The following is a 1113197-nucleotide window of genomic DNA, read 5'->3' as shown; positions in this document are numbered from 1 at the left end:
TTATTCGTTTTTTTCCTCCTTTTTCGTCCTTTTTCGTCCTTGTTTGTCCTTTTTCGTCCTTTCTCGTCCTTTTTCGTCCTCTTTCGTCCCTTTTCGTCCCTTTTCGTCCTTTTCGTGGTTATTATCCTTTTTCGTCATTTTTCGTCCTTATTACATTGTCTTGTCCTTTTTCGTTCTTTTTCGTACTTATTATCCCTTTTCGTACTTTTTCTTCCTTTCTCGTCCTTTTTCGTCCTTATTATCCTTTTTCGTACTTTCTTGTCCTTATTATCCTTTTTCGTCCCTTTTCGTCCTTGTTCGTCCTTGTTTGTCCTTTTCGTCCTCTTTCGTCCTTATTATCCGTTCTTGTCCTTTTTCGTTCTTTTTCGTACTTATTATCCTTCTCCGTACTTTTTCGCCCTTATTATCCTTTTTCGTACTTCGTCCTTTTTCGTCCTTTTCGTCCTCTTTCGTCCTTCTTCGTCCTTATTATCCTTTTTCGTCTTTTTTCGTCCGTTTTCGGCCTTGTTCGTACTGTTTCGTCCTTATTATCCTTTTTCGTCCTTTTTCGTCCTCTTTCGTCCTTTTTCGTCCTTAGTATCCTTTTTCGTCCTTATTATTCTTTTCCGTCCTTTTTCGTTCTTTTCATCCTGATTATCCTTTTTCGTCCTTTTCGTCCTTTTCATCCTTTTTCGTCAATTTTGTTGTTTATGTCCTTTTCGTCTTTTTCGTCTTTATTATTGTTCAGAACTCCAAAATTATCAAATGTTCAAAACTCCATAATCCTCAAATTATCAAAACACCATTATCCTCAAATCCTAAAAACACCATAATCCCCAAATCCTCAAAACACCATCATCATCAAATCCTCAGAACTCCATAATCCTCAAATTCTCAGAACACTAATCTTCAAATCCTCAGAACACCAGAATACTCAAATCCTCAGAACAGCATAATCCTCAACCTCGTCCTTTTTTTGTCCTTTTTCGTCTTTTTCGTCCTTCGTCCTTTTTCGTTCTCTTTCGTCCTTGTCGTCCCTTTCGTCCTTTTCGTCCTTTTCATCCTTTTTCGTCAATTTCGTTGTTTTCGTTTTTTTCGTCCTTTTTCGTTCTTTTCGCCCTGTTTCGTCCTTTTCGTCCTTTTTCGTTCCTATTAACCTTTTTTGTCCTTTTCGTCCTTTCCGTCCTTCTCGTCCTTTTTCGTACTTATCGTCTTTTTTCGTCTTTTTCATCGTTTTTCGTCCTTTTCGACCTTTTTTGTCCTTTTCGTCCTTTTTCGTCCTTTTCGTACTTTTTCGTCCTTCTCGTCCTTTTCGTCCTTTTTCGTCCGTTTTCGTACTTTCCGTCCTTTACCTCCTTTTTCGTCCTTTTTGTCCTGTTTCGTCCTTTTTCGTCCTTATTATCCTTTTTCGTCGTTATTATCCTTTTTCGTCCTTAGAGAAGAGAGAACGGAAGAAAAGGACGAAAAGGAGTCCTTTTCTTCCGTTCTCGTCCTTTTCATCCTTTCCGTCCTTTTTCGCCCTTTTTCGTCCTTTTCGTTCTTTTTTGTCCTTTCCGCCCTGTTTCGTCCTTTTTCGTCCTTATTATCCTTTTTCGTCTTAATTATCCTTTTTCGTCCTTTTCATTCTCTTCGTCCTTTCGTCATTTTTCGTCCTTTTTCGTCCTTGTTTGTCTTCCTTTTCGTCTTTCTCTTCTTTTTTCATCCTTTTCGTTTTGTTTCGTCCTTTTTCGTCCTTTTTCGTCCTTGTCGTCCTTGTCGTCCTTTTTCGTTCTTTTTGTCCATTTCGTCCTTTTTCCTCCTTTTCGTCCTTTTTCGTTCGTTTTCGGCCTTTTTCATCCTTATTATCCTTTTTTGTCCATTTCGTCCTTTTTCCTCCTTTTCGTCCTTATTATCCTTTTTGGTCCTTATTAACCTTTTCGTCCTTTTCTTCCGTTCTCGTCATTTCCGTCCTTTCCGTCCTTTTTCGTCCTCTTCGTTCTTTTTTGTCCTTTTCGCCCTGTTTCGTCCTTTTTCGTCCTTATTATCCTTTTTCGTCTTAATTATCCTTTTTCGTCCTTTTCTACGTTTCTCGTCCTTTCCGTCCTTCTTCTTTCTTTTCGTCCTTTTCATCCTCTTCGTCCTTTCGTTATTTTTCGTCCTTTTTTGTCCTTTTTTTGTCCTTTTTGTCCTTTTCGTCCTTCTCTTCTTTTTTCGTCCATTTCGTTTTGTTTCATCCTTTTTCGTCCTTTTCGTCTTGTTTCGTCCTTTTTCGTCCTTTTCGTCCTATTTCGTTCTTTTTGTCCTGTTTCGTCGTTTTCGTCCTTTTTCGTTCGTATTAACCTTTATTGTCCTTTTCGTCCTTCTCGTCCTTTTTCGTCCTTTTCGTCCTTTTTCGTCCTTTTCATCCTGTTTCGTCCTTTTCGTCCTTTTTTGTCCATTTCGTCCTTTTTCCTCCTTTTCGTCCTTTTTCGTCCGTTTTCGTCCTTTTTCATCCTTATTATCCTTTTTCGTCTTTTTTGTCCGGTTTCGTTCTTTTTCGTCCTTATTATCCTTTTTCGTCCTTTTTTTCCTTTCTCGTCCTTTTCGTCCTTTTTCGTCCTTTCCGTCCTTTTTCGTCCTTTTCGTTCTTTTCGTCCTTGTTCGTCGTTTTCGTCCTCTTTCGTCCTTTTCGTCCTTTTCATCCCGTTTCGTCCTTTTCGTTCTTTTTCGTCCTTTTCATCTGAACAGCCAAACTCAGCTAGCTAGTTTTCTGATAAAAATCGCATGAGTTTGTCGATCAAACGCTTTTGGAACGGCCTCGAACAAAACCATGTTGATTCTCTACAATAAGATTTTTACATTGATAGGATAAATTATCAGCCAAAATCATCTCAAAAACTTTTGCAAAGTTATTCAGGATAGAAAGCAGTCTATAATTTTCTATAGCCGAGCGATTGCCACTTTTGAATAAGGGACCAATTTTAGATACCTTCCATCTGTCAGGAAACTTACGATTATCAAGAATTAACTTGAAAACAAATGTTTAGAGGTTTGTTAAAAATACCTTTACCTTAAAGCTTTAGCATTATTTTAAAAAACCTACTCGTTCACAAAAATAGACGACGTTTATATAAATTACCTCTGTAATTGCGAAACATCATTAACAACCTAAGAATATTTTATAACGTCATTAAATTAAACACTAATCGATATAAACATTAGAGACTTGAATTCTCTATTATTAAGCAAAAATGAATCGATTTACGGCTTCGAAATGCTTTAATATAAATTATGCTTATTTCTGAAGCCTCGACATTACAGATATGATAGAAAAGAAAGTCTTCACCATCTAAAAAACAAACCCATTTATAAACCTTCTTACAAAAACACGAAACTCACCTCAACCCCCATCTTATAATTCAACGAAATATCTTCGGAATATTTCATTTTAAACTGCCGTTGAGTGTTCACCAAAAACATGAGATACATCTTTTTATTGCTTTCGCTCCAGTCGCACCAATCTAGATTTATCAACACATCCAATACATTATCCGACTAGAAAAATATTTTAATTATTTAAAATCGGAAACCGAGAATACGTACGACATCTTCGATCGCCTGACCACTTTGCGCGAGACCGAAAAGAATAGTAAATGCAGTTATTCCCAACGAAAATATGCGAAGATACTGATCCGTTAAGACATCTTGAAACTGAAAAAAAATTACAACAGGAAGAATCCAGCGAAAAACGTACCCAAAAATAATATATAGCGACATTCGCTATCAAAACCGTGCCCACAATCTGAAAAGGCAAAACGTAAATTTGGACACCTCGTAGGATTTTTCGCACAATTCTGAAACGTGCGGATAAAACTCGATAGTTTAAGGGGTTTTTTTGCTTACAGGGTAATTTCGACGTGGTATCGCAGACAAAATTTCAAACTGCGTGCGATTTCTCGATCGTCGCCGGTCATGTTTTTCAGAAAAAACAAACAATTGTAAATGTGGAACTTCGCATGCATCCAGCCATAAACGATTCGTAGTGATGGTTGTACTATGGAGATGTACGTCAAAGGTACGAAGCCAATTTTCGACAACCAGATGACGAAATTTTGCCACTGCGGAAAATATGCTTCTGCTACGTCGTTTTCGAAGAAAACTTGTTTGTCTTGTTCTGTGGGCATAACGTAAAAGAAGGCTGTGATCATCCCGAGAGAAAGAGTCACCACTAAGTATACAGTGACTAGCAACAAATTTTGGTCGTATTGTCTTTTCCACTGTTGGTTGACTGGGACTTTCCACGAACGCATATATTTTGTAGAGGCAACGATTAATGGTGATGAAAAGTATAAAGTGACGATGCAGAGAATCAACTACAAGAAATTATTATTATTGTTAAAAAAAAATAAATTATTACTTTACTTACATAAACTATGATGAAAAATGTCGGTCCAAATTGGACGAAATAATTAACGCTAGCTTTGCGAACGAACGACAAAACTTGAAGAATCAAGAAAAAAATAAAATAAACCGTAAAAAAAATTAAACACTTTTTTACTAACTTGACCTCAAAAATGTCGATGACGAAGATCTGCCATATTTTTAAACACTTGTTGTCTGCAGAAAAAATAATAATTAAATGGATTTTACGGACAATCAAAAACACCTTCGTCCATGCTGGCGTGGAGTCGTCCAAAACTAGGACAAACTCGCAAAGTTTTGGCAGAGTCGTATGACACAGGACTAATTTTCGTACTAAATTGAATCCGAGAAATTAGAACTGGTTCTAAATTCTTGTATACAAGCAGGCGCGCGCATTCTGCGGCATACAATTTAATACAAAAATTAGTCCCGTGTCAAACTGATTGATTTTTATATACTTCTCGAGCGTAAGCATTTTTTCGACCTATCATGACCCCTAGAGAACGAAGAAATAGGTCTCCCGTTTCCGTCTGTCTGCCATCCCGGATTTTTATTAGACAGATAATCTCCGAAAGTACTGGGCGGATTGTTGTCAAATTTTCTATTCACATATTAGGTATATCATGTAAATAGTAAAACCAGAGAACATAGAGAAGCGTCATAGTTTAAATTAAATGACTCCTCGACTTATGTTGGCAACAGTGGTTGTTTTTTTATTATTTTTCAATTTTTGGATTTTACAATTTCTCAATTTTTCAATTTCTCGGTTTTCAGTTTTTCTCTTCAGTTTTACGATGTTTAAATATTTCGATTTTTCAATTTTTGACTTTTATAAACTCTTTATTTGACGATTTTTCAACTTACTTTTTTGATTTTTCGATTTCTCGATTTTTCAAATTTTTTATTTCTCAGTTTTTGGATATTTCAGTTTTGAGGTTTTTCAATATTTCTGTGCTTCGACTTTTCCATTTTTGACTTCTGGATTTTTCGATGTGTCGGCTTTTTACTTTTTCGATTTTTAAATTTTAGATTTCTCAAATTTTTGGTATTATAAATTTTCAATATTTAAAATTTTCGATTTCTCGATTTTTCATTTCAGCTCTTCCATATTTCAATTTTTCAAATGTTTTGATTTCTTAATCAATCGATTTTTCGACTTCCGGGTTTTAGACTTTCTGTTTTTCAATTGTCGTTTTTTCAAATTTTCGATTTTTCAATTAATCGATGTTTTGATTTTCCCATTTCTTGACTTTCGAAGGTTTCGATATTCCTGTTCTTCAATTTTTTAATTTTTCGATTTTTCAGGTTTCTGATTTTTTATTTTTCTATTTTTTCAGGTTTCGATATTTCAACTTCACTTTTTTGATTTTTCGATTTCTCAATTTTTTGACTTTTAGGTTCTCAGTTTTTGGATATTTCAGTTTTCGGATTTTTCAGATTTTTCATTTTCCAGTTTTGGGATTTTTCAATATTTTGATTCTTCGACTTTTCGTTTTTTGGCTTCTGGAGTTTTCGATGTGTCGATTTTTTTACTTTTTCGATTTCTCAATTTTTCGATTGCTTAATCTTTCGATTTTTCGACCTCCCGGTTTTAGATTTTCTGTTTTCAATTGTTTTAAATTTTTCGATTTTTCAAAGTTTTGATTTCCCGATTTAGTTCCCCATTTTTAGTTTTTCTTTCATTTTTCAGTTTTTCGATATTTCAGTTTTGGGATTTTTCAATATTTCGATTCGACTTTTCGATTTTTGACTCCTGGATTTTTCGATATGTCGATTTTTTACTTTTCCGATTTTTCAATTTTTCCATTTTTAAATTTTAGATTTTTTAATTTTTAAAATTTTAGATTTTTAGATTTTTCATTTCAGTTCTTCGATATTTCAATTTTTCAAGTTTTCGAATTTTTCAAATGTTTCGATTTCTTAATCTTTTGTTTTTCGATTTCCCGGTTTTATATTTTCTATTTTGCAATTGTCATTTTGCCAATTTTTCTATTTTTCAATTAATCGATGTTTTGATTTTCCCATTTCTTGACCTTCGAGTGGTTCCATTTTCCTGTTCTTCAGTTCTTTAATTTTTTGATTTTTCAGTTTTTCGATTTTATAAGGTTTCTATTTTTCGACTTCACTTTTTTGATTTTTCGATTTTTCAGTTTTTAGATATTTCAGTTTTACGATTTTTCAATATTTCAATTCCTCGGCTTTTCTATTTTTGACTTTTTCGTTCTTTTCGTCCTTTTTCGTCCTTTATCATCCTTTTCGTTCTTTTCGTCCTTTGCGTCCTTACTGTCCTTTTCGTCTTTTTCGTCCTTATTTTCCTTTTTCGTCCTTTTCGTCCTTTTTCGTCCCTTTTCGTCCTTTTTTGTCCTTTTCGTCCGTTTCGTCCTTTACCTCCTTTTCGTCCTTTTTGTCCTTTTCCTCCCTGTTCGTCCTTTTTCGACTTTTTCGTCCTTTTTCGTCCTTTCCACCCTTTTTCGCTCTTTTCGTCTTTTCCGTCCTTTTTCGTCCTTTTCCTCCTGTTTCGTCCTTTTCGTTCTTTTCGTCGTTTTTCGTCCTTATTATTCTTTTTCGTCTTTTTCGTCCTTTTCGTTCTTTTTCGTCCTTTTCGTCCTTTCGCGTCCCTTTCCTCCTTTTTTGTCCTTTTCGTTTTTCTTTCATTTTTCAGTTTTTCGAAATTTCAGTTTTGGGGTTTTTCAATATTTCGATTCTTCGACTTTTCGATTTTTGACTCCTGGATTTTTCAATGTGTCGATTTTTTTACTTTTTCGATTTTTCAGTTTTTCCATTTTTAAATTTTAGATGTTTTAATTTTAAAAATTATAGATTTTTCGATTTCTCGATTTTTCATTTCAGTTCTTAGATATTTCACTTTTTCAAGTTTTCGAATTTTTCGAATGTTTCCATTTTTAATCTTTTGATTTTTCGACTTCCCGATTTTAGATTTTCTGTTTATCAATTGTCATTTTGTCAAATTTTCGATTTTTTTATTTTTAAATTTGACTTTTATAAACTCTCAATTTTCCGATTTTTCAATTAATCGATGTTTTGATTTTCCCATTTCTTGACCTTCGAATGTTTCGATTTTCATGTTCTTCAATTCATTAATTTTTTTATTTTTCAGGTTTCGATTCTTCAACTTCACTTTTTTGATTTTTCGATTTCTCAATTTTTCGACTTTTTAGGTTCTCAGTTTTTGGATATTTTAGTTTTCGGATTTTTTAGGTTTTCCATTTTTCAGTTTTTCGATGTTTCAGTTTTGGGATTTTTCAATATTTCGATTCTTTGACTTTTCGATTTTTAGCTTCTGGATTTTTCGATGTGTCGATTTTTTTTACTTTTTCGGGTTTTCAATTTTTCCATTTTTAAATTTTAGATTTTTTAATTTATAAAATTTTAGATTTTTCGATTTCTCGATTTTGCATTTCAGTTGTTCGATATTTCAATTTTTCAAGTTTTCGAATTTTTCAAATGTTTCGATTTCTTAACCTTTTGATTTTTCGACTTCCCGGTTTTAGATTTTCTGTTTTTCAATTGTCATTGTGTCAAATTTTCGATTTTTTTATTTTTCAAATTTGACTTTCATAAATTCTCAATTTTTCGATTTTTCCATTTCTTGACCTTCGAATGTTTCGATATTCCTGTTCTTGAATTGTTTAATTTTTCGATTTTTCAGGTTTCGGTTTTTTATTATTCTATTTTTTCTGGTTTCAATTTTTCAACTTCACTTTTTTGATTTTTCGATTCTTCAGTTTTTAGATATTTCAGTTTTAGGATTTTTCAATATTTCAATTCTTCAGCTTTTCTATTTTTGACTTCTGGGTTTTTCGATGTGTCTACCTTTTTACTTTTTCGATTTTTCAATTTTTGGAATTTTTAAATTTTAGATTTTTCAATCTTTTGATATTTTGGTTTTTCAACATTTCTTAATCTTTCTATTTTTCGACTTCCTGGTTTTAGATTTTCTGTTTTTCAACTGTCGTTTCTTCAATATTTCGGTTTTTAAATTTTAGATTTTTCAATGAATCGATGTTTTGAATTTCCCATTTCTTGACTTTCGAGGGTTTCGATATTCCTGTTCTTCAATTCTTTAATTTTTCGATTTTTCAGGTTTTTGATTTTTTATTTTTCTATTTTTTCAGGTTTCGATTTTTCAACTTCACTTTTTTGATTTTTCGATTTCTCAGTTTTTCGATTTTTTGGTTCTCAGTTTTTGGATATTTCAGTTTTCGAATTTTTCAGGTTTTTCATTTTTCTGTTTTTCCATATTTCAGTTTTGGGTTTTTTCGATGTGTCGATTTTTTTACTTTTTCGATTTTTGAATTTTTCGATTGCTAATCTTTCGATTTTTCGATTGCTAATCTTTCGATTTTTCGACTTCCCGGTTTTAGATTTTCTGTTTTCAATTGTCGTTTTAAATTTTTCGATTTTTTAATGTTTTGATTTCCATTTTTAGTTTTTCTTTCATTTTTCAGTTTTCCGATATTTCAGTTTTGGGATTTTTCAATATTTCGATTCTTCGACTTTTCGATTTTTGGCTTCTGGAATTTTCGATGTGTCGATTTTTTTACTTTTTCGCTTTTTCAATTTTTCCATTTTTAAAATTTTAGATTTTTCGATTTCTCTATTTTTCATTTCAGTTCTTCGATATTTCAATCACTTTCAATTTTTCAAGTTTTCGAATTTTTAAAATTCGATTTCTTAATCTTTTGATTTTTCGATTTTCCGGTTTTAGATTTTCTATTTTTCAATTGTCACTTTGTCAAATTTTCGATTTTTTCATTTTTCAAATTTGCCTTTTATAAACTCTCAATTTTCCGATTTTTCAATTAATCGATGTTTAGATTTTCCTATTTCTTGACCTTCCAGTTTTCCATTTTCCTGTTTTTCAATTATTTAATTTTTTGATTTGTCAGGTTTTTAATTTTTCAATTTTTCGATTTTTTAAGGTTTCTATTTTTCGACTTCACTTTTTTGATTTTTCGATTTTTCAGTTTTAGGATTTTTCAATATTTCAATTCTTCGGCTTTTCTATTTTTGACTTCTGGGTTTTTCGATGTCTACCTTTTTTTTCGATTTTTCAATTTTTGGATTTTTAAATTTTAGATTTTTCAATCTTTTGATATTGTAATTTTTCAATATTTCTTAATCTTTCGATTTTTCGACTTCCTGGTTTTAGATGTTCTGTTTTTCAATTTTTCGATTTGTTAATTTTTCATTCCCGATTTTTCGAGATTTGATTGTTCAGGTTTTCGATTTATCATTTTTTCAATTTTCTATTTTGGCCCATTTCGGTTTCTCAGTTTTTCCAGTTTTCCATTTTTTCGTTTTTTGATTTTTCCGCTTTTCCAATTTTTCAACTTTTAACTTTTTGTTTGCCGATTTCTCTATTTTTCAATTTTTCGACTTCATCAATTTCTCAATTTATAAATTGTTCAATTTTTATTTTAACTTTTCGATTTTTCGATTTTGACCTATTTCGGTGTCCCAATTGTCCGAATTTGTGACTTTTTTCGATTTTCAGTTCTTCGATATTTCGACTTTTCAATGTTTCGGTTTTACGATTTTTTAAGGTTTCGATTTTTCGATTAGTAAATTTCTCGATTTTTCGAATTTTCGGTTATTTTAATTGTTTATTTTTTTTCTCACTGTTAATGTCATACAGTGTATCGAAAACAACCACAAAAATTGTCACTAAAACCATTAAAAAAAAACATACAAAATAGAACACAGTGTTTCCAAAACGTTTTCCCGAAAAAAATCCATTGGGTTATTACGATTTCAACAATATTCTTAGTTTAAGACGTTTTCCAAGTATAAAACACAAATAAACAATTAATTCTTAGTTAAACAAAATATATAAAATCATCTAAATATGTACCAAAAATATTCACTTAGTCGTTATAAAAACCGACCAAACAACTATTTCCCGCAGAAATTATAGTCCAAACCAACCAAATCGCTTCTGAACGCTTAGAGTCGACATTGGCCTGAGCGCGCTTTGGTCTGGAAATCCAACAAGTTCTCGTAAGCATGCTAAGTTTTTATTCAAAATATATTTACTCAAAAGTTTGCTGAATAAATCTTATCTGTATGTGTAATGTAGAAAAATGATGAGTCTGTACTTGTACAGGTGACTCAAAAAAATTAATGAATGCGTAAATTTATAAAGTAGATATGCAACCCTTTATACACCTGCAAGCAACTTTGACTTGTCTTTCTAACCTCAAACTTTTTTATCTTTATTTTTTAAAATAATGCCCTAAAAAACAACTATATCCAATTAATAAATCTACAAATAAATCTACACCACACAAATGACAAATAATGTGACAATTTATTCATAAACTTCATACAAAAAAAGTCCCCATTCGGACAGATTCGCTGAAATAAAAACCTGAAACTAGTATAATAAATGGGGTTCTTTTGATGGGAAAGAAATAATGTAACACTTATGGAGAGACAATTTTATTTATATACAGAAGAAATTATTCACAAAATCTACTCAAAAAGACAATGTAAGGCTATATATGAACATTGTGCCATTATACATGATAAAGCAAGCGATTTGGTAAACTCCTTAAAGAAAACGAAGAAAAAAAAAACTAGTGTTCCGGAATTAAAAAAATAAAATATTGTTATGAAGTACACTTGAACTGAGTATTTTTACAAAACAGAAACGCTACCGAAATATGTACATGTAAAAGAAAAAACGGAAGCGGAACTTGTGCAATATACATTTTCAAGATCTACATTGAAGATTATAGTTACTTACTAGTTGCGACTGTCACAAAACTTTGAAATTCTGAAATCTAGATTTCTATATAAATATTGTTAATATTTCTAAGATGCTTGACGAACTGAAACGAAGCTCTACTCGTGAAACCATCACTGATACTCAACAGTAAACAAAAAATAATTCAACAATAAACTCCATGCTAAATATCAGCAACAATTCCAGCGCACTATTATCCACTGCCTTTTAAATATTTGAAGCGTTTATAAGAATAACTAGTTAACAAACTTGCAGTTTCCTCAAAATATCACATAAATAAGGAAAAATCCCGTTGATGTAACGAAAATAACAACGACAAAATGTTTTTGTTCTAAGAAACCACAAGAGTGCCTCGGGGAAAAATTACAGACCTTAAATACGTTGTTAAATAATGTAATCTGTATAACGTTACATAGAACAAAATCACAAGACTCAAATTAGTTAAATAACTGAAATATTTGCACTAAATAAAACCTTTATGTAACAGAATAAAAGTTTTCGCTTAAATAATAATCATACACACCAACTGACGCGAACGCCACTTTTGAGTTCTTTATTTTCCGTAGTGCGACTCCTGCCTGGATGCCGCCGGCCTAGCGGCACTCCCACACTTTCACCGTTAGATCTACACTTCCCGAAATCACGTAAGGATGTGATCTGTGGAAATCTAAAAACAGCTTTCGTTATCCAAAACCACGAAAACGCAGCACACCCAATCGATCGATACTGACCTACAGACGTACAAAAATGTTTGTGAGCATCTAACGTCTTAAAACAGCGTTTATTCCTCAAATCCCAGACTCTCAGTGTTTTGTCGTCGCTGACGGACACTAGGAATTTGCCACCTGGGTGGAAAACGGCCCCTCGAACCCAGTTGTCGTGGCCCGTTAGAACGAAGAGAGCTACGCTTGCCCCTACATCCCATATTCTGCAAATTTCGTCATTACTAGACAGCCTCGATAAGGGCAGGCGCGACGTACCGGATGGTTTTGTCCCTTGAGCACGACGCTAGGAAAGGTCCCATGTGAGAACCCTTTTTGTTGTCGACCCCGGCGGCCTCGTTAATGGCATTCGCTGCCGATTCGGGCGCCCATGCTACGAATTCTACGACGTGTTCGTGTGCCCTGAGTTCGGCCCTGCATTCTTTCGAGTAAACGTGCCACACTCGCACGGTTTGGTCGTTGGAACAGCTCGCCAGGAACGTGCCGTCGGGCGATGGCCGCACGACTCTAACCTAAATTATGTGATTTTTAATTAAATTTGAAGCAAAAAATCTGTTTATAGGGGCTGATTCAGCTTTAATGATTCATTTGTCTTTTTCTACTAGGCAACCCAACATAAAATATAAAAAAAAACACAGTCGGCGCCCTCGAGAAGGTTTTAAATCTTTAAAAAAGACAGTTGAAACCCCCAAAAGGTTTCACATTAAAAAAAAAGACAGTTGGCGCCCCCGAGAAGGTTTTACAATTAAAAAAAAAAAACGACAGTTGGCGCCCCCGACAAGATATCACATTTAAAAAAAAAACGACAATTGGCGCCCCTGAGAATGTTTTACATTTAAAAAAACGACAGTTGGCGCCCCCGAGAAGGTTTCACAATTAAAAAAAAACGACAGTTGGTGCCCTCGAGAAGGTTTTACATTCTTAAAACTATAAATTTGGGGCCCCCGAGAAGGTTGAAAACAGTTGGCGTCCCCGAGAAGGTTTTGCATTTTTAAAAAAGACAGTTGGAACCCCCGAGATTTCACATTTAAAAAAAAAACGATAGTTGGCGCCCTCGAGAAGGTTTCACATTAAAAAAAGACAGTTGGCGCCCCTGAGAAGTTTACAAACAGTTGGCGAACCCGAGAAGGTTTCACATTTAAAAAAACGACAGTTGGCGCCCCCGAGAAGGTTTTACATTAAAAAAAAGACAGTTGGCGCCCCCAAGAAGGTTTTACAATAAAAAAAAACGACAGTTGGCGCCCCCGAGGTTTTACAATAAAAAAAGAAAGACAGTTGGTGTCCCCGAGAAGGTTGAGAACAGTTGGCGTCCCCGAGAAGGTTTTACATTTAAAAAAAACGACAGTTGGCGCCCCCGAGATGGTTTTACATTTAAAAAAACGATAGTTGGCGCCCCCGAGGTTTTACAATAAAAAAAAAACGACAGTTGGCGCCCCCGAGAAGGTTTTACAATAAAAAAAAAGACAGTTGGAACCCCCGAGAAGATTTCACATTTAAAAAAAAAACGATTGGCGCCCTCGAGAAGGTTTCACATTAAAAAAGGATAGTTGGCGCCCCTGAGAAGTTTAAAAACAGTTGGCGAACCCGAGAAGGTTTCACATTAAAAAAAAACGACAGTTGACGCCACCGAGAAGGTTTTACATTTAAAAAAACGACAGTTGGCGCCCCCGAGGTTTTACATTTAAAAAAACGACAGTTGGCGCCCCCGAGAAGGTTTTACAATAAAAAAAAGTCAGTTGGTGCCCCCGAGAAGGTTGAAAACAGTTGGCGTCCCCGAGAAGGTTTTACATTAAAAAAAAACGACAGTTGGCGCCCCCGAGAAGGTTTCACATTTAAAAAAACGACAGTTGGCGCCCCCGAGGTTTTACAATAAAAAAAAAGACAGTTGGTGCCCCCGAGAAGGTTGAAAACAGTTGGCGTCCCCGAGAAGGTTTCAAGTTAAAAAAAACCGACAGTTGGCGCCCCCGAGAAGGTTTTACATTAAAAAAAACGACAGTTGGTGCCCCCGAGGTTTTACAATAAAAATAAACGACAGTTGGCGCCCCCGAGAAGGTTTTACAATAAAAAAAAAACGACAGTTGGTGCCCCCGAGAAGGTTTTACATTCTTAAAACTATAAATTTGGGGCCCCCGAGAAGGTTGAAAACAGTTGGCGTCCCCGAGAAGGTTTTACATTTTTAAAAAAGACAGTTGGAACCCCCGAGAATTCACATTAAAAAAAAACGACAGTTGGCACCCCTGAAAAGGTTAAAAACAGTTGGCGTACCCGAGAAGGTTTCACATTAAAAAAACGACAGTTGACGCCCCCGAGAAGGTTTTACAATAAAAAAAAAACGACAGTTGGCGCCCCCGAGAAGGTTGAAAACAATTGGTGCCCCCGAGAAGGTTGAAAACAGTTGGCGTCCCCGAGAAGGTTTCAAGTTAAAAAAACCGACAGTTGGCGCCCCCGAGAAGGTTTTACATTTAAAAAAACGACAGTTGGTGCCCCCGAGGTTTTACAATAAAAATAAACGACAGTTGGCGCCCCCGAGAAGGTTTTACAATTAAAAAAAAACGACAGTTGGCGCCCCCGAGAAGGTTTTACAATAAAAAAAAAAAAACGACAGTTGGTGCCCCCGAGAAAGTTTTACATTCCTAAAACTATAAATTTGGGGCCCCCGAGAAGGTTGAAAACAGTTGGCGTCCCCGAGAAGGTTTTACATTAAAAAAAACGACAGTTGGCGCCCCCGAGAAGGTTTTACAATAAAAAAAAAAAACGACAGTTGGTGCCCCCGAGAAAGTTTTACATTCCTAAAACTATAAATTTGGGGCCCCCGAGAAGGTTGAAAACAGTTGGCGTCCCCGAGAAGGTTTTACATTTTTAAAAAAGACAGTTGGAACCCCCGAGATTTCACATTAAAAAAAAAAAACGACAATTGGCACCCCTGAAAAGGTTAAAAACAGTTGGCGTACCCGAGAAGGTTTCACATTAAAAAAACGACAGTTGACGCCCCCGAGAAGGTTTTACATTAAAAAAAAAACGACAGTTGGCGCCCCCGAGAAGGTTTTACAATTAAAAAAAAAAAACGACAGTTGGTGCCCCCGAGAAGGTTTTACATTCTTAAAACTATAAATTTGGGGCCCCCGAGAAGGTTGAAAACAGTTGGCGTCCCCGAGAAGGTTTTACACTTTTAAAAAAGACAGTTGGAACCCCCGAGAAGATTTCACATTTAAAAAAAAACGACAGTTGGCGCCCTCGAGAAGGTTTCACATTAAAAAAAAGACAGTTGGCGCCCCTGAGAAGCTTAAAAACAGTTGGCGAACCCGAGAAGGTTTCACATTAAAAAAACGACAGTTGGCGCCCCCGAGAAGGTTTTACATAAAAAAAAACGACACTTGGCGCCCCCGAAAAGGTTTTACATTAAAAAAAAAAAACGACAGTGCCCCCGAGAAGGTTTTACATCTTAAGAGACTTTGCGCCCCCGAGGTTTAAATTTTTAAAAAAGACAGTTAGGACCACCCCCGGGGTTTCATATTCTTAAAAATACCATGTGTTTCTTTTATTTGATACAACCCCTAAATTTCTTTTATTTCTAAAGATAAACACATAGCTCTTTAAGCAATTTTGTATCATTTTAAAACATCACTTACGTGAATAAATGACGTGAGTGTCAATTTTTCAAGCTACTAGATTGTCATTAACAAATATGAATATTTCGTCTATTTAATTGAATAACTTTTTAAGTATGATTTTTAGAATATTAGTTGCTTATGACTTTTTACAAAAAATCAATCTTTCCATTTATAGAGAAATATACCTAGTGTTCCATAAAAAAAAAAATTGACGTCATTTCCGGTTCTACCGGAAGTTATAATAAAAATGTGAGGTTGCCATCACATAGTTCCTTTAAAATAATACAAATTTGCTCAAAGAACTGTAGGTTTTTCGTAAAAATAAAAAAGTTACAAGGGTTGTATCAAATAAAAGAGACAGCCTGTATATATTTGGGGCCCCCGACAAGGTTTTACATAAAAAAAAAAAAAAAACGACGGTTGGCGCCCCGGAGAAGCTTTTACATATTTAAAAAGACAATTGGGACCACTTCTGAGAAGGTTTCACATTCTTAAAAATATACATTTGGGGCCCCCGAGAAGGTATCACATTAAAAAAAAAAAACACTTTGCGCCCCCGAGGTTTAAATTTAAAAAAAAAAACGTTGGGACCACCCCCGAGAAGGTTTCATATTCAGAAAAATATATATTTGGGGCCCCCGAGAAGGTTTTACATAAAAAAAAAACGACGGTTGACGCCCCCGAGAAGCTTTTACATATTTAAAAAAGACAATTGGGACCACCCCTGAGAAGGTTTCACATTCTTAAAAATATACATTTGGGGCCCCCGAGAAGGTATCACATTAAAAAAAAGACACTTTGCGCCCCCAAGGTTCAAATTTTTAAAAAAGACAGTTAGGACCACCCCCGAGAAGGTTTCACATTCTTAAAAATATATATTTGGGGCCCCCGAGAAGGTTTTACATTAAAAAAAGAGGCAGTTGGCGTCCCCGAGAAGGTTTTACATTTAAAAAACACAGTTGGGACCCTTGAGAAGGCTTCACATTAAAAAAAAACGACAATTTGCACCCCCAAGGTTTAAATTTTTAAAAAACACAGTTGGGGCCACCCCCGAAAAGCTTTCACGTTTTTAAAAATATACATTTGGAGCCTCCGAGAAGGTTTTACATAAAAAAAAACAATTGGCGTCCCCGAGAAGGTTTTACATTCTAAAAAAACACAGTTGAGACCACCCCCGAGGTTTTACATTAAAAAAAAAAACAATTAAGACCCCTGAGAAGATTTCACATTAAAAAACATTTGGCGTCCCGAGGTTTTACATTTTTAAAAAAGACAGTTGGGACCCCTGAGAAGGTTTCATATTCTTAAAAATATACATTTGGGACGCCCGAGAAGGTTTTACATCTTTACGACAACTGGGACCACCCCTGAGAAGGTTACACATTCTTAACATGTTAAGCACCAAGCCAAAATCATGAAGTTACAGTCATAGGGCCATTGGCAGGTACGTATTCTACATAAAATTATATACATTTACATAGGTTATTTGTTGAAATTCGAAAATTTTGTCACATATTTTTCAAAAAAACTAAAACAGACACCTGTGTCTGCTGTGGCCCTGCATTATAATAATATTTTATGCAGTTTTTGCACGACTGGGCCACAGCAGTCTAATGCAGCAGACACAATTCTATGTTATGAGGCCACAGCGGTCACAACAGCGGTCACTTTCTTTTACGGCGGAAACGTCGTTTCCTTGTTATGTAATTAAATGTGTCCGCTGTGGCCATGTAACATATCAAAAAAATCAGACAAAAAAAAGGAGGCCACAACAGATACACATAGCGGACACACTCTGTAAAATTAATATGAGATATGCAACCAACAGACCAAGTGCGGGATCAAATGTGCCCATGCCATGGCAGACACATATTCGCTCTATAATCCGTAATTATTTGTCTGTGTGTTCCTAGAGTAGGAAATATGAAACAGACACTGGTGACCGCTCTGGCCCCCTATGGAACTCAGTGGTCAGACACCGGTGTCTGCTATGGCGCTTAACGTGTTAAAAATATACATTTGGGGCCCCCGAGACGGTTTTACATTAAAAAAAGAGACACTTGGCGCCCCCGAGAAGGTTTCACATTTAAAAAAACGACAGTTTGTGCACCCGAGAAGGTTTCACATTCTTAAAAATATACATTTGGAGCCCCCGAGAAGGTTTTACATTAAAAAAAGACAATTGGGACTCCCGAGGTTTCACATCCCCAGAGAAGGTTTTACATTTTTAAAAGACAGCTGGGACCAGTCGAAAAAGTAATTCAATTACAAGTAATTCATTACTGTAATTCAATTCCTTATTACTTTTTTTTGAGTAATTCAGTCACTTTTACAAACAGTTTTTGCAATTACTTTTAACCCAAATACTCAAAAATATACTTTGTTTTTTTTTCTCTACGAATCGTTTACCTGACCTGCTGGGATTATTATACCTAGTTCGTCCCCACAAAGAGAAGATTAACCCAGTAGGGAGTTAAAATGTAAAACGAGTTTAGCACAGAATTTGTTAAGAAACCTGGTAACCATAATACTGTAACTAGTATTTGCTAAAATAAGACAATTTTTGGCAAATGACATACCTTCCAAGAAAATAGAGGGTGGGTGGGCGGGGCTAGTATTTCGTAAGATAAATCTGCGATTAGTACTCTATAAAACTAGAAACGGAATGTTTTCCTCTCAAATGAAGTCATTTGGAACAGTTTAAAATTTTTTGGAAATTTTGGAGATTTTAGGAGTCCTTTCCTCGCATTTCTCAGTTATTTGAAGACAAAGCGTCAAAAATATTTTAGATTCGTAATCTGCGAAAAATTATCTATAAGCAAATTATTTTCCGTTGAGTCCGATGGTCTTTTAACTGTTTCAAACAAAAATTTTTTGGAAATTAGGAAACATTTTTTTCACCTTTGTCGCTAATTTTCGGAAATGGTTGAAAAATAGACGAAAATGTCAAAAGTGCGACAATCAGTTTTATCTTATCAAATACCAGTCGCGTCCACCCACCCTCTATTTTTTTTAGAGGATGTCATTTGCCAAAATCCGTCTTATCTAAGCATGTACTAGCCCCGCCCACCCGACCCCTGTTTTCTTGGAAGGTATGTGATATGCCAAAATCCGTTTTATCTTAGCAAGTACAATTTAATTATTGTTTAATAATTTATTTTGCCATTTCAATATGTAATATAGTACTTGTTAAGATAAGACTGATTTTGGCAAATCACATACCTTCCAAGAAAATAGAGGGCGGGTGGGCGGGGCTAATACTTGCTAAGGTAAGACGGATTTTGGCAAATTACATATCTTCTAAGAAAATAAGAGGGTGGGTGGGCGGGGCTAGTATTTCATAACATTAATCTGCGATTAGTACTCTATAAAACTAGAAACGGAATGTTTTCCTCTCAAATGAAGTCATTTGGAACAGTTTAAAATTTTTTGGAAATTCGGAAAAATTTTTCTCACTTTCTCGCTAATTTTCGGAAATCGTTGAAAAATAGACGAAAATGTCAAAAGTGCGAACCTCATTTGAGATACACATGTTAAGACTTTTATGACTTAAGCGGCTTAAGCCAAACCACCCTTATAAGTCAAACCGGCTATTGTATTACTTAACTCAGTTCACAGCTACATTATGCCAACAATGGACAGTAATAATCTTGCGGTCCGGGTCCACAAAGCTTACAATAGCCAGTTTGACTTATAAGGGTGGTTTGGCTTAAACCGCTTAAGTCATGAAAGTTTTAGCAGGTGTATCTCAAATGAGGTTACAGTATATACAAACTCTTCATCATTTTAAGGGTGAGCTAAAGTATACTCCAGCATAGGGAAATACATATAAACTTCTGCCCTAGTTTTTGCCAAAAATAACGTCTGATTGTAATAAACTTTATACCGTTGAAATGAACGACTGCTTTTCCGTTTTTAAAATTTTGTTAAAAAAAAAACTACAAGGCGTTAAAATTCTGATGAGTATGAGTTTTCGCTATTTATGGATCAATTTTAAATTTTCAAAAAGGTACATTAGTAGAAATTGTATTAGAAAAACCATCGCGCTTTACAGAAATGAAATATCTTAAGAAATAATTGAGTAAACAGAGGCAGAATATTTAAAATTTGTGGTCAAACAAAGTTTAGCCATTTTTCTGGTCTACTCAAATCTATAAAAGGTAACCGATTGAGCTGTCCTTTTAAACCCCTCATAATTCCACAATAAAATTTTATGAAAGTGTCCACCCTCTAAGGTTTTCTTCTAAGTATTTAGGAACAAATATCTAAAATTTTGCATTCATCAAATTTTTCAAAGTGCAAAAAATATTTGTTAAAGTAATTTTCAATCATTGGTTGGAACCCACGAGAAGGTTTCCATACATTCTAGCGACCCTGTATATATTATTTTGAAAATTAAAATTTTAATCATGAAGCAAGCGGATAACGTATGTTGGGGTGCCTATAAGAAAGAGATAAGCGAGTCATTAAGCTGAATCACCCTCTATATATTCAAAAGAACACGACCAGCGGAACAAAATCCTACAACCGTTTCTCATAATTTTAAGTCTCGTTTTCAAACTCTAAAATTTTAAAGTCCAAAAATACACACTTTAACTTTAACTCCAGCCAAAAACGCACTTCCGGACTTTAAATTGCCCCGATTTCGGCATTACTGCGTTAATTTCGCCGCCTTTGATCGTGTTTCTGCGTCATCAACCCCTATTTACCCAATCCTTGTGTCCTACGAAACTCTTGACGCAGTACCCCGTCGACACCTCCCACATTTTAATCGACTTATCCCTGCTGCTCGACACGACGAAATCGCCGGCCGGCATGAACGCCACACTCGAGATGTTGTGATCGTGGCCGAGCATCGTCCGAATGCATTCGTAGCTCTGGTGGAAATCCCACAGCTTGATGGACATATCCGCGCTGCACGACACCAGCAGCTTTCCGGAGGCGTCGAAGGCGACGTCCTGGACGGCATCCGAGTGGCCTTTGAGGGTGCGCTCGTACTCCCCCGTCTCGAAGTCCCACACCTTGATGGTGGCGTCCTCGCTCGTCGACACGAACAAGCTGAACATCGGGTGGAAAACGACGCGCGTCACGGGCGCTCTGTGACCTAGACACAAACAAACAAAATCGGTGATCAAACTTTTCGAAGGGGGTTTTACGCACCGGTCAGGCAAAATTTCTCCGGCGGCCTGGGGATCCAGTCGGCGGGGCTGCGTTTGCCCCTCGTCGGCGCCCCCTCGATGTACTCTTTCTCCGCTTCGTGGAGTTTCGATTCGAGCTCCATGACTTTCTTCTGGAGCCTTATCACAGAGGTCCATTTCTTTTCGAGGAGGCCGCCGAACTTGCGCTCGAGCTCGCCCGGCATGTCCGTTTCTTTCTTGAACGCTTCTAGTGCGTTCATGTAACCATTGCTACCGAGGTAATCAGCGATGGCTTTATTACTGGAATAATGTAAGAAGAGGATAACATATGGTCGTGCTGACGTAACTGAACAAACAACGTTCGCGGATTTTTTCGAAATAGCGGTTACGTAATTGTTCATGCAAATTAATCGATGCAGGTGACGCGACGTCAAGATGATTCACGATCTGGTACAAAAGGTTGAACGTTAAAATTTGTTTTATTGAATTTCAAGCGCAATTAGTTGATTTAAATCTCTGATGATGGTTCTCCGAGTCGTGATTAGCATATTACATAGTGATTTTACGACTAGAACGGTGCTTGAACTACTCTATCTGATAAGAGATAAACTAGCGAAAACGGATGGATTCGATTTACCCCTTATCTGGTTAATAATAGAGACCACTTGTTGACCCTGCAATCACATTGATCGGCGTGAAATGGTCGTAGTTTTGACGAATCGATTACTTGACGGTCACGTAAAAATAGTGAATTAAATACGAGTTTGAGGGCCAAGGTTTTGCCCAAATCGATGACGTTTCATTGGGGGTCTCGAGTGTAACGAAATTGTGCTTTTGTAAGAATAGTTCTTTGATTAGTCACCTGTTTAAAAAGTGAAATTCTCTGCGGTCATGTGAATCGACCTCGGTTGTTATTTATTGATGCTAGCACAACGTGTCTAACAACTCCAGTTTGGAGGTAGTTTGTTATCTTGGTGTTACTTTGTTCTTCTTTTATCAGAATGGTGTGATCACGAACAATCTCGTAATCGAGAGGTGCGATCGACTGACCTACAAGCAATCCGCGTCGAATGGCAAATTTTGACAAAATGTCTTATCTACTAACCCCGCCCACCCACCCTCTCTTTTCTTAGAGGATATGTCATTGCCAAAATCAGTTCTATTATTTAGAAGTGAATGATTTTCACTACACCAGCGAGAAACTACGTTTAGGTCTTCATGTAAAACATCACAGTCAATGACTCGACTTAATAACACTGCTCAGATCGTTGATAAATATCACAAATACCAAGGACCTAAAGTGGAGGATGTAAATTATTGTAGTCCACATACAACATATACGACCTCGCTAATTTGCGCACGTCATTGGAAATGCCATAACGATCCAATTGTTAATTAAAACATTATCATCTACTTCATCGAACGCTTTTGATATATCTGTATACTTATTTTCCTTTGTTTAACGCTTCAGATATAAACTGAGTAACCATAAATAAATTGCTATCTGTGAATCTACCCTCAACAAATCCATGTTGATTCGAACTGATGATATTTTTTAAGTACATAGATAAATATGTAAAAATACAAAATCTTTTCGAACAACTTGCTGAAATCATAGTTTTCGAAATACTGACGATTTTCAAATTAAGTTAAACAATAAACGGCGCAATTAGACATGAAGAGCAATATTTAATTAAAAAACTAGGAATTCTGTCAGAACCTGACGAACTTTTTGCTTTGAGTTTTTTAATAGCACTTATCATATATTTATCATAAATGTGACGCAAGTTCAAGCACATGTTGTTCGGAATCGCATTTCATATATGTCAGTACCCACACAATTTTATTTATTATGCTTTATATAAATCGATTCAAAGAATTTACAGAAAGCGTTAACAATTTGGTGAGTTATTAGGGGCAAAATCAATTTTATCTTAACAAGCAGTAGGCCCGCCCAACCACCCCCTATTTTCTCAGAGAATATGTCATTTGCCAAAATCCGTCTTATCTTAGCATGTACTAGCCCCGCCCACCCGCCCCTGTTTTCTTGGAAGGTATGTGATATGCCAAATTCAGTTTTATCTCAGCAAGTAGGTACTATTTAAATATTGTTTAATAATTTATTTTGCCATTTCAATATATAATATAGTACTTGCTAAGAGAAGACTGATTTTGGCAAATCACATACCTTCCAAGAAAACAGAGGGCGGGTGGGCGGGGCTAGTACTTGCTAAGGTAAGACGGATTTTGGCAAATGCCATATCTTCTAAGAAAATAGAGGGTAGGTGGGCGGGGCTAGTATTTGCTAAAATAAAACAATTTTTGGCAAATAACATACTGAAAATAGAGGGTGGGTGGGTGGGCGGGGCTAGTATTTCATAAGATAAATCTGCGATTAATACTCTATAAAACTAGAAACCGAATGTTTTCCTGTCAAATAAAGCCATTTCGAACGGTTTCAAATTTTTTGGAAATTTCGGGGATTTTTGGAGTCCTTCCCTCGCATTTCTTAGTTATTTGAAGACAAATCGTCAAAAATATTTAGATTCGTAATCTACGAAAAATCATCTACAAGCCAACTATTTTCCGCTGAGTCCGATCGTCTTTTAACTGTTTCAAACAAAAATTTTTTGAAAATTAGGAAAAATTTTTCTTATTTTCTCGCTAATTTTCGGAAATTGTTGAAAAATTGATGAAAATGTCAAAAGTGCGAAAATCAGTTTTGTCTTATCAAATACTAGCCCCGCCCACCCACTCTCTATTTTCTTGGAGGATGTCATTTGCCAAAATCCGTCTTTCTTAACATGTACTAGACCCGCCCACCCGCCCCCCGTTTTCTTGGAAAGTATGTGATATGCCAAGATCCGTTTTATCTTAGCAAGTACTACTTAATTATTGTTTAATAATTTATTTTGCCAAGTCAATATATAATATAGTACTTGCTAAGAGAAGACTGATTTTGGCAAATCACATACCTTCCAAGAAAATAGAGGGCGGGAGGGAGGGACTAGTACTTGCTAAGGTAAGACGGATTTTGGCAAATGCCATATGTTCTAAGAAAATAGAGGGTGGGTGGGCGGGGCTAGTATTTGCTAAAATAAAACAATTTTTGGCAAATGACATACTGAAAATAGAGGGTGGGTGGGCGGGCGAGGCTAGTATTTCATAAGATAAACCTGCGATTAATACTCTATAAAACTAGAAACTGAATGTTTTCCTATCAAATAAAGCCATTTCGAGCGGTTTCAAATTTTTTGGAAATTTCCTCGTATTTCTCAGTTATTTGAAGACAAATCGTCAAAAATATTTTAGATTTATGATCTACGAAAAAATATCTATAAGCCACTATTTTCCGTTGTGTCCGATCGTCTTTTAACTGTTTGAAACAAAAAATTTCTGGAAATTACGAAAAAAACTTCTTACTTTTCTCGCTAATTTTCGGAAATGGTTGAAAAATAGACGAAAATGTCAAAAGTGCGAAAATCAGCTTTATCTTATCAAATACTAGCCCCGCCCAACCACCCTCTATTTTCTTAGAGGATATATCACTTGCCAAAATCAGTCTTATCTTAAATTGTACTAGCCCCGCCCACCCGACACCTGTTTTCTTCGAATGTATGTGATATGCCAAAGTCAGCTTTATCTTAGCAAGTACTATTTAATTATTGTTTAATAATTTATTTTGCCATTTCAATACATAATACATATGGTACTTGTAAGATAAGACTGATTTTGGCAAATCACATACCTTCCAAAAAAAATAGAGGGCGGATGGGCGGGGCTAGTACTTGCCAAGATAAGACTGATTTTGGCATATGACATACCTTCCAAGAAAACAGACGGTGGGTGGGTGGGCGGGGCTAATATTTCATAAGATAAATCTGCGATTAATACTCTATAAAACTAGAAACTGAATGTTTTCCTCTCAAATAAAGCCATTTGGAACAGTTTCAAATTTTTTGGAAATTGTGGGGATTTTTGGAGTCCTTTCCTCGCATTTCTCAGTTATTTGAAGGCAAAAATATTTTAGAATCGTAATCTGTGAAAAACTATCTATAAGCCAACTATTTTCCATTGAGTCCGATCGTCTTTTAACTCTTTCAAACAAAAATTGTTTGGAAATTAGGAAAACATTTTCTCATTTTCTCGCTAATTTTCGGAAATAGTTCAAAAATAGACGAAAATGTCAAAAGTTCGAACATCAGTTTTATCTTATCAAATACTAGCCCCGCCCACTCACCCTCTATTTTTTGAGAGGGTGTCATTTGCCAAAATTCGTCTTATCTTAGCATGTACTAGCCCCGCCCACCCGCCCTCTGTTTTCTTGGAAGGTATGTGATATGTCAAAATTAGTTTTATCTTAGCAAGTACTATTTAATTATTGTTTAATAATTTATTTTGCATTTCAATATATAATATTATAGTACTTGCTAAGATAAGACTGATTTTGGCAAATCACATACTTTCCAAGAAAATGGAGGGTGGGTGGGCGGGCCTAGTACTTGCTAAGATAAGACTGATTTTGGCAAATCACATACCTTCCAAGAAAATACAGGGTGGGTGGGCGGGGCTACTACTTGCTAAAATAAGACAACTTTTGGCAAATGGAAGGTATGTGATTTGCCAAAATCCGTCGTATCTTAGCATGTACTAGCCCCGCCCACCCGCCCCCTGTTTTCTTGGAAGGTATGTGATATGCCAAAATCAGTTTTATCTTAGCAAGTACTATTTAATTATTGTTTAATAATTTATTTTGCCATAATATAGTACTTGCTAAGATAAGACTGATTTTGGCAAATAACAAACCTTCCAAGAAAATTGAGGATGGGTGGGCGGGCGGGGCTAGTATTTCATAAAATAAATCTGCGATTAATACTCTATAAAACTAGAAACTTAATGTTTTTCTCTCAAATAAAGCCATTTCGAACGGTTTAAAATTCTTTGGAAATTTTGGGGATTTTTGGAGTCCTTTCACGCATTTCTCAGTTATTTGAAGACAAATCGTCAAAAATATTTTAGACTCGTAATCTGCGAAAAATTATCAATAAGCCAACAATTTTCCGTTGAGTCCAATCGTCTTTTAACTGTTTCAAACAAAAAATTTTTGGAAATTAGGAACGTTTTTCTATGTTCTCACTAATTTTCGGAAATACATAGTTGAAAAATAGACGAAAATGCCAAAAGTGAGAAAATCAGTTTTATCTTATCAAATACTAGCCCCGCCCACCCACCCTCTATTTTCTTAGAGGATGTCATTTGCCAAATCCGTCTTATGTTAGCAAGAATTATTTAATTATAATGTTTAATCATTTATTTTGCCATTTCAATATATAATATAGTACTTGCTAAGATAAGACTGGCGTCATGTTTATTTTTTATTTATTGTTATTTAAAATAATTTATTTTGCCACTTCAATCAGAAAGAAAGTATGATTGTGGTATATCAATAAATTCAGAGAAAAAGCTCTATTTAAAAAAAAATCAAGTTGCTCTTGCATCTCAAAAACAAATGATGCAAAAAAATATATACATATAATATGTACAATTTTGGTTCTCAAGATATTTAAGCGTTTCCATATGCATCTTGTATAAATGTGTATTTGAGAAAATCCTTTGGTGTGAGTCCTACTTGTTTTTGCCTATTTGCCTATTTTTGATTGAGTGCCGTTTTGGCCTTTTTTCGACCAAAATATTTTACTTTTTTTTGTCTATTTTGTTCTGAATTTTCTAGACCCCTAAGCCCATGTTTCTTGCAAATGTGACATTTAATATTTCCGATACTATAAAGTACTGATTTTGGCAGACGACATACCTTCTAGGAAACTAAGGGTGGGTGGGCGGGGCTAGTATTTGCTAAGTTACGGCTGAACAATATCAAGAATAATCATTAGAATGAAGAAGGGGTGTAGAAAAAACTACCCCCCTCCCATTTAACTCCGCCCATCTTTATATCATTTGCCAAAATCCGTCTTATCTTTACAACTACTATACAGGGTGTTCATTTTATCTGTTCATCCCTGTCCATTTTTGCATAGGCAACATATTATACACCCCACAGACGACTTCGTCCAATTTTTTTTTTTTTTAATAAGCAATCATAGCAATAACAGAAAAAACCTATAGACGACATACTAGAAACCACACAATAATGAATGATTCTGAACTCGTATGCAACGTTGTACTCGATGACTCATTACTATTATCGTCAAATCACATCGAGAAGTAATTTTTCGCCGCATAATCAATAACGTTATTAAATTTGACAAATTAACTTTTATTAGTTGATAAATGCATTTACAAACAGACTTCGTGAGCAATCATTTTCTTGCTTCAAGACAACACCTACCTATAAACTGTCTCCGGACATTAAAAATAGAAATAATTTGTCCTTTCTTGTTAAACCCATAATCGTACTACGTACTACTACGCACAAAAACCACGACAAGAATAATACATGTCGCAACTAAGCAAAAAACAACTAGACAACTGATAAAAATTCCAATTAGCGCCGTCGATCAAGACATCACTTTTACCACCGCACCACATTAAAAAACCCAATTCATCTGTCAACATCGAAAGCCTTTCACTTTTCGACTTTCGATATTATCCAGTTTTGGTTAATTATAACAACAATAAACAGCCCACAAATCGCACTAATTACATCAACAGAACTCGCTTTTCGCTCCCGCAAGCCATACATCTTATCTTTTATTACGACTACAATGAATGGAAACAGAACCACGAAATGAAAGTGTTTCACAATTATTGTAGCGAGTCCTTTATCTCGCGTTCTTTTGGATACGAGGACCATTATGTGAAATTAATACGTTTCTCATGTTATTTTGAGACATCCGGCTTACTTATAAATAATTTCCTCTAATTACGAGGAGCGGTTGCTAAAAGCAGAAGAGACGAAAATACGGGATGTATTTTTAAATCTATCAATTCGTGTTGGTCGAGGAGTTAATTGACGCAATTATCCGTTCAAACAATCGTTATTAGATAAGAGCGACGACGAATTAATAACGAACAGTATTTTCATAGAAAGATCCGGCGCTTGGTTATAAATTTTATGATATTGTTTTCCTCTCTCCATTTCTCCCATTTCTCGTCACCTTGGCAATGAAAACACGACGGCGACACTACGCAATGACGTCGCCGTTTCGGAGACCGTATTGATTCGGTGGGCGGCACATTATCACGCCGCCCCCCATTTCCACAGGCATGACTGCACACACTAAAATTCCCTGACTGTACGCAAACTTTAAGGGGACTCGCTAGACGAGGTATAACATTTTTTTGGTTTTTTGTATGAAAAAATGATATTAATATAGATGTATCATACATCAAACTGCAGCTTTTTTCATATTCTAGAGCGCAGAGACCAGTTCAATCAAGTAAAAAAATAAGGCTGAGAAATATCGTAAAAAAATTGGTCTAAAGAGTTTAGACAATACTTCCCTCGCTGTCGGAAACTTGACGACTGCATGCCTATTGTGTTTTTTTCTCATTACATTTTTGTAGTGGGAATTTAAAAAAAAAATGCGATGACGTCATCAACATTTTTGCAAGGACACGTATATCAGTTGGGATTGATGTAGTGTAATACTAAGAATAAAATTATTATATTCTCAAATTTTCGGGAAAATGAATTGAGTCGTTTTGAATATTGATTTGTAATAATCAATAAAATAACGAAACAATTTACTCACGTATAGTTATCAGAGGCAACTGAAAATCGTGTATGTATAAACATTCTTAATTTAAGATGACAGGCGTAACAGCATACGTGAGAGTCAAACAGAGAAACTGTAAACAAAACGACCATCGGTTTTATTGCTTCGACTTCCGCTTATTATATAAAACATTGGGTTTTATTTTAATTCTTGACGGTGAAATTCACAATTGGTTGATTATAAACATGTCTATTTCACATTCGCGGAACCAAGTGAGGCATAAAACAAATGCAGGTCTGTAATGTTAAAGTCGATGTAAATAAGCGTGCTACCCTTATGTTTCAACCGAGTTTTTCCTTTAACAAATTTTGTGTCTACCAAATTGGGTTGGTTGGGGTGTAATACTAATAATAAGTGTTGCCTTTAATTTAATCAATAAAATAAATTGACTTCATTAATTTTTTTGAACCACCTCTTAAGAAAATCTAAAAAACATGAATGGAATGATAAATCACAAGTACAAACTCATCATATTTTTTGCGTTTTAGATAGGATTTATTCAGCAAAATTTAAGGGTGACGTCATCAATTTTTTTAGGAGGGATGAACAAATACATTTTGAACAAAAGTTTACCATGCTTACAATAACTTTAAAATATTTCCAAGATTTCAAAGCATTCGGTTTTCTAATTCCTGATTAAATCGATAAAATAAATTCACGCCTTCATTAATTTTTTTGAGTCACCCTGCATATGCAAATCCAAAAATATGATTGGAATGATAAATCACAAGTACAGACTCATCATATTTTGTACATTTTAGATACGATTTATTCGGCAAACTTTTGAGCTGACGTCATCAGTTTTTTGTAGAAGATAACCAAATATATTTTGACTAAAAATTTATTATGCTCTTTATAACCTTAAAACATCTGCAAGATTTCAAAGCATTCGGTTTTGTAGTTCCTGATTAAATCAATAAAATAAATTTACGCATTCATTAATTTTTTTGAGTCACCCTGTATATGCAAATCGAAAAAATTTGAATGGAATGATAAATCACAAGAAGAGACTCACCATATTTTGTACATTTTAGATAGGATTTATTCAGCAAAATTTTGTGGTGACGTCATAAATTTTTTAGGGGGGACGACCAAATACATTTTGATCAAAAATTTACCATGCTTATGATAATTTTAAAATATCTTCAAGATTTCGAAGCATTCGGTTTTGTAGTTCCTGAGTAAATCAGTAAAATAAATTTACCCTTTCATTTATTTTCTTGAATCACCCTGTATATGCAAATCCAAAAAATATGAATGGAGTGATAGATCACAAGTACAAACTGATCATATTTTGTACATTTTAGATATGATTTATTCGACAAATTTTCGAGCTGACGTCATCAAGTTTTTGGAGGGGATAAGCAAATATATTTTGACTAAACATTTATTATGCTCTTTATAACCTTAAAACATCTGCAAGATTTCAAAGCATTCGGTTTTGTAGTTCCTGATTAAATCAATAAAATAAATTTACGCATTCATTAATTTTTTTGAGTCACTCTGTATATGCAAATCCAAAAAATATGAATGGAGTGATAGATCACAGGTACAGACTCATCATATTTTGTACATTTTAGATATGATTTATTCCACAAACTTTTGAGCTGACGTCATCAAGTTTTTGGAGGGGATAAGCAAATATTTTGGACTAAAGATTTATGATCCTCTTTATAGCCTTAAAACATCTGCAACATTTCAAAGCATTCTGGTTAGCAGATTAAAAATTAAATTTCAAAATGTTGTTTTATAATTTTGATTTTTTTTCCAAAAATCTGGACGTTTCGGGTGAAAAGTCGATTCAGAGTTGTAAACTACATGTGTAGGACTATGTTATTTTATACAATTGAAAACCCATTTACTATGTACAATTTTGAAGTGACGTCATCGCATTAGTGGTGGGGATGATTAGACAAATTTTGGTTAGCGTTTTACCATCTACATGATATTCTTAATATAAGTACAAAATTTCACAACAATCGGTCGAGTACTTTCGGAGATTATCTGTCTAATAAAAATCCGGGACGGCAGACGGACAGACGGACAGACGGACGGACAGACGGACGGACAGACGGACAGACAGACGCAAATGGGAGACCTATTTCTTCGTCTTCTAGGGGTCATGAAAGATCGAGAAAACGTAAAAGTAGAGAGTCGGCCGACGGACTCGATTACAATACTTCCTTTGCTTACGCTCGGGAAGTAAAAAAAACATAATAGGCATGCAGTCGTCACGTTTCCGATAGCGAGGGAAGTACTGTCTAAACTCTTTAGACCAATTTTTTTTATTTTCCCATTTCTCCATTTCTCAATTTTTCAATGTTTCAGTTTGGGATTTTTTCACTGTTTCGATTCTTTAATTTTCCTTCCATTTTTAGGTTTTTCAATATTTCAGCTTTGGAATTTTGCAATATTTCGTTTCTTCATTTTTCAAATTTTTGATATTGTGTTTTCTCGGTTTTTAAATTTTTCGATATTTTAATTTTTCAGTTTTTAAAGTTTTAGGTTTTTAGATTTCTCACTATCTCAACTCATCGATTTTTCAGTTCCATGATTTTTCAATTTGTCGAATTTTTAAATTTTAGATTTTTTGTTCTGGATCATTCAATTTTCTGAGTTTTCAGGCTTGAATTTTTTTGTTGTTCAATTATTGGATTTTTAAAATTTTTGTTTTTTAAATTTTCCTATTTATCAACTTACTGGGATTTCAATGTTTTGATTTTTTGATTGTTCAATTTCTCGATTTTTTGAATTGTTAGTTTTTGATACGATTTTTTTTTCAAAAATTTTCAGTTTTTCAATTTATTAACTTCACGATATTTCAGTTTTACGATTTTTATTTTTATTTTTATTTTTCTGTTTTCAATTTTTGACGTTTCTGAAGTTTTCGATTTTTCAATTTTTCGATTAACTGATTTTTTGATTTTCCCATTTCTCTATTTCTTGATTTTTCAATTCTTTCTTCAATTGTGATTTTTCAATTTGTCGATTTCTGGATTTTTCAATGTTTGTTTTGGATTTTTTCACTTTTCCGATTCTTCAATTTGCTTTCCATTTTTCAGTTTTTCAAGATTTCAGTTTTGAATTTTTTCACTGTTTCGTATTTTCAATTTTCCTTCCATTTTTCAGTTTTTCAGTATTTCAGTTTTGAGATTTTACAATGTTTCGGTTCTTCAATTTTTCCATTTTTTGATGTTTCGATTTCTCGGTTTTTCATTTTTCGATAGGTAAGGCTTGTCCCAGAAAAAATTGTCGCATATTAATTTTGCGACAAATTTTTAAGAAAAGAGATTGTAAAAATTTTATTGGCTAGTTGTGTTCAAAAATAACTAAAGAACATGTAACAATCAACATATTAACATTAACTATGATTCATCCAGAAATTACGCACTTTTCTTTTCACTCCCTCCATTAAGCGTTGTACATCATCATCACTTAAGAGTTTTGATGTTTCTTTCCACTTTCGTTTAAAATCAGAAACTGGTTTAGCATTTTTTTTTTATGTTTTAATAATTTCTGCTTCATTCTGGACCAGTATCTTTCAATGGGGCGCAAATGGGGACAGTTGGGAGGATTCTCATTTTTCTCGATAAATTCAATTTGTCTTCTTTTTAGCCAATCTGTAACATTTCTGGCATAATGACAAGTTGCCAAGTCGGGCCAAAATAGCACGGGCTTATCATCAAGTCTTAAAAAAGGCAACAATCGTCTTTGAAGGCACTCCTTTAGGTAAATTTCCCCATTTATTGATCCTGTTGAAAAATAAGGCACACTGCGTTTGCCACACGAAGAAATGGCTTGCCACACGAGTACTTTTTTAGCGAATTTTTGAGTTTTTATTACTTTAAACCCATCGCTAATAGATTTCCTGTCTTTTCCTGAATAGTAGTGATGACCGGGTAGCGATTTAAAATCCATCTTACAATATGTTTCATCGTCTAAAATGAAACAATAATTTTTTGACGTCATCCGTGAATAAAGTTTTCTCGCTCTTGACTTGGCGACAGTTTCTTGCTTGCAATTTCTGTTAGGGGCTTTTGTTTTTTTAAAGGACTTTATAGAATGTTTGCTCTTAATTCTATGCACTGTTGATTTAGTAGTTTCAAATTTTTTAGCCAAATCTCTTACAGAAAGGTTCGGATTCCTTTTTAAGGCTGCTAACACATTTTTTTCAATTTTCTTGTTCACAAATCCGTTTCCGTCCACTTCCGCTCTTCCTTCGTGTGTTCCCCGTTTCATTATATCTTTTTAGTGTTCTTTGGACAGTTCTTCTGGATGTTCTTAACTCAAAAGCTATTTTTTTGTTGATATGCCTCTGAATTGAACCCATTTGTACAATATTTCTTCACGTAACTGTTCTTGAGAAAACGACATCTTTGTTAAATGTGACATGACAGTTACAACTAATTGTTTTTAATTAATACACAGCCTCCTAAGTAAAATGGCATATTTCAAAACTTTTTTAACTGAACGGGGAAACTGCGGTAGAAGGAAATTTGTGCGTCAATTTTTTCGGGGACAAGCCTTATTTTAATTTTTCAATTTTTAAGTTCTAGATTTTCCGTTAATTTTTTGTTTTCCTTGATGTTTTGATTTCTCGATTATTCGATTTTTCAAGTTCTCGGTTTAGATTTTTTGGCTTTCCAATTCTTCGATTTTTAAATTGTTTAATTTTTAGATTGTCCAATTTCTCGATTTATAGATTTTTCAATTTTTCGGTTTACCGATTTTTTTCATTTAAAATGTTTCAATTTTTCAATTATTAAGTTTTCGATTTTTCAATTTTGATGTAATTTGAAAACGGTATTAATAATACATTTAGGCCAATAAACTAATAGACGGGTTTGATAAGCCTTGTTTGCTCTACAGTGTCTAAATTGTGTTTGAATAATATAATAATTATCTCGTCTAGCGTTTCCCCTTAACTGCAATTATGACCGGAAAACGCCGCCCCAACTAGCCTAACGTCGCTTGTAAATTACGCGAAAGAACGAGGGCCTAGAACGGAGCTCCGACGCTGCGCCTCTTCCGCGTCCATTTCTTCCTCGTGCTGGCTTTACAGGTACTTACGTAAACGTGAGCGGCCAAGCCCAACACGACAACCAACATTCCGTCTTATTATCATTAAGATAAATATGTCCATGTTCTGACGACTTCAATAATATTCCGTGTATTTAACGGTTGATATCGAAAGGTATTTGCGGGTTTCGAGTTACAGGAAGTGTCGCTAATTCAACAAATCAATCAAGTTAGGGCCGGACAGTTATGTTTTCTTTCAGGTTTATTATGATTGGATGCAGATGTTGTGTTGAACATATTGAAGATATAACGGGATATGAAAACGTGAATTATTATCGGATGTGGCGCAGGTATTTAATTTTTTATAACCAATTAGAAAATTCTTTGGAAGAGAACACGGTCATGAATTATGATGATTGGCGATTTTCTGAGATCTACGATCGAGAGAAACGCCGGTTTTCCTCAAAAGAAAAGACCGATGAAAGTTGCACACAAAAACAAACACCGGTCGACTAATTAAATTACGATTTACCATTTCTATTACCGTTTTAATGAGAACACATTTTCATTAACACCTTAATCCCATGCCGTAAATCTCACTCGATGTAAATCCGAAATCACCATACAACAGAATGCACTTGAGGAAAATTAGCACCTCGGGCTCGGAATACAATACAGAATATTCTTTTCAATTTATCAGCCGATGTGAATTTTCTACGACGTGCGTGTTTTCTCCCCAAGATAAACAACAACGTCTGCGTAAACACGACATGACATCTTGTTTATTTTCTCGACGGAGTGTTCTTCATTTTTGTAAATTAAAGCGAAGATTGGGATTTTATGTGCCACTTATCGATCGAGGTTTAAAAATACGACGATTTGCAATGTCGCAAAAACAATGCCAGACGCAACAAAAAATCGTTTCACTTTTTCGAAAGCTGATGTGGAAGAAAAAAATCGAAAGTGATTAATCATTTCGGAAAGAAAATCGCGCAAGCAAAAAAGTGGGTTCATCACCACCCATTTTTCGTATTAAACGGGCATAATTTAGTCCCTCGGGCGAACATGAAAGCTATCGGATTATCGAAACATTGGCCGAGATCTTGATTTTATCATTAAGCGACTTTCTTCAAGGTTCAGTACACTTTTCCTGAGGCTAGCGTCATAATCATGGCGTTTGGTTAAACCGTTACAAAAAGTTACGTTGATTACGAACAGTTCTTGCAAACTTTGTACTATTATTATTATTATTATTTTGGTTTGGTTTGCGATTCGTTTAATTACCAGCAACTTATTTCGAATTTTTCACTTTCTTTGGGTTTGTCGCTGGTTTTTTTGTTTGCACAGATAACAAAGTTCAGAGCCAACGACGAGACGTTTACTTTCTAGTGGAGACGACAAAAATCACATTCATAAATGTTCTCAGTCGCACGTTTACAATAACTGCTGGAATTTTTCTATGCAAATGCTTGGCATTTTAATTTGTTGAAATAGAAACGGTAAAAGTCGAGCATAAATTGTACAATGGAAACTGTAACTGTTACTCTGTTTCGCACAACGGATTACACAAGCTGAAATAAACTGGTAGTTTTCTCTGGAACTAATCGTAACTCGGCAATTTTTTATTGACTGTCAAATGTGTTTCCCCACGAGTAACGAGTTCATTATAAAACCGCTAAATTTTCTGACGAAAAAGACGGCTTTAAAAAAGATTCGTAATTCCGACTCCTCGTTCCAACGTCCTCAAATTAAAAGCAATTTTATTTTTCTTACGACCGTCATTACGTCGGCGTGTTGTAATCACGTACCATAACGGCATTATAAAATTAAACCTTTTTTGTACGTTTATGTGCAATACGAGACGTGCTGATTGCCACCTGTCAGATGTAATTTTCGATTCTTCGCATGAGGACGACGAAAAAATCCGGCTTACTCCAACTATGCTACGAAATTTTATTCTTCGATCGGAACTATTACGGATTTCACACCTGTGATGACCACGTAACTGCTTACGAATTTGAGCTTTTTTCCTGAAATTGTCGATTCTGGAATACGTGTTAATTTTTTAATTAGTTAAGTTCAGCCTGAATTAGTCCTCCAAATGACTATCAACGACTCGGTAGACGAATAAAAATATTAATAGTTGAGAAATAAAATAAGCCAATGAAGTTCAACATTTTCGTCCAATAAAATGAATGATCAAAAGGTAAACTACTGCTTTGAAGTTTGTTTTTAATTAGATTTGACTTGACCACTTGCCAAAATAGAATTCAATTTTCATCTCATGATAAATAAAATAAACCAAATAAACTCAAATGTGGAGGTGGGTACCTTTTTATTTGGTATAAATTCCACTGTTTACCAACATAAAATCCCCTTTTCATCCAATTCAAGTGATTAAAAAGAAACCGACAAGGGAGGGTGGGCGCAGCCACTTTGATGTTTTTTTTTTATTTCATTTGACCACTTGCCAAAATGGAATTCAATTTTCTTTCCAGGGAAAATAAAATATGCCAATAAAATTCAAAAACAGATGTGGATGGAGTCAGTTTTAGCTTTTTCATATAGATTGCGCGATTTTTCTTAGTTAAATGCCCTTTTGGTATTTCCCAATTTCCAAAGTGAATCCGAAGTTTGCATTTTTTTTTTAATTCAACTTTCAAGGTTTTTTTGTTGGCATTGAATCTTTGAAATTTGCCAGAAAAAGAGTATTTTGAATTAATTTTGAAAAACTCGGAGAAATTTTGATAGCCCAAAATTTCGAACTTTTAGAAAACCCAATTTTCAAGACTACAAAACTAGTAAAAGTGCGTTTTGACGTCATTTCTTTCGTGGTAACTTCTGAAATTTTGAACGTTCGCATTTTTTAAATTAATTTTGAAAACTCGTAATTTAGGAGGATTATGGTGTTTGGGGGATTTGAGGATTATGGTGTTTTGAGGATGAGGATTATGGTGATTTGAGCATTTGAGGATTACGTTCTGAAGTTTTGAGGCTTATGGTATTTTGAGGATTATGATATTCTGAGGATTTTAGCATTCTAGTGTATTGAGAATTTGAGGAGTATGCTATTATGAGAATTTGAGGATTATGATGTTCGAGGATCTGAGGGTAATGCTGCTTTGAGAATTTGAGAACTATAGTGTTTCTATAGTGTTTTGAGGATTTGAGGATTATGGTATTCTGAGGATTTGAGAAATATGGTGTTTTAAGGATTTGAGTATTATAATGTTCTGAGCATTTGAGTATTGTGATGTTCTCAGGATTTGAGGATTCTGGTATTGTGAGGATTGGAGAAATATGGTGTTTTGGAATTTGAGGATTATGGTGTCTTGAGGATGAAGATTATGGTGATTTGAGCATTTCAGGATTATGTTCTGAAGTTTTGAGGCTTATGGTGTTTTGAGGATTAGAGGATTATGATGTTCTGAGGATTTGAGCATTCTAGTGTATTGAGAATTTGAGAATTATGCTGTTATGAGGATTTGAGGATTATGATGTTCTGAGGATTTGAGCATTCTAGTATATTGAAAATTTGAGGATTATGATGTTCTGAGGATCTGAGGATAATGCTGCTTTGAGAATTTGAGAACTAGTGTTTCTATAGTGTTTTGAGGATTTGGGGATTATGGTACTCTGAGGATTTGACAAATATGGTGTTTTGAGAATTTGAGGATTATAATGTTCTGAGGATTTAAAAGTTACGATGTTCTGAAGATTTGGGGATTATGATGTTCTGAGGATTTCAGTATTCTAGTTAATTAAGAATTTGAGGGTCATGCTGTTATGAGGATTTGAGAATGATTATGATGTTCTGATGATAATGCTGTTTTGAGAATTTGAGAACTACGGTATTTTGAGGATTTGAGGATTATGGTGTTTTAAGGATTATGATCTTCTGAGGATTTGAAGATTATGATGTTTTGAAAATGTGAGGACTATAGTGTTTTGAGAATGATAGTGTTTTGAGAATTATAGTGTTTTGAGGATCTGAAGATAATGGTGTTTCGAGGATTTGAGAATTACAATGTTTTGAGGATTTGGGGATTATGATGTTCTGAGGATTTGAGCATTCTAGTATATTGAAAATTTGAGAATTGTGCTGTTATGAGGATTTGAGGATTATGGTGTTCTGAGGATTTCGGGATTATGGTATTCTGAAGATTTGAGAAATATGGTGTTTTGAGAATTTGAGGATTATAATGTTCTGAGGATTTAAAAGTTACGATGTTCTGAAGATTTGAGGATTATGATGTTCTGAGGATTTGAGTATTCTAGTGTATTGAGAATTTGAGGGTTATGCTGTTATGAGGATTTGAGAATGATTATGATGTTCTGAGGATAATGCTGTTTTGAGAATTTGAGAACTACGGTGTTTTGAGAATTTGAGGATTATAGTGTTTTGAGGATTTGAGGAATATGATGTTCTGACGATTTGAGGTTATGGTGTTCTGAGGATTTGAGGATTATGGTGTTTTGAAGATTGGAGGATTGTGGTGTTTACAGGATTGGAGGATTGTGGTGTTTACAGGATTTGAGGATTATGATGTTCTGTAGATTTAAGTATTATGCTGTTTTGAGGACTTTAGGAGTAAGATGTTTTGAGGATTTGAGGATTCTGGTTTAAGGACTTCAGGATTATGGTGTTCCGAAGATTTGAGGATTATGATGTTCTGGGGATTTGAAGATTTGATGATTATTATGTTTTCAGAAATAAGAAATAAATCTTATGACAAATAATACCTCAAAAAAATCACGTTTAGATTAGCCTAATTTCTAGTAGTTCCCACTCGCAACCTACAGATGAACATATAACAAATCTCGCCCACCCACCCGCCTCGATTTCAGTGATTAATTTTATCTACTCTGAATGAAATACAGAAATAAAATCAGTCCCTAAATGAGAACAGGGAAAGTGGGCGTGGTTAGTACTTATTAAGACAAGATTAACTTTGGCAAATCACATACATCTAAAAACAGTAAAGGGAGGGTGGGTGGGGCTAGTACTTGCAACGGTAAGACTAAACAATATTAAGAGGGACTATTGCTTGCCTATAAAAGACTCTTTAGGAAAACCCATTCTTTTATTTTTTACTTCCCGAGCGTAAGCAAAGGAAGTATTGTAATCGAGTCCCTCGGCCGACCCTCCTCTTTTGCATTTTCTCGACGTATCATGACCCTTAGAGGACGAACTAATAGGTCTCCCGTTTCGGTCTGTCTGTCTCTCTGTCCATCTGTCTGCGTCCCGGACAGATTGTTGTCAAATTTTGTATTTATATTAGGTATATGAAGTAGATAGTAAAGGCTAACCAAATTTGTCTAATCATCCCCACCACTAATGTGATGACGTCACTTCAAAATTGTACATAGTAAATGGGTTTTAAATTGTATCAAATAACATAGTCGTACACACGTAGTTTATGACTCCAAATTGAGATTTTACCTGAAACGTCCAGATTTTTGGAAAAATAAAATCAAAATTAGGAAAGAACATTTTGACATTTAATTTGGAATCTGCAAAACCGAATGCTTTGAAATCTTGCAGATGGTTTACAGTTACGATAAGGATGATAAGTTTTTATTCAAAATATTTATATTTACTCGTCCCCTCCAAAAAATTTATGATTTCAATTTTTCTTCAATTTCTCGATTTATCGATTTTTTTTAATTTATAATTTTTCAATTTTTATTTTTCGTTTGGGCTATTTCGATTTTTTAATTTCAAGATGTTTTCGTGTTTCGATTTCTCGACGTTACAATTTTTCAGTTATTCGCTTTTGCGATTTCTCGGTTTTTCGTTTTCTCGGCCTTAGATTTTTGAATTTTCCATTTTTTCGATGTTTCGATTTTTCAATTTTTCGAATTTTCAATTTCAATTTTATAAATTTTAGAATTTTTGATTTCCCGTTTTTTTGATTTTTCAGTTTTCGATTATTATTTAAATTTTACATTTTTCGATTTTATGATTTTTTGATGTTTCGATTTCTCGACTTTTTTCAGTTTCTAGATTTTTTTATTTTTTGAATTTTTTAGTTTTAAATTTTACAATTTTTTGATGTTTGGATTTATCGAGATTTCGATTATTCAATTTTCCGATTTTTAAAATTTAAAATTCTTGAGTTTTTAATTTTTCGTTTGGGTTATTTCGGAAAATTGAAAAATCGAGCATCGAAATCTCGATAAATCCAGAAATCGGAAAATCGAAAAATCCAAAATCGAGAGACTGAAACAACAAAAAGTCCGAAATTTGAAAATTTAAAACCGAAATATCACATTTCAAAAAACAAAAAATTGAAAATTTGAGAAATCCACAAATCGAAAAATTAAAAATTTAAATACCTGAACAATAAAAATATCAAAAAATCGAAAAATTGGGAAAACGAGAAATAGAAAATTGAAAAATCAACGAAGTAAAAAATCAAAATTTTTCGAATTTTCAATTTCAATTTTAGAAATTTTACAATTTTCGATTTCCCGTTTTTTTGATTTTTCAGATTTCGATTATTTAAATTTTACATTTTTCGATTTTATGATTTTTTGATGTTTCGATTTCTCGATTTTTTTCAGTTTCTAGATTTTTTTATTTTTCGGATTTTTTAATTTTAAATTTTACAATTTTTTGATGTTTGGATTCATCGAGATTTCGATTGTTCAATTTCCCGATTTTTTATTTTTCAATTTTCCGATTTTTAAAGTTTAAAATTCTTCAGTTATTAATTTTTCGTTTCGGTTATTTCGACTTCGACGGAAAATTGAAAAATCGAAACATCGGAATCTCGATAAGTCCAGAAATCGCAAAATCGAGAAACTGAAACATCAAAAAGTCCGAAATTTGAAAATTTAAAACCGAAATATCGCATTTCAAAAAACAAAAAATTGAAAAAGTGAGAAATCCACAAATCGAAAAATTAAAAATTTAAATACCTGAACAATAAAAATATTAAAAAATCGAAAAATTGAAAAATTGAGGAAACGAGAAATAGAAAATTGAAAAATCAACGAAGTAAAAAATCAAAAAGTTGAAAAGTTGAAGAATTGAATAACTGAAAAATCGAAAAATCGTAAAATGGATTAATCGAGAAATCAGAAACTCATAAACCCCATAAATTGAAAATTTGGAAAATGAAAAAAATTTAAATCGAAAAATCGAAGAATAAATAAAATTGAGAATCTGAAAATTAGAAAAATCGAAAATTTTGAAAATGGAAAAATTGACAAACTTAAAAATTTAAAACGGAAATGTCGAAGAACCTAAACATCAAAAAAACATGATAAATTTATGATCAAAATATATTTGGTCATCTCCCCCTAAAAAATTGATCTCGCTACCCCAAAATTTTTCCGAAAAAATGCTATCTTAAACGTGCATTGCGCAAAGTATGATGAGTCTATAATTGTGATTTATCCCTGCATAAATATTTTTTAGATTTGCTTATACGGGGTGTGTGAAAAAAATTAATGACTTAATTGATAATTTATTTTATTGATTAAATCAAGCATTGCAAAACTGAATACTTTGATTACGGCATCTCAAAATTTTGCCGAAAAAATTATTTCGCAAATGTGCAAAATATGAACAGACTTTTAATCATTGCATTCAGATTTTTTAGATTTGCTTAAACAGGTGACTCAAAAAAATTAATGAATCAATTAATTTATTATTGATCAAATTAAGAACGAGCCACCCCATTTTCTGGAAATTGTGAGAATACGCTCGTCTTTATAACAATATCAATAAAACAATGATAAGGTAAGAATTATAATAATAACATTCAGAACACGTTGTACAATGGAGGCTTATGAATAATTTTAGTCATCTGCTTTGGGGCGATAAACTCATTCAAATCAAACAAATATCTACGTGACATTCTTCCGATGTAATATATTCCCGTTGATAATGTGCTGTTTGCGGCACTTGAAAATTATTAAAAATAAATATTATTATTTAAAAAAACTTAAAATGACGTGCTTGCATCGACGTTAATGGAGCTTTTTATTGGTGTGCACAGCACACAAGTGTGAATCAATAGAAGATGTTGAACTTTGCACCTACGGTGGCATAACTGGTCATAAGTAACGGCAAAGTAACCCACAAGTGTTCAAAAAATTTTCAACTTGTAGCTTTCCCGATGGTTTAAACACACAAATTTTTACATTTTATTATCTCTAAACAATTTGATCAAAAAACTTAAACTAATAACAATAACCCACGACTATTTGCCACTACTTCGTCGACACCATTCAACAAATAAACAACTTGGCCGAATATCGAGCAGACATTTCGCTGAATAAAAGTTCACAATTACGATAACAGATGATAAGACAACGAACACCCAGCATGCCAACTAGATATGAATCATCATCCACTTGAGATTTGCCTCTACTATTGTGTCGAGAGAGAAAATGCACCGGCGAAAAAAAGGTCAAGAACTTTTGTCTTCCATGAGAACGAGGCGAAAAATTATCAACATCTCGTCACGAAATTGCCGTCCTTTCAAATAATATTATTTTAATATTTCAAAGCTACAGAGACAACCGTGATATCATCCGCTTTGTGCCAATCATTCGTATGTTCGTCACGTGTACCCACCGTTTCGATTTCACCAATCCAACCGTACGTGATTAAACTTCAAACGAAAAGTCGAATTCACTCTTCTCGAAGAAACTCCGATATTGCGTCAAAATTAACGCAATGACACTGAACCCGGTGACACTACGAAAGTCGACTTATCTCTTAAATTAATCGAGAAAATAATAAATCGTAATAAAAATACTCACAGCTCCTCTCGCTGGCGTTGAGATAAAACCATTTTCATGTTAATGTTCCGGGGCTCGACTTCCACTAAATCCTTATTGCATTACCTGCGAAGTAAAAATCGCGTTAATCTTGGTTTGGTTGCGAAACGCCACGATTTTGGCATTTTCAACGCTATTAAATTAGAGCGGTCTGCCTACACAGGTGGCCGATAATCGTGAACACAACAAAGCATTGTTGAGATTCTTGCGTGTATGAAGTTCACGAGAGGGGAATCGCTGACATTTTCGAACCGAGTCGATGAAATAGCCCGGCCCTGTGTATCGGGTTCGGGGCAGAGATTGATTACTCAATAAATTGTGGAAGAGGAATGTTGGCTTCGTTACGTTTAATCGATAAGGAACAAAGAAAAAGGTAAGGAATAGGGTTAAAGGGATTAGAAGCGGAAATGTGCGGTTTCGGGACGACCTAAATGATCTGAAACTTATATTTGTATACTAAGTGAGCGAAACATACGAAGTAATTATTCCATGTCTGGACGCATCGACTAGACACCACGTTTGTGTGCTGAATGAAAAATCTGATAAAAGACACTGAGAAAAATTTTGAAAGCTGGTAAAATAGTACACATTTTAATGTTTACACAGTACACAGAGAAAACCCCATCGATATCTAAAATAATATCTATGTTTCGGCCGATCCCCAATAAATCATCGTCACTTTTGTGACAAATTTACAACTCTGATGCAATTTTTCCCATTTCGCGGCCTATTACGTTAGCCCAACCTTCACCAAAACAAACCTTACGCAAAAATGTCTCATTTTCGCACCCGCATCGCAAATATTGAATAATAAATATTTATGACTAGACCATGTAAACTTATAAGCAACAACAGTTACCTATAAACATTCTGACCCTGGAATTTGTTCTTGATACGACGTGCAAAATCTCAAAAATGCAATCCTCGACCCACGCCTCAGCCTCGCGTTTCCCCCGTTTCGCGAAAATGTGCCACAATATCGCAAAATTCGTGACGTAACCGCTTCATTTGTTTACATCCCACTTGATCCGTCACAGTGGTCATTATTTGCGTCGTGGACCGTACCCACTTGCCAAAAAAATTGCAAAACGTGAATGTGGAGCAAAAATAAAGAAATGCTGGTCGAGGAGATAGAAATGCGGGATTTATTAGTCACGATATGGAATAAATTATGAACAGGTGACAAAGAGAGAATTAAACGTGGGGGAAAAATGCACTCTGGTGCAAGTTCCGGTTTGAATCGGCGAAAAACCCCACTGGATTCAGGGGCTCGAAAACCGTCCCCGACGACCAAAATTCGGCGAAATGGGTAAATTTTGACAGATGTCCATCGATCAAAACGCAGCTCGATTGGGTTACGCCACCGATCAAAAACGAGTTTAACGGCCACCAGTCTAATTTAAGAATGAATCAACACTTCAGGGTCGTTCTTACGTTTAAATTTGACAAGCTTTAACGACTTTTAAAGCCTTTGCGACAAAATCAATATCGGCCATTTTGCTTTAGACAATGTCAATCGGGTGGAATTTCGTGGGGTTTTTTTCGGTGAGAGGGACAAGAGGTCGGATTTTACTTACAAAATGTGATGCAGGGGATATCCGAAACACTATTTGCACTAAAATTGGGTGTTGGAGAGCTGGCAGGAGACGTCAAACACGATAACGGTCACACAACTACACGTACTGCTCACACTGCGCAAGAGAAAATGACAAAAACTGAAAGATCGCTGCTTGAATCGGACAATGCTGCCAACTGCGCAACGGTGACTAAACTAAAAACGAAAGGATGGTGAGCGGACCTGTCAAAATAAATAGTGGGACATCAAATGTCACTTCTGGACCTGGATATTTGGCGGCCTAAAAAACAGGGTAGAATCGTACAAATTTAGCTGTTATTTTTGGCATAAAAATCTGGCTTACATTTTTAAAAAGGTCATAAAAATAGGGTGGTTTCCATAAAAAATTGATGTTTCAATCTTAGACTAGGAAATCTTCCTTATCTAAGGTTTCAATAGATAAAATGAGCCTAAAAACAAGTAATTTTCTAAATTTTTGTGTTTTTGAACAAACTTCAACGGCAAAACTTGAAAATTGGCTCATTTTCCTAAAAAATTGATGATTTGGGAAAACTGAGTTACAATTAGGGGTTAAAAATAAGGGTAAAATGTCAAATTCAACGTTGTTTTTGGTGTTTTGGTAGAAATACCGGTTTTTGTTGAAAAAAAATGCAGAGAAAATAGGAAAATGACTAAGAAAACTAGGAAAAAAAATCTGAGTTAAAACGTTACACATATACAATTTTTCGATTTTACAGTTTTTCCCTTTTTTCGATTTTTTCAAATTTTCAACTTTTGATTTTTAAATTTTTCATCAGTGTTTCAGTTTCTCGACTTTTAATTTTTTGATTTTAGATTTTTTGTTTCTTCAATTCTAATTTTTGAACTTTACAGTTTTTCTTTTCTTTCATTTTTAGATTTTCACAAGTTTTCGATTTCCAATTTTTCAGGTTTTCAATTATAAATTTTTCAATTTTTGATTTTTGTCAATCTTCGAATTTTTCGATTTTACGAATTTTCTTTTTAATTTTATGAATTATTAATTTTTTTTTTGTTTATTTATTAATAATAATGCTTTGAAGCCTGTAGTGTCTTTTCTTATAATAATTTAATTCCATTTCCTGGAGGATACGTCATTTGCTAAAATTAGTCTTATCTTAACAGGTACTAGCCCCAGCTGCCCGCCCTCTATTTTCTTAGAGAATGTCATTTGCCAAAATCAGTCTTATCCTAACAAGTACTAGCCCCGCCCACCCACCCTCTGTTTTTTAGAGGTTATGTCATCTGCCAATATCAGTCTTATCCTATCTAGTAGCTGCCAAGATAAGACTGACTTTGACAGATGACATAACCTCTAAAAAAACGAGAGGGTGGGTGGGCGGGGTTAGTGCCTGCTAAGATAAAGAATGACTTTGGCAAATGATATACCGTGTAAGAAAAGAGAGGGTGGGTGGGCGGGGTTTATATTTCGTACATTTTTTTAATACACCAAATCTTATTTTCCCAACAAGAAATTAAAAACATAATGTAACTATCGTAACTATAAGTAACTAAAAGAAAGTCTCGATCTCAATGATGATGAATGTTTTATTCGTTGACCAAGGGGCGGAGCGTAATTGCAAAATACATATTTCCCTACAAAAATTTTGAACATGTTTTAAGTTTCTTGTTGTGAAAAGAGGACTACGTATATTAAGAAGAAATGGCAAAATTAGTAGACTACTAGGACATAAAATGTTACTTCTGGACCAGGATATTTGGCGTCTTAAAAAACAGAATTACGCTCTAGCTCAGATTTTCTTAGCCATTTTCCTATTTTCTATGCATTTTTTTTTCAACAAAAACCAGAGATTCAGAAATTGTTACGTCTGGCTCACATTTTTAAGAAATCATAAAAAACAGGGTAGTTTTCGTTATTTTTTGCATAAAAATCTGGCTCACATTTTTAAAAAGGTCATTAAAAATAGGCTAGTTTCCATTAAAAATTGATGTTTCAATAGATAAAATGAGCCTAAAACAAGTCATTTTCTCAATTTTTGTGTTTTTGAACAAACTTCAATGACAAAACTTGAAAATTGACTCATTTTTCTAAAAAAATGACGATTTGGGAAAAACTGAGTTAGAAGTTTTGATGTTTTTGGTAGAAATACCGGTTTTTGTTGAAAAAAAATGCATAGAAATTAGGAAAATGACTAAGAAAACTAGGAAAAAAAATCTGAGTTAAAACGTTACACATATTAGGCTACTAGGACATAAAATGTCACTTCTAAACCAGGATATTTGGCGTCTTAAAAAACAGGGTAGAATCTTACAAATTTAGCTGTTTTCCCAAAAGTCAACAACCGAAAAAAGCCAAAAACATCCTCAAACCCCACAAAGAGACACATTTCTGCATTCTGTGTTACTCCTTCCCTCTCTTCATCACTTTTAGTATCTAGTCTTATTCTATAATTCTAATATTTCTAACGTTCTAACTCAGATTTTTTTTCTTTGTTTTCTTAGTCATTTTCCTATGCATTTTTTTTTTTTTCAACAAAAACCAGAGATTTAGAAGTTGTTACGTCTGGCTCACATTTTTAAAAAGGTCATTAAAAATAGGGTAGTTTCCATAAAAAATTTATGTTTCAAAATAGATAAAATGAGCCTAAAAACAAGTCGTATTCTCAATTTTTGTGTTTTTGAACAGACTTCAACGACAAAACTTGAAAATTGGCTCATTTTCCTAAAAAAATTGATGATTTTAGAAAACTGAGTTACAAGTTAGGGGTTAAAAATAGGGGTAAAAGGTCAAATTCAACGTTGTTTTTGGTGTTTTGGTAGAAATACCGGCTGTTGTTGAAAAAAAAATGCATAGAAAATAGGAAAATGACTAAGAAAACTAGGAAAATAAATCTGAGTTAAAACGTTACACATATACAATTTTGTGATTTTACAGTTTTTCCCTTTTTCGATTTTTTTAAATTTTTCAACTTTTGATTTTTAAATTTTTCATCAGTGTTTCAGTTTCTCGACTTTTAATTTTTTGATTTTAGATTTTTTGTTTCTTCAATTCTAATTTTTGAACTTTACAGTTTTTCTTTTCTTTCATTTTAGATTTTCACAAGTTTTCGCTTTCCAAGTTTTCGGGTTTTCAATTATAAGTTTTTCAAATTTTGATTTTTGTCAATCTTCGAATTTTTCGATTTTACGAATTTTCTTTTTAATTTTATGAATTATTAATTTTTTTTTGTTTATTTATTAATAATAATGCTTTGAAGCCTGTAGTGTCTTTTCTTATAATAATTTAATTCCATTTCCTGGAGGATATGTCATTTGCTAAAATTAGTCTTATCTTAACAGGTACTAGCCCCAGCTGCCCGCCCTCTATTTTCTTAGAGAATGTCATTTGCCAAAATTAGTCTTATCCTGACAGGTACTAGCCCCGCCCACCCACCCTCTGTTTTTTAGAGATTATGTCATCTGCCAAAATCAGTCTTATCCTATCTAGTAGCTGCCAAGATAAGACTGATTTTGGCAGATGACATAACCTCTAAAAAACGAGAGGGTGGGTGGGCGGGGTTAGTGCCTGCTAAGATAAAGAATGACTTTGGCAAATGAGATACCGTGTAAGAAAAGAGAGGGTGGGTGGGCGGGGTTTATATTTCGTACATTTTTTTAATACACCAAATCTTATTTTCCCAACAAGAAACTAAAAACATAATGTAACTATCGTAACTATAAGTAACTAAAAGAAAGTCTCGATCTCAATGATGATGAATGTTTTATTCGTTGACCAAGGGGCGGAGCGTAATTGCAAAATACATATTTCCCTACAAAAATTTTGAACATGTTTTAAGTTTCTTGTTGTGAAAAGAGGACTATGTATATTAAGAAGAAATGACAAAATTAGTAGACTACCAGGACATAAAATGTTACTTCTGGACTAGGATATTTGGCGTTTTAAAAAACAGAATTACGCTCTAACTCAGATTTTCTTAGTCATTTTTCTATTTTTATGCATTTTTCTTCAACAAAAACCACAGATTCAGTTGTTACGTCTGGCTGACATTTTTAAGAAATCATAAAAAACGGGGTAGTTTTCGTTATTTTTTGCATAAAAATCTAGCTCACATTTTTAAAAAGGGCATTAAAAATAGGGTAGTTTCCATAAAAAATTGATGTTTCAGTAGATAAAATGAGCCTCAAAACAAGTCATTTTCTCAATTTTTGTGTTTTTGAACAAACTTCAACGACAAAACTTGAAAATTGACTCATTTTCCTAAAAAATTGATGATTTGGGAAAACTGAATTAGAATTTAGGGGTTAATAAGTCAAATTCAACGTTGTTTTTGATGTTTTGGTAGAAATACCGGTTTTTGTTGAAAAAAAAATGCATAGAAATTAGGAAAATGACTAAGAAAACTAGGAAAAAAAATCTGAGTTAAAACGTTACACATATTAGAATATTAGGACATAAAATGTTATTTCTGGACCAGGATATTTGGCGTCTTAAAAAACAGGGTAGAATCTTACAAATTTAGCTGTTTTCCCAAAAGTCAACAACCGAAAAAAGCCAAAAACATCCTCAAACCCCACAAAGAGACACATTTCTGCATTCTGTGTTTCTCCTTCCCTCTCTTCATTACTTTTAGTATCTAGTCTTATTCTATAATTCTAATATGTGTAACGTTCTAACTCAGATTTTTTTTCATGGTTTTCGTTGTCATTTTCCTATTTTCTATGCATTTTTTTTTTTTTCAACAAAAACCAGAGATTCAGAAGTTGTTACGTCTGGCTCAGATTTTTAAGAAATCATGAAAAACAGGGTAGTTTTCCTTATTTTTTGCATAAAAATCTGGCTCACATTTTTAAAAAAGTCATTTAAAATAGGCTAGTTTCCATACAAAATTGATGTTTCAATAGATAAAATGAGCTTAAAAACCAGTCATTTTCTCGATTTTTGTGTTTTTGAACAAACTTCAATGACAAAACTTGAAAATTGACTCATTTTCCTAAAAAATTAATGATTTGGAAAAAACTGAGTTAGAAGTTTTGATGTTTTGGAAGAAATACCGGTTTTGTTGAAAAAAAATGCATGGAAATTAGGAAAATGACTAAGAAAACTAGGAAAAAAAATCTGAGTTAAAACTTTACACATATTAGGCTACTAGGACATAAAATGTTACTTCTGGACCAGGATATTTGGCGTCTTAAAAAACAAGGTAGAATCTTACAAATTTAGCTGTTTTCCAAAAGTCTACAACCGAAAAAGCCCTAAAACTCTTCAAAAGCATTAATTTTTTTGCACTCCAAAAGTACCCAAATATCTGTAGCCGACCAAAAATTGGGCGCATGAAAAAACAAGGCAGAATCCTACAAATTTAGTGTTTTCCCAAAAGTAAACAACCGAAAAAGATCTAAAAACTTACAAAATGCCTTGTTTTTAAGCACCCCCAAAATGGCTTTTTATTTCTGAACCAGGACATTTGGCGTCTTCAAAAAACAAGACAGAACCCTAAAAATTTAGCTGTTTTCCCAAAAGTCAACAACCGAAGAAGGCCTAAAACCCTTTAAAAAGCATCAACTTTTATGCACCCCAAAAGTACCAAATATCTGCAGACCACCAAAAATTAGCTAGGTACACGAAAAAACTGTTGAAATCTCCCAAAATAGTGCAAAATTACTTCAAGAGCACTTTGAAAAACTTTCAAAATCCGTTGTTTTTAGACATTCCAAATGGCTTTGTATTTCTGGACCAGACCAATTGGCGCATGCAAAAAAAAAGGAAAAACAACACCAAATCAAACAGGTATATTTGGCGCTTTACAAAACAAGGCAGGATCCTAAAAATTTCTACGTTTTCCCAAAAGTTAACAACCGAAAAAGACATAAAATCCTTCAAAAATCATAATTTTTAATGCGACCAAAAAATCAGAAATTGGGCACATGAGAAAACTGTTGAAAATCGTCCAAAATCAAACATAATTACGTTAAAAGCACCCAAAAAACCTTGCAGCATTCCTTGGTGACACCCAAAATGGATTTTTACTTCTAGACCAACCCATTGGCACATGGGAAAAATTCACCGGTCGGAATGGCGACTGGTAAAAATATTAGACAAATAAAAGTTCTTGTTTTTAAATACCTCAAAATAGATTTTCATTTCTGGACCAAACAAATTGAGGCATTAAAAATTACCGAAATTTTGCAACACTTATCCAGATCCCTCGGTTTTCAACAAATCGATTTTTTTATTTCTGAGCCAGGGCATTTGGGCACTTTAAAAATCCAATGAAAATGAAGGTAATTAGTCCCAAAACGTATTAAAATTATTGAAAAAGAGGTCAAAATTTCTCATTTTTAGATACCCCAAAATGACTTTTCATTGATGGACCAGGATAATAACTGGTAAAATAAAAAAAACTGTGTCAGGTAGAACCGCTGCAAACTCAGAAGATCGAAGATCTACTATTATTATTATTATTAATATTACCAGTACAATAAGACAGTTTAAAAACAGCAAAACAAACCAAAAAAAAAAGCAATGAAACAAAAACCATATTAAAACCCCTAATTTCTTTGAAATCCAAAAACTGCACTAAATCAATTTAGTGCAATGAATAATAAGAATCGACTAAAGATCCAAAACTTCCAATCAATGTGTCTATCGAGGAGAATCATCGGCACGACCATCAATCCTGAATCAACAGTTTTGTTCAATACGCTGGTTGATTTTCACAATTATATTCAACATCAACATTGCTACATCAATAACAGTGCAACAAGCAAAGGCAAAGACAAAGAAAATGCTATTTTTTCACAAAATAAATTTATTAAATGAATAGAAATCAAAATCTTATCAGTAACTAACTCAGTTTAAGTCTCAATATCATAACACCATTCTCACCAGTTCTATCATCACATCATCAGACAACAAGTATTTTTGATTTTAGATGAGTTGATATTAGTTCTGCAACATGATTTTCAATATTAACTTGAATTACATTTTTCCAATCGGATGTATCTCGAAAGACAAATATATGAGGAGTATAATAACCATCCACAGCCAGACGTATAAGAACGTAGTTCTCAATTTGAGATTTCAGCACCTCTAAATCAAACTTCAACTTCATCTACCAAAAACATTGGTTTTCTCCCCCAATGTATTCTCAAATTCTGCAAACCATCCATCACTTCCAGCATAGAGAAACTCTTTAGTCGATTCTTATTCATTACATTAAATTGATTTAGTGCAGTTTTGGGATTTCAAAGAAATTGGGGATTTTAATATGGTTTTTAGATTTTTTTCCGGTTGTTTCATTGCTTTTTCTTTGGTTTGTTTTGCTATGTTTTTAAAGTGCCTAATTGTACTGGTAATGTTAATACTAATATTTTATATGCCTTGAAAAGCAATAGTAGATCTTAGATCTTCTGGGTTTGCAGCGGTTCCATCTGGAATCGGTGAAATATTCAGCAATAAAACTGTCGACACAGCTTTTTTTTATTTTAACAGTTTATTATTCTGGTCCAGCAATGAACTCATTTTGGGGTATCTAAAAATGAGAAATTTTGACCTCTTTTTCAATAATTTTAAAACGTTTTGGGACTAATTACCGTCATTTTCATTGGATTTTTAAAGTGCCCAAATGCCCTGGCCTAGAAATAAAAAATCCATTTCGGGGTGTTGAAAACCGAGGGATTTGGATAAGTGTTCGGTAATTTTTAATGCCCCAATTTGTTTGGTCCAGAAGTAAAAATCCATTTTGGAGTGTCTCCAAGGAATGCTGTAATTTCTGATGGGTTATTGATTTACAACAAGAAAAGAGACTTTTGAGTATTTTTTGGTCGCATTAAAAATTATGATTTTTGACGGATTTTATATCTTTTTCTGTTGTTAACTTTTGGAAAAACATATAAATTTTTAGGATCCTGTCTTGTTTTGTAAGGCGTTTTAATTTTGGTGTTGTTTTTCCTTTTTTTTTTGCATGCGCCAATTGGTCTGGTCCAGAAATACAAAGCAACGGATTTTGACAGTTTTTTTGACTGTTCTTGAAGTAATTTTGCATTAGTTTGTGGGAGATTTCAACAGTTTTTTTCGTGCGCCCAATTTTTGGTCTACAGATATTTGGTACTTTTGGGGTGCATAAAAGTTAATGCTTTTTGAATAGTTTTAGGCTTTTTTCGGTTGTTGACTTTTGGTAAAACAGCTAAATTTGTAAGATTCTACCCTATTTTTGAAAACGCCAAATATCCTCGTCCAGAAGCAACATTTTAACTCAGATTTTCCTATTTTCTAGGCATTTTTTTTTTTCACCAAAAACCGGTATTTCTACCAAAACATCAAAAACAACGTTGAATGTGACTTTTTTCCCTTATTTTTAACCCCTAACCTGTAACTCAGTTTTTCCCAAATCATCAATTTTTCAGTAAAATGAGTCAATTTTCAAGTTTTGTCGTTGAAGTCTGTTCAAGAACACAAAAACTGAGAAAATGACTTATCTTTAGACTCATTTTATCTACTGAAACATCAATTTTTTATGGAAACTACCCTATTTTTATGACCTTTTTAAAAATGAGCCAGATTTTTATGCTAAAAATAACGAAAACTACCGTTTTTTTTATGATTTCTTAAAAATGTGAGCCAGACGTAACTGAATGTGGTCTTTGTTGAAAAAAAAAATGCATAGAAAATAGGAAAATGACTAAAAAAAAATTACGAAAACTGTCTTTGTCGGGTTTGAGGATGTCTCCACCTGTCACAGCACACTACTCTCATTTCTCAAAGAAACCAGTCTTAAAAAACGTTCTAGAAAACTAGTGCTTTTTATTTAATATAACATTTACATTAATCGCTATTTTCATCTTGTTTTTCACCACCCTCATCTTTTTCCTCTCTTTGTTGTCCCTCACTACTGTCTGCCTTTTTGCTTTTGATCTCGACCTCCTCTTCACCGCCTTGCTTTTCTTCTCCACATTCAGGCGCTTTATTTTCGTCTTCAATTTTATCATTGTCTTCTTCACTATCACTGCTGCTGCTTGTACTCTCACTTTGTGCTGTATTTTTGGCCTTCTTGCCCTTCTGATTCTGCTTCCTTTTTAGTCTTTTTTGTCTTTTTTTCGCCGTTCGTGCCTCTGCTTTATTTTTGTTCTCCTCCAGTTTTGAGTGATATTCATTATCCAGTCGCTCCTGCGTAAATTGGTGTATAATGGGTTGCCTACTACTTATAAACAAAAAGTTCAAACTTACCCGTTCGCCTTTCTCCTTCATGTATTTTTGCCTTGCGTATTCCTTCCGCCGCAAGTGACGATACACATGGAACTCGCCAGACCCTGCTCCTGCACTGCTCCCCATGACATTCCGGACAAAGTCTGGAACTACGGGAACTCCGCGTTCTTTGGGCTTCTCGGGAATCACCACTGGTTTCTCCTGCAAAATACGAGCTTGGCAATTTGCGAAATGCAAACGATTCCCCCTAGGAGAGGCATACCGGGTTTTTCATGAGCTTTTCCAATTTGAGTCTTTGAAGGTCTGTCGTGTTGCGAATGATAATGGGGCGCGCTGGGCGCTCGATTTCCATATCGGGGCTGCTGTCGCGGTCCCCCATGTCGAAAAACTAAGACTTTCTGATGGCTAAAATAATAACAACACAACGTTTGATGAAATGACAAATGACAAGTATTTGTGACACTTGCAACACGCATGCGCAGTAATTGTCAGTTGCGTGAAGTTGGCCCCCGTCCACAGGTCTGCCACCGTGACGTCTACGCAAGTATCTGCGTCGCGAGTTCTTTGTGCTTAAAAATGTCAAGAGCTTAGATAAATTTAGCAAGTTTCATGTAAATATGTAAATTATGTGGAAATCCGTCGTCCCGCGACCGCCGAGCACCATTTCTCGCCAGGCCGTGAAAATGTTGGGCTTGTAATTTTGGCAATTTGAGGTACCTAGTTTCACGCCCACAGATTTTGACATATCCCTCAATAGATGAAAATTTACATTGCTTTTAATTCTTTGCTCTTTGGGTGAGTAGCAACGCAGCCTTAGCACGGTCCCGACTCGTCCCAGCGCGCTCCCGCGCCTCGCCACAATTAACACGTTAACGAGATGTCATTGCATGATTCTTGATTGGCCCTAATCAAATTGATTAATTCCAGGCGATGGTAGTAGTAAGTGGGATCTGGGTGAAGAATGTGGCCACATACCCAACCCCCGCCATCAATGACATGGTAATGAGCAGCGAGAGCAAAATGACCGCCAAAGCAGTGCTCATCTGCCGACCGAATTCTCACCCATTTCAAGAACGCACCCTCACGCTCGACCAGCCCGTCAAGGTGGGCCGCTCGGTGGCGCGGGCCCGGGCCACAGCCACCAACGCCATCTTCGACTGCAAGGTGCTGTCGCGGCATCACGCCCTGCTGTGGTACGAGAACGGAAAGTTCTACCTACAAGTAAGCGTGAGTACGAGTTTTGGCGTGTGATTGATTTGTGGGGCTTAGGACACCAAGAGCAGCAACGGCACGTTCGTCAACAACAACCGTCTGGCTGCCGAAACAGAACACCATGAAGTCAGTTCCGGTGATATAGTTCAGTTTGGTGTGGACGTTATCGAGAATAATAGGAAGGTTACTCATGGGTGCATTATCGCGACGCTCAAGCTGTATCTGCCCGATGGGAAGGAGGCGAAGGCGAGTCCCAGCATTGTTGAGAGCAACACACATGGTATGTGGGGGGTTGTCATGGCGACTGGTACACAAACGTTGCGTTTATTGCCTGATGAATATGCTAAATGGGACGGGAGCGAAGTGCCACACGAAAACGATACAAAATTTCATAGTAGCTGAATCTGGGGGCCAAATTTTTCGGTAAATAAGTTAATTTGTTTAGTTTGCGATAACCGGGAGCCATGTGGAGCGACGTAATCGTCGAATATCAACAAGTCATAATGATTTTAATGCCCTGTAACCGCACGAAAATATACATCTTAACCAATGGTATTAATCAAGTAGGAAGTAATGGAAGAACGATTATACCTCCCACCCACGACGCGTGTTCATTGGGATAAATACTTCTTTAAATATAAACTTTTAAAATTCTATAAATAAAATAAACGTTCGTTGTGCTAAGAAAACGAGCGCGCTCGATATTATGCCTGATTAATGATGTATGCCAGAAATACCATTAGCGTTTTTGTGAGATTTTCAGCGCAATAAATCGGTTTGTTTGGACGAAATTTAAATAACAAAGGGTGTTGTCGTTTCGAGGGGTGATGGAAATGGGGAAGGTTTTTTTTTTGAGGAAAATTAGATTTTCTGTTGTGTATTCTTTTGTCGAGAAAAATAATTATGAGATTCGTTTGAAAATAAGAGCTTTGACAGTCTTCTACACTTCACATTCTGAAAAAAAAATTGGTCAAAGGTTATTTCGACAGAACTTCCCTCGCCTCTGAACAAATCTCGCTTCTTTGACAAATTATAATTTTTTCTGCAATTTTTGTTCTCTGATAACCACTGTAAAGTAAAAGCCAGATCGGGAGATCGAGAATTCAAAAAATTATAAAATTTAAAAATTGAAATATCAAAAAATGGAAAAATTGAAACGTCAAAAAATCGGAAGATTGAGAATTCTAAACATCAAATAATCGGTAGATTTCGGATTAAAAAATGCTAAAAGTTCAAAAATAGAAAAATCGAAGAACTGTAAAATCGAGAAATCGAAAAATCTAAAATTTAAATATAAATAACACAATTTAAAAAAATATTGAAGAATTAAAATAATGAAAAATCCGGAAATCGAAAAGTTGAAGAATAAAAATATTGAAAAATCCCAAAACTGAAATACAAAAAATTGATCGAAAATGTCGAAAAATAAAACTGAAACATTGAAAACTTGCGAAATCTGATATTGAAAATTCGAGAAATCGAAAATTCGAATAACCGAAAAGTCGAAAAATGGAAAATTTAAGAACATCGAGAATTCGAACTGAGAAACACCAAGAATTGTAAATTTGAAAAACAGCAAAATCGACAAATTGAAATTTTAAAAATCGAAAAATCGAGGAATTAAATTGAAATATCGGAAAATCGAAGAATAAAAAGGTTGAGAAATGGAAAATTAGAAAAATCGAAACATCTCAAAACTAAACAATTGAAAAATTGAGAAATCGAAAAGTGTTAAAATCGAAAATTTAGATAAAATTTAAATCAAAAAATTGAAAAATCAAAAACCTTTTTAAAATCAATAAATCGAGAAATCGAAACAACAAATAGTTGGGATTTCGAGAAATGGGAAAATCAAGAAATGGAAAAATCACAAAATCGAATAATCGAGAAATCAGGGATTCGAAACCTTGATTAATCGAAAATTGAAAAATAGACAAATCGGAAGCTTAGAAACACCAAAAATTGAAAATTTGAAAAGTGGAAAAATTTTGTAATCGGAAAATTGAGGAATCGATAAATTGAAGAATAAAAGTATCGAAAATCCCTAAACTGAAATATCAAAAAATTGAAGAATTGAAAAATTGGGAAATCGAAAAGTGTAAAAATCGAAAATTTAAAAAATCAAAAAATTGAAAAATCAAAAACCTTGAAAATCGAAAAATCGAGAAATCCAAACAACAGTTAGGATATCGAACAAATGGGAAAATCAAAAAAATGGAAAAGTTGAATAATCGAGAAATCAAGAAAACTTCAAAAAATCGACAAATCGATAAAAACGGCAAGAATTGAAAATTAAAAAAAATGAAAAGGTTTTAAATCGAATAATTATTAAAGAGTAATAAACTGAAAAATACAAAATAAAAAAATCGAAAAATTGAGGAATAAAAATATTGAAAATTCTCAAAACTGAAATAATATAATAAAATTGATAAACCGATATAAATCGAAAAATAAAACTGAAACATTGAAAACTTGAGAAATCTGAAATTGAAAATTCGGGAAATCGAAAATTCGAATAACCGAAAAGTCGAAAAATGGAAAATTAAAAAAATCAAAACATCGTGAATTCGAACTGAGAAACACCAAAAATTGTAAACTTGAAAAACAGATAAATTGAAAAAAATCGAAAAATAAAAAAAATTGAAGAATTGAAAAAACTGAAAATCGACAAATTGAAAATTTAAAAAAGCCGAAAATTGAAAATTTAAAAATTGAAAAATCCGGGAATTAAATTGAAATATCCGAAAATCATCGGGATATCTAAAAATATAAAGATTGAGAAATGGAAAATTAGAATAATCGAAAAATCCCAAAACCGAAATATCGAAAAATTGAAGAATCAAAAAACTGCAAAATCTCAACTAAAATATCGAAAAATTGGGAAATCGAAAAGTGTTAAAATCGAAAATTTAAAAAATCAAAAAATTGAAAAATCAAAAATCTTGAAAATCGAGAAATCGAAACAACAAACAGTTAGGATATCGAACAAATGAGAAAATTAAAAAATGGAAAAGTCGAAAAATCGAATAATCGAGAAATCAAGAAAACTTCAAAAAATCGACAAATCGATAAAAACGCTAAAAATTGAAAATTTTAAAAATTGAAAAGGTTTTAAATCGAATAATTATTAAAGAATAATAAACTGAAAAACACAAAACAAAAAAATCGAAAAATTGAGGAATAAAAATATTGAAAATTCTCAAAACTAAAATATAAAAAAATTCATAAACCGATATAAATCGAAAAATAAAACTGAAACATTGAAAACTTGAGAAATCTGAAATTGAAAATTCGGGAACTCGAAAATTCGAATATCCGAAAAGTCGGAAAATGGAAAATTTAAAAAATCAAAACATCGAAAACTCGAAAAATCGGCTAACCAAAATATCGAGAATTCGAACTGAGAAACACCAAAAATTGTAAATTTGAAAAACAGGAAAATTGATTAAAATTGAAAAATCAAAAAATTGCAGAATTGAAAAAACTGAAAAATCGACAAATTGAAAATTTAGAAAAGCCGAAAATTGAAAATTTAAAAATTGAAAAATCGGCGAATTAAATTGAAATATCGGAAAATCATCGGGAAATCTAAACATAAAAAGGTTGAGAAATGGAAAATTAGAAAAATCGAAAAATCCCAAACCGAAATATCGAAAAATTGAAGAATCAAAAAACTGCAAAATCTCAAAACTAAAATATCGAAAAATTGAGAAATCGAAAAGTGTTAAAATCGAAAATTTAAAAAATCAAAAAATTGAAAAATCAAAAATCTTGAAAATCAAGAAATCGAAACAACAAATAGGACATCGAACAAATGGGAAATTCAAAAAAAGGAAATGTCGAAAAATCGAATAATCGAGAAATCAAGAAAACTTCAAAAAATCGACAAATCGATAAAAACGGCAAAAATTGAAAATTTAAAAAAATGAAAAGGTTTTAAATCGAAAAATTGAGGAATAAAAATACATATTGAAAATTCTCAAAACTGAAATATCAAAAAATTGATGAACCGATATAAATCGAAAAATAAAACTGAAACATTGAAAACTTTAGAAATCTGAAATTGAAAATTCGAGAACTCGAAGATTCGAATAACCGAAAAGTCGAAAAATAGAAAATTAAAAAAATCAAAACATCGAAAACTCAAGAAAACGAAAAATTGGCTAACCAAAACATCGAGAATTCGAACTTAGAAACATCAAAAATTGTAAATTTGAAAAACAGAAAAATTGAAAAAAATTGAAAAATCAAAAAATTGAAGAATTGAAAAAACTGAAAATCGACAAATTGAAAATTTAGATAAGCCAAACATTGAAAATTTAAAAATTGAAAAATCGGGGAATTAAATTGAAATATCCGAAAATCATCGGGAAATCTAAAAATAAAAAGGTTGAGAAATTGACAATTTAGAAAAATCGAAAAATCCCAAAACTGAAACATCGAATAATTGAAGAATCGAAAAACTGAAAAATCTCAAAACTAAAATATCGAAAAATTGATTAATCGAAAATTGAAAAATGGAAAAATTTAATAATCGAAAAATTCAGGAATCGAAAAATTGAAGAATGAAAGTATGGAAAAATAAAATATTGAAAACTTGAGAAATTTGAAATTGAAAATTCGAGGAATCGAAAATTCGAATAACCGAAAAGTCGAAAAATGGAAAATTTAAAAAATCAAAAAATTGAAAAATCGAGAACCTGAAAAATAAAAAAACCGAAAAACTGAAGAAATAAAAAATAGGCTAATCAATATACCGAGAATTCGAACTGAGAAACACCAAAAATTGTAAATCTGAAAAACAGAAAAATCGGGGAACTAAACTGAAATATCGGAAAATCATCGGGAAATCTAAAAATAGACAGGTTGAGAAATGGAAAATTAGAAAATGGAGAAAATGAAAAATCGAAAAATCCCAAAACTGAAATATCGAAAAATTGAAAAATTGGAAAATCAAAAACCTTGAAAATCGAAAAATCGCCAAATCGAAACCACAAAACAGGATATCGAACAAATGGGAAATTCAAACAAAGGAAAAGTCGAAAAATCTAATACATAATGGAGAAATCAAGGAAACTTCAAAAAATCGCCAAATCGATAAAAACGCCAAAAATTGAAAATTAAAAAAAATGAAAAGGTTTTAAATCGAACAATTATTAAAGAATAATAAACTGAAAAATACAAAACAAAAAAGTCGAAAAATTGAGGAATCGAAAATTGAAAAATTGAGAAATTGAAAAATCGGCAAATCAGAAACTAGAAACGCCAAAAATTGAAAATTTGAAAAATGAAAAAATTTAAAAATCGGAAAATTGAGGAATCGAAAAATTGAAGAATAAAAATATTGAAAAATCCGAAAACTGAAATATCAAGAAATTGATCGAAAAATCTAAAAATAAAACTGAAACATTGAAAACTTGAGAAATCTGAAATTGAAAATTCGAGAAATCGAAAATTCGAATAACCGAAAAGTCGAAAAATGGAAAATTTAAAAAATCAAAAAATTGAAAAACTGAAGAAACAAAAAATCGTAAATCAAAACTTCGAAAACTCAAGAAATCGAAAAATCAGCTAACCAAAACATTGAGAATTCGAACTGAGAAACACCAAAAATTGTAAATTTGAAAAACAGAAAAATTGAAAAAACTGAAAGAAATCGAAACACTAAAGTCGAGAAATCAAGAAAAGGGAAAATGAAAAATCAATTAATCCAAAAATCATGAATTCGAAAAATCGACAAATTGAAAATTTAGAAAAACCGAAAAACGAAAAAAAATTAAAATCGAAAAATCGGGGAATTGAACTGAAATATTTGAAAATCATCGGAAAATCTACAATAAAAAGGTTTAGGAATCGAAAATTGAAAAAAATTGGGAAATCGAAAAGCGTAAAAATCAAAAAATCGTAAATTTAAAAAGTCAAAAAAATGAAAAATCAAAAATCGAGAAATCGAAACATCAAACAGTTGGGATATCGAGAAATGGGAAAATCAAAAATCGACAAATCGATAGAAACGCCAAAAATTGAAGAATAAAAATATTGAAAAATTCCAAAACTGAAATATCAAAAAATTGATAAACCGATATGAATCTAAAAATAAAAATAAAATATTGAAAACTTGAGAAATCTGAAATTGAAAATTCGAGAAATCGAAAAGTCGAAAAATGGAAAATTTAAAAAATCAGAAAATTGAAAAATCGAAAGCTTGAAAAATCAAAAAATTTAAAATAATTGAAAAATCGAGAAATGGAAACACCTAAGTTGAGAAATCATGAATTCGAAAAATCGATAAATTGAAAATTTGGAAAAGCCGAAAATTGAAAATTTGAAAAATGAAAAAATTAAAAAATCGAAATATCGGGAAATCGGAAAATATCAAAACTGAAATATCGAAAAATTGAGAATCCAAAACTTGAAAAATCAAAAAACTGAAAAATCCCAAAACTCAAATAGGTATCGAAAATTTAAAAAATCAAAAAATTGAAAAATCCAAAACCTTAAAAATCGAAAATCGAGAAACCAAGTATTCGAGAAGTCGACAAATCTATCGAAACGCCAAAAATTGAAAATTAAAAAATAAAAAACTGACAAATACAAAAGAAAAATTCACGAATCAAAAAATTGGAGAATGAAAAAATTGAAAATCATAAAACTGAAATATCCGGAAAACGAGAAATCGAAGTTAAAAAGTCGAAAAATCGAAAAATTGAAACATCAAAAACATAAAAAATTAAAAATGGAAATTGAAGCAGTGAAAAACTAAAAAATTGGATCGAAAAATCTAGAATTTAAATATAAAAAAATCAACGGACGGAAACGAGAGACTGCTTTTTTCGTACTGTAGGGGTCATGAAACGTCGAGAAAATAAAAAAGTGGTCATTCGCCCGATGAACTCGCTTACGCTCGGGAAAAATAAAACTAGATATTTGTAGAGGTCAAGGTTATTGGGTAATCATTTTGTTGATAACGATTTTTTTGCCTGCCAGTAAAAATCGTTAATATTATTCCACTGTGTTTTGTAAAATGCTCTACACACATTTTTTTACGTACTGGGATATTTTTCTCTTAAAACAGACTTTTTTATCAGTTTTTATTTGATTCAAATGTAAATTTTTCTAAGTATATTAGTTAATTATACATCAAACAGAAATTATGTTAATGGCACACACTCACACTAATAAAAATTTCATTTAATTTACATACAACCATGAGATTATCTGTAAACAAATCAGAATTGCCGGTGTAGAAAATTAAATACTCGCGCTATTTAGCAGCTTGTAATGTATTATTCCGAAAATTGCTAAATAGTAGATTGTGTAAACACATTGTAGTAACACTTGATGGAATTAGGAATTCTGGGAAAAAATAAACAAACCAATTGAAATTCGTTTGTCAGAAAAAATGTGCAACAACTAAGCCAAAATTTAAACCATGAAAAACTGTGAGTGAAGCCAAAAAATCCAACATTTTTTTAATCAACTACGTCGCTCTAGCAGTGATTAAACGGTAATTGAGAATGTAGATGTTAACGATTTTTCTCGTTCAAATACTTGGCTTCCGCTAGAAAATGTTGTGTAACAGGTGTGCCTTTGAACTTATAATTGCTCCACATGTGAGTTGATATTTTCCCAGTCTATATTTAGAAATACCTATAACAGTGAACAACAGTGAAGTATCCATCAGAAATATTTCGCTACTTCGCCCAAGAATCCGACAATTTTAACTGTTTTTTCTTTCTCCAGTCGTGCCTTTAGACGAGCTGTACAAACTGCACCAAATCATCCAAGAAGCTACCCAACGGGAGCAATGCTTAGAGACCAAACTCACAGCTCTTCAAAGCGTGGTGGACGAAGCACGAAAATCGGCCGAAGAGAGTTGGCAAGCTTACGTCGGCGAAGAAAGATTACTATCTCGGGTTTCCGCCCTCGAGACGCAACTCCAACAAGCCGGGAAGAACTGGGGCGAAGACAAATACAGGGAAGAAATCGGAAAACTCCAAGTAAAACAGACCTTGCAAAGCCGCTAGACCACGTCACAACCAAAAATATTTTTAGGACGATAACGCCGCATACCAAGTCGCAGCTAAAGAGGCCTTGGAAAAACTCCACGCCGAACGTCTGCAAGCTTTAGCCATAGCAACCGAACAAGAGAGGTGCAGGATATCCGCCGAACAGGAAGCGTTACTAGTGAAGGAGCAGCTGGCGCAGGCGCAACAAGAACTGGAGGTTCGAGTTTTTATTTTTCTTGCATGTGTATCAATTTTTTATTCGATTGTTTGCGCTCAGGAGGTTGCTCAAAAACTGACAGAAGAACAGAAGAAGGCGAACGAGGAGAGGCTGCGATTGGAGCAGCAGCAGTGGGACCTCCAGACGCGTTTAGACGCCGAAATCGAAAAAGTGGAAAAGTTGCAATTGAAATTGGTGAATTCGATGTCGATGAAGGACAACCCGAGTTTGTTTAGCGAATTAGATTTGGATATAATAGATGTAAGTGGTTTTTTTTTTCGTTTTGGTTTAATTATGAGGATTCGTTTTAGAAACGGATCATTTACAACGATGATGATCTGAAGACGAAAGAAGAGCTTTTGGAAAACGAAATCTGCGAAGCGGAGATGAATAAGGCGAATGGGGTGGAGATGGAGCCGCAGAATAATCATATTAATCTTACAGTAGGTGCATTTTGATTAAAATTGTTGCGCTTGATATTCATACATTGAAGTTCAGGTCGATTTATATACAAACTTGAAATATCGAAATTTTTAGAAATTTTCAAAAATTCGCATTTCGTAGCGATTCTTTCGAAAATGTTGCTCCGTGACCATCAACATGCTATATTTGTGGAATCAACAAGTCGAGATCTACGTCCCTGAATTTTTTCGCAATTTTTAGACAACTTTTTTAAAACTGAAATTTTTCCAATTTCGGCCAATTTTTGACATTTTCTAAACTTAACCAAGTCCATTTTCTTGTAGATTTCGAGCTCTTGAACTCACCTCCGGCATCGTTTCTTTGATAACTGCAACCGTTTTTCCAGAATCGACCATTGAAATATCGAAATTTTTAGAAATTCTCAAAAATTCGCATTTTGTACCGATTCTTTCGAAAATATTGTTCCGTGACCATCAACACGCTATATTTTTGGAATCAGCATGTCGAGATCTACGTCTCTGAATTTTTTCGCAATTTTTGGACAACTTTTTTTAAAAGAGAAATTTTTCCCTTCTTCAGATTTCGGCCAAAATTTGACATTTTCGAAACTCAACTAAATACATTTTCTTATAGATTTCGAGCTCTAGAACTCACTTCCGGCATCGATTTTTTGATAACTGCAACCGTTTTTCCGGAATCGACCGCTGAAATATCGAAATTTTTAGAAATTCTCAAAAATTCGCATTTCGTACCAATTCTTTCGAAAATGTTGCTCCGTGGCCATCAACACGATATATTTTTGGATTCAGCATGTCGAGATGTACGTCCCTGAATTTTTTCGCAATTTTTGGACAACTTTTTTAAAAGTGAAATTTTTCCAATGGTCCCCCCTTCTTCAAATTTCGGCCAAATTTTGACAGTTTCGAAACTTAACTAAATACATTTTCTTGTAGATTTCGAGCTCTAGAACTCAGTTCCGGTATCGTTTCTTTGGTAACTGCAACCGTTTTTCCAGAATCGACCGTTGAATTGTCGAAAAATTTAGAAATTCTCAAAAATTCGCATTTCGTAGCGATTCTTTCGAAAATGTTGCTCCGTGACCATCAACACACCACATTTTTGGAATCAGCATGTCGAGATCCACGTCCCTGAATTTTTTCGCAATTTTTGGACAACTTTTTTAAAAGTGAAATGTTTCCAATGATCCCCCCTTCTTCAAATTTCGGCCAAATTTTGACATTTTCGAAACTTAACTAAATACATTTTCTTGTAGATTTCAAGCTCTAGAACTCACTTCCGGCATTGTTTCTTTGATTACTACAACCGTTTTTCCGGAATCGACCGCTGAAATATCGAAATTTTTAGAAATGTTGAAAAATTCGCACTTCGTAGTGATTCTTTCAAAAATCTTGCTCCGTGACCAATACCACACTATACTTTTGGAATCAGCATGTCAAGCTCTACGTCCCTGAATTTTTTCGCAATTTTTAGACAACTCTTAAGAGTGAAATTTTTCCAATGGTCCCCCCTTCTTCAAATTTCGGCCAATTTTTGACGTTTTCGAAGCTTAACTAAATACATTTTCTTGTAGATCTCGACCTCTAGAGCTCACTTCCGGTCTCGTTTCTTTGATAACTGCAACCGTTTTTCCGGAATCGACCGCTGAAATATCCAAATTTTTAGAAATTCTCAAAAATTCCCATTTCTTACCGATTCTTTCGAAAATTTTGCTCCGTGACCATCAACACGCTATATTTTTGGAATCATCATGTCGAGATCTAGGTCTCTGAATTTTTTCGCAATTTTTGGACAACTTTTTTTAAAAGAGAAATTTTTCCAATGGTCCCCCCTTCTTCAAATTTCGGCCAAACTTTGACATTTTCGAAACTTAACTAAACACATTTTCTTGTAGATTTCGAGCTCTAGAACTCACTTCCGGCATCGATTCTTTGATAACTGCAACCGTTTTTCAAGAATCGACCGTTGAAATATCGAAATTTTTTGAAATTCTCAAAAATTCGCATTTCGTACCGATTCTTTCGAAAATGTTGCTCCGTGACCATCAACACGCTATATTTTTGGAATCGGCATGTCGAGATCTACGTCTCCGAATTTTTTCGCAATTTTCGGACAACTTTTTTTAAAAGTGAAATTTTTCCAATGGCCCCTTCAAATTTCGGCCAGATTTTGACATTTTCGAAACTTAACTAAATACATTTTCTTGTAGATTTCGAGCTCTAGAACTCACTTCCGGCATCGATTCTTTGATAACTGCAACCGTTTTTCTAGAATCGACCGTTGAAATATCGAAATTTTTAGAAATTTTCAAAAATTCGAATTTCATAGTGATTCTTTCGAAAATGTTGCTCCGTGACCATCAACACACTATATTTTTGGAATCAGCATGTCGAGATCTACGTCTCTGAATTTTTTCGCAATCTTTGGACAACTTTTTTAAAAGTGAAATTTTTCCAATGGTCCCCCCTTCTTCAAATTTCGGCCAAATTTTGACATTTTCGAAACTTAACTAAATACATTTTCTTGTAGATTTCGAGCTCTAGAACTCACTTCCGGCATCGATTCTTTGGTAACTGCAACCGTTTTTCCGGAATCGACCGCTGAAATATCGAAATTTTTAGAAATTCTCAAAAATTCCCATTTCTTACCGATTCTTTCGAAAATGTTGCTCCGTGACCATCAACACACTATATTTTTGGAATCAGCATGTCGAGATCTACGTCTCTGAATTTTTTCGCAATCTTTGGACAACTTTTTTAAAAGTGAAATTTTTCCTTCTTCAAATTTCGGCCAAATTTTGACATTTTCGAAACTTAACTAAATACATTTTCTTGTAGATTTCGAGCTCTAGAACTCACTTCCGGCATCGATTCTTTGATAACTGCAACGGTTTTTCCAGAATCGACCGCTGAAATATCGAAATTTTTAGAAATTCTCAAAAATTCGCATTTGGTATCGATTATTTCGAAAATGTTGCTCCGTGACCATCAACACGCTATATTTTTGGAATCAGCATGTCGAGATCTACGTCCCTGAAGTTTTTCATTATTTTTGGACAACTTTTTTAAAAATGAAATTTTTCCTTCTTCAAATTTCGACCAATTTTTGACATTTTCGAAACTTTACTAAACACATTTTCGTGTAGACTTCAGCTTTAGAACTCACTTCGTGCCTCATTTCTTTGATAACTGCAACCATTTTTCCGGAATCGACCGTTGAAATTTCGAAATTTTTAGAAATTTTGAAAAATTTGCATTTCGTAGCGATTCATTCGAAAATGTTGCTCCGTGACCATAAACACACTATATTTTTGCAATTGTTCGTTCCTTTGGCTCACGACGAATAAAAAAAAATAATCACAATTGAGACAGGGTGGGTGGGCGGGGCTTAAATTTTGTCTTGTTTTTCTTAATATACATAGCCATTTTTTCACAACAAGAAACTTGAAAGATGGTTAAAATGGCACATTTTTGTAAGGAAATATGGATTTTGTTATTACGGGGCGGAATCAGATTGCAAAATCGATATTTCCTTATACAAATTTTCCATTTTAAACATGTTTTAAGTTTCATGTTCTGAGAAGAAGTCTACACATATTCAAACAAAAAGACAAAATGTAAGCCCGCCCACCCGCCCTCTCTCACTTGTGATAATTTTTTTATTCAACTGAGCCATGAGGGCGCAGCTTAACTGTAAAATACTTATTTCTTTACAAGAAATAAAAAACATGTTTTCGAGTATCGTGTTGTTCAAAGAAAACTATGTGTATTAAGAAAATATAGCAAAATATAAACCCCGCCCACCCACCCCATCTCAATTGTGATGATTCTTTTATTCTTAGAAACTTAAAACATGTTTAAAATGAAAACTTCATTACTACATATGTAAATCAGATCAGGTATGGTTAGGGTTTAATCTTTGGCTTAGATTTTTTCTTAATATACATACATAGTACTCTTGAACAACACGATACTAAAAAACATGTTTTTAATTACTCGTAGAGAAATTAAGATTTTGCAGTTAAGGTCCACCTTCTTAGCTCACGACGAATAAAAAATCAACACATTTGAGACAGGGTGGGTGGGCGGAGCTTATATTTTACCTTTTATTTCTTGATATACATAGCCATTTTTTCACAACAAGAAACTTGAAACATGGTTAAAATGGTACATTTTTACAAAGAAATATGGATTTTGCAATTACGGACCGGAATCCAATTGCAAAATCGAGATTTCCTTATACAAATTTTCCATTTTAAACATGTTTTAAGTTTTATGTTCTGAAAAGAGGTGTACACATATTCAAACAAAAAGAACAAAATGTCAGCCCGCCCACCCGCCCTATCTCGATTGTGATGATTTTTTTTATTCAAGTGAGCCATGAGGTCGCAGCTTATCTGCAAAATACTTATTTCTTTACAAGAAATAAAAAACATGTTTTTGAGTATCGTGTTGTTCCAAGAAAACTATGTATATTAAGAAAATATAGCAAAATATTAACCCCGCCCACCCACCACATCTCAATTGTGATGATTTTTTTATTCCTAGAAACTTAAAACACGTTTAAAATGTTATCTTCGGCTTTAATTTTTTCTTAATATACATAATATTCTTTGAATAACACGATACTCAAAAACATGTTTTTAATTACTCGTAGAGAAATAAAGATTTTGCAGTTAAGCTCCGCCCTCTTGGCTCACGACGAATAAAAAAAATATCACAATTGAGACAGGGTGGGTGGGCGGGGCTTATATTTTGTCTTGTTTTTCTTAATATACATAGACATTTTTCACAACAAAAAACTTGAAACATGGTTAAAATGGTACATTTTTTCAAGGAAATATGGATTTAATTACGGGGCGGAATCAAATTGCCAAATCGTAATCCCTTATACAAATTTTCCATTTTAAACATGCTTTAACTTTCATGTTCTGAAAAGAAGTCTACACGTATTCAAACAAAAAGACAAAATATAAGCCCGCCCACCCGCCCTATCTCGATTGTGATGATTTTTTTATTCAAGTGAGCCATGAGGGCGCGGCTGAACTGCAAAATCCTAATTTCTTTACAAAAAATAAAAAACATGTTTTTGAGTATAGTGTTGTTCAAAGAATACTGTGTATATTAAGAAAATATAGCAAAACATAAACCCCGCCCACCCACCCCATCTCAATTGTGATGATTTTTTTATTCCTAGAAACTTAAAACACGTTTAAAATGTCATCTTCAGCTTTATTTTTTTCTTAATATACATAATATTCTTTGAGCAACACGATACTCAAAAACATGTTTTTAATTAATCGTTGAGGAATAAAGATTTTGCAGTTAAGCTCCGCCCTCTTGGTTCACGATGAATAAAAAAAATCATCACAATCGAGACAGGGTGGGTGGGCGGGGTTTATATTTTACCTTGTTTTCTTAATGTGTAGACTTATTTCAGCAACAAGAAACTGAAAACATGTCTAAAATGGTAAATTTTTTGGAACGGAGTTTATAAATCACTTCTTTGTACTAGACTTCTAAGACATTCCATGAACCTCTCTTTGGAATGTTTTTTTTTTCCAGGTTGCACCAGTCACTGCTGACGTGATTGATAAGACAGAGTGTGAAGAGAAGCCTCATATGGAAGCAATTGTCGAAAACGAACACCTCAACCATTCATTAACCCAACAAAACACAATCGTCGAAGACGAAAAAGAAGTCGAAAAACGTGTGACTTTTAGCTTACCAGAAGAAGTAAGTGCAGGTTTCGTTGTATCGTGTTTCGTGTTAAAGTGTGATTTCTTTGCCAGACTAAACTCCAATCCCAGAACGGCCCCGACTCGCCCGATAAGGACTCCTCCTCGGAGAACGAGAAAGACGATTTCGACAGCGACGCGGTCGACTCGAAAACCTTAAAGTACAAATATCAGTCGGCGCAGAACGAGCTGAAAAAGAAAATCGAAATACTCGAATCTATATTGGAGTCGAACAAGGCGAAGTTGACCGAATTGGAGAAGGCGCTCAGTCAAGAGAGGCAAACGAATAGCGTTCAGGCCGAGGAGAACCAGCTGATGAAGGAGGAGCTGTCGATTTTGCAGCAGAAGTGGAAGGAGGGGTGCAACGAGAGCCAGCAGCTGCGGGACCGAGTGAACGCGTTAGTCAAGGAGCTGGAAGAAGCGAATAAAAAGGACCAAAATGTAAATACGTCGATCATATCAAGTAGTCCGGTTAGTTACGAACAATTAGTTAGTCTCGAAGAAGAGTTGGTTTTGCTGAAGGAGAGGTACTCGCAGATTAGCGACGACAAGCTGAAGCTGCAGAACGACCTGTCGAGTCTGAAAGAACAATACAATAGGGTGTGCAACAGTTCGTACGATAAAATGTATTTCTACATAGCGCCGCTGATCTTGATGATCCTGTATCTGGTGATAAGCGCGATGATTTCCTGATTCACGGCCATACTTTTGATTTTCTTCTATTTCTTTCTCGAGTTTTTAATCAAAATCATTAATCAGACATAACTACGAGATCTGCGCACTTCTTGGTGAAAGTACGGGTAGTTGATTGTACACATTGTTGATTTGTTGTTGTAGATAAGCTTTAAGTGATTCTCTACTTTCAGCAAGGAGGTGCTTAAGAACGTTGATATTTGGTTAGATCTGTGGTGTTGTCGTATTTTTTAAGATTCAATCAAGTTTTGGTGGTTTCGCTTTCCGTTATTTATTTTTCTAACAAATTATAGACAAGTCTAATCTAAGGGAACTTTGCCATAATTGTTTCGTAGAGTGATTATTTTGTACGAGGTTACGTTTAGTGGAAAATGTGTGTTATTCGCAAATACTTGAAAGATTGTGATTTAAGCTGTACAAACATAACTTGTTATTTGCCAAAATAGATTTGTTTCCGGTGAAATAGGAAATTGGTTTTGTACAATTTTTGTGTTAGAGGTCTGGCGCTGCGGGAACTTACGAAGCTCGCGGAGCGCCAAACTTATAGGAAAAAATGTATTTTATTTAATATATTATTTGTCCATAGTAGATGTATATAATAACCGATGCAATGTATTTAAAAAATAAAATATGAACAATTAAACATTTATTGGATTTTAAACAACAACAACGGTGTTGGTACTTGAAGAAATTTTAATCAGAGAATTCCTGGCGCTCTTGAACGTCCCATCGGAAGTGTTGGACCCAGAACGAGCAACATGAGGATAAGTCTAAAAATTTTAACACTAGAAACGTCGTCGAAATTTCCGCAACACTTACAGAATAGAAGGTAAATCCGGAGTCGCAGCTCACACAAGACTTAGCATCTTCGTCTAGCTCGTCACCGATCCTCAGGCACGAAGACTCGAAGCTGAAACAACCAATTTAGCGCTCTTTCCAATCGATACCTCGTTTCGTTACTTGCGAAACGTATCATCAGAGTCCGACAAATCAGTTTCGAGTTTCTCAAGTTTGGGTAACGTGGTGTTGATGGTACTATTTTTATCTTGATCGTAATGCCGGAAAGTCATTAACCTATTTAACGAATTGTTTGAGAAGGTGAAGAACTTTCTTCGAGGTGCGGCTTCAAGCTTCAGTGATTCGTTCCGTCTTTTTTGGATGCTGGAAGATTTCGTGTACAAGGGGTCAGTGTCGGATTGAGGACGTGGGGTCCATCGGGAAATTTACTAAGTGGGGTCCTGTGGCATTGTATTCTATTTCTTAGTAACTCAAATTTACCATTTAAATAAGTCTACACATATTAAGAAAAACAAGGTAAATTGTAGCCCCGCCCACCCACCCTATCTCAATTGTGATGATTTTTTTATTCGTCGTAAGCCAAGGGGGCGGAGCTTAACTGCAAAATTCCTATTTCTCTACGAGAAATTAAAAACATGCCTTTTTTCTTAATATACAGAGTATTCTGTGAACAAGACGATTCTCAAAGACATGTTTTTAATTTCTTGTACAGAAATAATTCTTTTGCAGTTAAATTCAGCCCTCTTGGTTGACAGCGAATAAAAAAAATCATTACAATTGAGACAGGGCGGGTGGGCGGGATTAAATTTTGCCTTTTTGTTTCAATATGTGTAGACTTCCTTTCAAACACGAAACTTAAAACATGTTTAAATTGGAAAATTTGTATAAGGAAATATCGATTTTGCAATTAAGCTCCACCCCATAATTGCAAGATCCATATTTCCTTGCAAAAATGTACCATTTTAACCATGATTTAAGTTTTTGTTGTGAAAAGATGGCTATGTATATTTAAAAAAAAGGCAAACTATAAGCCCCGCCCACCCGCCCTGTCTCAATCGTAATGAATTTTTCATTCGTTGTCAGATCGAGGGGCGGGGCTTAAGTGCAAGATTTATATTTGTCTACTTTAGAAGAATTTACAATTGATTAAGTTTCTTGTTCTGAAAGGGCGACTACGTATATTATGAAAAAGAGCAAAATATAACCCCGAGAGTCAAAGGAGCGGAATTTAATTGTAAAATCGTTATTAAAATCGTAGTCGAAAAACCGAAAATTTAAAAAATCATAAAACTGAAAAATCAAAAACCTGAAAAATTGAAAAATCGAGAAAACAAAAATTGAAAGATTGAATGGAAAAATTAAAAAATTGTAAAACTTAAACACCGGAAAATTGGAAAATTGAAAAATGAAAAAATCGCGAAATTGAACACTTGCAGAATTAAAAAATCGAAAAATGGCAACACTGAAATATCGAAAAATTGAAAATCGACGGAAAAACTGAAAAAACCCAAGACTTAAATATCCAAAAATTGAGAAATCGAGAAATCGGAAGGCGGAAAATTTGAAAATTTGAAAAATCCAAAAACTGAAAAATCTAAAAACTGCAAAATCGAAAAATTAAAAAATTGAGAAACCGAAAAGTGGAAGAATTAAATATTGGAGAATCCCAAAACTGAAATACAGAAAAACTAAATAATTGAAGAGAAATTAAATTGAAAAATTTAAAAATCTCAAAACCGAAACATCGAAAAATTCAGAAATCGAAACTGAAAAATCAAAAACCTGAAAAATTGAAAAACTGAAAAATGAAAAACTCGAGAAGTCAACTCGAACAGTCGAAAAATTTAAAAATTGAAAAATTGAAAATCGAAAAATTGAAAAAAAGAAATATCAAAGAATTGAAAAATCGAGAAATCCAAAAATCTAAAATTTTAAAAATTGAAAAATTAAAACATGAAGGAATTGAAAAATTAAAAAAATGAGAAATCGAAACAATAAAAACGAAAAATTGAAAAATCGAAAAAGCAAGAAAATACAGATATCAAAAATCAAGATTGAATGGAAAAATTGTAAAACTGAAACATCGGAAAATTGGAAAATCAAAAAATGAAAAAATCGCGAAATTGAACACTTGCAGAATCAAAAAATTGAAAAATCGCAACACTGAAGTATCGAAAAATTGAAAATTGACGAAAAAACTGAAAAAACCCAAAACTTAAATATCCAAAAATTGAGAAATCGAGAAATCGGAAAATTTGAAAACTTGAAAAATCCAAAAACTGAAAAATCTAAAAACTGCAAAATCGAAAAATTAAAAAATTGAGAAATCGAAAAGTGGAAGAATTAAATATTGGAGAATCCCAAAATTGAAATACAGAAAAACTGAATAATTGAAGAAAAATTGAATTGAAAAATTTAAAAATCTCAAAACCGAAACATCGAAAAATTCAGAAATCGAAAAATTGAACATTTTTAAAAATCATAAAACTGAAAAATCAAACCTGAAAAATTGAAAACTCGAGAAATCAACTCGAAGAGTCGAAAAATCGAAAAATTGAAAAAATAAAAAATAGAAAAATAGAAATATCGAAGAACTGAAAAATCGAGAAATCCAAAAATCTAAAATTTTAAAAATTGAAAAATTAAAACATAAACGAATTAAAGAATTGAAGAATTGAAAAATGGGAAATCGAAACAATAAAAACAAAAACTGAAAAATCTAAAAAGCAAGAAAATACATACATCTATCAAAAATCAAAATAACGAAAAATTGAGGAATTAAATATTGAAAAATCCCAACAGTGAAATATCGAAAATTTTAAAAATCGAGGAAAAAATTAAGAATCGAAAAACTGAAAAATCTTAAAAGCCATACAATCGAAAATTGAGAAAGCGACAAATGAAAAATCGAGATACCAAAAAGGCGAAAAATCGTGGTTGAAAAAGCGAAAATTGAAAAAAATCAAAACTGAAAAATCAAAACCTGAAAAATTGAAAAATCGAAAAATCGAGAAGTCGTGAAATCAAAAATTGAAACATTGAATGGAAAAATTGTAAAACTGAAACATCGAAAAATTGGAAAATCGAAAAATGAAAAAATCGCGAAATTGAACACTTGCAGAATCAAAAAATTGAAAAATGGCAACACTGAAATATCGAAAAATTAAAAAATTGAGAAATCGAAAAATGGAAGAATTAAATATTGTAGAATCCCAAAACTGAAATACAGAAAAACTGAATAATTGAAGAAAAATTGAATTGAAAAATTAAAAAATCTCAAAAGCGAAAAATTGAGAAATCGAAAAATCGGAAATTTTTAAAAGTCATAAAACTGAAAAATCAAAAACCTGAAAAATGGAAAACTCGAGAAATCAACTCCAAGAGTAGAAAAATCTAAAAATTGAAAAATTAATAAAAATCGAAAATTGAAAAATCGAAGAACTGAAAAATCGAGAAATCCAAAAATCTAAAATTTTAAAGGGCGATGATTTCCTGATTCACGGCCATACTTTTGATTTTCTTCTATTTTTTTTCTCGAGTTTTTAATCAAAATCATTAATCAGATATAACTACGAGATCTGCGCACTTCTTGGTGAAAGTACGGGTAGTTGATTGTACACATTGTTGATTTGTTGTTGTAGATAAGCTTTAAGTGATTCTCTACTTTCAGCAAGGAGGTGCTTAAGAACGTTGATATTTGGTTAGATCTGTGGTGTTGTCGTATTTTTTAAGATTCAATCAAGTTTTGGTGGTTTCGCTTTCCGTTATTTATTTTTCTAACAAATTATAGACAAGTCTAATCTAAGGGAACTTTGCCATAATTGTTTCGTAGAGTGATTATTTTGTACGAGGTTACGTTTAGTGGAAAATGTGTGTTATTCGCAAATACTTGAAAGATTGTGATTTAAGCTGTACAAACATAACTTGTTATTTGCCAAAATAGATTTGTTTCCGGTGAAATAGGAAATTGGTTTTGTACAATTTTTGTGTTAGAGGTCTGGCGCTGCGGGAACTTACGAAGCTCGCGGAGCGCCAAACTTATTGGAAAAAATGTATTTTATTTAATATATTATTTGTCCATAGTAGATGTATATAATAACCGATGCAATGTATTTAAAAAATAAAATATGAACAATTAAACATTTATTGGATTTTAAACAACAACAATGGTGTTGGTACTTGAAGAAATTTTAATCAGAGAATTCCTGGCGCTCTTGAACGTACCATCGGAAGTGTTGGACCCAGAACGAGCAACATGCGGATAAGTCTGAAAATTTTAACACTAGAAACGTCGTCGAAATTTCCGCAACACTTACAGAATAGAAGGTAAATCCGGAGTCGCAGCTCACACAAGACTTAGCATCTTCGTCTAGCTCGTCACCGATCCTCAGGCACGAAGACTCGAAGCTGAAACAACCAATTTAGCGCTCTTTCCAATCGATACCTCGTTTCGTTACTTGCGAAACGTATCATCAGAGTCCGACAAATCAGTTTCGAGTTTCTCAAGTTTGGGTAACGTGGTGTTGATGGTACTATTTTTATCTTGATCGTAATGCCGGAAAGCCATTAACCTATTTAACGAGTTGTTTGAGAAGGTGAAGAACTTTCTTCGAGGTGCGGCTTCAAGCTTCAGTGATTCGTTCCGTCTTTTTTGGATGCTGGAAGATTTCGTATACAAGAGGTCAGTGGCGGATTGAAGACATGGGGTCCACCGGGAAATTTATTAAGTGGGGCCCTGTGCCATTGTATACAGATCTTACAATTTATTGCTTAGTAACTCAAATGTACTAATTAAATAAGTCTACACATATTAAGAAAAACAAGGTAAATTGTAGCCCCGCCCACCCACCCCATCTCAACTGTGTTCATATTTTGCCTTTTTTTCTTAATATACAGAGTATTCTTTGAATAAGACCATTCTCAAAGACATGTTTCTAATTTTTTGTAAAGAAATAAGTCTTTTGCAGTTAAGTTTTGCCCTCTTGGTTGACACCGAAAAAAAAATCATCACAATTGAGACAGGGTGGGTGGGCGGGCTTATATTTTGCCTTTTTGTTTTAATATGTGTAGACTTCTTTCTACAACAAGAAACTTAAAACATGTTTAAAATGGAAAATTTGTATAAAGAAATATCAATTTTTCAATTAAGCTCCGCCCCATAATTGCAAGATTCATATTTCCTTGCAGAAATGTACCATTTTAACCATGTTTTAAGTTTTTGTTGTGAAAAGATGGCTATGTATATTTAAAAAAAAGGCAAACTATAAGCCCCGCCCATCCGCCCTGTCTCAATCGTAATGAATTTTTCATTCGTTGTCAGTCGACGGGCGGGGCTTAAGTGCAAGATTTATATTTGTCTACTTTAGAAGAATTTACTATTGATTAAGTTTCTTGTTCTGAAAGGGCGACTACGTATATTATGAAAAAGAGCAAAATATAACCCCGAGAGTCAAAGGAGCGGAATTTAATTGTAAAATCGTTATTAAAATCGTAGTGGAAAAACCGAAAATTTAAAAACTCATAAAACTGAAAAATCAAAAACCTGAAAAATTGAAAAATCGAAAAATCGAGAAAACAAAAATTGAAAGATTGAATGGAAAAATTAAAAAATTGTAAAACTTAAACACCGGAAAATTGGAAAATTGAAAAATGAAAAAATCGCGAAATTGAACACTTGCAGAATTAAAGAATCGAAAAATGGCAACACTGAAATATCGAAAAATTGAAAATCGACGGAAAAACTGAAAAAACCCAAGACTTAAATATCCAAAAATTGAGAAATCGAGAAATCGGAAGGCGGAAAATTTGAAAATTTGAAAAATCCTAAAACTGAAAAATCTAAAAACTGCAAAATCGAAAAATTAAAAAATTGAGAAACCGAAAAGTGGAAGAATTAAATATTGGAGAATCCCAAAACTGAAATACAGAAAAACTAAATAATTGAAGAAAAATTAAATTGAAAAATTTAAAAATCTCAAAACCGAAACATCGAAAAATTCAGAAATCGAAACTGAAAAATCAAAAACCTGAAAAATTGAAAAACTGAAAAATGAAAAACTCGAGAAGTCAACTCGAACAGTCGAAAAATTTAAAAATTGAAAAATTGAAAATCGAAAAATTGAAAAAAAGAAATATCAAAGAATTGAAAAATCGAGAAATCCAAAAATCTAAAATTTTAAAAATTGAAAAATTAAAACATGAAGGAATTGAAAAATTAAAAAAATGAGAAATCGAAACAATAAAAACGAAAAACTGAAAAATGTAAAAATTGAAAAATCGAAAAAGCAAGAAAATACAGATATCAAAAATCAAGATTGAATGGAAAAATTGTAAAACTGAAACATCGGAAAATTGGAAAATCAAAAAATGAAAAAATCGCGAAACTGAACACTTGCAGAATCAAAAAATTGAAAAATCGCAACACTGAAGTATTGAAAAATTGAAAATTGACGAAAAAACTGAAAAAACCCAACACTTAAATATCCAAAAATTGAGAAATCGAGAAATCGGAAAATTTGAAAACTTGAAAAATCCAAAAACTGAAAAATCTAAAAACTGCAAAATTGAAAAATTAAAACATTGAGAAATCGAAAAGTGGAAGAATTAAATATTGGAGAATCCCAAAACTGAAATACAGAAAAACTGAATAATTGAAGAAAAATTGAATTGAAAAATTTAAAAATCTCAAAATCGAAACATCGAAAAATTCAGAAATCGAAAAATCGTAGTCGAAAAATCGAAAATTTTTAAAAATCAACTGAAAAATCAAAAACCTGAAAAATTGAAAAACTAAAAAATGGAAAACTCGAGAAATCAACTCGAAAAGTCGAAAAATCTAAAAATTGAAACATTAATAAAAATCGAAAATTGAAAAATCGAAGAACTTAAAAATCGAGAAATCCAAAAATCTAAAATTTTAAAAATTGAAAAATTAAAACATAAACGAATTAAAGAATTGAAGAATTGAAAAATGGGAAATCGAAACAATAAAAACAAAAACTGAAAAATTTAAAAAGCAAGAAAATACATACATCTATCAAAAATCAAAATAACGAAAAATTGAGGAATTAAATATTGAAAAATCCCAACAGTGAAATATCGAAAATTTTAAAAATCGAGGAAAAATTTAAGAATCGAAAAACTGAAAAATCTTAAAACCCATACAATCGAAAATTGAGAAAGCGACAAATGAAAAATCGAGATACCAAAAAGGCGAAAAATCGTGGTTGAAAAAGCGAAAATTGAAAAAAATCAAAACTGAAAAATTGAAAAATCGAAAAATCGAGAAGTCGAGAAATTAAAAGGTCGTGAAATCAAAAATTGAAACATTGAATGGAAAAATTGTAAAACTGAAACATCGGAAAATTGGAAAATTGAAAAATGAAAAAATAGCGAAATTGAACACTTGCAGAATCAAAAATTGAAAAATGGCAACACTGAAATATCGAAAAATTAAAAAATTGAGAAATCGAAAAATGGAAGAATTAAATATTGTAGAATCCCAAAACTGAAATACAGAAAAACTGAATAATTGAAGAAAAATTGAACTGAAAAATTAAAAAATCTCAAAAGCGAAAAATTGAGAAATCGAAAAATCGGAAATTTTTAAAAGTCATAAAACTGAAAAATCAAAAACCTGAAAAATGGAAAACTCGAGAAATCAACTCCAAGAGTCGAAAAATCAAAAAATTGAAAAATCGAAGAACTGAAAAATCGAGAAATCCAAAAATCTAAAATTTTAAAAATTGAAAAATTAAAACATAAACGAATTAAAGAATTGAAGAATTGAAAAATGGGAAATCGAAACAATAAAAACGAAAAACTGAAAAATCTAAAAAGCAAGAAAATACATACATATATCAAAAAATATAATAACGAAAAATTGAGGAATTAAATATTGAAAAATCCCAACAGTGAAATATCGAAAATTTTAAAAATCGAGGAAAAAATTAAGAATCGAAAAACTGAAAAATCTTAAAACCCATACAATCGAAAATTGAGAAAGCGACAAATGAAAAATCGAGATACCAAAAAAGCGAAAAATCGTGGTTGAAAAAGCGAAAATTGAAAAAAATCATAAAACTGAAAAATCAAAACCTGAAAAATTGAAAAATCGAAAAATCGAGAAGTCGAGAAATTAAAAGGTCGTGAAATCAAAAATTGAAAGATGGAACGGAAACATTGTAAAACTGAAACATCGGAAAATTGGAAAATCGAAAAATGAAAAAATCGCGAAATTAACACTTGCAGAATCAAAAAATTGAAAAATGGCAACACTGAAATATCGAAAAATTAAAAAATTGAGAAATCGAAAAATGGAAGAATTAAATATTGTAGAATCCCAAAACTGAAATACAGAAAAACTGAATAATTGAAGAAAAATTGAATTGAAAAATTAAAAAATCTCAAAAGCGAAAAATTGAGAAATCGAAAAATGGGAAATTTTTAAAAGTCATAAAACTGAAAAATCAAAAACCTGAAAAATGGAAAACTCGAGAAATCAACTCCAAGAGTAGAAAAATCTAAAAAGTGAAAAATTAATAAAAATCGAAAATTGAAAAATCGAAGAACTGAAAAATCGAGAAATCCAAAAATCTAAAATTTTAAAGGGCGATGATTTCCTGATTCACGGCCATACTTTTGATTTTCTTCTATTTCTTTCTCGAGTTTTTAATCAAAATCATTAATCAGATATAACTACGAGATCTGCGCACTTCTTGGTGAAAGTACGGGTAGTTGATTGTACACATTGTTGATTTGTTGTTGTAGATAAGCTTTAAGTGGTTCTCTACTTTCAGCAAGGAGGTGCTTAAGAACGTTGATATTTGGTTAGATCTGTGGTGTTGTCGTATTTTTTAAGATTCAATCAAGTTTTGGTGGTTTCGCTTTCCGTTATTTATTTTTCTAACAAATTATAGACAAGTCTAATCTAAGGGAACTTTGCCATAATTGTTTCGTAGAGTGATTATTTTGTACGAGGTTACGTTTAGTGGAAAATGTGTGTTATTCGCAAATACTTGAAAGATTGTGATTTAAGCTGTACAAACATAACTTGTTATTTGCCAAAATAGATTTGTTTCCGGTGAAATAGGAAATTGGTTTTGTACAATTTTTGTGTTAGAGGTCTGGCGCTGCGGGAACTTACGAAGCTCGCGGAGCGCCAAAAATGTATTTTATTTAATATATTATTTGTCCATAGTAGATGTATATAATAACCAATGCAATGTATTTAAAAAATAAAATATGAACAATTAAACATTTATTGGATTTTAAACAACAACAACGGTGTTGGTACTTGAAGAAATTTTAATCAGAGAATTCCTGGCGCTCTTGAACGTCCCATCGGAAGTGTTGGACCCAGAACGAGCAACATGCGGATAAGTCTAAAAATTTTAACACTAGAAACGTCGTCGAAATTTCCGCAACACTTACAGAATAGAAGGTAAATCCGGAGTCGCAGCTCACACAAGACTTAGCATCTTCGTCTAGCTCGTCACCGATCCTCAGGCACGAAGATTCGAAGCTGAAACAACCAATTTAGCGCTCTTTTCCAATCGATACCTCGTTTCGTTACTTGCGAAACGTATCATCAGAGTCCGACAAATCAGTTTCGAGTTTCTCAAGTTTGGGTAACGTGGTGTTGATGGTACTATTTTTATCTTGATCGTAATGCCGGAAAGTCATTAACCTATTTAACGAGTTGTTTGAGAAGGTGAGGAATTTTCTTGGAGGTGCGGCTCCAAGCTTCAGAGATTCGTTCCGTTTTTTTTGGATGCTGGAAGATTTGTGTACAAGAGGTCAGTGTCGGATTGAGGACATGGGGGTCTACCGGGAAATTTACTAAGTGGGGCCCTGTGCCATTGTATACACATCTTACAATTTATTTCTTAGTAATTCAAATTTACGAGTTAAATACGTATTAAGAAAAAAAAAAAGGTAAATTGTAACCCCGCCCACCCACCCTATCTCAATTCTGATGATTTTTTTTTATTCGTCGTGAGCCAAGGGGGCGGAGCTTAACTGCAAATTTCCTATTTCTCTACAAATTTACCATTCTAAACGTGTTTTGAGTTTATAAGAATGAAAAAGATCATCACAATTGAGACGGGGTGGGTGGGCGGGGTTTATATTTTGCCTTTTTTTCTTAATATACAGAGTATTCTTGGAACAAGACGATTCTGAAAGACATGTTTTTAATTTTTTGTTAAGTTAAGTTCTGCCCCCTTGCTTAACAGCGAATAAAAAGAAATCAAAAAGTCGTGAAATCAAAAATTGAAACATTAAAAGATTGAATGGAAAAATTGAAAAATTGTAAAACTGAAACACCGTAAAATTGGAAAATCGAAAAATGAAAAAATCGCGAAATTGAACACTTACAGAATCAAAAAATTGAAAAATCGCAAGACTGAAATATCGAAAAATTGAAAATCGAAGAAAAAACTGAAAAAACCCAAAACTTAAATATCTAAAAATTGAGAAATGGAGAAATCGAAAAATTTGAAAACTTGAAAAATCCCAAAACTGCAAAATCGAAAATTTAAGAAATTGAGAAATCGAAAAATGGAAGAATTAAATATTGGAGAATCCCAAAACTGAAATACAGAAAAACTGAATAATTGAACTGAATAATTAAAAAATTTCAAAACCGAAATATCGAAAAATCGAAAATTTTTAAAAATCATAAAACTGAAAAATCAAAGACTCGAAAAATTGAAAAACTGAAAAATGGAAAACTCGAGAAATCAACTCGAAGAGTGGAAAAATCTAAAAATTGAAAAATTGAAAAAGAGAAATATAGAAGAACTAAAAAATCGAGAAATCCAAAAATCTAAAATTATAAAAATTGAAAAATTAAAACATGAAAGAATTGAAAAATTGAAAAATGGGAAATCGAAACAATAAAAACGAAAAATTGAAAAATCGAAAAAGCAAGAAAATACAGATATCAAAAATCAAAATAACGAAAAATTGAGGAATTAAATATTGAAAAATCCCAACAGTGAAAAATCGAAAATTTGAAAAATCCCAATCAAAAATAAAAAAAATCAAAACTGAAAAATCAAAAACCTGTAAAATTGAAAAATCAAAAACTTGAAAAATTGAAAAATCGAAAAATCAAAATATTGATTAATCGAGAAATCCAAAATTTGGAAGCGTCAGAAATTAAAAAATCGAAAAGTCGAAAAATCGTTGAGAGTCAAAGGGGCGGAATTTAATTGTAAAATCGTTATTAAAAATCGTAGTGGAAAAACGGAAAATTTAAAAAATCATAAAACTGAAAAATCGAAAAATCGAAAAATCCAGAAGTCGAGAAATCAAAAAGTCGTGAAATCAAAAATTGAAAAATTGAAAGATTAAATGGAAAAATTGATAAATTGTAAAACTGAAACATCGAAAATTGGAAAATCGAACAATGAAAAAATCACGAAATTAAACACTTGCAGAATCAAAAAATTGAAAAATCGCAAGACTGAAATATCGAAAAATCGAACGAAAAAACTGGAAAAACTTAAAAACTTAAGTATCCAAAAATTGAGAAATCGAGAAATCGGAGAGCGAAAAATTTGAAAACTTGAAAAATCCAAAAACTGAAAAATCTAAAAACTGCGAAATCGAAAAATTAAAAAATTGAGAAATCGAAAAATGGAAGAATTAAATATTGGAGAATCCCAAAACTTAAACACAGAAAAACTGAATAATTGAAGAACAATTGAATTGGTAAATTAAAAAATCTGAACACGGAAACATCGAAAAATCGTAGTCGAAAAATCGGAAATTTTTAAAAATCATAAGACTGAAAGATCAAAAACCTGAAAAATTGAAAAACTGAAAAATGGAAAACTCGAGAAATCAATTCAAAGAGTCGAAAAATCTAAAAATTGAAAAATTGAAAAATAGAAATATCGAAGAATTGAAAAAACGCGAAATCCAAAAATCTAAAATTTTAAAAATTGCAAAAATTAAAACATGGAAGAATTGAAAAATTGAAAAAATGGGAAATCGAAACAATAAAAACGAAAAACTGAAAAATCTATAATTGAAAAATCGAAAAAAACAAGAAAATACAGATATCAAAAATCAAAATAACGAAAAACTGAGGTATTAAATATTGAAAAATCCCAACAGTGAAATATTGAAAATTTGAAAAATCGAGGAGAAATTTAAGAATCGAAAAATTGAAAAATCTTAAAACCAATACAAGCGACAAATGAAAAATCGAGATATCTAAAAGGCGAAAAATCGTGGTTGAAAATGCGAAAATTTAAAAAAATCATAAAACTGAAAAATCAAAAACCTGAAAAATTGAAAAATCGAAAAATCGAGAAGTCCATAAATCAAATAGTCGAAAAATCAAAAATTGAAAGATTGAATGGAAAAATATAACCCCGCCCACCCACCCTATCTCAATTGTGATGATTTATTTTAATCGTCGACAGTCAAAGGAGCGGAATTTAATTGTAAAATCGTTATTAAAAATCATAGTGGAAAAACCGAAAATTTAAAAAAATTGAAAAACCGAAAAATCGAGAAATCAAAAACTCGTGAAATCAAAAATTGAAAAATTGAATGGAAAAATTGAAAAATTGTAAAACTGAAACATCGGAAAATTGGAAAATCGAAAAATGAAAAAATCTTGTAATTGAACACTTGCAGACTCAAAAAATTGAAAAATCGCAACACTGAAATATCGAAAAATTGAAAATCGACGAAAAAATTGAAAAAACCCAAAACTTAAATATCCAAAAATTGAGAAATCGAGAAATCAGAAAGCGGAACATTTGAAAAATCCAAAAACTGAAAAATCTAAAAACTGCAAAATCGAAAAATTAAAAAATTGAGAAATCGAAAAATCTAAAATTTTTAAAAATCGTAAAACTGAAAAATCAAAAACCGGAAAAATTGAACAATTGAAAAATGGAAAACTCGAGAAATCAATTCGTCGAAAAATCTAAAAATTGAAAAATTATACATCGAAAAATTGAAAAATAGAAATATCGAAGAACTGAAAAATCCAGAAATCCAAAAATCTATAATTTTAAAAATTGAATAATTAAAACATGAAAGAATTGTAGAATTGAAAAATCGAAAAAGCAGGAAAATACATAAATCAAAAATCAAAATAACGAAAACTCGAGGAATTAAATATTGAAAAATCTCAACAGTGAAATATCGAAAATTTGAAAAATCGAGGAAAAATTTAAGAATCGAAAAATTGAAAAATCTTAAAACCGATACAATCGAAAATTGAGAAAGCGACAAATGAAATATCGAACTACCAAAAAGGCGAAAAATCGTGGTTGAAAAAGCGATAATTTAAAAAAAATCATAAAACTCAAAAATCAAAACCTGAAAAATTGAAAAATCGAAAAATCAAAAAATCGTTTATCCGCGAAATTGAGAAATGGAAAATTTAAAAGTGTCAAATTAAAAAATCGAAAAATTTTTTTAATTTTTTAAAAATTGAGAAATCGAAAAATTGTAGGCAAAAAATCAGCCAAAGATTAAGCCCCACCCATACCTGCATTGATCTAAATAGTAATGAAATTTTCATTCGTTGGCAGACCTAGGGGCGGAGCCTAATTGCAAAATCCATATTTCCTTACAAAAATTAACCATTCTAAACGTGTTTTAAATTTATAAGAATAAAAAAATTCATCACAATTGAGATGGGGTGGGTGGGCGGGCCTTCATTTTGCCTTTTTGTTTTAATATATGTAGACTTCTTTTTACGACATGTTTAAAATGGAAAATTTGTATAAGGAAACATCGATTTTACAATTAGGCTCCGCCCCATCATTGCAAGATCCATTTGTCCTTGCAAAAATGTACCATTTTAACCGTATTTTAAGTTTCTTGTCGTGAAAAGATTGCTCTGTATATTAAGAAAAAAAAGGCAAAATATAAGCCCCGCCCACCCACCCTATCTCAATTCTGATGATTTTTTTTATTCGTCGTAACGCGAGGGGCAAAGCTTAATTGTAAAATCCTTATTTTTCTATTAGAAAGAAAAAACATGTTCTTGGGTATCGTGTTGTTAAAAAATACTATGTATACATATTTTCTGGGAAAATGGAGTGATCCTTATTATTTAATTGTGACCCTGTATAAGCAAATTTAAAAAATGAGGTTCTTAATTTCCGACAAATACATTCTTTAAAAACATAATAAAATTTGATTTTACGGTTTTCGTTTTGTCATTACCGCTGTAAAGTAAAAACCAGAGGCATAAGTAAGACACCTTGTCCTTCAGCACTAGGTAATAGCAATCTGAAGCTCAAGTGTTTATTTATGTTTATACATCGAAAGAATGTCACGTAGAAGTTAGTTTGATTTGAATAAATTTATCTTCCCAAAACAGGACTAAAATTATGAATTAAACCACAATCGAACAAAATGACTCAAAAAGAGGTTGAGAAGCTCAAACACTTACCAGAAACAACAAAACAGAAACATCCCAGCGACACACAAAATGCTCACGGAAATAACCGGTACGGTCCCTGAAAATCGAAACTGTGAAATCAGCTAGCCATGTGTCGAGAATTACAAGAAGGCATCCAAAACACTGTAACAACCATGGTAGATTTGTCGGAAATGGCGAAGATGGTAAAAAATTATCACTTCAATAAAAACCCAACAAAAAGTCCACATAAGATCTTTATTTTGAACTGAGAATACAGATCTATCTATACATTATAAGAATATATTACAATAATTCTTAACTATTTATACATAATTCGTTAAGCGGGTGCAAAACCTTTTAAAATATTTATTACACAACAACGCTGCTGGAATAAGCATGCAATTATTATTTGTGAGTTCAACGATGTTTAAACTTTAGTAACTAAATCTAAAGCCCTGCGCACCTGCGTGACCGTGCTCAGGTTTAACCTATTCAACGGAATGATAAAATTATTCAAACAACAATATACATAACTTTAACAGAAAATAATTAAAATAATACACAATTACGGTCAGAGTAATAAAGACAAATTTATTCACGACGCGCATCATTTTCCAGAAAATCACTGGTCTTTTTTGGTGGCTTGGCTGTAACTTGGGGGATTTTCCTGCAAAACAAACAAAATTTTACAACTACCGAGTGATTGTTCAGCATGTTTACACAAACACGACATGGCATACTTACATAGTAGGCCGGTGGTGGTACGAACGCCATCTGTGGCCTATTCGGATCATAGTAAGCCGACTGAGCCGCCTCGGCCGCCTTAGCATCTTAAAACACAACAAAAAGAACATTTGAGATGCCACTTTTATTCATCTACTGGATAGTACATTGCTGGTTTCCTCTCCCCCTTCCCCCGTAACCCGAATAGTCCGCAAACCGATTCCCGCGCCTCCTGTCACAAGACGGATAATTACCTGCTGCTGACGTAAACCCGGAGGCGCCCCCTTGCGCCGGATACCCCGGTTGCGGCGGATAGCCTGGCTGCGTCGGATAGCCCCCTTGCGGCGGGTAGCCCCCCTGCGGAGGATAGCCTCTCTGGGGCGGGAAACCCCCGTGCTGCGGATGCCCGCCCTGCTGCGGGTAACCGCCCGGTTGGTAGGCGGGGTTTATACCTGGGTACGGGGGCGGAGCCTGGGTCATGTACACGCCGTCGGTCGGGGGGTTGTCGGGGAAAGCGTGCCTCGGCGGCGCCCAGCCGTAGTAGCCTTCCGGGGGCGGGGCGTACGCTGGGGGCGGGGCGGCGTACCACTGCGTGTCGGGAGGGACGTACGGGGGCGGGGCATCGTTGTTCATGCCTCTCGTTGCTGAAAAAAATAATTTCTTTACAATTCTGATGTCGAATTCGATAGTTTTACTAAACAATGACGCAAGAATCTAAAACATCCATAAAAAAATTGGTCTAAAGAGTTTAGACAGTACTTCCCTCGCTGTCGGAAACTTGACGACTGCATGCCTATTGTGTTTTTTTCTCATTACATTTTTGTAGTGGGAATTTAAAAAAAAATTGCGATGACGTCATCAACATTTTTGCAAGGACACGTATATCAGTTGGGATAGATGTAGTGTAATACTAAGAATAAAATTATTGTATTCCCAAATTTTCGGGAAAATGATTTGGGTCGTTTTGAATATTGATTTCTTATAATCAATAAAATAACGAAACAATTTACTCATGTATACGGCGCCGGTGTGTAATATGAGAGGCAACTGAAAATCGTTTATGTATAAACATTCTTAATTTAAGATGACAAGCGTAACAGCATACGTGAGAGTCAAACAGAGAAACTGTAAACAAAACGACCATCGGTTTTATTGCTTCGACTTCCGCTTATTATATAAAACATTGGGTTTTATTTTAATTCTTGACGGTGAAATTCACAATTGGTTGATTATAAACATGTCTATTTCACATTCGCGGAACCAAGTGAGCGCATAAAACAAATGCAGGTCTGTAATGTTAAAGTCGATGTAAATAAGCGTGCTATCCTTATGTTTCAACCGAGTTTTTCCTTTAACAAATTTTGTGTCTACCAAATTGGGTTGGTTGGGGTGTAATACTAATAATAAGTGTTGCCTTTAATTTAATCAATAAAATAAATAGACTTCATTTGAACCACCTCTTAAGAAAATCTAAAAAATATGAATGGAATGATAAATCACAAGTACAAACTCATCATATTTTTTGCATTTTAGATAGGATTTATTCAGCAAAATTTAAGGGTGACGTCATCAATTTTTTTAGGAGGGATGAACTAATACATTTTGAACAAAAGTTTACCATGCTTATAATAACTTTAAAATATTCCCAAGATTTCAAAGCATTCGGTTTTGTAATTCCTGATTAAATCGATAAAATAAATCCACGCCTTCATTAATTTTTTTGAGTCACCCTGCATATGCAAATCCAAAAATATGAATGGAATGATAAATCACAAGTACAGACTCATCATATTTTGTACATTTTAGATACGATTTATTCGGCAAACTTTTGAGCTGACGTCATCAGTTTTTTGTAGAAGATAACCAAATATATTTTGCCTAAAACTTTATTATGCTCTTTATAACCTTAAAACATCTGCAAGATTTCAAAGCATTCGGTTTTGTAGTTCCTGATTAAATCAATAAAATAAATTTACGCATTCATTAATTTTTTTGAGTCACCCTGTATATGCAAATCGAAAAAATTTGAATGGAATGATAAATCACAAGAAGAGACTCACCATATTTTGTACATTTTAGATAGGATTTATTCAGCAAAATTTTGTGGTGACGTCATAAATTTTTTAGGGGGGACGACCAAATACATTTTGATCAAAAATTTACCATGCTTATGATAATTTTAAAATATCTTCAAGATTTCGAAGCATTCGGTTTTGTAGTTCCTGAGTAAATCAGTAAAATAAATTTACGCTTTCATTTATTTTCTTGAATCACCCTGTATATGCAAATCCAAAAAATATGAATAGAGTGATAGATCACAAGTACAGACTGATCATATTTTGTACATTTTAGATATGATTTATTCGGCAAATTTTCGAGCTGACGTCATCAAGTTTTTGGAGGGGATAAGCAAATATATTTTGACTAAACATTTATTATGCTCTTTATAACCTTAAAACATCTGCAAGATGTCAGAGCATTCCGTTTTGTAGTTCCTGATTACATCAATAAAATATATTTACGCATTCATTAATTTTTTTGAGTCACTCTGTATATGCAAATCCAAAAAATATGAATGGAGTGATAAATGACAAGTACAGACTCATCATATTTTGTACATTTTAGATATGATTTATTCGGCAAACTTTCGAGCTGACGTCATCAAGTTTTTGGAGGGGATAAGCAAATATATTTTGACTAAACATTTATTATGCTCTTTATGGCCTTAAAACATCTGCAAGATTTCAGAACATTCGGTTTTGTAGTTCCTGATTAAATCAATAAAATATATTTACGCATTCATTAATTTTTTTGAGTCACTCTGTATATGCAAATCCAAAAAATATGAATGGAGTGATAAATTACAAGTACAGACTCATCATATTTTTACAGTTTGGATAGGATTTATTCGGCAAACTTTCGAGCTGACGTCATCAATTTTTTGGAGGGGATAAGCAAATATATTTTGACTAAACATTTATTATGCTCTTTATAACCTTAAAACATCTGCAAGATTTCAAAGCATTCGGTTTTGTAGTTTCTGAGTAAATCATTAAAATAAATTTACGCATTCATTAATTTTTTTGAGTCACCCTGTACAAGCAAATCCAAAAAATATGAATGGAGTGATAGATCACAAGTACAGACTCATCATATTTTGTACATTTTAGATATGACTTATTCCACAAACTTTTGAGCTGACGTCATCAAGTTTTTGGAGGGGATAAGCAAATATTTTTTGACTAAAGATTTATGATGCTCTTTATAGCCGTAAAACATCTGCAACATTTCAAAACATTCTGGTTAGCAGATTAAAAATTAAATTTCAAAATGTTGTTTTATAATTTTGATTTTTTTTTCCAAAAATCTGGACGTTTCGGGTGAGAAGTCGATTCAGAGTTGTAAACTACATGTGTAGGACTATGTTATTTTATACAATTGAAAACCCATTTACTATGTACAATTTTGAAGTGACGTCATCGCATTAGTGGTGGGGATGATTAGACAAATTTTGGTTAGCGTTTTACCATCTACATGATATTCTTAATATAAGTACAAAATTTCACAACAATCGGTCGAGTACTTTCGGAGATTATCTGTCTAATAAAAATCCGGGACGGCAGACGGACAGACAGACGGACGGACAGACGGACAGACAGACGGAAATGGGAGACCTATTTCTTCGTCTTCTAGGGGTCATGAAAGATCGAGAAAACGTAAAAGTAGAGAGTCGGCCGACGGACTCGATTACAATCCTTCCTTTGCTTACGCTCGGGAAGTAAAAATATGAATGGAATGATAAATCACAAGTACAAACTCATCATATTTTTTGCATTTTAGATAGGATTTATTCAGCAAAATTTAAGAGTGACGTCAACAATTTTTTTAGGAGGGATGAACAAATACATTTTGAACAAAAGTTTACCATGCTTATAATAACTTTAAAATATCTCCAAGATTTCAAAGCATTCGGTTTTGTAATTCCTGATTAAATCGATAAAATAAATTGACGCATTCATTAATTTTTTTGAGTCACCCTGCATATGCAAATCCAAAAATATGAATGGAATGATAAATCACAAGTACAGACTCATCATATTTTGTACATTTTAGATACGATTTATTCGGCAAACTTTTGAGCTGACGTCATAAATTTTTTGGAGGGGATAAGCAAATATATTTTGACTAAACATTTATTATGCTCTTTATAACCTTAAAACATCTGCAAGATTTCAAAGCATTCGGTTTTGTAGTTTCTTTGTAAATCAGTAAAATAAATTTACGCTTTCATTAATTTTTTTGAATCACCCTGTATATGCAAATCCAAAAAATATGAATGGAGTGATAGATCACAAGTACAGACTCATCATATTTTGTACATTTTAGATATGATTTATTCCACAAACTTTTGAGCTGACGTCATCAAGTTTTTGGAGGGGATAAGCAAATGTTTTTTGACTAAAGATTTATGATGCTCTTTATAGCCTTAAAACATCTGCAACATTTCAAAGCATTCTGGTTAACAGATTAAAAATTAAATATCAAAATGTTGTTTTATAATTTTGATTTTTTTTCCAAAAATCTGGACGTTTCGGGTGAAAAGTCGATTCAGAGTTGTAAACTACATGTGTAGGACTATGTTATTTTATACAATTGAAAACCCATTTACTATGTACAATTTTGAAGTGACGTCATCGCATTAGTGGTGGGGATGATTAGACAAATTTTGGTTAGCGTTTTACCATCTACATGATATTCTTAATAAAAGTACAAAATTTCACAACAATCGGTCGAGTACTTTCGGAGATTATCTGTTTAATAAAAATCCGGGACGGCAGACGGACAGACGGACAGATGGACAGACGGACAGACAGACGGAAATGGGAGACCTTTTTCTTCGTATTCTAGGAGTCATGAAAGATCGAGAAAACGTAAAAGTAGAGAGTCGGCCGACGGACTCGATTACAATACTTCCTTTGCTTACGCTCGGGAAGTAATAAACATCCAGTTAATTCCAGATAATTACAACCATAATTATCCTGTTAGTCAGCGTTGACCTTGACAGCGTATATTGATCCTCTCCTTCTAGATTAGAAGTGCGCGTCGGCGACGTGGGCGTGCACGCATCGACCGTCTCGAAAAATACAAATAATTACCCATCATTACTATAAATTACGCAAATTACAAATCCGAACAATTACCTTTAATTACGCATAATTGTAACGAAACTACACCCAATCTACCTACATTGTTATCGAGTAACGAACAGTCACGACATCGACATCTGAATAACAGCACGTCGGTCGCCTCCTAGCCGCCATTCTTCGCATAAGTGTGTGACTAATCGAAGCAAAACGTTTGTCTGCTCTATTTCAGGTTAGTTTTTCCGTGTCAAAATGTCAAACTTGTCATTTTTAGGCCATGTCCGAAGACAACATCCTCGACTTCTTCGAACGCGAAAAATCCATCAAGCTCCCTCTGCACGTCAAAAACCTCCTCTTACTCGCCGGCTTCGACAACAAAATCTCTTTGTCGAAGCTGGAAGTCGAGGACATCACAGAACTGGAAAGAATCGGCCGCGAGATAGTCCCCTACATTATCGACAAACCCGACCACGAAAAATACTTAGGGTACTTCAAAAACTACCCTCAAGGTTTTTGCATATTTTCCGGCCACAAGAAACTCCTTCAAGAAATGTCGCAGTTCTACAAGAACTTCTCGAACAAGAAGCGTGTTCTGACCGACGCGTCGGACACTCCCGCCAAAAAAACTCCCGAGCAGGTGCAGATCGAAGGGCATCCCCGAACCAGTACGAAACCCAGAGACGTCGACAGCGAAAAGCAAAACATTTATTCGTTGCTTATGAACTGGATTAGTAACTTCTGTTCGAGGAATCTGACGTTCGAAGAAGCCGCACATGTGAGTAAAGAAATAAACAAGATGAAGGTGGACATATCGCACGAGGACCCCAACCAGTGCTTCGTTACGTGCTGCATATGTCTGCGAGAACTCAAGATTTTCAGGAACCAGAACGGGTTTTGGATTATGTCAAACATTCACAAACATTTCAAAACGCATTTGAATACGTACTCGAACAAGAAGTTCAGTAAGAATATAAGCATCTCGAGCTCCATTTCGAACACCGCGAGTCAAGAAAACGACGCGATTTATGTCGTCGAGAACGAGATCAAGCAGGAGGATTGCGAGGAAAACTAGACTAGTAAGACTGGAAATTTGTATAATAAATAAATCTTTTCTATTACTTAATTATGTTGTTTGGTTTAAATTGCGCCTTCGTTGCTTCTGGGAACTAATTTTGTGTAATTATGAGTGCTTAGTTATGTTCGTTAGAGACAATTACTAGAATTATGCGTAATCAGAAACAAATCTTTACCTTTTTAACTTTTATCGTTACATTACAACGTTGATCACTACAATAATTTTAAGTTTCTTGTTAACGAAGTAAGTCTGCACATATGTATTAACAAAAAAAGGAAAATGGAGCCCCACCCACCCACCCTATCGCAATTGTGATGATTTTTTTTATTCATCGTGAGTCAAGAGGGCAGAGCTTAACTGCAAAATCCTTATTTCTCGACGAAAAATTAAAAACATGTTTTTGATTGTCGTGTTCTTCAAAGAGTACGATGTATATTAAGAAAATAATAAAGCTAAAGATTAGGCCCCACCCATACCCGCCCCGATCTCAATTCTCAATTGGGATGGATTTTTCATTCGTTGTCAGATTGAGGGGCGGGGCTTAATTGCAAGATCCATATTTGCCTACAAGAATTTACCATCTTTGGCTGATTTTTTGCCTACAATTTTTCGACTTTTCGATTTAATATTTCCATTTTTAAATTTTTTGTTTTTTTAAATTCTGACGCTTCTAAATTTTCGATTTCTCGATTAATCGATTTTTTGATTTTTCGATTTCTCAATTTTTCAAGTTTTTGATTTTTCAATTTTACAGGTTTTTGATTTTTCAGTTTTGATTTTTTTTAATTTTCGCTTTTTCAACCACGATTTTTGCCTTTTAGATATCTCGATTTGTCATTTGTCGCTTGTATCGGTTTTAAGATTTTTCAATTTTTCGATTCTTAAATTTTTCCTCGATTTTTCAAATTTTCGATATTTCACTATCGGGCTTTTTCAATATTTAATTCCTCAATTTTTCGTTATTTTGATTTTTACTTCCCGAGCGTAAGCAAAGGAAGTATTGTAATCGAGTCCGTCGGCCGACTCTCTACTTTTACGTTTTCTCGATCTTTCATGACCCCTAGAAGACGAAGAAATAGGTCTCACATTTCCGTCTGTCTGTCCGTCCGTCTGTCCGTCCGTCTGTCCGTCTGTCCGTCTGTCCGTCTGTTGTCCCGGATTTTTATTAGACAGATAATCTCCGAAAGTACTCGACCGATTGTTGTGAAATTTTGTACTTATATTAAGAATATCATGTAGATGGTAAAACGCTAACCAAAATTTGTCTAATCATCCCCACCACTAATGCGATGACGTCACTTCAAAATTGTACATAGTAAATGGGTTTTCAATTGTATAAAATAACATAGTCCTACACATGTAGTTTACAACTCTGAATCGACTTTTCACCCGAAACGTCCAGATTTTTGGAAAAAAAATCAAAATTATAAAACAATATTTTGAAATTTAATTTTTAATCTGCTAACCAGAATGCTTTGAAATGTTGCAGATGTTTTAAGGCTATAAAGAGCATCATAAATCTTTAGTCAAAAAATATTTGCTTATCCCCTCCAAAAACTTGATGACGTCAGCTCAAAAGTTTGTGGAATAAATCATATCTAAAATGTACAAAATATGATGAGTCTGTACTTGTGATCTATCACTCCATTCATATTTTTTGGATTTGTATATACAGGGTGACTCAAAAAAATTAATGAATGCGTAAATATATTTTATTGATTTAATCAGGAACTACAAAACTGAATGCTCTGAAATCTTGCAGATGTTTTAAGGTCATAAAGAGCATAATAAATGTTTAGTCAAAATATATTTGCTTATCCCCTCCAAAAACTTGATGACGTCAGCTCGAAAGTTTGCCGAATAAATCATATCTAAAATGTACAAAATATGATCAGTCTGTACTTGTGATCTATCACTCCATTCATATTTTTTGGATTTGCATATACAGGGTGATTCAAGAAAATAAATGAAAGCGTAAATTTATTTTACTGATTTACTCAGGAACTACAAAACGGAATGCTCTGACATCTTGCACATGTTTTAAGGTTATAAAGAGCATAATAAATGTTTAGTCAAAATATATTTGCTTATCCCCTCCAAAAACTTGATGACGTCAGCTCGAAAATTTGCCGAATAAATCATATCTAAAATGTACAAAATATGATCAGTCTGTACTTGTGATCTATCACTCCATTCATATTTTTTGGATTTGCATATACAGGGTGATTCAAGAAAATAAATGAAAGCGTAAATTTATTTTACTGATTTACTCAGGAACTACAAAACCGAATGCTTCGAAATCTTGAAGATATTTTAAAATTATCATAAGCATGGTAAATTTTTGATCAAAACGTATTTGGTCGTCCCCCCTAAAAAATTTATGACGTCACCACAAAATTTTGCTGAATAAATCCTATCTAAAATGTACAAAATATGGTGAGTCTCTTCTTGTGATTTATCATTCCATTCAAATTTTTTCGATTTGCATACACAGGGTGACTCAAAAAAATTAATGAATGCGTAAATTTATTTTATTGACTTAATCAGGAACTACAAAACCGAATGCTTTGAAATCTTGCAGATGTTTTAAGGTTATAAAGAGCATAATAAATTTTTAGTCAAAATATGTTTGGTTATCTTCTACAAAAAACTGATGACGTCAGCTCAAAAGTTTGCCGAGTAAATCGTATCTAAAATGTACAAAATATGATGAGTCTGTACTTGTGATTTATCATTCCATTCATATTTTTGGATTTGCATATGCAGGGTGACTCAAAAAAATTAATGAAGGCGTGAATTTATTTTATCGATTTAATCAGGAATTACAAAACCGAATGCTTTGAAATCTTGGGAATATTTTAAAGTTATTATAAGCATGGTAAACTTTTGTTCAAAATGTATTTGTTCATCCCTCCTAAAAAAATTGATGACGTCACCCTTAAATTTTGCTGAATAAATCGTATCTAAAATGCAAAAAATATGATGAGTTTGTACTTGTGATTTATCATTCCATTCATATTTTTTAGATTTTCTTAAGAGGTGGTTTAAAAAAATTAATGAAGTCAATTTATTTTATTGATTAAATTAAAGGCAACACTTATTATTAGTATTACACCCCAACCAACCCAATTTGGTAGACACAAAATTTGTTAAAGGAAAAACTCGGTTGAAACATAAGGGTAGCACGCTTATTTACATCGACTTTAACATTACAGACCTGCATTTGTTTTATGCGCTCACTTGGTTCCGCGAATATGAAATAGACATGTTTATAATCAACCAATTGTGAATTTCACCGTCAAGAATTAAAATAAAACCCAATGTTTTATATATTAAGCGGAAGTCGAAGCAATAAAACCGATGGTCGTTTTGTTTACAGTTTCTCTGTTTGACTCTCACGTATGCTGTTACGCCTGTCATCTTAAATTAAGAATGTTTATACATACACGATTTTCAGTTGCCTCTGATACGTATACGTGAGTAAATTGTTTCGTTATTTTATTGATTATTACAAATCAATATTCAAAACGACCCAATTCATTTTCCCGAAAATTTGAGAATATAATAATTTTATTCTTAGTATTACACCACATCTATCCCAACTGATATACGTGTCCTTGCAAAAATGTTGATGACGTCATCGCAATTTTTTTTTAAATTCCCACTACAAAAATGTAATGAGAAAAAAAACACAATAGGCATGCAGTCGTCAAGTTTCCGACAGCGAGGGAAGTACTGTCTAAACTCTTTAGACCAATTTTTGATATCTGTATTTTCTTGCTTTTTCGATTTTCAATTTTTAGATTTGTCAGTTTTTCGTTTTTATTGTATAGATTTCCCATTTTTTCAATTTTTCAATTCTTTCATGTTTTAATCTTTAAATTTTTAAAATTTTTGACATTTAGATTTCTAGATTTTTCAGTTCTTCGATATTATTTTCCATTTTTCAGTTTTTCAATTTTTCAGGTTTTCGATTTTTCAGTTTTATGATTTTTAAAAATTTTCGATTTTTCGATTTTTCAATTTTTCGATGTTTCGGCTTTGAGATTTTTTAATTTTTCAATCAAATTTTTCTTCAGTTATTCAGTTTTTCTGTATTTCAGTTTTGGGATTCTCCAATATTTAATTCTTCCATTTTTCGATTTCTCAATTTTTTAATTTTTCGATTTTGCAGTTTTTAGATTTTTCAGTTTTTGGACTTTTCAAGTTTTCAAATTTTCCGATTTCTCGATTTCTCAATTTTTGGATATTTAAGTTTTGGATTTTTTCAGTTTTTTCGTCGATTTTCAATTTTTCGATACTTCAGTGTTGCGATTTTTCAATTTTTTGATTCTGCAAGTGTTCAATTTCGCGATTTTTTCATTTTTCGATTTTCCAATTTTCCAAAGTTTCAGTTTTACAATTTTTCAATCTTTCAATTTTTCAATTTTTGATTTCACGACTTTTTTATTCTTCGACTTCTCGATTTTTCAATTTTGCAGGTTTTTGAATATTCAGTTTTGATTTTTTTAAATTTTTGCTTTTTCAACCACGATTTTTCGCTTTTTTGGTATCTCGATTTTTCATTTGTCGCCTTCTCAATTTTTGATTGTATCGGTTTTAAGATTTTTCAATTTTTCGATTCTTAAATTATTCCTCGATTTTTCAAATTTTCGATTTTTCACTGTTGGGATTTTTCAATATTTAATTCCTCAATTTTTCGTTATTTTGATTTTTGATATCTCTATTTTCTTGCTTTTTCGATTTTTCAATTTTTCGTTTTTATTGTTTCGATTTCCCATTTTTCAATTCTTTCATGTTTTAATTTTTCAATTTTTATAATTTTAGATTTTTGGATTTCTCGATTTTTTAGTTCTTCTATGTATATTTCTCTTTCCAATTTTTCAATTTTTAATTTTTCAATTTTTAGATTTTTCCACTCTTCGAGTTGATTTCTCGAGTTTTCCATTTTTCAGTTTTTCAATTTTTCGGGTCTTTGATTTTTCAGTTTTATGATTTTTAAAAATTTTCGATTTTTCGATATTTCGGTTTTGAAATTTTTTAATTTTTCAGTTCAATTATTCAGTTTTTCTGTATTTCAGTTTTGGGATTCTCCAATATTTAATTCTTCCATTTTTCGATTTCTCAATTTTTTAAATTTTCGATTTTGCAGTTTTTGAATTTTTCAAGTTTTCAAAATTTCCGATTTCTCCATTTCTCAATTTTTAGATATTTAAGTTTTGGGTTTTTTCAGTTTTTTCGTCGATTTTCAATTTTTCGATATTTCAGTTTTGGGATTTTTCAATTTTTTGATTCTGCAAGTATTCAATTTCGGGATTTTTTCATTTTTCGATTTTCCAATTTTCCGATGTTTCAGTTTTACAATTTTTCGATTTTTCCATTGAATCTTTCAATTTTTTAATTTTTGATTTCACGTTTTTTTGATTTCTCGACTTCTCGATTTTTCGATTTTTCAATTTTTTATTTTTATGATTTTTTAAATTTTCAGTTTTTCCACTACGATTTTTAATAACGATTTTACAATTAAATTTCGCTCCTTTGACTCTCGACGATTAAAAAAAAATCATCACAATTGAGACAGGGCGGGTGGGCGGGGCTTATATTTTGCCTTTTTTCATAATATACGTAGTCTCCCTTTCAGAACAAGAAACTTGATAAATAGTAAATTCTTCTAGACAAATATGAATCTTGTAATTAAACCCCGCCCCTCGATCTGACAACGAATGAAAAATTCATCACAATTGAGAATTGAGATCGGGGCGGAGTTAATCTTTGGCTTTATTTTTTCATTGATATACATAATATTCTTTGTAGAACACCATACTCAAAAACATGTTTTTAATTTCTCGTAGAGAAATACGGATTTTGCAGTAAAGTTCTGCCCCCTTGACTGACAGTGAAAAAAAAATCATTACAATTGAGACAGGGCGGGTGGGCGGGATTAAATTTTGCCTTTTGTTTTAAACATATGTGTAGACTTCTTTTTACAACAAAACTTAAAACATCTTTAAAATGGAGAATTTGTATAAGGAAATATCGATTTTGCAATTACGCTCCGCCCCATAATTGCAAAATCGATATTTCCCTATTTACCATTTTAAACATGTTTTAAGTTTCTTGTTGTGAAAAGATGACTACACATATTAAGGAAAAAAGGCGAAATATAACCTCACCCACCCACCCTATCTCGATAGTGATGATTTTTTTATTAGTTGTCGGATCGAAGGGCGGGGCTCAATTGCAAGATCTATATTTGTCTACAAGAATTTATCATTTTAAACATGTTTTAAGTTTCTTGTTCTGAAAAGACGACTGTGTAAATTAAGAAAAAAAGCAAAATATATTTTTTAAATCATCAAGACCCAAAGGAGCGGAATTTAATAGCAAAATCCATATTTTATTACAAAAATTCACCATTTTAAACGTGTTTCAAGTTTCTAAGAATATAAAAATCATCACAATTGCGATGGGGTGGGTGGGCGGGGTTTATATTTTCCCTTTTGCTCTTAATATACATAGTATGTTTTGAATAACACGATACTAAAAAACATGTTCTTAATTTCCTGTAAAGAAATAAGTATTTTGCAGTTAAGCTCTGTCCCCTTGGTTCACGGCAAATAAAAAAAATCATCACAATTGAGATAGGGCGGGTGGGCGGGCTTATATTTTGCATTTTTGTTTTAATATGTGTAGACTCCTTTTCCCAACATGAAAATTAAAACATGTTTAAAATGGAAAATTTGTATAAGGAAATATCGATTTTGCAAAATCCATATTTCCTAGTAAAAATGGACCATTTTAACAATATTTTACGTTTCTTGTGGAGAAAACATGGCTAGGTATATTAAAAAAAAAAGACAAAATATAAGCCCCGCCCACCCACCCTATCTCGATTGTGATGATTTTTTTTAATCTTCAAGAGTCAAAGGGGCGGAATTCAATTCCAAAATCCACATTTCCTTACAAAAATTCACCATTTTAAACGTGTTTCGAGTTTCTAAGAATATAAAAATCATCACAATTGAGATGGGGTGGGTGGGCGGGGCTTATATTTGACCCTTTTTCTTAATATACGTAGTCGTCTTTTCAGAACAAGAAACTTAAAATATGATCTTAATTTCCTGTAAAGAAATAACTATTTTGCAATTAAACTTCGTCCCTTTGGTTCACGGCAAATAAAAAAAGATCATCACAATTGAGATAGGGCGGGTGGGCGGGCTTACATTTTCCTTTCTTTTTTTCCAATCTGTAGACTTTTTTTCACAACAAGAAACTTAAAATATGTTTAAAATGGAAAATTTGTATAAGGAATTTTGCAATTAGGCTCCGCTCCATAATTGCAAAATCCATATTTCCTTGTAAAAATGTGCCATGTTTTTAGTTTCTTGTTGTGAAAAGATGGCTATGTTGTATTAAAAAACAAGCAAAATATAAGCCCCGCCCATATCCATTCTAAGCTCAATTGTGATGAATTTTTCATTCGTTCAACCGAGGGGCGGAGCCTAATTGCAAAATGGACACTTTCCTACAAAAATTTACCGTTTTAAACATGTTTTACCTTTCTTGTTGTGAAAAGAAGACTACATATATTAAGAAGAAAATGGCAAAATTTACTTAATATGATTTTCGTGGAATTAGTGTTGTCAACCAGAAGAATGTCCTAGAGGATTTTCCTTCAAGTTGGCAGCACTACCGCAATTTGATTGGTTGAAAACCCAACGTCAACGACAACGTCAAAGGATGATATAAACGACGCATACTTTCGCTGCGTACTTAAAATGGTGACCGCATCGACGATAAATTTTACACCTCCGCTATTGGCAATTGGAATAAATTATCGTCAGTTTCATAAGGTAGACCGAACGAATCTCTCATAAATTTCAAAATATGTCTTCACATCCTCTATTATAATAGTTACTTCTAATTTGAAATAGTATGAAATTAATTTCATCAAACAGAATTTTACTAATTTAACTTACCCTCAAACACTTTAACTTGATATTTTTTCTTGCTGCAAAAATTAAAATCGGAATTCGTTGAAGAAGCAACTAAAATTTCCAGCCATTAGGACGAAATCGTGTTAAAATAACGACTTTAAGAAAAAAAAAACCTAATTAAAACTAAAATTGCGCCGCTAGATGGTGCTGTTGACAGTGTTACTGCTCAAGGTCACCAGTTCCCAGTTGCATCAACACTTGATGTAATTGTTTTTCTCTCTCGTTACTCAATGCACTGTCCAATCTTCGAAATTCTTCCAATAATAATCAACACCGACAGTTAGCTCACTAATATCGGCCGCTAACCACCCAAAACCGCCATCCAAATAGCTGAACTTGAACTACTTACACCAGAGCAAGGAGTCATAGCACTCTCACTACAGAACTAGGCTTATCTTCCCCCATAGTTCACAAGTGGAACACCTTTCATCATTGAGCAACACACTGCATTACGCAACAACACTCTACTCCTCCATTAAAAATTCCAAAGAGAATTTTTGCATGCAGCCACAATCCTCCGCACAAACTCCACAAAAATCATGCACGAAGACACTCACCCAAGTACGCAGCTTTGAGCATCGCCTCGCCGAACTCGATGGCGCCGCCGCGCTTAAAGGTTAACTTAAACTTGGCCTCTCCTACCCAGTTGCCATTAGGCTGAGCTCTAACTTTCCCTTTTATGTAATTGGCTCCAAATACTGGTTGTTCAATCTCCACCTGAAGCAAACGGTCAACAACAGCGAATTCGACGCGCCGCGCATTTTTACCTCGCTCAGCGTGATAAAGGGGAAACTGAAAGACTGCATTGCGTCGTTCATGTTTTTGTTGTTGAAGATGAGCCGATGGGTGGTCAGGTAGAGGCGACCCTGCTTGGAGCCCTTGAAGGCCCCCTCGCCCTGGCCCGACCATTCCACGATGCAGTTGTCCGAGTACAGAAGAATCCTGGAAAAGGAGTCATTGACTGACGAAAAATGGGGCGTTTTTGCTTACTGTTCTCCGGCGTGGATCAACACGCCTCCGTTTATGTGGGCGGTGTTTAAAGACATTTTTCGTGGGGTTGGTGAGGCGTGTCACTGCTGTGCCAAGGAAATCCCGTTTTTCTAGAAAAATTAGGAATGTTGGGTCTTGACGATTTTGACAGAAAATGACATCTGGGTGACGTACGTAACGCAAACACAACGCGACGTGTGAAAAAGGAGAACTGATGGCGGACACAGTTGGGGGAGAGAGATGAACGACGTGACGCATTCGCGTAGTGACGTAGCAACGCACTGTGGTGCGCGCGCGCAATTCAAAAACGTAAAAACACCCAAACTTTTATTAGAAAATCACACTGTAACATCAAATCGGGAATTTTCAACGTTGTTAATTATATTGCGGTAGTACAAATCAGTAACGTCCCTCTCAGACACCCTAAAATAAAAGTAAAAACAAACTATTAACTCTGATAAATCCTGCACACTTTTTTTGTGTTTTTTTTGGTCCCGTTATCGGCGTCCACTTCATCACTCTATGTTCATTATGAATCATCAAACCCATCACCGCAACCCACAACGAGAATGGCAAAACATCCTGTCTATCCACCCATTTTTCAAGAAAAGTTTGTGATAAACTCAAAATTTCAGCTGCTGCACAAACATCGTCCAAATTTCCGTAATATTTTACATAATTTTCAAAAAGAAAAGCGATGAAAGACGTCGGTTGCGTGCTAAATTCGTCAATTAGTTTTTGGAGGTCGCAATTTAGGCGCCAGGAGCCCCCAGTTTCGACGCGTTTGGGGTTTAGGACCTTGCCGACGCCGTGAAATAGGCCTAAAGTTTGATCCCTGGACATTGACTGGACTGAGGAAGAGGTTTCCGTACGTTTTCTTTTGGTACCAGTTTTCTGGGGTTTTTTGGTTGATACGGTGGGCAAATCTGCAGTTCCTACAAGTTGGGTATGGGTGATAAAAATTTAATTGTTTCAAAATTGGAATACCTAATAAACTGGCAAAGTAATACTGGTTTATGGCACATTTAATGTCACCCATTGAAGTCGCTATTATCGCATTAACTGTCTCTGGTGACGGTGTTTTAAATAAGTCTAAGTTGTCTTGGACAAGATTGTGGGCTCTTTTGAGCGCATTTCGTAACAATGTCATGGCACATGCGTTAAAACTACAAAAAATAATTATATTACACACCATTACTAATGCTAGAATCTCACCTTATTTCCACTATTTTATATTTATTTCTTAAATCTTGAGTAAACAATTTCTCTGATAAATTCATCTTACTGTCATTAGAATCAGTGCAAATAAAAACAATAGGGTAATTCCCTTTGTAATAACACTCCCTAAAATTAAACTCAGTACTTTAAATACAAAAATACGCAATTTGTTACTCTAAAACGGCGCCAAAATCCTCAGATTTCCTCACCAAAGCATTTGGAAAATCTTCAACCAAAATAATTTTTTTATCACTGACAGAAAACAAAGAGTTCCACTTGGACTCAGTCAAAAACTCAGTAAACCCTGTAACTTGGTTCACTCCCCTGTAGAAGTCAAACTCCTGGTCCACAGGGTTTGTCCACTCTGAAATATCAATACCCAGTTTTTTGCACAGAACTTGAATGGTGGCGGTTTTTCCGGACCCCGTGGGGCCACAAATCAGCAAGAAACTCGCAGTCTGATTGCATACAGAGTTCTTTGGTCTGTTAATGACATTCAGTTGTAACCAAGATTCCACTTCGCCAATTTTTTTGGAATGAACCGCCAGATCTGTCACAATTTTAGGCTTCAAGTGAAGTTGGAAATTAAAAGTGCGTTTCTTTAGTGCAGACAAGTCACTTTTGGATTTCTTTACTTCAACTGTGGTACAATTTGTAGATGGAATTGTCTTTGAGTTTTCTTCAAAGTCAAATTGAAGACCTAACCACTTCTAATAAAAACAAATATAAATCATGTATCTAAAATTACACAAAACATACTTTTGCGCCTTTCTTCATTTTCCTGTTTTCAAACAAACAACAAACAAATAATTATAACCTTATAAGTTTTGAAATTGACAAGTCTCCGAGTGACAGTCATTGCTACCAACTACGAACAACGACCACATTAATAATTATTTTAAATTTCCGAAACAACAGTCGGTGGTATTAATTAAATAATTATCGCATTTTCAGTTCTAAATACACTTCCAAAAATAAGTAACGCGGCTTTTTCCACACCGACTTCGTTAAACTCCACACCGGTTTAACCTCCCAGTCCTACCAACCCCATTTCCACCTAATTTCCCTTTGAGGTTAGTTCTCCATTCCGATCACGAATTTTTTTGGGTTAATTAAAAAAAATAGGGCGATTATGTCACTGGAAGAGAAGTTACAGATGGGCCCCAAACCGGGTTTAGCGTATCCGCTTCAAGTAATCTACTGCGGCAACTGTACGATGCCAATTGAGGTTAGTGTCTCTTTAATTTTCGCGAATTAAAGCCAATCCTTCCAGTACTGCGAGTACTATCCCGAATACGACAAGTGCAAACAGTGGCTGGAACGAAACTTACCCGACGAATTCGAGAAAGTGAAGATCGGGGATGAAGCCAACGAGAGCGGGGGCGGCGAAGAAGAGAAGAAACGCCAGAAACGCGGGGGCAAAGGCATGATCAAAACTAAAAAGAAGGAGGACGGGCCTAAGCAGGTGTGCGTGTCGAGAGCACCAAGAGGGAAAAAGAAGTCAGTTACTGTCGTCACAGGACTCAGCAGTTTTGGTAGTTTGTCTTCAACAAGTCCTATTATTTATTTAAGTGTGACTGTTTAGATATTGATCTGAAAGTGGCTGCTAAATTCTTCGGAACGCGATTTGCGTGCGGATCGTCGGTCACAGGCGACGATGAAATTGTAATTCAGGGAGACGTTAAAGATGACCTATTTGATGTGATTCCTGAAAAGTGGCCAGAGGTATAATTTTTCGTACGAAAGTAACCACATTTATGCGTTTTATTCACAGATTGATGAAGATCTAATTGAAGATTTGGGCGACCAAAAACGATAATCACACTTTATTTAATTATGTATTTATATCAATACAGTTGTGTGTTTTTCATGTTATTTTTTTTCTAAGATTAGTCTTGCTCTTGGGGTTCGGCTTCCTGGGGTTTCTGGATATGAGGGAAATATTGGATCATGATGGTCAAGATTTTTTGCACTTGTTCTTCACTCAGCCGTTCCTCACTCTCTTCAATCATCTAAAAATATTTAATTACTCACAAACCCAAATGGAAAAAATGTACAAAGTAGTTACTAATTGAATTTCAAGTGCCGTCGTCGGGGGCGAGTTTATCAACATCAGTTTTTCGTTTTTGTTTAAATTGAAACCGTCTAATTCTCTCAAGCACTGAGTCATTGCTTCTGGACTATGTTGTGCACAAGGAGTATTTTCCAAGTATCGTAAAGTCTAAAAAATAAACAAATAAACACACAAAAAACGGGATTATTATTTAAAATACCTCATACGTTATCGTTGCCAACTGACCCTTATGTTTTTTTCTGCTGTCTTTGACTTTCTGCAGGTGCTTCATAACCTCAAAATTACTCAAAGTGGCACTATTTGCATTTACTCTGAAATAAACACAAATTCATTTTTATTTTGTTCTATACACATAAACACATATTTACATTTCCATTTTAACAATAATCAACAAATATTCAAATCCATTTTCTTATTAGTGACAGACGTGCTTGCTTTCGTTGACAGCAAAAATCCCCAAATCTAGTGATAGTTATGGCACCCGTACCTAACCTATTTCTTTCACGAACCTTCTTCCGAATATCCACCTCTGTAATAAAAAGAAGCTTTATGACAACCCAAAGCCGTGCCGAAAAGGCCCTAGAAGACCTCTCGAAAAATGCCTACTACGAAAAGTACGCCGACAAAATCGCCCAGCTCCAGAAAACCTCTCCCCAAGAATTCCTATCCAGAGTCGAACAACTGGAAAAGCACAAAACTCCGACCAAGAAACCGGAACAAGTAACTGAAGGTAAATTTTCGCAACTTCTCAACCCCAAGAAGCCCCTCGACCATGCAGAAGCGTCTGAAGCCCCTCTGGATAAAGTTATGAAAATCGACTTAATCAAAGACAAAAGTGCCGACGAAATCAGGGAAATCTGGCACGAGTATCACGTCCAGAAGAACTTCATAGCGGCTGTGGTTCCCGCACACGATTACGAAGAACTGGAGACGCGAGGTAGGGAATTTCCGACTTTTTTGTTTGCTTTACCTAGGAGCCAAGGATACGAATTTATTATGTCACAGTTTGACAGAAACTGTGTACATTTCACGCCGTTGTTGTACTACCAGGTGCATAAAGAAAACGCGCCGGAGTGTTTAACAATTACGCATTATGTGGAGTTTAAAGATAGCAAGAAGATTGTTTTGATGAGAGGGGAGTACGACAAGAACGTGATTGATTTGAAGGAGGCGCAGTGTCTAGCCAATCAGCTGCAGTTGTATTACGTGAGACCGACGACGGAGAAATTGGAGCTGCTGCAGAGGTTCACGGAAAAGCCTGATGAATTCAAACACATGGATGTAATTAAACAGATTGAGAATTTGTCTTTGTAAATAGAGCGATTGAGTGTAAATAATTATAGCTTAGGAATTTATTAAAAATTATTGTTTTATTGACCGAGGCACTTAGATTTTCCAACAAGTAATAAATAACGATTTAACTATAAAATTGAGCTTACAGTATTGCACAAAATACGTCTACGTCAAAAGCTATTTTTTGGTGTCCTGTACCGTTTTCCACTCTTGGTGTCTTCAAGGCACGGGATTTGGACCAGATTGAAATAAATAGTCCCCATTATGTGCGCCGTGGGTGACGAATTTTGTTTAAGACAAGTATATAACTGGTCGTCGCACAAACAATGCGACTTGGTATACAAGGAATCGTTCGTTATGTTGTATCTCTCCGAAAACGCCCGTACTTTCACGGGACACAAGTCGTGAGCTCTGCAACATTTATCAACGGTGGGTTCGGCCCCCAGGTCGTAGTAGTCTTTGGCTATGTCCCCAGTTCCGCACCATTTAGTTCCTAAAACAAACTAATTCAGGCGAATTTTACAAAAAGCGACTGTGACACCTGGAATGATCCCGCTGAGGAGGACGAAGGGGTTGTTGGCGAGGATTCCCCGGCCGATTGGATGCGTCGTGATGTTTTTAGACAGTTCATTGGTCATGGTTTTGCCGTCTTCGACTTGCTGGCATTGGCGCATTAGGGTTGTCATTTCTTTGAAGGTGATAGCGACGGGGCGCGAGACCTGCTGGAAGTCGCCTAGGGCTTTGATCGCGTCTTCGGGTTCGCTGGAAAAAAACACACTTAGTGGGTTTTTCGTAATGACGTGAATGTAATCTGTTTCCACGTAAAGTAAAAGTAGAACATTGTACCGGCATCGACGATCTGTTTTCACCATAAGCAAATACAATGCGGCTTAAAACGCTTCGACAATTAATTATGCGTAATTATGCCGTTTCACACTTGGCGATTTCGTTACCGTTATCTTTGTTTTGTTGCTTTATCTCGTTATGGTAATTGCATAAAAGTACACATTTTTCAATGCCACATTCGAACCATTTTATTTGTAAGTTTGGAAAGTACGATAAAGTATTATTGTCACACAAACTACCGTCATTATCATAAACTTTGAAGTCGTCTTAACGACCACAATTCGATCTATTATGCACAAAAGCCATCAACAACAAATCAGCTCCTGCCTATTTTTACTTCTCCGTTTATATACCGACTCTTGTGAATATTTAATTGAATTTCGTATCGATTTCCTTTGTCGTTTCAACGGGATTGTGAGTAACGATATCTAAATGTCTACATTTTTCACGTTACGAACGTGAAAAAGTGCAATGTGGGTTATTAGCAAACGTTATTGCAAAATTAGAATGTATGTTAATGCAACAGTTGAATGCAGTTTGTGTGGTAACATGAATGCACTAGTAATTTCTGATGTTACTATTCTACCCACTTATTTTTGGGATTACGTTTAATTAACTAAGAGGTGGAGAATCCGTGGATAGGCATAGCTTCTAATCATGAATGTAAATGTAGGTTTTTCTGACCGTGGTTAATTGCTTTGTACTCTCCATTCGAACAATTAATGTACTTATTAATCGTTATTGTACGAGACACCTAAAGCGCAGACCTTGGCAAAATTAGGAATTTTATACCGACTTACTGACGTAATCAAACGTCAGCTTTTTGTTGAAATTGTTGCACTTTTATCCAAAAACAAAATTTTCCAAGAAATTTCGTCAAAAATAAGTGATCTAAAAGAAAACGGTGTACCACTTGATTTTTTTTTAATTGAAATTCAAAATTGGAGGTGGGTGGGGTTAGTTTGACCGTTTTTGGTACCTTTGAAATTTTGAACATTCGCCTTTTTGAAATTAATTTTGAAAACTCGTAATTTAGGAGGATTATAGTGTTTTGAGCATTTGAAGATTATGATGTTTTGAGGAACTGAGGAATATTATGTTGTGAAGTTTTGAGGCTTATGGTGTTTTCAGGATTTAAGGATTATGTTGTTCTGAGGATTTGAGGACTATGATATTCTGAGGATTTGAAGATTATGATGTTCTGAGGATTTGAGGATTATGATGTTCTGAGGATCTGAGGATAATGCTGTTTTGAGGATTTGAGAGCTGTGGTGTTTTGAGGATAATGGTGTTTTGAGGATTTGAGAATTATGATGTTCTGACGATTTGAGGATTATGGTGTTTTCAGGATTTGAGGTTTATGATGTTCTGTGGATTTGAAGATTATGATTTTCTGAAGATTTGAGGAGTTGAAGATTTTATTATTTTTATGTTTTCAGAAATAAGAAATAAATCTTATGACAAATAATACCACAAAAAAGTCACGATTAGTGCTTTTTTACAGACTAATTTCTATTATAGTCTTTGCCATTTCTATTGAAACACCACTTGTTAATCGTAAATTTGGCAACGTTCATATTCAGACAATTTTCTAACTAAAAGCCGTTGTCAATCAATCGAAAGCTGTCACCAATTGCTAAATTTTAAGCAAAATCAACAAGTGGTGTTTCAATAGAAATGGCAAAGACAATAGTTGCTACTCTCAGTCTATAGAAGAACATATAATTAACCCCGCCCACCCACCCACCCGTTAATTTTATCTACTCTGGATGAAAGGTGGATCTTATACAGAAATAAATTAGTCTCTAAAATAAGAAGACGGAGAGTGGGCGTGGCTAGTACTTGTTAAGATAGGAGTGATTTTGGCAGATGACATACATTTAAAAAAATTAAGGGGTGGGTGGGTGGGGCTAGTGCTTGCAACGGTAAGACTGAACAATACATATTAAGAAAAATCACTGGAATAAAGAGGGGGTGGGTGGGCGGGGCTATTACTTGCCTATAAAAAAATCTTTAGGAAAAAGTTACACTTATCCCCGCCCACCCACCCGTTCTCTCATTTTATTTTCTTCTCAAATAAGAAATAAATCTTGTGACAAATAATACAACAAAAAAGTTATTTTAGCGCTTTTTACAGCCTAATTTCTATTAGTTCCTACTCCCAGTCCAAAGAAGAACATATAAGTAACCCCGCCCACCCTCCCGCCTCCATTTCGGTGATTAATTTTATCTAGTTACTCTAAATGAAAAGGTGGATCTTACACAGAAATCAAATGAGTTTCTAAAATGAGAAGGGGGAGAGTGGGCGTGGCTAAAATTTGTTAAGACAAGAGTGATCTTGGCAAATGACATACCTCTAAAAAAATAAAGGGTGGGTGGGTGGGGCTAGTACTTGCAACGATAAAACTGAACAAAATTAAGAAAAATCACTGGAATGAAGAGGGCGTGGGTGGGCGGGGCTATTCCTGGCCTATAAAATACTCTTTATGAAAAAGTCAAACATATTCCCGCCCACCCACCCGTTCTCCCATTTTATTTTCTTCTGAAGTAAGAAATAAATCTTGTGACAAATAATACAACAAAAAAGTCACCATTAGCGCTTTTTTACAGCCTAATGTCTATTAGTTTCCAATCCCAGTATACAGAAGAACATATAACTAACCCCGCTCACGCGCCCGCCTTCATTTCTGTGATTAATTTTATCTAGTTACTCTGAATGAAAAGGTGGATCTTATACAGAAATAAATTAGTCTCAAAAATGAGAAGAGGGAGAGTGGGCGTGGCTAGTACTTGTTAAGACAAGACTGATTTTGGCAGATGACATACCTCTAAAAAAATAAAGGGTGGGTGGGTGGGGCTAATACTTGCAACGGTAAGACTGAACAATATTAAGAAAAACCACTGGAATGAAGAGGGGGTGGGTGGGCGGGGCTATTGCTTGCATATAAGAGACTCTTTAGGAAAAGGTTAAACTTAGCCCCGCCCACCCACCCGTTCTGTCATTTTATTTTCTTCTTAAATAAGAAATAAATCTTGTGACAAATAATACAACAAAAAAGTCAATATTAGCGCTTTTTTACAGCCTAATTTCTATTAGTTCCCACTCCCAGTCTACAAAAGAACATATAACTAACGCCGCCCACCCACCCGCCTCCATTTCTGTGATTAATTTTATCTAGTTACTCTGACTGAAAAGGTGGATCTCATACAGAAATAAAATTAGTCTCGAAAATGAGAAGAGGGAGAGTGGGCGTGGCTAGTACTTGTTAAGACAAGAGTGATTTTGGCAGATGACATACATTTAAAAAAATAAAGGGTGGGTGGGTGGGGCTAGTACTTGCAACGATAAAACTGAACAATATTGAGAGTAGTAAATGGAATGAAACGAGTGAGTGTGGGCGGGGCTATTACTTGCCTATAAAAAACTCTTTAGGAAAAAGTTACACTTATCAACGCCCACCCACCCGTTCTCTGATTTTATTTTCTTCTCAAATAAGAAATAAATCTTGTGACAAATAATACAACAAAAATGTCATAATTAGCGTTTTTTTTTTCAGCCTAATTTCTATTAGTTTCCACTTCGAGTCTACAAAAGAACACATAACTAACCCCGCCCACCCACCCGCCTCCATTTCGGTGATCAATTTTATCTATTCTGAACGAAAGGTGGATCTTATACAGAAATAAAATTAGTCTCCAAGATAAGAAGAGGGAGAGTGGGCGTGGCTAGTACTTGTTAAGACAAGACTGATTTTGGCAGATGACATACTTCTAAGAAAATAAAGGGTGGGTGGGGCTAGTACTTGCAACGATAAAACTGAACAATATTAAGAAAAATCACTGGAATGAAGAGAGGGTGGGTGGGCGGGACTATTGCTTTCCTATAAAAGACTCTTTAGGGAAAAGTTAAACTTTGGACATGCAAACGATACGGCAGACGTGTAAATGAAAACCATATGAAAACGACAACCAACCATTATAAACCGACCTTGGCAATTAAATAAAAGCAGTGGAGGTAATGTGTTACTTGATTTCCACATTTATGAGATATTTTTCACAGTTTATGGCCTTATTACGCATGCAAGTGTTATCGGTATTTAAAAAAAATAAGTAAATAAAACGATTACTAGTAAATGTTGTTATTTATTTAAATATGTATTAATATCGTGTGGGTAAGTACATAAATGGTTGTTGACTCATTTTGCAAAAAAATTGACGTGAAAAGTTTAATAAAGCGGCAAGTTTTGTAACAATGGCAAGCCGCGTGACAACAGTTGTAAATGACATAAAATCAACGTTTGACGTAAAGGACTAAAACTTTTGTTCATGGTCATACGCAAAATACGACAAATACGTTCACCTAGTAATATTATGTTAGTCAACGCTTCTAGTGTGAATTTTATACTTTCAGAACAACAACTAACGACTAGCTGTAAAACGCCACCGCACCGTAGTATCAGAACATCAAATCCAACATTTGCTAACTTCAACATTTTTTGAAATTGTCGTCAAATAATACATTGATTTCGGATTTGATGGTCAATTTTATCAATTTTCCATCGTCCGCCTGCGCTATTTACGACTTCGTTGTAATTTTAACGCAAAATGCGATACACACCCATGACCTTCATTGCAGATCGATTTCCACAAACAAATAATGTCACCAACTTTCTAAAGAAACCCCCCATACTCACTAAACTTCAATCAGTTCGCAATTCAGCAGCAACTTATCCGGCTCCAACTCCACGATAGCGACCGTCTGGTCGTGAAAGTACACCATCCTAATGGAGTCGTTCTTCACCCTTTTCCCGCTGTAGCTCTTGATATGGAAAGTGTGGTCCCTTTGCCCGAAGTTCCGAAGCGGGCCGATCGCCGGCAGATTCAGCGACCACGAGGGCTTCCCCTGGATGCCCAGCAACCCTACTACGAAAACCACCAAGAAAATCGCATCGTTTCTCTGCACCATTTTCGAAACCGATCAGAGGCGGCACACCGAGCTGTCACATTTCGAAAAGCGATTTTCGCGCGATGAGCATTCTACAACGGTTTCGTTAGACTGGATGCAAGTATTGTTGGGTAAAAGCACATTTTACGCACGCATGCGTGCAGGGACGTTTTTCGAGTTTACACTTCTTGGAGTATCGATTTGGAGAAAACTATTATTTATTTAGAGCGGATGACATGTCTGATGACACTTTTAGCGGGGATTGATTCGGAGGTTTGTTTTTTGGTGGGTTGGTTTCTATTTTTGGTTGGGGCGGCGCTCGATGGGAGGGACGGTATCGATGCTCGGACGCGAGGAATTCGGAGTGAATCAGGTGAGGCGGTCACTTTCTTTTCCGTATAGGTGACCTCGAAACGAAGACTTGAATGAGTGTCTTCGAAGAGAGTTATGTAACTGGTTTACTTTTGGAAGTGATTGATTTCGAGATTGTGTGTCACGAAAACAAAAATAAATGGTTAAAGCGACTTCGAGCACGCACAAACTGGGGGCGAGACTAAAAGTAACTGATATTTTGTTGAGTAACTTTGATTAGGTGGTTGCGTAATGAAGCGTTTTATAATATTACCGCGTTTTCACAAGAGAGTTCGTCATGCGATAACCGACATGAAATTTCGCTTATACATATTAAATTCGGAAACTTTCGAAAATTTACACTTGACTTAGAAACAAGCAGGTGTTTCGGAGCGTCGAGAAACTGAGAACGACTAATGAAACATCACCCGGAAACTATTCAATTCTTCGTATACATATTGTTGGTTGCATAACCATTAAGATTTCGAAAGGATCATTTGTTCCTTAAAAAGTTTTGTGTCATCTACTTACATTTTGTAACTCTGAAATAAAAATTATTAGTTAAAAGTTTCACCTTAAAAAAGACATTTAGCGCCCCTGAGAAGGTTTTACATTAAAACAAAAGATACATGGGGCCCCGAGAAGGTTATACATTTTTAAAAAAGACAGTTGGACATTTGGAGCCTACGAGAAGGTTTTACATTTTCACAAAGGACACTTGCCCCCCCCCCCCCCCCCCCCGAGAAGGTTTTACATTTTTAAAAAAGACAGTTTTGAGCCCCGAGAAGGTTTCACATTAAAAAAAACATATATTTGGCGTCCCAGAGAAGGTTTTACACATTTTTAAAACAGACAGTTGGGACCTCCGAGAAGGTTTCACATTCTTAGAAATATATATTTGGGGCCCGCGAGAAAGTTTTACATTAAAAAAAAGACATTTGGCGCTCCTGAGAAGGTTTTACATCTTCACAAAAGACAGTAGGGACTCCTGAGAAGGTTTCACATTAAAAAAAAAATATTTGGCGTCCCCAAGAAGGTTTTACATTTTTAAAATAAGACAGTTTTGACCCCCGAGAAGGTTTCACATTAAAAAATATATATATTTGGCGTCCCCGAGAAGGTTTTACATTTTTAAAAAAGACAGTTGGGATCTCCGAGAAGGTTTCACATTCTTAGAAATACATATTTGGGGCCCGCGAGAAAGTTTTGCATTAAAAAAAAAGACATTTGGCGCTTCCGAGAAGGTTTTAGATCTTCACAAAAGACAGTAGGGACCCCTGAGAAGGTTTCACATTAAAAGAAAAACATTTGGCGTCCCCAAGAAGGTTTTACATTATTAAAAAAGACAGCTTTGACCCCCGAGAAGGTTTCACATTCTAAAAATAAAATTTAGTTCCCCCGAGAAGGTTTCACATTTAAAAAAAAACGACGGTTGGTCCTTTTTAGTCCTTTTTCGTCCTTTTCGTCCTTTTTCGTCCTTATTATCCGCATTCGTCCTTTTCCTCCTTCTTCGTTCTTTTCGTCCTTTTTAATCCTTTTTCGTCCTCTTTCCTAATTTTCGTCGTTTTTCGTCCTTTTTCGTTCTTTTCAACCTTCTTCGTCCTTTTCCTCCTCTCCGTCGTTTTTCGTCATTTTTCGTCCTTTTTCATCCTTGTCGTCCTTTTTCGTCCTTTTTCGTCCTTGTCGTCCTTTTTCGTCCTCATTATCCATTTTCGTCCTTTCCGTTGTTTTCGTCCTTTTTCGTCCTTTTCGTCCCTTTCGGCCTTTTTCGTCCTTTTCCGTTCTTTTTCCTACTTTTCGTCCTTTTTTGCCCTTTTCGTCCTTGTCGTCCTTTTTCCTCCTTATTCCTACTTTTCGTTCTTTTTTCGTTTTTTTCGTCCATTTCGTCCTTTCTGGACATTTTTCCTTCTTTTCGTTCTTTTTCGTCTTTTTTCGTCCTTTTCGTCCTTTTCCTCTTTTTTCGTCCTTCTTCGTCCTCTTTCCTACTTTTCGTCCTTTTTCGTTCTTTTCGTCCTTTTCGTTCTTTTTGGTCTTTTTTCTTCCTTTTCGTCCTTTTCGTCCTTCTCGTCCTTTTCGTCTTTTTTCGCCCTTTTTCGTCCTTTTCGTCCAGTTTCGCCCTTATTATCATCATTCGTCCTTTTCGTCCTCATTCGTCTTTTTCGTCCTTCTTCGTTTTTTTTTGTCGTTTTTAGTCCTTTTTCGTCCTTTTCGTCCTCTTACGTCCTTTTTCATTTTACTTCCTACTTTTCGTCCTTTTTGGTTCTTTTCGTTCATTTTCGTCCTTTTTCGTCCAGTTTCGTCCAGTTTCGTCCTTATTATCCTCATCCGTCCTTTTCGTCCTTCTTCATCCTTTTTCGTCCTTTTTAGTCCTTTTCGTCGTTTTTCGTCATTTTTTGTCTTTTTTCGTCCTTATTCGTCCGTTTCCCTGTTTTTCGTCCTGCCGCCTATTGTGACACTTATAGTTGTATTAAGTTCATTACAAATTGTATTAAAAACCATTTCTGTTAAATAGGTTTATTTTTAGTTTTTTTTTGGGTTTTTTTGGTTTGTAATCAATATTATAATTATTTTGTTATCTTTATGTAGTTACTCTCACTCTATTAATCAATTATTTGTCAATATATCCTGTAACTGGGTGTAAATACCGTAGGAAATAAAGATTTATTATTTATTATTATTATTATTTTTCGTCCTGTTCGTCCTTTTTGGTCATTTTTCGTCCTTTTCATCCTGTTTGGTCCTTTTTCGTCCTTTTCGTCCTTTTTCTTCCTTTCCGTCCCTTGTGGTCCTTTTTCGTCGTTTTCGTCGTTTTCGTCCTGTTTTGTCCTTTTCGTCCTCTTCGTCCTTTTTCGTCCTTTTTCGTCCTTTTTCCGACTTTTCGTCCTTCTTCGTCCTTCTTCGTCCTTTTCATCCTTTTCGTCCTTTTCGTCCTTTTTCGTCCTTTTTGTCCGTATCATCCTTCTTCGTTCTTTTTCGTCGTTTTCGTTCTTCTACGTCCTTTTCGTCCTTTTTAGTCCTTTTTCGTCCTTTTTCGTCCTTTAGCGTCCTTTCTCCTCCTTTTCATCCTTTTTCGTCCTTATCGTCCTTTTCATCCTGTTTGGTCCTTTTTCGTCCTTTTGGTACTTTTTCGTCTTTTTCGTCCTTCTTCGTCCTTATTATCCTTTTCCGTTCTTTTCGTTCTTTTCGTCCTTTTTTGTCTTTTTTCCTACTTTTCGTCCTTTTTGTCGTTTTCGTCTTTTTTGGTCATTTTCGTCCTTTACGTCCTTTTTCCTACTTTTCGTCCTTTTTTGTTCTTTTCATCCTTTTTCTTCCTCTTTCCTACTTTTCGTTCTTTTTTGTTCTTTTACCTACTTTTCGTCCTTTTTAGTCTTTTTCGTCCTTTCTCGTCCTTTTCGTCCTTTTCGTCATTTTCGTCTTTTTCCGTCCTTTTTCGTCCTTTTCGTCCAGTTTCGTCCTTATTATCCTCGTTCGTCCTTTTCGTCCTTTTCAGTCCTTTTCGTCCTTTTTCGTCCTTTTCGTCCTTTTTCGTCCTTTTTGTCCTTTTCGTCCTTTTTGGTCATTTTTCGTCTATTACGTCCTTTTTCGTCCTTATTATTCTCAAGGTCCTTTTCGTCCTTCTTCGTCCTTTTTAGTCCTTTTTCCTACTTTTCGTCCTTTTTTGTCCTTTTCGTCCTTGTTCGTCCTTATTATCGTTTTTCGTCTTTTTTCGTCTTTTTGGTCCTTTTTCGTTCTTTTCGTTCTTTTCGTCCTTTTTTGTCTTTTTTCCTACTTCTCGTCCTTTTTCGTCCTTGTTGTCCTTTTCGTCCTATTTGGTCATTTTTCGTCCTTTACGTCCTTTTTCGTCCTTATTGTTCTCAATATCCTTTTTTTCCTTCTTCGTCTTTTTAGTCCTTTTTCCTGCTTTTCGTCCTTTTTTGTCCTTTTCGTCCTTTTTCGTCCTCTTTCCTACTTTTCGTCCTTTTTTGTCCCTATCGTCTTTTTAGTTCTTTTTCGTTCTCTTCGTCCTTTTTCGTCCTCTTCGTTCTTTTTCGTTCTTATTCGTCCTTTTTTCTAATGTTTGTCCTTTTTCGTTCTTTTCGTCCTTTTCGTCCTTTTTGGACATTTTTCGTCCTTTTCGACCTTTTCGTCTTTTTTCGTCCTTTTTTCTCCTGTTCGTCCTTTTCGGTCATTTTTCGTCCTTTTTCGTCTTTTTCGTCTTTTTCGTCGTTTTTCGTCTTTTTCGTCCTTTTCGTCCTTTTTTGTCCTTTTTCCTACTTTTCGTCCTTTTTCGTCCTTGATGTCCTTTTCGTCCTATTTGGTCATGTTTCGTCCTTTAGGTCCTTTTTCGTCCTTATTATTCTCAATGTCCTTTTTGTTCTTCTTCGTCCTTTTTAGTTCTTTTTCCTGCTTCTCGTCCTTTTTTGTCCTTTTCGTCCTTTTTCGTCCTCTTTCCTACTTTTCGTCCTTTTTTGTCCTTTTTGGACATTTTTCGTCCTTTTCGACCTTTTCGTCTTTTTTCGTCCTTTTTCCTCCTGTTCGTCCATTTCGTCCTTTTTCGTCTTTTTTTGTCCTTCTCGTCCTTTTCGTCCTTTTTCGCCCTTTCGGTCATTTTTCGTCCTTTTTCGTCTTTTTCATCGTTTTTCGTCCTTGTCGTCCTTTTCGTCCTTTTCGTCCTTTTTGGTCATTTTTCGTTTTTTTTCGTCCTTATTATTCTTTTTCGTCCTATGTGGTCCTTTTTCGTCCTTTCCGTTCTTTTCGTCCTTATTATCCATTTTCGTCCTTTTCGTCTTTTTTCGTCCTTTTCGTCCGTTTACATTTTTAAAAACGACATCGACAGTTGGTTATTTGACGCCCCCGACGAGATTTTACATTTTCACAAAGGAAATTTTGCGCCCTCGAGAAGGCTTTTCGTCCTTTTTAATAATAATAATAATAATACGTTTATTCATTCCAACAGACGTTAGTCTATGGTGGACATGTATACACAAAAAGACATTAAATTCAGCTTAAACTAAACTTACAATTTAAAAAAAATCTAAAAAAAAAAAAATTAAATCTAACATCAGAACAAATATTATGTACATATATTATTGTGCATATCGTGCTAATAACTTTTTTTTGAAAGATGCTTTATTAAAATTAGCGTGAAAAATATCAATGCTATCGTCTAAAGTACAGTTATTATAAAGTCTAATCAAACATGTAATTAAGGGGCTATTAAAGTGATGATAAGAATTTGGAATTTGATAGTAAAAAGTGGATGGATTTCTGCACAATAAACGAGGAACACAAAAGTTAATATTATTTAGTAACGCTGGACAGAATATATCACCACGCACCAATTTCTGCAAAAATACAAAACAAGCAATATTTCGTCTATACTCTAGAAAATTTTCATTCACTATATTAAGAAGAGCTCTTTGGTTACAATGACTAACAGGATAACAGTTGAACATTTTAAAATACAGATACTTAGCAAATTTCCTGTTAACGTTTTCTATAATATTAATATAAATTTGGTGATGAGGTCTCCAAATTATAGAACAGTATTCTAATTTTGACCTAACTAGACTATAATAAAGCTGTTTAATACATAAAATATTATTAAATTCTTTAGTATTTCTACAGATGAAGCCAAGTGTTTTGATAGCTGAATTTGTTATATCAATGATATGAGGAACAAATGACAATGCAGAGTCTACAATTATGCCTAAATCGCGTATTTGATTACAGTTTTCTAGCAAAGTTCCATTAATATTGTAATAAAAATTAAAATTAGTGTCTTTCCTGGAGAATGTAATTTTTCTACATTTTTTTTTATTAAGGCTTAACTTATTCTGTTCACACCACAGCGCTAATTTATCTACATTATCTTGTAAAACTAAACAATCTCTGTTCGTTTTTATTACTTTAGCTATTTTTAAATCATCGGCATATATAAACGCTCTACAACTAATAACATTTAGGACATCATTGAAGAAAACAGTAAATAACAGCGGGCCTAGGTTTGAGCCTTGAGTAACTCCGCTGTTAACAGGAAATAATGTTGACTGGACTCCATGAATTTCACCAAATTGTTCCCTACCAAACAGGAGATTTCTAAAAATCATTACTAGCTGATGACATATTCCTAATGTATCAAGTTTTTTTAACAATATGCAATGATCTACTCTATCAAAAGCTTTGGATAAATCAGTGTATATGGCATCAACTTGAAAGCGATTATCTAAAGCCAAGGATACGTATTCGGTGAATTCACATAAATTGGTGAGAGTGGATCTTCCTTTTATAAATCCATGCTGTTCTAAGGCAATTGTTGAAATACAGTGGGTATACAGGAAGTCTGACATAATACATTCAAATAATTTAGCATAGTTCGATATAAGTGCTATCGGTCTGTAATTTACAATGTTAGCTTTGTCACCAGCTTTAAACACAGGAAATACACGAGAGACTTTCCACATTTGTGGATAAATAGACGACTTTAAAATTAAGTTGTATATATGACATAAAGGTTTTAACAAATACTGAAGACAATCAATCACTAAAAATGCCGGTATATCATCTGGACCACAAACGAAATTTGGTTTAATTTTTTTCGCAGCTTTTAAAATATCACAGTCATTAATCACAGGCAGGTTGAATATGAGATTGTTATCACAGACAGAATTATCACAGATGGAATTATCACAAATAGGATTATCACTTACTAAAGAGCATCGGCAGCTTCCGCAGTATTCACAGTTAATTTTATTACAACTTGATGCAACACAGGGTTTATGGTTGTCATTGGTGTAAACACTTGCGAATTGTGATGCAAATGCGTTCACTATGTCTTGCGGATTAGATATTATAACACCATCACCAGCTGTCATGCAACTGGGAACACAAGTAGTTTTCCTCCTTTTATTTACGAATGACCAAAACTTCTTTGGGTCATTATGAAGTGAATTTTCAGCCTCACTGATGAAGACTTTATAAGCTTGCCGAATATTACGTCGTATGTCGCATTTTAGAATTCTTATTCTATCCAAGTAAGTTAACAATTTACTTTTCCTATAGAGATTCCATAGCCTGTGTTTTTCTTTAATGCTGGATATAATCGTTTTTGTGAACCAGGGAGGGTAATATGTCTTCGCTGATGACGAACACTTCGGAACATAAACATTTAATAATTTATGATTGATATCATAAAAAGTAGAACATGCTGTCTCAACATCCACTGTGTCTAAAACTTCTGACCAGTCAGTTTCAATAAAGGCATTATACAATCTTACTAAATCTGCTTTACGAAAATTAAATTTTACTGTGTTCGATGTTCTTGGAAATGGATTACTTGATTGGTCTTTGATAAATAAATTGATGTCCAAGCAAGGGTGGTGAGCATCTTCACGAACTAATGGAAAATTGCTATTTGTTACTTCAGCTGAGACTTCATCAGTTGTCAAAACTATGTCCAAGATTCTGTTGTTGGAGTTTAAAACTGAATTATGTTGTTTCAAATTATTCATGGAAATGAAGTGAGAATAAATATTGAAGATGTGTGACGAGTTCCGGCCAGATGCACAATCTACTAACTCAGGTATATTAAAATCGCCTACAATAACAACCGGATTTGAAAAATCAATGGCACTTTCAATATACTCAAAGATTTGAGTGTATGCATCAACATGTAATGCTGGCGGAATGTATATCACAACGAAAGTGAAAGTACTATTACCTTGAACTTTGATACCAATAAGATCTATCTCAGGTACCGGAGAAATAAGGTTTAGTCGTTCAGCTTTTCTTCCTTTTCCGTCCTTGTCGTTCTCTTTCGCCCTTCTTCGTCCTTTTCGTCCTGTAAGTTTTTTTTGTCATTTTCGTCCTTTTCGTCCATTTTCGTCTTTTTTCGCCTTCATTATCCTTTTTCGTCCTTTTTCGTCCTTTTTCGTCCTTTTTCGTCCTTTTTCGTCCTTTTTCGTCTTTTCCGTCCTTTTCGTCCTTTTTAGTCCTTTTTCGTCCTTTTCGTCCTTTTTCGTTCTTTTTCTTACTTTTCGTCCTTCTTCGTCCTTTTCATCCTTTTTCGTCTTTTTTCGTCCGTTTCGTCCTTTTCCGTCCTTTTCGTCCTTTTTGGTCCTTTTTCGTCCTTTTGATCCCTTTTCGTTCTTTTTCATCCTTTTCGTCCTTTTTAGACCTTTTACGTCCTTTTCGTCCGTGTACGTCCTTCTCGTCCTTTTTAGTCCTTTTACGTCCTTTTCGTCCTTTTTCGTCCTTCTCGTCCTTTTTCGTCCTCTTTCCTACTTTTCGTCCTTTTTCGTCCTTTTCATTATTTTCATCCTGTTTGGTCCTTTTTCGTCCTTTTCGTCCTTATTATCCATTTTCGTCCTTTTCGTCCTTTTACATTTTTAAAAAAGATAGTTGGACATTTGACACCCCCGAGAAGGTTTTACATTTTCACAAAAGACACTTGGGACCCCCGAGAAGGTTTTTAATTTTTAAAAAAGACAATTTTGACCCCCGAGAAGGTTTCACATTTAAAAAAATATATATTTGGCGTCCCCGAGAAGGTTTTACATTTTTAAAAAAGACAGTTGGGACCTCCGAGAAGGTTTCACATTCTTAAAAATATACATTTGGGGCCCGCGAAAAGGTTTTACAATTTAAAAAAATACAATTGGGACCCCCGAGAAGGTTTCACCTTAAAAAAAAGATATTTGGCGCCCCCAAGAAGGTTTCACATTTTCACAAAACACAGTTGGGACCCCCGAGAATGTTTCACATTTAAAAAAGACACTTGAGAAGGTTTTACATTATAAGAGTATTGTCATCTTTTCGAGAAAGTGGGGTAATTTGAACAATAAAAAATTTGGTATGACGTCATAAACATGATAATACACAATGTAAGAGAAAAGGAGAGAAAAAAACGAAAGGCCAAGTTTGGAATCGAATGCGCGACGTTCGGTATTGTTTTCACAAGAGGAAAAAACTTAATTTTCTATTTTACAAAAAAATATAATCTGAGACGGAGTTTGGAATGCCAGTGCTTGCTTATAAAAGATTCCGTAAAAAAAATTAATATTAGCCTCCACCCGTTTTCTAATACCTGCTACGATAAGAGTGATTTTGGCAGATGACATATTTTATTTACTGTAAAATTGGAATTACCTAAATTCTGTTATATGCAACAAATTTCCGTTCACTTATCTCTCTGTTATCTCTGCTGATAAAGGTAAACAAAATAATGATATATCTTTTATCGCGCGGTCAGAATATCTACAATTGGGATTCCCCGCTAATTTTTTTACCCGTTTTTAGATAGATGTATCTTCATTCGTGATGAGATTAGTAATTAAACTCTAGACTGTCATTAAGCACATTCACGGGAAGTCCATTTGCTGAAGTCAGTCACTCACTCCACACCAATCAGCTCAAACACTATGTTGCCATTTTTTGTAACTCTATCAATAAAGTTTAGCATCTCGAAAAATTTCTTTGATTACTTTTTATCTCTTTTATCGGTCTATAAAAAATAATTTGACTCATTTCTTGCTTTATCTTTCCTTAAATGGACAATGGGGTATGCGAGAACATCAAAACCCTATCAGTTGGTCGCGTGTTTTATGACTGTGAAGTACAAAATGACGCACTTTGCGAAACAAAAAAAGAAAATACAAGAAGAAACAGAAAAACACGACGAATCAAACAACAAGAAATCTGGGCTGGCACAATGTTACCCAAACTACATCTCCCGAGAAGAAGCAAACAACGGTTTGAGGACAGGACACTTCATTAAAGGGATTCTACGCATAAATCCCAATTTTACAAAACAGTCATACGTCACCACGGAAAACTCGTCTGGACCCTGCTACGTTATATCTTCGTTTATTGACAGAAATCGAGCCCTGGATGGAGACGAAGTAATTTTGCAAATGGAGGAGAATAATTCGGAAAATCAAAAAGGACCCCAAGTCGTGTTTATTTCCAAAAAGGTAGTCGTACAAAGCAAATTTTTGTCTTTGTTAATGTGTTAGTTTAGGTGCAATCAAGACTAGCGGTGGGTTTTTTGACACCAGTCGAAAACAACACCAACTTCGCTTTATTTTCACCAAGAGACAAAAGAGTTCCGAAAATGAGCATCCACAAGTCGCAGTGGCCCAAAAATTTCGACTTACACCCAGAGCACTTTAAGGACGTTTTATGCGTTGCGCAGATATGGAAATGGATCAAAATTAAACGAGCCCAAGGAAACATTATAGAGGTTTTAGGAGTTTCTGGCAACTTGAAGTGTGAAAATTTAGCAATTTTGAAAGAGTTTTGCCTTACCGCCTACTGTGGTATCGGTTTATCGTCACACTTTTTACCCGATCTACCTAGAGAAGATTTGCGAATGAAATGCGTTTTTACTATAGATAATTCAGGCACTAGGGACATGGACGATGCGTTGTCATGGCACGAATTACCGAACGGGAACTACGAAATCGGTGTTCACATTTCTGACGTTTCGCACTATTTGAAAGAAGGCACCGCATTGGACGAGACTGTCAAAACAAAAGCCACAAGCGTCTACTTAGTAAACGCTTCGTACAATATGCTACCCGACGATTTGTGTTCTTTGTGTTCCTTAGAACCAAACAAAGAAAGACTCACTTTTTCTATATTTTATGAAACAACTCGTGATGGTATTGTTCTGCGTAAGCGAGGTGCTAAAAGCGTTATTAACTCCTGTGCTGAGTTAACTTACACGCATGCGCAGATGCTCCTAGACGCTCCTAACACAATTTTTGATAGAAACTCCCTTCCACCGATTTATCACGGCTTCACACCTCAAGATTTAAGCAAAGCGGTGAATGCTCTTCAAAAAGTTGCACTACAATGCAAAGAAGAAAGACGTAGAAAGTATGGCTTGAGAAAACAATCACCTTCTGTCACGTTTCGACTTGACCAAGTGACTGGAGAACCTATTGAATTGGTGAAACAAGCATACATTGCGTCGCAGCAACTAGTAGAAGAGCTTATGCTTCTAACCAATGTTACTGTAGCAGAAAGGGTCTATCACTATTTTCCGCAGTTAACTCTCCTGAGGTACAATCGCACGCAAATGTTTTGAGCCTATGGGCGGATCATTTTTGCCTGTCGTCACCGAAGGAGGCGGTCCAAATCGTCCAAGGGCAGAATTTGTAGGTAGGCTCAAACTACAACGAAATTTACGTGTTGACCAAATTCTTACCCTAAATTAGTTTTAATTTTATAAATACTTACTCTGAATTAGTTTTAATTTTATAAATACCCTATCTAAAATGTTCAGAATATGATGGGTCTATACTTTTTGATTTACCATTCCATTAAATTTGTTTATACATACTATTGAAGAAATCAAGAATTGCAAAACTGAATACATAGAAATCTTGTCAATTAGTTAGAAAAAAAAAACCTGTCCTGCTCTAATAACATCGAGAATATGCTCAAAATCACACTAATATTAGGTCTAATTGTGCCGACCATAGTTATAAAATTCACATTAAAGTAAGTCACGGACATTTTTTGAAGTGTATTACATTTCAAAAAGCAAAAAAAATGTTCAGTTTATAAACTTCATAATTTTGGTTTAAAGTTTATCAATCATATTTGACGCTTTATTTTATCCGTTCCATTTGTTATCCTTTACTGCGGTCTCTCTTGGGTCGAGGTGTAACACCGGACCGAACGTTCTTCGACCGATAGGATAATTTATTACTTCCGACATCTTTTCGGTGACAAATTTAATCTTTGCATACTTCAGCGTAGTTAGTGAACTCGTTGTGACCACTGAAATATACAAAGAGTAAATTTTGAAATGGAACGAAAGTCGAAGAATACTTTCAAAGCCACGATCAAAATGTATTTGCTTATCTTCGCCAAAAAATTCATGACGTCATCGTAAAATTTGATATGATGAGTCTATACCTGTGATTTATCATTGCAGTAATATTTTTTAGATTTACTTATACAGCCTGTCTCAAAAAAAGGTCACTTCGATTTTCGATTTTTCGATTTTTCGACCAACAGTTTCATCGAATTAGATTTTTCAGTTTCCATTTTTCTATCAACTTTTCGATTTTATTACTTTCCAATTTTCTGATTTTTCAAGTTTGCGGTATTTTGAATTTTCGAGTTTTCAGTTTTTTCGTTTATCGATTTTTTAATTTTTCATTTTTTTGATTTTTCGATGTTTCGATTTTTTGATTTGCCATTCTTTCAATTTTCGATTTTTCGTCTTTCCACTTTTAAATTTTTGGATTTTTCTGTTCGTCAGCTTTTAGACTTGGCAATTTTTTTGCATTTTTCGATTATATTTTACTTTCCGATTTTTTTGATTTTTGAATTCTCGATTTTTCAATTTTCCGGTTTTTTAATTCTTCTATTCTCGATTTTTCGATTTTCCATTAACCATTAAATTTTCCATTTTTCGGTTGTTTTATTTTTCGACCTTCGATTTTTCAACTTTCGATTATTCTATTTTCCATTTTCTGATTTTACGATTTTTCGATTTGCGATTTTTCGATTTTCGTTTTTCCGCTTTTGTGGTTTTTAGATTTTTCTGTTTGTTTCAGTTTTTATGGTTCTGCAATTTGTTTTATTTTTCCATTTTTCGATTATTTTACTTTCCGATAGTTTGATTTTTGAATTTTCGGTTTTTCCATTTTTCGATTTGGGATTTTTCAATTTTTCGGTTTTTTAATTTTTCATATTTCGATTTTCGATTTTTCAGATTTGTGGATTTGTGTCCGTTTTTTCGATTTTTAGAATATTGATTAATCGAATTTTCGATTTTTGAGCATTTCGATTTTTCGATTATCATTTTTACGATTTTTCAAAATCTCGATATTCCATTTTTCAAATTTTCAATTTTTAATTTTGCTTTTTTCGATTGTTGCTTTTTAGAATTTTCCCTTCTTCAGTTTTTAGATTTCAATTTTGTTACTTTCCGATTTTCCATTTTCGATTTTCATTTTTCCGATTTTTTGATTTTTTAATTTTTAGGCCTTGCAATTTTTTTTACTTTTCGCTTTTTCGAGTATTTGTTTCATCGAATTTTCGATTTTTCGAGTTTTCGATTTTTCGGTTTTTCCATTTTCCGATTTTCCATTTTTAGATATTTTTCGATTTTTTTTTAATTTTTCGATTTTTCTGTTCGTCAGTTTTGAGACTTTGCAATTTTTACTTTTCCACTTTTCTATTATTTTAGTTTTGGATTATTCGATTTTTGAATTTTGTTTTTTTTTTATTTTTCGATTTCCGATTTTTTAATTTTTCGATTTTTCGGTTTTTTAATTTATCGATTCTCGATATTCCGATTTTCGATGTTTCGATTTTTCAATCTTCGATTTTTCAATTTCCAGTTTTCGATTTTCCACTTTTTGATTTTACGATTTTTCGATTTTTCTGTTCGTCAGTTCTTAGGCTTTGCAATTTGTTTACTTTTCGATTTTTCGATTATTTTACTTTCCAATTTTTTGATTTTTGAATTGTCGACTATTAGAGTTTTCAATATTATGAATTTTCGAATTTTCGGTTTCCCTATTTTTCGATTTTTGATTTTTCCATTTTTCGGTTTTTTGATTTTTCAATTCTCGGTTTTTCAATCTTGCAAAGTTTCGATTTTTCAGATTTGTGAATTTACAGTTTTTCGATCGACCTACGTATTAGATTCATTGAATTTTCGATTTTCGGCTTTTCCATTTTTAGATTTTTGATTTTCCAGTTTTGTATTTTCAGATTTTCTGTTTTTCGCGTATCTGATTTATCAAATTTTCGATTTTTCGGTTTTTCGATTTTTCGATATTTGATTTTCGAATTTTCGATTGTTCAGTTTTCCATTTTTCAGCTTTTAGACTTCAATTTTTTTACTTTTCGATTTTCCAAATTTTCGAGTTTCAATTATCAGATTTTTGATTTTTCGATTTTCTTTTTAAATCTTTGAATTTTTCGGTTTTGATTTTTCGAATTTTTGATTTTTCCATTCTTCGGTTTTTAGACTTCAATTTTCTTTCTTTTAAATTTTTCGATATTCTATTTTCCGCTTTTCAGAATTTTCGATTTTCAGTTTTCAGACTTTCGATCATTAGAATTTTGGATTTTTCAGTTTTATGATTTTTCGATTTTTAGAAAATTTGAGTAGTCGAATTTTCGATTTTTTAATTCATCGATTTTTCCATGTTCAATTTTTCAATTTAAATTTTGCGATTTTCAATTTGTCCATTGTCGATTTTTATAATTTTCGGTTTTTCAATTTTTCTATTCTCAACTGTTAGACTTCAATTTTGTTACTTCCCGATTTTTTGGTTTTCGATTTTCCAATTTTCAGAATTTCCAAGTTTCTTTATTCAGATTTTCGATTTTCCACTTTTTCGATTTTAGATTTTTCGAATTTTTGTTTTTCCAATTTTTTGCTTTTTCGATTTTTCTGTTCGTTTCAGTTTTTAGGCTTTGCAATTTTTTCTACTTCATATATATTGATTATTTTAATTTCCGATTTTTTTTATTTTTGTTTTTGATTTTTTTAATTTTCAATATTACTTTTCGATTTTTTGGTTTTCCCGTTTTTTGGGGTTTGTGAATTTCCACTTTTCGATTGACCTAGGTATTTGATTCATTGAATTTTCGATTTTTTAATTAGCCATTTTAATTTTTTGATTTTTACGATTCGTATTTTTCGATTTTCTGTTTTTTGCATTTGTGAATTTCCTTTTTTCAGATTTTTGATTTTGCGCATATTAATCAAATTTTCGAAAAAGTTACCATGCTTAGAAAAACTTCAAAACATCTACAATATTTCAAAGCATTCAATTTTGCTATTCGTGATTTCTTCAATAAAATAAATTGACTCAGTCATTAACTTTTTTGTGACACCCTGTATAACCAAATCTAAAAAATATTAATGCAGTGATAAATCACAAGTATAAAAACTCATCATATTTTATACATTTAAGATAGGATTTTAAATTCACTAATGCAAAAAACAGAAAATCGAAAAATACAAATCGTAAAAATCGAAAATCTAAAAATGGCTAATCAAAAAATTGAAGATTCAATTAATCAAATACCTAGGTCGATCGAAAAGTGGAAATTCACAAACCTCAAAAATCGAAAAATCGAAAATTGAAAAACGGGAAAACCAAAAAATCGAAAATTCAAAAATTTGTAATATTGAAAATTAAAAAAATCAAAAACAAAAATTAAAAAAATCGGAAATTAAAATAATCAAAATATATAAAGTAAAAAAAAATTGGAGTCTAAAAACTGAAACGAACAGAAAAATCGAAAAAGCAAAAAATTGGAAAAACAAAAATTCGAAAAATCTAAAATCGAAAAAGTGGAAAATCGAAAATCTGAATAAAGAACTTGGAAATTCTGAAAATTGGAAAATCGAAAACCAAAAAATCGGAAAGTAACAAAATTCTAACAGTTGAGAATGGAAAGATTGAAAAACCGAAAATTCTAAAAATCGACAATGGACAAATTGAAAATCGCAAAATTTAAATTGAAAAATTGAACATAGAAAAATCGATGAATTGAAAAATCGAAAATTCGACTACTCAAATTTTCTAAAAATCAAAATATCATAAAACTGAAAAATCCAAAATTCTATTCATCGAAAGTCTGAAAACTGAAAATCGAAAATTCTGAAAAGCGGAAAATAGAATATCGAAAAATTTAAAAGAAAGAAAATTGAAGTCTAAAAGCCGAAGAATGGAAAAATTAAAAATCAAAAATTCGAAAATCAAAACCGAAAAATTCAAAGATTTAAAAAGAAAATCGAAAAATCAAAAATCTGAAAATTGAAACTCGAAAATTTGGAAAATCGAAAAGTAAAAAAATTGAAGTCTAAAAGCTGAAAAATGGAAAACTGAACTATCGAAAATTCGAAAATCAAATATCGAAAAATCGAAAAGCCGAAAAATCGAAAATTCGATAAATCAGATATGCGAAAAACAGAAAATCTGAAAATATAAAACTGGAAAATCAAAAATCTAAAAATGGAAAAACCGAAAATCGAAAATTCAATTAATCTAATACGTAGATCGATCGAAAAACTGGAAATTCACAAATCTGAAAAATCGAAAATTTGCAACATTGAAAAACCGAGAATTGAAAAATCAAAAAACCGAAAAATGGAAACATCAAAAATCAAAAAATAGGAAAACCGAAAATTCGAAAATTGATAATATTGAAAACTCTAAAAGTCGACAATTAAAAAGTAAACAAATTGCAAAGTCTAAAAACTGACGAACAGAAAAATCGAAAAATCGTAAAATCAAAAAGTGGAAAATCGAAAACTGGAATTTGAAAAATCGAAGATTGGAAAATCGAAAAATCGAAAATCGGAATATCGAGAATCGACAAATTAAAAAGCCGAAAAATCGAAAAATTAAAAAATCGGAAATCGAAAAATGAAGAAAAAAACGAAAATTAAAAAATCGAATAATCCGAAACTAAAATAATAGAAAAGTGGAAAAGTAAAAATTGCAAAGTCTCAAAACTGACGAACAGAACAATCGAAAAATAAAAAAAAATAGAAAAATATCTAAACATGAAAAATCGAAAAATCGAAAATCGGAAAATGGAAAAACCGAAAAATCGAAAATCGAAAAGTCGAAAAATCGAAAATTCGATGAAACAAATACTCGAAAAAGCGAAAAGTAAAAAAATTGCAAGGCCTAAAAATTGAAAAATCAAAAAATCGAAAAAATGAAAATCGAAAAATCGCAAATCAAAAAATCGTAAAATCAGAAAATGGAAAATCGAATAATCGAAAGTTGAAAAATCGAAGGTCGAAAAATAAAACAACCGAAAAATCGAAAAATTTTATGATTAATGGAAAATCGAAAAATCGAGAATAGAAGAATTAAAAAACCGGAAAATTGAAAAATCGGAAATCGAAGAATTAAAAACGTAAAATCGAGAATTCAAAAATCAAAAAAATTGGAAAGTAAAATATGATCGAAAAATGCAAAAAAACTGCAAAGTCTAAAAACTGACAAACAGAAAAATCAAAAAATCTAAAAATGGGAAGACGAAAAGTCGAAAATTGAAAGAATGGCAAATTAAAAAATCGAAACATCGAAAAATCAAAAAAACGAAAAATTAAAAAATCGAAAAACGAAAAAACTGAAAACTCGAAAAATCAAAATACCGCAAATTTGAAAAATCAGCAAACTAGAAAGTAATAAAATCGAAAAGTTGATAGAAAAATGAAAACTGAAAAATCTAATTCGATGAAACTGTTGGTCGAAAAAACGAAAAATCGAAAATCGAAGTGACCTTTTTTGAGACAGGCTGTATAAGTAAATCTAAAAGATATTACTGCAATGATAAATCACAGGGATAGACTCATCATATCAAATTTTACGATGGCGTCATGCATTTTTTGGCGAAGATAAGCAAATACATTTTGATCGTGGCTTTGAAAGTATTCTTCGATTTGATAAACTTTAAATCAAAATTATGAAGTTTATAAACTGAACATTTTTTTTGCTTTTCAAAAAATGTCCGTGACTTACTTTAATGTGAATTTTATAACAATGGTTGTCACAATTAGACCTAATATTAATGTGATTTTGAGCATATTCTCGATGTTATTAAAGCAGGACAGGTTTTTTTTTCTAACTAATTGACAAGATTTCAAAGTATTCAGTTTTGCAATTCTTGATTTCTTCAATAAAATAAATTGACTCAGTCATTATTTTTTTTGAGTCACCCTGTATGTATAAACAAATCCAAAAAATATTAATGGAATGGTAAATCACAAGTATAGACTCATCATATTCTGAACATTTTAGATAGGGTATTTATAAAATTAAAACTAATTCAGAGTAAGTATTTATAAAATTAAAACTAATTCAGGGTAAGAATTTGGTCAACACGTAAATTTCGTTGTGGTTTGAGCCTACCTACAAATTCTGCCCTTGGACGATTTGGACCGCCTCCTTCGGTGACGACCGCCAAAAATGATCCGCCCATAGGCTCAAAACATTTGCGTGCGATTTTTACGATCTATTTTTTTATTATTATTATTATTATTATTATTTGTTTATTTAGAGTGCATGAACCACCAAACATTGCCAAAATAACTCGTCTAAAAAAAAATTTACAGTCCTTGGGAATCCATATTGAAGTTTCGTCGTCTAAGAAAATCCAGGAATCCATCGACAAATACAACATCGGTTTACTTTTCAAACGCCATATAGATTATTTTCTTAAAATTTTTATTTGTAGATGACGCTTTCGCAGTGGTCCTCAACCGTCTCGTCGGCAAGTGCATGCACAAAAAAAAGTACATATGTAGTGGAACTTCCAAGAATGCCTCCTTTGAACATTTCAGTCTCGGTTTTCCAATATACACCCACTTCACGTCGCCTATAAGAAGATACGCCGACATCGTAACACACCGTCTTTTAGCAACCAGTTTACAATACAGGAAACATTTCAGACTAAAAGTGCCCGAAATTTCAGACATTGCGAACATTTGTAACGGGCAGGAGCTTCGAGCTGAAAAAGCAGCTGACGCTAGTTTTGATTTATACTTGGCTCATTTCGTTGAAAGCCACCAACCGTTTATAGAAGAAGCAGTTGTGTATAACGTGAAAAAGGACTGTTTCGATGTCGTCGTTTTCCGCACGGGACGTTCGCTTCGGGTTTACGCAAACGTGCGATTTTGTATTTGTGAAATTTTACTTATTTATGTACGATTTTGTTGCAGACTTTTGACGAAACGTGGGAGTGGAAATCTGATAAAGTTGTTGTGGAAGGAAACGCTAAAGCGATGTGGAAAATGAGTATTGGGTTTCCGGAAACGTCGTTAGTTGTGGATGTGTTTAGTGTGGTTAAAGTCAAGTTAACGAAAGCGACTAGGTCCAATCGCTTGAAAGCCAACTTGTGTAGGCCATGAAAACCAAATTGTAAAGTTTTACAAGAATAAAAGCATAGATTAATATAGATGCGACATACAGGCTGATTTTGCAAAAACACCCTTATAAATAAATAAAAAAACTTGTTTCGCTACGACTCGTCGCCTGAGAACTTGTTTGATCTACAGACCAGAGCGCGTTCAGGCCAATGTCGACTCTAAGCGTTCAGAAGCGATTTGGTTTGTTTTTTTTGGTACATATTTAGATCATTTTACATATTTTGTTTAACTAAGAATTAATTCTTTATGTATGAATTTTTAAATGTTTTTAGTGACAATTTTTGTAGTTGTTTTCGATACACTGTATGATATTAACAGTGAGAAAAAAATGAAAAATTAAAATAATCGAAAATTCGAAAAATCGAGAAATCTAAAAAAACTTAAAAATTCGGAAAAATAGAGAAATCGACAAACTAAAAGTTAAAAGTTGAAAAATTGGAAAAGCGGAAAAATCAAAAAACGAAAAAATGGAAAACTGGAAAAACTGAGAAACCGAAATAGGCCTAAATAAAAAATTGAAAAACTGATAAATCGAAAACCTGAACAATCTAATCTCGATAAATCGGGAATGAAAAATTAACAAAACGAAAAATTGAAAAAGAGTACATTTAAAACCAGGAAGTCGAAAAATCGAAAGATTAAGAAATATTGAAAAATTGAAATATCAAAAGATTGAAAAATCTAAAATTGAAAAATCCAAAAATTGAAAAATCGAAAAAATAAAAAAGTAGACACATCGAAAAATCCAGAAGTCAAAAATAGAAAAGCCCAAGAATTTAAATATTGAAAAATCCTAATACTGAAATATCTAAAAACTGAAAAATCGAAAAATAAAAAAAGTGAAGTCGAAAAATAGAAACCTTACAAAATCGAAAAATTGAAAAATCAAAAACCTGAAAAAATCGAAAAATTGCGAGTTTATGAAAGTCAAATTTGAAAAATTAAAAAATCGAAAATTTGACAAAATGACAATTGAAAAACAGAAAATCTAAAACCGGGAAGTCGAAAAATCGAAAGATTAAGAAATCGAAACATTTGAAAAATAGAAATATTGAAGAAATGAAAAATCGAGAAATTGAAAAATCTAAATCGAAAAATCTAAAATTTTAAAAGTTAAAAAATCTAAGATTTAAAAATCAAAAAAGTAGAAAAATCGACACATCGAAAAATCCGGAAGTCAAAAATCGAAGTCGAAGACTCGAAATATTGAAAACCTGAAAAATCCGAAAACTAAGAACCTAAAAAGTCGAAAAATTGAGCAATTGAAAAATCCAAAAAGTGAAGTCGAAAAATCGAAACCTTAAAAAAACTAAAAAATGAAAAATCGAAAAATTAAAGAATTGAAGAACAGGAATATCGAAACCCTCGAAAGTCAAAAAATGGGAAAATCAAAACATCGATTAATTGAAAAATCGAAAAACTGAAAAATAGAAAATTTGAAAAAACGACAATTGAAAAATAGAAAATCTAAAACCGGAAAGTCGAAAAATCGTTAGATTAAGAAATCAAAACCTTTGAAAAATTCGAAAACTTGAAAAATCGAAATATATATTAAGAAATGAAAAAATCAAAAGATCAAGAAATCGTGGAGTCGAAAAATCGAACAATTGAGAAACCGAAATAGGCCAAAATCGAAAACTCGAAAAGTTAAAAATTGAACAATTATAATTTGAGAAATTGACAATCAAAATATCGAAAAATCCAAATCTCGATAAATCGAGAAAACAAAAAAATTAAAAATTCGAAAAATTGAAAAATTGAGAGATTGAAAGATTAAAAGAACGAGAAATCGAGAAGTGAGGAAGTCGAAAAATAGAGAAATCCACAAATAAAAAGTTAAAAGTTGAGAAATTGGAAAAGTGGAAAAATCAAAAACGAAAAAATGGAAAATTGGAAAAATTTAGGCCAAAATAAAAAATTGAAAAATTGATAAATCGAAAACCTGAACAATCAAATCTCGATAAATCGGAAACGAAAAATTAACAAATCGAAAAATCGAAAAACAGAACATCTAAAACCAGGAAGTCGAAAAATCGAAAGATTAATAAATATTGAAAAATTAAAATATCAAAATCAAAAATTTTAAAAATCCAAAAATTGAAAAATCGAAAAAATAAAAAGGTAGACACATCGAAAAATCCAGAAGTCAAAAATAGAAAAGCCGAAGAATTGAAATATTGAAAAATCCTAAAACTGAAAAATCGAAATATCAAAAAAGTGAATTCGAAAAATAGAAAAATCAAAAGATTAAAGAATTGAAGAACAGAAAAATCGAAACACTCAAAGGTCAAGAAATGGGAAAATCAAAACATCGGTTAATTGAAAAATCAAAAAATTAAGAGTTTACAAAAGTCAAATTTGAAAAATAAAAAAATCGAAAATTTGACAAAATGACAACTGAAAAACAGAAAATCTAAAACCGGGAAGTCGAAAAATCAAAAGATTAAGAAATCGAAACATTTGAAAAATAGAAATATTGAAGAAATGAAAAACTGAAATATCGAAGAACTGAAATGAAAAATCTAGAAATCGAAAAATCTAAAATTTTAAAAGTTAAAAAATCTAAAATTTAAAAATCGAAAAAGTAAAAAAATCGACATATCGAAAAATCCAGAAGTCAAAAATCTGAAAACTGAAATATCCAAGAACTGAGAACCTAAAAAGTCGAAAAATTGAGCAATCGAAAAATCCAAAAAGTGAAGTCGAAAAATCGAAACCTTAAAAAAACTAAAAAATGAAAAATCAAAAACCTGAAAAATCGAAAAACTAAAGAATTGAAGAACAGGAATATCGAAACCCCCGAAAGCTAAGAAATGGGAAAATCAAAACATCGATTAATTGAAAAATCGAAAAATTGAGTTTATAAATGTCAAATTTAAAAAATTGAAAAATCGAAAATTTTAAAAAAGGACAATTGAAAAACAGAAAATCTAAAACCGGGAAATCGAAAAATCAAAAGATTAAGAAATCGAAACATTTGAAAAATTGAAATATGGAAGAGCTGAAATGAAAAATCGAGAAATCGAAAAATCTAAAATTTTAAATATTAAAAAATTAAAATACCAAAAAGACGAGAAATCTAAAATTTAAAAATCGAAAAAGTAAAAAGTCGACACACCAAAAAATCCAGAAGTCAAAAATGGAAAAGTCGAAGAAAAGAAATATTGAAAAATGCCAAAACTGAGACATTGAAAAACTGAAAAATGAAAGAAAAACTGACGAATCGAAAATTGAAAAATTAAAAAATCGAAAATTTGAAAAAATGACAATTGAAAAAACAGAAAATCTCAAACCGGGAAGTCGAAAAATTGATAGATTAAGAAATCGAAACATTTGGAAAATTCTAAAACTTGAAAAATTCAAATATCGAAGAACTGAAATGAAAAATCGAGAAATCGAAAAATCTTAAATTTTAAAAATTAAAAAATCTAAAATTTAAAAATTCAAACATTGAAAAATCGATAAAATAAAAAGGGAATACATCAAAAAATACAGAAATCAAAAATGGAAAAGCCGAAAAACTGAAATATTGAAAAATCCTAAAACTGAAAAATTGAAAAATCAAGAACCTGAAAAATCAAAAAATTAAAGAATTGAAGAACAGGAAAATCGAAACACTTGAAGGTCAAGAAATGGGAAAATCAAAACATCGATTAACTGAAAAATCGAGAGTTTATAAAAGTCAAATTTGAAAAATTAAAAAATCGAAAATTTGACAAAATGACAAATGAAAAACAGAAAATCTAAAACTAGGAAGTCGAAAAATCAAATGATTAAGAAATCGAAACATTTGAAAAATTCGAAAACTTGAAAAATTCAAATATCGAAGAACAAATGAAAAATTGAGAAATCGAAAAATCTAAAATCTTAAGTTAAAAAATCTAAAATTTAAAAATCGAAAAAGTAAAAAAATCGACACATCAAAAAATCCAGGAAAAACTGAAAAATGAAAGAAAAACTGAAAAATGCGAAAACTGAAATATCCAAAAGCTGAGAACCTAAAAAGTCGAAAAATTGAGCAATCGAAAAATCCAAAAAGTGAAGTCGAAAAATCTAAACCTTAAGAAAACTAAAAAATGAAAAATCAAAAACCTGAAAAATGGAGAAATTAAAGAATTGAAGAACAGGAATATCGAAACCTTCGAAAGTCAAGAAATGGGAAAATCAAAACATCGATTAATTGAAAAATCGAAAATTTGAAAAAAAGACAATTGAAAAAACAGAAAATCTAAAACCGGATAGTCGAAAAATTGATAGATTAAGAAATCGAAACATTTGAAAAATAGAAATATTGAAGAAATGAAAAATCGAGAAATCGAAAAATAAAAAAAAATCTAAAATTTGAAGTACTGAAAAATTAAAATACCCAAAAATTGAGAAATCTAAACTTTAAAAATCGAAAAAGTAAAAAAAATCGACACATCGAAAAATCCAGGAAAAACTGAAAAATGAAAGAAAAACTGAAAAATGCGAAAACTGAAATATCAAAAAGCTGAGAACCTAAAAAGTCGAAAAATTGAGCAATCGAAAAATCCAAAAAGTGAAGTCGAAAAATCGAAACCTTAAAAAAACTAAAAAATGAAAAATCGAAAACCCGAAAATAGAAAAATTAAAGAATTGAAGAGCAGAAAAATCAAAACACTCGAAGGTCAAGAAAAGGGAAAATCAAAACATCGATTAATTGAAAAATCGAAAAATTGAGAGTTTATAAAAGTCAAATTTGAAAAATTAAAAAATCGAAATTTTGACAAAATGACAATTGAAAAACAGAAAATCTAAAACCGGGAAGTCGAAAAATCAAAGGGTTAAAAAATCGAAACATTTGAAAAATTCGAAAACTTGGAAAATTGAAATATCGAAGAACTGAAATGAAAAATCGAGAAATCGAAAAATATAAAATTTTAAAAGTTAAAAAATCTACAATTTAAAAATCGAAAAAGTAAAAAAATCGACACATCGAAAAGTTGAAGAATCGAAATATTGAAAAACTGAAAAATGAAAGGAAAACTGAAAAATTAAAAACCTGAAAAATCCAAAAACTGAAAACCTAAAAAGTCGAAAAATTGAGCAATCGCAAAATCCAAAAAGTGAAGTCGAAAAATCGAAATATTGAAAAATCCCAAAACTGAAATATCGAAGAAGTGAAAAATGAAAGAAAAACTGACGAATCGAAAAATTGAAAAATCCCAAAACTGAAATATCCAAAAACTGAGAATCCAAACTGGGAAATCGAAAAATCAAAAAAGTGAAGTCGAAATATCGAAACCTTAAAAAAATCGAAAAATTGAAAAATCAAAAACCTGCAAAATCGTAAGATCGAAAAATTGAGTAACAAGTAAACTGAAAAATCCCAAAACTAAAATGTCCAAAAACTGAGAAATTAAAAAATTAAAAAATTGAGAAATCGAAAAATCAAAAAAGTGAAGTTGAAAAATCGAAACCTGAAAAAATAGAAAAATTGAAAAACCAAAAAACCTGAAAAATGGCAATATTTAAAAATCGTAAAATTGAAGAGAAAAACTGAAAACCGAGAAACTGAAAAATTGAGAAATTGTAAAATCCAAAAATTGAATAATAAATAGGAGTAAACTCAACAGTCCCCAAACTAAAATTTCGAAAAACTGAGAATTCGAAAGTTGAAACAGCAAGAAATTATGGCTGACATTGGCCTGAGTGCGTTCTGGTCTGTAGATCAAACAAGTTCTCAGACGACGAACTGTAATTTCGTGTGAAGTGAATTAAAGTGAAGGAAACAGTATAACAAATGTGTAATAATTACTGGCTGCATTATTTTGGAATGGAACCGTACACAAGTCATTACGTATGCGCTCGTCTGTACACCATCGAAAACATCGAACATGTGACAGCAGCTGTCATTTTTCTAGGTTATACAACGGAACTTTAACCTCAATTTTACCATAAAATGTACTTAAATCACTAATTCGCAGCAGTGATTTGCTAATCACAAGCGAAATCGGTGCCAAATTTTAGCGCGATGTCCCCCAATCGACCTTTTGTACCCTTTTTTGTGTTCTTCCTGTGTGTTTGTACCAGCTTCCAGTGCCCCAAAAACGAATACGAAAGCCACTTAGGAACCAAAACGGCGTACAGAACGGTGGCGAATTACAATTCCAGCGAAATAAAATACGACGGTATGAATATCAAGCGCGTAGGGCTCATTTTTAGTTAAAATTTCTTAGGTTGTCAAGCTGTCAAATTATGGGCTTTAATCAGACACGGGACCAGAAACCCTAGCCTCGCTCTCATTCAAAAGATGAGAACTAGACTTGCCGAGATCAAAGAATTAATCTTGGAGAATTTACCAGAAGGAACAGGTATATAAAAATTACAAAATAGCGTTTGTTTGCACTGGATTTGTAGATGAAATCAGCAACATAGATTTGGATTTATTCCGCTCCTGGACCCCTAAATTACGCGACAAAGATGAAAAAAAACTCACTCATGAGGGTGAAGAGGAAATGCTTTTTTTAGCGGAAAGGCTGCAAAATCGCTTTCCTAAACTAATGACCAACATTTACAGCAGCACTTTATATAAAGTAAGGACTTGATTTAGTTGTGTATTGAAGCTAATTTAATCCAGTTTAAATATACTCATTCACAAAGGACAAAGAAGAGTGCTGAAGCGTTTGCCGCTGGTCTGTTTGGCAGAGGTGCAGTGAGAGACATAGAGTTTCCAGAGCCAGTGAAGAAGGATCCAGTTTTAAGGGTAAATCAGATCATGAGAGAGTTTAAATCCATTTAAAACAGAAATTTAGTTTTATAAATTGTGTGAGAAGTGGACTAAAGAAGTGAAGAAGAATCCTGAGGCTCAAGCAGAAATGAAGAAGTTCCATAGTGGCGAGGAGGCGGCAAAAACGGTTAAGGCGGTCAATGAACGTTTGGGGCTTACAGATGAAATTGATTTGAGTAAGTGTCAATTTTTTTTTTTTTTTGAAAGTTGTTTTGTGTTTGTGGATTTAGGTGATGTTCACGCTATGTACATGACCTGTGCCTATGAAACTGCGTGGAATAAAAGAAAAAGGTCGCCTTGGTGCTCAGCCCTCAGTATGGATGATTTTAAGGTGGTGGAGTATGGTGAAGATTTGAAGTATTATTGGATAGATGGGTATGGGCATGAATTGACGTATGGACAAGCTTGTAAGGCGCTAAATGACTTGGTAGAGTTTTTCCAAAGGTGTTTACTAAAATTAAACATTGTCTGAAATATGTACATAATTGTTTTTAGTAATGAAACATTCCCCAAATCAACAATATACTTCACCCATTCCGGAACTCTATTGAAAATGTTGGCCCACATGGGTCTGTATAAACAAAAAAAGCATTTGATTGCTGATGACTTTCACCTAAATGGCAATAGGACTTGGAGGGTCAGCCAAATTGACTCTTTTGGAACAAATTTGGTGTTTGTTTTATTTGAGTAAGTGGATTTAGCTGTCATTAACTCGACTGATTAATTTTGTGCAGCTGTCAAGATGAACCAAAAATTCTAACTCTTCATCAAGAACACATAGTCCGGCTACCTAGTTGTGCAGACAGCGATTTATGCACTATGACGCAATTCATGGACTATTACGACACCGACAGCGAGTGTTTATTCGACCAAATGTGCGAAAATTCAACGTAACATTTTTATTTAGTTTTATTTCTTGAAATAAATTTCTTTGACCAAACCGAGTTTGAATTTCGCGCCACCCATCCACAAACGACAAGTGACACTTCCCCAAACATAACCCCACTTTTTCCGACAGTTGAAAAAAATGTGACGTTTAGCAATATTTCCAGGGAGGGTATTCTATGAATATTTCACAACATTTTTTTAAACATTCGTTCATCAATAAAAAAAATTAAAGAAATGGCAAATTCTCCGGGACCAAGTTCATCCAACACGGTAGAACCGCACGACTCAGTCGACGCCACCGAAGCGAAGAAAAAGAAGCGAACGAGACGTAAACCCAGAAGCAAAGCGAAAAAGGTGAACGAAGTCGCCGAGGACGACACGACCGCGGAGTGTTCGCCGTTCACCCCCAATTTCGTCATTCAAGCCGTGAAGGAGCGCCTGGGGGTTTCCTACAAAGCGCGCGACAAGTCCTTCGGACCCATCAACTTGAAGTCTTTCATCCACAATGGGGCTATTCCTTGCGTCTTTCAAACAGGAACTTCTGGTTGTGATTCTAGTCTAAGTATATTGAAGCGGATTGAGAATTTGACGGTGAATGGGTTCTGCGTGCCCGGGAGTAGTAAGTCTAGTCCGGCGAAGAAGGCGAGCGATAGGAGTCTGTCGAACCGGGCTGTGAAGAAAAAGAAGAAGAAGCAGGCGGTTTTTCCTAAGTATTTGACGGAGGAGGAGGTTGGGGTGGGGCTTGAAAAGGGAGAGCTGATGAAGGGGAGCATAAGGATTAATCCGAAGAATTTTAAGGAGTCGTATGTGGGGAACGAGGACACGACGAAGACGGATTATGTGATCGGGTCGGTTTTGGATAGAAATCGGGCGCTGGATGGCGATGAGGTGGTTTTGAGGTTGAAAACTGAGTCGGAAGGGAAGAAGCTCATGGAGGTTGTTTATATAACAAGAAGGGTGAGAGCAATTTTTTTCAGGTTTTTTTGTCCTCCAGGATTTCTGTCTCTCTGTCTGTCTGTCTGTCTGTCTGCCTGTCTGTCTGTCTGCCGTTCCTATTTTTTCGCGTTGACGTTGCCGTTGTGAGATAAATACGCCGCGAAGGTATCGGTAAAGTCTCGATTTTGCAATTAGGCTCCGCCTCTCGGTCTGACAACGAATGAAAAATTCATAAAAATTGAGCTTGGGATGGATATGGGTGGGGCTTAATTTTTGACTTGTTTTTTCCTTGATATACATAGTATTTTTTGAAGAGCACGATACTCGAAAACATTTTTTTAATTTCTCGTAGAGAAATAAAGATTTTGCAGTCAAGTTCCACCTTCTTGACTCACGACGAATACAAAAAATCATCACAATTGAGATAAGGTGGGTGGGCGGGGCTTATATTTTGCCTTGTATTTCTTAATATACGTAGCCATTTTAATATGGATTTTGCAATTACGGGGCGAAGGCTAATTGCAAAATCGATATTTCCTTATACAAATTTTCCATTTTAAACATGTTTTAAGTTTCATGTTCTGAAAAGAAGTTTACACACATTAAAACAAAAAGATAAAAAGTATGCCCGCCCACCCACCCTATCTCCATTGTGATGATTTTTTTTATTCGCCGTGAAACAAGGGGCGGAGCTTAACTGCAAAATAAAATATATATCCCGTCCTCCCACCCCATCTGAATTGTCATTATTTCTTTTATTCTTAGGAACTTAAAACACCTTTAAAATAGTATATTTTGGATTTATGAAAATGAACGAATGAAAACTTCATTACTACATATGCGGATCGGGGACTTAATCGTTGGCTTTAATTTTATCTTAATATACATAGTATATTTTGAACAATACGATACTTAAAAACATGTTTTTAATTTCCCGTAGAGAAATAAGGATTTTGTAGTTAAGCTCCGCCCCCTCGGCTCACGATGAATAAAAAAAATCATCACAATCGAGACAGGGCGGGTGGGCGGGGCTAATATTTTGTTCCGTCCCATAATTGCAAGATCCATATTTTCTTGCAAGTACCATTTTAACCATGTTTTAAGTTTTTTTTTTGTGAAAAGATGGCTATTTATATTAAAAACAAAAGGCAAAATATAAGCCCCGCCCACCCGCCCTGTCTCGATTGTGATGATTTTTTTTATTCATCGTGAGCCAAGGGGGCGGAGCTTAACTGCAAAATCCTTATTTCTCTACGAGAAATTAAAAACATGTTTTAGAGTATCGTGTTGTACAAAGAATATTATTATGTATATCCAGAAAAAAATAAAGTCCAAGATTAGTTCCCAGCCATACGCGTCCCGACCTCAGTTCTCATTCGTTGTCAGATCGAGGGGCGGGGTTTAATTAAAAGATTCATATTTGTCTGGAAGAATTTACTATTTATTAAGTTTCTTGTTCTGAAAGGGCGACTACGTATATTATGAAAAAAGGCAAAATATAATCCCGCCCACCCGCCCTATTTCAATTGTGATGATTTATTTGTAATCGTCGAGAGTCAAAGGAGCGGAATTTAATTGTAAAATCGTTATTAAAAATCGTAGTGGAAAAACCGAAAATTTAAAAAATCATAAAACTGAAAAATCAAAAACCTGAAAAATTGAAAAATCGAGAAATAAAAAAGTTGTGAAGTCAAAAATTGAAAAATTTAATGGAAAAATTGAAAAATTGTAAAACTGAAACATCGGAAAATTGGAAAATCGAAAAATGAAAAAATCGCGAAATTGAACACTTGCTGAATCAAAAAATTGAAAAATCGCAACGCTGAAATATCGAAAAACTTAAATAGCCAAAAATTGAGAAATCGAGAAATCGGAAATACAGAAAAACTGAATAAATGAAGAAAAATTGAATTGAAAATTTAAAAAATCTCAAAAGCGAAACATCGAAAAATTGAGAAATCGAAAAATCGTAGTCGAAAAATCGAAAATTTTTAAAAATCATAAAACTGAAAAATCAAAAACCTGAAAAATGGAAAACTCGATAAATCAACTCGAAGAATCGAAAAATCTAAAAATTTAAAAATTAAAAATCGAAAAATTGAAAAAGAGACATATCGAAGAACTGAAAAATCGAGAAATCCAAAAATCTAAAATTTTAAAAATTGAAAAATCAAAACATGAAAGAATTGAAAAATCGAAAAAGCAAGAAAATACAGATATTAAAAATCAAAATAACGAAAAATTGAGGAATTAAATATTGAAAAATCTCAACAGTGAAATCTCGAAAATTTGAAAAATCGAGGAAACATTTAAGAATCGAAAAATTGAAAAATCTTAAAACCGATACAATCGAAAATTGAGAAAGGGATAAATGAAAAATGGAGATACCAAAAAAGCGAAAAATCGTGGTTGAAAAGCGAAAATTTAAAAAAATCAAAACTGAAAAATCAAAAACCTGAAAAATTGAAAAATCGAGAAGTCGAGAAATCAAAACCTGAAAAATTGAAAGATTGAATGGAAAAATTGAAAACTTGTAAAACTGAAACATCGGAAAATTGGAAAATCGAAAATTGAAAAAATCGCGAAATTGAACATTTGCAAAATCAAAAAATTGAAAAATGGCAACACTGAAATATCGAAAAATTGAAAATCGACGAAAAAACTGAAAAAACCCAAAATTTAAATATCCAATAATTGAGAAAACGAGAAATCGGAAAGCGGAAAATTTGAAAACTTGAAAAATCCAAAACTGTAAAATCTAAAAATTGCGAAATCGAATAATTAAAAAATTGAGAAATCGAAAAATGGAAGAATTAAGTATTGGAGAATCCCAAAACTGAAATACAGAAAAACTGAATAATTGAAGAAAAATTGAATTGAAAAATTAAAATATCTCAAAACCGAAAAATTGAGAAATCGAAAAATCGAACATTTTTAAAAATCATAAAACTGAAAAATCAAAAACCTGAAAAATTGATAAACTGAAAAATGGAAAACTCGAGAAATCAACTCAGAGTCGAAAAATCTAAAAATTGAATTCGAAATAGCCCAAAATTGAAAAATTATAAATCGAAAAATTGAAAAATAGAAAATAATATCGAAGAAGTGAAAAATCGAGAAATCCAAAAATCTAAAATTTTAAAAATTGAAAAATTAAAACATGAAAGAATTGAAGAAATGAAAAATTGAAAAAATGGGAAATCGAAACAATAAAAACGAAAAACTGAAAAATCAAAATAACGAAAAATTGAGGAATTAAATATTGAAAAATCCCAACAGTGAAATATGTAAAATTCGAAAAATCGAGGAAAAATTTAAGAATCGAAAAATTGAAAAATCTTAAAACCGATACAATCGAAAATTGAGAAAGCGACAAATGAAAAATCGAGGATATCAAAAAGGTGAAAAATCGTGGCTGAAAAAGCGAAAATTAAAAAAAATCAAAACTGAAAAATCAAAAACCTGTAAAATTGAAAAATCAAAAACTTGAAAAATTGAAAAAACGAAAAATTTAAAAGTGGAAATATTAAATCGACAAATTGTAAAAAAAATTCAATTTTACTATTTAATCTTTCCATTTTTAAATTTTTCGATTTTTTAGTTTTTGAGAAATCGAAAAACCGAAAATTGAAAAAATCATAAAACTGAAAAATCAAAAACCTGAAAAATTGAAAAATCGAGAAGTCGAGAAATAAAAAAGTCGTGAAATTAAAAATTGAAAGATTGAATGGAAAAATTGAAAAATTGTAAAACTCAAAAATCGGAAAATTGAAAAATCGACGAAGAAACTGAAAAAACCCAAAACTTAAATATCCAAAAATTGAGAAATCGAGAAATCGGAAAGCGGAAAATTTGAAGACTTGAAAAATCCAAAAACTGAAAAATCTAAAAACTGCAAAATCGAAATATTAAAAAATTGAGAAGTCGGAAAATGGAAGAATTAAATATTGGAGAATCCCAAAACTGAAATACAGAAAAACTGAATAATTGAAGAACAATTGAATTGAAAAATTAAAATATCTCAAAACATCGAAAAATTCAGAAATTGAAAAATCGTAGTCGAAAAATGAAAAATTTTTAAAAATCATAAAACTGAAAAATTAAAAATCTGAAAAATGGAAAACTCGAGAAATCAACTCGAAGAGTCGAAAAATCTAAAAATTGAAAAATTAAGAATCGAAAAATTGAAAAATAGAAATATCGAAGAACTGAAAAATCGAGAAATCCAAAAATCTAAAATTTTAAAAATTGAAAGATTAAAACATGAAAGAATTGAAGAATTGAAAAATTGAAAAAATGGGAAAACGAAACAATAAAAACGAAAAACAGAAAAATCTAAAAATTGAAAAACCGAAAAAGCAAGAAAATACAGATACGAAAAATCAAAATAACGAAAAATTGAGGAATTAAATATGGAAAAATCTCAACAGTGAAATATCGAAAATTTGAAAAATCCAGGAAACATTTAAGAATCGAAAAATTGAAAAATCTTAAAACCGATACAATCGAAAATTGAGAAAGGGATAAATGAAAAATCGAGATACCAAAAAAGCAAAAAATCGTGGTTGAAAAAGCGAAAATTTAAAAAAAATCAGAACTGAAAAATCAAAAACCTGAAAAATTGAAAAATCGAGTAGTCGAAAAATAAAAAAGTCGTGAAATCAAAAATTGAAAAATTGAAAGATTGAATGGACAAATTGAAAAATTGTAAAACTGAAACATCGGAAAATTGGAAAATCGAAAAATGAAAAAATCGCGAAATGGAACACTTGCAGAATCAAAAAATTGAAAAATCGCAACACTGAAATATGTATCGAAAAATTGAAAATCGACGAAAAAACTGAAAAAACCCAAAACTTAAATATCCAAAATTTGAGAAATCGAGAAATCGGAAAGCGGAAAATTTGAAAACTTGAAAAATCCAAAAACTGAAAAATCTAAAAACTGCACAATCGAAATATTGAAAAATTGAGAAATCTAAAATTGGAGAATCCCAAAACTGAAATACAAAAAAACTGAATAATTGAAGAAAAATTGATTTGAAAAATTAAAATATCGAAAAATTGAGAAATCGAAAAATCGAAAATTTTTAAAAATCATAAAACTGAAAAATCAAAAACCTGAAAAATTGAAAAACTGAAAAATGGAAAAGACGAGAAATCAACTCGAAGAGTCGAAAAATCTAAAAATTGAAATCGAAATAGCCCAAACTTGAAAAATTAAAAATCGAAAAATTGAAAAATAGAAAATAATATCGAAGAACTGAAAAATTAAGAAATCCAAAAATCCAAAATTTTAAAAATTGAAAAATTAAAACATGAAAACTGAAAAATTGAAAAATTGAAAAAATAGGAAATCAAAACAATAAAAACGAAAAACTGAAACATATAAAAATTGAAAAATCGAAAAAGCAAGAAGATACAGATATCAAAAGTCAAAATAACGAAAAATTGAGGAATTAAATATTGAAAAATCTCAACAGTGAAATATCGAAAATTTGAAAAATCGAGGAAAAATTTAAGAATCGAAAAATTGAAAAATCTTAAAATCGATACAATCGAAAATTGAGAAAACGACAAATGAAAAATCGGGATACCAAAAAAGCGAAATATCGTGGTTGAAAAAGCGAAAATTTAAAAAAATCAAAACTGAAAAATCAAAAACCTGAAAAATTGAAAAATCGAGAAGTCGTGAAATCAAACATTGAAAAATTGAAAGATTGAATGGAAAAATTGAAAAATTGTAAAACTGAAATATCGGAAAATTGGAAAATCGAAAAATGAAAAAATCGCGAAATTGAACACTTGAAAAATCAAAAAATTTAAATTCGCCACACTGAAATATCCAAAAATTGAGAAATCGAGAAATCGGAAAATTTGAAAACTTGAAAAATCCAAAAACTGAAAAATCTAAAAACTGCAAAATCTAAAAATTAAAAAATTGAGAAATCGAAAAATGGAAGAATTAAAAGTATTGGAGAATCCAAAAACAAATACAGAAAAACTGAATAATTGAAGAAAAATTGAACTGAAAAATTAAAATATCTCAAAACATTGAAAAATTCAGAAATCGAAAAATCGTAGTCGAAAAATGGAAAATTTTTAAAAATCATAAAACTGAAAAATCAAAAACCTGAAAAATGGAAAACTCGACAAATCAACTCGAAGAGTCGAAAAATCTAAAAATTGAAAAATTAAGAATCGAAAAATTGAAAAATAGAAATATCGAAGAACTGAAAAATCGAGAAATCCAAAAATCTAAAATTTTAAAAATTGAAAAATTAAAACATGAAAGAATTGAAGATTTGAAAAATTGGAAATCGATATTTCCTTACACAAATTTGCCATTTTAAACATGTTTTAATTTTCATATTGGGAAAAGGAGTCTACACATATTAAAACAAAAAGGCAAAATGTAAACCCGCCCACCCGCCCTATCTCAACTATGATGATTTTTTTTATTCTTCGTGAACCAACCTTAACTGCAAAATACTTATTTCTTTACAAAAAATTAAAAACAATTTTTGAGTATCGTGTTGTTCAAAGAATACTAAGTATATTAAGAAAAAAAGGACAAAATATAAACCCCGCCCACCCACCCCATCTCAATTGTGATGATTTTTTTATTCTTAGCCCCTAGGTCTACCAACAATTACATTATTAAATCTTAATTAAACATTACATATTTAAATCAGGTCAGGAATGCGTAGGGCTTAATCTTTGGCTTTATTTTTTTCTTAATGTACATAGTATTCTCTGAACACGACACTCAAAAACATGTTTTTAAATTTTCGTAGAGAAATCACGATTTTGCAGTTAAGCTCCGCCCCATTGGCTCACGATGAATAAAAAAAATCACCACAATTGAGATAGGGCGGGTGGGCGGGGCTACCTTTTGCCTTGTTTTCTTATTATGTGTAGACTTCTTTCGGTAACAAAAAACTTAAAACATCAAAGTTACTATCAATGGTAACTTGGCAACGGAGTTTTGTTTGCAATATCGTTTCTCATTCTTATTTTACTTTTTTTATCGTTCAATATAATACTATATAAATTCCACTGTAGGGGTTAAATACGTTTCGGAGAAAGTCGTCACGATCCCTTTAATACGGTTTTTAAAGTTTCATTGTTTCTCCTGTTTATCAATTTTCGTTATCTTTTTCTAAACATTTCGTCTATTGTGAACTTTATTAAACGCAGTTCAGTGTAGTACAATGACGAATGTGCGGGCATTTTATCCAAAATATATCTCAAGACGAAGCGCAGAGTTTGGGTTAAAAACCGGAGAGTTCGTGAAGGGAATTCTTCGAGTAGACGTGAATTTTAATAATTTTGCTTTCGTCGAACACAAAGATCCCTCAAAACCTGACTACGTCATTGCTTCAGTGGTCGACAGAAACCGAGCTTTAGAAGGAGATGAAGTAGTATTATTTTTGAAATATAAAAGAGAAGATGAAAGATTAGTTACCCAGGTGATACATATAACAAAAAAGGTATTTGATTTTTTGTTTGGTAATAATCTTCCATATACTCAAAAGTTACACAAATTTTCGCTTTGTTTGTTGTATGTACAGGTTTTTTTTAAGTGATTGTTATCTGAGTGACATTGATAAAAACATGCAACGTGTTGCACTTCCAGTGCACACGATAATGACAATAATAATCATTTTTTTTTTTAAATTGTAATACTTGCTAAGAAAGACTAGTTTCCATTGCCACTCGACGGAATGACATAATTAGCCCCGCCCACCCACCCTGTCTCCTTTTCAGAGATTGATTTTATTCGAACTGTAGAAATGAATGATCTTATTCTGAATAGAAACAAAATTACATCTAACCTTCTGGATAGTTCATATGTAGTTACCTTGGACCTCTGCTGTCTTTAGGTCCATCCACGCACAGCCATTGGCTACCTCCAACCCCTCGACAAAAACAAAGAGTTCGCAGTGTTCACCCCACGCGACAAACGAATCCCCAAAATGAAAATCCCTAAAATAAGCTGGCCGAGCGGATTCCAGTCCGACCCGAAACTCTACAGCGACATCCTCTTCCTGGCGAAGATCTCCGACTGGAAAGAAGTCAAGTACGCCCTAGGCACCCTCGTCGAAAATCTAGGCATGAACGGCGACCTCAAAGTCGAATCCTTAGCCATCCTGCGGGAATTCTGCCTAGACCCGACACCTTTCCCCGACACCATGAAGCAATTCCTCCCGAAAACCTGTGATATCCCTGCGAAGGAATTCGAATACAGGGAAGATTTTCGCAAGGAGTGCGTTTTCACGATAGACCCTTTGACAGCGCGAGACCTCGACGACGCAGTGTCCTGCAAAGAACTCCCAAACGGGAATTTCGAAGTCGGTGTACATATCTCCGACGCGTCTTTTTTTCTCAAGGAGGATACGATGTTAGACGAGATGGTGAAGAGTAAAGCTACCACGATATACATGGTGGATAGTGTTTATCACATGCTTCCCGTGGAGTTGTGTCTGCACTGTTCGCTCCTCCCTGGTCAGGATAAATTGTCGTTTTCGGTGATCTGGGAGTTGAGTCCAGACGGCGAAATCGTCAATCAAAGAATCACGAGGAGTGTGATCAATTCGTGCGTGCAGCTGGCGTACGAGCATGCGCAGATGATGATCGACGAACCGGAGAAGAAGTTCGAGGAGGACGAACTCCCGAAGATTCATAACGGGTTCAAGGGGGAGGATCTGAGCAAGGTGGTGAATAGCTTGCAGAAGATCGCGGTTTGCTTGAGGGAGAAGAGAAGGCAGAACGGGTCGTTGAAGATCGACCAGGTGAAGATCGGGTTTTCGTTGGATCCGGCGACGGGGGAGCCGAAGGAGTTCTGGATTCACGAACAGAAGGCGGCAAATCGTTTGATCGAGGAGTTTATGTTGTTGGCGAATCAGAGCGTCGCTAGGTTTATCAATGACGAGCTGCCGGATTTGGCGTTCTTGAGGTGAGGTTTGAACGTCGAAAGGTTCGTTTTAAAGTATGGCGTCTGTCTTAGGTTGCACGAAGCGCCTAAACCGACCATGATGGTCGACCTTCAAAAGAATTTAGAGACCATTGGGATGCATATTGACATATCAAGTTCGGGGGGAATCCAGTCGTCGCTTAACAAATACGTCGGAGACGATTACTTAGGTACTTCGTACAATCGCACGCAAATGTTTTGAGCCTATGGGCGGATCATTTTTGCCTGTCGTCACCGAAGGAGGCGGTCTAAATCGTCCAAGGGCAGAATTTGTAGGTAGGCTCAAACTACAACGAAATTTACGTGTTGACCAAATTCTTACCCTAAATTAGTTTTAATTTTATAAATACCCTATCTAAAATGTTCAGAATATGATGAGTCTATACTTTTTGATTTACCATTCCATTAATATTTTTGGATTCGTTTATACATACAGGGTGACTATTGAAGAAATCAAGAATTGCAAAACTGAATACATAGAAATCTTGTCAATTAGTTAGAAAAAAAAAACCTGTCCTGCTCTAATAACATCGAGAATATGCTCAAAATCACACTAATATTAGGTCTAATTGTGCCGACCATACTTATAAAATTCACATTAAAGTAAGTCACGGACATTTTTTGAAGTGTATTACATTTCAAAAAGCAAAAAAAATGTTCAGTTTATAAACTTCATAATTTTGGTTTAAAGTTTATCAATCATATTTGACGCTTTATTTTATCCGTTCCATTTGTTATCCTTTACTGCGGTCTCTCTTGGGTCGAGGTGTAAGACCGGACCGAACGTTCTTCGACCGATAGGATAATTTATTACTTCCGACATCTTTTCGGTGACAAATTTAATCTTTGCATACTTCAGCGTAGTTAGTGAACTCGTTGTGACCACTGAAATATACAAAGAGTAAATTTTGAAATGGAACGAAAGTCGAAGAATACTTTCAAAGCCACGATCAAAATGTATTTGCTTATCTTCACCAAAAAATGCATGACGTCATCGTAAAATTTGATATGATGAGTCTATACCTGTGATTTATCATTGCAGTAATATTTTTTAGATTTACTTATACAGCCTGTCTCAAAAAAAGGTCACTTCGATTTTCGATTTTTCGTTTTTTCGACCAACAGTTTCATCGAATTAGATTTTTCAGTTTCCATTTTTCTATCAACTTTTCGATTTTATTACTTTCCAATTTTCTGATTTTTCAAGTTTGCGGTATTTTGAATTTTCGAGTTTTCAGTTTTTTCGTTTTTCGATTTTTTAATTTTTTGTTTTTTTGATTTTTCGATGTTTCGATTTTTTGATTTGCCATTCTTTCAATTTTCGATTTTTTGTCTTTCCATTTTTAGATTTTTGGATTTTTCTGTTCGTCAACTTTTAGACTTGGCAATTTTTTTGCATTTTTCGATTATATTTTACTTTCCGATTTTTTTGATTTTTGAATTCTCGATTTTTCAATTTTCCGGTTTTTTAATTCTTCTATTCTCGATTTTTCGATTTTCCATTAATCATTAAATTTTTCATTTTTCGGTTGTTTTATTTTTCGACCTTCGATTTTTCAACTTTCGATTATTCGATTTTCCATTTTCTGATTTTACGATTTTTCGATTTGCGATTTTTCGATTTTCGTTTTTCCGCTTTTGTGGTTTTTAGATTTTTCTGTTTGTTTCAGTTTTTATGGTTCTGCAATTTGTTTTATTTTTCCATTTTTCGATTATTTTACTTTCCGATAGTTTGATTTTTGAATTTTCGGTTTTTCCATTTTTCGATTTGGGATTTTTCAATTTTTCAGTTTTTTAATTTTTCATTTTTCGATTTTCGATTTTTCAGATTTGTGGATTTGTGTCCGTTTTTTCGATTTTTAGAATATTGATTAATCGAATTTTCGATTTTTGAGCATTTCGATTTTTCGATTATCATTTTTACGATTTTTCAAAATCTCGATATTCGAGTTTTCGATTTTCCATTTTTCAAATTTTCAATTTTTAATTTTGCTTTTTTCGATTGTTGCTTTTTAGAATTTTCTCTTCTTCAGCTTTTAGATTTCAATTTTGTTACTTTCCGATTTTCCATTTTCGATTTTATTTTTTTACGATCGTCGTTTTTTCGATTTTCATTTTTCCGATTTTTTGATTTTTCAATTTTTAGGCCTTGCAATTTTTTTTACTTTTCGCTTTTTCGAGTATTTGTTTCATCGAATTTTCGATTTTTCGAGTTTTCGATTTTCGATTTTTCGGTTTTTCCATTTTCCGATTTTCCATTTTTAGATATTTTTCGATTTTTTTTGATTTTTCGATTTTTCTGTTCATCAGTTTTGAGACTTTGCAATTTTTACTTTTCCACTTTTCTATTATTTTAGTTTTGGATTATTCGATTTTTGAATTTTGTTTTTTTTTCATTTTTCGATTTCCGATTTTTTAATTTTTCGATTTTTCGGTTTTTTAATTTGTCGATTCTCGATATTCCGATTTTCGATTTTTCGATTTTCCAATCTTCGAATTTTCAATTTCCAGTTTTCGATTTTCCACTTTTTGATTTTACGATTTTTCGATTTTTCTGTTCGTCAGTTTTTAGGCTTTGCAATTTGTTTACTTTTCGATTTTTCGATTATTTTACTTTCCAATTTTTTGATTTTTGAATTGTCGACTTTTAGAGTTTTCAATATTATGAATTTTCGAATTTTTGGTTTCCCTATTTTTCGATTTTTGATTTTTCTATTTTTCGGTTTTTTGATTTTTCAATTCTCGGTTTTTCAATCTTGCAAAGTTTCGATTTTTCAGATTTGTGAATTTACAGTTTTTCGATCGACCTACGTATTAGATTCATTGAATTTTCGATTTTCGGCTTTTCCATTTTTAGATTTTTGATTTTCCAGTTTTGTATTTTCAGATTTTCTGTTTTTCGCGTATCTGATTTATCAAATTTTCGATTTTTCGATATTTGATTTTCGAATTTTCGATTGTTCAGTTTTCCATTTTTCAGCTTTTAGACTTCAATTTTTTTACTTTTCGATTTTCCAAATTTTCGAGTTTCAATTATCAGATTTTTGATTTTTCGATTTTGTTTTTAAATCTTTGAATTTTTCGGTTTTGATTTTTCGAATTTTTGGTTTTTAATTTTTCCATTCTTCGGTTTTTAGACTTCAATTTTCTTTCTTTTAAATTTTTCGATATTCTATTTTCCGCTTTTCAGAATTTTCGATTTTCAGTTTTCAGACTTTCGATCATTAGAATTTTGGATTTTTCAGTTTTATGATTTTTCGATTTTTAGAAAATTTGAGTAGTCGAATTTTCGATTTTTCAATTCATTGATTTTTCCATGTTCAATTTTTTAATTTAATTTTGCGATTTTCAATTTGTCCATTATCGATTTTTATAATTTTCGGTTTTTCAATTTTTCTATTCTCAACTGTTAGACTTCAATTTTGTTACTTCCCGATTTTTTGGTTTTCGATTTTCCAATTTTCAGAATTTCCAAGTTTCTTTATTCAGATTTTCGATTTTCCACTTTTTCGATTTTAGATTTTTGGAATTTTTGTTTTTCCAATTTTTCGCTTTTTCGATTTTTCTGTTCGTTTCAGTTTTTAGGCTTTGCAATTTTTTCTACTTCATATATATTGATTATTTTAATTTCCGATTTTTTTTATTTTTGTTTTTGATTTTTTTAATTTTCAATATTACTTTTCGATTTTTTGGTTTTCCCGTTTTCAATTTTCGATTTTTCGATTTTTGGGGTTTGTGAATTTCCACTTTTCGATCGACCTAGGTATTTGATTCATTGAATTTTCGATTTTTAAATTAGCCATTTTATTTTTTTGATTTTTACGATTCGTATTTTTCGATTTTCTGTTTTTTGCATTTGTGAATTTCATTTTGTCAGATTTTTGATTTTGCGCATATTAATCAAATTTTCGAAAAAGTTACCATGCTTACAAAAACTTCAAAACATCCACAATATTTCAAAGCATTCAATTTTGCTATTCTTGATTTCTTCAATAAAATAAATTGACTCAGTCATTAACTTTTTTGAGACACCCTGTATAACCAAATCTAAAAAATATTAATGCAGTGATAAATCACAAGTATAAAAACTCATCATATTTTATACATTTAAGATAGGATTTATTCTGCAAAATTTTGAGGTGACGTCATAAATTTTTTAGAGGGGACACTCGACAATATCGTTTTTTATTTATTTATTTATTTATTATGAACATTTAAGAGTATTTTATTGGAAAAAGTGATGAAATTTTTTATACGGAACAATTGGTCGAAAGATGTTAGAAAGCAAAATAATTCCTGTCCGTACCATCGTTACTCACGAACGAAAGTGACCATTATTTTATGGGAACAACTACCTGCTAAATCTTCTCCGACAAATTTGAGAGAACTGGTGTGAGCCATAAATACTTCTTACCAAATGTAAATTTCGTTGTAGTTTGAGCCTACCTACAAATTCTGCCCTTGAAGGATTTGGACCGCCTTCTTCGGTGAGGGCAGGCAAAAATGATCCGCCCATAGGCTCAAAACATTTGCGTGCGATTGTACCAACACACAATTATCAATTATCAATTTTTGATTACTATTTTAGGCCAAGCTCGCATGATCGTGCTGAATCACCTCCTCGCTAAACCCATGAAACGCGCGCGCTACTTTTGCGCAGGTGCAGTGGAGGACGACGTCAGCTACACCCATTTCGCCCTCAGCATACCCATATACACCCATTTTACGTCACCCATTAGGCGTTACGCCGACATCATGGTCCACCGGCTCTTAGCAGCCGCGCTCCACTACCGCGACAAACCCACCTGGGAGCCTGAGGAAGTAGCACTGGTCGCCGAAACCTGTAACCGGCAAAAGTACCACGCGAAACGGGCTGGAGAAGCGAGTTCCGACCTCTACCTCGCTCACTACGTCGAAAGCAACCAACCCTACGTCCAGGATGCGGTCGTTGTAGACACGAAAGAGCGGTCCATCGATGTTATAGTCCTCAACACCGGCACCGTGCTCAGGATTTACACCAACGTGAGTTTCTAGAAAGTCCGCGATTCGTCATTTTCTCTCTTCGTTTTAGAATTTCGGCGAGAACGTGACGTGGAAGTCGGAGGAGATCCAAGTGCGGAAGGACCCCAAGGACGAGAACGCGAAGAAGATGTGGAGGATTTTGGTGCGGTTTCCCGAGACGGATTCCGAGCCGCAGGTTTCGATGGTTTTGGAGATTTTCACGTTGGTGAGGGTGGAGTTGGGGAGAAAACCGAAGAGTAACAAGTTGGAGGGGAAACTGCAGAGGCCCGTCGAGCAGCTGAGTCTTTTATGAGTATGGTGACTGCGACGCGATTGTTTTACTGGATGGAAACTTTTGTACTTAACGAAAGTGGATATGATTTTTTTATAGAAGCTGTAGATGGTTCAAATGTAAATATATAAATCTGTATATATTGTGTGGCCGAGGCATTACACCATTTGGAACGAAAGAGGGGTTGTTTTATTTCGGATTTCGGGTTCTTGCTTATGATGTCAAAAATAGTCGGTTTTTAATTTCGTGTAGAGAAATAATGATTTTGCAATTACGCTCCCCCCCCCCCCACTTGGCTCGCGATGAATAAAAAAGTCAGCACAATTGAGATAGAACGGGTGGGCGAGGCTCCATTTTGCGTTTTTGTTTTAATATGTGTAGACTTCTTTCGACAACAACATGATAAAACAACCGAAAGCCAAGTGTGTAGACGTGCGTTTTGTCGTTCCCTACGTTCGATTGCTTTTTGGTGAGTTCGTACCATATTATTTTTTGGAGTTTGATCCGGTTGTGAATTAAGTAGTCAACTAATCACATCCATTGGTAATTCGATTCCGATTTCCATGTTTTGGCGGTACCTATTCGTTATCGTTAATAGTTTTTGGTGAGCTGATTAGTTTTTAATAGCTGTCGACCCGGTTTTTGCCTGTTTGCAGCCTCGCTCACCGTTTAGCGTGGCGAGAGCTGTAACTGGTTTCCTTGAAGGGTTACCTACACTATATTTCGGAAAGATCGTCTTGGCAGCAAAGGGGGTGGTGTTTGCATATGCCTTTCAGACCTAATCGTTTCTAACTTTCGTATTACTCCTGTACCATTTGACGATTGTAAATACGATTTCGTTTTCGACTGACCAGTTGTTGACATATGATCTCGAGATTATGCAAAATGCAAAGTTGGCCACTTCCGGTCGTTCATTTATTTATGACTTGCAGCCAGGCAGCCACTTGGCCTCAGTTTTGTTTGCAGTTTCGTTTCTCATTCTTATTTTGCTTTCCTCTCACTAGTATTGCTGCACCAACCTAAGTTGAAATACGTGTTCTTGCAAATTGATGGTGGAAATTTAAATTAATTTTCGAAAAATAATAAAATCTGATCAATCATTTTTTTATTAACAACTGTACAAATAAAATTAACTTAACAATACTAGCCTATAAACAAAAATCACCAGTGATATTGCGCCCTCGTGTAAGGCAGGTACGTAGGCGCTTCGATGTGGTAAAATAGCGGATTTTCCATCATAATAATGGAAATTAGCCGTGGAGGAAGTCCGAGCTTTTTCAACAGAGCGTACAACTCGGCTGCCTTTTTTAGCTTATACCTTCTACATAACACCGGGCGCACTGCATTTCTACTTAATTCCAACAAACTCGAAATCCCGATGTTCTCCTTGATGTCTTCCAAACATACTTCCATGTCCTCCGTACATAACTCGGGTTTTTCGTACTTGATGATGTTTTTGTACGTATTGTGGAAGTTTTTGAAGAGGAGTGGCGGCAAGGTACAGTACCTCGTCAATGTATGAATACTATAAAAGTCCATGACACTAATATTCGTTAAACATTTTGCTTCCATCAAGTACGCGAGGTCGTTCGGAACGTTCCAAATCGCCTTAATAAAAAACGGAACTAGTTTCAACTCGCGTTTCCTCAAAGTGACGTTAGTTTTGATAATGTCGTGGACTAAGTCGCAGTCGCCGAACTGCAGGTAGATGAATTCGAAGTCGGAAAACTCCACGGTTTCGCCTTTTTGGCCAAGCACGTCCACCACACTTGTTATTTTTTCGAGACTGGAAGGTCTGAAATAATCGTGCGTGTTTATGACGAAGCTGAGAGGAGAGCGTTTCAAATAGTAGGATTTAATTAAGTACTCGACGAACTTCTTCGTGATCTCTCAGATCGTCGCAGCTTTTTAAAAGAATTATCAATTCGTCGTTCTCTAAATTCGCGTCCGCCCCGTACTCCAGGAGCAGAAGCACGGTTTCTTCCACCTTGTGGTAGACGGCTTCATGCAGAGGAGTAAAACCATTGATCTTCCGCGCGCTGATCTCAACGCGTTGGCGCAGGAGGAACTCGCACACATTGGGATTCTTGACCTATTATTGACAAAAATAGTCAAGGAATCTTGAAATTTTCGCAGTCTTACCTGTTTGTGCAGGGGAGTATTGTGGCTCCCATCCCTCCGATTTATGTCGGCCCCCTTTTTCACGAGTTGTCGTGCCGCTGCCACGGTTTTGGTCACGTGTAAAGAGGTTTCTCCCAAATAGTTCTTAACGTTGATTTTGACCGTGGGGTTTCTGAGGAGCCTGGTTAAGATTACTTCGCTAATTAAGGGCGTCTCGTTTTTGACCGCTTCGTGAAGAGGCGTGTCCCCGTGGTAATCCGGTAGATTGACGTCCACATTTGGGTGCAGAACTAACTTAGACATTAAATTGAGAGATATCTCTTTGTTTCGATGACGGGGGGCGGAGAGGAGTGGAGATTCGATGTTTTGATTCCGCACGTTGACGTCCACCGACGGGTGCTCGAGCTGCGCTTGCAGAAGATACACCCTGTAACATTGAGATAGTTTGGTTTTTGGTGGCGTAGCGAAGGAACTGTTTTTGAAGTTATTGGGTTATCTATAAAATATAAAAAGAAACGGATTGTAGTATTAAGCCCTGCCCCTCGATCTGACAACTAATGAAAAAAGGTGGGTCATAATCTTTGGCTTAATTTTTTTCTGAATATACACAGTGTCTAAGTATTCTTTGAACAAGACGATACTCAAAAACATGTTTTTAAGTTCTTGTAAAGAAATAAGTATTTTGCAGTTAAGCTCTGCCCTCTTGCTTCACGGTGAATAAAAAAAAAATCACAATTGAGATAGGGCGGGTGGGCGGGGCTTATGTTTTGGCTTTTGTCGTAATATACATAGTCGTCTTTTCAGAACAACAAACTTAAAACATGTTTAAAATGGTAAATTTGTATAAGGAAATATTGCTTTTGCAATTAGGCTCCACTCTATAATTACAAAATCCATAGTTCCTTGCAAAAATGTAAGAAAAGGTAGTTATGTTATATTAAAAAAAAAAGGCAAAATATAAGCCCTTGGCAAATGGAAACATATACGAGCACCTTTTGTTTTAAAACCATTTTTCGAGTAAAAAAAATGTAGGGAGAAGTTACTGGACGTAGGGCTTTTTTAAAATACCTCCTCTCTGGGATAAGTAGTAGATACACTTAGCTACTTATACGTGTTAAACAAAAGCTGTATTTTATATATTTTTTATTATTATTATAAATGTGTTTATGAGTTCTATTAATTAACAAAGCAAAATGTATATTAACAATATTAACCACAATAAATTTCTAGTAATCATGTGTATTGAATTCTGGATCTTGAATAGAGTAAAAATATCATAGTTCCCCAGTTCTAATTCGGTTGTATGATAGTACCGCATTGCGTAAAACTTCTTTAACAATAGATTACTTAATCGTTAGTTTTTGTTAAAAACTCTGCTAAGCAATATGTCATTAATTTTCCTCTGATATTTCTGTTAAAATTATTCGACGTATTTTGCATTAATTTGTGGTATATTTTGATTTTAATAAATACATTATGACTAAAAGAACTTGAAAAGAAAACATACAAGGGAGCCTTTTTTACGATATTTCTCAGCCATATTTTTTTAATTGATTGAACTGGTCTTGATATTTCCGTAAACAAATTATCGTTTTAAACATGTTTTAAGTTTCTTCTTGTGAAAAGATGACTACACGTATTAAGAAAAAAAGGCAAAATGTAAGCCTTTGTAGTAATGATACCTAATCTGTTTTTGAGACGAATTGCAACGTCGGCGGATAATGTAAACGACGCATACCTTCGCTGCATATTTATCTTACAATGACATATGGAATTTTGAAAATCAAATAAAGTTAGCAACGGTTTTAAGAATTTTGGAAAGCGTTGATTATTTTTCTGATTTAGTCCACAATCTATTATTATTATTATTATTATTATTATTAGCGATTGTTTCTTACCTTTCGTCTAAAATAGATCGATGCAAAGGGCTATCCTCGCCATTCAGAGTCTCTGTGAAATTTTTCAAATACGTAACTTCCTCGTCAAAGTATTTGGGATAAACCATATGCGATGTCATGCTGTCTTCTTGTCTTCTTCGTAAGGCAGAAAAAGTTTTCTGAAAACAATAACTCTTTAATAGATAAATCGTACACAAAGCTCACGTTCCGTAAAAGAAAATTAAAAAAAATGTTTACAGGTTTCATGTGTAGTATTCAAAAATAAAATTTTAAAATTTTAAGAAAACTACTCACCAGAATATCGATTTGAAGTTTTTGAAGAGGAGTGGCGGCAAGGTACAGTACCTCGCCAAGGTATGAATACTATAAAAGTCCATGACACTAATATTAGTTAAACATTTTGCTTCCATCAAGTACGTGAGGTCGTTCGCAACGTTCCAAATCGCCTTAATAAAAAACGGAACTAGTTTCAACTCGCGTTTCCTCAAAGTGATGTTAGTTTTGATAATGTCGTGGACCAAGTCGCAGTCGCCGAACTGCAGGTAGATGAATTCGAGGTCGGAAAAGTCCACGGTTTCGCCTTTTTGAACAAGCACGTCCACCACACTCGTTATTTCTTCAAGACTGGAAGGTCTGGAATAATCGTGCGTTTTTATGACGAAGCTCAGAAGAGAGCGTTCCAAATAGTAGGATTTCATTAAGTACTCGACGAACTTCTTCGTGATCTCTCAGATCGTCGCAGCTTTTTAAAAGAATGATCAATTCGTCGTTCTCTAAATTCGCGTCCGCCCCGTACTCCAGGAGCAGAAGCACGGTTTCTTCCACCTTGTGGTAGACGGCTTCAGGCAGAGGAGTAAAACCATTGAAGTTCCGCGCGTTGATCTCAGCGCCTCGGCGCAGGAGGAACTCGCACACATCGGTATTCTTGACCTATTATTGACAAATAGTCAAGGAATCTTCAAACTTCCGCAGTTTTACCTTTTTGTGTAGCGGAGTATTGTAGATGCCATCCCTCCGATTTATGTCGGCCCCCTTTTCCACGAGTTGTCGTGCGGCCGCCACGGTTTTGGCCACGTCTAAAGAGGTTTCTCCCAAATAGTTCTTAACGTTGATTTTGAGCGTGGGGTTTCTGAGGAGCGTGAAACCGTTTTCTGAAAACAACAACTCTTTAATAAATTAGTCGTACACAAAGCTCAAGTTTCGTAAAAGAAAATAAAAAAAAAAAAAAATGTTCACAGGTTTTATGTGGCGTGACAGTAAATAAAAAAAATAACAGATGGCCTGATGTAGTAATGAATATTTATTCAAAAATGAAATTTTAAAATCTTAAGAAAACTACTCACCAGAATATCGGCCATCACACAACGTGATGGCCGAGAACTGAAGGCACACACTGAATTTGTCTCCTAGTTTCACAACCCTTTTATACGAATTCGGAAATTGCCTATTTTATGAGGGGGGATTGTTTTGTAAATGTTTGTAGGTAGTCAAAGTACGGATTGCCGATTAAAGTGTCGTTAGAGGCTATTCGAAAACATTTATTTTCAAGATGCAGTGCTAAATTTTCTTCGGAACTATCCGTTAGTCATTAAAATGACATCGAGGAGATTAGGAAGATGTTTTCAAACTAATTGTTCTCTCCTCTTCGTTTTTTTTTTCAGTAATGTTCAGTTCGATTATTGAACAAAAAAGTATTACATATAATATCAGCTCTTCTTTACTTTTGTTTGAGACGCTTCTTCCGGAAAGCACCGGAAAATATTCGATCTCAGATACAATGAAATTTAATGAAAAAAATAAGATAAATAATTATTATATTAACATATCTTACAAAAAATATTGATCATAAAAATTGTATTTTGAGAACTTTGCTTTCTGCAAAACTGGCTATTAAATCACGTAAGTCCAAACTGTCTAAAATATTATATATTTTCTGTGGATATTATCGCTAAGTCAGAAAGTCTTGTTTGTGACATAGTTGATCGAAGATAATTTTTATTAAGTTTCAATTTTGAAAATGATCTTTCACCAGAGGCAACTGAAACCGGAAGAGTAAGTAAAATTCTGATTGCAATAAAAATATTAGGAAAAGTCGAAACAAGTTTATTTTCTAAAATATATTCTAAAATAAAATGCGTTTTTTTTTTATTTCCCGAGCGTAAGCAAAGGGAGTATTGTAATCGAGTCCGTCGGCCGACTCACTATTTTTTCAATTTCTTGACCTATCATGACCCCTAGAGGACAAAAAAATAGGTCTCCCGTTTACGTCTGTCTGTCTGTCGGTCTGTCTGCAGTCCCGGATTTTTATTAGACAATAATCTCCTAAAGTACTGGATCGATTGTTGTCAAATTTTGTATTTATATTAGGTATATCATGTAGATGGTCAAACGCTAACCAAAATTTGTCTAATCATGTACTACTAATGTGATGACGTCACTTTAAAATTGTACATCTTAGTAAACGGGTTTTAAATTGTATCAAATAACATAGTCTTACACGTGTACTTTATGACTCCGAATTGAGATTTTACCCCAAACCTCCAGATTTTTGGAAAAAAATCAAAGTTAGAAAACAATATTTTGACATTTAATTTGGCATCTGCAAAACCGAATGCTTTGAAATCTTGCAGGTGGTTTACAGTTATGATAAACATGATCAGTTTTTATTCAAAATATATTTATTTGTCCCCTCCAAAAAATTAATGAATGCGTAAATATATTTCATTGATTTAATCAGGAACTACAAAACCGAATGCTTTAAAATCTTGGAGATGTTTTAAAGTTATCATAAGCATGGTAAATATTTGATCAAAATATATTTGCTCATCCCCCCCCTAAAAAATTGATCACGCCATTCCAAAATTAAAAAAAAAATGCTATCTTAAATGTGCATTATGCAAAGTATGATGAGTCTATAATTGTGACTTACCACTGCATAAATATTTTTTAGATTTGCTTATACGGGGTGTGTGAAAAAAATTAATGACTGAGTCAATTTATTTTATTGATTAAATCAAGAATTGCAAAACTGAATACTTTAAAATCTTGACGTTTTGACGTAACTTTTTAATGAAAATGTATCTGTTTATCAACCCCAAAAAATTGATTAGGGCATCTCAAAATTTTGCCGAATAAATTCTTTCGCAAATGTGCAAAATATGAACAGACTTTTAATCATTGCATTAATATTTTTTAGATTTGCTTAAACATGTGGATCAAAAAAATAAATGAATGACCGACACTTGAAAGTTATTAAATATATTATTATTATTATGTCGTGGATATGGATTTTAAAATCAACTGACGTTCAGTAATGAGAAATTAAAAACATAATATAACATGCCGTCGTCACGTTTCCGACACCGAGGGAAGTTCTGTCGAAACTCTCTAGACCAATGTTTTCGATTTGCTTATACAGGGTGATGCAAAAATAATAATATAATACGTTATTACTAGTATTGCTGCACCAACCTAAGTTGAAATACGTGTTCATGCAAATTCATGGTTGAAATTTAAATTAATTTTTGAAAAATAATAAAATCTGATCAATCATTTTTTTATTAACAACTGTACAAATAAAATTAACTTAACAATACTAGCCTATAAACAAAAATCACCAGTAATATTGCGCCCGCGTGTAAGGCAGGTACGTGGGCGCTTCGATGTGGTAAAACAGCGGATTTTCCATCATAATAATGGAAATTAGCTGTGGAGGAAGTCCAAACATTTTCAGCAGAGCGTACAACTCGGCCGCCCTATTTAGCTTATATCTTCTACATAACGCCGGACGCACCGCATTTCTACTCAACTCCAACAAACTCGGAATCCCGATGTTCTCCTTGATGTCTTGCAAACAGACTTCCATCTCCTCCGTACATAACTCGGGTTTTTCGTACTTGATGATGTTTTTGTACGTATTGTGGAAGTTTTTGAAGAGGAGTGGCGGCAAGGTACAGTACCTCGCCAAGGTATGAATACTATAAAAGTCCATGACACTAATGTTCGTTAAAGATTTTGCCTCCATCAAGTTCATGGGGTCGTTCGCGACATTCCAAATCGCCTTAATGAAGAACGGAACTTGTTTCAGTTTACGCCTCCTCGAAGTGACGTTAGTTTTGATGAGGTCGTGGAGTAAATCGCAGTCGCCGAACTGCAGGTAGATGAATTCGAGGTCGGAAAAGTCCACGGTTTCGCCTTTTTGAACAAGCACGTCTACCACACTCGTTATTTCTTCGAGACTGGAAGGTCTGGAATAATCGTGCGTTTTTATGACGAAGCTGAGAAGAGAGCGTTCCAAGTAGTGGGATTTAATCAAGTACTCGACGAACTTCTTGGTGATTCTTTGACTGCTGCACGGACTCAGCAGGTGAACGACGCTGAAGAAGTAGTCGGTGACCAAGCGACCGCACGTCACCGCTCTCAGATCGTCGCAGCTTTTTAATAGAATTATTAGTTCGAGTAGGAATTCAACAAGTTCGTCTTCTTCTTTCGACAGCGTGGACCAATCCTTTAAGATCTGGGGCACCTGGGTACTGTCGTAACTGGCGGCGAACAGCAGATACTTGGGCTTGGTCTTGTCCCACAATAAAGATTTGATGCTTTCAGCAGCATGAACTCTGTATGCTATCTGCAGAGGCGTGATCTTGTGGGCGTAGTCGTTCTCCAAATTCGCGTCGGCCCCGTATTCCAGGAGCATAATCACGGTCTCTTCCACCTTGTAGTAGACGGCTTCATGCAGAGGAGTAAACCCATTGATGTTCCGAGCGTTGATCTCAACGCCTTGGCGCAGGAGGAAGTCGCACACATCGGGATTCTTTACCTATTATTGACAAAAATAGTCATGGAATTTTCAAACTTTCGCAGTCTTACCTGTTTGTGCAGAGGAGTATTGTAGCTCCCATCCCTCCGATTTATGTCGGCCCCCTTTTTCACGAGTTGTCGTGCGGCTGCCACGGTTTTGGCCACGTGTAAAGGGGTTTCTCCCAAATAGTTCTTGACGTTGATTTTGACCGTGGGGTTTCTGAGGAGCGTGGTTAAAATTACTTCGCTGATTAAAGACGTCTCGTTTTTGACCGCTTCATGAAGAGGCGTGTCCCCGTGGTAATCCGGTAGATTGGCGTCCACATTTGGGTGCAGAACTAACTTAGACATTAAATTGAGAGATATCTCTTTGTTTCGGAGACGGAGGGCGGAGAGGAGTGGAGATTCGATGTTTTGATTCCGCACGTTGACGTCCACCGATGGGTCCTCGAGCTGCGCTTGCAGAAGATAGACCCTGCAAAATTGAGATAGTTTGGTTTTTGGTGCTGCAGCGAAGGGACTGTTTTTGATGTTATTGGGTTATATATAAAAAGAAACGGATCGTGGTATTAAGCCCTGCCCCTCGATCTGACAACGAATGAAAAAAGATGGGTCCTAATCTTTGGCTTAATTTTTTTCTGAGTATACATAGTAAGTATTCTTTGAACAACACGATATTCAAAAACATGTTTTTAATTTCTTGTAAAGAAATAAGTATTTTGCAGTTAAGCTCCACGCTCTTGGTTCACGGTGAATAAAAAAAATCATCACAATTGAGATAGGGCGGGTGGGCGGGGCTTATGTTTTGACTTTTTTCTTAATATACATAGTCGTCTTTTCAGAACAACAAACTTAAAACATGTTTAAAATGGTAAATTTGTATAAGAAAATATTGATTTTGCAATTAGGCTCCGCTCTATAATTGCGAAATCCATATTTCCTTGCAAAAATGTAACCATTTTAACCATGTTTTAAGTTTCTTGTTGTCAAAAGGTAGCTATGTTATATTAAAATAAAAAGGCAAAATATTAGCCCTCGGCAAAGGAAAACATATACGAGCACTTTTTGTATTAAAACTGTCTTTCGAGTGAACAATGTAGGGAGAAGCTACTGGACGTAGGGCTTTTTTAAAACACCTCCTTTCTGGGATAAGTAGTAGATACACTTAGCTACTTATACGTGTTAAACAAAAGCTGTATTTTATGTATTTTTTATTATTGTTATAAGTATGTTTATGAGTTTTATTAATTAACAAAGCAAAATATACCGGGCATTTTTTTTAAAACTGAACATATCCCTATGTCAGTGACTATATATTTTAACTTAACTCTATACTCACTGCCTATGTTCAGTTTTAAAACGACGCAGTCAATTGCAACTGTAATGCAACCAACATTACAACAACTCCATCGTTTAAAAAAGTAGAATCAAATAGAATGCTTTGAAATGTTTTCTAAAATGTCAAAACTGCTTGCACACAATGTATTCGACAGAAGAAAAAATTCAAATACTGCAATGGTACCAAGCTGGTAGTAGCATGCGAATTGTAAGGGATTTATTTTCCATACAGTAACTCCCTACTAGGCCAATTCCGTCTCTCGCAACAATTTGGAACATAATTAAAAATTTTAATGCAAGAGGATGTGTCGTCAATAGCCATCATCAAAGAAATAGTAGATGTCACATTTTAACCGAAGAGATGAAATTAAACGTATTATGCTACGCTGAAGAGGAACCAATATCCACCATAACGCAAATGAGTAACTACTTCGGTATTTCCAGATTCTCAATTCGAAAAGTTTTGAAGGAATGCCGATTTAAACCATATAAATTTAGGAATCATCAATACCTCACTGAAGAGGATAAAATAAGGAGGACGGATTTTTGTGAATTGATGTTTAACTCACTGAACACTAATGAACAACTTTTAGAAAACATTATGTTTACAGATGAGGCATCATTTAGTAGGAATGGCGAAGTTAATTCACAAAATTATCGGTTAGATTTTCTACAATTTTATTATTCAATGCTATTTATGCCAAAATGTTCTTATTACAGATACTGGGCCCGCACAAATCCTCATGTGCAAAATTTAATTCGCCATCAAGTACAAGAAAGACTAAATGTGTGGGCTGGCTTAATAAACAATAGGCTCATTGGACCATTTTTTATTGATGGCAATTTAAATGCAAATAAATTTCTTAGATTTTTAAGGAACCATATTATTCCTGAAATTGAACCACTAAATATTGAGAATATTTGGTTCCAGATGGATGGTGCACCAGCACATTCGTGTAGAATAGTTACGAATTATTTAAATGATGTATTTGGTGAACGTTGGATAGGGAGATTTGGTCCTGTAGCTTGGCCTGCACGATCACCAGATCTTTCGCCAAATGATTTTTTTCTCTGGGGACACCTACATAATACAATTTATGATCACGTAGAAATTCAAACAATTCAGGAGTTACAGGAACGAATAGTCAGAGCTTGCCAAGAGTTGAATCCAAATTTCGTACGAAATGCAGTGCAAGGATTCCATCACAGACTTGGTTATTGCTTGGAACAGGGAGGCGGTCATTTCGAATATTTGTTATAAAATTTAGTTTTTGTTTTATAAAATTTTTGTCGTATTTATGGTTTTGTTTATTGTTGACCATGTGCATAACACGCTGTAGTTTCGGTGAAAAAGCTCTGCTTTACTCAAACGATTTCTCGTGGTTATGCAACCAACAATGTTCCTGAATTCACAGCGTCGTTTTAAAACTGAACATAGCCCTATGTTCAGTTTTAAAAAAAATGCCCGGTATATTAACAATATTTAAGTACAATGAATTTTTAGTAATCATGTGTATTGAATTCTGGATCCTGAGTAGAGTAAAAATATTATAGTTCCCCAGTTCTAATTCGGTTTTATGATAGTACCGCATTGCGTAAAATTAACTTCTTTAACATTAGATTACTCAATCGTTAGTTTTTGTTAAAAACTCTACTAAGCAATATGTCATTAATTTTCCTCTGATAATCCTGTTAAAATTGTTCGACGTATTTTCCATTAATTTGTGGTCTATTTTGATTTTAATAAACACATTATGACTTAAAAAACTTGAAAAGAAAACATACAAGGGTGCTTTTTTTACGATATTTCTCAGCCATATTTTTTTAATTGATTGAATTGGTCTTGATATTTCCGTATACAAATTATCGTTTTAAACATGTTTTAAGTTTCCTGTTGTGAAAAGATGACTACACATATTAAGAAAAGGCAAAATGTAAACCTTTGTAGTAATAATACCTAATCTGTTTTTGAGACGAATAGCAACGTCAGCGGATAATGTAAACGACGCATACCTTCGCTGCGTATTTATCTTACAATGACATAATGGAATTTGGAAAATCAAATAAAGTTAGCAACGGTTTTAAGAATTTTGAAAAGCGTTGATAATTTTTTTGATTTAGTCCACAATCTATTATTATTATTATTATTATCGATTGTTTATTACCTTTCGTCTAAAATCGATCGGTGCAAGGGGCTATCCTCGCCATTCAGAGCCTTCGTGAAATTTTTCAAATACGTAACTTCCTCGTCAAAGTAGTTGGGATAAACCATGTACGATGTCATGCTGTCTTCTTGTCTTCTTCGTAAAACAGAAACAGTTTTCTGGAAACAATAACTCTTTAATAGATAAGTCGTACACAAAGCTCAAGTTTCGTAAAAGAAAATAAAAAAATTGTTTGCAAGTTTCATGTGGCGTGACAGTAAATAAAAAAAAAATAACAGATGACCTGATGTAGTATTGAATATTTATTCAAAAATGGAATTTTAAAATCTTAAGAAAACTACTCACCAGAATATCGGCCATCACGTTGTGTGACATGACACAACGTGATGGCCGAGAACTGAAGGCACACACTGAATTTGTCTGCTAATTTCACAACCCTTTTATACGAATTCGGAAATTGCCTATTTTATGAGGGGGCATTGTTTTGTAAATGTTTTTAGGTACTCAAAGTACGGATTGCCGATTAAAGTGTCGTTGTAGACCATTTGAAAATATTTATTTGTAAGATTCAGTGCTAAATTGTCTTCGAAAATATATCCGTTAGTCATTAAAATGCCATTGTACGAGATTAGGAAGATGTTTTCAAACTAATTGTTCTCTCCTCTTCGTTTTTTTTTTCAGTAAGTTTTAGTTCGATTATTGAACAAAAAAGTAATACATTAAATAGCAGCTCTGCTTTAGCATTGGTTGACACGCTTCTTCTGGAGAGTACCGGAAAGAATTCAATCTCCGATATAATAAAATTTAATTAAAAAAAAAAAAAAAGATAAATAGGAATAATCAACCGAAACCGAAACAACCAACACCCATATACACCCATACACGTTAAAAATGACGCATGGCGTTAGACCTTAGTTGGAAGAGAAAAACAATAACATGAGGATAGAATATTTAACCCAACCTGTGTTTTGTGGGTTGCCTATAAGACCTATCATTGATTTATTTATAATAACCCTCAGTAATTTAAAAACCTGTTTGTCACAGTCATAACTTTATTTATATCATATAGTGTCTTTCATTCATGTTACAAAAGTCGAGTCAGTTTCATACAGTTTTGCACAAAATTTTAAATACATTCATGGCCGCGCCTAGAGTTTTGACCGCCCGTGTGCAAACATTATTTTTACGCCCCTCTTTTTAAGAAAATAGGCAAAACTATAATTTTTGTATGTATAATATTTATTTGTAAACAACACAGGTACAAGTACAGACGTGTTTATTAAGATGTCTTATATACAGACATACGAAAAATATTGATTTAAAATAAACCATAAAAATTGCATTTTGCGAACTTTGCTTTCTGCAAAAACTGGCTATTAAATCACGTAAATCCAAACTATCTAAAATATTGTTTCTATGGATTTTATCGCTAAGTCAGAAAGTCTTGTTTGTGACATAGCAGATCGAAGATAATTTTTAGCAAGTTTAAATTTTGAAAACGATCTTTCACCAGAGGCAACTGAAACCGGAAGAGTAAGTAAAATTCTGATTGCAATAAAAATATTGGGAAAAGTCGAAACAAGTTTATTTTCTAAAATATATTCTAAGATAAAATGCGGCTGTTTTTACTTCCCGAGCGTAAACAAAGGAAGTTTTGTAATCGAGTCCGTCGGCCGACTCTCTACTTTTGCATTTTCTCGACCTATCATGACCCCTAGAGGACGAAGAAATAGGTCTCCCGTTTCTGTCTGTCCGTCTGTCTGTCCGTATGTATGCTGTCCCGGATTTTTATTAGACTATAATTTCCTAATGTACTGGACCGATTGTTGTCAAACTTTGTATTTATATTAGGTATATCATAGATGGTAAAACGCTAACCAAAATTTGTCTAATCATGTACTACTAATGTGATGACGTCACTTCAAAATTGTACATCTTAGTAAACGGGTTTTAAATTGTATCAAATAACATAGTCTTACACATGTAGTTTATGACTCCGAATTGAGATTTTATCCGAAACGTCCAGATTTTTGGAAAAAAAATCAAAATTAGGAAACAACATTTTGACATTTAATTTGGAATCTGCAAAACCGAATGCTTTGAAATCTTGCAGATGGTTTACAGTTATGATAAGCATGGTAATTTTTTATTCAAAATGTACTCGTATTAGTCCCCTCCAAAAAATAGATGACTTCACCTCAAAAGTTTGCCGAATAAATACTATCTAAAACGTAGAAAATATGTGAGTCTGTACTTCTAATTTATCATTCCATTAATATTTTGTGGATTTGCGTATGCAGGGTGACTCAAAAAAATTAATGAATGCGTAAATTTATTTAATTGATTTACTCGGGAACTACAAAACCAAATTTGAAATCTTGGAGATGTTTTAAAGTTATCATGAGCACGGTAAATTTTTGATCAAGATATATTTGCTCATGCCCCCCCCCCCCCCCTAAAAAATTGATCACGCCACACCAAAATTTTTCCGAAAAATGCTGTCTTAAATGTGCATTGTGCAAAGTTTGATGAGTCTATAATTGTGATTCATCACTGCATAAATATTTTTTAGACTTGCTTATACGGGGTGTGTGAAAAAAATTAATGACTGACTCAATTTATTTTATTGATTAAATCAAGAATATTGTAAAACTGAATACTTTAAAATCTTGACGTTTTGAGGTTATTGTAAGCATGGTAACTTTTTAATGAAAATGTATCTGTTTGTCAACCCCAAAAAATTGATTACGGCATCTCAAAATTTTGCCGAATAAATTCTTTCGCAAATGTGCAAAATGTGAACACTTTTAATCATTGCATTCATATTTTTTAGATTTGCTTAAACAGGTGAATCAAAAAAGTAAATGAATGACCGACACTTGAAAGTTATAATAAAGTAATATATTATTATTATTATGTCGTGGTATGGATTTTAAAATCATCAACTGACGTTCAGTAATGAGAAATTAAAAACATAATAGGCATGCCGTCGTCACGTTTTCGACAGCGAAGGAAGTACTGTCTAAACTCTCTAGACCAATTTTTTCGATTTCCTTATACAGGGTGATGCAAAAATAATAATATAAAACGTTATTACTAGTATTGCTGCACCAACCTAAGTTGAAATACGTGTTCTTGCAAATTGATAGTGGAAATTTAAATTAATTTTCGAAAAATAACAAAATCTGGTCAACCGTTTTTTTATTAACAACTGTACAAATAAAATTAACTTAACAATATTAGCCTATAAACAAAAATCACCAGTAATATCGAGCCCTCGTGTAAGGCAGGTACGTAGGCGCTTCGATGTGGTAAAACAGCGGATTTTCCATCATAATAATGGAAATTAGCCTTGGAGGAAGTCCGAACATTTTCAGCAGAGCGTATAACTCGGCCGCCCTATTTAGCTTATATCTTCTACATAACGCCGGACGCACCGCATTTCTACTCAACTCCAACAAACTCGGAATCCCGATGTTCTCCTTGATGTCTTGCAAACAGACTTCCATCTCCTCCGTACATAACTCGGGTTTTTCGTACTTGATGATGTTTTTGTACGTATTGTGGAAGTTTTTGAAGAGGAGTGGCGGCAAGGTACAGTACCTCGCCAAGGTGTGAATACTATGAAAGTCCATGACACTAATGTCCGTCAAAGATTTTGCCTCCATTAAGTTCTTGGGGTCGTTCGCGACATTCCAAATCGCCTTAATGAAGAACGGAACTTGTTTCAGTTTGCGCCTCCTCGAAGTGACGTTAGTTTTGATGAGGTCGTGGAGTAAGTCGCAGTCCCCGAACTGCAGGTATATGAATTCGAGGTCGGAAAAGTCCACGGTTTCGCCTTTTTGAACAAGCACGTCCACCACACTTGTTATTTCTTCGAGACTGGAAGGTCTGGAATAATCGTGCGTTTTTATGACGAAGCTGAGAAGAGAGCGTTCCAAGTAGTAGGATTTAATCAAGTACTCGACGAACTTCTTGGTGATTCTTTGACAGCTGCACGGACTCAGCAGGTGAACGACGCTGAAGAAGTGGTCGGTAACTAAGCGACCGCACGTCACCGCTCTCAGATCGTCGCAGCTTTTTAAAAGGATTATCAATTCGAGTAGGAATTCAACAAGTTCGTCTTCTTCTTTCGACAGCGTGGACCAATCCTTTAGGATCTGGGGCACCTGGGTACTGTCGTAACTGGCGGCGAACAGCAGATACTTGGGCTTGGTCTTCTCCCACAATAAAGATTTGATGCTTTCAGCAGCATGAACTCTGCATGCTATCTGCAGAGGCGTGATCTTGTGTGTGTAGTCGTTCTCCAAATTCGCGTCGGCTCCGTACTCCAGGAGCATAATCACGGTTTCTTCCACCTTGTAGTAGACGGCTTCATGCAGAGGAGTAAACCCTTTGATGTTCCGCGCGTTGACTTCAACGCCTTGGCGCAGGAGGAAGTCGCATACCTCCGGATTCTTGACCTATTATTGACAAAATTACTCAAGGAATCTTCAAACTTTCGCAGTCTTACCTGTTTGTGTAGCGGAGTATTGTAGCTCCCATCCCTCCGATTTATGTCGGCTCCCTTTTCAACGAGTTGTCGTGCGGCTGCCACGGTTTTGGCCACGTGTAAAGGGGTTTCTCCCAAATAGTTCTTCACGTTGATTTTGACCGTGGGGTTTCTGAGGAGCGTGGTTAAAATTACTTCGCTGATTAAGGACGTCTCGTTTTTGACCGCTTCATGAAGAGGCGTGTCCCCGTGGTAATCCGGTAGATTGACGTCCACATTTGGGTGCACAACTAACTTAGACATTAAATTGAGAGATATCTCTTTGTTTTGGAGACGGAGGGCGGAGAGGAGTGGAGATTCGATGTTTTGATTCCGCACGTTGACGTCCACCGACGGGTCCTCGAGCTGCGCTTGCAGGAGATAGACCCTGTAAAATTGAGATAGTTTGGTTTTTGGTGGCATAGCGAAGGGACTGTTTTTGAGGGTATTGGGTTATATATAAAAAGAAACGGATCGTGGTATTAAGCCCGAATGAAAAATTCATCACAATTGAGAATTGAGATTTGGGCGGGTATGGGTGTTAAGTTTGATGGATGATGAATAAGAGCAGCGGACAGTCGTTTTATAGTTTTATTAAATAAATAACAAGTGTGTTCTAGAGCGAGTATGATATTATGACCGTTAGGTCCAGAGATTGAATATAAGGACTATGTTAACCGCTTGAAGAGTGCTTGAAGAGTCAATGATGAATAGTGAATGAAATTCCCTGTGTTTCAAGGTGGTGGTGGCCCTGGCTCCCACCCTTACGGGTGGAGAGGGGTGAAACAGGTCCCCGCCAGAGGCACTAACATACCCCCCGCCTTGAAACAATTACATTGTTTTAATACCAAATAATAGAATGTTAGAGTGATAACATGATATCATAATGATCAATTCAAATGAGAATACATGAGTAAGATTTACTACAATTAACATTGTATAGAATGGATTAACAGTGATTATGCAATATGGGCAGTAAACTAAGAATAGCGATTTACAACAAGTTGCCCACATACAATAAGAATGAATATAATTTATAGGTACTTGGAATACACCTGAAAGAGAGATTTACAACTCTTTATCAGGTACAATACGAGTGGACAGACATTATTTACAGTAGTGTGTATGTAATGAGTTAACAGATAACCAGAGCCCGAATTAGTAAATGGAAATACCGTTTCCGAATTGGCGCACTTTATGATGCAATTTCGACACTGCACAAACACTACGCGAACCAGATCGTCTTTGCCGCGATGCACTTGCACTATTCGTTGTAATCGCCACCGCAACGGGAGCCGGTTGTCTTCTTTGATCGGTAGTACCAGCGCTCCAGTGCCGGGAACGTTTCTTGAGAGGGTTTGCCACCTGGATCTCCCCTGCAGCGTCGTATGATATTCCGCGGACCAGCGCTTCCAGAAATGTTGGCGACAGGATTCACTCAATTGCCAACGGGAAAGGATGTTGACAGGAATAGTAGTGTATTCCTTTTCTACTGGAGTTGTCAATGGATGGCCAACAAGACAATGGCCCGGAGTCAGTGCGGCTGAATTAGTAACGTCGCTGGAAAGCGGCGTCACAGGGTGCGAATTCAGGACAGCTTCAATCCTGACCAAAAGCGCATACATCATCTCGTACGTTAGATGGTTGTCTCCGATAATGCGCTGGATGTGAGTTTTTATGAATTTAATCCACGCTACCCACAAACCACCAAAATTGGGCGCACGCGGGGGAATTAAAGTCCATTTGATATTTTCTGGTTTTAGCTTATTCTGAAATTCTTTCCCTACTAGCAATTCGTTTAGCTTGCGCCTAGTACCTACGAAATTTGTGACGTCGTGAGAGTGAAGCCAAACGCACCGGTACATTTTCGATATGTCGCATGTGAGGACATGAATTAACGTAGTTAAAAGTTCGGGTTGAAAACCGGGGCCGGTTAATAAGTTGTCATTTAGGCTTAAATTGTTTGAGCTAAGATTTGAACGGTCAACAACCTCGCAGAGTTTATTGGAAGAAACATGGAGATTTGAAACACAATTGTGTGGCAGGTAAATAGTATTATTTAACGAATTTTCGTTAAGTACCTTCAGGTGTACAAGGTCTAGGTACTTCCTTAGAAAGACAATAAAACCCTCGGTAAGTTTATGATTACGACCCTCTGCGAACAATAACGGTTGGAGAACCCCTTCTTGGGAATTTCTTAATTGAGGTGGATTTTTGAAATAAGGGACGGTGGAACGACCCAACTTTTCCGAAAAGAGGAGTTTAATTACGAAACGACCATCGGGTGAATGGCCGGTGGTATTTTGAAAAGGGGTTGCAAATACAGAGGTTTTAAGACCTTTGCTTAATAACCTGCTTCCGGTTTTGACAGTCTCAACTTCAAACAAATGAGAAATAATTTTATTCAAACTAATATTGCGATGACGGGAATTTCTTAAATGCCCAAAACTGCCGTTAAAAATCAACCCCAGCGCGGTATTCTGATGCGCCGGTGGATTTTTACTAAAATGATTTTGTATTTTAAGTTCGGCATTTTCTGAATGTTTTTTTTTATCAAGAATTGCTACGATTGACGTGTTGATGCTATGAATATGTAATTCCAAAGCCTTGCCCAAATTTTCGGTGATGAATTGAGATTGACTCCCGATGTCCAAGAAAACGCGACATTCTTTTACTTTACCTGATTGGCCCATTACGCGAATCAAACCGGTGGATAAAAGTACACTAGACGGAATAGCTAAATTACATTTCGAGGTGTCTTCAGGATTATCGGAATCCTCATCTGGTTTATTTTTGATTTCATTTTTGAGAAGGTTATTGTTTGTTTCTGCGTGCAAAAGCGTGTGGTGCTTCTTATGACATTGTTTACAACGCCTTGATATGTAACAATTTTTCGCGACATGATTACTTCTTAAACAATTGAAGCAACGATTCATTTTCTTTATTTGTTCCACTCTATCGTTGGGCGTTAAACTTAAAAAAGTTGTACAATTGAAGATGTTGTGCATTTGGGAACATATAAAACACGGGATTGATTGATTATTGCTTACTTGTACCTTCTTTGTGTTTGATTTTAATGATTTACCCAAATATTTGGTTTTGGATTCACATTGTTTACCGATATCCAATAATGAGCTACAATCTTTCAAATTATCTGTAGGACTTTTTATTGGAACTAACGCGGTGTCTGATTTTGGATTGGATGTGCTATCTATCTTAGTTTGGGACATGCCCACAGAGTTGCAAGAATTATTATCCGGATGATTTTTCGGTTTGCTTGATATTGAATTTGATAATAATTTGTGAGAATTCGGTATTAACTTATGCGTTTCTGAAATAATGACTTTTTTGTTATCGATAGTTTTATACTTAATGAATAGTGCAGGGGTAAACCGCACTTTAACCGGAGCATTGGTAGTCTTATGAAGTTTAATGGGTTCTCCATTTAGCATGTTGTCCACTTTTATGGGTTTTAGATTTTCACAACGTTTTTCGAGATGAGCATGGTTGGTATTTACGTTAAAAGCATTCGGGAAAGGAAGATGATACAACAAATCGGCTTTTTTGATTAGAGCAGTATATAATTCCGATATTTCATGGATATAGGTTTGCACGGGTCCGAGATTATAAACTGCGGGTTTGTTAGATTCTTCGCTACTCGTGTCATCTAAAAATACCACGATTTCCGATTTATGTTCAACTATAAGATTTTGTACGTTAGATTGTACCCGTTTCAAATCTTCCAACCTGCATCTTAACTCGCCTATTTTTTGGTGGTTTGTAACTTCCGAGATGAACTCCGCATGTGAATGTACATCGTTAACAAGAACGATAAATTTCCAGAGAGATTCGTTATTCGACATCGTCAGTACGAGAATAATGAACTACGCAAAATGGACAAAACTAAAGCCTACCTGAGTTTCTTGATGAATGACCCTCGATGATTTGCACTGCACTCGCGGCCGTTACCGATTTTTGAATACTTGATGATTTAGGTGGAATATTGAATTCCAAGCGATGATGATTTATCGAACTACACTTATCACTTATCACTGTTACTGATTTTCTGTCGCTGATCCGGCTCGAAGGACCATGTTAAGTTTGATGGATGATGAATAAGAGCAGCGGACAGTCGTTTTATAGTTTTATTAAATAAATAACAAGTGTGTTCTAGAGCGAGTATGATATTATGACCGTTAGGTCCAGAGATTGAATATAAGGACTATGTTAACCGCTTGAAGAGTGCTTGAAGAGTCAATGATGAATAGTGAATGAAATTCCCTGTGTTTCAAGGTGGTGGTGGCCCTGGCTCCCACCCTTACGGGTGGAGAGGGGTGAAACAGGTCCCCGCCAGAGGCACTAACAATGGGTATGGCGTAATTTTTTTCTTAATATGTATACTTAGTATTCTTTGAACAACACGATAGGTACTCAAAAACATATTTTTAATTTCTTGTAAAGAAATAAATATTTTGCAGTTAAGTTCCGCCCTCTTGGTTCAAGGTGAATAAAAAAAATCATCACAATTGAGATAGGGCGGGTGGGCGGGGCTTATGTTTTGCCTTTTTTCTTAATATACATAGTCGTCTCTTCAGAACAACAAACTTAAAATGGTAAATTTGTATAAGGAAATATTGATTTTGCAATTAGACTCCGCTCTATAATAGCAAAATCCATATTTCCTTGCAAAAATGTAACCATTTTTTAACCATGTTTTAAGTTTCTTGTTGTGGAAAGGTAGCTATGTTATATAAAAAAAAAGACAAAATATTAGCCCTCGGCAAATGAACACATATACGAGCACTTTTTGTATTAAAACCATTTTTCGAGTAAAGAATTTAGGGAGAAGTTACTTTTTTAAAACACGTCCTTTCTGGGATAAGTAGTATTACTTAGCTAGTTATACGTGTTATAAAAACTGTATTTTATATAATTTTTATTATTATTATAAATATGCTTATTAGTTTTATTAATTAACAAAGCATTAACAATATTAAGTACAATGAATTTTTAATCATGTGTATTGAATTCTGGATCCTGACTAGAGTAAAAATATTATAGTTCCCCAGTTCTAATTCGGTTTTTTGATAGTACCGCATTGCGTAAAAGTTAACTTCTTTAACAATAGATTACTTAATCGTTAGTTTTTTGCTAAAAACTCTGCTAAGCAATATGTCATTAATTTTCCTCTGATATTCCTGTTAAAATTATTCGACGTATTTTTCAATAATTTGTGGCATATTTTGATTTTAATAAAGACATTATGAATCAAAAAACTTGAAAAGAAAACACACAATGGAGCTTTTTTACGATATTTCTCATCCTTATTTTTTTATAATTGAACTGGTCTTGATATTTCCATACACAACTTTATCGTTTTAAACATGTTTTAAGTTTCTTGTTGTGAAAAAATGACTACACATATTAAGAAAAAAAGGCAAAATGTAAGCCTTTATTTAGTCCACAATCAATTATTATTATTATTATTATTATTATCGTTTCGTACCTTTCGTCTAAAATCGATCGGTGCAAAGGGCTATCCTCGCCATTCAGAGCCTTCGTGAAATTTTTCAAATACGTAAATTCCTCGTCAAAATAATTGGGATAAACCAGGTACGATGTCATTCTGTCTTCTTGTCTTTTTCGTAAAACAGGAACAGTTTTCTGGAAACAATAACTCTTTAGTAGATAAGTCGTACACAAAGCTCAAGTTCCGTAAACGAAAATAAAAAAAATTGTTTGCAAGTTTCATGTGGCCTGACAGTAAATTAAAAAAAAATAACAGATGACCTGATGTAGCATTGAATATTTATTCATAAATGAAATTTTAAAATCCTAAGAAATCTACTCACCAGAATATCGATTTCAATACACAACGTGAAGGCCGAGAACTGAAGGCACACACTGAATTTGGCTACTAATTTCACAACCCTTTTATACAAATTCTGAAATTGCCTGTTTTATGAGGGGGCATTGTTTTGAAAACGTTTGTAGGTACTCAAAGTACGGATCGCCGATTAAAGTGTCGTTAGAGACCATTTGAAAATATTTATTTTCAAGATGCAGTGCTAAATTTTCTTCGGAACTATATCCGTTAGTCATTAAAATGCTATTGACGAGATTAGGAAGATGTTTTCAAACGAATTGTTCTCTCCTCTTCGTTTTTTTCCAGTAATGTTGAGTTCGATTCTTGAACAAAAAAGTATTACATTAAATAGCAGCTCTTCTTTACCTTTGGTTGACACGCGTCTTTTGGAAAGTACCAGAAAGAATTCGATCTCAGAAACAATAAAATTTAATTAAAAAAAAAAATAAATAAATAGGAATTATCAACCGAAACCGAAACAACCAACACCTATGTACACCCATACACGTTAAAAAGGAAGCATGGCATTAGACCTTAATTGGAAGAGAAAAACAATAACATGAGGGTAGTATATTTAATCCAACCGGTGTTTTGTGGGTTGCCTAGAAGACCTATCATTGATTTATTTATAAGAACCCTCACGATCTTTATATAGTAGGGTTCGTCATGAAAATCTTGTGGTATGTCTATTGGTATTCGATGCAGAAGAATAAAAATTCCCTGAACTTTTTTCGTTAGGTCATGTTTTATTAAATTAAAGTTTAAAAAATATGGCAGAAATATAAACATTGTCGCCGATACTTTCATTTTTCAGTAGCAATGATCAAGTTAACGGTATCCATTTCTTAGTAAGCGTAAATCTTTACGCTATTTAAAACAGTTATTCGCCTTTTTGCAAGTGTTTATTTCATATGTAAGGAATAAACACTAAAATTTTACTTAAACATTCGCCCACTCTTCTTAGAAATGGAAATTTCGACCTTTGTGAACAGCCTATCTTCCAACTTCTTTTTTCACTTTTCTAAGATTACTAAAAGGGTTGGTAAAAGACAACAACCTTGCTCTAGTGCTTTGATGGGTTTAGCTCTTCTGAAACATTTTTCCGGCCTTAAATTGAATGATTTTACTTTTACTAAGTACTTCCAAACGCTTATTAATAAGAACGTTACTATACACCTTCTCCAGGTCCATGAAGAGTTACAAAAAAAAATAAAAATTCTTAAAATTTGGTGCAAAGTAACAACGTGGATGATCTAAGTAAAATTATACTTATTTTGTTGTACGTCAGGTAGTTTTCACATACTACCTTGGTAAATTTAGAACGAAAGATGCGTAAAAATATCATCCCCCGACAAGCTACAATTCACTCCATTTCCATTATTTCGCTATGAAAATCTGTATCATCACCATCATTTTCAAATTCAGATTCTGAATCAGATTCACGTAGCGAAATAATGAAAGGAGTTATAGATTCTTACGAAAGATTTCCCATATTTTTCCCAATCTGCCAAAATAAGTTTTTCACAATGTTTACAAAAATTTTGCCACATGCTTGGAGTACATTTAGAAAGCGCCTCAAGCCATAAATTCTCCACCCTATTTTTTAATGAAGGTTGAGAATTTATATGCTTGTTGTAATACAAAAGTCGAGTCAGTTTTACACAGTATTGCACAAAATTTCAAATACATCATCAGAAATCCACAATCCTAAAAAACAACTCTTTATTTTGAAACTACAGACACACAATATTTAATAACAATGTTGCATATATTTTACTCCACTACTTCTTCTCCTCCCCCTTGGCGCCGTCCCCCCAATACGGCTTCCCCGTCTTCGCAATCGGTATCTCCTTTCCCACCTCCTCCTCGACGACCCTCGGCGCCGAAACCGTCAAAACCCCATCCGAAGACAACCTCGACTCCACTTTGGTCATGTCGTGTCCCTTCGGCAACACAAACCTCCTCACGAAGTGTCTAGACACGTACCCATCGCCGTCTTGCTTCTCTTCGTGTTTGCCCTCCACAGTTATCACGTTATCTTCAGTCACTCTAATTTTCAAATTCTCAGGTTTGAAGTTCTGCACGTCCAAGTCCGCCTGGAACTTCTCTTTGCCAAAGCGGACCGAAGACTCGACGTCGTGGTGAGCCAGGACGGTCCTCCACGGTTTCAATAAACGCAAGAAGTAGCGAAAATCGTGGGAAAGCGCGGGGTAGAACATGTTCGTTGCTTTTTCGCTCAGCGGTGATGTTTTGGACTGAGGAGTAGCGGAATCGGAGCCGTATTTATAGCGGCGCGGAAAATTCGGGAAATTTCTAGAAGGTTCTATAAGGTTCTAGAGGGTGATGAAGGAATTTTCTGGTTTAATGATAATAGTGGAAGTTGTTTTAGGGTTGGTTGGGGGTTTGGTGTGTTGTTTCAGTCGCGTTACTTGTCAAAATATAGAATGATTCGATTTTTTTTAGTGTTGTGCAATATTACAAACTTACCGTATGTTTGTGTTTTGTTGGTTGCATATCTTATACTTAGATACCTTGAAATCAAAACAAGTTCTGCTAGTGTACTGAAAATTTTATTAAATTAAATACAAATACACATACATTACAAAACTCAGTCTTTAATTACTACAAATATCAAAAAAAATAATTATTACAAAATAGCTGCGAAAAAATTACTTCTTTTCTTCTTCTTCCTTCTTCTCCACCGCCTTGGTCGGCTGCCCCGTCTGGATAACCGGAACGCTCCTTTCCTCCTCCACAGCAGCCTTCACCCTGGGCGCCGTTATCGTAAGCACCCCGTCCGACGACAACTTCGACTCGATTTTATCCGCGTCGTGGTCCTCGGGCAAAACGTACTTCCTCACGAAATGCCGCGAAATAAACCCGTGCTCGTCTTCCTTCTCCTCGTGTTTTCCCTCCACCGTGATGACGTTTTTGGCCACCTTCACGCTGATTTCCTCCGGCTTGAACTGCTGCACGTCCAGATTCACCTGGAATTTGTCCTTGTCGCGGCAGACGGTCGATCCGGAATCCTTTTGGGAAGCGGCAGAACGCCAAGGTCTCAGATATCCCGCAGGACAACGCATAAGGTGGCGGAGTTCGCGAGGAATCAGCGGCGCGAAGAAATCCTCCTGGTCCAGACCCAAGCCGAAATGTTGATCCAGCATTCTGGTCGGGCGGGAGTGTTCGAAGGGGTCGTTCAACAGAATTATGGACATTTTCGCTGGTTTAGCGCTGATTTGTACGTCGTGGTTTTTTTAAAGTTGGCACCTTGTGCTGTATCGACGAATTGAATCGCAGGACTGATGTCGGGCTTGATCGGCGGCTGGTTTTATAAGGAGACGCGTTTCGAGAATATTCGGAAATTAGCGCGACGGATAAATCTAGAATATTGGAGAGGGTCAGGAATGTTTGGGTTGCGTGGTGATGAATCAGTTCATAGAATGTTCTCTCTAGAACATTCGGGAAGTCGCTCTTACGTGATGTTTTCTTTTTTAATTTTACAAATAGTTTTTCGTTTAAAATAAAGCTCTTAACCAGTGATTAAAGAAAAAATAAACAAACACGAAATTACTTTTATAATTTCAATACTAACCCGGGGATATGTGAATAAAATTGCTGGAAGTTTGTAAAATTATAACAAAATTTTTTCAGTTTTTCTGTTTCTCCTATTTATTTTTTTGTGTTTAAGGATTTGCTTAACTTATGTAAATAATTCAACAGGAAATACATTACAATTTGTTGTTAAAACCTCTGCATATTTTAATTTGTCCTGAATTTTTATAAAATTACATTACAAAATGAATTAAAAAAGGTTTAGGAATCTAAAATTTGTTCCATGTAGATTTTACAACTGTAAAATGTGTTTTAAATTAAAGAAATTGGGATTTGGTATTACATTTTTACCAGAATAGAATGACTAATCGAGCTACTTTTTTAAATTTAGATTTATTTTTGAATACACAAGAGCAATTACACGTTCTACTACAAAGAAATATCTAATACGTATAATACTGTAATTATTTTATACAGTATGTTCCCGGATTGAGTTCACAAGAGGAAAAAAACTGTATTTTCAATTTTACAAAATAATGACACAGGAATAAAATTTTTTGCTTAATTCAAAATAAATAAATTTATAATTAGAACTTTAATATTATCAGGCTGTGTTCTTAAAATCGAAAAAACCCAAAAGTAGCGTAGGACTTTTTAATTTTTAATTTTACAAAAAAATGTCAGTGGAATATAAATTGTTCCTTAATTCAAACCAATGTCAACTATTCGATTAACCCACCACTCCTTTCAGCACGTAGTTCAATTCTAACCCGTAATTGTTTCCTCTTGCGAAAATTTTAATAATATTCACAGTTTGATAATGTATCATAATAATAGGTGCATAAGATAAGACCAACTTTGGCGAATGATGTACACTGTAATGAAATACAGGGTGGGTGGGCGGGGCTAGTATTTGCTAAGATAAGACTGAACAATATTAAAAGTAGTTATTAGAATGAAAAAGGGGTGGCAGTCGGGCAACTGCTTGCTTATAAGACACTGTGGAAAAAAATAAACTGAGCTTCACCCACCCACCCCCCCTATTCCGCTTTGATTGCTCATTTTATTGGCTCTGAGACGGAGTTTGGAATGATAGTGCTTGCTTATAAAAGATTCTCTATTTTTTTCTTCTGAAATAAGAAATAAATCTTATAACAAATAGTAAATATAACAAAAAAATCACGGTTAGCGCTTTTTTTTTCTTTTTTTAACATTCTAGGTCCTATTAATTCCCATTCCCAATCTACAGAATTATTAATATAATATATTTAACCTCGCCCGCCCAACTCTCCTTCTTTTCAGTAATTGATTATCTGGTTGAATGAGAGGTGGATCTTATACTAAATAGAAATAAAATCGTTAGAATGAGAATAGCGCGGGTGGGTGGAGCTAGTACCTGCTACAACAAGAGTGATTTTGGCAGATGACATATCGTCTGAGAAAATAATGGGCGGGTGGGCGGGGCTAATACTTGCTAAGATAAGAGTGATTTTGGCAGATGACATACCATCTGGAAAAACAATGGGCGGATGGGCGGGGCTAGTATTTGCTAAGATAAGACTGAACAATATTATGAGTAGTCACTAGAATGAATAAAGGGCGGGAGTTGGGCAACTGCTTCCTTATAAGACGCTTTGAAAAAAAAGTAAACTGAGCTCCACCCACCCACTCCTATTCCGCTTTGATCCTTCATTTTATTGGCTATGAAACCGAGTTTGGAATATTAGTGCTTGCTTATAAAAGATTCTGTAGGAAAAATTAATATAAGCCCTGCCCACCCACCCAGTTTTTATTTTTATCTTCTGAAATAAGAAATAAATCTGATAGCAAATAATAAATGTAATAAAAATTAAGATTAACGCTTTTTTTTTCTTTTTTCAGCAACCTAAGTTCTATTAATTCCCATTCCAACTCTACAGAATTAATAATATAACATATTTAACCCCGCCCACCCACCCCTCCTTCTTTCCAGTAATTCATTATCTGGTTGAATGAAAGTTGGATATTATTTTGAATCGAAATAAAATCGTTACCTGCCACGATAAGAGTGATTTTGGCAGATGGAATACCTTCTGAGAAAATAATGGGTTGGTGGACGGGGCTAGTTCTTGCTAAGATAAGACTTTTTGGCAAATGGTATATAAACCTCGTAAGAAACTAGTGAGCGGATGGGCAGGGCTAGTATTTGCTTAGATAAAATTGAACATTATTAGGAGTAGTCACTAGAATTAAAAGGTCTGGGTTACTTGGCCACCTTCTTTCTCCATTTCACTGTCTTATTTTATTTACTGTAAAATGGGAATTGAATAGTTTGGACAAGCGGTAGAATACAAGATTTAAAAAAAATCAGGTTAGGTCAAACCAGCCTCGGTCATGCTACATCAAGTTTTTAAAAAAATTTAAATTCAAGGTTGTCAAACAAGATTTAAGTTTTATCTATATAACCCACTACCGACTGTAAGATAAATATTATATTTATTCTTAATATTTTTGTGTTAAAATTTAAGAAATAAGTTGAAAATGTACATGGAACAAAAAAAAATCTTAAAATCCATGAAAATGTTATATGGAACAAATTAGCATTGAGCTGATTTATTTTCGTTTTGATTAATACATAATTTAAAAGAAAACCAATTTGTTTAATAATAAGGAAATAATTTACTTATACTGAAATAGTGCATTTTACAACGATTTTAATTTATAACTTTTTAAAATGAAAATAATTATGTCATTACATTTTACACCGACTAAAGGCAAAACCTTCCAGCCGAATCTCGAGCGTTCTGCCCTTCTAGAACCTTCCACCACGTCCACATAAAACCTCGAGCGCCGTGACGCTCCCGTCAGACTTGAACAGACTCGAGCGCAGGCAACAAGCCAAAGGATCTAAAGCGAGCTCTCAGTTCGAAAAATCTCAACAAAAATGGCTTTGTGGCTGTGGAACAACCCTTTCCAATTCTCCCGGCCGTCTCGCCTCCTCGACCAACACTTCGGCGCCGTTCTCGAACCGGAAGATTTACTGTCGCCTCTGACCCCTCGAGAGTTCGGCGGTTTGCTACGTTTTCCTTCTGAATATCTGCGTCCGTGGAGGTCTGCACTTTCCCAACAGGACGTCGGCTCCACCGTGCGCTTCGACAAGGACAAATTCGAGGCGAATTTGGACGTGCAGCAGTTCAAGCCGGAGGAGATCACGGTGAAGGTGAGCGACGACACGGTCACTATCGGGGGAAAACATGAGGAGAAGCAGGACGAGCATGGGTACATTTCGAGGCATTTCGTGAGGAGGTATGTGGTGCCGAAGGGGCATGATATCAGTAAAGTGGAGTCCACGTTGTCTTCGGATGGAGTGCTTACCATCAGGGCACCCAAGATTGATAGTGGGAAAGAGGAGGAACGGAGTATTCGTGTGGTGCAGTCGGGGCAGCCGTCCAAGGCCGTGGAGCAGAAGACCGAAAAGAAAGGAGAGAAATAATTTAACTTAAAATGTATTAATTACTGATGACTGATTGTGATATTGTTAATGTGTTTTGTGTTTTCTGTTCAAAGTAAATAAAACCACCCCAAAATAAAAGACGTTTTTATTATTTGCATTAAGACATTGTTATTAACTTTCTGTTCAGCGAATTAAATTTACTAAAATCCTACAAAACTCAAAATTCAGTTCTCTTCCTTTTCCTCTTTCTTGACATTCTTCGACGGTTTTCCTCTCTTTGGTCGTTCTTTTCCACATCGATCCTTGGGGCAATGTTCGACAAAACCCAAAATTCGGGAAATTTCTAGAAGCTTCTATAAGGTTCTAGAGGGTGATGAAAGAATTTTCTGGTTTAAATATGGCCTAAGTTGTTTTGGGGGTGGTTGGAGGTTTAGTGTGTTGTTTCAGTGGCGTTCCTTTTTAAAATACGAAATGATTCAATCTTTTCCAGTGTTGGGAAAAACAATCCCCTTCCGTACTGTTGTGTTTTATTGGTTGCATATCTTATGAAGGAATTTTTTTTTCATAAAATAAAAAGAACCGAAAAAACTGGAAAGATACTCACTGTTTGAGTTTCGAAACTCCGTAATTCAAAAAATAATCCGCTTTTGGAATTTTTCTTTGATACTTTTTAAGTACCTTGTCTTAAATAAAATCAAAAGAAATTCTGGTGTAGTGAAAAAATTTATTAAATTAAATACAAATAGAAAAGGCTAACGTAACTAAACTACACACACATTTACATTACAAAACTCAGTCTTTAATTACCACAAATACTAAAAAAAAAAAAAAATAATACAAAATAACTGCGAAAAAATTACTTCTTTTCTTCTTCTTCCTTCTTCTCCACCGCCTTGGTCGGCTGCCCCGTCTGGATAACCGGAACGCTCCTTTCCTCCTCCACAGCAGCCTTAACCCTGGGCGCCGTTATCGTGAGCACCCCGTCCGACGACAACTTCGACTCGATTTTATCCGCGTCGTGGTCCTCGGGCAAAACGTACTTCCTCACGAAATGCCGCGAAATAAACCCGTGCTCGTCTTCCTTCTCCTCGTGTTTTCCCTCCACCGTGACGACGTTTTTGGCCACCTTCACGCTGATTTCCTCCGGCTTGAACTGCTGCACGTCCAGATTCACCTGGAATTTGTCCTTGTCGCGGCAGACGGTCGATCCGGAATCCTTTTGGGAAGCGGCAGAACGCCAAGGTCTCAGATATCCCGCAGGACAACGCATGAGGTGGCGGAGTTCGCGAGGAATCAGCGGCGCGAAGAAATCCTCCGGGTCCAGACCCAAGCCGAAATGTTGATTCAGCATTCTGGTCGGGCGGGAGTGTTCGAAGGGGTCGTTCAACAGAATTATGGACATTTTCGCTGGTTTAGCGCTGATTTGTACGTCGTGGTTTTTTTAAAGTTGGCACCTTGTGCTGTATCGACGAATTGAATCGCAGGACTGATGTCGGGCTTGATCGGCGGCTGGTTTTATAAGGAGACGCGTTTCGAGAATATTCGGAAATTAGCGCGACGGATAAATCTAGAATATTGGAGAGGGTCAGGAATGTTTGGGTTGCGTGGTGATGAATCAGTTCATAGAATGTTCTCTCTAGAACATTCGGGAAGTCGCTCTTACGTGATGTTTTCTTTTTTAATTTTACAAATAGTTTTTCGTTTAAAATAAAGCTCTTAACCAGTGATTAAAGAAAAAATAAACAAACACGAAATTACTTTTATAATTTCAATACTAACCCGGGGATATGTGAATAAAATTGCTGGAAGTTTGTAAAATTATAACAAAATTTTTTCAGTTTTTCTGTTTCTCCTATTTATTTTTTTGTGTTTAAGGATTTGCTTAACTTATGTAAATAATTCAACAGGAAATACATTACAATTTGTTGTTAAAACCTCTGCATATTTTAATTTGTCCTGAATTTTTATAAAATTACATTACAAAATGAATTAAAAAAGGTTTAGGAATCTAAAATTTGTTCCATGTAGATTTTACAACTGTAAAATGTGTTTTAAATTAAAGAAATTGGGATTTGGTATTACATTTTTACCAGAATAGAATGACTAATCGAGCTACTTTTTTAAATTTAGATTTATTTTTGAATACACAAGAGCAATTACACGTTCTACTACAAAGAAATATCTAATATGTATAATACTGTAATTATTTTATACAGTATGTTCCCGGATTGAGTTCACAAGAGGAAAAAAACTGTATTTTCAATTTTACAAAATAATGACACAGGAATAAAATTTTTTGCTTAATTCAAAATAAATAAATTTATAATTAGAACTTTAATATTATCAGGCTGTGTTCTTAAAATCGAAAAAACCCAAAAGTAGCGTAGGACTTTTTAATTTTTAATTTTACAAAAAAATGTCAGTGGAATATAAATTGTTCCTTAATTCAAACCAATGTCTACTATTCGATTAACCCACCACTCCTTTCAGCACGTAGTTCAATTCTAACCCGTAATTGTTTCCTCTTGCGAAAATTTTAATAATATTCACAGTTTGATAATGTATCATAATAATAGGTGCATAAGATAAGACCAACTTTGGCGAATGATGTACACTGTAATGAAATAGAGGGTGGGTGGGCGGGGCTAGTATTTGCTAAGATAAGACTGAACAATATTAAAAGTAGTTATTAGAATGAAAAAGGGGTGGCAGTCGGGCAACTGCTTGCTTATAAGACACTGTGGAAAAAAATAAACTGAGCTTCACCCACCCACCCCCCCTATTCCGCTTTGATTGCTCATTTTATTGGCTCTGAGACGGAGTTTGGAATGATAGTGCTTGCTTATAAAAGATTCTGTAGGAAAAATCAATATTAGCCCCGCCTACCCACCCATTCTCTATTTTTTTCTTCTGAAATAAGAAATAAATCTTATAACAAATAGTAAATATAACAAAAAAATCACGGTTAGCGCTTTTTTTTTCTTTTTTTAACATTCTAGGTCCTATTAATTCCCATTCCCAATCTACAGAATTATTAATATAATATATTTAACCTCGCCCGCCCAACTCTCCTTCTTTTCAGTAATTGATTATCTGGTTGAATGAGAGGTGGATCTTATACTAAATAGAAATAAAATCGTTAGAATGAGAATAGCGCGGGTGGGTGGAGCTAGTACCTGCTACAACAAGAGTGATTTTGGCAGATGACATATCGTCTGAGAAAATAATGGGCGGGTGGGCGGGGCTAATACTTGCTAAGATAAGAGTGATTTTGGCAGATGACATACCATCTGGAAAAATAATGGGCGGATGGGTGGGGCTAGTATTTGCTAAGATAAGACTGAACAATATTATGAGTAGTGACTAGAATGAAGAAAGGGAAAGAGCTGGGCAACTGCTTCCTTATAAGACGCTTTGAAAAAAAAGTAAACTGAGCTCCACCCACCCACCCCTATTCCGCTTTCATCCTTCATTTTATTGGCTCTGAAACCGAGTTTAGAACATTAGTGTTTGCTTATAAAAGATTCTGTAGGAAAAATTAATATTAGCCCCGCCCACCCACCCAGTGTTTATTTTTATCTTCTGAAATAAGAAATAAATCTAATAGCAAATAATAAATGTAATAAAAATAACGATTAACGCTTTTTTTTCTTTTTTCAACATCCTAAGTTCTATTAATTCCCATTCCAACTCTACAGAATTAATAATATAATATATTTAACCCCGCCCACCCACCCCTCCTTCTTTCCAGTAATTCATTATCTGGTTGAATGAAAGTTGGATCTTACATTGAATAGAAATAAAATGGTTACCTGCCACGATAAGAGTCATTTTGGCAGATGGAATACCTTCTAAGAAAATAATGGGTGGGCGGGCGGGGCTAGTTCTTGCTAAGATAAGACTTTTTGGCAAATGACATATATACCCCGGAAGAAACATTGAACATTATTAGGAGTAGTCACTAGAATTAAAAGGTGTGGGCTACATCGCCCACCTTCTTTCTCCATTTCATTGTCTTATTTTATTTACTGCAGTATGGGAATTGAATTCTGTTTTGACAAGCGGTTGAGTATAAGATTTAAAAAAAATCAGGTTAGGTCAAACCAGCCTAGATCACGCTACATAAAGTTTTTTAAAAATTTTAGATTCAAGGTTGTCAAACAAGATTTAATTTTTATCTATATAACCCGTTACCCACTGTAAGATAAAAATTATAAAACCGACAAATTTTTATTAAAATTATATTTATTCTTAATATTTTTGTATTAAAATTTAAGAAATAAGTTGAAAATGTACATGGAACAAAAAATCTTAAAATCCATGAAAATGTTATATGGAACAAATTAGCACTGAGCTGATTTATTTTCGTTTTGATTAATACATAATTAAAAACCAATTTGTTTACTAATAAGGAAATAATTTGCTGACACTTAAATAGTGCGCCATATGCATTTCACAACGATTTTAATTTACTGCTTTTTAAAATGAAAATTATGTCATTACATTTTACACCGACTGAACGCAAAACCTTCCAGTCGAATCTCGAGCGTTCGCTCCCTCTAGAACGTTCCACCACGTCCACATAAAACCTCGAGCGCCGTGACGCTCCCGTCAGACTTGAACAGACTCAAGCGCAGGCAACAAGCCAAAGGACCTCAAGCGAGCCCTCAGTTCGAAAAATCTCAACAAAAATGGCTTTGTGGATGTGGAACAATCCTTTCCAATTCTCCCGGCCGTCTCGCCTTCTCGACCAACACTTCGGCAGCGTTCTCGAACCGGAAGATTTACTGTCGCCTCTGACCCCTCGAGAGTTCGGCGGTTTGCTACGTTTTCCTTCTGAATATCTGCGTCCGTGGAGGTCTGCACTTTCCCAACAGGACGTCGGCTCCACCGTGCGCTACGACAAGGACAAATTCGAGGCGAATTTGGACGTGCAGCAGTTCAAGCCGGAGGAGATCACGGTGAAGGTGAGCGACGACACGGTCACTATCGAAGGAAAACATGAGGAGAAGCAGGACGAGCATGGGTATATTTCGAGGCATTTCGTGAGGAGGTATGTGGTGCCGAAAGGGCATGATATCAGGAAAGTGGAGTCCACGTTGTCTTCGGATGGAGTGCTTACCATCAGGGCACCCAAGATTGATAGTGGGAAAGAGGAGGAACGGAGTATTCCGGTTGTCCAGACGGGGCAGCCTTCCAAGGCCGTGGAGCAGAAGACCGAGAAGAAAAAAGAGAAATAATTTAACTTAAAATGTATTAATTTCTGATGACTGATTGTGATATTGTAATTGTGTTTTGTGTTTTCTGTTCAAAATAAATAAAACTAGACCAAAATAAAGTCGTTTTTATTATTTGCATTAAGGCATTGTTGTTAGAGTTGTATTCAGGGAATTAAATTTATTAAAATCTTACAAAACTCAAACTACAGTTCTCTTCCTTTTCCTCTTTTTTGACATTCTTCGACGGTTTTCCTCCCTTTCTTAGTCCTTTTCCACATCGATCCTTGGAGCAATGATCGACAAAACTCAAAATTCGGGAAATTTCCAGAAGGTTCTATACGGTTCTAGAGGGTGATAAAGGAATTTTGTGGTTTAAATATGGTCTAAGTTGTTTTGGTGGTGGTTGGGGGTTTAGTGTGTTGTTTCACTCGCGTTCCTTTTTAAAATACGAAATGATTCGATCTTTTCCAGTGTTGTGAAATACAATATCTTACCGTACAGTTGTGTTTTATTGGTTGCATATCTTAGGAAGGATTTTTTTCATAAAAGAAAAATGACCAGAAAAACTGGAAAGATACACATTGTATTCACAAAATAATCCGCTTTTGGCTTCTTTTAATTATACTTTGACACTTTTCACGTACTTTTTCTTAAATAAAATCAAAAGAAGTTCTGGTGTAGCGAAAAAATTTATTAAATTAAATACAAATAGAAAAAGCTAACGTAACAAACTACACATACATTTACATTACAAAACTCAGTCTTTAATTACCACAAATACTAAAAAAAAAAGAATTAATACAAAATAACTGCGAAAAAATTACTTCTTTTCTTCTTCTTCCTTCTTCTCCACCGCCTTGGTCGGTTGCCCCGTTTGGATAACCGGAACGCTCCTTCCCTCCTCCACAGCAGCCTTAACCCTGGGCGCCGTTATCGTGAGCACCCCATCCGTCGACAACTTCGACTCGATTTTATCCGCGTCGTGGTCCTCGGGCAAAATGTACTTCCTCACGAAATGCCGCGAAATAAACCCGTGCTCGTCTTCCTTCTCCTCGTGTTTGCCCTCCACCGTGACGACGTTTTTGGTCACCTTCACGCTGATTTCCTCCGGCTTGAACTGCTGCACGTCCAGATTCACCTGGAATTTGTCCTTGTCGCGGCAGACGGTCGATCCGGAATCCCTTTGGGAAGCGGCAGAACGCCAAGGTCTCAGATATCCCGCAGGACAACGCATGAGGTGGCGAAGTTCGCGAGGAATCAGCGGCGCGAAGAAATCCTCCGGGTCCAGACCCAACCCGAAATGTTGATCCAGCATTCTGGTCGGGCGGGAGTGTTCGAAGGGGTCGTTCAACAGAATTATGGACATTTTCGCTGGTTTAGCACTGATTTGTACGTTGTGGTTTTTTTGAAGTTGGCACCTTGTACTGTATCCACCAATTGAATCGCAGGACTGAAGTCGGGTTTGATCGGCGGCTGGTTTTATAGGGAGACGCGTTTCGAGAATGTTCGGAAATTGACGCGAAGGATGAATCTAGAATATTGGAGAAGGTCAGGAATGTTTGGGTTGCGTGGTGATGAATCAGTTCATAGAATGTTCTCTCTAGAACATTCGGGAAGTCGCTGTCTACTTGATGTTTTCTGATTTAATTTTACTAATAGTTTTTCGTTTAAAATAAAGCTCTGAACTAGTGATTGAAGAAGAAATAAACAAACACGACATTACTTTTATAATTTCAATATTAACCCGGGGATATGTGAACAAAATTTCTGGAAGTTTGTAAACTTATAACAAAATTTTTTCAGTTTTTCTGTTTCTGCTATTTATTTTTTTGTTTAAGGATTTGGTTAACTTATGTAAATAATTCAACAGGAAATACATTTCAATTTGTTCTTAAATCCTCTGCGTATTTTAATTTGTCCTGAATTTTTACAAAATTATACCTATTACAAAATGAATTGAAAAAGGTTTAGGAATCTAAAATTTGTTCCATATACATTTTACAACTGCAAAATGCGTTTTAAGTTAAAGAAATTGGGATTTGGAATTACATTTTTACCAGAAAAAAAAAGACTAATTGAGCTACTTCTTTAAATTTAAATTTATTTATGAATACACAAGAGCAATAACACGTTCTATTACAAAGAAATATCTAATGCCTATAATACTGTAATTACTTTATACAGTATGTTCCCGGATTGAGTTCACAGGAGCAAAAAAACTGTATTTTCTATTTTACAAAAAAATGACAAAGGAATAATATTTTTTGCTTAATTCAAAATAAATAAATCTATAATTAGAACTTTAATATTATCAGGATGTGTTCTTAAAATCGAAAAACCCGAAAGTAGCGTAGGACTTTTATATATTTAATTTTACAAAAAAATGTCAATGGGATAAAAAATGTTCCTTAAGTCAAACCAATTTCTACTTTTCGATTAAACCCCCACCCCTTTCAGCACGTAGTTCAATTCTAACCCGTAATTCTTTCCTCTTGTGAAAATTTTAATAATATTCACAGTTTGATAATGTATCACAATAGGTGCATAAGATAAGACCAACTTTCGCGAATGATGTACACTGTAAGAAAATTGAGGGTGGGTGGGCGGGGCTAGTATTTGCTAAGATAAGACTGAACAATATTAAAAGTAGTTACTAGAATGAAAAAGGGGTGGCAGCCGTTCAACTGCTTGCTTATAAAACACTGTGGAAAAAAAATTAATTGAGCTTCACCCACCCACCCACCCCTATTCCGCTTTGATTGGTCATTCTATTGGCTCTGAGATGTAGTTTGGAATGATAATGCTTGCTTATAAAAGATTCTGTAGGAAAAATCAATATTAGCCCCGCCCACCCACCCATTTTCTATTTTTTTTCTTCTGAAATAAGAAATGAATCTTATAACAAATAGTAGGTAAATATAACAAAAAAATCACGGTTAGCGCTTTTTTTTTCTTTTGTTAACATCCTAGGTTCTATTAATTCCCATTCCCAATCTACAGAACTATTAATATAATATATTTAACCTCGCCCGCCCACCCCTCCTTCTTTTCAGTAATTGATTATCTGGTTGAATGAAAGGTGGATCTTATACTAAATAGAAATAAAATCGTTAGAATGAGAATAGCGTGGGTGGGTGGAGCTAGTACCTGCTACGACAAGAGTGATTTTGGCAGATGACATATCGTCTGAGAAAATAATGGGCAGGTGGGCGGGGCTAATACTTGCTAAGATAAGAGTGATTTTGGCAGATGACATACCATCTGTAAAAATAATGGGCGGGTGGGCGGGGCTAGTATTTGCCAAGATAAGACTGAACAATACTAAGAGTAGTCACTAGAATGAAGAAAGGGAGGGAGCTGGGCAACTGCTTCCTTATAAGACGCTTTGAAAAAAAAGTAAACTGAGCTCCACCCACCCACCTTTATTCCGCTTTGATCCTTCATTTTATTGGCTCTGAAACCGAGTTTGGAATATTAGTGCTTGCTTATAAAAGATTCTGTAGGAAACATTAATATTAACCCCGCCCACCCACCCAGTTTTTATTTTTATCTTCTGAAATAAGAAATAAATCTGATAGCAAATAATAAATGTAATAAAAATTACGATTAACGCTTTTTTTTCTTTTTTCAGCATCCTACATAAGTTCTATTAATTCCCATTCCAACTCTACAGAATTAATAATATAATATATTTAACCCCGCCCACCCACCCCTCCTTCTTTCCAGTAATTCATTATCTGGTTGAATGAAAGTTGGATCTTATATTGAATAGTAATAAAATCGTTACCTGCCACAATAAGAGTGATTTTGGCAGATGGAATACCTTCTGAGAAAATAATGGGTGGGTGGGCGGGGCTAGTTCTTGCTAAGATAAGACTTTTTGGCAAATGATATATATACCCCGGAAGAAACATTGAACATTATTAGGAGTAGTCACTAGAATTAAAAGGTCTGGGCTACTTCGCCCAACTTCTTTCTCCATTTCACTGTCTTATTTTATTTACTGCAGTATGGGAATTGAATTCTGTTTTGACAAGCGGTAGAATATAAGATTTAAAAAAAATCAGGTTAGGTCAAACCAGCCTAGGTCACGCTACATCAACTTTTTTAAAAATTTTAGATTCAAGGTTGTCAAACAAGATTTAATTTTTATCTATATAACTCACGACTCACTGTAAGATAAAAATTATAAAACTCACAAATTTTTATTAAAATTATATTTATACTTAATATTTTTGTATTAAAATTTACGAAATAAGTTGAAAATGTACATGGAACAAAAAATCTTAAAATCCATGAAAATGTTATATGGAACAAATTAGCACTGAGCTGATTTATTTTCGTTTTGATTAATACATAATTTAAAACCATTTTGTTTAATAATAAGGAAATAATTTGCCGACACTGAAATAGTGCGCCATGTGCATTTTACAACGATTTTAATTTACTGCTTTTTAAAATGAAAATTGTGTCATCATATTTTACACCGCCTAAACGCAAAACCTTCCAGTCGAATCTCGAGCGTTCGGTCCCTCTAGAACGTTCCACCACCTCCACATAAAAACTCGAGCGCCGTGACGCTCCCATCAGACTTGAATAGACCTCAAGCGAGCCCTCAGTTCGAAAAATCTCAACAAATATGGCTTTGTGGATGTGGAACAACCCATTCCAATTCTCCCGGCCGTCTCGCCTCCTCGACCAACACTTCGGCGCCGTTCTCGAACCGGAAGATTTACTGTCGCCTCTGACCCCTCGAGTTCGGCGGTTTGCTGCGTTTTCCTTCTGAGTATCTGCGTCCGTGGAGGTCTGCACTTTCCCAACAGGACGTCGGCTCCACCGTGCGCTTCGACAAGGACAAATTCGAGGCGAATTTGGACGTGCAGCAGTTCAAGCCGGAGGAGATCACGGTGAAGGTGAGCGACGACACGGTCACTATCGAGGGAAAACATGAGGAGAAGCAGGACGAGCATGGGTACATTTCGAGGCATTTCGTGAGGAGGTATGTGGTGCCGAAGGGGCATGATATCAGGAAAGTGAAGTCTACGTTGTCTTCGGATGGGGTCCTCACCATCAGGGCACCCAAGATTGATAGCGTGAAAGAGGAGGAACGGAGTATTCGTGTTGTGCAGACGGGGCAGCCGTCCAAGGCCGTGGAGCAGAAGACCGACAAGAAAGAAGAGTAATAATTTAACTTAAAATGTATTAATTACTGATGACTGATTGTGATATTGTTAATGTGTTTTGTGTTTTCTGTTCAAAATAAATAAAACCAGACCAAAATAAAAGTCGTTTTTATTATTTGCATTAAGACATTGTTATTAACTTTCTATTCAGCGAATTAAATTTACTAAATATTTACAAAACTCAAAATTCGGTTCTCTTGTGGTTTAAATGTGGTGTAAGTTGTTTTGGGGGTGGTTGGGGGTTTAGTGTGTTGTTTCAGTCGCGTTCCTTTTTAAAATACGATTTGATTCGATCTTTTCCAGTGTTGTGAAATACAATATCTTACCATACAGTTGTGTTTTATTGGTTGCATATCTTAGGAATGATTTTTTTCATAAAAGAAAAATAACTAGAAAAACTGGAAAGATACACATTGTGTTCACAAAATAATCCGGTTTTGCCTTATTTTAATTACACTTTGATACTTTTTACGTATTTTTTCTCAAATAAACTCAAAGGAAGTTCTGGTGTAGTGAAAAAATTTATTAAATTAATAAATACAAATGGAAAATGCTAACGTAACTAAACTACACATACATTACAAAACTCAGTCTTTAATTACCACAAATACTAGAAAATAAACTAATACAAAATAGCTGCGAAAAAATTACTTCTTTTCTTCTTCTTCCTTCTTCTCCACCGCCATGGTCGGCTGCCCCGTCTGGATAACCGGGACACTCCTTCCCTCCTCCACAGCAGCCTTAACCCTGGGCGCCGTTATCGTGAGCACCCCGTCCGTCGACAACTTCGACTCGATTTTCTCCACGTCGTGGTCCTCGGGCAAAACGTACTTCCTCACGAAATGCCGCGAAATAAACCCGTGCTCGTCTTCCTTCTCCTCGTGTTTGCCTTCCACCGTGACGACGTTTTTGGCCACCTTCACGCTGATTTCCTGCGGCTTGAACTGCTGCAGGTCCAGATTCACCTGGAATTTGTCCTTGTGGCGGCAGACGGTCGATCCGGAATCCTTTTGGGAAGCGGCAGAACGCCAAGGTCTCAGATATCCCGCAGGACAACGCATGAGGTGATGGAGTTCGCGAGGAATCAGCGGCGCGAAGAAATCCTCAGGGTCCAGACCCAAGCCGAAATGTTGATCCAGCATTCTGGTCGGGCGGGAGTGTTCGAAGGGGTCGTTCAACAGAATTATGGACATTTTCGCTGGTTTAGCACTGATTTGTACGTCGTGGTTTTTTTGAAGTTGGCACCTTGTACTGTATCGACCAATTGAATCGCAGGACTGATGTCGGGTTTGATCGGCTGCTGGTTTTATAGGGAGACGCGTTTCGAGAATGTTCGCAAATTGACGCGAAGGACGAATCTAGAAAATTGGAGAAGGTCAGGAATGTCTGGGTTGCGTGACGATGAATCAGTTCATTGAATGTTCTCTCTAGAACATTCGGGAAGTCGCTCTTACGTGATGTTTTCTTTTTTAATTTTACAAATAGTTTTTCGTTTAAAATAAACCTCTTAACTAGTGATTAAAGAAAAAATAAACGAAAACGAAATTACTTTTATAATTTCAATATTAACCCGGGGATATGTGATTAAAATAACAGAATAAAATAACAATTTTATTAAAATTGCTGGAAGTTTGTAACATTATAACAAAATTTTTTCAGTTTTTCTGTTTTTCCGATTTATTTTTTTGTTTAAGGATTTGCTTAACTTATGTAAATAATTCAACAGGAAATACGTTTCAATTTGTTCTTAAAACTTCTGCATATTTTAACATGTCCTGAATTTTTATAAAATTACATTACAAAATGAATTAAAAAAGGTTTAGGAATCTAAAATTTGTTCCATGTACATTTTACAACTGCAAAATGTGTTTTAAATTAAAGAAATTGGGATTTGGTATTACATTTTTACCAGAAAAGAATGATTAATAGCGCTACTTTTTAAATTTAAATTTATTTATGAATACACAAGAGCAATAACACGTTCTACTACAAAGAAATATCTAATACGTATAATACTGTAATTATTTTACACAGTATGTTCCCGGATTGAGTTCACAAGAGGAAAAAAACTGTATTTTCCATTTTACAAAAAAATGACAAAGGAATAATATTTTTTGCTTAATTCAAAATAAATAAATTTATAATTAGAACTTTAATATTATCAGGATGTGTTCTTTAAATCGAAAAAACCCAAAAGTAGCATAGGACTTTTTTATTTTTAATTTTACAAAAAAATGTCAATGGAATAAAAATTGTTCCTTAAGTCAAACCAATTTCTACTATTCGATTAACCCACCACCCCTTTCACCACGTAGTTCGATTCTAACCCGTAATTTTTCCTCTTGTGAAAATTTTTATAATATTCACAGTTTGATAATGCACCATAATAGGTGCATAAGATACGATCAACTTTGGCGCATGATGTACACTGTAAGAAAATAGAGGTTGGGTGGGCGGGGCTAGTATTTGCTAAGATAAGACTGAAAAATATTAAAAGTAGTTACTAGAATGAAAAAGGGGTGGCAGCCAGGCAACTGCTTGCTTATAAGACACTGTGGAACAAAGGTAAACTAAGCTCCACCCACCCAATCACCCCTATTCCGCTTTGATTGCTCATTTTATTGGCTCTGAGATGGAGTTTGCAATGATAATGCTTGCTTATAAAAGATTCTGTTGGAAAAATCAATATTAGCCCCGCCCACCCACCCATTTTCTATTTTTTTTCTTCTGAAATAAGAAATAAATCTTATAACAAATAGTAAATATAACAAAAAAATCACAGTTAGCGCTTTTTTTTTCTTTAACATCCTAGGTCCTATTAATTCCCATTCCCAATCTACAGAATTATTAATGTAATATATTTAACCTCGCCCGCCCTCCCCTCCTTCTTTTCAGTAATTGATTATCTGGTTGAATGAGAGGTGGATCTTATACTAAATAGAAATAAAATCGTTAGAATAAGAATAGCGCGGGTGGGTGGAGCTAGTACCTGCTACGACAAGAGTGATTTTGGCAGATGACATTTCGTCTGATTAAATAATGGGCGGGTGGGCGGGGCTAATACTTGCTAAGATAAGAGTGATTTTGGCAGATGACATACCATCTGGAAAAACAATGGGCGGGTGGGCGGAGCTAGTATTTGCTAAGATAAGACTGAACAATACTAAGAGTAGTTACTAGAATGTAGAAAAGGAGGGAGCTGGGCAATTGCTTCCTTATAAGACGCTTTGGAAAAAAGTAAACTGAGCTCCACCCACCCACCCCTATTCCGCTTTGATCCTTCATTTTATTGGCTATGAAACCGAGTTTGGAATATTAGTGCTTGCTTATAAAAGATTCTGTAGGAAAAATTAATATAAGCCCTGCCCACCCACCCAGTTTTTATTTTTATCTTCTGAAATAAGAAATAAATCTGATAGCAAATAATAAATGTAATAAAAATTACGATTAACGCTTTTTTTTCTTTTTTCAGCAACCTAAGTTCTATTAATTCCCATTCCAACTCTACAGAATTAATAATATAACATATTTAACCCCGCCCACCCACCCCTCCTTCTTTCTAGTAATTCATTATCTAGTTGAATGAAAGTTGGATCTTATATTGAATAGAAATAATAGTTACCTGCCACGATAAGAGTGATTTTGGCAGATGGAATACTTTCTGAGAAAATAATGGGTGGGTGGGCGGGGCTAGTTCTTGCTAAGATAAGACTTTTTGGCAAAAGATATATATACCCCGGAAGAAACATTGAACATTATTAGGAGTAGTCACTAGAATTAAAAGGTCTGGGCTACATCGCCCAACTTCTTTCTTCATTTCACTGTCTTATTTTATTTACAGCAGTATGGGAATTGAATTCTGTTTTGACAAGCGGTTGAGTATAAGATTTAAAAAAAATCAGGTTAGGTCAAACCAGCCTAGGTCACGCTACATAAAGTTTTTTAAAAATTTTAGATTCAAGGTTGTCAAACAAGATTTAATTTTTTCTATATAACCCACGACCCACTGTAAGATAAAAATTATAAATCTCACAATAGTTTTATTAAAATTATATTTATTCTTAATATTTTTGTATTAAAATTTAAGAAATAAGTTGAAAATGTACATGAAACAAAAAAAATCTTAAAATCCGTGGAAATGTTATGTGGAACAAATTAGCACTGAGCTGATTTATTTTCGTTTTGTTTATTACATAATTTAAAACCATTTTGTTTAATAATATGGAAATAATTTGCTGACACTGAAATAGTGCGCCATGTGCATTTTACAACGATTTTAATTTACTGCTTTTTAAAATGAAAATTATGTCATCACATTTTACACCGACTAAACGCAAAACCTTCCAGTCGAATCTCGAGCGTTCTGTCCCTCTAGAACGTTCCACCACCTCCACATAAAAACTCGAGCGCCGTGACGCTCCCGTCAAACTTGAACAGACTCAAGCGCAAGCAACAAGCCAAAGGACCTCAAGCGAGCTCTCAATTCGAAAAATTTGAACAAAAATGGCTTTGTGGCTGTGGAACAACCCATTCCAATTCTCCCGGCCGTCTCGCCTCCTCGACCAACACTTCGGCGCCGTTCTCGAACCGGAAGATTTACTGTCGCCTCTGACCCCTCGAGATTTCGGCGGTTTGCTACGTTTTCCTTCTGAATATCTGCGTCCGTGGAGGTCTGCACTTTCCCAACAGGACGTCGGCTCCACCGTGCGCTTCGACAAGGACAAATTCGAGGCGAATTTGGACGTGCAGCAGTTCAAGCCGGAGGAGATCACGGTGAAGGTGAGTGACGACATGGTCACTATCGAGGGAAAACATGAGGAGAAGCAGGATGAGCATGGATACATTTCGAGGCATTTCGTGAGGAGATATGTGGTGCCGAAGGGGCATGATATCAGTAAGGTGGAGTCCACGTTGTCTTCGGATGGGGTGCTTACCATCAGGGCACCCAAGATTGATAGTGGGAAAGAGGAGGAAAGGAGTATTCGTGTGGTGCAGACGGAGCAGCCGTCCAAGGCCGTGGAGCAGAAGACCGAAAAGAAAGAAGAGAAATAATTTAACTTAAAATGTATTAATTACTGATGACTGATTGTGATATTGTAATTGTGTTTTGTGTTTTCTGTTCAAAATAAATAAAACTAGACCAAAATAAAGTCGTTTTTATTATTTGCATTAAGACATTGTTGTTAGAGTTGTATTCAGGGAATTAAATTTATTAAAATCTTACAAAACTCAAAATACAGTTCTCTTCCTTTTCCTCTTTCTTGACATTCTTCGACGGTTTTCCTCCCTTTCTTAGTCCTTTTCCACATCGATCCTTGGAGCAATGATCGACAAAACTCAAAATTCGGGAAATTTCCAGAAGGTTCTATACGGTTCTAGAGGGTGATAAAGGAATTTTGTGGTTTAAATATGGTCTAAGTTGTTTTGGTGGTGGTTGGGGGTTTAGTGTGTTGTTTCAGTCGCGTTCCTTTTTAAAATACGAAATGATTCGATCTTTTCCAGTGTTGTGAAATACAATAACTTACCGTACAGTTGTGTTTTATTGGTTGCATATCTTAGGAAGGATTTTTTTCATAAAAGAAAAATGACCAAAAAAACTGGAAAGATACACATTGTATTCACACAATAATCCGCTTTTGGCTTTTTTTAACAATACTTTGATACTTTTCACGTACTTTTTCTTAAATAAAATCAAAAGAAGTTCTGGTGTAGGGAAAAAATTTATTAAATTAATAAATACAAATGGAAAATGCTGACGTAACTAAACTACACATACATTACAAAACTCAGTCTTTAATTACCACAAATACCAAAGAAAAATAATTGATACAAAATAGCTGCGAAAAAATTACTTCTTTTCCTCTTCTTCCTTCTTCTCCACCGCCTTGGTCGGCTGCCCCGTCTGGATAACCGGAACGCTCCTTCCCTCCTCCACAGCAGCCTTAACCCTGGGCGCCGTTATCGTGAGCACCCCGTCCGTCGACAACTTCGACTCGATTTTATCCACGTCGTGGTCCTCGGGCAAAACGTACTTCCTCACGAAATGCCGCGAAATAAATCCGTGCTCGTCTTCCTTCTCCTCGTGCTTTCCCTCCACCGTGACGACGTTTTTGGCCACCTTCACGCTGATTTCCTCCGGCTTGAACTGCTGCACGTCCAGATTCACCTGGAATTTGTCCTTGTCGCGGCAGACGGTCGATCCGGAATCCTTTTGGGAAGCGGCAGAACGCCAAGGTCTCAGATATCCCGCAGGACAACGCATGAGGTGGCGGAGTTCGCGAGGAATCAGCGGCGCGAAGAAATCCTCCGGGTCCAGACCCAGGCCGAAATGTTGATCCAGCATTCTGGTCGGGCGGGAGTGTTCGAAGGGGTCGTTCAACAGAATTATGGACATTTTCGCTGGTTTAGCACTGATTTGTGCGTCGTGGTTTTTTTGAAGTTGGCACCTTGTGCTATATCGACCAATTGAATGGCAGGACTGATGTCGGGTTTGATCGGCTGCTGGTTTTATAGGGAGACGCGTTTCGAAAATGTTCGGAAACTGACGCGCCGAATGAATCTAGAATATTGGAGAAGGTCAGGAATGTTTGGGTTGCGTGGAAATGAACCAGTTCATAGAATGTTCTCTCTAGAACATTCGGGAAGTCGCTCTCTACTTGATGATTTCTGATTTAATTTTACTAATAGTTTTTCGTTTAAAATAAAGCTCTTAACTAGTGATTAAAGAAGAAATAAACAAACACGTAATTACTTTTATAATTTCAATATTAACCCAGGGATATGTGATTAAAATTTCTGGAAGTTTGTAAACTTATAACAACATTTTTTCAGTTTTTCTGTTTCTGTTATTTATTTTTTTGTTTAAGGATTTGCTTAACTTATGTAAATAATTCAACAGGAAATACATTTCAATTTGTTCTTAAAACCTCTGCATATTTTAATTTGTCCTGAATTTTAATAATTACATTACAAAATGAATTAAAAAAGTTTTAGGTATCTAAAATTTGTTCTATATACATTTTACAACTGCAAAATGTGTTTTAAATGAAAGAAATTGTGATTTGGAATTACATTTTTTACCAGAAAAGAATGACTAATCGAGTAACTTTTTTAAATTTAAATTTATTTATGAATACACAAGAGCAATTACACGTTCTATTACAAAGAAATATCTAATTCCTATAATTCTGTAATTACTTTATACAGTATTTTCCCGAATTGAGTTCACAACAGGAAAAAAAAACTTTATTTTCTATTTTACAAAAATTGACAAAGGAATAATATTTTTTGCTTAATTCAAAATAAATAAATCTATAATTAGAACTTTAATATTATCAGGCTGTGTTCTTAAAATCGAAAAAACCCAAAAGTAGCGTAGGACTTTTTTATTTTTAATTTTCCAAAAAAATGTCAATGGAATAAAAATTGTTCCTTAATTCAAACCAATTTCTACTATTCGATTAACCCACCACCCCTTTCAGTACGTCGTTCAATTCTAACCCGTAATTCTTTCCTCTTGTGAAAATTTTTATAATATTCACAGTTTGATAATGTATCATAATAGGTGCATAAGATAAGACCAACTTTGGCGAATGATGTATACTGTAAGAAAATAGAGGGTGGGTGGGCGGGGTTAGTATTTGCTAAGATAAGACTGAACAATATTAAAAGTAGTTACTAGAATGAAAAAGGGGTGGCAGCCGGGCAACTGCTTGTTTATAAGACACTGTGGAAAAAGGTAAAGTGAGCTCCACCCACCCACCCTTATTCCGTTTTAATTGCTCATTTTATTGTCTCTGAGATGGAGTTTGCAATGATAATGCTTGCTTATAAAAGATTCTGTAGGAAAAATTAATATTAGCCCCGCCCACCCACCCATTTTCTATTTTTTTTCTTCTGAAATAAGAAATAAATCTTATAACAAATAGTAAATTTAACAAAAAAATCACGGTTAGCGCTTTTTTTTTTCTTTTTTAACATCCTAGGTCCTATTAATTCCCATTCCCAATCTACAGAATAATTAATATAATATATTTAACCTCGCCCGCCCACCCCTCCTTTTCAGTAATTGATTTTCTGATTGAATGAGAGGTGGATCTTATACTAAATAGAAATAAAATCGTTAGAATGAGAATAGCGCGTGTGGGTGGAGCTAGTACCTGCTACGACAAGAGTGATTTTGGCAGATGACATACCATCTGGAAAAATAATGGGCGGGTGGGCGTAATGTGACTCGATCTTGAAATGTGTGGCAATTAGTAACTTTTATGAAATAGAAATATATCTGTGTCCTTGTTATGCTCCGTCTTTTCGACAGCAGGTATTTTTTGCTTCCAGTATGGCGATCCTGTTACTGTCATTTGGTCGTCAATTGCCTTGGTGGTAACACGTCTTCCACGACTGTTTGCTGGTTACCGGTGACACTTTCTCGTTGAATAGGGCTGGAGTTACTTTGGGACTGGAATAGTGTTCTTTCCGGTCCGTTAACTCAATAATTCTAGTACAGTCTGTCGTAACCTCAAATTGTAAACACATCAAACTTTCGTTGACAGATAGCGAAAATTACTAGCCTCGCGCTATCTTTGTTTAACACATAGGTTAGGTTCCTCTCTGTCGAATTCCGACCACAGGCAGTTTGCCGTACTTTCTAAAAGTAATAGTAGATCTAGTGACTTTAGGTGGGCGGGGCTAGTATTTGCTAAGATAAGACTGAACAATATTATGAGTAGTCACTAGAATGAAGAAAGGGAGGGAGCTGGGCAACTGCTTCCTTATAAGACGCTTTGAAAAAAAAGTAAACTGAGCTCCACCCACCCACCCTTATTTCGCTTTGATCGTTCATTTTATTGGCTCTGAAACCGAGTTTAGAATATTAGTGCTTGCTTATAAAAGATTCTGTAGGAAAAATTAATATTAGCCCCGCCCACCCACCCTGTTTTTATTTTTATCTTCTGAAATAAGAAATAAATCTGATAGCAAATAATAAATGTAATAAAAATTACGATTAACGCTTTTTTTTCTTTTTTCAACATCCTAAGTTCTATTAATTCCCATTCCAACTCTACAAAATTAATAATATAATATATTTAACCCCGCCCACCCACCCCTCCTTCTTTGAAGTAATTCATTATCTGGTTGAATGAAAGTTGGATCTTATATTGAATAGAAATAAAATCGTTACTTGCCACGATAAGAGTGATTTTGGCAGATGGAATACCTTCTCAGAAAATAATGGGTGGGTGGGCGGGGCTAGTTCTTGCTAAGATAAGAGTTTTTGGCAAATGGTATATATACCCCGGAAGAAACATTGAACATTATTAGGAGTAGTCACTAGAATTAAAAGGTCTGGGCTACTTCGCCCAACTTCTTGCAACATTTCACTGTCTTATTTTATTTACTGCAGTATGGGAATTGAATTCTGTTTTGACAAGCGGTTGAATATAAGATTTAAAAAAAATCAGGTTAGGTCAAACCAGCCTAGGTCACGCTACATCAAGTTTTTTAAAAATTTTAGTTTCAAGGTTGTCAAACAAGATTTAATTTTTATCTACATATATAACCCACGGCCCACTGTAAGATAAAAATTATAAAACTCACAAATTTTTATTAAAATTATATTTATTCTTAATATTTTTGTGTTAAAATTTAAGAAATAAGTTGAAATTGTACATGGAACAAAAAAAATCTTAAAATCCATGAAAATGTCATATGGAACAAATTAGCACTGAGCTGATTTATTTTCGTTTTGATTAATACATAATTTAAAGAAAACCAATTTGTTTAATAATAAGGAAATAATTTGCTGACACTGAAGTAGTGCTCCATGTGCATTTTACAACGTTTTTAATTTACTACTTTTTAAAATGAAAATTATGTCATCACATTTTACACCGACTAAACGCAAAACCTTCCAGTCGAATCTCGAGCGTTCTGTCCCTCTAGAACGTTCCACCACCTCCACATAAAAACTCGAGCGCCGTGACGCTCCCGTCAGACTTGAACAGACTCAAGCGCAGGCAACAAGCCAAAGGATCTCAAGCGAGCTCTCAGTTCGAAAAATCTCAACAAAAATGGCTTTGTGGCTGTGGAACAACCCATTCCAATTCTCCCGGCCGTCTCGCCTCCTCGACCAACACTTCGGCGCCGTTCTCGAACCGGAAGATTTACTGTCGCCTCTGACCCCTCGAGATTTCGGCGGTTTGCTACGTTTTCCTTCTGAATATCTGCGTCCGTGGAGGTCTGCACTTTCCCAACAGGACGTCGGCTCCACCGTGCGCCTCGACAAGGACAAATTCGAGGCGAATTTGGACGTGCAGCAGTTCAAGCCGGAGGAGATCACGATGAAGGTGAGCGACGACACGGTCACTATCGAGGGAAAACATGGGGAGAAGCAGGACGAGCATGGGTACATTTCGAGGCATTTCGTGAGGAGGTATGTGGTGCCGAAAGGGCATGATATCAGTAAGGTGGAGTCCACGTTGTCTTCGGATGGGGTGCTTACCGTCCGGGCACCCAGGATTGATAGTGGGAAAGAAGAGGAACGGAGTATTCCTGTCGTGCAGACGGGGCAGCCGTCCAAGGCCGTGGAGCAGAAGACCGAGAAGAAAGAAGAGAAATAATTTAACTTAAAATGTATTAATTTCTGATGACTGATTGTGATATTGTTATTGTGTTTTGTGTTTTCTGTTCAAAATAAATAAAACCACCCCAAAATAAAAGACGTTTTTATTATTTGCTTTAAGACATTGTTATTAACTTTCTATTCATCGAACTAAATTTACTAAAATCCAACAAAACTCAAAATTCAGTTTTCTTCGTTTTACTTTTTCGTGAGATTCTTCGACGGCTTTCCTCCCTTTGTTCGGCCTTTTCCACATCGATCCTTGGAGCAATGATCGACAAAACCCAAAATTCGGGAAATTTCTAGAAGGTTCTATAAGGCTCTAGAGGGTGATGAAGGAATTTTGTGGTTTAAATATGGTGTAAGTTGTTTTGGAGGTGATTGGGAGTTTAAAGTGTTGTTTCAGTCGCGTTCCTTTTTATCACGCTTTTATTAGCTTGGGTTGTATGTATGTATGTAACGGAATCTTTGAGCTTAATTTTCATCGGTTTCTAAAAGTCTGATCATCTTGAAACTTTGCACACGTCTCAAGGATCGATGACAATGCAATAATTTGATAACAGTTTCCCATTATCCTTATTAGGAGCGCCAGGATTTATAAATTCTTTTATGGATCCTGTGTAGTGGAGTAAAAGAGATAAAGCTAGCGCGCGATCTGCGCATGCCTGTAGTATCTGGTTTACTCTTCGTTGTAATTATAGTCTTGACAGTGAGTATAGAGTTAAAAGAGAGGCAACCTTATGGACAAGTGCGGGGCTAATGCTCCGTCTTACCCCTCACTTCACTTCATCCATAAACGTAATAGTGGATAGTGGCTCTCCCTCCTTTTTTCTTGTGAACTACGTTAACAGTAGTCTGGACGAACACCAACTCATCAGACTTGTGGCCAGTGCGATTACGTTAAAGCAAAATAGCCCATCCCCAAATGAACGGTGGACTGGTGAAAGGTTTTTGTCCAAATTTAACCAAATTTCAGCTTTTCTTTAATTATTATTGTTATGATAAGCACATGTTGACAACATGCCAGTAAATCCCAATTTTTGGAGGATGCCTGGTGTATGCGTTTAAATTCATCCTTTATTTAAATAAAAAAAAAAGAAATGTGGTGTCGTGGGACACCAGGTAGGAACGAAGTTCCTTCGGTTAATGTAGAATCGACACAATTTGCAAAAAAAAAACGTGCTCAATTTTATGTAGGTTTTCTTGATTTTTCTCTTAAATTTTGCTGATTAGTTTTTATTTAAGTACAGGAAAATATTTAGGAAATTCAGTATTTTAGGAAATAATAAATTACGTAAAATAGGTAGAATTATCAAAATATATATATATTGAAATGTTTGGAATTCAAGGGAGAATTTGTTTTAATTATTTAAAAAAATAATCAATAAACTTTTTAAATATTGTCACTAGTTTAGAGGATATCTTTGCTTTATATCGTAACTTTCTTGCTTATTTTCATTTTTTTTAGCTTTTTCGCGTTCCCTATACGCTTTTTGATACTCTGCTTTGCCATTGTTACTATATTTATTATTGTTTTGACGATTTGAAATTGTATGAAAATAAACGTGGCTACTCACGAGTAAAATGTATCTATAATGTGCGTATTCGCCACGTGCTTGTCCATGAATTCATGAGTATATACTATGCATTGGCGGGGTGGAGTGGTAATAGAGAGAGAAGGGATGAGAGAACGAAAAGTGTTTAGGACATTTTTTATATTTTGTCGGTGCGGTCTTCACGTGTTGGCGGTGTCTTTGTAAGGCAGCTGCACGTGTGCGGACCTTCAACCTTGTGTGGCGGCACAATAACACGTCGGTAAGCAGAAAATAAATAAGTCGTCTCGTGGTGTGGTGGTAAGCATTCGAATCCCACCGAGGCACAAATTTTTTTCTCTGCTTACCTACACTTGTAAGGCGGCCATTTTTCCACGGAGTTTCCGTTACGGTTTTAGGATCACATTTGTTTCAGTTCGGTCGTGCAGCAAAATTCCTATCTCCTCCAAGCCTGCCGTAAGGAACTTCGTTCCAAAAATGAACGGCCATTATAGTAGATATAGTTATTATGATATTTTTATTATTTTTCAGTTTTTCGACCGTTTTATATTTCGATTTCTCAATTTTTCAACTTCTCGATATTGTAATTTTTCATTTTTAAAATTCTAGATTTTTCGATTTCTCGAGTTCTCAGTTGTTCTATATTTTAATGTTTTTATTTTCCCAATTTTTAAATTTTCGATTTTTCAATTTTTGAGATCCCGAATTATCAATTTTTCCATTTTTAACTTTTCGATTTGTCGATTTTGGCCTATTTCGGTTTCTCAATTTTTCGACTTTTCGACTCCTCGATTTCTCCATATTTTGATTTTTCGATTTCTCGATGTCTCAGTTTTTGAATTTTTCGATGTTTCGATTTTTCGGTTTTTGATTTTTACTTTTCGATTTTTCGGTTTTTCTGTGATTTTTATATTATTCGATTTTTCAGTTTTCCAATTTTTTTTAGTTTTCGAGTTTTGATTTCTCGATGTGTTGATTTTTTAGTTTTTCGATTTTTATATTTTAGATTTTTCAATTTTTATTTTTTTTTATTTTTTGATTTTTAGATTTCTCCATTTTTCAATTTTACGATATTTTCATTTTTCAATGTTTTAAATTTTAGGCTTTTCGATTTTTCAGTTCTTCAATATTTTTTAATTTTTCAAATTCTGACGTTTCAGAATTTTCAGATTTCCGATTCCTCAATTAATCTACTTTTTTCGACTTTGCTTTTTGAATTCTTGATTTCTCAATTTTTCAATTCTTTAACTTCCTAATTTTTGAATATTTTGTTCAATTTTGTGATTTTTCAGTTTTTCGACTTTTTACTGTTTGAATTTTCAATTTTTCGTTTTATAAACTTTTAGTTTTCAGTTTTTTAAATACATAGTCACTGGTCTTGATTAAAATACAAATAACGGATATTAAATGAAAAAAACAAGAACGGACATTTAATTAACTAAACGTGTGCAAAAATGGCTGATCGCATCTTAATTGTGTCAGTATATACCACGGTTATCTCTCTCCGTGTCGATTATACCGATCTATACCGATTATTTCTGTTTCAAGGACAATTTCTGCATAGCTTTGGTTTTACAGTCGGTAAAGAAGGAATTAATTATAATTAAAACATATCTAATCATGAATTCTCACCAACTTAAATAAAGATAACAAATTTTGATTCAGAAATACAAACATGGAGGAAAATTAACTATTTGGGGGGTAAAACTAACCACAATGATGAATTGTGTCCCGTTGGTCCGTGAGGGCGATTGATTTCGAACTAATTCCCGTTGATCGATCATACGGAGACCACTGAGTGGTTCTTTCTAGAAAAATCTAAATAAGTAATTAATTCCCCAATTTATGAATTTGTCGCAGACTAAAAAATGAAAAATAAATAATAGTTTAAAAAACTAAAAAACACGCTTTTATTGCTAATCGAACTAAAAACTAGAAAATAATTTTTAATGACAGAGTTTAATATTACAGTAGTAGAAGATCAAACAATCAATCATAATAAATCACCTCAAATTAAAATTATAATAAAATTTAAGTTATTAACAGAATAATTCAATTCAGAGTAAAAAGCGTGGGTTGCTTGATATTTTAAATATTACAATCATTCTATTGGCAACTATCTATGAGAGGATAGTTATGAACCGCAGTAAAATGCACCCCGGCCGTCTCGCCTCCTCGACCAACACTTCGGCGCCGTTCTTGGACCGGAAGATTTACTGTCGCCTCTGACCCCTCGAGAGTTCGGCGGTTTGCTGCGTTTTCCTTCTAAGTATCTGCGTCCGTGGAGGTCTGCACTTTCCCAACAGGACGTCGGCTCCACCGTGCGCTTCGACAAGGACAAATTCGAGGCGAATTTGGACGTGCAGCAGTTCAAGCCGGAGGAGATCACGGTGAAGGTGAGCGACGACACGGTCACTATCGAGGGAAAACATGAGGAGAAGCAGAACGAGCATGGGTACATTTCGAGGCATTTCGTGAGGAGGTACGTGGTGTCGAAGGGGCATGATATCAGTAAAGTGGAGTCGACGTTGTCTTTCTGATGAGGTGCTCACCATCGGGCACCCAAAATTGATACTGGGAAAGAGGAGGAACGGAGTATTCGTGTTGTGCAGACGGGGCAGCCTTCCAAAGCCGTGGAACAGAAGACCGACAAGAAAGAAGAGAAATAATTTAACTTAAAATGTATTAATTACTGATGACTGTTTGTGATATTGTTAATGTGTTTTGTATTTTCTGTTCAAAATAAATAAAACCACCCCAAAATAAAAAACGTTTTTATTATTTGCATTAAGACATTGCTATTGCTATTAACTTTCTGTTCAGCGAACTAAATTTACTAAAATCCTACAAAACTCAAAATTCAGTTCTGTTCATTTTCCACTTTCTTGACATTCTTCGACGGCTTTCTTCCCTTTGTTCGGCCTTTTCCACATCGATCCTTGGAGCAATGACCGACAAAACCCAAAATTCGGGAAATTTCTAGAAGGTTCTATAAGGTTCTAGAGGGTGATAAAGGAATTTTGTGGTTTAAATATGGTCTAAGTTGTTTTGGGGGTGGTTGGGGGTTTAGTGTGTTATTTCAGTCGCGTTCCTTTTTAAAATACGAAATAATTCGATCTTTTCCAGTGTTGGAAATACATACAATATCTTACCGTTCAGTTGTGTTTTATTGGTTGCATATCTTAGGAAGGATTTTTTTTCATAAAAGAGAAATAACCAGAAAAACTAGAAAGATACACATTGTGTTCACAAAATAATTAGCTTTTGGCTTCTTTTAATTATACTTTGACACTTTTCACGTACTTTTTCTTAAATATTATCAAAAGAAGTTCTGGTGTAGTGAAAAAATTTATTAAATTAATAAATACAAATGGAAAATGCTAACGTAACTAAACTACACATACATTACAAAACTCAGTCTTTAATTACCACAAATACCAGAAAACAATAATTAATACAAAATAGTTGCGAACAAATTACTTCTTTTCTTCTTCTTCCTTCTTCTCCACCGCCTTGGTCGGCTGCCCCGTCTGGATAACCGGGACGCTCCTTCCCTCCTCCACAGCAGCCTTAACCCTGGGCGCCGTTATCGTGAGCACCCCGTCCGTCGACAACTTCGACTCGATTTTATCCGCGTCATGGTCTTCGGGCAAAACGTACTTCCTCACGAAATGCCGCGAAATCAACCCGTGCTCGTCTTCCTTCTCCTCGTGTTTTCCCTCCACCGTGACGACGTTTTTGGCCACCTTCACGCTGATTTCCTCCGGCTTGAACTGCTGCACGTCCAGATTCACCTGGAATTTGTCCTTGTCGCGGCAGACGGTCGATCCGGAATCCTTTTGGGAAGCGGCAGAACGCCAAGGTCTCAGATATCCCGCAGGACAACGCATGAGGTGGCGGAGTTCGCGAGGAATTAGCGGCGCGAAGAAATCCTCCGGGTCCAGACCCAAGCCGAAATGTTGATCCAGCATTCTGGTCGGGCGGGAGTGTTCGAAGGGGTCGTTCAACAGAATTATGGACATTTTCGCTAGTTTAGCACTGATTTGTACGTCGTGGTTTTTTTGAAGTTGGCACCTTGTGTTGTATCGACCAATTGAATCGCAGGACTGAAGTCGGGTTTGATCGGCGGCTGGTTTTATAGGGACACGCGTTTCGAGAATGTTCGCAAATTGACGCGAAGGATGAATCTAGAATATTGGAGAAGGTCAGGAATGTTTGGGTTGCGTGGCGATGAACCAGTTCATAGAATGTTCTCTCTAGAACATTCGGGAAGTCGCTCTTTACTTGATGTTTTCTTTTTTGATTTTACAAATAGTTTTTCGTTTAAAATAAAGCTCTTATCTAGTGATTAAATAAAAATAAACAAAGACGAAATTACTTTTATAATTTCAATATTAACCCGGGGATATGTGAATAAAATTGCTGGAAGTTTGTAAAATTATAACAAAATTTTTTCGGTTTTTCTCTTTCTCCTATTTATTTTTTTGTGTTTAAGGATTTGCTTAACTTATGTAAATAATTCAACAGGAAATACATTACTATTTTTTTCTTAAAACTTTTACATATAATAATTTGTGCTGATTTTTTATAAAATTACATTACAAAATGAATTTAAAAAGTTTTAGGAATCTAAAATTTGTACCAACTAGATTTTACAACTGCAAAATGTGTTTTAAATTAAAGAAATCGGGATTTGGTATGACATTTTTACCAGAAAAGAATGACTAGTCGAGCTACTTTTTTAAATTAAAATTTATTTATGAATACACAAGAGCAATTACACGTTCTACTACAAAGAAATATCTAATACGTATAATACTGTAAATATTTTATACAGTATGTTCCCGGATTGAGTTCACAAGAGGAAAAAAACTGTATTTTCTATTTTACAAAAAAATGACAAAGGAATAATATTTTTTGCTTAATTTAAAATAAATAAATCTATAATAATTAGAACTTTAATATTATCAGGCTGTGTTCTTAAAATCGAAAAAACCCAAAAGTAGCGTAGGACTTTTTTATTTTTAATTTTCCAAAAAAAATTTCAATGGAATAAAAATTGTTCCTTAATTCAAACCAATTTCTACTATTCGATTAACCCACCACCCCTTTCAACACGTAGTTCAATTCTAACCCGTAATTCTTTCCTCTTGTGAAAATTTTTATAATATTCACAGTTTGATAATGTATCATAATAGGTGCATAAATAAGACCAACTTTGGCGAATGATGTATACTGTAAGAAAATAGAGGGTGGGTGGGCGGGGTTAGTATTTGCTAAGATAAGACTGAACAATATTAAAAGTAGTTACTAGAATGAATAAATAATAGTTTAAAAAACTAAAAAAAACACGCTTTTATTGCTAATCGAACTAAAAACTAGAAAATAATTTTTAATGACAGAGTTTAATATTACAGTAGTAGAAGATCAAACAATCAATCATAATAAATCACCTCAAATTAAAATTATAATAAAATTTAAGTTATTAACAGAATAATTCAATTCAGAGTAAAAAGCGTGGGGTGCTTGATATTTTAAATATTACAATCATTCTATTGGCAACTATCTATGAGAGGATAGTTATGAACCGCAGTAAAATGCACCCCACGCTTTTTACTCTGAATTGAATTATTCTGTTAATAACTTAAATTTTATTATAATTTTAATTTGAGGTGATTTATTATGATTGATTGTTTGATCTTCTACTACTGTAATATTAAACTCTGTCATTAAAAATTATTTTCTAGTTTTTAGTTCGATTAGCAATAAAAGCGTGTTTTTTTTAGTTTTTTAAACTATTATTTATTTTTCATTTTTTAGTCTGCGACAAATTCATAAATTGGGGAATTAATTACTTATTTAGATTTTTCTAGAAAGAACCACTCAGTGGTCTCCGTATGATCGATCAACGGGAATTAGTTCGAAATCAATCGCCCTCACGGACCAACGGGACACAATTCATCATTGTGGTTAGTTTTACCCCCCAAATAGTTAATTTTCCTCCATGTTTGTATTTCTGAATCAAAATTTGTTATCTTTATTTAAGTTGGTGAGAATTCATGATTAGATATGTTTTAATTATAATTCATTCCTTCTTTACCGACTGTAAAACCAAAGCTATGCAGAAATTGTCCTTGAAACAGAAATAATCGGTATAGATCGGTATAATCGACACGGAGAGAGATAACCGTGGTATATACTGACACAATTAAGATGCGATCAGCCATTTTTGCACACGTTTAGTTAATTAAAAGTCCGTTCTTGTTTTTTTCATTTAATATCCGTTATTTGTATTTTAATCAAGACTATAATTACAACGAAGAGTAAACCAGATACTACAGGCATGCGCAGATCGCGCGCTAGCTTTATCTCTTTTACTCCACTACACAGGATCCATAAAAGAATTTATAAATCCTGGCGGTCCTAATAAGGATAATGGGAAACTGTTATCAAATTATTGCATTGTCATCGATCCTTGAGACGTGTGCAAAGTTTCAAGATGATCAGACTTTTAGAAACCGATGAAAATTAAGCTCAAAGATTCCGTTACATCCATAAAAGAATTTATAAATCCTGGCGGTCCTAATAAGGATAATGGGAAACTGTTATCAAATTATTGCATTGTCATCGATCCTTGAGACGTGTGCAAAGTTTCAACATGATCAGACTGTTAGAAACCGATGAAAATTAAGCTCAAAGATTCCGTTACATACATACATACAACCCAAGCAAATAAAAGCGTGATAAAAAGGGGTGGCAGCCGGGCAACTGCTTGCTAATAAGACACTGTGGAAAAAAAATAAACTGAGCTTCACCCACCCACCCACCCCTATTCCGCTTTGATTGCTCATTTTATTGGCTCTGAGATGGAGTTTGGAATGATAATGCTTGCTTATAAAAGATTCTGTAGGAAGAATCAATATTAGCCCCTCCCACCCACCCATTTTCTATTTTTTTTCTTCTGAAATAAGAAATAAATCTTATAACAAATAGTAAATATAACAAAAAAATCACAGGTAGCGCTTTTTTTTTTTTTTTCTTTAACATCCTAGGTCCTATTAATTCCCATTCCCAATCTACAGAATTATTAATATATTATATTTAACCTCGCCCGCCCACCCTTCCTTCTTTTCAGTAATTGATTATCTGGTTGAATGAGAGGTGGATCTTATACTCAATAGAAATTAAATCGTTAGAATGAGAATAGCGCGGGTGGATGGAGCTAGTACCTGCTACGACAAAAGTGATTTTGGCAGATGACATATCGTCTGAGATTATAATGGGCGGGGCTAATACTTGCTAAGATAAGAGTGATTTTGGCAGATGACATACCATCTGGAAAAATAATGGGCGTGTGGGCGGGGCTAGTATTTGCTAAGATAAGACTGAACAATATTAAGAGTAGTCACTAGAATGAAGAAAGGGAGGGAGCTGGGCAACTGCTTCCTTATAAGACGCTTTGAAAAAAAAGTAAACTGAGCTCCACCCACCCACCCCTATTCCGCTTTGATCCATCATTTTATTGGCTCTGAAACCGAGTTTGGAATATTAGTGCTTGCTTATAAAAGATTCTGTAGGAAAAATTAATATTAGCCCCGCCCACCCACCCACTTTTTATTTTTATCTTCTGAAATAAGAAATAAATCTGATAGCAAATAATAAATGTAATAAAAATTACGATTAACGCTTTTTTTTTCTTTTTTCAGCAACCTAAGTTCTATTAATTCCCATTCCAACACTACAGAATTAATAATATAACATATTTAACCCCGCCCACCCACCCCTCCTTCTTTCCAGTAATTCATTATCTAGTTGAATGAGGCTTGGATCTTATATTGAATAGAAATAATAGTTACCTGCCACGATAAGAGTGATTTTGGCAGATGGAATACTTTCTGAGAAAATAATGGGTGGGTGGGCGGGGCTAGTTCTTGCTAAGATAAGACTTTTTGGCAAATGATATATATACCCCGGAAGAAACATTGAACATTATTAGGAGTAGTCACTAGAATTAAGAGGTCTGGGCTATTTCGCCCAACTTCTTTCTTCATTTCACTGTCTTATTTTATTTACTGTAGTATGGGAATTGAATTCTGTTTTGACAAGCGGTTGAATATAAGATTTAAAAAAAATCAGGTTAGGTCAAACCAGCCTAGGTCACGCTACATAAAGTTTTTTAAAAATTTTAGATTCAAGGTTGTCAAACAAGATTTAATTTTTATCTATATAACCCGCTACCCACTGTAAGATAAAAATTTTAAAACCGACAAATTTTTATTAAAATTATATTTATTCTTAATATTTTTGTATTAAAATTTAAGAAATAAGTTGAAAATGTACATGGAACAAAAAATCTTAAAATCCATGAAAATGTTATATGGAACAAATTAGCACTGAGCTGATTTATTTTCGTTTTGATTAATACATAATTAAAAACCAATTTGTTTACTAATAAGGAAATAATTTGCTGACACTTAAATAGTGCGCCATACGCATTTCACAACGATTTTAATTTACTGCTTTTTAAAATGAAAATTATGTCATTACATTTTACACCGACTGAACGCAAAACCTTCCAGTCGAATCTCGAGCGTTCGCTCCCTCTAGAACGTTCCACCACGTCCACATAAAACCTCGAGCGCCGTGACGCTCCCGTCAGACTTGAACAGACTCAAGCGCAGGCAACAAGCCAAAGGACCTCAAGCGAGCCCTCAGTTCGAAAAATCTCAACAAAAATGGCTTTGTGGATGTGGAACAATCCTTTCCAATTCTCCCGGCCGTCTCGCCTTCTCGACCAACACTTCGGCAGCGTTCTCGAACCGGAAGATTTACTGTCGCCTCTGACCCCTCGAGAGTTCGGCGGTTTGCTACGTTTTCCTTCTGAATATCTGCGTCCGTGGAGGTCTGCACTTTCCCAACAGGACGTCGGCTCCACCGTGCGCTACGACAAGGACAAATTCGAGGCGAATTTGGACGTGCAGCAGTTCAAGCCGGAGGAGATCACGGTGAAGGTGAGCGACGACACGGTCACTATCGAAGGAAAACATGAGGAGAAGCAGGACGAGCATGGGTACATTTCGAGGCATTTCGTGAGGAGGTATGTGGTGCCGAAAGGGCATGATATCAGGAAAGTGGAGTCCACGTTGTCTTCGGATGGAGTGCTCACCATCAGGGCACCCAAGATTGATAGTGGGAAAGAGGAGGAACGGAGTATTCGTGTTGTGCAGACGGGGCAGCCTTCCAAGGCCGTGGAGCAGAAGACCGACAAGAAAGAAGAGTAATAATTTAACTTAAAATGTATTAATTACTGATGACTGATTGTGATATTGTTAATGTGTTTTGTGTTTTCTGTTCAAAGTAAATAAAACCACCTCAAAATAAAAGACGTTTTTATTATTTGCATTAAGACATTGTTATTAACTTTCTGTTCAGCGAATTAAATTTACTAAAATCCTACAAAACTCAAAATTCAGTTCTCTTCCTTTTCCTCTTTCTTGACATTCTTCGACGGTTTTCCTCTCTTTGGTCGTTCTTTTCCACATCGATCCTTGGGGCAATGTTCGACAAAACCCAAAATTCGAGAAATTTCTAGAAGCTTCTACAAGGTTCTATAGGGTGATGAAGGAATTTTCTGGTTTAAATATGGCCTAAGTTGTTTTGGGGTTGGTTGGAGGTTTAGTGTGTTGTTTCAGTGGCGTTCCTTTTTAAAATACGAAATGATTCAATCTTTTCCAATGTTGGGAAATACAATCCCCTTCCGTTCTGTTGTGTTTTATTGGTTGCATATCTTAGGAAGGATTTTTTTTTCATAAAATAAAAAGAATCGAAAAAACTGGAAAGATACTCACTGTTTAGTGAGTTTCGAAACTCCGTAGTTCACAAAATAATCCGCTTTTGGAATTTTTCTTTGATACTTTTTAAGTACTTTGTCTTAAATAAAATGAAAAGAAATTCTGGTGTAGTGAAAAAATTTATTAAATTAAATACAAATAGAAAAGGCTAACGTAACTAAACTACACATACATTTACATTACAAAACTCAGTCTAATACAAAATAACTGCGAAAAAATTACTTCTTTTCTTCTTCTTCCTTCTTCTCCACCGCCTTGGTCGGTTGGCCCGTCTGGATAACCGGAACGCTCCTTCCCTCCTCCAAAGCAGCCTTAACCCTGGGCGCCGTTATCGTGAGCACCCCGTCCGACGACAACTTCGACTCGATTTTATCCGCGTCGTGGTCCTCGGGCAAAACGTACTTCCTCACGAAATGCCGCGAAATAAACCCGTGCTCGTCTTCCTTCTCCTCGTGTTTTCCCTCCACCGTGACGACGTTTTTGGCCACCTTCACGCTGATTTCCTCCGGCTTGAACTGCTGCACGTCCAGATTCACCTGGAATTTGTCCTTGTCGCGGCAGACGGTCGATCCGGAATCCTTTTGGGAAGCGGCAGAACGCCAAGGTCTCAGATATCCCGCAGGACAACGCATGAGGTGGCGGAGTTCGCGAGGAATCAGCGGCGTGAAGAAATCCTCCTGGTCCAGACCCAAACCGAAATGTTGATCCAGCATTCTGGTCGGGCGAGAGTCGAAGGGGTCGTTCAACAGAATTATGGACATTTTCGGGGGTTTAGCACTGATTTGTACGTCGTGGTTTTTTTGAAGTTGGCACCTTGGTGCTGTCTCGACCAATTGAATCGCAGGACTGAAGTCGGGTTTGATCGGCGGCTGGTTTTATAGGGAGAAGCGCTTCGAGAATGTTCGGAAATTGACGCGAATGATGAATCTAGAAAATTGGAGAAGGTCAGGATTGTTTGGGTTGCGTGGCGATGAGCCAGTTCATAGAATGTTCTCTCTAGAACATTCGGGAAGTCGCTCTCTACTTGATGTTTTCTTTTTTAATTTTACAAATAGTTTTTCGTTTAAAATAAAGGTCTTAACTAGTGATTAAAGAAAAATAAACGAAAACGAAATTACTTTTATAATTTCAATATTAACCCGGGAATATGTGAATAAAATTGCTGGAAGTTTGTAAAATAATAACAAAATTTTTTCAGTTTTTCTGTTTCTCCTATTTATTTTTTTGTGTTTAAGGATTTGCTTAACTTATGTAAATAATTCAACAGGAAATACATTTCAATTTGTTCTTAAAACCTCTGCATATTTTAATTGGTCCTGAATTTTTATAAAATTACGTTACAAAATGAATTAAAAAAGGTTTAGGAATCTAAAATTTGTTCTATGTAGATTTTACAACTGCAAAATGTGTTTTAAATTAAAGAAATTGGGATTTGGTATTACATTTTTACCAGAAAAGAATGACTAATCGAGCTACTTTTTTAAATTTAAATTAATTTAGGAATACACAAGAGCAATAACACGTTCTACTACAAAGAAATATCTAATACCTATAATACTGTAATTATTTTATACAGTATGTTCTCGGACTGAGTTCACAAGAGGAAAAAAAACTTTATTTTCTATTTTACAAAAAAATGACAAAGGAATAATATTTTTTGCTTAATTCAAAATAAATAAATCTATAATTAGAACTTTAATATTATCAGGCTGTGTTCTTAAAATCGAAAAAACCCAAAAGTAGCGTAGGACTTTTTTATTTTTAATTTTACAAAAAAATGTCAATGGAATAAAAATTGTTCCTTAAATCAAACCAATTTCTACTATTCGATTAACCCACCACCCCTTTCAACACGTAGTTCAATTCTAACCCGTAATTCTTTTCTCTTGTGAAAATTTTAATAATATTCACAGTTTGATAATGTATCATAATAGGTGCATAAGATAAGACCAACTTTGGCGAATGATGTACACTGTAAGAAAATAGAGGGTGGGTGGGCGGGGCTAGTATTTGCTAAGATAAGACTGAACAATATTAAAAGCAGTTACTAGAATGAAAAAGGGGTGGCAGCCGGGTAACTGCTTGCTTATAAGACATTGTGGAAAAAAAATAAACTGAGCTTCACCCACCCACCCACCCCTATTCCGCTTTGATTGCTCATTTTATTGGCTCTGACATGGAGTTAGGAATGATAATGCTTGCTTATAAAAGATTATGTAGGAAAAATCAATGTTAGCCCCTCCCACCCACCCATTTTCTATTTTTTTTCTTCTGAAATAAGAAATAAATCTTATAACAAATAGTAAATATAATAAAAAAATCACGGTTAGCGCTTTTTTTTCTTTTTTTAACATCCTAGGTCGTATTAATTCCCATTCCCAATCTACAGAATTATTAATATAATATATTTTACCTTGCCCGCCCACCCCTCCTTCTTTTCAGTAATTGATTATCTGGTTGAATGAAAGGTGGATCTTATACTAAATAGAAATAAAATCGTTAGAATGAGAATAGCGCGGGTGGGTGGAGCTAGTACCTGCTACGACAAGAGTGATTTTGGCAGATGACATATCGTCTGATAAAATAATGGGCGGGTGGGCGGGGCTAATACTTGCTAAGATAAGAGTGATTTTGGCAGATGACATACCATCTGAAAAAATAATGGGCGGGTGGGCGGGGCTAGTATTTGCTAAGATAAGACTGAACAATATTATGAGTAGTCACCTAGAATGATGAAAGGGAGGGAGCTGGGCAACTGCTTCCTTATAAGACGCTTTGAAACAAAAGTAAACAGAGCTCTACCCAACCACCCCTATTCCGCTTTGATCCTTCATTTTATTGGCTCTGAAACCGAGTTTGGAATATTAGTGCTTGATCTTAAAAGATTCTGTAGGAAAAATTAATATTACCCCGCCCACCCACCCAGTGTTTATTTTTATCTTCTGAAATAAGAAATAAATCTGATAGCAAATAATAAATGTAATAAAAATTACGATTAACGCTTTTTTTTTCTTTTTTCAACATCCTAAGTTCTATTAATTCCCATTCCAACTCTACAGAATTAATAATATAATATATTTAACCCCGCCCACCCAACCCTCCTTCTTTCCAGTAATTCATTATCTGGTTGAATGAAAGTTGGATCTTACATTGAATAGAAATAAAATCGTTACCTGCCACGATAAGAGTGATTTTGGCAGATGGAATACCTTCTGAGAAAATAATGGGTGGGTGGGCGGGGCTAGTTCTTGCTAAGATAAGACTTTTTGGAAAATGATATATATACCCCGGAAGAAACATTGAACATTATTAGGAGTAGTCACTAGAATTAAAAGGTCCGGGCTACTTCGCCCAACTTCTCTCTCCATTTCACTGTCTTATTTTATTTACTACAGTATGGGAATTGAATTCTGTTTTGACAAGCGGTTGAATATAACATTTAAAAAAAATCAGGTTAGGTCAAACCAGCCTAGGTCACGCTACATCAAGTTTTTTAAAAATTTTAGATTCAAGCTTGTCAAATAAGATTTAATTTTTATCTATATAACCCACGACCCACTGAAAGGTAAAAATTATAAAACTCACAAATTTTTATTAAAATTATATTTATTCTTAATATTTTTGTGTTAAAATTTAAGAAATAAGTTGAAAATGTTCATGGAACAAAAAAAATCTTAAAATCCATGAAAATGTCATATGGAACAAATTAGCACTGAGCTGATTTATTTTCGTTTTGATTAATACATAATTTAAAGAAAACCAATTTTTTTGCTAATAAGGAAATAATTTGCTGACACTTAAATAGTGCGCCATGTGCATTTTAAAACGATTTTAATTTACTGCTTTTTAAAATGAAAATTATGTAATCACATTTTACACCGACTAAACGCAAAACCTTCCAGTCGAATCTCGAGCGTTCGCTCCCTCTAGAACGTTCCACCACGTCCACATAAAAACTCGAGCGCCGTGACGCTCCCGTCAGACTTGAACAGACTCAAGCGCAGGCAACAAACCAAAGGACCTCAAGCGAGCTCTCATTCGAAAAATCTCAAAAAAATGGCTTTGTGGATGTGGAACAACCCTTTCCAATTCTCCCGGCCGTCTCGCCTCCTCGACCAACACTTCGGCGCCGTTCTCGAACCGGAAGATTTACTGTCGCCTCTGACCCCTCGAGAGTTCGGCGGTTTGCTACGTTTTCCTTCTGAATATCTGCGTCCGTGGAGGTCTGCACTTTCCCAACAGGACGTCGGCTCCACCGTGCGCTTCGACAAGGACAAATTCGAGGCGAATTTGGACGTGCAGCAGTTCAAGCCGGAGGAGATCACGGTGAAGGTGAGCGACGACACGGTCACTATCGAAGGAAAACATGAGGAGAAGCAGGACGAGCATGGGTACATTTCGAGGCATTTCGTGAGGAGGTATGTGGTGCCGAAGGGGCATGATATCAGTAAAGTGGAGTCGACGCTGTCTTCGGATGGGGTGCTCACCATCAGGGCACCCAAGATTGATAGTGGGAAAGAGGAGGAACGGAGTATTCGTGTTGTGCAGACGGGGCAGCCGTCTAAAGCCGTGGAGCAGAAGACCGAGAAAAAAGAAGAGAAATAATTTTACTTAAAATGTATCAATTACTGATGACTGATTGTGATGTTGTTAATGTGTTTTGTATTTTCTGTTCAAAATAAATAAAACCACCCCAAAATAAAAGTTGTTTTGATTATTTGCAGTAAGACATTGTTATTAACTTTCTCTTCAACGAATTAAATTTACTAAAATCTTACAAAACTCAAAATTCAGTTCTCTTCCTTTTCCTCTTTCTTGATATTCTTCGACGGTTTTCCTCTCTTTGGTCGTTCTTTTCCACATCGATCCTTGGGGCAATGTTCGACAAAACCCAAAATTCCAGAAATTTCTAGAAGCTTCTATAAGGTTCTAGAGGGTGATGAAGGAATTTTCTGGTTTAAATATGGCCTAAGTTGTTTTGGGGGTGGTTGGAGGTTTAGTGTGTTGTTTCAGTGGCGTTCCTTTTTAAAATACGAAATGATTCAATCTTTTCCAGTGTTGGGAAATACAATCCCCTTCCGTACTGTTGTGTTTTATTGGTTGCATATCTTAGGAAGGATTTTTTTTCATAAAATAAAAAGAACCGAAAAAACTGGAAAGATACTCACTGTTTGAGTTTCGAAACTCCGTAATTCAAAAAATAATCCGCTTTTGGAATTTTTCTTTGATACTTTTTAAGTACTTTGTCTTAAATAAAATCAAAAGAAATTCTGGTGTAGTGAAAATATTTATTAAATTAAATACAAATAGAAAAGGATAACGTAACTAAACTACACATACATTTACATTACAAAACTCAGTCTTTAATTACCACAAATACTAAAAAATAAAAAATAATTAATACAAAATAACTGCGAAAAAATTACTTCTTTTCCTCTTCTTCCTTCTTCTCCACCGCCTTGGTCGGCTGCCCCGTGTGGATAACCGGAACGCTCCTTCCCTCCTCCACGGCAGCCTTAACCCTGGGCGCCGTTATCGTGAGCACCCCGTCCGTCGACAACTTCGACTCGATTTTATCCGCGTCGTGGTCCTCGGGCAAAACGTACTTCCTCACGAAATGCCGCGAAATCAACCCGTGCTCGTCTTCCTTCTCCTCGTGTTTTCCCTCCACCGTGACGACGTTTTTGGCCACCTTCACGCTGATTTCCTCCGGCTTGAACTGCTGCACGTCCAGATTCACCTGGAATTTGTCTTTGTCGCGGCAGACGGTCGATCCGGAATCCTTTTGGGAAGCGGCAGAACGCCAAGGCCTCAGATATCCCGCAGGACAACGCATGAGGTGGCGAAGTTCGCGAGGAATCAGCGGCGCGAAGAAATCCTCCGGGTCCAGACCCAAACCGAAATGTTGATCCAGCATTCTGGACGGGCGAGAGTCGAAAGGGTCGTTCAACAGAATTATGGACATTTTCGGGGGTTTAGCACTGATTTGTATGTCGTGGTTTTTTTGAAGTTGGCACCTTGTGCTGTCTCGACCAATTGAATCGCAGGACTGATGTCGGGTTTGATCGGCGGCTGGTTTTATAGGGAGAAGCGTTTCGAGAATGTTCGGAAATTAGCGCGAAGGATAAATCTAGAATATTGGAGAAGGTCAGGAATGTTTGGGTTGCGTGGTGATGATTCAGTTCATTGAATGTTCTCTCTAGAACATTCGGGAAGTCGCTTGATGTTTTCTTTTTTAATTTTACAAATACTTTTTCGTTTAAAATAAACCTCTTACCTAGTGATTAAAGAAAAAATAAACAAACACGAAATTACTTTTATAATTTCAATATTAACTCGGGGATATGTGAATAAAATTGCTGGAAGTTTGTAAAATTATAACATTTTTTCAATTTTTCTGTTTCTCCTATTTATTTTTTTGTGTTTAAGGATCTGCTTAACTTATGTAAATAATTCAACAGAAAATACATTACAATTTGTTCTTAAAACTTCTGCATATATTAATTTGTCCTCAATTTTTATAAAATTACATCACAAAATGAATTAAAAAAGTTTTAGGAATATAAAATTTGTTCCATATACATTTTACAACTGCAAAATGCGTTTTAAGTTAAAGAAATTGGGATTTGGAATTACATTTTTACCAGAAAAAAATTACTAATTGAGCTACTTCTTTAAATTTAAATTTATTTATGAATACACAAGAGCAATAACACGTTCTATTACAAAGAAATATCTAATTCCTATAATACTGTAATTAGTTTATACAGTATGTTCCGGGATTGAGTTCACAGGAGCAAAAAAACTGTATTTTCTATTTTACAAAAAAATGACAAAGGAATAATATTTTTTGCTTCATTCAAAATAAATAAATCTACAATTAGAACTTTAATATTATCAGGCTGTGTTCTTAAAATCGAAAAAACCCAAAAGTAGCGTAGGACATTTTTATTTTTAATTTTCCAAAGAAATGTCAGTGAAATAAAAATTGTTCCTTAATTCAAACCAATTTCTACTATTCGATTAACCCACCACCCCTTTCAGCACATAGTTCAATTCTAACCCGTAATTCTTTCCTCTTGCGAAAATTTTAATAATATTCACAGTTTGGTAATGTATCATAATAGGTGCATAAGATAAGACCAACTTTGGCGAATGATGTACACTGTAAGAAAATAGAGGGTGGGTGGGCGGGGCTAGTATTTGCTAAGATAAGACTGAACAATATTAAAAGTAGTTACTAGAATGAAAAAGGGGTGGCAGCCGGGCAACTGCTTGCTTATAAGACACTGTGGAAAAAAAGGTAAGCTGAGCTCCACCCACCCAACAAACCCTATTCCGCTTTGATCTCTCATTTTATTGCTTTTGACATGGAGTTTGGAATGATAATGCTTGCTTATAAAAGACTATGTAGGAAAAATCAATGTTAGCCCCTCCCACCCACCCATTTTCTATTTTTTTTTCTTCTTTTTTTAACATCCTAGGTCGTATTAATTCCCATTCCCAATCTACAGAATTATTAATATATATATTTAACCTCGCCCGTCCTCCCCTCCTTCTTTTCAGTAATTGATTATCTGGTTGAATGAAAGGTGGATCTTATACTAAATAGAAATAAAATCGTTAGAATGAGAATAGCGCGGGTGGGTGGAGCTAGTACCTGCTACGACAAGAGTGATTTTGGCAGATGACATATCGTCTGATAAAATAATGGGCGGGTGGGCGGGGCTAATACTTGCTAAGATAAGAGTGATTTTGGCAGATGACATACCATCTGGAAAAACAATGGGCGGGTGGGCGGAGCTAGTATTTGCTAAGATAAGACTGAACAATATTATGAGTAGTCACTAGAATGAAGAAAGTGAGGGAGCTGAGCAACTGCTTCCTTATAAGACGCTTTGAAAAAAAAGTAAACTGAGCTCCACCCACCCACCCCTATTCCGCTTTGATCCTTCATTTTATTGGTTCTGAAACCGAGTTTGGAATATTAGTGCTTGCTTATTAAAGATTCTGTAGGAAAAATTAATATAAGCCCTGCCCACCCACCCAGTTTTTATTTTTATCTTCTGAAATAAGAAATAAATCTGATAGCAAATAATAAATGTAATAAAAATTACGATTAACGCTTTTTTTTCTTTTTTCAACATCCTAAGTTCTATTAATTCCCATTCCAACTCTACAGAATTGATAGTATAATATATTTAACCCCGTCCACCCACCCCTTCTTCTTTCCAGTAGTTCATTATCTGGTTGAATGAAAGTTGGATCTTATATTGAATAGAAATAAAATCGTTACCTGCCACGATAAGAGTGATTTTGGCAAATGACATACTTTATGAGAAAATAATGGGCGGGTGGGCGGGGCTAGTTCTTGCTAAGATAGGACTTTTTGGCAAATGATATATACAGGGTTAGTCACGAGAGAATTACTTCTGAAAATTATTTTTACGCAACCCAAAATACGAATACCATGTACCATTTGATACTAACTGAATTTAAAATGAAATGCTTAATCCATGATTGCTTTGAATTTCTCATTTTGACAATTGTGGAAAAGGAGGTTACGCGAGTGTCCATGGTGGTACCGCAGCCAGTCGGAAATCTCCTCCGGCGCCGCTAATAAATTTGTCAGTGTCAGCCTCTTGGTCTTTTGCAACCGATTAATCACGAGAAAATTATTTCTAAAAATTCCTTTTACGGCTTTTATTCAAAGGTTACAAGACAAACTCAAACAAGTAAGTAAATAATTTAACTACTAATCTGTTGAAAATGTTGGGCATTTTGGGGGGATGCTACGGCTTTTTTGTAAATGGATGGCCGAAGAAGTCCGGAGGTTGTAGATTTGCACTTCGAAGAGGCTCTAGGTGACGCAGAGATGGCGAATTAACACAGGCACATTAGCGGCGAACAACATTGGTAGAGCACTTACGGCTTCAGTATAGCCCAGATTGATCTGACTGTATGTCGTCGATCCAAGGGGGCTCTAGAAGCGAGTCAACGATGAAACAAAATGTTAAAAATTAATTAACGTCAAAGTGACACTGCCAAAGTCAAAGCAATCATGGATTAGGCATTTCATTTTAAATTTAGATAATATCAAGTGGTACAGGGTATTAGTATTTTGGGTTGCGTAACAATAATTTTCAGAAGTAATTCTCTCGTGACTAACCCTGTATACCCCGTAAGAAACTAGAGAGCGGATGGGCAGGGCTATATATCAGTAAGGTGGAGTCCACGTTGTCTTTGGATGGGGTGCTTACCATCAGGGCACCCAGGATTGATAGTGGGAAAGAAGAGGGACGGAGTCGTGCAGACGGGGCAGCCTTCCATGGCCGTGGAGCAGAAGACCGAAAAGAAAGAAGAGAAATAGTTTAACTTAAAATATATGAATTACTGATGACTGATTGTGATATTGTTAATGTGTTTTGTGTTTTCTGTTCAAAATAAATAAAACCACGCCAAAATAAAAGTCGCGTTTATTATTTGCATTAAGACATTGTTATTAAATTTCTATTCAGCGAATTAAATTTACTAAAATCTTACAAAACTCAAAATTCAGTTCTCTTCCTCGACATTTTTCGACTGCTTTCCTCCCTTTGTTCGTTTCTTTTCCACATCGATCCTTGGAGCAATGATCGACAAAACCCAAAATTCGGGAAATTTCTAGAAGTTTCTATAAGGTTCTAGAGGGTGATGAAGGAATTTTGTGGTTTAAATACGGTGTAAGTTTGTTTTGGGGGTGGTTGGGAGTTTAGTGCATTGTTTCAGTCGCGTTCCTTTTTAAAATACGATTTGATTGGATCTTTTCCATTGTTGTGAAATACATACAATATCTTACCGTACAGTTGTGTTTTATTGGTTGCATACCTTAGGAAGGATTTTTTCATAAAAGAAAAATAACTAGAAAAACTGGAAAGATACACATTGTGTTCACAAAATAGTCCGCTTTTGGCTTCTTTTAATTATACTTTGATACTTTTCACGTACTTTTTCTTTAATAAAATCAAAAGAAGTTCTGGTATAGTGAAAAAATTTATTAAATTAATAAATACAAACGGAAAATTCTAACGTAACTAAAACTACACATACATTACAAAACTCAGTCTTTAATTACCACAAATACTAAAAAAAAAATAATTAATACAAAATAACTGCGCAAAAATTACTTCTTTTCTTCATCTTCCTTCTTCTCCACCGCCTTGGTCGGCTGCCCCGTCTGGATAACCGGGACGCTCCTTCCCTCCTCCACAGCAGCCTTAACCCTGGGCGCCATTATCGTGAGCACCCCGTCCGACGACAACTTCGACTCGATTTTATCCACGTCGTGGTCTTCGGGCAAAACGTACTTCCTCACGAAATGCCGCGAAATAAACCCGTGCTCGTCTTCCTTCTCCTCGTGTTTTCCCTCCACCGTGACGACGTTTTTGGTCACCTTCACGCTGATTTCCTCCGGCTTGAACTGCTGCACGTCCAGATTCACCTGGAATTTGTCCTTGTCGCGGCAGACGGTCGATCCGGAATCCTTTTGGGAAGCGGCAGAACGCCAAGGTCTCAGATATCCTGCAGGACAACGCATCAGGTGGCGAAGTTCGCGAGGAGTCAGCGCCAGCGGCGCGAAGAAATCCTCCTGGTCCAGACCCAAGCCGGAATGTTGATCCAGCATTCTGGTCGGGCGGGAGTGTTCGAAGGGGTCGTTCAACAGAATTATGGACATTTTCGCTGGTTTAGCACTGATTTGTACGTTGTGGTTTTTTTGAAGTTGGCACCTTGTACTGTATCGACCAATTGAATCGCAGGACTGAAGTCGGGTTTGATCGGCGGCTGGTTTTATAGGAAGACGCGTTTCGAGAATGTTCGGAAATTGACGCGAAGGATGAATCTAGAATTTGGAGAAGGTCAGGAATCAGTGTTGCCAACTGCAGGGAATTTTCCCTTTTAAGGGAATTTTAGGATAAGAAAGGGAAAAAGGGAATTTTTTAACAAAAGTTGGCAATTTTAGGGAATTTTTAGAAGCATTCTTAAGTAGGCTGACAACGCAGCAAAGAAAATGTGAAAATTGATAAATCATAATTTTTTCAGCTTAGAAAAGAGCAACATAGTTTGGTAGGTCTTGGTTGTGTGTTGAGTCATGAGTAGACAAAATGTACTAAATGTAAAACGTAGGTCAACTTGTCATTGGTCAAGAGTAGGTAGATGGTGGGTAGCTTAAATTGTGGGCACTTTGAGGATGTTGAGATGAGATCAGAGAACTGGAGCAGGGATGAGATGTTAAAAATTAAAATGGCGACAAATCGACATAAAGCAAGTGTTCTGTGGTGTGGTAATTTACAAAAAATCTGTAACTTCAATCGAGATGGACAATGAGAAGATAAAAAAAAGAAAAATCCAAGCAGACAAAACATTTAAAAGTTATTGGCTAGATGATCCACTTTTTAAACCATGGCTATTACCAGATACTCAGTCAAAGTATATGGCAAGGTATAAAGTTAGATTATGTATGTAGATACATACTCTTTTAATACTTTTTCAGATGTAAAATTTGCAATGTAACCATCAAATCAGGGAAAAGTGAGTTACAAAAACATGCAGGTACGAAAAAACACTTGGAAAAACTGAAGCTAATTAATCACAATAAAAATGTTGATATATTGTTTAAAATCAACGAAGATACGGTGCATAAGGATAACGTCAAAAAAGCTGAAATTAAACTAGCAGCAGTATTTGCAGCTAACAATATTGCATTTCGAGTTATTGATCAATTAGAACCTGTTTTAAAGGAAATATTTCCGGACAGTAAGATATGCCAAGACATCAACATAAAGAGAACCAAATGCACTGAAATTGTGAAAAATGTTTTGTGCAAAAAGGAGACAAATGACTTAGTGACACATCTGAGAAACAATACATTTTCTGTGCTCTTGGATGAATCAACTGATATTGGTGATTATAAAAGCGTAGCTGTGTTGGCAAGATTCTTAAACCATGATAATAAGATCGAAACTCGTTTACTGGAATTAATACAACTAGATGCAAGAGATTTAGGTGCTACAGCTTTATATAACACATTTAAAGCATGTTTAGAAAGACACAAAATACCCTTGCAAAACATAATAGGTTTGTTAAGATAACATCAGTTTATAAAATAGCTATTATTTATAATTCCAGGTGTTGCTTCGGATGGCGCTAGTGTCATGATTGGAAAAAATCATTCATTTTTTCAACTGCTGCAAAATGATGTACCACATGTAATATTGCTACGTTGTATATGCCATTCTGCCTCACTAGTTGCATCTAATGCATGCACTGTCTTACCTCGAAGTTCTGAAGAACTTTTGAGGGGTATTTACACCTACGTTTCTGGAAGTTCTAAAAGATCTGCACAACTACAAGAAATGCAAGAATATTTTCAGGAAAGGAAGCATAAAATACTTAAACTGTCAGCAACCAGATGGTTAAGTCATTTTGAGTGCGTAGTTAGGATTTTGGAGAACTGGAATGTATTGGAACATTACTTTGCAATTGCGGTGCTAGAAGACAAATTAAAAAGCGCCGAGTTGATTCTAAGTGAATTGAAGAATATATACACAAAAGGATACCTATTTTTTTTAATATATGTCCTAAATTTGTTTAATAGCTTTAATGCTCTTTTCCAAGGCAGAAAGCCTCTAATCCATGTCTTGTACTCAGAGTGTACAAACTTGATGAAACAGTTATGTAAAAATTATCTGGATGGAGCGATAGTGCTCGAACAAAATCTACTTACACTAAACTTGAACAACCCGCGTCATTTTTCGCCTTTAGAAAAACTATATGTCGGCCCAGAGTGTTCTGCACTTGTAAAGACAATGCCCCCTGATGGAAGAGATTTATTTTTAAAAAATTGCCTTAAATTTTACGTAACTGCAGCTGTTGATTTACAGAGACGTTTACCTGAAGAAATATTTAGGGATATGAGGTTTCTGAATCCCAATGTTGCATTTGCTAAAAGTGATGATGAGAGAAATATAGATTTCAATATATTATGTGATAAACTAAAACATATTAACGCAGATAAGACTGAAATCGCGATTGAATGGCGGAACTTGCCAATTTCTTTTAGTGAGACTGAAATTAAAAAATTTACATCCTTGCAATTGCATGAAATGTGGTTAAATATTTGCTCAACAAAAAAATTTAGTGAAGATTTAGCTTTTCCAAATTTAGGAAAGTTAGTCAAGTCAATATTAATTCTCCCTCACTCTAACGCAGAAACAGAGAGAATTTTCAGCATTGTCACTGATACAAAGACCAAAAAAAGAAACAGGATTGGGGAGAGTTCTTTAAACGCTGTTGCTGTTTTTAGGAGCTTTTTACAAGCAACAGAACTAGATGTTGTCAAGTATCCAATAACACAAGACCATCTGCAGTTACATAATGTTGCAATGTATTCATTTAAACACTCATAAAGAGGCTAGATTTTTGTCTTTTATTTGTATTGTAATTATACAACTATATTTTTGTTACTTTGTGTTGTCAATTTTGAAATTATAGTGTTTGTTTATTATATTATTATTATTAAAAGAAGTTAAAAAGAAAGGAGCGTTGTTTTTGGGGAGGAAATTAGTAGATTAAGTGTTTTCTTGATCCGTGAGAAATTTTATCAATTTGTAATGGTAGTAGATTAGATACCTAGTTATATGCAAAAGAGAATTTTGAGGCTGAAAAGGGAATTTTTATCGTCCATGTAGGGAATTCGACATTACAAAGGTTGGCAACACTGTCAGGAATGTTTGGGTTGCGTGACGATGAACCAGTTCATAGAATGTTCTCTCTAGAACATTCGGGAAGTCGCTCTCTACTTGATGTTTTCTTTTTTAATTCTACAAATAGTTTCGTTTAAAATAAAGCTCTTAACTAGTGATTAAAGAAAAAATAAACAAACACGAACTTTTTTTTATAATTTCAATATTAACCCGGGGATAGGTGAATAAAATTGCTGGAAGTTTGTAAAATTATAACAAAATTTTTCAGTTTTTCTGTTTCTCCTATTTATTTTTTTGTGTTTAAGGATTTGCTTAACTTATGTAAATAATTCAATAGGAAATACATTACAATTTGTTCTTAAAACTTCTGCATAAATTAATGTGTCCTGAATTTTTATAAAATTACATTACAAAATGAATAAAAAAAGTTTCAGGAATCTAAAAGTTGTTCCATATACATTTTACAACTGCAAAATGTGATTTAAATTAAAGAAATTGGGATTTGGAATTAAATTTTTACCAGAAAAGAATGACTATCGAACTACTTTTTTAAATTTAAATTTATTTATGAATATACAAGAGCAATCACACGTTGTACTACAAAGAAATATCTAATACCTATAATACTGTAATTATTTCATACAGTATGTTCCCGGATTGCGTTCACAAGAGGAAAAAAAACTTTATTTTCTATTTTACAAAAATTGACAAAGGAAAAATAGCTTTTGCTTAAATCAACATAAATAAACCAACAATTGTGTTCTTAAAATCGAAAAAACAAAAGTATAAGAAAGGACTTTTCTATTTTTAATTTAAAAAAAAATGTGCAAGGAATAAAAATTGTTCCTTAATTCAAACCAATTTCGATTATTCGATTAATTCACCACCTCTTTCAGCACATAGTTCAATTCTAACTGCTAATTCTTTAATTTAGTTCTTTCCCCTTGTGATCTCAATCCGGGGACATTACTGTAGATCTAAAAGCATGTATGGAAAAATGAAATATAGATGTTTAACTTATACCTCGTCTGAACAGATTTTCTCTTTGATAGTTTTTATATTTTTGTTAATCTATCTGTGGATTATCGTTAATTTGTTTTAGAACTTCCGGTGCTAAATTCCGACAGAATCTAACACACACGAAAGGTTCGTCATCGTTGAAATTGTGTTTGTATTCCAAATGAAGTGGTTTTTCTCTTTGGTACTTTAAACATTTTACTTTGGTAGAAGGGATGGTTTTTAACTTTATTTTTTCTGTTATAGCTGAAAATTTTGAGAATATTCACAGGTTGATAATGGTGAATTTTTGTACCATAATAGGTGAATAAGATAAGACTAACTTTGGCGAATGATGTACACTGTTAGAAAATAGAGGGTGGGTGGGCGGGGCTAGTATTTGTAAGACAAGATTGAACAACATTAAAAGTAGTTACTAGAATGAAGAAGGGGTGGCAGCCGAGTAAGTTCTTGCTTATAGGAAACTGTGGAAAAAAGGTAAACTGAGCTCCACACCTATTCTGCTTTGATCACCCATTTTAGTGACTCTGAGACGAAGTTTGGAATGATAGTGCTTGCTTATAAAAGATTCTGTAGGAAAAATTAGGTACCGCGTCAATTCGTCGTGCACAATTCGTCGCGCGACAATTGATCGCAAACAACTGATCGCAGCGTCAATTGGTCGCAGCGACAACTGGTCGCAACGACAACTGGTCGCAGTCGCAATTGATCGCAACACAATTCGTCGCAAGTACAACTGGTCGCATGCGACAATTGATCGCAGGCGAAAAATAATAGCGTTTATAGAGAAATAAGTAATTGTTATGAATGAGGAAAATAAATTAATGTGCTATATTTTCAAAAATTTCATTATTTCTAAAAAAAGTGCCAAAATAAATACATACGAGTTCCATAAAAACGGTAACTATTAGGCTCATTTCCGACTAAACCAAAGTGCAAAAAAGTGAAAATATTGTAAAATATTTTTTTTAATGCTGACACATCTCGTCGGTATGCTACTGTAATGTTCATTTGGATTATTCGTCTTATTGATTAGACGCTCAAGTAAGTGATTCAAGCTTTTCTTCTCACAAGTTTAAAGTTTGTCAATTAAACGAGTGAAAAAAATAGCTTTCAAAACGTGTTGGACGTCATTTTTCTTTAATAAAAAATGGTTTTAAAATTATTACAACTGTCAAATTAAAAAGTTATAGATAAATCGTGAAAAAACTCTCGTTACAGTTTTAAGTGAAAAAGTATTATTTTCATTACGTTTGTTAGTTTAAAAAATTAAATATATACCTATATTTTTTAATAAATTTGCTGCGTAAAAGGAATTTTTAGAAATAATTTTCTCGTCATTAATCGGTTGCAAAAGATCAAGAAGCACTCGAAGCAAGCCCTGACAAACTTATTAGCGGCGCCAGCGGAGATCTCCAATTGGCTGCGGTACCACCATGGACACTCGCGTAACCTCCTTTTCCAGAATTGTCAAAATGACATTGCCAAACTCAAAGCAATCATGAATTAAGCATTTCATTTTAAATTCTGTTAGTATCAAGTGGTACATGGTATTCGTATTTTGGGTTGCGTAAAAATAATTTTCAGAAATAATTTTCTCGTGATTAACCCTGTATATGTATTTTTTACACCCACATATGGTACAACTGAATTTTTCTTCAGTACAATACTAGTCACATAATAATTGAAAAATAAGTTTTTAGTTGCATAAGTACCTACATTTCTTAGATTTCCCGGTAACACAAAATTATTCTTGACGCTCTAACAAAAGTTTTTGCAATATATATTTACAATACACGTAAACCTTTCTCAAACCCTGTAAAAGATCCGTTGCAATTTACAAGGTATTAAAATAAGTATTATATATCCGTCCAGTGGAATTTATATTCGCTGCATATGGATACTCTAGATGTACTATTATTATTCTGTATCAAAATGTGTTAAAATTTAAAGGTTGTTGAAAATATGATTTTTTAAATAACTGTAATCTAGTTAAGAACAATAAACACTTGTTTTTATGTTGAGTACTTATTATAATGAAGCTAGTTCCTATAATATAATAGGTAAAATAAGAAACGAGATAAATAGAAACAATCTCTTAAAAAAAAATAACCAAAATGACAATGTATTAATAAAAAATCTTATGTAACAAGGTGTTTACGCTCGTATTTTTTAATTTTTAAAGTGCAACTACAAACTTCGTCACTTATCTATATTCAAATTGTTTTTAATTCGATATTTACACCTTACCTGGTTGCTAAATTTATTGCAACTTAAAATTCAGAATACAAAATATTTAGTTTTAATAAAAGAAAATACTTCCCGAGGAATTTTACCTTGCGATCAATTGACGCTGCGATAAATTTACGTACGATCTATTGTCGCTGCGATCAATTTACGTGCAATCAATTGTCGCTGCGATCAATTGTCGCCGCGATCAATTGTCGCGTGCGACCAATTGTGCTGCGACGAGTTGCTTGCGATCAATTGTCGCGCGATCAATTGTTTGCGACCAGTTGTCGTAGAATCGAAAAATTAATATTAACCCCGCCCACCCACCCATTTTCAATTTTTTTCTTCTGAAATAAGAAATAAATCTGATAGAAAATAATAAATGTAATAAAAAATTACGATTAATGCTTTTTCTTTTCTATTTTTAACATCCTAAGTTCTATTAATTCCCATTCCAAATCTACAGAATTATTAATATAATATATTTAACCCCGCCCACCCACCCCTCCTTCTTTCCAGTAATTCATTATCTGGTTGAATGAAAGTTGGATCTTATATTGAATAGAAATAAAATCGTTACCTGCCACTATAAGAGTGATTTTGGCAGATGGAATACCTTCTGAGAAAATAATGGGTGGGTGGGCGGGGCTAGTTCTTGCTAAGATAAGACTTTTTAGCAAATGATATATATACCCCGGAAGAAACATTGAACATTATTAGGAGTAGTCACAAGAATTAAAAGGTCTGGGCTACATCGCCCAACTTCTTTCTCCATTTCACTGTCTTATTTTATTTACTGCAGTATGGGAATTGAATTCTGTTTTGACAAGCGGTTGAGTATAAGATTTAAAAAAAATCAGGTTAGGTCAAACCAGCCTAGGCCACGCTACATAAAGTTTTTTCAAAATTTTAGATTCAAGGTTGTCAAACAAGATTTAATTTTTATCTATATAACCCGCTACCCACTGTAAGATAAAAATTATAAAACTCACAAATTTTTATTAAAATTATATTTATTCTTAATATTTTTGTGTTAAAATTTAAGAAATAAGTTGAAAATGTACATGGAACAAAAAAAATCTTAAAATCCATGAAAATGTTATATGGAACAAATTAGCATTGAGCTGATTTATTTTCGTTTTGATTAATACATAATTTAAAGAAAACCAATTTGTTTACTAATAAGGAAATAATTTACTAACACTGAAATAGTGCGCTATATGCATTTTACAATGATTTTAATTTATAATTTTTTAAAATGAAAATAATTATGTCATCACATTTTACATCGACTAAACGCAAAACCTTCCAGTCGAATCTCGAGCGTTCGATCCCTCTAGAACGTTCCACCACCTCCACATAAAAACTCGAGCGCCGTGACGCTCCCGTCAGACTTGAACAGACTCAAGCGCAGGCAACAAACCAAAGGACCTCAAGCGAGCTCTCATTCGAAAAATCTCAACAAAAATGGCTTTGTGGATGTGGAACAACCCTTTCCAGTTCTCCCGGCCGTCTCGCCTCCTCGACCAACACTTCGGCGCCGTTCTCGAACCGGAAGATTTACTGTCGCCTCTGACCCCTCGAGAGTTCGGCGGTTTGCTACGTTTTCCTTCTGAATATCTGCGTCCGTGGAGGTCTGCACTTTCCCAACAGGACGTCGGCTCCACCGTGCGCTTCGACAAGGACAAATTCGAGGCGAATTTGGACGTGCAGCAGTTCAAGCCGGAGGAGATCACGGTGAAGGTGAGTGACGACACGGTCACTATCGAGGGAAAACATGAGGAGAAGCAGGACGAGCATGGGTATATTTCGAGGCATTTCGTGAGGAGGTATGTGGTGCCGAAGGGGCATCATATCAGGAAAGTGGAGTCCACGTTGTCTTCGGATGGGGTGCTCACCATCAGGGCACCCAAGATTGATAGTGGGAAAGAGGAGGAACGGAGTATTCCGGTTGTCCAGACGGGGCAGCCTTCCAAGGCCGTGGAGCAGAAGACCGAGAAGAAAAAAGAGAAATAATTGAACTTAAAATGTATTAATTTCTGATGACTGATTGTGATATTGTAATTGTGTTTTGTGTTTTCTGTTCAAAATAAATAAAACTAGACCAAAATAAAGTCGTTTTTATTATTTGCATTAAGGCATTGTTGTTAGAGTTGTATTCAGGGAATTAAATTTATTAAAATCTTACAAAACTCAAAATACAGTTCTCTTCCTTTTCTTCTTTTTTGACATTCTTCGACGGTTTTCCTCCCTTTCTTAGTCCTTTTCCACATCGATCCTTGGAGCAATGATCGACAAAACTCAAAATTCGGGAAATTTCCAGAAGGTTCTATACGGTTCTAGAGGGTGATAAAGGAATTTTGTGGTTTAAATATGGTCTAAGTTGTTTTGGCGGTGGTTGGGGGTTTAGTGTGTTGTTTCAGTCGCGTTCCTTTTTAAAATACGAAATGATTCGATCTTTTCCAGTGTTGTGAAATACAATATTTTACCGTACAGTTGTGTTTTATTGGTTGCATATCTTAGGAAGGATTTTTTCATAAAAGAAAAATGACCAGAAAAACTGGAAAGATACACATTGTATTCACAAAATAATCCGCTTTTGGCTTCTTTTAATTATACTTTGACACTTTTCACGTACTTTTTCTTAAATAAAATCAAAAGAAGTTCTGGTGTAGGGAAAAAAATTATTAAATTAAATACAAATAGAAAAAGCTAACGTAACAAACTACACATACATTTACATTACAAAACTCAGTCTTTAATTACCACAAATACTAAAAAAAAAAAGAATTAATACAAAATAACTGCGAAAAAATTACTTCTTTTCTTCTTCTTCCTTCTTCTCCATCGCCTTGTTAGGTTGCCCCGTCTGGATAACCGGAACGCTCCTTCCCTCCTCCACAGCAGCCTTAACCCTTGGCGCCGTTATCGTGAGCACCCCGTCCGTCGACAACTTCGACTCGATTTTATCCGCGTCGTGGTCCTCGGGCAAAACGTACTTCCTCACGAAATGCCGCGAAATAAACCCGTGCTCGTCTTCCTTCTCCTCGTGTTTGCCTTCCACCGTGACGACGTTTTTGGCCACCTTCACGCTGATTTCCTCCGGCTTGAACTGCTGCACGTCCAGATTCACCTGGAATTTGTCCTTGTCGCGGCAGACGGTCGATCCGGAATCCCTTTGGGAAGCGGCAGAACGCCAAGGTCTCAGATATCCAGCAGGACAACGCATGAGGTGGCGGAGTTCGCGAGGAATCAGCGGCGCGATGAAATCCTCCGGGTCCAGACCCAAGCCGAAATGTTGATCCAGCATTCTGGTCGGGCGGGAGTGTTCGAAGGGGTCGTTCAACAGAATTATGGACATTTTCGATGGTTTAGCACTGATTTGTACGTTGTGGTTTTTTTGAAGTTGGCACTTTGTGCTGTATCGACCAATTGAATGGCAGGACTGAAGTCGGGTTTGATCGGCGGCTGGTTTTATAGGGAGAAGCGTTTCGAGAATGTTCGGAAATTAGCGCGAAGGATGAATCTAGAATATTGGAGAAGGTCAGGAATGTTTGGGTTGCGTGGCGATGAATCGGTTCATAGAATGTTCTCTCTAGAACATTCGGGAAGTCGCTCTTACGTGATGTTTTCTTTTTTAATTTAACAAATAGTTTTTCGTTTAAAATAAAGCTCTTATCTAGTGATTAAAGAAAAAATAAACACGAAATTACTTTTATAATGTCAATATTAACCCGGGGATATGTGAATAAAATTGTTGGAAGTTTGTAAAATTATAACAAAATGTTTTCAGTTTTTCTCTTTCTCCTATTTATTTTTTTGTGTTTAAGGATTTGCTTAACTTATGTAAATAATTCAACAGGAAATACATTTCAATTTGTTCTTAAAACCTCTGCATAAATTAATTTGTCCTGAATTTTTATAAAATTACATTACAAAATGAATTAAAAAAGTTTCAGGAATCTAAAATTTGTTCCATGTACATTTTACAACTGCAAAATGTGTTTTAAATTAAAGAAATCAGGATTTGGTATTACATTTTTACCAGAAAAAAATGACTAATCGAGCTACTTTTTTAAATTTAAATTTATTTATAAATACACAAGAGCAACAACACGTTTTACTATAAAGGAATATCTAATACCTATAATACTGTAATTATTTTATACAGTATGTCCCCGAATTGAGTTCACAAGAGGAAAAAACTTTATTTTCTATTTTACAAAAAAATGACAAAGGAATAATATTTTTTGCTTAATTCAAAATAAATAAATCTATAATTAGAACTTTAATATTATTATCAGGCTGTGTTCTTAAAATCGAAAAAACCCAAAAGTAGCGTAGGACTTTTTTATTTTTAATTTTACAAAAAAATGTCAGTGGAATAAAAATTGTTCCTTAATTCAAACCAATTTCTACTATTCGATTAACCCACCACCCCTTTCAGCACGTAGTTCCATTCTAACCCGTAATTCTTTCCTCTTGTGAAAATTTTTATAATATTCACAGTTTGATAATGTATCATTATAGGTGCATAAGATACGACCAACTTTGGCGCATGATGTACCCTGTAAGAAAATAGAAGGTGGGTGGGCGGGGCTAGTATTTGCTAAGATAAGACTGAACAATATTAAAAGTAGTTACTAGAATGAAAAAGGGGTGGCAGCCGGGCAACTGCTTGCTTATAAGACACTGTGAAAAAAAAATAAACTGAGCTTCACCCACCCACCCACCCCTATTCCACTTTGATTGCTCATTTTATTGGCTCTGAGATGGAGTTTGGAATGATAATGCTTGCTTATAAAAGATTCTGTTGGAAAAATCAATATTAGCCCCGCCCACCCACCCATTGTCTATTTTTTTTCTTCTGAAATAAGAAATAAATATTATAACAAATAGTAAATATATCAAAAAAATCACGTTTAGCGCTTTTTTTTTCTTTTTTTAACATCCTAAGTCCTATTAATTCCCATGCCCAATCTACAGAATTATTAATATAATATATTTAACCTCGCCCGCCCACCCTTCCTTCTTTTCAGTAATTGATTATCTGGTTGAATCTGGTGGATCTTATACTAAATAGAAATAAAATCGTTAGAATGAGAAGAGCGCGGGTGGGTGGAGCTAGTACCTGCTACGACAAGAGTGATTTTGGCAGATGACATATCGTCTGAGAAAATAATGGGCGGGTGGGTGGGGCTAATACTTGCTAAGATAAGAGTGATTTTGGCAGATGACATACCATCTGGAAAAATAATGGGCGGGTGGGCGGGGCTAGTATTTGCTAAGATAAGACTGAACAATATTATGAGTAGTCACTAGAATGAAGAAAGGGAGGGAGCTGGGCAACTGCTTCCTTATAAGACGCTTTGAAAAAAAATTGGTCTAAAGAGTTTAGACAGTACTTCCCTCGCTGTCGGAAACGTGACGACTGCATGCCTATTATGTTTTTTTTTTCGCAGTGGATTTCAAAGAATTCGGTTTTGTAGTTCCTGATTAAATCAATAAAATATATTTACGCATTCATTAATTTTTTTGAGTCACTCTGTATATGCAAATCCAAAAAATATAAATGGAGTGATAAATGACAAGTACAGACTCATCATATTTTGTACATTTTAGATATGATTTATTCGGCAAACTTTCGAGCTGACGTCATCAAGTTTTTGGAGGGGATAAGCAAATATATTTTGACTAGACATTTATTATGCTCTTTATGACCTTAAAACATCTGCAAGATTTCAGAGCATTCGGTTTTGTAGTTCCTGATTAAATCAATAAAATATATTTACGCATTCATTAATTTTTTTGAGTCACCCTGTATATGCAAATCCAAAAAATATGAATGGAGTGATAAATTACAAGTACAGACTCATCATATTTTTACAGTTTAGATAGGATTTATTCGGCAAACTTTCGAGCTGACGTCATCAATTTTTTGGAGGGGATAAGCAAATATATTTTGACTAAACATTTATTATGCTCTTTAGAACCTTAAAACATCTGCAAGATTTCAAAGCATTCGGTTTTGTAGTTTCTGAGTAAATCAGTAAAATAAATTTACGCATTCATTAATTTTTTTGAGTCACCCTGTATATGCAAATCCAAAAAATATGAATGGAGTGATAGATCACAAGTACAGACTCATCATATTTTGTACATTTTAGATATGATTTATTCCACAAACTTTTGAGCTGACGTCATCAAGTTTTTGGAGGGGATAAGCAAATATTTTTTGACTAAAGATTTATGATGCTCTTTATAGCCTTAAAACATCTGCAACATTTCAAAGCATTCTGGTTAGCAGATTAAAAATTAAATTTCAAAATGTTGTTTTATAATTTTGATTTTTTTTCCAAAAATCTGGACGTTTCGGGTGAAAAGTCGATTCGGAGTTGTAAACTACATGTGTAGGACTATGTTATTTTATACAATTGAAAACCCATTTACTATGTACAATTTTGAAGTGACGTCATCGCATTAGTGGTGGGGATGATTAGACAAATTTTGGTTAGCGTTTTACCATCTACATGATATTCTTAATATAAGTACAAAATTTCACAACAATCGGTCGAGTACTTTCGGAGATTATCTGTCTAATAAAAATCCGGGACAACAGACGGACAGACGGACGGACAGACGGACAGACGGACAGACGGACGGACAGACGGACAGACGGACAGACGGACGGACAGACGGACAGACGGACAGACGGACAGACAGACGGAAATGGGAGACCTATTTCTTCGTCTTCTAGGGGTCATGAAAGATCGAGAAAACGTAAAAGTAGAGAGTCGGCCGACGGACTCGATTACAATACTTCCTTTGCTTACGCTCGGGAACTAAAAAGTAAACTGAGCTCCACCCACCCACCCCTATTCCGCTTTGATCCTTCATTTTATTGGCTCTGAAACCGAGTTTGGAATATTAGTGCTTGCTTATAAAAGATTCTGTAGGAAAAATTAATATTAGCCCCGCCCACCCACCCACTTTTTATTTTTATCTTCTGAAATAAGAAATAAATCTGATAGCAAATAATAAATGTAATAAAAATTACGATTAACGTTTTTTACTTCCCGAGCGTAAGCAAAGGAAGTATTGTAATCGAGTCCGTCGGCCGACTCTCTACTTTTACGTTTTCTCGATCTTTCATGACCCCTAGAAGACGAAGAAATAGGTCTCCCATTTCCGTCTGTCTGTCCGTCTGTCCGTCTGTCCGTCTGTCCGTCTGTCCGTCTGTCCGTCCGTCTGTCCGTCTGTCCGTCTGTCCGTCCGTCTGTCCGTCTGTTGTCCCGGATTTTTATTAGACAGATAATCTCCGAAAGTACTCGACCGATTGTTGTGAAATTTTGTACTTATATTAAGAATATCATGTAGATGGTAAAACGCTAACCAAAATTTGTCGAATCATCCCCATCACTAAAGCGATGACGTCACTTCAAAATTGTACATAGTAAATGGGTTTTCAATTGTATAAAATAACATAGTCCTACACATGTAGTTTACAACTCTGAATCGACTTTTCACCCGAAAGGTCCAGATTTTTGGAAAAAAAATCAAAATTATAAAACAACATTTTGAAATTTAATTTTTAATCTGCTAACCAGAATGCTTTGAAATGTTGCAGATGTTTTAAGGCTATAAAGAGCATCATAAATCTTTAGTCAAAAAATATTTGCTTATCCCCTCCAAAAACTTGATGACGTCAGCTCAAAAGTTTGTGGAATAAATCATATCTAAAATGTACAAAATATGATGAGCCTGTACTTGTCATTTATCACTCCATTCATATTTTTTGGGTTTGCATATACAGAGTGACTCAAAAAAATTAATGAATGCGCAAATATATTTTATTGATTTAATCAGGAACTACAAAACGGAATGCTCTGACATCTTGCAGATGTTTTAAGGTTATAAAGAGCATAATAAATGTTTAGTCAAAATATATTTGCTTATCCCCTCCAAAAACTTGATGACGTCAGCTCGAAAGTTTGCCGAATAAATCATATCTAAAATGTACAAAATATGATGAGCCTGTACTTGTCATTTATCACTCCATTCATATTTTTTGGATTTGCATATACAGAGTGACTCAAAAAAATTAATGAATGCGTAAATTTATTTTATTGATTTAATCAGGAACTACAAAACCGAATGCTTTGAAATCTTGCAGATGTTTTAAGGTTATAAAGAGCATAATAAATTTTTAGTCAAAATATATTTGGTTATCTTCTACAAAAAACTGATGACGTCAGCTCAAAAGTTTGCCGAATAAATCGTATCTAAAATGTACAAAATATGATGAGTCTGTACTTGTGATTTATCATTCCATTCATATTTTTGGATTTGCATATGCAGGGTGACTCAAAAAAATTAATGAAGGCGTGAATTTATTTTATCGATTTAATCAGGAATTACAAAACCGAATGCTTTGAAATCTTGGGAATATTCTAAAGTTATTATAAGCATGGTAAACTTTTGTTCAAAATGTATTTGTTCATCCCTCCTAAAAAAATTGATGACGTCACCCTTAAATTTTGCTGAATAAATCCTATCTAAAATGCAAAAAATATGATGAGTTTGTACTTGTGATTTATCATTCCATTCATATTTTTTAGATTTTCTTAAGAGGTGGTTCAAAAAAATTAATGAAGTCAATTTATTTTATTGATTAAATTAAAGGCAACACTTATTATTAGTACTACACCCCAACCAACCCAATTTGGTAGACAAAAAATTTGTTAAAGGAAAAACTCGGTTGAAACATAAGGGTAGCATGCTTATTTACATCGACTTTAACATTACAGACCTGCATTTGTTTTATGCGTTCACTTGGTTCCGCGAATGTGAAATAGACATGTTTATAATCAACCAATTGTGAATTTCACCGTCAAGAATTAAAATAAAACCCAATGTTTTATATAATAAGCGGAAGTCGAAGCAATAAAACCGATGGTCGTTTTGTTTACAGTTTCTCTGTTTGACTCTCAAGTATGCTGTTACGCCTGTCATCTTAAATTAAGAATGTTTATACATACACGATTTTCAGCTGCCTGGGATACGTATACGTGAGTAAATTGTTTCGTTATTTTATTGATTATTACAAATCAATATTCAAAACGACCCAATTCATTTTCCCGAAAATTTGAGAATATAATAATTTTATTCTTAGTATTACACTACATCTATCCCAAACTGATATACGTGTCCTTGCAAAAATGTTGATGACGTCATCGCAATTTTTTTTTTAAATTCCCACTACAAAAATGTAATGAGAAAAAACACAATAGGCATGCAGTCGTCAAGTTTCCGACAGCGAGGGAAGTACTGTCTAAACTCTTTAGACCAATTTTTTTCTTTCCTGTTGGAGACTAAGTTCTATTAGTTCCCATTCCCCTTCTACAGAAGAACACATAATTAACCCCGCCCACCCTCCCCGCCGCCATTTCAGGGATTCATTTTATTTGGCCAGAATGAAACGTGGAACTTAAACTGAACAGAAATTACATCGTTATAATGAAAACAGCGCGGGTGGGCGGGGCTAGTACTTGTTAAGATGCGAAGATAAGACAAATTTTGGCAAATGGCATATCTTCCAAGAAAACAGAGGGCGGGTGGGCGGGGCTTAATTTCCGTTAAAATAAGACTGATTTTGGGAAATGATATAGCTCTATGAAAATAGAGAGCGAGTTAGTATTGGCTAACCTAAAACTGAAAATAGGAGGTGGGAGGGATTAAATTTGGCTTGTTCCTACAGTCTTATAAATAAGAAGTAGTCCCGCCCATCCATCCCCTCTTAATTCTTGAAACTACTCCTAATATTGTTCAGTCCGCCCTCTAGTTTCTTAGGGGGGTATATATATCATTTGCCAAAAAATTTTGTCTTAGCAAGAACTAGCCCCGCCCACCCGCCCATTATTTTTTCAGAAGGTATATCATTTGCCAAAATCACTCTTATCTTAGCAGGTACTAGCTCCGCCCACCCGCGATGTTCTCATTCGAAAGATTGTTATTGATATTCAGTATAAGATCCACCTTTCGTTCAACCAGATGAACGGAATTACTGAAATGGAAGAGGGGTGGGTGGGCGGGTTTTAATATATTATAGGGGAGTATTAATAATTCTGTAGAGTGGAAATGGGAATTAATAGCACCTAGGGATAAAAAAAGCGGTAACCGTAATTTTTTTGTTATATTTACTATTTGCAATAAGATTTATTTCAGAAGACAAATATATAAAATGGGTGGGTGGGCGGGGCTAAAATTAATTTTTCCTACAGAATCTTTTATAAGCAACCACTAGCATTCCAAACTCCGTCTCATAGCCATAGCTTCAAAAACTCTAAGGACTCAAACGTTAAAAAGGTTTTCAAAATTCTTTCCAACTACTTCAAAGATTCTATAATTTGTAAAAAACGCATGAACTCTTAACATGACAAAAATTTTAGAGATTCCAAAGACTCTAAACAAAATAAAAATTCTAAAAATATAAAAATCGTACACCCCAGTTATTCTTATCTTACACAATTCTAAAGATTCCAGAGATTCGAAGAATTTGAAAGATTTAAAGACTCTTGGGGTCTATTAATTTTAGAAAATTTGGAAATACTTAAGTATCTAGAAAGTGTGAAAAATCTGGAAGACCTAGAAATCTTGAAAACTGAGGAAAATGTCGAACTCTGGCATATCACAAGACTGATATTTTCTGGATATTTCAAAAATTTAATCAATTCTAAACATTTTACTAAATTTGTGAAAATGTTCCAAATAATGTGAAAGTTTAGTCTTCTTTAAATTTAAAAATTTCGGGAATTCCAAGGGTGCCAAAACTCCAAGGAGTCTATTAATACTAAATTGATATATGTGCCCTTGCTAAAATGTTAATGACGTTATCAAAAAAAAATATATATATGGAAAAATTGACTATAAAGATGAAAAAAAATCTCAAATTTAAAGTTGATAACAATTTTCCGAAGTTGTATTTGTTCGACTGTACTTTAGGAGCCAGGGAAGTTCTGTCGAAATAACTTACAACCAATTTTTTGTGTCTATTTTGTTCTAAAATCTAAATCTTCTATACCCCCAAGCACATTATATTATTTGCCAAAATCAGTCTTGTCTTAAGAAATACGAGCCCCGCCCACCCGCCCTTTATTTTCTTAGTAGGTATGTCATTTGCCAAAATCACTCATATCTTAAGAAGTACACCCGCCCTCGATTTTCGTGGAAGGTATTTCATTGGCCAAAATCAGTCTTATCTTATTACATTGGAAAAAAATAGACAGAACAAAAATAGGTCACTTAGGTAAATAGGCAAAAACAAGTAAAGCTCAAATAAAAGAATTTTCTCAGATATACATTTATACAGGGTCGCTAAAAAACAATAAAATTCGCAAAATCAAATATTTTAGTTTTTCGAACGAACTGGATTTGATAAGCTGTACTTTATGGGAAAGGGAAGTTCTGTCAAAGTAATCTTCGATCATTTTTTTGTATTATTTTATGGTGACAATCCTTTCTTAGATATTTTCTCTGCAATATTTGCTGAAGGTAAAATTATTTTTATTATTATTATTATTATTATCAAGAAGGGGTGGGTGAACAGGGCTACTGCTTGCTTATAAGACTCTGCAGAAAAACTTACCCCCCCCCCCCCATCTACTTTCTCCATATCACTGACTTGTTTTATTTACTGTGAAATAGGAATTGAATTCTATTTATTTATTTATTCAATAGTTTCTACCGTCTTATAAATAAGTTGTCATTCTTAAAACTATTCCTTATATTGATCAGTTTTAGCTTAGCAAATACTAACACTGCCCGTTCGCTCTCTATTTTCATAGAACTATCATTTCCCAAAATCAGTCTTATTTTAACGAAAATTAAGCCCCGCCCACCCACCCTTGAATTTGTTAGAAAGTATGTGATTTGCCAAAATCAATCGTATTTTAACAAGCCCCGCCCACCCGCGCTGTTCACATTATAACGATGTAATTTCTGTTCAGTATAAGTTCCAAGTTTCATTCTGCAAATAAAATGAATCACTGAAATGGCGGCGGGGTGGGTGGGCGGGGCTAACTATGTGTTCTCCTGTCGAGGGGGAATGGAAACTAATAGAACCTAGTCTCTAACAGGAAAGAAAAAAATTGGTCCAAGGTTATTTCGACAGAACTACACTCACCTCTGAAATATAATAAAACAAACCCAGCTTTTTCGAAAAAATTATTTTTGTTGTGAGAACCCTTATAGATTTAAAATAAAGATTATATATGCAACCAACAATATAATCAAATTAAAAAAAAAAAATAACAAATATTCACACTTGGTTGACTTTTGTTTAAAAATATCCTGAACGGTTTATATATAGGTATATCATTAACATACTTACATAAAAAAAAAGTAAAAAGATGATTTATTTTGTACATAGATATACATATTTGTATAAATAAAATGACGAGGCAAAATTTTATTTATTAAATATAGTTATGCAGCCAACAATACACATCAATTTTTTCCTGTAAAAGGAAAACTTCACAACTAATTTTTGTTGTCAACAATTTTCTAATTTTTTTTCTTACTCTCAACAAGTTTTTCTTTTAAATCATAAATTCATGTAAACCAACTACGGGTAGAAAAAACCGGAAAAATGTTTTTAGAATATTTAGAAAATCGAAATTTTTCGTTTTATTTTGTCGATATTAGGTAAATATGACCAAATAAATTGAATTTCTTGGCAGTTTCAAAGTACGAAGTTGTTTTTAGGATAAAAATTAACAATAAAATTTGAAAAATCATTCATCCCGACTTCGCGAATGTTCTAGATGGAGAGAGAACATTCAATGAACTGACTCATCGCCACGTACTTAATCCAACGTAAGGATCCCTGACCTTCCCCAATATTCTAGATTCATTCTCCGCGATAATTTCCGAACAATCTCGAACTTTTGTTTCGTATAAAACCAGCAACCGAACATTTCAAATTCAGTTCATCCAACAAGCTTAAAGTGTGTAGTTCGAGCCGACCAAAGAGCGCAAACTCGTGCTTATCGTAACGACAAATCAAATCCAGAAATCAAAATGTCAACAATTCTACTGAGTGACCCCTTCGAGCATGTCCGCCCGGATCAACATTCCGGTTTGGGTCTGGACCCGGAGGATTTCTTCGTGCCGCTGATTGCTCACGGACTCCGCCAGCTGATGGGTTGTCCTGCGGGATATCAGAGACCTTGCCAAAAGGATTCCGGATCGACCGTCTGCCGCGACAAGGACAAATTCCAGGTGAATCTGGACGTGCAGCAGTTCAAGCCGGAAGAAATCAGCGTGAAGGTGGCCAAAAACGTCGTCACGGTGGAGGGAAAACACGAGGAGAAGGAAGACGAGCACGGGTTGATTTCGCGGCATTTCGTGAGGAAGTACGTTTTGCCCGAGGGCCACGACGTGGATAAAATCGAGTCGAAGTTGTCGACGGACGGGGTGCTCACGATAACAGCGCCCAGGGTTAAGGCTGCTGTGGAGGAAGGAAGGAGTGTTCCGGTTATCCAGACGGGGCAGTCAACCAAGGAGGTGGAGAAGAAGGAAGAAGAAGAAGGAGAAGAACAGAAATAGGAGTAATTGTTTTTGATAGCGACTATAATTTATTTAATTTACATTAGTTTTCTATGGTAGTTATGGTAACTGTTAGTACTTACAAGACTGAGTATTGTCATGTATGTGTAGTTAATCCACAGTAGCCCTTTGTTGTATTTAATTTCATAAAGTTTTTTCACTGTAAGTGGTTCTATTTTTTTATATAAAATATATATATATATTAGGGTGATTCAAAAAAAAAAATAATTTTTTTTTTCGTGTCAAAGAGGTTCAAAAGTTTCTTTTCAACGTAAAAAAATACCAGTTAAAAGTTGAGCTCTTAATATTAATATTAAGACCGTCCGCATCGCGTTTTTCTATTTCCCATAAGAATAACATGGGAAAATTTTTGTTTGCACCTTCTGATTTTTATTGCTAGCCCGTCGTGTGTCGTGAAAAAAATTCAATCACATATTTTTATAGAGAATTGAACGCTCTACAAAAAGTGTCTCCTATGATTGTGCGAGAAACCTGATAGTTGAAGAGTTATTTTAGGCTAAAGTTAAATTTATCCAAATTTTGACGTTTTTGATGCATTACAATAAATTTGATGGTCTTATTGGAATAAATCACCACAAAAATTTATACACATTTTAAATTTAGTTTTTTAAACAGTAATTGTTTATAATTTTATGCTATAATAAGGCCAGTAAAACTCTTTCCGAACATTTTCAGCATCAGTGGGTTAAAAAATCATAGTCAGGTTTCTCGCAAAATCTTAGGAGACACTTTTTGTAGAGCGTTCAATTCTCTATAAAAATATGTGATTGAATTTTTTTCACGACACACGACGGGCTAGCAATAAAAATCAGAAGGTGCAAACAAAAATTTTCCCATGTTATTCTTATGGGAAATAGAAAAACGCGATGCGGACGGTCTTAATATTAATATTAAGAGCTCAACTTTTAACTGGTATTTTTTTACGTTGAAAAGAAACTTTTGAACCTCTTTGCACGAAAAAAAAAAATTATTTTTTTTTTTTGAATCACCCTAATATATATATATGTGGTTTTATTAAAAGCTGTGTTTCTGATTTCTTTATTTTCCCAAAAATTTGAAAGGGAATTGAATAACAATTTCATAAACTGCTGAACACGAACTTCAAGAACTATACCTTAATTTAATTAAACAAAAATAAAGTATTACTCCCTAACCCTAAACACGCTATATTTTTGGAATTAGCACGTCAAGATTTATAACCCTGAATTTTTTGATAATTTTTAGACGACTTTTTCAAAAATGAAATTTTCCACCATGTTCCCTTACGCAGATTTGGATCCATTTTCGACGATTTTCGTAATTTAACTAAATCCAGAAAACATTGAAAAATGGAAACTTCTAAAATCGTAAAATTGAAAAAATTAAAAATTTTTTAAATTATAATTATTAGATGTATATTTAAAATGAAAACTAGAAACATTGCAGATCAAAAATTGAAAAAACGAACAATTCAAAAATCGAGAAGTTGAAAAATCTAAAACTGAAAAAATACAAACAATACAAATTTTCACATTGAAAAAAAAAGAAAAATTTTAAAATCAATACACTGAAAAACCGAAATATCGAAAAAATAAAGAGAACAAAAACCGAAACGAAAAATTGCAAATCGAAAATTTGAAGAAATGAAAAATTGATAAAATCTAAAAATTGAAAGATCCAAAAATTGAAAAACCGAAAAATTGAAAAATTCGAAAATGCAAACTTGTGGAGTTGCATACCGTAAAATTGCAGAAACAAAAAAAAAAAAAATTGCAAATGGAAAAATTTAAGCAAGGAAAACTGAAAATGCAAAAACAAAAAATTATAAAATTGGAAGATTGAAAAACGAATAATTGAAAATATAAAGAAAATAAAAACTGGAACGAAAACGAAAAATTGCAAATCTAATAATTGAAAATTGAGCAATCGCAAAATGAAGAATTCGAGAAATCGAAAATACTTATGAACAATCGAGAAAATGAAGAAGTCACTTCCGGTCTCATTTCTTCGATAACTCCAACCATTTTTCCAGAATCGCCCATTGAAGCATCCAATTTTTAAAAACTCCAAAAAGTTCGAATTTCACTCTGAATATTTCGAAAATATTACTCCGTGACACTAAACTCCTTATATTTTTGGAATCAGCACGTCAAGATCTATAACCGTGAATTTTTTGAGATTTTTTTAACGACTTCAAACTTTTCATTATGTATTAAAAATCGAAAACTAAAGATCGGAAAAAAAGAAAAACCTGAAAAAATGAAAAATTGCAAATCGAAGATCTGAAGAAACGAAAACTTTAAACATTGAAAAACTAAAAATCGAGAAATTTAAAATTCGAAAATAATAATTAATAATTCGAAAAATTCGAAAAAAACGAATCGAATCGAAAAACTGGAAAATCCAAAATATTAAAAATTGAAAAATTATAAAATCAAGTAAATGAAAAAGTTTAAAAGTCCAGTAATTGAAAAATGGTAATTTCTAAAATGGTAAAATTGAAAAAATGAAATTTTTTTAACTTACAGTTATTATTAGATACATATTTAAAATGAAAATTAGAAACATTGCAGATCAAACATTGAAGAAACGAAAAATTCAAAAATCGAAGAGCCGAAAAATCTAAAATTGAAAAATTAAAAAACCTAAAAGTTGAAAAATCGAAAACCCAAAAATTGCTGATCGAAAAATTGTAAATCCAAATAATAAAAATTTTCACTTAAAAAAAAAGAAAAATTTTAAAATCAACACTGAAAAACCGAAAAAGTGCAAATTGAAAATTTGAGGAAATGAAAAATTAATAAATCTAAAAATCGAAAAATTAACAACTGAAAACTAGCGATATTACAAATCAAAAAATTTACGAAATCTAAAAACTGAAAGATCCAAAAACTGGAAAACTGAAAAATTGAAAATTCAAAAATGAAAACTCGCAGAGTTGCATACTGTAAAATTGTAGAAATAAAAAAAATGATAAATTGCGAATGAAACAATTTAAGCCAGAAAAACTGAAAAATCGAAAAACTGTAAAAATAAAGAAAAGAAAAAACCAAAACGCTAAATTGCAATTAAAAATTTGAAGAAATTAAAAAGTAAAGAATCGAAAAATTGAAAAATGAATATTCGAGAAGTTTTAATGAGAAATCCATAAATTAAAGAAACAATAAAATGAAAAACTGAAAAATTGCAAAGCAAAAAATTGAAGAAGAGAAAATTTAAAGAAATTAAAATTGAAGAAACAAAAAATTATAAAATCGGAACATTGAAAAACGAATAATTGAAAATATAAAGAACATAAAAAAATGCTAATCGAAGAACTCAAGAAACGAAAAATTGGAAAAAAAACCGAATTGAATCGAAAAACTGGAAAATCCAAAATATTAAAAATCGAATGAATGAAAAAGTTTAAACGTCCAGTAACTGAAAAATGGGAATTTCTAAAATAGTAAAATTGAAAAAATTAAAAAAATTTTAAATTATAATAATTATTAGATATATATTTAACATGAAAACTGGCAACATTGCAGATCAAAAACTGAAGAAACGAAAAATCCAAAAAACCAGAAGCTGAAAAATCCAAAATTGAAAAAAAAAGAAAAATTAAAAACCTAAAAGTTGAAAAATCGTAAAACTGAAAACCCAAAAATTGCTAATCGAAACATTGAAAAAAAGAAAAATTTTGAAATCAGTACACTGATAAACCGAAAAATCGAAAAAATAAGGAAAACAAAAAGCGAAACGAAAAATTGCAAATCGAAAATTTGAAGAAATGAAAAATTGATAAATCTAAAAATCGAAAAATTAACAACTGAAAACTCGCGATATTACAAATCGGAAAATTGCGAAATATAGAAATTGAAAGATACGAAAACTGGAAAACTGAAAAACGGAAAAAATTCAAAAATAAAAATTTGCAAAATCGTCGAAACAAAAGAATGATAAATTGCAAATGAAAAAATTTAAACAAGAAAAACTGAAAAATCGCAAAAATTATAAAAATAAAGAAAACAAAATGCAAATCGCAAAATTGGAAATTAAAAAGTAAAGAATCGAAAAATTGAAAATTCGAGAAGTTTTAATGCGAAATCCATAAATTGAAGAAACAATAAAATGAAAAACTGAAAAATTGCAAAGCGAAAAATTAAAGAAGCGAAAATTTAAAGAAATTAAACTTGAAGAAACAAAAAATTATAAAATCTGAACATCAGTTTTTCCAGAACCGCCCATTGAAACATCGCAATTCTTAAAAATTTAAAAAAAATCGAAAATATTACTCCTTGACCCTAAACTCCCTATATTTTTGGAATCAGCACGCCAAGATCTATAACCGTGAATTTTTTGAGAATTTTTAAACGACTTTGTCAAAATGAAAATTTTCGCCATGAAAACTAAAAAATCGGAAGAAAGACAAATTTAAAAATTGAAAAAATGAAAAATTGCAAATCGAAGAACTGAAGAAATGAAAAATTGAAACACTGAAATACTAAAAATCGAGTAATTTAAAACTCGAAAATAATTAATATTTCGAAAAATTGGAAAGAAGAAAAAAACGAAAACTGGAAAATCCAAAAAATTAAAAATCGAATAAACAAAAAAGTTTAAAAGTCCAGTAACTGAAAAATGGAAACTTCTCAAATCGTAAAATTGAAAAAATGAAAAATTAAAAAATCGTGTAACTGAAAACCCAAAAATTGCTGACTGAAAAATTGTAAAATCCAAACAATAAAAATTTTCCCATTAAAAAAAGAAAGATTTTAAAATCAGTACACTGAAAAACCGAAAAAACAAAGAAAACAAAAACCGAAACGAAAAATTGCAAATCGAAAATTTGAAAAAAATGAAAAATTAAAAACTGAAAAGTCGCGATATTACAATGAAAAAATGAAAATTTGGGAAGTTTTAATTCGAAAAATTTGCGAAATCTATAAATTGAAGAAACAATAAAATGAAAAACTGAAAAATCGCAAAGCGAAAAATTGAAGAAACGAAAATTAAGAAATTAAAATTGAGGAAACAAAAAATTATAAAATCGGAACATTAAAATAAGTAATTAGTAATTTAAAATTCGAAAATAATTAATAATTCGAAAAAATGGAAAGAAAAAACCAAAACTGGAAAAACCAAAAAATTAAAAATCGAATAAACAAAAAAGTTTAAAAGTCCAGTAATTGAAAAATGGAAACTTCCAAAATCGTAAAATTGAAAAAATGAAAATTTAAAAAATCTAAAAGTTGAAAAATCGTGAAACTGAAAACCCAAAAAGTGCTATTTGAAAAATTGTAAAACCCAAACAATAAAAATTTCCACATTGAAAAAAAGAAAGATTTTAAAATCAGTACACAGAAAAACCGAAAAAACAAAGAAAACGAAAAATTGCAAATCGAAAATTTGAAAAAAATTAAAAATGAAAAACTGAAAACTCGCGATATTGCAATGAAAACATGAAAATTCGAGAAGTTTTAATTCGAAAAATTTGCGAAATCTATAAATTGAAGAAACAATAAAATGAAAAACTGAAAAATGGCAAAGCGAAAAATTGAAGAAGCGAAAATTTAAAGAAATTAAAATTGAAGAAACAAAAAATTATAAAATCGGAACATTAAAATAAGTAATTAGTAATTTAAAATTCGAAAATAATTAATAATTCGAAAAATTGGAAAGAAGAAAAAAACGAAAACTGGAAAATCCAAAAAATTAAAAATCGAATAAACAAAAAAGTTTAAAAGTCCAGTAATTGAAAAATGGAAACTTCCAAAATCGTAAAATTGAAAAAATGAAAAATTAAAAAACCTAAAAGTTGAAAAATCATGAAACTGAAAACACGAAAATTGCTGATTGAAAAATTATAAAATCCAAACAATAAAAATTTTCGCATGAAAAAAAAGGAAGATTTTAAAATCAGTACACTGAAAAACAGAAAAATCGAAAAAATAGAGGAAACAAAAACCGAAACGAAAAATTGCAAATCGAAAATTTGAAGAAATGAAAAATTGATAAATCTAAAACTCTAAAAATTAAAATCTGGAAAACCAAAAAATTGAAAAATTCGAAAATGAAAACTCGCAGAGTTGCATACCGTAAAATTGTACAAATAAAAAAAATGAAAAATTGCAAATGGAAAAATTTAAGCAAGGAAAACTGAAAATGCGAAAACAAAAAAGTATAAAATCGGAACCAAAATGCAAAATTGTAAATTAAAAATTTGAAGAAATGAAAAAGTAAAGAATCGAAAAATTGAAAAATGAAAATACGAGAAATTTTAAATCGAAAAATTTGCGAAATCTATAAATTGAAGAAACAAAAAATTATAAAATCGGAACATTGAAAACGAATAATTAAAAATATAAACAAAATGAAAACTGGAACGAAAAATTGCAAACCTAAAAACTGAAAATTGAGAAATCGCAAAATGAAGAATTTCAGAAATCGAAAACATGAAAAATCGAAAAATTGTAAAAATAAAGAAAACAAAAAACCAAAACGCAGAACTACAAATTAAAAATTTGAGGAAATGGAAAAAAAAGAATCGAAAAATTGAAAAATGAAAATCCGAGAAGTTTTAATGCGAAATCCACAAATTCAAGAAACAAAAATAAAAACTGGAACGAAAAATTGCAAATTTAAAAATTGAAAAATCGCAAAATGAAGAATTCGAGAAATCGAAAATATGAAGAATCGAGAAATTCAAACATCGCATTTTTTTAAATTTCAAAAAATTCGAATTTCGCTCCCAATATTTCGAAAATATTACTATATTATTAATTATTATATTTTTGGAATCAGCACGTCAAGATCTATAACTGTGAATTTTTTGAGAATTTTTAAACGACTTTGTCAAAATGAAATTTTTCACCATGTATAAAAAAAAAAAACTGAAAAAATGAAAAATAGCAAAATCGAAAAAGTGGAAAATCGAAGAACTCAAGAAACGAAAAATTGAAACATTGGAAAACTAAAAATCGAGAATTTAAAAATCGAAAATAATTGATAATTCCAAAAATTAGAAAGAAAAAAACGAATCGAATCGAAAAAGTGGAAAAACCAAAATATTAAAAATCGAAAAATTGAAAAATCGAATAAGTGAAAAAGTTTAAAACTCCAGTAATTGAAAAAATTAGAAAATTTTTAAATTATGATTATTATTATATACATATTTAAAACGAAAACTCGAGACATTGCAGATCAAAACTTGAAGAAACGAAAAATCCAAAAATTGAGAAGCAGAAAAATCTGAAATTGGAAAAATGAAAAATGAAAAAATCAAAATTAAAAAATCGAAAAACTGAAAACCCAGAAAATGCTAATTAAAAAATTTTAAAATCCAAATAAAAATTTTCACATTGAAAAAAAGAAAAATTTTAAAATCAGTACACTGAAAAACCGAAAAATCGAAAAAATGAAGAAAACAAAAATCGAAATGAAAAATTAAAAACTGAAAAAAAACGAAAAATTAAAAACTGAAAACTTGCGATATTACAAATCAAAAAATTGCGAAATCTAAAAACTGAAAAATTCAACAACTGGAAAACCGGAAAATTCAAAAATGAAAATTCGTAGAGTTGCATACCGTAAAATTGTAGCAAAAAAAGATATATTATAAATGAAAAAATTTAAGCAAGGAAAACTAAAAAAAACTGAAAAAACAAAAAACTATAAAATCGGAACCACGAAAAATCGAAAAATTGTAAAATTAAAGAAAACAAAAATCAAAACTAAATTAAAAATTTAAAGAAATGAAAAAGTAAAGAATCGAAAAATTGAAAAATGAAAACATGAAAATTCGAGAAGTTTTAATGCGAAATCCATAAATTGAAGAAACAATAAAATGAAAAACTGAAAAATCGCAAAGCGAAAAATTGAAGAAGCGAAAATTTAAAGAAATTAAAATTGAAGAAACAAAAAATTATAAAATCGGAACTTCGAAAAACGAATATGTAATTGAAAATAATAAAAGAAAACAAAAACCGAAACGAAAAATTGCAAATCTAAAAACGAAAAATTGCAAAATCGAAGAATTGAAGAAACAAAAAATTTAAACACTGAAAAACTAAAAATCGAGTAATTAAATATTCGAAAATAATTAAAATTCGAAGTCCAGTAATTGAAAAATCGAAACTTCTAAAATCGTAAAATTGAAAAAAATTAAATTATAATTATTATTAGATAGTAGATACATATTTAAAATTAAAACTAGGCACATTGCAGATCAAAAATTGAAGAAACGAAAAATTTAAAAATCGAGAAGCTGAAAAATCTAAAATTGGAAACCTAAAAGTTGAAAGATCGTAAAATTGAAAACCCAAAAATTGCTAATCGAAAAATTGTAAAATCCAAACAAACAAAATGTTCACATTGAAAAAAGAAACATTTTAAAATGAAATAAACTGAAAAACTGAAAAATCGAAAAAATAAAAAAAACAAAAACCAAAACGAAAAATTGCAAATCGAAAATTTAAGAAATGAAATATTGATAAATCTAAGAATCGAAAAATCAAAAATTGAAAACTCGCGATTTTACAAATCGAAAAATTGCGAAATCTAGAAATTGAAGAAACAAAAAGAAAAACTGAAAAATTGCAAAGCGAAAAATTGAAGAAGCGAAAATTTAAAGAAATTAAGATTGAAGAAACAAAAAATTATAAAATCGGAACATTGAAAAACGAATAATTGAAAAATAAAGAAAATAAAAACTGGAACGAAAAATCGCAAATCTAAATAAAAATTGAAAATTGAGAAATCGCAAAATGAAGAATTCGAGAAATCGAAAATATGAAGAATCTAGAAACTGAAGAAGTCACTTCCGGCCTCATTTCTTCCGTAACTCCAACTGTTTTTCCAGAATCGCCTATTGAAACATCGCCATTTTTAAAAATTTGAAAAAATTCGAATTTCACTCCGAATATTTCGAAAATATTAGTCCCTGACCTTAAATTCCTTATACTTTGGGAATCAACACGTCAAGATCTATAACCGTGAATTTTTTGGGAATTTTTAAATGACTTTTTGTCAAAATGAAAATTTTCGCTGTGAATTAAAATTCGAAAGCTAAAAGATCGGAAAAAAGACAAATTTCAAAATTCAAAAAATGAACAACTGCAAATCGAAGAACTGAAGAAACGAAAAATTGAAACACTGAAATACTAAAAATCGAGTAATTTAAAATTCGAAAATAATTAATATTTCGAAAAATTGGAAAGAAAAAAAAAATAAAACTGGAAAATCCAAAAAATTAAAAATCGAATAAACAAAAAAGTTCAAAAGTCCAGTAATTGAAAAATGGAAACTTCTAAAATCGTAAAATTGAAATAATGAAAAATTAAAGAATCTAAAAAATGAAAAATTAAAAACTGAAAACTCGCGATATTGCAATGAAAACATGAAAATTCGAGAAGTTTTAATTCGAAAAATTTGCGAAATCCAAAATTGAAGAAACAATAAAATGAAAAGCTGAAAAATCGCAAAGCAAAAATTTAAAGAAATTAAACTTGAAGAAACACAAAATTATAAAATCTGAACATCCGTTTTTCCAGAATCGCCCATTTTTCCAATTTCACTCCGTGACCCTAATCTCCCTATATTTTTGAAATCAGAACGTCAAGATCTATAACCGTGAATTTTTTGAGAGTTTTTAAACGACTTTGTCAAAATGAAATTTTTCACTGTATTAAAAATCGAAAACTAAAGACCGGAAAAAAGAAAAAACTGAAAAAGTGAAAAATTGCAAAATCGAAAAATTGCAAATCGAAGAACTGAAGAAACGAAAAATTTAAACACTGAAAAACTAAAAATCGAGAAATTTAAAATTTGAAAATTGAATGAATGAACGAATCGAAAAATTGGAAAGCAAAAAATGAATCGAATCGAAAAACTGGAAAATCCAAAATATTAAAAATGGAAAAACTGACAAATCGAATATATGAAAAAGTAATTGAAAAATGGAAACTTGAAGAAAATTTGAAGAAATAAAAAATTGATAAATCCAAAAATCTAAAAATTAAAAACTGAAAACTCGCGATACTACAAATCGAAAAATTGCGAAATCTAAAAATTAAAAAATGAAAACTCGTAAAGTTGCAATCGTAACATTGTAGGAACAAAAAAGAAAAGAAAAAATTTAACCAAGGGAAAAAAAAATGAAAATGGAAAAACAAAAAAATATTTTAATGTGACTCAATTATTTATTTTACTCCACTTGTCTTCAATACCACTACTTATCGTAAGGCACAATAAAAGAAAACCCACAAAATAAACATTTATTCGTACACCGGTGGCAAAAAATCCTGCCACAAACACGATCCCAATACGCAGTGACAGTTAAAATAAATAAAACTCTATTTAGAAAAACACAACATCGTCACTAAATCACAACGTAAAAAAGCTTCCACTGTCGCCACACAAAACCCCTTCACCTCAAACCTCAATGTGGATACCGAGGCGGCGGCCTAAAATTCGGCTGCGAAAACAACTGCTGCCAATTCAGCGCATTGAAATTGTACGCATTCGGGTACACCTGAGGCACACAACCAAAATAGTTATTTTGCGGTGGCAGAACGTACGGCAAAATCGGCGGATTCTGCGGCATGCCGGAATTCTGAAACGGAAACCGTTGATAATAGGGATTGCCCCTAGGACTTCCATAAAAATTGTTGGGTGCCACCATCGGAACCGTCACACTATTATTGGAAACATTGCTTGAACTGAATCCGGGTGGAGTCCTCACACGCTGGCTGGTATTCTGGACTTGTCTGATCGGGCTAACCGTGTCCGTAATGGTGCTATTACACGTTACGTCGTGCAGAGTATTAGTCGCTCCCACGTCCTTCTCAACATTGACTTGTTTCTCTCGTATACAAGTACACGACGAGTTTTTCAAGTCGTTCACGATTTTATCGGGCAGCGATTCGGTTGACGGTTTCGCGAATAAATCCAGCAACTGAGTTGTGTCAACGGTTTCTTCGAGTTCCAGTTGCTCGCTCCAGAAGGGATTCGTTGTCCGGAATGGGTTAGTGTTTACGTTACAGTCATTCAAAAACGGGTTGTTCGAGATTCGCGTCGGGGTGATACTCATCACACCCGAATCGTTATTATTCACACTTAGTTGTCGAAAAGTGTTCGTTAGAGCCGCGGCTTCCGCAGACCGGTCAAAGTCACCAAACGATTTACTCCCGAACGAATTCTCGCGCGAGTTTTTAGTGTCGCCCGTTTCCATTTTAGCAGCACCGGTAGTACTTTGTCTTATCTCTGAAATACGTTTTTTGTTACAAAAATAAAAAAATGGAAAAATTAAAAAATTAAAATTCGTAAAATTGTAGAAACAAAAAAAGATAAATTGCAAATGAAAAAATTTAAACAAGGAAAACTGAAAGATCGAAAAATTGCAAATTGAAAATATGAAAAATTGTTAAATCTAAAAATGGAAAAAATAAAAAATGAAAACTCGCGATATTACAAATTGAAAAACTGCGAAATCTAAAAATCGAAAGGTTCAACAACTAGAAAACCAGAAAATTGAAAAATTCAAAAATGAAAACTCGTAGAGTTGGGTACCTTAAAATGGTAGAAGCAAAAAAAAATGATAAATCGCAAATGAAAAAATTTAAACAAGAAAAACTGAAAAATCGAAAAATTGTAAAAATAAAGAAAAGTAAAAACCAAAAACGCAAATTGCAATTAAAAATTTTGAGGAAATGAAAAAATAAAGAATCGGAAAAAAGTTTTAATGCGAAATCCATAAATTGAAGAAATAATAAAATGAAAAACTGAAAAATTGCAAAGCGAAAAATTGAAGAAGCGAAAATTTAAAGAAATTAAAATTGAAGAAACAAAAATTATAAAATCGGAACATTGAAAAACGAATAACTGAAAATATAAAGAAAATAAAAAATTGCAAATCGAAGAACCCAAGAAACGAAAAATTGGAAAAAAACCGAATTGAATCGAAAAACTGGAAAATCCAAAATATTAAAAATCGAATGAATGAAAAAGTTTAAAAGTCCAGTAATTGAAAAATGGGAACTTCTAAAATAGTAAAATTGAAAAAATGAAAAAAAAATTAAATTATAATAATTATTATATATATATATATATATATATATATATATATTTAAAATGAAAACTGGCAACATTCCAGATCAAAAATTGAAGAAACGAAAAATCCAAAAATCCAGAAGCTGAAAAACCCAAAAATTGCTAATCGAAAAATTGTAAAATCCAAACAATAAAAGTTTTCACATTGAAAAAAAAAAATTTGAAATCTGTACACTGAAAAATCGAAAAAATAAAGCCAACAAAAACCGAAACGATAAATTGCAAATCGAAAATTTGAAGAAATGAAAAATTGATAAATCCAAAAATCGAAAAATTAAAAACTGAAAACTCACGATATTACAAATCGAAAAATTGCGAAATCTAAAAATTGAAAGATCCAAAAACTGGGAAACTGAAAAACTGAAAAATTTAAAAATGAAAATTTGTAGAGTTGCATACCGTAAAATTTTAGAAACAAAAAAAATGATAAATTGCAAATGGAAAAATTTAAGCAAGGAAAACTGAAAATGGAAAAACAAAAAATTATAAAATCGTAACACTCATAAATCGAAACAATGTAAACATAAAGAAAACAAAAAACCAAAACGCAGAATTGCAAATTAAAAATTTGAAGAAATGAAAATGTAAAGAATCGAAAAATTGAAAAATGAAAATTCGAGAAGTTTTAATGCGAAATCCATAAATTGAAGAAACAATAAAATGAAAAACTGGAAAATCGCGAAGCGAAAATTAAAAAAAATTAAAATTGAAGAAACAAAAAATTATAAAATGGGAACATTGAAAAACGAATAAATGAAAATATATATAGAAAATAAAAAATTGCAAATCGAAGAACTGAAGACACGAAAAATTAAAATTCGAAAATAATTAATCATTCGAAAAATTGGAAAACCGAAAAATGGAAAAATTCAAAAATGAAAATTCGAAAAGTTTCAATGCGAAATCCATAAATTGAAGAAACAATAAAATGAAAAACTGAAAAATTGAATAGTTGAAAAAATGAAGAAAATATAAACCGGAACGAAAAATTGCAAATCTAAAAATTGAAAATTGAGAAATCGCAAAAAAAACGTAATCAAATAAAAAAAAATGAAGAATCCGAGAAATAGAAAATACTCCTATGATGAATCGGGAAATTGAAGAAGTCACTTCCGGCCTCATTTCTTCGATAATTCCAACCGTTTTTCCAGAATCGCCCATTGAAAGATCGAAATTTTTAAAAATCTCAAAAACATTCGAATTTCCCGCCGAATATTTCGAAAATATTGCTTCGTGACCCTAAACTCCCTATATTTTTGGAATCAGCACGTCAAGATCTATAACCGTGGCTTTTTTGAGAATTTTTAAAGTACTTTGTCAAAATGAAATTTTTCATTATGTATTAAAAATCGAAAACTAAAAGATCGGAAAAAAGACAAATTTCAAATTAAAAAATGAAAAATTGTAAATCGAAGAACTGAAGAAACGAATAATTGAAACACTGAAATACTAAAAATCGAGTAATTTAAAATTCAAAAATAATTAATATTTCGAAAAATTGGAAAGAAGAAAAAAACGAAAACTGGAAAATCCAAAAAATTAAAAATTGAATAAAGAAAAAAGTTTAAAAGTCCGGTAATTGAAAAATGGAAACTTCCAAAATCGTAAAATTGAAAAACTGAAAAATTAAAAAATCTAAAAGTTGAAAAATCGTGAAACTAAAAACCCAAAAACTGCTAACTGAAAAAATTGTAAAATCCAAACAATAAAAATTTCCACATTGAAAAAAAGAAAGATTTTAAAATCAGTACACTGAAAAATCGATAAAACAAAGAAAACGAAAAATTGCAAATCGAAAATTTGAAAAAAATGAAAAATTAAAAACTGAAAACTCGCGATATTCCAATGAAAAAATGAAAATTCGAGAAGTTTTAATTCGCAAAATTTGCCAAATCTATAAATTGAAGAAACAATAAAATGAAAAACTGAAAAATGGCAAAGCGAAAAATTGAAGAAGCGAAAATTAAGAAATTAAAATTGAAGAAACAAAAAATTATAAAATCGGAACATTAAAATAAGTAATTAGTAATTTAAAATTCGAAAATAATTAATAATTCGAAAAATTGGAACGAAGAAAAAAACGAAAACTGGAAAATCCAAAAAATTAAAAATCGAATAAACAAAAAAGTTTGAAAGTCCAGTAATTGAAAAATGGAAAATTCCAAAATCGTAAAATTGAAAATATGAAAAATTAAAAAATCTAAAAGTTGAAATATCGTGAAACTAAAAACCCAAAAACTGCTAATTGAAAAAATTGTAAAATCCAAAAAATAAAAATTTCCACATTGAAAAAAAGAACGATTTTAAAATCAGTACACTGAAAAACCGAAAAAACAAAGAAAACGAAAAATTGCAAATCGAAAATTTGAAAAAAATTAAAAATTAAAAACGGAAAACTCGCGGTATTGCAATGAAAAATCGAGAAGTTTTAATTCGAAAAATTTGCGAAATCTATAAATTGAAGAAACAATAAAATGAAAAACTGAAAAATCGCAAAGCGAAAAATTGAAGAAGCGAAACTTAAGGAATCAAAATTGAAGAAACAAAAAATTATAAAATCGGAACATTGAAATAACGAATAATTGAAAATATAAAGCAAATAAAAACTGGAACGAAAAATTGCAAATTGAAAAATCCCAAAATGAAGAATTGGGGAAATCGAAAATATGAAGAATCGAGAAATTCAAACATCGCATTTTTTTTAAATTTAAAAAAATTCGAATTTTGCTCCCAATATTTCGAAAATATTACTATATTATTATACTTTTGGAATCAGCACGTCGAGATCTATAACCGTGAATTTTTTGAGAATTTTTAAACGACTTTGTCAAAATGAAATTTTGTATTAAAAATCGAAAACTAAAGATCGGAAAAAGAAAAAAACTGAAAAAATGGAAAATTGCAAAATCGAAAAAGTGGAAAATCGAAGACCTCAAGAAACGAAAAATTGGAAAACTAAAAATCGAGAAATTTAAAAATCGAAAATAATTGATAATTCTAAAAATTGGAAAGAAAAAAACGAATCGAATCGAAAAAGTGGAAAATCCAAAATATTAAAAATCGAAAAATTGAAAAATCGAATAAGTGAAAAAGTTTAAAACTCCAGTAATTGAAAAATGGAAACTTCTAGAATCGTAAAATTGAAAAAATTAGAAAATTTTTAAATTATGATTGTTATTAGATACGTATTTAAAAAGAAAACTCGAAACATTGCAGATCAAAAGTTGAAGAAACGAAAAATTCAAAAATCAAGAAGCTGAAAAATCTAAATCTGAAAAAATGAAGAATTAAAAAATCTAAAAGTTAAAAAATCGTAAAACGAAAACCCAAAAATTGTTAATCGCAAATTTGTAAAATCCAAACAATAAAAATGTTCACATTGAAAAAAAGAAAAATTTTAAAATCAGTATATTGAAAAACCGAAAAATTGAAAAAATAAAGAAAACAAAAACCAAAACTGTTAATTAAAAATTTAAAGAAATGAAAAATTGAAAAATGAACATTCGAGAAGTTTTAATGCGAAATCCATAAATTGAAGAAACAATAAAATGAAAAACTGAAAAATTGCAAAGCGAAAAATTGAAGAAGCGAAAATTTAAAGAAATTAAACTTGAAGAAACAAAAAATTATAAAATCGGAACATCGAAAAACGAATAATTGAAAAATAAAGAAAATAAAAACCGGATCGAAAAATTGCAAATCTAAAAATAGAAGGAATGAAAAATGGATAAATCCAAAAATCGAAAAATTAAAAACTGAAAGCTCGCGATATTACAAATCCCAAAACTGCGTAATCTAAAAATTAAAAAATTCAAAAGTGAAAACCCGTAAAGTTGCAATCGTAAAATTGTAGAAACAAAAAAGAAAAGAAAAAATTTAAGCAAGGAAAACTAAAAAAAAAAAATGAAAATGGAAAAACAAAAAATTATAAAATCAAAACGCAAAATTGCAAATTAAAAATTTGATAAAATGAAAAAGTAAAGAATCAAAAAATTGAAGAAAATAAAAACTGGAACGAAAAATTGCAAATTGAGAAATCGCAAAATGAAGAATTCGAGAAATCGTAAAACTGAAGAAATCACGTCCTCAAACACGCTATATTTTTAGAATTGACACGTCGGAATCCATAGGCTTGAATTTTTTGAAACTAATTTGTATACTACAAAAAAGACATAGAAAAAAAAAGAATATTTTAATGTGACTCAATTATTTATTTCACTCCACTTATCTTAATACTGCTATTTATCGTTAGGGCACAATAAAAGAAAACCCACAAAATAAACATTTATTCGTACACCGGTGGCAAAAAATCCTACCAAGAACGATGCAATTCAAAACCACGATCCCAACACGCAGTGACAGTTAAAATAAATAAATCTCTATTTAAAAAAACACAACATCGTCACTAAATCACAACGTAAAAAAACTTCCACTGTCGCCACCAGGCCCCCACACAAAACCCTTTCACCTCAAACCTCAATGCGGATACCGAGGCGGCGGCCTAAAATTCGGCTGCGAAAACAACTGCTGCCAATTCAGCGCATTGAAATTGTACGCATTCGGGTACACCTGAGGCACACAACCAAAATAGTTATTTTGCGGTGGCAGAACGTACGGCAAAATCGGCGGATTCTGCGGCATGCCGGAATTCTGAAACGGAAACCGTTGATAATAGGGATTGCCCCTAGGACTTCCATAAAAGTTGTTGGGTGCCACCATCGGAACCGTCATACTATTATTGGAAACATTGCTTGAACTGAATCCAGGTGGAGTCCTCACACGCTGGCTGGTATTCTGGACTTGTCTGATCGGGCTAACCGTGTCCGTAATGGTGCTATTACACGTTACGTCGTGCAGAGTATTCGTCGCTCCCACGTCCTTCTCAACATTGACTTGTTTCTCTCGTATACAAGTACACGACGAGTTTTTCAAGTCGTTCACGATTTTATCGGGCAGCGATTCGGTTGACGGTTTCGCGAATAAATCCAGCAACTGAGTTGTGTCAACGGTTTCTTCGAGTTCCAGTTGCTCGCTCCAGAAGGGATTCGTTGTCCGGAATGGGTTAGTGTTTACGTTACAGTCATTCAAAAACGGGTTGTTCGAGATTCGCGTCGGGGTGATACTCATCACACCCGAATCGTTATTATTCACACTTAGTTGTCGAAAAGTGTTCGTTAGAGCCGCGGCTTCCGTAGACCGGTCAAAGTCACCAAACGATTTACTCCCGAACGAATTCTCGCGCGAGTTTTTAGTGTCGCCCGTTTCCATTTTAGCAGCACCGGTCGTACCTTGTCTTATCTCTGAAATACGTTTTTTGTTACAAAAATACTCTTTAACTGAGCCGTTCGTTTTTTTCTCACCGTCAGCGTTCGATTTGCTTTTAACTACGGTTTTTGTAGAGTCTGGTTTACACCCACTTTCACTTTTTACGGATTTTCGACTCTGCGATAGTTCCACTTCGGCGTGTGGGTGGTCTTGCAAATACAGTTCTTTGATTTCGTCGACCAAGTGATCAGGGAAGAAGGAAAAGTCGAACTCGAGGTCGATTGTAGGAATGACGATGTTCTTCTTTCTTTTGCGGCCGAAGTTTTCAAAGTCGCGGACGATTTGGTGGATGTCTTCGTTGTAGTATATGTCGAAGTACTGCGGCATGTAGTGGTGCATCGGGATTTTGTTGGCGAAGATGTACTTTCTTTCTTCCGTCGTCGGCGCCATTCCGGCTTCGATTTCGTAAAATTCGGGATATAAGTGAATGTATCGCACATTGGGGGTGCAGTCGTGATCCACCAAAGTCTTTTTTCTTTCCTGAGGGGAAAACAGGACTCGATTATGGCAACACAAATTCAAATATATACATACGTCGCCGATGTAAAGTGCACGTCCTTCGTCCACGAAAATATCGTTAATGTAGAATATCTTATCCTTGTTTGTAATATCCGCCAAGTATAAATCCACAAAGTGGTCCTTCTCGTCGACTCTGGTCACTTTTCCTACGACAACTCGGTTCGTTATGAGTTGTTCGAGTCTTCGCACGGTCGAAACCTTCCACGGTTGATTTTCGCCCACTGGGTATATGTTGGCCAAGCGTCCCCTAATCGCTTGACAGGGCACTTCGCCGAAGCGCTTCGGTAGGAACCAAATTTCTTTGGAAGGGACGTTCTCGACGGTTCCATAATCGACGAAAAATACCTACCGGGAACGCACCGTATTAACAAAATTTACCTATTACACACAAAAAATTACTGACTCGTACGCACTCGGGTATCTTCGGCACCATATTGACAATAACGCAGCGGTGGTACAGGCCGGAGTACATAGCCACACAGTACAGTCCCTCTTCTAGTAGTAACTCCGGTACAAGGTAAGCGGTGCTGTTCTTCGAAAAAAAAATCCTGAAAATTGCGATGCATAAGTCACTCTTTGAAAAAAATCCTGCGATTTAACTTTAAAACTGCATAAAGTTTTAAATTGTAAAAAATTGGTATACAATGTTGATTACTATTACTAGTCCGCCCACCCACCCTCTCTTTTCTCTTTTATTTTTCAGTTTTGTAATTCGTGATTTATTCAATAAAATAAATTGACGATTCTTTAATTTTTTTGAGTGACCCGGTATAAGCAAATCTAAAAAATGAAGGCTCCTATAAAAAATTATAAAATTTGATTTTACAATTTTCGTTTTGTGATAACAGTTGTGAAGTAAAAACCAGAGGCATAAATAACACCCCTTGTCCTTCAGCCGTACGTAATAGCAATCTCAAGCTCAAGTGTTTATTTATGTTTGTACATCGAAAGAATGTCACGTAGAAGTCTGATTTTAATGAGTTTGTCTTCTCAAAACAGGACTAAAATTATTAATTAAAACACAATCGAACAAAATGCTCTGAATATTATAATTCTTACAAAAACTTTGTGATGACGTCATCAACATCTTTTATAACAGTCCTACTCCCATTCTACAGAAGAACATATAATAATTAATATTTCTTACTTATAAAGGACTCTGCAAAAAAAGTTAAGTTTAGCCCCGCCCACCCACAAGTTTTCTAATTTTTTTCTTACAAAATAAGAAATAAATCTTAAGGTAAATAGTGTAACAAAAAATTACTATAAGGCTTTTTTTTCTTTCTTAACATCTTCACTCCCATTCTACAGAAGAATATATAATTAACCCCGCCCACCCACCCCTCCCCCATATTTTCGATAGTGGATCCCATAAAATAAGAGACTCTCCAGGAAAAAGTTAAACTTAGCCCCACCCACCCACCCGTTCTCATTTCTTCTTCTAAAATAGGAAATAAATCTTAATGTAAATAATACAAAAATAGGGTTTACCCATTTTTTTTCTTTTTTAACAGCCCCACTCCTACTATAGAGAAGAATATGTAACTAATCCCGCCCACCCACCGTACCTCCATTTCAGTGATTTTTTTATCTGGTCAGAATGAAACCGGACCCCATACTGAACAGTAATAAAATTAGTCCTTAGTATGAGAATAGCGCGGGTGGGTGGGTGGGGTTAGTACTTGCTAAGATAAGGCTAACTTTGGCAGATGACATTCTTTAAGAAAATAGAGGCTGGATGGGTGGGGCTAGTACTTGCTAAGATAAGACTAAACAATATTAAGAGTAGTTACTAGAGGGCGTCATTTTTACCTACTATTGAAATATTTCAAATTTCAGGATTATTTAAAAAATTAGTTATATGTTCTGTAGACTGTGGGTGGAGCTGTTATAAAAGAAAAAAAGGCCTCACAGTAAGCTTTTTGTTATACTGTTTACATTAAGATTTATTTCTTACTTTGTAACAAAAAAAAAACGAAAAAACGAGTGGGTGGGCGGGGCTAAGTTTAATCTTTTTTTTTTGCACAGTCCATTATAAGCAAGGAATAGCCCCGCCCATTCGCCTCCTCTTCATTCTATTAACTACTCTTAATATTGTTTAGTCTTATCTTAGCAAATACTAGCCCCACCCACCCACCCTCTAATTTCTTAAAGATTGTCATCTGCCAAAGTGAGTTTTATCTTAGCAAGCACTAACCCCGCCCACCCACCCACGCTATTTTCATACTAAGGACCAATTTTATTTCTGTCCAGTATAGGATCCACTCGCATTTTCAATCTTTCTAGTTTTCGATTCTTTCACTTTTGATTTTATGAATTTTCGATTTTTCAATTTATCGAATTTACGGTTTTCCAAATTTCTCTTTACTGGACTTCTCGTTTTTTCAATACTTATTAAAATTTTTAGAATACTCGTTTTTACAAGTTTTCTATTTCTCAGATTTTGAACAATTCAATTTTGGGAATTTTTCCAATCCTAGATTTTTCCATTTTTCCTTTTTTAAAATCTTCGCTTTCAGAATGTTTGATTTTTTCCCGGATTTTTCGAAATCGGTTTTTCGAATTTTAGGTTTTCCGATTTCCCAGATTTTCGTTTTTGTTAAATATTTGATTCATCGAATTTTCAATTTTTCGAAATTAGATTTTCAATTTCTCGTTTTTTCAGGTTTTGAATTCTACGATTTTTCTCAAATTTACGATTTTTCGAATTTTCAGTTTTTCAAAATTTCGATTTTTGATATTTTGAGTTTTCGATTTTCGATCTCGAATTTTCAATCTTCATACTTTTCGATTCTTTCACTTTTGATTTTACGAATTTTCCATTTTTCAATTTATCGAATTTACGATTTTGTAATATTTTAATTTTTCGATTTTACAAGTTTTCTATTTCTCAGATTTTCAATAATTCAATTTTGGGAATTTTTCTAATCCTGGATGTTTCAATTTTTCAATTTTTCGATATTTAGATTTCTCGGTTTTTCGATATTTCGACTTTGCGAATTTTCAATTTTTTGAAATTTCGAATTTTCGATTTTTCGAGATTCGAATCTTTTAAATTTCGATTACTCGATTTTTTAATTTTCCGATTTTTCGATTTTATAATTTTCGGTTTCAGAATTTTCGATTTTTTCTTAGATTTTTCCATGTATCGAAATCTTGATTTTCGAATCTTTGATTTTTCGGTTTTTCCAATTTTAGGTTTTCCGTTTTCCAGGATTTTCGCTTTTGTTGAATATTTGATTCGTCGAATTTTCATTTTCTTTCCTTTTGGACTTCTCGTTGTTCCAGTTTTTAGATTCTTTGATTTTTCTCGAATTTTCGAATTTTTAATTTTTCAGAATTTCGATTTTTTGTATTTTTGAATTTTCGATGTTCGATCTCGAATTTTCAATCTGTCTAGTTTTCGATTCTTCACTTTTGATTTTTCGAATTTTCATTTCAATTTTTACATTCTTCAGTTTTTAGACTTCAATTTTTTTACAATTCGATTTTTCAATTTTCCAATTCCATTCTTCAGTTTTTTTCAGTGTTGTTCAATGGGAGCCGATAATAACTTCTGGGAGTCGAATTACAAAAAAATTCTTTAGCTAATTTTCGGGGGTGGTTGAAAAATGACCAGAAATATTGAAAAATTGTTGAGGTTTTTGAGAAGTTGACAAAAAATCTACAAAACATTCGGGGAAATAAATCTCAAGGTACTAATCCGAAAATTTAAAGATTTTCTTGTTCCAAAACAATATTTTCGAAATATTCGGTTTGAAAACCATTTTTTTTAAATAATCCCGAAATTTGAAATATTTCAGTAGTAGATAAAAATGACGCCATCTAGTAACTACTCTTAATATTGTTTAGTCTTATCTTAGCAAGTACTAGCCCCACCCACCCACCCACTATTTTCTTAAAGAGTGTCATCTGCAAAGTTAGTCTTATCTTAGCAAGTAGAATTCAAAACCTGAAAAAACGAGAAATTGGAAAAACGAATTTCGAAAAATTGAAAATTCGATGAATCAAATATTTAACAAAAACGAAAATCTGGGAAAGCGGAAAACCTAAAATTCGAAAATATAAAATTCGAAAAACCGATTGCGATGAATCGAAAAATCCAGGAAAAAATCAAACATTCTGAAAGCGAAGATTCTAAAAAAGGAAAAATCGAAAAGCCGAGAAATCGAGAAATAAATCGAAAAATTGCAACATCCAGAAATCGAGACATCAAAAGATCGAGAGATCGAGAAATCGAAAGGTCGAGACACCGAGAAATCGGCGAACCCGAAAAATCTAAAATTGAATAATCGAAAAATTAAAAAATCCAGGATTGGAAAAATTCCCAAAATTGAATCGTTCAAAATCTGAGAAATAGAAAACTTGTAAAAGCGAGTATTCTAAAAATTTTAATAAGCACTCAAAAAACGAGAAGTCCAGTAATGAGAAATTTGGAAAATCGAAAAATTCAAATATTACAAAACCGTAAATTCGGTAAATTGAAAAATCTAAAATTCGTAAAATCAAAAGTGAAAGAATCGAAAACTAGAAAGATTGAAAATGCGAGTGGATCCCATACTGGACAGAAATAAAATTAGTCCTTAGTATGAGAATAGCGTGGGTGGGTGGGCGGGGTTAGTACTTGCTAACATAAGAATAAACTAAACAATATTAAGAGTAGTTACTAGACGGCGTCATTTTTATCAACTATTGAAATATTTCAAATTTCCGGATTATTTAAAAAAATGGTTTTCAAACCGAATATTTCGAAAATATTGTTTTGGAATAACAAAATCTTTAAATTTTCGGATTAGCACCTTGAGATTTACTTCCCCGAATGTTTTGTAGATTTTTTGTCAATTTCTCAAAAACCTCAACAATTTTTCAATATTTTTGATCATTTTTCAACCACCCTCGAAAATTACCTAGAGAAATTTTTTGTAATTCGACTCCCAGAAGTTATTGTCGGCTCCCATTGAACAACACTGAAAAAAACTGAAGAATTGAATTGGAATTTTGAAAAATCGAATTTAAAAAAAAATTGAAGTCTAAAAACTGAAAAATGTAAAAATTGAAATATCGAAAATTGGAAAAATCAAAAGTGAAGAATCGAAAAATAGAAAGATTGAAAATTCGAGATCGAAAATCGAAAATTTAAAAATACCAAAAATCGAAATTGTGAAAAATTGAAAATTCGAAAATGTGAGAAAAATCAAAGAATCCAAAAACTGGAACAACGAGAAGTCCAAAAGGAAAGAAAATGAAAATTCCACGAATCAAATATTCAACAAAAACGAAAATCCGGGAAAACGGAAAACCTAAAATTGGCAAAACCGAAAAATCAAAGATTCGAAAATCAAGATTTCGATAAATGGAAAAATCTAAGAAAAAATCGAAAATTCTGAAACCGAAAATTATAAAATCGAAAAATCGAAAAACCGAGAAATCTAAACATCGAAAAATTGGAAAATTGAAACATCCAGGATTAGAAAAATTCCCAAAATTGAATTATTGAAAATCTGAGAAATAGAAAACTTGTAAAATCGAAAAATTAAAATATTACAAAATCGTAAATTCGATAAATTGAAAAATGGAAAATTCGTAAAATCAAAAGTGAAAGACTCGAAAAGTAGAAAGATTGAAAATTCGAGATCGAAAATCGAAAACTCAAAATATCAAAAATCGAAATTTTGAAAAACTGAAAATTCGAAAAATCGTAAATTTGAGAAAAATCGTAGAATTCAAAACCTGAAAAAACGAGAAATTGGAAAAACGAATTTCGAAAAATTGAAAATTCGATGAATCAAATATTTAACAAAAACGAAAATCTGGGAAAGCGGAAAACCTAAAATTCGAAAATACAAAATTCGAAAAACCGATTTCGATGAATCGAGACAACATCCAGAAATCGAGACATCAAAATATCGAGAGATCGAGAAATCGAAAGGTCGAGACACCGAGAAATCGGCGAACCCGAAAAATCTAAAATTGAATAATCGAAAAATTAAAAAAATGCAGGATTGGAAAAATTCCCAAAATCGAATCGTTCAAAATCTGAGAAATAGAAAACTTGTAAAAGCGGGTATTCTAAAAATTTTAATAAGCATTGAAAAAACGAAAATTCGTAAAATCAAAAGTGAAAGAATCGAAAACTAGAAAGATTGAAAATGAGAGTGGATCCCATACTGGACAGAAATAAAATTAGTCCTTAGTATGAGAATAGCGTGGGTGGGTGGGCGGGACTAGTACTTGCTAAGATAAGACTAACTTTGGCAGATGACACTCTTTAAGAAAATAGAGGGTGGGTGGGTGGGGCTAGTACTTGCTAAGATAAGACTAAACAATATTAAGAATAGTTAATAGAATGAAGAGGAGGCGAATGGGCGGGGCTATTCCTTGTGTATAATGGACTGTGCAAGAAAAAGTTAAACTTAGCCCCGCCCACCCACCCTACCTCTATTTCAGTGATTCATTTTATCTGATATGAATATAAGTGGATCCCATACTAGACAGAAATAAAATTAGTCCTTAGTATGAGAATAACGTGGGTGGGTGGGCGGGGTAAATACTTGCTAAGACAAGACTAACTTTGGCAGATAGGCGAAAAGTTTTTCAGAAATTTAAGTCCGTTTTAGAAAAAAATGTAGGTACGAGAATTTGTAAATGTGGATATAGAACCAGTCCAAAATTAAGTATGTTTGTAAAGTCTTAAAAAAAAAGAACATATAATCATATAATATACAGGGTGTTCATTTAATCTGTTCACGCATGAATATTTCTGCATAGGCAACCCATTATACGTTTCATAAACAGCTTTGATTAATTTTTCTTTTTAAATAATAATGAATGCATAGATAGCAATGATCAAAACGAAAATTATATTCTGAAAAAATATACCTGTATAATCTATTTGTTCCTATACTTTTACCAAAGTTAGAAACAAAAATTGTTAATACGAAATTAATATTTGCTTATTTTAAAACTAGTTAAAACTTACTGCAATTCATCCATAAGAGGATCCAAATCCCCAAACGTCATGTAAAACCAGAACTTTGAAAGATCATAGATCTCTCCAATTGTAATGTCAAGAATGTCTTCTTCTTGAATATCAGCTGGAAAGAAGCGACTCATCTGGTCGTTTATGGTAAAAACGTCTGACGGCAGCAACGCTGATGACGTTTTCCACTACAGCAGAGCAAATATATGCTTAAACATTTTTTTTTAATTTACAAAAAAAAAAAATCTTACATTTAATTTTGGCAGATCTTCCAGTACATGAGTCGTAATCACATTTTCAGTCTGAACGTGCTTAGCCGAATTTTTTTTCAGATCTTGGCTTGGTAGTGGCTGTTTTTTGTCATACAACATATAATCGTGCGACGAGTGTTGAACATAGTTGAAAATCTTGGGTAAATCTAGGCACATCTCAATCAATGATCGATAACCATACTCTTCATAATGAATGTTCTTTTTATACATAGCCCTAAAATAATTTAGTTACGTTTGAACCAAAAGTACAGTGTGACAAAAATACCGGTACTCTGCTGGAAACTTAGTACATTCGATACCATCAGGAAATTTTTTTAATAGGTTGAGTAAATTAGTTTGAACTTTTACAGGAACTTCAGATGAATGACTGATTTCGGTTGGTAAACATGTCGCTTGTTCGGTATAATCAGTTGCACAGTCTCTAGAGTCATCACAGATTTGATTTGAAAGATCTGAATTTATTCGATTTGAATAATCATTTTTATTTATCACAGGAGAATCACTATTTTCTTCTTGGTGCTGAGGCTTGTGGTTGAAATGAAGGTGAGGTTTATATACATTTTTTGCCGGTTGTTGAATACTATTATTTGGTGTTTCTGACTGATGATCCAGTTTTTCAACACGTAGTGGAGGAGATTCCAAAGTTGATTCAGACTTTTTATTTGTTGATGGAGGAAGCTTCACAGAGTACTTGTTTTGGAAAAAGCGAGGTAACCTATGATGTACTGTTGAAATGGGCCTGGAGTAAACCCTTTAATCGTGACAATTAATAACAATAGATAAAATTTCCAAAATTGCTTACTTTCTGGATTTTGGTACAGCTTTTTTTTGCTTTAACACCATCTCATTTATGTGTTGACTTTTAGACGTGACCGCTTCCACTTCACCTGAAGGACCTGACCCATAAACCTGTACAAATTTTAACATAATTTACCCTTTTACAATTAATACAATCCTACTTGAACAACATCCGGAATTGAGCGCAAGTACTCATCAAATGTCTGAAAGCCTAGTTTTCGTAAAGGAATCGCCCGACCGATCATCTCTTGAAAGTCTTTCCATAGTTGCTGTTGCGTGGATCTGAAGGGGTTTGATATCAACAAACCTTTAAGGATGTTTTTGATTTCATTTTCTTCCTGTGAGTCCTAAAATGTTTCAATAGTTTACAGTCCAAGCTTTCACAAGGCATCACAAGTTTACCATTTTAATTCGACTATGAACATGAAAAGGGGGAAAAATACAATAAGCACTTTGAAGACACCTGCATAAGGTTCAAATCAATATGGTCGCCTTAATTTATACAACAATCGCTGAATTTGATAAATAAAAACAACGTTCAAACACTTCACATTGTGTTGACCCAGTTTATTCAATTAATTATTATAAATGCACGCATCCACCGTTTTAAGTTTGGTTATGTCTTTGCCTCCTTTGCGTAACAAAACATCAACTTTCAAATCTGTTTCAAATGCTGTCAGCTGTCAAAAATTTCATTCAAAAACTTAAATGAAATCTAAAATCTAAATAAATAAATAAATATAATAAATAATAGTTGTATATTGTTTTGCCTATAAGTAGTTTTATTGATACAAAAAATTAAATAACAAAAACAGTTGTTCTTTCTTGATAGAAACTGGTATAAAAGCACTATCGATTGGGGGAAGTATAGGCAACCAATATTACGATCTTGTCACTGATTTTGACTAAAGTTTATAAAATTACTAATAAATTAGTTAAAAAAATTGGTCTAAAGTTGTTTCGACAAAACTTTTTTCGCAACTGAAGTACAATGAAACATATCCAAAATTTTCGAAAATTTATAAAATTTGATTTTGAATTACTCTAACTGTATATAAGCAAATCTAAAAAAACATGGGATTTATAAACTTTCTGTTCACGTTGAAGATCTCGTTGTAGTAGTAGCTTTTAGAGCTGAAAATTGTCATTTATAAACTCTGTTTATATGTAACTAGTTAGTTAGTAACATTGATGTTCCACTTTTGCCGTATTTAGAGGGGTTGTAGAAAAAAAGTGGAGGATTTGAGTAGATTACTACCAAAATTTACCTTTTTAGACATATTTTAAGTTTCTTGCTGACGAAATAAGTCTACACTTGTTAAGAAAAAAAGACAAAATGTAGCCCCGCCCACCCGCCCTGTCTCAATTGTGATGATTTTTTTATTCATTGTGCGCCAAGGGGGCGGAGCTTAACTGCAAAATATTTATTTCTTTACAAGAAATTAAAAACATGTTTTTGTGAATCGTGTTGTTCAAAGAATACTACGTATAGTAAAGAAACAAAGCAAAATATAAATCCCCGCCCACCCACTCCCTCTCAATTGTGATGATTTTTTTATTCGTCGTAAGTCGAGAGGCGGAGCTTAATTCTAAAATCTTTATTTTTATACAAAAAATTACCATTTTAAACGTGTTTTAAGTTTCTAAGAATAAAAAAATCACCACAATTGAGATGGGGTGGGTGGGCGGGGTTTATATTTAGCATTTTTTTCTTAATTTGCGTAGTATTTTTTGACAACACGATACTCAAAAACATGTTTTTAATTTCTTGTAAAGAAAAAAGTACTTTGCAGTTAAGCTCCGCCCCCTTGGTTCAAGGCGAATAAAAAAAAATCATCACAATTGAGATAGGACGGGTGGTTGGGCTTACATTTTGCTTTTGGTTTTAATATGTGTAGGCTCCGCCCTATAATTGCAAAATCCATATTTCCTTGCAAAAATGTACCATTTTAACCATGTTTTAAGTTTTTTGTTGTGAAAAATGGTTATGTATTATAAGAAAAAAAAAAAAAAGGTAAAACATAAGCCCCATCCACCTGCCCTGTCTCAATTGTGATGATTCTTTTATTCGTCGTAAGCCGAGGGCGGAGCCTAATCGTAAAAACGTTATTTTTCTACGAGAAATAACCATGTGAAATATGTTCTTAAGTAACTGTGTTATACAAAGAAAACTAAAAGTGTTAATTAAAAAAAAACACAAAAGAAGCCCCATTCGTCCGGATCGATTTCAATCATGATGAATTTTTCATTCGTTACTAGACCTAGGGGCGGAGCCTAATCCATATATCTCTACAAAAATTTACCATTTTAAATGTGTTTTCAATTTCTAAGAATAGAAAAATCATCACAATTGAAATGGGGTGGGGGGGCGGGGTTTATATTTTGCTTTTTTTTCTTAATATACATAATAGTATTTTTTGACAACACGATATTCAAATATTGTTTTTAATTTCTTGTAAAGGAAAAGGTACTTTGCAGTTAAGCTCCGCCCTCTTGGTTCAAGGTGCATAAAAAAAATCATCACAATTGAGATAGGGCGGGTGGGCGGGCTTAAATTTTCCTTTTGGTTTTAATATGTGTAGACTTCTTTTCACAACATGAAACTTAAAACATGTTTAAAATGGAAAATTTGTGTAAAGAAATATCGATTATGCAATTAGGCTCCGCCCCATAATTGCAAAATCCATATTTCCATGCAAAAATGTACCATTTTAACCATGTTTTTTGTAGTGAAAAATGGCTATGAACATTAGAAAACAAAAAAGCTACGATATAAACCTCACCCGCTCTGTTTCAATTCTGATGATTTTTTTATTTCGTCGTAAGTCGAGGGCGGAGCCTAATTGTAAAATCGTTATTTTTCTACGAGAAATAACTATGTGAAATATGTTCTTAGATAACTGTGTTGTACAAAGAAAACTAAAAGTGTTAATTAAAAAAGAAAACAAAAGAGAAGCCCAACCCATCCGTCTAGATCTCAATCATTCTTTGCTAAACCTAGGGGCGGAGCCTAATTGCAAAATCCACATATATCTACAAAAATGTACCATTTTAAACGTATTTTAAGTTTCTAAGAATAAAAAAATCACCACAATTAAGATGGGGTGGGTGGGCGGGGTTTATATTTTGCATTTTTTTCTTAATGTACATTGTATTTTATGACAACACGATAATCAAACACATGTTTTTAATTTCTTGGAAAGAAAAAAGTACTTTGCAGTTAAGCTCCACCCCCTTGGTTCAAGACGAATAAAAAAAATCATCACAATTGAGATAGGGCGGGTGGGCGGGTTTAAATTTTGCTTTTGCTTTTAATATGTGTAACTTCTTTTCACAACATGAAACATAAAACACGTTTAAAATGGAAAATTTGTATAAGAAAATATCAATTATGCCATGAAGCTCCGCCCCATAATTGCAAAATCCATATTTTCTTGCAAAAATGTACCATTTTAACCATGTTTTAAGTTTTTGGATGTGAAAAATGGCAATGTATATTAAGAAAAAAAAAAAGTAAAATATAAACCCCACCCACTCGCCCTGTCTCAATTCTGATGATTTTTTTTATTGGTCGTAAGCCGAGGGAGGAGCCTAATTGTAAAATCGTTATTTTCCTAAGAGAAATAACCATATAAAACATGTTCTTAAGTAACTGTGTTGTACAAAGAAAACTAAAAGTGTGAATTAAAAAAAAAAAAGAGAAGCCCCACCCATTCGGCTCAATCTCAATCACAATGAATTGTTCATTCGTTGCTACATCTAGGGGCGGAGCCTAATTGTAAAATCCATGTCTCTACAAAAATTTACCATTTTAAATGTGTTTTCAATTTCTAAGAATAAAAAAAATCACCACAATTGAGATGGGGTGGGTGGGCGTGTTTTATATTTTGCGTTTTTTTTTAATTCACATAGTATTTTTTGACAACACGATACTCAAACACATGTTTTTAATTTCTTGTAAAGAAAAAAGTACTTTGCAGTTAAGCTTCCCCTTCTCGGCTCACAACGAATAAAAAAAATCATCACAATTGCGATAGGGTGGGTGGGCGGGGCTTATATTTTACCTTGTATTTCTTAATATGCGTAGCCATTTTAATATGGATTTTGCAATTACGGGGCAAAGGTTAATTGCAAAATCGATATTTCTTTATACAAATTTTCCATTTTAAACATGTTTTAAGTTTCATCTTCTGAAAAGAAGTTTACACATCTTAAAACAAAAAGATAAAAAGTATGCCCGCCCACCCACCCTACCTCAATTGTGATGATTTTTTTTATTCTCTGTGAACCAAGAGGGCGGAGTTTAACTGCAAAATACTTGTTTTTTTGCAAGAAATTAAAAACATGTTTTTGGGAATCGTGTTGTTCAAAGAATACTATGTATATTAAGGAAAAAAGCAAAATATAAACCCCGCCCACCCACCTCATTCCAATTGTGATGATTTTTTTTATTCCTCGTAAGCCGAGGGGCGGAGCTTAATTCTAAAATCTTTATTTTTCTACAAAAATTTACCATTTTAAACGCGCTTTAAGTTTCTATGATTTAAAAAAATCACCACATTTGAGAAGGGGTGGGTGGGCGGGGTTCATATTTTGAATTTTTTTCTTAATATACCTAGTATTGTTTGAACAACACGATACTCAAACACATATATTTAATTTCTTGTGAAGAAATAAGTATTTTGTAGTTAAGCTTCGTCCTCTTGGTTCACGGAGAATAAAAAAAAATCATCACAATTGAAATAGGGTGGGTGGCCGGTCTTACATTTTGCTTTTGGTTTGAATACATATGTGTAGGCTACGCCCCATATTGCTAAATCCATATTTCCTTGCAAAAATGTACCATTTTAACCATGTTTTAAGTTTTTTGTTGTGAAAAAAGGCTACGTATATTAAAAAAAAAGGTAAAATATAAACCCCGCCCACCCACCCTGTCTCAATTCTGATGATATTTTTATTCGTCGTAAGCCGAAGGCGGAGCCTAATTGTAAAATCGTTATTTTTCTACGAGAAATAACCATGTGAAATGTGTTCTGAAGTAACTGTGTTAAACAAAGAAAACTAAAAGTGTTAATTAAAAAAAAAAAAACAAACAAAAAATAAGCTATACCCATCTGTCTCGATTTCAATCATGATGAATTTTTCATTCGTTGCTAGACCTAGGGGTGGAGCCTAATTGCAAAATCCATATATCTCTAAAAAAAATTACCATTTTAAATGTGTTTTCAATTTCCAAGAATAAAAATGTCACCACAATTGAGATGGGGAGGGTGGGCGGTGTTTATATTTTGCATTTTTGCTTAATATACTTAATCAAACACATGTTTTTAATTTCTTGTAAAGAAAAAAGTACTTTGCAGTTAAGCTCCCCCTTCTTGGCTCACAACGAATAAAAAAAATCATCACAATTGAGATAGGGCGGGTGGGCGGGCTTAAATTTTGCTTTTGATTTTAATATGTGTAGACTTCTTTTCACAAATGGAAAATTAGTAAAGGGAAATATCGATTTTGCAATTAGGCTCCGCCCCATAATTGCAAAATCCATATTTCCATGCAAAAATGTACCATTTTAACCATGTTTTAAGTTTCTTGTGAAAAAATGGCTATGTATATTAAGAAAACAAAAAGTCAAAATATAAGCCCCGCCCACCCGCCCTGTCTCAATTCTGATGATTTTTTTTATTCGTCGTAAGCCGAGGGGCGGAGCCTAATTGTAAAATCGTTATTTTTCTACGAGAAAATACCATGTGAAATATGTATAATTAACACAATCGCACAATTTAAATATTTTTTTTCGGCAAAATTATGACATGACGTTATCAATTGATCTAAAAATTACCATCTTTAAATCGTCTGTAACATTTCTAGGTATTCGGTTTTGCAGTTCTTGATTTAATTAATAAAATAAATGGAGTCATTAATTTTTTTGCATTACCCTGTGTAAGCAAACTGAAAAAACGTGAATACAAATGCAATAACTTCAAAAGTGTGCGGTATACTTTACTGAACGAAAAAAAAACAAAGTAAGAATGAGAAACAACTGCAAAAAAACTGAGGCGGCAGCTCTTTGTGCAGGTGGCCGCCTGGCTGCAAGTCATAAATTAGCGGAACGCCCAGTCGAAGACGAAATCGTATTTTTGTAGTAACCAAACTAAAAAGAAATACATTTTACTTTTCGTTACATTTAGGCCAGAAAATTGTATGGATTGAAAAAATTTTACATACCTGTAATAATATCACAGGCAATACTATCATATCAACTGACAGTATATGAAATAGACGCTGGGTTATTGGGATGCAAAACATTTTTTTGGTCGGTCTCTTCTAGCAAAAAAAGATCATAAATAAATCAAATAAAACCTAATGCGTTATATTATGACTCAACGATAAATATTGTGGATTTTATGAAACCGCCTTTAAAAAAAAACGAGATGGTACACATACGAACATAAATCTTATCAGTCAAAACCAAAATTAATTGTAATTTTGACATCGACTTAAAAAGAAAATTGTATAAAAGGATGCCATTTCAAATTCTGGCTTTAGAAGTTTTTCAAAAATCGGCAAAGATGCACAAACGAGTAGTACAGTTGTTGCTTCTATTTTGTGTCGTTCAGTATGGAAGTAAGTTTCACTTTGATTTTGGCCATATTTTCTATTTTCCTAATTAATCGTTGCAGGATCCGACAGCTTTTTCCTCAGTGATGACATTAAACACGACTTGTTCAATATTTACACTGGGGCTGCTTTAGTGGAACGTGGGTTAATGCGCGAACCTGTGAAACTAGAAAACGTTAAATTGTATCTATACACCAAACACAACAAAGAGAAAGATAGTTATATTCCACTTGATATTACTAACCCATCTCCGTTAAACAATCCTCGTGCTAAAATCGCTTTCATCATCCATGGCTGGCTGGAGCATAAAGACGTTTCATGGTACGACGACTTGAAGGATGCTCTTTTGAAACGGGACAGTTCGTACTACGTGATTCAAGTAGACTGGTCTGAGTACTCCCACTTGGGGTACTTGTTGTCGTCGTACACAACCATGGACATCGGTGGGTACTAATGTGGTACTCGATCAAAATAACCCGTGACTTATTCCAGGTGCAATCATTGGTGAATTCATTTCGGACCTTAACAGAAACTACAACATCCCACTTTCTAACTTCCTAGTCATCGGTCACTCTCTGGGTGGTCAAATCTCCGGCTACACCGGCAAGAAAGTGCAAGAACTAACAAACCAGAAAATCCCAAGAATCGTAGCTCTTGATCCTGCAGGTCCTTTATTTTCGTCTAGACCAGAAGAGGAACGTCTGAACCAACACGACGCCGAAGTTGTCCACGTTATCCACACCAACGGTGGTACTTTCGGCTACCTGGATAAGTGTGGTACCCTCGATTTTTATCCAAACGGTGGAAGTTTCCAGCCTGGGTGTCTCAAAGCTTTTATTCCAGATCTCGATGGTTTCAAAGACATTATAAGTCAGTACTTTTATCCCTAATGCTATTTTTTTTATTAACGAAAATTTTTATAGTTGCGTGTGATCACCAGAGGAGCTGGAAGTATTTCACAGAAGCCGTGGCAAGACCTAACTCGTTCAAGGCAAGGAAGTGTAGCAACTGGCTCAAATTCACAACGAGCTATTTGTGCGACGACGAGTATGCTTATATGGGCGATTTGGACACTAAGCAAACTGGAGACTTTTATCTAGAAACCAACAGCGAATCGCCTTATAGTGCTGAAAAGGCGAGCTTCGTGAGAAGTTTTCTTGGAGACTTGTGAAATTAAGAAACGGTTTCAATATCCTGGGGGTTTATTTTGTTGTAATGTGGGTGGCTAAGTTCGTTGGAAAATAAAGGGTTTCATTATCGCTGTTTATTTACTTAAAGATACATAATATTACAGAAATGGAAAATTATAATTTTCAGCTTCTTTCCTCTTCCTTCTTCTCCACGACCTTGGACGGTTGTCCCGTCTGGACTATCGCAATACTCCGCGCCCCCGCTTCTTCCACCCCAATCTTGGGCGCCGTAATCGTAAGCACTCCGTCCGACGACAACCTGGACTCCACCTTATCCAGATCGTGCCCTCGCGGCACCACATACCTCCGCATAAAATGTCGCGAAATGTACCCATGCTCGTCCTCCTTCTCCTCGTGCTTCCCTTCCACACATATCGTGTTGTCCACCACCCTCACCGTGATCTCGTCCGGCTTGAACTGCTGCACGTCTAAATTGGCCTGGAACTGACCCTCGGCGAAGCTGAGAGTCGACCCGGCGTCCCGCTCAGACGCGGCCGACCGCCAAGGGCGCAGATACCCCGCGGGACGGCTGAGGTAGTTGCGGAATTCCCGCGGGATCATGGGCGAGAAGAGGTCCTCGGGCTCTAAGCTTAAACCGAAGCGCTGGTCCAGGAGACGGGATGGCCGGGAATAATCGAAGGGATCGAACCACATAGTCACTGCACACACACAAGAAGTGTTGACCTTTCAACTGGGATACAATGCGGCTCGCGATGCATTTATAGGTCCGCGCGTAGAAACTTCTGGATACGCTCTCTGGCGGGAATCGCGAGTTTGAGGGAAAAATTCGTTCAGCGGATGCTTGCACGTTTTCACAGACACACTTTTAGATATTTGTTGTTTTTGGAATTTTGATGACACTACCAAGAAAAACAAGGCTAGTAAAAAAATTGTGGAGGGTTATGTGGATGACATCACAATTTTTTGGGAAGGCCTTGAACAAATTTTGATTAACGATTTATCATCTTTCCTATAACCTTAAATCATTTGCAATATTTCAGTATATTCGTTTTTGCAATTTTAAAGTTAAATTGTAAAATACAATTTTGAATTTTTTCCCAAAAATCTCGATGTGAAGGGTAAAAACTCGACACGGATTCTAAATTACACATCATTTGTTCATGAGTAACGATGGTCCCTGCCCGGACCTGGATTATTCTGGTTTCTAACATCTGGGGATTATCGGCACGCGACAACTAAAGCTGTAAATATCTCTTGCTATTGTACTACTGTCCATCTTGTTATTGCCAATAAAATTTTATAGGGTACAATGAAATTTCCAAAACTATACTTCCTAAGATAAGACTGATTTGGGCAAACGGCATACCTTTAAGAAAAGAGAGGGAAAAAAACAGGATCCCAAAATTAACTCAAAAACATAGGACAAGAAAATAGAACATCAAAGTCTCCCAAAATTATTTTAAATAATTTACAAAAAAAAATTCCATGGGTTCCCAAAATAATACACCATAGGTACCCAACAGTCTCCCGAATTTAAAAAAAAAAACACTGCTACACTCAAGACTTTTCTAAATTTATAAAAAATAAAACACCAAATGATTTTTTCAAGTTAATCCAGCAACAGAACACCACATTCCTTTAAATTTATCCGAAAATAAAACACCAGGGGAACTAAAATTAAGTGCGAACATTTTAAATGTGGGCAAAATGTAGCCCCGCCCACCCACCCAGTCTCAATTGTGATGATTTATTTTTATTCGTCGTGAGTCAGGAAGGCGGAGCTTAACTGCAAAATTTTTATTTCTCTGCGAGAAATTAAAAACATGTTGAGTATCGTGTTGTTGAATGAATAATTAAGAAAAAAATAAAGCCAAAGATTATGCCTCACCCATACGCGCCCCGATCTCATTTCTCAATTGTGATGAATTTTTCATTCGTTGTCAGATCGAAGGGCGGGGCTTAATTCCAAGATTCATATTTGCTTACAAGAATTTACCATTTTAAACATATTTTAAGTTTCTTGTTCTGAAAAGACGACTATGTATATTAAAAAAAAAGACAACATATAAGCCCCGCCCACCCACCCCATCTCAATTGTGATGATTTTTTTAATCATCGAGAGTTAAAAAAACGAAATTTAGTTGCAAAATCCGTATTATTTCTTTACAAGAAATTACCATGTAAGACACGTTTTTCAAAGAATTCTATGTATATTAATAAAAAATTAAAGCCAAAGACTCATATCTGCCCTGATCTAAATATGTTATAATGAAGTTTTCATTCGTTGCCAGACCTAGGGGCGGAGCCTAATTGCAAAATCCCTATTTCTTTACCAAAATTTACCATTTTAACCATGTTTTAAGTTTCAAGAATAAAGAAAATCGTCACAATTGAGATGGGGTGGGGCGGGCGGGGTTAATATTTTTGCTTTTTTTCTTAATATACATAGTATTCTTTGAACAACACGATACTCAAAAGCATGTTTTTAATTTCTTGCGAAGAAATGAGTATTTTGCAGTTAAGCTCCGCCTCCTTAGTTCACGGTCAATAAAAAAATCATCACAATTGAGACCGGGCGGGTGGGCGGGCTTACAATTTGCTTGTTTGTTTTAATATGGTGCAGACTTCTTTTCACAATATGAAGCTTAAAACATGTTTAAACTGGAAAGTTTGCATAAGGAAATATTTGCTACGTATTCATAAATCACACATGTATGCAATCTTATAAAATTAAATATATAAATATGTAATACAAAAAAAAAAAGGGACAAACTAGTAGTAAGTAAAATGGTACGTTACACCCCACATTTTGTTTTTAATTTATTATAAGTTGCTTTAACATATATTTTTTAAAATAGGTCAATTTTGACGTTCAAGTGTTTTTATTATTTTTTTTGTAAAAATTTCAAAGTCAGCGGTTTCTATATGGATCCGCATGTTTTAAGTTTCTTGTCGAAATAAATCTACACATATTAAGAAAGAAATGCAAAAATGTAGCCCCGCCCACCCACCCTATCTCGATTGTGATGAGTTTTTTTATTCGTCGTGAGCCAAGAAGGCGGAGCTTAACTGCAATCCTTATTTCTTTGCGAGAAATTAAAAACATGTTTTTGAGTATTGTGTTGTTCAATGAATTCTAAAAAAAATACGTATATTAAAAAAATAAAGCCTAAGACTAAGCCCCACCCATACCTGCCCTGATCTAAATATGTTGTAATGAAGATTTCATTCGTTGGCAGACCTAGAGGGCGGAGCCTAATTGCAAAATCCCTATTTTCTTAAAAAAATTACTATTTTAATAAACGTGTTTTAAGTTTTTAAGAATAAAAAAGATCATCACAATTGAGATGGGGTGGGTGGGCGGGGTTTATATTTTGGCTTTTTTTCTTAATATACATAGGATTCTTTGAACAACACGATACTCAAAAGCATGTTTTTAATTTCTTGTAAAGAAATAAGTATTTTGCAGTTAAGCTCCGCCTCCTTAGTTCACGGCCAATAAAAAAATCGTCACAATTGAGATCGGGCGGGTGCGCGGGCTTACAATTTGCTTGTTTGTTTTGATATGGTGCAGACTTCTTTTCACATGAAGCTTAAAACGTGTTTAAACTGGAAAATTTGTATAAGGAAATATTCGCTACGGATTTATAAATCACACATGCAGGAGTATGCAAATCCTATAAAATTAAATATACATAATAGCAAAAAAAAAGGGACAACCAAGTAGTAAGTAAAATGGTACGTTACACCCCAACATTTTGTTTTTAATTTATTATAAGGTGCTTTAACATATATTTTTTAAAAAGTCAATTTTGACGTTCAAGTGTTTTTTTTTATTTTTTTATAAAAATCTCAAAGTCAGCGGTTTCTATATGGATCCGCTTGTTTTAAGTTTCTTGTTGTCGAAATAAATCTACACATTTTAAGAAATAAAGGCAAAATGTAGCCCCACCCACCCACCCAGTCTCAATTGTAGTGATTTTATTTTATTCGTCGTGAGCCAAGAAGGCGGAGCTTAACTGCAAAGTCCTTATTTCTCTACGAGAAACTAGAAACATGTTCTTGAGTATCGTGTTGTTCAAAGGATACTATGTATTTGCATATTTAGAAAAAAATAAAGCTAAATATTAAGCTCCACCCATACTCGACCCAATCTCAATTCTCAATTGTGATGAATTTTTCATTCGTTGCCAGATCGAGGGGCGGGGCTTAATTGCAAGATCAATATTTGTTTACAGGAATTTACCATTTTACACATGTTTTAAATTTCATGTTCTGAAAAGACGACTATGTATATTAAGAAAAAAGGAAAAATATAAGCCCCACCCACCCACCTTATCTCAATTGTGATGATTTTCTTAATCGTCCATAGTTAAAAGAGCGAAATTTAATTGAAAAATCTTTATTATTTTTTTACAAGAAATTCATATTTTGGATTCTTTATATTATTCTTTGAACAACACGATACTGGAAAACAAGCTTTTAATTTCATGTAAAGCAATAAGTCATGCAGTTAAACTCCGCCTCCTTAGTTCACGGCCAATAAAAAAATCATCACAATTGAGATCGGGCGGGTGGGCGGGCTTACAATTTGCTTGTTTGTTTTAATATGGTGCAGATTTCTTTTCACAGCATGAAGCTTAAAACATGCTTAAATTGGAAAATTTGTATAAGGAAATATTCGCTACGGATTCATAAATCACACATGCAGGAGAATGCACTCCTATAAAATTAAATATATATATATATAATACAAAAAAAAGGGACAAACTAGTAGTAAGTAAAATGGTACGTTACACCGCAACATTTTGTTTTTAATTTATTATAAGGTGCTTTAACACATTTTTTTTAAGTCAATTTTGACGTTTACGTGTTTTTTTTATTTTTTTTGTAAAAATCTCAAAGTCAGCGGTTTCTATATGTTTCCGCATGTTTTAAGTTTCTTGTTGTCGAAATAAATTTACACATTTTAAGAAAGAAAGGCAAAATTTATTTCTTTACGAGAAACTAGAAACATGTTCTTGAGTATCGTGTTGTTCAAAGGATACTAGTTATGTATATTAAGAAAAAAATAAAGCCAAATATTAGGCTCCACCCATACTCGCCACGATCTCAATTGTGATGAATTTTTCATTCGTTGTCAGATCGAGGAGCGGGGCTTAATTGCAAGATCTATATTTGTTCACAAGAATTTACCATTTTAAACATGTTTTAAGTCTCTTGTTCTGAAAAGACGACTACGTATATTGAGAAAAAAAGCAAGTATAAGCCCCGCCCACCCGCCCGGTCTCAATTGTGATGACTTTTTTAATCGTCGACAGTTAAAAGAGCGAAATTTAATTGCAAATCCTTATTATTTCTTTACAACACATTACTATGTAAAACATGTTTTGGAATATCGTGTTTTTCAAAAAATTAACGCCAAAAATTAAGACCCACCCATACCTGCCCTGATCTAAATAGTAATCAAGATTTCATTCGTTGGCAGACCTAGAGGCGGAGCCTAATTGCAAAATCCCTATTTCGTTACCAAAATTCACCATTATAAACGTGTTTTAAGTTTCTAAGAATAGAAAAGACCATCACAATTGAGATGGGGTGGGTGGGCGGGGTTAATATTTTGGCTTTTTTTTCTTAATATACATAGTATTCTTTGAACAACACGATACTCAAAAGCATGTTTTTAATTTCTTGTGAAGAAATAAGTATTTTGCAGTTAAACTCCGCCCTCTTGCTTCACGTCGAATAAAAAAATCATCACAATTGCGACAGGGCGGGTGGGCGGGCTTAAAATTTGCGTGTTGGTTTTAATATGTGTAGACTTATTTTCACAACATGAAGCTTAAAACATGTTTAAATTGGAAAATTTGTATAAGGAAATATTCGCTACGGATTCATGAATCACACACGCAGAAGTATGCATTTCTATAAAATTAAATGTATGTTTCACCCCTCATTTTGTTTTTTAATTTATTATAGGGTGCTTTATCATTTTTTTAAGAAAATAGGGCAATTTTGACGTTAAAGTTAAAAATCCGGACAGACGGAAAAAAAAGTAGACTATTTCGGGGAAATTTCCCGGTCTCGTGGGAGTATAATCCGACACTGAAATGTCCATAAGAAAATTTAAACTTAGCGAACGAGTGTAAATATTCCATGAACTGTTGTGCGATGACGTCTCGTACATATTTGTGTACCGGTAATTTTCCATGTTGTTTTTTAAAATATAAACAAATTAGGTGTTTCAATAATAACGTGTAAGATTTTCCACATTGTTCTGATTCATCCCTTCTGCTTTTTAAACTTATTGTATTTAATTGTTTTATTTAAATCGTTGTTTGAACAATATTTTTGTGTTAATTTAGTATTGAAAATTCGTCTAAAACATACATTTGGTTTGCTACTTGAAATAATAAACTGATATCTTTTGACCACAGAAAACGTCACTTTGACACCCAAAAATGAATCAAAACGGTTTCTTCTGGTCTTGAGATATCTAAAGTTTAAAACGTCTTATAAAAGAAAAATGAAATGATTCCGCGCTTTACCAACCTTTTCCGTATACCACGAACGTCATTTCGTGCATGGTACCTTTCCGACGTACGACAAAATTCGGGATTTGGGAGTGTTAGTTTCGACGACGATAAATTTGAAGCGGTCGTGGATGTCGAGCAGTACCAATCAGGAGATATCAACGTGGAAGTCATGGACAGCACAATAATAATTCAAGCGAGACAAATCGACAAACAGGGTGATCACCAGTTAGTTTCGAGCCAGTTCATCAAGAAGTTTATCCTGTCTAAAGGGTACTACGACATGAACAACGTGGAATCGACGTTGTATTCAGACGGAGTACTCATTGTGACCGTTCCAAGGAACCGAACGGTGGACGAGTGCTGTAGGAAAATCCCCATCGTGCAAGCCGGGAAGCCGTATAGGTCTTGAATTTCGGAATGCAATTTTTGTGTATTGCTCATTTTCACGCACATCAAATACAACAAAATGGTTGGAAAAACAGTCTTTATTATAGTAAAATAAGTAGATATAATAGTACAGACGTATCGAATCTAACTGACGTGACTGTGTAGTAATCTAGGGTGAGATTAGTGCCAACCTTTAGCTTTTTCAAAGCGCCGGTCTCAAGAGTCCTTTTTTAAAATCAGAAATTCAAAAATGTCTAACATTCTCGCATATATCACAGACTTCCATTACGATGAAGGGTCAAGCACTAACACCACGTTGTCATAACGTAAATACACTCCTATAAATACGAAAGAAAATATATTTCTGCCATATATACAATAAAAAATAAATAATATTTACAGGAATGAACCTAACCTCGAACTGGAAAACCGTTATTTAAAAAAAAACTCAAAGAAGAAACACCCTAATCGAGAATTTAAGTGTCCGTCTGCGCTTTAGCTTTCCTGTGATCGTAATTGACCAATCTTTGCCCAACCAAGTACTTATCGTTCTTAATGTGCTCATACAACTTCTTAAATTGTCTAATTTGTAAAACTACCACCACACCCACAACACACAGCAGCAACAAGAACGGGTACAGCCTTCGCGCGATCAGATTCCTCATCTGCAGACTACTCACGAACAGCGGTACCGCCGAATACGCGAGCACGTACGGTATGGCCAACGCCAACCCAAAACTCACGATCACCGGTGCCGCCAACTGTTTAAAAATAAAACTCAGATGCATATCCCTGATGCCGTCTCTGTACGCTCTTTCGATCGCCGCCCTCAGGAACCAATCGGGACCCATCATCGTCACCGCGCACGCTATTTTCGTGTAGAGCACACCCAGCGCCCAGTCCTGCCAGATGAACAGGATGGGGGTTTGGTGGATGGGTACACGAAGCGGGACTATAACCACTAGTTCCAGGAGCAGGCCGAAGAGCAGCGGAATGACCCCGAGGAGGATGGTACTGGCGACCATGGTTTTTAAGCCGAGGATGCACCACTGCTTGAGCCGCGACATCATAGCGGCGCGGCCTTGGGGCAACCAGCTCATGATGAGGGTGACGGCCCGGGCCGACAACCAGCACAGGTAGAGACCGCAAGCGGCTGTGTAGAGTTCGTGGACTTTGACTTCGGTTTGGGCGGCAGTGGCGGATATTTGAGGACCCGGAGGCGGCGCGCCTACGAGCCACAGGGCCATGACGCGGCGGCCCAGCCACACCGGGAGAGTGAGGGCGGTTAGACTGAAGGCCACCAGCGAGACGCAGACGAGGACGAGGAGGCCGACGAGGCGCGCGACGAAGAACGACGGGCGTTCATAGGGTTGGAAACCTAGAAAGAATTGTTCTACGATCTTGGACACAAAGTAAAGTTCTTACCTGACGGCGGCTCCATCATGAGCAGCGCTTGATGTGCCGCCCCTAAGCCCGCTCCCGGCTCGGGCGGGTTAATTACCGCTTGTCCGTTTGCGTTGGCCGCCTCTTCCCGATTTTCTTGACCGTCTGAGTTCCCCAGGAGGTACGAGTGTATATTGAGCACCCACGCCACCGCTCGACACCAGTTCCTCACCAAGCCCTTGAGCCAAATCCTCGTGTGCGACTGCTCCAACAACGCCGGGAGGATGACTTGCAACAAAAGCAACTCCAGGGATAGTTCGTTGACTTGGGTTTCGCTATTCAGGGACACCGTGTACGGGAGAAAACTCGGCAACAGGATCTTCAAAATCCGGATTGGGAGCCACAACATCAACAGAACGACGCTTCCGAAAATAACTGCCGAAATGAGCAACTTCCGGATGTGTTCGAGTATCGGCAAGTGGATCATTTCTTGGATGGGACTGAAATCTGGGTCGTTGAAGTTGCGGAGGAACCACAGGACGCCGGGACGGAGAATCTCGCGCAGAAGCAGTACGAAAGAAGCGAAGTAGTAGACGTAGACCATGCCGATTAGCCAGTGGATGAAAATGGAGGTGCCTGGAGCCGCGCTGAAGCTATTTTCGCGGTCTTTGAGAGTCGCGTCGAACATGGCCAACGAACAAATATCGAGCCACCAGCCGCAAACTAGAGGAAGAATTCCGATTTCGACTACCGAGAGCATGGAGACTTTGACGACGACGTAGCACAAGCCCAGGACGCGTTTAGCTTTGTAGAAGCCTAAAACGCCTGCGACTCTGTGGAAGAAGACGAAGAACAAACCGACTGTGCAGTAGCCGACGAGGGTGGTCAGCAACCCTTCGAAGTGACTAGCGGAAGCGGTTTCGCGCATGTTGACTAACGACAACGTCATCAGACCCATGTGGTAGGGAGAGTAGGCGAAGATGAGAATGAAGAGAGTATTGAGGGAGATCACCCAGAACACGTGTTCCAAGAACATGAGGGATCCGTCCAAACCCAATAGTCTCTCCCAGGTGATTTCTTCAGCTGCTCTATCCCACTCCATCGGTATCCAATTATTGTCTTCGCCTCCGTTGACTTCGTTTTCTTCCTGCGCTTCCACTTGATTCTCTTGTGGTTGTATTGCGGCTTCCGGCTCTTGGACGTTCTCTTCGGGGTTTTCCACCTCTTCGGGGATATTGTTGTTTAAGATGGGAGCTGGAGCGTCTTCTGCGGGCAATCCGGCGTTGTCTCTCTGCAACCAATCGGGCCCTCCGCCGTGCAAAATCTGCTCCCTCAGCCAAACCAACCCCGCGAAAGCGAACAAAGTACAAGTGACTACGAAACAGCCTTGAAAAATATCAGACGCTAGATTTTCCATTGATAGAAGTTCGAAGGGGAGGGTTAAAATGGCGTCTACGGTTCCCGCGAACAACGCCCTGTATATCCGACACGCGGTTAAAGGGACTATTCCCAACCACGCTATAGCGACTAAAGTGTAATGTAACCAGTACTTGATGGCGGTACCGATGGAGGATAGGAGACCGGCGGCTAGGTCTTTAACGGGCAGTCGTCTAGGCATATCCGGGGAGTAAATGGGGGTGAAGGAGAAGCGGTAGGAACAGAGTTCGCAGTATTCTTTGCGGGAGTAACGCATCCACTGCATTAGGCATTCTTGGTGAATCCACTTGATGCTGCCGGTGCATATGCAAGGATGGAAAAGGGGGCGCTCTGGGACCCCCTCGGAGCGACACACGCGGCAGATGTCAGCGCTGGACAGTTCGGAATCCATTGTAACCCTGCAAAAAAAAACAACAAATGTTCAACTACACCTGTAGTTAACTTTTGTCATTGTACAAGCATTCAGTTTTTGCTCTACTTTGTATCTACTCGCTCGAGTGCAAAGTGTTCAACTTATCTGTGTATTTACTTTTTAATAAAGAAAAACCCACTTCAAAGCAAAGTTAATTGACCTCTGTCTAGTTAAGCTTTCACCGATCGAAGAAACCACGTCGCCGAGCTTTTCCAAGGCTACGAATATGCAAACTGGCTTAATTGATAAGCTGTTTTTGTCGGTCGGATAAGCGGGACTCATTATGATAATTTATGACCAAAACGGTGATTTAATTAATGCAACAGTTGATATTTCTGGGTGTCTGAAATGAAAGTTGTCGCGCTCATCGAACTGAAAGTTATTTTTTTAATGTAAAAAAACAACGTTATGCAATGTTTTGCGGCTTGATAAACAACCAGGCGCTATTTACACAAAAATAATAGAGTCCATAGCAAAAATGGGAATTGTTCCAATCAGTAACCTAATTAACGAAAGTTTGAATACTAAAGAACAAACTTCACGATTATTATTACACTTCTAAAGGCCATATGACGAACATCCTTGGTGTTACTCTCATTTCGACCTTTGAAGTTTAACAACAACGAAGACATAGCTCTATACAAATCCGAGTCGAAATTAAACGGCCGTAACACACTGAACCACGTACAATAATAGAAGACGTAATAAAGAACAATTAAGAAGAAAAAAATACCTGATGTTATTTGGCACAGGAATCTACTTGAATGTCAAGGGCATGTTGTTTCAATCTTCTATAACGCCAAATCTCACCGACATAGCGTTCCTACGACTTGTGAATTTGCAAAATACGGCGATTTTTCTTAGAATTTAAGCTTTTTTGGACAGGACGAATATTTTGACGTAACAAACTCCACTACTGACGTTTCTTTTTTGCTGGTGACATTCCAGTACCAACTGACGCGTGCAGCAATACCAACGTACAAAAATACGCACGAAAGTTGTTTTAAACGAAAAACGACTACAAAAATTGCAAACCCGTCCACGGTTGATTCAATAACGTCCCTCTGCAATTAATAAAACAGGGTGCACGTAAAATCAATAACTTTTACTAATCGAATTGGCACTTTAGCCACAATGACATAACCTCACATAACCTCGAAAAGCGCACAATGTCAACAACAATCTCGCGATTTGGCGCCAAGCCGTTTTGTGTTGCAGAAAATCATGAGTTTTTAGCATAATTTAGAAAAACAGTTGTTTGAATAATGAAGGAAGCGTCAACAGCAGACAAATCCGTAGATGATTGTGATAACCCACCCAAAACTTGTCCAGAAAATGCCAAAAACAAGCCTAAAAAAGGGGAATCGAAGGAAGTGGAAGGTACGAACGGCCACGACGAGAAAGAAAATCGTTCTGGGCCCCCAAAAATGAACGCGTTTCAGTTCATGATGAACAGCAGACACAAGAGCATCGGAAGTAATTCTCCAGGTCGAGAGGCTGATTTAAGCGCGTCCCCTGATAGCGTGGTGTCTAAAGAAGAGTTAAAATTGAGGAAAAGTCGACTGGAGAGTTGGTCTGAACAGAAAGGGGCTTCCAAGCGGAAGCGAGAGTACGAAGAAACTGGTAATTATATTGATTATAAGTTAGAAAAGAGAAAGAAGAAGCTTAAGAGGATTTTGAACATTGATTGTCAGAGCGACGATGAGGTGATCAGGACGAGGAAAAAGAGGTGTGCGGTGATTGAGTCTGACGGCGAAAACAGTAACGACGTGAAGGAAAATGTTAAAAAAGAACGAAGAAACAAGCTGTCTTTAGACAAAACCATCAAGAGTGATGGAATTGAAAAAGAACTGAAATTGACACCAAAATCTGTAAAATCGTGGAAGTTTAAAATCAAACTGTCCATGGATCAGAACAAAGAAGCTGAAACAACTAGTGAGGATTTAGTTTCAAATGAGAATGAAAAAGTTGAGTCACCTAAAGAAGCAAATAAAGACTTATCTTTGGATGAGTGCGCTGTTGTAAATGAAGAAAAGCCCCCTGAAAATGGAACAAGTGTTGAAAAGCGGTCACTAAGAACCCGAAAAGCTAAACCAAAAATGGACTTTGTTTATTCAGACTCAGATGAAGAAAAAGAAATGTTTAGAAAGAAGAAAAAGGGCACTGTAAAAGTAGCGCCGGTTTTTTTGAAAGCTGCACCCAAAGCCAAGTTGGATCCGAAGGTGGCAGAGGCCAGAAGACAATTTTTACTAAGCGGAGTGCCTTCCTCATTAAAAAAAGAAATGGAAAAACAGCTATGGTATAAATTGTTTGATTGTATTTTTCGTTTCTAATTTTATGTTTCAGTGTTGAGGACGTTGAATTTGATGTTTTCCCCATGGTCAGTCACGTGCAGCAAAAATCTGATAACGTGTTCTGGGATTTACCAAAACCTGAGTTAAATTTAACCCACCAAGAGGAAACAAAAATTGCAGTTGCGCCGTTTTCCAAAAACATATTGTCTTTAGAACCTCTTGCTACAGAGCACTCAGATGCAGAGGAAACTGGGTTAAACAAAATCAAAAACTGCAAAAAAATAATCAAAGAGATTAAAACCCAAAACCCTGATTACCCCGTTTACAAGGTTTTTAATTCAATTTATTCCAAAAGCGGTTACAAGGTGGAGACGGCGCCAGAGAGTGTCGCTCAAACCACTACCAAACGCCGCGGTCGCCCAAAAAAAAATCCCCCTGAAAAAAAACCTGAAACACAGACCCAACAACAAGAAAATACCACCATGTGGACTGAAAAATACAAACCAAAATCGTCAGCTGACATCATCGGGAATCGTTCCAGCGTCACCTCCCTCAAAGAATTTTTATCAAAGTGGTCCAAAGATTCAAGCAAAATTCGAAAAAAATGTGACAGCGAGTCGGAGTTTGACGTCACTGATGACAGTTGTGACAGCACGAAAATGCACAGCAACACTATACTTCTTCAAGGTCCAAGCGGTAGCGGTAAGACCGCGTCCGTATACGCAGTGTGTAATGAGTTAGGTTTTAATGTCTTGGAAGTGAACGCGTCAAGCAGAAGAACCGGGAAACGACTACTACAAGAAGTACAAGAAGCCACTCAGTCGCATCAAGTGTGCAAAAACGACACACTTTTATCGTCTTTTGTTAAAGAAAAAAACAAAAAACCGTCTGCGAAAATGTGCGTCTTGTTGATAGAAGACGTAGACGTAGTTTTCGAGCAAGATGAGGGTTTTATTGCTGCGATTGCGCAGATTGTGACCACTAGTAAAAGACCGATTATTTTGACAGCAACTGACGAACCGCCATCCAGTTTACAAAAAATTGTAAACAACCATGCAGCGATTTATTTTGCGCCGTTTTCGTCGATTCTGACGATTTGGTTGCAAATCGTGTGTCTCGTTGAGGGTTTGTACATTGTGCCTAAGTCACTTGATGACTTACTGAGCTACAACAGAGGCGACATCAGGCGGACTTTGCTGCAACTGCAATTGTTCGTTAGTTCGGGTGGACGTCGTGCTCACACTGAAATTAAAACCGATATTGACGTGTTTGTAGACGGCGATGATAAAATAGACGACGATAATTCGAATTTGTCGCTTTTAAAGATGGACGAATCGTCAGATTGTAAAGAGGGTGGCCAAATTTACCACGACTGTCAGTCGTTTAGTTTGTCTTACTGTAATAATCTAGACGTAATTTGGTGGAATTTACCCACAATGTTGACTTTACCGAATTTTTCAAAAACGACCCTGGCAGAGAGTCATGACAGTAAAGATAAAGAAAAGCTGAAAATGCTTTCAGATTGCTATGACTCACTCGCGTTTGCGGATGTTTTGTGCGGAAAAGGTCAATTCCATGAGAGTTTAGAGCGAAAATGGCGGACTAAAGAAAAAGATGGCGTTGGGTTAGAAGAGAACATGGCGGAATTCACACCACATGACGTTTCTAATGACGTAGTGCAAACACTAATTAGTGGAAGGGTTAAATTGTATAAGGAAAAGTACAGCAGACAGGAAGTCGCGTTAAATATGGCTGTGCCACATCAAACGGAACGCAGGTGTGTATAATGTGCCGCTTGCTACGAATACCTGATATACTATAAAACTATTTTTTTTGTTATAGGTGGCGTTCCAAGCAATTTGCGTCAGAAAAAAAACTGCAGGCCGCTTTGCCGCTATCCGAGTCTTTGGCAAGACGCGCAATAGCTTTGGATTATATGCCGTGCCTACGAACTATAGCTAGGTTAGAATTTGAACGTGCGGCAAATAATACAAAGCGAGGCAATAGATTTTACAATTATTTGAGAAATTTAGGGGTGCGTTGTGGCGATACCACGTACAGAGTGGCCTGCGACGTTTTTAAAACCCAGGACCAATGATTATCGTGATCACTCGTTAATTTTATAAATTATGTAAATATTCATTCAAAATTGTAAAAACCGAAATGATTTATGTAGTTTTCTACAGGGAAATAAAAACAAATCGTATTTTCATTTAGTTCAATTAACGTGTAACCAAGCATCCAATAAAGACCATTTTCTCCCTAATTACTTGAAGTTCCGGTTAATTAAGTGTTCCAGAACTACAATATGGTCATAGTTATGGAAATTTACTCGAAATTGACATGTTATTAGAGCAAATTTAATGGACATCGTCTGAAGTGGTAGTTTGATATTACAGATACACTTCCTGTGACAGCGGAATGTAATAATGCGACCTCGTAAACAATCGTGCTTATCAATAGTTGTATCGAACACACTAAAAAATTGATAATTCATAGCACGCAACTTTTGTCTTGTAAATTAATAAACCTAAACAAGTCTTGGCAAGATGGCGGGTTATTCCGGTCCCTTAACAAGGAAGTTTTATGAGAAATCTGATTGAAATTTAAATTAGATCCGCATATGCGTATGCCGTTTTTACTTTTACTGATAACTTATCGATTTTTGCGAAGGGCGGTGCGATTGAATTACACGGGTAAAAGATTTATTCAATTTTATTCAATCCGCGTTCGTTTATTTGTCGAATTTGCATCTAGGGGAAGTTTTTTGACCAGTAATTGGCGTTCGATTTTTTCAATTAAAGTGTTTGGAGTAGGAATGTCCTCAGGAAATGACAGCAATCAGACGTCTGGAAGGGTACTTACGAGGGTGCGACTTGCCGTAATCCTGCCCAAGGGACAAACCATTAACGCCAACAAATTAATTACGAGACGTCTGAAATTACTTCGGTTTCTGGAAATGTTAATGTTTAGTCAACAGGGCTCGCTCTTATCGCGGCCTCGGAAGCGAAAAGGGTTGGCTTTTATTGAGTTTTTACTTTTTACGGGTCGTAGGGGTTAATAAAGTTTTATAAAGGGACGATTAGTGGATTTTGTTTGGAGGGATTTAAATGGAAAGCGGGATTATGACGAGAAAGACATTTCGCGGAAAAATTAGGCACTTGCAAATTCTACAAATGTGGATTAAATTGGGAGGATTTATTTGCGAAAAAAGGATTTAGGTCATAAATTAGAGGAGTTCCAGTCGGGTGAGTCGGGTTTTCTCATTGGGCAAGGACGATGTTGTGGTACACGATTTTTGAACACGAAAGCTATTTTTTTTTCTTCCACAACGTGTGATATATAACTGCAGAGGGGACAGTGTTAATTATAGTGTTCAGTAAAATGATTACTACAACTAATCTCGTTTTGTTTATTGGAGTGAACTTCATTGTAGTGGAGGCGTCAGATGTAAGTTGATTACATTTGTGTTCCTAATTTCTTGTTCTTGTGTTTAGACAGGTCCTATCGGCCCGGTAACCGTTTACGAAGTCCAAGACTGTGATCCAGCCTTAGACGAGTTGAATTTCGAACTTACGCTACTCCAGGACGTGGATCAAAAGGATAAAATAACGTTGTCTTTCAGTCTGCCGTTTGATATTGGCGTAGACGCAACGGTAGATGTTATCTTTCGGTGTCTCGTGGTCTGAAAGCATTTTTCAGGTTAGTGTTGACGCCGACAAATTTGATGGTTCGGACTGGCAAAAGAGCGCGTTTGTGGTTGAGAACAAACCAGCGTTTAAATTTTTGAATGATTTTGTTTCGCCCATCTGGAACAATTTTAGGGAACAAGCGGTGCCGAAGATTGAGAAACCCAGTGAAATGCTGGCTGTAATACAGCATCAGATTTATTCTTTGCAACAATGACTGGTTTGTTGTAGGGGGACTATAACGTGGAGTTGTTTTACGCTCATTATATGGATATTAATACACCGCAGGTTCCATACGGGAGGTTTATGGCAAGTGTGTATTTAACGGTGGATGATGTGGACGTTGTTTGCAAAAAGCTGGAAGTCGAATTTACGCCACCCGATTCGATGTAAGTGGGGCGGGTAATGACTTGATTCGGTTGTAATATGGAGGTGAAATACACAACTTACGCAAACTTTCTTGTTTTATTTTGGTAATTTATTTTGGTCACAAAATAATCCTACAGTCCTTTTTTTAATAATAAATAGGCCCAAAAAGTACATGTTTTGAGCAATAGCTAAGGAAAGTTTAATTTATCAGGCAGAAATTTTGAAAAGCGTCTGATATGTGGTCTTGAGGTTACTTAATTCGCAGAATATGACGAAAATGGCTTCCATCGCGCATTAGAACTTAGTAAAAAATTGGTCGAAAGTTCCCTCACTTTTGAAGTAGGTACAGTCCAACAAATACTGCTTCTTTGAAAAATTATAAAATTAGATTTTGTGAAATTTTACTTTCTCGTAATAACCTGTATGAAATAAAAACAGTATAGAGGTACTTGTTACAGCGAAATAGAAACAAAGACAGTTGGGAGCCCCGAGAAGATTTGATATACTTAAAAAAGACACTTGGGGCCCCCGAGAAGGTTTCGCCTTCTTTAAAAAAGTTGGGACCCTCGAGAAGGTTTAACATTAAAAAAAAGAACATTTGAGCCCCTCGAGAAGGTTTTACATTTTAAAAAAGGAGAGTTGGGGACCCCGAGAAGGGTTCACATTCTCAAAAAAAAGATATTTAGAGCCCCTGAGAAGGTTTTAAATTTTTAAAGTAGACTGTTGGGACCCCCGAGAAGGTTTCACATCAAGAAAAACGAACTTGGGGCCCCCGAGAAGGTTTTACATTTTTAAAAAAGACAGTTGGGACCCCTGAGAAGGTTTCACATTAAAATAAACAGACATTTGGCGCCCCCGAGAAGGTTTTACATTTTTAAAAAAGACCGTTGGGACCCCCGAGAAGGTTTCAAATTAAGAAAAAGACATTTGGGGCTCCCGAGAAGGTTTCACATTTTTAAAAAAGACCGTTGAGACCCTCGAGAAGGTTTCACATTAAAATAAAAAGACATTAGCGCCCCCGAGAAGGTTTTACACTTTTAAAGTAGACCGTTGGGACCCCCGAGAAGGTTTCACATCAAGAAAAAAGACATTTGGGGCCCCCGAGAAGGTTTTACATTTTTAAAAAAGACCGTTGGGACCCCCGAGAAGGTTTCACATTAAGAAAAAAGACACTTGGGGCCCTCGAGAAGGTTTTACATTTTTAAAATTGATAGTTGGGAGGGCCAAGAAGGTTTTACATTTTTAAAAAGATGGGTGGACCCCTCGAGAAGGTTTCACATAAAAAAAAGTCAGTTGGGACCCCCGAGAAGCTTTCATTTGCTTAAAAATATACATTTGGAAACCCCGAGAAGGTTTTACATTTTTAAAAAGACAGCTGGGACCCCCCGAGAAGGTTTTACATTAAAAAAAAAAAAAAAACACTTGGGACTCCTGGGAAGGTTTCACATTCGTAAAAAATGACATTTAGCGCCTCTGAGATGGTTCTACATTTTTAAATACAGAGGAGCGTAATACGTTATAAACAATGCGAGAGAAAAAGGGGGAAAAAAAACCGAAAGGCCAAGTTTGGAATCGAACGCGAGACGTCCGGGGTGGGATTTTGTACCGATAAAATATGGTCATCTTTTTCTTTAGCATCTGAAATTTATATTTTCGTCCTTCTCATTTATCACTTCGTTATCGCTTCGTATCGTATCGGTAGAAACAAAATTCCACCCCAAGACCGAGAAGTCGTACTTTAATGGTAAACTGTTATTGCACCCTACATTCTGTTAACTACTCTTAATATTGTTTAGTCTTATCTTAGCAAGTACTAGCCCGCCCACCCACCCTCTACTTTCTTAACGAATTTCATCTGCCAAAGTTAGTCATATCATAGCAGGTACTAAACCCACCCACCCACCCTCTCTTTTCTTAGAAGGTATGTGATTTGCCAAAGTCAGTCTTATCTCAGCTAGACGGTTGAGACCCCTGAGAAGGTTTTACATAAAAAAAAAATCACATTAAAAAAAAACATTTGCGCCCCCGAGAAGGTTTTAAATTTTTAAAAAGTTAGTTGGGATCTCCAAGAAGGTTTAACATTAAGAAAAAAGACATTTAGGGCTATCGAGAATGTTTTACAATTTTAAAAAAGACAGTTGGGATCCCCGAGAGGGTTTCATATTAAGAAAAAACACATTGGGGACCCTGGAGAAGGTTTCGCCTTCTTTAAAAAAGAACAGTCAGCACCCTTCTTAAAGAAAAGACTTTGGAGCCCCCGAGAAGATGTTACATTTTTAAAAAAGACAATTGGAACCCCCGAAAAGGTTTCAAATTAAGAAAAAGACATTTGGGGCCCTCGAGAAGGTTTTACATTTTTAGAAAAGACAGTTGGGACCCCCGAGAAGGTTTCACATTAAAATAAAAAGACATTTGGCGCCCCCGAGAAGGTTTTACATTTTTAAAAAAGACCGTTGAGACACTCGAGAAGGTTTCACATTAAAATAATAAGACATTTGGCGCCCCCGAGAAGGTTTTACATTTAAAAAAAAAAAACGTAGGGACCCCCGAGAAGGTTTCAAATTAAGAAAAAGACATTTGGGCCCCCCGAGAAGGTTTTACATTTTTCAAAAAGACCGTTTGGGCCCCCGAGAAGGATTCACATTAAGAAAAAAGACACTTGGGGCCCTCGAGAAGGTTTTACATTTTTAAAATAGATAGTTTGGAGGCCCAAGAAGGGTTTACATTTTTAAAAAGATAGGTGGGCCCCTCGAGAAGGTTTCATATTAAAAAAAGTCAGTTGGGACCCCCGAGAAGGTTTCACATTAAAAAAAGACACTTGGGACCCCCGAGAAGGTTTCACATTTTTAAGAAAGACACTGGGCCCCCCGAGAAGGTTTCACATTAAAAAATAGACAGTTGGGACCCCCGGAAAGGTTTCACATTCGTAAAAAACGAAATTTAGCGCCTCCGAGATGGTTGTACATTTTTAAATAAAGAAGAACGTATTCGTACCTTTTCGAGAAAATGGGGTAAGTTAACCAATTAAAAAAGTGTTATGACGTCATAAACAATGCGAGAGAAAAGGGGAAAAAAAAACGAAAGCCAAGTTTAGAATCGAACGCGCGACGTCCAGTCCACATTCCTGACTCGTAACCACTAGAGCAAGAATGGGATTTTATTTCTATAACGATAAAATATCGGTACCGATAAAATGTGGTCGACTTTTTCTTTCGCATCTGAAATTTATATTTTCGTCCTTGTCATTTATCGCTTCGTTATCGTTTCGTATCGTATCGCTAGAAACAAAATCCCACTCCAAGACCGAGATGGCGTACGCTAATCTTAAACTGTTATTACATCCTACATTCGGTTGACTACTCATAATATTGTTTAGTCTTATCTTAGCAAGTACCAACCCCACCCACTCACCCTTTATTTTCTTAAAGAGTTTCATCTGCCAAAGTTAGTCTTATCATAGCAGGTACTAACCCCGCCCACCCACCCTCTCTTTTCTTAGAAGGTATGTGATTTGCCAAAGTCAGTCTTATCTCAGCTAGACGGTTGGGACCCCTGAGAAGGTTTTACATAAAAAAAAGTTTCACATTAAAAAAAACATTTGCGCCCCCGAGAAGGTTTTAAATTTTTAAAAAGACCGTTGGGACCCCCGAGAAGGTTTCAAATTAAGAAAAAGACATTTGAGGCTCCCGAGAAGGTTTTACATTTCTAAAATAGAACGTTGGGACCCCTGAGAAGGTTTCAAATAAAGAAAAAGACATTTGGGGCTCCCGAGAAGGTTTTACATTTTTAAAACAGACCGTTTGGGCCCTCGAGAAGGTTTCACATTTTTAAAAAAGACAATTGGGGCCCCCGAGAAGGTTTCACATTAAAAAAAAAGACATTTGGCGCCCCTGAGAAGGTTTTACATTTTTAAAAAAGACCGTTGGGGCCCCCGAGATGGTTTCACATTAAGAAAAAAGACACTTGGGGCCCCCGAGAAGGTTTTACATTTTTAAAATAGTTAGTTGGGAGGCCCAAGAAGGTTTTACATTTTTAAAAAGATACGGGGAACCCCCGAGAAGATTTCACATTAAAACAAAAGACAATTGAGACTCTTGAGAAAGTTTCGCATTTTTAATAAGATAGTGGGGACCCCCGAGAAGGTTTCACATAAAAAAAATACAGTTGAGACCTCCCAGAAAGTTTTACATTCGTAAAAATATACATTTGGAGCTCCTGAGAAGGTTGTACATTTTTAACAAAGACAGTTGGGACCCTTGAGGAGGTTTCACCTTTTTGAAAAGACAGTTAGGACGATTGAGAAGGTTTCACATTAAAAAAATACAGTTGAGACCTTCCAGAGAGTTTTACATTCTAAGAAATATACATTTGGAGCCCCCGAGAAGGTTGTATATTTTTAAAAAAGATAGTTGGGACCCCTGAGAAGGTTTCACTTTCTTAAAAATATACATTTGGGATCTTCGAGAAAGTTTTACGATTTTAAAAACTACAGTTGGAACTCCCGACACCGAGAATGTTTCACATTAAAAAAAAGACAGTTGAAACACTTGAGATGGTTTCACATTAAGATAACAGACATTTGGGACCCATTAACATACAGGGGCCCCCGAGAAGGTTTTACATTATTAAAAAAGACCGTTGGGACCCCCGAGAAGATTTCACATTTAAAAAAAAGATAGTTGGGCCGCCCGAGAAGGTTTCACATTTTTAAAAAAGACAGTTGGGACCTCCCGAGAAGGTTTCACATTAAAAAAAAAAAGACAGTTGGGGTCCCGAGAAGGTTTCACATTCTCAAAAAAAGATATTTGGGACCCTCGGAGAAAATGTTACATTAAAAAAAAATTGGGATCCTCGAGAAGGTTTCACATTTTTAAAAAAGACAGTTGGGACCTCCCGAGAAGGTATCACATTTAAAAAAAGACAGTTGGGGCCCCTGAGAAGGTTTCACATTCTTAAAAGAAGATATTTGGGACTCTCGGAGAAAATATCACATTAAAAAAAAAATGGGATCCTCGAGAAGGTTTCACATTAAAAAAAAAGACACTTGGGGCCCTCGAGAAGGTTTTACATTTTTAAAATAGATAGTTGTGACCCAAGAGGGTTTTACATTTTTAAAAAGATAGGGGGGACCCCCGAGAAGGTTTCACATTTGTAAAAAATGGCATTTAGCGCCTCCGAGATGGTTTTACATTTTTAAATAAAGAGGGGTGAATTCGCACCTTTTCGAGAAAGTGGGGTAAGTTAATCAATAAAAAAATGTTATGACGTCATAAACAATGCGAGAGAAAAAGGGGAAAAAAGAAAAAAAAAACGAAAGCCAGTAAACTGTGATTGCACCCTATATTCTGTTAACTACTCTTAATATTGTTTAGTCTTATCTTAGCAAGTGGTAGCCCTGCCCACCCACCCTCTATTTTATTAAAGGGCGTCATTTGCCAAAATCAGTCTTATCTTAGCAGGTACTAAACCCGCCCACCCGCCCTTTGTTTTCTTAGAAGGTGTGTCATTTGCCAAAGTCAATCTTATCTTAGCAAGTACGTAGACGGTTGGGACTTCTGAGAAAGTTTTACATAAAAAGAACACATAAAAAAACATTTGGCGCCCCCGAGAAGGTTTTATATTTTTAAAAAGACAGTTGGGATCCCCGAGAGAGTCTCACATTAAGAAAAAATACATTTGGGACCCCCGAGAAGGTTTTACATTCAAGCTAGTACTTGCTTATAAAAGACTCTGCAAGAAAAAGTTAAACTTAGCCCCGCCCACCCACCCGTTTTCTCATTTTTTCTTACAAAATAAGAAATAAATTTTAAAGTAAACAGTATAACAAAAAAAATACTGTCTATTCTTTTTTTCTTTTTTAGCAGCCCCATTCCCATTCTACAAAAGAACAAATGATTAACCCCGCCCACCCACCCCGTCTCCATTTTAGTGACTCATTTTATCTGCACATAAGTTGATTCGATACTGAACAGAAATAAAATTAGTCCTTAGAATGAGAATAGCGTGGGTGGGTGGATGGGCGGGGTTAGTACTTGCTAAGATAAGACTGATTTTGGCAGATGACCCTTTAAGAAAATAGAGGGCGGGTGGGCGGGGCTATTCCTTGCACATAAAGGACTCTGCAAGAAAAAATTAAACTTACAACAATCGGTCCAACAGTTTCGGAGATTACTTCTCTAATATAAATGGATTCAGACACCAGACAGACAGACAGACCGACAGACAGACAGACAGACGGAAATGGGAGTTTAATTTATTTATGGTTACTCAGCCTATGTCCGAACCGTTAGACAAAGGAAAAGAAGTATGTGTGATATATGCAGATATATCAAAAGCGTCTCATAAAGTAATTCATAATGTTTTAGTTAACAATTGGATCGTTATGGTATTTCCAATGACATGTTTAAATTAATGAAATCGTGTTTATCAGACCGTACGTTATATATGGAATACAACAACTTTACATCAGGAACTATGACACCTAATTTGGTGTACCTGAGGGCTCCACTTTAAGTCCTTACTATTTGCGATAGTTATAAACGATCTGACCAGTGTGATTAAGTCGAGTCACAGAACTTCCTTCGCAAAGTATCGTTAGAGATCCTTGCTAGACTTACTAGATGCTATTTCTGCACTAACTTTTTTTTTGTTGCGTGAACAATAACAATAAAATTGAAACATAGTGCTTGTAGCCACGTAGTACATACAGGCCCTATCCTTGTTCTCCATGTCGAAACTAATTTATTGATACAGTAGGCATATTTTTTACATTGTCGCTGTATTTTTTCAAGGTGTAATCGCGTAACCGACAAGCGGAAATGTACTTTTGTTTGTTACAACTTCAGATATAAATACGCCAGTTTTTGACCCATCGAACGTATTTTTAGCAAGATGAACGCACCACTAATACTTTCTTTGTTGTTAGCGGCAACACCCATCCTCGTAGTGGGACAGTCCGAGGTAGGTCGACTACTTCAACTCTAGAATGTTACATTTACGAATATATGTGTTTTATTTTCAAAGAAGGGTCCTCCGGGTGAAGTAAAAATTTACGACATCAAAGACTGCGATTCCGTTCTTAACAAGGTGGAATTCGAGGCGAAAATGCAGACGGAAAGCGACGACACCGACACCTTTTCGATGTCTTTCAAGATACCAAGCGATTATGGAGATAACGTTTTGGTAAATATTTAATAGTTAGGGGTAAGTTATTGAAAATGTGTTTTAGGTCACTATACTTGCGGACACATTGGACGGGGACGAGTGGAAAGAAAACGCGTACCATTTCGACGATGAGAAATTCTTTGCGAGTGTTAATAATTTTTGTCCGAAAATTTGGGAACATATGAGGAGTAAAATGGAACCCAAAATTGCGGAGCCTGGTGAAATTCTTGCTGTAGTGATAGGTATATTTAATTGAATACCATTTAAGTTTCGTTTTTAGGGGTCTTATACACTGGAGGGATTTACGGCGACGTATACGGAGATCACTGTCCCGCAGGTACCATACGGAAAAGCCCGTCTTACGGCCACCGTAACGGTAGACGACGAAGACGTGCTCTGCCAGAAGGTGGAACTCGAATTCTTCAAACCTTCACTAAGATAGATTATTGTCGATTGAGGAAATGAATGCATTAATTAATAAAACTAACTATATTGCATATTATGAAAAGATTTTTATTTATTTGCGAAGTCCCTAAATGACATTAACGACCTTCAAATAAGTTGAAATTAATTTTCATGTCGCAAGGTTTTCTGTCGGTGTTTGACAACATGTTAATTGCACGCGAATGGACGGCGACACTTTTTTATATGTTTCAGGTCATTTAAATAGATGCTTTTCCGACATTACGCTAGTACTAAACAATTTTCCTAGGTAGATACACGCAGACACAATGAATTGCTTTCTGTTGGTGTGTTGCGCTCTAATAATAAATAGTGATGTCGTTTGTTCCGGTGCACAAGTGAGTATTAGAGCTGTCGATTCACATACATTTTTTCTTTGATGTTCGTAGTCCGGTCCTATCGGACCCATTACAATTTATGAAATAAAAAACTGCGACCCCGATGTCAATAAGATCGAGTACGAAATGAAGCTGAACGAAGACGACGATGGCACAAAGAGCGTCGATTTCAGCTTCAAGCTTGCGGAAGATTACGGCGAAGAACTAAACGTAAGTGGAAAAATCTCGTTGAAATTTTAATACTTACTTAGTACTTAAAATTCTAGCTGACGATCGTTGTGGATCAATACTCCAACAACGACTGGCAGAAAGACATCTACGACCAAGAATTCTCCTTCTTGAAATTTATGAACGACAAGCTCCCCAAACTTTTGGAAAATTTCTCCAACGCAGTTAGCCCCAAAATCGACGACCCCACGGTTTTTCCCGCCGTACGTTCGCACGGAAAACTTGTCCATATTTCAAACACTCTGTTGTAGGGTGAATATAAACTGACGGGATACAAGGAAGATTATCATAATATTGAACAAGACCACATTATTTATGGCAGGTTGAGAGTAACTTTTTCTTTCACGAAGAACGACGAGGAGCTGGCTTGCATCACGGCTGAAGTTCAAGCTGATGAGCCTTAAAGTGGCGTGTGTTCGGCTAGTAGTTAACTGTTATTAAACGTAATGCTGCATCAAGACGTAATTTATAGTCCCTTTTTTGATTTTATTGCGTAGGTAAAGCGGCGCGTTCGTTAAGAGGCGAAGGCCTTGTAGCTGTTAGCGTTGACTATGTGGACATAGGACTGACTTGGAAAGTTGTAGACTAACAAAGGAACATAAATATTTAAGAGAACCGCAGTTTAGAGAAGCACGTCGGGGCCGACCCATATAATTTGTTGATCTCCAGAGGATCGAACGCTGCAGTTCCGACCTAGCCGACGATAGACGCAGTCGATGCGGATGCAGGCTAAGGGTTTAACTATGCAAGTAGTTGGATTCTGTGACGGGACTAAAAAAATTGGTCTAAAGAGTTTAGGCAGTACTTTTCTCTGCCTATTATGTTTTTTTTTCTCGTTACATTTTTGTAGCGGAGCATTTTAAAAACAAATTGCGATAGCATAGCAAAACGCATCTGTGCGTGATGTTCGACGTCCCACATGCTGTTGAATGCGCCAAGGTCATCAGAAAAGGTTATGAGTGCAAAAAATTTATTTACAGCACATTATCAACGGGAATACATTACATCGGAAGAATGTCACGTAGACATTTGTTTGATTTGAATGAGTTTATCGCCCCAAAACAGATGACTAAAGTTATTCATAAGCCTCCATTGAACAAAATAGTGCTTAATCTTTTTTTTCTTAATATATATAGTTTTCTTTTTACAATGCGATAGTTAAATTCTCTTCAGTTTCTTGTTGGGAAAAAAAGACTTCGTATATTAAGAACAAACGGACAAAATATAAGCCCCGCCCACCCGTCCCCTCGCAGTTGTAATGATTTTGTTTATTCATATTGAGCGGAGGGGTGAAACTTAGCTGCAAAATCCTCATTTCTCCACAAGAAATTACCATGTGCAATATGTTTTAGAACGGTAAAATTTGGTAGAGGAATATGGATTTTGCAATTAAACTCCGCCCCTCAGTCTAATTACGAATGAAAAACTCATCACAATTGAGGTCGGTGCGGGCTTTATTTTACTCAAAACGTATAGTTTTCTTTAAAGAACACGATTACTGGAGGACATTTTTCAGATATCATTTCCTTATAAAAGACTTTGTATATTAAGACCAAATGGACAAAATATAAGCCCCGCCCACCCGCCCGCTCCCAATTGTGATAATTTTTTTATACATCGTGAGTCGACGAGCGAAACTTAGCTGCAAAATTCTCATTTCTCCACAAGAAATTACCATGTGAAATATGTGTTAAAAGGATAAAATTTTGTAGAGGAATATGGATTTTGCAATTAAACTCCGCCCCTCAGTCTACGTACGAATGAAAAACTCATCTGAATTGAGTTCGCGGCGGGTGGGGCTTAATTTTTGGCTTTTTATTTATTCCAAACGTATAATTTTCTTTAAAGAACACGATAACTGAAGAACATGTTTCACATAGCATTTTCTTATAAAAAATAAGCACTCTGCCATTAAGCTTCACTTCTCGGCTTACGACGAATAAAAAAAATCATCACGATTGAGATGGGGTGGGTGGGCGGGGTTGATATTTTAAACTTAAAACATATTCAAAATGTAAAATTTTGGTAGGAAAATATGTATCTTGCAATTACGCCCCGCCCCTCGGTCTAACAACGAATGGAAAACTCATCACAGTTGAGATCGGGGTGGGCTTTATTATACTCAAAACGTATAGTTTTCTTTAAAGAACACGATTACTGAAGGACATTTTTCAGATATCATTTCCTTATAAAAAAATAAGCATTTTGCAATTAAGCTTCACCTCCCGACTCACGACGAATAAAGAAAAAATCATCACAATTGAGACAGGGTGGGTGGGCGGGGTTTATATTTTGTTGTCTTTTACAATACATTGCCTCCTTTAACAATCAGAAACTCAGATGCTCAAAATGGTAAATTTTTGTAGGAAAATATGTAATTTGCAATTACGCTCCGCCCCTCGGTTTGACAACGAATGAAAAATTCATTACAATTGAGATCGCGACGGATGGATCGTGCTTAATATATTTTTTTCTGAATAAATATACTTTTCCTTGAACAACACGATAGTTAAACTTGTTTTCAGTTTCTTTTTGGGAAAAGGAGACTTCGTATATTAAGATCAAATGGACAAAATATAAGCCCCGCCCACCCGCCCCCTCTCAATTGTGATAATTTTTTTATTCATCATGACCCGAGGGGCGAAATTTAGCTGCAGAATCCTCATTTCTCCACAAGAAATTACCTTGTGAAATATGTTTTGAAAGGATAAAATTTTGTAGAGGAATATGGATTTTGTATTTAAACTCCGCCCCTCAGTCTAATTGGGAATGAAAATCATCACAATACAATTGAGATCGGGGTGGGTGGGGATTAATCTTTGGCTTTTTTATTACACATCCCCTTCTTTTCACAACAAGAAACTTAAAACATATTCAAAATGGTAAGTTTTGGTAGTGAATTACATAATTTGTAATTACGCTCCGACCCTCGATCTAACAACGAATGGAAAATTCATCACAGTAGAGATCGGGCGGGTGGGTCGTATTTAATTTTTTTTTTCTAAATATATACAGTATTTTTTGAACAATACAATAGTTAAATTTGTCTTCAGTTTCTTGTTGGGGAAAGAAGACTTGGTATATTAAGAACAAATGGATAAAATATAAGCCCCGCCCACCCACCCCCTCTCAATTGTGATGATTTTTTTTTTATTCATAGTGAGCGGAGGGATGAAACTTAGCTGCAAAATCCACATTTCTCCACAAGAAATTATCATGTGCAATATGTTTTAAAACGGTAAAATTTGGTAGAGGAATATGGATTTTGCAATTAAACTCCGCCCTTAAGTATAATTACGAATGAAAAATTCGTCACAATTGAGATTGGGGCGGGCTTTATTTTACTCAAAACGTATAGCTTTCTTTAAAGAACACAATTACTGAAGGACATTTTTCAGATATCATTTCCTTATAAAAAAATAAGCATTTTGCAGTTAAGCTTCACCTCCCGGTTCACGACGAATAAAGAAAAAATCATCACAATTGAGACAGGGTGAGTGGGCGGGGTTTATATTTTGTTGTTTTTTTATTATACATTGCCTTCTTTTAACAACCAGAAAGTCAGATGCTCAAAATGGTAAATTTTTGTAGGAAAATATGTAATTTGCAATTACGCTCCGCCCCTCGGTTTGACAACGAATGAAAAATTCATTACAATTGAGATCGCGACGGATCGGTCGTGCTTAATCTTTTTTTTTCTGAATAAATATACTTTTCTTTGAACAACACGATAGTTAAACTTGTATTCAGTGTCTTGTTGGGAAAGAAGACTTCGTATATTAAGAACAAATGGACAAAATATAAGCCCCGCCCACCCGCCCCCTCTCAATTGTAATGATTTTGTTTATTCATATTGAGCGGAGGGGTGAAACTTAGCTGCAAAATCCTCATTTCTTCACAAGAAATTACCATGTGCAGTATGTTTTAAAACGGTAAAATTTGGTAGAGGAATATGGATTTTCCAATTAAGCTTCACCTCCCGGTTCACGACGAATAAAAAAAAATCATCACAATTGAGACAGGGTGGGTGGGCGGGGTTTATATTTTGCTGTTTTTTACTATACATTGCCTTGTTTTAACAACCAGAAACTCAGATGCTCAAAATGGTAAATTTTTATAAGAGAATATGTAATTTGCAATTACGCTCCGCCCCTCGCTTTGACAACGAATGAAAAATTCATTACAATTGAGATCGCGACGGATGGGTCGTGCTTAATCTTTTTTTTTCTGAATAAATATACTTTTCCTTGAACAACACGATAGTTAAACTTGTTTTCAGTTTCTTGTTGGGAAAGAAGACTTCGTATGTTAAGAACAAATGGACAAAATATAAGCCCCGCCCACCCGCCCCCTCGCAATTGTAATGATTTTGTTTATTCATATTGAGCGAAGGGTTGAAACTTAGCTGCAAAATCCTCATTTCTCCACAAGAAATTACCATGTGCAATATGTTTTAAAACGGTAAAATTTGGTAGAGGAATATGGATTTTGCAACTAAACTCCGCCCCTCAGTCTAATTACGAATGAGAAACTCTTCACAATTGAGATGGGGGCGGGCTTTATTTAACTCAAAACGTGTAGTTTTCTTTAAAGAACACGATTACTGGAGGACATTTTTCAGATATCATTTACTTATAAAAAAATAAGCATTTTGCAATTAAGCTTCACCTCCCGGTTCACAACGAATAAAGAAAAAATAATCACAATTGAGACAGGGTGGGTGGGCGGGGTTTATATTTTGTTGTTTTTTACTATACATTGCCTTCTTTTAACAACCAGAAACTCAGATGCTCAAAATGGCAAATTTTGTAGGAAAATATGTAATTTGCAATTACACTCCGCCCCTCGGTTTGATAACGAATGAAAAATTCATTACAATTGAGATCGCGACGGATGGGTCGTGCTTAATCTTTTTTTTTCTGAATAAATGTACTTTTCCTTGAACAACATGATAGTTAAACTTGTTTTCAGTTTCTTGTTGGGAAAGAAGACTTCGTATATTAAGAACAAATGGACAAAATATAAGCCCCGCCCACCCGCCCCCTGGCAATTGTAATGATTTTGTTTATTCATATTGAGCGGAGGGGTGAAACTTAGCTGCAAAATCCTCATTTCTCCACAAGAAAGTACCATGTGCAATATGTTTTAAAACGGTAAAATTTGGATTTTGCAATTAAACTCCGCCCCTCAGTCTAATTACGAAAGAAAACTCATCACAATTGAGATTGGGGCGGGCTTTATTTAACTCAAAACGAGCAGTTTTCTTTAAAGAACACGATTACTGGAGGACATTTTTCAGATATCATTTCCTTATAAAAAAATAAGCATTTTGCAATTAAGCTTCACCTCCCGGTTCACCACGAATAAAGAAAAAAACATCACAATTGAGACCGGGTGGGTGGGCGGGGTTTATATTTTGTTGTTTTTTACTATACATTGCCTTCTTTTAACAACCAGAAACTCAGATGCTCAAATGGTAAATTTCTGTAGGACAATATGTAATTTGCAATTACGCTCCGCCCCTCAGTTTGACAACGAATGAAAAATTCATTACAATTGAGATCGCGACGGATCGGTCGTGCTTAATCTTTTTTTTCTGAATAAATATACTTTTCCTTGAACAACACGATAGTTAAACTTGTTTTCAGTTTCTTGTTGGGAAAGAAGACTTCGTATATTAAGAAAAAACGGACAAAATATAAGCCCCGCCCACCCACCCCATCTCAATTGTGATGATTTTTTTATTCATCGTGACCCGACGAGCGAAACTTAGCTGCAAAATCCTCATTTCTCCACAAGAAATTACCATGTGAAATATGTTTTAAAAGGGTAAAATTTGGTAGAGGAATATGGATTTAGCTATTAAACTCCGCCCCTCAGTCTACTTACGAATGAAAACCTCATCTAAATTGAGATCACCGCGGGTGGGGCTTAATTTTTGGCGTTTTTTTACTCAAAATGTATAGTTTTCTTTAAAGAACACGATGATTTGAGAACATGTTCCATATAGCATTTTCTTATAAAAAATAAGGATTTTGCAATTAAGCTTCACCTCCCGACTCACAACGAATAAAAAAAATCATCACAATTGACACAGGGTGGGTGGGTGGGGTTTATATTTTGTTGTTTTTTGTCATACGTTGCCTTCTTTTCACAACAAGAAACTTAAAACATTCAAAATGTAAAATTTTGGCAGGAAAATATGTATTTTGCAATTACGCTCCGCCTCTCGGTCTAACAACCAATGGAAAATTCATCACAATTGAGATCGGGATGGGTGGGTCGTGCTTAATCTTTTTTTTCTTAATATATGTATAGTTTTCTTTTTACAATGCGATAGGTAACTTCTCTTCAGTTTCTTGTTGGGAAAAAAACACTTCGTATATTAAGAACAAATGGACAAAATATAAGCCCCGCTCACCCGCCCGTTCTCAATTGTAATGATTTTTTTATTCACCGTGAGCCGAGGGGCGAAGCTTAGTTGCAAAATCCTCATTCTCTACAAAAAATTACAATGTGAATCTTGTTTTAAAATGGTGCAATTTTGTAGAGAAATATGGATTTTGCATTTAAACCCCCCTCTCAGTCTAATTAGGAATGAAAATCTCATCACAGTACAAATGAAATCGCGGCGGGTGGGGCTTAATCATTTTTTTTTTACTCAAAACGTATAGTTTTCTTTAAATAACACGATTCCTTAAGAACATGTTTCACATAGCATTTTCTTATAAAAAAAATAAACATTTTGCAATTAAGCTTCACCTCCCGGTTCACGACGAACAAAAAAAAATCACAATTGAGACAGGGTGGGTGGGCGGGGTTTATATTTTGTTGTTTTTTATTATATATTACCTTCTTTTAACAACCAGAAACTTAAAAAATGCTCAAGAATGAAAAATTCATAATGTGGTGGCTGTCAAGTCCCACAAAATTGTATATTTGTATATAATCTGTATTTAATTACTTACAACCAGTATCACCCCGAAACTTTCTCTTCGTCGACCTGTATCTCGTAAAACCTATCTTTTGTTCATCCTTCTCAGTAATACTTATCCTTTCCCAGATTTCGAATACCTTCCAAGAACACTTTAGACACAACTGATTCCATCGCTTTCTACCGACCTTTCTTTTCATTTCAATTTCACAAACTCCAAGACTCTTCCCTCATCTGCCGAACCGACGACATCAAAATAAATACGCCAAAGCGCAAGTACTGTTTCAATCACCTGATCACCCCACAATAACAATTTAGATCGGGACGGGTGGGTCATGCTTAATTTTTCTTTATATATATAGTTTTCTTTGAACAACACGACAGTTAAACAAGTTTTCAGTTTCTTAAGTTTGAGTGTGTAATGTGGGTTGCATAACCGACTGTGTCCATTATTTAAAAATCAATTCGACTTTCCTCACCGTCGAAAAGCTCCTCCAAAAATGAACCCAAAAGTCTTCTCTGGGTTATACAGCAACCGCCGCTTACGCTTGGGAAGTGAAATGTGTTTCACCTTTCGACAAACATTTTGGAAACTAATACAATAATATTGTGATGTCTCTAGCTCGCATCGGCAATCAGTCGAAATCCGCGTGCTCTTCGCCTAAGATAGATGACATCGCACGGATAAGCTTTCCTCATCTCTGCTCCTCCATTCTGTCATTAATTATGCAAAACCTATCCCGAAATCCCATCCTCTGCCGTGATGCTTTGAGACTAGACGACGCTATCGATTTTTGTCGCAGGTAATTCTTCCGCCGAAATCCGAACGATTAAATTCGTGCTTTTTGATGGGAGATCCGTCGATGGCGAAAAACAATTTATCACGATATTAGCGAAGAGCCTCGGTTCCTCCCAGAGTAAATAATTTTAATTAAAAGGCTCCCTGAAATATGATTTTGAAATTTTCACAGCTGGGGCTCGACTCGCTTTGTGTATGGGGCTGACAAAAAGTCCCACGCTTTGGCGCAATTTCCTTCCAAATTAGCTGCGAAGTGGAGACTGGGGTAAAGCAAACGCGACTTATTAATAATTTATTTATATTTTGGTGATTGCTTACAATATAAAGTGCAGGACTATCTACTTACAACTCTTCCTACATGATTATCATAGTTATTTATGTACAAATTTGTTAGAGACGCGTCCTAAAATACAATATGTCATCTCTAATGTGGCAGTTGGTATCTTCTGTCGCCATAACCTCGGTTTTATTTTCTTCTACATCCATATCAAAATAACGACGAAAATAAAGAGACACAAAAATATTCTCAGAGGAGATCCGAACCGATAATACAGTGTTCTATGTACACAGTTTATCGTAATTGTTAGTGCGGCGCAACCATCCACAAATAATTGCTTCACCATTACCCTAAATCGCTAGCGATCCGTTCAGTCCCAATTGTAATCCGTTTCATTATTACAATAAGTATATTACAATATTTGCCGCGGGATTACCCGAATCTACGCAAAACAAATAACGCAAACAATATACAGTTTCAACGATCGCCTTAAATCATCTATCTCACATAAACTACAATGTTAAATTACGAAACAGTTTCTTCTCCCGAGCCTTTCATCAGCGTTGCGTGGAAGTTTTTATGGAATCGTCCCTCCAGCACAAAAACTTTCCCTCCTTACATTTTATTGTTAAAAGTAAGGAAATGTGTCGAGTCTTTGTGTTTTACTTTAAAATCTTTTCGCATAATGAGTAAAGTGTTCGCTTTCGTTCTTTTATTTTCGGAGAGAGGTTCATGAAGTGGCCGGATTTTATGCGAAATGCGAAAAAATTTTTATATTCCGTTTGTGTTTGCGGAGTGGCTTTCTGAGTGACGCGTTCATGTTATCTCGCTGAATTTTGCATGCAATTACATTAAACGTGTGCCAAGTTAGATAGCGGAACTCCTAATTACTACACATACGGATTATTCATATGTTTATGCAAAATTACGCAGTTTAGGTTAGGCGTGTTTGGTCATGCTGGGCGTTAATATTTGCCCCATTGTTAATATGTTATCTTGGCCGGAGCGACTTAATTACAGTTGCCAATATTTGCCGTCCTAAGCCGGCTCGGGACATCCCCGACAAAAATCAGAAGATTTTCGAGTGTTAAAAAATCGATGTCGCAGTCTGCTGTCGCAACCGCCGGATTAACGCAATTTCGCGCCTTTAATCATACGAAAATCCGTTTTAACCAATATAGTGGATTAATCCCGTCCATCGAGCTCTTTCGCGGCCAACGAATTCATCGCAGGGTTTGATTAATTGAAAGTACACACAATATTCGCCTCTATTAATCCACTTGCGGCCCCAAATCATCAGATTATCCGTATCGACCCGTCATCAACCCGACTAGGGTCCACAACTATTTGAAGTTTCATTTTTGCGGACGTTTAATCTTTCAGAGCACATCCCAATTCTGTCATATGCAGTGGTGTATGGTTGCATTTTGGCAATTTATAGTCCAGTCACTACACTGTATTGTGTTCAAGGCTACATATCCTAATAAGAGAGAGTGAGATGTAGCTTGCTTGAATATGTAATAGGCGAGGGACGAGATAATTTACATTTATAGCGAGACGGATGTGATCTACACCACAACAGCGAAATTTTTTCGAATGAAAAATGTAAACTTACGAGCTTTTTTGAAAATGGTGAGGATCCACATGATAAACGTAAATAAAAAAAAAAAGAAATAAACGTGATGTATGATTCGGTTTATGTGGTGGGAGGCGTGGGGGTCAGTCGACACTTTTAAGCGATTAGAATTCTGAGGGTGCACCTTGTTCGAACGGGTGAGTAGTGCATTCGTTTTTCTCTACCAAAGTCAATAATGATAATTAAATTTGACCAAGGTTTATAACGGAAGTGAAGTTATTATTGACCAAGGTCCATAATAAAGAGTGAGGTTATGTAACGCTTAACAAACGAAAATTGGCCAGACTTTTGAAATTATTTTCACGAAGAATGTAAAAATGCTAACTGCTTTTTCAAACGTCGAAAAATAATGACGGAAAATATCAAAACCTAATTAGATGATGTCAGTGATATTATGTTAATTTAATCTTCGCGCTTCGGGCTGTAACTGCTGTAATCTGCAATCGGTCTATAATGATTGTCTTCACTACCTTGGCGTATTATATGTACTATTATTCACAATCGGTCAGTAATGTAAACCTTTCGAACTTTTTAAAAGTTTGAAAGTGAGCTATTACATTTCATACTTCACTTCAATCTCAAGGGTGGAAAGTGGCATATGTCACTATAGTTTTCTCGACATGAATGGAATACTTTCCGCCTCAGTATGTAATATACTATTATCGCTTCCGAAGTACAATACAATAAATAAATAGTGCTTCTCTAAAAAATTAAAAAAATAGATTTTGCGGAACTTTATTTTTTCGCGATAACCTCTATGGGTTAAAAGCAATATAGAAAGTACTAGTAACAATGTAATAGAAAAAAAAATCATCTTCTTCAAAAAAGACACTTGGGGCCCCGAGAAGGTTTCATATTCTTAAAAAAAAAACATTTAGGGCCTCCGAGAAGGTTTTACATTTTTAAAAAAGATAGTTGGGACCCCCGAGGAGGTTCTTTTATAACAGCCCCACTCCTATTCTACAGAAGCACATATAATTAACCCCGCCCACCCACCTGCCTTCATTTCAGAGATTCATTATTATATCTGATCTGAAAGAAACCGGGTCCCATACTGAACAGAAATACAATTAGTCCTTAGAATGAGAATAGCGTGGGTGGGTGGGCGGGGTTACTACTTGTTAAGATAAGACTGACTTTGGCAAATGAGACCCTTTAAGAAAATAGAGGGCGGGTGGGCGGGGCTATTCCTTGGTTATAAAAGAAGAAAAATCAAACATAGCCCCGCCCTCCCACCCGTTTTCTGATTTTTGTTCTTACAATTTAAGAAATTGGTATAACAAAAAAATTACTGTTAAGCCTTTTCTCCATGCCAGTGATTCATTTTATGTGGTCTGAATGAAAATAGATCCTATACTGAACAGAAATAATATTAATCCTTAGAATGAGAATAGCGTGGGTGGGTGGGCGGGGTTAGTACTTGATAAGATAAGATTGACTTTGGCAAATGACACCTTCTAAGAAAATAGAGGGCGGGTGGGCGGGGCTAGTACTTGCGAAGATAAGACTAAACAATATTAAGAGTAACTACTAGAATGAAGACAAGGCGAATGGGAGGGGCTATTCCTTTTTTTTCTTACAAAATTAGAAATAAATCTTAAGGTAAATTGTCTAAAAAAAATTACTATTAGACTTTTTTCTTTTATAACAGCCCCCTCCCATTCTGCAGGGAAATATATAATTAACCCCGCGCACCCACCCCGTCTCCATTTCTGTGATTTATTTTATGTGACCTTATTGCAACTGGATCCCATACTGAACGGAAATAAAATTAGTCCTTAGAATGAGAATAGCGTGGGTGGGTGGGCGGGGTTAGTACTTGATAAGATAAGACTGACTTTGGCAAAAGACATATCCTCTAAGAAAATAACGGGTCTTTCACCTCCTAAGATAAGACTGATTTTGGCAAATGACATCCTTTAAGAAAATAAAGGGCGGGTGGGCGGGGCTAGTTATTGCTAAGATTAAACTAAACAATATTGAGATTACTTACTAGAATCAAGAGGAGGGGAATAGGCGGGGCTATTCCTTGCTTATAAAGAACTCTGGAAGAAAAAGTTAAACTTAGCCCCGCCCACCCACCCGTTTTCTCATTTTTTTTTCTTCCATAATAAGAAATACATCTTAAGGTAAATAATATAACAAAAAAATTACTGTTAAGACTTTTTTTATAGCAGCCCCACTCTCATTCTGCAGAGGAATATATAATTAACCCCGCCCACCCACCCGTTTTCCATTTTTGTGATACATTTTATCTGGGCTTAATGAAAGTGGATTCCATAGTGAACGGAAATCAAATTAGTCCTTAGAATGAGAATAGCGTGGGTGGGCGGGCGGGGTTAGTACTTGCTAAGAAAAGACTGACTTTGGCAGATTACACCCTTTAAGAAAACAAACTTAGCCCCGCCCACCCTCCCGTTTTCTCATTTTTTACTTACGAAATAAGAAATAAATCTTAAGGTAAATTGTCCAGCAAAAAATTGATGTTAGACCTTTTCTTCTTTTATAACAGCCCCCTCCCATTCTGAAGGGGAATATATAATTAACCCCGCCCACCAACCCCGTCTCCGTTTCTGTGATTGATTTCATGTGACCTTATTGCAAGTGGATCGCATACTGAACGGAAATAAAATTAGTCCTTAGAATGACAATAGCGTGGGTGGGTGGACGGGGTTAGTACTTGCCAAGATAAGACTGACTTTGGCAGATGCACTCTTTAAGAAAATAAACTTAGCCCCACCCACCCACCCGTTTTCTCATTTTTTTTCTTACAAAATAAGACATAAATTTTAAGAACAATAATATAACAAAAAAATTACTGTTAGACTTTTTTTCTTGTATAACAGCCCCACTCCCATTCTACAAAAGAACATATAATTAACCCCGCCCACCCACCCCGCCTCCATTTCAGTGATTCACTTTATGTGGCTTTGTTGGAAGTGGATCCTATACTGAACGGAAATAAAATTAGTCCCTAGAATGAGAATAACATGGGTGGGTGGGCGGGGTTAGTACTTGCTTAGAGATAAGACTGACTTTGGCAGATCACACCCTCTAAGAAAATAAATTTTAGCCCGCCCATCCACCCGTTTTTTCATTTTTTTCTTACAAAATAAGAAATAAATCTTAAGGAAAATTGTCTAACAAAAAAAATACTGTTGGACCTTTTTTTCTTTTATAACAGTCCCACTCCCACTATGCAGAGGAATATATAATTAACCCCGCCCACCCACCCCTCCCCTATTTAAGTAAATTATTTTATGTCATCCGAATGAAAATGGATCCCATACTGAACAGAAATAAAATTAGTCCTTAGAATGAGAATAACGTGGGTGGGTGGGCGGGGTTAGTACTTGTCAAGATAAGACTGACTTTGGCAGATGACACTCTCTAAGAAAATAAACTTAGCCCCGCCCACCCACCCGTTTTTTCATTTTTTTCTTACGAAATAAGAAATAAATGTTAAGGTAAATTGTATAACAAAAAAATTACGTTTAGACCTTTTTTTCTTTTATAACAGCCCCACTGCCATTCTGCAGAGGAATATATAATTAACCCCGCCCACCCACCCGTTTTCCATTTTTGTGACTCATTTTATGTGGGCTTAATGAAAGTGGATCCCATACTGAACGGAAATAAAATTAGTCCTTAGAATGAGAATAGCGTGGGTGGGTGGGCGGGGTTAGTACTTGCTAAGATAAGACTGACTTTGGCAGATGACACCCTTTAAGAAAATAAACCTTGCCCCGCCCACCCACCCGTTTTCTAATTTTTTTCTTACAAAGTAAGAAATAAATCTTAAGGTAAATTGTCTAACAAAAAATTACTTTTAGACCTTTTTTTCTTTTATAGCAGTCCTACTCCCATCCTGCAGAGGAATATATATTTAACCCCGCCCACCCACCCTGTCTCCATTTCTGTGATTCATTTTATGTGGCCTTATTGCAAGTGGATCCCATACTGAACGGAAATAAAATTAGTCCTTAGAATGAGAATAGCGTGGGTGGGTGGGCGGGGTTAGTACTTGATAAGATAAGGCTGACTTTGGCAAATGACATACCCTCTAAGAAAATAACGGGTCTTTTACCTCCTAAGATAAGACTGATTTTGGCAAATGACATCCTTTAAGCAAATACAGGGCGGGTCGGCGGGGCTAGTAATTGCTAAGATTAAAGTAAACAATATTGAGATTAGTTACTAGAATGAAGAGGAGGCGACTAGGCGGGGCTATTCCTTGCTTATAAAGGACTATGTAAGAAAAAGTTAAACTTAGCCCCGCCCACAAACCCGTTTTCTCATTTTTTTCTTCCATAATAAGAAATAAATCTTAAGAAAAATAATATAACAAAAAATTACTGTTAAGACTTTTTTTATAGCAGCCTCAGTCTCATTCTGCAGAGGAATATATAATTAACCACGCCCACCCACCCGTTTTCCATTTTTGTGATACATTTTATCTAGGCTTAATGAAAGTGAATCTTATACTAAACGGAAATCAAATTAGTATTTTGAATGAGAATAACGTGGTTGGGTGGGTGGGGTTCGTACTTGCTAAGAGATAAGACTGACTTTGGCAGATGACACCCTCTAAGAAAATAAACTTAGACCTGCCCACCCACCGGTTCTCTCATTTTTTTCTTACAAAATAAGAAACAAATCTTAAGGTAAATAATATAACAAAAACATTACTGTTAAGACTTTTTTTATAGCAGCCCCACTCTCATTCTGCAGAGGAATATATAATTAACCCCACCCACCCACCCGTTTTCCATTTTTGTGACTCATTTTATGTGGGCTTAATGAAAATGGATCCCATATTGAACGGAAATAAAATTAGTCCCTAGAATGAGAATAACTAGGGTGGGTGGGCGGGGTTAGTATTTGCTTAGAGATAAGACTGACTTTCGCAGATCACACCCTCTAAGAAAATAAACTTTGGCCCGCCCACCCACCCGCTTTCTCATTTTTTTCTTACAAAATAAGAAATAAATCTTAGGGTAAATTGTCTAACAAAAAAATTACTGTTAGTACTTTTCTTCTTTTATAACAGTCCCACTCCCATTCTGCAGAGGAATATATAATTAACCCCGCCCACCCACCCGTTTTCCATTTTTGTGACTCATTTTATGTGGGCTTAATGAAAGTGGATCCCATACTGAATGGACATAAAATTAGTTCTTAGAATGAGAATAGCATGGGTGGGTGGGCGGGGTTAGTACTTGCTAAGATAAGACTGACTTTGGCAGATGACACCCTTTAAGAAAATAAAGTTAGCCCCGCCCAACCACCCGTTTTCTAATTTTTTTCTTACAAAATAAGAAATAAGTCTTAAGGAAAATTGTCTAACAAAAAATTACTGTTTTTTTTCTTTTATAATAGTCCTACTCCCACTATGCAGAGGAATATATAATTAACCCCGCCCACCCACCCCGTCTCCATTTCTGTGATTTGTTTTATATATGCCTTATTGCAAGTGGATCCCATACTGAACGGACATAAAATTAGTCCTTAGAATGAGAATAGCATGGGTGGGTGGGCGGGTTTAGTACTTGCTAAGAAAAGACTGACTTTGGCAGATGGCACCCTTTAAGAAAATAAACCTTGTCCCGCCCACCCACCCGTTTTCTAATTTTTTTCGTACAAAATAAGAAATAAATCTTAAGGTGAATATTATAACAAAAAAATCACTGTTAGAACTTTTTTTCTTTTATAACAGCCCCATTCCCATTCTGCAGAGGAATATATAATTAACCCCGCCCACCCAGCCCATCTCCAATCATGTGATTCATTTTATGGCCTTATTGCAAATGTATCCCATACTGAACAGAAATAAAATTAGTCTTTATAATGAGAATAGCATGGGTGGGTGGGCGGGGTTAGTACTTGCCAAGATAAGACTGACTTTGGCAGATGACACCCTCTAAGAAAATAAACTTAGGCCCGCCCACCCACCCGTTTTCTTATTTTTTTCTTACAAAATAAGAAATATATTTAATGGTTTAACAAAAAAAATACTGTTGGGCCTTTTTCGCTTGTATAACAACGGCAGTCCCATTTTGCACAAGAACTTATAGTTAACCCCACTCCATTTCAGTGATTCATTTTATTAGGTCTGTATGAAAGTGGATGCTATACTGAACAGAAATAAAATTAGTCCTTAGCAGGGTAGGTGGCATCCTTCTATCAATTACTCATTTTCTTATTTACCCGTTTCATTCTTAATTTTGGTACTGAAAAGTGAACTTCAAGTCCAAAATACCAAAAGTCTCTTCAAGTGTCCTCGGCTAGATAAAAGTATCCCGAACTAGCGTTGGATGAAACTTTTCAACCTGTTTTTTGCAGAGTCTGCTCTAAAAATATTAAGGTATCCAAATTTTTATCATTGTTATATTTTTGAATTTGTCACATTTATTTTTATTAGTTCCAATTTCAAACAATTGTTTCAATTTATCGATATCTTATTGCTTTCAGTTAAACGTGAGAAGTAAGTCATGCATAACATGAATTAATTTATTGTTCAGGTCGCCTGTGAAACGAAGTTTTCGATAACTCAGAAAACCTTCACAAAAAAAAGCTGAAAAATTCTACTAATGTGAAGTCATTAAGTCTGCTCACAGAATCTTTCTGCAACACCCAGAAGATGACAGATCAACAAGAACATTGTTTCGAATTGTGTGAAGTATTCCTCAGTACCGATATTCCTTTATCAAAACTGAATAACCCCAAGCTACGATCATTTCTTAAAAAACGTAGCATGAAGTCAGTTCCCGATGAGAGCACCTTAGGAAAAAACTACGTGGACAAAGTGGACGATAATCTAATTTATTTTCATGTCGATGAAACGACCGATTCATACAATCCGTGAATATATGTATAATCACTTTGTTCTAGCGCCGTCCCTGCGTTCGGTATCCGTTCGCCGCCCGCCGATTCGGCTCTTTCCTCTTTATTAATTTCGCGTTCATTAAGAGGAAAAATACGATCCAAATTCTGTTCTTTCGGATAGAGTCCGGACCTTAGTTCGCCGCTTGCCACTTTATAATGTTCCAATGAGAAAATTCCTGGCAATTCGTTCGCAGTGCTCTAACCAGCCTACGGCTCTTTAAAAGTAAAATTTATCTTACTACTAACGAACAAAAGGGTCCTTAATTAAAACCGTACAAGTCACCGTTCATTTCTCACTGTTTCGATTTTTCCTCGTCAAATTTACGATCCTCCGGGACAAATTTCAATATGGCGAATATTATTCATTGTTATCTGGAATCACGGCGTAGGCAGGACTTGGCCAGCCATAAATATTTGATAACACTTTTGCAGTGAAAAGTTAGATAGAGAGTTGGTGTATCCGGTTGGGGATCGTTTCCGGTCTGACGTAATGTTATTACTTTGTCACTGACCGGTCGGGCCACGGATATACTTGAAACACATCCAGTAGGGGTTGTTTTAATCCGTTAAGTTATTGCGGCGACTTTGCGGTCTGAGAAATTGCCAGATTTTTCAAAATTGAGAAATCGGGAGACTTAGCGCGGAAATTATTCGAAATGTGGGGGATTAACCGAGACAAATACGGACGGTGGTGCCGCCAAGCGACGGACGACTCAAGTTTCGGACATTTTTCTTCTGCGTTTTTTTTACTTTTTAGCTACAGTTGGCGCCAGGTCACTAGACGTAATCCGAACATATAGTCACACCACAGCGTACTCTATAACCATATTTATTTCGCTTTCGTTTTTTGTTAAATTTAGTAATTTTTCACCAACTGCTGTCGCCCCCACACGTCCATGACACGTCCCTTGCTGGCCGCAGTTACCCACAAGCAGACCAATCCATCTTGCAAAAGTTGACGAGAATAACCTCAAAGCCGCGTAGGTTTTATTGATATTTCAATCGCTTTTGTTTCAAGTTTTTTTTATTACTTTCGACATAAGCTTCTGCCCTTGCAGGCTGTTTTTATTTATCCCCGGACCCCGAATTTTTAAAATAACTCTCATAAAAACGCCAATCTCGTGATAAAGTGTCTATTAAGTTCCGAATCGGTTTTTTCAACCGTCCCGAGATCTTATTTTTTATGACAACATAACAAAAAACTCGATAATTTTACGATCCCCAAAATTGAATAAACTCGTTCTCGGGCCATTCTAGTTTTTCGGCAAAACTAAACCGTCGCGTTTTCGGCCGAACGGAGCCCGTTCGAGCAAAAATTTTCGCCATAATCATTCCACAAACAAGTGTAAACAAAATTAATTTTTAGTTGTTTTGTTTGCTTGACGTTTCGCAGACGATTAAGTCAACACTTCGAGCACTCGCTTCTATCAATCAGTGTTTTAGCCCGGGTCGAACTTAATCAAATCGACTGCTAAAACATGATCTTCCATCCACGGTATTTATCAATTTTGCTGACGAAGATTACAAATATTTATTAAAGATATTGAAAATTTTGGCGGAAACAATACGACGCCAAGTCAAACATTCGGTGCCGAACGTAATATAACATTACAAACAAGCGAACGGCAAATACATAAACGGCGTCGCGAGAAAATTTATTTCGAATATTTATGCGTAAACACTTTTGTCGCGGAAATTTATTTCTGTAAAATATTTTTCTGACGCATGGGTGACTTTTATCGGAAAACACGACAACGGCGTTGACGCGCTGTAAAATAAACAAATCGCTAAAACGCAAATGGGGCGGTAAAAACGAGACAGGATGTTACCTGTGATTGAGTTCGCGCCATTACAAAACACAAAAGGGAAGCGATTGGTTGAAGGGCCGCAAGGTCGCCGCCATTTTCGGCCAAAAAGGCGCGTAATTATAAATACATGTCAAGTTAAGAGAGCCTTCGAAAAGACCAAACTTCCGGGAATCACATTCTCAATTTCTCAGTATATGCTTAACTTCGACTGTTTGTGTTTATATAAAATATGAATTTTTAAAAATTTGTCCTTTTAACAAGAAGTTTTCAGCAAATGGCCCAGGATTATCAAAACGCATATTGTCCAAATCAACTCATCGACATGCATTTCTCAGAATTTTGTGTCAATGTTTAGATAACTTTTCCAAAAACTCAATTTTTCGAGACTTTGGAACATTTTCGAAAATTTCATAAAAAGATTTTTTGGCGGATTTTGACTTCCAGAAGTTATTTTTGGCTTAATTTCTTTGAAAATTCTTACCTTTTTTTTCGTCTCAGAATTTTTTGACAAATTTTTTCCAAAAACTAAATTTTTCGAAAATTACGACAATTTTTCCACTATTCTTTTGAAAGTTACCTAAAGAGATTTTTGTAGATTTCTATAATTTCTTAGAGAATTCTTATAATTTTTTCCAAAATTATTACCAATATGGCAATTTTTAAGATTCTTAAAAAATGTGTCTATCATAGGAATATTTCGAAAATGTGGGTCCAGGACCATCAAAACCCTATATTTTTTCAAATCAGTTCGTCGAGATTTATCCCGGAATTTTTTGAGAATTTGTAGACAACTTTTTCAAAAGCACATTTACTCAAATTTAACCTTCCGAAAATTTTGACCTCTTTCGAGGGTCTTCAAACACCACCTAAAGATGTTTTAGTTGAAAATTTCGAACTCCAGAGGTTATTTTGGGGTTCATTGCCTCGAAAATTGTTATAATTTTTTCAAAATCATCAAAATAAAATATGGGTTTTAAAAAATGTTTCCTCTCAACAAGAATTTTTTGTCAAGTTTTATACAACTTTTCGAAAAGCTCAATTTTCGACGCTTGACAAAAATTTGACATAAAAATATTTTTTTTCTACAGTTTGACTTCTAAAAGTTATTTTTGGCTTCATTTCTTTGAAAATCTTGCAATTTTTTAAAAGTCGCCAATATAAAATTATTATGGCAATTTTTAGGATTGAAAAAAAAATGACTTTCAAGCGAATATTTCAAAAATGTTGGTCCAGGTCATCCAAACTCTATATTTTTCGAATCAGCTCCTCTCGGAATTTTTTGTGAATTTACCAACGACCTCCAAAAGCTCAGTTACGAAAATTTCCAATGTTTTTCGAACATTTTCGAAAGATTTTTTGCAGATTGCGACCTCTAGTAGTATTTTCGGCTTCATTTCTTCGAACATTCTTATCATTTTTTGAAAATTGTAAATAGGAAAGATGGAGTTAAAAAAAAACTGTCAAACCAAATTTTTGGAGAATCTTTGACCGGGGCTATCAAAACGCAGAATTTTTTGACAAAATTTTTCCAAAAACTAAATTTTTTGACGGCTCTTTCGAAAATTACCCAAAGAGATTTTTTGTAGATTTCGAGCTCCAGAGTTATTTTAGGATTAATTTTTAACGTTTTTTTAAAATGTTGTTATACAATTTTGATTCTTTTCCCAAAAATCTGGATGTCTAAGGTGAAAATTCGACACGGATCCATAAATCACACGTGCAGGAGTATGCAATCCTAGAAAATTAAATATATACAATACAAAAAAAAGGGCAAACTAGTAGGAAATAAAATGGTTCGTTTCACCCCACATTTGTTTTTTAATTTATTTTTGAAGAAAATAGGCCAATTTTGACGTTGAAGTTTTTTTTTTACTTTTTTTTGTGAAAATCTCAAAATCAGTGATTTCTATATGGCAGAAATCACGATCAAAATCTTTAAAAAATAGTCTTCAAAATGGGAGAAATGTTAAAAAACGGACACCTGTTAGAATTAGTACAAATTTTTGTATTTATTTTTTCTATCCATCTAGATAAACAGGAGTAACTGGACATTATTTAAAAAAATTGGTCGGAAGCTGTTTCGTCATTTGCCAAAACAAGACTTATGTTAGCAAGTACTAACCCCGCCCACCCACCGTTTACTTTCTTCTAGGGTATGTCATTTACCAAAATCAGTCTTATCTTACCAAGTACTAACCCCACCCCCGCGCCCCCTACTTTCTCAGAGGATATGTCGTCTGCCAAAATAAGTCTTATCTTAGAAAGTAGTAGCCCCGCCCACCCACCCTTTACTTTCTCAGAGGATATGTTATTTGCCAAAATCAGTCTTATCTTACCAAGTACTCGCCCCACCCACCCGCCCTCTACTCTCTCAGAGGATCTGTCATCTGCCGAAATTAGTCTTATCTTAGAAAGTACTAGCCCCGCCCTCTATTCTCTCAGAAGATCTGTCATCTGCCGAAATAAGTCTTATCTTAGAAAGTACTAGCCCCGCCCACCCACCCTTTACTTTCTCAGAGGATCTGTCATCTGCCGAAATTAGTCTTATCTTAGAAAGTACTAGCCCCGCCCTCTACTCTCTCAGAGGATCTGTCATCTGCCGAAATAAATCTTATCTTAGAAAGTACTAGCCCCGCCCTCTACTCTCTCAAAGGATCTGGCATCTGCCGAAATAAGTCTTATCTTAGAAAGTACTAGCCCCGCCCACCCACCCTTTACTTTCTCAGAGGATCTGTCATCTGCCGAAATTAGTCTTATCTTAGAAAGTACTAGCCCCGCCCTCTACTCTCTCAGAGGATCTGTCATCTGCCGAAATAAGTCTTATCTTAGAAAGTACTAGCTTCGCCCACCCACCCTTTACTTTCTTATAGGGTATGGCATCTGCCAAAATAAGACTTATCTTAGCAAGTACTACCCTCTAAGGAAACAAAGGGCCGGTGGGCGGGGCTAGTACTTGCTAACATAAGTCTTGTTTTGGCAAATGACATATTCTCTGAGAAAATAGGGGGCGGGTGGGTGGGACTAGTATTTAGTAAGATAAGACTGATTTTGGCAAACCCCATACCTTCTGAGAAAAGAGCGGGTGGATGGGCGGGGCTAGTACTTGCTAAGATAAGACTGATTTTGCCAAACCCCATACCTTCTGAGAAAAGAGCGGGTGGGTGGGCGGGGCTAGTACTTGCTAAGATAAGATTGATTTTGCCAAACCCCATACCTTCTGAGAAAAGAGCGGGTGGGTGGGCGGGGCAAAGTACTTGCTAAGAAAAGACTGATTTTTGCAAACCCCATACCTTCTGAGAAAAGACTGGGCGGGCGGGCGGGGTAAGGTACTTGCTAAGATAAGACTGACTTTGGCAAACCCCATACCTTCTGAGAAAAGACCGGGCGGGTGGGCGGGGCAAAGTACTTGCTAAGATAAGACTGATTTTGGCAAATGCCATGCCCTCTGAGAAAATAGAGAGCGGGTGCTAGGGGCTAGTAGTTACCAAGGTAAAACTTATTTTGGCACATTTTGAATCGGATCTGTTCAGCAGAATTTTGAGATGACGTCATCAGTTTTTTGGGAGGGGGTAAAGAATAAATTTTGGTTAACAATTTACCATGATTACGATAACCTTAAAATATTTACAAGATTTCCGAGCAATCGGCTTTGCAGTTTCAAAGTTATATTGCAAAATATTCCTATTCAGTTTTAAATTTTTTCTAAAAAAGTTACAAATTACTAAAATAGTATCTAGTCATGTGTCAAGTCTTTCGAATTTTTTAATTTTAAAAATTGGTCACAATGGAAAAAAATTGTTCTTGTGTATAATGACACAACCCAAAATTATTAAATTATGTATTCCCAAAATTGATTTAAGTAAGGTGATTTAGATTTAATTATAAATTATATTGTGGATTCTATGGATTTTTCCGTTTTTTGTATTTTTTATAACAAAGTATTATTATTGTTTTATTTTTTGAACGTGGGTCTAGACATAAAAACAATGTCCTGCTCAGGATTTGTAAGCGATAGATCATTATTAAACAACAGAAATAACAAAGGAGTCAGCGCTAACCCCTGACTTGAAAGTATTTTTTAAGTTCTACACTTTTTAGAAACTATTTTTGAGGTTATGTGAATAATGTTTATTTATAATGAATTAGTTTTGCAGTTGTCAGAATTACTTGAAATTTACTAGATATGCAGAAGTAACTGAACATTATTAAAAAAAAATATTTGATAAGAAGTGACAAATAATAATACTTTATCTAGTCATGTGTCAAATTTTTCTGGATCTTTAGGATAAAAACTCAACAAAACTCATAAACCACGTCCGCAGGACTATCTTATTTTGTAAAATTTAAATAATACTCCTATTTACTACTGTACGTTTTGGTGATGACGTCAGTAAATTATTGGTAGGGATGACTAGCCAAATTTTGATTAGCGTTTTACCATTTACACGATATTCGTAATACAGATACAAAATTTGACAGTAGTGTCGGAGATTATCTGTCTAATAAAAATCCGGACAGACAGACAAGCAGACAGACAGACGGAATGGCTAATATTTCAGTTTACGAGCATAAGTCCTACAGTCTATAAAGATATTTCGCCCTAAATCAAATTATGTGAAGTTCGCATGAAATAGCTCTTAAAATATTCCACTTAATGATTTTAAAATAATTTCCCGGAGGAATTTAATTTGCCTTTAAAATCAGAAGTTTGATTTAAGTTTGTTTGATGGCTACGAACAGGGTAAAAATCCTAATTTCATTATAAACTTTGAGTAAATAAACTGAAGCCAAAACACAGCAAAAATAAAAGGGAAGTTTCGAAGGTTCTATTCATTCTTGATAAGTTCGGCTTTCAGAAAGTTTCAGGACAACAGCCCGACTGTGATTAAAATAATGCGTATGTGAGCGAGCGGTCGGAGTCACGCTAGCGTGAACGTAACAACAAAGTCCGATGTATACATATGAAAGTGCGATTTTCGTAGTCCACAAAAACTTCCACCAACACCCCTAACAACATTTCTAAAACTCTCGAAAACATGTTCTAACAACGGAATAATTGTCTAGAGTTGGCATCAACTTATCACAAGTAATTGTCAAAAGCGACAGTCTCAAATCAAACGAGTGTGTAAAACCCTCCGCTTCCCAAAAATAACGTACAACTTGCTCGTTTTAAGCGACAATTCTGAAACAAAATCGGAACTTATCTCGCCTTCCCCGTTTCGTCGGACCGAACAAAGCTTCGCAACGAGCACTTGTCGACAGAATAAACTCGACTCGTTAAATTTGAACGGTCCGACAAGGATTAAACGCTCCGTACGACTTATTAAGTCAAGATAGCTGCAGAAAACGTAAACAACAGCATTGTTCTCTCGGCAGAGAGCGGTCTTATAAATAGAGTGCACACGGTGCAGTCGATCATCTCGAGAACTACGTAATGAACGGCGCAAGTCTTCTTCTAATGACTCGAATTAAACTAGCACGTTCTTACAATTTGATTAATACAACACTAGTCACTGCTGATTACTTTTGGCACAATTTATTAGAGGTTCCTGGTGACTCGATGCGAGAACTTGAGAACTTTCGTCTGATGAGGGGTGGTTTAGGCGATTGTCTTGCGGTTTATTCGTTCACTCGTCGTCACTGGGGGGCCGCGTCGCGGCGACTTCTTCACTCGATTCGGGGGAGGGACACGAAGCGAAAACTGAAGCCGCCTTAGGTTGGTAGGACGTCGAAAAATGATCCGCGACAGGATTATTCCGCGTCGCCTGATTTTAGGGCGTACGATGTAAACCGAAACGTCAGTCGCATTCGCGTCGGTTCCTTTGTGCGACGATTATGGCAAAAGGTGTTGGAACAAGGCGAGGGAGCTTTAAGGAACCACACCGAAGCTTGCTGGATTCGGCGACAGGGGCGGACTGGACTGGAATGCCGGCGCTTTTAGTGCTTACAAAATCAAAATCTGCAAATTGCGGAACCAGATCCCAAATAAATAACGTTATTTTTATATGAAGAGAAATCTCCCGGAAGACCTTCATATAGGAGTTTCTGTTGCAACATGAAAGTGAACAATGGTTCCAAATTATTGATGAAAAAATGTTACAGAACATGTTTGAAATTAAAAAGAGAAAAATGGTGAACATTTTCACTATTTACTGCGATGTTTAACCGCAATAATTTGTTTAATGAATTAGTTTTATTTTTAAATAAGAAGCATTTAACTGGGATTTATAAACTTGCTGTTGACATTGAAGTTCCCGTTGCAGTTTGCATTTATAATCTCCGTTGCCAAGTTGCCGTAGTGACTTTGATGTTCAACTTTTGCCATATTTAAAGGGGTTGTAGGAAAAACTTGAAGGATTTAGGTTGATTAATTTACCATTTTAGACATTTGTTTTAATTTTCTTGTTGTCGAAATAAGTCTACACATACTAACAAAAAACGGCAAAATGGAGCCCCGCCCACCCACCCTATCTCAATTGTGATGATTTTTTTATTCGTCGTGAGTCAAGAGGGTGGAGCTTAACTGCAAAATCTTTATTTCCTTACAATCATTTGCCACTTTAAATGCGTTTTAAGTTTCTGAGAATAAAAAAAATCATAACAATTGAGACGGGTGGGTGGGCGGGGTTTATATTTTGACTTTTTTTCTTAATATACATAGTATTCTTTGAACAACACGATACTCAAAAACATGTTTTTAAATTTTTGTAACGAAATAAGTACTTTGCAGTTAAGCTCCGCCCCTTTGATTCACGGCGAATAAAAAACTTGTCACAATTGAAACAAGGGCGGGTGGGCGGGGTATATATTTTGCCTGTTTTTCTTATTACAAGTAGTTTTCTTTCACAAGAAATTGAAAGCACGTAAAAAAATTCATAGAGAAGTGTCGGAGATAAAATTTATCATTTTAAACATGTGTTCAGTCTCTTGTCATGAAAAAAAAAAACAAAGTATGTTAAGAAAAATAAAGGAAAATATGAAGTTTAAATACTTATCTCTGTTTATACCTCTATAAAATATTGCAACAGAGATCTGAAAAACAAAGTAATTGCGACTTTCTTTTTGAACCCTTGTTTTGCAAAAAAAAATCAAAAAAATTGGAATCACAATTGAGACAGGGCGGGTGGGCGGACTTAAATTTTGCTTTTCTGTTTTAATATATGTAGGCTTTTTTTCACAACATGAAACTTAAAACATGTTTAAAAGAAAATTTGTATAAGGAAATATCAATTTGGTAATTAGCCTTCGCCCCATAATTGCAAACTCTATATTTCGTTGCAAAAATGTACCATTTTAATTATGTTTTAAGTTTTTTGTGTGACAAGATGGCTATGTATATTAAGAAAAAGATGGGAAAATATAAGCCCCGCCCACCCGCCCTGTCTCCATTCTGATGATCTTTTTATTTGTCGTGAGCCAACGAGGCGGAGTCTAATTGCAAAATCCATATTTCATTACAAAAATTTGGCATTTTAAATGCGTTTTAAGTTTCTAACAATAAAAATAATCATTACAATTGAGATGGGGTGAGTGGGCGGGGTTTATATTTTACTTTTTCTTAATATGCATAGTATTCTTTGAACAACACGATATTCAAAAACATGTTTTTAAATTTTTGTAACGAAATAAGTACTTTGCAGTTAAGCTCCGCCCCTTTGATTCACGGCGAATAAAAAACTTGTCACAATTGAAACAAGGGCGGGTGGGCCATGTATATATTTTGCCTGTTTTTCTTATTATAAGTAGTTTTCTTTTCACAAGAAACTGAAAACATGTAAAAAAAATCATAGAGAAGTGTCGGAAACAAAATGTATCATTTTAAACATGTGTTCAGTCTATTGTCATGAAAAATATATATATTTAAGGTTTTTAAGAGACACACCAACATATGGGAAGCAAGAGAACAAAAAATATAGTACGATACAATAATAATATACAGAGTGTTCTACTTGAAAAAGCTGAAATATAATGTATTTAAAAATCGTAAAGTTTAAATACTTATCTCTGTTTATAAATACTTCTATAAAATATTGCAACAGAGATCAGAAAAACAAAGTAATTGCGACTTTCTTTTTGAAGCCTTGTTTTGCAAAAAAAATCAAAAAAATTGGAATCAAAAATGGAAAATTTGTATAAGGAAATATCGATTTTGTAAATAGGCTTCGCCCCATAATTGCAAACTTTATATTTCGTTGCAAAAATGCACCATTTTAACTGTGTTTTAAGTTTTTTGTTGTGAAAAAATGGCTATGTATATTAAGAAAAAGAAAGGCAAAATATAAGCCCCGCCCACCCACCCTGTCTCAATTGTGATGATTTTTTTTATTCGTCGTGAGTCAAGAGGGTGGAGCTTAACTGCAAAATCCTTATTTCCTTACAAAAATTTGCCATTTTAAACGCGTTTTAAGTTTCTAACAATAAAAAAAATCATCACAATTGAGATGGGGTGGGTGGGCGGGGTTTCTATTTTGGCTTTTTTTCTTAATATACATAGTATTCTTTGAACAACACGATGCTCAAAAACATGTTTTCAAATTCTTGTAAAGAAATAAGTATTTTGCAGTTAAGCTCCGCCCCATTTGGTTCACGGCGAATAAAAAAATCGTCACAATTGAAACGAGGGTGGGTGGGCGGGGTATATATTTTGCCTGTTTTTCATACTACAGGTCGTTTTCTTTTCACAAAAAAAAACTGAGCATATGTAAAAAAAAATCATAGAGAAGTGTCGGAGATAAAATTTACCATTTTAAACATGTGTTCAATTTCTTGTTATGAAAAGAAAACTACCTAGATTAAGAAAAATACAGGAAAAATATTAAAACCCGCCCACCCGCCCTCATCTCATTTGTGATGATTTTGTCTTATTCATCGTGAGTCGGGGGGCGGAGCTAAATAGCAAAATCTACATTTAAAGTTTTTAAGAGTCACACCCACATATGGGACGCAAGAGAAAAAAAAAGTACGACACAATAATAATATTCAGGGAGTTCTACTTGAAACAGTTGAAATATCGTTATTTAAAAATCGTAAAGTTTAAGTATTTATCTCTGTTTATACCTCTATAAAATATTGCAACAAAGATCTTAAAAACAAAGTAATTGCGACTTTTTTTTCTGAACCCTTGTTTAAAAAAAAAAATCAAAAAAATTGGAATCACAATTGAGATAGGGCGGTTGGGCGGGCTTAAATTTTGCCTTTTTGTTTTAATATGTGTAGGCTTTTTTCACAACATGGAACTTAAAACAAGTTTAAAAGAAAATTTCTATAAGGAAATATCGATTTTGTAATGAGGCTTCATCCCATAATTGCAAAATACCTATTTCCTTGCAAAAATGTACCATTTTAACTATGTTTTAAGTTTTTTGTTTTGAAAAGATAGCTATGTATATTAAGAAAAAGAAAGGCAAAATATAAGCCCCGCCCACCCGCCCTGTCTCCATTCTGATGATCTTTTTATTTGTCGTGAGCCAAGGGGGCGGAGTCTAATTGCAAAATCCATATTTCCTTACAAAAATTTGCCATTTTAAACGCGTTATAGGTTTCTAAGAATAAAAAAAAAAACTTACAATTGAGATGGGGTGGGTGGGTGGGGTTTATATTTTGCCCCTTTTTCTTAATATACGTAGTATTCATTGAACAACACGATGCTCAAAACCATGTTTTTAATTTATTTTAAAGAAATAAGGATTTTGCAGTTAAGCTCCACCCTCTTGGTTCACAGCGTATAAAAAACTCGTCAGAATTGAAACGAGGGTGGATGGGCGGGTAATATATTTTGCCTCTTTTTTTTATTATAAGTACTTTTCTTTTCACAAAAAAAACTGAAAGCATGCAAAAAAAAGTCACAGAGAAATGTCGGAGGCAAAATTTATCTTCTTAAACATGTGTTCAGTCTCTTGTCATGAAAACAAAACTACGTATATTAAGAAAAATAAAGGAAAAATTTGAAAACCCGCCCACCCACCCTCATCTCATTTGTGATGACTTTTTCTTATTCATCGTGAGTCGGGGGCGGAGCTAAATAGCAAAATTATTTTCTACATTTAAAGTTTTTAAGAGACACAGCAACATATGAGACGCAAGAGAAAAAAAAAATAGAGTACGACACAATAATAATATACAGGGAGTTCTACTTGAAACAACTGAAATATTGTTATTTAAAAATCGTCAAGTTTAAATACTTATCTCTGTTTTTACCTGTATAAAATATTGCAACTGAAATCTGAAAAACAAAGTGATTGCGACTTTTTTTCTGAACCCTTGTTTTGCAAAAAAAGAATAGAAAATAAAAAAAATTGGAATTACAATTGAGATAGGGTGGGTGGGAGGGCTTAAATTTTGCCTTTTTGTTTTAATATGTGTAGAATTTTTTTCACAACATGAAATTTAAACATGTTTAAAATGGAAAATTTGTAAAGGAAATATCGATTTTGCAATAAAGCTCCAGCCCATAATTGCAAACTCCATATTTCTTTGCAAAAATGTACCATTTTAACCATGTTTTAAGTTTCTTGTTGTGAAAAGATGGCTATGTATATTAAGAAAAAGACAGATAAAATATAAGCCCCGCCCACCCACTCTATCTCAATTCTGATGATTTTTTTTATTGGCCGTTAGCTAAGGGGGTGGAGCTTAACTGCAAAATCCTTATTTCTCTACGAGAAATTAAAAACATGTTTTTGAGTATCGTGTTGTTCAAAAAATAGTATGTATTTTAAGAAAAAATTAAAATCAAAGAATAAGCTCCACCCATACCTGACCTTACTTAAATAACAATGAAGTTTTCATTCGTTGCCAGACCTAGGGGCGGAGCTTAATTGCAAAATCCATATTTCCTTACAAAAACTTGCCATTTCAAACGCGGTTTAAATTTGTAAGAATACAAAAAATCATCACAATCGAGATGGGGTGGGTGGGCGGGGTTTATATTTTGCCTCTTTTTCTTAATATACATAGTATTCTTTGAACAACACGATACTCAAAACCATGTTTAAATTCTTTCAAAGAAATAAGCATTTTTCAGTTAAGTTCCGCCCTCTTGGTTAACAGCGAATAAAAAACTCGTCACAATTGAAACGAGGGCGGGTGGGCGGGGTATATATTTTGCCTGTTTTTCTTATTATAAGTAGTTTTTTTTTTTACAAAAGAAACTGAAAACATGTAAAAAAATATCATAAAGAAGTGTCGGAGACAAAATTTACCACTTTAAACACGCATTCAGTCTCTTGTCTTGAAAAGAAAACTACGTATATTAAGAAAAATTAAGGAAAATATAAATACCCGCCCACCCACCCGCATCTCATTTGTGACGATTTTTTCTTATTCATCGTGCGCCGGGAGGCGGAGCTAAATGGCAAAAGTATTTTCTGTATTTAAAGTTTTTAAAAGACACACCAACATATGGGAAGCAAGAGAACAAAAAATAGAGTACGACACAATAACAACATACAGGGTGTTCTACTTGAAATTTTAGCTTATCGTTATTTAAAAAGCGTTAAGTAATTGCGGCTTTTTTCCTGAATCTTTGTTTTCCAAAAAAAAATAAACCAAAAAAATTGGAATCACAATTGAGATAGGGCGGGTGGGCGGGCTTAAATTTTTCCTTTTTGTTTTAAAATGTGCAAGTTTCTTGTTGTGAAAAGATGGCTATGTATAGTAAGAAAAAGAAAGGCAAAGTATAAGTATATTTTTGCTGCGTATTTATGTTACAACGGCAACGTCAACGGCGAACAGCAACATTAGCGACAAGTTTATAATCGACCTTTAAGCAACCAGATAGTTATGCAGATGCGTGTGATATTTGTCGTGAGTCCTTGGGCATTTACTAAGTCCAAAAGTGAGAGGCGGCACGTTTCCATGACCTACTGAAACCCGTATAAATCACGCCAATTTTTTAGCAATTGTAAAATTAGTAGTTAAATAAGATACCATTTTGGAAAGTCATGTGTCCGTAATAAAACTGTAAAAGAGCGATTTTTCACAATGTTCCCAGTCAAAAAAATTTCAAATGAACAACTTGAACGATAACTTCAACTTTAGCAAATTTTATTTCACAAATCATTATAAAGACATTATTGCTAAGGCTTACAAGATGTATGCTTTTATTTACCGCAGTTGTAGAGAATTTGTGAATCAGTGAATTTTTAACATATTATTTTTTTTCTTTGGTGAGATCAAGGTTGGAGTGCGGTGCAGTTATTTGGTACCCCATCTACGCAATCCATCGCAAGGAGAGTAAGTATTTCTAATAACTGTGGAACTTACTGATTCTGCCAAATTTGATATTGATTTAGTGCAGCATAAAAAAATTATCAGTAAACAGAAGTGTAAAGTGTGCATTTGAGATATTGTATAACGACAACTTTCACTGGGCCGCGTATACAAACCGATGCGTAGTGTATAAATACGTACGTTATAAAACATGGTAAGTAAAATTACTAAAATTATTTGTAACCTCGCTTCTAATAACATGCCGCAAATGAGCACCCCGAAAAAAAAAAGTCCAGCCCGCCCCTGTCGTCGCGAAAAGTAAATTTCGAGATTGCGGTCGTCGAACGCCGGAGCTTCTAGAAAGGTTTTGTTGCTGTAGCAACCGCAAATTTTGTACGTTCAAACACTAATTGAGAGGCCGTGTGATAATTTTGATGGCTTCATCGAGTGCTGTCGACGATGAAAAATCAATAGGAAATTACCGTTTTAAACAAATGAAGTGAAGAGGGAGGACGTCGCTTTAAATACTGTTTGTTCGAGTATTTTCCGATAAAAATATTTGTTTAAACGTTGATATTTGTCGCTTAATGAAAACAATTACGAGATAATTGTTGACGGCTCGCCTCGCTCCAAGTCTTTGTTTGCGTACACAGCCCGAGGCCACAATAAATATTTATCGCGAATTTGCATCTTCGATCAAATTCTCGCACGACGGGCAATTAGTTTTTGAGCGGTCGCGGGCGATTTGTACCTGCGAATTGCCCCCCGACCTGTCGTCGTCGTCGGCTATATTGCAACTCGAGGAGTTCAAACACAATCACCCGAAACGATCGCGGGCGCTACGCGAGATGAATAGCAAACGTTTGATTTGTCAGTTCTGATGGAAATGCATTCGCTTCGTGCCCCCGACAACCTATGAACCATTTGACGGACTAATTAAATAGTGTTGTCGGTGTCGCACCACAAACTGGGTCGGAAGGACCTCGCCTAATGTAGGCGACGGTCAGCGATACGTTCGGGGTCGAACGACAATCGAGGGCACGCTATTTATACACACTCTTCACAATTTTTTCCACCCTCGAATCGTTCCGTCCCCCAACGCACCTCCTCCTCGACCCGCCGCCCGCTCCGTCGCAACCTTATTGCTTAAGCATAGTTCAAAGTATACACTGTCCCGAAACTGGTTTGCGAAGTCACCACAGAAACCCGTCTGGAATCACTGAAAGGCACCGGTAGATAATAAGTGAGCATAGGGACGGACGAACCGACAGACAGCTGACCTCATACGGTCGTTTCCCGATCGACGTGTATGTACTCTACAGGCGGAGCTTTATGTCAAGAATTCAAACTATTGTCCAACAGCCTCGGTCCGGTGAGGAGCTTCTTCTTCGCGAGCCGCCTCCGACGCCGAGCCCGCAGCCGGTGCAGCGTGAGACACACCAGCAGCACGAGCGACGACAGCACCGCGGCGGCGGCCGCCAGAGCCGCCCCCGGCAGCGACGTCAGCAGCTTGGAGGCGGCGCCGCACTGCGCCTCCGACTCGTCCCACCCCGACGGACAGTGGTTCTTGCCGTCGCACCAGAGACTCGCACCGATGCACGCGTCCAGCTCGGGGCACTTGTGGGGGCACTCGAGGTCCGTCTCGTTGGCGGTGGCGTTGACGGGCACCTGCAGCTGCTGCAGGAGGGACGACCGAGAGCGCGAGATCTCCAGCCAGCTGAAGGCCGAGATCCCCGGCTCGCTGCTCACCCACTCGACGAGGAAGTTGGGGGGACGCTGCTGGACGGTAGCCAGGCCCTCGCCCCACCACTCCTCGCTGAAGACGTGGACGGCGAGCGGTTTGGCCCCAGGCTCGGCGGGACAGACGGCGCGGACGAGCTTCGGGGGGCGGCCGGAGTAGATGAGGACGCGGTTGTTGGTCGGGCAGCGGGTGTTCTCCTCGATGCGAGGCTTGAGAGGGAGGAAGGCGCCCCAGCTGAGCAGGAACAGGCTGCGGTTGTAGCGGGCCTCCACCAGCCATGGCATGCCTACGCAGAGCATCTCGCCGCGGTCCACAGGAGGCGTGTTGAATTGGACGTCACCTGGGGAGGGGTAAACTTTGTCAAAGAACATAGATCGAAGGCGCGGTGAGCGTCGGGAGGTGATTAACGAATTCGAATAGAGAAATCTCGTAACGGACTCCGGAACAACCTCGACTTCGTTTAGTACCTCCCTCGCTTCGTGAGAACATTTATGAAATACATATAGATAGACCCATGCTATTGTTTGGAGCGAGCAGGCCAAAGGCCGGCGAATAAGAGATGGCGTACCAACATTCGGCCGTCAAACGCCGGCGAAAAGCTTGGACACCAATCACGCGCATATGCAACACAAATCACAGCAACAATACATTTAATAAATCTACCACTCGATAGAGGGCAACGAAAAAAATTTGTAAAAATCTCATAGTAAGCATTTAGATAATTGACAACGTTGCCAGATGAGTCTAACACAACTTTGCCGTTATTTCTATTCGATTAGATTTTATTTCGTTTAAAAGTTTCTGGTAAATAAATGGAATTATTATAATGAATAAACAATGCAAACAAATTATTACTTGTTATTTTAAATACTTGTTAGTGTTGATGAAAATATAAATAGTTATTAAAGTTATTCTAAATAGCTCAAATTTTACAGTACGGGTGGGATGTTTCAGGACGAGTAGGTAGCCGATTCTTTAATTTCGAAACGAGTACTGCGAAAAGAGTTACTGGACGTATGTTATTATGTATTTTATTTCATACTGTCAACATATTTTTTTATTCGATAAAATAATTATTATTATTTTGAGAAAAAATCCAAATCGAGTCACTTTTTCTGACATCGTCAGCAACCGGTGTTTGGTAAATGTTTTAATTTGTTTATTCGTGCATCATTAATTGCCTATAACTTGGTCTCTTATCAGACCGGACCATAAAAATCATTTTCGCCATAACTCCTTGTTATCCGTAGTGGCTCCATGGATAACAGCCAAGGACGTTATAATAACAGCCGTGAACGTTATTTATTTAACAATATAATTATTATTTTTAATCAGATTTATTCCATCACGTTTTTTAATAAATTACAAATTAGTACAACACTAAAATAACCTTCTCCAGCAAAAAATCATCATCTGGTGCTTCCAGAATAAATCTGATGATTTGCTCATTTATAAGCATTTTTGCCTTATTTGGTTTATAAAATTCAGATTTGCGTTTCAGGAACATAAAAAGTTTTCCATATCTGTAACAAACGTAACTTTTGAGTAATAAAACGTAACTAAAAATGACAAATACTAGCCCAGAAATGTCGATACTTTCATGTAATTTCAAATATCGAGAGCAAAATATCGTCACTAATCCCCTCAACGCCTCTATTTTTACACCATATTGTAAAATGACTGAAACTCCTCCGACACGAACAACTTCAGTTCCTGCAGTTGACCGTATTTTTTCCTAGCCAAAGGTATCGAGGCAGAATATAACGCTTCAAGGTTAAATTTCCAGATATAAGATACAGAAAAAACGAAAACGTTCCTTTGCATAAAAAAAATAATTTAAAAAATGACATCCTGAATGGACCCAACCACATATTAGGGGACCATTGTAAATGTGCAAATTATTTTTGTAAACAAAGTGGACAAGGAAGTTCAACAGTTTTGCCTATAGCATAATCCTGAACTTGTGGTTTATAAATACATTATTGAGATTATTCGGCTTTTAGATTTCTCGATTTTTCTACTCTAGACGTTTCAATTTTTCAGTACTTCAATTTTGGGCATTTTCAATTTTTCCATTCTTCAAATTTTCGGTTTCTCCATTTTTTTTATTTTTCGATTTTTGAATTTCCCGATGTTTCAATGATACGATTTCTCAATTTTTATCCTCTTCAATTTTACGGTTTCTAAATATTTCGATTTTTGAATTTTTCAAATTTTGAAGTTTCTAAATTTTCAGTTTTCCGATTTCTGAAGTAATCTTTTTTTTAGTTTCCGATTTTCCCAAAGTTTCGATTTTTCACTTCTTTAATTCTTCAATTTTTCGATTTTTCAGGTTTTTGATGTTTCAATTTTTCAATTTCTCAGGATTTTGATTTTTCAATTTTTCGATTTTATAAGATTACGATTTTTCGACTTCTGGATTTACCGATTTTCAGTTTTTCGTTTTTTAAACTTTAGATTTTTCAATTTTCGGCTGTTTTATATTTCGATTTCTCAATTTTTCAACTTTTCGATATTTTAATTTTTTATTTTTGAAAATTCTAAATTTTTGATTTCTCGAGTTTTCGGTTCTTCCATATTTCAATTTTTCAATTTTCGGGATTTTTAAGATTTTCTATTTTCCATTTATTTTTTTAACTTTCCGATTTTCCAATTTTTCAATGTTTCGATTTTTCAATGATGTTATTTTCACGTTTGCCTGTGTGGTGATTCCCTCTACTTCGTCAATCGAAGATACAAAATAGAACAAATCCAAACAACGATTAACAAAAACACTTTTTTAGTCAACAGATATCAGAAACAAATTTGAACCTTTCCAGATACTACTAAAATTATGGCGTCGTATTTTAAGTATTCTGTCAAATTTTTATTTGATCTTGATTTTGATTTTGATCTTGTGAATTTTCTTGTTAAGAGTAAAACTTTAATATCTTGTTTTGACCCAGATTTCATGTTTTCTGGGCGTGTCGAATTTTATCAGGCAGATAATGTCCGAAAAATCTAAATAAACAAGCTACTGAAGACTATATCGGACCGATTGTTGTCAAATTGGTTATGTTGCTAGGAATGTCGTACCGAAAATTTGGCTATTCACCAACAATTTAATGTCCCTAATTTTTTTTTTACTCTTATAAGAAAAGGCACTAGCCCCGCCCACCCACCCTTTATTTTCTTTGAAGAGTGGATCATCTTATTTTAACAAGTACTAGCCCAGCCCACCCACCCTTGTTTTCTTAGAGGATATGTCATTTGCAAAAATCAGTCTCATATTTGATTTTGGTAGATGACCTATTATTTATTTTCTTAGAAGCGTAGGTCATTGGCCAAAATGAGTCTTATTTTGGCAAATACTAGCCCGGCCCACCCACCTTTTATTTTCTTAGAGGGTAGGTTATTTGGCAAGAACTAGCATACCCTAGAACTAGAATACCCGTCTCGAAGGACCAATGTTTGTGCAACTCGGCTCGTCCTACCAGTGTTTTGGTTGATACGTCAATGTGATACCGAATTGTACTTTGATATTGCTGGAAGGACCTTTGTTTTGTTGTGTGCGAAATAATAGACAGCGTTCGGTTTCGATGTTTAATACAGAACGGTTACAGAAGTACTAAATTTACACTTGTATTTACAATAACAGGTAAAGCAAAAGATACCCAAAAGGGTCAGTGGCCGCTTCCAGAAATGGAACACTTGTCCTTTTTGGCTCAATTTTATGGGACTTGTCCGTCTTTTGATTTTTCCGGACTCGTTCGAATCCCGTAAAACGTCAAACTTGACATAGTATGAAGTAAAATAAATAAATTTTATAATGCAAATACAATTAAGTACATCGATAACTCGCTACTGAAAATTTAGTGAAATATAATTTGTGTTAAAAAAAGATTTTTGTGGTTTTGTGGTTTTACGGTTTTATGTAATTAAAATAAATAATATCAAGAACTTGTATTATACATTAAAAACATTCATTGTAAATAAGAAAATTATGTAAATAAACCATAAAACCATACAAAATTTTCCTGCAACCTCTATTCAAAATCCCAATTTATCAATAGGAATTAAGGCACAAAGATGCTTCACTGAATTTAAAACCGATTTTTCAAGAAAAGTATGCTTATAAGCCTATAAGCGTCTAATGGATTAAAACAACAAATAATAATCATAATTTGTTTGTTTTATTTGTTCATTATAATAATCCCATTTATTTACCAGAAACTTCTAAATGAAATAATATCTGGTTGACGAGAGATGTCCGTAAATTTGTGTTAGGCTCATCTGGCAACGTTTTCGGTATTTAGGTATCAATGGAATAATGCGATTAGGGATACTGACCGTTTTAAGGAGTGCTCGTCCAATAGTGCGTAAACTAAAAGATTTGGTAAATTTTCTTGGAAGAGTTTGTTTCTTCAATGAAAATTTATGGTTTTTAACTCTTCTGCCGAGAATAATTTCTAAAGCTGTTCCATTTTTCCACTGTTTGTTTTCTTTGAGATACGAGTAGTTCTTGTGACGAAGTGAAACACCAAAAAGTGTAAAGTCCGGAAATCAGAGTGTATTTTAAAACGCATAAAAACGACTTCTTTATTTATTTAAATATTGTCCTGTAACGTCCTACGACTTGGAATGGAGTTTCTTAATGTACAAAAGTATGTTAGATAATAACCGAAAAATTTTCTTGGTTAAAACTAAAGGAAACACAATTATTACTTGGAATAAAAATAAAGAATATCAAGAACTTGTGCTATGTATTAAAAATATTTAATTTAAATAAGTAAATTATGTTAATAAACTATAAAACCACAAAAATCTTCTTTAACACAAATTATATTTCAATAAATTTTCAGTAGCGAGTTATCGATATACTTAATTGTATTTACATCATAAAATGTGAAAGCAAATGTCTTATTTTTGACTTTATGCGGCATATGTTTCCCGTTTTTAAGATATATTATATGAATGCATATGTTTTGTCTTCAGTATTTATCTGCCCGTCTCTAGTCTAATAAATTTTCTAAAAAAATATAGTAAGTTTTGAAAAAACACATTTAAAAGCATTTTCCTTTGTATTATTAGTAACAAAAGCGAGCATACGAAAGCGTAGCAAAAATTTCAAATGTGTTATTTACATTTATTTTACTTCATACTGTGTCAAATTTGACGTTTTACTGGATTCGAAGGAGTCCGGTAAAATAAAAAAAACGGACAAGTCCGGTAAAATTGAGCTAAAAAGGACAAGTCCTGTAAAGTGTTACTATGTGTTTAAACATTTTTGATGCTGATTTGCACGAATAAACAAATTAAAACATTTACCAAACAGCGGTTGCTAACGATGTCAGAAAAAGTGACTCGATTTGGATTTTTTCTTAAAATAATAATAATTTTATCGATTAAAAAAATATGTTGACAGTATTAACAACATACGTCCGGTAACTCTTTTCGCAGTACTCGTTTCGAAATTAAAAACTCGGCTACCTACTCGTCCTGAAACATCCCACTCGTACTGTAAAATTTGAGCTACTGGACCGTATTTAGAATAACTTTAATAACTATTTATGTTTTCATCAACACTAACAAGTTAAAATAGCAAGTAATAATTTGTTTGTATTGTTTATTCATTATAATAATTCAATTTATTTACCAGAAACTTTTAAACGAAATAAAATCTAATCGACTAGAAATAACGGCAAAGTTGTGTTAGACTCATCTGGCGACGATGTCAATTATCTAAATGCTTACTATGAGATTTTTACGCATTTTTTTCGTCGCCCTCTATCGAGTGGTAGATTTATTAAATGTATTGTTGCTGTGATTTGTGTTGCATATGCGCGTGATTGGTGTCCAAGCTTTTCGCCGGCGTTTGACGGCTGAATGTTGGTACGCCATCTCTTGTTCGCCGGCCTTTGGCCTGTTCGCTCCAAACAATAGCATGGATCTATCTATATGTATTTAATCAATGGTGAGAAAGTCGCGTCCCGCCAAAGAGTGTCCGCGCTAGTTGCCATACCTCCATAACCTCTTACTCTCTGCTTCCTTGGACAATCGGGCATCTTGACCACTTCGAAAGTAGCATGAAAATGTAGCACCGTGAAATCTTCAGTAATATTCATGTCTTTGGCAGTGAAGTGCAATTCTAGAGTCCTAGAGGCGGATAAGAACACTAACGGTTTACTACTTAACGAGGAATTATCACAAATACAACCGCGAGGCATACGAACGTCTTTCCACGGCAACTCCCACACACTCAACTCCGTCACTTTGGTACTAGAATAGTGTTCGCAGACTGGCCGTCCGCTATGAGGGTCCGTCAAGGTTTCGCACAACTGACTTATCCCGAAAGAAGCGTTATTCACGACGAGCCTTACGCGTTCACCCGCGTCGGCTTCAAACCTGTAGACGCAATGCAAGTCTTTGGTACCACCTCGACCGTACAAGAAAACGTTCCTGGGAGTGGTGAGCTCGCCGAGGTGGTTCTTCTTAAAAACCCTATGGCAAGTGTTAGTTTCTTTGCCTGGCCAAGGTTCTCCTCCTAGTCTAGTATCGACGAACTCGTACTTCATCCGGAAGGACGCGGGATGCAGCGCAGTCCCGTCCTCCGTGTGGTGTTGCAAGATCAAATTTCGTCCCGAAGACAAGTAACTCTCGTCGAGGGCGCACGGTCTGGTCACTCGCGTTGCGTTGGTTAAGGCGCTGTGGTCGCAGAGTCGTGGTGGTTCGTCGCATTTGTCTTCCAGAAGGAGAGTGCCGTCCCAGATGCGCAACCTGGTTGAGCAACCACCTCCTAGTGAACTGTTACTAAGTAAAGCGTGAGCGCTCTCTCCGACCAGGAGCGCCCTTTGACTGTACGAAATGAAACTAATCCACACCAGGTCGTGCGAATGCCCTCTGAATCTGTACGTGCACGTCGTGTTCGGCGGCAACGAGTGTCGAGGACTCACCAATCTCCCTTTCCGTCCTCGCCCCGTCCAAATTTCATCACTATCCGGGTTCGTAGCGTTCACGTCGAACTCGCACTGGCTGTGTCTCGAGTAATCCAACGAATCCGAATCTGCAAAAATCACGTCCACGTCGAGTTCAAAACCTCGCAGAGGCGAATGCGACGGTGGCGAATGCAACGGTATGCTAAACGGCGACGAATGAAAAGCCACCAACATCTCCGGTCCTCGCGATACCACCTTAGGCAACCAGTCCCCTCCGCAGTACTTAGCCAATACCGGATCGTTCGTCGAGCCTCCATCATAAAAAATCAAATGGTCCCGTTCTCCGGTGCAGTCCCTCCAGGCCCTCAAAGCCCTCGCCGTCTTGTTCAAGCCCGCCACGTTGATCGACCTCTTCATGTGCATCTTGTGGGCCGCCTCTTGACGGACGGCAATCATGGCGTGCTTGCACGTCGGGACGAACTTCTGGCGCAGGCTCCAGTAGCACGAGACGTTCCTGGGGTACATTCCCGGGTAGTTGGGCGACTGGAGACGGCACGGTTTCCGGTAGCACTCTTCGAACTGGCGCGTGCAGTAAGTACCGGGAGCTACTTGCCCGCGTTCTAGAGGAGCCGCCGGGGACCCGAATCGTACCACAGCTTCGCGACGCGACACGAAGCGGTAGCGCAGCTGGAACTTAAACGGGATCTGGGGCGAGCCGAAGAGTTTGACGCTGACGGTAACGGTTGACGTCTCGCTGTAGTAAGCGGCAGGACCGGAAGAAGAGCCACACCATGAACCTCCAGTGAAGGGACGACCCAGCTCGCTGAGTTGCATGTACCCGTCGGGACAGCCGTCGAGAGCAGACGCTTCGTAGCGACCCACCTTGAACTCGTCGAATATTATCTGCAACGAAAAGACTGTGTCAATTATGTTGAGAGAGAACGTCCGCGCGGCAGCCCCGTAGCTAGAAAACTTATTCAGGGGGGGCAAGTTTGTCGACAGAGGGGGCTTCATGTAAATATTTATATTTTAATAATACACTCAGATAACTACTTTATTTTTTCTGAGTTTTTATATTTGAAAGAACATTAAAATAATTGGAAACGTCGATTTTTCACGCTAAATTTTCGTAAAAACCTGTCGAAGTCCAAAAAATTAGTACGGTACTTGGTTAAAATGCTGGTTAAAACAGAGAATGTAGATTCACAAACAGCTGTACTGCATCCAAAAATTTGTGTAGTGACCATATAGGTAACATCCAATTTGTTTGAGTTTATTTTTTTGCATGTTTAGTACATATTTTAAAAATCCGACTTCGAAACCAAATATTTCGAAAATTTTGGTACGGAACCATGAACTCGTCATGTTTTTTTAAACTCGTCGAGATGTGTATTTCAGAATTTTTTGTCAACTTTAACAAAAGCTCAATTTTTGGAAACCTATATAAAACTTTGACTTTTCCCAAGCATTTTCGAAAATTACCAAAAGAATTCCTTTGTTCATCTCGATTTCTTCCAAAAATCGTTTTGGATTCAATTTTTTTGAAAATTCTTACATTTTTTGCAGAATCGACGGAAGAAAAATGGCAATTTTTGAGAACCTGTATCAAATTTTTGACCTTTTTCAAGCACATTCGAAATTACCAAAAGGGATTCCTTTATTGATTTCGATCTCCAGATGTTGTTTTTGGTTGTTTTTTCGAAAATTCGTACAATTTTTCCATAATCGCCAAAAGAAATATGGTAATTTTTGAGAAATTTTGAAAATTCCAGCTCGAAACCGAGTATTTCGAATATTTTGATCCGGAACCTTGAACCTGTCATGGTTTTTTAAGCTTGTCGAAATCAATATTTCAGAATTTTTTGTCAACTTTTACGAAAGTTCAATTTTTGAAAACCCATAAAATTTTTGGCTTTTCCCAAGCATTTTCGAAAACTACCAAAAGAGATTCCTTTGTTCATCTCGATTTCCAGAAATCGTTTTGGATTCAATTTTTTTGAAAATTCTAACTTTTTTTCCAGAATCGACGGGAGAAATATGGCAATTTTTGAGAACCTGTGTCAAATTTTTGACTTTTTTTCAAGCACGTTCGAGATTACCAAAAGGGATTCCTTTATTGATTTCGATCTCCAGATGTTGTTTTTGGTTGTTTTTTCGAAAATGCGTACAATTTTTCCACAATCGCCAAAAGAAATATGGTAATTTTTGAGAAATTTTGAAAATTCGAGCTCGAAACCGAGAATTTCGAAAATTTTGATCCGGAACCATGAACCTGTCATGTTTTTTTAAGCTCGTCCAAATCTATATTTCAGAATTTTTTGTCAACTTTTACGAAAGTTCAATTTTTGAAAACCCATATAAAATTTTTGACTTTTCCCAAGCATTTTCAAAAATTATCAAAAGAGACTCCTTTGTTCATCTCGATTTCCAAAAATCGTTTTGGACTCAATTTTTTTGAAAATTCTTACAATTTTTCCAGAATCGACGGAAGAAATGTGGCAATTTTTGAGAACCTGTATCAAATTTTTGACTTTTTTTTAAGCACGTTCGAGATTACCAAAAGGGATTCCTTTATTGATTTCGATCTCCAGATGTTGTTTTTGGTTATTTTTTCGAAAATTCGTACAATTTTTCCACAATCGCCAAAAGAAATATGGTAATTTTTGAGAAATTTTGAAAATTCGAGCTCGAAACCGAGAATTTCGAAAATTTTGATCCGGAACCATGAACCTGTCATGTTTTTTTAAGCTCGTCCAAATCTATATTTCAGAATTTTTTGTCAACTTTTACGAAAGTTCAATTTTTGAAAACCCATATAAAATTTTTGACTTTTCCCAAGCATTTTCAAAAATTATCAAAAGAGACTCCTTTGTTCATCTCGATTTCCAAAAATCGTTTTGGACTCAATTTTTTTGAAAATTCTTACAATTTTTCCAGAATCGACGGAAGAAATATGGCAATTTTTGAGAACCTGTATCAAATTTTTGACTTTTTTTCAAGCACGTTCGAGATTACCAAAAGGGATTCCTTTATTGATTTCGATCTCCAGATGTTGTTTTTGGTTGTTTTTTCGAAAATTCGTACAATTTTTCCATAATCGCCAAAAGAAATATGGTAATTTTTGAGAAATTTTGAAAATTCGAGCTCGAAACCGAGAATTTCGAAAATTTCGATCCGGAACCATGAACCTGTCATGTTTTTTTAAGCTCGTTCAAATCTATATTTCAGAATTTTTTGTCAACTTTTACGAAAGTTCAATTTTTGAAAACCCATATAAAATTTTTGACTTTTCCCAAGCATTTTAAAAAATTATCAAAAGAGACTCCTTTGTTCATCTCGATTTCCAAAAATCGTTTTGGACTCAATTTTTTTGAAAATTCTTACAATTTTTCCAGAATCGACGGAAGAAATATGGCAATTTTTGAGAACCTGTATCAAATTTTTGACTTTTTTTTAAGCACGTTCGAGATTACCAAAAGGGATTCCTTTATTGATTTCGATCTCCAGATGTTGTTTTTGGTTGTTTTTTCGAAAATGCGTACAATTTTTCCACAATCGCCAAAAGAAATATGGTAATTTTTGAGAAATTTTGAAAATTCGAGCTCGAAACCGAGTATTTCGAAAATTTTGATCCGGAACCATGAACCTGTTATGTTTTTTTAAGCTCGTCCAAATCTATATTTCAGAATTTTTTGTCAACTTTTACGAAAGTTCAATTTTTGAAAACCCATATAAAATTTTTGACTTTTCCCAAGCATTTTCAAAAATTATCAAAAGAGACTCCTTTGTTCATCTCGATTTCCAAAAATCGTTTTGGACTCAATTTTTTTGAAAATTCTTACAATTTTTCCAGAATCGACGGAAGAAAAATGGCAATTTTTGAGAACCTGTATCAAATTTTTGACCTTTTTCAAGCACATTCGAAATTACCAAAAGGGATTCCTTTATTGATTTCGATCTCCAGATGTTGTTTTTGGTTGTTTTTTCGAAAATTCGTACAATTTTTCCATAATCGCCAAAAGAAATATGGTAATTTTTGAGAAATTTTGAAAATTCCAGCTCGAAACCGAGTATTTCGAAAATTTTGATCCGGAACCTTGAACCTGTCATGTTTTTTTAAGCTCGTCGAAATCTATATTTCAGAATTTTTTGTCAACTTTTACGAAAGTTCAATTTTTGAAAACCCATATAAAATTTTTGACTTTTCCCAAGCATTTTCAAAAATTATCAAAAGAGACTCCTTTGTTCATCTCGATTTCCAAAAATCGTTTTGGACTCAATTTTTTTGAAAATTCTTACAATTTTTCCAGAATCGACGGAAGAAATATGGCAATTTTTGAGAACCTGTATCAAATTTTTTACTTTTTTTTAAGCACGTTCGAGATTACCAAAAGGGATTCCTTTATTGATTTAGATCTCCAGATGTTGTTTTTGGTTATTTTTTCGAAAATTCGTACAATTTTTCCACAAGCGCCAAAAGAAATATGGTAATTTTTGAGAAATTTTGAAAATTCGAGCTCGAAACCGAGAATTTCGAAAATTTTGATCCGGAACCATGAACCTGTCATGTTTTTTTAAGCTCGTCCAAATCTATATTTCAGAATTTTTTGTCAACTTTTACGAAAGTTCAATTTTTGAAAACCCATATAAAATTTTTGACTTTTCCCAAGCATTTTAAAAAATTATCAAAAGAGACTCCTTTGTTCATCTCGATTTCCAAAAATCCTTTTGGATTCAATTTTTTTGAAAATTCTTACAATTTTTCCAGAATCGACTTAAGAAATATGGCAATTTTTGAAAACCTGTATCCAATTTTTGACTTTTTTCAAGCACGTTCGAGATTACCAAAAGGGATTCCTTTATTGATTTCGATCTCCAGATGTTGTTTTTGGTTTTATTTGGTTGAAAAGTCGTAAAATTTTTCAGCAATCGCCAAACGAAATGTAATTTTTGAACTTTGAAACCGAATGTTTCGAAAATCTTGATCTGGGACCATCTAGACCTTGTGTTTTTTGATTGAGCTCGTCGAGATCAACATTTCAGATTTTTTTGTGGATTTTTAGTCAACTTCAACAAAAGCTAAATTTTTGAAAATCTATAAAATGTTTATGACTTTTCCCAACCGTTTTCGAAAATTAGCAAAAGGGATCTCTTTATCGATTTCGATCTCCAAATGTTGTTTTTGGTTTTATTTTCTCGAAAATTTGTACAATTTTTCCAAAGCCGCCAAAAGAAATGTAATTTTTGAGAAATTTTGAAATGTCGACTTTGAAACCGAATTCTTCGAAAATCTTGGTCTGGGACCATCAAGACCTTATGTTTTTGGGTTAAGCTCATCGATGTCTACATCTCGGAATTTTTTGTTGATTTTTTGTTAATTTCAACAAAACCTCAATTTTTGAAAATCCATATACATTTTTTGACTTTTCCCAAGCATCTTCGAAAATTAGCAAAAGGGATCTTTTTATTGATTTCGATCTACAGATGTTATTTTTGGTTTTATTTTTTTGATATTTCGTCGAATTTTTCCACAATCGCATAAAGAAATAACTTTTTTTTAAGTTACTTTTGAGATTTTTTAGAAATTTTAGGTAGAACCCAATATTTCGTAAATTTTGCTCCGGGAGCATGAACATGTTTTTCGATTAAGCTCATCGAGATCTATATTTCAGAATTTTTTGTCAACTCTAACAAAAGCTCAATTTTTGAAAACTAAATAAATTTTGACTTTTCTTAGCATTTCCAAAAATTACCGAAAGTCATTCTTTTATTTATTTCAATCTTCAGATGTTGTTTTTGGTTTTATTTGATCGAAAATTTGTAAAATTTTTCTAGAATCGTCAAAAGAAATAGGAGTATAATTTTTGAGAAATTTTAAAAAGTCGACTTGGAAACCGAATAGCAGCAAGACCTTATGTTTTTTGACTAAACTCGTCGAGATCTACATCTCAGAATTTTTTGTAGATTTTCAGCCAATTTCAACAAAAGCTCAATTTTTGAAAATCTATAAAAAAAATTTGACTTTTCCCACGCATTTTCGAAAACTAGCAGAAGGGATCTTTTTATTGATTTCGATCTCCAAATGTTTTTTTTTTTGGTTTTATTTTTTCGAAAATTCGTACAATTTTTCCAGAGCCGCCAAAAGAAATGTAATTTTTCAGAAATTTTGAAATGTCGACTTTGGAACCGAATTTTTGAAAAATCTTGGTCTGGGACCATCAAGACCTTATGTTTTTTGATTAAGCTCATCGAGATCTACATCTCAGAATTTTTTGTCTATTTTTTGTCCATTTCAATAAAAGCTCAATTTTTAGAAAATCCATATAATATTTTTGACTTTTCTCAAGTTCCTACATAGTAGGCTATGGAATAAAATGTGACATGTTCATTTTTTTATACGGTCAACATCAACGGTAAGGTGATATTGTCAAATAATATACCCTATACGAAAATAAAGGTGGGGCGGGTGGGGCCAGTTAATATGCTTCCGCAATCGGCATTATATTGAAATTTTATTACTAATTTGAAATTTATAATGTATAAGTCTTCCAGGGGGGGCAACCACATCGTTCACCATAAGCTCTGTCCGCGCGAGATAAACCGTAAGGTTGGTCCGGTTGGCCGTTAAGCCGTGATTTGTAGCTGGCGTATTTATGACAAAGGACGAGGAAGCGCAGCTGAGACATTTCAACTTACAAGAAAGAAGAGTGTTGCGGTATCTTATAAAGTTGGCGTCGTTTTTGCCGGCAATGCAACGCTACTATAAACTTCGCGCACTGCGAGCCAATTTCGCTAAAGACAAGTTTAAAGTTGGGTGAGTTAATATTTGCTGCGAACTTCCATTGTTTACTGCTAGTGTATTCCCTGTCGTTGGTTTTTACGCCCAGTTTAACATTGCGTCGTTTCAACAACGATATTATTGATGGATGGACTTTTTCAGTTATGCGGAATGCTTTGAGGACGCAAAAGATCTTCTCACGTGTAAAATTCTTGCGAAAGTTTTCAAGGAAAAGTAAGGAAAACGAAACGAGATCGAAATGGGACGAAGTATAGGTGATGCGACAAATTCAAGCGTTTATTTAGTTTGTGTTAGATGTCGTTGTGTTTGGTCGAATAAAAATAATGATTTCGTTCGGCGATTTTAACAAAGACTAATAAATAATAAGGAACGAGGCATTCGAAAGTTGCGGAGGCGGACTGGATAATTTTTTCCGGGTGCTATCTTGAGCCATAATTAAATTGTATGAGAAAAGTTATAAATACTTTTAATAATTTTACTTGCCCTGTTGTAATTTTAGAATAATTTGTTTGACAGTAACTGCGAGCTTCGTCCATATTCATCAATAATTTCGTAAATTCACCGGAAATTAAGATAAAAGATTCGAAATGATCATTATTCAATATAGAACGAAGTCGAGTTTTCACAATTACAAAGTTGATATTATTATTACTATTATTATTTTCAGTTTTGGCGGTGATGTTGGTATTTTGAAAAAATGATGTTGATTTTGGAATTTTGATGACACTACCAAGAAAAACAAAGCTAGTAAAAAATTGTGGAAGGTTATTTTTACAGAACTTCCCTCGCCCTTGAAGTATAGTCGGACAAATTTCGTTTCTTCAGAAAATTATAAAACTAGATTTTGCGATTTTTGTTTTGTGATATAAAACACTCATAGATTTGAAAAAATTCGGCAAAAATGTAAGATGACGGATAAATTTTGATTAACGATTTACCAAGCTTACGATAGTCTTAAAAAGCTTACAAGTTTTCAGAGTATAAATTATAAAATGTTGTTATGTTGTTGAATCTGGAGGTCTAAGGTGAAAATTCGACACGGATTCATAAATCACACATACAGGAGTAAGGAATCCTATAAAATTAAATATATACCGGGTGTCTGGAAAATGGCGGATTAACTCTTCAATACGTTATGTACAGGGGTTAAGAGGAGTCCCAAAAAAAATGATGTACTTACATTACGAAAAAACATAATTTTATATAAGTTAAGTTGGCAACACTGTACGTACTAATGCGTGAATACCTCCAATTTTCTGATTTCTTAGTAACGATGCTGACTGAAATCCACTTTTTACAGAAGTTATCAGAAAATCAAAATCGCAAAAATTTTTTATAATTTTTATATTTATTAAGATAAGATCGACCTTGGCAAATGACATATCCTCTAAGAAAAAAGGGTGGGTGGGCGGGGCTACAACTTGCTAAGATATAACTGAACAATATTAAGAGTAATCACTGGAATGACGAGTTAAATTTAGCCCCGCCCACCCACCCGTTGTCTAAGTTTTTCTAAGATAGGATTGAACAATACTAAGAGTAGTCAATAGAATGAAGAGGGGGTGGGTGGGAGGGCCCAATGCTTGCCTATGAAAGACTCTCTAGGAAAAAGTTACACTTAGCCCCGCCCACCCACCCGATATAAATATTATAACAAGTAGTACAACAAAAAGTTACGATTGGCGCTTTTTTACAGCCTATTTTCGATCAGTTAATTACAGCTCTACAGAAGAACATATAACAAATCCGCCCACCCACCCGACTCCATTTCGGTTATTAATTTTATATAAAAAAAGTACTACCCCATTTTCCTAAGATAAGACTGATTTGGGCAAGCGGCATACCTTCTAAGAAAATAAAGGTGTGGGCGGGCTAGTACTTGCAAAGAAAGACTGATTTTGGCGAAGGACATATCCTATAAGAAAATAAAGGGCGGGTGGGCGGGGCTAATATTTATAAAGATAAGATCGATTTTGGCAAATGACATAGCCTTTAAGAAAAGAGAGGGAGGGTGGGTGGAGCTAGTACAAATTCTTTATAAACAGGAATACGTAGAACCTCAAAATTGTTTTAAATTTTTCAAAAAAAAAACGGAGTCCCAAAATTAACCCAAAAATATAGAACAAGAAATAGAACACCGAAGTCTCCCAAAATTGTTTTAAATAATTTACAAAAAAAATCTCCATGGGCTCCCAAAATAATACACCATATACCCAAGAGTCTCCCGCATTAAAAAAAACACTGCGATACTCAAGACTTTCAAATTTATAAAAAATAAAACACCAAAAACTAAAAAGATTTTTTCAAGTTAATCTAGCAACAAAACACCAGATTCCTTTAAATTTGTCCGAAAATAAAACACCAAAAGACCTAAAATTAAGTGTAAACATTTTAAACCTGGGGTTTTGAAAAGTTTAAGTTTCTTGTTGTCGAAATAAGTCTACATATATTAAGAAACAAAATAAAAGTGTAGCCCCGCCCACCCACCCTATCTCTATTGTGATGATTTTTTTATTCGTCGTGAGCCAAGAAGGCGGAGCATAACTGCAAAATCCTATTTCTATGCGAGAAATTAAATACAAGTTTTTGAGTATTGTGTTGTTCAATAAATACCACGTACCTATATTAAGAAAAAAAAATTTTTAGTTTTTTGAGAAGAAATAAGTATTTTGCAGTTAAGCTCCGCCCCCTTGGTTCACGGCGAATAAAAAAAATTATCACATTTGCGATAGGGCGGGTGGGCGGGGCTTATATTTTCATGTTGTGAAAAGAAATCTACACGTACTAAAACAAAGAGGCAAAATGTCAGCCCGCCCACCCACCCTGTCTCAATTGTGATGATTTTTTTATTCATCGTCAACCAAGGAGGCGGAGCTTAACTGCAAAATACTCATTTTTTCACAAGAAATTAAAACCATGTTTTTGAGATCGTGCTGTTCAATGAATAGTACGTATATTAAGAAAAAAATAAAGCCAACGATCAGATCTCACCCATATGTGCCCCGATCTTAATTCTCAATTGTGGCGAATTTTTCATTGGTTGTGAGATCGAGAGGCGGGGCTTAATTACAAGATTCATATTTGTCTACAAGAATTTACCATTTTAAACATGTTTTAAGTTTCTTGTTCTGAAAAGACGACTATGTATGTCAAGAAAAAAGGCAAAATATAAGCCCCGCCCACCCACCCTATCTCAATTGTGATGATTTTTTTAATCGTCGAGAGTTAAAAGAGCGAAATTTAAGTGCAAAATCCTTATTTTTTCTTCACAAGAAATTACCATGTGAGACATGTTTTTGAGTATCGTGTTATTCAAAGAATACTATGTATATTAAGAAAAAGTTTTCATTCGTTGCCAGACCTAGGGGCGGAGCCTAATTACAAAATCCCTATTTCCTTGCCAAAATTCTTCATTTTAAACGTGTTTTAAGTTTCAAGAATAAAAAAATTGTCACAATTGAGATGGGGTGGGTGGGTGGGGTTAATATTTTGGTTTTTTTTCTTAACATACATAATATTCTTTGAACAACACAATACTCAAAAGCATGTTTTTAATTTCTTCTGAAGAAATGAGTATTTTGCAGTTAAGCTCCGCCCCCTTGGTTCACGGCGAATAAAAAAATCATCACAATTGAGACAGAGTGGGTGGGCGGGCTGATATTTTGCCTCTTTGTTTTAGTATGTGTATATTTCTTTCGACAACATGAAAATATAAGCCCCGCCCACCCGCCCTATCTCAATTCTGATGATTATTTTTATTCGTCGTAAACCGAGGGGCGGAGTTTAATTGTAAATCCGTATTTTTCTACGAGAAATTACCATGTGAAATATGTTCTTAAAACAGGTTTAAAATAGAAAATTTGTGTAAGGAAATATCGATTTTGCAATAAAGCTCCGCCTCATGATTGCAAAATCCATATTTTCTTCTAAAAATGTACCATTTTAACCAAGTTCTAAGTTTCTTGTTGTGAAAATATAGCTATGTATATTAAGAAAAAAAAAGGCAAAATATAAGCCCCACCCACCCACCCTATCTCAATCGTAATGATTTTTTTTTTATCGTCGAGAGCTAAAAGGGCGAAATTGAATTGCGAAATCTTTATTATTTCTATACAAAAAATTACCACGTACGCCATGTTTTTGAATATCGTGCTATTCAAGGAATACTATGCATATTAAGAAAAAGTTTTCATTCGTTGCCAGACCTAGGGGCGGAGCCTAATTACAAAATCCCTATTTCCTTACCAAAATTCATCATTTTAAACGTGTTTTAAGTTTCAAGAATAAAAAAATCGTCACAATTGAGACGGGGTGGGTGGGCGGGGTTAATATTTTACCTTTTTTTTTCTTAATATACATGATATTCTGTGAACAACACGATAATCAAAAACATATTTTTAATTTCTTGTGAAGAAATGAGTATTTTGCAGTTAAGCTCCGCCCCTTTGGTTCACGGCCAATAAAAAAATCATCACAATTGAGACAGGGTGGGTGGGCGGGCTGATATTTTGCCTCTTTGTTTCAGTATGTGTATATTTCTTTTCACAACATGAAAATATAAGCCCCGCCCACCCGCCCTATCTCAATTCTGATGATTTTTTTTATTCGTCGTAAACCGAGGGGCGGAGCTTAATTGTAAATCTGTATTTTTCTACGAGAAATTACCATATGAAATATGTTCTTAAGTAATCGTGCTATTCAAAGAAAACTAAATGTGTAAACGAAAAAAAAAAGATTAACGATTTACCGTGCTTACGATAGCCTTGAAACGTTTGCAAAATTTCAGAGGATTCGGCTTTAAAATTTCAAAGTTGAAAAAATCATCATTTCTTCAACTTCTGCTTCGCTGTGAGCGGAACTTTTGTCAAAGACAGTTTCTCAATAATTTCTTCGGGTTTCGTCACGTATGAAAATAACGTCATTTGTTTGGGCACAGAGTCGACCGGGACGTCGTGCGCCGCCCCACTTCCCACCGCAATAATAATTGATGAATATTAAACCCGTTTAATTCCGGTTGTAAATATGTCTGATCGTCGTATTAAGGATTCACTTCGAGTCGAATTAAACCAACAAGACCGCCGAATTGCCAAGTTGCCTATTTGACTTTATAATCACAGATATGTGAAAACTAGAAGCACTTAACTTTCGTGCATGGGCCTGGCGGTTAATAAACAGAAGCTTTATAGTCGAATTAGATTTAAATTCAAATTTCCAGCACATCTTTGATAAAAAAGATCAAACAGGAGGGGCGAGATAAAGTGGTCGTTATAACGCTCCGGAGTACTAATTTAAGTTTTATTGTCGTAGAGCGAAACCTATTGACTCACAAACCGCATCCCGGAGAAAATATAAGTTTAATCGAATTAATAGTCACATCGAGGAAAATCGAATCTCGATGATAAAAACGATTGGAAGATGTTACGTCATAATTACGACAGGAACTTTGTGTCGAAATATTGAATGGAAGAAGCCTATTAAGACTAAACCGCAATCTGAAAGTTGTTTCCGGTGAAGGTCCTCGGGGGAGTGCATTAAGGAAAAGTTAGAAAACAAATTTAACGAATGTAAAGTGGAAGAAGCGGCGGGCCAATATCATTTCCAAGGGTTATTAAGCAAATAATTCAAATGATGGCAGTCGGAGACTGTGTACCTGAAACATCTTAGAGTGATTGATGATGGCGTTCGCTCTTTTCCCCCCTCTCGGCGACCGTCATGTAATTGTCCCGTCATTTATCAAGGATAATGGCTCGGCCATCTTTCTTTGGAGCTGTTACAGGCCGCTAATTCCCCGAAATCTGTTTATGGGAAACGGGATTCCTAGGGTGCTGTTTGCTAAGCGACGATATTGCTTGGGACGAGCGACAGCAATACGTCACTCTGGACGCTCATAATTATCGACGAAGCTTAAAACAGTCGATATTTTTACTCAAAACAGTCCGGCGATCTACATATTATCTCGTACAAACACGTCTGACCAACGCTACAGCTTACATAGCGAGTTCTTAACTTATATTCTATTGTTTCAATAAAGTTCGTTGTTGTTGCAGCTGAAGTGCATTATCCATTCACCGGAGGTATATCAACCGGAAACCAGAAACATGTCCAGCGTTGCGGCTTTCATAATATTACCGTAGGGAGTCGACTCCGAAGGTGGGTACACAGTGTGGTGCATTGTGAATTTCGCAACAGTCGCTCCCAGAAGGTGACTGACGATAAGCAACAAAAGCACAGGTTGCATGTTGCATTGCACGGCGTCGCGGCGCCAGATGCATGCGAATGGAACCGACGCGACGCATGCCGCGAAAAAATCTGATGGAGCTTTTACGCGCTACGAGATGTTAAAACATTTTATTGTGTGTGCAGTTCCGGCCTAATTCGCCCTAATTAGGGGTACTCAGGCGGAGCATACACATCCGAGCGAGTAATAAACTTTCCGACGTATAATTTTTATTAATCGTGCGACTTGCGGAATGTACGCTTTTTCGGCGGCGCATTATTCGGGACGTAAAAGCCTTCGGGTTGTCTGAAGTTATATTATGTAAATTATATTCCAGATGGTATATTCAGTTTATAAAATAACGTTTAGAGATAAGAATTGAAAAATTTATCTCGTTTTTTTACAGCCCGAGAACAAACAGAATTTTAAATGGGGATGTTATCTGAGTGTCATGTTACTAACAGATGGAGTTGTATGAAAGATAACAAGGTTTTTTTCTGGGGGTGTGCAGCCGCAGAGCTCGCCGATGAACGAGAATTTGCAATTATATTAGGGAGACGAGAGAGACGGCGAAAGAAATAAAATGAGTAATTGTAGCGCAAAGAAAACTGCACACTTCTCGCCGGAATAAACACCGAAAGTCACGTAGGGAGTAGATAGCTATTATTACGCTGCAGGATAAATCCGAGAGGTCTGATTTTTCCGTCTACGTCGATAAATTACCAGGGACAGCAGAAGCTTGAATTAAAGAATTTATCTTCGCCGGCCCCAAAATCAAACGCCTGTTAAATCTTTACTTGATGCCTCTGCCAAGAGATAAGGACACTACAGAATACGACAAAATTTTATGTCGTCTAAAATATAATTAGTACAATTATAAAAAAATAAAGTCCGAATCGTAGTTTAGTAGATGATGGTGTTAAAAATTGGCAATGAAAGAGGTTTGAAACTTTATAATCGAAATAACGACCATTTATATTCCATGAACAAATGGACTTCTTACAAAGAAACTCTGAATTCTGATAAAATTGTTGCCGGACAATTAAGTGAAGCTCACATGAAATTAGTTTCTGAAAATAGAATCTACGTAGGAATTATTATCGATATTTTACTTTTTATAGCAACAGTCTATTGGACAAAGAGGGGACAGAGAAGACGTGTCACTAATACAGGATATTTTTTAGAGTTACCAACACTATTTGGAAAAAAATTAAATGAAATTGATACAATTCATTGTCTTTTCACATAAAAATCCACGTTTCCTCTAATAAAATGACTGATTAAAAAGAAAAAGGGGTGGGAGGGCGGAGCCACTTTTGGAAAATAATTTATCCTGTCAATTTTCATGTTATGATAAATTAAATAAGCCAATGTAACTCAAAAGCGGAAGCGAATGGGATTAGTTTTACCTTTTTTATTTACTTTCAACTCTTTATAAATGTAAAATCCACTTTTCGTCCAATGAAACGACTGATCCAAAAGAAAACGGGGTGACGCCAGTTTGATTTTTTTTAATTTGATTTGACCACTTGCCAAAATGGAATTCAATTTTAATGCTAGGGGAAATAAAAAATGCAAATGAAATTCAAAAACGGAGGAGGATGGAGTCGGTTTTTCCTTTTTTTTTGTATAGATTGTACTATTTCTGTTAATTAAACGCGTTTTTGGTATTTTCCAATTTTCAAGGCTTTGAAAATACTCAAAGGAATTCTGTAACGTCTTTCAAATCTTGAATCTTTGAAATTTGTCAAAAAACGAATAATTCAAATTAATTTTTAAAAACTCGTAGAAATTTTGAAGATACTAGAAATGTCATGGTCTAGTCAAGGCTCTGAAGAAAAAAATGGCCCGATATTTCACAAGAACGTTATCAATATTAAGTTATACTTAAAGCGTTGATAACACTGGAATTATCTACTTATTTCGGATAAATACGATTGTTGGGTTTCAAATAGCCCAAAATTTTGAACTTTTAGAAAACCCAATTTTCAAGGCTACAGAAGTAGTAAAAGTGCGTTTTGACGTCATTTGTTTCATGGTAACTGTTGAGATTTTGAAAGCTCGCATTTTTGAAATTACTTTTCTAATAATTTAGTTTTCTCAAGGCCTTGAAGACAAAGAAGGGGTCGATTTTTGACAACTATTTCTGCGAATTAATTCTGAAAAACTTCATAGTCTTGGAAATGCTACAAAATTGTCTGTGTTAAACACCCTTTTCCAGTCATCAAACGGAACGAAAAGTTTGGATTTTTACTCAAAGGAGTTTTGTAACATCTTCTAGTCGTTTAAGCTATGAAATTTCGATAAAAAACATTTCTAGATAATTTTGAAAAACTCGTAGGAATTTTGACGATATAGTCAAAACTAGGACAAAAAATAGACCCATACTTGACAACATCGTCAACATATTTTTTATTATGAAGGTCTTCAAACCCAAACATAATTATTTAATTCATTCCTTAACATAACAACTACTAAAAAAATGGAAAAACAATGAACTGTATCAATACAGTTCATTGTTTTTCCACATAAAATCCATGTTTCTTCTAATAAAATGACTGATTAAAAAGAAAAAGGGGTGGGTGGGCGGAGCCACTTTTGGAAAATAATTTATCCTGTCAATTTTCATGTTATGATAAATTAAATAAGCCAACGTAACTCAAAAGCAGAAGTGAATGGGATTAGTTTTACCTTTTTTATTTACTTTCAACTCTTTATAAATGTAAAATCCACTTTTCGTCCAATGAAACGATTAATCCAAAAGAAAACGGGGTGACGCCAATTAGATTTTTTTTAAATTTGATTTGACCACTTGCCAAAATGGAATTCAATTTTCATTCTAGGGGAAATAAAATATGCAAATGAAATTCAAAAACGGAGGAGGATGGAGTCGGTTTTTCCTTTTTTTTTGTATAGATTGTACTATTTCTGTTAATTAAACGCGTTTTTGGTATTTTCCAATTTTCAAGGCTTTGAAAATACTCAAAGGAATTCTGTAACGTCTTTCAAATCCTGAATCTTTGAAATTTTTCAAAAAACAAATATTTCGAATTAATTTTTAAAAACTCGTAGAAATTTTGAAGATACTAGAAATGTCATGGTCTAGTCAAGGCTCTGAAGAAAAAAATGACCTGATATTTCACAAGATGTTGTCGACATTTCGTTATACTTAAAGCTTTGACAACACTGGAATTATCTACTTATTTCGGATAAATACGATTGTTGGGTTTCAAATAGCCCAAAATTTTGAACTTTTAGAAAACCCAATTTTCAAGGCTACAAAAGTGGTAAAAGTACGTTTTGACGTCATTTGTTTCATGGTACCTGTTGAGATTTTGAAAGTTCGCATTTTTGAAATTAATTTTCTAAATTCGTAATTTAGTTTCTTCATGGTTTTGGAAATACTAGAAAAATTGTTAAACACCCTTTTCCAGTCATCAAAGGGAACCAAAAGTTTGGATTTTTTTAAAAATAATGTTACTCAAAGGAGTTTTGTAACATCTTCTAGTTGTTTAACCTACGAAATTTGGATAAAAAAACATTTCTAGCTAATTTTGAAAAACTCGTAGGAATTTTGACGATATAGTCAAAACTAGGACAAAAAACAGACCGATACTTGACAACATCGTCGACATTTTTTATAATGAAGGTCTTCAAAACCTTGAGAACATTGAAATTACTTGCAATAACAAAAATAATTATTTAATTCATTCCTCAACATAACAACTACTAAAAAAATATTCCAGTAACGTAATATATTACAATTAAAAAAATAATGAAAACAACCTAATAAGAGTGAAAACCAGCAATTACAATAAAACTATCACATTTAAAACATTTTTTTAACAATGTCTTAACTACGATAATTGCTACCCCGCCAACCCGGAATCTATTTTCTTAGAGCGTATATCATTTGCCAAAAACAGACTTATCTTACCAAGTACTAGCCCCGCCCACCCGCCCTCTATTTCCTTGGAAGGTATGTCATTTGCCAAAATCAGTCTTATCTTATCAAGTACTAGCCCCACCCACCCGCCCTCTATTTCCTTGGAAGGTATGTCATTTGCAAAAATCAGTATTATCTTATCAAATACTAGCCCCGCCCACCCACCCTGTATTTCCTTGGAAGGTATGTCATTTGCCAAAATCAGTCTTATCTTATCAAGATCTAGCCCCGCCCACCCGCCCTCTATTTCTTTGGAAGTTATGTCATTTGCCAAAATCAGTCTTATCTAATTAAGTAGTAGCCCCGCCCACCATCCCGCTCTTTCTTTGGAAGGTATGTCATTTGCCAAAATCAGTCTTATCTTATCAAGTTCTAGGCCCGCCCACCCGCCCTCTATTTCCTTGGAAGGTATGTCATTTGCCAAAGTCAGTCTTATTTTAACGAACTAACCCCACCCCTCTCCCCTTTATTTTCTTATACGGTATATCATTAGCCAAAATAAGTGTTTACAAACTAACACCACCCACCCGCCCTTAGGTTAAATGATATACTGTCTAAGAAAATACAGGGCGGGTTGGCGGGGCCAGTACTTGATAAGATAAGACTGACTTTGGCAAATCACATACTTTCTAAGAAAATAAAGGGTGGGTGGGTGGGGCTAGTTTGTAAAGATAAGACTGAGTTCGGCAAATGACATATCTTCTAAGAAAATAAAGGGCGGGTGGGCGGGGCTAGAACTTGATAAGATAAGACTGATGTTGGTAAATGACATACCTTCCAAGGAAATAGAGGGCGGGTGGGCGGTCCTAGTATTTGATAAGATAAGACTGGTTTTGGCAAATGACATACCTTCCAAGGAAATAGAGGGCGGGTGGGCGGGCCTAGTACTTGATAAGATAAGACTGACTTTGGCAAACGACATATCTTCCAAGGAAAGAGAGGGCGGGTGGGCGGGGCTAGTACTTGATAAGATAATACTGAGTTTGGCAAATGACAAACCCTCTTAGAACATAGAGGGGGGGAAGGGGGGGGGGCTAGTACTACCTACGATACTACTGATTTTGGCTATCAGATGTTGGATATTAGAAAAAAATTGTGACGAAATAGAAAGAACACAATGTTTTGCCATAATGTGCGACGAAAAGACATAAAATTGTGATATTCTGAAAAGCAAAGCTATAAGTCTGTTAACGTGAATTATTGACCACCCTGTATAAGAAATGATAAACATATTTTAATTCAAGTTTTTTCAGTTGCTGAATGCATTATTACATTCTTTATTTTTGTATTTTCTTCAATTTTGGAGACGATGATTATATTTTAAAGAAAAATCTACTCTAAGGTGGTCGATAGTTGAACATTTATTGCGGTATAGCTGAAACTCACATAATATGTACATATTTCTTATTTTCCACTCCATTTAAATATCATGTACACTTTTTTTGTCTTTTAAGTGAGTCGCTGTCCGTTGCACACCTTAATAAAAAAATAATAATAGTAATAGTAATAATAAGAAGTCTTTGTTAAATGGTACAACTTTGAGAAATGGTAAAAATGGTTCCCCGTTTCCGTCTGTCTGTCGTCTGTGTTCTGTCTGTCTGATGAAACGCTAACCAAAATTTGTTTAATTTGATGATATTCGCTCATTATATTGCCTAGTTATGTAAGGTTGTCTAAATTTTATGAAATAATATATTCTTGCACTTGTGGTTTATTAAACTACTTTGATTTTGTTTATTATTGTATTTTTTTTGTGTAAGCCATCTTGAAGCTTTTTTTATTGATTAAATCAAGAACAGTTCATCCTATTTTCTAGAAAATTTGAGAATACGGTACTGTTATTGCATCAATTATACACTGCACCTACTCTAATTGACATAAGTGTCCTTGTTAAAATTGTGATATAACAAAATTTTGTTACGGAAAACTCACTTGAAACATACGCATAACAGTTTCTTTATCTGTCTTTAACAGTCCACACATAGCTTTATTTTAACTAATAAAAACTCACAAAAAAATTAAATAAAATTCGCAAAAAAATAAAATAAAATTCGCAAAAAAATAAAATAAAATTCGCAAAAATTAATTTTATAATTTTATAATTTTAGCACAATAATAACTAATGTAAATGTTCTACGATGTTCCCTAGTACCATTGATTTTTACTCCGAATTAAAGAATTTATCTTCGTCGGCCCCAAAATCAAACGCCTGTTAAATCTTTACTTGATGCCTCTGCCAAGAGATAAGGACACTACAGAATACGACAAAACATTATGTCGTCTACAATATAATTAGTAAAATTATAAAAAAATAAAGTCCGAATCGTAGTTTAGTAGATGAGGGTTTTAAAAATTGGCAATGAAAGAGGTTTGAAACCTCATAATCGAAGTAACGACCATTTATATTCCATGAACAAATGGACTTCTTACAAAGAAACTCTGAAATCTGATAAAACTGTTGCCGGACAATTAAGTGAAGCTCACATGAAATTAGTTTCTGAAAATAGAATCTACGTAGGAATTATTATCGATATTTTACTTTTTATAGCAACACAGTCTATTGGACAAAGAAGGGACAGAGAAGACGTATCACTAATAGAGGAAATTTTTTAGAGTTACTAACACGTTTCCTCTAATAAAATGACTGATCAAAAAGAAAACGGGGTGGGTGGGCGGAGCCACTTCGCAGTTTTTTTTTAATTAGATTGACGACTTGCCAAAATAGAATTCAATTGTTATTCCAGAAAATACATAAAATAAGCCAGTTTAACTCAAAAGCGGGAGTGAATGGGATTAGTTTTACCTTTTTTATTTACTTGTAAATGTAAAATCCACTTTTCGTTCAATGAAACGACTAATTCAAAAGAAAACGGGGTGACGCCAATTCGATTTTTTTTTTTAATTTAATTTGGCCACTTGCCAAAATGTAAATCAATTTTCATCATAGGGAAAATAAAATATGCAAATGAAATTAAAAAACGGAGGTGGGTGGAGTCAGTTATACCTTTTTTTGTACAAATTGCACGATTTCTCTTAGTTAAGCACAGTTTTGGTATTTTCCAATTTTCAAAGCGAATCCGAAGTTTGCATTTTTTGAAATACAAGTCTCAAGGCTTTGAAAATACTCAAAGTATTTCTGTAACATCTTGCAATTTTTTTTGGCATTGAATTTCTGAAATTTGGAAAGGAATATTTTGAATTCATTTTGAAAAAAAGTGTCATGGTGTTGTCAAGGCTCTGAAGAAAAAAAAAATAGAACGATATTTGACAAGAACGTTGTCAACATTTCGTTATAAAGCCTTGACAACACTGGAATTATCTACTTATTCCGGATAAATACGTTTGTGCTGTTGATATGGCTTCAAATAGCCCAAAATTTCGAACTTTTAAAAAACCCAATTTTCAAGGCTACAGAAGTAGTAAAAGTGCGTTTTGACGTCATTTGTTTTGAAATTTTGACGTTGGCATTTTTGAAATTAATTTTGAAAACTCGTAATTTAGTGTTGTCAAGGCTTTGAAGACTAAGAAGGGGTCGATTTTTGACAATTAGTTCCGCGAATTAATTCTGAAAAACTTCAAGGCCTTGGAAATGCTAACAATTTGTGTGTGTTAAACGCTCTTTTTATTATTTTCCAGTAATTAATGTGAACCAAAAGTTTGGATTTTTTTAGAAATAAGGTACTCAAAGGACTTCTGTAACGTCTTCTAGATGTTGAATCTTTCAAATTTGGGTAAAATAATCATTTCTAATTAATTTTGTAAAAGTCGTAGGAGTTTTGACGATACTAGAAATGTCGTAGTATAGTCAAAACTAGGACAAAAATTACCACGATAGTTGAAAACATCGTCAACATTTGTTTTATTATGAAGGTCTTCAAAGCCTTGAGAACATTGAAATTACTTGCAATAACAAAAATAATTATTTAATTCATTCCTCAACATAACAACTACTAAAAAAATATTCCAGTAACGTAATACATTACAATTAAAAAATGAAAACAACCTAAACATTTTTTTAACAATGTCTTAACTACGATAATTGCTACCCCGCCCACCCGCCCTCTATTTCCTTGGAAGGTATGTCATTTGCCAAAATCAGTCTTATCTTATCAAGTTCTAGCCCCGCCCACCCGCCCTCTATTTCTTTGGAAGTTATGTCATTTGCCAAAATCAGTCTTATCTAATTAAGTAGTAGCCCCGCCCACCCTCCCGCTATTTCTTTGGAAGGTATGTCATTTGCCAAAATCAGTCTTACCTTATCAAGTACTAGCCCCACCCACCCGCCCTATATTTCCTTGGAAGGTATGTCATTTGCCAAAATCAGTCTTATCTTATCAAGTTCTAGCCCCGCCCACCCGCCCTCTATTTCTTTGGAAGTTATGTCATTTGCCAAAATCAGTCTTATCTAATTAAGTAGTAGCCCCGCCCACCCTCCCGCTATTTCTTTGGAAGGTATGTCATTTGCCAAAGTCAGTCTTATCTTTACGAACTAGCCCCACCCCTCTCCCCTTTATTTTCTTATACGGTATATCATTTGCCAAAATAAGTCTTATTTTTACAAACTAACACCACCCACCCGCCTTTAGGGTAAATGATATACTGTCTAAGAAAATAAAGGGTGGGTGGGTGGGGCTAATTTATGAAGATAAGACTGATTTCGGCAAATGACATATCTTCTAAGAAAATAAAGGGTAGGTGGGTGTGGATAGAACTTGATAAAATAAGACTGATTTTGGCAAATGACATACTTTCCAAGGAAATAGAGGGCGGGTGGGCGGGGCTAGTACTTGATAAGATAAGACTGATTTTGGCAAATGACATATCTTCCAAAGAAAGAGTGGGCGGGTGGGCGGGGCTAGTACTTGATAAGATAAGACTGATTTTGGAAAATCACATACTCTCTAAGAAAATAAAGGGTGGGTGGGTGGGGCTAATTTGTGAAGATAAGACTGATTTCGGCAAATGACATATCTTCTAAGAAAATAAAGGGCAGGTGGGCGTGGATAGAACTTGATAAAATAAGACTGATTTTGGCAAATGACATACCTTCCAAGGAAATAGAGGGCGGGTGGGCGGGGCTAGTACTAGATAAGATAAAACTGACTTTGGAAAACGACATATCTTCCAAGGAAAGAGAGGGCGGGTGGGCGGGGCTAGTACTTGATAAGATAAGACTGATTTTGGCAAATCACATACTCTCTAAGAAAATAAAGGGTGGGTGGGTGGGGCTAGTTTGTAAAGATAAGACTGATTTCGGCAAATGACATATCTTCTAAGAAAATAAAGGGCGGGTGGGCGGGGCTAGAACTTGATAAGATAAGACTGATTTTAGCAAATGACATACCTTCCAAGGAAATAGAGGGCGGGTGGGCGGGCCTAGTACTTGATAAGATAAGACTGATTTTGGCAAATGACAAACCCTTTTAGAACATAGAGGGTGGGTAGGGGGAGCTAGTACTACCTACGATACTACTGATTTTGGCTATCAGATGTTGGATATTAGAAAAAAATTGTGACGAAATAGAAAGAACACAATGTTTTGCCATAATGTGCGACGAAAAGACATAAAATTGTGATATTCTGAAAAGCAAAGCTTTAAGTTTGTTAACGGGAATTATTGACCACCCTGTAGAAGAAATGATAAACATATTTTAACTCAAGTTTTTTCAGTTGCTGAATGCATTATTACATTCTTTATTTTTGTATTTTCTTCAATTTTGGAGACGATGATTATATTTTAAAGAAAAATCTACTCTAAGGTGGTCGATCATTGAACATTTATTGCGGTATAGCTGAAACTCACATAATATGTACATATTTCTTATTTTCGACTCCATTTAAATGTCATGTATACTTTTTTTTGTCTTTTAAGTGAATCGCTGTCCGTTGCACACCGTAATAAAAAAATAATGTACTTGTGGTTTATTAAACTACCTTGATTTTGTTTATTATTATATTTTTATTGTGTAAGCCATCTTGAAGCTTTTTTTATTGATCAAATCAAGAACAGTTCATCCTATTTTCTAGAAAATTTGGGAATACGGTACTGTTATTGCATCAAATATACACTGCACCTACTCTAATTGACATAAGTGCCCTTGTTAAAATTGTAATATAACAAAATTTTGTTACGGAAAACTCACTTGAAACATACGCATAACAGTTTCTTTATCTGTCTTTAACAGTCCACACATAGCTTTATTTTAACTAATGAAAACTCACAAAAAAATAAAATAAAATTCGCAAAACTTAATTTTATAATTTTATAATTTTAGCACAATAATAACTAATAAAAATGTTCTACGATGTTCCCTAGTACCATTGATTTTTACTTCCTGAACGAAAATTAGGGAAGTATTGTAATATAAAAAAGTAAGTGCCCTGATTCCGTCTGTCTGTCTTCAACAGTTGTCGGTAGAGTTCGATATTACTTAGATGGTACTGTTTATCAGTGGCGGCTCGTGACCTTTTGAAATCGGGGGACACATTTGATTAATGAGTTAAATGTAAAGGTATAAAACTGGCTGTTATTAACTTATTACCAATTAATAGACGGAAATAAATACAAAAATACATTCAATAAAAGGAAAACAGTACTTGTCCACATATCTTTCATGGTTGTTATGTCTATTAAAATATCTATGAAGGTCACTCGTTTCCCGATTCCAGCTAAATACAGCGACTAGACGCACGGTTTCCATGGCAACGGTGTAACAGAACGTCTAAATGAGGCATGATTTGGTCTCCGCTTTTATCAGCATCTTTAAATGTAAGTTTTGATAGATTTTATACAAATTGAGCGAGATAAAAAAATTAGTTTTGATAATTATGATACAAATTTCTTGTGCCCCCTGGCAGCCGCCCTTGCTGTTTATGAAAGATTAATCGGCTTTGAAGAAGCACAAAAACTACATTCTTCTTCCTGCTAGCTTATATTAAAAATTTGTTCCTGCTTAAAGCGTCTTAAAACCGATATTCGCAGTAAGATGACGGATGCACGTCTGGCTAATCTGGCTATTATTAACATTGAACGTCCTACTGCAAAGTCTTTGGACACATCACGAATAATCGATCAATTTGATGCCGCGCATCAAAATATTCGAATCTTGTTTCACTAACAGTTAGCAGGAATTTCATTTCACTCCTGCTGTTTATGTTTAAGTAGATATGTTACAAGTTTTTACAAATCACCCCAACCTGCTTACGTGCCTGCTTCACGTCCTGCCGATTTAAAAATCCGTTGTTTCTTCCGCTGAAAAATATCGCCTTTTACGGAAACAACAAACGATCTGCAGTCCATTTTCCGGGCTTGATAAAAACATAACTTAAGGATTCCCAGCTACTTAAGCGTCGGAATGCCTCCGCATCCCTCTCACAATAGTTTCTCATTTTTCAAATCTCTCAACAGCTCCTCGTCGCGCCCCAAAACACCAACTGATTGATGAGAGTCATGCGCTCTGTTATCCGAATCGCATTCTAACCACAATTTGATAAAAACCAAACGAATATGTTCCCAAGAAAGCTCCAACTTTTTCCAACAGTCGTTAGAGAGATACCATCTTATTTTTTTCTCTTCCACCCTCTCGAAACTTTCCACCTTTAATTGCGCCCTGCGAAACTCCCGGAATATATTAACTCGCGATTTGCATTTATCACGAGCTTCGAACAAAAAGACACCTTTTTCCAGATTCGGAATAAATCCGCAGTCCGGTCCTGTCGGCTCCGCCCCTTTTTTTCTCGTTTTTGTCGTGCGGGCAAATTTAGGACTGATTAATGGTAACTTTGGGTAATTGATTTTTGATTTCGGCTCCGGATTTCTGCCGATCCGGTAAAGTCGGGAGCGAAGACGCGGTTTTTAAAATCTAGAGTGGAACAGGCAGATTTTCGTAATAAATTATTGGGGAGAAAACGAATCTGCACGTGGTTGTTTTTACGGTTGGGAGTGACAAAGGGATGTTTTGTAAAGTCGAAGTTTGTGTTATTTGTTACCTTCTCATTTTATCGCCGACGATAAATCACGCTGACTTGTTGGTTAAATTCGTTGCGTCTGTGTCTTCATTATTTATACAAAAAACAAAGACTTTTAGGCGATATTTCTTGGCGAGTTTCGGCGGAATGAGAATTTTGCGGATGGACGACGCTGTAATTGGACGATGACGGGATTAAATTTCGATAAATTTTCCAAGAGATGTCACACATCTAGATTTATCGTCTAGTCTAATTGAAGGTAGACGCAAGAACTTTAACATCTACTACTTATTCGTTACCATTCTTTTTTTATAGGACATAGTAACTTTAGTGTTAAATGAGATTTTCTTGAAAAAAAAAGTGGCGGTTGTGTCTCGGAGGCGAGGGAAGTCTGCCGTAAACGATATTCCAGATCCAGACGTCCTTTCGAGCCAACGACACTCGAGTCACAGCAGGAAAAATATCCGCATCGAATGCTGGCGTTCCGCGTCTTCGGTCGTAATTTCTGGCGGCGTTGTTCGTGGAAAAGAGCAAATTGCGCCCGAGTATAAAAATGATCTTTGTCGTTTCGGATGATGAAGCGCTTTTTAAAATTGATGGTAATTTTCCCGTTAATAAAACCTCCCGGAAACAATGTAATTATGTTCGTGCGAAATCGGCCCGGATTCGTCCTTTTATGACATGCCCTCGAGATTGGAGCGATTAAAGGTACGTCTGGAACTTTTGTGCTCCCTGCACAAAGACAAATTGCCGGAACGAAGATACCATTCAGGACCAAAAGAAAATTGATTGCTCCACTTTAAAAACAAACCGTACTTCCGGCGGCCCTAAACTAAAACAAAAGACGACGCAGCGCAGCGCGCCGACGTTTCGTCAAAATCTTTTAATCCGCATCAGCGACGAGCAGCGCCGAAACGCCTAATCTCCGGTCGAGCGATTTTTTCCCGATCCGGGAGACTAATGGTCGCCAACTTTAAAATTCATTAAACGAAAGTTTTTATAATTGTTTCTGGGGCGGTTAGCGTCGGGGAATTGCATTTGCTCCGGTGTAAATCCCGTTTGGAGACGGCGAGTCGAAATGGTCGCAAAGCTTGCTTTGGAGAAAGTCTTCAATATTTGAGGGAAAAGGTTACCGAAAGTTTGTGTTTCGACAATTACGGCGATGTCTGCGCCGCCACTTTCGGGGACACTTGCAGGGACGGGCTGCGATAAATCGGAAGTTTATGACGTGGCGGTTTGCGAAGTGGACGATCCTTCCGAGACTAGAAATTGCGCGAATATATGCGAATTTTCGTCAGACTTTTGAAGTGCCCCGGGCGCCTCGGAAGCACTTCTTGAAATTCGTCCCCGTCTTCGTACGTACGATTTCCAAGTGAGGAAATGCGCTTATGCTAATGCAGCCACCTTATTTTAAGGGGGCACATTGAGAGCAATACCCATAGCAAAGGGGACCCCAATACATGTTTGTACTTATGCTTATATAGTAACTCAGAATGCTCCAATTTTGTTCCTTATAAGGAGCTCCGCTAAAAGACTGCATTTTTTAATAACATATCTAGTTATATTACTATCTATCAGGGGCGGCTGGTGCCAGGGGCACGTGCCCTCCCAAAATTACAATGTCTGCAAACCCAGTGGACATAGCAAATAAATATTTAAAAAATTATCCGGAAATTTGTGTCATAATTATTACAACTCCGAAGACGGAGACCAGATCATGGCTCATTTAGACGTTTACACCGTTGCCATGGAAACCGTGCGTCTAGTCGCGGTATCCCCAGCAGTAACTCAATTGAGAGTTTTAATTTTCATTCTGCGCGAGTGAAATTGATTGATTTTAGATCAAAATAAAAAAATCAGTTGAATATTAAAAAAAAAAAAATCGTCCTATATCTTACGATGGTAAAATTTTAGTGAAAAATTCATGACAAAACGAGAGACTTTCATAGATATTTTAACGCAGATAACAAGCATGGTAAATTTTTGTAGATGTGCGGTTGTGAAAAAAATAATAACGTGTTTTGTTTTGTGTGTCTCCTAAATAATGATTTAAAACCTAAGGTAAGTGAACAAGTACTTTTTTACTTTCATTGAATGTATTTTTGTATTTATTTCCGTCACACAATTTCGTCTATTGATTGGTAATTGGCATATTTAAGTCAGCAATCAAATTGTGTCCCGCCATTTCAATGTCACGAGCCGCCACTGATAAACAGTACTATCCAAGTAATATCGAACATCTACCGTTTCGTCGCACATTATGGCAAAACATTGTGCTATTCTTATTTCGTCAGAATTTTTTTCTAATATCATTCACGATATAATAAATAATATCTCATTCTCTAGTTTCGGACTTGTGTATTTCGACCTTGATTAGAGTTCAAACAAAGTTGTGCGCACCTATGAATTAAAATTGCCTCGTCGCTCTCTAGTCATCAAAGTCACGACGAGGTAAGACTTACCTCGTCTTGTAAAGATAAGACTGATTTTGGCAAATGATATACCCTAAGAAAATAGAGGGCGGGTGGGCGGGGCTTGGATTTAGTAAGATAAGACTGATTTTGGCAAATGATATACTGTCTAATAAAATAGAGGGGGGGGGGTGGGGCTAGTATTCTAGTATTTTTAAAGATACGACTGATTTTGGCAAATGATATACCTTCTAAAAAAAATGGTGGGTAGGTGGGTGGGGCTAGTATTTGTAAAGATAGGACTGATTTTGGTAGATGATATAAGACACGACTGATTTTGGCAAATGATATACCTTCTAAGAAAATAAAGGGGGGTGGGTGGGGCTAGTATTTGTAAAGATAAGACCGATTTTGTCCAATGATGTACCTTCCTCGAAAATGGAGGGCGTGTGGGCGGGGCTAGCAACCTAAGATACGACTGATTTTGGCAAATGATATACCTTCTAAAAAAATAAAGGGTGGGTGGGTGGGGCTAGTATTTGTAAAGATGAGACTGATTTTGGCAGATGATATAAGATACGACTGATGTTAGCAAATGACATACCTTCTAAGAAAACAAAGGGCGGGTGGGTGGGGCTAGCAACCTAAGATACGACTGATTTTGGCAAATGACTTAGCTTCTAAAAAAATAAAGGGCGGGTGGGTGGGGCTAGTGTTTGTAAAGATAAGACTGATTTTGGCAGATGATATAAGATACGACTGATTTTGATAAATGACATACCTTCTAAGAAAATAAAGGGTGGGTGGGTGGGGCTAATATTTGTAAAGATAAGACTGATTTTGGCAAATGGTATACTCTCTAAGAAAATAGAGGGGGTGGGCAGGGCTAGTAATCTAAGATACGACTGATTTTGGTAAATGACATACCCTCTAAGAATGTAAAGGGCGATTCGGCGGGGTTAGTAATTGTAAAGATAAGACTGATTTTGTCCAATGATATACCTGCCTCGAAAATGGAGGGCGGGTTGACAAGCTAAGGTATGACTGATTTTGGCAAATGATGTACCTTCTAAAAAAATAAAGGGAGGGTAGGTGGGTGGGGCTAATATTTGTAAAGATAAGACTGTTTTTTGCAGTTGATATAAGATACGACTGATGTTGGCAAATGACATACCTTCTAAGAAAACAAAGGGCGGGTGGGTGGGGCTAGCAACCTAAGATACGACTGATTTTGGCAAATGACTTACCTTTTAAAAAAATAAAGGGCGGGTGGGTGGGGCAAGTGTTTGTAAAGATAAGAGTGATTTTGGCAGATGACATAAGATACGACTGATTTTGATAAATGTCATACCTTCTATGAAAATAAAGGGCGGGTGGGTGGGGCTAGTGTTGGTAAATATAAGACTGATTTTGTCCAATGATATACTTTCCTCGAAAATGGAGGGCGAATGGGTGGAGCCAGCAACATAAGATACGACTGATTTTGGCAAAACCTTCTAAAAAAATAAAGGGCGGGTGGGTGGGGCTAGTATTTATTAAAATAAGACTGACTTTGGCAGATGATATAAGATACGACTGATTTTGGCAAATACTGTACCTTTTAAGAAAACAAAGGGCAGGTGGGTGGGGCTAGCATGCGTTGAGATAAGACTGATTTTGGCGGATTATATACTCTCTAAGAAAATAGAGGGGGTGGGCAGGGCTATTAATCTAAGATACGACTGACCTTGGCAAATGACATACCGTCTAAGAAAATAAAGGGCGGGTGGGGGGTCTAGCTCGTCGAGATGCATCTCTCCGGATTTTTTGTCAAGTTTTTTATAACTTTTCGAAAAGCTCAATTTTCGACACTTAACAAAAATTTGGACCGTCTTTGAAACTTTTTGGAAAATTACATAAAAGATTTTTTTCTTCTTTTTGGCTTCTAAAGGTTATTTTTGGCTTCATTTCTTTGAAAATCTTTCAATTTTTTTAAAGTCGCCAATATAAAATTATTATGGCAATTTTTAGGATTGAAAAAAAATTGACTTCCAACCAAATATTTCAAAAATGTTAGTCCAGGTCATCCAAACTCTATATTTTTCAAATTAGCTCCTCTCAGAATTTTTTTTGAATTTTTAGACAACTTTTCCAAAAGCTCAGCTTTTCGATGCTCCTCCTTTACGAAAATTTCCAATGTTTTTCGAACATTTTCGAAAATTAGCTAAAGAGATTTTTTGTAGATTGCGACCTCTAGTACTATTTTCGGCTTGGTTTCCTCGAACATTCTTATGATTTTTTGAAAATTGTAAATAGGAAAGATGGATTTAAAAACAAAAAAACTGTCAAACCAAATTTTTGGAAAATCTTTGACCGGGACTACCAAAACGCAATCTTTTTCGAATCAGTTCGTCGATATTTACATTTCAGAACTTTTGACAATATTTTTCCAAAAACTAAATTTTTCAATGCTCCGCTTTCGAAAGTTTCGACCATTTCTCGACTGCCCTTTTCAAAATTATCTAAAGAGATTGTTTGTAGAGTTCGAGCTCCAGAGTTATTTTAGGATTAATTTATAAGGTTTTTTTAAAATGTTATACAATTTTGATTCTTTCCCCAAAAATCTCGAATTTAACTCGTTATATGGAAACGTGGCGACACAATAATAAACAGTGGTAAGTGAAGAAAGATAATCACCTCGGTAGTCTAGTGGTAAAGGCACCCGCCCGGCAAGCGGTAAACGTGCGATTCGATTCCCACTGTAAAAGCAACAGTTTTCTTCGCTTACCCTACAGAAATATTCAATTTAACACCTTTAAATTTCACAAGTTGATTACAAGATTAATAGGAGCAAAATCAGTTTTATCTTAACAAGTACTAGGACCGCCCACCCGCCCCCTATTTTCTCAGAGGATATCATTTGCCGAAATAAGTCTTATCTTAGAAAGTACTAGCACCATCCACCCGCCCTCTACTTTCTCAGAGGATATGTGATCTGCCGAAATAAGTTTTATCTTAGAAAGTACTACTCCTGCCACCCACACTTTACTTTCTTAGAGGGTATATTATTTGCCAAAATCAGTATAATATTACCAAGTACTAGCCCCACCCACCCGCCCCCTATTTTCTCAGAAGATATGTCATTTGCCAAAACAAGATTTATCTTAGCAAGTACTAGCCCCGCCCACCCACCCTTTACTTTCTCAGAGGGTATATCATTTGCCAAATTCAGTCTTATCTTACCAAGTACTAGCCCCACCCACCCGCCCTCTACTTTCTCATAGGATATGTTATCTGCCGAAATAAGTCTTATCATAAAAAGTACTAGCCCCGCCCACCCGCCCACTCTTTTCTCAGAAGGTATGGGGTTTGCCAAAATCAGTCTTATCTTAGCAAATACTAGTGAGTGGGGCTAGTGTTTGTAAAGATAAGACTAATTTTGGCAGATGATATAAGATACGACTGATTTTAATAAATGTCATACCTTCTATGAAAAAAAGGGCGGGTGGGTGGGGCTAGTGTTGGTAAATATAAGACTGATTTTGTCCAATGATATACCTTCCTCGAAAATGGAGGGCGAATGGGTGGAGCCAGCAACATAAGATACGACTGATTTTGGCAAAACCTTCTAAAAAAATAAAGGGCGGGTGGGTGGGGCTAGTATTTATTAAAATAAGACTGACTTTGGCAGATGATATAAGATACGACTGATTTTGGCAAATACTGTACCTTTTAAGAAAACAAAGGGCAGGTGGGTGGGGCTAGCATTCGTTGAGATAAGACTGATTTTGGCGGATTATATACTCTCTAAGAAAATAGAGGGGGTGGGCAGGGCTATTAATCTAAGATACGACTGACCTTGGCAAATGACATACAGTCTAAGAAAATAAAGGGCGGGTGGGGGGTCTAGCTCGTCGAGATGCATCTCTCCGAATTTTTTGTCAAGTTTTTTATAACTTTTCGAAAAGCTCAATTTTCGACACTTAACAAAAATTTGGACCGTCTTTGGAACTTTTTGGAAAATTACATAAAATATTTTTTTCTAGAGTTTGACTTCTAAAGGTTATTTTTGGCTTCATTTCTTTGAAAATCTTGCAATTTGTTTAAAGTTGCCAATATAAAATTATTATGGCAATTTTTAGGATTCAAAAAAAAAATTGACTTCCAACCAAATATTTCAAAAATGTTAGTCCAGGTCATCCAAACTCTATAATTTTCGAATTAGCACCTCTCAGAATTTTTTTTGAATTTTTAGACAACTTTTCCAAAAGCTCAGCTTTTCGATGCTCCTCCTTTACGAAAATTTTCAATGTTATTCGAATATTTTCGAAAAATTGGCTAAAGAGATTTTTTGTAGATTGCGACCTCTAGTAGTATTTTCGTCTTCGTTTCTTCGAACATTCTTATGATTTTTTGAAAATTGTAAATAGGAAAGATGGATTTAAAAACAAAAAAAACTGTCAAACCAAATTTTTGGAAAATCTTTGACCGGGACTACCAAAACGCAATCTTTTTCGAATCAGTTCATGATATTTACATCTCAAAACTTTTGACAATATTTTTCCAAAAACTAAATTTTTCAATGCTGCGCTTTCGAAAGTTTCGACCATTTCTCGACGGCCCTTTTCAAAATTACCTAAAGAGATTGTTTGTAGAGTTCGAGCTCCAGAATTATTTTAGGATTAATTTCTAAGGTTTTTTTAAAATGTTATACAATTTTGATTCTTTCCCCAAAAATCTCGAATTTAACTCGTTACTATGGAAATGTGGCGACACAATAATAAGCAGTGGTAAACGAAGAAAGATAAGCTCCTCCGTAGTCTAGTGGTAAGGGCACCCGCCCGGCAAGCGGTAAACGTGCGGTTCGATTCCCACTGTAAAAGCAACACTTTTCTTCGTTTACCCTACAGAAATATGCAATTTAACACCTTTAAATTTCACAAGTTTATTACAAGATTAATAGGAGCAAAATCAGTTTTATCTTAACAAGTACTAGGACCGCCCACCCGCCCTCTATTTTCTCAGAGGATGTCATTTGCCGAAATAAGTCTTATCTTAGAAAGTACTAGCACCATCCACCCGGCCTCTACTTTCTCAGAGGATATGTGATCTGTCGAAATAAGTTTTATCTTAGAAAGTACTAGTCCTGCCACCCACCCTTTACTTTCTTAGAGGGTATATTATTTGCCAAAATCAGTATAATATTACCAAGTACTAGCCCCACCCACCCGCCCCCTATTTTCTCAGAAGATATGTCATTTGCCAAAACAAGACTTATCTTAGCAAGTACTAGCCCCGCCCACCCACCCTTTACTTTCTCAGAGGGTATATCATTTGCCAAATTCAGTCTTATCTTACCAAGTACTAGCCCCACCCACCCGCCCTCTACTTTCTCAGAGGAAATGTCTTCTGCCTAGATAAGTCTTCTCTAAGAAATTACTAGCCCCGCCCACCCACCCTTTACTTTCTTAGAGGGTATGTCATTTGCCAAAGTCAGTCTTATCTTACCAAGTACTAGCCCCACCCACCCGCCCTCTACTTTCTCATAGGATATGTTATCTGCCGAAATAAGTCTTATCATAAAAAGTACTAGCCCCGCCCACCCGCCCGCTCTTAGCAAATACTAGTGGGTGGGGCTAGTGTTTGTAAAGATAAGACTAATTTTGGCAGATGATATAAGATACGACTGATTTTGATAAATGTCATACATTCTATGAAAATAAAGGGCGGGTGGGTGGGGCTAGTGTTGGTAAAGATAAGACTGATTTTGTCCAATGATATACCTTCCTCGAAAATGGAGGGCGAGTGGGTGGAGCCAGCAACATAAGATACGACTGATTTTGGCAAATGATATACCTTCTAAAAAAATAAAGGGTGGGTGGGTGGGGCTAGTATTTGTAAAGATAAGACTGATTTTTGCAGATGATATAAGATACGACTGATGTTGGCAAATCACATACCTTCTAAAAAAATAAAGGGCGGGTGGGTGGGGCTAGCATTCGTTGAGATAAGACTGATTTCGGCAGATTATATACTCTCTAAGAAAATAGAGGGGGTGGGCAGGGCTAGTAATCTAACATACGACTGACTTTGGCAAATGACATACTGTCTAAGAAAATAAAGGGGGGGTGGGGGGTTTAGCATTTGTAAAGATAAGATTGATTTTGGCAAATGACATACCTTCTAAGAAAATAAAGGGCGGGTGGGCGGGGCTTGTATTTGCTAAGAGAATTTGATTTTGGCAAATGATATACTCTCTAAGATAATAGAGACGGTGTGTATGTTTATATAAACTTGATTCAAAGAAAGTGAAGTGTTTCGACAATTCCAGAAACATCAGTCGGTTTTCGTTTACGAGATATCTACTGCTTAAATTTAGTTAAATTTGAATGATCGTATTCAAGACATTGTTAAAAATATGTTTATTTAATTTTATTTGTTTTATTATAATTGCTGATTTTCACTCTTATTAGGTCTTTTTCATTTTTTCATTGTAATATATTATGTTAATGGATTATTTTTTTAGCAGTTGTTATGGTGTGGAATGAATGAATTATTTTTCTTATTTCAAGTAACTTCAGTGTGCTTAAGGCCTTGAGGACCTTCATAATCAAAAAAATGTTGACTCTGTTATCGAGTATCGGTATACTTTTTGTCCTAGTTTTGACTGTACCACATTTCTAGTATCGTTAAAATTCCAACGAGTTTTTCAAAATAAGTTAGATATGTTCTTCTTTTATCCAAATTTTATAGGTTAAACAACCCCAAGACGTTACAGGCGTCCTTTGAGTAAACTTATTTCTAAAAAACTCCAAACTTTTGGGTTACTTTGATGACTGGAAAATAATAAAAAGGGCGCTTAACACAAACAAATAGCATTTCTAAGGCCATGAAATTTTTCAGAATTAATTTGCCGAACTAGTTGTCAAAAATCGACCCTTTCCTAGTCAAGGCCTTGACAACATTAAATTACGAGTTTTCAAAATTAATTTCAAAAATGTGAACGATCAAAATTTCAAAGGTTACCACGAAACAAATGACGTCAAAACGCGCTTTTACTATTTTTGTAGCCTTGAAAATTTGTCAGTGTTGTCAAGGCTTTATAACGAAATGTTGCCAACGTTCTTGTCAAATATTGGCTTATTTTTTTCTGCAGAGCCTTGACTACACCACGACATTTCTAGTAACCTCAAAATTTCGACGAATTTTTCTGAACGACGTTACAGAAATCCTTTGAGTACTGTCTATTGAGTAAGCCTTGAAACTTGTATTTAAAAAAACGAAAACTTCTGATTCACTTTGAACATTGGAAAATCCCAAAAGGGTGTTTAACTACTAAGAGAAATCGTACAATTTATACAAAAAAAGGTAAAACTAACTCCACCTACCTCCGTTTTTGAATTTCATTGCCATATTTTATTTCCACTGGGATGAAAAGGGAATTCAAATTGAGCAAGTCGTCAAATCAAATTAACAAAAAAATGGTGGTCCCGCCCACCCTCCCGTTTTCTTTTTAATCACCCATTTAATTGGATGAAAAGTGGATTTTACGTCGATAAACAGTGGAATTTAGACCAAATAAAAAGGTGAAACTAACCCCACCCAACTCCACATTTGAATTTCATTGGTTTATTTTATTTATCGTGAGATGAAAATTGAATTCTATTTTTTCTATTTTGGCAAGTCGTCAAATCTATTAAAAAAAAAATGTTTTTCTTTTTGATTTAAATTTTGTCGTAAAAAAAAAACTACAACGCGTTAAAATTGTGATGAGTATGAGATTATCTGATTTTCGCTATTAATGGATCAATTTTAAAATTTTCAAAAAAAATGCATTGCGCTTTACAGAAATTAAATATCTTAATAAATAATTGAGTAAACAGGGGAGGATATTTAAAATTTGTGGTCAAACAAACTTTAGCAATTTTTCGGGTCCAATCAAATCTATAAGAGGTAACCGATAGAACCCGTCCGTTTAAACCCCTCATAATCCGACAATAAAATTTTATGAGAGTGTCCACAAATATCTAAAATTGTGTCTTCATCACCTCAAAAAGTGCAAAAAATAATTGTTAAAGTAACGCATTACTTTTTAAAACTAATTGTCCACTGAGTGATAAATTCTATTTTCAGCAGCTAAGACCTCCTTCATTACCCACGGCTATTCTAGAAACGATTGCTTCTTAAACGTGAAATTTTTTGAATGTGTCGAAATCGTGTGTGTTAGCCTCGTTTTCGCAAATTTCCGGTACGTGGCCTCCGTTGCACTTAAATTTAATGGCGTGCACCTGGAATTCGTCCTGACCGCCGCCATATTTCCTTCTCGAGCTGAGGTTAGTCCGCAATTAGTGAGGTTATGTCATAAACCCGCACCGATAATGGCGGCGATAAAATTATAACGCGTCCCGTGGGTTCGGGCTTTATTCTTTCGAGTGCAGAAGGAAAAGGCAAATACGATTAGAAGACGGGAATAGGGGAAATTTGAAGAGAATTGCCAAGGGATGATCTGTTCACCGAGATCTCAATTCTACATGTGCACGGCAAATACATAAATTGGACTCGCTCCTAGTATGGGAAATTGCTGACTCGAATCTGGCCAGGTTTCCAGGACAGAAGGTGTAGGATTTTATGGCGCAAAAAATACGAATAATCACGGGACAAGGATTCGAGGGAAAAGAGGGATTTGGGCGGCTGTTTGCTCGCGAATTCAATCCGGAAATTAGGGAAGAGGGAGAAATTTTCGGACGATCTGTGACTCGTTTCTGCGATATTTCGTAACTAGTAGCCTCTTGCGCTAATCCGGTCCTTCGGTCTAATTTCTCGCGTTTATAAAAGGCCGAAATTGCGGTATAAGAGGTGCTTAGATAAAAAACGATGAAGATTATTCCTCGGCCATGTTCAGAATGGGATTATTTCGGGAGAGCATCCCGGAAAGGAAATAAACCGTTTAATCGCTTTAATCAACTTTAAGCATAAACAAGTATTTAATTTACGAATTCTTTGCAGACTACCTCAAAGTTATGTTTCATTTCACACCGTGTAATTGAGTTTTCCGGATTACCAAGCTGAAAACGGGAGCTAAATAAAATGTAGGTGAAGCTTATTTATCGAGTTTTCTTAAATATTCTTCACGAAATCCAAAGTGATTTACCGGGAGTGCTTTTTATTTCGGTTTTCGAGTCGATACGAGCTGAGCTTGATTAAATTTCAGCTTAAATTTAAAGCAAGAAGATGTGCGTATATTTTTCTAAATTCGCTTTAGACGAGCTCTTTTAAAGTGAAATCATTAAACAAAAAGGAAAAAAGGTGATCAAAGCTACTTCCAGAGGAGGGAAATGTTATTATTTTTATGCATATTTACTTTGACTTGCAATGTCACTTTTAATTATATCATACTTGCTATGCTTACGCATCGTAAACCTCGGAAGCACGTATCACCCGTTCGCCGTACGCCGCCAGCTCGCTTATAAAGTTACGTGCGCACGACTAGTAGTAGTGAGATGTAACACCAACCTACATTACCACACAACATACACCTATTACCTAATTATGCGCGGTTGATCTGAACTTTGTGCGTGCGCACGTTGGGTTGCATACTCGACGCCACTCCGAACTGACAATTTTGAACCGAATTTTTTTGTTTATTGCGTGCTCCCTCGTAACTTATTTGCTTAACCCGTTTTATTTCAAAAAGGTGACCAAAGTCGCTTCCAAAGCACGAATTATTTACTGTTTGTTGTTGCTGTTGCTGCTGTTGTCTTTTGCTCGGAAGCTTCGAGTCACCCACGCGGCGACTTTTAACTGCGTGTATATATTGCGAGCGCTCCCCGACGAGCGTTAGTGAGATGTAGCAACACTACATACGAGGGGGTGACAAATATTTTCAACCATCGAGCTCTTAATTCCAGTCTTTTCGCCTCAGCATTTGGTTATTTTTCTATCAATTAGAGCGTTTACGTCTTCCAGACAAAACATTCGTTATCTGCAGGCAAATTTGCCCACTTTGCCATTAATTCCCAACGATTGTAATTAAAAACAGCAAGAATGTACTTTTAAAACTTTGAAATGGAGACAGTTCTTGAACGGAATTCTAATTACGAATCTACCTTCAGCTAGTCGGAATCCCGATTAAAAATTCAAATTCTTCTAGACGCAATTATTTAAATTTTTGAGTGCAAGTTCGAAAACGCCTGAAATGTCTACATTGTTAGCGTAATGAATAGTGGGCCGTCGTGCTAAAACGTTAACCTGCTTTAAATTAGTTTGTATTGGAAATAAATCAATATAAGTTCCATAATCCATTAACAGATAAATCATTGGAAATGGTGCTGTAAGCAATAACTTGCTCGGTTCATTCAGTTGATTGCAAAATATTGGCCGTTATTGTTGTTGCAAAATTACCGGAGGTGATTTATCGACATACGCTTTTTCTGGATATTTTATCTAAATTTTCCGCCGTGTTTGTTTTTCGGCGATTTCGCATTTCCCGACTCCAAGTAGCGGTGTTTTTGCGTTTTGTTAGATTTTTTACGGAATTGGCCACTGCTGCAATTAAGTTCGCATAAATTCGTTATTCCGTCCTGATTAAAATTTTATGGACGATATTTAATAATCTGTAAATGTTTGCTGCGGCTGCTAATGGCTTTGCAACTCTGAATAACTGGGAAAGCTTATTACGGTGTGGTTTAAGAGGCGTTTTAGGTATTTGGGTAAGAGAAATTGCGTACACTCTATCGAATTCTGTTTTTCGTTAAAATGTCTTGTTCGCGACATTTGGCTTTTGAAAATTGATGCTTTAGAGTTTGGGGAAATTTACGGCGCTGCCTGTGCTTGCGATTTATCGAAGGGACCAGGGACGGACTGGACTGGCGTTCCCAGGTTTTTCGTTTTTGGTCTGCGTTTGACAAAAATGCCCCTCACAGGTTGAAGAAATAATGAGTGAAAATCAAAATAATAGTGACACCAGTAACATGCATGTTTGCGACGCCAATTGCAAACACTTTTAAACAGAAAAATGGCTAAAGTTTGTTTGACCACGAATTTTAAATATTCTGCCCCTGTTTACTCAATTATTTATTAAGATATTTTATTTCTGTAAAACGCAATGGATTTATTAAAAAAGCATGGAGGAGAAAGATTAAGACGTTTACAAAATATCGGAGAAACTAGATGGAACAGTTAAAATGCAGCTTTGGTTTCTATTTTCCATCATCTATATGAAGATCACATCAAAAGAGATAGAGATCGATATTTCCTAATACAAATTTTCCATTTTAAATATGTTTTAGGTTTCATGTTGTGAAAAGAAATCGACACATTGTAAAACAAAGAGGCAAAAGAAAATTTCGTTGAAAATTGGTCGACAATTGGTCGTATTTTGCATAGATTTGTACTTTTCAAAGGACGATTTTGGAAAAACCATTGGAGTTATCGAAGAAATGAAAGCGGGAGTGACTTCTACTGTCCGAAATCTAGTAGAAAATGTATTTAGTGAAATTTCGAAAATTTCGTTGAAAATTGGTCGAAAATTGGTCGTATTTTGCATAGATTTGTACTTTTCAAAGGACGATTTTGGAAAAACCATTGGAGTTATCGAAGAAATGAAAACGGGAGTGACTTCTACGGTCCGAAATCTAGTAGAAAATGTATTTAGTTAAATTTCGAAAATTTCGTTGAAAATTGGTCGAAAATTGGTCGTATTTTGCATAGATTTGTACTTTTCAAAGGACGATTTTGGAAAAACCATTGGAGTTATCGAAGAAATGAAAACGGGAGTGACTTCTACGTCGCCAAATCTACAAAAAAATGTATTTTGTGAAATTTCGAAAATTTCGTTGAAAATTAGTCGAACATTGGTCATAGTTTGAATAGATTTGTACTGCTCAAAGGACGATTTTGGAAAAATCATTGGAGTTATAGAAGAAATCAATGCGGGAGTGATTTCTACGGCCCGAAATCTACAAGAAAATATATTTAGTGAAATTTCGAACATTTCGTTGAAAATTAGTCGAAAATTGGTCATAGTTTTCATAGATTTGTACTGATCAAAGAACGATTCTGGAAAAACCATTGGAGTTATCGAAGAAATGAAAGCGGGAGTGACTTCTACGGTACGAAATGTACAGGAAAATGTATTTAGTGAAATTTCTAAAATTTCGTTAAAAATTGGTCGAAAATTGGTCGTATTTTGCACAGATTTGTAATTTTCAAAAGGCGATTCTGATGAAACCATTGGAGTTATCGAAGAAATGAAAGCGGGGGTGATTTCTACGGCCCCAAATATACAAGAAAATGTATTTAGAGAAATTTCGAAAATTTCGTTGAAAGTTGGTCGAAAATTGGTCGTATATTGCATAGATTTGTACTTTTCAAAGGACGATTCTAGAAAAACCATTGGAGTTATCGAAGAAATGAAAGCGGGGGTGATTTCTACGGCCCCAAATCTACAAGAAAATGTATTTAGTAAAATTTCGAAAATTTTGTTGAAAATTGGTCGAAAATTGGTCGTATTTTGCATAAATTTGTAATTTTAAAACGACGATTCTGGAAAAACCGTTGGAGTTATCGAAGAAATGAAAGCGAGAGTGACTTCTACGCCCCGAAATCTACAAGAAAATGTATTTAGTGAAATTTCGAAAATTTAGTTGAAAATTGGTCGAAAATTGGTCGTATTTTGCATAGATTTGTAAAATTTTCAAAGGACTTTTCTGGAAAAACGTTTGGAATTATCGAAGAAATGACAGCGAGAGTGACTTCTACGTCCCGAAATCAATAAGAAAATGTATTTAGTAAAATTTCGAAAATTTCCTTGAAAATTGGTCGAAAATTGGTCGTAGTTTGCAGAGATTTGTACTGTCCAGAAGACGATTCTGGAAAAACCATTGGAGTTATCGAAAAAATGAAAGCGGGAGTGATTTCTACGGCAACAAGTGTACAAGAAAATGTATTTAGAGAAATTTCGAAAATTTCGTTGAAAATTGGTCTTATTTTGCATAGATTTGTAATTTTCAAAGGACGATTCTGGAAAAATCATTGGAATTATCGAAGAAATGAAAGCGGGAGTGTCTTCTACGGTCCGAAATCTATAAGAAAATGTATATAGTGAAATTTCGAAAATTTAGTTGAAAATTGGTCGAAAATTGGTCGTATTTTGCATAGATTTGTAAAATTTTCAAAGGACTTTTCTGGAAAAACGTTTGGAATTATCGAAGAAATGACAGCGAGAGTGACTTCTACGTCCCGAAATCAATAAGAAAATGTATTTAGTAAAATTTCGAAAATTTCCTTGAAAATTGGTCGAAAATTGGTCGTAGTTTGCAGAGATTTGTACTGTCCAGAAGACGATTCTGGAAAAACCATTGGAGTTATCGAAAAAATGAAAGCGGGAGTGATTTCTACGGCAACAAGTGTACAAGAAAATGTATTTAGAGAAATTTCGAAAATTTCGTTGAAAATTGGTCTTATTTTGCATAGATTTGTAATTTTCAAAGGACGATTCTGGAAAAATCATTGGAATTATCGAAGAAATGAAAGCGGGAGTGTCTTCTACGGTCCGAAATCTATAAGAAAATGTATATAGTGAAATTTCGAAAATTTCGTTGAAAATCGGTCGAAAATTGGACGTATTTTGCATAGTTTTGTAATTTTCAAAGGACGATTCTGGAAAAACCATTGGAGTTATCGAATAAATGAAAGCGGGAGTGACTTCCACGGTCCGAAATCTACATGAAAATGTATATAGTGAAATTTCGAAAATTTCGTTGAAAATTAGTCGAAAATTGATAGTAGTTTGCATAGATTTGTACTGTTATAAGGATGATTCTGGAAAAACCATTGGAATTATCGATGAAATGAAAGCGGCAGTGACTTCTGCGTCTCGAAAGTTACAAGAAAATCTATTTAGTGAAATTTCGAAAATTTCGTTGAAAATTGGTCGAAAAGTGGTCGTATTTTGCACAGATTTGTAATTTTCAAAGGACGATTATGGAAAAACTGTTGGAGTCATCGAAGAAATAAAAGCGGGAGTGATTTTTGCCGTCCGAAATCTACAAGAAAATGTATTTAGTAAAATTTCGAAAATTTCGTTGAAAATTAATCGAAAATAGGTTGTATTTTGCATAGATTTGTACTTTTCAAAACCATTGGGGTTATCGAAATAATGAAAGCGGGAGTGATTTTTACGGTCCGAAATCTAAAAGAAAATGTATTTAGTAGAATTTTGAAAATTTCGTTGAAAATTAGTCGAAAATTGGTCGTAGTTTGTATAGATTTGTACTGTTCAAAGGACGATTCTGGAAAAACCGTTGGAGTAATCGAAGAAATGAAAGCGTGAGTGACTTCTACGGTCCGAAATCTACAAGAAAATGTATTTAGTGAAATTTCGAAAATTTAGTTGAAAATTGGTCAAAAATTGGTCGTATTTTGCATAGATTTGTGCTTTTCAAAGGACGATTTTGGAAAAACCATTGGAGTTAATAATAATAATAATAATAATAATTTAATAATTTATTACGGAAAATCTCCATTTTACAAAATTAAAAATATAATCCAGTACGTACATTAATGGGAGGAAAAAACCAAAGCTATTTAACTAACAATAATAACTAATAAAAATAATTTAAATAAATCATATAAGAAAGTTTAATGTGCTTTTAAAAGCGACTGAATGTGAATTAAAAATATCAAATTTTTCATTTTTTGCAAACAAATTTGCAGACTCCATCATTCTTCTAAAAGGGTGGTTAACTGACATATTAGTAGCGACGGTAACAGTTCGAAAAATATTACAATTTCTGGTGGTTCTGCTGTTTATGCTGGGAATTCGAAAAGTTAGTTTTGTGAGAAGGTCCATACTGTCAACTCTACCATTCATAATGGCATGTAAGGTGCAAAGATCCGCTATGTTCCTACGAGCTTCCAAAGATTTCATTCCAAGTAGGTTTAACACCCACCCGTATTCACCCTGTTGATGATAATGTTGTTCTTTAAATTCAATTGTTCGAAGGAACTTCTTCTGAACGCGTTCCAGAAGGGCAATGTCAGTCTTATATATTGGGTACCAAATAGGAGAGCAGTACTCTAAGTTGGAACGCACCAACGAAGAATACATCATCTTCAATGCATAGGAACTCATATCTTTACAGTGCCGCCAAATAAATCCCCACATTCGTATAGATTTGTTGGATATGTACTGATAATGATTCTTAACTGAAAGTTTAGAATCAAAAATTACACCAAGGTCTTTTATTTCGTTAACCGACGCGAGAATAGAATTACCAATATTGTAATCAAATTTTATAGAAGAATTTTTATTGCAAAAAGTAATGTGACAGCACTTATTTAAATTGAGACTTAAAAAATTTAATTCACACCAGTGAAAAACATTATCTAAATCTGCTTGTAATTCTTGGCAATCTTTTACAGACGTAATTGATTTAAAAATTTTGAGATCATCGGCATAAAAAAGAAACTTGGAAAATTTAAAGCAACGACTTAAGTCATTAATAAACAAAAGAAATAAAATTGGGCCACAATGGGAACCCTGTGGAACACCAGATGTAACTTTGAACGGATCGGAAAGATAGTTGCCAATTTTAACTTGTTGCCATCGGTCTGTTAGAAATGAAATTAACCAATCAATTGTAGACTGCCTGAAGCCAAGTTTATGCAGTTTCAAAATCATAACATTGTGATCTACTCGATCAAAGGCTTTCGCAAAATCAGTATAAATAGAGTCAACTTGGGCTCTCTTTGTAAAGGACTCGTTGAGAAATGAATAATAATCCAAAACCATGCTGTTGATTTCTAAGTACCCTTGAGGCTATCCACTGGAGTTGTTTTGCAATAATGGACTCAAAGATTTTAGGAATACTTGACTGATTACAAACACCTCGATAATTTTTTACTTCCTTTCGATGACCATTTTTAAAAATAGGTTTGATATAACTCAATTTCCATATTTCGGGAAACTTACCCATGTTCAAAGATTTGGTAAATACTACAAGCAATGGCACAGATAGGGTGCATACACACTTCTTTAAAAATAAGTTGCTCAAGCCATCAGGGCCTGTAACAGGAGAATTGTTAAGAGAGGAGATTGCATGGAATATGTCCTTGATCCCAACTGATAAAGCCACATCTAAAACTTCTTCAATAATATAATCATTCCACTTTAAATTGGAAGAACTGTTAGTGGTGTAAACAGATGAAAAAAATTTGGCGAATAAATTGGAAATTCCTTTGCCTCCAGTCACTGATTCATTTAAATACGACATCTCGCTTGGAACATTATTGTTACTGGTCTTCCTCTCACGAACAAATTTCCAAAAAAATTTAGGATTGCTGATAATAGAAGCATTAACCTCGCTTACATAAAGTTTGTAAAGTTCTTTAGAGAGTTTTTTACATTGAGATCTTAGACTCTTAAAATGCAAATAATCTTGTAGGTTTCCAGATTGTTTAAATTTAGTATGTGCTTTAATTTTCTTATGACATAGAGTTTTCAATTCTGAGTTGAACCATTTAGGATATCTGGAAGGAACCTTATAATTTTTCGTGGAATGTAAGTTTCCATACCAACACTTAAAATTTCGTAGAAGATTGCTACCATTTCGTCTAATCCAAGGCCTTCGAAGCATTTGTCCCAGCATATGGAAGCAAAATAATCATTTAGAAGAGGATAATTGCCATTCATAAAATCGTGCACACAAAATTCCGTTTCTAAATTTTCAGTTTGTGCAATAGATATCGACCAAGAGTAAGAAATGTGGTGTAAACTATCACCAAGTATAGGATCAATGGCAGGAATGATTTATAAATCAGTAATATTGGTAAAAATTAAGTCAAGAAAAACATTTCGATCGTTAGGAATTGTATTTAGTTGAGCAAAGTTTAGGAAAGAATACGTATTTAGAACAATATCATAGCAGTCATGATTAGAACAGGCAAACCTGTATCCGATTGTACCCTTTTCTGCCCATTTAACACGAGGTAAATTAAAATCACCTGCAATAATGAAATTGTAGTCAGAATATTTTTGAAACACACTCTACGTCTTTGCAATGAGACTTATATATATTGAAATCAGACTCAGGAGGAATATAAACACCAGCAATAATGAAACTAGACCCATTTGTTCTAAAACTAATAAAAAGACTTTCCACTAATTCGCCTATGAAAATAACTGAGGAATTTAAACATTTTTTAACCGCAATTAGTATACCCCCGCCTCTAGATTTGGTGCTTGTTTTTATATTACGATCTGCACGGTAAATGTCAAAATTATGGAGAGGAATTTCTTCATTTTTAATTTTGTTACTTAACCAAGATTCAGTTATTATAATTATGTCATAAACACACGCATTAACATTAACAACAAATTCATCCAATTTAGATCCTAGTCCGCCAACATTGTGATAATAGCAACTAATTAGTTTTTTGAGCTACGAGTTTTTCTGGACGTGTTATTCTTAACAATATATGGAGTATTATGCCTATATCGCAAAATTAAGTTCGATTCACCTTTTGCAGCTCTATCTTTCAATTCTTTTTTGACGATGTTTATATGTTCTCTTTGTTTAGTTGTTAAATCGGGGCGAAAGTGTCGGTATCGGTTATTATTACTTTTATTAGATCTTAATATTTCTCTCGCATCATTTTCGTTTTCATATACAATTTTGAGAGGACGATTATGATTAGTCTTAGAAATTCCCAACCTAAAGATTTTTTTTGGTTTAGGGAAGGTCCTTAAAGGAATTAGAATATCTTCTATCACTTTAAGATCATCATTTATTTTGTCATTAGAAGTCGATGCAAGAGATTCAGGTATGTTAAATAGTAATACGTTGCACGCTCGTTCTTTGCGTTCTTCAATTTCTTCTAACATATCATCAACACAGTTAGAATTAGTTGAAGCTTCTCCCATATTTCGAACATGAGCAATTTCATCTTTCAACAACTTAATATCATTCTCAACTGCCGTAACTCTATTATCAATTTGAATAAAGTGTTCATCCATCTTCTTAAATAATTCTAACTTGAAAACTTCAAACTGATTTTTTATAAGAAGCTCTATTTGAGGAAGAGTTGCTGTTTCATTACTTACTAAACACTTAGAACAAGTCCAAGGTTCTTTAATAACGACAAATTTAGTAAGATCAGGATCAGACAGGTTCAAACATTTTACGTGGAAATATTTTTTACACACTCCGACGCTACATTTAAGTGAAGGTGTCATAGGCGTTACTGCACCTTCACATATTGAACAAGGAACAGGCATTTTTACAAATTTGTAATTTTTTTTATTTTTATTTTTTTTTTTTATTAATTGGTAGAGAAAACCTAACTAAAGGTATCTGCACAGGGGCACAATTTCTTGCACCTTGCGGTCTTTCAAGGTGACTAAATAACAAGACAGTCGGACCACGGAGTGGGAATTATATGGACCAAACAGAGGTGGAAGACAAAAACTAGTCCTGATAACATAAATTTTAGAAAATCATAACTTACGACTACTTTCACTTAACAAAAACTGAATCCTTTTAATATTGAAATGAAGTTAATAAAGGCCCTTTGAATGAGAATAGTCTCATAAAATTTAAGAAAAAACTACCACCAAAAAATTAACATTTACGTATCACAACTAAGAAACACACCATACTTATATTTTGTCTTTTTGTTTTATTATGTTGTGTAGACTTAGGTCGATAACAAGAAACATATATGAAATGGTAAATTTTTGTAATAATCAATTTAAATCCGCCACTATCCTTCTACAACCCCTTTAAATACGGCAATAGTTGAACCTCAAAGTTACTATCAACGACAACTTGGCAACGGAGTTTGTAAATGACAATTTTCTGCTGTAAAAGCAATGTCAGTGGGAACAGCAACTGCGACGGAAATTTCAACGTCAACACCAAATTGATAAATCCCATTTTAAGGTTATCAAGTGAACATAAGCATGGTAAATAAAGTTTTTCATTCCTAACCAGACCGAGGGCCGGAGTTTAATTGAAATGAAAACACAAACGTCTTTATTTAATAAGAATTATAATAATGATATTCAGTAGCTTACTACTTAATAGTTTTGATCCTCTGTTTTGATGGGACGAACTCATTCAAATCAAACTAATTTCTGCGTCACATTCTTCCGATGCATGAACACAAACACAAGTTGTTTTTCAAATTGAGATATACGTGCTTGCAAAAATTTTGTAATAGAAAAAACAATTTTTATTGTGAAACCTTCGATTGAAATCTTTTAATAAATGTTTGCTTGCAGTGCTATGGCAACAGCAGTGGGCGAAGATCTTTCCGAAAATAAAATTACGCTCCAGCTAAAACAATAAACCAATTCATTGCGACCACCGCTCAATATCCGATAAAACGTTTGACGCTTTGTTGAGTAAATTGAATAATTTGGTCAATGTATGATGTACGATTTCCATCGCAGCGTTGTACAGTGAAATATCACCTTTTGTAGGTTCCACGCACAGATAACTAAGTATTCAGCTCTTTGTAACCCGAACTGAATTATGTATGCGCTTGTTGCTGACAAATAACTTTCGTTAAATAGACGCTAATCTAATTTATGGAAGCGATTGTTAAGGAGAAATATGCTCGAACTCGATAACACCCAATTAAAGTTCAATAATCCATCACGAGGCTCTTTGGTCTAGAGAGGTGATGTGTGAGAGAGTAGGTTATCTATTGATTATCGGGAACAATACATCGTGTGGCATTGTTCCTTTAATTCGATACTGATCGTGGAGATCGTGTTGGAAATTATTGGCTTAGTGGGAGATGAACACCATCATCTCGAATCGGGTGGGCTAATTCAGCGCCGATCTTATTATAGACGCATTAGATAGCCCCCGGAAAAATCTCTTGTACCCCGTCATGTAAAGCGGGTTGCCGGTAATTTCACGTTTAAAACATTTGTCCCGAGCCTCGATCCCCGTCATAACTCAGCAAATTATCCCCTGTATATCATTTTTATTACGTCGCATCGTATATCCTCGTGGGCGGCGGCCGTGGCTGGGGGTGGCGTAATTACCTGGACTATATCTCCGTGACTCTGGCCGTTGGCGGTGAACGTGAGATGGCAGAGGAAGGGCAGCCTCGTCTCTGCGGACTTAATGACGCGGAGGTCGTACGTTTTGCTCACGTCCCCGTAGTACGTCCGGTTGCACACTGGAAAAAAATTGATACATTACTGATACACTGGAGGGAATTATTCGCAATTTATGGAGGGTGTTGTGCTCTTTTTGTGCGTCAGGAATTATTATTATTTCAGCGTCAATTTCGAAAACGCGCTCATAATTCAACGGCTGCAGCTGGACGCCCGGTTTCAATAAAACGGACAAATATTCAATGGGGCTGCAAAAAATTTTAATTGGACGGGAGAGAGCGGACGGTTGTTACTATGGCATATTTTCGAGTGGGCTGTTTTTGTCACCGACGAAGAGCGGCGGTGAAAGTTGTGGAGGGCGGCGGATTGTCGCCCGAATGCGTATAAACGGTTGCACGTATTTGCGACACTTTACACGCGTATATGACCCCACAAAAAGTCAGTTAAACCTATTTATGCCGCACTTTTCTCGCCTCGCAAGCACAACACATGCTCATTGAAATCACTAATCATAATTTAAATTACTAAGTATAAATCCTACTTTTTTCCGTAAACCATCAAAAAACAAAACACAAGTGTTTTAAAAATTGTTTTTCAAATAGAAAACGACGAATTGTTCTGTAAAACCTGTGGGAAATTGTAAGTAAGAAATTGTGAATGTTGCACAATTAAAATGGGAAAACGAATTGTGAAATTAATTCCATAAATTCGCAGAATAATATATGAATTTTTGAACAATAAATAAATAACTAAAATGTGTTGTTTTTTGCCACTTTCACATTCGGTTATTATTAGCAACTTTTATTTAATGGAGAATGCTTTGGTTTTTTAAAAACGATATGAATTTCACATGTAACTACACGAACAATCATATAAAACGCCCTGAATAAAAAAGTCCAAAGACAGCATTCTACGAATATTGTAATAAAATTACAAGAGTTGAGACGCTTTGTTGTCGTTAAAACAGATGCCTTTTTTATATACATTTTCAAGAATTGTGTTTGTTATAACCGATCTTGATTGTAAAATTTCTCGCAATAACCGATCTGGAGCGAACAATTTTTTCGTTATATCCGATCCGTTACTAAAAGTTACCCGTTATAAAGGGACATTTGTACATAGAGTAGTACATAAAGGTCAAGGGACCAAGAAATTTACTCGTTATAGCCAATTTGTCGACATAAGCGGGACTTGTAATAGAGGAGTTCTACTGTATTTGCCCCTGGAATTGTAAAAATTCCTATATTTCAACTGGCGATTTAGGAAAAACAATAAAAATTTTCGAAGAAACGAAGCCTAAAGTGTCAAAATCACTCATATCTTATAAAATGCAAGCCCCGCCCTCTATTTTCTTGGAAGATATGCCATTTGCCAAAAACAGTCTTATCTTATCAAGTACTAGCCCCGCCCACCCGCCCACTGTTTCCTTGGAAGGTATGTTGATTGCCAAAATCAGTTTTATCTTAACAAGTTGTAGCCCCAGCCACCTCAGTCTTCTCATTCTAAAGACTAATTTTATTTCTGCTCAGTATAAGATCATTCGTTTCATTCAGACCGGATAAAATTAATCATTTAAATGAAGTTCGGGTGGGTGGGCGGGGCTAATTAAGTTCTGCTGTGGAGTGGGAGTGGAAACTAATAGAATCTAGGATGTGAAAAACTAAAAAAAAGCGCTAACTGTACGTTTTTTGTTACATTATTTACTGCTGGAACTGTAAAAATTGCGATATTTCAGTTGGAGATTTTGGAAAAACGATAGAAATTTTCGAAGAAACGAAGCTTAAAATGACTTCTAGATGTCGAAACCTACAAGAAAATGTCGGTAATATTCGAAAATGCTTAAAAAATAAGCAAAAATGTTATAAATGTCCAAAGTGTCAAACTCAGTCATATTTTATAAAATGGTAGCCCCGCCCACCCTCCCTCTATTTTCTTGGAATATATGTGATTTGCCAAAAACAGTCTTATCTTATCAAGTACTAGCCCCGCCCACCCGCCCTCTATTTCCTTGGAAGGTATGTCGTCTGCCAAAATCAGTTTAACTTGGCAAGTACTAACCCCCCCACCCCCAGTCTTCTCATTCTAAAGACTAATTTTATTTCTGCTCAGTATAAGATCATTCGTTTCATTCAGGCCCGATAAAATTAATCACTGAAATGAAGGTCGGGTGGGTGGGCGGGGCCAATTATTTTCTTCTATGGAATGGGGGTGGAAACTAATAGAATCTAGGATGTGAAAAAAGTAAAAAAAGCGCTAACCGTCAATTTTGTTTTATACTATTTGCCACTGGAACAGTAAAAATTGTTATATATATTTCAGTTGGCGATTCTGGAAAAACAATATAAATTTTCGAAAAAACGAAGCCTAAAATGACTTCTGGACGTCGAAATCCACAAGAATATGTCTAACTAATTTTCGAAAATGGTTGAAAAATGGTCAAAAATGTCAAAATCAGTCATATCTTATAAAATACTAGCCCCACCCACCCACCCACCCTCTGTTTTTTGGAAGATATGTCATTTGCCAAAAATAGTCTTATCTAATCAAGATAACGATAGAAATTTTCGAAGAAACGAAGACTAAAATGACTTCTGGATGTCGTAATCTAGAAGAAAATGTCTAGCTAATTTTCGAAAATGGTTGGAAAATAGTCAAAAATGTCAAAAACAGTCATATGATATTTCATTTTAACTATTCTTAGGTGTGTTGAATGAAGTTCTTGTACAATAATGTGTTGTAATTTTTTTGGAATTACCACACGTTGTCCTCTAAATATAATTCGATCGTGCAGTGAAAATTTTGGATCTCTCCTGGCTTCATTTAGCATTTCTTTCTTCATTTTACATAATTCTGGATCTGTTCTTGTTTCTTTTTCAATTTCATGAGCTGTGACTGTTTCCTTATTAATTTAATTAATTAAAATCGTATTTAACACGTATTCATCATCAGTTTTTTCTTCTTATTTTGGTGATAATTTCAATGGACTTCTGGAGAAATAATCAACATTTACATGTTCTACTGTGGAGTAGGAGTGGAAACTAATAGAATCTAGGACGTGAAAAAAGTAAAAAAAAAACGTTAACCGTAAATTTTTTGTTATACTATTTGCTACTGAAACTGTAAAAATTGCTATATATTCTTATCTTATCAAGTACTAGCCCCGCCCATCAGCCCTCTATTTCCTTGAAGGGTATCTCATTTACTAAAATCAGTTTTATTTTAGCAAGTACTAGCCCCACCCACCCCTAGTCTTCTCATTCTAATTTTATTTCTGCTCAGTATAAGAGTATTCATTTCATTCAGGCCGGATGAAATTAATCATTGAAATGAAGGTCGGGTGGGTGGGCGGGGCTAATTATGTTCTCCTTTGAAGTGGGACTGGAAACTAATAGAATCTGGGATGTGAAAAAAGTAAAAAAAGCGCTAACCGTCAATTTTGTTTTATACTATTTGCTGGAACAGTAAAAATTGTTATACATATTTCAGTTGGCGATTTTGGAGAAACGATAGAAACTTTCGAAGAAACGAATCCTCAAATGACTTCTAGATGTTGAAATCTGCAAGAAAATGTCTAGCTAATTTTCGAAAATGGTTGAAAAATGGTTAAAAATGTCAAAATCAGTTATATATTATAAAATCTAGCCCTGTCCACCTACCCTCTGTTTTCTTGGAAGATATCATTTGACAAAATCAGTCTTATCTAATCAAGATAACGATAGAAATTTTCGAAGAAACAAAGCCTAAAATGACTTCTGGATGTCGAAATCTACAAGAAAATGTCTAGCTAATTTTCGAAAATGGTTGAGAAATGTCAAAAGTGTCAAACTCAGCCATATTTATTTATAAAATGCTAGCCCCGCCCACCCGCCCTCTATTTTCTTTGAAGGTATATGTCATTTGCCAAAAACAGAATTATCTTATCAAGTACTGGTCCCGCCCACCCGCCCTCTATTTCCTTGAAAGGTATCTCATTTGCTAAAATCTGTTTTATTTTAGTAAGTACAAGTCCCACCCACACCCAGTCTTCTCATTTTAAACAATAATTTTATTTCTGCTCAGTGTAAGATTATTCATTTCATTCAGACCGGATAAAATAAATCACTGAAATGAAGGCCAGATGGGTGGGCGGGGCTAGTTATGTTCTCTTATGAAGTCGGAGTGGAAACTAAGAGAATCTAGGATGTGAAAAAAGTAAAAAAAATTATGCTAACTCTAAATTTTGTATTATACTATTTGCTACTGAAACTGTAAAAATTGCTATATTTTAACATGCGAATTTGGAAAAACAATAGAAATTTTCGATGAAACGAACACTAAAATGACTTCTGCAGTCGAAATCTACAAGAAAATGTCTAGTTAATTTTCGAAAATGGTTGAAAAATGGTCAAAAATGTCAAAATAAGTCGTATCTTATAAAATACTGGCCTCGCCCACCCGCCCTCTGTTTTCTTGGAAGATATGTCATTTGCCAAAAACAGTCTTATCTAATCAAAATAATAATAGAAATTTCGAAGAAACAAAGCCTAAAATGACTTCTGGATGTCGAAATCTACAAAAAAATGTCTAGCTAATTTTCGAAAATGGTTGAAAAATGGTCAAAAATGTCAAAATCAGTCATATCTTATAAAACCTAGCCCCGCCCACCCACCCTCTGTTTTTTTGGAAGATATATCATTTGCCCAGAAGAGTCTTGTCTAATCAAGATAACGATAGAAATTTTCGAAGAAATAAAGCCTAAAACGACTTCTGGATAACGAAATCTATAAGAAAATATCTAGCTAATTTTCGAAAATTGTTGAAAAATGGTCAAAAATTTCAAAATCAGTCATCTTATAAAACCTAGCCCCACCCACCCACCATTTGTTTCCTTGGAAGATATGTCATTTGCCAAAAACAATCTTATCTAATCAAGATAACGATAGAAATTTTCGAAGAAACAAAGCCTAAAATGAGTTCTGGGTGTCGAAATCTACAAGAAAATATCTAGCTAATTTTCAAAAATGGTTGAAAAATTGTCAAAAATGTCAAAATCAGTCATATCTTATAAAATCTAGCCCCGCCCACCCACCCTCTGCTTTCTTGGAAGACATGTCATTTGCCAAAAACAGTCTTATCTAATCACGATAACGATAGAAGTTTTCGAAGAAACAAAGCCTAAAATGACTTCCAGATGTCGAAATCGACAAGAAAATGTCTAGTTAATTTTCGAAAATGATTGAAAAATGGTCAAAAATGTCAAAATCAGTCATACCTTACAAAATCTACCCCCAGTTTTCTCATTCTAAACACTAATTTTATTTATGCTCAGTATAAGATTATTCATTTCATTCAGACCGGATAAAATAAATCATTGAAACGAAGGCCGGGTGGGTGGGCGGGGCTAGTTATGTTCTCCTCTGGAATCTGAGTGGAAACGACGAGAATCTAGGATGTGAAAAAAAGTAAAAAAAAAAAACGCTAACGTAAATTTTGTATTATACTATTTGCTACAGAAACGGTAAAAATTGCTATATTTTAACATGCGATTTTGGAATAACAATAGAAATTTTCGAAGAAACGAAGCTTAAAATGACTTCTAGATGTCAAAATCTACAAGAAAATGTCTAGCTAATTTTCCAATATGATTGAAAAATGGTCAAAAATGTCAAAATCAATCATGTCTTATAAAATACTGACCCCGCCCACCCTCCCTCTGTTTTCTTGGAAGATATGTCATTTGCCAAAAACAGTCTTATCTTATCAAGATAGCGATAGAAATTTTCGAAGAAACGAAGCCTAAAATTAATTCTAGATGTCGAAAGCTACAAGAAAATGTGTATCTAATTTTCGAAAATGGTTGAAAAATGGTCAAAAAATAAAATGCTAGGAAAAAAACGAAAAATTTTTCAGCCGAAAAATTTTTTCGGATCGCTAATGAAAATAATAAAAAAAATTGTAGATCTTAAATTCTATTTGCCACTTTTCGGGCCTAAATCCCCGTTTTTCTCACCAATTTTCGGTCTATTTTAGCTTGTTAGCCCAAAACTCGCCCTTCAAAATTAGACATTCGTCAAAACGTCCCAATTGTCAGCTACGCTAAAACGTTAGAATACTAAGAAACGCTAACTTTCTCTGTCGTTTGGAATTTAATAAAAGCTGGCTAACTGATTTTTAAACACCGTTCACTTTTAATTAAATGTATTCAGCCTTGTTCGCGAAGATAATTTGGGAGCTCATTCAAAATTCCCTAGGCTATAACCGAGTCGAGGATTCCCCCAGGATGTTTCCCAGCCTGCCACGCATAGGTGATAATTTGAAATAATGTCCTTTCATCACTTCCATGTTTAGAAAATTTCGTCGAAATAAATTGTCTCGACGAACACGTAAAAAGACAAAAATGAAGAATTATTTTGTCGTTATGAAATGGAAACGCGTCTCTCCACTACACGAACCTCACGTCTGTGTCATTACGTGTCCAAACCAAAGGAGTTATTTACAGCGAGCTTCACTCGTGTTTGACGCAATTTAATAATTTTTGATTTGTAAAATTACGTCACCAGAATAACGACAACGGGTAGTCCATTAGGACTGTCCCGGGACTTCCCGTAATATTAATCCGACACTCAAAACACCGTCTCCCAGGATTTCCAACTTAAAATTAAATTTCTCGTTATCGTTATTTTGAAGTTAAATCGAACCGACTTCATATCGAACTTGCAATCTTTTGATCCTTTTGATATCGAACCGGACGTGGTCAATGTTAAAAAAAACCGTCACTCGGATTATTTGTTAAACTACTTCTTTTATTAGTTCGGACGGAAATGTTCCCTAAAATGGGGAAGACTCACGACGGGAAGTAGATATTGAGAAGCCACGTAGCTCGGAGGAAGAGGAGATGAACTTTAATCACTTCCACGAAATTACCGCTAGATGCTGATCAAAGACAAACAGACCGATTGTTCGTTAAATATATTTCGAACAAAGAAACATTTTGTTGCCTTTTTCTACGACACAAAATTTACGACCATATGAAAATGCACTTATTTCTTTCCGTGGCGCATTCCATAATAATTTGCGCATAAATCTCGAACGGAAGCCTCGAATTTTTATGAAAGCGTACTGCACTTTCCTACAAAGTAAGGAACAAAGTGGAAATAATTATTTGTGTTGCAGTCGCTAAGAGAAACCCTCTGTTATGTAAATACGTTACAACAGCATAAATCTTTGCAGCGCCCGTTTTGATATTCGTTTCGTATCGCTTATTTAAGAGTCAATAAGTCTTCGAGAGGAGGAAACGTGTTATTATAATGTAACGAGTTGTTCTGGAATTACAAAAAACAAAAGGAAAGTTTGACAACTTTCAACCATATTTTCCATGTCAGAATCGATGCCTTTCCAGTAGCAATAGTTTCTTGCTAGATATTTCATTTTAACCATTCCTAGGTATGTTGAATGAAGCTCTTGTAGAATAATGTGTTGTAATTTTTTTGGAATTACCACACGATGTCCTCTAAATATTACTCAATCGTGCAGTGAAAATTCTAGAACTGTTCTGGTTCCATTTAGTAATTCTTTCTTTATTTTAGATCATTCTGGATCTGTTCTTGTTTCTTTTTCAATTTCATGAGCTGCGACTGTTTCCGTACTAATTTAATTAATTAAAATCGTATTTAACACGTATTCATTATCAGTTTCTTCTTCTTATTTTGGTGATAATTTCAATGGACTTCTGGAGAAATAATCAACATTTACATGTTCTAGTGTGGAGTGGGAATGGAAACTAATAGAATCTAGAATGCGAAAAAAGTAAAAAAAAACGTTAACCGTAAATTTTTTGTTATACTATTTGCTACTGAAACTGTAAAAATTACTATATATTTCAATTGACGATTTTGGAAAAACGATAGAAATTTTCGAAGAAACGAATCCTAAAATGACTTCTAGATGTCGAAATCTACAAGACAATGTCTATCTAATTTTCGAAAAATGGCCAAAAATGACAAAAGTGTCAAAATTAGTCACATATAAAATGCTAGCCCCGCCCACCCGCCCTCTATTTTCTTGGAAGATATGCCATTTGCCAAAGACAGTCTTATCTTATCAAGTACTAGCCCCGCCCACCCGCCCTCTATTTCCTTGAAAGGTATCTCATTTACTAAAATCAGTTTTATTTTAGCAAGTACTAGCCCCACCCGCCCCCAGTCTTCTCATTCTAAACACTAATTTTATTTCTGCTCAGTATAAGATCACTCATTTCATTCAGATCAGAAGAAATCAATCATTGAAAAGTAGACAGGGTGGGTAGGCGGGGCTAATTATTTTCTCCTATGCAGTCGGAGTGGAAACTAAGAGAACTTAGGATGTGAAAAAAGTAAAAAAAAAAAACGCTAACTGTAAATTTTTTATTATACTATTTGCTACTGAAACTGTAAAATTGCTATGTTTGAACATGCGATTTTGGAAAAACAATAGAAATTTTCGAAGAAACGAAGCCTAAAATGACTTTTGGATGTCGAAATCTACAAGAAAATGTCTAACTAATTTTCGAAAATGTTTGAAAAATGGTCAAAAATGTCAAAATCAGTCATATCTTATAAAATACTAGCCCCGCCCACCCACCCTCTGTTTTCTTGGAAGATATGTCATTTGCCAAAAATAGTCTTATCTTATCAAGATAACGATTGCAATTTTCGAACAAACGAAGACTAAAATGACCTCTGGATGTCGAAATCTACAAGAAAATGTATAACTAATTTTCGAAAATGGTTGAAAAATGGTCAAAATGTCAAAATGTGTAATATCTTATAAAATACTAGCCCCGCCCGCCCAGCCTCTGCTTTTTTGAAAAATATGTCATTTACCAAAAATAGTCTTATTTTATCAAGATAACGATAGAAATTTTCGAAGAAACGAAGCCTAAAATAACTTCTGGATGTCGAAATCTACAAGAAAATGTCTAACTAATTTTCCTAAATGGTTGAAAAATGGTCAAAAATGTCAAAATCAGTCATATCTAATAATATACTAGCCCCTCCCACCCACCCTCTGTTTTCTTGGAAGATATGTCATTTGGCAAAAATAGTCTTATTTTATCAAGATAACGATAGAAATTTTCGAAGAAACGAAGCCTAAAATGACTTCTGGATGTCATAATCTACAAGAAAATGTCTAACTAATTTTCGAAAATGGTTGAAAAATGGTCAAAAATGCCAAAATCAGTCATATCTTATAAAACACTAGCCCCGCTCACCCACTCTCTGTTTTCTTGGAAGATATGACATTTGCCAAAAATGGTCTTATTTTATCAAGATAACGATAGCAATTTTCAAAGAAACGAAGCCTAAAATGACTTCTGGATGTCGAAATCTACAAGAAAATGTCTAACTAATTTTCGAAAATGGTTGAAAAATGGTCAAAAATGTCAAAATCAGTCATGTCTAATAAAATACTAGCCCCCCCACCCACCCTCTGCAAGATAACGATAGAAATTTTCGAAGAAACGAAGCCTAAAATGACTTCTGGATGTCGAAATCTACAAGAAAATGTCTAACTAATTTTCGAAAATGGTTGAAAAATGGTCAAAAATGTCAAAATCAGTCATATCTAATAAAATACTAGCCCCGCCCACCCACTCTCTGTTTTCTTCGAAGATATGACATTTGCCAAAAATGGTCTTATTTTATCAAGATAACGATAGCAATTTTCAAAGAAACGAAGCCTAAAATGACTTCTGGATGTCGAAATCTACAAGAAAATGTCTAACTAATTTTCGAAAATGGTTGAAAAATGGTCAAAAATGTCAAAATCAGTCATATCTAATAAAATACTAGCCCCTCCCACCCACCCTCTGCAAGATAACGATAGAAATTTTCGAAGAAAGGAAGCCTAAAATGACTTCTGGATGTCGTAATCTAGAAGAAAATGCCTAACTAATTTTCGAAAATGGTTGAAAAATGGTCAAAAATGTCAAAATCAGTCATATCTTATAAAACACTAGCCCCGCTCACCCACTCTCTGTTTTCTTGGAAGATATGTCATTTGCCAAAAATGGTCTTATTTTATCAAGATAACGATAGCAATTTTCAAAGAAACGAAGCCTAAAATGACTTCTGGATGTCGAAATCTACAAGAAAATGTCTAACTAATTTTCGAAAATGGTTGAAAAATGGTCAAAAATGTCAAAATCAGTCATATCTTATAAAACACTAGCCCCGCCCACCCACCCCCTGTTTTCTTGGAAGATATGTCATTTGCCAAAAATAGTCTTATTTTATCAAGATAACGATAGAAATTTTCGAAGAAACGAAGCCTAAAATAACTTCTGGATGTCGTAATCTAGAAGAAAATGTCTAACTAATTTTCGAAAATGCTTGAAAAATGGTCAAAAATGTCAAAATCAGTCATATCTTATAAAATACTAGCCCCGCCCACCCACCCTTTGTTTTCTTGGAAGATATGTCATTTGCCAAAAATAGTTTTATCTTATCAAGATAACGATAGAAATTTCCGAAGAAACGAAGCCTAAAATGACTTCTGGATGTCGTAATCTACAAGAAAATGTATAACTAAATTTCGAAAATGGTTGAAAAATAGTGAAAAATGTCAAAAACAGTCATATCTTATAAAATACAAAAAACAAAAGGAAGATTTAGTTTCTGTTGCGTATTTAACAGTTTAGATATTTTTTATATTAACATTGTAACTTTAACTATTTGTTTTGTATAGGAACGAAATTGAATTTTAAATTTAATTTCTTGTCGAGAAATGAGAATTTTGCAACTAAACTCCGCCCTCTTCAGCTCACGATGAATAAAACATTCATCACAATTGAGAAGGGGTGGGCGGGCGGGGCTTATAATTGCTCCATTTTTTCTTAATATACGAAGTCTTCTTTTCCCAACAAGAAACTGACAATATGTTTAACTAACCTGTTAAAAGAAAACTATATAATATATTAAAAAAAAAACAAACAAAAATTAAGCCCCACCCGCCCCGATCTCAATTGTGATGAGTTTTTCATTCCTAAATATACGGGGGAAGGGGGGGGGGGGGCAGTTTCATTGTGACATATTATTTGCCTAGAAAATTCTATCCTTTTAAAAATATATTTCATATGGTAATTTCTTGTCGAGAAATGAGGATTTTACAATTAAACTCTGCCCTTTAGCTCACAATGAATAAAACATTCATCACAATCAAGAAGGGGTGGGTGGGCGGGGCTTATATTTTGTCCAATTTTTCTTAATTAATGAAGTCTTCTTTTTCCAACAAGAAACCGAAAACATGTTCAGCTTTCCTGTTGTTGAAAGAAAACTCTATATATTAAAAGAAAAAAGAAGATTAAGCCCCACCCACCCGTCCCAGTCTTAATTGTGATGAATTTCATATGGTAATTTTTTGTAGAGAAATGAAGATTTTACAACTAAACTCCGCCCTTTAGCTTACGATGAATAAAACATTCATCACAATCGAGAAGGGGTGGGTGGGCGGGGCTTATATTTTGTCCATTTTTCTTAGTATACGAAGTTTTATTTTTCCAACAAGAAACCGAAAACATGTTTAGCTTTTCTGTTGTTGAAAGAAAACTCTATATATTAAAAGAAAAAAGAAGATTAAGCCCCACCCACCCGTCCCAGTCTTAATTGTGATGAATTTCATATGGTAATTTTTGTAGAGAAATGAAGATTTTACAACTAAACTCCGCCCTCTTCAGCTCACGATGAATAAAACATTCATCACAATTGAGAAGGGGTGGGTGGGCGGGGCTTATACTTGGTCCATTTTTTCTTAATATACGAAGTCTTCTTTTTCCAACAAGGAACTGACAATATGTTTAACTATCCTGTTAAAAGAAAACTATATAATATATTAAAAAAAAAATAACAAAATAAAAATTCAGCCCTACCCACCCGCCTGAATCTCAATTGTGCTGAGTTTTGCATTCCTAATCAGACGAAGGGCGAACTCTACCTTTTTAAAAGGATATTTCATATGGTAATTTCTTGTGGAAAAATTAGGATTTTGCAGCTAAACTCCGCCCTTCAGCTCACGATGAATGAAATATTCATTACAATTGAGAGGGGGTGGGTGGGCGGGGCTTATATTTTGTCCTCATTTTCTTAACATACGAAGTCTTCTTTTCCTAACAAGAAACTGAAAACGTGTTTAACCAACCCGTTGTTGAAAGGGAATTCTATATACATATTAACAAAAAACAAAGATTAAGTCCCACCCACCCAATCTCAATTGTGATGAATTAAGCTTCTATTGCCAATGCTGTTTCCAATGGTTTATCAAAGGAGACGTTTATTAATTGAAGAATTCTTTCTTTATTGCTGGAATCTTCATAGATTTCGAACAAGTTAAACAAGGATGTTCTTTTTCTTTACATTCCGTTTTGAATTTACAATTTTTAATTAATTCTTTCAATCCTGCAACGAATGTAGAAATTGATTCACCTGGTTGTTGAACTCTTAAAGAATTTATGTTCTTCAGCTAAAACATTTTTCTTCGGTGCAAGATGATTTCTTAGAAGATCCATTAATTCTTGGTATAATTTAGATATTTTTTATATTATTCTTTATTTCATTGAAATGTCATATTTGGAAATTATTCTAAAACATAATAACAATTATGTCTTTGTTTTTAACATTGTAACTTGAATAATATCTATAACAGTTTCTCAATCAATCATTTTCGTTTAGTTTTTTTAGGGAGTTGAACGTCCAAGAAATACTGTCTACATCTTGAGAAGGGAGACTGGCTTTAATGCCATTTTTAGGAGTCTATTCTAGCCGTAAATCTAAAACTGCACTTTAATAAAGCATACTAAAGTTTGGAATAAGTGGATTTGGAATGCTCAGAAGTGAATATAAATCTGCAATGAGATTTTGCGATGTAGGTTTTTGAGCAAATAACGCCTGGACAGTTGTAGAGAACTGATTCGTCTGCAACACTCGAATTTATTCTTAATTGACTTTGAATGAGCCACCGCATTAACATTTCTGCAGTCACTCCATCCAGTCCTGAATTTTAGGTAAATTTCAGATCACTAGAACGCTGCATTTCAGCATCACACAGTTATTCCACTAGAGATGTTTACTTTGTATTATAGTAAGCATCTGTTGTAATAATTAACGAAACCCAGAGAACGGTGCAATTTTCTCTGAACTGATACGGACCGAGCTTCGTTTGTTTAGCAGTAATAGAGAATATCGGGTATCCGAATAAATGTTCCTTTATTCTACCTTCCCCGAATAATTGAAGCGCTCTTATCAAAGCACTATTGTTTAAGTGGATGATGAAAGTTCGTGTCTTATTCAGTGCGTTTTGAGCCGGGCGAGACACGACTTTAGCTCGATGAGTAACAACAATAATTAGGAAACATTATGCATGCTTGCATCGGTACTTAATTGGTTAATTATGTCGTAGTCGACTGTAAAAAATAATAGACTCGCATTAATGAAACGGAGCGGAATTTCAGTCACCGAATTTTCAGCGAGGCAGGAATTTCCTGAAACATAACCGAGGACACGTCCAAACCCTGAGGTGGCAGGTCAAAAGTCGATTGGTTATTCTCAGTAAACATCCGATTTCAGTAAACAATCCAGCAATTTTACGATTGTCTCTTAAACAAATAAAACTCTGCTTTTGAATAAAGAATACGATACGACGCTGGCTGAAACTAATTGTCTTTGGCGTTATTTCCTCATTCGACATTCCAAAATCGTTGTTCATTATCGATTTCGGCATACCTAGCTGAAACTTATCCTGGAACGTCATCGAATTATAGCGAGACGAGTGGATAATTCAGAATTAGAATTCACCCCTCTTGTTTACCCAAGCCGAAATATCGAAACCCTGGATTGTCTATCGTATTTTTGCGGGATAAGAACGCCGATTTTGTCAATTATACAAGCGGCTTCCAGAAAGGTCACAAGTTCGCGAATTGGACGAGAAACCGCAAGATGGAACACGTTGATGCAGAACAGGAAATTCTCGGCTTGCCGACCCATCCATTGTTCGTTCTATCTGGGTCACGTGTAAGGGGAAAGTGTCTCATAAGCGAATGGTTTGAATGAAATAGTACTTCCGAAGGGGTTGTTTATTGGCTGGAGATGGTGTATAGATGGTGGAGGTGGAATTGTGATTTATTTACATGGAAATAGCTTCAATATCTGAGACGCAAGATGTTTCGTGAGGTAGAAATGTTATTACGCATTCACTAGAACGAGTGAGGACTTGTGGGGTTGATTAATTCTGTCATTTATACATTTGGCAGGTAATCGATACAATTTTCTCACACGTCATATCCGTCTCGTGTCTTTTATCTGGACGACAAGGTGAAGACCCATTTGTCGGCGATAGCGGCAACCTAACATTGAGAATATCCCGTGTCATTTATGGAATAAACATTTTGAAAATGGGTTGTTCTGATCCAGTGGGGGTTATTTTGGGAGTAATAACGAAAATTGTGCCGATTAACAACCATTATTAACAACCGTTATTGCCAAATCTTGCTTCATCGCTGAACAAAACATTGAATAAAAAATTGTTGTCCAACTCTAGTTGATGTTGCATAAAATTGCAAAATTGTTTTCTTCTGAAAAAGTCTTCTTCTTTTAGATCTTGTACTAATGTTACATGGTACGGGTGAAACTTATTCGCTCTCAAAATTTTTGAAACGGAAACAAATTTTGTCTTAACGGTTTTTCTAAACATCTAAAGATTTGGTCGGATGGATGTCGCCTATTTGTTATTCGAAGTTACAAAGGTAGAAAGGCAAATATCACAATTTTATAAAAAAATTTTGGAACAACAAAGACAAAATTCAAACTGGTGTCATTGATGTTCCAGTTTAAAAAATATGTAAGGTCAAGTCAGGTCAGGTCAGGTCAGGTCAGACTGAGTCAGAATCAGATGATTTTGAAATAAAGCTTAATAATACCTCATCTACAGTGTATGGACCAATCTACTTGTCTCAAACAGCTTTAGACGAATCAAAACAACTTATTTTGCAATTTTATCCAAAAACAAATGTTTCTAAAAAATTTCTTTAATTTAATCCTATGTGGTTTAAAACCAGTGTTGCCAGACGTAGCGGAATTTTACCATTTAACTCCGGCAACACTGTTTAAAACGTATCCGTGTATAGAATACAATGTAATGAAATGAATTAAGCTCCACCCCTCAGCTAACGACGCATAAAAAAAATCATCAGAATGTAGATAGGGTGGGTGGGCGGGGCTTATATTTTGCTTTTTTTTTTCTTAATATACGTAGCCATCTTTTCACAACAAGAAACTTAAAACATGGTCAAAACGGTACATTTTTGCAAGGAAATATGGATTCTGCAATTATGGGGCGGAGCTTAATTGCAAAATCGATATTTCCTTATAAAAATGTTCCATGTTTTAAGTTTCATGTTGTGAAAAGAAGTCTACACATATTAAAATAAACACGCAAAATATAAGCCCACCCACCCGCCCTGTCTCAATTGTGATGATTTTTTTTATTCGCTGTGAATCAAGGGGGTGGAGCCTAACTGCTAAATACTTATTTCTGTACAAGAAATTAAAAATGTGTTTTTGAGTTTCGTGTCGTCCAAATATTACAATATATATTAAGAAAAACAGGCAAAATATTAACCCCGCCCACCCACCCCATCTCAATTGTGATGATTCTTTTTATTTTGAAAAACTTAAAACATGTTTAAAATGGTGTAAATTTTTGTAGGGAAATATGGATTTTGCAATTATGCTCCACCCCTAAGTCTGGCAACGAATGGAGACTTCATTACTACATATTTAGATCAGGGCAGGTATGGGTGGGGCTTAATCTTTGGTTTAATATGATAATTTCTTGTACAGAAATAATAAGGATTTTGCAATTAATTTCCGCTCCTTTGGCTCTCGACCATAAAAAAATGTGATGATTTTTTTTATGGTCGAGAGAAGATTAAGCCCCACCCACCCGCCCCAGTCTCAATTGTGATGAATTTCAAATGGTAATTTTTTGTCGAGAAATGAAAATTTTGTAACCAAACTCCGCCTGTCAGCTCACAATGAATAAACATTCATCACAATCGAGAACGGGTGGGTGGGCGGGCCTTATATTTTGTCCAATTTATCTTAATATACGAAGTTTTCTTTTTCCAACAAGAAACTGAAAACATGTTTAGCTTTCCCGTTGTTGTAAGAAAACTCTATATATAAAAAAAAACGAAGATTAAGCCCCACCCATTTGCCCCAGTCTCAATTGTGATGAATTTCAGATGGTAATTTTTTGTACAGAAACGAGGATTTTGTAACTAAACTCCGCCCTTCAGCTCACAATAAATAAAACATTCATCACAATTGAGAAGCGGTGGGTGGGCGGGGTTTGTATTTTGTCAATTTTTTCTTAATACACGAAGTCTTAAAAATATGTTTAGCTTTCCTGTTGTTGAAAGAAAACTCTATATATTAAAAGAAAAAAGAAGATTATGTTTTGCTTTTTTTTTCTTAATATACGTAGCCATCTTTTCACAACAAGAAACTTAAAGCATGGTCAAAAAGGTACATTTTTGCAAGGAAATATGGATTTTGCAATTATGGGGCGAAGCTTAATTGCAAAATCGATATTTCCTTATACAAATTTTCAATTTTAAACATGTTTTAAGTTTCGTGTTGTGAAAAGAAGTCTACACATATTAACACAAACACGCAAAATGTAACCCCACCCACCCGCCCTGTCTCAATTGTGATGATTTTTTTTATTCGCTGTGAATCAAGGGGGTGGAGCCTAACTGCTAAATACTTATTTCTTTACAAGAAATTAAAAATGTGTTTTTGAGTTTCGTGTCGTTCAAAGAATACAATATATATTACGAAAAACAGGCAAAATATGAACCCCGCGCACCCACCCCGTCTCCATTGTGATGCTTTTTTTTATTAATAGAAACTTAAAACACGTTTAAAATGGTAATTTTTTTTAGGACAATCTGGATTTTGCAATTAGGCTCCGCCCCTAGGTCTGGCAACGAATGAAAACTTCAGTACTACATATTTAGATCAGGGCAGGTATGGGTGGGGCTTAATCTTTGGTTTAACATGATAATTTCTTGTACAGAAATAATAAGGATTTTGCAATTAATTTCCGCTCCTTTGGCTCGCCACCATAAAAAAAAATGTGATGATTTTTTTTATGGTCGAGAGAAGATTAAGCCCCACCCACCCGCCCCAGTCTCAATTGTGATGAATTTCATATGGTAATTTCTTGTAGAGAAATGAAGATTTTACAACTAAACTCCGCCCTTTAGCTCACGATGAATAAAACATTCATCACAATCGAGAACGGGTGGGTGGGCGTGTCTTATATTTTGTCCAATTTTTCTTAATATACGAAGTGGCGTGATCGATTTTTTAGGGGGGGGATGAGCAAATATATTTTGATCAAAAATTTACCATGCCCATGATAACTGTAAAACATCACCAAGATTTCAAAGCATTCGGTTTTGCAGATTCCAAATTAATTGTCAAAATGTTGTTTCCTAATTTTGATTTTTTTTTTCCAAAAATCTGGACGTTTCGGGTAAAATCTCAATTCGGAGTATAAACTACATGTGTAAGACTATGTTATTTGATACAATTTAAAACCCATTTACTATGTACAAATTTGAAGTGACGTCATCACATTAGTGGTGGGGATGATTAGACAAATTTTGGTTAGCGTTTTACCATCTACATGATATACCTAATATAAATACAAAATTTGACAATAATCGGCCCAGTACTTTCGAAGATTATCTGTCTAATAAAAATCCGGGACGGCAGACAGACGGACAGACAGACGGACGGACAGACAAACGGACGGACAGACAGACGGAAAAGAAGTAACTCGTCAAAAATTTGTCAGATTGAACTCCTGACCTTCTGTTGAAATCATTGTGTTTTTTAATGACAATGTAGCGCATCAAATCTCTAAAAACATAAAAATTTCCTAATATTGATGTAAGTATATGGTAAATAATAAATAAAAAACCTGAATTATGATTAGGTATTTGGCTTCCTAGTATAACAAAACCCTAAGATAACGTAAACCGTAATGTTACATATTGTTTTATTATTACTTTAATCATTTGTCAATGTTATGCGAAATTTCGATGCTGTGTCAACTCAATTTACGTCAGTCTTTTTTATTTTTGGAAAATGTTTACCCACCGCTGGCGAAAACAATAGCAAAATTCCATTCATTTTTGCACGATAAATGATACTGCACCTTTGTGTTTTATTTACACCTTAAAACCGAGTTTTATCTCCAGATTAGCAAATCTCAGATTTTCAAACGTTTACACTTTTTGCGATAATTGTGTTTATTGTGAATTTATAACCGCATTGTTTTCGTCGAAAACAAATACGAGAGACTTTTACCGGGTTCAGGAGGACGTTTCGTGGTGAATACACTTATCATTTTTCTCCCAACTGAACAAAACCATAAATTTGTCATTAATTTTGCACCTCATTAATTTCATCCCTTATTCGGTAAACGATGCTTTAGAAAACGTAATCTCCAACAAATGCCTCCCGTAATGATGGTTAATTTGCGCAATTTTTTTCGTGACGTTATTTTCTGTTTTTATCGTTAAAACGACACTAAAACATTAAGGGTGAGATTAGCTTTGGGGGCTTAAATGCGGATTCTAATGACCGGAAAGAATGGCAGCCGTTTTAAGAATTCTACGGAGAATTTTTACTCCCTGAGCGTAACGTGGTTCATCCAATGAATAGCGATTTCGTGTTTTTCAGACGTTTCATAATTTCTAGAATATGAAAAAGTAGGGCTTCCTTAGACGTAGTTTGCTTCACGCTATATATTGACCTTATTACACTTAAATAACATCAAAATAACAATGTTATGATGACGTTATGTTGCGGTTATTACATATGCTTTTTCAATTTTTTTTCTTCAATTATTCGATTTATCAAATTTTTAGATGTCCGATATTTCATTTGATTTTTTAATCTCTCGATTTTGTGACTTTTCGAAAAATTGAACAGATCTAAAAACTGAGAAATAAAAAATTTGAAAAAGCGAAAAACTGAAACATCGAAAATCCGTATGATCAAATAGTCGAAAAATTAACAAATCTCAAGAATCGAAAAAGCTAAGAACCAAAATATCAAAAAATTGAAAATTCCTGAAATTAAAAGATCTAAAAATTGAAAAAATTTATATAACTAATCGAAAAGCTGGGAACTGGAAAAATTTTGAAAACCCAGACAATGAATAATTGAAGAATCGAAAAACTGAAAAGCCTAAAATTTGAGAAACTGAAAAGTTAAAAGGTGGAATAGTCGAAAATTTGTATAATCGAAAACTTGGGAAATGGAAAAATGAAGAAACCGAGACAACGAATAATCGAGAAATGGATGAATGACAAATTGAGGACGAGAAAGACAGAAATCGAATAGTCGAAAAATAGGAAAATCCAGAAATTGAAAAACCGCAAAAGTTAAAAATTGAAAAATCTAGAAATTGAAAAATCCAAATTTCAGTTTCTCGATTTTCCAAATTTTAAATCTTGAGGTTTTTCACTTTCTGTTTTTTTTTTGTTGCGACATTTTGATTTTTCAATCACTCGATTTTCTGACATTAAAAAAATGAAAAATTTAAAAATTGAAAGTTAAAATATCGAAAAATTATAAAATGGAAAAACCGAAAAATCGAAAATTCAAAAAATAAAAAAAACAAAACCTGAAACCTGAACACGAATAATTGAAGAATTGAAAAAGTGAAAAATCGAAAAATTGAAAATTCTAAAATTTGAATACTTAATTGAAATTAGAGAAATCGAAAAATTGGGGACGAAAAAAACAAAATCAAAAATTTGAAAAGTCGAGAAATCGAATAAAAGAAAGATCCAAAAATCTAATAATCGAAAAATCGAAAAACTGAAAAGTTAAAAAATCGAATAATCAAAAAATCGAGGAAATGAAATGTGAAAAAACTGAAAATTCGAGAAACTGCGAGAACTAAAAATGGAAAAATTAAAAATTTGTACAATCGAAAAGTTGGGGAATGGTAAAAAACTGAGACAGAATCAAAAAATTGATATCACAAATTTGAATTTCTCGATTTTTCAATTTCTGCATTTTTGGATTTTTCGACTGAAAATCTAATGAAACATCGAAAAACTTGTAGAATCTAAAATTTAAATAACTGAAAAATAAAAAATAAAACATTCAAAAATCTCATCGATGAATCGAAAAATCGAGCAAATGCAATGTGAAAAACTGAAAAAAATTTAGACTAATTTTTACTTCCCGAACGTAAGCTAAAGATTTTTGGATTATTCAAATTTTCGTATTTTCGAATAATTGAAGAATCGAAAAAGGAAAAAATCGAAAAACTGAAAAATCTAAGATTTGAATAATTGTAAAATTGAGAAATCGAAAAATCGAAGACGAGAAAGACAAAATCGAAAATTTGAAAAATCCAAAAATGTAATAATCAAAAAATCGAAAAACTGAAAAGTTTCAAGATCGAATAATCGAAAAATTAAGAAATCAATGAACTGCAATACCAAAAAACTGAAAAATCGAAAATTCGTATAATCGAAAAGCTGGGAAATGGAAAAATTAAAAAACCCAGATAAAGAATAATTGAAGAATCGAAAGACTGAAAAATCAAAAATCTGAATTGTTGAAAGATAGAGAAATCGAAAAATGAAAAATCGAAAAGTCCAGAAACTGAAAAACCGCAATTTTCAATTTCTGGATTTTTCAATTTTTAGGTCTTGCGGTTTGTCAAATCCTGGATTTTTCGATTTTCCGACATTTCGATTTTTCAATCTTTCGATTTTTCGAATTAAAAATTGAAAAACCGAAAAATCAAAAAATTGAAAAATAAAAAAACCCAGAAAACGAAGAATGGAAAAAGTGAAAATCCGAAAAATTGAAAAATCTAAAATTTGAATACTTAACTTAAAAATACAGAAATCGAAAAATCGAGGAGGAGAAAGCCAAAAGTGAAAATGTGAAAAATCGAGAAATCGACTAAAAGAAAAATTGAAAAGTTGAAAGATCGAATAATCAAAAATTTAAGAAATCGATAAATCGAATAATCGAGCAAATGAAATGCGAAAAAACTGAAAATTCGAAAAATTGAAAGGACTAAAAATTGAAAAATCTAAAACTTGTACAATCGAAAAGTTTAAATCCGGGATTTTTCAATTTTTAGGTTTTTTTTCCAGATTTTTGTAGTTTTCGATTGAAAATCTAATAAAAAATCGAAAAACTGAAAAGTAGGAAAATCGAATAGAAGAAAAATTTATGAATCGATAAATCAAAAAACCGAGGAACTGAGATATCAAAAACTTTAAAATTCGAGAAATTGAAATATGAAAATTCAAAAATTGAAAATTTATATAATCGAAAAAGTGGAATATGGGAAAATTAAAAAACCCAGACAATGAATAATTGAAGAATCCCAAGACTGAAAAATGGAAAATCTGAATTGTTGAAAGATGGAGAAATCGAAAAACCCAGGGACTGAAAAACCGGAAAAGTGTAAAATTCGATTTTTCAATTTGTAGGCCTTGTGGGATTTCAGTTTCTGGATTTTTCTATTTTTCGACTTTCGATTCTTCAATCTCTCTTTTTCGACATAAAAGAAAAGGAAAAACCTAAAAATTGAAAAATTGAAACATCGAAAAATTATAAAACAAAACCCGAAAAATCGAAAAATCTAAAAAGTTGAAATTTCGAATAATCGAAAAATTAAGAAGTCGGAAAATCGAGGAAATGAAATGTGAAAAAACTGAGAAAAATTTAGAATAATTTTTACTCCCCGAGGGTAAGCTAAGGATTTTTGGAATAATCAAATTTTCGAATTTTTGACTTTTCGATTTTTCTATTTTTTTGTTCTTCAATCGATTTATCGAGTTTTCAATTGTCCAATATTTCAGTTTTTGTGATATTTCAACTTCTATGTTTGTTGTTTCCCAATTTCTGGATTTTTCGATTTTTGACTTTTCGAAAAATTGAACAGACCTAAAAAATTGATAAGCCGAAAATCCGAAAGAACGATAAATCAAAAAACTGAAAAATTGAAAGATCGAGTACTCAAAAAATTAAGAAATCCAAAAATCTAAAAATCAAAGAACTGAAATATCAAAAAATTCAAAATTCGAGAAATTGAAATATATGAAAATTCAAAAATTTGTATAATCAAAAAACTGGGAAACGGAAAAATTAAAAATCCCAAACAATGAATAATTGAAGAATCCAAAGACTGAAAAATCGAAAATCTGAATTGTAGAAAGATGGAGAAATCAAAAAATGAAAAATCTAAAAATCCAGAAACTGAAAAACCGCGAAAGTTAAAAGTTGAAAAATCTAGAAATTGAAAAATCGCAAATTTCAATTTCTTGATTTTTCAATTTGTCGGTCTTGTGGTATTTCATTTTCTGGATTTTTATATTTTTGGACATTTCGATTTTTCAATCTACTTTTCGACATAAAAGAAACGAAAAATCTAAAAATTGAAAAATTCAAATATAAAACAAAACCCGAAAAATCGAAAAATCTAAAAAGCTGAAATTTCCAATAATCGAAAAATTAAGAAATCGGAAAATCGAGGAAATGAAATGTGAAAAAACTGAGAAAAATTTAGAATAATTTTTACTCCCCGAGGGTAAGCTAGGGATTTTTGGAATATTCAAATTTTCGAATTTTCCACTTATCGATTTTTCTATTTTTTTTGTTCTTCAATTCGATTTATCGAGTTTTCAATTGTCCAATATTTCAGTTTTTGTGATATTTCAACTTCTATGTTTGTTGTTTCTCAATTTCTGGATTTTTCGATTTTTGACTTTTCGAAAAATTGAACAGACCTAAAAAATTGATAAGCCGAAAATCCGAAAGACCGATGAATAAAAAAACTGAAAAATTGAAAGATCGAATACTCAAAAAATTAAGAAATCCAAAAATCTAAAAATCAAAGAACTGAAATATCAAAAAATTTAAAATTCGAGAAATTGAAATATATGAAAATTCAAAAATTTGTATAATCAAAAAACTGGGAAACGGAAAAATTAAAAATCCCAAACAATGAATAATTGAAGAATCCAAAGACTGAAAAATCGAAAATCTGAATTGTAGAAAGATGGAAAAATCAAAAAATGAAAAATCTAAAAATCCAGAAACTGAAAAACCGCAAAATTTAAAAGTTGAAAAATCGCAAATTTTCTGGATTTTTATATTTTTGGACATTTCGATTTTTCAATCTACTTTTCGACATAAAAGAAACGAAAAATCTAAAAATTGAAAAATTCAAATATAAAACAAAATCTGAAAAATCGAAAAATCTAAAATGTTGAAATTTCGAATAATAATCGAAAAATTAAGAAATCGGAAAATCGAGGAAATGAAATGTGGAAAAACTGAGAAAAATTCAGAACAATTTTTACTGCCCGATGATAAGCTAAGAATTTTTGGATTATTCAAATTTTCGAGTTTTCGATTTATCGATTTTTCTATTTTTTTGTTCTTCAATTCGATTTATCGAGTTTTCAATTGTCCAATATTTCAGTTTTGTGATATTTCAACTTCTATGTTTGTTGTTTCTCAATTTCCGGATTTTTCGATTTTTGACTTTTCGAAAAATTGAACACACCTAAAAAGTAAAATTAATAAGCCGAAAATCCGAAAAAGCGATAAATCAAAAACTGAAAAATTGAAAGATCGAATACTCAAAAAATTTTAAATTCGATAAATTGAAAGAACTATAAATTGAAAAATTGAAAATTTGTACAATCGAAAAGTTGGGAAATAATAGGTAATCGAAAAATCCAGACATTGAAAAATCGCAAAAGTTAAAAAAATTGCCACCAATTTTTTTACAGCTAAACACCAGCGGTAGAAAAATCGATTTTTGATTATCCCAAACCACCCACCTCGCCATAATCCTCGTCAAGCTACACTTACAAAGTTAAAACCAAGCACTTTCCCTAAACGATGCGCACTTGTCCGTCCTTCAGGTAAAAATTTAATCTCATAATTAGCTCTAAAAATGACGATTTATCGCCTGCGGCTCCACGAAAACGCTAACGGCGTCATTTGCGGCATTTTTATGTTTGTGTAGTGGTAATACCGTCCGTATTTCATTAGAATCAGTTGGAAAACAAAAGGGTCTCATTCGTCTTGTAAAATATGTGCGGTGAGAATATTTGGTCAGGTTATAATAATGTTGGCCACTCTGAATTATTTCCTTACAAATTTTAATTAAGCCCGTGCTTTATTATGTTTCCATTTTTTACGAGGCTCTATTTTATGCTTTATGCGGTGATAAAAATTCGCTAAGCAATTAAAGGAATATTACATTAATGCCACGCTAGCGTGTGACTTTTTCAGGCCGCGGGGGCCGCTAATACCGATAGATTTGTAAGTCTGGAATTAATTAGAGAATTAAATTTCACGGGGAGCGATTTCGTGGCAATTTAAATTCATGCGTATTCTATATTTCCCTTACATTAAATAAATCTCCGAAAAGGATGTAATTCAATTTCAACGTTTATAATAACACAATGTGTTCATTGTGATGGTTCCCACGTACGTTTTCCGAAGAAGAAAAGAAACGCTTTCGAAATTTCGCTTGAATAATTATATGGGGTGCAGTTCCGTGGATTTCGCATATTGTTTCGGGGGGAAATTGCGACTCGACGAGGACATTGTAATAGAAACGTGCTAAACTTTACGCCGAACTGTTTTGATTTTATGACGTGACCCTCATAATGTAGCGTTAGCACTTTGATCGTGGTTAGGTGAACCTGTCGACACCCCCGGACGTAAAAAGCCCGAAAAATCCATCAGTGACGGTTTGTTTGTCCGCCCTTAAATTGAATCCAACTTGAACTAATTGTTTGTCGGTGCCAAATTTACAATCTGTTAATTAAGGAGCCGGTTTGCTCATAAAAGTCTCGCAAAAATCCACTCCGAAATTCCTGCACCGAATTATCGAATCCGGCCGAAATTCCTTTTACGGTTTTTTTATATTTCGACTTTTCGGGCACGGCCAAATTGAAGTCGACGCTCCGAATTCAAGACATCGTAAATACACTTTTTCCTCGTCCGAAATGAAATATGTGTTTATTACATCGTTTTCAGTTTTATTTTACCTTCGCGAAAAGCTAAATCCGCATATTTATATCCTTTTTTCCCGTAACAAAACCTCGTCCATAACTCTCCCTCGAACGACGTAAAGCAGCATGTTAGTACCAATCGGCCATTATAAATTTGATAAACGAATAATGGAGGAATTCTTGTGATTTTCGTGCAATGTTTTATTCACGTACGCGCGGAAAAAACAACATTCCGGAATAAATTCGGCTCTTGATTTAGTAATGCTGATCCAGATGTCGGATTCATCGTTCTGCTCCCTGGAAAATGCATTACTGCAGATTTTATTCGGGGCCGTAAATGAATATTGCAATGACGTTTGAAAGGATGGTCGTAAAAACAAGACGGAAATCTACATATGTTTGGAGCACAGAGCGCAGGGGCACGAGGGAGAGAAATATTACGACATTACGCTTCTGCTCAAGAATAAATGATTTGTTGAAGCGAGATGATTTTTTTTTTAAGAATCGACTCTCGAATGATTTTTTGGCAAGTCCGAACAAAGGGCGATCCGTTATGCACCTATCTCGATACAATTTGTTTGAAAATAAACATAAATCTCGCACAGAATGCTCAAGTCTAAGTATCTATTAAATTTAATCTCGAAGATATATTGTCCCACATGTTGGGAAAATAAAAAACGGGCCAAGTCTGCGTTAAATAAAATTGTCGGTTTGTGAAGGTAATCGAGAGGGCGGTCGTAACCCTTGCCTCGCATCCAAAAGATATTCAATTGCAAATTGGATTTTTGATTAATGCCCGGTTCTGCAACGGTGATCCCGTATTGTTCCGCTTTTTGTGCGCAAAAACGTACGATTTTATCCCACTTCTTCTTAATTAAAGCTGACAAAAGGGAAGAGTTATCGTTGCTGGCGGCTTATTGTCGAGGTTTTCACCGACGCTTCAAAATATTCATTGCGATCAACAAGCCGGAAACGCAGAATTAAAAATTGGAGAGGACACGGAATTTTTAGGAAGTCTAGGCGACGGCTGATGTTAACAATTTTAACAGGGACGAAACCAGGGTGTCATTATATGTATCATTTATACTTACATACAATTAGTAATTAATTGGGAATTTTTCTTGTTTTTTTCCCCGCCTATGCAATTTTATTTTCTTTAGTTGCCATGGAAACCGTGCGTCTAGTCGCTGTATTTATCTGGAATCGGGTCATTTTCGTTCTGCGCGGGTGAAATTGTTTGATTTTAAATAAAATTAATGAATTCAGTTGACTATTTAATAAAGAATCGTCCACTGTTCATGACAAAACGACATAACAAGCATGGTAAATTTTTGTGGATGTGCGGTTGTAAAAAAAATAAATAAATTGTTTTGTTTTTTATGTTTCCTGAGTAATGATTTAAAAGTATAAAAGAAGTATTGAAGTAGGGTTCATTGAGCGACTGGCTACTTTCACGTTTTCTCGACCTTTCATAACGCCAAGAGTATGCAAAATAGGTCTTCCGTTTGTCAAATTTTACCATTCTTGTAAGAATATCATGTAGACTTGGATAGTAAAACACTAAAATTTATCTGATCATCCTCACCAACAATTTGATGACGTCATCTCAACATTTTGCATAGTAAATTGTGTTTAAATGTTATAACATAACATCCTCCTGTACTTGTAGTTTATGAATTCGCCTTGATTTTTTACCCTAGCCATTTAGCATTTGGCGAAAAATAATCAAAATTGGGTAACACACATTTTATAATAATCCTTTAAAATCAACATGGGCTTGAATACCCGATTTTTTTTCAAAAACTGCTTGGATTTTACAACTAGGTACATCTCATTTTTCAAATTTCAATCCAACGGTGCCAAGCAACTCCATTTTTTTTTTTATTTTAACTTCCCGAGGCTAAGCCAAGAAATTACATATTGTAATAGGGTAAAACACTAAAATACTCCTGTAGTTGTAGTTTATGAATTCGCCTTAATTTGTAACCCTAGAATACCAGAGATTCAGAAAAAATAATCAAATTTGAATAACATACATTTTATACTAATCTAAATGGAGAACTAACAGCGTTCACTAACCAATGATGCGAAGGTCGCGAGTTCGATCCCCTCATGGACTAATTTTTTTCTTAGGGGCAAGGAATGTTCTGTAGAACATGAGAATAACTCTTTAATGTTTAAAATTCCAGGAGATTAAAAATGAAAAAATGAAGTAAATAAAAAAATTGGTCGAAAGTTGTTTCGACAGAACTTCCCTCGCACCCAAAGTACACTGAATATATACAGCATTTTTGAGTCGAGTTTTAACTTTACAGAATTTTGTGATGACGTCATCAACATTTTTGCAAGGACAAGTATATCAACTTGGATTAGTGCAGTGTAATACTAAAAATAAAGTATTGTATTCCCAAAATTTTCTGGGAATACATGGATTATCTACAAAAAATAAAATTCGCAAACTCAAATTATATAATTTTTCGTAAAAACGGGATATATTGTACTTTAGGGGCAAGGGAAGTTCTAGCTAATTTACCTTGGATCAATTTTTTTATTACTTTTCCGTTTTTCATCCGAGTTTTGTTTATTTTCTTTTAGGCTATCAATGCTTACAGTTCTAAATCTTCTATTGTTTTATATTTCTCTGTTTTATTTATTCAAATTTTCATGGGCTAAATTTTCTTGTGTTATAGATTTTTCCGAAATCAAGCACTATTTGGTAGGTATACCTACAATTTTCGTGTTTGTTTCAGTCGAATTTATATATTTTTTTATATATACATGTGTTCCAAAGATTGATAATGAAAGATTATTCACTCTTTGTGAATTATTAAAAAATAAAGGGCGCGTGGGCGGGGCTAATACTTGCCAAGATAAGACTAATTTTGCCAAATGACATATCCTCTAAGAAAATAAACCACCTTATATTTTCTTTGAGAGTACGTCATTTGCCATAATCAGTCTTATCTTGACAAGTAGAAACTACCCCGCCCAACCGCCCTTTGTTTTCTTAGAAGGTATGCTCTCTGGCAAAATCAGTCTTATCTTGGCGGATAAAATCAATCACTGAAAAGGAGGCAGGGTGGGTGGGCGGGGCTAATTATCTTCTTCTGTCGAGCTAATCACAATTTTTTTTTGTTACACTATTTGCTATAAAATTGATTTCTTATTTCATGCACCTGACCTGCCAAAATCCATCTTATCTTATCAAATACTAGCCCCGCCCACCCACCCTCTATTTTCTTAGAATAGTACGTCATTTGCTAAAATCAGTCTTATTTTGACAAGTAGAAACTACCCCGGCCACCCGCCCTTTGTTTTCTTAGAAGATATGCAATTTGGCAAAATCAATCTTATCTTAGCGGATAAAATTAATCACTGAAAAGGAGGCAGGGTGGGTGGGCGGGGCTAATTACGTTCTTCTGTCGAGCTAATCGCATTTTTTTTTTGTTACACTATTTGCTATAAAATTTATTTCTTATTTCATCCACTTGACAGCCAAAATCCATCTTATCTTATCAAATATTAGCCCCTCCCACCCACCCTCTATTTTCTTAGAGAGTACGTCATCTGCCAAAATCAGCCTTATCTTGGCAAGTAGATACTAGCCCCACCCACCCGCCCTTGGTTTTCTTAGAAGGTATGCAATTTGGCAAAATCAATCTTATTTTGTCGGATAAAATCAATCACTGAGAAGGAGACAGGGTGGGTGGGCGGGGCTAATTATCTTCTTCTGTCGAGCTAATCACAATTTTTTTTTGTTACACTATTTGCTACAAAATTTATTTCTTATTTCATGCACCTGACCTGCCAAAATCCATCTTGTCTTATCAAATATTAGCCCCGCCCACCCACCCTCTATTTTCTTAGAGAGTACGTCATCTGCCAAAATCACTCTTATCTTGGCAAGTAGACACTAACCCCGCCCACCCGCCCTTTGTTTTCTTAGAAAGTATGCAATTTGGCAAAATTAATCTTATCTTGGCGGATAAAATCAGTCACTGAAAAGGAGGCAGCGTGGGTGGGTGGGGCTAATTATGTTCTTCTGTCGAGCTAATCGCATTTTTTTTGTTACACTATTTGCTATAAAATTTATTTCTTATTTCATCTACTTGAGAGCCAAAATCCATCTTATCTTATCAAATATTAGCCCCGCCCACCCACCCTCTATTTTCTTAGAGAGTACTTCATCTGCCAAAATCAGCCTTATCTTGACAAGTAGATACTAACCCCACCCACCCCCCCTTTGTTTTCTTAGAAGGTATGCAATTTGGCAAAATCAATCTTATCTTGGCGGATAAAATCAATCGCCGAAAAAGAGGCAGGGTGGGTGGGCGGGGCTAATTATGCTCTTCTGTCGAGTGGAAGTGGAAACTAATAATACAATCTAGGATGCAAAAAAAGTAAAAAAAGGCTAATCGCAATTTTTTTTGTTACACTATTTGCTATAAAATTTATTTGATATTTCATGCAGCTGACCTGCCAAAATCCGTCTTATCTTATCAAATACTGACTTAATCAATAAAATAAATTGACACATTCATTAATTTTTTTTGAGGCACCTATATAAACAAATCTAAAAAATTTGAATGCAATGATAAATCGCAAGTAAGAACTCGTCATATTTTAAATTTCACAAGATTTTAAAAGATTAATAGGGACAAAGTCAGTTTTATGTTAACAAATACAAGGGCCGCCCACCCGCCTCCTATTTTCCCAGAGGATATGTCATTTGCCAAAGTTAGTCTTATCTTACCAAGAACTTACTACCTTCATAATAAAAAAACTGTTGACGATGTCATCAATTATCCGTCTATTTTTTCCCCTAGTTTTGACTATACCACATTTCTGGTATCGTCAAAATTCCCACGAGTTTTCCAATATTAGTTAGAATTTTTTTCCCCAAATTTTAAAGGTTCAACAACTAGAAGATGTTAGTTACAGAAATCCTTCGAGTACCTTATTTCTAAAAAATTGGTTCACTTTGATGACTGGAAAATAATAAAATGGGCGTTTAACACAGACAATTTCCCAGAAACTTGTATTTTAAAAATACAAACTTTTGATTCATTTTGAAAATTGGAAATTACCAAAAGGGTGTTAAACTAACAGAAATCGTGAAACCTATACAAAAAAAGGTAAAACTGACGCCACCCACCTCATATTTTTAATTTCATTGGCACATTTGATCTACCCTAGGATGAAAATTAAATTCCATTTTTGGCAAATGATCAAAACAAAATAAAAAAAAACTTCAAAGAGGCCCCGCCCACCCACCCGGTTTTCTTTTTAATCACTCATTTAATTGGATGAGTGTATTTTATGTTGATAAACAGTGGAATCTATACCAAGTAAAAAGGTAAAACTAACCCCACCCTCCTCCACATTTGAATTTCATTGGTTTGGTAAGTTTTGGTAAGTCGTCAAATCTAATTAAAAAAAAATTGGTCGAAAGTTGTTCCTTCACTTCTAAAGTACAATGAAACATATGCAGCACTCTCGAGTGTTTATTTATGTTTATACATCGAAAGAATGTCACGTAGAAATTAGTTTGATTTGAATTAAACCACAATCGAGCAAAATGATCTGAATATTATAATTCTTATTTTATCATTTATTATTATAAAGACTTTTTTTTTCACATTTTCGAGGAAATGGGGTGACTCGTTCTTAATTTGACCAATAAAAAATCAACACGGATAATACTATTTACACCACAATCAAAATACATTTTTGCCGAATTTTTTCAAAACTATGAGTATTTTTGGAAAAAAACTGACTATCAATTAATTATAGGACCCTTGCTTTGTCGAATCGGTTAAAGTATAAACACAGACAGTCGAAGTTAACCATGTACTGAGAAATTGAGAATGCCTACATTTTTTCCGTTAGTTATCTGGACTATACTTCAAGGCGAGGGAAGTTCTATCAAAATAACCTTCTACAATTTTTTTACTACCTTTGTTTTGTTGGTATTGTCATCAAAGCGCTTGGTCATTTAAAGCGTTTGAATTTATTTGTTTTATTTTGCATTTTTTTAACACGTGATATCTCACAATGTTGTGGAATAAATGAGGTATTTCCCCTTCGTGTCACCTCGAATCTCACTAAATAAACAAAAATAAATATGATAAACACAGTACACATATTCTCAGAATTGGAAATCTCTTGTCAAATATTGCCAAAATTGTAGATAAAATATAAAACCAAATGCTGCCATGAACTTGACATTTTCAGTACGACACGTCAGTTTTGCACAGAATCGTTTCAAAATGGTTAACCACACATTTGATGATACTAACACACATGAAATATTTCCCTTCGAAATTAAGAACGACAATGGAACCATGTCGAATAAATTCCCAGGTACCCACTGATTTTTTGTCAAACACGTAACTAATAAAAAAATATTTTTTTGTTTAGAAATTAAGGATCGCCATGTTTTCGTGGGTCCCAAAAATTACTGTTTCGCTGCATCGTACAAAGACGTGGCTTCAAAACTCTACAATTTTGAAGCCCGACCAGACGACGTGTGGATTCTAGGTTTTCCACGATCAGGTCCTTTGTGATTTTTTTTTTAATAATTAAATTATAATTTTATTTCAAACAGGGACAACCTTAACATCCGAGCTAGTGTGGCTTTTGGGCAATAATCTCGATTATCAAAAAGCGTCAGAAACGGTGATGGACCTTCGATTCCCGGTCCTAGAGTAAGTACAACCCTCAATGTGTTCCTACTTTTCCTTATTTTTGAATCAGAGGTGCCGCCTATTTCTGCCAGGACTACGAACGAATCACCGCCCAGCGCCAATTGTACAAAGGCGAAACCGCCGAAATCGCCGAAAAATTATCGAAACCGGCTTGGGAAAGCCTGTCGGAAACTCGCGAAAAGCGCTTTATCAAGACACATCTACCCCTCAGCCTGGCACCCTCCAACATATTGACGAGTGGCTGCAAAGTGAGTTTAATCAATCTTTTGAGTCACAGATATGAAAAAAATTTCATTTAGGTCATCTATCTCGCCAGAAACCCGAAAGATGTTTGTGTTTCCAGTTATTTGTTGTTGAACTCTTACAAAACAGTTGGTATTGATGAAAGTTTCGATAAGTTTTGGAATTACTTCCATCATGGATTAGGTAAGTTGAGGAATATAACTTTCGGGAGATAAAAGTGCTAGTTTTAGTGCCTTGTACGCCATATTTCGAACATGTGAAGGAAGCGTGGGAGGCGAAGGACAATCCGAACGTGCTGTTTGTGTTTTACGAGAACTATTCGAAAGTAAGAAAGTGGAACGAAATTTTTTTTTTTATAAATTTAATTCACTTAAAGGATATGGAGCTGACGATACGGACGTTAGCGAGGTTTCTGGGGAAAAAAATTGCAGACAGCGACGTCCACACTTTAATAGAACACGTGAAAATCGACAATTTCAGAAAAAATAAATCCGTCAATAGTGATCATCTCAGGGAATTGGGTATATTAAAAGACACGAATGACTCCTTTATTAGGAAAGGGGTGGTTGGAGGGTGGAACGAATTTTTCCAAGAACACGTCGACGTCGAAGCCGATAACTGGATCAACGAAAATTTGAAGATGACAAGACTGAAATTTTCGTAGTAGTTAATTAGTGGAAGTCATTTATTAAAGCAACAACTCAAATAACAGAATAAACCAAATTTACGTAATCGTGCAGAGGTCTTCGCTGTACGATATCTCACAACTTCGCTTCTCCTCTTGCAACTTCGCCCTAAACTCCTTGATACAATCACAGGTGCCATTATTTTTCTCCAAATTAGTCACATTAGCAACTGTCACTAATCCATAAGGTAAACACTCTAACAAATTACTCGACAGGTCCAAAATTCCAATATTCCGCACTTTGGGAAACGCGTTACCATTTATTTCACTAATTTTGTTCCTCGCTAAATAAATTACATCAACATCCGTCAGATCCCGAAAAGCCCCATCCGGAACCACCTGAATATTATTCCTGTCCAGATACAACTGACTGATTCTCTCCAAATCATAAAAACTCTCAGGAACAAGTTCCCCTAATTTATTTTTACTCAAAAATATCTTCGTATCGACCACACTTATCCCGTCTACCAGATGGCTACCTTTTACATTCACAAAAGCACTCCGTGGCAAATAACTCAATTTATTCCTTCTGAAATACAACTCCGTCAATCTCGGGGTGTTTTTAAACCACCCAGAGTCCCACGATTTTAACCTGTTGCTGTTGAGCTTAATCTTAAACAAAAGTGGCATATCGTCGAACGCCTCACCGTCAATCTGCTTAATCTCGTTCCTCTGCAGCGACAAAATTTTCACTGTCAACCCATTAAAAACCCCTTTCTTCAACTCCTCGATATGGTTATCTTCAAGATGCAGCACAGTCAAATTCGGTAAATTAAAAAAAGCCTTTGTTTCGATTTTCTGGACGCCGCAGTTCGACAAATACAAATCCTGGAGGTTCTTCAAGTTTCGTACAGCTTCGGTGTAGATGATTTCCATGGTCTTTGTCTTCACGATGATCAAGTGCTTGTCGGTGGGTACTGTTTTGTTGTCGATGTGGTGAAAATCGTAGACCATTTGTCGTTTGCCATGTCTTCCGTACTTGATGAAAGCTCTGTCGAAGAGGACGGGGCCACTTTGCACCAAGGTGAATAGTGTTACGACGAAAAAGTAAAAGAGTGTTTGCACTAGCATCATTCGGTTTGAAATAAAGAGTAATCTCTTGGGTTCATATCGTCGTTTGAGGTTATTAGGAAAAGGTCATGCAATTCATCTCTGATATTATTATCGCGGTCAGAGGCGTGCCGACGAATAACACTAATAATGGTGGTGAAGAGTGCAGAAAAACGCAATTTTACGATGTTTAATGATATAGAGGGTTTTCTACCCACTGAAAACGAGTGCTGAGATATAAATTTGTGTAAAATAATATTAAAATTCAGTTCTGGACCTGAATGGTGTTGTAAAATATACGGAAATGAAGTCCTTGACAATAATAAGATAGTGATAATAAAAAATAAACGCATTATACGTGACCTGTATAAGTGGTATCAAACTTTTTTTGCATTTGTTTTGCAACGACTGTTTTTTTTTAATTTTTAGTTAAAAAAAAGTAGTCTCCCGTTTCCGTCTGTCTGTCTATCTATCTGTCTGGTGTCTGTATCCATTTTTATTAGACAAGGATTCTCTGAAACTACTGGACCGATTGTTGTCTTTGCAAAATTGTTGATGACGTCATTACAAAATTTTGTAAAAGGAAAACTCATTTGGAACGTATGCCCAGCACGCTTATTTATATTTACTTTAACGTTAGATATATATTTTTATTTTAACTTATAAGGGTTCTTATTAAAAAAAAAAAATTAAATTCGTTAGTCAAATCAAAATTCAATTTCTATTTCACAGTAAATAAAATAAGTTAGTGAAATGGACAGAGTTGAATTTAGGTATTTCTGGAGTCTTATGATTTCATGAACAAATAATAGCCCCGCCCACCCACCCTCTCTTCATTCTAGTGATGGCTCTTAACATTGTTGATTAATGACCACATTATTATCTTATTAGAACAAAACTCAAATCTGTCAAATCTAAAAAGAATTGAGTTGGTGTTGAGTAAGCACCTGAGAACTATATTAAAACACATTAGTTATTACTAATGCCCCTCCCACTCGCTCAAGCTCCACCTTAATGAATCATTTCATTGGCCCGGAGAAGTGGAGTGGCGTTTACAGTTCTACCCAGTGGTGTCTACTTTATATGATTTTTAAATAATGCTGTCTAAACGGTGACGGCAAAGTCGTTTTTCGAATGTTATTAAAAAATATTTAACCTTAGCGTGTATTAATTGTCAAAATAAAATCCAACTTCCGAGTGAGAGCCAATGAAATGGGTCATCAAAATAAAGTAGGGGTGGGTGGGTGGGGCCACTTTTGGCTTTGAGTTAAAGCTTACATTCTGTCGCTTGTCAAATAAAAATTCAATTCCAACTTGTTTTATAGAAATAAAATAGGCTAGCAAAATGGAGGAAGGAGGGGGTGGAGTTAAGTTTAGGTCTTTTCTGCAGCCAATAGCCCCACCCTCTTTATTCTGATGAATAATCTTAATATTGTTAATTAATGACAAGATTATTATCTTATTAGAATCCTACTCAAATCTGTTAAATTATTGGTGAGAAGATTGATAAATTGTAAATTATAAAATATCTAAAAAAATTGAGCTGGTGCTAAATAAGTACACCAGACGTGCGAATTGTATTAAAACACAATATTACTAATGCTCCTCCCATTCGCACAAGCTCCACCTTAATAAATCATTCCATTGGTCCGGAGAAAGGGAGTTGCTTTTACGGTTGTACCCAGTGGTGTCTACTTGACATGATTTTTAAAAATTTATGTCCAATGTCTAAACGCTGACGTTAAAGCCATTTTTCGAATAAAAATAAAAATTTTATTAAAAAATATATATAATCTTAATACGTATTAATTGTCAAAGTAAAATTCAACTTCTAACTGAGAGCCAATGAAAGGGTCATCAGAATGGAGTAAGGGTGGGTGGGTGGGGCCACTTTTTAGTGTGAGTTAAATCTTACATTCTGTCGCTAGTCAAATCAAAATTTAATGCCAACTTATTTTATAGAAATGAAATAGGCTAGCAAAACGGAGGAAGGAGGGGGTGGAGCTAAGTTTAAGTGTTTTCTGCAGTCTTATGAGCAATCAATAGCCCCACCCACCCACCCTCTCTTTATTCTGATGAATAATCTTAATATTGTTAATTAATGACAAGATTATTATCTTATAGAATCCTACTCAAATCCGTTAAATCGTTGGTGAGAAGATTGATAAATTGTAAACAAAATATCTAAAAAGAATTGAGCTAGTGTTAAATAAGCATACCAGACGTGAGAAGTATATTGAAACACAACATTACTAATGCTCCTCCCACTCGCATAAGCTCCACCATAATAAATCACTTCATTGGTCCGGAAAACAGGAGTGGTGTTTACAGTTGTATCTAATGGTGTTTACTTCATGTGATTTTTCAATATTTCTGTCTAAACGCTGACGGCAAAGTTGTTTTTCGAATTAAAATAAAAATTTTATTAAAACATATTTAATGTTAGCGTGTATTAATTGTCAAAATAAAACCCAACTTCCGAGTGAGAGCCAATTAAATGGGTCATCAAAATAGAGTAGGGGTGGGTGGGTGGGGCCGCTTTTAATATTGAGTTAAATCTTACATTCTGTCGCTTGTCAAATCAAAATTCAATTCCTACATTGCAGAAATAAAATAGGTTAGCAAAAGGGGGTAGGAGGTGGGCGGAGCTAAGATTAGGTTTTTCTGTAGTCTAATGAACAAGCAGTAGCCCCGCCCACCCACCCTCTCTTTATTCTAGTGATGACTCTCTACATTGCTAATTAGTGACAAGATTATTATCTTATTAGAATCCTACTCAAATCTGTTAAATTATTGGTGAGAAGATTGATAAATTGTAAATAAAATATCTAAAAAAATTGAGCTGGTGCTAAATAAGTACACCAGACGTGCGAATTGTATTAAAACACTATTACTAATGCTCCTCCCATTCGCACAAGCTCCACCTTAATAAATCATTTCATTGGTCCGGAGAAAGGGAGTTGCCTTTACGGTTGTACCCAGTGGTGTCTACTTGACATGATTTTTAAAAATTTATGTCTAAACGCTGACGTTAAAGCCATTTTTCGAATAAAAATAAAAATTTTATTAAAAAATATATAATCTTAATACGTATTAATTGTCAAAATAAAATTCAACTTCTAACTGAGAGCCAATGAAAGGGTCATCAGAATGGAGTAAGGGTGGGTGGGTGGGGCCACTTTTTAGTGTGAGTTAAATCTTACATTCTGTCGCTTGTCAAATCAAAATTTAATGCCAACTTATTTTATAGAAATAAAATAGGCTAGCAAAATGGAGGAAGGAGGGGGTGGAGCTAAGTTTAAGTCTTTTCTGCCGTCTTATGAGCAACCAATAGCCCCACCCACCCACCCTCTCTTTATTCTGATGAATAATCTTAATATTGTTAATTAATGACAAGATTATTATCTTATAGAATCCTACTCAAATCCGTTAAATCGTTGGTGAGAAGATTGATAAACTATAAACAAAATATCTAAAAAGAATTGAGCTAGTGTTAAATAAGCATACCAGACGTGAGAAGTATATTGAAACACAATATTACTAACGCTCCTCCCATTCGCACAAGCTCCAATTTAATAATCATTTCATTGGCTCGGAGAAGAGGAGTAGCGTTTACAGATGTACCCAGTGGTGTCTACTTCATATGATTTTGAAATAATTCTGTCTAAACGCTGACGGGAAAGTCGTTATTCGAATAAAAATAAAAATTTTATTAAAAAATATTAAGTTCTAGTGTGTATTAAGGTCAAAATAAAATCCATCTTTCGAGTGAGAGCCAATAAAATGGCCATCAGAATGGAGTAAGGGTGGGTGGGTGGGGCCACTTTTGACTTTGAGTTAAATCTTACATTGTGTCGCTTGTCAAATCAAACACTCTAAAAACAGTCCGTAGTAAAATCAACTATACCTCTATAGTTGGCCGGTTTATAATTGCTCGGACGATATTGTGTCGTTGTTTTAACAATATAGACAAATTTCGCATAATCGTGACAACAGTATTAAAATAATTGCGCTTATATAGTTATGAAAACTGTACAATTTAGTTCATTTGATCGAACAGCAGAGTAAAAAAATGTTGTTACAGTTTGCATAGTTGTTCGAAACCACTACGAATGGTACATTTTAATCGTAACCGAGAAGTTTTGTTATAATAACAATGCCTTTATTTCTGGGAACCACCGTGTTTTCGTCGTCTCAGTTTCCGTCACGAAGTCACGGGTGTATGTGTGACGCAGTTAGTGCAGAGAAGTGCAGTGTTTTCGTTCTTTTTGTGGTTTTTCTTAATATTTGTAGTTACAAAAAGGTAATTATGGAAGTTGAAGTTAAAGATTACCTAGACAAATGGGGTCTGGCCCATTTATGGGAGAGTTTTCAAGGTACATACCTGTTTAATTCCAGTTAATGTCCAGCAAAAGATAAAAGCAATTACTCCAATTATTATGAGTATTGCCGCTGTAAAATCTCGAGTCGTTTTCGAAGCTGTACTCTGTGTAAAGCTGTCAATCAAAATTAGTCGCTACCCTTATATACCTTTCCAGAACCGTATTTGTTCTTTAGTGAATGCATCCTAATGCATAATGGTTTTATTGCAGGTTGCGGTCTAAAATACTAAAAAAAATACTCCTCACAAAATAATTGACGGCGTTTGCATTTATCTTTTGCTGGACTTAGTATGGAAGTACTCATGCATGTTACTCAACAATTTATTATTTATTTTATTACTCAACAATCGTCATCCTTATTTCTACGGCTGTTGAGTAAAAATGAAAAGATCATTTTTTTCTTTTTGAAAAAACTTAAAACTTTTTAACTTGTTTCATATAAGTAGTATTATATCACAATTTAGTAATTACGATTCTCATCTTTCAGAACAGGGTGTAGATTTTGCAGCCTTTATTAACCTAACGGAGGATTTAATAAAGGAACTTATTCCAAAAATAGGAGATAGAGCAAAGTTTTTGTCCCACTTTAAACGTTTAAAAACTGACATCTGTATTGTGGATATCGAGAGTTCTGATGGTCCATCTACCAGCAAACGGAACCATAGCGTGTCTGATTTGAATTTTATTTCACGACCTCTCTATAATTTGGAAAATTCGTTGTCACCTGCTTCAACGACATCATTAAACAGTTTGGCTGTCGATGAAAATCCAATATTATCTGATGCTAGCTTTACTTCTATCTGCTCGACTCCTTCACAGTCATCTACACCGTTAAATGAAATTATATCCAAAGAGTACGAGGATTTTTTTCAAGATAAAGCACTAGGTAGGTATGAGCTTGAATTTTAAAATTCGTTTAATTATGTATAATTCTAGATTTTGTACCTGTTCCCTATAAAAGGCAAAATGCCTTCATTGGCAATCCCACAGTAGGGGATGAACCAATTACCTATGATTTTGTAAGTTAATTTATATTCTTACATTGTTCTGTTTTGTATTTTTTGTTATGGCAAATCGTTAAGCAAGTAACATATATTTACTATGCAATTATTTTTCAATGAAATGATACTTTCTTAAGAAACAAATATGTATAATAAACAGTTATGTCCATTCAATTCAATTTTAAAGTAAATATATTTCAGGACCTAAAAAAATGTTTAAAAAAAAGTGTTAAGGGACGTCAGTTGTTGCAAACAAAGTCCTCTGAAACGTCATTAACACCTACCCTACAGAACAATCTAGTATCAATCATTATTGAAGAAGAATTGCGAACCCATTTGGACAAAAGGTGAAATAGATTATTTTTTAAAAGTATTAGCTTCTGAGAAATAAAAACTTTTTTTATAGAACTCCTTCAAGACGGTTTATTCAGCTTGCACGCTATATTAAACAGTTATTTCCAAAGGAAAGAATTGAAACATATTATACACCGTACGTCAACGTGGATGGAAAATACAAAAAGTGTGCGCGTGGAAAATTATTTGATAAATACCACAATACTAGAAGAACATTAAGACAGTCTGGTATTTTAGAGACTAAAGGAAATAGTAGTAGTAGGTTATTTTTTTTAATAAAAATAGAAATTTTATAATGTACCAACTGTGTTTATAGAAACCTCGGAAGAGGAATTGAGTGCAGAAGACGATAACTATGAAAATATCGTACAGTGGTTAAAAAATAACTACGAACCGTGGCCACAAGTGATTGAACATTGGAAGGAAACGTCCAAAACCAGGCTAAAAAAGTACAACGAGAGTCAGTCTACAATATTTGAATATTTAACAACATTCCCTGGACTTAAGAGACCTCTTGGATACACTTTAGTACGTGAGCTATATGAAATTATTATTTTGTAGGAATTTGAATTGAATTTCATTTACATTTATGGTAGAACATGAAATTTATAATTATTTTTAGTTTGAAGTGGATTTCCAAAAACTTTTCCCGAATCAGGAATACAATTTATACGCAAAAATTAATGATTTTGTCGTGAAAATTTTGAGCTTAGCCAAAAATTCAAAAGATGTAAATGTAAAACATTACTTAGAGAAGTTGTCAGAAAGTCAGTCTGAAGGTATACAATCTGATTTATCCATTTATAAATTGCAATAGTAACAAATATGTTTTAGATGCCACTAATGCACTTGCATTATTAATTTTACCCCATCTTGTCCAAACAAGTGTCATATCAAGTACGTCACAATCAAATCCAAAAAAAAAAAAATAAGATGGAGACCGTCAAAAACTGAGTGCCAGGAGACGTTTTTACTGCATGTTCCAACAGCAGACGAAGTGAAGGTGGTGCTAGAACAGCAGCGGAACAAATTTCTTAATAAGTGTGATACATTTCAACCCCTACCCATTGTGGTAGGTAACTTTGAAAATTGAAGTTGCATGTTACAAGTAGACTCTTATCTATATAGCGTAGAGAGCGTAGTCAAATGTTTTGATGTATGTTTCAAAATGTTCCACGTTTTAAATGCAGAATATCCGTCTCCAAGTAAGCATCTTTGGCAGTTAATTCAACAGCACATATACAATATTCACGATGCAAAACATGATGTAAATTACATTTCCGTCAATACATTTTTGAGTCAGTTGAATAACTGTTAAATTTTTGTCTTGTCTTTTTTACTTTTGTTTTTAATTTGTTTATGATATACCTAATTTTCAAATATATGTTTTCAGTGTAATAAATCATTTCTTTCCATAAAAATATTGCTATTGCACTTAAAACACGTGCATTCCTTTAAAGATGGACCAATAATATGTTGCGAAAATTCTTGTTTCAGAACAATGAGTAATATAAATTCTTTCAGGAAGCATGTCAAAGACAAACACTTGACTTCTAACAATAGAATTACACCTAGTTTAGGGCAAAATTTTTCTGCAAGCGAAAAAGTAAATAAAAACTTGCAAATGCTACCATCAGCGTCGACCACATTGAATAACGTTCATCAGAATTCAAATACAGACACCCCTTTACAAACTCATTTAATTAAAAATGAAATTGATACTGAAAGCTTTAAAAACGATATCTTAGAATTTGTTTCATCTTTGTATAGCAATAATTGCATACCTAGGGTTGAAGTTCAAAATGTTGTTAATATGACATCAAAATTATTTAATGGAACATTTTTAAAAACTTTCCAAATTTTTATTTTTAACTTGTTAACCACACTTAAATGTGAGGATAAATTAATTGATTTGGTAAATCTTTATTTTAACTTGCGTCAAAATCCTTTCAAAGAGTTGTCAACAGAATATAAAAGATTTAAATATTTTCAGAAATGTGGTTTTTATGTAAAGCCTGAAGAATTTATTATACGTGAAGACATCGAATCAAAAACTAAAAAATGTTGTCCAACGGTAAATACTTACGTTTCAAAAGATACGTTTATTCCACTTAGAGACAATTTAAAAAAAATTTTTGAATTACCCAATGTGTTTCAAAAAACTTTCGAATATACCAAACTTCTTATGGATAATACCATCATTAAAGAAAATTTTATTCAGTGTGAGCTTTGGCAATCGAAATTACAACTATTTGAGAATAAAATTGTTTTTCCATTGTTCATATATTTCGATGACTATGAAACGGGAAATGTACTAGGATCGCATTCAGGCGTAAATAAGTTAGGGGCGGTATATGTTTCGATTCCATGTTTTCCCCCAGAATTTCAGTCGTTAACAGAAAACATTTTATTGGTACAATTGTTTAAGTCTCTTGACAGAAAAACGGTTGGTAATCAAGTTTTTAAAATTGTAATTGACGAATTAAATTATCTGCACAATGTTGGAATAAATATTAACTGCGGACAAGAATGTAGGACCATTTATTTTACCATCGGTTTATGTATTGGAGACAATCTTGGACTAAACTCAATGCTAGATTTTGTTGAGAGTTTTAGCGCAACTCATTTTTGCCGTCTTTGCACAATGACAAAATCTGAGTGTCAAATAAAATGTGAAGAAGATCAAACTCAGCTTCGTAATGTTATTAGTTACGAAAACCATCTGCATTTAAATAATCCTATTTTAACAGGTATTAAAAAAAAATCTATTTGGAACGAAGTAATTGGTTTTCATGTTACCGAAAATTACAGTATGGACATAATGCATGATATGTTAGAGGGAGTGTGTAATTATGACCTGAGTTTAATATTAAAGCATTTTATTTATGAAATAAAATTATTTAGTTTGACAATGTTAAATTCTAAAATTGCGGCTTTTGATTATGGATCAGAAACAAATATTCCACCTAAAATTAACGAAGATCAACTAAAGAAGAATAACTTAAAGATGTCTGCTTCTGAAATGATGTGCTTTGCTTCACTGTTTGGTTTAATGGTTGGTCATTTAGTGCCAGAGAATCATACCTATTGGCAGTTATATTTGACACTATGTAAAATATTGGACATAATTTTAGATAAATCAGTTCAACCTCAATATGAGCAACTCTTAAAATCATTGGTTTATGAACACCACTATATTTATACAGTTTTATTAAAACAGACACTTAAACCGAAACACCACAATATGATACATTATCCTTTACTTGTACGTATGGTCGGACCTCTGGTGCATATTTGGTCTATGAGATTCGAATCCAAGCACAGACCCTTTAAAATTACTGCTAATATTAGTTGTTCAAAGAAAAATATTTGCTTAACGTTAGGAATAAAAAATCAACTTCAGTTATGTCACAAACTTATTTGTAATAATGGATTTACAGAAACAGTAAAGTATGGTCCAGCAGATTTTATATGTCTTTTAGAGTATGAATTTAACATGTTTATTACTAATGATATAGATTATGTAGAACGCTTTAAGTGGGTAAAAATTTTAGGACTAATATACAAGAAGCATGACATTATTGTGGTTGATGTATTGGATCTTCCATTATTTGCTAAAATATTAGATATTATAACTATACAAAATGAAATTTTCTTTATATATGCGGAATTCCTTACAACTGGTGTCTATGAACATTATCATGCATTTGCTGTAGAAAAAAACGATAAAAGAAGCCTGATAAAAATTAACAATCTTAAAAACTACGACAGATATTATCTTAGCATGCTTCCTGATGGAAAGTATTACATAAATAAAAAACATGGGATATAAAATGTAATATTTAAACCTACCAAATGAAAATTAGGTTCGTCCTATATAAATTCTAATGGAATTTAGAAACTTGTTTGTTATTATTGTACAAATGAAGTAATGATAAGCGTATTAATAATTGCATTTACATTGTAAACTGTTTACATTTATTTTTTATTTTTTAATAAAACATTTTAATAAAAACAGATTTTTTATTTATTAACTAAAAACTCTATTAGCCACAACAATATTAAATGAGTTACAATTCTAGTTGAAATAACTAAAGCAGTAAGTCGCACCGACCCTAATCTATATTGTTGAGTTGACTATATGATATTGTTATTGTGCCAACTATACTGTATTGTTGGTACAACTATTTTGATCCAAATATGTCAGTATTGTCCTCGGCACAATAAAGTTAGTTGTCCCTATATTAATTATAAAACATAGTTGGTGTAATCAGAATTATTGTCGACAGAACTAATTTTTTTTTCCGTGAAAATTCCATTCCTACTTATTTTATAGAAATGAAATAGGTTAGAAAAATGGAGGAAGGAGATGGGCGGAGCTAAGTTTAGGTTTTCTGTGCAGTCTTATGGACAAGCAATAGCCCCGCCCACCCACCCTCTCTTTATTCTAGTGATGACTCTCTGCATTGTTAATTAATGACAAGGTTTACTATCTTATTAGAATCCGACTCAAATCTGTTAAATCCTTGGTGAGAAGATTGATAAATTGTAAACAAATTATCTAAAAAGAATTGAGCTGGTGTTAAATAGGCATACTAAACATGAGAACACAATATTACTAATGCTCCTCCCACTCGCACAAGCTCCACCTTAATAAATCATTTCATTGGCCCGGAGAAGAGGAGTGGCGTTTACAGTTGTATCTAGTAGTGTCTACTTCATGTGATTTTTCAATATTTCTGACTAAACGCTGACTACAAAGTCGTTTTTCGAATAAAAATAAAAATTGGTTTAAAAATTATTTAGTTCTAGCGTGTATTAATTGTCAAAATAAAATCCAACATCCGAGCAAGAGCCAATAAAATGGGTCATCAAAATGGAGTAGGGGTGGGTGGGTGGGTCAACTTTTTACTTTGAAATGAATCTTACATTCTGCTGCTCGTCAAATCAAAATTCAATTCCTACTTTATAGAAATAATATCGGTTAGCAAAATGGAGGAAGGAGATGGGCGGAGCTAAGTTTAGGTTTTCTGTGCAGTCTTACGAACAAGCAATAGCCCCGCCTACCCACCCTTTCTTTATTCTAGTGATGACTCTCTGCATTGTTAGCTAATTACAAGGTTATTATCTTATTAGAATCCGACTCAAATCTGATAAATCGTTGATGAGAAGATTGATAAATTGTAAATAAATTATCTAAAAAGAATTGAGTTGGTACTAAATAAGCATACAAGACGTGAGAACTATATTAAAACACAATATTATCAATGCTCCTCCCACTCGCAAAAGCTCCACCTTAACAAATTATTTCATTGGCGCGGAGGAGACGACTGGCGTTTACAATTGTGCTTCATATGATTTTTAAATATTTCTGTCTATATGCTGATGGTAAAGTTGTTTTTTGAATAAAAATAAAAATTGCATTAAAAACTATTTGGTTCTAGCGTGTCTTAATTGTCAAAATAAAATCCAACTTCCGAGCAAGAGCCAATAAAATGGGTCATCAAAATGGTGTAGGGGTGGGTGGGTGGGGCCACTTTTGACTTTGAGTTAAAACTTAGATACATTCTGCCGCTTGTCAAATCAAAATTCAAATCCTACATTACAGAAATAAAATAGGTTAGCAAAATGGGGTAGGAGGTGGGCGGAGCTAAGTTTAGGTTTTTCTGTAGTCTAATGAACAAGCAGTAGCCCCGCCCACCCACCCTCTCTTTATTCTAATGATGACTCTCTACATTGTTAATTAATGACAAGATTATGATCTTATTAGAATTCTACTTAAACCTGTTAAATCGTTGGTGAGAAGATTGATAAATTGTAAATAAATTATCTAAAAAGAATTGAGTTGGTACTAAATAAGCATACCAGACGTGAGAACTATATTAAAACACAATATTATCAATGCTCCTCCCACTCGCACAAGCTCCACCTTAACAAATTATTTCATTGGCGCGGAGCAGAGGACTGGGGTTTACAGTTGTACTTCATGTCATTTTTAAATATTTCTGTCTAAATGTTGATGGTAAAGTCGTTTTTCGAATAAAAATAAAAATTGTATTTAAATATTATTTAGTTCTAGCGTGTATTAATTGTCAAAATAAAATCCAACTTCCGAGCAAGAGCCAATAAAATGGGTCATAAAAATGGAGTAGGGGTGGGTGGGTGGGGCCACTTTTGGCTTTGAGTTAAAACTTACATTCTGTCGCTTGTCAAATCAAAATTCAATTCCTACTTTAGAGAAATAAAATAGGATAGCAAAATGGAGGAAGAAGGTGGGCGTTGCTAAGTGTAGGTTTTTTCTGCAGTCTTTTGAGCAAACAGTAGCCCCACCCACCCACCCTCACTTTATTCTGGTGAATAATCTTAATATTGTTAATTAATGACAAGATTATTATCTTATTGGAATCCTACTCAAATCTGTTAAATCGTTGGTGAGAAGATTGATAAATTGCAAATAAAATATCTGAAAAGGATTGAGTTTGTGTTAAATAAGCGTAGCAAACTTGAGAAGTAATTAAAACATAATATTACTAATGCTCCTCCCATGTGCATAAGCTCCACCTTAATAAATCATTTCATTGGGCCGGAGAAGAGGAATGGCGTTCACAGTTGTACCCAGTGGTGTCTACTCCACATGATTTTTAAATATTTCTGTATAAACACTGACGGTAAAGTCGTCTTTCGAATAAAAATAAAAATTTTATTAAAAAATATTCAGTCCTAGATTCTATTAGTTGTCAAAATAAAATCCAACTTCCGAGTGAGAGCCAATAAAAATGGGTCATCAAAATGGAGTAGGGGTGGGTGGGTGGGGCATCTTTTGTGTTTGAGTTAAATCTTATATTGTGCCGCTTGTCAAATCAAAATTCAATTCCAAGTTTGCAGAAGTAAATTAGGTAATTAGGTTAGCAAAATGGAGGATGGAAGTGGGTGGAGCTAAGTTTCGGTTTTTTCTGCAGTCTTATGAGCAAGCAATAGCCCCACCCACTCACCCCCTCTTTATTTTGGTGAATAATCTTAATATTGTTAATTCATGACAATATTATGATCTTATTAGAATTCTACTCAAATCTGTTAAATCGTGGGTGAGAAGATTGATACATTGCAAATAAAATATCTGAAAAGAATTGAGTTTGTGTTAAATAAGCGTAGCAGACGTGAGAACTAATTAAAACGTAATATTACTAATGCTCCTCCCACTTGCACAAGCTCCACCTTAATAAATCATTTCATTGGCCTGGAGAAGAGGAGTGGCGTTTACAGTTGTACCCAGTGGTGTCTAATTCATATGATTTTTAAATATTTCTGTCTAAAGTCGTTCTTCGAATAAAAATAAAAATTTTATTAAAAAATATTTAGTTCTAGATTCTATTAATTGTCAAAATAAAATTCGACTTTCGCCTCAGAGCCAATAAAATGAGTCATGAAAACGGAGTAGGGGTGGGTAGGTGGGGCCACTTTTAACTTTGAATTAAATGGTACATTCTGTCGCTTGTCAAATCAAAATTCAATTCCTACTTGACAGAAATAATATAGGTTAGGAAAATGGAGGAAGTAGGTGGGCGGGGCTAAGTTTAGGGTTTTTCTGCAGTCGTATGAGCAAGCAATAGCCCCGCCCACCCACCCTCTCTCTATTCTAGTGATGACTCTTAACATTGTTAATCAGTGACCACATAATTATCTTATTAGAATCCCACTCAAATCTGTTAAATCGTTGGTGAGAAGATTGATAAATTGCAAATAAAATATCTGAAAAGAATTGAGTTGGTGTTAAATAAGCGTAGCAGACGTGAGAACTAATTAAAACACAGTATTATTAATGCTCCTCCCACTCGCACAAGCTCCACCTTAATAAATCATTTAATTGGCTCGGAGAAGAGGAATGGCGTTCACAGTTGTACCCAGTGGTGTATACTTTACATGATTTTTAAATATTTCTGTATAAACACTGACGGCAAAGTCGTCTTTCGAATAAAAATAAAAATTTTATTAAAAAATATTCAGTCCTATATTGTATTAATTGACAAAATAAAATTCAACTTCCAAGTGAGAGCCAATGAAATGGGTCATCAAAATGGAGTAGGGGTGGGTGGGTGGGGCCTCTTTTATATTTGAAATGAATCTTACATTCTGCTGCTCGTCAAATCAAAATTCAATTCCTACTTTATAGAAATAATATAGGTTAGCCAAATGGAGGAAGGAGATGGGCGGAGCTAAGTTTAGTTTTCTGTGCAGTCTTATGAACCAGCAATAGCCCCACCCACCCACCCCCTCTTTATTCTGGTGAATAAATAATCTTAATATTGTTAATTAATGACAAGATTATTATCTTATTAGAATTCTACTCAAATCTGTTAAATCGTTGATGAGAAGATTGATAAATTGCAAATAAAATATCTGAAAAGGATCGAGTTTGTTTTAAATAAACGTGGCAGACGCGAGAACTAATTAAAACATAATATTACTAATGCTCCTCCCACTCGCACAAGCTCCACCTTAATAAATCATTTCATTGGTCCGGAGAAGAGTAGTGGCGTTTACAGTTGTACCCAGTTGTGTCTACTTGACATCATTTTTAAATATTTCTGTCTAAACGTTGAAGGCAAAGTTGTTTTTCCAATAGAAATAAAAATTTTATTAAAAAATATTTAGTTCTAGCGTGTATTAATTGTCAAACTAAAATCCAACTTTTGATTAAGAGCCAATAAAAGGGTCACCAAAATAGAGTAGGGGTGGGTGGGTGGGGCCACTTTTGGCTTTGAGTTAAATCTTACATTCTGTCGGTTGTCAAATCAAAATTCAATTCCAACTTATTTTATAGAAATAAAGTAGGCTAGCAAAATGGAGGAAGGAGGGGGTGGAGCTAAGTTTAGGTCTTTTGTGCAGTCTTATGAGCAACCAATACCACCCACCCACGCTCTTTTTATTGTGATGAATAATCTTAATATTGTTAATTAATGACAAGATTATTATCTTATTAGAATCCTACTGAAATCTGTTATATCGTTGTCAGAAGATTGATAAATTGTAACAAAATATCTAAAAAGAATTGAGTTGGTCTTGAATAAGCATACCAGACGTGAGAACTATATTAAAACACAATATTCCTAATGATCCTCCCATTCGCACAAGCTCCACCTTAATCAATCATTTCATTGGCCCGGAGAATAGGAGTGGCGTTTCCTGTTGCACCAAGTGGTGTCTACTTCATATGATTTTTAAATATTTCTGTCTAAACGCTGACGGCAAAGTCGTCTTTCGAATAAAAATCAAAAAATTGTATTTAAAAATTATTTAGTTCTAGCGTGTATTAATTGTCAAAATAAAATCCAACTTCCGAGTGAGAGCCAATAAAATCGGCCATCAAAATGGAGTAGGGGTGGGTGGGTGGGGCCACTTTCGACTTTGAGTTAAATCTTAAATTCTGTCGCTTGTTAAATCAAAATTGAATTCCTACTTTACAGGCATGAAATAGATTAGCAAAATTAAGGAAAAATGTGGGCGGAGCTATGTTTAGGTTTTTTTGCAGTCTGATGAGCAAGCAATAGCCCCACCCACCCACCCTCTCTCTATTCTGGTGAATAATCTTAATATTGTTAATTGACGACAAGATTATTATCTTATTCGAATCCTACGCAAATCTGTTAAATCGTTGGTGAGAAGATTGATAAATTGTAAATAAATTGTCTAAAAAAATTGAGTTGGTTTTAAATACGCATGCCAGACGTGAAAAGTATATTGAAACAAAATACTACTAATGCTCCCCCCATTTGCACAAGCTCTACCTTAATAAATCATTTCATTGGCCCGGAGAACGAGAGTGGTTTTTACATATTTTTTTCTAAATGTTGACGGCAAAGTCGTTTTTCGAATAAAAATAAAAAATTTATTAAGAAATATTTAGTCCTAGATTCTATTAATTGTCAAAATAAAATCCAACTTCCGAGTGAGAGCCAATAAAAGGGTCATCAAAATGGAGTAAGGGTGGGTGGGTGGGGCCACTTTTGATTTTGAGTTAAAACTTACATTCTGCGGCTTGTCAAATCAAATTGAGCTAGTGTTAAATAAGCATACCAGACATGAGAACTACATTAAAACACAATATTACTAATGCTCCTCCCACTTGCACAACCTCCACCGTAATAAATTATGTCACTAGCTGGAAAAGTGGGCGGTGTTTACTGTTGTACCTTATTGTGTCTAATTCACATGATTTTTAAAAATGTAAAACCTTCTCGGGGGTCCCAAATGTCTTTTTTCTTAATATAAAATGTGAAACCTTCTCGGGGGCCCCAAATGTCTTTTTTTAAAAAGGTAAAACCTTTTTTTTTTCATTACAGAGTGACCGGTACCTTCTACATTGTTTTTATTCTATAGACCTTACCACAAAAAGTAAAATCCAGCAAAATCAAATTTTATAATTTTTCAGAGAAGCTGTATTTGTTGGACTATATTTCAGAAAGGAAATAACTTTCGACCAATTTTTTTTTGTTTACCATGAAACCGAATGAAACGTAATAAGTGTGTCAATGTCGAACCAATTAAAAATAACCAAATTAACCATCCCGCCTATCCTTACTCGTGTGAAACTGCACAAATTATTTTAATTAGTTGGGTCATCGTACAAAACATTAAACAGTTCTAGTTTAAAGTTCGCCAAAAACGCACCGCAATGAAATTTTTCGCCAAAACTTGCATTCTCTTGACGCTTTGGCAGCTGGTTTTGACCCAAAGATACCTATTTCAGTCGGCTGTGGTCTCCTTCAAGCGCCTCAAAGACACGCGGGTAGCAAACCTCTCGCTTTCGAGACTCACCACCATCGACCAGCACCAATTCGCGAAAGCCGTCGACATCAAAATCCGCACAAAGAAGATGAAAATGTACACCGGCGCGGTTAAAAATTTACCGAATTTGAAGATTCTGCGAGTGAAAGACTGCGGGATCCAGGTTTTGGAACAAAACGCTTTCCAGAATTTACCCAAAATCGAAGAAGTGCACATGCAGGAGAACGATCTAACGGTGATCGTCAACGGGGTGTTCAATTACTTGCCGATTCGCGAATTGTGGCTGCAGCAGAACGAAATAACGACTATACAGTCCGGAGCTTTCGACAACATGCCAGCTTTGGAGATTATACGTTTGAACAGGAACATGCTATCGAGGTGGGATAGTCGATGGTTTGTGAACACCCCGAAGTTGCGGATAGTGCAATTCAGAAGAAACAAAGTCACCGAGTTGCCGGCCAAAGCTTTTATTAACATAAAGACGAGTCACGAAGTGAACGGTGAAGAATACGTCGACACGCAGATTTTTTTGAGCAGCAACAACATTTCGTTTATACACCCGGAAGCTCTGGATGGAATAGACTCGTTACATGAACTGTGTTTAAGGAAAAACAATCTCAGGGAAGTCGACTGGAAAGTGTTTTCGCATATGACGGAATTACATAAACTCAACTTGGACAAAAACTCCCTTTCGAAAATTGAGAGTGAAGCTTTTGAAAATATGAGCGAAATGCTGGAATTGAATCTGTCACGGAATTTGTTCGAGTGCGTTCCGTACGACGTCGTTTCCAAGGTGAAGAAGGTGATCCTTCGGAAAAATTACGATTTTAAGTGTTCGTGTTTGCACAATTTGAGGGAGAGGTTGAGGGAGGAAAAGCGCGAGAATCAAATTGATGCCGTGGAGTGCAACCAGGAACCGATTGATAAATAAATTGTTGGCTTGTTTTTTCAGTTTATTACTAGTGCTTTGTTATTTATTGCAAAATCAACCCGTACTTACCCGTGCAATATAGGGGTTCGTCTGACATGTCACCACAATCGTCGTTTCCATCGCAGTAGGCATTGAGTCGAACGCAAAGTTTGTTCCGGCACGGAAACTCGCTGATCCTGCAAGCCGGTCCTGGACTCGCCTCCTGCAGAACGCCCAGCAGGAACACCGCAGGACACAGCCACAGCCACATTCTGGAACGCAGGAAATTGCTTTCGTGTAAAATTGCCTATTTACATTTTCTATGAGGATTACTTTTAATAGGGGATAATTCGGATTAGCAGGAAACGTTCGATTTATTGGGGACCCGTGTGGTATTGGACAATTTGTCCAATCCACCCTTGCAATTACCTAGAAATAGTTTGCATAGTTCGTACGGCCAACTGAGATTGTAATTTTTATTTATAAACAACTTAATAAAAATTGGTTTTTTGTTACTTGATTTCCTCATCCCAGAACAACCCATGATCCAACTAAATTAACAGCGGCTCCTAGTGTGTCTTTTAAAAGAGTAACTTATAATTAACTTTAAATTTCGAAAATAGAAAAATTTAAATATAAAAGAACTGAAAACTTGAGAAATCGAAAAACTTAAAATTTTAAAAATTGAAAACTTAAAATATCGAAAAGTTGAAAGATTGTGAAAACCGAAAGTTCAAAAACCGAAAAATTGAAAATCCAAAAAGTAAAAAGTCGAGAAATCGAAAAGTCCAGAACGTGATAAATCCAAAAGTCGAAATACTAAAAAATTCCAAAATTGAAAAATTGAAGAATCGAAAATCTGAGAAAACTCGCAAAATTTAACGAAATATCCAAAAATTGGGAAATTAAAAAATTGAAAAATTGGGAAATCGAAAAGCCGAAAAATTGCAAACCTGAAGAATCGAAAAATTGAAAAATCGTGAGCCTGAAAAATCGAAAAATTGAGGAACTGAAAAATCAAAAAATCCAGTAATCGAAGAATCTAAAATTTAAAACATTTTAAAAAAGAAAAATTAAACTGAAAAATTTTAAATTTGGAAAATCGACTAATTGGAATCGATTGGCCTGAAAATTTGAAAAATTGAATAAACGAAAAATTGGAAAATCGAAAGAAACAACAAAAATTAAGGAAATGAAAAACCGAAAAATTGTGATAAAAAATCCAGAAAATGAAAAATAAAAAATCAGGAAAATGCAAAATAAAAATCGGGGAGTTGAAAAATTGAGGGGACGGAAAATTGAAAAACGGCACAATTAAAAATCGAGAATGTGAAAAATGGAAGAATGAGAAATTGTAATATTGAAAAATTGGAAAATTTGGAAGTTGCCAAATTGTAAAATTGAAAAATCAAAAATAAAAAAACGAAAAAGTGTATAATAAAAACTTGAAAAATCTTAAGAATCGAAAATGTGAAAAATTAAAAAAAAGAAATATGTATTATGACGTAGAAATATTTATAATTAAAGAAATTGGAAAATCGGAAGACTGGAAATCCAAAAACTGCAAAGTGAAAAATTTAAAAATTGAATATGGACGAACTGAAAATTCAAAGCCTGAAAATTTGAAAAATTGAACAAATGAAAAATTGTAAAATCGAAAAAAAAACACAGTAAATAAAGGAAATGAAGAAACGGACAATTGTGATATAAATCGATAAAATAAAAATTAAAAATTCGCCACACAGAAAAATAAAAATTGTGGAAACGAAAAATTGAGAAACTAAATATTCGAAAAATTGAAGAAACGAAAAATTGAAAAATCGAAAGAAACAACAAACAATAAAGGAATTGAAAATGAAAATTAAAAAAATCGGGAAAATGAAAAATAAAAATCGACAACTTGAAAAATTGAGGAAACGAAAAATTGAAAATGACAAAATGTGAGAATGTGAAAAATCCAAAAATGAGAAACTGAAATATCGAAAAATTACAAAATTAAAAAATTTCAAATCTAAAGAATCGAAAAATTGAAAAATCTGGAGCCTGAAAAATCGAAAAATTGAGGAAATGAAAAACTGAAAAATCGAAACCTTCGCAAGTCGAAAATGGGAAAACCAAAAAATAGATTAATTGAGAAATCGGAAAACTGAAAATTTAGAAACGTCAACACTTGAAAATTTAAAAAATTGGAAAATTCAAAAATCGAAAAGCGAAATGTAAAAAAACGAAAAACCGATTAATCGAAAAATCGAAACATTGAAAAATTCAAAAGCTGAGACAATCAAAACATCGAAACATCCGAATCTCGATAAATCGAGTTCTCAAAAAATTGAAAACTCGAAAAATTCACAAATCGAAATATATATAAAACAGTCGAAAATTGAAAAATCTAAAGTGTAAAAAACGGAAAACTGAAGAATTGAAAAACTGAAAAATCGAAACTGCGAATTCGAGAAAAATCAGAAAACTGAAAATTTAACAACGTCAAAATTTGAAAATTGTCAAAAATAGTAATACTGAAGAACCGGAAAATCAAAAAATCCAGTAATCGAAAAATCTAAAATTTAAAACATTGAACAATTGAAATATCGCAAAATTGAAAAATGGAGAAATCCAAACATCAAAGAATCAAAAAAGAAAAATTCAAAAATCTAAAACTTAAAAATCGAAAAACTGAAAAATCGAAACATCGAAAAATTGGAAAATCGAAAAAGCGAGAAATCCAAAAATCGAAAAATTGGGAAATCGAAAAGTCGAAAAATCAAAGAATCGCTTAACAGAAAAATTAAGAAAAGGAATCGAAAACGAAAAATTTGAAATTGAAACATTTAACTTAAAAAACCCGATAAATCGAAAAATTAAAAAATACATAGAAATCTCGATAAATTGGAAAATAGAAAAACTGAAAATTGAAAAATTTAAAAACCGAAAAATCTAAAAGCAAGAAGTTGAAAAATCGAAAGATCAAAAAATAGAAATATCAAAAATTGAAAAATCGATAAATCAAAAAAATCAAAAAATGGAAAAATTAAAAAATCGAAAAATCGAAAAATCCCAAAATAGAAGCATCAAAAACTTGAGAAATCGAAAAATTGAAAATTCCAGGAATCAAAAAATCAAAGAATCGCTCAAGAAAGAAATTGAGAAAAGGAAAAATCAAAAATTTCGAAAGACCGAAAATTGAAATATTGAAAAATCGAAAAATTTGAAATTGAAACATTTAACTTAAAAAACCCGATAAATTGAAAAATTAAAAAATACATCGAAATCTCGATAAATTGGAAAATAGAAAAACTGAAAATTGAAAAATTTAAAAACCGAAAAATCTAAAAGCAAGGAGTCGAAAAATCGAAGATCAAAAAATAGAAATATCAAAAATTGAAAAATCGACAAATCAAAAAAATCAAAAATTAAAAAATTAAAAGATCGAAAAATCGAAAAATCCCAAAATTGAACCATCAAAAAATTGAGAAATCGAAAAGTTGAAAAATCCAGGAATCAAAAAATCAAAGAATCGCTCAAGAAAGAAATTGAGAAAAGGAAAAATCAAAAATTTCGAAAAGCCGAAAATTGAAATATTGAAAAATCGAATAATTGAAGAATCGAAAAACTAAAGTCGTAAAACTGAAATATCGAAAAATCCAGGAATCGCAAAATAAAAAATCGAGAAATCAAAAATTGGAAAAATCGAAAATTTGAAGAATGGACAAATTGAAAAATCCTCAATCTAAAATATCGAAAAATTGAGAAATCGAAAAATCTAAAAGCAAATAGTCGAAGAATTGAAAACTGAAATACCAAAATACTGAACAGTCGAGAAATCGAAAAAAAAAAAATTTAAATCTCGATAAATTGAAGAATCGAAAAATTGAATCAAAATATCAAAAAATCTAAAGATGGAAAAATCGTTAATATAAAATTTAAAAAATCGATAAACTAAAAATCGAAAAACTAGAAATCGAGAAATCGAAAAACCTGCAATTAAAAAAATCGAAAAATCCCAAAACTTAAACGTCGAAAAATTGAAAAACCATAGAATCGAAAAGTCGAAAAACCGAGAAACCGAGAATTAGAAATTGAAAAATTGAAACATTTAGAAATCAAAACATCAAAATATTGAGAAATTGAAAACGAAAAATTTGAAATGGAAATATTTCACTTAAAAAACCAGATAAATCGAAAAATTAAAAAATCCATAACTCGAAATCTGGATAAATTGGAAAATCGGAAAACTGAAAATTGAAAAATTTAAAAACCGAAAATTTGAAACCTTCTAAATCTAAAAGCGACTGAAGTCGAAAAATTGAAAGATCAAGAAATAGATACCTAAAGTTAAAAAAAAAGGAAAAATCAAAATGTCGAAAAGTTGAATAATCGAAAAATTGAAAAATCGAGAAATCAAAACATTAAAAAATCGAAATATCGAAAAATTCCAAAATTGAAAAATCCTAAAACTGAAACATCGAAAACTTGAAAAATCGAAAAATTGAAAAATTGGAAAATCGAAAAATTTGAACATCGAGAAATAGAAAAAAATTGAGAAATTGATAAATTGAGAAACTGAGCAATCAAAACATCCAAACATCTGAATTCGATAAATCGAGAAATAAAAAAAACTGAAAAATTTTTAAAAAGAAAATTAAAACATCGAAAAATTGAAAAAAAATTATGAAATCGAAACATAAAACTGTCGAAAATTTGAGAAATCTAAAGTTTAAACAAAAATTGAAAATCCAATAAGTAAAAAAGGGGTGGAAACCCAAAAACTGCAAACTGAAAAATTTCAAAATTTAAAAATTGGAAAATCGAATAATTGGAATCGATTGGCCTGAAAATTTGAAAAATTGAATAATCGAAAAACTGGAAAATCGAAAGAAACAACAAAAATTAAGGAAATGAAAAAACAATAAATTGTGATATAAAATCGAGAAAATGAAAAATAAAAAATCAGGAAAATGCAAAATAAAAATCGGGGAGTTGAAAAATTGAGGGGACGGAAAATGGAAAAAGGGCACAATTAAAAATCGAGAATGTGAAAAATGGAAAAATGAGAAATTGTAATATTGAAAAATTGGAAGCTTTGGAAGTCGCAGAATTGTAAAATTGAAAAATCAAAAATAAAATAACGAAAAAGTGTATAATAAAGACTTGAAAAAATCTTAAGAATCGAATCGAAAAATGGATGAACTAAAAATTCAAAGCCTGAAAATTTGAAAAATTGAACATATGAAAAATTGTAAAATCGAAAAAAAAACACAGAAAATAAAGGAAATGAAGAAACGGACAATTGTGATATAAATCGAGAGCATAAAAATTAAAAATTCGCCACACTGAAAAATAAAAATTGTGGAAACGAAAAATTGAGAAACTGAAAATTCGAAAAATTGAAGAAATGAAAAATTGAAAAATCGAAAGAAACAACAAACAATAAAGGAATTGAAAAAATGAAAATTTGTGACAAAATCGAGAAAATGAAAATTAAAAAATCGGTCAAGAAACTGTAAAATTGAAAAATCAAAAATAAAAAAACGAAATAGTTCATGATGAAAACTTGAAAAATGTCAAAAGTGAAAACCAAACACGAAAATTTGAAGAAACGAAAATTTGAAAAATCGAAAGATTAAAAATTGAAAAACTTAAAATTCGAAAAAGTGAAAAAGAAAAAAAAAGAAATATGTGTTGTAAAATCAAAATATAGAAAATTAAAGAAACTGAAAAATTGGAAGACTGGAAATCCAAAAACTGCAAGAAACTCGTTGTCCTACAAGCCCGAAATTATTAAAAACAAATCAATTTGTTTAAACAAGGTTAAATTATCCCCGAAAATGGGCATTTTCCCGGCTAAAATATGAAAAATAATTTTTGCAATCTCATCGTGACGTACGATGACGTCACTGTCACCTGAGCTACCTGTCCGAAGGTCACGTTTCGCGGTCCTTTGTGTTCAGTATTAAATTCTGTTTGATGGCGGCAAGATCGTCGCTTCATTTTGGCGTAAAAGTGGAACGTTTTAGTGAATTTCCAGTTTAATATTAATACATATTACGGAAAATATGTTGTGTTAGTGGTGTGAACACGAACGAAAATGGATATTTTTCCGAAAAGGACCGGAAACAAGGTAAGTAGAACTTCAGTTTTAATTTATCGGATTCTATGATTCGTTTATTCGACGATGTTTAAATTTTGGAAAAATTTTCGAAACGATTGAAGTTGGTGGGTCAAAGCTATACATTTTCGCGATATAATTAAATAAAATTTAAACATAATTAATACAATTCATAATGTTCAAATATGATAACTATCAATATATGATAATTAAACTGAAATCCATTTTCCTAAGAACACGAGGTTAGCAAAAAAATTAGTTTTTTACTTCCCGAGCGTAAGCAAAGGAAGTATTGTAATCGAGTCCGTCGGCCGACTCTCTACTTTTACGTTTTCTCGATCTTTCATGACCCCTAGAAGACGAAGAAATAGGTCTCCCATTTCCGTCTGTCTGTCCGTCTGTCCGTCCGTCTGTCCGTCCGTCTGTCCGTCCCTCTGTCCGTCCGTCTGTCCGTCCGTCTGTCCCTCTGTCCGTCTGCCCCCGGATTTTTATTAGACAGATAATCTCCGAAAATACTCTACCGATTGTTGTGAAATTTTGTACTTATATTAAGAATATCATGTAGATGGTAAAACGCTAACCAAAATTTGTCTAATCATCCCCACCACTAATGCGATGACGTCACTTCAAAATTGTACATAGTAAATGGGTTTTCAATTGTATAAAATAACATAGTCCTACACATGTAGTTTACAACTCTGAATCGACTTTTCACCCGAAACGTCCAGATTTTTGGAAAAAAAATCAAAATTATAAAACAACATTTTGAAATTTAATTTTTAATCTCCTAACCAGAATGCTTTGAAATGTTGCAGATGTTTTAAGGCTATAAAGAGCGTCATAAATCTTTAGTCAAAAAATATTTGCTTATCCCCTCCAAAAACTTGATGACGTCAGCTCAAAAGTTTGTGGAATAAATCATATCTAAAATGTACAAAATATGATGAGTCTGTACTTGTGATCTATCACTCCATTCATATTTTTTGGATTTGCATATACAGGGTGACTCAAAAAAATTAATGAATGCGTAAATATATTTTATTGATTTAATCAGGAACTACAAAACCGAATGCTCTGAAATTTTGCAGATGTTTTAAGGTCATAAAGAGCATAATAAATGTTTAGTCAAAATATATTTGCTTATCCCCTCCAAAAACTTGATGACGTCAGCTCCAAAGTTTGCTGAATAAATCATATCTAAAATGTACAAAATATGATGAGCCTGTACTTGTCATTTATCACTCCATTCATATTTTTTGGATTTGCATATACAGAGTGACTCAAAAAAATTAATGAATGCGTAAATATATTTTATTGATTTAATCAGGAACTACAAAACGGAATGCTCTGACATCTTGCACATGTTTTAAGGTTATAAAGAGCATAATAAATGTTTAGTCAAAATATATTTGCTTATCCCCTCCAAAAACTTGATGACGTCAGCTCGAAAATTTGTCGAATAAATCATATCTAAAATGTACAAAATATGATCAGTCTGTACTTGTGATCTATCACTCCATTCATATTTTTTGGATTTGCAGATACAGGGTGATTCAAGAAAATAGATGAAAGCGTAAATTTATTTTACTGATTTACTCAGGAACTACAAAACCGAATGCTTCGAAATCTTGAAGATATTTTAAAATTATCATAAGCATGGTAAATTTTTGATCAAAACGTATTTGGTCGTCCCCCCTAAAAAATTTATGACGTCACCACAAAATTTTGCTGAATAAATCCTATCTAAAATGTACAAAATATGGTGAGTCTCTTCTTGTGATTTATCATTCCATTCAAATTTTTTCGATTTTCATATACAGGGTGACTAAAAAAAATTAATGAATGCGTAAATTTATTTTATTGATTTAATCAGGAACTACAAAACCGAATGCTTTGAAATCTTGCAGATGTTTTAAGGTTATAAAGAGCATAATAAATTTTTAGTCAAAATATATTTGGTTATCTTCTACAAAAAACTGATGACGTCAGCTCAAAAGTTTGCCGAATAAATCGTATCTAAAATGTACAAAATATGATGAGTCTGTACTTGTGATTTTTCATTCCATTCATATTTTTGGATTTGCATATGCAGGGTGACTCAAAAAAATTAATGAAGGCGTGAATTTATTTTATCGATTTAATCAGGAATTACAAAACCGAATGCTTTGAAATCTTGGGAATATTTTAAAGTTGTTATAAGCATGGTAAACTTTTGTTCAAAATGTATTTGTTCATCCCTCCTAAAAAAATTGATGACGTCACCCTTAAATTTTGCTGAATAAATCCTATCTAAAATGCAAAAAATATGATGAGTTTGTACTTGTGATTTATCATTCCATTCATATTTTTTAGATTTTCTTAAGAGGTGGTTCAAAAAAATTAATGAAGTCAATTTATTTTATTGATTAAATTAAAGGCAACACTTATTATTAGTATTACACCCCAACCAACCCAATTTGGTAGACACAAAATTTGTTAAAGGAAAAACTCGGTTGAAACATAAGGGTAGCATCGCTTATTTACATCGACTTTAACATTACAGACCTGCATTTGTTTTATGCGATCACTTGGTTCCGCGAATGTGAAATAGACATGTTTATAATCAACCAATTGTGAATTTCACCGTCAAGAATTAAAATAAAACCCAATGTTTTATATAATAAGCGGAAGTCGAAGCAATAAAACCGATGGTCGTTTTGTTTACAGTTTCTCTGTTTGACTCTCACGTATGCTGTTACGCCTGTCATCTTAAATTAAGAATGTTTATACATACACGATTTTCAGTTGCCTCTGATACGTATACGTGAGTAAATTGTTTCGTTATTTTATTGATTATTACAAATCAATATTCAAAACGACCCAATTCATTTTCCCGAAAATTTGAGAATATAATAATTTTATTCTTAGTATGTGATGATCCAACAAAATTAACAGCGCCGGTACAGGAGTAGACACAGGGAATTAAGCACCGCCAAATCCAACATTTGTCTTTCAGTTCCGCCTTTCGTCCATCTGACCACCGCCAGTGCATTTCCTCTAATTGCTCTCCTCCCTCGAAGACTCCGGTAAGCCGTCTAAAGCTCTGCTCGGCTTTAATAAAGAGATACCGCGAGTCGAATTTCCCTCGAGAAGGATGAGTTATTCGCATCGTGAATATTTCCGCGTCGTTTGTAAAGCACTTAAAAACCGCAGTGACATCCATCAAAATCGACGTCAAATCGAAAAGCTTCATAATCGATATTTCAGCATTCCCCGTGGTAGACAAGTTGATCTTGATGGCGACGTCCGGCGAATGCTTCGGTACGTCCTAGACATGAGTAATTTGGAGTGGCGCGGCACGTTCCTTGTTTAATTTCGCTCCCGACGTTTTGAAAAATTGTAATTGCTTTATCTTCTTAAAATGAATTGGCCACTTGAGATTTTTTACGTGACAAGATTTATAAATGGGAATTATATCTGTATTTCAGGCATTTCCCTCTGGTTTTGTCATTGCTCAAATTACCCGAATAGCACCTTGGCTTGCCCCGCGACGGAATTAAGCCGGAAGGACGCGTTCGCTTTACTAACACCGAAAAAATTAATTAAAACGTCAGATTGAGGCTTTGTTGCTTTCTTCGCGGGGATAATTCATGCGCGGGGTGAACCCATGAAAGCTCCGACTGAGAATTAAGCGTGGTCGGACATGGAGCTCTCGGTCTTTTCCGGTAAAAGCGACTTTGAGCTACGTGGTATCGTCGTGTCTATGAGGAAAAAATTGCCATGTAATTAGCGCTGGCTTCAAAGAGAAATCTGCGGTCGGAAAATGTTTCAGCTCGTCATTTGCAGTCGGCGAGCTGAAATTGCTAAAGTAATGCATAGAAAAACGGCTGCATATTTTAATAGAATCCGGCAGTCTTGTGCGCTTAATTAGAACAAGGATGGATTTGACGGCGGACGCCGCAGAACCCGAAGCGGCGTTTTTTTGTCGTTTTTATTTCCTGGGCGGAAGTTAAGGAGGTATTGTAAGAGCGTCTGTGGGGCGACTGATCATTTTCATGGTTCCTCGACGCACCCCGGCCCCCTAGCTCCAAGACTTTCCAACCAAGGAAAGAACAGACAAGAACAAGCTAAATCTGCAAATTGTACAAGATCCCAAACAAAATTAATAACGTCTGCGTTTGACAAAAGTTCCTCTCACAGCGAAGTTGAAGATTTTTTTGTAAAAATGTAGTTATTTTTATGTTTTGTAACAATTTTTATGTTTTGAGTGACAATTTTTGTGGTTATTTTCGATACATTGTATGATATTAACACTGAGAAAAAAAAATGAAACATTAAAATAAACGAAAACCTGAAAAATCGAAAAATTGGAAAACAGAAATATCGAAGAAGTAAAAACTGAAAAATCGAAAAAATTAAAAAATTCAAATCTAAAATTTAACAACCGAAAGTTGAAAATCGGATAATTGAAACATCGACACACCGAAAAAGTGGAAAATCCGAAAAGTAAAAAATCGAAAAACCGAGAAATCGAAAAAGCAGAAGATTGAGAAATCGAAATAGGTCATAATCGAAAAATCGAAAAGTTAAAAATTGAAAAATTGATAAATCGAGAAATTGAACAATCAAAACATTGAAACGTCCAAATCTCGATGAAATTCAAAACTTGAAATATTGACAAGTTGAAGGATCAAAAGACCGAGAAATTGAAATCATTCAGTCAAAAAATCGAAAAATTGGGAAACCGAAAGTTGAAAAAACGAAAAAACGGAAAAGTGGAAAAACTGAGAAACCAAATAGACCAAAATAAAAAATCGAAAAGTTATAAATTGAAAAACTGTTAAATCGAGAAAAAGAAAGGATCAAAATATCGAAACATCCAAATCTCCATAAATTGGGGAATCAAAACATTGAAAAATAGAAAGATTTTAAAAATGTAAAATTAAAAAATCTAAAACTAGGAAGCCGAAAAATCGAAAGATTAAGAAATCGAAATATCGAAGAACTGAAATCAAAAATCGAGAAATCGAAAAATTTGGAATTTTAAAAACTGCAAAATTAAAATATCAAAAAATTTAAAAATCTGAAATTTAAAAATCGAAGAAGTAAAAAAATTGACATATCGAAAAAACCAAAAGTCGAAAAGTCGAAGAATATTGAAAAATCCCAAAGCTGAAATATCGAAAAATTGAAAAATGAAAGAAAAAACTGAGATTGTGAAAAATTGAAAAATTGAGAAATCGAAAAATCAAAAAAGTGAAGTCGAAAAATCGAAACCTTAAAAAAATCCGAAAATTAAAAAATCAGAAACCTGAAAAATCGAAAAATTGAAGAATTGAAGGATTGGAAAATTGAAACAGTCGAAAGTCGAGAAAATGGAAAATCAAAACATCGATTAATTGAAAAATGGAAAAAAACTACTATCAAAAACCTAAAAAATTGAAAAATTATTGAAGAATTGAAGAAATGAAAAATTGGGAAACTGAGAGTTTATAAAAGTCATATTTGAGAAATTTAAAAATCGAGATATTTAAAAATTGTAAAATTGAAGGGAAAAATTTTAAAAATGTAGAACTGAAACATTGTAAAATCGGGAAATCGAAAAACTGAATAATAAATAAACTGAAAAAACCCAAAACGGAAATTTCGAAAAATTGAAAAATGAAAGAAAAACTGAGAAATCCTAAAACTGCAATATCCAAAAACTGAAAATCTAAAAAATTGAAAAATTGAGAAATTGAAAAATCAAAAAAGTGAAGTCGAAAAATCGAAACCTTAAAAAAAATCGAAAAATTGAAAAATCGGAAACCTGAAAAATCGAAAAATTGAAGAATTGAAGAACTGGAAAATCGAAACAGTCGAAAGTCAGGAAAAAGGGAAATCAAAACATCGATTAATTGAAAGATCTTAAAATTGAGAATTTAGAAGAATCAAATATTGAAAAATTGAAAAATCAAAATATTTAAAAATCGTGTAACCAAAGAGGAGAAGATTTGAAAAAACGTAAAACTGAAACATCGGAAAATTGAGATATCCAAAAATTGAAAAATTGAGAAATTGTAAAGTCGAAAAATTGATTAATAAATAGTCTGAAAAACCTCAATTTCGAAAAAGTGAAAAAATAAGGAAAAACTGAAGAATGGAAAAACTGAAAAATTAAAAAATTGAAAAGTTCAAAAATCAAAAAGTCAAAAAAGTGAAGTCAAAAAATCAAATCCTTAAAAAATTGAAAAATTGAAAATTCGAAAACCTAAAAATTTGAAAAATTGAAAAATTGAAGAAATGAAAAATTGGAAAACTGAGAGTTTATAAAAGTCAAATTTGAGAAATTGAAAAATCGAGATATTTAAAAATTGTAAAATAGAAGAGAAAAATTTAGAAACGTAAAATTGAAACATCGGAAAATTGAGAAATCCGAAAATTGAATAATAAATAAACTGATAAATTCCAAAAACTGAAATTTCGAAAAATTGAAAAATGAAAGGAAAACTGAGAAATCCCAATACTGCAATATCTAAAACTGAGAATCTAAAAAATCGAAAAATTGAAGAATTGAAGAACTAGAAAATCGAAACTGTCGAAAAGTCAGGAAAATTGAGAAATTGAAAAATTGAGAAATTGTAAAATGGAAAAATTTAATAATAAATAATCTAAAAAATTTCAAAACTTGAATTTCGAAAAATTTAAAATATAAAGAAAAACTGAAGAATGGAAAAACTGAAAAATTAAAAAATTGAAAAGCTGAGAAATCAAAAAGTCAAAAAATTAAAGTCAAAAAATCAAAACTTTAAAAAATTGAAAAATTGAAGAATTGAAGAAATGAAAAATCGGAAAACTGAGTTTATCAAAGTCAAATTTGAAAAATTGAAAAGTTGCTATATTTAAAAATCCTAGAATTGAAGAGAGAAAAATTTTAAAAACGTAAAACTGAAACATCGGAAAATTGTGAAATTGAAGAGTTGAGAATTGTAAAATCCAAAAATTGAAAGATATTTAAATAAACTGAAAAATTGAAAAATGAAAGAAAAACTGAGAAATCCCAAAACTGAAATATCCAAAAATTGAGCATTTAAAAAATCCAAAAATTGAGAATTTAGAAATGTCAAAAATTGAAAAATTGAATGATAAATAAACTGAAAAATCCAAAAACTGAGAAATTAAATAATCAAAAAATTGAGAATTGAGAAAAGTCAAAATTGAAAAATTGAAAAATCGAAAAACTGGAGTTTATAAAAATCGAATTTGAAAAATTGAAGAAACAAAACTGAAACATTGAAAAATTGAAAATCGCGAAATTGAAAAACTGAGAAATCGTAAAATCGAAGAATTGAATAATAAATAATCTGAAAAATTCGAAAACTGAAATTTCGAAAAATTGAAAAATTAAAGAAAAACTGAAGAATGGAAAAACTGAAAACTTAAAAAATTGATAAGCTGAGAAATCAAAAAGTCAAACAAGTGATGCCAAAGAATCAAAACCTTAAAATTGAAAAATTGAAAATTCAAAAACTTGAAAAATTGAAGAATTGAAGAAATGACAAATCGGAAAACTGAGAGTTTTTAAAAGTCAAATTTGAAAAATTGAAAAATCGATATATTTAAAAATCTTAAAATTGAAGCAGAGAAAAAATTTAAAAACTGAAATATCGGAACATCAAGAAATCGAAAAATTGAATAACAAATAAACTGAAAAATCTCAAACTGAAATTTCGAAAAATTGAAAAATGAAAAAAAAAAAATTTAGAAATCCCAAAATTGAAGTATCCAAAAACTAAGAAATTAAAAAATGGAAAAATTGACAATTTAGAAAAGTCAAAAATTGAAAAATTGAAATATGTATTTAAAAATCGTAAAGTTGAAGAAAACAATCGAAAAAACGTAAAACTGAGCATCGAAAAATTGAAAATCGGAAACTTCAAAAATTGAGAAATTGTGAAATCGAAAATTTGAATAATAAACAATCTGAAAAATTCCAAAACTTAAATTTCGAAAAATTGAAAATACAAAGAAAGTGAACAATGGAAAAACTGAAAAATTAAAAAATTGAAAACCTGAGAAATCAAAAAGTCAAAAAAATGAAGTCAAAAAATCAAAACCTTAAAAAATTGAACAATTGAAAAGTCAAAAACCTAATACATTGAAAAACTGAAGAATAGAAGAAATGAAAAACCGGAAAACTGAGTGTTTAAAAGTTAAATTTGAAAAATTGAAAAATCGGGATATTTAAAAATCGTAGATTTGAAGAGGAGAAAAATTTTAAAAACGTAAAACTGAAACATCGGAAAATTGAGAAATCGGACAACTGAAAATTCGAAAAATTGAAAAATGAACGAAAACCTGAAAAATCCCAGAACTGAATTATCCAAAAACTGAGAAATTAAAAAAAATAAAAATAAATAGGTCAAAAAAATGAAGTCAAAAAAACAAAACCTTAGAAACCTGAAAAATTAAAAACCTAAAAAAATTGAAAAATTGAAGAAATGAAAAATCGAAAAACAGAGTTTATAAAAGTCAAATTTGAAAAATTGAAGAATCGAAATATTAAAAAATCGTAAAATTGAAGTGGAGAAAAATTTTAAAAACTGAAACATAGGCAAATTGAAAAATCAAACAATGGAAAATCATAAAATTGAAGAACTGAGAAAATTTTAAAATCGAAAAATTGAATAACAAATAAACTGAAAAATCCCAAAACTGGAATTTCAAAAAATTGAAAAAAAAGGAAAACTCAGAAATCTCAAATCTGAAATATCCAAAAACTGAGAAATTAAAAAATCGAAAAATTGAGACTTTAGAAAAGTCAAAAATTTAAAAATTGTAAAATCGAAATATAGGTATATTTAAAAATCATAAACTTGAAGAGGAGAAAAATTGAAAACACGTAAAACTGAAGCATCGGAAAATTGAGAAATCAAGAAAATGAAAAATTGAGAAACTGTAAAATCGAAAAATTGAATAAATATCTGAAAAATTCGAAAACTAAAATTTCAAAAAACTGAGAAAATATGTTTGCTATTTCAATTCCACTCTCTGAATATTTACAAATGAAAAGTTTAAATTATTTGTCTGCTTGGAATAAAATTAACAACTGCTATGAAAACTGTAAACAACTGAAAAATTGAAAAACAAGGAAACGGTTAAAAAAGAGAATGCCAAGTGCAATGGCTTTTAATGAAGAACGCAATGTAAAACCAGAAATAAAATTCAAGGTTTAGGTATTTTTATTGCGTTATTTGTGAATCCGCCCTGATTTTTTCTCCCAAGTGTCCAGATTTTTGTAAAAAAAACTAAATTGCATTTTATACCGGTACAACACCACAGGGAAGTACTGTCTAAATAATTTTAAGCCAAATTTTTTTTATTCTACCGACTGCGCCAATCCGCGCGACACGTTTGAACATATTCTTCCGGGACGAAAGTTAGCTGAAAAGTTCGCGTCTGCTGCAATTACAGAGGCGTTAAACTACCGTTGCACTACTACATACCCACTCATAATAAATAACGCAGAAAGCATGTACGCCGTCTTTGTTATCCGGAATTTGTGGCCCACTATCTGTGTAGCATAACCGCAATAAGTCTAGAGTACTGCTCTAGGCACGTGCCTCCGGCGCATAAATCAGCGACGTCCAACTCCTAGAGCATGAAACGGAAAAACAGACTTTGCTGCCATAATAATTACACACTTTTTGTTTGTTGATGAGATAGATAATCGCCGGAAGCTCCGCGGCCCATTTTCCGGATTTCTACCCCTTCGTCGGCCTAATTGGCGAAATTTAAAACGCACAACAAAAACCTCGTCTTCATCATTGCTATTCTAAGGAATGCTGTGCGAAGTTCGCCACGAAAGAACTATCGATTTCAGATTAAACGGAAGTCTGAGGGTAGACCACATTCGGACATAAATCAGATCAAACATTAACCCCTATTTTATTGCGGTGCGATTCTCGTAAGACAGAAGCGAAAGGCCTTGAGCATGTTTGAACAGGCTTTAAGACAATGGACTCAACTTTAATAATAACTGAACATTGTTACAGTTTCACTCCGATTGTTCTCGACGTTATTTGATTTAAATATTAAATGCGTATTCGCGTAACCTTCAACTTGATATTAATTTGATAAGAGAAAGTGCTCAAAATTTCCGCGATGAAAATCACACAGAAAGTTAATTTATTACGAAAATGGTATTCGCAAGTCACGCTTACAACGCAGTCGAGATAACGCGGAAAGCGAGTATCGACTTCAGGAATGTCAACGCAACTATATGTGGATTAACAACGAGAATTTATCCAGATTCCTTCCCGGAACTGTTAAACAATTTTAAATTCGCTTTAGCGTTATCCCGGAGTGGATGCCCTATCTGTCGCAACTTTTCCAGACCTGCACCAGCTTCTTAACTCAAAAGCGCCTTTTCTGTATCTGACGCCGTCAAACTTGTTCGACTAAGTAATATTTATGTTGTTTTCGGTTCGGTTTGTTTATAATCCAGTGTCAGATATTCGATATGCTTGTCTGATCTTGCGTTGTTCGTTTTGCAATATTTTTTGTTCGACAGTTTTCACTTTTAAAAGCTTCAATGCAGAACGTACGACAAGATGAATGTGGACCTTTTCTGAGCTTATCGGAAAATCGACACGACACGTTTAAATCATAGGTTGAATGGAGGTTTGATGTGTGTGTTTGCATTCTAAACAGAGATTAAATGTTTGCCAACAGATCCGATTCATACAGACAGTGGATAATGCACCGAACATATTGAATAAATATTCGCCAAGAGTAATTAAAAAACAGGGCGCACTAAAAAGAGGCAGTTTGAATGAAATTCTTAAGGGAGAAGAACGATTACATCGGGCCTTTAAACAGCCCGTAGCCGGAAGAATAAATATAATTATAAAAGACAATTAATGTAATAAATCGGTATTATAACAGACTCCTGTAGAGCGTAGACCTTGGCAAAATGATGAATTTTATACCGACTTACCGACATAAACAAACGTGAGCTTTTTGCTGAAATTGTTCATTCTGCAATACTTGGAATTTGCTTAATTAGTTAAGTTCAGCCAAGTAAGTTGAATGCGCCAACGGGAATACATTACATCGGAAGAATGTCACGTAGACATAGACAAATGGGGTGACGTCATCGATTTTTTGGAGGGGACAAGTAAATATATTTTGATTAAAAACTGATCATGCTTATCATAACTGTAAACCATCTGCAAGATTTCAAAGCATTCGGTTTTGCAGATTCCAAATTAAATGTCAAAATGTTGTTTCCTAATTTTGATTTTTTTCCAAAAATGTGGACGTTTCGGGTAAAAACTCAATTTGATTTTTTTTTTAAATTAGATTTGTCAAAATACAATTCAATTTTCCTTTCGCGATAAATCAAATAAACCAATGAAATTCAAATGTGCAGGTGGGTGGGGTTAGTTTTGCTTTTTTATTTGGTCTAAATTCCCCTGTTTATCAACATAACACTTTTCGTCCAATTAATGAGTACGTAGAAAGAAAACCGGGTGGGTGGGCGGGGCACTTTGAAGTTTTTTTTTTTCAATTAGATTTGACCACTTGCCAAAATGGAATTCAATGTTCATCCCAGGGGAAATCAAATCCCTGAAAAATTTTACTCTCTTCCCAACATATTCTAAAATTACGGAGACATTTTTTTGCCGACTTGGACTTGTAGACGGTTCCACCCAGTTTTCCAGAATCGTCTAAATGAAATACATAGGGGATATTTTAAAATTTTATTTTTAAATTGAAAATTTCGAAAATCCTGGTTTGATACTCCGCAGTCCACGATTTTTGAATTAGCTTGTCGATCCATACCTACGTCCCAGAATAATTTGTGTATTTTTGGGTAACTCTGCCGAAATACCCCAACTAAGACATTTTTGAGTGTTTTCTGAGCACATTCAAATATTACCCAAAGATATTTTTTGTAGATTTCGTCTTACAGAAGTAATTTTTTTGGTTTCATTTCTTCAAAATTTAACCATTTTTGTAGAATCGCCAAAATGATAATATGGAAGTTTTTGGCATATTTTGAAAATTTGATTTTGATACTGGAAATATCGACAATCTTCGTCTTCATCAAAAGGATATGTTATTTGAGGAACAATTTTGGAGATTAGATTCTTTGTTAACAGGAGCAATAAAAATAATTTTGGTGATTTTTAAAAATCTCATTTTGAATGTGAAAATTGCGAAAATTTTGGTTTTGGTTCATCCAAAGGCCAAGTTTTTCGAATTACCTGGACGAGAGTTATTAAGTAAGTCCTTGAATTTTTTGGCTTAATATCTTTGGAAGTTCCAATTTCCTTCGAGAACTTACCTAGATGAAAAATGACAACACTTGGTACTTTTCAAAAATATGATTTTGAAACAGAAAATTTCGAAAATTTTGCTTGCCAATTTTTTGTATAGATTGCACGATTTGTCTTTGTTAAATGCCTTTTTGGAATTTTCCAATTTTCAAAGTGAATCAGGAGTTTATATTTTTTGAAATACAAGTTTTAAAGCTTTGAAAATACTCAAAGGATTTCTGTAACGTCTTTCAATTTTTGTTGGCTTTGAATCTTGTAGAAAAGGAATATTTCGAATTAATTTTGAAAAACTCGTAAAAATTTTGATACTAGAAACCTCAGGGTGTAGTCAAGGCTCTGAAAAAAAAATAGACCGATATTTGACAAGAACGTTGTCAACATTTCGTTACAAAGCCTTGACAACACTGGAATTATCTATTTATTCTGGATAAATACCTTTGCGCTGTTGTTAAGGCTTCAAATAACCCAAAATTTCGAACTTTTAAAAAACCCAATTTTCAAGGCTACAAAAATAGCAAAAGTGCGTTTTTTCGTCATTTGCTTCGTGGTAACCTTCGAAATTTTGAACTTTCGCATTTTTGAAATTAATTTTGAAAACTCGTAATTTAGTGTTGTCAAGGCCTTGAAGACTAAGAAGGGGTCGATTTTTGACAACTAGTTCGGCGAACTAATTAATTCTGAAAACTTTCATGGCCTTGGAAATGCTAGAACAATTTGTTTGTGTTCAGCGCCCTTTTTATTATTTTCCAGTCATCAAAGTGAACCAAAAGTTTGAATTTTTTAGAAATAAGGTACTCAAAGGACTTCTGTAACGTCTTCTAGTTGTTTAACCTATGAAATTTGGATTAAAAAAAAACACTTCTAACTAATTTTGAAAAACTCGTGGGAATTTTGCCGATACTAGAAATGTGAGATTTAGCTAGTATCTGCTAAGAGACGACTGATTTTGGCAGATGACATATCTTCTAAGAAACCAAAGGGCGGGTGGGTGGTACTAGTATTTGTAAAGATTAGGCTGATTTTGGCAAATGATATACCTTCCAAGAAAGTAGAGGGCGGGTGGGCGGGGCTAGTATTTCCTAAGATAAGACTGATTTTGGCAGATGACATATTTTCTAAGAAAATAAAGGGTGGGTGGGTGGGGCTAGTATTTATATGGATAAGACTGATTTTGGCAAATGATATACTCTCTAAGAAAACAGAGGGCGGGTGGGCGGGGCTAGTAATCTAAGATACGACGAGTACTTCCTAAGATACGACTGATTTTGGCAGATGACATATCTTCTAAGAAACCAAAAGGCGGGTGGGTGGGGCTAGTATTTGCTAAGATGAGACCGATTTTGGCAGATGACATATCATCTAAGAAACTAAAGGGTAGGTGAGTGGGGCTTCCTAAGATACGACTGATTTTGGCAGATGACATATCTTCTAAGAAAATAAAGGGCGGGTGGGTGGGGCTAGTACTTGCTAAGAAACAACTGATTTTGGCAGATGACATATCTTCTAAGAAACCAAAGGACGGGTAGGTAGGGCTAGTATTTGTAAAGATCAGAATGATTTTGGCAAATTATATACCTTCCAAGAAAATAGAGGGCGGGTGGGCGGGGCTAGTATTTGCCAAGATAAGACTGATTTTGGCAGATGACATATTTTCTAAAAAAATAAAGGACGGGTGGGTGGGGTTAGTATTTATAAAGATAAGGCTGACTTTGGCATGTGATACACCCTCTAAGAAAATAGAAGGTAGGTGGGCGGAGCTTGCATTTGCTAAAATATGACTAATTTTGGCAAATGATATACTCTCTAAGAAAACAGAGGGCGGGTGGGTGGGGCTAGTACATCGTAAGATATCACTGGTGTTGGCAGATGACATATCTTCTAAGAAAATAGAGGGCGGGTAAGTGGGACTACTATCTGCTAAGAGATGATTGATTTTGGCAGATGACATATCTTCTAAGAAACTAAAGGGTGGGTGGGTGGGGCTAGTACTTCTTAAGATACGACTGATTTTGGCAGATGACATATCTTCTAGGAAAATAAAGGGCGGGTGGGTGGGGCTAGTACTTCCTAAGGTACGACTGTTTTTGGCAGATGACATATCTTCTAAAAAAATAAAGGGCGGATAGGTGGGACTAGTATCTGCTAAGAGACGACTGATTTTGGCAGATGACATATCTTCTAAGAAACTAAAGGGCGGGTGGGTGGGGCCAGTATTTATAAAGATAATACTGATTTTGGCCAATGATATATCCTCCTTGAAAATGGGTGGGCGGGGCTAGTAACCTGAGATATGACTGCTTTTGGCAAAGGATATACCTTCTAAGAAAATAAAGAGGGGTGGTCAGGGCTAGTACATTTAATGTTTATATAAACTTGATTCAAAGAAAGTGAACGCGATATCTATTGATTAAATTTTGTTAAATTGTAATTATCGTTTTCAAGATATTGTTAAAAAAATGTTTAGTTAATTTTATTTGTTTTGTTATAATTGCTTGTTTTCACTCTTATTAGGTTGTTGTCATTTTTTCGTTGTAGTGTATTATTTTTTTAGCAGTTGTTATGTGGAGGAATCAATGAATGAATTGTTTTTGTTATTGCAAGTAGCTTCTGTGTTTTCAAGGCCGTGAAGACCTTCATAAAAAAAAAACTAGGACAAAAAATAGACCGATACTTGATAACATCGTCAACGTTTTTTTTTATTATTCAAGCCCTTGAAAATACAGAAGTTACTTGCAATAAGAAAAAAAATTCATTCATTCATTCCTCAACATAACAACTGCTGAAAAAATAATCCGTTAACATAATACATTACAATAAAAAATTAAAACAACCTAAGAAGAGTGAAAACCAGCAATTATAATAAACAAATAAAACTATCAGAACAATTTTTTAACAATGTCTTGAATACTGTAATTAAAATTTAATATAGATGTCGCAAACGAAAATCGACTGACGTTTCTGGAATTGACGAAACAGTTCACTTTCTTTGAATCAAGTTTATATAAACATTAAGTGTACTAGGCCTGACCACCCCCTCTTTATTTTCTTAGAAGGTATATCTTTTGCCAAACTCAGTCGTATCTTAGCAAATGCTAGCTAATAAATCTCTTAAAAATTCCATGGATTTCTGAAATTACTAGTTCCAAAATGCCGAATATTCCAGAAGTTTCAAATATTACAAAGATTTCATAGAATCTAGAGAAACAGAGTTTCCAGAGATTCCAAAGTTTCTTGAAATTGTAGAATTCCAGAGATTGAACAAGTTTAGAATCTAGCGATTTCAGCTCGCCAAAAGATTCTAGAAATTCTAAAAAATCTAGACATTATGCAGACTCTATAGAGTTTACATATTATAGAGATTCTGAAGTTTCTGAAGATTCCAAAGATCTAGAAATTCCCAAGATTCTAAATATTCTAAAAAATTCCAGAATTTTAGACATTTTCGGAAACTCAAGGTTTAATAAAACTCTTAAAAATTCCAGGGATTTCTGAAATTACTAGTACCAAAATGTCGAAGATTCCAGAAGTTTCAAATATTATAAAGATTCCATAGAATCCAGAGATTCTAAAGTTTCTAGAGAATGCAAAGAATTTAGAAATTCTAGAGATTGAACAAGTTTGAAATCTAGCGATTTCAGCCATTCAAAAGATCTAGAAATTCTAAAAATCTAGACATGACACACACTCTAGAGAGTTTACATGTTCTAGAGATTCTCAAAAATTTAGACATTATACAGATTCTGGAAAATAAAGAGACTGTAACAAATCTAAACATTCCAGAGGTTTTACACATTCTAAAGATTCTAAAGATTCTAAAGATTCTAAAGATTCTAAAGATTCTAAAGATTCTAAAGATTCTAAAGATTCTAAAGATTCTAAAGATTCTAAAGATTCTAAAGATTCTAAAGATTCTAAAGATTCTAAAGATTCTAAAGATTCTAAAGATTCTAAAGATTCTAAAGATTCTAAAGATTCTAAAGATTCTAAAGATTCTAAAGATTCTAAAGATTCTAAAGATTCTAAAGATTCTAAAGATTCTAAAGATTCTAAAGATTCTGAAGATTCTGAAGATTCTGAAGATTCTGAAGATTCTGAAGATTCTGAAGATTCTGAAGATTCTGAAGATTCTGAAGATTCGAAAGATTCGAAAGATTCGAAAGATTCGAAAGATTCGAAAGATTCGAAAGATTCGAAAGATTCGAAAGATTCGAAAGATTCGAAAGATTCGAAAGATTCGAAAGATTCGAAAGATTCTAAAGATTCTAAAGATTCTAAAGATTCTAAAGATTCTAAAGATTCTAAAGATTCTAAAGATTCTAAAGATTCTAAAGATTCTAAAGATTCTAAAGATTCTAAAGATTCTAAAGATTCTAAAGATTCTAAAGATTCTAAAGATTCTAAAGATTCTAAAGATTCTAAAGATTCTAAAGATTCTAAAGATTCTAAAGATTCTAAAGATTCTAAAGATTCTAAAGATTCTAAAGATTCTAAAGATTCTAAAGATTCTAAAGATTCTAAAGATTCTAAAGATTCTAAAGATTCTAAAGATTCTAAAGATTCTAAAGATTCTAAAGATTCTAAAGAGTCTAAAGTAAAGATTCCAAAGATCCAGGGATTCCCAAGTTTCTAAATATTCCACAAATTTCCAGAACTCTACAAATTTTCATAAATTCAAGGTTTGATAAAACTCTTAAAAATTCCAGGGATTTCTGAAGTTAGTAGTACCAAAATGCGGAAGACTCCAGAAGTTTCAATTATTATAAAGATTCCGTAGAATCTAGAGATAAAGAGTTTCCATAGACTCCAAAGATTCTAGAGATTGCAGAGAATTTGGAAATTCTAGAGATTGAACAGGTTTAGAATCTAGCGATTTCAGCTATTCAAACGATTCTAGAAATTTTAAAAAATCTAGACAATATTAGAGAGTTTACATATTCTAGAGATTCTAGATATCTAGACGTTATACAGATTCTAGAAAATAAAGAGACTAACAAATCTAAACATTCTAGAGTTTCTACAGATTTTCGGAAACTCGAGGTTTAATAAAACTATAAAAATTTCATGGACTGCTGAAATTAGTAGTGGCAAAATGCCAAAGATTCCAGAAATTTCAAAGATTATTAAGATTCCATAAAGTCTAAAGATATAGAGTTTCCAGAGATTCTAAATTTTCCAGAAATTGTAGAGAATTTAGAAATTCTTGAGATTGAACAAGTTTAGAAATCTGACGATTTCAGCTATTTAAAAGATAATAGAAATTCGAAAAAATCTAGTCATTACGCAGACTCTATAGAATTTACATGTTCTAGAGATTCTAAAGATTTTAAAATTTCCAAAGATCCAGGGATTTCAGAAATTCTAAATATTTCAGAGATTTTCGGAAACTCGAGATTTAATAAAACTATGAAAATTCCATGGACTTCTGAAATTAGTAGTGCCAAAATGCTGAATGTTCCAGAAGTTTTAAGGATTATAAAAATTCATCAAATCTAGAGATCCAGAGTTTCCAGAGATTCCAAAATTTCTAGAGATTGCCGAGAATTTAGAAATTCTAGAGATTTAACAAGTTTAGAATTTAACGATTTCAGCTATTCAAAAAATTTTAGAAATTCTAAAAAATCTATTATAAAGATTCATCAAATCTAGAGATACAAAGTTTCCAGAGATTCTAAAGTTTCTAGACATTGTAGAGAATTTAGAAATTCTTGCGATTGAACATGTTTAGAATCTAGCGATTTCAGCTATTCAAATGATTCTAGAAATTTTAAAAAATCTAGACATTATACAGATTGTAGAAAATAATGAGACTGTAACAAATCTAAACATTGTTGAGGTTTTAGAGATCCTACAGACTCTAGAGAGTTTACGTATTTTAGAGATTCTAAAAATTCCAAAGATCCAGGGATTTCAGAGATTCCAAATATTTCATAGATTTTCAGAATTCCACAGATTTTCGGAAATTCAAGTTTTAATAAAACTCTTAAAAATTCCAAGGATTTCTGAAATTACAAGTACCAAAGTGCCCAAGATTCCAGAAATTCAACTATTATAAAGATTCTCTATAATCTAGAGATACAGAGTTTCCAGAGATTCTAAAGTTTCTAGAGATTGCAGAGAATTTAGCAATTGTAGACATAACAACTGCTAAAAAAATAATCCATTAACATAATACATTACAATGAAAAAATTAAAACAACCTAATAAGAGTGAAAACCAGCAACTATAATAAAACAAATAAAATTATCAAAAGATCTTTTTAATAATGTCTTGAATACCTACTGTAATTAAAATTTGTCAAAATTTAAGCAATAGATGTCGCAAACGAAAATCGACTGATGTTTCTGGAATTGACGAAACAGTTCACTTTCTTTGAATCAAGTTTATATAAACATTAAGTGTACTAGCCCTGACCACCCCCTCTTTATTTTCTTAGAAGGTATATCCTTTGCCAAAATCAGTCGTATCTTAGCAAATACTAACCCCGCCCACCCGCCCTTTAGTTTCTTCGGAGATATGTCATCTGCCAAAATCAGTCGTCTCTTAGCAGATACTAGCCCCACCCACCCGCCCTTTATTTTCTTAGAAGATATGTCAACTGCCAAAATCAGTCGTATCTTAGGAAGTACTAGTCCCACCCACCCATTCTCTATTTTCTTAAAGAGTATATTATTTGCCAAAATCAGTCTTATCTTAGCAAATACTAGCCCCGCCCACCCGCCCTCTATTTTCTTGGAAGGTATATCATTTGCCAAAATCAGTCTAATCTTTACAAAAACTAGCCCCACCCACCCACCCTTTATTTTCTTAGAGAGTATATTATTTGCCAAAATCAGTCTTATCTTTAGAAATCGAAGTAAATCTTACCTCGTCTTGACTTTGATGACTAAAGAGCGACGAGGGAATTTTAATTTATAGGCGCGCACAACTTGGTTTGAACTCTAATCAAGGTCGAAATCTACAAACCCGAAAGTACAGAATGAGATATTATTTATTATATCGTGAATGATATTAGAAAAAATTTCTGACGCAATGAAAAGAGCACAATGTTTTGCCATAATGTGCGACAGTTGTCGGTACTGTTTATCAGTGGTGACCCGTGACCTTTTGAAATGGGGGACACACAATTTAACTGATGAGTTAAATATGAAGATATGAAACAGGCTGTTCTTACCAATTAATCGACGAATTTGGGTGGCAGAAATAAATACAAAAATCCATTCAATAAAAGTAAAAAAGTACTTGTCCACATACCTTTGGATTTAAATCATTACTCGGGAGACACACAAAACAAAACCTGCAACTGAGTTACTGATAGTCACTGTTCGAGCAGGACCCGATTCCTGCTAAATACAACGACTAGACGCACGGTTTCCATGGCAACGGTGTAAACAAAACGTCTTCAGCAACGTTTCATATATCCAAGACACCACATCTTTAGTTGTAAGTTTTGATTTATAATTTAAAAAAAAGGTTAATTTCCTCAAAGTTTCCCTCACAGTTTGACCCTCAAATTTTCTTCTAGTTCATCATAATAAAGACATAACCCATCCGAAAAACCCCCAATATGAACCACTCTTCACCGCACGCCAATCACTCGCCCCTCAAATAAATCACGCGTCAATTAATCCACCCCTTAACGAATTCGGCCAGCATTAAAACCGAATTTAATCAAAGCAGCCACACATCGGTTTCTGTCAGCGAACACCCCGATAAAAGACGAGCACCGAAAGTAGATGTCGCCGATTGTGGTGGTGTCTGGAACAGAGTTGGCTGGTTAGCCGGAGGCTTTCAACTGTGTACCGCAATTCCATCACTCAGGATCCAGTTAGTGCAATGGGGGTTACCGTCTTTGTTGTGTCTTAGACGAATCTGTATGGAAAGGGTCACAGTTAGATTCGGCCTGGCTCATGTTTATTTACGGGTGTTGGGCGAGCGGATTAAAACTCAAAAATTGAACTCAAAACTGAATATGGTGTTGTTGGAATCGACGAAGTTGCGATTCCCTGAGGCCAAATCCATAAACGGGTAATTAGAAATAGTCACGAAAGCTTGTCAAAACATCTAATTGCTAAACTAAACTGAGCACACTTTCTCTTTCTCGTTAGGTTATCTGGAGTCAAATTAGTAACCATCAAGTTGATTAAACGTTAAACTGCTTGAAAAAGCTTCATTTGTAATGATAAATAACTAAATAAATAAAATGAGACAATAATGAGAAAGCGGTACGCCGAGATACTATCGTGCAAAAATTATTGCAGTTGTTCTAGAGACGGGTCTTCTAAATCCTCATTTAATGATACACGCGAGCCCATTCCACGACTGTAGCAGCAATCGAAAAATATTAATCTCGAATTTGAAAAAACCCGGCTGTAAATTATCCATAAAGAAGATTTGTAGTTACACTTATACTAGAATAGTTTTCCGGTGATCCAGATTTACGATTCTCTGTTCTAATATCGCGCTTCAAACTTTCCAGAATGCGGTAAGCTCTTAGTCTGGCAACGACAACTTAAAGTTCGATTTGATCTGTGCGAAATATATTACCATGGAGTTAAGTAATATCCAACGACCACTAATTTATTGCAATGACAACAATGATTTACTAATTTGACAACATCTTCCAAACAAGGTAAAGTGGGTCAAAGGGGCCGCGGCTGTTAAATCGACAGTTCGTTGTTAAAACCGCATGACATCAGCACCTAATTACCGAACAAATTTATTAACAATTCCGTTTAGGTGGCGGTTCAGGCCGATAAAGCAACTACCGACCGCAAAAATGCAATTTTATCGGGATTAAATTTCTCTAAAATAAATAACTGGGAGCGTCGCTACAATAAAACCGATGTTTAATTCTGCGGGCTTGGAGTGCGGACTTGTTTGCGTGTCAGTGTGGTAGCACTGACATAAAATATTTTCGAGTTGGCCACATTCGTTTGCCGGTGGCTGGTCAATTAGCGGATTCGCTGATCTATGCCTTCGGCTGTCACGAAAATGGAATTTTTCCAGAGAATTCTGTTTGAAGTTGGATCCAGGGCTTTTTAGGGCGGCAGATAGCATAATTAAGTGTGTTAAGTTTTGTGTTCTTTTTGGCGAATGAATCGGCTTGCGAAAGATGTTTTTAATTGGCTCGTTCGGTTATGAGTGCGCGGACTCAAAGGTATCGTTAAGAAGATTACGAGAGAGCTAACTCTTGTGCCTTTCAAAAGTATGTTGCAATTCGGGTCTATTGTGCAGATGGTTCTATTTCAATTATTTGGTATGTATATGATGTTCGCAGGCTGTTGTTGACAATCAGTTGAGAACCTCGCAACTCTGCCATTGTTAAATAATAATGGGGTAAATTGCATGCTCTAATAATTTATTGATATTAACTGAAGTCATTATGAATGCGTCAGGGTTTCGCAGACGCTCGGAAAACCAACAGTGATTATTATCGATAACAAGTTGGTGGCATTTTTGGACATATTTATTATTCTTTCTCAGGAACGTTCTAAATTGAATCGAGAATATTTTCAAAAAACGTTTTTATCTTTTGACAGATGTCGTTTGGGTATTATTATTACTATTATTATTTTCAGTTTTGTCGGTGATATTCACATTTTTTTTCCAAAAATCTCGATGTCAAGGGTAAAAACTGACACATAATTCAAGAAACATTTGTTCTGCAAAATTACAAAATGACGTCATCATTTTTAGGAAGCCATAAACGAAATAATTTTGAGTAGCGATTTACCATGCTTACGATAGTCCAAAAAGCTTACAAGTTTCCAGAGATTGCAGAGGTTATAGACTTACTGTAGAGAATTTAGAAATTCTAGAGATTCAGCAAGTTTAGAATCTAGCGATTTCAGCCATTCAAAAGATTCTAAAGACTAAAAAATTTAGACATAGAAAATACAGAGACTGTAACAAATCTAAATATCCTAGAGGTTTTAGAGATTCTACAGACTCTAGAGGCTTTACATATTCTAGGGATTCTAAAGATTCTAAAGTTTCCAAAGATACAGGTATTTCAGCTATTCTAAATTTTCCAAAGATTTTCAGAAATCCACAGATTCTCGGAAACTCAAGGTTAAATAAAATTCTTAAAAATTCCAGGGATTTCTGAAGTTACTAGTACCAAAGTGCCGAAGATTCCAGATGTTTCAAATATTATAAAGATTCTGTAGAATCTAGAGATACAGACTTTCCAGAGATTTCAAAGTTTCTAGAGATTGTAGAGAATTTAGAAATTTTAGAGATTGAACAAGTGTAGAATCTAGCGATTTCAGCTCTTCAAAAGATTCTAGAAATTCTAAAAAATCTAGACATTATACAGACTCTAGAGAGTTTACATCTTCTAGAGATTCTAAAAAACTTGACATTATACAGACTCTATAAGATAAAGAGGCTAACAAATCTAAACATTCTAGAGGTTTTAGAGATTCTACAGACTCTCGAAAGTTTACATATTCTATAGGTTCTGAAGATTCTAAAGATTACAAAGATTCTAAACTTTCCAAAGATTTTCAGAATTCGACAGATTTTCGGAAACTTGAGGTTTGATAAAGCTATAAAAATTCCCATGGATTTCTGAAATTAGAAGCGCCAAAATGCCGAATATTCCAGAAGTTTCAAATATTATAAAGACTCCGTAGAATCTAGAGATACAGATTTTCCAGAAATTCCAAATTTTCTAGAAATTGCAGAGAATTTAGGAATTCTAGAGATTGAACAAGTTTAGAATCTAGCGATTTCAGCTCTTCAAAAAATTCTAGAAATTCTAAAAAATCTAGACATTATACAGACTCTATAGAGTTTACATCTTCTAGAGATTCTAAAGTTTCTGAAGATTCCAAAGATCCAAGGTTTCCCCAGATTCTAAATATTCCAAAAAGTTCCAGAATTTTAAACATTTTCGAAAATTCAAGGTTTAATAAAACTGTTGAAAATTCCAGGAATTTCTAAAATTACTACTACCAAAATGTCGAAAATTCAAATTCAAAGTCAAATATTATAAAGGTTCCGTAAAATCTAGAGATTCGAAAGTTTCTAGAGATTGCAGAGAATTAAAAATTTTAGAGATTGAAAAAGTTTAGAATCTAGCGATTTCAACCATTGAAAAGATTCTAGAAATTCTAAAAATCTAGACATTACACACACTCTAGAGAGTTTACATATTCTAGAGATTCTAAAAAATCTTGACATTATACAGATTCTAGAAAATAAAGAGACTGTAACAAATGTAAAAATTCCAGAAGTTTTAGAGATACTACAGACTCTAAAGATTCTGAAAATTCTAAAGATTCTAAAGATTCTAAAGATTCTAAAGATTCTAAAGATTCTAAAGATTCTAAAGATTCTAAAGATTCTAAAGATTCTAAAGATTCTAAAGATTCTAAAGATTCTAAAGATTCTAAAGATTCTAAAGATTCTAAAGATTCTAAAGATTCTAAAGATTCTAAAGATTCTAAAGATTCTAAAGATTCTAAAGATTCTAAAGATTCTAAAGATTCTAAAGATTCTAAAGATTCTAAAGATTCTAAAGATTCTAAAGATTCTAAAGATTCTAAAGATTCTAAAGATTCTAAAGATTCTAAAGATTCTAAAGATTCTAAAGATTCTAAAGATTCTAAAGATTCTAAAGATTCTAAAGATTCTAAAGATTCTAAAGATTCTAAAGATTCTAAAGATTCTAAAAATTCTAAAGATTCCAAAGATTCCAAAAATCCAGGGATTCAGAGATTCTAAACTTTGCGAAGATTTTCAGAAACTCGAGGTTTGATAGAACTATAAACATTTCGTGGATTTCTGAAAATAGTAGTGCCAAAAAGCCGAAGATTCCAGAAGTTTCAAAGATTATAAAGATTCCATAAAATCTAGAAATACAGAGTTTCGAGAGATTCCAAATTTTCTAAAGATTCCAAAAATCCAGGGGTTTCAGGATTCCAAATAGTCCATAGATTTTCAGAATTCTAAAAGATTTTCGGAAATTCAAGGTTTAATAAAACTCTTAAAAATTCCAGGGATGTCTGAAATTACAAGCACCAAAGTGCCGACGATTCCAGAAGTTTCAACTATTATAAAGTTTCTGTAGAATCTAGAGATACAGAGTTTCCATACATTCCAAAGTTTCTAGAGATTGCAGAAAATTTAGAAATTCTAGAAATTGAACAAATTTAGAATCTAGCGATTTCAGATATCAAAAGATTGTAGAAATTTTAATAAATCTAGACATTATACAGACTCTAGAGAGTTTACATATTCTAAAGATTCTGAACTTTCTAAAGATTCCAAAGATCCAGGGATTTCAGAGGTTCTAAATATTCCAAAAAGTTCCAGAATTCTACAAATTTTCGGAAACTCAAGGTTTAATAAAGCTCTTAAAAATTCAAGGGATTTCTGAAATTACTGGTACCAAAATGCCGAAAATTCCAGAAGTTTCAAATATAAAGATTCCGTAGAACCTACAGATATAGTATTTCCAGAGACTCCAAGGTTTGTAGAGATTGCAAAAAATTTAGAAATTCTAGAGATTGAACAAGTTTAGAATTTAGCGATTCCAGCTATTCAAAATATTCTAGAAATTCTAAAAAGTCTAGACACTGTTCAGATTCTAGAAAATAAAGAGACTGTAATAAATCTAAACATTCTACAGACTCTAGAGAATTTACAAATTCTAGAGATTCTAAAGATTTTAAAAATTTCTAAGATCCAGGGATCTCAGAAATTCTAAACTTTCCAAAGATTTTCAGAATTCCACAGATTTTCGGAAACTCGAGGTTTAATGAAACTATGAAGATTTCATGGATTTCAGAAATTAGTAATGCCAAAATATAGAAGATTCCAGAAATTTCAAATTTTATAAAAATTCAATAAAATTATACAGATGCTGGAAAATAAAGAGGCTGTAACAAATATAAATTTTCCAGAGTTAACATATTCTAGAGATTCTAAAGATTCTAAATATTCCAAAGATCCAGAGATTTCAGAGATTTTAACCTTTCCAAAGATTTTCAGAATTCCACAGATATTCGGAAACTCGAGGTTTAATAAAACTAAAAAAATTCTATCGATTTCTGAAATTAGTGGTGCCAAAATGCCGAAGATTCCAGAAGTTTCAAAGATTATAAAGATTCAAAAAATCTAGAGATACAGAGTTTCCAGAGATTCCAAAGTTTCTAGAGATTGCAGAGAATTTAGAAATTCTAGAGATTGAACAAGTTTAGAATCTAGCGATCTCAGCTATGCAAAGGATTCTAGAAATTCTAAAACATCTACACATTATACACACTCTAGAGATTCTAGAAAATTTAGACATTATATAGATTCTAGTAACAAATCTAAAAAAAAAATCTTCAATGTAAAAATTGATCTATTTCTTAAAAGAATTATACCATACTACCTTAAATACATGAAAAAACAGGTGAAAAAATAGCTTAAATAGATGAAAAAAAATGTGGGAAGAAATGAACCTATCATTTTAGTTTCTACTAATTTCAATGTAAAAATTTCATGTAAAACGTCCGATAATCCCGTCCGAGTCTTTCCGATGAGAAATTCAAAGCATTCGGTTTTGTAGTCAAAGTTAAATTGCAAGATGTTGCAATTTTGATTTTTTTTTCTCATATATATATAGTGTAAATATATTTCTTCATAGTTCGGAATCAAATGGCGCTTAGAAACTAAACAGTACTGAGGTAAAAAAACATTAATTTTAACAAATAATTTTTTTATAATTTTTGTTTCAAATTTCAAAAATGTTTGTCTCCAATTTTGTAAAATGAGTCGACGATATGCAGACTTTTGTTGACTAAAGCAAAAACTTTACCTAAGCATATTTGAAGTATTCGTACTTGTAACCAAATTTACGTTCGTGCCAGAGCACACAATTACCCCAAATTTCCCAACTATAAGAAACTAACATTAAGAAATCGTCAACTTTCATGCTTCAGTTCCACGATTTACCAACATTACCGCCGTCTAGCTCCTACACGACTACTTCCGAACGCGAACCAACCATAGATTTACTGTCGATTCGTCGAACACTTGCGAATAATTACTTAACGTTGTACCATTACCAACTTTAAGGCAATAAATTCCACTCGCTTCCAATGACGTCACTTATCCCTACATCTAAATGTTTGTCTTGCCATTTCGCCTTATTATCAATCGATCCGTCCAATTCTTGAATGTTGCGTCGAAATTAATTTTGGTAATCGCTTCTCGGCAACTCTGGAAAACTTATTCTTGTTTGAAATCTGTTTTGAAGACTTTTATTTGAGTTGGTAATTGAAATTGTTTGCCTTACTTGGACGATTTTAATAATTTACAACGTAATTTCGGTAGGGCTTACAATCATTCGGTCTAACACGATTACAGCCAACGTAATTGCTTTACTCAACGTCAACACGGCCGATGGAAAATTGGTTCAGGTAAACCGCGAAAGGAGAAATTACGTTCTCGGAAGGTTGAAATTTGATTTTACGGTAGTTTCTTTATGCGTATTGGCTACGAACAAGTTAATGACTACATTACATTACAACAGTTGCGTTTTTTTTTTTTTTCTAATTTAATCAAAAATCCACCAGAAATAATTAACTCATCCCGTTTGTACAACGCTTCCGATTTGCTTATTCTCCGTGTAATCATCAAATTGGTTAAGTTGATATCCATTAAAGCGCACTTGTCGTCGACGCGATCGTCGAATCCGCTTAATATTAAATTACCGACATTCACGTCTACGTCGTCAGTCACCACAAAAACGACGTCATCTAAATGTAATCATGTTGTGCAAATCGCTTCCCTATTTACATCGTGCATACGGGGTAATGGTGGTTTCGTCAAGGCGCACCGAAAATATCGTCAAGGCGATGCGTGAATTTTCAAAAGGCCATAAATCTCAAATCAGCCGAGCTTCGCACGCTTAAAGCCTTAATTAAATTGGCTCTAATCTGTAGCGCGCTACACGGAAACATTTTCATTAAGAGAACTGGGAGTGTGTCATATATGAAGGATGAAGAGATTTTGAAGGATGCGCCCAAGCATGGAGAACGATTTTTTACAGACAAGGAGATCCGAACACACGGATTCGTTGTTGTTGACCCGGCGCATCCACCAATTTTATCGCAGAATTAAAAGGTGCGACAATGGAATTAGTAAAAAATACGAAAGGGACAAGAAAAATAAAATATACGGGCCAGCGTGAGTAATGCAGGCTTTAAAGTTTTTAGTCTCATAATACTTATAAACCATGTTAGCATTTTTAAGTACCCGCTTTGAGTCCTTTAAGTCTCCCGAGACTCATATCCTAAAACATTATTAATGATCCTGTTGTAACTCATTCAAGCTTAGAGTACGGCGGCACGTAGTAAAATTGCCTCAGTAAATTCCAAAACGACGCCGTTATTAAACGTTAATAATAAAAAGTCGAAATAAATTTACATCTGCCAAGAGCTAAACGTTCAATCCTCTTAAAGACCTTGGTTGTATTTAATTTAGCTGACATGAAAATAAATTTCTCAGTATCCTCATTCACTTTAAACTGTAAACGCTTCGTAAAGCATTAACATCGGTTATTTTGATTTACTGCTCCTTATTAATCCCTTGTTTATATATTTCCGGGTAATCTCTAAAGTGTATTCACCAAGTCGTAAATTCCCCGAAGATACGTCCTTCAATTACGCCACTTTTAATTAAACCTATTTTTTTTTGGTGCGCGACTCTGAAAATTTATTAAGATCTAAGGTTTATCTCCTATTTCGCCCATCCATGATGTCATAAATTTAAATAGAATTTTGCCAACTCTTAGCGCCCTTTGTGCTTCTGCACGCTAAAGTTTATAATTAATGTATTTTCTCTCCGCTTTGGATTTGCAGGATTCTGCATGAAAATTCGGTGAATAAATTGGACTCAGCTGTCTCATCCTACTTTCCGAAATGCGTCCGTTCGAAACATTTTTTGTCGCCTGCTTTTCACCCGAAGACGCTTTTGTTATGTTTTATTAAAAATTCTATAACACACAATTAATTACGTTTCGCCACAGAATGTCATCCCTGCGAAATTTATATGAAAGGGGTTGTTCGGATTTTCTTAATTAACCGTTTAGTTTTGATTTATTTCAACAGGAAAAAATTGAGTGTGATTAATTCCTGTCGCCGTACATTAAAAATTTGATATATTTCCAGGTTGGGGTGATTAATAACGACGGAAAACAGCGCCTGGAATGAAAACTTTGTTAAATGACACATAACAACAAAACTAGCGCGAACAGGCTGAAAAAGTGGTTTAGAATTGTGAAAAATTCAGCATGGAGCAATATTTTAGGAATATTCGGTGTGGGTGGGCGGGGCTTATATTTTGCCTTTTTTTTTTCTTAATATACATAGCCATCTTTTCACAACAAGAAACTTCAAAGATCGTTAAAATAAATCTACACAAAAGAAAAACAAAAAGGCAAAATGTCAGCCCGCCCACCCACCCTGTCTCAATTGTAATGATTTTTTTATTCGCCGTGAACCAAGGGGGCGGAGCTTAACTGCAAAATACTTGATTCTTTACAAGAATTTAAAAAATGTTTTTGAATATCGTGTTGTCCAAAGAATACTTTGTATATTAAGAAACAAAGTCAAAATATAAACTCTTTCACTATATTTTTTTCTTAATATACGCAGTATTCATTGAACAACACGATACTCAAAAGCATTTTTCAATTTCTCGCAGAGAAATAAGTGTTTTGCAGTTAAGCTCCGCCTTCTTCGCTCACGACGAATAGAAAAAAATCATCACAATTGAGATAGGGTGGGTGGGCGGGGTTACATTTTGCCTTGTTTTCTTAGTTTGCGTAGACTTATTTCGACAACAAGAAACCTAAAACATGTCTAAAACGGTAAATTTTTGTAGTAATCAACTTAAACCCTCGACTTTTTTTCTAGAGTCCCTTTAAATACGGTTGAATATCAAAGTTACTATCAAGGGCAATATTCAGCTCTAAAAGCAACGTCAACAGCAAGTTTATAAATCCCACTTAAAGACTGCATCATTTTTTTAAGCAAACGAATCAGCGCTGACGTTGAAGATTTTTTATTGCTTTTTTATAAAACAGAAAGGTCAATTTTTGTCGTGTAGTTGTTTTTTAATTATTTTTTTTATATTTCACCCCATTTTGAAGATTATTAGAGAACGAAGAAATAGGTCTCCCGTTTCCGTCTGTCTATCCGTCTGTCCGTCTGTCTGTCCGTCTGTCTGCCGTCCCGGATTTTTATTAGACAGATAATCTCGGAAAGTACTGGGCTGATTGTTGTCAAATTTTGTATTCATATTAGGTATATCATGTTGATGGTAAAACGCTAACTAAAATTTGTCTAATCACCCCCACCACACATGAAACAACATAGTTTTAAACATGTAGTTTATGACCCCGAATTGAGATTTTACCCGAAAGGTCCAGATTTTTGGAAAAAATTTTATTGTTTTCCATTCCCATTCCGTAGAAGAAAATAATTAGCTCCGCCCACCCACCCGACCTTCATTTCAGTGATTAATTTTATCCGGTCTGAACGAAATGAATTATCTTATAGTGAGCAGAAAATTAAATTAGTCTTTAGAATGAGAAGTGAGGGGGTGGGCGGGGCTAGTACTTCATAAGATAAGACTGTTTTTGGCAAATGACATATCTTCCAAGAAAACAGAGGGTGGGTGGGCGGGGCCAGTATTTTATAAGATATGACTGATAAGGACATTTTTGGCCATTTTTCAAGCATGTTCGAAAATTAGCTAGACATTTTCTTGTAGATTTCGACATCCAGAAGTCATTTTAGGTTTCGTTTCTTTGAAAATTTCTATCGTTATTTTGATTAGATAAGACTGTTTTTGGCAAATGACATATGTTCCAAGAAAACAGAGGGTGGGTGGGCGGGGCCAGTATTTTATAAGATATGACTGATTTTGACATTTTTGACCATTTTTCAACCATTTTCGAAAATTAGCTAGACATTTTCTTGTAGATTTCGACATCCAGAAGTCAATTTAGGTTTCGTTTCTTCGAAAATTTCTAGCGTTATCTTGATTAGATAAGACTCTTTTTGGCAAATGATATATCTTCTAAGAAAACAGAGGGTGGGTGGGCGGAGCTAGTATTGTATAAGAAATTACTGAGTTTGACATTTTTGACCATTTTTCAACCATTTTCGAAAATTAGCTAGATATTTTCTTGTAGATTTCGACATCTATAAGTCATTTTAGGCTCGTTTCTTCGAAAATTCCTATCGTTATTTTGATTAGATAAGACTGTTTTTGGCAAATGGCATATCTTCCAATAAAACAGAGGGTGGGTGGGCGGGGCCAGTATTTTATAAGATATGACTGATTTTGACATTTTTGACCATTTATCAACCATTTTCGAAAATTAACTAGACATTTTCTTGTAGATTTCGACATCTAGAAGTCATTTTAAGCTTCGTTTCTTCGAAAATTTCTATCGTTACCTTGATTAGATAAGACTGTTCTTGGCAAATGACATATCTTCCAAGAAAACAGAGGGTGGGTGGGCGGGGCCAGTATTTTATAAGATATGACTTATTTTGACATTTTTGACCATTTTCAAGCATGTTCGAAAATTAGCTAGACATTTTCTTGTAGATTTCGACATCCAGAAGTCATTTTAGGCTTCGTTTCTTCGAAAATTTCTGTTGTTTTTCCAAAATCGCATGTTAAAATATAGCAATTTTTACAGTTTCAGTAGCAAATAGTATAATACAAAATTTATGGTTAGCGTTTCTTTTTTACTTTTTTCACATCCTAGATTCTCTTAATTTCCACTCAGATTCTATAGGAGAACATAACTAGCCCCGCCCAGCCATCCGGCCTTCATTTCATCCAAAATCGCCAGTTGAAATATAGCAATTTTTACAGTTTTTAGCCTCACATTTTGACATATAATTTGAAATCTGCAAAACCGAAAGCTTTGAAATCTTGTAGATGGTTTACAGTTATAATAAGCATGATAAGTTTGTATTCAAAATATATTTACTTGTCCCCTCCAAAAAATTGATTACATCACCTGAAAATTTTGCCGAATAAATTCTCTCGCAAATGTGCAAAATATGAACAGACTTTTAATCATTGCATTCATATTTTTTAGATTTGCGTAAACAGGTGACTCAAAAAAATTAATGAATCAGTCAATTTATTATTGATCAAATTAAGACGAGCCACCCCATTTTCTGGAAAATGTGAGAACACGCTCGTCTTTATAACAATAAAATAATGATAAGATAAGGATTGTAACAATAACATTCAGAATATTTTGATCAATGGAGGCTTATGAATAATTTTAGTCATCTGTTTTGGGGCGATAGACTCATTCAAATCAAACAAATGTCTACGTGACATTCTTCCGATGTAATGTATTCCCGTTGATGACCTTGGCGCACAGATGCGTTTTGCTATGACGTCGTTGTTTATAATAAGACCAATTTTTTTACTAGCTTTGTTTTTCTTGGTAGGGTCATTACAATTCCAAAATAAACATCATTTTTTCAAAATGCAATAAAAAATATCACCGTCAAACCTGAAAATAATAATAGTAATAATAATACCCAAACGACATCTGTGTCTAATACTACAGGCTCCTCAACTTAATATATAGTTAATTTTAAAGTCGAAAAAGCCAGCTTCCGTTGTACAAAAATTGTCCTGAAAATTGTAAGCTTTAATTCCCCGCTGAAAATGCACGTAATTTCATAACGCTTAGCTTCCGTCAGTTTTCTTTCCACTCTTGTTGCGTCCTCCATCTGCCGCGAAATCTAGCCGGAAGTGGCGCTTTATTTACCGCGTTTTTCCTCCCTGATTAAATAAAATAAATTCCTTCTGAGAAGTTCTCTCGTTTCGCAGAAGCTGCCTCTAGCGAAATAAATGCATCAAGCAAGGACATCTCGTCGATTTAACCGGCGAAATTAACAAACGAACCTTGAGGGAGGTAGGATTGAAGTCTTGGCTACATCAAAGTTGCGTTTATTTATTCACGGTACTTTATAGAAATAACGCTAGTTTAATTTCGCTCCTTTATTTTTATGAAAGAAACGTCGATCCGAATCTAGGGCGCGAATGCTGTGCGCTTTTAACGTGAAATATTGTTCCCGGTGCACGTTTAAAATTTATGATAATTCTGGAGCATTTTATTTCTTTTGTCCGAACACACTGATATAACATGGGAATTCTTGTACAAAATGAGAAAATAAGGAATAAGAGATGGCACGGAAAACTCAAGCTTTACACCGATCCGGAATGGCGAACGAGAAAAAGAAAACTTGGATACATCTATTGACGTTCTTTGGAAAGAGGAAAATGGTTCGTGGACTAGTGACTGCTAGGAAATTTTAAACTATTTGAGGAAAATTTTAACCGGTGACTTTTTAAACGATGGAAAATTGAATCGAATGAAATTATTGCCGTGCAATTAAATAACATAATTGTGCACTTCTAAAATAACTAGATTTGATTAATGTTTATTTCGATAACAAATTATTGACGTATATTGGTTTTTTGTGTATATTTTAAAAAGCCGACCTGTAATTGAAAATCGCCCAAGCAACCTGAATTACTTTAAACAAAACTACTTTCAACCGAACTCATTCCACGACGGTGCAAAAACAGGAATCCTAGGATTAATCCAATTAGCAAAAGTTTATGTAGAATGAACGGCGTGAACTTAATTACTGGTCATTTCCACATGTAACACCCTTTTTGTATACAACCGCTAATGTCGTAGAGTGAAGCCGGATTTAACTGGGACATGGCGAGGAAAATGTACCTATCTTATGGTGTGTTGCTAGGCGTAGGCGGTAAAACACGTAAAGCTCATTTGGTTTAGTCGACTGACGGACCGTATATTAAAATCCGTAGTACAAAAATTGTTTACAATTTCCAAACACCCAGTAAATTTTTATTACGAAAGCAAATCATTGTCTTCACCAGCTACACAAACCCAGCATTTGCCACGATTGTGTGTACGTTCGTCAGGTGAGCGAAGGTAACGGAAATAACATGACCAGCACCAGCGGAAATTGACGTTCCGCTGTTGATCGAATGAAAGGTGACATTATTGGAGGCAATTCTGCTCCAGGTTGGGTTATTTAGGGTCACTTATGTTTCGTCCGTAATTCCATCATCTTTTTTGCTTGCTAGGGGTAAAAAAGCAATTATATTGAAAGCTGGGTGCATCGGGTTCATCCATCATTTATTATCTGAGGAAAGGTAGGCCGCGTTTGATGTTGTTTTGGGTTTTATGTACGATTATTGGCGGAGGGGCACGTTGCGGGGATGTGACTGATGTAATATTAATGAGCTGTGGATATTACCTTGCAGTTATGTAAGATAAACGGCGGAGAGTTGTTTGATGGTAATGATCAGTAAATTTTACCCCACCGGAAGTTAGGAAGCAATAAAAGTCACGAGGTGTGAATTCTGAACATGGTTATTCTAATTATCGTTGGGTTAATCATATTTTAGACGATTAAAAAAATGGCGATTTAATTATCCGGAAAATTGTGCCGTAATTATCAAAACTAATTATTTTATCTCGTTCCATTTGTATAAAATGTATCAAAACTTACATCTAAAGATGTGGTGTCTTGGATATATGATACGTTGCTGATAAAAGTGGAGACCAAATAATGCGTCATTTAGACGTTTATTAGACCGTTGCCATGGAAACCGTGCGTCTAGTCGGTGTATTTAGCAGAAATCGGCTCCTGCTCGAACAGTGACCACTACTCAGTTGCGGGATTACACTTTCGTTCTGCGCGGGTGAAATTTTACGATTTTTAATAAAAATAATGAATTCAGTTGAATATTTAAAAAAATCGTCCTCTATAATACGACGGTAAAATTTTGGTGAACAATTTAGGATGAACCACCCCCGATTTATTAATAAAAAAAGTGGTTATGACAAAACGAGAGACTTTCATGGATATTTTAATAGACATAGCAAGCTTGGTAAATGTTTGTGGATGTGCGGTTGTAAAAAAAATATTTTGTTTTGTGTGTCTCCTAATGATTTAAAACCAAAGGTACAAGTACTTTTTTGCTTTGATTGAATGTATTTTTGTATTTATTTCCGTCACACAATTTCGTCTATTAATTGGTATTTGTAAAGACAAGACTGATTTTGGCCTCCTTGAAAATAAAGGGCGGGTGGGCGGGACTAGTAACCCGAGATACGACTGATTTTGGCAGATGACGTATCTTCTAAAAAGATAAAGGGCGGGTGGGTGGGGCTAGTATTGATAAAGATATGACTGATTTTCGCCAATGATATATCCTCCTTGAAAATGGGTGGGCGGGGCTAGTAACTTGAGATACGACTGATTTTGGCAGATGACATACTCTCTAAGAAAATAAAGAGCGGGTCGGCGGGGCTAGTACTTGTTAAGATAAGACTGATCTTGGTATATGACTGAACAATATTAAGAGTAATCACTGGAATGAAGAGGGGGTGGGTGGGCGGGCCTATTGGTTGCTTCTAAAAGATTCTGTATGAAAAAGTTAAACTTAGCCCCGCCCACCCACCCGTTCTGTAATTTTTTTCTTCGGAAATAAAAAATAAATGTTATAGCAAATAATTAAGACAACGAAATTTTTTTTTAACAGACTACGTTCTATTAATTCCCATTTTACTTTAGAGGAGATCATATAATTCACCCCGCCCACCCACCCCGTCTCCATTTCAGTGCTTCATTTTGTCTAGTCCGAATGAAAAGTGTATCTCAATTGAAGAGAGACAAAATCGTTAGAATGAGAACAGCGTGTGTGGGCGGGGCTAATATGTGCTAAGATAAGACTGATTTTGTGGGGCTAGTATTTATAAAAGTAAGACTGATTTTGGCCAATGATATATCCTCCTTGAAAATGGGTGGGCGGGGCTAGTAACCTGAGATAGACCGATTTTGGCAAATGACATAGTCTCTAAGAAAATAAAGAGCGGGTCGGCGGGGCTAGTACTTGTTAAGATAAGACTGATTTTGGTATATGACTAAACAACATTAAGAGTAATAACTGGAATGAAGAGGGGGTGGGTGGGCGGGCCTATTCGTTGCTTCTAAAAGATTATATTTTGCCTTTTTTTTCTTAAATACATAGCCATCTTTTCACAACAAGAAAATAAAACATGGTACATTTTTGCAAAGAAATATGGATTTTGCAATTATGGGGAGAAAATAAAATTTATGCCCGCCCACCCGCCCTATCTCAATTGTGATGATTTTTTATTCGCCGTAAACCAAGAGGGCGGAGCTTAACTGCCAAATACTTATTTCTTTACAAGAAATTACAAACATGTTTTTGAGTATCGTGTTCAAAGAAGGCTACGTATATTAAGAAAAAAAAATTGGTCTAAAGAGTTTAGACAGTACTTCCCTCGCTGTCGGAAACTTGACGACTGCATGCCTATTGTGTTTTTTTTCTCATTACATTTTTGTAGTGGGAATTTAAAAAAAAATTGCGATGACGTCATCAACATTTTTGCAAGGACACGTATATCAGTTGGGATAGATGTAGTGTAATACTAAGAATAAAATTATTATATTCTCAAATTTTCGGGAAAATGAATTGGGTCGTTTGAATATTGATTTGTAATAATCAATAAAATAACGAAACAATTTACTCACGTATACCTACGTATCAGAGGCAACTGAAAATCGTGTATGTATAAACATTGTTAATTTAAGATGACAGGCGTAACAGCATACGTGAGAGCCAAACACAGAAACTGTAAACAAAACGACCGTCGGTTTTATTGCTTCGACTTCCGCTTATTATATAAAACATTGGGTTTTATTTTAATTCTTGACGGTGAAATTCACAATTGGTTGATTATAAACATGTCTATTTCACATTCGCGGAATCAAGTGAACGCATAAAACAAATGCAGGTCTGTAATGTTAAAGTCGATGTAAATAAGCGTGCTACCCTTATGTTTCAACCGAGTTTTTCCTTTAACAAATTTTGTGTCTACCAAATTGGGTTGGTTGGGGTGTAATACTAATAATAAGTGTTGCCTTTAATTTAATCAATAAAATAAATTGACTTCATTAATTTTTTTGAACCACCTCTTAAGAAAATCTAAAAAATATGAATGGAATGATAAATCACAAGTACAAACTCATCATATTTTTTGCATTTTAGATAGGATTTATTCAGCAAAATTTAAGAGTGACGTCATCAATTTTTTTAGGAGGGATGAACAAATACATTTTGAACAAAAGTTTACCATGCTTATAATAACTTTAAAATATTCCCAAGATTTCAAAGCATTCGGTTTTGTAATTCCTGATTAAATCGATAAAATAAATTCACGCCTTCATTAATTTTTTTGAATCACCCTGCATATGCAAATCCAAAAATATGAATGGAATGATAAATCACAAGTACAGACTCATCATATTTTGTACATTTTAGATACGATTTATTCGGAAAACTTTTGAGCTGACGTCATCAGTTTTTTGTAGAAGATAACCAAATATATTTTGACTAAAAATTTATTATGCTCTTTATAACCTTAAAACATCTGCAAGATTTCAAAGCATTCGGTTTTGTAGTTCCTGATTAAATCAATAAAATAAATTTACGCATTCATTAATTTTTTTGAGTCACTCTGTATATGCAAATCCAAAAAATATGAATGGAGTGATAAATGACAAGTACAGGCTCATCATATTTTGTACATTTTAGATATGATTTATTCGGCAAGCTTTCGAGCTGACGTCATCAAGTTTTTGGAGGGGATAAGCAAATATATTTTGACTAAACATTTATTGTGCTCTTTATGATCTTAAAACATCTGCAAGATTTCAGAGCATTCGGTTTTGTAGTTCCTGATTAAATCAATAAAATATATTTACGCATTCATTAATTTTTTTGAGTCACCCTGTATATGCAAATCCAAAAAATATGAATGGAGTGATAGTTCACAAGTACAGACTCATCATATTTTGTACATTTTAGATATGATTTATTCCACAAACTTTTGAGCTGACGTCATCAAGTTTTTGGAGGGGATAAGCAAATATTTTTTGACTAAAGATTTATGATGCTCTTTATAGCCTTAAAACATCTGCAACATTTCAAAGCATTCTGGTTAGCAGATTAAAAATTAAATTTCAAAATGTTGTTTTATAATTTTGATTTTTTTTCCAAAAATCTGGACGTTTCGGGTGAAAAGTCGATTCAGAGTTGTAAACTACATGTGTAGGACTATGTTATTTTATACAATTGAAAACCCATTTACTATGTACAATTTTGAAGTGACGTCATCGCTTTAGTGGTGGGGATGATTCGACAAATTTTGGTTAGCGTTTTACCATCTACATGATATTCTTAATATAAGTACAAAATTTCACAACAATCGGTCGAGTACTTTCGGAGATTATCTGTCTAATAAAAATCCGTGACAACAGACGGACAGACGGACAGACGGACAGACGGACGGACAGACGGACGGACAGACGGACGGACAGACGGACAGACAGACGGAAATGGGAGACCTATTTCTTCGTCTTCTAGGGGTCATGAAAGATCGAGAAAACGTAAAAGTAGAGAGTCGGCCGACGGACTCGATTACAATACTTCCTTTGCTTACGCTCGGGAAGTAAAAAACAAAATATAAACCCCACCCACCCGCCCCATCTCAATTATGGTGTTCAGGGTGGGTGGGCGGGGCCACTTTGAATTTTTTTTAAGGGTAGAATTGGACAATTTAATTAACTAAAATTAAACTTTCATCTCACAGTAAATAAAATAAGCCAATGAAATTCAAAAACCAATGACCAATAAAATAAGTGATGAAAAAAGGTGATAGATGAGCTTTGACATTTTTTAAGATCTAATCACCGACAATACAAAGTTCAATTTTCATCTCAATTAAATTCAGAGTAGGTGAGGTTAGTTTTCCTTTTGTCTTGTTGTATAATGTCAAATGCCAAATATCAAATCACACACACAAAATAAAGCAAAAAATTTTTTTTATATACATATAAAAGAATTTCGCCTTCAGGGTTAAAATTGAACAGGGAGCGTAATTAATTTGGTTCGACATTATTCTAGAAGGATTCTGTCTAGAAATCTGAAATTATAGACTTCTGATTTATTTGTACAGCTATTGGTTGCTTCTAAAAGATTCTGTATGAAAAAGTTAAACTTAGCCCCGCCCACCCACCCGCAATTTTTTTCTTCAAGAATAAGAAATAAATGTTAAAGCAAATAATTAGGACAACAAAAAAAATACGATTAACGTTTTTTTACCAGACTACGTTCTATTAATTCCCATTCTCACTTTAGAGGAGAACATATAATTCACCCCGCCCACCCACCCGTCTCCATTTCGGTGGTTCATTTTGCCTAGTCCGAATGAAAAGTGGATCTCAATTGAAGAGAGACGAAATCGTTAGAATGAGAACAGCGTGTCTGGGTGCGGCTAGTATCTGCTATGATAAGATTGATTTTTACCCTCTAAGAAAATAAAGGCTGGGTGCTAGTATTTGCTAAGATAAGACTGATTTTGGCATATGATACACTCTTTATGAAAATTGAGGGCGGGTCGGTGAGCTAGTATTTCCTAAGATACGACTGATTTTGGCAGATGACATATCTTCTAAGAAAATAAAGGGCGGGTGGGTGGGGCTAGTATTTGCTAAGATAAGACTGATTTTGGCATATGATATACTCTTTAAGAAAATTGAGGGCGGGGCTAGTACTTCCTAAGATACGACTGATTTTGGCAGATGACATATCTTCTAAGAAAATAAAGGGAGGGTGGGTGGGGCTAGTATTTATAAAGACAAGACTGATTTTGGCAAAGAATATACCCTCTAAGAAAATAAACAGCGGGTGGTCAGGGCTAGTACACTTAATGTTTATATAAACTTGATTCAAAGAAAGTGAACTGTTTCGTCAATTCCAGAAACATCAGTCGATTTTCGTTTGCGACATCTATTACTTAAATTTTGTTAAATTTTAATTACACTATTCAAGACAAAAAAATGTTTTGATAATTTTATTTGTTTTATTATAATTGCTGGTTTTCACTCTTATTAGGTTGTTTTAATTTTTTCATTGTAATGTATTATGTTAATGGATTATTTTTTTACCAGTTGTTATGTTGAGGAATGAATGAATGAATTATTTTTCTTATTGCAAGTAACTTCTGTGTTTTCAAGGCCTTGAAGACCTTCATAATAAAAACATGTTGACGATGTTATCAAGTATCGGTCTATTTTTTGTCCTAGTTTTGACTATCTCATATTTCTAGTATCGGCAAAATTTGAACGAGTTTTTCAAAATTGGTTAGAAGTGTTTATTTAATCCAAATTTCATAGGTTAAACAACTAGAAGACGTTACAAAAGTCCTCTGAGTACCTTATTTCTAAAAAAATCCAAAGTTTGGTTCACTTTGATGACTAGAAAATAATAAAAAGGCGCTGAACACAAACAAATTGTTCTAGAATTTCCAAGGCCATGAAGGTTTTCAGAATTACTTATTTCGTCAAATCAGTTGTCAAAAACCGACCCCTTCTTAGTCTTCAACGCCTTAAAACACTAAATTACGAGTTTTCAAAATTAATTTCAAAAATGCGGAAGTTCAAAATTTCGAAGGTTACCACGAAGCAAATGACGAAAAAACGCGCTTTTACTATTTTTGTAGCCTTGAAAATTGGGTTTTCCAAATGTTCGAAATTTTGGGCTATTTGAAGCCTTAACAACAGCGCAAGCGTATTTATCCGGAATAAGTAGATAATTCCAGTGTTGTCAAGTCGTTATAACGAAATATTGACAACATTCTTGTCAAATATCGGTCTATTTTTTTCTTCAGAGCCTTGACTTCACCCTGAGGTGAAAATTAATTCGAAATATTCCTTTTCTGGCAAATTTCAAAAACTCAAAACCAACAAAAATTCAAAGACGTTACAGAAAACCTTTGAGTATTTTCAAAGCTTTCAAACTTGTATTTCAAAAAATGTAAACTCCTGATTCACTTTGAAAATTGGAAAATTCCAAAAGGGCATTTAACAAAGACAAATCGCGCAATCTATACAAAAAAACGTAAAACTGACCACCAACGTTTCTGAATTTCATTGGCATATTTGATTTCCCCGGGGATGAAAATTGAATTCCATTTTGGCAAGTGGTCAAATCTAATTGAAAAAAAATTTAAAGTGCCCCGCCCACCCGCCCGGTTTTCTTTTTAAGTACTCATTAATTGGATGAAAAGTGTTTTATGTTGATAAACAGGGGAATTTAGACCAAATAAAAAAGCAAACTAACCCCACCCACCTGCACATTTGAATTTCATTGGTTTATTTGATTTATCGCGAAAGGAAAATTGAATTTTATTTTGACAAATCTAATTTAAAAAAAATCAAAATGGCTCCGCCCACCCACCCCGTTTTCTTTTTGATCACTCGTTTTATTGGACGGACAAAAAGTGGATTTTACATTTATAATGAGTTAAAACTAAACAATAAAGGTAGAACTAATCCCACCCACTTCCACTTTTGAATTACATTGGCTTAGTTTATTTATCATGAGATGAAAATTGAATTCTATGTTGGTGAGTGGTCAAACCTAATTAAAAACAAACGTCAAAGCAGTAGTTTATTTTAGATCATTCATTTATTGGAGGAAAGCGGATTTTATGTTGATAAACAGTCGAATGTGACCAAAAACGGTCAAACTGACCCCGCCTAGCTCCAATTTTGAATTTCATTGACTTATTTTATTTACTATGAAATAAAAATTTAATTCTATTTTGGCAAACGGTCAATCTAATTAAAAAAGAAACTTCAAAGTGGCTCCGCCAGCCCACGCCGTTTTATTAGCGAAAAGTGTTTTTTATGTTGAAAAAGTGGGGAATGTATCAGTAACTTTATTTTTTTTACAATTTCGTTGTATTTTTACTTCCCGTCTGTCCGTCTGTCCGCCTGTCCGTCTGTCCGTCTGTCCGTCTATCTGTCTGCCGTCCCGGATTTTTATTAGACAGATAATCCACGAAAGTATGTTGCCGATTGCTGTTCAATTTTTTATTTATATTAGGTATATCATGTGGATGGTAAAACGCTAACCAAAATTTATCTAATCGTCCCCACCACTAATGTGATGACGAAATTTCAAAAATCCAAAGCCAACACATTTGAATTTAATTGGTTTATCTTATTTATCGTGAGGCGAAAATTGAATCTTATTTTGGTAATTCATTGAATCTTATTTTGGGAACTCTTCGAATCTAACTTAAAAAAAATCAAAATGGCCCCGCCCACCCACCCCGTTTTCTTTTTGATCACTCGTTTATTGGACGAAAATTGGCTTTTATATTTATAAAAAGTTGAAAGTACACAAAAAATTCAAACTAATTCCACCCACTTCCGCTTTTGAATTACATTGACTTATTTTATTTATTCTCAAGTGGTGAACTTTTTAATGCTTTGGAAGTGCCCCCCTGGTTACGTAGCTGCGCAAACAATATCCCTTAATTATGAGTAGACAAGAATTACGGTAACTACCGTTTGTAGCCATTACGCAGAATCGATGCTGCACCTCATAAATTTTAAATCTGTTTAAAACGTAATATCGAGTGTTTCCCGAGATTACGCGAGAATGAAGAGGCTCCATTTAGCGGCAAATATATTTACTTAGTCATAATGAAAAAGCGCATTTTTTAAGTAAAGTGGAGGATAAATAACATCGCGCCAAGTCACTTAAACCCACATTTTATCATAGTCACACACGACCTAATGGAGAGATTTGTACCGGCATCAAAAGCCTATGACAAGTGACAAATTTGATATCCATTTTACATTAAATGGCGACCCTCCCAACCTAAAAAAGTAAAAGCCAGAAGGATGACGGCCGACTTGAAATCTCGCCGAAAAAACACATCTTTCAAATGCACGTACCAGATGATCAACATAGCCCAAAAATCCAAATATTAAAGAAGCGAAATTCAGCGTAATGAAAAATGTAGCATCCGGAGGTAAGATTTTGCTGCTCGCTTTCTGCGTAGGATGGGGAGGAATTTCAACTCGAGAAACTTGTACAATTCGATTTAATATACCTGCTGCGGAATGAAGAGGTCTGCGTTAACAAAACAGAGGGAGGAGCCGTAAACCGGATCATTTGATAAATCCGGAAGTTTTCCGGGTCACTAGGGTCGCTATTGAGGTTTTTCGATAATAAATAATCTGATTTGAGTGCAAATGTTGGTTGACGCTATTTTGGAGAAGTTGCATTAGAAAGGGGAAACGGCAGATGTTTTCTCAAACCTGAAGTAATGCTTTCGCTCGTAAGTGGAAAACAAATGCATTACGGTTTAGCCGATAAAGTTTTCTTTGTTTCTAAGTGTCTCGACGAAACAAGCAGATTTTCCATTGGTCCCTTTTAGACGTTCAAATTTTAATAACGTTGGGAGCCAGTCGTGTGAATTATTGTCGTCGTTAAATCGTGAGGACTTGAATCTTTAAATGTTGCTTTTTGTTGGCGTTCGGGGACGTCGTGTTTAACCAAGACTATTAGCATATCAGCAGACAACTTGAACAACAATAGCGAACAGCGGTGTGAAGAAAAGCTAATAAAACCTATAAACAGCGGGAAGGCGCGACTACAGACACAAGTTTTCTTAGAGTATTTAGATGTACTTAGACGAATAATATAAAAAATTGGTCTAAAGAGTTTAGACAGTACTTCCCTGGCTGTCGGAAACTTGACGACTGCATGGCTATTGTGTTTTTTTCTCATTACATTTTTGTAGTGGGAATTTAAAAAAAATTGCGATGACGTCAACATTTTTGCAAGGACACGTATATCAGTTAGGATAGATGTAGTGTAATACTAAGAATAAAATTATTGTATTCCCAAATTTTCGGGAAAATGAATTGGGTCGTTTTGAATATTGATTTTTTATAATCAATAAAATAACGAAACAATTTACTCACATATACATATCAGAGGCAACTGAAAATCGTGTATGTATAAACATTCTTAATTTAAGATGACAAGCGTAACAGCATACGTGAGAGTCAAACAGAGAAACTGTAAACAAAACGACCATCGGTTTTATTGCTTCGACTTCCGCTTATTATATAAAACATTGGGTTTTATTTTAATTCTTGACGGTGAAATTCACAATTGGTTAATTATAAACATGTCTATTTCACATTCGCGGAACCAAGTGATCGCATAAAACAAATGCCGGTCTGTAATGTTAAAGTTGATGTAAATAAGCGTGCTACCCTTATGTTTCAACCGAGTTTTTCCTTTAACAAATTTTGTGTCTACCAAATTGGGTTGGTTGAGGTGTAATACTAATAATAAGTGTTGCCTTTAATTTAATCAATAAAATAAATTGACTTCATTAATTTTTTTGAACCACCTCTTAAGAAAATCTAAAAAATATGAATGGAATGATAAATCACAAGTACAAACTCATCATATTTTTTGCATTTTAGATAGGATTTATTCAGCAAAATTTAAGGGTGACGTCATCAATTTTTTTAGGAGGGATGAACAAATACATTTTGAACAAAAGTTTACCATGCTTATAATAACTTTAAAATATTCCCAAGATTTCAAAGCATTCGGTTTTGTAATTCCTAATTAAACCGATAAAATAAATTCACGCCTTCATTAATTTTTTTGAGTCACCCTGCATATGCAAATCCAAAAATATGAATGGAATGATAAATCACAAGTACAGACTCATAATATTTTGTACATTTTAGATACGATTTATTCGGCAAACTTTTGAGCTGACGTCATCAGTTTTTTGTAGAAGATAACCAAATATATTTTGACTAAAAATTTATTATGCTCTTTTTAACCTTAAAACATCTGCAAGATTTCAAAGCTTTCGGTTTTGTAGTTCCTGATTAAATCAATAAAATAAATTTACGCATTCATTAATTTTTTTGAGTCACCCTGTATATGCAAATTGAAAAAATTTGAATGGAATGATAAATCACAAGAAGAGACTCACCATATTTTGTACATTTTAGATAGGATTTATTCAGCAAAATGTTGTGGTGACGTCATAAATTTTTTAGGGGGGACGACCAAATACATTTTGATCAAAAATTTACCATGCTTATGATAATTTTAAAATATCTTCAAGATTTCGAAGCATTCGGTTTTGTAGTTCCTGAGTAAATCAGTAAAATAAATTTACGCTTTCATTTATTTTCTTAAATCACCCTGTATATGCAAATCCAAAAAATATGAATGGAGTGATAGATCACAAGTACAGACTGATCATATTTTGTACATTTTAGATATGATTTATTCGGCAAATTTTCGAGCTGACGTCATCAAGTTTTTGGAGGGGATAAGCAAATATATTTTGACTAAACATTTATTATGCTCTTTATAACCTTAAAACATCTGCAAGATGTCAGAGCATTCCGTTTTGTAGTTCCTGATTAAATCAATAAAATATATTTACGCATTCATTAATTTTTTTGAGTCACTCTGTATATGCAAACCAAAAAATATGAATGGAGTGATAAATGACAAGTACAGACTCATCATATTTTGTACATTTTAGATATGATTTATTCGGCAAACTTTCGAGCTGACGTCATCAAGTTTTTGGAGGGGATAAGCAAATATATTTTGACTAAACATTTATTATGCTCTTTATGACCTTAAAACATCTGCAAGATTTCAGAGCATTCGGTTTTGTAGTTTCTGATTAAATCAATAAAATATATTTACGCATTCATTAATTTTTTTGAGTCACCCTGTATATGCAAATCCAAAAAATATGAATGGAGTGATAGATCACAAGTACAGACTCATCATATTTTGTACATTTTAGATATGATTTATTCCACAAACTTTTGAGCTGACGTCATCAAGTTTTTGGAGGGGATAAGCAAATATTTTTTGACTAAAGATTTATGATGCTCTTTATAGCCTTAAAACATCTGCAACATTTCAAAGCATTCTGGTTAGCAGATTAAAAATAAATTTCAAAATGTTGTTTTATAGTTTTGATTTTTTTTCCAAAAATCTGGACGTTTCGGGTGAAAAGTCGATTCAGAGTTGTAAACTACATGTGTAGGACTATGTTATTTTATACAATTGAAAACCCATTTACTATGTACAATTTTGAAGTGACGTCATCGCATTAGTGGTGGGGATGATTAGACAAATTTTGGTTAGCGTTTTACCATCTACATGATATTCTTAATATAAGTACAAAATTTCACAACAATCGGTCGAGTACTTTCGGAGATTATCTGTCTAATAAAAATCCGGGACAACAGACGGACAGACGGACGGACAGACGGACAGACAGACGGAAATGGGAGACCTATTTCTTCGTCTTCTAGGGGTCATGAAAGATCGAGAAAACGTAAAAGTAGAGAGTCGGCCGACGGACTCGATTACAATACTTCCTTTGCTTACGCTCGGGAAGTAAAAATTGAACCTTCTAAGATTTTTCCATTGTTATTTTCTTAGTACATGCAAACTTACAAGACGCTCTGATTTGTGACGGACGATTTACGACTCCCCGTACTTACTCAGAAAATGAAAATTGCTTTCTATAAAATATGAGCATGCGACACTTACGTACTAAAACTCTGAATCGATGAAACTTTCGCCAAGCTCATAACATTCAAATTGAATCGTTTTAAATTTTAACACTCGATATAAATCTGAAATCAAAGATGGAACAATCTTTGGACGAAAGTTCTTCGTCGACACAAGCGGAATTTCGCAAAATTACTCCAAAGGGTGTTTTATTTGATTAGTAATTAGGCTGCAGCGAGCCTTTGTGCGAACGAGTAAACCATAAATAAACATCAGAAAGAAAGCGCTTCCCAAATAAAAATTACAAAACCACATGAAAGTGTGGCTTTGCTCGTTCGGTTCCATTCTTGCGCCGGTATTAAACCCTCAGAGCCGTACCGGAACGCTTTGAGCCTCTGTGTGTGAATGGAGTTAAGGCTGACCAAGGCAGTTACCAAATTGCCAATTTAATAAAGTGTCGCAGGAAATAATCATCGCAGAATGGAGCGCATCTGAAATGCAAAGGCGAAGGAAAATCCGTCATGGTGCGTAGGACGGGCGTATCGACCCATGTCGTCCCATCCCGTTTCGCACTTTCTCTCCATCTTTCATTTCAGTTCCAGCTCAAACGATCGCGGGTCTTAATCAGAGGCGTAGCAAGAGGTAAAGTTGGGGGTAATCTAAACACTTTTGCCAACGTTGCACAAAAAATGACAATGCGATAAACATATGTACATTTGGTAAATGTTTCCAATATCTGCATTGATTACTTAAGTCATACGGTATTTCCAATTCTCACTGAAGTCTTTTTGTACACTTGGAAAAAAGATGTAAAGTTTAAGAATATTTAAGAATCCAAAAGAAAACGAGAGAATATGTAGAATTCAACGAAATTCCGTGAGGATCAAAGAAAATTCAGACAAATACGGAGAGAGTCGGAGAGAATCTGGAACAATCTGAGTAAATTTGAGAAAATCCGACAGAATCTGAAAGAATATGAGAAAATATGGGAGAATCACATTAAATTTCGGCAGGATAGCAGAGAATCCTGAAGAATCCGGAAGAGTACGAAAGACACCAAGAGAATACGAGAGAATATGAGAGAATCAGACAAACTCCAAAAGAATACGAAAAGAATCCGAGAAAAAACTGAAAGAATACAAAAGAATAAGAGAAAATCCGACAAAATCCGAAAGAATACTAGAGACTCCGAGATAATGCGAGAGAAACCAAAGAACCTAGGAAATCCAAGAAACGAAAACTAAATTAACATAATAAAATACTCAAAGAATCCACAAGAATACGAACAAAATGTGAAAGAATACGATATAAAAATATGAGAGAATCCCACCAAATTCCGAGAGGATCGGGAAAAAAATCTGGCCAAATTCTAGAGAATCCGAGAGAATCCGCGGAAAGCCAGAAAATCCAGAAGAATCCAAAAGATTCCGAGAAAATCCGTCACAATCCAAAAGAATACGATGAGAATACAGGAGAATATGGCAGAATGCGACTAAATTTAGAGAAAATCGGGGAGAATCTAGACGAATCCAAAAGATTTGAGAAAATTGGACAGAATTCGAAAGAAAGCAAGAAAGTACGAGAAAATCCGAGACAATACAAGAGAATCCAAGGATTCTAGGAAATCCAAAAAACCCAAAGAATCGGAAGAAAGCAAAAATCGCAAAAAATCCGAAGGATCGAAAAAATTTACCAAAGTAACAATGAGAATTCGAGAGAACCCGTGAATATGAGAAAATCCGACCAAACTCCAAAAGAATTGGAGAGAATCTAAAGAACCTGAAAGAAACTGAGAGAATCCGAAGAATTCCCACAGAATCCAAAAAAATCGGAGAGAATATGAGAGAGTATGGAAGAATTCAACTATATTTCGAAAGGATCAGAGAGATTCCGGATGAATCCCGGAATTGAATTCTGTTTTGACAAACGGGAGAATCTAAGATTTAAATTAAAGTCAAAAAGCCCCCTCATCCCCACTGTGTTTTGACCACTCATTTGATTGGTTCTGAGATAAACATAATCTAAGATTGCAATTTTTTTCTTAAGAAAACATACTCCTATTTTTTGAAATGTAATTGAAACATCGCCTTTCATCTCCAGGCCAATGATACGATTTATTAGGGTGGAGCTTGTTGTTAAGTGGGAGGAGCATTTTTTAATTCTTTATATAAAACAGCTACTATTAGCGCTTTTTTACGTTTTTCACATCCTAGGTTCTATTACTTTCCACTCCAATTATACAGAAGAATATACTTAGCCCCGCCCACCCACCCCGCTTTGTGTTTTAGTAATTTATTTTATGAGGTCGGAATGAGAGATGGATCTTATACTAAACAGAAATAAAATCGTTAGAATGAAAACACCGCGAGTGGGCGGGCTATAGCTAAGATAAAACTGATGATGGCAAATGACAAACCCTCTAAGAAAATAAGGGTGGGTGGGTGGGGCTAGTACCTTCCTAGTTAAGATCGATTTCGTCAAATAACACCCTCTACGAAAGCAGAGAGCGGGTAGGTGGGGCTAGAACTTCCTAAGGTACGACTAACTTTGGCAAATGACTTGCCCTCTAAGAAAATACAGGGAAGGTAGGTGGGGCTAGAATTTGTAAGAAAAGACTGATTTTGACCAATGATATACCCTCTAAGAAAATAGAAAGCGGGTGGGCGGTGCTAGTATCTGTAAGAAAAGACTGATTTTGACCAATGATATACTTTCTAGGAAAATAGAGGGCGGGTGGGGGGCCTAATATTTGCTAAGAAAAGACTGATTTTAGCAAATGATATAATCTCTAAGAATATAGAGGGCGGGCGGGCGGGGATAATATTTGCTAAGAAAAGACTAATTTTGGCAAATGATATAATCTCTAAGAAAATAGAGGGCGGGTGGGTGGGGCTAATATTTGGTAAGAAAAGACTGATTTTAGCAAATGATATAATCTCTAAGAATATAGAGGGCGGGTGGGCGGGGATAATATTTGCTAAGAAAAGTCTAATTTTGGCAAATGATATAATCTCTAAGAAAATAGAGGGTGGGTGGGTGGGGCTAATATTTGGTAAGAAAAGACTGATTTTAGCAAATGATATAATCTCTAAGAATATAGAGGGCGGGTGGGCGGGGATAATATTTGCTAAGAAAAGTCTAATTTTGGCAAATGATATAATCTCTAAGAAAATAGAGGGTGGGTGGGTGGGGCTAATATTTGGTAAGAAAAGACTGATTTTAGCAAATGATATCATCTCTAAGAATATAGAGGGCGGGTGGGCGGGGATAATATGTGCTAAGAAAAGTCTAATTTTGGTAAATGATATAATCTCTAAGAAAATAGAGGGCGGGTGGGTGGGGCTAATATTTGGTAAGAAAAGACTGATTTTGGCCAATGATATATCCTCCTTGAAAATGGGTGGGCGGGACTAGTAACCTGAGATACGACTGATTTTGGCAAATGATGTAATCTCTAGGAAAATAGAGGGCTGGTGGGTGGGCCTAATATTTGGTAAGAAAAGACTGATTTTAGCAAATGATATAAACTCTAAGAATATAGAGGGCGGGTGGGTGGGGCTAATATTTGGTAAGAAAAGACTGATTTTGGCCAATGATATATCCTCCTTGAAAATGGGTGGGCGGGACTAGTAACCTGAGATACGACTGATTTTGGCAAATGATGTAATCTCTAGGAAAATAGAGGGCTGGTGGGTGGGCCTAATATTTGGTAAGAAAAGACTGATTTTGGCAGATGATATAATCTCTAAGAAAATAAAAAGCGGGTGGGTGGGGCTAGTATTGCCTTAGGTACGACTGAATTTGGCAAATGAGTTACCCTCTAAAAGAATACAGGGCGGGTGGGTGGGGCTAGTATTTGCAAAGACAAGACTGATTTTGGCCAATGGTATATCCTCTAAGAAAATAGAAGGCGGGTGAGTAGTGCTAGTATTTGCTAAGATAAGACTCAACAATATTAAGTGCAGTCACTAAAATGAAGAGGGGGTAAGTAGGCGCGACTTATAAAATACTCTGTAAGAAAAAGTTAAACTTATAAGATTGTAGAAAAAAGCTAAATTTGGCCCCGCCCACCTCCTTTTTCCATTTCACTGACTTATTTTATTTATTGTAAAATGGGAATTGAATTCTGTTTTGACAAACGGTAGAATCTAATATTTCAAACAAAGTAAAAAGTGGCCCCGCCCACCCACCCCTATTTCGTTTTGATCACTTATTTTATTGGTTCTTAGATGAATAGAATCCAAGATTGCAATTTTTCTGTTAATAAAATTAATTTAAACGTTTACAGTTAAACTATAAAAAATCATGTAGGTGTAATTGTAAACATCGCCCTTCATCTCCAGGCAAATGAAATTAGGGTGGAGCTTGTTGCGAGTGGGAGGAGCATCAGAAATATTGCTTACGTCTAATATACCACCACCATTAACACCAGCTTAATACTTTCAAGATACTTTGTTTAATAATGGTACCTGATCTATTTTTTCGCCAACGGTAATAATGTTGTCATTAAGTAACAGCATTAAGAGTGGTCACTAGAATGAAGAGGGGGTGGGTGGGCGGGGCTATTGCCTCTTTATAAAAGATTCACTAAGGAAAACTTAAACTTAGCCCCGCCCACCCACCCATCCGTTCTCTTTTTTTCTTCTGAAATAAAAAATATTTTTTTATGCAAGAAATTACTTTTTTAGTTCTTTATATAAAACAGTTACGATTAGCCCTTTTTTACGTCTTTCACATCCTAGGTTATATTCGATTCGACAGAAGAATATACTTAGCCCCGCCCACCCACCCCGCCTTATGTTTTAGTAATTTATTTTATCTGGTCGGAATGAAAGGCGGATCTTATACTAAACAGAAACTTGTAACTTATACTTTGTAGAACATGATCAACAATTACTGTTTGAGTTGGTATCAACAAATTTTGCTTGAAATTGGTAGAACTGTCACCCCACCTTACTTCCTGTTCTCAAAGTTGACACTATTGTAGAGATGTTAGAAAGCCGTTTATTATTAACAATTTCAATTAAATAAGCAATTAAAATATACTTTTTCCGTAAATATCAAAAATTTTAAATTTTGCTGTAACATCTTTGGATTTAAATTTGAACTACTTGGACGTAATAAAAAATAATAATTAAAACAAAAAAACACACTTTTTTGTTGACAGTAACATTTAACTTGAATGAAAATTTGTTATCAATTATTGTTAGAATTTTACACTACTATAACCTAACTTTCTTGAAAAATAATATAGCGTCAATCATTTGAATCAGTATAATTCCGCTGCCAACTCAAGCAGCATTAATTGATCAATGATTTAGCAACTATTTAACTATAACTTGTGAATTTTGGGGGGATACGCGACCCTCGCATGCCCCTATAGCGACGCCTCTGTTCTCAATATCGACGTGAACCCTCTCGGCATTTCGATTTACTGTTTTTCATAAAGAGAAACCTAAACCTTTGTTGTTAATAAACGGAACGCTTCGAGGGGAAGATTTAGCCTTCGGTTATTATTTCGGTGCGAAAAATCGTGAAACTACGAAAAATCAAAAGTCGAGCGAACGTGATTATTAAAATATGACTTGCGATGATAATTTAATGCCGGATTTTGCGTCGAAAACAGTTAAAAAACGTATTTTATTTGATGCTAACTGGCAAAAAGTGTATGAATGGGCCGACGGAGGTCTAATAAAATAAATCCCTGAAGGGCTAGGCTTCGGAAATGCCAACCGGGAAGAATTATTATAATGGCGTGGAATCTGTTATTCAGGTTAAGTCAACGGTTTCTTTTTTGGGGAGGAATTTCGACGGGGACCCTTTGCTTGTTACTAAAATGGGGAAAAACTTTGCTGTCAAAGCTAATTTATATGGCAAAAAGGCGTTCCCTGAAAGCATAACTAATTAAATTTTATTTTATTAAACATCACTTAAAACAAAGCGACGAAGCTTTCAGTCAGGTAAACCCTCAGCCACCAAATCCGCCGCCAAAAGTGCGATATCGAACCTTCATTTACGAGCCAAGATCGAATTTATGCCACATGCACCACATAAATATTTCCCGAACAACTTTGTACTTTATTTTGGAAACTTTCGTATGCCAGGACCGAATCCAACTGATAAGGTGTAACGAAATTGATTTTTACTGATGACTTTAACGTGCTTCCAGCTCTGGTTGACAATTTCAGTTTTCAAGTAGCACAACGTTGGGTTACCGAAAACTGCTACCGAAGTTTCGAAAGCGATATTTTAAAAAACCGACACATCGTTGATTGAAAATTGTACACTGGTATAATACGTATGTAGATACTACAATACATAATTTCCTTGAAACTGATTTTCGTGATTTCGCTCTAATTACATCTGTTTACCTTTTGAACTCTGCACGTAATTTCCGTAAAATGGAAGCCAGTTGACATGTTAATAATTTCACATAAGCGCGTTATCTGCAACATTTCTTGCATCAGGCATGTTATTACGGGACACAATAGTGTGCCATCCTTTGAATATTGTTTCGCTTGCAACAAATTAATTTCTTTCCACAGCGACTTCATCATTTTCCACTCAACGAAGTTTCGTCGAATTGAAGGTTTCTTATGTAAATTAATTTAAAGACAGAACATCAAAAACTTCCCCGTTTTGAACAACATAATTTGTTCTAATTTTTCAGCTGCCTGCTTTGGATCCCTCTCTTGGAAATGTCTCATGTTCGGGCTCTTTTGAGAAAGTCGGAATTTTATTGCAGTAAACTGATAAAGGGCCCAACACAATAGAAAACGATGAGGAAGGTTCTCCCACGAGATGTCGATGCGAACTATATTCTCTCATCTGGACGATACAACAGAATCGATGTTTAATCGAGTAGCTATCGACAACAAACAGGCCAGCGGTCGAGTTTATTGATTCGAGACCCTACAGCTTACAAGGATTACGAATTACAATGCATGGACCTAGGCGGAATTGCAACTAACGTCTATGAATATTGTTGCTAGGTTAAAGGAGCCGACTCCATTCCTCAGCGAATTCAGTAACACGATTCACTGAAATTATTTTTTTGGCGTTTCATAGCGCCTAGAATAGGAAAAGTGCGTCCCCCGTTTTGGTTGTCTTAAACTCAAAGACGACCATCTGGATGACCGTTCCCCAGCGTCGCAACAATAAAAACAAACGATCCTGACCCTTTGAATATGAAAATATTTACGAATGCGCAAACAACGGCGTCGATCGTAATCGCCGATGCGGATATGAAAAACTATTCAAGTGAGCACTTGAGACGGGGATTGAAATATTTAATATGGGGTTTCTCTCGTCGGTGATTCAATAACCGCGGAAAGCACCCTTCCTGCGAACACAGTGAGTTATAAAAGGCAAATGCTCAAGTGGGGCTTAAAAATGCCTATAAATATCGAGTGGCATCTGTGACGCCACTAATATCCCGATTTCCGCAAGAAGGAAATCCCTTTTCCCTCCCGTACGCCTTCTGCTTATCATTCAAACTTCGGCGACGATTTATTTTTCGAGTTAACGCCGATTAGGTTTCGTAAATTTTGTTTTCAGGTTCGGTTAAAGTTGATGCCGGGGGCGGGCGTGTGCTGAGAGGGTAATTTCGGCGGTAGGGAACTAAGAATTTCCGAACTCGGCGCTGCACGGTGCTGTTTTTGCATCTTTGATGTCTAACACACACACACAATTGGCTGTGCTATAGGGGCGAGGGAAGTTCGGTATGAATAACATGACAATTTTCCGAGTTTATGGGGTCTTTTATACGTCGGAGTGGCGTGGATGGTCAGGTGTTCAACAGGATGACGGAAATGAGATGTGTGAGGTTTAATTGGTTGCATAAATTGCAGGGCATTAAATTGAAAATTGATTTTTCTTTTCGCACGAATTAATTTCACAAAATTACCAAGTTCCTAGATGACATTGTCCACCTTTCTTTTGGCTCGTCTAGCAATAAAACCAAGAATCAACTAAATTTAAACATAGAAATACGTTTTTATTATTTAAAAAACGTTTTCAATGACCCAATAAGTAATATGTCTATTAGTTCTATTACACATAAAAATACTTCAACCTTGAATCTTGTGTCTGGTTCTACATTGCTTCTTCATTAAAAGTCATTTCATCAGGCACTGTCTTGGTTAAAACCGATGCTCCTCCTACTCGCACAAACTCCACCTTAATAAATCATTCCATTATGAAGAGGGGTGGTGTATACAATTTTATCTCATTGTGTCTACTTTATATGGTTTTTAATTAGTTCGATGTAAACGCCGGCGATAGTCGTTTTTGAACAAAAAACAATATTTTATTTAAAAAAATGTAGCCCTACAATATATTATTTGTCAATTTACAACCCAGTATACGTCTAACAACCAGTAACTTTTGACTTTGTTTTAAACTTTATATTCTACCGCTTCTTAAATCAGAATTCAATTCCCATTTTAGAGTAGATAAAATAAATCAGTGAAATGGAAAAAGAAAGTGGGCGGAACTAAGTTTAATTTTTTTCTATAGTCTTCTTAGCAAGCAGAAGCCCCGCCCACCCACCCTCTCTTTATTCTAGTGACTACACTTAATACTGATAATTAATACCAACATCATCATTTTATTAGAACCTTAGTCAAATCCATTAAACCCTTGGTGAGAAAATGGATAAATTGTAAACAAAGTACCTAAAAAGTATTAAGCTGGTGTTAAATAAGCATACTAGACGTGAGAATTACACGTAAAAAGCAATATTACCGATGCTCCTCCCATTCGTACAAACTCCACCTTAATACATTTTTTCATTAAGAAGAGGAATGGTGTCTACAGCTGTATTTCATTGTGTCTATTTCATTGATTTTTAATTATTTGTGTGTACACGCTGACGATAGAGTAGTTTTTGAACAAAAAACAAAATTTTATTTAAACAAAATGTAGTCATACAATTTAAGTATTTGTAAATTTACGATCCAACATCCGTCCAGAACCAATAATATGAGTAATCAAAACAGAAGAAGGGTGGGTGGGTGGGGGCACTTTTTTCTTTGTTTTAAGTCTTTTAATTACTTCGTTGTCAACGCTGACGATAGAGTCGTTTTTCAACAAAAAACAAAATTTTACTAAAAAGAAATATAGTCCTAGATTCTATTATTTGTCAATTTAGAATCCATCATACGTATAAGAACCAATAAAATGGGTAATCAAAATGGGTGAGGGGTGGGTGGGCAGGGATCACATTTGGCGGAGCTAAGTTTAACATTTTCCTACAGATTTCTAAGCAAGAATGTAGCCCCGCCCACCCGCCCTCTCCTGATTCTAGTGACTACTTTTAATACTCATAAATAATAACAACATTATCATTTTATTAGACTCTTAGACAAATCTGTTAAACCGTTGCTGAGAAAATAGATCAATTTCAAAGAAAGTACCTAAAAAGTATTAAGCTGGCGTTAAATTAGCATACCAGACGTGAAAATTATATGTAAACAGCAATACTACTCATGCTCCTCCTACTTGCACAAACTCCACCTTAATAAATCATTTCATTAAGAAGAGGGGTGTTGTCTACAGTAGTACAGTTCTATTTCATTGTGTCTACTTTATATGATTTTTAATTACTTCGATGTTGACGCTAACGATAGAATCGTTTTTGAACAAAAAACAAAATTTTATTTTAAAAAAACATAGTCCTACAATCTATTATTTGTCAATTTACAATCCGACATCCGCCTAACAACCAATAAAATGAGTAATAAACCGAAAGAGGGGTGAGTGCGTGGGGTCATTTTTGACTTTGTTTCAAATCTTCGATTCTATCGCTTGTCAAATCAGAATTCAATTCTCATTTTACAGTAGATTTAAATAAGTCGATGAAATGGAAATAGGAGGTGGGCGGAGCTAAGTTTAACTTTTTAATACAGAATTTTCTTAGCAAAAATATTGCCCCGCCCACCCGCCCTCTTTTGATTCTAGTGTCCACTCTTATTACTTTTAATTAATAACAACATTATCATTTTATTAGAATCTTGGGCAAATCTGTTAAACCATTGACGAAAATATAGATAAATAGTAACAAAGTACCTAGAAAATATTAAGCTGTTGTTAAATAAGCATACCAGACGTGAGAATTATATGTAAACAGAAATATTACCGATGCTCCTCTCATTCGCACAAACTCCACCTTAATAAATCATTCCATTAATTGGTGGGGTGGTGCTAAAATTCTATCTCATTGTGTCTACTTTATATGATTTTTAATTACTACGTTGTCAACGCTGACGATTGAGTTGTTTTCGAACAAAAACAAAATTTTATTAAAAAGAAATACAGTCCTAGATTCTATTATTTGTCAATTTAGAATCCATCATACGTATAAAAACCAACAAAATGGGTAATCAAAACGGGTGAATTAGTGAAATGGAAAAAGGAGGTGGGAGGAGCTAAGTTTAACCTTTTCCCACAGTTTCCTTAGCAAGAATGTAGCCCCGCCCACCCGCCCTCCTTGATTCTAGTGATAACAATGTCAATGAGAGTTATATGTAAAAAGCAATATTACTGATGCTCCTCCCACTCGCAACAAACTCCACCTTAATAAATCATTCTATTGAAAAGGAGGGTGGTGTCTACAATTGTATGTCATTGTGTCTATTTTATAAGATTTTTAATTACTTCGATGTAAACACTGACGATAGACTCCTTTTTGAACAAAAAACAAAATTTTATTAAACCAAATGTAGTCCTACAATCTATTATTTGTCAATTTATAACTCAACATATGTCAAAGAACCAATAAAATGAGCAATCAAAACGGAAAACGGGTGGGTGGGTGGGGCCTCTTTTGACTTTGTTTTAAATCTTAAATTCTACCGCTTGTCAAATTAGAATTCAATTCAAATTTTACAGTAGATAAACTAAATCAGTGAAATGGAAAAAGGAGCTAAGTTTAACTTTTTTTCTACAGTTTTCTTAGTAAGAATGTAGCCCCGCCCACCCGCCCGCTCTTGATTCTAGTGATAACAATGTCAATGAAAATTATATGTAAAAAGTAATATTACGGATGCTCCTCCCACCGGCACAAACTCCACCTTAATGAATCATTCTATTAAAAAGGGGGTCGTGTCTACAATTGAATCTCATTGTGTCACTGACGATAGACTCATTTTTGAACAAAAACAAAATTTTATTAAACAAAATGGAATCCTCCAATATATTATCTGTCAATTTACAACCCAACATACGTCAAAAAACCAATAAAATGAGTAAGCACAACGGAAGACGGGTGGGTGGGTGGGGCCACTTTCAACTTTGTTTTAAATCTTAGATTCTCCGGCTTGTCAAATTAGAATTCAATTCAAATTTTACAGTAGATAAAATAAATCAGTGAAATGGAAAAAGTAGGTGGGAGGAGCTATAAGTTTAACTTTTTCTAGAGTTTTCTTAACAAGAATGTAGCCCCACCCACCCGTCCTCTCTTGATTCTAATGATAACAATGTCAATGAGAATTATATGTAAAAAGCAATATTACCGATGCTCCTTCCACTCGCAACAAACTCCACCTTAATAAATCATTCTATTCAAAAGGAGGGTGGTGTCTACAATTGTATGTCATTGTGTCTATCTTATACGATTTTTAATTACTTCGATGTAAACACTGACGATAGACTTATTTTTGAACAAAAAACAAAATTTTATGAAACAAAATGTAATCCTACAATCTATTATCTGTCAATGTACAACCCAACATACGTCAAAAGAACCAATAAAATGAGTAATCAAAACGGAAGACGGGTGGGTGGGTGAAATGGAAAAAGGAGGTGGGAGGAGCTAAGTTTAACCTTTTCCTACAGTTTCCTTAGCAAGAATGTAGACCCGCCCACCCGCCCTCCTTGATTCTAATGATAACAATGTCAATGAGAGTTATATGTAAAAAGCAATATTACTGATGCTCCTCCCACTCGCAACAAACTCCACCTTAATAAATCATTCTATTGAAAAGGAGGGTGGTGTCTACAATTGTATGTCATTGTGTCTATTTTATAAGATTTTTAATTTCTTCGATGTAAACACTGACGATAGACTCCTTTTAGAACAAAAAACAAAATTTTATTAAACCAAATGTAGTCCTACAATCTATTATTTGTCAATTTATAACTCAACATATGTCAAAGAACCAATAAAATGAGCAATCAAAACGGAAAACGGGTGGGTGGGTGGGGCCACTTTTGACTTTGTTTTAAATCTTAAATTCTACCGCTTGTCAAATTAGAATTCAATTCAAATTTTACAGTAGATAAAATAAATCAGTGAAATGGAAAAAGGAGCTAAGTTTAACTTTTTTTCTACAGTTTTCTTAGTAAGAATGTAGCCCCGCCCACCCGCCCGCTCTTGATTCTAGTGATAACAATGTCAATGAAAATTATATGTAAAAAGTAATATTACTGATGCTCCTCCCACCGGCACAAACTCCACCTTAATGAATCATTCTATTAAAAAGGGGGTCGTGTCTACAATTGAATCTCATTGTGTCACTGACGATAGACTCATTTTTGAACAAAAACAAAATTTTATTAAACAAAATGGAATCCTCCAATATATTATCTGTCAATTTACAACCCAACATACGTCAAAAAACCAATAAAATGAGTAAGCACAACGGAAGACGGGTGGGTGGGTGGGGCCACTTTCGACTTTGTTTTAAATCTTAGATTCTCCGGCTTGTCAAATTAGAATTCAATTCAAATTTTACAGTAGATAAAATAAATCAGTGAAATGGAAAAAGTAGGTGGGAGGAGCTAAGTTTAACTTTTTCTAGAGTTTTCTTAACAAGAATGTAGCCCCACCCACCCGTCCTCTCTTGATTCTAATGATAACAATGTCAATGAGAATTATATGTAAAAAGCAATATTACCGATGCTCCTCCCACTCGCAACAAACTCCACCTTAATAAATCATTCTATTCAAAAGGAGGGTGGTGTCTACAATTGTATGTCATTGTGTCTATTTTATACGATTTTTAATTACTTCGATGTAAACACTGACGATAGACTTATTTTTGAACAAAAAACAAAATTTTATGAAACAAAATGTAATCCTACAATCTATTATCTGTCAATGTACAACCCAACATACGTCAAAAGAACCAATAAAATGAGTAATCAAAACGGAAGACGGGTGGGTGGGTGGGGCCACTTTTGACTTTGTATTAAATCTTAAATTCTACCGCTTGTCAAATCAGAATTCAATTCCAATTTTACAGTAGATAAAATAAATCAGTGAAATGGAAAAAGGAGGTGGGCGGAGCTAAGTTTAACATTTTTCTACAGATTTCTAAGCAAGAATGTAGCCCCGCCCACCCGCCCACCCGCCCTCTCCTGATTCTAGTGACTACTTTTAATACTGATAAATAATAACAACATTATCATTTTATTAGACTCTTAGACAAATCTGTTAAACCGTTGCTGTGAAAATAGATCAATTTCAAAGAAAGTGCCTAAAAAGTATTAATCTGGTGTTAAATTAGCATACTAGACGTGAAAATTATATGTTAAAAAGCAATACTACTCATGCTCCTCCTACTTGCACAAACTCCACCTTAATAAATCATTTCATTAAGAAGAGGGGTGGTGTCTACGGTAGTACAGTTCTATTTCATTGTGTCTACTTTATATGATTTTTAATTACTTCGATGTTGACGCTAACGATAGAATCGTTTTTGAACAAAAAACAAAATTTTATTAAAAAAAAAATTAGTCCTACAATCTATTATTTGTCAATTTACAATCCGACATCCGCCTAACAATCAATAAAATGAGTAGTAAACCGGAAGAGGGGCGGGTGCGTGGGGTCATTTTTGACTTTGTGTCAAATCTTAGATTCTATCGCTTGTCAAATCAAAATTCAATTCTCATTTTACAGTAGATTTAAATAAGTCAATGAAATGGAGAAAGGAGGTGGGCGGAGCTAAGTTTAGCTTTTTTGTACAGAAATTTCTTAGCAAGAATGTAGCCCCAGCCACCCGCCCTCTTTTGATTCTAGTGACCACTCTTAATATTGATAATTAATAATAACATTATCATTTTATTAGAATCTTACGCAAATCTGTGAAACCGTTGACGAAAATATAGACAAATAGTAACAAAGTACCTAAAAAATATTAAGCTACTGTTAAATAAGCACACCAGATGTGAGAATTATATATAAACAGAAATATTACCGATGCTCCTCCCATTCGCACAAACTCCACCTTAATAAATCATTCCATTAATAACTGGGGTGGTTCTAAAACTCTATCTCATTGTGTGTACTTTATATGATTTTTAATTACTTCGTTGTCAACGCTGACGATATTCGTTTTTGAACAAAAAACTAAATTTTATTAAAAAGAAATGTAGTCCTAGATTCTATTATTTGTCAATTTACAATCCATCATACGTATAAGAACCAATAAAATGGGTAATCAAAACGGATGAGGGTGGGTGGGTGGGGATCACTTTTGACTTTGTTTAAATCTCATTCTCCGCTTATCAAATCAGAATTCAATTCTAGTTTTACAGTAGATAAAATAAATCAGTGAAATGGAAAAAGAAGGTGGGAGGAGCTAAGTTTAACTTTTTTCTACAGTTTTCTTAGGAAGAATGTAGGCCCCACCCACCTACCCTGTATTTTCTCAGAGGGTATATCATTTGCCAAAATCAGTCTTATCTTTACAAATTCGAGCCCCACCCACCCACCCTTTATTTTTTTAGAAGGTATCTCATTTGCCAAAATCAGTCGTATCTCAAGTTACTAGTCCCGCCCACCCATTTTCAAGGAGGATATATCATTGGCCAAAATCAGTCTTATCTTTATAAATACCAGCCCCACCCACCCGCCCTTTATTTTCTTAGAGGATATGTCATCTGCCAAAATCAGTCTTATCTTACCAAATACTAGCCCCACCCACCCACCCTTTAGTTTCTTGGAAGATATGTCATCTGCCAAAATCAGTCGTATCTCGGGTTATTAGTCCAGCCCACCTGACCTTTATTTTCAAGGAGGGTATACCATTGGCCAAAATCAGTCTTGTCTTTACAAATACTAGCCCCACCCACCCGCCCTTTATTTTATTAGAAGGTATGTCATTTGCTAAAATCAGTCTTATCTTGGCAAAAATAAGTCCCGCCCACCCGCCCTCTACTTTCTTAGAAAGTATATCATTTGCCAAAATCAGTTTTCTTTTTGCAAGATGATGAGGCAAGTATTATCTCAATTATAATGCACAACTTTGTTTGAACTCTAATCAGGGTCGAAATATGCCAGCCCGAAACTACAAAATGAGATATTATTTATTATATCGTGAATGATATTAGAAAAAATTTCTGACGAAATAAAAAGAGCACAATGTTTTGCCATAACGTGCTTGATTCTAGTGATAACAAGGTCAATGAGAATTATATGTAAAAATACTGACGCTCCTCCTACTCGCACAAACTCCACCTTAATAAATCATTGTTAATTCCTTCAGTGTTCTATTATTTATCAATTTACAATCCAACATCCGCTTAACAACTAATAAAATGAGTAATCAAAATGGAAAAGGGTGGGTGGGTGGGGATCACTTTTGGCTTTGTTTAAAAAGTTAGATTCTATCGCTTGTCAAATCAGAATTCAAATTCCATTTTCCACCAGATTAAATAAGTCAGTGGAATGGAAAAATAGATGGGTGGAGCTAAGTTTGACTTCTTTTATCAGAATCTTCTTAGTAACGAATAGCCCCGCCCACCCGCCCGCCTCTTGATTCTAGTGACTACTCTTAATATTGATAATTAATAACATTATCATTTTATTAGAATCTTAGACAAATTTGTTAAACCTCTGATGAGAATTTAGATATATTGTAAATAAAGTACTTAAAAAGGATTAAGCTGGTGTTAAATAAGCATTCCAGACGTGAAAATTATATGTAAACTGCAATATTACCGAAGCTCCTCCCACTCGCACAAATTCCACCTTAATAAATCATTGCATTAAGAAGAGGGGTGGTGTCTACAATCTCATTGTGTGTACTTCATTGGTTTCTAATTACTTCAGTGTAAACGCTGACGATAGAGTCGTTTTTGAACAAAAAACACAATTTTATTAGAAAAAAATGTAGTCCTACAATCAATTATTTGTCCATTTACAATCCAACATACGTCTAACAACCAATAAAATGAGTAATCAAAACGGAAGAGGGTGGGGCCACCTTTGACTTTCTTAGCAAGGAAGAAAAATTGGCGGGTTATTTTAAAAAACACTAAAAAACTTTGGACCATCAGATTTACCCATGTCATCTCAAAAAAAAAACATAATTTCGTATAAATTGATTGTCCTTCCGAAGCCAAGAGTTTTTCACACAGTGTGTTCATCAAATACGGAATAGATATAACAAGAAATCAAATATAATTCGATAAATGAGCTTAAAAAAATTGTACTGCTAAAAGTGCGTAAAACTCAGTATGCTGGCATAAGTATTTTTAGACGTCCCTCGTAAAAGAATGCAAATCATAAAAACTGACCAGTAAAAACAAGCAAAAAGGTCAATTGCTATCAAGTGCCAAGAAGTCAAATCTGTTGAATACCACCCCAACTCGTAACTTTACAAAGAAATAAGTACGACGAGGACTAATAAAAAACAAACAAAATAGTAAACAATAAAATGAAGAAATTTACGACTACAAATATAGACGCAGTATAAATAAAGAAACCCTAGTAAAATAAATCGACAGAAAAACAAAGAATTTTCTCCTTAAAAGGATCACTTTTTCGGTAGTGTTTCACCCTAGATAAGGGACTTTCAATCAACGAGCTTAAGTCAGACTTGAATAAGATATTTTCCTGTTTTCCATGAGAAAATTCTGAGCGTCACAACCACACATGAACTTCAAAAGGATACATTATCCGAGGGATTACGTTACAGAGGTAAGCAAAACCGGTGACATTTTATAGTTGGATGCAAGTCTACGAATACGAACTACAAACCCTCTTAGGATCACGTTGAATTTTGAATATGTAAGTACATAAATTCGCCGGGTCAGTTTAAAAAGCTCTCCTGATTCTACACATTGATCGTGTAATAACCGCATTCATTAAATCTGGCCTAACTTCCCTTTGATAACGAATGACTAACAACCTGCGTCATTAAGGCAGACAAAGACAATTTGCATAAACCGTCCTATAACATGGCGTTTACTGGGTAGACTATTTTACTAGGTAGACATATTTGTTTTGTTTATCTACTCCGACATTATACTCGCGAAAATTAACAGAGTTGAGCAAGTTACATAATAAAACGGAGCGTTTAACTCTATAGAAATAAAGTTGAGGAAAGTTGGTTCCTGTACCGTACACACCGTCGTCAGCCTTGAACGAACACGGGATGGGCCGTAAAAAAGGCCCACTCAGAGTCGATAGCTGTTGGTTTTTATTACGGTCCCTGAATTGTCACTGCGTGCGTGTCAAACAAAACACTTGCGCCATCGATCGTCATCGGTCAGGATTCGAAGGAAACGGTGTCGCAAAATCGAACGTCCCTCGTCTTCGACGCATAACATATTAATCGCAACGCTACTTCGTTTTTACAAGTTTAGTACATCGATTGGAGTCTGCGTCTTGCGGTGGAATAAACCGAAACTGCCCCGAATTGTCATTACTTCTAGCTCATTCCCCATTAGGACAAACGAAAGTTTTTCTTTACGGTTGTAGGTTTACGAACTAACCGACACCAACACCTGTTATTCACGGAAACATTACGCAAGGGTTTCGGAATTGTTTCCTCACACATAAGGGTTGTCCACTGCCACATTCGCACCGTTTCAGGCACTTCTACTAAATTTCAAGATCCTTTCGGAACTCACAAAAGCAGTAACTTGTGTCCACGTGGATTATTGTTTTTAGACGTAGCAGAGTCCGGGATGTGTACTTTTACGGCTATGGAGGTGATGAGGTGCTGGTTGAGCAGAAGTAGATGAAATTTGGGGGCGGCGTAGTCAGCACTATTGGGAGTAAATAATTTCGTTAAGATTTTTTCTGCTCTAGACAGTGTCGAATACAAAATGTCGTTTGGGTATTATCATTATTATGGTTTTTACCATTCAAATCCAGATGTTTGTAAGAAAAAAATATATATATAACAACATTTTACAATTTAGGTTTGGAAGCGAAAAACCGATTTTCAAAAGTGATTGAAAATGATCAAAAATTTCATTGAAAAATTGATGTGTTTGGAAAGTATAAAATAAAAAGTACAATGAAATATCTAAAAAAATCAGAGATGTAAATTTCAAGGGGCTAATTCGAAAATTATTGTTTTATTGTTCCACAACAACATTTTCGAAATATTCGGAATTTGGTTTGAAAACCAAATTTTTTCTGGAACATAGCATACTCAATTTTTAATAAGATATATTTGCTTATCCCTTCCAAAAAATTGATGACGCCATCTCAAAATTTTGCCGGATAAATCCTATTTAAAATGTGCAAAATATGACTCAAAAAAATTAATGAATGGGTGAATTTATTTTATTGATTTAATTAGGAACTGCAAAATCTTGGAGATGTTTTAAAGTTATAATTATGGTAAATTTTTTATCAAAATGTAATTGGTCATCCCCCTAAAAAATTGATGACGTCACCTCAAAATATTGCCCAATTTTAAATGTCCACAATATGATAAGTCTATACTTGTGATTTATTTTTAATATACGTATAATTAATATTGTTTGAATTTACTTATACAGGTTCTCTCAGAAAAAATAATGACTGAGTGTTAAAAAATAAATATCCAATCAGATTTAGGAATTTAACTCATTACTATGGAAATATGCAATTTAACACCTTTGAAATTTACAAGGTTTTACAAGTTTAATGGGGGCAAAATCAGTCTTATCTTAGCAAGTAGTAGCCCCGCCCACCCGCCCCCTATTTTCTCAAAAGATATGTGATTTGCCAAAATCAGTCTTTTCTTACAAAGTACTAGCCCCGCCCACCCGCCCCCTATTTTCCCAGAGGATATGTGATTTGCCAAAATCAGTCTTTTCTTACCAAGTGCTAGCGCCGCCCACTCGCCCCCTATTTTCTCAGAGAATGTGATTTGCCAAAATCAGTCATTTCTTACCAAATACTGGCTACAAATTTTAAATAATTAAAAAAATGTGGGGTGAAACGTATACCATTTGACTTAATTTTCCTTTTTGTTTGAATGTGTCCTTCCAAAAATGTACCATTTTAACTATGTTTTAAGTTTCTTGTTGTGAAAAGATGGCTATGTATATTAAAAAAAAAAGGCACCCGCCCTATCTCAATCCTGTTTCTTGGCGTGAAAAGAAGACTAAGTATCCATAAAAAAATGTAATGACACTAAACTATTTGCGGTTAAGATTTCAACTTTGAGTACCTCTCCTTCCAAAAGTTTTTACCTTTTCCCGGACGCCTTCGAAAACTACCTAAGAGATTCTTTGGTTAATTTCGACCTCCAGATGTTATTTTCGGTTTCATTTCTTCGAAAATTCCTTCCATTCTACTAGAAATGTCTCAGGTTTTAGGATACTTTATTTTAAAATTTGATTTTCAAAATGGATAATTCGAAAACCAGTCTTTCAATCGACTCGGAATAATTTTCAAACTTCAGCAAACATGATTTTTTTCATTATTTTTTATTACTACGATTACACTGAAATTTTTGACACTCCCCTGTAAGCTGTTCCAAAGGTTGTTTTCCGTTTGATTTCTTGGAAAACTCCTACCATTTTATCAGAATCTCCAAAACGATAAATAAGGAAATTAAAAACAAAATCCTTTGCAACCGATTATTTGGAAAAATTTGGTCCGAGAAGATTAATACGAGATATTTTTCGATTCAGCTTGTCAAAATTGCTATCCTAGAATCTTTTGTGGATTTTTAAACAACTTTCCCAAAAGTTCAATTTTTAGATATAATTTTAGTTTTAATTTAGAAATTTCAACTAAAACGTCCGATAATCCAATCCGAAACGTTCAGATGAGAATTGGATTTGAACAAACAATGCTTTTGGAATTACGAAAATTTATTTTTGGTAAATATAAATTACGTTTCTCCAAAAATCTGGATGTCAAAGGTGAAAATTCAACACGGATTCATAAATCACACATGCAGGAGTACGCAAAAAATATTTGTTTTTTAATTTATTGTAAGGTGCATTTTAGACATGTTTTAAGTTTCTTGTTGTAGAAATAAATCTACATATATTAAGAAAGAAAGGCAAAATGTAGCCCCGCCCACCCACCCTATCGCAATTCTGATGATTTATTATTCGTCGTAAACCATGTGAAATATGTTCTAAAATAATCGTATTATACAAAGAAAACTAAATTTATTAATTAAAAGAGAAAACCAAAAGAGAAGCCCCTCCCATCCGTCTCGATCTCAATTGTGATGAAGTTTTCAATCGTTGTAAGATCGAGGGGCGGGGCTTAATTGCAAGATCCATATTTGTCTAAAAGGATTTACCATTTTAAATATGTCTTATGTTTCTTGTTCCGAAAAGACGACTGCGTATATTAAGAAAAATGCAAAATATAAGCCCCGCCCTTCCGCCCTATCTCAATTGTGATCATTTGTTTTTAATCGTCGAGGGTTAAAGGAGCGGAATTTAATTGCAAAATCCTTATTATTTCTCTACAAGAAATTACCATGTAAGACATGTTTTTGAGTATCATGTTATTCAAAGAACACTACGTATATTAAGAAAAAATTAAAGCCAAAGATTAAGCCCTGATCTAAACAGCAATGAAGTTTTCATACGTAGGCAGACGTAGGGGCGCAGCCTAATTGTAACGTGTTTCGAGTTTCAAAGAATAAAAAAAAATCATCACAGTAGCGGTGGGGTGGGTGGGCGGGGTTTATATTTTGCATTTTTTTCTTAATATACCTACTAGTATTCTTTGAACAACACAATTTTCAAAAAAATTATTTTAATTTTTTGTAAAGAAGTAAGTATTTTTTGCAGTTAAGCTCTGCCCCTTTAGCTCACGGCGAATAAAAGAAATCATCACAATTGAGATAGGGTGGGTGGGCGGGCTTACATTTTGTCTTTTTGCTTTACTATGTGTAGACTTGTTTCCACCACATGCAACTTAAAATATGTTTAAAATGGAAAATTTGTATAAAGAATGTCGATTTTGCCATTAGGCTGCGCTCCATAATTGCAAAATCCATATTTCCTTGCAAAAATCTACCATTTTAACCATGTTCTAAGTTTCTTGTAGTGAAAAGATGGCTATGTATATTAAGAAAAAAGACGCAAAATATAAGCCCCGCCCACCCACCCTATCTCGATTCTGATGATTTTTTTATTCGTCGTATGCCGAGGGATGGGGCTTAATTGTAAAATCCTTATTTTCCTACGAGAAATTACCATATGTTTTTAAGTAATCGTGTTATACAAAGAAAACTAAATGTATTAATTAAAGAAAAAAATCAAAAGAGAAACCCCACCCATCCGTCTCGATCACAATCGTGATGAATTTTTCATTCGTTGTTAGACCAAGGGGCGGAGCGTAATTACAAAATCGATATTTTCCGGTACAAATTTACCATTTTAAACGTGTTTTAAATTTTTTGTTGTGAAAAGATGACTACGCATATTAAGAAAAAAAAGCAAACTGTTTTTGTACAAAAAAGCAATAATAATTGAATTGAAAACACAACTTTCCCTAAAATTCCATTTCGGACCATTTTCGAATAAACAAGCAACGGAAACAGCCAAGACAAAAAAAACATGACAATTCTCCGCAGCTTTCCAAAACTAGTTAACTCAAAGAATTTAATAAAAACGCCACCGTAACCACCACGCATACAACACTGATTCGGTTTGAAAACCCGAACAAAAACGCTGTTTTATTTAACAACCCCGTCCCAGTTTTCGAGAAGCTTTGTGCTGCACGGTTGCCAACTGTGCGCAATCAAAATAACAAGCTGCATTCTCACCGCACTTCATTATGTCGGAGCGAACGAAAATATTATTACGTCGAATATAACTTTTACGGCATACCGCATGTTCTTAATTATGAGAAGCGATGTTCTATTTCTTCGTTATAGTCAATTTCATTTTACTGGCTGGATTTACGGTAACGGCGGAGTATTGTGACGGTGTGCTGGGAAAATATGGGAGTGTTTTTGAGAATTTTCAAGCGCCCGGAAAACCGGTCGACAGTTATTCTGGAATTTTTGCCGAGCGCAGAGGATAAATTAAATAGATCTTGAGGACTTCTCCAGTAGATTTCCGAGATGAAAAGCGGTAATAAATTTACGAAGGAGCACCGACATGGAATAAGGACTCTGTGCTTCTGAAGGTGGGTCGATGGGGACGACTGAATTCATGTTGTGTTTACGTGATGCGGTCTACGGTGCTTATGGCAGTTATGTTCAAGATTCTAAAAAAATTTTAATTTTAATTCGCCACACTCTCGAGTCGAAGAAAACATTTAGGGAGATTTTAATGTGGGCAAGTTTATGTTTTCTCGTACCTGAACCGCTCATAAACTGTTCCGTGTTGTTTAGTAGCAACTTTTCAACAACGGTAAATAATTAAAATAGTCCAAGTTTTCAGATATACCTACTCTCCGAGCATGTTTTATCGTGGTGCATTTTAACGTAGGTATTTAAAGTCCTGATAATTACGTGAGCTGCAACGAAAACTTTACACAAGACTAGTTGTTTTGCTCCGATGAAAAGTTAACTCACGTTATGATAGTGAGTCTAGCAAACTCGGCGCGTTTATTATCCGAAACTCCGCGATAAGTGATCTAATTCAGTCGAAAATTGACAGCCCCCGCCAGCTCGTTCTGCAAAAACAACGCAAAACAAAATCCCGTGGTGGTTTAATTTAGTTTTCTCCTTGGTCACTTTCCGTATAATAAATTCCATTCGACTGCTCCGAGGTGTTCTGTGATCCATCTGATCCCGTCCTCCTCCGGCGGCCAATCGCAGCCAAGTAATAAAACATCCGAACCGTCCAAAATGGTAGTTTTTCACACGCAGCCGCCTGTAATTTTCCGGTCTATCGGGTTGTAGTGAAAACTTTGCAAAGAGGTATGTTCGGTGTCGAGTGTCCGATGAGGTCATCTGTTTCCGGTCTTATGGTCACGTTCTTTTCTTTGTTCCGACGCTTCCGGGGGTGTTAAGTTCTTTATTGTTACGAGCGAACCTAGAGTGGAGCTTTGCAAGTTTGCAGCCATAATGTCAGCGAAATGTTGTTTTAAGTTTATGTTTATGCCGAGGTTTGGTCCGACAAGTTGTTCGCGTTGTTCTCGAAAGAAAATAACGACTGAAAGGGTAAACATTTGAACGTTTGTTTGGGTTAGAGAAGATTCGGACGGGTTAAGTTAGAAAAGTGTCGAGTATTTACGTAGGGCTAGCAACAGTCCTAAATCGTTATTAGGGGTTTGTTGATTGCGCTGTTACGTATACCAACGTGACTAATACTCGTATTTGTATGTATTGTTATATTAAGTATGCATTAGCATAATTTCCTTTATAAATAATATTAATATGCGTACAGCCGAAATTATCGGAATGTCCACTCTTTTGTAAATATAAATACTTAATTGCATTTTCCATGAGAACTGTAAACAGTTCTCCATTATCAACATATGTATTTAAAAACGGCTGATTCCCATCAGAGAGGACAGTCCAATTTTGTATTTTCGTCGAGCACCATTAAAATGTAGTAGTTCTTCAAGAAGATAGTTTTATTCCGCTCCGGCCCACAACAGCGCTATCGAATCTCCCTGGTTCCTAAGGAGAACGAAAAATTAACGAAACGGTTCGGTTTAAACAATTCTTAGAGCCTCTCCAAAAGTCACGAAAAGATTACGATTTTTACATAAATAATTTTAGATATTTGTTGTATGAGTCCAAAGGGACATTTCAAAATATCTTATTTATTTATACAGTGTCGGATTGTGCCGCCGGGACATCGGGAAATTTCCTGGTGGGTCCCAAAACAGTCTACTTCTTTTTCCGTCTGTCTGTCTGTTTGCCGTCTGTCCGGATTTTTATTAGACAGATAATCTACGACACCACGCAACCAATCGTGAAATTTTATACGTGTATTACGAATATCATGTAAATGGTAAAACGCTAATCAAAATTTGGCTAATCATACCTACAAACAGTTGACGTCATCTCCAAAATTTACAGTAGTAAATATTATTTAAATTTTATCAAATAACATACTCCTGTACATTCCCTGTTGAGATTTTATCCCAGACATCCAGATTTTTTGAGAAAAAATTTGTTTGTTATTTCAAATCCAATTCTCATCTGAAGGACTCGGTAGAAAGTAAAATGGTACGTTTCACCCCACATTTTTTTTTCATTTATTTAATATAATTTTTACCTGTTTTTTCATCTGTTTTAAAGATCGATCTATAAATTTGCCGCTGCCGTTGCTGGTCGCCGTGGACGTTGGGCGTAGAGGGGCCTTTTTTTGTTAAAATATGTAGTCATCTTTTCATAACAAGAAACATATTTAAAATGGAAGATTTTAATAGGGAAATATCGATTTTGCAATTACGCTCCGCCCTTCGGTCTGACAACGAATGAAAAATTCATCACGGTGAAATCGGGACGGATGGGTGGGGTTTCTCTTTTGGTTTTCTTCTTTAATTAATACACTTAGTTTTCTTTGTATAACACGATTACTTAAGAACATATGGTAATTTCTCGTATAAAAATAAGGTTTTTACAATTAAGCTCCACCCCTCGGTTTACGACCAATAAAAAAAATCATCAGAATCGAGATAGGGTGGGTGGGCGGGGCTTATATTTTGCGTCTTTTTTCTTAATATACATAGGCATCTTTTCACTACAAGAAACTTAGAACATGGTTAAAATGATTTTTGCAAGGATATACCTATGGATTTTGCAATTATGGAGCGGAGCTTAATTACAAAATCGATATTTGCTTATACAAATTTTCCATTTCAAACATGTTCTAAGTTTCATGTTGTGAAAAAAAGTCTACACATATTAAAACAAATAGGCAAAATATAAGCCCGCCCACCCACATATCGCTATTGTGATGATTTTTTTTATTCGCCGTGAACCAAGGGGGCAGAACTTAACTGCAAAATACTTATTTCTTTACTATAAATTAAAAACATGTTTTTGAGTATCGTGTTGTTCAAAGAATACTATGTATATTAAGAAAAAAAGGCAAAATGCAAACCCCGCCCACCCACCCTATCTCATTTGTGATGTTTTTTTTTTATTCTTAAAAACTTAAAACATGTTTAAAATAGTAGATTTTTGCAAGGAAGTATGGATTTTGCAATTTGTGGTGAAGCCTAATTGAAAATCGATATTTGCTTATACAAATTTTCCATTTTAAGCATGTTTTAAGTTACATGTTATGAAAAGAAATTTACACATATTAAAAGAAAAAAGCAAAATGTTAGCCCGCCCACCCACCCTAACGCAATTGTGATGATTGTTTTTATTCGCCGTGAACCAAGGGGGCAGAGCTTACCTGTAAAAAATACTTATTTCTTTACAAGAAATTAAAATCATGTTTTTGAGCATTGTGTTGTTCAAAGAATACTATATATATATAATAATTCAGAGATTTCAAAAATTCCTATGATTCCACAGGTTCCAGATATTTAAAAATTTAAACTTCCAGGACCACAAGGATTTCAGAAATTTCAAAAATGCTAGAGAAGCCGGCAATTTAAAAAATTTAAACATAATTCAGAGATTTCAAAAATTCCTGGGATTCCACAGGTTCCAGATGTTTAAAAATTGGAACTTCCAGGACCACAAGGATTTCAGAAATTTCAAAAATGCTAGAGAAACCGGCAATTTTAAAATCCTAAAAGTATTTCAGGGATTTCAAAAATTTCGGGGATTCCACATATTCCAGATATTTAAAAATCGGAACTTCCAGGACCACAAGGATTTCAGAAATTCCAAAAATGCTAGAGAAGCCGGCAATTTAAAAATTTTAAACATAATTCAGAGATTTCAAAAATTCCTGGGATGCCACAGGTTCCAAATGTTTATATTAAGAAAAAGGCATAATATAAACCCCACCCACCCACCCTATCTCAATTGTAATGATTTTTTTTATTCTTAATAACTCAAAACACGTTTAAAATGGTAGATTTTTTTTTAGTATGGGTGTGGCTTAATCTTTGGCCTTAATTTTTTCTTAATATACTTTTATTAGAAATAAGGATTTTGCGGTTAAACTCCGCCTTCTTGGCTCACGACGAATAAAAAAAAAATCATCACAATTGAGATAGGGCGGGTGGGAGGGGCTACATTTTGTTTTTCTTTCGTAAGATGTGTAGACTTAATTCGACAACAAGAAACTTAAAACATATCTAAATTGGTAAATTTTTGTGTAGAATCCTCCACTTTTCTTCTACAACCCCTTTTAATACGGCAAAAGTTACTCTACTCTTCTAAAATTTTAAAAATTCTGCTCTTTTTAACAAAAACTAACATCAATCACATCAAACATTTGAAAAAGTTAATTAAAAAAAATAATTGAAACAAGAAAAAAAACATATCTCATGGTTTAAAACAAAAAACCTTGTTTTACAACAATTAAAACAAACCGTTCTTTATTCATTAACATTTTGACAGGGTTGAGAGTGACATTTAACTTTAATGAAAACTTATTAGCGATTATCGTTAAAATTTGACACTACCATAACCTAACTTTCCTGAACGTTTAAAAATAATATAGCGCCAACCATTTGAAGCAGGTTGGGCAACAGCAGCACAAGAAACACTTCCCAGAATCTGTTAATTCCACTCCCACCTCAAACAATATTTATTGATCGGCCTATTTTTTACACGACAAAAATTTTTCCACATTACCGTTTTTTTCGTACAAGATATATTTTTTTTTTATGTAGACTCGGATGATTTACCAATGATTGATCATTTTGCCAACTTTTGATAACTTTTTGGGGGGTACGCTGCTCTCCTCTACCCCCATAACCATGCTTCTGCTCTCACTGTGCTGAAAATTTTCACAAAAATGTGATGATTTTCTGTAAAAATTTTGCCTATGCACTTGTGCTGTCGAAAATTATAAGAATGACAGCAGTAAATTTTGCATTCTTGATGTGGCACTAAAGACGCATATAACGTATTGTAACCTTATTTTTTAGTTTTGTCATTTTTGACAGTGCGGCCATGCTGTCACTGGATGCGACATGACAATTTTTTTAAACTTTAAACATCAAAGTGACAATAACGCGTATAAACACTTTCTCGCAAAAAAGTTACCAGAGTCTATAAATAAAAATAAGCGATAGATATGCATCTACTTTTCATTTCCCACATTCAATTCCCTGCATAATTTAATTTTTGCGTGACGTCTATTGACATCACGTTTTCCGAATGTCTCGTGGACTCTTGCTCAAGCAAATTCTGAACGTGCGCATCAGCAGGTCTTCTGTACAGGTAAATCTGCGCTTGATTAGAAATCCTCGCGTTTTAAGCGCCCCCTCGTGAACATCTCCTAAAAGAAAGTTCATTTTTCATCATATTTATGTTGTTTCGATATTATTTATCCTTCTATTTTAACGTTATAAATTCCAATTTCGGTTATAATTTCTGATTATTATACAATGGCCTAATTTAAAAATTCTCAATAGAAAAACTGAAATTGAAAATTTTTCATAAGCAACGCGCAATTAACTTACAGTCAGTATTTCAGCAAGTAATTAAAAGTTAAAATTATGTTGAAACGTTGCGCCTGAAAATAGCGCCCAGATCGTAACCAACTTTTTCTGATCTGTCGATATTTTGAGCCGAAACGCGGGCCGGAGTAGGTCGTGCAAAATTTATGGTCATCAAAACGCGTTAACACCGAAATTTATTGTTTGAAAAGCAGCCGGCCGAATAAATAAAAGTGAACAAACTCTTTCACTACGGGATTTTCGGGTGTTTACTTCATTATTTATGAAACAACAAATTCTTTCGTCATAACATACACAGATCCTGAGTGATTTATTCAGAAGTTTGGGGTGGTCTTGTAAAGTTGCTAACGCTAAGTTATATTCCGTACCAAAATACAAGCAGATACGCTGAATTTTTTTCAGCAAAATCATGGTAAAAGATGAATCGGTCGTGGACTTACCATTCTTATATGTTTGCAAAAATATGCAGTTCGTAAAACAATCGCCTCTTGTGGATGCGGAATCAAAAGCAATGCGCATTTTATTGGATTATGTTTGTGACGGTATGAAATTGGAATTTTTATTGGATCTGGTCGTGAAGTGGTACATTTTCATTTACTTTCGTAAACAAAGTTTTTCAAATATTTCTGGAAACAAATAGCAGATGTAGAACATAGTAAAGCGCTGTTCGAAGAATATCGGTGTCATCACAATTAAATATCTAATTCCGGATCAAATTGAAAATCTCCGAGTCCGGAGAAAATGAAAAGCAATTTTTACTAATGGCAGTTGCATTTTTAGAGTAGCAACTAAAACTCGAACAAAAACAAGACAGGTTTTAGCGAATAAATCGGATTTTGTTTCAAGCTTCACGGCGTAATTCACTTATCATGACTAAATAATGAAAAAGTAACTTGTTCGTTCAGGAAAAACACCGTCTTCCATAATCTCTGATTGCGAACTTCTCTATTAACTAAATGAACTCGAGTCTTTTCAATGTAAAAATGTATAATTTTAATGCACCTAATAAATTAAAAATCTCCCCATGCATACAAATTTGCTACTAAATCGCGAATTTACGAGTAGCTGTTTACGATTTTGCGATGCATTAAGCACAAAACTAGGTTTACGTACTCTTTATTGGCGTGGACATCAAAAGACACTTTTTGTTAGAATAACATAGATTGCGGTTTCGAAAGCGGAAAGTTACAAGGATAATTATCTGCAGACAATGACTTCTTTTCGCTGTTATGCTCTGGAGGGCATAAACGGTGATAGAGGGACACAATAGAAGCAAATTGCCAGCAACTGGACAATGTGCTAGCTGACGTTCAATCCGAGCTTTTGTTCGACCAAGCAGATTACGGCAAGTTGCATTAGAGTCAAGTAACGCTTATTATTGACATTTAAAAAAGCGGTGCTTTTACAGTTTTCACGTCCCGAAAAGTCGAAAGCTGCGATGCAAAAACGCACCGAAATAAATAATTCAATTTTTCATTAAACTCTTTACGATCCTCGTAACTCTCCTATTTCTTTCGAAGCTCCTGCAATTCCTCTGAAACCGAGTTAATTTGCAATATTGCACATCTCCGAAGTCGTTATCGATTTTATGGAGTTATTTGGTAATATGAACATTATTTTGTTCTCATCGAAAACCGGGCACGATCCAAGAAGTGGCTGAAGCTGAAACGTGCCTAATGGCCTAAAAATGTTCATGAGTTTCCCTCGGATAATCGAGCTTCGGCGATTGGTTCGTTTTTTCTTCCCTCTTTTTAAAACCGTCCAATTTTGGCGATCATTAAAAAAACTAAGCCATTGATTGTTCTAATTCTGGGCAACACCGCTGATTTGTACTCTAAAGATTTACGAATTTCTGATCTAAATATTGGGAGCGACCGTTCGAGATCGCGATTTTAGATTAAGTCCGTTACCGAGGTTCGCTTTATAGGTTTTTCCAATTACAAGCTAGTGGCAACCTAGCTGTTAGCGACAATCGGAGTAACCAAGTGGATCATTTAGTGAAGCGATATTTGTTTGCATTTATTGCATATTTTAACAATAAGTGGATTTGTAGGCATATTTTAAAATTTTTGCTGCATTTTTCGTGGTAATTGCTGAAAATCTTTATTGTAACACAATTTTAATAGAGTTGGTTGTTGGCAGTATGCAGGTAAATAAGTACCGACCTTTTCTGGTAATGCTGACGGGTTTTTCCAAGACTTCATTTATGGGCACCCCCAATAGGCTATTACTGGAATGCTTTACGTAATGGCCTCTAAACCGGATATTGTATATATAGATAGATCTGCAAATGTATTTAACGAGGGATTGGAAGACATGGAAAACCTAGAATAAATGGAAATACAGCTAACCGAAAATTTAAAAAAACATGTCAGTAAAGCACAAGGCGCAAATTATGAATTTGAGATTAGAATAATTATGTTTTAAATATCGTGTTGTTGAAAGAAAACTATATTAAAAAAGAAAAAACCAATGATTAATTCAGCCCCACCCACCCGCCCCTGTCTCCATTGTGACGAATTTTTCATTTGTTGTCAGATGGAGGGGCGGAACTTAATTGCAAAAGTAATAATTGTTTGATTTAAAAAAAAAAAATATTAAAAAATCTCGGGGGTCCTGAGTGTCTTTTTTAAGAAGATTATGAAGGAATCTCGGGATCCACAAGAGTCCATGTTATAATTTTTGATACAATCTCGAGGGCCACGTGTGTCAATTTTAAATGATCTTGACACATATGAACTGTTCATTTAAGCTCCGCCCCCGTCTCACGTCGAATAAAAAAAATCATCACAATTTAGATTGGGTGGGTGGGTGGGGCTTATACTTTGACATTCTTTCTCTAACAAACATAGTCTTCGTTAAACAATAAAATACTTAAAATATCAAATGATGAATTTGAGGTTACAATAATTATGTTTTAAATATCGTGTTTGTTGAAATAAAACTATATTAAAAAAGAAAAAACCAATGATTAATTCAGCCCCACCCACCCGCCCCTGTCTCCATTGTGACGAATTTTTCATTTGTTGTCAGATGGAGGGGCGGAACTTAATTGCAAAAGTAATAATTGTTTGATTTAAAAAAAAATATATTAAAAAATCTCGGGGGCCCTGAGTGTCTTTTTTAAGAAGATTATGAAGGAATCTCGGGATCCACAAGAGTCCATGTTATAATTTTTGACACAATCTCGAGGGCCACGTGTGTCAATTTTAAATGATCTTGACACACATGAACTGTTCATTTAAGTTCCGCCCCCGTCTAACGTCGAATAAAAAATTCATCACAATTTTGATTGGGCGGGTGGGTGGGGCTTACACTTTGACTTTCTTTCTCTAATAAACATAGTCTTCGTTCAACAATAAATTACTTACAATATCAGATGATGAATTTGAGGTTACAATAATTATGTTTTAAATATCGTGTTGTTGAAAGAAAACTATATTAAAAGATAAAAAAAATAAAGATTAATTAAGCCCCAACCACCCACCCCTGTCTCCATTGTGACGAATTTTTCATTTGTTGTCAGATGGAGGGGCGGAGCTTAATTGCAAAAGTCATAATTGTTTGATTCTTTAAAAAATATATTAAAAAATCTCGGGGGTCCTGAGTGTCCTTTTAAGAAGATTATGAAGGAATCTCGGGGTCCACAAGAGTCTATTTTCAAGATTTTGACACAATCTCGAGGCCCACGAGTGTCAATTTTAAATGATCTTGACACATATGGACCGTTCATTTAAGCTCCGCCTCCGTCGCACGTCGAATAAAAAATTATGACAATTTAGGTGCGGCGGGTGGGTGGGGTTTCCCCTTTGACTTTCTTTCTCTAATAAACATAGTTTTCGTTCAACAATAAAATACTTAAAATATCAAATGATGAATTTGAGGTTACAGTAATTATGTTTTAAATATCGTGTTGTCGAAAGAAAACTATATTAAAAAAGAAAAAAGACAATTATTAATTAAGCCCCACCCACCCACCCCTGTCTCCATTGTGACGAATTTTTCATTTGTTGTCAGATCGAGGGGCGGAGCTTAATTGCAAAAGTCATAATTGTTTGATTCTTTAAAAAAATTATTAAAAAATCTCGGGGGTCCCGAGTGTCTTTCTTAAGAAGATTATGAAGGAATCTCGGGGTTCACAAGAGTCTATTTTAAAGATTTTGGCACAATCTCGAGGGCCACGTGTGTCAATTTTAAATGATCTTGACACACATGAACTGTTCATTTAAGTTCCGCCCCCGTCTTACGTCGAATAAAAAATTCATCACAATTTTGATTGGGCGGGTGGGTGGGGCTTATACTTTGACTTTCTTTCTCTAATAAACATAGTCTTCGTTCAACAATAAATTACTTACAATATCAGATGATGAATTTGAGGTTACAATAATTATGTTTTAAATATCGTGTTGTTGAAAGAAAACTATATTAAAAGATAAAAAAAATAAAGATTAATTAAGCCCCACCCACCCACCCCTGTCTCCATTGTGACGAATTTTTCATTTGTTGTCAGATGGAGGGGCGGAGCTTAATTGCAAAAGTCATAATTGTTTGATTCTTTAAAAAATATATTAAAAAATCTCGGGGGTCCTGAGTGTCCTTTTAAGAAGATTATGAAGGAATCTCGGGGTCCACAAGAGTCTATTTTCAAGATTTTGACACAATCTCGAGGCCCACGAGTGTCAATTTTAAATGATCTTGACACATATGGACCGTTCATTTAAGCTCCGCCTCCGTCGCACGTCGAATAAAAAATTATGACAATTTAGGTGCGGCGGGTGGGTGGGGTTTCCCCTTTGACTTTCTTTCTCTAATAAACATAGTTTTCGTTCAACAATAAAATACTTAAAATATCAAATTATGAATTTGAGGTTACAGTAATTATGTTTTAAATATCGTGTTGTCGAAAGAAAACTATATTAAAAAAGAAAAAAGACAATTATTAATTAAGCCCCACCCACCCGCCCGTTTCTCCTTTGTGACGAATTTTTCATTTGTTGTCAGATCGAGGGGCGGAGCTTAACTGCAAAATTCATAATTGTTTGATTCTTTAAAAAAATTATTAAAAAATCTCGGGGGTCCCGAGTGTCTTTCTTAAGAAGATTATGAAGGAATCTCGGGGTTCACAAGAGTCTATTTTAAAGATTTTGGCACAATCTCGAGGGCCACGTGTGTCAATTTTAAATGATCTTGACACATATGAACTGTTCATTTAAGCTCCGCCCCCGTCTCACGTCGAATAAAAAAATTCATTACTATTTAGATGGGGCGGGAGGGTGGGGCTTATCCTTTGATTTTCTTTCTCTAATGAACATAGTTTTCGTTCAACAATAAAATTCTTAAAATATCAAATGATGAATTTGAGGTTACAATAATTATGTTTTAAATATCGTGTTGTTGAAAGAAAACTATATTAAAGAAGAAAAAAAACAATGATTAATTAAGCCCCACCCACCCGCCCATGTCTCCATTGTGACGAATTTTTCATTTATTGTCAGATCGAGGGGCGGAGCTTAATTGCAAAATTCATATTTGTTTGATTTTTTAAAAAATTATTAAAAAATCTCGGGGCTGCCGATTGTCTTTTTTAAGAAGATTATGAAGGAATCTCAGGGTCCACCAGAGTCTATTTTAAAGATTTTGACACATTCTAGAGGGTCACATGTGTCAATTTTACATGATCTTGACACATATGAACTGTTCATTTAAGCTCCGCCCCCGTCTCAGGTCGAATAAAAAAAGGTCATCACAATTTAGATGGGGCGGGTGGGTGGGGCTTACACTTTGACTTTCTTTCTCTAATAAACATAGTCTTCATTCAACAATAAAATACTTAAAATATCAAATGATGAATTTGAGGTTGCAATAATTATGTTTTAAATGTCGTGTTGTTGAAAGAAAACTACATTAAAAAAGAATAAAACCAATGATTAATTAAGCCCCACCCACCCGCCCCTGTCTCCATTGTGACGAATTTTTCATTTGTTGTCAGATCAAGGGGCGGAGCTTAATTGCAAAATTCATATTTGTTTGATTCTTTAAAAACATTATTAAAAAATCTCGGGGGTCCCGAGTGTCTTTCTTAAGAAGATTATGAAGAAATCTCGGGGTTCACAAGAGTCGATTTTAAAGATTTTGACACAATCTCGAGGGTCACGTGTGTCAATTTTAAATGATATTTACACAAATGAACTGTTCATTTAAGCTCCGCCCCCGTCTCACGTCGAATAAAAAAATTCATCAGAATTTAGATGGGGCGGGTGGGTGGGGCTTATACTTTGTCTTTCTTTCTCTAATAAACATACTTTTCGTTCAACAATAAATTACTTAAAATGTCAAATGATAAACTAGAGGTTACAATAATTATGACTTAAATATCGTGTTGTTGAAAGAAAACTATATTAAAAAAGAAAAAACCAATAATTAATTAAGCCCCACCCACCCGCCCCTGTCTCCATTGTGACGAATTTTTCATTTGTTGTCAGATCGAGGGGCGGAGCTTAACTGCAAAATTCATATTTGTTTGATTCTTTAAAGAAATCATTAAAAAATCTCGGGGGTTCCTAGTATCTTTTTTAAGAAGATTATGAGGAATCTCGGGGTCCACAAGAGTCTATTTTAAAGATTTTGACACAATCTAGAGGGCCAATTATGTCAATTGTAAATGATCTTGACACATATGAACTGTTCATTTAAGTTCCGCCCCCGTCTAACGTCGAATAAAAAAATTCATCCGAATTTAGATGGGGCGGGTGAGTGGGGCTTATACTTTGACTTTCTTGAATGACTTTGAGGTTAGAATTATTTTTTTTTAAATATCGTGTTATTGAAAAAAAAAGATATTAAAAAAAATAATTGTATTGCATCTTTTAGCAATTTTTTGCACATAATGCCTAATTGCTCTGCATATTTACAAGCTTTTCTGCATATAATTCCGAGCTTTACTTATAATCAACCAGATCAATGTAGTCGAGTGCATAAAAAATGGATAGACAGGACTCGTTATCGCCGGATCTTTTCCTGTAAGCTGTGACGTGCACGAAATTAGATAGGAAATGAGAGGCACGTTCAAGGATTATTACCGGTATCATCTTAACAAACACATCAGAGCGTTGAGCACCCTCACACCGCTTAATAACGTCTTCTACTTTAATCAAATTTCCAACAACTAAATCTGGAAGAAGTTCCAAATTTCTAACTTTTCCGAACTCCACAAAGAACTAAATCTTAGCGCTGGCCTCTGCTTGATTTAAATGCGTGTCGGACTTGAAGGTCCTTCTAACCTGAGTTGTGTAAGAGGTGTAAAGGAAAGCGTTTTACTTAACTTGTGCACGTCATACTCCGGAGCGAAAGGCAAAACGTTTTGAAAATTTTACTTCTCGATAAGACGTTTAACCCATAAAATATTGATTCTTTTCCCTCTTCATTTTGTTTCCATTTCGTTCAACGATGTCATTGTTTTAAATGAGGGTTGTCACAATCATAGGCACGTTCCGGCGGTAACGCCACCTACCATTACAACAAATGAACCGTTTTATACGCAGCTGTGTTTGCGGTGTGTATGAATGTATCCTAAATGGCCGACACGTTTCGTGCCGAGATACAAATTGATAAACACTGATTTTTATCTTTTTCCTGCGAGATTTTTGGCGATTTCGTTTTATTTATTCGGATACGGTGCGACGATTTTTTTGCAAACTGTTGGATTTTTAGTCACTAGTGCTCGTTTTTCTCGAAAAAATATTAACTGAACCGGACCAAATTGGAGTCCGCAAAAGCGATATTCGCCGATGACGCAAAGCTCGGAAACACTATGCAAATTTTCGAACGTCAAAACGAGATTTCTACTTTAAAATGCACCGCGCTCAAAGTCGATAAATAAACACAAATTAACTTATTCCAGCCCCGGTTCTTATCGGTTGCGCAGAAAAAATATTTTGAAAATTCCAAAGCTCGAACACGACTAAATGAACAAATTCGCTTGAAGTCTGAGCAGAACAAGATTTATGGCGGCATAAAACGCGAGAAAACATGCCCTAAATAAAAAAGTAATTTAATTTTCATCGATTATGCAATAAAATCGGCGAAACTCGCGATTGTGAACTCGCTCTTATTTCCGGCGGAGAGTCATGTTTCTTTTGGGTTTTTACCTAAAATTCTTGATTTGTTATTTGTTTCGCTACGAATGCTAATTTTATCAACGGATAAAAAGGTTTTAATGTTGTTTACTGCGGCCGCATGCATTGCAAAATACCCTAAAAATACAATTTTCTTTTTACTTCAGCTCCGAGGAGTTTTATGACGTTTATGTTCGCCGGAAATTTTATCAAGTGAAATACTGTTATTGCCGATTTCTTTCTCCAAGGACTCGGAGTGTTTAGTCGGGTTGATAACAAGGCGCTAACTTGATGAATATGGCGTTGCAAATGCTAATTTGGGTAATTCTAAATCACACCATCGTAAATAGAATACTTATTAAAAATTTCGGCACTTCAGCTATATTCATGTATGTAGTTTTATGGGCGACAGCAGCGTCCTCTGTCTGTGTAATTTCGCCACGATCCACGCCATGTCGTGCATTAATGACCTCTTTTTTGCACTCTTCTTACTGGCACGAACTCCGTCTAATTTAATGTATTTAAATAAGCGAAAATATGATGTGTTAATATTTAAATTGCATACAAAATGTGAACAGTGTTATAAAGCCGTTAAAAATTTTCTCGTGATTTGCTGAAATTTATTCAGATCGCGTACTTTAATGTATAACGAACACATTTTTCTTGGAAAATGGAGGTCAACACTGTAACCGTTTTCTTACACCAACTTGAATTACCAGTTTGTAACAAATTAAGTAAAGCATGCGAATGTATAATAGACTATTATTGTTCGCCTCGATTTGACTTGACGTACAAAACTCGTAAGAAATGCATTTTAAATTTGCGGCGATTTCTGAAGAAGTTGATACATGAATCTTACATAAATTATTATAAAGTTTTTCTGTTTTTTTAGAACTTTGCCACTGATTGACTTTGAAATCTTCAAGTAATAAAAAAAAAACTCACATGTTAATAAATTCTCGCCAAATGCCGTGATTTAATAATTCAAGAAACATCGCTAGAGGCCCACATTAGAGATGTAATCAATAGATTTGTTCGAACTGGCAGTATCAATAAAGAGAAATCTCGTGGAAGACTTCATCTGAGGAAATTGTTGATGATTTGAGACGATTTGAGCACAATTGAACAATTGAACAACGGGTCCAAAGTACTGACGAAACGATGTTACAGAACATTTTTGAAATTAAAAAGAGAATTAACAGAATGATGAACATTTTCAACGTTTACTGTGATATTTAACCGCAATAAATTTGTCTCTTTTTATCGTAATGAATTAGTTTTATTTTTTAAAAACATATGAAGCGTTTAGGCAACCAGTTATACACATGTTTGTGGTCCATGTGTGATCTTTGTCATGCGTCCTTGGGTACTCTCCATACAGTTAAATCTGAGTGGCGGCACGTTTACATGACCTACTGCGACCCTATATGCATTTGTAGAAACTCTGTATATAAAAACCAAATTTTAACACTAGTAAAAACGGAATAACAAAAACTTGTTTCATGAGTTATTCAAGCTTTCAATTTTCCGATTTTTCAACTTTTAAATTTTTCAGTTTTTCGTTTGCTCAGTTTTTCGATTCTAATATGTTTCTGTTTGTAATGTTTCAATTTATTATTTTACGATTTTTCAAAATTTCGAAGGTTCAATTTTACAATTTTGAATTTTTTTGTTTTTTAAGATTTCTCAAATTTGTATTTTTGGGTTTTCTAATTTTCCGTTTCTTCAGTTTTTCGATTTGCAATTTTTCGAATTTCCAACTTTTAATTTAAGTTCTCCCAAATTTTAATTTTTTGGATGTTTCAATTTTATGTTTCTTAAGTTTTTCGAATTTCAACCTTTGAATTTTTCAATTTTTCGTTTCTTCATTCAAATTTTCAATTTTCAATTTTTCGAAAGTTTGATTTTCCAATTTTTCAATTTTTCAAATTTTCGTTTGCTCCATTCTACGATTTTCCATTTTTCTATTTTTAAGATTTCTTGAAACTTTAAAATTTTCTGATCTTTTCTATTTTTCAATTTTAAAAATTTCCGATTTTAATCAATCATTTTGTTTCTTTAGTTATACGAGTTTTCAATTTTCCGATTTTTCAACTTTTGAGTTTTTCCAGTTTTCGTTTGTTCAGTTTTCCGATTTTAAGATTTTTCTGTTTTTAACGTTTCAATTTATTATTCTTCGATTTTTCAATTGTTCATTTCTTCAATAAATGTAATTTTCAATTCTACTATTTTGCATTTTTTTTGTCTTTTATGATTTCTAAAATTTTTATTTTTCGATTTTTCAATTTTTTAATTTTCTGTTTCTTTAGTTTCGATTTGCAATTTTTCGAATTTCAACATCTTAATTTTCCGATTTTTCAACCTTTTGAATTTTACAAATTTTCGTTTTTTTTCTGTAGATTTAAGATCTTCCAAATTTTTATTTTTGGATGTTTCAATTTTATTTTTCTTAAGTTTTTCGAATTTCAACCTTTGAATTTTTCAGTTTTTCGTGTCTTCATTCAAGTTTTCAATTTTCCATTTTTCGAAATTTTGAATTTCCAAATTTTCAGTTTTTCAAATTTTCGTTTGTTCCATTTTACGATTTTTCATTTTTCTATTTTTGAAGTTTCTTAGAAATTTTTAAATTTTTTATTTTATTCAATTTTTAAAATTTTCGATTTTTCAGTTTTTAATCAATCATTTTGTTTCTTTAGTTATACGAGTTTTCAATTTTCCGATTCTTCGACTTCTGAATTTTCCGATTCTTCGACTTCTGAATTTTTCCATTTTTCGTTTGTCTAGTTTTTCGATTTTGTAATTTTTCGTTTCTTCAGTTTTTCGATTTGCCATTTTTCGAATTTCAATCTTTTAATTTTACGATTTTTCCAATTTTTCGTTTTTTCTCTATATTTAAGATTTCCCAAATTTTTATTTTTTCGAATTACAACCTTTGAATTTTTCAATTTTTCGTTTCTTCATTCAAGTTTTCAATTTTTAATTTTTCGAAATTTTGATTTTCCAACTTTTCAATTCTTCAAATTTTCGTGTATTCCATTCTACGATTTTCCATTTTTCTATTTTTAAGATAGCTTTAAAACTTGAAAATTTTCTGATTTTTTTCTTTTCACAATTTTTAAAATTTTCGATTTTTCAGTTTTTAATTAATCATTTTGTTTCTTTAGTTATACGAGTTTTGAAATTTTTGGATTTTTTAATTTTTAAATATTTTGTTTTTTCCGTATGATTCAATTTTTCACTTTTACGTTTCTTCAGTTTTCCGATTTGAAATTTTTGAATTTCAACTTTTGAATTTTTCAGTTTTTCGTTTGTTCAATTTTTCGATTTTAAGATTTTTCTGTTTTTAATGTTTCAATTCCCTATTTTTTGAGTTTTCACTTTTCCGTTTTTTCAATATTTAGAATTTTCAATTCCACGATTCTGTATTTTTTTTTGTCTTTTATGATTTTTAAATTTTTATTTTTCGAATTTTTAAATTTCTAATTTTCTGTTTCTTTAGTTTCGATTTGCAATTTTTCGAATTTCAACCTCTTAATTTTCCCATTCCAACTTCTGGAACTTTCCAATTTTTCGTTTTTGTTCTATATATTTAAGATCTTCCAAATTTTTATTTTTTGGATGTTTCAATTTATGTTTCTTCAGTTTTTGGAATTTCAACCTTTGTATTTTTCAATTTTTCGTTTCTTCATTCAAGTTTTCAATTTTCAATTTTTCGAAATTTTGATTTTCCAACTTTTCAATTTTTCAAATTTTCGTTTGTTCCATTCTACGATTTTCCATTTTTCTATTTTTAAGATTCCTTTGAAACTTTCTGATTTTTTATTTTTTTCAATTTTTAAAATTTTCGATTTTTCAGTTTTTCGATTTGCAATTTTTCAAATTTCAGGCTTTTAATTTTCCAATATTTTGTTTTTTCCTCTATATTTAAGATTTACCAAATTTTTATTTTTCGGTGTTTCGACTGTGAAATTTTTGGATTTTTTAATGTTTAAATACTATGTTTTTTTTGTATGTTTCAATTTTTCACATTTACGTTTCTTCAAATTTTCGATTTGAAATTTTTGAATTTCAACTTTTAAATTTTCCAATTTTTCGTTTGTTCAGTTATTCGAGTTTTCAACTTTTGAATTTTTCCATTTTTCGTTTGTTCAGTTTTTCGATTTTCAGATTTTTCGGTTTTTAATATTTCAATTCATTATTTTTGATTTTCAATTTTTCGTTTCTTCAATAATTGGAATTTTAAATTCTACGATTCTGCATTTTTTTTGTCTTTTATGATTCTTAAATTTTTATTTTTCGATTTTTCAAATTTTTAATTTTCTGTTTCTTTAGTTTCGATTTGCAATTTTTCGAATTTCAACGTTTTAATTTTCCGATTTTTTAACTTTTTGTGTTTTACAATTTTTCGTTTTTTTTCCGTATATTTAAGATATCCCAATTTTTTATTTTTTGGATATTTCAATTTTACGTTTCTTCAGTTTTTCGAATTTCAAACTTTGAATTTTTCAATTTTTCGTTTCTTAAATAATTGGAATTTTCAATTCTACGATTTTGCATTTTTTTGACTTTTCAGGTTTTTTTAAATTTTTATTTTTCGATTTTTCAAATTTTTAATTTTCTGTTTCTTTAGTTTCGATTTGCAATTTTTCGAATCTCAACCTCTTAATTTTCCGATGTTTCAACTTTTTGAGTTTTACAAATTTTCGTGTTTTTTTCTGTATATTTAAGATCGCCCAAATTTTTATTTTTGGATGTTTCATTTTTCTTAAGTTTTTCGAATTCCAACCTTTGAATTTTTCAATTATTCGTTTCTTCATTCAAGTTTTCAATTTTCAATTTTTCGAAATTTTGATTTTCCAACTTTTCAGTTTTTCAAATTTTCGTTTGTTCCATTCTACGATTTTCCATTTTTCTATTTGTAGGATTTCTTTGAAACTTGAAAATTTTCTGATTTTTTCAATTTTTAAAATTTTCGATTTTTCAGTCTTTAATCAATCATTTTGTTTCTTTAGTTACATGAGTTTTCAATTTTCCGATTTTTCAACTTTTGAATTTTTCCATTTTTCGTTTGTCCAGTTTTTCGATTTTGTAATTTTTCGTTTCTTCGGTTTTTCGATTTGCAATTTTTCGAATTTCAAGCTTCTAATTTTCCAATTTTTCGTTTTTTTCTCTATATTTAAGATGTCCCAAATTTTTATTTTTCGATGTTCCAATTTTGAAATGTTTGGATTTTTAAATTTTTAAATATTTTGTTCATTCCGTATGTTTTAATTTTTCACTTATACATTTCTTTAATTTTTCGATTTGAAATTTTTGAATTTAAACTTTTGAATTTTTCAATTTTTCGTTTGTTTAGTTATTCGAGTTTTCAATTTTCCGATTTTTCAACTTTTGAATTTTTCAATTTTTCGTTTGTTCAGTTTTTCAATTTTAAGATGTTTCTGTTTTTAATGTTTCAATTCATTATTTTTCGATTTTTCAATTTTTGTTGCTTCAATATTTGGAATTTTCAATTCTTCGATATTGCATTTTTTTTTATCTTGTCATGATTTCTAAAATTTTTATTTTTCGATTTTTCAAATTTTTCATTTTCTGTTTCTTTTCTTTCGATTTGAAATTATTGAATTTCAACTTTTGAGTTTTCCAATTTTTCGTTTGTTCAGTTATGCAGTTTTCAATTTTCCGCTTTTTCAACTTTTGAATTTTTCCATTTTTCGTTTGTTCAGTTTTTCGATTTTAAGACTTTTCTGTTTTTAATGTTTCAATTCATTATTTATCGATTTTTCAATTTTTCGATTCTTCAATAACTGGAATTTTAAATTCTACGATTTTGCATTTTTTTGTTTTGTCTTTTATGATTTTTAAATTTTTATTTTCCGATTTTTCAACTTTTTGAATTTTACAATTTTTCGGTTTTTTTTTCTATATTTAAGATATCCCAAATTTTTATTTTTTGGATGTTTCAATTTCATGTTTCTTCAGTTTTTCGAATTTCAACTTTTGAATTTTTCAATTATTCTTTTCTTCATTCAAGTTTTCAATTTTCAATTTTTCCAAATTTTGATTTTCCTACTTTTCAATTTTTCAAATTTTCGGTTGTACCATTCTACGATTTTCCATTTTTCTATTTTTAAGATTTCTTTGAAACTTTAAAATTTTCTGATTTTTAAAATTTTCGATTTTTCAGTTTTTAATCAATCATTTTGTTTCTTTAGATATACGAGTTTTGAAATTTTTGTTTTTTAATTTTTAAATATTTTGTTTTTTTCCGAATGTCTCAATTTTTTACTTTTAAGTTTTTTCAGTTTTTCGATTTGAAATTTTTGAATTTCAACTTTTGAATTTTCCGATTTTTCGTTTGTTCAGTTATTCGAGTTTTCAATTTTGCGATTTTTTAACTTTCGAATTTTTCCAGTTTTCGTTTGTTCAGTTGGAAAACGGAAGATTTTAAGATTTTTCTGTTTTTAACGTTTCATTTCATTATTCTTTGATTTTTAAATTTTTCGTTTCTTCAATAATTGCAATTTTCAATTCTACGATTTACAATTTTTCAAATTTTTCAATTTTCAACCTCTTAATTTTCCGATTTTTCCACTTTTTGAATTTACCAATTTTTAATTTTTTTTTTCAATGCTTTTCATTTTTTCTATTTTACGTTTCTTCAGATTTTCCAACTTCAATTTTGGGAACCCGTTTTTTTTTGGCAAATTTAAAACAATCTTGAGGTTCTTTTGAAAGTGCTTCGGAGCCTCTAGTGTTTTTCTTATAGTAGTTTAATTACATTTTTTAGAGGATACGTCATTTGCCAACGTCAGTCTTATCTTAACAGGTACTAGCCCCGCCCACCCGTCCTCTCTTCTCTTAGCGGGTTTGTCATTTGCCAAAATTAGTTTTATCTTACCAGGTATATTATTAGGTATTAAAAATGAGATACCCTCTAAGAAAAGAGAGGAAGGGTGGGTGGGGCTAGTACCTGATAAGACTGATTTTGACAAATGACGTATTCTTTAAGAAAATAGAGGGCGGGTAGGCGGAGCTAGTACCTACTAAAATCAATCTTATTTTAGCAGGTGCTAGCCCCGCCCACCCATCCTCTATTGTCTTAGAAGTATCTCATTAGCCAAAATCTGCTAGGGTAAGACTGATTTTGGCAAATGAGATTTCTCTAAAAAATAGAGGGCTGATGGAGGGGGTTCAGTACCTGCTAATCCAAGATCGATTTTAGCCAATGACATACCCTCTAAGAAAAGAGAGGGTGGGCGGGCGGGGCTAGTATCTGCTAAGATAAGACTGATTATAGCAGCTGCTAGGCTAGCTAGTTTGAAGTCTTAAATTTTGTACAAATTGGTCGGAACCAGTGCAAGTTGTAATCGAGATATTGAATCACTTTAAAGAAATTATCTTAGGGATGCCTTTAATATAACGAATTTTTAAGTTAGTTTCTCCGTTAGTTACTCTTTCAGAAAGCTCTCTTTTAACTGATTTATACAGTTCTTGTTGGTTAGGAGTTTTATCCGAGAAAATGTAGCAATTTTTGTATGTTGGAAAATTTTAAAGATGTTTAGCTAGTTTTAAAAGTGTGTCATTTCAGAAATATGTTTAAGTATATATAATTTAATCATTTACAATACTTTTTTCAAGACTAGTACCAATCGACTAGCGATCTAAATGCGGTTGGCACTTAGATTTCCACAACACCGACAATAACACACAATTTCCAAATTGACTGCAAATCGTGGAACCACAGCGAGCGCTTCAAACTAATTTCGGACCTAATTATCATGTTCGAAACTCAATTCGGGGGTGAGAATTGTGGGTACATTTATTTGGCGAGTTGTTCTGATAGATTTTTACTAATTGACAGTTTGGACTAAGCGATAAATTATTCTATCTGCTTCAGGCAGAAATTAAATTTTAGGACCGTTTCAGCGGCTTTCAGTTCATAGCATGCAAGATCCCTCCGCCTTGTAGACATGTTGCAAGCTCTCTTACTTTTTATAAAAAATACATTTTCATAAAAAATCGGCTTCGGTCGGTGGTTTCTTTTCCAAGAGATTAAGAATATAAAAGTCATCCTCAAAGCGCACCTCAGCTGGAAATTTATGTGGTAAAAGAGTAGTTTTCCGCTTTTACGAATCATCTGCTCCAACGCTTCTTTGATCCGTCGTTTTTAATCTTACTTGATTCACTAAGATGGCAGATCTCGCGTCTTATCATACCTTTATGTTTTTGCTTGTGAAGACCGGTTCGGGATAAAGTGGAACCGAAAACGTGGAGTAGTCTATGTATAGTTTAATATTTCAGCCGATACCGTTGATGAATTCAGTCGAGCGAGTGGCCATTCACGATGAATAATAAAGTGATGAATCTTTCAGCTTTCAGCTTCAAAACGCCAAAACGGACGTGCTAAACCGAGCCCATCCTTCTCATCCATTATAATTACTTGTAATTTATCCCGGAAGACTTAATTACGAAACGATATCCTCATCACGACACAAAGAAGAGTGCACTTTTAGGTAATTAATTTTTTCTCTCGGTTTTCTCAAAAACAACAATCTCTCGTTTCACCTATACCGTCCGCACTTAGCGAAAGACCTTAGCCGGCCCGAGGTGATATCGTTATTGCTTGTTCTTATGTCGTCGATGAGCTGTTAGAAACTTCCTCTGCTGCATTAATGAAATTGCCCCTAGTTGAGACCGAGTTGAGTGCGGTACCTCTCTTCAAATTACTTATTAAAAATTCAACCGGTCTCCTGTTAATTTTATATGAAAACGAGACAAGCTTGTAAAGGGAACGCTTTATCTTGGTTATGTTGAGAATTTTTGAAGGAAAATAAATTAGTTGCCAAAGGACATTTTGGAAGGTAAATTATTCAATCGGTGTTATGGAAAAATACAAAGACGGATCCGGCTCGAAGGGGCAATTAAACATTAAAATTGGTCCTGTGGGCCGCACAACTTTGTTCTTACATGAATTTCTAACTACGGAATTCGGCATGTGTGCGCTTTAGTACGACGAGACGCACCGGTGCACATCAGTGCATACAATCGAGCCCGACACATCGTAACCCTTGTTACGAAGACATACATGATGCATGTAATTTCTAACACATATTGTTCGGTTTATATCCTACAACAGATGAAATCGTTCGTCAGCGTGAGCTACGAACCTGCGGCACTGGCAGCTCTCAAACTATGTGAAAGGTGGAACGTAAAAGGGGAAAATCAATGAGGTAGATATTCAAGTTGGTAATTCTCGATGACAACAAAACCGCATACTTCTAAGGCTACGCAGGTTTGTAAATAGGGAAACGCAGATTACTTAAACGACGCTTTATAGTTTATGCACTTTTTTTTTCTAAAACCGAATTTCGTAGTCAAACACGCTCCCAGATGACACCCTCCACCAACGTCCCTTTCTGATTGTCTTGCCATTTTTGTTCTAAATTCGGCGCCACCTGCTACTTTTAAAATATTTTAGACACACAAATCGCCTGTCATTTTAAAAATAAAACAAAATCGATACGTTCCCTTCCGCGTAAGAGCCGATTCAAATGAAAACTCAGGTCACACAAAAAAAAATTCGACACAATGGAAACCAATTTTTCTTTCATACGAGTCGAATCGCATTCGATATAGCTATTGTCCGCTTTTTGCATTTGCATCCAGAGTCTGACGACACGTTCAATGCCTCTTTCATATTGTTGCATATTTGACATGTTCATATTTCCTGGAAAATAGGCTAATTGACTAGACGACACAACGAATGAGCTTTTCCTGACCAAAGAAAATAAGTTAGTGCTTTCGCTCCGACACGGTCTGAAAATGCAATGACAGAGATTTAAAAGTAAACTGCTTTTAACTCGTTCCGGATACTTTAAGACAAGCCCGGATAACGTCGAGGCTGCGGTTACGTTTACATACTGTGTACTTATAAATGAAAAATAAGAAGGCGGAGTGGTCGCACTGGAAACGTACGCTTGCAATGACGGACGCAAAAAGAGGGTTGTTAAAACTTTGGAGCTTTTGTCTGACTTTGTGTCTGTCTGTGGCACCGTGGCTCCCGAACGGATGGACCGGTTTCAGTGCGTTTTTGTTACTGTAGGTGGAGTTAACGCGACGAGCGTTGCAGCGAATCTTAACCAATTTCAGGGTTCAATGATTTTGTGTCAGGGGTTTTTAAGTATGAACTCTTGTTAATCTTTCTTCTGTTGCAAGTTGAATAATAAACGTTTATAATCGAAATACTAGAAAATTCAGGGAAATGGTTCGAAACAATATAAATGTTTTTCGTTTGTATAGATTGCAGATAACAGTAATTATGTAGAATAAAAATGTTTACGTTTCTGAATACACTAAGTGAGTATAGATACCTGTTTTTTCATCTATTCTAAGGTATTGTATCATTCTTGAAGCAAAGAGATCAATTTTGACATTGAAAATGTTTTACTGTTTTTTTTTTTATAAAACAAAAAAGTCAATTTTTGTCGTGAACTTATTTTAATGCATTTTTTAATATTTCACCCCATTTTGAAAATTGTTTTTTAAAAAGTTGTGGATTTCTAAAGATTTTGACCATGATTCCTGCGGATCCATATACAAACCGCTGGCTTTGACATTTTTACAAAAAAATAAAAAAGAAACTTCAACGTCAAAATTGGCTTATTTTCTTAAAAAAAAAAGTGATAAAGCAATTTACAATGAATTAAAAAACAAAATGTGGGATGAAACGTACCATCTTACTTACTACTAGTTGCTCATTTTTTTTTTGGTATTATATGCCGGGTGTCTGGAATATGGCGGATTAACTCTTCAGTACGTTATGTACTGTATGTTATGTATTATGTTTAGGGAGTCCAAAAAAAAAAAAATTCTTTATGATGTAGATTACGAAAAAAACGTAATTGATTCCTTAGTAACGATAGCGACTGAAATCCACTCTTTATTTCATTTTTTGTAAAAGTTAGTCATCACTACTTGCTAAGATAAAACTGATTTTGGCAGACATACCCTCTAAAAAAGAGAGGGTGGGTGGGTGGGTGGGGCTAGTAACTTCCAAGATAAGACTGATCTTGGCAAATGAGATAACCGCTAAGAGAAGAGAGGGCGAGTGGGCGGGGCTAGTACCTGCTAAGATAAGACTGATTTTGGCAAATAACATAGCCTCTAAGAAACGAGAGGGTGGGTGGGCGGAGCTAGTGGCTGCTGAGATGAGACTGATTTTAGCAAAAAACCTATCCTGTAAGAAATTTAATTAAATTATTATAAGAGGCTAACTAAAGGCTCCAAAGCACTTTCAGATTCATTGCAAACAAGAATATCTAGAACCTAAGATTGTTTTAAATTTTTCAAAAAAAACTGGTTCGCAAAATGAACTCAAACAGGTCAGGTCAGAACTATTCAAAAATAGAACATCAAAGTCCCCCAAAATTGTTTTAAATAATTTACAAAAGAATCTCCTTGGGGTCCCAAAATAATATACCATGGGTACCCAAACACTGCGCCACTCAAGATTTTTTTGCACCCAAAAACTAAAAGCTCAAAATATTTTTTCAAGTTCATCGACGACAAAACACGAGATTCCTTTCAATTTATCCGAAAATAAAACACCTAAAATTAACTGCAAAAATTTAAAACGTAGATTTTTGCAAATTTTGCTGATTTTTCAATAATAATACAATATCATAATAAATAAAACAAATTGTTATTTTTCATTAATAAATAAACCTAAAAAACATTTAATAACACATTTATAAATTATAACCATGAACAATATCTACAAACAAAATTGCATTAAAACATAACCAACTAAACAAAAGAGAAGATGTTCAAAATTCGTGCCTTTTGATCATTTTTCTAATTATTAGTCATCAGTACTTGTAAAGATAAAGATTTTGGCAATGAAATACCCTCTAAGAAAAGACAGGGTGGGTGGGCGGGGCTAGTACCTGCTAAGAATAGGCTGATTTTGGCAAATGAGATACTCGCTAAGAAAAGAGGGGCCGGGTGGGCGGGGCTAGTACCTGCTAAGATAAAACTGATTTTGGCAAATGAGATACTCGTTAAGAAAAGAGAGGGCGGGTGGGCGGGGCTAGTACCTGCTAAGATAAGGCTGATATTGGCAAATAATATACTCTCTAAGAAAAGAGAGGACGAGTGGGTGGGGCTAGTATCTGTTAAGTCTGATTTTGGCAAATGACATAGCTTCTAAGAAAATAGAGGGCGGGCGGCTGGTGCTAGTACCTGCTAAGATAAGAAATATCACGTATCCTCTAAGAAATTTAATTAGATTATTATATGTCACTGATTACAAAAAAAAAACTTTAACGTCAAAATTAGCCTATTTTCAAAAAAATAAAATGATAAAGCACCTTATCATAAATTAAAAAACAAGATGTGGGGTGAAACTACTAGTTAACTTTGAAATTGTAAAATCGAATGCTCTGAAAACTTGTAAGCTTTTTAAGAGTACCGTAAAGTATTGAGATTCTAGGTGTTCCTGTTTAGAAAGAATTTGAAAGTGCTTTGAAGCCTCTAGTTTTTTTTTTACAATAATTCAGTTAAATTTCTTATAGGATACATCATTTGCCAGAGTGGGTCTTATTTTAGCAGGTAATAACCCCGCCCACCCGCCCTCTCTTTTCTTATAGGGTATCTCTCAATATATTTTTTTATATGTATGAAAAGAAAATTCATTTGAAACCCTTGTTACTATCGCTACGAAGGTTAGAACTTTAAAATCGGGAAATTCAAAAAAAAAAATCGAAAAATGTAAGATTTAAGAAATTGAAAACCGAAAACATGCAAAATTCAAAAATTCAAAAATCGAAAAACCAAAAAATCGAATATTTGACAAACTGAAACACGGAAAGATCGAAACATTAAAAAATTGGAAAATGGAAAAAGTCGATAAACCGGAAAATCGAAAAATTAGAAAATCGAGACAACGAAACTTCAATAAATCGAAAAATTGAAAAGTCGTAAAAAACTCGAGAATTAAAAAAATCGAAAAAGTGAGAAATCGAAACATCAAAACTGAAAAATCTAAAATTAAATGTAACCAAAAATTAAAAAAATGGAAAAACAAAATATCTAAAAATTGGGCAATCAAAAAGTTGAAAAATCAAGTAAGGAAAAAACATCAAAAAATTGAAAAACCGAGAAATCGAATAATCGAAAAAATGAAAAATCCAAAAATCAACAAGTTGAAAAATCGCAAAATTTAAAAATTAAGAACCTGAAAAATCGAAAAATTAGAATTAAAAAATCAAAAAATTGTACAACTGAAATGAATAACTGAAAAATCAAAAAATCGAGAGATCGAAATATAAATCGAGAGACGGGAAAATAAAAAAATTGAAAAATTGAAAAATCGAAATCCAAAAAGTCGAAAAATGAAAAGGTCAAGCAATCGCAATATCAAAAAATCGATTGTTACCATACCTAAATCACTACGAAGGTTATGTATGGTGACAAGAGTTTTAAATGAATTTTCTGTTCATACATATACAAAAGTATACTGCTCTTTAGTACACTCTACACTGGAATATGCTAACATAGTATGGTCACCACAGTATATTACTTATACATATAAGGGTAATTGAAAGAGTTCAAAATACATTTTTACGTTACTGTGCTTGGAAAATTGGTTTTAGCCAAAAAGACTATTCTTACCAGCTAATTAGAAATATTTTAGGCCTAGATTCCCTTGAAATATACAAAAGCAGACTTGATTTTTACATATGTATAAGCTCTTTAATGGCAATATCGAGTGCTCCGCATTATTGAGTTTGTTTTCTATCAACTGTCCTAGAATATTACGAAGCAACCCAATTTTCAGTGTCAAGTTTCACAGGACAAATTATGGATTGTAGTAGTACAACGAGCTTTTATGCACAGCATAATTATTAATTTCTCTTCCTTATCTAGTTATTATATTTTTTTTCTTCTTTCCTGTCTTTATATTTGTTCTTTCTTTATTTTGTAGATTAGGTAGGATGTTTTTCAATTTATATTTGTAATTTAGATATAATGGGGTTCCCCGTAATAAAGTTTATTATTATTATTAAAATCAGTTTTATCTTAGCAGGTACTAACACCGCCCACCCGCCCTCGTTTTTCTTAGAGGTTATGTCATTTTCCAAAATCGATCTTATTCTAGCAGGTACTGTGATAATAAATGTGTTATTTAGTTGTTAAACGTAGCAAAAGAACGAATTTTAAAATCATTATAACTCCACCATAATGTGAGAAGGAATTTTTTTACTATTTTTTCCAGAACCACCAGTTGATTGTTCAGAGCGTAGCGGAGAGTTAATCCGCCATTTTTCAGACACCCGGTATACTTAATTTTATAGGATTGCATACTCCTGCATGTGTGATTTATGAATCCGTGTCGAATTTTGACATTAGACATCCAGATTTTTGGGGACAAACAAAATTGTATAACAACACTTTACAATTTAACCTTGAAATTGTAAAACCGGATTCTCTGAAAACTTATAAGCTTTTTATTACTATCGTCAGCATGGTAAATCGTTAATTAAAATTTTTTCGTTTATGGCTTCCTAAAAAATGATGACATTATTTTATAAATTCTCAGAACAAATGTTTCTTAAATTATGCGTAATTTAGAATTCGTGTCGATTTTTTACACTTGAGATCGAGATTTTTGTGAAAAATTCGAAATTGTATTTTACAATTTAACTTTAAAATTGCAAAAGCGAAAGTACTGAAATATTGCAAACGTTTTAAGGTTATAGGAAAGATGATAAATAGTTAATCAAAATTATCATCTTAGAATTCTGCCGAACAAATATTTCTTAAATTTTATAAAATAACATATTGCCGTATGTGTGATTTATGAATCCGTGTTGAGTTTTTACCCTTAGCAACCAGATTTTTGGAAAAAAAAATCAACATTGTATAACAATATTTTACAATTTAACTTTGAAATTGCAAAACCGAATGCTGTAAAATCATGCAAATATTTTAAGATTATTTGAAACATGGTAAATCGTTAATCAAAATTTATCCGTCATGTTACATTTTGGCCGAATTTCTTCAAATCTATGAGTGTTTTTGGAAAAAACTAGGAACTTCTAGAAGTCTGTCCGATTTCGCTAACAAGTCATGTTGCATTGTTCTCCCCGTCCCATTTCTCTCTCTCAACTGCATGTTTCTTCCTAGACACAATATTAATGAGTCCTCGGCATACGTCTCCGCTCAGCTGTGCTTCCACCACCTAACAAACTACACGTCATATTTATATCTCTGTTACATCGCTATGTATCCGTAACAACAGAGTTAACGCTAGCCCAAGTTCGGGGTCTAACGGTAGAACTTAACATTTAAATTGCTCTTAAGGTGATGACGCGTTTTGCATATCGCAAACGCTACGTTTGTGTTCACTTCAACCCCAGCGACTAACATGTTAGGTAAATGCACGACATTATAATTTCATAGTGAGATTGCTGATGAATTTTCGGAACAAAGCGTGGATTTTCCAGACAAAGACGAAGAAATTTTAAGCGAAAGGAAAGAATTGGACATGACTACCGAAAATAAACACAAGGCACTATTATAGACACAGCGATCGTTATTTTGTTTTTCTTTTTTAATCGATCGCAGACGGTGCACGCAATCCATTGCGTTCCTTTAGAAAAGTATGACGTTTATGGTCCGCGATGTCGTGCTGCCGCGTTCTATTTTCGAAAGGTGAATTCATTAACCTTATGCCGAGTCAATTAAAACCCTCATCTCCGTAACGAATCATTAATAAACGCGACTACGTCACTGGCTCGATTTTTTGTTTATGTTCGTTATGAGCAATTCGGATTTGAATTTCCGTCCGTTTGAAAAATCAGCCGAGACGAATCAATAGAGATCCGAGCGTCTTGATTGCCGAATCTTGATGGACCAACTCATTTCTCTTCTTTGGTGAATTTCTCTCTCCCGGAACATTTGTCAAACCCTTTATCTGGAGTCTGCTCCCGCACGGCCCTTCAAACTGTTTTATTTTCGTGCGTTTAAGTGTCACGTTATAACAGTCTTTAACTTTTAGTCTCAACCCACATAAATTTATTGAGGGCACTTGAAAGTTTCGGAGAAAATCTGAGCTTAGGGGTATTTCGTGGAGTTCACCTGACGAAATAAGAGAATAAAAATCGGGATGGGCTTAACCGTAATGAGGTTAGCTCTGTAGGTTTAGCAGATTCTTTTTGAAGGAATTTACTTGATGAATAACATTATCCGCAGAGGAAACGGTCGATTATAATCGAAGCTAACGTAACTTTAATGTTTGTGATTTTTTGTCAAGTTGGCAACATATTTAAAATTAGCGGCTACAGACAGAGCGTCAGTGTTCGTTTCGTTTTGCGTCACCGTGTATCGGTGAAGCTGGTAATGAACCAAGCGAAATGTGCTGCCATCTTCACGCGATACTCGACCCTAACAGAAAAGTGCCTATTGATTTTATTCGAAATTAAATCCGGACTGTATTTTTCTGCAAAAAGTGCAATTTTTCGGCAAATTGCGGCAATCTTCGTTGCCGCTATAAATTTGCGTGACAAATTTCGTTTCGACGTATTTGATCGTGTTAGTTTCATTTCGGCCCGACGATGCCATAACACGATTCCGGCGAAGTACCTCCAGGGCTCTAAATATTTCGCTCGACTGGTCATCTCCGACTAACACATTCCCCTTCAGCTACCGCCAACCTACATTTATGATAAGATTCATTCAGTTCGGCTGTTTTATGGTTGAATATACTACAATACTACTAGTAGGAAAGATAAGAGTATGCTAATTTGGGTATTGTGTTGGGTTACATGGTTGTAATTAGTCAGAAATGTGTTTCTATTCAAAATAGGATCATGTCGGGAGAGACGTTTACGAGGTTTGATACAAATAACAATCGGGTAAGCGATGTCGCGGAAAGTCGAGATTATGCATAATGTTATCACGTTATCAGTAAATTAAAAATCTCGGAACTTCCGATAGATCAATCTTAGTATCTGACTGAATGTCTTAATGACCACGGTTTACTCCGAAACTGTCCTATTTACGTACAAGCACTACGTACAAGTAATTGAATCGAATTGGTGATCATTGTCTACACGGTCGTAACAATAAAAAATTACGGCACGATTGAGACAGAGTATTTGTTTTACGACAAGTTTATTTTATAGGGGTAATTCCGAATTAGGGTACAGAAATATAGTCTTTATCGTGCGGAACAAAAGTATTGTGGCGTTTCGAACAGGGAACGAAATTTTGAATAGACAAATAAACACATACAAGTATTACGGTGATTTACTGACAAACGTAAGTTCATCTTCCTGGACTGATGCCATGATAAGCATCCAGTTGGATCAACAGCTTAACCTGCCTTGGAAACTATCTAGAAGCAAGCTTTACTGGGATTTTTTTTCTTTCCTTCGGCCGATCCTGTATCTTGACATGCAAATCAGATGTGTTTGCGGAAATATGTAAATGTTTGATGATATTATTGATTGATTTAAATGTGAATGGGAGAGTTTTGGCTCCCGTTTTCGGTTTACTGGATGCCGGCTTTAATGTCGACAGGAAAAACGGTTTCCATAATTGTCGGTTGGACGTCCATAGATCCCTTTTTCGAGCAACATTCTCAAACTTGTCTTATTGCTCCTGGAATGAGAGGATAAGCGAAGTAATAGCGTCGTTTTGACAAATGTGTGAGATCATATTTTTCAGCGTTTCACAGTTGGCGAGATACGAAAATGGAAGTTTCCTGTTTTCGTTTCTGCGTTGTCTGTAGTCGTCTGTTTGCTGAAAATTTATTAGCCATAGATTTCCAGTGTACGAATATCGTGTAGGTGGTAAAACGCTAATCAAAATTTGGCTAATCATCCCCACCAACAATTTCTTGACGTCATTCCAAAATTTACAGTAGCAAATATTCTTTAAATTTTATAAAATAAGATACTCCTGCACATTCCCTGTTGAGTTTTATCCTAGACATCCAGATTTTTTGAGAAAAAAAAAATCAAAATTGCAATGGGGTGGGCGGGGCTATTAGCTGCTAAGATAAAACTGAATTTGACAAATCACATACCCTCTAAGAAAAGAGAGGGCGGGTGGGGGGGTTAGTCCCTGCTAAGATAAAACTCATTTTGGCAAACATACCCTCTAAGAAAAGAAAGGGTGGGTGGGGGAGCCTAATAACTGCTAAGATAAAACTGATTTTGGCAAATGACATATCCTCTAAAAAAGAAAGGGTGGGTGGGCGGGCCTAGTAACTGCTAAGATAAAACTAATTTTGGCAAATGACATATCCTCTAAAAAAAGAAAGGGTGGGTGGGCGGGGCTAATCCCTGCTAAGGTAAGACTGATTTTGGCAAATGACATACCCTCTAAGAAAAGAGTGTGGGCGAGGTTAGTACCTGCTAAGATAAGAGTGACTTTGGCAAATCAGATATCCTTTAAGAAAAGAGAGGGGTGGTGGGCGGGGTTAGTACCTGCTAAAATAAGACCGACCTTAGCAAATAGCATACACTCTAAGAAAAGACAGTGCGGGTGGGTGGGGCTAATAACTGTTAAGAGTGATTTTGGCAAATGACATATCTTCTAAGAAAATAGGGGGCGGGCGGCTGGGACTAGTACCTGCTAAGACAAGACTGATTTTAGCAAATGACGTATCCTCTGAGAAATTTAATTAAATTATTATAAAAAAATACACTAGAAGCTCCAAAGCACTTGCAGATTGTTTCCAAACAGGAACACCCAGAATCTCAATTTTTCAAAAAAAAAACGGCGTCCCAAAATTAACTCAAAAACAGGTCAAGTCAGAATTTTCCAAAAATAGAACACCAAAGTACCCCAAAATTGCTATAAATATATAATAATACACCATGGGTATCCAAGAGTTTCCCGAATTAACAAAAACACCATTAAGACTTTTTCAAATTCAGAAAAAATAAAACAATAAAATCTCAAAAGATTATTTCAAGTTCATACAACAACAAAACACCAGATTCCTTTAAATTAATCCGAAAATAAAACAACAGGAGACCTAAAAATTTTATTACTAGATATTGTTATTATTTTATTTATTAATATTATTCTTATTATTATTATTGACCACCCCTACAGATAAATCAATTATTAGGGTGGTATTAGGGCTAAATTAGATCGTTAAAAATGCATAATTAAATAGTTAAAAATTAATAGGCAGTTTTTAGAGTGCAATTTTGATCTGGCGTAAACTACAATTGAGAATATAATTCATGTATCACATGACCTCATTTCTTCCAATAGAATTTGTTCACGCCCTTAGTTACATGTCTATCACAGCGATAATAATTTTATTGCCTTATTGTGGTCTGTTGCTACCTACATTTAAAAACTGTCAAATTGACAAATTTTAGAATTTCATAAATTTTTTTGTCTTTTATGGCTTGCCAACGTTGGGGGCAAGCTCAAAACGACGAAATCAATTCTGTTATCAAAAAATGTGTTCATTTATTATATTCTCATGTTGAATATAACTCGTGATATGATTAATAATCGAAGATATGGCTCGTGAAACCGAAGCAGCACATTCAACTCGTGCTTCGCACTCGTTGAATCTGCAGCTCGGTTTCACTCGAAATATTATCGATAATAATCATATCACTTGTTATATTATAATTGAAAATATCAAATTTATTCCGATAATTATTATAAATTCTGACATAGTTGTAATGGGCGAGAACATATGTATTAACCCCGCCCACCCGCCCTCTCTTTTCATAGAGGGTATCTCATCTGCCAAGATCAGTTTTATCTTAGCAGGTACTAATCCCGCCCACCGCCCCCTCTTTTCTTAGAAGGATCTCCTTTGCCAGAATCAGTCTTTTCTTAGCAGGTACTAGCCCCGCCCACCCGCCCTCTCTTTTCTTTGAGGATATCTCATCTGCCTAGATCAGTTTTATCTTAGCAGGTACTAACCCCACCCACCCGCCCTGTCTATTCTGAAAAAATACCTCATTTGCCAAGGTCACTCTTGTCATAGCAGACTCCCCCTAGTTAATTGTTAAAAGCGTAGCGGTGAGTTAATCCGCCATTTTTCAGACACCCGGTATATTTAATTTTATAGGATTGCATACTCCTGCATGTGTGATTTATGAATCAGTGTCGAATTTTGACATTAGATATCCAGATTTTTGGAAAAAGAATCAAAATAGTAGTAAACAACATTTTACAATTTAACTTTGAAATTGCAAAACCGGATGCTCTGAAAACTTCTAAACTTTTTAAGACTATCGTAAGCATGGTAAATTAATCAACATTTTTTCGTTTATGGCTTCCTAAAAAATGATGACGTCGTTTTCTAATTTTTCAAAACAAATATTTCTTAAATTATGTGTAATTTAGAATCCGTGGCGACTTTTTACCCCTGATATCGAGATTTTTGGGAAAAATTCAAAATTGTATTTTGAAATTTAACTTTAAAATTGCAAAAGTGAATGTACTGAAATTGAGAACACAAAATCAGCCAAATTTCATTTTCTTTTAAACACAAACAGTCGAAGTTAAGCATAAGTGGTGGGCGGGGTTAGTACCTGCTAAGATAAAACTGATTTTGGCAAATGAAATACCCTCTAAGAAAAGAACGGGTGGGTGGGCGGGGTTAGTACCTGTTAAGACTGATTTTGGCAAATGACATATCTTCTAAGAAAATAGGGGGCGGGCGGCTGGGACTAGTACCTGCTAAGACAACACTGATTTTAGCAAATGACGTATCCTCTGAGAAGTTTAATTCTTTATAGAGGCTTCAAAGCACTTTTAAATTTTTCCAATACCTAAAATGTCAATCTTAAAAAAAAACGGGGTCCCAAAATTAACTCAAAAACAGGTCAAGTCAGAATTTTCCAAAAGTAGAACACCAAAATTGTTTTAAATAATTTACAAAAAAAATCTCCATGGGCTCCCAAAATAATACATCATGGGTGTCCAAGAGTTTCCCGAATTAACAAAAACACCATTAAGACTTTTTCAAATTCAGAAAAAATAAAACAATAAAAGCTTAAAAGATTATTTCAAGTTCATACAACAACAAAACACCAGATTCCTTTAAATTAATCCGAAAATAAAACAGCAGGAGACCTAAAAATTCTATTACTAGATATTCTTATTATTTTATTTATTAATATTATTCTTATTATTATTATTGACCACCCCTACAGATAAATCAATTATTAGGGTGGTATTAGGGCTAAATTAGATCGTTAAAAATGCATAATTAAATACTTAAAAATTAATAGGCAGTTTTTAGAGTGCAATTTTGATCTGGCGTAAACTACAATTGAAAATATCAAATTTATTCCGATAATTATTATAAATTCTGACATAGTTGTAATGGGCGAGAACATATGTATTAACCCCGCCCACCCGCCCTCTCTTTTCTTAGAGGGTATCTCATCTGCCAAGATCAGTTTTATCTTAGTAGGTACTAACCCCACCCACCCACCCTGTCTTTTCTTAAAGGATATCTCATTTGCCAAAGTCACTCTTATCTTAGCAGACTCCCCCTAGTTAATTGTTAAAAGCGTAGCGGTGAGTTAATCCGCCATTTTTCAGACACCCGGTATATTTAATTTTATAGGATTGCATACTCCTGCATGTGTGATTTATGAATCAGTGTCGAATTTTGACATTAGATATCCAGATTTTTGGAAAAAGAATCAAAATAGTAGTAAACAACATTTTACAATTTAACTCTGAAATTGCAAAACCGGATGCTCTGAAAACTTCTAAACTTTTTAAGACTATCGTAAGCATAGTAAATTAATCAAAATTTTTTCGTTTGTGGCTTCCTAAAAACGATGACGTCGTTTTATAATTTTGCAGAACAAATATTTCTTTAATTATGTGTAATTTAGAATCCGTGGCGACTTTTTACCCCTGATATCGAGATTTTTGGGAAAAATTCAAAATTGTATTTTAAAATTTAACTTTAAAATTGCAAAAGTGAATGTACTGAAATTAAGAACACAAAATCAACCAAATTTCATTTTCTTGTCGAAGTCGAAGTTTCAAAAAGAATATTTCTAAAATTTTGCCCCGGGACCAAAAATACGCCAAATTTTTGTAATCAGCATATCGAAATCCCATTTTTTATGAGATTTTTTTAGCAACTTTTTCAAAACCAAAATTATTTAATACGAAATTTTCAGCCAATTTTCGACCATTTTTCAAACTTAACTAAAGACATTTTTTATAGATTTCAACATCTAGAAGTTAGTTTCGGCCTCATTTCTTCGATAATTCCTATCATTTTTTTTTTTTCAGAATTCTCCATTGAAATATTGCAACTTTTTGAATTTTAACACAACTGATTTTCAAACCAAATATTTCTAAAATCTTCCACAATAAACATGTTATATTTTTGGAAGCAGCACGTCAAAATCTATCTCCCTGAACTTTTTGTAATTTTTTTGACAACTTTTTCAAAAGTAACATTTTTCAATAAGAAAATTTCGACCAGTTTTCGACCATTTTCGAAACTTAGCCAAATACATTTTCTATAGATTTTAACATACAAAAGTTAGTTTCGGCCTCATTTCCTCGACAACTTCTTCCATTTTTGTAGAATCGCTCATTAAAAAATTACAATTTTTTTGAATTAAGCATACACTGAGAAACTGAGAATGTCTCCATTTTCCCCGTTAGTTATCTGCTTTAAATATTCGTATTTAAATGTTTTTACTAGATTTGTTTTTCTTGGTACTGCCATCCAAATTCCAAAAAAACAACATCATGTTTTCAAAATGTCAATATCGCCGCCAGAACTGAAAATAATAATAGTAGTAATAATAATAGGCACGACTTCTTCTTGATTGTTTATTATAATTCTGCGGTTTATTTCTTCGAACCTCCAAGTGGTACTATCGACCAATTTTCCATCAACAGTTGCTACCAACTACTAAATTAATCCCGACTAGTGACAGATCTTGTCCCCGTATTTTCTAATTCGGCATGCACAGCGTTAAGAATGTGGTTGGGATACAAGTTTGAGCTGTTAATTTACGCATTGTATTGCGACGAGTATACATTTACATTGCAACCGCAACACAGTTTCTATCTATATCCGAGTTGATAATTCTATTATAAAACAATAATGTACAGCTCTAGTTCATTTCGAAATTCAATAAACAAGTTAGCCGAACCTACAAAGCTGTTTGTTCCATTTTCACCTTTTTAGTGACGGATTTGATTTGTGCATGAAGGCAGAGACAATATAATAAATCTAGAGAATCGTCAAAATTATCCGCATCGTAACAAGTAAATTTCATTTTTACGGCATCGATATTGGCAACGATAAATCACGAAGCTCTGGTCTGAACAGTGGTGGAAATTTATGCATTTAAAATAAATATGACTGCATATACAATGCACACTAAATGATATAAATTTTAAACGAGCTCGTGTTTAGAATGACAGCACTAAAAAATATTTAACTGCGCCACTAATCAGTTTCCGGATTAAAGAAATTCGGTTTGGTCAAATTTGCTGCTAAATTGCTAAATTACACACAGGTACAACGTTATTCAGACGATAACGTAATCCTCCGCTTTTACCACTGCGCCGGAGCTACAAATCTACAGAATGTAATTTAAAACACATCCATAACTAAGCCTACTTACGCTGTCAATTTGACACAGACAGACCTTTCAAATATATTAAAACTCAGCTCTCTGAAAATTGAATTTTCGAACAGGATTAAAACGTACGAATGGTAGTTTTAATGCTCTTATCCTGTTGAAATAAAATGACGATACATCATTTTAACGCAAAAACGTTGATAACTGTAAAGCTTCGTAGCTTTCCGACGTGATTTATTTAAAAGATATTGTATAAATACAGAGTTCGTGTTTCAGAGTGAAAGTACTTTGTGCCGGAGTTACTTCGTTAAGTCCACCGAGTTAATTTCGGTCGATTCCACTACGTACAACACACATAAAATTGCATCTTAAATAAATTACGACCATTCCGCAGCTTCGGGACCAAAATAACACCACGAAAACACCAAACTTGATTCAAAGTTTAAAAATCAACTCATGTTTTTTATTTCGCAGAATTTTACTGCAGGATCCTGCAAGATTAAGTGAAAAAAGGCGTAATTGCGGTCGTTACAAGTTAACCCCCCATAAAGGAATACGTAGTCGCAGATTAAGAAAACGCCAATAAAGCGCCGGTATTAAATTTTACGATATAAATCAATCAAACCCCACTTATTTTGCGAAAATAGATGACAATAAAACAGAAAAACTCGGTCGTAAAATATAGACAAAACCCCGATCGGAAATGGAGCAATATATTTATGTTTTAATGCCATAAACAGAGAACAGTGCGTGAGGGTATAGTAAATGTGAACGCACTTTCATTTAACGATTATCTTCACCTTGTGTTCTATCTAAAGGCTATGAATTATGGTGCGTAGAGGGCGCCATCAACGTTTTTTCCCACGTCCGAGCTCTCTTCCTCTTTCGCTCTCGTAATTTTCACTAGAGCTAATGCAATTGGCGTTTTTAGGCGAAATAGATCAATTAATTTGCGTGTTTTGAATGAAACTGGAGTTCGTTGCATCACAGTCCCGGAGAATTTTCTTTAATTCTCTTTTCCGCAATCGATCATAGTTGGAGAGACACATTTCGCATGCCCCTTGTGCACATCTATAATTTGTGCAGTCGGCCCGGAGACCGTCTGAAGGAATAAGGTGCTCTCAGAGGAGGCATCAGCCTTTTAGATTTACTCTCAAGCTCATTTCATGTTTCCTTTCATGTAGTTGGTTGTGGGAGTGAGTCAGTCCGCCGAGGGTTGCAGGGGTTTGCATACGCAAAAACATCCTTAAAATTTTTTGACGAAGGTGAGCGCGAATTTTTACTTATTTATTTCGGGGGACATCTGAGACTTCGAGAAGTTTGCTATTCGTACATTAAAAAATGTTTAATCGTTCTTGTAGTAGGAGTTTTCGTGACACGTTTTTAGTCACAGCGCGGATTACGGCGTAAGAAATCACTAAATTTATCGTTATTCCGGCGTAAACAGATTATATAAAGTCTCGGAAAATGCAGGATGCAAATCCTGTTACCGGAACTAAGTCGTATGAGTGATAAAACGGCTTGTCAAAGCTATAATAATCCTTTTGAAAGGGTTCTCGTTTCAATCAGGATTTTAATCAGGGTAATTGAGACGAGGCATTTTACGTGAAGCTCTATCAAAGCAATATATTTTAATTAAACTTCATATTTTAGAAGACATGAAATTAATCAGTATTAATGTTGAAACAACAAATATTCCGTCAAAGTGATGATGTTTTCGCCAGAAAGTAAGTTTTTTCTGGGTGTGGTACACCATGTGCCGGCGTTCAGGGGCAGAATGATGAATAGCTGGTAAATCGTCCGATTTTTGCACATGTTTGCCCGTATTTATAGTACCATGCAGAAAAAAACATATGCCTGAATGGTAAATTAAATTTTTACGAGGGTAAGGTTTTTAGGTTTATTCTTGGACACTTTTATATGTATTTATAATATTAATGTCGTTACGATATGCTTGAACGCCTGCAATTTCACGTGTATTTGGGTTTTTTAAAGCAATGTCTCGCGTGTCGTTTGAGGTATCGAAACCAAACTTCAAGCTTGTAATAGTAGGAAATTCCAGGTCATGCTGCTGATATTTTAAATATGTTGTTTATTGCTTTCAAATTTTGGCGACGTTTTACCAAATTTTGTATATATGCTAAAACGCTAATCAAAATGTGGCTAATCGTCTCAACCAAGGTTTATAAAGTGGCGTAATTAATATACCCGCAACCCCTGCGTCTTTAAATATGAATATTTAAAGCAGATAACTGGCGGGGAAAAATGTGGACATTCTCAATTTCTCAGTACGTGCTTAACTTCGACTGTTTGTGTTTATACTTCAACCGAATTCGACTATTAACACGATTAAAATACAAGCATCAGAGGTTTACCATGCTTACGTTAGTCTTAAAAAGCTTAAAGTTTTCAGAGCATTTAAATTTTACAATTTCAAATTTATATTGTAAAGTGTTGTTGTACAATTTTGGTTTTTCCCAATAAAAATGTGGATGTCTAAGGTGAAAATTTAACACGGATTCATAAATCACACATACAGGAGTATGCATTCCAATAAAAATAAATATACCGGGTGTTTGAAAAATGGCGGAACAACTCTTCAGTACGTTATGTACGTGTTTTCAGAAGTCCCAAAAAAATATATATATATTATCATGAAGATTGCGAAAAAACGTTATTAACTAACCTAATGCTTGAATACCTCCGGCGTACTTCCTGATTTCTTAGTAACGTTGGTGACTGAAGTCCACCTTTTATTTTTTCTAAGACAGTAACCATAACAACCAGAACCTAGTCATTAATCGTTCTACATTATTATTAATAAAACAAGCTGTTACTTTTCATTAATAAATAAACAAAAAAAAAATTTACAAATTATAAACAAAACAAAAACAACAAAAAAAAATCAATTAAAGCGTAACTAGCTTAAACACTAGAAATGTTCAAAATTCCTTGTACATATGTATCAGTAAGCTCGTAATGTTTCGAAATTTTGATCATTTTTTGTAAAAGTAAACTGATTTTGGCAAATGACATACCCTGTAAGAAAAGAGGGGGTCGGTGGGCGGGGCTAGTACATGCCAAGACACAACTGATTTTGGAAAATCGCATGCCCTCTAAGAAAAGAGAGGGTGGGTGGGCGGGGCTAGTACTTGATAAGGTAAGACTGATTTTAGCAAATGACGTATCCTCTAAGAAATTTAATTAAATTATTATATGGAGCTAACTACAGGCTCCAAAGCATTTCCAAATTCTTTCCAAACAGGAAATACCCGGAACCTCAAGGTTGTTTTAAATTTTTCCAAAAAAACTGGGTCCCAAAATTAACTCAAAGAGGTCAGAATTTTCCAAAAGTAGAACACCAAAGTCCCCCAAAATTGTTTTAAATAATTTACAAAAAAAATCACCATGGGCTCCCAAAATAATACCAAACACTGCGGCACTCAAGCTCAAAAGACTTTTTTAAGTTCATCCAGCAACAAAACACTAGATTCCCTTTAAATTTATCCGAAAATAAAACACAAGAGGGCCAGTTCTGAATCAAACATGTTAAAATTTAAAGATCAGACCTTTAGATTTTTTATTTTTAAAAATTTTCGAAAAGTCTTGGATGCTTCTACTGACTTTAATTTAATATTTGAAAAAGATCTTAGAACTCTCTACTGTCTTTTTTCTCGGCGATCTCTACTGCTTAATTTTTTAAACAATTTGGAAAAATTTTGGGGGTCCTTAGTGATTTTTTTAATATGTGAAAAAACCTTAGGGATTCGTTGTGTTTTATCCTTGAAAAAAATCTCAGGAAACTCATCTATGGGATTTTAGGGCCCCCTTTCTGAAAAAAGTTGAAGAAATCTTGGGCGAACCTAGTTTTCAGGTGAAAGAATTTTTAAAGTGCCATGTGCCCCTTTTTTTGTAAAAATTAAAAAATATTTCACGAACTCCTGGTGTTTTATTTTTACAGAACAGGTTCAGAATTGCCCCTAAGCGGACCCAAATTTAACTGCCAACATTTATAACGGAGAGTTTTATAAAACAATTTTTGATACGTCAAACATTTTTAACTGCTTAGTCGAAGTTTGCTGATTTGTACCATTGCTTCATATCATCTTTGTACATTATAACTGAAACGGTAATTAAACATGGTCATGGGCAAGAGAAAGATTAACTAAAAGTTTTATTGTTGTTATTGTGATAATGATCGTGTTGTTAAAGTGTTAGCAAAATAACCGATTTTAAAATCATTGTAACTCTACCAAAATATGAGAAGGAATTATTTTACTATTTTTCCCTAGTTGATTGTTAAGGGCGTAGGGAAGAGTTAATCTGCGATTTTCCAGACACTCGTGTCCGTAAAATGGTGGATTAACTCTTTATGACGTAGATTACGAAAAAAACATAACGTTATAAAAGTTTGGCGGCACAATAACACGTTGGTAAGCGGAGAAAGATAAGCGGCGTCGTAGTCTAGTGGTCAGGATACTTGCCCGGCAAACGAGTGACGTGTGGTTCGATTCCTACCTAATGCGTGAATATCTCCGGCTTACTTTTTGTTTTCTTAGTAACGATGGCGACTGAAATCCACCTTTTATTTTTTTTAGGACAATAAACACAACAAACCGATTTTAGCTACTACTAGCGCCGCCCACCCACCCTGTCTTTTCTTAGAGGGTATGTCATTTGCAAAAGTTGATCTTTTTTTAGCAAGTACTAACCCCGCCCTCTATTTTCTTAGAGATATCTCATTTGCCAAAATCCTAGCAGTTACTAGCCCCGCCCACCCATCCTCTCTTTTCTTATAAAGTATCTCATTGGCCAAAACGAGTCTTATCTTAGCAGCTACTATCCCCGCCCACCCACCCTCTCGTTTCTTATAGGGTATGTGATTTGCCAAATCAGTCTTATGCTAGCTACTAGTTGCTAAGATAACACTGATTTTGGCAGATGATATATTTTCCAAGAAAAGAGGGGGTGGGTGGGCGGGGCTAGTACCTGTTGGGATAAGACTGATTTTCGCAAATGAGATTCCTCTAAGAAAAGAGAAGGTGGGCGGGGCTACTTCCTGCTAAGATAAAACTGATTTTGGCAATAAGAAAAATAGGACAATTTTGACGTTGAAGTGTTTTTTTTTATTTTTTGTAAAAATCTCAAAGTCAGCGGTTTCTATATGGATGCGCAGGAATCATGGTCAAAATCTTTAGAAATCCACAACTTTGTAAAATATAATCTTCAAAATGGGGTGAAATATTAAAAAATGCATTAAGAAAACTTCATCGCAAAAATTTGGGTTGGTTTTTCACATTCTGGCTTTCGTAGATACAAGAAAATTGTTAAATTTATTCGAAAATAAAACATCAGTTGACCTAAAAGTAACCGCGAACATTTAAAACGTAGAGTTCTGAAAACTTCGTCAGGTTTTGATACGTCAAACATTTTTAATTGGTCACTCGATTTTTGCTGATTTGTACTTTCGCTTTATATCAGGCAAACATCGTTGTCAAATGGAATTTTATCAAATTATTACAAAAACAACACAACCATATCTTTGTACATTCTAACTGAAATATTAAAAAATGCATTAAGAAAACTTCATCGCAAAAATTTGGGTTGGTTTTTCACATTCTGGCTTTCGTAGATACAAGAAAATTGTTAAATTTATTCGAAAATAAAACATCAGTTGACCTAAAAGTAACCGCGAACATTTAAAACGTAGAGTTCTGAAAACTTCGTCAGGTTTTGATACGTCAAACATTTTTAATTGGTCACTCGATTTTTGCTGATTTGTACTTTCGCTTTATATCAGGCAAACATCGTTGTCAAATGGAATTTTATCAAATTATTACAAAAACAACACAACCATATCTTTGTACATTCTAACTGAAATGGTAATTAAACATGGTCATGGGCGAGAGAAACATTAACTACAAAGTTTTATTACTAGTTATTGTGATAATGAACCTGTTGTTTAGTTGTTAAACGTAGCACAAGAACCAATTTTAAAATCATTATAACTCCATCAAAGTATGAGAAGGAATTATTTTACTATTTTTCCCAGACTCACCAGTTGATTGTTAAGGGCCTATCCGTATATACCGGATGTCTGTAAAATGGCGGTATAACTCTTGAGTGCGTTATGTACAGGAGTTTATAAAAAAAGTAATCAAAAATTCCTTTATGACGTAAATTACGAAAAAAACGTAATTTTATAAAATTGTGGCGGCACAATAACACGTTGGTAAACGGATAAAGATAAGCGGCCTCGTAGTCTAGCTGTCAGGATACCTGCCCGGCAAGCGGGTAACGTGTGGTTCGATTCCCACAGTATTCTTCGCTTACCTTCAAAAGTAAAATTGACAATAATGACGCACCTAATGCGTGAATACCTCCGGCTTGTTTTTTTATTTTTTTTAGGACAATAAACACAACAAACCGATTTTAGCAACCACTAACCCCGCCCACCCGGCCTCTATTTTCTTAGAGAGATCTCATTTGCCAAAATCCTAGCAGGTACTAGCCCCACCCCCCATCCTCTCTTTTCTTAGAAAATATCTCATTGGCCAAAATGAGTGTTTTCTTAGCAGCTACTACCCCGCCCACCCACCCTTTCGTTTCTTATAGGGTATGTGATTTGCCAAAATCAGTCTTATCCCAGCTAGTAGCTGCTAAGATAAAACTGATTTTGGCAGATGATATATTTTCCAAGAAAAGAGGGGGTGGGTGGGCGGGGCTAGTACCTGGTGGGATAAGACTGATTTTCGCAAATGAGATTCCTCTAAGAAAAGAGAAGGTAGGTAGTACTTCCTGCTAAGATAAAACTGATTTTGGCAAATAAGAAAAATAGGACAATTTTAACGTTGAAGTGTTTTTTTTATTTTTTTGTAAAAATCTCAGTCAGCGGTTTCTATATGGATGCGCAGGAATCATGGTCAAAATCTTTAGAAATCCACAACTTTGTAAAAATAATCTTCAAAATGGGGTGAAATGTTAAAAAATGCATTAAAAAAAACTTCACCGCAAAAATTTGGGTTGGTTTTTCACATTCTGACTTTCGTAGTACAAGAAAATTGTTAAAATTCTTCAGAAACGTTAATTTGAAAGCGTTTTCTTGTACTTTTAAGCCAATCAGAAACCCTACGGGCTCGGAAAGAGCAACGAAACCATCAAATTTTAGCTAGAAATCATATTTTGTCGATTTTTATTAAATCTGGGCTATATTTCAACATTTTTTGATGATTCATAATCGTCTCAGATACAAAAAGGAGACGTTTGGGTTAGTTTTTCACATTCTGGCGTTCATAGATACAAGAAAATTGTTAAAATTCTTCAGAAACGTCACTTTTGAAGCGTTTTCTTGTACTTTTATGCCAATCAGACACCCTACGGGCAATTATGAAAAAGCAATAAAATCCTTGAACGTCAAAATTGATCTGTTTGCTTTAAAAAAATTACCTTAAAATAGATGAAAAAACAAGCAAAAATAGCTTAAATAGATTAAAAAAAACGTGGGGCGAAACGTACCATTTTACTTTCTACTAATTTCAAATTAGAAATTTCATCTAAACCGTTCGATAATGCAATCCGAATATTTCAGATGAGAATTGCATTTGAAATAACAAACAAGGCTTTTGGAATCACAAAAATTTATATTTGGTACATATAAATTAACGATAACGAACAGTTTCAAATTTAAATTGCAAGATGTTTTTTTCTCAAAAAATCTGGATGTCTAGGACAAAAACTCAACATGGGATGTGCAGAAGTATCTTCTTTTATAAAATTTAAGTAATATTTACTACTATAAATTAGCAAATGATCAGCATTTTACCATCTACACGATATTCCTAATACATATATAAAATTTGACAATTGGTTTAGTAGTGTCATAATTTAGCACAGGACGCACATATACGTATTTTCTACCAAATATTTATTTATTCGTGAGAGGTAACCTCATGTACCTACTCGTACAACCCTAATGAACATAAAAGTGCCCACAATCCTGTCGTACTGCCGCAAAAAACCACAACGCCGCAACCTTAAATCTTAGTCGTCGCGTTCGCAATCTCCCGACGTAAATTACATCAGAAAAAACGTCCATTCTAACCCCCTATTGGAATCCGGAAAAGGAATCAGACAGTGGAAAACTGCGCGATCGTTCATCCAATTAACACCGGAGTTTGTTCGCAATAACCCACCGTTGCAGCACAAAACCTTTCGAACGGAAAATCGCGAAACCGCAGACAAACTTTAAATTAGCACTCGACGTTGCGTTGTTGGTCACACTGAATAAAATAATTGATTTGGGATCGAACGGAACGTTTTTGCACGTTTGACCAATCGCACTAATGGTCCGAGGAGATCGGCGAAAAAGTAACATTAAGAAGTGTGCTCCTGGGCTTTTTTCAGACGTGATTAAGTGGATGCGGCAGTCGGAAACTTGGATAATTCAAAAACAACGTATTCATAGGATACGTTTTGTTAGTTAAAATTAATATTTAATCGAGCATTTTTTTTAATGTGTGATTGAGGAAACTAAGCGGGCCAGTTTCCGTGCCGCCACAAAACGCCCGATATTTTTTCAGCTTTGAAAAATAACATCCCTCTGTATCCACCACTTCCTCGAAATTGACCGATGTTTCCAGTACAAATAAAATTTCAGGTTGTACTTTCTCACGAATGTTTTTTCAGAAATTCCCTTGCACACTGCTGCATCAGAATCCGACAAATTATTTCTCAGCAGTCGACTTTCCTTTCTCTCCGAACTTTCTTCACTCTCTGCAGTAATTTAAAGCCGAGATATAAATAAATGCTCTTATAATACGGGCTGGAAGCAGGCCGTAAATTTAAAAGAGTCCCATTACGAAAAGTTTTTGTTAGTTAGCGCTCGGTGCCCGTATCAGACGAAACGGCGAAATTGCAGCAACACGGAATGAAAATCACTGATTGAAAGAAGAGATATCCTGTGATGTTCAATTGGAGAATTAACGTAAGGATCATGATCATCCCGAGCGAGCGAGAGGGATAAGAACCGGACTCTCGAATTCGCGTTCATGTTTCTGCACTTTTAAAAAAGATTAGCTCGCCTGGAAGGGTGCTTTAAAACAAAATTGAATTAATGAAGGGGGATTATTAAAATTTTAACCCGGCGATCGATTCAACGAAAATGTCCGAACGAAAATATGTGTCATAGAAAAAATTTCATTTCGCTCTGGATAAAGTACAACTCCAGAAAAAGTGCATTTCCTCGTTTTCATCTTTACTTCCGGTCGCAATAAGAATAAAAGATGAGAAAATTATGTTCGCGGCACCGGCATAATTCGAGCAAGTTCGATTGAAAAATCTCGAAATTATTTTCTGTGTTTGCATATTTGAGCTAAAGGACGGAATCTATTTTCTCTTGTGGCGGATTTATGAGAAGCATGGAGATTTTATTCTTATCGACAGTCTGGAGAGTTTCCAATAATTGAGGTATGTATTGGTAAAAATAATTTTAAATCTGCGAAAGAAACAGCTTTTAAGGAAGCTCGGCACCGTCTAATTTAATCCCTTGATCCTTTTGCCCGACGTTGTAAATATGGTTAGCACGTCGTCGTATTTATAATGCGGCGAGTTTGTCGCAGATTAACACTGCACCGCAACTTTAACACAATGATGGACCGACGTTATTACACAGTAAAGGAAATTCCTTATAAAGAGCTGCTTTATTTAATGACGCGCCAGAAGAATCTAAAAGAACGACCACTCCACACTAACAAAAACCGCAAAAACAGAGGCGTAGCAAGAGCTTTAGTGTTGGGGGTAATCTAAACAGTTTTGCCAACTTTGCACAAAAAATGCCAATTAATACGATAAACATATCTTTCTAATATCTACATTAATTACTTAATTAACTCTCTTATAAACTTTTTTAATGTTTTTTTTTGTTTTTTTGTTGTTATAATCATTTAAAAATTTTAATTAAATGAGCAGTTAAAATATACTTTTTGCCGCAAACCAAAATTTGGCTAATCGTCCCCACCAACAATTTGATGACGTCATTTCAAAGACTCCTATTTTAAAATGATTTAAATGTTACACAACAATATACTTCTATATTTGTGGTGTACGAATCCGTTTTGAGTTTTTTTCCCTAACTGACCATATTTTCGTAAATAAAATTAAAGCAGTATAATAGCCCTTTACCACTACATTATATATAAAGCTGTCTATGTTGATGACGTCAGCACAAATTTTTTATTGAATATATTAAGAACGAGTCACTATGAAATACCAAAAGAATAAAAATTCGAGAAATTGAAAATTCCTTAAATTTAAAGATTTGAAAATTGAAAAATCGAAAATTTGTATAATCAAAAAACTGGAAAATGAAAAAATTAAAAAACAGACTGAAAAAAGTGAAAATCGAAAAACAGAAAAATCGAGAATTTGAATTGTTGAAAGATAAAGAAATTGAAAAATAAAAAATAGAAAATTGAGGACGCGAAGGACAAAAATCAAAAAGTTGAAAAATCTAGAAATTGGAAAATCACAAATTTCAAGTTCTCGATTTTTCAATTTTTTGGTTTTGCAGTTTGTCAATTTGTGAACTTTTCTATTTTTCGACATTTCGGCTTTTCAATCTCTCGCTTTTTCTACTATAAAAAATTAAAACTCTGAAAATTGAAAATTCGAAAAATTGAATTTTCTTGAAATTGAATCGAAAATTTTTACAGTCGAGAAGTTGGGAAATTAAAAAACCGAGACAACGAATAACTGAAGAACGAGAAACTGATAAACCACAAATTTCAATTTCTCGATTTTTCAATTCTTAGGTTTTGCTGTTTTCCAGTTTCTGGATTTTTGGATTTTTTTGAAAAATTTAAAAAACCGAAAAATCTAAAAATTAATAAATCGAAAAACCGAAAAATCAAAAAACCAAAGATTAAAAAAAATTCAGAAGGTGAAATACCGAAAAATTGAAAATTCGTGGAATTGAAAATCTAGTAAAAAATCGAAAAACTAGAAGATCGAATAGTCGAAAATTGAAAAATCTAGAAAATGGAAAATCGCAGATTTTAATTTCTCGATTTTTAAATTTTTAGGTCTTACGGGATTTCAATTTCTGGATTTTTCTATTTTCCGAGATTTCGATTCAATCTTTCGATTTTTCGTTAAAAAAAATCAAAATACCGAAAATTACTAACCGAAAAACCGAAAAATCTAAAAAACAAAAAAAAAAAAGAAATCCTAAAATCGAAAAGTTGAAAAATCGAAAAATCCAAAAATTAATAAATCGAAAAACCGAAAAATCGAAAAACCAAAAATTAAAAAAAATTCAGAAGGTGAAATACCGAAAAATTGAAAATTCATGGAACTGAAAATCTAGTGAAACATCGAAAAACTGGAAAGCTGGAAGATCGAATAGTCGAAAATTGAAAAATCTAGAAAATGAAAAATCGCAGATTTTAATTTCTCGATTTTTAAATTTTTAGGTCTTACGGTATTTCAATTTCTGGATTTTTCTATTTTCCGAGATTTCGATTTTTCAATCTCTCGATTTTTCGTTAAAAAAAATCGAAATACCGAAAAATTACTAATCGAAAAACCGAAAAATCGAAAAATCTAAAAAACAAAAAAAAACAGAAAACCTGAAATCGAAAAGTTGAAAAATCGAAAACCCGAAAAATCTAAACACCAAAAGACCTAAAATTACAAAAAATTCATGACAAAATCGAAAAATCGGGAACGTGAAATACTGAAAAATTAAAAATTCGTGAAACTGAAAATCTAATGACAAATCAAAAAACTGAAAAATTGAAAAATCGTAATTTTTACAATAGAAAACTTGAGAAATGGGAAAATTAAAAAACAAAAATAAGGAATAATTGAAGAACCGAGAAACTGATAAATCACAAATTTCAATTTCTCGATTTTTCAATTTTTATGTTTTGCAGTTTTCCAGTTACTAGATTTTATGATTTTTTTTTTTAAATTAAAAAATCCAAAAATTGATAAATCAAAAAATTGAAAAATCTAAGAACCAAAAAACCTAAAAATCAAAAAAATTCGGAAATCATAAAATCGAAAATCGAGAACGTGAAATAGCGAAAAATTGGAAAATTCGTGAAACTGAAAATCTAATGAAAAATTGAAAAACTGAAAAGTTGAAAGATCGAATGGCAGAAAAATTAAGAAATCCGATAAATCGAAAAATCCAGGTATTGAAATTTGAAAAAATTAAAAATTCGAGAAATTTAAAGACTTGAAAATTGAAAAATCGAAAATCTGTATAATCAAAAAGCTGGAAAATGAAAAAATTAAAAAACTGACACAACCAATAATTGAAGAATCGAAAAACTGAAAAATCGAAAATTTGAATTGTTGAAAGATAACAAAATTGAGGACGAGAAGCACAAAAATCGAAAAGTTGAACAAGCGGGAAATCCACAAATTGAAAATAGCAACAGTTAAAAATTGAAAAATCTAGAAATTGAAAAATCACAAATTTCAATTTCTCGATTTTTAATTTTTAGGTTTTTGTTTTTGTTTCGACATTTCCATTTTTCAATCTCGCTTTTTCGACTTGGAAAAAATCTAAAAATTGAAAAATCCAAAAATCTAGAAATTGATCGCAAAATCTAAAAACCAAAAAACCTAAAAAATAGAAAATTCCTGAAACTGAAAATTTAATGAAAAAGTGAAAAACTGAAAAGTTGAAACATCGAATAGTCGAAAAGTTAAAAAATCGGTAAATCGAAAAATCGAGGAACTAAGATACCAAAAAAATGAAAGTTCGAGAAATTGAAAACATTGAAAATTGAAAATTTGTATAATCGAAAAGTGGGGAAATGAAAAAGTTAAAAAACTCAGACAACGAATAATTGAAGAATCGAAAAAGTGAAAAATCTAAAAATTGGGGACGAGAAAGTTAAAAATCGAAAAGTTGAACAGTGGGAAAATCCAGGAATTGAAAATTAAAAACTAAAAAATATAGAAATTGAAAAATTCCAAGTTTTAATTTTTCGATTTTTCGATGTTAATTTTACAGTATTCCAATTTCTGGATTTTTCTTTTTTATTGAAAATCTGAAAAATCGAAAATTGGAAAACACAAAAATTGAAAAGCCAAATTTACGAATAACTGAATAATCGAAAAAGTGAAAAATCGAAAATTTGAATTATTGAAAGACAGAAAAATCGAAATATCAAAAATCTACAAATTGAGAACAAGAAAGACAAAAACTGAAAAGTCGAAAAATCCAGAAATTGAAAATTAAAAACTGAATCTAGAAACTAAAAAATAGCAAATTTTGATTTCTCTATTTTTCAATTTTTAGATCGTAGGGTATTTCAGTTTCTGAATTTTTCTATTTTGCATTTCGATTTTTCAATATTTAGATTTTTCGACTAAAAAAAATCGACAAATTATTATTAACCGAAAAATCGAAAAATCTAAAAAAAAACAAATCCAGAAATCGAGAAACTGAAAATCTAATAATTGTAAGTTTGAAAGGTCGAAAAATTGAAAAAAAAAATTGAAAAACCAAATTTACGAATAATTAGAGAATGGACAAAGTGGAAAATCGAAACACTGAAAAATTGAAAATTTGAGGACGAGGCAAGGACAATAATCGAAAAGTTGAAAAGTCGGAAAATCCATTAATTGAAAATTAAAAACTGAAAAATCGCAAATTTTAATTTCTCGATTTTTCAATTTTGGATCCTACATTATTTTAATTTCTAGATTTTTCTACTTTTCAACATTTCGATTTTCCAATCTCTCGAAAAAATCGAAATATCGAAAACATTGTTATCGAAAAACAGAAACGAAAAATCTAAAAAGTAATAATAATAATAAAAATCGAAAAGTTAAAAATGAAAAAAATTGAAAAATTGAAAAACCAAATTTATGAAAAAACGAAAAAGTGAAAAATCGAAAAGTTGAATTGTTGGAAGACAGAGAAATCGAAATGTGTAAATCGAAACATTGAAGACGAGCATGACAAAAATCGAAACGTCGAAAAATCCCTAAGTTGAAAATTAAGAGCTGAAAAATCTAGAAATAGAAAAATCGCAAGTTTTAATTTCTCTATTTTTCAATTTTTAGGTCTTACGGTATTTCAATTTCTGGATTTTTCTATTTTTCGATATTTCGATTTTTTGACTAAAAAAAATCGAAATATTCAAAAATTATTAATCGAAAAACCTAAAAATAAAAAAACAAAAAAAAACAAATCTTGAAATCGAAAATTAAAAATTTGATAAGTCGAAAAATTGGGAAAAAAATAAAAAACCAAATTTACGAATAATTGAATCATCGGAAAAAGTGACAAATTGGGAAATTGAAGAACTTAAAATTGAAATAACTGAAAAATTGAGAAGTAGGGAAATGGAAAAACCAAAGTTGTGAATCGCAAAAATTGAAAAATTTTAAAATTGACTTAACTTAACCTGACATGACCCGACCTGACCTGACCTGACAAGTATCAGATCACCCCTCGAAGTGTGAGCGAAGTACCGCATAAATTCTTTAGACCAATTTTTTCTCATTGGATAATAAAATAGTCAGCAATCCAATAACAGAAGTTTGTTCATCTTAAGCTGTAGCAACAAATATGTTCATATATATTTTTGATGTTTAGGTAAAACATTACGCTTTTTTAACAGCATACAGGGTGTTCTGATTAACAGTTAAAAGCTAAGATCGTACCGTTCTTAATTAATTTTTCCCTGACGGAATGTAGCAAGTCCGTTGCTAAAATGACAATTAACTCAGTTGGTTTGAGGGATCGCTCGATTCTAGAAAAACATTGCTTTAAATAACAATCCTAAAACTAAAGTTTCGAATATGAGAAACAGAATAGTTGTTCCAACTTTATCTTTTGAGGTGAAGCTTTCACTCCAAAAAACCTTCGTTAGCCGACTATTCCGAATTCCTTTTTACTCCCGATAAGCCGATCAATCTCATTAATCTCTCTAAGTCTCCAACACACCCTACTACACCTGCCACCATCTGCACAAACCTTCCACGAACCGGAAGAACCTTTCTTTACTTCATCCCCTTGATCTTTAATGCATATGTGCCGCCAAAAGAAAATTTTCGGAAACGCATCTATCGATTTGTCTCACGATAAATTGTTTGTGATAGACGATAAATTGCGGTAGTTTGTTAAACTTTATGACGTTTTTGTTATCAGTAGGAAGTAACGAAGTTAAATATAGGGGCAGGCGATGTTTTGTTCCGGCTTTCTTTTTGTGTTTTGTGAGACATAAATAATAGAAGCTGCGGAAAGTTTATCGGGTCAGGTCGGAGTTGTAAGCGTTTAGGCAAAACGACGCTTTTTATCGCGTAAGGTTTACTCTTTACAGTTTACAGCTAATTTATTTATTCTTCTTTAACTTAGAAAATATTAACTGCATATTCGTGTTTTCATTAAAACAAAAAATAGTTAGAGCAGCATATAAAAAGCTATAATCCTTTCATCTCCAAAATACTACAATTAAGTGATTAGTGCTGGCCATAACGCATGATGACTGTCATAATATTCTCAATAAAACCCTCCCAGAAATCATTACCCTTATAAACGGCAGTCTCCATTACGCAAGTCCTCGACTCCTCCGCTACAGGGTAGATTTAACGTCTCTTTAACTCTATTACGAACAGGATGACCAACTCAGACAAACACTAAGTCGGCAATACAATTTGTCTAGCAATTAATTGGGGGGCGTTTTATGTCGTCGGTGTCTTCCTTGACTGTTTATTAATGCGATTCTAAGGGCGCATTTAACAATAACTTATCCCCAATCGTTGCACAAGTGGCTCGAGTATGACCATAATTTAATCATTACCAAACCATCTCATTAGTTTCGAGAAATGATTTAAGAGGGTCGAGTTCAGAACTCGACTTACTTCATACTTAATCCTCTGATTTGAAAAGCGGGAAATACAAAAACAAGTTGTTATGCATATCACATCAAATCCGAATACTGGCAATGCAAGCGAAATAAGTGAGGAGAAGCCCAAACCAAATAAATAAAATCTACTCGCGTTCTAATTTAGTGTACGTTCGCTTGGATGCCTTATCCATAAATAGAAGGAAAGAAAAAATCGATCTGGTGATGTGTTTTATGATGTTATCAAATTACGTGCTGCGTATAGAATAGTAAGATATAACTTGAGAGATATGTGGGTTTGGAAAATTTATTGTTTGAGGTTTTTACGATGATGGGAACGAAATATTAAAAAAAAATGTGCGACAACACATTTTCAAGCTACGCTTTGTTTTAACTTGTAGGGGTTATCGCAAAAAACACGTGAAATTAATTAAATTTTACAAGACAGACGGGTACTGAAATTTAAAAGGCATTCTGTCTAAAAGAACTTTATTAAGTTAATCACTAATTTATTTAGATAGTTTCTGAGCTCATTAATGGAACAAACTTCTGAAATGTAAACTTTGAGTTCGAGAACTAAAGAAGTTTAGTAAGTGCGACGACATTTAATTAGGAGAGCTTTTTTGTAGACGAGCTTTATTATTAATTAACCAGAAAATACTGAGTAAACGTCGTTATTATTTTCTTGGTTGATTTCTTGCGATTCGGACTTATTTATATTTGTTGGAAGATTAATTAGAGTACGGAAGTTAGCAGAATGATAAATAGTTGGCAAGTCATTCGATTTTCTACATAAACAAAAACTTTCAACTGCTTGTTTAAAATTGTTAAATGTATAAAAAAAAACGAAAAAAAAAACAGAAAAACTGTTTCAAAACCAAAAAAAAAACATTTAATAAAAAACGGATTTCTTAACAATCTACAACCATGTCAATTTTGACAACAGGAAGTAAGGTGGGTGACAGTTCACACAAAATTTGTTGATACCAACTAAAACAGTAATTCCAATCAGATCAAACAAATTACTAAAACACAAGACGGGGAGGGTGGGCGGGGCTAAGTATATTCTTCTGTCGAATGGGAGTAGAAACTAACAGAACCTAAATAGGATGTGAAAAACGTTAAAAAGTAATTTCTTGTATCAATTTTTTTTTTATTTAAGAAAAAAAGAAGACGGGTGGGTGGGCGGGGCTAAGTTTAACTGGATAGGTATTAGCCCCACCCACCCACCCGTTATTTTCTTAGGGTTTGTCGTCTGCCAAAAGCAGTTTTATCTTAGCAAGTACTAATCCTGCTCATTCGCGTTATTTTCATTCTAACAATTTTATTCTGTTCAATACAAGATCCACTTCTCATTACGACCAGATCAAATAAATTAGTAAAACACAAGGCGGGGTGGGTGGGCGGGGCTTGCTATATTCTTCTGTCGAATGGGAGTGGAAATTAATAGAACTTAGGATGTGAAAAACACAAAAAAGCGCTAAACGTAACTGTTTTGTATAAAGATCTAAAACAGTTATTCTTTGTATAAAAAATGTTTATCTTATTTCAGAAGAAAAAAGAGAACGGACGGGTGGGTGGGCGGGGCTAAATTTAACTTTTCCTCACTGAGTCTTTTATAAACAAGCAATAGCCCAACTCACCCGTAGGTAGCCTAGGATTTCGCAGTTTGGAACTAGGAGAAGTCCTGAAAAATAGTGGTTAACTTTTTCAAATTCAAATTTTCGATACCTCGATATTCGGAATTTTTGACTATTTTCTGAGGACCGTCGAAAATTCCCAAAAAATTAGTATTCGTTATTTTAAATCTCCAGACGTTTCTGGCGGCATCATTTCTTTTCTAATTGCCCCCATATTTTCAGAAACACCAAAATGAAATTTGACAAATTTTGACATTATTTAAAAATTGGAACTTAAAAGCGAACATTCCGAAAACCACTTGTCGTATTGGCTTTGGATTATTTTTTCTGATAGATAGATAATTTCTGCACAAGTACGATTTTTTTGATAATTTTTGTCCGATCAGTTTTTCCAGAATTACACAAAATATGGCCTCATTTTTCATTTTCGTTTGCAATCTCGGTCCGAGACGATCAACACCTTATGTTTATTATTCAGCGTGTCGAAATCTATTTTCCAGATTTTTTGACGATTTTTAAGCAACTTCGGCAAAAATTCAAATTTTTGATACCTCGATATTCGAAATTTTTGACTACTTCCGTCGAAAATTCCCCAAAAAATTATATTCGTTATTTTCGATCTCCAGAAGTTTCTTACGTCATAATTTCTCTTGTAATTGCTCCCATGTTTCCGAAAACACCAAAATGAATTATGACAAATTTTGAGATCAAGTACGATTTTTTCATAATTTTTGACTGCTCAGTTTTTCCAGAATTACACAAAATATGTCCTTAACAAAAATATCCACAACGATTGTTCTTTCATTTTTTATTTTCTCTTGCAATTTCGGTCCAGGACGATCAATGACGGATGGGTGGGTGAGGCTAAGTTTTACTTTACCTTACTGAGTCTTTTATAAACAGGTAATAGCCCCGCCCACCCACCGCCTCTTTGTTCTAGTGACTTTTCTTAATACCGTTAATTAATTGGAATAGTATTATTTTATCGGAATCTTAGACAAATCCATTAATCACTGAAACGGAGGCGGGATAAGTGGGCGGAGTTAATTATATTCGTCTGTCGAATGGGAGTTGAAACTAAACGAAAAACATAAACAAAGCGCCAATCATAACTGCTTTTTATAGAAAAAATTAAAAAAGTAATTTCTTATATAAAAGAGTTATTTCTTATTTCAGAAGAAAAAATGAGAACTGTCGGGTGGGTGGGCGGGGCTAAGTTTAACTTCTTCTTACTGGGTCTTTTATAAGCACGCAATAGCCCCGCCCACGTACCCGTTTTCATTCTAGTGACCGCACTTAATATTGTTCAGTCATACCTTAGCAAGGACTAGCCCCACCCACCCACCCTTGATTTTCTTACAGGGTCTGTCTTCTGCCAAAATCAGTTTTACCTTAGCAAGTACTAACTGTGCTCACTCGTGTTATTTTCAGTCTAACGATTTCATTTCTGTTCAGAATAAGGACCACCTTCAATTCCGGCCAAATAAAATATATAACTAAAACACAAGGCGGGGTGGGTGGGCGGGGCTAAGTATATTCTTCTATCGAATGTGAGTGGAAACTAATAGAACCTAAAAAAAGCGATAATTGTAACTGTTTTTTTATGAAAAACTAAAAAAGTAATTTCTTGTATGACAAATTTATTTCTCATTTCAGAAGAAAAAACAAAGAAATCGGACGGGTGGGTGGGTGGGTCTAAGTTTAATTTTACCTTATTGAGCCTTTTATAAACAGGCAATAGCCCCGCCCACCCACCACCTCATTATTATTTTATTCAAATTTTAGACAAATCCATTAATCACTGAAACGGAGGCGGGATAGGTGGGTGGAGTTAAGTATATTCTTCTGTCGAATGAGAGTTGAAACTAATGGAATCTAGGATGCGAAAAACGTAAAAAAGCGCCAATCATAACTGCTTTTTTTATAAAAAATTAAAAAAGTAATTTCTTCTATAAAAGATTTATTTCTTATATCAGAAGAAAAAATGAGAACTGTCGGGTGGGTGGGCGGGGCTAACTTTAACTTCTTCTTACTGTGTCTTTTATAAGCTCCGCCCATGTACCCGTCTTCATTCTAGTGATTGCACTTAATATTGTTCAGTCATATCTTAACAAGGACTATCCCCACCCACCCACCCTTGATTTTCTTACAGGGTCTGTCATCTGCCAAAATCAGTTTTATCTTGCCAAATACTAACCCTGCTCACTCGCGCTGTTTATAATCTAACCATTTCATTTGTGTTCAGTATAAGGTCCACCTCTCTTTCCAACTGAATAAAATAAATCACTAAAATACAAGACGGGGTGGGTGGGCGGGGCTAAGTATATTCTTCTATCGAATGGGAGTGGAAACTAATAGAACCTAGGATGTGAAAAACGTAAAAAAAAGCGCTAATCGTAACTGTTTTCTATAAAGAACTTAAAAAGTAATTTCTTATATGAAAAATGTATTTCTCATTTCAGAAGAAAAAACAAAGAAAGCGGACGGGTGGGTGGGTGGGGCTAAGTTTAACTTCTTCTTACTGAGTCTTTTATAAGCAAGCATTAGCCCCGCCCACACACCCCCTCTCTTCATTCCAATGACTGCACTTAATATTGTTGAGTCATATCTTAGCAAGGACTAGCCCCACCCACCCACCCTTGATTTTCTTACAGGGTCTGTCTTCTGCCAAAATCAGTTTTATCTTAGCAAGTACTAACTGTGCTCACTCGTGTTATTTTCAGTCTAACGATTTCATTTCTGTTCAGAATAAGGACCACCTTCAATTCCGGCCAAATAAAATATATAACTAAAACACAAGGCGGGGTGGGTGGGCGGGGCTAAGTATATTCTTCTATCGAATGGGAGTGGAAACTAATAGAACCTACATAGGATGTGAAAAACGTAAAAAAAGCGCTAATCATAACTGTTTTTTTTATAAAGAACAAAAAAACTAATTTCTTGTATGAAAAATTTATTTCTCATTTCAGAAGAAAAAACAAAAATATCTGACGGGTGGATGGATGGGGCTAAGTTTAACCATACTTTACTGAGTCTTTTATAAACAGGCATTAGCCCCGTCCACCCACCCCCTCTTTGTTCTAGTGACTACTCTTAAGACTGTTAATTAATGGAAATATTATTTATTATTTTATTAGAATGTTGGACAAATACATTAATCACTGAAACGGAGGCGGGATAGATGGGAGGAGTTAATTATATTCCTCGGTCGAATCGGAGTTGAAACTAATGGAATCTAGGATGCGAAAAACGTAAACAAAGCGCCAATCATAACTGCTTTTTATATAAAAAATTAAAAAAGTAATTTCTTGTATAAAAGATTTATTTCTTATATCAGAAGAAACAATGAGGACTGTCGGGTGGGTGGGCGGGACTAAATTTAACTTCTTACTGAGTCTTTTATAAGCAAGCATTAGCCCCGCCCACCCACACCCTCTCTTCATTCTAATGACTGCACTTAATATTGTTCAGTCATATCTTAGTAAGGACTAGCCCCACCCACCCACCCTTGATTTTCTTACAGGGTCTGTCATCTGCCAAAATCAGTTTTATCTTAGCAAGTACTAACCCTGCTCACTCGTGTTGTTTTCATTCTAACGATTTCATTTCTGTTCAGAATAAGGACCACCTTTAATTCCGGCCAAATAAAATAAATAACTAAACAAGGCGGGGTGGGTGGGCGGGGTTAAGTATATTCTTCTATCGAATGGGAGTGGAAACTAATAGAACCTACATAGGATGTGAAAAACGTAAAACAAGCGCTAATCATAACTGTTTTTTTATAAAGAACAAAAAAACTAATTTCTTGTATGAAAAATTTATTTCTCATTTCAGAAGAAAAAACAAAAATATCTGACGGGTGGGTGGATGGGGCTAAGTTTAACCATACTTTACTGAGTCTTTTATAAACAGGCATTAGCCCCGCCCACCCACCCCCTCTTTGTTCTAGTGACTACTCTTAAGACTGTTAATTAATGTTAGTTATTATTTTATTAAAATCTTAGACAAATACATTAATCACTGAAACGGAGGCGGGATAAGTGGGCGGAGTTAATTATATTCCTCTGTCTAATGGGAGTTAAAACTAACAGAACCTAGGATGCGAAAAACGTAAACAAAGCACCAATCAAAACTGCTTTTTATATAAAAAATTAAAAAAGTAATTTCTTGTATAAAAGATTTATTTCTTATTTCAGAAGAAAAAATAAGAACTGTCGGGTGGGTGGGCGGGGCTAAGTTTAACTTCTTCTTATTGAGTCTTTTATAAGCAAGCGTTAGCCCCGCCCACCCACCCCCTCTTTGTTCTAGTGACTACTCTTAATACTGTTAGTTAATGACAACATTATTATTTTATTAGAATCTTAAGAAAATCTATTAAACCGTTGGTTAGAAAATAGATCAGTTGTAAAATAAAATATCTAGAAAATATTACGACAGTTTTAGATAAGAAAACGAGAGGTGAGAATCATATTTACAAAACAATATTGCGGATGCTCCTCCCATTCGCACAAGCTCCACCTTAATAAATCATTTCATTGGCCTAGAGATGAAAGGCTGTTTGCAATTACACCTCATTGTGTCTACATGATTTTTTATTATTTAAGTCTAAACACTGACGACAAAGTCGTTCAAAAATACAATTTAGTAAAAAATATATTTTATTAAGAAAAAATGGCAGTTTTAGATTCTATTTATCTCAAAGCGAAAAAAATGAGTGGTCAAAGCTGAGTAGGGGTGGGTGGGCGGGGCTCACTTTTTTCTTAGTAAGTACTAGCTCCACCCACTCGCCCTCTATTTTTCAAGAGCGTGTTATTTTTCCAAATTGGTCTTATCTTGGTAGGTACTAGGTACTAGGTAGGTAATAGGTAAATTTACTAAAAAATATATTTTATTAAGAGAAAAATTGCAATCTTAGATTCTATTTATCACAGAACGAATAAAATTAGTGATCAAAACAGAGTAGAGGTGAGTGGGCGGGGCCATTTTTTTTTTGTTTGATTCTTAGATTCTGCTGTTTGTCAAAACAGAAGTCAATTCCCATTTTACAATAAATAAAATAAGTCAATGAAATGGAGTAAACAGGTGGGCGGGACTAAGTTTAGCGCTTTTCTAATCTCATAAGTTTAACTTTTTCTTACAGAGTATTTTATAAGGTAAGCAAGCAATAGCTCCGCCCACCTACCCCCTCTTCATTCTAGTAACTGCACTTAGTATTGTTCAATGGGTCAGTCATATCTTAGCAAGTGAACTGAACAATTAGAAACGCCAAAATTGAATACCGTTGAGACGAGAAAAGTCTGAGAAACTAAATATTCATGCTAAATAAGAAGAGAAGAATGACCAAATTGAAGCTGCTAAGAGATTTTCTCTTAATTTAAACTTTAAAGAACCTAAAACGTCTTAACTCCAAACATAAAACCTAAGTAAAATTAAATTACGAAGAGTGTTACAGAGCTCATTTTAGGTTCGTGTTAGACACTTTCACGGTTTAACTGTCAACGACTGACTGGAAAAAGTTGATTGATTCGAAAGATAGCCCAGAACTTAATACATACTTCCTTAAGGCGAAATGTTATATCAAATCCACATTGTGTCTGACTTGTATCATTCTGTTTTGACACTTAAATGTATACAAAATTTTGACAAATCAAGTGTATGACAACTGCTACTAGTTAAGCTTCAAGGCCTCTTAAAAAGTGCATTTTTTTCTGCCAGTTTGTAGTATCTCTAGTCTTAAGAACACGCCTTTAAGGTGCAGCTGCATTCGGACATTTCTAATTTTTAAAAAAATGCAATGTGGTTGAAGTTTCGTTTGTAGGAAAATCTCCATCGATATTACTACATAGTTTACGTTTACTGGTTGCTGCCTAGTCCGTTGTAACCCAATTTTCATTATCTACTCTTCGACTAACTCTTCAATCAAGCAAAGTGCCCATAACCACCAGCGCGATTATTGCCATTCAGTGGTGGAAAGTTTTAATACTTGACTGGAAGTTCATGTGGCAACCGCCATAATTAAACAATTAGTTTGTTGGAAACTTACTAAGACAAACAGAGCATAACAGGTTATCCTCGTAGAGCTGGTGGCTTCCTTCTCTTTACATCCCCTGAATAATTTGTGCTCGTAAAGACTCTCAACATTTTAATCAAAGCTCAGTCAAGCGAACCGCCACGGGAAATAAAATATGACACGCTTGGTCCAAATAATTATCCGGATTTAAACTTACTAAACTCCTTATTAAACAGGCGACGAGAAAAAGCGTAAATGCGGTCTCAAAGTGACAATAAAGATAACCCAAAGGCGATATTTTATCAGGATTCTCCTCTTCCTTTTTTATGCACGTATAAAATGGAACGACTGTATTTATAAATTTTGCGTCAAAGTCAATTTCATGCGTTGCTGGTCGGAGAAGAGTCCGACGGAAAAAATTGGATGGCTTTCGAGAATGGGAGCGTGTTTGTTTTGGCTCGGATTCGCCGATAGTTAGCCATGTTCGTTATGTTTACATTTATGTTTACACTTGTTCTTACGCGGTGGATGGAAAAAATTACGGGTTACAATGAGCGATACGAGAGGGTGCGGCGTTCAAATAAAAGACTTTTGACATTTATTCAAGACGAAACAATAAATGCACGCCCCAGGAATAATAAGGGACGCCAACGTTTTATTTCCGGGGAAAAGCGAAGGAGCTACAGGTTTAGAGAAGCGGTGCTTTGATTTCAGATGATTCATCTTGTCGAAACGGTTGTTCGGGTTTTTTTTCCTCGACGAAAGTTTGCGTATTATTGTATCGACGACTCGGAAGGTTTGTTAATTTGAAACGTGTTCTACGGAATTGATTGATGTTGCATTAAAATATAACAACAAAGCATGTTCTAGTTTGCTAAATTTGTCACGTTCAGATACGCCCGCTATAATTTATGGCAACGTTGAAATTGACACGACGGCTTTGGGGGTGGTTTTCCACATACGAATAGGAATTAGAGTGCGGATCAATGGATACATTTAAAAGTGTCACCGGCTAAAAGCGTTGTCGAAACTAGCAACTGATATAAGAATCATTGGCGTCTAAGTTTTGTTCTGAAATGCGACCAGTTGGTAGCATTGTCAATGCGTCTAGTTTTTGAATGTCGTTTGCGTCACTCTAAAATCCGAATTTTTCGTCAATGCATCGTTACACCATTATCCAAGTCGTACGAATAACTTCAAAGAAAAATCAACTCGTTATTGGTAAGTGACGTCGCGATTGCAACCTGGCGGCGTAGAAATTACTGTTGCCTTTCAAGTCTTTGATATGAAAGGAATTCAACGTGAAACACTATTTTAACTATGTTGTTTTTTCTAGAATAATACGTCGTCTAAAAAATTGATAAAACGTTGAAAGACTCACCTTGGAGGGAAGTACTGCATTTTAAAGCAAGATGATTTCCATTGGATTCTGAAATGGATAAAAAATGCAAGTTTACATGAAATAATACGTACTTTTAGTTGTGTCAATGATTTATCCACGTTTTAATGTGAACGAATTGCTCAGCACGGGTGTCGTTTTGGGATGCATGGGAGGGTAAAAATTCAGAAGTTTAGAAAAGTTGACAAAAATAAATCATCCGATTGTCTACATTAAAAAAATTAATTTGAGCAGAATTTTTTAAATATTAAAATGTTTGGGATTTTCAAAAAACCTTGACTCTATTAAGTAACAAATATTTGTTAATTTACGGAAAAAAGTAACCGTTTTAAAACAATAAAAACGAACCAATTTATGTACCTAATAAAAGCCGGTTTTCTAACATCCCTGCAATCATGCCAACTTTGACAACAGAAAGTAAGATGGGGTGACAGTTCTACTAAAGTCAAGCAAAATTTGTTGATACCAACTGAAACAGTAATTGTTGATCATGTTGTACAAAGTATAAGTTTCTTCTGTTTAGTATAAGGCAACCTGTCATTTAGACCAAATTAAATAAAGCACTAAAAACACAAGGCGGATGGGCGGGCGGAGATAAATTTATTCTTCTTTCTAATGGGAGTGGGAGTTTTATATAAAAATGTAAAAAAGTAATTTCTTGTAAAAAAATGTATTTCTTATTTCAAATGAAAAAAAAAACGGACGGGTGGGTGGGCGGGGCAAAGTTTGACTTTTCCTTAGAAACTCTATTATAAACAGGAAATAGCCCCGCCCACCCACTCCCTCGCTGTTTTAGTGACTGCATTTAATACTGTTCGGTTATATCTTAGCCCCACTCACCCGCCCTCGTATTTTCTTAGAAAGTGTTATTTGTCGAAATTGATCTTATCTTAGTAGGTACTATAAAAATGTAAAAAAGTAATTTCTTGTAAAAAAAAATATTTCTTATTTCAAATGAAAAAAAAAGAGAACGGATGGGTGGGTGGGTGGGGCTAAGTTTAACTTTCCCTTAGAGACTCTATTATAAACATGAAATAGCCCCACCCACCCTCCCCCTCGTCGTTCTAGTTACTGCCTTTAATATTGTTCAGTTATATCTTAGCCCCACCCACCCGCCTTCTATTTTCTTAGAGAGCGTTATTTGTACAAATTGATCTTACCTTGGTGGGTACTATAAAAAATGTAAAAAAGTAATTTCTTGTACAAAAAATTTATTTCTTATTTCAGATGAAAAAAAGAAAATAGACGGGTGGGTGGGCGGGGCTAAGTTTTACTTTTCCTTAGAGACTATTATAAAGAGGAGATAGCCCCGCCCACCCACCCCCTCTGCGTTCTAGTGACTGCATTTAATACTGTTCAGTTATATCTTAGCCCCACTCACCCGCCCTCGTATTTTCTTAGAAAGTGTTATTTGTCGAAATTGATCTTATCTTAGTAGGTCCTATATAAATGTAAAAAAGTAATTTCTTGTAAAAAAAATTATTTCTTATTTCAAGTGAAAAAAAAAGAGAACGGACGGGTGGGTGGGCGGGGCTAAGTTTAACTTTTCCTTAGAGACTCTATTATAAACATGAAATAGCCCCACCCACCCTCCCCCTCGCCGTTCTAGTGACTGCCATTAATATTGTTCAGTTATATCTTACTCCACCCACCCGCCCTCTATTTTCTTAGAGAGCGTTATTTGTACAAATTGATCTTATCTTGGTGGGTACTATAAAAATGTAAAAAAGTAATGTCTTGTGTAAAAAATGTATTTCTTATTTCAGATGAAAAAAAGAGAACAGACGGGTGGGTGGGCGGGGCTAAGTTTGACTTTTTCTTAGAGACTCTATTATAAAGAGGAGATAGCCCCGCCCACCCACCCCCTCGCTGTTCTAGTGACTGTATTTAATGTTGTTCAGTTATATCTTAGCCCCACCAATCCGCCCTCTATTTTCCTAGAGGGTGTTATTTGTCCAAATTGATCTTATCTTGATAGGTACTATAAAAATGCAAAAAAGTATTTTCTTGTATAAAAAATGTATTTCTTATTTCAGATGAAAAAAGAGAACGGACGGGTGGGTGGACGGGGCTAAGTTTAACTTTTTCTTAGAGAGTATTATAAACAGGAAATATCCCCACCCACCCACCCCCTATCCGTTCTAGTGACTGCATATAATATAGTTCAGTTATATCTTAGTATCTACTAGCCCCACCCACCCGCCCTCTATTTTCTTAGAGACTGTTATTTGTCCAAATTGATCTTATCTTGGTAAGTACTATAAAAATGTAAAAAAGTAGGTTCTTGTATAAAAAATGTATATCTTATTTCAGATGAAAATGGAGAACGGACGGGTGGGTGGGCGGGGCTAAGTTTAACTTTTCCTTAGAGACTCTACTATAAGCAGGAAATAGCCCCGCCCAGCCACCCCCTCTTCGTTCTAGTGATTGTATCTAATATTGTTCCGTTATATCTTAGCCCCACCCACCCGTCCTTTATTTTCTTAGAGAGCGTTATTTGTACAAATTGATCTTATCTTGGTGGGTACTATAAAAATGTAAAAAATTAATTTGTTGTGTAAAAAATTTATTTCTTATTTCAGATGAAAAAAAGAGAACAGACGGGTGGGTGGGCGGGGCTAAGTTTGACTTTTCCTTAGAGACTCTATTATAAACAGGAAATAGCCCCGCCCACCCACCCCCTCTCCGTTCTAGTGACTGCATCTAATATAGTTCAGTTATATCTTAGTAAGTACTAGCCCCACCCACCCGCCCTTTATTTTCTTAGAGAGTGTTATTTGTCCAAATTGATTTTATCTTGCTAGGTACTATAAAATTATAAAAAAGTAATTTCGTGTATAAAAAATTTATTTCTTATTTCAGGGGTGCGATTTTGTTTCTCGATCGAAGTGATAAATTATCACTTGCGACAAATGTAATTGCGTAGCTTTTAAATGAAAAAGTTTGCATTTATTCTTTGCATATAAGCTTATTAAATGTTCAAAAGTTTACAATTACCTTAATTTTAAGAACTTGTAACTCAGAATTACGATTTTGAACTTCTATTTTGACATAAATTTCGAGGTTATGTCCACGTTATGTCTCCAAAATTTATCACTTCACTCAGAGTTATCGAGAAAATTTCACTCCATGAAGACTTGATTTCGTGACAGAATCGAGAAATGTGCCAGAAATGTAGCACCTCAACCAATCAGCAATCGAGATTTTATCGCTATCGAGTTTTTTCCGATCGAGAAACAAAATCGCACCCCAAATGAGAAAAAGGAATGGACGGGTGGGTTGGCGGGCCTAAGTTTAACTTTTTCTTAGAGAGTCTATTATAAACAGGAGATAGCCCCGCCCACCCACCCCCTCTTCATTCTATTAACTGAATTTAATATTGTTCAGTTATATCTTAGCAAGTACTAGCCCCACCCACCCGCCCTCTATTTTCTCAGAGGGTGTTATTTCTCCAAATTGATCCTATCTTGGTGGGTACTATAAAATATAAAAAAGTAATTTCTTTTTTCACCCACCAAATAAGATCAATTTGGACAAATAACACCCTCTAAGAAAATAGAGGGCGGGTGGGTGGTACTAGTACTTGCTAAGAATTAACTGAACAATATTAAATGCAGTCACTAAAATAACGAGGGGGTGGGTGGGCGGAGCTACCTCCTGTTTCTAATAATAGACTTCCTAAGGAAAAGTTAAGCTTAGCCCCGCCCACCCACCCGTCCGTTCTTTTTTTATCTGAAATAAGAAATAAATTTTTTACACAAGAAATTACTTTTTACATTTTTATAGTACTTACCAAGATAAGATCAATTTTACAAATAACACCCTCTAAGAAAATAGAGGGCGGGTGGGTGGAGCTAGTACTTGCTACGATATAACTGAACAATATTAAATATAGTCACTAGAATGGAGATGAGGTGGGTGGGCAGGGCTATTTCCTGTTTATAACAGAATGTCGAAGGAAAAGTTAAACTTAGCCCCGCCCACCCACTCGTCCAGTCTCTTTTTTTCATCTGAAACAAGAAATAAATTTTTTATACAAGAAATTACTTTTTTACATTTTTATAGTACCTACCAAAATAAGATTAATTACGACATATAACACCTCCTAAGAAAATTCACAAAAAAAAACTCAAGCTTTTTTTTTTAATTAAATGTTATTTTGAATTTGTTGTACTTTGTTGTAAAACGTCATGTTTTAAAAGAAGTTGATATATTTTATCGTACTGGAAAAGTAATATTTTTTTCCAAATTTTAAGATGCTGATAATTTTGAATAAATTACAAATATGTAAACAGAAAGAAACTTCTTTGAGAAAATTTGTATTTCGTTGAAAGTAGCGTTAATCAGAGGGAAAAATATGAATTTTTCATTCGTAATCAAAGTTTCTGATCGGCTTTTGACAGAATCACCATTTCCAATACAATATATCATGATTCTTACACCCTCGATCCACAACATTTATTCCCATTCACAAAAAAAACTCAAACTTTTTTTAAATTAAATGTTATTTTGAATTTGTTCTACTTTGTTGTAAAACGCCGTGTATTAGAAAAAGTTGGTATATTTTATCGTACTAAAAAAATAATAGTTTTTCCAAATTTTAAGATGCTGATAATTTTGAATAAATTACAAATATGTAAACAGAAAGGAACTTCTTTGAGAAAATTTGTATTTCGTTGAAAGTAGCGTTAATCAGAGGGAAAAATATGAATTTTTCATTCGTAATCAAAGTTTCTGATCGGCTTTTGACAAAATTACCATTTCCAATACAATATATCGTGATTCCTACACCCTCGATCCACAACTTTTATTCCCATTTGCAAAAAAAACTCAAACTTTTTTTAATTAAATGCTATTTTGAATTGAATACTTTCTATTAATTTCCATTTAGAAATTTGGTCCGCTACAAACATCTGCAATAATTCTTGAAGTTAAATTTATTTACGTGTTATTTATAGAAAACACATGTAAGTATGTAGCTTTATCTGCATAGCGAAAATGAATTCTAACGACACGCGTTCTTAAGGAGAGATAAATTGCTACGCATCCAGCCCATTGTTTATCTAATTTGGGATTTCTTGACGAAACAAAGGATATTAACAACGTGAATAGAGTCGGTTCTCCTGCGCCCCGTATTCTCGTGTGAGTGGTCATTATTTGGGCGCGAAATAAGTCAGAATGGTAACATTTTCCCTGAATAGAATTCCCTCGCAAAAACTCTCAAGTCCTTTACCCAAAACTGTAAATTAAATGTGGGTGGGTAAGCGAGTCGACCCCTCGAAAGCGTCGAGTTAAATAATACAATAAGAACGTTCCAGGACTGATTTAAATTCTGGCAAACATTAGATATTCATGGAACTGGTTTGCGTATGCATAAACAAAGGCATGCGATATAATGGGCATAATTAGCATCCGTTTGTATTGATGAGGACATTAGAGATGGAACTAGTCACTGCTCCTCTAATCTAAGTTGGAAATTACGCCTTATAATTGAGAGAGAATGGATCGGTAATTTAAGGAGCAGTCGAGTTTCAAACTTACTTGCACAAGTAATGAGTGCGGAAGGCAATTTCGTTTCCACGGCGGCTTAACTAGTGTGTTGTCGCGATTCGATATTGCCTCTAATTTGTTTCCTATTAAAGTGGAGGAATATAAGAGGTGATCTATTTAGATTACTGAAAATTAATCAACAGCTTGTCAGATTTCAATATTCGTAGCCCGGCGCATCCACCATTTGTGAACTCCCTATATATGAAGGTAAATTCTTAAAAAACGAAAGAGGTTTTAACTGAGGAGGCCGACTAATGTCGAAATACCACGAGTGGTAAGCGCGATGTAGCCCAATATCCTCAAGAGATATTAAAATGTCTCGTGTGTATCTCTTTATTGCATTTTAGAGCTCGAATTTTTGTCGGTGGAAAGCTTTCAGCTGGTAACAAGTCAAGATTTCATCACGATAATTAACTAAACTGTGAAACGAAGTTTGATCTGGTACGCTTTGATCGCTGGAGTGTGACTGTTCGTTGTCCGGTGGATAACATGGACTGGTCCTGTGATGTAGCTGCACTAAATTCTGTCTTTTGAAGCAGCGACTACAAGGAAAACAGTCAAACAATTTAGACCGAGCATTCATATAAAATTCATTATGAACTATCGTGTGTTACGTCACGCCACTATATGTATAAAACGAGCTCATTTTCAACGCGAAATTGTTCCGCTCTATCAATATACCCGTCGAATTTTGATCACAAATGGAAATGATTATCATCATATGCACCATAATTTCCATGAAACGTATGCAAAAACGTCGTCAATTTCCTTTTACACCATCAAGTATTTGACAAGTCGTTCGAGATCCTCTCGATTTTGTTATAAATACGAACCATTCCGTCGGATTAATAATGGCGAAAGCATATCCGAGTGTCGTTTAAGTGATGGATCGTTGTAGACATTTTCCAGTTATTGTGCACTAGCCGTTTTATTATATTTCATTAATCTTGATCAAGCACCGGACAATCGAGACAAGCCGGACAAAGGTGCCACCTTTCCGGACGTTAGTATTCTTCCGATTTTTATAAAGAATTGTGTGGTTATTTGCTTGGGGCGAAGCGGTCTTTAACCCGGCCATTAGGGCCAATTTTTCCGATTATGCTATTTTGGACTAAAGAACCTGGTGGTTGTTAAAACGGTGGATTGCACGCAGTGAGAGTTTATCGAATTTATAATGGAGAGTGTAAGGTACAGTGGATGGTAATTAAATTTGTGGGGTGTTGGGAGATGGGTATGATAGCGGCGGACAATTCTAAATAGGACGGTTAACCCTCGAAAGCGGACACAATCTAGTGTTTGAACATAGAACCTTCGTTTGGTGATAAGCCGGACAGATACAATTTCTATTTCAATATTCAGAATTAGTACCGTATTTATAGCAGCTGCATGAAAAAGTTGTTTATTTTGCCCAATGTTTAGATGTAATATCTAATAATCAAATTTAACAGAAATACGGTTGCAATTAGTTGTGTGATATCGGCGTGACTCTTTGTATTATCGAAACAAGAGAAAATCTAATGAAAAGCACGGGCCAACATCATGTTTATTTGTACAGTTAGAACAAAGATTTAAAGTTCAAAGATATTTTAAAAAGGGAAATTATGGGTTATCTATTGAATCAATCAACTTTTTCCAGTCAGCCGTTGACAGTTGAACTGGTGTTTGTAATTCATAACGTGAAAGTATCTAACACGAACCTAAAATGAGCTCTGTAACACATTTTGTAGTTTAATTTTACTTAGGTTTTATGTTTAGAGTTAAGACGTTCTAGGTTCGTTTACGTTTAAATTAATACAAAATCTCTCAGCAGCTTCAATTTGGTCATTCGTATCTTCTTCTTTAATATGAATATTTAGTTTCTCAGACTTTTCTTGTCTCAACTATATTCAATTTTGGCGTTTCTAATTGTTCACTCAACTTATTAAGATATGACTGTACAATACTAAGTCCAGTCACTAAAATAAAGAGGGGGTAGGTGGGCGGGGCTATTGCTTGCTTATAATATATTAAACTTATAAGACTGCAGAAAAAATCTAAACTTAGTACCGCCCACCTCCTTTTTTCTTTCATTGACTACTTTATTTATTGTAAAATGGGAATTTATTCAGTTTTGGCAAACAGTAAAATATAAGATATAAAACAAAGTAAAAATTGGACCCGCCCCAACTCTGTTTTGATCCCTCGTTTTATTGGTTCTGAGATAAATACAGAATCTAAGCTTGCAATTTTTCCCTTAATAACATATACATACTTTTTACTACAGCTTCTCGTCTCCAGGCCAATGAAATGATTTGTTAAGGTGGAGTTTGTGTGAGTGGGAGGAGCATCAGCAATATTGCTTTGTAAATATGATTCTTGTTTCAACTAGGCTTATTTAACACCGGCTTAATATTTTCTAGATACTTTGTTTAACAACTGATCTATTTCCCCACCAAGGGTTTAATGGATTTGCCTAAGATTATAATAAAATACTAATGTTGACATTAAGTAACAGTATTAAGAGTAGTCACTAGAATGACGAGGGGGTGGGCGGGCGGGGCAATCGCCTGTTTATAAAAGACTCAGCAAGGAAAAGTTAAACTTAGCCCCGCCCACCCACCCGTCCGTTCTTTTTTTTTCAATCTGAAATAAGAAATAAATTTTTATACAAAAAATTACTTTTTACAATTTTAAAGGACCTACCAAATAAAATCAATTTGGACTAATCTATCTAAGAAAATAGAGGGAGGGTGGGTGGGGCTAGTACTTGCTAAGATTTAACTTAACAATATTAAATACAGTCACTAGAACGAAGAGGGGATGGGCGGGCGGGGCTAGCTCCTCTTTATAATAGACTCTCTAAGGAAAAGTTAAACTTAGGCCCGCCCACCCACCCGTCCGTTCTTTTTTTAATCTTAGCAAGTACTAGCCCCACCCACCCGCCCTCTATTTTCTTAGAGATTGTTATTTGTCCAAATTATTATTTGGTAGGTACTATAAAAATGTAAAAAGTAATTTCTTGTAAAAAAAAATACTTTTTATTTCAAATGAAAAAAAGAGAAAGGACGGGTGGGTGGGCGGGGCTAAGTTTAACTTTTTTTAGAGAGTCTGTTATAAACAGGAAATAACCCCGCCCACCCACCCCCTCTCCGTTCTAGTGACTACATTTAATATGGTTCAGTTAATTCTTAGCAAATACTAGCCCCACCCACCCGCCTTCTATTTTTTTAGAGGGTGTTATTTGTCCAAATTGATCTTATCTTACTAGGTACTATAAAAATGTAAAAAGGTAATTTCTTGTATAAAAATATATTTTTTAATTCAGAAGAAAAAAAAGAACGGACGGGTGGGTGGGCAGGGCTAAGTTAACTTTTCCTTAAAAAGTCTATTATAAAACGGAGGTAGCCCCGCCCACCCACCCCTCCTTATTTTAGTGACTGCATTTAATATTGTTCAGTCATATCTTAGCATGTTCTCGCCCCGCCCACCCGCCCTCAATTTTCTTAGAGGGTGTATATCTATAAAAATGTGAAAAAGTAATTTCTTGTATAAAAAATGTATTTCTTTTTTCAGATGAAAAAAAGAAAACTGACGGGTGGGCGGGGGGGGCTAAATTTAACTTTTCAATACTAAGTCTTTTATAAACAGGCAATAGGAAATGTAATTTTGTCAAAACCCGATCAGAAAGTTTGATTACGAATGAAAAATTCATCTTTTTTCGCCTGATTAACGCTACTTTCGACGAAATACAAATTTTCTCGAAGAAGTTTCTTCCTGTATACATATTTGTAATTTATTCAAAATTATTAGCAATCTTAAAATTTGGAAAAAACTATTACTTTTATAGTACGATAAAATATACCAACTTCTTTAAAACATGACGTTTTATAACAAAGTAGAACAAATTCAAAATAATATTTATTTAAAAAAAACAGCTTGAGTTTTTTTTTTGCAAATAGGCATAAATGTTGTGGATCGAGGGTGTAAGAATCATGATATATTGTATTGGAAATGGTAATTTTGTCAAAAGCCGGTCAGAAACTATGATTACGAATGAAAAATTCATCTTTTTCCGTCTGATTTAGGCTACTCTCAACGAAATACAAATTTTCTCAAAGAAGTTTCGTTCTGTATACATATTTGTAATTTATTCAAAATTATTAGCAATCTTAAAATTTGGAAAAACTATTACTTTTATAGTACGATAAAATAAACCAACTTCTTTAAAACATGACGTTTTGTAACAAAGTACAACAAATTCAAAATAATATTTAATTAAAAAAAACAGCTTGAGTTTTTTTTTGCAAATAGGCATAAATGTTGTGGATCGACAGTGTAAGATTCATGATATATTGTATTGGAAATGGTAATTTTGTCAAAAGCGGATCAGAAGCACTAGTTGAAATGGTGTTTGTTTGAGGATGAAATGTAACCAATTGTGAGAAAATCCTACTTAAAACAATATGGCTATTGTCTATTTAGTTTGGTCGAAAAGACAAGTTTTGAAAATTTCTGGTTGTTGCTGCACAGTTATAATCACTTTTTTTTACTATCAGAAGTCATATAAAAATCGAAGTTCACAAAAATAACACAAATATGTAACTTCTACTTTGTACAATTTTAAAATGTACATATAAAGTTTCCTTAAAAATGTCGACGACGTCATGGCTACAAAATAATAATTATAATGGTCTTTATCGGAGATAATCGTACTCCAAGGGCAACATCCACACTAAAACAACGGTACAATAATAAAAAATCAATGTGTAGAAAATGCAGATCCTAATTAAAAAACTTCAGAAAATAATTAATAAAAATATAAAGTAATTATTATCGAGTTTGCTAAATTGATATGTAAATGATCTTTTTTTTTTTGTTCGAATTTAGAAAATATTTATTTGGTTGAAAGTAGTGTTAATGAAATGTGTTGCTACCTTTATAAAAAATCTTCTATGAGTAAAAAAAAATAAACATTTTGAACATCGTTTGACGCCTTTGTGATTTTTGCAAATTTTTTTCATTTCTTGTTGGGAACAAAGAATTCGTGTATTTTAAAAAAAGTCTAGTAGGCCGTATTTGCACTTTCACTTTATATCAGCAAACATTGTTGCATATACTGAGAAATTGAGAATATCCACATTTTTCCCGTTGGTTGTCTGCTTTAAATATTCATTTTTAAAGACGCAGGGGTTGCGTGGATGTTATTAGCGCCACTTTATAGACGTTAACAAGTATAACAAAACGAAAATCGCAAAATCTGATTTTTTTAAAGAAACGGAAATTATCGGAGTATCTATACTTCAAGGGCGAGAGAAGTTCTGTCAGAATAACCTTTCACATTTTTTTACTAGCTTTTTTTTTCTTGATAGTGTCATCAAAATTCCAAAAGCAACATCATTTTTTCAAAATACCAATATCACATATGTGACACTGTAGACCGCGGTATGAAAGCTCTTATTATTATTATCAGGCCATCCCAAGTTCATGGTTATAAAATATGTGCGTGTGAGAATGTACAACAGGACTCCAAGTACTTTTCCTTCTTCTTAGGTCGTCTTTCCAATTTTATATTCTTCTCGGTTCCAAATTAAGCCTTTCTAAATTTAAATTTGGAATAACGACCCATTATTATCAGGTCGCGAAGGCTTACTGTCGTCGTTTCGGGTCGTCTCCCACACATAAATTTCATTTAGTGGCGAGTTTATGCAAAAATTTCCTAATTGAATACACCCATACAAGTTATCTGAGCAGTTAAAGTAAATTAGGCTAAATTCGAGCATATGTATTCGCTCGAGCAGACTCGGAACCGACATGAAATCCCCGATGCTGAGAGGGAGACACACAACATGTGTAGATCTTATCGGAACAAATTTACTGCCACTAGGTGAAATAACGTCTTGCTCCTTTACCTTTGCAAGCAATACTGCATCGATCCACACTTCTTGCAACTCGAAGAACAAATTTTGTATCGATTCGGTATTTTTCCTCTCACCGCAAATTCCAGCTAAAATCTTTCCAACTCTCCACACAACATGTTTCGTCAAAACAACACACCCTCACGTAATTCCTCCATGTAAATCCGGCCATCTGCAATTTTCCACAAAACAAGCATTCCGAGAGCACGCTAACCCGTTCCGATATCATGTTGGCTTGTTATTTTTAGCAGTCGGAAGTGAAAACCCACATCTTGTTGGCTGACCGAAGAAGTAGGACGAGCCGGCGAATATCGACCAGAAAATCAACATGTACGCTTTCTTCTTGGAGTGCTGGCCGTGTCACTTTTAACTAACCAACAAATGGTGGCAAATTAATGCATCGACTTAGCGAGCGTGTAAGCCGTAACGACATCCTCGGATAGATAAGCAGTGCTAGGTCACGATAAACCCAAGATGGATCGATCGGAATTAAGCGAGGCTATGCAAATGAACATGCACACTGGATTAGGGCGTAATCAGTAAACGGTACGTGACCATGGTTCACTTGAGCCGACGACAAGAAGGTCGGAGAGCGTCGTAGTCCCATCCGAAAATTCCGTCTGTCTGTCTGTCTGTCCGGAAATGTCGTCTGTCTCGAGGTTGTTGCTCTTGCCGTATAAACGAATTACACAAACTTCCCTCACCGTGTTCTTATTACTTAGGCCAAATTAGAGGATTTTGCTATAATTTCATGACCCCGTAATATTATTATTTACATATTGCTCCTTACAGGAAAATGCTTTTTAGGGGTGTGACATCCCCATTTCGTGTTCTACCACGGTTCTAATCTCCGTTATAACTTCGTGCTCTTAAGGACGACCTCAGATGGTAATGGCTGAGTAATGCTAATCCCTTGGACCGTGGTTATACATAGGTATATAAACGATTTTAACTACGGCGCTTATCGAAGGATCCAGAAGGTTTTGTTAACTCGGAACATATTCAATTTCTCCTCGCCATTACGTAATTTGTTTCATAAATATGGAATACCCGGCTGTATATTTACCTTAATTAAAGTGTACTCTACATGGCGGAATTTGTTGGAAAGCGTCATGTGTCTTGATGAAAGGGATAGATTGCATAGTGCAGAAGGTAATCAAGAGCCGAGAACTTAATTGCGGAAGATTTAAAATCAAGCATAAATTCTCTTCGTACTAATCGCATTTTTGAATTGTTGTTCTTTCAGACCACCCCTTAACGGTGCCGCGTCGTTTGTTTATGGAAATGCTGTTGTTGAACGGGAATTACCCCGATTTTTTTCTAAGAAACTTCATAAGAAAACGAAATAAAAACTTCTAGATTCGGGTAAACTTTGTATTTTACAACAAGCTCAACTCGAACTCTTTTTGTGGCCAACGAACAACTTACCTTGTCTGGATTATTTCGGCTGGAAACTAGGTCATCAGAAAAATAGAATTGCGACTCGCGGAATAATTCGGTCACTTATTTTAAGGGTTTCCTGAAAATTGGAAGAGTTGTGTCACTAACAGGTTTAGCTTAGCATTGTATTAATGGCGTCTTCGGAAAGACTTATTAATAAAAGTTTATCAAGAAGGTGCTTCATGAAGCAACATAGTGGTTATTTTTAGTTAACTGAAGTTAAATTGACTTAAAAATATAAAGATATGTTTGCTACACCCAGAGAGTTGTTTTTAAATCAAGTCGGGTGGTGTAATATTGGTTGCATACTTTCAGTGATTTTTTTGTTTAAACTGAACATAAGAGCTATATATTGATGTAGCGTTTATTTCTCCTTGTCAAATGTGATTTGGATTTGAAACATTTACACACAACACCCTTGAACCCCAGTGCAGATTAAGAGGAAATTGATAATTTTATTGTAACACAAAATTACATTTTGTTCACATTCGGATATTAAATAATTGCGGGTTTAATGAAAATGTCAGAATCAAGGTAAATGAATTCATTAAATTCCAACGCATGTAAAATTGCTTTAGGTGTACGTTATGTTTGTTCGAATTACTGTTTCCTGATTGATCACTTGAATTTGTTACATAGTTTTAGTCTGTGTTGTGATGTTTGACAACCCCTTGATGATCCTCGAAAACTTTTCTTTCTTCAATTCTCGTAGTTGTTGAACCGATAAATCGGTTCGTTTCACGTTTTTTCAATTTGATATCAATTGTAAGCACGGTAAATCGTTAATAATTTTTTTTCGTTTATGCTTCTCTAAAATACTAATGACACTATTTTCCAATTTTGCCGAATTCTTTAATTTATAATGACCAAAGATAGATTTTCGTAATATCAACACCATTGTTTGTAATTTACAATCTAATTCTCATCTGAAAGACTCAGATTCGATATTCGAACGTTTTAGATAAAATTTCTAAATTGAAATTAGTAGAAAGTAAAATGGTCGTTTCACCCCACTTTGTTTTCATCTATTTAAGTATTTTTTACCTGTTTTCTCTATTTTAAGGTGTTGTATCATTTTTTTAAGCAAACAGGTCAATTTTGATTTTTTATTGTATTTTATAACACAAAAACGTCAATTTTTGTAGTGGAGTTTTTTTTAATGCGTTTTTTAATATTTCACCCCATTTTGAAAATTATTTTTTGAAAAATTGTGGGTTTCTAAAGATTTTGAGTTTGACCGCGATTCCTGCGGATCCATAAGTTCGGTTTTGACAAATGACATACCCTCTAAGAAAAGAGAGGGCGGGTGGGCGGGGTTAGGATCTGCTAAGGTAAGAGTGACTTTGGCAAATGAGAGATTCTTTAAGAAAAGAGTGGGCGGGTGGGCGGGGTTAGTACTTGCTAAGATAAGAGCGACTTTGGCAAATGAGGGATTCTTTAAGAAAAGAGTGGGCGGGTGGGCGGGGTTAGTACTTGCTAAGATAAGAGTGACTTTGGCAAATGAGAGATTCTTTAAGAAACGAGTGGGCGGGTGGGCGGGGCTAGTAACCTCCAAGATAAGACTGATTTTGGCAAATGAGATGTCCGCTAAGAGAAGAAAGGGCGGGTGGGCGGTACTAGTACCTGCTAAGATAAGATTGATTTTGGCAAATGACATATACTCTAAGAAAAGAGAATGCGGGTGGGTGGGGCTAGTACCTGTTAAGACTGATTTTGGCAAATGACATATCTACTAAGGAAATAGAGGGCGGACCTGCTGAGATAAGAAATATGACGTATCCTCTAATAAATTTAATTAAATTATTCTAAGAAAAGACAGTAGAGGTGAAGCACTTTCATAGATTCCTGCGGATCCATATAGAAACCGCTGACTTTGATATTATTACAAAAAAAAAACTTCAACGTTAAAATTACCCTATTTTCTTAAAAATAAAATTATAAAGCAACTTATAATAAATTAAAAAACAAAATGTGGGGTGAAACTACTAGTTTGCCCCTTTTTTCGTATTATATATACTTATTTAATTTTATAGGACTGCATACTCCTGCACGTGTGATTTATGAGTCCGTGTCGAATTCTCACCTTAAGACATCCATATTTTTGGAGAAAGAATCAAAATTGTGTAACATTTTACAATTTAAGTTTGAAATTGTAAAACCGAATGCTCTGAAAACTTGTAAGCTTTTTAAGACTACCGTAAAATAACAAGATTCTAGGTGTTCCTGTTTGGAAAGAATTTGAAAGTGCTTTGGAGCCTCTAGTGTCTTTTCCTATAATAATTTAGTGAAATTTCTTATAGGATATGTCATTTGTCAAAATCGGTCTTATTTTAACAGGTACAAAACCCGCCCACCCACCCTCTCGTTTCTTAAAGGATCTCTCATTTGCCAAAGTCACTCTTATCTTAGCAGGTACTAACCCCGCCCACCCGCCCTCTCGTTTCTTAAAGGATCTCTCATTTGCCAAAGTCACCCTTATCTTAGTAGGTACTAACCCCGCCCACCCGCCCACTCTTTTCTTAAAAGATATCTCATTCGCCAAAGTCACTCTTATATTATCAGATACTAACCCCGCCCACCCGCCCTCTCGTTTCTTAGGGGTTTGTCATTTGCCAAACCCGGTCTGATTTTAGCAAGAATGTGTTGTTTAGCAGTTAAACGTAGCAGAAAACCAATTTTAAAATCATTATAACTCCACCAAAATGTGAGAACGATTTTTTTTACTGTTTTTCCCAGAACGACCACTTGATTGTTAAGAGCATCGCGGAAAGTTAATCCGCCATTTTAATTTTATAGGATTGCATATTCCTGCAAGTGTGATTTATGAATCCATGTCGAATTTTCACCTTAGATGTCCAGATTTTTGGGGAAAGAATCAAAATTGTATCAAAACATTTTACAATTTAACGGATTGTTAATCAACATTTTTTCGATTATGGCTTCCTAAAAAATGATGACGTCATTTCATAATTTTGCAGAACAAATGTTTCTTAAATTATGTGTAATTTAGAATCCGTGTCGAGTTTTTACCGCTGACATCGACATTTTTGGGAACAAATTCAAAATTGTATTTTACAATTTAACTTCCAAGTTGCAAAAGCAAATGTACTGAAATATTGCAAACGTTTTAAGGTTATAGAACTTATAGGAAAGATGATAAATCGTTAATCAAAATTTGTTCGTTTAAGGCTTTTCCAAAAAATTGACTTCATCTTAGAATTCTGCCAAACAAACGTTTTTTAAATTTTGTAAATTAAAATATTCCTATATGTTGTGATTTATGAATCCGTGTTGAGTTTTTACCCTTAGCGACCAGATTTTTGGAAAAAAATCAACATTGTATAGCAATATGTTGCAATTTAATTTTGAAATAGTAAAACCGAATGCTCTGAAAACTTGTAAGCTTTTTAAGACTACCGTAAAATATCGAGATTCTAGGTGTTCCTGTTTGGAAAGAATTTGAAAGTGCTTTGGAGCCTCTAGTGTCTTTTCTTATAATAATTTAGTGAAATTTTTTATAGGATATGTCATTTGTCAAAGTTGGTCTTATTTTAACAGATACTAACCCCCCCACCCGTTCCCTGTTTTCTTAGAGGGTATCTCATTTGCCAAAATCAGTTTTATCTTAGCAGGTACTAACCCCGCCCACCCGCCCTCTCGCTTCTTAAAGGATCTCTCATTTGCCAAAGTCACTCTTATCTTAGCAAGTACTAACCCCGCCCACCCGCCCTCTCTTTTCTTAAAGGATCTCTCATTCGCCAAAGTCACTCTTATCTTAGCAGGTACTAACCCCGCCCACCCGCCCTCTCGTTTCTTAGGGGTTTGTCATTTGCCAAACCCGGTCTGATTTTAGCAAAAATGTGTTGTTTAGTAGAGAAACGTAGCAGAAAACCAATTTTAAAATCATTATAACTCCACCAAAATGTGAGAACGATTTTTTTTTACTGTTTTTCCCAGAACGACCACTTGATTGTTAAGAGCATAGCGGAAAGTTAATCCGCCATTTTAAGACACCCGGTATATTTAATTTTATAGGATTGCAAGTGTGATTTATAAATCCGTGTCGAATTTTCACCTTAGATATCCAGATTTTTGGGGAAAGAATCAAAATTGTATAACAACATTTTACAATTTAACGGATTGTTAATCAACATTTTTTCGTTTATGGCTTCCCAAAAAATGATGACGTCATTTCATAATTTTGCAGAACAAATGTTTCTTAAATTATGTGTAATTTAGAATCCGTGTCGAGTTTTTACCGCTGACATCGACATTTTTGGGAACAAATTCAAAATTGTATTTTACAATTTAACTTCAAAGTTGCAAAAGCGAATGTACTGAAATATTGCAAACGTTTTAAGGTTATAGGAAAGATGATAAATCGTTAATCAAAATTTGTTCGTTTAAGGCTTTCCCAAAAATTTGACTTCATCTTAGAATTCTACCGAACAAAGGTTTTTTAAATTTTATAAATTAACATATTCCTATATATTGTGATTTATGAATCCGTGTTGAGTTTTTACCCTTAACAACCAGATTTTTGGTCAAAAATCAACATTGTATAGCAATATGTTACAATTTAACTTTGAAATTGTAAAACCGAATGCTCTGAAAACTTGTAAGCTTTTTAACACTACCGTAAAATATCGAGATTCTAGGTGTTCCTGTTTAGAAAGAATTTGAAAGTGCTTTGGAGCCTCTAGTGTCTTTTCCTATAATAATTTAGTGAAATTTCTTAAAGGATATGTCATTTGTCAAAGTCGGTCTTATTTTAACAGGTACTAACCCCGCCCACCCGCCCCCTATTTTCTTAGAGGGTATCTTATTTGCCAAAATCAGTTTTATCTTAGCAGGTACTAACCCCGCCCACCCCCCACTCTTTTGTTAAAGGATTTCTCATTTGCCAAAGTCACTCTTATATTATCAGATACTAACCCCGCCCACCCGCCTTCTCTTTTCTTAGAGGGTATGTCATTTGCCAAAATCTTTCTTATTTTAGCAGGTACTGTGATAATGTTGCCTAAATCATGTGTAATTTAGACCCTTGGCATCGAAATTTTTGGGAAAAAATTCAAAATTTATTTTTACAATTATTTAACTTTGAAATTGCTAAAATCGAATGCTGTAAAATCATGGAAATATTTTAAGATTATTTGAAACATGGTAAATCGTTACCGCAAATTTATCCGTCATCTTATATTTTTGCGGAATTTCTTGAAATCTATGAGTGTTTTTGAAAAAAAATCAGTTAGTCCTTTGTTCAAATCAACCAAATTTCATTTTCTTTTTTAACAGCTGATGTTTGTATTCTAAACGTGCTAATAGTCGAATTCGGTTGAAGTATAAACACAAACAGTCGAAGTTAAGCATATACTGAGAAATTGAGAATGTCTACATTTTTCCCGTTAGTTACCTGCGTTACCAATTATCATAAAACGAAAATCGCAAAATCTAATTTTAATTTTATAATTTTTTGAAGAAACGGAATTTGTCGGACTATACTTCAAGGGCGAGGAAAATTCTATCAAAATAACCTTCCTACTTACTTCATACTAGTTTTGTTTTTCTTGGTAGTGTTATCAAAATTCCAAAAACAACATCATTTTTGAAAATGCCAATATCATATCTGTCTTATTCGGAATTACTTTTTCTAATGAAAGACGTTTATATGTATTTCGTATGTCAAAGCGTAAGTGTTAAGTTTTAACAGTGGTTTTAATTGTGTTTTGTAAACTTTTATTCAATCCCTATCCTGTTTATAATTTCGTTTTAATTTCCTGAAAGTTTCGGGCATCTTCCGAACTTAATTAAATTGTGAGCCGTTATTTGTATATTTATTACAGCTGAGAAACCTTAAGATTTTCATTTTTTTACACCGTTCGTTCGGGTTCTTAATAACTTAGAGATTGTAATTTTCTAAATGAGTTACATTTCTATTAATAGCTTTAAATGAAAAAGCTTTTCCACTCCATGTTTAATATGGCAGAAAGCTTGACCTCTTTCAAATAAATTAACAAAAAATTAAAGAAAGCTGGCACCGACGTTAATTTCACGAGATTATTTTTTAAATAAACTTTTGTATAATAGTGTAAAACCGTCTGAAACGTAACACTTTCGTTTAAAATTGAAAGTAGCGTCTAAAAATAATGAGTACATAACCCGAAAGAGTCCATAATTCATCTTAGTGTCAGAGCAAGTTCCTCTTCTTTAATAGATGGTCATGTAAATGTGCGCGTGTTTACAGCCCGCATAAACTTAAAACGTAAACGTATGAAGGTACATTCTAAATTATTAACCGGCTTGAGACGTGTTAAGCAAGGGAATGTCGAGTATAACAGAGTAACGCGACTAGCAATGCGTATAATATTTACTGCTGGCGTTCTTCCTTTAATATTAATGTTCTCAGAACGTCGAGCAGGACGTAAGGCATCCAAAGCTCAGCAGGAACACCGAATCCTACAATTTCCTTCCTGCTAGCTCCTGCCTAACACCAATTAAAGCTGGTCGGTATAATTAATACGAATTCCGCGGAGGAGCTTTACTTCCTATCTATCAACGTCAATTAGGAGGACGTATTGAAACTTCTTTGTCATCGATTAGGTTGAGACTGTATCAATTGAATCCTAATGGATTTTCCCGTACGTATTGCGAATTTCAATTAAAGGAGCTCAGAAGCTGTATTTTTAGATCGGCCGGGTATCTAACGAAAGGATCGAGAAATTCAAATGGCTTAAATGAATTTGTTAAATTGGATGTAATTCTCTAGAAAATTGTTTACTTTTTGCATTCCGATATGCCACTAACTGTTAAAATTTTTTCTTTAATTTAGAGTAACTGTTCTTTGTAGTTCGAAGCGAGGTGGAACTTTTCCATTAATGAATCTAATCCATCAAGTACACCCTGAGAAGCGACTCAAACAAGAAAATATACGTTTACATGTTCGAGTCAAGATAATTAAATTAAAGTATTCGCTTCTTAGTCTTTGTTGGGGCACGAAAATGTCGGCTTCCCGTTTCCGTCTGTTTGTCCGTCACAGACTACTATTGCGGATTTATATGTGTCGTCGTGGTCAGATAAACGAGAACCTTGATAACGTAAAATGGTCTCAAATCGGCCGCGTTCCATTGAGAATCCATCACACGTCAGAGCCAACAGATCGTGGTTCTCGGTAGCTCACTGTAATAGTGCTACTCAATCATACTCCATGTGTACAAGGGAAGTATCAGACTGGAATTTATATCAGCGAGGTGAGCTGTTAGCGTTACTGATGACCGAGTTAAGATTCGGCTTTTAAGGAAATGAAAGGTTTTTATGCAATTTGTCATAAGCAGTGAAATTAATGAGTGTATTGAGAAAACTCTATTGGTTATTTTAATTATCGAAATTTCAATTTATTAACATCCGCCTGTACCTTCAACTTTTCAAATAGAGATTAATCGCTAGCGAAGTCAAAACTGCTTCTGACTGCTTGTCAAACTTTGGTTATTAGGCATGCAAAGTTATTATTATTAACTTTGTGTATTTTAGTAGTGTTTTACAATAGTTAGACAAACGATAGAGATGTCTACGCTTGTAATGTTGGTTGCATAACCCATCTAAAATTAATCTATTATAGATTTATAGACAGACAACCGCGCAATTTGTTTACAACCCACGAACTTATTAACCACCCCTGACATGTTTCACCCTTTATTTTTAGCTTCCAGTATTTTCCAAACAGAAAATCAATCAATAACGAACTATTCACCTCTTCGTTGCATCCCGGTAATTTTTCCGGTGTTTTTAATGTACGGTTCCACTCTATTTTGATAACAAAATTTCAACCCCAAGATCACCACGAGCCATCCGATAATGATCAAAAACCGAAAACTCACTCTCATCGAATAATCTCAAAACCCGAAGTTGGTAAAGCTGTACGTGACGGACATAGTCAAGCAGATTGCAGGAATATCGGTCAGGAAAACACAGAGGGCCGTGTCTCGTACAAATGAACATCGCAGAGACAATTACGAGCGCGTTGGTACGTTCTGTCTCTTTTCAGCCAGAGAAGTTAGTGTTTGCGTAGCGAGATGTCCTATTTCAACAGCGAAAACAACAATTGACAGAACAAACAAAGACCCGTCTGTCGGTTACGTCACTGAAATATTAAAACTCGACGTCTGTTTGACGTCGGGATGGAAATTTGCGAAAAGCTCGGCAGTGGAGACAAGCTGATTAGAAAGACGACGGAAAGATGGAGCGATTTTTGCTTCCGGGGCTATAGATAAGGATAACTGTAACGAGATTATTTCGACGAATGTCTAATTTTGTGCCTTGTTGGTGTTTCGCAGCTTGTGGAACACGAAAATATAGGTTGTCTATCTATACTGTATGTTGCAAATTTATGATTTAAATAATTTGAACCCAGAGCCGTAGCAAGAGCTTGAGTATCGAATCAATCACTTTTTCCAGGAAGTCGTTGACAGTTAAACTGGTGTTTTGTAATTCATAACGTGAACGTGTCGAACACGAACCTAGAATGAGCTATGTAACATTCTTTGTAATTTAATTTTACTTAGGTTTTACGTTAGAAAAAGTTAAACTTATAAGACTGTAGAAAAAAGGTAAACTTGGCCCCGACCACCTCCTTCCATTTCACTGACTTATTTTATTTATTGTAAAAAGGGAATTGAATTCTGTTTTGACAAACGATAGAATCTAAGATTTAAAACAAAATAAAAGAGTGGTCACCAGAACGAACAGGGGGTGGGTGGGCGGGGCTAGTGCTTCCTGTTAAAAGACTCAGTAAGGAAAATTATACTTAGCCCCGCCCACCCACCCGTCCGTTCTCTTTTTTTTTCTTCTGGAATAAGAAATACATTTTTATACAAGAAATTACTTTTTTAATTCTTTATATAAAACAGTTACGATTAGTACTTTTTTACGTTTTTCACATCCTAGGTTCTATTAGTTTCCACTACCATTTGAAGAAAATAGAGGGCGGGCGGGTGGGGCTAGTACTTGCTAAAATATGACTGAAGAATATTAAATAGGAATAGTTAAACTTAGCCCCGCCCACCCACCCGTGCCTTCTCTTTTTTTCTTCTGAAATAAGAAGTAAATGTTTTATACAAAAAAATACTTTTTTAGTTCTTTGTATAAAAGAGTTACTATTAGCGCTTTTTTATGTTTTTCACATCCTAACTTCTATTAGTTTCCACTCCTATAAGACAGAAGAATATACTTAGCCCCGCCCACCCACCCCGCCTTGTGTTTTAGTAATTTATTTTATGAGGTCGGAATGAGAGATGGATCTTAGACAGAACAGAAATAAAATCATTAGCATGAAAACAGCGTGAGTGAGCAGAGCTAATACTTGCAAAGATAAAACTGATTTTGGCCAATGACTTATCTCAAAAGAAAATAACGGGTGGGTGGGTGGGGCTAGTACTTGCTAAGGTATGACTGAACAATATTAAATGCAGTCACTAGAAGGAAGAGGGGGTGGGTGGGCGGGGCTAGTGCTCCTTTATAAAAAACTCAGTTAGGAAAAGTAAACTTAGCCCCACCCACCCACCCGTCCGTTCTCTGTATTTTTCTTCTGGAATAAGAAATACATTTTTTATACAAGAAATTACTTTTTTAGTTTCCACTCCCATTCGACAGAAATATACTTAGCCCCGCCCACCCACCTCTCCTTGTGTTTATTATTCATTAAAAGAATTATAAAAAATATATTTATTTGATTAATGTTTATCTTCTTCTAAAATTTCAAAATTTCTGCTTTGACAAATGACAGATCCTCCCGTGCGTTCTCTTTTTTTCTTCTGAAATAAGAAGTAAATGTTTTATACAAAAAATTACTTATTTACGTTTTTCACATCCTAGGTTCTATTACTTTCCACTCCCATTAGACAGAAGAAGATACTTAGCCCACCCACCCACCCGCCTTGTGTTTTAGTGATTCATTTTATCTGGTCGCAATGAGAGGTGGATCTTAAACTGAACAGAAATAAAGTTGTTAGAATGAAAACAGGGCGAATGAGAAGAGTTAGTACTTGGTAAGATAAAACTGAATTTGGCAAATGACAGATCCTCTAAAAAAATAAAGGGTGGGTGGGTGGGGCTAGTACTTGCTAAGATATGACTGAACAATAATAAGTGCAGTCACAAGAATGAAGAGGGAGTTGGTGGGCGGAGTTATGGCTTGCTTATAAAATACTCTTCAAGAAAATTGTAAAAAGACTGTAGAAGAAAGCTAAACTTAGCCCCACCTACCCCTTGTTTCCATTTCACTGACTTATTTTATTTATTGTAAAATGGGAATTGAATTCTGTTTTGACAAACAGTACAATCTAGGATTTAAAACGAAGAAAAAGCCCACCCACTACTCCGTTTTGATCCAAATCCCCTCCAAAAAATTGATGACGTCAGCTCGAAAGTTTGCCGAAAAATCCTGTCTAAACTGTACAGAATGTGATGAGTCTGTACTTGTGATTTATCACTCCATTCATATTTTTTGCATTTGCATATAGAGGGTGACTCAAAAAAATTAATGAACGCGTAAATGTATTTTATTGATTTACTAAGGAACTACAAAACAGAATACTTTGAAATCTTGAAGATGTTTTAAAGTTATCATAAGCATGGTAAATTTTTGATCAAAATGTATTTGCTCATCCCCCTTAAAAAATTTATAACGTCACCACAAAATTTTGCTGAATAAATCCTGTCTAAAATATACAAAATATGATGAGTCTCTTCTTGTAATTTATCATTCCATTCATATTTTTTGAATTTGCATATACCGGGTGACTCAAAAAAAATAATGAATGCCTAAATTTATTTTATTGGTTTACTCAGGAACTACAAAACCGAATGCTTTTAAATCTACTGCGAAAAAAAAACAAAATAGACACGCAGTCGTCACGTTTCCGACAGCGAGGGAAGTACTGTCTAAACTCTTTAGACCAATTTTTTATCACTGCGATCATATTTTTAAAATTTGCTTAAACAGGGTGACTTAAAAAATTAATGAATGCCTGAATTTATTTTATTGATTTAATTAGGAACTGAAAAACCGAATCCTTTAAAATCTTGGAGATGTTTTAAAGTTATCATAAACAGATCAATCAAAATGTATTTGCTCATCCCCCTAAATAATTGATAACGTCACATCAAAATATTGCTGAAAATATCTTAAATGTGCAAAATGTGATGAGTCTATACTTGTGATTTATCACTGTATTCATATTTTTTAAATTTGCTTATACAGGGTGTCTCAGAAAAATGTATCACTGAGTTGTTTAAAAATAAATATCCAATCAGATTAAAAATTTTTCTCGTTACTATGGAAATTTGCAATTTAACACTTTTTAATTTGAGTTTTAGTTTTTACAAGTTTAATCAGGCGCGGATACAGGATTTCATTCAGGGGGGGGCAATTTTTGTGTGATTTTACCTATCCACCAGAAATTCGTTCTAAACAAAAAAAATTATAAAATTTTAGCTAGTATACTCTTTTTCACATAACATGGGTGACATTTGGTTCTTTTCATTACACGTATAGTGTACAGTAGAACCTCGATAATCCTAATTCCTAATTGGGAAAAAGGTGTGTTCGGATTAACGATTTGTTCGGATCAGCAAATTTCCCAAAAATCTGAAAGGGAATTGAATAACAACTTCATACACAACTGAAAACAAATTTCAAGAAATAAACCTAAGTTTTATTAAACAAAAGTTAAAGAATTCTTAAGCAACAATGGGTAATAGATACATTCTAAAAAAACATTACTCCGTGACCATAAACACGCTATCTTTTTGGAATAAACACCCCGGGATCTATACCCTGAAATTTTTCACAATTTTTAGATAAATTTTTCAAAAATGAAATTTTCCATTATGTATTCGTATTACCTCCATTATGCAAATTTCGACCCATTCTCGACGATTTTCGAAATTTAACTAAATATATTTTCTTATAGATTTTGGACCTCAGAAGTCACTTCTGGCTTCATTTTTTCAATAACTTAAACCATTTTCCCAGTATCGTCCAGTTGAAATATCGCAATTTTTTAAAATTTCGAAAAATTCGAATTTTACAGCGAATTTTCCGAAAATATTGCTTCGTTACCATAAACATGGTATATTTTTGGAATCAGCACGTCGGGATATATATGCCTAAATTTTTTCAAAATTTTTAGGAAAATTTTTCAAAAATGAAATTTTTCTCTTGCAAATTTCGACCCATTTTCGACGATTTTCGAAATTTAACCAAATACTTTCTCTTGTAGATTTCGGGTCTCCGATAACTTCATCCGTTTCTCCAGAATTAATTAATTAATTCAGTGCTTTGAAATATCGCAATTTTTAAAAATTTCAAAATATTCCATACAACATATGCAGAAAGATCTTGCGTCATTTTTGGAAGTAGATGCATGTTTTCAAGTTCAGTTCGGATTGCAGAGTTTTTGTTCGGATTAAAGAGGCATCGACTTCAAATAGCCTCTGTTCGGATTACTGGATGTTGAGACAATCGTGAGTTCGGATTATAGAGGTTGTACTGTATTTACAAAATGAAATATGATTTCAAAATTTTAAAATTGGTCAAAATAAAGTACCTCGGTCGTGTGTCAGGGGGGGGCAATTGCACCCATTGCCCCCCCCTTGGATCCGCGCCTGAGTTTAATAGGGGCAAAATCAGTCTTATCTTAGCTACCCCCACCCACCCGCCGCCTATTTTCTCAAAGTTTATATCATTTGCCAAAATCAGTCTTACCTTAGCAAGTACTAGCCCCGCCCACTTGCCGTCTATTTTCTCAGAGTGTATGCCATTTGCCAAAATCAGTTTTATTTTAGCAAGTACTAGCCCCGCCCACCCGCCCTCTATTTTCTTAGAGGTTATGGCGTTTGCCAAAGTCAGTCTTATTTGACCAAGTACTAGGCCCGCCCACCCACCCCTATTTTTTCAGAGGATATGTCATTTGCCAAAATGAGACTTATCTTAAGATTAGATTTAATTAGCAAGTACTAGGAAGTCCTACCCTCTGAGAAAATAAAAGGCGAGTGGGTGGAGCTAGTACTTGCTAACATGAGTCTTATTTTGGCAAATAACATATGCTCTGAGAAACTAGGGGGCGGGTGGGCGGGCCTAATTCTTGCTATGATAAGTCTTAATTCGGCAAATCACATATCCTCGAAGAAAAAAGGGGGCGGGTGGGCGGGCCTAGTACTTGCTAAGATAAGACTTAATTCGGCAAATGGCATACACTCTGAGAAAATAGAGGGCGGGTGGGCGGGGCTAGTACTTGCTAAGATAAAACTGATTTTGGCAAATGGCATACACTCTGAGAAAATAGACGGCGAGTGGGCGGGGCTAGTACTTGCTAAGATAAGACTGATTTTGGCAAATCACATACTCTCTAAGAAAATAGAGGGCGGGTGGGCGGGGCTAGTCCTTGCTCAGATAAGAGTGATTTTGGCAGACGCCATACCCTCTGACAAAAAAGCGGGCGGGTGGGCGGGGCTAGTACTTGCTAAGGTAAGACTTAATTCGGCAAATCACATATCCTCGGAGAAAAAAGGGGGCGGGTGGGCGGGCCTAGTACTTGCTAAGATAAGACTTAATTCGGCAAATCACATATCCTCTTTATAAAAGACTCAGTAACGTAAAGTTAAACTTAACCCCACCCACCCACCCGTCAGATATCATCGTTTTTTCTTCTAAAATAAGAAATGCACTTTTGGCACAAGGAATTATTTTTGAGTTCTTTTATAGAAAACAGTTACGATTGGCGCTTTTTGTACGTTTTTCACATCCTAAGTTCTATTTCCACTCCCATTTAACGGAAGAATGTACTTAGCTCCCCCACAACCCCGACTTTGTTTTAGTGATTTATTTTGTCTGGTCGGAATGAAAGGTAGATCTTATATTAAACAGAAACTTGTAACTTACACTTTGTACAACATGATCAACAATTACTGTTTCAGTTGGTATCAACAAATTTTGCTTGAAATTGGTAGAACTGTTACCTTACTTAATGTTGTCAAAATTGACATGTTTCTAGAGATGTTAGAAAAGCGTTTTTATTACATAAATGGATTTGTTTTTGTTGTTTTAAAACAATTTAAAATTTAATTTTGCTAATTTTATATTTTTTTTTATGATAGCTCCTATACGTTACAAAAATATAGGTGTGAACTGTTACACAGGTAAAGAAACATGCTAAGCTTATATTTAAAGTGAGTTTTTCTATAACAAAATTGGGTGATGACGTCAATTAACATTTTAACAAAGACACGTATATCAGTTTGAATAGGTGCAATATAATACTGCGAATAGTAGTACTGTATACTCAAATTTTAAGAAAATGGGGCGAATCGTTCTTGATTTGATCAATAGAATGAATATTCCTGTTTACGAATTTTTTTAGTCACCCTGTATAATCAAATCACAGTATTATTTTTAGTAATTTAACCGAAAACCTTCATGTACCCATGTTATTTCTCAGCAATGGTACGCCATATATACAAAGTTTGGGAAACGTCTATGTAAAAATAAATAAATTTATGATGGACACTCTTTGGATCGTGATTTATGACCCGCGTACAATATGACACTTCATTTTTCAAAATTTGCTCGTAACATCTCGCATGGCCGGATTTATACAAACTTTATTTAGTTTAAAGACTTCAGAGCTTTCTACAATTTTGTAATAGGTAATGTGTTCTTGAAGAGTTATTCATCCGAAGGAAAAGGAATTTAAAAAAATATTGTGTTAAACGAAACAGCAATCTATTTTCCATTACAAATTGAATTTAAACATTGTATACAAAGCCGGAACCGCCTCCATACAATGTAACATTTTATCAGACTGTAATAACGTGCGTGAGCATCTGTTGTGGAAACTCTAATCTCCGGAAAAATTGAGTGATATAAATAAGTGCAGTCTATAAAGAACTTAAACAAAGTGGGTTTTTACAAATTTCGAATTTATTGGACGCTGAAAAGGAGAAATAACGAGGACTTAAATGTTTTAAAATATCTCGAAAACTCCTGCAACCACCGTTGAAATTTCAGGTATTTTGCAAACGTAACCTTCCATTTCACATACCGAGGTGAATTAAATTCTGCATTTTTCTTGAAGACACAAAACACAATAACATTATTAGGGTATTAAATTGTTTACGCAAAGCTATTAATGCCCAAAACTTTCTCGACAAAACATAATGTTTCTACATTGAGTTACACAAGTTACGAACCGATATTATGTTTTTCAAAGTTGCTTTAAACTAAATTTTTACAGTTGAAAACTAGAGATAATTTAGACAGACTTTGGCACTGTTGGTCTTGGTAACGATGGAATACGTTAACTAAACAGTTGAACAACGGCTTTACAAGCAGGGACATTGCAGATCCACAAACACAAGCGACCCCAATTTTCTAACTACGTTATGCATTACTGATAATGCAAACACTATTTTGCACGATTTCAAGGTTAGCCGGAACCTCTCAGGATCGCAAACATTAATATTTATACACTGGCACGTTACAGAAGTGGGGAGTTGGTCCTATAATCGATGTTCAAACTCATTCTCCATTAATAAGCTGCCGAGGGAATTTTGGGGATGAAAAGTCGGAGTTAATTAGAAAGGCAAACTTAAAAAAGACAGAAATCAAATATCACAAAATCGGGACCTTTTTCGCATCCTGAAAATTTTAAAACAAAACACCGTTTCCGCTCTGAAGTCTCCCATTCTTCGCTTAGAGACGTCTCCCAGAAAAGTAAGACAATCCTAATGCTCCCGGATCTATATCGTACGTTCGTAAGGACAGTGCAAAGCTGTAAAGCTCCTAAGATGCATGTATTTTACGATTAACCGTAAAGAAGTTTTATCGCTGAAAATTTAAGAATTTAATGCGACGGAATGACTCGTAAAATAGTGTTCAATTTAGTGCGGAATTTACAACGTCAACAAGGTACGCCAAGTCGTTTCCGCGATGTTAAATTCGAAAATTTAATTTAATAATTTTGAGAAAAATCTCCGATATCTTGGGTAATAGCTATTGAGTCGATACAGAAGACAATGAAAAGCCTGCGTGTAATCGTTATTACTGTTTCATGATGCAAAGTTCTTCAGTAACAGTGTTACAAAGCACGTGTGACAGCTTAATTAAACAATTGTGTGGAGACAGAACATTTTCTATTAGGAAAATCTTGGAAATTAATTACATTTGTTTTATAACAGTTACGACTAACGTAATGTTAACGACAACTGTGTACTGTTGGTTGCCTACATTCGAACTTAACTAATTACGGGACTCCTACTAAACGCAACTAACATACAACATTTAACAATTATATAGGCAATATGGATTTCAGATATGTGCACAAAAGCACTCGAAAAGTGGAAACCAAGTGCAATTAGACACAGATCTCGTCATTATTATTTTCAGTTTTGCCGGTGATTTTGATATTCGACAAATTCCGCTTCTTTAAAAAATTATAAAATCAGATTTTGAGATTTTCGTTTTGTGATAATTGTGAACGTCTATAAAGTGGCGTAAATAACATCCCCGCAACCCCTGTGTTTTTAAATAAGAATAGTTAAAGCACGTAACTAACGCAAAAAATGTAGAGATTAATTCATACTCAGTTTTTTTCCCAAAAACACTCATAGATTTGAAGAAAATCGGCAAAAATGTAAGATGATGGATAAATTTTGCTTAACGGTTTACTTTCTGATATCTTAGTAACGATGGTGACTGAAATCCACATTTTATTTTTTTAGGACAATAACCATAACAACCAGTAGTTATTAATCAACAAAGGAAAAATCCATTAAAGCATAACCAACTAAATACTACAGATGATGGTCAAAATTCCTGGCTAAGTAAACTACTAATGTTTCCAAATTGTGATATTTTTTTGTAAAAGTTAGTTGCTAAGTTGCTAAGATACAACTGATTTTGGCAGATGCCATATCCTCCAAGAGAAGAGAGGGTGGGTGGGCGTAACTAATACGGGCTAAGATTAGAGTGATTTTGGCAAATGACATGCCCTCTAAGAAAAGGGATGGTGGGTGGGCGGGGCAAGTACTTGCTGAAATAAAACCGACTTTGGCAAATGACGTATGCTATAAGAAATTTAATTAAATTATTATAAGAAAAGATACTAGAGATTTTGAAATTCTTTCCAAACAGGAATACCTAGAAACTCAACATTGTTTTAAATTTTTCAAAAAAAAACGGCGTCCCAAAATTAACTCAAAAACAGATCAGGTCGATTTTTCCAAAAATAGAATACCAAAGTCCTCCAAAACTGTTTTAAACAATTTATAAAAAAAAAACTCCATGGGCTCCCAAAATAATACACTGTGGATACCCAAGAGTACCTCGAATTAAAAAAAAAAATACTACGGCACTCAAAACTTTCAAATTCGTAAAAAATAAAACGCTAAAAGGTTAAAAGATTTTTTCAAGTTCATTTAGCAACGAAACGCCAGATTCCTGTAAATTGATCCGAAAATAAAACATCACAGGACCTAAAATTAACTGCGAACATTTTAAACGTAGGGTTTTGAAAACAATTTTCGAGACTTTTTCCAGACACCCGGTATAATACTAAAAAAAGGGGCAAAGTAGTAGTAAGTAACATGGTACGTTTCTCCCCACATTCCACTTTTTTTTTTAATTTATTATAAGCTGTTTTATATTTATTTTTGAGAAAATGGGCCTATTTTGACGCTAAAGTGTTTTTTTATTTTTTTTTTTTGTAAAAATCCCAAAATCAGCGGTTTCTGTATGGATCCGCAGGAATCATGGTCAAAATCTTTAGGAATCCACAACTCTTTAAAAAATTGTCTTCAAAATAGAGTGAAATGTTAAAAAATGCATGAATTAAAAAAAACTTCAGGACAAAAATTGTCTTTTTTGTTTTATAAAAAAGCAATAAAAAATATTCAACGTCAAAATTGATCTGTTTGCTTAAAAAACGATACAGTACCTTAAAATAGATGAAAAACAGGTAAAAAATAGCTTAAGTAAATGAAAAAAAATCATTTTTAGGAAGCCATAAACGAAAAAATTTTGACTAACGATTTACCATGCTTACGATAGTCTTAAAAAGCTTACAAGTTTTCAGAGCATCCAGTTTAATAAATTTAATGTTAAATTGTAAAAAGTTGTTATTCAATTCTGATTCTTTCCCAAAACAGGCCAATTTTGACGTTGATTTTTTTTATTTATTTATTATTTTTTGTAAAAATCTTAAAGTCAGCGGTTTTTATATGGATTCACAGGAATCATGGTCAAAATCTGTAGAAAACCACAACTTTTTAAAAAATTATCTTCAAAATGGGGTGACATGTTAAAAAACGAATTAAAAAAAAACTTTACGAGAAGAATTGACTTTTTGTTTGCTAAAAAGCAATAAAAAATCTTCAACGTCAAAATTGATGTTTACTTAAAAAATGATTTAGTACCTTAAATTAGATTAAAAAAATAGCTTAAATAGATGAAAAAAATTTAGATATTTTAAAATTTAAATTTAGAACAAAATATTTCTAAAATCTTGGTCTGGAACCATAACATATTCGAAAATTCTCAAAAGACTCTTTTCCTGATTTTGATTTCGAGAATTTTTTTTTAATTTCATTTCTTCAAAAATTCCGTTACCAAGTTGCCGTTAATAGTAACTTTGATGTTTAACTGTTGCGGTATTTAAGGGGGTTGTAGAAGAAAAGTGAAGGATTTAAGTTAATTACTACAAAAATTTAGATATGTTTTATGTTTCTTGTTGACGAAATAAGTCTACATAAGTTAAGAAAAAAAAAAACGCAAAATGTAGCCCCGCCCACCCGCCCTGTCTCAATTGTGATGATCTTTTTTATTCGTCGTGAGCCAAGAAGGCGGAGCTTAACTGCAAAATCCTTATTTCTCTACATGTTTTTGATTATCCTGTTGTTCCAAGAATACTATGCGTAGTAAGAAAACTATAAAGATTAGGCCCCACCCATACCCGCCCCGACTTCAATTCTCAATTGTGATGAAGTTTTCATTCGCTGTCAGATCCAGGGGCGGGGCTTAATGGCAAAATCCATATGTATTTGTCTACAAGAATGTACCATTTTAAACATGTTTTAAGTTTTTTGCTCCGAAAAGACGACTACACATATTAATACCTGCCGTGATCTAAATAGTAGTGAAGTTTTCATTCGTTGGCAGACCTAGGGGCGGAGTCTAATTCTAAAATGCATAATTCCTTACAAAAATGTACCATTTTAAACGTGTTTTAAGTTTCTAAGAATTAAAAAGATCGTCACAATTGAGTTGGGGTGGGTGGGCGGGGTTTATATTTTGGCTTTTTTCTTAATATACATAGTATTCTTTGAACAACACGATACTCAAAACATGTTTTTAATTTCTTGTAAAGAAATAAGTATTTTGCAGTTAAGCTCCGCCTCCTTGGTTCACGGCGAATAAAAAAAATCATCACAATTGAGATAGGGCGGGTGGGCGGGCTTACGTTTTGCCTTTTTGCTTTAACATGTGCAGACTTCTTTTCACACCATGAAATTTAAAACAACTAGGTTTCGCGCCATAATTGCACAATCCATAATTCCTTGTAAAAATGTACCATTTTAACCATGTTTTAAGTTTCCTGTTGTGAAAAGATGGCTACGTATATTAAGAAAAAAAAGGCAAAATATAAGCCCCGCCCACCCGCCCTATCTCGATTCTGATGAGTTTTTTAATTCGTCGTAAGACGACGGGCGGAGCTTAATATAGGATTTGTTCAGCAAAATTTTAGGAGGGACGAGCAAATAGATTTTGATCAAAAATGTGCCATGCTTATGACAACTTTAAAACATCTTCAAGATTTCAAAGCATTTGATTGTGTAGTTCATGATTAAATTAATAAAATAAATTCGCGCATTCATTAATTTTTTTGAGTCACCCTGTATAAGCAAATCTAAAAAATACTTAAAACATGTTTAAAATTTAAAATAATTGCAAAATTGATATAATGGGATATTTAAACATCAGAATTTGAAGAGAATATTTCGATAATTTTATTCTGGGTTCACAGTCCTTTTGAAAGTTTACAGAATCACTGAAATAGCTAAATAGATGAAGAAAAAAATTTAAATTTGGAACAAAATATTACTAAAATCTTGGTCTGGAACCATAACACATTCGAAAATCCTCAAATGACTCTTTTCCTGATTTTGATTTTGGGAATTTTTTTTGGATTTCATTTCTTCAAAAATTCAGTTGCCAAGTTGCCGTTAATAATAACTTTGATGTTCAACTTTCGCCGGATTTAAAGGGGTTGTAGAGAAAAGTGGGGGATTTAAGTTGATTACTTAAAAAATTTACCATTTTAGACATGTTTTAAGTTTCTTGTTGTCGAAATAAGTCTGCACATATTATAAAAGAAAAAGGCAAAGTGTAGCCCCGCCCACCCGCCCCATCTCATTTGTGATGATTTTTTTTATTCGTTGTGCGCCAAGAAGGCGGAGCTTAACTTCAAAATCCTTATATCTCTGCGAGATATTAAAAGCATGTTTTTTATATTTTGGCTATTTTTCTTAATAAACATAGTATTTTTGGACAACACGATGCTCAAAAACATGTTTTTAATTTCTTGTAAAGAAATAAGTATTCTGCAGTTAACCTCTGCCCTCTTGGTTAACGGTGAATAAAAAAAATCATCACAATTGAGATAGGGCGGGTGGGCGGGCTTACCTTTTTCCTTGTTGTTTTATCATGTGTAGACTTCTTTTCGCAACATTATATTTTCCCTTATTTTCTTAATATACAACAAACAAAAAAAATTTTCTTTGAACAACACGACACTCAGAAACATGTTTTTAATTTCTTGTAAAGAAATACGTTTTTTGTAGTTAAGCTCCGCCTCCTTGGTGCACGGCGAATAACAAAAATCATTACAATTGAGATAGGGCGGGTGGGCGGGCTTACATTTTGTCTTTTTACTTTAACATGTGTAGACTTCTTTTCACACCATGAAATTTAAAACAATTAGGCTTCGTGCCATAATTGCACAATCCATAATTCCTTGCAAAAATGTACCATTTTAACGATGTTTTAAGTTTCCTGTTGTGACAAGATGGCTACGTATATTAAGAAAAAAAGGCAAAATATAAGCCCCGCCCACCCGCCCTATCTCGATTCTGATGATTTTTTTAATTCGTCGTAAGACGACGGGCGGAGCTTAATATAGGATTTGTTCAGCAAAATTTTAGGAGGGATGAGCAAACACATTTTGATCAAAAATTTACCATGCTTATGATAACTTTAAAACATCTTCAAGATTTCAAAGCATTCGATTGTGTAGTTCATGATTAAATCAATAAAATAATTCATTATTTTTTTCGAGTCACCCTATATAAGCAAATCTAAAAAATACTTAAAACATGTTTAAAATTGAAAATAATTGCAAAATTGATATAATGGGATATTTAAACATCAGAATTTGAAGAGAATATTTCGATAATTTTATTCTGAGTTCACAGTCCTTTTGAAAGTTTACAGAATCACTAAAATAGCTTAAATAGATGAAAAAAAATGTGGGGATATTTTAAAATTTAAATTTGGAACAAAATATTTCTAAAATCTTGGCCGGGAACCATAACACATTCGAAAATCATCAAAAATTCTTTTCCTGATTTTGAATTCGAGATTTTTTTTTGGATTTCATTTCTTCAAAAATTCCGTTACCAAGTTGCAGTTGATAGTAACTTTGATGTTCAACTTTTGCGGTATTTAAGGGGATCGCAGAAGAAAAGTGGAGGATTTAAGTTGATTACTACAAAAATTTACCATTTCAGACATGTTTTAAGTTTCTTGTTGTCGAAATAAGTCTACACATATTAAGAAAGAAAAAGACAAAATGTTGCCCCGCCCACCCGCCCTGTCTCAATTGTGATGATTTGTTTATTCGTCGTGAGCCAAGAAGGCGGAGCTTAATTGCAAAATCGTTATTTTTCTACGAGAAATTAAAAATATGTTTTTGAGTATCGTGTTGTTCAAAGAATACCATGTATATTAAGGAAAAAATAAAACAAAATATTAGGCCCCACCCATGGCATGCCATTCGTTATCAGATCCAGGGGAGGGGCTTAATTGCAAGATCCATATTTGTTTCCAAGAATTTAGCATTTTAAACATGTTTTAAGTTTCTTGCTTTGAAAAGACAACTACACATTTGAAGAAAAAAGCCAAAATATAAGCCCTCCCCACCCGCCCTATCTCGATTGTGAATAAAAAAAGCATCACAATTGAGATGGGGGGGGGGGGGGGGGAATTTTCTTAAAATACGTAATATTCTTTGAACAACACGATACTCAAAAACATGTTTTTAATTTCTTGTAAAGAAATAAGTATTTTGCAGTTAAGCTCCGCCCCCTTGGTTCATGACGAATAAAAAAATTCGTCACAATTGAGACAGAGAGGGTGGGCGGGCTTACATTTTGCTTTTTTCTTTTATTATGTGTAGACTTCTTGTTTAAGGAAAAATCGACATGGCAATTAGGCCCTGCCGTATACTTGCAAAATTGATATATTCTTTTTTTACTTCGAAAATATACACAGGACAGACGGCAGACAGACAGAGAACCGGACAGACAGACAGACGGAAAAAGAAGTAGACTGACACCCCGAAACTGATGTTATGATTAATCAAAGAATCAAATAATTAATGTAACTTTTAACGCAAACTAATTTTTTTTAATTGATGATTTTAGTTTAGCTGATCTTTCAGAATGTCTCAAGACCAAGGTAGCGTTACGATTAATCATATATACAGGGTCGTTAGAATGTATGGAAACGGCAGTGGTTAGAAGTAATTAAATTATTACAAGTAATTCGTAATTCATTACTGTGATTCAATTTTTAAGTAATGAGTAATTGCAACAAATTTTTTTTTTTAGTAATTCAGTCACTTTTGCAATTACTTTTTGCCATTACTTTTAACCCAAATACTCAAAACTATTGTTTTGTTTTTTCTACAACCTGGGATTATTACACCTGGTTCATGCCCATAAAGAAAATGTTAACCCAGTAGGGAGTTAAAACCTAAAACGAGTTTAGCACCGAATTTGCTAAGAAACCAGGTAACCATAATATACATAAACTCTCCATCATTTTAAGGGTGAGCTAAAGCATGAGTATGAGATTATCTGGTTTTCGCTATTTATGTATCAATTTTAAATTTTCAAAAAGGTACATTAGTAGAAATTGTATTAAAAAATCCATTGCGCTTTACAGAAATAAAATATCTTATTAAATAATTGAATAAACAGGGGCAGAATATTTAAAATTTGTGGTCAAACAAACTGTAGCCATTTTTCTGTTTCACTCAAATCTAGCCCGTTTTTTTAAACCTCTCGTAATCCGACAATAAATTTTTCTAAATTTAATTAGTAAGTCACAACGCCAAGTTAGAGGCAATTAAAGACAGATTTTTAAGTTTAAATTATCTTGTAGCCCCCTTCTAAGTGTTTTTAATACGATATTTTGAACTCTCCCACCAATTCAAATTTTTGTTTAAAGTTGTTGCAGACATTAGGCGAATAATTAACTAACTTCTTGTACCCCTATACCTAATTTGAAGTGATTTGTACAATTTTGCTGAAAAATTGGTTCTGACGTCCCAGAACTAAGCTAAAACAGTTTTTCCTACTAATTACGGTTCGACAGCTATCAAAAAGTACGATAAATTTTAACGGAACTCCTTTCAAAGCCGACAGTATTAGACGCACTAGTCGTGGCTTATCCGTTATTTAGTGCTCTCGTACGAAATCCGAGCCGATCCGACAGAACAACCCCTTTTGGAAGTGTCACTGGCACACGTTAAGTACACATCAACCCTTGTTGCGACTTCTGGAAGTATCAGCTTTTAGCCCCTCCAGCTAACTTAAAGTTTAATTAGTGCTAACTACTTCGGAAAAAATTGCAAGATTTTCGTCTTTCATAAAATCAAAACTAACTAAAAAATAACGCTTAGTTGAATAAGATAATTTTCATACTTCCCCAACAGCCTCTTCTTTTTGATCTCCAAGAATTTTATCATAAACATCAGAGATCATCTTTTTTTATTTATTTATAAGGATATGCGTGGCACGTTGATGGCAATAAAATATTTATGACACATCTTCGTGTAGCACTCTGACTCCTATGTCCTTCGACGTTTAACGTCGCTATTCCGGGGCACATTTTCACCTTGCTGTTTCCAACCTATTAATGTCCGCGTAGATTTTTTGTTTCGAGTAGTGAAAATTTTCTTCTTTTCCGCAGATAGTCCATTTTACTTTATTAATTCTTGAGAGAAAACACGGACGAACGCTTTGAAAAACGTAATAAATGCAAATTGCCCGAAGATATTTTTAATTAATATCCAGATTAAAAGGGGGCGCTTCTTTTTTATCTGCCATATCAAAAGGAGGTGACGACGTCTCGTCATTTTTAACGGAGGATTAAAGAGGTGGAGCGGCTCTTGAAATAACATTCAAAGGCACGGGATTTTCGACGATTAATTTTTATAACATCGCTTCTTTTTTCGTCGGAAACGGCTGCCGTTAGAATTTTTCAATTTTTAATGAAGGAAATTTATTCGGATATGGTGGATGTGCCGGGATAATAAGGACTTTATCCGTTTAATTACTGCGTTATACTTTGTCGAACCAAAGTGTAGAAAAAGTAAGTGTATTATATGTATACTTATAATTTAGACCAGGTGTAGGCTGAGGGTTTAATTCTAGTCATATTTAAACAGCTTTACAAGCAACTGCGGAAATTGCTTGCTCGATACTAGACAGCGTAGTGTTTAAGCTCTGACAGTGTGTAAACCACAATAAAATTGTTTATAAAATCTGCGCAGTTATTTTGTAATATCATTTTCCGACGTGTTCGAAATTGGTGGTCTACAGTTAATTAACTAAGATATATTTTGTTCGTTATTCAGCACTGGGATAATTACGTGTCACAGCAAAGATCTACGTCTGATTTTGTAGAAATTTATCACCACGCATTTTGTAGGGACAGGACGAAGGACTTGTATGTAGCGTTAAACTTCATAGATTATACCTTCCTTTAGAATAAGACAACTGTATGTACATGTAGGTACAATACATATGTTTTTTTATGTTATTGTTAATGTCTATTTGACGACATAGCAGGAAAAAAATTGATCTAAAGAATTTATACCTCCTTCCTCGTTCATTTTTCAATTTTTCAATTGTGCAATTTTTCGATTTTTTTATTTCACACCCTCGATTTTTCCATTTTTCTATTTCTCTATTTTTCAATTATATACTTAAATTTTCAATTTTTCAAATTCCCGATTTTTCACTATTTCGTTTCTTCAATTATTCGTAAATTTGTTTTTTTAATTTTACTACATATTTGCCAATTTTTCGACTATTTCATGTTTCAACTTTTCAGTTTTTCGATTTTACATTGAATTTTCAGTTTTTCGAATTTACAATGTTTCGACTTTCTATGTTCCGTTTTTTCAATTTTGGTATTTCACAACCTCGGTTTTTCCATTTTTCTATTTCTCTATTTTTCAGTTATTTAAATTTTTAATTCTTCAATTTCTCGATTTTTTGACTGTTCAAAGTTTCAATTTTAGGATTTCTGATTTTTTTGATATATTGATTTTTCAATTTTTCGATAATCCGATCCAAATTTGCGCTTTTTCGACTTTTCGATTTTTGTCTTTCTCGTCCTCAATTATTCGTTGTCTCATTTTTTAATTTTTTCATTTCCCAGCTTTTCGACTATGCAAATTTTGGCTTTTTCAATTTTCAAATCATTCAATTTTTCTAATTTTCAATTTTTTGATATTTCAGTTCCTCGATTTTTCAACTTATCTATTCTCTAATTTTTTCACAATTCAATCTTTAAACTTTTCAGTTTTTCGATTTTTCATTATATTTTCAGTTTCACGAATTTTCAATGTTTCGGTATTTCATGTTCTCGATTTTTCGACTTTTCGTTTTCATGATTTCTGAATTTTTGGATTTTTCAAAGAATTTTTCGAGAAATTGAAATTTGTAATTTATCAATTTCCCGATTCTTCAATTATTCGTTGTCTCACTTTTTTAATTTTCCCATTTTCCAACTTTTCGATTGTACAAATTTTCGATTTTAAATTTTAGGTTTTTCAGTTTCTCGAATTTTCAATTTTTTGATGTTTCGATTTTTGGATTTCTTAATTTTTCGATCTTTCATTTTTACAATTTTTTCGATTATCGATCTCTCGTATTTTTGGTTTATCAATTTTTCCATTTTTCGGTTTTTTCAAATTTTCGGTTTTTAGATCTGTTCAATTGTTCAAAAAATCAAGAGATTCAAAAATCGAAAAATCCAAAAATTGAAAAACCGCAAACTTAGACATTGAAAAAGAGCAAAATTGAATTATCGAACAATCGAAAATTCGATAAATCGAATAGTTAAAGAATAATTTTCATTGTTTATTTTTTAGTTCTTTGGTTTTAAACTTTTTAATGTTTCGGTTTTACAATTTTTCAATTTCCCGATTTTTCACTGTTTCGATTCTTCAATTATTTGTAAATTTTGTGTTTCAATTTTTGTATTTCTCAATTTTTCGACATATTCAACTTTTTATGTTTAGATTTCCAGTGTCTCGAATTTTCAATTTATCGATTTCTTAATTTAACCTTTCAATTTTTTTATTTTTCGACGTTACGATGTCTCGATTTATTCAAATTTTCGATTTTGTCTTTTTCGTCCTGGATTTTCGATTTCTCTATTTATCGAATATTCAAATTTTAGATTTTTCAATTTTACGATTTTTCAATTTTTACACTTTCCAATTTCTAGAATTTTCAATTTATCGATTTCTTTACGACTATTCGATCTTTCAACTATTGAGTTTTTCGATTTTTCATTTGATTTTCAGTTTCTCGAATTTTCATTTTCTCGGTATACTTCAGTTTTCGATTTTTTGATTTCTCGATTTTATAATTTTTGATTTTTTCGATTTTTTGCGTTTTAGAGTTTTTTGGATTTAACGATTTACAGATTTTTGAATTTTTATATCTTTCAGTTTCTCGAATTTTCAGTTTTTTGATATTCTATTTCCTTGATTTTTTTCGATTCATCGATTTCCTAATTTTTCGACTACTCGATCTTTGAACTTTTAATTTTTTCGATTTTTCATTAGATCATTTTTCGGTATTTCACGTTCTGGATTATTCGATTTTGATTTCTGAATTTTTTTGATTTCCAGGTTTTTGGTATTCAGATTTTTCTTTGGATTTTCAATTTCTCGAATTTTCAGTTTTTCCGTGTTTCAGTTTCTCGATTTCTCGATTTTTGGACTTTTAGATTTTATGACTTCTGACTTTTTCGGTTTTTTTAGTTTTTAGTTTTATCGATTTTTGGATTTTTCGATTTTTTTTATTTTTCGATTTTTCAAAAAATCCAAAAATTCTGAAACTGAAAAACTCCAAAACCTAAAAAATGAAAAATCTAGAAATTGCAATGTGTGATTTATCAATTTCTCGATCGTTGGCTCGGTTTTTTAATTTCCCAACTTTTCGATTATACAAATTTTCGATTTCTCAATTTCTCGAATTTTCAATTTTTTGATATCTCTATTTCCTCGATTTTTCTTAATTTTTCAACTATTCGATCTTTCAATTTTTTAGTTTTTCGATTTATCGAAAAATCTAAAAACCTGGAAATTGAAAAATCGCAAAACTAGAATATCAGATGATTGAAAATTTCATAAATCGAATAGTTGAAGAATAAAAAAATTGAGAAATTAAAAATTCGAAAATTTTAATAATCCAAAAATCCCTTTAAAAAATTGATATAGGTATTTTTAAACCTTTCAATTTCTCGAATTTTCAATTTTTTGATACTCCTATTTCATTTTCTTGATTTTTCGATTTATCGATTTCTTAATTTTTCGTCTATTCGATCCTTCAACTTTTCAGTTTTTCGATTCTTCGATTATTAGATTTTTGGATTTTTTATTTGATTTTTCAGTTTTAGATCTTTCGATTTGTCGAATTTTCAATTTTTTTGACATTTCAGTTCTTCCATTTTTCTCTTTCTTAATTTTTCGACTATTTCGTCTTTCAATTTTGCAGTTTTTCGATTTATCGGATTTTCGGTTTATCAATTTTTCGACTTCTCGGTTTTTCAAATGTTCAGTTTTTTATTCTATTCAATTGATAAAAAAATAAAAAAATCGAGAGATTAAAAAATCGAAAAGTCGAAAAATCAAAAAATCCAGATATTGGAAAACCGCAAACTTTGAAACTGAGAAAAATCGCAAAACTTATGTGGGTATCGAATAATTGCAAATTTGGTAAATCGAATAGTTAAACAATAAAAAAATTGAAAAATTGAGAAAATAAAAGTTCGAAAATTTGAATTATCCGAAAATCTCTGTAAAAAATGGTAATTTTTAGATCTTTCAATTTCTCGAATTTTCACTTGTTTGATATTTTATTACCTCGATTTTTCGATTTCTTAATTTTTCCACTAACCAATTTTTCAACTTTTCAGTTTTTCGATTGTTCGATTATTAGATTTTTTGGGTTTTTTCGATTTATCAATTTTTAGATTTTCCTATTTCTCGATTTTTCAATTTTGTCTTTTTCATCCTCGATTTCGCGATTTCTCTATTTTTCAAGTTTTCGATTTTTCGATTTCTTCATTTTTTGACTATTCGATCATTCAAATTTTCAATTTTTCGATTTATTGACCTTGCGGATTTTCGGTTATCAATATTTCGATTTTTCGGTTTTTCAAATTTTCAGTTTTTGGATCTGTTAAGTTGTTCAAAAAGTCAAAAATCTAGGGATAAAAAGTCGAAAAGCCGAAAAATAGAAAAATCCAGAAATTGAAAAACCGCAAACTTAAAATTGAAAAATCGCAAAACGCGAATATCGGGTAATTGAAAATTCGATAAATCGAATAGTTAAAGAACAAAAAAATGGAAAAATTGACAAAATCTGAATAATCCAAAAATCCCTTTAAAAAATTGATATATTTTTAGATCTATCAATTTCTCGAATTTTCGATTTTTTGATACTCCTATTTCATTTTCTCAATTTTTCGATTTATCGATTTCTTAATTTTTCGTCCTTTCGATCTTTCAACTTTTCAGTTTTTCGATTCTTCGATTATTAAATTTTTTGACTTTTTTTCGATTTTTCGATTTTCCACAAGGATAGAAGTACACTGTTGTGTAACATTTAAATCATTTTGAAATAGAATGATGTTCCAGGCAGACAGACAGACAGACAGACAGACAGACAGACAGACAAACTGAAACGGGAAATCACTTTTTTCGTACTCTAGGGGTCATGAAACGTCGAGAAAATATGAAAGTAGCAATTCCTCGAATGGACTGGATTACGATACTTAAATCTAATCTAGATAAAATCACCAGCAGACAAACAGACGACAAACTTTGAGATTATAAAATTACACTTTCGTCAAAATGATCCTATTAAAATTATTCCTTGGATACCCTCGAGCAGTACAAAGACTTTATATATTCCAAAACAAAATAAGAAATTTCACATATACCTACATTTATTTTTGTGTAAATACTTTAATTAAAAGTTTACGTCTCTATTATAAACGTCAACTAAGTACTTGAATAAACACTAACACAGGACATTCACTCTAATTGAAAACTGAACTTCCAAACTTTCTGTTGTTGGGATCATATTAAAACGGTGTCTACCTAATCCTCATTAGCTAATTCGATTATGACTTTTCAAACACATTATCAGCACATGTCGACCACATCTGTTTAACTTCTTAATCGGAACCTTATTACGCCGATTAAATAAAAAATTCCAGGAACTGTGTTACGTAAATATTGTTATTACTAGCAGAATGGCAACATTTCCGCACCGACAAACCCATTCGTTTAATTCATTCCGCAACGAAAAAATTCGCACCTTCTTGTTCCCCGCAACCCTTGACTTTGTGTTCACGTTCTTTGCGTTTTATACCGTCGATATGAAACAATGAAATTCCTGCCGGTTTCTTCGTCTCGGGTGGCAAAAGCGAGATGTTCTCAACAGTATTCGCATAAATAGTTATAAACATTCCGGGGCTGCTGTAGCGCGTAAATCAGTATCGCCTATTCCAGACAGACGTTGCATGTTCTATTACCTTCTGGAACGCGTAGGGAGTTAAAATCTAACACGAGTTTAGCACAGAATTTGTTAAATCAGCTAACCATAATATATATAAGCTCTTCATCATTTTAAGGGTGAGTTAAAGCATTTTTCAGCATAGAGAAATGAGCGCAAAAAACCCTACCCAGACTGCGTTTCCGGTTTTTAAATTTTGTTGAGTATGAGATTATCGGGTTTTCGCTATTTATGGATCAATTTTAAATTTTCAAAAAGATGCATTAGTAGAAATTGTATTAAAAAATCAATTGCGGTTTACAGAAATAAAATATCTTAATAAATAATTGAAAATAAAATTTGTGGTCAAACAAACATTAGCCATTTTTCTGGTCCACACAAATCTATAACGGGTAACCGATAGAGCCCCTCATAATTCTGTTACTATTACAACTATGGATTATAAAACGGTAGAAACGGTGGACCTACTTTTTCATATACTACTAGTTATGAGACGTCGAGAAAAGATAACGTTTAGGAGCACGAAGAAAAATTGATAAAAAATAATTAATAAAAGACAAGCCCTTTACCTTTTTTTTCTGTCCCTTTTTTATTCTTAAATTAAAATTTACAGATTTAAGCTGTCGCTTTAGTTCTGTATGGTAATAACAAAGTCATTGTTTTCTCTCCCCTGGAACACAAAACCAAATAGTTGCTTATATAATAATTAATCAAACTATTAATATCCTGAAAACACTTCTCATTATCCTTTTCTGTACCTAACGCCACTAAACCGTCCCCCCTCTTTCTAATATTCAAATGAAAAATTTTATCATCTTGCACCACCGATAACGTCGCTAGATAACAATTCTTGGACGGTCGTATGATAAAAGTTCCAAATTGTTTATTTTTCAAGAGATCTTCTGCAACCTCTCTCTCCACGTCCTTGTAAAACTCCTCTTTTTCGTCTTTCACTCCTAAAATTAAAAAGTTGTATAAAACGTCTTTCGTTGATTAAAAGTGCATCACACCGCCGCAGTCCCGTGAATTGTTTCTCCCTCTGGCACAACAGCACAACGAGCACATTTTATACAACACATCTAACGACTCACTGTACAACCTATAAGTTAAATTTGTTAAAACACCGCAAAATACTTTGAAACACCAGCACATTTGTTTGTGGACGTTCATTGTTCATTTTCTATGCCAGAATGTGGTTTATTGTGCAGTTGCACTGGTGTGACATGTGGAAAGGTTTTTTATTTGGTTTCGAAGGGAACACACGTTAGTCGAACATTTATTTTCCTGCGGCACCGACACATGATACTACATGTGGAGCAGTTTTTATGGGGTGCATTCACATTAGGGAGAAACTATGAGCCGCTAATGAGAACTGAATTTTCGCTTTTTGAATGGAATTGTTAAAATGTTGTTAATAATTCTTTTAATGTTTTTTGTTTTGTTTTTGTTTTTAAGGACGGACGCAACTTCTTCAAATTTTCTTCCAGTTAAATGAGGTGTGACCGAATCCTTAACCAGTCCCAATTGCGACCAACACTAACACTCCAAATCCGACCCTCTCCTGCTAAATTTATGTTTTTATCAAGATTTCCAAATGAAGCGACAACTTTAGGTCGTGCACAAAATTTATCTCTTTCACAAACCTCGTTTCCATGGTGGAGGCTATGTTAATTATTGTAATAATTATTCATGTAATGTCGCTTATTTTCAAATGAACACACAACGTGTTGTCCGCTAATGGAACTCTGGCACATTAAAAATTTATAAAAAGTGCCAAAAGGGCTTGATTAAACGGAAAATATACAAGAAAAATGCGTAACTTTTTTTCTTTGATTTCTAGATCTATGTCTGAGGTAAAAAATAAAAGTGGAATCATAAACGGCAGATATAGTATATGTCAATTTATAAAATTTAAGTATGATAATTTTTTTTTAAATGTTTGATGTCACTAATGATAATTTTTGTTAGAAACAAACTAATAAATACATTTATTTTTTATAAATTTCTCTAATGAATAATAAATATTAACTATATTCTTCTGTCGAATGGGAGTGGAAAATAATAAAACCTAGGATGTGAAAAACGTAAAAAAAGCGCTAATCCTAACTGTTTTACATAAAGATCCAAAATAGCTAATAGCCCCGCCCACCCACTCCCTCTTCGTTGTACTAGCCCCGCCCACCCACCCTCTTTTTTCTTAGAGGGTATGTTATTTGCCAAAATCACTCTTCTCTTAGCAAGTACTAGTCTTGTCTTAATTTCACGAGAGTTTTTTTTATCCGGATAAAATTGATTTTTTTAACGAATGGTTGAACTTGACGTCACAAACCGCCTATGATTTATCAGACGAGACCTTTTATTTGACGGTTTGTGGAGTCATTTGCTAAAAATCGTTCAAAAACGAGTTTAAAAAATGAAATTTTGTCCTCAGAAAAAAAATCTCGAGCTAATTCGATGAGATAATTTAACAAATTAAACTGAAGAACAAACTTGTTTATTTAAGAATAGCAGTTATTAAAAACACAGTTAATTAATTTTTTTTCACGATCAGAAATAGTATAAGGAAAAAATACGATTAGTGCTTTCTTTTTCTTTTTTTAGCAGCCACTCTAGAAAAGAACATATCATTAACCCCGCCCACCCACCCGCCTTCATTTCAGTGATTCATTTTATCTAGCCAGAAGAAAGGTGGACCTTGTATTGAACAGAAATAAAATCGTTAGAATGAGAACAAAGCAGGTGGGTGGAGCTAGTAATTGCTAAGATAAGACTGACTGTGGCATATTACATATACTCTAAGAAAAGAGAGGGCGGGTGGGTGGGGCTAATATTTGTTAAGATAAGACTGATTTTGGTGAATCACTGAACAATAGTAAGAGTAATCACTGAAATGAAGAGGGTGGTGGATGGGCGGAGCCATTGCTTGCTTATAAAAGACTCTGTGAGAACAAGTTAACTAAGCCCCACCCACCCACCCATTTTCTCATTTTTCGCCTTCTAAAATAAAAAATAAATCTTATGACAAACAGTATAACAAAAAAAAAATACGATTAGCGCTTTTTTTTATTTATCAGCCTACGTTCTATAAGTTCCCATTGACACTCTACAAAACAACATATAATTAATTAATTATAAGGGAGGGTGGGTGGGGCTAGTAGATTTTAGCGAATGACCTATCCTCTAAGAAATTTAATTAAATTATTATAAGAACATACACTATAGGCTCCAAAGCACTTTTAAATTCTTTCCTGCCTGTCTTTTTTTAAAAATGTAAAACCTTCTCGGAGGTCCAAAGTGTCTTTTTTAAAAATGTAAAACCTTCTCGAGGACGCCAAATATATTTTTTAATTATGTGAAACCTTCTCGGGGATCCCAACTGTCTTCTTTTTAATGTGAAACTTTCTTGGGGGTCTCCACTGTCTTTTTTAAAAATGTAAAACCTTCTCGGGGGCCCCAAATGTATTTTTTTAAGAATGTGAAACCTTTTCGAGGGCCCCAACTCTCTTTATTAAAAATGTAAAACCTTCTAGGGGGCCCCAACTGTCTTTTTGAAGAATGGGTAAACTTCTCGGGGGCGTCAAATGTCTTTGTTAAAAATGTAAAACCTTCTCGGGGGCCGTATTTGTATTTTTTTTTTTTAGTGTGAAACCTTCTCGGAGCCTAAATGTCTTTTTTTAAGATTGTGAAAGCTTCTTGGGGGTCCCAACAGTCTTTTTTACAAATGTAAAACCTTCAAAATTGTAAAATTTAAAAATCAAAAGGAAAACGAATAAGTATAAGACGAAAACTTTGGAAAATCTGAAAATTGGAAATGAACAACTTGAAAAATTGAAAAAACGACAAACTGAAAAATGGAAAGATTAAAAATTGGGAAACATAAAATCGAAAAACTGCGAAATATTGTAAAATCAAAATAATGAAAATTAAAGAAATCGGAAAATCGAATAACTGAGAAATCCAAAAACTGCAAAATTTGAAAATTTAGTAATTGTAAAGTCTAAAAATAAATACACGAAAAATTATAAAATCGAAGTAAACTTTGAATAAACAAAGGAAATGGAGAAGCGAAAAATTGTGACATAAAATCGCGAAAATGAAAATAAAAAATCAGGGAACTGAAAGATGAAAATCAAGAACTTACAGAAATGAAAAACTGTAATGTCGAAAAATTGAAGAATTGAAGAATTTCAAACCGGAAAATTCAAGAAACGAAAAACTGAGAAATCTGGAAGTCGAGAAATTAAAAAGTTGAAAAAATGAAAAATTATGAAATGTCGAAAAATTGGGAAATAAAAACACGAAAAAACGAAGAAATGCAATATCAAAAAATTGTAAAATCGAAGAAGGAAACACGAAGATTCTTGCAAGGTATCTCATTTGCCAAAATAAGTCTTATCTTAGCAAATACTAGTCTTATTTTGGCAAGTATGTACCTACTAGCTCCACCCACCTGCCCTTTATTTCCTTAGAGATTTTTCGATTTTTACAATTTCGACAGTCTATAATTTTTCGATTTTACCGTTTTAGGGTTTTCGAATTTTTACAATTTTTCGGTTCTTTGTTTTCGATTTTTAATTTCTCGATTTTTACTCTTTGAGTATTTCAATTTTTCCTTTCTTTAGTGTCTCGATTTGCTATTTTCATATTTAGCAATTTTTCGTTTTTGGATTGTTCGATTTTTTCCAATTTTTTAGTTGAAAAATAAAAAATTGAATAAACGATAAATTATTAAATCCAAGTAAATATTGAAAAAACTAAGGAAATGGAGAAACGAAGAATTGTGATATAAAATCGAGAAAACGGAACTAAAAAATCAGGGAAATGAAAGATAAAGATCAAGAACTTGACAAAACGAAACGAAAAATTGAAAAATTCAAGAAACGAAAAACTGACAAATTTGGAGGTCGAGAAGTTGAAAAGTTGAAAAATTAAATTTGCAATGAACGAAAAATTATGAAATGTGGAAAAATTGAAAAATTAATTGTTAAGATAATGTTGATTTTGGGAAATGGCTGAACAATATTAAGAGTAACCACTGGAATGACGAGGGTGCTTATAAAAGTCTCTGTACGAAAAAGTTAAGTAAGCCCCACCCACCCACCCGTTTTCTAATGTGACTAATCTCTCAATACTGTTAATTAATGACAACATTATTATTTTATTATAATCTTAGGCAAATCCATTAAACCGTTGGTGAGAAAATAGATCCTTTTTAAACAAAATACCTATACAATATTGAGCCGGTGTTAAATAGGCGTACCAGAGGTGAGATTAATATTTACAAAGGAATATGCTGATGCTCCTCCCACTCGTAAAAGCTCCGCCTTAATAAATTATTTTTTCATTGGTCTGGAGATGAGAGGCTGTTTGCGATTACACCTCATTGTATCTACACGATTTTTTATTATTTAAGTGTAAACACTGACGACAAAGTCGTTAAAAAATAAAATTTAGTAAAAAATATATTTTATTAAGAGAAAAATTGCAATCTTAGAATTTATTTATCTCAGAACCAATAAAATGAGTGATCAAAACCGAGTAGGGGTGGGTTAAATTCTACCGTTTGTCAAAACAGAATTCAATTCACATTTTACAATAAATAAAATAAGTCAGCGAAATGAAGAAAGGAGGTAGACGGGGCCAAGTTTAGCTTACAGAGTATTTTTTTAAGAAAGCAATAGCCCCGCCCACCCACCCCCTCTTCATTCTAGTGACTGCACTTAACGTGGTTCAGTCATATCTTAGCAAGTACTAGCCCCACCCACCCACCCGTTATTTTCTTTTGAGATAAGTCATAGGCCAAAATCAGTTTTATCGTATTAACTCTGCTCACTCACCCTGTTTTCATGCTAATGATTTTATTGCTGTTCGGTATAAGATCCATCTCTCATTCCGACCTCATAAAATAAATTACTAAAACACAAGGCGGGGTAGGTGGGCGGGGCTAAGTATATTCTTCTGTCTTATAGGAGTGGAAACTAATAGAAGTTAGGATGTGAAAAACATAAAAAAGCGCTAATAGTAACTCTTTTATACAAAGAACTAAAAAAGTATTTTTTTGTATAAAACATTTACTTCTTATTTCAGAAGAAAAAAAGAGAAGGCACGGGTGGGTGGGCGGGGCTAAGTTTAACTATTCCTATTTAATATTCTTCAGTCATATTTTAGCAAGTACTAGCCCCACCCACCCGCCCTCTATTTTCTTAGAGAATGTTATTTCTGCAAATCGGTCTTATCTTGGTAAGTACTAACCCCACCCACCCACCCTTTATTTTGTTAGAGGATCTGTGATTTGTCAAAGCAGAAATTTTGAAATTTTAGAAGAAGATAAACACTATTCAACTAAATTTATTTTTTATAAATTCTTTTAATGAATAATATTACCAATTCCATCCTCACAACTATAGCATAAAATATAAATGTAAAACCGTACCATAAAACTTATCAACAAAATTATTTGTTCTAATCTGTATTCACTATTTTGAGGTATTCGTTGTCGTCCAAGTAGTTCAAATTTAAATCCAAACCTTGACTCTATTAAATAACAAATACTTGCTACTTTATGGAAAAAAGTATATTTCAACTGATTATTTAATTACAATTGTTACATGTTTATAACAACAAAAAACACCAAAAAACAAAAACCGTTTTAAAACAAAAAAAAAAGAAATCCATTTAATAAAAAACGGGTTTCTAACATTCCTACAACCACGTCAATTTTGACAGCAGGAAGTAGAGTGGGGTGAATTTCAAGCAAACTGTTGATACCAACTGAAACAGTAATTGTTGATCAAGTATAAGTATATGAAGTTATGAGTTTCCGTTTAGTATAAGATCCACCTTTCATTCCGACCAGATAAAAGAAATCACTAAAACGCAAAGTGGGGTGGGTGGGCGGGGCTAAGTAGATTCTTCTGTCGAATTTGAGTGGAAACTAATAGAACTAAAAAATAGTTTCCTGTATAAAAATGTATTTCTTATTCCAAAGGAAAAAAAAGAGAACGGACGGGTGGGTGGGCGGGGCTAAGTTTACTTTTCCTTACTGAGTCTTTTATAAAGAATCACTAGCCCCGCCCACCCACCCCATGTTCGTTCTGGTGACCGCACTTAATATTGTTCAGTCATATCTTGGCAAATTAACTGAACAATTAGAAACGCCAAAATTGAATATAGTTGAGACGAGAAAATACTAACGAACAAGAGACGAATGACCAAATTGAAGCTGCTAAGAGATTTTCTATTAATTTAATCGTAAACGAACCAAAATCGTCTTACTCTAAACATAAAACCTGAGTAAAATTAAATTATAGAGAGTGTTACAGAGCTCATTTTAGGTTCGTGTTAGACACTTTCACGTTTTGAACTGTCAACGACTGGCTTGAAAAAGTTGATTGATTCGATAGACAGCCAAGACGAAATGTTATATCAAATCCACATGGTGTCTGTCACTTGTGTCATTCTGTTTTGACACTTAAATGTGCACAAAATTTTAACAAAAAAGTGTAGGTTACTGTTTTACACAGCTTGCAAATTTTGCTCAGTATTGTTTACCATCCACGATATTCATAAAATATATTTAAAATTTCACAACAATTTGTCCGTATAACATTTATTACCCTTAAAACACCAAAAATACAAATTACAAAAATTGTCGACGCGTTTCGCTAACTACGTTGGCATTCATTCATTAATCCAGTTAGTACTGTTTAGATGATGCCAATGTGGTTGGTGAAACGCATCGACAATTTTTGTAAAATTGTATTTTCGTGTTATGGAGGTAAAAAATTCCGTATATTTTATACTCTAGGGTTTATAAATAGTCGGAAAACATAATGTTAATAAAATTCATTATCACTGCAATTTGAAGTTTAGTAGATTTTTTTCGAAATTCTATAAGTCACATTATTCATTTCTTTAAAATAAGTCAGTTATGATTTTTATTTTTCCATATATATCAAAACATTTATAAACGAATTCAATCCCTTTTTGCAAAATCATAAATTTCCCAGTTTTTTACAAATTTTGAATCGTGGCAAAAATGCAGTGGAAAATTCAACGCACAGTTAGATCCTGTGTTAAATTCCTGGGTCGTTAACAGCTAAGTGATTCAAGCTTCATTTTAGTGGAGATACGCAGACTTAGAACTTGACCAATATATCACTAGTATTACAACTTTCAGACCTTTCCCTGTGCTCGTAACTGTCTTAATACCATTAGCCTTGATGAACACCCTTAAAGTGGTTATGCTATGTTCGTGTGATTTTGAGAACGATCTAAATGAGACTCAAAGATGAGAAAAACGTTTCCGTAACCGTGTTTAACGTAACTGAACGTATCTATTTCTTGAATTAAAAACTGAACACAAAAAAAAATAGTTTGAGATAGTTTATTATTGGATGTTAAATTGCCAACAGACATATACTACAATATTTCGTTAGTATTAAAAATCGTATCGGTGACAGCAACCCCACGTTTTGTGTATGTTATTCAATATGTCATCAAACTGAGCATTAACAACCTGTCAATATTTCAAATTTCAACGAACAGTATACAAGTAAATTCGTGGTCACAAATTTTCTGTTGTCATTCGCTTTAAACTCCCCTAATTGATTAGATCCCAAAATAGAGCCCACGAAAATCCACCCTCCTCCATCACCCCAAAACTTTTCGAATAAACGTCCCAGATGAACTCGTCTCCGACTCACGTTCGCATCTTCCAGTTCCACCGACTCACCTTTTTTCAAATCTCGGCGCGGTTGTCGTCCGGTACCACCTTTACACCACCACACAAAAATAGCCCACACAGGTTAAAAAAATGAAATCTCTCTGCTGTTCCTGTCCAGCTTTTTTTTTGAGATGAAGGTCGCGGCCGGTCACGTGCCGGTCACGTGTGTACATCGGCCGTAATTAGTGCGCTTTGCTGGTTCGATTGGCGATCGTGTGCATGGCGCTGACGAAACACGCAGTCGACATAACCGGAGCGGATTCCGGACTTGACTGCGGCTCCGGGTTGTCGAAAGCTTGGCAGGAACCGCCCGCTTGCGCAACACCATCGATTTTGCTGGACCAAACCTGGCCTACTGGATGTATTATACATGACCCACTCGAAGCTGCGAGGACGCATCATCTCCGAGGTGAAATCTGAAAATTAGGGAAGAGATAATGAAGGTGCACTTTTTAATGGGGAGGAGTGCCGGACTTGGACTGTTAACTGCGCTAGAACTGGGATGACTGTTTCTGGAAAGCGTGTCGATTTATATTATTTATATTTAGTTTTTCCATAATCCATCAGAAAATCCGAAGTTTACTGCGTGAATAAAAATATACAATTTACTGCAACACCTTCTAGAAACAGAACATACTCGCGTAGCTAATTATAATGCGTGGAAAGTTGACCCTGGAAATGCATTAGCAGATCAAGAATCTTTATATAATGTATAAACTTTCGGAAGGTAAAAGGTCTCGTGTCTAAAACGGCGCTCTTTAAAGCTTAACGTGGGTCGTTCTCCAACTCGAGAGGTATGTTTCCAGCAGAATTTACTGGTCACATACAATAAGAAATGTTACTACTGTTTTATTTTACGAAACAGCCAAGACGTGATGGAAGTTTATGGAGATGTTATAGGCTTAGGCCTGTGTGTATGTATCATTATCGCATAACATTATCAATCTTGTTTAAGTGTGAGGTTTTGAAAATGAGAGAACCTTTCAATATTTTTTGTGGTATTGATTTAGATCTGATTGTGGGCGCTTTGTTATTTTTAATGGTTCAAGAAAATTGCGTTATGGTAGTGTCAAATTTTAACAATATTCGATAACAAATTTACAATCAAGTTGAATGTCACTGTCAACCATGTAGCAATATTAATGAATAAAAAACAGTTTTTTTTGTTTTATTAAATTTTTTTTTTAATTACCTCTTTCAAATATTTCCATTACTGATTTTAGTGGGGTGGATGGGTGGGGCTAAGTATATTCTTCTGTCGAATAGGAGTGTAAACTAATAGAACCTAGAATGTGAAAAACGTAATTTCTTATATAAAAAATTTATTTCTTATTTCAGAAGACAAAAAAAGAGAAATAAACGGGTGGGTGGGCGGGGCTAAGTTTAGCTTGCCTTACTGAGTCTTGTATAACTAAGCAATAGCCCCGCCCACCCACCCCCTCTTAATTCTAGTGACTACTCTTAACATTGTTAATTAATGACAACATTAAGTTTTGAAATTTTGAATTTTCCGATTTTGAAATTTTTCTTTTCTTCAGTTTTACGATTTTACTATTTTCAATCTCAATTAATTGTTTAATTTATCAAATTTTCGACTATTCTTCGGTTCTTCAAATCCCGGTTTTTAATTTTTCAATTTGTGGATTTTCGACTTATAGTTTTTCGACTTTATCCACTTTTTTACAAATTTTATCTACTTTAATTTTTCGACTTTTAGTTGCTTCATTTTTAATGATAAATTTTTCAATTTTTTTCATTTGTCATTTTCCCGATTTCTAATTTTTCAACAATAATAATTTATTTACGGAAAGTGTACTACATAAATCAAGCTAAACAAAATATAATTTGATGTATGTAACAGTTAATTCAATTTAAATTAACTTTTCCATTTTAATTTCACAAATTTTGTGTTTAATTTTTGTTTATTTTAATTTTTTGATTTTTAGGCTCACGGTTTTTAATTTTTCAATTTTTAAATATTTTAAATTTTCTTTTTTTCAATTTCTGAAGTTTGCTATGTTTTGCGATTTTGCAATTTTTCGATTGTTCAAATATGTTTTAGATTTCTTTAATTCATTAGTTTTTCGATGTTTCAATTTTACAATTTAAAAAACAGGGTATGTAGTACTTCCTAACAAACGACTGATCTTGGCAAATAATATACCCTTTAAGAAAATAGAGGGAGGGTGGGCGGGGCTTATACTTGCCAAGATAACACTGACTTTGGCAAATGATATACCCTGTAAGAAAACAGAGGGCGGGTGGGCGGGGCTAGTGCTTGGTAAGATAAGACTGATTTTGGCAAATAATATACCTTCCAAGGAAATAGAGGGCGGGTGGGCGGGGCTAGAACTTCATAAGATAAGACTGATTTTGGCAAATTGTATACCCTGTAAGAAAACAGAGGGTATATTATTTGCTAAAATCAGTCTTATCTTAATTTCGGCCAATTTTTGACATTTTCGAAACTTAACTAAACATATTTTCTTGTAGATTTCGAGCTCTAGATTGATAAGTGCAACCGCTTTTCCAGAATCGACCGTTGGAATATCGAAAATTTTTAGAAATCTTCAAAAATTCGCATTTCGTACCGATTCTTTCAAAAATGTTGCTCCGTGACCATCAACACGCTATATTTTTGGAATCAACATGTCGAACTCTACGTCCCTGATTTTTTTCACAATTTTTAGACAAATTTTTTAAAAGCGAAATGTTTTCAATGTCCACCTTCCTCAAATTTCGGCCAATTTTTGACATTTTCGAAACTTCTCTAAATTCATTTTCTTGTAGATTTCGAGCTCTAGAACTCACTTCCGGCATCGTTTCTTTGATAACTGCAACCGTTTTCCCGGAATCGACCGCTGAAATATCGAAATTTTTAGAAATTTTCAAAAATTCGCATTTCGTACCGATTCTTTCGAAAATCTTGCTCCGTGGCCATCAACACACTACATTTTTGGAATCAGCATGTCGAGATCTACCTCCCTGAATTTTTTCACAATTTTTGGACTACTTTTTTAAAAGTGAAATTTTTCCAATGGTCCCCCATTCTTCAAATTTCGGTGAAATTTTGACATTTTCAAAACTTAACCAAACACATTTTCTTGTTGATTTCGAGCTCTAGAACTCACTTCCGGCATCGTTTCTTTGATAACTGCAACCGTTTTCCCGGAATCGACCGCTGAAATATCGAAATTTTTAGAAATTGTTAAAAATTCGCATTTCGTACCGATTCTTTCGAAACTGTTGCTCCGTGACCATCAACACACTACATTTTTGGAATCAGCATGTCGAGATCTACCTCCCTGAATTTTTTCACAATTTTTGGACAACTTTTTTAAAAGTGAAATTTTTCCAATGGTCCCCCCTTCTTCAAATTTCGGTGAAATTTTGACATTTTCGAAACTTAACTAAACACATTTTCTTGTTGAAATATCGAAATTTTTAGAAATACTCAAAAATTCGCATTTCGTACCGATTCTTTGGGAAATCTTTTTCCGTGACCATCAACACACTACATTTTTGGAATCAGCATGTCGAGATCTACCTCCCTGAATTTTTTCATAATTTTTGGACAACTTTTTTAAAAGTAAAATTTTTTAAATGGTCCCCCATTCTTCAAATTTCGGTGAAATTTTGACATTTTCGAAACTTAACTAAACACATTTTCTTGTTGATTTCGAGCTCTAGAACTCACTTCCGGCATCGTTTCTTTGATAACTGCAACCGTTTTCCCGGAATCGACCGCTGAAATATCGAAATTTTTAGAAATTGTTAAAAATTCGCATTTCGTACCGATTCTTTCGAAAATGTTGCTCCGTGACCATCAACACACTACATTTTTGGAATCAGCATGTCGAGATCTACCTCCCTGAATTTTTTCACAATTTTTGGACAACTTTTTTAAAAGTGAAATTTTTCCAATGGTCCCCCCTTCTTCAAATTTCGGTGAAATTTTGACATTTTCGAAACTTAACTAAACACATTTTCTTGTTGATTTCGAGCTCTAGAACTCACTTCCGGCATCGTTTCTTTGATAACTGCAACCGTTTTCCCGGAATCGACCGCTGAAATATCGAAATTTTTAGAAATTGTTAAAAATTCGCATTTCGTACCGATTCTTTCGAAAATGTTGCTCCGTGACCATCAACACACTACATTTTTGGAATCAGCATGTCGAGATCTACCTCCCTGAATTTTTTCACAATTTTTGGACAACTTTTTTAAAAGTGAAATTTTTCCAATGGTCCCCCCTTCTTCAAATTTCGGTGAAATTTTGACATTTTCGAAACTTAACTAAACACATTTTCTTGTTGATTTCGAGCTCTAGAACTCACTTCCGGCATCGTTTCTTTGATAACTGCAACCGTTTTCCCGGAATCGTCCGCTGAAATATCACAATTTTTAGAAATTGTTAAAAATTCGCATTTCGTACCGATTCTTTCGAAAATGTTGCTCCGTGACCATCAACACACTACATTTTTGGAATCAGCATGTCGAGATCTACCTCCCTGAATTTTTTAACAATTTTTGGACAACTTTTTTAAAAGTGAAATTTTTCCAATGGTCCCCCTTCTTCAAATTTCGGTGAAATTTTGACATTTTCGAAACTTAACTAAACACATTTTCTTGTTGATTTCGAGCTCTAGAACTCACTTCCGGCATCGTTTCTTTGATAACTGCAACCGTTTTCCCGGAATCGACCGCTGAAATATCGAAATTTTTAGAAATTGTTAAAAATTCGCATTTCGTACCGATTCTTTCGAAAATGTTGCTCCGTGACCATCAACACACTACATTTTTGGAATCAGCATGTCGAGATCTACCTCCATGAATTTTTTCACAATTTTTGGACAACTTTTTTAAAAGTGAAATTTTTCCAATGGTCCCCCCTTCTTCAAATTTCGGTGAAATTTTGACATTTTCGAAACTTAACTAAACACATTTTCTTGTTGAAATATCGAAATTTTTAGAAATTCTCAAAAATTCGCATTTCGTACCGATTCTTTGGGAAATCTTTTTCCGTGACCATCAACACACTACATTTTTGGAATCAGCATGTCGAGATCTACCTCCCTGAATTTTTTCATAATTTTTGGACAACTTTTTTAAAAGTAAAATTTTTTAAATGGTCCCCCATTCTTCAAATTTCGGTGAAATTTTGACATTTTCGAAACTTAACTAAACACATTTTCTTGTTGATTTCGAGCTCTAGAACTCACTTCCGGCATCGTTTCTTTGATAACTGCAACCGTTTTCCCGGAATCGACCGCTGAAATATCGAAATTTTTAGAAATCCTCAAAAATTCGCATTTCGTACCGATTCTTTGGGAAATCTTTTTCCGTGACCATCAACACACTACATTTTTGGAATCAGCATGTCGAGATCTACCTCCCTGAATTTTTTAACAATTTTTGGACAACTTTTTTAAAAGTGAGATTTTTCCAATGGTCCCCCCTTCTTCAAAATTCGGTGAAATTTTGACATTTTCGAAACTTATCTAAACACATTTTCTTGTTGATTTCGAGCTCTAGAGCTCACTTCCGGCATCGTTTCTTTGATAACTGCAACCGTTTTCCCGGAATCGATCGTTGAAATATCGAAATTTTTAGAAATTCTCAAAAATTCGCATTTCGTACCGATTCTTTGGGAAATCTTTTTCCGTGACCATCAACACACTACATTTTTGGAATCAGCATGTCGAGATCTACCTCCCTGAATTTTTTAACAATTTTTGGACAACTTTTTTAAAAGTGAAATTTTTCCAATGTTCCCCCCTTCTTCAAAATTCGGTGAAATTTTGACATTTTCGAAACTTAACTAAACACATTTTCTTGTTGATTTCGAGCTCTAGAACTCACTTCCGGCATCGTTTCTTTGATAACTGCAACCGTTTTCCTGGAATCGACCGCTGAAATATCGAAATTTTTAGTAATTGTTAAAAATTCGCATTTCGTACCGATTCTTTCGAAAATGTTCCGTGACCATCAACACACTACATTTTTGGAATCAGCATGTCGAGATCTACGTCCCTGAATTTTTTCACAATTTTTGGACAACTTTTTTAAAAGTGAAATTTTTTCAATGGTCCCCCCTTCTTCAAATTTCGGCCAATTTTTGACAATTTCGAAACTTCACTAAATACATTTTCTTGTAGATTTCGAGCTCTAGAACTAACTTCCGGACTCGTTTCTTTGATAACTGCAACCGTTTTTCCGGAATCGACCGTTGAAATATCGAAATTTTTAGAAATCTTCAAAAATTCGCATTTCGTAGCGATTATTTCGAAAATGTTAGTCCGTGACATCAACACGCTATATTTTTGGAATCAACATGTCGCACTCTACGTCCCTGAATTGTAGACTACATCTGTAACACTTAATTAAGTAATTAATGTAGATATTGTAAACATATTTACCAAACGTGTGTTTATCGCATTAATTGCATTTTTTGCGCGAAGTTGGCAAAACCTGTTCAAATTACCCCACAACACTTAAATTCTTGCTACGCCTCTGTGTCTATTTCCAATCGTCTGTCCTCTAATTAAGAACCGTTTCGGAATTCTAATCCCCGCAAAATTCGCTCGTCCAATAGTGGTCCCCATTCTCCTTAAAACACCTTGTACAACATGCTATAAAATTTTATCACAGTCCGCCAATATTTTCTGTGACCCGCTGTCGGAGTTCTGACGCGACACCTTTTTTATCATGTCGAAAAGCGTTCAGATCTTTGATAACCTATACAAGTGAAACGTGCTTGAGTAAACTAGCCAACTCCACTGTGACATTGCTTCTTACTTCCTTGTCTCTCGCAAAACTACCCATTTCAAGAAAATGGACGAGCAGAACTTTGTTCTATCGTAATGTCGTGCAGACTTCACATTCCGTCTAAAATGGTGCGACAATTTACATCAGGAGAGTTTGTGACAAATTAAAAGTATCAATTGATAAAAAAATAAATTCTAAAATTCATTTGATAATAAATATTGTCTAAATTTTATGGAATAATATATTCCAACGGAGAATGAGCGAAATCATGTGGAGTTACTGTTGTTCAGTGGTAGACTTCCTTAACGAGTTAAACAGGTACTAGGAAACTTTTTTTTCTGACACATAATTTATTCACTTCATAAATGCTTAAGTATAATTAATGTTATAATAATGTCGTCCATCTGAATAACAAATTTCTATACATTGTAGTTTTCTCAGAAAAACACCCAATAAATGGTGTAATCAAACCAACAAGCTATTAATACCAAACGAGCTCACTCTTAAACATGGACCACGTTAGTCAAGACACAAAAACGAAAATCTACCAAACATTCAACAGAAATGACGAAATGGTGCAAGACGACGTCAACATCATCAAAACTTGGATGCAAACTCAACCCCATCTTCCCGAAATCCTAGGTGAGTGAAAAATCTTTCTTTCAAACCCTAAAACAATCCTTTAGATGACGCCAGAATCAAAAACTTTCTCAACCTCAACAAGTTCAGCATCGAAAAAACTAAACAAAAAATCGACATGTATTACACTATTCGCACTCTAATACCCGAGATTTTTCAAAAAGGCAATCTAAATTTGGAAAACATCAAGAAAGTGTTTGACGACTGGTACATGTTTTATTTTCCCGTGCTGGTCAACGACGTCCGTCGGGTGTACTACGTAAGACCCAAGAGATTCAACGTCGTGGAACCTGTCTCTGTTTCGGCAGTTTTTTTTGCGATGTATGAAGTAAGGTTACGTGAAGACTTTATAGTCGATGATATTTTTATTTTTGATATGGATAACTACTCAGTCGGGGATGTTCAAAAACTGACTCCGACCGTATTCTCAAACTTTTATGGAATTTATCAGGTACTTAGGTACTATAATCACGAGAAAGCCACTTTTAACCGGTTAAAATTCCCACAGAAAGTTTATGCCCTCAGACTCCACAAACTTATATATTTGAACTGTCCGTCTTATATGACTATCATTGTCACGATTTTGAAAACGGTACTGAAGGCGAAATTGTTTGCAAGAGCCGAATTTTACTCCGATGATCTCGGAATAAAGAAACTTTTCTCGAAGGAAGTACTCCCAAAGGAGTACGGGGGAGATGGACCCTCGCTAGACGAACTAAATGGTATTTTTTTTTTCGAAATTGGTACTAGATCTAATAATTTTTGTTCAGATGTAATGCACAAGAAGTTAGCCGAATATCAAGACAGATTCGATCAGTTGGATGGGTTAAGGGTCGACGAAAACCTGCGACCAGAGAAATTGAACAACGACGAAATTTTGGGCTACTATGGAAATTTCAAGAAAATAAATTTCGACTAATAATGACAATATTAACACTACTTTCAAGAACTTGCACATTTTGGTTAAGGGGGTCTGATTTAATGACTATAGTTGTATGTGTATAAGAGGTCTATTGATAATAAATCTTGAGTATTTACGAACATTCCAGAAAAAATAGTTTAGTTAGCAATTAATAACACAAACATGCGTCATTTCTTTAACAAGTTGAACCGGTACTAGAAAATTGCTTATAATATGAAAATCGATTTAAGGTACGCAGTAAATCGAGTATTAAAGCAAACAAACCACTAACAAAACCACTCTTGTTGAACATGAGCCAAGTTAGTCAAGATACAAAAAAGAAAATCTACGAAACCTTCGGTAGAAATGAAGAAATGGTGGAAGACGACGTCAACATCATCAAGACGTGGATGCAAACCCAACCCCACCTTCCCGAAATTCTGGGTAAGTCAAAAATCTTACTTTTGACACTAAACCAAGTTATTTAGATGACACTAGAATCAAAAACTTCCTCAATCTCAACAAGTTTAGTCTCGAAAAAACTAAGCAAAAAATCGACATGTATTACACCATTCGAACTTTAGTGCCTGACATTTTCCAAAAAGGCAAGCTAAAACTGGAAAATATCCAGAAAGTGTTTGACGACTGGTACGTTTTTTATTTTCCTATGTTGGTGAATGACGTCCATCGGGTGTACTACATGAAAGCTAAAAGACCCAATATCGTGGAACCTGTATCTATTACAGCAGTTTTATTCGCGTTGTATGAAATAAGGTTACATGAAGATTTTATGGTTGACGATATTGTTGTCGTTGACATGGGCAACCATACCTTCAGGGACGTCCAACAAATGACTCCCACCTATATGTCAAACTGTCATGCCATCTATAAGGTATTAATTAAATCGCGAAGAAACAGCTTTTCACTGATTAAAATTCCCGCAGAAAGTGTATTCTCTCAGACTGAAGAAAATTGTCTTTCTCAACTGTCCGTCCTACATTTCTATTCTTGTCGCACTTTTGAAAAACGTACTGACACCGAAGTTGTTTGAGAGAGTCGAATTCGACCCAGATGACGCAGGAATAAAGAAAGTTTTGTCGAAAGGACTACTCCCGAAGGAGTATGGGGGAGAAGGACTTTCACTAGACAACCTAAATGGTAAATTTCAAAATTGACACCACTGCTAAAATATAGGAGTATTTATTTAGATATAATGTATAAGAAACTAGGTGAATATCAAACCAGATTCGACCAGTTGGATGAGTTAAGGGTCGACGAAAGCCTACGACCAGAGAAACTGAACAATGACGAAATTCTGGGGTACTATGGAAGTTTCAAGAAGATAAATATTGACTAGTATGACGACATTGTCACTTAAAACGTTTTTATTTAAAAAATATCTACACTAACAAAAATAAACTATTCACAACGACAAAGTACAAATCACAGTTTCTTCCTCCTCCCCTTTCTCCTCCCACCCCTCCCCCTCCCTTCCTCGTGCATTCTCTTGACGTGCACCTGAAGATTGAACTTCTTCTTTGACTTAAAACAACACCTGTCACATTCATACCACTGGATATCCTCCTCGGCTGTATGTAGAGACATCACGTGACCTTTCAAAGCTGACAACTTCTTCCCTCTGTAGGGACACTTATCACAAACGAACCACTGAATCTTTCCAGGGGGCAAATGTCTGGCGATTTTGTGCGACTTAATATTATCCTTCTGTTTAGCTTGAAAACCACACTGGTCACATGTGTACCATCGGATATCCTCCAGAGGTGTATGCCTCAACTTCATGTGTCTGGTCAAATTGCCTGGGAATTTCGTCTTCAAGCTACAGTACCGACACTTATAAACCCCATTGTGTTGCAGCCGTTTCAAGTGCTTCAGTTTTTTCACACAAAGGAGGCTGTGTTTGAGTAGTACCAACTTTGACAGGGTGCGAAATCCATTACAGCTTCTACATTCAAAGCTCCTGGGTGTTGTTTGGTGCTTGTTTTCAACGTGGTTGTTCAAAATCGTGACTAGGGGGGTTCTAAGGGGGCAGTCTTTGCAACGGTACTGCTGCAGCGGTTGTGCACAAGTAAAATGCAAAGACAATGTTTCTGGGTACTTTGTTACATGGCTCGACATGAAAATAACGAAAAAAGTACGAATCACAGTCGGGGTTTGTACTTGTGGTACTGCAAGCGTCTGGTGATTCCTAACCTATACATTTGGGTAAAACCTTGAACAGACGCTAATCACGATTAAAAAATACACAACTTGTACTTACTTTGGGAATTCTTGTTACTATTGTTTGTTTATTTTGTACGAAAAATGAGGTTAGAGGCATGCGTCAAACTCGGGGTACGTTCAGTACTTTGTCTCGGTGACCTTCAACTTGACGGAAAATTAACGTCACTAGTGTCAACCATGTCAAAGCGCTACATCACTCTCACTTCACTTTTAGTCCTGGTGCATTCCCTGAAACGACAAACCCCATGCGACGACTCCTGGACCATGAACTGGTAGTACCCGCCAACCCACTTTTATCAGTAACGAAAGTTTTGCAGCCCCATTGAGTTGAACGAAACAGGTACCCCTTTTTATTTGTACCGCTTCAAAACCAACCGCATTGTCATAAAATTTTCGACCAAGTGCGACTTCGACAACGTTAAGTACTCGTGGAAATTCTACTCCGAGCGTACTAAAAAAGAATTTTACCATAACGATAATACCAGTGTCAAGGTGGTACAACCGTACGAGTGGGACAACGGAGAGTATGCCATTTCGGTTGAGGTGTCGCTGCAACGAAACGGACTTCTGATCCCAGATTTCATCGGAGTACTTTTTGTTTGTTGTTTTTCTTTTAACAATTTGTTGTTTGGTAGTGCGTACTCGAGATGGTTTCGCTGGACCCAATCCCGGTGATTAAAGGCGGGAGTTACCGGATGATAGAGCCGGGGACTGTGTTGGTACTGGATAGTTCGGGCTCTATCGATAGAGACGTACCGCCACATGTACGTGGTACTATAATGGCGAAGTGGAGTTGTCGACTAAGTACCGGGAGCGGCGTTACCAGTTGTTTGGACGACGAAGAAGGTAACTGGTACTCACTAATTGGTTTATTTTAAAGTCAACTCAAACAGGCGAAATTGTTACTTTGAAACCAGACTCGGTGGTCAACAACGAGTACTTGTTTATTTTAAAAATTAGAACTAAAAGTAACCCGAAATGGGTGTCTACTAATCAAACTGTGGTAGTTCAGGAAGGAGTGACTCCTTTAGAGATTGTTTGTGTGAAGAACTGTCCTCCTGCAGCTCCTACTACTGATAGTACCCGCGGTACTTTCCTTCGCGTCCGGTGTTTAAACAACTGTGACGATATTGAAGAATCGTCGTACGAATGGACTGTGGATGGAGATTTTGACTACGAGAAAATGACACAGTTTGGACGAAATACAGACAAGTTTGTGATCAAAGAAAATGTTTTTGAGTACGGTAACGACTACGTTGTGAGTGTCAAACTGGTAGACCGTCCCGGTATGGCCAAAAAAACGTTACAGTTGCCACGTCCTATCAAAATTGACAGCTGCAAAGTCACACCACCGGAAGGAACCGCCCTTTCCACTAAGTTCACAGTCGAGTGTAACTTCACCGGAGTCGAATTTAGTACCGAAGTAATCGCAGTGAATGACAAAATAAGTACGTCTATTGACACAGTACCGCTTGTTTTAATCGCAGTTTTAGCTGTCGTTATGACCACCAGTCCCCGTTTGAAATTCTTGGAGTTTCTTCTTCCACTCGACGTCGACGCGTACCTCGGAATAACCGACATCAACGATTATCAAGACGTCTACAAACTGGATGTCAAAGTAAGGTCTGACGATAGCCAAGAACTCGCTTCGTTGATCAGTTCCTTCAACCAGTCAATCTCGCGCGCAGACATCGACTCAGTGGTCCAAATCACCAGTGGTATAATCCTAGAAATGGCCAAAAAACCACCTTCTGAAACCAAGTCAATCAAACAAACCCTATTGCAAAATCTCAACCAAATCGACATGCTATCTGAACACGAAGCCCAACAAATGTCGGCCCTTATAGTTGCCCTCGTGCATGACCCTAAATCCGACTCAGACCCCTACCAAGGTCAAGTAGCCACCCAAATTTGCAAAAAAGTGGCCGATGTTCACCTACAATCCACACAAAACGACTCCTTCCCCAGTACTTTGACCACAAAAAGTCAAAAAAGTGCAGCCACTTTGATGAGTTGCGCCGAAACTGACACCAAAGAGAATTTGGAAATTATGCAATCGAAGCCGTTGACGTTCGACGTGACTACGCCATTTCCGGTACTCGATATACCCGTGATTGACGAAGAGTACCCCGATTACGAAACAGATCACTCGATTTTTGAGAAACAGAAGAAGTACGAACTGGCGTCCATAAACTCGATGGAGATATGTAAGATGAGTCTGGAGGCGTTGAGTCTCACGGTCGCCGAAGGCGAGGAGACTCTAACGGCCGAAAGTACCAATTCCAGTGCTCAAATCACTAAACTCGTTGGTACGACTTTAGTTAAGAAGGAAATTGAGATTCGCGGAGCCGTGCTTCAACCGTCGCGCGATTTTGAAGATGTTGAAGACGCTATAGACGTTATGGTGTGTTCGTGGGCTTACAATCCCTTCTGGTGGAGCTCTTTCAGACGTACCATTTTGACTAACGTACTTATGGTTAAGTTTGTCAAAAGTGGCGAAGAGGTGAATAGGTTTGAGAAACCTAACTTGGTACTATTGAGTCTACAACATGAACGCCAAATTCTGAGACACCAGTTTGAAATTGGCAACAACTCAATAGTTAGAATTGATGTCAAAAGAGGTGAAAGTTTTTTCGTCGAATTTAGTAATTTGTCACAGAGTGACTCTGCACGGGTTTTGATAACCAATTTTGATAAACCTGAAGTACTTGAGGTGATGACGAAGGGTCGCGTTGTTACCAAGAGCGACAACGTTGTCTATCAAGACGAAGAAAATGGGTTTGATAGTTGGTACTACTTATCAATTTTACCAGAAGCGGTGAGTATTGTCAAACTAGATGATTTAATTGAACTAAGTTATTAGGACATGGGTCAACCTACTTGTTGGGTTAACATCTTCACCCGATCATGTTATTCCTGGAAAATTTCAAAAAAAGACTGGACGTTCGCTTGCAAGGTATCTCTAACCCAACCAAAAACAATCATCAATAGAAGTTTCCAGGGTAGTTCCAACTCCAACGACGAACAAATCGAATGTTTGTGTACCCACTTATCCATTTTGGCCGGCTATGTATACAACAACCCAATTAAAATCGACAACGTCACCACAGAACCTGATTTCGAAATGGTACTACTCAACTCGTTCATCGTCTTTATTACCTTAAGCGCAATTGTCAGCCTCTACTGTCTATCAATCCTCCTAACCCCTTTTAAAAAAACACCCAAAACCAGCATCTTCCTCCCTGCTGACGTTTCCACGTCCGCTCGTTACGTCTACTTAGTTGCTATCCAAACCGGAAATAAACGATCATCCGGTACCACCTCAAACATCTGCATTAAACTCCTCGGTACCCAAAACCAAAGCGAAAGCCACGTTCTCAACTACCCAGACCCCCACAAAAAGATTTTTCGAAGAAACAACACCGACTGGTTCGTGGTACCAACAAGTCATCGTCTGGGTGAACTAACACAAGTTGCTTTATGGTCGGACTATTCTGGTCGGAATCCTAGTTGGTTTTGCACTGAAGTGACCGTCCACGACATGCAGAACAACCAAAAGTGGTACTTTGATGTCAATACGTGGTTCAATTTACCGCCACAGGGTCGCATTTACGTTGAGGTGCAAAGTACTGAAGAAACGAAAAAGCGTCGGGTACTGTTTCCAAGAGTGTGGCCGAAGCGGTACTAACTAAATTGAAATTATATTGTCGTTACGAATGTTTTTAGGAGCTACCAAAACGAGTTTGGTTCCTTCGTGAAAATGACTTTGTTGCTGTCGATTTTTGTGATGATGTTGGGGTACTGTGTGGTACTGAGTGGACTTCCGTCGTTAACTCTGAAGGACGGGTTTGCCAAATTCGAAAAATATAAATTTGACTGGAGTGTAGTATGGGTGGGGTTTGTAAGTGCCGTGGGTACTTTCGTGTTTCACGTGATAGTGGTGTGGTTGCTCAGGTTCCACGATTGTTAGTACTAAATTTAATCTAAATTTGTGTTTGTAGAAATGGTAACAAATTTCCAAAGCGAGTAACCACCATGATTTGGATTTTTGTAGCGACTAGTGTGACTATGTTAATCGCTGTTTTAACAATTTTCGGGTTTTGGGTACCAACAACCAACGGGTACTTGTGGCTGACGTCCGTCGCTGTAGCCACTATATTCTATTTTTTTATTCTGGAAAACTGTTACGAGCTTTGGTTAAACTTCCATAGCCGGAACAAACTAACCCGGCAGATGAATTTGACTAAATTGGTACTACCCATAGAAGCCCAAAGATCGCACGTATTTCGAAAATTTGGCGAATACGTTCTGCGACCGTATTTTACCCACTTGTACCGGCCACTGAGCGACGAAGACATCAAAGTACTTACTCCTTTGGTACGACCGTTTCAACCCTTTGACTTTCCAGGAAAAGCGACTAAGTACACAAATGAATAAAAGAATTCTGGCTCTCCTAGAAGACACAGTTATGTTCGCGTGTTACGTCACTCTTCTGTATTTAGCAATCTTCGCCTACAGGAACCACCTATCCACTAAGAACTACAACCAAATGAAAAGTCTGCTCTCCGGAGAACAAATTCGTACCGACGGGTACGACTCCATCACCTCCATTGATGAGTACTACGTGAATTGTTGTATTGCGTTACATATTCAAATTCCAGCATCTACCAGTACATCAACGGTACTCTAATCCCCACGCTACATGCGCACCAATGGTACGGAAAATTCGTGGTTCAAGAACCCGGAACCATGACCGACTTCCACAACAAGTTCCTCGGAGTGGTACGACTTCGTCAAAGACGGGTGGAACTACACCCGTGCGAAGACACCTCCATTGTTAATCAAAGTTGTCGCTCGGAATTCGGGTTTTCCCAAGAAAGCTACGTTTATTTTGGTCCTGAGTACAACGACTTGGCGCGGTTGGCTCACGTTTGGAATTATAGTACCGCCAGAGAAGCGGGACTTTCGGTTTATGTGGGCAAATTCGGGATTTACTACGGTGGCGGGTTTTTGACTCCGTTGGGTCGTACTAGGTTCAATTCCTTCGCCAATTTGTTCTACTTGAAGAATAACAGCTGGTTGGACTCGGCTACAAGTGTGGTACTGATTGAATTCTTAGCGTACAACGTCAACACCAATTTGTTCTCTTCGGTGAAGATCGTCTTGGAGAGGAGCGCCACTGGGTACACCCGAAGCAGACTCGATTTAGTTGTTTCTCAACTTTTGTTTATCAAGAATGAGGAAAGTCTTGGTGGATTGGTTATTTGGTTGTCGTTTGGTACCGTCGTTGGTATTTTCACGTTGAAGTTCTTGTCAAGACTCTGGAACGAGAAACTTTTCTTCTGGAAAGATTTATGGACTTTGGTTGATCTACTAATAGTTGGTTTAACATACGCGACTTTTTTTATGTATGTTCATAGAGCTGGGACCGTGAAGGAGTTCCTTGACAAACTCGAGACGGTGAAGAAAAATGAGTTCATTCAGTACTTCGAGTTAGTACGTGAAGATATAAGTTTTACTTTCGTTGCAGCCTTTCTGGTGTTTGTAGCTACTATCAGGTTATGGAAAACGTGCAGCTTTGCTACTATTTTCAAAGTTATGGAGCAAACTCTTGTGTTAGCCGTTGGTCCGATCCTCTTGGTACTAGTCTTCCACATGACCCTTCTGATAGCATTCACTCTCGGAGGGTACTTACTTTTCAACAACATTTCTCCAAATTTCAAAGACATTCGAGACTCTCTTGTCACTCTCATTCTTCTGATGCTCGGTTTGCAGAAAAATTTCAGTTTGAAAAACCTTCTTGAATCCAATCCTGACATCGGAAAATTTTTCTATGCTGCCTATATGCTCACGAATTTGTTCTTCTTGACGGTCTATATCTGTGTGATTATGATCCACTACTACGAAGCTCGACTCGTTTCAGGTGAAGAGTTCGCCAAAGTACTCCACTTCTTTTCAAAACAACTATCTTTCGTCAAAACTTCTGTCAAACTAGCTCTGGTACGACTCAAAGCTGGTAGTACCAGAACGCGTCAGTTGGTAACCCCAAAGTCAGACGATATTCGTTACGCTAACTGTATGACGTTATCGTCGAACAAGTTGCAACTGATGGTTTGCATAGCTCTCAAAGACTTGAAGACCATGAGACAAGAAGACAAGTTTGAACTGATGCAGAAGGTTGCCATTTCGTCACAGAACGTTGACAAGAATGACATATTCTATAGAATAGACGACGAAAGAGGCTCTAGAATCATTCATGACGATAAAATAAAAAGAGTGGCGGCAGCTGCTGAGATCGTTTTGACTTACGGGCAGAAGAAAAGGGAACGACGGAGAAAGAAGTACCGGAAGATAATGACGCACCACCTAATCAAGCTAGATTTTATCAGCCAAATTTTAGACACGATGCTTCACGTTTTGTCAAATATCGAAATCGAGTAATAAATAAAAGTACCACAAAACGCATAGTTTTATTTATCTTCGACATTAATATTCGAAACAATATGCAACACAGTGTTCAAAACGTCCAGAATATAGTTCAACTTCTTCAACTGGTTGTCAACGACTCTTCTATACTTCAACTCCTGTCGTTGCTTCTTCTTGGCGTCATAGTTCAAAATTAACTCAGCTACTAGTGCTATTTTTTCTAGTTTCCAGTCAGGTACTACTTTAATCACTCGTCCGCTTTTTTGTTTGATAAAAATTTCGTCGGTACTACCACCCATGTAACACTTGAGCACCCGTTTCATCAAGTCCGTTTTGTCTTCGACGCTCACCAATTTCTTCAGGTCGTACCAAGCGATACAACGCATCACTTCTAACACTTGAGACGACAAAATCGAACAGTCGGCGTATCGGAACTCGTTTTCTTTGGGTGTGACGGTGCGTTTTTTAGAGGTGGTACCACCTTTCAACCTGGCGAGAGTTACTCTCAAGGACGTCTTGTAGTACCCTAACTCTTTAACTACAAAGGATTGAAGGTTTTTGAAGTCGCTTCGTGCCAGAATGATTAGTTGGGCTTGGTAGTACCGCAGGATGATAATACATATGTAGAGGGTGTAGAACAAAAGATTGAGTGACAAGTAAGAAGTGAAAAAAATGTTTCCCAAAATGGGATTCGGTTGAGTTAGGTCTTGAACGTCGAATCGTGCTAGTTGACGGGTACTTAAACGCATTAGAGAGACTAGGCTTTCGGAAATGTCTTGGAAGTCGTCGGAGTGAGTACCGAAGATCACGTACCCCGATAAACCAAAGGCGAGTACTACGACCATGTGACAGAACAACATGGCCATGAAGGGTTGACCACACAGAATGAGAGTCTTCTCCATAATGCGAAAAATAGTACCGAATCGACACAACTTCCACAGTCTTATCGTGGAAATAAAAACTAAGAGAGCAGCCACCAAAGTAAAAATTTTTTCAACGTATAGTAGATGGAAATAGTTGATGAATTCGTTCTTCTTTGCTGTTTCTAGTCTGTCTAAGAACTCTTTAACTAAACCAGCACGTTGGATGAACAACACGAAACACCCATAACTCATCCCGATTATTACTAAGTCCACCAAAATCCACCAGTCTCGAAGTACCAGAAGCCGTCCCTTCCAAAACCTCGCCACTAGTTTCAAACTAAAAATCACTACTACTAGTGCAAACGAGCTAAAAATCACTAACTGAGCAAGACTGTCTTCATCACGAACGAAAAGCAACTGAACCGTGTTTATATCAACTTCAAGTTTGATAAAACCGGTGGCACTAACCTCAAAGATTACCCTCACTGCGTTAAACAAGTTCGAGTTGACGTTGTAGGTTAAGAACTCGACTAAAACTAGAGCTGTAGCGTTGTCAAGCCATTTGTTCTCCCACAGGTAGTTCACTCTCACGTATGAGTTATAAACAGTACGACCCAACGTGGCCACGAAACCATCGCTCGAGTAGTACCCGAATTTACCCACCACCACGTTAAAACCGACACCTTCCACTTCAGTATAGTTCCAAACGTGTGAATGCTGCGATAGCTCGTTGAACTCCCGTCGGAAACGTTCACGACTCTCGTCGGCAAACCAAAATTCGGTACGACAGTGGGTGAAGTTCATGAAAGACAACTGAGGTGGTACTTGACAAGAGGGAGTTTGGACTCGTTGTTGACGAAGTCTTGCAACTCCCAGAAACTTGCTATTGAAGTCTGCCATAGTTCCCGGTTCTTTGACGATGTACTTGGAGTACCACTGGGTGATGTGGAGGGTGGGTATTAAGGTGAAGTTGACGTAGTTGTAGACGCTGGAAGTTTGTGTTAGAGAGTGACGAGGGGTGAAGTTTGACGTACTCGTCGAGGGAGTGGATGGGCTGCTGGGGGTGGATTAGAGCATCCATTGCGTTATGGCTGGTCACGTCCATGGGGTTCTTGTGGGCGAAAATCGCCAAGTAGAGAAGTGTGACGTAACAAGTGAACATTATTGTGTCTTCTAGAAGAGCCAAAATCCTGTATCGGGTTTCTACGTGAAGCTTTTTTTCCTAGAAGTGTGAATTAGTACGACTTTGAAATTAAAATGGTGCCGTACTTGTATGTCTTCACGTGTCATCGGTCGATATAAACCTTCAAAGTAAGGTCTTAAGAGTTGTTTACCGAATTTTCTAAACAGGTACATTCTTTGGTCTCCAACGGCTTTAACAACTTTCGTTAGATGATCCATCCAGTTGGTACTTTTCGGCGACTTCTGGTACAAACTCCAAACCAACGAGTATATATTTCTCAGTACCACAAAATAAACCAGAAGGGCAGTCACGACCGACCAAAACCACAACCATCCCATGACGATGGGTAACCACCACCCGAGAACCACAAGTACCGCCGTACTTCCACAAATATTGACAATCAGCAACAACCGAGACACCATAGAGTTTTTTCTACGCTTCAATGTGTCAAAGAATGTGTCTATAAGTGTCTAAGTCTTACCTAAAAAGCAGACGCAATCCTACATGTATAACAAAAGTGAAAGCACCACTTCCAATTCCAAAGAAAACGATTTCTGGATACAGTTTCAAAGTTTCAAAGGTGGCAAAACCGTCACTCAAGACTAGCCGCGGCAACCCCCACAACACCAAACAAAACACAAAAATCATCACACAAACAGACAACCCGAACGTGATTTTCTCCAAAAAACTTAGCTCGTCTTGACGATCCCTGAAACTAGTACTCATTTCAAAATTGATATCTGTAATGACTTACCTTGTTGAAAAATTTCTCAACACTTTTTCAAACCGGGTTTTCTTTTCGTCGCTCGACACTTGTATCCTGACATAAATTTCGCCCTTTGGGGGTAAATCAAGCCACCGATTCACCCGAAAGTACCACCTTTGGTGGTCCTGCAAGTCGTAGACGACAACATTGGCACAGAACCACCGTGGGTGTCGACCGGAATGGTCTGACCATAAAGCGATTTCGGCTAGATTTCCCAGATGGGACGAAGTTAGTACCACGAAGTAGTCTTCGTTTCCGCGTTGGAAGATGCGTTTTTGGGGGTCGGGGTAGTTTAGGACGTGGGGTTGACTTTTGTGTTTGTGGCCGAAGAGTCGTAGACAAATATTGGAGGAAGTTCCGGATGAGAGTTTCCACCCGGTTCGTATTAGGACGAAATAGGCGTACCGGGAGGATCTTGAGATGTCTGACGGGATGTAGACGTTGATGGTTTTTCGGTGGTTGTGTCTGATGACTAGGGGTAATAGGAGACAGTAAAGTGTGAAGAGGGTGGTCACACAGATGAAAATTATGGGGGATGAAAGTAGTACCATTTGGAAATCGGGTTCTGTGGTGACTTGATCGAGTTTGATAGGGTTGTTGTAGATCACGCCTGCCAGAATTGATAAGTGGTTGCAGATGCATTCGATTTGGTCTCGATTTGAGTTAGCACTAGCCTAAAATAGTACCATTAGTGGTTGAAAAGTCAGACAGAACAGTACTTTGCAAGCAAACTCCCAAGTTATTTTGTCAGCGTTCCAGGAATAACAGGACTTGGTGTGGACACTAATTTGATAACTTTTCTAGAAATACATGTTCAGATTTGTTTTAAATCGATTATCAAATATCACCTTTGATAAAACCGAAACGTAGTGCCATCCGTCATAGTCGTGGTTATGTTCTTCATAAAATTGATCGTCGTCATTAACAGTTAGTCCTTTACTTTGAACAACCGTTTCTTCTGGTTTATCAAAATCTGTTATCAAAATCGTACAACCATCACACTGAAATCTGACGAAAAACGATTCGCCTTTTTTCACATCGACTTTCACCACTGACATTTTGCCCCCTTCAAAGTCACGAATCGCGAGATCTTGCTGGTGTTTAAAATCCAGAAGGACACGAAATGGTTTATCAAACTTTGTTAATTCTTCTTGGTTCCTGCGCAGCTGCACCAAAACCACGTTTGTATAAACTATCATTCCTGAAGGATTCCACCAAAACGGGTCCCTCTCCCAACAACAAACCATCACTTCGATCCCATCCATGACTTTGGTTAAATCAGAAGAAGCCCAGAAGGATGCCCCCTTGATGGTAACTGGTGTAGCGACAAGCTCCTCCCCAGTCAGTTTTGTAACCTGAACACTAACATTTTCACCGCCACTCACCACCGTGTCTTCACCTTCGACCACCGTCAACGCGATCATTTTCAACGTCGTCTGACAAATGTCAACATAGTTGATTGACGCTTCTTCGTACTTCTTCGCTTTTTCAGCAGATGTGTCATCTGCGTCGTAATTGTGGTACTCTTCGTCAATCACGGGAAGACTAACCAAAGGAAAGGGTGTCGTTATTTCAAACGCTAAAGTCCTTTTTTCTAAATTTTTGAAATTGGCTTTGGTGTCAGTCGCTCCACAGTTCATCAAAATCCTCGTGTTCTTTTTGATTTCGGACGCCATTTTTTTGGCGTAGTGTTTATTGTGGAGGTGCTTAAAGTCCACGCTTGCCCCTGTTTTGCACGCTTTGGTGGCTGCGGCACCTTGATACGGGTCAGAAGGGGCTGCAGGGTCGTACACCAGTCGGGACACCAAGGAATAGATTTGTTGGGCTTCGGTTTGTTTGGTTATTGGGGTTTCCACGAACGTCTTAAGAATCCCTTTTTTAAACTCTTTGTGTTCGTCGCTTGGTGTAAGTTCTTCGACCACACCACTGGCGATTTGGATGGCTTCTTCGATGGATTTCTGACGAACTAAATCGTCAACCTTGTGTATCCATTTCTGGATTTCGTCGTTTTCGTCGACACCTGGCGGTATGGCGGACGAAACCTAAAACAACAATCGAGACACTTCTAGAGAACTTACTTACGTCAGTTGTAAGCTTGTAGGTGTCAAAGTTAAAATCTTCGTCTTCGATCTTGACGAAAACATCTACGTCGACGGGTAGGTGGAACTTCAAGTCTTCGATTTTGTGACTTTTGGTTAATAGGATAGTTTGTCCGTTTTTGCTGGTGGACACTTCAAAAGTGGTACCCTGTCCGACGTACTCACAACTAACTGTGAAAAGAGTGTCAATGGCCACTCCCGACGATGGGTGGATTAAACAAGAGTCGATTTTAATCGAAGCGTGGACTTGTAAATCTTGTGCTGCTGTAACGTTGCTACCTACTAAATTCACGCTCACCCTGTAGGTAGTACCGGGTTGAAAAACCCCTTCTTTGACTATAAACTTGTCGGTGTTGCGTCCAAACTGTGTAGATTTGTCGTAGTTAATGTCAAAGTCGACACTCCACTCGTACGAAGTACTATTAATACCTTGACAATTTTCCAAACACTGAACTTTGAGGTACGTCAAGTGTTGACTTTGTGTTTTCGGTGGACAATTCTTCTCACACGTGATTGTTATTTTGGGTACTAAACTCTTGACGCGCACCGTTTGGTCCACACTTTCTTTCCAGTCACTCATTTCTTGGAGTTTGATTTTCAAAGTGAATACGTAAACGTGGCCTTCGATGGCATACTTCGCGGGTACTTTTAAAGTGTTACCTTTGTATTCCCGGCGACAGAAATCTTTGACGCTCCCTTCTACAAGCTCGCAGCTCCATTTATACTCCAGTCGTCCCGTTTCGTTCGGGATTCTGTCAATATCTATGGACTTAGTACCGTCCATGACGAAATCGTGGCCTTCGTCAACGCTGCGTTCAGTACCGCCTTTTATAACAGCCAACATTCCAGCTTTTTTCATTTCCAAGAAGCACTACAAAGATGTCGTAATTTGGAAGGAGTGGGAGTTTTGGTACTACTTTGGTTGTGATGGTTTTGGTATTGCCGTTGTCCCGAATTGTCGCCTCGACTGTGAAACTGTAAGTACCAGGCTGCAGAGAGTTAGGTGGTACGAAGTACACGTTTTCTTTGAGTTCTACGATTTGAGATCCTCGCGTCCATTGATAGATTACTTCTGTGTGTGAACAGTCGGATTCGTAGTGTGCTGTTAACGCTAAGTTATAATTCTGTGCGTACAAATCGGGATTGTCAGGGTCATCAGAGCTGGAATATTGTCACGACAATTAACAAACCAAATATAACTTACCAGTTTTCGATATAGAAGTCTTCTGTGCAGTCTTGGGTTTGAGACTCTAGAGGTGGTACCGAAACGACGAAAATGATCAAAATAAGGAGTGACATATCACTAATAAAATGACAACGTGACGTTTTACTTCCAGGTTTATCAAAACCCAAGTTGTGTCTATTGTAGGTGGTACCACTTTGTCAAAGCGAAGTAAGTTGCGTTTAAATAACTTTAGACTATTTTTTTATAATTTATTTCAAAAGTCAATTAAGTAAGGCAACATAAGGTACTCAGTTCCCGTCAGTCAAAACCACGTGCCTCCCCGCCACGTGACTCAGCAAAGCCGACCTCGTCTTCGCCCTATACTCGCACTTCCCACATTCAAACCACTGAATCTCCTCCGCCGCCGTATGCCTATACAGTACGTGCTTCCTCAGCCCGTCGGCCTTCTTCGCCCGATAACTACACTTCTCACACTCAAACCACTCAACCTCTTCGTCCGTCCTATGCCTCAGCATGTGCCTCACCAAATGGAACTTCCTCTTCGCCCTATACTCACACCGCGCACACTCGAACCACCGAATGTTCTCCTCTGATTCGTGCTTCGCGATCACGTGGTTCCGCAAAACGTGCCTCAGCTTCGACTTGTACTCGCAGAACTCGCACTGGAACCACTCGACGTGAGGCAAGTGCTTCAAAGTCACGTGCTTCTTCAAGACGTGCTTCATTTTGGACCTGTAGGGGCAACTGGGGCACGTGAACCACTCGACTTCGTCTGGGGGGGCGTGCTCGGAGCGCAGGTGGGCGGTGAGGCGAAACTTGACTTTGGTTTTGTAGTCGCAGTGGGGGCAGTGGAAGCCGTAGTCGGGGGTGTGCTTGCGGAGGAGGTGTCGGTTGATGACGTATTGTTCGGTGGATTTGTAGGGGCAGTGGGGGCAGTGCCGCCACTGGGTGGTGTATTGGGGGTGGTTTTTGGAGATGTGGATTCGGAGGCGGCTGGCGCGTTTGCCGTAGTAGGGGCAGTGGTCGCACTGGAATATTTTTAGGGGTTTGGGTTTTTTGGGGGTGGTGCAAGTGAGGCGGTGTTTGAGGTAGAGGAGGCGAGAAGAGGTGGGATAGTTGCACTTTTGGCACTTCAAAATGGCGGGCGTTGAGTGAAAATGGCGGAGGAAGTTTACGAGGAGGTTGGTTTGGAAGTTGCAGTGGCATTTATAGGGGTTTAGGTAGCTGGAGCAGCGAGGTGGTTTTGTTTCAGTAGGGATTTTATTTGGAAGACTTTGCATCGTTGGCACTTGTGTTTGTGGTTGGTGGTCTAAAAATGACGTTGTTGTGTTATTTTTCGGGTTAAAAGGAGTATCAATGATTTAAATACCTACAAAGAACGACTTTTATGTACACAGAATGTTGATAAACATGGAACTGGTGTAGAACCTTGGGAGGGATTATGACTGAAGGATTCCGGAGTGCGTTCACTAATATTTTGTTATGTTATGTTGGTATTTAAAATTATACGCACCACACGACATTAGTAGTTTGTTCACACTTAAAAATAAATTAACTTAAGTCGCAACTTTGTTAAGATTTATAATTTAAGTTTGACCTTGGCTCATTTCTCTACTTTGCTGTGTTTCTGAACGTGCCACGGTGACAACCACGTGTGAAACAAACAGCTGATTTAATAAAAACAACATGACATAACCTCACTTTCTCACTACCAATTTCAAAATTCAACTCATTAATGAAAATAGCAAAAGTTTTTAAAATAATACACAACTACTGGAAAAATATTCAGGCTTTTGTATAGTGATTTTATATTTAAGTAAATATTACTAAATCTGTATATGCAACCAGTTATACATGCATTTGTTTACTTTAAAAGCTTTAAAGCTTAAAAAGGAAGGAAACTGTCAATAGATTTGACATGAAATATAATTCATAACGATAAACTAGATTCGTTTTATTGTACCTGAGGTGAGAGGTATTATAGAAATAATTTGGACCAATTTATTTTGTTAACTTTATATTTATTGTCAGAATAACTCACAACTTAGACATTAGAAACTGAGACAATTTTATTTAAACGGAAACTTTGAAAAATTGAACAATTAAAAATCGAGAATTTGGAAAATTGAAAAACTGAAAAAACGAATGACTGCAAAACTGAAGAAACTGAAAATTGAAAAATTCTCAGCTTGAAAAATAGAAAAAACGAAAAATATAAAAATTGAGAAGCCGAAAAATTAAAAAAATTGCTAAATTGAAGAATCAAGAACCGAAAAATCGCAAAATTGTATTATACAATAAAATAACACTGACAAATATAAAATTTTAAAACTGAAAAATAAAAAAAAAGAATTGAAAAAACAAAAATTCACAAATTAAAAAGCGAGAAATCAAAACATCAAAAAATCGTCACATTATAAGATTAAAAATTCGAAAATCTGCAAAATTATAAAACTGAAAAATTGAAAAATTAAAACTGAACAATCTAAAACTTTAAAAATCGAAAAATTATAAAATATAATATGAATAAATGAAAAACTGAAAAAGTCGAAAAATCGAAAAACTAAAAGTCGAGAAACTGAAAAATCCAAAAATTAGACATTGGAAACTCAAAAAATTACAGGTCAAAAAACCGTAAAATCTAAACATTTCAAAGTAATCGAATAACTAAAAAAATCGAAATACAGAATAATTGGGAAAAGTCAGTAAACGGAAAAATTAAAAAATGAGAACTTGTATAATATTGTATAATAATTAAAAACTCAAAAAACTGAGAAATCGATAAATTGAAAAAAGCACCGAAGCTGAAAAATAGGTCAACTAAAAAAGACAAAAATAAGAAACGAAAAATAGGTCAACTGAAAAAGACCAAAATAAAAAACGAAAAATTAAAAAATTAAAAGTCGAGCAAATAACTTGTTGTGAAATTAAAAACTATTTTAAAAAAATGTGAAAAAATACATATGCAAACCTTGAAAAATCGAAAAATTAAAAATCCAAAAACTGAAAAATCCAAAAAATAAAAAAGACAAATTAAAAAACAAAAAATTGTACTGAAATATAGAAACGCTGAAAAATTCGACGTCGAAAAATTTAAAAATTAAAAACTGAGACGTCGAAAAATTAAAAATCGAGAAATTCGAAATTAAGAATCGAGAACTATAATTAGAAATGGAAAAATTATTGTGAAATTTAAAAAAAATGAAAATTGTAAAAATTTCATGTCAAAAAATTGGAGAAATCAAAAATTGAAAAATCGAAATACTGTGAAACTGAAAAATTAACAAATCCAAAAATTAAAAATTGAGTAATCGAAAAAATGAAAAACTGAAATTGAATAAATGAAAAATTGAAAAATTGCAAATCGGAAAACTGAAGAAACGAAAAATTGAAAATTTCCAAAGTTCAAAAATAAGCAAACTCGAAAAATTGCCAACCAAATCGAAAAGTATCAAAATAAAAATCGAAAAACTAAAAATCTAAAAACTGTAAAACTGAAAAATTAAATTTGAAAATCAAAAATTGAAGAATCGAAAAATTAAAAAAAAACATTGTAGAATTGGAAAATTGTAACTCGAGAAATTTAAAAAAATGGAAACTGAAAAGCCAAAAAATTGAGAAATCGAAAAATTAAAAAAAACTCCGACTCTGAAAAATGGGATAACTAAAACATCAAAAATTTAAAATTTGAAAAATTTAAAAAAATCAAAAAACTGAGAAATCGAAAAATTAAAAATCGGGAAATTGAAAATTAAGATTCGAGAAACTAAAAATTAGAAATGGAGAAATGATTGTGAAATTAAAAAAATGAAAATTGTAAAAATTTCATGTCAAAAAATTGTAGAAATCAAAAACTGAAAAATCGAAATAGGTACTGTGAAACTGAAAAATTAAAAAATCCAAAAATTAGAAATTGAATAATCGAAAAAATGAAAAATTGGAAATCGGAAAACCCAAAAATCGAAAAATTGAAAATTTCCAAAGTCAAAAATAAACAAACCCGAAAAATTGCCAGTCAAATCTAAAAACTAAAAATCTAAAAACTGTAAAACCGAAAAATTTAAACTTGAAAATCAAAAATTGAACACCCGAAAAATTAAAAAAAAAATTGTAGATTTGAAAATCTGGAACTTGAGAAATTAAAAAAAATGAAAATTGTGAAAACTTCATGTCAAAAAATTGAAGAAATTAAAAATTGAAAAACCGAAATATTGTGAAAATGAAAAATTAAAAACTCTAAAAACTCGAAAAAATAAAAATTGGAAAAATTGCAGAACTGAAAAATTGCAAACAGAGAAATTGAATAAACGAAAAATTGTAAAATTGAAAAATTGCGAGATCGTAAAACCGAAAAACTCAAAAATTAAAATTTGAAAAATCAAAAATTTTAAAATCATAAAATTGTGAAATCGAAAAATTTAAAAAAACACCGAAGCTGAACTGAAAAATCAAAAATTGAAAAATCAGAATATTAAAAAAGCAAAAAAAATCTAGGAACTGAAAAAGTCAAACATGAGAACGAAAAATTGTAATACTGAAACATCGATACACTGATAAATTCAAAATCGAAAAATTGTAAAATTCAAAATCGAAAAACTGAAAATCTAGAGAATGAAAAAGACAAATTACAAAACAAAAAATTGTAGTACTGAAATATCGAAACGCTGAAAAGTCGAAAAATTAAAAATCGGGAAATAGAAAATTAAGATTCGAGAAACTAAAAATTAGAAATGGAGAAATGATTGTGAAATTAAAACAAATGAAAATTGTAAATATTGAAAAGTTGCACATCGTTTGAAAACCCAAGAATCGAAAAATTGAAATTACGGATGCGGAAATTAATGTATGACTTGTTCTCTTGTACAAGTGGTGTACTGCAAGGTTCTGTCTTAGGTCCTTTATTACTTCCGATGTTTATTAAAGACATTGTTTCTCTCTAAATTGTTTATTGTACGCTCTTTTATTGTATTATAAATGAAAATCGTCTAAATATAATCGAAACGAAAAAATCAGTCTGTTCTACGTAACAAAGCATAAATAAAGCTTTCAAGAAAAGTTCAGTTTTCGTCACTCATATCACTTTACCCCTATTTTTGTCTAATTTGGTGACTCCCCATGTGCCTCACCAAATTCCCCTTCCGCTTCGCCCTATATCCGCACTCCCCACTCCCAAACCGCCTCGGCCTCTTGTGCCTCAACACCATGTGCCTCCTCAGCGCCTGCTTGACCTTGCACTTGAACGCGCAATTCGCACACTGAAACCACTGCACCGCCCCCGGGGGCGGGTGCTGGTTGAGCACGTGCGTCTTCAGGTGATACTTCAACTTGGACTTGTAGTCGCACTGGTCACAGTGAAACCCGTACTCCGAGCTGTGCTTGCACAGCACGTGCTTCTGAATGCGGTCCTTCTGCGTGGTCCTGTAAGAACACTGCTCACATTGCAGCCACTTGTCGCCGTCTTGGGGGTGCATGCAGCACACGTGCGTGCGCAGGTGGTCCTGGCGTTTGGCGCGGTAGACGCACAGTTCACATTGCAACCACTGGATTTGCCTGGCGGGGGTGTGTTTGGCGACGACGTGACGCTGGAGGGTTTGTTTGACGGTGGTTTTGTAGAAGCAGTGCTCACACTCGAACCAGAGTTTGGTTTTCTTTTTCTTGCAGTGGGTTTTATGGTGGAGGAAAATGAGGGAGGAGTGGCTGAAGGAGTTGCAGTTTTTGCAGTAGAAGATTCGGTGAGGGGGCGAGGAGTGGCTGAGGAGGTTGACGAGGAGGGTGGTTTGGAAGGCGCAGGGGCACTTGTAGGGTTCGAGGGGGGCGGCGCAGGTGGGTTTGGGGGTGGTGCTTTCCATTAGAGGGAGGAATCTGCTTTCGCAGGTGTGGAAGGTTAAGAAAGGTTGAGTGGTTTGGGGAGGGGGGGGTTGGGTTCATTGTGGCTGGAAATGAGATTCTGAGGGGTTGTTTGTGGCGAATAATCGAGTACTTACAGAAAAAGTTGGGTTTTTGGTGGTACTTGTCACTTTAGTTCTTGAAGTGGTGGGTACTGCTAAAGCAACAAGTATTAATAAGTAGGTCATGGATCATGTGTTGGGTACGTTCAGTAATATGTATGTTCATTATGACGTTTTAGGTTCAAACTGTGTGATAAACGTGATAATTAAAATCGTTATTAGTTAAAACATGTTTGTTAACCATTATAAGAATATAACCTCAATCTTATTTTATCTTACAATTACTCCTGTTAAGAAAAATCTTCAATGTGTGTATCAAAGTAAAATTATTAGTTTCATTTTGAATTTTGGCGCAAATTTCCTTTTAAACTTACCATTTGCTTAAGAAGTAGCTCTGAAAACAAAAAGTCATAGAACTGACACACAAAATAGTTGGGAAAAGAAAAAAAATCGAAAATAATGCTGAATAATGTGAAAAGAAGTCTACACATATTAAAACAAAAAGGCAAAATGTCAGCCCGCCCACCCGCGCACTTTTATTTGTAATGATTCTTTTTATTCGCTGTGAACCAAGGAGGCGGAGCTTAACTGCAAAATCGTTGTTTCTTTACAAACAATTAAAAACATGTTTTTGAGAATCGTGCTCTTCAAAGAATACTACGTACATTAAGAAAAAACAAACAAAATATAAACCCCGCCCACCCACCCCATCTCAATTGTGATGATTTTTTTATTCTTAGAAACTCAAAACACGTTTAGAATGGTACATTTTTTAAAGAAAATGTGGATTTTGCAATTAGGCTCCACCCCTAGGCCCGCCAACGAATGAAAACTGCATTAATATTTATACAGTTTATAAGACGATACTCAAAAACATATCTTAATTTCTTCTAGAAAAATAATAAGGATTTTGCAATTAAATTCCACTTCTTTGGCTCTTGACGATTAGAAAAAAATCATCACAATTGAGAGGGGCGAGTGGGCGGGGCTTATAATTTCCCTTTTTTCTTAATATCCGTAGTCGTCTTTCCAGAACAAGAAACTTAAAACATGCTTAAAGTGGTAAATTCTTCTAAAACAAATATGGATCTTGCAATTAAGCCCCACCCCTCGACCTGACAACGAATGAAAAATTCATAACAATTGAGAACTAAGATCGGAGCTTATATGGGTGTGGCCTAATCTTTAACTTTATTGTTTTCTTAATGTACAAGACATAGTATTCTTTGAACAACACGATATTCAAAAATTTGTTTTTAATTTCTTGTAGAAAAATAAGGATTTTGCAGTTAAGTTCCGCCTTTTTGACCAACGATGAATAAAAAAAATCATCACAATCGGGATGGGGTGGGTGGGCGGGGCTTATATTTTGCCTTTTTTTTTTCTTAATATACACAGCCATCTTTTCACAACAAGAAACTTAGAATATGGTTACGATGGTACATTTTTGCAAGGAAATATGAATTTTGTAATTATCGGGCGGAGCTTAATTGGAAAACCAATATTTCTTTATACATCTTTTCTACTTTAAAGATGTTTTAAGTTTCATTAAAAGAAGTTTATACATATTAAAACACAAAGGCAAAATGTATATCCGCCCACCCGCCCTATCTCAATAGTGATGATTTATTTACCGTGAACCAACGGGGCAGAGCTTAACTGAAAAATACTTATTTCCTTCCAAGAAATTAAAAACATGTTTTTGAGTATCGTGTTGTATAAAAATACTATGTAGATTAAGAGAAAAAGGCAAAATATAAACCCCGCCCACCCACCCCATCCCAATTGTGATGATTGAGTTTGACGAAATTAGTGAGAATAACGAAACCTCTGCAAGTGACTGTGATACCGTTACCAAAGTAGAATAGAAAAATACAAGTAGAATTAGACTATAAGGACATAATGACTGATGCTAATATTTTATCAAATAATGTACTAAATGAGACTACACAACCAAGTGATAATGATACCGTCTTAAAAGATACTGCAACTCCTGAAATTGTATTAAGTGAGAGTAGTGAGACGATAACAAAGGAAAGGACAGTTTTAGACAATATTGCAAAAACAAATAAGACAAACGATGAAGAAATTATGGATAATCAGTGTTGACATCTGACAAAGGGGTTTTTCTATCGTCAAGCTCTTTCAGCTAGTTCATACTTTACTTTTAATGTCTATGAAAATTGATAATTTTTATGCACTAGGTGCTGAGTTGAAACTCGGTATATGCAATAATGATAAAAATGTATTATTTTTATGATAATAGTCAAAATAGGTTCGACCTCCAAGTATTACTGCACACATACAACTTACTCATAATTCTGGGGCGGAGCCTAATTGCAAAATCGATATTTCCTTATACAAATTTTCCATTTGTCTACAGATATTACAACAAAAGGCAAAATGTAAGCCCACCCACCAGCCCGATCTCAATTGTGATGATTTTTTTTATTCGCCGTAAATCAAGGAGGCGGAGCTTAACTACAAAGTACTTATTTCTTTACAAGAAATTAACAACTTGTTTGTGAGTATCGTGTTTTTCAAACAATACTGTGTAGATTAAGGAATAATGGCAAAATATAAACCCCGCCCACCCGCCCCATCTCAATTGTGAAAAGAAGAAAAGAAGTTTACATATATTAAAACACAAAGGCAAAATGTACGAACATTAAGACTCAAAAAAAATCAGGAAAAAAGAACGAATGCCATCAGTGTTGACATTTGATAAATGGGTAGAAATAGGTGAAAGAAAAGAAAATTGAAAGGAAGAAGCTGTGAAACAAAAAGAAGAAAGAAGACGAAAAAAGGAGGAAAGAAAATAACTCATTGCTTCTCAGCAGACAGCAACAAAAAAAAAAGAAAATGATCAGAAAATTTCGAAAAAAGTAAGAAAGTTCCTAGAAGAAATGACTCAGAACAGATAGATGAAACAGAACAATACCTTACCATGAAGACAGTAGTGCCAAATGTCAATGGCAATATCTTTGACATATCCTAAATCTCGCTTAGATTTTATGTCAGTTTTTAAAAGTCCAAGTCAGTCCATTACAAGCAAGTATGCAACCAACTTAACATTAATTATCCTCTGTTCAGAGAAAAAAACGGAAAAAAGCGGGATCAACTGGAAATGGCCAGATAAAAAAGACGAATTATTCTACGCAATGGAAGAGATACGAAAAATAATTAATATGTCAAAAAAGAAAAATACCAAAGGCGCTCTTTCTGTTCCAGAAATAGAAAAATATATTGAATACATCTAATTTGTACTAGTTTTATACTAAAATTATTGTTTTTTATTTGTTTAAAAAATTGTATATGAATGTTTTCTTTCAATAAATAATTCAAATGTGTTTGTACAATTTTTTTCACATTGTACAGTGGTTATGTGGTATTTAAAATTGCTCTACTATGTTTCTGAACGTGTCACGGTGACAACCACGTGTGAAACAACAGCTGATTTTAATAAAAACAACGTGACATAACTTCACTTGCTCACTACCAATTTAAAAGTTCAACTCGTAATGAAAAAAGCAAAAGTTTTTCAAATAATTCTCAACTGCTGGAAAAATATTCAGGCTTTTGTATAGTTATACATGCCTTTGTTTATCTTTAAAAGCTTTAAAGCTTAAAAATCGAAGGAAACTATCAATATAAATGAAATGAGACATAACTAATAATGATAAACTAGATTTATTTTATTCTACCTCAGGTGAGAGGGAGGTATTATAGAAATAAGTTTAGACGAATTTATTAACTTTATATTTATTGTCAGAATAACTAACAACTTATTAGTCATTAGAAATTGCGGTCGATGTTTTCCGGTAGTTTTTTGGAAAACTCGTTGCACAAATGACCCTTACATATGCCGCACTTCATTCCCTTGTCCTTGTACGGTTGGCAGACACGGCTTACGCCATTATTACATTTGGCGAACTTTTTTTCGTCCGTTCCATAGAGGACGCACATTGGATCATCCTTTATGCACTCGACTTCTTTCATTTGGTCTTGGCTAGTGCAAGCACTGTTTTTGTCGTCATCGTTGCCACAGCTGTAGCACTTACCTTTTGCGCTCTCCCCTGAAAAATCAAACACATTTTGAAAACTTCAATTTGGAATTTTTACTTACCTTGAAGAGCTGCGCAAAAGACCAAAGCGGCAATCAGAAGAAGCTTCATTTCGACTGGAGAGAAATTCTTGCATGGCGTGTTATATAGGCGGCGTTATCAGGCTATTAAAAAAAAAGGAGTCAGGTGAGTACTGTTTGCATTTTTATGTGTTTTTCTTTTGCTAATAACAGCGTCAAGCTTTTTACCACTAGTTCATAGTTAAATATTCTTAATGAAGTGGTACTTTCTATGCACAAGGTACAGTGATAAGTTCCTCGGTGCATGCAATTATGATAAAAGTTTTTTTTTTTGCGATAATACTCAAAATTGGCTCGACCTCCAATTCTCAGTGCATACATTTAAATAAGTTACTCATAATAATAGTAACGAAATAGAATTTTGTAAAATTTTCCAAGAAAATAAATTTAAACATTTGCCGGTTGAACACTGACAAACTTAAAAAATTTTAAAACAAAAATCGAAAAATTAAAAAAAAAGGAATTGAAAAAACAAAAATTGTAAAATTGAAAAATTATTCAACATTCACAAATTAAAAACCGAGAAATCAAAACATCAAAAAATTGTCACATTATAAGATTAAAAAATCGAAAAAATGCAAAATTATGAAACTTTAAAGATCGAAAAATTATAAAATATAATATGAATAAATGAAAAACTGAAAAAGTCGAAAAAACGAAAAACTAAAAGTCGAGAAACTGAAAAATCCAAAAATTAAACACTGAATACTCAAAAAATTACAGGTCAAAAAAACGTAAAATCTAAACATTTCAAACTAATCGAATAACTAAAAAAATCGAGATACAGAATAATTAAGAAAAGTCAGTAAACGGAAAAATTAAAAAATGAGAACTTGTATAATATTGTATAATAATTAAAAACTCAAAAAACTGAGAAATCGATAAATTGAAAAAAGCACCGAAGCGGAAAAATAGGTCAACTAAAAAAGACAAAAATAAGAAACGAAAAATTGTAGAATCGAAAAATTGAAAAATTAAAAGTCGAGCAAATGAAAACTTGTTGTGAAATTAAAAAATATACCAAAAAAATGTGAAAAAATACATATGCAAACCTTGAAAAATCGAAAAATTAAAAATCCAAAAACTGAAAAATCTAGAAAATGAAAAAGACAAATTAAAAAACAAAAAATTGTTGTACTGAAATATCGAAAAATTGAAAAATTAAAAACAGGGACGTCGAAAAATTAAAAAACGAGAAATTGGAAATTAAAAATCGAAAACTAAAGTAAGAAATGGAAAAATTATTGTGAAATTTAAATAAAAAGAAAATTGTAAAAATTTCATATCAAAAAATTGGAGAAATCAAAAACTGAAAACTCGAAATACTGTGAAACTGAAAAATTAACAAATCCAAAAATTAAAAATGGAATAATCGAAAAAATGACTGAAAAATGGGATAATATAACATCAAAAATTGAAATTTGAAAAATTAAAAAACAAAAAATTCTATATGTAATTAAAAAATCCAAAAACTGAGAAATCGATAAATTGAAAAAAGCACCGAAGCTGAAAACTAGGTCAACTGAAAAATCAAAAATTGAAAAATCAGAATATTAAAAAACCAAAAAAAATGTAGGAATTGAAAAAGTCAAAAATGAGAAACGAAAAATTGTAGTACTGAAAATTCAAAATCGAAAAATTGAAAAAATAAAAATCGAAAAACTGAATAATAATTAGAAAATGAAAATGACAAATTACAAAACAAAAAATTGTAGTACTGAAATATGGAAGCGCTGAAAAATTCGAAGTCGAAAAATTAAAAATCGGAAAGTTGAAAATTAAGATTTGAGAAAGTAAAAATTAGAAATGGAGAAATTATTATGAAATTTAAAAAAATGAAAGTTGTAAACATTGAAAAATTGCAAATCGGAAAACCCAAGAATCGAAAAATTGAAAATTTCCGAAGTTCAAAAATAAACAAACTCGAAAAACTGCCAATCAAATCGAAAAGTTTCAAAACAAAAATCGAAAAACTAGAAATCTAAAAACTGTAAAAGTGAAAAATTAAAATTTAAAAATCAAAAATTGAACAATTGAGAAATTAAAAAAAAATGAGAACTGAAAACTTCATGTCAAAAAATTGAAGAAATTAAAAATTGAAAACCCGAAATATTGTAAAAATGAAAAATTAAAAACTCCAAAAATTCGAAAAAATGAAAATTAGAAAAATTGCAGAACTGAAAAATTGCAAATAGAGAAATCGAATAAACGAAAAATTGTAAAATCGAAAAATGGCGAGATTGTAAAACTGAAAAACTCAAAAATTAAAATTTGAAAAATCAAAAATTTAAAAATCAAAAAATTGAGAAATCGAAAAATTAAAAAAACACCGAAACTAAAAAATAGGATAACTAAAACAACAAAAATTGAAAATTTGAAAAATTAAAAACAAAAAATTGTATAATTAAAAAATAAAAAAACTAAGGAATCGATAAATTGAAAAAACCACCGAAGCTGAACTGAAAAATCAAAAACTGAAAAATCAGAATATTAAAAACGAAAAAAAAATCTAGAAATTGAAAAAGTCAAAAATGAGAAACCAAAAATTATAAAGTCGAAATATTGTAGTATCGAAACATCGATACACTGATAAATTCAAAATCAAAAAATTGAAAATTTCAAAATCGAAAAACTGAAAAATCTAGAAAATGAAAAAGACAAATTACAAACAAAAAATTGTAGTACTGAAATATCAAAACGCTGAAAAATTGGAAGTCGAAAAGTTAAAAATCGGGAAATTGAAAATTAAGATTCGAGAAACTAAAAATTAGAAATGAAGAAATGATTGTGAAATTTAAAAAAATGAAAATTGTAGATATTGAAAAGTTGCAAATCGTTTGAGAACCCAAGAATCGAAAAATTGAAAATTTCCAAAGTTCAAAAATAAACAAACTCGAAAAATTGCCAGTCAAATCGAAAAGTTTCAAAACAAAAATCGAAAAACTAGAAATCTAAAAACTGTAAAAGCGAAAAATTAAAATTTAAAAATCAAAAATTGAACAAATGAAAAATTAAAAAAAATTCAATTGTAGAATTGAAAATCTGTAACTTGAGAAATTAAAAAAAATATGAAAATTGTGAAAACTTCATGTCAAAAAATTGAAGAAATTAAAAATTAAAAAACCGAAATATTGTAAAATGAAAAATTAAAAACTCCAAAAACTCGAAAAATTGAAGAACTGAAAAATTGCAAATAGAGAAATTGAATAAACGAAAAATTGTAAAATTGAAAAATTGCGAGATCGTTAAACCGAAAAACTCAAAAATTAAAATTTGAAAAATCAAAAATTTTAAAATCAAAAAATTGAAAAATCGAAAAATTAAAAAAACCACCGAAGCTAAAAAATAGGATAACTAAAACAACAAAAATTGAAAATTTGAAAAATTAAAAAACAAAAAATTGTATAATTAAAAAATCAAAAAACTAAGAAATCGATAAATTGAAAAAACCACCGAAGCTGAACTGAAAAATCAGAATATTAAAAAACCAAAAAAAACCTAGGAATTGAAAAAGTCAAAAATGAGAAACGAAAAATTGGAAAGTCGAAATATTGTAGTACTGAAACATCGATACACTGATAAATTCAAAATCAAAAAATTATAAAATTCAAAATCGAAAAACTGAAAAATCTAGAAAATGAAAAAGACAAATTACAAAACAAAAAATTGTAGTATTGAAATATGGAAAAGCTGAAAAAATCGAAGTCGAAAAATTAAAAATCGGAAAGTTGAAAATTAAGATTTGAGAAAGTAAAAATTAGAAATGGGGAAATGATTATTAAATTTAAAAAAATGAAAATTGTAAATATTGAAAAATTGCAAATCGGAAAACCCAAGAATCGAAAAATTGAAAATTTCCGAAGTTCAAAAATAAACAAACTCGAAAAATTGCCAGTCAAATCGAAAAGTTTCAAAACAAAAATCGAAAAACTAGAAATCTAAAAACTGTAAAAGTGAAAAATTAAAATTTAAAAATCAAAAATTGAACAATTGAAAAATAAAAAAAAAAATCTGTTGTAGAATTGAAAATCTGTAACTTCAGAAATTAAAAAAAAATGAAAATTGTGAAAATTTCATGTCAAAAAATCAAAAAATTGAAAATTTGAAAAATTAAAAAACAAAAAATTGTATAATTAAAAAATCAAAAAACTAAGAAATTGATAAATTGAAAAAACCACCAAAGCTGAACTGAAAAATCAAAAATTGAAAAATCAGAATATTAAAAAACCAAAAAAAGATCTAAGAATTGAAAAAGTCAAAAATGAGAAACGAAAAATTGTAAAGTCGAAAAATTGTAATACTGAAACATCGATACACTGATAAATTACAAATCGAAAAATTGAAAAATTAAAAATTGTAGTACTGAAATATCGAAACGCTGAAAAGTTCGAAGTCGAAAAGTTAAAAATCAGGAAATTGAAAATTAAGATTCGAGAAACTAAAAATTAGAAATGAAGAAATGATTGTGAAATTAAAAAAAATGAAAATTGTAAATATTGAAAAGTTGCAAATCGTTTGAGAACCCAAGAATCGAAAAACTGAAAATTTCCAAAGTTCAAAAATAAACAAACTCGAAAAATTGCCAGTCAAATCGAAAAGTTTCAAAACAAAAATCGAAAAACTAGAAATCTCAAAACTGTAAAAGTGAAAAATTAAAATTTAAAAATAAAAAATTGAACAACTGAAAAATTAAAAAAAAATTCAATTGTAGAATTGAAAATCTGTAACTTGAGAAATTAAAAAAAAAAATGAAGATTGTGAAAACTTCATGTCAAAAAATCGAAGAAACTAAAAATTGAAAAACCGAAATATTGTGAAAATGAAAAATTAAAAACTCCAAAAACTCGAAAAAACGAAAAATTGTAAAATTGAAAAATTGCGAGATTGTAAAACTGAAAAACTCAAAAATTAAAATTTGAAAAATGAAAAATTTAAAAATCAAAAAATTGTTGATTTGAATAATTGTAACTCGAGAAATTAAATAAATGGAAATTGAAAAACCAAAAAATGGAGAAATCGAAAATTTTTAAAAAGCATCGAAGCTGAAAAATGGGGTAACTGAAACATCAAAAACTGAAAAATTGAAAAATTAAACAAAAAAAAACTGGAAATTGAAAGACAAAATAAGAAAGGAAAAATCGTAGTACTGAAGCATCGAAACACTGATAAATTCAAAATCGAAAAATTGAAAAATTAAAAATTGAGAAAACGAAAAATTAAAAATCGAGGAAAGAAAACTTGTTCTGAAATTAAAAAAATATACAAAAACTGTAAAAAAATACAAATTGAAAAGTTGAAAAATCGATAAGTGAAAGAATCTAGAAAATGAAAAAGATAAATCAAAAAACGAAAAATTGTTAACCGAAAAACTTAGGTACTGAAATATCAGAACACTCATAAAAAGTCGAAAAACTAAAAATTAAAAATGGAGAAATCATTGTTGTGAAATTAAAAAAAAAACGTAAAAACCACACATCAAAAAATTGATGATTGGTTAAGAGAGGTTGAGTGGACTACTGGAAAAATATTCAACAGATATTATTATTGTTAAGTTAGATTAAATGCGTGTATGCAACCAGTTATACACGCGTTTGTTTATCTTTAAAAGCTTTAAAGCTGAAAAACGGAAGGTAACTGTCAATAGAAATGAAATGAAACATAACTGATACTGATAAACTAGATTCATTTTAATGTACCTCAGGTGAGAGGGAGGTATTATAGAAATAATTTAGACTAGAGATGTACCGACTGTAGGTCTGGCCGACTAACCGACTAGCCGATTGTTCGGCCAGTAAAAACCGACTAGTCGGCCGACTGTTCGGCTTTGCTAAAACCGATTTATAAATGCGACAGACAGTGTGTTTTTTTTCTATTTCTCTGACTACCTTAAAAATTTGTTTTATTTTAATAAAAGGAATAACTAAAGTTCCTTTGTTTTCCAAAAAATGTGTTAAATTTGTTTGCAGACACCTTTTACGCCATTCTTACATTTGCCGAACCTTTTTTCGTCCGTTCCATAAGAGGACGCATGTTGCACCACCCTTGGTGCACTCAACTTCTTTCATTTGGTCTTGGCTGGTTCAACCACTGTTTTCGTCGTCATCGTTGCCACAGCTGTAGCACTTACCTTTTGCGCTCTCCGCTGAAAAATCAAACACATTTTGAAAACTTCAATTTGGAATTTTTGCTTACCTTGGAGAGCTGCGCAAAAGACCAAAGCGGCAATCAGAAGAAGCTTCATTTCGACTGGAAAGAAATTCTTGCATGGCGTGTTATATAGGCGGCGTTATCAGGTTATTAAAAAAAAAGGAGTCAGGTGAGTACTGTAATTGCATTTTTATCTGTTTTTACCACTAGTTCATAGTTAAATGTTTTTAATGAAGTGGTACTTTCTATGCACAAGGTGCAGTGTTAAGTTCCTCGGTGCATGCAATTATGATAAAAGTATATTTTTTTGCGATAATACTCAAAATTGGTTCGACCTCCAATTGTAACTGCGTACATATAAAGAAGTTATTCATAATAATAATAACGACGTAGAATTTTGCAAAATTTTCCAAGAAAATAAATTGTCGGTTTTTAATTTTTCACTTCCGCGATTCTTGATTTTTCAGCTTTTCAAAAAAAATAACAATTTTATTTAAACGGAAACTTTGAAAAATTGAACAATTAAAAATGGAGAATTTGGAAAATTGAAAAACTGAAAAAAGGAATGACTGCAAAACTGAAGAAACTGAAAACTGAAAAATTCTCAGCTTGAAAGATTGAAAAAAACGAAAAATATAGAAATTGAAAAATCGAAGAAATGAAAAACTGAAGTTCAAAAATAAATAAACCCGAAATATTGCCAGTCAAACCGAAAAGTTTCAAAATACAAAGCGAAAAACTAAAAATCTAAAAACTGTAAAACTGAAATAAAAATTTGAAAATCAAAATTGAAGAATCGAAAAATAAAAAAAAAAACATTGTAGAATTGGAAAATTGTAACTCGAGAGATTAAATAAATGGAAACTAAAAAGTCAAAAAATTGAGAAATCGATAAATTGAAAAAACCACCGAAGCTGAAACATAGGCCAACTGAAAAATCAAAAATTGAAAAATCAAGATATTAAAAAACCAAAAAAATCTAGGAATTGAAAAAGTCATAAATGAGAAACGAAAAATTGTAAAGTCGAAAAATTGTAGTACTGAAACATCGATACACTGATAAATTCAAAATCGAAAAATTGAAAAATTAAAAACCGGAAAACTGAAAAATCTACAAAATGAAAAAGACAAATTACAAAACAAAAAATTGTAGTACTGAAATATCGAAACGCTGAAAAATTCGAAGTCGAAAAATTAAAAATCGGGAAACTGAAAATTAAGATTCTTGAAACTAAAAATTAGAAATGGAGATATTTAAAAAAAAATGAAAATTGTAGATATTGAAAAGTTGCAAATCGGAAAACCCAAAAATCGAAAAATTCAAAAATAAACAAACTCGAAAAATTGCCAGTCAAATCGAAAAGTTTCAAAACAAAAATCGAAAAACTAGAAATCTAAAAACTCTAAAAGTAAAAAATTAAAATTTAAAAATCAAAAATGGAACAATTGAAAAATAAAAAAAATTCAAAAACTCGAAAAAATGAAAATTCGAAAAATTGCAAAACAGAAATTGCAAATAGAGAAATTGAATAAACGAAAAATTGTAAAATTGAAAAATTGCGAGATTGTAAAACTGAAAAACTCAAAAATTAAAATTTGAAAAATCAAAAACTGAACAATCAAAAAATTTAAAAACCAAAAAATTGTAACTCTACTACTCTACTCTCTGTAAAAATTAAAAAATTAAAAAATCTAGAAATTGAAAAAGACAAAATAACAAAGGAACAACTGAAGTACTGAAGCATCGAAACACCGATACATTGAAAAAAATTGAGAAGTCGGAAAATTAAAAATCGAGAAAAGAAAACTTGTTCTGAAATTAAAAAATACACAAAAACTCTAAAAAAAATATAAATTAAAAAGTTGAAAAATCGAAAAACTGAAAAATCTAGAAAATGAAAAAGGCAACAAAAAATTGTAAAACCGAAAAACTGTAGTACTGAAATATCGAAACACTCATGAAAAGTCGAAAAACTAAAAATTAAAAATGGAGAAATTAAAAATTGATTGATCGAAAAAATGAAAAATCGATAAATTACAGAAATGAAAAATTACAGAAATAGATAAATTGAGACTGAATAAATTCGACGTGGATGTGCTTTGTGATTAGTCAGTACGGATGCGGAAATTAATGTATGACTTGTTCTCTTGTACAAGTGGTGTACTGCAAGGTTCTGTCTTAGGTCCTTTTATTACTTCCAATGTTTATTAAAGACATTGTTTCTCTCTAAATTGTTTATTGTCCGCTCTTTTATTGTATTATAAATAAAAATCATATAAATATAATCGAAACGAAAATATCAGTCTGTTCTACGTAACAAAGCATAAATAAATCTTTCAAGAAAAGTTCAATTTTCGTCATTCATATTATTCTACGTTTTTTATTTTTGTCTAATTTTATGGCTCCCCATGTGCCTCACCAAATTCCCCTCCCGCTTCGCCCTATACCCGCACTCCCCACACCCCAACCGCCTCGGCCTCTTATGCCTCAGCACCATGTGCCTCCTCAACGCTTGCTTGACCTTGCACTTGAACGCGCAATTCGCACACTGAAACCACTGCACCGCCCCCGGGGGCGGGTGCTGGTTGAGCACGTGCGTCTTCAGGTGATACTTCAACTTGGACTTGTACTCGCACTGGTCACAGTGAAACCCGTACTCCGAACTGTGCTTGCACAGCACGTGCTTCTGGATGCGGTCCTTCTGCGTGGTCCTGTACGGACACTGCTCACATTGAAGCCACTTGTCGCCGTCTTGGGGGTGCATGCAGCGCACATGCGTGCGCAGGTGGTCCTTGCGTTTGGCGCGGTAGACGCACAGTTCACATTGCAACCACTGGATTTGCCTGGCGGGGGTGTGTTTGGCGACGACGTGACGCTGGAGGGTTTGTTTGACGGTGGTTTTGTAGAAGCAGTGCTCACACTCGAACCAGAGTTTGGTGGTTTTCTTTTTATTGCAGTGGGTTTTGTGGTGGAGGAAGATGATGGAGGAGTAGCTGAAGGAGTTGCAGTTTTTGCAGTAGAAGATTCGATGAGGGGGCGAGGAGTGAGTGAGGAGGTTGACGAGGAGGGTGGTTTGGAAGGCGCAGGGGCACTTGTAGGGTTCTAGGGGGGCGGCGCAGGTGGGTTTGGGGGTGGTGCTTTCCATTAGAGGGAGGGATCTGGTTTCGCAGGTGTGGAAGGTTAAGAGAGGTTGAGTGGTTTGGGGAGGAGGGGTTGGGTTCATTGTGGCTGGAAATGAGATTCTGAGGGGTTGTTTGTGGCGAATAATCGAGTACTTACAGAAAAAGTTGGGTTTTTGGTGGTACTTGTCACTTTAGTTCTTGAAGTGGTGGGTACTGCTAAAGCAACAAGTATTAATAAGTAGGTCATGGATCATGTGTTGGGTACGTTCAGTAATATTTATGTTCATTATGACGTTTTAGGTTCAAACTGTGTGATAAACGTGATAATTAAAATCGTTATTAGTTACAACATGTTTGTCAACCATTATAAGAATATAACCTCAATCTTATTTTATATTACAATTACTCCTGTTAAGAAAAATCTTCAATGTGTGTGTCAAAGTAAAGTTATTAGTTTCATTTTGAATTTTGGCGCAAATTTCCTTTTAAACTTACCATTTGCTTAAGAAGTAGCTCTGAAAACAAAAAGTCATAGAAATGACACTCAAAATAGTTGGGAAAAGAAAAAAAATCGAAAATAATGCTGAATAATGTGAAAAGAAGTCTACACATATTAAAACAAAAAGGCAAAATGTCAGCCCGCCCACCCGCCCACTTTCATTTGTAATGATTCTTTTTATTCGCTGTGAACCAAGGAGGCGGAGCTTAACTGCAAAATCGTTGTTTCTTTACAAACAATTAAAAACATGTTTTTGAGAATCGTGTTGTTCAAAGAATACTACGTACATTAAGAAAAAACAAACAAAATATAAACCCCGCCCGCCCACCCCATCCCAATTGTGATGATTTTTTTATTCTTAGAAACTCAAAACACGTTTAGAATGGTAAATTTTTGTAAGGAAATGTGGATTTTGCAATTAGGCTCCACCCCTAGCCCTGCCAACGAATGAAAACTGCATTAATATTTACACAGTTTATAAGACGATACTCAAAAACATATCTTACATGGTAATTTCTTCTAGAAAAATAATAAGAATTTTGCAATTAAATTCCGCTCCTTTGGCTCCTGACGATTAGAAAAAAATCATCACAATTGAGACGGGGCGGGTGGGCGGGGCTTATAATTTCCCTTTTTTCTTAATATCCGTAGTCGTCTTTCCAGAACAAGAAACTTAAAACATGTTTAAAATGGTAAATTCTTGTAGACGAATATGGATCTTGCAATTAAGCCCCACCCCTCGACCTGACAACGAATGAAAAATTCATAACAATTGAGAACTAAGATCGGGGCGGGTATGGGTGGGGCCTAATCTTTAGCTTTATTGTTTTCTTAATGTACAATACATAGTATTCTTTGTACAATACAATACTCAAAAATATGTTTTTGATTTCTTGTAGAAAAATAAGGATTTTGCAGATAATTTCCGCCTTCTAGGCTCACGATGAATAAAAAAATCATCACAATTGAGATAGGGTGGGTGGGCGGGGCTTATATTTTGCCTTTTTTCTTAATATAAGTAGTCGTCTTTTCAGAACAAGAAACTTAAAACATGTTTAAATTGGTAAATTCTTGTAGACAAATATGGATCTTGCAATTAAGCCCCACCCCTCGACGTGACAACGAATGAAAAATTCATAACAATTGAGAACTAAGATCGGGGCTTATATGGGTGGGGCCTAATCTTTAGCTTTATTGTTTTCTTAATGTACAATGCATAGTATTCTTTGAACAACACGATATTCAAAAATTTGTTTTTAATTTCTTATAGAAAAATAAGGATTTTGCAGTTAAGTTCCGCCTTCTTGACCAACGATGAATAAAAAAAATCATCACAATCGGGATGGGGTGGGTGGGCGGGGCTTATATTTTGTTTTTTTTTTTTCTTAATATACACAGCCATCTTTTCACAACAAGAAACTTAGAATATGGTTAAGATGGTACATTTTTGCAAGGAAATATGGATTTTGTAATTATGGGGCGGAGCCTAATTGCAAAACCGATATTTCCTTATACATATTTTCTACTTTAAAGATGTTTTAAATTTTATTAAAAGAAGTTTACACAACTTAATAAACAAATGAAAAGTGTAGCCCCGCCCGCGCACCCTATCTCAATTGATGATTTTTTTTATTCACCGTGAACCAACGGGGCAGAGCTTAACTGCAAAATACTTATTTCCTTCCAAGAAATTAAAAATATGTTTTTGAGTATCGTGTTGTATAAAAATACTATGTACATTAAGAGAAAAAGGCAAAATATAAACCCCGCCCACCCACCCCATCCCGATTGTGATGATTGAGTTTAACGAAATTAGTGAGAATAACGAAACCTCTGCAAGTAACTGTGATACCGTTACCAAAGTAGAATAGAAAAATACAAGTAGAATTAGACTATAAGGACATAATGACTGATGCTAATATTTTATCAAATAATGTACTAAATGAGACTACACACCCAAGTGATAATGATACCGTCTTAAAAGATACTGCAACTCCTGAAATTGTATTAAGTGAGAGTACTGAGACGATAACAAAGGAAAGGACAGTTTTAGAAAATATTGCAAAAATAAATAAGACAAACGAAGAAGAAATTACGGATAATCAGTGTCGACATCTGACAAAGGGGTTTTTCTATCGTCAACCTCTTTCAGCTAGTTCATACTTAACTTTTAATGTCTATGAAAATTGATAATTTTTATGCACTAGGTGCTAAGTTGAAACTCGGTATATGCAATAATGATAAAAATGTATTATTTTTGTGATAATAGTCAAAATAGGTTCGACCTCCAAGTGTTACTGCACACATATAACTTACTCATAATTCTGGGGCGGAGCCTAATTGCAAAATCGATAATACCTTATACAAATTTTCCATTTGTCTACAGATATTACAACAAAAAGGCAAAATGTAAGCCCCGCCCACCCGCCCCATCTCAATTGTGATGACTTTTTTATTCTTAGAAACTTAAAACACGTTTAAAGTGGTAACTTTTTGTAAGGAAATATGGATTTTGCAATTAGGCTCCGCCCCTACGTCCGCCAACAAATTAAAACTTCATTATTATTTAGATCAGGGCGGGTATGGGTGGAGCTTAATCTTCGGCTTTAATTTTTTCTTAATATACATATTACACAGTAATCTTTGAATAACACGATACTCAAAAACATGTCTTACGGGGTAATTTCTTGTAGCGAAATAGTGAGAATTTTGCAGTTAAACTGCGCTCCTTTGGCTCTCAACGATTAAAAAAAAATTCATTACACTTGCGATAGGGTGGGTGGGCGGGGCTTATATTTTGCCTTCTGTATTAATATAGGTACGTAGGATTTTTAGATGACTCTCAAAAATTGAAATTTTCCAGTACATATGTATATAGGGATCATAAAAACCATTTTCAAAGAAGTAGACAGTTACAAAATTATTTTTATTTAGTTTTTTTATTGCTCATCGTGAAACATTCAGTTGTGTTTCAAAAACAATTAAAGCAAAGTGACTGGAAATAACAGCGAACTTACCCTTACCCGGCACAACACAACTACATAGTTTCATTGTAAAAACTAAGAACAACATTAATAACAGAGTCAAAATTTCAACAATCTAACAATCAAACTTAGCACCTGACCACGTCAACCTGCTCCTACACAATCATAACCAACGTCATTTTACATTAAAGTTTAGAACTGCAAAACATTTATTTGTTCAATAAAAAAAAAACTCGATATGTAAATATCAAGAAGTGTTCTACTAGAGATCAAATTTAATACTATCGTCTACGATACAAATAAATATATAAAAAAATCCGTATACATGTAAAAAGATTAGTACGATCAGGCTAGGCTCAATTTTCTAAGCAAAAGCACAGCTTGGCATGACTAGAATCCAAAAAAATCGCTGCTTCTACTCCAGTTTGGCCTTCATCATTTCGTACAAGTTCGGTCGTTCTCGAGCCGCCCCTGCACTCAAAACCCTATTCGGCGCCGCCAACTGCTGCAAAGTCACCACCACCACGGCGGCAGTAAGCGTATAATTTAACCTAAAAATCGAAATCGGCGCATAAATCAGACTCGCCACCGCCAACACGTTAATAAACAGCCCGATCCCCTTGTAGCCCCTCCTGAAACAAACCATCAGTCAAGCGCAACCCAGTTGTCCCACCCACCTTTCGATTTTCGGCCAATCGAACTGCCACAGCGGCAGCGCACAAATGCTCATGATCAAACCTGGCAGGAACGAAGGGTCCGGGTTGAGCGTCGTACTGTACCTGCAAGCTCATTCGTCAGCAGGCGGAGTTTAGGCTAAGCCACACCCACATACTTAAAATTGTGAGCCCACGTCAGCACCGACGGCACGTTGATGATCGTCACCAAACACCATACGAAAAATATGGTCATGTGGAAAAACATGGCGTCGTGAGCTGACGTTTCCGCGTCAGTGTTATTGTTATTATTATTGCTGGGTTCTTTCTTCTCGAGGAGGTCTTCCAAGTCGCTGCTTTCTTCACTCGTGCTTGGTTTTTCTTCTTTCTTGGGTTGTTCTTTTTCCTCTTTTGGTTTGGGCCGTTTGAACTTGTCGCCGATTTTTCGCAGGTAGTACCAGAGTAGTTCTTCGATGTAGTCTTGCGAGTGTTGGGTCAACTTTGGGTTACTATGTAGTGGAGGTTAGTTTGGTTTGGTTTGGTTGCTTACCCGCATGAAATAGAAAACGGTTCCGACGCAGAGGGCTAGACTTCCCGTGGTTGTTAAACTAAGACCGACTAAAACCGCTGCCACTACACAAGGGACTTTGTGTAAAGCGGACATCACGTAGTCCGACCAACTCACCGTGAAACTGACAGTTTTTGCTAAAAATCTGAAGTGCATTTTTGTAGTGGTCTAAGAAGTTGGGATTTGCGCCTCACTTACTTTAGAGCTAACTTATGTACTGTGGTTTCACACACGATCAAAGACACTGACAAGACGATTCCCAAGAGCCACACAATACCAACACTGCAAATGTAAGCCAGTAGTGGCAACAAAAAAAAATCGTTGCCTTCCTGAGACATGACCAGCCTATCAGGAGCCGGGAAATTATTAATGAAGGGCTTAACGCTGCAAACTATGCATTAGATTGGTCAAACAATGGCACAAAGTACCTCAAAAACTTAGAAACTAGTTTTACGGTCGTGAGTATATAGTACGGCTTCACTCCCTCTTTTAGCGCCACGAAAAAGAACGAACAATCCCGATTGTCTTCCATATGTCTCATCTGCGCATTCAACGTCATTAGGACCACCGCTGCTACATTAACGAGCAACAGCGGGGAATAAAGTCGGGCCATTTGTCCCATGATTCCAGGAAACCAAGAACGAATACTAAAAATGATTGCAAATAATACCTTGTCATTGGTCCATATTGTGACCTAACCCCTCCCACTTACCTAACCTTATATCGACAGTTCGGGTCAAGGGTCAGTTCGATCACAGCCGACTGATTTGAGGCCCACTCAGGTCTGGACTCGTATAACCTCACATGAAACGGTCCATCGTCATCATGTCTACAAAAACCCGCTATTTTCGTGGTGAAACCCAAATTTTATAAGTACATACATGAAGAACTTGTGGTGGTTTTGGTGTCCCCATGGTACTTTGAGCGTCGCAGTGGCCTGCCTCATTTCGTACGTACAGTTCATCGATTCGACGAACAGTTGGTACGACTGCATGACCCGGTACAACTGCGGTACTACCAACTCAAAATGAACGGCTTTTTCTGGCGTTTGAGCGACTAGCGTTTGCCGCTTCATCGACAACATGTGCGGTAATTCTACAACTTGTTGACGTTCCGAGGGGTTGTAAATATCGACGTGGAAAATAACAGTTTCGTCAGTTGGTAGTACCCTTAAGACCACGTGAGTCCAATCGGGGTTGGTTTTCATCAAATCGCGCATGTTTACAGTGAGGGCGCGTCTTTTATAGTGGTGCGAGGGTGACAGTTCAGACAAGTGCGACAAATGGGTGAATTCCTCACTGAAATTAGAGCTGTGATTCGATTTTGACTCTTATGGCGACTTTACCAGACTCGGGTCTTGTCATTGGGGATGTGCGCCCCACACACGAAAGCCCAATCAACTGTCTCCAAATTGAGAGCGACTACAGTGGCGGCTTCATGTTGGGGCTGATCCAGCAGCCTCAACATGTAGAATTTGGGGCTACTATTGCGTGGGGGTACGTTTACGACGTATTGTCTACCCAGGGGTTCGATCCAGTCCCCGTGATTGCGAATGTTGGCTTTACTGTTGGGGTAACCGTCACGTAAAAGAGGGTTAAGGCCGTTGTGCTAAAAAACCGACTTTGATTGACTTTTCCCGATTTAAGTACCAACTCACATGAACTAAATGGTGGCGGAACATGTTTTTACGAAATTGGGGATCTGTCGATATTTGTTTAGTTTTTGGATCTACCGAATCAAAGAGGGCTCTGTTTAGCGCCAAAATCAGTTGTTTACACCACGTGATACAAATGTGGTCAGCTGACAACCACGTGCGCGGGATGTGAGTGGTCTGAAATCACACCACCTTGTAACTGTTGCCAACGTTATAAAATGACGTTAGTTTAATAGTTCTTGTTTTCAACAAAGCGGCACATTTCAGTGCCTACGTTGTTAGGTGTAGTTGGCCATGGAAATACTTACTGCAACGTTGATAGCATCAGGATATGTCAAAGAAGTCAGAAACGAAGGCACCAGAAAATCGTCGTTACCCCCTGTAACACTAACAAAAGTTGTATTTGAAGGTTTAGTATCGTTCAAAGCTTTATAAAAATCGTAGATATAAGAGTCCAGGGTCAACGGGATTCTGCGATGGGGGGATGCCAGAGTCAAAACGATGGATATTAAACCTTCAGGGAGGGTCTCGACCAAACGGCGGGCAACGACGCCACCCTTCACAAAATAACAATTATTATTATTATTATTTTACTCTCAAATTGAGAAATCCGGCCAAAAACGAAAAAACAAAGTTACGTCTACTCATGTTAAGATGGCGCCACAATTTTTAAATTTTTTTCAAAGTTTGAAATTTAGTCCGTTTTTGGCCACTTTCGCTACTCTAGCGCTCCGTAACTTACAACAGAGTGGGCATACAATATCACAGACTTCGGTTGGTTCTTGCGCTCTTTGTACAAGTCCAAGATCCTGTAAATCGAGCAATTCGCGTACTCGAATTGGTCCAAAAGCACCGCCCCGTTCAAGCCGCTGAACTCGTTGTTGACGTCGATCCCGAAGTGGTCGAAATGAAACGGCAGTCGGGCGTTTTTGGCCTTCCGGAGCGCGACCGACGCCAGCGACCGGGCTACGATTTGTATTATTTACAATGACGGGGTGTGGGTACGTACCTTGTCGATGCGAGCCCGCGTTTCCGGGGATGAACAGCACGGGGATGCCGGTAAAGTACATGTTTCTGCTGTCGGCGGTCAAGCTGCCCTCGCTGTAGGCGTACAGGCCATACTTCGGGTACTTTTCGTCGATTTCTTGCGCGATTTTCTGCGAATTTGTGTTTGTAAACATAACCTCAAATGTCAAACTTACCACATATTGGGGGTATTCGAACATGTAGGTCATTTCGCACTTGTTCTCGCCATAGTCGTTGAGGAAGGTTAGTAGACCGACGAAGTAGAAGAGTGTTATAATCAGCGAAAATATAATAAAGCCATTTATTACTGATGACATAACTGAGATTTGTGTTTGAAGGTTAGGGACTTTGGGGTTGGGTTGGTAACGCTGGGGTTGCCGAGAAATAATTTTGACGATTAAAAAAACAAAAACAACGAAAACCAAGGGGTTGTTTTGTTTTTTGAATTGGTTTTTATCGAGGATTTGTTATAATTAAGGTCTGTGTTGGGGAAACGTGTCCTAGTGTGGTGACACGTAAGTCAGGTGTCAAGGTTGGCAGCACTAGCACACGTCATAAAATAAATTTTTAATTTTCATTGATTGTAAAAAATATAACGATTATCCCTTATTTTAGAGCTTCGATTTCAGCGACGACATCAACTTGTCCAATTTCATCGCTTTCTGCATGTTTCCGCTGATTTTGAGCTTCCCGGTCATGAAAGCGGACGCCGGCTTCAAGTTTCCGCTGAACATACTGAAGAAGTTTTTAGTATCCATAGTCAGTGTGGCGTCTGGGGGTGAAGGGGCGTCTCCCCGACCACACGCGCCATTCCCGTTCTTCAAATCGACGTACCTGGAAACAACCCTTAAAAAAATTCAAACAAAAACGGATCCTACCATTTCCCAGCTTCCTCTCCTGTAACGACGAACTGGAAGACCGCCTGAGTTTTTTGAACAGTGTCTGGAGACAAGTTCTTTTCGATGGCTTTGAATACTTGGACGATTTTGCCGTCGCCTTGTACTTTTGGAGTGGCCAAACTTGGTCTATCGCTGGGGCGGCTATCAGACAGTTCAGACATATTCTCGTCAACAAAGAAGTCCGGCATTAGTTGGTCCTTGTAAGCGGGGTCACAGCAATATTGGTCCAAATCTGTAACGCCCTGATTTTTCAGGACCTGCTCATCAATAAAAAAGTTCCCTGTGGTGGTTTTGGGGTCTGAAGTTAAGATGGCGTAGGCTGCGTCGGCCATTATTTCTGGTTTGCGATTGTACTTGGCGGACTCGGAACCCGTGAGCATTTCCATCGCAGCCGTGTAGATACCTGGAGTAAACAAGGTTCTATATTTTTTTTTTTTTAGTTTGACAGTTTACCTGTTTTTGGCCATAAGGCGTTCACTCCAATGTTATCCGCCCGGAATTCCTCATGCATCCCTAACACACACATGGACATGCCATATTTCGCCATAGTGTACGCCACATGGTCCTTGAACCATACGGGTTTCATGCTCAGCGGCGGCGACAGGTTCAAAATATGGGCGTGCGAGCTTTTTTGCAAATATGGGTAACATTCTTTCGACCTGCGTTTTCATTATTAAAATCGCGAATCATGACTGAGCCAAACTTACACTAGAAACGTGCCCCTGGTGTTGATATTGTGCATCAAATCGTATCTTTTCATATCAGTCGCCGGCGTCGGCGTGAGAGAAATCGCAGAGGCATTATTCACAACAATGTCAATCCCCCCGAATTTTTGGACAGCTTCCTGAACGGCCTTCCGGACTTGCTGCTCGTCTCTGACGTCGACGATGCACGGCAGGCCTTTGCCCCCGGCAGCTTCAACTGAACAACACAGGCGATTATTTTTCAATTAAGGTCGCGTTTTACCTTCTTCGCAAGTCGTGTAAATGGTTCCGGCGAGTTTGGGGTGGGGGTCGGCCGTTTTGGCCGCCACTACGACGTTGGCACCGTCTTTGGCTACTTTGAGGGCTATGGCCTTGCCTATGCCTCGACTGGCCCCAGTTATGAAAACTGTGCGTCCAGCTAATTTACTGCAGTTGAATGAGTTAGAATAAATTTGTGGGTCATGGAAATGGGTTAAGAGAAGTGGAGTTCTTACCCAGTGTTCATCATTTTGTGGAAAGAGTCGAGTTATTGCACTTAAGAACTGCAAGTAATGAAGTTGTGGGGCTTATATAGATAAAAATAACAACAAATTATTACAAATCAAAGTTCAAAATGTTTGAGTGACACCACACTGAACTGTCACCTGTCGGTGTCATGCGCAACTGGAACTACGAGGTAAAAGAACTACTGGCTTAGAGGGGTTGTAGAATTTTTTTAAATCAAGTAATAACACTGTTACGAGTTCTACACATTCACATTTAGAGAACACTTCTCCAGGGTTAACATTAAAATTTTTATTTAATTATTTTGTTGTAGGTTTTTTGTGTAAGAACGTTGAGCCTACTCTAAATTTAATTTTGCCCCACAACCTTTGTACTTTAGCACTTTTATCAACAGTGACTTTACACAAAATAAAACTAATAAAAACAGTTTTGTTCACGTTGCGTATTTACAATTATTTAATCACACAATCGCCTAGAATGCGTGATTAGGGCATTTTCGTTACGATCCACGGGACTTGCCCAGTTTTCTTAAAGCAATGTTAATTATACACCAATTTACCCAAAATGGGCAAAATCGGATTCGTCAAAACCTTGTCAGTAAAACAGTCCGTGAATGTTCATACAGAAATTCTTGATAGTTACATATGTAGTTCGATAATCTGGAAATATCTAGGTTGGCACACCTGTTACGCTGTGAGTTGGTACTCTCTGGTAGGAGGGAATTTGCGACGCCTTTGACCACAGATTAAGCGCCTGAAAAATGTGAAGGTAGCGTGATGAGATAAAACCAGAAATACTGAAAAAGATGGAGAAAGAGAGCGAAGTGGTATTAAGAAAAATACTGAACAAAGTATGGGAAGCCAAAAAAACAAAAAATAAATCGTTAAACATATGCAACCATGTACACGTTTAGTTCTTTTCTGGTAGTTGGTAGTTCTGCTAGAGAATTTTTAGGTAGAGGGTCGGTAGTGAAGTTTACTTGTTTAGTAGAGGGTAGGTGGCGTGTCACTGTTGTTTTGGTAGTTAACGGCAATTAATCGAAATGACGACGTCACAGTTTCCCCAACACGCGTAGCTAATTCTTGCTGTTTTTCCAAGCAGAAATATGCGAATTTTGGACCGACGCCAACATGTGGTGTAAATTTGTTTTATTGTTTGTAAATTCACAGTTCATGTTAGGTTTTTAATCGTTAACTAGTTCTAACACAATTTAACGGTCCTGAGATAGTTCAGATCGAGCACTTGCTAGGAGATGTCAAGAGATTCACTTAGTCAGGTATCATCCTTTGTTTATCAAGTTATAAATAAGATTTCTGGATGCTTATACTCAAGTGTTACATGATAACTATCCTTAGTTCCTCACACTAGATTACTAGTAGCTCGTTTACGTCAGTTAAATTAACCTTACGTTGTCCAACTCTGGGAAAAAGACCGTGAAATTTTTCCCCTTAGGCAATTATCTTCATATCGTCATCACAGCACCGAGACATATTTTCTCGCGACGTTGAAAATTACACCACCAAGAAGCAGAATGTAAATCCTTTGTTTGAATCGTTGATAAAGTGTGGCATAATTTAACATCAGGTAAATTCTTTGTTCTGGCAGCGGCCATATTGAAACAGTATTTTCAAACCGAGCACATGTTTGAACAGTAAAATCTCGTTGAATAAATTAACAACATGTGGGACGTGCATTTTATTCCTTGAATTTAGACCATTATTTGTACATCGCCACAGGATTGCCTACTATTTTTTTTGTGTTTGTTTGGGGGAATGTAAAACGATGGCCCACAATGCAGCTGAATAACTTCACTTTTAAAAATTAACCAATAACACGAATAGACATAGATACATAGAATAATTAGCTTCATGTAATTTTGTTAGTTTTGCAATTTCTCACCTCATACATTTTTTTTTCTATCTCAAAATTTTAACTTCAGCAATTTTCATTGTTGTATAATTTAAATCGAACGTAAATTTTTATTCTCTGCAGTTTCTAACCTCACGTAATTTTTTTGTCTAGACACGTTTTATTTCACACCAGTTGTTTTTTTTTGTTTTATAAATTTTTGCTAGTATTTGTTTTCCATGTAATTATTTTGTTGATTAATGTTTCCATCATATAAATTGTCTGATGTCCAATTTTAATCTCAAATAAGAATTCTTTGCTGTTTAAAAGTTCACAAGAATGCATGCCTTACTTCTTTTTGAAACTTTTACACTTGTTCAGTTGTAGTTAAACATCAGAGTTCTAGAAATTGAACATTTAACTAGAATTGGGGTAAATAATGCAGGAACAAGTGGCGAAAGCGGAGTGCGCGGTTCCATGTCGAGCTGGCGGTCGCGCCATCTGCACAAAAGATGCAGGCCTTGAATAGAAGTCAATACAGCGGTCGGGATAACGTGACGCTGTCAGCTTACTTGTAGCCGTGATTTCCAACGGAACAGGACTTAAGGGGTGGTATTTGTTACAAGATTGGTAGCCCTACTAAACGGAATAAAATAAATGTTTTATTTTTAATGCTTGTACAAAAATTATAATTATTTCTTATTTTAGAGCTTCGCTTTCAACGACGACATCAGTGCATCCAATTTCATCGCTTTCTGCATATTTCCGCTGATTTTCAGCTTCCCGGTCATGAAAGCGGACGCCGGCTTCAAGCTTCCATTCAATATACTGAAGAAGCTTTTAGTATCCGTAGTCAGTGTAGCGTCTGGGGGTGAAGGGGCGTCTCCCCGCCCACAGGCGCCCTTCCCGTTCTTCAAATCGACGAACCTGGAAACAACTCTTAAAAAAATACATACAAAAGAAGGGCCCCCACCATTTCCCAGCTTCCTCTCCTGTAACGACGAACTGGAAGACCGCCTGAGTTTTCTGGACAGCCTCTGCAGACAAGTTCTGTTCTATTACTTTAAAAACTTTAACGATTCTGCCGTCGCCTTGTAGTTTTGGAGTGGCCAAACTCGGTCTATCGCTGGAGCGGTTTTCAATTTCGGAGATATTCTCGTCGACGAAGCGGTCGGGTATTAGTTGGTCTTTGTAGGCAGGGTCAATACAGTACTGATCAAAATCTGTGACACCCTGATCTCTCAGGACCTGCTCGTCGATAAAGAAATTCCCTGTAGTGGTTTTGGGGTCTGAAATTAAGATGGCGTAGGTTGCATCAGCCATTATTTCTGGTTTTCGAGTATACTTGGCGGACTCGGTACCCCTGAGCATTTCCATAGCGGCCGTGTACACCCCTAGAGTGCAAAAATTTCTATTATTTTAAATTTCAAGGTTTAATTAATACCTGTTTTTGGCCATAGCGCGTTCACGCCAATGTTATCCCCCCGGAATTCCTCGTGCATCCCCAGCACACACATGGACATGCCATATTTCGCCATAGTGTAGGCCACATGGTCTTTGAACCATCTGGGCTTCATGCTCAGAGGCGGTGACACGTTCAGTATATGGGCGTGCTCGCTTTTTTGCAAATATGGGTAACATTCTTTCGACCTGCGTTTCCGTTATTAAAATAGAGAATCACGACTGAACCAAACTCACACTAGAAACGTGCCCCTGGTATTGATATTGTACATCAAATCGTATCTTTTCATGTCAGTAGCCGGCGTCGCCGTGAGAGAAATCGCAGAGGCATTGTTAACAACAATGTCAATGCCCCCGAATTTTTGGACTGCTTCCTGAACGGCCTTCCGGACTTGCTGCTCGTCTCTGACGTCGACGATACAAGGCAGGCTTTTGCCCCCCGCAGCTTCAACTGAACAACACAGGCGATTATTTTTTTTAAGGTTGCGTTTTACCTTCTTCGTAGGTTGTGTAAATGGTTCCGGCGAGCTTGGGGTGGGGTTCGGCCGTTTTGGCTGCCACTACGACGTTGGCACCGTCTTTGGCTACTTTGAGGGCTATGGCTTTGCCTATGCCTCGACTGGCCCCAGTTATAAAAACGGTAAGTCCGGATAATTTTCTGCAGTTGAATGAATTAGAATAAATTTGTGGGTCAGAGGAAATGGGTTAAGAGAAATTGCGTTCTTACCCAGTATTGATCATTTTGTTGGAGGCAGTGGAGTTATTGCACTTAAGAACTACAAGTAATGAGATTGTACTTTGTACTTTAGCACCTTATCAACAATAACTTAAGTCAAAATAAAACGAATAAAAACATTTTTGTTTACAGTACGTATTTATATTTGTTTAATCACACTACTATCTCTTAGATTAGAATGCGTGATTAGGGCATTTTCGTTACGATCCACTGAAGTTACCCCGTTTTCTTAAACTAATAATATTCGTACGCCAATTTACCCAAAACTGGCAGAATCGGACTCGCCAAAACCTTGTCAGTAAGTCGAGAATGTAAACTAAATTTTCCGTGGAAGATCCACAATGTTCATACAGAAATTCTTGATAGTTCGATAATCTGGGAATTATATAGGTTGGCACACCTGTTACTTTGTGAGTTGATACTCACTGGTAGGAGGGAATTTGCGAAGCCTTTGACAGCCTGAAAAATGAGAAGGTGGCGGGAATTGACGAGATAAAACCAGAAATATTGAAAATGATGGAGAAAGAAGGTGAAGTGTTATTAAAAAAAAATCTGAACAAAGTATGGGAAGCCAAAAAAAAAACAAAAAAATTGGAAACAGCAATAAATCGTTAAACGCAGGCACCCATGTACACGTTTAGTTCTTTTCTGGTAGTTGGTAGTTCTGTTAGGGAATTTTTAAGTACAGGGTCGGTAGCGAAGTTTACTTGTTTGCTAGAGGGTAGGTGGCATGTCACTGTTGTTTTGGTTTGGTGAGTGGAAGCATGCGGTAAGGAAGCTAGATTAAGTTTAGTTGGTTTGGTAGTTAACGACAATTAATCGAAACAACGACGCCACAGTTTCCCCAACACGCGTAGCTAATTCTTGCTGTTTTTCCAAGCAGAAATATGCGAATTTTGGACTGACGCCAACACGTGGTGTAAATTTGTTTTATTGTTTGTAAATTCACAGTTCATGTTAGGTTTTTAATCGTTAACTAGTTCTAACACAATTTAACGGTCCTGAGATAGTTCAGATCGAGCACTTGCTAGGAGATGTCAAGAGATTCACTTAGTCAGGTATCATCCTTTGTTTATCAAGTTATAAATAAGATTTCTGGATGCTTATACTCAAGTGTTACTTGATAACTATTCTTAGTTCCTCACACTAGAGTACTAGTAGCTCGTTTACGTCAGTTAAATTAACCTTACGTTGTCCAACTCTGGGAAAAAGACCGTGAAATTTTTCCCCTTAGGCAGTTATCATCATATCACCGAGACATATTTTCTCGCGACGTTGAAAATTACACCACCAAGAAGCAGAATGTAAATCCTTTGTTTGAATCGTTGATAAAGTGTGGCATAATTTAACATCAGGTAAATTCTTTGTTCCGGCAGCGGCCATGTTGAAAGAGTATTTTCAAACCGAACACATGTTTGAACAGTAAAATCTCGTTGAATAAATTAACAACATGTGGGACGTGCATTTTATTCCTTGAATTTAGACCATTATTTGTACATCGCCACAGGATTGCCTACTATTTTTTTTGTGTTTGTTTGGGGGAATGTAAAACGATGGCCCACAATGCAGCTGAATAACTTCACTTTTAAAAATTAACCAATAACACGAATAGACCTAGATACATAGAATAATTAGCCTCATGTAATTTTGTTAGCTTTGCAATTTCTCACCTCATACATTTTTTTTCAATCTCACAATTTTAACTTCAGTAATTTTCTTTGTTGTATAATTTAAACCGAACCTAAATTTTCATGCTCTGCAGTTTCTAACCTCACGTAATTTTTTTATCTGCACACGTTTTATTTCACACCAGATTGTTTTTGTGTTTTATAAATTTTTGCTAGTCTTTTTTTTCCATGTAATTATTTTGTTGATTAATGTTTCCATCATTTAAATTGTCTGATGTGCAATTCACAAGAATGTATGCCTTACTTCTTTTTGAAACTTTTACACTTGTTCAGTTGTAGTTTAGCATCAGAGTTCTAGAAATTGAACATTTAACTGGAATTGCGGTAAATAACGCAGGAACACGTGGCGAAAGCGCATTGTCGAGCTGGCGGTTGCGCCATCTGCACGAAAGATGCAGGCCTTGGATAGAAGTCAGGGGAGCGGTCGGGATAACGTGACGCTGTCACCTTACTTGTAGCCGTGATTTCCAACGGAACAGGACCTAAGGGGTAGTCTTTGTTACAAGATTGGTAGCCCTACTAAACGGAATAAAATAAATGTTTTATTTTTATTACTTATACAAAAATTATAATTATTTCTTATTTTAGAGCTTCGCTTTCAACGACGACATCAGTGTGTCCAAATTCATCGCTTTCTGCATATTCCCGCTGATTTTCAGCTTCCCGGTCATGAAAGCGGACGCCGGCTTCAAGCTTCCAGTGAACATACTGAAGAAGTTATTAGTATCCATAGTCAGTGTAGCGTCGGGGGGTGAAGGGGCATCTCCCCGCCCACAGGCGCCCTTCCCGTTCTTCAAATCGACGAACCTAGAAACAACCCTTAAAAAAAATACATACAAAAAAGGATCGTACCATTTCCCATCTTCGTCTCCTATAACGACGAACTGGAAGACCGCCTGAGTTTTCTGGACAGCCTCTGCAGACAAGTTCTGTTCTATGGCTTTAAAAACGTTAACGATTCTGCCGTCGCCTTGTATTTTCGGAGTGGCCAAACTTGGTCTATCGCTGGAGCGGTTTTCCATTTCGGAGATATTCTCGTCGACGAAGCCGTCGGGCATTAGTTGGTCTTTGTAGGCAGGGTCAATGCAGTACTGATCAAAATCTGTGACACCCCGATCTCTCAGGACCTGCTCGTCGATAAAGAAATTCCCTGTAGTGGTTTTGGGGTCTGACGTTAAGATGGCGTAGGCTGCATCAGCCATTATTTCTGGTTTTCGATTATACTTAGCGGACTCGGGACCCGTGAGCATTTCCATAGCAGCCGTGTACACCCCTAGAGTACAAAAATTTCCAATATTTTAAATTTCAAGGTTTAAACAACACCTGTTTTTGGCCATAGCGCGTTCACTCCAATGTTATCCCCCCGGAATTCCTCATGCATCCCTAGCACACACATGGACATGCCATATTTCGCCATAGTGTAAGCCACATGGTCTTTGAACCATATGGGTTTCATGCTCAGCGGCGGCGACACGTTCAAAATATGGGCGTGCGCGCTTTTTTGCAAATATGGATAACATTCTTTTGACCTGCGTTTGCGTTATTAAAACAACGAATCACGACTGAACCAAACTCACACTAGAAACGTGCCCCTGGTATTGATATTGTGCATCAAATCGTATCTTTTCATATCAGTAGCCGGCGTCGGCGTGAGAGAAATCGCAGAGGCATTGTTAACAACAATGTCAATACTCCCGAATTTTTGGACGGCTTCTTGAACGGCCTTACGAACTTGGTGTTCGTCTCTGACGTCGACGATGCAAGGCAGGCTTTTGCCCCCGGCAGCTTCAACTGAACAACACAGGCGATTATTTTTTTTAAGGTTGCGTTTTACCTTCTTGGCAGGTTGTGTAAATGGTTCCGGCGAGTTTGGGGTGGGGTTCGGCCGTTTTGGCTGCCTCTACGACGTTGGCACCGTCTTTGGCTACTTTGAGGGCTATGGCTTTGCCTATGCCTCGACTAGCCCCAGTTATAAAAACGGTAAGTCCGGATAATTTTCTGCAGTTGAATGAATTAGAATCAATTTGTGAGTCAGGGGAAATGGGTTAAGAGAAATTGCGTTCTTACCCAGTGTTGATCATTTTGTTGGAGGCAGTGGAGTTATTGCACTTAAGAACTACCAGTAATGCGATTGTACTTTGTACTTTAGCACCTTATCAACAATAACTTAACTCAAAATAAAACGAATAAAAACATTTTGTTTACATTACGTATTTATATTTGTTTAATCACACTACTATCTCTTAGATTAGAATGCGTGATTAGGGCATTTTCGTTACGATCCACTGAAGTTACCCCGTTTTCTTAAACTAATAATATTCGTACGCCAATTTACCCAAAATTGGCAGAATCGGACTCGCCCAAACCTTGTCAGTAAGTCGAGAATGTAAACTAAATTTTCCGTGGAAGATCCACAATGTTCATACAGAAATTCTTGATAGTTCGATAATCTGGAAATATATAGGTTGGCACACCTGTTACTTTGTGAGTTGATACTCACTGGTAGGAGGGAATTTGCGAAGCCTTTGACAGCCTGAAAAATGAGAAGGTGGCGGGAATTGACGAGATAAAACCAGAAATATTGAAAAAGATGTAGAAAGAAGGTGAAGTGTTAAAAAGAAAATCTGAACAAAGTATGGGAAGCCAAAAAAAAACAAAAAAATTGGAAACAGCAATAAATCGTTAAACGCAGGCAACCATGTACACGTTTAATTCTTTTCTGGCAGTTGGTAGTTCTGCTAGGGAATTTTTAGGTAGAAGGTAGGTAGTGAAGTTTACTTGTTTGGTAGAAGGTAGGTGGCGTGTCACTGTTGTTTTGGTTTGGTAAGTGGAAGCATGCGGTAAGGAAGCTAGATTAAGTTTAGTTGGTTTGGTAGTTAACGACAATTAATCGAAACGACGACGCCACAGTTTCCCCAACACGCGTAGCTAATTCTTGCTGTTTTTCCAAGCAGAAATATGCGAATTTTCGACCGACGCCAACACGTGATGTAAATTTGTTTTATTGTTTGTAAATTCACAGTTCATGTTAGGTTTTTAATCGTTAACTAGTTCTAACACAATTTAACGGTTCTGAGATAGTTCAGATCGAACACTTGCTAGGAGATGTCAAGAGATTCACTTAGTCAGGTATCATCCTTTGTTTATCAAGTTATAAATAAGATTTCTGGATGCTTATACTCAAGTGTTACATGATAACTATTCTTAGTTCCTCACACAAGATTACTAGTAGCTCGTTTACGTCAGTTAAATTAACCTAACGTTGTCCAACTCTGGGAAAACGACCGTGAAATTTTTCCCCTTAGGCAATTATCTTCATATCGTCATCACAGCACCGAGACATATTTTCTCGCGACGTTGAAAATTACGCCACCAAGAAGCAGAATGTAAATCCTTTGTTTGAATTGTTGATAAAGTGTGGCATAATTTTACATCAGGTAAATTCTTTGTTCTGGCAGCAGCCATGTTGAAATAGTATTTTCAAACCGAGCACATGTTCGAACAGTAAAATCTCGTTGAACATGTTAACAACATGTGGGACGTGCATTTTATTCCTTGAATTTAGACCATTATTTGTACATCGCCACAGGATTATCTACTTTTTTTTTAGTGTTTGTTTGGGGGAATGTAAAACGATGGCCCACAATGCAGCTGAATAACCTCACTTTTAAAAATTAACCAATAACACGAATAGCCATAGATACATAGAATAATTAGCCTCATGTAATTTTGTTAGCTTTGCAATTTCTCACCTCATACATTTTTTTTTCTATCTCACAATTTTAACTACAGTATTTTTTTTTTGTTGTATAATTTAAATGAGACGTAAATTTTTATGCTCTGCAGTTTCTAATTTCACGTAATTTTTTTGTCTGCACACGTTTTATTTCACACCAGTTGTTTTTTTTTTGTTTTATAAATTTTTGCTAGTCTTTTTTTCCATGTAAATATTTTGTTGATTAATGTTTCCATCATATAAATTGTCTGATGTCCAATTTTAATCTCAAATAAGAATTCTTTGCTGTTTAAAAGTTCACAAGAATGTATGCCTTACTTCTTTTTGAAACTTTTACACTTGTTCAGTTGCAGTTTAATATCAGAGTTCTAGAAATTGAACATTTAACTAGAATTGGGGTAAATAATGCAGGAACAAGTGGCGAAAGCGGAGTGCGCGGTTCCATGTCGAGCTGGCGGTCGCGCCATCTGCACAAAATATGCAGGCCTTGAATAGAAGTCAGGGGAGCGGTCGGGATAACGTGACGCTGTCAGCTTACTTGTAGCCGTGATTTCCAACGGAACAGGACTTAAGGGGTGGTATTTGTTACAAGATTGGTAGCCCTACTAAACGGAATAAAATAAATGTTTTATTTTTAATGCTTGTACAAAAATTATAATTATTTCTTATTTTAGAGCTTCGCTTTCAACGACGGCATCAGTGCATCCAATTTCATCGCTTTCTGCATATTCCCGCTGATTTTCAGCTTCCCGGTCATGAAAGCGAACGCCGGCTTCAAGCTTCCATTCAATATACTGAAGAAGCTTTTAGTATCCGTAGTCAGTGTAGCGTCTGGGGGTCAAGGGGCGTCTCCCCGCCCACAGGCGCCCTTCCCGTTCTTCAAATCGACGAACCTGGAAACAACCCTTAAAAAAATACATACAAAAGAAGGGCCCCCACCATTTCCCAGCTGCCTCTCCTGTAACGACGAACTGGAAGACCGCCTGAGTTTTCTGGACAGCCTGTGCAGACAAGTTCTGTTCTATTACTTTAAAAACGTTAACGATTCTGCCGTCGCCTTGTAGTTTTGGAGTGGCCAAACTCGGTCTATTGCTGGAGTGGTTTTCAATTTCGGAGATATTCTCGTCGACGAAGCGGTCGGGTATTAGTTGGTCTTTGTAGGCAGGGTCAATACAGTACTGATCAAAATCTGTGACACCCTGATCCCTCAGGACCTGCTCGTCGATAAAGAAATTCCCTGTAGTGGTTTTGGGGTCTGAAATTAAGATGGCGTAGGTTGCATCAGCCATTATTTCTGGTTTTCGAGTATACTTGGCGGACTCGGTACCCCTGAGCATTTCCATAGCGGCCGTGTACACCCCTAGAGTGCAAAAATTTCTATTATTTTAAATTTCAAGGTTTAAACAACACCTGTTTTTGGCCATAGCGCGTTCACGCCAATGTTATCCCCCCGGAATTCCTCATGCATTCCCAGCACACACATGGACATGCCATATTTCGCCATAGTGTAGGCCACATGGTCTTTGAACCATCTAGGTTTCATGCTCAGCGGCGGTGACACGTTCAGTATATGGGCGTGCGCGCTTTTTTGCAAATATGGGTAGCATTCTTTCGACCTGCGTTTGCGTTATTAAAACAACGAATCACGACTGAACCAAACTCACACTAGAAACGTGCCCCTGGTATTGATATTGTGCATCAAATCGTATCTTTTCATGTCAGTCGTCGGCGTCGGCGTGAGAGAAATCGCAGAAGCATTGTTAACAACAATATCAATGCCCCCGAATTTTTGGACGGCTTCCTGAACGGCCTTACGGACTTGCTGCTCGTCTCTGACGTCGACGATGCAAGGCAGGCTTTTGCCCCCGGCAGCTTCAACTGAACAACACAGGCGATTATTTTTTTAAGGTTGCATTTTATGTACCTTCTTCGCAGGTTGTGTAAATGGTTCCGGCGAGCTTGGGGTGGGGTTCGGCCGTTTTGGCTGCCACTACGACGTTGGCACCGTCTTTGGCTACTTTGAGGGCTATGGCTTTGCCTATGCCTCGACTGGCCCCAGTTATAAAAACGGTAAATCCGGATAATTTTCTGCAGTTGAATGAATTAGAAAAAATTTGTGGGTCAGAGGAAATGGGTTAAGAGAAATTGCGTTCTTACCCAGTATTGATCATTTTGTTGGAGGCAGTGGAGTTATTGCACTTAAGAACTACAAGTAATGCGATTGTACTTTGTACTTTAGCACCTTATCAACAATAACTTAACTCAAAATAAAACGAATAAAAACATTTTGTTTACATTACGTATTTATATTTGTTTAATCACACTACTATCTCTTAGATTAGAATGCGTGATTAGGGCATTTTCGTTACGATCCACTGAAGTTACCCCGTTTTCTTAAACTAATAATATTCGTACGCCAATTTACCCAAAATTGGCAGAATCGGACTCGCCCAAACCTTGTCAGTAAGTCGAGAATGTAAACTAAATTTTCCGTGGAAGATCCACAATGTTCATACAGAAATTCTTGACAGTTCGATAATCTGGAAATATATAAGTTGGCACACCTGTTACTTTGTGAGTTGATACTCACTGGTAGGAGGGAATTTGCGAAGCCTTTGACAGCCTGAAAAATGAGAAGGTGGCGGGAATTGACGAGATAAAACCAGAAATATTGAAAAAGATGGAGAAAAAAGGTGAAGTGTTATTAAAAAAAATACTGAACAAAGTATGGAAAGCCAAAAAAAAAACAAAAAAATTGGAAACAGCAATAAATCGTTAAACATAGGCAACCATGTACACGTTTAGTTCTTTTCTGGCAGTTGGTAGTTCTGTTAGGGAATTTTTAAGTACAGGGTCGGTAGCGAAGTTTACTTGTTTGCTAGAGGGTAGGTGGAGTGTCACTGTTGTTTTGGTTTGGTGAGTGGAAGCATGCGGTAAGGAAGCTAGATTAAGTTTAGTTGGTTTGGTAGTTAACGACAATTAATCGAAACAACGACGCCACAGTTTCCCCAACACGCGTAGCTAATTCTTACTGTTTTTCCAAGCAGAAATATGCGAATTTTGGACTGACGCCAACATGTGTGGTGTAAATTTGTTTTATTGTTTGTAAATTCACAGTTCATGTTAGGTTTTTAATCGTTAACTAGTTCTAACACAATTTAACGGTCCTGAGATAGTTCAGATCGAGCACTTGCTAGGAGATATCAAGAGATTCACTTAGTCAGGTATCATCCTTTGTTTATCAAGTTATAAATAAGATTTCTGGATGCTTATACTCAAGTGTTACATGATAACTATTCTTAGTTCCTCACACTAGATTACTAGTAGCTCGTTTACGTCAGTTAAATTAACCTAACGTTGTCCAACTCTGGGAAAAAGACCGTGAAATTTTTCCCCTTAGGCAATTATCTTCATATCGTCATCACAGCACCGAGACATATTTTCTCGCGACGTTGAAAATTACGCCACCAAGAAGCAGAATGTAAATCCTTTGTTTGAATCGTTGATAAAGTGTGGCATAATTTAACACCAGGTAAATTCTTTGTTCTGGCAGCGGCCATGCTGAAAGAGTATTTTCAAACCGAGCACAGGTTTGAACAGTAAAATCTCGTTGAATAAATTAACAACATGTGGGACGTGCATTTTATTCCTTGAATTTAGACCATTATTTGTACATCGCCACAGGATTGCCTACTATTTTTTTTGTGTTTGTTTGGGGGAATGTAAAAGGATGGCCCACAATGCAGCTGAATAACTTCACTTTTAAAAATTAACCAATAACACGAATAGACCTAGATACATAGAATAATTAGCCTCATGTAATTTTGTTAGCTTTGCAATTTCTCACCTCATACATTTTTTTTCTATCTCACAATTTTAACTTCAGTAATTTTCTTTGTTGTATAATTTAAACCGAACCTAAATTTTCATGCTCTGCAGTTTCTAACCTCACGTAATTTTTTTATCTGCACACGTTTTATTTCACACCAGATTGTTTTTGTGTTTTATAAATTTTTGCTAGTCTTTTTTTTCCATGTAATTATTTTGTTGATTAATGTTTCCATCATTTAAATTGTCTGATGTCCAATTCACAAGAATGTATCCCTTACTTCTTTTTGAAACTTTTACACTTGTTCAGTTGTAGTTTAACATCAGAGTTCTAGAAATTGAACATTTAACTGGAATTGCGGTAAATAACGCAGGAACACGTGGCGAAAGCGCATTGTCGAGCTAGCGGTTGCGCCATCTGCACGAAAGATGCAGGCCTTGAATAGAAGTCAGGGGAGCGGTCGGGATAACGTGACGCTGTCACCTTACTTGTAGCCGTGATTTCCAACGGAACAGGACCTAAGGGGTGGTATTTGTTACAAGATTGGTAGCCCTACTAAACGGAATAAAATAAATGTTTTATTTTTAATGCTTGTACAAAAATTATAATTATTTCTTATTTTAGAGCTTCGCTTTCAACGACGACATCAGTGTGTCCAAATTCATCGCTTTCTGCATATTCCCGCTGATTTTCAGCTTCCCGGTCATGAAAGCGGACGCCGGCTTCAAGCTTCCAGTGAACATACTGAAGAAGTTATTAGTATCCATAGTCAGTGTAGCGTCGGGGGGTGAAGGGGCATCTCCCCGCCCACAGGCGCCCTTCCCGTTCTTCAAATCGACGAACCTAGAAACAACCCTTAAAAAAAATACATACAAAAAAGGATCGTACCATTTCCCATCTTCGTCTCCTGTAACGACGAACTGGAAGATCGCCTGAGTTTTCTGGACAGCCTCTGCAGACAAGTTCTGTTCTATGGCTTTAAAAACGTTAACGATTCTGCCGTCGCCTTGTATTTTCGGAGTGGCCAAACTTGGTCTATCGCTGGAGCGGTTTTCCATTTCGGAGATATTCTCGTCGACGAAGCCGTCGGGTATTAGTTGGTCTTTGTAGGCAGGGTCAATGCAATACTGATCAAAATCTGTGACACCCCGATCCCTCAGAACCTGCTCGTCGATAAAGAAATTCCCTGTAGTGGTTTTAGGGTCTGAAGTTAAGATGGCGTAGGCTGCATCAGCCATTATTTCTGGTTTTCGATTGTACTTGGCGGACTCGGGACCCGTGAGCATTTCCATAGCGGCCGTGTACACCCCTAGAGCGCAAAAATTTCTATTATTTTAAATTTCAAGGTTTAAACAACACCTGTTTTTGGCCATAGCGCGTTCACTCCAATGTTGTCCGCCCGGAATTCCTCATGCATCCCCAACACACACATGGACATGCCATATTTCGCCATAGTGTACGCCACATGGTCTTTGAACCATATGGGTTTCATGCTCAGCGGCGGCGACACGTTCAAAATATGAGCGTGCGCGCTTTTTTGCAAATATGGATAACATTCTTTTGACCTGCGTTTGCGTTATTAAAACAACCAATCACCACTGAACCAAACTCACACTAGAAACGTGCCCCTGGTATTGATATTGTGCATCAAATCGTATCTTTTCATATCAGTAGCCGGCGTCGGCGTGAGAGAAATCGCAGAGGCATTGTTAACAACAATGTCAATGCCCCCGAATTTTTGGACCGCTTCCTGGACGGCCTTACGGACTTGCTGCTCGTCTCTGACGTCGACGATGCAAGGCAGGCTTTTGCCCCCGGCAGCTTCAACTGAACAACACAAGCGTTTATTTTTTTTATTAAGGGTGCGTTTTACCTTCTTCGCAAGTCGTGTAAATGGTTCCGGCGAGTTTGGGGTGGGGGTGGGCCGTTTTGGCTGCCACTACGACGTTGGCACCGTCTTTGGCGACTTTGAGGGCTATGGCTTTGCCGATGCCTCGACTGGCCCCAGTTATAAAAACCGTAAGTCCGGCTAATTTTCTGCAGTTAAATAAATCAGTGCCTATAGGGAATGGTTTCAAAGATTAGTTCTTACCCGGTGTTGATCATTTTGTTGCAGAGAGTGTGTTATTACTTAACAACTGCAAGTAATGTGAGTGTGGGGTTTATATAGATAAAAAAAACAATAATAAATGATTAGGGTACAAAGTTCAAAAAGTTTGAGTGCCACCACTGAACTGTCACCTGTCAGCGTAACGTGCAGCTGGAACTACGAAGCAAAACAACTACCAAGTTAAATGGGTTGCAGAATTTTTTTACAACCAAGTAATAATACTGTTGTCGATTTTACACTCTCTGAATTTTATAACACTTCTCCAGAAGTTATAATTAATTATTTATTTATTTATTTCGTTGTAGGTGCTTTGTATATGATCAATTAACCTACTCTATTTTAATTTTGCTCCACAACCTTTGCACACTTTATCACTTTATCAAATGACTTAACACTAAATAAAACGAATAAAAACACTTTATTTACATTACGTATTTACAATTATTTAATCACAAAATCTCCCAAAATGCATGACTAGGGCATTTTCGTTACGATCCACGGCAGTCGCCCCGTCTTCTTAAAGTAATAATAATCGTAGGCCAATTTGCCCAAAATTAGCAAAATCAGACTGGCCAAAACCCCATTCAGTAAGTCCAGAGCTTGAACTGAATATTCCGTGGGAGATCTACACACAGAACTTCTGGATAATTCAATAATCTGAAAACACACAGATTGGCACCCCTGCTGCACTTCGAGTTGGTACTCACTGGTAGTAGCGAATTTTCGTCACCCTCGACGTACGAGCACTTAACTTCCCTGAGATCTTGAATCTGGGGGGCGAATTTCTGCAGCATTTCCTAAAAATGTAGTCAAAAATAATCATTTGCGCCACTTTGTAACAGTTCTTACTTGAAACACAGGTGTGAAAACACAATCGCACCTCCACGGATTTCCCCCAAGAAAGAGACTAAGCGCGTTGGGCATGTGGTTGTTTTGTTCCAGAGCGTTATCCAGAGCGTACGTCGGAACCTCAGTCAGTCTATTCCCACTCAGAGAAAACACCCGAAAGTGCTTCAAAAAGTACGACCCTTCCAACTCCTCAATGCTTCTCACTTTGTTATTGTCTAAATACAAATCGAAGACTTTTTTGTACACAGGATCGTGCTTCAGCGGCTTCAGATCTTCGATTTCGTTACCCTCTAGTCTGATTATTCGGCTTTTAGGGGGTAGATTCAGAGGTAGTTGGGTTAAGCTTCTGTACGAACAGTTGACTTCAAAGACGGGCTCTAGACGTTCGTGGGAACCCCATTTTTCGTACACTTTGGGCAAAGTACACGAACAGTAACTAGGGCACTGTTTTTTCAAGTCTTCTGTGAAACCGGCTATGGTTAGTAGGTTTCTTTTGGCGTAGGGGACGCCGAAGCAAGTTAGGTTTTTGAGGTCTTTGACGACGCTTTGGTTTAACTGGGAAACCCAGGCCAAGTCTAACGAACAGTTCCATCTGTTGCCTAAGAACAAACTTCGTTTTAGTATTATGACATTTGACTTGCAGACCGGAAAAAGTATCCGTTCAAATGAAAACTGTGTGGTTGCACAGACAAGAAAGAAAACTGTGACGCATACAAAACCTACTTCCACACCTCTGTGTCACTATACAATAAAACAATGAATTTTTGCAAAATGTATAGAAACCCACAGCGCTGATACTCGTCAGATCATACTTCAGTACTAGTGCAAGCAGTCAACATGAATTACGTACTCTTTTGTTTAATGTTTGTGGTAACTACTGCACAATCTACGGATGGTAAGTAGCATCAGACTTTAAAACCAAAGCTTATTTGCTTTTTGCAGAGGAGGACAGCCTTTTGAGCGATGTTTCTAGCGGTGTTTCTACGGCTGTGTCTGCAGTAACAGCACCTGCGGGAAATCTGTTGCTAGATGGCAACAATATTCTACTGGCTATACCAAAGATGATTGTGAACGCTATCTCAAGCATAATTTCTGGATTTTTATCAAAGTTGTTGCCGGGGTTTGCACCGATAATTGATTTCTTCATAAAACAAGTGGTCGGCGTTATTAATTTAGGAATCAAATTTGTGGGAACATTATTTCGGGGAACTGGCAAGTCCTAAACAGTGTTATCAACGGTAGTCATGCAGATCTTCGATTTAATAGTGTATTGTACTTTTATATAATAAGATCGCACTCAAACAAATATACCTATTCTAAAATTTAATAAGGGTGATTGTACTTAATTGTATTTCTCACCTATTTTCATACCACGCACTGATACCACGACCTCAATTTATTAGACAAGTGACGGTTTAATTTAATTAAATATTGTATTGGTACAAAAACCAATCAATCAACGAATGGGTACCAACCGCCTCTCATGGCTAGACCCACTGCTACCAAATTATCGTTTTTGTAATTATTTACGTAATCTGTCAGAATTTTTGTTTCTTCAGTCTTGCTTTACTTAATTAATTAAAAGAAAATGCTTTTTCATTTTTAACACATCCGGTATTTAGTAATGGTTTTATTTTTTTATTTCTTTGAACCAATTTATTTTTGTGATGTTCAAACTTGAAACTTCTATATTTTCTAATCACCCTTCTAATTTATTTTAGATTCAGTTCCTTCTTGTTTTTTTTTTCATGTGTGTTCCAGTTTTCATATTTTCTCAAATCTTGTTATCGAAAGCACAATTCTCTACATTTTTTTTAACAGATTCGACCTTTTTTAGTGGTTGGATTTTTTGTTTGTATGATTTTCAGCACTAACATGATTTTTACGTTGTCATTAATGGACTTGACTTTTCCGTCTCTTCTAGTTTTTATTTTTACTTATTTTTTTGTCATGTTTAAGCTTTCAACAGTTGCAACTTCCATTTTTTCCTTTGGAAACGTTTATCTTTTAAAATACCACCTGATCAGAAAAGACTGAGTCTGTTGGCAATCCTGGATTTTTAGTTGAAATTGGTATCATGATGCTTTTTATAATTTCCGGTTGTCAGTTGTCAAGAGTAACAGATTGTTGACATTTTTAATTTGGAGATGTATCCAAAACATAACCTAAATTTATAGCGTGTCACACTTGACATATCTGTCACAATTACTTCCGTTATGCCAACATAAATACAAGAAAAGTTCACATGTTTATTTAAGAAGTGCTGCCAACAGACTCAGTTATTTCTGATCACGCGGTATAACTAGCGATTTTTCTACAACCCTGTATTTTTTTTAGTTTCGGTTCCTTCTCGGAAACTAGATTCTTGCCTTTTCTGTGTTTATTTTTCTTATAGTTTTTCGGATTTTTTAAAAATTATATCTCAAAGTGAATATTTCTAAAATCTGGCTCTGAGACCATAAAAATTCTATATTTTTGGAATCAGGCAACTTTTTCAATACTTGAAAATTTCAGAATATTTGGACCATGTTTAAAAATTAACCAAAAAAATGTTCCCATACATTTCGGCCTCCTGAAGTTACTTTCGGTCTCATTTTTTCAGTAAGTTTTCTCCCATCTCCCATTGAAAATTTTGCTTTTTGTTTTTTTTTTTTAATTGAAATGCGAATGACACATGCATAAAAAACTCCGAAGTCGTTATTTCAACTCAAAAGTTACAGTTTTTTGGATTGTTTTTGAAATTAACACGTCGAAATCTATATTCCAGAATTTTTTGAAAATTTTCAGACAACTTTTTGAAAATCAAACTTTTTCGGAATATTTGGATCATGTTCAAAAATTAACCAAAGACATTTCGGCCTCCCGAAATTACTTTAGGTCTCATTTCTTTGATAAGTTGTCCACAATCTCCCATTGGAATATGAGTGTTTTTTGGATTTTTTTTAAATTGAAACGTGAATGACATCCATCAAAAAAAACTCTAAAGTCGTTATTTCAATTATTTTTCGAGGTATTTGGGTACAAATTTACACTTTCAAATACCTCATATTTCATTTCATTTTAGTTTGGTTATTTTCGAAAAATTGTAGGATTTTTTGAAGAAATTAACTACAAACAGCTTCTAGAAGTCGAAATTACAAAACCCGGAACAACCTCATGGTAAAAAATGATAAAAAAAAATCATACATTCGTCAGAAAAAATAATCCAAAGTTGATATTTCAACTGGATTTCCAGATTTTCGGGTTAAAAATTAAATTTTTAAAATCTCTCAAATTTGTCACATTTCATTTTCGATATCCTTAAAAAATTGAAGCAGTTTTTGAAAGAATTCCCATTGAAAAATTACAGTTTTTTGGATTTTTTTTTAAATTACATGTCAAACCGAATATTTCTAAAATCTGGCCCCCAGACTATAAGAATGCTATATTTTTGGTATCAGCACGTCGAAATCTATATCCCACAATTGTTTGAAGATTTTCAGGCAATGTTTTTAAATCAGACTTTTTCAATACTTGAAAATTTCGGAATATTTGGATCATATTCAAAAACTAACCAAAGACGTTTTCAGATACATTTCGGCCTCCCGAAGTTACTTTACGTCTCATTTCTATGATAAGTTTTCCACAATCTCCCATTAAAATATGAGAGTCTTTTGGATTTTTTTTAAATTGAAACGTGAATGATATCCATCAAAGAAAAAACTCTAAAGTCGTTATTTCAATTGATTTTTCGAGGTATTTGGGTACAAATTTACATTTTCAAATACCTCATGTTTCATTTCATTTTAGTTTGGTTATTTTCAAAAAATTGTAGGAATTTTTGAATAAATTACTATAAACAGCTTCTAGAAGTCAAAATTACAAAACCCGGAAAAACCTCATTGTCAAAAATTATGAAAAAAAAATCATACATTCGTCAAAAAAAATAATCCAAAGTTGATATTTCAACTGGATTTCCAGATTTTCGGGTTCAAAATTAAATTTTTAAAATCTCTCAAATTTGTCACATTTCATTTTTGATATCCTTAAAAAATTGAAGCAATTTTTGAAAGAATTTCCCATTGAAAAATTACAGTTTTTTGGATTTTTTTAAAATTACATGTCAAACCGAATATTTCTAAAATCTGGCCCAGAGACCATAAGAAAGCTATATTTTTGGAATCAGCACGTCGAAATCTATATCCCAAAATTTTTTGAAGATTTTCAGGCAATTTTTTTAAAACCGGACTTTTTCAATACTTGAAAATTTCGGAATATTTGGATCATGTTCAAAAATTAACCAAAGACGTTTTCAGATACATTTCGGCCTCCCGAAGTTACTTTAGGTCTCATTTCTTTGATAAGTTTTCCACAATCTCCCATTGAAATGAGAGTTTTTTGGATTTTTCTTAAATTGAACCGTGCATGGCATCCATAAAAAAAAACCTCTAAAGTCGTTATTTCAATTGTTTTTTCGAGATATTTGGGTACAAATTTACATTTTCAAATACCTCATGTTTCATTTCATTTTAGTTTGGTTATTTTCGAAAAATTGTAGGAATTTTTGAAGAAATTAACTATAAACAGCTTCTAGAAGTCAAAATTACAAAACCCGGAACAACCTCATGGTAAAAAATTATGAAAAAAAAATCATACATTCGTCAGAAAAAATAATCCAAAGTTGATATTTCAACTGGATTTCCAGATTCTCGGGTTCAAAATTAAATTTTTAAAATCTCTCAAATTTGTCACATTTCATTTTCGATATCCTTAAAAAATTGAAGCAGTTTTTGAAAGAATTCCCATTGAAAAATTACAGTTTTTTGGATTTTTTTTAAATTACATGTCACACCGAATATTTCTAAAATCTGGCCCCGAAACTATAAGAATGCTATATTTTTGGTATCACCACGTCGAAATCTATATTCCAAAATTTTTTGAAGATTTTCAGGCAATTTTTTTAAAACCAGATTTTTTCAAAACTTGAAAATTTCGGAATATTTGGATCATATTCAAAAATTAACCAAAGACGTTTTCAGATACATTTCGGCCTCCCGAAGTTACTGTAGGTCTCATTTCTTTGATAACTTTTTCACAATCTCCCATTGAAATATGAGAGTTTTTTGAATTTTTTTTTAATTGAAACGTGAATGATAATAATAAAAAAAAACTCTAAAGTCGAAAAGTCAAATTTACATTTTCAAATACCTCATATTTCATTTCATTTTAGTCTGGTAATTTTCGAAAAATTGCAGGAATTTTTGAAGAAATTAACTATAAACAGCTTCTAGAAGTCAAAATTATAAAACCCGGAACAACCTCATGGTAAAAAATTATGAAAAAAAAATCATACATTCGTCAGAAAAAGTAATCCAAAGTTGATATTTCAACTGGATTTCCAAATTTTCGGGTTCAAAATTAAATTTTTAAAATCTCTCAAATTTGTCACATTTCATTTTCGATATCCTTAAAAAATTGAAGCAGTTTTTGAAAGAATTTCCCATTGAAAAATTCCAGTTTTTTGGATTTTTTTTAAATTCCACGTCAAACAGAATATTTCTAAAATCTGGCCCCGTGACCATAAGAATGCTATATTTTTGGAATCTGCACGTCAAAATCTATAACCCAAAATTTTTTGAAGATTTTCCGGCAATTTTTTTAAAACCAGATTTTTTCAATATATGAAAATTTCGGAATATTTGGATCATGTTCAAAAATTAACCAAAGACGTTTTCAGTTACATTTCGGCCTCCCGAAGTTACTTCAGGTCTCGTTTCTTTGATAAGTTTTCCACAATCACCCATTGAAATATGAGAGTTTTTTGGATTATTTTAAATTGAAACGTGAATGACATCCATCAAAAAAAAAACTCTAAAGTCGTTATTTCAGTTGTTTTTTCGAGGTAAGTATTTGGGTACAAATTTACATTTTCAAATACCTCATGTTTCATTTCATTTTAGTTTAGTTATTTTCGAAAAATTGTAGGAATTTTTGAAGAAATTAACTATAAACAGCTTGTAGAAGTCAAAATTACAAAACCCGGAACAACCTCATGGCCAAAATTATGAAAAAAAAATCATACATTCGTCAGAAAAAATACTCCAAAATTGATATTTCAACTGGATTTCCAGATTTTCGGGTTCAAAATTAAATTTTTAAAATCTCTCAAATTTGTCACATTTCATTTTCGATATCCTTAAAAAATTGAAGCAGTTTTTGAAAGAATTTCCCATTGAAATATTACAGTTTTTTTTTTTTTTAATTACATCTCAAACCGAATATTTCCAAAATCTGGCCCCGAGACCATAAGAATGCTATATTTTTGGAATCAGCACGTCGAAATCTACATCCCAAAATTTTTTGAAGATTTTCAGGCAATTTTTTTAAAACCAGATTTTTTCAATACTTGAAAATTTCGGAATATTTGGATCATGTTCAAAAATTAACCAAAGACGTTTTCAGATACATTTCGGCCTCCCGAAGTTACTCTAGGTCTCATTTCTTTGATAAGTTTTCCACAATCTCCCATTGAAATATGAGTTTTTTGGATTTTTTTAAATTGAAACGTGAATGACACCCATCAAAAAAAAAAGACTCTAAAGTCGTTATTTCAATTGTTTTTTCGAGGTATTTGGGTACAAATTTACATTTTCAATTACCTCATGTTTCATTTCATTTTAGTTTGGTTATTTTCGAAAAATTGTAGGAATTTTTGAAGAAATTAACTATAAACAGCTTCTAGAAGTCAAAACTACAAAACCCGGAACAACCTGATGGTCAAAAATTATGAAAAAAAAAATCATACATTCGTCAGAAAAAATAGGCCAAAGTTAATATTTCAACTGGATTTCCAGATTTTCGGGTTCAAAATTAAATTTTTAAAATCTCTCAAATTTGTCACATTTCATTTTCGGTATCCCTAAAAAAATTGAAGCAGTTTTTGAAAGAATTTCCCTTTGAAAAATTATAGTTTTTTGTTTTTTTTTTTTAAATGAAACGTCAAGACTGACAGATGGTTGACATTTTCAATTTGCAGATGTATCCAAAACATAACCTAAATTTATAGCGTGTCACGATTGACATATCTGTCACACAATTACTTCCGTTATGCCAACACAAACACAAGAAAAGTTCACATTTTTGTTTAAAAAGTGCTGCCAACAGACTCAGTCATTTCTGATCATACTTCTTCTTTATTTTTTGCATGTGTTCCAATTTTCAATCTTGTTTATTCATACCACTCCAAGTGAAATTTTAAAAATAACGAACAACAAAATTTTGACAGCATTTTCATTAAAAATCCACTTGTACTCACCTGCCAAAAACAGACTCTTCAACTTAGGAACCGAAATATCCCCCAACCTCTGCAGGTGGTTCCCCTGAAGATTCAAACTTTCTAGTTCCGGAAAATTCCGGAGGAACTTGTTACCGATATTTTCAACCCCGACACGAACAAGCTGCAACACCTGCAACCACCCAAAATGTCAATCCGTCCGACTAACACTAATCACGTTACTTTGACTTTGTTGTCACGTGTGGGTGACATAATCCTGCTGATGTTGCCATCGTAGATCGAAACGTTTTCTACTTCGGGATACTTCGTCAGCATGTAGTGCAAGTCGAGGTCATCCTGCTGAATATCTTTTAGTTCTAGAGTGGTCAAATTCGGGGGAAAGTCTTGCTCCGGCGAGGGTAGAAAATTCACGCAGGTTAGGTGCTGAGGGGTGGTGAGGGAGCAGCCGGTGGTGTACGGGAAGCTTGATACGTCAACAAAGAAAATCCTGACGAAAAAAACTAAGTTGCAGTATTGTTTAGTAACAAATTAAATTCTTGCAAGTGGGTCAGTGCCCAGTGTGGGAGAAAAAACGGACTAGACTGCCTTGGGTCAAGGTCTGGGTTCTTTCAAGAGAATCTCTGACTAAGTCAGCGTTACGTGTACGATTTGCATTTTAATCGCTTTTTAATTATTTAATTTTTCACAATAATTCTCTAATAGTTACAAATTAGACCCGATCGCTGACTTTCTCTCAAAATCCGGCCCGAAGGATCCTGATTTGCAATTAGATCTACATAATTACACGTTCGCCGGCTAATAATTAACGTATTCTCAATAAAACTCTCAACCTTGTCCTTAATAGCATTCAGGCTGCGTATTGTTCAGGCTTTCCACATGGAATTCTGGAACCAACGGAAACTTTCGACTAAAAACTTCACGAATTCAAATCCATTCAACTCACGCAATGCTCGAAACAACGAGCTTAAATTGTGGATCGATGTTCTTAAGAGCAAAAATGAATTGTTGGAGAAATAAAAGCCTGAAGTTGGGTGTGGATCGAGTCGTAAAAGTTGGCGGGTTATTAAAAAGTCAAAATGTGGTGGAGCGACAAGATTCAGCGGTATCGATTTCTCCCTCTTAGAAAAACCCATTTTGAAATAATCCTGTTGACACTAGTTCTTACGTAATAACCGAAACCATAACAACGACATACATCCTTATTGATCAAAAATTTAGAGAAAGCGAAGGCTGTTTTAATCGGAATGTCGCAGGTGGATTCATAAACCACGACTACAGGAAGGGGTAATTTCCAAACACCGGGTATAAGTTTATTTGGATTTCCTGCAGCAAAATAAACATCCCGCTTTGTAATTATACCAAAACATAATAATAAAAGCAAATACCAATAAATAAAATAATGTTGAATACACATGAATAAATTTATTTATGGTTTGTTGCTGCAGGATTAATATTACTGACGTCACGATATTTGATTTTATATTTTGCGCTGGACCGTTAATAAACCCGTGTATGCGTAATATATTAATTAAATTTCGAAGCAATCAGAGCATTATGTATCCACTGTTTACACGCCACGTTAATACCCACTAGATTACAATAATAACCTTATTTTGTATGGTGGGGGGAGTAGTGGGAGTCGGTTCCTACTATTCTTCTAGAAAAACATCTACGATAAGTAGTAATTTTCTCTCGCGATCAATAAAACGCCTACGATTTTATTTTTAAATCTGTTTCCTGTCTAGAACACACACCGTATCTTTGGAGTGTTTGCAAAATCTGTTAATTACCGAGCGATGATTGATGTGCTATTATCAGCACAGTTTGTATCTCAATTTAGTTTATTGCTGCCCGAAATTTTCGACTCATAAAATCCCATTTTATCGAAGTCGTTCTATTAGATTTGTTCCATCCAGAATCGAATAAAATCGCTAGCTGAATGTCACCTAATAACCATATGATCGAAAAATAAAGTTGTCTAGTAAGCCATGGAATTTATTTTCAAAATAGCGATGAGCGTTAGACAACTTCAAGTATCTCAAAACCGGTCTTATTTTAATTAGATTATAATTAAAATGGTAGATTATACTACATACTACACTTCAAACGACAAAAACTGATACCTAATATCGGATTTAATGACGTGTATTTACTCAAATCGAGTCACTGGTTCAGAACTGCAACTGCATTTAATTTAACCTCCGATATGAAATCTATTCCCTAGCGAAATTAAATTGCAATTATGCTTGATAATTGAACTACCTCTCAAGTTTACTATTCTATTACCAGCAGTCACTTAATCCCAAACAAACTATTTTCCTCAAAAATTACTCAATGTTTACCCACCAGCAAAACAATCTTGGAAAACAGAATTCCTTATCACGGATTATGCATTTACGTAGTTTATTTTTCTCAAACACGTCTCCGTTTTAATGTTACGTTATTTTAGCAACAATAAATTTCTCTAAATGGGTCCACAATTTGCAAAAATTTTCGATATAATGTAAATTTTTATTTTAACGTAGCATGCACTGATTGGCTCTAATTTGTCTGATGTAGTTGTCAAATCAGTGATGCCAACTACACAGGTTGGACATGGCTTTGGATTTCCATTAAAAACCGTGATCGATGACCGCATAACCCTGACGTCATTATCTAAAAAAAGTAAAGTTGTTTATTTAAAAGATTTTTCTCTCGTTCTCTACTAGCCCCGCCTACCACCCCTTTATATTCTTGCATGATATTTCATTTGCCAAAATTAGTCGTGTCTTGGCAAGTCCTAGCCCCGCCCACCCGCCCTTTATTTTCTTACAGGATATATCATTTGCCACAATCAGTCGTATCTTGGCAAGTACTAGCCCCGCCCACCCGCCTTCTATTTCTTTGGAAGATATGTCATCTGCCAAAATCAGTCTTATCTTATCAAATACTAGCATAAGACTGATTTTGGCAAATGTCATACCTTCCAAGGAAATAGAGGGTGGGTGGGCGGGGCTAGCATTTGATAAGATAAGACTGATTTTGGAAAATGACATACCTTCCAAGGAAATAGAGGGGGGCTTTATTTTCTTAGAAGGTATGTCATTTGGCAAAATCAGTCTTATCTTGACAAAAATTAGCCCCGCCCACCCGCCCTTTATTTTCTTACAAGATATATCATTTGCCAAAATCAGTCGTATCTTGGCAAGTACTAGCCCGACCCACCCGCCCTCTATTTCTTTGGAAGATATGTCATCTGCCAAAATCAGTCTTATCTTATCAAATACTAGCCCCACCCACCCACCCTTTATTTTCTTAGAAAGTATGTCATTTGCCAAAATCAGTCTTATCTTATCAACTATCAGCCCCGCCAACCCGCCCTCTATTTTCTTAGACAGTATATCATTTACCCTAAGGGCGGGTGGGTGATGTTAGTTTGCAAAGATAAGACTTATTTTGGCAAATGATATACCCTCTAAGAAAATAAAGGGGTGGGGGGTGGGGTTAGTTCGGCAAATACCATACCTTTTAAGAAAATAAAAGGTGGGAGCATGGGGCTAGCATTTGATAAGATAAGACTGATTTTGGCAAATGTCATACCTTCCAACGAAATAGAGGGTGGGTGGGCGGGGTTAGCCTTTGATAAGATAAGACTGATTTTGGAAAATGATATACCTTCCAAGGAAATAGAGGGTGGGTGGGCGGGGCTAGTACTTGATAAGATAAGACTGATTTTGGCAAATGACATACTTTCCAAGGAAATAGAGGGGGGCTTTATTTTCTTAGAAGGTATGTCATTTGGCAAAATCAGTCTTATCTTGACAAAAATTAGCCCCGCCCACCCGCCCTTTATTTTCTTACAGGATATATCATTTGCCAAAATCAGTCGTATCTTGGCAAGTACTAGCCCGACCCACCCGCCCTCTATTTCTTTGGAAGATATGTCATCTGCCAAAATCAGTCTTATCTTATCAAATACTAGCCCCACCCACCCACCCTTTATTTTCTTAGAGAGTATGTCATCTGCCAAAATCAGTCTTATCTTATCAAATACTAGCCCCACCCACCCACCCTTTATTTTCTTAGAGAATATATCATTTGCCAAAATCAGTCTTATCTTATCAACTATCAGCCCCGCCAACCCGCCCTCTATTTTCTTAGACAGTATATCATTTACCCCAAGGGCGGGTGGGTGATGTTAGTTTGTAAAGATAAGACTTATTTTGGCAAATGATATACCCTCTAAGAAAATAAAGGGGAGAGGGGTGGGGCTAGTTCGGCAAATACCATACCTTTTAAGAAAATAAAGGGTGGGAGCATGGGGCTAGCATTTGATAAGATAAGACTGATTTTGGCAAATGACATACCTTCCAAGGAAATAGAGGGTGGGTGGGCGGGGCTAGAATTTGATAAGATAAGACTGATTCTGCCAAATGACATACCTTCCAAAGAAATAGGAGGCGGGTGGGCGGGGCTAGAATTTGATAAGATAAGACTGATTCTGGCAAATGACATACCTTCCAAGGAAATAGAGGGCGGCTTTATATTCTTAGAAGGTATGTCATTTGGCAAAATCACTCTTATCTTAGCAAGTACTAGCCCCGCCCACCCGCCCTTTATTTTCTTGCATGATATGTCATTTGGCAAATTTAGTCTTATCTTGGCAAGTACTAGTCCCGCCCACCGGCTCTTTATTCTCTTAGAGAGTGGGTCATTTAACAAAATTAGTTTTATCTTAGCAAGTATTAACCCCGTCCACTCGCCCTTTATTTTCGTTGAAAGTAGATCATTTCCCAAAATCAGTCTTATCTTGGCAAAAATTAGTACCGCCCACCCGCCCCTTATGTGCTTACAGGGTATGTAATTTGGCAAAATCAGTCGTATCTTGGCCCCCCACCCTGTATTTTCTTACAGGATATGTCATTTGCCAAAATTAGTCGTATCTTGACAAGTACTAGCCCACCGCCCTTTTTTTACAGAGTATGTTATTTAGCAAAATCAGTCTTATCTTGGCAAGTACTAGCCCCGCCCACCCGCCCTTTATTTTCTTACAGGGTATGTCCTTTGGGAAAATCAATTTTATCTTAGTAACTTCATGTGGGGTGTTCGGTTAAAAAAGTCATGAAGTTGGCTTTGATTTTTTGTAAACGTTATGTCTACAATTAACCTAAAATTTACTCGATGACAGCCGACAACACGGAAATGTCAATTGTATGGAGCGGTATGAGTTAATAAAACACACGCGTTTCTCTTTACGTTTTCTTCTATCAAAAAAGCAACGCCAACTTGATGACTTTTTTAATCGAACACCCTGTATTCAACTCGTATTGCAATTTAAGTTCAAAACAAAATATTTTTTAACACGAGGAAAGTGTTTTTCAAAAATTTTTTTTAAAGTTTCCTCGACGTTTTATGCTTCCTATAACATGAAAAATTAGGTCCGCCGTTTTGTAAATATCGTGTAGATAATGAAACGCTAACCAAAAATTGTCTGTTACCCCTACCAAAAATTCGACGACGTCATCTCAATATATTGTCAAGTAAATTGTATTTAAAATGTCCAAAATCATATAGTTCTATATAGTTTGTGATTTACTAAGCCTATTTTTAAGCCTGCGTGCGGAATTTTTTCGAAAAAAAAAGGTCCAAAGTGATTCAAACAGAACTTCCCTTGCTTTTGAAGGACAATCAAACAAATCCAGTCTAGAAAAACGATAAAATTTTATTTTGCGAATTTTATTTTGTGATGACACTTATAAGAATTTTCATGTTTCCTTGACATTTCATGGACCCTAGAATATGAAAAATTTGGCCTCCCGTTTCCATTCTATAAGGAAAATAATCTCTGAAACTATCAGAAGCATTGCTGTGAAATTTTAGACGCATTTACAAAGTATCGATGCTCTAAAATAATTCAGACAGAACTTCCTTCGCCTCTGAAGTACAATCAAACAAATCCAGCTTCTTAGAAAAATGATAAAATTTGATTCTGCGAATTTTATTTTGTTATAATACCCCCTGTTAGGCAAAGAAGCATTTAAGGCGCATTCATAAACCACAGATATAGAAGTACGTTATTTTATAAAATTTAAGTGGGATTTATTAATATTAATCAATTTTGGTGTAATTCTAATGAATATAAATGGACAGAAATACCACGTAATAATTTGCACGTTTTAAACAGAATTTAGCAAGCAAAATTTTTCCGTGACGCCATCTTTAGAGGTGATAAACACATAAAATTTAATTAGCGATTTACCGTGTTTACGATAATCTTAAAACACTTGCAAGAATTCAGAGCGTTCGATGTTGTTATACAATTTTGATTATTTTTCCAAAAATCTGGTTGTCGAAGGTAAAAAATTAAGGCGGATTCATAAACCACGTGTATAGAAGTACGTTACTTTATAAAATTTAAATAGAATAATCTCTGAAACCATCAGAAGCATTTAAGGCGCATTCATAAACCCCAAATATAGGAGTACGTTTACACATGCTTTGGGGTCATCGCGAACATGCAAACCTCTAATCCGAAATTATGTGTTCATCCCTTCCAAAACCCCGATGACGTCACCTCAAAATTTTCGTAAATAAACCTCCCTTGAACTTTATAGTGTGACATGCTTTCGTTTAGCAAATTTTACAATTTGTCTGGGAATTCACAAAATGAACTCCTAGACAGGCAATGACGTCATCACAAACGTTTATTAAAAATGTCTTTTGTCTCACTCGAGTCACTTGCGAAATCTTTTCATACAAAATGTTTTAACTTTTGCACAAAAAATGTCATCATAAACGTTAATTCATTCACCTTAAGTGACATTTATTCACATTTATTGTGATATCGGATCGCCCGTTTCGGAGACTGCATTTAATAAAACCGTCATCAGGCGACACATGACAGACACATGGCAAACGCGAAATCAACAGTCACCCGAATAACCCAATAAAAAGCGCATTATCGCACCGCACCTCAATTGTTTTTTCTACGCCGACTTTTCGAACTTAGTGCATCGCGCGAAATGGGTCACTTATTTCAGGCCGCGCAAATTTTCCGATACAATTAGCTCACCAGAATATCGCCAGCATTTTATCCCTTTCTCGCGCACATTTTCACTTCCCCGAAAGCGGCGTTCACGGAGCGACAGCGAGCGAAGAGTGAGTTGAGGCTGCGGACGGTCGTGCGTCAAGGTGATGTGCTCTTTGCAGGTGATCCAAATTGGTACTAATTGCGCGAAATGACGACTTTTCATGATCAAGATCGGCGGGGGACCGCGCGGAGGAGGGGGAAACCGGCGGAAAAATTGCTGCGAGTCGGTGTGGAAAGCGGGGGAAAATAAAACAATTTTCGCGATTTTTTGTTGTTGTAGTGGCTGAAATTATTAAATGAAAGAGCGACAAAACTATATAGGGGTTTCATTGTTGACGCGACACACTAAAAACCAACAAAAAAGAATCAAGGCGAAGAGTGGGGGTCGGACCAGCATCTGCATTGAACACTCTATTCCTGTTTTTGGTGTACTCTTTGAATATTATTAATTCTAAGTTGTTAGAAACACACTCAAACACAAAGCATTGTTATTTAAAATTAAACGTACCATTCGAAGTTGTGTTTTTCTAACTTAGACCCTACCTTTCCCACTAAGTTCTTCTTCGTGCATCGATTTCGTATCTGGTATCTCAACAACTTCATTCCATACATCCAACTATGTCCGGCATTCGGGCCCTTTCATCCAATTTTCCTTGCGCTTATCTTTGTATTGATTTATTATTCTACAAGACGTTCGCAGCAACGGTATAAAAACAAACAGTAATTTCCCAATGGGACCAAAACACAACAAATATTCATAATCTTTTATTTCTGTTTACAACAAAGTTGCCAAGAGATTCTTAATAACTGAACATTAAAAATGTATTATTGACATTCGCGTTAATTTCAGACTGAGGAATTCCAAGCATCCCAAACTTTGGCGAAAATACCTGACAAATTAAATTTGCAGCGCCATCTGCGTCAACAACTTTCACAATTTGAGGTTATGTATAGTTTAATTAAACGGGGTTACTTGATTATATTTTTTTTTAATCCAAGTGGCAGCAGATTTGTTTACGACTCCACATCCACCACCAATTTTTCATGACATATTTTTACCCAAGTCTAAATTTACTTTCAGTGACAAGGCCAAGTACAAATTTACTTGAACTGCATCACTCTTCTTCCGTCACACTTTCCATCAAGGCCTCACTTGTTGCCATGATTCACGTTGACATTTTGGTGTATTAAACCTATAAATATTTAAATAGCCCTATCCCCATTTCTGTTTATATTTGCGATTCATCTCTGAGTACGGGATAAAGCAATTTACATAATAAACCTTTATCTAGATTCCATTTCATACATGACCAAGTCAGAATGTACATTATTATGGAAATCGCGTTGCCTTAAAAGGTAAAATAGGGCTTCGTTACCTTGTGCGCTTTTTACCGTATGGTAGATGAGACGTAATGGCCCGTAATGACTCTAATCATGAAATATGACGAACATTAAAGCACTCGGGTTTATTTACGGAGATTATTATGATTATTAGCATGTCACTGACGCTAATTAAAGTATTCATACGCTAAATTATAGCAAGAATGAAAACCTTGATCCTGATAAGATAAACACTCGGTGTAAATACTTAGTGTTTACCAATCGCTATAATTGGCAACACTTGTTCCTATGTAACAAAAAAAATCAAACTTTGTGTCAACAACTTTAATCAACACGTCGGTGTCAATCAGTTATGACAATTTCACCAAACAGTTACACGTGTTACCAAAATCCCCCAGACAAGCTCGTAAACCTTCTTCAGCCAAATGTGTTTCTTTGTGAGGGGGCGCCGACACCCTACAACTACCAACTGTCGTCACTATTACCAACCCTAGGTACAAACCTGTGAAAAACGTCAATGGCTGCCAATAAAACGTCAATAGCTTGGTCTTTTTCGTTAGAGTCAACGAGTTTAGCTCCTTTTTCATATTCTTCTTCACACCACCTCAGTTTTTTTATATTTTCATCAAGAGAGACGTTTTTTTGACATTTCGGGCACTTCAGTTGTTTTTCGGTGACAGGGAGTGAGAACAAGCATTGACAGTTGGTCGTGGGACACCTGTGAATATACAGGATCATCAAATTGATTGAGAGAGTTGGTACCCCCTGTTTTTGTCGTGAAGTTTGTCAACCTTATGGCAGATTTGTTTAAGGTTATATGGCAATGAATTCAGTGGCGTGACAAAAATTAGAAACTTCAAATCTGACAACTAATGTTTTTACCAAAAAAAAAGTCGAAAAAAGACGCCACTGAGTTTTGAAATTTGAAACTTGAAACTTCAAATCTGACAGCTAATATTTTTATACAACTTAATAAACCAAATTATTCAAGTTCAGGTTTACCAACTCTCTCAATCAATTTTGATGACTCTGTATGTTAGTTATTAATTGACTTGAGCAGGGTGCCAACCTGACGCGTTTAACTAAAGATCCATTAGTGGACCAATCCTCGACGCACGCTGTACATTGGCAGTTAAACCAGTAACGTGATGATAGTGATCGTTGTCGATCTAGTAGTTTGTGGTGGGTGAAAACAGGGCCGTAATTTTCTGCAACGGTGGCACCCACTGCCAGAGGTCGAATAGATTTAACGACTACATGTTTGCCAACGAAATATCTGTAACAATAAAGTGAGTGGTTGCTTTTGTGGTGTTTCATTGCGATACCTGGTGACCGCTGGGTAGCACTCATGGTTGAACAAAGACACAGTGGGGTAAACCCCAACCCCGATATACGCAGGCCTACCACCCCTCAATCTATGCTCTTCAGTGTACAAAGTTTCATAAATCTCGTGTGCATTAAACTGTAGTACTTGCAAATGGTGCAACAATAGCTCTCCAACTTGGTACTCCTGCTCAGTTGGCACCACTGCGTCACCACTTGTCTTAAAAAAACCCGCTTTCTGGAGACATCGTAACAAAAAAGCTGCCATTAAAGTCCTCTGGAGAAAATCAGCACCACTTCGTTTACTCCCATTGGTACAAAGCGCATACCACCCTTCCTTGTTTCTATGAACGTCATCTACACTTTTTTGTGTCATAGTTCTCAAGGCGGCGAGTGACAACACGCTCATCCCGGACCCAATCAACAAATCCAAAAACTTACACTCGTACTTATGGTACGTCGAAATTGCTTCGTTCCGACATTTTGGGCCACAAAAAGCCACGCTGGCGCAATCCGGGCAACCTACGGGCGCCAAAAACCTACAACAGTGCTACCAACCCTCCACACTCTCCCTACCTGTCAAAGCAGTGGTGGCAATGCGTCCCGAACTTTTCCGGAAAAAGACAAGCCACTAGTGGCTCTTCCACAACCAGGGTTTCTCCACAATTGATTTTTTCGTTGGTGATGACGTACCGTCCCAGTTCTTGGGTGTTTTTCACGGTTAGTTTTTTTGATGCGTGGGGTAAATGAGGGTGGCGCTCTCCACTGATTGGTGGAAGTACTAATTCGGGTGGTTTGATTGGCTCGTACTTGCCTTGCATGCTGTCACTCAATTGGGATAGGAGTTTGGGGTCGCTGGTTAACTTTTCGGCTACGTTCAGCGAGATTCGGGCTTTGGTTTCGTCGTTGAGGGCTTTGTAGCAGATTGCCATCATCCAGAAGATTTCGAATTTGACGTTGGAAGGGGGTTTGTGGTTGAGGGAGAGCTGGAGGTCCGACAGAGCGATTGCGTAGTCGTCGAGGGTGATGAGGAGTTTAGCGCGAGATAAAAAAATTAAGCTTAAGGTGGGATCTGGAATTGTTCAGAGGTAAAAACTGAACTAGTGTGATACAGGTGTACCTGTAGGTTTTTCAGTATACGAAACTACAAACTACGGGGAATTTTGTTATGTTTTGTTGGGAACAATGTTTTTGTAGCAAAACGTCAATTGACACAGCTAAAAGTCAATATTACACAAATAAATATACTAAATTCAGTTTTGTATACTGAACTGTGTACTGAGTTATAGTCTGGAAATGTAGTCACCTGTGTGTGGAGCTTTTAAGATACCTTGACTGTAGAGACTCAAACCTTTCTTTTTGTCCCCATTTCTGACCGCCGCTTCACCTTCCAGGAACCTTTTTTTCGACGTTTGCGGGCATTTCTTTCGATAGAACTCTTGCACGTTTGTTAAAAATTCAGTAACGTAGTGTTTAATCTGAAGATTTTTTTTTAATCGTCTTGGTAAAGCATTCACACTTACCGTATCATCCTCATATATCCGCCTAATCCTCTCCTTATCCGTCTTCAGCTTCCCGAACTTCTTAACCCATTGTTCGCCCACATTCTCGGCCACTGCTTCCGCAAACTGCAAGAAAAAACCATCTTTGTTCGACTGCAGAGTTTTTTCGCTGCACAATTGCAAATATTGTTGGTCGAAAATCATCTTGTGGCTACCATCTGCTATAAAAATAGCAATCACCGATCTAAGTTTAGACGATTTAAATTAGAATGTTATTCTGAAACGTACAGGGGCTTGTCAAAAAGTCGCGTTGGGTTGGTACGACTGACGAAATTAAAACACAGTTAACTGTAATGATTGATTTATTTAACACTTATAATAATTATCACATATGGTGGGTCTGAATCTAGGGCAACTCCCTCAAAACCACACTGATATACTCTGTCACAGTGTACTCACAGCTTCTTTGAATGGTCACGTGAGGGTACTGCCGCCGCCATATCATAACCTGCAACCACGTGATCTTAGTCTGTCATATAACTACAGGGTCATCAAAATTGATTGAGAGAGTTGGTACCCCCTGTTTTTGTCGTGAAGTTTGTCAACCTTATGACAGATTTGTATAAGGTTATATGGCAATGAATTCAGTGGCGTGACAAAAATTAGAAACTTCAAATCTGACAACTAATGTTTTTACCAAAAAAAAGTCGAAAAAAGACGCCACTGAGTTTTGAAATTTGAAACTTGAAACTTCAAATCTGACAGCTAATATTTTTATACAACTTAATAAACCAAATTATTCAAGTTCAGGTTTACCAACTCTCTCAATCAATTTTGATGACTCTGTACATCCAGAAAATACCTGGTGGTGGTTAATCGCATTACAGAAACTGATATCCAGTAACCTCAAACTTGGCAGCGAAGCCAACAACCTCTCGCAAATATCCCTAGTAATACTTTTGATTCCCAACAAATCAAGTTGGGCCAAATTTTTACAATACAACGTAATTGGTAAAAGCATGTAGTCGTTGACATCTCGCCACTGCGATATAATCAATCTTGTTAAATTTCTACAATTTTTAGCAATTTTTTCTAAACAATCCCCCGGGTGAGCAAAGGGAAAGCACCACCCTAAATCCAGCTCCTTCAAGTTGGCACAACTGGCGAAGTGCAAGCCACCAATCGCCGTCATCGTAGTCGTCTTAAACGAACTCCACGTAGTTATTTCTTTATTGCAGTTGGCAACAGTTTCGACAACCAGATCGAGGCGTTCCAAACTTTCACAAAAATCTGTAACCAACTGTCAAAGTCAAACAAATCACTGACACCCCCTTACCCAAAAGCAAGTGCTTCAAGCCAGCGTTAGCCTTGAGAATACTAATCAAAGGCTCATCCGTTATCAAAGTCGAGCACAAATCCAAAGTAACCAACTTACGCAGTCGTGCCAACTGCTGAAACCCGTTATTATCGACCTTAGTGTTGCGTAAGCGCAACTCTACAAAAACAAGAGTGACGTGACGTTAAACACCCCGAGTTTTACCTGTGAGATCGTGGCACATCGAGAATTTGAGTATGACGTCGTTGTTGACAAAATCGCAGTGACAGACGGAGATGTGGGTGAGCTGTTGGTAGCACTTGGGGAAAAATCTGGAATACCGTTTACAGGTAACTGCATTATCGACTTGGTACTTACTCGAGGAATGCTTGAGTGAAACTCTTGTCGTCGTTTCCGCACCACGACAAGTCTAATTTACGCACGTATCTACACCGATCTGCCAAAATGTAGAGGGTTTTTCCGTTGATTTTATGCCAGTATCGTTTTAAGGTTAGGTTTTGGTACAGAATTGGGTCTTTGGTGACGGCATTCCATTGGTTGTTGACTTGGGCACATCGACCCAACGTGCACAAATCCAGATATTGGAAAATGTGCACGACTACTTCATGCTGAAAGAGGTTATTATATTTTCAGTGCAACCAACCACAATACAAAAATCCCTAAAAATTAAATACCGGCAGTCGTGAAAACAAGTCACACTTGTCGTCCCACGTTTCGCCGTCTTTAGAAACCACTTCAGGTGTCCACTTTAGTAAATCTTTCTGTAGGATATGTTGTTGGAGCACTTGTTTCGGTTCGTAACCTCCGAGCAAGACGGCATCGATGGAAGTGTGATATTTTAAATGGCTTTGGTTGAATTCGATACGGATTTCGCTAGATAAAAAAACATTAAATAGAACCCCGGACTGCACTAATTCTCACTTGATTAAACAATTTAAATTTCTTATTGTTGGATGGAACTTGCGTGCCCCCTCGGGACACTCCTGTGGGGGGCCCTCCCATAAAAGCTTCCAATCTAAGTCGGTAAACCGCCCCCATATGCGCACCACAGCCCCTGGGTTAAAAGTTTCATAAATGCAGACATCTCGAGGTACCACTGGGTGCTCAAATCTGTAAATAGTCATGGTTTTATTGCTTCAATTTCCACGTTACTGTACCCCAGAGTGACGTAGTCTTCAGCCCCTAACGGGTCCTCTTCCAGTGGCATATACTCTTTCTGGTAGGCCTCACTTTCTTTCCACCATGTCCCGTACGATCTCTACAATAACAAATTTAGTAAAAGTGTGACCCCCATTTTTTCCTAACCAGAATGTACGTCTCCGCGAAGTCACCATACAAAGGATACTTGGCGCATTTTCCTACTAGATTCTCCGGGGCATACGATATACTAAAACTGATGTTGTATTTCGAAGTGTAGTTGATGACAGTTTGCGCATATTGTTCTAAGTGGTTCATATCGTTCATCATAGTCTCCACAGGAATGAACTTTTTCTCTTCTTCACGCACTGCCCGATTTTTTTTTATTACAGCAGTCTGCATTGTGACATTTTTTGCGAATTTCCTAACCTCAACTACTCACAGTGAAACCATAGATTAATAAAGATGCGACATTGACATTGGAGTCCTCAAGCGCCAAATTTAAATAGTCAATAAAAACCTTGTTTCACTATAATTGTAATTCGTGTGACTTGAATGAAAATGAAGGAAACATTCTGGTAAATCTAGAATCAATTCGTCGATTTTTTTTTAACTATGACGCTTCTCTATGTTCTCTGGTGAAACGTTAAGTTAACAAACAAACGTCAAACGAAAGCAGCGACCGCAAAAAGTTGGGAGAGTCAGCAACCGTCAAAATTTCACCATCAACAATGACATTTATTTAAAATTTCGCGCCACATTTGTAAAACTTGTTTATTGCACATGATACAACTTCAGAAGATTATATGTGAGGTGTAATAAAACGTATTGCTGGTTTTGAAAAGGTTCGCCCTCACGCGATCGAGTGGAATATTCGAAGACACTTCTTCGACTGGCGGTTGCGCGTCCATCTTCTTGAGCAATTGTCCGATTCTAGCGTCATCCAGACATTCCAGCTCTTGATCGTCGTTTTTCATGTAAGCGTCGAACATCTTCGAGAACCTCGTGAAGGGTAAGTAGGCTCTGGCGTCCGTTTTCAGGGAATACTTTCCGGATTTTAACCCTTTTTCGCTCAAAATCGAATCGACGTCGTCGTCTTTGGTGTATGGGGTAAACAAAGTCTCGTAGGGTGGATTCAAAGCGCTGGTGTAGTCTTCAGTGGGGGTAGGACAAAGGACGAATTCGCCACAGGTCACGATTTCGATTTTGCGGGTCGGACTTTCGTAGTAGGTGGAGATTTGTTCGATTAGGTTTAGAATTTCGGCACCTTGAATTAACTGACTACGGCACTTTTTAATTATTATTGTTATAGTGTTAAGGGGATTTACCCGAAAGCCACGTAGTTGTAGTCCATCCAGCTGGCAGGGTTTAAGGTTATGTAGAACTGGGTGCTGTTGTTGACGTGTCGTTTTTGGTTACACATGGAGAGGAGTCCGCGCCGGTCGTGAGGGACGGCGTAGTTTTCACAAGGTTGGTGGACTTCGCGCAGATCGAAGCCCCCGCATTGGATCCAACTATATTTGGCGATTCTAGCAATTTTCGTTGTTAATTAGTTGGTGATTTTGGTCAGATTGGTGTGGTACCTGTGTACTTTGGTGCCTTTGTAGCCAAATTTTGGGGTTCTTTGGGTACACCGGGTTAAGAAGTTGTCGCACGTGATAGGCACTAAGTCGTTGTATAACTGAATTTAAAGTAGTAAATGTCTTAAGTTTGTGCTTACCATGAAGAGCATCGAACCTACGACTCGCTCATCTATGGCGATAGTCAAGTAGACGAATTTTCTCTAAAACTTACAACTTCACTTTAAGAGAAAATTTAGTACCATTTGTACCTTATACTTGTCGGTTATGTCTTGAAAGTACCTTATTATGTCTTTCTCCGCTAGACTTTCAAAATCCGCACTTATTTCAAGCCTGTACTTCCCCGTTATAAAATTAAGAAGAGCTTTATCATCTCCCAGAAGTTGTCCATCGAAGTAGACAGCCACCGGCGCTTTCAGCAAATAGTACGCTTTCCCATGTCGCCTCTTCATCTACGTCAAACTACAATCTACCTCACACTCACCCTCTTTCTCTACCCACTTTAGTCAAATACTCGTCCCAATCCAAATTCAACATAGACCTGATTTCCGGCTTATCATACTCCGTCGGGTAACTAGCGTACACCTTCTCCACCACATACTTACACTTCTGGAACTCAACGCTCGGTATAAACCCCACTACTTTGAATTTTGGCCGAATCGTGCGCCGATTGTACAAAAAAAACTCGTCGTCCATGTTTTCCAAATCGTGTCAAATTTTGACAAACGTGCCAAAAATGGCGACGGATTCAAACAAGTGTCACTTCCTGTGTTTTCACGCGCTCTTCTACACGTAGAAGATTAGACGGTGACGCACTCGTTTTCACGTAGACTGTAACCGGATATAGTAGCGCCGAAACATTTAGTATTCGTAAAGGAAAAAGGAATTCATAAATCATTTTAAGAAGCGAGTTAGTCACAGTCGTGGGATGACGAAGTTGTATTTTTGTAGCTGAATGTACCTGCGAGTGCTTGATTCAAATTTAAATTTAAATCGGAAATGTAGATCGCGTCCTGTGTTTATCGTCTTTGAGACAGAACGAAATTTGTGGAGGGAAATCAGTGACTATCAAAAGTTGTTTGCAGTGAAACCACAGAGAACACTTATTAATCATTTATTCACTTATCTATCAATAATACAATATAAATATCTTGAAACCGAGCTAAACGTAGCCCATTAAACTTTAAAAATCACATAGATTTTGATATGTATTTATTTGACATGGAGTTGACACATATTTCGAAAGTATAATTGACGAGAGCGAAGTCACGAAATTATTGCAACTGTCAAACACAACCAGTATCTTATCTAAGACATCCTCGAAACTATGATAAGAATTATTTGGTAAAAGAATGACTAAACCTAGTAAAGCGAGTAGAAAAATAATAACGTTAAGTATTTCTCTTAGAGTAGTACTAATACTTTTGTATAATACAGTACTTATTGTACAAATCGGAATAAATTATAATCCTCGCACAGCAATAAATAGAAAAACACTCGAAAGTCATCAGTACGGCCTCCACACGCTGGCGGGGTCGCTGTTGTGCTCTTGCGTCCTCTCGGCGCCGTCGTCGAGGGGCTCCTGGTGGGTCTGCGCCACCTCCGTCGTGACGTTCTGCGCCAGCTCGATGGCCCTAGTCGGGTTCAAATTCAGCGCCTCCGAGCCCAAGTACTGGTCGATCTTCTCGGTACTGCCGTGCAGATGGAAGTGGATCTGGTTCTGGTTCACCGTGGAGTACAACGGCGGGTACAACACCATCGCCCCCGTGTACTGCTGGTTGTTGTTCGGCGTGTTGTAGTAGTTGTAGTTGTTGGGGTAAGTCGTGTTGGTGCCCCAGTTGTTCGGGTAGTAAGTACTGTTGTCGGAGTACCGCGGGCTCGAGCAGATCATGGGGTCGATCTCGGATTTGGCACTGTTGAGCATGGGCGTCGGGGAGGTCAGCGATGTATTGATAAACTCGTTATGGCCGGGCTCCGGTAGTACTGCGAACAAATCGAAGGGTCAACGGTCGCTTCATTTTCAGCACGAAATGCTAATGAGGCTGTTTACACGGGACTGCCGAATTTGGGGAGGTAGTTGATATGTTAATCGGGTACGATTAGTACCGCATTTAGCTAGAAGGGTATTGCTCTCTAGGTGGTACTTTAAGGAAATCTACATCCTCTGATTATGTAATGCGGACTCACCGGTGGGTAGATGGATGGAAGTGCTGTGCGCCGGCTCTTGGTGGTGGTCGTAGTACGGGGTTTGGGGGGTGTACGGGGTGTAGGTGGTGGAGTAGTCGGGCCACGTGGTCGGGGGGCAGTGGGCCGGGGGGCCGTTGGAATGTAGAGAGCTATCTGCAACAACAAAACCTTCATATCATTATTCCGTTTACCGAACAGATGGAATTCTATCACTGTCGTACTTAGTTATTAAATTAATGCATGCAAGTGTGTCAGCGCAGTGCGGTCGCGCCTTAGAAGGGCGTCCAACTTTCGAACACAAAACAACGAAAAATAAAAGCAATAAAGACGCCAGCACTACCAGCAACGCGGATTTACCGCTTTATTAATATTCGCGCGGCGTCGCTGACCATTATGGCGTATTGTATGTAAATGACATTTAGAATGTAATGTGTCTACTATTGTTATTATGTAGTTCATAAACTAATAATTCTCATAAAAGAAAATCTTCGCCCATGAGTCGGCGTCCTAAATACTTGACATAGTCGCACTCGTGCGGTAAACCCCTTTTCCGCACGCCACTGCCGTCGCGGCACACGCCACTGCCGAATCCACGCCTGCCAACCGAATTCCGCGAAATCGAGATTGGGAAAACTGTACATCAAGATCAGAGAAATCGCGAACGTGGAAGTATTTTTATTATCAAATTGGCGTTTCCGTTATAAAAGTCGTTTTGACAGGTCGTACGTGACGCGGCGTGTGGGTTTGGCTTTAGTTTTTTTCCCGTCAGCGGGAGAAAAAATCAATTAATGCGATAATGCAAGTCAAGATTGATACTTATTATTAGAGTCTAGTTTTCTAATTCTGGCGTGTGTTGTCCTTGAACGCATGTAAATAGGTTGCAGAGAAAACGAAATCGTCGAAATACGGGGAAAAACGAGCGGAATATAGATATTAATGAGGGAAATACCGTAGTGCTAAATTACGGTGGGACGTTTTTAGAATCGGAAAAAAACTTTGGCTTTTAAATTATTTATCGCTTATTGTTTTAGAATGGGTACGAGTGCGTTCCGAGAAACTCGGATAAATAGTAGACGGGGCGACGATTTAGCTGTAGACATAAGGTAGATTTGACAATTTTGGCCTTGAGCGATGAGCTCTCACCCAGACTCTTTTTGACACCGGGGACTAAAGCCAGAAATTTAAAACCTCCCATTCCTTTTGTTCATTCGGGTAAAAGAAATTACGGTAGGTATAGTCGGGGCGATTTAAAGTGGCACAAAATGATTATATTAAATAATAATTGATGAATCTTTTCGAGCTTGCAGAAACGTCGTAACAAAAGCCCGTTTTGTTCAGACAGGAAAGTAACCGAACCCTAACAGCGTTAAATTTCCTACGGCTTCGCGTTGTGCCGTACTGAACACACCCATACCCAGCCAAATCAAAACTTAATCATAAACCCATCATCATACGTGCACATCAACATGCGTCGGGAAATCCGACAATGACACTGACACTGACCAAAACTTTCGTCTATCCACCTTGAATACGTATGAGGCAGCGAAACCGGCGCTGGATCAAAGAGGCGGAAGCATAATTTCGCAAAACGGGCCTAATTCCCCCGGACCCGTCATTATCGTGATTATCCCCGAAAAGAAGAAAGGCGATCGCCGCCGCCGCCGCCGACTCGGCCATCGAAGACTCTGCGGGTTTCGTATTGTAAAGGGGCGAACTGTTGCGTAAGGTACTTAGCGAAGTATTAATTATGAAGTGCACAATGGTCTAAACGAGGCGAAGCCTTGTCGATAACCATAGAGCGAGTTTTGTGGTTTATTGGCCTGGAGGAAGGTCGCCGATTAAAAGCAATTGATGAATGAATTGCGGTCTTCGCAAAAAGCGGAACACCGAAGGGAGGCTTGAAAGAGAGATGACTAGGGAAATCTGAGTGGATATTAAATTTAGTGAAAAAATCGGCGGGTTTGGACGCATTTTTTCAAACGAACTGGTGCTAAATAGCCCGGGATGACACGAAACAAACCTTGTTTACTTTTTATTGGATCCTATGAGTTACTGAATATCCAAAAGGTGGACTGACAAGTTATTGACAAATAAATGTTGATTATGTGTTTTACAAGGACAATTAGGTACATAAAAATTAAAGGTCTTATGGAGTTTTAAACTTGAAAATTAACAAAGTTAATTTCCGTGACTATACTACGTTTACTGAACAGATGGAATTAAAAAAAAGCGAGTACTCCGTCTGTTCGCTAAACGTGCTACAGATAGATTAAGGGTGTGCGGTTGATTTAGTTTTGGTTTGATCAGTGTGGGAAAACTGAAGAAAACCCAGGTACATGTATATACGTATTAGGAGGATTAAAGTTGATTACTACAAAAATTTACAATTTTAGATATGTTTTAAGTTTCTTGTTGTCGAAATAAGTCTACATATATTAAGAAAGAAAAAGGAAAAATGTAGCCCCGCCCACCCGCCCTATCTCAATTGTGATGATTTTTTTTATTCTGTATTTTGCCATTTTTTGTTAATGAACAACACGATACTCAAAAACATGTTTTTAATTTCCTGTAAAAAAATACGTATTTTGCAGTTAAGCTCCGCCCCCTTGGTTCACGTCGAATAAAAAAAATCATCACAATTGAGATAGGGCGGGTGGGCGGGCTTACATTTTCTTTTCTTGTTTTAATATGTGTACACCTCTTTTCACAACATCAAACTGAAAACATGATTAAAATGGAAAATTTGTATAAGGAAATTTTGCAATTAGGTTCCATCCCATACTATTTTAATCTTGTTTTAAGTTTTTTGTTGTGAAAAGATGGCTATGTATATTAAGAAAAAAAAAAAGGCCAAATATAAGCCCCGCCCACCCACCCTATCTCAATTCTGATGATTTTTTTTATTCGTCGTAAGCCGAAGGGGGGAGCTTAATTATAAAATCTTTATTTTTCTACGAGAAAATACCATGTGAAATGTGTTCTTAAGTAATCATGTTATACGTACAAAGAAAACTAAATGTATTCATTAAAAATAAAAAAGAAAACCAAAAGAGAAGCCCCACCCATCCGTCTCGATCTCAATTATGATGGATTTTTCATTTGTTGTCAGACCGAGGGGTTATTTGCAAAATCGATATTTCCCTATACAAATTTACCATTTTAAATATTTTAAGTTTCTTGTTGTGAAAAGATGACTATACATGTTAAGAAAAAAGGCTCCGCCCACCCGCCCTATCTCAATTGTGATGATCCTTTTCTTATTTGTCGTGACCCAAGAACGCGGAGCTTAATTGCAAAATCTTTATTTCTATACGAGACATTAAAAACATGTTTCTGAGTATCGTGTTGTTCAAAGAATACTTTGTATATTAAGAAATTCTCTAGGATTCTCTGGTATTTTTCCCAGATTCTTCCGGATTCTCCCCAATCCTCTTGTATTCTCTCATATTTTTTCGAATCCTTTGCGTATTATTTAAGATTCTGTCAAATTATCTGCAATTGTTTTCAGATTCTCTCTGGTTCACACGGATAGTTATAAATTCTACCAGATTTTCTTGGATTTTTTCATATTCTCTCAGATTCTTTTGGTTCTCTTGAATTCTTTGGGATTTAGGATTTTTTCGGATTCTCTTGTATCTTTTCGGATTCTTTTGTATTATTCAGAATTGTATCTATTTCTCTTCAATTATTTTCGGATCCTCTGTGATTCACTCGGATACTCCCAGATTCTGTCCGATTTTCTGGGATTCTTTCATATTCATCCGGATTCTTTCATATACTCTCGAATTCTCTCGTATTCTCTAGGATTCTTCCAGATTCTCTCTTATCCTCCCGAAATTTGGTTACTGTATTCTTTCGAATTCTCTTATATTCTCTGGAATTCTTTTCGTATTCATTTGGATTCGTTCGGAAGGCAAAATGAGCCCCGCCCACCCACCCTGTCTCAAATGTGATGAATTGCAAGAGAATTTAATTGCAACATCTTTATTATTTCTGTACAAGAAATTACCATGTGAGACATGTTTTTGAGTCTCGTGTTATTCAAAAATTATAGCCAACGATTAAACCCCAAACTTGCCCTGACCTAAGTGGTAATGAAATTTTCATTCGTTGGCAGACCTAGAGGCGGAGCATAATTGCAAAATATCGATATTTTTTACAAAAATTTAGCATTTTAAACAGTTGTTTTAAGTTTGTAAGAATAAAAATTCACGGCAAATAAAAAAATCATCACAACTGAAATAGAGCGGGTGGGCGGGCATACATTTTCTTTTTTAGTTTTAATATGTGCAGACTTCTTTTCACAAAGTGAAACTTAAAACATATTTTTAATTTCTTGTGAAGAAATAAGTATTTTGCAATTAAGCTCCGCCCCCTTCGGTTCATGGCCAATAAAAAAAATCATCACAATTGAAATAGGGAGGGTGGGCGGGCTTACATTTTGCCTTTGTGTTTTAATAGGGGTGTAAACTTCTTTTCACAACATGAAATTTCAAACATTTTTAACATGGAAAATTTGTATAAGGAAATATCGAATTTGCAATTAGGCTCCGCCCCATAATTGCAAAATCCATATTTCCTTGCAAAAATGTACCAATTTAACCATGTTTAAGTTTCCTGTTGTGAAAAGATGGCTGTGTATATTAAGCAAAAGAGGCAAAATATAGCCCTGCCCACCCATCCTCTCTCAATTGTGAGGATTTTTTTTTATTCGTCGTCAGCCAAGAGGGCGGATTTTTTGTACAAGGAAATTTTGCAATTAGGCTCCATCCCATACTATTTTAATCTTGTTTTAAGTTTTTTGTTGTGAAAAGATGGCTATGTACATTAAGAAAAAAAAGGCCAAATTTAAGCCCCGCCCACCCACCCTATCTCAATTCTGATGATTTTTTTTATTCGTCGTAAGCCGAACGGGGGAGCTTAATTATAAAATCTTTATTTTTCTACGAGAAAATACCATGTGAAATGTGTTCTTAAGTAATCATGTTATACGTACAAAGAAAACTAAATGTATTAAAAATAAAAAAGAAAACCAAAAGAGAAGCCCCACCCATCCGTCTCGATCTCAATCATGATGGATTTTTCATTTGTTGTCAGACCGAGGGGCTATTTGCAAAATCGATATTTCCCTATACAAATTTACCATTTTAAATATTTTAAGTTTCTTGTTGTGAAAAGATGACTATACATGTTAAGAAAAAAAGGGTCCGCCCACCCGCCGTATCTCAATTGTGATGATCCTAATTGTGATGATCCTTTTCTTATTCGTCGTGAGCCAAGAAGGCGGAGCTTAATTGCAAAATCTTTATTTCTATACGAGACATTAAAAACGTGTTTCTGAGTATCGTGTTGTTCAAAGAATACTATGTATATTATATTAAGAAATTCTCTAGGATTCTCTGGTATTTTTCCCAGATTCTTCCGGATTCTCCCCAATCCTCTTGTATTCTCTCATATTTTTTCGAATCCTTTGCGTATTATTTAAGATTCTGTCAAATTCTCTGCAATTGTTTTCAGATTCTCTTTGGTTCACACGGATAGTTATAAATTCTACCAGATTTTCTTGGATTCTTTCATATTCTCTCAGATTCTTTTGGTTCTCTTGAATTCTTTGGGATTTAGAATTTTTTCGGATTCTCTTGTATCTTTTCGGATTCTTTTGTATTATTCAGAATTGTAACTATTTCTCTTCAATTATTTTCGGATCCTCCGTGATTCACTCGGATACTTCCAGATTCTGTCCGATTTTCTGGGATTCTTTCATATTCATCCGGATTCTTTCATATACTCTCGAATTCTCTCGTATTCTCTAGGATTCTTCCAGATTCTCTCTTATCCTCCCCGAAAATATTCTTTCGAATTCTCTTATATTCTCTGGAATTCTTTTCGTATTCATTTGGATTCGTTCGGAAGGCAAAATTAGCCCCGCCCACCCACTCTGTCCCAAATGTGATGATTTTTTTTTAATCATCGAGAGCCAAAGGAGCATCTTTATTATTTCTGTACAAGAAATTACCATGTGAGACATGTTTTTGAGTCTCGTGTTATTCAAAAATTATAGCCAACGATTAAACCCCAAACTTGCCCTGATCTAAGTGGTAATGAAGTTTTCATTCGTTGGCAGACCTAGAGGCGGAGCATAATTGCAAAATATCCATATTTCTTACAAAAATTTAGCATTTTAAACGTGTTTTAAGTTTGTAAGAATAAAAATTCACGGCAAATAAAAAAAAATCATCACAATTGAAATAGGGCGGGTGGGCGGGCATACATTTTCTTTTTTAGTTTTAATATGTGCAGACTTCTTTTCACAAAGTGAAACTTAAAACATATTTTTAATTTCTTGTGAAGAAATAAGTATTTTGCAGTTAAGCTCCGCCCCCTTTGGTTCATGGCCAATAACAAAAATCATCACAATTGAAATAGGGCGGGTGGGCGGGCTTACATTTTGCCTTTGTGTTTTAAGGTGTAAACTTCTTTTCACAACATTTTTAACATGAAAAATTTGTTTAAGGAAATATCGATTTTGCAATTAGGCTCCGCCCCATAATTAAAAAATCCATATTTCCTTGCAAAAATGTACCAATTTAACCATGTTTAAGTTTCCTGTTGTGAAAAGATGGCTGTGTATATTAAGCAAAAGAGGCAAAATATAGCCCTGCCTACCCGCCCTCTCTCAATTGTGACGATTTTTTTTTATTCGTCGTCAGCCAAGAGGGCGGATTTTAACTGCAAAATCCATATTTCCTTATAAAAATTTACCATTTTAGATGTGTTTAAGGTTTCTAACAATAAAAAAATCACCAGAATTGAGATGGGGTGGGTGGGCGGGGTTTATATTTTGTTTTTTTTTTTCTTAGTGTACGTAATATTCTTTGAACAACACGATACTCGAAAACATATTTTTAATCTCTTGTAAAGAAATAAGTATTTTGCAGTTAAGCTCCCCTTGGTCCACGGCCAATAAAAGAAATTATTACAATTGAGATAGGGCGGGTGGGCGGGCTTATATTTTGCCTTTTTGTTTTAATATGTGTAGACTGCTTTTCACAACATTAAGTTTTACATTCTTAAAAATTTCTATTTGGAGCTCCAGAGAACCAGAGAAGGTTTTACATTTTTAAAAAACCCACTTGGGATCGCCGAGAAGGTTTCACATAAAAAAAGACATTTGGCGCCTTCGAGAAGGTTTTACATTTAAAAAAAGACAGTTATATGTGGTACTAGTTGTTGAACATCTCTTGTGACAGCTTGAGTTTTACATTCATATCAAAGCAGATTCTTACGTCTTCGAAAAAAATCGATTTAAGGTATGTACATTTCTATAAAATAGGCTCGAATGTTTCAGTTTCATGGTTATTCGCTTCGTTAGGCATCAGAAGATTACAACCCGAACTATTTGAAGATAAATTCTACTCCGTCGTTTTCCCTAAGTTATGAGTTACAGTATTCTTGTGGGTTTGTTTTAAGGTCATTGTTGTTAGTCTGGACATGATTCACAGCTTGTTCAACTAAATTAGAAGAATCCAAAGTATCGTTTTCTTCATTTTCTACTTCTTCAGCATAAGGACATAATTATTTCTTTTAGAATGTTAATCTCTGACTTAGTAGCTGATCGGTTTTATTGTTAACTGGAACTGTTTCAGTTGTTCAAGATGTTGCCTTTATAAGGCAATGAAATTTCCCATTGAGGAAAGAGGACGTTATAGGAAAAGATTTAGGGCATTACCACTGGAAATACAAAATTTAATTGAAAAATCAAATCAAACCTTACAAGCCGCAGTCCTATTATTATTCAAGACACAATTGCAATTGTTATTACCCATCTGAAACTTTAAGTGTCAAACATTTACATAGATCTTTTATAGAAGAAAATAAAACTCGTGTAACGTATAGCAGTTTTGGTGAGTCTTTCACGAAAAATTCAACTTTAAATTTGATTGGTTGTCATTATTAACGAAGTTCGTTGAAGTTTACTTGTGCGTTTTCCCTAAGTTATTAGTTACAGTCTTGTGCCTTGAATCTATTTGCGTACTACTACGAGTCACTGTCTTGAGATCATTGAAACAATTATGTCCAATCGAAGACGAATCACCGCCGCTAAATCCGGTTGTTTATGGAGTGCTAACCCGAGAATTTAAAATCTCGCCGTAATTGGACGATACCGGAAACGATCGGCGGCGGCCCTTGGAACTCCATCCCCATAAATTACCCGTTGTGGCAGAGTCTGCGTGTGTGGCACGGATCCGCAGGTATTAAGTCCAACTAATTAGTCATCTGTTGGCAAATAAATATCTCGAGTAGGTAGTCGTGTCGCAACAATAACATTAGGTACATGACCCACCCGAATTCGCACTATAATTTCGTCGGCCTAATGTCCTCTTCTTAGAACCGCACTGCCGCGAAATCTCTCATCTGTAAGAAGTTGTTTAGTATTTCGGCCTTGACACATGTGTTTGACTGTCTAATAAAAAACGGACGATGTGACCAGAATGTTGCCGATTTTGGCGGTGATTGATGGAGACTGAAGATAGAGGCGATTCGGCAAAAGTAAGATTGTGTTATTATGTTTCTAAGAATGGCTTAATTGTGTCAAAAATATGCAAACATGTTAGGAGCCACTGACATCAGATCCACATCGGTGTGTAATGCGCCGATGGCAAGAAAGATAACAAACTCAGGCACAATCACCACATCACTGTTTTATGGAGATTTATAACTTTTATGATAAAACATTGTAAAACCTTGATAACATGTAGTTGCAGCTTGGTTGTAGGCCAAGTTCACATTATAACAGTGACTCTCAAACGATTTAATTTGTTTGTCTTGAGTACGCGAAATGACGTCATCAAATTTTTGGAGGGGTTGATAAAATTGTTCAAGGTCCATTTTTCCTTCCTCCCGGTTCGCCCCTGACTCATGATGATACTGTTCCAATTTCGCGTTTTCCTCGCTATCAAATTCCGTCATGTCTGATTCATAATCATAATTCATGCAAATTCCTCGTCGATCTGTTCTTTCTACGTTTACAAGTAGAATTTTTCCGAGTCGATTCGATTCATAAAAATTGTGGTTTGGACTAGTAAACTGATTGGGAAGCAGTCAAGCAGCAAATATATCTTACATTACACAGTAACGGATAGTAGACTACGGATTGAATTTCGGTTGCAGCTTTACACATCAGCGACTCGTCAAATAAGATGTGATTCAAAAATTATCTCAATTACGCGAAACTAGACGACATCCCCCGACTACGTCACGCACATGACCCCTCAACTTAACCTAATTTTTGCTTGATACGCGCGGCGTCCGATGCAATAACGCGCTTACGCGTCTCGAAAAAACCGCAGCGACTTTCCCATGGCTGTGAGAACGGCGTTTTTTACGTTTTTCGTGTTGATGAAAACAACAGATTCCATCCGACGCTACCTGTAATTACGAAAACAAAAAGCTGACAAAAAGCGCTTGTATTACGTTACGCATGAACACTCTGTATTTTTAGTTCGGGTCAGCATTTCGCCGTGAATGGACGGGCGAAACTTCGAGATGACTGGACAAGTTTTAATAGGATTAGAATAATGAGCTTTCGGATCGGGTGTAAGGCGGGCATTATTACTGTTATTGTCGGAATTTACTTTTTGGGATTTTCGCGACAAGCCGCTTTGCGTACGGGGAGGTGCGTGGACCCGAATCTGGACGGAGTCGTGGCGTGGACATGTGCCGGCGCGAGCGGTTAGCCACTGGGTGGTTTGTTTTGTAAACGTTGTTGGTGGTAACGGGTGGTGGCTGCGACTAGCCGAAAACCGCACGCGGAATGTCCTCACTTCTAGCGGTTTGGGTAAGAAACCGATGAATGATATAATGTGCGCGGATTCAGGTATTAGAGAGAAGGTCGCAACTGTGACCGAATTTCTGCTAAAAATGGGGATAGCGTGTGTAACGCCAGTGCTGGTCTCATCCCCCTCTTCTTTATCCAGGGGGCGTGGTTTACATTTCAAATTTTAAGTTTCCAATGACGCGTGTCGAGTTTCGCTAAATGGGTCGATTCCAGAAATCCGACCTGCGTCGGGACCACCCCACGGTCCACGCAGCTGTCCTTCACCGCCTCCGCGGGTTCAAAAACCCAACCAAGCACGTTATCGTAGATCAACACCTGTCACTTTCGCTCCGAGCAGGCACCTTGACACAATACCCAGCAGTCCAGCGAGAAATCCAACGAACTCAAATCAATTAGGAAAAATTAGCCGATCCATAATGACTGACTCACGCCCATGACTAATCCATAAAAATCTCATCGTTGTCTGCGCAACTTTTTTCTCCTTATCTTGAATTTCATGAGAATTAAGCAATGTACCGATTTCGTAACCCGATCCCGAAGCCTTAGGCCGGCCGTCTAAAAAGGAAGTTGTCCAAATAATAAAACAACTCAATCGTGTGAACCCATCGCGAAAATCAACATCGCCGTAGACCGGGTGTTGGTTGTTGCGGGACGTGTCGACGGCCCGATCGCTCTGTATATGTAATTTGTGATAGCCTGGCTTGGCACATTACGCATAATGATAGGTTGGATGAATATTGTTTTCTGAACTGCTCCCCGTTGATTTCACATCATAATCAGACGTAAATTGAGGCCCATCAACCTGTTGAATATTAGATTGGAAATGGGCTTGGGGTATGTTCCCATTCATAAATCTGGCGATGGATGATTGCAGCTACGATTCACGTCGTGATGGTGGTTTTTATGGGCGGAATGGGAGAGTGAATGACGTGGGAGGGGAGAGGGTTATCAGGGTTTGGTAACGATGAGTACGAGGAAGTTGCGAAATTGATCTTGTAATTAACATCTACAATAACGCGGTGTCAATTGGGTCGAATTGATGGACGACAAGTGCAGTGCAGTTATGGGGAACTGCACCTGGCGAATGAGACTGCAGTCTGTGACCTGATTGTCCTTGTGGATATTAGAAAAAAATTTGTAGTGAAGAAATGTGTGGTTCGTGGCAAAAATCACTTTATTAGAACAGCTATATCCTATATCCGATTACTCCTTTTAAAAATTTTTAATATTTTGAAATAATGTAAAAAATGATGAAGATGAGAAAAATCATTTTTGAACTGCAAAAATGAGCAATCACTGAGCAATGTGTGAAGATTACAAATCTATGGTCAAAACGAGAAAATGAATTCTAACAAAAAATAAAGTTGTCAAACTGATTTCTTCCAGCTTCAATCTTGAGCTGTAGTCAAACTTCTGCTATTTCTTCTATTTTTCTGATAGAATGTTTCTAGAACTCATTGTACTAAAGCTAAAATTCTTCTGACCTATCTCACTTTATATAGAATTCTTGTACAACCTTGTATATGCATATAATCTTGCACTAAGGTGGAAATTCACAACCTCTCCAAGTTTCTAAATAGAAGCCTTATAGAATTTCTCAAAATTCACGTTGACTTCCAACTTCAATGTTCAACTGGAGTCAAAGTTATTCTACGTCTTTTGTTACCCGTATAAAAAGGTTCTAGAACGCCTTACATTGAATTGTAATTATTGTTCAAATTTAGTATAATCTTCCACTGAGATGGAGACTTCTCAACTTCTTCTAGTTTCTAAATACAGAAACCTCCCAGAATTTCCACAAGCTCACGTTAACTAATTTCTTCCAACTCTAATTTTGAAATGAAGCCAAAGTTTTTTAGTTCTTCTGATTCTCTCTATAGAACTCTTTTAAAATCTCCTGAAATTTAAATTGTTTTGAATGTATTTTTTAAATAGAATTGTTCTAAAACCTTGTTGAATTTTCATACAATTTTGTACTGACATGGAAATTCTCAATATCTTCTAGTTTCTACGAAAAAACCTTTTAGAATCTACCTAAATTAACGTCAGCTAATTTCTTCTTCCCGCTTCAATGTTGAACTGAAATCAAAGTTTTTTACTTCTGCTATTTCCGTGATAGAATTCTTCTAGAACTCTCAACCTCTTCAAGCCTTCTAGAATGTCTGAACGTGAAGTTCATGTAATTCTTTTGTTTCCTCCTCTAGAATTCTTCCAAAAACTCTTGTGCTGAAATTAAAATTATTCTGACCCATGCCGCTTTTAAATAGAATTGTTCTAAAACCTTCCTGAATTTGTGTATAACCTTGTGCTGACGTGGAATTTCTCAACCTCTTCTAGTTTCTAAATAAAATTTTAGAACCTACTCAACCTAACGTTAGCTAATTTCTTCTTCCAGCTTCAGTATTGAACTAAAATCAAGATTCTTCTAATTCTTCTGTTTTCCTGATAGAATTCAGAATTCTTCTAAAACCTTCTTGAATTTGCGTATAAACTTGTGCCGACGTGGAAATTCTCAACTTCTTCTAGTTTCTCAATTAAAACCTTTCAGAATCTGCTCAACCTAACGTTAGCTAATTTCTTCTTCCAGATTCAGTATTAAATACTGAAATCAAAGTTCTCCTACTTATTTTGTTCTCTGATAGAATTGTTCTAGAACCTCGATTTTTGGTGAAATCTAGAATTAGTTTAGTTTAGAACTCTTTATACTTAAGTTAAAATTCTTCTGACCCATTTCGCTTTGTATAGAATTCTCCTACAACCTTCTTGAATTTGCGTGTATTTTTGCGATAAAGTGGAAATTCTAAACTTCAAGTTTCTAAATAGAAGGCTTCTAGAATCTGCGAAAAAATCAGATACGAGAATTTTAACTTCTTCCGACTTTAATTTTGAACTGGTGTCAAAGTTATTTTACTTCTTCTATGTTTCAGATAGAACTGTTCTAGGAAGCCTTACATTGAATCTTAAATTCTTAATTCAATAGAATTGTTCTAGAATTTTTTTGAATTTTAGTGTAATCTTCCATTGAGATGGAAACCTCACAACCTCTTAAATCTCTTGTGCTGAAATTAGAATTGTTCTGAACTATGTCACTTTTAAACAGAATTGTTCTAAAACCTTCTTGAATTTGCGTATAAACTTGTGCTGACGTGGAAATTCTCAACTTCTTCTAGTTTCTCAATTAAAACCTTTCAGAATCTGCTCAAACGAACGTTAGCTATTTTTTCTTCCAGATTCAGTGATGAACTGAATTCAAAGTTCTTCTATTTCTGTTGTTTCTCTGATTGGATTGTTCTAGAACCTCGAATTTGCGTGAAATCTAGAATTATTTTAGTTTAGAACTCTTTATACTTAAGTTAAAATTCTTCTGACTCATTTTGCTCTCGTATAGAATTCTTCTACAACCTTCTTGAATTTGCGTGTATTTTTGCGATAAAGTGTAAATTCTTCAAGTTTCTAAATAGAAGGCTTCTAGAATCTGCTCAAAATCAGGTAAGCGAATTTTAAATTCTTCCGACTTCCATTTTGATCTGGAGTCAAAGTTTTTCTACTTCTTCTGTTTTTCGGATAGAACTGTTCTAGAACACCTTAGATTGAATTTTAAATTCTTCTGCATTCAACAGAATTGTTCTAGAATGTTTTTGAATTTTGAACCTCTTCTAGTTTCTAGTTTCTAAATATAGAACGGTCCCAGCAGATCCACAAACTCACATTAGCTAACTTCTTCCAACTTTAACTGTGAATGGAAGCCAAAGTTCTTTTAATTATGTTTTCCTCTATAGAATTCTTCTAAAATTTCTGGCGCTGAAATTAAAATTGTTCTGAACTGTGCGGCTTTTAAATAGAATTGTTCTAAAATCTGCTTGAATGCTGGTGTGGAAATTTCCAACTTCTAGTTTCTAAATAAGAACCTTTCAGAATCTGGTCAAACTAACGTTAGCCAAATTCTTCTTTCAGATTCAGTGTTGAACTGAAATCAAAGTTCTTCTATTTCTTTTATTTCTCTGATAGAATTCTTCTGGAACTTTAAATTTACGTAGACTCTAGAATTTTTTCAGAATTCTTTATACTGAAGTTAAAATTCTTCTGACCCATTTCGCTTTCGTATAGAATTCTTCTACAACCTTCTTGATTTTGTGTGTATTCTTACGATGAAGTGGAAATTCTAAAGTTCTTCAAGTTTCTAAATATGTAGAAGGCTTCTAAAATCTGCTCAAAATCAGGTGCGCGAATTTTGAACTGGAGTCAAAGTTAGTCTACTTTTTCTGTTTTTTTGGATAGAACGATTCTAGAACGCCTTACATTGAATTTTAAGTTCTTCTGCATTGAACAAAATTGTTCTAGAATCTTTTAGAATTTTGAACCTCTTCAAAGTTATTCTACTTCTTCTGTTTTCGGATAGAACTGTTCTAGAACGCCTTACATTGAATTCTTTCATTCTGTATTGAACAAAATTATTCTAGAATCTTTTTGAATTTTAGTGTAATCTTCCATTGAGATGGAAACTTCTCAACCTCTTAAATTTCGTCTGCTGAAATTAAAATTGTCCTGAACTATGTCACTTTTAAACAGAATTGTTCTAAAATCTTCTTGAATTTGCGTATAAACTTATGCTGGTGTGGAAATTTCCAACTTCTTCTAGTTTCTAAATAAGAACCTTTCAAAATCTGGTCAAACTAACGTTAGCCAAATTCTTCTTCCAGATTCAGTGTTGAACTGAAATCAAATTTCTTCTACTTCTTTTGTTTCTCTGATAAAATTCTTCTTCGGGAACTTTAAATTTACGTAGACTCTAGAATTTGTTTAGAATTCTTTATACTGAAGTTAAAATTCTTGTGACCCATTTCGCTTTCGTATAGAATTCTTCTATAACCTTCTTGATTTTGTGTGTATTTTTACGATAAAGTGGAAATTCTAAAGTTCCTCAAGTTTCTAAATAGAAGTCTTCTAAAATCTGCCCACAATCAGGTACTGTTCTGGAATGCTTTACATTGAACTGAAATTCTTCTGGTTTCAAATTTCTAGGAACTTCTTAAATTTTAGTAAAATTTTCTACTGAGATGAATATCTTTCTAGTTTCTAAATATAAAATCTTCCCAGAATTTCCACAAATTCACGTTAGCTAACTTCTTCTAACTTCAATTTTGAAATTAAACCCAACTTCTTTTAATTCATCTGTTTCTTAAAACTCTTGAGCTGAAATTGAAATTGTTCTACTTCTTTTGTTTCCCTGATAGAATTCTTCTAGAAATTTCTTGAGAAAATTTCTCAACCTTGTCTAGTTTTTAAATAGAAACCTTTTAGAATCTCCTCAAACACAGATTAATTTATTTATTGCAATTTTCAGCTGAAGTCAAACTACTGCTGCTTCTATTTCCTAGAATTCTTCATGCGAAGTTGAAACTCTTCTGACCAATGCAACTTTTGAATTAAATTCTCCTAGCACCTCACTCAATGAATTAAGCATCCGAGTATTTTTAGAACTGACATTTAAATTAATAAGGAACACGCAAACAACTAATTTGTCATATAAATATCATCCACGGACTTTCCAAAAGACTCCAGATTTTCAAATAAATGACAAAATAGAAAAAATTGATAAACACAACAATAGAGTGCCAAACAATTCTTGGTACAATAAATACCTAGAAATTACAAATCTACTACGATCTGGTTAGATCACAACAAAAACTGTTGTGTTTTCGAAGAATTTTAAGGAAGTCCGAATGTAATTAATAGCCTGAAGATACGAAAATACAGTTATTTACGAGTTAAATAATAACGTTGTTTAATTTATCTTGTATTCTTCTGACTAAAACCATCACCCATAAAAAATCCTGTATTATTCCGATATTATAAAAAGTGATGTCAATGTCTCTCTTATTAAGAAAAACTCTCTTTGGGGGTTACGCAGTGCTCTGCTTTGTTTCTAATTTTTGACGAGTTACCAAATAAGTAATATAAAAAAATATATGTGAAGATGAAAGCCGAAACTGGTTGACTCCACTGATATCACGAAAAAACTGGTAATGATATACAACACATCGCAGCGTAGTTGTTTTTTCATTTAACATGGATAATCCATCGCAATTACACCGTCCATAAAGTTTCTGCGAATTTTTACGTAATCCCATAATCCGTAATTTAAAAGTCCATTTATAATTCATGCACCATTTCCTCTGAGAGTCTAACCCAAATGTTTATTTTTTAATTACCATACGCAAGATATTGTTCTGACGCACGAACCACGCCACCTTCACCCCCCTCTTCTGCGCTTGCGTCGCCACCATCGCCGGTTCCGAAGGAAGCGCCAAAAAAGGCCCCGTTGCATAACCCTGCGGTTTCCACTCAGCAGAATTTTTTCCGATTAGATAATTTTTTAATCTTACAAGATCCGTTCCAAAACGGTTCCATTTCCCTAAAACGCGTTTCGTTTTTTCGCGCTGAATACCATTAACTTTTTCTCGATTTTCGACATTTTTTGTAAACATTTGCACGCACTATTAAAATTTATTCATCGCGTCACGCTTTCTGAGAAATACGATAACTCGGATATCTCCATTATGATTTAGCAATGGACGTGTGAACGACTTAACGGTCGACCAGAAAAAATCAGATCGATGTCACTTCCGCCGAAACGCGAGGAATTGGCGCCAAAATGAATCACTAATTAATCGAAGCGAGCACATGCCGTTTTTTTGTTTCTCGTAAACAGCCGCCTACGCTTATTATATTTCGTGAATCACACAATAAATGAATATTTAAATAGGTTTGACGTCTGCCAAGCACATGGACGATGCCTCCATGAATCACTCATTGTTCCCCGAGTGGCATCATTCCGGGCCGCGAAGCCGCTCGACGGTCATCGGGTTTGCGTGTTTGAGGAAACTGTGATCTCCCGCGATGGATTGCTTCGCGAAAGTGGACAGAATCTTGATGAGTTTAAAGGAACTGTAATTGCTATGCAAATTTGCGCTATAAATTTGCATTCATCTTTAAATTAGCACTTGTTATTGAGACTTTCGATGTTGCTTCGAAGATATTTCTTCGCCGATGCGGTCGCTACTATCTACGATTGTTTACAATGGTGTGCATATGAATATAAAAATGTGTGTCGTTGCTCTTTTTAAGTGCATATTGTATGTATATGATGTTTCAAGGTTCGCGTCTGGTGAGGACCGCCGCTGTGCCAAAAAGGGGAAGAGGGAAGAATCAAGGTGAAGGAATGGAGGAGTGTTGTAGTTGAAGACACACGAAAACGGATGAAAGAGGAATTAAAGACAAGGACAGGTAGAGAGCAGGAAGGTGACGTCAAGGGGAAAAAGATAAAACTGGAAAACTACAACAGTGTTTCTCAAAACATGCGTCAAATAAGATTGCTGAGAAAATCGGTTTACCTTGGACGAAATATATTTCATTTTTAACACATGTGTAACTATTTCTTCGTCAACACAACTTCTTCAGTTTTTGCTAGATGCTCAGAGAAGTAAAAATGATTTGATAATTAAACAGTTGGTATAAATAAGTCCGTTTTTTAGATTGCGAATTTTATTGCTTTATTATTAGTGTCATGAATTATGATACTTCTATAAGTCGAAATAAAAAGATACCACGAGGCAACAACATTCTTTAAAATTAAAAAAAAGACACTAGGAAGCCCAAGATTTTTGGAATTTGTTCAAAAACAAAACATCAAGGGTCTTCAAAAGACGCCAAGATTCTTTCAAATTTTTCAAGACAAATACCACGGGAATCTTAGATTCTCTTAAATTCTAAAAAAAAGACACTAGGGACCCCAAAATTCTTTAAAATAAGACACTAGGGATCCCAAGATTCTCTCAAAGTTTTTTAAAAACAACTCAGAAGGGACCCCGAAGATTCTTTTAACGTCTTAAAAAAAACACTTGGGACCTCAAGATTTTTTTCAAATTTTTTCAAAACAAACACCACAGGTAACCGAGATTTTTTTAAATTCTTAAAAGAAGACACTCGCGACCCCAATATTCTTTAAAATAAGACACTAGGAATTCCAAGATTCTTTTAAAGATTTTGATAAACAAAACACAAAGGACCCCGAGATTCTTTTAACGTCTTAAAAAAAAGATACTTAGGACTCCAAGATTCTTTTAAATAGTTTTAAATAAAACACTAAGGATACCAAGACTTTTCAGACTTTTTTAAAAACTAAATGCAAGAGACCCGCTAGACTCTTCTAACTCCTTAAAAAAACATGAACTAGGAACCCTAAGATTCTTTCATATTTTTTCAACCAATTTCAACAATTTTTTGGAAACTTTTAAAATTTTGGAATTATATTTTATTTTTATTTCAAAAGATGTCGTGAAGGTGATTACGGTTAACAGGCGGAAGATTATCTACAATTAGACACCAATTTTAGGTCGATTGAAGCAACTTTAAACACTTTTTTGGAAAATTTTTAAAGATTTTTCGTATTTATTAGTACAGATGTGACAGCGATTTTGGATTTGTAATTGGCGAAAGATTGTCAACAATTTGACACCAATTTTCGGTCGATTGAACAAATTTTAACCATTTTTTGGAACATTTCTAAAAATTTTTAATTCACTTTTCGTATTTGTTTTGAAGCCAATTTTCAGTGGATTGAGCCAATTTCAACCAATTTTTTTATTTTAAAAATTTCAGTCATACATGTGTTTTAGTATTTTACTTTTATATTAACAGATATCGTGAAGGTGATTTCGGATTTGTGGCTGAACCAATTTTAACTATTTTTGTAGAAAATTTTTTGAAAAATTGAAAAATCGACACTAAAATATCAGAAGAAATTGAAAGATCGAAAAACTGAAGAAACGAAAAATTGCAGATGGAAAAACTGATGAAACGAAAAATTGAAACGATGAAAGTTAAAATTCGAAAAAAATAACGAATCAAAAAATTTGAAAGAAGAAAATATGAATCGAATCGAAAAATTGAGAATCGTACAATCGGAAAATTATGGAATCCTCAAAGTTGTAAAGTTCAAAAACACAACATTGAAACGTTAAATTAAAAACTGAAAAATTAAACGTGGAGAAATATGAAAACTAAAAAAATTGCAAATTAAAAATTAAAGAAATGAAAAATTGAAAAAAAATGTAATTGGTGGAAGATTGTCAACAATTTGACACCGATTTTCGGTCGATTGAATAAATTTTAACCATTTTTTATTTTATTATGCACAATCTGGAACCAATTTTCAGTGGATTGAACGCATTTTAATTATTTTTTTGGAAAATGTTTGAAAATTTTTTAATCAGATTTTACCTTTATTGCAATAGAAGTCCTAAAGGTGATTTCGAATTTGTAACTGGCGGAAAATTATCTACAATTTGACATCAATTTTCAATCGTTGGAACCAATTTTAACTATTTTTTTTGAAAATTTTTTGAAAATTCGAAAAACTAAAAAATTGAAAAATCGGCAAACTAGAAGATTGGAAAAAATCGAAAAATCGCAAATTGAAGAACTTAAGAAATGAAAAATTGAAACTGAAAAACTAAAAATCCAGAAAGTTAAAAATCTAAAAAACGAATTAAATGTCAGGAAATTGAAAAATTAACTTGAATAAGTGAAAAAGTTTTAAAATCCAATATTTGAAAACTGGAAAAATTCTAAATTCACAAAATTGAAAAAGTGAAAAAATTTAATATTACATTATGTAAAGTGAAAACTAGAAAAATTGCAAATTAAAAATTAATGAAATGTAAATACCACGGGAATCTTAGATTCTTCTAAATTCTAAAAAGGACACTTGGGGCCACAAGATTCTTTCAATTTTTTTCAAAACAAACCCACAGGTATCCAAGATTCTTTTAAATCCTCAAAAAAGACACTAGGGACCCCAACATTATTTGAAATAAGACACAAGGAACCGCAAAATGTTTCAAAACAACGCGATTTTTTATTCATCAATTTTTCGATTTTTCTACTTTTGAATTTTTAGATTTTCTTTTGAATTTTTCGTTTCTACAACATTATGATGTTGCAATTTTTTTTCGATTTTCTAATTATTCAATTTTTTAAATTTCAAATTTTTCAATTTTTCATTTTTTCAATATTTCGAATTACGTTTCTGCGATTTTTCAACTTTTCTATATTTTAGTTCGTCGATTTTTCATTATTCAACTTTTGAATTTTCGTTTTTTTAATTTTTCGTTTCAATTTTACCATTTTGCAATTTTTTTATTCTTCAACTCGTAGATTTAAAAATTTTTCAATTTCACAATTTTGCAGTTTTTAAACTTTAATTCTTTTTATTTTTCGATTTTTTAACTTTTAAAATTTGCAATTTTCAATGTACAGATTCTGGGGTGTTCAGTTCTAAATTTTTCAATTTTTCATTTTTTCCGTTTTCCAATTATCAATTTTTCGATTTTTAGATATTTTAATTTTGGGATTTTTCAGTTTCTTCAGCTTTTAAATTTTAATTTTTTTTTAATTTTCGCAATTTTTTGATTTTTCAACATGTAGATTTTCTTAGTTTTCAATTTCAAAATTATACAGTTTTTCGATTCCTTAGGTTCCAGACTTTTCAAGTTTTTATTTTTAAAATTTATCAAATCTTTAACTTTCCAATTTGCTTTTTCGAATTTTCAACTTTTTGTATTTAAATTCTTCTATTTTTCTCTTTTCAACTTTTGAACTTTTCAGTTTCATAATTTTGAGTTTTTCGATCTTTCAATTTTTCATTTCTTCCGTTTTCCAATTACCAATTTTTCGATTTTTCAACTTTTAGATATTTTAATTTCGGGATTTTTCAGTTTCTTCAGTTTTCGATGTTTCAGCTTTTAAACTTTTCATTTTTTTTTAATTTTTCATTTGAATTTTACGATTTTGCAATTTTTTGATTTTTCAGTATGTAGATTTTTTATTTTTCAATTTCACAATTTAGCAGTTTTTTGATCTTAATTTTTTTAATTTTTCGATTTTTTAACTTTTAAAATTTTCAATTTTCAATCTACAGATTCTGGAGTTTTCAGTTCTAAATGTATCAATTTTTCATTTCTTCCGTTTTCTTATTACCAATTTTTCGATTTTCAACTTTTAGATATTTTAATTTTGGGATTTTTCAATTTCTTCAGTTTTCGATGTTTCAGCTTTTAAACTTTTCAATTTCTTTTTTATTTTTCATTTGAATTTTAGGATTTTGCAATTTTTTGATTTTTAACCACGTAGATTTTAAAATGTTTCAATTTCACAATTTTCTTTAAATTTTTCAATTTTTCATTTCTCCCATTTTCCAATGACCAATTTTTCGATTTTTCAACTTTTAGATATTTTAATTTTGGGATTTCTCAGTTTCTTCTGTTTTCGATTTATCAGCTTTTAAACTTTTAAGTTTTTTTTAATTTTTCCTTTGAATTTTACGATTTTGCAATTTTTTGATTTCTAACCACGTAGATTTTAAAATTTTTCAATTTCACAATTTTGCAGTTTTTTGACTTTAATTTTTTCGAATTTTTAACTTTTAAGTTTTTCAATTCTCAGTCTACAGATTCCGGGGTTTTCAGTTCTAAATTTATCAATTTTTCATTTCTTCCGTTTTCCATTTACCAATTTTTCGATTTTTCAATTTTTAGATATTTTAATTTTGCATTTTTCAGTTTCTTCAGTTTTCGATGTTTCAGCTATTAAACTTTTTAATTTTTTTAAATTTTTCTTTGAATTTTACGATTTTGCAATTTTTTGATTTTTAACCACGTAGATTTTAAAATTTTTTAATTTCACAATCTTGCAGTTTTTCGACTTTAATTTTTATAATTTTTCGATTTTTTAACTTTTAAGATGTGCAATTTACAGTTTTCGGGGTTTTCAGTTCTAAATTTATCAATTTTTCATTTCTTCAGTTTTCCAGTTACCAATTTTTCGATTTTCAACTTTTAGATATTTTAATTTTGGAATTTTTCAGTTTCTTCAGTTTTCGATTTTTCAGCTTTTAAATTTTTCAATTTTTTTAATTTTTCCTCTGGATTTTACGATTTCGCAATTTTTTTATTTTTCAGCATGTAGATTTTTTATTTTTCAATTTCACAATTTTACATTTTTTCGATTTTTTAGGTTCTCGATTTTCACAACTTTTTATTTTTAAAATTTATCAAATCTTTCATTTTCCGATTTGCTCTTTTGCGAATTTTCAATTTTTTTGTATTTTAATTCTTCTATTTTTCTTTTTTCAACTTTTGAATTTTTCAATTTTTTAATTTTTCAATTTCCTTCATAATTTTGAGTTTTTCGATTTTTCAATTTTTCATTTCTTCCGTTTTCCAATTTCCAGTTTTTCGTGTTTTCAACTTTTAGATATATTAATTTTTGGATTTTTCAGTTACTTCAGTTTTCGATTTTTCAGCTTTTAAACTTTTAATTTTTTTTAATTTTTCCTTTGAATTTTACGATGTTGCAATTTTTTGATTTTTAATCGCGTAGATTTTAAAATTTTTCAATTTCACAATTTTGCAGTTTTTTGAAATTTTTTGATATCTTAACCTTTAAGATTTTCAAATTTTAATTTACAGATTGCGGGGTTTTCAGTTCTAAATTTATCAATTTTTCATTTTTTCCGTTTTCCAATTAGCAGTTTTTCGATTTTTTAACTTTTAGATACATATTTTAATTTTGGAATTTTTCAGTTTCTTCAGTTTTCGATTTTTCAGCTTTTCAACTTTTCAATTTTTTTTTATTTTTCCTTAGATTTTTACGATTTTGCAATTTTTTGATTTTTAACCACGTAGATTTTAAAATTTTTCAATTTCACAATTTTGCAGTTTTTTGACTTTCATTTTTCGATTTTTTAACTTTTAAGATTTTCAATTTTCAATTTACAGATTCCGGGGTTTTCAGTTCTAAATTGATCAATTTTTCATTTCTTCCGTTTTCCGATTTCCAAGTTTTCGATTTTTCAACTTTTAGATATTTTAGGATTTTTCAATTTCTCCATTTTTCATTTTTCGATTTTTCAGTCCCCAAGATTCTCTCAATTTTTTTTAAATAAAACACCAGGGACCTTTTTAAAAACTAAATGCAAGCAACCCCCTTTTTTTAATACAAAGATTTTTTTTAATTCTTTTAAAGATTTTTTTTTATTGAAAAAAGATCCTAGGGACCCCAAGATTCTTTTAAATTCTTTAAAATTTAGGGACCTTATGAATCTTTGAATTACTTAAAAAAAAACACTAGAGACCCCAAGGAACTTCTAAATTCTTTAAAATAAGGCACTAATTTAGAAAACAAAACACAAGAGGCCCCCGAGATTCTTTTAAATTCTTAAAAAAGACACCAGGGACCCCAAAATTTTTTCAAAATTTTGAAAAATAAAAACAATGGAGTCTGAGATTCTTTTAACTCTTAAAAAATACACTAGAAACCCCGAGATTCTTTTAATTTTTTTTACAATAACACATTAGGAACCCCAAACTTATTTAAAATTTTTCAAAGTGAGACACTACGACTTCAAGATTCTTTCAAACTTTTTCAAAAACAAAACACACTCGAGATCCCAAATTTCATAAAAAATGTTTCAGGCAAATATTACGAGTTTCTGAGATTCTTTTAAATTTTTTAAAAAATACTAAGGACTCCAAGATTCTTCTGAACTTGTTTAAAAACAACATATCAGGAGTCCTAAAAATTTTATGAAATTCTAAAAAAAAAAAACATTAGGGAATAGAAGATCCTTTCAAATTTTTCCAGAATAAATACCACAGGTGTTCGAGATTCATTTAAATTAAAAAAAAAGACACTAGGAACCCCAATATTTTTTCGAATTTGTTAAAAAAACACACACAAGGGGTCCCCAAGATTTTCTCAAATTTTCTATAGCCCGTTTACCGAACAGATGGAGTGATCACGTGAGCGTCCAAACTTACACGATAACATCAGAAATGAACATAGAAAGAAACTTCAGCGTAATGTTTGAAAATAGTTTTGCCTGTTAATAAATGCATCTCATATTCCTTGTTTTTGAAATTACATACAGTATGATCCAAAATGTTTTCAGACTCTCACTTGTTTCCATCGAATTCCGAGATAAGGGTAAAAATTTTAATAATATAAAGCAACCATTGTTGCTACGTCGGACGAAAAGGTCTGATTCGATTCTTGAAAATGGTTCTAAAAACCGTAATAAACTAAAAAGACTTTAAGCGAAGCTTCTTCGGGAGGTAAAGGTGCCCAGTTGCTAGTCGCTCAGCGCTCGGTGCGAATTCGAAAAACCTGACGTCTTTATTGAGAATTTACGGTTATTTTTGTGATAAATCGATTTGCAGTAAATGGAACCGCTTCCGTTTATAATTTTCAATTGTAATCATTTTGTTGAAAAAGTCGCGCTTCGTGAAAGGTTCTTTGTGCCGTTCGTAATGCTCCGGTTCGACGTCTGTCTATAGTTCTGCGAAGAGGTGGAATTTGCTTAAGCCCCTCTACCTTTTTCGTAAACTGCTCATTATCCGCTCTTTCGCGAATCGTTTCGTAACCGGGAACGAAAAATTACTCAACGGAAAAATTCATCGAAATGCCATGGTCAGCGGGGTTAAAAATATCGCGTTACGTGGAAGGGGATTCCCGGAAATCCCGGTCAACAAGTAAACAATGCGTACCCCCGGACCCTTATTAATTGCATTCTGCCAACTTAGCAAAATCCCAATCTGCCGTGACCGCATCTCCAAGGGTGTGTCGGTGACACCTCCGTAATTACCCCGGCGTGGATATTTTGACAGCGCCAGCCCTCGCCCTCTTGATCTTTATTAAACCGTCAACGCTTCTTAATTAATCCAGTTGGCTGCGAAAAGCGCGCGCTTTTCGAAGCGAGGATGTGCGTGACGAGTCGTGACGTATCGAAAAAATTTTCGCGCCGCGGTGATGAAAAAGCGCAATGCTCGACGGATTCTCGAACTTTCGATTTTCATGCTTTGTAAATTCTGCTTTCGGAAATCGACTGTGTAATCAAGTCGCTGATTATCGTTTGTAATATTTACAGTTTCGATTTTTTTGTTGTTTATTTAGCGCAATTGTGGCGTTTTATAACCTCCCACGATTGCTTTTTCTTTTTTATGCAGAATTGCGTTCCAAATAGAACGTGAAGGTGTAGACGTTTCTGGGAACGGCGCGCAGTTTTGGCAAATTAGCGAGATGGTGAAAATTCTTCGGAATTAACGTCACCGGCGTTCCGAAAAATTACGCACGGATTCGGAAAAAAGATGTAGGTGATGACTTGCATTTATACTAGAAGGCGCCTCAACACGTAAGGGAAAGGTACTGGAAGGTGTGGCCAAATTTTGTTCCAAAGCTTACCACGAACAAAGATTTTTTTTAACGATAGGTAACTGTATTGTTTACACTGGCGTTCTTTGGTCGAGGTTATGAGGCTAAAATATTGTTTTTAACATGTTTGAACATAGTGAGACGTGAAGTCACCGCTACAAGACTGACTGATGTTTAAGCTAACAACGAAGGCGTTGACACAACTGAATTCACTAAGTATCAAGTTCTATGTTTTCTTTCTTACGGCTCATCGAGCTCACTTTTTTTGTATTGTAGATTTTGGACTATGAAAAAGTAGTCCCTATTTCCGTGCGATTTTATTGAACTGATCATCTGCAAAACTACTGGACTACTTGTCAAATTTTATATGTATTTTGAAAAAATCGTATACATTTTTTCTGATCAAAACAACCAAAAAACTGAGGACGCCACCTCAAAATTCAAGATTTCAAGATTTTTGATTGAAAATTTACACCATAGCTGCATTTTTTTAAATGTTTTTAAAGGTTAAAAAAAAATGGTCCTATTTAAAAATTCTCAACTCCGCCATCCTTAAAAATGGAGACCCGGATTATTTATAAACCGTTTTCAGTCACCTTGTCTTAGAATAGAGAGAATCGTGAAATAAGGAGCACAAAAATAGAAGTTATTTTAATACAAAATTTGATTACTATAAAAATTTTAAGTTTCTTGTTATCGAAATAAATCTACACATATTAAGAAAAAAGAGGCAAAATGTAGCCCCGCCCACCCACCCAATCTCAATTGTGATGATTTTTTTATTCATCGTGAGCCAAAAAGGCTAAACTTAACTGCAAAATCCTTAAGAAATTAAAAACATGTTTTTGTGTATCGTATTGTTCAAAGAACACTATGTAGATTATGAAAAAATTAAGCTAAAGATTAGACCCCACCCATACCAGCCCTGATCTCAATTCTCCATTTTCATTCGTTGGCAAACCTAGGGGCGGTGCCTAATTGCAAAAATTCATATTTCCTTACAAAAATTTACCATTTTAAACATGTTTTAAGTTTCTAAGAATAAAAAAAATCATCACAATTGAGATATTATTTTAACCATGTTCTAAGTTTCTTGTCATGAAAAGAAGGCTATGTATATTAAAAAAAAGGCAAAATATAAGCCCCACCCACCCACCCTATCTCAATTCTGATGATTTTTTTATTCGTCGTAAGCCGAGTGGCAGAGCCTTATTGCAAAATCCATATTTCCTTACAAAAACTTACCATTTTATACGTGTTTTAAGTTTCTAAGAATAAAAAAAATCATTACAATTGACATGGGGTGGGTGGGCGGGGTTAATATTTTCCGTTGTTTTCTTAATAAACATAGTATTCTTTGAACAACGCTACTCAAAAATATGTTTTTAATTTCTTGTAAAGAAATACATTTTTTGCAGTTAAGCTCCGCCTCTTAGGTTCACGGCGAATACAAAAAATCATCACAATTGAAATAGGGTGGGTGGGCGGGCTTACATTTTGCCTTTTCGTTTTAATGTGTGTAGACTTTATTTCACGACATGAGACTTAAAACATGTTTAAAATGGTAAATTTGTACAACGAAATATCGATTTTGCAATTAGGCTCCGCCCCATGATTGATATTTCCTTACAAAAATATACCATTTTAACCATGTTTTAAGTTTCTTGTTGTAAAAAGATGGCTATGTATGTCAAAAAAGAGGCAAAATATAAGCCCGCCCCACCCACCCACCCCATCTCAATTCTGATGATTTTTTTTATTCGTCGTAAGCCGAGAGGCAAAGCTTAATTGCAAAATCCATATTTCCTTACAAAAATTTACCATTTTAAACATGGTTCAAGTTGCTAAGAATAAAAAAATTATCACAATTGAGATGAGGTGGGTGGGCGGGGATTAATATTTTCCCTTAATTTCTTAATATACATAGTATTCTTTGAACAACGATAGTCAAAAGTATGTTTTTAATTTCTTGTAAAGAAATAAATATTTTGCAGTTAAGCTCCGCCCCCTTGGTTAACGGTGAATAAAAAAGAATCATTACAATTGAGACAGGGCGGGTGGGCGGGCTTACACTTTGCCTTTACATTTTAATATGTGTAGACTTTTTTCACGACATGAAACTTAAAACATGTTTAAAATGGAAAATTTGTACAACGAAATATCGATTTTGCAATTAGGCTCGGCCCAATAATTCATATTTCCTTACAAAAATATACTATTTTAACATGTTCTAAGTTTTTTGTCATGAAAAAATGGCTATGTATATTAAAAAAAACAGGCAAAATATAAGCCCCACCCACCCACCCGATCTCAATTGTGATGATTTTTTTTATTCGTCGTAAGCCGAGGGGCAGAGCTTAATTGCAAAATCCATATTTCCTTACAAAAATTGACCATTTTAAACATGTTTTCAGTTTCTAAGAATAAAAAAATCATCACAATTGAGATGGGGTGGGTGGGCGGGGGTTAATATTTTCCGTTATTTTCTTAATATACATAGAACAACGATACTCAAAAATATGTTTTTAATTTCTTGTAAAGAAATAAGTATTTTGCAGTTAAGATCCCCCTCCTTGGTTCACGGCAAATAAAAAAGGATCATCACAATTGAGATAGGGTGGGTGGGCGGGCCTACATTTTGCCTTTCCATTTTAATTTGTGTAGACTTTTTTTCACGACATGAAACTTAAAACATGTTTAAAATTGAAAATTTGTACAACGAAATATCGATTTTGCAATTAGGCTCCGCCCCATTATTCATATTTCCTTACAAAAATATACCATTTTAACCATGTTTTAAGTTTCTCGTTGTCAAAAGATGGCTAAGTATGTCAAAAAAAAAGGAAAATATAAGCCCCACCCACCCACCCTATCTTAATTCTGATGATTTTTTTATTCGTCGTAAGCCGATAGACAAAGCTTAATTGCAAAATCCATATTTCCTTACAAAAATTTACCATTTTAAACGTGTTTTAAGTTTCTAAGAATAAAAAAATCATCACAATTGAGATGGGGTGGGTGGGCGGGGATTAATATTTTCCGTTATTTTCTTAATATACTTAGTTTTCTTTGAACAACGATACTAAAAAATATTTTTTTAATTTCTTCTAAAGAAATAAGTATTTTGTAGTTAAGCTCCGCCCCCTTGATTCACGTCGAATTAAAAAGGATCATCACAATTGAGATAGGCGGGGTGGGTAGGTTTACGCTTTGCCTTTTTGTTTTAATATGTGTAGACGTCTTTTCACGACATGAAACTTAAAACATGTTTAAAATGGAAAATTTGTACAACGAAATATCGATTTTGCAATTAGGCTCCACCCCATAATTCATATTTCCTTACAAAAATATACCATTTTAACCATGTTTTAAGTTTCTTGTTGTAAAAAGATCGCTATGAATGTTAAAGAAAAGGCAAAATATAAGCCCCACCCACCCACCCTATCCCATTTCTGATGACTTTTTTTTGGTGTAAGCCGAGGGGCAGGGCCTAATTGCAAAATCCATATTTCTTAACAAAAATTTACCATTTTAAACGTGTTTTAAGTTTATAATAATAAATAAATCATCACAATTGAGATGGGGTGGGTGGGCGGGGTAAATATTGTCCCTTATTTTATTAATATACATAGTATTCTTTGAACAACGATACTCAAAAACATATTTTTAATTTCTTCTAAAAAAATAAGTATTTTGCAGTTAAGCTCCGCCTCTTTGGTTCACAGCGAATAAAAAAAATCATCACAATCGAGACAGGGTGGGTGGGCGGGCTTACACTTCGTGTTTTTGTTTCAATGTGATTGTGTAGACTTCTTTTCACAACATGAAACTTAAAACGTGTTTAAAATGAAAAATTCGACAGAACTTCCCTCGCTTCAAAACAAATTCTGCCTCTCTGAAAAATTGTAAAATTTGATTTTGCGGAATTTTACTTTTTCGCCTTCGCTGGGACTCCCGAAAAAGTTTCACATTCTTAAAAAAAAGTCATTTGGGACCCCCGAGAAGGTTCCACATTCTTAAAAAACGACATTTGGCGTCCCCGAGAAGGTTTTACATTTTTTAAAAAGACAGTTGGGACCCTCGAGAAGGTTTCGCTTTTTTTAAAAAGACAGTTGGGACCCCGGAAAAGGTTTAACAATCTTAAAAAATACATTAAATTTGGTGCCGCCGAGGTTCTACATTTTTAAAAAAGACAGTTGGGACGCCCGAGAAGGTTTTACATTTTGAAAGAAGACAATTGGGACCCTCGAGAAGGTTTCGCCTTCTTTAAAAAATGACAGTTGGGACCCCCGAGAAGGTTTCACATTAAAAAAAGACATTTGGCGCCCCCGAGACGGTTTTTTCATTTTTAAAAAAGACAGTAGGGACCCCTCATAAGGTTTCACATTCTAAGAAATTCATTTAATGCGCCTGAAAATTTGCCCCCCGCCAAGGTTTTATATTTTTAAAAAACACAATTGGGACCTTCAAGAAGATTTCACCTTCTTAAAAAAAACATTAAATTTGGAAGGTTTTATAAGTTTTAAATAAAGAGGAGTGTATTCTCACCTTTCCTAGAAAGTATTGTAATTTCATCAATAAAAAATTTGTTATGATAGACTAAACATAGATAACACACAATGCGAGAGAAAAACAGAAAATAAAAAAAAAGAAAGGCCAAGTTTGGAATCGAACGCGCGACATCGGGTCCGCATTCCTGACTCGTAGCTACTAAACCACGACCGGAAGGTCTTACACTAATGGTAAACTATTTTTATGCCGTATATTATGCTTTTGTAAAAATTTGGACGATTGGGGAAAAACTCAAAGCGGATTTGAGTACCACATTTTAGAACTATATTGTTGCATAACATTTAAATCAATTAAACGTAGAATTATTTTAAATAACGTCATTAAATTGTTGGTGGGGATGATTAGCAACATTTTGGTTAACATTTAACCATCTACATTATATGTCTAATATACATACAAAATTTGGCAACAATCGGTCCAGCAGTTTCGTATCTATAGACCCCAGACAGACAGACAGACGGAAACGGGAGACTACTTTTTTCGTACTCTACGGGTCATGAAACGTCGAGAAAATATAAAAGTGGCCATTAGCTTACTCTCGGGAAGTAAAAATACATATGGACAGGTAATGAATTAATGAGTTAAGTGTTTTGGCCTAGTTTAAATGAAACATGGAACATACAGATCCAAGTTATTTTAATAAAAAAATTACACACATGTCTGAAAAACCAACACAAAAACGTTATTATCCCCACGACACCGAAAATTTCAACAAACAGTCGACGCGTTTCATCAGCTACGCTGTCATCTTCTCGAACAAAACTAACCTCAGGCTAACACTCGGTGCCCTTATAATTATTGCAGGTGCTTTCGAGATAAATGCTTCAGTGTGATTACTGCCGAGGAAAGACAAACAATTTTTCTAAATTTTTATAATATTCCGATTAAACACCTACAAGACTCGGATTTGCGCGGATTTATGAATTTGGGGCCCGTAAAACAAAGAAGATCTCGGAAATAATTGAGGTCTGGTCTTGTGGAATATTCAAAATCTGACGAAGACGAAAACACGAGAACAAAGTTTGAACACTCGTGTTACTAAATCTATAAGGTAAGGACGAAGGAAGCTGGTGCAAGCGAGTACAAAGAAGCTTGAGTGTGCGAAAGAGGATTTCTTAACTTGTGTGGTACTAACTCTGGATGACATGAAATTTCCGATTGAGGAAAAAGGACGTCATAGGAAAAGACTTAGGGCATTACCATTGGAAATACAAAATTTAATTGAAAAATCGTATCAAACCTTACAAGCCTACGCAGTCCCATTATTTATTATTCAAGACACAAGTCCAATTGTTATTACCCATCGGAAACTTTAAGCATCAAACATTTACATAGATCTTTTATAGAAGAAAATAAAACTCGCGTAACGTATAGCAGTTTTGGCCAGTCTTTCACGAAAAATTCAACTTTAAATTTGATTTGCCGAGAACTGACTCGTACAATGTGCAACTTTTTAAAAAAACTATTATCATTCTATTATTAAGCAAGCCGTCCCTTCAAACCCGTCTTCCGCGCTCCACCTACCTTGCGAGTCCTGCTTGTACGAGCTCTGCGAGCCCTCGCTGCTCTGCGACGACGCCGCCCCCCGTTTTTTGTACGCCTCGAAGTCCCTGAGGTGCGTCGTGAAGGGCCCTTCGAGGAAGGGCCGCTGCAGGCCGATCGCCCGGTAGGTGGTGTGCTGTCCGGCTGCGGGAAAACAGGCTTGTAACTTTGTGCAGAAAGGGCGAAAGGGTGGAGGGCCGAGAGGGCGATGCAGAACAATCCGCACGCTGGTGCATGCAGGAAGCCATCAGGTCTGCTATGCAATCATTTCCGGCCTACACCATTTCCGCCACCATTAATACTAAATTATTTGTAGAATTTTGCGTCCACTGATGACCCGACATCTGTTAATGATTTGTCCTAATTAACCCACACCGCCGCCGGGCGGCGGGATTGCGGCACGTCGGAATCACGCGCTTTCGGCGCGGGGAAGCCGACGGCAATAGCGGGGGTACGAGTGGAGATATCGATATGCGGGAAACAAAACCAAATCTGTCGTAGAACTGATGTGCTTAAGGTGTTTGTTTTCGGTACTTGAGTACTTAGAAAGACCCGTTTGCAGCTGATGATATTTCTTAAGTCACGTTACTTTCACGACTCCAAGGTTACTGTATGATTCAGCTAAATGTATATTTTGTTTGGTAAAATAACGTGAAAGTTAGGAAAAATACGGATTTTTGTGAAATAATAATGATTACGCACTTGGAAATTTATTCATTAGAAAAAAAGCGACATTCTGCATATCAAGCTCGCTTTTTATTGTTGTACAGTATTTGGTTTAAAAATAGTTGTGGTTTAGGTGTTTTTATTAAATGGGTTAGTACCACCATGGTTTCAACAAGATGGTGCCCGACTTCACCAACTTCGCTCTTATGCGAAGAACGCAGTAGGTGACATTCGTCGTAAAAAAAATGAATCAGCGTGATTAAACTGCGACTCTTCCTTTTGGCTTCCATACTAGATATTTTATGCAAACATGAAAGACCTATGGTTTTTCCCATTAGTAAACAAAATGTGTTGCAACTGTGGTCACTGCGTGTGCAACCATCGCAAATTTTATAATCGTCGCTAAAATCAACCCGAGGAAGCCTATTTTAAGTCATTTAGTTAACTAAAATGGTCGACGATGAAGAGAGAAGGCGACTGTGCAACAGAGACGGACACAGAGGAAGGTGACGTCAAAAGGAAATGAAGATAAAACAAAAGAAAGCGATTAAATCATTAAGTGTATTATGTTTAAATTTATCCATTTTACAGCTGAATAATAATCCGGTAGTTGAATTAATAAAGAATGAAAAAAATGAGTGGTTCCTCGACCGAGCGACTTCCACCACGTATTAAAAAAATTGTGTTAAAAAATGTAAAACGGTGTCCAAGTTTGTCCAAATCGGCTCTATTGTCTCCCACTGGTTCTCTCTGCCGCTGCGAGTCGGCCAGCAAATGGTGTAATTACTTACAAAATAATGAGCTAGTAATTGCAGCAATAGCAGATTTGTAAATTGCTAATCTGACGCATTTGTCAGTGGATTGGTTCAGTATGCGTGCTCTCTCTACACGTCCATCACCACTGCAACATCGGTTTAATGAAATTTCAACCCTTTCACATCGGATTTCGATATTTTTAATTCAGCTCCCGTAATGATGGCAATAATAAAAACCGACCCATCGAAATCTGTTTATGATAATTTGAATAAATCGAGATTTAGAGAATGAACATTACACAGCGTAATTATAATAAATGGACGCATTAATAAAAAGAGGAGCCGAAATTTATGGCACCATTCCAAACACCGACACTGCATTATTTATGGATTACGCGATCGCCATAAGTCACACTTTTACGTTTGGAATTGAACGATTTTCAGGTACAACGAAGTGTGTGGAAGACGCGTTATCCACGACGTTTAGTTCTGTGGTTTTCGACTCTCTATCGTAGCTATTTCTGTTGACAATTTATCTAGTACTCAGAAAATTCAAAAACCGCTGAAGCACCTTCATTTAAAATTTCATAGTTCTGATGATTAAGACACCGAATTTCTCGTTGAGAACTCGACGTGTAAAAACTGATCGGAAAATTCTTGCTACAGTTCGCCGAATATTTTGCTTGATGTGTCAAAGGAATTCCGGCTGAGATATTGGATGGTTATTTAGTGGGAGCGAGTTTCCCCCGCGTCATTTTAATAGGAATTTAATTGCAGCAATCCCCGAAAAGTATCGCCGAGTAAGATGCTGTGAGAACTTTAGTGTTTTTGCTGATAACTGGTGATTTCCTGTCGAGGGTGATAACGAAACAACGTGAACTAAATGCGTGTGAGAACGAACAATTAGCGATAGTGGTGGCAGATTCGGGAATTTTGACCACTTTATCGGGGTGGGAAGAGATGCAGGTGATAGCACACGAGGGCTGAAACAAAAACAGTGATGTTGCTCGTGCGCCCCCGCTCCTACCAGCGCCTAATCACCCAAAAACCAACACCAAAATCACGATCGCTTAATTTATTTGTCCGCGACCACAGTCGTCGTTAGGCGCAGCCCCCAATCTAGCATCTGTCGTTTGTCCCAAACGGACAATTTTAAAGTCATCATCCCCGCCCGGCCCCACCCTAACATGTCAATCGAGCGATCACTGACTTTCCGAAAAAAATCCGGCTCTTGGAAAAAAATTAATAAACCGAAAACGGCCTGCGTCGATATATCACTCGGTAATAATTTGTAAAGTCGCTTGTAAATTGGATTTCAGGATTCGTGATCGCGGCCGTCTATGATTATGACGGATCAGAAGCGGGATTCTATTAGCCATCGAGCTTATTTACTCTATCATTACCGAGCGGTTTCGTGGGGCAATTTACTAACCCATCTAGTTGCTACTGGATGTGTTTTAGAACTTTCCGCATTTGTTTCCAGTGGCGTTTTTTTGGCCGCCGGCCAGCGGCGGCTGCCGCGAGCTAATATTTGTTCGGAGGTGGCAAATATTTACTAATAATTTGGTCATTAAAAGAGGTGGGATTGAGCAGTTTTGAGTGCAATTGTCATAAAAATTGAATTAAACAATAATAATAATAATAAGGCTAACAAACATTTTTTTATCATAAAAAGCTTGAACTTCTCTCAATGGATTCATTTTTGCTTTTAGGAACACCTTGGTTTCAAAATTTTCAGCCACAGAAATTTTCTCTAAGAAAAAGTTGCACATTGATCTATATAAATGTATGACACTTAAAATTTCCGTTCGGTAATAACAACTGGAATTGTGTCTTGAATAATAATGGGACCGTCTAGGCTTGTAAGGTTATATACGATTTTTCAATTAAATTTTGTATTTCCAATGGTAATGCCCTAAGTATTTTCCTACGACGTCCTCTTTCCTCAATGGGAAATTTCATTAGCTTACAAAGCCTTAATTGTAGTTGCCTGAGTCATCCAGGGTTAGGACCACACAAATTAAGAAATTCTCTTTTCCTATAAAATTTTTGAAAAATTGTTTGTCTTTCCTCGCCAGTAATCACATTGAAGCATTTATCTCGAAAGCACCTGCAATAAGAGCACCAAGTGTTGACCTGAGGTTAGTTTTGTTCGAGAAGATGACATCGTAGCTGCTGAAACGCGTCGACTGTTTGTTGAAATTTTCGGTGCCGTGGGGATAATAACGTTTTTGTGTTAGTCAAAAGTGTTTGAAAAGAAAACATCAAAATTGTATGACAACTTTTGTACTTTGAGTTTGAAATCTTGCACTCGTTTTAAGGTCATAGGGAGCATGGTAAATCCTAATTAAAATTTATCCGTTTATCCCGTCCCAAAAAATCAATTACGTCATCCTACAATTTTGCAAGAATAAATCCTATTTAAAATAAGCAAAATATTATGACTCCACACGTATGGTTGGTTTATCAATGCATTAATATTTTCTATAATTACTAATACAGTCAGATTCAATAAAAAAATTAAAGAATGAGTCAGTTTCATTTCTCTGAACGTTTTATAACTTTAGACCAATTTTACTTCCCGAGTGTAAGCTAAGGAAGTACATTAATCGAGTCCATCGGACGAATTGCCACTTTTACAATTTCTCGACGTTTCGTGGCCCCTAGAGTACGAAAAAAGTAGTCTCCTTTTTCCGTCTGTCTGTCTGGGGTCTGTAAACATTTTTATTAAACACGTATTGAAACTGCCAACCCGATTGATGCCAAATTTTGTATGTATATGAGAAATATCATGTAGATGGTTAAATGCTAACCAAAATTTTGCTAATCATCCCCACCAACAATTTGATGACGTCATTTCAACCTTCTCGAGGGTCTCAACAGTCTTTTTTTAAGAATGTGAAACCTTCTCGGGGTCCCAACTGTCTTTTATAAAAATGTAAAACCTTCTCGGAGGCCCCAAATGGTTTTTTTTCTTAATGTGAAACCTTCTCGGGGGTCCCAACTGTCCTTTTTTAAAGAAGGCGAAACCTTCTCGGGGGCCCCAAGTGTATTTTTTTTAAGAAGATGAAACCTTTTTTTTATTACACTGTGACTAGTATCTTCTATATATTTTTTTAATCCATAGAGGTAATTAGGAAAAGGTAAAATTCCGCAAAATCAAAGTTTATAATTTTTCAGAGAAGCAGTATTTGTTGGACTGTAGTTTAGAAACGAGGGAATTTCTGCCGCAATAACTTTCGACGAATTTTTTAAATAAAACCTGAACGTGCTCGCTGCGCTCGCATTCTAAACCTTCTTTTTTTTAAATTTAACTTCAGAAGTAATCAAGAAAAGGTCTTAGCGGAGTTGTTTGGGTTCAATAATTGTAATAATAAATCTCTAGATTAAAAAAAAATCACCTTCAGATCTCCTCATTTAGTAGTCACAATTGTTTTTAAGATTCACTTTTTTGTAGACGATAAATTTTTTGTCAATAATTTAGCTTCTCGGGGACATAACAGAATTATTTTTAATTACACCTGCACGTGCTCGCTGCGCTCGCATTCTAAACGTTCTTTTTTTGGAATTTAGTCACACAGAAGGGATTAAGAAAGAATTTCAACGAAACTGTTTAGGTTTTGTTGCAATAATAAATCTCTAGATCCAAAAGAAATAAATCCGACTTTAGTATTTAGAAATATTTTTAAGATTCACTTTTTTAGACACTAAAAATTCTCTCATTAACACTAATTTAGCTTCCCAGGGATCTCGACGAATAATTTTGAATAATGCCTAAACGTGCTCGTTGCATTATTTCATTCATTTTGGAGATTTTGGAAGAATGGAAGAAAGTTTCGAAGAAGTAAAACCCAAAAAAAATATTCTGGAAATAGAAATCACCAAAGGATCTGTTGATAATAATTTCCGAAGATGCCCCAAGATTTTCAAAATATTCTGTTTCAAATTCGAGTTTTTTAAATATTCCAAAAATTCTCTTATATTATTTTGGTGATTCTGGAAAAATGGTAGAAATTTTTGAAGAAATAAAATCCAAAAAAAAACTCGAAATCAAAATCAACAAAAGAATCTTTCGATGATTCTGCAAGGTGCTATGGTTCCACACCAAGATTTTCGAAATATTTTGTTTCAAATTTTAATTTTAAAATATTCCAAAATTTGCGTTATTGTATCTAAGGTCATTTTAGTGATTCAAAAAAAAAAAAATGGTATGTATGTATATTTTCTAAGAAATAAAATCGAAAAAAATTCAACAATAGAACGTAAACTTTCAAAAGTACTGCGAAACCAAAACAAAGTTTTCGTAATATATCTCAATTTTGCAATTATATAATTAGGTATATTTCGTTAAACAAATTTTCCATTTTAAACATATTTTAAGTGTCACGTTGTGAAAAAAAGTCTACAGATATTAAAACAAAAAGAAAAAATGAAAGCCCGCCCACCCGCCCTATCTCAATTGTGATGATTTTTTTTATTCGCCCTGAACCAAGAGGGCGGAGCTTAACTGCAAAATACCTATTTCTGTACAAGAATTAAAAACATTTTTGTAAGGAAAAATGGATTTTGCAGGTCTGCCAACCAATGAAAACTTCATTACTATTTAGATCAGGGCAGGTATGGGTGGGGCTTAATCTTTGGCTTTAATTTTATCTTAATATACGTAGTATTCTTTGAATAACACGATACCCAAAAACATGTTTTACATGGTAATTTCTTGTAGAGAAATAATAAGGATTTTGCAATTAAATTTCGCTCCTTGGACTCTCGACGATTAAAAAAATCATCACAATTGAGGTAGGGGGGGTGGGCGGGGTTTTATATATTTTACCTTTTTTCTTAATATACCTAGTCGTATAAAAGTCTGGAACAGTGGTAGAAATTTTTGAAGAAATAAAATCCAAAAAAAAAGCTCGAAATCAAACTCAAGAAAAGAATCTTTCGTTGAGTTTCAAAAGTGCTATGGTTCCAGACCAAGATTTTCGAAATATTTTGTTTGAAATTTAAATTTGAAAATATTCTAAAAATTGGGTTAGAGCATTTTAGTAATTCTGGAAAAATGGTCTGTATATTTAAGAAATAAAATCGAAAAAAATTCAACTACAGGACTTAAACTTTCAAAAGTACAAAATTTTGTAAATATTCCGTTGCTTCAAATTCAGATGTTTAAAATATCCCAATATATCAATTTTGCAATTATATAATTATGTATATTTCCTTAAACAAATTTTCCATTTTAAACATGTTTTAAGTGTCACGTTGTGAAAAGAAGTCTACAGATATTAAAACAAAAAGAAAAAATGAAAGCCCGCCCACCCGCCCTGTCTCAATTGTGATGATTTTTTTTATTCGCCGTGAACCAAGAGGGCGGAGCTTAACTGCAAAATACCTATTTCTGTACAAGAATTAAAAACATTTTTGTAAGGAAAAATGGATTTTGCAGGTCTGCCAACCAATGAAAACTTCATTACTATTTAGATCAAGGCAGGTATGGGTGGGGCTTAATCTTTGGCTTTAATTTTTCCTTAATATACGTAATATGCTTTGAATAACATGATAGTCAAAAACATGTCTTACATGGTAATTTCTGGTAGAGAAATAATAAGGATTTTGCAATTAAATTTCGCTCCTTGGACTCTCGACGATTAAAAAAAAAAAAATCATCACAACTGAGGTAGGGCGGGTGGGCGGGGTTTATATTTTACCTTTTCTCTTAATATACGTAGTCGTGTAAAAGTCTGGAAAAATGGTAGAAATTTTTGAAGAAATAAAATCCAAAAAAAAACCTCGAAATCAAAATCAAAAAAAAATCTTTCGTTAATTTTCAAAAGTGCTATGGTTCCAGACCAAGATTTTCGAAATATTGTGCTTGAAATTTAAATTTTAAAATATTCTAAAATTTGCGTTATTGTGCCTAAGACCATTTTACTGATTCTGGAAAAATGGTCTGCATATTTTCGAAACTTAAACTTTCAAAAATACTGTGAACCCAGACAAAATTTTCGAAATATTCCGTTGCTTCAAATTCAGATGTTTAAAATATCCCAATATATTAATTTTGCAATTATATAATTATGTATATTTCCTTAAACAAATTTTCCATTTTCAATATGTTTTAAGTTTCATGTTGTAAAAAGAAGTCTACACACATTAAACCAAAAAGGCAAAATGTAAACCCGCCCACCCACCCTATCTCAATTGTGATGATTTTTTTTATTCGCCGTGAACCAAGAGGGCGGAGCTTCACTGCAAAATACCTATTTCTTTACAAAAATTAAAAACATATTTTTGAGTATCGTATTGTGCAAAGAATACTGTGTATATTAAGAAAAAAGCCAAAATATAAACCCCGCCCACCCACCCCATCTCGATTGTGATGATTTTTTTTTATTCTTAGACACTTAAAACACATTTAAAATGGTATATTTTTGTAAGGAAATATGGATTTTTTCCAATTAGGCTCCGCCCCTAGGTCTACCAACGAATGAAAACTTCACTACTGCTACTATCTACTATTTAGATCAGGGCAGGTATGGGTGGGGTTTAATCTTTGGCTTTAATGTTTTCTTAATATACATAGTATTTCTTAAATAACGCTTTACTCAAAAATATGTCTTACATGGTAATTTCTTGTAAAGAAATAATAAGAATTTTGCAATTAAATTTCGTTCCTTTTCTCTTGACGATTAAAAAAAAAATCATCACATTTGCGATAGGGTGGGTGGGCGGGGTTTATATTTTATCTTGTTTTCTTAACATACGTAGTCGTCTTTTCAGAACAAGAAACTTAATACATGTTTAGAATAGTAAATTCTTGTATACAAATACTTCATATGGATCTTGCCATTAAGCCTCGCCCCTCGATCTGACAACCAATGAAAAATTCATCACAATTGAGAATTGAAATCGGGGCGGGTATGGGTGGAGCCTAATCTTTGGCTTTATTTCTTTCTTAATACACATAGTATTCATTGAACACGATAATCAAAAACATGCTTTTAATTTCTTGTAGAGAAATAAGGATTTTGCAGTTAAGCTCCGCCACCTTGACTCACAACGAATAAAAAAAATCATCACAATTGAGACAGGGTGGGTGGGCGGGTCTACATTTTGCCTTTGTTTCTTTATATGTGTAGACTTATTTCGACAACAAGAAACTTATTCCTCCACTTTTTTTCTACAACCCCTTTAAATACGGCATTAGTTGACCATCAAAGTTGCAATCAACGGCAACTTGGCAATGGAATTTTTGAAGAAATGAAAGCCAAAAAAATTCTTGAAATCAAAATCAGGAGAAGAATCTTTTCATGATTTTCGAATGTGTTATGGTTCCAGACCAAGATTTTCGAAATATTTTGTTCCAAATTTGTATTTTAAAATATCTCCACATTTGTTTTTCATCCATTTAAGCTACTGTTTACCTGTTTTTTCATGTATTTTAAGGTACTGTATCATTTTTTTAAGCAAACAGATCAATTTTGACGTTGAAGATTTTTTATTAAACAACAAAGTCAGTTTTTATCGTAAAGTTTTTTTGATGCTTTTTTTAACATTTCACCCCATTTTGAAGATTATTTTTTAAAAAGTTGTGGATTTCTAAAGATTTTGACCATGATTCCTGCGGATCCATCTAGAAACCGCTGACTTTGAGATTTTTACAACAAAAAATAATAAAAAAAAACTTCAACGCCATAATTGGTCTATTTTCTTAAAAAAATGATAAAGCAAACTTGTATAACAACATTTTACAATTTAACTTTGAAATTGTGAAACCGGATGCTCTGAAAACTTGTAAGCTTTTTAAGACTATCGTAAGCACGGTAAATCGTTAATCAAAATTTAGCCGTCATTTTACATTTTGGCGAATTTCTTCAAATCTGTGAGTGTTTATGGGAAAAAACTGAGTATGAATTAATCAGGTAGTCGTTTGCTCCGCGCTGAGAACACAAAATCAACCAAATTTCGTTTTCTTTTAATAGCTGATGCTTGTATTCTAAACGTGCTAATAGTCGAATTTAAGCATATTCTGAGAAATTGAGAATGTCTACATTTAAAGACTCCCATGTCCTCAATCCGACCCTGTATACATTATACACGGGTATACAGATGAAATTATATGCCGCCCGCCAACTCCCTAGTCCAAGGAACCACCCCGCCCCTCGATTTCCCCCACACATCGATATCTTCACTAATAAATGAGCCACAATCCCCTATTAAACGGGCGCCGAATACACCGATACAATCAAATTGCCTTTAAATTATCCCCAATCCGTGCCAGAAATTAGCACTTTCTGCCCCAAACCATCCTCATCCCGATTTCACCGTCTCCTCGATCCCAAATTCATTCCTCCGCATTTTTGGCGCCCGGCCAGTCCGCTCGCAGTCGCCTCGTCAAATATTTATCCCCAGTTGTTGTCATAATATTGAATGAACCACCACAAATGAAATTGATGTATTGCGGTCGGGCGGCGGGAAATAATCAGTTTTAGTACCGCTGAAATATTCAAAGTTGACGAATTAAAACGGTAATTACGGCCGGCCCGGCGAAATTCGAAAACTCAACAACAAATTGCCGCCTTTGCATGGCCGTAATTTGTATGCACACAATACAGAAACCGCGCACATGTTCCTGTTATTAAACACATGCCATTTCGACAAAAAATATTATGGTATTTTCAATAAATACACCCAATTTGACGAGAAGAATCGACCGCCGCCGGCGCGACTCTCGGCCTTACGCACCACGGCATAGGGACGCGCGATTCGCACCCCAAAGAAAAATTTATTCTTCAAATTGCTATAATTTCCGACACGCAAGATGCGCCCGTGTGTCACGAAGGGAAAGTTTCGTGTAAAATGGGGCGACGGGGACCGGGGATTGGTGGAAAACGCGGAAAATGGCCGAGTGCCATTTTGGATTTTTTTAGGTAACTGTCACCTGTCGAATTACATACACCGGGCACGGACGAGGCGGACTGCAACACATGCGCGATTTTTCGACAATGCTAATTTGTCTCCGGACAAACATGTTTACATAACTCGGGTGTGGCCAATCCATTTGATGAAACTCAGCCGACCGCCATTCACCACTTAAAAAATAACAAATTACAATTTTTTACAAGTGATTGAAATTTTAATTAATTATCGATTTGTTTTTCTGAGCGATTTATTCACGCTTGAAAATTTTAATCTCGCGCTGTGAAATCCAAGGTAAAGTCATGGCTGCTCTAGAAAATGTCCACGAAATTCCACCATCTTGCGTCCTAATGGGTCCCATTAGCCGCAAAAAGTTGCGTGATTGATTGTTAAACGGTTGCTGCTTTAATTTAAAAGCAACTGCGGTTCGAAACGCTTTATCATTCTGTGCAAAGTGCAATCAAACTGGGCTTTCGCCGCGTGATAAGCGAGATATAACCCACAAAACAAACTTAGCTCGCTTACAAATACTTACATATAAATAAATGGATTATTTTTATCTAGACTCTATTTTTTTATTATAATTTTTTCCAACAATTTTATTACTCAGTTGAGATGAAACGCCTTCACCTAGTTAATTAAATTTGACCTTAACGCAGTTTCAAGATTCTCTCTCGGTTCCAACGCGTGCGACAACTTCAGTGTCCACTTGAGGACGCGCTTATATCAGTACGAACAACTAAAACACTTACTGGTCTTCGATCTGGGTTCCCTCGGCCCGTCCACCGTCACCTTGATCGCTTTGGTGTACGTCGCCACCTGCGGAGGCGTGGTAGAGACCGTGATCGTGATCGAAAAAGATTTCCCTGGAAAAAAAGGAAAAATTAGCTTCGTCACCCCGTGGAAGCGACCACAGCGCAAAAATAAACAAAACGCTTAGTTAATTAAGTTAGCAAAACGAGCTTAAAATCACTAAAACCCAAGCGTTTAACCAATATTTCGCCCGTGCGGTTACACTCGTTGACATTTTTACCAAAGTGTGAAGGATTTTTTTGTCTCTGCGGTTTTTCGTCGCGTAATAGAAACGTAACTTGATGATGGACAGTAGGAACGAAATCAGTTGGCTTTGATCGAATTAAGGATGTCATTAAATGTGGAATTAACTTTCGCGGGTTTTTGCTTGTGGTCGCGGCCAATTTTCGCGAGTTTTTCAAGGGAGCGGGCAAAAAGGCGGCGAGGATGCGTCACAGTGGCTGAAGTCACGTAACAACCGACGCATACAAAATATTCACGACGTCGTTGCCAAAAAACGAGAACGACGAGGACGCGAAAACGAACCCTTGAGCTTCACCAGAGACAAAAACATTCATTCGTAGATTCCAGGAACGAAACTGAAAATTTTTAACGACGTCATCACTTTTGAAATATAACGTGAATTTTCGTCATACACTTCAGAGAATACTTCGGATTTTCCCATTTTTATGCAAATGTAACCTTTCAAAACGATAGTGACGTCACTGTTGTTATTTTTCCTTAATTTGATAAAACTCTTTTCGGCCATTAGGCGGCGAAAAACCATTTCCACGCGCATTCGTCCCACGTTATCACTCTCTAATCCTTATCACTTTACGAAACGAGCATTATCGCCAACTTGACGGTTGTGGTGACGAAGAAATATACACAGCCAACCTGGATGTGGTCATCTTATCTATTCAAAAATACACTTTTCCACAAAATCCCTCTTCGTAATTCCCACAAAATCTTCTGATTAACATTAAATATGTAAAAATGTAACGAATTTCATTAATCAATCATTCGGCCACATCCGCCGCTTACGGCAGACGTGTTTTTTCATGAATGAACGCTTGCCAACAGTAGAAATTTCCCAAGAATTATTGTCATTGTTATTAAAGGCACGCGACTCACGCTAGCGTGATAATAACGCTAATTGACAACGAGGCGAAGCCGCAAATTCGCTAATTTACCATTTGGGCCACATGTGGTCAACGTGTTTAAGGAATTCTCCTGTACGTTTTTTTGTAGTACGACGCGCCGTTTTCAGCCGTATTTCATTTTATCACTTCGAGGTTTAAATCTTTGTGATGCGACGCGAGCTTCATAATTAATTTCTTCCATGACAAATTACCAAGAAGTTTAAACGGTAATAACAATAAATTATTTTAGTTTATTTGACACACTGCAACTTTACGACCCGTGAATTATGTATTTCGATGGCTCAGGCGGTTTAAGAACAATTACGTCTTACGTGCTGCTGCACAGGTAATTTTTTAAAAATGTTATATTTTGATCAGGTTGGGTTTGTTTTTGTTCCCGCACAGGCGGCCCTCTGCCTCGGCTTCGCCTCGTTCGAGCCGCTCATTTGCCCCTCGTTAGACTCAGAAATTGATCGCATCTAATGGTGGTGTCATTTTTCACCGAACATTTCCCCTTTCGTGTAAAACGCGCGTTGCGTATACGCCAATAATGAAATCTGTGAAAATATTAATCGCATTTCCGATTTGCTGTTGGTTTATTTCAAATAGGCAATTACCTGAAATCTGTCAGCGTGACAAGTTACGATTGCACGAGAGCGGACAATTTTGTTAAGCTAGCGTCGCATAACGGATAAAGTGCACAGCTAAATTACTAGGTGAATAAACAGAACGAGAAGAAGTCGCGATGCGTGAGGCGGCCTCGGGGGCGGCGGACCGGGCGCCGGGGGTGGGCGGCCGGCGCGGTTTGGGGGCCGCTCGGTCCGTATGTTGGCGGAGTTTATGCATGCACATGAGGCCGGAATCCCCGTCGATTTATTAATACTGTAGTTGACTCGATGACTAGATCACCCCGACAATTACACCCTGTCGGAATCAGGGTTGGGATGTCCGACCAAGGGATGCTGTGGAAGAAACGGAAGATGTAAACGAAGCGGATGGAAAGGTGTTTGGGTTTTCTGGTCAGATTTTGATGGGTTCATACCCAGTCCTAGCAATGCTTTGTTTTATTTATGAAACCCTACTAACCTTCGTTCTTGTTTTTAACCCGTGAAGTGCCTTTCGTAAAAGAGAAAATTGATTTCTTCTTTTCAGGCTTAATAATATTATTACAATGGTCAGGTATTTCGGCACTTTTTACTATTTTGCGTTTTGAGATCACAGAAAAATCTTGGTCACTGGAAATTTTGGAAATTTCATTGTCTTACAAAGCCTTAATTGAGTCCTCCAGGGTTAGTACCGTACAGGTTAAGAAATCCTCTTTCGCACACTTAACCTGCAATTTTTTCCGAGATCTTCTTTGCTTTACGGGCCCCAAATTAATAGATCCGCGCAAATGCGAGAGTGTTTAGTCGGAATATTACGCGTCGATTATTATTTGTTGAAATTTTCGGTGTCGTGGTAATAACGTTTTGTCTTTGTCAAAAGTATCTTCAATTTTTCCGACATACAGTACTAAGTGTAATTTTTTATTAAAATAACTTTCATCTGTATGTTCCATGTTTAACTTAAACTAGGCCGAAACACTTAACTCGTTAATTCATTACCAATCCATCTGTATTCTTTAGTAATAGAGTCCATCGGACGAATTATATATTTACTTTTATATTTTGTCGACGTTTCATGACCCGTAGAGTGTAAAAAAAGTAGTCTCCCGTTTCCGTCTGTCTGTTTGTCTGGTGTCTGTATCCATTTTTATTACACACGTAATCTCCGAAACTGCTGGACCGATTGTTGTCAAATTTTGTATGTAAGTATATTAGAAATATCATATATGTAGTCAGGTGCGGCATTCAGTCCCTGAATATATTACTTTTGTGAAATTTTATAAATAATAGCAATAGTTTTAAGAATGTGATTATAAAATTCATTTATGACAGCCGCCATCATCTCAGTCAATCAACACGTTTTTTTAGACGTGCTCATGTCAAAATTGATTGTCAATCATTAATAGTCACCCGGTATATAACGGGTTCAATTGAAAAAGTCATCAAGTTTGCGTTGCTTTTTTGATAGACGGAAACGTAGCGAAAAACGCATGTGTACTGTTGTGTATAATTGACATTTTCGCGTTGTCAGCTGTCATTTTAGGGTTATTGCAGATTTACTTAACATTATTACAAAAAAAATAAAGCCAACTTGATGGGAAACTAAGGAATGGTTGATTAATATTTAGTGCCTTACTACTCACCACTTGCTATTTTGCAAATGTATATTTTTCTTCTTACAACAAGTATAAGAATGTCAATAACTCTGTATACGTAATGTTTCTTTTTTACTTACCATATGTAAGTACTGTAGTCTGGTCCACTTATGCAAAATGTTTTTTTTTCAGCACAATTCTGTTAGTAAAGGAACGATTCTACAAATGTTTATAGTATAGTTTTGAAAATCTCTTTCTACCCCATAAAATTTTATTGGCAATAACGAGACGGACAGTAGTACAATACCAAGAGATATTTACAGCTTGAAGTTGTCGCGTGCAGGTAATCCCCAGATATTAGAAAGCAGAATAATCTAGGTCCGGACAGGGCCCATCCTTACTCACAAACGAAAATGAGCCTTATTTTATAAGTGCAACTACCTGCTAAATGTAGTCGGATGAACTGCTGTAAGCCATAAATATTTTTTACCATTGTACTACTGTCCACCTCGTTATTGTCAATAAAATTTTATAGGGTAGAATGAAATTTCCAAAACTATAAATGCATATTTATTCAAAAAATAAAATTTTATTTTCTTATATAATTCATCTCTTTTCTTTGATCTTTGAAATTCACAACGATTTTTTTGAAAATAGATGGTTAAATGCTAACCAAAATTTTGATAGCTCATCCCCACCAACAATTTAATAACGTCATTTCAAAGAATTCTATGTTTATTTGATTTAACTGTTATACAACAATACAGCCCATAAGTGTAGTGTATGAATTCGCTTTGAGATTTTCCCTAATTGTCCAAATTTTTGCAAAAACATAATGCTTTGTATAATAACAGTTTACTATTAGCGTACGGCATCCCAGTCGTGGTCTAGTGGTTACGAGTTAGGAATGCGGACCAGAAATCGCGCGTTCGATTCCAAACTTCACCTTTCGTTTTTTTCTTTTTTTTTTCTCGCATTGTGTAATATCTATGTTTATGATGTCTTGACAATTTTTTTTACTTTTTCGAAAAGATGAGAATACGCCCCACTTTATTTAAAAATGTAAAACCTTCTCGAGGGCGCCAAATGTCTTTTTTTAATCTAAAACCTTCTCGGGGGGCCAAATGTATACTTTTAAGAATATGAAACCTTCTCGGGGTTCCCAGTTCTCTTTTTTTTTTATGTAAAACCTTCTGGAGGGCGCTAAATGTCTTTTTTTTAACGTGAAACCTGCTCGGGAGTTTCAACTGTCTTTTTTGAAAATGTAAAACCTTCTTGGGAGCCCCAGATGTCTTTTTTTAATGTGAAACTTTCTCGGAGGTACCAACTGTTTTTTAAAAATGTAAAACCTTCTCGGGATTCCCAACTGTCTTTTTTTTTAATGTAAAACCTTCTCTGGGGCCCCAAATATATGTTTTTAAGAATGTGAAACCTTCTTGGGCGTCTCAACTGTCTCTTTGAAAATGAAAAATCTTCTCGGGAGCCCCAAATGTCTTTTTTTAATGTAAAACCTTCTCGGGGAACCCAACTGTATTTAAAAAAAAATAAAACCTTCTCAGGGGCTCCAAATGTATCGATACTTTTAAGAATGTGAAACCTTTTTGGGGTACCCAACTATCTTTTTTAAAAATGTAAAAAAACCTTCTCGAGGGCGCCAAATGTCTCTTTTTTTTAATGTGAAACCTCAGGTATCCCAACTCTATTTTTTTTAAATATAAAACCTCGAGGGCCCCAAATGTATAGATACTTTTAAGAATGTGAAACCTTCTTGGGGTACCCAACTATCTTTTTTAAAAATGTAAAACTTTCTCGAGGGCCTCAAATGTCTCTTTTTTTAATGTGAAACCTTCTCAGGGATCCCAACTCTATTTTTTTAAATATAAAACCTCGGGGGCCCCAAATGTATAGATAGTTTTAAGAATCTCAAACCTTCTCGGGGTTCTCAACTGTCTTTTTAAAAATGTAAAACCTTTTCGAGGGCGCCAAATGTCTCTTTTTTAATGTGAAACCTTCTCAGGGATCCCAACTGTATTTTTTAAAAATATAAAACCTTCTCAGAGGCCCCAAATGTATAGATACTTTTAAGAATGTGAAACCTTCTTGGGGTTCCTGTCTTTTTTAAAAATGTAAAAAACCTTCTCAGGGATCCCAACTCTATTTTTTTTAAATATAAAACCTTCTTGGGGGCCCCAAATGTATAAATACTTTCAAGAATGTGAAACTTTCTCGGGGTTCCCAACTGTCTTTTTTAAAAATGTAAAACCTTCTCGAGGGCCTCAAATGTCTCTTTTTTTAATGTGAAACCTTCTAAGGGAACCCAACTGTATTTAAAAAAAAATAAAACCTCAGGGGTCCCAAATGTATAGATAATTTTAAGAACGTAAAACCTTCTAGGGGTTCCCAACTGTCTTTTTTAAAAATATAAAAAACCTTCTCGGGGGCGCCAAATGTCTCTTTTTTTAATGTGAAACCTCAGGGATCCCAACTGTATTTTTTAAAAATATAAAACCTTCTCAGAGGCCCCAAATGTATAAATACTTTTAGGAATGTGAAACCTTCTTGGGGTTCCAAACTGCCTTTTTTAAAAATCTAAAAAAACCTTCTCAGGGATCCCAACTCTATTTTTTTTTTAATATAAAACCTTCTCGAGGGCCTCAAATGTCTCTTTTTTTAATGTGAAACCTTCTCAAGGAACTCAACTGTATTTAAAAAAAAATAAAACCTCAGGGGTCCCAAATGTATAGATAATTTTAAGAATGTATAACCTTCTAGGGGTTCCCAACTGTCTTTTTTAAAAATATAAAAAAACCTTCTCGAGGGCGCCAATTGTCTCTTTTTTTAATGTGAAACCTTCTCAGGGATCCCAACTCTATTTTTTTAAATATAAAACCTTCTCAGAGGGCCCACATGTATAGATACTTTTAAGAATGTGAAACCTTCTTGGGGTTCTCAACTGTTTTTTAAAAATGTAAAATCTTTTCGAGGGCGCCAAATGTCTCTTTTTTAATGTGAAACCTTCTCAGGGATCCCAACTGTATTTTTTAAAAATATAAAACCTTCTCAGAGGGCCCAAATGTATAGATACTTTTAAGAATGTGAAACCTTCTTGGAGTTCCTAACTGTCTTTTTTAAAAATGTAAAAAACCTTCTCAGGGATCCCAACTCTATTTTTTTAAATATAAAACCTTCTCGGGGGCCCGAAATGTAGATATAAATACTTTTAAGAATGTGAAACCTTCTCGGGGTTCCCAACTGTCTTTTTTAAAAATGTAAAACCTTCTCGAGGGCGCCAAATGTCTCTTTTTTTAATGTGAAACCTTCTCAGGGAACCCAACTGTATTTAAAAAAAAATAAAACCTCAGGGATCCCAAATGTATAGATAATTTTAAGAATGTAAAACCTTCTAGGGGTTTCCAACTGTCTTTTTTAAAAATATAAAAAACTTTCTCGAGGGCGCCAAATGTCTCTTTTTTAATGTGAAACCATCTCAGGGATCCCAACTGTATTTTTTAAAAATATAAAACCTTCTCAGAGGCCCCAAATGTATAGATACTTTTAAGAATGTGAAACCTTCTCGGGGTTCCCAACTGTCTTTTTTAAAAATGTAAAACCTTCTCGAGGGCATCAAATGTCTCTTTTTTTAATGTGAAACCTTCTCAGGGAACTCAACTGTATTTAAAAAAAAAAATAAAACTTCAGGGGTCCCAAATGTATAGATAATTTTAAGAATGTAAAACCTTCTAGGGGTTCCCAACTGTCTTTTTTAAAAATGTAAAACCTTCTTGGGGGGCTCAAATGTCTCTTTTTTTAATGTGAAACCTTCTCAGGGAACCCAACTGTATTTAAAAAAAAATGAAACCTCAGGGGTCCCAAATGTATAGATAATTTTAAGAATGTAAAACCTTCTAGGGGTTCCCAACTGTCTATTTTAAAAATATAAAAAAACCTTCTCGAGAGCGCCAAATGTCTCTTTTTTTAATGTGAAACCTTCTCAGGGATCCCAACTGTATTTTTTTAAAATATAAAACCTTCTCAGAGGCCCCAAATGTATAAATACTTTTAAGAATGTGAAACCTTCTCGGGGTTCCCAACTGTCTTTTTTAAAAATGTAAAACCTTCTCGAGGGCCTCAAATGTCTCTTTTTTTAATGTGAAACCTTCTCAGGGAACCCGACTGTATTAAAAAAAAAAAAAAAAATAAAACCTCAGGGGTCCCAAATGTATATAGATAATTTTAAGAATGTAAAACCTTCTAGGGGTTCCCAACTGTCTTTTTTAAAAATATAAAAAAACCTTCTCGAGGGCGCCAAATGTCTCTTTTTTTAATGTGAAACTTTCTCAGGGATCCCAACTGTATTTTTTTAAAATATAAAACCTTCTCAGAGGCCCCAAATGTATAGATACTTTTAGGAATGTGAAACCTTCTTGGGGTTCCCAACTGCATTTTTTAAAAATGTAAAAAAAACCTTCTCAGGGATCCCAACTCTATTTTTTTTAAATATAAAACCTTCTCGGGGGCCCCAAATGTATAAATACTTTTAAGAATGTGAAACCTTCTCGGGGTTCCCAACTGTCATTTTTAAAAATGTAAAACCTTCTCGAGGGCCTCAAATGTCTCTTTTTTTAATGTGAAACCTTCTCAGGGATCCCAACTGTATTTTTTTTTAAATATAAAACCTTCTCAAGGGCTCCAAATGTATAGATACTTTTAAGAATGTGAAACCTTCTTAGGGTTCCCAACTGCCTTTTTTAAAAATGTAAAAAAAACCTTCTGGAGGGCGCCAAATGTCTATTTTTTAATGTAAAACCTTCTCAGGGGCGCCAAAAGTTTTTTATAGAATGTGAAACCGTCACAGGGGTACCAACTATCCTTTTTTAAAGAAAGCAAAACTTTCTCGGGGACTCCAATTGTCTTTTTAAGAATATTAAATCTTTTCAGGGGTCCCAGCTGCGATATTTGTTGGACTGTACTTCAGAAGCGAGGGAAGTTATGTCGAAATAACTTACAACCAATTTTTTTGTCCAAGTAAATACTCACTTCGTTATTCTAAACCTATGCTAGTCCAAAATTTGCTCCTTTTTGAAATTTTCAATGGAATTTTGTAAGTCTGTGGTTTCAATATAATAGTTAACAATAAAACAGATAAGCAACTACAGTCAGAGACTAAAATGAAGAAAATGATACTTTGGATCCTTCTAATTTAGACAGTGAAGTTGAACAAGCTGTGAATAGTATCCAGAGCAACAAAAATGACATTAAAACAAACCCATAAGAAGAATGTAGGTAATTCATAACTTAGGGAAAACGAGCTCGTTTACAATATTAATAATATTAGGGGTCGAAGTTATCTTCAAATATTGGAATAATTAAATAGTCAAAGCTGATTTAGAAAGTTTGAATACCACAACAAGAGAAGTATTCACACGATACAGAAAACATCATCCGAAATCATCCTTTGAGAGATCTTCATTACCAAGAAATAAGCAAGGAAGTGAAGAATCAGACACTTTTTAATCCATACAAAGTGGTGTTTTTTTTCCCGAAAAATATAATTCGATGCACAAAATGATAATTGCTTTCCTCCAGAAACAGCACGTGTTATCGCCAAGTTTTCTTTTTTCGAAAGTGACTACTGATCCATAAAATTTTGTCATATTCGTGACATTCACATCAAAAACGCACCGTTTAAGTTTAGGAAAATCACAAACTGTCACGATTTTCTTGTGCCTACTTTTTGTCGTTTTCTCGTTTCGGCCAAATCCGGCTGGAGACCAAATAGGGAAGCGCAGTTCGAAATTTTTGTCTGGAGCGACGCCGGGGGCCGTCGAGCGCGACGCGGGCAAAAAAGGTGAAATTGCTGCCCGTAAAAAATCTCGATTTGCATTCAGTCGGATTTTTCTATTATTTTAGTTAAAATAATGGCAAGCCAAGCGCAAAATTGCGCTACCGTTAGACGCCTACTTCTCGCGGCCAATCGCAGAAACGCGCTTTCCATTTTTCGTCGCCTTGTCTCGGACTTATCCTGTTCTTCGCGTGGTTATTGTACGTTTTTTCCTATTATCTGGCTCGTTATTTGTCTTGAATATGTAACGGATCGTCTTCTCAATAACGAATGACGCTGCCGGATTCCATCTGGAGGCGCTGGACAATGCTCGGTCGTGAAAAGAAATTTGGAACGCATCCGAAATCATATTCGAGATTTTTGTGCGCCTGTTTAACTGTGACGGTAGAAATGAAATTATGTATTTTTATTTTGCGGGAAAAAAACGAAAAAAGGTTTAACGTAAAAGTAGGAGCCGAGGCGTCTTTGAAAATACACAAAGCGTACAATGCGTGACGTCTTTGTGGTGTTTTTGTTTCGCGAAACGTCTGCTCGAGCGGATAAATAATTTTTTTCGTGAAAATCGCACGTATGAATGGAAGTTTTTGAGGTCTGTTTATTTTTGGTGGGTTTTTTTCGGCGGGCAGAGTGAGTGGCACCTTGCCTAATGCGTTGCTGCGAATTATGCAAGCTCCGTTGTTTTGCACCTTACCGGCGATCCATTTTTTCTCTTATTTCCTTTGTTATTATTTAATCAACTACAGACAGAAATTGTAAAGAAATGGATTTGTTCCGATGGGGTTAAGAAATAGGTTTCTCTCGAACATAAAGGAGCAGAGAGCGGTCGCCGGTTTTGAGCGGAAAAATTAAGAAATGCTCATTTTGTTACCTTCGGTTCGGAAAAAAACCGCGCGTTTTGTCGACAGTTTTAATTTACTTTGCCAAAATAATAATAACGAAAACTAATAACGCCAAACAAAGCCTCATTTTTGTTCTAAACAGAAAACCGCTTTATCAGTCGCGGAAATAACACGAAACGCATTAATTTTTTTAATTTAAAATTGAATTAAAGTTTTTGTCGATTTAATTATTTCACTACGACATCAATAATTCGTTGTTGATTTTCTCATAATCTGCGCTGACTTGCAACTTTTTTTGGCTACGCTGTTTCCACATTTTGGCTCCAAAAAAGCGGCTACGAACCGAGGCGAAAGAGACCGAAAATTTTATTTTGTGCATGATGTCGTGAAACGAGAATTCGGAATCTGGCTTGAGGACACTACGAAAAACGAACTTGCTGAATTTTCGACTCTTGTTCTTTTAAAACAATAAAACTAGAAATTTTATTCCTAACATTTTATAAGAGGTTATTTAAATGTTGTCGTTCCAAATCGTTGGATAGGCCGGCGAGATTTCCCGATTTGGCGCCGATTGATTTTTTTTGTGGGGGCACTTGCGACACCGTGTTTACGTCAATGGAACGACTTACAACAACGTCGAAGATTTAAAATAAACATAATAAATGAAGAAAAATCAGTTGCTAATACAAATTAGAGGCGACGCAAAAAAACTTTTATGATAGATTAGGAATATTTAATATGATTATAGTTAAGAATGAAGCATCCTTTAAAGTTTGTTTTGAATCCAAAATCAGGATACTAGATTTAAACAAAATAACCAAAATAGTTTTTTTTTTTCTAGAATAATGATTTGGTCTACAACATTTGTATGTAACGTGTTGCCCCAAAATGCGAGTGCAGCGAGCACATTTAGGATAAATCAAAATTATCCGTCGGTGTCCCCGTCGGGAAGCTAAATTACTATTAATGACAGAATTTTTTGGTGTCTAAAAAAGTGGATCTTGAAAATGTTTATGAATACTAAAGTCGGAGAGACACAGGAACCTGAACGTGCTCGCTGCGCTCGCATTCTAGACGTTTATTTCTTTAAAGTCTACCGATTTATTATTGTCACGCCTAAACAGCTTCCTTAATCACTTCTGTGCGACTAAATTTAAACAAAAGAACGTTTAGAATGCGAGCGCAGCGAGCATGTGCAGGTGTAATTAAAAATAATTCAGTGATGTCCCCGAGACACTAAATTATTGAAAACTGAACACGAAAAATTGAAAAATTTGAAAAATCACAGGTGGGTGGGCGGGGTTTATATTTTGCCTTTTTTTTTTTAATATACCTAGTATTGTGTGCACAACACGATACTAAAAAACATGTTTTTAATTCACGTAAAAAAAATGGGTATTTTACAGTTAAGCTCCGCCCTCTTGGTTCATAGCGAATAAAAAAAATCATCACAATTGAGATAGGGTGGGTGGGCGGGTTTACATTTTGGCCTTTTGTTTTAAAATGTGTAGACTTCTTTTCACAACAAGAAATTTTATCAATTTTGCAATTAGGCTCCTTCCTTATAAAAATGTACGATTTTAACCATATTAAAATATTAACCCCGCCCACCCACCCTATCTCAATTCTGATGATTTTTTATTCGTCGTGATACAAGGGGGCGGAACTTCAACTGCAAAATCCTTATTCTTTACGAGAAATTAAAAAAATGTTTTTAAGTATCGTGTTGGTGAAAAAATACTATGTATATTAAGAAAAAATTAAACCCAAAGATTAAGCCCCGCCTATACTTGCTTTGATCTAAATAGTAATGAAGTTTTCATTCGTTGACAGACTAGGGGCGGAGCCTAATTGCAAAATCCATGCTTCCCTACAAAAGGTTACCATTTTGAACGTGTTTTAAAGTTCTAAGAATAAAAAAGATCATCACAATTGAGATGGGGTGGGTGGGCGGGGTTATATTTTGCCCGTTTTTTTAATATAGTATTCTTTGATCAACACGATACTTAAAAACATGTACTTGGCAGTTAAGCTCCGCCCCCTTGGTTCTCGGCGAATAAAAAAAATCATCACAACTGAGATAGGGCGGGTGGGCGGGCTCACATTTTGCCTATTTGTTTTAATATGTGTAGACACAATAAGAAACTTAAAACATGTTTAAAATGGAAAATTATTAGGCTCCCCCCCATAATTGCAAAAACCACTTTTTCTTGCAAAAATCTACCCATGTTTTAAGTTTCTTGTTCTGAAAAGATGGCTATGTATATTAAGAAAAAAAAGGCAAAATATAAGCCCCGCCCACCCACCCTATCTCAATTCTGATGATTTTTTTTTTCGTCGAGGGCCGAGGAGCGAAGCTTAATTGTAAAATCCTTCTTTTTCTATCAGAAATTACAGTTTCGGCCGCAAAATCTTGAGCAGCTCTGTCATTCAAGTGACATAAGCCCGAAAACAGGCTTTACGTACTTCTAACCTCAAATTTGCCGTTTGTCACTTTGATGTAGACTGGAATGTGACCTATGTCAAAATTTATATGACGTATGTCAAAATTTATTTTTTAAAAGTGTTAATCATTATGACAATAAGGCATAGACTACATCGTTTTTTTTTAAATGACAGAAAAATGTGACTGCTAAAGTAGGAAGACCTGAAGGTGTGTTTTTTAAATCTACAGATTTATTATTACAATTATTGAACCCAAACAACTTCACTAAGACTTTTTCTTAAATACTTCTGAAAATAAATTTTAAAAAAGGAACGTCTAGAATGCGAGCGCAGCGAGCACGTGCAGGTGTAATTAAAAATAATTCAGTGATGTCCCCGAGACACTAAATTATTGCCAAAAAATTGTATGGTCTACGAAAAAGTGAATCTTCAAAAATTTACCATTTTGAACGTGTTTTAAATTTCTAAGAATAAAAAAGATCATCACAATTGAGATGGGGTGGGTGGGCGCGGATTATATATTGCCTTTTTTCTTAATTTACATAGTATTCTTTGAACAACACGATACTTAAAAACATGTTTTTATTTTCTTGTAAAGAAATAAATATTTTGCAGTTAAGGTCCGCCCTCTTTGTTTTCGGCGAATAAAAAAAATCATTACAATTGAGAGAGGGCGGGTGGGCGGGTTTACATTTTGACCTTTTGTTTTAAAATGTGTAGACTTCTTTTCACAACAAGAAACTTGATCAATTTTGCAATTAGGCTCCCCCCTCCCCATTATTACACAATCCATATTTCTTATAAAAATGTACAATTTTAACCATATTAAAATATTAACCCCGCCCACCCGCCCTATCTCAATTCTGATGATTTTTTTTATTCGTCGTGATACAAGGGGGCGGAACTTCAACTGCAAAATCCTTATTCTTTACGAGAAATTACATTTTGGCCTTTTGTTTTAAAATGTGTAGACTTCACAATAAAAAACTTAAAACATGTTTAAAATGGAAAATTATTAGGCTCCCCCCCCCCCATAATTGCAAAAACCATATTTTCTTGCAAAAATCTACCCATGTTTTAAGTCTCTTGTTCTGAAAAGATGGCTATATATATTAAGAACAAAAAAAGGCAAAATGCAGGCAATTATTGAACCCAAACAACTTGGCTGAGACTTTTTCTTAAATACTTCTGAAATTGAATTTAAAAAAAGAACGTTTAGAATGCGAGCGCAGCGAGCACGTTCAGGTTTTATTTAAAAAATTGATCTAAAGTTATAAAATGTTTAGGAAAATGGGACTATCTCATTCTTTAATTTTTTTACCATAAGTATATGAGTCATAATATACACTGACCGGCAAAAAAACCGGTCACTGTGAAAAATTTTGCAAAACCAAGCTTTAAAAATTATTAATTTAACTAGTGATCGTTATTTTATTAAAGAACCATTCACTATTGACACGTGATATAAATTAGCAAAAAAAGCGGCAAAAAACCGGTCACTGTGAAAAATTTCGCAAAACCAAGCTTTAAAAATTATTAATTTAACTAGTGATCGTTATTTTATTAAAGAACCATTCACTATTGACACATGGTATATCAATTAGCAAAAAAAGAAGACAAATAAACACAGAATTAAATTTAATTTAATGGACCCTACTACAATATTTCTTTAGCTCTAGTCAAGTTTAATGTGAAATTTTGGCCTAGTTTAATTTAGAAAAGTCATGATCCCGGAAAAACGAGTGGAATACAGTCGGAAAATAACGAAAACTGTGATACATGGACCATACAGATGGAAGCTATTTCAATAAAAAATTACACTTAGTACTGTTTGTCGAAAAAGCTGAAGATTGAGGTCTGGTCTTGCGGAATATTCAGAATCTGACGAAGACGAAAATACGAGAACAAAGTTTGAACACTCGTTATACTAAATCTGTAAGGTAAGGACGGAGGAAGCTGGTGCAAGCGAGTACAAAGAAGCTTAAGTGTGCGAAGATTATTTCTTAATCTGTGTGGTACTAACTCTGAATGACTCAAGCAACTGCAATTAAGGCTTTGTAAAGCGATGAACTTTCCGATTGAGGAAAGAGGACGTCATAGGAAAAGACTTAAGGCATTACCATTGGAAATACAAAATTTAATTGAAAAATCATATCAAACCTTAAAAGCCTACACAGTCCCATTATTATTCAAGACACAATTCCAATTGTTATTACCTAACGGACACTTTAAGCATCAAACATTTACATAGATCTTTTATAGAAGAAAATAAAACTCGCGTAACGTATAGCAAAAATTCAACTTTAAATTTGATTTGTCGAGGACTGACACTAGTACCATGTACAACTTCTTCTTAGAGAAAATTTCTGTGGCTGAAAGTTTTGAAACCAAAGTCCTCCTAAAAGCAAAAACGAATCCACTGAGAGAAGTGACCAAGATTGTTCTATGATCTCCAAACGCAAAACAGTACTGCAAGAAGTACCGACAAGAAAACACATTTTTACACCGATTTTATAACCAGTTGAATAATTGCAATAAAGTGCAAAAAACACAAAAGGACAATTTTAATATTCAAAAGCACTTATTGTATCTGCACCGAAGCATATAGATACCGTTTGTTTCTTTTTTTTTTTGCTAAAAGTGAAACGCAAATATTCATTAACGTAACATTACATTTCCCCAACGTCGCTGATTCATAAGAACGGTTTTCCCAATAACCAGGTAATAAACACCTGTTACTTAAGCACATATTACTTAAGCACCATCAATACACATATCTACAGCTATCCTACATCAACATTCTATTGACTTTGCCAACTCATTCCAACCCGAACCGCTTCGTCTCCCAACCATTTAGTACCACGGAAGCACTTGGTTGACCACCCAGAGTACCTGTGCAGTACCTTCTGCCACTCATAATGGATACATTCGCAAAAAAAGGATAAGCCGTCACGAAGGTACCACCATCCGAAGGTTAAACCATACCCACATCTAGTGGTACTTTCGCGCTGCCCCACCACCTCCCAGAAACTCACCCCGTCCGCTCCTCCCCACGAACCTCAAATCGTTGAATTTGGCCACCTGGTTCTTCATGACCGCCGTCGAGTTGCGCAGCTCCGCGCAACAGTTCTCGTCGTTGCCGGCCCGCACCGTCACGATGGTGCCGTCCCCGATGTCGCCCAGCGCCACCACCTTGAACGCCACCGGCAGCGTCTTGTTGGAGCGCCAGTGCGACGGCAGCGCCGAGCACAGGAAGTACGGACTCCCGGTGCGCACCAGCTCCCCCGGGTGCTCCGTCTGGATCTCGTGGATGAGGTGCTCGGTCCACCAGATGTCCTGGTTGCTCATGTAGCCCGAGGCCGGCGGCTCGCACATGCTAGACTTGGGCCACGCTTCTTCCGAAACGCTGCAGGTCGTTAGGGAGACTGGGAGATGCATGGGCGACGGCTGGCACGCACTGGTCAGAAGAAGCGGGCAATCCTGGAACAAGGCAAAATTTTGGACGAGAGGACCAAATGCTTCTTAGAACTAAGACCGAACAAGACGTCATCAACTATTGGAAGGGATACATGACCATAAATGTATATCAAACGACCTAGTTTTTGCCCAAAATGGTCTTAGCACGTGATAAAAAATAGGCCGCTTATAAATCTGGCATTTTTTGCTCCACCGTGTTCGCCACGCCTGCTGCGATTTATTAAAACGATGGTAATTAATGTCCCATACAAAACCTTTCCGCGGTACCTATTATGTTCTTGCAGAGGTGACTAGATCGAAGGCTGTCTTCTCGGAATAATATCGAGTGATCAAACAAACCATAATAACCCGAGATGTGAATCCTTTCCGGATTCCTATAAAATACTAGGATTCTTCTACGGAAAAAACAAGGTAATCTACTACCTGAGGTGATGTCATTACGGGTCCATAGCTACAGGGTGGAAAAGAAACGGTCGATTTTGTGTAACTGTGTGACTGCAGAAAAACCCAAATCACCGAAAACTGATCAACTGACGTCAAAACAAATTCTCAAAACCACAAAAATTAATTTAACTAAAACGTATAATAATTAAAAGGTGACCTCCATAAAATTTTTTTGGTTGTGTTGGAGGAGTAAAAAGTCGCTGAAAACGTTGAATTTTGTTATTTATAGGTTTTTGCGGCGACGGACGTCGAGTTAGCAGAATCTGGATTCGCAACATGTGGTAAAGAAAAACGGTTGTAAAAAGTGATTGCGGAGAAAATAAAGCCACAAGTTCAATAACCAATTAGATAAATATTTAAGTGGGGGAGGGGGCGTTTAATCAATAGGCTCTGCTTACGGAATAATAAACATTTATTAGGTAACGTTGGCAGCAGTGGGTACAGGTAGATAAATTAGTGAATTTGTTTCTAAATATATCTTAAAAGAATGTTGTGGTGTAATACCAAAAAATAATAAACGCAAACATTAGCGTTAGAAGTTAAATGACATCGACGTAAACATACGTCACTAACAAAATTAGTAAACTAAGTAAAATTTGAACTTAAATATTATTATAACAAATGTCTATATATCTCCTTAATTATTAGAAAAAAAAAATCAAAATCTCGTTTTTAAGGCGAAACACACAGTTTAGTTTTCTTAAATGAAACACCCTATATATTGTTACGTATTTTGGTTGACCTCTTCGTAGGCTTTACAACCACACTTTCACAAAAAAAATCGCGATAGGTTTATTTTTAAAGTCTCCCCTACAATATTTTGTGGAAAAATAACTAAAAGTACGCGCTTAGTTGTAGTATCAACTAAATCGAATTTTAATACGCAGAATGTTTATAAAAAAAACCTAAACTTAACTATTTCAAATATCGATATTTCAGGTTTTTCAAATGGAACACTCTGTATTTTATTTATATAGTACGTCGATGTCTGTCTTAAAAATGTAAAATACTCAGCAAAAAAGAAAAAACTGAAAAACCGATATTCGAAAACTGTAATAATTAAAACATTTTTTATAAACACTCTGTATACGAAAATTTAATCTCATTTACACTATAAAAAAGCGCGTACATTTCTTTACCTCTCTACAAAATGTTGTAACACAGATTTTAAAAATAACTCTCCTGGGATTTTTTTGTTAACCCTTCCAATTTCACGTTATTCCAATTTCAAGAAAACTAAGTTTTGTGTTACGCCTTAAAAATAGAACACTCTGTATAGTTTAATAATAAAAATTTCTAATAATTGATGAGTGGAATTGATCGAGGAACGCGTGCTTTGTAACTTATCCTGTATATTACCATATATACAATAATCGAAAAAAAAGTTCTCTAGTGGACCATGAAACGTATTTTTAAAATAATGATGTTGGCAACACCGACGTATTCCTTGTTCAGTTTCATGGACCACTAGACGATTTTTTTCGATCCTATGGTATATTAACTGGTGTCATTTTAGAAAATTTACAATTTGGATACAATTCGATGAAATTTCCCATAACAAAACGATTACTTAATTAAAATGCAGTGTTTCCTCCAAAAAATTGATGACGTCATTTTACCAAAAAAACTTCTAGTTGCAGCAAATGTATATTAATATATAATACAGGGTGTTTCACCAAAATCTGGTATCTTTTGTTAATTATTTAACACATAGAAGTCAATCAAAAATTCTGAATAAATTATATAATTAAATAAAATTATGCAACTTACGTTTTTGATAGAAAGCCATAATTTTTTTTTTTGTATTTGTCAAGAATCGCCATAATATCTAATTTAGGTTTAAAATTTTTGATCGCATATTGAAAAATATTGTTATTAATCATTAGCATAATTTGAAAGGTTCAGTGACGTCTAAATTTTCAGTTTAAAGTAGTTAAAATAAGACTATTCACGGGATAAACCCATTTAAAAAATTACTCAGCTGATTAATGCAGGGAAAAACGATTTTATAAAGTATATACTAATTAATTTCAGTACTTAATTTTATCTGTCTATTTGTACTATAATTTACACCTTGTATATACAGGGTGTTTGGTCTAAAACCCCCTTTCTCCATTCCTACTTTTTTTCTTAATAAGATAAGTACAACTACAATAATTCATTGTGTGTTTGAACATTTTAAAAGTAGTTTCGTAGACGGTCCAACCCGACCCTGGTTAACCCAGCTAGAATACTTATTTTTTAATAAAAAAATCATTTCTTGATCGAAGTACACCTTAAGTGAAACACCCTGTATATTTCTGCATGTCACTCCATCCCCAACCGCCTCAATTCTCCCCAATCCCATCCACTTTTCCTTCCTCCGCAAAACCCCCTCCCCCCACCTCCTCGCCATAATTCCCCGAAAAAACACCCAGCCTCCTATTTTCCGGATTCCGCGCTCCAAGGTAAACCGAGATCCCGCCTCAAACCGCCGCCCCCAATACTCACGTGCAAACCATCCAAAATCCGCAGCCGCCACCACCTCAGACCGCCGCCGCCGGGAATCCCATCCGCCGAAACTCAAAAAACGTCAAAACCCGCGAGCACGTGAACGTCAGCACTCTCCCGCGCACGTCAACACCGTTGATTGTTTGTCCACGACTAACTCGATTGCGACTCATTCAAGGCATGCTTTGATGACGGCACGGCGGGACGAGGACGGCGATACGGCGCGCGAGGCGGGCGGGAGCGAGAGGGAAGGCGCGTCGCAGTAGGCCGGTTCCACGGCACGCTTGATTCATATGGACGCGGCCGTAAGGTTGGCTATTGTTTTTATCCCGTGGGAGGCGATTGTGAGCCTTGTCGCCGGGTGGTTTGGGCCAGGCGGGCGACCGGAAGGGGCGGTCGGGGGCGGGGTTTCACGCCGCAAATTGATATCATACCGTGTTTATTGTAATTTATTTATGCCACTTGGTGATTGTTAGTGGAGCTGATAGTGGTTTGGCTGATTTTTAGACGGGGGCTTATCGGCGGCGGCGGCGGTTATCTGCTTCCGGCGGGGAGGGGGCTGGGGTCGGGGGGAGGATGGGCGGGGGGTGGGGTGGTGTGGCGGGAATGATGGGTGCAAAAATGGGGTTTATGGTAAAAAAAGATGGTAGTATTTTATGCAAAAAATATATTTGTGGAGACGGGTGGTAACTCCAAAGCGATTTTTTTGTTATTTATACTGTTCAAAATAAATATTTTTTTTAGTACCTACTTAAGTGTAATGGACTTTTAGTATTGAAATGGTTGGACAAATCCGTCGCATTCATGATCACTGTAATACATACCTACTAGTCTAAAATTAAATTTATTTTATTAGGGCAGAATTTTTAATTCGGTTAGTTTAGAGTTTCTTTTTATAGACTTTATTTTTTGGGTAGGGAAAACTCAAAGTGACTTTACTAATGTTATTATTGCTTACTTAAGTTTTGTGATTAAATTTTCAACGTTATAGCAATTTCCCAATTTTATATGATGAACCGTTCATTTTTGTTTTTAGTTGTGTTAATTCCGACGTGATGGTGGAAGACTGTACACATTTTTTAGTTTTATTAAAAAAAAACTGTGAAGTTTCCTCGTTTGTGGGGCACAACAAATGCCATTATAGAGTGAACTTTTAAAAATGTTTCTGATGGTGTTTAATCTAGGGATTTTAATATATACAGAGTGTAACATTAATTAGATTTCCCAAACAAATCTAATTAATTTCCTTGAGATAACTTGTGTTCGTAAAAAATAAGTACATTTCTGAAGTACCTACAAGTAATATCAGGTCCGACGGCGTATCTTGCAATATTTAGATAAGATTTAATAGTTTTTTGAGATGACGCCATCAGTTTCTGGAGGGGATCAATAAAAAACTTTAAGTAACTGTTCTTTCATTTTATCTTATTTTTTCTAAAGAAAAATCCACCTGAGTTTAAGCTATTCTAAGAAAGCGTAATGATTTTTTAGGAATGAGGAGAGGACAGTTGTAGCAGAGTGTGCTTAAAATTTCAAAGTAATAGGTTCGGTAGTTTCGTAGATTATCAGTTCAATAAAGTCGCCAGTAGACGTCTGACGACGGGAACGGAAAACCGGCACTTTCGTATTCTAGATTTCGTCAAAATTATGGTAGCTGTAACAGACATGAAATTTATTGCAAGAAAAATAATAGTGTTTACAAATTTTAAAAATTTCATACTCAAAACGTTTAAAAAATCGGATAAATCACAAGAAATCGGTTTTTATCCTTAGATATTTTTTTATTTGATTGAACTGTTGTTTCGAATCCTGGGTTTGAAATTCCACAGCGGAAACTAAAAAAAATCAGGAGGAAGATACCAGGAAAGCAATTTTAGTGGTAACAAAAGCAAGTGGCCAACCGTGTAATTTTCTGCATAGAGGAAGAATGTAATTGTCAAAGTCGCTATAAAATTATCAAAAGAAATAGACGGTTGTGGGTAATTTTGTAATTTAAGTTGGTATAAAAAAAAACTATGTAAACTCACTATTTAATAATAAATTGTTTCAAAAATAATACATGTGTTGCTTATTGCGCTCACTAACCACGCAAGTACGTATAGAAATTACTTGGAAAGTAGAAGAATTAAATAATAAAAATTTTAATAATAACAAATAAAATCAAGGCGGATTCATAAAGCGCAAGTAGTGGAGCACATTAATTAAGAAAATTGGCCTACAGAATTTATACAGTATGTCCCACACACTCAGAGCGGTGACCTAATGCTTGTCAAATCATGGCGGGTCAGGTTCGATTAGGTCAGATTTCTTTGCTGAAATTTTTATTAAATTTAATCAATAGTGTAAGCTGATTCATTAATTTTTTTAAATATCCGATATAAGATGATTCATTGATGAACGGTCTTATGAGACCCATTATTTTGAGAAAAGTATGTTGAGAATGCGAGCGCAGCGAGCACGTTTAGGTGTTACTGAAAATTAACGTTTAATTAAATTAATCCCTGACAAGCTAAATTATTAATAAGAAAATTTTTATTGGTTAAAAAAGTGAATCCTAAACTTGTTTGTGATTATCAAATTAGGGAGACTAGCGATCTAAATGTGCTCGCTGCGCTCGTATTTTAAGGGTGTATTCTTTTTTAGTCTAGATATTTGTTTTTATAATGGACCCCAAACAATTTTCCTGTAGGTACATGAGAATAAAGCTGAAAAAAACAAGTTTAAAAAGCGAGCGTAGCGAGCACGTTCAGGTGTAATTAAAAAATGATTCGTTGGTATTCCTGAGAAGCTAACTTTCGTTTTATTTAAAAATCACCATAATATCTCTGGAACTAAAACATCCTGAACGTGCTCGCTACGCTCGCATTTTAGAGGTTGGTTTTTTCAGAGGAATTTACCTTCACAGGAATATCTTGAGAATTGTTATTATAATAAAAACTAAGCAGTTTTGCCGACGATAACCGTTGTTATGAAACCGCATTTTTTTAAAAAAGTACGTCAAGATTGCGAGCGCAGCGAGCACGTTTAGGTGTAATTAAAAATTAACGTCAAAGTCCCTGAGAAACTAAATTATTAATAAGAAAATTTGTATTACCTACTTAAAGTGAGTCCTAAAATTTTTCTGATTATTTGCTAAAGGTGAGAAAACTCTAGCGATCTAAATGTGCTCTCTGCGCTCGTATTCTAAGAGTGTATTCTTTTTTATTCTGGAGATTTGTTCTTATAATAGACCCCAAACAACTTCGCAGAGACTTTTTCCTGCATATCACTTCTACATGAGAATAAAGGCGAAAAAAGAAGTTTAAAATGCGAGCGCAGCGAGCACGTTCAGGTATAATTAAAATATGATTCATTGGTACCCCTGACAAGCTAAATTATCAAGATTTTTTTTTTATTTAAAAATGTGAGTCTAAAATCTCTATAATACCTATCTCTGGGGCTGAAATATCCTGAACGTGCTCTCTGCGCTCGCATTTTAGAGGTTGATTTTTTTCAGGGTAATTTACCTTCACAGGTAGGTATATCTTGAGAATTATTATAATAAAAACTAAGTAGCCTTGCTGACCGTTCATTGATAAATGTTTTTATGACACTAAATTAATTAAAAAAATAACATTCAGAATGCGAGTGCAGCGAGCACATTTAGATATTATTCAAAATTATTCGTCGCTGTCCTTGGGAATTATATTATTAATGAGAGATTTTTTTTTCTCAAAAAAACGTGAATCTTGAGAATGTTTGTGAATAGTTACTAAAATCGAGAAACCCCAACAACCTGAATGTGCTCGCTGCGCTCGCATTCTAGGGTTTCATTTCTTTAAAGTATAGAGATTTATAATTACAATAAAATCTAGACAGCTTTTCTGAGATTTTTTCTTAATCACTTTTATCAAACCAAATTCCATTAAATAGTATATTAAAGAACGAGATTCATAAGGCAAATATTAAGGCACGAATCCAAGTTTATAGAACGAGCGGCGAGTTATATAAAGGATGAGTGCCACAATGGCCTTATGAACGAGATATTTATACTATTTTTTCTACCGTGCACGTTTTTTCGAAAAATTTAATTGAAATTGCAGTTTTTTTAAATCTGGGGAATTTTGTCGTGGTTGGTGATGGGTTGGCCTGACACTTTTTTTAAGTTAAAATTGGTTAAAATGTCTTGTGAAGAAGTTAGTGAAGTCCTTTCGCCTCCCGAAATACGGAAAATTTTAATTTGACATTTGCCACTGACATTCACCTGACATTTCTCGTCATGACTACCAATCTTACCGATCTAAATTACACCAGATCTTTTTGAGAACCCCTTTCAGAACCGTTTTGACGTTATTCGGGTGCTTTAGTAGCTCTATTAGAACATCAAGGTAGAAAAAAAAACGATTAAAATGCGAGCGCAGCGAGCACGTTCAGGTGTAATTCAAAAATTATGCATTATTATCCTTGAGAAGCTAAATTATCAAGAAAAATTTTACTTAAAAATGTGACTAAAGATCAGGATTTTCTAACATGTCCAATTTAATTTTTTTTTTCACTTTCCCTATAAAGTGGGTTATCCCGTTGGGAAAGTTACAATTAATAATAATAATAATAAATTAATAAAAAAACACTCAGAATGCGAGTGCAGCGAGCATATTTACAAATTATTCAAAATTATTCGTCGATGTCCCTGAGAATTATCCTACTTATTACTGAGAGAATTTTTTAGTGTCTCAAAAAACGTGAATCTTGAAAATGTTTGTGAATAGTTACCAAAATCGAGAGATTTCAGCAACCTCAACGTCCTCGCTGCGCTCGCATTCCAAAGGTTTATTTCTTTAAAGTCTAGAGTTATTATTACAAAAAAACCTAGACAGTTTCTCTGAGATTCTTTCTTAATTACTTTTATGTAACTAAACGCCATAAAAAGAGTGCGAGCGCAGCGAGCATGTGCGGGTGTAATTAAAAATGATTCTCTGCTGACCCTGAGAAGCTAAATTATCAACAAAAAATCTATTTATCGTCTACAAAAACAACTTCATAAAAATTATGAATACAATGATAAACTAATCTGTCCAGTAGTTTCGGAAATTATCTGTGTAATAAAAATCGACACATACAGATGGACACGAGAGATCTATTTTTTCGGTTCTAGAAACGTCGCGAAAACATGAAAGTGGCCCTTCCCCGAATAAACCCTATAACAATACTTCCTTAGCTTAAAGAAGTTACTTTAATACAGATATTACATGAAAATGAATTGCTAACTGCAGAAAGGGGATATATCACATTTTTCAAAATGTTGAGGAAATGAATAAAACGTCTCAGATTTTTACAACTACTTGTTTCCGATCCCCGTTTTCAATTGTCGGTTCTCTATGTTCTCAGTTATCAACGAGTGTTGGTTAAATGCATGTTTTCTTTTTTGGGTCAATTTGGCTGTCAAATTTGACACTTGGACATATCCCCTTTTTGCAGTAAAATGAAAAAAAAGGTAAAAAAAACACAAAAACAGCTTTATTTCAGTTATAATTTTACACAAACATGTTATATGTATATCTGACTAAAAAACTTAATCATTATCGCGCTCCTGTTCTACAGTTGGCCAAGTAGCAATCTCCTGCCAAAATGCGTTATAAGCGTCTGGGATAAATCGTAAAGTGTTTGTTATATCCGTCATTTTCTTCTGGCTGATGGCTAGTTATTATACTAATTTTGCACTTAATACACGTAGTCATCTTCTCACAACAAAAATTTAAAACATGTTTAAAATGGTCAATTTTTGTAGGGAACTACAAATTTTGCAATTATGCTCCGCCCCCCAGTCTGGCAACGAATGACAATTTCTCCACTATTGAGTTCGCGGCAGGTGTGGGTGGGGCTTAGTTTAATGATGAATTTTTCATTCGTTTCCAGGCCGAGGAGTGAAGCGTCACTGAAAAATCTATTTCCCTACAAAAATTTACCATTTTAAACATGTTTTAAATTTTTGTTGTGAAAAGATGACTGCGGAGATTAAGAAAAAAGGGCAAAATATAAGCCCCGCCCACCCACCCTATCTCAATTGTGATGATTTTTTTATTCGTCGTGAGCCAAGAGGGCGTAGCTTAATTGCAAAATTCTTACTTCTCTACAAGAAATTACCATGTAAGACATGTTTTTGAGTGTCGTGTTGGATAAGAATAACGCAAGACGTTGAGACCACGGTGTTTACTGCAGAAAGTCGATATCTCCTGGACATATCCCTTTTCTGCTGTAACCGTAAATTTCATCCGCTTGTAGCCCCGAGCTAAATCATTAAACATGGCCCGTTTTTGCAGTAAAGATGTGTTTAGACCTCTAGAACACGATTATGTACGAATGTTATTGTGGTAAAAAATGGGACATGTCCCCTTTCTGCAGTTAGCAATTCAAATATATTCCGTCTATTTTCACAAGCTGACGTTCCACTATAATTCAGCGTATGATACTTATTTAATTATAATTAACACACGATATACTTATTTAAAAAAATTATCCCGTTGATGATCACCAAGTTTGGGTTATTCTAGTTTCTTTGTTTAGTTCTAAACAAAAATGTTTGTTTCGTGCGCTGTCAATCAAATCACCACCTCACTGAAAAATGTAGACGTCTTCAGAAAAAAAAACACCCTTTATTTTTATGGAGAATTCTTGGTGGTGAATTATTTTAGATGCAGAAAGTTTGTGTATATCAAAAGAATCATTGTTGGATGGCGGAAGTGTTAAAATCTGCACAGGAAATTTTGTGCTCGATGCGTCTCTGAAAATGTGTTGAAAAGTATAGTTGAATTAAAAAAAAGAGGGTTTTAGTTTTTCCTTACTTAAGTAAAATAAAATATTGGCTTAATAATTAAAAGTAGGTATGAACTCATTTCTTTTAATTCAGTTATCAAAACGCTCCCTTCAACACCAAATACTTTAGTCATTATTTCATTATCCAGTAAAATATTGTGGTTACAGAATTTTACATAGATACCGCCATTATGCATGATTCATTACCCATCACCTGAGCGAACATTCGTCAGTGTATTTGCCAATTTTTTTTCCGCCAACTAATCTTCAAACTATTCGAAGATCGTGCCTCCAGATTTAGCTTATCCAGCCGAAAGTGAAAAACCGATTCCGACTCCTTCTTCCGCATCAAATTTCGTTAACCCAAAATCTCGTAAATCCCAATTACTAACTATCTAATTCTGATAACTTAATCGTCCGCTTCACGCCTCGCATTTCCCAATTTCCTACAAACCAGCCCGAATCAAAATGTCACTTTGATAAAATCCCGCAATCGCGGGCTGCGCAATCCGCGACGCTCCCTCCACACAGAAGAATAAAAATTGCAATAAAACGAAGAGAAACGCGCTTTCAACGACGCCATAAATATTTTCAGCGCATTCAAAGATGCAACGACGACACATTCCGACATAAAATTCGGTCGAATATTGGATAAGTTGTAAAGTGGAACTCGCATTGACCGCAAGGAAAGTGTTGTGCAGATAATAAAACTGCAAACCACAGATTTACCGCTAATTATTTTTTTAAATGACAGACTGTCTAACGTCGAGTTATGGCCGCCGTAAACAACGACGCGAAAGAAGAGTGCGTGCATTGTCAATCAATTGATATCTAGGACGATGATCTATCAAATTATCAAAGTTATCAACTAATAGTCAAAATAAAGCAAAAACGACACATTTATCACAAATTTATTGACAACGAAACATTTAACTGGCGTAGACAAGGTATTTGTCCCCCAAAAATGTGAATTCGACCCACAAATCAGACTCTATGTAGTTATTGTCACCCACTTGAGAAGCAGCGTCCCAGTTATGCTCCGGCAATTGTTTACCCAAAAGGGTGGTCACCGCCTTTGGAATCAAATCTTCGTCGTAAGTGAAAAGGGCCGTAATCAGGGCTTTCTTGATAGTGGTGACCACATCATCTTTGGCACTTTCGGACTTATCAACCACCTCCACCTACACAAAGCCAAATTACCAAAAAGAAAAACTTGTCAAAAAACATACATCGACGTCTCCATAGAAGACCTTGGTGGTTTGGTTCTTGCCGTCGGCCCCAGGTGTCACGAACGTGTACTGAGCAACGTAGTTCTCCTCGTCGAAGACAAATCCAGTTTTGCCGTTTTTGATACCGGTGAAGATCTTGTAGGCTTTGGTGATAGGCAAACCCTTTTTGTTGTTTGATATCACTTTGAGCACGTTGTTGGTCGAAAGACCCCCACCAACAGTCAGTTTCTCCTTATTGGCAACCTCAGCCAACTTCTTGAACGCCTCTTTGTCCAAAGTCGCCTTCGTCACGCTTTCCTAAACCCCGAATCAGACTCCATTCTAGACTAAAGTTAGACTCACCTGGTTCACCGGGAACGTGAATGTCATAGCAAGCGCCTCTTTCAAGTTATCGCTTTCGAAGTTCTTGGCTGTCGATAGGATCAACGAGACGTTCAAGTTGTGCTTGTCCACCAGACGAATGAACTCCTTCAAAGTCTCCGTAGCGGTGATGTTTTGGGGATATTCGGCTTTTTCTAATTGCTACATTTGTGTTAGTTTCGTCTACGATATTGAGGTGTGTACTCACAGGTTCATATTTCGACCATTTGTAGCTCCCCAGCGCGCAGGCGACAAGAAGGGTGAAGATGAAGAGGGACGTTTGGGCGGACATGCTGGTCGGCTGATTTGTGCTCACGGATTTCACTTGGTGGCAGTTTTATTTAAGGATTATCGCAAGGTCAGCTAGACGGTCAAAACATTTTCGGAAAAATAATTATATAATCGGGGTGATAACACTTTTGTTTTTGTTTGATTGGGGGCAGACCAAATCAACAACAGGGGTCGGGGTCAAACGGGCTATCGAAAATTGGACCTCTCACCTTTGGAAAGTGTTTGTGTTTTTATTTGTGAAAATAGTGATTAGAAGAATCTAGACATTGACCTTCAAGTCAGTGTTTATCTCTAATAAAAATTTAGTGAAGAAACGTTGTCTGAAATGTTTGGCAAATATTTTCTCTTGTCGTTGGTTTTGGGGGTTTTCTATTCAGGAGAAGCCGGACTTCTGGATTCTGCTGGACTTCTGGATTTGGATCTACTGGATGAAGAGGTGTCGCGCGTGCGTCGCGACGCTACTTTGACAGAAACTGACGACGTAAGTAGTTATCTAGATCTTCCAAACTTGACAGTTTGTCGTCTAGGAAGTTTGGACTAAGCGGTGGAAGAGTTGGTGCAACATTATCGAAAAAACTTCCAAAAGAAGCTTCAATATATCTGTAATCGGATGGGAGAACGTTTACGACGCCTCTGGAAACATCAAACAAGTCAACTCTCTAGAGCTAGCATTTCCGGTCAGGAAAGGTGCTGAAACGGTGAAGATGTTAAAGGACCAAAATTATAGAGAACTTCACGACAGAAGTGTACAGTACGAAGTTGCTAGAGTTTTGGAAGTTTACAAACGAATCGGGGCACAAGGAGTTATGGTTGATGTTTTCCTAGAAGCTCGAGATGAACATCTGCAAAATCGGGACGACTCTTCCAGTCTTCTGCACTGGACTCCCGATTCTACAGTAAGTACAAACAATCGAGTTTCACTAACTTGTTCCTAGTACTTTAGAATAGATGGGTTAGTTACTTATAGCAAAACCCAGAATGCTACAGATGAAGAAGTCGAGAAATTCGTGGAAGAACTGCGTTCGAAGTCGTTGTTGTTACAACCGGTTGACGATGCAGAAAGTTCTAGTCCCTCCGTGTCTGTAAGTTTGCTCATCTAGGAAAAATCTATTTCTGGGTAGAGTTATGTTGTAGCTTCGTGGCAAGCGTCAGATGAGATCATTCTAGCCGGTCCTAGAATTTTGGCAACAACTATTTTAGATACGAAACAACAACCCGAAGACTTTCTCCCCAAAAGGTTAGCTCAAGAGTTTGACTTGCACTTTCCAAACTACGACTGGAGCGTCTTGGTAAACCCTGGCGAGTTCTACCTAGACAAAGACGTCTGGATTAAATTATCCACACACGGTTTCGACTTCCACGAAGGACAAGACGACATCTATTTCATATACGGGATTAAAATTTAAATGTACTTTTATTATCAATTAAACAGAATATATCATGTATCTTTTGTTAAGAAGCTTCAACTCGATGATCTTCTTCGGTTTGATGTACCCTTTTTCGTTAAAATCAACCACCAATTGCCACCTGTGACCAAACTCTTGACCAAACATCGCCACCAACGCCCGACTAAAGTCATTCGGCGTGTATTCGAGGAACGCCCTCAAGAGAAGTTTCTTGCTTTTGGTCACCTCTTCATCAGTAAAATTCGCCGCCCGTTTCACCTCAATCTACAACAAACCAATCAAACCGTTCTATTGACATTCATACTTACGTCAAAGTCGCCGAAAACCACTTTCTTCGTCACGTTTCCTCCAACCACGAAACTATACCGCGAGATGTAGTTTTTGTCCGACCACACGTTCTTCTTCCCGTCGTCTAGCACCGTTGACACTCGATGGGCGTGGCTGTTGGGCATCCCGCCCGTGTTTTCCATTTTGAAGTGGTCGTTGTCTTTGCAAAACAAGCTTCGGGCGGCGAGTTTTTCCCCAGCTGCGAATTCCAAAAATTTTTGGCAGGCGGGTTGGTCGAGGGTCGGGCGGGTGCGGGCTTGCTGGAACGTCAACGGTAGAGTGGGTGGTGAAGGGGTGGGTACTTACGTGGTTTAGGGGAATGGTGAGGGAGACTGACACGTCCAAGGCGACGTCGGCGTTGGTTTCTTGTTTGGAGATGACGATGGAGAGGTTGAGGTGGTTGGTTTTGACTATGTCGATCAGGCGGTGGAGCGATTCGACGTCCGAGAGGGGTGATGATGGGAAAAGTGGTGTGAAGGAAAGGGTGGAGGAGAATAGGGGTATCAAGAGGAGCAAAATCTTCATGGTGTGTTGATTAATTCGTAGTTGCGACTGTTATGAGAGTGTGATGACAAGGTCGAGAGTGATTAGTTTGGTTATCTGTTTTTGTTGACTTTATAGACTATAATATGGTTTAGAAAAGGAGACTATGCTAAATATATAAAATAAAGAGGGTGGTGTACTTTTGTCAAAACAAATCATTGATAGCAACTGCATTATTTTTAAATGACCTTTGACAAAAATATTTTTATACCAGTGTTGGTTATCAGTTTCATAACGAAATTCACTAGTATCTGCAGTTAACACAACCAGTGAACATGTTAAAAAAATATCTTCTTTTTTTTTGGGTGTTGGTCACTTTCCATTCACTGGAAGCCAAACCATCGGATCCTCTAGATTTTCTATCTTTCTTGGATCTAGATGAAGTACATGAGGAAATAACGCGTCTACGTCGTGACCCTTCTTCTCCAACTGGACCCTCCATAAGATGGGGAACAAGATTTCCATTCTGGATGCATTTAGTCGACCTATTCTCCGAAAGAAACATCAACATATCGCTCATAGGCTGGCAGAACGTTTATGACTCTGTTGGTACACTGGTAGCAGTAAACTCCATAGAACTGGCATTTCCAGTCAGAAAGAATACAGACGACTCTGAGTTCCTGGATCTTGGGGATTATGATGATCTTCATTCCAGACAAAGTCAACACAAAGTACACAAAAGTTTTGCCATGTTCGAGGGACTGAACAATCAAACAGTTTCGCTCGATGTCATAATTGAACTTAAAGATAAACATACTGACCCTCCAGTTCTTTTCCATTGGACACCCACTACTACAGTAAGTCAAAAATTTTGCAAATATAGTAGTTGGTTTGTAGTATTTCAGACCCGATGGTTTGGTCTCGCTGAACAAGACGCAAAAAGCCACTAAAGAGGAAGTTCAACACTTCGTTCAAACCATACGTTCAAAAGGCAATTCTTCTTTGGAACCGTTAGTTTTAGTGTACGATGAAGATGGAAAATTGAAGACAGATAAAGTGAAACTGGTGGATTTTTCTCTGGTTGTAAGTGTACCACCAAGGATAGTTGTTTAGTTTTTGCGTAGGGTTACGTTGTAGATTCGTGGCAAGCCTCCGACGACATTCTTCTAAAAAGTTCAAGAATAATGACCGAAGTTGCTGTCAATTTTAAGAAGGAGGAACGTGCAGAGCACTTGGGTCGTCGTTTCAACGAGGACTACCCCAACTACGACTGGAGGGTTCTAGTCAATCCGCGCAAATTCCTACTGGATAACGATGTTTGGATCAAGGTGTCAACAGACGGGTTTGAGTTCTATGAAGGGGACAAGGACACCTACTTGGTCTATGGAATTAAAATCTAGACTAAACCATGACACTTTATTGTACCCAAATCAGTTAAATCGAATAAAGCATATATTGTGACTTGTCTAACTTCAACGAAATCATCTTCTTCGCCTTAGTGTAGTTGTTTTTGCCAACGTCAGACGCAAATTGCCACCTGTGACCTGGAAAAGACAGCTTGAACAAGGCGACGAGTGCCTTTGGAAAGTCCCTTGGAGTGTAGACGATGAAAGCACCAGTCAGCAACTTCTTACTCTCAGCAATTTCTTCATCTGTGAAATCAAGCGACTCGAGCACTTGTATCTACAAACAACAAGAACACAGAAACTTGTGTTGTACTTTCAAAGTCGTATTTATTACGTCGAAATCCACGGAAAGCACTTTCACTGTTTCACTCTTCCCGTCTTCGCTTTGCGTGAAGAAAGTGTGCTGCGAAACGTAATTGTGATCTCTGGAGTTGAACCCTCGTCGTTTTGTGTCAAACTCCGTCAACATTCTATGGACATTGGTCACTGGAAGTTTGTCAATGGTGTTTTCCCAAACCGACTCCTTGTCAGCTTGAGAAAGACGAACTTTGGCTGCCAACTTATCCCCACGAGCTGCTTCCAAAAATTTTCGCCCGGTTTCTTCGTTCAGCTCGTCTTCTATCTCAAACCCCTAAACTACCGTGGTTACCAAAACCCAGAAAGCATGAATACTTACTTTAGCCGCAGGAAAAGTCATGGACATCGAAAACTCCAAAGTAGCGTCGTCCTTGGTGTTGTTGGTGTGGAGCACCATGGAGATGTTGAAGGCGCTGCCGTAGGCGAGTCTGAGGAAGCTTCTGACAGAGTCGAGGTCTTGGAGCTGTGTTTTTGGATATTCTACTTCTGGCTTGGAAGAGTCGTTGGAGGGAAAGCGAAGATTCGCGAAGACCAAAGTCCAAAACAAAGGAAGAAGAAAGAGCGGAGTCTTCATTTTCTTCTAGAGAATGTATTTTGAGTGTAAGGTCGGGGAGTCTGAATGCATCTGGTTATCGTTATTTTTACTGATTACACGAAAGTGGTGATAGAGGTTTATTTTCGTCAATCTTTTTGTTGTGAGTGTCTGGGTCGCTGCAACTCTGATTTTTTATTAAAAAACAAGTTAATTGGGTTATGTTTATCAAATTTCGATTATTAGGTAGAGTGTTGCTTCATATTGATAATTTTTGCTTCACAGAGAAGAATCTGATACTGTTTTCGATTCGAGATTCCAAAGATTTTAATCTTTTTACTACTCTTGTGTAATAAGACACCATTTGAAAAAAAAAAACAAACACGTTTGATAAGAATGACCTCTAAATTGATATTGTTTTTTTGGTGTCTATTTATCGCGACAAATTTCATAGCAAAATTCTTCAGTCAACCGAAGTCGCTAAACATGCTTAGGAAATATCTTCTTTTTTCTTCCATTGTGGTTGCTCTTCAATCAACTGGGGCCAAATTGTCAGACCCTATCGATTTCCTACCACCTGTCGATCTTCCTATTGACGAAGAATCAGCTCGTCTTCGTCGGGGTGCAAATTCTTCAACAGATGTGAGTTAATATTTTAGCCAGAAACCGTCTAAATCTTCTTTAGGTCATCTGGAAAACGCGACTGACAAACCTGGCCCGCATGATCCAATCCGAGACTCAGTACAGCTACAATATGTCACTTATAGGCTGGCAGGACGTCTACGACTCTTCGGGAAAACTGACAGGCGTCAACTCCATAGAGTTAGCGTTTCCTCCACTAACCCAAGACGCGTACGAACTCACCTACTTGGACAGAGCCTACGAAGAAGATTTCCACAAAAGAAAGCTTCAACACACGTTTTTCAAAAATTTTGACTACGAGCAACCAAAGCGTGACGGGTTTTTGCTGGATGTTTTACTCGAAGCGCAAGACCAGTACCAAAATAGTCCAATACTTTTCTACTGGACTCCAATCTGGGTTGTAAGTTACACACTAACAACGAAGATAATTTACTCGTTTGTTGGTAGTATTTCAGGCTTGACCGGGGTTTGACTACGTTCAACCTAACACAAACCGCACCCAGAGAAGAAGTGGACAAATTCGTTGAGCTAGCGCGCAGAAAGAGTGACTCGTTTTTGATCAAACCTGTAGTTCTGGTGTACGACGAAGATGGAAATTTACAAGGGGACGAAGTGGAGCAAGACCTATCCATTTTTGTAAGTTTGCTTACAAAAGAATCTTTGTATTTCTGGGTTAGGGTACTGTTCTAGAGTCGTGGCAAGCGTCAGACGAAATTCTTCTCGAGTCGCCGAAAATCATGGCCCAGATTTTCTTGACTTCGACCAAAGAAGACATTCCGGAGGAGTTAGCGTGGAGGTTTAACCAAGAGTTTCCTGAGTACGACTGGAGGGTTGGGGTTAACGTTAAGAACTTTTATCTTGACGTGGACGTGTGGGTCAAGTTATGTTCAGACAATTACGACTTCTATGACTGGATACATGATATATATTTCGTCTATGGTGTCAAAATCTAGATGAACAATAAAGAGATTCATTCTTTATTTTGTTTCTGTTACATAGAATAAATCACGTATTTTGTAAAACCTATTTGAAAAGTGATCATCCTCTTGGCTTTAACGTAGCTGTATTGTCCAGTAGTGGACACAACTTGCCACTTTTGATCCGGATAGGTGCGACTGAACATTGCAGCAAGCGCTTGCCCCATGTCTTTCAAACTATAGGCGATGATGACCCTCGCAAACAATTTCTTGTTCAGATTGATTTCTTCGTCTGTAAAATTGTGAGAATTCACGACTCGCACGTCTATATTTCCCCAAATAACTTTCACTGTTGCGTTTTTGCCATCCGCCCCCGTGGTGAAATAAGTTTTGTGAACAACATAGTTTTTGTCCCTTGATCCGATTCCATTAGTTTTTTCCCAGAAACTCGTCACCATTACATGACCATTAGTATATGCCATAGCGTCATAAGTGTTTGACACTTGATACGTTTTTTCTCTTCGAGACAGACTAATTTTGGCAGCCACTTTGTCAGTACGAGCGAGATCCAAAAATTTTTCGCACTCTTCTATGGTGAAATTAGTTTGGGTGTTCCGTTCCTAGATTGTCAAGGTTATTAAAATTGTAGAAACGTGAGAACTTACCTTGAAGTAGGGGTAAGTTACAATCGTCGAATATTGGTAGAATGATTTGTCCACGACTTTGGTTGCGGAGCGCACCAGAGACACGTTGAGTTTCTTGGCTTCTACCAGTTCGAAAAAATTTTTGAAAGAGTCGAGGGTTGTGAGTTTCTTGAAAGGAAAAACGGTTTCGCCCAAAAGTCTGCCAGCTTTGTCAGACAGTCTCACGTTTGCAAAAACCGGTACGTAGAAGAACGCCAAAAGAAGAAGAGAATTCTTCATTGTGGACCGTTTTGGTGGATAGGTGTTGGAAAAATGTACGATGTTTGGTAGCTTTGTTTTTGTTATCGGTTTTTTGTCTATTTTGTGCAACTATGTGTAAAAACTTTGGTGATACTTTGTATCGTCTTCCAGTCAAGGTTTTGGGTCACTGGAGCTACTTATTTTGTTTGTTTTGTAAAAATAACTGGGCTGATGTTGGGTCATCGTCTATTGAACTTTGTTTATCATCAGGTAACAAAAAAGAGACCACTTTGTGTATCACTGGGTCGAAAGGTCTTTTTGAAAGAGATACGTGTTAAACCCACTCTTCTACATATCAAAACAAAAATATTTTCCACCAAACTTCTCCCTTATCACAAATTATATAATTCCACTTCTTGTTGTTTTTTCCACTAATCGCCCCGCTATCAGAGGTCACCGATAACCCACCTTTAAATTTAATAAATTCGCCAACGCTCTCCCAGACTCTAGTCTCCGCTTTCTCATCGAAGATGTCTCTCAAACTCCTCCTCTTCATAGGCCTTGTGGCCTTAGCAGCCACTGAAGCTCACCACCTCTTAAAAAAACTACACGACAAAGACCTAACATCTCCATTCTTCACGAAAACCCCCGATCGAGCTGTCAACCATCTTCGAAAGCGCAGAGATGCCGAAGAAACCGCAGACGAGTCCGAAGAAATCACCGATGAGGAAGCGGCGCAATTAGTCAGGTTCTTCGTAAGTGCCAGCAACTTGTAGTTCCATTTTTGAAAGAGTTGTCTAGGTGGGAGCAGCTTGGGCGGGAAACAAGGTTGAGATTCTCGGAGGGTTCTTGGAGGAGATGAGTGACAGCGCTACTAACCTCACTATCGTTGGATGGCAGAGGGTGCTCGACGAGGCTGGAAAGGTCCAAGAGCTTCGAACCATCCAGCTGGTTATTCCTCCGAAACCCGAAGACGAAGATGCTCCTACGAACATAGTGGACGACGACGACGATGACGAAGAGGATGACGATAGGCTTTTGCCCCACAAAGAACTCAAAGAGATCAAGGAGATCTTTGGGCCGATGTCGCTGATAGGGATTCCTTTGAGTATAACCATGGAGGAATTCGATGACGAAGGCAACGAGAAGCTTTTGATCTACTTGGACAAAGATGAATTGGTAAATCGTCCAACTGTTTGAAGCTGGTTATTCAACGATTTGTTTTAGTATGGACGGGCTGAAAACTTTGCTCTTTACAACAAGACGACAGTTGCTTCTGCCCAAGAAGTGTCTGATTTCATCACAAGTCTAAAACCTGCAAATTTAGGGAAACCTTCTGTTCTGAAATACGACGTCGATGGTAACTTTATCGCTGACCAAAGCCACATCAGGCCTCACATTTTGGTAAATTAGCCCTCTATATACAATCACAGTTTTTATATTTGTAATTACAGGGAATGGTAATGGACCACTATGAAGCCCCCGACAAAATTCTAAACGAAGGTCCTGAAATCATTGCCCAAATCTCTCAACAGTATCACCAATCAGAGATCCCCAAACAACTGAGCATTCACTACAACAAAGCCTACCCCGAATACAAATGGCGCGTTTTGGTAGACCCCGAAAACTACTACGTCACAAGGGACGTGGAAATCACCCTCACTTACGACAATTTCGACCTAGACGAAAGCAGCGACATCAGTTACCTTGTGTACGGTGTTAAAAAATAATTTCCAAATATCCACCCCAATAAAAACTAAACCAGACTTTTGTCTACGTCATTGAACCTTCACACTAAAACCGTGGTTGCACTTCAAGATCGCAAAAACCACTAATGCGGTCCTGGCTAGCATCCAGGCGTAAAAATTTTACGACCCTCGGATCAATACTTCAGTGGAAATGTCTTCCCGTGAAGAAGTTCTCGATCTGTGCGTTTTTATCGCCAGAGAAAATAAACTTAAATGTGCCCCTAAACAAAAATTTAAATTTGCCGCTATGGCTGCGGTGGCGCTTGTGGTGGGAGTAGTTGTGGGCGGACCGAGAGGATTGGCTGTTGGTATGTTGCACGTGGCACGTTTTGATTGGCAATTTTGTTTTGGTGTTTGAAGGGGCTGCAGCTGCCGCTGTTGGGGCTGCTATGTTGAATGGGAAAGAGCGGCCTCTGGATGAGGTGATTAGGGAAGATTTGACAGCGAAAGAGAGGGAGAAGCTTGCGGATGCCGTTTTGACGGTGATCAGGCGGGAAATTCAAAGCGATTGTGACGATCTAGTGGAAAGGGTGGTTGAGGATGAGTACGTCGAAGGGTTGGTGGTTCAGGAAATGAGGAATGTTTTCAGGAATATGGATATGTCGATAAATTACTAATGTGACTTTGCAACTGTTTACTTGTCTTGATGAGTACTTGTAGGGTTTTGAAGTATTTAATGTAAAATAAAATTATGCAGGTGTTTATGCAACCAGAAAAACACCGTTGTTTTGTAGTAAGTCTACAATTACGCTAAATTGGTGTTAATTATTAAATTCAACGCTATTTAGAAAATTGATAAAGAAGTTCATGGTTACTTGTTGATGGGTTCTTTTTATCAGAGTGATTAAGTAATAAAGCAAATTAAATTAATTAATATTTAATTGTGAGTGCGCCCTCTGTCGACTGTCATAGAAACGCGCCGGAACCCAGCCGATAACGCAGTTTCTTTTTGTCTATAAAAGTGATGTGATTGACATTTTCTATCAACAAATTTCCATCACGATTATTGTTATTTAATTATTACAATCCTCGAGGTAAGCCCAACTCATCAGTTAAAAACCCCCGAAAGACCCAACCCCATCAAACAACCCAGCACCCATTTCCAAAACCGGCGCTAATCAAAATACGCCGCAGGCTTATAGGTCAAGATTTGTCACAAAATAGCAACAATTTTGAAAAAAATACCCATCCGAAAACCTTCTCCCATCGAAATCCCCCAGCATGCTCCTGGTGCGGGTCCAAGTTTCCCTCAATTCGCCCCATGATCCGCCCCTGCCGGTCGCCGACCATGTGATTCCACCCCGAAGCACCAACCCCATCCCCTTCCAAACCCTCTGTCTCAGCCGTTTTGCGCGTCTTCGCGATGTAAACAATAAATAGAACCTCCACACAACGAACCCCTCCTCTCCAGGTTATATTTAGCCCAACACAGTCCGGACAAAATCCCAAATAAAAAACAAACTTGCAAATCACTACACCTATTATGCCCGCACCCAGGACATGAACTTGTTATCATTGGTAAAACCGTGAGAATCCAAGAGTTTGTGCTGATTTTGAGGTTATTTCAGTGCTGCGGTCGCAAAGCTATGCACAGTCTAAACCTGGAAGGTCAGTACGCGAACACGAATGGGGCTGCCAATCCTGAACGAGTGGTCATCCTGGACGCCGGGGCGCAGTACGGGAAAGTCATCGACCGAAAGGTCCGGGAGCTGAACATCGAGGCGCACATTCTGCCGCTGGACACGCCGGCGTTCAACATTAAGGAAGGGGGCTACAGGGCCGTGATCATCTCGGGGGGGCCGAGTTCGGTGTACGCGGAGGACGCGCCCAGATACGATGCGGATATTTTTCGAATAGGTTTGCCAGTTTTAGGTACGTGGTGTAGGTGGTGTGGAGTTCGTTTTAAAGCTGGATTTCAGGGATTTGTTACGGGATGCAGATGATGAATAAGGAGTTCGGGGGGACCGTGATTAGGAAAGACAGCAGAGAAGATGGGCAATACAATATAGAAGTGAACACAAAAAGCATTTTATTCAAGTGAGTAGATTTTTTCGGTTCGGAATTGTGTTAATGCGATGTAACGGTTTTATCTTGTTGCGAGGACATTTAAATTGATTTTAATTGCGGGTTTGTTAAGTAGAATTTTATCTTTGTGTTTATTGGTTAAGGTCAAGGTCGGCGGCAGATGTTTTTGGTTTTTGCTGAAATACCGCGTGAGTGATTGGTTTATTTTTGATAGGATTTTGCAATGGAAAATGTTTCAAAAACATGCTAGAGTAGCGTCATAGCAGCTGTTGCTAGATTAAAGAAGTACAACGTGGTTGTGAAATTAACTAATTCAGGATCAAAGTTTTAAGAGTTTGTGATAAAAACGTTAAACAAAAATAATCTTGACATAAAATGTGTCTTTCATGCAGTGTTTTGTCACAAATTATTTTGTCAAAGAAAAGTTTTATCGCGTTTTATTTGCGTTCTTGTAAAGAAAAACTCATTTTTTTAAGGAAAGTTTTTCTGATTTGCCAAACAACGGTTGAAAACAGTCAGGAAAGAACTTTGCTCCTTTTGTTCAATGCAGAAAAAAGCAAATACGGTCGTTAATGGCAAAATTTTTCAAAGTGAGCCAAGATATGCCCACCGTTGCCAATAGTAAACATAAACCGTTTAGATAAATCTTTGTATTGACTTAAGTTGAAGACTCAAATTTTAATTTACTATATCTCAGAGATTGGTTTAGGCGTTTGGGAAACCCCTTCATATTTTTTTTATAATTTTGCTTCTTCAAGCGGAAAAAGAAAATTCATTTTCAGTACAATTACATTTTTACAAACTTTAATCAAGTTTTATTTTCAGAAATGGAAATAACAGTTCTTTATGTTTTTTTTTTACCTGCTGGGTTCATAAAATTCGTCGAGCAGGCCATGAAAAATTGTTTTGAAATAATGATGTTGGCATTACAGCTGTTTGACACTTTATTTGACAGTTATTCGACCGTAAATGTCAAACTGAAAGGAAAGCGTTGGTGTTGCCAACATTATTTTTTTAACAATAAATTTCAAAGTTTGCGCTAAAATCTTGTAAACTAGTGTTATTATTAGTCTTTTACAAAGATAACAATTTAAAATATGTTCTTTAAACACAGAAGCTTAAAAAACTCAATAGCAAAAGAAAGTTTATTTAAAAACAGACCTAAATTATGAAATGCAGGAACTTCCATTTCACTAAATTCGCAAAAACTGTATTTCACGTTCTCCATAAATGGATTAGAGCTAGAGTGGAAATATTTTGAGAAGAACACGGTAATAAGACGTCGCAGTGGATGTACATGTTTTCGGACGGGTCCATTTGTGGGTTTGTGGGGAGTAAACTGTGCTGCTTGTACCAACACCGGCGTTCGTCCTTCTGGTTCATGATTCTTTTGTGAGATAACCAAACAGTGTATTTCTTATTGTGTTTCGACTCTAGTGTTCTGTTTAACATTTTTCATATATTTTTATTTTAACTTATATGGGTTATCATAAAAAAAATAAATTAATATAATTCGCAAAATTTAATTTTATAGTTTTTTGTAGAAACTGTATTTGTTCGTGCGTACTTCAGAGGCGAGGGAGCTTCCGTTTAAATAACTTTGGACAAATCTTTCGTAACTTCGTTTTTTTTTTTGTTGTCTTTTTTATTATCTCTTTCGTTTTTTGTTTATCGTCATTTTTTCTTTGTTTTTACCTTGTTTCTTCCTCTTTTTTTCTACCCTTTTTTATGGCCCCTTTTCATCACTTTGTTATTTTGCCGCGTTTTTGGACGCCTTTTTAATTTTTTATCACCTTTTCTCTTGTAGTTTTTGCCTATTTTTTTTTTCGCCCGTTTCAAAATTTCCTCCTTTCTTTTGTCGTTTTTTAATAGTTTTTTGCCAAATTTTTTCATCTTTTACCGTTTTTGTTATCATTTTTTAACTTCTTTTTTACCTTTTTTCGTCTTATTTTTATCACTTTTTTCACACTTTTTTGCCTTTTTCTCTCTCTTGTTTGCAAGTATCACTTTTTTCTTGGTTGCCTTTTTTGTAGTTTTTGTTTTGTCTCTTTTTCTTTTTTTGACCGTTTTTTTTTCATATTTTTTTTACCCTTTTTGTCGCATTTTTGACACTTGTCGGCCCTTTTTATTATCCAATTTTTATATATTTTTTTGGCACTGGTGTTTTAATACCTTTTTTCCGCCTTTTTAACCCTCGTGTTTTTTGGTCGCTTTTTGTCATCTTTTTTTACCTTTTTTGTGCCAACTTTTTATTTTGATATTTTTTTGTAGATTTTTTCACTTTTTTCATCGGCTTTTATATAGCTTTGTTTATATTATTTTTTTGACCATTTTCTGACGATTTTTTTATCGCCTTTTTTGTCATCTAAAAACTGAAAAACCGTAGACTAAGAAACGAAAAATTGAAAAATTAAAAATTGAGTATTCGAAAAACTATAAAAAGAGAAATTGAAGATCTAAAATTGAAAAGGGAGAAAATCAAAAATAAATATTTAAAAATCGAAAAATTGCATAACTGTAAAAAAAAAATGAAGTTGAAAAATCCATAAATTGAAATTGAAAACTCGAATTGAAGAAGCGAAAAATTGCAAAATCGAAAAAATTAAAGATCCTGAAATTGAAAAAAAAAAACAAAAAATTTTAAATATCTAGAAATTGAAAAATAATGAAAACTCAAAAAGTGGCAAATCGAAAAACTGAGGAAATGAAAAATGGTGAAAGCAGAAATTTGCGATTGAACATTGAAAATTTTTAAAAATCGAAAAACTGGAAAATTGGAAAATCGTATAATTGAACAAACGAAAAATTGAAAAGTCTGTTTATATCGGAAACTCAAATGATTGAAGACACGAAAAATAAAAATCAAGAAATTGAAAAATCGAAAAATGGAAAAAACCAAAAATTAAAAATCTCAATTTTTATCTTTTTTTTTTAAATCTTTTTTTTAACACTTTTTGTCATCTTTTTTTTCGCCTTTTTTTGTTCCTGTTTTTCATCGTTCTCTTTCCGTGTTTGTCACTTTATTTTGATTGCTCTTTTTATCTTCATTTTTCAAGGATTTTTTTGCCGATTTTTTATCGCTTTTTTTGTCATCTTTTGTTTGCCCCCCCTTTTTTCTCGAAAATCAAGAAATTGGAAAAAAAAAACCTAAAAACTGTAAAACCGCGAATTTTCAGAAACGAAAACTTGAAAAATTTGAAATTTAGAACTAGAAAAACTAGAAAAAGAGAAATTAAAGATCGAAAAATTGAAAAGGGAAAAAATCAAAATATTTAAAAATCGAAAAATTGCTAAATTGTAAAAAAATTTTGAATATGAAAAAGCCACAAATTGAAATTGAAAACTCAAAAAGTTGTAATTCGAAAAAATGAAGAAACGAAAAATCGCGAAATCTGAAATTTGCAAAATTGTAATACTGAAAAATTGAACACTGAAAAATTTAAACAATCGAAAAACTGGAAAATTGGAAAATCGTATGATTGAAGAAACGAAAAATAAAAAATCGAAAAATTGAAAAAGCTAAAAATTAAAATCCTCCATTTTTGTCGTTTTTTAATCTTTTTTCGCCTTTTTTATGTTTTTTTTTATCGTCCTTTTTTCCGTGTTTGTTATCACTTTTCTTTGGTTGCCCTTTTTATCCTCTTTTTTTCTATTTTTATAGTTTTTTTTGGGCACTTTTTAATGCCTTTTTTTTGCCGTTCTTTATCAACTTTTTATTTTCTTAGTTTTTTTTTTCGCTTTTTTTGATCGCCTTCTATATTATTTCCTTTATATTATTTTTTTGACGATTTTTTTATTGCTTTTTTTAATCATTTTTTGTTTGATGTCTTTTTTCTCGAAAATCGAGAATTTGGAAAATAAAAGTCTAAAAACCGAAAAGGCGTAAATTTTAATAAACAAAAAATTTGAAGTTGAAAAATCTATAAATTGAAACTGAAAACTCGAATTGAAGAGGCGAAAAATTACGAAATCGAAAAAATTAAAGATCGTGAAACCGAAGAAAAAAACGAAAATTTTAAATATGTATTTAGAAATTGAAAAATCGAGTAATTGAAAAACTTCAACTTGAAAACTCAAAAAGTTGCAAATCGAAAAATTGAAGAAACGAAAAATCGTGAAATGGGAAATTTGCAAAATTGTGAAACTGAAAAATTGCAACATGCAGAAATTTAAAAAATCGAAAACTTGGAAAATTGTATAATTGAACAAACGAAAAATTGAAAAGTTTTTTTATATTGAAAACTCAAATGATTGAAGAAACGAAAAATAAAAAATCAAGAAATTGAAAAATCGAAAAATAGAAAAAACCAAACATTAAAATCCCTCATTTTTGTCGTTTTTTAATCTGTTTTTGACACTTTGTCACCTTTTTTTCCGCCTTTTGTTTGTTTTCTTTTTTCTTTTTACCTGTTTTTATGAATATTCTTTGATTGCCCTTTTTATCTTCTTTTCGTAGTTTTTACATTTTTTGTCGCATTTTTTTAAAACCTTTTTTTTGACAACTTTTTGTATTGTCATCTTTTGCTTGTCGCCCTTTTTCTTTTTTCAGCTTTTTTTCTAATACTTTCTTACCCCCGTTTTTTTGTATCGCATTTTTTATTACCTTTTTTTTGGTTGCTTTTTTTTGTCGTGTTCGGTCTTTTTGTCCCTTTTTTAATGCATTTATTTGGGTTTTTTGTACCCATCACTGTTTTCTCGAATTTTCTCGCCTTTTTTTTCGTCATGTCCTTGTCCTCTTTTTCCATTTTTTTCGCCTTTTTTGGTCATGTTTTTTTTTACTTTTTCTTTGTTGTCTTTTGTTGCTTTGATTGTTATTTTGTCTTTTTAAGATTTATTAATTATTAATAAAAAAATGAAATTCACAAAAGTAAATTTTGTGATTTATCTAAGCAACTGGATTTTGGAAGGTTTAAATAAATTTAGACCATTTTTTTTTTGGAGCAAATTGTAAAAATCTGAAGGAGGATACCAATACTTTGTAGTATCTTATTTCTTTTCTAAAATGAATCAATATTTACAAAAATAAAAAAAAAAATTTTGGAAAATTGAACTGCCAGTTTCGTTAACTGAACGAAATAAGTGACTTTTTAGTAATTTAAATTTGGTTTTGTTATGCAGTGTTTCATTGCGGGTCCTGCCCAAGGCTCCTTTACCTGGCCAAACAATTCGTAGTACCTTTGTATTTTAAGCCTGTTGTTTTTATTTTCTGTGTTACATTTGTACTTTCTTGCAGAGGTCTCGATAAAGTCCAAACAGTATTGCTAACCCACGGCGACGCCATCGACAAAGTTGCCGACAATTTCCGACCGATCGCCCAGAGCTCCTCCTTCTGCGCCGGCATCTGCAACGAGAAGCTCCGCCTCTACGGTCTCCAATTCCACCCCGAGGTCGACCTCACCCCCAACGGCAAGACCATCCTGCGAAATTTCCTCTTCGACGTCGCCGGCCTCACCGGCAACTACACCATGCCCACCCGCGAGAAGGAGTGCGTCAAATACATCAAGAGCACGGTCGGCAACAACAAGGTCCTCTTGCTGGTCAGCGGCGGCGTCGACAGCACCGTCGCGGCGGCGCTCCTCCACAAGGCGCTCCGCCCCGACCAGATCATCGCCATCCACATCGACAACGGCTTCATGCGGAAGAACGAGAGCACCAAAGTCTACCACTCCCTGCAGAAGATCGGCCTGAGCCTGCGCGTCGTCAAGGCCGCCAGCACCTTCCTCGAGGGCACGACGGTGGTGCCCGTGGACAAGCACGAGGCGACGCTGCGCACGACGCTCACGAGCATGCTGTGCAAGACGTGCGACCCGGAGGAGAAGAGGAAGATCATCGGCGACGTGTTCGTGCGCATCTCGGACGAGATCATCGCCGACCTCAACCTCAAGGCCGAGGAGGTGGTGCTCGGCCAGGGCACGCTGCGGCCGGACCTGATCGAGTCGGCCTCGGCGCTGGTCTCGTCCAAGGCCGACACGATCAAGACGCACCACAACGACTCGGAGATGGTGCGGAAGCTGCGGGCGGAGGGGCGGGTGGTGGAGCCGCTGAAGGACTTCCACAAGGACGAGGTGCGGGCGCTGGGGAGGGACCTGGGGCTGGCGCCGGAGCTGGTCATGAGGCACCCGTTCCCGGGGCCGGGCTTGGCGATCAGGGTGCTGTGCGCGGAGGAGCCGTACATGGAGAGGGATTTCTCAGAGACGCAGGTGCTGGTGAAGATCATCGTCGAGTTCGACCAGATGCTGCAGAAGAAGCACGCGCTCTTGAACAGGGTGGAGGCGGTGACGAATAACGAGGAGAGGTGAGTGGGCGTGGCGAGGGCGGAGCTCGGGGCGGGGAGAATGTACTGGAGAATTGGAAGCTAAAAATTATTAAAAAAAAAAACATGGCTGTCGACAACAGCGGCGTAGGGAGTATTTTTCTTAAAAGGGGCCCAAGAAACGTCCTTTTTCTATGGCGATTTTTCAATTTCTCAGTCTTTGATTTCAAATTTTTCAAACTTCCAGTTTAAATTTTATTGAAAAAGAGAGAAATTAAAAATCGAGAAAATGAAACATTGATTCTAGAAATTGAATAACTAAAAAACCTTGAAAAATTGGAAAATTAGAAACTCTTAAAATTGAACAAACGAAAACCGAATAAACGAAAAAATCAAAAATTGTAAATATGTATTTAAAAATTGAAAAATTGCAACAAAAGAGTGAAAAATGGAAACATTCTAAAATTGAAACTTTTAAAATTAATAAATGCAAAAAAAAACCGAAGAATCTTCAAAAACGAAAAAATAAAAAATTGCAAAATTAAATGAAAAAATGAAAAATTCAAAAGTTAAAAAATCGGAAAAACCAAAAATTGCGAATCGAAAAACTGGAAAAAAGTTGAAAAATGAAAAAAAATCAATATATGTATCTGTAAATTGAACAGAAGATTTGTAGAATTTCAAAGTTGAAAAATCGCAAAATAAAAAAATGCTCAACTTGAAACTAGAAAAATACAAAATCGCAAAATGAACAAATGAAATAATGAAAAAAATTTGGAAATTTAAAATTCAAAACTCGAATAATTGAATGAACGAAAAATTGGAAAATTCATAGATGGAAAAATTGTTAAAAACGCTGTTAAAAATTAAAAACTTGCGAAATTGTAAGATTGAAAAAATTTAAAAGTTGAGAAACGGAAAATACTCGAAAAATTTGAAGTCGAAACAAATTTAAAAAATCGAAAAACTGGGAAAAAAATATGGAAATTGAAAAAAAAGTCATGAAATTCAAATAATTGACAAATCTAAAAAATAGACAAATTGAACAATCAAAATATTGAAAAATTCAAAAGTTGGAAAATCAAAATTTTGTAAAAGTAAAAATTGAAAACTCGAATAATTGAAGAAGGAAAAAATTTTAAAACAAACTGAAAAATAGCAAATTGGAAAATCTTTATAAATGGCAACAAAATAGAAAAATTTTAAAAATTAAAAATCGAAAAATAAAAAAATCAAAATATTTAAAAATTGTAAAAGTGCAAAATTCTAAAATTTCAATATTAAAAAATTTTAAAATTAAAAGTTGCTCATCTTAAAACCAAAAAAATGGAAAATCGTAAAATTGAAACAACGAAAAATTTAAAAGTCAAAATTTGTAAAAATTGAAAATTTTAAAAAATTGAGAGATCCAAAAAATAGAGAACTGCAAAATCGTGAAATTGAACGAGTGAAAAATTGAGACATTCAAAAACTAAAAATTCAAAATTATGAAAAATTTAAAATTGAAAACTCGATAAATGAGGAAACGAAAAATTCAAATTCGAATAACTGAGGAAACGAAAAATCGAAAGAAATTGGAAATCGAAAAGTTAAAAAATTTTAAAATTATAAATTGAAAAATAAAAAACTGGAAAATCTTAAAAATTGAAACCTTACAAAATAAAAGTTGTAAAATCGTAAAAGTAAAATTTCAAAATTGAACAATTGAACATTTAAAAATTGATAAATGCAAAAATTGAAAAATCAGAATTTTGAAAAATTTTAAATTGTCAAACGCGAATAATTGAAGAGGGAAAATTGAAAAATTTGAAAACAAACTGAAAAATAGAAAAATAGAAATCTTACAATTCGAAACATTAAAAAATGGAAAAATTTTAAAAATTAAAAATCAAAAAATCGAAAAAAAAAATGCCCATTTTAAAACCAGAAAGATACAAAATCGTAATACTGAAAAAATGAAAAATTAAAAAATCAAAACAGAAAAATTGCAAAATCGAAAAATTGAACAAGTGAAAAATTGAGAAATTCAAAATTATGAAAAATTTAAAATTGAAAATTCGATAAATGAGGAAACGAAAGATTGAAAGAAATTGAAAATCGCAAAGTATAAATGTTTCAAAATAATACATTAGCAAATAAAAAAGTGAAAAATCTTAAAAATTGAAAAATTCCAAAATTGAAATCGAACAAACGGAAAAATTCAAAAGTTGAAAAGTCGAAAAATTCCAAAAATTGAAAATCGAAAAGTTGAAATATTTAAAAATAATACAGTGAATAATAAAAAACTGAAAAATCTTAAAAATTGAAAAATTCCAAAATTATAAAGTCGAACAAACGAAAAATTGATAAATTCAAAAATTGAAAAATCAAAATTTTGAAAAATTTAAAAACAAATTGAAAAATGGAGAACCCGGAAATCTTAAAATTCGAAACATTAAAAAATGGAAAAATTTAAAAAATTAAAAAATAAAAAATAAAAAAATATATTTAAAAATTGAAAAATCGAGAAAAAAAATTGCTCATCTTAAAACCAGAAAAATACAAAATCGTAATATTGAAAAAATGAAAAATTAAAAAATCAAAATTGAAAAATTAAAAATTCAGTGATCCAAAAAATAGAAAAATGCAAAATTGGAAAATAGAACAATTAAAAAATTGAGAAATTCAAAATTAAGAAAAATTTAAAATTGAAAAATGGGGAAAGGAGGAAACGAAAAATTAAAACTCGAATAATTGAGGAAACGAAAAATTGAAAGAAATTCAAGATCGAAAAGTTGAAAAATCTGAAAATAATAAATTGAAAAATAAAATACTGAAAAATCTTAAAAATTGAAAAATTACATAATTGTAAAATCGAACAAATGGAAAAATTCAAAAGTTAAAAAGTCGAAATAATTCCAAAAATTGAAAAGTAGAAAAGTTGTACAATTGAAAATTTCAAAATTGAACCATGGAACAATAAAAAATTTAAAAATCCGATGAGAGAAAAAAATAAAATTGTAAAGTCGAACAAACGAAAAATTGAAAAATCAAAATTTTGAATTGTCGAACTCGAATAATTGAAGAGAGAAAAATTGAAAAATTAACAACCGGGAAATCTTAAAATTCGAAACATTAAAAAATGGAAACATTTTAAAAATTAAAAATAAAAAAATTGAAAAAAAAAGAAAATATTTAAAACTTGAAAAATCGGCAAAAAATTGCTCATCGTAAAACCAGAAAAATACAAAATCGTAATATTGAAAAAATGAAAAATTAAAAAATCAAAATTTTGAAAAATCGAAAAATTGTAAAATTTCAAAATTGAAAAATTAAAAATTTAGAAATCAAAAAAATTGAAAAATGCAAAATTGGAAAATTGAACAAGTGAAAAATTGAGAAATTCAAAATTAAGAAAAATTTGAAATTGAATAATCAGTAAAAGAGGAAACGAAAAATTAAAACTCGAATAACTGAGGAAACGAAAAATTTAAAGAAATTGAAGATCGAAAAGTTCAAAAAGTTGAAAATAATAAATTTAAAAATAAAATAGTGAAAAATCTTGAAAATTGAAAAATTACATAATTGTAAAATCGAACAAATGGAAAAATTCATGTTGAAAAGTCGAAAAAATTCCAAAAATTGAAAAGTAGAAAGTTGTAAAATTGAAAATTTCATAATTGATCCATGGTACAATAAAAAATTTAAAAATCCGATGAGAGAAAAAAATAAAATTGTAAAGTCGAACAAACGAAAAATTGATAAATTCAAAAATTGAAAAATGAAAATTTTGAAAAATTTTAAATTGTCGAACTCGAATAATAATTGAAGAGAGAAAAATTGAAAAATTTAAAAACAAATTGAAAAATAGAAAACCGGGAAATCTTAAAATTCGAAACATTAAAAAATGGAAACATTTTAAAAATTAAAAATCAAAAAATAGAAAAAAATGGAAAAAATTAAAAAAAAAGAAAATATTTAAAAAATGAAAAATCGACAAAAGAATTGCTCATCTTATAACCAAAAAAAAAAAATGCAAAATCGTTATATTGAAAAAATGAAAAATTAAAAATCAAAATTTTCGAAAATCGAACAATTCTAAAATTTCAAAATTGAAAATTTAAAAATTCAGAGATCCAAAAAATAGAAAAATGCAAAATTTAAAATTGAAAAATTGGTAAAAGAGGAAACGAAAAATTAAAACACGAATAACTGAGGAAACGAAAAATTGAAAGATATTGAGGATCGAAAAGTTGAAAAATCTGAAAATAATAAATTGAAAAATATAAAACTAAAACATTTTAAAAATTGAAAAATTACATAATTGTAAAATCTAATAAACGGAAAAATTCAAAAGTTGAAGACGGAAAATTTTCAAAAATTGAAAAGTAGAAAAGTTGTAAAATCGGAAAATCTAAAATTTCTAAATTGAACAATGGAACAATAAAAAATTGAAAAATCGTCTGAGTGAAAAATGCAAAATTATAAAGTCGAACAAACGAAAAATTAAAAAATCAAAATTTTGAAAAATTTTAAATTGACAAATCGATAATTTAAGAAGGAAAAATTGAAAAATTTAAAAAATTACAAATCGATAAACAAAAAAATTGAAAAAGAAATTAAAAATCCAAAAATTGAAGAATTCAACAGTTGAAAAAAGGAACATTTGAAAAATTTTAAATTGAAACAAAAAATCAAAGATTCAAAATTTGTAATGCACAATTGAAAAATCTAAAAATTAAAATTCGCGAAACTGTAGAACTAAAAAAATTGAAAATTTGATCAATTTAAATTTCCAGAATTTGGAGAAAAATAAAAAAAATCAGAAACTTCACATTGAAAACTCGAAAAGTAAAAAAAAAATGAAATCGAAAAATTGTAAAACTGAACAACTCGAATAATTGAAGGAGCGAAAAGTTGAAAATTCAAAAATCGAGAAATCAAAAAATAAAAATGTATAGACCATATTCTCCGGTAAATTCTCCCCTCCCCGGATAAAGTCAGACCAACACGTGCCTCGTTCTTATTGGCTAAGTCACAATGACTTACAAGCGCACCAATAACGTGCTTTCTTCAACAGAAACGTATTAAGGAAAATCTCCAGTAAGCAAAAGCTGGCAGCCACACTCCTACCGATTCGAAGCGTCGGAGTCCAAGGCGATTGCCGTTCGTACAGTTACGTCGTAGGTATTTCGAGTGAAAAAGAGCCCGATTGGGACGACCTCATGTTTCTCGCTTGCCTTATACCAAGAATTTGCCGGAATATAAACAGAGTCTGTTACGTCTTCGGCGGCCTCGTTAAAGAACCGATTGTAGACCTCACCATCACATACCTTACTTGTAACGTTTTAGCGACATTAAGACAATGCGACGACGTCGCCACCACGGTAAGTGCTTCCTTGATCCCATTAAAAGTGTCTTTTCAAATCGCACAAAACACTCTGAAACAAGTTAACAGGTAACTACTTTGTTGGCGAAACGCGTCAAATTTAGTTTTTCAGTTTTCAGAGTGTTTGTTTAGTGTGGTGAGTTTGTAGGAAGGTTAAGAAGGTGGCTTTCTGTGGAGATTACGAAGCCGCCGATACTGCCTTCCGAGATAAGAATGCTGAAAGAACAGTTTTGTGCTATTCGAGCCTGTAGACGAATCTACATTTCAGCAGACATATTTTTTAACTGTCGACCGTGGTTGACGATGATTTTGTTGACAGGTGTTACAAAATAGTGGTCATATGAATTCAGTGAGTCAAATGCCTGTGATTCTGCTACCTTTACACTTTGACAGGGACCAGGCATTGAGGATCCCCTCCTGTCAGCGATCGATAGTATTGAGACCGTTTTGCACACGTGACTTTATGACAGGAATGCCTGCAGTACCTGGGAAACAACTGCCTTTAGATGTGAGTGGTTTCGACGCTTTGTGGATTTACTGATCCCGTTTTGTGCAGGTCGTGCAGAAAATGGTTGTAGAGATTTTGCAAGTTCCGGGCGTTTCTAGGGTGTTGTACGACTTAACTTCAAAGCCCCCAGGCACAACAGAATGGGAATGATAATCAGCAACATTGTCATAAATTATTAATTGTGTAATTTGTTAGCATGGACAGACTATAAGAAGGTTTCCTGTTTTATTCTTTTAAAATATATTGTATATGGTTGTTGACAACGGCGAACTGTGTTTTGTTACGATTTTGATTTTTAATTAATACACTTGGCTCAAAAATATTTGTATATGTTGATTGTGCACTTTTTTCCAAGACAAATTGGACGAACCATTGTTATCGCGGCATATGCTATGGAGTCAGTTATTACTTTTTTTACATTAAACTGGCAAGTTGCACTTTATATATTTAACTTATTTTATTTTTCCTTTGTGTTAATAAAAGTCAATTCTATTAATATCGTGCCGTTTCAATTTCGATTCCAATCAGAACGCAGGCGCAGACATCACGTGACTTCTGTCAATAATAAAAGACGAAACGACAAATGGACTGCAAACAACGAAAGTAGCAAGAGACTGGAGACCCCACATTTTTTTTTTGGTACTATATTTTTTAATATTGATTACTGATTTTGCGTCATTATAGCCATTAAAAAGCCTGTCTGACATCAATAATACCAAAAATAGCCATATTTATTCTTAAAACGCAATTAAAAAGTAGCGTTTTCAATTTTAGGTTAGGTAGCAGGTGCCGACTTTACCGACATCGTGAACCGAATAAATCGCCGATTTTTATAAATACGGTGAAAAAACAACAATAATAAAATGCATTCGATACGAATTAGCCTCCGCTCGTGCCCCAAACACTGGCGCTGCTTCTCCCGCAGGTATTTCTCGCTTTTTCAAAACCGCATGACATAACCCTACTTTTCAGTTCCGTGGTTACACAAACCGAGCCCCAAGCAGCCCCAGTGGAAAAACTGACAATACCTCCCCCCAGCGACGCCGACAAGCCCATCAGCCCCAAAATCGAAAAGCTCGTGACTGAAATCTCCCAGTTGAATCTTCTAGAAGTGTCTGAGTTGAGTGGGGCTCTCAAAAAACGGCTGAACCTTCCCGACGCCCCCGTTATGCCAATGGGGGGTTTTGCTGCAGCTGCTCCTGCCGAGGAAGAAGAGGAGGCCCCCAAAGCAGTCAAGTCCATATTCACAGTGAAATTGATGAAATACGACGAGAAACAAAAAGTCGCCCTTATTAAAGAAATCAAGGGCTTGTTAGAAGGTATGAACTTAGTGCAAGCGAAGAAGTTCGTGGAGAGTGCGCCCACGGTCGTGAAGGCGGACATCGCGAAAGACGAAGCCGATAAACTAAAAGCGGCGATTGAGAAAGTGGGGGGCGTGGTGGAAGTGGAGTAATTTAGTAAGTTGTTAGTTAATTAATTGATTAAATTGAATAAAAAACGTGTATTGAGACAGTTATACATAGTATAAATTCGTTAAGTTAAGTAGAGGGCTCATGGTTCTGTGGCGACTTTTCGGTATGAAATGTTGCTGTCGCCGTATGAGATTTCGTTCAGTTCGGTCATGGAGTGTCGCCATTGGTTGTGGCAGATGGCGCCGTTGTTCAACAAATGGGTGTCTTCGCTCTCGATTTCTTTGCGTTTGTTGTCTTCGAGGATGGCCTCCATTTCTTCTCTCGAGTTAAAGTACTTGAAGTCGTTGTCAAAGACGCCTCTGAACACGGTCACGACTTCGTCTCGCGTGTTTAGGAAGTAGAGGGGTTGTTTGCGGATGAGGAATTCGTTAATGAGGGCGGAGATTCCTTTGGCGGCGGTGAAATCAGCGCCTAGGATAAACCGGCAGTCGATTGCTACAGGGAGATTTTTCGAGTTAAGACCGGCTTTTCCGACGCTGGTTTTGATGAAGTCGACCGCCGGGAAGTAGAGGCTGTTGCCGGGGGTGATCATGATGTAGTCGATTCCATTGGAGAACGTCTAAACATATTAAAAAAATATATAGAAAAAAAAATAGGGGTCATAGTTGGCCGAAATTTGTTTACCTTGACTTTCTCCACATATACAGTAGGACGCGCTGAAGGGTACAATAGGAAAATAATATTAATTCCAACCCCCACCAAAATCCCGTATTCCACCCCAATAGCCAAACAAAACACGAAAGTGGCAAAAGTGGCCACTAGATCTTTTTTACTAGACCTCCACATGGGTTTCACCACTTCATATTCAATCATAAAAATGACAGCACTTATGATAACAGCAGCTAGAGACGCTTTTGGAATGAAGGCGAAATACGGGGTAAGGAAACTGAGTGCTAACAGAACCATTATCCCTGAAACATACACACAATTACAGCAAAAGTCCCTAGAAAGTCACTAAAGCACAATTACACCAGACAAATTTATATTTACCAGTAAAAACTCCCCCTAATGGCGTCTGCACGCCACTGGCATGGTTAACCGCCGACCTCGAGAACGACCCAGTGATGGGCATGGACGAGAAAAACGACCCAAAAACGTTACACATCGACAGGGTGAGAAGTTCCTGAGTGGCGTCGATCATCTGTCCGCTCGCTACAAATCATAGTTTGATTTATAAATTTGCTATTGACCTTGAAATTTCCGCTGCCGTTGATAGTAACTTTGATGTTCAACTTTTGCCGTATTTAAAGGGGCTGTATTGTTGAAATGTCAAGCAAAATGGAGCCCCGCCCACCCACCCTATCTCAATTGTGACGATTTTTTTATTCGCCGTGAGCCAAGGAGGTGGAGCTTAACCGCAAGTACCTTATTTCTATTTTCTAGTTTCTAAGAATAAAAAAAATATATCACAATTAAGATGGTGTGGATGGGCGGGGTTTATATTTTACCTTTTTTTCTTAATATGCATAGTATTCTTTGAACAACACGATACTCAAGAACATGTTTTTAATTTCTTGTAATGAAATAAGTATTTTGCAGTTAAACTCGGCCACAATTGAGATAGGGCGGGTGGGCGGGCTTATATTTTTTCTTTTTGTTTTAATACGTCTACACTTCTTTTCACAATATGAAACTTAAAACACGTTTAAAATGGAAAATTTGTACAAGGAAACATCGATTTTAGATTAGGCTCCGCCCCATAATTCAGATTTCCTTGCAAAAATGTACCATTTTAACCATGTGTTAAGTTTGTTGTTGTGAAAAGTTGACTGTGTATATTAAGAAAAAAAAGGCAAAATATAAGCCCCGCCCACCCACCCAATGTCAATTCTGATGATTTTTTTTTATTTGTTGTAAGCCGAGGGGCGGGGCTTAATTATAAATCTTTAAAGACAAAAAAATGCAAAATCGTTGAATTGAAATTGCCAATTATTGAAGAATTGAAAAATAATAAATTGAAACATTAAAAACAGAAAATTCTTAAAATCGAAAACTGGACAAACGAAAAATGGAAAAATTCAAAATAATTCAAAACTGAAAAATTGAAAATTTTAAAAATTGAACAAACGAAATTTTGAAAAATTTAAAATTAAAAACTACACTGAAGAAGCGAAAACTTGACAAATTCAGACATTCAAAACTTAAAATGCGAAAATTAGGGAACTGAAAAAACGAAAAATTGAAAAATTCTAAATCATAAAATTCTAAAAATTCAGAAGAATCATAATTTTGAAAGTGGAAACTCGAATAACTGAACAAACGAAAAAACGAAAAATTAAAATTTCTAGAAATTGGAAAATTCAGAAGTTGAAAAATCAAATAACTGAATAACCGAAAAGTTAAAGATAAATGAAAAATTGAAAAATCTTAAAAAACGGAAAATTGAGAACTCCTATGACTGAAGAAACGAAAAATTGAAACATTAAGAAGTTGAAAGCTCGAAAAATTGCAAATCGTAAAACTAAAAATACAAACATTTGAAAAATCAAAAAATTAAAAATAAAAAATCGAAAACTAAAAACGAAAAATTGAAAAATTATATTTTGTCTTTTCGTTTTAATATGTCTAGACTTCTTTTCACAACATGAAACTGAAAACACGTTAAAAATGGAAAATTTGTATAAGGAAGTATGGATTTTAGATTAGGCTCTGCCCCATAATTCAGATTTCCTTGTAAAAATGTACCATTTTAACCGTGTTTTAAGTTTCTTGTTGTGAAAAGATGGCAATGTATATTAAGAAAAAAAAAAAAGACAAAATATAAGCCCCGCCCACCCACCCAATGTCAATTCTGATGATTTGATGGTTGAAAGCTCGAAAAATCGTAAAACTGAAGATACAAATATTTGAAAACTCAAAAAATTAAAAATAAAAAAAAACGGAAAATTGAGAACTAGAACTGAAGAAACGAAAAATTGAAACATTAAGAAGTTGAAAACTCGTAAAATTGCAAATCGTAAAACTGAAGATACAAATATTTGAAATATCAAAAAATTAAAAATTAAAAAATCGAAAACTCAAAACGAAAAATTGAAAAATTTCGAAAATCATCACAATTGAGATGGGGTGGGTGGGCGGGGTTTATATTTTGCCGTTTTTTCTTAATAGGCATAGTATTTTTTGAACAACACGATACTCTAGAACATGTTTTTAATTTCTTGTCAAGAAATAAGTATTTTGCAGTTAAACTCCGCCTTGGTTTTAATACGTCTAGACTTATTTTCACAACATGAAACTTAAAAGACGTTCAAAATGGAAAATTTGTATAAGGGAATATCGATTTTAGATTAGGCTCCGCCCCATAATTCAGATTTTCTTGCAAAACTGTACCATTTTAACCATGTTTTAAGTTTCTTGTTGTGAAAAGATGTCAATGTATATTAAGAAAAAGAAAAAGGCAAAATATAAGCCCCGCCCACCCACCCTACGTCAATTCTGATGATTTTTTATTCGTCGTAAGCCGAAGGGCGGGACTTAATTATAAATATTTAAAGACAAAAAAGTGCAGAATCGTTGAATTGAAATTTCCGATTATGGAAGAATTGAAAAATAATAAATTGCAACATTAAAAACAGAAAATTCTTAAAGTCGAAAAACTGGACAAACGAAAAATGGAAAAATTCAAAAGTTGAAACAGCGGAAAATTGAAAACTCGCATAAGTAAAGATACGAAATAATTCAAAACTGAAAAATCGTAAACTTGAAATACGAAAATTAGGGAACTGAAAAAAACAAAAATTTTAAAATTCTAAATCGTAAAATTGTGCAGATGAAAGTTTGAAAAATTCAGAAGTTAAGAAATCATAATTTTGAGAGTGAAAACTCGAATAATTGAACAAACGAAAAAACGAAAAATTAAAATTTCTAGGAATTGGAAAATTCAGAAGTTGAAAAAACGAATAACTGAATACTCGAAAAGTTAAAGAGAAATGAAAAATTGAAACATTAAGAAGTTGAAAGCTCGAAAAATCGTAAAACTGAAGATACAAATATTTGAAAACTCAAAAAATTAAAAATAAAAAAAAAAGGAAAACTGAAAACGAAAAATTGAAAAATAATCACAATTGAGATGGGGTGGGTGGGCGGGGATTATATTTTGCCTTTTTTTCTTAATATGCATAGTAGTCTTTGAATAATATGATACTCCGAAACATGTTGTTAATTTATTGTAAAGAAATAAGTATTTTGCAGTTAAACTCCGGCACAATTGCGATAGGGTGGGTGGGCGGGCTTACATTTTGCCTTTTTTATTGATATGTGTAGACTTCTTTTCAAAACATGAAACTTAAAACACGTTTAAAATGGAAAATTTGTATAAGGAAATATCGATTTTAGATTAGGCTCCGCCCCGTAATTCAGATTTCCTTGCAAAAATGTACCATTTTAACCATATTTTAAGTTTCGTGTTGTGAAAAGATGGCTATGTATATTAAGAAAAAGAAAAAGGCAAAATATAAGCCCCGCCCACCCACCCTACGTCAATTCTGATGATTTTTTTATTCGTCGTAAGCCGAGGGGCGGGGCTTAATTATAAATCTTTAAAGACAAAAAAAGCAAAATCGTCGAGTTGACAATTTCAATCATTGAAGAATTGAAAAATCGAAAAACTGGACAAACGAAAAATGGAAAAATTCAAAAGTTGAAAAATCGGAAAATTGAAAACTCGCATAAGTAAAGATACAAAATAATTTAAAACTGAAAAATCGTACATTTTAAAAATTGAACAATCGAAATTTTGAAAAATTTAAAATTAAAAACTAAACAGAAGAAGCGAAAAATCGACAAATTCAGAAGTTGAAAACTTAAAATGCAGAAAATAGGGAACTGAAGAAACGAAAAATTGAAAAATTCTAAATCGTAAAATTGTACAGACGAAAGTTTGAAAAATTCAGAAGTTAAGAAATCATAATTTTGAGAGTGAAAACTCGAATAATTGAACGAACGAAGAAACAAAAAAAATAAATTTTCTAGAAATTGGAAAATTCACAAGTTGGAAAATCGAATAACTGAATACTCAAAAAGTTAATGAGAAATGAAAAATTGAAAAATCTTGAAAAACGGAAAATTAAGAACTATAACTGAAGAACCGAGAAATTGAAACATTAAGAACTTGACAGCTCGAAAAATTGCAAATCGTAAAACTGAAGATACAAATATTTGAAAAATCAAAAAGATTAAAAATAAAAAATCGAAAACTGAAAACGAAAAATCGAAAATTTTGAAAAATCATCACGGGTGGATGGGCGGGCTTTATATTTTGCCTTTTCTCTTAATATGCATAGTATTCTTTGAATACCACGATACTCAAGAACATGTTTTTAATTTCTTGTAAAGAAATAAGTATTTTGCAGTTAAACTTCGCCACAATTGAGGTAGGGCGGGTGGGCGGGCTTATATTTTGTCTTTTTGTTTTACTATGTGTAGACTTCTTTTCACAACATGAAACTTAAAACACGGTTAAAATGGAAAATTTGTATAAGGAAATACCGATTTTAGATTAGGCTCCGCCCCATAATTCAGATTTCCGTGCAAAAATGTACCATTTTAACCATGTTTTAAGTTTCTTGTTGTGAAAAAATGGCTATGTATATTAAGAAAAAGATGGCCAAATATAATATGAGGGTTTCGGTGAACGGCAACGTCAGCGGCAAGTTTAGAAATCGACCGTAACTAAATAAACGGTTGGCAACCCTGTCACACTCACCGAAGGCCTTTGCGATGGCCACATTCCCCAGCACTCCAATCACGGGTACCAACACCACCGAAGTCCCCAAATCGGAAATCATGTCGCCAAAAGTGACCGTATGATTGTTGAGGGTTGTCTCAAAAGGTGGCGGCTTGAAGTCCGGAAGTCCCGGCCGCACAGTTCCGGTTAAGCGGAAGGGCGAAGAAGAAGTAGTTTCGTAGTAGTAGGCTGTGGCTGAACAAATGATGACGACTAGAGCGTTGCGGGAGGTGGAGACCAACCACAGGGTTTTGGCGACGACGCGCTGCTTTTTCGTAGGTTTGGTGTCCTTGGGGGTGGGTTTGTAATCCTTGAGTTTCTAGAATGGAAGGGTGTATGGATGGTTATTGTGATGAAGGGAACTAGATTTGGTGATTTTAGGGACTTTTGTAAAATGTTACCAAATATATCTTCGTGATACTTTGTTCTCTGGATCTAGATAGAGTAAATACAATGGAATTGAAACGTAGATCCGTATCACCACTTCAAAACATTTGTACCACTGATAAGATTAATTTAATTAGTAACCTATTTATTGAAAAATTGCCAACAAATTCATTAAAAAGTCAATGACATTCCGATGTCACTAAAGAAGCTCTGCATGACGTCAATGACGGCCCCTTCGAGCACGGTATCGCTGGTAACCAGCGTCATCAGGGTGGTAGCACTGGCAATCGAAGTCCAATCCACTCTCCTCAACGCCGACATCACCGAATCCGCAAGTTCCTGTCTTTGTGGCTCTGTCAAATCCTGCATCACCACTTCGATCGCCGATTTATATTTACCAGATCCCGAAATGCCGGCAAAGACGGCCGCTGCTACACCACCTAGTCGTGATTCAGCACGAATTTTCATCACAAAATTTAAGGTTATGTTAAATTTTTACCTACTGCTAATCCGCGCGGGCCGCCCAATAAACCACCCAACAAAGCACCAAGGCCGGTGATGGCAGCCCCCTTGAAACTTTCACTCACTGTGATTTTTAAGTCCCTGTGTTGGGACAGGAGCCCCACAAAACGCACAATTTCGCTTCGAGGAAGTGGCATGTTTACGTAACGAGAGTTGGACAGTGAGTGAGTCAGAGAGGGGGAATCCCTCGTTAAGATTATTGTATCTAATCGATGCGTGGTTTGTTTGGTAATTTGGTTATGATAAGATAAAACAAAATTAAAAATGTTGATGGGGCGTGGCTAATTTGCGCCAATAGTAATAAAGCCTCGACAAAGGGCGGCGCTTGAATTAACAATCTCCTTTGACTTACCCTCAATAACATCAGTACGGCGATGCAGACAAGCCCCAGCCCGAGATCCGCCATCCTCGTCTCCCTTACATGTTTAATAACTTTGGTAATGGTGTCCAAAAAACCGGACGAAGAGATTTTCAAACCCAACAGACTTTTCAGCTGAGAGGTCATTATTATCACAGAGGTCGCCGACGTGAAGCCCACGGTCACCGGGATGGAGATAAAATCGATAAGCACCCCTGAAACCCAGTCGTACCATAAGTGACTCCCAGTTTATCCCGTTTGTACCTAAATGCAATATGGCCATCACCAGCTGGACCACGCCGGTCAAGAAACACAACAGCATCGCGTAGTCCGTGTTTCGACCCGCGATTTGCTGGTACGTCATCAGGGCCATCAGCGCCGTGGGACCTATGGTGATGTCTTTGCACGTCCCGAAAATCGTGTAGACGAAACAACCCACGAAGGCGGAATACAACCCATACTGCAACAACAACATAAGAAATGCCAAGGTTTCGGTAGAAAACATCTCCACGCTTCGGTGGCTGTCGAAAGTCGTTACCTGGGGCTCTAATCCGGCGAGCGTGGCGTAAGCCAAGGCTTGGGGCATCACCGTGAGGCCCACGGTGATGCCGGCGATGGCGTCGCTGACGAGCTTCTCCGAGGTGTACGTGGGGGCCCAAGACAGAATAGGCACCCGCTGCACCAGCGTCGATTTCAGGTGCTTGACGATGGACATGGTTTAAGCTAGAACTGGACGTGGAGTTAGATAACGGGTTATGGGTGTGGGTCCCGACGTGACTGGGTTAGCAATGGGGGACGAATTTTTCGATAATTAGTTGTAAAAGTGAAAACTGAGATGACTTTCACTTTGAGGTTAAAGTTCGGGAGATTAGGTAGTTTTGGAAGGTGGGTCGGGTTTGGTTATTTAATGGGTGACACGGTCAGAGGAATGACCGAGACATTGGGATTGTTTATGTGCGATAAAAATATTTATTCCCGGAAATTATCGTCGGAGATTAGTCACAATTTGACTTTTGACTTCGGAGTAATTTTATCTTATTTGTACGCGAATTTGTTTGTGGTATGGATTACGCGCATTTTTGATATTTTTATGCAATTAAGATTTTACTTTTTTAATATTTAAAATTCAAATAAAATTTAAGTGGTGACGTCACGGGCCTGATCTTTTCGATTGGCACCCACATTTTGGCGGAAATTTCAAAACAATAAATATATATATATATTATTTTTTTTATGGTGCAACTTAAAATTTTTAGTGATTTCGTTATAAAACACACCTACTCACTTTTGTTATCACTTTCCAGATTTCAAAACACCGTTAAGTCACTCAACTATACAGCAAGAACCCAAAATAAGCTAACAACCAAACAAATGTAAGTGCACGCCGGGAGACAAGGTCTTAAAGTTAAACGATTTGAAATCACGTGCAATTAAGTAGCTAATATCCCTCTCTACTTCTCTCTTCTTTATGGACCACTTTTTAATTTCCGCTGTGCGTTTAGATCGTACTTGAACGTAATGTTCAATTGACAGGAAACAGTTTTGACGTGCACTGTATTTCCAAAGTGAAATATATTTAATTTTTTATCATAATTGTTTAATTAATATATAGTGTCCTTGAAAAACTAAAACCTTTTTCGACCTTATCGCCTATGACTAATCACCATTGCAAATAATAACACGTTTATTATATATCTGACAAAAAACTCAAACATGAGCGACTTTTTTCAAAATTACCGCAAAAATGTCTTACGTCACCCCGACAAACAACCAATCCGACACGGCTGCCACTTAACCAAGCGACTTAAGTAAGTAGAAAAAATCACTTACCGCAGCAGAGGACTTAGCTGTGTCTAAGACTTATGTTTTCTCACTTGTCGTCGTTTCGCCTTCACCTTCCGCATTTTTATGTCATTTCTTATCACACGCTCAAAAATAAACTTTCTGTTGATATGAAATTGCCATTGTTTTTAAAAAATTTATTAACACGTTTTCACATAAAGAGTAATAAATATGTTAATGTTTTATATCACAATTGTTAATTAACGTGGCCAAAGCTACAGCTGTGTGCTCGTGTTGTCTTTATTCTCGATGTTTATTTCCACGTTCCCTGTCGGCTGTTCGTGCTCTGAAACGTCAAAGTTGTCATCAGTGCTGCCATCTGACGAAATCGATAACTGGGTCAACGTACGGTGATTCCGGTCAGGGACGGTTTCAGTTAGATTGTTGACAAAGTGTCAAGTGCATTTCCGTTTCGCTGACTACGACTACCGTGTTGGGAAATAGATAATTAAGTATGAAAGGTGACAGTGTTGAAATTGCGATTTTTGCCAAGTTTGGTACTTTGCTAATCTATTTGTAAGTTATGTTTCTGATCACAATCAGTCATTGGGTTGTTTATGTGTGTTTTTACTTCCCGAGCGTAAGCAAAGGAAGTATTGTAATCGAGTCCGTCGGCCGACTCTCTACTTTTACGTTTTCTCGATCTTTCATGACCCCTAGAAGACGAAGAAATAGGTCTCCCATTTCCGTCTGTCTGTCCGTCTGTCCGTCCGTCTGTCCGTCTGTTGTCCCGGATTTTTATTAGACAGATAATCTCCGAAAGTACTCGACCGATTGTTGTGAAATTTTGTACTTATATTAAGAATATCATGTAGATGGTAAAACGCTAACCAAAATTTGTCTAATCATCCCCACCACTAATGCGATGACGTCACTTCAAAATTGTACATAGTAAATGGGTTTTCAATTGTATAAAATAACATAGTCCTACACATGTAGTTTACAACTCTGAATCGACTTTTCACCCGAAACGTCCAGATTTTTGGAAAAAAAATCAAAATTATAAAACATTTTGAAATTTATTTTTAATCTGCTAACCAGAATGCTTCGAAATGTTGCAGATGTTTTAAGGCTATAAAGAGCATCATAAATCTTTAGTCAAAAAATATTTGCTTATCCCCTCCAAAAACTTGATGACGTCAGCTCAAAAGTTTGTGGAATAAATCATATCTAAAATGTACAAAATATGATGAGTCTGTACTTGTGATCTATCACTCCATTCATATTTTTTGGATTTGCATATACAGGGTGACTCAAAAAAATTAATGAATGCGTAAATATATTTTATTGATTTAATCAGGAACTACAAAACCGAATGCTCTGAAATCTTGCAGATGTTTTAAGGTCATAAAGAGCATAATAAATGTTTAGTCAAAATATATTTGCTTATCCCCTCCAAAAACTTGATGACGTCAGCTCGAAAGTTTGCCGAATAAATCATATCTAAAATGTACAAAATATGATGAGCCTGTACTTGTCATTTATCACTCCATTCATATTTTTTGGATTTGCATATAGAGAGTGACTCAAAAAAATTAATGAATGCGTAAATATATTTTATTGATTTAATCAGGAACTACAAAACGGAATGCTCTGACATCTTGCAGATGTTTTAAGGTTATAAAGAGCATAATAAATGTTTAGTCAAAATATATTTGCTTATCCCCTCCAAAAACTTGATGACGTCAGCTCGAAAATTTGCCGAATAAATCATATCTAAAATGTACAAAATATGATCAGTCTGTACTTGTGATTTATCACTCCATTCATATTTTTTGGATTTGCATATACAGGGTGATTCAAGAAAATAAATTAAAGCGTAAATTTATTTTACTGATTTAATCAGGAACTACAAAACCGAATGCTTTGAAATCTTGCAGATGTTTTAAGGTTATAAAGAGCATAATAAATTTTTAGTCAAAATATATTTGGTTATCTTCTACAAAAAACTGATGACGTCAGCTCAAAAGTTTGCCGAATAAATCGTATCTAAAATGTACAAAATATGATGAGTCTGTACTTGTGATTTATCATTCCATTCATATTTTTGGATTTGCATATGCAGGGTGACTCAAAAAAATTAATGAAGGCGTGAATTTATTTTATCGATTTAATTAGGAATTACAAAACCGAATGCTTTGAAATCTTGGGAATATTTTAAAGTTATTATAAGCATGGTAAACTTTTGTTGAAAATGTATTTGTTCATCCCTCCTAAAAAAATTGATGACGTCACCCTTAAATTTTGCTGAATAAATCCTATCTAAAATGCAAAAAATATGATGATTTTGTACTTGTGATTTATCATTCCATTCATATTTTTTAGATTTTCTTAAGAGGTGGTTCAAAAAAATTAATGAAGTCAATTTATTTTATTGATTAAATTAAAGGCAACACTTATTATTAGTATTACACCTCAACCAACCCAATTTGGTAGACACAAAATTTGTTAAAGGAAAAACTCGGTTGAAACATAAGGGTAGCACGCTTATTTACATCGACTTTAACATTACAGACCTGCATTTGTTTTATGCGATCACTTGGTTCCGCGAATGTGAAATAGACATGTTTATAATCAACCAATTGTGAATTTCACCGTCAAGAATTAAAATAAAACCCAATGTTTTATATAATAAGCGGAAGTCGAAGCAATAAAACCGATGGTCGTTTTGTTTACAGTTTCTCTGTTTGACTCTCACGTATGCTGTTACGCTTGTCATCTTAAATTAAGAATGTTTATACATAAACGATTTTCAGTTGCCGTATAGGTGAGTAAATTGTTTCGTTATTTTATTGATTATAAAAATTCAATATTCAAAACGACCCAATTCATTTTCCCGAAAATTTGGGATTACAATAATTTTATTCTTAGTATTACACTACATCTATCCCAACTGATATACGTGTCCTTGCAAAAATGTTGACGTCATCGCAATTTTTTTTAAATTCCCACTACAAAAATGTAATGAGAAAAAAACACAATAGCCATGCAGTCGTCAAGTTTCCGACAGCGAGGGAAGTACTGTCTAAACTCTTTAGACCAATTTTTTATTGTTAATACGACTACTATTAACGTGACTAGAAACAATAACTTTTTAACTTTTTGAAAAGATTAATGACCCTTGGTGCGTTTGTTATATTTACAACTAACCTTTCAGAAAATTGAATAAAGCGTCTTCTGATTGGGCTACTTTGGCCCCGCCCTCCGTCACTTTCGTCAGAATTTTACCAACGGATTTTTTAGGCCGGTAGAAAATTACCTGTTTATTCACTTTCTTGAAGTCGGAAATGAATGCCGATAAACACTAAAAAATCGATGTGTAAGTTTTAAAGGGGGCGTGGTTTAGCGGCACCAATAGAGTCCACATGTGTCTCTAGCTCCGCCTCTTAAATGCGTTCATACCTTTGCTGCTGTAAAGTCCATCCTGTTTATCCTTTGGCAGTCAAAAACGACAACGGTAAAAACTTGCGTTTCCTTGCTCTTCATAATTTTCTCCCTTACGAATTCGGCGGATGGAAACAAAATGGCCGCCGTTGGGGTCACTTTGACATAATTGGCGCCATTTTCGTTCTACATTTGTCAAAATTAGTACAAGAATGTCGCAAATGAAAAATTACCATTTTTTCAATTAAGACTTTGGGTCTGGCAGCCCCATACAGTACGAATATTATGTCAACGCACACCCCGACCAAAATCCCTATTTCTATACTAAGCAGCAAGCAGGCCGCCAACGTTACGAAAAATGGCACCAAATCCATTTCTACAAACATAAAATCAACAACAAATTTTAAACCGGAAGAAAACGCACTATTAATTTCCCAAATCATCTTCGTTAGTGTCACTTCCACCATAAAAATGACAGCGCAAATAATAACCGCTGCCAAAGTAGGCTTCGGAATGTAGGAGAAATAAGGCGTGAGAAAAGTCAGCGCTAAAAGCACCATCACACCGGTGTAAATCCCAGCTAAAGGTGTCCTCACACCGCTCGCGTTGCTCACAGCCGCCCTCGAAAACGACGCATTCACGGGGTACGACCCAAGGAACGAGCCAATCAGATTGCACATCCCTACCGCAATCATCTCCTGTGACGCGTCGATGACCTTGCCCTTAGCTACAACCACAATTGTACACAAGTCATCAAAAAACTGTAACCTACCGAAAGCTTTCGCAATGGCGACGTTCCCCAAAATGGCGACGAACGGTATAACGAAAACCCCCGCTCCCACTTCCTTCATCATATCCACCACCGTCAGAGTCTCGTTCCTGATGACCATTTCAGCCATGGGGTTGGTCAGACTGGGCAAGCCTTCCGGTACTTTCGCTATAAGAATGAACCCAATTCAAATATTTTCAAAATTTCGCACACGTACCCACAAGTTAGCGAAAACGGCGCCGGGAGGAAGTAGGCGATGAGCGCGCACGTGATCACGACGAAGGCGTTCCTGGCCACCGAGCAAAACCAGATGAGTTTTTTGATTGGGGAGGAGGCGGTTTTTTCGGAGTGGGGGCCGTCGAGGGGCGGGGTTCCGAAGTCCTTGAGTTTCTGCAAGAGTGAGGTTAGGTGGAGGTGATTTAGGGGGTGGGGGTGGTACCCGCATTGAGAGGAGGACCAGGCAGCAGGCGAGGCCGAGCAAGGCGTCCCATTTGTTGGTTTCGGGGATGTGGTGGAAGACTTTGGTCCAGACGTCGGTGAAGGTTTCAGCTGAGAATTTTAAGCCGAGGAGGTTTTTAACTTGGGAGGAGGCGATGGTGAGGGCGCCGGCGGAGGTGAAGGCGGCCACGACGGGGGTGGAGACGAAGTCTACCAGGAAACCTGCGGTCAAATATTATTTAGTGTGTTTTGGTCTAGGGACTTTTTAATTTAACCAACTAGTTACCTAGATGCAGTCCTCCACAAAGCAGTTCGATGATTCCGGACACGAAACAAAGAAGAATTGATGCTCGGACGTTGCCAAAAGTGACGTTGTGGGTGAAAGTGAAGGTCAAAAGGGACAAAAGGGCGGTTGGTGCTATGTTTAGTTCCGGGATGCTGCCAAAAGCGACGTAGATGAAGCCTCCACACAGAGAAGAATAAAGTCCATACTAAATAAAAACAAAAATTATGTAGCGGCAACCAGCAATACACCAACATTGGTTAAACATCTGTATTTTGGGTTGCCTACGTCTGCTCTAACGTTTCAGAATAAATAAACAAAAGTGATCAGTATTTAGATTATGCATTGAATACATTAATAAAATCTTTCGTTTTATTTATATAAAGGATGATCGCAAAAATCGCCGTTACCATGTTTTTGGGTCAAGTAAACAACCGCAGTTTATCATCTGACAACTGTTTGAATCAAAGTTATCAGAAGAATGCTAATTCCATTAACCTTTAGCTTATCACTTGCTGAAGCATGGGAAAGTGTGACAAGGTATTTAAGGTGGATTTACAAACTTGACGTTGACGTTGTCGTTGGGTTTTTAACCAATCAAATTACGGTAGTGTGCAGTGCTGCCAACCTGAATGAAAATCCTCTGAAGTACTAAAAAAAGGCAAAATATAAGCCCGCCCACCCACCCTATCTCAATTGTAATGACTTTTTTTATTCGCCGTGGACCAAGGGGGTGGAGCTTAACTGGAGACTACTTATTTCTTTACAAGAAATTAAAAACATGTTTTTGAGTACCGTGTTGTTCAAAGAATACTATGCATATTAAGAGAAAATTAAAGCCAAAGGTTAAGCCCCGCCCACCCACCCTATCTCAATTGTGATGATTTTTTTTTCTTAGAAACCTAAAACACGTTTAAAATGGCAAATTTTTGTAAGGAAATAAGGATTCCCGACGAATAAAAAAAATCATCACAATAGACATAGGGTGGGTGGGCGGGCTTTCATTTTGCCTTTTTGTTTGAATATGTGTAGACTTCTTTCCTTACAAAAATGTACCATTTTCACCATGGTCTAAGTTTCTTGTTGCGAAAAGATGGCTATGTGTTAAGAAATTAAGAAAACAAAGGCAAAATATAAGCCCCGCCCACCCGCCCTATCTTTAGTCTGATGACTTTTTTTATTCGTCGTAAGCCGAGGGCCGGAACTTAAAAGCAAAAATTGAATTTCCATGGTAGGTAAGTACATTATTTAAGTGTTAGAAAGTAATACAGTCCTGAACTTGTGGTTTATGAATGCGTGTCGAATTTTTATCCTAGACGTGGAAATTTTTGGAAAAAAATCAAAATTGTAGATACAACATATTCGATTTTTCGACATTTCAGTTTTTCGATTACTGAATTTTTCCCTATTTTAGAGTTGGGATTTTTCGGTTTTTCGATTCTCAATTTCTCCATTCTTCGAATCTGCCCACCCGCCCTATCTCAATTGGGATGATTTTTTTATTCGCCTTGAACCAAGGGGGTAGAGCTTAACTGCAAAATACTTATTTCTTACATGGTAATTTCTTGTAGAGAAATTATACAAATTTTGCAATTAAATTCCGCCCTTTTGGCTCTCGACGATTAAAAAAAAATCATCACAATTGAGATAGGGTGGGTGGGCGGGGCTTATATTTTGCCTTTTTTCTTAATATGCATAGTTGTCTTTTCAGAACAACAAATTTAAAACATGTTTAAAATGGCAAATTCTTGTAGACCAATATGATCTTGCAATTAAGCCCCGCCTAATCAAAAAGCCGAAAAGTCCAAAAATCGAAAAATTGAAATGCCCAAACATCGAAAAGTAATAAAATGAAAAATCAAAAATTTTAAAATTGAAAAACTGAAAATTAGAAATTTTGAAGAACTGAAAAGTCGAAAAATCGAGACTTCCAGGAATTGAAAAAATTTAAATTTTAAAAATTGAAAAATCAAAAAGTCGAAAAATCAGAAAATTGAAAAAACGAGTTGGCGAGACATCAAAAAATCGAGAAATTTAAACGAAAAATTGAAACATCGAAAAACCGAGAAATCGAAAATTCAAAATTTAAAAAATCGAAAAATTGAAAAATCGGAAAATTGAAGAATCGAAAAACTGGAAAATCGAGATTTTAAAAAATTGGAAAATCAAAAAGCCGAAAAGTCCACAAACCGAAAAATTGAGAAATCGAAATGGCCCAACATTGAAAAATTATAAAATTGAAAATTTTTAATTAAAAAAATGATATATCAAAAAAAATTAAAAATCCAAACATCGAAATTTCGATAAATGGAGAAATAAAAAATCAAAAATTTTCAAAACCGAAAAATTGAAAATTAGAAATCTCGAATAACTGAAAAGTCGAAAAATCGAGACTTCCAGAAATCGAAAAAATTTTAAATTTTAAAAAGTGAAAAATTTTAATTATGGAAAATTCTATATCGAGAAATCGATATCGAAAAATAGAAGAATCGACATATTGAAAAATCCCAAAACCGAAAAATCAAAACATTGAAAAGTCGGGAAATCAAGAAACAGGATATTCAAAATCTACAATTTAAAAATCGAAAAATTGAAAAAACGAAAAGTCGTAAAGTCAAAAAGTTGAAAAATTGAAAAGTTATAAAATTGAAATTAAAAAAAAAGATACGTTAAAAAACCAAAAAATCTAAAACCGATAAGTCGAAAAATCGAGAAATTGAAATATCTAAACACTGAAAAATGTAAAATTTAAAAATTCGAATAATTGGAAATATCGAAGAACTGAAAATTTTAAAAATTGAAAAATTAAAACATTGAAAAATAGAAGAAACATCAAAGAATCAAAAAATTGAAAAATCCCAAATATGAAACATCGAAAAAAATTTTAAAAATTGAAAAATTCAACAATTGAAAATCAAAACATTGAAAAGTCGAGAAATCAAAAAATCGATTAATTGGGAAATTACGAAATCAAAATTTTCAAGTATAGAAACGTCAAAAATTGAACAACCGAAAAATCGTAAAATCGTAAAACTGAAACAGGGGGAAATGAAAAATTGAGAAATCGAAGATTTGAAGAATGGAGAAATTGAGAATCGAAAAACCGAAAAATTCCAACTCTAAAATAGGGAAAAATTCAGTAATCGAAAAACTGAAATGTCGAAAAATCGAATATGTTGTATCTACAATTTTGATTTTTTTCCATAAATTTCCACGCCAAGGACAAAAATTCGACACGCATTCATAAACCACAAGTTCAGGACTGTATTACTTTCTAACACTTAAATAATATACTTACCTACCATTGAAATTCAGTTTTTGCTTTTAAGTTCCGGCCCTCGGCTTACGACGAATAAAAAAAGTCATCAGACTAGAGATAGGGCGGGTGGGCGGGGCTTATATTTTGCCTTTTTTCTTAGTATGCATAGTCGTCTTTTCAGAACAACAAATTTAAAACATGTTTAAAATGGTAAATTCTTGTAGACAAATATGGGCCTTGCAATTAAGCCCCGTCTAATCAGAAAGCCAAAAAGTCCAAAAATCGAAAAATTGGGAAATTGAAATGTCCAAACATCGAAAAGTAATAAAATGAAAAATCAAAAATTTTAAAAATTGAAAAACTGAAAATTAGAAATTTTGAAGAACTGAAAAGTCGAAAAATCGAGACTTCCAGGAATTGAAAAAATTTAAATTTTTAAAATTGAAAAATCAAAAAGTCGAAAAATCAGAAAATTGAAAAAACGAGTTGGCAAGACATCAAAAAATCGAGAAATTTAAACGAAAAATTGAAACATCGAAAAACCGAGAAATCGAAAATTCAAAATTGAAAAAACCGAAAAATTGAGAAATCGAAATGGCCCAACATCGAAAAGTTATAAAATTGAAAATTTTTAATGAAAAAAATGATATATCAAAAAAATTGAAAAATCCAAACATCGAAATCTCGATAAATGGAGAAATAAAAAATCAAAAATTTTAAAAACCGAAAAATTGAAAATTAGAAATCTCGAATAACTGAAAAGTCGAAAAATCGAGACTTCCAGAAATCGAAAAATGTAAAATTGAAAAATCGAAAAAACGAGAAGTCGAAACATCAAAAAAACGAAAGATTTTACGAAAAACTGCAAAATCGAAAATCCAAGAATTCGAAAACCCAAAATTTAAAAAATCGGAAAATTAAAGAATTGAAAAACTGAAAAATCGAGATTTTGAAAAATTGAAACATCGGGAAATTGAGAAATCAAAAAAAAAAGTTTTAAAATTCAAAATTTTAAATCTATAAATCAAAAACTTGGAGAAACTGAAAAATCGTACAATAAAAAAATCGAAACATCGAAGTCTCGATAAATCGTGAAATCGAAAAACTGAAAAATAAATAATCAAAAAATTTAAAAAATTTAAAAAAATAATCGAAGAACTCAAAAGTCGAAAAATCGAGACTTCCAGAAATCGAAAAAATTTTAAATTTTAAAAAGTGAAAAATTTTAATTATGGAAAAATCTATATCGAGAAATCGGTATCGAAAAATAGAAGAATCGACATATTGAAAAATCCCAAAACCGAAAAATTAAAACATTGAAGAGTCGGGAAATCAAGAAACAGGATATTCAAAAAATCTACAATTCAAAAATCGAAAAATTGAAAAAACGAAAAGTCGTAAAGTCAAGAAGTTGAAAAATTCAAAAGTTATAAAATTGAAAGTTTGAAATTAAAAAAAAAAGATCTTGCAATTAAGCCCCGCCTCTTGATCCGACAACGAATGAAAAATTCATCACAATTGAGAATTGAGATCTGGGTGGGTATGGGTGGGGCTTAATCTTTGGTTTTATTTCTTTCTTAATATACACATAGTATTCTTTGAACAACACGATGCTCAAAAATATGTTTTTAATTTCTCGTAGAAAAATAAGGATTTTGCATTTAAGTTTCGCCTTCTTGGCTCACGACGAATAAAAAAAAAATCACCACAATCGAGAAGGGTGGGTGGGCGGGGCTTATATTTTGCTTTGTTTTCTTAATATAGATAGCCATTTTTTCACAGCAAGAAACTTAAAATATGGTCAAAATGGTACATTTTTGCAAGGAAATATGGATTTTGGAATTATGGGGCGGGAGCCAATTGCAAAATCGATATTTCCTTATACACATTTTCCATTTTAAACATGTTTTAAATTTATGTTGTGAAAAGAAGTCTACACATACTAAAACAAAAAGGCTAAATCTAATCCCGCCCACCCACCCTATCGCAATTGTGATGATTTTTTTATTCGCCGTAAACCAAGAGGGCGGGGTTTAAAACTGCAAAACACTAATTTTTTTAGATGACATTAAAAACATGTTTTTGAGCATCGTGTTCAAAGAATAGTAAATATATTAAGAAAAAGAGGCAAAATATAAACCCCGCCCACCCACCCCATGTCAATTGTCATGATTTTTTTATTCTTCGAAACTTAAAACACGTTTAAAATGGTACATTTTTGTAAGGAAATATGGATTTTGTAATTAGGCTCCGCCCCTGGGTCTGCCAGCGAATGAAAACTTCATTACTATTTAGATCAGGGCAGGTATGGGTGGGGCGTAATTTTTGGCTTTAATTTTTTCTTAATATACATAGTATTTTTTGAATAACACGATACTCAAAAATATGTTTTTAATTTCTGGTAGAAAAATACGGATTTTGCAGTTAATATCCGCCTTCTTGGCTCACGACGAATAGAAAAAAATCACCAGAATTGAGATAGGGTGGGTGGGCGGGGCATACATTTTGCCTTTTTTTGTCATATGTGTAGACTTATTTCGAAACTTAAAACATGTCTACAATGGTAAATTTTCGTAGTAATCAACGGAGTTTATAAATGACAATTTTCAGCTCTAAAAGCAACGTCAGACATTTTAGAAATTTTGGGGTGCCTCTGGGACTCACCATATTCAACGAATTTGATGATTGAGCAAGTAACTAATTTACTATTGATAGTAACATTGATACATACGTATGTAATAAAAAAAAATGTTATGTAATTGTGCCTTTGGGTTGGCCCACCTGTTACACACCCCAAAAATTCGGACAGTCATTATTTCCCAATTCTCATTTGTTTAACACTTTCCCCAAATATTGTCAAGTCATAACGAGTCAATTTCGTATCCCCTCAAGCAAAACCGACATCACTCAAACATCCTCCAATTATTTACCTCGGTAAATAATAATTTCAAGCCTTGACAGTAACTAATCAAGTATTGTTAAGGTGAAGGTTCGCATCTGAAGTTATTAATTTTTTACTTACTTCTGGTCCTAATCCCGCCAAGGAAGCATAAGCGATACATTGCGGAATCAAGGTCAAACCAATGGTGATTCCCGCCACCAAATCCGCTATAGCTATATCCACATTGTAGCCTTTGGACCATGTCAAAATCGGAAATCCCCTTCGCACTCTTTCAGACAGCTTCAACATCATCATGCCGACTTAAGTGGATAACGACTGCGATTACGTTAATTGTTGAGGAATTAATCAGATCCGGCTGCAAAGTAGAGACGAGAGACGCGTTCGGAAGACGCTCGCTGCGCTCGCTCTACACAATAACCGATTTTAGCGCGATTTTTGGTTATATCAACACAAAAACTGCATACCTGTACCGCTGTAGCACTGAACCTTGACTGCTGAAAGTACCACTGAATGTATCACTCACTATCGTACCAGCACTTTTCTATATATCGCGAGCTTAATTAGCCTTATTATCGAAACTCTGCAAACTATGATTCAGTTCGTAAATAGCTGGATAATATGCACACGAGCCACCACCAGCGAATCGTCTCTTCGATCTGAATTTATAACAACACCCGAAGGTTCTCGCTATTTTACGGACACCACAGTCACACTCAGTGTATTTTGCCGTCAAAAACGATGCAATTATTGTAGAGCGATTACATTGACCAATGGCCTTCTTCACTGACAAGGTAACGAGTACGATTTTTTCGTGGTCTCGTCAGCTGTTATGTAATTGTGTTGTAGTTTCTTCGAATTAATTCAATTTGGTTGGGCGAGCTGGCGTTGATGTATTGTGTTTGCCCAGCAATATATCACAACAGACAGAATTTTTATTATTATTATTATAATTACAAGATAGTAAATATACAGATTTTTGTCTTCCGAAAATGAATTAGTCCATCTTCCTAGAACCCAGCGGAGTTATCACAACGAAAAAGTGTTAAAATTAGAACCTATTGTATCGAGTATATTTCATTTAGTCTCTCCGAAGGTCGATCTGCAACGAACCAAAACAAAAAATGACGAAGTTCAGTGGAAAAACAGCATCAACCCTGATACTACTAATCCATTTATTGATTTTTAATTAAAACCTCATTACCTTGAATTACATCTTCCACTCCTCCTGATCTGAAGCAGGTTTTCAGTTTTTTGTCGACGCCTATGCACAGATCTTGTATGGAATGTTGGAAGTTTATGAAGACGATTTTTTGGTTTCTGAGTTCGAGGTCTTGGACGACTAGCGCGATGGCCTGGAAGCTTCCGTACGGTAATTGTAATTTAGTAATTAAATTTACCTTGACGACTGTTACATCGAAATAGTGGACAAATTTTCCGTCTAATATTATTAGAGGCGCTTTTTCGCACTTCAAAATCACGTTTCGTAAATAGTCGGCTCCTGGAAAATAGATGTTTGGAAGTGTAATTAACAACACTTCTTCGTAATTAAGCGTAATTGTTTGTAATCTAATTAGGGGTCGAGCGGTTCGGTATAGTACGAAGCTCAAGTGAGTACCGATTCCGATGAGAATTCCGTATTCCAAACTAATAAAAAGGGAGCTCATCAAAGTTGCCAAAAAAGGCACCAAGTCGATTTCTACAAACACGAAAATAGAGTCGTTCAGGACGGTCACACACGTACTTTTGTGTCTCCACAGTGTGGCCAACGCTTCAAAATCAAACAAGTAAAACATAGCGCAAATAATAACAGCTGAAAGAGTCGCTTTCGGGATGTAGTAGAACGTGGAGGTCAAAAATGGCAGGCTTATCAAGATGGCGACCCCCGTGAAGACCGCCGCCATGTTGCTTTTGGCACCTGATGCGTTATTGACAGCTGTACGTGTAAAGGAACCCGTGACTGGCATAGATTGGACGAAAGCCCCCATTACATTGGCGATACCCAGGGCTACCAATTCCTGACTTCCGTCTAGAGGTGTCCCTTTGGCTAAATTTTCACTAAAAACGGGATACAATGCTTGTCACTTACAGAACACTTTCGCGATTGCAATTGTTTCCAAGATGGCGACTAAAGGGATGAATAAAATGGATACGTTGTAGCTGTTAACACAGTCGAGGAAATTCACACTCGTGGGAATTTCAAAATGGGGGATACCCCCATCAACACTACCCGTCAGCTGCAAATAGTGCAAATTTTTGCTCTCGAGATAGTAAGCCAAAATAATTCCAAACGTCACCACGATCGCATTTTTAGCAACCGACACAAAGAAAACTATTCTAAACAAAACGACTTTCTTCCGTGAGGTTTGTTTCTTCGCACTGACAGTCCCGATTTCCTGCAACTTTCGCTGTATTGTTTGCTACGTACACACGATTACTTATACTTACTTTCAAAACAAATAGAAATAGTAGCGACATGGAGCTTAAAATGGTGTCCCATTTACTAATTTTGTCGACTTCGGAAATCACGCTGTTCCACGACTGCAAAAACCCGTTCGCTTGTCCTCTTATTCCTAGGAAATTCTTGATTTGCGACGACGCAATTGTCATTGCTGCCGCAGAAGTAAACCCTGACATCACGGGGTACGAGAAAAATTCAATCACGACACCTGTAATACACTTTCAAGGTCAGGGTGCTATAGCTAACCCACATACCGCCTAGGTTCACCAGTCCTAGGAAAAAAATTATCGTGCCGCCCACCAAGGACATGAAAATGCTGGCGTTGACGCCCAGCGCGCCCACGTAGGGTTGGATCAAAAGGGCCATGATGGACGTGGAGCCCATGTTGATGGCCCTGCAACTACCAAAAACGGCGTAGACGAAGCCGCCCATGAAACTGCTGTAGAGACCGTATTGTAGAGGGAGACCTATAGTAACTTTGTATTTTTAGGGAGTTTTGTGTGGTGTTGTAGTACCTGCAATTCCCGCATAGGCGATTGATTGCGGGATTTCGGTTAAAGCTACAGTCAATCCGGCGAGGAGGTCATGGAGAAGACTTTTCGTGTTGTAGTTGGGTAGCCACGACGTTATGGGGACTTTTCGCTTGATTGTGGCCCTCCAGTCACAAGACGATTTAAATTGCGCGCTGGAGATTTCTATTGGACAATGCAACAACAGCGTCAGCGATCTTTGGTTTATACGTCAGTGGTGACAGATTTTCAAAAATGAGCAGCATTTTTTTATTAATTGCGTCATTATGCAACTACTATAGTGTGTGAAGGTTGAAACAGATCGTGTTTTTGTGTTTTAAATTACGTTTTTTAGCACTATGGTGACTTAAAAGCCGACTTATAAAAGTGAGGTTATGAGTCTATTTTCACAAATTAAGGTGAGTTGCCCGGTTTTTTTAGTGCGTCAGACGATTTTTGGCTGAATCGGAGCTTTATTTTGTTTTTTTGTTATAATAAAAATAAAAATAATAGAATCCGTGTGACAGTTAAGACGTCACGTGACTACACTGTTAAATTCAAATAAGTGGTGTGTTTACCTGTCGTTTCTTTTTTATTTGACGCGAATTCCGCCACACTGACCATTTCCATTTTCCTTCGTTCCACTAGACGCACTAAAAGCGATTTATCATTCGCAAACATTGTCTTTATAAGTGTCTTCATTTTTTTGTGGGAACGAGTGGAAATAGGAGTCTGAGTTAATGGGAACATAATAGAGCACTTCACCTAATTGTGTGTAAACAATTGGGTTAATGGATTTGTAAACAGATTTTTCAACAAGTTTTATTTTTTGTAAAAATGACTCTAGAGTCAATAAATTACGCTATCACAATTGACTCATCTGAAAATAATACAACTTGTACTTTTATTACGATACTGAAGTTCATTTTTACCTCGTAGAACAGTTTTATAATCTTCGTCACTGAAAAAATGGTCTTCCATATTCTTGTTTACCCCTATACACATATTTTTGATCGATTCTTTGAAATTCCAGAGGACGACTTTGCGATTTTTCATCACTAGTTCGTCCGTGAGATTCGTGACACCCTTAAATTGTAGAACTTGACCCACTGGAGTCAGTTGTACCGACTATACTTACCCTAGCCACTGTGATATCCATGCTCCGTATATACTTGCCATTAATCACGACAGTTACATTGTCTCCTTCAAACTCCACCACTTTATCCCGTAAATACTCAGCTGCGGGGAAGTACAAAGTGTGTCTAGGAGTAACCACATAAACGTCGCTCCCACAATCCACCTCTTTCGTTACAGTGAATTTCGGGCGCGCGTTTGCGTACAAAACAAACAAGCAATTGAAGCACGCCCCAACCAGAATACCGTAGTCAGTACCGAAGAACAACCCGATGACGAAAGTGACCGAAAACACCAGCAGATCCAACTCTATAAATAAAACATGTTCAAGAATCAAAATCTGTGTTTCCTTTTACTTTTAAATTTCCAAAACAAAATCATCGCTTTGAGCTCAAACAATGACATCAGTGCGCTTATTAAAATCGCCGCTAGAGTGGCTTTCGGTACGAAACGGAACGCCGAAGTCAAAAACGCTATAGCTAGAAGTAGTACCAGCGACGTGAACACGCCACCCATCGTGGTCTTAACACCCGACGCGTGGTTTATCGTGCTTCTGGAAAAACTTCCAGTCACTGGCATCGAGCCCACGAACGAACCAACCAAGTTGCAGAAGCCGATGGCTATCATTTCTTGCGTACCGTCGATCCTTTTGCCTTTACCTGAAAATATACATTGCGAGACTTCGTTTTGTAGTAGGTGAATAATTACTGAAAGTTTTGCTCAACGTTAGTTCTTCTAGTATCGATATGAGTGGTATAAACATCAACGTGATATTAAAAACGGAAAGAAGATCCCCGAAACTGTAGTAAGTACCGTTGAAGGTGGTACTGAACGAAGGCGCTTGCAACGTGGGGAAACTATCAGCGACTTGACCCGCGGTTTTGAAAGGGGGGTCTTCACGAAAGTAGTACGCGATTGAGGTTCCAATGACCAGAATTATAGCACTTCGGGCTAAATATAGCCCAAATATGAATTTCCCGAGGAGGTTTCTTCGTTTGGACCAGTCTGGGCGGTCGTGTAAGGTTCCAAAAACCCCGACTCCCTAAAACGTTACAGTAGCATCTAGTAAAACACTCAAAAGACGTACTTTTAACACTAGAAGAGCCACGAGAGACGTAACTCCGAGAATGGTGTCCCATTTTCGCGTTTCGTAGATTTGGTTGACAATGGTACTACAATTATCGATGACACCGTTACTCTTGCTTGTCAAACCCAGGATATTTATAACTTGACCTAGAAATATTTGGATGACGCCTGAATTAATGAAGCCTGTGATCACAGGGTAGGAGAAGAAGTTGATTAGGAAACCTACAACCACGATTTAGTAACTACAATAGTAACCGAGAGTTAGTCGTACCTAGTTGCATGATTCCGAGTGCTAAGACTATAACTCCTGAAAGAAAAGTCAACAGGATGGCGGCTTGAGGGCCTGCCTGTAACACTGAAGACTGTATTAGTAACGACAGGAGGGACCCGGGACCGACGTTTATGTCTTTGCACCCTCCTAGAATGGCGTAGATGAAACCATCTGCCAGACCCGAAAACAGGCCGTACTGAGGAGGTAATCCTAATAAAATAATTATAAAAAAAGTTATAGTACGACGAAAGTGGTACCTGCAATGGCTGCATAAGCTATTCCTTGCGGTATTTCAACCATGGCAACTGTTAATCCGGCTATAAGATCTTGCACAAAAGTGGAGAACGTGTATTGGGGTAACCATGTTGTGATGGGGAGTCTCTGTCGTACCAACTTTTTGTAGTTTATTTTCGATAGTACCCTTTTTGGAAAAACTGAAACACTGTTTGTAGTACGACAGTTCAACTGCGCGTTTTCTTTCGTACCCATCATTATTGAAGTTGGTACGTTTTTGACTAGTTTTTACCTCGATGAATTGTTATCTACGAACACGTGAGGTCGTTTTGATAATTATACTACTTATAAATAATTACAATAATTAACATTGTGCGGTTTATGGTACGGGATTAGTCTGTCTGTACCAAATAAAGGTTGTAAAGGTAAGATTAAGAACGTCTGAGTACAAATATTTTTCTTTATTTTTTTTTTTGTTTTTGGGTTATCATAACTGGGATATTTCAGAAGTTACAATTAAGTCAGACTGATCTGAAACAATAAATCGTTTATAGTAGCATTGTTTGAGTAATGCATAGACGGATTACCTTTAATAATACTTTTGTAAGATTCCTCGCTCAGAAAATGATCCTTTAATTTCTTATCAACTCCAATGCATATATTAACCACCGACTGTTTGAAATCCAGAAAGTACACTTTATGGTTTTTCAGTGTTAGCTCGTGAGTGAGTACCGACATGCTCTGGAACACCGATTTTAAACAAAGTCAGGGAATCGGAAGTAGTACCTTAGCCACTGTGATATCCATGTTCCGTATATACTTTCCGTTGATTATAACCGTAACATCCCCCCCTTCAAACTCTAACACCGTATCTCGTAGGTACTCCGCTGCCGGAAAGTACAGAGTGTCTTTGGGGGTAATTATATAAACCTCAGTCTGGTCACTGGAAATTTTTTCCTTCTCGATGTTAAACTTAGGACGGGCACTGGCATACAAAACAAACAATAAATTAACGGCTGCCCCAATCAGAATCCCGTAGTCCACACCCAGGAACAGACAACAGATGAACGTTGTCAAAAATGGAATCAAATCCAACTCTACAAAAAACAATATAGTTGCTACTATTCTATTCCAAAAGTAGGTAGTACTTTTGGTTCTCCAAAGCAAAACGAACGCCTCGAAGTCGAACAAGTAGAACATGGCACAAATAATAATAGACCCTAGAGTGGCCTTCGGCACGTAGTAGAAGGTAGGAGTGAGGAACGCAATAGCTAGAAATAGAAGTAGCGACGTGAAAACCCCGGCAAGCGTGGTGCGTACTCCAGAGGCGTTATTGACAGCGCTTCTGGTGAAAGATCCAGTCACGGGCATTGACCCTACGAACGAACCCACGATGTTGCACAGCCCCAAAGCTAACATCTCTTGAGTGGCGTCCAACTGCCGCCCCTTATCTACAACACGCCAGTTAGGTACGACTTTTTTTAGCGAGAGTGTTAATACAGAAGGCTTTGGCGATCGTCACAGCTTCCAAAATCGACAACAACGGGATAAACACAAACGAGATTCCGTAGCCTTTGGCCAAATCCTCGAAGTCGTAGTTGGTGCCGTTGAACGTAGTACTGAACGGGGGTACCTGGAAGGCTGGAAACCCTCCCGTCACATTCCCAGTGATTTTAAACGGTGCCTCTTCATACAAACAGTACGAAATGACAGTACCGATGACTAGAATGAGGGCGTTGCGGGCCAGCGACACCAGAAACACGATTTTGCCGAAGAAGTTGCGCCGTTTGGACCAGTCCTCTCGGTTTTGCAAGCTCCCGAAAACACGAATTTCCTGAAATATTGTACACACGTAAAATGTTAAAGTCGTACCGAGTCGTACTTACTCGCAAGGCTATCAAAGCCGCGATTGACGTGACCCCCAACACGGTGTCCCATTTTCTAATCTGATTTATGTTGGCGAACACCGATTTCCAACTTTCGAGGAAATTGTCGCTTTTTCCTGGGATTCCAAACAGGCTTTTTAGCTGCCCGGATGCTATTTGGAGCGAACCACCACACATGAAGCCGGCTATGATCGGGTACGAGAAGAACTGGATGACGAAACCTGGAACGGGATTTTCAGTGTTGGCAGTGACGTTTCGGTACTTACCGAGATGCATTACTCCGAGTAGGAAAATGATGATTCCTGACAGGAACGTCATCAAAATGGAAGCGTCGGGACCCATTCGGGTCACGTGTGGTTGCAACATAAGGGAGAGGATTGACGTGGGGCCTATGTTTAGGTCTTTGCAGCCGCCGAAGATGGCATAGATGAAACCATCGATGAGGCCGGAGTACAAGCCGAACTCGGGGGGTAAACCTAGGTTTGGGGTTTTAGTACGAGAGGGGATTTCGTGGGTTGTTTACCGGCGACGATTGCGTAAGCGATTCCTTGGGGGATTTCCGTCATGCCTACGGTGATCCCAGCTAGTAGGTCTTGGAAAAGGAGAGAAAGTGTGTACTGAGGGAACCAACTCGTTATCGGTACTCTCTTCTTGACGAACTTTTGGCAGTCGAATTTGAGGTGTTTTTTCACGGACTCTAGAACTAGAGGGTGGTTATTGGAGAAGTACGCGGAAGTAAGCCAACCTGTCATCCTGGTTATAGATTCACAATATCACTGTTATCACTGACACTTTATTTTGCTTAAATACATTTTTCTTATCGTGGCAAGTTTTTCCCGTTCATTGCACTTCCACGTGCAAGGATGTTTATAATATTATAAAACTAATTAATATTACTGAGCTTTATGGTGGCGGATTACCTACTGAACAACTGCGTCACGCGAAAGGTCGTGGAAACCGGTACTGTGAAGTTGGGTTTTCGTGAAATGAACAGTTTAGTCGCCATTTTTAATAACCGTGACCACGTAATAATTAGTCATCGAACATTCCAACAGTTTTATTCTTTCACACTGAGACGTGTTTACAAACAAACAAGATTTGTCAACTAGGTACCTGGACTAATTTGCATAATTATAAGTACGTCGACCGGTTGAGCTTCAGACGTGACTAGAGATCAAGAGGATGGTCAGATCACCTTCAGTCGTGAATCTATATTAAGCAAAGTTGAGTTAAAGTGAGTCGAACGGTTAAAACAAGTACCTTGAATAATATCTTCTAGTACTGCGGTTTTGAAGCAGCCGTCTAGAGTGGCATCCAAACCCAAACACACGGCCGCTACTGACGGTTTAAAATTCCAGAATGTTATCGCGTCGCCTCGTTCAGACATTTCATGCGCTAGAGTAACCAAGCTCTGATCAACTTAAGTAGTACCGTGAGACACAAGAGTACTTACTCGAGCCACAGTCACATCAATGGTTCGAAGATACTCCCCATCAACCACCACCACAATATCGTGTCCTTTACATTCCAAAATTCTATCTCTGAAGTGTTCCGCCGCTGGAAAGAACAAATTTTCCATGGGTTTGACAACACAGATCTCCCTTTCTTTGACGATTTGTGTCCGTACTATATTGACTTTAGGTCGGGCACTTGGGTACAAAATAAAGAGAAGATTAACTCCGATTCCTATTAAGATCCCGTAGTCTAAGCTAATCGTTAAACAACAGATTAAAGTGACCAGGAAGGGAATCATGTCGAGCTCTGGAACAAACCTTCAATTTGAGATGTTCTTGTCAAGTCTATATCGTACTTTTGTTTTTCCATATGATAGCGAACGACTCGTACTCGAACAAATATATCATTGCACAAATGATAACAGCTGCCAATGTCGCCTTTGGTACGTAGAAAAACGTAGGGGTGAGAAAAGCTATAGCTAAGATGGCCATAACTGTAACAATCACCCCTCCGAAGGGAGTTTTAACACCAGAGACGTTGTTAATGGCGGATTTGGTAAAACCGCTCGTCACAGGCATCGAGCTGACGAAAGAACTTAGAACGTTGGTGATTCCAAGGGCTAGGATTTCTTGAGTCGCGTCTAGAGATTTTCCGTGCACTAGAACAAAACAATTAACGAAAAAGCACTCCCAGTACCACTCGTACCAAAAGTTTTCGCTATGGACACCGCCTCAAGAATCGCGATTAGTGGTATAAAGAGCAACGAAGTTCCAATCCCGGTTGCCATATCATTGAAACTATAGTAAGTACCGTTGTAGACAGTGTTGAAGTCGGGAGGCTTGAAACTCGGAAAGCCACTCTGTACCTCACCTACAAACTAACTTGGCTACTAGTTCTAAACGGTGGAAGTCGTACCTATCACTCGGAACGGTTGCTGGTCGCGCAAACAGTACGCTAGTACCACTCCGGCGATAATAACGATGGCGTTTCTGGCTAAAGATAACAAGAATAGGGTGATTCCGACGATATTGCGAGTTCTGGACCAGTCGGAGCGGTAGCGCAGGCTTCCAAATCGTTTCAGCTCCTAAAGAACGGTCAATTTTGGCCGGTCGTGATTGGTAGTACTTACCCGAAGCAAAATCAACGCTAGAAGAGAAGTGGCGCCCAACACTGTATCCCAGAGCTTTATTTTACCAGCGTCTTTAATAAAAGCTTTCCAGGCTTCCAGAAAGTCGTCGCCTTTGCTCGAAATCCCGAAGAAGTTGTTGACTTGGATTGACCCGATTTCGAGGGCGGCGGCACAAGTGAAGCCCGATACGATCGGGAAGGAGAAGAATTCGATAACGAAACCTGTGACAAAGTCGAAAACGGAAGTATATCTTATTGATGCGAATCTTGTCAAGGTAAAGGTGAATGTCATGATAAGATTGATAATATCTTGAGTGCATTGATTTATTCGTTTTTTGCGACTTTCGTAAAGAGAAGTGAGAAAGTACTGACCTAGATTGAACACCCCTAGTCCGAAAATGATCAATCCGCCTAAGAAACTCAAAAGAGGGGCAACCGCAGGTCCAAATTTTTTTGAGTAGGGTTCGGTCATTAGGGCCAGGATGCTCGTGGGACCTACGTTGAGGTCTTTGCAAGTACCGAAGACCGCGTAGGCCGCGCCTGCCACCACGCACGAGTATAAGCCATATTGGGGTGGTAAACCTAAAATTATAGTGGTAGTACCGTGGTGGAATCCGTCGGTACTCACCTGCTACCCCTGCCAGAGCTATGGATTGAGGGATTGCTGTCAAACTTACTGTAAACCCTGCCAACAAATCTCGGAAGAAGCTTAGTACCGTGTAACGCGGCAGCCACTCGATGATTGGTACCCGTTTTTTGAGTATTTCTTTGTAATTCATGTTGTCCAGAAGTCGGCGCATTTTTAATTTCGCGTGTGTTAAACTCATCGCAAATTGCACAACTGACTTACCACTTTATCGCAACCGTTTGTTAGATCGTATCATTATGTAGGCAATTGTTTACTATCAGTTTTTTCACTCCAAAGTACCTTGGCAAGGACAAAGTTCTAGAGCGTTGGATGCGAAACCTTTTTTTCGTCAGTGGTACTTTTGTAAACTTTTCTTACCTGTTGTACATTTCTTTGAAAGTACCGATTTTTGCCTTTTGTTTATTGGTGTACGCAAAATTTGCATTTTCGGTACTTATCGACGTTAATACATATCACTTTAATTAAGGCGGCATCACTTTTCAAGTTCAAGTGGTAGCGCGCGATAACAAAGTACTCTGACGATGTAGTAGTCGTGGAAATATTTTAATTGGACGCTTTTTGCATTGTTGAAATATTTCAGCGGTATTTAACAGTTGTACGTTGTAGATAAACATGTAAAATATTACCCGGTGTCCTTTATCTTTAATTTTTTAAGTACCAAGGTAAATGGATAAAATGAATAATGTGGTACTGATACAAACACGGTTCTTATTGAGATTACATTTATTGAAAACATTGTCAAATATGTGCTCTCTACTGTATGTGCAATTGACCTAAAACGTATATATTAGAAGCAGTACCGTCATCAATCCTCCGTACCTCCGACGATTTGTTCCAAGTCATCTCTAAAGTACGCCCTCAGGTTTGCGTTCACGTTTACGCATACTTCTATCACTGACGGTTTGAAATCAACAAACGCCACGGTTTGTCTCCTCTCACTGAGTTCTTGGGCAAAAACCGCCATACTCTGCAATTCTCAAAGTAGTACCCTTTGTAACCAATCGAGTCTCACCTTAGCGACAGTCACATCCATGTTGCGCACGTACTTCCCGTTCACCACAACAATATGGTCACCGTCGTACCCCAACACTGTGTCCCTCAGGTACTCAGCAGCCGGAAAATACAAAGTATCTTTGGGGGTGATCACGAAAATGGCACCACCATGGTTTGACTTTTCCTTCACAATGTCAAACTTAGGACGGGCACTTCCGTACAAAACGAACAACAAATTCACACCGATGCCTATTAGAATCCCGTACTCCAGACTGATGAAGATGCAACAGAGGAAAGTCACGAGGAATGGTACCATGTCGAGTTCTAAAAACTAGAGTGAGATTGGAAAGTGTGAAAGTGGACGTACTTTTGGATCTCCAGATGACGACGAAAGCGTCGTAGTCGAATAAATAAAACATGGCACAAATCACCACAGACGCTAAAGTCGCTTTTGGTACGTAGTAGAACGACGGGGTTAAAAAAGCGATGGCTAGAAGTACCATGAAGGAGGTGAAGATACCAGCTAGTGGTGTTTTGACCCCTGAGGCATTATTGACCGCCGTTCTGGTGAAGGAACCAGTGATGGGCATCGAGCGCACGAACGAACTCAAAATGTTGCACAGACCCAAAGCTAACATTTCTTGACTGGCGTCCAGGGGTTTTCCTTTCGCTGGAAAATCTAGTCAAGCGGGGTTAATTTAGACTGTAGCAACTTACAAAACGCTTTCCCGATTGATATAGCTTCAAGGATTGCCACCAGAGGTATGAAGGCCATGGCAGGCCCGTAGTCAGTCGCTATATCGCCGAAATTGTAGGTAGTACCATTATAATTAATACTAAATGGTGGTGCTGCGAAAGGCGGAAATCCGCCTTTAACGTCACCTGGAAGCCAAACTTTAGTCACAATAGAGGGAAGTTTTAGCCTTACCGGTTATTTTGAAGGGGTTGTCATCCCGAAGGTTGTACGATATGAGGGTACCAATGATCACCACTAGAGCGTTTCGTGCTAGCGATAACATGAAGATGAAAACGCCCGCAATGTTGCGATCGCGTGACCAGTCGGCGCGATATTGTAAGGTCCCGAATCGTCGAATTTCCTACAAGGAGTGTGAAGATCATTTAAATCTACACCCGAAAACACGAACCTTTAAAGCTATCAGGAACATAATCGACAGGAGACCTAGAATGCTGTCCCATAGTCGTACTTTGTCGAGATTGTTAAATACGCCTTCCCATGCTTCTAAAAACGCATCCGCTTTTCCCCCAATACCGAGGAGGCTTTTGACTTGTGTGGACGCTATTTGGAGGGACGCCGCACAAGTGAAGCCCGCGATGATCGGGTAGGAAAAAAATTCGACCACGAAGCCTGAAATTGGTAATCTCGAAGTAGTACCAAACATATAATTACTTTCGAAACAATAGGAACGTCAATATCTCTCGATTTAATTACTTTTAGACATCATTTCACTGTTGTTTTGGGATTAGAGTAAGTAGGTGCTGATTGTAGTCGTATCAGTCAGGTATGAAGATAAAAAGGTACTTACCTAGATTTAGTGACCCTAGTACAAATATGATGATCCCTGCAAGGAAAGTGATTATCACAGCCATATCGGGACCCATTTTGGAGACGTGTTCTTGTAACATTAGGGCCATGATGGAGGTAGGACCGATGTTGACGTCTTTGCAGCTGCCGAAAATCGCGTAGACGAAGCCGCCCATGAAACCACAGTACAAACCATACTCGGGGGTTAAACCTGAAGAAACGGTACCACTTATCAAAGTCGTACCGAAAGACAAACCCACCTGCTATCACCGCGAAAGCTATCCCTTGAGGAATTTCAGTCAAACCTACAGTGAACCCGGCTAAGAAATCCTGGAATAAGGTAGAAAAGGTGTACTTGGGCAACCACGTGGCAATCGGGAAGCGCTTTTTGAAGAACACCCTACGATCGAACCGGAAATAGTTCTTCACGATGTCCAAAGCTGCGAAATATTGCTATAAATAAGTCGTGTATTTTGGGTTGCCTACCTCTAGACGTTTCACGGGGGCTTTGGTCGTCACTCGGTTCCATTTTTAGCACTTGCCCGTCTGACGTGAAATAACGGTGCTTTCTTCGCCCCACCACTTTATAACCTTGCGTTATCACTAGTTCATTGTCACTAATTCGCACTGGGATTAGGACATCCCGAAGTGTTGTTTCGGGAGCAGGACGCGGTACTACGACTACGTGTTGCAGTACTTTCCGGTGACCGTTAACGCATGAGTTATTTTTTTGATGATAGTGCAGTTCTGGTTCGTCTGATTAAAAAAATGTTTTCGAGGCGTACTCTGGACAGTTATGATTACTTGATGGTACGACTGTGACCTTGGGTTGATAAATTTTATTCATTTATTTAAGTCTCAAGTGTGTGTTGTTTACAGAAGTTGATTATCGCCATTGATTATAGATCAAGTGGTGGAATTTTCCACTGTAGGAACCAGTTCTTCCTCAATCGACGTTCAGTTGTTTGAAGTTGCCATGGAAACCCAAAATTTCGTCGTTCGTCGTCTTGTCAGGTCTGCTACTTTCGTCGACCTTCATTGCATCTAGAAGGTCAAATCTGTTTTGGTACTCGTCAAATTTGGTGGTGATCATTTCTGGAAAACATAGATGTTGAATGTGCGGTTGTCGTTGACTTGTTTACCGTTCAAGTAGTCCAAAGAGGGACCGTCGCCTCCATAGTCCTTTGGTAGCTCGTCTTGGGTGAAAATCTCCTTCAAAATGTTGTCGTCGTCGTGAACTTGAATCTACAACAAATCTATAATTCGGGTCGCGAGATTGAATAGGGTCCTCACCCTTGAGAAAATTTTTGGCTTGACTACCATTTTCACGATTTGTAAAAGTTTGCCTACGTAAGACGGACTATTGATGATGTATATGCGTTTCACCCTCATTGAAAACACTTCATAAATTTTTAAAATTTTTGACAATAGTACCGGATTGACTTTCGTCAGGTCGTTTAAAGACAACGTGCTCATGTCAAAAATGATCACGTCGCCCACCATGCAGTCTTCGTAAAGTCGTACTTCGGCGATATTGCCACACTGTAAACCAAACTCTTTGGGCATCAGATTGTTCACGTTTTTGACTTTGAAGAAATATATTCTGTAGAGACCGTCCAGGGTTTTCGGGTGCACGCAGCAGTAGCTAAAACACGAAATCGATTTTTTTCCAAAAAACTAGAGACAATTTACGTGACATCCATGAAGTGGCGCATTTGGCTCGACTTGGGGTTGACATTGTCGAAGATATCAGGAAGTAAACTCCGAATGGTGTAATACAGGTCGATTTTTTGCTTGGTTTTTTCTATGCTGTATTTGTTGAGGAGCAGGAAGTTGGCGATTTTGATATCGTCTGTAAAATAGCGTGAAGTCACGATTTTGATATAGTAGTACTCACCCATCAGTTCCGGAAAGTGCGGTTGTGTTTCTAGCCATTGTTTTATGATTTGGGTGTCTTGATTAATGGAAGATGGGGTTTTTTCAAAAAGAGTGGCTGCTTTTTCTCTCACAGCATCTATGTTTTCGAACAACATGGTAACTGGTGACCTCGGTTGTGTTTTGATAAACGTATTTAGTTTAATGAGTCACGTATTGTCTTCAATTTCGTGTTTTAAGCTCTAGCATGATACTTTTATACTTTTCGTGGCGTGTTCTACGTCACACTGTAAAAACCTAGATCTAACTAATAATAGAATTAATTTACTAGTTCCTGCACTTAAGCGAAATAGTAGTCATTCTGGTACCGAAAGAGTACCACAAAACTTTTTTCAACGTTGTTGTGATACTGTCGTTAGAGGAGTACGACCCCAGTATATAATAAAGGAGTTGTGTGAGAGTGCTCGTTTAGCCCGTTTCACTTACTCTTATTTTTTAAAACTGTCTATGCAGGCTGTTTTAAAAATTAATTAATCAATTAGTCGATTTTAGCAATTAAAACAAAATGAAAACATGTCATTAGTTTTATTGGTTTGTCAAGTTTGCCAAACCCATTTTAGTACAAAACAACAAAAATAATTAATATAATTAATTAATATCACTTCCTATTCAAGCTAAGTAAATAAATTTTATAATTAATCAAAAAACTGGATTGCGTAAATTAGTGGCCCCGATATGGTGATAAATTTCGTTTAATTGACTCCGATGGTTTTTATAACGTATTTTTTAATTTTCTGAAGGGAGAAATCCTAGTGGTACTACTAGTAGATACCGGATTTAATTTGCGTCAGATTATGAAAAAATTATGAAATATGGAACCAAACTGATTACACAATTATTTTTTTAAGTGAAGAGTCAACCTTGAATCTATATAATATAATCAACGAAAAAAAATTAGCATTTGTGTCAACAATTTTTTCCTTCGAAATATTGCTCACCTTATGATTATTAAAACAGGTTTTACCAAATTATCTTATGCAATTAAGTTAACACAAATTGTGTAGGCAGAGTAGTACCACTAGAAATTATGTCTTGTAGCAAAAAACATTCAGTACCACCTGTATCTAGTTTAATCAAATCTAGAACAGATTTTTTGGATCGAGTACTATTCGGTACTAATATACACTATATTACGACATTTTGATTAATTTGATAAAAAATCTGTTGTATTAAGGACAACTGACATACTTGAAGGAACAATAGTACTCTTGAATAGATAAACGTTACTAATTTTAAATCACAAGTATTTATTCAGAACAGATACCAACATTCAGTAAAAATATCACTTCAATCAACATTCAGCATCTTGAAGTTGCCATGGTACCCCAAAACCGCATCATCGACCAACTCCCCAGGTCTTTTACTCTCGTCCACTTTCAACCCATCCAAAACATCGAATCTGTGCCCATACTCCTCCAGCTTCGCTCCCATTAACTCTACAAACCCAACTTATCATCTGTTTTCCGGTCAAAATTTTTTACCATTTAGTTCGTCGAGTGATGGACCATCACCCCCATAGTCCCTCGGGAGCTCGTCTTGCGCGAAAATCTCCCTCAAAACGGCGTCGTCTTGGCAGACTCGAAGCTAAAACGTAACGTAGCGTACTCACTCTAGTCGTACGTCGGTACTCACCCTTGCGAAAATTTTTGGCTTGACTATCATCTTCAAAATTTGCAACAATTTCCCCACGTAGGGTGGACTGTTGATGAAGTACGCTTGATGGGTCCTCATTGAGTACACCTGGTGTATTTTGACAAACTTGGACACTAGTACCGGGGTGACTTTAGTCAGATCGTGAAGCGTAAGCGTGCTCATGTCGAAAATAATTATATCGCCGACCATGCAGTCCTCGTAGAAGCGTACTTCTCCGATATTGTTACACTGTAAGCCAAATTCGCGCGGCAGGAAAGTACTGGGTTTTTTTATTTTGATAAAATATACTCTGTACAGACCGTCGATGGTTTTTGGGTGTAGACAACAATAGCTGAAATTTTTGTTAAGATTTTTTTCGATAAGAAATGTGGATTTACGTGAGGTCCATGAAGTGCCGCATGACTGACGATCGTGGGTTCGAATTTTCAAAAATGTCAACCAGTACGCTCCGTACGGTATAGTACATGTCGATTTTTTGTTTGGTCTTTTCGATGCTGTATTTGTTGAGTAGGAGGAAGTTGGCGATTTTGGGCTCTTCTATGGGGTATTTTTAATTTGGGTGCGTGTCGTACTGGTAGTACTTACCCATCAATTCTGGAAGGTGTGGTTGCGTTTGTAACCATTGTTGGATTATGCGGATGTCTTGGTTAATGCTTTCTGGATTTTTGTTAAAGAATTGGGCCGCGTTTTTCTTTGCCACGTCGACGTCTTGGAACAACATTGCAAATAATGCGGATTTTGGGTTGTGATTGCGTATGGTAATAAATACGTTTTTTATTAACAGACACAAAAATGTGGGCTCGTAAAACCACTTTTTTTAAATAAAAAAAGTGGTACCGTGGTACCGATTCTCGTTATAGTAAATATCAAACTAAAGTAAGTCACATAATTGGTTAATATCACGAAATTAAATCTGTAATATTTGTCTGTTGCTGCTATCAATATTCTAATGAAAGTAACCTTGGAAATAATCAACTGAATAAATAGTTTTTATAATTATTATTGATACGATAATTGCTTTTAAAATTAATAATAATATAATTTTTCAAAAATTAAGTTCCACAAATCTCGGACATGGCCACTTCAATCGACGTCTAGTTTCTTAAAATTCCCATAAAACCCGAGCAGATCGTCATTGTTCAGCTTCTCAGGTCTCAGACTTTCGTCAACCTTGAGCTTATCCAACTTATCAAACCTCTCTTCATATTCGTCAAACTTGATCTTTAACATGTCTAGAAAACATATTAAGTCCAAAATTACACAAGCGCGTTAAGTACCATTTAACTCCTCTAAAGACGGCGCGGTACCACCGTAATCCCTAGGCAAAAACCCAACCGGAACCACCTTCTTCAGCTCGCCCACATCATGAAAAACGTGCAGCTATTTAATAGTTTGACAATTTCCTAGTGACAAATCGTACCCACCCTTTCGAAAATTTTCGCCTTGAGGAAAGTCTTCGACATCCCTAGCACCACACTAGTTATCGTGGAAGTGTTCACCAGATAAAGTGCTTTCAAGCGAAAGGAAAGTACCTTCTGTTGACAAAAATGTTACCTTGTTTGACAACACCAAATACTAACCTCGGTCGCCGTAACCATTTTCCTAGACGCAGACGGTGGTACTTTTGACAAATCGCCCAAACCGAGATTGGCAAAGTCATAAACTACGACAGTACTTGCTACATACGTCTCGTAGAAAAGGTACTCCATGATGTTAAAACATTGCGCTGTTAGTTCAAAGAAGTCCGGTCGTGACGGTTTTATGAAGAGGAGCAAGTCCGTGTCGTCTAGAAGTTTCGGAAACGGGCAACAGTACGAAGTGTTGATGAAGTGTTGCATTCTTTGTGATTTTGGGTGCGAATTGAGGTACAAGTCGGGAATTAGGGTCCGGATGGTGTAGTACGTGTCGATTTTTTGCTTGGTTTTTTCCACACTGAACTTGTTTCGGATCAAGAAGTTTGCGATTTTCTTGGTTTCTGTGAAATTGTTATGAGAAAGAGTGGTACCAATGGGGGTCTTACCCATAATTTCAGGTAAGTGTGGCTGGGTTGTCATCCATTCTTGTATCGTCTTGATGTCTTTTTCCGCTTCTTCATCCGTCACTCCAAACAGAAGTAGTACCTTTTTTCGCACCTCGTTATCGCGCTTGTCCATGGTTCGACTTTGATTGAGTCTCTAGATACGAAAGAAATAACACCGCACTTGTGGTTTTATTATTTATTTATTAAGTTGTTATAATAATTAACGTAATTGGAGTGATTATGAATCCAGTTTAACGTTTCTTCGGTCGCAGTGTTTCATCAACTTTCAAGGTGTCCATTTTATCAAACCGGTCTTGGTACTGCAACAACTTCTCCTTGATCATTCCTGCAACCAGACAAGATTGAGTACCGATCAGTACTTGTTTTTGCTTACCGTTCAAATCCTCTAACGTGGGTCCGTCCCCACCATAATCTTTTGGCAACTCGTCATTACTAAACAGCTCCTTCACTACTTCCCCGTCGCGATGAACTTGAACCTACTTTATTCACACTCTGAGTACCAACAAAGTCGTACTTACTCTATCGAACAGTTTCGGCTTAACTAGAAACTTCAGAAGCGTCATCCACCCCGACACGTAGAACGGACTATTAACAAAGTACAAAGTCTTGAGTCGCAACGAAAACACGTTCTGAAACAACCACACCAGTACAGAATTTTCGGTACCATAAAGGTCGTACCTTGTACACCGAAAACGCTCGAATTATGAATTTCGGCGACACTTTTAGCATATCTCTGAGCGTCAGATTAGACAAGTCGAAGACAATGATATCGTCGATCATGCAGTCTTCGAACAGCCTTATCTCGAAGATAGCTAAGGCTAGTTTGGCCAGGTCAGACGGGGCGAACACGTTGGGCTCTTTGTGTTTGAGGAAAATGACGCGATGGGTACCGTTGTAGGGCGCCGGGTGCGTGGAGCAGTACCTGAAACTAAAGTTGTACTTTTTTCCTCACCCGAGTGGTACTTACGTGGTGTCCAGTACCGCCTGGATGTTAGCTAGTTTAGGGTTGCCTTCTCGGAACAAGTCGGGGATTTTAGCCCTGATGGTGTAATACGAGTCGATTTTTTCTTTGGTTTTGTCGATGTCGAATTTGTTGAGTTGGAGGAAGTTGCGGATTTTGGCGTCCTCTAGGAGTTGGCGTGAGTTACTAGTAGGACGAGTGAGTTTGCTTACCCATGATTTCGGGGAGGTGGAGTTGGGTCTGCATCCATTTTTTTACCAGTTTGATGTCTTCGTTCACGGTTTGCTCGGTTTTACCGAAGGATTTATACAGTTTGTGTCGGGCTGCTTCGTCTAGACGAAACATTGTCACTTTTGGGTTGAGAGTGCACAGAATAGGAACAATCCGTCTGGGTGATAAATCTGCGATATGAAGATAGCGATGGAGTGGTTTTTTTTGGATACGAATTTGGTATTGTTTTAAAGGCGAACGATTTTGTTCTTAAAGGAGAGTCGGTTTAGGTATTGTCGACGAAACGCGGAATTAATTAAATTGTGAAAAGTTAGTGGGCTATCAATAGAGAAGATAGGAAGGGTCAAAGTTTTATAATAGTGAGGACATGTGTACTTAAGTAGGTGGTTTGGTACTTTCGTAGTTAATCGATCGTTATTATTATTATTTTTCGTTTACTTTTTGTTTGTTGTTGGAAAAATCTAGGTGCAGTCGCAATATTTGCTAATCTTATCACGTAATTTTTTAAGTGCGACAATTGTGTTGACGTTCCGAGTACTACACAGATAGATCTTTTGAAGGAATAAAATCACAGTTGGAATTTAATTCAAAAACTATTTATTTTTTTAAGCTTTCTCGGTCGTGAAGGTATCCAACAGATCGAACCTCTCTTGGTACTCCGCCAGCTTATTTTTCGTGATATCTAAAACCCCATATCAATTTTAACAACCTAAACCTGAACGAATAAGTACCGGTGAGGTCACTCAACGACGGGCCATTTCCACCATAATCCTGCGGGAGGTCCTCCAGCGGGAACACCTCTTTCAAAACCTCGCTGTCCTTGTGAGCTTGAAACTTTTTTTTTGTTAGAACCTATTCAATTTAACCGAAAATCCCTACCCTGTTGAAAATTTTCGCCGGGAAAACTAGCTTGAACAAAGACATCCAGATCGTGATATACGAGGGACTGTTAATCAAATACAGCCGGTTTAATCTCATCGAAAAAATATTCTGCAGCAAAAAAAATTGTGTAAGTACCTAGGTGGAAAAACGTGTTTTATTTACCCTGTATATTTTCAACGTTGTGATTAATAATCTCGGTGATAGTTTACACAAATCCAGGAAGCTAAAGGTGCTCATGTCAATGATAAGCACTTCGTCGACCATGAAATCCTCTTGTAACCTTATCTCGAGCACACTAAAACATAGTTTCGTGACGTTGATTGGCGTGTACGTGTTTTTCTCTTTGGGTTTTACGAAGAAGGCGCGGTGAATACCACCCACGAGTTTGGGGTGAAAACAAAAGTAACTAGGGGAAAAAATTAAGTAAAAAATACTTTCCCAAAAATGTTCTTACACTATGTCCATTTCTGTTTTTAAAACGGGCAGCTTCGGGTTACTGTCGCTAAAAAAACCCGAATATTTGGTCCTGAAGGTGTAGTAATTGTCGATTCTTTCCTTCGCTTTGTCTACGTCAAACTTACACAAGTGCAACATGTTTCGGATTTTGGCATCATCTGGAACTTTGAAATGAGCGACAGTCAAAATTTTGAGCACGTACCCATGGTTTCTGGGTGGTGGGTTTGCGTCTGCAGCCATGTTTTGATGGTTTTGACGTCTTCGGCTACCGTTTCTTCAGTTTTGCCGAAGGAGGCGTAGAAATTATTTTGTGCTTCTTTGTCCGGGTGATCCATTACGGAGTTTGTTTGCCTACTGTGGTCTATAGATGTTTATTTGCGCGCTCTATTAGATAAGACCGATAAGCATTTTTTTTAGAATTTTAAGTTGCAAAATAGCAGAAGGCAGAAAGTATAGACCAAGCAATGTTTCACAAGCGTGTTGAAAAAGTGATCAAGTTGACCTTGATTTTTGTAAATATCGAGACGTATGTCTACAGTTAACCCAAAATTTAATCGGTGTGCTTGTTTAGTATCTATGTAAAGAGGAATACAGAAAATCAGTACCATATGAACACCCTAGTCTAGATTAACGTTAAAACTAATACGCACTGGAACTTGCACAATTAACGAATGCAGTCTAATATTAATTCAAATTAATTCCAAGGTTGCACATAAAGTTGCTAATGTTTTATTTTAAGTTAACGTGTTTTCTGTCAAACCACTAACAACGTCAACAGTATTGCTCGTTGCCTATCCCACTTTATTGGATTTTAGTTAAGTTGATGTTTGCGGTCTCAAACTTTCATCAACTTTTAGTGTATCCAATAAGTCGAACCGGTCCTGATGCTCAATGAATTTTTGCTTCATCATTTCTAAAACTTAATTGTTTTGACGGTACTTAGTCAAAATAAATAAATACCGTCGAGTTCATGCAACGATGGCCCGCTTCCTCCAAAATCCTTTGGTAGATCATTGGGAGAAAATATCTCCTTCAAAATTTCACTGTCCCTGTGGGAGCTCACCCTGCCAAAAATTTTCACCGGAAGAAATAATTTAAAAAGTGCCATCCAGATCGAGACATACGCGGGACTATTGACAAAATACAAAGCTCTTAGTCTCATCGAGAAAGTATTCTGCAAAAACACCAAACATCAATTGGTGTAATAAACTAGGTTTTTGTGTGTATACTTTGTAGATTTTAACAGCTGCTAGCACCATTCTAGGTGATAATGTACATATATCTCTGAAAGTAATGTTGGTCATGTCAACAATAACAATATCGTCGATCATCAAATCCTCTTGCAATCTGATCTCATAAACACAAAAAAATAATTTTATTCCATTGACGGAATCGAGCACGTTTTTCTTTTTAGGACCCACAAACACAACCCTATGAGTACCATCCAGAAGCTTCGGGTGATTGCATAAGTGTCTACAAAAACAAGTAACTGCTTTTGTTAAATTTTCTAAATTTTGCTTACATTGTAGCCATAGTTTCTTTCAATGTTTGCAATTTCGGGTTGCTGCCATTAAAAACGTTGGGATATTTGGTCCTGAGGGTGTAATAGTTATCGATTTTTTCCTTTGTCTTCTCCACGTTAAATTTACACAAATGCAATATGTTTCGGATTCTTGTATCATCTACGACTACCAAATAAGCAATTGTTGACGGGAATGGATACTCACCCATGATTTCGGGAAGGTGGGTTTGTTTCTCTAGCCATAGTTTGATTGTGTTTATGTATTCAGTTACCGTTTCTTCAGTTTCTCCAAAGGATTCATAAAATTGTTTACGCGTTTCCTGGTCGTAGTGGTACATGGCGGAGGCCGCTTGAATACTTTATAAAAACATGTTTTATTTGCGTCCGCTTTTACGTTAGATAAAAAAATGATAACAATGTTTTCGTAGACAGTTTCAATTGGAAAAACAACATTTTTGCATTGATAACAGGAACATAATGATCATAGTGTAATAACACAAACATTCCGCCAACAATTGTCACGTGACAAAATTTGAAAACCCCGCGAAAATTAGAAAAGTGGCTATCAACAAAATGTACATACGTTGCTTTGACGGGTACGTCCGAGTTTAAATGTTCCAAAATTGGAGTCATAAAACACAAAACATAACACAAAATCGAATCAAATTCACGACATTTATTTTGCTGATTATTCCCAAAGCGAATCAATTTTTAAAATTTAAATCTTGAATACTGCCCATTACTATGTTATAATTCTAACTGGGAATCGATTTAATTTAAATAATAACAATTTAGGAAGAACCATCCACCCCAGGAGACATTTCACAATTTAAATAAAATATTATAAAATATTGCAACGAAACATTTCTGGTGTAATATTGTTTATTTCTGTCTCAATACAAGAAAATAAAATGTATAATTTCTAGAGATTTGGTGAAATTAAGTAACAATTTTTACAAGTGCAGACGCGCTTCGGGAAATCCAATAGGTGCCCAGTCAGCGCCAGTCTAAACAGTAGGAATGACGCATGTGTCGAATTTTTAACGTCGTCAATACATGAGATCGACGAATTATCAATTTAAAATCATGTTAAACTTTACTTACACATGGGAGTAATGATTGTGTCTCTTTAATCTAGTGCCTTCGGTTAAATTTTACAAATAAAATGAAACGTACAAATCTCAAAGACATGTAACTTCGACACAGTGGACTTACATCCGCACACCACCACTGCTTGAATCCATCTGAACCATAGAATACCCTCACTAGTAGGGTTTTCTATGATCTGAACTGAATCAACAGCGGACGCGAAAGCTCCCCCCGCTCTTCAAGAGACAAAGCAAATCTACATTACAAAAAAAATGACACTAAATTTAGCTTGAACCGGGACACCACAATATCTTGACCTATTTTTCACGCTTTTAAACTTTCTTCAACCTTTAGTGTATCCAAAAGATCGAACCTCTCCTCATACTCGATGAATTTTTGCTGCATCATATCTAAAACTCGTTCACTTGTTTGACGATATTTTTTTGTCCAAAAAATAATTACCGTTGAGTTGATCCAACGACGGTCCGCTTCCGCCATAATCCTTGGGTAGATCATTGGGAGAAAATAGGTCTTTTAAAATTTCGCTGTCCCTGTGAACTTGCAACTGTTTATTACTAACATATGGATTTAAATCGATCAAAAATAGAACCCACCCTGTCAAAAATTTTGGCCGGGAAAAATAATTTAAAAATTGGCATCCAGATTGACACGTACGAAGGACTGTTAATAAAATACATCGCTCTTAGCCTCATCGAGAAAGTGTTCTGTAAAACAAAACGTAACAGCAAGTGTAAACCGCGTGTACTTTGTTTGTATACTTTGTAGATTTTGACACCTGCTAGCACCATTCTGGGAGATAATGTACACATATCTCTGAAAGTGATGTTGGTCATGTCAACAATAATAATATCGTCGATCATCAAGTCCTCTTGCAACCTGATCTCGTAAATACAAAAATATAACTTTATTATATTAAGGCAACTGAGTACATTTTTCTTCTTAGGGCTTACAAATACAGCCCTGTGGCTACTATCCACAAGCTGGGGGTGGTTGCACATGTGTCTACAAAAACAAGAAACTCTACTTTTCTTCAATCTCTTAAAGTCATCCTTACACCGTCTCCATTGTTTCCTTCAAAGATTGCGATTTGGGGTTGCTACTATTAGAAATATTGGGGTACTTTGTCCTGAAGGTGTAATAGTTTTCAACTCGCTCCTTCACCTTCTCTGCGTTGAATTTACACAAATGCAGCATGTTTCGGATTTTTGCGTCGTCTAGGTTTACCAAATAAGCGATAGTCGAAGATTAGGGACACTTACCCATTATTTCGGGCAGATGGGTTTGGGTTTCGAGCCATATCTTGATGGTTTTTATTTGCTCAGCTACCGTTTCTTCAGTTTGTTCAAAGGATGCGTAAAAGTTTTTGCGTGCTTCGTTATCGAAATGATACATGGCGGAGTCTGTTCGGGTACTGTAGTAAAACTAGTTTTATTCACTATTTGGGTTAGATAAAAGGAGATATTGATAACGCGTGTTTGTAGTTGAATTCTTTTTCGTTTCATTGTGATAGGTTAAACGGATGTTGTCGTGCGTGATTTATTTTTCCGCACCGGTTAAAGTTCACGTGAGGATCGTGTTAATTTTTTTGTGTAAATATGGTCAAAGTTAGACGATTAGAGTAAATATCTATGAAGCGTTTTTATTAAGTAGGTACGTAGTTTTCATATTTAACCTAATTGGAATTAGCTTTGAAAATAAAGTTAATTTTAGTACCTGACAATTTTCTTGAGTTTTCAGGTATCGGCAACATTTCCAAAACGTACTTCAACTGTCTGTAATTTTTAATACTATAAAAGTTTATTAGAAAAAAATCTCCACAACATGACATTCTTTTCGTATGTGAGAAGTTTGTTCAGCATTTCAGGTAGTTGCAACATTTCCAAAACGAACTTCAACTGTCCATAATTTTTGATATTATAAAAGTCCACCAGGTGCTTTCGGGCTTGATTTCTGGCTAACTCAATCAACAGAGGCACTTCAGGTAATTCTTTCGCCTTCCTTTTGAACTTATCGTTCATACGCAAAAGAAATTCGTTCAGTCGATGATGGCAGAAGTGTTCCAGCACAATATCCAAAGAATCAGAAACGTATTGGTCGCTGTTCAAAAAAAATTTTTCTATCGTTAATTGAACATCATATATAAGCTGCGACATCAGGAGTTTGCGCCTTGGAGGCACAGATGTCTGCCTAATGTCCATTAGGATCATCTGTTTAAACAATGAACAAAAACCAAACTTCATATAGACAATCCCCGCATCAAAATGGTCAATCCGGACACCTTGCGTCAAGAGCTGTGATATTATGCTCATTACTTTTTGCATCTGACTGTCGTTCAAGGTACCCAACATTTGAAAAAAACTGCCGATTCTAAATTTGTGTAACCAGAAAATTCATATTCTCAATTGCTCGAGAAGTTTCCTGCGCCGAAGTAATTGAATCTTCCAAACACGAACGAAATGCAACAAGTAAATCGCGACCCAAAATTATATCCCTTAAAGCATCTTCAAATAGTTCCATAAACAATTTCAAGTAGTGAGGGTTCATGGGAAGAATATAAGGGAGTAATTCTCTAAGCTCTCGGTCCGTATACAAAACTTCTGAAACCTTTTCAAATAAGATGTCGACACAAGGATCATCAAAAACTACAGCTTCTATCAAAATCGGAAGACGTACAGGAGCTTTGTAGTCATCAAAGATATAGTCTAACAAAATTTCTTGTACTTCCAACGATGCGAAACTCAACGATGCACAGCGTGGCGTTGTTGTGGCTAGAGTTGCATCAGCACCATAACACAAAAGCATGCAAAGCCTCTCTATACACTCGCTGCCACAAGCCTTTATTAAAGGAGTCCTCCCCCTATAATTAGCAACGTTTGGATCAACACCCATTTCGAGCAAAAGCTGACAAGCTTGCAAGCAGTTATACGAAACTGCATGAAGTAAAGGTGTGTCTCCATTACGGTCGGTCAGGTTAATATTTGCACCCTTCTGTATTAACTTTATCGCTGCAGGCTCATTATGGTCCTTGAAAGCATTGAAGAGAGCAGTTCCTCCAGGACCGTCCTCCGCATCGATCGGTGCGCTATCTGCATTTAGTAATACTTCAAGGGCTTCTAACCTACAAAAGCAATCAGACATGATTGGGAACTAACGGCAAAATGTATTAAAGTTTTGTTCCATGCATCGGTTAAACTGATTCCACCTCCTGTGTCTAGTAAATGTTTTAAGTGTGTTGAGTTATTGTTTTCGACGGCGAGAGCTAATTCCTTTTGGTGAAAATTGCTACTATCCACCTACAACGTCTCTCAGTTGGTTAATTAATTCTCGGTTTCGTACCTTGTACCCATGGAAGAGTGTCTGGAATTGGGTTTATCCAATCGTACCACAACCATTTTTTCTCCATGTTGCATCTTAGGACTTTTGGAGTGAAGTGAAATTAGACGGTTTTTTCATTGATTTTATTTTTAGCCTGGGCATTATTTTGGGCTTTTGTTTAAAGTCAAGATAGGCAGCCAGTTACACTTCTTTTTTTGAAACGAGTATCTGCGCGCTCTACATCTACTTCTATAAGACGGTCTTGATTTTTTGTGAGTCTGTGTTAAGCTGGATTTTAAAAATTATTATTCATTTACCACGTGACTATTGTTAAATGGTATAAATATGTAGACTGAGAAAACTGAACCTGTAAAAGTGAAACAAGCTATTTTACAATAAATATGGCGCAGAAATATCTTTTGTAAAAACGGCTAAGGATTATTTAAAAATTATAAATCTCCTAATCCCCCCAGCATCATAGTAACATTTTATTTATAGACTACATAAAACTATAAATGTTTATTCTACCAAAAACATAAAAAGAATGATCGGTTTGAGTTATTCTTATGCTCTTAAACTTTCATCAACCTTTAGTGTGTCCAAAAGATCGAACCTGTCCTGATACTCGACGAATTTTTGTTTTATCATATCTGAAAATTTTCAATTTTTTTGGCGCTAATTATTGAAAAAAATAAATACCGTTGAGTTCATCTAACGATGGCCCGCTTCCTCCAAAATCCGTTGGTAGATCCTCGGGAGAAAATATGTCCTTCAAAACTTCACTGTCCCTGTAGACTTGCAACTGTTTATTATTAAAATATAAATTTAAATTAATCCAAAATATAACCCACCCTGGCAAAAATTTTGGCCGGGAAAAATAATTTAAAAAGTGCCATCCAGACTGAGATGTACCCAGGACTATTAACAAAATACATTGCTCTTAGCCTCATGGAGAAAGTATTCTGTAAAACAACACCAAACATCAAGTGTAACAAACTACGCGTTTTCGTTTGTATACTTTGTAGATTTTAACAGCTGCTAGCGCTATTCTAGGTGATAATGTACACATATCTCTGAAAGTAACATTGGCCATATTAGCAATAATAACATCATCAATCATCAAGTCTTCTTGCAACCTAATCTCATAAATACAAAAAAATATTTTTATTAGATTAATAGAACTGAACACGTTTTTCTTCTTAGGACTCATAAACAGAACCCTATGGGCACCATCCAGAAGCTTCGGGTGGTTGCATAAGTGCCTACAAAAACAAGAAACTGCTCTGCTTAAATTTTGTAAATTCTGCTTACATTGTATCCATAGTTTCCTTCAAAGCTTGCGATTTCGGGTTGCTGTCGTTAAAAACGTTTGGATACTTGGTCCTGAAGGTGTAATAGTTATCAATTTTCTCCTTCGTCTTTTCCACGTTGAATTTACTCAAGTGCAATATGTTTCGGATTCTTGCATCATCTACCACCACAAAATAAGTAATAGTCGAAGAGTATGGATACTTACCCATGAATTCGGGAAGGTGGGTTTGTGTCTGCAGCCATATTTTGATTGTTTTTACGTGTTCAGTTACCGTTTCTTCAGTTTCTCCAAAGGATTCGTAAAATTTTTTACGCGTTTCTTTATCGCAGTGGTACATGGCGGAGGCTACTTGGATACTGTATCAAAACGAGTTCTGTTTGGGTCAGTTGTTTGGTTAGATAATAAAATAACTTGATAACAATGGTTTCTTAAACTTGGAAAAAACTACATTTTTTTAATGATAACAGAAACAGAATGATCACAGTTTGAGTTATTTTTCACGGTTTTAGACTTTCTTCAACTTTTAGTGTATCCAAAAGATCAAACCTCTCCTGATACTCGATGAATTTTTGCTGCATCATATCTAAAACTCGTTCACTTTTTTGACGATATTTTTAGTGGAAATCAATTCTCTCCTTCACCTTCTCTGCGTTGAATTTACACAAATGCAGCATGTTTCGGATTTTTGCGTCGTCTAGGTTTATCAAATAAGCGATAGTCGAAGATTAGGGACACTTATCCATGATTTCGGGCAGATGGGTTTGGGTTTCCAGCCATATTTGATGGTTTTTATTTGCTCAGCTACCGTTTGTTCAGTTTGTTCAAAGGTGCGTAAAAGTTTTTGCGTGTTTCGTTATCGAAATGATACATGGCGGAGTCTGTTTGGGTACTGTAGTAAAACTAGTTTTATTCACTATTTGGGTTAGATAAAAGGAGATATTGAAAACGTGTTTTTGTAGTTGAATTCTTTTTCGTTTCATTGTGATAGGTTAAACTTATGTTGTCGTGCTTGATTTATTTTTCCGCACGGGTTAAAGTTCACGTGAGGATCGTGTTAATTTTTTTGTGTAAATATGATGGTCAAAGTTTGACGATTAGAGTAAATATCTATGAAGCGTTTTTATTAAGTAGGTACATAGTTTTCATATTTAACCTTATTGGAATTACCTTTGAAAATAAAGTTTCTCTTCGAAAGTGACAATTTGCCCGTCAACTGTCTGTAATTTTTAATATTATAAAAGTTTATTAGAAAAAAATCTCCACAACATGACATTATTTTTATTTATACAGTTTCTTTTCGTAGGTGAGAATTTTGCTCAGCATTTCCGGTAGTTGCAACATTTCCAAAACGAACTTCAACTGTCTATAATTTTTGATATTATAAAAGTCCACCAGGTGCTTTCGGGCTTGATTTCTGGCTAACTCAATCAACAGAGGCACTTCAGGTAATTTTTTCGCCTTCCTTTTGAACTTATCATTCATACGCAACAGAAATTCGTTCAGTCGATGGTGGCAGAAGTGTTCCAGCACAATATCCAAAGAATCAGAAACGTATTGGTCGCTGTTCAAAAAAAAATTTTCTATCGTTAATTGAACATCATATATAAACTGCGACATCAGGAGTTTGCGCCTTGGAGGCACAGATGTCTGCCTAATATCCATTAGGATCATCTGTTTAAACAATGAACAAAAACCAAACTTCATATAGACAATCCCCGCATCAAAATGGTCAATCCGGACACCTTGCGTCAAGAGCTGTGATATTATGCTCATTACTTTTTGCATCTGACTGTCGTTCAAGGTACCCATCATTTGAAAAAACCTGCCGATTCTAAATTTGTGCAACCCATACGTCTTTAGCTTATTAATGCTTCCTACTACACAAGTAGATAGATGACTGTTGACCAGAAAAGTCATATTCTCAATTGCTCGAGAAATTTTCTGTGCCGATGTATTTGGATCTTGCAGACACAAATTAAATGCGCCAAAAAAATCGCAACTCAAAATTATATCCCTCAGAACATCTTCAAACAGTTCCATAAACAATTTCAAGTAGTGAGGGTTCATGGAGGAAATGTCGCGAACTAAATAATTAAGCTCTCGGTCCGTGTAAAAAACTTCTGAAACCTTTTCAAATAAGATGTCGACACAGGGGGTATCATAAACTATGGCCTCTATCAGAACACTAAGACGTACAGGGACTTTGTAATCATCAAAAATATAGTCGAACAAAATCTCTTGCAGTTCCGACGATGTGTCACTGAACGGTGTAGACTATGGCGTTGTTGTGGTTAAAGTTGCATCAGCACCATAACACAAAAGCATGCAGACCCTCTCTGTCCACTGGTTCCAACAAGCCATATGTAAAGGGGTTATCCCCATATAATTAGCGACGTCTGGATCGACACCCATTTCAAGCAAAAGCTGACAAACTTTCAAGCAATCATTCACAATTGCCAGAAATAAAGGAATGTTTCCTTTACGGTCCTTAACGTTGATATTTGCACCCTTCTGTATTAACTTTATCGCTGCAAGCTCTTTATGTCCATCCAAAGCGTTCAAAAGAGCAGTTCTTCCAGGACTGTCCTCCGCATCGATCGGTGCGCCATCTGCATTTAGTAATACTTCAAGGGCTTCTAACGTAAAAAAGCAAATGACTGGGCGAACTTCATAACTACGTACTCTACCTGTTTCTAGCAACGGCAAAATGTATTAAAGTTCGGTTCGATGCATCGGTTAAACTGATTCCACCTCCTGTTTCTAGTAAGTGTTTTAAGTGTGTTGAGTTATTGTTTTCGACGGCGAGGGCTAATTCCCTTTGGTGAAAATTGCTAGTGTCCACCTACAACGTCGCTCAGTTGATTAATTAATTCTCGGTTTCATACCCTGTACCTGTGGAAGAGTGCCTGGAATTGGGGTTATCCAATGGTCCCACAACCATTTCAAAAAAATTCAAGGTTTTTTTCACTGATTTTATTTTTAGCAGGACCACTATTTTGGGGTTTTGGTTACAATGAAGATAGCCAACCAGTTACACTAATGTTTCTGGAAACTAGTATCTGCGCGCTCTACACTTACCTGTTCTATACCACGGTCTTGATTTTTGTTAAGTCTGTGGTTTAAAACTGGATTTTAAAACCTAATCTTCATTTACCACGTGACTATTCTTAAATGGTATAAACAAATACAGCAATTTATATACACAGAAATATCTTCTGTAATAAGGTCTCAGGATTGTTTAAAAATTTACACCACACAAAACTGTATATATTTATTCTACCAATAACAAAAAAAAGAATAATCGGTTTGTGTTATTCTTACGCTCTTAAACTTTCATCAACCTTTAGTGTATCCAAAAGATCGAACCTCTCCTGATACTCGATGAATTTTTGCTTCATCATATCTAAAATTCTTTCTCTTTTTTCGTGATACTTAGTCTGAAAATTTAATACCGTTAAGTTGATCCAACGATGGTCCGCTTCCACCATAATCCTTTGGTAGGTCATTGTTAGAAAATAGGTCTTTTAAAACTTCACAGTCCCTATGAACTTGCAACTGTTTATTATTACTATTAAATTCAAATGACTCAAAAATACTCACTCTGCCAAAAATTTTTGCCGAGACAAATAATTTAAAAATTGCCATCCAAATCGAAACGTAAGAAGGACTGTTAATAAAATACGCCGCGTTTAGCCTCATCGAAAAAATATCCTGCAAAACAAAAACAAACAACCAGTGTAACAAAACGTGTATACTTGTATACCTTGTAGATTTTGACAGCCGCCAGCACCATTCTGGGCGATAAGGTACACATATCTCTGAAAGTAATGTTGGCCATATCAACAATAACGATATCATCAATCATCAAATCCTCTTGCAGTCTGATCTCGTAGATACATACACATAATTTTATTGAATTGAGTGCACAAAACGTGTTTTTATTCTTAGGATTTACAAACACAACCCTATGGCCACCATCCAGAAGCTGCGGGTGGTTGCAAATATATCTACAAAAACACGAATATGCTTTTCTTAATTTTTTTAAATTTTGCTTACACTGCATCCATAGTTTCCTTTAAAGCTTGCAATTTCAGGTTGCTATTATTAAAAGCAATCGGGTACTTGGTCCTGAGGGTGTAATATTTATCAATTCTCTGTTTCGTTTTCTCCACGTCGAATTTACACAAATGCAACATGTTTCGGATTTTGGCATCGTCTGGGATTACAAAGTAAGCGATAGTGTAAGGGTATGGACACACTCACCCATGATTTCGGGAAGATGGGTTTGTGCTTCTAGCCATGTTTTGATGGTTTTTATTTGTTGTGTTACTGTTTCTTCAGTTTGTTCGAAGGATTCGTAAAATTTCTTGCGTGTTTCGCTCTCGAAATGATACATGGTGGAGTTTGTTCGGATACTGTTACAACACTAGTTTTGCTCCTTATTTGGTTTAGATAAAAAGAGATTGATAACTGTGTTTTTCTAGTTGATTATATTTTGTAACGAAGATTTGGTATGTTTTTTTTTTCATTTTAGTGGACTAGGTAGACGGATGTTTTTATCTATGGTTTGTTTGTTCTCATTGGTTAAAGTTCATATCAGAATAGTGTCGACTAATTGTGCATATACATCGATACGATAGTACAAGTGTGGTAACTATCAATGAAGTGTTTTTATTAAGTGATTTTTTAAGTCAAATAACCTTTGGGGAGTGTCGGGGAATTAAGAGAGGGGTACATTTTTTATTCTACATTGATCTATACCTACATGCAAAAGTGTTTATATTGACTGACTGATTCATCAACGCAAAGCCTAAACTATACTGAAGCTAAAAACGGAGCTGCAGGTACCAACTTATATTTTTTACGATTTTATGATTATACTTTACAAATAAAGATTTAGTTTTAGGACACTCGTAAATGAACCTGCTCGAAAAATAATTAGGAAAAATCACCACAATCTAACATTATTTTTATTTATACAGTTTCTTTTCGTAGGTGAGAATTTTGCTCAGCGTTTCAGGTAGTTCCAACATTTCCAAAACGCACTTCAACTGTCTATAATTTTTGATATTATAAAATTCCGTCAGGTGCTTCCGGGTTTCATTTCTCGCTAACTCAATCAACAGAGGCACTTCAGGTAATTCTTTCCCCTTCCTTTCCAACTTATCGTTCACGTGCAAAAGAAATTCCTTCAGTCGATGATGGGAGAAATGTTCCAGCACCATATCCAAAGAATCAGAAACGTATTGGTCGCTGTTCAAAAAAAATTTCTCTATCGTTAATTGAACATCATATATAAGCTGCGGCATAAGGAGTTTGCGCTTTGGGGGCATAGATGTTTGACTAATGTCCATTAACATCATCTGTTTAAACAATGAACAAAAACCGTACTTCATATAGACAATCCCCGCATCAAAATGGTCAATCCGGACACCTTGCGTCAAGAGGTGTGATATTATGCTCATTACTCTTTGCATCTGATTGTCGTTCAAGGTACCCATATTTTCAAAAAAACTGCCGATTCTAAATTTATGGAACCCAGACCGGTTTCGTTTATTGATGCTTCGTACTATACAAGCAGACAGATGACTGTTGACCAGAAAAGTCATATTCTCAATTGCTCGAGAAGTTTCCTGCGCCGAAGTAACTGAATCTTCCAAGCAGGAACGAAATGCACCAAGAAAATCGCGACCCAAAATTATATCCCTCAAGGCATCTTCAAATAGTTCCATAAACAATTTCAAGTAGTGAGGGTTCATGGGAAGAATGTAAGGGAGTAATTCTCTAAGCTCTCGGTCCGTATACAAAACTTCTGAAACCTTTTCAAATAAGATGTCGACACACGGATCATCAAAAACTACAGCTTCTATCAAAATCGGCAGACGTACAGGAGCTTTGTAGTCATCAAAGATATAGTCTAACAAAATTTCTTGTACTTCCAACGCTGCGAAACACAACGATGCACAGCGTGGCGTTGTTGTGGCTAGGGTTGCATCAGCACCATAACACAAAAGCATGCAAAGACTCTCTATACACTCGCTGCCACAAGCCTTCATTAAAGGAGTGCTCCCCCTATAATTTGCAACGTTTGGATCAACACCCATTGCGAGCAAAAGCTGACAAGCTCGTAAGCAGTTATACGAAACTGCATGAAGTAAAGGTGTGTCTCCATTACGGTCGGTCAGGTTAATATTTGCACCCTTCTGTATTAACTTTATCGCTGCAGGCTCATTATGGTCCTTGAAAGCATTGAAGAGAGCAGTTCCTCCAGGACCGTCCTCCGCATCGATCGGTGCGCCATCTGCATTTAGTAATACTTCAAGGGCTTCTAACCTACAAAAGCAATCAGACACGACTGGGTGAAGTACGTACGCACGTACTCTACCTGTTTCTATCAACGGCAAAATGTATTAAAGTTTTGTTCCATGCATCGGTTAAACTGATTCCACCTCCTGTTTCTAGTAAATGTTTTAAGTGTGTTGAGTTATTGTTTTCGACGGCGAGAGCTAATTCCTTTTGGTGAAAATTGCTACCATCCACCTACAACGTCTCTCAGCTGGTTAATTAATTCTCGGTTTCGTACCTTGTACCTCTGGAAGAGTGTGAGGAATTGGGTTTATCCAATCGTACCACAACCATTTTTTCTCCATGTTGCATCTTAGGACTTTTGGAGTGAAGTGAAATTCGAAGGTTTTTTTCATTGATTTTATTTTTAGGCTGAGCACTATTTTGGGCTTTTGTTTAAAGTCAAGATAGGCAACCAGTTACACTATTCTTTTTGAAACAAGTATGTGCGCCCTCTACATCTACTTTTCTAAGACGGTCTTGATTTTTTGTGAGTCTGTGTTAAGCTGGATTTTAAAAATTATTATTCATTTACCACGTGACTATTGTTAAATGGTATAAATAAGTAGACTGAGAAAACTGAACTTGTAAAAGTAAAACAAGCTATTTTACAATAAATATTGCGCAGAAATATCTTTTGTAAAAACGGCAAAGGATTTTTTTAAAATTATAAATCTCCTAAACCCCCCAGCATCATAGTAACATTTTATTTATAGACAACATAAAACTATATATGTTTATTCTACCAAAAACATAAAAAGAATGATCGGTTTGAGTAATTCTTATGCTCTTAAACTTTCATCAACCTTTAGTGTATCCAAAAGATCGAACCTGTCCTGATAGTCGACGAATTTTTGTTTTATCATATCTGAAAATTTTCTACTTTTTTGGCGCTAATTAGTGCAAAAAATAAATACCGTTGAGTTCATCTAACGATGGCCCGCTTCCTCCAAAATCCTTTGGTAGATCCTCGGGAGAAAATATGTCCTTCAAAACTTCACTGTCCCTGTAGACTTGCAACTGTTTATTATGAAAATATAAATTGAAATGAATCCAAAATATAACCCACCCTGGCAAAAATTTTGGCCGGAAAAAGTAATTTAAAAAGTGCCATCCAGACTGAGACGTACGCGGGACTATTAACAAAATACATTGCTCTTAGCCTCATGGAGAAAGTATTCTGAAAAACAACACCAAACATCAAGTGTAATAAACTACGTGTTTTCGTTTGTATACTTTGTAGATTTTAACAGCTGCTAGCGCTATTCTAGGTGATAATGTACACATATCTCTGAAAGTAACGTTGGCCATATTAACAATAATAACATCATCAATCATCAAGTCTTCTTGCAACCTAATCTCATAAATACAAAAAAATATTTTTATTCCATTAATAGAACTGAGCACATTTTTCTTCTTGGGGCTCATAAACAGAACCCTATGGGCACCATCCAGAAGCTTCGGGTGGTTGCATAAGTGTCTACAAAAACAAGAAACTTCTTTTCTTAAATTTTGTAAATTCTGCTTACATTGTATCCATAGTCTCCTTCAAAGCTTGCGATTTCGGGTTGCTGTCGTTAAAAACGTTTGGATACTTGGTCCTGAAGGTGTAATAGTTATCAATTTTCTCCTTCGTTTTGTCCACGTTGAATTTACTCAAATGCAATATGTTTCGGATTCTTGCATCATCTACCATCACGAAATAAGTAATAGTCGAAGAGTATGGATACTCACCCATGATTTCGGGAAGGTGGGTTTGTGTCTGCAGCCATATTTTTATTGTTTTTACGCGTTCAGTTACCGTTTCTTCAGTTTCTCCAAAGGATTCGTAAAATTTTTTACGCGTTTCGTTATCGCAGTGGTACATGGCGGAGGCTACTTGGATACTGTTTCAAAGCGAGTTCTGTTTGGGTCAGTTGTTTGGTTAGATAAATAAATAACTTGATAACAATGTTTTCTTAGGCTTGGAAAGTAACTACATTTTTTTAATGATAACAGAAACAGAATGATCAAAGTTTGAGTTATTTTTCACGCTCTTAGACTTTCTTCAACTTTTAGTGTATCCAAAAGATCAAACCTCTCCTGATACTCGATAAATTTTTGCTGCATCATATCTAAAACTCGTTCACTTTTTTGACGATATTTTTAGTGGAAATCAACTCTCTCCTTCACCTTCTCTGCGTTGAATTTACACAAATGCAGCATGTTTCGGATTTTTGCGTCGTCTAGGTTTACCAAATAAGCGATAGTCGAAGATTAGGGACACTTATCCATGATTTCGGGCAGATGGGTTTGGGTTTCCAGCCATATCTTGATGGTTTTTATTTGCTCAGCTACCGTTTGTTCAGTTTGTTCAAATGATGCGTAAAAGTTTTTGCGTGTTTCGTTATCGAAGTGATACATGGCGGAGTCTGTTTGGGTACTGTAGTAAAACTAGTTTTATTCACTATTTGGGTTAGATAAAAGGAGATATTGAAAACGTGTTTTTGTAGTTGAATTCTTTTTCGTTTCATTGTGATAGGTTAAACTTATGTTGTCGTGGGTGATTTATTTTTCCGCACCGGTTAAAGTTCACGTGAGGATCGTGTTAATTTTTTTGTGTAAATATGATGGTCAAAGTTAGACGTTTAGAGTAAATATCTATGAAGCGTTTTTATTAAGTAGGTACATAGTTTTCATATTTAACCTAATTGAAATTACCTTTGAAAATAAAGTTTCTCTTCGAACGTGACAATTTTCCCGTCAACTGTCTGTAATTTTTAATATTATAAAAGTTTATTAGAAAAAAATCTCCACAACATGACATTGTTTTTATATATACAGTTTCTTTTCGTAGGTGAGAAGTTTGTTCAGCATTTCCGGTAGTTGCAACATTTCCAAAACGAACTTCAACTGTCCATAATTTTTGATATTATAAAAGTCCACCAGGTGTTTTCGGGCTTCATTTCTGGCTAACTCAATCAACAGAGGCACTTCAGGTAATTCCTTCGCCTTCCTTTTGAACTTATCGTTCATGTGCAAAAGAAATTCGTTCAGTCGATGATGGCAGAAGTGTTCCAGCACAATATCCAAAGAATCAGAAACGTATTGGTCGCTGTTCAAAAAAAAATTTTCAATCGTTAATTGAACATCATATATAAGCTGCGACATAAGGAGTTTGCGCCTTGGAGGCATAGATGTCTGCCTAATGTCCATTAAGATCATCTGTTTAAACAATGAACAAAAACCAAACTTCATATAGACAATCCCCGCATCAAAATGGTCAATCCGGACACCTTGCGTCAAGAGTTGTGATATTATAATCATTACTTTTTGCGTCTGACTGTCGTTCAAGGTACCCATCATTTGAAAAAAACTGCCTATTCTAAATCTGTGGCAGCTAGACGTGTTTCGCTTATTAATGCTTCGTACTACACAAGCAGACAGATGACTGTTGACCAGAAAAGTCATATTCTCAATTGCTCGAGAAATTTTCTGCGCCGAAGTATTTAGATCTTGCAGACACAAATTAAATGCGCCAAAAAAATCGCAACTCAAAATTATATCCCTCAGAACATCTTCAAACAGTTCCATAAACAATTTCAAGTAGTGAGGGTTCATGGAGGAAATGTCGCGAACTAAATAATTAAGCTCTCTCTCTAAAGGGGTCGTCCCTACATAATTAGCAACGTCTGGATCGACACCCATTTCAAGCAAAAGCTGACAAACTTTCAAGCAATTATTCGAAATTGCTTGAAATAAAGGAGTGTTTCCTTTACGGTCCTTAACGTTGATATTTGCACCCTTCTGTATTAACTTTATCGCTGCAAGCTCTTTATGTCCACCCAAAGCGTTCAAAAGAGCAGTTCCTCCAGGACTGTCCTTTGCATCGATTGGTGCGCCATCTGCATTTAGTAATACTTCAAGGGCTTTTAACCTAAAAAAGCACATGACTGGGCGAACTACATATCTACGTACTCTACCTGTTTCTAGCAACGGCAAAGTGTATTAAAGTTCGGTTCCATGCATCAGTTAAACTGATTCCACCTCCTGTTTCTAGTAAGTGTTTTAAGTGTGTTGAGTTATTGTTTTCGACGGCGAGAGCTAATTCCTTTTGGTGAAAATTGCTACTATCCACCTACAACGTCTCTCAATTGGTTAATTAATTCTCGGTTTCGTACCTTGTACCTCTGGAAGAGTGTCTGGAATTGGGTTTATCCAATCGTCCCACAACCATTTTTTCTCCATGTTGCATCATTGGATTTTAGGAGTGCGGAGTGAAGTCAAATTTAGCGTCTTTTTTCATTGATTTTATTTTTAGCGGGACCACTATTTTGGGCTTTTGGTCGCAATGAAGATAGACAACCAGTTACACTAATGTTTTTGGAAAGTAGTATCTGTGCGCTCTACACTTACCTGTTCTCTAACACGGTTGTAATTTTTGTTGAGTCTGTGGTTTAAAACTGGATTTTAAAAGCTGTTCTTCATTTACCACGTAACTATTCCTAAATGGTATAAACAAGTAGACTGGGGAAACTGAACTTGTAGAAGTAAAAGAAACTATATTAAAATAAATATTGCTTCATTCATTATCAATTTACGTGCAATTTTCATTTATGCAGAAACATCTTTTGTAAAAAGGACTAAGGGTTGTTTACAAATTTACACTACACAAAACTGGATATATTTATATTCTTACGCTCTTAAACTTTCATCAGCTTTTAGTGTATCCAAAAGATCGAACCTCTCCTGATGCTCGTCGACTTTTTGTTTCATCATATTCAAAACTCTTTTAAGTCTTTAGTATATATCAATACATACTGTGTTCAGACGCGTACAGAAGGATAAGCAGCCAGTAATGCGTTGCTTTAAAATTTATGCCCGTGTAATAATTGACATTCAAACACTTATTCGTTTATTTATTTTTCCACCAGGTGGTAACTGTAATAATTTTTAATTCCCCAAAATCTGAAAAAAAGGCAGCAATTCAGAAAATAACTCTTTATTAAAATGGTCACCAGACCATATTCAATACAAAACTGGGTACAAATACCCCATAAATGGCACATTTTCATGGATAAAGTTTCTCTTCAAACGTGAGAATTTTCCTGCACTTTTCCGGCATATTCAACATTCTCACAACCCACGCCAACTGTCTAAAATTTCTGATTTTATAAAAGTCGACCAGATGCTTCCGGGTTGCATTTCTGGCCAACTCAATCAACAGGGGAACCTGCGGTAACCTCTTCACTTTCCTTTCAAACTTATCACTCACGTTCAAAAAAATCTCCTTTAGTTGAGGATGGCTGAAGTGATCCAGTACTAGATGCAAATAATTGGAGTCGTACTGGTCGTTGTTCACTAAAAACTCCTCCATCGTCATTTTAACATCACAAATCAGCTGCGGCAGAAGTTGTTTGCGCTTTTTTCTCATATAGGAGTTACCAACATTCAACAGACTCATCTGTTTAAAAAGTGGACAGTAACCGTACTTGACGTAGACAACACCGAGATCGTAATAGTTAATTCGGAGACCTTGCTTCAAGAGCTGCGACACTACATCCATTAGTATTTTAATCTGGGTTTCACTCAACTTAGGCAACTGCTTAAAAAAATCACCGACTGTGTATTTGTAACCGGGATTTCTGCTGTCGTTATTTATACTCTTGACCATACAAGAGCATAAATGACTCCTGACAAGGAGGGACAAGTTCTCGATCGCCGTAGCATTTTCCTCTGGTGAATTTGTGTCGCGCTTCAAGAATTCACCAAACACCAGAAGCGGATCATCGTGCAAAATCAAATCTATCAACGCACATTCAAACTGTTCTATAAAGAGCTGCAAATAATGTGACTTCAAGCGCGGAATTTTGCAGACGAGATGGTCAAACTCCTCTTTCTTGTACAAAATTTGAGACACCTTTTGTAATAGCGTGTCACTAAAGGCAGTCTGAGAAGTCATAGCTTCCATTAGAACATTTAAATGCACGGGAATTTTGTAGTCGTCGAAGATATAGTCTGACAAGATGTCTTGTATTTCTAAAGGAATGCGCGTTAATTGTGCATTGGCCGCTAATACGATTGACGTTGCATCAACTCCGTAGTACAAAAGCATACAGACACCCTCAACCCAGTTTTTTTTACAAGCAACCAATAAAGGCGTCTGTCCTGTGTCACTACCCAGGTTCATATCGACACCCTTGTTGAGCAAAAGTCTACAAGCTTGCAAACACCTATTTGACACCGCATGCAATAAGGGCGAACGTCGCCTGATATCTACAACATTGACATCGGCACCCTCTTCAATTAGTTTAATTGCTAGAGGTTCCGCGCGTGTTCGCAAAGCCAACGACAGAGGCGTCTCTTGGAGGTTCCAGTCCTCGACGTCGATCGGTGCGCCCTCTGTGTTTAATAACACGTCAAGGATTCCTAACCTATAAAAACAACTTCAAATAAAACTTTTTTGTGTGAAGTAATTTGTACCTTTGGCGTTGAACCGCGTAATGTATTAAAGTTCTTCCTGCGGCGTCCCTCAAACGGATTCCTCCACTTTCAGCTAGTGTACGTCTTAACTTAGCTGGTTTGTTGTTGTCAACAGCAGAGGCCAATTGGGACTTGAGACTCTTAAACTAAAAAGTAGGTTTTAGCTTGACTTACAACAACTTATTCTGGATCCGTACAGAGGTGGAAATTGGATAATAACACCACAAACCCCCGATGTCGTCGTCACCATCCATTAGTAAGATTTATATGATTCAACTCTGGACTCAAGATTGTTTACTTTGGTTCGTTCGAGGTTCGTAAACGTGATTTTGTTCCCTTCCAGCATACATAGGCAACCAACTATACTTGACTTTTGAGTGTAGGAAGTGTCAAATTAAAATTTGACACGTAAATGTAGTAAAGTTTTACCATTTTGACACATTAATTTGCTAATCCACTTTCTTTTTTTGCCTCTGTTTTATAATATGTTAATATGTGATTATATAAATAGTACCTACATATACACTGTGAAAAAAAAAAAGATTAATTTTATAGTTTGCATAGGCAACCAATTATATTGCGTTGTAGTGTGGGAAGTGTTTCTGGGCTAACTAATTTTGTATGTATAAGGTCGATTTATAAACTTGTCGCTTTTAAACACATATGTGTAAAATGTTTGTAGGAAAGTATCGCTTTTGCAATTAGGCTCCGCCTCTCCCTGTGACAACCATTGAAAAATTCATCACAATTGCGCTTGGGATGGATATGGGTGGGGCTTAATATTTGGCTTGTTTTTTTCTTAATATACATTGGTTCATAACATTCTTTGGACAACACGATACTCAAAAACGTGTTCTTTATTTCTTGTAGTGTTGCAATTAAGCTCCGTCCCTTTGGCCCAAGGCGAATAAAAAAATCATCACAATTGATATAGGGCGGGTGGGCGGGGCTTATATTTTGCCTTTTTTTTCTTAATATACATGGCCATCTTTTCACAACAATAAACTTAGAACATTATGGGGCGGAGCGTAATTGCAAAATCGATATCTCCTTATACAAATTTAGCATTTTAAACATGTTCCAAATAAAAGATAAAATGTCAGCCCGCCCACCCACTCCATCGCAATTGTGCTTATTTTTTTATTCGCCGTTAACCAAGGGGGCGGAGCTTAACTGCAAAATACTCATTTCTTTACAAGAAATGAAAAACATGCTTTTGCGTCGCGTGTTGTTCAAAAAATACGACCATTAAAAAAATCATCACAATTGAGATAGGGCGGGTGGGCGGGGCTTATATTTAACCTTTTTTCTTAATAGCCGTAGTCGTTATTTCAAAACAAGAAACCTAAAACATGCTTGAAATGGTAAATTCTTGTAGATAAATATAGATCTTACAATTAAACCCCGCCCCTAGATGTGACAACGAATGAAAAATTCATCACAATTGAAATAGGGTGGGTGGGCGGGGCTACATTTATTTTGCCTTTTTTTAATATGTGTGGTCATCTCTTCACAATAAGGAACTTAAAACATGTTTAAAATAGTACATTTGTATAGGGAAACATCGATTTTGCAATTATGCTCCGCCCGCGGTCTGACAACGAATGAAAAATTCTTAACGATTGAGATCCAGATGGATGGGTGGGGATTCTCTTTTAGTTTTCTTTTTTAATTAATACATACATTTAGATTTCTTTTTATAACACGATTACATAAGAACATATGTCACATGGCAATTTTTCGTGGAAAACTAAGAATTTTGCAATTAAGCTTCGCCCTCTTGGCTCACGACGAATATAAAAGTCATCAAAATTGCGATAGGGCGGGTGGGCGGGGCTTATATTGTGCCTTTTTTTCTTAATACATATACATAGCCATCTTTTCACGACAAGAAACTTAGAATATGGTTAAAATGTTAAATTTTTACAAGGAAATATGGATTTTGTGATTATGGGGCGGAGCGTAATTGCAAAATCGATATTTCCTTATACAAATTTTCCATTTTAAACATGTTCTAAATAAAAGATAGAATGTCAGCCCGCCCACCCGCCCTATTGCAATTGTGATTATTTTTTTATTTGCCGTGAACTAAGGGGGCGGAGCTTAACTGCAAAATACTTATTTCTTTACAAGAAATTAAAAACATGCTTTTGAGTAGCGTGTTGGTCAAAAAATACGACCATTAAAAAAATCATTACAATTGAGATAGGGCGGGTGGGCGGAGCTTATATTTTGCCTTTTTTCTTAATATACGTAGTCGTTGTTTCAGAACAAGAAACCTAAAACATGCTTAAAATGGTAAATTCTTGTAGATAAATATGAATCTTGTAATTAAGCCACGCCCCTAGATGTGGCAACGAATGAAAAATTCATCACAATTGAAATAGGGTGGGTGGGCAGGGCTACATTTATTTTGCCTTTTTTTAATATGTGTAGTCATCTTTTCACAATAAGGAACTTAAAACATGTTTAAAATAGTACATTTGTATACGGAAACATCGATTTTGCAATTATGCTCCGCCCCGCGTTCTGACAACAAATGAAAAATTCTCCACGATTGAGATCGAGACGGTTGGGTGGGGCTTCTCTTTTGGTTTTCTTTTTTAATTAAAACATTTAGTTTTCTTTTTATAACACGATTACATAAGAACATATTTCACATGGCAATTTTTCGTGGAAAACTAAGGATTTTGCAATTAAGCTTCGCCCTCTTGGCTCACGACGAATATAAAAGTCATCACAATTGCGATAGGGCGGGTGGGCGGGGCTTATATTGTGCCTTTTTTTCTTAATATACATAGCCATCTTTTCACGACAAGAAACCTATAATATGGTTAAAATGTTAAATTTTTGCAAGGAAATATGAATTTTGTAATTATGGGGCGGAGCGTAATTGCAAAATCAATATTTCCTTATACAAATTTTCCATTTTAAACATGTTCTAAATAAAAGATAGAATGTCAACCCGCCCACCCACCCTATCGCAATTGTGATTATTTTTTTATTCGCCGTGAACTAAGGGGGTGGAGCTTAACTGCAAAATACTTATTTCTTTACAAGAAATTAAAAACATGTTTTTGAGTATCGTGTAATTCACAAAATATACCTAACCATTAAAAAAATCATCACAATTGAGATAGGGCGGGTGGGCGGGGCTTATATTTTGCCTTTTTTTTCTTAATATACATAGCCATCTTTTCACGACAAGAAACTTATAATATGGTTAAATTTTTGCAAGGAAATATGAATTTTGTAATTATGGGGCGGAGCGTAATTGCAAAATCAATAAACAGTACAATAAAAAGTTTCATGTTGTGAAAAGAAGTGTACACATATTAAAACAAAAAGACAAAATGTTAGCCCGCCCACCCACCCTACCGCAATTGTGATGATTTCTTTTTTTTACTCGTGAACCTAGGGGGTAGAGCTTAACTGCAAAATACTTATTTTTTCACAAGAGATTAAAAACATGTTTTTGAGTATTGTGTTGTTCAAAAAATATGTACTGCGTGTATTAAAGAAAAAAAAAAGGCAAAAAATAGATCCCCCCACCCACCCCTTCTCAATTGTGACGATTCTTTTATCCTTAGAAACCTAAAACATATTTAACTTGGTAAATTTTTTTAAGGAAATATGGATTTGGTATTTAGGCTCCGCCCCAAGTCTGCCAACGAATGAAAACTTCATTACTATTTAGATCAGGGCAAGTATAGGTGGGGCTTAATGTTTGGCTTTAAGTTTTTTTAACAGATTTACATAGTATGTTTTGAATGACACGATACTTAAAAACATGTTTTTAATTTCCCGTAGAGAAATAATTTGCAGTTAACCTCCGCCCTCTCGGCTCACGACGAATAAAAAAGATCATCACAATAGAGATAGGGTGGGTGGGCGGGGCTTATATTTTGCCGTTTTTCTTATTAGACGTTGTCGTCTTTTCAGAACAAGAAACTTAAAACTTGTTTAAAATAGTAAATTCTTGTGGACAAATATATATCTTTCAATTAAGTCCCGCCCCTCGACCCGACAACGAATGAAAAATTCATCACATTTGAGAATTGGGATCGGGGCGGGTATGGGTGGGGTCTAATCTTTGCCTTTATTTTTTTCTTAATATACAAAATAGTCTTTGAATAACACTATACTCAAAAACATGTTTTTAATTTCTCGTAGAGAAATAAGGATTTTGCAGTTATGCTCCACCCTCTTGGCTCACGACGAATAAAAAAAATCATCACAATTGAGATGGGGTGGGTGGGCGGGGCTTATATTTTCCACTTTTTTCCTAATATGTGCAGACTTATTTCGACAACAAGAAACTTAAAACATGTCTAAAATGGTAAACGTCAACTGCAAGTTTATAAATCCCACTATAACATCAACAACACTTTATTTGAGTATGGAATAATCACCTAACAGCTTGTAACATACTTAATCTACATCCAGTTTCTTGAAACTCCCGTAGTACCCCAAAATGTCATCATTGCTGAGCTTCTCGGGACGCAGTCTTTCATCGACCCTCATTGCGTCCAACTTGTCAAACCTGTCTTGGTGCTCAGCGAGCTTCGCCTTCAACATTTCTAAAACGCCAATTTACTTCAAGTATAGTTTTTCTCAAATCCTACCGTTCATTTCTTCCAAACTAGGTCCTTCGCCCCCGTAATCTTTCGGAAGCACCTTTTTCGGAAACAACCTCTTCACAGCGGAATCATCCGGACAAAACTCCACCCTCTCAAACAGCTTAGGCGGCAAAACTGCTTTTAAAATCGTCGCAATAACGGAAAAGAAGCTGGGGCAGTTCATGATGATGAGTTTCTTCATCCGAATCGCGTAGACTTTCTACAAAACTAGAAATCAGAGGCTTTCCAGTAGTTCGAGACTCACCTTATAAACGGCGAAAAATTTTGACATGTACATCGGAGTGAGTTTCTTCACGTCGTTGAGGGCGAAGGAGTCCACGTCGAAAATGAGGATTTCGTCGATCATGAAGTCTTCGGATAGTCGGAGTTCGTACACGTCGTACCAGAGGTTGGTGAGTTCGAAGGGGTGCATGGAACTGGGAGACTTACCTTTGGCTAGGTAAACACGGGTGACCCCATCGACCAGAGTCGGGAAAATCGCCATGTACCTACCATGTAAGTCACAGTTGTGTAGGGTAGTTTTAAACGATTAGGACTTACATTTGGTCGAAGACTCGTCGGATTAAGTCGGACTTGGGGTTGCTCTCTGCGAAGAAATCGGGAATTAGGGCCCGGATGGTGTAGTACATGTCGATCTTCTCTTTAGTTTTTTCCAGACTGAATTTGTTTAAGCTGAGGAAGTTTTTGATTTTGACGTCCTCTGAAAACTATAGTTTTAGTGGTAGAAAGTTTGGGGGAGGGTTTACCCATTAGTTCGGGGAGGTGAGGCTGCGTTTTCATCCACTCTTTGATAATGGTGACGTCATCGTCCACACTTTCTTCGGTTCTTCCAAACGATTCGTAGAAGTTTTTTTTCGCTTCGTCAGTTATCTTCAAGCTGAACATGGTTAAAGTTAGAGAGTTGAGAGCATGTGTGATGCCAAACGCGGCGTACTTAATTTTATATGTAAATTTATACTTCATCCTGTTATACAAGTTTTTCTTTAAGAAATAATAAATCGTAATCTTGTCTGTTTTAATGGTGTGGTCAAGGTTAAAATAATTTTTAGTACTGATTAAAATGCCGAAGGCTGTAAGAGGTCAGACAAAAGCAGAAAATGCAACTTGTTGCACCGTAGGTTTATTAACCAAAAATAAATGCGCAAAATACACATCAACCACTAAATCGATCTACTCGTAAATTTGGCACAGTTCTTCCCTATGTGGGTCCTTTCAGCAAAATTAGTCCACACTGATTTGCCTGAAACTCCCATAGTATCCCAAAACTTCGTCGTTGTTCAGCTTCTCCGGGCGAAGTTTTTCATCAACTCTCAGCGTATCTAGCTTGTCAAACCGCTCTTGGTACTCGGAAAGCTTCATTTTCAACTTTTCTAAAAAGTGTATTAATTTATCGTGCGTTGTTTCAGACAATCGTACCATTCATCTCTTCCAGTGAGGGTCCTTCGCCTCCATAGTCCTTCGGTAGTACTTCTTTCGGCAATAACTTCTTCAAAGCGGAATCGTCTGGACAGAACTCCACCCTGTCAAAAAGTTTAGCTGGAAGAACAGTTTTTATGACAGTACCAACAACCGAAAAGAAAGTGGGACAATTAATGCAAATCATCTTCTTCATCCGAATCGAATACACTTTCTGGAAAAAACAAAAATCACTTGTGTTGAGTCTACGGCTTCGGGTTTAGTCGTCACCTTGTAAATATTGAAAAACTTGGAGAGAAAAATCGGGGTGAGCTTTTTGGTGTCGTTCACAGTGAAAGTGCTCACGTCAAAAACGAGAATGTCGTCGACCATGAAGTCTTCGTACAGTCTCACTTCGTAAACGTCGTACCAAAGACTTGTCAACTCTGGTGGGTTCGTGGAACCCATGTGCTTTCCCTTTGCTAAATAAACCCGACTGTGGTCGTCTACAGGAACCGGGAACACCGCCAGGTACCTTGAAAAACAAAAGTCAGCGACGCCGCAACACAACACAGACTTACATTTCACGAAACACTCGTTGTATAAGCTCAGATTTGGGGTTACTCTCTTGGAAAAATTCCGGAATTATGGAACGAATGGTGTAGTACATGTCAATCTTCTCTTTCGTTTTCTCCAAGCTGAATTTATTTAAGTTGAGGAAGTTTTTGATTTTGACGTTCTCTGAAAACTATTAGTTTTAGTGGTAGAAAATTTGGGGGATGAATTACCGATTAATTCTGGAAGGTGCGGCTGCGATTTCATCCACTCTTTGATTGTGTTGACGTCATCGTCCACCCTTTCCTCGGTTCGTCCGAATGATTCGTAAAAGTTCTTTTTTGCTCTTTCGGTAATGTTCGAGCTGTACATGATTCAGTTCTGACGTCAAAATCACTTGTGACGGCAAACGCTAGTCACTTGTTTTTATATTTATATATCATCCTGTAATACGGGTTTTATTGTAATAAACAATAAATCTTACTCTTTGCTCGTTTAATGATGCGATCGAGGTTAAAATAAACGTACTTGTTAATTAAAAATACCCAAGGCTGTAAAACGAAAGCTGAAAATGGATGGACATATCGTGAGCTTTTATGCACGCGAGAGCAGGATTAACCCAGATAAGCTAATTTCAGTTCAGTATTTAAAATTAATGAATTTGAAAATTTGCCATTATCAAAACTGTCGATCGAAAAATTTTGACTTCCACTAGGCCATGCATAGTCGTGCAGTTGGCATTATTGGTTTAGAAATAAAGGGTACAAAAGTAAGATATATATTTAGTCACTCTTAGTCTTAACACTAAAAAGAAAAATTACGACGGTTCTAAAACCGTCTGCAATAAAGTCGATCAGTTCCCCGCTTTTAAACTGCCTATAAAGTTTTATGTTAAATTAACTATGTTAATGCAAAGACTGTAAATTTTATTATTATTATTATTATAACCTGTACGGCATACGGAGATATCAAAATTTTTTAAACGTCTTTAATGTAGATCAAAATACGCATAAATGGGTCATTTTTCCATTTCGGGTGAGATGTCTCGTTTGGTCCCTGTACCCTTGAGACAAATGACAGGTTAATTCAAATTATGTTTGTCTGTTAATCGGGTCAAACTCCCCTATATGGAACTGTTTGTCTACGAAACTGGAATGAATAATTAGATTAATAAAACTATTACAAAGCGCGACAAAGAAAACTTCGAGAAAGGCGCTCAAATTTTCCCTATTTAGGTTTTTCCGATTCTTCGTTTTCGAAGTTTGCTGTTGCTTGTCGGCGTTCTGTAATAGTTCTATTGCTGCGTTTTTTTTTTGCTTTATTCGAGTTTTTCAGGTTTTTGTAAACAAGCAAACTTTGTTGGAATGTCAAAGATCAAAAAATAGTAATAATTATAGTGATGTCTGATGTCTGTTTAACCTTGCACATGTTTTATTGTACAATAAAAGCATTATTAGTTTATGCGTAATAATGCAGCATGATTACTATTATTATATGTATCAAAGAGCAACCTCATTGGTAATTTATACTAACCTATTAAATTACTTCAAAAACTACACAGGAAAAATAACACCTTTTTTTTTAATTCGTAAACTTTTCCGGAGAAATCAAATTCCGCTTAGATTTTTGTCCAGAAGAATGTATAATTGGTTGCATATACTTCGGTGATCCTTAATTATAAATTTTAAACAACTTTTTAAAAAGTGGAATGTTCTACATTTTCTTGTCGATTCTTTCGATCGTTGAAATATCGAGATTTTTAGAAATTCTTAAAAATTCGCATTTCATACAGATTCTTTCGAAAATGCTGCTCCGTCACCATCAACACTCTATATTTTTGGAATCAGCATGTCGAGATCTACGTCCATGAATTTTTTCATTATTTTTAGACAACTTTAAAACAGTGAAATTTTTCCAATGGTCCCAAATTTCGGTGAAATTTTGACATTTTCGAAACTTAACTAAATACATTTTCTTGTAGATTTCGAACTCTAGAACGCATTTCCGGCCTCGTTTCTTTGATAACTCGAACCGTTTTTCCGGAATCGACCGTTGAAATATCGAGATTTTTTTAAACCTTCAGGAATTCGCTTTTGGTACCGATTCTTTCGAAAATGCTGCTCCGTCACCACCAACAGTCTAAATTTTTGGAATCGGCATGTCGAGATCTACGTCCCTGAATTTTTTCATAATTTTTAGACAACTTTTTAAAAAGTGAAATTTTTCCAATGGTCCCCCCTTCTTCAAATTTCGGTGAAATTTGGACATTTTCGAAACTTAACTAAATACATTTTCTTTTAGATTTCGAGCTCTAGAACTCACTTTCGGCCTCGTTTCTTTGATAACTCGAACCGTTTTTCCGGAATCGACCGTTGAAATATCGAGATTTTTTTAAATCTTCAGAAATTCGCTTTTCGTATCGATTCTTTCGAAAATGCTGCTCCGTCACCATCAACAGTCTATATTTTTGAAATCAGCATGTCGAGATCTACGTCCCTGAATTTTTTCATAATTTTTAGACAACTTTTTAAAAAGTGAAAATTTTCCAATGGTCCCCCCTTCTTCAAATTTCGGTGAATTTTTGACACTTTCGAAACTTAACTAAATACAATTTCTTGTAGATTTCGAGCTCTAGAACTCACTTCCGGCCTCGTTTTTTTGATAACTCGAACCGTTTTTCCGGAATCGACTGTTGAAATATCGAGATTTTTAGAAATTCTCAAAAATTCGCATTTCGTACCGATTCTTTCGAAAATGCTGCTCGGTCATCATCAACAATTTATATTTTTGGAATCAGCATGTCGAGATCTACGTCCCTGAATTTTTTCACAATTTTTAGACAACTTTTTTAAAAGTGAAAATTTTCCAATGGTCCCCCCTTCTTCAATTTTCGGTGAAATTTTGACATTTTCGAAACTTAACTAAATACATTTTCTTGTAGATTTCGAGCTCTAGAACTCACTTCCGGCCTCGTTTCTTCGATAACTCGAACCGTTTTTCCGGAATCGACCGTTGAAATATCGAGATTTTTAGAAATCTTCAAAAATTCGCACTTCGTACCGATTCTTTCGAAAATGCTGCTCCGTCACCATCAACAGTCTATATTTTTGGAATCAGCACGTCGAGATCTACGTCCCTGAATTTTTTCAGAATTTTTAGACGACTTTTTCAAAAGTGAAAATTTTCCAATGGTCCCTTCTTCAAATTTTGCCGAAATTTTGACATTTTCGAAACCTAACTGAGCACATTTTCTTGTAGATTTCGAGCTCCAGAACTCATTTCCGGCCTCGATTCTTTGATAGCTGCAACCGTTTTTCCAGAATCGACGGTTGAAATATCGAACTTTTTGAAAATTCGATAAATTAGGCATTTCGTACCGATTTTTTTGAAAATGTCGCTCCGCGACCATCAACAGTCTATATTTTTGGAATCAGCACGTCGAGATCTACGTCCCTGAATTTTTTCAGAATTTTAAGACGACTTTTTCAAAAGTGAAAATTTTCCAATGGTCCCCCCTTCTTCAAATTTCGCCGAAATTTTGACATTTTCGAAACCTAACTGAGTACATTTTCTTGTAGATTTCTTGCTCTAGTACTCACTTCCGGCCTCGATTCTTTGATAGCTGCAATCGTTTTTCCAGAATCGACGGTTGAAATATCGAAATTTTTGAAGATTCGATAAATTAGGCATTTCGTACCGATTTTTTTGAAAATGTCGCTCCGTCACCATCAACAGTCTATATTTTTGGAATCAGCACGTCGAGATTTACGTCCCTGAATTTTTTCAGAATTTTTAGATGACTTTTTCAAAAGTGAAAATTTTCCAATGGTCCCCCCTTCTTCAAATTTTGCCGAAATTTTGACATTTTCGAAACCTAACTGAGCACATTTTCTTGTAGATTTCGAGCTCCAGAACTCATTTCCGGCCTCGATTCTTTGATAGCTGCAACCGTTTTTCCAGAATCGACGGTTGAAATATCGAAATTTTTGAAAATTCGATAAATTATTCATTTCGTACCGATTTTTACGAAAATATCGCTTCGCGACTATCAACAGTCTATATTTTTGGAATCAGCACGTCGAGATCTTCGTCCCTGAATTTTTTCAGAATTTTTAGACGACTTTTTCAAAAGTGAAAATTTTCCAATGGTCCCCCCTTCTTCAAATTTTGCCGAAATTTTGACATTTTCGAAACCTAACTGAGCACATTTTCTTGTAGATTTCTAGCTCTAGTACTCACTTCCGGCCTCGATTCTTTGATAGCTGCAAACGTTTTTCCAGAATCACGGTTGAAATATCGAAATTTTTGAAAATTCGATAAATTAGGCATCTCGTACCGATTTTTTTGAAAATGCCGCTCCGCGACCATCAACAGTCTATATTTTTGGAATCAGCACGTCGAAATCTACGTCCCTGAATTTTTTCAGAATTTTTGAACGACTTTTTCAAAAGTGAAAATTTTCCAATGGTCCCCCCTTCTTCAAATTTCGCCGAAATTTTGACATTTTCGAAACCTAACTGAGTACATTTTCTTGTAGATTTCTAGCTCTAGTACTCACTTCCGGCCTCGATTCTTTGATAGCTGCAACCGTTTTTCCAGAATCGACGGTTGAAATATCGAAATTTTTGAAAATTCGTTAAATTAGGCATTTCGTACCGATTTTTTCGAAAATGTCGCTCCGCGACCATCAACAGTCCATATTTTTGGAATCAGCACGTCGAGATCTACGTCCCTGAATTTTTTCAGAATTTTTAAACGACTTTTTCAAAAGTGAAAATTTTCTAATGGTCCCCCCTTCTTCAAATTTCGCCGAAATTTTGACATTTTCGAAACCTAACTGACCACATTTTCTTGTAGATTTCGAGCTCCAGAACTCATTTCCGGCCTCGATTCTTTGATAGCTGCAACCGTTTTTCCAGAATCGACGGTTGAAATATCGAAATTTTTGAAAATTCGATAAATTATTCATTTCGTACCGATTTTTACGAAAATATCGCTTCGCGACTATCAACAGTCTATATTTTTGGAATCAGCACGTCGAGATTTACGTCCCTGAATTTTTTCAGAATTTTTAGACGACTTTTTTAAAAGTGAAAATTTTCAATGGTCCCCCCTTCTTCAAATTTCGCCGAAATTTTGACATTTTCGAAACCTAACTGAGTACATTTTCTTGTAGATTTCTAGCTCTAGTACTCACTTCCGGCCTCGATTCTTTGATAGCTGCAACCGTTTTTCCAGAATCGACGGTTGAAATATCGAAATTTTTGAAAATTCGATAAATTAGGCATTTCGTACCGATTTTTTCGAAAATGTCGCTTCGCGACCATCAACAGTCTACATTTTTGGAATCAGCACGTCGACATCTACCTCCCTGAATTTTTTCAGAATTTTTAGACGACTTTTTCAAAAGTGAAAATTTTCCAATGGTCCCCCCTTCTTCAAATTTCGGCCAAATTTTGACACTTACGAAACCTAACTGAGCACATTTTCTTGTAGATTTCGAGCTCGAGAACTCACTTCCGGCCTCGATTCTTTGATAGCTGCAACCGTTTTTCCAGAATCGACGGTTGAAATATCGAAATTTTTGAAAATTCAATAAATTAGGCATTTCGTACCGATTTTTTCGAAAATGTCGCTTCGCGACCATCAACGGGCTATATTTTTGAAATCAGGACGTCGAGATCTACGTCCTTGAATTTTTTCAGAATTTTTAGACACTTTTTTAAAAGTGAAAATTTTCCAATGGTCCCCCCTTCTTCAAATTTCGGCCAAATTTTGACATTTTCGAAACCTAACTGACCACATTTTCTTGTAGATTTCTAGCTCTAGTACTCACTTCCGGCCTCGATTCTTTGATAGCTGCAAACGTTTTTCCAGAATCGACGGTTGAAATATCGAAATTTTTGAAAATTCGATAAATTAGGCATTTCGAATTTTTTCATAATTTTTAGACAACTTTTTAAAAAGTGAAATTTTTCCAGTGGTCCCCCCTTCTTCAAATTTCGGTGAAATTTTGACATTTTCTAAAGTTAACTAAATACATTTTCTTGGAGATTTCGAGCTCTAGAACTCACTTTCGGCCTCATTTCTTTGGTAACTCGAACCGTTTTTCCGAAATCGGCCGTTGAAATATCGAGATTGTTTTAAATCTTCAGAAATTCGCTTTTTGTACCGATTCTTTCGAAAATGCTGCTCCGTCACCATCAACAGTCTATATTTTTGGCATCAGCATGTCGAGATGTACGTCCCTGAATTTTTTCATAATTTTTAGACAACTTTTTAAAAAGTGAAATTTTTCCAATGGTACCCCCTTCTTCAAATTTCGGTGAAATTTTGAAATTTCCGAAACTTAACTAAATACATTTTCTTGTAGATTTCGAACTCTAGAACCCACTTCCGGCCTCGTTTTTTTGATAACTCGAACCGTTTTTCCGGAATCGACCGTCGAAATATCGAAATTTTTAGAAATCTTCAAAAATTCGCATTTCGTATCGATTCTTTCGAAAATGCTGCTCCGTCACCATCAACAGTCTATATTTTTGGAATCAGCATGTCGAGATCTACGTCCCTGAATTTTTTCATAATTTTTAGACAACTTTTTAAAAAGTGAAATTTTTCCAATGGTCCCCCCTTCTTCAAATTTCGGTGAAATTTTGACATTTTCGAAACTTAACTAAATACATTTTCTTGTAGATTTCGAGCTCTTGAACTCACTTCCGGCCTCGTTTCTTTGATAACTCGAACCGTTTCTCTGGAATCGACCGCTGAATTATCGAGATTTCAAATTTAAATCACTAAAAAATTATTGTAAGTTTAACAAAATTAATACTTTTTATTTGAACACAAAAACATTTTAGTTCAGCATTCAACTATACAATTTCTTTTCGAAAGTCAGAATTGTTACAATTTCTTTACAAATCGGAAGCGTCTCTAGAACTTCACTAAACGTCTTAAAGTTTTCCACTTTATAGAAGTCGATAATATGCTGTCGAGCCACATTCCTCGCCAACTCTACCAATAGAGGCACCTGTGGCAACTTCTCCACTTTCTCTTCACATTTCAGCCTATTGTATTTCATTCCGTATTCTTTGACTCGCTGGTCACAAAACTGTTCCAAAGCGAATTCCAAAGACTCCAAATGCCACAAACGCGAATCCGTCAACTGCTCGATAAAATCCCTAACAGTCATTTTCACGTCGTAAATTAACTGCGCTATCAACACTTTTTGTTGGTGTAATCCTGTCTTCGTAAGCTCTGGATCCATAATCATGTATTTGAACAAAGGGCAAAACCCGAAGTAGAGATACACCACACCGGCGTCCAGTTGATTAAAGCGAACACCCTGTAGAACCAACTGTGTCACTAGATCCAGCAATCGACTGTTATCTTTCATTGTCGACAAATGAGCAACGTAATCACCAACAGTTGCATATTCCACTAGTCCACCCTTCAGTCTATACTTATTTATGTATTTCACGACGTAAACACAATAGTCGCTGTTTACTAAAGCACTAAAATTGTTTACAGATCTAACATCGTTCGAGCTAAACATCTGAAACGTGGGGTAGTTCTTCAGTATGTACTTTACGACATGGCCGAACCTTTCCATTAACAACGTCAAACAAAACGACTCCATTATTTCAACTTCGTACATAAGAAGTTCCTCGTATTCGTCATCTAAGTACCAAACGTCAGAAATATAATCCGCGATTCTTTCCAAAAGAGAAGTCCTCATCCTAGCCAATGTCTTCAAACGCATGTCGTACTTGTCACCGTCAAAAATGTAATCGAAAAGAACTTCTTGTATTTCTTGACGTGCTACATCAAACGGTGTGACTTTTCCTCTTTCTGGTTTGAGTACTTCAACCCCGTAAAACAAAAGAAGGTGAATAGCGTCCACCCGATTCATCTGACAAGCGCTCGTCAACAGATCATTTTTTTCCTCTGCGCAGTTAACATCCGCCCCTTTCTCTAATAAAGTTTTTGCCGTTTCGAGATGGCAATTTGGCCACGCGTTTAAACAATAATACAGGGCCGAGTTGCCCGATTTATCGACCAAATTTATGTCCGCACCTCTGTGGATTAATTTGTTTGCTATATCTACTTTGTCGAATCTCATAGCGAAAAGAAGTGGTGTTTCGACACCGAAACCTGGGGTTTGTTCAGCTTCAGCGTCGATGGGGACGCCATCTGTGGCCAGGAGTACGTCAACAATGTCAGATCTGAAAGTTAACATGTGAACACGTGAGAAGAATTTTTTTGAGGCGTTCGTTACTGGTCAAAGTCGATTGCCAGATGTAGCAAAGTGCTGTTTGTGGAGTCGACATAATCGATTCCTCCTGAGGCCAACAAGGTTCTTAAGGTATTTGGGTCATTTTCAAGGACAGCGGTGGCTAGTTGTGCCTTATGATACTCGACTGGGTTGTCCTAGAACATACTGAGTAATTTACGTTAATTATGTACATTGTTTTACCGGGGTTATTTCGTAGGCTTTATTTTTGTAGTCTATCCACAACATCTTCATATAAATATCACTAAATAGATAACCGCAATGTTATTAGCAACGGTAATTGTGTTAGGCAACCAGCAATACAGCGGTGAAAAAATAAATCTATGTTACTAGAGTATAAGTGTTTCATTTATTAGTTATTACGCTCAAAGTGACGCAGAATGTGTATAATAAATGACAACATACCGTGCGTTTTGTAACATAACGCAAATAAGGCAATACAGTGACTTGTCATGACGAAAATTCGTTCATCGGATGAAATCGCTTTCGTGTTACGTCATGCAACAGGTGAATGAAAGGATGTCAAAACAGTTCTAGATCAAAGCCAACTAACGTGGAATATCAACCACGGTAAACCTGAATCCCAAGTTTGCCGACTTCTGTAGTAAAGAATGGGACAGTTAGGTAATCAAATTGCCAAAACTTGCTCATTTTACGCAGTTAGTAAAAATGCAGAAATATATTTCAATATCAGTTGTACTAATTCTGAAAAAAAAGCTGCTACTTAAGCATGGCAGGGGTTATCAAACCACTATCGCAAAAATGTTTAAACGTTAATTGTAGAAACCAAGAGAAATATCTTTCCAAGTGAGTTAGTACTGTGAGTAACAACATATATATTTTGTGTAAGAAAAAATTTTACTAATTCTATAAAATCTTTTTAGACTTAAACAACACAACATTTTGATTTGTGTTATTTATAAACACACGTTAAGTTCGCTTTCAGTTGCAACCAAAGAAAATCGATAAAGCGTAACCTCGACCTATCCAGCCACGTAATTCAATAAAACACCCCCTTACATCAGAAAATTAATTTAGTTCAACTTCAGTAGCGATGCCGTTGCCAGCTAAAAAAACCCCAAACGACGTAAGTCAAAAAATACAAAATTCTCCTCTACCTCTGTCATTTGCAGCCCAATTACTACCCTAACTGCGACGCCAACGTATGGTTGCGTTCGTGCGAGCGCGAACTCGTCGAACCCATCAAAGGTACCATCACCGGTACCATACCCCCATGGTTGCAAGGTTCGCTACTCCGTAATGGTCCCGGGAGCATCAAAGTCGGCAAGGATTTTTTCGATCATTTGTTTGACAGTTCTGCTTTACTCCACCGGTAAAACTTTGCTTTTCGTTGATTATTCTTAACTCGTAGTTAAGTTTTTGCATTGAAAACGGAGGCGTGTCGTACCAGTGTCGCTTTCTCCAATCAGAAGTGTTCAAGACGAACAAAGCAGCCAATAGGATTGTTTTAACTGAGTTTGGTACGACGGCGGTACCCGATCCTTGTCGAACGATTTTTCAAAGGTACTACTTACGTTTTTTTCGTGTTTTTGTATAATAATGTAATTTGTAGAGTGGCTGCCATTTTTAACCCGAAGAGTAAACACACGTCGGATAATTCGATGATTTCGGTTTATCCGTTCGGGGATGAAGTGTATGCGTTCGGGGAAATGCCTGTGATTCATAGGGTTAATCAGACGAGCTTGGAAACGGAAGGGAGGGTGGATGTTAGTGATTTTGTTTCTATAGTGCATCACACTTCACATCCCCATGTTGTCGCGAAATCTGTGTACAATATGGCGCTGTCGTTTTTTCCTACCGGTCCGCATCACGTCATAGTTCATTTCCCGCCGAAAACGCAAGGTACTATTAGTACTAGAAGTGTGTTTAGAAATAGCTGTGTGTTTAAGGTGTGGGGGAGTCGAGCGACATGTTTACGCAAGCCAAGATAGTTGCAGGGATTCCAGCAAAGTGGCCTCTGCATCCATCATACATGCACACGTTTGGTTAGTACCACTGTTCGTACTTATAACACGTACTATTCGCTTCATTGCAGGTGTAACAGATAACTACTTTATCTTAGTGGAGCAACCACTGGCGGTTTCTATTGGTGGTATGTTAGCCGCTAAAGTAGCAAATCGGCCTATGGCCAGCTGCTTCCGGTGGTACCAACACGAAAAAGTAGATCTTTCTTCTGACGTTGTCTCTTAACGAAACTCTATCTTTACAGACCCGGATTAACCTAATAAGTAGGAAAACGGGAAATTTGGCGTACAAATTCTGCGCCGACGCTTTTTTTTATCTCCATATTATAAACCAGTACGAAGAATCTGATCACGTGGTGCTCGACATTTGCACCTATCGCGACCCCGCCATGTTGGACTGCATGTACATCAGTGCTATGAAGGTACGCATTTATCTTCCCATCTCTTTCTAAAGGTACTTCTTCCAGAACATGCAACATAACCAACGCTATGCGGAGATGTTCCGGTCCAAACCTCTTCGTTTCGTGCTTCCACTAAAACCACCCAAAACCCATTCGAACCTTGTACGACTACCAAACACCAAAGCCGAAGCCTACTATCTCCAAGACGAGATCTTAGTTAAACCAGAAAAACTGGCAGATTTGGGCTGCGAAACTCCTCGAATCAACTACGACCAATATTTAGGTACCGCTGTGTTTGGAAACGAACAAAAATGACTTGTTGTTTTAGGGAGAAAGTATAGGTACTTTTACGCCATCAGCGCCGATGTGGATGCGCCCAACCCCGGAACTATAATCAAGGTCGATACTGTCACGAAGACTTGGAAAACGTGGTGCGAGGATAACTGCTACCCCAGCGAACCTGTCTTCGTGCCGCGTCCTAACAGCCAGGTAGGAAGATTAAGAGGTTGTGTTTTTGAACAAAGTTGTTTAGTTTGAAGATGATGGGGTTGTTTTGGCGTCGATGGTTTGGGGAGGAGATGACACCAACAGAGTTGGTCTTTTGATTCTTGACGCTGCGACGTTTGAGGAAGTAGGGAGGGCTGAGTTTGATACTCCTGGACCAGCCCCAAAGTGTCTACATGGATGGTTTTTACCAAAAGATAAAGTTTAGGGTTTGCTGTCTCGGAACATAAAATTTGTGTACTATTTCCTTGGAATTTTTTAAATAAAAACTTGCAGATATCTTTACTTTTTTTGTGTATGGAAAAGAAAAATTGGTGTAACGGGTTTAGATCGTGCTTCCCTTGCTTTCTGTCGCAGCAGTTTTTCCTGACTAGGAAATCTTCATGAGAAAAATCGAACCTTTTACTTCAGTAATAAATATCATGAGTAGTATTTTTTAACGTTGACTGATTTGACTTAACTGCTGTCATTGTGACAAACTGTTGTAGAAAAATGCAGCAGGGTATTTCCAAGCCCTCACTTCCTTTCGTACCTCGTCACTCGCGGCAGGACGACGGCTCTGATTCCCCGAGTGGCTCGAGTTCCACACAATCTAATCGTGAGTATAAATTTGTCCCGAACTTCCTTTGAAAATCAAACTTTCCAGGCTGTAACTTTCCACAACGCTATCTGGTATTTATCATGCTCGTCTTAGCCCTTGGTTTCGGCAGTGCCTTGAACAACAACCTAATGATACTGACAATATTTCAAAATGATACCGGTAAAGCTACATACGCATGCACCGTCCCTGAGAGGAACCTGAAGAACATGACAGTAAGTTCGTCCAGCCAGGCTTTAACATGTTTAGAATTCTTTTTTGGATATTTCGTTCGACTGGGACTTAAATACCGAGATCATTTATATCAGTTGTTTCTACTGGACTTTTCCTTGGAGCAACCTGGTCATGGGGTACTTCAGTGACCAGTTTGGAGGAAAGTATTTGATCATGGTAGCAATCATGGGTGCTTCCGTCAGTAGCCTATTTACGCCTTTGATTTACAAGAAGACTCGACCGAATTACCACCCGTTTTTCGCATTAAGAGCATTCAATGGTTTTTGTCAAGGGTTCTTGCTCCCGTCACTCTTCTCAATTTTGGTGTATTGGACACCCAAAAACATGCGAACCACGATTGTGTGCATTGGATTGTCGACGAGTTCCTTCGGATACATGATCAGTACATTCGTGGGTGTCACTCTCATGTGGTACTCTTACGAATGGACTTCTATTTACTACATTTTCGGGTCATTGGGAGTCATCTGGTGTGCGGTGTGGCATGTTTTCTGCTATTCCAGACCTTATCTTCACCCTTTCATTACTGCCAGAGAAAAACGCTTTCTAACGGAAGAACTAGGTGGTGAGGTACTCAGCATGGTACCATTATGACTTCACATTTTTAGAAGACCAGCTGGTTTTTACTCAAAAGGAGGTACCTTGGAGGTCTATCATACGCAGTCGGCCCTTGTGGGCTCTATTGATAAATCACGTTGGAATCATATGGTGCACTTATACTTTCGGAACACGAATGCCCGACTACGTAAACGAAGTTTTAAAAGTCAGTTACGAACTTCAAACCTACTGGGGGCTCATAATGGTTTTTTCCGTATTTGTGGCAACTATCATCTACGGTTGTTTCTCTGATTGGTTGATTGCTGAAAAACACATCAACATCACAGTGTTAAGGAAATACAGCATTGCCTTTAGTAAGTACTGCCTTTACAAACACGATTCCTTCAAGAGGATGTTACAGCTACTCTCGGTTCTGTGTTTTTTGTAATGATGTTTGTTTTTATTGCACGTTGCGACAGAGTTAAGTCAGACATAACTCTTGCAGTTGCAAATGCTTTTATAAATATACATAGTGCTAACCTGATGACAAATAATATGGAACTAGCGCCTAATTTTGCTGGGATTATTACATCACTCAGTACTATTTTTGGAACAACTGTGGGAATATCAGGAGCTTTGATTCTTCAAATTTCTACTGTCAATGTATGTTACATGAAGTACATTTAGTATGTAATAGTTTAACCTTGCAGCGTACGCTAGAAGGGTGGAATATATTTTTTGCTGTTACTGCTGTCATTCTTTTTATTGGAGGATCATCTTATGTGTATCTTGGAAGTGGACAAGTGCAGTTTTGGAACAATCTTCAAGAAAGAGACTCTGATACAGAATCAATTTAAAAATAAAACTTTAACATTGTACAGTTTATTTTTGTCACTAACTTCGTCCCCAGATCTTCCTAGGACTGACTCTTGCCACATATTTACATACATATAAAACATTATTATGGAATAATGAATGCCATATATGCACTCAGTCCCGTAAAGTTGTACAGGGCGATTGCTAACTTTTTTTTAACTTGACTTTTTTGTTTTGTCGATAATGATGTTGAATTTAAATCTTTTTTTACCAAGTGTTTACTAACGTACGGTGGTTAGGTAAGCTGAAGTGCTTTCCCTTTAGACGAAAAAAAAAATGTATTGTGCTGCTAAGCAACAAACTGAAATATTTAAGAAAAAAAAATCTGATTTTACTTACAAAAAGAACGCTACTCTAAAATCGAGGTTTTAGATGTCTAAATCAATAGATTAAGTATACGTTCGAATTTTACACTTTCTTGGGTCAAATATTTGTTCTAAAAGTGGACATATGCAATATTCTAGACTTTTTGCACATTCAGTCAGATAACCTTATGGTCTATTTTAATTTTGAAATTAAAAATGTCTGTACAAATTAGTTCGTTTAAATCTCTCAAAGATTTAATAAATTACCTATATTATTATTAATTTTTTAATAAATTATATTATGAAATTTTGCTTTTGACTTTACATAAGGCCAAGGATACTTTTAGTTACGTCAGGAGTTTTTACTTATCAGTGACTCATAAGGCAACGACTGGCTCATACGTTCAAAGAGGTAATTAATGAATGCCAAATACTCCAAAATCATTCTATTTGGTTCATCTCTGTGTTGTGCATACAAGATCATGTTAAAGTTTGACCTATTAAATCAAACTTATAATAATAACTTAAGTCATTACTTTTTAAAAATTGGGTTTATTCATTTATTATGGCAGCATAAACAGAAAAAACAAGTAGTTTCATTTATTTTATTAAATGTTAAAAAAAACGGTAACTCTAAACATAAAAGTAAAGCATTTCTGTTGGATCATAACAAAATATCACAAAATAAAACAACTTCTTAAAAAATACTTACCCTATAACCTGGGTCGAGATTTGTGTATATATTGTAGATGATGTTGAAGTAAAAAACTGTGCTAAATTCTAGCTACCCATAAATAGAGATGATAACACTTTTAATTTTTGTTCACAACTTTCAAATGAAGCATATTAGAAAAAAACTTTTGAAATGCAAAATTTAACACGTAAGAATTTTTTTTTGCACAATAAAGGAGTGGATAACCCCACTTGATAAATTTTCAGAGGTAATTTTCCCCTTTAAAAGTGTTCATTGGCACCTAGAATTTTGCACAGTTTCTTACTTTAGTATTCTCTACGATATATACTTGTACAAATCTCGACCCAGGTTGAGGTTACATTATCACAAATTTTAATCACATCACTTAAAAAAAACTAGAATTAAATCAAATATTTTTTCAATAATTTTTTTTCAAATACTATACTGCCTCTTCTGAGTACCTGAGCTGGAGGTAGCTTCATTATATATTCATTTTCTTGGATCTCCCCCTGATATTTAATGTCCGGAAACATAAAAGCATCCGGAATTTTTGGATTCCTTTTCAAAAAATCACAAAAAATAGGGTTAAGTGATAACACTTTACCAATGTAACATTTTTTCTTTTGTTTTTGAGTTGTTAATTGTATTATAATATAATCGTCTATATTTAAGTCTGGTTTAGAACGATCAGTCTTACTATTTTCAGCCTTGAGATTCAAACGAGGATTCAAATCATCAGAATAATTGGAAGAATTCAAACTTTCGGTGTCCGTGCTGTCATCATATTCGATACTACTTGGGTTGTCTAAATCAGATGAGTCACTTGATATATTATAGCGTCTTTTTTGTTTTCCAATTTGGACTGGTTTTTGAATTTGAGATGCATCTTTATGTTGAAGGCAGGTATCTGTTTCTGAGTTAACTGTACTACTTTTACATTTCTTATTTTGAATAAATTTTTTGAGACGACCCACACTGATGCGATCCTTTTCATTGTCTAACAGCCAGCAAAGTGAAGACATTTTTATAACTTTTGTTGTATTATCTAAGCGTATTCTGACTAGATCACCTTTCTCAACAAAACTATCGTCACTATCAAAACTTCTAAGGTGTATGTCTCTGTCAAATGTCTTAGATTTGTACGAAATTCTGCAAAGATCATTCAGTAAATCTTCATCTTGGTCAACTGGATCGTTTTCCAAACTTTGAAATCAGTTACGTTTCATGGCTATTTGAGAATTGTTGTAATTTTCAATGTGATCGCACCGTTTTTCACTAAACATTTCATCTTCAACTTCGCCATTGCATTCATTGTCTTTACACGGAGCCAAAAATACATAGTTGAAATCTATCACTTTTATTCCTAAATCTTCAGTGTCACGCAGACAATCCCGTAAAGCTGATTCTACGGTGCTTTGTATATCTTTATTTGAAATGTTTCCTAAGTCATCATTTTTCACAAAATCTCTCTTCATGATTGAACTTTTTTTTCCTGATTTCTCTAGGAAAAACGAATTTTTTATCCAAATCGTTTTTAATGTTGTTTATAGTTTGTAGTCTGTCACTTCAATGCAACATATCTCTTATACTAAAATTAACAATTGTGCTAAAAGTTGAGGTCATTGATCTAAGGCTTCTAAACATACTCTCACAAGTTTGAGAGCTAAATTTCCAAGGCAAGAACATATCATCAGTAAGATTACTTTTTGAAATATTTTAATTATTTTTATTAATGCGTGTCCATTGAGTTCAACGCATGTGTAGCAATTGGAAGATAAAAAGTTATCTTTTACTGTATATTGTCTTTGGTCCTTAATCCATTTTTTCCATATTCGTAGGAAAAATATGCAATACCAAATGTTATACAGGGTGCCGCATCCAAGTCTGGATATAGGGAATTAACATGGCAATTGGTTTTTATTTTATAATATCTCCCCAAATCACTTTAAAGCTATTATTGAGTGATGGCTTTGTGGAGGTCGAAGCGGGCTATCGACCAGTATTTTTTTCAAATCGTTGCATCGCGCTCATTTACTGTAAAAAGGTTTTAAAAATCGTATTTTGAAATTCGCGCCCGATCCGAGTTGTCGCGAAATGTTCCGTCGCACTGTCGAAGTTCGGCGATCGCGTCTTCAGATTAGCCATGCAAAATCCAAATGTCAAAGTGAAATTAGAAATTATTCTCAGAAATCAACGAACAACTCAAACTGATTTATTTTATCCGGTGTGATGATTATTGTAGGACATATTAAACGGAATAAATGCACAAATTGATCCATTTATTCGTCATAGTACGCGACCCCGTCAAACGATTCATCTCGAACTACATTCAGGCCGTATCCAAAAAGCCCGAGATGAAGACTTCGAGCAGCTGGGATTAGATGAAAAAGCGAGGGCCTGCTTGTTCTTCGACGGTTAATTTAATTAGTAGGTAATTTGGATAAATTTCACACTTTTTTTTGAATCACCAAAGATTGGAAGTCAATTCATTTTACATTCGTTAAGCAGGGATGGAATTTTTGCCACATGGAAACATGTTCGTTACAAGAAATTTTTGAGAGAGAAATCTAGAACATTCACTCATCAACATTTTAAAATATTTTTCTGTATTACGAATGTGTTTTGGGATTCAGAAACTTTTGTATTACTGTTTTATTTGTTTATTGTGTTAACAACAACAGAAATAAAAATAATATTTCACAAAACAAAGTTACATTTATTTTCAAAGATAATAAAAATTACATAAAATCAGGTGGTGTTAACAGGTGCATGTTTGGCGCCACAATTTGAATTATGCATTTAAGAACTTTTACTAATTTGTAACTGTTGTAAGGGATGCCGTGTCATTGGCACCAATCAGATTATCTCAAGCTCTTGTACGATCCGTGGTAGAAACAATTCACTGGCTCTGATTCTTATCAGGTGGGCACGACGTCTTTTAGGGATCTTAAACAGATGGGATAGAAGAGTTTCAAAAAGCATCATGACAAAAAATTAAAGCCTGAGGACTACTCACATATGGAGTTTTACGAAGGAACGCTTGAGAAAATCTAGGCTGATGGAGAGTTTTTGAGGAACATTTGTTTTACTGACGAATGTTCATTTGGTCTTAAGGGAAGTTATAATCGTCAGAACGATCAAATTTGAGCAATACACAATCCTCACGTGGTCGATGACCATCGTTATCAATGGCGTGCAACTGTCAATGTGTGACTGGGGCTTCTAGGACATCATGTAATTGCACCTTTTTTCATCGAATCTGGATTGAATGCTCAGAAGTAGGACAATATCAGCAAATACTTCCTAGGATTCGAAGGGTGCGGCATCTGCAGCAGATCTTTTACATGCAGGATCAAATCTCCAGCCATACAACTCGCACAAATGTTGTTTATTTGAACCAGTATTTTCCCGCAATATTGGAATGGAAAGTTTTCACTGCCCCATTGGCCTGTGCATTCGCCAGATCTAAACCCCTGGCAATTTGTTCTTTGGAGATTTCTTCACGAGCATCTGTATTCGAACAATACGAGCTATACAAACAGAGACGCGCTGAAACAAGCAATCCAGCAATATTGTCTTCAGATTTCAACTCAAATGCTAATCAACACGCGTAGGAGTTTTGAAGATTGGCATATTTACTGTACGGCTGCTGACAGCAGTCTTTTTGAGCAATTCTTGAAAATAGTGCAATACTTCTCCAGATTCGTACAATATTTCATTACTTCATTCATCAACAATTGTTAAGTTTTGTTATTTGTAGTTATCTAAATGGTTCATTAAAAGGTTCTCTTCAAAAGCGCCAGCTCTTTTGATGGTAAATGTTATCATCACACAATAAGAAAAGCGGGCCCTCGCTTTTTCATCTAATAGCAGTAGAACATGGCATTTTAATGAGATTTTAGTAATAAAGACTCGACCAGCACCACCAACATAACCTAATAAAATATTTTGTGCAGTTTGTGCATTTATTCCGTTTAAATTGACCTACAATAATAATCGTTATATTGGATAAAATAATTCAATTTGAGTCGTTCAGTGATTACTGAGTGAGGCAGCGCGAGTACATCCCTAGCTTCTTCTTCTTCGTCTTTTCGGTACGAATGTACATTCCTAGCTTGAAGGGCTCCCAGGACATGTCAGAATGCTGTCGATGGGGTTTACAGGAAGACCAGCTGTTCGAAGTCTTCATCTCGGGCTTTTTGGATACAGCCTGAGTGTAGTTCGAGATGAATCGTTTGACGGGTTCGCGCACTATGCGGAATGAATGAATCAATTTGTGCATTTACTCCGTTTAATTTGTCCTACAATAATCATCACATCGGATAAAATAAATCAGTTTGAGTTCTTCGTTGATTTCTGAGAATAATTTCTAATTTCACTTTGACATTTGCATTTTGCATGGCTAATCTGAAGACGCGATCGCCGAACTTCGACAGTGCGACGGAACATTTCGCGACAACTCGGATCGGGCGCGAATTTCAAAATACGATTTTTAAAACCTTTTTACAGTAAATGAACGCGATGCAACGATTTGAAAAAAATACTGGCCGATAGCCCTCTTCGACCTCCACAAAGGCATCACTCAGTAATAGCTTTAAAGTGATCTGGGGAGATATTATAAAATAAAAACCAACTTGCCATGTTAATTCCCTATGTCCAGACTTGGATGCGGCACCCTGTATATCCTTTCTACAATAGATAACGTTTTGTCCAGGAATGCTGCCGATATAAGATACATTAGTTTCAAATAAGCTGTTGTTCCTGGACTATTGTCAATGTTGTCGGCTATCATTTTTCTTACTTCCGGGCTATACATTATTTCTGCCGCTGCATAGTTCATTTTGTTTTCTGCTTTCAAATCCGTTATTGTTAGCATATGTTGATCTTTGGTGCAATTTTTTACTAATATTTCAAGGTGAGCAACTGTAGCAACGTAATTCCCTAGAGGTAATATTGAGTCTGATTTTAAAAACTTTGTTCTTAACTTTGTGATAATATGTACAGTGTCTTGGACATACGATGTCAGATCGCTGTCACTGAAACCCATTTGGTACCATTCCCAGTTATTCAAATGATTTTCGTCGGATGAAATAGCTAGGGGAGAATTTAAACGCATCGCTTTGAGAAGTCGCGTTTTCTTGTTGATTTCTAGTTAATTTCTCATTGATTTCCTCTTGATTTCTCGTTGATTTCCTCTTGATTTCCTTTTGATTTCCTTTGATTTCCTGTGATTTCCTGTGATTTCCTGTAATTTCCTTTGATTTCCTCTAACGTGTACAATTGATTTCCTCTGCGGTTTACCCCTCGGACTGGTGTCTGCTGCACCATATTTCGTGATGTTTTTTGCAACAATAGGCAGCGGATTTCTCGCAGACTGGCTCGTTCACAAGGAATACCTCTCGATTAGGGTCACCAGACAAGTTTTTGGCGGCTTAGGTACGAACCAGGTTTGAATAGTAGCTAAGTAAGTTCTATTACATGTAGGATCTGTGGGACCAGCTCTCTTCATCGTTTTGGCTTCATATGTCGGATGTGAGTAGAGTCCGTTTACCGAGCAACAAACCGAAATGAATAAAAATTATGCGATTTTCAAGTGGGTTCAAATGTTTGGTTCTAATTTTTCTTACGTTCCAGCAAACCTTGTCGGAGTGGACGTTTGTGTTTTGGCTTTCCTCTGCTCTGTTGAATGGAACTTATTTCGTGTATCTGTTCTTCTTGTCGGTGGAAGTTCAACCGTGGAATTCCAAGAAGGAAGACCGACCAAACACCATGAGCACATTGTATATTCTCTACCTTACTAAACAAATCACTTCAGCTAAACTATCTTATAGACTTACAAATGGTCTTATCATGGAATTTGCTTGTAACATCACCTTTATTTAATTTAGCAAACTGATGAAAGTGTCATCACAAAAGATGTCATTAGAAAATAAGCATTTGACCGTAAGATTGTTCACGACGAGATGGAGATAAAAAAGAACGGGGAACCTTGATTTTAATTAATAATAAAGTTGTTTGATAAGGTTCTATTACATTTATAAGAATCTTTACGAAGAAGAGCATGACATAGAATCAACTTAAAAATACAGATTCAACCATTAGACAGCTTATTTTTGTCAATCACTTTGTCCACAGATCTTCCTAGGACACGCCCACTGACCCCAAAGTTTGGTCCCTGGACACGCAAGCGCCCCCCAGGGTCTTTTTGAGGTCGAACCTCCGGAAAAAAATAATAAAATTATAAGGGAGCCATGTAACACTCGTTTTTATTTAGGAGGCTGTTGTTAAACTATTTGCAAATATTGTCACTTTGTAAAGTCACTGAGAAGAAATGGATTCCACTCGCTCCTTAGGGGGACGGTTTACCAACTGTAAGTAGTGACAGGCATCTTCCGTTTTAAAACTGTCAAACTCTAGGCATCCTCATCCCTCAACGCTATCTGTTGGGAATCATGGCTAGTTTAGCGACCTTCACTTCCCACACGTTGAGAGTAACAATTTCTCTGGCCATCACCGAAATGGTGGAGAAAAAGAATGAGACTCTAGTAGATAATAAAGACAGGTGTCCCATAATCGACAACGCCACGTATGTTGCTGTCAAGGTTAGCTTTTTGGTTTAGTGAATTCAGAAGGTAAAATGTGTCTTAACCAGAACCACGACGTCTTGTATGACTGGGACGAACATCAGCAAGGTATCATCCTGAGCTCCTTCTATTGGGGTTACACAGTCACCCACATACCCTGTGCCTTATTGGCGGAAAAATATGGGAGCAAACACGTCTTAGGATCCGGAATGTTGTTAAATACCGTCCTAACCATATTTCTTCCGCTCGTTATCACGTCAACCGGTGGAGACTGGGTAATTCTGGTAGTTCTAAGGGTTATCATGGGACTCGGGCAAGGAATGGTGTACCCGGTCATCACTACCCTTCTCTCCCAATGGGTCCCTCGTAAAGATCACGGATTTATGAGTAGTCTGTCGTTCGCAGGAGGAATAATGGGCACCGTAGTTACCAACTCTGTGGGTGGATTTCTGATCAGTTGGTCCGAGCAATGGGATACAGTATTCTATTTCTTCGGACTATTAGGGTTAACATGGAACATCGCTTGGCAGCTCCTTTGTTACTCGTATCCGAGGACACACCCATGTATCAAACCCAAAGAAAAAGAGTACCTTTACCACGAGTTAGGTTTGTTAGAAACGCACCGCGTGAATTCTTATTAATAAATCTGTCCAGCCGAACATGTGAGCGAGGAATCGTTAAAGACACCTTGGAACGAAATGTTCACATCGCTACCCGTCTGGACTTACATAATAGTCCAGGTTGGACACGACTGGGGCTGGTACACCATGGTCTCAGACCTCCCGAAATATATGAACGGGGTGCTCCGCTTTAACTTCAAAGAAAACGGAGCGTTGTCTGCTGCACCATACATCACGATGTATTTAGCAACATTAGGCAGCGGATTTCTCGCAGACTGGCTAATCTACAAGAAATACTTCTCCATTAGGCTCACCAGACAAATTTTCGGTGCTATAGGTACGAACCAGTTTTGAAAAGTAGCTATTTCTGTAATTAACATGTAGGGTCCTTGGGCCCAGCCGTCTTCATTGTCTTGGCTTCGTATGTCGGATGCCAAAAATATATCGCAGTGACATTTTTTACGCTGTGCATGTTGTGCATGGGTTTCTACTACCCGGGAGTCAAAGTGAATGCCCTAGATTTGTCGCCGAATTTTTCCGGTACCATCATGGCGTTGGCCAATGGTATTGGAGTCATTTCTGGCATGGCGGCACCCGCTGTAGTCGGAATACTAGCACCGAACGTGAGTATAGTCCGTTTACCGAACAGATGGAGTAATCACGTGAACTGGGTACATCTGTTCTGTAAACGGAGTATTTATTTCTTTGAAAATGCTGCGAAATTTTGCGTACTGACTTGTATTTCTATCCAGCAAACTCTGTCGGAATGGAGGTTTGTGTTTTGGTTTACTTTTTTCATATTGAGTGGGACTTTTCTCATCTTTCTGTTCTTATTCTCGGAGGAAATTCAGCCGTGGAATTACGGGGTGGACGACGAAGAATAATGATATCGTACTTAGTGTATTTACTTACTACTTTAATAAACAAAATACTTCGCCCAAACCCTTTTGTTAGACGGATAGACATGAATGTGAGGTGTTTCCTCTGGGGCTACCTATTCGCCCACTTACCTTGGGTCAAAAATGTGGAGGTAAACACATTTTAGGATCAGGGATGTTGGTAAATAGCATCCTCTAATTACTATATCAACGAATGGTAACTGGTAATAGGCAGCGGATTTCTCGCAGACTGGCTCATTCACAAGAAATATCTCTCCATTAAGGTCACCAGACAAGGTTTGAATAGTAGCTATGTAATAAGTCCCGTAAAGTTGTCTCTCCGTCGCGTCCTGTGGTCCCTGGATACGCAAGCGCCCCCCAGTGTCTTTGACGTCGAATCTCCAGAAAAATAAAAACTAAAAAGTAAGCTGGCCATGTAATAGTCGTTTTTATTTAGGAGGCTGTTCTTAAACTATTTGCAAATATTGTCACTTTGTAAAGTCACTGAGAAGAAATGGATCCCAGTCACTCCTTAGGAGAACGGTTCACCAACTGTAAGTCGTGACGAGCATCTTCTGCCTTAAAACAATCAAATTCTAGGCATCCTTGTCCCTCAACGCTATCTCTTGGGGATCATGACTAGTTTAGCAACATTCACTTCCTATACGTTGAGAGTAACAATTTCTCTGGCTATCACCGAAATGGTCCAGAAAAAAAATGAAAGTCTGGTACAACATGAAGATTCATGTCCCGTAATCGACAACGCCACGTATGTCACGGTCAAGGTTAGCTTTCTGGTTTAGTGAATTCAGATTGTAAAAATGTGTCTTAACCAGAACCGCGACATCTTGTACGACTGGGACGAGGTGCAACAAGGTCTCATCCTGAGCTCCTTCTATTGGGGTTACATAGTCACCCACATACCTTGTGCCTTATTGGCCGAAAAATATGGGGGTAAACACGTCTTAGGATCCGGAATGTTGTTAAATACCGTCTTAACCATATTTCTTCCGCTCGTTATTACGTCAACCGGTGGAGACTGGGTGGTTCTGGTAGTTCTAAGGGTTATCATGGGACTCGGGCAAGGAATGGTGTACCCGGTCATCACTACCCTTCTCTCCCAATGGGTCCCCCCTAAAGATAAAGGATTTATGAGTAGTCTGTCGTTCGCAGGAGCAATAATGGGCACCGTAGTTACCAACTCTGTGGGTGGGTTTCTGATCAGTTGGTCCAAGCACTGGGATATCGTATTCTATTTCTTCGGACTATTAGGGTTAGTATGGAACATCGCTTGGCAGCTCCTTTGTTACTCGTACCCGAGGACACATCCATGTATCAAACCCAAAGAAAAAGAGTACCTTTACCACGAGTTAGGTTTGTTAGAAACCTACCGCGTGAATTCTTATTAATAAATCTGTCCAGCCGAACATGTTAGCGAGGATTCATTAAAGACACCTTGGAAAGAAATGTTAACATCGTTCCCCGTCTGGACTTACATAATAGTCCAGTTTGGACACGACTGGGGCTGGTACACCATGGTTACAGATCTCCCGAAATATATGAACGGGGTGCTGCGCTTTAACGTCAAACAAAACGGAGTGTTGTCTGCTGCACCATACTTCATGATGTACTTAGCAGCAGTAGGCAGCGGATATCTCGCAGATTGGATAATTCACAAGAAATACTTGTCCGTTAGGCTCACCAGACAAATTTTCGGTGGTATAGGTACGAACCAGTTTTGAAAAGTATCTATTTCTGTAATTAACTTGTAGGGTCCTTGGGACCAGCCGTCTTCATTGTCTTGGCTTCGTACGTCGGTTGCCAAAGATATATCGCAGTGACATTTTTTACGCTGTGCATGTTGAGCATGGGTTTCTACTTCCCGGGAGTCAAAGTGAATGCCCTAGATTTGTCGCCGAATTTTTCCGGTACCGTCATGGCGTTGGCCAATGGTATTGGGGTGTTCGCTGGTATGGCGGCGCCTGCTATCGTCGGAATACTGGCACCGAACGTGAGTATTTATTTCTTTGAGAATGCTGCAAGTGGGTCGAAATTTTGCGTACTGACTTATATTTCTATCCAGCAAACTCTGTCGGAATGGAGGTATGTGTTTTGGGTTTCTTTTGCCATGTTGAGTGGAACTTTCCTCATCTACCTGTTCTTCTTTTCGGCGGAAGTGCAATCGTGGAATTCCAAGAAGGACAACCAAGAATAATGACCTCCTACTTAGTGTATTCTCTACTTTAATAAACAAATTACTTCAACCAAACCCCTTTGTATTAGACGAACAGACATGAATGTGAGGTGTCTCCTCTAATTCACATCACCCTTAACATTAAAATCAAGTTCAATTGACGAATTTAACCACTGGTTCAAACCTCTTCGTTTCGTGCTTCCTCTAAAACCACCCAAAACCCATTCGAACCTTGTCCAAATACCAAACACCAAAGCCGAAGCCTACTATCTCCAAGACGAGATCTTAGTCAAACCAGAAAAACTAGCAGATTTGGGCTGCGAAACTCCTCGAATCAACTACGACCAATATTTAGGTACCGTAATGACTTGTTGTTTTAGGGAGAAAGTATAGGTACTTTTACGCCGTTAGCGCCGATGTGGATGCGCCCAACCCCGGAACTATAATCAAGGTCGATACTGTCACGAAGACTTGGAAAACGTGGTGCGAGGATAACTGCTACCCCAGCGAACCTGTCTTCGTGCCGCGTCCTAACAGCCAGGTAGGAAGATTAAGAGGTTGTGTTTTTGAACAAACTTGTTTAGTTTGAAGATGATGGTGTTGTTTTGGCGTCGATGGTTTGGGGAGGAGATGACACCAACAGAGTTGGTCTTTTGATTCTTGATGCTGCGACGTTTGAGGAAGTAGGGAGGGCTGAGTTTGATACTCCTGGACCAGCCCCAAAGTGTCTACATGGATGGTTTTTACCAAAAGATAAAGTTTAGGGTTTGCTGTCTCGGAACATAAAATTTGTGTACTATTTCCTTGGAATTTTTTAAATAAAAACTTGCAGATATCTTTACTTTCTTTTGTGTATGGAAAAGAAAAATTGGTGTAACGGGTTTAGATCGTGCTTCCCTTGCTTTCTGTCGGAGCAGTTTTTCCTGACTAGGAAATCTTCATGAGAAAAATCGAACCTTTTACTTCACTAATAAATATCATGAATAGTATTTTTTAAAGTTGACTGATTTGACTTAACTGCTGTCATTGTGACAACCTGTTGTAGAAAAATGCAGCAGGGTATTTCCAAGCCCTCACTTCCTTTCGTAGCTCGTCACTCGCGGCAGGACGACGGCTCTGATTCCCGGAGTGGCTCGAGTTCCACACAATCTAATCATGAGTATAATTTTTTCCCGAGCTTCCTTTGAAAAACAAACTTTCCAGGCTGTAACTTTCCACAACGCTATCTGGTATTTAATTTATCATGCTCGTCTTAGCCCTTGGTTTCGGCAGTGCCTTGAACAACAACCTAATGATACTGACAATATTTCAAAATGATACCGGTAAACCTACATACGCATGCACCGTCCCTGAGAGGAACCTGAAGAACATGACAATAAGTTCGTCCAGGCAGGCTTTAACATGTTTAGAATTCTTTTTTTGATATTTCGTTCGACTGGGACTTAAATACCGAGATTATTTATATCAGTTGTTTCTACTGGACTTTTCCTTGGAGCAACCTGGTCATGGGGTACTTCAGTGACCAGTTTGGAGGAAAGTATTTGATCATGGTAGCAATCATGGGTGCTTCCATCAGTAGCCTATTTACGCCTTTGATTTACAAGAAGGCTCGACCGAATTACCACCCGTTTTTCGCATTAAGAGCATTCAATGGTTTTTGTCAAGGGTTCTTGCTCCCGTCACTCTTCTCAATTTTGGTGTATTGGACACCCAAAAACATGCGAACTACGATTGTGTGCATTGGATTGTCGACGAGTTCCTTCGGATACATGGTCAGTACATTCGTGGGTGTCACTCTCATGTGGTACTCTTAGGAATGGACTTCTATTTACTACATTTTCGGGTCATTGGGAGTTATCTGGTGTGCGGTGTGGTATGTTTTCTGCTATTCCAGACCTTATCTTCACCCTTTCATTAGTGCCAGAGAAAAAAGCTTTCTAACGGAAGAACTAGGTGGTGAGGTACTCAACAAGGTACCATTATGACTTCACATTTTTAGAAGAACAGCTGGTTTTTACTCAAAAGGAGGTACCTTGGAGGTCTATCATACGCAGTCGGCCCTTGTGGGCTCTATTGATAAACCACGTTGGAATCATATGGTGCACTTATACTTTCGGAACACGCATGCCCGACTATGTAAAGGAAGTTTTAAAAGTCAGTTACGAACTTCAAACCTACTGGGAACTCATAATGGTTTTTCCCGTGTTTGTGGCAACTATCATCTACGGTTGTTTCTCTGATTGGTTGATTGCTGAAAAACACATCAACATTACAGTGTTAAGGAAATACAGCGTTGCCTTTAGTAAGTACTGCCTTTACAAACACGATTCCTTCAAGAGGATGTTACAACTACTCTTGGTTCTGTGGTTTTTGTAATGATGTTTGTTTTTATTGCACCGAGGGGTAAACCGCAGAGGAAATCAATTGTACACGCTAGAGGAAATCAAAGGAAATCAATGAGAAATTAACGAAAAATCAACAAGAAAACAAAGGAAATCCAAAATCATCATAGCAAATCCAGTTAAACTAGATATTTTCTAGAACTAATAAACATAACATGTATGACATAAGTCGTAGCATTCATCATAAGAAAGAAAATATCAATTTAATCATAAAAGTGGAGATTAAATAACCTTTTAAGGGATAATGATAGAAAATTCCAGTATAATATCATTAACTGACAGCATGATATTTCAGTTTGACAAATATTAAAGTTGTAGTTAATGAAGTGCAGTTCCGATGAGAAATGATACATTATATTGCTTTATACCTACAAACCAAATTTATAATTTCGCCCCAAATTAGTTTTTAAAAATTGAGTTTGTGATATGAGGTCGTGCAAAAATCTTACTATGTGATATCTTCTTGCCTTGGAAGTTTAGCTCTCAAACTTGTGAGAGTATGTTTAGAAGCCTTAGATCAATGACTTCAACTTTTAGCACAATTTTTAATTTTAGTATAAGAGATATGTTGCATCGAAGTGACAGACTGCAAACTATAAACAACATTAAAAACGATTTGGATAAAAAATTCGTTTTTCCTAGAGAAATCAGGAAAAAAGTTCAATCGTGAAGAGAGATTTTGTGAAAAATGATGATTTAGGAAACATTTCAGATAAAGATATACAAAGCACCGTAGAATCAGCTTTACGGGATTGTCTGCGTGACACTGAAGATTTAGGAATGAAAGTGATAGATTTCAACTATATATTTTTGCCTCCGTGTAAAGACAATGAATGCAATGACGAAGTTGAAGATGAAATGTTTAGTGAAGAACAGTGCGATCACATTGAAAATTACAACAATTCTCAAATAGCCATGAAACGTAACTGTTTTCAAGGTTTGGAAAACGATCCAGTTGACCAAGATGAAGACTTACTGAATGATCTTTGCACAATTTCGTACGAATCTAAGAAATTTGACAGAGACACACACCTTAGAAGTTTTGATAGTGACGATATTTTTGTTGAAAAAGGTGATCTAGTCAGAATACGCTTAGATAATACACCAAAAGTTATAAAAAAGTCTTCACTTTGCTGGCTGTTAGACAATGAAAAGGATCGCGTCAGTGTGGATCGTGTCAAAAGATTTATTCAAAATAAGAAATGTAATAGTAGTAGAGTTAACTCAGAAACAGATACCTGTCTTCAACATAAAGATGCATCTCAAATTCAAAAACCAGTCCAAATTGGAAAACAAAAAGACGCTATAATATATCAAGTGACTCATCTGATTTAGACAACCCAAGTAGTATCGAATATGATGACAGCACGGACACCGAAAGTTTGAATTCTTCCAATTATTCTGATGATTTGAATCCTCGTTTGCATCTCAAGGCTGAAAATAGTAAGTTCTAAACCAGACTTAAATATAGACGATTATATTATAATACAATTAACAACTCAAAAACAAAACAAAAAATGTTACATTGGTAAAGTGTTATCACTTAACCCTATTTTTTGTGATTTTTTGAAAAGGAATCCAAAAATTCCGGATGCTTTTATGTTTCCGGACATTAAAGATCAGGGGGAGATCCAGGAAAATGAATATATAATGAAACCACCTCCACCTCAGGTACTCAGAAGAGGCAGTTTAGTTTTTGAAAAAAAATTATTGAAAAAATATTTGATTTAATTCTAGTTTTTTTTTAAGTGATATGATTAAAATTTGTGATAATGTAACCTCAATCTGCGTCGAGATTTGTACAAGTATATATCGTAGAGAATACTAAAGTAAGAAACTGTGCAAAATTCTAGGTGCCTATGAACACTTTTAAAGGGGAAAATTACCTCTGAAAATATATCAAGTGGGGTTATCCACTCCTTTATTGTGCAAAAAAATTCTTACGTGTTAAATTTTGCATTTCATCTGTATTTATGGGTAGCTAGAATTTAGCACAGTTTTTTACTTCAACATCATCTACAATATATACACAAATCTCGACCCAGGTTATGGGGTAAGTGTTTTTTAAGAAGTTGTTTTATTTTGTGATATTTTGTTATGATCCAACAGAAATGCTTTACTTTTATGTTTAGAGTTACCGTTTTTTTTTAACATTTAATAAAATAAATGAAACTACTTGTTTTTTCTGTTTATGCTACCATAATAAGTGACTAAACCCAACTTTTAAAAAGTAATGACTTAAGTTATTATTATCAGTTTGATTTAGTAGGTCAAATTTTAACATGATCTTGTATGCACAACACAGAGATGAACCTAATAATGATTTTGGACTATTTAAGCCAGTCGTTGTTGCCTTATGAGTCACTGATAAGTAAAAACTGCTGACGTAACTAAAAATACCCTTGGCCTTATGTACTTTTAATTTCGTAAAGTCAAAAGCAAAATTCCATAATATAATTTATTAAAAAAATAATAATAATATATAATATAATTTATTAAATCTTTGAGTGATTTAAACGAACTAATTTGTACACACCAGACATTTTTAATTTCAAAATTAAAATAGACCATAAGGTTTTCTGACTGAATGTGCAAAAAATCTAGAATATTGCATATGTCCACTTTTAGAACAAACATTTGATCCAAGAAAGTGTAAAATTCGAACGTATACTTACTCTATTGATTTAGACATCTAAAACCTCGATTTCAGAGTAGCGTTCTTTTTGTAAGTAAAATCAGATTTTTTTCTTAAACATTTCAGTTTGTTGCTTAGCAGCACAATACATTTTATTTATTTATTTTTTTCGTCTAAAGGGAAAGCACTTCAGCTTACCTAGTCACCGTACGTTAGTAAACACTTGGTAAAAAAAGGTTTAAATTCAACATCATTATCGGCAAAACAAAAAAGTCAAGTTAAAAAAAAGTTAACAATCGCCCTGTAGTACATTATGTAAACAAATTTTGAGGAAATCAAAAGGAAACCATAGGAAATCAAGAGGAAATCAAAGGAAATCATAGGAAATCAAGAGGAAATCAAAGGAAATCACAGAAAATCAAAGGAAATCAGAGGAACTCAAATGAAATCGGGGGAAATCAACAGGAAATCATTGTCAAAAGGAAATCAATTGTACACTGAAGTTAAGTCAAATATAACCCTTGCAGTTGCAAATACTTTTATAAATATACATAGTGCTAATCTGATGACAAATAATATGGAACTAGTGCCTAATTTTGCTGGGATTATTACGTCACTCAGTACTATTTTTGGAACAACTGTGGGAATATCAGGGGGTTTGATTCTTCAAATTTCTACTGTCAATGTATGTTACATGAAGTACATTTAGTATGTAATAGTTTAACCTTGCAACGTACGCTAAAAGGGTGGAATATATAAACTCAAATCCATAAGGTTGTAACCACTCCCTAGTGTAAATTTTAAAAAATTATTCAGTATAAATCTGTCTTTTAGTAACCTGGTGACAAATCTGGTGACCTGTCAATATAATGTCAGTTCATTCATGTATTCGTGACACATGATTACGTTCGAGTTCACTGCAATTCTTGCACTCCTGCACAGGTTATTTCATAATTATCATTGTAACTTGTCGCAATATTGTAAAAATTGATAAACAATTTTCAATAAAAACAGGATAACCTGAATCTTCATGGTAATTATGATACAAGAGCAATGATAAATAGAAGCGTGTTTTATCTTTCATCTGTACAGTCGTCGGCATTTCGATTTAACCACTCCCTAGTGTAAGTTTTCAAAATTTCGCTGGTGTAAACGGCTTTCCGTACCTTTTTAGAGAGAAAATGGCCGACGATTAATGACATTAGTTACTTTTTTTGACATTTGTTTGATCGCCGTCTTACAAGGTTCTGTGCTTACAAGGCGACGGCTTATTAATTAAGGGGCTCTTTTATGTGAGTTAGAGCTTAGGGTACGCATTTTCAGGGCACATACACCGACATTATCAAACTGTGGAATCGAAAGTGCAGTATAAATCTGCACTGCCACAATTGATGGTATAAGCAGTTAACAGTTTACCATCTCGTTAACAAAAGGTGGACATCAATAAAATGGGCAAGTACGACTCAAAGGTATAGTGAAAATTGGAACTTTTATTTGTATTTTTACCTATCTATGCACAAGGATGGTGTACGAAGAATGACCACATGACTGGCAGTTTGTATTAATATTTCCATCAGTCTTATTTGTGCTGCCATGGACGATACTGACTTATGGCTTGGTTCTTCTGAATCACAGAACTCTGGTGCTTGTACTAATAATGCGTCATTAGAAGATTTACACATTTTAATGAAATGTTACCAGAACTGTTGAGTATTTTGAGCCCACTGTATACAAATAAATATGAGAAAATTGTAGGTTATAATTTATAAGAAACTACATGAAGTATTTAAAGAGATAAAGCGTGAAGCAAAAGGAAGTGATGTAAAGAAGCAGATCAATTCACTAAGGTTGAATCACAGGAGGGAATTAAATAAAATGAAATGTTCTAAATGTGATAGAAAGACAATTCTCAATGAACATAATTTATAGGAACATGAACAGTAGTCTCAACTGTTACAAATCAGTGTATTGTCAAAAATTCTAACAATGGAATAAAACAACTAACTAACTCATTAATACAATAATTGTTAAAAGGTGTGACATTTATTTACTTAGCAAGGTAAATTAATCATCTATTACCTCTACAATAATTGTTTCTATATCATTCTCTGCATTCATCCATTCACACATCTCAACATCATCTACACAAAGCTGCTGGCCTTCTCCAATATTGCCTTGTGTTTCATTCATACTGGTTTCAGGATCCATACTTACATTTAATGTTCTGTTGGCTAATACATCATCCTGCATAATATCACTTATACTGTCTGATTCATCTGAACTTAAATCAGATTCACTATCAGATTCTCCAAGTGATATTATGACAGGAGGAATATCTTTAACACTGGTATTACCCATCATTCTTTGCCAATCATTCTTGATAATATTTTCACAGTGGATTACACTTGATGTCCACATCTCTGGTGTATATTTAGACATGGCTTCAATCCACAAGTGCTTGATTTCTGATTTTTTGGAAGACTGCTTCAAGATGTGTTTGTTATAATATGGTTTACAGAATCCCCATACCATTTCTATAGCATTATAGTGGCAATGATATGGAGGTAAACGTAAAACTTCAATATTACTCTTTGACAACAACTCATCAATCTCATATTTACGAGTTGATGGTAAAAGAGGTTTGATAATATCCCAAAGCTGTTTTTTTGTCAAATTATCGCCAAAAGGAATTTTTTTTTGTGCAAGCCAAAATTTTAATTTTGATTTAATCCAAGACAAACGAGGCAATTGTTCTGCTAACACCGAATGATAAGGTGCATTGTCCATGATGATAACAACCTTACCGTTAATAAAATTAACAGATGGAATTAACTGTGTTTCCACCCATTGCCTGAACAATTGCCCGTTCATAGTCTTATGATAGTCCCTGCTATCATTATTGCTATCTAAAAATAGCAAGCAGTTTTCCAAAAAACCAAATTTACCCCCTGCATGAAGTATGGTAAACCTTCTACCCTCATTCATTACTATTTTCGCAGGCATGCCTCTCCGATCACTCTCATGCACCCATCTTCTTACTGGTACACCATGCTGATACACCCACGTCTCGTCTAAATAAACAAATGTCACATCTTCTTCCATTAACTGTATGTAACGCCTTAAAAATTTAATTTTTAATCCCTGTAAGCGGGGCGACTCAATTATAATTTTCCTGTTTTCAACTTTTTTAAAATTGTAACCCATGGATTTAATAACCCTTCGTAGAGTCCGGATACTTGCGTTGTAATTAAGATTTTCTGTGGCAAAATTAAATAAATCCTGAATTGTAAAAAACTCATTCTGACGATTTTTTTCAAATATGTGAAAGTTTAGGTCTTCTTTGAATTCAAAATCCGTAAACCATTTTGACTTCTTTCGTGGGGAAGGTCTAGGATCTTCGGGAAGTTGTCCGGATTTGTGTTGGAGTAAAAGCGTTCTTATTTGACTTCTTGAACACTGCAGGAAAATGAGCTGGTTAATGATAGGATAAAAGGATGTTACCGAGTCACTGGTTGGTGTGAAAAATGGACAACGTGAACTGTGTGGTGGACAAGTAACGTTGGAAATGTTATAGTTACTACCAAGATTTCGTACTGAAAAAATATTCGCTAGTCGTAACTCGTGTTCACGCTGGGAAGACGAAGGATATGCCCGTTGAAACTCTTCGTAACATTTTACAATAGCAGCTTTTATTTGTTTTTTGAACAAAGTTCGCGTTCTTGGCTTCATAATAATTATTTTCAAATTGAAACGCTCTCTTTTTGAATTTGAAGCACGCTGCGCTAGTTCGAAGTTGTTTGAGTCGTTTACGAGTCGTTTGACGTTATTGTCGGTTACAAACGTCAAAGCGCTGCCAATCCGAGGGGCTTAAAATTACCATGGCAATAATACCAACCTGACGTTTTAACAAGTGGTTTTATCCATTTGCCGACGACTATAGAAAGAAGAATGCCACCTGCTGTAATTTAGACTTGCAGTCGATACGTTTACGAATTACGATAAAATGAACCCAAAAATATTGTGGTCACGAATGAAATCAAATATTGGGCTGGTAAAAAAACAAGGTGAATTGATTTATTTATTGTTGTTGCTTCATCAAAATTACTTTACAGATGGGGAATAACTGAGATATTCAGAATTTGTTTAAATGATTGTACATGAGTATACGTGATAATTATATGTGTGGCTAATTATGATATGATATGACTCGAAGGACCAGCTCTCTCGACTGAAATGATCAATCTCGCGAGCAACACCAAAATTGGCTATAATGGGTAGATCACCTTAATTAGTCGCAACGGATAACCAATTTTTCATCAAAAAAATTGGACACCAATAAGTCTTTAATGTTATGTTTAATAACTCTAATATTTGGTACTACTTATTATTTACAAAATGTACAAGGAATTTGGTTGAAGGCGATAGGCCTGGCTATGCTCCTCCGTCCAGAGGATTTTAGTGGTAATAATGAACAAAATGTAACTTCACAAAATTCAGAGGCTAAAATAATAAGTATGTTGAAAATAATTTGACGGCTTATTTAAACTTACTGTTACAGGAGTGGTTAGAAACATTGGGAACACATAGACCAAATAACCAAAAAGCAATTATTTTTCTGTTGTTAACTTTCTTAAATCTGAATCCCATGGATTTTAATACTCGACGTAAAGTATTTAAACTTGCTGTATATTCTGGATGTTCTTTCGCAAAAATAAACAAATCCTGAAGAGTAAAAAACTCATTTTTTTTTGTTTTTGTCAAATATATGGTAGGTTAGATCATCTTTAAATTCCAAATTTGAATACCACTGCGATTTTTGTTTTGGTTTCCACTTTGCTTCTTGTAACGGTTCTCCAGATTGGTGTTGGGTTATAATTTTGTGGGCTTGACATCGGGAACACTATGGAAAGGATAGCAACTAATAATAAGTTTACAGGGAAAGTATGCAGTGCTTGAATTTAATGAGGGACATTTAGTTGTATTGTGTAGGATATAAAGAGTGGATATAAAACTTGAAAAGACAATGTTGTACTAAAAAGCGAGATATACACTTTCAACTTGAGGTAGTTAAAACTAAAAGTCCTTCGACAGACCACCATGTTGTAATAACATGAAAAAAGTTCCGAATGTCGATACGTTACTCTCATAGTAGAGGACTCTCTTTCCATGGTATAAGAATAACTACATACTGAAACGATTTTTACAAGCTTGAATTCAAGTTCTCGGGAAGATGGTTGGGGATAAGCAAGTTTCAATTCATTGTGGCAGTTGGCAAGTGCCATTTTCATCTGCTTATTTATCACAATATTCCGTGTTGGTACCATTTTTCAATGATATGGTTTAATAACAAACTGTGAGATATCTAAATAAAACTCTCTCGTGCGTAATTGTCAAATTTTGACGCATGCGCCGTTACCAATCTGTTCATGTCAAAAACACCATTGGCTGTAATGCCAACCTTACAATTTAACGAGTGGTTACAACCTTATGGATTTAACTGTATTTTGCTGTTACTGCTGTCATTCTTTTTATTGGAGGATCATCTTATGTGTATCTTGGATGTGGACAAGTGCAATTTTGGAACAATCTTCAAGAAAGAGACTCTGATACAGAATCAATTAAAAAATAAAACTTTAACCATTGTACAATTTATTTTTGTCACTAACTTCGTCCAGAGATCTTTCTATATTTATAGAATGCTGTTCATTTTTTTTGCAAAGTCTGTCACTTTGAAGTTTCAGTTTGTAGACGTCACCAAACAGAAATGAACGCCATTTACACCTTCGGAGGAAAGTTCACCAACTGTAAGTCGTCTCGATGATCTCTCGCCTTAAACCAATCAAACTCTAGGCATCCTCATCCCTCAACGCTATATTTTGACCATCATGACTAGTTTAGCGACCTTCACTTCCTATATGTTGAGAGCAACAATTTCTCTGGCCATCACCGAAATGGTCGAGAAAAAGAATAAAAGTCTGGTATATCATGAAGATTCGTGTCCCGTAATCGATAACTCCACGTATGTTGCGGTCAAGGTTAGCGTTCCCGTTTTGTGAATTCAGAGTGTAAACGTGTGTCTTAACCAGAACCGCGATGTCTTGTATGACTGGGACGAAATCCAGCAAGGTCTCATTCTGAGCTCGTTCTACTGGGGTTATCTGTTCACCCATGTCCCCTGTGCTTTAATGGCTCAAAAATATGGAGGCAAACATATCCTAGGATTGGGGATGTTGGTAAATAGCATCCTAACGATAATGTCTCCTTTCGTTATTACATCAACGGATGGTAACTGGGTGATTTTGATAACTCTAAGGGTTATCATGGGACTCGGGCAAGGAATGGTGTACCCGGTCATCACGACCCTTCTCTGCCAGTGGATCCCTCCAAAGGATAAGGGATTTACGAGTAGTCTGTCGTTCGCAGGAGCACTAATGGGCACTGTGGTTACCAATTCTGTGGGTGGGGTATTGATCACTTGGGCCGAAAATTGGAACATCCTTTTCTTTTTCTCCGGACTGTTAGGGTTAACATGGAACATCGCTTGGCAGCTCCTTTGTTACTCGTACCCCAGGACACATCCATGTATCAAACCGAAAGAAAAAGAGTACCTTGACCAAGAGTTAGGTGTGTTCAAAACGTACCACGTGAACATTTATTAATAAATTAATACAGGCGAACACGTGAGTGAGGAATCATTAGAAACACCCTGGAAGGAAATGTTAACGTCCGTACCCGTCTGGAGTTACATAGTGGTACAGTTTGGGCACGACTGGGGCTGGTACACCTTGGTCACAGATCTCCCGAAATACATGAACGGGGTACTGCGCTTCAACGTGAGAGAGAACGGAATGTTTTCCGCCGCACTATACTTCGTGATGTTTTTTTCCACAACAGGAGGCGGATTTTTCGCAGACTGGCTGATTCACAAGAATTACATGTCCATTAGGCACACCAGACAAGTTTTTGGCGCTTTAGGTACAAATTAACTTCGAATATTACTATTTTTGTAAGTACTATTACTGTAGGGTCCGTGGTACCAGCCGTCTTTATTGTCTTGGCTTCGTACGTCGGATGCCAGAGATATTGCGCGGTGACATTGTTTGGACTATGTCTAACATTCATGGGTTTCTACTGTCCGGGAATCAAAGTGAATGCCTTGGATTTGTCACCGAATTTCGCCGGTACCGTCATGGCGTTGGCTAACGGCATTGGGGTCGTCGCTGGCATGGCGGCGCCCACTGTGGTCGGATTATTAGCCCCAAATGTGAGTACAGTCCGTTTACCGAACAGACGGAGTGATCACGTGCGCCTGTACTCTATCTGTTCGGTAAACGGACTACATATAGAGAATACTGCAACTGAGTCGAAATCGTCGTTCTGACTTTCCCCACTATCCAGCAAACTTTGTCGGAATGGAGAATCGTCTTTTGGGTTTCTTTTGTCATGTTAAATGGGACTTTTCTCATCTTCCTATTCTTCTTCTCGGCGGACGTGCAACCGTGGAATTCCAAGAAACACGACCAAGAATAGTGACCTTGTACTTAGTGTATCCTCTACTTCAATAAACCAATTAAATACTCCATCCAAACCCCTTTGATTTAGCCGCCCAGGTACGACTGCGAGCTGCCTGACCCACAAGTGCCCTTATCATCAAATTCGTTTGTAACATCACCTTTATTTAAGCAAACTGATAAAAGGGTCATCACAAACGATGTCATTAGAGAATAAACATTTCAACGGAAACTTTACAAACTTTACAATGCGACTTCAGTTGAAGAATGTAACCGCTCGAACGATGTTCATCTACAACATTTACAAAATCGTGCGGCAGAACCGGCTCAAGAGAGATTTGGCCAAGCGGCTGACGTCGTCGGTCAACGAAACCACCTACCTCCTCGAAAAAAATGACAATTACCCCCGGAAACGTAAGTGCAACCTTTAAGAGCAATCAAGTGCGAAAAGTACAATGTTATTTTTTCGAAAAAATGCGTGTGAAAATTAATGTTCGCGTGTTAATGAAAGGTCAAACAGAGGCGCATTCTTGGCATCACGATGATATGTAGACAAGGCGGCCCTGATGGGGATTCGTTTGTTTTGACAAATTAATTGTCATTTAGCGTTTGATATTCTCGGCATCTAGTCATCACAGGTTGACTTAAGTAGCGTTAACCTCTAAAGTATTTGCACTGCACCTTGGCCTACTCGGACAATGAAAATGTTTCACCTTTTTTAAGGAAATTGGGAAAATACTCGCATGTGCTGACCGGTTGATTCATACGCGGGTTAATTAATTGATAACGATAAGTTTAACGAGATTTTTTATATTCGCGAAATGTGTGTACCGTGGATTCCTGAGGCCTTGAATTTTGTAACGTTTTATCTACGCGAAAATGGGCAATTGAAAAATTTTACGACACACGAATCTGACAAGAAAACTGAGAAGGAGGAAGAAATTTGCTTTCTTTCAGTGATAACGTTATCGTATGCGTGAACCCGTTCATCGTAATTACTCAATGTTGTGACGTCGCTGTTTTGTTTGTAAACCACAACTTCAAAAACGTTAAAGTGTTATGAACAATTAAATATTCAATTTACCGCACACCTGGAATTGTGACTATAATCCCTATTTCGACAAGGCGGCAAACCCATTTCGATATTTTCGGCAGCACAGTTTGGAATATATAACCATTTTTATGACGTGCACGTGCCTGTTAATATAACTAATTCTAAGACGTAATTTTTCAATTAATTTTTTCTGTTGTTCGTGACTGGTGTATTGTTTTTCAAACACTTGTTTTTACCTTTAATGGTAAATAGTAAAAATTAGTGATGTATACTTTACGTGCCTGATTAAAAACGTGGTTTTTCTTCTTCTCTTAAAACTGCTGTAAGTAAATATTATTACCACATAGCTGGTTTTTTGTGATTTTGCGGTTCACGGTAAACAAATAAAACAAAAACGACTGTGTTATTTATTTAAATCACAAATTCGTGTTCTTCATTGTGACTGTAATAACGACTTGTACACTAAATAAATGTTACTAATTTTCCACTCGTCTTTGGAAAAATCCGAACAACTCAAACCAGCTGATTACTCCACTATCAATATTAGTCAAACTTTGCCCAAATTCCAGCAGTGATGTAACACTTCCAGGAAATCACACATCGATAATTAACCACGCTTTTCATTTTCCTACTATTGTCAACTTTCCCACAACCAGTTGACACTTCACGTAGACAGCTCCAACTTTGTCGAATCAGAATATTCCAAAGCACGCTTTTCCACATTCTTCAACTGATACGATTCAAACAATCACGCTCTCGACATTATCGTCTGAATCAAAGTTAGTGACAATGATTGTGCATTAAAACAATAACAAATTTATCTTTTCACTGTTATAATTAATAACCTATCAAACATCTCGTTCAAGAGAAATCCGTTGACCTTTAAGTCTATAAGTAATATAAAGCGAAGCACGTCAAGTTAAATGTTTTCAGTGCTGTGAAGTCATTGCTACAGGTTAATTGACAGGTAGGAGCGTGCTTTGGCGGCAATTAAAATCCGGTAGCATTGGCAATGACCCAGCGGTAACAAAAAATACAACAAAATCCAAATAACCCTAGTGAAAATGTTGACGGGATGGAAACTGCAGCTCTCAAAATGTACGTATTTTTTCACAAGTTAAAAAAACTCATTGCATTAAACACCGGCACGTTCACTTGATCTTGAAAATTCTCCGCACGACTTGAATTATTTATTGTCTCATTATCTCTAATCTTTAATTAGAAACACTGAAAAAATAATAATTGTTAACACTAGTTTCGGTGAAGGTAACAGCGTGGTAATTTTTTGTTTATTATTATTATTATAACAAACCACTTCGATTTCACGCACTCCAGTACTAACCCAAAACTAATGGAAAACACCCAGTATGACGCCAAATTTCTAATTTCGGTGACTGAAAGTGACTCTTACGTCATCAAATTTTGTGAAGGTGGTAGAAAGTGTAGGCGCCACTTTTACATGACACCCAGTATAATGACAGTAATTTGGCGAAAAAATTTTGAATGTTTGGTCGAGAAACTGGACTGCACTTTCGCTGACCGGTTTGTGGATATTTGCATATTAAGTGGTATGCGGTGCATTAAATTGTTGCATTTAATCAAAAGTGGATTTATGGCGGTTAACTGGGGCACTGCGCGTGCAAGACTACGTTAACGAGGTCCGACTGTATCCGATTTTTTGCTTGTTTTAGCGATAATTTGTGTGTGTTTGTATAGCTGCTTTGGTAATTAATTCGACTGTCACACCTTTTTTTATTTACCTTGGTGTTAAGGTCAATAGAGCCATCTTGGCGTTTTTCTTTGTGACCACCTATTTTTGTAATCTAGACAGAAATGGCAAACTCTGTCTACCAATTAACTGATAATAAAGCACAATAAATAAATTTTAATGAGCAATTATTTGTTGGAAACAAATTTGAATACAATGCAAACACATTCAGTCCAACTATATAGGTTTTCGTGGAATTTTGTTAAACAATTATGAATATTATGATAAACCAGGTAGTGAGATAAGTGTTTAAATTTTGTTTGCCAAAAACAGAACAGAATAAAAACCAGAGAGGTGACAGCTTCGACTTAACATCACCAATTTTAAGCAACTATGAGTTTTGTCAGGAGTACATAAAGTCGTAAGTTGTATTTAGTGGCAATAAAAGTGTCAGACGACCAATCAGGTGAACGCAGGCTGTACTACCAATTTTCTGATAGAAATTCGTGGCATTCTGTCTACTTAAGTTTTTTTCACTATTCTATAACCTTGAACAAATGAATTGCTCCAACCACAATAGAATATTAAAACTTAGAGAGCCATATTTAATTTAATATCGCTATTAAGCGAATTTACCGCTTGAATAAAAAACAATTTTTTCTTAATTTGGTAACAATAGCGGTTTACGTAAATCACTGTTAAACCCTCTTGATTGAGTATCAAACCCGATAAACACAGATTATTCGGATTATAGACACTTTTGATCCTTCCATTTCTCTAATCTCTGGCATTATATTTAAAAAACATTTGCAATCAATAGTGGAAATAATCTTTGCGGAATTTTTAAATCGCCGCCAGATAAAATCAGACAATGAGTACCGATAGTTGCGACCTTGACTTCATCGCTAGAGGCGCTTCGATACACGCTGTCAAAATAGTACGACAGCGCAAAACCAGATGGCGCGTTGAACGCGCGAAGTTTGAAAAAGAGTTAAATAAGTACACTTTTAGTATTCGTGATTCCCCAACGGTATGTCTTGGGAATCATGGGCTTCTTGGCCATCGTGAACGCCTACACCATGCGGGTCACCCTTTCCGTAGCCATTACGGAGATGGTAGAACCCAGCAACGGTACCACCCATCATGACCCCAACGCTTGCTCCGGCTCTTTGTCCAACTCGTCCACCGTCACTGTAAGTACCAGCCACTTATAACTAACTCTACAAGTACGAAATTCCAGAACCCTGATAAACTCTACCCGTGGACGAGCACCCAGCAAGGTCTTATTCTTAGTTCGTTCTACTGGGGTTACGTCGTCACCCATATTCCAGGCGGGATGATCGCGGAGCGATTCGGCGGAAAGTACTCTCTAGGTTTGGGGATTCTGTGTACGGCGATCTTCACTTTCGTCACGCCTTGGGTGATCTACGCGACTGATGGCCACTGGGGATGGGTCGTGGTAGTGCGCGTGATTGAAGGTCTGGGAGAAGGTACCACCTTCCCGGCTTTGAACGTGCTTCTAGCAAAGTGGGTACCGCTGCACGAGCGCTCGAAAATCGGTACCCTCGTGTTCGCAGGCAGTCAAATCGGGACGGTACTAGGGAACGCGCTCAGTGGGGCTTTAATATCAGCCACCAGAGACTGGGCGTCCGTGTTCTACGTTTTTGGAGCGCTTGCCATCCTGTGGGTGTTCATTTGGATGGTACTGTGTTACCCGGACCCGGAGACGCACCCCTTCATCACCGACAAAGAGAAGGAGTACTTGAGAAAGCACATAGGTACGTGGTACTACCAACCAACCGGATTTAACAAGCTATTGCAGTGAATGTCACCCGGAAGAAACGCGCAGCGCCGTGGGGTGCCATCTTCACGTCACTACCACTATGGGCACTAATAGCCGCCCAAATTGGCCACGACTGGGGTTTTTTCACCATGGTGACCGACCTCCCCAAATACATGAAAGACGTCCTCAAATTCAATGTAGCGGAAAACGGGGTATGGTCCTCCGTTCCTTACATTTTCATGTGGTTGGTGTCCATGGGTTCCGGTTGGGTGTGCGACTACTTAATCAAGCGCCAGTACATGTCGGTGACCCTAGCGAGGAAAGTTTTCACTTCTATCGGTAAATCATGGTGTTAGTGGTACCCTAGTCGTTACTATAATGTTTTATAGCGTCCATGGGTCCGGCTATTTTTATCATCGCGGCGTCGTACTCTGGGTGCGATCGCGACCTTGCCGTTGGTATGTTCACGGTAGCGATGAGCTTCATGGGTACTTTCTACTGTGGGATGAAAGTGAACGCTTTGGACTTGGCGCCGAACTTCGCGGGGACTCTGATGGCGATAGTCAACGGCATTGGGGCCATCACCGGGATTATAGTACCGTATTTAGTCGGCGCGCTAACTGAAGATGTAAGTACCGAGGTGGCCGAAACCGGTACTACTTTTATCGTTTCTAGCACACGCTTTTGGAGTGGAGGACTGTGTTCTGGATCGCGTTCGGGGTTTTTGCCCTCACTAACCTGATTTATGTTTGTTTGGGGAGCGGCGAGGTGCAGCCGTGGAATCAAGTGGAAGACTGTGATCAGAACGAAATGGAGATAAAGAAGAACGGGAAATCGTGATCTCTTACTTAAGTTATTTATTGTTGTTTTTAGACGAGTGTTAGCATTCTGTGAGGAAGATACCATGATACAGTATATGTGTGGTTGTGATTTTGAGATAATAAAGTTGACAATAAATTGTGCAGATTTTTTGATTAACATTGTTGATATGGGTGTGGTGATTTGTGCCAGGTGTGATAAGAGATACGGTTAAGTGGATCGGGTATGCGATTAATGCTGGCCATAATTTCGTAATAATGGAACTTAGATTGCCTAAAAGTTGTGATTTCGAATAGACTGTTATCCGTTTTTTTTTTTTTTGTGATAACAATACCTTGACATTGAATCGTTCGAGATCTATGTTATCAACTTTGAATTAATTTGAGAAGAGCGATGATGATACTACACAACAATGGAATTCTTGAGATTGTAATACGCCAGAATTTAAAAAATAATAATAAGCTATTAGCGAAATATCGTTGTCAATGTGATGAGTCCAATGGTGTTTTATTTCTTCGAACATTCGGCTTATCAGTCAGATAATATTGAGGATCTCCAAACTTACTAGATCTGAGTAATGCAAGGTACTAACTAGAAAGTACCGAAATTCCTGATGTTGTTAAGATTGTCGTTTGGAGCCGTCACCGTCATATCGAGTCCGATTAGGGTGCAGCAGGAGAATGTTCACTCATTTGCATATCCAAACCTAGTAGGAGATCTCAGAACGTGACAATTTCCCGAAATCTCTATCCCCTAAGACAATTAATTCCTTCGACATCTCCCAACCGCACGGAAAGTCCGCACATGAAATCCCAAACCATTCTCAGAAATTGCATAACCCCCACAATACCACATTCAAATGCAAATTCCCTCCATATCTCTCGATAAATCTTTCGCAACATGTTATTGAAAAAATCTCGTTTCGCCTTATCTGGCCGAACATCCCATTTTTCGCATTTTCTCGATTAATCAGGCGACCAAGTGACCCAGTTCCAATCAGCGCTCTTTCACTGGTATTTAACCAATTTTGCAACGAACCTCACTCGTTGCGCAACCCAGGTAATTGCCTTCCGGTGTTTTCTGGCGGAAAGGCGGATTCCGGAGCGCCGTGCTTGTTTTTGGCGGCGATAAGCCTCTGTCCACTATCGGTCGAGAGCTGTATCAGTAAATAATTCGTGACGTTTGTGTACGGAATACTACCTGATAGTGACTGAACAATGTATAAAATGGTGAACCAATCGGTATTTGCTTTTAGTTTGGCGTCGCACCTCCACTTTGACTGTGATATTCCTTTGGACCTGCTTTGACTCGTGGCACCATGGAGGGCTCGTGGAGGGCGAAGATCGCAAAACGTAGGTTCCTGCGGCTTTCGGTGAATAACAGTGGTCCTTTGGGACAACCTTGAGATGCGAAAAGTGCGTGCGCTCGGAGGTGGTACTGCAGTGGATAATTGTTTTCGGAGATGTGTTGACGTAACTTAAGTGGGATTTTTTGGTGCAATTTTCTCGGGTTTCTCAAGGGCAGGTAAAACGTCAACGAGTAGTACTTTTTTTTTGTAACATATTCACTCAACTTCAAGTTCAGCCGGAGTACTACAACCAAGGTGGTACTGCTCACGTTTTATCACTTCCGTATGCATTTGTAGAGGAAATTAATTAGTAGATGGTTGTAGTGAATTTGAAGCAGATCAAACTGGTTTATGTTGTGGAAGTGACACAGAGCGTGGCACCTTTAACGGCAATTTCTTTGAATTCAATTACTTACGTAAAAAGAAGACGACCTAAATGCGCAGAAATTTAAAAAAATGTGTTTGGCTTAAAGTTCAAAATTGTGGAATGTGATCAAGTGGGTGATAAGATTGGCAGATGCACAAATGCACAACCCAGAGGACCCAACAATATTATTGAGTAATTTTAGAAACGGTTAGAAAAAAAATCGTGTCATAGGTACTTTGACTCTGCAGTGAAGTGTACAGGAAATAGTACCTCCGTAAAAATCGACAATAAAGTGGTGCCTTGTGGTGACCACCTAAAAAATTAATTACTTTACACGGACTCGATATAAGACAGAAAAATTTCTCCTCTGAACTAAACTGATTTTGTAATTTAGTGATAAATTTAAAAATATTTTCACCAAACGATTACGAAAAACGACGCTCTCCAAACACAATTTGATGTTTCCTGTTTATGTTTGTGATAATAACATATTATTATTATCATAAATTGTGTTGTACTGCGCGCACTTAAAAACACGTACCACTGGAAATTAGAAATTACGAGACCAAAACGTACAAAATTCCCAAATTTGTTTATCTTGCTCACCTCAATTACCTAAATTTCACGGAATTTAACTTTTAAAATGTAAACTTAATTCGGGTAAATGGAAAATTTTGTGGTGATTCCAACAGTACCACAAGTATGGAGCAAAGTCGAACCTTGAGCATATTTTCAAGACACACGAGATAAACATAATCTTCCATAGAAACTCGACGAATCCTTAATACTGCAATCGTTTGTACACAATGATAGATAACCTGAATCACAATTAGTGTTTTTCATTGATCAACAAGATGACTAATCGCTTCGATTCCAGTTTTCTTAATTCCGCAACGCTATGTCTTGGGGATCATGGGTTTCCTGGCTATCGTGAACGCCTACACCATGCGGGTGTCCCTTTCAGTGGCCATAACCGAGATGGTGGCACCCAGCAATTCAACCGAAAGCATAGACCCTAACGCTTGCCCTGTACAGGATGATAGTAACTCAACGTCAACCGTCACCGTAAGTACCAAACGATTCAATTTCAATTTTGTCAGTACCGTATGATTTTAGGACCCGGATCGTTTGTACGACTGGGACGAAACCACCCAGGGTCTTATTCTGAGTAGTTTCTACTGGGGGTACGCAATCACCCATCTCCCTGGAGGTATCCTAGCTGAAAAGTTCGGCGGAAAATACACTCTAGGTCTCGGTATACTTTCGACTGCAGTGTTCACACTGATAACTCCATGGGTAATCCACGCCAGTGACGGAAACTGGGTTATCTTAGTAGTACTGCGAGTGATCGAGGGTTTGGGAGAGGGTACCACGTATCCCGCTTTAAACGCACTCCTAGCTAAATGGGTACCGCTTGACGAGCGCGCCAAAATGGGTACCTTAGTCTACGCCGGTGGTCAAATCGGTACTATCGTCAGTAACTTAATCAGCGGCTCGCTTATTCACGCCACTCAAGACTGGGCTTCCGTTTTCTACTTATTCGGAGGTCTCGGGCTACTCTGGGTTATCATCTGGTTCCTCATTTGTTACTCTGATCCCCAATCCCACCCCTTCATTAAAGAAGAGGAACTCAAGTACCTCCAAACCGAGTTAACTCGAGTGACCAACGACAAAAAAACTATTCCGTGGAAGGTGATCTTGACTTCAGTACCAGTGTGGGCTTTAGTCGCCGCACAAGTCGGTCACGACTGGGGTTTCTACACCATGGTGACCGACCTCCCCAAATACATGAAAGACGTCCTCAAATTCAAAGTGAACGAAAACGGGATTTGGTCCTCGCTCCCGTACGCCGTGATGTGGATAGTGTCCATGCTGAGCGGCTGGTTGTGCGACTGGCTAATCAAGAAAAAGTACTGCAGTCTGACTTTCGCCCGAAAATTTTTCACGGCAGTTGGTACGTGTTTGACTTTGACTCGTTGTGTACTAAACAAGGATTTGTAGCTTCGCTAGGTCCGGCTGTTTTCATCATCATCGCGTCGTTCGTGGGCTGCGATCGCATGCTGGCCGTGTACATGTTCACGATCGCTATGGGCTTCATGGGTACTTTCTACTGCGGCATGAAAGTCAACGCTCTGGATTTGTCGCCGAACTTCGCCGGTACTCTCATGGCTATCACGAACGGGATAGGAGCCATTGCGGGGATCATCACGCCCTACCTCACTGGAGCCTTAACGGGAGAGGTGAGTACCGGGTGACGATGGGTTGTTGCTAAGTCGTACTTTCAGCACACTTTGGAGCAATGGAGGTCCGTGTTGTGGATATCGTTCAGCATTTTTGTGGTGACGAGTATTATTTATACGATTTGGGGGACTGGAGAAGAACAGTGGTGGAACGACCCGGAAGGTAGGAAGCAACAGAAAGCGGAGAACGGCGAAACCAATAAAGAGGAAAAGTGAGAGAAGGGGGGGTGGATTTTCTCAGTTACCGTTCGTCAGTATTGTGAGAGTGATGAGATTTTGTGGCGTTTTAGTCCCATTGTAAAGTTAAGTATAGAGACCTGTTGTATGTACTATAATATGAATAAATAAAAATTACAAAAATGTAAAAACATAACCTAACAAGAAAGATTGACGGGATTTTGATTACTTTTTAATATCGCAGTGGCATACCGTTTTGACAAGAATTTGTTGTTTTTTAAGTCATTTTAGCAGAAATTTGCAATATGCAATCGAATTTACCATCACTCACAACACGATGTAAGTGTTTCGCGATTCCTCATCGTTACGTAACAGCGTTCCTCCTCGGCACCGGATGCATTATTTACTTCCTTATGCTTGTCAGTTTCCTCAAGGCCTTTAGACACTTGAACCCAAAGACCCCAGTCTACAACAGCACTTATAGTATGAACTGTACATTCGACAGAAATGTAAGCAGAGTAGAGCACGTGAATGAACATTTTTACCAGCCGCCCTTCGCGCGGGTGGCAGCACTGGCAAATGCACACGTATGGGGTTACATAGCAGCGGCCCCCTTCTGTGGATTGTTCTCCGATAGATTAGGCGGAAAATATTTCGTCTGGATTCCGATATTCGTTATAAGCGTGGTAGAGGTGATTACACCCCCCATGCTAAGTGGCAGCGCTTCAGACTTCTACATAGTATTCACGTGGTATTTTCTCATTGGTGTTGGTGCTGGGATGGCTTCTGCCGGCATGAACTCGATTCTAGCACGCTGGACACCAATCGAAGAGAGAGGAAGAATGGGTTGTATGACTTACTGTGGAACACAGTTCGCTGTTACGTTCCACAGCGAAATTACCGACAACGTCATCGTAGCAACGGGATTGTGGAACATGCCTTTTTACATATACAGTGCTTTGGGATTAATCTGGTCTGTCTCCTTTCTGTTCCTCGGGTCGTCGCACTACCACATTAGAAAGCATGGCATGCATCAATCAGAACTGCAGTATCTCCAGGACAAGCTGCGTAAGATTTTAAATTTGAACGGCTTCGATGTCTCGTTTCAGAACACATAAAAGATTTTAACAGACAACGAGTACCCTGGCTGAAAATAGCGACGTCGGCTCCTTTATGGGCACTAATCGTCATTAATATGGGACACATATGGATCTGGACCGCGATGATCACCAACCTTCCTTTCTACTTAAGATACGTGCTGTTCTTCAGCAACGAAAAAACCATGGGCTATGCTTGTCTGGCTTATATGTCTCTGTCTTGTTGTACGTTGATGTGTGGATTTTTCTCAGATTTTTTGACAAGTCGAAAATACATACAGACCAGGACTTTGCGCAAGGTCTACACTACTTTCGGTAACATCAAGCAATGTAGAGGTTTTAGCTGAAACAAAAACTTGTAGGTGCTATGGGACCGGCAGTTTTTCTTCTAACGGCTGCATATACTGGTTGCCATAGGACAGAGGCGGTTTTTATGTTTGTTATAGGGATGTCGTTCATGGGTTTCTACTTCGGTGGTACCAAAATCAACACGTTGGAGATTGCACCAAATTTCAGTGGAACGGTCATTGGTTTGGTGAATATGTTTGAAAGTGTCCCTCTTTTAGTGCTGCCGATAGTGGAACGCATCATTTCACCCACTGTCAGAATAGACGAGTGTCTAAATCGTCTTCTAATATTAAATTTTTAGAACGTGCTACATGAGAAAAAACTGCTGTTCTGGATACACTTGGCTGTGCTTGCTGTCACAAATATGTTCTTCACGTTATTTGGGTCTGTGGATGTTCAACCCTGGGATTCTGAGGAGGTTGAGGAAGAACAAGAAATGGAACATTTTTATACGTACCCTACTGCAACTCTCGCACCACGACCTTCTGATTAGCATACCCAATAAATACTTTTGTACCTTCCTTCGTTTAAAACTGATAATTTTAATAAAAACTATCATGAAAAAATAATCAGTTAACCAGACTTTTATTGAGGATGTAGGTCCACCTAAACTGAAGCAGTACTGGGATCAGGTAATTTTGATAACGAGATGCCAAACTCGCACTAGTACTTTTCTAATTCTTTGGGAGGAAATTATAGTCTGCTGAGGGACTATTCACATTTTTGAAGCAAAAAAAGTACTGTCTAAATATCGTCGGTACGATTGGGACGAAGCCACCTGAGGTCTTCGGTCTCGATACGCTTTCCGCGGAAGTTTTTATACTGATATCCATATGACTTGGATTATCCTAGTGGTACCGTTCGACGAGCTAACCGAATCAGTACCTGGTACCATCGCTAATAACATAATCAACGGCAACCTTCGTTTCCTACTTCTTGGGGGCTCCATATACCATGGAAAGTAAATCTCGATTTTCAGTTTTTATATTTCTCAATTTTCCGATGTTTCAGTTTTACGTTTTATCAATGTTACGATTTTTAAATATTTTTTTCAATTTTTGACTTTTATAAACTCTCAATTTTTCGATTTTTCGATTAATGGATATTTTGTTTTCCCCATTTCTTGAATTTGGACTGCCTCGATTTTTCAGTTTTTCAATTCTTCATTTTTTCGATTTTTCAGGTTTTCTTTCATTTTTCAATTTTTCAGTTTTTGAATTTTACGATTTTCAGTTTTCGATTTCTCAATTTTCCGATGTTTCAATTTTACGCTTTTCCAATTTTTCTCCTCTTAGATTTTACGATTTTTAAATATTTCGAACTTTTTAACGTTTTGTTTTTTCGACTTTACTTTTTTGAGTTTTTGATTTGTCTATTTTTCAATTGTTTAATTTCTCAGTTTTTGGCTATTTCAGTTTTTCCATTCTTCAGTTTTTCTTTCATTTTTCAATTTTTCGAAATTCCAGTTTTGGAGTTTTTCAATTTCTCAATTTTTCAATTTTTCGATTTTCAATTTTCCGCTGTTTCAGTGATTTTTATTAAATTTTTCGAATTTGACTTTTGTAAACTCCAGTTTTTAGATTTTTCATTTCTTCAATTCTTCAATTTTTCAATTTTTTCGGTTTTTGATTTTTCAATATTTCAATTTTTTATTTTCTCATTTGGATATTTCAATTTTGAGATTTTTCAGTTTTTCCATTCTTCAGTTGTTCTTTCGATTTTACAATTTCCCAATTTTTCAAGTTCTCGATTTTCAGATTTCGGATGTTTCAGTTACGTTTTTTCAATTTTTCTCATCTTCAATTTTACGATTTATAAATATTTCAATTTTTCGATTTTTGACTTTTCTAAATTCTCAATTTTCCCATTTCTTGACTTTCGACTGTTTCGATTTTCTAGTTTTTCAATTCTTCAATTTTTAGATTTTTCAGGTTTCTGATTTTTCAAGTTTTGGATTTTTCAAATTTTCCATTCTTCAGTTTTTCGTCCATATTTCAGTTTTTCGATATTTCAGTTTTGGGATTTTTCAATATTTCGATTCTTCAACTTTTCCATTTTTGACTTCTGGATTTTTCGATGTGTCAATTTTTTTACTTTTTTGATTTTTCAGTTTTCCGATTTTTAAATTTTAGATTTTTCGATTTCACGATTTTCAGTTTTCGATTTCTCAATTTTCCGATGTTTCAATTTTACGTTTTTCCAAGTTTTCAATTGTTTAATTTCTCAGGTTTTGGATGTTTCAGTTTTGAGATTTTTCAGTTTTTCCATTCTTCAGTTGTTCTTTCGATTTTACAATTTCCTAATTTTTCAAGATCTCGATTTTCAGATTTCCGGTGTTTCAGTTACGTTTTTTCAATTTTTCTCATCTTCAATTTTACGATTTATAAATATTTCAATTTTTCGATTTTTGACTTTTCTAAATTCTCAATTTTCCCATTTCTTGACTTTCGACCGTTTCGATTTTCCAGTTTTTCAATTCTTCAATTTTTAGATTTTTCAAGTTTCTGATTTTTCGATTTTTGGATTTTTTGAAGGTTTCAATTATTCGACTTCACTTTTTTTGATTTTTCAATTTCTCAATTTTTTAGATTCTCAGCTTTTGGATATTTCAGTTTTGGGATTTTTCAATATTTCGATTTTTGACTTCAGGATTTTTCGATGTGTCGATTTTTTTACTTTTTCGATTTTTAAATTTTAGATTTTTCGATTTCTCGATTTTTTACTTCACTTCTTGGATATTTCAGTTATTCAATTTTTGGAAATTTCTAATGTTTCGATTTTTTAGTTTTAACTTTTCGTTTTTTCTACTTTGGCTTAATTCGGTTTCTCAATCATTCGGCTTGTCAACTTCGCGATTTTTCGATTTTTTACTTTTCGGATTTTCGGTTTTTCGATTTTCCAGTTTTTTGATGTTTCGATTTTTCAGTTATTCGATTTTTCAATTTTTCGATTTTTTAAATTTTGAAGTTCCGATTTTTCGATATTTCGTTTTTCGGTTTATAAATTTTAGATTTTCAAATTTTTTGAAGCTGAAAATCGAAAAATCGAAACATCCATAAATTGAAAAACTGAAACGTCGAGAAGTCCAAAAATATGGAGAAATACCCCAAAATCGAAAATCCAAGTTAAACATTGAAAAATTGAAAAACTGAAAAACCAAAAATTTTTAAAAATCTAAAACTTGAAAAACCGGAAAATCAAAAACTGAAAAATCGAAAGGTCGGGAAATCGAAACATGGAAATATTGAAAAATCTACATTTAAAAATTGGAAAATTGAAGAACTGAAAAATCGAAAAAAAATTGATTAGAAGGTTCAGAAATCGAAAAATTGAGAAACCGAAAAGTCGAAATATGGAAAAATTGAAAAATCGAGAAAAATTGATGAATCTAAAAATTGGGAAATCTAAAAGTTGGAAAATTGAAAAATCAAAAAACTGAAACATCGAGAAATAAAAAAATTCCAACCTGAAATCAAGAACAATTGAAAAATCTAAAACTTAAAACACCGATAAACCGAAAAATTGAAAAACCGATAATCACAACATCAAAAAATCGAAAAACTGCAAAATCAAAAATTTTAAAAACCAAAAAATTAAAAAACCGAAGAATGAAAAACTGAGAAGTCGAAAAGTCGTAAGATAGGAAAATCGAAACATCAAAAGACTGAAAAATCTAACATTTAAAAATTAGAAAACTTACAATATAGGGAATTGGAGATTTGAAAAATTGAAATGTCGAGAAATGGAAATATAAAAAAAATCGAAAAAGCAGAAAATCCAGAAATCGAAAAAGTAAAAAACCTTAATGGAGAAATTGAACAGTCGATTTTTCCTTTCTCGGTTTTTAAATTTTAGACTTTCAAATTTTTCAATTTTTCGATTTTTTTAATTTTTTGGTTTCAATTTCTTGACATACTTGTTTTTCATTTTTTTTTCTCACTGTTAATATCATACAGTGTATCAAATTTAAGACGTTTTGCTAGTATAAAACACAATTAAAGAATTAGTAAAACCATCTAAATATGTACCAAAAATGTTCACTTATTCATTACAAAATCCGACCAAACAACGACAGAAATGTAAGCAGAATAGAGCACGTGAATGAAAATTTTTACCACTGACCCTACACGCGAACGAAGGAGCTCTCAAGGGCATACGTATGGGGTTACTTGATAACACCCCTTCTCAGTGGATTGGTCTCCGACAAAAAAGGAGGAAAGTATTTTGTCTCGATTCCGATATTAGTTATAAGCGTGATAAAAGTGATAACACCCCCCATGCTAAGTGGCAGCGATTCAGACTTCTACATATTATTCACGTGGTATTTTCTTATCGGTGCGGGTGCTGCGATGGTTGCTTGCGGCATTAACTCGATTCTAGCACATTGGACACCAGTCGAAGAGAGAGGAAGATTGGGTTCTTTGGCTTATTGTGGAACACAGTTCGCTGTTACGTTCCACAGCGAAATTCCCGACAACTTCATCCTAGCAACGAACTTGTGGAACACACCTTTTTACATATACAGTGCTTTGGGATTAATCTGGTCTGTCTCCTTTCTGTTCCTCGGGTCTTCGCACTACCACATTAGAAAGCATGGCATGCATCAATCAGAACTGCAGTATCTCCAGGACAAGCTGCGTAAGATTTTAAATTTGAACGGCTTCGATGTCTCGTTTCAGAACACATAAAAGATTTTAACAGACAACGAGTACCCTGGCTGAAAATAGCGACGTCGGCTCCTTTATGGGCACTAATCATCATTAATATGGGACACATATGGATCTGGACCGCGATGATCACCAACCTTCCTTTCTACTTAAGATACGTGCTGTTCTTCAGCAACGAAAAAACCATGGGCTATGCTTGTCTGGCTTATATGTCTCTGTCTTGTTGTACGTTGATGTGTGGATTTTTCTCAGATTTTTTGACAAGTCGAAAATACATACAGACCAGGACTTTGCGCAAGGTCTACACTACTTTCGGTAACATCAAACAATGTAGAGGTTTTAGCTGAAACAAAAACTTGTAGGTGCTATGGGACCGGCAGTTTTTCTTCTAACGGCTGCCTATACTGGTTGCCATAGGACAGAGGCGGTTTTTATGTTTGTTATAGGGATGTCGTTCATGGGTTTCTACTTCGGTGGTACCAAAATCAACACGTTGGAGATTGCACCAAATTTCAGTGGAACGGTCATTGGTTTGGTGAATATGTTTGAAAGTGTCCCTCTTTTAGTGCTGCCGATAGTGGAACGCATCGTTTCACCCACTGTCAGAATAGACGAGTGTCTAAATCGTCTTCTAATATTAAATTTTTAGAACGTGTTACACGAGAAAAAACTGCTGTTCTGGATACACTTGGCTGTGCTTGCTGTCACAAATATGTTCTTCACGTTATTTGGGTCTGTGGATGTTCAATCGTGGGATTCTGAGGAGGTTGAGGAAGAACAAGAAATGGAACATTTTTATACGTACCCTACTGCAACTCTCGCACCACGACCTTCTGATTAGCATACCCAATAAATACTTTTGTACCTTCCTTCGTTTAAAACTGATAATTTTAATAAAAACTATCATGAAAAAATAATCAGTTAACGAGATTTTTATTGAGGATATAGGTGCACCTAAACTGAAGCAGTACTGGGATCAGGTAATTTTGATAACGAGATGGCAAACTCGCGTTAGTGATAACAGAACACCGATCAGTACTTTTCTAATTCTTTGCGAGGAAATTATAGTCTGCTGAGGGACTATTCACACTTTTGAAGCAAAAAAAGTACTGTCTAAAAATCGCCGGTACGATTGGGACGAAGCCACCCAATACGCTTTCCACGGAGGTTTTCATACTGATATCCACATGAGTTGCATTATCCTAGTTGTACCATTCGACGAGCAAGCCAAATCAGTACCAATAACATAATCAACGGCATTCTTCGTTTCCTACTTCTGGGGGCTCCATACCATGAAAGTAATCTTGGCTTCTCGTTATGGGTTTCATGGGTACTTGCTACTGTGGCATGAAAGTGAACGCTAGGATTTGCCTCCGAACGTCGTCGGTACTCTCATGGCTAGGAAGTCAGGAAGCAACGGAAAGTGGAGAATGGAGAAGAAGAATAAAGAGGAAAAGTGGGTGCGCAACAATATTTCTGGCACATTCTTAACCTTACATTTAAAACAATATAACTTGATAAGAAAAATTGAGGGAATTTTAATTTAATAGATTTTCATGACCAACCCAAGTCCCTTGGGAACTTGTTTGATCTACAGACCAGAGCGCACTCAGGCCAATGTCGACTCTAAGCGTTCAGAAACGGTTAACCGGTTTCGACAATAATTTCTACGGGAAAGAATTGCTTGATCAGACTTTACTATAATGAATAATCCGGGGTGAATTTTTATCTTCGACATTGAGATTTTTTCGGCATTGCGATTTCTAGCTTTTTCAACTTTCGAATTCTCAATTTTTCGAAATTTTAGTTTATTATTGCATTTTTGGGTTTTATAATGCCTCAATTTTTCAATCTCTCGATTTTCAGTTTTTATATTTCTCAATTTTCCGATGTTTCAATTTTACGTTTTTCCAATTTTTCTCCTCTTAGATTTTACGATTTTTAAATATTTCGAACTTTTTAAGGTTTTGTTTTTTCGACTTCACTTTTTTGAGTTTTTGATTTGTCAATTTGTCAATTGTTTAATTTCTCAGTTTTTTGCTATTTCAGTTTTGAGATTTTTCAGTTTTTCCATTCTTCAGTTTTCCTTTCATTTTTCAATTTTTCGAAATTCTTGTTTTGGGATTTTTTCAATTTCTCAATTTTTCAATTTTTCGATTTTCAATTTTCCGCTGTTTCAGTGTTGTTTCTTAAATTTATCGAATTTGACTTTTATAAACTCCAGTTTTTAGATTTTTCAGTTCTTCAATTCTTCAATTTTACTATTTTTTCGGTTTTTGATTCTTCAATTTTTTATTTTCTCATTTGGATATTTCAGTTTTTTCATTCTTCAATTTTTCATTCAATTTTCAAATTTTCTAAATTTCAGATTATTTATTATTCGATTTTTCGATTTTACAATTTCCCAATTTTTCAAGTTCTCGATTTTCAGATTTCCGATGTTTCAGTTACGTTTTTTCAATTTTTCTCCTCTTCAATTTTACGATTTATAAATATTTCAATTTTTCGATTTTTGACTTTTCTAAATTCTCAATTTTTCCATTTCTTGACTTTCGACTGTTTCGATTTTCCAGTTTTTCAATTCTTCAATTTTTAGATTTTTCAGGTTTCTGATTTTTCAATTTTTGGATTTTTTAGATTCATAATTTCTACGGGAAAGAATTGCTTGATCCGACTTTACTACAATCAATAATCCGCGTTGAATTTTTATCCTCGACATTGAGATTTTTTCGGCTTTGCGATTTCTAGCTTTTTCAACTTTCGAATTCTCAATTTTTCGAAATTTTAGTTTTGGAATTTTTGGATTGTATAATGCCTCAATTTTTCAATCTCTCAAATTTTCAGTTTTTATATTTCTCAATTTTCCGATGTTTCAGTTTTACGTTTTTTCAATGTTACAATTTTAAATATTTTTTTCAATTTTTGACTTTTATAAACTCTCAATTTTTCGATTTTTCAATTAATGTTTTCCCATTTCTTGATTCTGCAATGTCTCGATTTTTCAGTTTTTCAATTCTTCACTTTTTCGATTTTTCAGGTTTTTTTTCATTTTTCAATTTTACGATTTTCAGTTTCTGATTTCTCAATTTTCCGATGTTTCAATTTTACGTTTTTCCAATTTTTCTCCTCTTAGATTTTAAGATTTTTTCGGCTTTGCGATTTCTAGCTTTTTCAAATTTCGAATTCTCAATTTTTCGAAATTGTAGTTTTGAAATATTTCAGTTTTTCATTTCTTTATTTTTTCGATTTTTCAGGTTTTTGGTTTTTCAATTTTTCCATTTTTTAAGGTTTCGATCTTTCAATTTCATTTTTTTGATTTTTCGGTTTCTCAATTTTTCAATTTTTTACTTTCTCAGTTTTTGGATATTTTAGTTTTGGGGTTTTTCAGTTTTTCGTTCATCTTTCAATTTTTCGAAACTTCAGTTTATTATATTTATATTACCTATTCAATTTTTCGATTTTACTGTTTTTCAAATTCACGATTTTCAATTTTCGATTTTTCAATTTTCTGATGTTTCAATTTTACGTTTTTCCAATTTTTTGCTCTTCAATTTTATAATTTTCAAATATTTTGATTTTTCATTTCTTCATTTTTTTTAAGTTTTTGACTTTTCAATTTTCGAAATTTTTAGGGTTTTGATTTTTCGATTTCACTTTTTTGAATTGATTTCTCAATTTTTCAATTGTTTAATTTCTCAGTTTTTGGATATTTCAGTTTTGAGATTTTTCAGTTTTTCTTTCATTTTTCAATTTTCCGATGTTTCAGTTTTGTTTTTGCAGTTTTTCAAATTTAACTTTTATAAACTCCAGTTTTTCGATTTTTCATTTCTACAATTCTTCAATTTTACTATTTTTTAGGTTTTTGATTTCTAAATTTTTCAATTTTTTATTTCAGTTTTGAGATTTTTTAGTTTCTCCATTTTTAGGTTTTCGGATTATTTATTATACGATTTTTCGATTTTCCAATTTTCCAATTTTTTAATTTCTCGATTCTCAACTTTCCGCTGTTTCAGTTTTACGTTTTTTCAATTTTTCTCTTATACAATTTTACGATTTTTCGATTTTTGACTTTTCTAAATTCTCAATTTTTCGATTTTTCACCCATTTCTTGACTTTGGACTGTTTCGATTATCCATCTTATAATTCTTCAATTTTTCGATTTTTCAAGTTTCCGATTTTTCAATTTTTCGACTTCACTTTTTTAATTTTCCGGTTTCTCGATTTTTTAGATTCTCAGCTTTTGGACATTTCAGTTTTGGGATTTTTCACTTTTTCCATTGTTCAGTTTTTCTTTCATTTTTCAGTTTTGGGATTTTTCAATATTTCGATTTTTGACTTCTGCATATTTCGATGTGTCGCTTTTTTTACTTTTTTGATTTTTCAGTTTTTCGATTTTTAAATTTTAAACTTCTCGATTTATCGATCTTTTGATTTTTTGGTTTTTCGATGTTTCGATTTTTCAGTTATTTTTGAAGCCGAAAGTCGAAAAATCGAAAGCGACTATCAAAAAATCGAAACATCGAAAAATTGAAAAGTTAAGGAGTCGAAAAATATCGAAAAATCCAAAAGTTAAAAATTGAAAAATTGAAAATTTAAAACTGAAAAAAATCGATAGAGAAAGCGAAAAATTGAAAAATCGGAAAACTGAAAAATCAAAAATTTAAAAATAAGAAAAATGAAATAGAGATATTGAAGAACCGAACAATCGAGAAATCGAAAAATTTAAAATTTAAAAATTTGAAAAATTAAAATATGGAAAAATTGAAGACTGAAAAATTTAAAAATCGGAAAATTGAAATATAAAAAAAATCTAAAAATCGGAATATCCAGAAATCGAAAAGTCGAAATATCGAAAAATTGGACAGTCGAGAAAAATTGAAGTATCTAAAAACCGAAAAATCCCAAAACTAAAACATCAAAAAATTGAGAAATCTAAAAATTGGAAAATTGGAAAATCAAAAAACTGGAACATCGAGTAATTAAAAAATTCCAAACTAAAATCAGGAAAAATCGAAAAATCTAAAACTTGAAAAGTTGAAAAACTGGAAAACCGCGGAATCAAAACATCGAAAAATTGAGTAAACAGAAAATTCGAGACGTCGAAAAATCGGGAAATCGAAAAGTTGAAAATGACAAATTGAAAACTAAAAATTACAAAAAATTTAAAAGTAAAAATCGATAAATTGAAGAATTCCAAAACAGAAATGGCGAAAAATTGGGAAATTGGAAAATTGAAAAATCGAAAGATCCAAAAATTGAAAAAACTCGACAAATCGAGAAATTGAACAGTCGAGAAGTCGAAAAATATCGAAAAATAAAAATATTCTAAAATGGAAAAATCCGAAAGTTAAAAAATGAAAAATTTAAAATTTTAAAAATATCGATAAATAGAGAAGTCGAAAAATTGAAAAATCGAAAAACTAAAAAATCTGAAATTTTAAAAATCGAAAAATAAAAAATCAAGAACGCAAAAACATCAAAAAACTGAAAAATCTACCATTTAATAATTTGAAAAATTAAGACAGAAATATTGAAGAACTGAAAAATCGAAAAATCGAGAAATCGAGAAATTGAAATACCAAAAAATCGATAAAAGCAGAAAATCCAAAAATCGAGAAAGTGAAAAATGAAAAAAAACTAAAGAAGCTTAAATCTGAAAAATCCCGAAACTACAACATCAAAAAATTGATTAATCTAAAAATTAGAAAATTAAAAAACCGGAAAATCAAAAAGAACTAAATTTAAAAAATCGAAAATTTGAAAAATTGGAAAATTGGGGAGTCAAAAAACCAAAAGAGGATAAATTGAAGAATTTCAAAACTGTAAAGCGAGAAATCAAAAAATCGAAATATCCAAAAATTGAAAAACTGAAACATCGAGTATTAGAGAAATTGAAAAGTCGATTTTTTCTTTCTCGGTTTTTAGATTTTCAAATTTTTTAATTTTTCGATTTTCCAAAACATAAAATAATCATTTTTTTCCGAAAAAAATAGTTGCATTTCAAAATTGAGTGAAACATGTGACATGTCATATTATATTTGTAAATAAAACCAGGTAAATGTCTACCAAAAATATTCACTTATTCATTTTAAAATCCGATCAAACAACGATTTCTCGCAGAAATTGTAGTCCAAACGCTTAGAGTCGACACTTGCTTGAACGCGCTCTGGTCTGTAGCTCAAACAAGTTCTCAAGTCTCGATTATTTTTTAATATCGCAGTGGCATAGCGTCTTGACAAGAATTTATTTTATGTCAGTTTATCATCAGTTTATCTCCACATTCATCTGAAATTTGCAGTATGCCACTGAATTTAACGCGATGTAAATGTACCGTCATTCCTTATCGTTACGTAACAGCGTTCCTACTCGGCACCGCCACCATTGTTTACTTCCTCATGTTTGTCAGCTTCATGAGAGCTTTTAGACACCTGCATCCAAAGAGCCCGTACTACAACAGCAGTTATAGTATTAACTGCACATTCGACAGAAATGTAAGCAGAATAGAGCACGTGAATGAAAATTTTTACCACTGGCCCTCCACGCGCACGAGGGAGCTCTCAAGGGCATACGTATGGGGTTACTTGATAACACCCCTTCTCAGCGGATTGGTCTCCGACAGAAAAGGAGGAAAATATTTTGTCTCGATTCCGATATTAGTTATAAGCGTGATAGAAGTGATAGCACCCTCCATGCTAAGTGGCAGCGATTCAGACTTCTACATATTATTCACGTGGTATTTTCTTATCGGTGCGGGTGCTGCGATGGTTGCTTGCGGCATTAACTCGATTCTAGCACATTGGACACCAGTCGAAGAGAGAGGAAGATTGGGTTCTTTGGCTTATTGTGGAACACAGTTCGCTGTTACGTTCCACAGCGAAATTCCCGACAACTTCATCCTAGCAACGAACTTGTGGAACACACCTTTTTACATATACAGTGCTTTGGGATTAATCTGGTCTGTCTCCTTTCTGTTCCTCGGATCTTCGCACTACCACATTAGAAAGCATGGCATGCATCAATCAGAACTGCAGTATCTCCAGGACAAGCTGCGTAAGATTTTAAATTTGAACGGCTTCGATGTCTCGTTTCAGAACACATAAAAGATTTTAACAGACAACGAGTACCCTGGCTGAAAATAGCGACGTCGGGTCCTTTATGGGCACTAATCATCATTAATATGGGACACATATGGATCTGGACCGCGATGATCACCAACCTTCCTTTCTATTTAAGATACGTGCTGTTCTTCAGCAACGAAAAAACCATGGGCTATGCTTGTCTGGCTTATATGTCTCTGTCTTGTTGTACGTTGATGTGTGGATTTTTCTCAGATTTTTTGACAAGTCGAAAATACATACAGACCAGGACTTTGCGCAAGGTCTACACTACTTTCGGTAACATCAAGCAATGTAGAGGTTTTAGCTGAAACAAAAACTTGTAGGTGCTATGGGACCGGCAGTTTTTCTTCTAACGGCTGCCTATACTGGTTGCCATAGGACAGAGGCGGTTTTTATGTTTGTTATAGGGATGTCGTTCATGGGTTTCTACTTCGGTGGTACCAAAATCAACACGTTGGAGCTTGCACCAAATTTCAGTGGAACGGTTATTGGTTTGGTGAATATGTTTGAAAGTGTCCCTCTTTTAGTGCTGCCGATAGTGGAACGCATCGTTTCACCCACTGTCAGAATAGACGAGTGTCTAAATCGTCTTCTAATATTAAATTTTTAGAACGTGTTACACGAGAAAAAACTGCTATTCTGGATACACTTGGCTGTGCTTGCTGTCACAAATATGTTCTTCACGTTATTTGGGTCTGTGGATGTTCAATCGTGGGATTCTGAGGAGGTTGAGGAAGAACAAGAAATGGAACATTTTTATTCGTATCCTACTGCAACTCTCGCACCACGACCTTCTGATTAGCATACCCAATAAATACTTTTGTACCTTCCTTCGTTTAAAACTGATAATTTTAATAAAAACTATCATGAAAAAATAATCAGTTAACGAGATTTTTATTGAGGATATAGGTGCACCTAAACTGAAGCAGTACTGGGATCAGGTAATTTTGATAACGAGATGGCAAACTCGCGTTAGTGATAACAGAACACCGATCAGTACTTTTCTAATTCTTTGCGAGGAAATTATAGTCTGCTGAGGGACTATTCACACTTTTGAAGCAAAAAAAGTACTGTCTAAACATCGCCGGTACGATTGGGACGAAGCCACCCAATACGCTTTCCACGGAGGTTTTCATACTGATATCCACATGAGTTGCATTATCCTAGTTGTACCATTAGACGAGCAAGCCAAATCAGTACCAATAACATAATCAACGGCATTCTTCGTTTCCTACTTCTGGGGGCTCCATACCATGAAAGTAATCTTGGCTTCTCGTTATGGGTTTCATGGGTACTTGCTACTGTGGCATGAAAGTGAACGCTAGGATTTGCCTCCGAACGTCGTCGGTACTCTCATGGCTAGGAAGTCAGGAAGCAACGGAAAGTGGAGAATGGAGAAGAAGAATAAAGAGGAAAAGTGGGTGCGCAACAATATTTCTGGCACATTCTTAACCTTACATTTAAAACAATATAACTTGATAAGAAAAATTGAGGGAATTTTAATTTAATAGATTTTCATGACCAACCCAAGTCCCTTGGGAACTTGTTTGATCTACAGACCAGAGCGCACTCAGGCCAATGTCGACTCTAAGCGTTCAGAAACGGTTAACCGGTTTCGATCATAATTTCTACGGGAAAGAATTGCTTGATCAGACTTTACTATAATGAATAATCCGGGGTGAATTTTTATCTTCGACATTGAGATTTTTTCGGCTTTGCGATTTCTAGCTTTTTCAACTTTCGAATTCTCAATTTTTCGAAATTTTAGTTTATTATTGCATTTTTGGGTTTTATAATGCCTCAATTTTTCAATCTCTCGATTTTCAGTTTTTATATTTCTCAATTTTCCGATGTTTCAATTTTACGTTTTTCCAATTTTTCTCCTCTTAGATTTTACGATTTTTAAATATTTCGAACTTTTTAACGTTTTGTTTTTTCGACTTCACTTTTTTGAGTTTTTGATTTGTCAATTTGTCAATTGTTTAATTTCTCAGTTTTTTGCTATTTCAGTTTTGAGATTTTTCAGTTTTTCCATTCTTCAGTTTTCCTTTCATTTTTCAATTTTTCGAAATTCTTGTTTTGGGATTTTTTCAATTTCTCAATTTTTCAATTTTTCGATTTTCAATTTTCCGCTGTTTCAGTGTTGTTTCTTAAATTTATCGAATTTGACTTTTATAAACTCCAGTTTTTAGATTTTTCAGTTCTTCAATTCTTCAATTTTACTATTTTTTCGGTTTTTGATTCTTCAATTTTTTATTTTCTCATTTGGATATTTCAGTTTTTTCATTCTTCAATTTTTCATTCAATTTTCAAATTTTCTAAATTTCAGATTATTTATTATTCGATTTTTCGATTTTACAATTTCCCAATTTTTCAAGTTCTCGATTTTCAGATTTCCGATGTTTCAGTTACGTTTTTTCAATTTTTCTCCTCTTCAATTTTACGATTTATAAATATTTCAATTTTTCGATTTTTGACTTTTCTAAATTCTCAATTTTTCCATTTCTTGACTTTCGACTGTTTCGATTTTCCAGTTTTTCAATTCTTCAATTTTTAGATTTTTCAGGTTTCTGATTTTTCAATTTTTGGATTTTTTAGATTCATAATTTCTACGGGAAAGAATTGCTTGATCCGACTTTACTACAATCAATAATCCGCGTTGAATTTTTATCCTCGACATTGAGATTTTTTCGGCTTTGCGATTTCTAGCTTTTTCAACTTTCGAATTCTCAATTTTTCGAAATTTTAGTTTTGGAATTTTTGGATTGTATAATGCCTCAATTTTTCAATCTCTCAAATTTTCAGTTTTTATATTTCTCAATTTTCCGATGTTTCAGTTTTACGTTTTTTCAATGTTACAATTTTAAATATTTTTTTCAATTTTTGACTTTTATAAACTCTCAATTTTTCGATTTTTCAATTAATGTTTTCCCATTTCTTGATTCTGCAATGTCTCGATTTTTCAGTTTTTCAATTCTTCACTTTTTCGATTTTTCAGGTTTTTTTTCATTTTTCAATTTTACGATTTTCAGTTTCTGATTTCTCAATTTTCCGATGTTTCAATTTTACGTTTTTCCAATTTTTCTCCTCTTAGATTTTAAGATTTTTTCGGCTTTGCGATTTCTAGCTTTTTCAAATTTCGAATTCTCAATTTTTCGAAATTGTAGTTTTGAAATATTTCAGTTTTTCATTTCTTTATTTTTTCGATTTTTCAGGTTTTTGGTTTTTCAATTTTTCCATTTTTTAAGGTTTCGATCTTTCAATTTCATTTTTTTGATTTTTCGGTTTCTCAATTTTTCAATTTTTTACTTTCTCAGTTTTTGGATATTTTAGTTTTGGGGTTTTTCAGTTTTTCGTTCATCTTTCAATTTTTCGAAACTTCAGGTTATTATATTTATATTACCTATTCAATTTTTCGATTTTACTGTTTTTCAAATTCACGATTTTCAATTTTCGATTTTTCAATTTTCTGATGTTTCAATTTTACGTTTTTCCAATTTTTTGCTCTTCAATTTTATAATTTTCAAATATTTTGATTTTTCATTTCTTCATTTTTTTTAAGTTTTTGACTTTTCAATTTTCGAAATTTTTAGGGTTTTGATTTTTCGATTTCACTTTTTTGAATTGATTTCTCAATTTTTCAATTGTTTAATTTCTCAGTTTTTGGATATTTCAGTTTTGAGATTTTTCAGTTTTTCTTTCATTTTTCAATTTTCCGATGTTTCAGTTTTATGTTTTTGCAGTTTTTCAAATTTAACTTTTATAAACTCCAGTTTTTCGATTTTTCATTTCTACAATTCTTCAATTTTACTATTTTTTAGGTTTTTGATTTCTAAATTTTTCAATTTTTTATTTCAGTTTTGAGATTTTTTAGTTTCTCCATTTTTAGGTTTTCGGATTATTTATTATACGATTTTTCGATTTTACAATTTTCCAATTTTTTAATTTCTCGATTCTCAACTTTCCGCTGTTTCAGTTTTACGTTTTTTCAATTTTTCTCTTATACAATTTTACGATTTTTCGATTTTTGACTTTTCTAAATTCTCAATTTTTCGATTTTTCACCCATTTCTTGACTTTGGACTGTTTCGATTATCCATCTTATAATTCTTCAATTTTTCGATTTTTCAAGTTTCCGATTTTTCAATTTTTCGACTTCACTTTTTTAATTTTCCGGTTTCTCGATTTTTTAGATTCTCAGCTTTTGGACATTTCAGTTTTGGGATTTTTCACTTTTTCCATTGTTCAGTTTTTCTTTCATTTTTCAGTTTTGGGATTTTTCAATATTTCGATTTTTGACTTCTGCATATTTCGATGTGTCGCTTTTTTTACTTTTTTGATTTTTCAGTTTTTCGATTTTTAAATTTTAAACTTCTCGATTTATCGATCTTTTGATTTTTTGATTTCTTGGTTTTTCGATGTTTCGATTTTTCAGTTATTTTTGAAGCCGAAAGTCGAAAAATCGAAAGCGACTATCAAAAAATCGAAACATCGAAAAATTGAAAAGTCAAGGAGTCGAAAAATATCGAAAAATCCAAAAGTTAAAAATTGAAAAATTGAAAATTTAAAACTGAAAAAAATCGATAGAGAAAGCGAAAAATTGAAAAATCGGAAAACTGAAAAATCAAAAATTTAAAAATAAGAAAAATGAAATAGAGATATTGAAGAACCGAACAATCGAGAAATCGAAAAATTTAAAATTTAAAAATTTGAAAAATTAAAATATGGAAAAATTGAAGACTGAAAAATTTAAAAATCGGAAAATTGAAATATAAAAAAAATCTAAAAATCGGAATATCCAGAAATCGAAAAGTCGAAATATCGAAAAATTGGACAGTCGAGAAAAATTGAAGTATGTAAAAACCGAAAAATCCCAAGACTAAAACATCAAAAAATTGAGAAATCTAAAAATTGGAAAATTGGAAAATCAAAAAACTGGAACATCGAGAAATTAAAAAATTCCAAACTAAAATCAGGAAAAATCGAAAAATCTAAAACTTGAAAAGTTGAAAAACTGGAAAACCGCGGAATCAAAACATCGAAAAATTGAATAAACAGAAAATTCGAGACGTCGAAAAATCGGGGAATCGAAAAGTTGAAAATGACAAATTGAAAACTAAAAATTACAAAAAATTTAAAAGTAAAAATCGATAAATTGAAGAATTCCAAAACAGAAATGGCGAAAAATTGGGAAATTGGAAAATTGAAAAATCGAAAGATCCAAAAATTGAAAAAACTCGACAAATCGAGAAATTGAACAGTCGAGAAGTCGAAAAATATCGAAAAATAAAAATATTCTAAAATGGAAAAATCCGAAAGTTAAAAAATGAAAAATTTAAAATTTTAAAAATATCGATAAATAGAGAAGTCGAAAAATTGAAAAATCGAAAAACTAAAAAATCTGAAATTTTAAAAATCGAAAAATAAAAAATCAAGAACGCAAAAACATCAAAAAACTGAAAAATCTACCATTTAATAATTTGAAAAATTAAGACAGAAATATTGAAGAACTGAAAAATCGAAAAATCGAGAAATCGAGAAATTGAAATACCAAAAAATCGAGAAAGTGAAAAATGAAAAAAAACTAAAGAAGCTTAAATCTGAAAAATCCCGAAACTAAAACATCAAAAAATTGATTAATCTAAAAATTAGAAAATTAAAAAAACGGAAAATCAAAAAGAACTAAATTTAAAAAATCGAAAATTTGAAAAATTGGAAAATTGGGGAGTCAAAAAACCTAAAGAGGATAAATTGAAGAATTTCAAAACTGTAAAGCGAGAAATCAAAAAATCGAAATATCCAAAAATTGAAAAACTGAAACATCGAGTATTAGAGAAATTGAAAAGTCGATTTTTTCTTTCTCGGTGTTAGATATGTTAGATATCTAGTATGTTCAGAGACTTACTTTTGTCATGTAAAATAAAGAGTTACAGAAATTAAATATATTAGAGAACACTCCAATTTGTAAAGACCGTACCGTTTTCTATACAAACATAACAAATATTGGCGACGAGGATGCCGAATGAAGCTACGACGAGGATGTTGAATGAAACTGCTCCAAGTAATACTTTCAAAGCTACTTTAAATATTGAACCTTTTCGACCTTCAATGAATTGGCTGAATTGGATTAGAAGATTAAAAGGTGATTTCAAACTTTTTCAAGTTAAAGACGTGGATTACGCTCCGGGATTATTACATTATATTGGACATGAAGCATTTGATGTCATTTGTGACAAATGCTCGCCTGACGATTCGTACAACAAATCATTTGAGGAAATAATACAAATACTACAAGAATTTTACGCACCGAAACCGTTAGAAATTGCCGAGAATTATCGTTTTCATCAGCGTAACCAAATGGAGGGAGAATCATTACAAGATTACGTTGTGGCGATTCAGAAATTAGCGATAAACTGTAATTTTGGAGAATATTTGAAAACTGCGTTAAGAAATAAGTTCGTTTTCGGTCTAAAAAGTAATAGAATTCGCTGCAGACTATTGGAGATGGACAAATTAACATTTGACGATGCAGTGAAAATAGCCCATGCGATGGAAATGTCAGAAAAAGATGCAAATAAAGAAATACTAAATACATCAATGAACTATGTTACACTTAGAGAAAAGAAGAAAGGTGGTACGAAAAATACGTCTAGAACTTCTTCTATACTAGAGGAGAGTACGAAGACAAAAAAATTACAATCCATTCAACCGAAGTTTACGTCGCGAAATTCTAATTCCAATATTAAATATTACAGGTGTGGAGGAAACCATCTAGCTTCAAATTGTCAATTACCTAAGAATACAAAGTGCAGATTTTGTGGGACCCTTGGTCACATCCAAAAAGTTTGTTTTAAGCGAATAAATAATAGTAACGAAATTGGTGCAGTACCAACTCACCAGGTGGAAGCAGAGGAGGAAATAAATCAATTAGACCATACTCACTTTAGAGATAAGTACACAATTTCTTTAAATATTAGTGGGAAATGGATTAAATTTGAAATTGATTCAGGTAGTGCTGTCACAGTTATGTCAAAATTACAATTCAAAAAAATGTTTCCAAATACGACCATTAATAGTACCGTTACAAAATTATTTACTTTCTGTAATACTGAAGTAACGACTGAGGGATACGCAAATGTTATTGTCAACCACAAAAATCAACAATATAATTTAAATATCTATCTTACTGATACAAATAAAATGCCTTTACTTGGTCGAGAGTGGATTAGACAATTACAATTGTTAAAATTAGACACCTTACATACAATTGACGTTCATAAGGAAGAAATAGATTCCCGAGTACAATTTTTGTTAGAAAAATACAATTCAATTACAGAGACAAAATTAGCAAAAATTACAGGGATACAAGCAAGGTTAACATTAAAATCTAATACGGTTCCAGTTTATATTAAAGCTCGTCCAATTCCATTTAAACTTAAACAGTTAGTAGAAAATGAAATAGATAAGTTAGTTGAGGAAGGGGTTTTGATTAAAGTTAATACATCAGATTGGGCTACACCCATCGTTCCGATTTTAAAAAGTAATAATACCGTTAGAATTTGTGGGGACTTTAAAGTTACATTAAATCCACATTTGATAGTAGATGATCATCCATTACCTACAACCGATGAATTATTTGCTACTATGGCAGGGGGTAAAAAATTCACAAAAATTGACTTAAAACAAGCTTATTTACAATTAGAACTTAGACCGGAAGACCAACATTTACTTACAATTAACACACACAAAGGACTATTTCAATGTACAAGATTATTGTTTGGTATTGCCAGTGCCCCAGCTATTTGGCAAAGGGAGATGGAAAATATCCTAAATGGCATACCGGGAGTTTCAGTTTTCCTTGATGATATTAGAATTACTGGTCCTGACGATTTGATCCATATACAAAGATTAGAAGAAGTATTAAAAAGACTTCATAAATATAATATAAAAATTAACACCGATAAATGTGAATTTTTTAAAAAAGAAATAAATTATTGTGGATATAAGATCGATGAAAAGGGAATACACAAATGTAAAAATAAAATTGATGCTATCGATAAAATGCCCAGACCTGCAAATAAAAGTGAATTGCGTTCTTTTATTGGAATGATTAATTATTATGGAAAATTTATAAAAAACCTAAGTACGATTTTATACCCTTTAAATCAATTATTACGAGAAAATGTTTCATTCACGTGGTCAAAAGAATGTGAAGAAGCATATTTATTAGCAAAGGAAGAATTTAAATCCGACACAATTTTAGCACATTACGATTCTAATTTACCACTTACAGTGGCTACAGATGCAAGTTCATATGGTGTAGGAGCTGTACTTTCACAAATACAGCCAGATGGTTCAGAAAGAGTTATACAGTACGCATCTCAAACACTAAACGATACACAAAAAAAATATTCACAAATCGATAAAGAAGCTTACGGTATAATATTTGCAATAAAAAAATTTCATCAATACTTATACGGAAATAAATTCATATTAATTACAGACCATCAACCATTAGTTCAAATTTTCTCTCCAACCAAACCTTTACCAATTTACAGCGCAATGAGAATGCAACATTATGCCTTATTCCTACAAGGATTTAATTACGATATTAAATACAGAAATACGAAAAATCATTCAAATGCTGATTGCCTTTCCAGACTTCCACAATCACATACGCGAGAATCACAATTTGATGTAGTAGATGTTTTTCAAATACAAACGATAGAGACGTTACCAGTAAATATCGCTGAACTACAAAAAGAATCAGTGAGGGATAAGGAATTAAGTACAGTGATAAACAAATTACAAAAAGGTGAACTAAAAGAATCTATGTTATTTAATATAGACATAAAAGAATTTAGTGTACAACAAAATATTTTATTACGAGGACACCGAGTAGTTTTACCAAGGACACTACGAAATCGCGTGTTACAAGAATTACATTTGGGGCATTTTGGCATCGTGAAAACGAAGGCCTTAGCTCGCAGTTATTGTTGGTGGCCAAATATCGATCGCGATATTGAGAATCTTATTAAAAACTGTAACGCTTGTCAACAAGTTCGTAATAACCCAAAAAAAGTAGAAAATCACATTTGGGAACCGGCTAGTGCTCCATTTGAGAGAGTACATTTCGATTTCGCAGGACCTTTCCATAATAAATATTTCGCAATTTTAATTGACGCATACTCAAAATTTCCATTTGTAAGAATATTATCAGATATTACAACACTGAGTACAATAAAATTTTGCAGAGAAATTTTTGCAACATTTGGAATACCCCAAGTTTTTGTGAGTGATAATGGTACACAATTATGTTCACATGAATTTAATAAATTCCTTTTTAGTAACAATATTATTCATAAAAGAATAGCGCCGTTCAATCCTGCAACTAACGGACAAGTAGAAAGATTTGTACAAAGTCTGAAGAAAAGTCTAGTTAGTTTAAATATAGATTCCCAAAATACAGATGAGGTAAATCTACAAAGAATGCTAATGCATTACAGAATTACACCACATAGTACAACTAATAAAAGTCTTTCAGAATTATTGTTCGGTAGACAAATTCGAAACAGATTTGATTTAATATTACCAAATGCAATTCCAACGAAAATAAGTAATGTTAACAAAAATAATAAAATTAGAACTGTATCAGTAGGTGATAGAGTACAGTGTAGAAATTATACGTCAAAACAAAGATGGTGTGTAGGAAAAGTTGTTAAAAGATTAGGAAAATTACACTATTTGATTCAGCTAGACGATAATCGTACCTGGAAACGTCACATTAATCAAATTATTAAATTGCCTTTAAATGATAATCAAAAAGTCCATTTCGACACAGTGTTCTCGAGAAACAATGTACCGCCAAGTAACCAAGTTGATAACTACAATTCACCTATGCTTACACCTGGTATACCTGATGGAAGAACGTTACCAAGGTTTCCAAATTCAAATAATCATAATGTTCCGAATGAAACTAGACAGGTTTCTGAAGTAACCAATGTTACATTTAGCCAAGATATTGTAACCAGTCCGGAACCAACGCCGGTAGTTAGTCAACCCAGCATTCCACAAATAGTCGCAGAAACGAGGCCCAAAAGATGGAATAGAGGTTGCTTACCAAGAAGATTATTAGATTTCGAAGTAGGAAAGTAGAAGTGAAGAAAGTTGGGAATTTGAAGTTGTCCTGACAGGAGAGGGTGTTAGATATGTTAGATATCTAGTATGTTTAGAGACTTACTTTTGTCATGTAAAATAAAGAGTTACAGAAATTAAATATATTAGAGAACACTCCAATTTGTAAAGACCGTACCGTTTTCTATACAAACATAACACTCGGTTTTTAGATTTTCAAATTTTTTAATTTTTCGATTTTCCAAAACATAAAATAATCATTTTTTTCCGAAAAAAATAGTTGCATTTCAAAATTGAGTGAAACATGTGACATGTCATATTATATTTGTAAATAAAACCAGGTAAATGTCTACCAAAAATATTCACTTATTCATTTTAAAATCCGATCAAACAACGATTTCTCGCAGAAATTGTAGTCCAAACGCTTAGAGTCGACACTTGCTTGAACGCGCTCTGGTCTGTAGCTCAAACAAGTTCTCAAGTCTCGATTATTTTTTAATATCGCAGTGGCATAGCGTGTTGACAAGAATTTGTTTTATGTCAGTTTATCATCAGTTTATCTCCACATTCATCTGAAATTTGCAGTATGCCACTGAATTTAACGCGATGTAAATGTACCGTCATTCCTTATCGTTACGTAACAGCGTTCCTACTCGGCACCGCCACCATTGTTTACTTCCTCATGTTTGTCAGCTTCATGAGAGCTTTTAGACACCTGCATCCAAAGCACCCGTACTACAACAGCAGTTATAGTATTAACTGCAGATTCGACAGAAATGTAAGCAGAATAGAGCACGTGAATGAAAATTTTTACCACTGGCCCTCCACGCGCACGAGGGAGCTCTCAAGGGCATACGTATGGGGTTACTTGATAATACCCCTTCTCAGCGGATTGGTCTCCGACAGAAAAGGAGGAAAATATTTTGTCTCGATTCCGATATTAGTTATAAGTGTGATAGAAGTGATAGCACCCCCCATGCTAAGTGGCAGCGATTCAGACTTCTACATATTATTCACGTGGTATTTTCTTATTGGTGCGGGTGCTGCGATGGTTGCTTGCGGCATTAACTCGATTCTAGCACATTGGACACCAGTCGAAGAGAGAGGAAGATTGGGTTCTTTGGCTTATTGTGGAACACAGTTCGCTGTTACGTTCCACAGCGAAATTACCGACAACTTCATCCTGGCAACGAACTTGTGGAACACACCTTTTTACATATATAGTGCTTTGGGGTTAATCTGGTTTGTCTTCTTTATGTTCTACGGGTCTTCCTACTACTCCAGTAAGAGCCACAGGATGCATCAGAAAGAACTGCAGTATCTCCAGGAAAAACTGCGTAAGATTTTGAAATTTGTACGGCTTCAATGTTTCGTTTCAGAACACGTAACAAATTTTGACAGAAAACGAGTACCCTGGTTGAAAATAGTGACGTCGATTCCTTTATGGGCACTAATCATCGTTAATATGGGACACGTATGGATCTGGAACGTGATGATCTCAAACCTTCCTTTCTACTTAAGATACGTGCTGTTCTTCAGCAACGAAAAATCCATGGGCTATACTTGTCTCGCTTATATGTCTCTGTCTTGTTCTACGTTGATATGTGGATTTTTCGCAGATTTTGTGATAAATCGAAAATACATACATACCAGGACTTTGCGCAAGGTCTACACTACTTTCGGTAACATCAAGCAATGTAGAGGTTTTAGCTGAAACAAAAACTTGTAGGTGCCATGGGACCGGCAGTTTTTCTTCTAACGGCTGCCTATACTGGCTGCCATAGGACAGAGGCGATTTTTATGTTTGCTATAGGGATGTCCTTCATGGGTTTCTACTTCAGTGGTACCAGAATCAACACGTTGGAGCTTGCACCAAATTTCAGTGGAACCGTTATTGGTTTGATGACTATGTTTGAGTGTATACCTATTTTACTGTTGCCGAAAATGGAACACATTGTTGCACCCACTGTCAGTATAGGCGAATGTCTAAATCGTCTTTTAATATTAAACTTTTAGAACGTGATAGAGGAGAAAAAAATGCTGTTCTGGATACATTTGGCTGTGCTTGCTGCCACAAATATCGTGTTTACGATATTTGGGTCTGCGGATGTTCAGTCGTGGGATTCTGAGGAGGGTGAGGAAGAACTAGAAATGGAAAGTACAACAGCGTTACCACGACATCCCTAGTAGCACGCCCAATAGACACTTCTGTACATTTCTTCTCTTATCTTATTCTGTTATCTACTGTATCTGTTGGTTAATAGTTACTAGCAAATTTCTATGAAACTAAGAAAAGTAAAAAAAATACTTCAAATAAAAAGGTTCTTTGATCCGGACTTTGTCTACTAGTAAAATACTGTACTCGTCATTACTTGTTCATACCATTTGGAGGCCCCGGAGGGATAGCCTTTTTCCCTTTGATTGTGACAATATTCAAAACATGGAGAAGATCATAAGAACCCTGGATCTACACAGAACCTCATTTACCAAGATTTTCGATACAACGAATGAACTTCTCACTAAAGAAAATCCAGACATGAATCAAGTAAGAAGCAATAGTTAAGTATAACTTTTCCTGCAGAGACATTCATAAGCAAGCAATAGTCCCGCCCACCCACCCGTTCTTCTTTCCAGTGATTATTCTTAATATTGTTCAGTCATTTACCAAAATCAGTCTTATCTTAACAAATACTAGACCCGCCCACCCGCCCTCTATTTTCTTAGAGGATATGTCGTTTGCCACAATCAGTCTTATTTTAGCAAGTAGTAGCCCCGCCCACCCAGTCTGTATTTTCTCAAAGACTATGTCGTTTATCAAAATCTATCTTATCTTAGCAGTTACTAGCCCCGTCCACTCACTGTAACAATTTTATATCTCTTCGATTGTGACCTACCTTTCATTCGAACTACTTTGACAAAATGAATCACTGAAATAGAGGCCCTTTGAATTATATGTTCTTTTGTAAAATGAGAATGGGAACTAATAGAACGTAGGCTGTTAAAAAAAAGCGTTAATCGTGATTTTTTTGTTCTACTATATTTGCGATAACAAAAATGATTTATTTCTTATGTCTGAAGAAAAAAAAATAGAGAACGGGTGGGTGGGCGGGGCTAAGTTTAAATTTTTCGTTCAGAATCTTTTATAAAAATCAATAAGCCCACCCACCCACCCCCTCTTCATTCCCGTGATTACTCTTAATACTGTTCAGTCATTTACCAAAATCAGTTTTATCTTAACAAGTACTAGCCCCCCCCCTCCCCCACACACACACACTGTTCTCATTCTAACGATTTTATCTCTCTTCAATTGAGATCCACTTTCCATTTGAACTAGACAAAATGAATCCCTGAAATGGGTGTGGGGGGGTGGGTGGGCTTTTGTAAACAGAGAATGGAAACTAACCGAAAGTAGGCTGTTAAAAAAAATGTTAATCGTGAAATTTACCAAAATCGGTCTTATCTTAACAGCTACTAGCCCCGCCCACCCGCCCTCTACTTTTTTAGAGGATATGTCGTTTGCCATAATCAGTCTTGTCTTAGCAAGTATTAGCCCCGCCAACCCACCCCTTGTTCGTTCCAGTGACTACTCTTAATATTGTTCAGTCCTATCTTAGCAAGTTTTAGCCCCGCCCACCCACCCGTTTTTTCTTAGGGGATATGTGATTTGCCAAAATCAATCTTTTCTTAACAAGTACTATCCCCGCCCACCCGCCCTCCCTTTTCTTAGAAGGTATGTCGTTTTACACTGTCAGTCTTATCTTAGCAGGTACTAGCCCCTCCCACCCACCCTTTATTTTCTTAGAAAGTACGTCATTTACCAAAATCAATCTTATCTTAGCAGCTACTAGCCCCACCCACACATACTGTTCTCATTCTAACGATTTTATCTCTCTTCAATTGAGATCCACTTTTTATTCGGAGTAGACTAAATGAATCACTGAAATATAGGCCGGGTGGGTGGGCGGGGTGAATTATATGTTCTTTTGTAAAGTGAGAATGGGAACTAATAGAACGTCGGCTGTTAAAAAAAACCTTAATCGTGATCTTTTTGTTGTACTACTTATTTGCTATAACATTTATTTCTATATATTATATATATTATAAAACAAAATAGAGAACGGGTGGGTGGGCGGGGCTAAGTTTAAAATATGTTGGCTAGTATTTGTTTAAAATATTTAAACAAATACTAGCCATGCCCACTGGTCCTCTACCATAGATGTTTCATTGTACTTTCGGTGCGAGGGAAGTTCTGTACCCAAGTAAGTAGTAATAATAATTAATCAATAGTTAATTAGTAAAGTAATAACACAATAAGAAAGACAAATTTGAATGTCCAGACTAGGTATAGTCCCGTAAATACTCTAAGGTTATATGACCTCAGTAAACCTAATAATGGAAAAATATATTCCCTGTGCGGCTGGTCACCGGTACGAGTCTCCCGTCATAAATCAAGGATTTGTCCCGATATCTTGCCAACCAACACAGATCCGATTTCATCTAGATTGCTTATTTGTATCTACATTTTTTATTGCTTTAAAAAAGTACAAACGAATGGAACTAGACACTGAACAACTGGAAGAATTAAACGCAGATTGAATTACCTACCAACAACCCCATTAGTCTGTTAACATGAAACTTCAGAAATGGATTTGTATTATGTTAGTTTCTAAAGTTCAACCATTTTTCGGGAAAGGTTTTATTTATTTACAAATGTAACATATAGATTTCAAAAACAATACTGCAATGTCGACTTCACAGTACACTAATTTTATAACAGCTATAATATGTATAACCTTAGAGTATTTGGGACACTATACAACATATTTCTTTCTATACTGATTTAGTAACTGTTCAAGTAAATCACAAAATAATAGGTGTAGTTATCTTTCCACAACAAGCAACTTAAAAGTTCTCGCTAACATTGCTCTTAGAGCTAAAAATTATCATTTATAAATTCCGTTATCAAGTTGCCAACGGAGTTGATGTTCAACTTTTGACGTATTTAAAGGGGTTGTAGAAGAAGAGTGAAAATTTTAAGTTGATTACTAAAAAAGTCTACACATATTAAGAAACAATTAGTTTCATGTTGTGAAAAGAAGTCTACACATATTAAAACAAAAGGGTAAAATGTAGGCCCGCCCACCCGCCCTATCTCAGTTGTGATGATTTTTTTTATGCGCCGTGAACCAAGGGGTGGAGCTTAACTGCAAAATACTTATTTCTTACATGAAATTAAAAAAATGTTTTTGAAAATCGTGTTGTTCAAATAATTCTATGGAAATACACATGCATATTAAGAATCAAAGGCAAAATATAAAATGTTTTTATATTGTTATTTATCGTAAAGAGATAAGGATTTTACAGTGAAACTCCGCCCCCTTGGCTCACGACGAATAAAAAAGATCATCAGAATTAAGACCGGGTGGGTGGGCGGGGCTACATTTTGCCTTTTATAAATGACAAGTCTGCACATATTAAAACAAAAAGGCAAAATTTAAGCCCGCCCACCCGCCCTATCTCTCTATTGTGATGATTTTTTTCATTCGCCGTAAATCAAGGGGGCGAAGATCAACTGCAAAATACTTATTTCTTTACAGGAAATTAAAAACATGTTTTGAAGTCTTGAGTTGTTCAAAGAATTTTATGTTTATTAAGACAAAAAGGCAAAATATAGTCCTCGAACAGAAAATGCAGAATATTAGTCAGTTAGATCAGAGATACCTCGACTTGTTACTTGATTGTTTTTTCTTTTTTCGTATAAATGTCATCACGGGACCAAAATGTTTCGGTTCAAAGTTCCAGTGTACAACGTTTTTCGCGAATCAAGGACCAATTTAAATCTATTGGGTATATTCGTTATCGTTACATAATATCGGCTTTACTCGGAACTGGGGGTTTGATTTTCTACCTCTCGGTTGCCTCTTTTCCCAGAGCCTTCAGACACCTTCACCCAATAGGCGCAAACTATAACCCCAATTACAGCTCTGAATGCAAATTCCTAAAACGTGTGAGTAAAGTGGAGCACGTGAACGAAAAATTCTACTCATGGACACGCGAAACTCATCAACGACTAGACCTGGCATCCCCATTTGGTATGTTGGTCGCTTCCCTTCCCAGCGGAGTTTTATCCGATATTTACGGCGGAAAGTATTTCATCTTGGTTTCCATGATAGTTTTGAGCTTGGTAGATCTTGTAACACCGTTCATGCTAAGCGGTGCTGATGTAGATTTCTACATTGTGTATTTCTGGCAGTTTCTCACCGGTATTGGTCGTACGGCAATTTTTAGCGGCACCAACTCGATTCTGGCCAACTGGGCACCACCTCAAGAAAGAGGAAGACTGGGTTCTATTACTTACTGTGGACTACAGTTCGCTGTTACGTTCCACCACGGAATTAGCGAGAACGTCATCCTAGCGACGAAAATGTGGAACGCACCTTTTTTCATATACACGCCATTGGTATTAATCTGGTCTGTCTTGTTTTCATTCTTCGGGTTTTCGTACTACCGTAGCAAAAATCGGTGGCTGCGACAAAAAGAGCGGCAGTTCCTGGAGGAACATTTAGGTAATATTTTAATATATTATCCATTCACCATCTTTTGACCACGAAAATCTAGTACCGAGTGCAATATTAATTTTTTCCATTAAATTACCATACTCATAGAACATCTATGACCGAATAAGTACTAAGTCTGGTTTCAGGGAAAGTAACAACTTTTAAACCAAAAAAAAAAGTACCCTGGTTGCAATTATTGATGTCACTTCCTTTATGGGCACTGGTTATTGCTCACCTGGGGCACCGATGGATCTGGGACGTGATGATGAAGAACCTTCACTTCTATTTAAGATATGTGCTTTACTTCGACTTCCACACTGGTGCCGCCTTAACTGCAATCGCATACATGTCGATGGGTTGTTTCACATTGATAAGTGGTTTTATTGCAGACTATTTGACGAATGGAGAGTACGTCCAGCTGACGACTTTGCGCAAAGTCTACACGACTTTCGGTAAAATCAAACATGGTTGAGACTTTAGTCGAAACGAAAACTTGTAGCTTCCATGGGACCGGCAGTGTTCCTTCTGGCGGCTTCCTACACTGGCTGCGCTAGGAATACGGCCGTCAGTTTCTTCATTGCAGGGATGTCATTCATGGGTTTCTACTTCAGTGGCGCCAGAATCAACTCTCTGGAACTTGCACCCAATTTCAGTGGAACCGTTATGGGTGTTTTGAACACGTTTAACATTGTTCTTGCTTTAGCTCTTCCAAAAATTCAAGATATTGTAGCACCCAATGTTAGAATAGACTAATGCATAAATCGTCTTGTAACATTAAATTTTTAGGAATCGATACTGGAGAAAAGAAGCATGTATTGGGTACACTTGGCTATACTTGTTTTCACGAATTTCATGTATAGTATATTTGGGTCTGGGGAACTTCAGTCGTGGAATGAAGACGGGCGAGAGGAAGAAGAAGTGGATGTGACAAGCATTGAGCCCACTTCATCAATCCAGCGAAATTTCAATCCACCAGTCATGAAATAAAGTGCTAATTTTGTGTATTTATATATAATATATAATTCAGCTCTGCAGGCCTTAAAGGCCCTGGGCTTTTTTAACAATAATTTTCCATTTGTTCCTGTCGGCTGCTTTGGATCTCCAATCTTCAATGCCTAAGTTTTGAAGATCTTTTCGAACATCGTCTTTCCACTTAAGTTTTGGCCTTCCTCTCTTTTTCTTTCCTCCTTTTAGGCGGTCTAATACTTTCCCAATTGTGCTTTCCTCTGGTGCTCTTCCGACGTGGCCTAGCCATCCTAGTCTCCGTGCTCTGACTATCTTCGTGATTGTTGGTTCTCCGTATATTTCCTCGATCTCTCGGTTTGTTCTTCTTCTCCATTGGTCTAGTTCTTTTATACCTCCATATATCTTTCGTAGTATCTTGCGTTCCCATACTTCCAACTTCTGTTCCTTTTCGTTCGTTAGCGTCCATGTTTCACTAGCGTACAGGACTGTAGATCTTACTATTGTCTTATAAACTTGTTTCTTTGTTCGTCGTGTTACATTCTTAATCCTCAGAAATCTGTTTAATCTTCCTACACTCTCGTTTGCTTTCGCGATCCGTTCTTCTATCTCTTCGTTCATTTCGTTTTTGTTTGTAATTACTACTCCTAGATATTTGAACCTATTTACTTCTTCGAATTCGTATGTTGTTCTTTCTTCTGTAGTTACTTTCAGTGGTTTTGCTGGGGTTTGTTTTCTTTCCATCTTCATAAACTTCGTTTTCTCTTGGTTGATCGCTAAACCCATTCGTTTCGCTTCTCTGATTAGATTTTTTGTCATTTTCTTCATTTCTGCTTCTGTTCTCGTTATATATGTCACGTCATCTGCAAAGGCTATATTTTGGTGTCTTTTTTCGTATATCGTGCTCGTTCTGTGGATGCCACTTCTCCTTATTATTGCTTCGAGTACTAGATTGAACAGGGTAGTTGATATTGGATCTCCTTGCCGGAGTCCTGTTCTTACTTGGAATGGTTCTGACCACAGACCATTTATCCTCACTCTGTTTCTGGTGCTCTGCAGGGTCATCTTTGTCAGTTTTATTAGTTTTCTTGGGACTCCCAGTTCTTGCATGGCTTCTAGCAGTTTTTTCCTGTTAACCGTGTCATAGGCTTTTTTAAAGTCTATGAACAGCAGATATAAGTTGATTCCCTGTTCGTAATGTACTTCTTGTAGTTGCTTCAATATAAATATCTGGTCTACAGTAGATCTATTTTTCCTAAACCCTGCTTGATATTCTCCTACTATTTTTTCCATATGTTGCTTTAGTCTTCGGTTGATGCAAGTGGCCATTACCTTATACGTTACGTCTAGCAGCGCTATTCCGCGATAATTTTCGCATTTCGTAATATTTCCTTTTTTAAATATCGGACAAAGTACTGCTTCACTCCATTGTTCTGGCATTTTTCCTTCCTTCCAACATTCTAGCACTAGCCGATGTATCTCTGATGCTACTGCTTCTCCTCCGTACTTTAGCATCTCGCCCTTTATTCCGTTTCTACCAGGACTTTTGTTGTTTTTCATCTGCCTTAGTGTTTCTCTGATCTCTCCTTCGTCAATTTCTATTGTTTCATCTTTGTCATCCGAGTCGTTCACTCTTTCGTTCGTATCTTGCTGTGTATCCTGTTCGTTTAGCAGCTCTTCAAAGTATTCTGCCCATCGTTTTATTCTTGCTTGTTCTTCTCCTATCAGGTTCCCGTCCTTGTCTTTACAATATATTACTCGTGGTTGATAGCCTCTTTTCTCTTTTTTCACGTCCTGGTAGAAGTTCCTTACTTCAGTCTTGTTGAAGTTTTCTTCTATTTGTCGTATTTGTTCTTCCATTTTTGCTCGTTTCTTATTTCTGCATATCTTCTTGTACTCTTTCCTTTTTTCTTGGTAATCTTTTTGGTTCTTCTCATTTTTTGATTTTAGATATTTCTGTCTGGCTGACCTCCCCGCTTCTATTGCTTTTCTACATTCCTCGTCAAACCATTCGTTTCTATTTTTGTTGTCTTTTTTGACGAACCCTAGTACTTCTTCCGAGGTCTTCCATATGTTCTCTTGTAGTTGTTCCCACCTCTCTTCTATAGGTATGTCTTGCTCTGTTGATCTTATTCTCTCACTCATCTTTTGTTCGTATTCCTGTTGTACTTCAGCTTTCTTAAGTTTGTTTACATTTATATCACGTTGCGTCTTCTTTCCTTCTTTTTTCTTCGGTATTTCTTGTTTGAGGTCTGCTCTTACTAGAAAGTGGTCTGAATTCGCTTCTGCTCCCCTGTAGCTTCTTAATCTGGTTATTAGTTGGGCATCTCTCCTTTCTACCAGTATGTGGTCTATTTGGTTGACCGTTTTTCCGTCAGGCGACATCCATGTGCCTTTGTAGCTCTCTTTCTGCGCAAAGAAGGTGCTTTTGACTACCATTTTATTTTCTTCTGCAAACTCTATCAGTTTTTCTCCATTTTGATTGGTTTTTTGGTGTTTGCTTTCTTTCCCGATTGTTGGCCTGTAGCAATTCTCTTTACCTATCATTGCGTTGGCGTTTCCTATAACCATTTTAATGTCATGCTTTGGTATTTTCACCTATTCTCTTTCTAGTTCTTCGTAATATTCTGTTTTTACTTCTAGATCTTTCTCTTCAGTCGGTGCATGTATATTCAGTAGGCTTATTTTCCTGTACTTACTTCTCAATCTTATATAGCTCATTCTTTCTGAGATTGGTTTGAAGGTAATTACTGCTCCTTTCAGGCTCTTCTTCACCATGAATCCTGTTCCTAGTTCTCTGTTGTCAATTCCGCTATTAAATAATATGTAGTTGTCTATTTCAGTGATGAATTTGCCTTTTTGTTTCGTCTCTTGTATAGCTGCTACATCTATATTATACCTTTGTAATTCTTGAACTATTTGTTTGAGTTTTCCTTCGCTATATGTTCCCCGAACATTCCATGTTCCTATTCTAATTTTCGGGTTTTTCTTTCTCTTCGTAATTCCTATCGGGTCATCCATGAGCTTTGCATACGTCGTCATTGTTTTCCGGTGTGTGGTTTCTTCCTCTGTTAGTTTTTTGGATTTTCTTTGGGGTGCGACGGTGTTTTCACTAATTTGTCTAATTTAGTGTCCCAATGTCAGACTTCTTCATCTTTTTGTACCCTACTTTTGCCTCGACTCCTTTCCCTTTTTCTGCTGCTGCTATTCCTCTTATTTTCTTCTGTATCTCGCTCTCTTGTTTGGTGTAATCGTTTTCAATAAACGTTTTTGATCCTTTTAATTTGTTCTTCTGTTTCATGATTGCTCTTTTTGTGTCCCAGTTCTCTATCTTTGCTACTACTATGTCGTATTTTTCGCTGACTAATCTTGCGTCTTGTATCTTAGTTTGGATTCCTACCTTATTTTTTAGGAGTTCCTCAACCTCTGCTGTTATTTCGCTTCCTTGTAGTTTCCCTCATTTGATTACGATGTTGTTTCTCCTTTCTGCTTTTTCCAGTTTTTCTAAGTGTTGCTCCACTCTTTCTAATCTTTCGGTCAGTCTTTGGTTTTCTTCTCTTAGTGTTGTTACTTCTGTTTGGTATGCTCTTTGGTCTCTTTTCATTTCTGCGATTTCCTCCATTAACGTTTTGAACATATTCTTTACTTCGTCCATGTCTCCTGCTTGTACCCTCTTCTGCTTCCTCTGTACTCTTTGACCTTCCGGTGATGGTGAAAAGGAGGTTTCTCTTTTTCGTTTCTGGTTGTCTTGTTCTTCTATTGCTAGTTTCCTACTATTATACTAAAACCCGATGGCTGCGACAAGAAGAGCTGGATTTCCTGAAAAAACCGCTCGGTAATATTTTGATATATTATCCATTCACCATTTTACAACGTTGAAGTCTCGTTTCAGAGAAATCAACAACTTTTAACCAAAAAAAGTCCCCTGGAGGAAATCATTGACGTCGCTTCCTTTATGGTCACTGGCCATTATGCATATGGGGCACCTATGGATCTGGCAAGCCATGTTCAAGAATGTTCATTTCTTTTTAAGATATGTGCTGTATTTAGAATTCCACACTGCCGCCGCCTTATCTGCAATTGCATATATGTCGACGACTTGTTTGACGCCGTTGAGTGGATTTGTTGCAGACTATTTGACGAATCGAGGTTACGTCCAGTCGACGACTCTGCGCAAACTCTACACGACTTTTGGTAAAATCAAACAATGATGAGATTTTAGCCGAAAAGAAAACTTGTAGGTGACATGGGACCGGCAGTGTTCCTTCTGGCGGCTGCCTATTCTGGTTGCCATAGGATAATGGCGGTCTGTTTCTTTATTATAGGGATGGCACTGACGAGTTTCTACTTCAGTGGTACCAGAATCAACACTTTAGAATTTGCACCGAATTTCAGTGGAACCGTTATGGGTTTTATGAATACGTTTAACTTTATTCCTGTTTTAATTCTGCCAAAAGTTGCAGCCTCTGTATCATCCAAAGTCAGAACAGACTAATGTATAAATCGCCTTGTGATATTAAATTTTTAGAAATCGTTGACGGAGAAAAGGATGATGTTCTGGATAGACTTGGGTATAATTGCTTGGGCGAATCTCGTGTATAGTATATTTGGGTCTGGGGATGTTCAGTCGTGGAATTACGAAGGTGAGGAAGAAGAACTGTATGAGGCATCAAGTAGTGCCCCTTCTACATCAAGATATAACCAAGTGTTACCTCAACATCAACCACGAAATAAAGTATAACTTTTAATTTTAATCAAAAATGTTTATCAAAATAGAAACATTCAAAATTAACATATTGTTACAAAAGAGTTTTCATACTGGTAACCCCATGTGATTTTGAATCTTTTCAATCCTGCCAACTGATTAATCTCGGTTGAATTTTAAGAATCCCAGTAGCTTGGCGTGTTGACACGAATTTATTTTTTTCTTGCACAAATGTCATCACCAAGTCAGAATGTTTCGCGTCGAATTTCCACTGCACCATCGAGTTCGCGACCCAAACAGCGATGGAAGCGCTGTCGGCAAATTCCTTATCGTTATATCACAGCAATTCTACTCTGCATTTCGAACTTTGCTTTCTTCCTCATGTTTATCTCTTTTGAGGACGCGTTTAGCCACCTTCACGAAATAGGCGAAAACTTTAAGTCCAACTACAGTATTGAGTGCAAATTCCCAAAACGTACAAGCAAAGTGGAGCACGTGAGTAAAGATTTCTACAGCTGGGATCCCAAGTCTCTTGACCAACTCGCGAAGGCAAACGGATATGGTGTGCTGTTGGGTTCCCTTCCCAGTGGGGTTTTGTCCGATAAATTTGGCGGAAAATACGTCGTCCTTGTACCCGTAATAGTTCTGAGCGGGATGGAAGTAATAATACCTTTTCTAATAACCGGAAAGGACATAGAGTACTACGTTTTCTACGTCTGGCAATTGCTCACCGGTATTGGTATTGCGATGATGTTTTGCGGCACTAACTCGATTCTCGTCAACTGGACACCACCGCATGAGATAGGAAAACTGGGTTCTATAGCTTTCTGTTCATTAGCGTTCGCTGTTATGTTTCACTACCTATTTACTGACAAGTTCATCGTAGCGACGAAAATGTGGAACGCGCCTTTTTTGCCATACGCCATAGTGGGAATAGCCTGGACTGTCTGCTTTGTATTCTTCGGGTTTTCGTTTTACCATAACAAGAACCAGTGGATGAAGCAGGAAGAATTTGATTTATTGAAGAAACATTTAGGTAATGTTTTTATATATCGTCCATAAATACGTCTAAGTCCGTTTCAGAGACCCCAGCAACTTTTAAAAGAAAAACAGTCCCCTGGTTGAAATTGTTGACGTCGCTTCCTGTGTGGGCTGTCACCGTTGCTCATGTGGGGCACATATGGATATGGGAAGCGATGGTCAGCAACCTAGATTTCTATATAAGATATGTGCTGTATTTCGACGAGTACGTTGGGGACGCCTTAGCTGCAGTCGCATACATGTCGATGGCTTCCTTGACGGTGGCGGTTGGATATGGGGCAGACTATTTGACGAATGGAGGATACGTCAACGTGACGACTCTGCGCAAAGTCTACACGACTTTCGGTAAAATCAAACATCGTTGAGATTTTCGCTGAAACGAAACTTTGTAGGGGCTATGGCACCGGCGATATTCCTTCTCGCGGCTGCGTACACTGGCTGTCATAGGAAAGTGGCGGTCGCCTTTTTCATCATGGGGATGTCATCCCTGTGTTTCTACTTCGGTGGCACCAAAATCAACAGTCTGGAAATCGCACCGAATTTTAGTGGAACCATCATGGGTTTTATGAATATGTTTGACTTTATTCCTGCTTTAATTCTGCCACAAGTTCTAGAAAAAATAGCACCCAATGTCAGACTAGATTAATGCGTAAATCATTTTGTAATAGTAAACTTTTAGCAATCGTTGCCGGAGAAAAGAATCATGTTCTGGATACACTTTGGTATACTTACTTGCACGACTGTCGTGTACAATTTATTTGGGAGTGCGGATGTTCAACCGTGGAATTATAAAGATGAGGAAGAAGAACTAAACGTTCAAGGAAATGAGCCCAGTACATCAGAACAGCCAAAGCCAAAGACACCACAAAATAAAGACAAAAAATAAAGTGTAATTTAGTTCCAATTTTCCTTGTGTGTTTTTCTTCATATAAAATTGATAATTGTAATAGTCTTCAATAAAACAAAAACCTTCAAAATTAGTATAGTACGATTTTTATTGATTTTTGGTACTATTTTTCACAATTTAGTACACTAGTCTCAGATGTTCCGGTAGTACCACTCCTGTCCTCGTTGCTCCCAAAGCTACATACTTTCTTCTTTTTGGGAAAGATTTCTCCTTGTGTCGGTCCGTTCCTTACCATTGGACCCCAGTTCGAAAAAGGGGAAAACTGAGTAATGTACTTCTTGTGCCACTCAGTTCGCTGTTACGTTCAACCATGCAGTTAGCAATTCAGTTCTTGGAGTTCGGTCTTTTATTTATGGCGTCATAACAGTGTTCTGGTTGACAGTCTTCGATAATTCTGTTAATGTCTGCATTTACATGGTTACGATGAAACAAACGAGTATTTCGCTATTGAGCATCGGATTTTACTTTTACTTCTCATACTCCAAGAAAATTGGAAACATAACAACAATAATGAATGCATCTTATTCTTATTTGAATTTGACTCAAATTAATCACATTCCAAATAATAGAAATATTTTTTGGATCTTCTATTTTCTAGTATTGATGATTTGCATGTTGGTACTGTTTCTATCAATCTTTTCAATAGCCTTAGTTTAGATCAGAAAATATCGAATTTTTATTACGTTATTTTTATGGGCATGTAATTGTAATTATATTCCGAAAAACGTATTCAAGTTAATAGATCTTTCTTTATTAGATGGTTCAACAGAGAATTGAAAAATTTATGTGGCAAGAAAAAAATTGGGATTTAATAAATTTATCATTTTAGACGTGTTTTAAGTTTCATGTTGTCGAAATAAGTCTACACATATTAAGAAATAAAAGCAAAATATAAGCCCCGCCCACCCACCCTATCTCAATTGTGATGAATTTTTTTATTCGTCGTTAGCCAAAGAGACGGAGCTTTACTGCAAAATCCTTATTTCTCTATAAGCAATTAAATACATGTTTTTGAGTATCGTGTTGTTCAAAGAATACTATGTATATTAAGAAAAAATTAAAGCCAAAGATTAAGTCCCACCCATACGTGCCCTATTCTAGTTAGTAATGTTTCATTCGTTGGCAGACCTAGGGCGGAGAATAATTACAAAATCCATATTTCCTTAAAAAAATTTACCATCTATTTTAAACGTGTTTCATAAAATAACGTCATCACAATCGAGATGGGGTGGGCGGGCGGGGTTGCCTTCTTTGAACAACACTATCCTCAAAAATATGTTTTTAATTTCTTGTAAAGAAATAGTATATTGTTCTATTACGAGCAAAAGTGTTACTTTTCGTGGCGAGTCAATACAGACTAGGCACTTTTAGGCAGTTTTACTCCGAATAAAACATACTATTTTTTCTTCAAACGTCCCAATCAAGTTAAAATGTAACACATTTCTTTTTGCATAACCTCACTATCCCCGGCATCACTACATCATATCACCACACAACCCGACAATCAGGAACTACACACCATGAACACTGTTTGCAATCAATTCTACCATACCAAGTATTTGCTTTTAAGATAACTGTCAAGATTTACAAGGTACGCGTGATAATCTCGATAGCAGAAACAAAGGCGGCAGAAAAAGTATTTTTATAGATATGGCATTGAAATGCGTCTTTTACTATTAGAGGTGGGACGGGTAGTAACTATTCGTTACAAAGTATTCGGTACACGATGAGACCCGAACTACCGAGTACCGAAGTTGAAAAGTAATCGTTACTATTCGTCAATGATTACTGATCATTTCGTGATTTCGAGTATGCATTCTGGACTCAAATACTAAGGAATCGAGAACCGATTGCCGAAATACCGAGAACTACCGACCTCCTAAATCTATAAATCAAATACCCTTACTTTTATTTACTAACACTTCGCTTTCAAGTTGAGTTGAATGTTGAATATAGAAAAAGGAATAAGTTAAAAATAATGCGGCCTTTTGTTAGTTCGGGCCTTCGGGCTTAACTCTTGATTACTCTCTAACAAAAATTTAATGAAGTAACTAAAGTTACAAAATAATAATAGATTTATAAAGTAAGTTTTTTTTTTTTATTCTATGTAATATTATTTGATTTATTTTTGTATTTTTTACGATTTAAATATATTTTTTTTATCATTTCATAAATTATTAGATATTTTCATACCGCAATAAAACCAAACCAAAGCGAGTTTCACTGAGTAATCAATACCCGAAGTAACGATTATAAATAACGATTACTTTTTTAAAAAGTAACGAATACGTACGAGTAGGGGAACTAGGGGCTTGTTGTAACAGGGGTAAGTTGTAACACTAATTTTTACCCACAATTTAAACTCTTTAACGTCAGGTGTTTTACTGAATTTAATTCTTGCACCATAAGACATCATGTCATCACAACCACTGTTCCTTAAGCCAGCGCAGTAAGTGGATGTGTGCACGTGTTTCGTTTTAGCCAAGTAATGTAAAATATTGCTTTAGTAAAATTTGGTTTTTCGTATCAGTTAGTAATTAATTTAAAACTTTTATTAGTTTTGCATATAGCTCAAAAATTACTCAACTTTGATATTCCTTACACATTTTGACGCTAAGCCACATAATTTTGTCGAAATGTAATTAAATGTAGAAAATTGTGCTACGGGGCATGTTGTAACAATAGCTTTGGGGCAAGTTGTAACATGTTACAACTTATCCCAAATTCACTTCTACAAATCTCGTACCTAGCATACGAAAAGCGAGCCAAAATTTTGACCTATGCCATATATCGCTTTCCAGATATATTAAGAAAAAGGAAGATAACACTAAAATTTTTAATGTTAACTCTTTTTCTAAAAGTTTATTTCAGTTTTACTGAAAAAAAATTGTATATAATGAAGTGTTGTGTTGATTTTTGAAAAATAAAGTCTAAATATGTATCAACATCAGCTTTATTTTTACTGGTACTACCTGTCCCATGGCTGTTACAACTAGCCCCAACCACGGGGCAAGTTGTAACAATGCACTTTTTTTAAGAAAATGCCTGGTGTGAAGTGAAGATGAACAATTTTGACCTTTTGCCTGTTCAGTCCAATAGGGGAATAGTTAGACTACCGATAGATACTTTTATAATGGTCAAACAGCTAATAGATACCAAATTATATTCGTTTTCCTAAAAACTGTTACAACAAGCCCCTCGTTCCCCTACACCAAAGTAACGATATTTCCCATCTCTATTTACTATGTGTATGGTAGTATACAAAGGTCCGTTTCTCTGACGTTTGAAGAAAATAATTATTTTTCAATTAAGTTCACGGTGACTAAAAAAAATCATTGCAATTGAGATAGGGCGGGTGGGCAGGCTTACATTTTACCTTTTTGTTTTAATATGTGTAGACTTCTTTTCACAACATGAAACTTAAAACATGTTTAAAATGGAAAATTTTTATATTTTTATAAGGAAATATCGATTTTGCAATTAGACACCTTGTATGATTGGACAAACAATAACTTATTTCCTCGAAATGTAGAAAACTGTTTCATAATATTTTGTTCTAACATTGATCCAGCTGTGGATTTTGATTATAAACTTGATGGGTCCTCTGTTTCTCGTGTGGTCGAAATAAAGTATTGGGGGTTACCTTTGATTGTAGACTTATTTTTAAAAACTATTATAATTTTATGTTCACTAAAGCAATTAGGATGTTGGGTTTTATTTCGGGACACTGTCAAAATTTATCTATTACTGCTCTCAAGACATTGTATTTTTCTCTTGTTCGCTCACATCTTAATTACTGCTCACCAGTAGGTATGGTCTCCCTTTTATAAAAGTGATTTTGAATTTTTAGAAAGGTACTCATCAAAAAGGTGTGTATACTTGGATTATGAATAATTTGATTTCCTTTTCTACATGGACTCATCAACGGATAACTATATCGAAAATACGTATCTTGTAGGAAAGTTGTCTTTTTTTTTACCTCCATCTGGGAGCAGAATCACACGTAGTACTTACAACAATCTTTAGACTTCCAATATTGGCAACTAACATCCGATTATAAGAATGATGGCCAGTCCTAACAATTTAGGAACTAATTCATTGTTTTTTGGGATCCGAGTAGCACGTCGTGCTGACACGATTTGTTTGTTTTTTGTTTTTTTCGTATAAATGTCATCACGAGATCCGACCGTTTCAGTACAAAATTCCGGTATACTCTCGCGTTCGCGAATCAAGCAGCGAATTAAGTCTTTGCGGTATATTCGTTATCGTTATATAATAGCGATTCTACTCAGCATCGGGTATTTTGCTTACTTCCTCAAGTATTTTTCCTTTCCCAGATCCTTTAGACACCTTCACGAAATGGGCCCAAACTATAATTCCAACTACAGCATCGACTGCAAATTCCAAAAACACATAAGCAGAGTGAGGCATGTGAACGGAGATTTCTACAGATGGGGAAAGGAGTTCTCTCAAACACTCCAGCAGGCACCCGCATTTGGTATCATGGTCAGTTCCATTCCCAGCGGAGTCTTGTCCGATAAACACGGCGGAAAATATTTCGTCTTGGTACCCATAATAGTTCTGAGCGTAATAGAAGTGGTGGTACCCCCGATGCTATGTGGTGCTGATGTAGAGTTCTACGTTTTGTTTATCTGGCAATTTCTCAGCGGTGTTGGTGGGGCGATCGTTTTTTGCGGCACTAACTCGATTCTGGCCCAATGGACACCACTGGAAGAGAGAGGAAGACTGGCTTCTATAGTATACTGCGGAATACCGTTCGCTGTTACGTTTTACCAGGGAATTAACGACAACTTCATCCTAGCGACGGAAATGTGGAACGCACCGTTTTTCGTATACGCGGCTGTTGGATTAATCTGGTCTGGGTTCTTTGTGTTCTTCGGGTTTTCCTACTATTATAGCAAAAACCGATGGCTGCGACAAGGAGAGCTGGATTTCCTGAAAAAACAGCTAGGTAATATTTTGGTATATTATCCATTCACTATTCTACGACGTTGAAGTCTCGTTTCAGAGGAATCAACAACTTTTAACCAAAAAAAAGTCCCCTGGAGGAAATTATTGACGTCGCTTCCTTTATGGTCACTGGCCATTATGCATATTGGGCACCTATGGATCTGGCAAGCCATGTTCAAGAATGTTCATTTCTTTTTAAGATATGTGCTGTATTTAGAATTCCACACTGCCGCCGCCTTAACTGCAATTGCATATATGTCGACGACTTGTTTGACGCCGGTGAGTGGATTTGTTGCAGACTATTTGACGAATCGAGGTTACGTACAGTCGACGACTCTGCGCAAACTCTACACGACTTTTGGTAAAATCAAATAATGATGAGATTTTAGCCGAAAAGAAAACTTGTAGGTGGCATGGGACCGGCGGTGTTCCTTCTGGCGGCTGCCTATTCTGGCTGCCATAGGATAATGGCGGCCTGCTTCTTTATTATAGGGATGGGACTGATGAGTTTCTACTTCAGTGGTACCAGAATCAACACTTTAGAACTTGCACCGAATTTCAGTGGAACCGTTATGGGTTTTATGAATACGTTTAACTTTATTCCTGTTTTAATTCAGCCAAAAGTTGCAGCATCTGTATCACCCACAGTCAGAACAAACTAATGTATAAATCGCCTTGTGATATTAAATTTTTAGGAATCGTTGACGGAGAAAAGGATGATGTTCTGGGTAGACTTGGGTATAATGGCTTGCGCGAATTTCGTGTATAGTATATTTGGGTCTGGGGATGTTCAGTCGTGGAATTACGAAGGTGAGGAAGAAGAACTGTATGAGGCATCAGGTAGTGCCCCCTCTACATCAAGATATAACCAAGTGTTACCTCAACATCAACCACGAAATAAAGTATAACTTTTAATTGTAATCAAAAACGTTTATCAAAATAGAAACCTTCAAAATTAACATATTGTTACAAAAGAATTTTCATATTGGCAACCCCATGAGATTTTGAATCTTTTCAATCCTGCGAACTAATTAATCTCGGTCAACAGTCTGGAAATTGCATCGAATTTTAGTGGAACCATCATTGGTTTTATGAATATTATTATTATTATTATTATTATACAAATCGATCGGGCAGAGGCCGAAGCCTGTTATGCCCGCGCAGTTCAGAGTGATAAATACAGGTTACATACAGGTTAAATACACATCTAAGTACTAGCGACATCTAGAGTATCATATCTAATTTTAAAACTAATGACGGAAGGACTGCCCACTATTTCGTCACGTAAAGAGTTCCAGTGATGAAAGACTCTGTTGGAGATAAAGAACTGTCGGATTGTAGTTCTAAAAACCTCTCGAAGCAATTTAAAACGGTGCCCTCGGGTTCTTTGGTCGGTATTTAGAGTGAATAGGTGACGAATTGGAGACAGCTGATTGGTCAACGCCTGGAAGGTGACAATTAAGTCGCCTCTCAGGCGCCTTTGAGTCAAACTGGTCAAATTCATAAGTGACAGCCGTTCGGAATATTGAGGACGTGTTCTACCAAACGGGACTCTTGTTGCTCTTCGTTGTACAGATTCCAGCAGAAGTAAGTCTCGTTGTAGAATGGGGGTCCAGACAGAGTTAGCAAACTCAAGGATGGGCCTCACGAAACTTTTATAAAGTTTAACAAACGTGGAGTAACTGGGTTTGCAGAAAGCCTTGCTTAAAAGATACAGCACAGAATTAGCTTTTTTAACAACACGTATGATGTGTTGCGACCAAGAGAGATCTGAACTGATGGTTACCCCCAGGTCCTGACAATAATCCTTTTTCTCCAATTGCACGCCACCAATGCTGTACGTGAACTTGGGATTGTGTTTTCCAATATACAGGACGTTGCATTTTTTAATATTAAGAGGCAGAAGCCAGTCATAAGACCATTTAAGAATAGCGGCAAGGTCCTGTATCAAAAGCGAATTGTTGGTGCTGGTATTGTAAAGTTTGACATCGTCTGCATACATGGCAAAGGGGGATGTTAAAATGTTCTTTAGATCGGCGGTGTAGGCCAAAAAAAGTAATGGTCCCAACGTTGACCCTTGTGGTACTCCACTCTGCATCTTAACTGGTCTGCTGAAAGAATCACCCACTTTTACAGAAAACGTACGCTCGCTGATGAAAGACTCGATCCACTTGATGAGATTTCCACTTATACCTAGACACTGCAGTTTGTACAACAAACGACGTTTGGGGACCTTGTCAAACGCCTTGGAAAAGTCTAAAAAGATGACGTCGACAGAGTTGCCACGATCAACCTCTCTAGTCCAAACCGATAAACAGGTGAGAAGGTTCGATTGGATCGACTTTCCGGGGAGAAAGCCATGTTGCTCGTTCGGAATTAAGTGGTGATCTATTAAGTATTTAATCAGCTGGTCATATATTATCGATTCCATGATCTTACTGACCACGGAAGTAAGACTAATAGGTCGGTAGTTACTTGCGTCAAGTTTATCCCCTTTCTTAAAAATTGGGCGGACGGTGGCAATTTTCCAATCAGCAGGCAGAGTACCGGAATCAAAGGACTGCTTCATAAGAATACAGAGTACTTCGCTGAGAGTATCAGCGCATTCATGCAAAGTTTTGGCGGTTATGAGGTCGGGGCCAGGAGATTTGGATACCTTTAATTGCTTTAATTTTTTGTGGACGACGTCTGTTGTGAACGAAATGTCGCTAAAAGAAATACGTTTGCATATATTATTCAGCTTTGGTAAGCAACCTGAGGGTTCTATCGTGAACACGTTAGAGAAGGCGTCAGCGAAAGTATCCGCTATTATTTTATTATTATCCAGTACCTCCCCGAATGTATTTTTGAGCCGCGGAGTGGAAACAGGACCGGTAAACTTTGTTCGTATGTACTTGTACAATTTTTTAGCGTCTTTAGCTTCGGCTACGTTTTTTTCGTAGACACACCTAGCTTCTTTGATGGCTGTCGACAGTCTATTAGAAAACTCTCTGTGAATTCTGTAGTCTAATTCAGAGCCGGATCTTTTATATGTACGCCACAGGGCTCGTTTTCTATTTATTTGTTGAAGAAGCCTGCCATTAATCCATGGTTTAGTTGACGATTGTTTCACGAAAAAGGATTTAGTGTGACGGTGAAGGAGACTCTGTAGAGTGTTTTTAAAGGTGCTCCAGTTCTTGACAATAGATTCATCAGAAAGTAGCGCTTCCCAGTTTGTTTTAGCTAGGTCATTGTTTACTGCCCGGTAGTCTGTTACTGTCCTCGTAAACGAGACAGTCCTTCGTCGAGGAGACTGGCAGATTTGTAGATCTATTTTTAGGGTCGAGTGGTCTGAAATACCAATAGGAGCTAGATAGTCAAGATTTGTCAGGGAATGGTCGTCGGAGCAAACAATCAGATCAAGAGTGGAGGGGTTTTGGTTAAGTCTATGCCTCGTGGGTTGAGTTACTAACTGACGTAGATGACTATGAGTCAGAAGGTCGACAAAAAGTTGCGAGGAGGGTTTGTAACTGCACCTAGGATCAATAGGCCAAGTTATATCTGGCATGTTAAAGTCACCGAAAAGAAGTAGTGTTGCATAGCTGTCTGCTAAATGGGTTAGTGATTCTACTAGAATTTTATCATTGTCCACGACCGAGGAGGGAGGTCTGTAGATACACCCTAGCAGAAGGGTAGTGTCTTTATTTGATAATTTGAGAAATAGTGACTCAGTACCAGGTGTCTTTGTGGGGATATTGCTGACATGAAAGGTTGAAAGCACTTCGTCAGCTAAGTATATACAAACACCCCCTCCTTTACTGCCTATTCGGTCTCTGCGAAAGAGGGTATAACCGTTTAATGAAACCATCCCGTCAGGTATAGAAGAAGTCAACCAAGTTTCGGCTAATAAGATTATGTCAGGCTTGTCTTGTTGGACTAAGGCACAGAGATCATTGTATTTTGCCATAAGCGAGGCGACATTAGAATAAACTATTTTACAAACGTAAAAGTTGTTGGGTTGCATTGCAAAATCTTTATTAAAAAGTGAGATCTACAGGTTCATTTAGTAACCGGTTAAGATTTACAGTACCGGTCTTAGTCGCGTTAATGGCTTTCCTTATTTTCCGCTGTACTTTTATGCATCTGTTTTTTATGCTTTTGTGATCCAAAACAGTGTATATTTCATACAATTGATTGACAATACCTTCTGCGTCATCAGTGTACTTATATATTAGGGGTAAAATATCCTTTTCGCCATGCGCTTTCCCCATAAACTCGACCGTTTGGTTGAAGTCAAGGGGAAAAATATCGTGTTTCTCGGTGATTAGTTCTCTTGCAGGCAATAAAAGGTCAGACATAGGGGTCAAACTTTCAGTGGAATCACTTGCCTTTAGCTTTTTTGACTTTCCGTCAAGAGAAAGATCAAGAGAGTTGGGTTCTGAGGTTTCTTCATCGACATCATCAGTGGGAGGGCGCTTGTTGCTGCTAGCAGGAGCATTAAAAGAGTGCAGATCAGTCGTTGTCAAGGCCACCGGGGTTGGGGCGGAGAGTGGATTTGGAGTAGCTTCAACAGTTAAATTAGGGCACTCGTTCGCGTGGTGTCCAGTTAATTTACATTTAAAGCAAATGTCATCGTATATAAAGAAAATTCGATAATTGGTGTTCTCGAATTTAAGTACTAGCGAGGAGGGTAACTCAACCGTGTCAGATGGTTGGACATATATCTGTCTTCTAGAACTCAATACATGACTGTACTCTTTGTCTTCATCATCTAGAATAGCAGCTTTCATGACCGTCATTTGGGATAACGTCGTGAAGCCGAAAGCTTTGATCTGGTTTTCCAAGACTCTATTAGGAATTGAAGGACAAACATTTGAGAGAATGATACGACGCGCTGGGTTAATTAAACGACGTACGCAGATCCCTTTATCCTTTATGCTTATTGATGAATGGTTTGACACCACTTCATCTACCCAGAATGTGGCACTAAGGTATATGCAAATACGTTCTTTTGAGAGTTTGAAAGCGTAGATGACGTTCTTTGGCGAGACAATCCTACCTATAGCTTTTACATAATCAGTTAATGTTAAGTCCGCAATAGCGTTACAAACTATCGCTTGTTCTTTTGTGGGAAATACTAGCGAATCGCCAGTCATTTTAAATAGAAGTGTGGCTGTTATATGTAGAAAAACTGAGGCGACAACTGCGACGTACCGCAGTCATTCGCCTCAAACATAAAAAGGTTGGAAGACTGCTTATCGCAGTAAACAGAAAAAGCTAAGCGATAAAATACTTTAATTATTCTAGACCGCTGCTGATATTATATGAAATTATCCCACAGGGGAGACCTGACCCCGTGCAGGTTGAGAAAATTCCCTTTATTGTAAACAAAATAAGTAAATATCCTAAAAGTTAACAATAAATGGAAAGAGCTCACCAAAACGACCAGGCTAAACACAGAGAAACGAGAACAAACGTCCGCACTCGGTGACCGTTCACTCTGAACGGTCACCGAAACTGAATATGTTTGACTTTATTCCAGATTTAATTCTGCCACCAGTTCTAGAAAAAATAGCACCCAATGTCAGACTAGATTAATGCGTAAATCGTCTTGTAATAGTAAACTTTTAGCAATCGTTGCCGGAGAAAAGAATCATGTTCTGGATACACTTTGGTATACTTTCTTTCACGACTATCCTGTTCACTATATTTGGGAGTGCGAATGTTCAACCGTGGAATTATAAAGATGAGGAACAAGAAGTAAACGTTCAAAGAAATGAGCCCACTACATCACAACAGCCGAAGCCAAAGACACCACAAAGTAAAAACAAAAAATAAAGTGTCATTTAGTTCCAATTTTCCTTGTGTGTTTTTCTTCATTTAAAATTGATAATTGTAATAGAGACTCTTCATTAAAACAAAAACCTTCGAAATTAATATAGTACCATTTTTATTGATTTTTGGTATTTTTCACAATTTAGTACACTAATCTCAGATGTTCCGGTAGTACGACTCTTGTTCTCGTTGCTCCCAAAGCTACATACTTTCTTCTTTTTGGGAAAGATTTCTCCTTGCGTCGGTCCGTTCCTTACCATTGGACCCCAGCTCGAAAAAGGGGAAAACTGAGTAATGTACTTCTTGTGCCACTCAGTTCGCTGTTACGTTCAACCATGCAGTTAGCAATTCAGTTCTTGGAGTTCGGTCTTTTATTTATGGCGTCATAACAGTGTTCTGGTTGACAGTCTTCGATAATTCTGTTAATGTCAGCATTTACATGGTTACGATGAAACAAACGAATATTTCGCTGTTGATCTTCGGATTTTACTTTGACTTCTTTTACTCCAAGACAATTGGAAACATAACATAACAACAACAATAATGAATGCATCTTATTCTTTTTTGAATTTGAGTCAAATTAATCATATTCCAAATAATAGAAAAAATTTTTGGATCTTATATTTTCTAGTATTGATGATGTGCATGTTGGTACTGCTTCTATCAATAGGTAAATCTTTTCAATAGCTTTAGTTTAGATGAGAAAGTCTCGAATTTTTATAACGTTATTTTTATGGAAATGGATTTGTATATTCCGAAAAAACGTATTCAAGTTAATAGATCTTCCTTTACTAGATGATTCAGTAGAGAATTGAAAAATTTATATCGCAAGAAAAAAATGGGATTTAAAAAATTTATCATTTTAGACATGTTTTAAGTTTCATGTTGTCGAAATAAATCTACACATATTAAGAAAAAAAGGCAAAATATAAGCCCCGCCCACCCACCCTACCTCAATTGTGATGATTTTTTTTATTCGTCGTTAGCCAAAGAGACGGAGCTTAACTGCAACATCCTTATTTCTCTATAAGCAATTAAATACATGTTTTTGAGTATCGTGTTGTTCAAAGAATACTATGTATACTAAGAATAAATTAAAGCCAAAGATTAAGCCCCACCCATACGTAGCCTAATCTAGTTAGTAATGTTTCATTCGTTTTCAGACCTAGGGGCGGAGCCTAATTACAAAATCCATATTTCCTTAAAAAAAATTACCATCTATTTTAAACGTGTCTCGTAAAATAACGTCATCACAATCGAGATGGGGTGGGCGGGCGGGGTTGCCTTTTTTTTAATATACATAGTATTCTTTGAACAAGACTATCCTCAAAAATATGTTTTTAATTTCTTGTAAAGAATTAGTAGGTATATTGTTTTATTACGAGCAAAAGTGTTACTTTTCGTGGCGAGTCAGTACAGACTAGGCACTTTTAGGCAGTTTTACTCCGAATAAAACATACTATTTTTTCTTCAAACGTCCCAATCAAGTTAAATTGTAACACATTTCTTTTTACATAACCTCACTATCCCCGGCATCACTACATCATGTCACCACACAACCCGACAATCAGGAACTGCACACCATGGACACTGTTTGCAATCAGTTCTACTATACGGAGTGTTTGTTTTTAGCACCACTGTCAGCATTTACAAGGTACGCGTGATAATCTCGATAGCAGAAACAAAGGCGGCAGAAAAAGTATTTTTATAGACACATGGCATTGAAATGCGTGTTTTACTATGTATCTGGTGGTATACAAAGGTCCGTTTTTCTGACATTTGAAGAAAATAATTATTTTGCAGTTAAGCTTCGCCCTCTTTGTTCACGGCGAATAAAAAAAATCATCACAATTGAGTTAGCGCGGGTGGGCGGGCTTACATTTTTTCTTTTTGTTTTAATATGTGGAGACTTCTTTTCACAACATGAAACTTAAAACATGTTTAAAATGGAAAATTTTTATAAGGAAATATCGATTTTGCAATTAGACACCTTGTATGATTGGACAGACAATAACTTATTTCCTCGAAATGTAGAAAATTGTTTCATTATATTTTGTTCTAACATTGATGCAGCTGTGGATTTTGATTATAAACTTGGTGGGTCCTCTGTTTCTCGTGTGGTCGAGAAAATTGGGGGTTACTTTTGATTGTAGACTTCTTTTTAAAAACTATTGTAATTTTATTTTCATTAAAGCAATTAGGATGTTGGGTTTTATTTCGGGACACTGTCAAAATTAATCTATTACTGCTCTCAAGACATTGTATTTTCCTCTTGTTCGCTCACATCTTAATTACTGCTCACCAGTAGGTATGGTCTCTCTTTTATAAAAGTGATTTTGAATTTTTAGGAAGGTACTCATCAAAAAGGTGTATATACTTGGATTATGAATAATTTGATTTCCTTTTCTACATGGACTCATCAACGGTTACCTATATCGAAAATACGTATCTTGTAGGAAAGTTGTCTTTTTTTTACCTCCACCTGGGAGCAGAATCACACGTAGTACAACAAACTTTAGACTTCCAATATCGACAACTAACATCCGATTATAAGAATGATGGCCAGTGTTAACAATTTAGGAAGTAATTCATTGTTTTTTGGGATCCGAGTAGCACGTCGTGCTGACACGACTTGTTTGTTTTTTGTTTTTTTCGTATAAATGTCATCACGAGATCCGACCGTTTCAGTACAAAATTCCGGTATACTATCGCGTTCGCGAATCAAGCAGCGAATTAAGTCTTTGCGGTATATTCGTTATCGTTATATAATAGCGATTCTACTCAGCATCGGGTCTTTTGCTTACTTCCTCACGTATTTTTCCTTTCCCAGATCCTTTAGACACCTTCACGAACTGGGCCCAAACTATAACTCCAACTACAGCATCGACTGCAAATTCGAAAAACACATAAGCAGAGTGAGGCATGTGGACGGAGATTTCTACAAATGGGGAAAGGAGTTCTATCAAATACTCCAGCAGGCACCCGCACTTGGTATCATGGTCAGTTCCATTCCCAGCGGCGTCTTGTCCGATAAACACGGCGGAAAATATTTCGTCTTGGTACCCATAATAGTTCTGAGCGTGATAGAAGTGGTGGTACCCCCGATGCTATGTGGTGCTGATGTAGAGTTCTACGTTTTGTTTATCTGGGAATTTCTCATCGGTGTTGGTGGTGCGATAGTTCTTTGCGGCACTAACTCGATTGTGGCCCAATGGACACCACTGGAAGAGAGAGGAAGACTGGCTTCTATAGTTTACTGCGGAATACCGTTCGCTGTTACGTTTCACCATGGAATTAACGACAACTTCATCCTAGCGACGGAAATGTGGAACGCACCGTTTTTCGTATACGCGGCTGTTGGATTAATCTGGTCTGGGTTCTTTGTGTTCTTCGGGTTTTCCTACTATTATACTAAAAACCGATGGCTGCGACAAGAAGAGCTGGATTTCCTGAAAAAACAGCTCGGTAATATTTTGATATATTATCCACTCACTATTTTACGACGTTGAAGTCTCGTTTCAGAGGAATCAACAACTTTTAACCGAAAAAAAGTCCCCTGGAGGAAATTATTGAAGTCGCTTCCTTTATGGTCACTGGCCATTATGCATATTGGGCACCTATGGATCTGGCAAGCCATGTTCAAGAATGTTCATTTCTTTTTAAGATATGTGCTGTATTTAGAATTCCACACTGCCGCCGCCTTATCTGCCATTGCATATATGTCGACGACTTGTTTGACGCCGGTGAGTGGATTTGTTGCAGACTATTTGACGAATCGAGGTTACGTCCAGTCGACGACTCTGCGCAAACTCTACACGACTTTTGGTAAAATCAGACAATGATGAGATTTTAGCCGAAAAGAAAACTTGTAGGTGGCATGGGACCGGCAGTGTTCCTTCTGGCGGCTGCCTATTCTGGTTGCTATAGGATAATGGCGGCCTGCTTCTTTATTATAGGGACGGGACTGATGAGTTTCTACTTCAGTGGTACCAGAATCAACACTTTAGAACTTGCACCGAATTTCAGTGGAACCGTTATGGGTTTTATGAATACGTTTAACTTTATTCCTGTTTTAATTCAGCCAAAAGTTGCAGCATCTGTATCACCCACAGTCAGAACAAACTAATGTATAAATCGCCTTGTGATATTAAATTTTTAGGAATCGTTGACGGAGAAAAGGATGATGTTCTGGGTAGACTTGGGTATAATGGCTTGCGCGAATTTCGTGTATAGTATATTTGGGTCTGGGGATGTTCAGTCGTGGAATTACGAAGGTGAGGAAGAAGAACTGTATGAGGCATCAGGTAGTGCCCCCTCTACATCAAGATATAACCAAGTGTTACCTCAACATCAACCACGAAATAAAGTATAACTTTTAATTGTAATCAAAAACGTTTATCAAAATAGAAACCTTCAAAATTAACATATTGTTACAAAAGAGTTTTCATATTGGCAACCCCATGAGATTTTGAATCTTTTCAATCCTGCGAACTAATTAATCTTGGTCAATAGTCTGGAAATTGCACCGAATTTTAGCGGAACCATCATTAGTTTTATGAATATGTTTGACTTTATTCCTCATTTAATTCTGCCACCAGTTCTAGAAAAATAGCACCCAATGTCAGACTAGATTAATGCGTAAATCGTCTTGTAATAGTAAACTTTTAGCAATCGTTGCCGGAGAAAAGAATCATGTTCTGGATACACTTTGGTATACTTTCTTTCACGACTATCGTGTTCACTATATTTGGGAGTGCGGATGTTCAACCGTGGAATTATAAAGATGAGGAAGAAGAAGTAAACGTTCAAAGAAATGAGCCCACTACATCACAACAGCCAAAGCCAAAGACACCACAAAGTAAAAACAAAAAACAAAGTGTCATTTAGTTCCAATTTTCCTTGTGTGTTTTTCTTCATATAAAATTGATAATTGTAATAGAGACTCTTCATTAAAACAAAAACCTTCGAAATTAATATAGTATCATTTTTATTGATTTTTGGTATTTTTCACAATTTAGTACACTAATCTCAGATGTTCCGGTAGTACGACTCTTGTTCTCGTTGCTCCCAAAGCTACATACTTTCTTCTTTTTGGGAAAGATTTCTCCTTGCGTCGATCCGTTCCTTACCATTGGACCCCAGCTCGAAAAAGGGGAAAACTGAGTAATGTACTTCTTGTGCCACTCAGTTCGCTGTTACGTTCAACCATGCAGTTAGCAATTCAGTTCTTGGAGTTCGGTCTTTTATTTATGGCGTCATAACAGTGTTCTGGTTGACAGTCTTCGATAATTCTGTTAATGTCAGCATTTACATGGTTACGATGAAACAAACGAATATTTCGCTGTTGATCTTCGGATTTTACTTTTACTTCTTTTACTCCAAGACAATTGGAAACATAACATAACAACAATAATGGATGCATCTTCTTCTACTGCAGAAGATCCTATCGATTTTTATGCTTCTATCAATTGGAATCGACCTAAAGAAGCTGATTTAGCCCACAAACAATCGGGTATATTTGAGGATTACCAATATTTTAAAACTTTACGTGGTCGCTGCAAAGAACTTAATCAAAGTTTATAATTTATACGTTCCAAAGTTCTTCTGGAAATTTATCAGTGATAGAAAAACAGAATAACGGCATTCCATATGAAATGCAATTTCAAGAAAACAACTGTCTTTTCTTTAGCGCTCCGCCGGCCGCTGATGAGTCATCTCCGTATATAGCAGAATAAGCACACACATACTAGAAGACCCATAGGCGTCGTACCGGGTCGCGTATGAGTTTCTTTCGTTTTGCTTCTAGTTTTACTGCAATAGTACTTGGCTAGTACTCTAGGCCCATAACCTGTTAATCTTTCGGATTAGTAACTATTTCTTAAACTGTGTCCCACAGAAAAAACTTTTGTTTGTCAAGTATCACAGCAACATACCATATTGACAATTCGTTCTTCGTAAAAATGTCATCACATTTTTTAAATGATACCCCTCAAAGTTCAAGTATCCTACCGACTTTGGTAACCAAGCTGCGATGTAAGTCTCTTTCGAACATTCCTTACCGTTACAAAATATCCATTCTACTCTGCACTGGAGGCATCGCTTACATTCTCATGTACATCTCCTTCAAAGAAGCCTTACAGCATATGAAAGAACCAGAACCGTACACTAATCTCAGTTACAGCGGTCAGTGCAAATTCGCAAGAAATGTAAGCAAAGTAACCTACGTAAAGCCCTCGTTCCACCTCTGGGCCCCTTCGGATTATCTAAACCTCGAGTTGGCACCCTCATGTGGTGTCCTCGTAACGGCCTTTCCTAGTGGATATTTCGCGGATATGTACGGCGGAAAATACTTTGTCTGGATTCCAGTAATACTCCTCGGTCTGGTAGAGGCGATAATACCCCCCATACTCAGCGGTGGTGATATGGACTACTACATTTTGATGTTCTGGCAATTTCTCTCCGGTGTTGGACTTGCGATGTTTTATAGCGGCGCTAACTCGATTCTAGCCCAGTGGACACCCGTGGAAGAGAGAGCAAGACTGGCTTCTATAGCTTACTGTGCATCACAGTTCGCTGTTGTGTTCCATTACGGAACTACCAGCAATTTCATCCTCGCGACAAAAATGTGGAACGCGCCTTTCTACTTGTACATAGCATTGGGGTTAATCTGGGTTGTATGTTTTGCGTTCTTCGGGTTTTCGCACTACCAGAGTAAAAAAAACAAATGGCTGCATGAGGAAGAGCTGCAGTTCCTGACGAGGAAACTAGGTAAGATTTTGATAAAGTACGGTGTCGATGTTTCGTTTCAGAAAATATGACAGCTTTTCGCAGAAAAAAATTCCCCTGGTTGAAATTTTTCACGTCGTTTGCTTTATGGGCAGTGGTCGTTGCTCATTTCGGTTTCAATTGGATGTGGAAGGTGATGCTCACCAACCTTCATCCCTATTTAAGACATGCCCTCTACTTCGACTATCAGACAACCGACGGTTTATGTGCTCTCTCCTATTTCTTGATGGGTTTGATGACAGTACTGAATGGATTTGTTGCAGACTTTTTGACGAATCGGAAATACGTACATTTGATGACTCTGCGCAAGCTCTACACGACTATCGGTAAAATCAAACAGTGTAGAGGTTTTTTGCCGTGACAAAAATTTCTAGGTCTCATGGGACCGATCACTTTTCTTCTATCGTCCAGCTATGCTGGCTGCCATTGGGAATCGGCGATTGTTTTGATTACTATAGGGATGATCCTTATGTCTTTCTACTTTAGTGGCACCAGAATCAACACTTTGGAATTTGCACCGAATTTCAGTGCATCCGTTATGGGTATGATGAATACATTTGATATCACTCCTGTTATAGGTGTGCCAAAACTTGCAGCAATTATTAGACCCCATGTGAGAACAGACTAATGCGTTAATCTTCTTGTAATACAACATTTTTAGAATACGCTACCGGAGAAAAAACTGATGTTTTGGGTATACGTGGGCATGGTTGCTTTCTGCACTCTTACGTTCACGTTCATCGGCTCTACGGAGACTCAGTCGTGGAATGGTGATGACCATGAAGAAGAAGAAATAGAGATGGAGAATTCCTCTATGACGCCAAGAAACCAATATATGGACCCACGAGTCACATAAATAAATTACACTGTTAATAAAAACAATTTATGACACATGACTTTTAAAGATTTTAGGTATAATTTTTCACAATTTTTAGTCCATTCATCTGAGATGTTTCTATCTCACCAAAACTTCTTAATATTCAGGACAGCTTGGATTGAATCAGATAGTTGACATTTAATAAGCTAACCTGAACGAGGCTAAGTTTTTCCCTACCCGTCCAAATTTTGGCAAAAACATAATGCACGCTAGAACAACAGTTTAGCATTGGCGTAAGGCATTCCGGCCGTGATCTACTGGTTACAAATTATATTTATATTTTGCCTTTTTTTCTTAACATATGTAGCCTTCTTTTCACAAGAGACCCACCCCGCCTATTCACCCCATCTCCATTGTGATGTTTTTTTTTATTTTTAGAAACTTAAAACATGTCTAAAAAGGTAAATTTTTCTAGGTAAATATGAATTTTGGAATTAAACCCCGCCCCTCGACCTAACAACGAATGAAAAATTCATCACAATTGAGACAGGGTGGATGGGCGGGGCTTATATTTGTCCTTTTTTCTTAATACAATGTAGTTATCTTTTCACAACGAGAAACTTAAGATATGTTTGAAATAGTAATTTTTTTAGACAAATATGGGTTTTGCAAATAAGGTTCGCCCCTCGATCTGACAACGAGGAAAAAAATCATCATGATACGTTTGGCTAAAAAAAAGAAAAGAATAGAAAAAATGTAGACAGCATATTATGCTCCGCCCTCGGCTCACGATGCATAAAAAAATCATTACAATTGAGAGCGGGTGGGTGGGCGGGGCTTATATTTTGTACATTTTTTCTTAATGTACGAAGTCTTGTTGTCCCAACAAGAAATTAAAAATGAATAAAAAATCGTCACAATCGAGAGGGGGTGAGTGGGCGGGCCCTATATTTCCTACATTTTATTTTTCTAATATACGAAATGTTCATTCCCCAACAAGAAACTAAAAATAGCTATCGTGTTGTTCAAAGAAAACTATATGTAGCTAAAAAAAAATCCCGATCTCAATTGTGATTAATTTTTTATTCGTTGTCAAACAGAGGGACGGGGCATAATTACAAAATACATATTTCCCTACAGAAATTTTGGACATATTTTAAGTTTCTTGTTGTGAAAAGAAAACTACGTATATTAAGAAGGAAGGGCAAAATATAAGTCCCGCCCACCCACCCCATCTCAATTGTAATGATTTTTTTTATTCATTGTCAGACCGAGATGCGGAGTCTAACTGCAAAATTCATATTTTTTTTACAAAATTTTACTCTTTTAAGAACTTTTTTCACATAATTTCTTGTGGAGAAATGAGGATTTTGCACCTAAGCTCCGCCCTCGGCTCACTATGCATAAAAAAATCATCACAATTGAGAGGGGGTGGGTGGGTGGGGCTTATATTTTGTACATTTTTTCTTAATGTACAAAGTCTTGTTGTCCCAACAAGAAATTAAAAATGAATAAAAAATCGTCACAATCGAGAGGGGGTGGGTGGGCGGGGCCTATATTTCCTACATTTTATTTTTCTAATATACGAAATCTTCATTTCCCAACAAGAAACTCAAAATAGCTATCGTGTTGTTCAAAGAAACTATATGTAGCTAAAAAAAATCCCGATCTCAATTGTGATTAATTTTTTATTCGTTGTCAAACAGAGGGGCGGGGCATAATTACAAAATACATATTTCCCTACAAGAATTTTTAACATATTTTAAGTTTCTTGTTGTGAAAAGAAAACTACGTATATTAACACGACAGGGTGAAATATAAGCCCCACCCACCCACCCCATCTCAATTGTAATGATTTTTTTTATTCATTGTCAGACCGAGAGGCGGAGTCTAACTGCAAAATTCATATTTTTTTTACAAAATTTTACTCTTTTAAGAACTTTTCTCACATAATTTCTTGTGGAGAAATGAGGATTTTGCATCTAAGCTCCGCCCTCGGCTCACTATGCATTAAAAAATCATTTACATTTATGTTTACGATAACAAATTATGTAAAGCCTTCCCGTGGGTCCTAATTCTCTTTTTTTAATGTGAAACCTTCTCGGGGGTCCCAACTGTCTTTTTTAAAAATGTAAAACCTTGTCGGGGCTCCCAACTGTCTTTTTTAAAAATGTAAAACCTTCTCGGGGGCCCAAAATGTATTTTTTTTTTAATGTGAAACCTTCTCAGGGTCCCAACTGTCTTTTTTAAAAATGTGAAACCTTCTCGGGGGTCCCAACTGGCTTTTCTAAAAATGTAGAACCTTCTCGGGGACCTCAAATATTGTTTTTATGTGAAACCTTCTCGCGGGTTCCAACTGTATTTTTTTAATAATGTGCAACTTTCTCGGGGGTCCCAACTGTCTTTTTTAAAAATGTGAAACCTCCTCAGGGGCGCCAAATGTTTTTTTTAATGTGAAACCTTCTCGGGAGCCCCAAATATATTTTTTTAATGTGAAACCTTCTCGGGGGTCCCAACTGTATTTTTTAAAAATGTAAAACCTTCTCGGGGGCGTCAAATAACTTTTTTTAAGAATGTGAAACCTTCTCGGGGGTACCAACTATCCTTTTTTAAAAAAGGCGAAACCTTCTCGGGGGCCCCTAGTGACTTATTTTAAGAATATTATATCTTCTCGGGGCTCCCAGCTGCCTATTTTTACTACACTGTGACTAGAACCTTCTATATTGTTTTTACTCCATAGAGGTTATCACAAAAAGTAGAATTCCACAAAATCGAATTTTATCATTTTTCAGAGAAGCAGTATTTGTTGCAGTGTACTTCAGAAGCAAGGGAAATTCTGTCCAAATAACTTTCAACCATTTTTTTAAGATTTGCTTGATTTTTATTAAACCGCCTCAATATCACACTGGCAGTCGACATTTTAACAAACGCCTGTGTGTAATTCCTTAGATACGACGTCTGTTTACAAACACTACATCACGATAGAAGATATTTTTTTTCAATCAAGATTCAAGTTAAAATGCAGTTTTTCAACAAAATTCTAAGACCTTCTCATAGGTTCAAATATCGAGGTGAGTTTATTTGAGTTTTGATTCCTAAATCAGTAACTTTTCTCCAGTCTGCGTTCTCCCACAACGCTACATCATGGCCCTTCTACTGTCCTGCGGAGTACTGGCCCTGTTCACCATACGTGTGTCTTTTCAAGTCGTCTTGTTCCACATGGTAGTCCCCCCCAAGATCATACGATTTGCGAACGCAACCATAACCTGCAAATATAGCGAACCACCCACCCCCCCTATCACAGTAAGTATTCTCCCGTGTTTCAACACCTGCAGCATACCTTTCCAGACCGCAAAAAAGTACGACTGGTCAGAATCACATCAAGTCCACATCCTCCAGGCATTTTTCTTGGGATACTTTCTGGGGCACTTTCCCGGAGGTTACCTTTCCGACAGATACGGAGGAAAAATCGTTTTGTCTTGTTGCACTTTCGCAACAATCATTTTAACAATCTTGACTCCAGTGATACTAAGCAGTAGTTCGATGGACTACTACACCTTGATTGGGGTTCAAGCACTTACTGGTTTCTCAACCGGAATGCTTTTTCCCAGCGTCCATTCGATTCTAGCGCATTGGACACCAGCTTGCGATAGAGGAAAACTGAGTGGTATAGTTTTTTGCGCTGCTCAGTTCGGTGTTGTGTTAAACGATGCAGTTAGCTTTTCTTTCATCCTCCATACGGAGGCTTGGAGTTCGGTCTTTTACCTGTATAGTTCCATAGCAGCAATTTGGTTGGTGGTTTGGCTAATTTTTGGACAGGCGACATACAGACATGGTATATTGTCCACTCAAGAGGAGAATGCGTATCTCGACAGGAATCTTGGTAAGAAATGAGATTGTGGACTTGCACGATTCGTTTTTAGCCGATTTGGTTAGTGATAATTATAGAAAAGTACCTTGGAAGAAGATGTTCTTTTCTATTCCTCTGTGGGCACTCATCGTTTCACACTTCGGCCACATGTGGATCTGGCATGTACTGATATTAGATGTTCCCGAGTACCTGATGTACGTATTGAGGTACAACATGAGGAATAGTTACTTTCTGGCTGCCCTGCCGTACTCTATGCTGGCTGTTCTGACTATTAGCAATGGATTTTTTATGGACTACTTAATTAACAACAAACTGGTGAAGATTACCACAAGCCGCAAAGTTTTCACCACGTTTGGTAAAACTTCACTTTGATAAACGTACTGATTCTAAAGAAGTTTTCAGGTGCTGTTGGACCTGCCATTTTCTTAGCGGCAGTACCTTTTGTTCATTGTTCAAGAGAAGCAGCGATTATTCTGTTCGCAGTTGGTATAAGTATGACGAGTTTTTACTACACAGGTACTAGAATCAACACTCTGGATCTTGCACCAAACTATAGCGGCACGATAATGGGCATAGTTAACGGAATTGGGGCTATACCAGGTGTTATAGTACCACACATCGAGGATGACCTAATTATAAATGTGCAACTAACCATTCTGCTGAACCATTTTTACCGTTTTCTTTTTAGAACACCTTCAACGAATGGAAAGCCTTGTTCTGGTTACATTTCTTTATACTGCTTTGTACGTGTATTTTTTTTATAAGTTTTGGAAGTGGAGAAGTGCAACCATGGAATGATTACGAACTGGAAAATCGCCTAGCACACATTGATGCATCTTAAAAATGACATTGTGACAGCAAAAATAAAAAATCTTAACTATTACAACGTTGTATTTTCTTTTGACCGTTCCGTTGTTCAGTGCAAGTACTACTCTCCATTCCGTAGCCATTTTGCAATGGAACCCCATCTGGTAGTACTCATATTTAGAGACAAGGAAAAACCTACCCACAGCGATAATAAAAATAAGACGCACAAATTTAGCACATGAATTTTATTGAGTTAGCTGTTACATTTCACAATCTTCACGGAAGTACCAATAGCTGCAGACGTTCCACGCGGAACAAGAACTTCCTAGTTTTCGGGAAAGATCTCTCCTCGCGTCCGTCCATTTCTTACCATTGGACTCCAGTTCGAAAAAGGGGAAAACTGAGTAGTGTACTTCTTGCGCCGCTCAGTTCGCTGTTATGTTCAACCATGCAGTTAGCAATTCAGTTCTTGGAGTTCGGTCTTTTATTTATGGCTTCATAACAGTGTTCTGGTTGACAGTTTTCGTGAATTTTGTTTACTGCATCTACATAGTTACGAAGAAACAGATTGTCAGCAGCAACGAGTTTTATTTCGACTAAAGTTCGATGTCGTCGACTCAAAATTTGGCTTGGTAGATCTTTCTTGAAACCTATATTGTGGTACCTTTGATGTCTATCAAAATTACCTGCATGACGCAAAAACAGTTTTCGTTAAGATTTCTTTAGTTCATCTTAAACTCTTTCGAAATCACACTGCCAGTACATCTAACAAACGCTTCAGCGTGTAACTCCATAGCTACGACGTCTGTTTACACATACTTTGAACGTTCTGTACTTTTTTTTTCCGTCAAGATTCCAGTGAAAATGTACTGTCTGGACAACATTTTCAGACTTTCTCAAAGGCCGAAACGTCGCCGTAAGTTTATTCTAGTTTTGATTCTGAAATTGGTAGGTTTGTTTCAGTGTGCCTTCTCCCACAACGCTACATCATGGCCCTTCTGCTGTTCTTCGGAGTACTAACCAACTTCACCATACGTATATCTTTTAAACTGGCATTGAATCAGTTGGTAGTACCCGCGAACGTCTCACGCTTTACGAACAAAAATGACATCTGCTACTATAACGAAACACAAAAGCAATCCAGCCCAGTAAATACTTCAGTAAGTACTCTTGGCCATCCCTCAAAACCTATAGCATCATTTTCTAGAAGACAAAAAATCTGTACGACTGGTCAGCAGCAAGTCAAACCTCCATTGCTAAGGCATTTTTCTACGGGTACTTTTTCGGGCACTTTCCCGGCGGCTACTTTTCCGACAAATACGGAGGCAAAATCGTTTTGTCTTGTTGCACTTTCGTAACGATCATTTTAACAGTCTTCACTCCAGTGATGTTAACCGGTAGTTCGCACGACTACAATATCCTGACTGGGCTTCAAGGACTTACAGGTTTCTCAATTGGAATGCTTTTTCCTAGTGTCCATTCGATTCTAGCGCACTGGACACCAGCTCGCGATAGAGGAAAACTGAGTAGTATAGTTTTTTGCGCTACTCAGTTCGCTGTTGTGTTTAGAGATGCAGTGAGCGTTTCTTTCATCGTTTATACAGATACTTGGAGTTCGCTCTTGTACTTACAGAGTTCCCTAGCAGCAATCTGGTTGGTAGTTTGGCTAGTTTTTGGACAGGCGACGTACAGAAATAGTCCATTGGCCACTGAAAAGGAGTACGCTTATCTCCAGGAGGAACTTGGTAAGAAGTGAGCTTGTGAGCTTTCACGATTTGCTTTTAGAGACTTTGCTTGTTGACAAAGTTACAAAAATACCTTGGATCGAGATGTTGTTCTCGATTCGTCTGTGGGCACTGATCATTGCGCAGTTCGGCCATACGTGGATGTGGCACGTGATGATCAAAGATCTTCCCAAGTACATGATGTCTGTGTTGAAGTTCGACTTAAAGCAGAGTTACTATATAGCTGCTGTGCCATACCTGACGATGGGTGTTCTAACTCTCTCCACTGGATTTTTAGTAGACTTCCTAATCAATAAGCGAGTGGTGGAAATTACCACAAACCGCAAGTCCTTCACCACGTTTGGTACGACTTCCGTTTATTAAACGAACTGCTTCTAAGGAGTTTTCAGGTGCTGTGGGACCAGCCATATTCGTGGTGGCAGCAGCTTACGCTGCTTGTGCCAGAAAAACAGCAGTTTTTCTGTTCACGGTCGGTATGGGTATGATGAGTTTTTACTACTCAGGCACCAGAATCAACACTCTGGATCTCGCGCCGAACTATAGTGGCATAATAATGGGTATAGTCAACGGAATCGGAGCCCTACCAGGAATTATCCTACCGGAAATCAGGAAATACTGGACTTTGGAAGTACGAAAAAAACTTGTTCAATCGAATTTTACAGTTTTCTTTTTAGGACTCTTACATGGACTGGATACCTGTTTTTTGGCTACATTTGGCCATCCTGTTTGCTACGTGTTTTTTTTTCGCAGTTTTTGGAAGTGGCCGCGTGCAACCATGGAATGATTACGAAGAGGAAGAGATCGAAGCGGCTGATTCGAACGCCTCACCCTTTGTATCCCAGATACCTGTCGTTGAACCTCCGGTGCCTCAATAAACACCTTTCAGAAAAAAAAAAGTTTTTGTTGTTTTTGTAATGAAAGCCGAACATAACCTTACTAACACTCAGTTTATTTAACAGGTACATTAAAAACAGCAGAAGTCACGAAAACCTGATTCAATCCCCCTCGTTCTCAATTATCTCGATACTCGTCGCCCCCTCCAGCCCCAAAATAATATCATCCTCGTTAACTAAAATCGAATTTGCCGCCTCCATCTCCTCATCCACTCCCACCACTTCCGTTTTATCTTTCTCCCCCACCACCTGCTGGTGCTGCTGCTTCAAATGATCCCTCAAAGCGAACGCCCTCGAGTACAAAGCCCCACAAATCCAACACTCGTACTTCAAGTTGTTGTCCCTCTTGTGTGTCTCCATGTGGGCCCTCACCGCATACAAGGACGCAAAAGGCCTATTACACTCCGTACACGTAAACGGCTTGATGTGGCTATTCTTATGCCCCGCCAACTGGACGCTGGTTTTAAAAGCCTTCGGACAATAAGGACACTTATAAGCCCTCACATCCGAATGCGTCAACAAATGATGGTTATACACACTATGAGACTTAAACCTCTTCCCGCAATGTTTGCACTGGTAAGGCCTGGACCCCGTATGCGTCCTCAAGTGCAACGTCAAGCAATAACTCACCCTAAAAGCCTTGCCGCAGATCTCGCACACGTGTGGCTTCTCCCCCGTATGTATCCGTTCGTGCTTGACCTTCTCGTGCGGCCTCGTGAATCTCCGGCCGCAGTACTGGCAAGCGTACGGCCTCTTCTGGCACTGATTCTGCAAATGCTCGTTCAAAGCATCGTACGTCACGAACGGCTTCTTACAATACGAACAAGTAAACTTTTTATTGTTAGTGTGAGCCTTCATGTGCATTTCTAGGTTAGGCTTGGTAAAGAACTTCCTATTGCACACCCCGCAATTAAACCCGTTGTTGTACTCGTGCAAACTCATGTGTGCTTGTTCGTGCTCTTTGTTGTACGTCTTTTTGCACACTTTGCAAATAAAGATCTCCCTGACTGTCTCCTCCCTGTCGTCGTCATTGGTCGCGGCTTCGATTTCGCGCGTTTTGATTGGCACGTGCATGCGGTGGTGGAGCCTCAAGGACTTGAGGGAGGAGAAAGAGGTGTTGCAAATGTCGCAAATGTGCAAATCTTTGGCGTCGGTTTCGGCGCATTCGTGGTTTTCAGAGGTGGGGAAACAAGTGTTACAGGTTTGACATAAAGCGACTTCCACGACGTTGTTTTGGGTGGAAGTGGTGTCTTCGTCCTGCAGCCAGAATTTGTCGATTTTGACGAACTTGCGGGTGTACAAGCGGCCATCTTTGTCTTTGATGTCTTGCGTGATTGGTGCTTTTTTCTTGCGGAGTGGGGGGGATGGCTCCGCGGGTTTGACGGTTTCCTCCTCCTACAAAGAAAATTAATTTTCAGGGGTCTAAATATAGTGAAAAGTTACCAAAATTATTTCTTGTCCTTGATGGAAATTACTCAAGTGGTCGTCGATATCCCCGAACTGCGAATCACAACTTTGACAGTAATACTGCACTTGTTCCTCTACGAGTTCCGTCGTGCCTTTACCACCCTCCAGTAGCGCTCTGGCTAGAATACTCTCCGAAAGCTCGCCAGTTTCTTCGATGCTTTGAGGACTCTCGATTGACTGGTCATCGATTTCTATAATAAGAGCACAGGCGGTGTCCAAATGGTCCACAAGGTCAGACAATTTGTCGAACTTTTCATGACAAGTGGGACAATGCAGATTTTCCACAATATCCACCAGGTGAATTTTGAGGGTGGAAGGTGAGTCGAAAGTCTCGTTGCAACATAAAGGGCAACTTATTTGCACCATCGCACCTGCAATTAATTTAATCGTCAGAAATAAAAATTCGAGGGGGTTTAAATTCAAATTTGGAATAAATAAATAACTTCATACCGTACGTCCAACACAATCGAGAAGTTGGATAAAATGGCGGTTGACGTTTGAGTTGACAGTTGACAGGAGGTGGAGAGGAATGAAATGGGTTTTATGGGGGCTGCGGGGTCACAAAAAGGGTGCAGACGCCAGTTGTGGCGACTGATATAAACGCTGAATGAAATCGCTGGGTTCAACTGGCGAAATTGGGTGATAACCTCTACAAGAGTCAAGGTCGAGTGAAGCATGGGCGCTAAAGGTAACTATTTATGTTTGTTTAAAAATATTGGCACCATGGTGGGTCCTGTGATGTATATTTAGTTGTTTGTCGTTGTATAAATATATACATACATACATAGTGTTTATTATAAACTAATTCCGTGTTAGGATAATTATTGAAAATATTTTAGGCAACCAGTAATACACGAGAGTAAGCATAAGTGTCTAAAGTTGGGTCTAGTAACGTTATCATTTTTATCAATTCCGTCGCCACAAGTGACTGACGCGTTTTAAATCTATGTTTATACAATTGTAGACAGTTTATTCTGACGTTTCGATGCTAATTACAATGTATTCAGAAAATGCACGAGGTGATGACTTTTATTATTATTGCTTTTTTATTTTATAGGTCAGTTTAATCCGTCATTAAACAAATAACACGTGTTGTAATGTGTAAAAATAACACACCTGAACGTGTTTCGCATGCTTGTACTAAAATTTGTATTCATTCAGGATAGAAATAGAATTGTGACTTTAAAATAGAATTGGAGAAAGCGCCATCTGTGTATGAGTGACGTCATGAAAAATCGCCAAAACGGCTCATCATGTTATAGTACAAACAAAAATAAAATTGCGTAATACTTTGTTTATAAACTTTATTTATAATCATGTTATTTAAAACTACTCAATTTAGTATTCTGATACTAACATCTAGTGACGTTTATTGCGTAAGTTGTGTGAAATGTGTGGAATAAAGTACGCGTATGTTGTACTGATTGATTGTAGCGGACAAATATTTCTTCGGTTATTGAAATTTAGTTTATGCGATTTGTTAAAGCCATAGAACAATTTTAAAAAGTATACAAAAAATCACACTTTTTATCTTTGAAGGAAGTTTTTAGACTGTTACTATCCACTTTTACTGCAGTGTAATGTTTACAAGGTATTCGGTTTGGTGGATAAAAATCATAATTCGTCGTAGTTAAGTAATTTGTGAAAAAACAGCAATTACAAGACATTTCGAAAATGGTCACGTAACAGTCGCCTAATTCGAACTAGTCACCAGATTTTTTCTTAAAAAAGAAGAAGTTCTTGTTTATTTTTACCCACCCTGACACATAGTCAAAGTTTGAGTATTTTGAGATAGTTTGAGAAATCCGATTTTTTTTGTCACAGTGACATTTCGAATTTATTTGTCTCAGTTAGAACTGTGTTTTTTGCGAAATTAGAACCGCAGCAGTGGAAAAATCTCACTGTCTCGGTACAAAATTGTTCTGTGAAACACTAAATCTGTCATGTCACAGTGGGAACGTACCCGAACCATAATTCACATTCGTTAATTGGTCCGACTTTAATTAAGAGATCGCTTTATTTAAAATCGTAATTAATAAAGATTAAATCGAGAAACCTGATAATAATAGGAATTTTACTCATTTTTTATGTGCCTGTATTATATTATAAGCGAAAGGTTCAACCGTTCCGACTATCATCTAGTCATCACGTCATACTTTTGGCACTTTTACTATAATTATCTCCCGTAATTACTCCATAATTAAGCGTTTTGTTTTATTTATGAAACATGAAATAATATTTATTTAAAAACCCGAAAACATTAAAACACCGGTGACGTAACTATTACTGCGATTACTGCGACGCTTCATCACCGTCGCAAAAAAAAAGAAACTAGTCCGCGAGCGCTTTTTTCCCGCGCGCAAAAAACCGCCAAAAAATAATAATTATAAACCCGTAAAAACTAAAAACCCATAAAACCTATGATTATGAATACTAATTCGTTCTTATTTTTCCCCGTCAAGTTCGTCGACTCCTCATTTACATAACCTCCAAACATCACCTTTACGTCACATTTTTTTCGTTTACCGCGCCGAAAATCCAACTTTTACTTTTACACTGTCGATTTTCCGCCGGCCAATGGCCGGCCGGCATTTTTCGGATTCCATCCAATTACCGCCAGTGAGAGTTCACGGTCACGTGACACGTGACACCTGTCCAGGAAGGAATCCTGCTTTCATCCGAATTCTTTTTTATTATTCATTCGATTACTCGATTATTAATTTCACTTTCATCGAACGCTCGAACAGTGAGAGAGTGATGAATTGCAACCACCGTAATTGTGTTTGTTGTTCCGACTTTCATTCGAAAGTGAGTTCGTTTGTTCCAGACGACGTTCGAATGTTCTTTTTCGGGAGCCCGCTGATGGACGTCACGGCCAACGTCGGCGACGATGTCTTGGGGAAGTACCGCCTGGACCGGGACAACGCGTACGTCGTCGACGAGACCAACCGGGGGCTGTTCGACGAGGTTCGGGCCACGTCGGTGCAAGTCGGGGGCAGCGTCACCAACACGGCCAGGACGGTGTGCAGGCTGCGGGGATCCCCGAGGAACGTGACGTACCTAGGAACCGTCGGCGACGACGAGTACGGCGAGATGATCAAAAAACAGCTGGGAAAAGAAGGCTTGAGCGGGGGGTTAAGACAGGTTGGGGGAAACACAGGAAAAGTGGCAGTGCTGCTTATGGGGAAAGCGAGGACTCTGGTCACCGATTTGGGGGTTTCCAGAAGTTTTTCGCTGGATGAGGAAACATGGAGGCGAATTAGCGATGGTCCGTCTCTGGTCTATCTGTCTGTAGGTTAAGAACGTCATAAAAACACTATGACATGGGGGAACATCGATGTATAATATATTTTTCCTAGGGTTTTTTCATCAGTGTCTCCCTAGACACAATCACCAAACTCGCCACCACCAGCCAAACCGTAGCATTCAATCTTGGGGCGCCATTTTTGAGCAAAAAATTCCCCCAAGAAATGACGCACCTCTACGAAAACGCCTCCATAGTCTTCGGAAACGAGGCGGTAAGTCTTGGATTTACCCATCTCGTTTTATTGTTCGAATTTCAATAGGAACACCGCGCTTTTGCGCAAATCCACAACATAACCTCAAACCACGTCGTCGAAGTAGTGGCGGCAACCAATCGACGTTTCGATAACAAATCACGTGTTGTTGTCGTCACTAGAGGGGGCGGGGCAGTTGTGGTGTTCCACGATTCCGATTGGCAGGTGTTTGAGGTTAAGAAAGTCGTCGAAGTTGTGGATAGCAACGGCGCTGGGGACGCTTTCGCTGGGGGATTTCTGGCACGCTACGTAGAGGGAGACAGTATTGCCAACTGCGTCCGAAGCGGGGTTGAAGTGGCGGGGCGGGTCATACAAAGGGTCGGTTTTAACCTCGATTAATCGCAATTAAAACTCGTTATTTTTTACCTAGTGAATTTTAATTTTAGCCAACCCAATCGAGACGAAAATCGACGTGTGGGTGTTATTTTCGTGACCCCTGCCATTAGATCACCAGACGGGTTTTTTGACCCCGGCCATGACAGTGACTTTGGTCGGAGTCCGACCTTCGACCCCTTCGTATTTTTTCTTGCAAAAAAAAAACGTGATTTATCAGAGATGCCAACATAACAAACAATTCTGTGTAGCGTGATATTCTTAATTCGTTCCAAGTATGTGTATATTATACACGAATCCGGATTTGATTTTTAAATAGGAGTAGATGAGTCACTCGCATTTTCAAGACTGCTTTTCAGGATGTGTGCTCGCGTAAGAAAATTGGGTGGCACCACTGGACCAGGATGTGGATCAGTGACGCCGCGAATTCCTGTCAAGGTTTTTTGCGAGGGCGCCACCTGAGATTTACGATCCGCAAACGCGTCCTTGAACCCCCACGTGACATTTGGTTTTGTCCCGAAATAGAAAACTCGGTTTGATTATCTCGAGCGACTATAAAAAATGCGAAAGTGAAAGTTCTAGAGCGAGTTAATAAATAAAAATCGACCTTTATTGAATATTTTAATTGCTTATGTTGGTTGAAATGGTAGTGAAAGTGCTGCCAACCCCGCGGAGCTAACCAACGAACCCTCGGTGAAAGTGGTGCCAACGTAAATTTGCGCTTTCGCTGTCACGTTGGCAGCTCTGGATTTGGTTTTTTTCAGAGCCAGCTTCACTTTCTCTTGCAAATGGAACACAGCGAGGCCGGTGTTGACCGAACAAACGGTTTTACGAGATTTTGTGGACCGTTAGATAGTACTTAATTTGAGCTTGCACATTTTCGTGGAAGCCGTCCGCCTGACGTCACGTAGCGCGATAATAAAGATAAAGTAAATAAGTTATTAAATTTTTTCGAGCGAAAAAAACGAACAAACACGGATGTCGTGACGTCACCCGAAAATTCTTGAAAATCTCCTCGGTAGCATTAATTACAAGTGTTTTGTGTCACTCCGCCGCCGGCTGATGGATGAAACAATAAAAACGGGATACAAGAAAAATCAATCGCCGATAAGCGTGTAACTGTGCCATTGGGTCAACAGTACATCGAACATAATTTTTTTGAAATTTATTAAGACAAATTAGCCAACGATGAATAATTCATTCCATTTTTTTATTCTTGACGTAACTTCTTCCATTGAACTTTTTAAATTCCTCTCAAGGTTTTCGGCACGTGATGATACATTTTAACAATCCTCCGTCACGTGGTGTCACGTGACGTCGCAACATCCGTCTCGAAAAACCCGCCAAGGCGATTTTGTGAAGCTGCATAAAGTGTCGTTTAAATGCAAATAAATTTAAGAAGAGTCCGATAATTGCGTGAAGTTCCGGGTTTTAACGGCGATGATTGGTGCTAATTTTAAAATAAAACGAAAACAGCGTTTGTGTGCGTTATCTGATCAGGAAACGCGATTTATGCGCGATTCATGTAAACTTTTGAATTTTTCGAATTCGGGCTTTTTAAAATTGCCGATAAATTTGCGAGGAACAGGTCGGGGAATTTCTTGCTTCGGGTGAAGAAACACTTAATGAATGTCAGTTTTTTCTGCGACAGTTTTATGTCTTGATCACTCGTAAATTTCGTGCGATCGTTTGCGAAATTTGACACTCGATTTTTTTTTTTTTTTTTTGCTGGTGGGAATTTTCCGTTGGCAACTGTACATAAGGAAATCGACGAGGTACCATCGGTTTTAATATTAATTTTTCTAATTAAAAATTAATTATCGGGTTTATCTGCACATTAACATTATGCTAATTTAACGTCGCGTCGTGTCGTTTTATTTTTAATTGATTGTTCAACAAGAAGCAGTATTGCATGAAAAAGTATGCAAGCGATTAATTCAATTAATTTCATGATTAATTCAATCTGTCAGCGACTGTTTAAAATAAAAAACACGGGAAGATTTGTCATGTAATGAAGTGAAAATGTAAACAAGCAAGTGGTTATTATTACAGTTACGTTGCTTCATTTAATTACACTGCGTGTAAAAAAGTGTTAAAACACTTTCATTTGTTTTCAGTTTCAACAATGTTTGCTTATATAAACGGCGATTGTAATATTATTATACCCCTGTACCTGTTTGTTGATTAAATAGCCACCGAAGCGAGGGAAAGTGGACTCAAAAACGCAACTCGTGAAAATGCTTGGTCATAAAATACACAGTTTAGGTTAGGAAATCGCGTCAAGATGGCTTCCTAAATCATTGACAATGATCTTGAAATCAAGCATTGAAAGCAGACACCAACGAACCACTTGTACGAGAAGAACAATAAAAATAACAAAAAATGTATCTAAAATTATGTAGACGGAACTTCCTTCGTCCCTGAAGTATAATAAAAAAATCTTAGAAAAACAGTGATTGTAATCTTATTATACCCCTGCACATTAATGATAATTGTAATAAGTCGTTTTCGATTTCATGGATAAAATACATTGCACCATTCATTTGTTTTTCGTTATTCTGTATAAACAATTTAAAAATATTAATGAATTGGCAAATCAAAACTTGGATGTGGTGATAGTTCAATTTTAAATTTTTGAGGTTTTCAATTTTTCAATTTTGCAATTCTTCGAATTTTCACTTTTTTATTTTTATAACAATTTTCGAAATTTAACTAAATACATTTTCTTGTAGATTTCGAGCCCCAAAAGCCACTTCAGGCCTCGTTTCTGCGATAACTCCAACCGTTTTTCCAGAATCGCCCACTGAAATATCGCAATTTTTAAAAATTTCAAAAAAATTGAACTTTATTCTGAATATTTCGAAAATATTTGTGTTCGACTCTAAACACCCTACATTTTTGGAATCAGGACGTCAAGATCTATAATCCTGAATTTTGTGAGAATTTTTAGACGACTTTTTCAAAATTGAAATTTTCCAATACCACCCGCTTATGCAAATTTCGACCCATTTTTGACCTTTTTCGAAATTTAACTAATTACATTTTCTTGTAGATTTCGAGCCCCAGAAGCCACTTCAGAGCTCGTTTCTTCGATAACTCCAACCGTTTTTCCAGAATCGCCCACTGAAATATCGCAATTTTTAAAAATTAAAAAAAAAATCGAACTTTCCTGTGAATATTTCGAAAATATTGGTCCGTGACCCTAAACACGCTACATTTTTGGAATGAGCACGTCAAGATCTATGATCTTGAATTTTTTGATAATTTTTGGACGACTTTTTCAAAATTGAAATTTTCCAATACTACCCCCTTATGCAAATTTCGACCCATTTTTGACCATTTTCGAAAATTAACAAAATACATTTTCTTGTCGATTTCGAGCCCCAAAAACCACTTCAGGCCTCGTTTCTGCGATAACTCCAACCGTTTTTCCAGAATCGCTCATTGAAATATCGCAATTTTTTTAAATTTCAAAAAAATCGAATTTTACTCTGAATATTTCGAAAATATTGGTCCGTGATCCTAAACACGCTACATTTTTTGAATCAGCACGTCAAGATCTATCTATAATTCTAAATTTTTTGAGAATTTTTAGACGAGTTTTTCAAAATTTAAATTTTCCAATACAGCTTATCCAAATTTCGATCCATTTTTGACCATTTTCCAAATTCAACTAAATACATTTTCTTGTAGATTTCGAGCCCCAGAAGCCACTTCAGGCCCCGTTTCTTATATGCAATTTTCATTTTATAATTTTTCAAATTTCAGTTTCTCGTTTTTTTCAATTTTACAATTTTGCAATTTTTCGATTTTCTTGATTTTTCAATTTTTAATTTTTCAATTGTACACATTTGCAGTTTTTCAAATTTAATTTTTTTTAATTTTTGGATATTTCAATTTTTTAATTAGATATTCACTTTTTCCATCTGTATTTTTCAATTTTGCAATGTGAAAAATTGAAAAATTTTTTGTTTTTACGATTTTTCAATTTTTTTTTAGTTTTTAAATTTATAATTTTGTAATTTTCCGATTTTTTATTAAAGTTCTAGATTTTCAATTTTTCATTCTCAGTTTTTGATTTTTCAGTTTTTTAACAAAAAGAATCAATTTACTCAAAAATTGAAAATTTGGAAAATAATTTTCCCGATTTTTCAACTTTCCATTTTCTAGTTTTATAGTTTTTACAAATTTTTAGTTTGCAATGTGTCCGTTTTACAAATTTGAATATGGTCAAATTTACAATTTTGCAATTTTTAGAGTTTTCAATTTTCCCTTTATTCACATCTTCGATTTTCATTTTCAATTTTCATTTATTTACTTTTTTGATATCCAATTTCCACGTTATAATTTTCCGTTTTTCAGTTTTTCGTTTTTTTCAATTTTACAATTTCGCAATTTTTTGATTTTCTTGATTTTTCAGTTTTTAATTTTTCAAGTTTTTATTTTTTCGATTTTTCAGTTTTTCGACGTTTATTGTTTCATTTAATAATTTTTCAATTTTACCTACATATTTGCAGTTTTTCAAATTGAATTTTTTTAATTTTTGGATTTTCCAACTTTTCAATTATTCACTTTTTTCATCTGTATTTTTCAATTTTGGCAATGTTTCTATTTTCAATTTTTTGTTTTTATAGTTATGTTATAAGAGAATTTTTTAAATTGGCACCGATTTGTAAATTTTGAAATCTTATGTTTCACTTTACGATTTTTCATTTTTTTTCGCTTGTTTTAGTTTTTAATGTATAATTTTGTAATTTTCCGATTTATTCAAGTTCTAGATTTTTGTTCAGTTTTTCAACAAAACGAACCAATTTACTCAAACTGAAAATTTTGAAAATAATTTTACCGATTTTTCAACTTTCCATTTTTTAGTTTTATTGTTTTTACAAATTTTTAGTTTGTTTTACAAACTTTAATATTTCCAAATTTACAATTTTGCAATTTTTTGATTTTCTTGATTTTCCAGTTTTTAATTTTTGAAGTTTTATTTTTTCGATTTTTCAGTTTTTCGACGTTTATTTTTGTTTTTAAATTTATATGTTTATATTTTTTTCATTTAATAATTTTTCAATTTTACATATTTGCAGTTTTTCAAATTTAATTTTTCTTAATTTTTGGTTTTTTTAATTTTTCAATTATATATTTTTTGGTTTTATAGTTTTTACAAATTTTTGATTTGTAATTTGTCTGTTTAACAAGTTTTAATTTTTTCGCTTTACATTTTTAATTTTACAATTTTTGTATATGTTCCAAGTTCTCATTTTTGCGATTTTAGACTTTTTAGTTTCGCGATTTTTATTTTTTTGTTTTTATATTCAAACTTTCAATTTTAATTTTGATCACTTTTAGATTTTCCAAATTTACAATTTTGCAATTTTTCGATTTTTCAGTTTTTCCATTTGTATTTTTCAATTTTTCATTGTTTCTATTTTCAATTTTTTGTTTTTATAGTTATGTGGTGTGAGAATTTTTTTTAAATGGCACCGATTTGTGAATTTTGGAATTTTACAATTTCACTATTTTTTTCTTTGTTTTTAAATTTATGATTTTGTCATTTCCCGATTTTTTTTTATTCAAGTTCTAGATTTTTAATTTTTCAACAAAAAGAACCAATTTACTCAAACTGAAAATTTGGAAAATCGAAAAATTGAAAAAAGGTAAAATTAAAAATCGGAAAAGTGAAAATTTAAAACTGAAAATTCAAAATTTGGAAAATCAAAAAATTCAAAAAATAGAGTCGGAACTGAAAAAAACGGGTAATTGAAAAATCAAGAAAATAAAAAAACGAAAAATTGTAAAGTGTAAATCGAACTTTACTCTGAATGTTTTGAAAATATTAGTCCGTGACCCTAAACACGCTATATTTACACGCTATATTTTTGGAATCAGCATGTCAAGATCTATAATCCTGAATTTTTTGAGAATTTTTGGACGACTTTTTCAAAATTGAAATTTTCCAATACCACCCCCTTATGCAAATTTCGACCCATTTTTGACCATTTTCGAAATTTAACTAAATACATTTTCTTGTAGATTTCGAACCCCAGAAGCCACTTCAGGCCTCGTTTCTTCGATAACTCCAACCATTTTTCCGGAATCGTCCACTAAAATATCGCAATTTTTAAAAATTTCAAAAAAATAGAACTTTACTCTGAATATTTCGCAAATATTGGTCCGTGACCCTAAACACGATACATTTTTGGAATCAGCACGTCAAGAGCTATAATCCCGAATTTTTTGAGAATTTTTAGACGACTTTTTCAAAATTGAAATTTTCCAATACCACCCTTATGCAAATTTCGACCATTTTCGAAATTTAACTAAATACATTTTCTTGTAGATTTCGAGCCCCAGAAGCCACTTCAGGCCTCGTTTCTTCGATAACCCCCACCGTTTTTCCAGTATCGCCCATTGAAATAACGCAATTTTTAAAAATTTCAGAAAAATCGAACTTTACTCTGAATATTTCGAAAGTATTAGTCCGTGACCCTAAACACGCTATATTTTTGGAATCCGCATGTCAAGTTCTGTAATCCTGAATTTTTTGAGAATTTTTAGACGACTTTTTCAAAATTGAAATTTTCCAATGCAAATTTCGACCCATTTTTGACCATTTTCGAAATTTAACTAAATACATTTTCTCGTAGATTTCGAGCCCCAGAAGCCACTTCAGGCCTTATTTCTTCGATAACTCCAACCGTTTTTCCAGATTCGCCCACTGAAATATCGCAATTTTTTAAAATTTCAAAAAAATCGAATTTTACTCTGAATATTTCGAAAATATTTGTCTTTGACTTTAAACACGCTACATTTTTGGAATCAGCATGTCAAATTCTGTAATACTGAATTTTTTGAAAATTTTTGGACGACTTTTTCAAAATTGAAATTTTCGAATACCACCCCTTATGCAAATTTCGACCCATTTTTGACCATTTTCGAAATTTAACTAAATCCACTTTCCTGTAGATTTTGAGCCCCAGAAGCCACTCCAGGCCCCGTTTCTTATATGCAATTTTCATTTTATAATTTTTCAAATTTCAATTTTTCGTTTTTTTCAATTTTACAATTTTGCAATTTTTAGATTTTCTTGATTTTTCAGTTTTTATTTTTTCGATTTTTCAGTTTTTCGATGTCTATATATTTTCATTTAATAATTTTTCAATTGTACACATTTGCAGTTTTTCAAATTTAATTTTTTTTAATTTTTGGATATTTCAATTTTTTAATTACATATTCACTTTTTCTGATTTTTCAACTTTCCATTTTTTAGTTTTATAGTTTTTACAAAGTTTTAGTTTCCAGATTTTCAGTTTTACAAATTTTAAAATTTCCAAATTTACAATTTTGAAATTTTTAGATTTTTCAATTTTTCCTTCATTAATTTTTTCGATTTGCATTTTTAATTTTACAATTTTTGGGTATGTTCCAAGTTCTCATTTTTGCAATTTTTCATTTTTTAGTTTTTCGATATTCATTTTTTTTTATCTTCAAGCTTCCAATTTTAATTCTTGTTATTTTTAGATCTTTCAAATTTACAATTTTTTAATTCTTCATTTAGTTACTTCTTTGATACGCAGTTTTCATTTTATAATTTTGCGTTTTTTTCAATTTTACAATTTTGCAATTTTTTGATTTTCTTGATTTTTCAGTTTTTAATTTTTTTATTTTTCAGTTTTTCGACGTTTATATTTTGTTTTTAAATTTATAATTTTGTAATTTTCCGACTTTATTTTACTCAAATTCTAGATCTTTAATTATTCATTCTCTCAATTTTTGATTTTTTAGTTTAGCAATTTTTCGAATTTTCATTTTTTATTTTTATAACAACAACAATAATAATAGTATTTACTCCAATATTTATTTTGAGTCATCTGAAAATTGTTTTTATTTTTTCCAAGTTTATATTTTTCATTTCATAATTTTTCCATTTTACATATTTACAGTTTTTCAAATTTATTTTTTTTTAATTTGTGGATTTTTCAATTATTTATTTTTCCATCTGAATTTTTCGATTTTGCAATGTTTCTATTTTCAATTTTTTGTTTTTATAGTTATGTGATCTGAGAATTTTTTTAATAAGCACCGAGATGTGAATTTTGAAATTTTACAATTTTGATATTTTTTATTAATTCTTTTTAGTTTTTAAATTTAATTTTGTAATTTTCCGACTCTATTTTATTCAAGTTCTAGATCTTTAATTTTTCATTGTCTCAATTTTTGATTTTTTAGTTTAGCAATTTTTCGAATTTTCATTTTTTTATTTTAAAACAACAACATAGTAATAGTATTTACTCCAATATTTATTTTGAGTCATCTGAAAATTGTTTTTATTTTTTCCAAGTTTATATTTTTCATTTAATAATTCTTCCATTTTACATATTTACAGTTTTTCAAATTTAATTTTTTTTAATTCGTGGATTTTTCAATTTTTCAATGATTTATTTTTACATCTGAATTTTTCGATTTTGCATTGTTTCTATTTTCAATTTTTTGTTTTTATAGTTATGTGATCTGAGAATTTTTTTAATTAACACATTGATTAATTTTTCATTCTCTCAATTTTTGATTTTTCAGTTTAGAAATTTTCGAATTTTCATTTTTTTATTTTTATAACAACAATAATAATAATAGTATTTATCCCAATATTTATTTTGAGTCATCTGAAAATTGTTTTTTTTTATTTTCCGATTTTTCAACTGTTTCATTTTTTAGTTTTATAGTAGTTAGAAATTTTTGGTTTTTCGATTTTCTTGACTTTTCAGTTTTTAATTTTTTAAGTTTTTACTTTTCGATTTTTCAGTTTTCAATGTTTATATTTTTTCATTTAATAATTTTTCAATTTTTGTTTTACGGCTATGTGGTCTCAGAATTTTTTTAATTGGAATTTTGAAATTTTATATTTTTGCTTTTTTTATAGTAGGTATAGTATAGTACAAAAAAATTTATAATTTTCAAATTTTCCAATTTTTGATTCAAGTTTTAGATTTTTAGTTTTTCAACAAAAAGAACCAATTTACTCAAGCTGAAAATTTAGAAAATCGAAAAATTGAAAAAAAGAAAAATTAAAAATCGAACAATAGAAATTTCGAAAAATTGTAAAATTGAAAAATCAAGAAAATAAAAAAAACAAAAATTGTAAAGTGGAAAAACTGTAACACTGAAACATGAAAACATTTATCCATTCAAATATCGCAATTTTTAAAAATTTCAAAAAAAAACCGAATTTCACACTGAATATTCCAAAAATATTGCTACATTACCATTAACACGCTATATTTTTGGAATCTTCACGGCGATTACTGTGTTTTGGGAAAATATGACGAAGACGATTAGTCACAACCAGATGAATATTTTTGAGATTTTATAAAGACGGATTCATAAACCACAAGTGATGATAATTGAGCAAATCTCGGTTTCAATTACACAAAAACTCATGATGTTGCAGTGTCGAAACACAAACAACTCAATCTTAAATATGACATTTGAGTCATCTTCGGCGACACTTTCACTCCACTGTTGCCACTTTTCGAAATACTCGAAAACCCCCTCGGCCTCACGGCGTATGCAAACGAGCCAATTTTCCAATAGATAGTAATTAATGGCGAGGTCTAATGTCACGGCCACCCGATTAATAGCCAACTGAAAAGTCGAGTGTTAAGTGAGGTATTATTTTATCCGCGATTAATCAAGCTCTCGGTGAAATCAATAGGATTCAGCTGATGGCTGCTCGGAGGCTGTCAAGTGTTTCGCTCGATTGTTTCTCGATAAGACCTTGCCCGATTAGCAGAGTGTAATTTTTTTCACCAGTTATGACATTGTACTCGCTTCGATTTCTTTTTTTATTTCTTTTCACTTCCGTTTCCGAAGCCCCCAGACGCCGTCGTTAGTGGGTGAACTGGAGCTTGTAATGCGAATCGTATGGCAGGAATGTCTTGGTTTTATTATTGTTATTATGTTGGCAGAGTGTGTGGGAGAAATGCACGGATTGATGCCATATTATTAGAATATTACATAATGGGTTGTGCAATGGAACTGTTTGTTTTGTTCCATACTTGCTGAAATGATTTATGACACGATAGGTCATTTTTGAAAACTTTTAACTTTTTTAAATGACAGCGACTGCGTTGAAGATGTTTTCACGGAACTCCACTTTAAAAAAGGTTATCTCGAACCGCGCATGGAATGATCGAAAATAATTACCTGCGATCGATGTTGATTACAACATCATCCATCATCCGTGTCCTTGACTGGCGCGTTTAAAATTTTTGAGAATCTGTCAATTTACACTTATTTCCTTGAACGTTACTCATTCAAATTTAAATTCAATTTATGCTAATCGCAATTCCGCAACATTACCATCAACTACCAGTCTTACGATTTTTTCAGATGGATATTCCGAGTACTCATCCATTGATTAACTAGTATGTTTTTTTTCCGGACGCGATTGGCCGGCGACAGCGGCACATTCCCGGAAAAGTGCCGCTCTACCGCTCTAACCCGTAATTAAAATCACTTTCTTCACCCGTAATTGCCGCTCGTACGTGATACTTCTCTGTCATCTTTCCCCGCGACGCAATGGGTGCGTCATTACTGGATTAGATAATGATGAATAATGACATAACAAAGATGTGAAGAAGGCGAAGAAAGAAAAATTCTGATGGCTTGTAACAATTCACAATTATCGCTGTTGTGACGAATGGAGTATGATGGCAATGTTTCCCCACCGCGGGCAAGGCGGCTGCGATGACACACCAGTGGCACAAAAACAATCACGACTCGACTTTAGAATTTTGAATTTTTGACGAACTTTTTCGAAATTGAAGCGTCTTCGGCGAAAAGCCGCTGAATTTTTCAATGCTGCGTCATACTTGTTTGTTTCGTTGTTTACTATCGGGTTTCGTATCATGGGAATGTACGACCATTTAGTCGAGTTCTCTCGAAATTACGTGTCTCGATGTTCAGGTGTTCGGTTTGTTTATCTGCATAATTTTCGCTAATTTTATTTTTAACGTATCATTAAACTCAGCTTTTATGGTATACTGGTAGTAAACGGGGTACATGATAAAAATTGTTCGTATTGTTTAAATTTTTGAACCATTAGAACACTGACTAAATTTGTGTTAATTTTGTGTGATTACTGTTGCGGTTAAAAATGTGATCGAAAGTGCCCGTGAAACACGTAACTTTCCCTAACTTAGCAATCATAATATCTAAAGTGATAGTTGTAAAAATGACATCATTTTAACCAAAACTATGCCATTTCATTTATTTCTTTCGTAATGTGTTGTTTTTCTCGAAAGAAAATCATCTGGGCGTTTTAGAAACACTACTACGTCAATAAATGTTTTTTAAATTTTTTTTTAGAATTTTCCATCACTTAAAACGAGTTGTTTTTTCGAACTTCAAAATTTTCTGTTTCATTTTCAAATTTTTCAGTTTTTCGATTTTTCAAATTTACAATTTTACAAGTTTGCAGTTTTTCGAGTTTCGATTTTCTAGTATATATTTCAAGATTTCAATTCAACAATTTTACTATTTTTTATCTTCTCAACCACTTAATTTTACAATTTTTCCATGTTTCAATTTTTCATTTTTTCATTTATTCAGTTTTTTTATATGCAATTTCTTATTTTATAAGTTTTAATTTTTCCATTTTTTAATTTTCCGATTTTTCAATTGTCAATTTTTTACTTTTTCGACTTTTGAATTTTACAATTCTACAATTTTTCCAATTTTAATTTTTCAATTTTTCGATTTTTCAATTTTTAATTTATTGCATTTTTCAATGTTCAGTTTTTCTACTTTCCAAATTTTTGTTTCTATTTTTGTTTTCTACACATTTTTTTTAATTGGCACTGATTTTTAAATTTTCACATTTCACGATGTTTCAGTGATTCCATGTTTCGATTTTTTCTTTTTCAGTTTCTCAACTTTTCCATTTTCCAATTTTTTATTTTTTTTTTAAACTTAAAATTTTGTAATTTTACGATTTTTAATGTTTCAAGTTTTAGATTTTTAATTTTTGTTTTTTTCAATTTTTGATTTTTCACCAAAAAAACGAATTTATTCAAATTTAAAAAATTAAAAAACTAAGAAAACGAAACAGTGAAAAATCTAGAAATTTAAAAAAGACTGAAAAATATAAAATTAAAAAGCGAGAAATTGAATATTCTAAAAATTGAAAATTCGAAATTTGAACAAACGGAAACCTGAAAAAATATAGTGCTAATTGAAAAATCAAAAATTGAAAATAAAAAAAAACGAAAACTTGTAAAATCAAAAACTGGAACTCTGAAACATGAAAAAATTGAAAAACTCTAAAAGTCGAAAAATTGAAAAATGGAAAATTTGGAAATCAAAAAACTAAAAATTGAAAAATCGAAAAATTATAGAATCGAAGAATTGAAAAATTCAAAAGTTGAAAAACCAACTGAAACATGGAAGAAAAGAAATTAAAAATCCTAAAGGATAAAAAATCGAACAATTTAAATTGAACACTTGAAAAATTGAATCAAAAAATTGTACAATCGGAAAATTTCAAAGTAAAAATTGGAAAACTTAAAAATTACGAAAAAAAAAAGAGAAATCGTAAAATTGAAAAACTGAAGAATCTTTAAAAATTCAAAATCTATGTTTGTTTTTCTAAGTTTTGTCATTTTACGATTTCAAATTTTTCACATCCTAGATTTTAATTTTTTACTTTTTCGATTTTTGACGTTTCGTTAAAAAATTAATTTATTCAAACTGAAAGTTTTAAAAATCGAAAAATTAAAAATTCTAAAGGTAAAAAATCGAAAAATATAACAATTGAACTTGAAAAATTCCAAGAATCAAAAATTGTACAATCGAAAAATTTCCAAGTAAAAATCGAAAAACTAAAAAATGGAAAAAATAGAGAAAAATCTAAAAACTGAGAAATCGAAAAGTCGAAAACCTGAAGAATCTATAAAAAATAAAAATCGATTTTTTAATTTTGGAATTTTTCGATTTTCAGTTTTTCAGGTTCTAGATTTTGATTTTTCATTTTCCCGATTTTTGACTTTTCATTAAAAAAACTAATTTATTCAAACTGAAAATATGAAAAGTCGAAAAATTGGAAAAATGAAACAGTAAAAAATCAAAAAATTAAAAAAAAACTGAAAAATCTAAAAATTAAAAAACGAGAAATTGAAATTTCTAAAAATTAAAACATTGAAAATTCGAAAATTGCAAATCGAAAAAATATGATTCTAAAATTTTGAAATCAAACAATTAAAAATTAAAAAATCTAACAATTGTAAAATCAAAAAACTAAAAATTGAAAAATCGAAAAATTATAGAATCGAAAAATTGAAAAATTCATAAATTGAAAAATGAACTGAAACACGGAAGTAACGAGAAATTAAAAATCGAAAAATAAAAAATTTTTAAATTGAACACATGAAAAATCGACAATCAAAAACGCTAAGAAAAGTAGAAGATCTCATGTGCCGAACAAACATCTGGTTCAATAATAACAAATTAGTACTAAACAAAGACAAAACTGTGGCTGTTACATTCCAGACTAAGCAAAATTTAGAGCTACCAAATGTAATACAGGTTGGTGACACTGATATGAGGTTATCAAAATCTACCCGATTTTTGGGAATTGAAATAGACTCGACCTTGAGCTGGAAGGATCATGTAGAATATTTGTCAAAAAAACTTAATACAGTCCACTATTCTATCCGCGTACTAAAAACATACTTAGATAAAAAACAGTTGCTAATGATATATCATGCTAACTTCCATTCTCTTTTAAGATATGGAATAATATTTTGGGGTCAAAGTACACAAATCAATAGAATATTTATTTTACAAAAAAATATTTTACGAACCATTTTCGACTTAAAGTTCAGGGAGTCATGCCGGGGAATTTTCAGGTACAACAATATCCTTACAGTGACAGGACAGTACGTCTACTCGCTATTAATATTTATGTATCAAAATCAAAATGATTTCGAAATTCCAAAAAAACAACAAAACTATAACACCCGAAACAACAATTTGATGTTTCCAAAGCACAGACTTACGCTGAGCGAAAAAAACTGTTATTATGCGGCAATTAAAATGTATAATCATCTCAGTGACCCAATAAAAAAAATACAAAAATTGAATATAAGGAATGTTCATTTTATAAAGCGGACACTGAAAAATTGCTACTAATTTGAGTACTTTGGGCTAATTTAATTTTTTTTTTTTATAAAAATGTTTAACAATGTTATATGAAATAATTATTCTTATTATCAATCAATTATATACAGAAACTATAAAATTTTCTAACTATTGCGCGAATACCGCGAATCGCTGTTTGCACAGGTTTTTTTGTGATTTTCTTCGTAGCAGGAGGCCACAATTTTTTAAATTCTCCAAGTCATGATGCTGTTCGGCCATCTTTTCTTAACACTGCTTTCATATTTGCCTATTATCCCTCAACTGAACGAAGCTCAGGACAGTTGGGTGGTTTATCTTCCTTTTTTAAAAACTGTACATTATTGGCATTAAGAAGCTCCTGAGTGGCACCAGCGTAGTGAACCGAAGCCAAATTTGGCCAAAACGATGGAGGGATATGATGTTTGCGATAAACAGGCGATAATCGCGTTTTTATACATTCTTTCCTGTAATCATCACCCCCAATTATTCCAATCGTAAAAAAAAACTAAAAGCTTTTTAGCTCACAAGAACAAATGGCTTGCCATACTAAGACTTTTTTCCCAAACTTTTCAATTTTTTTTTGTTTTCTTGTCATCGAGGACATCTACCCCTACGATTGCATTATAAAACTAGGGGCCGGGTAGTGTATTGCAGTCCATTTTAACCTTCGTTTCGTTGTCCATCAAAACCCAACGATTTTTGTTCCTGGCCAAAATTGTTTATAACTTCCCGCTTTTTTTTTGAAACTCTATGCGCTGCTTTTCGCTTCTTTTTGGGGTTTTTTGCTTTAATACGTTCTAATGTTATTCCGAGTCTTTATATTTTGTACAGTACCTACGGTAACACCTTGCTTCTTCGGTATTTCCCCCACAGACATACATTTCGTTAATTTTAGCAGCTTAATGATGTTTTCCTCAATATTTTCGTGAAGCAGGCCTTTTCTCGGTCTGGATTTGAGCAAATCTTCTAAAGTATTAAACGCCCCAAACTTTTTGATCATTTGGAACACTGCTGATTTTGGACATTTAGTTATTTTAGCCAGTCCCCTCAAAGGAAATTTTTCGTAGCATCACTTTTGCAAAAATAATTTTCTTGCCCCAATTGCGATTCGCTTCATTTTAAAAAGAAAAAACGTTATTTTGAAAACAAAAATGGCATTTAATAGATATAACTTCAAGCTTTCATATATATCAATTAGAATAATTTAGATTAAAAATTAGAAAATTGGCGTTACTTTAAAGGTGTCCGTTTAATAAAATGAACACTCCTTATTCAAAAAGGAGCTGTGCAAAATGTTAGTGCAACTAGAGCCATACAACTTGGACGAATTTTATAATTGTAAATAATTAAAATAACTTATCATTTAAGTCAAAATTTGTGTTTTATATGTAGTTATCATTTCGTTTGTTAATTGTGTTATAAAAATGTCTGCGTTATATACTGCAAATTATACTTTGTCCTGTATGTTTATCGATGCTATTTTATTGCTATTTTATTGTTATTTATTTATTTTATTTGACGTTTCTTGCCCTGTTTTATATAATGTACCTGTGCAAGAATAAAGATATTCTATTCTATTCTAAATTGTACAATCGGAAAATTTCAAAGAAAAAATTGAAAAACTAAAAAATTGAGAAAAATCTAAAAATGAGAAATCGTAGGATTGAAAAACTGAAGAATTTTTATAAATTGTTTTAAGTTTTGTCATTTTATGATTTTAAATTTTTCAGATTTTAATTTTTTATTTTTTCGATTTTTGGCGTTTCGTTAAAAAAACTAATTTATACAAACTGAAAATTTGAAAAATCGAAAAATTGAAGAAACGAAACAGTGAAAAATCGAAAAATTAAAAAAAAAACTGAAAATTGGAAAAATTGTAAAATTGAACAATCGAAAAAGAGAAAACTTAAAATTGAAAATTCAAAATTTGAAAAAAGGAAAACAAAAAAAAACGGTAGAAACTGAAAATTCGGATAATTGAAAAACCAAAAATTGAAAATGGAAAAACTACGATTCTAAAATTTTAAAATCAAAAAATTGAAAATCAAAAAACTGAAAAAATTAAAAATTCTAAAGGAAAAATCGAAAAATACATGCATTGAAAACTTAAAAAATTCAAAATTGTAAAACTGTACAATCGAAAAATTTCAAAATAAAAATCGAAAAACTAAAAAAATTAGAAAAATCTAAAAATTGAAAATCTGAAGAATCTTTAAAAATTCAAAATCTATGTTTGTTTTTTTAAGTTTTGTCATTTTACGATTTTTAATTTTTCAAATTCTAGATTTTAATTTTTTATTTTTTCGATTTTTGACGTTTCGTAAAAATTCAAAATTTGAAGAAAAAACAAAAAAATACGATAGAAACAGAAAATTCAGATAATTGAAAAGCCAAAAATTGAAAATCGAAAAACTACGATTCCAAAATTTTAAAATCACAAAAATTAAAAATTGAAAAATCTAACAATTGCAAAATAGAAAAACTAAAAATTGAAAATCAAAAAACTGAAAAAATTAAAAATTCCAAAGGTAAAAAGTCAAAAAATACAATAATTTTAAATTGAAATCTGAAACCATTGCAAATCAAAGAACTGTAAAATGGAAAAATTTCAAAGTAAAAATAAAAAAACTAAAAATTGAAAAAATTGAGAAAAATCTAAAAACCGAGAAATCGTAAATTTTTTTAATTTTTCAGGTTCTAGATTTTAATTTTTCGTTTTCTTGATTTTTGACTTTTCATTAAAAAAACTAATTTATTCAAACTGAAAATTTAAAAAATCGAAACAGGGAAAAATCGAAAAATTAAAAGACACTGAAAAATCTAAAAATTAAAAAGCGATAAATTGTAAACTCTAAAAATTGAAAATCTGAAAAATTGTAGAATTGAAAAATCAAAATATGAAAAAAAAGGAAGACTGAAAAAGATATCGTAGAAACTGAAAATTCGGATAATTGAAAAATCAAAAATCGAAAATAAATAAAAACGAAAACTTGTAAAATCGAAAAATTGCAAATCGAATAACTACGTGTCTAAAATATTAAAATAAAAAAATACAAAAATTTTAAATCGACAACTTGAAAAATTGCGTGTCAAAAAACTATAGAATCGACACATTTCTAAGAACTAATTTATTCAAAATGAAAATTTGAAAAATCGAAGAATTAAAAACGAAACAGTGAAAAATTGAAAAATTTAAGAGAAAATTGAAAATTTAAAATTTGAAAAAACGGAAAACTGAAAAAATATGATTGAAATTGAAAAATCTGATAATTGAAAAATCAAAAATGGAAAATAAAAAGAAACGAAAACTTGTACAATCGAAAAACTACGATTCCAAAATTTTAAAATCAAAAAATTAAAAATTGAAAAATCTAACAATTGCAAAATCGAAAAATTCAAAATTTGAAAGTCGAAAAAGAGAAAATTCAAAATTCGAAATTTGAAAAAACTTAAAACTGAAAAATATAGTAGAAACTAAAATTCGGATAATTGGAAAATCAAAAATTGAACATAAAAGAACGAAAAATTGAAAAATCGAAAAACTGAAAAACTCAAATGTTGAAAAAGCTGTAGATTCGAGAAAATTCAACATAAAAATGGGAAAACTAAAAAATTGAAGAAATTTCAAAAAATAAAATATGCTTCTACAGCCTGAGAAGTTGCCAATTAGGAGATTGTAAAAAAATAAATACATAACTGAAGGAATTTTAGTTTCTACTTCTCTAAAAATAACTGAAATACCAATGACCAAAATGTTGTTTTGTTTCCAATAGGCGCTTCTAATCTCAATTTTAATCCTTCATTAACCTGCCGTAATAGTTTAACTAGTGAACTAATAAAAAAACGCACTTTTTCCGCTTGTTGAATTGTGAAAACGAAAATCCCTAGACGCCAATTCAAAACTTACTTTTTTACTGTTTTATCGTTATAACGAGTTTGCTTTTACACCGATTGTCGGTTTTATTGTTTCGTACTTCGGGCAATTTAATTATTTAACAACCAAAGACATTATTTTAATAGAGTGCATAAAATAAACAATAAGAACATGGGAGTTAATTTTACACGTTTAAAGATTCGTGCTACGCCTGTCACCCTAAAACCGCGATAATAATGGCACGCCACCGATAAAATAATGCACACACTTCAAAAAATCATAAATCCAATTAAAACATCAATTACAACCCAATAAACACATCATTATTATCATTATTATATTAAAAATTCTCCCAATTTTTTCGAAAAACCCGAAAGCTGCCCCCTTTTGGCGGCTCTTTTTCCAAAGCACACGCCAGGTGGGGTCCGCCTCAACACCTCAACATTTTGAGTGATCCTGATTGGCGGAGGTCCCCGGCAGCGATTCAACTTTCTCCGGTAATAAGCTCCTCGTGGATTTACAGAGAGCACAAGAGTTCGCGTTGTGAAACCGACGAGATCATCTGTTGCGAGTGCGGGCCTGAACACCATTTAGATTTTTTTTCGTCGAGCCAAAATCGCAGAGAACGACTCAACTCGTCTTCGAGCATCCGGGTGCCGTCTGCTGTGATTATGTGCGCGAATCGCCCTTGTGATTTTTGAGTTTTGGGATTTTTTTTGTGGTGAAAGAGTGATCGAGGAAATGGAGTTGACGTTGGGGTAAGTCACGTTAGAAAAAAAAAAAAAAATGTGGTGAATTAAGTGCGTGGGTGAGTCAGGCTGTGAGTTTTTGTTGAAAAATCGATTGTCGTGCTGCGGGTAATTTTATTCTATAGTTTTGGCTTTTCTGAATTTTTGTGTTTTTTTTTATCGTGATTACTTATGCCAAGGTTGTTTACTTTAAAGAACTACGGTAATAAGAAACTCATCAACGCATTCTACTTTAAAATGAGTTTAATTTGGTCGTACAAGGTTTCTGGCTACGTGAGATTCCCAAAAATGAAAGAAAATGCAGAATAGATTTTTCCATAAAAAGGAAAAGTATTTGGACTCTGGAGATGCGAAATAAATACCTGGTCAATCGAAGTGGTTTAAATGTGTTTTAGTGTCATTTACTTATCATGACGATAATAATAATAATAATAATAATAAATATGATTTACGAACAGTTTGAAAGTTTCTGTATAGTTAAAGAACATAACGTCGAATTTAAATGCATATTATTAGGAATATTGTTCCTCAACTACATCCAAAAAAACTAGAATTTCCGGACGATTTGAAAATGGTAACCGAAACAGTATTGATTTTAATGCATTCCGTTTTTGTAGAGGTCATCAAACAAGTCCTTAAAAGATCAAACTTTGTTTACTAATTGTTGCGAAAATGGAATTCAGGTTTTCTGTTTTTCAAAAATAAAATATACAAAGGTCAAATGTCTTGACCCACGTCACGTTTAAACACGGCGAAAACTCAAAATTTTTCATTTTTTTTTAATTTTCGAAATTGAGTGAAAGGAATGTTCATTGCCAGCTTCTCCCTAGGGAATCGTTTTGTTGGATATTTTCTTCACATTTGTCGAAATCTGTTATTTTCTAGAATTTAAAAAAAATCGATCAAATTTTGTATATTTTAGAAATTTTATATTAAAAAAAAATGTTTTGTGCTGCATTTATTAAAATATTTGTTTCATTAGTACTAAATTAGTCCTTAAAAACACAATAAGTTAGTCGTCAAAAATTTACAAAATAATTTTATTTTGATTACTATTTTTTTAATCTTTTTTTTTTTGAACATTTTACTTTGAAAAATTGTATTTATTTGTTTAAAATTTTGACTTTTTTCTACAACATTTTCATTAATGTAATTTATTTATACTCTGAGAGGTCTTGTCGTAACTTAATCACAGAAACAAATTAGTGAAAACTGAAAAACTATTTTTCACCAATTTACACGAATTTTTCACTTTTTGTCTTCTGGAAAATGAAATAGCGTTTTTGTCCACTATCTTTTTAAAAAATTGTTTATTGGCTGGGAAAATGAAAATAGTTTTTCTCAAAAATAGGATACACAAAGGTCAAATCTACACACGTTATGTTCAAGTGCAACGAAAACTCAACACAATTTTTAAGTTTTCGAAAATTTCTATTTTTTCGAAAATGAGTGAAGGGGTATATTTTCTTCTATTCTGTTTAAGTCCTACCGTTTTTTTTAATTGTCTTTTTTAAGAAAATAGAAAAAATCATGGGGGAAGCCCTGCTGTCTTTTTTTAAGAATATTAAAAAATCTTGGAGGCCCCGACTATCTTTTAAGAATATACAAGAATGTTGGTGACCCCGACTGTCTTTTTTTGAAGACTACAAAGGAATCCTGGAGACCTTAACTGTCTTTTTTTTAATAATTTTAAAGAATTTCAGGGGCCTCTTCTATTTTTTTTTATTATTCAAAAATTTCAGAGTTCCCGAGTCTCTTTATATTTAAGAATATACAAGAATATATTGGGACCCAAGTGTCTTTTTTTAAATTTGTTAATCCTGGGGACCACTGCTGTCTTTTTTTAAGGGTATTAAAGGATCTCAGGGTCCCTGACTGTCTTTTTTTTAAGAATATAAAAAGATGTTGGGGGCCCCCGCTGTTTTTTTTTTTATACTTTGACGATTCTTTTTGTGAAGACTACAAAGGATTCTTGGAGATCTTGACTGTCTTTTTTTAAGAATTTTAAAGAATCTCGGGGGCCTCGACTATTATTATTGAAAAATCTTGGGGCGGCCCGACTGTATTTTTTTTAAGAATATTAAAAAATCTCGGACTTCCCGACTCTCGTTTTATTCAAGATATACAAGAATCTTTTGGGGCCCAAGTGTCTTTTTTTTTTTTAAGTCTGTTAAATTATCCTGAGGGGGCTGTTGTCTTTTTTAAGAAAATAAAACACTTGGGAACTCGTACTGTTTTTTAAGTATATAAAATTATCATGGGGGTCTCTGCTGTCTTTTTTTTAAGTATACTAAAGAATCTCGGGGACCCCGACTGTCTTCTTTTTTTGAGAATATAAAAGAATCTTGGGGGCCCCCACTGTCTTTCTTTAAGTATACTAAAGAATCTCGGGGGCCCCGACTGTCTTTTTTTTTTGAGAATATAAAAGAATCTTGGGGGCCCCCACGGTTTTTTTTTTAATACTTTGACGAATCTTGGGGTTCCTGACTAGCTTTTTTTAAGAATTTTAAAGAATCTCGGGGGCCTCGACTGTTTTTTTTTTTATTATTATTGAAAAATCTTGAGGGGCCGACTGTATTTTTTTAAGAATATTAAAAAATCTCGGACTCCCCGACTCTCGTTTTATTCAAGATATACAAGAATCTTTTGGGCCCCAAGTGTCTTTTTTTAAGTCTGTTAAATAATCCTGAGGGGGCTGCTGTCTTTTTTAAGAAAATAAAAAACTTGGGAACCCGTACTGTTTTTTAACTATATAAAATTATCATGGGGGCCTCTGCTGTTTTTTTTTTTAAATATACTAAAGAATTTCGGGGCCCCCCCGCTGTTTTTTTTTTTAATACTTTGACGAATCTTGGGGGTCCCGACTATCTTTTTATTTAAGAATATACAAGAATGTTGGGAGCTCCGACTGCCTTTTTGTGAACACTACAAATGAATCTTGGAGATCTTGACTGTCTTTTTTTAAGGATTTTAAAGAATCTCGGGGGCCTCGACTGTTTTTTTTTTTATTATTGAAAAATCTTGGGGCCCTGACTGTATTTTTTTTTTAATATTAAAAAATTCCGGACTCCCCGACTCTCGTTTTATTCAAGATATACAAGAATCTTTTAGGCCCCAAGTGTCTTTTTTTAAGTCTGTTAAATAATTCTGAGGGGGCTGCTGTCTTTTTTAAGAAAATAAAAAAACTTGGGAACCCGTACTGTTTTTTAACTATATAAAATTATCATGGGGGCCTCTGCTGTTTTTTTTTTTAAATATACTAAAGAATTTCGGGGGCCCCCCGCTGTTTTTTTTTTTTAATACTTTGACGAATCTTGGGGGTCCCGACTATCTTTTTATTTAAGAATATACAAGAATGTTGGGAGCTCCGACTGCCTTTTTGTGAAGACTACAAATGAATCATTGAGATCTTGACTGTCTTTTTTTAAGAATTTTAAAGAATCTCGGGGGCCTCGACTGTTTTTTTTTTATTATTGAAAAATCTTGGGGGCCCTGACTGTATTTTTTTTTTTAAATATTAAAAAATCTCGAACTCCCCGACTCTCGTTTTATTCAAGATATACAAGAATCTTTTAGGCTCCAAGTGTCTTTTTTTTAAGTCTGTTAAATAATCCTGAGGGGGCTGCTGGCTTTTTTAAGAAAATAAAAAACTTGGGAACCCGTACTGTTTTTTAAGTATATAAAATTATCATGGGGGCCTATGCTGTTTTTTTTTTGAATAAGTATAAAAAAATCTCGGGGGCCCCGACTGTCTTTTTTTTGAGAATATTAGAGAATCTTGTAGGCCCCGGCTGTTTTTTTTTTTTTTTTAATACTTTGACAAATCTTGGGGGTCCTGACTATCTTTTTATTTAGGAATATACAAGAATGTTGGGGGCCCCGACTGCCTTTTTGTGAAGACTACAAAGGATTCTTGGAGATCTTGACTGTCTTTTTTTAAGAATTTTAAAGAGTCTCGGGGGCCTCGACTGTTTTTTTTTTTATTATTATTATTATTATTGAAAAATCTTGGGAGGCCCGACTGTAGTTTTATTCAAAATATACAAGAATCTTTTGGGCCCCAAGTGTCTTTTTTTTTAAATCTGTTAAATAATCGTGGGGGGGGGCTGCTGCCTTTTTGAAGAAAATAAAAGTATCTTGGGAACCGGAACTGTTTTTTTTTTAATATATAAAATTTCCATGGGGGCCCCTGCTGTTTTTTATTTTAATATTAAAGAATCTAGGAGGCACCGACTGGCTTTTTTAAGAATATAAAAGAATCTCGAGGGGATCCGATTAAATCTAGGGGTTCCGACTGTTTTTTTTTTTAAGACTTTGAGGACCCTTGGGGATCCCGACTATCTTTTTGTTTAATAATACACAAGAATGTTGGGGGGCCTGCTTGTCTTTTATGAAGAATACAAAGGAATCTTGGAAACCTTGACTGTCTTTTTTTATAATTTTAAAGATTCTCGGGTGCTCCGACTAGTTTTTTTAATATTCAAAAATTTTAGGACCCCGACTCTCTTTTTTATTAATAAGATACACGAATCTTGTGGGCCCCAAATGTCTTTTTTAAGTATGTGAAATAATCCTAGGAGGGCTGCTGTCTTTTTTTAAGTATATAAAATTGTCATGGGGGCCTCTGCTGTTTTATTTTTTAATATTAAAGAATCTCGGGAGCCTGATTGCCTTTTTTGAGAATATAAAAGAATCTTGGGGCCCCGGCTGTTTTTTTTTAAGACTTCGAGAAATTTTGGGGGTCCTGACTATCTTTTTGTTTAAGAATACAAGAATGTTGGGGCCCCAACTGTCTTTTTTTTAAGGATTTTAAAGAATTTCGGGGGCCTCAGGTGTCTTATTGAAGACTATGCAGGAATCTCTTTTTTTAAGAATACTAAAGAACCAGGCTGTCCGGTTTTTAAAGAAAGAAAAAGAATCTTGGGGGCTTGAAATTGAATGTTTTATTGACTATGCTCCTGAGACGAGGGAAGTTGTGTTTAAATAACTGATGCAAAAGGTCACATTACGTTGAAGTACAACGAAAATCATTTTTTTTTAATTTTCGAAAAGTTCAATTTTTTCGAAAATGAGGGAAAGAAATCTTAATTGCCGTTTTGTTGTATATTTTCTTCACATCTGTTTTAAGTCCTCTAATTTTCTAAAATTTTCTAAAAAAAATTCTTATACATATATTGGATTTTTTATATTCTTATTTGTTCTTTATTTTAGAATTTTTTAAATTTCGATTGATATTCTTAAAGTTTGTGTCCTTACTTAGATCACAAACACCAATAAAATGTTTAACCTTTACCTAAAAGAGAGAGAAAAGTGTTTTATATTTTTCGAAAATAGATTTTTTCCACACTTTGGAACCAATTTAATCTTGTTAGACCGTTTGGGAAAATAAACGCTCACACTGCTAATGCAACAAGAAAAAAAAATCCAAAATTTCAAGAACCAAAAGTTTTCATCGTTTACCATCGACTTACCTAATTTAGAAAATTCAAAATAAGTCGGTCGTGAACTCATTTAGAAAAATGATCACATTTGCATCACATTTTTTATATTTTCAAAATTAAAAAAAAAAATAGTCTAACAGTTTATTTATTAAATATTTTACATTTACTGGTTACTATTTCTTAAATCTTTAAATCATAACAACACCAGTTTCGTGAATATGGGTCAAACCGAAATCACCCGGTAGATCTTGCGGTAGCGAGCCCCCATTCCACACAATCACAGCCCAGCAACCATCCGTTAATCACAATTCATATTTATGAAGCACTTTACATAATAAACGTGTTCATGTTTGTAATCACGTTGCTTTATGGACTCCGCTCGTTTTCTATATACAGGGTGAAACCGCGCTTCCTTATTACCTTCACCGCCACTCCAAATCGCCAAAATCCACTCCGTCCCGACCCCCGTATCTGTTACGAATGAATAATGTACCAAAAACTTTTCACTTCTGCTTTACATAAACCACCGGCGACAAGCGACAAAAAAGAAAGTTTTTTCAAACCGTGGGTGCGGGTGGATCGCACGTCATCAACCTTGGATTTTTTCTCCTCCGCGTAAAGATGACATCAGTGATCATCGCAAAAAGCCCCAAATAATTGAAGGTTAAGTTAAGCGCGGAGTTAAGGGCGCCGAATCGGCGCTTGCGCAACCGCGCCCGCCTTTGTCAAAATCTGCATTCCGTCCGTCTCCTTCTATCACGTGAACGACATTACACCCACGATTATGCAAATCCCAGCTTTCTCAATACGTACCCTAAGGGTGGCATTTAATTACACCACATTTCTTTGTTGGAAATAACACGATTTTAGACTTAATGCGTCGAAAAAAGATGAAAAATTTCATCGATTGGCCTCAATGTGGATTTATGGGCGATGGGTGGATGCAATAGCGTGGGAATTTCGACCAAAAAAATGTGTAATACGTTCGAGGCTTGCACAACGCGCTGATTAGTCGTATTTTCCACTAATTTGCTGACACGTCGATGCTCGATGGGTGCTTATGGTATTAAAATGGTAAATTGGCGCAACCATAGCTGTAATTGCTATCGGCCCATCTTCATTGTAGTTTTAAGTGGGTTAGTTGTGTTTGCAAATGTGGATTGTGTATGGGAAAATGGATGCGTGAGAGATACGATCGGGTATGATGACCTTTAGGTCGGAATTGGTGAAGTGTGCGAGATTAACGGTTACATTGTCTTACACGATATCAACGCGTAAACACGCTTTGTCGCATTTGAATTTAAACCCGGTTATTATGACTAGACGAAAACGCATCAAAACAAACCGCACGTAAATATTTATTACAACCGCATCGCTCGGTTCTGCTTCACAACACAGGAAAATTCTCAAAATCTGACACTATTCGCACAATATTGCGCAAACACAGATCGGTGTTCTTGTTTAGAAACGTTCATTGTGTTTTCTCGATGGAGTTACGCAAGGCGGCAACCTTAGACCCCTCAATTCACCCGCTAAATCACTGATCGTTTCCTCGAAACTCCTAATTAACTTATTGGTCAATTAGAGAAAAAATCGTTAAAAATGAAAGTTGGCAAATCGCGTTTCAACATCGAATTTTCAAAGTGTTGCCAACAAGTAAAAGTGGTATTAGAGAAATTACCTTTCATTAGTTGGCTCCTTACTCATATTTCGAAGAACTGTAGCGACCTCCACGCCATCGATGACGTCACGCCATTGTTCACCAGATCTTCTCACAGATTGTGCGTTTACATAAAGGAGCATTGGTTAACATCCACTAATTAGCGGATGGGAAAAATGCAAGATGGCGGAATGTGGGTTAGTGATGGGTTTCGCCTACACTTGAACTTTTTGGGATGAACTGGTTTGGACAAAATTGGGACCGCTGTTGTGTAATGGCGTGTCAATGTCGGGGGGTTAAACCGCGCAACCACAAAATCCCTAAGTCGACCTTGATGCTTTTTTCCGCGATGATTTTTTGCCGGAGACGTCTTCCTGGATGCTAATTACACTTTAAAGTCCATTTTAATTACCAATTACCGGCAAATATGTTCTAACAAGTGTGACCTAGACGGGTCTGCGCGTCCTTCCGTACCGAAATCAATTCATTCCGCCATTTTCAATTACTTTTAATTTTCAGTTGGCCGTAATTAATCATGTAGTAATGACCTCTACTTGCATAACGGTATTACAAACACTTTTACTAAAAGCCGAACAAAGCACGCTGGCCATAACAATAACACGAAAATCACCATATCCGTAATTAATACGTAAACGAAAGTGCACTCTTTACGCTTTTTTCATCAAGCAATTATAATTCGTAGTTTCCAAGTAGAGCACTTTTATCGTTAAGAACGTTGTAAGCACATCGCGTCGATATGGCGTCCCTCTACTGAACAATGATCCCCAAAAGGTACAAAAACCAAATCATTGTTAACAGTTAGACCAATTAAGTAACACAGAAAGTGGCAAACGCGGAAAATACCGACCGACCGATCCAGATCACGCCTTTCACGCGCAAAAAAGCTAAGTTCATCGGTCAGAGCGTTATTTTCGTGAGACAGGATGAAAAGTTCCCTCGAGTCCTGACACAAATCCTCTTAAGAAATCTCCGGATTCTGACGGACTGAGTGTTGGCTAACGATTTCGCAACAATGAATGGTGCTTCTTCTGTTGCGTAGGACAGTTGGCAATACCAGTGGGTGGTATGATTTTTATCGGATAATTAATATTCTTTTGTGGACGTTTTGCAACGGGGGTCAGGGGGTCAAGGAAGGAGTATTCTGAAAAAATGCAATGTCATAGCTTGCAGTGACAAGCGCTAGGTGATGAAAAGCGATTTCGGTGGTGAGTGGGTAAATGTCAGGTGCGGCGATTGAGGCTGCGATAATTTTAAGGTTGAAGCGTCGAAGGAACCAAAATCGCGATGAGTTTGGTTGGAGTTTAGGACACAATAAGCAACTGCAGTTTGAATTTGACCCGACATTTCACTGGTAGTCGCATTTTTGGTCAATGATATAATAAAAATGATGCAATAAAGTCAACGAAATTGTTTTAAATCTGAATCGTAACTAGTGTGAAGGTGGCTTGAATTTATGGTAATTATTACTTTCTAGTGCATTTTTTTATCATTGTTGGCTTTCACGATTGAAGTACGGTTGTCTAATATAATTTTTGAGGTTTAGTCGGAATTCGGTAAGAATCTGACAAATTTCGAGTTTCAGGACGAAAGGAAAATCGATTATGAATTATAACCTTAATAACCCTGAAGGTCTGCGATGCATAATTCCATTTAACATTATGAGGAATCAGTCTGAGAATTCACTTCCTGATAATTGCAACGACAGATTCTTCTGGTTAATAAACCTTAAAATTTTTTAAGAGGTTTTACGAAATTTCGATGGAATGTGTATTTATCAAGTTTTTTTTACCACTTTAGCGGAGTGCTGCTTTGCTGCTTCATAAAAACAGAAGTCTTTAAAATTGTAGAAATTCAGGTTTTTTAATATCGCACGCTCGATGCAGCAAACAATACCATAGTTTTATAAATTTTAACCTTAAAATTCCTGAAGATGCATAATAGATGGAACTATGGAGAACCTAATAATTCGTATAGTAACAGACAATAAACTTTAAAAATTTTATTTTCTTTTGTCTATGGTAATTTTAAAACTTTAAGGTTTTCTTTAAATTTGATTACGTGCCTTCGATTTCGATGATTTTCGAAGTTTTCTTCTACAACTTCTGAAAGTGTAAGATTAAAGTTATTTTGGCGACGATAAAGAAAAAAAAGTTGGTTATAACTTTTAACCTTAAAAATGCTATTGTTTCAGAAATTGTACAACTCTGTGATAATTCTAATTATCAAACTTCAGTTTTTGCAGTTTTAAAAGAATTCTGCTCTAGGATTTCTCAGAAAAGGTTTTGCAAATTCAGAAAAGAAAACTGTCGATAAACAAGAACAGCGAACAAAGTTTATAAATTTGAACCTTAAAATTTTATGAATGGGAGAATCTGCGAATCTAATTCTTATCAACGTTGATTTTTAATTATAAACCCTAAAAGTTTTAAGGTTCTTTATCCTCTTCTTAATGTTAATTTCAATAGTTTTAAACGTTGAGAAATAGTTATTTTCACGGCAAAAAATAAAAAACCATTATAGATTTCACCCTTAAAACGGTAAAACAACACTCTTGTTAACCTTAAACCTTAGGTTTTTTTCAGAAATTGTATAACCCTGTGATAATTCGCTGATAAGATAAGTTGAAAATTCAAGACAATTTTTTAGTACAACACACTCGATAAACAACGAAAAAATTTATAAATTTGAACCTTAAAATTTGATAAATGAGAGAATCTAGGAATCTAATTCTTATCAACGGCGATTTTTAATTATAAACCTTAAAACTTTTAAGGTTCTGTATCCGATTATGATGTTGATTCAGTGCCTTCAATTTTGATAGTTTTCGCGAAGTTTCCTTCTCTAACTTGAAAATGGAGTTTTAAACGTTAAGAAATAAAATCATTTTCACGTCGTTAAAGTAAAAAAAAAATCCGTCATAAATTTCAACCTTGAAATAATAACGCAACATACATTTATAAGTTTGAACCTTAAAATTTGATGAATGAGAGGTTCTAGGAATCTAATTCTTATCAATGTCGATTTTTAAAGCTTTAAGGTTCTTTATCCAATTTTGGTGTTGATTACGTCCCTACAATATCGATAATTTTGGAAAAGTTTTCTTCCGTAATTTGTGGAAATGTAAGCGTTAAACTTTAAGAAATAAAGTTATTTTCATGACGATAAAGTAAAAAATTTCCATTATAAATTTCAACCTTAAAATGAGCAACCAATATTTCTGGTTTATAATAATAAACCTTAGTTTTTTTTTCAGAAATTGTACAACTCTGTAATAATTCACTAGTTGATGTTGAATTTTCAAAGTTCAGATTTTGAAATTTTAAAAGAATTCTGCTATATAACTTTTCAGAAAAGTTTTTGAAAATTCAGGGTTTTTTTTAAACAACACCTTCGATAAATTTGAACCTTAAAATTTGACGAATAGGAGAATCTAGGAATCTAATTCTTATCAACGCCGATTTTTAATTATAAACCCTAAAAGTTTTAAGGTCCTTTATCCTGTTGTTAATGTTGATTACGTGCCTTCAAGTTCGATGCTTTTCGAAAAGTTTTCTTTTACAACTTAGGAAAATGGAAGTTTTAAACTTTAAGAAATAAAATAATTTCACGTCGTTAAAGTAAGAAAAAATCCATTATAAAATTTCAACCTTAAAATGACAACCAACATTTCTGGCTTATAATAATAAACCCCAGTTTTTGTTTCCAGAAATTGTACAACTCTGTAATAATTCTCTGGTTGATGTAGAATTTTCAAAGTTCAGTTTTTGAAATTTTGAAAGAATTCTGCTTTATAGCTTTTCAGAAAAGTGTTTAAAAATGCAGGATTTTTTTATACAACAAGAACAACGAAAAAGATTTATAAATTTGAACCTTAAAATTTGTTGAATTGGAGAATCTAGGAATCTAATTCTTATCAACGTTGATTTTTAATTATAAACCCTAAAAGTTTTAAGGTTCTTTATTCTCTTCTTAGTGTTGATTGCGTGCCTTCAATTTCGATAGTTTTTGAAAAGTTTTCTTTCATAACTCACGATGATAATGTAAAAAAAATCGTTATAATTTTCAACCTTAAAAATGATAAAGCAACATGCACAGTTTTAATAATAAACCTTAGGTTTTTTCAGAAATTGTACAACTCTATTAATGGATGAAAGATTCCGGGACTCTAAATCTTATCAACGTAGATTTGTAATTATAAACCTTGAAACTTTAAGGTTCTTTATCCGATTTTGGTGTTGATTACGTGCCTTCAATTTCGACAGTTTTAAACCTTAACAAACAGTTTTTTCACGGCAAAAAATAAAAAACCGTTATAAATTTCAACTTTAAAATGATAAAACAACACTTCTGACCTGTAATAATAAACCTTTGATTATTTCAGAAATTGTACAACTCTGTAATTTAAATTATCAAACTTCAGTTTTTGCAGTTTTAAAAGATTCAGCTCTACAACTTCTTGGAAAATTGTTTAAAAATTAACAATGCAGATTTGTAATGATAAACCTTAAAACTTTAAGGTTCTTTATCCGATTTTGATGTTGATTACGTGCCTTCAATTTCGACAGTTTTAAACCTTAAGAAACAGTTATTTTCACGACAAAAAGTAAAAAACTATTATAAATTTCAACCTTAAATTGGTAAAACAACACTTCTGACCTGTAATAATAAACCTTTAATTTTTTCAGAAACTGTACAACTCTGTAATTTAAATTATCAAATTTCAGTTTTTGAAGTTATAAAAAATTCAGCTCTACAACTTCTTGGAAAAATGTTTAAAAATTATCAATGTAGATTTGTAATTATGAACCTTAAAACTTTAAGGTTCTTTATCTGATTTTGATGTTGATTACGTGCCTTCAATTTCGATAATTTTCTGCCACAACTTGTGAAAATGTGTGCTTTAAACGTTAAGAAATAAATTATTTTCACGACGATAATCTAAAAAAAAATCGTTATAAATTTCAACCTTAAAAATGATAAAGCAACATACACAGTTCTGATTTAAAATAATAAAACCTTAGGTTTTTTTCAGAAATTGTACAACTCTATTAATTGGTGGAATATTCCGGGACTTTAATTCTTATCAACGTAGATTTTTAATTATAAACCTTGAAAGTTTTAAAATTCTTTATCCGATTTTGATGTTGATTACGTGTCTTCAACTTCGATAGTTTTAAATCTTAAAAAATAGTTATTTTCACGACAAAAAATAAAAAAACCATTATAAATTTCAACCTTAAAATGGTAAAACAACACTTCTGACATGTAATAATAAACCTTTGTTTTTTTTTTTCAGAAATTATACAACTCTGTAATTTGAATGATCAAACTTCAATTTTTGCAGTTTTAAAAGGTTCAGTTCTACAGCTTCTTAGAAAAATGTTTAAAAATTATCAATGTAGATTTGTAATTATAAACCTTAACACTTTAAGATTCTTTATCTGATTTTGATGTTGATTACGTGCCTTCAATTTCGATAATTTTCTGCCACAACTTGTGAAAATGTGTGCTTTAAACGTTAATAAAGAAATTATTTTCACGACGATAATGTAAAAAAAATCCGTTATAAATTTCAACCTTAAAAATGATAAAGCAACATGCACAGTTTTGATCTATAATAATAAACCTTAGGTTTTTTTTAGAAATTGTACAACTCTATTAATGAGTAGAAGATTCCGGGATTCAAATTCTTATCAACGTAGGTTTTTTAATTATAAACCTTAAAAATTTGAACATTCTTTATCCGATTTTGCAGTTTTGAAAGATTCAGCTCTACAACTTCTTAGGAAAATGTTTTAAAATTATCAATGTAGATTTGTAATAATAAACCATAAAACTTTTAACGTGCTTTACCCGATTTTGATGTTGATTCAATTTTGATAGGTTTCGAAAAGTTTTTTTCTTCTTGTGAAGATGTTAAGAAATAAAGTAAACATTATTACAACTCTGTAATAATTCTCTGGTAGATACTGAATTATAACAACCTTCAATTTTTGCAACTGTAACATAATTCTGTTCTACAACTCCGTAAAAACGTGTTTGAAAATTCCGGAAAACTTTTAACACAACACTCGATAAACAAAAACAACGAAAAAAATTTATAAATTTTAATGTTACAGCTTCTGAAGGTACATATTATAAACTGCCGTCACATGATTTATAATAAGGAAACACAAAAACCTCTCTAGTTATTTATTAATCGACTTTTGTCACTAAAACCTACGGATCTGTCAAAAAAGTGAGGTTATAACGAAGTTCCTAGGACCTATGGTCCCGAAAAAAAAACATCAATTAACCAAAGGGTCTTTGATGGCCCGTTATTTTTTCATTTAGTGTCGCCGAATCAGTATATCGATGCAAAACAAGTTGATTTTTAAAAATCAGGTCACAGACTTGTTTACAGTGGGGCAACTATCACCTGTCACACAAGCATTGCATAATTAAAATCCAAGAGTAAAACAAAAGAAAATCGTAAATTATTTGTGCCTAATTTTTCTAAGTAATATGTTATTAATTCGTGAGGTAAATTTTTGACAATTTTTTTTAATTATCTTAACATCTTCTGTTATTCATGCTAATAGTTATAAGACTGACGCTATAGTTGTAAAAAAATTAATTATATGTTTTTCTTGTATACTCTGATAAGTATTTAGCCTTGGACCGGACCGGCCGTGAAACCACGCTAAACTGCTAAAATTTTCAAAACATGCGAAATCACAATTAATTAAAAAAAACGAAGATCCAAAACTCGACGTCTCGCTGCACTCAAACCTTCAACTTCCGCCCAGAAACATTGACATTTACCCAAGGCCAGGACCCATCTCCCAGCCGGAATGTGCTCTCTTAACGTACAATTTCCAGATCGATTTGCATAACCTTGAGCACTTGAAAACATGTTTGCGAAAACGGCGATAATTAATCGAAAAATAAGCCAAGTTCTGAGAACCGCGGCCACTATTAACACCGACGCGAAAACCGCGGGCTTTATGCGAACCAAGTACCCCTCGCGGCACCACTTTCTACCGTCATCGCCTCGAACGGCTCTTTTATAACGATGAGATCATAGGATCAGAGTATGTGGATTACTCGGTCATGACACGTTTCGAAAAACGCCAGAGTAACGGATTTGTCACCTTGAGCATTGTCTCATGCACAATCGATTTTGAGACTTTCGCTGAGATACCAGTGAAATCGAGTTTGGTTCTAATTAAAACGGGAACGCGGAAGCGTTAGAGTTTTTTTGGTTTCGTGGCGGCTCTGGACCCAAACAAGACGATCAAATGAAGATAAGGTGAGGCGCGGTGGCCCCGCTTGATGGCAAAAAATCGATTGGAATCTTCTCCTTGAGCAGTTGGCGGAGCTGTGACGTCATTCTCGTTTTTGTTGCTAATTCTGATCTGACTTGTCCCGATCTGAACTGCTTGTTCGTTATTTCGTATATGAATCCGCGCCACTCCAAGGTCACGAAAACGCTTTCTACTTCACTTCCGCCAACTGCAAATAAAAAGCGACAAAAGAAATTGTAAACAACGAAATGGGTAATCGAAAAATCACTTTCTCGGAGACGCTGTAAAATTAATTTGATGCATTTTATGCAACTCTTATGCAACTCCTCTATTCTCTGGGGCTTGTTAGAGCGTTCGGAAATCAATTGTGAAAGTCGTATTGTTTCAAAGAAAGTAATTATCGCCCAGGCTTTAATTGTAAGAGTCACGTGGTCGTTGTTTGTTTTTAGAAATGCGAATTCGTGAACTAATGACGATTTTACTGCTCTAAATTGAGTTTCACTTGTTTACCTTGCCGGACGCCTCTGCTTTGACGTTTGATAGTAATCAATTTCGTCCCGTCGCGCACTCAGCGTCATTCATTCTGTCCACTACTGTACCGCGTTACGAAACTCGATCGTCCATTCTAATAATTAGAAATTGGACGGCAAAGTCAAAGTCACGTGTCACATTGAACGAAGACTAAATTAGTAGGAATGCCGAATGAAAGTAATCCTCGGAGAAAGTTATGTTTTGGTAATAAAAAATAAACAAATAAAACGTAAATAAATTCAAAGAAGACCGGTCCATATAGAAATTGTGCGGCATATCGCATAATATTATCGAAAATTCGTCGCGGCACTGCCCGATGCTTTCCATTCAACGCGTTTCCTAGAAAGTTTTGATGTAATTATTACCTTGCCCTAGCTCCATAAATCAACATTGTTCGACCGTATTTGGCGTAATTGATGTCTGGTTAACGAGTGGAATTCGATCGAGTTTTCTATTCAATGGTAATGCTGGGTGTGGGGTTTGATTGGTTTTTTTGTAGATGGGCGATAAACGCAATTTTGAAGTTCAACCTTAAAAGTAAAAGATAGTTTGAAACTGAACCTTGTAGTTAGATTACGCAAAATCGTTCTTTATTTCGTTCAGTAAATCACGCCGTGGCAGACAAACAATGAAAGAGCTTATTCAAATTTTAAAAAATATAAATCTTAACCTTAAAAAAGTGATTTATTGCGAGCTTCGCCCTTGAATATTTTTATCCGAGTCTTTCATAATATGCCAACTTTAATTTAAATTAGAACCTTAAATATTGTACACAGTCATTGAATATTGTGAAGAATCCACTCCACACACGCTAATTTTGCTTGTTGTGGTCGGTTATATAAGATATTTTGTTTTCTTTATTTCAAGCTTCATTTATTTTGGATTCAAGTAGGCACTCGAATTAATTAAGTTGCAATGAGATGCCACCCGATTTATTAAATCCGTTAAAGTTCAAACCTTGAATATTGACAGTATGCCTTTTGTTTAATATCAGTGACGAAGGTCGCATTAATAATTTCATTCTACGCTTCATAAATTAAATAAAATAAAGTTTTAAGGTTTAACTCAGTAACATGAATTTTAAAGCAAAACCTCAAAATCTTTAAATGTCATAGTTTTTGTATGATCTGTGTTGAAACGGACAACAGTGTTGAAAGTTGAATTAACGTTTATTTGTTAACTTGCCAAGGTTCTCTAATTTGTGTAAATTTACTGTAATAGACGAAACCATTATAGTTTAAATTTGACCTAAAAATGTTAAAACTGAAGTTAAAATACCCACTGAAATACATTGTCTTTACTTGAACTACGATATGTAATAAAATCGATTAATAAATAAATGACTTTTAAATTGTTCGAATGTACGAAAACGTCATTTACCTTAATGAAATTTTAATTTGTAGCCGAAATATATTTTTTTAAATTTAACCTTAGAAATTTTGAACAAATTCCGCTACTTGCTAGGATGACTTGTGGATGTTTATTGACCATCTGCTTCTAGTATACACGAATTTTAAACACCAACCTTAAAAAAATCGAAAATGGAACCGTTTCGAGCCATTGAATTCGAAAGAGATTAGATTTAATCTCGAAAAGAGTGAAGGTATCGAGGTTTGTCAAGACTAATTCTATTCAAATCTGATGAATGAGTGAATGTGAATCCACTCCATACCAGATCCAACAAGAAACGTTTCTTTTTTTTAATAAAACCTCAAAAATTCCAAGTTTTCGTCGTACCTTCATTTACAACTTTCCACCTACCACCCAGCGAAAGTTCGCTACTTCATGAATCGAAAAACTCAAAATCTCAATTACAAGAACTTGAAACCCATCATAAAACAGCAGTGAAAGTCCTCGCCAACAACTTTTAACGTTGCATTATCCACAAATTCGTTAAAATTAATCTAACATCAAACGCAACCACTGTATCGCAAGTTATGTAACAATTATTGCAATTTACACATATTGCAACTTGCGACACGTGACCCAGCTCCCGTACGAATCACCATTCAGCATTTGAAAACGAAAGGTCAACGTACAATATCATCGTGACTTAATAAAACGACGATGATCATTCTTAGAAACGCTTAAATCGTAGAGAGGACGTGAAAAAAAGACAAAAAACGCGGATCTCGCTATTAAATAAAGATTAGACGTACGTGATTGCAGCTCCAACGATGGCGACACGGCACGAAAGGGTTGAGCAACGCGACGAAAAAATGACCACAGCCAACTCTGAACCTTAACGTTTTCGAGCGACGCATTTGCATAAATTATCGATTTTTTGTAAGATTAAGTACCGAGGAATTATAAATTACGAGTTTAAGGAGTGTGCGAATACCGTACCCTTGATGTCATTCTTCATTCAAATCCAAAAAAAAGCAGATGGAAAAAATCTATGAGTACGGTATTGACAGAATGCGAGGGTTAAGGTCGCGGAGGTCTTGACAGCTCGTGAGAGTGCTCAAGCCTTCGAACAAAGACTTGGTACTTCCTAGGGAGTTTAACATTCCGCGAATAACTGTAGCATTGGTGACATAACGAACGAGCGACTGGAAAATGAAAGAAAGCGGTTAACCTTCCAAAGTCCGAAAAAACAACAAGTTTCCTCAGTCTTTCCACCACAAATATTTCTTCTTCACCTTGAAATACATTGGTAATTGCCAACAATAATTATTAGCATATCGTTAATTTTATTAATAATTTCGCTTTAAATATCAGCGCAAACATTTAATCTAGATAAATATTTTAACTTCGGTGGAATGCCGTCGATGTGTGAGTATTGCCAACCTGAAAATTGTCACCGGTTGCTCAATTTCCTGGCGAGGGATGGTGGTACCACCATCTGTCATTTTCCGACTTTCGTTTTCGGGCCTACTCTTGACATTTCGTGTCTTCTTCCAAGGACAAGTACGTGACATTTGCCCCTCATCCGTCAAACTTTTGATGACAGTGCACTTTCACTAGCTCGATCCTCGCCCTATTCTAATTATCTTCTTATTTACTCGTTTACAACATCCATCTCGACCCGATTGTGGAGGTTACAAAAACGGTGTAATTAGGCAAAAACATCTGTCAGGTGAAGGCGAGCCATCTTTTATGTCACATATTTATCATTGTTATCGTCAGCAGCATTACCTCGATGCCTAATAAACTGTAAAGTTAATTGAAGGTATGCAGACCGTTGCCCCCGCATAAAGGTTAATTGCCTCTTCTCAGAAAACACCCGAAAGAAGCGCCTCGCGCGAACGATTAGGTACCAGGAAAGGTCCGGGCCAGGGGCCTTGAGGATCGAGAAAAACAAAGTCCTGCAATTTGCATGATTAAGAAGCGCAACCCAAAACGGATGTCGATTTATCAAAGATCAAAGACACAGTCACGAATTTCTGAGTAATTGCTCGGAACAATTATGTTGTTAGCGATGATTTGATTACAATAAATGACACCGTTTTAACAATAACTGTCTTGTAGCGGCGTAATAACCGTCAATATCCAGCTGCCAGAGCATCATTTTTCATAATCGTGACCCTCAAGCGTCAGCACGCTGGGTTACGAAACACGCTCACGACTGGGTACTGCGACACGTCGTCTCGGTAAAAATTTGAGGATCCCGGATTACTGTGTCCCACTGACTCACTTCCAGTCCCAGGTGTCTCCTCATCAATCACCTCTTTGTCTCTCGTTTCAGGTTAACACTGCTATCTCTCCTCCCGGTCTTCATCCGAGGTCACACCGGCCTCCATCCGTACGACTACAACATAACCGCGTACACCAGGACTCTACCCCCGGAGCTCCGGGACATCGTCAGGACCGCACTCCAAACAGAACGCCAGGCCGCCCAGCCCGACCACCGACAACCACCATGCAGCCCCCCCGACGCCACTCCCTGCCCTCCCAACAAGTACCGCCGGCCCACCGGCGAGTGCAACAACGTCCGCCACGCCCGCTGGGGCAACCGCGGCTCCCCGTTCCTGCGCCTGCTGCCCCCAGCCTACGCCGACGGTGGGTCCCAGTTACCTAACTCGTTGAGTAATCGCGTAGGGCGAGCCAGGACCGGCCCGGAGAAAGTCGTCGCGATGCGTACTTTCACACCAGTGAAATTATTAGCGTTTCCGGTTTGACATAAGCTGACTTTTGACCCCGAAACGCCGCAGCCGATTTTCCAATTTGAGTGTTGTTTCAGGTAAAAGCCGGCCGCGCCAGTCCGTGACGGCCCACGCCCTTCCCAGCCCTCTGGAGGCGGCCGCCACTCTGCAGACCGTCCCGGCGGCCCCGCACGAGTCCGTCACCGCCTTGCTGGGGGCCTGGGGCGAGTTGCTATTGCACGATCTAGCCAGCACGGGCAACCTGAGGAGCCAGGATTGCTGCAGCGACGACGGGATGAGCCACGGGGAGTGCTATGGACGGGTGGGACACGGGCAATGTCGGGAGTACATGCGGACGCTGCCGGCGGTGGACATGGACGATTGCGGCTTCGGTGAGTTTTGCAACCAGGAGAAACTAGAAACGCAGATGGCGACGGACAAATATAGACATTAGAACGGTTGTAAGAGCACGTGTGAGTGACTTGGCCATGAAAGTGCAAGTGTGCTTGGGATGATTGTCTATTGTTTGAGCGGGCAAACCGAGCGGGCTTTAAATGTTGCCATGGCCCACTTGGGCAGGAGACGCCCATGGGTAAATAGCCGGAACACAGAGATTCAGACCCGAGTCGAGACATTGTTCCATCCTGTCTGTATTTTAATTGAATAAAGCTTGACCCACGACTTTGTTTTATTTGGACCCATTTCAGAATACCGCAACCAAATGAACCTGGCTTCAGCGTTCCTAGACGCTTCAGCCGTCTACGGCAACACTGATAAACAAGTCCAGACTCTTCGAACCTACGACGCTGGTCTAGTCAACGTCTCATCTTGCGCACCTTGCAAATCGAACGCCCTCTATTCGGCAATCCTCAAAGAACACAACCGCGTTGCCGTAAACCTGGCCCAACTAAATCGCCACTGGTCCGACGACGCCCTCTTCCTAGAGAGCAAACGAATAGTCACTGCCACCATCCAACACATCACGTACAACGAATTTTTGCCCATAGTCCTAGGCAACGTAAGTACTGACCCGTAAGTCGTTAAAATCACGCGACCAATCACTCCTGCAGGAAGCCATCGTCCAATCCGACCTCCACCTGCAAACCCATGGACGTTTCTCGAAGTACTCGAGCTCGCACAAAGCCGGCGTTTACAACGAAGTGGCAATGAGTGCCCTACCTGCTCTCCTCTCGATGATTCCCGGCAGTTTGGTTAGTAAAACCCGCCCACCCACCCGACTCCTTTTCACGATCGCGATATTCCAGATGAATCAAACCGTTGAAAACTTTGCCGAAATGGTGGACGTGCTCATACGCACCCCCGCCCAGAACCCTAGTATGCACATGATGGTACCGCTGCGATCCGACTGGGACACGGCGTCGCTTTTCGTCCACATGGGTCGCGACCACGGAATTGCGTCCTACACCCGGTACTTGCAACAGTGTCAGAACGCAACCCTCTCCACTTTCGACGACTTCACCAAAGTTGGAATCAAACCCGAACTCATCAAAGCGCTGAAGTACCTCTACCAAGTCCCGCAAGACGTGGACCTTTTGGTGGGCGCGATGCTAGAAAAACCCATCCCGGGGGCCATAGTGGGAGCGACTCTTGGGTGTCTTCTTCGAGAACAGTTCGTGCTTCTGAAGGAGTCTGATCGGTTTTGGTACGAAAACGACTTGCCTCCGAGCTCCCTCACCACTGAACAGTTAAGCGAGATCAAAAAGACGACTCTAGCTGGACTTTTGTGTGCCAATACTGACTACTTGGACAAGATTCAGCCCAAAGCGTTCGTCCAAGAAGACCCGTATTTGTAAGTACCCCTTTCTTGTGTTGTTGTTTTGGTGGTACTAATGACGTGGTGCAGGAATGCGCGGATTTCGTGCGACCAGCACCCGCTGCCGCAGCTCACCGCGTGGTTGGAGATGGACCACATGGCCGACTTGTCCGAAGACTTGCTCATGGAGGCCATCACCAAAGCCGAGCAAGACGTCCTCCAACGAAGAAAGACCGAGTACGAGCTTTGGTCCACGGTTGGCGGTATTGACCCGAAATCGCCCGCCGGTACCGCCGCCTCCTTCAGCAAACCCAACAAACAAGCCCTCAAGCTTGCCAACACGTCGCTGTTCTTCGAGTTCGCCTCCAACGAGATCATCAACTCGCTGATGCACAGACGTCGCAAGCGCCAGATCTTCGACAACGACGTGATTTCTTCGGTTTTCAGGGACGAGTTGTCCGATGGGTTACAGAACGTGGATATTTCTTCGTTGGTTCCGGCTAGTGCGATTGATTTGGACCACCACTGTGAGGAAAACGCTCCTTGCGATCCCAACACGCCGTATAGGAGCATGTCGGGGCACTGTAATAACTTGAGGAATCCCGGATGGGGGAAAAGCTTGACGACTTTCACTAGGTTGTTACCTAGTGCTTATGATGACGGTAGGTTTTTTCGTTCTAGGTTGACGATTTTTGTAAGTTTTTTGGTTGTGGTAGGGATTTCCAAGCCTCGTTTTCTTGGGGCTACTGGGACCCCGTTGCCGTCGCCACGTATCGTCTCCACGGTGATTCATCCCGATATTAGTAACCTCCACTCGCGGTACACCCTCATGACGATGCAGTACGGTCAGTTCTTGGACCACGATCTCACGATGACTCCCATTCATAAGGGTTTCCATGAGTCTATTCCGGACTGCAGGTCGTGCGATAGCCCCCATACGGTGCACCCAGAGTGTGCCCCTTTTCCGATTCCACCGTCTGACCACTACTACCCTGAAATCAACATCACGTCTGGACAGCGCATGTGTTTCCCGTTCATGAGGTCTCTCCCTGGGCAGCTGCATTTGGGTCCTCGGGAACAAGTCAATCAGAATACCGCCTTCTTGGACGCGTCGCAAATCTACGGAGAGAATCCGTGCGTTTTGAAAAGCTTGAAAGGGATTGGGGGACGAATGAACTGCACTCAGCGCCCCCTCAAACTCAAAGATTTGCTACCACAGAGTGACAACCATCCTGAATGTAAAGCAGCGTCTGGATTGTGCTTCATTGCGGGTGATGGAAGAGCATCAGAGCAGCCGGGATTAACCGTCATTCACACTGTGTTCATGAGAGAGCACAATAAGATAGTTGGAGGTTTGAAAGGTATAAACCCTCACTGGGACGACGACAAGCTCTTCGAACAAGCCAGACGAATCACAATTGCCATAACCCAACACATCACATACAATGAATTCTTGCCAAGGTTGCTCAGTTGGAACGCCATGAACTTGTACGGGTTGAAATTGCTACCCCAGGGACACTACAAAGACTACAACCCGAGTTGTAACCCTTCAATCCTCACCGAGTTTGCTTCAGCGGCTTTCAGAATCGGGCACTCTTTACTAAGACCGCATATACCTCGACTCAGTCCGCAGTACCAAATCATCGATCCACCTATTCTTCTCCGGGACGGCTTCTTCAAACCCGACATGTTGCTACAGGTACCACTCTTTACTATTTAGTAAATCAGCTTCACGCTATTTCTTGTCGTTGCAGCACGGCATGGTCGACGAAATCGCCCGCGGGCTCGTCTCCACCCCCATGGAAACTCTCGACCAGTTCATCACCGGCGAAGTCACCAACCACCTCTTCGAAGACCGCAAGATCCCCTTCTCCGGCGTGGACCTCATCGCCCTCAACATCCAGCGCGGCCGCGACCACGGCATCCCCTCCTACAACAACTACCGCGCCCTCTGCAACCTCAAGCGCGCCACGTCGTTTGACGACCTCGCCAGAGAGATCCCTCCAGAGGTGATCTCGCGCTTCAAGCGCATCTACGCCACAGTGGACGACATCGACTTGTTCCCGGGCGGGCTGAGCGAGCGGCCGCTGCAAGGAGGTCTCGTAGGACCCACCTTCGCTTGCATCATCGCCATCCAGTTCCGCCAGCTGCGCAAGTGCGACCGCTTCTGGTACGAGAACAACGACCCGGTGGTGAAGTTCACCGAGTCGCAACTAGCCGAGATCAGGAAGATCACGCTGGCGAAGGTCATTTGCGACAACCTGGACGTGCACGGGGATATGCAGAGGGCGGCGTTCGATCTACCGAGCAACTTCTTGAACCCGAGAGTCCCGTGCCAGTCACTACCCCAGATTGACCTGGGGGCGTGGAGAGAGTCGGCGGGATCGGGATGCGTGATCGGGGACAGGCACGTGGAAGTGGGTGAGTCGGCGTTCCCGTCGCCGTGCACCAGCTGCATTTGCACCCAGGAAGGGGTACGTCTTTGATTGACTCAATTTGGGAGCCAGTTTTACTATTTTTTTTTTTTTTTTTGTTTGGTTTGCAGGGTCAGTGCGCGTCGCTGCGTGTCACCGACTGCTCCCAGCTGCTGCGCGAGTGGCCCAAGGAGGTGGTTCTGCGCGATGACGTGTGTTCGGCGCAGTGCGGGTTCCTCCTGCGCAACGAGGGTCCCCAGCCGGGGCTCACTACGGATCTGACGCCGCCCCCGGCACGTCACCTGCGGTCGCGGCAGCTGGGGAAGCCGCCGCGGATCCCCAGTAGGAGCTTCCCGGGCTTCGGCGGCTTCAAATTCCCCGATCTTTCAGTCTTCGTAGCTAAGTGATCGGTACTGTAAAAACTAAGGTTGTGATTTTATTTAAGGATTGAGGATTTTCAAGGCTGGAGGTTGTAGCTGTGGGACAAGTTATTTATGGAATTCGATGCTCAATTGTATATATGCCGCGGGGCTGTTTTTAGGATAGTACACCCTGTATATTACCAGTTCGGTGTTATTTATGGTACTGAGTGTACGAAAGCGGGTGTGTCTGCGTGCGTGTTTAACACTACCAACTGTATTTTTATAAAGGCAAGATGTTACCAATTTAGGTTAATGAAATGAAGTTAGTGTCCATTGTAATTAAGGTACTTAATTTTTTATTATCTTGTCGTTGTTTTTATGTACACTGCCTTCTATTATTATTCTTTCTCTGTTGTTAATACTTTATCTTCTGACTATACGATAATAAACTAGTTATTTTTTTTAAGTTGTTGTTTGTTTGTTTGTTTTCTTTGGGCTTCCAATGTGGATTGGACACGTAAGATGACAATAAGAACGGAATTTCGCGACCACAAAAACTTATGGAATAAATGCAAGGCGTGGCATACGGGTTTTCGGTTGGTGATTAAAATAATCAAAATTCATGTATGTTTTAATTGGGAATCCTTAATTGTATTGAGATGATGGTGAAGGTGTGAGTCGGACAATGGCTAAATTCGGAGGGGATTACGTAAGGATTTTGGAAATGTCACAGGACAAAAAACGAATAACGGTCGCAGAGATAAATAGACGAATAATAAACTAATAATACACAGAATTCTGGTACGCCCAGTTTTCAAATACAAACAAGATTTTTCAAACTTACCGGGTCAAGTATTAAAACAAAAGAATCGATTTTTGGTCACCCGAACTCATTAAAATGTGCCATTTCAACATAAATACAATATACTGGATGTCTCAAATTGTAATGCATTGCATCAATATGTGTAAAAGTGAGGTTAATAACTGACGTTTGTGACAGGTGACATAAAGTCATCCAACATGACAACGAAGCGGCAAAACTCACGGAGTTTCAAAGCCAACTTGACATATTTACAATCTATGGTCTTGGTCACTATAAAATAAAAACAAAAATACCAACTTTTTCTGGCAAACATAAATATGGTTTAAATGTGTTTATTTTCTCATACTAAAATGTTAAATTATGCAATGTGCCAATTGTTGTACGCCTGGATATACATATAAAGGCGTGTATGTCGCATCAATAAATCAAGTATTACGTAACCCTCCCACGCAAACGTAAACAAACAATAACTTCGCCTTTACGTATGAAAATTGCGTAAAATGTCATACGCTTACAATGCCGGTAGTTCGAACTGTTGCACTTTAATCTTTAGTGCATTTTTCATGGTTTTATGTAAAGTCTTGATTTGGGCTTCCTAAATTCCTGCATAAATATATTGCATTTAACCTATTTTACTTGCAAATAAAAAATAGAGCAACGGTTTCCTCCACAACGGCCATCCGTAAACAAATTTAGGTGACATTTACGGTACCGGCTTAGGTGGAGCACTAAAAATGCAGATCACCTACTAAGCCATTTCAAACGCTTGCCAGAATTAAAAACACATAAAACTGAAATAAAATATTACTAAAAACGAACATTACTATCTGCGAAATAAACATTTTCATAAATCAATAGTTTCTTATTTACCGGTTTTCATTGAAGAGAAAAAATTAGCATTCAATAATTTGTCACCCGCATAATTAATTAATCGTGGGAAAACGCGAATTAGACCCGACCTCTAAATTACGCAAAAAAAAATAATAAACACGACAGTTCAATACCCCATCGTCGGCGCAGTTAACATTTTTGTTAATTATGGCTCAAAACCAACCACTCGAATTTTGCGTACAAAAACCAGTACTTACACTCGCCAAAGCAAATAATCCCTGAAACCCCATCCCGCGAGCCCGAAGCCTCTTCTGGTCCAGCGCCGTACAGACGACCTTGTCTGAAAAAATCACCAAATAATGCGTCTGCAAGAATAAATTTCAAAGTCGACAAGTTTATCAAAGGTGGCCCTTAGGCGTGGCCCCCATATATAACCATCCTCCCCACACCAAGCCGTCACAGTTTAGCGAGTGCTGAAACCAGTAGCGCTAAGATGAAATTCGTAATCCTCGCCGCAGTGTTGGCCACCGCCTACGGCGGCATCATCGCCCCCGTCGCCTACACCGTCCCCTTCGCCGCCCCCATCGCCGTCTCCAGCCAGTACCACGCGCAGGACACCCTCGGCCAGTACAACTACGGCTACATCAACGGACTTTCGTCCAAAGCCGAAGTCAAGTCGGTGGACGGCATCACCAGGGGCGGCTACACCTACGTGGACGCGGAAGGAAAGCTCCAGAGTGTCCAGTATACCTCTGACTCCGCCAACGGGTTCAGAGTCGCCGCCACCAATTTGCCAGTAGCGCCACCAGCACCCAAGGTTTGTAGCTACTATTATTGTTGTTTTAGTGTCACATTGGCGCTTTGTTGTAGGTTGAACCCCTCCCTCAACCCATTCCGGTGCAAGACACCCCCGAAGTCGCCGCCGAAAAGGCAAAGCACTTGGCGGCGCTGGAAGAAGCCAAGGTGAAGGCGGCCGAGCCTGTCTCAGTCACCACCTCGGTGGTTTCCGCCGCCCCCATCGTTCCCGCTCTTCAGACGTACGCCTACGGCATCAGCTCCCCCATCGTTAGTACCTACGGTACCTACGCTTATCCTAGTATCCCTAGTCTTGCGTACGCCGCCCCCTGGTTGTCGCCGTCTTTCGTCGTCAACGCGCCAGTCGCTCCCGCCGATACCCCGGAGGTGGCTAAGGCCAAGGCCGAGCACTTGGCGGCTGTGGAAGAAGTGAAAGCTCGTAATTGAGATTTTGTTGATCGATGTATGTAGGTAGAGGTTAATAAATTTTATTATGAAAAATGTAAAAAAAGTGGTTATTGTGCATACACAGGCTGGTTTTATTGATCCTGAAGTCGGCCCTATTTATTTTCAATTGACAGAGTATGACTGTGCTACGATGTTTTTTTTTTTTTTGAAAAATGGCGGGAAGACGTTCTTTCATACAAGTGAGCATACACTGCGTAAAATTTCGCAATCGCTTTTCAGCTCCAAAAACCCCCTAGGGTGTTATACAAATGAAACACAGAAAAACATGACAGAAAAGACAACCGCAAATGCACATATGAGAACCGAACAAACACAAAACCCTACACATATGTTTTTGAATCAATACAAATATCTGAATATTTAAAAAAATTCAAATTTAATAAAAACAAAGTAAAATCTGAATTAAAGTAACTGGATGGAAATACACAAGTTATTACGGGTGTGTGGCGTCAAATTTAAAATTATGGCAGTTAACAAGAGCACAACAAAAATACCCAAGCACAAGCGGAGTTTGGGGCTCCCGGTCGGGGCTGTTTTCCCCAGCGACGGTGATTCTATCTATCGCAAGCCTGCCGCAAAGCAATTCTCTGTTACGGACAAGCCGTTACGTCATCTCGACCGCCCCTGAATTCTATTCTAACCTGCATCATTTGTGCAGGTGGCGTGATAAATCCCGTTAACTCGACTAGGAACCGCGTACTCCGCTTCTGCCACGTTTTCTGTGTTATTTAACCTCAATTCCATTTTATGTGTTCGATTTCTATGACTGATATTAACGACAACTGAACAGGTGTTAAAGTTTCAAAAGAGCAATAAACAACATTTAAATTCGCCATACAATCTCGTGAAATTTTAAACAACAAATAATTTTTATTTGAGAATATGATTGGACATCAGATAATTTATATGATGGAAACATTCGTCAACAAAATATTTACATAAAAATAAACTAGCAAAGATTAATAATCGTTAACGTTGCGAGGAAATGCCTCGATGATAACTGCCTAAGGGAAGACATTATTTTAATCCCTCGCCAGTTCACGATATTATGAGTTCCGCTTTTTACTTTTACGGTCTTTTCCCAGAGTGGGGCAACGCTAGATTCATTTAACTGCCGTTAATGAACTATTAGCGATCTTGTGTGAGAAATTAAGAAGTGTTATAATGTAACACTTAAGTATATGCATCCAGAAACTTATTTATAACCTGAGAAACAAACGACTGAGTCCTGACTAAATAGATTTCATGAAATCTCCTAGCAAGTTTTTATCTAAAAAAAATCCAATGTCTATTAAATTGTGTTAGCACCAGTTAACGATTAAAATTCTAACATGAATTGTGAATTTACAAACAATGAATCAACAACTTTTCCGAAAAAAAGCCGCAAGAATTAGCTGCGCGTGTTCGGGAAAACTGTGGCGTGATCGTTACGATTAATTGTTATTAAACATAGGCTTCCTTCCTTTTATTAACTACCAAGCCAACTAAACTAACCAAGCTAACTCACCACGTTGTTACACCATGCTCTCACTCACGAAATTAAAACAACAATGACACTTTCACCTCTCTACCAAACCGCCATTTTCTACCAAAACCGCCTTCTTCTAAGCAACCTTCTAATTAGAATCCCCTAGCGAGTTACCAACTACCCAAAGAGCGTTAACGTGCACATGGTTGCCTATGTTTAATGATTTTTTTGATTGGATTTTTTTATTATTTTATTTAATTCAAATTCGGTCACCACACTACACATTAATAATGTGTTGACTTATTTCTGTGTACATTTTGCCTTTTTGTTGTAATAAACAAAAAGCCAAAATGTAAGCCCGCCCACCCGCCCGATCTCAATTGTGACAATTTTTTTTATTCGCCGTGAACCAAGCGAGCGGAGCTTAACTGCAAAATACTTATTTCTTTACAAGAAATTAAAAACATGGTTTTGAGTATCGTCTTGTTCAAAAATACTATGTATATTAAGAAAAAAAGGCAAAATATAAACCCCGCCCACCCACCCAGTCTCAATTGTAATGATTTTTTTATTCATGAAAACTTAAAACACGTTTAAAATGGTACATACATTAATAAAGGAAATATGGATTTTGGAATTAGGCTCCGCCCCTAGGTCTGCCAACCAATGCAAACTTCATTACTATTTAGATCAAGGCAGGTATGGGTGGGGCTTAATCTTTGGCTTTAATACATATATTTTTAATTTCTCGTAAGGAAATGAGGATTTTGCAGTTAAGTTCCACCTTCTTGGCCCACGACGAATAAAAAAATCATCACAATTGAGATAGGGTGGGTGGGCGGGGCTTATATTTTACCTTTTTTTTTAATATGTGTAGACTATCTTGACAACAAGAAACTTAAAAAATGTCTAAAATCGTAAATTTTTGTAGTAATCAACTAAAGTACTCCACTTTTCTTGTACAATCTCTTTAAATACGGCGCTTGCGGACTCCAGTGTCAATAAGGGTGATAAAGAAATAAGTATTTTGCAGTTAAGCTCCGTCTTCTTGGCTCACGACGAATAAAAAAATCATCAGAATTGAACTAGTGTGGGTGGGCGGGGCTTATATTTTTGCTTTTTTTCTTATCATACATAGTCATCTTTTCACAACGAGAAACTTAAAACATGGTTAAAAGGGTACACAAAATTTTCCATTTTAAACATGTTTTAAGTTTCATGTTGTGAAAAGCAGTCTACACAAATTAAAACAAAAAGGCAAAAAGTAAGCCCGCCCACCCGCCCTATCTCAATTGTGATGATTTTTTTTATTCGTCATGAAATAAGAGGGCTGAGCTTAACTGCAAAATACTTATTTCTTTACAAAAAATTAAAAACATGTTTTTGAGTGTCGTGTTGTTCGAAGAATACTATGTGTTGTAATAACCCAAACCTCCCGCCTTTTATTTGACATTGAACAAAATTTGAAAAAGCCCGCTAAAATTTAAAGTCTGACCTTGGCTGTGATCGTCTACAAAAGTGGGACCCTACATTGTGTTTTGAAAACTGGCGGGAGGCGTTCGTTCATACAAATTGGCGCACTGCGGAGCGGGGGGATTTAAAAAACTTATATTTGGAAAAAAAAAAACTATGAAAAATAAATCCAATAAGAGCTCAAGAGACCTTGGCCAAGGGCCCCAGAAGAGCTTAAAGAATTTATTCCTCAGAGAAAAAAAAAAACCTTTATTTTCACTCGAACCTGAGAACATAGAATAAATATTAGCAACCTTACAAGTACAACAAAAAAAAAAGCAAAATAAAAAGTCGCGGAATTCTCAGAAAGTAAATGGATGGCAACGTTCCAGATATTATGGTAGTGTGGCCTCTACAAACAAAATGGGGGGGGGGGGACGCACAGCGGGTGCAGGGCGACGGCCACACTCCCCGTGAAGGTCCACATAGTCCTACCTCACCACTTCACGTGCGTGGTCTTACGCACCCACCTGACATAGGTTGACCTTCCTGTTTCCCGCGTCCAAGTAGCTGTGTAAACTCCGAGTCCGCTAGGGCCGGAAGTCTAGCAAGACCCGCAGACACTCGCACGGAGACGCCGACGCCACCGCGTCCACGCCACACGACCCCCGAGTTAACTAGCGTTATCAGAATGAGTATTTGGATTTCAGACAAGCAATAAGCGTAATTTAATTGGCCACACTCCATCAACACTTGTTTTAAATAACAAAGAAATTGAAATGAGATTAAATTATGCACGTGTGATCAACAATCTTATGCAATAAAGAAAATGAAGTGAGAAATTATTCATGTTTTTATCAATAACTTTAAAGAACAAGAATTTTTGAAAGAGATTAAATTATTCACATTTTGGCAATGATTTTAATGAAATATTTATCTGACATTAAACAACGAAGTTACGACTGCATTAAAATGATCTGGGCAAAGTTACGTTGTTGACCGAATTAAACAAACAAACCCCCCTCCCTTCAACACATCCCCAAACAAAAGACACATAAATAAAAACACATACGAAATAAACAGAACAACACATAAAAATGCGACACATAAAATATGCAAAATAAATAAAATATAGGTAATCGTAGGTGCACATTCGATTTGAATTGTACCTTTCTTTCAATAACATTCATTTTCAAATTCATCAACAGTTTTCGGTCAACAACAAATCCCCAATGACTAATACAAAAGTTCACAAAGGTTGCCCTTGAAATTCCCCGGTCAACACCCCGTACCTGCACCTTACCACTTTCTCTTTCTATTTTGAACGGCTGAATATTTGAAAACTACATGAAATTTTCCAGCATTAGAGTTTACAACAACCGGATAATAAATCGAGGAAAAGCCATTCAAATATCTTAGATCTTATAATGTCAGCCAAATTGATGTGACTAATTAATTGATGTTACTAACACAAAGAAATCCCCCGTCCCCCAGACTCTGACATTATTAATTTTCGAATGCCGTTCTCAGCGTTAATTTTGTTAAAAATTCACTTGTTCAGATTATGTTTGAATTTACATTACTCACACGTGCAGAAATTATGCAACGCAAAATAATACCTCGAAAATTGCCATCCAACTTTCCGCATAACATTCGCTAAATAAAACTGCCCTAGCTAACGTAATTCCCTGAAAAGCCCTACTAAAACGGATTGAAATTATGTTGAAAAGATTAGTACGAAAATTTACGGCCACGGCGTCATCCGGAAGTGCCGCCATTTCTGTAGCGTCCGTTCGCGTATGTGACACCCGCGAAGCTCACAGGTGTGGTTCCCGCGTCTCACCTACTCCGTAACCATCGAGAAGCAACACCGCTTCTTCCACCAGCACACACGGAATCACGTGGAAGACATACCTCTTGGATCTCCAAACCAAACACGTGTTCACCACCGAAATAAGGCCTCTCTCTGTTCGAAATGGAGCAGAGAAATCTTACGTTCGCTGGTTCGTCAGGGGGATGGAACTCCGTGGACAGGAATCACCACTGAAAACGGAAACAAAACGCACAGACACTTGGGAAACGCAGAGAGCACCACCTTGACGTCTTACTCGAAAGAAAGACCAAGTCAATAATGCCGCAACTCCCCTGCTCAAACACACCCTTCTGCGCATCTCCCTCTTAGTGATTTTCGTTTCTTTCCATTCCCATCCCTTTTCTTACCAAAAGTTTGGCGCGCGGGAATTTGGTTCGAAACGGCTTACTACAGTGTATTAAAAAAAAGGAAATATATAAACCCCGCCCGCCCACCCCGTCTCGTTTGTGATGATTTTTTTATGCTCAGAAACGTAAAACACATTTAAAATGGTAAATTTTTATAAGGAAATATGGATTTAGCAATTAGGCTCCGCCTTTTTGGCTCACGACGAATAACAAAAGAATCATCACAATTGAGACAGGGTGGGTGGGCGGGGCTTTTATTGTGCCTTCTTTTCTTAATATGTGTAGACTTATTTAGACCATAAGAAACTTAGAACATGCCTAAAATGGTAAATTTTTATAGTAATCAACTTAACTCCGCCACTTTTCTTGTACAATCCCTTGAAATAGGGCAACTTTTGCATTGAACATCAAAGTTACTATCAACGGCAGCTTGCCAACGAAATTTATAAATGACAATTTTCAGCTCTAAAAGCAACGTTGGCGGGAACTTCAACGTCAACAGCAAGTTTATAAATCCCACTTTTGACGCGTTAGGCGCCCTCTTGCAAAGTTGACAACTTCAAACTCATATCTTAACATTGCTGCCAACAATTCATAGTTGCCAACACAAAAAAATTGCAAAAATACCGAGTGACTGCTAGTTATTCCGTTTTTTTCTCAGGTTGGCAATATATTTAAAACACATTTTGTATTTTATATCAGGCCTGATCGTCAAAATGAAATTTAGAGGACCAAGTTAGTAATCTTCTTATCACGTTTGTACGGCGCGTTCCTGTCAAATTTGACAAGTATGAGCTGACATATTAACATTGCTGCCAATAATTCAAATTTGCCAACACAAAAATTTTCTCTCAACTGTCAATCCCTGCTGTCAAGTTCAAATTCTCATCACCACCTTCGATTCAAAACCCAATTAACCCCAATAAAACCACCCCTTTTTCTATCTTTCTTTATTCATAAAGCACAAAAACATCAAAAGTGCAATGTAGAAATATGGCTTAACCTTAAATCTAAAACACAGAATGCTTATACATAATATGCCTGTCCAAATTAACCTTCTTGGCCGTTCGATACACACACTGCGCACACTTGTACCAACTTATATTCAACTTCAAATGTTCAGCTAGAACGTGCTGCCTCAAATCACTCTCTTCCACACTGATAAAATCGCACTTCTGGCACGGAAACGCCGCTACTTCATGCTCCTCCTTCATGTGCCTCAGCAACCCATAATGTTTACTAAAACTGAGTCCACACTTGTCACACTGATGCTGCGACGCGTGCAATCGGTGCCCCAGCTTCTTGTGCCTCATCAAATCACTATGCGTCTTCCCCTTGTACGAACACTCCTGACACCCAAACAGCCCGTCGTTGGTTGAATGCTTCGCCACCATGTGTTCCTGCAACTTGTCCTTCTCCTTCGCTCTGTAATCACACATGTTGCATTCGTGCCACATAATCGTGCCCAAAACCGTGTGCTGGTACAAAATGTGATTCGTAACGTTCTTATCGAAGCAGTTATTAATGAGCGAGCTGTCCATACTGTTGAAGAATTCGATTCTGTCAGCGAACGAATCGGATTCGGTTTTGTCAATGTAGTTCCTGATGGCTTCCATGTCTTGCGCGATTTGTTTGTCGAGTTGAGCGTTCATCGACTGGAAATCTTTTTCTTCTTGGTCTAGGTCGGGGTCGACGGGGGTTTCGGGGCCAGGGGAGTCCGGGATGACGTAAGTTTGGATTTCTTCCATGTCTTTTTCGACTTGTTTGTCTAATTCGGCGTTCATTGACTCAAACATGGCTTCTTCTTCTTCCAAGACTTTAGACACTGTGGTGATCTCGTTGAGGTAATCGCTGCTCGGCTCCATCATGGAGACTGAAACAGCGCTCTGTTAGCTTGTAGAAGTCGAACAATTCGTTAAAATAGTCGATTTTTTGGGTGATTTTCGCAATTTTTTCCACTTTTTCAACTAAGACGTATTTTAGGGTTTTCTCTTCTTTTATAGTACCGCCAAAACGAACTTCGTCACCTACTTGTAAAGCTCTATAATCAAAACGTTTTAGATTGTCGAATGCGAGAGCACACAACTGAATGGTTTGGTTCTGGGGGCTTTTAAACGAACGACTGTTTTTTGATCGTAGTTTTGCAAAAAAGTTGGTTTCTGCTGGAGTAAAACCCCCAAAGTCTTCACTGGAGGCTACTACAGGTATGACACAACGAATACAACCTGTGCCATCGTCGACAGTGTAAATAAAAAATTCCGAATTATCCGGGTTTTGAACAGACTCTAGATGGGTGATGGTTCCACAAAATTCGATATTTTTAAACGTTACGCTTTTGTGTACGAAGTCGTTTCCTGTGCGTTGACTAGACAGCACGTCTTTGATAAACAAATAAGCTGTGTTCATCGCTTTTGAAAACCCTAAAATAACCAAAGCTGAATTCGGATAATATTGTTTGGAAACCACTGATTTAAGCAAAAGCGGATGCAAGCGATTAAAATAAGTCAAATCGGGTGCACTTTTGGCGAAAGTACTTACCAAACATTAAAAGAAACCGTTAAACAAGCATGCAAAAATCTTCAACAAAAAGGCGAAAGTGAGGTTGGGTTTTTATGTTGACAGAAATGACAGTTGACGTATGCTTTGGCGGCGAAATCAAAGACGTAGAAAACATAGATGGCTGCACACTGGTTGTGTTTTAGTGACGTAATAAAATTTAAAAACTTTAATAAGTGAATAAATAAAACACCACTAGTTGTTTATTGTTTATTAGTTTCATATTCTTTTTAGACCTTGAAGGTTAGAGTGAAAATACAAAACTCTGAACACACGTGAACAAGTTAAACTTAATAATAACACAACATTTGAATTAAATTTATTAAATAAAATTACATTTAAAACTTGGCATCGAGCTAGTCTACCATAATAAAATACAAAAATTTAAATACATGAGCAACTATTGTAAAATTTTTGGTAATCGACACTAACTTATTGTTAAAATAAGAAAATAGACACTTTCATACAGTTGTATTACCATTCAATAAAAATAAATTTTAAGCACTATAAAAATCACAGGACCTCACGGTATTGAATCATGCACAACATCAGAAGAAAAAAATGGTTGGGAGAAACTCACTTAAATAATATTTATTTCAGGAAAATAATACAACTATTCGTTTGCAAAAAGTAAACAGTTTGTACAAAAAAAATTACCTTAAGCAGGCAACTGCAATTTTTTACCTTTGAGGACTGGAAAAAAAAAATTAGTAAAACTCAGTATCGAGCGCCAAACTCACCTTTAGTCACATATAAATAGAAAAAGTCACAGTACAGCACAGTCTGTACAATTCCAGCGACGATGGCGATCAAATCATAGTGCGTCTCGGTGACGTAGCGGTAAACCCAGTTCAAAATGTAAAGAGCCCGGTATGACCCTAGCGCGAACAAGTAGTGGGAAGTAATACTTTCGGCCTCTCCAGTCTTGCTAACCATGAAAAGCTGCGGCAAAATAGCCACCGACTCCAAATAAATACTAAATGTCCACAAAACCTAAAACCTCGTAAATTCAGTCATGCCAACTTGCCAACTTTGTAAACACAGACTTTATAGTTCAATCAGATAAAACATAGTGAGCCTTGCTCAATGACATTTTCAATGACATTTGATAAAATTCAAATTTCCGTCAATTAGTTCACCTACCTCGAGCAACGTAAAGGCGTGATTAATCAATAGAGCCAGAATGAACGCCGGCAGCACCAAGAACTCGATCCGGAAGGTGTCATGATTGTGGTCATAAGTGGCTTTAAACTTGATGTAGATTAAATAGATGGTGGCATAGGACGAAGCCAGGAAGAATATCTTCATGAGAGTGTTGTACGCCGAGACGAACGTCGTCACCAAATCTAGGTATCTGGTGGTGTATACTATGGCGAATAAGATCTGGCTCTTGCCCGAAATACCTACAATTACACCACCACTTTAAGGTTATGATGACGTAAACAATTACTCAAATCGGGTAATTTTTACGGATTCGTGGTGGTTACTAGCGATTGTGGGTCTAATATTGACGAAAACGGCTTAATTGCTTGTTGTGACATGGTTTTGATAACCGGTAATGGGTGTTATGGGTTAGTTACTCACCAGCGCACGACCGTGTCTTCCATATTTTGATAAGGAGAATTATAATGGCTAGAAGATGGGCCAAATCGCCTGTTAACCGGAATATATTCATTTTTCAGGTAATTTTTGTATTGTACACACGACCTGACACCCAGTGTTTCAGTGACGTGGCTGTTTACGAAAATCGGCCTAAAGATGGCGCGCGTGAGTGACAACAATCAACAGGGAGAAAACGAAAATCCCTGCGGATTTTTAAAATGTCACGATCGGTTATCGCAATTTTAACGAACGCTGTGGATAATGGATAGTGATAAGCATTCTAATCAACAAAACGGAATTTTTGAATTTTAATTTTAACGGTGTCTCGCTTGAATTGCAGAAAAGCATACACCGACAAGGATAATTTTAAAATAAAGGTAGCCATACGCGTACGTGTTGTATTTATTTACATTCACACTCTTAATGTATACATTACTACAACTGTGATAAAAGTCAAAAGTTTTGAGTATTTTTTTACAGATCCGGCTGCTCTAGCCAAGTCTTCATCAGGAATTAAGCTTTCGTCGGGTCTTTCATGCAACAGTGTGTCTCTGACCTACAATAATAAACCCTAGTAACAATCGAGTGCACGAAAATGTACCATAAGCACCTCTTCCACTTTTTTGAATACTCGGTATAAATTCCTCCCAGCTAACTTTTCCAAATTCTCTATAGTCCATCTAGTTTGATTCTTCTCTCTTAACAAATCAAACAAATCTGGATATTTTGAAACATCTTCCAAACCTTTAGGGAAACTGTCTACACCATCGAAATCCGATCCGATACCCACATAGTCAACCCCAGCAACGTCAACAATGTGGTTAATATGCCCTAAGAAAAAATTATGATTGCAATAAACAAATAAACCAACTCACTAGCGACATCTTTTATGGTGACGTGACGCTCTCCCAGAAACGCGCTATAAAAATTCACCATAATAATCCCACCATTTTGTTTCTACAACACAAAATAAAGTAATTATATTTGTGTTTTTGCAACGTACTATTTTTAGTATGACGTCATCTTTGACGTTGCGATGGTGAGGAAACACACTGTATGCAGACGAATGTGAAAAAATGACCGGAGCCCTTGATGTGTCAATAGCTTGAACCATGACATTGTGGGACACATGGGACAAATCTACCATCATGCCCAGACGATTCATTTCTAGGACAATTTTCTACAACGTGTTTACAGTATTGTATGAGAAATGTACAAAAATGCTTAACCTTTCCAAAGTTAGTTAAATCGACCTTGTTAGCTTCTGGTTGTGAATCCACAGGAGACGCATCAGCCCTAAAAAAAATTCGGTGATACAAACGCTAAAACTAAATATAAAAAGAAACCAAGGGAGACTACAGGACTGAGTTAGCGTCATGTAGCGCGCACCAAGTTGGTAGAACTGTCTCAGTAAAGCCAGTTTGTTATCGATGGAATGCCCCCCTTCGAGACCGATCAGGCTTGCCAATCGCTTACGCAAGAACGCGTCTTCGATCCCTAAAAGTACTAGTGGTACCAACTGATTTAGTGTGATATTATTTACCGTCAGCGGTGGTTACAAATTCCATATCTTGTGGGTATTTATCAATCAGTCTTTTAATTACGTCCACCTGTTCGAAGCTTTTGGAGACTATAGCATCCTGGTGGGGACCACAGTCCACAAACGCTGACCAAAACTGATACAATTTAGTTAAATTTATTAGTCAATATAAAAGTTGAACGTACTTGTGCTCCCAGTTTGCCTTTTTTTATTCTGACTAAGTCGGTATTGCAAGATTTACAAGAGTCAGAACCGAACAAAGAATCCTGACTTAAGTCCTTATGGAAGGAGAAATTGTAGATTTGGTTGTGCAATTTGTTGTACAAATTATAAGCCAAGTCGTTGTGGCTAAAATACCTATTTTTTATACTAGTTTTGTTAAAATGGACTCACCCATCGATCAAAGGGAAATTATCCAATGCGACACGACCCGGAATGTCCCTCGTGGCTGTAAATACTTGATAAGAACTGATAACAAGTCTGCAAAAACTTACCACGTAAAACTGAAACGGCAGACGCAAAAATTACCAAAAACAACAAATAAGTCGACATGACTTATATCCGGCTAAGCCACTTCACGATTGAATAAACTTTCAATAAATCTTTATTTTTAGACAGTCGCGAGTGTTAAAATTAGGTTATTGACGATTTCCAGTCAGCAAGTGCTTATAGTATTGTTTTTTTTGTAATAAAATCGCGTCTGTTTTTAAATCGCACGTGCGCACGGTATGTGGCTGGGTTTGTGGTATTATCGCTGACCATGAACATAATAATGCAAATCATCGTAATTACATTTCGTAGTGTTTAGTTTTATGAAATTTTTGCGGGTTTAGCCTAAGTGAGTCACAGACGGTGTGTGGAAAAAATTCAGTACCAACCACACGGCATACGTTATGGCGTATTGCAACTCAGAAAATTTCTGACCACACGGTGGCCTTTATAAATTAATACAACATGTATAAGCATATTTATAGATACAATTTTCAACCTCGTACTGATATTTTGCATGAACTTCGCGGTACTGATGATACCACGTGGTGCATTGTGGGTTGCATAGGCAAAAATACTCAAATTTGTTTATAACGTAAATTCACTTTTTAGAATTATGTAAAGTAGGGTTGTAAAGTCTGTATAGTCTATATTGGTGTAAAAGAAGAATTAAAAGTCCGTTTTTTATTTATTCGTTTTGTGTGACAGCTGTGACACGCCGCCATTGCCAACCCAACACTAGCATCCCCCTGCCCTTTCCAACATAACCTCACTTGTCGGAAAAGTCTGTGATCAATTTCTGCTGCCACAGTCAGCTGGAAAATGTCCCATCAAGAAAAACCAGTGAAAATATCGAAACAGTTACGTTTAAAAGCCCAAGAATTCCTCTCATCTCGCAAAAATACGGAAAATTTGCTCGACATAGTACGTCATTTCGAATCGGGTGCGGACTTGTCATCATGTTTACTTACATTGGAATTAATTTTCACCAACCTGCTAAAAGACAGAAGCATGTACATAGAAGTGGTGCCCCTCAAGCCAGTGGAAAAGACCGAAATCAACCAGTACAAGGAGTGGCTGAGGAACGTGTACGAAGGCTGCTTTGCTAGAATATCGGAATGCTTAGAGAGCGACTCGCATAAAATACAAATTCAGGGTAAGCCACACGAGCCAGACCTCTGATAGTTCAAAAACGAGTTCCAGGTTTGTCTACTGCCATGAACATTCTATCGCACGAAGGAAAATGCCCCTTAGAAGCGAAAGGAAGCCTCGAGTCGTACGTCCCCCTAAACCGGCTCAAACTAGTTCTGATGAAACTCCTCTCCAACAAACACAACAACAGCCAACTTATCAACAAATACACCGAGTATCTACTTTACAATGACATTTTGTTTTTCACGTGGAAGCTGCTGCCGTCTCTAACCGCCAAAACCAACCCCAACGAGCTCTACATCGTGAACTATCTCCTCCTGTTGGAGAAACTCCAGCTGAAGCAGCACCCCGAGCCCCAATTCCTCTGCGGCAGCAACAACGGTAACAAAGCGCCCCCTTGTGTCCGTTGATTAATGTTTGCATTCAGGTGAATTCTTCACGTTCGACGAGGCGGCCACCACGCGTGCCCTCAATAAAATCTGGCACTGCGTCATGCTGTGGGAGCACACCCCGCAGACGCACAAGCAGCTGCTTATCGTGCTCCTCGAGCGCGTTCTGCCCCACTTAGAAAAACCTCTCCTTTTGACCGATTTCCTGATGGACTCTTTGGATATAGGGGGGCCCGTTAGTTTATTGGCGCTGCAGGGGATTTTCACCATGATCCAGGTCCACAATCTCAACTACCCAAACATATTTGCCAAATTGTATTCCATGTTCGAGCCGGAAATATTCCACACGAAGTACAAGGCCCGGCTTTTTTATTTGTCGGATTTGTTTTTGAGCTCGACGCATTTACCGGAGAATTTAGTCGCAGCTTTTGCCAAGAGGTTGGCGAGACTGGCCCTGATAGCCCCCTCGGAGGACGTCGTGATCATTTGTATGTTCATAGGAAATTTAATTTTGAGGTGAGTTTAGAGGGGTGAAAATTTGGGGCGAGAAATCCTTGATTTTTGAAAGTTGGTTTGTGGATGAATTATTTTTATGGAGTTTAGCTAGGTTTAATAAGACGTAGTTAATTGGGGAGGATCAAGGTCGTTGGCGAGAACGTGGCAACGGATGGCGTAATCGTTAAATCCGCTGCTGGCGATTGCGAGTTGGAAGTTGTTTGTGAATGTTCAACTAAACGAGAAAAATGCAAATATTAATTTTTTAATTGTTTGATTGAACTGGAATAGATTGTGTTGTAAGATGTTTAAGTTTTATTTATAATAGATTTTCACATAAATGATAAAATTGACAAATAAAAATTTTCCAGAAAATTTTTAAATCGTTAAAATTGCTCGAAATTGAACTGAAAATTTTCCGTCAATTATGTATCTAATAAAATAAATAAATGAGAAAAAAGACAAAATTTACTTTTCCAGAAATTTTTGAAATACGAAATTGGCGATGAGTGGGAAAATTTTTTGTAGCATAGAAAAATATCCTCAGATTACGAATTTGCGAATTCTGAGTTGTATTTACAATGGACTTTCAAAAAAATTGATAAATAAAATTTTTCCAGAAAAAGGCGAAATCGTAAAAATCGCTCCAGATTGAACGAAAAAAAAAATGCATGGCATAGAAAATTCTCCGTGAAGTCGTTTTTTTAATAGATCTTCAATTTAACTGAAAAAATGGAAATAACGAATTTTCCAAAAAATTTTGAAATCGTTGAAGTTGCTCCAAATTGAACTGAAAAAAATTTTCATTACAAACAAATTTCCTTTGGATAACGAATCTGAAATAGTTATTGCTATAAATCTTGAAATAAATCGGAAAATCCAAAATGATGATTTTTCCAGATTACTTTTTTTTTTAATTATAAAAATCGGTAATATCGTGAGAAAAGTTTCCATCAAATTTTGTGTGATTTTTTTCGAAGTCAATTTTTGTTGTAACTCCTCAAGTAAATGAGAAAAAAAAAACAAAATTTGCCTTTCCAGAAATTTTTTGAAACTGATGAAATTGGCTGGAATTGGCAACGGTGAGCTAGAAAAATTTTTGGAGCATAGAAAAATGTCCTCGGATTACGAATTTGCGATATCTAAGTTGTATTTACAATAGAGTTTCAAAAAAATTTACAAATAAAATTTTTCCAGAAAATGGCGAAATCGTAAAAATCGCTCCAGATTGAACGAAAAAAAAGCATGGCATAGAAAATTCTCCGTGAAGTCGTTTTTTTTTTTAATAGGTCTTCAATTTAACCGAAAAATGGAAATAACGAATTTTCCAAAAAATTTCAAATCGTTGAAGTTGCTCCAAATTGAACTGAAAAAATTTTCATTCCAAACAAATTTTCCGTGGATTACGAATCTGAAATAGTTATTGCTATTAATCTTGAAATAAATCGGAAAATCCAAAATTACGATTTTTCCAGATTTTTTTTTAAATTATACAAATCGGTAATATCGTGAGAAAAGCTTCCATCAAATCTTGTATAATTTTTTTCGAAGTCAATTTTTGTTGCAACTCCTCAAGTAAATGAGAAAAAAAAAGCAAAATATGTTTTTTCCAGAAATTTTTTGAAACTGTTGAAATTGGCTGGAATTGGCAACGATGAGCTAGAAAAATTTTTGTAGCGTAGAAAAATGTCCTCAGATTACGAATTTGCGAATTCTAAGTTGTATTTACAATGGACTTTCAAAAAAATTGACAAATAAAATTTTTCCAGAAAATGGCGAAATCGTAAAAATCGCTCCAGATTGAACAGAAAAAAGTGCATGGCATAGAAAATTCTCCGTGAAGTCGTTTTTTTTTTTTAATAGATCTTCAATTTAACCGAAGAAATGGAAATAACGAATTTTCCAGAAAATTTTGAAATCGTTGAAGTTGCTCCAAATTGAACTGAAAACAATTTTTATTACAGACAAATTTCCCGTGGATTACGAATCTGAAATAGTTATTGCTGAAAATCTTGAAATAAATCGGAAAATCCAAAATGATGATTTTTCCAGATTTCTTTTTTTTTTTTAAATTATACTGTTGAAATTGGCGATGGTGAGCGGAGAAAAATTTTCGTATCAGAAAAATGTCCCCCGATTACTAATTCTAAGTTGTATTTGCAATGGATTTTTAAATAAATGTTAAATTTAACAAATAAGAATTTTCCAGAAAATGGAGAAATCATAAAAATCGCTCAAAAATTGAATAGAAAAAAAGTCAATCGTATCGAAATTTTTCCGTATATTTCGTATCTGGAGTCGATTTTCAATTAAAGTGAAAAAATGGAAATAGTGAATTTTCCAGAAAATTTTAAAATCTTTAAAACTGCTCCAAATTGAACTAGAAAAATTGCCATTATAAAGAAAATTTCCCGTGGATAACGAATCTGAAATCGCTCTTTCTTTACATTTTGCTATAGGTCTTGAAATATATCGGAAAATCCAAAATGACAATCTTGCCAGAAAAAAAATTGACAAATAAAAATTTTCCATAAAATAGCAAAATCGTAAAAATCGCTCCAAATTGAACAAAGAAAATCCATTATTATGAAAATCGGTAATATCGTGAGAAAAGCTTCCACCAAATTGTGCACAATTTTTTTCAAATAAGAATTTTCCAGACAGTGGAGAAATTGTAAAATCGCTCAAAATTGAACGGAAAAAATCCGCCGCATAGAAAATTCTCCGCTTGTTGCGTATCAGAAGTCGTTTTTGTAATAGATTTTCTAATAAAGCGGAAAAATGGAAATAACGAATTTTCCAGAAAATTTCGAGGTTGTTAAAATTGCTCTAAATTGAATTGGAAAAATTTCCAGTATAAAGATAACGAATCTGAGCTTATTTTTGCTGTAGATCTTGATATTTTTTTTGAGACAAGTTATTTTTCCAAAATTTTTGAAACTGCTGAAATGGCGATGATAAGAGGAGAATTTTTTTTGTATCATTGAGAAGTGCCCGCAGATTACGAATTCTCAGTTGTATTTACAAAAGACCGTCGAATAAGTGATAAATTAAGCAAATAAAAAATTTCCGGAAAATTTAGAAATCGTAAAAATCGCTCAAAATTTAAGGAAAAAAATCCATCCTATCGAAAATTTTCCGTATGTTACGTATCTAAAGTCCTGTTTAGTATAGATCTTCAAATTAGCCGGAAAAATGGAAATAACGAATTTTCCAGAAAATTTTGAAATCGTTAAAATTGTTCCAAATTGATTTAAAAGATTTCCATTATGAAGAAAATTTCCTGTGGATTACGAATATGACGTCGTTTTTGTTGTAACTGATTGAATACATGGGAGAAAAAAACAAAATTTCTTTTTCCAGAAAATTTTTTAAACTTGAAATTGACGATCATCAGCGGAAAATTTTTTTGTAGCAAAGAATTCTAAGTTATATGTACAATAAACCTTCAAAAAAATTATAAAATTATCAAATAAAAAATTTCCAGAAATTGGCGAAATAGTAAAACTCCGTCCAAATTGAACGGAAAAAATCCATCGTATTGAAAATTCTCCATGTGTTGTGCATCTGAAGTCGTTTTTGTAACATATCTTCAAAAAATGATCGGAAAATAGATGTAATGAATTTTCCAGAAAATTTTGAAATCGTTAAAATTGTTTCAATTTGATTTAAATGATTTCCATTATGAAGAAAATTTCCTGTGGATTTGTTGTAACTTATCAAATAAATGAGGAAAAGACAAAATTTACAATAAATCTTCAAAAAAAAAGTTAAAATTATAAGTAAGAATTTTCCAGAAAATGGTGTAATCGAAAAAATTGATCCAACTATATAAAATTCTCCATATGTTGTGTATCTGACGTCGTTTTTATAATAAATTGTCAAAAAAATCCGAAAAATGAAAATTACGAATTTTCCAGAAAAGTTTCAGTCCTTAAAATTGCTCCAAATTGGATTGGAAAGATTTCCATTTTGAAGAAAATTCCTGTGGATTACGAATCTGAAGTCGCTTTTGTTGTAACTTACGAAATAAATGAGAAAAAAAGACAAAAGTTCCTTTTTCAGAAATTTTTGAAACTTGAAATGGACAATCAACGGATTTTTTTTTTTTTGTAGCATAGAGAAATGTCTGCTGATTACGAATTCTAATCTATATGTACAATTGATCTTTGACAAAATTATAAAATTGACAAATAATAAGAATTTTCCAGAAATTGGTGAAATCGTAAAAATCGGTCCAAATTTAACGACAAAAATCCATCGTATAGAAAATTCTTCGTTTATGTATCTGAAGTCGTTGTTGTTTTCTTAAAAAAAAAAACGGAAAAATAGAAGTAACTAATTTTCCAGAAAATTTTAAAATCGTTAAAATTGTTTCAATTTGATTTAAAAGATTTCCATTATGAAGAAAATTTCCTGTGGATTTGTTGTAACTTATCAAATAAATGAGGAAAAGACAAAATTTACAATAAATCTTCAAAAAAAAAAGTTAAAATTATAAGTAAGAATTTTCCAGAAAATGGTGTAATCGAAAAAATTGATCCAACTATATAAAATTCTCCATATGTTGTGTTTCTGACGTCGTTTTTATAATAAATTGTCAAAAAAATCGAAAAAATGAAAATTACGAATTTTCAGTCGTTAAAATTGCTCCAAATTGGATCGGAAAGATTTCCATTTTGAAGAAAATTCCTGTGGATTACGAATCTGAAGTCGTTTTTGTTGTAACTTATGAAATAAATGAGAAAAAAAGACAAAAGTTCCTTTTCCAGAAATTTTTGACACCTGAAATTGACAATCAGCGGATTTTTTTTTTTTTTTTTTGTAGCATAGAGAAATGTCTGCTGATTACGAATTCTAATCTATATGTACAATTGATCTTCAACAAAATTATAAAATTGACAAATAATAAGAATTTTCCAGAAATTGGTGAAATCGTAAAAATCGGTCCAAATTTAACGACAAAAATCCATCATATAGAAAATTCTTCGTTTATGTATCTGACGTCGTTTTTGTAATAGATTTTTTAAAAAACCGGAAAAATGGAAGTAACTAATTTTCCAGAAAATTTTGAAATCGTTGAAATTGTTTCAATTTGATTTAAAAGATTTCCATTATGAAGAAAATTTCCTGTGGATTTGTTGTAACTTATCAAATAAATGAGGAAAAGATAAAATTTACAATAAATCTTCAAAAAGAAAAAGTTAAAATTATAAATAAGGATTTTCCAGAAAATGGTGTAATCGAAAAAATTGATCCAATTATATAAAATTCTCCATATGTTGTGAATCTGACGTCGTTTTTATAATAAATTGTAAAAAAAATCGGAAAAATGAAAATTACGAATTTTCCAGAAAAGTTTCAGTCGTTAAAATTGCTCCAAATTGGATTGGAAAGATTTCCATTTTGAAGAAAATTCCTGTGGATTACGAATCTGAAGTCGTTTTTGTTGTAACTTATGAAATAAATGAGAAAAAAAGACAAAAGTTCCTTTTCCAGAAATTTTTGAAACCTGAAATGGACAATCAACGGATTTTTTTTTTGTAGCATAGAGAAATGTCTGCAGGTTACGAATTCTAATCTATATGTACAATTGATCTTCGAAAAAATTATAAAATTAACAAATAATAAGAATTTTCCAGAAATTGGTGAAATCGTAAAAATCGGTCCAAATTTAACGAAAAAAATCCATCGTATAGAAAATTCTTCGTTTATGTATCTGAAGTCGTTGTTGTTTTCTTAAAAAAAAAAAAAAACGGAAAAATGGAAGTAACTAATTTTCCAGAAAATTTTGAAATCGTTAAAAAATTGTTTCAACTTGATTTGAAAGATTTCCATTATGAAGAAAATTTCCTGTAGATTTGTTGTAACTTATCAAATAAATGAGGAAAAGACAAAATTTACAATAAATCTTCAAAAAAAAAAAGTTAAAACTATAAATAACAATTTTCCAGAAAATGGTGTAATCGAAAAAATTGATCCAATTATATAAAATTCTCCATAAGTTGTGTTTGTGACGTCGTTTTTATAATAAATTGTAAAAAAATCGGAAAAATGAAAATTACGAATTTTCCAGAAAAGTTTCAGTCGTTAAAATTGCTCCAAATTGGATTGGGAAGATTTCCATTTTGAAGAAAATTCCTGTGGATTACGAATCTGAAGTCGCTTTTGTTGTAACTTATGAAATGAATGAGAAAAAAAAGACAAAAGTTCCTTTTCCAGAAATTTTTGACACCTGAAATGGACAATCAGCGGATTTTTTTTTTTTTTTGTAGCATAGAGAAATGTCTGCAGAATACGAATTCTAATCTATATGTACAATTCATCTTCGAAAAAATTATAAAATTAACAAATAATAAGAATTTTCCAGAAATTGGTGAAATCGTAAAAATCGGTCCAAATTTAACGAAAAAAATCCATCGTGTAGAAAATTCATCTATATGAATCTGAAGTCGTGTTTGTAATAAATTCTTTAAAAAAAGGGAAAAATGGAAGTAACTAATTTTCCAGGAAATTTTGAAATCGTTGAAACTGCTCCAAATTGAAATAAACCTGAAAATTCAAAATAACCAAGATAAAAAAATTACTGTCCAGAAAATTTTGTAATAACAGGGGACGGCTTGTTTCAGACACCCCGGTCTCAAGTGTTTGCTCAACCACCCGACCGGCGGCAGCGCCTCAACCGACCCCTACATAATGGAAGAACGCGACCCATTAAAATCCAACGCGATCAACAGCTCACTCTGGGAGATCCAAACCCTCCAGCAGCACGTCCTCCCCAACGTGGCCACCGCCGCCAGATTCATCAACTCCCCGCTGCCGAGCGTCGAGTGGGACCTCAGCCGCGTCCTCGACGACACCGGCGACGACATCTTCGACAAGGAACTCAAAAAGCACAGCAAACTGATAGCGCTCGCGTTCGACAAGCCCAACGGCGGCGCCCTGTCGAAAAACGAAAAAGTCTTACAGTATTGGAACATCTGAATCACTCTCTCACTCCATCGTTTCATTCTGGGATGCAAATGCCAAGACTGATTGGTGACGATCAGGTTTATTTCTTTCACTTTTTTCCAAATAATGGCTGATTTCTCGAAATAAGTTGATATTTAAATGTGATAAGGGCGGACGAGTTCTAAAGGGTGTGCCTTGCGGGCCATTATTTTGATTAAGGTCGGACATATCTTCAAAATTCACCACATGTAGAGACATCCGGGGGACTTTCAGCGTTCGATTTCTAAGTCTTTGAATGAAATGATATCATGTTTATTACTTCAATTTTTATGTGTAACGATGTACATTTTTCTGTTAATTTTAACGACTCCACATTGTTATTAATTTACCTAATGAAATAGACGGTGATATTTTTATGCCTAACGTAATCTTAAAAACAACAAAAAACAACATTGCTGTGTTATTTTTTATGTATTAATATTCTAGAATAGTTTTTCTTAATGTGTATTGTTATTCCTAATTTTTGATGTTGAATAAAATGTTGCTTTTTTCAAGATTGTACTCTCACGTCGCCCCAACGCCAATAAAAAACACCCGTTAGACAAACATTTAGTAAAAATTTAAACACAAAAATGTCAAAAATTATGTATTATGTACGGTTGGCATTTCTTGTTTTTGCGTCAGGGTGGCAACTGCTAAAACAAAAAACAATGACAAAGTAACCAAACTGCACTGTCACCAACCTTCTTGATCTGCATCTTCACAATGATCAATTAGTGCCAACTTGGCATCTTTGGGATCAAATCCCCCAGGCACTTGAATAACGAATATACCATTTGTGTCACTCTGGGTTAAATTTTTGGCAAACCATGACATTTTATCGCTTGTAATTGTCACAACTATGTAACAAAAATCATAAAGAGTTTACTAATTGGACGAAACACTCACCCTTTGTTAGACACAAGACCCAAAAGACTAAAAATTGTAGTACTTGTATGCCCCCAGGAACAACTGATAGCAGCTCATAGCGATCAGTCAAGTAATATCTGTAGCCCCAGTTTGCAATGTACATCAGTCGATACAAACCTAGAGCTGTCAGATACACAAACACTGCAGTTTTGACTTGTTTTGTTTTCTTGATCATGAAAAATTGTGGCCAGGCGGCTACAGCTTCCAGATATTGACTGAAAGCCCAAAACACCTACAACGTAACACTGCTCACTGAAATCAACGACTTCAACAAAATTTAACTTACTTCAACTACTGTAAAGTCGTAGTTGTAGACCAGTGCGAGACACAGGGTTGCAAATATTACAAATCCGATCTGCAACGTATCCAAATGGCTTTCGTACGTTTTTCTGAACCTCGTGTATATTAAAAGTACCGTACTGTACACTAAACATATGTACAGGATTTTCATCTCGGTATTGTACGCTGAAACGAAATTAGTGAACAAATCTAAGTACCTTGCGGTAAACACCAACGCCAGAAGTATCTGCATTTTGCCCGAGATCCCTGAAACCAAAAAATCAAAATGTGATTGGCGGGTCGTAACTAGTGTCCGCGGTTGAGTGATTTGATTGGCGATTCTAGGGGGTGGGGTTACGAAAATTAAACGTGAAATCTGATTGGTTGACAATAGATAAAATTAAGTCGCTTATTGTTTCTTTTTGGTAAGTAGGCGATGATGGTACAAGAAGGTACACATTCGCGCAACCATTGCATAACGTGGTTACATGGTACAACAAAAACTTTAAGTTGGAAGTAGGTGTGTAATTACCTGCCGCCGATTTGTAAATCCATAACTTGAACAAAAGTAGCACTAGGGCAAAAAGGTGAATCATATCACCTGAAAATCTGTACCCGTTCATTTTGGGCTACAGGAAGACACGCAATGAACCTCAAATGGTCAAATGTGGGAAATACGGGAGGTTATACTTGGAATTCCCTGAACAACACGAGTGACCTTGATAAGAAAAGGCGGAAAATACGAAGTTTGACCCGGATTTGAAAGTCAAAAATGTGTCTGTTTGTAAGTGACTCTTTGAATAAAGGGCGAAGGGATTTTGTTCCTATTGGGGTCTTTCACTTGCAAAGTGAGGTTATGCCTACTTTCCACAGTACAGAGAATTTTTCATGTCTGAGGCCGTTTTTGCGACTTATGCAATGTAATGTAGATAGAGCCCAATTGTCTGCCCGGATTTTTATTAGGCAATTATTCTACGACACTCATCATTTTACAATTTTGCCGAATTAATGTTTAAAATGGTAAATTTTTATAGCAAAGTATTTATTTTGCAATTAGCCTCCGCCCCTCGGTTTACGACGAATAAAAAAAAATCATCAGAATTGACATAGGGTGGAGGTGGTGATATGGGGCGGAGCCTAATTGAAAAATCGATATTTCCTTATACAAATTTACCATTTTAGACATGTTTTAAGTTTCTTGTTTTCGAAATAAGTTTACACATATTAAGATAGACAAGACAAAATGTAAGCCCACCCACCCACCCTATCTCAATTGTGATGATTTTTTTTTTGCCGTGAGCCAAGAGGGCGGAGCTTAACTGCAAAATCCTTATTTTTCTACGAGAAATTAAAAACATGTTTTTGAGTATCGTGTTGTTCAAAGACTACTATTTACATTAAGAAGAAAACAAGCCAAAATATAAACCCCGCCCACCCACCCCATCTCGTTTCTGATGATTTTTTTATTCTTATAAGTCTAAATCGCGATTAAAATGGAAATTTTTTTAAGACAATATGGATTTTGCAATTAGGCTCCGCCCCGAGGTCTGCCAACGAATAAAAACTTCATTAGTACTTATTTAGATCAAGGCAGGTATGGGTAGGGCTTAATCTTTGGTTTTTTTTTTAATATATGTATGTACACATAGTATTCTTTGAATAACACGATACTCAAAAACATGCCTTACATGGTAATGTGTTGTAGAGAAATAATAAGGATTTTGCAATTAAAATTCGCCCCTTTGGCTCTCGACGAATAAAAAAAAATCATCACAATTGAGACAGGGCGGGTGGGCGGGGCTTATATTTTACCTTTTATCTTCATATATATAGTCGTCTTTTCAGAACAAGAAACTGAAAACATATTTAAAATGGTAAATTCTTAATGACGTGTATGGATCTTGCAATTAAGCCCCGCCCCTCGATCTGACAACGAATCAAAAATGTATCACAATTGGAAAGTGAGATCGGGTGGGTATGGCTGGGACCAATCTTTACCTTTAATTTTTTCTTAATATACATACATAGTATTTTTTAAACAACACGATACTCAAAAACATGTTTTTAATTTCTCGTAGATAAATAAGGACTTTGCAGTTAAGCTTTGCCCCCTTGGTTCACAGCGAATAAAAAAAAATAATCACAATTGAGATAGGGCGGGGCGACATTTTGCCTTTATTTTTAATATGTGTACAGTAGCGGTCCTTTCTACGGAACCACTCGATAAAAAGTCAAGTTGGTAGACCTGTCATCTAGTACTTTACGCCGAACGCAGTTGGTAGCGGTAGTTGACATGGCAATCGAAATTAGCACAACACGAATGTTTCGGTTGCCCTCAGCTATGCCGCACTGTATCCCGTGCAGACTGTATGTTCTGTTCATCTATTTATTAAAATAAAATATCTACATTGACAATGGGGCCATCTAACCTGTCAAATTTTTGACACATATGTTTTCCCCCAGAAACCCGTCAAGGTCACTTACACCAAACAAATTTTGAAAATTTACACTAGGGAGTGGTTCTATAGAAAAGATCGCGACTTTAGACTTATTTCGACAACAAGAAACTTAAAATATGTCTAAAATGGTAAACTTCTGTAGTAATCAACTTAAATCCTCCACTTTTCCGCTACGGCAAAAGTTGAACATCAAAGTTACTACAAGCAAGTTTATAAATCCCACTTTTGACCCGTTAGGCACGCTTCTGTCAAAGTTGACAACTGTAAACTCATATAACATTGCTGCCAACAATTCATAGTTGCCAACACAAAAAATTTGCAAAATACTGAGTGACTACTAGTTTTTGCATTTTTTTCTCAGGCTGACAATATATTTAAAACATATTTAATATTTTATGATGTCCGGCCTGATCGTCAAAATGAAATTTAGGGCACCAAGTTAGTCATCTTCTTATCACGTTTGTAATGCGCGCTCATGCCAAATTTGACAAGTATGAACTGACATATTAACATTGCTGCCAATAATTCAAATTTGCCAACACGAAAATTTTCTCTCAACTGTCAATCCCTGGGTCAATTTCAAATTCACATCACCACCTTCGATTCAAAACCCGATTAACCCCAATAAAACCACCCCTTTTTCCTGTATCTTTCTTTATCCATAAAGCACAAAAACATCAAAAGTGCAATGTAGAAATATGGCTTAACCTTAAATCTAAAACACAGAATGCTTATACATAATATGCCTATCCAAATTAACCTTCTTGGCCGTTCGATACACACACTGCGCACACTTGTACCAACTTATATTCAACTTCAAATGTTCAGCTAGAACGTGCTGCCTCAAATCACTCTCCTCCACACCGAGAAAATATGGATTTTGCAACTATGGGGCGGAGCCAAATTGCAAAATCGATATTTCCTTATACAAATTTTCTATTTGAAACATATTTTAAGTTTCATGTTGTGAAAATAAGTCTACACATATTAAAACCAAAAGGCAAAGTGTAAGCCCGCCCACCCGCCCAACCTCAATTGTGATGATTTTTTTTATTCGTCGTGAACCAAGGGGCGGAGCTTAACTGCAAAATACTCATTCCTTTACAAGAAATTGAAAACATGTTTTTGAGTATCGTGTTGTTCAAAGAATACTGTGCATATTAAGAAAAACGGGAAAATATAAACCCCGCCCACCCACCCCATCTCAATTGTGATGATTTTTTTATTCATATAAATTTAAAACGCATTTAAAATGGTAAATTCTTAATGGCAAATCTGGATCTTGCAATTAAGCTCCGCCCCTCGATCTGACAACGAATGAAAAATCCATCACAATTGAGAATTGAAAATCGGGGGCGGTATGGGTGGGGTCTAATCTTTGGTTTTATTTTTTTATTAATATACATTGTATTCTTTGAACAGCACTATACTCAAATACCTACTCAAAAACATGTTTTTAATTTCTCGTAGAGAAATTAGGATTTTGCCGTTAAGCTCCGCCTTCCTGGCTCACGAGTCAAGACGAACGAAAAAAACCGTGATTTCGGGATTTTTACAAAAAAAATTAAAAACTTCAACGTCGAAATTGGCCTATTTTCTTAGAAAAAAAAAATATATATAAAGCACCTAACAATAAATTAAAAAACAAAATCTGGGGTGAAATATTTAATCTTATAGGATTGCATACTCCTATACAGCCATGATTTGATATATATTATTAACAATAAATTTAAAAAAAAACGTGCATTTTTGGAAAAATATGCACTTTCCTTCGTGTTCACAGCACTAACGCAAAATATTTGCACTAATATTTATTAACAGTAAATTGGAAATTCGCGAACGCGTACTACTTTTAGGCCTAAACGGAACTCAGAATGTTCCGATGTTGCTCCCACCAGACTGAATTCAAAACTGAACATAAAGGACCGAAAAACGCGACTTTTGCTCAGGTAACTCACGTAATAGTAACGTGATCGTGTTTCGTATTCACAGCACAAATACAGCACATTTCCGCTATTAATAGCAATAAATGAAAAATTCGCGAAAATATAATCATCAAATCGAAATCAAAACTGAAGACAGAGGGCCGAAAAATGGGATCTTTGCTCAGGTATCTCACGTGACAATGACGTCATCGTACGATTAGATAGCTAAAATTATTTTTCATATTTTGGCCGCGAAATTGCACATTTTCGGAGTTAATTTATCAATGTTTAAACAAATTGATTTGTTTTTACTCCGTTGTCGCGCATTTTTATAAAAATATTCACTTTCCTTGATGTTCACAGCACTAACCCAAACATGTTCACTAGTATTTAATAAATTGGAAATTTGCGAACACGGGCTACTTTTAAGCCCAAATGGAGCTCCAAACGCTCCGATGTTGCTGCCACCAACAGAAATCAAAACTGAACACAAAAAAGTTGCACATTTTCGGGGTTAATTTAACAATGTTTAAACCAATTGAACTGTTTTTAATAACTTTATATTTGCAGGAAAACTTAATACTTATTATGTTTTATGTACGGGTGGCATTTCTTGCTTTTGCGTCAGTGTGGCAACTGCTAAAACAAAAAACAATGACAAAGTAACCAAACATTGCACTGTTACCAACCTTCTTGATCTGCATCTTCACAATGATCAATTAGTACCAACTTTCCATCTTTGGAATCAAATCCCCCAGGCACTTGAATAACGAATATACCATTTGTATCACTCTGGGTTAAATTTTTGCCAAACCATGACTTTTTGTCGTTTGTAATCGTCACAACTATGTAACAAAAATCAGGACAACTTTATTAGTCGGACGTAACACTCACCCTTTGTAAGACACAAAATCCAAAACACTAGTGGGTGTATACTCCCAGGAATAACAGGTAGCAGATCATAGTGATCACTCATATAATATTTGTAGCCCCAGTCTGCAATGTAAATCAGTCGGTACAAACCTAGAGCTGCAAAATACACAAACACTACAGTTCTGACTTGTTTTGATTTGTTGACCATGACAAAATGTGGCCAGACGACTGCAGCTTCCACGTATCGACTGGAAGTCCAAAACACCTACAACATACTTACTTAACACTGAATTCCACGACTTTGACAAAACTTAACTCACTTCAGCTGCTGTACAGTTGTAGACTAGCGCAAGACACAGGATTGCACATATGACAAATTCGATTCGGAAAGAATCCAAATGGTTTTCGTACGTTTTTATGAATTTTGGGTTTGAGTACACGAAAAGTACTATGGTGTACGTTAAACATACGTAGAAGATTTTTATTTCCGTATAGTACGCTGACAAAAAGGTGCCGAACGGATTTAAGTACCGTACGATCAACACCAGGACCACGGCCAGAAGTATCATTTTGTCTGAAGTCCCTGAAACCAAAAATGTGATTGGCGGGTAGTAACTAGTGTTCGTGGTTGTCTGATTTGATTGGTGATTTTAGGTGGTGGGGTTAATCAAACGAAAAATCTGATTGGTTGACGATGGATAAAATTAAGTCGGGTTATCACTTGTCGAATTCGGACAATGGTTACATGGTATAACAAAAACAAAAGGGAGATCTCTATCACCTGAAAATCTGTACCAGTCCATTTTGAGCAACAGGAAGACACTACGACACTATAAATGAACCACACACCAATGACCTTGACAAAACAAGGCGTAAAATATGAAATTTATCGATAGGGAAAAGTCTTCACTTAGAAAGTGAGGTTAATGGACAATAACACACCCCCCGAAAAATCTTTTATTAAAATTGTAAAAATAAAACATTTAAAATACATCACAGCAACCTTTCTTGTAGCAACTCCCAAGCCCGTTTCACCTGCATCTTAGTAAACTCCACCTCCCACAGCGTACAGAAAACTACATTAGCGGCTTCTACGTACTTCCGATTTGACAGCTGACTCTCGATCCTCGCAACTGCCTGTTCCTCACTAAAATTATTCCTCGCTATTAATCGCTTGATAGCTTCTTCTCGTGGTATAATCGTAGTCCACACCTTCAAAAAATAAAATAAAATAAAATAAAAAATCAACTCGAATACAATTAAATCTAAATACTTCGTGACAATATTTCTCCCAGTGCGCCACCAACAAAACCGCCGCCTCCATTACAATCACCTTACTGTCACTTTGTTTAATCATAGCGCTAACTTCAGCTGCAATCCCCGGCCAAACTAAACTATTCAGTTTGTTCAGCTCGTCCTAAACACCACAAATTAATCATTCATATGGACTTAAAACATTATAAACATACTGGATTTTTAAAAACAATCCCTCCTAGAACCTTCCGGTTGATTTCCCCATCTTCCGATAAAATTTGTGCCCCGAAATGTTCAACAAGCTGAGTATGACACGGTTTACCCTTTTTATACACATCGTGGCCTATTAAATCACAGCTGATAATCTGGGCGCCACATTGTTGCAACCATTTGGCAACGTTGGATTTGCCACTAGCCACGCCCCCTGCAACACACATTGGTCAAGTGCGGCTGCTTTAGCCACGCCCACTGGAAACCTGTCAATCCAATAACGTATGGTCTGTCGGAAATATTTTTCTTTAAAACGGGCTTTAAAAGTGTCCCCAATAGCCGCATGCGACTGGTACTTGAACTAATTTTTGTTTCTTCGTTGGGGTTGTGACACGGCTCCTCCAATAGCGTCACAGGAAATATATCCAATTTATTCAAGTTGTTTTTTTCTCTGACTAATGAAAGAGTGATTAATGGTGCAAACACACAAGTGTTTATTAATACTTTCGTTAATTTTGTGGCCCCCTTTTACCGTTTCGTCGCTCACTGCGATCATTTCCATTGTAGGGTCGGTGATGGACGGACCAAACGGGTCGGAAATGGGGACCACGCTGTAGTACAATTCTGCACAAACATCACTCAAGAAATTCTGGACGTTGTGAATGCGCACGTTCAAGTCTTCAATTAATTCCCACAGGACTTTCCCTGGCAACATCGACTCATCGGTTACCCCCACAGTGACTTTCTTTTCCGCTCTGAGGATTGCTTCCGACAACAGCACTTTGTGCGCTGTGTGTAACCGATCAAACGTGCCCCCTAGCACAACGTGCTTATACACTTTACCATCCTCCGGCGGGTCTAAATTTTCAAAAACCCCCGCATCCAAAGTCACCACGTCGTACTCCTTAGCAATATTTCCAATTTTCGTTTTCACAAAATCATCGATGTCCGTTTTGTTGTGACTTTTATCAAAAATCACCAAATCTATATTCGTTTTCGTGCAAATCTGCGTCATTGTCTTGTACTTCAAACCGGATAAAAGCACCCGCACGTCCAAATTTTGACAATGCGTGGCCGCCTGGAAGACATTTTTAGTGTGTTTGAAAGATTTTTAGTCGTTTACCTGGGTGTATATTCCATGGATTGTCTGACTATACTTTGGCCACGAATTAAACGCAGTGGTGTGAAAATTCCCGAAAGGCTCGGTTAAAGCCGAGAGTAGTTGGATGTAGAGGGTGTTTTTCACATGATTCCGCACCAAGGGTAGAATTTTTCCGATTTGTTTGGGGTTAGAAACGACCAAAAGTCCGGTTTTTGCTAACATGTCTTTGCGTTGCATGCGGATGACCTTGATGTGCGACAAAGGGATTTTATGACGAACGATAAATTTCACGTTATCAGACAAGAATTTGCTTTTATCGTTTCATGTTGACAGGAATTTTGAGGTTAAATTATGGGGGGGCGACTGTCACACTGGCGTGAAGTTATTGTCAACCGCTGAGCGCTAACTTCAAACCAAACAACAACAAATATTTTTTTATTATTGGACTAACTTCGGGCAACTCTTTATTATTATTATTGTTTCTAGATTTAGATTATTTACTAATTTTTCCTAAAATAATTGTTATTATTGTTTGTTTAAATAAATCAAGACAGCGCTGTCACTAGAGGGCAGCCCACACGCCTGTCAAAGTCAAATGTCAAAATTGCGTCAAAATGTCTACTTGCTCGGAGCCCCCATATAAACAAATAGCACACAGGTAACAACTGCCCAGTTAATTCTCTATAACGATTTATTCCATTTTCAAGGTACATTTCTACAATGGTTGTGTCCAACCGACTCCCTTCCAATAAACGCCACCCTTCGAAATCGCTTTCCTGAAGCCACAGTCGCTAAAATGACGAAACGTCGCTGCTCTCAACGCCTGAAAGAGCAAGAACACAAAAAAGCACAACGTACAAAAACCCACGTCAAACGCGAACCCCCCAACTACTTCTTCATTACCGATTTCCACAGATGCCACCTGTGCCACTACCGAACAAACTCCTCCTACTTCATCTGTCGTCACTACGAGCGCCACCAACACAAGAACCCCACGTTCAGCTGCATGAAGGACCTCCCCAAGTACAAATGCGACAAATGCGACCTCAACACCGACTGCTCCATAGAGTTAAAAAATCACCAGTGCTACAGCTTCAGCAAAAAGACAACGAAATGCTACACATGTGAAAAGTGTGACTTTCGAACTCACTCTCGACTTGTATTATTGAAGCACGCGCTGTTTCAGTGCGCGGAAAAACACACCAAGTTAATACCGAGACAGAAGGACTATTTTAAATCGTATCAATTCTTGCTGCAGATTCGACACAGTAATGTCGAGTGGTTGAAGTGCGAGCAGTGTTCGTACATGGCGAGACTCGAGGGGGCGCTGGGGAGCCACATGGTAACAGACCATTCCAGGCAGTCGAATCTTAGGTGGTACAACTGCAAATTGTGCTTGTTCAACGTCGAGCAGATTTTTTATCTCCGACAACATATTTTAATTGAGCATGGGGGGGACGAGGACGGGTTGAGTTATTGACGCTTGTGAAATATTGTATAGGGTCACGTGTACATGTAAATAAAGAATTTATTTGAGGTGTATGTTGGTTTTTGACGAATTTGAGGTTAGGTTCGTTCAAGGCAGGATTTTAGCCAGCGCGAAGAGAAAGAGGGAGTTTTATGACTGAAACTAGAGGTCATTCGGGTTGTTGTTGCCTTTTCGGGCGTTTTTCACCAGTTTCGGGGGGTTTTTTCATAATTTAACGTTGAAAAATAAATTAATCAACGAGTGTTAAGAATTTTTTTTTTTATAAGTTAAAGAAAAATTAAATTCCTCGTTTGGACTTTGGCAGCACTTCCCTCAAACCACTGTCCAACAACGAATTTAAAAAAAAAAAAAACGTTAAACTAACCCCCAAAATTTGACATTTGACAGACAGTACAAAATGGCAGTGAGGTGAAGCACGTACAAGTTGTATATATTTTCGAGAAAAAATTGTATGTATGTCGTTGTAACAATAATATTTTTGCAAGTAATAACTTCGTTTATAGTTAACGCATCATAATTCGTTGGTTTTGACCTAGTTTAGGATGGATGTGCCCAATTTGGACACACTTATATACCCCCACACACAGGGTATGTATCATTCACAGTAGCCCCCTTGTTAACCCCTACCGACTAATAACCCTTGCAGGCGAGCACAGTTACTACACTTCCATAGTAACCCAAGAAAATGTGGTGTACGAGATGGCTATCGACTTAGTTAAAGTGGAAGCTAATAACCAAGAAATTTGGAACTTCCACAAATGTAAAATGTGCCCTTATAAAACTAAGTCGTTTCATTTAATGCGCGTCCACTTAAAACGGCACCGAGTCACGCGCAGTTCAAAAATTTTCAACTGTCAAAGTTGCAACGTTGAGCTATACAAATGCAGCGATTGCGACTATCGAACGAGTTTACAAATCATGTTCAATAAACACGTGAAACTGAGTCATTGCCACCCAGAAGTTAAAACAGAAAACGGCTATCCGACCGTATTAACAAATCAAGTGACTTGCAATTGGCGGAACTGTACGAAAGCATATAGTTGTGAAAATTGCACTTTTACGACTTACTCTCAACTGCTATATGTATCTCACTATAGAAGGTGCCCGGCGAAGAAGCCCCCACAGACCCAAGAAATCACTGAAAAAACCGAAGAGGAAGTGTACGGTTATCGGCTAGTACAAAAGCAATCCAAGCCTGAAGAAGCCCTATTTCCGTGTTCCTTGTGTCCCTACGTGGCTAGACGCAAAACCACCCTCGATGGACACATGAAAGTCAAACACCCATTTCCGAAGTACAATTTTACCGTATCAAAGTTGCGACAACACGTCTGTTCCAAGTGTTCCTTTAAAAGCACGAGCTACTCATGTTTAAAAAAACACTTCAAAGTCCAGCATCATCCCACTTCGTCGCAGAAAAAAACCGACGCGTCGTCTCAAGAAGAGGAAACCGAGCCCGAGACGCCCCCGCCGAGCCCCCCGAAACGCCTCTTCCCATTCAAAAAACCAACCGCAAAAGTCTATTCATGCTGGAAATGCACATTCAAATCGGCTTTCGTAACAGGCTACGTTAACCACTTGTACTATCGCCATTTTCAGGATAACGACATAGAATGGGTCAAGTGCGACCGGTGCTCCTATAAAACCATCTTCCCGTCGCACTTGAAGCGACACCTTCGCGTCAAACACCCAGCCCACTATCGCTGTTCGTTGTGTAAGTTTTCGACTACAGTGGTGGCTCGGTTTAAGAATCACATACTCAACGCGCATATATCTTCCAAGCATGTGGCCGCGGATTCGCCGCAGGAGAAAAACTTCAAGTGTGTCTCGTGTCGGTTTGAAACGGAAGACAACGAGAAGTTGAAGGAGCACATTTTGAAGAAACATGTCACAACGGAGACGGTCACTTGCTTCAAGTGTGAGCTTTGTGCCAAGTATAGGACTATCGATGAAGAGGATTTGAGGGAACACGTTTTGGAAAAGCACGTCGATCCGCAGCAGATCGATTGGTTTCCGTGCGAGATGTGTTCGTGCAAGTTTAGACACCAATTGGATCTCAAGAAGCATATAATGGACAAGCATATTCTATAAACCTGATTAATTTAAGTCATGTATGTATAAATAAGTTCGAAAGGTATCATAGGTTGATTTAGCTTGATATTTTAATTACTGTTTTAATTTTTTATTATTATTATTAAAGGGAATGACATCATTTTTTAGGTCCAGTTATACATAGTTGTGTAGGTTATGTTTCCATGCGTCTGCGTATTATTGGTTGCATAAGTTGTACTGTATTAATACAGTTTTTGCTATTACATAAAGAAATCAGTTATAAATATGTGTATTTGAAAAACTCAAAACGATAAAAACCAGTCGGTAAAAAGGTGTCGACTGGTTGCAGGTTGGTTCGAAAAACATAACCTCACTTTTCGGGTTTAGCAGTTCCCGCTCAAATGTTGATCGTTACACCACGGAATCAGTAATGCGCACTCAAAACTACCCAAAGTTTGGGTGCCCCATTTTTCCGAAAGCAACCGAAGAACCGAGACCCACTGACATATACTACAACTGCAAGAAGTGTCCCTATAAAAGCAAGTTTTTGTTTGTTATCAGAAACCATACACGAAACCACGTGGAAAAGGTATTTGATTGTGCAGACGAACTCCAACCGTACACGTGTCACGAATGTGGAAACTATGGCACGTGGTTTCTGGAACATTTAAAAAACCACCTTCGAGAGAAACATCCACAGTCAAACCATAAAACGTGTTCAGAGCTTCAAGTAAAGATCGAATGTGAATCCATTGGTACAAACCCACCACAAATAAAGTGGTTACAATGCAAACACTGTCCTCGAAAATTTAAACTAGAAGAAACCCTAGAGAAACACATGGTTAAGCATAATCAGAAAACGCGAGTAATGCGAAGACGCAGATTACTTAAACGTGGAACTGGAAAGGTAAAGAAATTTCGGTATTTCCCCGGTACGCAGTACCCATACATTAACAAAAGTCACACTTACTGCGCGTATCTGACCTATGGTCAGTCACGCCTGCGCAAACGCGACACCAAAATGAAGTGGGTGCTACATCGAGCCAAGTATGACTGGCTGAAGACAAAGTCTGATTTTAAGTCACCAACAAAGAAAAACTTCAAGTGTACGTCTTGTGATTTTGAAAGTGTGGAACTTGGAGAATTGGGGGACCACATGGTTGGCAAGCATGTTGCAAGAGAGACCGTAACTAACTTCATGTGTGAGCTTTGTCTGTATATCACTGTGGATAAACAGGATTTGGAAGGACATGTCTTGGAGAAACACGTGGATCCACAGGAAACTGATTGGTTCATTTGCGAAATGTGTTCGAAGAAGTTTAGGCAGAGAGAAGATCTCAAAAAACATGTGTTTGATGGGCATATTCTGTAAATCCTGATGAGTTGCATGTTTAATAAATTAAGTTGAAGTTAATGTGTGCACATTTCGAAAATTTATGCAAGTATCACACTTCGTCGTCTTTTGTTAATTGAAAGTGTGATTTAAGTTCAAATCTGTATGTTGTGTTGCATACCTTGCCGACATAAAGTAAATTTAACCCTTGCTGTTTGAGAAATATATATATCAAACTGTTCAAACCACCTGTATATTTGAAAGTATTATTTATTCCCGAATTTTTTCATTAAACACACGGTCCATTTTATAATCCCCAATTACTTCGTTATTTGCATAAATTTTTATATATTCGTCTCGAACAAATCAAATATGCTTGTGGCGACACAATAATAAGTAGTAGTAAGCGAAGAAGGATAAGCGGCAAGCGGGGGCGTGGGGTTCGATTCCCACCAAGGCAGCAACATTTTTCTTCGCTTAGCTACATACTCATGATTGAATAATCTTAACATCATCTTTAAGAGTGAATTTAGTAGTAACTGGTTGTGATAACCCAAACATCCCAAGGTTGAAAAAGTTTTCTTAAATCGAACACAAAATATAGAGGACAAGATTCTGGAAATGGAAAGTCTCCACACACCACATTTCTCTGTCCAAAAAACCTGTCGCATACTATTCTCTCTACCCGGTCTTCGTAACCTAGCCAGCTATTTTAAACTAAAGCTGTGCGCTTCACGCGCATGCAGTCCTATCTTTTTCGAATTTCGAAAAAATTAAACTTACCCACCCGTTTTCTACGTTCTATTACTTCCATTTCCACTCTAAAAAAGAAGAGATAATTAACCCCACCCACCCACCCCGCATCCATTTCAGTGATTTATTTTATCCAGTCAGAATGAACGGAGGATGTTATACTGAACAGAAATAAATTCGTTAGGATGAGAACTGGGAGGGTGGGTGGGGTTAGTACCTGTCAAGATATGACCGATTTTGGAAAGTGACATACCGTCTAAAAAAAACAAAAGGTGGGTGGGTGGGGCTAGTACTTGCCAAGATAAGATTAAAAATGAATTTAGTAGAAACTGGTTGTGGTTGTGATAACCCAAACATTTCGCCAAAATTTGACATAAAATTTGTGGTGAACCCAAGGTTGGAGAAATTCCCCTAAATCGAACGCAAAATATGGAGCTTTCAAGACTCTGTCCAAAAAACCTGCCACATACTATTCTCTCTACCCGGTCTTCATAAACTAGTCAGCTTTTAAGCTGCGTGTTTCACGCGGACGCAGTCCTATCTTTTTCGAATTTCCAACGATAACTTGGAGTACTAGAATAACAAGAAATTAAGCAAACAACATTTATTTGCACCTCACCCTATCAACAATGTCAAACAACAGAGAACGCGGTCCCAGGAAACGCTCGGCCTGCTTCGAGAATAAATGTTCGAATTCAAGCCACAAGGAATTATTAAATCTGTAAGAAAATAATTAGATATGTAAAAGAATATTAAAGAATTATTGGTATTGTAGGTCTTACTCAAAGTGGAGCGTTGATAAAATTGGGTATTTGAATAATGTCTGTACTCCACAGATAAAAGTTTTTAAACTATTTAATAAACCAGGTACATGTTTCGAAGACCACTGTCGTCGTCTTCAGCCTCCTTGATTGTTTGTAATAAGTTTGAAATTATCTTTTCGTTTGTTTAATGGATGCAGTTTTGAATCTGAAGACGAAGACAGTGGTCTTCGAAACATGTACCTGGTTTATTAATTAGTTTAAACTTTTATCTGTGAAGTACAGACATTATTCAAATACCCAAGAATATTAAAGCCCGTGACGAGCGTATGAATTGAACGGATAATAACTTTCAACTTTTCAACAAACTCAGTTTTACATACCAAGTTTTAACACGTGTTTACACTCACAACACAACAAAATCAAAAGTCACGCTGCCCTTCCAGAATCCAGAATTTTACCTGCCACCCTGCATTTCAACCCTCTACCAACCTAAAACGTGGCGTTCGCTAATTCCCTAAACGCCCAACCCTAACGATAACACTACCAGCAGAAAACGCGTCTCGGGAAACGCTCAACCTATTTCGAAAATAAATGCGGGGTGGGAGGAGCTATTGCTATTGCTTGCTTATAAAAGACTATAGGAAAAAATAAAACTTGGCCCCGCCCACCCACCCGTTTTCTCATTAGTCTAGGTTCTATTAGTTCCCATTTCCACTCTACAAAAGAACATAATTAACCCCACCCACCCACCCTGTCTCTATTTCAGGGATTCTTTTTATCCAGTCAGAATTAAGGGAGGATCTTATACTGAACAGAACTAAATTCGTTAGAATGAGAACAGAAAGAGTGGGTGGGGTCATGGTACAAGAAGACATGATGCTACTCTGGTGAATGAATTTTCGTCTGCTTTGAGCACCAGCCACGTGACGTCACATGGCCTTGAAAACCGTGCTTGAAATGCTCTTCTGACAACTTCGAAAGCTGTCAAATGTCAATTTATCAGTGATATGTGAGGTTATAACATAGGTTGAGATTCGGTTCAGTTTTTAATCATGGGTTAGCTTATCTTCAAAGGCGCTAAGTTAAAATCAGATGCTATAACATGTGTTCAAAATTTGGCATCGTTCGTTGATAGTGACCATACCATGTCTTTTTGTACCATGGGTGGGGTTAGTACCTGTCAAGATAGGATCGATTTTGGTAAATGACGTACCCTCTAAAAAAATAAAGGGCGGGTGGGTGGGGCTAGTACTTGCTAAGATAAGATTAATTGTGATAAATTACTTACCCTTTACGAAAATAGAGAATAAATTAAACATACTCATGATTGAAAAGTCTTGACATCATCTTTAAGGGCGAATTTAGTAGAAACCGGTTATGGTTGTGATAAGATAAGCGGCCTCGTGGTCTAGTGGTCAGGATACTTACCCGGCAAGCGGGGGCGTGGGGTTCGATTCCCACCGAGGCAGCAACATTTTTCTTCGCTTACCTTTATACTCATGATTAAAAAATCTTTCATCTTTTAGAGTGTATTTAGTAGAAACTGGTTGTGATAACCCAAACATTCCGCCAAAAGTTTACATAAAATTTGTGGTGAACCCAAGGTTGGAAAAGTTTCCTTAAATCAAACACAAAATATAGAGGAAAAGGGAAAATCTCCAAACACTACATTTCTCTGTCCAAAAAACCTGCCACATATTATTCTCCCTACCCGGTCTTCGTAAACTAGCCAGTTATTTAAATTAAGCTGCGCGTTTCACGCTGTTTTTCGAAATTCCAACGATAACGATAACACTATCAGCACAGAACGCGGTCTCAGGAAACGCTCGCCCTACTTCGAGAATAAATGCGGGGTGGGTGGGAGGGGCACTGCTTGCTTATAAAAGACTATAGGAAAGAATTAAACTTAGCCCCGCCCACCCACCCCACCTCCATTTCAGGGATTTATTTTATCCAGTCAGAATGAAAGGAGGATCTTATATTGAACAGAAATTAAATTCTTTTGAATGAGAACAGGGAGGGTGGGTGGGGTTAGTACCTGTCAAGATAAGACCGATGTTGGTAAATGACATACCTTCTAAAAAATAAAGGGTGGGTGGGTGGGGCTAGTACTTGCTAAGATAAGATTAATTGTGGCAAATGATCTACCCTCTAAGGAAATAACGTAAATAAACTAGAAGTAACGTTGGCTATTTGAAAAAAATATACCACATACAAAAACCTGCCACATACTATTCTCTTTACCCGGTCTTCGTAAATTAGTCAGCTATTTAAACTAAGCTGCGCGTTTCGAATTTCCAACGATAACTTGGAATGACAGGAAACGCTCGGTGTACTTCGAGAATAAATGTTCGAATTCAAGCCTGCAAGAAAATATTAAACCCCTCAACGAGGAAATGAATTTAACCAATAATAACGCTCAACTTTTCACCGAACTAAATTTTACATATCAGTTTTTAACAGGTGTTTACACTCATAACTCAAAACCAAAAGTGCCACTCTAGATTTTACATGCTTTACATTTCAACCCTCTACCAACCTAAAACATAGCGTTCGCTAATTCCCTAAACGCTCAACCCTGACTGAAAGTGACTGACTCAAAACCAAAAGTGCCACTCTAGACTCTACATTTCAACCCTCTACCAACCTAAAACATGGCGTTCGCTAATTCCCTAAACGCTCAACCCTGACTGAAAGTGACTGAAAATATGTACACATGGTTGCCAAAGTTTGAACTGAAATATTGAGATTTTTTTAATTCTGCACGACGACCCTTGGTTTAAACTACTCGCGTCACCATTAACAACAAAAATTTAAAGTCGTCCTGACTGGTTCAAATTAAGAATATCTGGAAAATGATCGAAATTAGTCCTAAATTACCACTCTGGTGTTTTGTTGGTTGCATAACACGGTACAAATGAACTACAAGTATTGATTGTCAACAAGACTGTGTCAAACTGTTTGCCCCGAGACGACAAAAATTAATTATTCTTCAACTTCAATAAACATTTGGGTTATTTTCTTTTAATATTAATAGACAAAAAGAAATTATAACCTCACTTTTTTTTAGGTTAAGTCAATTCGTTTGGAGTTAATCTTTACAAAACAGTACAAATGAGTATTAAGGAACCAATTGTGGACACCCAGAACGCATTTCAGCAACACCCAACGTTCAGAAAATCAACTGAGGACCCTCGAACAACCAACTCACACTATCACCGTAAAAAATACTTCCACAAAAACACACTTTTATTCGTTTTGAGAAAACAAACAAAAAAATCCGCAGGAAGTGTCTTTGACTGTACAAACAAACTCACACCCTATGGCTGCCACAAATGTAGACATTACACGACATTATTTTTTGAACATTTACGACACCATCTTCGAACAAATTGTAAACCACCAACAACTCGACCAAAATCCAAAACGAAAACCTTCAAATGTGACCACTGCTCTTACAAATCCAGAGAAAAACGAGACGTAGCTAACCACACACTCCGAAGACACACAAACAAGTCAGAAATTGTCTGGATACAATGTGACCAGTGCACTTCCAAATTTAAACTCAAAAGCGACCTACAAAAACATAGGGTAAAACACGACGAAGAGCGACACTGGTGGAAATGTGAACTGTGTCCGTACGAAACCCCATATATTTCTAACCTGCACGCACACGTGAAGCGAAAACATGTAACTGAAAACAAGTGGATTCAGTGTGAACAGTGCCCCTACAAGAGTGTCTCTATCCACATTATGCGACGACACAAGTTGACTTTGCACGAAAGTTTGGACAATATTGAGTGGTTTCATTGCACCCAGTGCCCGTACAAAGGTAAAACCCGCGACTACTTGAGAAAACACCACCAGCGGTACCATTTGAAGATTTACAAATATTACGAGTGCGACAAATGCACGTACAGAGGTTTCAGCAACGCGACGTTGCGGGATCACGTGATTAGAATGCACGTGGAGGCGGCGAAAATTCAGTGGCTTCAGTGTGACCACTGTCCGGCCAAATTCAAAGTGAAAGACACCCTACGGAGGCACATGATCAAGTGCGAACGTCTAGCGCTTGAAATATCCACCAAGCGCTCGAGTAGTTTTGATTTTCAATATCAGGTGGAAAAAGTTTGAATTTGGCGCCACCAGTTAAGTTGGTAATAGTTTTTTTGACATTTATTTATTATTATTCTAGCATTTCCAGCAGCACATTTATTAATAATGCAACGAACGTGAGTCATTTATTAGTGTTTGAGTTTGCAACGATAAAAAATAAAGGTAAATTGTGGTTAAATTCCATTAAAAGTGGCACGATTGACGATTTTGGCCACCAGAGGGCGCCCCGCTATCCAGAATTTTCGATAATCTAGCAACCACATGTCACTCGTCACTCGTGATCAACGGTTGCCCAAAACCCCCTTCTAACCTAAAACTGGTCGAAAACACATGTGTTACCCCGTCTAGACAGACCCCATTGTTGGTAAATCGTACGGTGAGTGTAACCACCCTAACCTCACAAAACTACAACTAGTTTTTAGTTATGGAGGCTTCAGCGCCCCCTTCCCCCAGCAAGACCAAGTGCCTCGACTGCAACTTCTCCACCTCGTGGGACTTCGCCCTACGTCACCACGCCTCCGAAGCCCACGAGAAACCCTCAATCACTTTCGACTGCTCCTCGAAAATCCAGACTTTCAAATGCGACGACTGCTACTACGAAACCAACTACAAACTAGCTTTAACCCAACACAAAAAAGACTGGGAGGAGGTCATCGACATTTTAAGCGACGATGAAGACACGCCGCTGTCGAAACTCATCCAAGAAAAGAAGTACAAATGTAAGAAATGCGACGACTTTCGCACCCTATCGAAGCTAGTCTTACTCAAGCACCTGAAGGAGTGCGTCAAGGACCCGCGGAGCGAGAAGTGGTACGAGTGTGATCAGTGTACTTACAAGGGGAAGTACAAGAGGAATTTGCGCTTACACAAGTACAACATGCACGCGCCCCCGGAGTTGATCACGTGGCACCGCTGCCAATATTGTCTTTTTAAGACCAAACACAAGGGGAATTTGAAACAACACGTGATCAGTTTGCACACGGAAATCGACGAGGTGGAGTGGTTTGAATGTGAGCAGTGCTCGTACAAGACCAAGATCAACGCGCATTTGAAGCGCCACTTTTATATTAACCATGCGGCGCTCCACCAGATTCAGTGGTTCGAATGTGCGCATTGCCCGTATAAAGCCATGCGGAAGTACTTGTTGGTGCTGCACATGCGGAACAGACACACGAAGATGGAGGAGATCGTGTGGTTCAAATGTGAGCATTGCTCGTACCGAGCCAAGCAGAAAATTAATCTGGATAGGCACGTGTTGAGTAAGCACGTGGATCCGGAGGATTTAGAGTGGTTTATATGTGCGCATTGTCCGTATAGAGCTCACAAGAAAGAATTGTTGACTTTGCATCTAAGGAATCGGCACACTCAAGCAGAGGATATTTTTTGGTTTGAGTGTAAGCTTTGTGATTATAAGGCGAAGAGGAGCACCCACTTGAAGGCTCACGTGATTAATAAACACACGGACTTGGAGGATATCAACTGGTACGAATGTGACTATTGTCCATACAGGGCGAAGCAGAAGTATAATTTGAACCAGCACAGGAAGGGGGTGCACGGGTTGCCGTGATCGTGTCTTAAGTCAACGTGATTTTAGCGGAAAGTGGAAAAAATGTGGCTGTGTCAGTACTTTTTTACAATTGGTAGTTTAGTTTTGTTCATATGTAAAATAATTTGTAAAAAAGTAGAGCAGCGTATTTATTTTTGTTTTTAAATGATTAATAAAGTGATAAACTTACCGACTAACTGTAGGTGATGCAATATTGAGTGAATGAAATAATTTTGCGGCAAAATCAAGTGAACGCACGTCAAACCTGTCAAACGATTCAGCCAGTGCTGCCAACCAACAAACAATAAGATGTTGAACTAGAATTAATTGCGTTAAAATTTATCAAAATCAATTATTATTTAACGAGACTACTTTTTGATATCACAAACAAAACTGTGACATTTTTGCAAAAAATAAACAAAGACAAAAAATCGTCATCTTCGACTTCAAACGACTATTGACGACCTAACCTCACTTTTCAACAACAACAACAAAAGTAATGATGCTACTATTCTATCATGCAAACACTGACCCACGACCACCCATATGGCAAGTATACTTGTTACCCTTGCCCCATTTAACATTAATTTTTCAGTTAAAATTGTCCCGAAGGCTCTAGTCTTTCAAGACCACAGCTACTGCCGACAGCCACACTTGGAAGCTGTTATTAGAAACCACCCAAGACTCCTTCGGTACAACAAATCCTTACCCCAAACGTACACCTGCTCGGACAAACTTGCAAGCTACGCTTGCATCAAGTGCAAATTTAAAACAGATTACATTATGTTACTTAAGCAGCACATTTGGAACATGCACAACTTGAGCCCCCTTGATAAAAAAAAACAAACTTCAAGCAACAATGTGCAGTTCGAAGTCCGAATTTTTTGGTATTATTGTAAACAGTGCAGTTATAAGACTATTAACGTCAAATCGCTACGGTCCCATCAGGCTGTCAAACATCCATGGAACAAAAAGAGTGTTCTACCTACTAGACATACAATAAAATTGACACCATCTATACACGTGTTAAAATGTAACTATTGTAACTACACGTGTACGCAAATGCAGATGTTACAACTTCACAAAGACAAAGAACACGTAGCAAACGGAAAAGCGCGTTTGCGACAGTGCTTAAGGTGTGTACAGTGTTCGTTCAAGACTTTTGATAACCAGTGTATGAGATTTCATATTGAAGATCAGCATCCATGACAGAGCGCAATTCTGTACTTAATACAACCAGAAAATAAACTATGTAGGTATTTTTGCAAAAACGTTTAATTCAATTCAGGTACTAGAGGTATTCTGTGTGTTCGCATGTGTACTCACAGAAACTGTGTAAATCGTCGTTTAAAGCGTGTTTTTTTATTTGTGACCACTCTACAGTTTGAAATGGACACACCACACATTTAAAATATTTAAATCGTACGAACGAAGCCATCGTGTGTATGTTCATTCTCATCATTAGGCGCCCGTCCACTGTACAAACGTCATAACTAAAAATAACGCACTGATTCTTATTAGTGTCTGGTGAGTGTTGTATCATTAGATGTTGTTTGATCAAGGCGTAATGATTCACGGCTGAGTAAAAGCACCGTTTACACTGGAAAATGATGCTCTGTTGCTGTGTTTCAGGTTTCTGCGCAGCCGGTTTTACACGGGGTACTGTGACGGTTTGAATTTTTGGCGCGAGTTTACGCAGCGGCAACTTTTCTGCGTGTGCGACGTTCTTAAAAATCAGGTTAGGTACTTGCATTAGGGGCATTAGTACAACTACACGTTGTTCGACTTGTTGGGGTGGGTTTTTCGTTCTACTGTACTTTCGCACTTTTTTCACTGTCACTTCCCCTGACCTAAAATGTCGTTCCGCATGCTCGTTTAATACAATTTGGGAAAAAGTTTCACACTTGCACCATACACAATTGTGGCTTTTGGGGAATGTCGGTTGCATTTCCACTTCGAGGTGTTTGAGTTTTAAATGTTCGATGGCGAGAAAAAGCATTACGCTGTGGAGGTCACATCGAGGACACTTGTACGTGTGGAGAGGGGTGTCTTCACATGAAAATAGTTTTTTGGGGGGCGCTTTGTGCAAATCCAAGTGGTCGGTTATGCTTGAACGTAGCTGGGTCCGGTAGGGGCAAAAGTAGCACCTGTAGAACGTCACGAATTGGTTGGTTTGTGGGGTCGTGAATCGCTGGGTTTCGATGATGGGGCGATGAATTGCCTGAAAAGGTGGTTTAAGAGTATCAATTACTAGTTTTGTGGTGTTAAACAAATCCGGACTAGCTGATTTTTGAGTACCGTCATTTTGGTGGTTGGTTGGTACTACTGTGCAATCAATTTTTTCTGAAAGGTCGGCACTTTTGTGCGATGTTTTGAGTCGAGGTGCTGGAATAATCACGACTTTTTTAGGTGGCTCCATATTTTGAACTTTCTAACCTCAAACAATGACAGTCAGGGTGGCCACTGTAAAAAATAAGAACTTAAGGTCGATTTATTATAAACTTGCCGCTGACGTTGCTATTCGCCGTTCGTTGGGTTTTCAACCAATCAAATTGCGGTAGCGTGCTGTGACTGTAGCTTTCTGTCAGTCATTCCGTACTTATGTATTCTCGAAGACTGTGTTGTGCCCCCACTAGGAGTTAGTGTTTTATTTTGACGGATTTTGAAAGAATTTCGACGAGTCCTAGTGTTTTATTGTTTGAAGAAAACGCAAGAATCTCGGACACCCTTGGTGTTTTATTTTTGGAAAAATTTTAAAGAATCTAGGGTCCCTAGTTATTATTTTGACGGATTTTGATTTTGTATTTCCAAAATCCATACTTCACTATAAGAAGTTACCATTTTAAATATTTTTCAAATTTTTTATTGCGAAAAAAAGGCTACCTATATTAGAGACAAAAAAACAAAATAGAAACCCCGCCCACCCGCCCTGTCTCAATTGTGACGAATTTTTCATTCGTTGTCAGATAGAGGGGCGGAGCGTAATTATAAATGCGATATTTTTCTACAAAAATTTACCATTTTAAACATTTTTTAAGTTTCGTGTACTTACCAAGATAAGACTGATTTTGGCAAATGACATACCCTCGAAGACAATAAAGGGGTTATATTGTTTGAGAAAAATGGAAAAATTTCGGGCGCCCTCAGTGTTTTATATTTGTAAAAATTTGAAAAAATCTCTAGGGTTCCTAGTGTTTTATTTTGACGGAATTTGAAAGAATCTCGGGGACTCCTAGTTTTTATTGTTTGACGAAAACGGAAGAATCTGGGGCGCCCTTGGTGTTTTATTTTTTGGAAAATTTGAAAGAATCTCTAGGGTCCCAACTGTTTTATTTTGACGGGTTTTGATTTAGGGGCGGAGCGTACTTCCAAAATTCATATTTCACTATAAGAAGTTACGAATTTAAATAACTTTTAAATTTCTTATTATGAAAAAAAGACTACCTAAAAAAATACAAAATATAAGCCCCGCCCGCCCACCCTATCTTAATTGTGACGAATTTTTTATTCGTTGTCAGACCGAGGGGCGGAGCGTAATTGTAAAATCGATGTTTCTCTACAAAAATTTACCATTTTAAACATGTTTTAAGTTGTACTTGCCAAAATAAAACTGAATTTGGCAGATGACATACCTCCCAAAAAATAAAGGGCGGGTGGGCGGGGTTAGTACTTGCCAAGATAAGACTGATTTTGGCAGATGGCATACCTTCTAAGAAAATAACGGGCGAGTGGGCGGGGCTAGTGTTTGCTAAGATAAGACTGATTTTGGCAAATAACATACCCTCGAAGACAATAAAGGGGTTTTATTGTTTAAAAAAAACGAAAGAATTTCGGGCGCCCTCAGTGTTTTATTTTTGCAAAAATTTGAAAGAATCTCTAGGGTTCCTAGTGTTTTATTTTGACGGAATTTAAAAGAATCTCAGGGATCCCTAGTTTTTATTGTTTGAAGAAAACGGAAGAATCTGGGGCGCCCTTGGTGTTTTATTTTTTGAAAAAATTTGAAAGAATCTCTAGGGTCACTAGTGTTTTATTTTGACGGATTTTGATTTTGATTTAGGGGCGGAGCGTATTTCCAAAATCCATAATTCAATGTAAGAAGTTGGGGATTTAAATATTTTTTAAATTTCTTATTATGAAAAAAAGACTACCTATATTAAAGAAAAAAAAAAAAAAAAACAAAATATAAGCCCCGCCTGCCCACCCTATCTTAATTGTGACGAATTTTTCATTCATTGTCAGACCGAGGGCTGAAGCGTAATCGATGTTTCTCTACAAAAATTTACCATTTTGAACATGTTTTAAGTTTCTTTTTCTAAAAAAAAACTACGGATATTGTGAAAAAAAAAAGGAAAATTATAAGCCCCGCCCACCCGCCCTATTTCAATTGTGACGAATTTTTTATTCGTTGTCAGACCGAGGGGCGGAGCGTAATTGTAAAATCGATATTTCTCTACAAAAATTTACCATTTCAAACATGTTTTAAGTTGTACTTGCCAAAATAAAACTGAATTTGGCAGATGACATACCTCCCAAAAAATAAAGGGCGGGTGGGCGGGGCTAGTACTGGCCAAGGTAAAACTTATTTTGGCAAATGACATACCCTCTAACACAATAAAGGGCGGAGTTAATTGTTTGAAGAAAATGCAAGAATCTCGGACGCCTTCGGTGTTTTATTTTTAGAAAAATTTGAATGAATCTCTAGGGTGCCTAGTGTTTCATTTTAACTTATTTTGAAACAATTTGGGGTACTTCTGGTGTTTTAAATACGCAAGAATCTCGGGCGCCCTTGGTGTTTTATTTTTGGAAACATTTGCAAGAATCTCGAAGGTTCCTGGTGTTTTGTCTTTGCCGAAATTTGAAAGAATCTCGGGGACTCCCGGTATTTTATTGTTTGAAGAAAACGCAAGAATCTCGGGCGCCTTTGGTGTTTTATTTTTTGAAAAATTTGAAAGAATCTCTAGGATCCCTAGTGTTTTATTTTGACGGGTTTTAATTTTGCTTTAGGCCCGGAGCGTATTTCCAAAACCCATATTTGATTATAAGAATTTACCATTTTAAATATTTTTTAAATTTCTTGTTGTGAAAAGAATACTACTTATATTAAAGAAACAAAATGCAAAATATAAGCCCCGCCCGCCCGCCCGATCTTAATTGTGACGAATTTTTCATTCGGTGTCAGACCGAGGGGCGGAGTGTAATTGTAAAATCGATGTTTCTCTACAAAAATTTACCATTTTAAACATGTTTTAAGTTGTACTTGCCAAAATAAAACTGAATTTGGCAGATGACATACTTTCCAAGAAAATAAAGGGCGGGTGGGCGGGGTTAGTACTTGCCAAGATAAGACTGATTTTGGCAGATGGCATACCTTCTAAGAAAATAACGGGCGGGTGGGCGGGGCTAGTGTTTGCTAAGATAAGACTGATTTTGGCAAATAACACCCTCGAAGACAATAAAGGGGTTTTATTGTTAAAAAAAACCGGAAGAATTTCGGGCGCCTCAGTGTTTTATTTTTGCAAAAATTTGAAAGAATCTCTAGGGTTCCTAGTGTTTTATTTTGACGGAATTTAAAGAATCTCGGGGATCCCTAGTTTTTATTGTTTGAAGAAAACGGAAGAATCTGGGGCGCCCTTGGTGTTTTATTTTTTGAAAAAATTTGAAAGAATCTCTAGGGTCACTAGTGTTTTATTTTGACGGATTTTGATTTTGATTTAGGGGCGGAGCGTATTTCCAAAATCCATAATTCACTGTAAGAAGTTAGGAATTTAAATATTTTTTAAATTTCTTATTATGAAAAAAAGACTACCTATATTAAAGAAAAAAAAAACAAAATATAAGCCCCGCCTGCCCACCCTATCTTAATTGTGACGAATTTTTCATTCATTGTCAGACCGAGGGCTGAAGCGTAATTGTAAAATCGATGTTTCTCTACAAAAATTTACCATTTTGAGCATGTTTTAAGTTTCTTTTTCTAAAAAGAAAACTACGGATATTGTGAAAAAAAAGGAAAATTATAAGCCCCGCCCACCCGCCCTATTTCAATTGTGACGAATTTTTTATTCGTTGTCAGACTGAGGGGCGGAGCGTAATTGTAAAATCGATATTTCTCTACAAAAATTTACCATTTTAAACATGTTTTAAGTTGTACTTGCCAAAATAAAACTGAATTTGGCAGATGACATACTTCCCAAAAAATAAAGGGCGGGTGGGCGGGGCTAGTACTTGCCAAGGTAAAACTTATTTTGGCAGATGACATACCCTCTAACACAATAAAGGGCGGAGTTAATTGTTTGAAGAAAATGCAAGAATCTCGGACGCCTTCGGTGTTTTATTTTTAGAAAAATTTGAAAGAATCTCTAGGGTGCCTAGTGTTTCATTTTAACTTATTTTGAAACAATTTCGGGTACTCCTGGTGTTTTAAATACGCAAGAATCTCGGGCGCCCTTGGTGTTTTATTTTTGGAAACATTTGCAAGAATCTCGAAGGTTCCTGGTGTTTTGTCTTTGTCGAAATTTGAAAGAATCTCGGGGACTCCCGGTATTTTGTTGTTTGAAGAAAACGCAAGAATCTCGGGCGCCTTTGGTGTTTTATTTTTTGAAAAATTTGAAAGAATCTCTAGGATCCCTAGTGTTTTATTTTGACGGGTTTTAATTTTGCTTTAGGCCCGGAACGTATTTCCAAAACCCATATTTGATTATAAGAGTTTACCATTTTAAATATTTTTTAAATTTCTTATTGTGAAAAGAAGACTACTTATATTAAAGAAAAAAAAATGCAAAATATAAGCCCCGCCCGCCCGCCCGATCTTAATTGTGACGAATTTTTTTTCATTCGGTGTCAGACCGAGGGGCGGAGCTCAATTGCGAAATCGATATTTCTCTACAACAATAAATTTACCATTTTAAACATGTTTTAAGAGTCTCGTGAAGTATTATTTGAAAATATAAGGATATAAGACGAAGCGGCGCACGCATTTGGAGAGCCACAAGTTGGCGCATCATTGTGACGAGAAGGAGTGGTTTGATAGCTCGTATTGTGATTATTAGGCGAAAGTGAAGAACTTGAGGGTGCATGTGGATTTGGCTGTATGCGGAAAAAAGTGAAGTTAAGGTGTGTCGTAATGTTTTATTAAGAAAACGAATACACAATTTCACATTTTTAGCACTTCCGTATTAAAAATATAAATTCTGTAACATTAGGTACCTACTTAATAATTATATATGGGTTTTTCGTATCGTAGTATTGCCTTTAAGTCATCATACACAGGTAAGTGATTGAGTAGAGTGTGAAACTGCATGTTGTTTTTAATACCGTAGTGTTTGATCAGGTTTTCGCGAACGCACTCTCTGCTCAGTTCAAGCAATGAAGACACATTTGGTATATTTTTCGTTAACTTTCGAAACTTGCAACATTTTGTAAGTTGTGGGTGGGCAAAAAATTTGATCAAATTCTCCAAACATTGTAAAGTAATTGTCTCAGGCGACATTTCGTTAATAATATTAAATTTCAGCCCAAAGTCATAAATCAAACTGGGTATTAGAGACATTCCTAGTTCGTTAGCAACATTCTCTCGCCTCATTAAACTAAAAACATTATAAAACTCTGTATCCACTCTACGTCGTTGTGAGACAAAATATTCGGTAGAACAAACATGGTCAATGATCTTCATGTGTAACAGAATTTTAAATAATTCGCCAAACCCAAAACACCTGTAAATCGCATTCATATCACACGTGGAAATTTCACAACCGTAACTTAACAAATAACAAACAAATCTAGTTAAGAAATTTTGCCCCACCCTTCGAAAACGGATAAAATTTTTCAAACAAGTCTCCACATTACGGATGAAATCATCACGTAAGCGACTCTCAAACAAAGTATAAACAAATCGCTCACCATTCTCAGCACTGCACTTAGTAAATATATACAACAGAGGGTAATCTTCTGTAAACATATCCCGGACTACGTTTTCGTATTTATCCATAAAAATTTTAAACGTTTCTGGCTCTATTAAATGTAAGTTCTCACGTAAATAACTCAAATCATTCTCATCATACACAATTGAACACGTATCTATTAATGGTTGAAAAAACGGCGACTCTTTTATCATTAGTACAGTCATAGTTTTCACGCTAACCTCGCACCCTTCGTCAAACGTAAAATAATAAAGAACTTCCTGAACATCAGTCAAATTGTAATCCACACTAGCATCAAACGGCAAAAAATCGTCGGTGGTGACCATCGGATCAGCCCCAAAACACACCATAAGATGCACAAATTCTGAGTGACCTGTAACACAAGCTGAATAGAAAGGCGTCCTTCCGTGGCAGTCCTGTGCATTTATGTCCGCCCCCTTCTCGATGAGTACTTGCGCTACATAAGTCTCGTGCGTAGCGAAGTGCAACGCACACGCACCAGCGTTGTTCCTCACGTTCAAATCAGCCCCCTTTTCGATCAAGTGCAGAGTGAAGTACTTGCGGCTGTATATAATCGCGAACATCAAGGGCGTGAATCCCTCGAAATTAGCAGCGTCGATCCGCACCTCGTCGCGTGTCAAGAGATAGTCGAAGACTTTTTTCCTACAAAAAAGCGTTTGAAACTTGCAGTGATTAAAAGAACGTACTTTTGCTTCAGGACTGCTACGTGGAGTGGCGTGTTGCCGCGTTTGTCTTTGATGTTGACGCTCTTTCCTGAGTTAAGGAGGGCTTGCAGGAGTGCTATGTTGTCTTCGATTACTGCGCGCAGTTGGAGCGAGGTGCTAAGCGGGTTGTTGTAGTTGAAAATGGGGTTGGCGGTCTCCTACGAAATGGGGGGTTAGTTAGTGGAGACGAGATGGGGGTCGTTACCCATTGGATGTCCTGAAGTTCTAAGCTGCTGTCGGAGTCCGAGGACATCTTAAGGGGGCTACGAGTTTTGATTGTTTTGTAAACATAGACTCGACACGGAAATTAAAAGTAGTACCAACGTTGCAACGACAGAACAATCGTATTACTGGTTGCCTATAATATCGTACTAACCACAGTATTTGCAAAATGTGCAGAGTACTTGTATGGTGTGTTTCTCAGTTGTGATACGTAAATGTTAATTTTTTGGTGGTAGTTTTTTCTTAAATTTTATGAGACTATTCTCATTCAAAGGGCCTTTATTAACTTCATTTCAATATTAAAAGGATTGATCTTGTTGTTTAGTCACCTTGAAAGACCGCAAGGTGCAGGAAATTGTGTCCCTGTGCAGATACCTTTAGTTAGGTTTTCTCTACCAATTAATAAAAAAAAAATTACAAATTTGTAAAAATGCCTGTTCCTTGTTCAATATGTGAAGGTGCAGTAATGCCTACGACACCTTCACTTAAATGTAGTGTCGGAGTGTGTAAAAAATATTTCCACGTAAAATGTTTGAACCTGTCTGATCCTGATCTTACTAAATTTGTCGTTATTAAAGAACCTTGGACTTGTTCCAAGTGTTTAGTAAGCAATGAAACAGCAACTCTCCCTCAATAATAGAGCTTCTTATAAAAAATCAGTTTGAAGTTTTGAAGTTAGAATTATTTAAGAAGATGGATGAACACTTTATTCAAATTGATAATAGAGTTACGGCAGTTGAGAATGATATTAAGTTGTTGAAAGATGAAACTGCTCATGTTCGAAATATGGGAGAAGCTTCAACTAATTCTAACTGTGTTGATGATATGTTAGAAGAAATTGAAGAACGTAAAGAACGAGCGTGCAACGTATTACTATTTAACATACCTGAATCTCTTGCATCGACTTCTAATGACAAAATAAATGATGATCTTAAAGTGATAGAAGATATTCTAACTCCTTTAGGGACCTTCCCTAAACCAAAAAAAATCTTTAGGTTGGGAATTTCTAAGTCAAAAAAGAATTGAAAGATAGAGCTGCTAAAGGTGAATCGAACTTAATTTTGCGATATAGGCATAATACTTAATATATTTTGACTAAACATTTATTATGCTCTTTATAACCTTAAAACAACTGCAAGATGTCAGAGCATTCCATTTTGTAGTTCCTGATTAAATCAATAAAATATATTTACGCATTCATTAATTTTTTTGAGTCACCCTGTATATGCAAATCCAAAAAATAAGAATGGAGTGATAGATCACAAGTACAGACTCATCATATTTTGTACATTTTAGATACGATTTATTCGGCAAACTTTTGAGCTGACGTCATCAATTTTTTGTAGAAGATAACAAAATATATTTTGACTAAAAATTTATTATGCTCTTTATAACCTTAAAACATCTGCAAGATTTCAAAGCATTCGGTTTTGTAGTTCCTGATTAAATCAATAAAATAAATTTACGCATTCATTAATTTTTTTGAGTCACCCTGTATATGCAAATCGAAAAAATTTGAATGGAATGATAAATCACAAGAAGAGACTCACCATATTTTGTACATTTTAGATAGGATTTATTCAGCAAAATTTTGTGGTGACGTCATAAATTTTTTAGGGGGGACGACCAAATACGTTTTGATCAAAAATTTACCATGCCTATGATAATTTTAAAATATCTTCAAGATTTCGAAGCATTCGGTTTTGTAGTTCCTGAGTAAATCAGTAAAATAAATTTACGCTTTCATTTATTTTCTTGAATCACCCTGTATATGCAAATCCAAAAAATATGAATGGAGTGATAGATCACAAGTACAGACTGATCATATTTTGTACATTTTAGATATGATTTATTCGGCAAATTTTCGAGCTGACGTCATCAAGTTTTTGGAGGGGATAAGCAAATATATTTTGACTAAACATTTATTATGCTCTTTATAACCTTAAAACATCTGCAAGATGTCAGAGCATTCCATTTTGTAGTTCCTGATTAAATCAATAAAATATATTTACGCATTCATTAATTTTTTTGAGTCACCCTGTATATGCAAATCCAAAAAATAAGAATGGAGTGATAGATCACAAGTACAGACTCATCATATTTTGTACATTTTAGATATGATTTATTCCACAAACTTTCGAGCTGACGTCATCAAGTTTTTGGAGGGGATAAGCAAATATATTTTGACTAAACATTTATTATGCTCTTTATGACCTTAAAACATCTGCAAGATTTCAAAGCATTCTGGTTAGTAGATTAAAAATTAAATTTCAAAATGTTGTTTTATAATTTTGATTTTTTTTCCAAACAGAGTTGTAAACTACATGTGTAGGACTATGTTATTTTATACAATTGAAAACCCATTTACTATGTACAATTTTGAAGTGACGTCATCGCATTAGTGGTGGGGATGACTAGACAAATTTTGGTTAGCGTTTTACCATCTACATGATATTCTTAATATAAGTACAAAATTTCACAACAATCGGTCGAGTACTTTCGGAGATTATCTGTCTAATAAAAATCCGGGGGCAGACGGACAGACGGACAGACGGACGGACAGACGGACGGACAGACGGACGGACAGACGGACGGACAGACGGACAGACAGACGGAAATGGGAGACCTATTTCTTCGTCTTCTAGGGGTCATGAAAGATCGAGAAAACGTAAAAGTAGAGAGTCGGCCGACGGACTCGATTACAATACTTCCTTTGCTTACGCTCGGGAAGTAAAAACTAATTAGTTGCTATTATCACAATGTTGGCGGACTAGGATCTAAATTGGATGAATTTGTTGTTAATGTTAATGCGTGTGTTTATGACATAATTATAATAACTGAATCTTGGTTAAGTAACAAAATTAAAAATGAAGAAATTCCTCTCAATAATTTTGACATTTACCGTGCAGATCGTAATATAAAAACAAGCACCAAATCTAGAGGCGGGGGTATACTAATTGCGGTTAAAAATGTTTAAATTCCTCAGTTATCATAGGCGAATTAGTGGAAAGTCTTTTTATTAGTTTTAGAACAAATGGGTCTAGTTTCATTATTGCTGGTGTTTATATTCCTCCTGAGTCTGATTTCAATATATATAAGTCTCATTGCAAAGACGTAGAGAATGTGTTTCAAAAATATTCTGACTACAATTTCATTATTGCAGGTGATTTTAATTTACCTCGTGTTAAATCGGCAGAAAAGGGTACAATCGGATACAGGTTTGCCTGTTTTAATCATGACTGCTATGATATTGATCTAAATACGTATTCTTTCCTAAACTTTGCTCAACTAAATAGAATTCCTAACGATCGAAATGTTTTTCTTGACTTAATTTTTACCAATATTAATGATTTATAAATCATTCCTGCCATTGATCCTATACTTGGTGATAGTTTACACCACATTTCTTACTCTTGGTCGATATCTATTGCACAAACTGAAAATTCAGAAACGGAATTTTGTGTGTACGATTTTATAAATGGCAATTATCCTCTTCTAAATGATTATTTTGCTTCCATATGCTGGGACAAATGCTTCGAAGGCCTTGGATTAGACGAAATGGTAGCAATCTTCTACGAAATTTTAAGTGTTGGTATGGAAACTTACATTCCACGAAAAATTATAAGGACAAAACTTTCCAGATATCCTAAATGGTTCAACTCAGAATTGAAAACTCTATGTCATAAGAAAATTAAAGCACATACTAAATTTAAACAATATGGAAACCTACAAGATTATTTGTATTTTAAGAGTATAAGATCTCAATTAAAAAAACTCTCTAAAGAACTTTACAAACTTTATGTAAGCGAGGTTAATGCTTCTATTATCAGCAATCCTAAATTTTTTTGGAAATTTGTTCCTGAGAGGAAGACCAGTAACAATAATGTTCCAAGCGAGATGTCGTATTTAAATGAATCAGTGACTGGAGGCAAAGGAATTTCCAATTTATTCGCCAAATTTTTTTCATCTGTTTACACCACTAACAGTTCTTCCAATCTAAAGTGGAATGATTATTTATTGAAGAAGTTTTAGATGTGGCTTTATCAGTTGGGATCAAGGACATACTCGATGCAATCTCCTCTCTTAACAATTCTCCTGTTACAGGCCCTGATGGCTTGAGCAACTTATTTTTAAAGAAGTGTGTATGCACCCTATCTGTGCCATTGCTTGCAGTATTTACCAAATCTTTGAACAATTTTCCAAGTTTCTTTTTTATGCCGATGATCTCAAAATTTTTAAAACAATTACGTCTGTAAAAGATTGCCAAGAATTACAAGCAGATTTAGATAATGTTTTTCATTGGTGTGAATTAAATTTTTTAAGTCTCAATTTAAATAAGTGCTGTCACATTACTTTTTGTAATAAAAATTCTTCTATAAAATTTGATTACAATATTGGTAATTCTATTCTCGTGTCGGTTAACGAAATAAAAGACCTTGGTGTAATTTTTGATTCTAAACTTTCATTTAAGAATCATTATCAGTACATATCCAACAAATCTATACAAATGTGGGGATTTATTTGGCGGCACTGTAAAGATATGAGTTCCTATGCATTGAAGATGATGTATTCTTCGTTGGTGCGTTCCAACTTAGAGTACTGCTCTCCTATTTGGTACCCAATATATAAGACTGACATTGTCCTTCTGGAACGCGTTCAGAAGAAGTTCCTTCGAACAATTGAATTTAAAGAACAACATTATCATCAACAGGGTGAATACGGGGAAGCTCGTAGGAACATAGCGGATCTTTGCGCCTTACATGCCATTATGAATGGTAGAATTGACAGTATGGACCTTCTCACAAAACTAACTTTTCGAATTCCAAGCATAAACAGCAGAACCACCAGAAATTGTAATATTTTTCGAACTGTTACCGTCGCTACTAATTGTCAGTTAACCATCCTCTTAGAAGAATGATGGAGTCTGCAAATTTGTTTGCAAAAAATGAAAAATTTGATATTTTTTATTCACGGTCAGTCGCTTTTAAAAGAACATTAAACTTTCTTATATGATTTATTTAAATTATTTTTATTAGTTATTATTGTTAGTTAAATAGCTTTGTTTTTTTCCTCCTATTAATGTACGTACTGGATTATATTTTTAATTTTGTAAAATGGAGATTTTCCGTAATCAATTATTATTAAGACCCACCACTGACCCGGAAATGACCGGCATTCAGGCAAGACTTCTAACATTACGGGTACTAAGACCAAGTAATGATATGCATTGATTAGATTAACAGAACAACTTTCGAGATTCTAGAATTACAGCATACAAATTAGTCTGCTATTATTCTCTAATCTCACCCCATCCCCAAAAGTCTAGCGTAACTACCGATCATTTATCCGCGCATCACTTGGAAAGTGACCTACACTACTCTGACCTACTGGTGCTAATCTAATCTGACTGACATGATCAGACTGTTCGAGAAACTTACGAACAATATGACATGTTCCTAACAAAACAGCTTTTTGAATTTTGATAATTATTGAATCATTCAAATGCAAAGACTTTAAATTCTCTTATTATTATGACCCACCACTGACCCGGAAATGACCGGCATTCAGGCAAGACTTCTATCATTACGGGTACTAAGACCAAGTAATGATATGCATTGATTAGATTAACAGAACAACTTTCGAGATTCTAGAATTACAGCATACAAATTAGTCTGCTATTATTCTCTAATCTCACCCCATCCCCAAAAGTCTAGCGTAACTACCGATCATTTATCCGCGCATCACTTGGAAAGTGACCTACACTACTCTGACCTACTGGTGCTAATCTAATCTGACTGACATGATCAGACTGTTCAAGAAACTTACGAACAATATGACATGTTCCTAACAAAACAGCTTTTTGAATTTTGACAATTATTGAATCATTCAAATGCAAAGACTTTAAATTCTCAACTAAGCTATTTGGAACTACACCTACATTAGAGATAACTAGGGGTAGAATTGAAATTTTTTTAAGATTCAACATGGATTTCATTTCTATCGATAATTGTAGATATTTTGAAATCTTGGTGTCGTATGTTTGAATAATGTTGTTTGTGTTAGGAATAGCAATGTCAATGAGAATGGCTTCGTTCGTGTGTTTTTTGATAAGTATGATGTCTGGTCTGTTAGCTGTAATGTTTAAGTCTGTAAGTATTGTGCGATCCCAGTATAATTTGTATTTGTTATTTTCAAGGAATGGAGACGGAATGTAAGTGTAATAGGGTGTCGTATCTTCGATTAAGTTCATAAGTGTTGCTAATTCTTTGTGAATGATTTTGGCTGCGTTGTCGTGTCTAGCTTTGTAATCAGTTTGTGCTAGGATGCTGCAAGAAGAGATTATGTGCTGGATCGTTTCAGGTTTTGCTTTGCATAGGCGACAGCAGTCGTTTTTTATGTTCGGATCTTTGATGATGTATTTTCTATAATTCTTGGTATTGATTACTTGGTCTTGAATAGCAAACACAAATCCTTCTGTTTCGGCATACAAACTTGATTTTTTTAACCAAATCAATGACATCTTCTTATTGACATGATTTTCTTCGAAGTCTTATATTAATATTATTATTATTATTAATATTATTATTATTATTAATGATATTATATTACTAACTCACTAATATTAAACCATTTATTAATCACCTGTTGACCGAAACCCTCATATTTTAAATAGCTACCATCATTTTCTACACTGTAGCTTTCTGTCAGTACTTGGCTATTCGTCTCAAAACAGATTAGGTATTATAACTACAAGGGCTTACATTTTGCCATTTTTTCTCAATATGTGTAGTCTTCTTTTCACAACGAGAAAGGTAAAACATTTTTAAAATGGTGAATTTTTGTAGGAATGTATCGCTTTTGCAATTAAGCTCCGCCCCTCGGTCTGACAACGAATGAAAAATTCATCACAATTGAAAATTGAGATCGGGGGCGGGTATGGGTGGGGCCTAATCTTTGGTTTTATTTGTTTCTTAATGTACATAGTACTCTTTGAACAACATGATACTCGAAACGATGTTTTTAATTTCTCGTAGACATAATGATTTTGCAGGTAAGCTCCGCCCGTCTGGCTCACGACGAATAAAAAAAGACATCAGAATTGGGACAGGGTGGGTGGGCGGGGCTACATTTTGCCATTTTTTTTCTTAATATGTGTAGACTTATTTCGACAACAAGAAACTTAAAAAACATGTCTAAAATGGTAACTGAAACGGGAACTTCACCTTGACCGAATTTAAGTCAAAGTTTTCGCGCTGAAATTAATTAACAGCGGCGCGAAATCACACTTGAATAATTTGAATTTGAAAAAAAAAATTTCAATCACGAAAATCGTTAAACATAGGCAACCAAATAGACATGTCGGGGTTAATGCATGATCATTGAGAGACGGCAGCACGTAGCGCTAGGGTGATTTCAGTTAGAGGGTTGGTAGAGAAGCTGCATGGCGTAGAATGATTCATTATGAATGTGATTGTGTGAGTGTAACCACGTGGTAAGCGCTAGGTTTAAATTAGTTGGTTTGGTAGTTAATAAAATGGGAGGAAGCCTTTGTTTAACGACAATCAATCGTAACTGACGTCACTCTTGTTGTCCCCAACCCGCGCGGTTAATTCTTGCGCCCTTTTAATCGGAGAAATGCGGACTTCCGGCCGACGCGGACACGTGCTGTAAATTTGTTCCTTCGTTTGTAAATTCACCAATCAAGTTAGTTTTTCTTAATAGTCAGCTAGTGCAAAAACAGTTTAACAATTAGGATTATTTAAATAAACCATTTGCTAGAAGATTTCATGAAATTCACTTAGTCACGAAAAACACCTTATGTTTAATTACGAATAGATCTCTGGATGCATATACGTAAGTGTTACATTATAACACTTCTAAATTTTTCACACAAGATTGCTAATAGTTCATTTACGGCAGTTAAACAGGTTCATTATACTGCGAACTGGCTGGAGGGGTTTAAAATGTTTTCTTCCCTTAGGCGCTTATCACCGTTATCATGATTAATTCATCGGGGTATGTCATCACAACGTCACAGATTGATTAATTCATCAAGGCATGCCATCATAACGCTACAGATTGATTAATTTATCAAGGCATGCCTCACGACGCTACAGATTGATTATATCACCGAGACGCTTTTTCCTCGGATTTCTCTACAAGAACTTGCCATATGAGATATGTTTTTTAAAGGGTAGAATTTTTTAGACAAATATTCATGTAAAAACATATTTCATATGATAATTTCTTGCAGAAATATGAGGATTTTGCAATTGAACTCCGCCTTTCGGTCTAATTACGAATGAAAAATTTATCACATTTGAGATCGGGGCGGGTGGGTGGAGCTTAATTTTTGTTTTTTTTTTATATACAGGGTTTTCTTTCAACAATAGAATAGCTAAACATATTGTCAATTTCTTATTGGGAAAAGGAGGCCGCGTTTATTAAGAAAAAATGGACAAAATATAAGCCCCGCCCACCCACCCTTTCTCAATTGTGATGAATACTTTATTCATCATTAGTTGAAGGGCTGAGTTTAGTTTGCAAAATCCGAATTTCTCTACAAGAACTTGCGATATGAGATATGTTTTTTAAAGGGTAGAATTTTTTAGACAAATATTCATGTAAAAACATATTTCATATAATTATTTCTTGTAGAGATATGACGATTTTGCAATTAAACTCCGCCCTTCGGTCTGATTACGAATGACAAATCTATCACAATTGAGATCAGGGCGGGTGGGTGGGGCTTAATTTTTCTTTTATTTATATATATATATATATATATATATATAGGGTTTTCTTTCAACAATAGAATAGCTAAACATATTGTCAATTTCTTGTTGGAAAAAGAAGGCTGCGTATATTAAGAAAAAATGGATCAAATATAAGCCCTGCCCACCCACCCCTTCTCAATTGTGATGAATGCTTTATTCATCATTAGCTGAAGGGCTTAGTTTAGTTTGCGAAATCCTCATTTCTCTACAAGAATTTGCCATTTTAGATATGTTTTTTAAAGAGTAGAATTTTTTTGACAAATGTTCATGTAAAAACATATTTCATATGATAATTACTTGTAGGGAAATGAGGATTTTGCAATTAAGCTCAGCCCTTTGGTCTGATTAGGAATGAAAAATTCATCACACTTGAGATCGGGGCGGGTGGGCGGGGCTTAATTTTTGTTTTTTTTTTCTCATATATAGGGTTTTCTTTCAGCAATAGAATAGCTAAACATATTGTCAATTTCTTTTTGAGAAAAGAAGGCTGCGTATATTAAGAAAAAATGGATCATACATAAGCCCCGCCCACCCACCCCTTCTCAATTGTGATGAATGTTTAATTCATCATGACCTGAAAGGCGGAGTTTAGTTTGCAAAATCCTCATTTCTCTACAAGAAATTGCCATATGACATATGTTTTTAAAAGGGTAGAATTTTTTAGACAAATATTCATGTAAAAACAAATTTCAAATGATAATTTCTTGTAGAGATATGAGGATTTCGCAATTGAACTCCGCCCTTCGGTCTGATTACGAATAAAAAATTTGTCACAATTGAGTCCGGGGCGGGTGGGTGGGGCTTAATTTTCCTTTTTTGTTTACGTATAGGGATTTCTTTCAACCATAGAATAGCTAAACATATTGCCAATTTTTTGTTGGGAAAAGAAGGCTGCATATATTAAGAAAAAATTGGTCTAAAGAGTTTAGACAGTACTTCCCTCGCTGTCGGAAACTTGACGACTTGTGTTTTTTTTTCTCATTACATTTTTGTAGTGGGAATTTAAAAAAAAAATGTGATGACGTCATCAACATTTTTGCAAGGACACGTATATCAGTTGGGATAGATGCAGTGTAATACTAAGAATAAAATTATTGTATTCCCAAATTTTCGGGAAAATGAATTGGGTCGTTTTGAATATTGATTTCTTATAATCAATAAAATAACGAAACAATTTACTCACGTATACGGCGCCGGTGTGTAATCTAATATGAAAGGCAACTGAAAATCGTTTATGTATAAACATTCTTAATTTAAGATGACAAGCGTAACAGCATACGTGAGAGCCAAACAGAGAAACTGTAAACAAAACGACCATCGGTTTTATTGCTTCGACTTCCGCTTATTATATAAAACATTGGGTTTTATTTTAATTCTTGACGGTGAAATTCACAATTGGTTGATTATAAACATGTCTATTCCACATTAGCGGAACCAAGTGAGCGCATAAAACAAATGCAGGTCTGTAATGTTAAAGTCGATGTAAATAAGCGTGCTACCCTTATGTTTCAACCGAGTTTTTCCTTTAACAAATTTTGTGTCTACCAAATTGGGTTGGTTGGGGTGTAATACTAATAATAAGTGTTGCCTTTAATTTAATCAATAAAATAAATTGACTTCATTAATTTTTTTGAACCACCTCTTAAGAAAATCTAAAAAATATGAATGGAATGATAAATCACAAGAAGAGACTCACCATATTTTGTACATTTTAGATATGATTTATTCAGCAAAATTTTGTGGTGACGTCATACATTTTTTAGGGGGGACGACCAAATACATTTTGATCAAAAATTTACCATGCTTATGATAATTTTAAAACATCTTCAAGATTTCGAAGCATTCGGTTTTGTAGTTCCTGAGTAAATCAGTAAAATAAATTTACGCTTTCATTTATTTTCTTGAATCACCCTGTATATGCAAATCCAAAAAATATGAATGGAGTGATAGATCACAAGTACAGACTGATCATATTTTGTACATTTTAGATATGATTTATTCGGCAAATTTTCGAGCTGACATCATCAAGTTTTTGGAGGGGATAAGCAAATATATTTTGACTAAACATTTATTATGCTGTTTATAACCTTAAAACATCTGCAAGATGTCAGAGCATTCCGTTTTGTAGTTCCTGATTAAATCAATAAAATATATTTACGCATTCATTAATTTTTTTGAGTCACTCTGTATATGCAAATCCAAAAAATATGAATGGAGTGATAAATGACAAGTACAGACTCATCATATTTTGTACATTTTAGATATGATTTATTCGGCAAACTTTCGAGTTGACGTCATCAAGTTTTTGGAGGGGATAAGCAAATATATTTTGACTAAACATTTATTATGCTCTTTATGACCTTAAAACATCTGCAAGATTTCAGAGCATTCGGTTTTGTAGTTTCTGATTAAATCAATAAAATATATTTACGCATTCATTAATTTTTTTGAGTCACCCTGTATATGCAAATCCAAAAAATATGAATGGAGTGATAAATTACAAGTACAGACTCATCATATTTTTACAGTTTAGATAGGATTTATTCGGCAAACTTTCGAGCTGACGTCATCAATTTTTTGGAGGGGATAAGCAAATATATTTTGACTAAACGTTTATTATGCTCTTTATAACCTTAAAACATCTGCAAGATTTCAAAGCATTCGGTTTTGTAGTTTCTGAGTAAATCAGTAAAATAAATTTACGCATTCATTAATTTTTTTGAGTCACCCTGTATATGCAAATCCAAAAAATATGAATGGAGTGATAGATCACAAGTACAGACTCATCATATTTTGTACATTTTAGATATGATTTATTCCACAAACTTTTGAGCTGACGTCATCAAGTTTTTGGAGGGGATAAGCAAATATTTTTTGACTAAAGATTTATGATGCTCTTTATAGCCTTAAGACATCTGCAACATTTCAAAGCATTCTGGTTAGCAGATTAAAAATTAAATTTCAAAATGTTGTTTTATAATTTTGATTTTTTTTTTCCAAAAATCTGGACGTTTCGGGTGAAAAGTCGATTCAGAGTTGTAAACTACATGTGTAGGACTATGTTATTTTATACAATTGAAAACCCATTTACTATGTACAATTTTGAAGTGACGTCATCGCATTAGTGGTGGGGATGATTAGACAAATTTTGGTTAGCATTTTACCATCTACATGATATTCTTAATATAAGTACAAAATTTCACAACAATCGGTCGAGTACTTTCGGAGATTATCTGTCTAATAAAAATCCGGGACGGCAGACGGACAGACGGACGGACAGACGGACAGACAGACAGACAGACAGACAGACAGACAGACGGAAATGGGAGACCTATTTCTTCGTCTTCTAGGGGTCATGAAAGATCGAGAAAACGTAAAAGTAGAGAGTCGGCCGGCGGACTCGATTACAATACTTCCTTTGCTTACGCTCGGGAAGTAAAAATGGACCAAATGTAAGCCCCGCCCACCCACCCCTTCTCAATTGTGATGAATGCTTCATTCATCATTAGCTGAAGGGCTGAGTTTAGTTTGCAAAATCCGGATTTCCCTACAAGAAATTGCCATATGAGATATGTTTTTAAAAAGGTAGAATTTTTTAGACACATATTCATGTAAAAACATATTTCATATGATTATTTCTTGTAGAGATATGACGATTTTGCAATTGAACTCCGCCCTTCGGTCTGATTACGAATGAAAAATTTGTCACAATTGAGATCGGGGCGGGTGGGTGGGGCTCAATTTTTGTTTTTTTTTTTATATATATAGGATTTTCTTTCAACAATAGAATAGCTAAACATATTGTCAATTTCTTGTTGGGAAAAGAAGGCTGCGTATATTAAGAAAAATGGTTCCTATTTGTTGGACGATCACAGCTAAGGCCAAACTTTGAATTTTTAAATTTTTCGCGAGCCTTTCAAACTTTTTCAAGGTCAATTTAAAGACGGGAAGTTTGGGCTACTGTGGTTTGGGTTATCACACCGTCAACTCTCGACTTAATTGGCACGTTTACAAAAAACTTCTATTTAAAAATAATAATTTGCAATTCTGCATTAATTTATTATTAGTAAATATTTCGTGTGACAAGCGAAAATTGTTGGCCACACTGATCAAACCTAACCACAAAAAAAATCAGTGCCAAACTCGAAAAGTTAAAAATTCACCCGCAACGACGTGTATCCAACAAGGAAAGAATTTCTAATCAGGAAACGTAATCAAAATGGATATGGGCGCCACCACTAAAATGCAATTTCTCCACTTCGACTGTGCCAAATCTTTTCCCGACCTGTACCTCTGCGACAAATGCATCTTCAAAACCGACCTCCTTATATCTCTGTGGAACCACATCAGATACATGCACTCGAAGCAGCCCCTTCAACCCAACACCATCACGAAACGCCCACATCAAACGGCACCTCTCAAAGTCCAAAAACCGCCTCCCTACGAATAACGAAAGCTACAACTGGTTCCAGTGCTCGCAGTGCAGCTACAAGTCGCTGTTCAAAGAAGCCGTCAAGCAGCACGCAGTCAACAAGCACACGGCCCCCGAAGACGTCAAGTGGTTTCATTGTGAGCAGTGCGCGTTCAAGTCCAAGAGCAAGTACTACTTGGCGACGCACGTGAATATGAACCACGCCAATCCGGAGAATCAAAAGTGGTACGTGTGTCCGCACTGCGAGTTTAAGAGTCTCGTGAAGTATTATTTGAAGACGCACATTTTGAATAAGCATAATTCGGAGAAGGCGTTCAAGTTTAAGTGCGATCGGTGCGAGTATAAGACGAAGCGGCGCACGCATTTGGAGAGCCACAAGTTGGCGCATCATACGGATGAGAAGGATATTAAGTGGTTTGAGTGTGAATTTTGTAGTTTTATGACGAAGAGGAAAGAGTTGTTGGGGAGGCATGTGACGGTGAGGCATGTACCGGATGAGGAAATCGAGTGGTTTTATTGCTCGTATTGTGATTATAAGGCGAAAGTGAAGAAGAACTTGAGGATGCATCTGGATATGAGGCATGTGGATTTGGCTGTGTGAGGAAATAAGTGAAGTTAGGGTGTGTCGTGGTAATGTTTAGGAGTATGTATTAATAACAATGAAGGTAATGTTTTATTAAGAAAACGAATACACAATTTCACGTTTTTAGCACTTCCATATAAAAAATATAAATTCTGTAACATTAGGTACTTAATAATTATATATGGGTTTTTCGTATCGTAGTATTGCCTTCAAGACATCATACACAGGTAAGTGATTGAGTAGAGTGTGAAACTGCATGTTATTTTTAATATCATAGTGTTTGATCAGGTTTTCGCGAACGCACTCTCTGCTCAGTTCAAGCAATGAAGGCACATTTGGTATATTTATCGTTAACTTTTGAAACTTGCAACATTTTATAAGTTGTGGGTGGGCAAAGAATTTGATCAAATTCTCCAAACACTGTAAAGTAATTGTCGTAGGCGGTAATTCGTTAATAATATTAAATTTCAGCCCAAAATCATAAATCAAACTGGGTATTAGAAACATTCCTAGTTCGTTATCAGCATTACCTCGCCTCATTAAACTAAAATTATAAATCCCTGTATCCGCTCTCCGTCGTTGTGACAGAAAATATGGGCTATAACACAGATGGTCAACGATCTTCATGTGTAACAGAATTTTAAATAATTCCCCAAACCCAAAACACCTGTAAATCGCATTCATATCACACGTGGAAATTTCACAACCGTAACTTAACAAATAACAAATAAATCTAGTTAAAAAATTTTCCCCCACACTTTCAAAATGGATATAATTTTTCAAACAAGTCTCCATATTGGGGATGAAATCATCACGTAAGCGACTCTCAAACAAAGCATAAACAAATAGCTTACTATACTCAGCACTGCACTTAGTAAATATATACAACAGAGGGTAATCTTCTGTAAACATATCCCGGACTACGTTTTCGTATTTATCTATGAAAATTTTAAACGTTTCTGGCTCTATTAAATGTAAGTTCTCACGTAAGTAACTCAAATCATTCTCATCATACATAATTGAACACATATCTATCAATGGTTGAAAAAACGGCGAGTCTTTCATCATTAGTACAGTCATAGTTTTCACACTAACCTCGCACCCTTCATCAAACGTAAAATAATAAAGAACCTCCTGAACATCAGTCAAATCGTGATCCACACTAATATCAAACGGCAAAAAATTGTCGCTGGTGACCATCGGATCAGCCCCAAAACACACCATAAAATGCACAAATTCCGAGGGACCTGTAATACAAGCCGAATACAAAGGTGTCCTTCCATAGCAGTCCTGTGCATTTATATCCGCCCCCTCCTCGATGAGCACTTGCGCCACATAAATCTTCTCCATAGCGAAGTGCAACGCACACTGACCGTCGTTGTTCCTCACGTTCAAATCAGCCCCCGTTTCGATCAAGTGCAGAGCGTAGTACTTGTGGCTGTATATAATCGCGAACATCAAGGGCGTGAATCCCTCGAAATTAGCAGCGTCGATCCGCACGTCGTCGCGTGTTAAGAGATAGTCGAAGACTTTTTTCCTACAAAGAAGCGTTTGAAACTTGCAGTGGTTAAAAAAACGTACTTTTGCTTCAGGACTGCTACATGGAGTGGCGTGTTGCCGCAGTTGTCATTGATGTTGACGCTCTTTCCCGAATCAAGGAGGGCTTGCAGGAGTGCTAAGTTGTCTTCAATTACTGCGCGCAGTTGGAGCGAGGTGCTAAGCGGGTCGTTGTAATTGAAAATGGGGCTGGCGTCCTCCTGCGAAATGGGGGGTTAGTTAGTGGAGACGAGATGGGGGTGGTTACCCATTGGATGTCGTGAAGTTCTAAGCTGCTGTCGGAGTCCGAGGACATCTTAAGGGGGCTACGAGTTTTGAAAACATAACCTCAACACGGAAATTAAAAGTAGTGCCAACGTTGGAATGACAGCACAATCGTATTACTGGTTGCCTATAATATCGTATTAAATTAACCACATTATGTACTAACTCCTTAATATTAAGCCATTTATTAATCACGTGGTCACCGAAACCCTCATATTTTAAATAGCTACCATCATTTTCTACACTGTAGCTTACTCTCAGTACTTAGCTATTCGTCTCAAAAAAGATTAGGTATTACATATATCTGTGGCGGCACAATAACACGCGGGTAAGGGGGGGGGAGTACTGTGGCGGCACAATAACACGCGGGTAAAGCAGAGTAAAGATAAGTTGTCTTGTGGTGTAGCGGTTAGCATACCAGCCCGGAGAGCGTGGAGACGTGGGTTCGAATCCCACCGAGGCACAACATTTTTCTCTGCTTTCCCACATTGGTGACCTCCGACAGGCAACGCGCACGCAACATCCTTCTGCCACCGCCCTGTGCCCGCTGTGTTCGGGGTCCGCAGCACCGCCAGGGTTCGAACAACGACCGTAAGAGTGGTAGGAGCGACGCCAGCAACTATCTCCTTCGCACCCCAGCACGACCGCGCGCTGTGTCGCTGGGGGGGGAGTACTGTGGCGGCACAATAACACGCGGGTAAAGCAGAGTAAAGATAAGTTGTCTTGTGGTGTAGCGGTTAGCATACCAGCCCGGAGAGCGTGGAGACGTGGGTTCGAATCCCACCGAGGCACAACATTTTTCTCTGCTTTCCCACATATCTAATACTACTTACTATATTGCTAACTCTTCAGAAGTAACATAAAAACGGTGTTCACCGAGGGGTAAACCGCAGAGGAAATCAATTGTACACGTTAGAGGAAATTAAAGGAAATCACAGGAAATCAAAGAGGAAATCAAAAGGAAACCAAGAGGAAATCAACGAGAAATCAAGAGGAAATCAATAAGAAATTAACTAGAAATCAACAAGAAAACGCGACTTCTCAAAGCGATGCGTTTAAATTCTCGCCTAGCTATTTCATCCGACGAAAATCATTTGAATAACTGGGAATGGTACCAAATGGGTTTCAGTGACAGCGATCTGACATCGTATGTCCAAGTGTATCTTATATCGGCAGCATTCCTGGACAAAACGTTATCTATTGTAGAAAGGATATATAACATTTGGTATTGCATATTTTTCCTACGAATATGGAAAAAATGGATTAAGGACCAAAGACAGTATACAGTAAAAGATAACTTTTTATCTTCCAATTGTTACACATGCGTTGAACTCAATGGACACGCATTAATAAAAATAATTAAAATTTTTCAAAAAGTAATCTTACTGATGATATGTTCTTGCCTTGGAAGTTTAGCTCTCAAACTTGTGGGAGTATGTTTAGAAGCCTTAGATCAATGACCTCAACGTTTAGCACAATTGTTAATTTTAGTATAAGAGATATGTTGCATCGAA

At 35.3% G+C, this 1113197-nt stretch overlaps 150 protein-coding genes, 4 long non-coding RNA genes and 1 pseudogene across 192 annotated transcripts in view; 72 read left to right on the top strand and 83 right to left on the bottom strand.

Annotated features, from left to right (window-relative positions):
- Nucleotides 1-4247, bottom strand: part of LOC135131815 (uncharacterized) — an 8571-nt gene extending 4324 nt beyond the window's left edge. Inside the window, exons 1-3 of the mRNA XM_064059666.1 lie at nt 3841-4247; nt 3692-3791; nt 3541-3648 (exon numbers count right to left, since the gene is read on the bottom strand). Of these exons, the coding sequence (XP_063915736.1) occupies nt 3541-3648; nt 3692-3791; nt 3841-4247 (615 nt within the window). The remainder of the gene's footprint in view (nt 1-3540; nt 3649-3691; nt 3792-3840) is intronic.
- Nucleotides 4248-10805: 6558 nt separating this feature from the next.
- Nucleotides 10806-43906, bottom strand: LOC135131943 (lissencephaly-1 homolog). The gene is made up of 7 exons (XM_064059813.1): nt 43728-43906; nt 42133-42216; nt 20622-20899; nt 20171-20565; nt 12109-12362; nt 11860-12056; nt 10806-11795 (listed from the first exon to the last, which is right to left on the bottom strand). Exons 2-7 carry the CDS (start codon nt 42168-42170, stop codon nt 11722-11724), a joined length of 1236 nt encoding a protein of 411 aa, XP_063915883.1. The 5' UTR covers nt 42171-42216; nt 43728-43906; the 3' UTR covers nt 10806-11721.
- An 8582-nt stretch (nt 43907-52488) lies between these two features.
- LOC135131950 (PRKR-interacting protein 1 homolog) lies at nt 52489-53383 on the bottom strand. The gene is made up of 3 exons (XM_064059822.1): nt 53173-53383; nt 52932-53111; nt 52489-52871 (listed from the first exon to the last, which is right to left on the bottom strand). Exons 1-3 carry the CDS (start codon nt 53287-53289, stop codon nt 52530-52532), a joined length of 639 nt encoding a protein of 212 aa, XP_063915892.1. The 5' UTR covers nt 53290-53383; the 3' UTR covers nt 52489-52529.
- A 41-nt stretch (nt 53384-53424) lies between these two features.
- Nucleotides 53425-69866, top strand: LOC135132246 (sarcolemmal membrane-associated protein-like). Of its 2 annotated transcripts, none has more exons than XM_064060270.1 (9): nt 53425-53623; nt 53838-54131; nt 54180-54402; nt 61866-62122; nt 62178-62348; nt 62409-62609; nt 62660-62791; nt 68354-68524; nt 68581-69866. In XM_064060270.1, the coding sequence occupies exons 2-9, from the start codon at nt 53841-53843 to the stop codon at nt 69217-69219; spliced, it is 2085 nt and encodes a 694-aa protein (XP_063916340.1). In that variant the 5' UTR covers nt 53425-53623; nt 53838-53840; the 3' UTR covers nt 69220-69866. The 2 variants fall into 2 exon arrangements, with proteins under 2 accessions (XP_063916340.1, XP_063916339.1); XM_064060269.1 differs by having other exon boundaries at nt 53425-53705.
- Nucleotides 69867-69875: 9 nt separating this feature from the next.
- On the bottom strand, nt 69876-70466 carry LOC135131814 (uncharacterized). Its single transcript, XM_064059665.1, has 4 exons — nt 70447-70466; nt 70180-70380; nt 70039-70129; nt 69876-69989 (listed from the first exon to the last, which is right to left on the bottom strand). Exons 1-4 carry the CDS (start codon nt 70464-70466, stop codon nt 69876-69878), a joined length of 426 nt encoding a protein of 141 aa, XP_063915735.1.
- A 3681-nt stretch (nt 70467-74147) lies between these two features.
- On the bottom strand, nt 74148-74625 carry LOC135132724 (uncharacterized). Its single transcript, XM_064060909.1, has 3 exons — nt 74475-74625; nt 74334-74424; nt 74148-74284 (listed from the first exon to the last, which is right to left on the bottom strand). The coding sequence occupies exons 1-3, from the start codon at nt 74582-74584 to the stop codon at nt 74171-74173; spliced, it is 315 nt and encodes a 104-aa protein (XP_063916979.1). The 5' UTR covers nt 74585-74625; the 3' UTR covers nt 74148-74170.
- A 4634-nt stretch (nt 74626-79259) lies between these two features.
- Nucleotides 79260-79536, bottom strand: LOC135132296 (uncharacterized). Its single transcript, XR_010280996.1, has 2 exons — nt 79450-79536; nt 79260-79400 (listed from the first exon to the last, which is right to left on the bottom strand). It is a non-coding gene; the product is annotated as an uncharacterized LOC135132296 (long non-coding RNA).
- A 5118-nt stretch (nt 79537-84654) lies between these two features.
- Nucleotides 84655-100553, bottom strand: LOC135131944 (WW domain-binding protein 2). The gene is made up of 6 exons (XM_064059814.1): nt 100348-100553; nt 100125-100299; nt 99915-100074; nt 85396-85785; nt 85163-85248; nt 84655-85085 (listed from the first exon to the last, which is right to left on the bottom strand). Exons 1-6 carry the CDS (start codon nt 100401-100403, stop codon nt 85041-85043), a joined length of 912 nt encoding a protein of 303 aa, XP_063915884.1. The 5' UTR covers nt 100404-100553; the 3' UTR covers nt 84655-85040.
- On the top strand, nt 90244-91392 carry LOC135131948 (uncharacterized). Of its 2 annotated transcripts, none has more exons than XM_064059818.1 (2): nt 90244-90497; nt 90560-91392. In XM_064059818.1, the coding sequence occupies exon 2, from the start codon at nt 90563-90565 to the stop codon at nt 91355-91357; it is 795 nt and encodes a 264-aa protein (XP_063915888.1). In that variant the 5' UTR covers nt 90244-90497; nt 90560-90562; the 3' UTR covers nt 91358-91392. The 2 variants fall into 2 exon arrangements, with proteins under 2 accessions (XP_063915888.1, XP_063915889.1); XM_064059819.1 differs by having other exon boundaries at nt 90244-90501.
- Nucleotides 100554-100657: 104 nt separating the features above from the next.
- On the bottom strand, nt 100658-102443 carry LOC135131942 (cell cycle checkpoint protein RAD17). The gene is made up of 6 exons (XM_064059811.1): nt 102325-102443; nt 101740-102275; nt 101563-101691; nt 101335-101513; nt 100820-101282; nt 100658-100770 (listed from the first exon to the last, which is right to left on the bottom strand). The coding sequence occupies exons 1-6, from the start codon at nt 102340-102342 to the stop codon at nt 100686-100688; spliced, it is 1410 nt and encodes a 469-aa protein (XP_063915881.1). The 5' UTR covers nt 102343-102443; the 3' UTR covers nt 100658-100685.
- Nucleotides 102444-102621: 178 nt separating this feature from the next.
- Nucleotides 102622-103435, top strand: LOC135131951 (density-regulated protein homolog). The gene is made up of 4 exons (XM_064059823.1): nt 102622-102793; nt 102839-103100; nt 103151-103290; nt 103340-103435. The coding sequence occupies exons 1-4, from the start codon at nt 102698-102700 to the stop codon at nt 103382-103384; spliced, it is 543 nt and encodes a 180-aa protein (XP_063915893.1). The 5' UTR covers nt 102622-102697; the 3' UTR covers nt 103385-103435.
- Nucleotides 103391-104108, bottom strand: LOC135131953 (DNA-directed RNA polymerase III subunit RPC9). The gene is made up of 4 exons (XM_064059827.1): nt 104008-104108; nt 103839-103950; nt 103634-103786; nt 103391-103577 (listed from the first exon to the last, which is right to left on the bottom strand). Exons 1-4 carry the CDS (start codon nt 104013-104015, stop codon nt 103455-103457), a joined length of 396 nt encoding a protein of 131 aa, XP_063915897.1. The 5' UTR covers nt 104016-104108; the 3' UTR covers nt 103391-103454.
- Nucleotides 104109-104113: 5 nt separating this feature from the next.
- Nucleotides 104114-105001, top strand: LOC135131945 (ATP synthase mitochondrial F1 complex assembly factor 1). Its single transcript, XM_064059815.1, has one exon. It carries the CDS (start codon nt 104114-104116, stop codon nt 104951-104953), a length of 840 nt encoding a protein of 279 aa, XP_063915885.1. The 3' UTR covers nt 104954-105001.
- LOC135131946 (uncharacterized protein) lies at nt 104991-111283 on the bottom strand. Its single transcript, XM_064059816.1, has 4 exons — nt 110865-111283; nt 110473-110815; nt 105474-105694; nt 104991-105425 (listed from the first exon to the last, which is right to left on the bottom strand). Exons 2-4 carry the CDS (start codon nt 110742-110744, stop codon nt 105103-105105), a joined length of 816 nt encoding a protein of 271 aa, XP_063915886.1. The 5' UTR covers nt 110745-110815; nt 110865-111283; the 3' UTR covers nt 104991-105102.
- LOC135131813 (uncharacterized) lies at nt 110942-120172 on the bottom strand. The gene is made up of 4 exons (XM_064059664.1): nt 120139-120172; nt 117224-118893; nt 111606-111616; nt 110942-111176 (listed from the first exon to the last, which is right to left on the bottom strand). The coding sequence occupies exons 1-4, from the start codon at nt 120170-120172 to the stop codon at nt 110942-110944; spliced, it is 1950 nt and encodes a 649-aa protein (XP_063915734.1).
- Nucleotides 120173-120643: 471 nt separating this feature from the next.
- On the top strand, nt 120644-130012 carry LOC135132161 (DIS3-like exonuclease 2). Its single transcript, XM_064060143.1, has 5 exons — nt 120644-121024; nt 121072-122117; nt 129114-129238; nt 129291-129721; nt 129775-130012. Exons 1-5 carry the CDS (start codon nt 120656-120658, stop codon nt 129961-129963), a joined length of 2160 nt encoding a protein of 719 aa, XP_063916213.1. The 5' UTR covers nt 120644-120655; the 3' UTR covers nt 129964-130012.
- A 5790-nt stretch (nt 130013-135802) lies between these two features.
- LOC135131987 (multiple inositol polyphosphate phosphatase 1) lies at nt 135803-137672 on the top strand. Its single transcript, XM_064059885.1, has 8 exons — nt 135803-136133; nt 136182-136316; nt 136363-136538; nt 136583-136708; nt 136758-136908; nt 136963-137176; nt 137228-137419; nt 137467-137672. Exons 1-8 carry the CDS (start codon nt 135977-135979, stop codon nt 137624-137626), a joined length of 1311 nt encoding a protein of 436 aa, XP_063915955.1. The 5' UTR covers nt 135803-135976; the 3' UTR covers nt 137627-137672.
- Nucleotides 137673-137758: 86 nt separating this feature from the next.
- LOC135132162 (DIS3-like exonuclease 2) lies at nt 137759-153003 on the top strand. Of its 2 annotated transcripts, none has more exons than XM_064060144.1 (5): nt 137759-138577; nt 146442-147514; nt 147566-147702; nt 152121-152554; nt 152604-153003. In XM_064060144.1, the coding sequence occupies exons 1-5, from the start codon at nt 137855-137857 to the stop codon at nt 152844-152846; spliced, it is 2610 nt and encodes an 869-aa protein (XP_063916214.1). In that variant the 5' UTR covers nt 137759-137854; the 3' UTR covers nt 152847-153003. The 2 variants fall into 2 exon arrangements, with proteins under 2 accessions (XP_063916214.1, XP_063916215.1); XM_064060145.1 differs by lacking the exon at nt 137759-138577 and adding an exon at nt 145656-146048.
- A 7381-nt stretch (nt 153004-160384) lies between these two features.
- LOC135132646 (alpha-latrotoxin-Lp1a-like) lies at nt 160385-165392 on the bottom strand. The gene is made up of 3 exons (XM_064060793.1): nt 165148-165392; nt 161714-162119; nt 160385-161663 (listed from the first exon to the last, which is right to left on the bottom strand). The coding sequence occupies exons 1-3, from the start codon at nt 165264-165266 to the stop codon at nt 160458-160460; spliced, it is 1731 nt and encodes a 576-aa protein (XP_063916863.1). The 5' UTR covers nt 165267-165392; the 3' UTR covers nt 160385-160457.
- A 2972-nt stretch (nt 165393-168364) lies between these two features.
- Nucleotides 168365-175445, bottom strand: LOC135133366 (uncharacterized). The gene is made up of 3 exons (XM_064061757.1): nt 175185-175445; nt 169661-170066; nt 168365-169610 (listed from the first exon to the last, which is right to left on the bottom strand). Exons 1-3 carry the CDS (start codon nt 175301-175303, stop codon nt 168405-168407), a joined length of 1731 nt encoding a protein of 576 aa, XP_063917827.1. The 5' UTR covers nt 175304-175445; the 3' UTR covers nt 168365-168404.
- Nucleotides 175446-177249: 1804 nt separating this feature from the next.
- LOC135133369 (heat shock protein 27-like) lies at nt 177250-178013 on the bottom strand. Its single transcript, XM_064061760.1, has one exon. It carries the CDS (start codon nt 177761-177763, stop codon nt 177326-177328), a length of 438 nt encoding a protein of 145 aa, XP_063917830.1. The 5' UTR covers nt 177764-178013; the 3' UTR covers nt 177250-177325.
- Nucleotides 178014-178092: 79 nt separating this feature from the next.
- LOC135133368 (protein lethal(2)essential for life-like) lies at nt 178093-178862 on the bottom strand. Its single transcript, XM_064061759.1, has one exon. It carries the CDS (start codon nt 178757-178759, stop codon nt 178214-178216), a length of 546 nt encoding a protein of 181 aa, XP_063917829.1. The 5' UTR covers nt 178760-178862; the 3' UTR covers nt 178093-178213.
- Nucleotides 178863-181957: 3095 nt separating this feature from the next.
- LOC135133367 (protein lethal(2)essential for life-like) lies at nt 181958-182617 on the top strand. The gene has a single exon (XM_064061758.1). The coding sequence runs from the start codon at nt 182020-182022 to the stop codon at nt 182566-182568; it is 549 nt and encodes a 182-aa protein (XP_063917828.1). The 5' UTR covers nt 181958-182019; the 3' UTR covers nt 182569-182617.
- A 616-nt stretch (nt 182618-183233) lies between these two features.
- LOC135132322 (protein lethal(2)essential for life-like) lies at nt 183234-184027 on the bottom strand. Its single transcript, XM_064060383.1, has one exon. The coding sequence runs from the start codon at nt 183929-183931 to the stop codon at nt 183386-183388; it is 546 nt and encodes a 181-aa protein (XP_063916453.1). The 5' UTR covers nt 183932-184027; the 3' UTR covers nt 183234-183385.
- Nucleotides 184028-187128: 3101 nt separating this feature from the next.
- Nucleotides 187129-187867, top strand: LOC135132044 (protein lethal(2)essential for life-like). Its single transcript, XM_064059963.1, has one exon. The coding sequence runs from the start codon at nt 187221-187223 to the stop codon at nt 187767-187769; it is 549 nt and encodes a 182-aa protein (XP_063916033.1). The 5' UTR covers nt 187129-187220; the 3' UTR covers nt 187770-187867.
- Nucleotides 187868-188418: 551 nt separating this feature from the next.
- On the bottom strand, nt 188419-189187 carry LOC135132045 (protein lethal(2)essential for life-like). Its single transcript, XM_064059964.1, has one exon. The coding sequence runs from the start codon at nt 189112-189114 to the stop codon at nt 188569-188571; it is 546 nt and encodes a 181-aa protein (XP_063916034.1). The 5' UTR covers nt 189115-189187; the 3' UTR covers nt 188419-188568.
- A 3165-nt stretch (nt 189188-192352) lies between these two features.
- On the top strand, nt 192353-193033 carry LOC135132694 (protein lethal(2)essential for life-like; annotated as a pseudogene).
- A 400-nt stretch (nt 193034-193433) lies between these two features.
- LOC135132651 (protein lethal(2)essential for life-like) lies at nt 193434-194220 on the bottom strand. Its single transcript, XM_064060801.1, has one exon. It carries the CDS (start codon nt 194122-194124, stop codon nt 193579-193581), a length of 546 nt encoding a protein of 181 aa, XP_063916871.1. The 5' UTR covers nt 194125-194220; the 3' UTR covers nt 193434-193578.
- Nucleotides 194221-197344: 3124 nt separating this feature from the next.
- LOC135132003 (protein lethal(2)essential for life-like) lies at nt 197345-198075 on the top strand. Its single transcript, XM_064059913.1, has one exon. It carries the CDS (start codon nt 197435-197437, stop codon nt 197981-197983), a length of 549 nt encoding a protein of 182 aa, XP_063915983.1. The 5' UTR covers nt 197345-197434; the 3' UTR covers nt 197984-198075.
- A 557-nt stretch (nt 198076-198632) lies between these two features.
- On the bottom strand, nt 198633-199421 carry LOC135132004 (protein lethal(2)essential for life-like). The gene has a single exon (XM_064059914.1). The coding sequence runs from the start codon at nt 199323-199325 to the stop codon at nt 198780-198782; it is 546 nt and encodes a 181-aa protein (XP_063915984.1). The 5' UTR covers nt 199326-199421; the 3' UTR covers nt 198633-198779.
- A 3495-nt stretch (nt 199422-202916) lies between these two features.
- Nucleotides 202917-203649, top strand: LOC135132014 (protein lethal(2)essential for life-like). Its single transcript, XM_064059926.1, has one exon. The coding sequence runs from the start codon at nt 203002-203004 to the stop codon at nt 203548-203550; it is 549 nt and encodes a 182-aa protein (XP_063915996.1). The 5' UTR covers nt 202917-203001; the 3' UTR covers nt 203551-203649.
- A 3606-nt stretch (nt 203650-207255) lies between these two features.
- LOC135131812 (protein lethal(2)essential for life-like) lies at nt 207256-207825 on the top strand (the record flags this gene model as incomplete). The annotated part of the gene is given in 1 exon segment (XM_064059663.1): nt 207256-207825. A coding segment is annotated over 1 exon segment (519 nt), but the record flags the coding sequence as incomplete, so codon positions are not given.
- Nucleotides 207826-208434: 609 nt separating this feature from the next.
- LOC135132511 (protein lethal(2)essential for life-like) lies at nt 208435-209234 on the bottom strand. Its single transcript, XM_064060633.1, has one exon. It carries the CDS (start codon nt 209125-209127, stop codon nt 208582-208584), a length of 546 nt encoding a protein of 181 aa, XP_063916703.1. The 5' UTR covers nt 209128-209234; the 3' UTR covers nt 208435-208581.
- Nucleotides 209235-213775: 4541 nt separating this feature from the next.
- On the top strand, nt 213776-214488 carry LOC135132630 (protein lethal(2)essential for life-like). Its single transcript, XM_064060773.1, has one exon. It carries the CDS (start codon nt 213841-213843, stop codon nt 214384-214386), a length of 546 nt encoding a protein of 181 aa, XP_063916843.1. The 5' UTR covers nt 213776-213840; the 3' UTR covers nt 214387-214488.
- A 568-nt stretch (nt 214489-215056) lies between these two features.
- Nucleotides 215057-215798, bottom strand: LOC135132457 (protein lethal(2)essential for life-like). Its single transcript, XM_064060560.1, has one exon. The coding sequence runs from the start codon at nt 215715-215717 to the stop codon at nt 215175-215177; it is 543 nt and encodes a 180-aa protein (XP_063916630.1). The 5' UTR covers nt 215718-215798; the 3' UTR covers nt 215057-215174.
- A 3082-nt stretch (nt 215799-218880) lies between these two features.
- On the top strand, nt 218881-219644 carry LOC135132639 (protein lethal(2)essential for life-like). The gene has a single exon (XM_064060786.1). The coding sequence runs from the start codon at nt 219013-219015 to the stop codon at nt 219559-219561; it is 549 nt and encodes a 182-aa protein (XP_063916856.1). The 5' UTR covers nt 218881-219012; the 3' UTR covers nt 219562-219644.
- Nucleotides 219645-220224: 580 nt separating this feature from the next.
- On the bottom strand, nt 220225-220995 carry LOC135132586 (protein lethal(2)essential for life-like). Its single transcript, XM_064060712.1, has one exon. It carries the CDS (start codon nt 220919-220921, stop codon nt 220379-220381), a length of 543 nt encoding a protein of 180 aa, XP_063916782.1. The 5' UTR covers nt 220922-220995; the 3' UTR covers nt 220225-220378.
- A 3980-nt stretch (nt 220996-224975) lies between these two features.
- LOC135132566 (protein lethal(2)essential for life-like) lies at nt 224976-225767 on the bottom strand. The gene has a single exon (XM_064060689.1). The coding sequence runs from the start codon at nt 225668-225670 to the stop codon at nt 225119-225121; it is 552 nt and encodes a 183-aa protein (XP_063916759.1). The 5' UTR covers nt 225671-225767; the 3' UTR covers nt 224976-225118.
- Nucleotides 225768-226116: 349 nt separating this feature from the next.
- Nucleotides 226117-228460, top strand: LOC135132487 (protein FAM200C). Its single transcript, XM_064060605.1, has 3 exons — nt 226117-226434; nt 226487-227070; nt 227122-228460. The coding sequence occupies exons 1-3, from the start codon at nt 226310-226312 to the stop codon at nt 228399-228401; spliced, it is 1989 nt and encodes a 662-aa protein (XP_063916675.1). The 5' UTR covers nt 226117-226309; the 3' UTR covers nt 228402-228460.
- A 4772-nt stretch (nt 228461-233232) lies between these two features.
- LOC135131955 (protein lethal(2)essential for life-like) lies at nt 233233-234055 on the top strand. Its single transcript, XM_064059834.1, has one exon. The coding sequence runs from the start codon at nt 233415-233417 to the stop codon at nt 233961-233963; it is 549 nt and encodes a 182-aa protein (XP_063915904.1). The 5' UTR covers nt 233233-233414; the 3' UTR covers nt 233964-234055.
- Nucleotides 234056-234611: 556 nt separating this feature from the next.
- On the bottom strand, nt 234612-235418 carry LOC135131956 (protein lethal(2)essential for life-like). Its single transcript, XM_064059835.1, has one exon. It carries the CDS (start codon nt 235306-235308, stop codon nt 234763-234765), a length of 546 nt encoding a protein of 181 aa, XP_063915905.1. The 5' UTR covers nt 235309-235418; the 3' UTR covers nt 234612-234762.
- Nucleotides 235419-244927: 9509 nt separating this feature from the next.
- LOC135132343 (protein lethal(2)essential for life-like) lies at nt 244928-245718 on the top strand. The gene has a single exon (XM_064060413.1). It carries the CDS (start codon nt 245025-245027, stop codon nt 245550-245552), a length of 528 nt encoding a protein of 175 aa, XP_063916483.1. The 5' UTR covers nt 244928-245024; the 3' UTR covers nt 245553-245718.
- A 16192-nt stretch (nt 245719-261910) lies between these two features.
- LOC135132567 (tudor domain-containing protein 5-like) lies at nt 261911-272190 on the bottom strand. Of its 2 annotated transcripts, XM_064060691.1 has the most exons (10): nt 271935-272190; nt 271694-271879; nt 271537-271643; nt 271000-271485; nt 270714-270948; nt 270463-270650; nt 263887-264031; nt 263499-263828; nt 263000-263444; nt 261911-262939 (listed from the first exon to the last, which is right to left on the bottom strand). In XM_064060691.1, exons 1-10 carry the CDS (start codon nt 271935-271937, stop codon nt 262116-262118), a joined length of 2949 nt encoding a protein of 982 aa, XP_063916761.1. In that variant the 5' UTR covers nt 271938-272190; the 3' UTR covers nt 261911-262115. The 2 variants fall into 2 exon arrangements, with proteins under 2 accessions (XP_063916761.1, XP_063916760.1); XM_064060690.1 differs by having other exon boundaries at nt 261911-263444.
- Nucleotides 272191-277561: 5371 nt separating this feature from the next.
- LOC135131811 (phospholipase A1-like) lies at nt 277562-279321 on the top strand. The gene is made up of 5 exons (XM_064059662.1): nt 277562-277663; nt 278150-278156; nt 278213-278593; nt 278643-279020; nt 279074-279321. The coding sequence occupies exons 1-5, from the start codon at nt 277562-277564 to the stop codon at nt 279319-279321; spliced, it is 1116 nt and encodes a 371-aa protein (XP_063915732.1).
- Nucleotides 279322-279399: 78 nt separating this feature from the next.
- On the bottom strand, nt 279400-280044 carry LOC135132456 (protein lethal(2)essential for life-like). The gene has a single exon (XM_064060559.1). The coding sequence runs from the start codon at nt 279992-279994 to the stop codon at nt 279464-279466; it is 531 nt and encodes a 176-aa protein (XP_063916629.1). The 5' UTR covers nt 279995-280044; the 3' UTR covers nt 279400-279463.
- A 5670-nt stretch (nt 280045-285714) lies between these two features.
- On the top strand, nt 285715-286318 carry LOC135133264 (protein lethal(2)essential for life-like). Its single transcript, XM_064061602.1, has one exon. It carries the CDS (start codon nt 285833-285835, stop codon nt 286244-286246), a length of 414 nt encoding a protein of 137 aa, XP_063917672.1. The 5' UTR covers nt 285715-285832; the 3' UTR covers nt 286247-286318.
- Nucleotides 286305-290399, bottom strand: LOC135133263 (E3 ubiquitin-protein ligase MARCHF6). The gene is made up of 3 exons (XM_064061601.1): nt 290190-290399; nt 287650-289442; nt 286305-287602 (listed from the first exon to the last, which is right to left on the bottom strand). Exons 2-3 carry the CDS (start codon nt 289433-289435, stop codon nt 286701-286703), a joined length of 2688 nt encoding a protein of 895 aa, XP_063917671.1. The 5' UTR covers nt 289436-289442; nt 290190-290399; the 3' UTR covers nt 286305-286700.
- Nucleotides 290400-290422: 23 nt separating this feature from the next.
- LOC135133262 (ATPase family AAA domain-containing protein 5) lies at nt 290423-293962 on the top strand. The gene is made up of 3 exons (XM_064061600.1): nt 290423-291755; nt 291803-293527; nt 293593-293962. The coding sequence occupies exons 1-3, from the start codon at nt 290722-290724 to the stop codon at nt 293846-293848; spliced, it is 3015 nt and encodes a 1004-aa protein (XP_063917670.1). The 5' UTR covers nt 290423-290721; the 3' UTR covers nt 293849-293962.
- A 1172-nt stretch (nt 293963-295134) lies between these two features.
- Nucleotides 295135-295866, top strand: LOC135131810 (uncharacterized). Its single transcript, XM_064059661.1, has 4 exons — nt 295135-295200; nt 295248-295406; nt 295453-295620; nt 295671-295866. The coding sequence occupies exons 1-4, from the start codon at nt 295135-295137 to the stop codon at nt 295830-295832; spliced, it is 555 nt and encodes a 184-aa protein (XP_063915731.1). The 3' UTR covers nt 295833-295866.
- Nucleotides 295867-302699: 6833 nt separating this feature from the next.
- On the top strand, nt 302700-303454 carry LOC135131809 (uncharacterized). The gene is made up of 4 exons (XM_064059659.1): nt 302700-302768; nt 302832-302990; nt 303037-303204; nt 303253-303454. Exons 1-4 carry the CDS (start codon nt 302700-302702, stop codon nt 303412-303414), a joined length of 558 nt encoding a protein of 185 aa, XP_063915729.1. The 3' UTR covers nt 303415-303454.
- Nucleotides 303455-303689: 235 nt separating this feature from the next.
- LOC135131694 (uncharacterized) lies at nt 303690-304441 on the top strand. Its single transcript, XM_064059539.1, has 4 exons — nt 303690-303772; nt 303824-303982; nt 304039-304203; nt 304252-304441. Exons 1-4 carry the CDS (start codon nt 303704-303706, stop codon nt 304402-304404), a joined length of 546 nt encoding a protein of 181 aa, XP_063915609.1. The 5' UTR covers nt 303690-303703; the 3' UTR covers nt 304405-304441.
- Nucleotides 304442-335884: 31443 nt separating this feature from the next.
- On the bottom strand, nt 335885-405159 carry LOC135131808 (uncharacterized). The gene is made up of 8 exons (XM_064059658.1): nt 405136-405159; nt 404494-404661; nt 404254-404404; nt 404043-404177; nt 403882-403983; nt 390581-390717; nt 342292-344107; nt 335885-336630 (listed from the first exon to the last, which is right to left on the bottom strand). Exons 1-8 carry the CDS (start codon nt 405157-405159, stop codon nt 335885-335887), a joined length of 3279 nt encoding a protein of 1092 aa, XP_063915728.1.
- A 16814-nt stretch (nt 405160-421973) lies between these two features.
- Nucleotides 421974-423471, top strand: LOC135132653 (sulfotransferase 1E1-like). Its single transcript, XM_064060802.1, has 7 exons — nt 421974-422117; nt 422175-422309; nt 422362-422461; nt 422511-422709; nt 422761-422887; nt 422935-423029; nt 423081-423471. Exons 1-7 carry the CDS (start codon nt 422024-422026, stop codon nt 423366-423368), a joined length of 1038 nt encoding a protein of 345 aa, XP_063916872.1. The 5' UTR covers nt 421974-422023; the 3' UTR covers nt 423369-423471.
- On the bottom strand, nt 423429-424460 carry LOC135131807 (leucine-rich repeat-containing G-protein coupled receptor 4-like). The gene has a single exon (XM_064059657.1). It carries the CDS (start codon nt 424458-424460, stop codon nt 423429-423431), a length of 1032 nt encoding a protein of 343 aa, XP_063915727.1.
- Nucleotides 424461-428595: 4135 nt separating this feature from the next.
- LOC135131805 (uncharacterized) lies at nt 428596-430420 on the top strand. The gene is made up of 6 exons (XM_064059656.1): nt 428596-428815; nt 429309-429707; nt 429758-429840; nt 430024-430169; nt 430229-430342; nt 430414-430420. The coding sequence occupies exons 1-6, from the start codon at nt 428596-428598 to the stop codon at nt 430418-430420; spliced, it is 969 nt and encodes a 322-aa protein (XP_063915726.1).
- A 78-nt stretch (nt 430421-430498) lies between these two features.
- Nucleotides 430499-431500, top strand: LOC135133134 (uncharacterized). Its single transcript, XR_010281148.1, has 3 exons — nt 430499-430704; nt 430799-430955; nt 431011-431500. It is a non-coding gene; the product is annotated as an uncharacterized LOC135133134 (long non-coding RNA).
- Nucleotides 431501-440848: 9348 nt separating this feature from the next.
- LOC135131804 (leucine-rich repeat transmembrane neuronal protein 4-like) lies at nt 440849-441892 on the top strand. The gene has a single exon (XM_064059655.1). It carries the CDS (start codon nt 440849-440851, stop codon nt 441890-441892), a length of 1044 nt encoding a protein of 347 aa, XP_063915725.1.
- Nucleotides 441893-637146: 195254 nt separating this feature from the next.
- Nucleotides 637147-638406, top strand: LOC135132241 (alpha-tocopherol transfer protein-like). The gene is made up of 4 exons (XM_064060264.1): nt 637147-637368; nt 637413-637816; nt 637874-638087; nt 638136-638406. The coding sequence occupies exons 1-4, from the start codon at nt 637236-637238 to the stop codon at nt 638282-638284; spliced, it is 900 nt and encodes a 299-aa protein (XP_063916334.1). The 5' UTR covers nt 637147-637235; the 3' UTR covers nt 638285-638406.
- An 83-nt stretch (nt 638407-638489) lies between these two features.
- LOC135132242 (uncharacterized) lies at nt 638490-639670 on the top strand. The gene is made up of 4 exons (XM_064060265.1): nt 638490-638710; nt 638755-639158; nt 639211-639424; nt 639475-639670. The coding sequence occupies exons 1-4, from the start codon at nt 638578-638580 to the stop codon at nt 639621-639623; spliced, it is 900 nt and encodes a 299-aa protein (XP_063916335.1). The 5' UTR covers nt 638490-638577; the 3' UTR covers nt 639624-639670.
- Nucleotides 639671-639675: 5 nt separating this feature from the next.
- Nucleotides 639676-640629, bottom strand: LOC135132243 (zinc finger protein 142-like). Its single transcript, XM_064060266.1, has 2 exons — nt 640545-640629; nt 639676-640496 (listed from the first exon to the last, which is right to left on the bottom strand). The coding sequence occupies exon 2, from the start codon at nt 640400-640402 to the stop codon at nt 639710-639712; it is 693 nt and encodes a 230-aa protein (XP_063916336.1). The 5' UTR covers nt 640403-640496; nt 640545-640629; the 3' UTR covers nt 639676-639709.
- On the top strand, nt 640606-646952 carry LOC135132240 (uncharacterized). 3 transcript variants are annotated; one of them, XM_064060262.1, is made up of 10 exons: nt 640606-640779; nt 640825-641095; nt 641143-641353; nt 641401-641955; nt 642001-643325; nt 643371-644188; nt 644234-644461; nt 644509-644869; nt 644916-645124; nt 645169-646952. In XM_064060262.1, the coding sequence occupies exons 1-10, from the start codon at nt 640685-640687 to the stop codon at nt 646946-646948; spliced, it is 5853 nt and encodes a 1950-aa protein (XP_063916332.1). In that variant the 5' UTR covers nt 640606-640684; the 3' UTR covers nt 646949-646952. The 3 variants fall into 3 exon arrangements, with proteins under 3 accessions (XP_063916332.1, XP_063916333.1, XP_063916330.1); XM_064060263.1 differs by having other exon boundaries at nt 641401-643325; nt 643371-643463; nt 643509-644188; XM_064060260.1 differs by having other exon boundaries at nt 641401-643325.
- A 6356-nt stretch (nt 646953-653308) lies between these two features.
- On the bottom strand, nt 653309-654453 carry LOC135132163 (zinc finger protein 142-like). Its single transcript, XM_064060146.1, has 2 exons — nt 654404-654453; nt 653309-654339 (listed from the first exon to the last, which is right to left on the bottom strand). Exon 2 carries the CDS (start codon nt 654308-654310, stop codon nt 653318-653320), a length of 993 nt encoding a protein of 330 aa, XP_063916216.1. The 5' UTR covers nt 654311-654339; nt 654404-654453; the 3' UTR covers nt 653309-653317.
- A 3503-nt stretch (nt 654454-657956) lies between these two features.
- LOC135132320 (zinc finger Y-chromosomal protein-like) lies at nt 657957-659104 on the bottom strand. Its single transcript, XM_064060378.1, has 2 exons — nt 659015-659104; nt 657957-658963 (listed from the first exon to the last, which is right to left on the bottom strand). The coding sequence occupies exon 2, from the start codon at nt 658877-658879 to the stop codon at nt 658118-658120; it is 762 nt and encodes a 253-aa protein (XP_063916448.1). The 5' UTR covers nt 658880-658963; nt 659015-659104; the 3' UTR covers nt 657957-658117.
- Nucleotides 659105-662721: 3617 nt separating this feature from the next.
- LOC135132687 (uncharacterized) lies at nt 662722-669675 on the bottom strand. The gene is made up of 4 exons (XR_010281079.1): nt 669315-669675; nt 669111-669264; nt 663105-663206; nt 662722-663054 (listed from the first exon to the last, which is right to left on the bottom strand). It is a non-coding gene; the product is annotated as an uncharacterized LOC135132687 (long non-coding RNA).
- A 1571-nt stretch (nt 669676-671246) lies between these two features.
- LOC135132444 (zinc finger Y-chromosomal protein-like) lies at nt 671247-672666 on the bottom strand. Its single transcript, XM_064060536.1, has 2 exons — nt 672550-672666; nt 671247-672498 (listed from the first exon to the last, which is right to left on the bottom strand). The coding sequence occupies exon 2, from the start codon at nt 672491-672493 to the stop codon at nt 671651-671653; it is 843 nt and encodes a 280-aa protein (XP_063916606.1). The 5' UTR covers nt 672494-672498; nt 672550-672666; the 3' UTR covers nt 671247-671650.
- Nucleotides 672667-675796: 3130 nt separating this feature from the next.
- Nucleotides 675797-680240, bottom strand: LOC135131913 (GPI inositol-deacylase-like). The gene is made up of 14 exons (XM_064059780.1): nt 679953-680240; nt 679760-679907; nt 679493-679716; nt 679059-679307; nt 678754-678927; nt 678442-678704; nt 677978-678394; nt 677809-677925; nt 677525-677743; nt 677295-677480; nt 677079-677241; nt 676708-677027; nt 676553-676654; nt 675797-676507 (listed from the first exon to the last, which is right to left on the bottom strand). Exons 1-14 carry the CDS (start codon nt 680091-680093, stop codon nt 676291-676293), a joined length of 2940 nt encoding a protein of 979 aa, XP_063915850.1. The 5' UTR covers nt 680094-680240; the 3' UTR covers nt 675797-676290.
- Nucleotides 680241-680328: 88 nt separating this feature from the next.
- Nucleotides 680329-682039, bottom strand: LOC135131915 (hydroxysteroid dehydrogenase-like protein 2). The gene is made up of 6 exons (XM_064059781.1): nt 681874-682039; nt 681642-681805; nt 681383-681596; nt 681129-681334; nt 680655-681078; nt 680329-680610 (listed from the first exon to the last, which is right to left on the bottom strand). Exons 1-6 carry the CDS (start codon nt 681885-681887, stop codon nt 680388-680390), a joined length of 1245 nt encoding a protein of 414 aa, XP_063915851.1. The 5' UTR covers nt 681888-682039; the 3' UTR covers nt 680329-680387.
- A 2341-nt stretch (nt 682040-684380) lies between these two features.
- Nucleotides 684381-686041, bottom strand: LOC135132048 (hydroxysteroid dehydrogenase-like protein 2). Its single transcript, XM_064059969.1, has 6 exons — nt 685920-686041; nt 685687-685850; nt 685430-685643; nt 685176-685381; nt 684705-685125; nt 684381-684658 (listed from the first exon to the last, which is right to left on the bottom strand). Exons 1-6 carry the CDS (start codon nt 685931-685933, stop codon nt 684436-684438), a joined length of 1242 nt encoding a protein of 413 aa, XP_063916039.1. The 5' UTR covers nt 685934-686041; the 3' UTR covers nt 684381-684435.
- Nucleotides 686042-688145: 2104 nt separating this feature from the next.
- Nucleotides 688146-689817, bottom strand: LOC135132049 (hydroxysteroid dehydrogenase-like protein 2). Its single transcript, XM_064059970.1, has 6 exons — nt 689684-689817; nt 689451-689614; nt 689194-689407; nt 688940-689145; nt 688469-688889; nt 688146-688423 (listed from the first exon to the last, which is right to left on the bottom strand). The coding sequence occupies exons 1-6, from the start codon at nt 689695-689697 to the stop codon at nt 688201-688203; spliced, it is 1242 nt and encodes a 413-aa protein (XP_063916040.1). The 5' UTR covers nt 689698-689817; the 3' UTR covers nt 688146-688200.
- Nucleotides 689818-691967: 2150 nt separating this feature from the next.
- Nucleotides 691968-693829, bottom strand: LOC135132050 (hydroxysteroid dehydrogenase-like protein 2). The gene is made up of 6 exons (XM_064059971.1): nt 693510-693829; nt 693277-693440; nt 693017-693230; nt 692763-692968; nt 692292-692712; nt 691968-692245 (listed from the first exon to the last, which is right to left on the bottom strand). Exons 1-6 carry the CDS (start codon nt 693521-693523, stop codon nt 692191-692193), a joined length of 1074 nt encoding a protein of 357 aa, XP_063916041.1. The 5' UTR covers nt 693524-693829; the 3' UTR covers nt 691968-692190.
- Nucleotides 693830-695737: 1908 nt separating this feature from the next.
- LOC135133362 (hydroxysteroid dehydrogenase-like protein 2) lies at nt 695738-697416 on the bottom strand. Its single transcript, XM_064061754.1, has 6 exons — nt 697274-697416; nt 697055-697218; nt 696795-697008; nt 696541-696746; nt 696070-696490; nt 695738-696024 (listed from the first exon to the last, which is right to left on the bottom strand). The coding sequence occupies exons 1-6, from the start codon at nt 697285-697287 to the stop codon at nt 695802-695804; spliced, it is 1242 nt and encodes a 413-aa protein (XP_063917824.1). The 5' UTR covers nt 697288-697416; the 3' UTR covers nt 695738-695801.
- Nucleotides 697417-697690: 274 nt separating this feature from the next.
- Nucleotides 697691-712675, bottom strand: LOC135133361 (protein singed wings 2). Its single transcript, XM_064061753.1, has 6 exons — nt 712465-712675; nt 705636-705900; nt 705435-705585; nt 698141-698739; nt 697999-698088; nt 697691-697948 (listed from the first exon to the last, which is right to left on the bottom strand). Exons 1-6 carry the CDS (start codon nt 712479-712481, stop codon nt 697766-697768), a joined length of 1305 nt encoding a protein of 434 aa, XP_063917823.1. The 5' UTR covers nt 712482-712675; the 3' UTR covers nt 697691-697765.
- Nucleotides 712676-713234: 559 nt separating this feature from the next.
- Nucleotides 713235-716919, bottom strand: LOC135133360 (SET and MYND domain-containing protein 4). The gene is made up of 7 exons (XM_064061752.1): nt 716670-716919; nt 716453-716624; nt 715723-716218; nt 715149-715685; nt 714893-715099; nt 714326-714541; nt 713235-714279 (listed from the first exon to the last, which is right to left on the bottom strand). Exons 1-7 carry the CDS (start codon nt 716850-716852, stop codon nt 714174-714176), a joined length of 1917 nt encoding a protein of 638 aa, XP_063917822.1. The 5' UTR covers nt 716853-716919; the 3' UTR covers nt 713235-714173.
- A 73-nt stretch (nt 716920-716992) lies between these two features.
- On the bottom strand, nt 716993-719569 carry LOC135132657 (F-box/LRR-repeat protein 4). The gene is made up of 9 exons (XM_064060804.1): nt 719290-719569; nt 719142-719242; nt 718906-719094; nt 718659-718857; nt 718342-718592; nt 718189-718295; nt 717985-718143; nt 717511-717938; nt 716993-717156 (listed from the first exon to the last, which is right to left on the bottom strand). The coding sequence occupies exons 1-9, from the start codon at nt 719521-719523 to the stop codon at nt 717055-717057; spliced, it is 1770 nt and encodes a 589-aa protein (XP_063916874.1). The 5' UTR covers nt 719524-719569; the 3' UTR covers nt 716993-717054.
- Nucleotides 719570-719907: 338 nt separating this feature from the next.
- Nucleotides 719908-721440, bottom strand: LOC135132873 (probable inactive peptidyl-prolyl cis-trans isomerase-like 6). Its single transcript, XM_064061088.1, has 6 exons — nt 721203-721440; nt 720953-721153; nt 720842-720904; nt 720705-720802; nt 720450-720650; nt 719908-720402 (listed from the first exon to the last, which is right to left on the bottom strand). Exons 1-6 carry the CDS (start codon nt 721395-721397, stop codon nt 719916-719918), a joined length of 1245 nt encoding a protein of 414 aa, XP_063917158.1. The 5' UTR covers nt 721398-721440; the 3' UTR covers nt 719908-719915.
- Nucleotides 721441-721823: 383 nt separating this feature from the next.
- Nucleotides 721824-784285, bottom strand: LOC135132678 (runt-related transcription factor 1-like). 3 transcript variants are annotated; one of them, XM_064060846.1, is made up of 6 exons: nt 784119-784285; nt 780743-781187; nt 765200-765313; nt 754093-754254; nt 722889-723041; nt 721824-722684 (listed from the first exon to the last, which is right to left on the bottom strand). In XM_064060846.1, exons 2-6 carry the CDS (start codon nt 781143-781145, stop codon nt 722209-722211), a joined length of 1308 nt encoding a protein of 435 aa, XP_063916916.1. In that variant the 5' UTR covers nt 781146-781187; nt 784119-784285; the 3' UTR covers nt 721824-722208. The 3 variants fall into 3 exon arrangements, with proteins under 3 accessions (XP_063916916.1, XP_063916917.1, XP_063916918.1); XM_064060847.1 differs by lacking the exon at nt 754093-754254 and having other exon boundaries at nt 722889-723056; XM_064060848.1 differs by lacking the exon at nt 754093-754254.
- A 7519-nt stretch (nt 784286-791804) lies between these two features.
- LOC135132199 (uncharacterized) lies at nt 791805-792824 on the bottom strand. The gene is made up of 4 exons (XM_064060202.1): nt 792708-792824; nt 792482-792661; nt 792140-792436; nt 791805-792091 (listed from the first exon to the last, which is right to left on the bottom strand). Exons 1-4 carry the CDS (start codon nt 792789-792791, stop codon nt 791840-791842), a joined length of 813 nt encoding a protein of 270 aa, XP_063916272.1. The 5' UTR covers nt 792792-792824; the 3' UTR covers nt 791805-791839.
- A 241-nt stretch (nt 792825-793065) lies between these two features.
- LOC135132173 (uncharacterized) lies at nt 793066-794233 on the top strand. Its single transcript, XM_064060159.1, has 4 exons — nt 793066-793271; nt 793318-793686; nt 793726-793872; nt 793912-794233. Exons 1-4 carry the CDS (start codon nt 793116-793118, stop codon nt 794194-794196), a joined length of 957 nt encoding a protein of 318 aa, XP_063916229.1. The 5' UTR covers nt 793066-793115; the 3' UTR covers nt 794197-794233.
- On the bottom strand, nt 794186-795160 carry LOC135132174 (uncharacterized). Its single transcript, XM_064060160.1, has 3 exons — nt 794830-795160; nt 794505-794783; nt 794186-794460 (listed from the first exon to the last, which is right to left on the bottom strand). The coding sequence occupies exons 1-3, from the start codon at nt 795046-795048 to the stop codon at nt 794215-794217; spliced, it is 744 nt and encodes a 247-aa protein (XP_063916230.1). The 5' UTR covers nt 795049-795160; the 3' UTR covers nt 794186-794214.
- Nucleotides 795161-795302: 142 nt separating this feature from the next.
- Nucleotides 795303-796467, top strand: LOC135132491 (uncharacterized). Its single transcript, XM_064060610.1, has 3 exons — nt 795303-795863; nt 795904-796089; nt 796131-796467. Exons 1-3 carry the CDS (start codon nt 795342-795344, stop codon nt 796404-796406), a joined length of 984 nt encoding a protein of 327 aa, XP_063916680.1. The 5' UTR covers nt 795303-795341; the 3' UTR covers nt 796407-796467.
- Nucleotides 796409-797411, bottom strand: LOC135132493 (uncharacterized). Its single transcript, XM_064060612.1, has 3 exons — nt 797089-797411; nt 796747-797043; nt 796409-796689 (listed from the first exon to the last, which is right to left on the bottom strand). The coding sequence occupies exons 1-3, from the start codon at nt 797341-797343 to the stop codon at nt 796441-796443; spliced, it is 801 nt and encodes a 266-aa protein (XP_063916682.1). The 5' UTR covers nt 797344-797411; the 3' UTR covers nt 796409-796440.
- A 46-nt stretch (nt 797412-797457) lies between these two features.
- Nucleotides 797458-798923, top strand: LOC135132490 (uncharacterized). Its single transcript, XM_064060609.1, has 4 exons — nt 797458-797943; nt 797987-798343; nt 798391-798579; nt 798621-798923. Exons 1-4 carry the CDS (start codon nt 797698-797700, stop codon nt 798894-798896), a joined length of 1068 nt encoding a protein of 355 aa, XP_063916679.1. The 5' UTR covers nt 797458-797697; the 3' UTR covers nt 798897-798923.
- Nucleotides 798898-800046, bottom strand: LOC135132492 (uncharacterized). The gene is made up of 2 exons (XM_064060611.1): nt 799526-800046; nt 798898-799480 (listed from the first exon to the last, which is right to left on the bottom strand). The coding sequence occupies exons 1-2, from the start codon at nt 799781-799783 to the stop codon at nt 798935-798937; spliced, it is 804 nt and encodes a 267-aa protein (XP_063916681.1). The 5' UTR covers nt 799784-800046; the 3' UTR covers nt 798898-798934.
- A 192-nt stretch (nt 800047-800238) lies between these two features.
- Nucleotides 800239-801510, top strand: LOC135132845 (uncharacterized). Its single transcript, XM_064061056.1, has 4 exons — nt 800239-800499; nt 800546-800923; nt 800972-801148; nt 801199-801510. The coding sequence occupies exons 1-4, from the start codon at nt 800275-800277 to the stop codon at nt 801472-801474; spliced, it is 1056 nt and encodes a 351-aa protein (XP_063917126.1). The 5' UTR covers nt 800239-800274; the 3' UTR covers nt 801475-801510.
- A 208-nt stretch (nt 801511-801718) lies between these two features.
- On the top strand, nt 801719-802113 carry LOC135132361 (protein C19orf12 homolog). The gene is made up of 2 exons (XM_064060434.1): nt 801719-801800; nt 801853-802113. Exons 1-2 carry the CDS (start codon nt 801740-801742, stop codon nt 802107-802109), a joined length of 318 nt encoding a protein of 105 aa, XP_063916504.1. The 5' UTR covers nt 801719-801739; the 3' UTR covers nt 802110-802113.
- Nucleotides 802114-802425: 312 nt separating this feature from the next.
- Nucleotides 802426-816144, top strand: LOC135132270 (GMP synthase [glutamine-hydrolyzing]). 2 transcript variants are annotated; one of them, XM_064060301.1, is made up of 7 exons: nt 802426-802526; nt 803061-803364; nt 803412-803529; nt 808751-809812; nt 814830-815136; nt 815458-815646; nt 815695-816144. In XM_064060301.1, exons 2-7 carry the CDS (start codon nt 803079-803081, stop codon nt 815794-815796), a joined length of 2064 nt encoding a protein of 687 aa, XP_063916371.1. In that variant the 5' UTR covers nt 802426-802526; nt 803061-803078; the 3' UTR covers nt 815797-816144. The 2 variants fall into 2 exon arrangements, with proteins under 2 accessions (XP_063916371.1, XP_063916370.1); XM_064060300.1 differs by lacking the exon at nt 802426-802526 and adding an exon at nt 802910-803010.
- A 49-nt stretch (nt 816145-816193) lies between these two features.
- LOC135132279 (uncharacterized) lies at nt 816194-825703 on the top strand. 2 transcript variants are annotated; one of them, XM_064060311.1, is made up of 4 exons: nt 816194-816285; nt 816421-816571; nt 816619-817103; nt 825415-825703. In XM_064060311.1, the coding sequence occupies exons 2-3, from the start codon at nt 816510-816512 to the stop codon at nt 817097-817099; spliced, it is 543 nt and encodes a 180-aa protein (XP_063916381.1). In that variant the 5' UTR covers nt 816194-816285; nt 816421-816509; the 3' UTR covers nt 817100-817103; nt 825415-825703. The 2 variants fall into 2 exon arrangements, with proteins under 2 accessions (XP_063916381.1, XP_063916380.1); XM_064060310.1 differs by lacking the exon at nt 825415-825703 and having other exon boundaries at nt 816619-817162.
- LOC135132272 (sodium-independent sulfate anion transporter) lies at nt 817133-826031 on the bottom strand. The gene is made up of 8 exons (XM_064060303.1): nt 825941-826031; nt 824649-824839; nt 824375-824570; nt 824105-824325; nt 822823-823162; nt 818109-818270; nt 817743-818029; nt 817133-817677 (listed from the first exon to the last, which is right to left on the bottom strand). Exons 2-8 carry the CDS (start codon nt 824823-824825, stop codon nt 817198-817200), a joined length of 1863 nt encoding a protein of 620 aa, XP_063916373.1. The 5' UTR covers nt 824826-824839; nt 825941-826031; the 3' UTR covers nt 817133-817197.
- On the bottom strand, nt 823359-823946 carry LOC135132280 (protein C19orf12 homolog). Its single transcript, XM_064060313.1, has 2 exons — nt 823730-823946; nt 823359-823670 (listed from the first exon to the last, which is right to left on the bottom strand). Exons 1-2 carry the CDS (start codon nt 823887-823889, stop codon nt 823402-823404), a joined length of 429 nt encoding a protein of 142 aa, XP_063916383.1. The 5' UTR covers nt 823890-823946; the 3' UTR covers nt 823359-823401.
- Nucleotides 826032-826074: 43 nt separating the features above from the next.
- On the bottom strand, nt 826075-837683 carry LOC135132274 (sodium-independent sulfate anion transporter-like). Of its 2 annotated transcripts, none has more exons than XM_064060305.1 (11): nt 837452-837683; nt 837108-837393; nt 830830-831034; nt 830545-830765; nt 830327-830495; nt 830109-830273; nt 829761-830063; nt 829570-829712; nt 829355-829522; nt 829103-829256; nt 826075-826377 (listed from the first exon to the last, which is right to left on the bottom strand). In XM_064060305.1, the coding sequence occupies exons 2-11, from the start codon at nt 837279-837281 to the stop codon at nt 826325-826327; spliced, it is 1755 nt and encodes a 584-aa protein (XP_063916375.1). In that variant the 5' UTR covers nt 837282-837393; nt 837452-837683; the 3' UTR covers nt 826075-826324. The 2 variants fall into 2 exon arrangements, with proteins under 2 accessions (XP_063916375.1, XP_063916374.1); XM_064060304.1 differs by having other exon boundaries at nt 826075-826238; nt 837452-837574.
- A 10-nt stretch (nt 837684-837693) lies between these two features.
- Nucleotides 837694-837977, top strand: LOC135132281 (uncharacterized). The gene is made up of 2 exons (XR_010280993.1): nt 837694-837778; nt 837834-837977. It is a non-coding gene; the product is annotated as an uncharacterized LOC135132281 (long non-coding RNA).
- Nucleotides 837900-840781, bottom strand: LOC135132271 (sodium-independent sulfate anion transporter-like). Its single transcript, XM_064060302.1, has 9 exons — nt 840533-840781; nt 839961-840140; nt 839700-839912; nt 839433-839653; nt 839074-839380; nt 838729-839031; nt 838385-838683; nt 838189-838339; nt 837900-838086 (listed from the first exon to the last, which is right to left on the bottom strand). The coding sequence occupies exons 1-9, from the start codon at nt 840702-840704 to the stop codon at nt 838043-838045; spliced, it is 1890 nt and encodes a 629-aa protein (XP_063916372.1). The 5' UTR covers nt 840705-840781; the 3' UTR covers nt 837900-838042.
- On the bottom strand, nt 840761-843016 carry LOC135132278 (sodium-independent sulfate anion transporter-like). Its single transcript, XM_064060309.1, has 9 exons — nt 842931-843016; nt 842703-842879; nt 842446-842655; nt 842176-842396; nt 841797-842130; nt 841445-841747; nt 841093-841397; nt 840887-841040; nt 840761-840834 (listed from the first exon to the last, which is right to left on the bottom strand). The coding sequence occupies exons 1-9, from the start codon at nt 842935-842937 to the stop codon at nt 840812-840814; spliced, it is 1734 nt and encodes a 577-aa protein (XP_063916379.1). The 5' UTR covers nt 842938-843016; the 3' UTR covers nt 840761-840811.
- Nucleotides 843017-843083: 67 nt separating this feature from the next.
- On the bottom strand, nt 843084-845570 carry LOC135132275 (sodium-independent sulfate anion transporter-like). The gene is made up of 9 exons (XM_064060306.1): nt 845311-845570; nt 845089-845268; nt 844832-845041; nt 844566-844786; nt 844180-844513; nt 843828-844130; nt 843466-843776; nt 843267-843420; nt 843084-843210 (listed from the first exon to the last, which is right to left on the bottom strand). The coding sequence occupies exons 1-9, from the start codon at nt 845315-845317 to the stop codon at nt 843167-843169; spliced, it is 1764 nt and encodes a 587-aa protein (XP_063916376.1). The 5' UTR covers nt 845318-845570; the 3' UTR covers nt 843084-843166.
- A 37-nt stretch (nt 845571-845607) lies between these two features.
- LOC135132276 (sodium-independent sulfate anion transporter-like) lies at nt 845608-848326 on the bottom strand. 2 transcript variants are annotated; one of them, XM_064060307.1, is made up of 9 exons: nt 847777-848312; nt 847521-847730; nt 847150-847370; nt 846936-847104; nt 846726-846890; nt 846376-846678; nt 846019-846326; nt 845826-845976; nt 845608-845774 (listed from the first exon to the last, which is right to left on the bottom strand). In XM_064060307.1, exons 1-9 carry the CDS (start codon nt 847973-847975, stop codon nt 845752-845754), a joined length of 1749 nt encoding a protein of 582 aa, XP_063916377.1. In that variant the 5' UTR covers nt 847976-848312; the 3' UTR covers nt 845608-845751. The 2 variants fall into 2 exon arrangements, with proteins under 2 accessions (XP_063916377.1, XP_063916378.1); XM_064060308.1 differs by lacking the exon at nt 845608-845774 and having other exon boundaries at nt 845837-845960; nt 847777-848326.
- Nucleotides 848327-848502: 176 nt separating this feature from the next.
- On the bottom strand, nt 848503-851101 carry LOC135132424 (sodium-independent sulfate anion transporter-like). Of its 2 annotated transcripts, XM_064060513.1 has the most exons (10): nt 850820-851101; nt 850594-850773; nt 850335-850544; nt 849936-850156; nt 849719-849887; nt 849508-849672; nt 849158-849460; nt 848810-849114; nt 848617-848764; nt 848503-848570 (listed from the first exon to the last, which is right to left on the bottom strand). In XM_064060513.1, exons 1-10 carry the CDS (start codon nt 850860-850862, stop codon nt 848551-848553), a joined length of 1764 nt encoding a protein of 587 aa, XP_063916583.1. In that variant the 5' UTR covers nt 850863-851101; the 3' UTR covers nt 848503-848550. The 2 variants fall into 2 exon arrangements, with proteins under 2 accessions (XP_063916583.1, XP_063916584.1); XM_064060514.1 differs by lacking the exons at nt 848503-848570; nt 848617-848764 and having other exon boundaries at nt 848900-849106; nt 849149-849460.
- A 65-nt stretch (nt 851102-851166) lies between these two features.
- Nucleotides 851167-852519, bottom strand: LOC135132425 (uncharacterized). Its single transcript, XM_064060515.1, has 5 exons — nt 852231-852519; nt 852026-852185; nt 851627-851978; nt 851476-851578; nt 851167-851428 (listed from the first exon to the last, which is right to left on the bottom strand). Exons 1-5 carry the CDS (start codon nt 852364-852366, stop codon nt 851280-851282), a joined length of 900 nt encoding a protein of 299 aa, XP_063916585.1. The 5' UTR covers nt 852367-852519; the 3' UTR covers nt 851167-851279.
- A 979-nt stretch (nt 852520-853498) lies between these two features.
- LOC135132701 (uncharacterized) lies at nt 853499-854796 on the bottom strand. The gene is made up of 5 exons (XM_064060877.1): nt 854507-854796; nt 854299-854458; nt 853901-854252; nt 853750-853852; nt 853499-853704 (listed from the first exon to the last, which is right to left on the bottom strand). Exons 1-5 carry the CDS (start codon nt 854640-854642, stop codon nt 853556-853558), a joined length of 900 nt encoding a protein of 299 aa, XP_063916947.1. The 5' UTR covers nt 854643-854796; the 3' UTR covers nt 853499-853555.
- Nucleotides 854797-854935: 139 nt separating this feature from the next.
- Nucleotides 854936-861079, bottom strand: LOC135132851 (alpha-tocopherol transfer protein-like). 2 transcript variants are annotated; one of them, XM_064061063.1, is made up of 6 exons: nt 860220-860310; nt 855942-855990; nt 855502-855896; nt 855346-855456; nt 855199-855301; nt 854936-855153 (listed from the first exon to the last, which is right to left on the bottom strand). In XM_064061063.1, exons 2-6 carry the CDS (start codon nt 855973-855975, stop codon nt 855005-855007), a joined length of 792 nt encoding a protein of 263 aa, XP_063917133.1. In that variant the 5' UTR covers nt 855976-855990; nt 860220-860310; the 3' UTR covers nt 854936-855004. The 2 variants fall into 2 exon arrangements, with proteins under 2 accessions (XP_063917133.1, XP_063917132.1); XM_064061062.1 differs by lacking the exons at nt 854936-855153; nt 855199-855301; nt 855346-855456; nt 855502-855896; nt 855942-855990 and adding exons at nt 859199-859405; nt 859453-859666; nt 859722-859965; nt 860015-860174 and having other exon boundaries at nt 860220-861079.
- Nucleotides 856123-857653, bottom strand: LOC135132852 (uncharacterized). The gene is made up of 6 exons (XM_064061065.1): nt 857136-857653; nt 856930-857089; nt 856641-856884; nt 856481-856591; nt 856336-856438; nt 856123-856287 (listed from the first exon to the last, which is right to left on the bottom strand). The coding sequence occupies exons 1-6, from the start codon at nt 857266-857268 to the stop codon at nt 856193-856195; spliced, it is 846 nt and encodes a 281-aa protein (XP_063917135.1). The 5' UTR covers nt 857269-857653; the 3' UTR covers nt 856123-856192.
- LOC135132857 (retinol-binding protein pinta-like) lies at nt 857735-859105 on the bottom strand. The gene is made up of 6 exons (XM_064061072.1): nt 858695-859105; nt 858491-858650; nt 858199-858442; nt 858034-858144; nt 857886-857988; nt 857735-857836 (listed from the first exon to the last, which is right to left on the bottom strand). The coding sequence occupies exons 1-6, from the start codon at nt 858825-858827 to the stop codon at nt 857760-857762; spliced, it is 828 nt and encodes a 275-aa protein (XP_063917142.1). The 5' UTR covers nt 858828-859105; the 3' UTR covers nt 857735-857759.
- LOC135132856 (clavesin-1-like) lies at nt 860347-863970 on the bottom strand. 2 transcript variants are annotated; one of them, XM_064061070.1, is made up of 8 exons: nt 862838-863970; nt 862384-862535; nt 862179-862338; nt 861883-862126; nt 861718-861828; nt 861566-861668; nt 861121-861513; nt 860347-860371 (listed from the first exon to the last, which is right to left on the bottom strand). In XM_064061070.1, the coding sequence occupies exons 2-7, from the start codon at nt 862514-862516 to the stop codon at nt 861428-861430; spliced, it is 837 nt and encodes a 278-aa protein (XP_063917140.1). In that variant the 5' UTR covers nt 862517-862535; nt 862838-863970; the 3' UTR covers nt 860347-860371; nt 861121-861427. The 2 variants fall into 2 exon arrangements, with proteins under 2 accessions (XP_063917140.1, XP_063917141.1); XM_064061071.1 differs by lacking the exon at nt 860347-860371 and having other exon boundaries at nt 861461-861527; nt 862384-863970.
- On the bottom strand, nt 862519-864807 carry LOC135132859 (uncharacterized). Its single transcript, XM_064061073.1, has 2 exons — nt 864461-864807; nt 862519-864242 (listed from the first exon to the last, which is right to left on the bottom strand). The coding sequence occupies exons 1-2, from the start codon at nt 864532-864534 to the stop codon at nt 863492-863494; spliced, it is 825 nt and encodes a 274-aa protein (XP_063917143.1). The 5' UTR covers nt 864535-864807; the 3' UTR covers nt 862519-863491.
- Nucleotides 864808-864943: 136 nt separating this feature from the next.
- Nucleotides 864944-866146, bottom strand: LOC135132854 (retinaldehyde-binding protein 1-like). The gene is made up of 6 exons (XM_064061067.1): nt 865956-866146; nt 865751-865910; nt 865458-865701; nt 865291-865401; nt 865139-865241; nt 864944-865089 (listed from the first exon to the last, which is right to left on the bottom strand). The coding sequence occupies exons 1-6, from the start codon at nt 866086-866088 to the stop codon at nt 865004-865006; spliced, it is 837 nt and encodes a 278-aa protein (XP_063917137.1). The 5' UTR covers nt 866089-866146; the 3' UTR covers nt 864944-865003.
- A 2861-nt stretch (nt 866147-869007) lies between these two features.
- On the bottom strand, nt 869008-870153 carry LOC135132855 (alpha-tocopherol transfer protein-like). 2 transcript variants are annotated; one of them, XM_064061068.1, is made up of 6 exons: nt 870015-870153; nt 869808-869967; nt 869515-869758; nt 869352-869462; nt 869204-869306; nt 869008-869154 (listed from the first exon to the last, which is right to left on the bottom strand). In XM_064061068.1, exons 1-6 carry the CDS (start codon nt 870145-870147, stop codon nt 869069-869071), a joined length of 837 nt encoding a protein of 278 aa, XP_063917138.1. In that variant the 5' UTR covers nt 870148-870153; the 3' UTR covers nt 869008-869068. The 2 variants fall into 2 exon arrangements, with proteins under 2 accessions (XP_063917138.1, XP_063917139.1); XM_064061069.1 differs by lacking the exon at nt 869008-869154 and having other exon boundaries at nt 869210-869299.
- A 553-nt stretch (nt 870154-870706) lies between these two features.
- LOC135132849 (uncharacterized) lies at nt 870707-876425 on the bottom strand. Of its 3 annotated transcripts, none has more exons than XM_064061060.1 (3): nt 876264-876422; nt 876059-876213; nt 870707-872084 (listed from the first exon to the last, which is right to left on the bottom strand). In XM_064061060.1, exons 1-3 carry the CDS (start codon nt 876321-876323, stop codon nt 870722-870724), a joined length of 1578 nt encoding a protein of 525 aa, XP_063917130.1. In that variant the 5' UTR covers nt 876324-876422; the 3' UTR covers nt 870707-870721. The 3 variants fall into 3 exon arrangements, with proteins under 3 accessions (XP_063917130.1, XP_063917129.1, XP_063917131.1); XM_064061059.1 differs by lacking the exons at nt 876059-876213; nt 876264-876422 and adding exons at nt 872137-872291; nt 872342-872691; XM_064061061.1 differs by lacking the exon at nt 870707-872084 and adding an exon at nt 874832-876012 and having other exon boundaries at nt 876264-876425.
- LOC135132853 (retinaldehyde-binding protein 1-like) lies at nt 872790-874039 on the bottom strand. Its single transcript, XM_064061066.1, has 6 exons — nt 873831-874039; nt 873626-873785; nt 873333-873576; nt 873166-873276; nt 873014-873116; nt 872790-872964 (listed from the first exon to the last, which is right to left on the bottom strand). Exons 1-6 carry the CDS (start codon nt 873961-873963, stop codon nt 872879-872881), a joined length of 837 nt encoding a protein of 278 aa, XP_063917136.1. The 5' UTR covers nt 873964-874039; the 3' UTR covers nt 872790-872878.
- A 636-nt stretch (nt 876426-877061) lies between the features above and the next one.
- On the bottom strand, nt 877062-878845 carry LOC135133309 (uncharacterized). Its single transcript, XM_064061668.1, has 3 exons — nt 878756-878845; nt 878559-878704; nt 877062-878509 (listed from the first exon to the last, which is right to left on the bottom strand). The coding sequence occupies exons 1-3, from the start codon at nt 878810-878812 to the stop codon at nt 877147-877149; spliced, it is 1566 nt and encodes a 521-aa protein (XP_063917738.1). The 5' UTR covers nt 878813-878845; the 3' UTR covers nt 877062-877146.
- Nucleotides 878790-896613, top strand: LOC135133308 (carotenoid isomerooxygenase). 3 transcript variants are annotated; one of them, XM_064061666.1, is made up of 12 exons: nt 893722-894258; nt 894323-894433; nt 894488-894525; nt 894572-894771; nt 894816-894962; nt 895012-895301; nt 895349-895444; nt 895495-895619; nt 895669-895845; nt 895891-896107; nt 896153-896313; nt 896357-896613. In XM_064061666.1, the coding sequence occupies exons 3-12, from the start codon at nt 894493-894495 to the stop codon at nt 896534-896536; spliced, it is 1626 nt and encodes a 541-aa protein (XP_063917736.1). In that variant the 5' UTR covers nt 893722-894258; nt 894323-894433; nt 894488-894492; the 3' UTR covers nt 896537-896613. The 3 variants fall into 3 exon arrangements, with proteins under 3 accessions (XP_063917734.1, XP_063917736.1, XP_063917735.1); XM_064061664.1 differs by lacking the exons at nt 893722-894258; nt 894323-894433 and adding an exon at nt 878790-878871; XM_064061665.1 differs by having other exon boundaries at nt 894323-894525.
- LOC135132930 (uncharacterized) lies at nt 882932-885556 on the bottom strand. Its single transcript, XM_064061152.1, has 10 exons — nt 885382-885556; nt 885175-885334; nt 884885-885128; nt 884615-884828; nt 884422-884568; nt 883945-884274; nt 883739-883898; nt 883443-883686; nt 883184-883397; nt 882932-883138 (listed from the first exon to the last, which is right to left on the bottom strand). The coding sequence occupies exons 1-10, from the start codon at nt 885518-885520 to the stop codon at nt 882990-882992; spliced, it is 2001 nt and encodes a 666-aa protein (XP_063917222.1). The 5' UTR covers nt 885521-885556; the 3' UTR covers nt 882932-882989.
- Nucleotides 891686-893723, bottom strand: LOC135133310 (uncharacterized). Its single transcript, XM_064061669.1, has 3 exons — nt 893622-893723; nt 893424-893575; nt 891686-893370 (listed from the first exon to the last, which is right to left on the bottom strand). The coding sequence occupies exons 1-3, from the start codon at nt 893670-893672 to the stop codon at nt 892014-892016; spliced, it is 1560 nt and encodes a 519-aa protein (XP_063917739.1). The 5' UTR covers nt 893673-893723; the 3' UTR covers nt 891686-892013.
- Nucleotides 896614-896700: 87 nt separating the features above from the next.
- Nucleotides 896701-898551, top strand: LOC135131803 (sialin-like). Its single transcript, XM_064059654.1, has 6 exons — nt 896701-896926; nt 896975-897141; nt 897176-897719; nt 897766-898068; nt 898116-898357; nt 898405-898551. The coding sequence occupies exons 1-6, from the start codon at nt 896821-896823 to the stop codon at nt 898549-898551; spliced, it is 1509 nt and encodes a 502-aa protein (XP_063915724.1). The 5' UTR covers nt 896701-896820.
- Nucleotides 898552-902264: 3713 nt separating this feature from the next.
- Nucleotides 902265-904106, bottom strand: LOC135133313 (heparan sulfate glucosamine 3-O-sulfotransferase 2-like). 3 transcript variants are annotated; one of them, XR_010281165.1, is made up of 3 exons: nt 903613-904106; nt 902586-903553; nt 902265-902515 (listed from the first exon to the last, which is right to left on the bottom strand). XR_010281165.1 is itself a non-coding variant. In XM_064061674.1 (2 exons), exons 1-2 carry the CDS (start codon nt 903849-903851, stop codon nt 903544-903546), a joined length of 249 nt encoding a protein of 82 aa, XP_063917744.1. In that variant the 5' UTR covers nt 903852-904106; the 3' UTR covers nt 902265-903543. The 3 variants fall into 3 exon arrangements, 1 of the variants encoding a protein (XP_063917744.1); XR_010281166.1 differs by having other exon boundaries at nt 902586-903820; nt 903875-904101; XM_064061674.1 differs by having other exon boundaries at nt 902265-903553.
- A 1746-nt stretch (nt 904107-905852) lies between these two features.
- LOC135133312 (sialin-like) lies at nt 905853-907657 on the top strand. Its single transcript, XM_064061673.1, has 6 exons — nt 905853-905940; nt 905987-906171; nt 906222-906759; nt 906808-907110; nt 907158-907396; nt 907526-907657. The coding sequence occupies exons 1-6, from the start codon at nt 905901-905903 to the stop codon at nt 907655-907657; spliced, it is 1437 nt and encodes a 478-aa protein (XP_063917743.1). The 5' UTR covers nt 905853-905900.
- Nucleotides 907658-908117: 460 nt separating this feature from the next.
- LOC135133311 (sialin-like) lies at nt 908118-909920 on the top strand. Of its 3 annotated transcripts, none has more exons than XM_064061672.1 (6): nt 908118-908205; nt 908252-908436; nt 908488-909025; nt 909074-909367; nt 909424-909662; nt 909735-909920. In XM_064061672.1, exons 1-6 carry the CDS (start codon nt 908166-908168, stop codon nt 909864-909866), a joined length of 1428 nt encoding a protein of 475 aa, XP_063917742.1. In that variant the 5' UTR covers nt 908118-908165; the 3' UTR covers nt 909867-909920. The 3 variants fall into 3 exon arrangements, with proteins under 3 accessions (XP_063917742.1, XP_063917741.1, XP_063917740.1); XM_064061671.1 differs by having other exon boundaries at nt 909074-909370; XM_064061670.1 differs by having other exon boundaries at nt 909074-909376.
- Nucleotides 909921-909944: 24 nt separating this feature from the next.
- On the top strand, nt 909945-910680 carry LOC135131802 (carotenoid isomerooxygenase-like). Its single transcript, XM_064059653.1, has 4 exons — nt 909945-909955; nt 909998-910161; nt 910226-910386; nt 910430-910680. Exons 1-4 carry the CDS (start codon nt 909945-909947, stop codon nt 910607-910609), a joined length of 516 nt encoding a protein of 171 aa, XP_063915723.1. The 3' UTR covers nt 910610-910680.
- Nucleotides 910681-911088: 408 nt separating this feature from the next.
- LOC135131801 (sialin-like) lies at nt 911089-912221 on the top strand. The gene is made up of 4 exons (XM_064059652.1): nt 911089-911234; nt 911314-911617; nt 911660-911801; nt 911845-912221. The coding sequence occupies exons 1-4, from the start codon at nt 911089-911091 to the stop codon at nt 912219-912221; spliced, it is 969 nt and encodes a 322-aa protein (XP_063915722.1).
- An 8401-nt stretch (nt 912222-920622) lies between these two features.
- LOC135132974 (sialin-like) lies at nt 920623-922433 on the top strand. Its single transcript, XM_064061193.1, has 6 exons — nt 920623-920686; nt 920733-920917; nt 920969-921506; nt 921555-921857; nt 921908-922146; nt 922281-922433. Exons 1-6 carry the CDS (start codon nt 920647-920649, stop codon nt 922410-922412), a joined length of 1437 nt encoding a protein of 478 aa, XP_063917263.1. The 5' UTR covers nt 920623-920646; the 3' UTR covers nt 922413-922433.
- Nucleotides 922434-922670: 237 nt separating this feature from the next.
- Nucleotides 922671-927900, top strand: LOC135132691 (sialin-like). 3 transcript variants are annotated; one of them, XM_064060861.1, is made up of 6 exons: nt 922671-922807; nt 926167-926348; nt 926396-926933; nt 926978-927277; nt 927328-927566; nt 927614-927900. In XM_064060861.1, the coding sequence occupies exons 1-6, from the start codon at nt 922678-922680 to the stop codon at nt 927776-927778; spliced, it is 1554 nt and encodes a 517-aa protein (XP_063916931.1). In that variant the 5' UTR covers nt 922671-922677; the 3' UTR covers nt 927779-927900. The 3 variants fall into 3 exon arrangements, with proteins under 3 accessions (XP_063916931.1, XP_063916932.1, XP_063916933.1); XM_064060862.1 differs by lacking the exon at nt 922671-922807 and adding an exon at nt 924150-924545; XM_064060863.1 differs by lacking the exon at nt 922671-922807 and adding an exon at nt 924604-925576.
- Nucleotides 927901-928708: 808 nt separating this feature from the next.
- Nucleotides 928709-932097, top strand: LOC135132179 (sialin-like). 2 transcript variants are annotated; one of them, XM_064060166.1, is made up of 6 exons: nt 928709-928816; nt 929013-929109; nt 930350-930537; nt 930589-931426; nt 931474-931712; nt 931758-932097. In XM_064060166.1, exons 2-6 carry the CDS (start codon nt 929076-929078, stop codon nt 931926-931928), a joined length of 1470 nt encoding a protein of 489 aa, XP_063916236.1. In that variant the 5' UTR covers nt 928709-928816; nt 929013-929075; the 3' UTR covers nt 931929-932097. The 2 variants fall into 2 exon arrangements, with proteins under 2 accessions (XP_063916236.1, XP_063916237.1); XM_064060167.1 differs by lacking the exons at nt 928709-928816; nt 929013-929109 and adding an exon at nt 929135-929281.
- Nucleotides 932098-932187: 90 nt separating this feature from the next.
- LOC135132178 (sialin-like) lies at nt 932188-933903 on the top strand. The gene is made up of 4 exons (XM_064060165.1): nt 932188-932957; nt 932999-933301; nt 933349-933587; nt 933636-933903. The coding sequence occupies exons 1-4, from the start codon at nt 932195-932197 to the stop codon at nt 933825-933827; spliced, it is 1497 nt and encodes a 498-aa protein (XP_063916235.1). The 5' UTR covers nt 932188-932194; the 3' UTR covers nt 933828-933903.
- A 264-nt stretch (nt 933904-934167) lies between these two features.
- On the top strand, nt 934168-938842 carry LOC135131800 (sialin-like). The gene is made up of 5 exons (XM_064059651.1): nt 934168-934295; nt 937524-937972; nt 938014-938316; nt 938364-938602; nt 938651-938842. Exons 1-5 carry the CDS (start codon nt 934168-934170, stop codon nt 938840-938842), a joined length of 1311 nt encoding a protein of 436 aa, XP_063915721.1.
- A 5410-nt stretch (nt 938843-944252) lies between these two features.
- Nucleotides 944253-946005, top strand: LOC135132860 (sialin-like). The gene is made up of 4 exons (XM_064061074.1): nt 944253-945051; nt 945093-945395; nt 945443-945681; nt 945730-946005. Exons 1-4 carry the CDS (start codon nt 944301-944303, stop codon nt 945919-945921), a joined length of 1485 nt encoding a protein of 494 aa, XP_063917144.1. The 5' UTR covers nt 944253-944300; the 3' UTR covers nt 945922-946005.
- Nucleotides 946006-951133: 5128 nt separating this feature from the next.
- Nucleotides 951134-955273, top strand: LOC135131799 (uncharacterized protein K02A2.6-like). The gene is made up of 4 exons (XM_064059650.1): nt 951134-953555; nt 954373-954409; nt 954466-954592; nt 954872-955273. Exons 1-4 carry the CDS (start codon nt 951134-951136, stop codon nt 955271-955273), a joined length of 2988 nt encoding a protein of 995 aa, XP_063915720.1.
- A 523-nt stretch (nt 955274-955796) lies between these two features.
- Nucleotides 955797-957554, top strand: LOC135132808 (sialin-like). The gene is made up of 4 exons (XM_064061010.1): nt 955797-956589; nt 956632-956934; nt 956982-957220; nt 957269-957554. The coding sequence occupies exons 1-4, from the start codon at nt 955839-955841 to the stop codon at nt 957437-957439; spliced, it is 1464 nt and encodes a 487-aa protein (XP_063917080.1). The 5' UTR covers nt 955797-955838; the 3' UTR covers nt 957440-957554.
- Nucleotides 957555-961013: 3459 nt separating this feature from the next.
- LOC135132840 (sialin-like) lies at nt 961014-962796 on the top strand. The gene is made up of 4 exons (XM_064061050.1): nt 961014-961818; nt 961956-962261; nt 962309-962547; nt 962596-962796. The coding sequence occupies exons 1-4, from the start codon at nt 961014-961016 to the stop codon at nt 962794-962796; spliced, it is 1551 nt and encodes a 516-aa protein (XP_063917120.1).
- A 2574-nt stretch (nt 962797-965370) lies between these two features.
- Nucleotides 965371-965814, bottom strand: LOC135131798 (craniofacial development protein 2-like). Its single transcript, XM_064059647.1, has one exon. The coding sequence runs from the start codon at nt 965812-965814 to the stop codon at nt 965371-965373; it is 444 nt and encodes a 147-aa protein (XP_063915717.1).
- Nucleotides 965815-966743: 929 nt separating this feature from the next.
- On the top strand, nt 966744-967513 carry LOC135131797 (sialin-like). The gene is made up of 3 exons (XM_064059646.1): nt 966744-966966; nt 967014-967252; nt 967301-967513. Exons 1-3 carry the CDS (start codon nt 966744-966746, stop codon nt 967511-967513), a joined length of 675 nt encoding a protein of 224 aa, XP_063915716.1.
- A 160-nt stretch (nt 967514-967673) lies between these two features.
- Nucleotides 967674-969427, top strand: LOC135132649 (sialin-like). The gene is made up of 4 exons (XM_064060799.1): nt 967674-968513; nt 968561-968863; nt 968911-969149; nt 969198-969427. The coding sequence occupies exons 1-4, from the start codon at nt 967709-967711 to the stop codon at nt 969402-969404; spliced, it is 1554 nt and encodes a 517-aa protein (XP_063916869.1). The 5' UTR covers nt 967674-967708; the 3' UTR covers nt 969405-969427.
- A 4166-nt stretch (nt 969428-973593) lies between these two features.
- Nucleotides 973594-975355, top strand: LOC135132709 (sialin-like). Its single transcript, XM_064060886.1, has 4 exons — nt 973594-974397; nt 974455-974757; nt 974805-975043; nt 975092-975355. The coding sequence occupies exons 1-4, from the start codon at nt 973785-973787 to the stop codon at nt 975302-975304; spliced, it is 1368 nt and encodes a 455-aa protein (XP_063916956.1). The 5' UTR covers nt 973594-973784; the 3' UTR covers nt 975305-975355.
- A 7503-nt stretch (nt 975356-982858) lies between these two features.
- Nucleotides 982859-984633, top strand: LOC135132656 (sialin-like). Its single transcript, XM_064060803.1, has 4 exons — nt 982859-983675; nt 983733-984035; nt 984083-984321; nt 984370-984633. The coding sequence occupies exons 1-4, from the start codon at nt 982871-982873 to the stop codon at nt 984580-984582; spliced, it is 1560 nt and encodes a 519-aa protein (XP_063916873.1). The 5' UTR covers nt 982859-982870; the 3' UTR covers nt 984583-984633.
- A 1461-nt stretch (nt 984634-986094) lies between these two features.
- LOC135132765 (sialin-like) lies at nt 986095-987855 on the top strand. Of its 2 annotated transcripts, XM_064060962.1 has the most exons (5): nt 986095-986978; nt 987020-987202; nt 987260-987322; nt 987371-987609; nt 987658-987855. In XM_064060962.1, exons 1-5 carry the CDS (start codon nt 986171-986173, stop codon nt 987850-987852), a joined length of 1488 nt encoding a protein of 495 aa, XP_063917032.1. In that variant the 5' UTR covers nt 986095-986170; the 3' UTR covers nt 987853-987855. The 2 variants fall into 2 exon arrangements, with proteins under 2 accessions (XP_063917032.1, XP_063917031.1); XM_064060961.1 differs by having other exon boundaries at nt 986097-986978; nt 987020-987322.
- A 2924-nt stretch (nt 987856-990779) lies between these two features.
- On the top strand, nt 990780-992538 carry LOC135132732 (sialin-like). Its single transcript, XM_064060925.1, has 6 exons — nt 990780-990884; nt 990932-991116; nt 991162-991696; nt 991737-992039; nt 992087-992325; nt 992373-992538. Exons 1-6 carry the CDS (start codon nt 990833-990835, stop codon nt 992523-992525), a joined length of 1467 nt encoding a protein of 488 aa, XP_063916995.1. The 5' UTR covers nt 990780-990832; the 3' UTR covers nt 992526-992538.
- A 740-nt stretch (nt 992539-993278) lies between these two features.
- Nucleotides 993279-995126, top strand: LOC135133107 (sialin-like). Of its 3 annotated transcripts, XM_064061370.1 has the most exons (7): nt 993279-993407; nt 993455-993651; nt 993699-994067; nt 994125-994236; nt 994277-994579; nt 994626-994864; nt 994911-995126. In XM_064061370.1, the coding sequence occupies exons 1-7, from the start codon at nt 993356-993358 to the stop codon at nt 995109-995111; spliced, it is 1473 nt and encodes a 490-aa protein (XP_063917440.1). In that variant the 5' UTR covers nt 993279-993355; the 3' UTR covers nt 995112-995126. The 3 variants fall into 3 exon arrangements, with proteins under 3 accessions (XP_063917440.1, XP_063917439.1, XP_063917438.1); XM_064061369.1 differs by having other exon boundaries at nt 993702-994236; XM_064061368.1 differs by having other exon boundaries at nt 993699-994236.
- Nucleotides 995127-995164: 38 nt separating this feature from the next.
- LOC135133106 (zinc finger protein 883-like) lies at nt 995165-997130 on the bottom strand. The gene is made up of 3 exons (XM_064061367.1): nt 997047-997130; nt 996573-996967; nt 995165-996524 (listed from the first exon to the last, which is right to left on the bottom strand). Exons 2-3 carry the CDS (start codon nt 996960-996962, stop codon nt 995232-995234), a joined length of 1683 nt encoding a protein of 560 aa, XP_063917437.1. The 5' UTR covers nt 996963-996967; nt 997047-997130; the 3' UTR covers nt 995165-995231.
- A 62-nt stretch (nt 997131-997192) lies between these two features.
- LOC135133108 (adenosine kinase-like) lies at nt 997193-1002938 on the top strand. 3 transcript variants are annotated; one of them, XM_064061373.1, is made up of 4 exons: nt 997193-997284; nt 999424-999887; nt 999956-1000114; nt 1000163-1002938. In XM_064061373.1, the coding sequence occupies exons 1-4, from the start codon at nt 997272-997274 to the stop codon at nt 1000490-1000492; spliced, it is 966 nt and encodes a 321-aa protein (XP_063917443.1). In that variant the 5' UTR covers nt 997193-997271; the 3' UTR covers nt 1000493-1002938. The 3 variants fall into 3 exon arrangements, with proteins under 3 accessions (XP_063917443.1, XP_063917442.1, XP_063917441.1); XM_064061372.1 differs by having other exon boundaries at nt 997198-997284; nt 999406-999887; XM_064061371.1 differs by lacking the exon at nt 997193-997284 and adding an exon at nt 997538-997615.
- Nucleotides 1002939-1019067: 16129 nt separating this feature from the next.
- On the top strand, nt 1019068-1043321 carry LOC135133105 (uncharacterized). The gene is made up of 10 exons (XM_064061366.1): nt 1019068-1019290; nt 1037909-1038222; nt 1038404-1038697; nt 1039013-1039323; nt 1039376-1039516; nt 1039571-1040115; nt 1040170-1040741; nt 1040796-1041778; nt 1041834-1042553; nt 1042625-1043321. The coding sequence occupies exons 1-10, from the start codon at nt 1019274-1019276 to the stop codon at nt 1042898-1042900; spliced, it is 4173 nt and encodes a 1390-aa protein (XP_063917436.1). The 5' UTR covers nt 1019068-1019273; the 3' UTR covers nt 1042901-1043321.
- A 1641-nt stretch (nt 1043322-1044962) lies between these two features.
- On the top strand, nt 1044963-1045833 carry LOC135132282 (cuticle protein 6-like). Its single transcript, XM_064060314.1, has 2 exons — nt 1044963-1045326; nt 1045380-1045833. The coding sequence occupies exons 1-2, from the start codon at nt 1045003-1045005 to the stop codon at nt 1045749-1045751; spliced, it is 696 nt and encodes a 231-aa protein (XP_063916384.1). The 5' UTR covers nt 1044963-1045002; the 3' UTR covers nt 1045752-1045833.
- Nucleotides 1045834-1051847: 6014 nt separating this feature from the next.
- LOC135132042 (zinc finger protein 639-like) lies at nt 1051848-1053545 on the bottom strand. 2 transcript variants are annotated; one of them, XM_064059961.1, is made up of 2 exons: nt 1053451-1053545; nt 1051848-1052785 (listed from the first exon to the last, which is right to left on the bottom strand). In XM_064059961.1, exons 1-2 carry the CDS (start codon nt 1053455-1053457, stop codon nt 1051923-1051925), a joined length of 870 nt encoding a protein of 289 aa, XP_063916031.1. In that variant the 5' UTR covers nt 1053458-1053545; the 3' UTR covers nt 1051848-1051922. The 2 variants fall into 2 exon arrangements, with proteins under 2 accessions (XP_063916031.1, XP_063916032.1); XM_064059962.1 differs by having other exon boundaries at nt 1051848-1053332; nt 1053451-1053542.
- Nucleotides 1053546-1054033: 488 nt separating this feature from the next.
- Nucleotides 1054034-1055225, bottom strand: Kdelr (KDEL receptor). The gene is made up of 4 exons (XM_064060808.1): nt 1055053-1055225; nt 1054612-1054871; nt 1054209-1054461; nt 1054034-1054161 (listed from the first exon to the last, which is right to left on the bottom strand). Exons 1-4 carry the CDS (start codon nt 1055141-1055143, stop codon nt 1054127-1054129), a joined length of 639 nt encoding a protein of 212 aa, XP_063916878.1. The 5' UTR covers nt 1055144-1055225; the 3' UTR covers nt 1054034-1054126.
- A 229-nt stretch (nt 1055226-1055454) lies between these two features.
- Nucleotides 1055455-1057408, bottom strand: LOC135131935 (dipeptidase 1-like). 2 transcript variants are annotated; one of them, XM_064059804.1, is made up of 10 exons: nt 1057108-1057408; nt 1057004-1057058; nt 1056796-1056958; nt 1056614-1056746; nt 1056417-1056567; nt 1056300-1056366; nt 1056074-1056250; nt 1055946-1056027; nt 1055681-1055901; nt 1055455-1055626 (listed from the first exon to the last, which is right to left on the bottom strand). In XM_064059804.1, exons 1-10 carry the CDS (start codon nt 1057160-1057162, stop codon nt 1055483-1055485), a joined length of 1248 nt encoding a protein of 415 aa, XP_063915874.1. In that variant the 5' UTR covers nt 1057163-1057408; the 3' UTR covers nt 1055455-1055482. The 2 variants fall into 2 exon arrangements, with proteins under 2 accessions (XP_063915874.1, XP_063915873.1); XM_064059803.1 differs by having other exon boundaries at nt 1057105-1057406.
- A 403-nt stretch (nt 1057409-1057811) lies between these two features.
- Nucleotides 1057812-1066640, top strand: LOC135131934 (nucleolar complex protein 4 homolog A). Its single transcript, XM_064059802.1, has 4 exons — nt 1057812-1058255; nt 1058303-1058632; nt 1058679-1059156; nt 1065765-1066640. The coding sequence occupies exons 1-4, from the start codon at nt 1057922-1057924 to the stop codon at nt 1066117-1066119; spliced, it is 1497 nt and encodes a 498-aa protein (XP_063915872.1). The 5' UTR covers nt 1057812-1057921; the 3' UTR covers nt 1066120-1066640.
- A 43-nt stretch (nt 1066641-1066683) lies between these two features.
- Nucleotides 1066684-1068064, bottom strand: LOC135131936 (ER lumen protein-retaining receptor 1-B-like). 2 transcript variants are annotated; one of them, XM_064059805.1, is made up of 5 exons: nt 1067867-1068064; nt 1067342-1067601; nt 1067035-1067287; nt 1066830-1066985; nt 1066684-1066781 (listed from the first exon to the last, which is right to left on the bottom strand). In XM_064059805.1, the coding sequence occupies exons 1-5, from the start codon at nt 1067955-1067957 to the stop codon at nt 1066729-1066731; spliced, it is 813 nt and encodes a 270-aa protein (XP_063915875.1). In that variant the 5' UTR covers nt 1067958-1068064; the 3' UTR covers nt 1066684-1066728. The 2 variants fall into 2 exon arrangements, with proteins under 2 accessions (XP_063915875.1, XP_063915876.1); XM_064059806.1 differs by having other exon boundaries at nt 1066684-1066778; nt 1067867-1068059.
- A 4072-nt stretch (nt 1068065-1072136) lies between these two features.
- On the bottom strand, nt 1072137-1073470 carry LOC135131560 (ER lumen protein-retaining receptor 1-B-like). 2 transcript variants are annotated; one of them, XM_064059363.1, is made up of 5 exons: nt 1073373-1073470; nt 1072912-1073174; nt 1072613-1072856; nt 1072408-1072563; nt 1072137-1072357 (listed from the first exon to the last, which is right to left on the bottom strand). In XM_064059363.1, exons 1-5 carry the CDS (start codon nt 1073392-1073394, stop codon nt 1072305-1072307), a joined length of 738 nt encoding a protein of 245 aa, XP_063915433.1. In that variant the 5' UTR covers nt 1073395-1073470; the 3' UTR covers nt 1072137-1072304. The 2 variants fall into 2 exon arrangements, with proteins under 2 accessions (XP_063915433.1, XP_063915434.1); XM_064059364.1 differs by having other exon boundaries at nt 1072137-1072354.
- A 64-nt stretch (nt 1073471-1073534) lies between these two features.
- Nucleotides 1073535-1075505, bottom strand: LOC135131558 (bifunctional coenzyme A synthase-like). The gene is made up of 6 exons (XM_064059360.1): nt 1075179-1075505; nt 1074560-1075133; nt 1074322-1074510; nt 1074061-1074269; nt 1073865-1074008; nt 1073535-1073803 (listed from the first exon to the last, which is right to left on the bottom strand). Exons 1-6 carry the CDS (start codon nt 1075392-1075394, stop codon nt 1073585-1073587), a joined length of 1551 nt encoding a protein of 516 aa, XP_063915430.1. The 5' UTR covers nt 1075395-1075505; the 3' UTR covers nt 1073535-1073584.
- Nucleotides 1075506-1075696: 191 nt separating this feature from the next.
- On the top strand, nt 1075697-1076699 carry LOC135131561 (zinc finger Y-chromosomal protein-like). Its single transcript, XM_064059365.1, has 2 exons — nt 1075697-1075815; nt 1075865-1076699. The coding sequence occupies exon 2, from the start codon at nt 1075954-1075956 to the stop codon at nt 1076635-1076637; it is 684 nt and encodes a 227-aa protein (XP_063915435.1). The 5' UTR covers nt 1075697-1075815; nt 1075865-1075953; the 3' UTR covers nt 1076638-1076699.
- A 288-nt stretch (nt 1076700-1076987) lies between these two features.
- Nucleotides 1076988-1078855, top strand: LOC135131559 (zinc finger protein 711-like). Of its 2 annotated transcripts, none has more exons than XM_064059361.1 (3): nt 1076988-1077095; nt 1077150-1077234; nt 1077293-1078855. In XM_064059361.1, the coding sequence occupies exons 2-3, from the start codon at nt 1077189-1077191 to the stop codon at nt 1078732-1078734; spliced, it is 1488 nt and encodes a 495-aa protein (XP_063915431.1). In that variant the 5' UTR covers nt 1076988-1077095; nt 1077150-1077188; the 3' UTR covers nt 1078735-1078855. The 2 variants fall into 2 exon arrangements, with proteins under 2 accessions (XP_063915431.1, XP_063915432.1); XM_064059362.1 differs by having other exon boundaries at nt 1077037-1077099.
- A 270-nt stretch (nt 1078856-1079125) lies between these two features.
- LOC135131795 (zinc finger Y-chromosomal protein 1-like) lies at nt 1079126-1080067 on the top strand. Its single transcript, XM_064059645.1, has one exon. The coding sequence runs from the start codon at nt 1079126-1079128 to the stop codon at nt 1080065-1080067; it is 942 nt and encodes a 313-aa protein (XP_063915715.1).
- A 4404-nt stretch (nt 1080068-1084471) lies between these two features.
- On the top strand, nt 1084472-1085883 carry LOC135132053 (zinc finger Y-chromosomal protein-like). Of its 2 annotated transcripts, XM_064059974.1 has the most exons (3): nt 1084472-1084558; nt 1084616-1085698; nt 1085753-1085883. In XM_064059974.1, the coding sequence occupies exon 2, from the start codon at nt 1084660-1084662 to the stop codon at nt 1085677-1085679; it is 1020 nt and encodes a 339-aa protein (XP_063916044.1). In that variant the 5' UTR covers nt 1084472-1084558; nt 1084616-1084659; the 3' UTR covers nt 1085680-1085698; nt 1085753-1085883. The 2 variants fall into 2 exon arrangements, with proteins under 2 accessions (XP_063916044.1, XP_063916043.1); XM_064059973.1 differs by having other exon boundaries at nt 1084616-1085883.
- On the top strand, nt 1085683-1087404 carry LOC135132055 (RE1-silencing transcription factor A-like). The gene is made up of 4 exons (XM_064059976.1): nt 1085683-1085693; nt 1085741-1085823; nt 1085880-1086032; nt 1086084-1087404. Exon 4 carries the CDS (start codon nt 1086086-1086088, stop codon nt 1087226-1087228), a length of 1143 nt encoding a protein of 380 aa, XP_063916046.1. The 5' UTR covers nt 1085683-1085693; nt 1085741-1085823; nt 1085880-1086032; nt 1086084-1086085; the 3' UTR covers nt 1087229-1087404.
- A 65-nt stretch (nt 1087405-1087469) lies between these two features.
- On the top strand, nt 1087470-1088500 carry LOC135132056 (uncharacterized). Its single transcript, XM_064059978.1, has 2 exons — nt 1087470-1087756; nt 1087803-1088500. The coding sequence occupies exons 1-2, from the start codon at nt 1087726-1087728 to the stop codon at nt 1088414-1088416; spliced, it is 645 nt and encodes a 214-aa protein (XP_063916048.1). The 5' UTR covers nt 1087470-1087725; the 3' UTR covers nt 1088417-1088500.
- LOC135132054 (uncharacterized) lies at nt 1088465-1089658 on the bottom strand. Its single transcript, XM_064059975.1, has 2 exons — nt 1089506-1089658; nt 1088465-1089428 (listed from the first exon to the last, which is right to left on the bottom strand). Exons 1-2 carry the CDS (start codon nt 1089509-1089511, stop codon nt 1088499-1088501), a joined length of 936 nt encoding a protein of 311 aa, XP_063916045.1. The 5' UTR covers nt 1089512-1089658; the 3' UTR covers nt 1088465-1088498.
- Nucleotides 1089659-1094119: 4461 nt separating this feature from the next.
- On the bottom strand, nt 1094120-1096101 carry LOC135131794 (uncharacterized). Its single transcript, XM_064059644.1, has 4 exons — nt 1096054-1096101; nt 1095831-1096006; nt 1094454-1095786; nt 1094120-1094290 (listed from the first exon to the last, which is right to left on the bottom strand). Exons 1-4 carry the CDS (start codon nt 1096099-1096101, stop codon nt 1094120-1094122), a joined length of 1728 nt encoding a protein of 575 aa, XP_063915714.1.
- A 12965-nt stretch (nt 1096102-1109066) lies between these two features.
- Nucleotides 1109067-1109880, top strand: LOC135131793 (zinc finger protein 335-like). Its single transcript, XM_064059643.1, has 2 exons — nt 1109067-1109270; nt 1109320-1109880. The coding sequence occupies exons 1-2, from the start codon at nt 1109067-1109069 to the stop codon at nt 1109878-1109880; spliced, it is 765 nt and encodes a 254-aa protein (XP_063915713.1).
- Nucleotides 1109881-1109939: 59 nt separating this feature from the next.
- On the bottom strand, nt 1109940-1111811 carry LOC135132620 (uncharacterized). The gene is made up of 3 exons (XM_064060759.1): nt 1111667-1111811; nt 1111444-1111619; nt 1109940-1111399 (listed from the first exon to the last, which is right to left on the bottom strand). The coding sequence occupies exons 1-3, from the start codon at nt 1111712-1111714 to the stop codon at nt 1110031-1110033; spliced, it is 1593 nt and encodes a 530-aa protein (XP_063916829.1). The 5' UTR covers nt 1111715-1111811; the 3' UTR covers nt 1109940-1110030.
- Nucleotides 1111812-1113197: the final 1386 nt, after the last annotated feature.

This window comes from Zophobas morio, unplaced genomic scaffold (assembly GCF_036711695.1).
Source record: "Zophobas morio isolate AGI-343-1 ecotype UQ-CSIRO unplaced genomic scaffold, CSIRO_AGI_Zmor_V1 ptg000021l, whole genome shotgun sequence".
NCBI lineage: Eukaryota > Metazoa > Arthropoda > Insecta > Coleoptera > Tenebrionidae > Zophobas > Zophobas morio.
The sequence above is the reverse complement of the archived record's forward strand: the minus strand, read 5'-3'. Positions and strand labels throughout refer to the sequence as shown.

Bases quoted from the DNA above. Each gene is read 5' to 3' on its own strand.
- LOC135132630 (XM_064060773.1), top strand. From the start codon at position 213,841: ATGGCTTTGTGGATGTGGAACAATCCTTTCCAATTCTCCCGGCCGTCT.
- LOC135132361 (XM_064060434.1), top strand. From the start codon at position 801,740: ATGGCTGCGGTGGCGCTTGTGGTGGGAGTAGTTGTGGGCGGACCGAGA. The intron at 801,801-801,852 runs GTATGTTGCACG...TGGTGTTTGAAG, and splicing joins ACCGAGAGGATTGGCTGTTG to GGGCTGCAGCTGCCGCTGTT.
- LOC135131943 (XM_064059813.1), bottom strand. From the start codon at position 42,170: ATGAAAATGGTTTTATCTCAACGCCAGCGAGAGGAGCT. The intron at 12,057-12,108 runs GTACGTCGCGCC...CGAAATTTGCAG, and splicing joins TCAAGGGACAAAACCATCCG to AATATGGGATGTAGGGGCAA. The intron at 11,796-11,859 runs GTCAGTATCGAT...AGCTGTTTTTAG, and splicing joins ACATTTTTGTACGTCTGTAG to ATTTCCACAGATCACATCCT.
- LOC135131694 (XM_064059539.1), top strand. From the start codon at position 303,704: ATGAATTGCTTTCTGTTGGTGTGTTGCGCTCTAATAATAAATAGTGAT. The intron at 303,773-303,823 runs GTGAGTATTAGA...TGATGTTCGTAG, and splicing joins TCGTTTGTTCCGGTGCACAA to TCCGGTCCTATCGGACCCAT. The intron at 303,983-304,038 runs GTAAGTGGAAAA...TTAAAATTCTAG, and splicing joins ATTACGGCGAAGAACTAAAC to CTGACGATCGTTGTGGATCA.
- LOC135133263 (XM_064061601.1), bottom strand. From the start codon at position 289,435: ATGGATTCCGAACTGTCCAGCGCTGACATCTGCCGCGTGTGTCGCTCC. The intron at 287,603-287,649 runs GTAAGAACTTTA...AATTCTTTCTAG, and splicing joins CATGATGGAGCCGCCGTCAG to GTTTCCAACCCTATGAACGC.
- LOC135131803 (XM_064059654.1), top strand. From the start codon at position 896,821: ATGCAGCAGGGTATTTCCAAGCCCTCACTTCCTTTCGTACCTCGTCAC. The intron at 898,069-898,115 runs GTAAGTACTGCC...AGGATGTTACAG, and splicing joins GAAATACAGCATTGCCTTTA to CTACTCTCGGTTCTGTGTTT. The intron at 898,358-898,404 runs GTATGTTACATG...TTAACCTTGCAG, and splicing joins TTCAAATTTCTACTGTCAAT to CGTACGCTAGAAGGGTGGAA.
- LOC135132271 (XM_064060302.1), bottom strand. From the start codon at position 840,704: ATGTTCCCATTAACTCAGACTCCTATTTCCACTCGTTCCCACAAAAAA. The intron at 839,654-839,699 runs GTATGTGGGTTA...AGTGTATTACAG, and splicing joins AGGACTGGTGAACCTAGGCG to GTGTCGTGATTGAATTTTTC. The intron at 838,684-838,728 runs GTACGTGTGTGA...TCGTGTTTGTAG, and splicing joins CACACTGTGGAGACACAAAA to AAATCGACTTGGTGCCTTTT.
- LOC135132860 (XM_064061074.1), top strand. From the start codon at position 944,301: ATGCCACTGAATTTAACGCGATGTAAATGTACCGTCATTCCTTATCGT. The intron at 945,052-945,092 runs GTAAGATTTTAA...GTCTCGTTTCAG, and splicing joins GTATCTCCAGGACAAGCTGC to AACACATAAAAGATTTTAAC. The intron at 945,396-945,442 runs GTAACATCAAGC...AAAAACTTGTAG, and splicing joins CAAGGTCTACACTACTTTCG to GTGCTATGGGACCGGCAGTT.
- LOC135132854 (XM_064061067.1), bottom strand. From the start codon at position 866,088: ATGTACCACTGCGATAAAGAAACGCGTAAAAAATTTTACGAATCCTTT. The intron at 865,402-865,457 runs GTATACAAACGA...GTTGTTTTACAG, and splicing joins CAGCTGTTAAAATCTACAAA to AATACTTTCTCCATGAGGCT. The intron at 865,242-865,290 runs GTGGGTTATATT...AATAATAAACAG, and splicing joins CGGCCAAAATTTTTGCCAGG to TTGCAAGTCTACAGGGACAG.
- LOC135132055 (XM_064059976.1), top strand. From the start codon at position 1,086,086: ATGGAGGCTTCAGCGCCCCCTTCCCCCAGCAAGACCAAGTGCCTCGAC.
- LOC135132840 (XM_064061050.1), top strand. From the start codon at position 961,014: ATGTCATCACGGGACCAAAATGTTTCGGTTCAAAGTTCCAGTGTACAA. The intron at 961,819-961,955 runs GTAATATTTTAA...GTCTGGTTTCAG, and splicing joins GTTCCTGGAGGAACATTTAG to GGAAAGTAACAACTTTTAAA. The intron at 962,548-962,595 runs GTTAGAATAGAC...TTAAATTTTTAG, and splicing joins AAGATATTGTAGCACCCAAT to GAATCGATACTGGAGAAAAG.
- LOC135132242 (XM_064060265.1), top strand. From the start codon at position 638,578: ATGAGCCAAGTTAGTCAAGATACAAAAAAGAAAATCTACGAAACCTTC. The intron at 638,711-638,754 runs GTAAGTCAAAAA...CAAGTTATTTAG, and splicing joins CCACCTTCCCGAAATTCTGG to ATGACACTAGAATCAAAAAC. The intron at 639,159-639,210 runs GTATTAATTAAA...AAATTCCCGCAG, and splicing joins ACTGTCATGCCATCTATAAG to AAAGTGTATTCTCTCAGACT.
- LOC135132174 (XM_064060160.1), bottom strand. From the start codon at position 795,048: ATGAAGATTTTGCTCCTCTTGATACCCCTATTCTCCTCCACCCTTTCC. The intron at 794,784-794,829 runs GTAAGTACCCAC...TTGACGTTCCAG, and splicing joins TCACCATTCCCCTAAACCAC to CAAGCCCGCACCCGCCCGAC. The intron at 794,461-794,504 runs GTAAGTATGAAT...GGTTTGTTGTAG, and splicing joins TGGTTTTCGGCGACTTTGAC to ATTGAGGTGAAACGGGCGGC.
- LOC135131559 (XM_064059361.1), top strand. From the start codon at position 1,077,189: ATGGATGTGCCCAATTTGGACACACTTATATACCCCCACACACAGG. The intron at 1,077,235-1,077,292 runs GTATGTATCATT...TAACCCTTGCAG, and splicing joins TATATACCCCCACACACAGG to GCGAGCACAGTTACTACACT.
- LOC135132724 (XM_064060909.1), bottom strand. From the start codon at position 74,584: ATGGCTTTCCGGCATTACGATCAAGATAAAAATAGTACCATCAACACC. The intron at 74,425-74,474 runs GTAACGAAACGA...TGGTTGTTTCAG, and splicing joins TCTGATGATACGTTTCGCAA to CTTCGAGTCTTCGTGCCTGA. The intron at 74,285-74,333 runs GTAAGTGTTGCG...TAAAATTTTCAG, and splicing joins CCGGATTTACCTTCTATTCT to ACTTATCCGCATGTTGCTCG.
- LOC135131946 (XM_064059816.1), bottom strand. From the start codon at position 110,744: ATGGTGCAGAGAAACGATGCGATTTTCTTGGTGGTTTTCGTAGTAGGG. The intron at 105,695-110,472 runs GTGAGTATGGGG...GTTTTTTTCCAG, and splicing joins TGCGAACTGATTGAAGTTTA to CGAACCCGAAGACGCGATCA. The intron at 105,426-105,473 runs GTGTCACAGTCG...AGTTTGTTTTAG, and splicing joins CCTCAGCGGGATCATTCCAG to GAACTAAATGGTGCGGAACT.
- LOC135131797 (XM_064059646.1), top strand. From the start codon at position 966,744: ATGCATATGGGGCACCTATGGATCTGGCAAGCCATGTTCAAGAATGTT. The intron at 966,967-967,013 runs GTAAAATCAAAC...GAAAACTTGTAG, and splicing joins CAAACTCTACACGACTTTTG to GTGACATGGGACCGGCAGTG. The intron at 967,253-967,300 runs GTCAGAACAGAC...TTAAATTTTTAG, and splicing joins CAGCCTCTGTATCATCCAAA to AAATCGTTGACGGAGAAAAG.
- LOC135132274 (XM_064060304.1), bottom strand. From the start codon at position 837,281: ATGATGATGTTGAAGCTGTCTGAAAGAGTGCGAAGGGGATTTCCGATT. The intron at 830,766-830,829 runs GTAACTAGTTGG...ATTTGACCGCAG, and splicing joins TTGTGGAGGACTGCATCTAG to GTTTCCTGGTAGACTTCGTC. The intron at 830,064-830,108 runs GTAGGTTACAGT...TTGTGGTTGTAG, and splicing joins CGCCATTGCGAAAGCTTTCG to CTAAGGGCAAGGTCATCGAC.
- LOC135133369 (XM_064061760.1), bottom strand. From the start codon at position 177,763: ATGTTCTACCCCGCGCTTTCCCACGATTTTCGCTACTTCTTGCGTTTA.
- LOC135132278 (XM_064060309.1), bottom strand. The intron at 842,397-842,445 runs GTACGACTAACT...TCGTGGTTGTAG, and splicing joins ACTCGGAATCATGCAACTAG to GTTTCCTAATCAACTTCTTC. The intron at 841,398-841,444 runs GTAAAAGGAAAC...TTTTATTTATAG, and splicing joins TTTGTTTTGGAAATTTAAAA to AGTTGGATCTGCTGGTGTTT.
- LOC135132163 (XM_064060146.1), bottom strand. From the start codon at position 654,310: ATGCAAAGTCTTCCAAATAAAATCCCTACTGAAACAAAACCACCTCGC.
- LOC135133105 (XM_064061366.1), top strand. The intron at 1,038,698-1,039,012 runs GTGAGTTTTGCA...GACCCATTTCAG, and splicing joins CATGGACGATTGCGGCTTCG to AATACCGCAACCAAATGAAC. The intron at 1,040,742-1,040,795 runs GTAGGTTTTTTC...TGGTTGTGGTAG, and splicing joins ACCTAGTGCTTATGATGACG to GGATTTCCAAGCCTCGTTTT.
- LOC135131807 (XM_064059657.1), bottom strand. From the start codon at position 424,460: ATGCTAGTGCAAACACTCTTTTACTTTTTCGTCGTAACACTATTCACC.
- LOC135133366 (XM_064061757.1), bottom strand. From the start codon at position 175,303: ATGACATCGTACCTGGTTTATCCCAATTATTTTGACGAGGAATTTACG. The intron at 170,067-175,184 runs GTACGAAACGAT...TCAATTTTACAG, and splicing joins CGATCGATTTTAGACGAAAG to GGTCTATCTCCTGCAAGCGC. The intron at 169,611-169,660 runs GTAAGACTGCGA...TGTCAATAATAG, and splicing joins ATACTCCGCTACACAAACAG to GTCAAGAATCCGGAGGTATG.
- LOC135131799 (XM_064059650.1), top strand. From the start codon at position 951,134: ATGCCGAATGAAGCTACGACGAGGATGTTGAATGAAACTGCTCCAAGT. The intron at 954,410-954,465 runs GTGAGTGATAAT...ATTCCTTTTTAG, and splicing joins TTGGAATACCCCAAGTTTTT to TAACAATATTATTCATAAAA. The intron at 954,593-954,871 runs GTAAATCTACAA...TATTTGATTCAG, and splicing joins ATTCCCAAAATACAGATGAG to CTAGACGATAATCGTACCTG.
- LOC135131944 (XM_064059814.1), bottom strand. From the start codon at position 100,403: ATGTCTTTAAACACCGCCCACATAAACGGAGGCGTGTTGATCCACGCC. The intron at 100,300-100,347 runs GTAAGCAAAAAC...CTCCTTTTCCAG, and splicing joins TTGATCCACGCCGGAGAACA to GATTCTTCTGTACTCGGACA. The intron at 85,086-85,162 runs GTAAGTATGCCA...TTTGTTTTGCAG, and splicing joins TACCACCACCGGCCTACTAT to GAAAATCCCCCAAGTTACAG.
- LOC135132732 (XM_064060925.1), top strand. From the start codon at position 990,833: ATGCAGTTTTTCAACAAAATTCTAAGACCTTCTCATAGGTTCAAATAT. The intron at 990,885-990,931 runs GTGAGTTTATTT...ACTTTTCTCCAG, and splicing joins TCATAGGTTCAAATATCGAG to TCTGCGTTCTCCCACAACGC. The intron at 992,040-992,086 runs GTAAAACTTCAC...AGAAGTTTTCAG, and splicing joins CAAAGTTTTCACCACGTTTG to GTGCTGTTGGACCTGCCATT.
- LOC135131804 (XM_064059655.1), top strand. From the start codon at position 440,849: ATGAAATTTTTCGCCAAAACTTGCATTCTCTTGACGCTTTGGCAGCTG.
- LOC135133310 (XM_064061669.1), bottom strand. From the start codon at position 893,672: ATGAAGATGTTGTGGATAGACTACAAAAATAAAGCCTACGAAATAACC. The intron at 893,576-893,621 runs GTAAAACAATGT...AGTATGTTCTAG, and splicing joins AAGCCTACGAAATAACCCCG to GACAACCCAGTCGAGTATCA. The intron at 893,371-893,423 runs GTAACGAACGCC...GTTAACTTTCAG, and splicing joins CTGGCAATCGACTTTGACCA to ATCTGACATTGTTGACGTAC.
- LOC135133264 (XM_064061602.1), top strand. From the start codon at position 285,833: ATGATTCCGCGCTTTACCAACCTTTTCCGTATACCACGAACGTCATTT.
- LOC135131935 (XM_064059803.1), bottom strand. From the start codon at position 1,057,162: ATGTCGACTTATTTGTTGTTTTTGGTAATTTTTGCGTCTGCCGTTTCA. The intron at 1,056,367-1,056,416 runs GTTTCTTTTTAT...AATTTTTTTTAG, and splicing joins CAGTCCTGTAGTCTCCCTTG to GGCTGATGCGTCTCCTGTGG. The intron at 1,056,028-1,056,073 runs GTACGTTGCAAA...TTTGTGTTGTAG, and splicing joins ATGACGTCATACTAAAAATA to AAACAAAATGGTGGGATTAT.
- LOC135132857 (XM_064061072.1), bottom strand. From the start codon at position 858,827: ATGGATCACCCGGACAAAGAAGCACAAAATAATTTCTACGCCTCCTTC. The intron at 858,443-858,490 runs GTAAGAACATTT...TTTTTCCCCTAG, and splicing joins AAAACAGAAATGGACATAGT to TTACTTTTGTTTTCACCCCA. The intron at 858,145-858,198 runs GTAAATAAAACA...TTTTTGCTGCAG, and splicing joins CAACGTTGAAAATATACAGG to AATATTTTTTCGATGAGATT.
- LOC135131915 (XM_064059781.1), bottom strand. The intron at 681,079-681,128 runs GTAAACTGTCAA...TGTTTACTCCAG, and splicing joins CGCCTTATGGCCAAAAACAG to GTATCTACACGGCTGCGATG. The intron at 680,611-680,654 runs GTAGGATCCGTT...GGTTGTTTCCAG, and splicing joins GGAGAGGAAGCTGGGAAATG to GTACGTCGATTTGAAGAACG.
- LOC135132709 (XM_064060886.1), top strand. From the start codon at position 973,785: ATGGGCCCAAACTATAATTCCAACTACAGCATCGACTGCAAATTCCAA. The intron at 974,758-974,804 runs GTAAAATCAAAT...GAAAACTTGTAG, and splicing joins CAAACTCTACACGACTTTTG to GTGGCATGGGACCGGCGGTG. The intron at 975,044-975,091 runs GTCAGAACAAAC...TTAAATTTTTAG, and splicing joins CAGCATCTGTATCACCCACA to GAATCGTTGACGGAGAAAAG.
- LOC135132243 (XM_064060266.1), bottom strand. From the start codon at position 640,402: ATGTCGAGCCATGTAACAAAGTACCCAGAAACATTGTCTTTGCATTTT.
- LOC135132492 (XM_064060611.1), bottom strand. From the start codon at position 799,783: ATGAAGAATTCTCTTCTTCTTTTGGCGTTCTTCTACGTACCGGTTTTT. The intron at 799,481-799,525 runs GTAAGTTCTCAC...TTGACAATCTAG, and splicing joins TAACTTACCCCTACTTCAAG to GAACGGAACACCCAAACTAA.
- LOC135131811 (XM_064059662.1), top strand. From the start codon at position 277,562: ATGAGAAACAACTGCAAAAAAACTGAGGCGGCAGCTCTTTGTGCAGGT. The intron at 278,594-278,642 runs GTGGGTACTAAT...GACTTATTCCAG, and splicing joins GTACACAACCATGGACATCG to GTGCAATCATTGGTGAATTC. The intron at 279,021-279,073 runs GTCAGTACTTTT...AAATTTTTATAG, and splicing joins TGGTTTCAAAGACATTATAA to TTGCGTGTGATCACCAGAGG.
- LOC135133312 (XM_064061673.1), top strand. From the start codon at position 905,901: ATGGATTCCACTCGCTCCTTAGGGGGACGGTTTACCAACT. The intron at 906,172-906,221 runs GTTAGCTTTTTG...TGTCTTAACCAG, and splicing joins CCACGTATGTTGCTGTCAAG to AACCACGACGTCTTGTATGA. The intron at 906,760-906,807 runs GTTTGTTAGAAA...AAATCTGTCCAG, and splicing joins GTACCTTTACCACGAGTTAG to CCGAACATGTGAGCGAGGAA.
- LOC135132859 (XM_064061073.1), bottom strand. From the start codon at position 864,534: ATGCAACATGGAGAAAAAATGGTTGTGGTACGATTGGATAAACCCAAT. The intron at 864,243-864,460 runs GTACGAAACCGA...TTGCTTTTGTAG, and splicing joins CACTCTTCCATGGGTACAAG to GTTAGAAGCCCTTGAAGTAT.
- LOC135132974 (XM_064061193.1), top strand. From the start codon at position 920,647: ATGAACGCCATTTACACCTTCGGAGGAAAGTTCACCAACT. The intron at 920,687-920,732 runs GTAAGTCGTCTC...ATCAAACTCTAG, and splicing joins CGGAGGAAAGTTCACCAACT to GCATCCTCATCCCTCAACGC. The intron at 921,858-921,907 runs GTACAAATTAAC...CTATTACTGTAG, and splicing joins ACAAGTTTTTGGCGCTTTAG to GGTCCGTGGTACCAGCCGTC.
- LOC135132491 (XM_064060610.1), top strand. From the start codon at position 795,342: ATGTTAAAAAAATATCTTCTTTTTTTTTGGGTGTTGGTCACTTTCCAT. The intron at 795,864-795,903 runs GTAAGTCAAAAA...GTTGGTTTGTAG, and splicing joins ATTGGACACCCACTACTACA to TATTTCAGACCCGATGGTTT. The intron at 796,090-796,130 runs GTAAGTGTACCA...GTTTTTGCGTAG, and splicing joins TGGTGGATTTTTCTCTGGTT to GGTTACGTTGTAGATTCGTG.
- LOC135132272 (XM_064060303.1), bottom strand. From the start codon at position 824,825: ATGTCCATCGTCAAGCACCTGAAATCGACGCTGGTGCAGCGGGTGCCT. The intron at 824,571-824,648 runs GTAACGACTTTC...TTGTTGTTGCAG, and splicing joins TCGCCGGATTAGAGCCCCAG to TATGGGTTGTATTCCGCCTT. The intron at 818,271-822,822 runs GTGAGTGTGACA...TATGATTTGTAG, and splicing joins GGCCATCGCAAAGGCCTTCG to CGAGCGGACAGATGATCGAC.
- LOC135132282 (XM_064060314.1), top strand. From the start codon at position 1,045,003: ATGAAATTCGTAATCCTCGCCGCAGTGTTGGCCACCGCCTACGGCGGC. The intron at 1,045,327-1,045,379 runs GTTTGTAGCTAC...GCTTTGTTGTAG, and splicing joins TAGCGCCACCAGCACCCAAG to GTTGAACCCCTCCCTCAACC.
- LOC135132246 (XM_064060270.1), top strand. From the start codon at position 53,841: ATGGTAGTAGTAAGTGGGATCTGGGTGAAGAATGTGGCCACATACCCA. The intron at 62,349-62,408 runs GTTCGAGTTTTT...GTTTGCGCTCAG, and splicing joins AGGCGCAACAAGAACTGGAG to GAGGTTGCTCAAAAACTGAC. The intron at 62,792-68,353 runs GTAGGTGCATTT...TTTTTTTTCCAG, and splicing joins ATAATCATATTAATCTTACA to GTTGCACCAGTCACTGCTGA.
- LOC135132179 (XM_064060166.1), top strand. From the start codon at position 929,076: ATGGAGGGCTCGTGGAGGGCGAAGATCGCAAAAC. The intron at 929,110-930,349 runs GTAGGTTCCTGC...CTTCGATTCCAG, and splicing joins GAGGGCGAAGATCGCAAAAC to TTTTCTTAATTCCGCAACGC. The intron at 930,538-930,588 runs GTAAGTACCAAA...GTATGATTTTAG, and splicing joins ACTCAACGTCAACCGTCACC to GACCCGGATCGTTTGTACGA.
- LOC135133308 (XM_064061664.1), top strand. From the start codon at position 878,793: ATGTCGTCGTCACCATCCATTAGTAAGATTTATATGATTCAACTCTGG. The intron at 894,526-894,571 runs GTAAGTCAAAAA...TGTCATTTGCAG, and splicing joins CTAAAAAAACCCCAAACGAC to CCCAATTACTACCCTAACTG. The intron at 896,108-896,152 runs GTACCGCTGTGT...TTGTTGTTTTAG, and splicing joins CAACTACGACCAATATTTAG to GGAGAAAGTATAGGTACTTT.
- LOC135131948 (XM_064059818.1), top strand. From the start codon at position 90,563: ATGTCCGAAGACAACATCCTCGACTTCTTCGAACGCGAAAAATCCATC.
- LOC135132320 (XM_064060378.1), bottom strand. From the start codon at position 658,879: ATGGAAAGCACCACCCCCAAACCCACCTGCGCCGCCCCCCTCGAACCC.
- LOC135131951 (XM_064059823.1), top strand. From the start codon at position 102,698: ATGTCACTGGAAGAGAAGTTACAGATGGGCCCCAAACCGGGTTTAGCG. The intron at 103,101-103,150 runs GTAGTTTGTCTT...GTGACTGTTTAG, and splicing joins CACAGGACTCAGCAGTTTTG to ATATTGATCTGAAAGTGGCT. The intron at 103,291-103,339 runs GTATAATTTTTC...TTTTATTCACAG, and splicing joins TTCCTGAAAAGTGGCCAGAG to ATTGATGAAGATCTAATTGA.
- LOC135132487 (XM_064060605.1), top strand. From the start codon at position 226,310: ATGGACAATGAGAAGATAAAAAAAAGAAAAATCCAAGCAGACAAAACA. The intron at 226,435-226,486 runs GTATAAAGTTAG...ATACTTTTTCAG, and splicing joins CAGTCAAAGTATATGGCAAG to ATGTAAAATTTGCAATGTAA. The intron at 227,071-227,121 runs GTTTGTTAAGAT...TTATAATTCCAG, and splicing joins ACCCTTGCAAAACATAATAG to GTGTTGCTTCGGATGGCGCT.
- LOC135131942 (XM_064059811.1), bottom strand. The intron at 101,283-101,334 runs GTATTCCAATTT...CCCAACTTGTAG, and splicing joins TTACTTTGCCAGTTTATTAG to GAACTGCAGATTTGCCCACC. The intron at 100,771-100,819 runs GTGTGCAGGATT...CTTTTATTTTAG, and splicing joins CCAAAAAAAACACAAAAAAA to GGTGTCTGAGAGGGACGTTA.
- LOC135132651 (XM_064060801.1), bottom strand. From the start codon at position 194,124: ATGTCCATAATTCTGTTGAACGACCCCTTCGAACACTCCCGCCCGACC.
- LOC135132853 (XM_064061066.1), bottom strand. From the start codon at position 873,963: ATGTACCACTGCGATAACGAAACGCGTAAAAAATTTTACGAATCCTTT. The intron at 873,577-873,625 runs GTAAGCAGAATT...TTGTTTTTGTAG, and splicing joins AAGGAGACTATGGATACAAT to ACACTTATGCAACCACCCGA. The intron at 873,277-873,332 runs GTATACAAACGA...GTTGTTTTTCAG, and splicing joins CAGCTGTTAAAATCTACAAA to AATACTTTCTCCATGAGGCT.
- LOC135131814 (XM_064059665.1), bottom strand. From the start codon at position 70,466: ATGCCACAGGACCCCACTTA. The intron at 70,381-70,446 runs GTAAATTTCCCG...GAAATCTTCCAG, and splicing joins ATGCCACAGGACCCCACTTA to CATCCAAAAAAGACGGAACG. The intron at 70,130-70,179 runs GTAACGAAACGA...TGGTTGTTTCAG, and splicing joins TCTGATGATACGTTTCGCAA to CTTCGAGTCTTCGTGCCTGA.
- LOC135132657 (XM_064060804.1), bottom strand. From the start codon at position 719,523: ATGCAGACTGCTGTAATAAAAAAAAATCGGGCAGTGCGTGAAGAAGAG. The intron at 718,858-718,905 runs GTGAGAATTAGT...TTTTTTATCTAG, and splicing joins AATTTAAATTGTTTAATCAA to CGAAATCCGTATCGAATTCA. The intron at 718,296-718,341 runs GTAAGTACCAAG...ACGGTATTCCAG, and splicing joins TTCACTCAAGCATTCCTCGA to ATTTTTCCCCAAGTGCTACC.
- LOC135132044 (XM_064059963.1), top strand. From the start codon at position 187,221: ATGGCTTTGTGGATGTGGAACAATCCTTTCCAATTCTCCCGGCCGTCT.
- LOC135131809 (XM_064059659.1), top strand. From the start codon at position 302,700: ATGAACGCACCACTAATACTTTCTTTGTTGTTAGCGGCAACACCCATC. The intron at 302,769-302,831 runs GTAGGTCGACTA...TTATTTTCAAAG, and splicing joins TCGTAGTGGGACAGTCCGAG to AAGGGTCCTCCGGGTGAAGT. The intron at 302,991-303,036 runs GTAAATATTTAA...AATGTGTTTTAG, and splicing joins ATTATGGAGATAACGTTTTG to GTCACTATACTTGCGGACAC.
- LOC135132240 (XM_064060260.1), top strand. From the start codon at position 640,685: ATGTCAAAGCGCTACATCACTCTCACTTCACTTTTAGTCCTGGTGCAT. The intron at 643,326-643,370 runs GTGAGTATTGTC...CTAAGTTATTAG, and splicing joins TATCAATTTTACCAGAAGCG to GACATGGGTCAACCTACTTG. The intron at 644,870-644,915 runs GTACTTACTCCT...TTGACTTTCCAG, and splicing joins TGAGCGACGAAGACATCAAA to GAAAAGCGACTAAGTACACA.
- LOC135132457 (XM_064060560.1), bottom strand. From the start codon at position 215,717: ATGTCCATAATTCTGTTGAACGACCCCTTCGACTCTCGCCCGACCAGA.
- LOC135131798 (XM_064059647.1), bottom strand. From the start codon at position 965,814: ATGACGACGTATGCAAAGCTCATGGATGACCCGATAGGAATTACGAAG.
- LOC135132656 (XM_064060803.1), top strand. From the start codon at position 982,871: ATGTCATCACGAGATCCGACCGTTTCAGTACAAAATTCCGGTATACTA. The intron at 983,676-983,732 runs GTAATATTTTGA...GTCTCGTTTCAG, and splicing joins TTTCCTGAAAAAACAGCTCG to AGGAATCAACAACTTTTAAC. The intron at 984,322-984,369 runs GTCAGAACAAAC...TTAAATTTTTAG, and splicing joins CAGCATCTGTATCACCCACA to GAATCGTTGACGGAGAAAAG.
- LOC135132808 (XM_064061010.1), top strand. From the start codon at position 955,839: ATGCCACTGAATTTAACGCGATGTAAATGTACCGTCATTCCTTATCGT. The intron at 956,590-956,631 runs GTAAGATTTTGA...GTTTCGTTTCAG, and splicing joins GTATCTCCAGGAAAAACTGC to AACACGTAACAAATTTTGAC. The intron at 957,221-957,268 runs GTCAGTATAGGC...TTAAACTTTTAG, and splicing joins AACACATTGTTGCACCCACT to AACGTGATAGAGGAGAAAAA.
- LOC135132280 (XM_064060313.1), bottom strand. From the start codon at position 823,889: ATGCCACTTCCTCGAAGCGAAATTGTGCGTTTTGTGGGGCTCCTGTCC. The intron at 823,671-823,729 runs GTAAAAATTTAA...AATCACGACTAG, and splicing joins CCCGCGCGGATTAGCAGTAG to GTGGTGTAGCAGCGGCCGTC.
- LOC135131936 (XM_064059805.1), bottom strand. From the start codon at position 1,067,957: ATGAACGGGTACAGATTTTCAGGTGATATGATTCACCTTTTTGCCCTA. The intron at 1,067,288-1,067,341 runs GTAAGTTAAATT...GTTACGTTGTAG, and splicing joins ACGACTTTACAGTAGTTGAA to GTGTTTTGGGCTTTCAGTCA. The intron at 1,066,986-1,067,034 runs GTGAGTGTTTCG...TTTGTTACATAG, and splicing joins GGTCTTGTGTCTAACAAAGG to TTGTGACAATTACAAGCGAT.
- LOC135131794 (XM_064059644.1), bottom strand. From the start codon at position 1,096,101: ATGTCCTCGGACTCCGACAGCAGCTTAGAACTTCAGGACATCCAATGG. The intron at 1,096,007-1,096,053 runs GTAACGACCCCC...CCCATTTCGTAG, and splicing joins AACTTCAGGACATCCAATGG to GAGACCGCCAACCCCATTTT. The intron at 1,094,291-1,094,453 runs GCAATACTACGA...TTCCGCATACAG, and splicing joins CTGTGTATGATGACTTAAAG to CCAAATCCACATGCACCCTC.
- LOC135132173 (XM_064060159.1), top strand. From the start codon at position 793,116: ATGTTTGGCAAATATTTTCTCTTGTCGTTGGTTTTGGGGGTTTTCTAT. The intron at 793,272-793,317 runs GTAAGTAGTTAT...TTTGTCGTCTAG, and splicing joins CTTTGACAGAAACTGACGAC to GAAGTTTGGACTAAGCGGTG. The intron at 793,873-793,911 runs GTAAGTTTGCTC...ATTTCTGGGTAG, and splicing joins GTTCTAGTCCCTCCGTGTCT to AGTTATGTTGTAGCTTCGTG.
- LOC135132343 (XM_064060413.1), top strand. From the start codon at position 245,025: ATGTCAACAATTCTACTGAGTGACCCCTTCGAGCATGTCCGCCCGGAT.
- LOC135132849 (XM_064061059.1), bottom strand. From the start codon at position 872,452: ATGAAAAAAACCTTCGAATTTCACTTCACTCCAAAAGTCCTAAGATGC. The intron at 872,292-872,341 runs GTACAAGGTACG...GAGACGTTGTAG, and splicing joins TTCCTCACACTCTTCCAGAG to GTGGATGGTAGCAATTTTCA. The intron at 872,085-872,136 runs GTAGAGTACGTG...TTGCTTTTGTAG, and splicing joins TTTGCCGTTGATAGAAACAG to GTTAGAAGCCCTTGAAGTAT.
- LOC135132004 (XM_064059914.1), bottom strand. From the start codon at position 199,325: ATGTCCATAATTCTGTTGAACGACCCCTTCGAACACTCCCGCCCGACC.
- LOC135131987 (XM_064059885.1), top strand. From the start codon at position 135,977: ATGTCCCCCAATCGACCTTTTGTACCCTTTTTTGTGTTCTTCCTGTGT. The intron at 136,317-136,362 runs GTATATAAAAAT...CTGGATTTGTAG, and splicing joins GAATTTACCAGAAGGAACAG to ATGAAATCAGCAACATAGAT. The intron at 137,177-137,227 runs GTGTTTACTAAA...AATTGTTTTTAG, and splicing joins TTGGTAGAGTTTTTCCAAAG to TAATGAAACATTCCCCAAAT.
- LOC135132279 (XM_064060311.1), top strand. From the start codon at position 816,510: ATGCATTCGATACGAATTAGCCTCCGCTCGTGCCCCAAACACTGGCGC. The intron at 816,572-816,618 runs GTATTTCTCGCT...CCTACTTTTCAG, and splicing joins TGGCGCTGCTTCTCCCGCAG to TTCCGTGGTTACACAAACCG.
- LOC135132873 (XM_064061088.1), bottom strand. From the start codon at position 721,397: ATGGACGACGAGTTTTTTTTGTACAATCGGCGCACGATTCGGCCAAAA. The intron at 721,154-721,202 runs GTGGGTAGAGAA...AGTTTGACGTAG, and splicing joins GGGACGAGTATTTGACTAAA to ATGAAGAGGCGACATGGGAA. The intron at 720,905-720,952 runs GTACAAATGGTA...TGTAAGTTTTAG, and splicing joins ACATAACCGACAAGTATAAG to AGAAAATTCGTCTACTTGAC.
- LOC135131560 (XM_064059363.1), bottom strand. From the start codon at position 1,073,394: ATGGACTGGTACAGATTTTCAG. The intron at 1,072,857-1,072,911 runs GTGAGTTAAGTT...AGTATGTTGTAG, and splicing joins ACAACTGTACAGCAGCTGAA to GTGTTTTGGACTTCCAGTCG. The intron at 1,072,358-1,072,407 runs GTTGGTAACAGT...TTTTTGTTTTAG, and splicing joins TGAAGATGCAGATCAAGAAG to CAGTTGCCACACTGACGCAA.
- LOC135132444 (XM_064060536.1), bottom strand. From the start codon at position 672,493: ATGAACCCAACCCCTCCTCCCCAAACCACTCAACCTCTCTTAACCTTC.
- LOC135132567 (XM_064060690.1), bottom strand. The intron at 264,032-270,462 runs GTAAGTTTTAAC...CGCAATTTTCAG, and splicing joins CCTCTTATGGATGAATTGCA to GATTTTTTTTTCGAAGAACA. The intron at 263,829-263,886 runs GTCAGTAATTTT...CGTTCCCGGTAG, and splicing joins AGATACCCGAGTGCGTACGA to GTATTTTTCGTCGATTATGG.
- LOC135131956 (XM_064059835.1), bottom strand. From the start codon at position 235,308: ATGTCCATAATTCTGTTGAACGACCCCTTCGAACACTCCCGCCCGACC.
- LOC135131953 (XM_064059827.1), bottom strand. The intron at 103,787-103,838 runs GTATTTTAAATA...TTTATTTTTTAG, and splicing joins TGGCAACGATAACGTATGAG to ACTTTACGATACTTGGAAAA. The intron at 103,578-103,633 runs GTAACTACTTTG...AAATATTTTTAG, and splicing joins CGGCACTTGAAATTCAATTA to ATGATTGAAGAGAGTGAGGA.
- LOC135132045 (XM_064059964.1), bottom strand. From the start codon at position 189,114: ATGTCCATAATTCTGTTGAACGACCCCTTCGAACACTCCCGCCCGACC.
- LOC135131800 (XM_064059651.1), top strand. From the start codon at position 934,168: ATGACTTGGATTATCCTAGTGGTACCGTTCGACGAGCTAACCGAATCA. The intron at 934,296-937,523 runs GTAAATCTCGAT...ACCCCTTCTCAG, and splicing joins GGCTCCATATACCATGGAAA to TGGATTGGTCTCCGACAAAA. The intron at 938,317-938,363 runs GTAACATCAAAC...AAAAACTTGTAG, and splicing joins CAAGGTCTACACTACTTTCG to GTGCTATGGGACCGGCAGTT.
- LOC135132855 (XM_064061068.1), bottom strand. From the start codon at position 870,147: ATGTATCATTTCGAGAGCGAAACACGCAAGAAATTTTACGAATCCTTC. The intron at 869,968-870,014 runs GTGAGTGTGTCC...TTGTAATCCCAG, and splicing joins CCATCTTCCCGAAATCATGG to ACGATGCCAAAATCCGAAAC. The intron at 869,759-869,807 runs GTAAGCAAAATT...GTGTTTTTGTAG, and splicing joins AAGGAAACTATGGATGCAGT to ATATATTTGCAACCACCCGC.
- LOC135132050 (XM_064059971.1), bottom strand. The intron at 692,713-692,762 runs GTGTTGTTTAAA...TTTGCACTCTAG, and splicing joins CGCGCTATGGCCAAAAACAG to GGGTGTACACGGCCGCTATG. The intron at 692,246-692,291 runs GTGGGGGCCCTT...GGTTGTTTCCAG, and splicing joins GGAGAGGCAGCTGGGAAATG to GTTCGTCGATTTGAAGAACG.
- LOC135132424 (XM_064060513.1), bottom strand. From the start codon at position 850,862: ATGGAACCGAGTGACGACCAAAGCCCCCGTGAAACGTCTAGAG. The intron at 850,774-850,819 runs GTAGGCAACCCA...AATATTTCGCAG, and splicing joins CCCCCGTGAAACGTCTAGAG to CTTTGGACATCGTGAAGAAC. The intron at 848,571-848,616 runs GTACGGAGGATT...TATACGTTTTAG, and splicing joins CTTGGAACAAATCGTCGGAG to GTCAATTGCACATACAGTAG.
- LOC135131950 (XM_064059822.1), bottom strand. From the start codon at position 53,289: ATGGGGGACCGCGACAGCAGCCCCGATATGGAAATCGAGCGCCCAGCG. The intron at 53,112-53,172 runs GTATGCCTCTCC...CGTATTTTGCAG, and splicing joins AAAAGCTCATGAAAAACCCG to GAGAAACCAGTGGTGATTCC. The intron at 52,872-52,931 runs GTAAGTTTGAAC...CAATTTACGCAG, and splicing joins TGAAGGAGAAAGGCGAACGG to GAGCGACTGGATAATGAATA.
- LOC135132275 (XM_064060306.1), bottom strand. The intron at 844,787-844,831 runs GTAAGTACCGAA...ATCCCGTTCCAG, and splicing joins ACTCGGAGTAATGCATCTCG to GTTTCGTCATCCAGTTCTTC. The intron at 843,421-843,465 runs GTACTACTTCCG...TCGGTGTTCCAG, and splicing joins TGGATATCACAGTGGCTAAG to AGCATGTCGGTACTCACTCA.
- LOC135132276 (XM_064060307.1), bottom strand. From the start codon at position 847,975: ATGAGTTTAACACACGCGAAATTAAAAATGCGCCGACTTCTGGACAAC. The intron at 847,731-847,776 runs GTGAGTACCGAC...CTATAATTTTAG, and splicing joins AGCTCTGGCAGGGGTAGCAG to GTTTACCACCCCAATATGGC. The intron at 846,679-846,725 runs GTACGAGTGGTA...GTTTTGTTCTAG, and splicing joins GTCCATAGCGAAAACTTTTG to TGCACGGAAAATCTCTAGAC.
- LOC135132049 (XM_064059970.1), bottom strand. The intron at 689,146-689,193 runs GTGAGTTTGGTT...ACGCAAACGCAG, and splicing joins ACCAGGGGCACGTTTCTAGT to GTCAAAAGAATGTTATCCAT. The intron at 688,424-688,468 runs GTACGATCCTTT...GGTTGTTTCTAG, and splicing joins GGAGACGAAGATGGGAAATG to GTTCGTCGATTTGAAGAACG.
- LOC135132856 (XM_064061070.1), bottom strand. From the start codon at position 862,516: ATGTATCATTTCGATAACGAAGCACGCAAAAACTTTTACGCATCCTTT. The intron at 862,127-862,178 runs GTAAGGATGACT...TTGTTTTTGTAG, and splicing joins AAGGAAACAATGGAGACGGT to ACACATGTGCAACCACCCCC. The intron at 861,514-861,565 runs GTAATTATTTTT...AACGAGTTTTAG, and splicing joins GTCGTTGGATCAACTCAACG to ATATGATGCAGCAAAAATTC.
- LOC135133361 (XM_064061753.1), bottom strand. The intron at 705,586-705,635 runs GTAACGTGATTA...GGGTGGTTGCAG, and splicing joins CACGTGACAACAAAGTCAAA to GTGTTGCAGCTTGTTCGTGT. The intron at 698,740-705,434 runs GTGAGTACAAGT...GTTTGTTCTTAG, and splicing joins GAAGAGTCTGTTTTTGGCAG to GCAACAGATGGAACTGTTCG.
- LOC135132845 (XM_064061056.1), top strand. From the start codon at position 800,275: ATGTCTCTCAAACTCCTCCTCTTCATAGGCCTTGTGGCCTTAGCAGCC. The intron at 800,500-800,545 runs GTAAGTGCCAGC...AGAGTTGTCTAG, and splicing joins CGCAATTAGTCAGGTTCTTC to GTGGGAGCAGCTTGGGCGGG. The intron at 801,149-801,198 runs GTAAATTAGCCC...TTGTAATTACAG, and splicing joins ACATCAGGCCTCACATTTTG to GGAATGGTAATGGACCACTA.
- LOC135132241 (XM_064060264.1), top strand. From the start codon at position 637,236: ATGGACCACGTTAGTCAAGACACAAAAACGAAAATCTACCAAACATTC. The intron at 637,817-637,873 runs GTACTTAGGTAC...AAATTCCCACAG, and splicing joins ACTTTTATGGAATTTATCAG to AAAGTTTATGCCCTCAGACT. The intron at 638,088-638,135 runs GTATTTTTTTTT...ATTTTTGTTCAG, and splicing joins CTCGCTAGACGAACTAAATG to ATGTAATGCACAAGAAGTTA.
- LOC135133107 (XM_064061368.1), top strand. From the start codon at position 993,356: ATGTACTGTCTGGACAACATTTTCAGACTTTCTCAAAGGCCGAAACGT. The intron at 993,652-993,698 runs GTAAGTACTCTT...ATCATTTTCTAG, and splicing joins CCAGCCCAGTAAATACTTCA to AAGACAAAAAATCTGTACGA. The intron at 994,237-994,276 runs GTAAGAAGTGAG...ATTTGCTTTTAG, and splicing joins TTATCTCCAGGAGGAACTTG to AGACTTTGCTTGTTGACAAA.
- LOC135131558 (XM_064059360.1), bottom strand. From the start codon at position 1,075,394: ATGCAACGCAAAGACATGTTAGCAAAAACCGGACTTTTGGTCGTTTCT. The intron at 1,074,511-1,074,559 runs GTATTAATAAAC...CTCTTTCATTAG, and splicing joins GGGCCACAAAATTAACGAAA to TCAGAGAAAAAAACAACTTG. The intron at 1,073,804-1,073,864 runs GTATTTAGATTT...TATTTTTTGAAG, and splicing joins GGGAGAAATATTGTCACGAA to GTGTGGACTACGATTATACC.
- LOC135132322 (XM_064060383.1), bottom strand. From the start codon at position 183,931: ATGTCCATAATTCTGTTGAACGACCCCTTCGAACACTCCCGCCCGACC.
- LOC135131913 (XM_064059780.1), bottom strand. From the start codon at position 680,093: ATGTCATCAGTAATAAATGGCTTTATTATATTTTCGCTGATTATAACA. The intron at 679,908-679,952 runs GTAAGTTTGACA...ACAAATTCGCAG, and splicing joins TCGAATACCCCCAATATGTG to AAAATCGCGCAAGAAATCGA. The intron at 677,242-677,294 runs GTAAGTGAGGCG...AATGCACTTCAG, and splicing joins GTACATAAGTTAGCTCTAAA to ATTTTTAGCAAAAACTGTCA.
- LOC135132490 (XM_064060609.1), top strand. From the start codon at position 797,698: ATGACCTCTAAATTGATATTGTTTTTTTGGTGTCTATTTATCGCGACA. The intron at 798,344-798,390 runs GTAAGTTACACA...GTTTGTTGGTAG, and splicing joins ACTGGACTCCAATCTGGGTT to TATTTCAGGCTTGACCGGGG. The intron at 798,580-798,620 runs GTAAGTTTGCTT...TTTCTGGGTTAG, and splicing joins AGCAAGACCTATCCATTTTT to GGTACTGTTCTAGAGTCGTG.
- LOC135132048 (XM_064059969.1), bottom strand. The intron at 685,644-685,686 runs GTAAAACGCAAC...TGTGTTGTTCAG, and splicing joins TTACACAACCTACGAAGAAG to TTGAAGCTGCGGGGGGCAAA. The intron at 685,382-685,429 runs GTGAGTTTGGTT...ACGGAAACGCAG, and splicing joins ACCAGGGGCACGTTTCTAGT to GTCGAAAGAATGTTACCCAT.
- LOC135132701 (XM_064060877.1), bottom strand. From the start codon at position 854,642: ATGTTGTTCCAAGACGTCGACGTGGCAAAGAAAAACGCGGCCCAATTC. The intron at 854,459-854,506 runs GTAAGTACTACC...AATACCCCATAG, and splicing joins ACACCTTCCAGAATTGATGG to AAGAGCCCAAAATCGCCAAC. The intron at 854,253-854,298 runs GTAAATCCACAT...CAAAAATTTCAG, and splicing joins CGGCACTTCATGGACCTCAC to CTATTGTTGTCTACACCCAA.
- LOC135131813 (XM_064059664.1), bottom strand. From the start codon at position 120,172: ATGTCATCTGCCAAAATCACTCTTATCGTAGCAG. The intron at 118,894-120,138 runs GTATTAGAAAAC...AAAAACTTACAG, and splicing joins AATCACTCTTATCGTAGCAG to GACGAAAAGGACGAAGAAGG.
- LOC135133367 (XM_064061758.1), top strand. From the start codon at position 182,020: ATGGCTTTGTGGCTGTGGAACAACCCTTTCCAATTCTCCCGGCCGTCT.
- LOC135133311 (XM_064061670.1), top strand. From the start codon at position 908,166: ATGGATCCCAGTCACTCCTTAGGAGAACGGTTCACCAACT. The intron at 908,206-908,251 runs GTAAGTCGTGAC...ATCAAATTCTAG, and splicing joins AGGAGAACGGTTCACCAACT to GCATCCTTGTCCCTCAACGC. The intron at 908,437-908,487 runs GTTAGCTTTCTG...TGTCTTAACCAG, and splicing joins CCACGTATGTCACGGTCAAG to AACCGCGACATCTTGTACGA.
- LOC135131795 (XM_064059645.1), top strand. From the start codon at position 1,079,126: ATGCGCACTCAAAACTACCCAAAGTTTGGGTGCCCCATTTTTCCGAAA.
- LOC135132162 (XM_064060144.1), top strand. From the start codon at position 137,855: ATGGCAAATTCTCCGGGACCAAGTTCATCCAACACGGTAGAACCGCAC. The intron at 147,515-147,565 runs GTGAGGTTTGAA...CGTCTGTCTTAG, and splicing joins CCGGATTTGGCGTTCTTGAG to GTTGCACGAAGCGCCTAAAC. The intron at 147,703-152,120 runs GTACTTCGTACA...TTACTATTTTAG, and splicing joins CGTCGGAGACGATTACTTAG to GCCAAGCTCGCATGATCGTG.
- LOC135133106 (XM_064061367.1), bottom strand. From the start codon at position 996,962: ATGGTGCAAATAAGTTGCCCTTTATGTTGCAACGAGACTTTCGACTCA. The intron at 996,525-996,572 runs GTAACTTTTCAC...TTTTCTTTGTAG, and splicing joins AAGGACAAGAAATAATTTTG to GAGGAGGAAACCGTCAAACC.
- LOC135132493 (XM_064060612.1), bottom strand. From the start codon at position 797,343: ATGAAGACTCCGCTCTTTCTTCTTCCTTTGTTTTGGACTTTGGTCTTC. The intron at 797,044-797,088 runs GTAAGTATTCAT...ACGGTAGTTTAG, and splicing joins TGACTTTTCCTGCGGCTAAA to GGGTTTGAGATAGAAGACGA. The intron at 796,690-796,746 runs GTAATAAATACG...TGTTGTTTGTAG, and splicing joins TGCTTTCCGTGGATTTCGAC to ATACAAGTGCTCGAGTCGCT.
- LOC135133360 (XM_064061752.1), bottom strand. From the start codon at position 716,852: ATGATTTTCGACCAACAATATTTGCAATTGTGCAGCGAAAAAACTCTG. The intron at 716,625-716,669 runs GTAAGTGTGAAT...AAAAATCTTCAG, and splicing joins GGATATATGAGGATGATACG to ATTAAACACTACGTTACTGA. The intron at 714,542-714,892 runs GTTGGCACCCTG...GTATATTCACAG, and splicing joins TCTTTAGTTAAACGCGTCAG to GTGTCCCACGACCAACTGTC.
- LOC135132566 (XM_064060689.1), bottom strand. From the start codon at position 225,670: ATGTCCATAATTCTGTTGAACGACCCCTTCGAACACTCCCGCCCGACC.
- LOC135132270 (XM_064060300.1), top strand. The intron at 803,365-803,411 runs GTACGTGGTGTA...GCTGGATTTCAG, and splicing joins AATAGGTTTGCCAGTTTTAG to GGATTTGTTACGGGATGCAG. The intron at 803,530-808,750 runs GTGAGTAGATTT...ACTTTCTTGCAG, and splicing joins ACAAAAAGCATTTTATTCAA to AGGTCTCGATAAAGTCCAAA.
- LOC135132003 (XM_064059913.1), top strand. From the start codon at position 197,435: ATGGCTTTGTGGCTGTGGAACAACCCATTCCAATTCTCCCGGCCGTCT.
- LOC135132199 (XM_064060202.1), bottom strand. From the start codon at position 792,791: ATGTCCGCCCAAACGTCCCTCTTCATCTTCACCCTTCTTGTCGCCTGC. The intron at 792,437-792,481 runs GTGAGTCTAACT...TTCGGGGTTTAG, and splicing joins TCACGTTCCCGGTGAACCAG to GAAAGCGTGACGAAGGCGAC. The intron at 792,092-792,139 runs GTATGTTTTTTG...GGCTTTGTGTAG, and splicing joins TCTTCTATGGAGACGTCGAT to GTGGAGGTGGTTGATAAGTC.
- LOC135132586 (XM_064060712.1), bottom strand. From the start codon at position 220,921: ATGTCCATAATTCTGTTGAACGACCCTTTCGACTCTCGCCCGTCCAGA.
- LOC135132851 (XM_064061062.1), bottom strand. From the start codon at position 860,352: ATGTACCACTACGACCAGGAAACGCGTAAACAATTTTATGAATCCTTT. The intron at 859,966-860,014 runs GTAAGCAAAATT...TTGTTTTTGTAG, and splicing joins AAAGAAACTATGGCTACAAT to ACACTTATGCAATCACCCGA. The intron at 859,667-859,721 runs GTATACACACAA...GTGTTTTTGCAG, and splicing joins CAGCTGTTAAAATCTACAAA to AATACTTTCTCGATGAGACT.
- LOC135131561 (XM_064059365.1), top strand. From the start codon at position 1,075,954: ATGACGAAACGTCGCTGCTCTCAACGCCTGAAAGAGCAAGAACACAAA.
- LOC135132930 (XM_064061152.1), bottom strand. From the start codon at position 885,520: ATGTACAGCTCGAACATTACCGAAAGAGCAAAAAAGAACTTTTACGAA. The intron at 884,829-884,884 runs GTGACGACTAAA...TGTTTTTTCCAG, and splicing joins AGTTTTTCAATATTTACAAG to AAAGTGTATTCGATTCGGAT. The intron at 883,899-883,944 runs GTAAACCCTCCC...TATAGTTTTCAG, and splicing joins TCACCTCCCCGAACTAATGG to AGGACGTCAAAATCAAAAAC.
- LOC135132014 (XM_064059926.1), top strand. From the start codon at position 203,002: ATGGCTTTGTGGCTGTGGAACAACCCATTCCAATTCTCCCGGCCGTCT.
- LOC135133313 (XM_064061674.1), bottom strand. From the start codon at position 903,851: ATGCACAAATTGATTCATTCATTCCGCATAGTGCGCGAACCCGTCAAA.
- LOC135132053 (XM_064059974.1), top strand. From the start codon at position 1,084,660: ATGAGTATTAAGGAACCAATTGTGGACACCCAGAACGCATTTCAGCAA.
- LOC135133108 (XM_064061371.1), top strand. From the start codon at position 997,582: ATGCTAATTACAATGTATTCAGAAAATGCACGAG. The intron at 997,616-999,423 runs GTGATGACTTTT...CGTTTGTTCCAG, and splicing joins GTATTCAGAAAATGCACGAG to ACGACGTTCGAATGTTCTTT. The intron at 999,888-999,955 runs GTAGGTTAAGAA...TATTTTTCCTAG, and splicing joins CGTCTCTGGTCTATCTGTCT to GGTTTTTTCATCAGTGTCTC.
- LOC135131945 (XM_064059815.1), top strand. From the start codon at position 104,114: ATGGCACCCGTACCTAACCTATTTCTTTCACGAACCTTCTTCCGAATA.
- Kdelr (XM_064060808.1), bottom strand. From the start codon at position 1,055,143: ATGAATATATTCCGGTTAACAGGCGATTTGGCCCATCTTCTAGCCATT. The intron at 1,054,462-1,054,611 runs GTAGGTGAACTA...ACGAGGTTTTAG, and splicing joins ACGCCTTTACGTTGCTCGAG to GTTTTGTGGACATTTAGTAT. The intron at 1,054,162-1,054,208 runs GTGAGTTTGGCG...TTTTTTTTCCAG, and splicing joins CTATTTATATGTGACTAAAG to TCCTCAAAGGTAAAAAATTG.
- LOC135132639 (XM_064060786.1), top strand. From the start codon at position 219,013: ATGGCTTTGTGGATGTGGAACAACCCTTTCCAATTCTCCCGGCCGTCT.
- LOC135132425 (XM_064060515.1), bottom strand. From the start codon at position 852,366: ATGTTGTTCGAAAACATAGATGCTGTGAGAGAAAAAGCAGCCACTCTT. The intron at 852,186-852,230 runs GTGAGTACTACT...GCTATTTTACAG, and splicing joins GCACTTTCCGGAACTGATGG to ACGATATCAAAATCGCCAAC. The intron at 851,979-852,025 runs GTAAATTGTCTC...TTCGTGTTTTAG, and splicing joins CGCCACTTCATGGATGTCAC to CTACTGCTGCGTGCACCCGA.
- LOC135131955 (XM_064059834.1), top strand. From the start codon at position 233,415: ATGGCTTTGTGGATGTGGAACAACCCTTTCCAGTTCTCCCGGCCGTCT.
- LOC135132161 (XM_064060143.1), top strand. From the start codon at position 120,656: ATGACTGTGAAGTACAAAATGACGCACTTTGCGAAACAAAAAAAGAAA. The intron at 129,239-129,290 runs GTTTACTTTTCA...TTTTATTTGTAG, and splicing joins CATCGACAAATACAACATCG to ATGACGCTTTCGCAGTGGTC. The intron at 129,722-129,774 runs GTGCGATTTTGT...ATTTTGTTGCAG, and splicing joins CGCTTCGGGTTTACGCAAAC to ACTTTTGACGAAACGTGGGA.
- LOC135131801 (XM_064059652.1), top strand. From the start codon at position 911,089: ATGCTCGTCTTAGCCCTTGGTTTCGGCAGTGCCTTGAACAACAACCTA. The intron at 911,235-911,313 runs GCAGGCTTTAAC...TATTTATATCAG, and splicing joins ATGACAATAAGTTCGTCCAG to TTGTTTCTACTGGACTTTTC. The intron at 911,802-911,844 runs GTGAGGTACTCA...TCACATTTTTAG, and splicing joins TCTAACGGAAGAACTAGGTG to AAGAACAGCTGGTTTTTACT.
- LOC135131805 (XM_064059656.1), top strand. From the start codon at position 428,596: ATGCCTTTATTTCTGGGAACCACCGTGTTTTCGTCGTCTCAGTTTCCG. The intron at 429,841-430,023 runs GTAAGTTAATTT...AATATATTTCAG, and splicing joins AACCAATTACCTATGATTTT to GACCTAAAAAAATGTTTAAA. The intron at 430,170-430,228 runs GTGAAATAGATT...CTTTTTTTATAG, and splicing joins CGAACCCATTTGGACAAAAG to AACTCCTTCAAGACGGTTTA.
- LOC135132852 (XM_064061065.1), bottom strand. From the start codon at position 857,268: ATGTTTCGTCTAGACGAAGCAGCCCGACACAAACTGTATAAATCCTTC. The intron at 856,592-856,640 runs GTACGACCTTTA...TGGTTGTTTCAG, and splicing joins GAGCGTTTTCGGTGTACAAG to AACGTGTTTTCGTTGCGACT. The intron at 856,439-856,480 runs GTAAGTACGACT...TGAATAAAGTAG, and splicing joins AGCCGAAACTGTTCGATAGA to GTTCAAGTTCATCGCGACGG.
- LOC135132691 (XM_064060861.1), top strand. From the start codon at position 922,678: ATGTTCATCTACAACATTTACAAAATCGTGCGGCAGAACCGGCTCAAG. The intron at 922,808-926,166 runs GTAAGTGCAACC...GTACACTTTTAG, and splicing joins TGACAATTACCCCCGGAAAC to TATTCGTGATTCCCCAACGG. The intron at 926,934-926,977 runs GTACGTGGTACT...AAGCTATTGCAG, and splicing joins GTACTTGAGAAAGCACATAG to TGAATGTCACCCGGAAGAAA.
- LOC135131934 (XM_064059802.1), top strand. From the start codon at position 1,057,922: ATGTCCCATCAAGAAAAACCAGTGAAAATATCGAAACAGTTACGTTTA. The intron at 1,058,256-1,058,302 runs GTAAGCCACACG...AACGAGTTCCAG, and splicing joins GCATAAAATACAAATTCAGG to GTTTGTCTACTGCCATGAAC. The intron at 1,058,633-1,058,678 runs GTAACAAAGCGC...GTTTGCATTCAG, and splicing joins CCTCTGCGGCAGCAACAACG to GTGAATTCTTCACGTTCGAC.
- LOC135132765 (XM_064060961.1), top strand. From the start codon at position 986,171: ATGTCATCACATTTTTTAAATGATACCCCTCAAAGTTCAAGTATCCTA. The intron at 987,323-987,370 runs GTAAAATCAAAC...AAAAATTTCTAG, and splicing joins CAAGCTCTACACGACTATCG to GTCTCATGGGACCGATCACT. The intron at 987,610-987,657 runs GTGAGAACAGAC...CAACATTTTTAG, and splicing joins CAGCAATTATTAGACCCCAT to AATACGCTACCGGAGAAAAA.
- LOC135133368 (XM_064061759.1), bottom strand. From the start codon at position 178,759: ATGTCCATAATTCTGTTGAACGACCCCTTCGAACACTCCCGCCCGACC.
- LOC135131810 (XM_064059661.1), top strand. From the start codon at position 295,135: ATGATTACTACAACTAATCTCGTTTTGTTTATTGGAGTGAACTTCATT. The intron at 295,201-295,247 runs GTAAGTTGATTA...TCTTGTGTTTAG, and splicing joins TTGTAGTGGAGGCGTCAGAT to ACAGGTCCTATCGGCCCGGT. The intron at 295,621-295,670 runs GTAATACAGCAT...GGTTTGTTGTAG, and splicing joins AACCCAGTGAAATGCTGGCT to GGGGACTATAACGTGGAGTT.
- LOC135132178 (XM_064060165.1), top strand. From the start codon at position 932,195: ATGCAATCGAATTTACCATCACTCACAACACGATGTAAGTGTTTCGCG. The intron at 932,958-932,998 runs GTAAGATTTTAA...GTCTCGTTTCAG, and splicing joins GTATCTCCAGGACAAGCTGC to AACACATAAAAGATTTTAAC. The intron at 933,588-933,635 runs GTCAGAATAGAC...TTAAATTTTTAG, and splicing joins AACGCATCATTTCACCCACT to AACGTGCTACATGAGAAAAA.
- LOC135133309 (XM_064061668.1), bottom strand. From the start codon at position 878,812: ATGGATGGTGACGACGACATCGGGGGTTTGTGGTGTTATTATCCAATT. The intron at 878,705-878,755 runs GTACGGATCCAG...CCTACTTTTTAG, and splicing joins ATTATCCAATTTCCACCTCT to TTTAAGAGTCTCAAGTCCCA. The intron at 878,510-878,558 runs GTACAAATTACT...TTGTTTTTATAG, and splicing joins TACGCGGTTCAACGCCAAAG to GTTAGGAATCCTTGACGTGT.
- LOC135131793 (XM_064059643.1), top strand. From the start codon at position 1,109,067: ATGGATATGGGCGCCACCACTAAAATGCAATTTCTCCACTTCGACTGT. The intron at 1,109,271-1,109,319 runs GTCCAAAAACCG...AACTGGTTCCAG, and splicing joins ATCAAACGGCACCTCTCAAA to TGCTCGCAGTGCAGCTACAA.
- LOC135132653 (XM_064060802.1), top strand. From the start codon at position 422,024: ATGGTTAACCACACATTTGATGATACTAACACACATGAAATATTTCCC. The intron at 422,710-422,760 runs GTGAGTTTAATC...AATTTCATTTAG, and splicing joins TATTGACGAGTGGCTGCAAA to GTCATCTATCTCGCCAGAAA. The intron at 422,888-422,934 runs GTAAGTTGAGGA...TGCTAGTTTTAG, and splicing joins TTACTTCCATCATGGATTAG to TGCCTTGTACGCCATATTTC.
- LOC135132056 (XM_064059978.1), top strand. From the start codon at position 1,087,726: ATGCAAACACTGACCCACGACCACCCATATG. The intron at 1,087,757-1,087,802 runs GCAAGTATACTT...TTAATTTTTCAG, and splicing joins GACCCACGACCACCCATATG to TTAAAATTGTCCCGAAGGCT.
- LOC135132646 (XM_064060793.1), bottom strand. From the start codon at position 165,266: ATGACATCGTACATGGTTTATCCCAACTACTTTGACGAGGAAGTTACG. The intron at 162,120-165,147 runs GTAATAAACAAT...TCAATTTTGCAG, and splicing joins CGATCGATTTTAGACGAAAG to GGTCTATCTTCTGCAAGCGC. The intron at 161,664-161,713 runs GTAAGACTGCGA...TGTCAATAATAG, and splicing joins ATACTCCTCTGCACAAACAG to GTAAAGAATCCCGATGTGTG.
- LOC135132511 (XM_064060633.1), bottom strand. From the start codon at position 209,127: ATGTCCATAATTCTGTTGAACGACCCCTTCGAACACTCCCGCCCGACC.
- LOC135133362 (XM_064061754.1), bottom strand. The intron at 696,491-696,540 runs GTGTTGTTTAAA...TTTGCGCTCTAG, and splicing joins CGCGCTATGGCCAAAAACAG to GGGTGTACACGGCCGCTATG. The intron at 696,025-696,069 runs GTACGATCCTTT...GGTTGTTTCTAG, and splicing joins GGAGACGAAGATGGGAAATG to GTTCGTCGATTTGAAGAACG.
- LOC135133262 (XM_064061600.1), top strand. From the start codon at position 290,722: ATGAAGGAAGCGTCAACAGCAGACAAATCCGTAGATGATTGTGATAAC. The intron at 291,756-291,802 runs GTATAAATTGTT...TTTATGTTTCAG, and splicing joins GAAATGGAAAAACAGCTATG to TGTTGAGGACGTTGAATTTG. The intron at 293,528-293,592 runs GTGTGTATAATG...TTTTTGTTATAG, and splicing joins CCACATCAAACGGAACGCAG to GTGGCGTTCCAAGCAATTTG.
- LOC135132620 (XM_064060759.1), bottom strand. From the start codon at position 1,111,714: ATGTCCTCGGACTCCGACAGCAGCTTAGAACTTCACGACATCCAATGG. The intron at 1,111,620-1,111,666 runs GTAACCACCCCC...CCCATTTCGCAG, and splicing joins AACTTCACGACATCCAATGG to GAGGACGCCAGCCCCATTTT. The intron at 1,111,400-1,111,443 runs GTACGTTTTTTT...GCTTCTTTGTAG, and splicing joins GTAGCAGTCCTGAAGCAAAA to GAAAAAAGTCTTCGACTATC.
- LOC135132678 (XM_064060846.1), bottom strand. From the start codon at position 781,145: ATGCATCTCCCAGTCTCCCTAACGACCTGCAGCGTTTCGGAAGAAGCG. The intron at 765,314-780,742 runs GTGAGTTTCTGG...CTTTTTTTCCAG, and splicing joins CGTGGGGAGGAGCGGACGGG to GGAAATCTTTTTCGATCACG. The intron at 723,042-754,092 runs GTAGGTGGAGCG...TTGTTGTTGCAG, and splicing joins GTACAAGCAGGACTCGCAAG to ATAGCTCTCTACATTCCAAC.
- LOC135132649 (XM_064060799.1), top strand. From the start codon at position 967,709: ATGTCATCACCAAGTCAGAATGTTTCGCGTCGAATTTCCACTGCACCA. The intron at 968,864-968,910 runs GTAAAATCAAAC...GAAACTTTGTAG, and splicing joins CAAAGTCTACACGACTTTCG to GGGCTATGGCACCGGCGATA. The intron at 969,150-969,197 runs GTCAGACTAGAT...GTAAACTTTTAG, and splicing joins TAGAAAAAATAGCACCCAAT to CAATCGTTGCCGGAGAAAAG.
- LOC135131808 (XM_064059658.1), bottom strand. From the start codon at position 405,159: ATGAAGCAAGATTTGGCAATAACG. The intron at 404,178-404,253 runs GTAAAATTGCTG...CTGCCACCTCAG, and splicing joins TATTTGTTTAAGAGACAATC to GGTTTGGACGTGTCCTCGGT. The intron at 336,631-342,291 runs GTATGGCAACTA...ACCCCTCCCCAG, and splicing joins GAGAGTAAGAGGTTATGGAG to GTGACGTCCAATTCAACACG.
- LOC135132456 (XM_064060559.1), bottom strand. From the start codon at position 279,994: ATGTGGTTCGATCCCTTCGATTATTCCCGGCCATCCCGTCTCCTGGAC.
- LOC135131802 (XM_064059653.1), top strand. The intron at 910,162-910,225 runs GCTGCGAAACTC...TTGTTGTTTTAG, and splicing joins AGAAAAACTAGCAGATTTGG to GGAGAAAGTATAGGTACTTT. The intron at 910,387-910,429 runs GTAGGAAGATTA...AAACTTGTTTAG, and splicing joins TGCCGCGTCCTAACAGCCAG to TTTGAAGATGATGGTGTTGT.